This window comes from Manis javanica, chromosome 6 (assembly GCF_040802235.1).
Source record: "Manis javanica isolate MJ-LG chromosome 6, MJ_LKY, whole genome shotgun sequence".
NCBI classification, from domain to species: domain Eukaryota; kingdom Metazoa; phylum Chordata; class Mammalia; order Pholidota; family Manidae; genus Manis; species Manis javanica.
The window spans coordinates 92794206-93947638 of record NC_133161.1 but is presented as its reverse complement, the minus strand read 5'-3'; the positions used below and the strand labels follow the sequence as shown (position 1 = coordinate 93947638).

Genomic DNA, 1153433 nt, shown 5'->3' with positions numbered 1-1153433 from the left:
CACCCTAAATATTTGACACTTTTTAAAGGCATTTTAAGAATTGCATGCAGCTAAGAATACCCATAACTTATTTCTATTAAGTACATATCAAATCAGAAACATTATATGAAAATAAGAGCTTTTTAAAATAAACATACTGGAATGTCTTCATCTTATGTATATAGTTTTTAGTACAAAACACTAAATAAGCCATGACAGTTACCCCATCATTTTTTATTGTTGTTGTTGTTATCATTAATCTACAATTACATGAAGAACATTATGTTTACTAGGCTCTCCCTCCTATCATTTTTAAGTGAATACTAATAATCTTATTTACATCTAGGGTCCAACCATCTTTAGATTCTCAGGGCCTCCATAATGGAAGCTTCTGGTGCTTCTTGGTGGAACAGAACTTCACAAGTTCAGAGAGAACCAATTATATATAACAACTTATTGTACTGATTTTAACTATTCTAACTTGAGTAACTTCAGATCAAGATATCCCACTGCAAAATAACTAAGAGCAATTAATGTATTCAGGAAATGTTTGTAGCCTCACATTCTAAGCTACACACTAATAAAGACAATGTGCTAAAAGAATCTTTAAAATGTTTTGCTTTTAAAATTCTCAAAATGCTGCAAAGAAGGCCAGGAAAATAAATACATAAATACCCAAATGGGTTGAACTTTAGAAAATGAATCATTTTACCAAGGGGGTCAGCCCTCTTGCATCCCAGAAGAAGTCTGATACCGCATTATCAGAATATGCACTTTAAAATCAGCCCAAGATTTGAATCCCAGCTGACTTCGGAACAAAACCACTTAACTTTTTAAAGCTTCCACTTCCCATTGTAACAATAGAAATATTTCAAACTATCACATGTTTTGGTGAATGTGAAGTATTTACTAATGCCTGACACATAGCAAACGCAAATGTCATCAGTACTTTCCTTTCCTAACAGCCCTTCTCTTCAGTACAACCTCACACTACAGGACCAATCAGAAAAATTATGTGACTTTCCGTATCTCAACTATCAAGTAGTAAACAAAGTATGGTAAATTGGTTTTATACGGGGAAAAGTAAATCTAAGAAGGGACTGATGAAAAGAAAAGCAGGAGCAGAGGAATGGAAGGCAAAGAGCAGGTTGTGAAGTAGAGATCAACAGAATGGAGGAAATTTATCCTGGAAACTACCACCAAGAAATATCTTCATACTACGGTTTCAACTGTACTTTGAATGTGCATGTGTTTCCTAAATAATGTCTACACTGACAATTCACTGATATATAAGCTCCATGTGGGCTGGAAAAAGATCACATTGCTATTTCTACAGCACAATATGTGGTCCATTTTAAATACTTATGTAATCTAAGCCCACAATAATATTTCATGTGCTCAGTAAACTCCATCCCTTTATTTACCCATTCAACAATTAATAAGTGCCTACTGTGCCAGATAATATGCTAAGCACAAGGAATAAAATGGTGAACAAGAAAAGGAAGGGTAGTTGCCTGTATGGAGCTCACAATCCAGCTGTCTCTTCAGTAAACAACATGGGCCACCTAACACAATTACTAAATTCTAAATAAAACTTTTTACATTTACCTGGACAAGTGAGTTCAATTAATTGTTCCTAACAGTAACAATATGTTTGTTATACTTAAAAACCTTAAGTTTCTTAATCAACTATTTTAGCGGTAAATTCTGGGCCCCTGATTTTAAGCAGGACAAACTACATATAATGTGAAAAATCTAAAAACCATACCTTAAGAAGACTGAATTTTTTGCCCGAGACATGCAACTGTCTTTACATTTGAAAGAGGTAGCATATAGGTTTGTTCCTTATCATTCCAAAGAACTAAATTTGAAGCAGTAAGTGTAAGTTACATGGAGGCTGACTTCTGTTTCAATATGAAGAACTCAAGCAATTCAGGCTATTCAATAATTGGACATAACTTTTCTACAATAGTCTGTAATATTTCTTTACTTTAAAAAACACATATTTTCAATTACTACTTGAAATAATCCACAGAAACAACTATTTCCCTATTACAGCTTAGGAAACTGAGTCTCCAAGAGTCTTGCTAAGATACCGGGCAAACCAGGACTAGAACTTCCGGAATCTAATGGAATAACCTGTCTTAAAGTAATCTTCCCACTTTTAGATGTATGTAGGCACACACCAAATGGCCAGCTGTCAGGAATGTTGGCTGAGATATTCTAAAATTTCTTCCAAATCTAATCTATAGAAATACTGGAGGTCAATGTAAACAGTGTGAAAAGACTCTAGTAATGAGGTCCTCTAGAACAAAAGCTTCGCAAAGGCAAGGACCTTGAATTTCTTCATTGCTATATTCCAGTCCCTAGAACAGTATCTGGCATGCATATGCTCAACAAATATTTTCTAAATATGAATACTCTTAATCAAACATACCACTATTATATTATACACACATATATATACAAGATATGTAGCACTATTAGATAATAAAGGAACTTGATAAATATCCATCAACTACATAGCCTGATAAACACAAAATCCATTCTTAAAACTGCATCATACACTAAAAATTGCTACTTAAAGTCCTGAAACTTAACCTAATCAGTTGTCAAAAATTCAAATGCAAAAAAAACCCACAAACCTAAAATACTTTAAAAGTAAATTTAAAGTCAAGATACAAAGGATAAATTTGGTGAAATTTTCAGTGCTGATAGCCTTTGCTTAAGGCATCAAATAGCATTTTAAATGTGCTTGAACACTGTAAGAATGATGAGAACTATACAGCTGCTTTGGTTTAAAGTGCACACCCAGATCTCTACATGATCCCATCTTTACAAACTTACTAGGCTGACAGTTCAAAAAAATCTGCTAACTTTACAGGTACATATATTGAACCATAACTTGTACTTGTAAGTACTCAGAATCCATATAACATTACTGAAAACTAAGACCAATAGGAAAAAAACAATTAATGCAAACATCATTTTATAATACCTCAAATACTAAAGGCCTAGAATTTCCAGATGTCTTATGGAACATAAGAACCTGCAAAATACTCAAAAGTGATTTTTAATTCACTTTGCTTAACAGATAAGTTTACATAAGCGCACACACTTTTTTTTTTGAGAATAGCATTATACAACACGGCACAACAGCTACATAAAAGACTCCAATATCACTCGATTAAACTGTACCTTTTAAAGATTTCTGAACAAAGGTCCTGATACTTACAGCGTTGCTTAATTTTAAAGTAATAGTAAATAGTGTAATAGGGTAACCATTCACTTGGTTACACTGGACTACACCAACTAGATTACATTTAAAAAGTCATTAGCAACTGGTTGTTGTCTAATCAACACAGAAACTACAATCTTGTCATCTTTTTCTAATTTTTATAATTACGACTTTGAAAGATCAGGTAAAAAACTATTCCTCACAAGAATGTCACAAAATGGTTATCTTCAGAATTTAGAACTACACGCTTCCACATAAGCTTTTTCATAAACTGAAAGAATAAACTTTACAAAAAGGTTGCCTTTCCCAGAGCTGTATTAATCATTTGAAACATTTGCTAACTCTGACAACAGCACGTGGTTCTGATTCTATTTTATCCCTAAGCAGCAATCCATTCCTAAATCTCCAACAATGAAACCTCTTCAGAGAGCTTTCCAAGTCATGACAAATTAAACAACCTCTAGCTTTCCCCAAAGTAATTGTGCTGGAAAAGCAAAGAGCGGCTGAGAGAAAACTTGTTAGTATATTAACGAAACAAGTTTAAAACTTTGAACTCTTCCTTAAACCGTCCCTGCCAGAGCGAGGAGAAACTGTTGGACCTGTTGCTTTGTCCCTCCAATGCCCTAAGAGGTGTCACGGGCGCGCGAAAACCCGTCTGCAGTTGGGTTCTCTAGTCCGGTCCGAAGGCGTAGTGGTTCCGAAGCCCACTCACCGCCTTCCCCGCCTCCTGGGATCTGGCCAGCGCGGCCACACGCCGTCGCTCGGACGGCACACTCACCTGACCACGGGGCTGTACGGGCTCCGGGAGCGGCGCCAGCTGCTGCTGCTGTAGGGGCTGGGGGACACGTCGCCGCCGCGCTCGTAGGAGCTGTGGCGGCTGTAGCTGGGCGAGCGGCGGCGGCTGTAGGGGCTCGGAGAGCGCGGCGGCCGCCGAGAATAGGGGCTGCTGCCACCTCCCGCCGGGCTGGGGGACTTGCGGCTCCGCAGGCTCTGCGAGGCCCTGTGGGACAGCGGGCTGTCGTCCCGGCCTCCCAGAGGGCTCAGCGACCGCTGCCGCCGCCTGTAGGCCTTGGGCTCGGTCTTGTCCTCCCGGTAGGCCTTGGGCGGCTCCTTGTAGGCCGAAGGCGGCTCCTTGGACGACTTAGTCCGGCTCCGGTGGGCCTTCGCGTCTCGGTCCTTGCGGCCGCCGCCGGACGTGGCCGACGCGCTCTTCCGGCGGCCACCGCCGCTGCTGCTGCTGCCGCTCTTGGCCGCCTCTGCCCGCTCCTCGCCGCTGTGGCGGCTGCGGGACTTGGAGGCCTCGCTGCCGCCGCGCTGCCCGTCCCGCCGCCGGTGCTCGCGGTGGCGCTCCTTGCTGCGGCCGCTGCTGCTCCGGCGGTCCCGGCGAGGCCTACGCTCTGACCCCTCCGCGCGCCGCTGTGTGCCGGAGGAGGAGGCCGGACTCCCGCCGCTGCCCCCCGTTCCCCCGGCAGCCGTCGCCGCCGTTGCCGCGCTGGCCCCCCCCAGCAGCAGCCCCTGCTCGGACTGGGAGCTCACATCCTCGTATTCCACCAGCGGGGTCACACCCCCGCCGCTACTAGCACCGCCACCGCCGTCCTGCTGCGGCTGGGGCAGCGAGAAGACCCGACGCTTCTCCGCCTCCTGCCCGGCGCGGGGCCCGCGGCGCCGCTTCTGCCGCCCTCCTGCGCGCCTCTTGCCTCTCGCCAGCCGCTTGACCTCCAGAGGGGGGCCCGGGCTGAAGCAAGAGGAGGAGGCCGCGGCGGCGGCGGCTGCGGCGGCGGCCGTGCCGGGAGCAGCCAGGAAGAGCAGAGGCGGCGGGGGCGGCGGCGGTTGCAGGAGCTGCGGCTGCAGGAGCGGCAACAGCAGCGGCGGCTGCTGAGGGGACAGGAATCGCCTCCGCTTGCGGCGTTCCTCCAACTTCTTCTCCGCCCAGCTCAGGCCCCCGCCTCCCCCCAGCGCCGTGTCCGAGCTGCTCGGCATCGCCTAGAGCCCGCCGCAGAGCGCGGCGCGGGTGCGGCCTCCTCCCGGGTCAGATCCTGGCCATCTCCCTCGCTGGAAACTGGAACAGCGACGGCGGCGGGGGGACACCGAGCTCCGGGCCGGACGGGAGACGCGCTACGATAATCCGGGTCGGGACTCAGGTCCCGGGTTCCAGGTCACAGTGGGGGTATGCAGCGGCCTCCGGGCCTGAGAGAAGCAGGAATCCGGATGGCAGAGCTCCCGACCGTGCTCGTCGTTCTGTCCTCGCCAGCAAAAACACCAGATGCGCCGGGCGCTGACCCGCGGGGGAATCCGGAGTCCTCCAAGTGCCCCCGGGGTGGGGGAGCGGCCTCGGCCGCGCTCTCGGCTCGGGCAGCGCAACGCGGAAGTACCACCTTCGTCTTCGCTTCACTCCATCGCGCCCTGACGTTGGGTGCGAGTTCAGGGGAGGGGAGGGGGCGAGACAACAACACGCCTCCGCCACCGCCTCCTCCGCGTCGACGTCGTCCTGTGGTGGCGGCGACACACGGCGGGCTCCTCGGAAGTGGCCCAGGCCTGACAACAACTCCCGGCCCAGCTCCTCGCGCACTCTGCGGCCCGAGGGACGGGCGGCGGGGCGGGGCGGGGCGAGACGGGGGCGACCGGGCTGCGGCTCACGGTTGGGGAAAGCGAGTGTGCGGGGCTGGGCGGGGGACTGTTTCCGGGGAGATGGGGGCGAGGGGCGTTTCTGAGTCTGTGGCAGTGGATACGGGTCCTGACTTTCTTCTTCTACCGCCGCGAACAGAGGTGGCGGAGCTTCCCCTTCCCCCGACGCCCCCCCTCCACGAGGCTCCTGGTGTGCGCGGCCGGCCGGCTTGCTCCTCCCCTTCCCTCTCCGCTCCTCGTCAGGAGGAGGGCGGGCGACAGAACTTGCTGGTTGGGCCCTAACCTCCACAACCCCTCCTTCTCGCCTCGCTCTTTCGGCCTTTCCCCTCAGCCCAGACGCAAGGCCGGGGACGCGCACGCACATCACGCTCTGAGTAAGCCGAAGGTGAGTGGTGTCGGGGCCAAGGAGGCGGGAACAAAGTTGCCGCGCACTGGCGGGCTCGCTCCCGCCATCGACGGACGTCTGGACCGGAAGTGGCGTAAGAGAATCGCTTCACTTCCGGCGAGGGTGGAACTCTGTGAGAAGGGTTAAAGAAAGACGAATTCGTGCGTCGCCCACTGCTGTCGCCTGACCCTCGCAATGATGGCTTACGGGTTGTGCTTGTTAATTACGTCCAGTACGCGATGCCGGCCCAGACTCACTGCAGGCGCGTCTTACCGCCTGTCTATTGAAAGGTCACGGAGAGAGCAGGAATCTGGAGACTCTGAGAGGATTAATGAAATTTAGTGGACCTCTTCATATACCCTCTGCCAAGCTACTTGAGGACACCCTGCGAAAGAGGGCGGAGGTGACGTTAGCTTAAACTGTCACACAAATGCCCAATTTCGAGGCCCCCATCTTAACCCAAAAACACGTCTGGGAATCAGTCTTCAGCTTCGGTAACACTGAAGTTTACTTTAAAAAAAAAAGCCTTAGCTTAATCCGGGGAATAAAAGAAACGTCAAAGTCACTACTGAAAATCCCAGAATTATTACCAGCAGCGCTGAAGTCAAAACATCTTGCTCAAATAAGGGTTGCCCTCTTGGCTTTCACCTATTTTCACTTTAATATCTAAACCTTTGGGGCTCCCAAGTGTAACCATTCAGTGGCCTTATATCTTATTTCTTGTTTTACCAGGTTTGCCTTTCATTTATACACTGGGCACTGGGGATAATTAGATTAAAATCTAAATGCTTATTGGCTTTTAATATGGTTAAAAAGTTAAGCAGTCAGTTCAATGACTATAGTCACCCCTTTGCAAGTTTGTTCAGACCGTCTATTGGTTCTTAGTTCCTAAACACTTCGTATCCATCCATCATTCATTAGTGTAAACACTTGGTATCCATCCATTATTCATTACTGTAAATTATTTTAATTAGCTTGACATCCACTAACACTGTTTCACAGATTGGACTGCTATAAGCTAAAATCTGACTTCCCTGAAAGAATGAATACAAAGGGTGTGTGTTTGCTGAAGGATAAAGTAGGAGGCTAAGGAATAGGTAATCTTGAAGTTAAAGAGCATTGCCCAGGAGGGTAGGCATGTGTGGGCCCATGTAGGGCCTACTGTGCAGCCAGAGGAAGTGTTAACGGCCTTGGGAAACTGAATAGAGAAAAAAGTAAGGGTGGGGTATCTAATACAAATTTTCCTTGGCAACATTGCTGAGTGAAGGTCCTATAACCAATCTCTTGCTGAAGACCAGTTAGCAAGTGGCTTTTTCCAAAAATTAGCATCAGCCTACTCCTACTTTGAAATGCCTGGAGTAACAGAACATGGAGAGGAAAATAAGAGATTTATCTAGCAGTTCCAAATATCTATAACCAATTCCACTTGATGATTTCATCTTCTATACCTGCAAAGAAAACATGATCCATAGTAATTGAATAGTTTCCAGTCCAGGCTGCAAACAGAAAACGTGAAGTAAAATATTTTTGGTAGGGTTCTGCTACCCACCTGTTTCCACACAGGTTCTGTCTTGGGTGGAAAAGGGAGAAGAGGAAGAATGAGGCATTTTGAGCTCCTCAAAGATAACTGGCCAACATAAATTGAAACACAAATAATTAATAGGGTTAAAACTCCAAAAAATAAAAGACCTTTAAATTAGAAACCGTCTTTTTCTATATACTTGTCTATTTGCCTTCCTATAAAGAGATATGAAATTGCTACTTGGAACTGTATTTTAGTATTTTACTGTTCGTGTATTATTGTATCCTGTTTCTTTTTTTTAAGGTAAATTTTTTGCTTTCTTTGTTTATCTGATAGGTCATATCTTACCATATCAGTTGTTTAAAGTGTGGCCTGAGACTAAAACCTTTTTAATGGGTCATCGAGCCAAAACTATTTTCACTGTACTAAGAAGAAGACATAACTCTACTTCTAGGAATTTACCTGAAGAAAACAAAATCTATGATTTGAAAAGATACATGCACCCCTATGTTTATTCCTACATTATTTACAATAGCCAAGATGTGGAAGCAACCAAAGTACCCCTCAATAGATGATTGGATAAAGAAGAAATGGTACATACACACCATGGAATATTATTCTTCCATAAAAAAGAAAGAAATCCTGCCATTTGTTACAACATGGATGGACCTAGAGGGTATTATGCTAGTGAAATAAGCCAGGCAGAGAAAATACCATATGATTTCACTTACATGTGGAATCTAAAAACAAAACAAAATGAACAGAATAACAGTAGACTCATAGACCCTGAGAAGTGACTGGTGTTTGCCATGGAGCAGGGGATAAAGGAACACAAAAATTTTCAGTCGTAATATACGTTGGTCACACAGATGGTAATACAGCATGGAGAATATAGCCAATGATCCTGTAACATCTTTCTTTGTTGACAGTAACTGCACTAGAGGGGTAAGGATTTAATTATGTAGGTAACTGTTGAACCACTGTGTTATATACTTAAAACCAATATAAGATGGCATATCAACAATACTTCAGTAAAGAAAGAAGACATGTTGTCTTTATCACTGTCATTCGTTCATCAATGTACAATGGAGTTTTCCAGACGCAACATAATGCAATGACATCATCATTCTGATTGCAAATGGAATGTGTCCCTGTGTGTTCATGTTTTCCACAATTTTCTAAGGTATTAGACTTTTAAAATGTGTAAATATTTTGAATATCGGCATAACTCAGTGAACCTATTGTCCAACTCCATAATGGGATGATTAATAAACCAATTTAAAAACAGCCAAGGGATCTGAATAGACATTTCTCCAAAGATACACAGATTGCTAAAATGGACATGAAAAAGATGTTCAACATCATTAGCCATTAAGGAAATTCAGATAAAAACCACAATAAGATACCACTTCAACACTGGGATGGCTACAATCCATTTTAAAAGTTTCTCACACTGATATTTTGAACCATGGCTTGGTTTGTCTTTGTTCTTACACTTTTGGACAATGTGCCTTTAAGATTGGAGAATGAGTAAGAGTTGTGTTTTTGTTTTGTAAAGTGGGAGGAAGAGAGCCAGCATGATACCTTGAGCACAAGAACAGATCAGGCAGATCAATTTCAGAAATACAGAAGTTGAGGATGTGAAAACTGGCTTACTCAAAACTTTCCTAGCCTATGTACCCCTTGTAATGTCTTTGAGTACCACTGGTGAGTTTGAAAATGAAGAATCTACTGTAGAGAGTACTAGATGGCAGACCAAATGAACTGGGCTTCTTTTACAAAGCAGTGAACAAAACAGAACCCTCATACAATGAAGGTAGGAATGTAAAAGTGGTACAGCCACTTTGGAAAACAGTTTGGCAGTTCCTCAAAATGTTAAGCATGGAATTACAATATGACCCATCAGTAAATACTCCTCCATTTTTACCCTATGAGATATAAAAACCATCTCCATGCAGAAACTTGTACGCAAATATTAATAGCATAATTTGTAATACCCAAAAAGGCGAAGAAACCCAAAAATCCAGCCAACAGATGAATGAATGAACAAAAGGTGACATAGCCATATAATATCATATTCAGCAATAAAAAGGAATGAATTTCTAATATATGTTACAACATGGATGAATTTTGAAAACATTATGCTGATTGAAATAAAGCTTAGTTTGTCTTTAATTATCACCTAATGTGCAAAGTGACACATTCCCATTTAACAGTCAAGGAAAGTAAAGCTCAAACACTGATTTGTCTACAGCCACACAAACAAGAATTTAACACTGGAATTTTAACCCCAAACTATATCTTAAACACAAATAAAAATACTTTTTAAAAAAGCATTTCTTGATCTATATCCACACAATCTCTTCCTTTTCCTTTATAAGTTGTCCTCAGCAACCATGCATGCTTGCCTTTCCTTTTCCCTCTCTGTATTACTGTCTGGCCTTCTCCCCGGTGTCCTGGGCATAACTAAAAATTTCCAGTAGAAATCAAGGGATTTTAGAGCTGGAAAAATCTTTAATAATTACCTCAGTTCCCTCCACCTCCGCTCACTTTATCAATGGAAACTGAGATTTACACAAATCAAATGTTTCGTCTAAGGTCCTACTGCTACTTTGTAAAAGAAGGCCAGTTCATTTGGTCTGCCATCTAGTACTCTCTACAGTAGATTCTTCATTTTCAAACTCACCAGTGGTACTCAAAGACATTACAAGGGGTACATAGGCTAGGAAAGTTTTGAGTAAGCCAGTTTTCACATCCTCAACGTCTGTATTTCTGAAATTGATCTGCCTGATCTGTTCTTGTGCTCAAGGTATCATGCTGGCTCTCTTCCTCCCACTTAACAAAACAAAAACACAACTCCTACTCATTCTCCAATCTTAATGGCACATTGTCCAAAAGTGTAAGAACAAAGACAAACCAAGCTATGGTTCAAAACATCAGTGTGAGAAACTTTCAAAATCAAGTTATTCTGTCTCATTGTAGCAATAATATTCTATGGACACATGAACTAATGGGGCGGGGCCACATTAGCTAATGTTTAAAAATTATTAATCAAAACAAAATATATTTGCTGAAGCACATTATCATTCTTTAGAAAAAAAGATTTTGAAGTCATGATTATCAGAGATTTTTGCTGCCACACCTAAATTTTGAAGCCTTTTCTGACCCAATTTCCCCAGGTACACAGGCACCACACTGAGGCTTCTGCTTGAAGCCCTTCAACTGTTTCCAACTGCTTATATGAGAAGGTGCTTACACCTTCATGGGACTCACATTACTCTGCATGAGCCAAGTCCCACCTATCATTTCAGACCCATCTTTCTAACTCTGCTCAAACTCTGTATTTCAGTCATATAGAACTTCTTTTCAGTTCTTTAAAGGTCCTGTACTTCTCTGAACTCCAGACCTTCACATGGGCTGTCTCCTCTATTGGGAATAATCACCACACCTCCTACCTCCCAACTAGGTGTAATTTTTACACATGCAGATCTCAATTTAAATATCACTTAAAGCTTTTCCTGCCCCACTGCCACTACCATCACTAAGGTTGTTAAAATCTCCTCCTTTGTGTTCCCAATGAAGTGTCCTTCCTCATCAAGCAGATGTCACAATCATCAATTTTCTCTGTATCCTCAAATAGACTGCAGGTTCCAAGACAGTGGGGAATTGACAGCTTCACTCACCGTCATATTCTGAAGTTTAGCACAATGCATGGTACTTGGTAGGCGCTTAATGAATATTGGGAGAATTAATGGATGGATTGGTTGATTTTATTGATACATCAGCTAAAACACTTCAAATGAAAGTAACAGCTACACTAACAATTTTAAGAAAGGACTTTATTGGAAGGGTGTAATGGGCTAATGAATGGACAGGAAGCTATAATACCAGGGTTGAAAAAGAGGTAGAGTCAGGTAACTCCAGTCAGCCAAGAAACTGAAAAATGTTAGCAGGAACAGCCCAGGACCAACACAGCCCTCTCTGTTTTAGAACTCACAGGGCCCTGCAGCCACCTCCATCACAATGCCATTGGAGATAATCTCCCCAATACTGTAAATTACAACTCATAGCCTCTTTGTCTTTGTGTCATTTGGTAAAGATTCAAATTTCTGGAAAAGTGATCATTGGTTAAAGACCATGTGCTGATGCCCTCCCTGCTAAGGGTGGGGAAACAAGGATATGGCCACTCCCACTTCCAGAGTGGGAAAGGGGGCAGGCCTCTCAACGAGACAGTGGAGGGATTCCTTCTTCCTGTTTGGGTTGGATATAATGCAGCCAAGAAAGTACAGCTGTCCTACACAGCTGCCTAGAACTAAAGCAAAATATGTGTTCCCACACAGAGCAGTTTGTTTTAGTGCCATGGGTGCCTCTAGAATGGCTTGAAAAGTAATTAAAACACATGAATTGAGTGTGATGTTTTTAAAGAAAAATAATCTTCATTCTGTAGTCAAGTGGAATATTCAGTAATTCCAGTGTGGTTATGCTAGAAGTTTTACTTAATGAAGTGATCAGTTAAGGATAGAAAGCGAAATTACAAAATAAGACATTTAAAACATCAACTGAAAAAACTAAAAATGCTTTTGGTCACATTATGCAAAAGTTATTTAGTGCTTCAGTCTCAACTACAGCACCTAATTCTACCTTTCTGTGAAAATGGTCATAAGCCTAGAAATCCAAAAGATTTTAAAAATCATTTAACAAATTTTAAAATGTCTGTATGAATTTTGAGGAGATCTTCTGATAATTAATATTTACTGACAACCTAATAAGAATTTGGGCTCATGTAGAGAAGATGAGGGATTTTCCTCAGATATGGAAGAAACAATCTAAGAAAAAAAAAAAGTCCAGTGTAAACTTAAGAACCAGGGATGAAAAAGAAGTAAGTATCCATGTAAAAACTTTTACATTAATGTTTGTCACAACTTTATTTATAATTGTAAAAATTTAGAAGCAACCAAGATGTCCCTCTAATAAGTAAACAGATAAACAAACAGTGGTACATCCATACACTGGAATATTACTCAGCAATAAAAAGAATTGAGTGATCAAGCCACAAAAAGACTGGAGGAAACTGGTGCATATTACTAAGTGAAAGAAGCCCATTTGAAAAGGCTACATACTGTATAATTCCAACTTTATGACATTCTGGAAAAAGCAAAACTAGTAATAAAGATCAGGAGTTCAGGAGGAATGGAGAGATGAATAGGCAGAGCAGGAGATATTTTTAAGGAAGTGAAACTGTTCTGTATGATAAACGTAAAGATAGATGTCATTTTACATTTGTCAAAATCCATTGAAAGTACAACACAAAGATTGAATCCTAATGTAAACTATGGACTTTAGTTAATGATAATATATCAACATGGGCTCATTAACTGTAATAAATGTACCACACTGATGCCAGATGTTAAGAGAAAGCAACTGGGGGCTGGGAGAATATATGTAAACTCTCTGTGCTTGCTCAATTTTTCTATAAACATAAAATTGCTAAAAAAAATAATAAGTCTATTAAATTTTTTAGAAAAGCATACATACAAATGTAATTTTTAAATGCCAGAGAATTCAGGGTCATGTTTATCATAGTTTCTATCATACTAATAAAAATCGGTTGGTATTTTCTTCACAGGTGGCAGCCCAGGCTGAGAAATACAAATGAGGCAGACAGACATAAACCCACAAGTCAGTCAGTACTTACTGTGTCAGCCAGCCTCCAAGATGATCCCCAGTGATCCTCATCTTCTTTTTTGTTGTTGTTTAAAGCCCCTAAATTTTGCAGTATTTGCAGCAATGGTAACTACCACAATATCCTTTAATTAGGATTAAATCAATGGATGCACATTACAAAGTAAAAATATTAAGAGCAAATTAACAACTTTGGATTCACAGAACTTGGGAGAGGTTCTGGCTTTGGTATTATAAGTTTTGCAGAGGGAAGGAAAGAGAACTGAGGCAGAATCAGAATAATATGAAGGTGTACAGGGAACAACCAACTCCCACCCATACCTTGAAACTCAAAACAGTGACACTTGGGTGATTCACTTGTAAGTTGAGGAGGGCAGGAGAATTCCTTTCTAAAGAACTGTCTAGAGAGAACAAGGCATTCCAGGAAGTAGTCGGTACAGCTGAGAAAAATTCTCTATTCTAGCATGTGAGAAGTTTCCAGCATAAAAGCCAGCCCTTAACCTGTATTCCTAAGGAAGATCCATGACTTGAAGAACTCCTCCTTTGTGTACAAATCATCCATTCAGTCTTAGTGTTGCCTCTTTTCTAAAAAAAAACTTTATTGATGTATAATCTATGTGTAATAGAGTGATCAATATATAAGGCACGTAATCACCATGCAAAATAAAGAATATTTCATTCACACCAACACTAAGTTTCCTTCTGCCTCTTTGCGATCAGTCCCCACCACCACCATACCCCTAGGCAACTAACTATAGATTCGTTTTCATGTGCTAGAATGTCTGATGAATTGAGTCATAATTTATGTGGTTCTGGCTTCTCTTGCTCATTATAGTGTATTTGAAAGTCATCATGTTGTAGCTTATATCGATAATTCATTTCTTTTTATTGATGAGTAGTACTATATCGTATGGATATACCACATTGTATATCAGTTCACCTGTGCTTGGACATTCAGGTCATTTCCAGTTTGGGCTATTATAAGTAAAACTGCTATGAAACTCACACATACACTATTAGATATCAGATATCATTAGATAAAAACATTAGAGCATCCTATAGAATAGTTTCACTGCTCTGTAAGATCCCCTGTGCTTCACCTATTCAGCCCTCTTCTCCTCTCCTTAAACCTCTGGCAATTGCTGATCCTTTTAACATTGCTATAATTTTACCTTTTGTAAATTGTGACTACATAGCATTTAGTCTTTTTAGACAGGCATCTTTCACTTAGCAATATCAATTTAAAATTCATCCATGTCTTTTCATAGCTTAATAGCTCATTTCTTTTTATCACTGAAGACTATTCTATTGTATGGATGTGCCGCAGTTCACTTATCCATTCACCGATTGAAGCATGTCTTGGTTGCTTCCAATTATGAGTGATTATGAATATTCTGCTGCTATAATCCTTTGTATGTAGGTTTCTGCATAGACATCATTTTTCAAATCAATTGCATAAATACTGTGCAATTGCTGCATCATATGGTAAGATTATGTGTAGACTATTTTTAGCTTTGTAAGAAACTGCCAAATGTCTGCCATTTTCGATTTCCACCAGCTATGAATGAGAATTCCTGTTCTCCACATCCTCACCAGCAAGAGATACTGTCAGTTTTTTTGGATTTTAGCAATTCTGATGGATATGTAATGGTATCTCATTGTTATAATTTGAAGACCTCTAATGACAAATGCTATTGAGCATTTTTTCATGCTTATTTGCTATCTGTATATCTTCTCTGATATGGTGTTTTTTATAGATACATTACCCATTTTTAAATTGGGTTATTTTCTTGTAGTTAAACTTTAAGAGCTCATTGTGTATTTTTGATACAAGTCCTATACATGTTTCCCAAATATTTTCTGCCTGAGGCTTGCCTTTTCACTCTCTTCACAGAAGAGACATTTAAAATCTTTTAAGGTACAACTTACCAAGTTTTTCTATCATAGATCATCCCTTTGGTGTATCTAAAATTCATTACCAAACCCAAGGTCAAATATATTTTCTCCTGTGTTTCCATTGGAAGTTTTATAGCTTTATTTTTTAAAATTAGGTCTATGATCCATTTTCAGTTAATTTTCATAAAAAGAAAATGTTCTTACAGATTCACTGCTTAACCTATCAATTACAGACCTGCATAAAATCTCCAACTGCAGTTGTTGGGTCTTCTATTTCTCCTTTAATTCTATCAATTTTTGCTTCATTATTTTGAAATGCTGTGATTAGGTGCATATACATTTAGATAGTATATCTTCCTGACTAATTTAAATCCTCCCTTTCTATTGAACCTGAAAAGAATGTTTTATATCTGGCTTTATTCTTTGTTTTGATGTTTACTTTGTTTTTAGTAGAGCCATTCCAGCTCTCTCATGATAATTGTTGACATGTTATATGTTCCTCTGTCCTTATAACCTATATGTATCTTTATTTTTTTTTTATTTTTTTTTATTTTTACATATTCTTAATATAATTTTTTTTGAGAGGGCATCTCTCATATTTATTGATCAAATGGTTGTTAACAACAATAAAATTCAGTATAGGGGGGTCAATGCTCAATGTACAATCATTAATCCATCTCAAGCCTAATTCTCGTAAGTCTCCAATCTTCTGAAGTATAACAAACAAGTTCTTACATGGTGAACGAATTCTTACATAGTGAATAAATTCTTACATGGTGAACAGTACAAGGGCATTCATCACAGAAACTTACGGTTTTGATCACGCATTATGACCTAAAAACAATAAGGTCAAATATTAATATTCGTTTGATTTTTGTACTTGATTTATATGTTGATCCCACATTTCTCTCTCTATTATTATTATTATTTTTATTTTTAATAAAATGCTGAAGTGGTAGGTAGATGCAAGATAAAGGTAGAAAACATAGTTTAGTGCTGTAAGAGGGCAAATGTAGATGATCAGATGATCAGGTGTGTGCCTATGGACTAAGTATTAATCCAAGCTAGACAAGGGCAGCAAAACATCCACGGATGCAGAAGATTTCTCGCAAAGCAGGGGGGGTGAGGTTCTGAGCCTCACCTCTGTTGATCCCCAAATTCTCACCTGATGGCCCCCCTGCGACTGTGCCTGTCTTAGGTTGTTCCTCCCTTGAGGAATCTTACCCGTCTCTGGCTAACCAGTCATCTTCCGGGGCCATACAGGGAAATGTAAAGTTGGTAAGTGAGAGAGAAGCCATATTGTTTGAAAAGGTTAGCTTTTTACTTCTTTGCAGATTTATGCCCTGTGGCTTCTATGCCCAGCACTTGTCTCGAGGTATCTTTACCACCTGGAGGAATTATGATACTCAGTAAATTCGATATGAGGCACGAATTCTATTTAAGGGTTGTAATTAGGAAGGAAGAAGAAAAGCTATAGATGTAGCATATGGAAGGAAACATGGGAGGATTGATTATTTCTTTGACATATCTTCTTGTAGAGTAACTTAAGTATGTATAGGTTTTAAACTACTGACTAATTTGCACACACATATTAACATAATAGGAATACGGTGACGTAAACAAAGCAAATCTATAAATACCATCCATCTCCAGTGAAGCCAAGAAAAACATTTAGGCACCCTAGGCATTTGTGAAAATTTATCTATGATATGATGGATATTGTCCAATTGTACTTGAACAGTCTGAGAGAAATCAGACAAATTAAAGCAGCCCATTTCTGGGATCTGTTCACATCCCATATGTTCTTTTAACCGTAAATAGTCTATAGTCATGAGATTTTGGAGTGCTACAACTTGCACCCCTCCCAACTCCTGGTTGAGTTCCAACAGTACAGATCCGGTCAAATTCGTTATCTCACTGTATGCACATGCCAGCCTAGACATCTCCCTCCTCATTCCTATGGCAAGTCCAGGAGACGGTGGGCTGGATGCAGCCACAACCGCAGCATCGCCCGGATCCCTGTGGAGGCTTTTTGATGATCATCCCCCGGCACAAGTCCTTGAGAGAGTGCTGATGCCGGAAGCTCCTCCTCATATCGTATCTTAGTTCATTTTCTGGGTATCCAAGCTAGGCCTTGATCTTCTGCATAGAAACAAACAGACCCTTTGCCCACACTTTGACATGCCCTCTATACCACTGTGCAGAACTCATTGAAGGTCAGCACACAGGGACTGCTTTTTTTTTTTTTTTTTTATTAAGAGAAAGGAATATTATCAGAAAAGAGTACCTCCATAGCTGATCATCTGACACCCTTTAAGTGATCAACATTAAGGATATTTAAAGCATGCGTTGATCTTTGATTTACCAATAGTTTTATCCTGTCAAGGAGTAATCCCCCTTTTCTTCTTTCTTTTCTTTCTTTCTTTCTTTCTTTCTTTCTTTCTTTCTTTCTTTCTTTCTTTCTTTCTTTCTTTCTTTCTTTCTTTCTTTCTTTCTTTCTTTCTTTCTTTCTTTTTCCTTCCTTCCTTCCTTCCTTCCTTCTTTTTTTCTTTCTTTCTTTCCTTCCTTCTTTCTTTCTTTCTTTCTTTCCTTCCTTCTTTCTTTCTTTCTTTCTTTCTTTCTTTCTTTCTTTCTTTCTTTCTTTCTTTCTTTCTTTTTCTTTCTTTCTTTCTTTCTTTCTTTCTTTCTTTCTTTCTTTCTTTCTTTCCTTCTTTCTTTCTTTTTTTTTTTCTTTTTCTTTCTTTCTTTCTTTCTTTCTTTTCTTCCTTCTTTCTTTTTTTCTTTCTTTCTTTCTTTCTTTTTCTTTCTTTCTTTCTTTCTTTCTTTTCTTTCCTTTCTTTCTTTCTTTCTTTCCTTTTTTTTTTTTAATTTTTAATCTACACTTACATGAAGAATACTATGTTTACTATGCTCTCCCATATATCAGGTCCCCCCTAACAACCACATTACGGTTACAGTCCATCAGCTTAGCAAAATGTTGTAGAGTCACTACTTGTCCTCTCTGTGTTGTGCAGCCCACCCTCCCCTTTCTCCCTCACCCCCATGCATGCTAATCTTAATACCCCCCTTCTTCTTCCCCCCCCTTATCCCTCCCTGCCCACCCATCCTCCCCAGTTCCTTTCCCTTTGGTACCTGTTAGTCCATTTTTGGGTTCTGTAATTCCACTGCTGTTTTGTTCCTTCAGTTATTCCTTTGTTCCTATACTCCTCAGATGAGTGAAATCATTTGGTATTTCTCTTTCTCCGCTTGGCTTATTTCACTGAGCATAATACTCTCCAGCTCCATCCATGTTGCTGCAAATGGTTGGATTTTTCCAATTCTCATGGCTGAGTAGTATTCCATTGTGTATATGTACCACATCTTCTTTATCCATTCATCTACCGATGGACATTTAGGTTGCTTCCAATTCTTGGCTATTGTAAATAGTGCTGCGATAAACATAGGGGTGCATCTGTCTTTCTCAAACTTGATTGCTGCGTTCTTAGGGTAAATTCCTAGGAGTGGAATTCCTGGGTCAAATGGTAGGTCTGTTTTGAGCATTTTGATGAACCTCCATACTGCTTTCCACAATGGTTGAACTAATTTACATTCCCACGAGCAGTGTAGGAGGGTTCCCCTTTCTCCACAGCCTCGCCAACATTTGTTGTTGTTTGTCTTTTGGATGGCAGCTATCCTTACTGGTGTGAGGTGATACCTCATTGTAGTTTTAATTTGCATTTCTCTGATAATTAGCAATGTGGAGCATCTTTTCATGTGTCTGTTGGCCATCTGTATTTCTTTTTTAGAGAACTGTCTGTTCAGTTCCTCTGCCCATTTTTTAATTGGGTTATTTGTTTTTTGTTTGTTGAGACGGTGAGCTCTTTATATATTCTGGATGTCAAGCCTTTATCGGATCTGTCATTTTCAAATATATTCTCCCATACTGCAGGGTTCCTTTTTGTTCTATTGATGGTGTCTTTTGCTGTACAGAAGTTTTTCAGCTTAATGTAGTCCCACTTGCTCATTTTTGCTGTTGTTTTCCTTGCTCGGGGAGATATGTTCAAGAAGAGGTCACTCATGTTTATGTCTAAGAGGTTTTTGCCTATGTTTTTTTCCAAGAGTTTAATGGTTTCATGACTTACATTGAGGTCTTTGATCCATTTTGAGTTTACCTTTGTATATGGGGTTAGACAATGGTCCAGTTTCATTCTCCTACATGTAGCTGTCCAGTTTTGCCAGGACCATCTGTTGAAGACACTGTCATTTTGCCATTGTATGTCCATGGCTCCTTTATCAAATATTAATTGACCATATTTGTTTGGGTTAATTTCTGGAGTCTCTAATCTGTTCCACTGGTCTGTGGCTCTGTTCTTGTGCCAGTACCAAATTGTCTTGATTACTGTGGCTTTGTAGTAGAGCTTGAAGTTGGGGAGTGAGATCCCCCCTACTTTATTCTTCTTTCTCAGGATTTCTTTGGCTATTCGGGGTCTTTGGTGTTTCCATATGAATTTTTGAATTATTTGTTCCAATTCATTGAAGAATGTTGCTGGTAGTTTGAGAGGGATTGCATCAAATCTGTATATTGCTTTGGGCAGGATGGCCATTTTGACGATATTAATTCTTCCTAGCCATGAGCATGGGATGAGTTTCCATTTATTAGTGTCCCCTTTAATTTCTCTTAAGAGTGACTTGTAGTTTTCAGAATATAAGTCTTTCACTTCTTTGGTTAGGTTTATTCCTAGGTATGTTATTCTTTTTGATGCAATTGTGAATGGAATTATTTTCCTGATTTCTCTTTCTATTAGTTCATTATTAGTGTATAGGAAAGCTACAGATGTCTGTGTGTTAATTTTGTATCCTGCAACTTTTCTGTATTCTGATATCAGTTCTAGTAGTTTTGGAGTGGAGTCTTTAGGGTTTTTTATGTACAGTATCATATCATCTGCAAATAGTGACAGTTTAAATACTTCTTTACCAATCTGGATTCCTTGTATTTCTTTGTTTTGTCTGATTGCCATGGCTAGGACCTCCAGTACTATGTTAAATAACAGTGGGGAGAGTGGGCATCCCTGTCTGGTTCCCGATCTCAGAGGAAATGCTTTCAGCTTCTCGCTGTTCAGTATAATGCTGGCTGTGGGTTTATCATATATGGCCTTTATTATGTTGAGGTACTTGCCCTCTATTCCCATTTTGCTGAGAGTTTTTATCATGAATGGATGTTGAATTTTGTCAAATGCTTTTTCAGCATCTACGGAGATGATCATGTGGTTTTTGTCTTTCTTTTTGTTGATGTGGTGGATGATGTTGATGGATTTTCGAATGTTGTACCATCCTTGCATCCCTGGGATGAACCCCACTTGGTCATGGTGTATGATCCTTTTGATATACTGTTGAATTCTGTTTGCTAATATTTTATTGAGTATTTTTGCATCTACATTCATCAGGGATATTGGTCTGTAATTTTCTTTTTTGGTGGGGTGTTTGCCTGGTTTTGGTATTAGGGTGATGTTGGCTTCATAGAATGAGTTTGGGAGTATTCCCTCTTCTTCTATTTTTTGGAGCACTTTAAGGAGAATGGGTATTATGTCTTCTCTGTGTGTCTGATAAAATTCTGAGGTAAATCCGTCCGGCTCTGGGGTTTTGTTCTTGGGTAGTTTTTTGATTACCGTTTCAATTTCTTTGCTCGTAATTGGGTTGTTTAACTTTTGTGTTTCTTCCTTGGTCAGTCTTGGGAGGTTGTATTTTTCTAGGAAGTTATCCATTTCTTCTAGGTTTTCCAGCTTGTTGGCATATAGTGTTTCATAGTAGTCTTTAATAATTCTTTGTATTTCTGTGGAGTCTGTCGTGATTTTTCCGTTCTCATTTCTGATTATGTTGATTTGTGTTGATTCTCTTTTTCTCTTAATAAGTTGGGCTAGAGGCTTATCTATTTTGTTTATTTTCTCAAAGAACCAGCTTTTGGTTTCGTTGATTTTTGCTATTGTTTTATTCTTCTCAATTTTGTTTATTTCTTCTCTGATCTTTATTATGTCCCTCCTTCTGCTGACTTTAGGCCTCATTTGTTCTTCTTTTTCCAGTTTTGATAATTGTGATGTTAGACTATTCATTTGGGATTGTTCTTCCTTCTTCAAGTGTGCCTGGATTGCTATATACTTTCCTCTTAAGACTGCTTTCGCTGCGTCCCACAGAAGTTGGGGCTTAGTGTTCTTGTTGTCATTTGTTTCTATATATTCCTTGATCTCTATTTTGATTTGTTCATTGATCCATTGATTATTTAGTAGCATGTTGTTAAGCCGCCATGTGTTTGTGAGTCTTTTTGTTTTCTTTGTAGAATTTATTTCTACTTTTATACCTTTGTGGTCTGAAAAATTGGTTGGTAGAATTTCAATATTTTGGAGTTTACTGAAGCTCTTTTTGTGAGCTAGTATGTTGTCTATTCTGGAGAATGTTCCATGTGCACTTGAGAAGAATGTATATCCTGTTGCTTCTGGATGTAGAGTTCTATAGATGTCTATTAGGTCCATCTGTTCTAGTGTGTTGTTCAGTGCCTGTGTGTCCTTACTTATTTTCTGCCCGGTGGATCTATCCTTCGGGGTGAGTGGTGTGTTGAAGTCTCCTAAAATGAATGCATTGCAGTCTATTTCCCTCTTTAGTTCTGTTAGTATTTGCTTCACATATGCTGGTGCTCCTGTATTGGGTTCATATATATTTAGAATGGTTATATCCTCTTGTTGGACTGAGCCCTTTATCATTATGTAGTATCCTTCTTTATCTCTTGTTACTTTCTTTGTTTTGAAGTCTATTTTGTCTGATATTAGTAGTGCAAGCCCTGCTTTCTTCTCACTGTTGTTTGCCTGAAATATGTTTTTCCATCCCTTGCCTTTTAGTCTATGCTTATCTTTGGGTTTAAGGTGAGTTTCTTGTAAGCAGCATATAGATGGATCTTGCTTTTTTTATCCATTCTATTACTCTATGTCTTTTGATTGGTGCATTAAGTCCATTTACATTTAGGGTGACTATTGAGAGATATGTACTTATTGCCATTGCAGGCTTTACATTCGTGGTTACCAAAGGTTCAAGGTTAGCTTCTTTAGTATCTTACTGCCTAACTTAGCTCGCTTATTGAGCTGTTATATACACTGTCTGGAGATTCTTTTCTTCTCTCCCTTCTTATTCCTCCTCCTCCATTCTTCATATGTTGTGTGTTTTGTTCTGTGCTCTTTTTAGGGGTGCTCCCATCTAGAGCAGTCCCTATAGGATGCCCTGTAGAGGTGGTTTGTGGGAAGCAAATTCCCTCAGCTTTTGCTTGTCTGGGAATTGTTTAATCCTGCCATCATATTTAAATGATAGTCATGCTGGATACAGTATCCTTGGTTCAAGGCCCTTCTGTTTCATTGCATTAAATACATCATGCCATTGTCTTCTGGCCTGTAGGGTTTCTGTCGAGAAGTCTGATGTTAGTCTGATGGGTTTTCCTTTATAGGTGACCTTTTTCTCTCTAGCTGCCTTTAAAACTCTTTCCTTGTCCTTGATCCTTGCCATTTTAATTACTATGTGTCTTGGTGTTGTCCTCCTTGGGTCCTTTCTGTTGGGGGTTCTGTGTAATTCCATGGTCTGTTCGATCATTTCCTCCCCCAGTTTGGGGAAGTTTTCAGCAATTATTTCTTCAAAGAGACTTTCTATCCCTTTTCCTCTTTCTTCTTCTTCTGGTACCCCTATAATACGAATATTATTCCTATTGGATTGGTCACATAGTTCTGTTAGTGTTGTTTCATTCCTGGAGATCCTTTTATCTCTCTCTATGTCAGCTTCTATACGTTCCTGTTCTCTGGCTTCTATTCCTTCAATGGCCTCTTGCATCTTATCCATTCTGCTTATAAATCCTTCCAGGGATTGTTTCACTTCTGTGATCTCCTTCCTGACATCTGTGATCTCCTTCCAGACTTCATCCCACTGCTCTTGCATTTTTCTCTGCATCTCATCCCATTGCTCTTGCATTTTTCTCTGCATCTCTGTCAGCATGTTAATGATTTTTATTTTGAATTCTTTTTCAGGAGGACTGGTTAGGTCTGTCTCCCTCTCAGGTGTTGTCTCTGTGATCTTTGTCTACCTGTAGTTTTGCCTTTTCATGGTGATAGAGATAGTTTGCAGAGCTGGTACAAGTGACCGCTGGAAGAGCTTCCCTTCTTGTTGGTTTGTGGCCTTCCTCTCCTGGGAGAATAGCGACCTCTAGTGGCTTGTGCTGGGCAGCTGTGTGCAGACAGGGCTTCTGCTTCCTGCCCGGTTGCTATGGAGTTTATGTCCTGTGTTGCTGTGGGTGTGGCCTGGCTGGGGCTGCTCCTCCAAAATGGTGGAGCCCCGTTGGAGGGGGAGCAGCCGGGAGGCTATTTATCGCCTTAAGGGGCCTCTTTGCTCCCTGCTGCCTAGGGGGTTAGAGTGCGCAGAGATCCCCAGATTCCCTGCCTCTGGTCTAAGTGACATGTCCTGCCCCTGTAAGAGTTCCAAAAAGCACTCACCAAAAAGAGGGAAAAAAAGGGGAAAAACGCGCAATTTCCTCCGTCCTCAGGTGCCGGTGTCAGGCACCCGCCCACCGGTCCCGCAGTGAAAAATGCGGGATAATCTTTGTCCTCAGGTGCCTGTCCCAGGCACCCGCTCACCAGTCCCACCGCCCTGCCTCCCTAGCTCCGGGGTCCCCGTCCCTTTAAGGCTTCCAAAAAGCACTCGCCAAAAAGAGAAAGAAAGAACAACTGGGAAAAACGCGCGATTTCCTCCGTCCTCAGGCACCGGTCTCAGGCACCCGCCCACCGGTACCGCAGGGAAAAATGCGGGATATTCTTTGTCCTCAGGCGCCGGTCCCAGGCACCTGCTCACCGGTCCCGCCACCCTGCCTCCCTAGCAACGGGGTCCCTGTCACTTTAAGGCTTCCAAAAAGCACTCGCCAAAAAAAAAACCGCTCCGGTTTCTTTCCACCCGCCGGGAGCCGGGGGGAGGGGCGCTCGGGTCCCGCCGGGCCAGGGCTTGTATCTTACCCCCTTCGCGAGGCACTGGGTTCTTGCAGGTGTGGATGTGGTCTGGATGTTGTCCTGTGTCCTGTGGTCTCTATTTTAGGAAGATTTTTCTTTGTTATATTTTCATAGCTCTATGTGTTTTTGGGAGGAGATTTCCACTGCTCTACTCATGCCACCATCCTGGCTCCACCCCCCCATGTATCTTTATTTTTAAAGCAAATTTTTTTATATAGCATCTATTTGGGTCTTGCAGTTTTTTGAAACCCAGTTTGGCAAACCCTTTTAATTGGAGTGTCTAGTTTATTTATGTTTAATGTACTCCATTTTATCTCCACTATTAGCTATACCTGTTTTATGTATGTGTGTGTGTGCTTGCTCAAGGGCTTATAATATGTGCCTTTAACTCAGTAGAATCTACCTTCAAATAATATTATACTACTTCAAGTATAGTCCAGAAACCTTACCACAATATACTTCTATTTCTCCCTCCCATCTTTTGTGCTATTTTTGTCATTAGTTTCAATTCTACCTGTAATAATGTACTATATATATTAGAGAGCCCGAAATATAACTTTTGCTTTAAACAATCAGTTATCCTCAAAAGAAATTAAAATTAAGTTTAAAGTCTGTTAATAATTACTCATCTATTTATCATTTCTAAAGCCATCACTCCTTTGTGTAGACACAAGATTCTTTGATATCATTCCCTTCAGCCTGAAAATATTGTTTAACATTTCTTGTACTGCAGGTCTGCTGATGACAAATTCACTCAGCTTTGTCTGTCTAAAAAATTTTTTATTTTGCCTTTATTTTGAAAGGTTTTTTTTTAAGATATGGAATTCCAGATTGACAGTCCTTTTCCTTCACCATTTGTTCCACTGTCTTCTGATTTCGTTTCTGGTAATAAGTCTGTGATAAGTTTTTCTTTTTCTCTGGCTACTTTATAAGTGTTCTCTTTATCACTGGTCTTAGCAATATAATCATTATGTGCTTTGCAATGGTTTTCTTTGTGTTTTCTTGCTTGACTTTCACTTATTTTGGATCTCTGATTTTTTTAATAGCTTAATCATATTTGCAAACATTTTGGCTATTCTTCAGTAATTTTTCCACATCTTCCTCTTTCTTTTCTCCTTTGGGACCTCAATTACACATATATTTGACACCTTGAAATTATATCATAGGTCATTGAGGCTCCATTAATTATTTTTCAGTTTTTTCCTCTACTTTTTCCCCCACAATGGATGATTTCTATTACTCTGTCTTCAAGTTCATTGATCTTTTCTTCTGTAGTATCTAAACTGTTATTAAGTTCATCCAGTGAAATTTTCATTTCACATGTTGTATTTTTTACCTCTGGAAGTCCCATTTGGTTCTTTAGTATACCTTCCATTTATTTTTTCTTTATCATTTTTGTTTCCTTTAAACATTTGAACATATTTATAATGGCTATTTTAAATCCTTTGTTAATGCCATCATATCTGACATTTCTGATTCTAGAAACAGACAACAGCCCTTAGAAAACTAGCCTAATATTTCTCCTAATCAGGGGCCATATTTTCACCTTCTTCACTACTCCAGTGATTTTTTTTAGGAGATGAACATTATGATTATGTTGTTGAATGTTTTAATTTAGTTGTCTTCTTTTAATGAATGTTAGATTTGGTTGGCAGGCAATTTAGTTACTTGGGGATCATTATAAGGCCTATTTTTAGGCTTTGTTAAGGCATATCTAAAATAGCTTTTATTCTAATGTTTATTTATCCTCACTACTAAGGCATAATGCCTTAGTTCTATAATGGATGCTCCAGATTTTTCATGTTCTCTTTACTCTGGTTAATAGAAGAGCAAATGTCTGTTAGCCCTTTGTGAGCTCTAGGATTTGTTTATCTTGTAGCTCCCTGCTTTGGTTCTTTACCCAGTCTCATGTAGTTTTCACCTTACCTAGGTTCAGATTAGTATTCTGCCAAACAATCAAGGGAATCCCCATGTAAATTTTTTTCTTTATCTCTTTCTCTGCACATTTCCCACCTCTTTGGTATTTATTCATCCACCACAAATTGCAGTCAACTCACCCTTCCCAAGTCCTTATCTCTGGCTCATCACCTCAGTGAGACTTCCTAGTGATGCCTGGATTTCTTCACCCTGTGCCACCTGGTCCATACTGCCTCCAGGTTGAAAACAATCAAAAAACACACTGTGTTGGTTTCCTTTCTTTCAATGGCTGAAAAGAAGTGGCTTCAAACATTTATTTCACACATTTTACCCAGTTTCCTGGGTGTTTAAAACAGGATGGCAAACCCCATACTGATGACCCCATCATGAGGGGAAACAGAAGGCTGTTGCCGCATTCTTAAATATGAATAGATAACCCCAAATCAGCAAATATTTGAGGACCACAAAGCATAAGATTTACTTTAAAATTCAGAATAAAATATGAATACTACAACATTGAATATATATATATAACTATATTAATTTGTTAGGGCTGCTATAACAATGTACAACAAACTGGGGAACTACATTTAAACAAATGTTCTGGAGGCTATAAATCCAATATCAAGGTGCCTGGAAGGCTGGTTCCTCCTGAGGACTGTGAGGGAGAATCTCTTCCATGTCTCTCCCCTTGTTTCGGGTGGTTTGCTGGTAATCATTGGCCTTCCTTGGCTTCTGCAGCATCACTGCAATTTCACCTTGATGTGGCGTTCGCCCTGTGTGTGTGTACCTGTCTCCAAATTTCCCTTTTTTAAGGCCATTAGCCATATTGGATTAGGAACCCACCCAACTTCAGTATAATTACATCTGCAATCACCAAATAAGATCATATTCTGAGATACTGGGTATAGGACGTCAACATATGAATTGGGTGGGGAGATTGGGGAGATACAAATCAACCCATAACAATAATTAAGGTACTGCTGAGAAAACCTGTGAAATGGAAAGGGAACTGAAGAGACAGAGGAAAAAGTAGAAAAAACTAATATCCTGGTCTTACAAACCAGGAAAGGAGCCATAAAATATTGACAAAAGCTTATGAAACATGAAATAAATAAGCCTGTTTGGTATATTATTTTAAAGTTATAAAGGTAACCAATAGCACAGTTAGCAGACTGAGATGTTTATAAGGGCAGATCAGGTAACATAAATGAGAAACAGGGCTCAGGTTTAATGCATGTAAGTACCTCACAAAAGCGATGAGAACTGGCACATCAGTAGGGGCTTGTCCCATCTCGAGAGTATAAGCTACTTCACCAGTTTTGGTCTTGGGGATGGGGCTATCTTTAGTATGTACTGGGTTAGGGTGCCCCAAAATTCATGTCCACCTGGAATCTCAGAATGTGATCTTACTTGGAAATAGGGTGCAAAAGCAATTAGTTAAGATGACATTACACTGGATTAGGGTAGGCCCTAAATCCAATGGTTGGTAGACACTGGAAGGGGAGATTTGGACAAAGGGACACAGCCATACAGAGGGAAGAAGGCCACATGAAGACAGAGGCAGAAATATGAGTGACACAGCTGCAAATCAAAGAACACCAAGGATTGCTGGCAACCACTAGACGCTGGGAAGAGCCAAGGAAGAATTCTTTCCTAGAGCTTTCGGAGGGAGCACGATCAATGAGAGAATACATTTGTTGTTCTCTGCTACCTAGTTTGTGGTACTTTGTCGCAGAAACCCCACAAAACTAAAACTACAAGCTCCATCTGACTTTTTGTGAGAAACTAAACATTTGGACTTTTAAAAATGCTAAATTTCAATGTTGTTTTTTTTATTAAAAAACTCACTGAAATCCAAACAAAACACATCTCTAGTCGGACCTAGCCTTGAGGCCATCCATTTGCAACCTCAGCAACAGAGAAACTAACTACAATGTGGAGATACCATTAACAGAAATGAGAAGGGAGGTAAATGAACTGAGATATGGTAGCGATATGCTAAATCCTCATCTGTCATAGCAGGAAGTAAAAAGAAAATGTCTAAAGTTGATTAATTAAGAATAGCAAAAAAATGATTCAAAATTGTTGCCTCTGGAAAATGTACAGTGGGTGGGGCAGGTGACCATTGCTTTTTGTTATGTTCTTTCATATTCTTTGATTCTGAAAGGTAGGTAGGCATTATTATTAGGCTTACCAGGAAGTTGCTCTAGAAGTGAGGAACTAATTTTTTTTGCCAATAATAATAGCAGAGGCCAATAGCTGAGAAAAGTTTGAAAGAATAGCAAAAGGCACTGCCTCTCTCTGGAGAAAAATTGGCCTTAGCACCTTTAAAAGTTGAGACAGAATATATGTGTTTCCATTCACATTTTCCAGAATTTATCTTTATGAAGCTCCTAAGAGTCCATAATCCTGAGTATGCTTTAAACTATAGAAATGGAACCACTGAGTAATGTAATCTGTTATATTTTACAATATGAAAAAGCAAAAAATTAAGAATGTATTCTGGTGATCACCTTGTAAGTGCCATCTGTGTTTCATGGAGGTGCCCTTCATAGAGGGAGCATAGATCCTTAATCATACAACTGTTCATAATATCTGACATGACTAATGATTTTAAATGATAAATCAGAGGAATCAAACCATAGAAACTGCACAAGGGGAAAATCATCTCTATCTGTTCTCCATACTAGTCCTAAGGGACTTTATTCAAAGGCAAATCTGCTTGAGGCCTTCCCTAACTTAAATCCTTCTAATGGATCTCCATTGCCTTCATGACAGTAAAGACCTCTCCTGATCTCTGCTTACCTTTCAGGTCTTCGAACCTGAGCTCCTGGGCATGGCTCCTTCCTTTCTCAATCTGCTTTCCCATGGCTAACTTCCACTTACTTGTGAAAGTTTAGCTGAGGTCTGCCTGCCCGCCAGTCCTTCAGGAGTGACCTTCTCCACCCCTCCAAAGCTAGGTTACATACTACCTTGGGTATTTCCACAGCTTCTTACTGGATAACTCATCACAGCTGGGCATCTTCGTCATTCTCTTCTGACCCAATTTCTAGTGAACTTAGAACGTTTTGAACCATAAAAGCTGGTTTTAATGAAAAAGTTTCTTTTATTTCTAAATAATGACTTTAGTTCTCAGCTCATTTATAAAACAGACAAATCCCAAACCAGATGAATAATCAAGCCCCTGCCTTTTCTGCCTAACCTCATCCACAGGTCCCTTCACAGTCAATTGCCCTCTTCCCTACTCCCCACAGACGTGTCCCAGTTTAATATCAGAATTATAGAAAATCAAACAGAAAAATAAACAGACAAAATTTCTACCAAAGAATAAGAGGATTGTTTTCTCATAGAATAATATACTCATAATCAAGTCCCCTAACTTTTCTTTTGAGTGACTTAAATGTAAGTTTCCCGAAAGCTTGAACTATACTTTCATTACTTAGCATATTCATAAAATAGTGGGCAATCACTAAACATTTATTGCTGCTGATGATTTTTAAAAAGATTTGACTTCGATTAATCTCTGGACTTATCAGCAGAAACTTATTGTATGGGGTTTTTGGGGTTTTTTTTGAGAGGGCATCTCTCATATTTATTGATCAAATGGTTGTTAACAACAATAAAATTCTGTATAGGGGAGTCAATGCTCAATGCACAATCATTAATCCATCTCAAGCCTAATTCCTGTCATTCTCCAATCTTCCGAAGCATAAAGAACAAGTTCTTACATGGTGAACAAATTCTTACATAGTGAGTAAGTTCTTACATGGTGAACAGTACAAGGACAGTCATCACAGAAACTTTTGGTTTTGATCACGCATTATGAACTATAAACAATCAGGCCAAATATGAATATTCGTTTGATTTTTATACTTGATTTATATGTGGATCCCACATTTCTCCCTTTATTATTATTATTATTTTTATTTTTAATAAAATGCTGAAGTGGTAGGTAGATGCAAGATAAAGGTAGAAAACATAGTTTAGTGTTGTAAGAGAGCAATTGTAGATGATCAGGTGTGTGCCTGTAGACTATGTGTTAATCCAAGCTAGACAAGGGCATTAAAACATCCACGGATGCAGAAGATTTCTCTCAAAACAGGGGGTGAGGTTCTAAGCCTCACCACTGTTGATCCCCAATTTCTCACCTGCGACTGTGCCTGTCTTAGGTTGTTCCTCCCTTGAGGAATCTTACCCGTCTCTGGCTAACCAGTCATCTTCCGGGGCCATACAGGGAAATGTAAAGTTGGTAAGTGAGAGAGAAGCCATATTGTTTGAAAAGGTTAGCTTTTTACTTCTTTGCAGATTTATGCCCTGTGGCTTCTATGCCCAGCACTTGTCTCGAGGTATCTTTACCACCTGGAGGAATTATGATACTCGGTAAATTCGATATGAGGCACGAATTCTATTTAAGGGTTGTAATTAGGAAGAAGAAAAGCTATAGAGGTAGCAGATGGAAGGAAACATGGAAGGATTGATTATTTCTTTGACATATCTTCTTGTAGAGTAACTTAAGCATGTATAGGTTTTAAACTACTAATTAAATTGCACACACACATTAACATAATAGGAGTACACTTACATAACCAAAGCAGATCTATAATTACCAGCCATCTCCAGTGAAGCAAAGAAAACCAGTTAGGCACCCTAGGCATTTGTGAAAATTTGTCTATGATATGATGGATACTGTCCAACTGTACTTGAACAGTCTGAGAGAAATCAGACAAATTAAAACAACCCATTCCTGGGGACTGTTCACATCCCATATGTTCTTTTAACAGTGGATAGTCTGTAGTCGTAAGATTTTGGAGCGCTACAACTTGCACTTCTCTTAATTCTTGGTTGAGTTTCAACAGTATAGATCCAGTCAAATTTGTTGTTTTACTGAAAGCACAGGCCAGCTTAGATATCTCCTTCTTCATTCCAATAGCAAGTCCAGGAACCGGTGGGATGGATGCAGCTACAACTGCAGCATCGCCTGGATCTTTGTTGAGGTTTTTTGATGATCATCTTCTGGTATGACTCTTCCAGAGAGTGCTGATGTTGGAAGTTCTTCTCTGTATGAGGTTTTTTTGCACAAACTTTTAATTGAGAATGACAGGATTCATGAAATTTAAACAGTTTGCCCCACTTTACAAAAAATTACAAAACATGATAAGAAATTATCAATTCAGATCCAGATAAAACCAGAAATCTACAAGATTTATTTTACTGATAACATTTTTTTGTATTTGCTCTGAAAAATCTACATGTAAAGGTATTTGATTTAAGCAAAATTCTGCAAAAACAAATGAAAATTCAAACTGTCCATATTTCAGAAAAGGTAGAACTGGCCTGTATCTGAGATAAAGTTTTAGGTCATATGCCACTGACTTTATTCAAAAATACTTTCTGAAATATGGACTATTTCCTGATCCTTTCCTCTTTTCTTACTATTCACATCAGATCCAAAAGAGACATTTTAAATATCATCAGTAAAACTTAATTGTCAACACAAAGACATAAAAGGCATCCAGATTGTCAAGGAAGAAGTCAAACCGTCCCTATTTGCAGATGACATGATATTGTATATAAAAACCCTAAAGAGTCCACCCCAAAACTACTAGATCTAATATCTGAATTCAGCAATGTGGTGGGATACAAAATTAATACACAGACATCTGTGGCATTCCTGTACACTGATGATGAACTAACAGAAAGACAAATCAGGAAAATAATTCTATTCACAATTGCATCAAAAAGAATAAAATACCTAGGAATAAACCTAACCAAGGAAGTGAAAGACCTATACTCTGAAAACTACAAGACACTCATGAGAGAAATTGAAGAAGATATCAATAAATGGAAACAGGTCCTGTGCTCATGGATAGGAAGAATTAATATTGTCAAAATGGCCATCCTGCCTAAAGCAATCTACAGATTCAGTGCAATCCCGATCAAAATACCAACAGCATTCTTCAACAAACTACAGCAAATAGTTCTAAAATTCATATGGAACCACAAAAGACCCTGTATAGCCAAAGCAATTCTGAGAAGGAAGAATAAAGCTGGGAGGATTACACTCCCTGACTTCCAGCTCTACTACAAAGCCACAGTAATCAAGACAATTTGGTACTGGCACAGAAACAGACCCATAGACCAGTGGAATAGACTAGACAGTCCAGATATAAACCCAAGCATATATGGTCAATTAATATATGATAAAGGAGTCATGGACATACAATGGGGAAATAACAGCCTCTTCAACAGCTGGTGTTGGCAAAACTGGGCAGCCATATGCAAGAGAATGAAATTGGATTACTGTCTAACCCCATACACAAAAGTAAACTCGAAATGGATCAAAGATCTGAATGTAAGTCATGAAACAATAAAACTCTTAGAAGAAAACATAGGCAAAAATCTCCTGAATATAAACATGAACAACTTCTTCCTAAATGCATCTCCTTGGGCAAGGGAAACAAAATTAAAAATGAACAAATGGGACAACATCATGCTAAAAAGCTTCTGTACAGCAAAGGATACTATCAGCAGAACAGAAAGGCACCCTACAGTATAGGAGAATATATTTGTAAATGTCATATCTGACAAATGGTTAACATCCAAAATATCTAAAGAACTCACATGCCTCAACACCCAAAAAGCAAAAAACCCTATTAAAAAATGGGTGGAGGATATGACAGACAATTCTCCAAAGAAGAAATTCAGATGGCCAACAGACACATGAAAAGATGCTCCATATCGCTAGTCATCAGAGAAATGCAAATTAAAACCACAATGAGATATCACCTCACACCAGTTAGGATGGCCACCTTCCAAAGGACAAACAACAACAAATGTTGGCAAGGATGTGGCTGGTGGGAATGTAAATTAGTTCAACCATTGTGGAAAGCAGTATGGAGGTTCATAAAAAAACTCAAAATAGAAATACCTTTTGACCCAGGAATTCCACTTCTAGGAATTTACCTGAATAATGCAGTTTCCCAGTCTCAAAAAGACATATGCACCCCTATCTTTATTGCAGCACTATTTACAATAGCCAAGAAATGGAAGTAACTTAAGTGTCCATAAGTAGATGAATGGATAAAGAAGATGTGGTACAGACACACAATGGAATTTTATTCAGCCATAAGAAGAAAACAAATCCTACCATTTGCAACAACATGGATGGAACTAGAGGGTATTATGCTCAGTGAAATAAGCCAGGCAGAAAAAGACAAGTATATCAAATGATTTCACTCATCTGTGGAGTATAAGAAGAAAGAAAAAAAACAGCAGCAGATTCACAGAACCCAAGAATGGACTAACAGTTACCAAAGGGAAAGGGACTGGGGAGGATAGGTGGGAAGGGAGGGATAAGGGGAAAAAAGAAGAAGGGGCATTACTATTAGCAGACATAATGTAGAGAGTGGGGCACGGGGAGGGCTGTACAACACAGAGAAGACAGGTAGTGATTCAATAGCCTCTTACTATGCTGATGGACAGCGACTGTAATGGGGTAGGGACTTGATAATGGGGAGAATCTAGTAACCACAATGTTGCTCATGTAATTGTATATTAATGATTCCAAAAAAACCTTAATTGTCATTTTCACATGTTTTTTAATCTGATAATCCTATGAAGAGCTACAGTACCCTAAGGCATCCTGCTTAGGACATTGACAGATAATAACTCATTTACTTTTCAGAACATCCCTATTAGGTAGATATTATTATCATCCCTAGCTCCCCATGTAGAAATATAAGATCAAAGAAATTATATAATGTTCTCAACGTCATACGACTAGCAATGATAAGAACCTTAGGTGATACTTGTAAATATTGCAGAAAGGAGAGGGGATGAAATGAGAATTAGCCTTAAAAAGGCACCATAGTTCTGAAGCACTTTTCCACAGCTATTTATGAAATGAGAGCAGGTTAATGTCTCACAAGATAGCATTAAGTCAGAACATACATGGTTTCATCCCTGACCACTGAAAGTGGAAGGCAAACAAATTGTTTTTAATCAAGCCTTTTAACTATTAGCATCAGCGACAAAGATTTGTTGAGTTCTATTGTATCTAAGGGAGACACCATTCTGGGCACAAGACTGTAAAGATGTAAAGCAAATTTGTTTCTTCTCAGACAGCAGTTTCTATCTCTTTAGACAGATGGCTTATTTGAAATTTGCTATATAGCATTCCCAAAGTATAAAACATTTGAGACTCTTCTTCCGTATCACTGAAAACAGTCTTAAGGATAGTTAGGTGTTTGCCTTGGTAGTAGCCCACCATTCAGGTCCTCACAGAAGGAGCACCTATCAGTTATCAGTGTACCTTTTCGCCCTGTCACCGCCTTCCTGTTTAGCGTCCAGGGAGTAAGTCTGTAAACTCAGAGCACTTGTTCGTCTCTCTGGTGATGGGGGGAGTGGGGGGGAGCCCTGGGTGTCCAGGACACCTGTGTCAGTCTAACATTTGAATGACCTTCTCATCTTCCAGCTTTAGCTTCTTAGCTATTCTCAGGGCAATAACATCAGTTAACAGGTGCCAGTGTCTGTTTGCATAGCCTTATGAAGTCCATACAGTTTACAGGAAAAGTTTTCAGTTATAAATGGTTCATCTCTATTGTGTGCTTCTGGGAACTGACAAGCTTCTTTAAGAGCTCCGTCTACCTCCATTACATTAACGTCACTCCCATTTCGCCTTATTGGTACAGTTTGAAGGCTAGAAAGTAATAACCCCCTCATTAAGAGACTCTTGATTTCTCTTGGTATTTACGTGAGGTGCAAAGAAAGTAACAGCTCACAGCTCATTTTAATTATTGAGTTTTACTTGTAAATCTGGAGAGTCTTTGCTTAATGAATCCCTCCCTCTTTTCTTTTCCTGGAACTGAGGTTTGTAAGAGGTTTGCTGTCAGTGAGAGCAGCAGTGTGACTTAGGAGCTAACAATCTGAGAGGCAGCTGGATCCAAGGGATTAGAGCTCCTGATAGCTGAGCCTCTTACTTGGCAGGAGGAAACACGAAGGTAGGTCTTGACAAGTCAGAGCAAGTGTGATCTCAGTGAGAGCAGTCCTCCTGCTACATTCGCTGGGCAAATGAGACTGGCTCCCCCGAAAATTGTACCCAAGAATGGTCTAACATTTTATGCTTCAACAGATCACTGAGATTGAACAGAAAGAAATTAATTCAAAACAAACATTTTCTTAGAGTGCTTCTAAAACTATACTTGTAACAGATTTCAAAGCACATTTTACTTTATAAAATCAATTAGGAAGTTTTACATGTTGTTGGACACACACATAATATCTGCACCCATGTATAACTTTTAACTCACCTTCATGCTTGAATCTTTCTCTTAGCTTTGAAATTCAATCCCCTGATGAAATTCCAAGAGGAAGTATTATATGATGGCCAGTAAGAGACTGAATCAAATAAACTGTGGCTGTGCCATGTATAAGTATTTTCATTTAATGTCTTTTAGCCTTAATTTCCATATCTGTGAAATAACAAGAACCATAGCTGCCTCACCTATTGCTGCAAAGTTCTTGTAGTAATACTGGGCAATAGATAAGAGTAATATGAGTCAGTATATAAGGCAGGTACTGTTACCCATTGGATAAAAGAGGAAAGTCAGGCTTGAAGTGCTTAGGTGATTTGTCCGAGGGCACTCACAATATATCAGACTGATTGATGCATCACCCAGACTCCCAGGTCAGACTTCCCCTGGCCTTGGCCTTTTGCTCAGTGAGCTCACCTAATTTCCTAACATTCCAGCTGACTTAGACTCCCCCCAGGTGAGGGCCTGGCTTTGGCCTGATCACCCTCATGCCCACTCATGAAGTAGTTGTCTCAGCACCCAGCTGACCCACTGCCTGGCTTCTCACCCCCCTTCCAGATCAGATGAAGCACGGCCCACTTTCCCCACACAACCCGGAAATGGGGGTAATTAGCACCCTGTGGGCAAGCTTGGACAGTGAGAGGCAGCAGATGGGAAGGAGCCACTAAATGAGTACATCTTCCTTCCTCCCCACAATGGGCGTTCCCACACTCAAGAGTGCCACACAGCACCTCCAGAGACAGCCCGTGTGGCCAAGCAGCTGGGGTGTTTTCTTGTGAAGCTGTGACCAGCTCAGCAACCTACCACATTATGTTAGCTTCTCCTTCCCTTTTTCCATCACTCTTTGCTACCCTAGGATTGGACTCCCCAAAAAGCAACTGACATGATCATTCTCTAGATGTGTACTGTCTAACTCAGTAGTCACTAGCCCTATGTGGCTATTTAAATGTGAACTAATTAAAACTAAATAAAATTAACAGTTCAGTTTCTCAGCCACACTAGCTACATTTCAAGCACTCAACAGCCACCTGTGGCTAGCAGCTACAGTATTGGACAGCAGAGATATAGGACATTTTCAACATTACAGAAAGTACCACTGGGCAGTGCTACTTTATCATAACCAATATGTCACCCGGGTGCCTTCTATCTTTCCAACTTGCTCTAGTGTCCCCATTTAAATACACTAGGACCTCTGGCCATACAGTTACAGGATCCCTCATCTTTCTCACTGCCTTCCGCTTCTTCCCATGCCCTCATCACTCCCCTTACCCAGCTTAAATGTGACGCTCTTTCACTTTATTCTTCATTCTCTTGCTCCTCTATCTACTATATTCACCTGACATGCAGGATATCTTCTATTTGTCCCTCCAGACCACCTCCACACTTCTCCATTTCGTGCAGAGGAAGAAGTAGCCTAAGGTACAGAACTACAGTGGCCCATGGACAGTGGCTCCACTGGAAACTGACTCAGATTTGGAAAGATTAATTTTGGCAAATCAGTGGCAAGATCTCAGGGTTTCTGTCAGTTCCACCAATTTTTGGACTCTTGGAACACTGTATCCACCACCATCACACCCCACACAAAATTGCCTAAGACTAGGGGATGCATTTTATGGCAAAATAAGTGGAGCAATGGGCTCAGCATCTGTGAATTTCACTGATCTTACCACATGCTGCACTTCACAGAAGTGGTTGGTTTGTTAGAACAGTGGTTGGAACGACCTGCTAAAGGCTTACCCCTGACACCAGCTGGGAGACATCACCCTGTGAGATTGGATGGCTAATCTAAAAACTGAGGTATGCATTTAACCAGTGACCAATATATAGTGTCTTCCTTTTTCCTAGCCAGAATGCATGGCGTTGGGAACCAAGGAATGGACCTGGGCATGGCCCCTCTTGCTATTATGCCGTACACTTAAGTTTTGCTTTTCTTCCCTGTGACCTTGGCCTCTGTGGATTTAAAGGTCCCGGTGCCCGAGGAAACCATAAGGAGACCAGAGTTACTGTGTTGATCAATCAGGTTACTGAATCTGATCAGCAGGGAGAAATGTGGTTCCTGTACACAAAGAAGGCAGAGAATTTTGAGCCCAGAGGATTTTCTGGGTGCCAACTAGTACTCACCTGACCAACTGTCCCCACCAATGGGAAATGGCAACAATGGAATACACTAAGACTGCCAAGGACTTAAATCCCATTGGAATGGAAGTTTGAGTCAGCCTATCAGGTAAAGAACCCCATCCGACTCAGGTGCTATTAGAGGATAAGGAAATATGAAGTGAATGTGCAAGAAAACAAATCTGATTACCACCTGCTTAGACCTCATGGCTGGTCACAGAAGCAAGGGTGGTAGTCACTGTATTTTATAATAATTATTTTCCACATCCTTTGCCCCCCTTATCCTAGTTATCTGATATAAGGAACTCTAGTGCTGGCTAATACTTCAGATGGGAATATGACTGAACAGACATTTTCCTATGATAATATGGAAGCTGAAGGACTTTAAATCTCTCCTGTGTGGAAACAAATTTCCACCTGCACCAAGAGCCGGAGTTGATGCTGAAGGGGAAGGGGGTGGATCCTGCTGAGTATCTTCTGCTCTCCTCTCCAGATCTAGTCCCCATTCTCCTCACCCCTGCTCTGTGCCCTGAGAGGCTGGCCTTTATCGACAACACAGAAGGCTGCGTTGCCTTCTGCTTCTGACTAGATTCAACTTATGGAAATGAGAGGGAGGGAGAAGAGTGAGGCAGACATCTTTATCCCCAGGCTTCCTCTTGGGGAGTTGCGGCCTGGTGGCTGTTTCACTTGTCTATCACAACATTTACTAACTTGGAAGAACGACCATTTTATTGTTTCTCATGGTACTGTGAGTTGACTGAAACGCAGCTGAATGGTTCCTCCGCTGGTCTCATAAAGCTGCAGTCACATGATGACTGAGGTGCAATGTCCAAGATGTCTTAACTCTCCTGGCTGGTATCTGGGTGGGGACAGAGGAAGGAAGGGCTCAGCTGGGGTTTAGGAAGGTGAGATTTCTCTCTCTCCCCAACTGGTCCTGGGCCTTGCCCTCACCATTTGGCCCCTCCACTAGGTCTTTCCATGTGGTCTCTCCAGCAGAACACTTGGACACGGTGACGCAAGGGCTCCCAAAATTGCAGAAGCAGCAGCTGATAGACCCTGTTAAGTGCAACACCTGGAATTAGCACAGGGTCACTTCCATCATTTTTAAATAATCCCTTTACTAAACCAATATAAGTGATCCCAGTGTGTGTTCCATCTGTTCCCTATTGGGATTCGGGAAGGTTCCAACTCTGTGTGGCTCTCCCATTTCCCCAGGCCCACAGCCAGTAGAACTGTGATTGGAGAAGAATACCAGGGAAGCTATTCTCACTTAAACTGACAGTCTCAAACTTCAAATTACCTTTGGCATTGTCCCACAATCCTACCTTTCCCTGGTCCATTCATTCTCCCATGCTCTCACACAATGACCTCAGACCTCTCCCCTCTGCTCTACTCTGTGGGCTTGACTCTTAATTCACTGAGAATAGATGTGGATTTCCACAACTTCCAACCAACAGGCCTGCCTACCTTCTGGCCTTGCACAAAGCTCCTTAGCTGAGGGTCTTTACTCTTGCTCTCCCTGCTGCCTTTAATTCTCTTTTTGATCCTCTTCACTGCATACTCCTTCCTATCACTCTTGACTCTGCTCAAATTTAACAGCTTTGAGAGTCTTTCTGGTCACATTATCTACAATATGCCCCACCCCACTCACCGATCAACTTTTTCCTCTGACCCTATGCTGTTCTTTTTTTTGTTTTAGCAATTTTGTTTTGGTACCACTAATCTAAAATTACATGAGGGACACTATGTTTACTAGACTCCCCCCATCACCGAATCCCCCCTACATACTCCATTACAGTCACTGTACATCGGCGTAGTAAGATGCTATAGAATCACTACTTGTCTTCATTGTGTTGTACAGCCCTCCCTGAGCCCCCACCCTCCATTATGTCTTCTAATAGTAATGCCCCCGTTTTTTACCCCCTTATCCCTCCCTTGTCACCCATCCTTCCCAGTCCCTTTCCCTTTGGTAACTGTTAGTCCATTCTTGGCTTCTGTGAGTCTGCTGCTGTTTTGTTACCTTAGTTTTTTTCTTTGTTCTTATACTCCACAGATGAGTGAAATCATTTGATACTTGTCTTTTTCCGCCAGGCTTATTTCACTGAGCATAATACCCTCCAGCTCCATCCATATTGTTGCAAATGGTAGGATTTGTTTTCTTCTTATGGCTGAATAATATTCCATTGTGTATATGTACCACATCCTCTTTATCCATTCATCTACTGATGCACACTTAGGTTGCTTCCCTTTCTTGGCTATTGTAAATAGTGCTGCAATAAACATAGGGGTACATCTGTCTTTTTCAAACAAGACTGCTGCATTCTTAGGGTAAATTCCTAGAAGTGGAATTCCTGGGTCAAATGGTATTTCTATTTTGAGTTTTTTGAGGAACCTCCATACTGCTTTCCACAATGGTTGAACTAACTTACATTCCCACCAGCAGTGTAGGAGGGTTCCCCTTTCTCCACAGCCTCACCAACATTTGTTGTTATTTGTCTTTTGGATGTTGGCCATCCTTACTGGTGTGAGGTGATATCTCGTTGTGGTTTTAATTTGCATTTCCCTGATGATTAGCGATGTGGAGCATCCTTTCATGGGTCTGTAGGCCATCTGAATTTCTTCTTTGGAGAACTGTCTGTTCAGATCCCATGTCCATTTTTTAATTGGATTATTTGCTTTTTGTTTGTTGAGGTGCATGAGCTCTTTATATATTTTGGATGTCAACCCTTTATTGGATCTGTCATTTATGAATATATTCTCCCATACTGGAGGATGCCTCTTTGTTCTATTGGTGGTGTCCTTTGCTGTACAGAAGCTTTTTACCTTGATACAGTCACACTTGTTCTTTTTTGCTTTTGTTTTCCTTGCCCAGGGAAATATGTTCATGAAGAAGTTGCTCATGTTTATGTCCAAGAGATTTTTGCCTATGTTTTTTTGTAAGAGTTTTATGGGTTCATGACTTACATTCAGGTCTTTGATCCATTTCTAATTTACTTTTGTGCATGGGCTTAGACAGTGATCCAGTTTCATTCTCTTAGATGTAGCTGTCCAGTTTTGCCAACACCAGCTGTTGAAGAGGCTGTCATTTCCCCATTGTATATCCATGGCTCCTTTATCATATATTAATTGACCATATATGTTTGGGTTAATATCTGGACTATCTATTCTGTTCCACTGGTCTGTGGCTCTGTTCTTGTGCCAGTACCAAATTGTCTTGATTACTGTGGCTTTATAGTAGAGCTTGAAGATAGGAAGCGAGATCCCCCCTTCTTTCTTTTTCCTTCTCAGGATTGCTTTGGCTATTTGGGGCCTTTGGTGGTTCCATATGAATTTTTGAACTATTTGTTCCAGTTCATTGAAGAATGCTGTTGATATTTTGATAGGGATTGCATTGAATCTATAGATTGCTTTAGGCAGGATGGCCATTTTGACAATGTTAATTCTTCCTAGCCAGGAGCATGGGATGAGTTTCCATTTGTTAGTGTCCTCTTTAATTTCTCTTAAGAGTATCTTTTAGTTTTCAGGGTATAGGTCTTTCACTTCCTTGGTTAAGTTTAATCCTAGGTATTTTATTCTTTTTGATGCAATTGTGAATGGAATTGTTTTCCTGATTTCTCTTTCTGCTAGTTCATCGTTAGTGTATAGGAAAGCAAAAGATTTTTGTGTATTAATTTTGTATCCTGCAACTTTGCTGAATTCCCATATTAGTTCTAGTAGTTTTGGAGTGGAGTCTTTAGGGTTTTTTATGTACAATATCATGTCATCTGCAAATAGTGCCAGTTTGATTTCTTTACCAATCTGGATGCCTTGTATTTCTTTGTTTTGTGTGACTGCCATGGGTAGGACCTCCAGTACTATGTTGAATAGAAGTGGGGATAGTGGGCATCCCTGTCTTGTTCCCAGTCTTAGAGGAAAGGCTTCCAGCTTCTCGCTGTTAGGTATGATGTTGGCTGTGGGTTTGTCATATATGGCCTTTATTATGTTGAGGTACTTGCCCTCTATACCCATTTTGTTGAGAGTTTTTATCATGAACGGATGTTGAATTTTGTTGAATGCTTTTTCAGCATCTATGGAGATGATCATGTGGTTTTTATCCTTTTTCTTGATGTGGTGGATGATGTTGATGGATTTTCAAATGTTGTACCATCCTTGTATCCCTGATATAAATCCCACTTGATCATGGGGTATGATCCTCTTCATGTATTTTTGAGTTCAGTTTGCTAATATTTTGTTGAGTATTTTTGCATGTATGTTCATTATGGATATTGGTCTGTAATTTTCTTTTTTGATGGGATCTTTGCCTGGTTTTGGTATTAGAGTGATGCTGGCTTCATAGAATGAGTTTGGAGGTATTCTCTCCTTTCATTTTTTTGGAAAACTTTAAGGAGAATCGATATTATGTCTTTTCTATATGTCTGATAAAATTCAGCAGTGAATCCTTCTGGTCTTTTGGCCTTCTGGCCTTCTGGGTTTGTTCTTGAGTAGCTTTGAATTACCAATTCAATTTCTTTACTGATAATTGTCTGTTTAGATTTTCTGTTTCTTCCTTGGTCAGTCTTGGAAGGTTGTATTTTTGTAGGAAGTTGTCCATTTCTTCTAGGTTTTCCAGCTTGTTAGCATATAGATTTTCATACTATTTTCTAATAATTGTTCATATTTCTGTGGGGTCTGTCGTGATTTTTCCTTTCTCATTTCTGATTCTGTTTATCTGTGTAGATTCTCTTTATCTCTTAATAAGTCTGGCTAGGGGCTTATCTATTTTGTTTATTTTCTCAAAGAACCAGCTCTTGGTTTCATTGACTTTTTCTATTGTTTTATTCTTCTCAATTTTATTTATTTCTTCTCTGATCTTTATTATGTTCCTCCTTCTGCTAACTTTGGGCCTCATTTGTTCTTCTTTTTCCAATCTCAATAATTATGACTTTAGACTACTCATTTGGGATTGTTCTTCTTTAAATAAGCCTGGATTGCTATATACTTTCCTCTTAGAACTGCTTTCACTGTGTCCCACAGAAGTTGGGGCTTTGTTGCTGTTGTTGTCATTTGTCTCCATATATTGCTTGATCTCTATTTTAATTTGGTCATTGATCCATTGATTATTTAGGAGCATGTTGTTAAGCCTCCATGTGTTTGTGAGTGTTTTTGTATTCTTTGTACAATTTATTTCTAGTTTTATACCTTTGTGGTCTGAGAAGTTGGTTGGTAGAATTTCAATCTTTTTGAATTTACTAAGCTCTTTTTGTGGCCTAGTATGCAGTCTATTCTGGAAAATACTCCATGTGCACTTGAGAAGAATGTGTATCCTACTGCTTTTGGATGTAGAGTTATGTAGATGTCTGTAGGTCCATCCGTTCTACTGTGTTGTTCAGTGCCTCTGTGTCCTTACTTTCTGTCTGATGGATCTGTCCTTTGGAGTGAGTGGTGTGTTGAAGTCTCCTAGAATGAATGCATTGCATTCTATTTCCTCCTTTAATTCTGTTAGTATTTGTTTCACATATGTCAGTGCTCCTGTATTGAGTGCATATATATTTATTATGGTTATATTCTCCTGTTGGACTGACCCCTTTATCATTATGTAATGTCCTTTATCTCTTGTTACTTTCTTTCTTTTGAAGTCTATTTTGTCTGATACAAGTACTGCAACAACTGCTTTTTTCTCCTTATTGTGTGCATGAAATATCTTTTTCCATAACTTAACTTTTAGTCTGTGCATGTCTTCAGGTTTGAGGTGAGTCTCTTGTAAGCAGCATACAGATGGGTCTTGCTTTTTCATCCATTCTATTACTCTGTGTCTTTTGATTGGTGCATTCAGTCCATTTACATTTAGGGTGATTACTGAAAGATATGTACTTATTGACACTTCAGGCTTTAGATTTGTGGTTACCAAAGGTTCAAGGGTAGCTTCTTTACTATCTAGCCATGTAACTTAAATCGTTTATTAAGCTATTATAAACACAGTGTGATGATTTTTTATTTCTCACCCTTCTTATTTCTCCTCCTCCATTCTTTATATGTTAGGTGTTTTATTCTGTACTCTTCTGTGTTTCCTTTGACTGCTTTTGTGAATAGTTGATTTTATTTTTTGCCTTTAGTTAGTATTTGGTTGGTCTGCTTTCTTTGGTGTGATTTTATTTTCTCTGGTGACATCTATTTAGCCTTAGGAGTGCTTCCATCTAGAGCAGTCCCTTTAAAATATCCTGTAGAAGTGTTTTGTGGGAGGCAAATTCCCTCAACTTTTGCTTGTCTGGGAATTGTGTTATCCCTCCTTCATATTTAAATTATTATCATGTTGGATACTGTATTCTTGGTTCAAGGCTCTTCTGTTTCATTACATTAAATATATCATGCCATTTTCTTATGGCCTATAAGGTTTCTTTTGAGAAGTCTGATAATAGCCTAATGGGTTTTCCTTTGTAGGTGACCTTTTTTCTGTCCTTGGCTGTCTTTAATACTCTTTCCTTGTCTTTGATCTTTGCCATTTTAATTATTATATGTCTTGGTGTTGTCTAGGGTCCCTTGTGTTGGGAGTTCTGTGGGCTTCCATGGTCTGAGAGACTATTTCCTCCCCCAGTTTGGGAAAGTTCTCAGCAATTATTTCTTCAAAGACACTTTCTATCCCTTTTTCTCTCTCATCTTCTTCTGCTACCCCTCTAATGTGAATTTTGTTCTGTTTGGATTGGTGACACAGTTCTCTTAATATTCTTTCATTCCTGGAGATCCTTTCATCTCTCTCTGCCTCAGTTACTCTGTATTCCTGTTCTCTGATTTCTATTCCATTAACAGTGTCTTGCACCTCATCCAGTCTGCTCTCAAGTCCTTCCAGAGATTGTTTCATTTCTGTAATATCCCTCCTGACTTCATCTCTTAGCTCTTGCATATTTCCATGCAGGTCCATCAGCATGGTTATGACCTTTATTTTGAATTCTTTTTCAGGAAGATTGGTTATATATATCTCTCCAGGCCCTCTCTTGGTGGTTGTCTGGGTGATTCTTGACTGGACCAAATTCTTCTGCCTTTTCATGGTGATAGAGGTAGTCGTAGGCAGGTGGCATCTTTGTCAACTGGGAGAACAAAGTCCCTTCCTGCTTGCTGGTCACCTTGCCCTTCTCCACTGCCTGGGTCGGTTACCCACACACCGGGAGCAGCCTCTCAGTTAATCCCTGAGCTGCCGTTGGCGGGGTGGCCCTTGGTGTAGCCCAGGGCCCTCAGAGTGGCAGTTGCACCACGTGTGCTCTGCTGTGAGAATGGCACTCCTTTGCATCTTGCCCCACCCTCCTTTGTCTGTGCCCTGAGCTGTGCACCCATGGCAGCCTCTGCATCTGGCCTGGGGAGCTGCGCACTGGGTGGGGACTCTGGGCAGTTGCAGTGGGTGTGGCTGCTCTCCTGCTGCTCTGCCGCTGTGGCAGGGCAGCACCAGCTGGTGGAAATGAACGGCAGGCTGCTTTTAGCCATGAGGGGCTTCGGAGCTGCATTGCCACCCAGGGGGTTAGGGCACCTGAAGTTCCTCAGGATTCCCAGCCTGCTGCGCTGAGTGTGCTGGGATGATTCAGTCCACCTGTGAAGCCCCTATCCCTTTAAGACTTTCAAAACACACTTGCTTTTCTTTTGTCCCAGGGGAGCTGGCTGTCAGGACCCGCTCGCTGATTTTACTTTTCCGTTTCTCTAATATCCAGCACACTATGCAATGTGTGTCTGTGCTTCCAGTGCAGATGACTAGGGCTACGTATTTAGCAGTCCTGCGCTTCCACTCCCTCCCCGCTCCAACTCCTTTCCTCCTGTCAGCGAGTTAGGGGGGAGAGCAAGCGCTTGGGTCCCACTGGGTTGCAGCTTTGTATCTTGCCCCCTTCATGAGTTGCAGGGTTCTCACTGATGTAGATGTAGCCTGGCTGTTGTACTGTATCTTCTGGTCTCTCTGTTAGGTGTAGTTGTACTTGTTGTATTGTCAAAAATGTATATTTTGGGGAGGAGATTTCCACTGCCCTACTCACGCTGCCATCTTGACTCCTCCCTTCCTGTGTTGTTCTTTATTCTTCTTTATAAGACTACTTATAAATAAGTCAGTACTGTCCTTATTTATTGTCTGCACTCTATCCATGGCAACTAGAATAGGCCCTGGCACTTAGGTGTTGTCTGGTTTGTTGAATGAGTGAATAACCAGTCTAGCAGGGTTTTTTAAAAACTGAATCCAAGTTCAGCATTCTGTTTGTAGAAAATGGTTAAAAAATGGCATTCCATTATTTCATCATAGGGTATTTTTATTATTTGCTGCTGCTTATTAGCATGCAGCTCATACATTGGATGTAAGAGTCCTGTGTTGTGTTCTCTCACTGCTGTGCCAGGGCTGGTTTACATCAACTGACAAAAGCCAATCACACGTGCACCTCTTCCCAGCTCTGCATTCAGCAACTTCAGATTGGTAGCTTGAAATCCATCATGGTGGGAATATGAACACAAGGCAAATGGGCAAACACCACAAATCTCAGAGTATTTTTCCTGTTGTATACCAGATTGTTCAACACTTATGAGCAATCTTTTTTTTGGTTTCATTAATCTACAATTACATGAAGAACATTATGTTTACTAGGCTCCACCCTTCACCAAGTCCCAGCCCCCACAAACCCCATTACAGTCACTGTCCATCAGCATAGTAAGATGCTATTGAATCACTACTTGTCTTCTCTGTGTTGTACAGCCCTCCTCATGCCTCCCCCCACACACTACACATGCTAATCATGATGCACCCTTTCTTTTTCCCTGCCCTTATCCCTCCCTTCCCATGCATCATCCCCAGTCCCTTTCCCTTTGGTAACTGTTAGTTCATTCTTGGCTTCTGTGAGTCTGCTGCTGTTTTGTTACCTTAGTTTTTTTCTTTGTTCTTATACTCCACAGATGAGTGAAATCATTTGATACTTGTCTTTTTCCACCTGGCTTATTTCACTGAGCATAATACCCTCCAGCTCCATCCATATTGTTGCAAATGGTAGGATTTGTTTTCTTCTTATGGCTGAATAATATTCCATTGTGTATATGTACCACATCTTCTTTATCCATTCATCTACTGATGGACACTTAGGTTGCTTCCCTTTCTTGGCTATTGTAAATAGTGCTGTGATAAACATAGGGGTGCATATGTCTTTTTCAAACTGGGCTGCTGCATTCTTAGGGTAAATTCCTAGAAGTGGAATTCCTGGGTCAAATGGTATTTCTATTTTGAGCATTTTGAGGAATCTCCATACTGCTTTCCACAATGGTTGAACTAATTTACATTCCCACCAGCAGTGTAGGAGGTTTCCTCTTTCTCCAACTCGCCAACATTTGTTGTTTGTCTTTTGGATGGTGGCGATCCTTACTGGTGTGAGGTTATATCTCATTGTGGTTTTAATTTGCATTTCTCTGATGATTAGCGATGTGAAGCATCTTTTCATGTGTCTCTTGGTCATCTGAATTTCTTCTTTAGAGAACTGTCTATTCAGCTCCTCTGCTCATTTTTTAATTGGATTATTTGCTTTTTGTTTGTTGAGGTGCATGAGCTTTTTATATATTTTGGATGTGAGCCCTTTTCGGATCTGTCATTTATTAATATATTCTCCCATACTGTAGGATACCTTTTTGTTGTATTGGTGGTGTCTTTTGCTGTACAGAAGCTTTTCAGCTTGATATAGTCCCACTTGTTCATTTTTGCTTTTGTTTCCCTTGCCTGGGGAGATATGTTCATGAAGAAGTCGCTCATGTTTATGTCTAAGAGATTTTTGCCTGTTTTTTTGTAAGCGTTTTATGGTTTCATGACTTACATTCAGGTCTTTGATCCATTTCTAATTTACTTTTGTGTATGGGGTTAGACAGTGATCCAGTTTCATTCTCTTAGATGTAGCTGTCCAGTTTTGCCAGCACCATCTGTTGAAGAGACTGTCATTTCCCCATTGTATGTCCATGGCTCCTTTATTGAATATTAATTGACCATGTATGTTTGGGCTTATGAGAAATCTTTTATTCTCACCTTTGTGCCACTATTTTCCCAGTAGTCTACAAAGGATGTGAAAGTGCTATTTAAGAAGTTAAAGTTCCCCACTGAAGAACTAACTGATAGATACAAGAATGAGATGAATGAAGATCCAAATAAGAGCTTCATCAATGATGGGGCTGAACTGAAAAGTGTAACTTTTATCAGTAGCCACAATTGGACTCTTGAAATCTCCTTGTAGAATTGAACTTCAATCCCCTCCCTTTCAGGAATAATTCTCATCCCAGGAAGTTTACCACAGAGTAGTTAGACTGTGAGCACTGGAGACAAGCTGCTCCAAAAGAGGAGCCCTCACATATGTTCATTTTTCCCATCTCCTCAATAAGATTGGTAATTGCTCTTCTTACAAGATGTAGTGAAAGAAAAAAGAGACAGAGAAGAGATAATAATTTTTCCAGTGTCAGAAACGTGATTTTGGTCATGCTTTAGTAATATTATTTTACAGTTTTACTGAGGTGTAATTGGTATACAATAAACTCTCCAAATTTAAGATGTATAACTAGATAAGTTTAAGTAAAGCTATATAATCGAGAAACCACCAGGATAATAAATCTAAGTTTCCTCCAATCTCTCTCCTCCCTTACCCATCTTCAGGCAACCAATAATCCGAGTTCTGTCAGTACAAAGTAGATTATATTTTCTAGAATTCTATATAAATAAAATAATATACTCTATTTTATCTGGCATCTTTTGTTCAGCATAATTATTTTGAAATTTATCAGTTACTTCATGTGTCAATAGTTCATTCCTTTTTATTGCTGACTAGTGTTGCACATGTATGCATAGTTTATCCATTCACCTCTTTGATGAACATTTAGGTTGTTTACAGTTTTGGGTTATTAGAAATAAGGCTACTATGCATAGTCATGTACAAATCTTTGAATAGACATATGCTTTCATTTCTCTTGGGCAAATATCTAGGAATGGAATGGCTGGATCACATAGTATTTATATGTTTAACTTAAGAGACTACCAAACTGTTTTCTGAAGTGGCTGTCCCATTTCACACTCCTACCAGCAGTGTATGAGAGTTTCAGTTGTTCTACATCTTTGTCAACACTTGCTTTGGTCAGTCTTTTCTCATTTAGCCATTCTAATAGGTGTGTTGTGGTATCTCATTGTGATAATAATTTGCATTTCCCCAATGACTAAGGTGCCAATCACGTTTTCATGTATTTATTTGACATTGAATGTGTTCTTTGGTGAAATGTCTTTTCAAATCTGCCATTTTTTATTGGGTTGGTTTATTATTGAGTCTTGAGAGTTCTTTATATAATTTGGATCCAAAAATTGTATTAGATAATGTGATTTGCAACTTTTTTTTCACAATCTGTGACTCACCTTTTGTTTCTCTTAACAGTGTCTTTTGACGGGTATAAGTTCTTAATTTTGATGAAGTACAATTTGTCAATTTTATTTACAGTTCATTCTTTTAGTACCAATTCCAAAGCCATTTTTGGTCTTATTTTGACTAACCAGAAAGATTTCTCCTATATTTTCTTCTAGAAGTTTTATATCTTAAAATTTTACATCTAGGTCCATTATCCATTCTGAGGTTTTGTGTGTGTGTGTGCTATGAGATGTAAAGGTCTAAATTCACCTTTTTGTTTGTGGATATCCAATTGTTCCAACACCATTTGTTGAAAAGACAATCCTTTCTCCACTGAATTGCCTTGGTGAAAATCAATTGACTCTAAATGTGTGGATCTATTTCTGATGTCTCTAGTTTGTTCCAATGGTCTGTATGTCTATCCTTACAACAATACCACATTGTCTGCATTATTGTGGCTTTGTAGCAAGTATTGAAGTCAGCTAGTGTAAATCCTCCAATTTTGTTATTCTTTTTTGAAGTTTTCTTGGCTATTCTACATCACGTGTATTTCTTGATGAATTTTAGGGTGATCTTGGCATTTTCTCCAGAAAGCTTACAGGGTATTGGGATTGTATAGAATCTGTAAATCAGTTTGGCAGGAATTGACCTTTAGCAATGTAAACTCTTCTGATTCACAAACATGGTACATGTTGTTTTTAATAAATTGCACACTTCATGACTCTTTGCCCCTAAATTCTTCATTGTGTACTTCCTAAGAGTAAGAGTATTCTTTTATATTTCTACAGTACCTTTATTGGCTTCAGTCAATTTAACATAGATACTTTACCTTAGCTATTATCTGTATTCCAATTTTGTCAATTGACCCAACAGTGCTCTTTACGGCATTTTTTCCTCTAGTACAGATTCCAAACTAAGGTTACATGTTATTTTAGTTGTCATGTCTACTTAGTCTCCTTTAATCTGGAACAGCTCATCATCAGATTTTCTCTGTCTTTTAGGACATCGATGGGTTTTGGAGAATACAACCATTTTTTTTTCTTTCACAGACCCTTTGTAAAAGGAGGCTATTTTAGTGTGAAGCAACAGTAATGCTGAATTCCAATATTTAGTTTTTAAAAGTGGAAGCAATTAAAGGCAATTTTCATAAAATGTTTTTACTTCTCAGAGCAGAGAAGCCCACTTTAACAAACTAGATTAAGATACCTTTTATATAACAAAATTTTTTCCTTTACTTACAATGGAACAGAATAGCAATGCTTTGCTGATCTGATTACAAAGAATTCTATAAAATAATCTTTATAACAAGTACTTATGAAATACTTTTCATGAAATACTTTTTGTATAAAACTATGTATGGTTTTATTTATGTATATTTATTTTATATGTATTTATATATATTATTGAGATTTAATTCAATTATTAATATTATATGTTCAATTCTTTATTATTGTGAAAGGCTAAAACGGCTTATCCACACCTGGTTCTCCTCTCCTTTCTAGGCACATAAGGGGAGACTATACCTCCTAGCTTCATTGCCCTTAGGCTAGATGTGTGTCCAGTTCTTGCCAATGGATGTGAATGTAAGTGACATGTGTCACTTCTGGATGGTGACCTAGTACACCATCTCCCTGTACTCCCTTCTCTGTCCTGGTGGCCTTGAAGCCCAGATCTCTCTAGACAGAAGTCTGAATTCTTGAGTCACCAGACAGAGGAAAGCTTGGGCTCACTTGCATCAGATTTTGTGTTGGTAAAAAATAAAATGTCTTTAATGTGTGCTAGGTCACTGAGATTTCACTGTTACTGCCTCCTATCATATCTTATCCTGACCAATTGAACTGTACCATTTTGTTTGTGTTGGAAAGGAGAACTAGTCAATAGCTGATTCATGAAATTTCCTCTTCAAGTCACATCACCCCCATGTTAGGCACTGAATGAAAAGTTGATATGCAACCACCAAACAAAAAATAAAAAAGTATCCTAGGGCTATAAGGAAAGTAACAAATGGACAGCAGCAGCAATTCTAGAACCACATTCTCACAAGGAAATATTAAGAGGAATGAGGATGGCTTCCCTCAAAACTCTCTTAGGAATGAGGGCAGTTTTCTAGAAGCCTCCTCATAGACTTTCCCATATGTTTTGTTGGCCAGAATTGAGTCACGGGATCATTCATAACTGATTGTTGACAAAGGGCAGAGGCATTATCCAAGGGAGAATTGGGCTGCTCCTAAAACTGTGACTATAAGGAGGAGGGGCATTCATGTGGACAAAATCTGGGTGCTGTTAGGAAAGAAGAACTGTGGCAGAAGGCTAGATAGAAGCTGACTGCGTAGCCCTCAGAAGGGAATGATGGAGTGAGGCTCACTCACAGCCACCCCTAAGATGTGCATTATCAATAATAAAGAGCTGTATGTAGGACTCCTAAGAAAAAAAACAAATAGCTAAAGAATGTCTGCTCATGCTGCTTCCCCCTTTATGGTGCCCAATATTAGATCACCCAAAACTTATCTAATTAATTAGGCTATTCATGGACTAATGGCAGGATTAGAAAGGTGAGGATTATATGTAGTTATTTTAAGAATGATAGGAATTGGAGAACTACATGAGGTAGTATGTTTTGGCTCTAAATTAAAATATAGAAAATGACTTAAACAAGCTTAATAAGAAGTAAATTTATTATCTAATGTAGCAATTAACAATTAACCCTGATTCTGTAACAAGAACTGATTCAGCTGTTCAATGATACCTTCATTCCGGGTTTTTGTCCTGTTCTCTGTTCTTCCATCCTTGGTATTGGCTTCATTTTCAGGCTGGTGGCAAAATGCCGCCAGCACTTCCACACATCATATTTTGAAATGACAATGTCCAGCTGCTAAAGGGAGAAAAGCATCTGTTCTCCTGGCTTTTCTTTAGGATGGGGGAAAATTTCTCAGAACCATCTTTCATCCAGCAGGATTCTCCTTACTTCTCACTAAGATGATTTTGGTCATAACATTCATGAACCAAACACTAGCAAGGAGCATAGGATTTCCACGATTCACTTATGCTAATTATCTGGAGTCAAATGGATGCTTAGGAGTCAACTTTATAATGCGGAAACTGAAGCCAAAATGAGGTATACAATATGTGCAGGAGAATAAAGAGGAGAAATAGAAACAACCAACAGTAAAGACTAAGTTTCCTGAGACAGGCTGATAATATGGGAAGAATGTAGCTTATCCCTACATTCCCTCAAGTTTGCAAATACTCCTGGTCATAACACTACAGGAAATGAGGGGAAGACCACAGTTTCCCACAGGTATGTCACAGAGCAAGACTGTCATCACTCATGCAGCATTTACTGAGCACTGGGACACATGCCGAGGATAAAAATCAATGACCTGTGGTCCTTTTCTCAGGGAAACATAGTCAGGTGGGAAAGTTATAACAGACTGTTCTAAGAGCTATAAATAGGGATGTGAACTGAGTTCCATAGCAGAGATGATGAAGTGAGGGTAGAGGATGCAGAGGAGAGAATTCCAGGTGCCCGAGACTAGTACTGAGTATGATTAAGAGCCTGCCAGAAGGATAAGGATAGGGAAGGGCATTCTAGGCAGAGGGAACAGCATGTACAGAGACCCTGAGGCAAAAGAAGATATGGCAGAATAGAGAAAAATGACGTTTGGTGTGGCTGGTGAGTTAGTTAGAGCTAAGATTGGTAAGGCAGGCTTTGCATCAAAAGGTCTTGTAAGCAGTGATAAGAAGATCGGGATCTCTAGGTAGTATGAAGTCACTGAAGGATTTTAAGCAGGCATGTGACCCAGTTAAATCTGTATTTTCCAGGGCTTACTCAGTTAGTAGCTGGAGGACAGAACAAGGATGAGGCCCAAACCAGGCAAATTGTTTAGGGAGGGAAATTCAGTAGGCTTCAGTTTCCTTACCTGCGAAATAGGGTGGGAGAGTGGACTCTATTAAGCATCACAGATAACCCTGTACAAAGGCAGGACACATCCTGTGTGGGTGCCCTGTGCAGTGAAGGGCTGTGTGGGACAAAGGAAACACATCCTGTTACATCTAAGATCAGCAACTACTCAGCCCAGCTCAGTGTAGCCAGGGACCCAGTGGTGCCAGTTAAAACAAACAACAAACAAACAAACCACGTTTTGTGAAGTTTCCCAATATTTTTATGTTGGTAACTAATTCAAAAGTACAAACCCACATTAGCAGCAACAAGACTATACAGACTAAAAAAACAGGTGAATCCACTGGTCTGGGGCCTTGAGACCTTAAATAATATATTTTATCTAACCAAACACATCCAAAATATTATCATTTCAACATGCAATCAATGCATATGGGACACGAAAGTCTCAAGGACCCCGTCCCGCTGTAACAATGCATGATTGTGTAACTGCCCACGCTGTCATTGGCCATTCATGGTAAGCCATTCACATGGGTGAAAAATCTTCAGTACTGCTTTACAAGCCTAACCAGGTATTTGCTGGGTTAGCATTCACCCATTGATATTTTCATTTATTCATTCATTCATTCAACTAGTATAGTGCCAATTCAATGCAAGCATTGTTAAACTGAGAGAAATAAAGAAATGAACCTGAAAATCAAGGAGGAGAGAGGGATTTTTCTGCAGAAAGGAGAAATTGGTCATTTCTCACCTGTTGCCTCCATCAGGAGGTATTAGAGCAGAGGGTTCTACAGCCTGGCCGAGGGCCTTAGTGTCCACCTTTCCAGTTCACAAGATGCAGAAATGAGCAAACTTGTGTATTCCAGATCCTCAGGATGCTCAGGATCCAACTGCTTATTCTTCCATCTGAAGAAGAAGCAAATGGAAACAAAGGAAAGAAAAATAAAATTTTAAAAAGATTAAAGGAAAAGAAATCACTGCTTAAAGTGGATTGCTGTAGCTATCACAAGATTCAGACAACAGAGACCTTTGCTAAGGAGGGTCAAAAGAAACAGCCAGTGTAGTATTTTCTTTAAAAAAAGAATAAATATAAAAATGAAAGGCATAGAAAAATGTGTATTCTATGGTACCATTGTGTGGAAAATGCATAGAACACTTCTAGAGGAAAACAGATACATAGAAACAGGCATTTGAATTCCATTTAATTTCTACCATCAACAGAAGAGGAGCTTGAGAAGAAATTAAGTTGTAACTAAACTAAGAAAGTTAAAATATCATGCCACTAAAGCCAAGAAAACAATAACTTACTATTTTCAAATGAGAACTGAAGTGGACTCCTAGTCATACTGTTTGAGCCACAGAGATGGGAGGTAGAGGAAAAGGCAGGGGGATTCCAGAGAGTCCGCTCCCTGGACCGCAAGCACAGAAAATGTGAGGCTCCTCTCCGATGCTGCCTCTCCCCGCTGGGACTGCTGACAGCCATCTCTCGGAAGGCGCGCTCTTTTCCTATGAAATGAGCCCACCCACACCCAAACCTTTGCAGTTCCACCAACTTAGCTTATTAATGCTTCCGCTGTAAGCTTGCGTGGAGTCCATATTTCCAAGGCAGAATCCCACAGCTACTACTTGGGGGGATCCCTGAGTTAATATAAAAATAAAAATTCAGAAGCAGGGTAACAGAACTTCAAAGGCAAAAACTGGGTTACCTGGTGTGGAGTTTGAATGAAACCAAGGCGCTGAAGGCGAGCGATACTTTACTCGGGATAAGTCGCCAGAGGGCGCCAGAGAGCACCCTTTTTCCGAAGGAAGTTTCTGTTGAGCAAAACCCGTTAAGGCTTCAATTAAACAAAACGCTCACGCAAAGCGACAGTCTCCAACTGACAGAAGACAATGGACAGGTGGCCCCTGAAAAAGCCTTCTGAGGCATGCACTTTCGCTGACGTCATCAGTATTATGTTAAAAACTGATGTGACTTTGCATCGAATCTCCCGGTGCATCCCGGTTTGTTGGAGTACAACGCAGTGTTTTAGGTCCCTGGGGATAGGAGAGACCGCAGGGCGCTGGTCTCGGGCACACCCTGCCGCCCACCCGCGCCTCCCGTATTCCCTCGCTGGGGAGCTCGAGGACCCACACCGGCTGCCGTGGACACCGCCTATGACCCCTGACTCTCAGCTCGGAGCCGGGGCTGGGGGGCTGATGACCTCGGAGAGCCCCTATTTCACTGCCCTCCTTTTACACGGCTGAAACTGAGGCTCAGGGGGGCACAGGGACCTGCTTAGAGTCGCACTTCAGGTTTGTCTTTCTAACCCACTGACACTTGAGTCCCCACCAGGAAGGGGACTCGGTTCACTGATGGTCTAAAGCCTGAACAAGGATAAGAAAGAACCTGTGACCAGGAAATGGGGTTAAACGTGCAAAAAAGCCAGCCTCTTGCAGCGGGATGGGGAAGAGGAAGGAGGCTGAGAGCGACACTTCTGCAAAAACCCCATGAGGTGCTGCCACCCTCTGTTCAACTAGGAAATTAAACTCGAACTTCGCCAAGCTTGCTGTTCCATTAAAATGATACTTTGTAAAAAAAAAAAAAAACGCGGCACTTGTATTTTTATCATAATAGTTTTTTCCTAATGCATGTACGTGGTGTTTCCAAGCTCTTTGTTCATTATTAGAGAAATGTGGAAGGAGAAATATGAAAAGACATGAAAATTTCGCTACTAACAATGGAGAAATTAAATGAAAAATTTCAATTTCTTGACTCAGTCTTTATGAGTGCAAAAGATCTGTGTCTGGAATATTTCACAATATGCATTTGCTACATAATCACTGACTCACAAAACATACTCTAAATTAAGTAACAAACATTTACTGTGTGCTGTATCTGCATTTTATGTGTATATTTTCTGGATAAAGTACTTAATGGATACATAAAGCATTTTCACTTTATGTAGATTAATTTATTTAAACCTCACTATAACCCCCCCCAAATAGATGCTACTGATATCCCTATTTTGCATATAAAGAAACTGAGGCATGTGGATATTGAGTAATTCCACCCAAGGTCACGCAGCAAGCAGGTGGTGAATTGGGAGCCCAGCCCCTGGAAAGGGGCCTAGAAGCCTGGGATCGTTACCATAGGCCAGTGGTTTGATAGAAGTACACACTCTCAGGCCCCACCCCAGACCTGGGGATAGGAACCAGCAGACAGGTTGATTCTACCACAGGCCAAATTCTGACAACTACTGACATAGTCCAATTGTTAGAATATTTAAATAAAAACAACTTTGGGCCTCCACCTGCCCTGGAGATCAGAATGGTACACAATTACACTGTCATTTATGTTATTTCATGTAATTATGGCATATTCAAAAGACACTGTCCAGGACTTAAGGAAAAATATATTTTGGAGCATAATGCTTATATAAGTAAGACCCTAAAAAAAATAAGCTGCACTTCCCAGACTCATCAGATTCCCTAGGGATTCTCTGTTCATCATAACTGAGTTTTGATTGGCATAACCCACTTCCGGAGCAGAGGCCCAAGGACAGAGGGTATGGGTGGTTCTAAAGACAAGCAAAGACTCTCCCAGGTGTCCAGACCAGAGGCTGGCAGCAGGGAATAATTCCACCTTTCCCCTAAAACAAAACAAAGTCAATATTAAAGGGAGGAGGTTCCCTGGATGGAAGAATTTTCTTTACCTCAGCTTTTTGACAGCCAGATAAAGAATGGTGGGGCTTCCCAACCAGAAGCAGGATGTCCCCATCCCTGGTATGTGGCTTGGGATTGCAGCAGTTGAGTTACACTGGAACTGCATTTCCCAGAATTCCCTTCCCTGGTTTCATGGGTCCCATGCCCACTGGCATGGGCCACGAGAGACATCTGGGTGTAATCTGGAAAGTGGAAGTGAAATAGCAACTATTCATTCTGTGTGGCAGTGCAGGCATGTCACAGCTCACGCTCATGCTGCCCTTATCTGCTGCCTCTTCTTGGTGGTGGGGCAGCCACTAGGCTCACTGCCCCTCCAGCACCCGGCACCCCTCCCTACCCCCCAGAGCCTCTTTCAGCTTCTGACTTCTGGGCCATGTGCTCACTCACTTGGTTCCAGCATGGAGGACTCTGGTTTTCCTATAGGACACCCCCTTTCTTGAATTTGGAGGCTTTTGAAAGGCATGTGTGGGTTCCTGTCTGTCCTTTGGTCCAGCTTTGTGGGGTTCCTGTTTGACCTTGCTGTCCCCCACTTCACAGCCACCTTCCTCTTCACATCCAGAATACCTGCCCTGCAGACTTCAGGTCCCAGGAGCAGCCATACAGACTGTTTCAAGAGCTCCCCAAGTTATTTAGTGCCTATAATGAGTCCCCCATTACATATCACTCCTGGTGGTGGTGTTTTTTCTCTGACTGAATCCTGATACCCTGGAACAGAGAGAGGACACCCCATCTATGATCAGACAATGGACAAGCCAAGAGGGATGCAGGAACGAGGCATGAGGGAGAAAAAAAATGCTGGAGACTCAAGGTGTTCTGGTTGCGTAAACAAGGGGATTGTTCGAGTGACTCAGTTCTTAGGGAAAGAAAGAGCAACCAAAATGGGCAACCCAGACTTTTTGTGCCATCCTCAATGCAGGGTCCACAAGCACCATCATGTTCGTGGTTTGGTAGCAGGCTGTTAGAACAAGCCTGCCTGGTCTGGGCCCAGCCCCATGGTTTACCAGCTGTGGGACCTTGAGCAAGTTGCTTAACCACTCTAGGTTTCTGGAATATTCACATCCTCAGCAAGTAGTAAGCACTATCTAAATTTCTTCTCTTTATTTACAGGTAACTCAGATTTTACCTCTACCCCTTGGAGTGTACCTATCCCCCTGCCTTTTCCCCTAGGAATCCCCTTGCCTCTCGCAAACATTCTCCTCATGTCCCTTGAGTCACCCTTAGGGGAGAGTCTTTTGGGCAGCATACCAACCCTTTCCTGGGTCTCCTCTACCCTGACCTCGCCTTACAGAAGCCAGTTACCACCATTTGAAATCCAAGGTGCAGATGATCCTGTGAGGCGTGGTGGAGGCAGCAATGCGAGCCTTTTCCTGCCCTTATCACTAACTCTTTGAGCATCTGCTGTATACCATCAGTCCACCAGGAACATTATGTCTTCCCAACATGTTGGGTGATATCATCTTTATTTCACAGGAGAAGTAGTTGAAGCTAAGAGACTACGTAATTGCTCAAGATCACACAGCCAGAGTCGTGGGGTCAGGATGGGTAAGATTGCACAGCCCAGCCAGCACCTTCTACTACAAACCTGCCCTTCAACTCCCTAGTCATGGTTAGAAAATCTCAAAAGGCATGTGCACTGCTTTAGGGACAGGAGGGAAGGGGGATGAGGCGGGCTGAGTTCTGTGGGGGCCTAGGAGGAGAGAGCAGAGACAGGCGTGGGAAGTGTCCAAGGTGTGCCTGTCACTGGCTCACTGCCCTTGCTTCCTCTTCCCTCAGCCCCCACCCCGTCCTGGCCTTGGTCAAAGGCCACCAAGTTCAGACAGTGCAAAAACAATTGTCCAGGACAAGAAGAAGGGCAGTTGTTCATCCCAGTCACCAGTAAGGTAGGTACTATCCTCATCTCCCTCTCACATGTGAGTGAGCTGTGGCAGAGAGACATTGACTGATCCCAAGCATTCCTTCCCAGGTCCTAACAGGGGGTCTCCTCTGGATTACAGGTTTAGGACTCTTAAAACTTTCTCAACTGAGGCAGACGAACCACAGAGAAAACACTTTGAGTATTTGAGTGACTATTTTCTCAATTCTCCTAGGATGGCACATAACTAGACCCTTGCTGAATACATACGAGTCAAATTAATTAAGCACATACATATGCCGTAGGACAACAAGACTAGATTCTTTTGGGAAAGAGTTTATTGACTTTTTGTTACATACACAGAAATAAAAAGAAGAGCACAACACACACTATAAGGAACCCCTGGACTACACCTCTCATTCTCAAGGATTAGCAACAGTTTGTCAATTTTGTTTCATCTGTTCCTTGAGACATCATGAAATTTCAGCCATAGACACTGCAGTGTACATGTATCACTGGAAAATACTTTTGAAAACTGTGATCACTATGCTAGTATTGCATCTAACAAAAGTAGTATGATAAATTAGGAACATCTAAAAAAATTAACTAAAATTATGAGATTTACAAGTTAATAACATATAATAATTCTCAAACCACATTCAAATCTACTTGATTGTCTTTTATAGTATTTTACTTTCATAGCTTTTATAGGGTTTTTATATGGCTGGCTAAGTCATAAATACAGGCAAAGGATCTAGTTATGACAAACATGTCTGTCTCTCCTTTTCTTCCTTCCTTCCTTCCTTCCTTCCTTCCTTCCTGCCTGCCTGCCTGCCTGCCTGCCTGCCACAAATAACTATTGACCTCCTACTATATACCAGGACCTGCTTATGGCCTTGTTGAAAGAACTGTTACAAGCCACAAGTTCTGACCTCAAGGACTGATATGTCACCTGCTCCCTTCCCTGCTTCCTCCTACACTCCCATCACCAGTCCTCATTGTTTTCCCTAGAAGTTTCTTTAGAAGTTAATTGAGCCCAAAACAGAAACTCCAGTTACCAGACTGTTAAATCTCCAGGTCTTTGGACAAGTTCTATCACTATGTATCTCAAATTGGTTTCTCCATGTATATTCCTGGGGTAGGAATATAGTGAATATATTCACTATTAAGCATATAACTATACAGAATAAAAGCTAAGAGTGTTCCGGCTAGGAAAACACTACCTCAAAAATTAAAGACTTAATCTAGGAAACTTCCAGGTATGTCTTATTACTGAAGCATACACATTTTTTTAAATTTTTGTATCATTAATGTACAATTACTTGAACAACATTATGGTTACTAGATTTCCCCCATCACCAAGTCTCCACCACATACCCCATTACAGTCACTGTCCATCAGCATAGTAAGATGCTATAGAATAATTACTTGTCTTCTCTGTGTATACTGCCTTTCCTGTGTCCCCCTCCCCCAACTACATTACGTGTGCTAATTGTAATGCCCCTTTTTCCCCCCTTATCCCTCCCTTCCCACCCATCCTCCCCAGTCCCTTTCCCTTTGGTAACTGTTAGTCCATTCTTGGGTTCTGTGAGTCTGCTGCTGTTTTGTTCTGAAGTATACACATTTTATCTGGATTTTAATGTGATCTAAATTTAAGTGATTCTGATGATTGGCTAGGTTCAGAAACCATTGATCAAGGAGCTTCTTTACCTCTTTCCATCAATGACTGTTTACATTCTATTCTGCAATTTCCAGGCAAATACTCATGTAGTATTAACTGGCCTCCCCCATCAAAGGACAGCTTACTTTCCTCTCACGCCTCCCATTCTGTTGTAGACACTGTTATTGTTGATGTCTTTCTTATATTGAGCTGAAACATCCTCTCCCTCAAGCTTTATGTGAAGACCCAGTGCTATAGAGAACAAATTTAGATCTGAACTTGTAAAACTATTGAACAATAATCTTTAAATAATAATCCTCTTAAGACATCCTGTTTTCTAAAAGGCTGGTAATTCTTGGACAGATTTTTTTTTTTTTGCCAAAAAATCATCCTAGACCCAACATATTATGTTCTGGTACATTGGAACTGATTCTTATAGGCTTTATTTAATTGTAATGATTCATTGACTGTGGTCTGGCTGGACTACTAGAAAGTATCTTTAGGGAATTTTGGGGAGAATGTGCAAAAGTAAGTACAAGAATTGTGTTTGGGGAATGGAATTTAAGGAAGGTAACTTTTATATTTTTCTCATGAGGAATCTTTTGATTTCATTTTCAAGTTATGGGAATTTTTCTGATATTGTTTCCCTCCCTCCCATTTTTCTTTCTGTCCTGCTTTGCTCATGCTGTGAGCACATGATTGGTGTACCTGCTGTGGGGCAGCAAGGAGACTGGAGGAGGAAAGTCAGTTTGGATTCTGTTACCGGAATCCAGGGGTGAGCAGACAAAGGGTAGTAGCAATGGGGATGAGGAGAGGAGATGGAAATGAGAGTTGTGGAAGGACTGAATAACTGTGTGGATAAGGGCAAGGGAGGAGGAGGGAAAATCTCTCCAAGATTTGAAGAGAAGGGGGAAGGGCTGAAGGAGCAAATTCTGAGGAGAATAAAATAATACATTTGGACATACTGGTTCAAAGAACTGGTGGAGAATGTCTAATAGGCTTTTGTAATGTAGCGTTGAAACCTGGGAGCAAGGTCAGGATATAGGAAAAAGATATAAGCCAAAGTCATATGCCTCAAAGACAGAAACTGATGGCATCAAGGCAGAGGTTGGAGGAGTGTGTCAGGGGAGGTAATCTTTCTTAGAATTTCTAGAATAACAGATAGGGCTTGTGTCTGGTGATTCATATTTAGTAATACTTTGTTTATAATCTTTTTACAAATTCTGAGGGTCAAAAGACACTTCTAGTTAGTTTTTCTGATTTTCTACTACCTCTTGTACACAGATTTATCTTAAGTTTTGCAATAACTTTTATTTGTCCTTGGGATTCATAAATTTTCACTTCCTTCAGGTGATCTGTTTTTTCCTCTGGCAGGTCTCTGGCCAAACTGTGGAAGTTGTTCTGTCCATCCTGCAGCAAGTTCTTCATTCTTCTAACTGTTCTTAAACACTTGTGGTAAAATACATATAAAATTTACCACCTTAACCATTTAAAAATGTACAGTTCACATGAGGAGCCAAGATGGTGGCATGAGTGGAGCAGCGGAAATCTCCTCCCAAAACCATATGTATTATTTAAAATACAACAAATACAACTATTCTTAAAAGAGAAACCAGAAGATACAGGACAACAGCCAGGCTACATCTACGTCTGTGAGAACTCAGCACCTCATGAAGGGGGGAAGATACAAGCCGTTGCCCGGGTCATGCCCCTCACCCCAGCTCCAGGAGGAAGGAGAGGAGTGGGAGCGGGGAAGGAGAGGGAGCCCAGAACTGCTAAATAGCCAGCCCCAGCCATCCGCATCAGGAACACAGACACACAGTGCGTGGGGTGCTGGATACTAGGGAAACAGGACAGTAAGACCTGTGAGCAGGACCCCGTAGCCGGCACCCCTGGGACAAAGAAAAGTGAGTGCTTTTTGAAAGTCTTAAAGGGACAGGGACTCCACAGCTGGGCGGAAGCGTCCTGGGACACTTAGTCCAGCAGCTGGGAATCCTGGGGAACTCCAGGCACCCCAACCCCCTGGGTGGCAGCACAGCTCGGAGGCCCCTCATGGTGATAAACAGCCTCCTGCCCATTCCCCCTCCAGCACTGTCCCGCCATAGCGGAGCAGCAGCCTGAGGCCGGCCACACCCACAGCAGCCAGGCAGAGCTCCACAGCGGCCCAGGCAAGAATCAGAGACCCCGTCTGTGTGCAGCTGCTCAGCACAAGCCACTAGGGGTCGCTGTTCTCACAGGAAAGGAAGGCCACAAACTAGCAAGAAGGGACGCTCTCCCAGCTGACACACATGCCAACTCCCCACAATTACCTCTATCACTATGAAAAGGCAGAAGAAGAATTTGATCCAGACAAGAATCATACAGACATCCTCCCCTCAGAGGGAACCTAGGGATATAAACCTAACCAGTCTTACTGAAAAAGAATTCAAAATAAACGTCATAACCATGCTGATGGAGCTGCAGAGAAAAATGTAAGAGCCAACTGACAAAGTAGGGAGGAGACTACAGAAATCCATCTCTGGAAGGACTTAAAAGCAGAATGGACGAGATGCAAGAGGCTGTTAATGGAATAGAAACCAGAGAACAGGAACGCAGAGAAGCTGACGCAGAGAGAGATAAAAGGATCTCCAGGAATAAAACAATATTAAGAGAACTGTGTGACCAATCCTAAAGGAACAATATTCGCATTAGAGGGGAACCAGAAGAAGAAGAAGAAGAAGAGAGAGAGAAATGGATAGAAAGTGTATTTGAAGAAATAATTGCTGAAAACTTCCCTAAACAGGGGGACGAAATAATCACTCAGATGACAGAAGCACACAGAACTCCCAACAGAACAGACCCACGGAGGACAACACTAAGACATAATAATTAAAAAGGCAAAGATCAAGGACAAGGACAGAGTTTTAAAGGCAGCTAGAGAGAGGGGAAAAGGTCAACTACAAAGGAAAACCCATCAGGCTATCATCAGACTTCTCAACAGAAACCTTATAGGCCAGAAGAGAATGGCATGATATATTTAATGCAATGAAGCAGAAGGGCCTTGAACCAAGAATACTGTATACAGCCTGATTATCATTTCAATTCAAAAGAGGGATTAAACAATTCCCAGACAACCAAAAGTTGAGGGAATTTGACTCCCACAAACCACCTCTACAGGGTATTTTAGAGGGACTGCTCTAGATGGAAGTACTCCTAAAAAGAGCACAGAACAAAACACCCAACATATGAAGAATGGAGGAGGAGGAATAAGACGGGAGAGAAATAATCATCAGACTGTGTTTATAATAGCTCAATAAGTGACTAAGTTAGACAGTAAGATAGTAAAGAACCTAACCTTGAACCTTCGGTAAACAAGAATCTAAAGCCTGAAATGAACATAAGTACCTCTCAATAATCACTCTAAATGTGGACTGAATGCACCAATCCAAAGACACAAAGTAAGAGAATGGATAAAAAAGCAAGACCCAAACATGGCGGCATGAGTAGGACAGTGGGAATCTCCTCCCAAAAACATATATAGTTTTGAAAATACAACAAATACAACTAATCCTAAAAGAGAGACCAGAAGACACAGGATAAGAGCCAGACTACATCTACACCAGCGAGAATCCAGCGCCTGGTGAAAGGGGTAAGATACAAGTCCTGGCCTGGCGGGACCCAAGCACACCTCCCCCCAGCTCCTGGCGGGAGGGAGAGGGAGCCCAGGACTGCTAAACACCCAGCCCCAGCCACCCACATCAGAGCACAGACACAGTGCATGTGTGGAGGGCTGGAAACTAGGGAAATAGGGCAGCAAGACCTCTGAGCGGGTGCTGAAGCTGATGCCGCTGTGACAAAGAAAAGCGAGGGCTTTTTGAAAGTCTTAAAGAGACAGGGATTAAACAGCTAGACGGAAACAACACAGGTCAAGCCCAGTGGCTGGAAATTACAGGGAAAACCGGGCGCACTAACCCCCTGGGCAACAGCTCTGAGACCCCTCATGGAGGTAAACAGCCAAACAGCCCCACCTGTCCATTACCCCTCTGGGCGCTGTGAAAGCAGAGAAACAGCCTAAGGCAAAACATGCCCACAGAAAGGCAGAAAGGAAAATTCCTACACTTCGGCAGGACAAGACACAAAGACCCAGCCTACACGCAATTACCCAACACAAGCCACTAGGGGTCGCAGTTGTCCCAGTAAAGAAAGGCCAGTAGCAAGTGTAAAGTTTGGCCCTCCCAGCTGACAGTCAGTAGCACCTGTCAACATGAAAAGGCAAAAAAATATGATCCAGACAAGACTAATCCAGACAGCTTCAGCATCTGCTACATCTTCCCCTGAGAAGGAAACTGGGGAGATAGATTTAGCCAGTCTTCCTGAAAAAGAATTCAAAACAAAAGTCATAACCATGCTGATGGACTTGCAGAGAAATATGCAAGAACTAAGGAGAATACAGAAATAAAACAAGCTCTGGAAGGACTTCAAAACAGAATGGATGAGATGCAAGAGACCATTAATGGACTAGAAAACAGAGAACAGGAACGCAGAGAAGCTGATGCAGAGAGAGATAAAAGGATCTCCAGGAATGAAAGAATTCTAAGAGAGCTGAGTGACCAATCAAAAAGGAACAATATATGCATTATAGGGATACCAGAAGAAGAAGAAGAGAGAAAAGGGGATAGAAAGTGTCTTTGAAGAAATAATTGCCAAAAACTTCCCCAAACTAGGGGAAGAAATGGCCTCTCAGACCACAGAGGTACACAGAACTCCCATGACAAGGGACCCAAGGAGGGCAACACCAAGACACATAATAATTAAAATGGCAAAGATCAAAGACAAGGACAAAGTATTAAAGGCAGCCAGAGAGAAAAAAAAGGTTACCTACAAAGGAAAACCCATCAGGCTCTCATCAGACTTCTCAACAGAAACCCTACAGGCCAGAAGAGAATCGCATGATATACTTAATGCAATGAAACAGAAGGGCCTCGAACCAAGACTACTGTATCCAGCACAAATATCATTTAAATATGAAGGAGGGATTGAACAATTCCCAGACAAGCAAAAGTTGAGGGAATTTGCCTCCCACAAACCACCTCTTCAGGGCATACTATAGGGACTGCTCTAGATGGGAGCACTCCTACAAAGAGCACAGAACAAAACACCCAACATATGAAGAAGGGAGGAGGAGGAATAAGAAGGGAGAGAAATAAAGAATCATCAGACTGCATTTATAATAGCTCAACAAGCGAGTTAAGGTAGACAGTAAGATAGTAAAGAAGCTAACCCCGAACCTTTGGTAACCACAAACTTAAAGCCTGCAATGGCAATAAGTTCATACCTTTCAATAATTACCCTAAATGTAAATGGACTGAATGCACCAATCAAAAGACACGGAGTAATAGAATGGATAAAAAAGCAAGATCCATCCATATGCTGCTTACAAGAGACTCACCTCAAACCCAAAGACATGCACAGACTTAAAGTCAAGGGATGGAAAAATATATTTCATGCAAACAACAAAGAGAAGAAAGCAGGTGTTGCAATTCTGGTATCAGACAAAACAGACTTCAAAATAAAGAAAGTAAAAAAAGACAAAGAAGGACTTACATAATGATAAAGGGCTCAGTCCAACAAGAGGATATAACCATTATAAATATATATGCACCCAATACAGGAGCACTAGCATATGAGAAACAAATACTAACAGAATTAAAAGAGGAAATAGAATGCAAAGCATTCATTTTAGGAGACTTCAACACACCACTCATTCCAAAGGAAAGATCTACCAAACAGAAAATAAGTAAGGACACAGAGGCACTGAACAACACACTATAACAGATGGACCTAATAGACATCTACAGAACTCTACATCCAAAAGCAACAGGATACACAGTCTTCTCAAGTGCACATGGAACATTCTCCAGAATAGACCACATACTAGGCCACAAAAAGAGCCTCAGTAAACTCCAAAAGATTGAAATCCTATCAACCAACTTTTCAGATCACAAAGGCATAAAACTAGAAATAAACTGTACAAAGAAAGCAAAAAGGCTCACAAACACATGGAGGCTTAACAACACGCTCTTAAATAATCAATGGATCAATGACCAAATCAAAATGGAGATCCAAGGAGGCGGAGCCAGGATGGCAGCGTGAGTAGATCAGTGGAAATCTCCTCCCAAAAACACATAGAGCTATGAAAATATAACAAAGAAAAATCTTCCTAAAATAGAGACCACAGGACACAAGACAACATCCAGACCACATCCACACCTGCAAGAACCCAGCGCCTTGTGAAGGAGGTAAGATACAAGCCCCGGCCTGGTGGGACCCGAGCGCCCCTCCCCCCGGCTCCCGGCGGGTGGAAAGAAACCGGAGCGGTTTTTTTTTGGCGAGTGCTTTTTGGAAGCCTTAAAGGGATGGGCCCCCATTGCTAGGGAGGCAGGGTGGCGGGACCGGTGAGCAGGTGCCTGGGAACGGCGCCTGAGGACAAAGAATATCCCGCATTTCTCCCTGCGGGACCGGCGGGTGGGTGCCTGAGACCAGCGCCTGAGGACGGAGTAAATCGCGCGTTTTTCCCCTTTTTTTTTCTCTTTTTGGCGAGCGCTTTTTGGAAGCCTTAAAGGGACAGGGACCCCGGTGCTAGGGAGGCAGGGTGGCGGGACTGGTGAGAGGGTGCCTGGGACTGGTGCCTGAGGACAAAGAATATCCCACGTTTTTCCCTGCGGGACCGAGGGGCGGATGCCTGAGACCGGAACTTGAGGACAGAGGAAATTGCGCATTTTCCCCCTTTTTTTTTTCTCTCTTTTGTGAGTGCTTTTTGGAAGCCTAAAAGGGACAGGGACCCCGGTGCTAGGGAGGCAGGGCGCCGGGACTGGTGAGAGGGTGCCTGGGACCGGTGCCTGAAGACAAAGAATATCGCGCGTTTTTCCCTGTGGGACCGGTGGGCGGGTGCCTGAGACGGGCACCTGAGGACAGAGGAAATCGCGCGTTTTTCCCCTTTTTTTCTCTCTTTTTAGCGAGTGCTTTTTGGAAGCCTTAAAGGGACAGGGACCCCGGTGCTAGGGAGGCAGGGCAGCGGAACTGGTGAACGGGTGCCTGGGACCAGCGCCTGAGGACAAAGAATATCGAGCGTTCCTTCCCTGCGGGACCGGTGGGTGGGTGCTTTTTGGAAGCCTTGAAAGGAGAGGGACCCTGGTGCTAGGGAGACAGGGCAGCAGGACCAGTGAGCGGGTGCCTGGGACCGGCACCTGAGGACAAAAAAAAAAAAAAAAAATCGCGTGTTTTTTCCTTTTTTTTTCTTTCTGTTCCCTCTCTCATTGTTGCTGTTGTTGTTTTGGTTTAGAGAGTACTTTTTGGAAGTCTTAAAGGGGCAGGACAGGTCACTTAGACCAGAGGCAGGGAATCTGGGGATCTCTGGGCACTCTAACCCCCTGGGCAGCAGGGAGCACAGAGGCCCCTTATGGAGATAAATAGCCCCCCGGCCGCTCCCCCTCCAACGGGGCTCCACCATTTTGGAGGAACAGCCCCAGCCAGGCAAAGCCCACAGCAACAGCACAGATAAACCCCAAAGCAACTGGGCAGGAAGCAGAAGCCCTGTCTGCGCACAGCTGCCCAGCAGAAGCCACTAGAGGTCGCTATTCTCCCAGGAAAAGGCCACAAACCAACAAGAAGGGAAACTCTTCCAGCGGTCCCTTGTACCAGCTCTGCAAACTATCTCTATCACCATGAAAAGGCAAAACTACAGGCAGACAAAGATCACAGAGACAACACCTGAGAGGGAGACAGACCTAACCAGTCCTCCTGAAAAAGAATTCAAAATAAAAATCATGAACATGCTGACAGAGATGCAGAGAAAAATGCAAGAGCAATGGGATGAGATGCAGAGAAAAATGCAAGAGCAATGGGATAAAGTCCGGAGGGAGATCACAGATGTCAGGAAGGAGATCACAGAAGTGAAACAATCCCTGGAAGGATTTATAAGCAGAATGGATAAGATGCAAGAGGCCATTGAAGGAATAGAAGCCAGAGAACAGGAACGTATAGAAGCTGACATAGAGAGAGATAAAAGGATCTCCAGGAATGAAACAACACTAACAGAACTATGTGACCAATCCAATAGGAATAATATTCGTATTATAGGGGTACCAGAAGAAGAAGAAAGAGGAAAAGGGATAGAAAGTCTCTTTGAAGAAATAATTGCTGAAAACTTCCCCAAACTGGGGGAGGAAATGATCGAACAGACCATGGAATTACACAGAACCCCCAACAGAAAGGACCCAAGAAGGACAACACCAAGACACATAGTAATTAAAATGGCAAGGATCAAGGACAAGGAAAGAGTTTTAAAGGCAGCTAGAGAGAAAAAGGTCACCTATAAAGGAAAACCCATCAGACTAACATCAGACTTCTCGACAGAAACCCTACAGGCCAGAAGACAATGGCATGATATACTTAATGCAATGAAACAGAAGGGCCTTGAACCAAGGATACTGTATCCAGCACGACTATCATTTAAATATGATGGCGGGATTAAACAATTCCCAGACAAGCAAAAGCTGAGGGAATTTGCTTCCCACAAACCACCTCTACAGGGCATCCTATAGGGACTGCTCTAGATGGGAGCACTCCTACAAAGAGCACAGAACAAAACACACAACATATGAAGAATGGAGGAGGAGGAATAAGAAGGGAGAGAAGAAAAGAATCTCCAGACAGTGTATATAACAGCTCAATAAGTGAGCTAAGTTAGGCAGTAACATACTAAAGAAGCTAACCTTGAACCTTTGGTAACCACGAATCTAAAGCCTGCAATGGCAATAAGTACATATCTCTCACTAGTCACCCTAAATGTAAATGGACTTAATGCTCCAATCAAAAGACACAGAGTAATAGAATGGATAAAAAAGCAAGACCCCTCTATATGCTGCTTACAAGAAACTCACCTTAAACCCAAAGACAAGCACACACTAAAACTCAAGGGATGGAAAAACATATTTCAGGCAAACAACAGTGAGAAGAAAGCAGGGGTTGCAGTACTAATATCAGACAAAATAGACTTCAAAACAAAGAAAGTAACAAGAGATAAAGAAGGATACTACATAATGATAATGGGCTCAGTCCAACAAGAGGATATAACCATTCTAAATACATATGCACCCAATACAGGAGCACCAGCATATGTCAAACAAATACTAACAGAACTAAAGAGGGAAATAGACTGCAATGCATTCATTTTAGGAGACTTCAACACACTACTCACCCCAAAGGATAGATCCACCGGGCCGAAAATAAGTAAGGACACACAGGCACTGAACAACACACTAGAACAGATGGACCCAATAGACATCTACAGAACTCTACATCCAAAAGCAACAGGATATACATTCTTCTCAAGTGCACATGGAACATTCTCCAGAATAGACAACATACTAGCTCACAAAAAGAGCCTCAGTAAATTCCAAAATGTTGAAATTCTACCAACCAATTTTTCAGACCACAAAGGTATGAAAGTAGAAATAAATTCTACAAAGAAAACAAAAAGGCTCACAAACACATGGCGGCTTAACAACATGCTACTAAATAATCAATGGATCAATGAACAAATCAAAATAGAGATCAAGGAATATATAGAAACAAATGACAACAAGAACACTAAGCCCCAACTTCTGTGGGACGCAGCGAAAGCAGTCTTAAGAGGAAAGTATATAGCAATCCAGGCACACTTGAAGAAGGAAGAACAATCCCAAATGAATAGTCTAACATCACAATTATCAAAACTGGAAAAAGAAGAACAAATGAGGCCTAAAGTCAGCAGAAGGAGGGACATAATAAAGATCAGAGAAGAAATAAACAAAATTGAGAAGAATAAAACAATAGCAAAAATCAACGAAACCAAGAGGTGGTTCTTTGAGAAAATAAACAAAATAGATAAGCCTCTAGCCAAACTTATTAAGAGAAAAAGAGAGTCAACACAGATCAACAGAATCAGAAAAGAGAATGGAAAAATCACGACAGACTCCACAGAAATACAAAGAATTATTAAAGACTACTATGAAAACCTATATGCCAACAAGCTGGAAAACCTAGAAGAAATGGACAACTTCCTAGAAAAATACAACCTCCCAAGACTGACCAAGGAAGAAACACAAAAGTTAAACAAACCAATTACAAGCAAAGAAATTGAAACGCTAATCAAAAAACTACCCAAGAACAAAACCCCGGGGCCGGACGGATTTACCTCGGAATTTTATCAGACACACAGAGAAGACATAATACCCATTCTCCTTAAAGTGTTTCAAAAAATAGAAGAAGAGGGAATACTCCCAAACTCATTCTATGAAGCCAACATCACCCTAATACCAAAACCAAGCAAAGACCCCACCAAAAAAGAAAATTACAAACCAATATCCCTGAAGAATGTAGATGCAAAAATACTCAATAAAATATTAGCAAACAGAATTCAGCAGTATATCAAAAGGATCATACACCATGACCAAGTGGGGTTCATCCCACGGATGCAAGGATGGTACAACATTCGAAAATCCATCAACATCATCCACCACATCAACAAAAAGAAAGACAAAAACCACATGATCATCTCCATAGATGCTGAAAAAGCATTTGACAAAATTCAACATCCATTCATGATAAAAACTCTCAGCAAAATGGGAATAGAGGGCAAGTACCTCAACATAATAAAGGCCATATATGATAAACCCACAGCCAGCATTATACTGAACAGCGAGAAGCTGAAAGCATTTCCTCTGAGATCAGGAACCAGACAGGGATGCCCACTCTCCCCACTGTTATTTAACTTAGTACTGGAGGTCCTAGCCATGGCAATCAGACAAAACAAAGAAATACAAGGAATCCAGATTGGTAAAGAAGAAGTTAAACTGTCACTATTTGCAGATGATATGATACTGTACATAAAAAACCCTAAAGACTCCACTCCAAAACTACTAGAACTGATATCGGAATACAGCAAAGTTGCAGGATACAAAATTAACACACAGAAATCTGTAGCTTTCCTATACACTAACAACGAATCAATAGAAAGAGAAATCAGGAAAACAATTCCATTCACCATTGCATCAAAAAGAATAAAATACCTAGGAATAAACCTAACCAAAGAAGTGAAAGACTTATACTCTGAAAACTACAAGTCACTCTTAAGAGAAATTAAAGGGGACACTAATAAATGGAAACTCATCCCATGCTCATGGCTAGGAAGAATTAATATCGTCAAAATGGCCATCCTGCCCAAAGCAATATACAGATTTGATGCAATCCCTCTCAAATTACCAGCAACATTCTTCAATGAATTGGAACAAATAATTCAAAAATTCATATGGAAACACCAAAGACCCCGAATAGCCAAAGCAATCCTGAAAAAGAAGAATAAAGTAGGGGGGATCTCACTCCCCAACTTCAAGCTCTACTACAAAGCCATAGTAATCAAGACAATTTGGTACTGGCACAAGAACAGAGCCACAGACCAGTGGAACAGATTAGAGACCCCAGAAATTAACCCAAACATATATGGTAAATTAATATTTGATAAAGGAGCCATGGACATACAATGGCAAAATGACAGTCTCTTCAACAGATGGTGCTGGCAAAACTGGACAGCTACATGTAGGAGAATGAAACTGGACCATTGTCTAACCCCATATACAAAGGTAAACTCAAAATGGATCGAAGACCTGAATGTAAGTCATGAAACCATTAAACTCTTGGAAAAAAACATAGGCAAAAACCTCTTAGACATAAACATGAGTGATCTCTTCTTGAACATATCTCCCAGGCAAGGAAAACAACAGCAAAAATGAGCAAGTGGGACTACATTAAGCTGAAAAGCTTCTGTACAGCAAAACACACCATCAATAGAACAAAAAGGAACCCTACAGTATGGGAGAATATATTTGAAAAATGCAGATCCGATAAAGGCTTGACGTCCAGAATATATAAAGAGCTCACACGCCTCAACAAACAAAAAACAAATAACCCAATTAAAAAATGGGCAGAGGAACTGAACAGACAGTTCTCCAAAAAAGAAATACAGATGGCCAAGAGACACATGAAAAGATGCTCCACATCACTAATTATTAGAGAAATGCAAATTAAAACTACAATGAGGTATCACCTCACACCAGTAAGGATAGCTGCCATCCAAAAGACAAACAACAACAAATGTTGGCGAGGCTGTGGAGAAAGGGGAACCCTCCTACACTGCTGGTGGGAATGTAAATTAGTTCAACCATGGTGGAAAGCAGTATGGAGGTTCATCAAAATGCTCAAAACAGACCTACCATTTGACCCAGGAATTCCACTCCTAGGAATTTACCCTAAGAACGCAGCAATCAAGTTTGAGAAAGAGAGATGCACTCCTATGTTTATCGCAGCACTATTTACAATAGCCAAGAATTGGAAGCAACCTAAATGTCCATCGGTAGATGAATGGATAAAGAAAATGTGGTACGTATACACAATGGAATACTACTCAGCCATAAGAAGTGGAAAAATCCAACCATTTGCAGCAACATGAATGGAGCTGGAGAGTATTATGCTCAGTGAAATAAGCCAAGCGGAGAAAGAGAAATACCAAATGATTTCACTCATCTGAGGAGTATAGGAACAAAGGAAAAACTGAAGGAACAAAACAGCAGTGGAATTACAGAACCCAAAAATGGACTAACAGGTACCAAAGGGAAAGGAACTGGGGAGGATGGGTGGGCAGGGAGGGATAAGGGGGGGGAAGAAAAATGGGGGTATTAAGATTAGCATGCATGAGGGGGAGGGAGAAAGGGGAGGGTGGGCTGCACAACACAGAGAGGACAAGTAGTGACTCTACAACATTTTGCTAAGCTGATGGACAGTAACTGTAACGTGGTTGTTAGGGGGGACCTGATATATGGGAGAGCATAGTAAACATAGTATTCTTCATGTAGGTATAGATTAAAAATTAAAAAAAAAAAAAGGAAGAAAGAAAGAAAAGGGGGATTACTCCTTGATAGGATAAAACTATTGGTGAATCAAAGATCAATGCATGCTTTAAATATCCTTAATGTTGATCACTTAAAGGGTGTCAGATGATCAGCTATGGAGGTACTCTTTTCTGATAATATTCCTTTCTCTTAATAAAAAAAAAAAAAAAAGCAGTTCCTGTGTGCTGACCTCCAAAGAGTTCTGCACAGTGGTATAGAGGGCATGTCAAAGTGTGGGCAAAGGGTCTGTTTGTTTCTATGCAGAAGATCAAGGCCTAGCTTGGATACCCAGAAAATGAACTAAGATACGATATGAGGAGGAGCTTCCGGCATCAGCACTCTCTCGAGGACTTGTGCCGGGGGATGATCATCAAAAAGCCTCCTCAGGGATCCGGACGATGCTGCGGTTGTGGCTGCATCCAGCCCACCGTCTCCTGGACTTGCCATAGGAATGAGGAGGGAGATGTCTAGGCTGGCATGTGCATACAGTGAGACAACGAATTTGACCGGATCTGTACTGTTGGAACTCAACCAGGAGTTGGGAGGGGTGCAAGGTGTAGCACTCCAAAATCTCATGACTATAGACTATCTACGGTTAAAAGAACATATGGGATGTGAACAGATCCCAGAAATGGGCTGCTTTAATTTGTCTGATGGTTCAAGTACAGTTGGACAATATCCATCATATCATAGATAAATTTTCACAAATGCCTAGGATGCCTAAATGGTTTTCTTGGCTTCACTGGAGATGGATGGTAATTATAGATTTGCTTTGTTTATATCACCGTATTCCTATTATGTTAATATGTGTGTGCAAATTAGTTAGTAGTTTAAAACCTATACATACTTGAGGTACTCTACAAGAAGATATGTCAAAGAAATAATCAATCCTCCCATGTTTCCTTCATATGCTACATCTATAGCTTTTCTTCTTCCTTCCTAATTACAACCCTTAAATAGAATTCGTGCCTCATATAGAATTTACTGAGTATCATAATTCCTCCAGGTGGTAAAGATACGTCGAGACAAGTGCTGGGCATAGAAGCCACAGGGCATAAATCTGCAAAGAAGTAAAAAGCTAACCTTTGCAAACAATATGGCTTCTCTCTCACTTACCAACTTTACATTTCCTTGTATGGCCCCAGAAGATGACGGGTTAGCCAGAGACGGGTAAGATTCCTCAAGGGAGGAACAACCTGAGACAGGCACAGTCACAGGGGGGCCATCAGGTGAGAATTTGGGGATCAACAGGGATGAGGCTCAGAACTTCACCCCCCCTGCTTTGAGAGAAATCTTCTGCATCCGTGGATGTCTTGCTGCCCTTGTCTAGCCTGGATTAATACTTAGTCCATAGGCACACACCTGATCATCTGATCATCTACATTTGCCTTCTTACAGCACTAAACTATGTTTTCTACCTTTATCTTGCATCTACCTACCACTTCAGCATTTTATTAAAAATAAAAATAATAATAATAATAGGAGAAATGTGGGATCAACATATAAATCAAGTACAAAAATCAAACGAGTATTCATATTTGACCTGATTGTTTATAGGTCATAATGCATGATCAAAACCGAAAGTTTCCGTGATGAATGCCCTTGTACTGTTCACCATGTAAGAATTTATTCACTATGTAAGAATTCGTTCACCATGTAAGAACTTGTTCATTATGCTTCAGAAGATTGGAGACTGACGAGAATTAGGCTTGAGATGGATTAATGATTGTACATTGAGCGTTGACCCCCCTATACTGAATTTTATTGTTGTTAACAACCATTTGATCAATAAATATGAGAGATGCCCTTTCAGAAAAAAAAAAAAAAATGGAGATCCAGCAATATATGGAAACAAACGACAACAACAACACTAAGCCCCAACTTCTGTGGGACACAGCAAAAGCAGTCTTAAGAGGAAAGTATATAGCAATCCAAGCATATTTAAAAAAGGAAAAACAATCCCAAATGAATGGTCTAATGTCACAATTATCGAAATTGGAAAAAGAAGAACAAATGAGGCCTAAGGTCAGCAGAGGAGGGACATAATAAAGATCAGAGAAGAAATAAATAAAATTGAGAAGAATAAAACAATAGCAAAAATCAATGAAACCAAGAGCTGGTTCTTCGAGAAAATAAACAAAATAGATAAGCCTCTAGCCAAACTTATTAAGAGGAAAAGAGAGTCAACACAAATCAACAGCATCAGAAAAGAGAAAGGAAAAATCACGACAGACCCCACAGAAATACAAAAAATCATTACAGAATACTATGAAAATCTATATGCTAAGAAGCTGGGAAACCTAGGAGAAATGGACAACTTCCTAGAAAAATACAACCTTCCAAGACTGACCCAGAAAGAAACAGAAAATCTAAGCAGACCAATTACCAGCAACGAAATTGAAGCAGTAATCAAAAAACTACCAAAGAACAAAGCCCCCGGGCCAGATGGATTTACCTCGTTATTTTATCAGACGTACAGGGAAGACATAATACCCATTCTCCTTAAAGTTTTCCAAGAAATAGAAGAGGAGGAGATACTCCCAAACTCATTCTATGAAGCTAATATCACCCTAATACCAAAACCAGGCAAAGACCCCACCAAAAAAGAAAACTACAGACCAATACCCCTGATGAACATAGATGCAAAAATACTCAACAAACTTCAAATTCAAACCGAATTCAAAAATACATCAAAAGGATTGTACACCATGACCAAGTAGGATTCATCCCAGGGATGCAAGGATGGCACAACATTCGAAAGTCCATCAACATCATCCACCACATCAACAAAAAGAAAGACAAAAACCACATGATCATCTCCATAGATGCTGAAAAAGTATTTGACAAAGTTCAACATCCATTCATGATAAAAACTCTCAGCAAAATGGGAACAGAGGGCAAGTACCTCAACATAATAAAGGCCATCTATGAAAAACCCACAGCCAACATTATATTGAACAGCGAGAAGCTGAAAGCTTTTCCTCTGAGATCGGGAACTAGACAGGGATGCCCACTCTCCCTGTTATTTAACATAGTACTGGAGGTCCTAGCCACGGCAATCAGACAAAACAAAGAAATACAAGGAATCCAGATTGGTAAAGAAGAAGTTAAACTGTCACTATTTGCAGATGACATGATACTGTACATAAAAAACCCTAAAGACTCCACCCCAAAACTACTAGAACTGATATCGGAATACAGCAAAGTTGCAGGATACAAAATCAACACACTGAAATCTGTGGCTTTCCTATACACTAACAATGAACTAATAGAAAGAGGAAAACAATTCCATTCACAATGGCATCAAAAAGAATAAAATACCTACGAATAAACCTAAACAAGGGAGTGAAAGACCTATACCTAAACTACAGGACACTCTTAAGAGAAATTAAAGAAGACACTAACAAATGGAAACTCACCCCATGCTCTTGGCTAGGAAGAATTAATATCCTCAAAATGGCCATCCCGCCCAAAGCAATATACAGATTCAATGTAATCCCTATCAAATTACCAACAGCATTCTTCAACGAACTGGAACAAATAATTCAAAAATTCATATGGAACCACCAAAGACCCCAAATAGCCAAAGCAATCCTGAGAAGGAAGAATAAGGTGGAGGGGATCTCACTCCCCAACTTCAAGCTCTAATACAAAGCCACAGTAATCAAGACAATTTGGTACTGGCACATGAACAGAGCCATAGACCAGTGGAACAGAAAAGAGACTCCAGACATTAATCCAAACATATATGGTCAATTAATGTATGATAAAGGAGCCATGCATATACAATGGAGAAAAGACAGCCTCTTCAACAGTTGGTGTTGGCAAAAATGGACAGCTACATGTAAGAGATTGAAACTGGACCCTTGTCTAACCCCATACACAAAAGTAAATTTGAAGTGGATCAAAGACCTGAACGTAAGTCATGAAACCATAAAACTCTTAGAAAAAAACATAGGCAAAAATCTCTTAGACATAAACATGAACGACTTCTTCATGAACATATCCCCCCGGCAAGGGAAACTAAAGCAAAAATGAACAAGTGGGACTATATCAAGCTGAAAAGCTTCTGTATAGCAAAGTACACCATCAATAGAAGAAAAAGGTATCCTATGGTATGGGAGAATATATTCATAAATGACAAATCCAATAAAGGGTTGATATCCAAAATATATAATGAGCTCATGCACCTCAACAAACCAAAAGCAAATTATCCAATTAAAAAATGGGCAGAGCTGAACAGACAGTTCTCCAAAGAAGAAATTCAGATGGCCAACAGACACATGAAAAGATGCTCCACATCGCTAATCATCAGAGAAATGCAAATTAAAACCATAATGAGATATCATCTCACACCAGTAAGGATGGCCACCCTCCAAAAGACAAACAACAACAAATGTTGGTGAGGTTGTGGAGAAAGGGGAACCTTCCTACACTGCTGGTGGGAATGTAAATTAGTTCAACCATTGTAGAAAGCAATATGGAGGTTCCTCAGTAAGCTCAAAATAGAAATACCGTTTGTCCCAGGAATTCCACTTCTAGGAATTTACCCTAAGAATACAGCATCCCAGTTTGAAAAAGACAGATGCACCCCTATGTTTATTGCAGCACTATTTACATTAGCCAAGAAATGGAAGCAACCTAAGTGTCCATCAGTAGATGAATGCATAAAGAAGATGTGGTACATATACACAATGGAATATTATTCAGCCATAAGAAGAAAACAAATCCTACCCTTTGCAACGACATGGATGGAGCTAGAGGGTATTATGCTCAGTGAAATAAGCCAGGTGGAGAGAGACAAGTACCAAATGATTTCACTCATCTGTGGAGTATGAGAACAAAGGAAAAATTGAAGGAACAGAACAGCAGCAGACCCACAGAACAGTTACCAAAGGGAAAGAGACTAGAGAGAATGGGAGGGTAGGGAGGGTGGGGAAGAAGAAAGGGGGTATTGTGATTAGCATGTATAATGTGGGGGGGTGCACAGAGGGCTGTACAACACAGAGAAGACAAGTAGTGATTCTACAACATCTTGTTATGCTGATGGACAGTGACTGTAATGGGGTTTGTCAGGGGGACTTGGTGTAGGGGAGAGCCTAGTAAACATAATGTGCTTCATGTAATTGTAGATTAATGGTACCAAAAAAAAAGAAAAGGAAAGAAAGAAAAAACCTAACCAGGACTCCTTTAAACAACCAAGGTTACCAAAAAGCATAGAAAGTCTGAGAAACTATCACACCAAGAGGAGCCCAAGGAGACACAACTACTACATGTAATGTGGGATCCTAGATGGGAGCCTGGAATGGAAAAGGACATTAGGGCAAAACAAGGGAAATCTGAATAAAGTATGGACCATAGTTAATAAAAAATAAAAATAAATAAAAATAAATGTACAGTTCATCAGCATTAATTTCATTCACACTGTGGCGCTACCGTTACTGCTATCTGTCCTTAGAACTATTTTCATCATGCACAGCTGAAACCTGTATCTATTAAACACTACCTCCCCATTCTCCCCTGCCCATAGTACCTGGTGACCTCCACTCTACTTTCTGTGAATCTGACTAGGTATCTCATATACATGGAGTCATACAGTCTTTGTTCTTTTGTGACTGGTTTGTGTCATTTAGCATAACATCCTAAACACTAATCCATCTTAGAACATGTGTTAGAATTTCCTTCCTTTTCAGGGCTGAATAATATTTTATAGTATGTATACATACATTTTGTTTATCCAGTCGCCTGTTTATGGACACAGGATTGCTTTAACCTTTTGGCTAGTGTGAATAACGCTGCTATGGACGTGAGTATATAAATATCTCCTCAAGATGCTAGTTTCAATAAATCTAAATTATTTGGGAATATTGGATCATATGGAAATACTATGTTTAATTTTTTGAGGAATTACCATACTGTTTTCCATAGTGGCTACACCGTTTTACATTCCCACCAGCAGTGCAGAGGAGTTCCAATATTCCCACATCCTCACCAATGCTTGTTATTTTCTTTGTGTTTGGTTTTTTTTTAGTCATCCTAAAAGGTATGAAGTGATATCTCATGGTGGTTTTAATTTTTATTTCCCTAATTATTGAGCATTAGGTGATGTTAAGCATCTTTTCATATATATCTTTTGGCCATTCATATGTCTTCTTTAGAGAAATATCTATTTAAGTCCTTTGCTTATTTTTAAATCAGGTTGTTTTTTTTGTTATTGAGTTCTCTATTTAATTCTTGGTGTCTGTGTTTCTTTAGCAATTTCTGCCCTCTTCCTTCTCCTTTGTTTATATTTCTTCAGCAGTGTGGCCTCTTAGACTCGGTTGTGTAGTTTCGGTGTTCATTTAGGAATGAAAACATTTAGGACTAAAAGAAAGAAAAGAAAAAAGAAAAAAAAAAGGAAGGAGGAAAGAGAGAGAGAGAGAGAAAGAGAAGAAAAGAAAAGAAAAGAGAAAAGCGAAGAGAAGAGAAGGAGAGGGTAAGAAAGAGAAAGAGAAGGAGGGAAGGAGGGAAGAAAAAGAAAGAAAGAAAGGAAAGCGGGAAGGAAAGGAAAAAAGGAAACAAAGGAAGGAAGGTAGGAAGGAAGGGAGGGAGGAAGGATATAGTAGCTTCCAACTAGAATCTGGTGAATTATGACATAGTTTACAAGTCCTATGAAAGATTATTTGACTCATTTAAGCTGCAAAATAGAGGGATATTGCTGAGTAGCTAGAGTCAAGTCTAAGGTTCACCTTGGCCCAGGCCTGCCCTGCCCCGCCCTCTCCAGGCCCGCCCCGCCCTGCGACCACCTCCGCTGGTGCCGCAAGTCGGCTGCCAACAGCAACCTTCTTCTCTTTCCTCCTCCTCAGCCAAGTCCTCCTTCTTCCCCCTCTGTTCTTCTCCAGTAAACTTTATTTTGACCTAATTACAGATTAACAGAAGAGTTACAAGAGATGTATAAAGATTCCTGTATGCTCTCTGTAAAGGAAAACTCACTCCTGTGCAACAGAGTGAATTTACAGATCTGACCGGCTTTATTAAGTGATACGGGAGTAGAGATGCTCTGTTGAACTGCAGAAAAGGAAAGATTTTTAAAGGTAGAGAGGGAGTGGAAAAGACATTATTAGCAAAGAATCCACTGTTTTAGGCATGGCCGCCCTCCTAAGGAGAACGAAGGGGTCTGTCAGTAAGTTTCCTTGTGCTGACCAGGGAATTCTGCACTGATTAAAGGTTATGTGGGGTGGCGGCTGAAATTGCAATTAAGATATTAACTCTTGGTTTGCTGACATAGGGTCATTAGCATGAGTGACTCCATCTTTGAGCCTGTGGTTCTCTGTAACAGCACCCACTGTGCCACACTTCATTTCACTCACGACACCACCTGTGCAGCAGAGTAGGTAGACAGCCAGATAGGGGCAGGGAGGGAGTGGGGGCTCAGGCCATTTACATTCCTTGTGAGCTGTTCTCACGGAATTTGGGGAGTGAGAATGTCAGCAACAGACCAGCTGAAACTGGCTGGTTCCGACATGGAGAAAAAGTCACCCCAAACTTTACCCCAAATCTCATTATGCTTTCATTACCATGACATTAGCATTGCAATTCTGACCCCGCCCTCTTGCAGGGGAAGGCTGCCAAGACGGTTCCAATGAGAACCAAATACAGCCAAAACTCCCCACCTGGTGACAGGGTGGAATAAGGCTAAACTCCGGCCAGACTCCGCCTATTCCCTTTGAAACTTATTCCCACTTAGTGAATATTAGTCTCGTTTTACATAAAAAAAGCTCCTATTGTCTCCTTGGGGCAGCTCCCTCTGGGTCTGCCCTTGCTCAACACTTAAATGTGTACTTGCTCTTTTCTTTTAAACTCTTATTTAACAACAATCTCCTCTCTCTAAACTCAACCGCTTTTTCTTCCATTCTTGAATTCTTTCTCTCGTCAAGGTCAATAACTCATCTCTGGTAAGTTTTTCTGCACATTAAGCAATTCTACAACACCAGCTGGGTGTCCGACAGTTTAAGTCAATTCTGACACTATCTACCTGGAGATAAATTTTAGATCCCACAGATGAAGGGCTCAGTCCTACAAGACTGCTCCCCCCTTTCCAGATGCCAATCAAAATTTCAGACTGTCACCCATGCTTCTGACCAACTGGCTATAAATGGGAGGTTTCCTTCTTCAACGTCAATTACCTTGCTTAGAGTGGCTCACAGAACTGAGAAATATTTATATTTGATTATCAGTTATAAAAGATATTAGAAAGGAGTCAGATGAATAGCCAAATAAAGAGGTTTACATGCTAGGTCCAGAAGGGTCCCAAGGACGGGAGCATCTGTTCCAAAGGCACTGGGGTGCACTGCCTTCCCAATATGTGAATGCATTCACCAAATCTCATCAAACTTTGTTGTTTGTTTATGGAGCTTTTTCTCCAGGTCTCTCGCCTTCCTGGAAGTTGGTGGGTAGGGCTGAAATTTCCAGCCCTCTAATCACTAGGTCTTTCTGGTGACCAGCTCCATCCTAAGGCTATGTTGGGACCAGCCTACATCACCTCATTTGCATGAACGCTGGTATGCTCAAGATGGGGCTCCTTAGGAATGACAAAGGACACTAACACTCAGGAAATACCAAGGGTTTTAGGAGCTCTGTGCCAGGAACCATGCACAAAAACCAAATATATTTCTTATTATGTCACATACTTTAATCAGGTTCCCTAGTTGTTAACTCTTTATCCCATTTGGTTTATCATTCTTTTTCTTGTACCCTACTTTATACATACAGTATCTGCATGCATGAGAGTGTGTGTACAATGTAACTTTTTCTGAACCATGGGTGAAAGTGTTGCAAATGTGATGACACTTTGTCTAAATACTTCAGTATGTATTGCCTAAAAATTAGCATATCCACCACATACAGTTATCAAAATATAATGATCCAAATCAAAATATTAAACTTGGTGTAATATCAGGTAATCTACAGACCTTATAAAATTTCACTAATTGTCCCAATAGCATCTTCTATAAGAAAAGAAAACCACAGATTATGAATTATGTTCTGTTGTCAGCCTTTTTCTTGATTGCTGTGTTCCCCTCTGTCTTGCCAATGGGTTGCAGCCCTGGGCAAGTTCACTATGGATTCAATGTGGCCAAAAAAATGGCAGTAGAACATTCTTGGGATGAAAGGGTTTATGCCCAACTTTATTCCCACAGAAGCAGGTCAATCACTAGAATCCTGTACACTCAGAGCAAGTCTGCATGCAGCAAGCCAGTCTCTGCCTCTGGGCCTCTCTGCCCGCACAGCTGTCTCAGTCTCTGCCCATCTGCAGCCGTGCAACATGCCACTGTGCTACCGTGTCACCCAGAGCACGGGGCGGAACTCTTTATATAGAGTCAATAGAAACGTATTGGCCACACATGTGTAGTGAGTAAGCTGACCAGGGCCAGGTGAGAATCCTGGCCACAGGAACCTTCACTTTATCCACACTCCACCCCTCCAGGATTCTCTCCTTTCAATCTATGTGCCCTCAATCTTCTGCAATGGTCCCTGTGCAAGGAAGCTGGAACATTGCAACCAAATGCCATAGTAACATAATAACAGCAGCTATGACAATATACAAATAACAAAAATTATGACAAATTATATTAACCCTCAAGCCTGAGGAGATCCATTGCCACCAAGTGGTCATCATAGCTGTATTCAAAGCAGTTCTACTCAAAGAGTTAACCAAAAGGGCCATGGGTGGGCCTTACAATACCCACCTTCTCCAGCCTCTCTAGCAGAAAGTCTTGCAGACACACAGGCCCATCTTGCAGCTTTGTCTCTGACTTCTGCTTCATCCTCAGCAGCCGGAACTGTTGCTCCAGTTTCAGTTGTTGCCACAGCTCCAGTAAGAGTCTATTTGACTTTCCATCCAGTTTCTGTCTGCTCCTGCCTTTATCAAATCAAGCCACATCCGGGCCCTTGTGACCTTCAAGGGGCCCTTTAAATTTCTCCTTCGAGAAGCAGACAGTATTTCCTTCTGTGCTTTCATTGCTTGAGCCTGAGGATAGGAGCAGAGCATGGAGTGCTCCACGGACTGGGGAGGGGCTGCAGCTCTCCTGGAAGAACCCGCGGTTGTGGAGTCTTTATTTTCTTTGGGCTTTCCACCAACTTACAATCAGGTGGGGTTTCAACCAAGGGGCTAATGCCTCCGGGACTGTCAGGGTCTCCACCCCCACCTGTTCTTCAAACCTCAGCTCCTCCATTTCTGGGGCTGACGGCTCCATTACATCCTTCACCTGCCCCATGGCATCTGGCAGCCTGTGCTCTCATGCTGCTGCTTCTCAGGTGGCTGCTTCTCAGGCCGCTGCTCCTTCTCATGCTGCTTCCTCTTAAGCTACCATGACATAATTTACCATTTCCACAGCACCTTGTAGTGATGCCATTTCAGTCACCAACAAATTTTTTATCTCCTCAATGTCACCTCGCAGCTCATGTTCTAGTGATGCCTCTTCTCATGCTTCCTGCAGGAGGGTGTCTTTCTCCCTTACGGCCTTTCTCAGTTCAGTGCAGAAGAAACTCCCCACCATTCCTGCTGCCCCTCGGGCATTCCTTCTCTAAAGAATTCCCTATTTTGCTGAGGGCCAACTTTACAGGCTCAGGTGTTGCCTCCACCCCTTCCCAGGTTTGGGGTGGGGCCCAGTCCTCCAGGAGGCAAGCCACATAGGACCACATGTTCACTGGGGACACTCCAAGGTCTCCCTATCCACAGGGGCAGGCCCCGGAAACACCCCTCCCAGTAAGGCAGACTTTCTTTTCCTTGATCAACAATGCATCCTGCTGACACTGCCAGTTGTCCTGCCAATGGGTTTCAGCCCCGGGCAAGTTCACTATGGATTCAGTGAGACTGAAAAATGATAATGGAACATTCTTGGGGTGAAAGGCTTTACACCCAACTTTATTCCCACGGTGGCTGGGCAATCACTAGAATCCCATCCACTAAGAGCGATTCTGCATGCAGCAAGCCCGTCTCTGCCTCTGGGCCTCTCTGCCCCGGCAAGTGTCTCAGTCTCTGTCCTGCGTGCTGCCACCACTCTAATCTCTGCTCTCCTACAACCGTGCCACTGTGCCACTGTGTCACCCAGAGCATGGGTGGAGCTCTTTATATAGAGTCAGTAGCAACATATTGCCCACATGTGTGTAGTGAGCAAGCCGACCAGGGCCAGGTGAGAATCCTGGCCATATGAATGTTCACTTTATTCACACCCTCCATGAGGCTGTATAATATTTCGCATTCCCACCAGCAGTGTATTGCAGCAGTGGGTCTATTCTCATCCACAACCAATGAGAAAGAATAGGTCCAGGATGCTTAACAATGAACTCAAGTCTCTGGGAATTTAGTCTTTTATGCCCTGAGTGGTCTGATTTGGGGCGGTGTTCTTTCTGCACCAGTTACTGTTGTCAGGGAAAACTGGTACTGATTGGCTTAGTCTGGGTCACATACTACTCCTGAGGAGCCCCTCGATGGATTCGGGTTCACATGAAGCAAGTGGGCTCAGAGTGGGCGAGGCATGGGTCCCCAGAAGCAAAATCAGGGGGTACTATTTCTATAGAGCAGAGCTGGGTGAAAACAACAGCAACGTTAACAAATACCCAACACATTCACCCCTTAACGGATGCCCAATACACAGATATACACCAAAACAACAAATGCCTATTGCACTTGGCAAAACACAGACAGATCTATCCAAACTAGAGCATAGGTAGGCTCCACCTTAGTTTTTCGTTTTCATGCAGTGAATATTTTAATCTTCCTTCTTTTTTTCATAGCACCACTCTAAGATATTTTGTTCCTATCTGCTGCCTCTGTTTTATTTTGTTTTGTTTTTCAATCTAATTATTTCTCACAACAGCTCTAAGGAGCAGCAGGAGATTGCATGTTTATTCTACTTTTGAAAAAAAGGTAAGTACTAAAAAATAAAAGTATGTACTTGAAAGAATTTCATTAAATGCTGCTCAAGTATATAAACACAAACCCAGTTTTTCTTTTTTTCCCCCAAACTGTAAGTCTTCTGAAATTTTGATCTTTCTAAAAGAACTTAGGTGCTATTTTCCTCTCTGTTTCTCAAAAAAAAAAAAATATCAAGAGCCGTCATTGTTAGAATGTTTATTTTCCTGCCTTTTCAAATGACAGAGTTTTGTCTTTCACAGAAACTGCACTGCTCTGGTCATAGGGCGATGTCTTGTTAGTGTTCCACATTTCCTCTCAAGCTCATTTTTCTTCTGATTGTAAAGCTTCTAAATGATCAGTTGCCATCACCACAGATCTTAGGCCCGTCATGTTCTCCTGCTGCTGGCACCCGTCTCTGGGGGCAGTTTCTTTAAGCCCAGGAGCTTTAGCCTCCCAGATGTATCTGTGCCAGGACAAACTGATCTCTTATTTTACATCCAAAGAGTATTCGAGAAAGTATTTTCTGAACCCAAGTGCTTAGCATACTTTGAAATACACACACTTTACTCCCCTTATAATTGAACCTCAAGAAGTCCTATCATTCCTTGATCTAAGAATGTACTCTTTTTTTATTTTCCATTATTAACTTCTTGTTTGCCACTCAACGGAGACCAGAAATGCCTTAAAAAAGTTGCGGGGGGGGGCCAATTGAAATCAGTCTCTCTCTCTCTATTCTTAATCAACAATTAGACAAATAATTAACAAAGGAAGTCCACAGATGGCCTGCCTGCTTCTTTCTCTCCATGTGGGTCTAAAGTGGAAAGTGATTTATGGAGGCGTTGAAGAATGCAGGGAAGAGGAGATGGAGGCAGGATACCTGGGTTCTAACCTAGCTCTGTGACTACAGCCAAATAACCTGTACTCCCTGAGTGTTAGACCAGGACGTCCAAAGAAAATTCCTCAGAATTTAATACAAAGCCATTTTTCTCCCAAAGGAGACAGGGAGTCTTCCTGATGGAACCACCATAACTTTGTAATCTCACTTTCCAGAGAGAAGTCATCTGTATAAATTTCCTAATAAATGGATTGAGTTTCTGTTCTTGCAGATGAATTCTATTTTATTTGAGTGGGGAAGGGACGAAGGCATATTCCCACTGAACAAGCTTTCTTCCCCCAACATAAAACAAACCTGAGACCATTTTTTTTTGTTGTTGTTGTTAAACAGTTACATTTTTATATGATTGCATTTCAAAACAGGTTTAGTAAGATACTTTAAAACAATGAAACTGAATTGGAACCTATATAATCTTTTATATGACTGAGAAAAATTTCTATGTTACGTATTTTTTTTGAGAGGGCATCTCTCATATTTATTGATCAAATGGTTGTTAACAACAATAAAATTCTGTATAGGGGAGTCAATGCTCAATGCACAATCATTAATCCACCCCAAGCCTAATTCTCGTCAGTCTCCAATCTTCTGAAGCATAACGAACAAGTTCTTACATGGTGAACAAATTCTTACATAGTGAATAAGTTCTTACATGGTGAACAGTACAAGGGCAGTCATCACAGAAACTTTCGGTTTTGATCACGCATTATGAACTATAAACAATCAGGTCAAATATGAATTATTCGTTTGATTTTTATACTTGATTTATATGTGGATCCCACATTTCTCCCTTTATTATTATTATTATTATTATTATTATTATTATTTTTAATAAAATGCTGAAGTGGTAGGTAGATGCAAGATAAAGGTAGAAAAGATAGTTTAGTGTTGTAAGAGAACAAATGTAGATGATCAGGTGTGTGCCTGTAGACTATGTGTTAATCCAAGCTAGACAAGGGCAATAAAACATCCACAGATGCAGAAGATTTCAGAGACCATTTTTTTAATGCAGAAAATAAGTCTTTGAAGGAGGGAAAGGCAGATGAATTATTCCTTTAAAAACAACTGATCTGCCTTTGAATTGAAGGGCATGAGAACATCATTTGAGATCTTGAGGGAAGCTGGCTACTTTTCCAGAAAGTTTCTTACCCCAAAGTAAACAGTAATTATCTTCAGAATCCATCTTTTGCCTACATTCTGTGTCTGTAAATGGATTAAAATGTGGGAGAATCTCAAAATCAAAAAGAAACAGAATAGGACAAAATAGTTCCTGAAATCTCTTTTAAAAAACAAGCAGTCAAAATTAATTTCTAGAATTCCAATTGTCAACTCTGAATGTTCTCATGACAAACGAGAGGAATTGTTTTGATAAAGGGTGTCCATGTTTGAAGGCTTTGCCTCCAAGTCTTTTAATTTAAAAATGTTCTACAATGTCTGTTTATTATTTTATAAGGCAAACAGTCTCTCCAATTTTCTCTGTTACTGTCAGTTAGTGCAGAGACTACACTTAATTGACCACTTATCCTTCCAAAAATAAAAGTAAAATAATCTAACCACCAGGAAATGTCTTCGGAAGGTTTCTTATTAGAGAATGTTTATTCATTTATTTAAATGTTTAGTAAGAGCATCTGGGCATGCAGTAATGAACCAAAATAAAGGCTCTGATCTCATGAAGCTGGATTCTAATGAGGAGAAACCTATAATAAGCAAATAAATATATAAAACATGTTGAAGATAAGTGCTACAAAGAAAAATGAAGCATCACAAGGACGCAAAGAGCAAGTGAGGAGAATGTGGTTCATTTAAGTGTTGTCCAGAAAGACCTCTCTGATAAGGTGAGATTTGAGCAGAGACCTGAATGAAGTAGGGAAGTGAAACATGAGGTTATCTAGAGCAGGAGTTTGTAAACTTTTTCTGTAAGGGGCCAGACAGTAAATATTTTTGACTTTGTAGGTCATATAGTCTGTTGCAATTTTTCCACTTTGCCCTTGGGGCAAGAAAGCAGCCCTAAACAACATAAATGAATGGGTGAGGCTGTGTTCCACTAATTCCTTATATTTATGTAAAATGAAATTTGAATTTCATATGCTTTTCACATGTCACAAAATGTTATTTTTCTTTTGATCTTTTTTCTTACCATTTTAAAATGCAAAATTCATTCTTAGAGGCTGTACAAAAATAGGCTTCGGGCTATGTTTGCTCACCACCAATCTCTGACCCATGACCTCAAGTAAACAGGAGAGGGAACAATTAGACCCTGAAGCAGGAGCATGCATGACTCAATGATGGAAAGCAAAGGAAAGGTCCACCCAGAGGCATCCACTGGCAGTCATTGCTGGGAGGGAAAAGCCCTCTACTGTCATTCCAAATTATTTTTGCTTGATTGTGTCAAGCTTCTAACTTTAAGTATCCTCAGGACCAAAATTTGTTCTATTAGATTCCTTTTAGAAGACACACACCACGTTTCTGAGGGGTGGATGGATCTGAAGAATTTCTTAGGGGAAGTAGGCTTCGAACTGGTTCACCTTTGAAAAATGCACAAGGTTTTAACAGATAGGCTGGGATGAGGAGGGAGAAAAATATTCTAGTTATAGGTATAACATGAATACAGGCCTGAACATAAGAGAGTAGCACGCTACTGGGGGAATCTGTGTGGGTAGCACATCCTTATACCTTGAAACGCAAGCCCCTGAACAGTGACTCAAGTTCTAGCCTGCTGCAGAATCACCTGGAAGGCTTGTTAAAATCAGTTTCTAGACCCCAACCCCAGGGTAGGATGGAGAGGAGCCTGAGAATGTGCATTTCTGATAAACTCCAGGGGGTGTTGATGATGCCAGTCCTAGGACCCCACTCGGAGAACCACTGCCCCTAGAGGGTTGTCTGCATCCAAGGAAGGGAGGGGTCTAGCCATCTACTGCCTGACCTTCAAAATGGGGTAGTATCTGAGACGGGCTGTAAAATAACACAGCGCCAGGCCCATTGCAGACTTTCTCATACATGGCTTCCCTTCCTCTCCTGCGATTATCCAGAAGGGCTTTAAATTTGTAAACATGGTTCATGTGGTGTTTCTGCTTACAGATGTTAAAAAAGTCTTAGCATACAGCACACCACGCATTCAGCACATCCTTGGGTGTCACCAAAGAGAGACAAAGGAAACCGGTGACATTTTGGAATTGACTCACACAGTGGGCTTGTGTATCTTTCTCACAAATTAAGGGCCACAATTACATTACATTCTCCAGCAGCTAGGAATATCATAATTTACGAATATTACTGACTCTTGTTGTAACCTCTCTTTCAGAGTGACAGTGAGGCAGAACTGAGCAGCACACGTTTCTCTGAAATCATTCACTTGCACCAAATTTCCATTGATTTGCCAAAAATCTCAAGAGGTAGGCAACTGGAAAATCAATATGTCCCAAAAGAAGTGCATTTTATAAAACAAAGAATACCGAAAATAACAATTCTCCTTTGTGTTCCAAAATTAAACAGTGACAGTGAGATGAAACACCAATGCACACACACACACCTGCATACATACTTGGAAGTGGCACTTCAAAAATATTCAAGTTAATACTGATTATTGGTTCTAGACTAAAATCTAATTAAGAACAGGGAGCAAAAACTCAAAGTTTGCATGCTCAGAATAACCTCTGCATGATGAGCTTGCTGCTTATCTAAGGGATAAGACCCTGTCCCCATCTACAGATTTTGTGGCCTGACCGGCTGAGGTTTGTATCTCATGCCCTGTTCCCAGACCCCCAGGTGTGACTCACTGGGCACTTAATTTAAGGGTGACACATCTCCGTGGGCTAGCCACCTCTGGTGCGGCCTGGTGAGACTGAGTCACCTCGCTATGCGAGCTAAGTATCGGCTCACTGTGGACCACAGGCAAGGTGAGGGTCTGGAGAAGCCCAGTGGTAAAGAGAGGGTGGAGTGGGCAGACTCACAAGAAAGAAGCAGAGAAGCCACGAGTGAGAGACCACGTGGCCACAAAGAGAGAAAGGGGCAACTTTGTTCTGGATGGTTCTCTACTCCCAGTACACACGTATCCTTAGAGTCAGCTCCCTTTTCCTTGAGATAATGGCGTCACGTAGGTTTCTTTAAAAGGACCTAATACAAACAGCAGCTGTGTTTCTAATAACTGCCATTGTTTCTAACTAGAATAGCAAAACTACTGTTATTTTAAAACATCCCAGCTTATATGCTGGGGAAAAAATGGTTTGGAAGTAGTCATGGAGCTAGGTTTTGTGAGGCCTGAAGCTTACACAGATTGGGTGGCCATCTTTAAGAAAAAGAACACCAAATTTAGCACAGATAGTAAGTATAGGAGCCCAGAAGGGGCCCAGGCAGGTGAGGGGCCTTCCAGCCTGAGCTTTATTAACTTCCTGAGAAAGGAGAGCATGTCCTGAGGGGCAATGCAGCCTTAGACACTTCTTTCTCCAACAGTAACCATGTTTAATTTAAATGATGCCCCCTAGAAAAATCACAGATACTATCCTCATGCATTACTTCAGTGTTTGTAAGCTATAGCTAATGAACATTCATGGGCATGGCCAGCACTGTTAAAAAGATGAAATGAAGTGAGCTAGAGAAGAACACATCAGGCTGTATCACATGGTACAAGGATATTATTCTGTGGGACTTTGTTTCAGTTTTATAAATACATATATACCAGCGAGCTTCAAACTCTTCGGCCTCAAGATCACTTCATATCTTTAAAATATATAGAGGACCCCCCCCTCAGAAAACTTTTTTGTTTATGTGGGATGTATCTGTTGATATTTGCTGCATTCAAAATTAAATCTGAGAATGTTTAAATATAGGCACTTACTAATTTTTGCATCAATAACTGTGTGGTCACTCCAGGGAAGCAGGAAGAACCCAACAATTGGCCAGATGAGCATCAGCACCAAGGGTCTTTCTTCTCCTGCTTTAGCTGCTAACCGGCTCTGGTGTCCGTTGCCCAGCATGTGTTTGGAGCTGCCGCCTGCCAGGAGCCTGCCCTTGAGGGGAGCTGCTTTGTGCTGCTCTCTCTGTGCCCTCCCAGGCCTCCATTAGCGATGTAAGCAGCCTACGTTGAACGTTTCTGTAACTGGTGCTTAGGGCCTGGAGAATGGGAATAGGGCTCCCTTAGAGTAGTCTGGGGTATATGTGTCAGTCTTTGCCAGATGCTATCATGCTGAGGGAGGCACCCCTCTCATTCCCCTTAGGAAGGCCCCTGGGGATCAACAGAGCAAATAGCAATGGGAGTTTGAACACTTCACAGACAGCATCGCCGTCACCACACATGACAGAGCTCGCTGAAGAGCTGCTGCTCTTCAATCCTTCACCAGGACATCCCCAAGTACAGATAGGGCACAAAGGTCAACACAATCAGTGGACTTTGGGCAGTCAGCTCAGCACTGGGCCCTGGCCAACAACTGGTCCAGCTGCACATTTTTATAGATCCTGGGGCCATTCATTGCCGGTGGTCTCTGCCATCAAATCCAGCCAGTGGCAACAACTCTTATCTAAGGTGGTATCCCTGTGGGTAAAAACTCTGGGATTTGAACACCTCACAGATACCCAAAATATAAACCATGATCATCACATATCTCTACACATACTAAAGCCACAACACGAGGGCTCACCAACACACTTCTTGTCTTCTTTGTAGTTCTAAACATTATAAATAGTGACCAAGGCACACATTTCACTTTGCAAGATACTTGGCTCTTGAACAAGGCATCCAACAGACTTCCTAGCTGGCCTCAGGCCACAGGTGTCAGAGTACCCCAGCGACTTACCTGTTACAAGCTCAAATTCAGTGAAATGAAACACGCTGCATTTCAGTTGGTGGTCAAATATCAGGGGTGAATTTTAAGAATAAGTCTGACTCCATGTTTGATATTTGAGCACTGATGTCTTTCAACCTCTACTTCTCGCCTTTCCTGCTTGCCCTGCACCTGGGAAGGCAGTAAGAAAGCTCACGAGTTCCATCCCTTGGTGCCAACAAAACCTTCAGACCACACAAGATCTGGTCCATATGAGGGAATCCTCAGTCCCACCCCACCCCTTAATCACTGTAAAACTCCAAGCCAGTCACTTCTCCCTGCTTTCTCAAGCCATTTAGGGACCTTCTTGGGAACCTGCCCTACTCTTGCCAGAAAATTATACTTCCCAGAAGTAATACATTTCTTCATACCCTGTTGGTACATATGTGCTGTATCAGTCTCAACAGCTGAGCCAAATTTTGGGTATGGGGTCAGTATACCTGTGGGTGACCACAATAACAGTAGCAAACCCATGATACGCTAAGTAAAAAAAATAACTTGTTTTTCAAAATAGGAAGGCATTTAGTGAGAAGAATGGCATTTGTTTTTACATCTTTTGAAAATCTCTTTAATGCCTAGCTTAATAGAAGATGGTTTGTTTTGATCCTCATATCTACCTCTTTATTCAGTCTGTTGCAATGTGTTTTTCTGGTAAAAGTGTTTGAACAAAATTCATCCTCACTGTCATGTAGTTAGAAAGAGGATGAGTATTTTAATAGCATCTTTAGATAATTGTGGCTATTTTTTATACTACCCCAAAACTTGACAAGTGGTAGTTTCCTATGTTGTAATGTGGAATCTGAAACTATCGATGAACTTTTCATCCTATGCCACATTAAAATCCATCTTGCACTTTGAATGGATCTTCCAGCCATGCATGGGTTTTTAATATCATGCACTGTTTCCTTGGAAAATATTAATTAAGTGAGTTATGCAAATCTTATTAAACTTACACATTTAATTATGTAATGTTTTTAAAAATCACCTTTGTTAACATGAGTATAGATCTTATCAGAAAAGCAAGTACTGGGAAACTGTTGAGCTCATGGTGGTAGATAAAGTTTTCCAAAACTCTGATTTTTACCTGAAAGCACACATTTTATCATGGCCAACAAATGCTGTCAATTGTTGTCCTTAAAGTGACAGGCTCACTTCATTCATTTTCGAGGAAATGCCTGCCAAATACTTAAGTGCGAATAAATCTAGTTTGTCTGTTAGGTGTTCTTTCAGAAAGTAAAAATGGTGCTCCATGAAAAATACAGCTATCTCAGTTTGCAACGGTCTCAAAGAGTAGTTTAAGTGCTTTTCCTGGACAATCATTGTACTTTGTATGCAGCAAAAATGCTTTATGTGTACTTATTTCATACACAGGGTATTAAAAAGATGTGTGCGAGGATCAAGATTTAATAAAATTAACGACTTTTTACTGATTAACCAAAACTGTTCTTAGGTAATACTAGATTTTTAAAAACATTGCCAGGGCATGAAGATGAAGAACACAATGGCTGCTCCTACAGTTCGGTGCCACACCCTGGACTGGAGCTGAGCCACCAAATGATTGACCACCGCTACTTTCCACCTTCAGTCAACACAAGGAAAAATGGCAAACATCTGATGTTCAGAGGCAGGTGATATGAGGTTGTGAGGTGAAACCGCCTTTTAGACAAGAAAAAGCAGGACACCAGGAATCTTAAGTCAAGAGTTTTTGTGTAGCCCCTGGGCTTGTTGCCCAGCACAGAGACTTATATGTACTAGGGGATCAATAAATATTTTTTAGATGAAAAAATTATACATTTTTAGCTGATGAACTGTGTGATCTTGGGGCATCACTTAGCGTCCCTGGGACTCAACTAACTATAAACTGAGCAAGCTAGATGGTCCTTAAGGCTCCCAAAAGATGATTCCATGTTGTTTTGCTTAACATAAAAATTCTCCTATTAGCCAGGCCTCTTGTCACTCATCTTATTGCTCCACTAGCTTAGCAAGAGCAATTTCGTTCCTTTACCAATTCAAGAAAACATCGAGTTTTGTGTCTTTTCCCCAGCTTTCCTAGAAACAGAAAATTGTATGTAGGTATATTGTCTCCTCTATTTGGAAATGTACATGTACAAGTGGGTGCAGGTGGAGAAATACTAAGAACATTCCCTTACAAACGTGCATTTCTACAGGAGAGCAGAGTACATGGGTAATCTGCTGTGCCAATAAGCCTGTGGAGAAGAGTATCACTTTCTGTTATTTTTTAACTGGTGCACAAGGTTGGCAACATCCATTAAAACTCTTACAAAAAACAGCAGCTTGTTTGGAGCTAGGAGAAGAGCATGAATCCAAATTAGATGAAAAATCAAGAAGTGGACAACTGAAGAGAGAAAGCATCTGTACTGGGCTGAGTAGTGTTTCCACCCCGCCCCCAAATTCATGCCCATCCAGAAACCTCAGAATGTGACCTTATTTGGAAACAGGGTCTTTGCCGATGTAATCAAGTTAAGATGAGGTACTACTGGATTAGGGTGGGTCCTGAATTCAATTATGGGTGCCTTTAAAAGGAGAAGGAGAGTTGGAGACAGACACAGAGACACAGAGAGAAGGCCACGTGACCTTGGAAGCAGAGACTGGAGCTGTGCAGCTGCAATCAGGAATGCCAAGGGTTGCCAGAACCACAGAAGCTAGAAGTAGGGTGGACTCTCCCTTGCAGGTTTCAGAGGGCACCCCAGAGCTTGCCCTCACTGTACTTCCAGCCCTGCCCCAGAGTCCTCACAGCCGCTCACAAACAAAAAGACACATTTCGAAGCTATACCAAAGACACCCCGGAGGAGACTTCCCCGATGGTCAGCGGGACCTGCGTCTCATGAAACTCTCCAGAGGGCTCGGAGGATGAACCAGGTGTTTGAGGGCGGGGGAAATCGCAGCCAGGCTCAGAAGTATGATTCAAGATACTTATTTTTTGCCTTACACCTGCTACATTCATATGGGCTTAAAATGCAAAGACTCCAAGGGGAGTTCCTACAGCATACCTTGTAACCTCGAGGATCTAGGGAAGAGAAAGTGAAAATGAGGAACCAATCAGTTAAAGGCTGAAGGCAAGGAAGGTAAAAGCAGGAATGAGATCCCATTTATAGGAAATGCCCAGAATAGGCAAATCCAGAAAGATGCAAAGCAGACTGCAGTTGCCAGGGGTTGAGGAGCACAGGGAATGGGGGTAAGTACTTAGTGGGTGTGGGGGCTCCTTATGGGGAGATGAAAAGTTCTGGAATATCTGGTAAGTGATTGGGTAAAAAACTGACTTACATCCAAACAATGGAATATTACTCAGTGCTAACAAGAAACGAACTATCAAGTCATGAAAAGACATGGAGGAAGCATAAATATGTAGCACTGAGAGAAGCCAATCTTTGTAATTTCGACTATATGATGTGCTGGAAAAGGCAAAACTATGGAGACAGTTAAAAGGTTGCCAGGGGCTGGGGAGGATGGAGAAATGACGAGGTGGAGCACAGAGGATTTTTTAAGGCATTGAAACTGCTCTGTATGATACTATAATGGTGGTTACGCGTCATTATAAGTGTGTCCAAACCCATAGAATGTACCCCACCAAGAATGAACCCTAATGTAAACGATGGTCTGAGGTGACTCTAATACCTTGAATAGTCTTAGTAAACAAACTGAAACCTAAGCCAGGTAAGTGCACTCTAATCCCAGAAAAATGAAAATCAGAAACCAACAGCTACCTAGGCTATCCCAAACGGCACATGCTCAAGCTATAGCCAATCAAATAACGTCTTTGCTTGTTTCTTTTCTGGAAAACCTTTCTGCAGCTCCTGTCAGGGGAATGCTCCTAACCACTTTATATTCAATACTGCCTGATTCAAATTGATGTTTGCTCAGATAAACTCTTCAGTGTTTAATGTGCCTCAGGTTATCTTGTAACAGCCGCCCGGTGCTGGTGTGCACATGGCAGCTGGGAAGCACAGCTCTAGTAGGTCCCCAGCTCCAGGACGCAGTGATGAAAGTGACCAGACATTTCAACAGAAGAGTAGGAGGAGTTCAGGTTGTTGATCAGGCTGTCGGTCAGATTGGGCTGAATCTGCAAACACTTTCTCTGCCAGGCCGCTGAGCTGTGGCGCTTTATTTATTTATTTGTTTATTTGTTGAACCTTGTTTTCACTTTACAATGAATTTTAGAGGTATTTCCCTATGAGCACATTCTTAATGACTGCATTATAGTCTTACAGAAGCACAGTTTTACCGTAAGAAAACACGAATTTGTTCCAGTGCAATCGATACATTTGAGAGCTATCCTATCATAATGGAAATTTCACATTTGCTTATGCATAACTTCTTCTGCAAGGAATGCTAGGTGACCGCAGAGAAACTGCTCCCTTCTGAGTTGCGCCACAGAAGGAATCCAGAAGTCACACACAGAGACGCACCTCAAACATCCTCCAGGGACCTCAACTCACTGCTGTTATGAGCCACACCCTGGAAGATGTGTCACTTTTAAAGAAGCAATTACACTCTGGGAAGAAGAGATCCACCCAATCTGCTTTTTCACTTTTGCGAACTAAATGCCTGAGCCTCTTTTTCTGGATAGCACATTCCAAAACACTGGCACAGTAAAATCATAAGTAGTTGAGACATTTCAAAAGACATAAAAACTTCTCAAATTCAAGAAAATCGCATTTCCTTCTGACATTAAGAGGTTCTGAGCACATCTGTGGGAGGATCTGATTAACACAACCAGAGAAAAAGAATGACAAAACTCTGTTGCCGGGAGGTGGCGCTCGTGAGCAGCCGGGAGCCTGGCAACCCAGAGCAACTTCTGAAAAAGCGAGGCCGAGGAGACATGGCCTCGAGAGGAGTGAGGTCCCCAGCGGTGCCGGCGGCCAGGAGACGAGAGCAGGGCGGGTGCAGGGGGATCTTAGTGGCCTAACAGCAAGCCAAGAAACTGAAGAACGACTCTTCATCTCCCTCTCACTCCCCAACCTAGACTAGTGGTTCTTAAACTCCTTGGGGTGCATAAGAATCCTCCAAGATGCGTTGAAAATGTAAATGTAATGATGGATCCCAACTCAAGATTAAGACCTACTAAGTCTGAAGCATCCTTGGGGATCCTGGTGTAGGTGTAGGTGCAGCCATAATTGTTTTTAGAAGAAACCACATTTTACAACTTTAGGTTTGAGCACATTAAAACTAAAGCTTAACTTAAGAGCACATTACATCTCCCAGTTTACAAAGGGCTTGCACATCAAAGGTCTTATTTGAGACTCAGAATTACCCTTGCAGAGGTGGAAACAGGGGAGCTGAGCCAGCCGGGAGCCAGAGCCTTGTTTCCAAATCCCACGCCCTTTCCTCCTCCCCTGGCAGCACCTCCAGGGCCCCAGGTCAAAGCAAGACCAGGCAGGGGTTGCCTTAGTGGTTCTCAAAGTCTGAGCATCACATCACTGGCAACTTGTTAAAAGTGCAATCCTGGGGGTCCCACCCCCGATCTGTGGATCAGGAGACTCTGGAGTGGGGCTCAGCAATCTGTTTTCTGAGGCCACTTCAGGCGATGCCGAAGCTTGAGAACCACTGGGTCACCCCAGCCAGATCCCAAGCCTAACGGCATCCTCATTGTGCACACCCTGAGCGCGGTCGGCACCTGCAGAGATCCCCGACGCAGAGGGCTCGGCCGGCTGCACTAAGAGCGGAACCTTTCTGAACCTTTCCCTCTGGTCCAGTGTAAACCAGTGCCCTGGGGCGTCCCCAGTTTTTCTGCTTCTCTGAATGGCTACACTCTGTCTCTATATCCATCCTTCTTCCTAGAAAGTTTATCTGATATCAAATTAAGTGTATGGAGCCTGCGGGCTCTCCACCCTACCCTTCCCTCCTTCAGGCCTTTGGGGGGTGCCTGGAAGGCGCACAGGCTCCACCCTCGGGACTAGCAGTCTTCCTCTGCCTGCCTGTCTGCTGGTTCACACGTACTTCTAATCGGAGCTGGTTGGCCCTTAAAAGCTGAGAATTCTCTGCCCCCACGTGGAGATACCTGATACCTTGTCTTTGCTGCACAGCCAGTCTCCAACAGCTCCTTCCTGTCAGCTTTCCGGGTACCCACCCCACCCTTTCCAGGAGGAGTGAGCCAGTTCTTCCCCTGGGCTCCTGAGGCGCCTCAGGCTCGCCTCGCAGCATTTACCTCGCTGTGTATGAAGTCTGTCTACTCTCCTGAAATCCTTCTTATATTCTCAGTAGCCATTCTTGGATCAAGCAAGGCATCAATAAATGTTCGTCAGATGGAATGTATGTATGATTTCCTCCCACATTCGCCATCGGTGTGCTGTGCTCTATGCATCTGGATTTCTAATGCAAGGAGCAGCGGTGGGGGTGCTCACCAAACAGGGTGACCCCACAGAGCTGAACAGAGCGTGTATCATTGCCTCCACCTGCCCACATGCTCCATTCCTTTTACCTTTTGAGGACCAGTACAGTGTCCCTGGACCCTTGCTCTTGAGGGGAACCAGGGTAGGCCACCCCCAGATGGGCCACATTGGCATGTGGATTGTTTTGAGCTGGAAACCACCAAGGCTCCAAGACTCAGGAAGATACTCTGACCTCCCACCTCCACAGCTGCATAAAAAGAATTTAGATGGACCTGATCCAGGAGAGCCATCACCACAGATAAATACATTATAATATGAACTAGAGGTGGTAGACTGGGAGAGAAGTGGCTAAAACTGCTAAGATTTCTCTGTGCCCCACCATTTCTGTGTAGCTCATCAAGTATTTTGCTTACCCAACATTTACTTTTTTCCTATTCCTGTGAATCATTGCCCTTTTCCTTTAAAGTCACAGGCCCCTACCCACTTTTTCCTTGGTTCAGGATGACATATATACCTCAGTCTCCCTGTCTTCAGAACCCATGTCTATGGCTTCCTCATATGTACATAATTAAGCTTTGTTTTTTTTTCTCCTATTAACCTGTCTCACGTCACATTGATTCTTAGGCCAGCCAGAAGAACCTCCAGAGGGAGAGGAGATTTCTTCCTCCCCAACGCTCTCCAAATTAGGCTTCCAAGTCTTGCTAACCACTGAGGTAACCAATCTCAGTCACGTTCTCAGTAAAGAGAACACATAATTGATCATCCAGGTTGGGGCAGCATTAGCAATGACACCGGGACACCAGGCAGACCAGGACCTGTGGTCACTGCCGCTGAGCCACCTGGCTGCCTGGGCCAACTTGCACTCAGGAGCTTCAAGGTGGACTGGGGCCAGGAAAGGGGTCCCATGGTAGAGGCAGACAGTGTTTTTCCATGGGAACTAGTGCCAAGCTTTGAACTGTGGGCAGGCCAGCTTAGAAAAAATACTGATTATTAAAGGTCTTATTTGACCTCCAGCTGCCTGTCTCCTCAGTTTTGGCACTTCTCCTCTTTCCCTGAAACGGGGATCTTGAGTGTAGTCAGAGTAGGCTGAGGGCTCCAGGAAAAAGCAAGGCAATGTAATTACAGTCAGAGCAGTGTAACAACATGCAAGGAAACCCCCTACCAAAACTCCATATTAAACATTAAGCTCTAGAGTCATTCTTCAGTGAGATCAGTTAATATTTCCCAGATAAAGGAAAGTATCTCAGTAAAGCCCATGTTTGTATTATGCTAATCATTTGTAATCATGTGTAGGATTCACTTTAGCATGCTAAAAGGGACTTAATGTCTCATCAAGGATGAACATTCTAAGACCACTTTTTAACAAGTCCACACCCCTAAACCCTTTATCATGTTCCTGAAAATCCTCAATTGCCTATAAAACCTCTAGACGTTGCACAGCTACAGGCTCTCTTGTCCCCTCCTGGTGTAAGCCAGGAGCTCTATCCTCTCACGTTACCCGTAAATAAAAGCCTCTCCCTGGCTCTCCTACCTTGAGTGTTTGCTAAGTTCATTCTTCGAGTCTGTAAACAAGAACCCTGGCATCATCCCCAGATGCTCAGGGATCCCAGGAAATCCCCCAACCCAACTGTAACCCATAACCTGTCTAGCTCCTCAGTGAAAAAGCATTTTCACATGCTTTATCTCTTCTGGGTCACATAAATTGGCTTTCTGAGAGGGGGGTTGTAACTCTGGGAAGAGGAAATCCAGGGGCAAAATACCTCTAAAACCTAAATCAGTCAAAGTGAGAAATAAAGTTTAAAGCCCATTTATTGCTTACAAAATGCAATCTGGGGCTATCTCTCTCTCCTGCTCAAGCAGAAGCAAAAAAAGACCTCCCACTAACCTCTCAGGTTCAGATAAGTCCTCAGTTGCCCATTGATGTGGAGATGAAGTACTGCTCTCCACCGCGGAGGAATGCATGTTGATATGCAAATGCACTAAAGCCAAGCAAGATATTCTGGAAATATTACAATTTTACCCACAGGGATACTTGGAATGTCTGGGTGTCTATACAGAAACAGAGGGCACAGCAGTGTGAATAAAAGGAATTCTGTGTGTATAACCATACCCTCTCCCCCACTGGGCAGTCTTTTACATGATGAAACAGAATGCTTACCATTTACTAGCTTGCTATATCAAATTAGAAGTTTAAGTTATTCCCATGACAAAATGATTCTCTGTATTTCAAAAGGGTCCCTTTAAGAAACTGCTTCTCATGTGTATACTTTCTGATGGTTAAATGCATTACAGAGAAACCAAAAACTGTAAGTGCTCCAACTTGCAGCTTCTTAAATATAATTAAAAATTAAGATAAAGTTAATCTGCAATTATGATGCTAAAAAAAGTATTTTTAAATGCTTATCTTTAAATGGACATTTCACCAATAATGTATTTTTACTTTACTATACTAAGAAGGAAACTAAAAGGCCAGATGTCCAGGTCCCTATTGAATCCACAGGGAGTTAGGTTACCTGGACACAGCCAGAGGGAGGCAGGCCTGGGACTCGATCTTAGAGTCTCCAGGTCCACAGGGCCTCTCCACCAGGGCTGCCTGACCATCCACTGCCTGGTGGCTCTTCTGCCAGTCAGAGCGTGAAGAGCATGTCTCAGCTGATGATCCCGCACATGCTTCCACAGACTCTGAGAGTCATCGTGGGGGTATACCCATCCCTCACAACATCCAGGCCACACGCATCTTTCCTTTCTCTGAATAAAGCTCCTTCCAAGTCGGGGCCTCTCCCCATGTGGTACTGAAGCACTGTTTATGATAAATAAAAATTAGGAAAAGCCAAAATGTCTAATGATAGGAGAACCAGATTAATAATTTAAGAGATATTCACACACTGAGACACCATCCAGCCAACTAGATGATATAGATCTACATTTATTGACCTAGAAGAAAGCTCACTATAAAGCCTTTGGTGACAAAGGCAGGTAAATGCACTGATGTTTTCAAAAATAACACCAAAATATTTTCTGCAGTAACTTCGGATGGAGGATTATGTATGATTGTTTTTCTATTTGCTTCTATATATTTTCCAAGTTTTATATAAAAACCCATATATTTAAAAAGATACTTGGTCATTTTATTCACGTTAAGACAGCCCAGCTTTTGATAAACAGCTGACATGCCTCCCCTTAGAACTTAGGCTCTGTGGACAGATGCAGAATGGTATTCTGACCCAGCCACTTACTAGCCATGTTACTTTGGAGGTGTTATCTCAATCTAAGAGCTTCCTTTTCCAGACCAATAAAAATGAAGGTAATAGTGTTTAGAGGATTTTAAATGATTCAGCATGTGTAAAGCATTTATCGTTCACTGACACACAAATGGTACCAATAAATGTCACTGCCCTGATTTTGAGATGTTCAAGGAACTTAATTTTAGAATTTGGATTTCAGATACAACAAATCCTTTGGAGGGATGCCCAGTTTTCCAGGAGTTTAGAAAATAGTCTACTGTCTCTCTTGTTCTGATAAAGGTATTTTTTTCCCCTTTATGTCAGCTGCTTTTGATCAAAATTGTTGGCAGTTCCTGGGCCTTTTTCCTTCAGGAGGGTCAAGGAAATGAGATTGCACCTTTTTAGTAGGTGGAGTTGCTGCACTTGAGCTCCAAACCTGATATCTGAAGGGTCAACAGCCCCATGAGGAGGTCTGGTGAGGCAGCAGGCCTGACCCAGCAGAGGGTGGCTCTGGAGGGCAGCAGGTGGGCAACTTTACTGTCTCCCTTTACTCAGGAGAGAGCACCCAGTAACTTCCCACAGTCAGAGCATGCCGCACCCAACTGTCCCTGGCCCTAAAGTGTCTGCCTCCTAAGTGTCTTTTTTCAGTAAGTTAAACCAGGAGGTCAGTTTTTAAAAGTTCCTCAAGCTTGGCATTAGACCTGTGGCATTAGGTTGGTACAGAGAAACCTGAGGTCCCTCCCAATGTCATTCCATGTCCCAGCATGGTGCCTTCCACAACACAGCAAGTCCTGCTATAAACTCCAGTGTCTGGCTGATGTCCCAAAGGTGGAACCTGCGATGATCAGACGCTTCCAGAACATGTAGTATATTAGAACATGAAAACTATTTCACTTATGAAACAGAAGTTCATTTGTACTGTGACAGTGTAATCGTTGCAATTTTTTCATTAGGATAGAAACTAAAAACAAAGTAAACAGTGAACACTTTCATATGAAGAGACCGTACTGATAGGGGAAGAGATGTGTGTGGAAAGTCTTCCTGTTTTTATCCACTGCAGTAGCTACCTCATTTCCTTACCTCTGCTAATAATAATAATTAAACAAAGCTAAGACATACCACTTAGTAACACTTTATGACATTGACTCATTTATTCCCCCAAAACTGCTTATGGGGCAGGTAGTATTTTTATTGCCAACTTTCAGAGAAGGATGTAGTTGTTGTCAGCCAAGCAGACCTGGGCAGCACAAGCCCTGCAACTCCACTTGGTCAGCATCCAGCTCCTTCAGCAGCTTTTCTGGTCTGCCTAAAGATGAGTCTCCCCTGTCCAGGCCTCTTGGTGCTCAAATTAGAGCTTCCAGGCTTTGATTCACCCCAGAGATGGCTTCCCACCACCAGTCGAGACTGGTGATGTGGTGTTGTCTGTAGTTGTCTGTTGCCAACACGGAGATTGCTGACATCACCAATTATCAATCCCAGTGGTGATGTGCCCCTCAAAATGGAGACTCACTCCACTGTCCCACTGAGGCTGCTTCTGCCAGGAGGAGACACTGATGATGCTCTGCTTCAGATCTAACAGTGATTCTCAACTTTGGCTACACGTAGGATTCACTTGGGGAACTTTTAAAAAACGGTTGCCCAGACCACACCCTGGACCAATTGCATCAGAATCTTTGTGGGGTGAGACCCAGGCATTAGTTTTTTTTTTAACTTCCAGGTGAGTTACACCTGAAAACCACGTTGGCTCTCTGTCATTGAAAAAGGGGAGACCATACCTCCAGGGAAATGGTCTTTAAACTGAACTGTTGGAAATCCCAACACAGGGCTATGGTCTGGCCTTCCCTCTTTATTAAACATATAAAACTTCTAAATGAGCTGTATTCCATTTTCCAATACAGAGAAAAGAAAAATAAGCATGCTATAATAAACATACGGTATGCATTAATCCTTCAAACTAGGAAGGCCTGCATAGAAGATAAAAATGAGCTCTGCTAGATAGTCACCACAAGGAAGAACAGTCACAAATTGTTTTAAACAATTTATTGAGCATCTACTCTATGGCTGGTATTGGGCTTAACTGGAGAAGACAGACAGACAGACAGGCAATTAAAGCTCAGCATGACATGTATGATGGAGAGGAATACTGTGGAAAACATCGAAGAGACTTCTATCAAATACAAAATCCAGAGGTTGATTTTATCCAGTCTATTCATTACAGAAAGCCCCCTAGATCTAAAGATAGAGTGTCAAGGCAGGGGGTTTTGTTCTTAGAATTTTATAGGGAGGAGTAGACAGGCTACAGGTGGAGGGGATTTACAGTTGGGATTGTTTTGCAGTCAGTGAAGCCTAAGTCAGCTAAACAGGAAGTGTTTATCTCTGTTATAGCTAGTTTTAGGTGGATGAATAGTTCTAATCTTAGCTAATCACTCATGAGACAAAGAACAGGGCATTGATCAAGGCAAAATAGAGGGGTGTGTCTAGCTTTGTCACTCCTAACCAAGATATGTGCTTTTTCTCTTTTCCTTTTTTCAAGTGGTAAAATTTCAAATATATGCAAAGGTAGGGAGAATTGTATGATGAATACTCATATGGTAATCCTTCAATTTCAGTAAGTATCAAAACTTGGCCACCCTTACTAATTTAACTATTTTCTTTTTGTTCTTTTTTTTGAAGTACTGAAATTCTAGACATTGCATCATTTCACTCTTACATCCTTTTATATGCATCTGTAAATAATATTTAACCAATTTTGGGGGTTCAGGAAGGCTTCCTAGAAGAAGCGACATCTAAGCTGAGATCAGAAGGATGAATAGCAAATAGCCTCCTGAAGATACAGGTGGCAGGGCTGGAACTAGGAGCAGAGTATGCTCTAGACAGAGAGAAGAGCATGTGCAAAGACTCTGAGGCAGTACTTAGGAGAAAGGCATCCGTGAAAGATGAGGGTAAAGAGGTGAGCTGTGGACTTTTCACAAAAGGTTTTGTGAGGCTCGAGTTCCAGAAGGCCTAAGTTAGAGGAGTGAGAAAGGAGAAAACAGCATATAAAAAGATTTCAGCCTACCCACACAGACCCCTCTTGTAAAGCTTCATTGCTCTGGGGTCCGCTTTCAGTTCTTCCCCCAGGTGGGGAACATGGAACCCAGTGGGTCTCAAAACATCACTAAAACAAGCCAAATGTCTATCTTCAGGGTGCTCAGTTCTCTCTTAGAGCATTCCCCATTCGGGCTGACAGAGGTGGCAGGCCCCTGCCTGGTTCATGCCTCTCCAGAATATTAGATCAGAAGTAGGGGCTTGCCTTTCACTAGTTTATTCTTCCTGAGACCTACTTAGGGCAGTGAAGGGATCCATGTTATTGAATGAAAGAATGAAGACATCACAAAATACTCAGTTGAGTCCATAGGTCTGGAGAGAACTGAGCTGGTAACGGAGATTTGGAAGCCATCTTCAGCTTTCCACCCACTTTGGGTAGAAAATGAGGGTAGGCCAGAAGCCTGAGGGATGCCAATATGTAAGTACCTACCAGAGGAGTCATGTGACATCTTGGTGTCATTTCCTTAAGCTTCCTAATTGCCCCTGGCTTGTTATTTTAATTCTCCCCAACTGTGTTCCTACAGTAAAAACTATAAAGTTGCTAATTTTGGCAGCGTTCTGTGGCCTCCTCTTTGAGGATAGTGAGGGCAGGAGGAAGCAGGAGGATAGGGTCCTGTTCTATGGCTGAACTGTTGGGGTACAGATCTCTAGGGGGGGAGAATAAAGTGACCAGTTTGAGAGAAGCAAGCTGAGTCTCTGAGAATTACAGAAATGGGGAAAAGGAGGGAGAGAAGGAGAGCAGGGGCAGACAGACTGGCCAATTAACAGAAGCAGCAAAGGGGTCCAACAAAAAATGAACATTTAATATTCATTTTCTTTATTAAAAATCCATTAAAGACATTAAAATGACCATATATTAAGACCCATGCGCTTGGCACCTTTTCTACACGATTTCGCCTAATTGCAGAGATGCCCCATTGAAGATAGATTCACAGTTCTCAGCCTACAAATGAGGAAACTGAGGCTGAGAGATCACTCAATGTCTTCTGGTTAGACCTACGCTCTAGGTCTTCCTTGCTGGAAAAGACCTATGTTCTGACTCAGCCACTTCCCTAGCTGGGGGACCCGGGGTAAAGCCCCTTCATCTTAAACCCCTCAAAGACACCTGCCAGTTGGGTGACTCCAAGTTTAGCACCAGTAGCCTAGAGGTGCTCTAATGGCCCTGCGCTCCTGCTCCAGCATTCCAAGTTTCAACATCCCATTTTACAAATGAGGAAACTGAGGCCGGAGGCCACCCAGGTTGTCTGCTTAAAAACCAGGCACTTGGTGGTAAAGAGCCTCTCACTTCGAAGCTGAAGCTGCTTGCCCACTGGTCATGGAGGGCCGTCCCTTCTCTCGGGTTCTAAATAAGAAAAACATGCCCAGAGAAGAAGAGGCCAATCCGCGGCGATGATGCGAAAGGAGGCCTCGGCACAGAGGCTGCGCCCCCGCACCGCGCCTCCCTCAGCGGAGCGGAGTATGGAGGACCCAGCTTCCGGTTACCAGGCCCTACGGCTGCGGCCGCCCCGCTCCTGGGGAATCCCGTCTTCCAAAGGGCGGGGCAGGTCCACGGCTGCCCCTTCCGCTCAGCCAGCCTGCAGTCGTCACGGAAACCGCCGCCCGGGTCTCCAAGAACCAGAGCTCTCCCTCCTACCCGCGCGAGAGGAGGAAATAACGACCAATGGCACAGCGGGAGTCCTGTGACGTTAACTGTAGCTGGGTGGGTGTTGGCGGCGAGCGGAGCCTGGAGCCGGGGGTTGGAAAGAGTGGTGAGGGTTGCGCGGTGAGACGGAGTCCGAGAGACACAGCTTCCGCACCTCCTGGGTGTTCCGCAGGCTCCTCGTTTGTGTTCGCCGACATTCACCTCCCCCTGGCACCCCCACTCTCCTCCGGAGTGCGCCGCCGTGGGCATTGGGAGCGGTGGAGGAGGACCGTGGTCCGGAAAGGCTCCGCTAAAAGGCCTCTGACTTGATTCTGCCTGGAAAGGCTGAGCGGGGTTCAGGCCGCAATGGGAGGTGAGGGTGGGATGGGCTTTTCCTGATTGGGTTGGGCGTAGGAGGGAGACAGCACCCTGGAAAACAGACGCCTACTCAACTAACTGAGGTGTCCGCAGGGCTGAGGAGAGGATTGGCTAGGGCTGAGTTGCAGGGAGACCGAAGGCTGGCTTGTCTCGGCTCCTCCTGCCCCAGGTGGCGAGCAGTCAGTGAAACGTGGGTCCGTAGCCACAGGGCCAAGCTGGACGTTCCTACGTGGCAGGCATCTTCTCCTCGCTGGCTTTGTGGGAAGAGGGGATGTTTGTCAAGGATTCTTTGTTCCCAGGAGGCCCTGGTGCTGTTTCTCAACCTGGCTCAGGCCCACTTGGGGGTGGGTCCCTGGAAGGAAGTCATGCCTCCCTCCCTTTCTCTGTATTAAGGGCCAACTGTGAGCCAGGCCCTGTTCCAAGGACTGGGGAGACCGTAATGAATACGACAACAAAGCCCCTGCCCTCAAGGAAATTGGGTTCTAGAATTCTAGCATTAGAACCCCAATTGTACACTCTATCCCACCTTCTGCTCTGAAGGTGATCTTTTGTGCTGAACTCCGAACAGATCATAACCAGACATGGCCCTAAAGGAAGGTATCTTAAAAAAAAAAGATTCAGCTTTATTGACATAATTGACATAAAATTGTAAGGTATTTAAAGGGTACATTGTGGGGGTTTGATATACATATACATTTTGAAAGGATTTCTCCCATCTAGTAAATTATCACAACTGTCACCACACATTTATCTTTTTTTTGGTGAGAACATTAAAGTTCTACTCTCAGTAGATTTCAGTTGATTCAGTGTTGGAACTATAGTCACCATGTTTTACATTATTTCATTAGACCTTATTTTATGTCTTACAGCTGGTAGGTAGTAGTACCCTTTTACCAACCTCTCCCCATTTCCCCCACTCCCCAGCCCTTTTTCTACCTTCTTTTCTATGAGTTTCAGTATTTGTCTTTGTCTGCTTATTTCACGAAGAGGGTATCCTTTCTTGATGGCACCTTGACCATATCCAGAAACTGCCCCTTCACGGTGCTGAGGCCTCAGGGCTGCGTCCCCTGACCCCCAGGGCAGATTCATCCCAGGGCTCCTCTAAGTAGGTTCCTGCCTTGGCTCAAACAATTCACTCAGGAAGAACAGGGATGGGTTTGAGCTTTCTCAGCCTTAGCTTGAGCTTTGGTCTCAGTAAGAGGAATAGGGGTATGGTGTCAATTTGAGGTTCTAAGAATTTGGGGGTCAGACAAGGAAAAAGATATGACCGCCGGAGGAGGTATCACACAAGCCTTACAAGGCTGTGCTTGTACTCAAGGGCAGCCCCTCACAGCATGAGCTGAAGGGGCCGGCTTCCACAGGGGAAGGAAGGCAAGGGGTGGGAGGTGTGATGGGAGTGGGGGCTTACACGTCTAGGTGGTATTGCCCTGTAGCTGCATCTGGGGAGGTCTCTCCCTGTGCACTAGGTGAAACCTCAACCTGGACAGGGGAGGGTTCTTGACTTTGATCAAGAAACAATTCTCAAACAGTTTGGATATGCATATGTAAGGAAGGAATTCATTATAGTGAGAGTAGTAGTGAACAGCAGCAGCTGTGCAGTCAGTAGAGAGTAGTAGAGGGAGGAAAGGGAAGTTCATTAACTCCTGCTCAGCACGGGGCAGATCCCTTGCCAACTCCTGGAGCCAGGGTCACCTGGTGTCCAGTGTCCACTTGAATCTTCATGGCATGGGACTAAGCCCCTACCACCCTAGGATTTGGGGGAGCCAGAGAGCACTGAATGGAGTGAGATTATGTTCTGAGAACTTCCTAAAGCAAAGAAAGGAGACTTTTGGGCCATACTACTAAAGAGCATGATTGTACAGCTGAAGTCCCATCCAGGTCACCTAGGTGATGGGAACTTGTAAGCCCAAGTCAGGATCTTAGTAGCCCTTCCCTACTTGTCTAAAGTAGAACAAAGAAAGTGAAGACTTGTGCTTAAGTCTAGAAAATTTAATGAAATAGCGAAGTAATAAAAATACTTGCCACCAGGAAAAGGATCTCTTATTAACCTTCCAAGGTGCTCAGAAGAGTGCAGAGACAAAACACAGTAAGTTGAGCTTTGAGAAACTTTTATTTAAGGCAGAGTACACACTTGAAAAAATGTGGGCAACCTCAGGCGGGAAGCATGCTTAAAGCTTTAGATATGTGTCTTTTAGGAATTTTAAGAATGCAGCAAAAGGTCAGGGTTTGTAGGCTAGAAATGTAGGTCTCATGATGCTTATCTCTGGTGAGAGACATGTCACCATTCCTAGTCAGTCCTTTAGATATTCTGTAGGAGATACTTAACACAAGGGATCTATTGCTCCTGTTCTTCTCCAAGATAGTGGTTACCCTCAAGCAGTGGACACATACCATTTAGGACTGCTTGCCTTGCTTTAGGATAGGTTTTTTAATTTTTATCATTATTCTTTATTTTGGTATCAGTAATCTACAATTACATGAAGAACATTATGTTTACTAGGCTACCCCCTTCATCAAGTCCCCCCCACAAACCCCATTACAATCACTGTCCATCAGCATAGTAAGATGCTGCAGAATCCCTACTCGTGTTGTACAGCCCTCCCTGTGCCCCGCCACCCCACATTACACATGCTAATCATAATGCCCCCTTTCTTTTTCCCCACCCTTATCCCTCCGTTCCCACCCATCCTCCCCAGTCCCTTTCTCTTTGGTAACCGTTAGTCCATTCTTGGGTTCTGTGATTCTGCTGCTGTTTTGTTTCTTCAACTTTTCTTTTGTTCTTATACTCCACAGATGAATGAAATCATTTGGTATTTGTCTTTCTCTGCTTGGCTTATTTCACTGAGCATAATACCCTCTAGCTCCATCCATGTTGTTGCAAATTGTAGGATTTGTTTTCTTCTTATGGCTGAATAATATTCCATTGTGTATATGTACCACATCTTCTTTATCCATTCATCTACTGATGGACACTTAGGGTGCTTCCATTTCTTGGCTATTGTAAATAGTGCTGCGATAAACATAGGGGTGCATCTGTCTTTTTCAAACTGGAGTGCTGCATCCTTAGGATAAATTCCTAGAAGTGGAATTCCTGGGTCAAATGGTAAGTCTATTTTGAGCATTTTAAGGAACCTCCATATTGCTTTCCACAATGGTTGAACTAATTTACATTCCCACCAGGCAGTGTAGGAGGGTTCCCCTTTCTCCAAAACCTCGCCAACATTTGTTGTTGTTTGTCTTTTGGACGGCAGCCATCCTTACTGGTGTGAGGTGATATCTCATTGTGGTTTTAATTTGAATTTCTCTGATAACTAGCGATGTGGAGCATCTTTTCATGTGTCTGTTGGCCATCTGAATTTCTTCTTTGGGGAACTGTCTGTTCAGCTCCTCTGCCCATTTTTTAATTGGATTATTTGCTTTTTATTTGTTGAGGTGTGTGAGCTCTTTATATATTTTGGATGTCAAGCCTTTATCGGATCTGTCATTTACGAATATATATATTCTCCCATACTGTAGGGTACCTTTTTGTTCTATTGATGGTGTCTTTTGCTGTACAGAAGCTTTTCAGCTTGATGTAGTCCCACGTGTTCATTTTTGCTTTTGTTTTCCTTGCCCAGGGAGATATGTTCATGAAGAAGTCGCTAATGTTTATGTCCAAGAGATTTTTTTAAAATTTTTTTATTAAGACAGGCCCATGGTTTTTTTTTTGTTTTTTTGTTTTTTTTTTTGAGAGGGGATCTCTCATATTTATTGATCAAATGGTTGTTAACAACAATAAAATTCTGTATAGGAGGGTCAATGCTCTATGTACAATCATTAATCCATCTCAAGCCTAATTCTCGTCAGTCCCCAATCTTCTGAAGCATAATGAACAAGTTCTTACATGGTGAACGAATTCTTACATAGTGAATAAATTCTTACATGGTGAACAGTACAAGAGCAGTCATCACAGAAACTTTCGGTTTTGATCACGCATTATGAACTATAAACAATCAGGTCAAATATGAATATTTGTTTGATTTTTATGCTTGATTTATATGTGGATCCCACATTTCTCCCTTTATTATTATTATTATTTTTATTTTTAATAAACTGCTGAAGTGGTAGGTAGATGCAAGATAAAGGTAGAAAACATAGTTTAGTGTTGTAAGAGAGCAATTGTAGATGATCAGATGATCAGGTGTGTGCCTATGGACTAAGTATTAATCCAAGCTAGACAAGGGCAGCAAAACATCCACGGATATAGAAGATTTCTCTCAAAACAGGGGGGGTGAGGTTCTGAGCCTCACCTCTGTTGATCCCCAATTTCTCACCTGATGGCCCCCCTGCAACTGTGCCTGTCTTAGGTTGTTCCTCCCTTGAGGAATCTTACCCGTCTCTGGCTAACCAGTCATCCTCCGGGGCCATACAGGGAAATGTAAAGTTGGTAAGTGAGAGAGAAGCCATATTGTTTGAAAAGGTTAGCTTTTTACTTCTTTGCAGATTTATGCCCTGTGGCTTCTATGCCCAGCACTTGTCTTCAGGTATCTTTACCACCTGGAGGAATTATGATACTTGGTAAATTCGATATGAGGCACGAATTCTATTTAAGGGTTGTAATTAGGAAGGAAGAAGGAAAGCTATAGAGATAGCATATGGAAGAAAACATGGGAGGATTGATTATTTCTTTGACATATCTTCTTGTAGAGTACCTTAAGCATGTATAGGTTTTAAACTACCAACTAATTTGCGCTCACATATTAACATAATAGGAATATGGTGATGTAAACAAAGCAAATCTATAATTACCATCCATCTCCAGTGGAGCCAAGAAAACCAGTTAGGCACCCTAGGCATTTGTGAAAATTTGTCTATGATATGATGGATATTGTCCAACTGTACTTGAACAGTCTGAGAGAGATCAGACAAATTAAAGCAGCCCATTTCTGGGATCTGTTCACATCCCATATGTTCTTTTAACCGTAGATAGTCTATAGTCATAAGATTTTGGAGTGCTACCACTTGCACCCCTCCCAACTCCTGGTTGAGTTCCAACAGTACAGATCCGGTCAAATTTGTTGTCTCACTGTATGCACATGCCAGCCTAGACATCTCCCTCCCCATTCCAATGGCAAGTCCAGGAAATGGTGGGGTGGATGCAGCCACATCCGCAGCATCGCCCAGATCGCTGTGGAGGCTTTTTGATGATCATCCCCCTGGCACAAGTCCTCCAGAGAGTGCTGATGCCGGAAGCTCCTCCTCATATCGTACCTTAGTTTATTTTCTGGGTATCCAAGCTAGGCCTTGATCCTCTGCATAGAAACAAACAGACCCTTTGCCCACACTTTGACATGCCTTCTATACCACTGTGCAGAACTCTTTGGAGGTCAGCACACAGGAACTGCTTTTTTTTTTTTTTTTTATTAAGAGAAAGGAATATTATCAGAAAAGAGTACCTCCATAGCTGATCATCTGACACCCTTTAAGTGATCAACATTAAGGATATTTAAATCATGCATTGATCTTTGATTTACCAATAGTTTTATCCTATCAAGGAGTAATCCCCCTTTTTATTCTTTCTTTCTTTTTTTTTTTTAATCTTTAATCTACACTTACATGAAGAATACTATGTTTACTATGCTCTCCCCTATATCAGGTCCCCCTAACAACCACATTACAGTTACTGTCCATCAGCTTAGCAAAATGTTGTAGAATCACTACTTGTCCTCTCTGTTTGTACAGCCCACCCTCCCCTTTCTCCCTCCCCTCCATGCATGCTAATCTTAATACCCCCCTTCTTCTCCCCACCCCCACCCTTATCCCTCCCTGCCCACCCATCCTCCCCAGTTCCTTTCCCTTTGGTACCTGTTAGTCCATTTTTGGGTTCTGTAATTCCGCTGCTGTTTTGTTCCTTCAGTATTTCCTTTGTTCTTATACTCCTCAGGTGAGTGAAATCATTTGGTATTTCTCTTTCTCTGCTTGGCTTAGTTCACTGAGCATAATACTCTCCAGCTCCATCCATGTTGCTGCAAATGGTTGGATTTTTCCACTTCTTATGGCTGAGTAGTATTCCATTGTGTATATGTACCACATCTTCTTTATCCATTCATCTACCGATGGACATTTAGGTTGCTTCCAATTCTTGGCTATTCTAAATAGTGCTGCGATAAACATAGGGGTGCATCTGTCTTTCTCAAACTTGATTGCTGCGTTCTTAGGGTAAATTCCTAGGAGTGGAATTCCTGGGTCAAATGGTAGGTCTGTTTTGAGTATTTTGATGAACCTCCATACTGCTCTCCACAATGGTTGAACTAATTTACATTCCCACCAGCAGTGTAGGAGGGTTCCCCTTTCTCCACAGCCTCGCCAACATTTGTTGTTGTTTGTCTTTTGGATGGCAGCTATCCTTACTGGTGTGAGGTGATACCTCATTGTAGTTTTAATTTGCATTTCTCTGAAAATTAGCAATGTGGAGCATCTTTTCATGTATCTGTTGGCCATCTGTATTTCTTTTTTAGAGAACTGTCTGTTCAGTTCCTCTGCCCATTTTTTAATTGGGTTATTTGTTTTTTGTTTGTTGAGGCATGTGAGCTCTTTATATATTCTGGATGTCAAGCCTTTATCGGATCTGTCATTTTCAAATATATCCTCCCATACTGTAGGGTTCCTTTTTGTTCTATAGATGGTGTCTTCTGCTGTACAGAGGCTTTTCAGCTTAATGTAGTCCCACTTGCTCATTTTTGCTGTTGTTTTCCTTGCCCGGGGAGATATGTTGAAGAGGAGGTCACTCATGTTTATGTCTAAGAGGTTTTTGCCTATGTTTTTTTCCAAGAGTTTAATGGTTTCATGACTTACATTCAGGTCTTTGATCCATTTTGAATTTACCTTTGTATATGGGGTTAGACAATGGCCCAGTTTCATTCTCCTACATGTATCTGTCCAGTTTTGCCAGCACCATCTGTTGAAGAGACTGTCATTTTGCCATTGTATGTCCATGGCTCCTTTATCAAATATTAATTGACCATATATGTTTGGGTTAATTTCTGGAGTCTCTAATCTGTTCACTGGTCTGTGGCTCTGTTCTTGTGCCAGTACCAAATTCTCTTGATTACTATGGCTTTGTAGTAGAGCTTGAAGTTGGGGAGTTAGATCCCCCCTACTTTTTTCTTCTTTCTCAGGATTGCTTTGGCTATTCGGGGTCTTTGGTGTTTCCATATGAATTTTTGAATTATTTGTTCCAATTCATTGAAGAATGTTGCTGGTAATTTGAGAGGGATTGCATCAAATCTGTATATTGCTTTGGGCAGGATGGCCATTTTGACGATATTAATTCTTCCTAGCCATGAGCATGGGATGAGTTTCCATTTATTAGTGTCCCCTTTAATTTCTCTTAAGAGTGACTTGTAGTTTTCAGAGTATAAGTCTTTCACTTCTTTGGTCAGGTTTATTCCTAGGTATTTTATTCTTTTTGATGCAATGGTGAATGGAATTGTTTTCCTGATTTCTCTTTCTATTGGTTCATTATTAGTGTATAGGAAAGCTACAGATTTCTGTGTGTTAATTTTGTATCCTGCAACTTTTCTGTATTCTGATATCAGTTCTAGTAGTTTTGGAGTGGAGTCTTTAGGGTTTTTTATGTACAGTATCATATCATCTGCAAATAGTGACAGTTTAACTTCTTCTTTACCAATCTGGATTCCTTGTATTTCTTTGTTTTGTCTGATTGCCATGGCTAGGACCTCCAGTACTAAGTTAAATAACAGTGGGGAGAGTGGGCATCCCTGTCTGGTTCCTGATCTCAGAGGAAATGCTTTCAGCTTCTCGCTGTTCAGTATAATGCTGGCTGTGGGTTTATCATATATGGCCTTTATTATGTTGAGGTACTTGCCCTCTATTCCCATTTTGCTGAGAGTTTTTATCATGAATGGATGTTGAATTTTGTCAAATGCTTTTTCAGCATCTATGGAGATGATCATGTGGTTTTTGTCTTTCTTTTGTTGATGTGGTGGATGATGTTGATGGATTTTCGAATGTTGTACCATCCTTGCATCCGTGGGATGAACCCCACTTGGTCATGGTGTATGATCCTTTTGATATACTGTTGAATTCTGTTTGCTAATATTTTATTGAGTATTTTTGCATCTACATTCATCAGGGATATTGGTCTGTAATTTTCTTTTTTGGTGGGGTGTTTGCCTGGTTTTGGTATTAGGGTGATGTTGGCTTCATAGAATGAGTTTGGGAGTATTCCCTCTTCTATTTTTTGGAACACTTTAAGGAGAATGGGTATTATGTCTTCTCTGTGTGTCTGATAAAATTCCGAGGTAAATCCGTCCGGTCCCGGGTTTTGTTCTTGGGTAGTTTTTTGATTACCGTTTCAATTTCTTTGCTCGTAATTGGTTTGTTTAACTTTTGTGTTTCTTCCTTGGTCAGTCTTGGGAAGTTGTATTTTTCTAGGAAGTTGTCCATTTCTTCTAGGTTTTCCAGCTTGTTGGCATATAGGTTTTCATAGTAGTCTTTAATAATTCTTTGTATTTCTGTGGAGTCTGTCGTGATTTTTCCATTCTCTTTTCTGATTCTGTTGATTTGTGTTGATTCTCTTTTTCTCTTAATAAGTTTGGCTAGAGGCTTATCTATTTTGTTTATTTTCTCAAAGAACCACCTCTTGGTTTTGTTGATTTTTGCTATTGTTTTATTCTTCTCAATTTTGTTTATTCCTTCTCTGATCTTTATTATGTCCCTCCTTCTGCTGACTTTAGGCCTCATTTGTTCTTCTTTTTCCAGTTTCGATAATTGTGATGTTAGACTATTCATTTGGGATTGTTCTTCCTTCTTCAAGTGTGCCTGGATTGCTATATACTTTCCTCTCAAGACTGCTTTCGCTGCGTCCCACAGAAGTTGGGGCTTTGTGTTGTTGTTGTCATTTGTTTCTATATATTCCTTGATCTCTATTTTGATTTGTTCATTGATCCATTGATTATTTAGTAGCATGTTGTTAAGCCGCCATGTGTTTGTGAGCCTTTTTGTTTTCTTTGTAGAATTTATTTCTACTTTCATACCTTTGTGGTCTGAAAAATTGGTTGGTAGAATTTCAATATTTTGGAATTTACTGAGGCTCTTTTTGTGAGCTAGTATGTGATCTATTCTGGAGAATGTTCCATGTGCACTTGAGAAGAATGTATATCCTGTTGCTTTTGGATGTAGAGTTCTATAGATGTCTATTAGGTCCATCTGTTCTAGTGTGTTGTTCAGTGCCTGTGTGTCCTTACTTATTTTCTGCCCGGTGGATCTATCCTTTGGGGTGAGTAGTGTGTTGAAGTCTCCTAAAATGAATGCATTGCAGTCTATTTCCCTCTTTAGTTCTGTTAGTATTTGTTTCACATATGCTGGTGCTCCTGTATTGGGTGCATATATATTTAGAATGGTTATATCCTCTTGTTGGACTGAGCCCTTTATCATTATGTAGTATCCTTCTTTATCTCTTGTTACTTTCTTTGTTTTGAAGTCTATTTTGTCTGATATTAGTACTGCAACCCCTGCTTTCTTCTCACTGTTGTTTGCCTGAAATATGTTTTTCCATCCCTTGAGTTTTAGTGTGTGCTTGTCTTTGGGTTTAAGGTGAGTTTCTTGTAAGGAGCATATAGATGGGTCTTGCTTTTTTATCCATTCTATTACTCTGTGTCTTTTGATTGGAGCATTAAGTCCATTTACATTTAGGGTGACTAGTGAGATATATGTACTTATTGCCATTGCAGGCTTTAGATTCGTGGTTACCAAAGGTTCAAGGTTAGCTTCTTTAGTATGTTACTGCCTAACTTAGCTCACTTATTGAGCTGTTATATACACTGTCTGGAGATTCTTTTCTTCTCTCCCTTCTTATTCCTCCTCCTCCATTCTTCATATGTTGTGTGTTTTGTTCTGTGCTCTTTGTAGGAGTGCTCCCATCTAGAGCAGTCCCTATAGGATGCCCTGTAGAGGTGGTTTGTGGGAAGCAAATTCCCTCAGCTTTTGCTTGTCTGGGAATTGTTTAATCCCGCCATCATATTTAAATGATAGTCGTGCTGGATACAGTATCCTTGGTTCAAGGCCCTTCTGTTTCATTGCATTAAGTATATCATGCCATTGTCTTCTGGCCTGTAGGGTTTCTGTCGAGAAGTCTGATGTTAGTCTGATGGGTTTTCCTTTATAGGTGACCTTTTTCTCTCTAGCTGCCTTTAAAACTCTTTCCTTGTCCTTGATCCTTGCCATTTTAATTACTATGTGTCTTGGTGTTGTCCTTCTTGGGTCCTTTCTGTTGGGGGTTCTGTGTAATTCCATGGTCTGTTCGATCATTTCCTCCCCCAGTTTGGGGAAGTTTTCAGCAATTATTTCTTCAAAGAGACTTTCTATCCCTTTTCCTCTTTCTTCTTCTTCTGGTACCCCTATAATACGAATATTATTCCTATTGGATTGGTCACATAGTTCTGTTAGTGTTGTTTCATTCCTGGAGATCCTTTTATCTCTCTCTATGTCAGCTTCTATACGTTCCTGTTCTCTGGCTTCTATTCCTTCAATGGCCTCTTGCATCTTATCCATTCTGCTTATAAATCCTTCCAGGGATTGTTTCACTTCTGTGATCTCCTTCCTGACATCTGTGATCTCCCTCCGGACTTCATCCCATTGCTCTTGCATTTTTCTCTGCATCTCATCCCATTGCTCTTGCATTTTTCTCTGCATCTCTGTCAGCATGTTCATGATTTTTATTTTGAATTCTTTGTCAGGAGGACTGGTTAGGTCTGTCTCCTTCTCAGTTGTTGTCTCTGTGATCTTTGTCTGCCTGTAGTTTTGCCTTTTCATGGTGATAGAGATAGTTTGCAGAGCTGGTACAAGTGACCGCTGGAAGAGCTTCCCTTCTTGTTGGTTTGTGGCCTTCCTTTCCTGGGAGAATAGCGACCTCTAGTGGCTTATGCTTGGCAGCTGTGCACAGACAGGGCTTCTGCTACCTGCCCGTTTGTTATGGAGTTTATCTCCGCTGTTGCTATGGGCGTGGCCTGGCTGGGGTTGCTCCTCCAAAATGGTGGAGCCCTGTTGGAGGGGTATTGGCCAGGAGGCTATTTATCTCCGTAAAGGGCCTCTGTGCTCCCTGTTACCCAGGGGTTTAGAGTGCCAAGAGATCCCCAGATTCCCTGCCTCTGGCCTAAGTGTCCTGTCCTGCCCCTTTAAGCCTTCCAAAAAGCACTCTCCATGTCAAAACAACAACAGCGACAATGAGAGAGGAACAGAAGAAAAAAAAGGAAAAAACACGTGATTTTTTTTTGTCCTCAGGTGCCGGTCCCAGGCACCCGCTCAGTGGTCCTGCTGCCCTGCCTGCCTAGCACTGAGGTCCCTGTCGCTTCAAGGCTTCCAAAAAGCACCCGCCAAAAAAATAAAATAAAATAAAAAGGGAAAAACACGCGATATTGTTTGTCCTCAGGTGGTGGTCCCAGGGACCCGCCCACTGGTCCTGCCACCCTGCCTCCCTAGCACTGGGGTCCCTGTCCCTCCAAGGCCTCCAAAAAACGCTCGCCAAAAAAAACAGGAGAAACGTGCGACCCTCTCTGTCCCCAGGTGCTGGTCTCAGGCACCTGCTCACCGGCCCTGCCGCCCTGCCGCCCTGCCTCCCTGGCACTGGGGTCCCTGTCCCCCTAATGCCTCCAAAAAGCACTTGCCAAAATGAAAAAAACGGGAGAAACGCGCGATTTTCTTTGTCCTCAGGCGCCGGCCCCAGGCCCCCGCCCACCGGTCCCGCCACCCTGCCTCCCTAGTATTGGGAAAAATGCGCGATTTTCTTTGTCCCCAGGCGCCGGTCTCAGGCACCCGCTCTCCAGTCTTGCTGCCCTGTTTCGCTGGTATTGGGTTCCCTGTCCCTTTAAGGCTTCCAAAAAGCACTCGCCAAAAAGAGAAAAAAAAAGGGGAAAAATGCGCGATTTCCTCTGTCCTCAGGCGCCGGTCCCAGGCACCCGCTCACCAGTCCTGCTGCCCTGCCTCCCTAGCACCGGGGTTCCTGTCCCTTTAAGACTTCCAAAAAGCACTCGCCAAAAAAAAAAACCAGTCCGGTTTCTTTCCACCCACCAGGAGCCGGGGGGAGGGGCGCTCGGGTCCCGCCGGGCTGGGGCTTGTATCTTAACCCCTTCGCAAGGCGCTGGGTTCTTGCAGGTGTGGATGTGGTCTGGATGTTGTCCTGTGTCCTCTGGTCTCTATTTTAGGAAGAGTTTTCTTTGTTATATTTTCATTGATCTATGTGTTTTTTGGAGGAGATTTCCACTGCTCTACTCACACCGCCATCCTGGCTCGACCCCTGTCCAAGAGATTTTTGCCTATGTTTTTTTCTAAGAGTTTTATGGTTTCATGACTTACATTCAGGTCTTTGATCCATTTCAAATTTACTTTTGTGTATGGGGTTAGACAGTGATCCAGTTTCATTCTCTTACATGTAGCTGTCCAGTTTTGCCAGCACCATCTGTTGAAGAGACTGTCATTTCCCCATTGTATGTCCATGGCTCCTTTATCGAATATTAATTGACCATATATGTTTGGGTTAATGTCTGGAGTCTTTAATCTGTTCCACTGGTCTGTGGCTCTGTTCTTGTGCCAGTACCAAATTGTCTTGATTACTGTGGCTTTGTAGTAGAGCTTGAAGTTGGGGAGTGAGATCCCCCCTACTTTATTCTTCTTTCTCAAGATTACTTTGGCTATTCGGGGTCTTTGGTGTTTGCATATGAATTTTTGAACTATTTGTTCCAGTTTGTTGAAGAATGCTGTTGGTAATTTGATAGGGATTGCATTGAATCTGTATATTGCTTTGGGCAGGATGGCCATTTTGATGATATTAATTCTTCCTAGCCAAGAGCATGAGATGAGTTTCCATTTGTTAGTGTCCTCTTTTATTTCTCTTATGAGTGTCGTATAGTTTTCAGGGTATAGGTCTTTCACTTCTTTGGTTAGGTTTGGGACTTTATTTTAAGGAGAAAGAAATTGCTAAGTGTGTGAACCCCCTTGCTGTTAGGTTTCCATCCCTTGTAGCAGAGCCCAGTTCTAATCAGCACACTTGGTGCTGTCCTGGACATGGGGATTCTCTGTGAGGTTTGGTTCCCCGTGGAGTTACCGAGGAGGCCCTTTGCTCTCAGGTCTTCACACTAATTTGGGGACGCTACCATGACCTCACCTTCTCGTTGATGCTCACTGGTGCTTATCTCTCTTTCGATTTTTTTCCTCTCTTTCTCAGTTCAGCAGATATGACTCTCTCCTATAGCATGAAAAAATTATTCTCTTACATCATCCGAATCAGAGTTTTGATGAACGCCTGCCCTCAGACCCTTGGGGCTTTGACTTTTGAGACTCAAAACTTTTATCTCTCAATGGCATCTTGCCATGCTGATGGACAGTGACTGTAATGGGGTTTGTGGAGGGGACTTGGTTATGGGGGGAGTCTAGTAAACATAATGTTCCTCATGTAATTGTAGATTAATGATACTGAAAAAAAAAACCAAAAAACTTTTCTCTCTCATCTGTTGACTCAAAGATGTAGTGTGAAAGTCAGAAACTCAGAGCTGGTATTTTTATGTTGCTGCATCCCAGATTTTATGTTGCTGTGAGCCCAGAATGCTGTAGTTGATGCCTGAACAGGGAAAAGGTCACAAAGGAACAGAAATCACCAGGAGCATAGACTCTGACTGCTTTATCAAATGAGACCCTGCCACATGAGCATTCACCTAGATGTAGTGTCAGGAAATGCCAGTACTAGAAAAATCTCTAAGAATATCCCCCAAAAGAAGAGTTCTGTGTTTAAATAAGTTTCAGAAACAGAGCTTTTACTATGCTAGTATGAATTGTGAGGTAGGTAGAGTGCTGTATGTCCTAAATGTATTTTTCTCCCCAGTACCATTTATCAAAGCACACGAGAGTTCTGTCTTCTAAAATGCGTCTTTACACAAGTCTATGTGTGCATTGTTGCAGAGACAGTGTCTGGGAGGAAATATACACTGGTATACACAGTGGCCTTTGGGGAGCCACAGTGGGAAGTAGACCTCGTCCTCACTGTACAACTTTTTGTATTTGGGGCTTATATGTACTATGTGCGTGTATTAAAGTAGATACATCTTGCTTCGGGAGGAGGGGGTTCCCCACTCCAGGCAAGTTCATTGTGAATGCGGTGAGACTGAACAGAGACAAGAGCAAGTGGGGGGGCGGTTGAAAGGGGCTAATACCATGTTTATTCTCGCAGCAGTAGATCGAGTGGTGGAGTCCCATCCGTCTCACTATGTACAGGAGGTAAAGGCAGCGCAGTCTCTCCCTTCCTAGCACCGTGGCTCCTCAACCTCCCCCCGCCAGCCTCCATCCTCTCCGGAATCATCCGCTAGGCTTCCCTTCCCCCCTCTCCCATGATCCTCCTCTCCCGCCTTCCCCACCTCTAGAGCGGGGAGGAACACTGTGGGCGGGACTCTGCTGACTGCCGGGCACTGAGGAGAGGCGAGAATGGGTGTTTCTCCTCTACCCCTTTCCTGCGCTGGGACTCCTGTGACTGACCGGCCCTCGGTCCGGGGGAAACATCCCGCTGCCCATACATACGCAAACAGGCTCGCTATGTACAATGGGTGACGTTAAGGTCAGGCAAGTATCCTGATGAGAAATTTCCATTTTCTCTACAATACAGTATATTGGTGGGAGCTTATGTGAGTTCAAAGCTGGAAATCCAGTGGCATCATATTGACGTGAGTTCACCTCAAGAACGTCAGCCACTGCTCTCTGCTGAAGGTCATCATAAGAAATGTCCCTCAGAAACTCTCCACTGAGCCTGATGACTTTGAGGATGCACTGAAATCGGAAAGCCAGAAAAACAAAAGTCGGATTTGACGGCTCTGATGTGGAACTGGATCTACCAAATGTTTAAGAATCTCTAATGTGCAGCCCAAATTGAGACCCACTGGGGTTGAGAGGGAACTTTAAGAAGTCCTCATCCGGTAGCCATTTCTCTTGCTTGGGGCAAAGTACTGGGTCGGGGAAATTCAAGAGTGAGTAGGACTCAGTCTATCTTAAAGGTGCTCCTGGAGCTGGAACTTCTGTTTCTTATCAAAGACATTTCAGAAAGAACCTCTCCCTCTCTCCCCACCCCCAGCTTCCTCGTGCAGGAGCTGGGCCAGGCTTTGCCCAGAGAGAGCTGAATGGAGCTGGCACAGTCAGCTTTGGAAGATAAAGAACTTTGAGTCACATGGGGCCCCGAGGGTAGCCTGGCCCCTCCAGGTGCTTCTGAGAGACTCCACATTACAGGTCACTCTGTGGCCCAGAGAGTATAGGAGGGGTCAGTCTGTCTGTACAGCAGGACATGTGTGTGTGTGTGTGTGTGTGTGTGTGTGTGTGTGTGTGTGTGTGTGTGAAAATTCATCCATGTAAACGTGGAGATCTAACTGGCTTTATTAAGCGAGTGTGGAGCAAAAAGTTTTTAGCAAAAGAAGAGATTAGGGATTGTTTTGGGCAAGGTCACTTTCTCTTAGGGGGAAGACTAGGGAGCCTTAGAATGCAGATGTCCTCATCTTCTTTTAGGGAAGATGGAGAAGGCTCAGGTGACAGATTATCCCATTGGTGGTGTTGGCCAGAAAATTCCTGCCTAACTACATTTTTCAGAGAACTTGAAACTGTAATTAAGTATAGGTATTAAGCCCCATTTTGGTGACTTGGCCTAGCAGAAGTGATGCCATGTTGGGCCTCTGTGTTTCTTTTTAATAGTATGTCTCTATATTTTTTAGCATCCCAGAGTCACCCAGCCTTTTTTTCTTACTACAATTTTTAAAATTAAGGTAGTATTGATATACACTCTTATGAAGGTTTCATATGAAAAACAATGTGGTTACTATATTCACCCATATTATTGAGTACCCCCTCCCCCACAAACCCCATTGCAGTCACTGTCCATCAGTGTGGTAAGATGCCACAGAGTCACTACTTGACTTCTCTGAGTCACTCAGCCTTTCTTAAAACTCTAGCATTGGAGTGTAAGGGCCAAGGGCAGGCCACCCCAAGAGGTGCCACTTTGACAAGCAATTATGTCAGAGATGAAAACAGTCAAGGCCCAAAGATCAGAAAGAACTTTGACTTTCCCTCTCTGAGCTGCATAAAAAGAAGGCAGCTGGAGGAACTGTTCCCGAGGAGAGCCACCACCCTGGGGAGTACGTTCTAATATGAACTAGGGGTGGTAGGCAGGGAGCAGGGAGGCAGAGTCTGTTAACATTCCTCTATGGGTCCCTCATTGTTTCTGCAACATGTTTACCAAACATTTACTCTCTTGTGTTCCTGTGAATTGCTTTCCTTTTCCTTTGAAGTCTCAGGTGCCTGTCCATTTCTCCTTAGTTCACAATGACTTACATACCTCATTGTCTCTGACTGTCTTTGTCTATGGATTCCCCTTAAATTTGAAATTAAACATTTTTTTCTTCTGTTAATCTGTCTCTTGTCAATTTGATTTCTACACCAGCAAGAGGAACTTTGAAGGAGGAAATTCCTCCCCAGCAAGAAGAAACCATCCTTTCATAGGAGAGTGTTCTGATCTCGGACAACTCTAATTCTATTTTATCTTAAATTTTTTTATCGAGAAATAATTATAGTCTTGTAGGAAACCACGAAATTATTAAAAGGATCCCTTTACCTTCGTTCTCCCAGGAGTGACATCTTATTTGGGTGTAGGTATAGCAAAACTGGAAATCGACATGGGCACATTACTGTCCAGACTGTAAACCTTATTCAGTTTTCATCCCTTTTTGAAACTGCATTCAGTTGTGTGTATGTATATTCTATGTGACTTCATCCTGTGGTAGAAATTCCTATAACCACTACCACAATGAAAATATGAAACAGTACCATCCCTGAAAAAGAATCTCCTGCTACCTCTTTGTATTCACACCTACCACCTTGTCCTGCTCCCCTCCCTGGAAACCACTAATTTGCTGTCCATCTGTAGATGGAGAATGTTACATAAATGGAAGCATACAGGATACAGTCTTTATTGATATATAATTCACATACCATACAACTCATTTATTTAAAGTGTACGGTTCAATGGTTTTTTTGATATATTAAAAGAGTTGTGCAACCAGCACGACTGTCAATTTTAGAACCTTTCATCACCCCACAAAACCTTATATCTGTTAGTAGTCACTCCCCATTTTCCCCAAACCCCCAGCCCTAGGCAACTACTGCTCTCCTTTCTGTCTCTGTACATTTGCTATTTGGGACATTTCGTATAAATGGAATTGTACTGTATATGGTATTTTGTGTCTGGTTCCTTAGTGCAGTATTTTCAGAGTTCATCCATTATGTAGCATGTGCTTCATTCCTTTTTATTGCTGAATAGTATTCCTTTGTGTAGATACATGCCACTTGTTTATCAATTTATCAGTTGACAGACATTTGGGGTGTTTCTACTCTTGGGCTATTATGAATAATATTGCTCTGAACATTTATAGACAAGTTTTTGTGTCGACATAAGTTTTCATTTCTCTCAGGTATATATCTAGGAGTAGAATTGCTGGATCATATAACTCTATGTTTAACCTTTTCAGTTACTCCCAAATTTTTTTCCAAAGTGTTCTTTGAAATACATACATATATGTGTATCCAACCATCCAAAGAATGTACTATTTTATATTCTCACCAGCAGTGTATGAGGATTCTAATTTCTCCACATCCTCACCAACACTTGTTACTACTACCTGTCTTTGACTATAGCCGTCCTAGTGGGTATAAAGTAGGATTTTATTGTGATTTTGATTTGAGTTTCTCTTAATGACTAAACCTGAGCATATTTTCATGTGATTTATTGGACATTTGCCTATCTTGGGAAAAAAAATGCCCAGTTGAACTTTGTCCACTTTTAAATTGGGTTATTTATCTTTTTATTGTTGAGTTGTGTTTTTTTAATGCCATCTAGATAAAAGTCCCTTACCAGATACATGATTTGCAACTATTTTCTCCCACTCTGTGGTTGTCTTTATGCTTTCTTGATAATTTCTTAGTATTTTTTGAAGCACAAAATTTTTTAAGTTTTAATAAAATCCAACTTACCAAGTTTTTCTCTTCTGTTTTTGGTGTTATGGCTTAAAAGGCTTTGCCTAATCTCAGATTATGAAAATTTACTTCTATATTTTCTTCTTAGAATTTTGTAGTTTCACCTCTTAAATTTAGATCAGCAATCCATTTTGAATTAATTTTTGTGTGTGGTATAAAGAATTGGTCCAGTTTCTTTCTCTTGTATGTGGATATCCAGTTGTCCCAGCACCATTTTGTTGAAAAACTCTTCTTTGCCAATGAATGGTCCTAGTGCTCTTGTCCAAAATAGATTGACTGTAAGTGTATGGGTTTGTTTCTGTACATCCAGTTCTGTTCCATTGATTTATTTGTCTGTTCATATGCCAGTAGTACACAGTCTTTGTTACACTAGCTTTGTAGTAAGTTTCAAAATTAGGACTTTGTTCTTTTTCTAGATTGTTTTGGCTTCTCTGAATCCCTTGATTCTGATAAAGACTGCATTGAATGTAAGATCGTTTTAAGGAGTATTGCCATCTTAGCAATATTTATTCCTGCAATCTGTGAACACAGGATGCCTTCCATTTATTTAGGTAGTCTTTAATTTCTTTGAACAATTTTTTTTAGTTTTCAGCTCATATGTTTTGCACTTCTTTTGTTAAATTCCTAAGTATTTTCCCTTTTGATACTATTATGAATAGAACTGTTTTTCTTAATATCATTTCAGATTGTTCATTGTTAGTGTATAGAAATACAACTGATCTTTGTATATAGATATTGTAAGTCTGCAATCTTGATGACCTTATTTATTAGTTCTAACACTTTTCAATGGATTCCTTAGGGTTTTCTATGTACAAGATCATATCATCTGCAAATAGAGGTTTTTTTCTGCACATTTAAAAAATAGACTTTATTTTTTAGAACAGTTTTACGGTCACACCAAAATTGAGAGTCATACCCCTAGACGTGCACCACCTCTTCCATTGTCAACATTCACCACAAGAATGGGACATTTATTATAATCAATGAAGCTACATGGACACATCACTCATTATTCCCCATAATTTACATTACGGTTCACTCTTGGTTGGTACATGCTCTGGGTTTGGACAAATATGTAATGACATGTATCCACCATTATAGTATCATACAGAGTATTTTCACTGCCCTAAAAATCCTCTTTGTTCTGCCTGATTGCTCATCTCTCCTCTGGCAACCACCACCTTTTTACTGTCTCCATAGTTGTGCTGTCTCCCAAATGTCACATAGTTGGGCTCATGTAGTATGTACCCATTTCACATTGGCTTCTCTCCCTTAGTAGTATACTCTTCAGGTTCCTCCATGTCCTTTTATTTTTTTTTAATTTTTAATTTTGGTATCATTAATATACACTCACATGAGCAACATTGTGGTTACTAGATTCCCCCCATTATCAAGTCCCCACCACATACCCCATTACAGTCACTATCCATCAGTGTAGTAAGATGCTATAGAATCACTATGTGTCTTCTCTGTGCTGTACTGCCTCCCCATGCCCCTCCCTTACATTATGTGTGCTAATGTAATGCCCCTTTTCCCCCTTATCCCTCCCTTTCCACCCACCCTCCCCAGTCCCTTTCCCTTTGGTAACTGTTAGTCCATTCTTGGGTTCTGTGATTCTGCTGCTGTTCTGTTCCTTCAGTTTTTGCTTTGTTCTTATGCTCCACAGATGAGTGAAATCGTTTGATACTTGTCTTTCTCCACCTGGCTTATTTCACTGGGCATAATACCCTCTAGCTCCATCCATGTTGTTGCAAATGGTAGGTCCTCCATGCCCTTTCATGGCTTGGTAGCTCATATCTTTTTAGTGCTGAACAATATTCCATTGTCTGGATGTACAAGAGCTTATTAACCCATCACCTACGGAAGGACATTTTGGTTGCTTCCAAGTTTTAGCAATTATAAATAAAGCTGCTATAAATGTCTATGTACAGGCTTTAATGTGGACATAAGTTTTCAACTTTTTGGTTAAATACTGAAGAGCACAATTGCTGGATTCGTATGGTAAGAGTATATTTAGTTTTGTAAGAAACCACCAAACAGTCTTCCAAACAGGCTGTACTGTGTTGCATTCCCACCAGCAATGGATAAGAATTCTTGTTGCTGCATATCCTCCCCAGTGTTTAGTGTTGTCAGTATTCTGGATTTTGGCCATTCTAATAGATGTATAGTGGTATCTCCTTGTTGTAATTTGAATTTTCTTGATGACAAATGATGTAGAGCATCTTTTCATATATTATTTGCCATCTGTATATCTGCTTTGGTGAGATGTCTGTCTTTGACTCTTTTTTAATTGGGTGGTTTGTTTTCTTATAGGTGGGTTTTAAGAGTTCTTTGCGCATTTTGGACAGCAGTCCTTTAACAGATGTGTCTTTTGCAAATATTTTCTCCCAGTCTGTGCTTGTCTTTTCAATCTCTTGACCGTCCGTATCTTTAATATGCATTTTCCTAATGGCTAATGATGTGTTTATATGCCAGCTAGTGAAATATCTGTTTATGTCTTTGTCCGTCTTCTAATAATTTTTATCTGCTGAGTTTTGAGAGTTCTTTATATATCGTATTCTAGATAAAAAACCTTTGTTGGATATGTGTAATCATATACTTAATTAATTTCAATTATGTAAGTAGAATGAATTTTTCATTTTAAAATGAAAAAATAAGATAGATAAAGTTTAAACCCTCAAATTATTTCCTTTTCCACCATCCTCCCAGGGGTAAACATTATTATGCACTTAAAGTACACCCATCCAGATTTTTTTAAAGTACTTTTCTCAAGATATACAATCTCGTAGAATGTATATGGCATTGTTTTGTATGTGCGTTTTACAAAAAAATCTATAATGTTTGTATTGCTGTGCAAGATGTATTTTTGACTCAAGATCTCTGTATTTTAGACATGTTGCTGGTGAGGGTGAGGTAGGGAGTGCTCACATTTATTGGGTGCCTTCTAGATCACAGGCTTAATAATTCACTTCATTCATTTCATCTCTGTTAGGAATTGTCACTCATGGGAGGAGACTACAGAGACAGGAAGGGTCAGTTCCACGTGGATTCTGGGTTGGACTGTGAAACAGAGAAGGTGGGCAGTCTGGTGAAACCTAATAGAGTCTGTAGTTTAACCAACTGTATTGTACCAGTGTGAATTTATTGATTGTGACACATGTATTCTGGTTATGGTAACATTAGGAGTAGCTAGGGGAAGGATATCCAGGAACTCCCTGTACAGTCTTTGCAACTTTTCTGTAAATCTAAAACTATTCTAGCACAAAATTTATAAAAGAAAACCCTTGAATATATAATAAAATACAATCTGTGGGTCATATTTGGATTCTAGCTCAAACCAACAATAAAAAGACTTTCTTTGGAGAAAACAGCAGAAATTTGAATTTAGACTGGGTATTAGATGATATTTGGAATTGTTACTACTCTTGTTAGGTGTGATAATATTATGTTTATGAACAGAAATCATCTTGACCTATTTATTGAAGGTGCACTGAGGTATTTATAGGTGAAATAGTATCATAGCTGGGATTTGTTTTAAAATATTCAGAAAGAAACAAAACAGAAGTATTCATGAATAAAGTGATACCATTTCTTGGGGTTGCTTTAAAATGCCCCTAAAAAAAAAAAGTATAGCTGGGGAAAAAGATGAAAACAGTTGGCAAAATATTGATAGTTACTGAAACTGGACAAAAGGTACATGGTAGGGGGTCTATACTAGCTTTCCTTCTCTTATGAATGATGAAATCTTTCCATAGTAAAAAGTTAAGTAGGTAAGATGCTCCGTGGATGTCAGTGACTTAGTGACTCCTGTTCTTCTCACAGAGTGCTTCACACTTCCACAGTGCTTCCTGTGTTGTTTGACACTGTTCGCAGAACCTGTCTCCTTTTCTGGTTTGAAGGCTCCTTGTGGCTGTATTATCTCCACGTCAGCCCCATTCACTCCAACAAATACTTGCTGAGCATTAATATGTCCAGGCCCTGTGCTGCCCTGGGGGCCATGATGATGAGTAAAAGCAGACATTGTTGCTAACTCATGGAATTTATAGTGCAGGCAGGCCCACAAATATTATTAAGCCGTGGTGCTGTATCACTTGGGCCATAGATGTACAATTGCTACTAGCTGTTATATAAAAGAGAGACATGAAATTAACAGACAGGGATTTGATTTGTTGGAAGGTCAGGAGGCCTCCCTGAGAAAGTAGCAATTAAGTTTTCAGGCTGAGGTATCAGAAGGAATGACCCACAGGTATCAGGATGCTGCTGACTACAAGTAACTGAAATCCCAGCTCAATCAGCTCAAACAGTAAGGAGACAGTTTCATGTAAGATGCCCAGATGTAAGGCCACTTCCACACTGGCCAATGTTGTCAAGAGCCCTGGTCCCCTTCCTCTTCCTCTCCGCTGTTTTCAGTTTGCCGGCTCGTCTCCCCTCATAGTGCACGATGGCTGTCACAGTTCCAGACATGTGCGGATACAGCCGTGGCCAACAGAAAAGGAGCTGTTACTCCCTGTGTAGCTCTTTTTCAGCAGAAAACCTTTCCCTGAAGTCTTGAAGCAGGCATCTCTTCAAGCCCCATTGGTCAGATTCAGCTGACGCCTAACCAGGCACTGACAGGGCAACGGGACCATCCTGTTTGCTTCGACTGGTCATGTGAGAGTCACCTCTGCAGCTGGCATGGGGCCTTGGGCTTGGCTTCAGAGAGAGGAGAATGGATTCCCAAACAAAATGGGGCTCTGCCAGAAAGGAAGAAGGGTGTGGAGAAATGGACTGGGGCAGGAAACCAACGGTGTTTACTGGCCAAAGAAGAAAGGGGAGCATTCTGGGCAGTGGGCCTAGCATGCACAAGGCCCTGATGTAGGTCAGGCTACAAGAAACCAGTATGGCTGAAACGTGGAGCGCCAGGGGGAAGGAGTGCAGAGGGAGAACCTGTTGGGCTTGGACCGCACAGGACCTGGTAGGCTTGTGTATTAGTTTCCTATGGCTGCTGTAACAAATTACCATGAATTTAGTGGTTTAAAACAATACAGATTTATTATCTTATGGTTCTGGAGGTCAGAAGTCCAAATGGGTTTTATGGGGCTAAAATCAAAATGTTCACAGGGCAGATAAGGTGTCAGGGTGGGGTAGTGGGGGTGCCTAGGAGAGAATCCACTCTTTGCGTTTTCCCACTTCTGGTGGCTGCCTGCACTCTGTGAGCCACGGTGCTGTATCACTTGGCTCTCTGCCTCCGTTGCCCCATCCTTCTCTGACTCTAACTCTGACCCTTCTCCTTCCTCCTACAGGACCCTTTTGTGATTACACTGGTTCCACTAAGATAATCCAGGGTGATTCACCATCACAAGATTCCTAATTTATCACTTCTCAAAGGCCCTTTGTCCTATTGTCCTATTACCCAAAGGTAATAACATATTCCTAGGTTCTGGGAGTTAGAACACGGACATCTTTAAGGAGCACATCATTTTTGGAGTTCTGTATTTACCCTAAGAAGGATGAGAAGTTATTGAAACGTTTTAAGCAAAGAGGACATGATCAGATCTGAAGTTTGCTCTGGTTGCTGTGTGCAGGCTGGACGGGTGAAGGGAAGGAGAGGAGCAAGAATAAGTGTGGTGAGAAACTAGGAAGCAACGGGATAGCGCTCAGGTGAGCTCATGCTGCTTGGATGAGAATGGAGGCAGTGAAGATGGAGGAGAATGAAAAATTAAGTTGGATGAATGAGAGAATGAACAGTCTGTCATGGAACAAAAAGAACTTGGTCCCTGGCTTAGAGGTTTCCACTCTAGAAACATGTCTTGCTGCTGCCCTGCTGACAGTCCCGGGCTGATGTCCAAGGTCCACTTGGTGCAATGACCCTCAGAAGGTTCATGCCTTATCTCCTGGGAAATGGTTATCAGGACAAGCACACAGCGCAAGCCTCTGTCAGCAGAGGAGCAGACCCACAAAGCAGTTGCTGAATGCCTTGAACTGAATGTGTCCATCGCTACTTGGCAGATAGATATGCAGTGGGTTGGGGGCCAGGAGCTAACCGGAGATGGTACTGGCTGGGCCAGCTGGACCAAGATGCTGCTGCTCATCATTTGCTTCTTTTTCTTTCTTTTTAATCCTGTGTTGATACAAGGTCATGAATGTTACACTGTCTCAGAATAAATACAACTGTGACTTAAATGTCACAATTTCTTTAGCTGATTTCACCATTTATTATCTTTTTCATTTACTATCATTTTTCTGAGATTTTATAGCTTTTCCCTTCTGGGGTTTCAGGAGTGTTATGTGCTAGGGGCAGAAGAGGGAGGTAATGCCCATTCCATGCTCAGGCTTTACTCATGTGATTGGCCCTGAAGAAGACTGTCTCGTGATTGCAAGCTGCTCACCAAAATGGGGGAATTAAGGAGGGGGTGGGTTATTTCACTTGGGAGGTTTAAGTCAGTGGGCCACCCACTCTGTACTTCCCCAAATGCAATCTCACTCAGATCCAATGCGATGGGCTGTGCTAGTCAAACCCCACAAGCTCTTGGAGCTGGTACCTCAGGTTGCTCTAAAAAATTTCTTTGGGAATGAAACTCCTTAGAGATGCTCACCGCTGTGCTTCCTACAAACCTATGGGTCCACATGTTGAATGATTGGATCACCCCAGTCTCTCAATGAGTAAGTACACTGAAGGCCTTCTCCAGGTTGGAGGGTTTGTATCAAGGGCTGAAGAAGATGCCCATGCCCACATTAATGATCCTTCAGTTTGCCTCTCCCCCAGAGACTCAGGACTCCAGTGAGGCTGCAAGGAACTGGCAGCTCTATCTCCGACCTGTTCACTGGGAAGGAATTCCTGATTTGCATGAGGTACTCGAGTGGGACAGATGGGATGAGAAGTGGGACTCAGCCAGCAGTGCAGGATTAAGTCCCAATTAAAGCCAGACTCTCCATCAGTGACCTTGCACAGTTCATGTGGGCTCTGCACACTTCACTTCCCTGGCCCTGTGACTGCCATCTCAGGGTCCTTTCAGTGGAAAGATTCAACAAGGACAGAGGTGGGGCAATATAAATCTCCAGCTCCTTCAACAAGTCTCCATGGTTTCATCAATGTGAAACAGCATGTCACATATAACTATTTTTACTGAGAACAGGGGGCCAGGCATGGCCGAAACTTTCCTCCAATTTAAAAATATTTGCCCTGTAATAAAAATAACTTATGCTCTGAGCATTCCTCTTAATATCTCAGGAGGTAGGTAGTGAATGCCTGTTTTAAAATCAAGAACCTGAGACCCAGTAACTGCACTTCAAGGAATTTACCTGAAGAAAACAAAATCCTGATTTAAAAAGATACATGTTTGTCACCATATTATTTACAATAACCAAGATATGGAAGCAACCTAAGTCCCCATCAATAGATGAATGGATAAAGAAAAATAGATGGAGTATTATTCAGCCATAAAAAAGAGAAAAATCCTGCCATTTGTGACAACATGGATGGACCTAGAGGATATTATACTAGTGAAATAAGCCAGGTGGACAAAGACAAATACCATATGATTTCACTTACATGTGGAATCTAAAAGAACAAAACAAAATGAACAGAACAGTGGTAGACTCAATAGACACTGAGAAGTGACTGGTGATTACCATGGGGAAGGCATTGGGGTGGGTAGGTGTGGAGGGTGAGGGGGATAAAGGGGCACAACAATTCTCAGTCACAATATAAGATGGTCACAGGAATAGTGGTACAGCATGGAGAATATAGTCAGTGATTCTGTAATGTCTTTCTGTGTTAACAGATGATAACTGTACTGTGGGGTGAGGATTTAATAATATGGGTAACTATTGAACCACTGTGTTGTATACTTGAAACCAATATAAGGTTGTGTATCAACTATACTTCAATTAAAAAAAAAAAAAAGAACCTGAGGTTCATGGAAGTTCCTCAAGGCCAGTGAGCAGTGAGAAAGACTGAATTTGACCTTCAGTTCATCTGGCTCTGGGAACCCTCAGTCTCTTGTGCTGTCTCCATTTAAAGCACCCTCACCACCATCCAGAACTTGGAAAGGCCCATGGGAAAAGCTGGAATTAGGAGATGGAAGACCTGCAATCGAATGCTGGGTCTTACATTGACTGTGTGATCCTTACTTCTCTCTTCTGGCCTGTAAAGTGACAGAAAAGCTTCTAAGGTTCCTTCTGAGCCAGCTTTTATGATTACAGGAAAACCATCTAAATATCTTCCCACCAAATCTGGCATCTTTTACAAACAGCAGTCAACCAATCAACCAGCCAACCAACCAACCACCAGCTGGCCTGTGAAGGTGCAGCGCTCACGCTTCTCCATGACTGGGCGCCCTCTCAGCCAGCAGAGGCCCCCAGGGAGCTCACATTCTGCTCCTTCCCTTCCAGTTCAACATGCCTTCGCTCTAAAATTTTTTTTGCTGCATGAAACACTCTGCCCTTAGGACTGTTTTCTAGCTGCTAGGTGCTTGCAGGCACCTAAACAATTCAGCTTGGGGCTTTTGGTAGAGCAATTGGGTTCTTCTATCGGAGTAGCTGTGCAAGTTATCAGTCTCACAACCTCTCTTATATCCACAGAAATGATGTGAAGATTGAGAATACAGATGGCTGCGCCTCCCTCCCCTCCCACCTCCAGCCCCTCCAGGCTGTTGTCCCCACCAGCTGCATGCAGGGGTGCTGGAGCAGAGGGCTGGGTAAATTATTTTGTAGTTTAAGAGAATGTGGGATGAAAGCTTCTCGCCTGCCACAGGAATGCTGCCTCTTTACTGATCTGTAAAAAGCACTGTATGGCCTGACTCCACAGCTGAACTCCGCAGTTTTCCCAACTGGCACTTGATTCTTCTTTTAGCAACCAGGCTGTAAGCGCACGAGGCCTCGCTTCCCTTCACAGCAACACTCTGCAAGCTTTCTGAAGACAATCTTGGAGTAAGTGGCTACCTTGGGGAAATCTTGGGCATTTCCCACCTTAGTACAGCTGCAGAATCGTTCGTTTTTGTCTCTCTCTGCTTCTCCTTCACAGTGCAGTGTTTAAGAGCATGCCAGGCAGGCTACTCTGCTTCTAATGCCTGTTAATAGTTACTAGCTTTGTGGCCTTGGCAAGTTATTCAACTTTTCTATGCCTCAGTTTCTTCATCTGCAAAACAGGGGTTAATGATAGCACCCACTTCTTAAGGTTAATGTTAAATTTAAGTATGTTTACAGTATCTTGCATATAGGATGCATTATATATTTGCTATATTTTATGGGTTGACCAGAGAACTAGGTTGAATCTCATTTTTTTAAAATTTTATTTCCTCTTTTTATGCATGTGACACATAGTATTTTTTCTTTTTTTGGTGTGAATCTGTGTAATTGCCCCTAACTCATGTGTGTTCTTTACATTCCCAGCAGTGCCTACAGTAGGCACATAACACTGTTGTAAACTAAAGCTTTGCATGAAGATTGAAGATCTTTGTTGACCTGCCACTCTTGAATTCCAAAGTAATTTGCTAAAGGAGACTTCTAACACTGGATTTAAAAAAAAGGATTACTTTGAAACCTTTACAGGAAGTTCTGGTAAATGCTTTGATAGTTTTAAAGTAGCAGTTCTAGCTTTGCAAAATTTTAAGTTTTTCATCTGTAATTCCAGGGAAGATATGTTCCCACCCTGGGTCAAATAACCTTTGAAACTGAAATCAGTCAAAGGGAGAAATAAAGTGGGAGAAATCCGTTTATTACTTACAAGCAGCCGTCTACTTCTGCTTGCCTGTGTCTCATGACCTGGCTATAAGGGACCCCACCAGCCTCTCTGGTCCAGATATGCCCCGGCTCTCCCATCCTTGTCATCACCTATTGATTTGGAGATGGACTACTTCTCTCCACCCCCGTGGAAACACCTATGGAGATGCAGTAAGGCCAGGCAAGAGATTCTGGAAATACTGCAATTTCTACCCACACGTATCTGTCACAAATTTTTGACACATGACATTTTGATTTAGTTTAAGACTAGAACTTAATCTAACCTTTCTTTGGTAAATTAATATCATATTCCATATTGGTGTTAAAAATGGGTCCATGTAGTGAGGTTAAAATTATGCCAATTATAACTTAAATGTGCTCCCTCTGGCACTGCTTATGAGTTAAGAAATTAAGATGAACTGTATTTTGAAAGGTTGTGTCCATATTGGGCCAGATCATTTCTAGCCCACAGGCTATTTGACAGTTAATCAGCCACTATTCCCTGCCATCCATCCAATTTGAAAGAGAATGGTCTGAAGCTTGAGGAATCGATAACAGAAAGGCTACTGTTGCCACAATTTGGAAAATAAATAGTCTCTGGGGGATCATCCCCATTAGACCAATATGAATATATAGCTATCACCTATTCATTCTAGTCGTAGTAGTGTTCTAAACATAGTGGACACTGTGGCTCTCATGTTGGCATGAGTTTCCTCTATGTAACTGCACGTGGGATTCTTCTATTTCTGAGTCTTCATTAAATTTGGGCAACGGTGACATTGTTATTTAGGGAATTGGAGTTACACTAAATCAGTCCATAAATTGGTAGCTCAAAAGAGATAGTTGTTTTAAAATCTCTGGTAAAGATGTCCAGGTTGATAAACCTGAATTTTACATGTTACCTTGCAAACATCAAGTTAACACCACAAACATTTAAAAAAAAGGAGTTTTATTGGTCTTTAAATGGCTCAAATTTCAAACCAATAGGGTAGTGGCATCAGCCTAAGACATGTGATGCATCTTTGTCAGTTGGCTTCATAGCACCTCAGTACCCAGGAGAGGAAAGGTCGCAAAGAAAAATCACAATGTTAGTGGTTAGGCCCCCTGGTTAAATAAGACTGCAATGGGTACACATGGAGATTGCTGGGCCCACGGGGCCCATGTTACACTGATAACTAATTCCGCACAAGGCATAGCCTATGAAAAATATGAAATGAAAGATGTGCATCTCAAACCCTTTGAGGACAAATACTTAACATGACAATCCAGATGTAATATCTAGAGCTGAGTTCCTAAAAAGCCTATTTTTGTTGACTTTACATACACACCTGTTACCTGGAATGCCTGATCATAAATTTGACTTGTTGAGAAATTAGGACTGAGCTAAGAGAAGAGAAAAACGGTTGAATCAACTCTCCTAGCTCCATTTTGAAGAAGAAAATAAAAATCTGACAGTGGGGTATTTCCCATTATGTTTCCAGATAACGTGCTGGAATTTTCCCAGTGAGCACCACACAATGGTCACATGGGCCTAATGTTTGGCCTGTGTATGCCAAACATGTTTTCTGCACTATACTCAGGTTTGACTGCCTGATATTAACTTTAGGAAAATGTAGCTACAGTGTTCTTCAATATGAACACAAACAGACTACAGATACTCTGATAACTCCCATATAGCCAAACTATAAGCTCATGAGTACAGATTTAGAAATTAGTAGGTGGCAAGCATATTTTCCTGAAGTGTTCTAGTGCAAAATACATTAGCACTACTGATTTTCCTGTGCCTTGCTCCAAAAAGATAAAAAACTTACTAACATATGCTCACTACTGGCAGAAAGGGATTTCCAGGGACCAGCATCTTAAAGAAAAAGGGTTCACTGCACAACTGAATCCTCAGAGTTTAAAGCTATCTTACAAGTTTATGCTGGCCCTTCAAGTTAATTAAAAGCAATCAAGGAGCTCTGGAACCTTACTTTCAAGAACCAGAGTATGGCACACATTTTAAATTGGACAGACTCCTAGCAGACAGTTACTTCTCAAGCATCTTCTGTACAAAAGTTGCACTCCACTATAGAACATACATTTTCTCACCAGAACACACAGAGCAATGGGCTCGAGGCACCAGTGAGGACACGCCCAGAATGATGTAACTGGTTATTTTTCAGCTTCTAAATTAAGGCATATTAAAAAATTCTCATATACAAGTTTACACCACTTTTCTAAGTTAATTACCAGGTAATTAATGCAGGTTCACAGATGAATTACTCTCCATTAACTATATGCAACAATCATGCTAACAGCTTTTTCTTCTATATTTTGCATAACAATGGCTAAAAAAAGTGGTACAGTTTAACGATCATGTTCACAATTGTTATTTTTCAAGGCAGTAGAAGACCAAGACATTTAAAAATGATATAAAATTTAAGCTTTATAATAAACCAGAGGAAGTAGCCTTTCCTCCCATTCCCACCCCCACCTCACCTCTTTAACAAGTCAAGAAAGACTGCCCGCAAAACACAAGCTCACACGCTACATTCAGGACCATGATGGATGTAGGCAATTATGAAAGAAGCTGAACTTTGCTTCTTGGTGAAGCCATATTAATTTCTTTTTAAAGTGAATTTGACTTTCAGTGCAGTTCCAATTCATGCTTTTAGTGATACATAACAATTTCCAAAATGTTAAAGTAATTTCAGTCAATTGAGCCTTCAATGGCAATGCTTATAAATTATATTTATTAGTATGGTCAAGATAAGAAAGGAGTTTGGACTTTAATTATAAAATGCAGCATCTTTCTCTGATTCTCTTGGCTAAACTTTTCCTCTTCTTTTTTCCATTCTTTTCTTTGCTGTCTTCCATCTTTCTGGCTCGAATTTCCCTCATTAAATCAAAAAATACCTAGAAAGAAGAAAATAGGGTAAACAAGCCAATAGATAATGTGAACTTGATACTTCTTGGAATCATTAGGGAATAAAAGAAGAATAAATATTTAAGAGCTCTTGTTTGGGGAGTGCAAGGTGAGGAAAGCTAAAGTCTGCTTCTCCAAGTATATTGGGAAAATGGGGAAATGGTCTGAATTAACTTTTTGGTAAAAATGTTCACTTACTATAACCTGATCTTTTCATCCCAATTTTCAAGATGAAAATAAAAAAGCACTACAAGTCACGACAGCTTCAAAGATAAAGCTCAACGGAATTCATCTGAGTAATGTATAATTAGTAAATGTATTATAATCAATTCATTTAAAATTCATTTAATAAAATTTATATCTATTTATTTATGCTTCAGCTCCATTTTGAGAAACAGCTGAGGAAAATGAGTGCTTCCCTTATTGTTTTGATACCAGGCACTAGAAAACAATTTTGTGTTTGTTACACTTTATTTTGGGAACTTATCAATTCTTGCCTGATATCTAGAAATCGGCAAAAAAATGAGATATGAAAGTAATAATTTAAAAATAGTGTAACAACTTAAAAGTTAAGTATTAATAACAAATGTTTATGTGCACATAGAGAAGGGCCTAGAAGGATACTGACTCACTGTACACAAATAGTTACGAATTGTGTATGATTAATGGATGAATAACTTTTATGGTCCACATTTTTACATTCTGGATTTTTAAAAAATTTCAGTGTTTACTTTTAGAATAAAAAAGCTCAGTAAGATTAAAAATAAACAAGATATATAAAAGATAATGAACGTTATAAGTAAATAAACATACATCATATAATGACTGACAGGTGTTTCTAAAGGAAACGCACAGAAAAAGCCAAGTGCTGAATAGCACGGGTAGAGAGCTGCCTGAGTGGGTGCTGAACAGGCATTACACGGGTTTGCTTGCATTTGAAATACAAACAATGAAATGATAAACCAAATACTAATAAAGAATTCTGTTTTCAGGGAACAGGGTGGAGAGAACAGTGAGGCATCTCTGAACAGACCTTGTTATATAATTTCTACTTTGGAAACATAAATGTTTTACAAATTCAAAAATGAAATAAACAAAAAGCAGTTGCTAAAAACAAAACCAAATTAAAATAAGACTATATGTCAAACTGGTGACAATCATACAGAGGAAAGAATTATTTCAGGAAACTTTGAAATACAGCATAAGGAATACACATCTTAGAATAGATGCTAAGAATAAGAATAAAAACAAAACCTGAATAAAAAAACCAAAGACAAATCGTAAGCTTCACTTTGTAGTTTAGTTAACAGTAACAGTGGTACCGCCCTTTTGCAATAATGCAGGATAATCCAAGTGAGTATTTATGTTGAGGTAGTTTAGGAACTAAGACTTTCTGTGTAAGAGAAAAGATACAATTACAAAATCAGAGAGGTAAAATTCCTGAACATTAAAACTGGACTGGAAAAGACAGTATGATCTCATGATTTTTTTTCTTTTCTAGTACATATCTCCTGGGACTACTCCAAGAGGCCACGGTCAATGACAACCCAACAACGAACAGGTAAATTCCCAGAGGGTGGCTGCTAAGTACCATTCCTACCAACAGAAGGAGGATTCCTTAGGTGAATGGTTGATTCCTGACCTGGAGTGAGAAAGTACACCAGAAACAAGGAAGCTATCAAAGACTAATGGGTTCAGTTAAATGGACACAGGACCAATAGGAAGATGGATGGAAGAGAGCTTTTTCTAGAAGTTACAGAACCTGGAAGTCACTAAGAAGAACTGACAGATCTGACAATGAATTTTTTGTGTTCTTCCATGGTAAAAGACAAAAATCAGCAGTTAAACAATACAAAAGGACAAAGGGCTAATGTCTTTAACATAAAGTGGACTTATGAATCAAGAAGAATAAGAGCACATGAGATCAATGGAGACAAGGAAGTAATTTCACAGGGGATATGTAAATAGCCAAGGAATCAGCTACAAGATGCCTGGCCTCATTAGTAATCAGGAAATGCAAAACAATGATTTACCCATCTTATTGGTGACTTTTAAAGGCTGCTTCAATCCGCGCTGGCAGAGGGAGTGGGGGTGGGGTGGGGAGGGTGCTTCACACACGTGAGGACAATGTTGCTGGAGGGAGACTTGTCATTGAAATTTAAAATGCACCCTTGCTTTTACCCTAGTGCCGGTGGACACACACAAAGTTCCCTACAGCATTGTTTGTAACAGAGAATATTGTAGACAATCTAAATGTCATTAATAGGAAAATGGCTGGAGTAGGAGAAAGCTTAACTATGGAATATTTTGTAGATTTTAAAAAGAACATGGCACAATCTATATGTAATGCTGGGAAAGAACTGTACGATCTATTTGCTATATAATTTAAAAAGCAAATCACAGAAATACCCATCTGTCTATCTACATACACAGAAGTGCTGTACAGACTATAAAAACCCTATTCACACACAGGAAAACAAGCACAACCTTTCCCTCAGGTTCCGTATGCCCACCTCTAGATGCAGGGAAGCAGAGGGAAGCAAAGACACACGAGTCAGCAGTGTTACCTGGGCGTAGGAGAGTGGGGTTTGGGTGGAGGGTGATCACTTTTTCCACCTTACACTTTTCCCTATCATGAATTTTTCTTTATACAATAAGCATGTTTTCATGTATTATTTGTACAATGAGGAAAAGCCCACAAAAATATTAGAAATAAAAATAGTACATTTCTACTAAAATTCTTTCTGCAGCATTAAATTGGGTCTCTTGATACAATAAGTCATCTTTCCCTTCTGACATCTTGCTCAATGTCTTCCCACTCTTACAAGATATTCCTTAAAATTAAGAGCAACCTTGGAGTGCTGATTTCGTGCCAGAGCATTTAGCTAGAAGGCTGTTACCAACGATGAACCTGGCCCAGAGGGGCACACGGGCAGGTCGCCAGGTGGTCCTTGGGCCTCCGGGTGATTCCTCTGTGACAGGAGTGGCCTCCAGAGCAGGCCAGACCCCATGCTTCACAGCTCTGATGGTCATGAAGCTTTTTCATGGGGTAGATTTAAAATCTGCCTCTTTAAAATTTCTACCCAACTGTCTATTTGGAATCCAGATGAGGATAAGGCATGAGCCCTTAAGATCAAGTATTTGTTTTCTGTGACAACACCTGATACTTCCGGATTTAATTGAAGGAGACAGTATTAACACTGGCTCCCCCAGAAAACCTATAGCAGACTTCCAGAGTGGATGACATACAATATGGGAGACACTGCAGCTATTCCAGCCATTGTTTTCAGTAAAATAGTGAAGAAATAACATGGCTACTGGAGCTGGCAACACCCAGAGCCACAGACGCCACCACCAACCCTGAACCTCAGTCAGGTGTGCAATCTGTCCACACCTCAGTTTCCTTGCCTCAAAGGGAGCATGAGAAGAGTACTTATGCCTTATAGAGTTAATGATGGAATGGTTAGTGTTCACCACATGCCAGACTCTCATATACACTAATGAAGATATGCCCTTGTGGCTACTACATTATTTCCTCAGCAAAAAACCAAATATAAGCTAATTCTAGAAACTTAGTATTTGCTGCAAGTTACTTTTATTTAGCCACTGAGGTACTTTATCTGGCTGCCACTCTTCAGGATGCAGTGGTACAGGGAATTTGTTTTCAGTATGAACTTGGACCTCAGCTTACAAGCAGACCTGTTTTATGTAATTCTGCTTTGGAGCGGTGACCACTGACTGCAGACTGTTTTTCGAAAACTGGCCACAGCGAGACTTCTGCGTGTTCTTCCAAGAGTCCTGCCACCCTCCTGATACTGGGACTTTGTGACTCCTTTGGCCAACAGAATGAGGTGGGAATAAAGCTGTCTAATTTCTGAGGCTAGCTCAGAAAGGGAGATACAGTTTCTGCCTGGTTCCTTTTCTTTTGTGACACTTGCCCTCGGAACTCACTCAGCTAACTGCTGTGGTAAAGCCTAAACTAGCACACAAGGGAAAGGTCAGATGTGGAGAGGAATGTATCCCTGACAACAGCCAGGAACGACCGGCTCAACCAATGCACATGAGCAAGACTTCAGAACCCAAACTGAGATGCTTCCCGTGCTGAGGCTTCAAGCTTTTCAGCTGAGGCACCAGCCATTGTGGAGCAGAGTCGAACCACCTGTACCCGGCCCTGTCCAAATTCTATGACCATGATAAATGGTTGTTTCAGCCACTGGATTTTTGGGTCTATTTTGTTATGCAGCCCTGTATCTGAGACATTTTTCTTTTGAAAACTAATACATGAATATGGCCAAAAAATTCATACCAGCTGCTTTATAGCTTAGATGGATAGTTACTGGTCACCTACCTGCCCTCCCCACTCCCCTTAGCTCAAGTGTGTTCTACTCAGGACATCAGCTAGGAGGAAATCAAACAAATGCCATGGTAATGTTCCCTTCAAAACCAAACACACTGAACCTTAAAACATATTTACAATATGTTTTACTTTAAAAACATTTGCCATAACTTTAGAGAAAACTAGCAAACTAAGTGGAAATCTTGTAACACTCATTTTATACAGATACCTTGGACCTATAGGAATCTGACCCCGTGACTAAAAAATCAGTCAGCTTAGGCACACCTCGGAGATGTTGTAGGTCCCACTCCAGACCACCACAATAAAGCAAGCAACACGATAATGTGAGTCAAATGCAGTTTTCATTTCCCACTGCACAGGAAAGTTATATTTACACTATACTGTACTCTATTAAGGGTGTGCAATAGCATGTCTAAAAAAATGTACATGCCTTAATTAAAAAATACTTAATTGCTAAAAAACGCCATCCTCTGAGCTTTCAGTGAGTCATAATCGCTGATCACAGATATCACCGTAACAAATATAGTAATAACAAAAAAAAGCTTGAAATATTGTGAGAATTATCAAAATGTGACAGACATGCAGTGAGCAAATGCTGTTGGAAAAATGGTATCGGCAACTTGCTTGATGCAGGGTTGCCTCAAGCTTCCAATCTGTAAAAAGTGCAATTATGGGAAGAGCATAAAGGAAAGAGCAATAAAATGAGGTATGCCTGTAAAAACATTGTCTTAAGACCTATGATAAATGAACTGAAAGAATCCTTAATTTCTTTAACCTAATGATTTCTGGATCCAGGTTATGACTCTATAGACGCAAGCAGACCAGTTCACTAAAACCCGAGGCCACCTAGGGCACTGTTACTCAAGTGTGGTTCCCCAGGCACAGCCTGCACCAACTGGAAGCTTGCTTGACATGCACAAGCTCAGGTCCCACCCCAGACCAAATGAATCAAAATCCCTGGGGCTAAGAGCCAGGACTCTGGGCTTATCAAGCTTTATAAGCAATTCTGCACTTTAAAGTTTAAGAGGCGCTTGGTAGGGTCTAAACGGTTTGGAGGGGCTCTCAGGACCCATGCTATCTTAGCCCACAGGCGTCTTCTGAACCCTTAAGACGGTCTCTGGCAGCAGGATGCAATGCACCTGAGACTCCTAGAAACGAGGTAAGGTGTACCTCACCTGGGCTCCAGGAAGGGCCGATCTGAACAACGTGGAAACATAAGGAAGAGGGCAGAGGATCTGCCTTTCCACTCAGGGGAAAACAGGCTGAGGCTGGGGAAGAGCAGCTGCAGGAATAATAGATTTCCTTTTCTGGGGCTCCTTCATCTTGGGAGGCACCTTCCCTTCTGAGAACTTAAATGGGGCTAGGAGGGGTCAGCTCAGAGGACTCAACATTCCTTTCAAATTATCTAGCCAGTCAGGATAAGAAAAAAAAAAAAGGTAGGGCTTCAGGTCAGAAATCCTGTCAGTGCTAGAGAAAAAGGACATTTAGCTGTGCGTCTCATGTCTTAACATCTCTTGGGAACTTAAGGACAGGGTGAAGTAAGAAATTCCTAACATGTTGTACTTGAACATTCAGGGCTGATAAAAATCAACACATATTAAATCTCTCTTTGAAAGTCTCACAGAATCCCTGGACAAAATGAAGCTGCATTAAAGCAAATCAACCTATTTCTATCATGACGTAGTAGGGAGAGCCACCTTTTACCTTGTCAACATTAGCTCGCGTTTTAGCAGATGTTTCCACATAGTTAACATTCCACTGATCGGCTCTGGTTTTTGCCTCTTCTACAGAAACCTGCCTTTTATCTTCTAAGTCTGATTTGTTACCAACCAGCAGAAATGGAACATTCTCGTCTTCTTTTACTCGTAAAATCTGCTCCCTGGATAAGAGTAAATGAAACAGAAATAATATTACCTCTGCTTGTTAAAGTAACAAAATAACAAAATAACAGACACCACCTGCAATTAGCATTTTTTTTGTTTCTACACAATAACAATCAGCTCACTTATTGGTAGGAAATAAGCAGCAGTTCTCAATTCTACCATCAATCACTTGACTTACACATTCACTCACTAATGAAGGAAAAATATACTGAAGAAGAGGGTATCAACAGGGCAGTAGAGGTACAAGATGAAAGCACCAAATGTACCTTTCCCTGAAATGCCCTTTTAACTTTTTATATTAGGACAGTGTTACAGATTTGCAGAAAAGTTGTGAAGACAGTACAGACAGTTCCTGTAGAGCCCACACCTGGTTTTCCTACTGTGAACATCTTACATTAGCGTGGCACATTTATCACAACTAACAAACCCAAACTAATATACCACTATTAGCTCAAGTTCCAACTTTACTCAGAAGTTCTTAGTTTTCTGAGTGAAGTTGTCCTGCCTCTGTTCCAGGATCCCGTCCAAGATACCACATGACATTTGGTCAGTGTTTCTCTTTTGACTCCACCTGATGCTCACAATCCTCAGACTTTTCTTGTTTTTGATGACCTTGACAGTTAGAGGAGAGCCAGCCAGGTAATTTGGAGAAAAACTCTCAAGTGGGATTTGTCTATGTTTTTCTTGATTAAACTGGGACCCTGGGTTTATGGGAGGAAGACCAGAGAGGGAGAGAGTACCATTCTTATAATATCATGTCAGAGGTCCCACTAAATTTTTTTAAAGCCCCACACATGCCAGAAATAGCTGGAAATCAGCTTTGAAGTACACATTTTACATTTAGAGGTAAATTATACTCTGAGAGTGTCACGAGTTTTAAAGGTATCATGGCTCCCTGCTCTTCCTAGTCATGTGACTCTGAAAAAAGTACTTCGACTCAAAGTCTTCATCTGGAAAATGGGGCTAACAGTAGTTCCTTCCTTATATGGTTGCTACAAGGATTAAACAAAGTGCTTAGAATTGTGCATTGCACACAGTAAATATTCAATAAATGTTGCTCTTCTTAATGATTATTAATCTACTGGAAAAAGATGTTTTCTTATAAAATCAACCATAAATGAAATGCATTAAGACTTACATTTACTATCTTGTTATTTCACAGGTGCCTCTCCCCTGAAGTGATTAAGAGATGTTGAAACTATAAGGACATAAATATTTTCGACTAAGAGAAAATGAGAAAATTAAAGGGATTATCAGAATGACAAATCAGCAAAGTTTGTTTGACTTTGCAGGGCTCTGTGTGATGTCTGTGCCTGAAGGCACACCTGGGCCATGGCTTCTTTTCAGATTATTCTATTTGGGGTGTCTTAGACCACACCTCCTGATGCCACCCCCACCTGCACTGCTGCTGAGTGCTCATCGTGTGCCCAGTGCTGCTGACGTCCTAGCTGCTTTACGTCCGTCATCACAACTGATCCTTACCCCCAAACCTACCAGGTGAGTGCTGCGATTACTGTCAGCCTACCGCAAACAAAGAAACTGAGGCACAGGCAACTCATGTAACTGGCTCAGGGTTGCAGTTAGGGGAACTAGGATTTGTATCTGAGAAATCTAACTCCAGAGCGCATACACAAGTCCTACACCAGATACTGTGGGGCCTCCCCATAATGGAACATCTAAGAATACAAAGCCTGATGTTCAGGGATGTTCAGTTTCCAAAAGTTCTTCATCACAAGAGACCCCTACCTCTGATATGGAATGAACACTAAGGTGTCCATGGGGAGGGTCTCCAGGTTACACAATATTTTCCTTGCAAGGCCAAGTCACAAACTGGCAGAGGGAAACTTAATTACATATAGTGAACAGATCAAACCTACAGGAGAAGATGAGGTAAAAAAAGGTGGAAGTAAAGTGTTGATCATACAAAGATGATTTTACCTTTCTGAAAAAACATTTCCAATTGGTTGCTTCAATGTTAGAATTGATACTAACAAAGCAAATAGTGATGTAATGACATCATAAAATAATTATAATCTTAAAACAATGCTTCGTATAAAAATGCTTAATACATTTAAAAATACACAGTAGGAAAAAGGCTGGATTTTAAAAAGGAAACTTAGCATGTCCCATTTAACAACATGAAATGTGGTGGCCATGTGGTGTTCAAAAAGAGCCGTCATTCATTTTACAAGTATTATAGATCAGTTGTTAAAGGAAGAATAAGGAAGCTGATCTCCTGGTCTTGACTGCCCCGTCCTCCCCGCTGCATGACAGTGGGGTAGGCCACTGAACCTCCTGTGCTTTGGTTTCTTCCTTTATAAATTTAGATAATGATTTCTAAAAAGATGTGACAAACTGCAAGTGTTATTTTATGCACCATGAAGAAAAACTGCTGCCAATTTTAAATGTAAGATGTCATACAATAAGACATGCCCTGATTTTAAGAGGTGATAAAATGTAAAAAAAGTGTTAGAATCTATGAAATACAGTGGTCTCTACCTCACCTATGTTAATAGAACATAGGATAGTGTGTCTGGTATGTGGTAGGCATTGTATGAGTATTCGGTAGTGTTTTTCTTGCAAAAAGCGTATCAACACACACTATTATTACTATTAAACTTATGATGTGTTTGTGACGAGGATTTTGGCAATCACAATTTTTTTTCCAGTGCTGGTAACAACAAATTTGCTGTTACTTTCTTAACCAGCTTCCTTCATGATCAACAGCTGGAGCTAAGACGTTAACAACTCATCACCTGCTCACTGACCACCAGGAATATGAGACTGGCATATGTATTTATGACTCCAGCACTTCTGCTCATGTGTATATATAGTCATTAATTTATTTCTTAATAAATAATACCTACTCTGAGTATAGAAATATTCTTAATACATAAGCTATTCTGAGTCAGGGGCTTCAGGAAGGCAAATACTAAAATTAGGGTGGTTGATGCTATCAGAAACATGGCCACAGAAGACCTGCACCTATTTGGTTCAGAGGTAAGAAGACAATATCTGTTAGTAAGCTGGTTTATTAGCTACTTTCCTGGATGTTAGAGAAAGGTAATGCCATGTCTATAATTCTTTTTTCATACACATTTTGTTTAATGTGATGTTCCCTTTAAACAGCGTTTTTTACAAAGTGGTCCGACTTTCTTCATTTTTGACATAAGTGAGAACCAAAAAAGGTTGTTTCCTAAGTTTTCTCAAAGTCAGAAACATTTACTAATCATGCACTGTATGTTGTAGGCTAGCGACTGTGCAACAGCCAGATACCAGGGATACTAAGATGGGTAGGAATGGGTCCTGCTTTCAAGTAGTTAACCTTATGAGGAAAAACACGTAAATCAAGCTTATTCCAAGAGTACTCAGTGTGCTCTTGGAGCTGTTGTAGGTACCCTGCATGCACAGATGAGGGCAGTGGGTTCTGCCTTGGTGACAGGTGATGGGAGGGCTGCCTAAAGAGAGGAGCTGACGTTTGTGCTGTGCTTTGCAGGTTAGACCATGTGAGTGCCTCCTGTAACGATAAGACCCTCTCAAAAATGCTGAGTCACTAGGACCATTTTTATTTATGGGAAGGGCAACACATTGGAGGTACAACACAAGAGTAATGATCATTCACTTATTTCTGTAAAGGAAACAACCAAAATTCTTTTGTCATAAAAATACCTAGTCCCTTAAGTTACTACTTTGGCTTTGGTGACTATGGTGACAAAAGCTATTCCATTGCCTAGAACAGGACCCACTACATAATAAGCACTCGTTCTTGTTGAATGAAAAAACATTGACATTTCTGTAACTTCTAACATGTCTCCCAGGATTATAAATTACAGGGTCTGCCCTTTATCACATACAGAGCGCCTTCCTTATAGAAACCAACAAACTTAATTTTATAAATAAATCTGTATTTTAAAAGTTTCTCAATGATAAGCAAAGAATGTTCTCTCAGAATCCTTTAAGTTCTTGAGACTTTCAAATGTACATAAAAAGGAACGCTTTGTATAAGCCCAAGCTCAGGTTTCTGCTCCACCACCTGGAATAACTTCTTCCCTTCTGTGGAAATCCTCCTTACCCCTTAGGCTCCTCTGTTTCAGAAAGGCCTCCCAGCCCCTCTCCTCTCCCGGGTCCCTGTAGCGATCATCACTGCCCATGTCTCCTACTTGGTCACTAACTTGCTCTTGGTATCATGCCTATTTCAACTAGGCTGTGTCAATCTTGAAAACAGTGGATAGACCACATGCTTCTTTTGTGTCCCCATATCAAAGCAAACAACTACAGAAATAAAAATAAACTTTAAAAATACTTTTATTCATGCATGTAGCATTTGAGATGATTCAAAAACTTTATTTTGTATTTCTCTAAGATATAGAGAGTCCCTCTGCCCTTTACCAAGATCTAACCTGCAAACCAAATGGATGATTGGTTTTGATAAGCAAATAGTAAATAAGATATACAAAATACTATATAAGACAATCTAGTGTGCCTATCTATGACATTATTATTTCTATTAAAAATTTCAGTCCATGCTGCCAGGGCATCTACAGTGGGAAGGACGGCAGTGTGTCTGCTGAGTATTACATGGGTGCTATGAAACTAGTGACTAACACAGGAGATTTAAAATCTAGGTCAGAGTTCCATTATGTGATCCAACTGTCAGCTCTTATGGCAGAAGGAGCACTATACTCCAAAGCGAAATACTTCAGTAATGCATAGAGACTTGAGGTACTAAGGCGCTCACAGACTCGCGCGCCCACGCAGCCGACACTGGGATGGCTGGAAGCAATGCAAGGTATACCAAATGTCTGTGTAGGAGACACAGCGGACGGAGTCATATACTGGTATCAGAGAGGAAATACACACAATTAGACACAGAAAAAAGACTAACAAGTAAGAACCTCCAGTTGCCCACTTGTTTTTACGGAAGAAACTTGTGCAGTGTATCAGCAACGACATAACTGCTACCATACCTGAAGTCAGCTGTGGCTGCAAAGGATTCCATTTCTGTAATAGAGAAGACGCAGAGGAAGCCCTCCCCGCTCCGGAAGTAGTTGTCTCTAATTGCAGCATAGTCCTCCTGCCCAGCTGTATCCAGGATATCTATCTGCACCTCTTCCCCATCCAGCACTACCTTCTTCCGATAGCTGTCTGCTTTGGTAGGCTCATAGTCCTCTACAAACTAGAAAATAAAAAAATAAAACTCACCTTTATATTTTCTTTACTTTTCAAAACCTCCTATTGTGAAATACAGATTCACATGAAGTTATAAAAATAGTGCAGAGGTCCCATGTACCCTTCATTCAGTTGTCTCCAAAGGTAAAAACCATATTAAAATTTTCATTTTAGACAATTTGGTAGCTGCCTCATTTGCAAAAAAGTTGGGGTTTAACTATTAGCTCTAGATTATTTATAGCTTGAAAACTGTGCCTTTTTTCTTCCTTGCAATACCATACCTGCAAAAACTATTACACATACATTTTAGCAGATGTGTAAGAATTTTTTTTAATGTAGTTCTAAATAGTAACTTGAAAGTACCTCAATATTTAAGTAAATATTTGAAAATGCTGTTAAATCTTTCTCTACAATGAACCAAGTCAACAAAGTGGCTTATACTACTATGTAGAATGTGAAATCTTCAAATTTGAGATTTCTCCTCAAACTTCTGATTTTTTTAATCAGAAGCCACTGGCCACTGAACAACCAACCATGCATATCCAGGTATGTGGACTTTTGTCAAAAATACTATAGAGTACTGTAAATGTATTTTTTCCTCTTCCATATGATTTTCTTAATAACATTTTCTTTTCTCTTGCTTTATTGTAAGAATATGGTATGTAATATACATAAACATACTAAAATGTGTTAATCAACTGTTTGCTATTGTTAAGGTTTCCAATTAACAGTAGGCGATTAGTACTTAAGTTTTTGGGAAGTCAAGAGTTATACTTGGATTTTCGACTGTGCAGGTGGGGAAAGTGTCTGTTTTAAAACAAAAATAAAAAAGCCAAAAGGCTTTCTTGAAAGATCATGTTAAAACCAAGTTGTGTACAAATGTTGACTTTGAATTTTAAAATGAAAAAAAAAATTAGTAGCTTTCAAGGATTCAAGTAATCCATCCAACAGCACCAAACTAAGCCAGAGAAACACTTTCTGAAAGCCCAAACTTTGCCATCCATCAAAAAATCGGCACTTACCTCATCATACATGAACTGAAGGGTCAGAGCCGACTTGCCCACACCACCACTACCCACCATGATGACTTTGTGCAAGGCCAGAGAATTCTGACCCTTGGGCTTATTTGCAGCCATCTTCTCGGCACAGAGTTTTCACCAAAGATTAAGAAGAATCTAAGAAGAATGAAAGAGGAAATAAGTAAGTCATGGTTAGTATATCCCTCTTCAGAATTCCAATGTAGCAAATAGATATCATGTCCTTAGGCTTCAAGATACTAGTTTTTGTTCTGCAGTGATTTTAAACAGATGGACAATGAAGCATGTTCATTTAGGGAAAGAACCACCTAAATATGACTAAAGGGCACTTCTAATAGTTTGTTTTCAGTAATGAGCTGTGACCAAAGTGAGTAGTTCCCAGTGCAACCTCATGCTGACAATATTGGCATGTTAGCTGCTAAAGAATATAATCACACAGATGATGAAAGCAGGCAAAACAATCTGTTTTCATATTAACCTATACTGGCAATAATTAAAGAGATATTTCTTCTAATTCCAGTAAGAAACAACTCATTAAAAAAGACTGCCAATTGAAATGCTGCTTACTGCCAGTTTATAAAAGAGACCTCATCCCAATAAATTGGCAGTAGAATTATAAATAGAATCCAATACTGCATACCTCAACTCCCAGATATCCTATCACTCAACATCTGTGTGTCTTGCAGTGGATGGCCAATCTAACTTACATACCTGGATCTAGTGCACCCTCACTTTCCTCAGAACATGCCTTTGTTTACTACATTGTGCGCTCAGTGTGGCAAGAGCAGGTTCCTCCAGAAGCTGTAGTGGTACTCTGCACACTAATGGCAGGCCCCATCCTTACTCAGAAAAAGAGACCCTGAGGTCAAAACAACCACTGAGTCTTACATGGAGGCCCCAAGCTATGAAACATTTTGTTCTCTTAGGTCCCAGGGAGTTGCACGCCTCCTCAGTGTCTCTGATCACAGTACAGCTTTCCCAAGTTATAGGTCACTGGACACAGCCCATCCTGCCTCCCTCGGCCGCATCAACCCCACACTGGTCTCCTTCAGTCCTCTCTAGGCTCTTCTCTGCCTCTTGGCCTTTCCCATGCAGCTTCCTCCATTAGGCATATTTCATTCCATCTGGCTGACACCTCTCAGTTCTTGGATCTCAGCCTTCCCCAAAACTCTCAACCTAAATAAGGCTCTCCCTTGCCCTGTGTTTTCACATAGGATCTGACACTTTTCCTTCATAACCACAAGTTGAAACTGCGTGAGTGTTAGTTGTTCACATAGGTCTTCTTCCCTCATACACCAGAAGCAACTCGAGGGCAGGGGCCCATCTACTTGGTTTACTTTACACTTAATGTAAGTAACACGGCTTGGCAAAGCCAGCCATTTGGTACGTACGTGTTGAATGAACAAATGCTTGCCATCTGATTTAACCTTGGGGAGTACTTTAGCCTATACTGGTGTCAAGTAGCTGTTGTTACCAGAGATTCAATCACAAGTCTGGGCAAGGACAGTCTGCTGTGGCTCTATGCCTCACACACTGGCTGCACAGGGCACCGAAGAGCTGGGCAATGCTCTGGCTACACCCAGAAATCACGTCCATATGCCTATTTGGAAAAATGTTTTTGGGAATCTCTGCCACACCCACCCACTAGTCTTGCTGTCTATTTCATGACATTCATGACATGTTATACTCCAAGACTGCTTTTAATCTATATGCAGCACAATTAAGATCACACTACATATGTACTGCTTAGTCCTGTTCTTATTTTATATCATAAACATGTTAGCAGAAGCTGAGTGAACTGTGAAGCATTATGGTAAAGATTCTACACTTGGAGGCTAGTTCAGGTCAACTCAGGAAACAAGGATTGGGTGAGTCCCTTTTTCCTGCGTATCAAGGACATGATCATTAGATTCTGAATGACTAACACTGCTCAGAAATAGTGAAAATTAATAGTTATACTTCAGGTAAGTGACTAGAAGTCTAAATGATAGCAAGTCTAAGTCGGCTGATAGAGCATGCTCTCACTGGCATCCCTAATAAATCAGAAAATGCTTCCTTTCTCACTATTATGCTCCTCACTTGCTGGTAGCTCTAATTGTTTCACAGCTACATAAACTTTTATTTTTAAAACAGTAAGTACCACATGAGCTCAGGGTGGGTGTTACCATATCAATTAATACTCTGTGTGTGTGTGTGTGTGTGTTTTGAGAGGGCATCTCTCCTATTTATTGATCAAACAACAAAATTCTGTACAGGGAACTCAATGCACAGTCATTAATCAACCCCAAGCCTAGTTCTCAACAGTCTCCAATCTTCTGAAGCATAACAAACAAGTTCTTACATGGTGAACAAATTCTTACATAGTGAATAAGTTCTTACATGGTGAACAGTGCAAGGGCATTCATCATAGAAACTTTTAGTTTTGATCACACATTATGAACTATAAACAATCTGGTCAAATATGAATATTCATTTGATTTTTATACTTGATTTATATGTGAATCCCACATTTCTCCCTTATTATTATTGTTATTATTATTATTTTTAATAAAATGCTGAAGTGGTGGGTAGATGCAAGATAAAGGTAGAAAACATATAGTTTAGAGCTGTAAGAGGGCAAATGTAGATGATCAGGTGTGTGCCTATAGACTAAGTATTAATCCAAGCTAGACAAGGGCATCTGTGTGTGTGTTTTTAAAGTAAAACATTTAGAATTTAAACCATTCTAATTCTCCTTGCAGAACAATTTAAAATACTGTCTGTGGCTGAGGAATTGAAAAGGCAGAGATTCCCAAAAACATTTTTCCAAAAGGCAAACATTCCCCAACTACTATGAGCGGCACATTCCATACTTTCAAGAGGCAACAAGGAAAAGAAATTCCCACCAAAAAGACACTCCTCTCCCTTTATTTCTAAGAAAACTCGGCACTCCACAACTTAGCTCCCAACCCCTAGATGTTTGGATGGTAAACAAGCCAAAGCCCCTCTCTACCTGGAACTTAAGACAAATACGCCAATTAAGAAAATTCCACCAGTGTTATGTGCAACAAAGAAATGGAAGGGGGAAGCCATGTGATAAAGAGTGGGAAGAGGGGCTACTGCAGGCAGGAGGGTCATGGATGACATCTTTGAGGAGCTAGCATCTAAGCTGAGGCTGATTTTTATGAAGGAACCAGGCAGCTAAAAGGGAAGGGCACTCCAGACAATGAGGGCAGAGACCTAAGATGGGACAGGACTGGGCATGGTCTAGGGGCCAGATGAAGGCCTGAGTGGATGGGGCCTTGGGAGTAACAGGAGCTGTGAGGTAGGAGGGGCCAAATCCCACAAAGCCTTGAAAGCCAAGGAAAAGTGTCTGAGTCCAATTATAATTGTAATGGGAAGCCTCTAAGTTTTTTTGTTTTTTTTTTTGAGAGGGCATCTCTCATGTTTATTGATCAATGGTTGTTAAGAACAATAAAATTCTGTATAAGGGGGTCAATGCTCAATGTACAATCATTAATCCATCTCAAGCCTAATTCTCGTCAGTCTCCAATCTTCTGAAGTGTAACGAACAAGTTCTTACATGGTGAAAGAATTCTTACATAGTGAATAAATTCTTACATGGTGAACAGTACAAGGGCATTCATCACAGAAACTTTCGGTTTTGATCACGCATTATGAACTATAAACAATCAGGTCAAATATGAATATTCGTTTGATTTTCATACTTGATTTATATGTGGATCCCACATTTCTCACTTTATTATTATTATTTTTATTTTTAATAAAATGCTGAAGTGGTAGGTAGATGCAAGATAAAGGTAGAAAACATAGTTTAGTGCTGTAAGAGGGCAAATGTAGATGATCAGGTGTGTGCCTATGCACTAAGTATTAATCCAAGCTAGACAAGGGCAGCAAAACATCCACGGATGCAGAAGATTTCTCTCAAAACAGGGGGGGTGAGGTTCTGAGCCTCACCTCTGTTGATCCTCAGTTTCTCACCTGATGGCCCCCCTTGCGACTGTGCCTGTCTTAGGTTGTTCCTCCCTTGAGGAATCTTACCCGTCTCTGGCTAACCAGTCATCCTCCGGGGCCATACAGGAAAATGTAAAGTTGGTAAGTGAGAGAGAAGCCATATTGTTTGCAAAGGTTAGCTTTTTACTTCTTTGAAGATTTATGCCCTGTGGCTTCAATCCCAGCACTTGCCTCGAGGTATCTTTACCACCTGGAGGAATTATGATACTCGGTAAATTCGATATGAGGCACGAATTCTATTTAAGGGTTGTAATTAGGAAGGAAGAAGAAAAGCTACAGATGTAGCATATGGAAGAAAACATGGGAGGATTGATTATTTCTTTGACATATCTTCTTGTAGAGTACCTTAAGCATGTATAGGTTTTAAACTACAAACTAACTTGCGCACACATATTAACATAATAGGAATATGGTGACATAAACAATGCAAATCTATAATTACCAGCCATCTCCAGTGGAGCCAAGAAAACCAGTTAGGCACCCTAGGCATTTGTGAAAATTTGTCTATGATATGATGGATATTGTACAACTGTACTTGAACAGTCTGAGAGAGATCAGACAAATTAAAGCAGCCCATTTCTGGGAACTGTTCACATCCCATATGTTCTTTTAACCGTAGATAGTCTATAGTCATAAGATTTTGGAGTGCTACAACTTGCACCCCTCCCAACCCTTGGTTGAGTTCCAACAGTACAGATCCGGTCAAATTCGTTGTCTCACTGTATGCACATGCCAGCCTAGACATCTCCCTCCTCATTCCAATGGCAAGTCCAGGAAACGGTGGGGTGGACGCAGCCACAACCGCAGCATCACCCAGATCCCTGTGGAGGCTTTCTGATGATCATCCCCCGGCACGAGTCCTCCAGAGAGTTCTGATGCCGGAAGCTCCTCCTCATATCGTATCTTAGTTCATTTTCTGGGTAGCCAAGCTAGGCCTTAATCTTCTGCATAGAAACAAACAGACCCTTTGCCCACACTTTGACATGCCCTCTATACCACTGTGTAGAACTCTTGGAGATCAGCACACAGGAACTGCTTTTTTTTTTTTATTCGGAGAAAGGAATATTATCAGAAAAGAGTACCTCCATAGCTGTCATCTGACACCATTAAGTGATCAACATTAAGGATATTGAAATCATGCGTTGATCTTTGACTTACCAATAGTTTTATCCTATCAAAGAGTAATCCCCCTTTTCTTTCTTTCTTTCTTTTTTTTATTTATTTTATTTTATTTTTTTAATCTTTAATCTACACTTACATGAAGAATACTATGTTTACTATGCTCTCCCCTATATCAGGTCCCCCCTAACAACCACATTACGGTTACTGTCCATCAGCTTAGCAAAATGTAGAATCACTACTTGTCCTCTCTGTGTTGTACAGCCCACCCTCCCCTTTCTCCCTCCCCCCCATGCATGCTAATCTTAATACCCCCCTTCTTCTTCCCACCCCCTTATCCCTCCCTGCCTACCCATCCTCCCCAGTTCCTTTCCCTTTGGTACCTGTTAGTCCATTTTTGGGTTCTGTAATTCCGCTGCTGTTTTGTTCCTTCAGTTTTTCCTTTGTTCTTATACTCCTCAGATGAGTGAAATCATTTGGTATTTCTCTTTCTCCGCTTGGCTTATTTCACTGAGCATAATACTCTCCAGCTCCATCCATGTCGCTGCAAATGGTTGGATTTTTCCACTTCTTATGGCTGAGTAGTATTCCATTGTGTATATGTACCACATCTTCTTTATCCATTCATCTACCGATGGACATTTAGGTTGCTTCCAATTCTTGGCTATTGTAAATAGTGCTGCGATAAACATAGGGGTTCATCTGTCTTTCTCAAACTTGATTGCTGCGTTCTCAGGGTAAATTCCTAGGAGTGGAATTCCTGGGTCAAATGGTAGGTCTGTTTTGAGCATTTTGATGAACCTCCAAACTGCTTTCCACAATGGTTGAACTAATTTACATTCCCACCAGCAGTGCAGGAGGGTTCCCCTTTCTCCACAGCCTCGCCAACATTTGTTGTTGTTTGTCTTTTGGATGGCAGCTATCCTTACTGGTGTGAGGTGATACCTCATTGTAGTTTTAATTTGTATTTCTCTGATAATTAGCGATGTGGAGCATCTTTTCATGTGTCTATTGGCCATCTGTATTTCTTTTCTAGAGAACTGTCTGTTCAGTTCCTCTGCCCATTTTTTTTTTTGTTTTTTTTTTTTTGAGAGGGCATCTCTTATATTTATTGATCAAATGGTTGTTAACAACAATAAAATTCAGTATAGGGGGGTCAATGCTCAATGTACAATCATTAATCCATCTCAAGCCTAATTCTCGTCAGTCTCCAATCTTCTGAAGCATAACGAACAAGTTCTTACATGGTGAACGAATTCTTACAGAGTGAATAAATTCTTACATGGTGAACAGTACAAGGGCATTCATCACAGAAACTTTCGGTTTTGATCATGCAATATGACCTATAAACCATCAGGTCAAATATGAATATTCATTTGATTTTTGTACTTGATTTATATGTTGATCCCACATTTCTCCTATTATTATTATTATTTTTATTTTTAATAAAATGCTGAAGTGGTAGGTAGATGCAAGATAAAGGTAGAAAACATAGTTTAGTGCTGTAAGAAGGCAAATGTAGATGATCAGATGATCAGGTGTGTGCCTATGGACTAAGTATTAATCCAGGCTAGACAAGGGCAGCAAGACATCCACGGATGCAGAAGATTTCTCTCAAAGCAGGGGGGGTGAGGTTCTGAGCCTCACCTCTGTTGATCCCCAAATTCTCACCTGATAGCCCCGCTGCGACTGTGCCTGTCTTAGGTTGTTCCTCCCTTGAGGAATCTTACCCGTCTCTGGCTAACCAGTCATCTTCCGGGGCCATACAGGGAAATGTAAAGTTGGTAAGTGAGAGAGAAGCCATATTGTTTGCAAAGGTTAGCTTTTTACTTCTTTGCAGATTTATGCCCTGTGGCTTCTATGCCCAGCACTTGTCTCGAGGTATCTTTACCACCTGGAGGAATTATGATACTCGGTAAATTCGATGTGAGGCACGAATTCTATTTAAGGGTTGTAATTAGGAAGGAAGAAGAAAAGCTATAGATGTAGCATATGAAGGAAACTTGGGAGGACTGATTATTTCTTTGACATATCTTCTTGTAGAGTACCTTAAGTATGTATAGGTTTTAAACTACTAACTAATTTGCACACACATATTAACATAATAGGAATACGGTGACATAAACAAAGCAAATCTATAATTACCATCCATCTCCAGTGAAGCCAAGAAAACCATTTAGGCACCCTAGGCATTTGTGAAAATTTATCTATGATATGATGGATATTTTCCAACTGTACTTGAACCATCAGACAAATTAAAGCAGCCCATTTCTGGGATCTGTTCACATCCCATATGTTCTTTTAACCATAGATAGTCTATAGTCATGAGATTTTGGGGTGCTACAACTTGCACCCCTCCCAACTCCTGGTTGAGTTCCAACAGTACAGATCCAGTCAAATTCGCTGTCTCACTGTATGCACATGCCAGCCTAGACATCTCCCTCCTCCTTCTTATGGCAAGTCCAGGAGACGGTGGGCTGGATGCAGCCACAACCGCAGCATCGTCCGGATCCCTGTGGAGGCTTTTTGATGATCATCCCCCGGCACGAGTCCTCCAGAGAGTGCTGATGCCGGAAGCTCCTCCTCATATCGTATCTTAGTTCATTTTCTGGGTATCCAAGCTAGGCCTTGATCTTCGGCGTAGAAACAAACAGACCCTTTGCCCACACTTTGACATGCCCTCTATACCACTGTGCAGAACTCATTGGAGGTCAGCACACAGTAACTGCTTTTTTTTTTTTTTTTTTTAATTAAGAGAAAGGAATATTATCAGAAAAGAGTACCTCCATAGCTGATCATCTGACACCCTTTAAGTGATCAACATTAAGGATATTTAAAGCATGCGTTGATCTTTGATTTACCAATAGTTTTATCCTGTTAAGGAGTAATCCCCCTTTTCTTTCTTTCTTTCTTTTTTTTTTTAAATTTTTAATCTACACTTACCTGAAGAATACTATGTTTACTATGCTCTCCCCTATATCAGGTCCCCCCTAACAACCACATTACGGTTACTGTCCATCAGCTTAGCAAAATGTGGTAGAGTGACTACTTGTCCTCTCTGTGTTGTGCAGCCCACCCTCCCCTTTCTCCCTCCCCCCCATGCATGCTAATCTTAATACCCCCCTTCTTCTTCCCCCCCCTTATCCCTCCCTGCCCACCCATCCTCCCCAGTTCCTTTCCCTTTGGTACCTGTTAGTCCATTTTTGGGTTCTGTAATTCTGCTGCTGTTTTGTTCCTTCAGTTTTTCCTTTGTTCCTATACTCCTCAGATGAGTGAAATCATTTGGTATTTCTCTTTCTCCGCTTGGCTTATTTCACTGAGCATAATACTCTCCAGCTCCATCCATGTTGCTGCAAATGGTTGGATTTTTCCACTTCTTATGGCTGAGTAGTATTCCATTGTGTATATGTACCACATCTTCTTTATCCATTCATCTACCGATGGACATTTAGGTTGCTTCCAATTCTTGGCTATTCTAAATAGTGCTGCGATAAACATAGGAGTGCATCTGTCTTTCTCAAACTTGATTGCTGCGTTCTTAGGGTAAATTCCTAGGAGTGGAATTCCTGGGTCAAATGGTAGGTCTGTTTTGAGCATTTTGATGCACCTCCATACTGCTTTCCACAATGGTTGAACTAATTTACATTCCTACCAGCAGTGCAGGAGGGTTCCCCTTTCTCCACAGCCTCGCCAACATTTGTTGTTGTTTGTCTTTTGGATGGCAGCTATCCTTACTGGTGTGAGGTGATACCTCATTGTAGTTTTAATTTGCATTTCTCTGATAATTAGCGATGTGGAGCATCTTTTCATGTGTCTCTTGGCCATCTGTATTTCTTTTTTGGAGAACTGTCTGTTCAGTTCTTCTGCCCATTTTTTAATTGGGTTCTTTGTTTTTTGTTTGTTGAGGCATGTGAGCTCTTTATATATTCTGGATGTCAAGCCTTTATCGGATCTGTCATTTTCAAATATATTCTCCCATACTGTAGGGTTCCTTTTTGTTCTATTGACGGTGTCTTTCGCTGTACAGAAGCTTTTCAGCTTAATGTAGTCCCACTTGCTCATTTTTGCTGTTGTTTTCCTTGCCCGGGGAGATATGTTCAAGAAGAGGTCACTCATGTTTATGTCTAAGAGGTTTTTGCCTATGTTTTTTTCCACAAGTTTAATGGTTTCATGACTTACATTCAGGTCTTTGATCCATTTTGAATTTACCTTTGTATATGGGGTTAGACAATGGTCCAGTTTCATTCTCCTACATGTAGCTGTCCAGTTTTGCCAACACCATCTGTTGAAGAGACTGTCATTTTGCCATTGTATGTCCTTGGCTCCTTTATCAAATATTAATTGACCATATTTGTTTGGGTTAATTTCTGGAGTCTCTAATCTGTTCCTCTGGTCTGTGGCTCTGTTCTTGTGCCAGTACCAAATTGTCTTGATTACTGTGGCTTTGTAGTAGAGCTTGAAGTTGGGGAGTGAGATCCCCCCTACTTTATTCTTCTTTCTCAGGATTTCTTTGGCTCTTCGGGGTCTTTGGTGTTTCCATATGAATTTTTGAATTATTTGTTCCAATTCATTGAAGAATGTTGCTGGTAATTTGAGAGGGATTGCATCAAATCTGTATATTGCTTTGGGCAGGATGGCCATTTTGACGATATTAATTCTTCCTAGCCATGAGCATGAGATGAGTTTCCATTTACTAGTGTCCCCTTTAATTTCTCTTAAGAGTGACTTGTAGTTTTCAGAGTATAAGTCTTTCACTTCTTTGGTTAGGTTTATTCCTAGGTATTTTATTCTTTTTGATGCAATGGTGAATGGAATTATTTTCCTGATTTCTCTTTCTATTGGTTCATTATTAGTGTATAGGAAAGCTACAGATTTCTGTGTGTTAATTTTGTATCCTGCAACTTTTCTGTATTCCGATATCAGTTCTAGTAGTTTTGGAGTGGAGTCTTTAGGGTTTTTTATGTACAGTATCATATCATCTGCAAATAGTGACAGTTTAACTTCTTCTTTACCAATCTGGATTCCTTGTATTTCTTTGTTTTGTCTGATTGCCGTGGCTAGGACCTCCAGTACTAAGTTAAATAACAGTGGGGAGAGTGGGCATCCCTGTCTGGTTCCCGATCTCAGAGGAAATGCTTTCAGCTTCTCGCTGTTCAGTATAATGCTGGCTGTGGGTTTATCATATATGGCCTTTATTATGTTGAGGTACTTGCCCTCTATTCCCATTTTGCTGAGAGTTTTTATCATGAATGGATGTTGAATTTTGTCAAATGCTTTTTCAGCATCTATGGAGATGATCATGTGGTTTTTGTCTTTCTTTTTGTTGATGTGGTGGATGATGTTGATGGATTTTCGAATGTTGTACCATCCTTGCATCCGTGGGATGAACCCCACTTGGTCATGGTGTATGATCCTTTTGATATACTGTTGAATTCTGTTTGCTAATATTTTATTGAGTATTTTTGCATCTACATTCATCAGGGATATTGGTTTGTAATTTTCTTTTTTGGTGGGGTCTTTGCCTGGTTTTGGTATTAGGGTGATGTTGGCTTCATAGAATGAGTTTGGGAGTATTCCCTCTTCTATTTTTTGGAACACTTTAAGGAGAATGGGTATTATGTCTTCTCTGTGTGTCTGATAAAATTCCGAGGTAAATCCGTCCGGTCCCGGGTTTTGTTCTTGGGTAGTTTTTTGATTACCGTTTCAATTTCTTTGCTCGTAATTGGTTTGTTTAACTTTTGTGTTTCTTCCTTGGTCAGTCTTGGGAGGTTGTATTTTTCTAGGAAGTTGTCCATTTCTTCTAGGTTTTCCAGCTTGTTGGCATATAGGTTTTCATAGTAGTCTTTAATAATTCTTTGTATTTCTGTGGAGTCTGTCGTGATTTTTCCATTCTCTTTTCTGATTCTATTGATTTGTGTTGATTCTCTTTTTCTCTTAATAAGTTTGGCTAGAGGCTTATCTATTTTGTTTATTTTCTCAAAGAACCACCTCTTGTTTTGCTGATTTTTGCTATTGTTTTATTCTTCTCAATTTTGTTTATTTCTTTTCTGATCTTTATTATGTCCCTCCTTCTGCTGACTTTAGGCCTCATTTGTTCTTCTTTTTCCAGTTTCGATAATTGTGATGTTAGACTATTCATTTGGGATTGTTCTTCCTTCTTCAAGTGTGCCTGGATTGCTATATACTTTCCTCTTAAGACTGCTTTCGCTGCGTCCCACAGAAGTTGGGGCTTTGTGTTGTTGTTGTCATTTGTTTCTATATATTCCTTGATCTCTATTTTGATTTGTTCATTGATCCATTGATTATTTAGTAGCATGTTGTTAAGCCGCCATGTGTTTGTGAGCCTTTTTGTTTTCTTTGTAGAATTTATTTCTACTTTTATACCTTTGTGGTCTGAAAAATTGGTTGGTAGAATTTCAATATTTTGGAATTTACTGAGGCTCTTTTTGTGAGGTAGTATGTGGTCTATTCTGGAGAATGTTCCATGTGCACTTGAGAAGAATGTATATCCTGTTGGTTTTGGATGTAGAGTTCTATAGACGTCTATTAGGTCCATCTGTTCTAGTGTGTTGTTCAGTGCCTGTGTGTCCTTACTTATTTTCTGCCTGGTGGATCTATCCTTTGGGGTGAGTGGTGTGTTGAAGTCTCCTAAAATGAATGCATTGCAGTCTATTTTCCTCTTTAGTTCTGTTAGTATTTGTTTCACATATACTGGTGCTCCTGTATTGGGTGCATATATAGTTAGAATGGTTATATCCTCTTGTTGGACTGAGCCCTTTATCATTATGTAGTATCCTTCTTTATCTCTTGTTACTTTCTTTGTTTTGAAGTCTACTTTGTATGATATTAGTACTGCAACCCCTGCTTTCTTCTCACTGTTGTTTGCCTGAAATATGTTTTTCCATCCCTTGAGTTTTAGTGTGTGCTTGTCTTTGGGTTTAAGGTGAGTTTCTTGTAAGCAGCATATAGATGGGTCTTGCTTTTTTTTCCATTCAATTACTCTGTGTCTTTTGATTGGAGCATTAAGTCCATTTACATTTAGGGTGACTATTGAGAGATATGTACTTATTGCCATTGCAGGCTTTAGATTCGTTACCAAAGGTTCAAGGTTAGCTTCTTTAGTATGTTACTGCCTAACTTATCTCGCTTATTGAGCTGTCATATACACTGTCTGGAGATTCTTTTCTTCTCTCCCTTCTTATTCCTCCTCCTCCATTCTTCATATGTTGCGTGTTTTGTTCTGTGCTCTTTTTAGGAGTGCTCCCATCTAGAGCAGTCCCTGTAGGATGCCCTGTAGAGGTGGTTTGTGGGAAGCAAATTCCCTTAGCTTTTGCTTGTCTGGGAATTGTTTAATCCCGCCATCATATTTAAATGATAGTCGTGCTGGATACAGTATCCTTGGTTCAAGGCCCTTCTGTTTCATTGCATTAAGTATATCATGCCATTGTCTTCTGGCCTGTAGGGTTTCTGTCGAGAAGTCTGATGTTAGCCTGATGGGTTTTCCTTTATAGGTGACCTTTTTCTCTCTAGCTGCCTTTAACACTCTTTTCTTGTCCTTGATCCTTGCCATTTTAATTATTATGTGTCTTGGTGTTGTCCTCCTTGGATCCTTTCTGTTGGGGGTTCTGTGTACTTCCGTGGTCTGTTCGATTATTTCCTCCCCCAGTTTGGGGAAGTTTTCAGCAATTATTTCTTCAAAGAGACTTTCTATCCCTTTTCCTCTTTCTTCTTCTTCTGGTACTCCTATAATACAAATATTATTCCTTTTGGATTGGTCACATAGTTCTCTTAGCGTTCTTTCATTCCTGGAGATCCTTTTATCTCTCTCTATGTCAACTTCTAAAGGTTCCTGTTCTCTGGTTTCTATTCCTTCAATGGCCTCTTGCATCTTATCCATTCTGCTTATAAATCCTTCCAGGGATTGTTTCACTTTTGTGATCTCCTTCCTGACATCTGTGATCTCCCTCCGGACTTCATCCCATTGCTCTTGCATTTTTCTCTGCATCTCATCCCATTGCTCTTGCATTTTTGTCTGCGTCTCTTGTCAGCATATTCATGATTTTTATTTTGAATTCTTTTTCAGGGGGACTGGTCAGGTCTGTCTCTTTCTCAGGTGTTGTCTCTGTGATCTTTGTCTGCCTGTAGTTTTGCCTTTTCATGGTGATAGAGAGTTTGCAGAGCTGGTACGAGTGACCGCTGGAAGAGCTTCCCTTCTTGTTGGTTTGTGGCCTTCCTTTCCTGGGAGAATAGCGACCTCTAGTGGCTTATGCTTGGCAGCTGTGCGCAGACAGGGCTTCTGCTACCTGCCCGTTTGCTATGGACTTTATGTCCGCTGTTGCTGTGGGCTTTGCCTGGCTGGGGCTGCTCCTCCAAAATGGTGGAGCCCCGTTGGAGGGGGAGCGGCCGGGAGGCTATTTATCTCCGTAAGGGGCCTCTGTGCTCCCTGTTGCCCAGGGGGTTAGAGTGCCCAGAGATCCCCAGATTCCGTGCCTGTGGTCTAAGTGTCCTGTCCTGCCCCTTTAAGACTGCCAAATAGCACTCTCCAAACCAAAACAACAACAGAAACAACGAAAGAGGAAAAAGAAAAAAAAAAGGAAAAAACGCGTGATTTTCTTTGTCCTCAGGCGCTGGTCCCAGGCACCCGCTCACCGGTCCTGCTGCCCTGCCTCCCTAGCACCGGGGTCCCTGTCCCTTCAAGGCTTCCAAAAAGCGCCCTCCAAAAGAAAAAAAAAAGGGGGAAAACGCGCGATATTGTTTGTCCTCAGGGACCGGTCCTGCTGCCCTGCCTCCCTAGCACTGGGGTCCCCGTCACTCCAAGGCCTCCAAAAAGCACTCGCCAAAAAAAAGGGGAAAAAACGCGCGACCCTCTCCGTTCCCAGGCGCCGGTCCCAGGCACCCGCTCAGCAGCCCTGCCGCCCTGCCTCCCTGGCACTGGGGTCCCTGTCCCCCTAAGGCCTCCAAAAAGCACTCACCAAAAAGAAAAAAAAAGGGAGAAACACGCGATTTTCTTTGTCCCCAGGCGCCAGTCTCAGGCACCCACTCACCAGTCTTGCTGCCCTGCTTCGCTGGTATTGGGGGCCCTGTCCCTTTAAGGCTTCCAAAAAGCACTCGCCAAAAAGAAAAAAAAAGGGAAAAATGCGCGATTTTCTCCGTCCTCAGGCAGAAGCCTCTAAGTTTTTAAGCAGATAGTGACAATTTCATTTAGGTTTTAAAGAGGTGACCATGGCTGGTATGTGGAGAAGGGATGGCAGAGATGCAGGAGTGGAGAGCACAGGAGGCTTATCCCACAGTCCACGGGAGAGAGGACAGAGGCTTGGGCTATGGCTGCAGTATTAATGCTAATGATCCTAGTTCCCCTGTATGGCTACAGCTGGAACTACCACCATCTGCACTGGGGGCAGCAGCCCTCTCCTGAGCGTTCACTAAGTAGCAGGCTCTCTTCTAAGCACCTTACACATATTAGCTGAGCTGGCACCACATTTCATGTGTGAATAAAACCATGACGTGTGTACTATTTTAACTTCATTTAAGAGATGAGGAATCTGGGGCACAGAAATGGACTTGTGGACGCTGAGCCAGGACTCAACCTGAGGCAGCTAGGCTCTCTATCTGAGATACTTTTGGAGAAACAGCTGACAGGACTTGATGAGTGACTGGATGGAGGAAAACAGGAGTAATTTCTAAATATATGAATGTGTGGTGTTATCACTACCTAAAATGGAGAAAGATGGGAAGGAACAGGTCTGGGCAAGAAACACTAAGCTTTGCTTGTGTATTAGATACCTAGTTGGAGTTGTTGAAAGCAAATGGATGTTTGTAGATAAAGTGAAGGTTCCTCTGGCCAGGATTCTCACCTGGCCCTGGATAGCTAGCTCACTACACGTGTGGCCAATACGTTGCTATTGACTCTATATAAAGAGCTCCGCCCAGTACTCTGGGTAACACGGTGGCACCGCATGGCTGTAGGGCTGCACAGCTGCAGGAGAGCAGAGACTGAGACACTTGCAGGGGCAGAGAGGCCCAGAGGCAGAGACCAGCTTGCTGCATGCAGACTCACTCTGAGTGGACGGGACTCTAGTGATTGACCTGCCACTGTAGGAATAAAGTTGGGTATAAACCCTTTCATCCCAAGCACATTCCACTGTCATTCCTTTGGTCTCACTGAATCCATAGTGAACTTGCCCAGGGCTGAAACCCATTAGCAAGACGATGTTGTAGTTTGGAGTTCAGGAGTGAGGGTAGAAACACTGAGACAACAATTTGAATGTTGGTTTACAGATGTATTTAAAGTCATAAAATGGAATGAGCTCACTTCAGATGATAAGAGGGAAATGGGTGAGAGAGGCAGCCAAGGACAGATCCCTGGGATAAGGCAACAGCTGGTTAAGGAGGAGTGGCCACTCCTGAGGAAATCCAGTGACTACACGGACAGTTGGGTAACTGTCAAATCCTGCTGAGTGACTGAGATGAGATCTGAAAAGGTAAGAGATTTTCAGAGAACTGATTACTAGAGTTGGTAAGATACAGACTGCTAGTGCTTGGCAAGAGTCATTTCCCCAGTGACATAGGAACCACTGCCTGTCTGGGGTGGGCTGAGGAGAAAACAGGAGGTGCAGAAATAGACTTTTACTCTGAAGACAATGTAGAAATGGGGCCATAGTTGGATGAGGTTTTTTGTTTACTTGCTTTTTAATTATTATTAAGGGATGTTTATATGATAACATCTAAAAGAGGCAGGAATTAATGATGCATCAGAGAGGGTGTCTGTAGGAGCTAAGTGCCTGTAGGGGTGGACCAGAGGAGTGGAGATGGGAAGCCCTGGGTGAGGTATCTCTTTGTAACAGGAGGTGAGGTAAAGCAAGGAACTGGGATATAGATGCAGGCTGCAGACAGATCTGATTATTTAACTGCATCTGTAGTTCCTCAATGAAATATGATCACACACAGGAGGGAGTGGAACTCAAAAGTAAGCCAGTCCAGAGAGATCCTGGAACAGAATATACAGAAACAGATCCAAAAACATATTATAGTGTATAATAAAGGTGGCATTTCAAATGGAAGGGAGAAGGAAGCATGAGGAAAATTCCATAAATGGTACTGGGACAAATGGTAAGCCACTGGAAAAAACATGAAGCTGGGTCCATTCTCCTCATACCGATACAAACTGAAGTGGATCATATTTAAGTGACAAAATGAAATCACAAAAGCACCAAGGAAAAAAAACCCAACAAACAAATTGTTTAATAATCTTAGAATGAGAAAGGCAGGAAGTACTATATAAAACTCAATCATAGAATAACTGATAAATTTTACCACTCAGAACAGTTCCTACATGGCAACATCTTCTATAAGCCAAGTAAAATGAGAAGGATAAAACTGAGGAAAATATTTGCAATTCATTTCAAAGATAAGAGATACTTTCCCTGTATAAAAAGTTACTATAAATAAAATCAACAACTATAGGAAAATGGGAAAAAATATGAATAGTCACAAAAAAGGAAATACACAAAAAAGATGGCTCTAACATGCTCAACTTTGCTGATAAGAAAAATAAAAACAAAATTGTAATGGGACACTACTGTTTTCTGATAATAGACAGAGTGATAATATGCCTGCAAAATCAGCAAACTATAGTCCCCTGGGTCTGCTTTTTGAATGGCCTATGAGCTAAGAATGGTTGTAAACAAAACCAAACCAAATGAAGAAGAATATGCGACAGAAAATGTATTAGGCCACAAATAAAAAATGTTTACTTTCGGCCCTTTACAGAAAAAGTTTGTTGATCTCCGGTGAAGAGAAATAGGCACATCCATCCATTGCAGTGGAGATATAAATTGGATACATGGAATAATATGCAATCATAAAAATACAGGAGCTCTTTACCCATTGCTATGGAGGAGCTCAAACATACTGCAAAAGTGAAAAAAAACTAAGGAACAGTGTATCCTGTATGCTTGAATTGCACAAAAACATGAAAAAAGGATTATTTAGGAATTGACATGTTTATACATTTGGAAGGATATAAAAAATGGTAGCACAGGGTTGCCTGTGAGGAAGGAAACTGCTGGTGCAAAGAGGTGGGTATAGAGGCTTTTTGCTATATTACATTTTGAGCATTTTGATTTTTTGTATTATATGAACATATAACCTACTTTAAAAATAAAATCAAATTAGTCATAAAATAAATCAATATTGTACACCTGTTTACTTCTTGCATTCACTTGGCTAAAGTGGAATTAACTACGATTGGAGAAATGACTCAGAATTTTAATTAAAATATGACTTCTCCATGTATGCATGCATTTGTGTTTTCCTCCTTCAAGTAACAACACAGGGATCCTTGAATTTCAAATTGTGTGATCTGGTATCTCAATTATTTTCTACTTTTTATTGTTCAATTTTTAAAAAGTGATCTGCTGGAATAATACTATAGGATCTATTTGGTAATGGGTGGGTTTCAAGTTTTCAACCTTACTATTTTTCTCTGCTTCATCCAGAAACTAGATACCTACACCACACTTATAATGTTAATTTAAATTATCAATTACCTGATTTTTCTTCCCCCTTCCCTCCATCAGCAAATATACCGAGTGCCTACTTTATGTAAGGCACTGTTCTAGGTACCTGGATATGGAATCAAATTCCACAAGCCTAGGTCCCTGCCCCCGTATGTTTAGTTAACAGGTACCAACCTGTATTAGTGGCCTGTTGCTACTATAACAAATTACCACAAACTTATAGTGGCTTAAAAACAACACAAATATATTGTTTTACAGTTCTGGTTTCCAGAAATCCAAAATGAGTCTTAAGGGGCTAAAATCAAGGTGTCAGCAGGGTAGATTCCTTCTGGAGGTTCTAGGGGAGAATCTGTTCCTTGCTTTTCCCACTTCTTGGGAGACTGGCTTTCCTTGGTCCTTAGTCACATCACTACAATCTCTGCTTCTGTGGTCAGACTGCCTTCTCCTCTACTGAGTGAGAACTCCCTCTCCACCTCCCTCTTACAGGGATACTGGTGATTACCCACTTCATCTAGAGTAATCATCCCATTTCATGATACTTAATTACATCACACCTGCTAAGTCTCTTCTGCTATAGAAGGAAACATTGACAGATTCCAGGGATCAGGACATGGGTATCCTGTTACACACAGAATGGGTCAAGGTGTTTCAGACCATAAATTTCAATCCAAACTCTAAACTCTGTATTTTAAAACAACAATCAATCAATCTAGTTCTCCATTACTTAACAAGGAATAATCTACCAACTAAGTTATGAAACACTCCCTGCCCACCAAAAACAAAAAATCCAAATGATCTTTGTATTTCCAGAGTTCACTACCATCTTCTTCAGACTTTCTTAATAAAGACACTTATTAAGCTTTAGTCTAACAAAAATATTAGCTGGTAAAAATTCTTATGAGAGATTGTTAATAAAGATTAAATAAAGCATTCCCCTTCTTTCCAACCATTTAAAGAACAGGTATCACCCAATGCTATTTAATGTTCCAGAGCATAGAGAAAGCTTCCAAATTCCTTTTACTAAGCTACCTTATTAACACAGACGCAAAGTCCTAAAGAAGCTAAAAGAAAGGTAGATCGACCTACTATGTGAATGTGGCACAAAAATTCTAAATAAAAATGTTACCAGATATAATTCGGCACACTAAAAGAACAAACCAAAGTGACCAAGTGGGATTCAACCAGACATGCAAGACACGCGGACTGACTTTAGGAAGTCAATATAATTCCTTATATTAACAGATAAGAAAAATCACATGATTATTTCTATAGGATCTGGAATGGTATTTGAAAAAATTCAAAGTCCACTGCTTATAAAAGCCCTTAATAAAATAGAAGTTTGTTGGTATTGACAATATAGAAACTGGTGACCTTAAAACCACAACCATAAAAATATCACCATGACTAATGATAAAATAAAAGCATTTCCATTAATATCAGGATTAAGGAAAGAATGCCCACAATCATCACTCTTTTTTAGCATTGTTCTGGTAGTAACTGACATCACAAAGAGATATAAGGAGGCAAATGATAATTATTAACTGATAATACGATTTCATACCTAGGCCCAACTGAAAAATTGCTCAAAGTAAAAGATTTCAAAGGGTAAATGGTTATATAATCAATGTATTATATAAAAAATATATTTCCTTTTGAATAACCAGTTAGAATATATAATGAAAGAAGGGGCCAAAGCTATTCAATGGGGAAATGACAGTCTTTGCAACTAATGATCCTGGAACAAATTACATAAACCTTCAGAAGAAAAGAGCCTCTACTTATTCCTAATGCTATACACAAAAATGAACCTCAGATGGATTATAGACTCAACTGTAAAAGTTTTCAGAAGAAAACAGGGAGGAAAATACCTTTCAGACCTTGAGGTAGGAAAAAACTTTTTAGAGAAGATGCAGAGAAAAAAAAAATTAGACTTCATCAAAACTAAAAACCTCTACTCATTAAAAAAGATTGTTAAGAATATGAAATGGCAAGTCACAGGCTGGGAGAAAATATTCACAATACATATGTCTGTTGAAGGACTTGTATTCAGAATATATAAATAATTCCAAGAAATTAAAAACATAAGCAACCTAACAAAAAACTGGGCATAAAAGTTGAACTTTACCAACACCTCATAAAAAGACACTTTATAAAAGATATTTGGCATGGGGGGAAAAAGATATTTGGCAAAAAGTTCACAAAAAGTTGCTCAACAATCACAGGGAAACTCACATTAAAGTGGCAACAATTTTTTATTTCATGCCCACTAAAGAGCTAAAATTAAAAGGTCACCATTGAATGTAGGCAAGGATGATGAATACATTGCTGATGGGAATGTAAAAATGGTATACTGATTTTGAAAAATGGCGATTTCTCAAAAAGCTAAACATACACATACCTTAGGACTCAAGAGTTCTACCCTAAGCATTTACCCAAGTGAAATGAGAACATATGTTCACAAAAAGACTTATACACAAACATTCATAGGAGTTTTATTCCCAATAGCCAAATGTCTATTAAAAAAAGAAAAAGAATATATAATAGAAGGGAAAACTCAATTTACAACATCACTCACAGAAAGTATATAACTAAGAATAAATTTAACACAAACTGTTTAGGAGATACATGAAGACAATTTAATAATGACATTTAGGTAACTTTATAAAGAGTGCTTGAATAAATAAGGATAGATCTTATTCTTGATATAAGATCATACAGTGGTAAAGGCACAAAAGCCTGATAATAAATAAGACAATTTTTAATATATAGAAATTTCTTCATAATAAAAAAAAAATGCCATTGAGTCAAAAGACAAAGGACCAGACTTAGCTTCTGACCTATCTCCAAGAGTTCTCTTTACCCTGAAATTTGTGAAAATAATTTCTGATGTTGCACACTGGCTTTAACTTTCATTAAAGACAAGTTGATTTACATACAATAAAATCAGTCTTATTTTAATGAGTCTTGAAAAATGTATAGTCATGTAACCTTCACCACAATCAAGATACAGAACATTTCTGTTACCCCAAAGTTTCCTCTTACTCTTTTGCAATCTCCTCTCATCATCCATCCCTTGACAGCCACTGTTCTGATTTCAGTTCCTATCCATTATTTTGCCTTTTCCAGAATATATATAAATGGGATCATATTGTGCCTCTGTGCCTGGTTTCTTTCACTTAGCTAAGGCTTCTGAGATATATCCATATTGTTACATGTACCAGTACCGCAAGCCCCTTTTTATTGTTTTGTTTACTGTTGCATTATATTCCATTATCTGGAAATAGCACAATTTGTTTATAATTCATTTATTTGGATTGTTTCTACTTAAAAATTTTTATGAAGTACACACATTTATGTACAGATCTCTGTATACACATTTTCCATTCTCTTAGGTAAATACCTAGGATGGGATGGCTACATTATAATGTAAGTTTGTGTTTAAATGGCTGTTCCTTTCTACACTTCCACTAGCAGTGTACGAGATTTCCAGTTGCTCTACATCCTGGTAATGTTAGTCTTTTTCTTTTTTTTTTTTTTGCTCAGGGAGAGACCTCCCCAGACCCAGCTGCCCAGCAATACTATGTTGTAATTCCCCGATATTAGGTGATGTAGAGCAAATTTTTAATGCTTATTTGCTGTCTGTGTATCTTCTTTGGTGAGGTGTCTGTTCATATATTTACCCACTTTTAATGGGGATTTTTGTTTTAGATTTCTTTTTTATATTTTGAATATAAATCCTTTAATTTTATGTTTTGCAAATGTTTTCTCCTAGTTTGTGGCTTGTGCTTTGTTTCTCTGAACAAGACCTTTCACAGAGCAGAACATTTTAATTTTATAAAGTTCACATTATTAACTATTGTTTTTTTTTTAATTTTGGTATCATTAATCTACAATTACATGAGGAACATTGTTTACTAGACTCCCTCCATCACCAAGTTTCCCCCACAAACCCCATTACAGTCACTGTCCATCAGCATAGTAAGATGCTGTAGAATCACTTGTCTTCTGTGTTGCATAGCCCTCCCCGTGCCCCCTTCCCCTACATTATACATGCTAATTGTAATGCCCCCCTTTTCCCCCCTCCTCCCATACCTCCCTTCCCACCCATCATCCCCAGTCCCTTTCCCTTTGGTAACTGTTAGTCCATTCTTGGGTTCTGTGATTCTGCTGCTGTTTTGTTCCTTCAGTTTTTTCTTTGTTCTTATACTCCACATATGAGTGATATCATTTGGTACTTGTCTTTCTCCGCCTGGCTTATTTCACTGAGCATAATACCCTCTAGCTCCATCCATGTTGTTGCAAATTGTAGGATTTGTTTTCTTCTCATGGCTGAATAATATTCCATTGTGTATATGTACCACATCTTCTTTATCCATTCATCTACTGATGGACACTTAGGTTGCTTCCATTTCTTGGCTGTTGTAAATAGTGCTGCGATAAACATAAGGGTGCATATGTCTTTTTGAGACTGGGAAACTGCATTTTTTAGGTAAATTTCTAGGAGTGGGATTCCTGGATCAAATGGTATTTCTATTTTGAGCTTTTTGAGGAACCTCCATACTGCTTTCCATAATGGTTGAACTAACATTACCACCAACAGTGTAGGAGGGTTCCCCTTTCTTCACATCTTCGCCAGCATTTGTTGTTCCTTGTCTTTTGGATGTTGGCCATACTAATTGGTGGGAGGTGAAGTCTCACTGTGGTTTTAATCTGCATTTATTTGATGATTAGCGATGTGGAGCATCTTATGTGTCTGTTTGCCATCTGAATTTCTTCTTTGGAGAAGTGTCTGTTCAGATCCTGTGCCCATTTTTTAATTGGATTATTTGCTTTTTGTTTGTTGAGGTGCGTGAGCTCTTTATATACTTTGGATGTCAACCCTTTATTGGATCTGTCATTTATGAATATATTCTCCCATACTGTAGGATACCTTTTGTTCTAATTGTGGTGTCCTTTGCTATACAGAAGTTTTTCAGCTTGATATAGTCCCACTTGTTCATTTTTGCTTTTGTTTCCCTTGCCTGGGGAGATATGTTCATGAAGAAGTTGCTCATGTTTATGTCCAAGAGATTTTTGCCTATGTGTTTTTGTAAGAGTTTTATGGTTTCATGACTTACATTCAGGTCTTTGATCCATTTCGAATTTACTTTTGTGTATGGGGTTAGACAATGATCCTGTTTCATTCTTTCGCATGTAGCTGTCCAGTTTTGCCAACACGAGCTGTTGAAGAGGCTGTCGTTTCCCCATTGTATGTCCATGGCTCCATTATCATATATTAATTGACCATATATGTTTGGGTTAATATCTGGACTCTCTATTCTGTTCCACTGGTCTGTGGGTCTAGGGAGCTTTTTAAAAATGCATTAAGATCCTAATTCATGAGCTAGGATGGGGACAGTACACACATGTGTATGCATACATAGTTAAAAGGCATTTAATTTTAATTTGCACCTATTAAGAACCATCATTGTATAGCTATAAAGTTGAACCATATGAAATTGCCAATGTGAGATTTTTTTAAACATACAAAACAATTTCATGATTTATTTAATAGAAGGATTAAAAGGATTAAAACCAGCTAACATTTTCTGAACATACTACTTTATACCAGGTGCTAAGTTCTTTATGCCTACTGTTGAGAGTTTTATAACACTAGGCAAGAGGTGGATAAAAGTATATCTAGACTTTGTATGAGGAGATGAGGGGGACAGAGAGGCAGTTGAGAAAGATGAGCTGAGTCAGGGATGATGCCACAGAGCAAATATTGTTATGTTTGAGATATGGACCACTGGGATTATAGATGGATTGATGGAGGCTGGAAAAGAGACCAGAGAACACTTATTTAAAACAAGTCCCACAGCTAGCAACTGTCTACACAGTCATGGAAGGGACAATCCTTCTCAGTCATTTCCAACATGTCCAACAGCAAGAATACAGACTAGCATGCATGTCCTAGTACTCTTAGTGAGAGAGAAGGCAGAGGACAGAGAAGAGAGCTAGCAAGAGAGTGTGCCCTCTGTTTAAGGGGTTTACTGGGTACAGCCATGGCTCATCAGGAACGGTCAGGAATCACTGGCTGGGCAGCAGGCATGCACAAGTAAACCTCCAATCTCTTCAAACTCTATCACTGAAAGCCAATCACACATTTAGAATGAAAACACTAAACACATGCACCTAAATTCAAATTAGTAGTCAGAAGTAAGCTTGTTGCATCTCATTATCATTTAAGGCTTATAGGCTTCTACTAATCTAGAGGACCATTTGATGGTCAGAGAGTCAACATCTGGAAATCCAGGCCTCCCAGAAAAGAAGGGTCCCTGGGGACCTCATCCAGCACAATATCCTTCAGTGTAAGTCTATGCCTTCTAATTTTACAGGTGGTATGATTTTAACAAGTTATTTTCATTTTTACCTAAAAGCTTCACTGCAGGATGTTTCTTAAGTAAAGTAAATATAATGCAACTGAAGAACCACAGAAGGAAGTCTTAAAACAATCCAATCTTTCATGTTTCACATGAGGAAATAAGGGCTCTAGAAGGGTCAAGTTGCTTGCAAGAAATTCCACAGAACTTTGTGGTATTGTTGAAACTGCCCCGGGACAGTATGATCCAGCAGAATCTATTTATCTGTTGTAGTACAGTTACTTCAGATGTGTTCTCAAAATGTGTACTCAAAATGATTTTTGAAGTCAATATCCCTTACCGTCATTCTTTTGCTTTATCCCCAAATCCGGGTTTAGTTCAAGGGATAAGCAGAGTTTGTTTTACTGAGTAACTGGTACCCACTTACAGGCTTCTACATTTATCCACTGAGTTTAACCATTCAGGATTGAGTTTAACCTCCTGAGGGACTGCTTTAGTGTGATCTAGCAGTTTCATGTTATGCCAGGTGTTCAAAACCATGGTCTTGGTTACAGTGACAGGTGCTAAGTGAAGACAAAGAGACTTGTTACAACAGACTCTCTTAACAACAAAGCATTCTGGTTGCTGGATAATTGGCTGCTGCTTGTAAATCGCCTTTTTTTCCTTTCTGGTTCTTGCTGTCATCAGGAATCAGTAGTGCCCTACAGTGAATCATAACTAAACCTGCTTGATAAACCTTGACTGTAAAGGTTTAAAAGAAAGAGAAGTAACATATTAAAGCTCTTACAAGCTATTTTAGAAGATTTCACACTGAGAAATGGCAAGCATGAATAGAGGAAGCCTGTATTTGTTGAATTCCAGCAGACTAAATTCTTAGGTTTAAATACAGCTGTCTAAACTTCAGTTGAGGATGCAACTAGAATGTACAAGGCAGGCATGGGAACAAATTTAAGATATCAGAATAGGAATTTGACCTAGCTGCCCCATAAAACTATATACTAACACACCAAAGGGACTGATACAAAGTCACTTATTTTTTTTTTATTTTTTATTGAAGTATTGTTGATATACACTCTTATATTGGTTTCAAGTATATGACACAATGGTTCAACAGTTACCCATATTATTAAATCCTCACCCTCACTAGTGAAGTTACATCTGTCAACATAGGAAATGTTGCAGAATCACTGGCTATATTCTCCATGCTGTACTACTATCCATGTGACCAACTTATATTATGATTGAGCACTTTTGTGCCCCTTTATCCCCCTCACCCTCCCTCTACCCACCCCAACCCCTCCCCCATGGTAACCACTAGTCACTTCTTCGTGTCTATGAGTCTAGTGTTATTTTGTTCATTTTGTTTTATAAACTCATTTGTTATTAATATTGCCTACCTTTTTATGTAAGTGTAAGCTATCCAATAAAAAGTGAAATTAGTTTGACATGGCCTTCCTAATATTCTTCAAAGACTCCATGCTGCCCTTAGGTTAAAATCTAAATTTCATAGTACTGCTTCCTTATATTCCCTGCCCCTGATCATTTCCTTTTTTACTCTTCTCCCCTTAAACCTTGTATACCTTGATCCTGATGCATTTTTCAATTTCTGCTAAAGAAATGTGTGTGGACAATTTGGAGGAAGTATGGGTTAAACAATAACAAGTGGATAGTTAAGCAATGGTACCAAGGAAGGCCCTGTAGGGACTGGTATGACATCATGACTTGAAAAAACAAGTAAGAGGGTCAACATCAAATCTAAAACATTCAAAGTGGATACAATCTTTCTCAGCAATGCAGACAAGGTGTTGTGGACGATGGTGTCATTGGTCAAACTGCTGATATTCTAAGAATAAATTTCCATCTAAATATGTCAAGTGTTTTTGACAACTCTGTGGTCATAGTTATATGACTGGTGGGAGCCATACACTCTTGGACTTTTTGTCACTGCCAGGGTTATCTACAAATAGATGTCTAGTCTGTTTTTCATTGTTTTCCATCCTCATTCAAAATGTGAAAGAAAAGTAGGTACCTGAGCTAACTGAGCACTGTGCAGACTCCTTTCTTGCTTTTTGGATCCCAAACTGATCTCGGAGAAGAGCCCTCTACTATTGAGACGCTGTCAAAGAACAAACAGAAGCCGATCACTCTAGAGACTGCTTGAAGGCTGTCAAGCATGTAGAGTGCTTTGCACCTATGCAGAAAACCTAACATAAATGTGTTTGACAAAGCCCTATAAGCCAGAACCAGAAGAGCTATAGTGGTGTGCTGCTAAGAATAGAGCGCTTTCTGCACAGCTGCTGTCAGCATCATACTAAAAACAATGCTTAAATCAAAGTAACCGTTAAAAATTAAAATTTGTCTTTTCAATAATGACAAATGCTCTGCACCCACCTACACCTCCCTACATGCACCTGTGTGAGACAAGGCCCACACAGGTATGGTCCTCTTTCCCCTCCCAGTACTAGTTAATTCTGAGTAATTGTGTGTTGTCAGAAAAGTGATCAGTACTGGTTTTTGTTCTGTGGTTTCAGAAAAATTTTTTTTGTTTATAAAAGCAAGGCATGCTTATGAGCAGTCTCTAACATACTACTAATTCAGGTTGCTGAAGCTGCTCCCTGGTTCCACTCTGGAGAGTAACTGGGGACATCTTAGCGGTGTTTTCTTTTCTTCTGTTTTTGGCAGGGGTGATAGCGTGTGTGTGTTCAGTTTGTTTTTATTTAGTCTTTTAAAAAACAATCTATTAACTGGTGGGCAGCCCTTATGGGGAAGAGGACAGATGATTCCACATTCCACACTCTGGATCTAGTTTAGAAAACATGCTTCCCACCTGGTGCTCTTAGGCAGGCGTGTTGGAACCTCATTTGTAACTTACTCCTGTTTGAAAGTCTCCTTTTCTCTCCACCCCTGAGTAGGCCCAGTTCTGGATGAAATTCATAAAAGTGGGTGGGACTGATGGGTCTTCATCTTTTCCAGGATCTGTATGTGACTATGACTTCCAAGGAAATTTGTTTGCCATTTGCTGTTTTCTTAAAAGTTAATTTCTAACTTCTTTTTCTGATAAATGAAGAAAAGTATTGTACCTTTTAACATACATCAAAAGAATTGATTTCACAATTTAAAAATTTCTTTCCCTTTCCAAAAAAAAGGAAAGGATAAGCCACAGACTGGAAAAAATTTTTTTAAGAATTTAAAACTAAAATTCCTGAGGCAAAGACAAAGAAAGGCAGACTCTGGCTTGCTGGCGGGATCTCTCGGATACTTATTATAGTCATAGATGGAATGAACTGTTTAGAGCTGCCATCAAAGAATTCAAACAGAGAAAGGGGGTATGAGAGACTGAGTTGATTAAATTTAAACTCCTTACTCTATAATTAGATATTTTAGCTATTCTAAGATGACAAATTTAGTGCATATTTGATATCCCATTAAATCAATGGTGAAAGAAGTTCTTGACCCATACAACATGACCAAAACATTTTCAATTAAAACATTTTGCCTAATAAGGTGATGTGAATGTGTATGTAAAGGTAAAGAAAGCTGTTTAAGCAGAGCCTCTGTGGGTGAGGCACTCGCAGCCTCTGACTGCTCTCCAGCCTGAGCAGCTGGTTCCTTGGTGGCTTCAGAGTATTCTGGAGAGACTCCCACCACCAGCGCTTCTCACCATGTTAATTACTGGGAGCTTTTCAAGAGCAAAGAGCTTTTTTTCAGTTCTATAGTCCCAGCATCTAGCACAGCAGCTAGCAAATAACCAGTACATATATACACATCTGGGGAAAAAAAAATTAAACTCTGAAAAATGACTTTGGAGACATTCTCTCAAACAGCATAGGAACCCCAGTCAAGAAATGCTGACTGAGAGAAAGGGAAAGGAGAGCCAGCAAAGGAGACAGCCTGACTGCTCCCACATCTGATAATGCTATGTTGTATTACCTGGAATTACAATGCATTATGCATTATGGACAACTTAAACACTGGTCTCAGAAGTGAAGTTAACTTTTACAAAATTAATGTTCAAAAAAGCCCCTGAAAACAAGAAAATGGAACACTCAGAGATAATTCTACTAAGTTGAGCTGATACTTCATGCAATTTTCTTAGTAAATTAGTACAACTATGTCAATGTTATATAACATCAGATTACAAAGAAATTCAATCTTCTAAAATTAAGGTCATTCACTAAAAATCACTATAGCAAGTGGCAAATCTCTGCAAACTTTTTTGTTTCTTACCTTACTTATGTGTTATGAGGTTTAGGAGTTTGAGGGGCATAGATGTTCTATGATTTTATATCCAATCTAATAGGTTTATGCAAGGTAAATTTACTATTACTGAACTATTGTTGCAAATTAACCGGGAATGTGAATATCCCAGTCTGTGGACCTTCAATACACAAGCCTCATCAGGGTCTATTAAAAAGCTAAAATAAATGTGTCAAACTTCACACCTACAGTTCTGCTTTTGCTGAACTTGAATGTGAATTGTTAGTAAGAACTGGTAATTGTTTTTTTTTAAAAAAAAGGCCATCATGATCATGGTTATGCATACAGAATTAGAGACAAGGATATTACTATAACATTTTTGGTAACAATAAAAAAGGATATTATGAATAGCCATAAAATGTAATTACAAAACATCAAAAAATGACAGTGGGAACTGAATGACACTAAAAAAAATTCACTAAATATGTGAAAGCAGCTTATGAATAGTTTATGTATGAACTTTTAAAACAGATGTTACTAGTACATACAGGAAAAACATCAGATAGCAAAATAAAATTTCAGTATGAGTAATCGAAACTGGGGGACATGAAAAATGATTAATTTCCAGGGCTCTTTGCTTGTCCATATTCCAGTTTTCTACTGTGTTACTTTTGTAATCAGACAAAAAGAACTTAGTAAAAAAGAAAAAGTATCTTAAACAATGTTTGTGTTTGGGATTTAATACAATAAAATTTGCAAATAGCTGCTGTGGGCAACTATGAAGACACTGGTCACACACAAAGCTGGGGGTACACAAAGTAATGCACAGAATATTGTAGAAATGCAAGCAGGTCTGTGGTAGCCTCCAGGATGGCTCCCAAAAATCCCCACATCCTGCTATTCACACCCTCATGTAGTGTCTTTCTTCTACATTGCACCAGCATTGATCTGTGTGACCAATGGAATACAGCAGAAGTGAAGGCAGGTCACATCCAGGATTAGGTTATAAAAGACTAAAATTCCTGCCCTGGGCACTCTCTCTCATTACTCGGTACAGGGAAACCATGCTGTAAGTAGTTCCACAGAGAAGCCCATGTGGCAAAGACTGAAGCCTCCTGTCAACAACCATGTGAGGCATATAGGAAGCTGCCCCTCAAGACTCAGATGACAGTGGTCCTGGCTGACACCTTGATTGCAGCCTCATGAGAGATTCTGAGTCAGAACTTTACAGCTAAGCTGTTCCCGATTCCTGACCCAAAGAAACTGGGATAATAAATGTTAGCTGATTTAAGCCACTAAGATTGGGGTAATCTGTAACACAGCAATAGCTGACTATAGTTAGCTTACAGCTTTGGAGATTAGAGTCTTTCCAAAAACCCACCTTAGAAAAAGCACCAAGGCTGTTAACTCATTTTGCTCTAAATTCAAGGTTCTGATTTCCTCTCTGAGTCAAATCACAGAAGACATTTGAGTATCTTTCTCAAAATGTTCAGTTCCCTACATTTGCCTTTTACTTCTTCCCCTCTTCCACTCATATTTCATCTCATCTCTTTCAGTTACTATAAATCTAGGGTCAGCAAACTCCTTCTGTAGAGTCAGACAGTAAATATTTTGGGCTTCTCTGTAGCAACTATTCAAGTCTACCCTTATTGTTTGAAAGCAGTCATAGATAGTATCTAAATAAATGGGCATGGCTTTATTTATAAAATGTCATTTCAAAAACAGGCAGTAAACTGAACTTGGCTCTAAAACTGTGGTTTGCCAACCCCTGCTATAAATGGAAACTGATCAAGATCCTAGTAAGTTCAATGCTTCCAACTCAGGCAGTGGATCCCATTCCCTCTAGCTGACTATACAGATACTGCTCCAGAAAAGCCCCTGCCCCTACCATGCATCAATTTGTCCCTCTCTACTGGAGGCAAACATGTTATTTCTCCTATTTTAAAAAACAAGACATTCTCAACCTGTTTCCACTTTTCCAACTCACTGTGTCTCATTTTGCTCCTTTCCACCTCTCCCAGGCCTCTTCTTTCCAGGCTTTTGGTAAGATCATCAATGATACTTCACATTGCTAAATCCAATCATCAATCCCTTCATGATCTTACTCAGTGTATGTCTATATGGGATGACAACCAAATTTATATCCACAAATGTTACCTTTCCCCTCAACACCAGATTCATATTCAACAGCCTCCTCAACATCTTCAATTGGTTGTCTAAGAAGTCCTCCACACTTAACTCCTACTCTCCCTTACCTAACCCTGCCTCTCAGCTTTCCATTTATCAGTAAATGGCAACCCCAGCCTTTGAGCTGCTCAGGTCAAAAACCCTTGCAGTCATTCTTGACTCCTCTTTCACAGCCCACATCTGATCTGCTGGCAAATTTGAAAGCTCTACCCTCAAAATATATCCACTCCTGAGAAGACTTCCTATGTTATTCTGAATAAAAGCCTTTCAAAGGTCTGTAAGGTTCTAAATTATCTTGCCATTCCTTTCACTACAAGGTAAACACAAGGGGCACTCCCCCTCACACCCTTTAGGACTCACTCCCCTCAGTAGAATAGTAGGATTCATGGGGCAGTGAATTTTTCTTTGTCTACTGTTATATCTCCATTACCTCAGGTAGGAGGTCCTTAGGAAATATTCACTGAATCAATGAGTAAACTGTGAAAAGAGACAAAATACTTTCTAAATTGATGGAAAACTTATTGACAAAACAAATTGTGCAACTTTTTTCTCATATCCCACTTACATGAGTTTTTAAAACACAAAGTCCCTAATAACTTATAGCAGAAAGACTAGAATATGAGTCAATGGACATAGCTTCTGCCATATACCAGCTTCTAAAGACTTCAGTTTTTCTGATACTTACTAACCCCTAACCAGTATGGTTTTCATATCTGTAAAATGAGATTCAACCAGATACCTTGGGCCCCTTTAAAATCTACAACCTTCCAAAATTTTGCATATGACTTCAGACACTTACGTGATGACAGATGCTTCCCAAACCCACAGGGGTCTAAACCACAGCCTCTATAAAAGGTGTGTTGATAGGGAAGTACAAGTCTGACTTCCTGGAAAAAGTGTCATGCTAATCCTACCAGCTAATAAACTGGTGACACAGAGGTGAAACAAATACTCATTTAAGGGTTTAAAATGCCCAAGGCTTTACTACAGATATTTAAAACGTTATCTTACTACAGATACTTAAAACGTATCTACAGATACATGCAAACTGGTATGAGGCAAAACCTGAACTGGATAGACAAGAGACTTGTATTTTTTATTTATCCCACTTACTGTGAAGTTATACATTTTGCTGCAGAGGTATTATTATTTGATTACAGGGTATTACACTAAATTATGTAATATTTAGTACATGCATAAAATTATCTTTCTTAAATTCTAAGAATTCTTAATCCTAAAACACGTCAGTTTTAAATAAACAATTATGGAAACGTAGTATGAAACAATTCAAATTATTAAGGCATTTAAAACCTAATATCCCAAACAAGAAAACCTCCACTTTTTTTTAGTCATCTTTAAATTGATGCAAAACTGAATCAAAACTTCATATAATTTCTCTAACTTAATGATAAATTCAGAAACATCTATTAAGGCTTCTTACTTAATAGTAGAATCTATTTATCTATGATTAATACTTGTTCTTCCTGTCATGGTAAAAATGGCTAAAACAATGCACAGAAAACAAAAGGCAAAATTAAAATGCATTTCTAACAACAATACAGCTGAAAAACACACAGGTTTGAGGTATAACAAGAACAAGACTCTTAGGTAGATGAAAGTACAAATGTTTCTAACATGTCAGCTAGATTACTTTCTAGATTTTAGCATAACATAATGTGTAACGACTGTTTTTTATTCACTAAAAACGAAGTGGTACCAGAGAAGATTATCTTCAAAAGTAAATGACTTCTTTCATAAAACAATGTGCTACATGGAAAAATGATGTAAATATACTACTAACTGAGCTATTTCAATAAATAAAAGAATTCTAACATAAGCACACAGAAGTAGCACCACATCTGGAATTTATTCTCTGCATAATTCACAGCTGTCATAACAAAACTAAAACCAAGAATGCACATGATGTTATATAATTGATAGATGACAATAGTAATAATAGTATATAAAAATAAGACCTTCAAAATAGAGAAGAGGGATCATATCCCCACTCATTTTGTGACACCAACATAATTTATGAAAACCTGAAAAGAAAGAAAAATTACAGGCCAATCTCTCATGAACACATGTAAAAACAGTAAAATATTAGCAGACCAAACCCAATGACATATATGAAAAAAATACACATCTGAATTTATTCAATGATTACAAGGTTTAATACATTCACAAATCAATGTAATTTACAGAAAGGGATCCTCTGATCATCTTGACACATGCAAAAAAAAATGCATCTGATACAATTTAACACTCACTAGATTAATGATACCAAAAGAAAAAAAAAGAAAAAAAGTTTAACACTCACTCATGAGAAAATGTCTTTAGCAAACTAGAAACAGAAGGAAATCTCTATAAACTGATAAATAATGTTACAAAAACTTTACAAGTGAAATAGTAAATGTTTTCCCCATGAGATGAGGGATAAAACAAGAATGTTCACTCTCATCACTCCCAGTCAACAATGTCCTGGAGATTCTAGTCAACGCAATAAGGCAAGAGTGAAAAATAAAAGGTAAAAGACTGGAAGTAGCAAAATTGAGTTTATTCATAGGGAACATTCCAAAAGTTATCAAATTATCAATATTAATAAGTAATTTAGCAAAATTGTTGAAAGTAAGGTCCTAACCTGTAACATTATATTTCTATATATAAAAAGTAACTATAAGGTCAAGGACCTAAATGTAAGACCTAAAACAATAATGTCTTAGAAGAAAACATAGGACGAGAGCTTCACAACACTGGGTTTGGCAATGATTTCTTGGATCTGACACCAAAAGCACAGGTAACAAAAGAAAAAAAAACAGACAAACTGGACTTCATGAAAATTACAAAATTTTGTGCATCAAAGGATGCTATCAAAAGAGTAAAAAGGCAACCCACAAAATGGAAAAAATATTTGCAAATCATGTATTTATAAGGGATTAATATCCAGGATATACAGAGGGCTATATATATATATAGCTATATATACACACACATATAGGATGTATATTTATATATATATAACATATGTAAATAACTTATATAACTTAACAACAAAAAACCAAACAGCCTGGTTTGAAAAAGAGCAAAAGACTCGAACAGACATTTCTCCAAAGAAAAACAAATGGCCAACAAGCACAGGAAAAGATACTCAACATCACTAAGTGTTAGGGAAATGTACAACAAAACTATAATGAAATACCACCTCACATCTATTAGGAGGGCCACTATCAAAAAAAACCCAGAAAACAAGTGTTGGCAAGGATGTGGAAAGATTGGAACCGTTGTGCAATGCTGGTGGGAATGTAAAATGGTTTACCTATGGAAAACAGTATGGAGGTTCCTTGAAAAATTAGAAACAGAAACACCATAGAATCTGGGTATTTACCCAAAAGAATTGAAAGCAGAATCTTGAAGAGATATTTGTACACCCAGGTTCGTAATAGCATTATTCACAGTAGCTAAAGTACGGAAACAACCCAAGTGTCCATAAATGGATGTACGGATCAACAAAATGTGATATACACATACAATGGAGTGTCATTCAGTCTAAAAAAGGAAGAAATTCTAGTATATGCTACAGAATGGACGAACCTCAACAACATTATGCTAAGTGAAGTAAGCCAGTAATGAAAGTATAAATACTGTACGATTATATTTCTATGAAGTACTCAGAGTAATCAAATCATATAGAAAGTCTAATGGTGGTTACTAGGGCCTAAAGGTAGGGGAGAATATGGAGTTATTATTTAATGAGTACAGAATTTCAGTTTTACAAGATAAAAAATAGTTATGGGGATGAATGGAGGGATGGCTGTATAACAATGTGAATATATGTAATACCACTAAATTGTACACTTAAAATGGTTAAGATAGAGAATATTTAATGTATTTTACCACTAGAAACGGTGAAAATAGTAATTACACAGAATTAGAAAATGAAAATTAAAAATTTAACAAAAAATATATATGACTGTATTAGTTACCAATTGCTGCATAACAAATTACCTCAAAACTTAGTGGCCTAAAATAACAGGTGTTTAGTATTTTACAGTTTGAGCTGATTAGGTAGGTGGTTGTAGCTCAGGGACTCTCATGAGGTTGCAGTCAAGATGCTCTTGGACTGCAATCATCTGAAGGCTTACAGAGCTGTGGATCTGCTTCCAAGATGGCTAACTTAGGTGGCTGTGGTGGCAGAAAGCTGCAGAGTACCTATCCATCTAGGCCTGTCCACTGGGATGCTTGAATGTCCTCTTAATAGGACAGCTGGCCTTCTCCAAATGAGTGATTCAAGAGAGCATGACTGAAGTCCCAATGTCTTTTATGACCTAGTCTTGGAAGTCACACAATGGCATTTGACCAGCCCTATTCAATGTGAAACGTAACCATGTACAAGGGTGTGAATACCAACAAAGATTTTTGGTGAGCATGTTGGAGCAGAGCAACCACAAGGAGTTTTACATGTAAAACTGTAACATATTCCTGAGAAAACTTAAAGGACGACCTAAATAATGCTCTAGGTTGGTTTATGAACTGGAAACACTCATTATTATAAAAATGTCAATCCTCCCTAAATTTATCTATAGATTCAATGAAATCCCAACAAAAAGCTCAGCAGGCTTTTTTTGTGGAAATTGATTATTAATTTTTTAATTTGTTAAGAAATCCTACCACCCAGAATCATCCAAGACAACTCTGAAGAACAGCATCAAAATACACAGGGATTGGCAAACTAGTCTGCCTGGGCTTTTTTCTGTAATAAGTTTGTTTTATTTAAACTTAATGATACATATTTGTTTTTAATGTTGAAACAATCTCAAATTATTGAAAAGTTTTATGCACAATACAAAAAAGTTTTTTCTCTGAGCAATTTGAGAGTATGTTGCTGACATGATGCTTTGTCTTATCTGAACACTTCTCTGTTTACTTCCACAATAAAGAAGGACAATCTCCTACAAACCATAATACAGCCATTACCACTGGGAAATAAATATCAACACATGATTTCTATAGAATCCTCAGTCCTACTCAAGATTCTGCCCTGGGTTAGGATCATGTGTTGTATTTAGTTGTTGCATCTCTTTGGTCTCCTTCATTCTGGAACAATTCCTCATACTTTGACTTTCACGAAGTTGACAGTTTTTAAGATTACTGTTCAATTATTCAAGAGTGTCTCTTAATTAAGTTATGTCTGAAGATTAGATCAAATGATGCAACTTCAGCAGGAGCAACACAAAAGTGATGCTGTTTCTTCTGTGTGCATTATAAAAAATACTTAATTTTTTTACAGCAGTTTTAGGTTTACAGCAAAATGCCTTTTTTTGTAAATAAAGTTTTATTAGGATATAGCCACTCTCATTTGTTTATGTATCATCTGTGGCTGTTTTCTATTTACAACTGCTTGTTTATGTATCATCTGTGGCTGCTTTCTATTTACAACTGCTGGGGTAGGTGGCTGTAACAGAGACCATCTGGCCTGCAAAGCCTTCATTTAATAATTGGCCTTTTAAGAAAACGTTTGCTGACTCCTATTCTATTGGCTATCAAAACTTAATATAAAGCTACAGTAATTAAGACAATGTGGTATTAGTGAATGGATAGACCAGGAGTTGGTGGCAAGCTTTTACTGTTTGTTATAAATGTAAATGTGTAAAATGTGCCCACTTGAAAAGATAATTTCACCTGAACACCAACCTGCAAATTAATTTCTAACCTGTTTAAATCTATAGTTTCACAGGATTTTGAAAACATTACGGATACACACACAAAAAAAGGGAATACATTTTGATGAGTTTGTAAGAACTTAAGTGACATCAGGTAAAATGGAAATTAGCAAAGCAAATTTCATTGAAAGAATTGTTGGATAAAATTCAAAACTGGAGCCTATTATTAAGGAAACACAACAAATTACATCATTCCTTATTTCGTTCTGTACATCTTTATGAGGTATCTATTTCAACTGTGACAGTCATTAAAACAAATATAGGACAGACTGAACCAAAACACCAGGCCTCTTAATCGCCATGTCATAGTGTTAACCTCCACTAGAACAAATACTCCATGTGAGCGGGGATTTTTGTATATATTGTGGTCTACTGTATCCCCTGTGTTTGAAGGAGGGTCTAAATAATAATTATTTTTTATTTAATTTTTTCTAGCTTTATTGAGGTATAACTGACATATAGAAAGTGTATATATTTAAGGTGTATATGATGATTTAATACACAAATTTGTTGTATAAATGAACTAAGACTTCCAAAAGTTATAGTAAAGCATTCAACTATTCTGCTTTCACACGTTTTAGTACACATAAAATATTTCTATACTATTAAAAATAAAATTTTAAATAGCTTATATAAACTCTCATTTTCTAATTTATATTTTATAGTTTATAATGTATATGGTATAACCCCACAGTAGTACAGTGTATTATTTTAAAACAAATATACACATGGCAGTTTCTGGAATTCCGTAGTGATGGGGCATGTGATCAAAAAGAGGTTAATTCTGAAACAGAGGTGCTCAAAGCATAATGAGTTCACGACTAGGAAGATTTGAGAGTACGCACGCAGAAACTTAGAGGAACTTGACAGTAATTTTGTGTCTGTTCAATCTAATTTTTTAAATGAGCTTATTTTCTGTTTTTTTTAAATTCTGTTTTTCTAGCAATTCATTTTTAGTGTATATTACAAATATATATCAATCTGCTATGTATTGAAAAATCTAAAAGTAGTCCTTCACCAGAGATAACTTCAGAAGCTCTGCTGTAGAGAACAAGAGAAAGGCAAACCTGGTTACAATGCTTCCTGAATTTTGTCAAGGGCTCCCCACAGGCCCGTGATGCCTGGTCTTCCTGTCCCCATCCCACCCCCCAACCCTCTCCCTCAGGCTTTTTTCACTTTCCCCTCCTCGCCCCTCAGAAATAGACCTCACTCACTCTAATTCCAGGCATGAATTTGATGCACTAGTCTTGAACACTTAATGTGCAACTCTACCCAATCCATCTCCTTTACCAAACCCCTACTCACCCTCCTTGTGGCCACTTCTGGAACCCTCTTCCTGTCCCTGAAGCCTAGGTCAAGTGCTGGCCCTTGTATGAGTCTAGCAGAGTGCCCAGCACACAATACAAGCTTATTTGCCCAACTATCATTTTATTAATCAAAACCCATGCTAATGTCACCACACTACACCATCTCCCCGAAAATGTTCTATACTTATATTCAAAACTTTATACTCTGCTGACAGTAATTGGATGTTTATCACCTTCAAATACTGAAGAAAAAACAAAACAAACTATAATTTCTAAAGGAAAAAAACCCTCAATTACTATCATTCTTCCCTCATTTAATTTATGAGACCAATATTGTCAACATGTCCAAGTTCTGGAATGAAGACACACATTAGTAAGAACTTCCATCTCAAAATTACTTTCATATGACTGCCTTAAAAGGCAATACTTCCTTCTGAAACCTTCTGCCCCACCTCCCACACTGTGACACGGACTCAAAACAGGTTTATTGACTATCATAGCAAAAAATATGCTACAAAAAGGAAACCTGTTGCTATTCATCCATGGCCCAAGCATTTTCACATGAGTGAAAACATACTGACGTTAAATTGAAAAACTGAGTCCTGAGTTCTGAATCCAAATGATGTTACAGTTATAATCTCAATATTTAAACCAACAAGCATTTCACATTAAGGTTTAGGAAATTCATCAAAAAGCCTGGGTGTATCATACTTCTTCATCTACCTACGTAAAGAAACAGCAAAAAGTGGTTTATAAGCAAAAACTGGGTTTCCCCACATTTTGCATAACACTGCACAACAAAACTGTTTTTAATATGAAGTTTCTAAAAATCTCATGGAAAGCACAGATAAACTTACTATTTTACAGCCCTTTGTAGTAGTTAACACTTGACAAAGATTACTGTGAGGTTTTAAACAACCAAATAAAAGACCCCATAAATATTCTGGCACTGTATGTTTTAATCTTTTTTGATCAAAGAACAAATTGTCAGCATCTGTAATCAAATATTTAAACATGTAATAAAATTAAATACAGTTTAAACTCGTAAGAACAAAGGGCAGTAGCTATTTGACAACTTATAGCCAAACAGTAACCAAATGACCAGCTAGAGTTTGGAGGAAGAGATGAAGGATGAAACCCAAAGAATTCCTGAGTCATACAATCTTATACTTTTATTTCCTAATCCACAAGGAAGCAACTGTTACCTAGATAATTTTAAAAGTATCCACATCCATTTTTATATGAAAATTTAAACTATATTTTGCTCTCGACTAATAAAAGTATTCTCTAAATGCTTAACTGATAACAGAAGGGGACCAGAATGTGCTCTTTCACCAAGGGAAGTTAGGTTGCGATGATCCTTATCACATCCAAGATGGGAAAACCATGGTAATTCAGACAAAGTTACAAGAAATGATAAATTCCAGTTGTACAGATTACTTCCCCCAACTAATCATCGAATGAATACCTATTATTTACCAAGTACCTTACTATACTTGACACTTAACATACACACACTGAAAAAAATAAGGACCATGGGTATTTCCTAACAAAATGATAATAAGAAGCAAGTGATCTAACCACCAGAAGCAATATTTGAGGATAGTGTTTTTTGAGTTGTATCAATAAAGATTTTGAGATCAGAATTTTATCTGTCTCTCAAATTCTTCAACTGACTAGTTTTTAAAAAAATTCTTGTTAACTCAGAATCATAAAGATCAACTATTATCCTGTTGTCACATACTATTATGAACTCAGGACAGTTTTCCCTGGACTCAACAGCCCTGGAGTGTGGAACTCTTGAATTCTCCCACTGTCACTTTATTTATGGTCTTTCTGCCTCTTCTCTTCCTTTCAGACCTGTCACCTGACTCATCATTGCTGCTATGTGCTCGCCTTCAACAGCATCTCTTTAGCCCTAAAAACAATCTGGTAGTAAACTACCAGGCCTACTGTAATTAGATATAAAGTAAGATACTTGGGTCCTGAATGATGGACCAATATAATCCGGAGCATTGAATGTGTAAAAGCCTTTAGTGCTTAGGACCCTGGGATGTTCAAAGGTATGTTGTTTTTTCTATTTGTTTTAAAATTTTACTTCCTAATTCTTAATGGTGTAGCGTTGTTTCCTCCTCTTCTCTTTCATAGGGTCGTGTTTGGATAATTAACAGAATTAATGAATCTTGAAATTGCTCAGGGTCAGGGCCTGGATATGGAATGAAATCTACAGATTCTAGTAATTTCTTTCCCTCTCTCTAAATTTATTTCATGTTTTAAGTTGTAAAATTTGACCTCCAAATAGGTGAGTGTTACTCTACTATTTTTAGAAAGCTGTGATCAGGAAAGAAATGAGGGATGTGTGGCCCAAACAGTCAGACACTCAGGAAGATGGTGATTTGAAGAAAGATATATGTAAAATGACTATTCTCAATTATGTCAAGAAATGTCCTATTTCAGAAGGGTTCAAAAATATGTTTGTGTATTAAGTGCTTCTCCAGAGAGCAAGCCAGGAAGAAAGAAAAGTCACAGGATAATAGACAAGGATGGTTTTCAAAATTAAAACACCCTAAAATGATGCAGATGTTCACAATATCAGTACGAAATGTTTAAGCAATGGCTAATGGCTGGATAGTTTTGAGGAAATTTTTATGAAGGGTGGAGAATATACTAGATGACCTTTTAAGGCCTATTCTAACTTTATGGGAGATCCTATGTCTTATACAGACAGTCTAAAACCAGAAGTTCTCTTTTCTACGTTTAATTTCCACACTGAAAATAAATCTTGAAGAGTACTGGAACACTGTGGAAGCAACCCAAGACCCACACAGTATCCAAAGTTCTTTGTTCAACTTCATATTAGTATTTATATTTCAGTTTTATCTGTTAAGAATTTAGATTAGAAACCCTTCAGAGAGAAATTATTTCATTTTTTGAGTAGGAAAATCGTCTACATCATCAGCCTTGTCACCATCACCATGCCCATTCAGGCGCCCAATGCCATGAAAAGGAACTGGGAACTATCTCTACCTTTAAAAAAATCACTTCTAAGATGAATCATATAACATATGGACACTAACAGAACTTGAGAACTCAAGCAAATGAAAGAGGAAAGGAAGGAAACTAATTATATAAAATTGATTTCAGCAATCTGCAGGAATGTAGGAACTCCAATACAGTTGGATACAACCCCCACTCACAGAGCTACAGATAACTACATAAAAGAATGCTCAAGAGAAGCACAGAAAAATTAGCCACAATGATCAAGTTGTTATCAATTTTTAATGTAGGTCATTGGCCCGTCAACCCCATGGGAGGTGAGAAGAGTTATGTGGATTGTTTTAGCTTACACCAAGTATCACATGAGTTTGTTTAGATAAGAAAAAGTGATATTAGTAAAAGCTTATTTAGAGTTAAAGTTAATCAGATAATAATTGTGATATCCAGATATTAACCCTCCATTCATTACTTTTTGTTTACTCTCATGTAAGTGGGGAAAAAAATGACCGGATGCCCTTATAGAAGGAGACAAATAATTTGTCTGTCCAGCATCCCTTTCAGAGTGAACCACCACCTCTTTACTGCATTACAACAGGACTGTAAATTCAGATGCTCCACTTCCCTGAAAAGGAGGGCAAGAGACCCAGGGTGGCCAGAGGACTCCATTCGTTGGGCTAGTAGGAAAGATTGGCTCTCTCTACTAAGCTAGAAAGAAATGAATCTGGAGATGAAAGTGGCTATCAACAAAGAGTCTGCCAGTAGAATGAAGAAAAAAGTAGAGCTGAGGAAGGGAGACAAAAAACAGCAAAATTCTGTTTTGCTGAAGGAAACCTAAATTGGATTTCTGGCTCTTAGAACTGAAGAAGCCCTGATGCTTACAGTATTTTTATTTGCTTCCTGTAGTTCAGAAAGGAAGAGTTTCTCACTGTTTAATTGCAGAAAGAAGATGAAGGTGACTATTGCTGACTTTAATCATTGATTGTTTCAGTATGAAACTGTGGATGAAGAATTTATTAAAAACAGAAGATTTAGCTTTTATTCCATCCCTCCAAAATCAGAAAATTAGAAAAGTTAAGCAAGGCTCATGGTTAACATCAACACAGAAAACACAGTTCTCTTTGGGAGAAATCTTTTCAAATGAAGTTATCTGTTGAAGGACTTGTAACTGGAACACAAGAAAAGTTCTTAAGACTTAATAATGTGAAAGAAGCACATGAAAAGATGCTCAACACCATTAGTCATCAGGAAAATGCAAATTAAAACCACAATGAGATACTATTTTATATTTGCTAAAAATGGCTATACTAATAAAAAGAAGAGACTATAATAAGTGTTGGTAAAGATGTAGAAAAACAGAAACTATCAAACATTGGGAATACAAAATAATGTGTAGCCACTTTGGAAACAGTTTCTTAAAAGGTTAAATATATGTACCATAAAACCTAGTAATTCCACTCCTAGTATATACCCATAAAAAATGAAAACATATGTCCACACAAATACTTATCCAGGAATGTTTTTATAGCAGGATTACTCACAATAACCAAAAAAGGTGAAATAACCCAAATGTCAATTAGTAAGAGGATAAGCAAAATGTGGTTATATCTATCGTATGGCATATTTAACTAGTCACCAATAGAAAGGGAAGAACTACTGACACAGGCCACAACGTAAGGAACCAGAAAAATAGCACATTAAGTAAAAGAAGTGACAAGTCTATATACTGTGTGAGTCCATTAATGTGCCATGTCCAGAAATCTATGGAGACAATTCAAGTTGGTAATGGGACTGGGGCTGGGGGTAGGTTTGGGATTAACTACAAATGGGCAAAGGGGTTTTACTGAAGTGATAAAAAGGATTTAAAACTGGATTACCAAGATGATTACAAAACTCAGCAAAGTTATTAAAAATCACTGTAAACCTCAAATGGGTAAATTTATATGTAAATTATATCTCAAAAAAGTTAATCAGAAAAAATGAAATAGAAGAGACTAAAGATGACATAATAAGCAAACAGAAATCATGAACTTTGACTGGATCCAGGATTAGGGGAAAAAAGGTACTGAAGACATTAGAAGACAACTATGGAAATCTGAATTTCAACTAGATATTAGTTAGTTACTACTAATTTTCTTAGGTGTTACAAAAATATTATTATGCAGAAGAATACCTTTATTCTCGAAGATGCAAGCTGAAGTACACAGGGGTGAAGTTTTATGTCGTCTTCAACCTTCTTTCAAATAGTTAGCAAATAAAAGCATCTATAATTAGATAAAGCAAATGTGGCAAAATGATAATTGGTAATTGGTGAATATAGGGTGATTGGTAAATACAGGCATTCCATATATACCTCTTAACTTTTTTGTAGGTTTGAAATGTTTCAAAATACAAAGTTGGGGGAATAAAAGAACACTCATTTAAAAATGTGACCCAATGTAAAAGCAATCACCAATGCAGTTCTGTGAGCATTTCAGAAAGAGGCACATAGTTGACTATAAAGGCTGCCATCTCTTTGGACTGTGTTAACATACAGAAAATAACAGGGAACAAATGGCAACTAAAAGTACGAATAATTACACAGAGACTCAGCAAGTTAGAGCTTTATGAAAATGCCATTGCTAATCAATACTTTTTCAAATAATCAGTTAAGACAAAGCTACATAGTCATTAACTGGTGCTGGAAATATTTAAGCTAGAGGTGTGCCCAAGAAATATTGTTGCATGAAGGTCAATAAATCTTCCCCTCCCTAAGAGTACCCATCCCACCCATATCTCTTGGCTGATGTAAAGATCAAATGAGATCACGAACACAAAAGTGGGAAGTTTCAATTTTACAAATGTTGTCCCTTACACTTTGCACCTTCCTAGTAAGAACAGTAATACAAACATAGGTAAAACCTAACATTGCTGTTGGTTATTCATCTATAACTGGAGTTCCTGAATTTTGCAGTCAACACTGCACTAACAGTTATTTGAAATATTGTCAATGCTCACTATGAAAAATCCCCCTTCACTACTCTAATTTAGGCATTTTGTCTTACTACTTGCTATGTCACAATTTGTAACATTCGAAAGGAATACCATAAGCAATACCAAAAGATGACGGCAAACTATTTGCAACATATATCCAGGTAAAATAACTAACATTCTTAAATATAAAGAACTTTTAAAATCTGAGGGAAAAAGACCAAAAATTATTTAGAAAGTGTGCAATAACATAAACAATTTTAAAAATGTAAAAAATGGCCCTTAAACATATCAAAAAAAGATATTCAATTCACTTGTAATACAAGAAATACAAATTAAAATTATAGCCAGATACCATTTCTTATTTATTAGATTGGCAGAAATTCAAAAGTTTGACAATATACTCTCTTGATGAGGCTGTGGTACTCTTATACACTGCTGGTGGGAATTCTAAACCCATAGAATTTGGCAATATGTAAAAAATCTTATATATACATTTTTCCTGACACTATACCATCAAAAATACAAAGATACATGTCTGCAAAGATTTTCATTGTAACATCATTTGTAATAGAAACATATTGAAAATTACTTAAATATCCAAGTACAGGAGATTGGTTGAATAAACCATGGAGTACTTCGGAGTTAAGAATGAAGGTTATTTATTTTAATTTATGTGTTACTTTTTTCAAACATCTACTAAATTATTAGGACAGAAATACTAATTAAGTTGTTTGGACCTAACTATTTAATAAATTAAACCATTAGATGTTTCTTCTGACCTAGGGATACTTGAGAAAATTACTGATATAATAAGGATGTAATGAGCTGTGGAGGTTTGGGAATTTCTGGTAAAATCCTGTGGAGGCATTTAAGAGTGTCTGGGCTGTGTGCAGTTATAAGATTACTATGGAATGTAGTCAACAAAATTTACAGTAGGGTAATAAAGGCACTGCCCATAGTAGGAAGTGCTGTGTTAGATTTTATGACAACTAGCTGTTAAGAGGAACAATCAGCCCAGTCTTGAAAAGTTATTCTATTTGTCTTTTTCTTTTTTGAGGGTTGGGGTCGAGAGAAAGAATCTAATCAAGACACAGTTTTTGGAGAGGTATAACCTAAATTCTGAAGGACAAGACTGTGGGAAGGAGGAGTGACTACAATTACAGGAAAAGGAAATGGGAGGCTGAGAAAACACTAGCATTCCCGCACGGTATTGCTGGAACTGAATACTATCCTGGAAGAAAGGAGATGAGGCTAGAGAGATAAGGAGTAGACCTTTAAAGTTTTGTATATGAAATTAAGGATCAAAGGAGAAAAGATTGGGGTGGGGGGTGGGAGGGAACCAGAGGCTAAAAGGCTACTGCAGTAATCCAGAATAATCTGGGGGGCGGGGCAGTTAATCTAAAGTATTTGCAACCACTCAGTAGTAAGGCAACCTCCATTTTCAATGGATTACTATGCTAGCTACTCAACTGCATAAAAAAGCAAAGGCTTCGATATCCACGAACATATGTTCACACAAACACTTATCCATGAATGTTTTTATAGCAGGATTATTAACAATAACCAAAAAGGGGAAATAAACCAGATGTCCATTAATTGGTAAGAGGATAAGCAAAATGTGGTTATACCTATCATATGGAATACTTAACTAGTCACCCATAGAAAGGGAAGAACTACTGACACAGGCCACAACTTTGCCCCACCTTCACAATGCATCTGGGAGTAGAAGTCATTTCATAATCTTGCTGTGCTTTATTCTCCAAGATGACCAACTGTCAAACCCCAATATTAATCTGAACAAGTGAATTCAACAATGAAACTGGATCCTGATTTCAAGGAGATTTTGTGTGTCGAGCATTGCATCTAATACAGGACTCTTTAACTGTGAAGGCCTTTAAGAATACTATCATAACATTTTAAGGAAGCTTGCTCTTTTGGCTTGTACAGATTACCCTCTTGATGTTGAGGAATTAATCTTCACCTTCAGGTATAATTACATCAAGATGTGGGGGTTGGGGGATCAAAGATGCAAATTCCCTTCTAAAATGTATTCACGTATCTTTAAACAACTCACAGAACTTTAATTTCAAATCCTTATTGATGCAAAAAAGTACAAAGAAAGGTCTTAAAACTCAAAGAACAAAGCAAAACAAAAGAAAAAAAAAGAAGCAATAACTATCAGTAATGGGCTGGAGAACGAGCTCTTTATTTAAAGCTACATCCTTTTTTTTTTTAAACCAAGAGATGAACACATCCTTCTTATTAAGCTTGATTCTTTTTTAAAAGTGCTTTTTTTCCCCAAAGTACACAGGCTTGGGAAGACTAAAGAACTGTATTAGCACCAAACAGCAACTGGACCCTTACAAGAGTTCTCCCACCTTTAATCCTCTATACTAAACCCAAAGAGAAAATGACATACAGTCTGAAACAGTAAGACACCCAACACACTTTTGCTTTTATTTTTTTTTAAACCATTCTTCTCACTCCCCCAAAAACCTCTGTACCATCTCTTTTAGTGAAAGAAAGAACTAAAAACATGATTTAAGTAAAGGTCACTACCCATAAATTTCCAATAATCTCCTGAAATAGGAACTATTCAGGTACTTCAAAGGTAAAAAAAGGAGTAATTAAGCACCGGAGTTGAGTTGCTAAAGCTCTACTCTTCCAGGACACTTACATGAACAATGCCCAACTATTTCTGCATCATGGCACACTAGAAGTGATAACACTGTTATTTGTAGGCACAACTGGAGATAAACAGAAGTGGCTACTGTCCGAGGCTACCTAACCAGGGTCATTGGTAACTCTAGGTCCCACTTGATGGCCAACTGAGATCGGTTATCTTCACTTTCCTGATGCTCAGCACAATCAGAACCTGTTTAGGATTAACTGCAACATCAAATGCTCTCAGAAATCACTCCTTTCAAATCTAGACTTTACTGCACACTGGCCATCTAACCCCGGCAAATAACTTCACTTAGTAAAATGCAGAAAAACTACATACTTGCGGAGGTACCATGGAGATGAGAAATAATGTGAGTAAAGCTCTTGGCACACAATCAATGTATGAGGACTGTTATTACCAAGAGGGCTGTTGAATTAAAAAGAGAAATCTGACCTCTCCACAACTGGTAAAGTCACTGAGATAAGAAATTGCAGGCTTCCCTCTTTAGTGTCTTAAGAATTAAAATATTTTGTAAAACAATGAAAACCATATTGTCTCCCTACTTCTCCAAAATCAAAATGCTTTTCCTCACTAACATTCACAGCCTTTTATTCCAGTATTTTAAAAGTGATTGTCCTTACCACCTACCTACTAGGGATTATAGTGTACATTACAACAATACACACTTTATAAAAGGTATGATACTGGTACATTTATGTTCTGAAGAAGATGAGCTTGGAAAACCATTGCAGGACCACCCCAGACATGTGAGGAAGAAAGACAACAGCATTTTACTTGGACCTCCCTCAAATGAAAATAACCCAACCATCTACAGACAAAAATTATACCTCCCTCCACACAAAGGGTAGACAAGATTCCTTCCCCTAATTAGCTCTTTTTTCCCTGAAAGCCCTGAGAAGAAAATGTTCTATGAAGTACTTCAAAATAAATGCAGATGACTGCACACTCAGCAGACGACTAGAGAACATCTGGATCTCTGAACAGAAATGTTAAAGTGGCTATTGGTAAATCATGTCAAGGTCACATCAGGATGTCAGAGGATTTCATGTACCCATGGGAAAATGAGCCAATACAAGCGTTTCTGTGATGTACCACGTTTTCCAAACAGTGGTTAACCTCCAATTTCCCCTTTTTGATTAAGATAGGATATGATATCAACTCCAAACATAAATTTACTATCACCAGGAAATCTCTTCTTGATAACCCTGGGCAAACATGCTCAAGTAGTAAACACTTAACAAAGGAATACAAGTTGTAATGTTCAATTAATGCCTCAATTTTAACCTTTCAGGGGAGGATAGTTTTGGAAGGACAACAAAGAATTCTTCTTGAAATTGTCCAATCACCACGCTAATGGACAGAAAGACAGAGCAAAGTCCATATGTGCTAAGACACTGGAACAAAAAACCCTAGCCCAATAAAGTAAATGACTCCTGGGTGTCACTGTGAGATCATCTACTCCTCCATTCATTCAGTGAATACATTTGTGAATAGCTTCAATAGCTTCTTACGTCCTGGACACATAGCATGGCTCCTGCCATAAAGACTGATTCAAAGTCTAAAAATAATGTTTTAAGAGTCACAGGTGTCATTTTATAATACTACTGTATTAACAGCGATAGAAAAAACAAACTAACAAAATACATTTAAATACATTAATTAATAAACATATGCCAAAACGCTTTCTGTGAGTTATGAACGATTTTTGTTATCCAAAGTTTGGAATATAATTAAAGTTGTCATTTACTTTCAGGACAAGAATTAACTTATGCTGCACGTTTTATAAGCCCTCACCCCTACCCCACCCCCCGTAAATTAAGTGCCTTTCAACTTGACATGTAGGGCGTGACACTGGAGTTCTCACACCACCTCAATGACACCTGAGTGAGCTCTCACAAGTCTGGACATTCAGGTTTCTAAGCCAAGGCCAGTTGACTCCCTAATTCTCCACAAACCTTGAAACAACAGTGCCACCTCTCTGCGCCGTCACCCCCGCCCACTAACACACACACACCCAGGTTAAATATACAAAATCACATCTTCCACTTCTGGAAAACCTTTAGGAACCAACGACGATGGAAACACCCCCAATACTCAATATATCTACATTCTCTTCCTTGTTTTAGAGGTTGGATCACTCGAGCATAAGCTAAACCTGTGCAAGAGCCCAGGACCAGCTATTTGGTTCAGTGCGGAGCATCTAATGACTTCAGCATGAAAAAGCCAATCCTTTAACAAATAGCAAAAACCCTGGCGGAGCAACCTCTCTAGTACAGGCAAGGAGTGGAAGAAAGGGAAGGGGGGAGAGGGGCGGAGTGAGGCACGGGTACTGCGGAGACGGGTCCCCCAGGTCGCGGGCACCGCCCAGGCGAGGACCTCGGTGAGGCGGTCCAGAGACCTCGGGGTGACCTTCCGACGAGGCCAGCTTGAGGGGGTGCCAGGCTCGGGAGACCACGCCGCAGCCGCCCGCTCTCGGGAGTGATCTCATCCGCACAGCGGCGAACATTGCGACCGGATTCCAGCCTGGGCTCGTCCCGCAGCTCGTCCCCGGGCAGAACGCGGGATGTGCAATCTCGGCGTCCGGGCCCTGAGCCTGGGCCTCCGCCCGCCGCCGCCCAGACACACCCCCGCCGGGGCCCCGGTGGCCCTGACCCCTCCCAGGGCGGCCCGGAGGGGCATCGCTCACCTGCACCGCAAGCGGGTCCGCCGCCCCGAGGGCTCCCGAAGCCGCGGCTGAGCTGGCTCCGGCCGGAGAGTTGTCTCGGTCCTTCTTGTCTGGGAGGCTGCGAGCGGCAGAAGGATGAGTCCGACGGGCGGCGGCAGCACCTGGGCGGCAGCAGGAGGAGGACTCGCAGCACTCCACTCAGGAGATCCACCCTCCTCCTGGCCGCGCTGCAGCAGCGGCCGCAGAGCACTTCCGGGGCGCAGGGGAGCGGGGCGGGGCCGGCTGGGCAGCAACTTCCCGTCCGCGGGCCGAGAGGAGAATGCTGGGGACGCGGCTGGAGAACAATGGCCGGTGGGGCGCGCTTCCGGGCATTCATCCTCTGCGTGCCGAGGTGGGGCTCCGCTGCCCTCAGGGCAGCTCCACCCCTGACTCCCTGCGCCTCGCGAGGTGAAGTCACTTCCCCAGGGCTCGGGAGTGGCCGCGGGCCTCGCGGAGGTTCCCGGATCTCAGCGTCGGAGCCGCAATGTCCTTGTTTCTCTCTTCGGGGGCCCAGGAAGGGGTTCTTAGGGGGAAGGGTGGGAGAGCAGGGGCCGCCATCTTGCTTTCAGGGAGCAGCCCTTTCTGCGGGCGTGCTAGGGTGGAGGCCGCTCTGTCCTGTGGCCGGGGTTTTCCAGAGTGGAGCTGGCGACGTAGCTCCTCGCGGGCCGAAACTTTGAAAATGGGTCAGTCGCCTGCGCTGACCGGCGGGGCTCGTGTCTGCTGTTGGCCTCATCTAACTGCTGGGCTCCGGAGAACTCCCGTCCCGGATGGTCCGGGGTCCTTTCCTGAGGGGGCTCGACCTCCTTGCCCTGCAGGTCCGGGGTTTCGTGTGACTTTTAAGTCATCCTGCGGTCGCATCCAATAATTTGGTACCTTAAGTTAGTAGTTCCACTAAAGCGGTTGCTTTATTTAAGTCCTTCCACAAGTTGGAAATCTTTGTCATCTCTCAGCAGCTACACTCTTACCTCTTGCCATTTATTTATTCCCTTAACTCTGCTCCCAATTTAGTACCAACTCCGTGCTTAGCACAACCTGTTCAAGGAATGCCCAATGATTGGAAGTATGGTATATCAAGGTATACAGGGGGAAAAATGGATACGTCAGTAACTGCGCTAGGTTTTAAAGATAAATTGGGATTTTCCCAACACACAAAAGGTTGGGATAGCATATCCAGATCCTAACGAAAAGAACACAGAGCACAGGGACAAATAATGTGTGATGAGAAGTCTGAATAGTAATTACAGGACTTTTCAAGTTCAAGCCCGGGTTTCTGAAAAAGGTGAATCAGAAGAAGCAGACAGGAGCCAGATACTGAATTGTCTTTCAGGAATTCGTGAGGGAATGAATAGAGGAATGACCCGGGACATATGTTCAATTTAAGCTGTTGGTGGAGGACATTTGAGGTGCTGGGCATGCAGAGAACTTGTACGCAAGGGGCCATTACAGAAATCAAGAAGAGAAAGGGTAAGGACCGTTATGTGAGTGGCAGCGAGCACCCGAAGAGGATTCCTAATTCAGGATGCCGAATCAATGTGCTAATTTGACTTCTGGGGGCAGTTGCTGGAGAAGAAAATGGCCATGTGGGGAAGTGGCCATAATGATGCCTTGTTTTGATTTGGGAGGAGGAGTGTGTATTTTACCAAACGTGTGGTAAGGAAGGGAGTTGGAATGGAAGGGGAAAGGAGTACAGAAAAGAAGTGGCATTTTGGACCTGGTGGGTTTGAAGTGCCGGTGGGTATACGGGCCTAGAGTTATGAAGGAGGATCAGGGCAGAAGTTAGAAACACTGCAGGTTTGTATGAACACATCTGAGCTAATTGTGCAGTCTAACTGCACTGAGCTGTTTAAAACCACTTCAATCTCACTACCTTTTCTTGGGGAAATAGCTGAAGTATTACATTTAAGAAATCCCCATGTGATAGATGCCCATCCACAGGTTAATACTAAGGACCATGAAGGTCAGGCCTACAAGAAACTGAATGTCACAGTGGTAACTAGTATTTCATCATAAAATGAAATAGTTATTTTAATTTTTAAAAAGTGTAATCACTAACAACACACAGTTAAACTGATTACAGTGAGGAATTGAAGATGGGAGGTTGCACAAATATCAGCTGGATGGGGAAGTAGGAGGAGGATGACTTCAAGAAGAGTGAGCAATGGGGAGGCAGTGATAGACAACCTCAGGTTCATTAGTCTGTCTCAGCTGCTGCTTGGTTGTTCGCAGCACTGCTAACCTAGTGTGAAGCAGTCAGAAATGGAATGGGATCCTTTTGAGCAGAGGCTTCAGAAAGCTACAAATTACAAAAGCCCTAAGTAATAGAGTTGCAAACCAAAGACAGTAACTATGAGTTCTTGTTCTACATTTCTGTGTAGAAGCATTTTGAACACAAAAAATGAGGAACTCTCACTTTAGTTCTTAGATTATTCACATACATTATTCTCAGGCTTCATAGAATAGAAATACATTTAGGTATATTAATCATAGTGGATAATATACTGAGAACAATGGATAGAAATGAGAACAGCGATCTTGAGTCCCTTTTTTGTTCTTTGTTCACTGTATGACCCTAGCAAAGTCACAAACTTTCTATGCCCTAACTTCTTTTACTGTAAAATAGAGATGATAATGACTCTCTACCAGCCTGCCTCTCAGAGATAGCATAAGAAATAAATTAATGCTTTAAAAGCTCTTTGAGGTACTTAGATGAAAGGATATAATTGTAAGTACATAATTATAATGAGTACTAATATCCAGTAGACCCCCATGAGCATTCCTAAACTTGCTGCCTAGGCAACTCAAAGAACACGAAGGATTCTCTTTTAAAATAACACTTAAATTCCTTCTTGGCTTGTGAGTTTGACTTTAATTTGTATTATTTATAATCAAACCTATATATTAACAAATATAGTATGAATTAAAAAGTTTTAGTAACTACAATTCCTATGTTCACTGCTACTTAAAACTAATAATGCTTATGGGGGAAGGACAAGGTAGGTATGCTTTTGTCAGAATCATGTTTTAAGACTAATAGTCTACTGCAGTCATTTAACTGAAATTTTCTATTAAAGCATTACTCATGTCCCTATAGAATAAGATTTTTACATGTAGTTACATATTTGAAACATGAAAGTGATCATTCCTGTGAATCTTCTGGCATTCCCATCATTGTTTAATCAGAAAAACAAAGTAAAATGTATAGTCTTGTGAGGGTTTGTCCAATGTCCATCCCTAAATTTTGCCGATTAGGTAGCTTCAGTATTTCTCGCTTCAAAGGTGTATGCAAAAAAAAAAAAAATACATTTAAATGTTTCCATGGCTATATAATGTGCATATTTTTTATACACATGCTTACTGTATACCATTTTATAGAAATACTATATGAAGGTACATTCACCATACAGATACTCATAACTGTTAAAAAAAAATCCTATATGTATCAGGGCCCAGATAAAAAAGTAGTTGGTTATTAGCAATTGGTCATATTGATAGAAAGACAACTCAAAACCATGCTTAATTATTAGGAGAGTTGTGAGCATTGTTTATAATAACCCATGACACCTTAACATTTGTATTATTTCATTTTGTTATCACAACAACTTTGTGAGACATGCATTATTCAAAAAAACATGCTCAGAGATAAAGACTTCCCTAAGGGCTTAAAGACATGCCACAAACTTTCAGACAACAGACTCAATCTCTTGAGGCTCTCAAATGCACTGTTCTAGTATTTTATACCAACGTTACTGGCTTGATACGATGATTATTCCAGAACATATTTATAATATGGGCATTTCTGGCTTATTCATTGCCTACAGAATCTCTAAAACTCAGGCAAACTTAAATTTTTAAAATTCAAACTATTCTGTTTACGGCTGTGTCTTTACCACTTTGAAAGACAGGTGCTTTGTTTTATTCATCTTTGTATACTTAATGGTGTCAGACATAGTACTTGAAATATTTTAGGGGTGAAAATAACAAATATACTGTGATGATTAGTTGAATATACTCTAAGAAAGAAGAAACCCATATAATCACCTCAGAAACTTTAAGGTGTGTGTGTGTGCATTTTCTGCACATTCAGGTAAAGTTAATGTGTTTTGGTTGTTTTATAATTTAGTGAGTCCATTGCCTTAGTTTCCTGCTTGACTTTTATTGCCATCAGGCCATGGAGAGAGAGGCTTACATAGGTGCTGTAGATGACAATCACTTTTATGATACCATTCCTAATGATTCTGTTTGGACTTAGATATTCTAGGTGACCCTTTTGTTGTGGCCACTCCAGTGAGCATGTGTAAAGAATGAAGGTCTGACAGTTTAAGCTCTTATAATCCTTCCCTTTATGCCCATGCCTGTGGACCACATATTTCCAGACTTTTCTGTCAGGGGTTTAGAGGATAAGACTACTACTAGATCAGTCCCAAGTGTTGCTCTTAATCAGAATCATCTTGATGGCTTTAAAGGCAATTCCTATTCTTCAGTTCCACTCCAAACAAAGTCAAATAAAAAAGTCTCGGGTGAAGGCTTTTATATATATAGTTATATCAATAAAAAAATATGACAAATATATTTCTAACTGTAATGCCCTTATTCAAATCCTGATCAGTGCATTTTGGGAGGTGCTGGTTTCAGTAACTTTTTTAAGGTGATACAGAATCCTAATAAAGTAGTCAGGAACTAACTAAAATCATATGAGTTCAAATTAAATATCTTTTCACTGAACTTCCGTTGTCCTTTTACTGACCACATATGATGGGGGTAGAATGGAAAGCTGGAAAAAAATAGCATTTAAAAAATTTTAATTGTTTTTTACCATATCCTGTTATATGGTTATAAGATTAAATGAGTTAATACCTATAGAGTGTGTAGAACAGTATCTGGCACGTGGTAAGTACATGTAATGTCTAATTACATCATTTACTTTGCCCATGCTAATTAAGTGAAATTTTAATAGATGTAAATAATTTCTATATAGAAAAAAATTACCTATATAAATAACTGGAATTCTCAGCCTTTATCATTGAAGCCCTGAATTTGTATAGGTTGAAAATATTTCTCTATTGTTTCTTTTCATCTTTTCTGATGTATTAAGAAGAATGTTAACAATATACTTATTAAAGTTTTGGATTTACTGCTGTGTAGCATTTTTTATATTCTTTTACTCAAGATATAATTATAGTTAAGGCACATGGGACAATGTATTTTACATTGTCCTATCGCTGAACTAGCTCTAAAATTGATTCTTATTGTTATGTAATCAATTATTCATTTTTTAGAATCCATTGTCTGCTTGCACTGATCTTCTAAATGAAATATTTCCCTTGAATGAGGTAATAAATATGCTTGGTTCTGTTTAATTTCCCTGCTTCTTTACAGGCTTCTTCATAGTATTTCAACCTTGAGCAAGTTTGTATACTTGTTAACTATAAATAAAATTGTGCATTTTCATCACTAGTAAATGAAGAGCTTAGTTTGATAATTTTAAGGTCTCTTTGATACATTTTTACAAAGTCTGTGAAAATATGCCTTTGGTCAGCATCTGTCACTATTAAAATTGATAACCAATTTAGTTTTTGTTCAATTTTATAAGTTGTATTTCTTTTCAGAAGAATTACCATATACCCAACACCAATTTTTGGTGGCTCCTATATTCTTGTGTGTTTGTATACACATGTAAAGAGTACCTTTATTTATTTTTTATTAAGGTATCATTGATACACAATCTTATGAAGACTTCACATGAGCAACATTGTGGTTACTACATTCATTCACTTACATTATCAAGTCTTCCCTCATACCCCATTGCAGTCACTGGCCATCAGCGTAGTAAGATACTATAGAGTCATTACTTGTCTTCTCTGTGCTAAACTGCCTTCCCCCATGACCCCCTACATTATGTGTGTTAATCATAATACCCCCTAATCCCCTTCTCCCTTCCTCCCCACCCACCCTCCCCAACAATCCCCTTGGTAACTGCTAGTCCCTTCTTCGAGTCTGAGTCTGCTGCTGTGTTATTCCTTCAGTTTTGCTTTGTTGTTATACTCTACAAATGAGTTAAATCATTTGGTACAAGTCTTTCTCAGCCTGGCGTATTTCACTGAGCATAATACCCTCTAGCTCCATCCATCTTGTTGCAAATGGTAGGATTTGTTTTCTTCTTATGGCTGAATTAATATTCTACTGTGTATATGTACCACATCTTTATCCATTCATCTACTGATGAACACTTAGATTGCTTCCATATCTTGGCTATTGTAAATAGTGCTGCGATAAACAAGGAGTATGTCTTTTTGAACCTGGGAACTTGTTTCCTTTGGGTAAATTCCTAGGAGTGGAATTCCTGGGTCAAATGGTATCTCTATTTCTAGTATTTTGAGGAACCTCCAATTTGCTTTCCACAATGGTTGAATCAATTTACATTCTCACCAACAGCCTAAAGTTCCCGTTTCTCTGCATCCTTGCCAGCATTAGTTTTTTCTTGTCTTTCGATGTTGGCCATCCTAACTGGTGTGAGATGATACCTCATTGTAGTTTTAATTAGCGATGTGGAGCATCTTTTCATATGCCTATTGGCCATCTGAATTTCTTTGGAGAAGTATCTGCTCAGATCCTCTGCCCATTTTTTAATCAGGTTATTTGCTTTCTGGGTGTTGAGGTGTGTGAGTTCTTTATATATTTTGGATGTTAACCCTTATTGGATATGTTGTTTACAAATATATTCTCTAATATTGTAGGAAGACTTTTTGTTCTACTGATGGTGTCCTTTGCTGTACAGAAGCTTTTTAGCTTGATATAGTCCCAATTCTTCATTATTGCTTTTGTTTCCCTTGCTTGAAGAGAGAAGTTCAGGAAAAAATTGCTCATGTTTATATTCAGGAGATTTTTGCCTATATTTGCTTCTAAGAGTTTTATGATTTCATGACTTACATTCAGGTCTTTGATCCATTTTGAGTTTATTTTTGTGTATGGGGTTAAAACAGTCCAGTTTCTTTGTCTTGCATGTAGCTGTCCAGTTTTGCCAACACCAGTTGTTGAAGAGGCTGTCATTTCCCAACTGTATATCCATGGCTCCTTTATCTTATATTAATTGGCCATATATGTTTGGGTTAATATCTGGACTCTCTATTCTATTCCACTGGTCTGTGGGTCTGTTCTTGTGCCAGTACCAAATTGTCTTGATTACTGTGGCTTTGTAGTAGAGCTTGAAGTTGGGAAACATAATCTCTCTAGCTTTGTTCTTCCTTCTCAGGCTGGCTTTGGCTATTTGGGGTCCTTTGTGGTTCCATGAATTTTAGAACTATTTGTTTTAGTTTGTTAAAGAATGCTGTTGGTATTTTGATAGGGATTGCATTGAATCTGTACATTGCTTTAGGCAGGATGGCTATTTTGGCCATGTTAATTCTTCCTATTCATGAGCACGGGATGTATTCCCATTTATTGGTGTCTTCCATAATTTCTCTCATGAGTGTCTTGTAGTTTACAGGGTATAGGTCTTTCATGTCTTTGGTTAGGTTTAATCCTAGGTATTTTGTTCTTTTTGATGCAGTTGTAAGTGGAGTTGTTTTCCTGATTTTTCTTTCTGCTAGTTCATCATTAGTATATAAGGATGCCACAGATTTCTATGTATTAATTTTGTATCCTGCAACTTTGCTGAATTCAGGTATTAGGTCTAGTAGTTTTGGAGTGGATTCTTTAGGGTTTTTTTAATGTACAATATCATGTCATCTGCAAACAGGGACAGTTTAATTTCTTCCTTACCAGTCTGAATGCTTTTTATTTCTTTATGTTGTCTTATTGCTGTGGCTAGGATCTCCAGAACTATGTTGAATAAAAGTGGGGAGAGTGAGTATCTTTGTCTTATTCCTGATCTTAGGTGAAAAGCTTTCAGCCTCTCACTGTTAAATATGATGTTTGCTGTGGGTTTGTCATATATGGCCTTTATTATGTTGAGGTACTTGCCCTCTGTACCCATTTTGTTGAGAATTTTTATCATGAATGGATGTTGAATTTTGTCAAATGCTTTTTCAGCATCTATGGAGATGATCATGTGGTTTTTGTCCTTTTTGTTGATATGGTGGATGATGCTGATGGATTCTCAAATGTTGTACCATCCTTACATCCCTGGAATAAATCCTCCTTAATCATGATGGATGATTGTTTTGATATATTTTTGAATTTGGTTTGCTAATATTTTGTTGAGTACTTTTGCATCTGTGTTCATCAGGGATTTTGGTCTATAATCAGGGATTTTGGTGTATTTACCTGACTGGTATTTGAGTGATGGTGGCCTCATAGAATTAATTTGGAAGTAATCCCTCCTCTTGTGCTTTTTGGAGACTTTAAGGAGGATGGGTATTAGAACTTCTCTAAATATTTCATAAAATCCATCAGTGAAACCATCTAGTACACGGTTTTTTTTCTTAGGTATTTTTGATTACCAATTCAATTTCATTGCTGGTAACTGGTCTGTTCATATTTTCTGTTTCTTTCTGAGTCAGTCTTGAAAGGTTGTATTTTTCTTGAAAGTTGTCCATTTCTTGTAGGATATCCAATTTCTTAGCATATAATTTTTCATAGTATTCTCTAATTTTTTTGTATTTCCATGCTGTCCATAGTGATTTTTCCTTTCTCATTTCTGCTTTGTTTATGAATATTCACTCTCTTTTTTTCTTGATAAGTCTGGCTAGGAGGTTATCCATTTTTTAAATCTTTTTTTTAAGAAATAGCTTCTGGTTTCATTGATTTTTTTCTATTGTTTTATACTGCTCTGATCTTTACTATGTCCCTCCTTCTACTGACTTTGGGCCTCCTTTGTTCTTCTTTTTCTAGTTTCTTTGTGAGTTTAGACTCTTCATTGGGATTGTTCTTCTTTCCTGAGATAGGCCTGTATTGCAATATACTTCCCTTTTAGAACTGCCTCTGCTGCATCCCACAGATTTTGCAGTGTTGAGTTGTTGTTTTCATTTGTCTCCATATATTGCTTGATCTCTGTTTTTATTTGGTAGTTGATCCATTGATTATTTAGGAGCATGTTGTTAAGCCTCCATGTGTTTATGGGCTTTTATGTTTTCTTTGCATAATTTATTTCTAGTTTCATACCTTTTTGGTCTGAGAAGCTGGTTGGTACAGTTTCAATCTTTCTGAATACACTGAGGCTCTCTTTGTGGCTCAGTGTGTGATCAATTCTGGACAATGTTCCATGTGCCTTTGAGAAGAATGTGTATCCTGCTGCTTTTGGGTGGAGTGTTCTGTACAAGTCTGTTAGGTCCATCTGTTCTAATGTGTTGTTCAGTGCTCCTATCTCCTTGCTTATTTTCTGTCAGGTTGATCTGTCCTTTGGAGTGAGTGATGTGTTGAAATCTTCTAAAATGAATGCATTGCATTCTTTTTCCCCCTTTAATTCTCTTAGTATTTGTTTCACATATTTAGGTGCTCCTATGTTGGGTGCATAGATATTTATATTGATTATATCCACTTGTTGCACTGACCCCTTTATCATTATGTAATGTCCTTCTTTGTCTCTTGTTACTTTCTTTGTTTTGAAGTCTATTTTGTCTGATACAAGTACTGCAACTCCTGCTTTTTTCTCCCTATTACTTGCTTGAAATGTCTTTTTTCCATCCCTTCACTTTTAGTCTGTGTATGTCTTTGGGTCTAAAGTGAGTCTCTTGTAGGCAACGTATAGATGGGTCTTGTTTTTTTTATCCATTCAGTGACTCTATGTCTTTGATTGATGCATTCAGACCATTTACATATAGGGTGATTATCGATAGGTATGTACTTATTGCCATTACAGGCTTTAGATTCGTGGTTACCAAAGGTTCAAGTGTAACTTCCTTACTAAGAATCTAACTTAACTCACTGAGTATGCTATTACAGACACAATCTAAAGGTTCTTTTGTTCCTCCTTTTTCTTCCTCCTCCATTCTTTATATATTAGGTATCATATTCTATACTATTGGTCTATTCCTTGACTGACTTTGGGAGTAGTTGATTTAATTTTGCATATGCTTATTAATTAATTGGTCCACTTTCTTTACTGTGGTTTTATTTCCTCTAGTGACAGCTAGGTAGCCTTAGGAACACTTCCATATACACTGTAGAGATCGTTTGTGGGAGGTAAATTTTCTCATCATTTGCTTATTTGGAAATTGTTTAATCCCTCCCTCAAATTTAAATGATAATCTTGCTGGGTACAGTAATCTTGGTTCAAGGCCCTTCTGCTTCATTGCATTAAATATATCATGCCACTCCCTTCTGGCCTGTAAGGTTTCTGCCTGCTGAGAAGTCTAATGATAGCCTAATGGGTTTTCCTTTGTATGAAATCTTTTTTCTCTCTCTGGCTGCTTTTAATACTGTCCTTGTTCTTGATCTCTGACATTTTAATTATTATGTCTTGGTGTTGTCTTCCTTGGGTCCCTTGTATTGGGAGATCTGTGCACTTCCAAGGCCTGAGAGACTATTTCCTTCCCCAGAATGGGAAAGTTTTCAGCCATTTTTTCCTCAAAGAGACTTTCTATCTCTCTCTCTTCTTCTTCTTCTGGTACCCCTATAATGTGAATATTGTTCTGTTTGGATTTGTCGCACTGTTCTCTTATTATTCTTTCATTCCTAGAAATCCTCTTGTCTCTCTGTGCCTCATTTTCTTTGTACTCCTTTTATCTAATTTCTATTTCATTTACTGTCTCCTCTAACTCTTCTAATCTGCTTTTAAATCCCTCCATTGTATATTTCATTTCAGAGACTGTACTTTCAAACTTTATCTCTCTTTCTTGAATTCCTTCCTGAGATCTGGAATATTTTTCTGTAGCTCCCTGAGCATTTTTATGTTTTTATTTTGAAATCTTTATCATGAAGATTGGTGATTTCAGTTTCATTTAGCCCTCTGTATCGTGTTTGAGGGATCTTGGTTTGTACAAGATTCTTTTGCTGTTTCATATTTCTAATTATTCCTATGGAATAACTGTGTAGGCAGCACCCTCTAATGCCCAGAAGCTCTACTCTCTAGAGTTGCCCAGCATCTGGAGCAATACAGGAATCACAGACATGTGGCACTGGTGCCTGCTGGGAGGAAAGAGCTGTTTCCTGCTTCCCAGCTGCAGTGTGTACCTCCACTGCCAGGGCCAGTGGGCCAAGTGTGCAGATAGGAGCCTCTGTATTACATCCCTGTAGCTGTTGTAGTCAGGGCTGCCCTCCAGCTGGCCTGGTATGATGGCTGGGGCAGCAGGTGAGTGGACCAATCCCTGCTGGGAGGAAGGAGTGGCAGGCTGTGTATTGCAGTGGGGGGCCTTGGTGCTCTGTTGTCCACCAGGGGGATGGAGCACATGAAGCTGCTGATTGTTCCCAACTTTCTGGGATGAGTGTGCCAGCACAATTTTGTCTACCTGGCATTTCTCCTGAGTAGTATTCCTTTCCTCTTTGGCACCCCTCTTGAGGCTGGGAAGTCTTTCAAAGTGCCCGCCTTTCTTTTGTCCCAGAGCAGACGTTTGTGGGTACCTGTTCTCTACAAGTACCTGGAATCTCAGCGTCTTTGAGTATTCTGCCTTTCTTTGCTTTCCAAACTCACTAATCTCCAGAGCACCATGTAATTTGGGTTTGTGATCCCAGAGCGTATCTTCATGGGTGGATGTTTACCAGTCCTGTGCTTCCCCTTTCTACCCGCTCCATCTTTCTTCCTCCTGCCTGTGAGCTGAGGTTGGGGGAGGGCTTGGGTCCTGACAGATCGCAGCTTTGTTACTTTACCCTTTTCCATGAGGTCTTCTCTTTTCCCCAGATGTAGGCCATGTCTTGCAGTCTTCTTTCTGGTTGCTCTTTCAAGATTAGTTGTATTTGCTGTATTTTCATGTTATATGTGGTATTGGGAGGTTTCTGTCTCACTTCTCATGCTGCCATCTTTTTCTAAGAATCCCAGAGTACCTTTGTATCTTCATTCAGAATATAAATTTAGTCTTTAATGTATTTAATTAAGATGAATTATTTGATCATAAATGAATTTATTTGTCCTAGAAAAAGGATATTTTGGGATAGAAAAGAACAGAAGTTCTATTTATAGAGTTAGGAGTGATCTGGTAGGTAAAGAGGATTAAACCAGAAGGTACAGATCTCAGTAGTCAGAAGGAAGAATTACTACTGAAGCAGTTGACTATTTGAGTCCAGAGTGCACCAGTGAATGGGGGTCAAATTAGAATTTACTGAATCTTCACTGTATTTCAGACATTGGTCCAGATACCCTACAAAAGAAGGAATGTCTGATTTGGTCCCATAAGTCCAGATTGTCAGAGTCTTGAGAATCAGAAAATTATAAGCAGGACACTTGAACGCATTCTATTATTCTCTGCCTTTGTTAATACTTATACTGTACAGTATATTATAAAATTTAAAATTACATGATAGTGCATGTTCTTACAGTCAAACCTTCAACTTTTGAACCACATCCCTTCTTTCATTTTTTTCACAATAGAAGGCCATTATTCCATCTGTAGTCTTAACTCCTGTCTATTTGAGGACCTTGCTCCAGAAGTTACTGTCTTTCTGATTGTTTTCAGCATCTCTAGTGCTTCCTTGCCATTAGCATTCTCATTTGACTCCCTCATATATATTCTCACTCCCTCTAGCTTCACCTAAATTCTCCCTCTCTTCAGTAAAGAAAAAATTTTAGAGAATTTTCTGTGCTTGCTATCTCTGTTTCTTCACCTTAAGTTACTCCTCAATCATTTGTAGTCAGGCTTTCATTCCCACCACTGATGTGAAACTATTCTTAATAAAGTCACCAGTCAGATTGGGTTAAAGATGGCAGCATAAGAGGTGAGACACAGGCTTACTCTTAAAACTGCATATAATGCAAAAATATAATTCAACTAATCCTGAAAGAGCAACAGGAAGAGGCTGCGCCAGAATGCATACACCTGGAGAAAAAGAATAAACCTCATGGAACAGGGTAATGTACTAAAGCCATGGCCCAGCAGGACCCACGCCCTTCTCTCACTCCAGCTCACTGGTGCGAGGAAGAGAAACAGAGCAGGGAGGGAGTGGAGGCTTGTAACTGCTGAACACCTAGCTCTGGAGATCTGCTCTGGGAGTACAAACCTAGGTTACATGGTGCTCTGTAGGGCTTGGAAAGCTAAGACAGGCAGAATACCTGGAGAGATTCTAGGTGCTTGTGGAAAACAGGGATCCATATCTGGCTGCTCTGGGACAAAAGAAAGGCAGGCAGTCTGAGAGACTTCCTAACAGCAAAAAGGCTACTAAAGGGACAAGGATTGCACATAGCTTACTGGTTAGGAGAAAGGACAGGTAGACAAAATTGTCCAGGTGCACTCTTCCCAGAAGGTTGGGGACTTTCATGATTTTCAGGCACTCCAGCCCCCTGGCTGGCTACAGAGCTCCAAGACTCCCCTCCGTGATACACAGCCTGCTGCACCTTTCTCCTGGCCAGCACCACCTGGCTCTCAAACCGGCAAACCCTGCCATAGCATCAGGCCAGCCAGAGGGAAGCCCCGCCTAGAGCAGCTACAAACACAAAGCATAGAAGTTTATATCTGTGTGCTTGGCCCACTGGTTCTGGCAGTGGAGACAGGCATAGCAACCAGGAAGCAGGAAACAGCTCTTTCCTCCCCCAGGCACCAACACCACCCTCAGAAACCCGACATTGCTCCAGGGGTGAGCAGCTCCAGAAAGTAGAGCTTATGGGTACTAGAGGGCACCACAAACAAATAAGAAATGTCAAAGGAACCTGGTTCAAAGCAAAATTATGAATACACCAGAGAATGATTCAAATGAAATTGATCTCATGAACCTTCCTAAAAGAGATTTCAAAATAAAAATCATTAACATGCTTATGGAGGTACAGAAAAATATTCATGAACTCAGGAATGAATTCCAGTTGGCGATCCAATCATTATGGGACACAGTATCAGAAATGAAATATACAATGGAAGGTTTTAAAAACAGATTAGATATGGTGGAAGAGACTATAAATGAAATAGAAGTTAGAGAAGAGGAATACAAAAAAGCTGAGGCACTGACATAAAAAAGGATCTCTAAGAATGAAAGAATACTGAGAGAACTGTGACCAATCCAAACGGAACAATATTCATATTATAGGGGTACCAGAAGAAGAGAGAGAAAAATGGACGTGCCTTTGAGGATATAATTGCTGAAAACTTCGGAATCTGGGGAGGGAGATAGTCTCTCAGGCCATGGAGGTGCACAGAACTCCTAACACAAGGAACCCAAGGAAGACAACACCAAGACATATACAACTTAAAATGGCAAAGATCAAGGATAAGGACAGACTATTAACAGCAGCCAGGGAGAGAAATAAGATCACATACAAAGGGAAGCTCATCAGGCTATCATCAGATGTCTCAGCAGAAACTGTACAGGCCAGAAGGGAGGGCATGATGTATTTAATACAATGAAGCAGAAGGGTCTCGAACCAAAAACATTTTATCTGGCAAGATTATTTAAATTTGAAGGAGGGATTAATCAATTTCCAGATAAGCAACAGCTGAGAGAATTTACCTCCCACAAACGATCTCTACAGTGCATTTTGGAGGGACTGCTATTTATGGGAGTGATCCTAGGCTTAATAGCTGTCACCAGAGGTAGTAAAACCATGGGAAAGAAAGTAGAACAGTTAATTACTAAGCAAATGCAAAATTAAATCAACTATCCCCAAAGTCAGTCAAGGAATAGACCAAGAATACAGTATATGATACCTAATATATAAAGAATGCAGGAAGAAGAAAAAGGAGGATAAAAAAGAACCTTTAGATTGTGTTTGTAATAGCATGCTCAGTGAGTTAAGTTAGACTCTTGGATAGTAAGGAAGTTAACCTTGAACCTTTGGTAACCATGAATCTAAAGCCTGCAATGGCAATAAGTGCATAGCTATCGATAATCACCCTAAATGGAAATGGACTGAATGCACCAATCAAAAGACAGTCACTGAATGGATAAAAAAGCAAGACCCATCTATAAGCTGCCTACAAAAGACTCACTTTAAAACCAAAGACATACACAGACTAAAAGTGAAGGGATGGAAAAGATAGTTCATTCAAGTAATAGGGAGATGAAAGCAGGAGTTGCAGTACTTGTATCAGACAAAATAGACTTCAAAACAAAGAGAGTAAGAAGAGACAAAGAAGGACATTACATAATGATAAAGAGGTCAATCCAAGAAGATGTAACCATTCTAAATATCTATGCACCCAACATAGGAGCACCTACATATGTGAAACAAATACTAATGGAATTAAAAGAGTAAATAGAAAGCAATGCATTAATTCTAGGAGACTTCAACACACCACTCACTCCAAAGGACAAATCAACCTAACAGAAAATAAGTAAGGAGACAGAGGCACTGAACAACACATTAGAACAGATGGACCTAACAGACATCTACAGAACTCTCCAGCCAAAAGCAGCAGAATACACATTCTTCTCAAGTGCACATGGAACATTTTAAAGAATGATCATATTCTAGGCCACAAAAAGAGCCTTGGTAAGTTCAAAAAGACTGAAATTGTACCAACCAGTTTCTCAGACCACAAAGGTGTGAAACTAGAAATAAATTATGCAAAGAAAATGAAAAATCCAACAAACACATGGAGGCTTCACAACATGCTCCCAAATAACCAATGGGTCAATGACCAGATAAAAACAGATCAAGCAATATAGAGATAAATGACAACAATAATTCAATACCACAAAATCTGTGGGACGCAGTGAAGGCCTTGCTAAGGGGAAAGTATATTGCAGTACAGGTGTACCTCAGGAAGGAAGAACAATCCCACATAAGCAGTCTAAACTGACAATTAATGAAAGTATAAAACAAAGAACAAATGAGGCCCAAAGTCAGTAGAAGGAGGGACATAATAAAGATTAGAGCAGAAATAAATAAAATTGAGAAGAATAAAACAATAGAAAGAATCAATGAAAACAAGAGCTTGTTCTTCGAGAAAATAAACAAAATAGGTAAACCCCTAGCCAGACTTACCAAGAAAAAGAGAGAGTCTGCACACATAAACAGAATCAGAAATGAGAAAGGATAAATCACTACCAATACCACAGAAATACAAAGGATTGTTAGAGAATACTATGAAAACTTATATGCTAACAAACTGGATAACCTAGAAGAAATGGACAACTTTCTAGAAAAATACAACCTTCCAAGGCTGACCCAGAAAGAAACAGAAAATCTGAACAGACCAATTTTTAGCAATGAAATTGAATTGGTAATCAAAAAACTACCTAAGAACAAAACACCTGGACCAGATGCCTTCACTGCTGAATTTTATCAAACATTTAATGAAGACCTAATACCCATCCTCCTTAAGTTTCCAAAAAGTAGAAGAGGAGGGAATACTTCCAAACTCATTCTATGAAGCCAGCATCACTCTAATACCAAAACCAGGTAAAGACACCACAAAAAAAGAAAATTACAGACCAATATCCCTGATGAATGTAGATGCAAAAGTACTCAACAAAATATTAGCAAACCAAATTCAAAAATATATCAAAAAAACCATCCAGCATGATTAAGTCAGATTTATTCCAGGGATGCAAAGATGGTACAATATTAGAAAATCCATCAATATCATCCACCGCATCAACAAAAAGGACAAAAACCATATGAACATCTCCATAGAAAAACATTCAACAAAATTCAACATCCATTTATGATAAAAACTCTCAACAAAATGTGTATAGAGGGCAATTACCTCAACATCCTTCTTGGATGATGTCATCTGTGCCCATGGTTTTACTTTCTGTATGTTGATGACTTCTAGCCAAGAGCTCCCTCCTAAACTTGAAACCCATGTATTCAACTCCCTACTTGATGTCTCTTGGGTGTTTTATAGGCACCCTACTCAACACACTGCACATCCAAACAGAACTAAGGCCATCACTCACTAAATGCCCAAGCCAGAAATCTAAATCTTTAGATTTTTTTCTCTTCTTCCTCAACATCCACTCCATCACCAGGCTCTGTTAAACCTTTGTCTTTGCTAGATCTCAAAATCATCCATTCCACTCCAGTGCTATGCCAGTTCCTAATCCGAGCTTTTATTACCTGCTTACTATTACTGGAGTACAGAGCCAAGGGATGCAGTCTTTTCCTCCCTTAAATCCACTGAATTTGTGAAGCAAATAGGATCATGTAACAACTCCGCCAAAACTCCAATACTTCCATTAATCTCAGGATAGCCTGAATTCCATTATGTATCTTATGTAGCTTTACACAATCAAATGTCTGCTTATCTGTAGAGTCTCATCTCTGGTCACTTAGCATTTCCCTCACTACACACACACACACACACACACACACACATGCACGCGTGTGTACACACTACACAGATCTGGCTCCAAGAGTACAAGTAGTTGCCTGCTGTTGTATATACTTGCAGTCCCAAAAAAAGTCAAAGTTAAGGAAGACATACCAGATTTTTAAGATTCCCATAGAAATTTTATAAAATTCCTAATTATTGTATAAAGGTTTTAGTTTTTAAACCCTGCCCTATGTATACATATATATTTAAAACACATTAGACATTAAATATGATAAATTAATTTCCTAACTCACATTCTCATTTGTGGAGACATTTACTAGATAAAATTCATTTGCATGTTGGAAAGATGTAGATTTTGCAAAGTATTGACGATTTTTAATGTTTTTAAGACTTTGGGAAATTACTGAAAGAAATCTGAATTTCAGCTTTCTGTCACTAACAGGTTCTTTAGTAAGTTGCATCTCTGTTCCCATTTATACATGTTCTTTCTGTGTTTGAATCATTGGAATACTTAGGGTATTTATCAAGCCATAATTTTATGCTTAGACATAATTGTCAAGGGTAAATTTCCAGTATTTCCTAAAGGTGCTTTAATATAATTCTTCACATTTGAACGCTCAGGCAGTCAAGTAAGTATCTGAATTGAGCCAAAGATTCACAACTGTAGGTAAATCTGATTAATTTTTTGGCCTTTGTCTCAATTATACTGTTGTTAATAGAAGCACTTTCATTTTTTCATTAATTTTTATTAAATATTAACTTCAAATAATTGCACAAACACTGGTATACAAAGATGGCATTTCCCTGAAGTTAAGCTGTTAGTTAGCGACTTACACTGCTATGCAATAGCAGCACATTTTTATCAGTAGATGTGTTATATTTCAATCCCAATTCAGCCTAGAACAAGTAGAAGGTGGGATGGGATAGGACAATGTGCAAAGTCCAATAACACCTCTTCCTGTGTTTTTTCCCTGTTGTTTCTAATGCAGAAAAAATGCCTCTCCCTCTCCCTCCAATCTCCTACTCCCCTTCACTCAGCTTTCACATCACATCACAGCTGCTCATCACTATTTCCTGCTCTTCTTTTGCAATTCAGATGTCACTTCATCCAAGGAGCCTTTCCACACTGTCCCTAGCTGCTCTAGTTAGTGTGTTCCCTTTGAGCCTTGTGTTTTCCATGGCACATACAACACGATGTTGGGATTGCTTGTTTTTCTTTCTTACTCACTAGGGAGGATGGGAATTATATCTATGTTGTGTATGGTTACATTTCCAATACTGGATTGAAATCATGGGAAAAATTATGAAGGTAAATATCTTCTGTGTTAATCAAGATGAGCTAGGTTATACTACAGTAACAGAAAACTTCAAAAGCTCAGTGACTTAACATCAGAAAAATTTATTACTTCCTCATGCTACATGTACAGTGCCGGTTTACTGGGATTCTCTGCTGCTCACTGTCACTTAGGAACTTAGTTGTTGGAGGCACTAAGGGACTGCTTCCACAATCACTGCAGGCACAGGGAACCTGGCAGATCTTGCACTGGCTGTTAATATGACATACTTCTCATAATGCATTGACAAAGCATGTCACATAGTCATGTGTAATCCACAACTGCCCAGTTTGATGAATTTTGGGGCATAAATTACTGAGCAGTTTTATATGGCTTCTCATAACTACTGCTACCTTGGATTCTGATTTTTCATGTTTGTATTGTGTCTGGGATCTTCTAACTTACCTTTAAATCTAGAGAGAAAATAATGGGCATACCCTTATGCATGCACAAATAAAGCAGCTAGGGTGTTATCTGTATCCCACCATTCACCTGATTCTACCTATATGTTCAGAAGTCACCAGGGCAGAGTAGATTTATGCAGTACAGAATAACAATTTCACTTTTTCCTTCTGTTCCTGCTATGACCCATGAACTAATCATTGTCAGAGAGAGTGAGATTAAGTCTCCGTTCCTTTTGAATTTGCCTGACTTTTCCAAATGTTAAAATAAAAACTACATGTCAATATTTAATATCAGCATTCTTTTAGTTGGTAAAAATTACTACATGAAATATGAAATCCCAAATGTCATTATATTTTTGAAATGGCTATTTTAAAAGATAATCTATAGCTGTCCTCTCTCTATTCTACTTCTGACTCATTGTGCTTTAATTTTCTCTTTTCTAAGCACAAAAATGTAAAGCTAGAAGTTCCAAAGAAAATAACATATGGAAGCAACAAATAACATATTAATAGTATTTTAAAATTGTAGGAGACTTTTGAAGTGGTCTGGACCAGAGAATTTCTCAAACATTCTTTTGTCATAACCCTGGAGGAAGGACAAACTGTCCTATAGCCAACCTGCTGCCATTTTCTAGAACTCAGTGATGGTGAATGGATCAATAAAAATTGAAGTGGAACCAGAATTCTAGTCATCCTCAAACCAGGAATAGTAAAAGGAAAAATCTACAGAACATGAATCACTCACCGGTAAGAACTGAAGAAAGAACTTGCTTTAGGGAAAAGTTCTCAGTCTATTATGTCAGGGTTTTTAAGAGAAACAGAACCAACAGGAGATATATCTACAACTGACCCTTGAACAACAAGAGTTTGAGCTGTGCAGGTCCACTTATACAAGGATTTTTTCAATAAATATATTGGGAAAAAATTTGGAAATGTGTGGCAATTTGAAAAACATTTTCATTTCTCTAGCTTATTCTATTGTAAGAATACAGTATTTAATACATGTAACACAAAATATGTGTTGATTGGTAGAGCTTCCAGTCAACAGTAGGCTATCAGTAGTAGTTTTTGGGGAGTCAAAAGTTATATGCAGATATTTGACTGCATGGGGGTCAGTGCCCCTAACTTTTGCCTTGTTCAAGGGTTGACCGTGTGTTTATTTCTTTAAGGAATTGGCTCACACGATATGGGGGCTGAAAAGTCCCAAGATCTGCAGTTAGCCAGCTAGGGATCCAGGAGAGCCAGTGATGTGAGTTATGAACAGAAAGCCAGAGGCTGGAAAATCAGGAAGAGTCAATGTTTCAGTTTGACTCTGAAGGTAGAAAAAAAGCTGATGTCCTAGTTCAAAGGTAATCAGGCAGAAGAGGTTCCTTCTTACTTGAGGGAAGGTCAGCCTTTTTATTCTATTTAGGCCTTCAACTGATAGGATGAGGGATACCCACATTAGGGAGGGCAACTGTCTTTACTCAGTCTACTGATGGAAAAGTTAATTTCATCCAGAAACACTCTCACAGACACACTCAGAAGGATGTTTGACCATATATCTGGGCAACCCGTGGTCCAGTTGACACATAAAATTAACCACCATGGCTCATGTGGAAGAGCGACAGCTCACAACAGGTTGTAGATCATGCTTACAAATTCACTTTGACCTGGTCTGGTTTCCCATGAAAGCAAGAATCTCTCAACAACATTGCTGCTAGATGGCCATTTTATATTGACATGAAAGGTGTCTCACTGTAAATCAGCCATTTTTCTTACTTCTTGTGGAACTATTTAGAATGAGTCTGCACTTTCACATACTAGCTTTTAAAATAAATTAAGACTGCTGTTATAGTCTCCCAAGTGTTTTTTTTCCCAAATTGAATATCCCCAGCTTATATTTCAAATCCTCATAGTGTATGATTTCTTTGATCCACTCTTACTTTTGCCAGTTTTCATGTGTTACCTTACAGTGGACACATTATTTTAAAGGTCTTCCTTTCTGTACTGAAAAATTAAAAACAACTTCAAGTTTGTTTATGTTCTTCCCATAAAAGTAACTTTTTGTTGAAAGAAGAACTGAAACTATAGTTTCACATGTGTCTGTTGATTGCTACCATACACACTTTTGAATAGGTATGAGAATGTCTCCATAATTGTACTTGGGTATAGGAGGTGAGGGCGCCATTTACCCCTTTATCTGTGATATAGTAGTTCCTGAAAAAGTTGTTTAATCTTTTATTCAGGTATTATTTATTCTTCAATAAATTATGATATGGCATGTAAATTATATATTAACAAAGCTGTTAAAAAAGACATTTATAGAGTATATCAATGGCCCCCACCCTCAGTCCACCCAGAGACCAGCATAATTTGCAAACTAAGATTTTTTGAATTGAGTAGACTGTGTGGCTTGGTGGTGTCCCTCTATGGCATTCTCCATCTCCTTTGGCGGATGTCCCAGGGTGGTAATCCTTTCTCCTTTCATGGTAATACCACTGGATGTGAACTCAAATCTCTTTTATTCAGAAGTTTACTGTGCAACTCTCTAGAAAAACTATACAAATATTGTTAATAAAAAGAGAATAATTGAATGAAATCTTGGAAATGTTCCCAGACACTTCCTCAATCTTGGAAAAAAAAGCCCAGTCTATAATGTTCCTATTCACTAATCCACAAGAATAGAATTGGAAGGGAAGTCAGAACAAGTAAAAGTTCTATTAGTAGGGAGAGTCTAGAAAAAAATAGTCTGCAGCTTCTTTTCAGCAGAAAACTAGATAGGAGCACCAGAAGATGAGGGGTGGGGACGCAGTCCTTTTTCCAGATAGTTTCTCTCTAAAAGGTAAAACAATTCAAAGCATGTTTTGATAGGGAGCAACAGTGTTGCTATAAATAAATACATACTGATGTCTAGATATGGAGTAGATTTTTTTTGGTTAAAGAAAATATTTAGGTTTCATTTCCATTAATGGTTGAATAGCTTGTACCAGGTCAACCATTCCACAGGTAACACTTATAAATGCTGGGCAAAATATAAGAAAATAATTATATGAAGGCATTGAAACATGACCGAAGCAGGTCGAAAATGGAGGGAGTCAACACTGGGAAGAAAGGAAGGACATTGGGTGAGTTTTCCAATTTTTTATGACTCTTTACCTGAGGGAAGGCTCCAGTCAGCATTATATGGAGCAGCTAAGGCTCAGAAACTTGCACTCTAACAGTTTAAATATTGTCAATGCTTGGAGCAACCACAGCTGAAACAGGAAGGAGAATATTCCAGAAAGGAACGATCCATGGAGTGGTGCCCTGGTTATGAGTATAAATTCTGCCTGAATATCTGGCTGACCCCTGTAGTATGTGTGTTCAGGGCAGAATCCAAGCAGCCTTTATAAGACTGAAGAGCTGAACAGAGGTTTCAGCTGCTGCCTAACACAAAGGAGTCAGAGTTTGGAGCTTCAGTTCCACCAAGTTAACTGTCTTCTATATATAAAAGTATCTTGAGAAGAATAGAACAGAGTACAGAGTCTCTACAGTGTGTTATTCACCTCATCCAGGATATAATCCAAAATTACTAGAGAAAAGAAGAAACAGTTAAATATGACCAATACTCAAAGGAAAAGACAATCCCAGGCTGTCTCATATTGTAATTAGCAGACAAGAATTTTAAGGCAGTTACCGTAACTATACTTAAAGATGTAAAAGAAAATACAATCTTAGTGAATGAACATACAGGACATCTTAGCAGAGAACAGAAACTAAAAGGAAATAACCAAATGGAAATTCTAGAACCAGATACTAAAATACCTGAAATAAAAAATTCACTGGATAGCTGTAACTTCAGACTGAAGACAAGACGAGAAGCAATTAGTATCTTTAAAGATAGGTCAATAGAAATTGCCTAATCTGAAAAAAAGAAAAGAAAAGAAAAGAAAACCTGGGAACAAATGAGCAGTGCCCCAGGACTTGTTGAACAACATCAGGAGGTCTAACATTGTATGTAATTAAAGTCTCATATGGAAAGAGAGAGTAAGAGAAAGAGAGAGGGAGAATGACCAAAAATTTGAAGAATCAATGGCCAAAGTATTTCCAAATTTAGTGAAATATTCAAGATATTTGGCAAACTCCAAGTACATTAAGCACAAGGAGAACCACATATAGGTACGTTGTAATCAAACTACTGAAATCATAATTAAAGAGAAAATCTTTAAAGCAGCCAGAGAAAAGCAGCACATAAACAGGTCAACAATGATACATAATGACAGCTGACTTCTTACCAAAAGCCAGAAAGCAATTGAATGGCATATTGGAAGAGATAAAAAGTTAAAAAAAAAACACCCTAGAGTTATATATCTATTAATATTTAGTAAATTGTCAATAATTTTATATCTAGCAAAAATACCCTTCAAGAATGAAAATGAAATAAAGGTATTTTAATATAAATGAAAACTAAGAGAATTCATTGCCAGTATGCCAGCACTACAAAAAATGTTAAAGAAACATTTAGTTCTATGTGCCAAACAGTGTATCTTCCATGTTTTATGTAGTAGTTTGTGTTTCCCAAGAAGTCAAGGCTGGAACAAAGTTTTAATTTAAGTAGTTATTTGACAGATGTTATGGGCTGAATTGTGTCCATCCCAAATTTATATGTTGGAGTCCTAATCCCCAGTACCTCAGAATGTGACATTATTTGGAGATAAGGTCTTTGAAGAGTTTAAGTTAAAATGAGGTCTTTAGAGTGAGCCCTAATCCAAGATGACTGATACCCTTATAGGAAGAGGAAATTTGGACACCAGGAATGTGAATGTACATGTGAGGACACAGGGAGATAGCAGCCATCTGCAAGGCAAAGAGAGAGGCCTCAGAAGAAACTAAACCTGCTGATACCTTGATCTCTGATTTCTACTCTCCAAAACTGGGGAAAAAAATACCCAGACTATTGTATTTTGTTTGGCAGCCCTAACAGACTAATATAGTAGGTCATCCCAAGAAACATGAAAGAGAAGTGGGGAAAAAAGAAAGAGAAAGGCAGACAATAGGGGTGTATTCTTAAGCTCTGTGGGCAGTAGCCAATGTGGGCACTCCAATGTAAAGACCTGAGGGGATGTTGTTGAGTATCATAGTAATTAAAAGGACAGTCTTTAGAGTCAGGCAGTTATGGGTTCAACCTTACTAGATATTTATCCTAAGATAGGGATAATATTAACACTCAATGGAATAAAATGATACAGTTTCCATGTAAAACCTTCAGCCAGTATTTGACATATTTTAAATGCTCAGTATCATGACTGATTGTATTTAATTTCATGAAGTGTAAGGTTAGTATAAATGATGATAATTTCTTCTAAAATATCTCCAGTAATTAAAATGATTAAAATTTAAGTTATGTTGGGAATCTCAGCTACATTTGTGGTTTATGGTGTTTAGTATCTTAATAAACACTTAATATGCTAAAATACTTAAATATATAGAATTTATTCAATAATAATTCATATATGTACATATATGATTTTCACATTGCTGGGGCTGGGCTGTACTGAAATCGTATTATTTTGTATTCTTAATTTCCTGCTTCTACCAATCACACACTGTCAAGTGTAACACATATATATTAGTGACACACATCAGGTGTTTTCTTCCTCTAAGACCTAAGGTTGGAAAGGGATTTTTAGTGAGTCATCATCTTGGTGTCTTATGGTGACGTGTGATATCATCTGCCTACTGCCTCTGAGCATGGCTTCCTGAAATAAGGCTGCAGTTCCCTAAATGCTGATTGGTTGTGATGGCTGTGTCACTGCTGTAGATGCTGCAGCCCATTTCCTGGAATTGCCCTTGACAGGCTTCTTGGGGCCTCCTGGCAAACACAAGAGTCTTTTGTAACAAAGATGTCAGGTACTTAAGTGAATCACCTTTGATTATGGAACACAAAGGCTCATAACAGACTTAGTGATCAAAATGAATTATCCATTTATAAGCAGTAGTTAACAATAAAAATTTTAATACAGAAGTTCTACCTTCACATTTTAAAAACTAGTTTTTATATCATATAAATGACAGTGAAAGGGCCAATTTGCTTAAAAAAATGTATTCTTTAAGATAATGTTGAAAACACATTTTTAAGAGTTTTATTTTTACTAAAAGCATGAAAAAAACATTTTATTGTTTTCAATAAAAGAAAAAAAAACAATTTGTGTGTGTATTATAACCAGTACTAGAAGTTGGGAGATTAAAAAAAATAATAATTTGATTTAAAATATTTTCATTTAACATGTATTTATTAAGCACTAAGTATTACCAAGCACTAGTTTAAGAGCTATAATCACATCTGTGAATAAAATACACCCCAAAAAAGAAAAAAAATTACTACCCTCATATTTGAAAGAATTATTTCAATAAAGAAAATACCCAGAAAAAATGGATAATGACCAAGAGCAATTCCTTATGTTCATCAAATATGGAAGAAACAGTAAATTAAACCCCAGGTGATGAGACAGGATAGCCAAATTATTTCTGATTTGGAAAATGACTCACCAAAAACAAAAACCCAGAAACATCATATATTAACAGATGACTCAGAAAACTACCATGAAGATGACTAAAGCAATAATTGAACAGAATAGTCAAAGAATGTCGTCATTTAAAACTTAAACCCATGTTCCAACTAGAAATCCAAAATGGATCTATACAGCCATCAGGTCTATCGGATCCATGAGACAAGATTCCAGGGACAGAATAGAATAAAATTTAAGATGAGAGATCTAACCATTATCTGAATGTTCCCACAAGGTCTGTGTCTTGGTGGGTCCCTTGGATGATTGATGGGGTCTTACTTTGTGTTCAGAAATCTAATTTCTGTTCAATCAGAACAACCAAATTCTGGTAACTTGAGTCAAATTTAGTCAGTCAAGAGATCTAAACAAGCTAGACCAATTATGTCTCTTTATTATTAATACCTTCACAGTGGACGAATCCTCATGGACATCAAGACACCCTTCTCCAGAAAAAAAGGGACTTTGATGAATTCAAGGAACTATGGGAAAGGTAAAAGAATGATCCTGTGGAATGCTGTTGGTTCTATATATGTATATTTAGCATTTACTATGTGTCTAGCACTGTACTAAAGGCTGAGGATCCAGATTTTAGTAAAATCTATTCAATTCCTCAAACTCACAGTCTAATAGGGCAACATCCAGGATTAATTATAACACATTTTGTGGTTTGTAGGGTTTCCTAGGGAAGCACAGAGGAGAAAGTTCTTACTTTAGCCCTGGGAGAATGATTAATTGCTTCCTAGAGAAGGTATTTTAGTTGAATTTAAAGGAGGAGCTGGTGAAAAAATGTATTCGAGGCACAGCAATTAATACTTAGAAGGACATGGAGCCCTTAGGAAACAGCATGTACTGCTGTAGCTGGTGTGTCAAGCTCTTCTTTCATCAACACTAAGTGACACTGTAACGGAATGTGGGGTCAGTTGTTTCAGTCATGGCAAGAAAGGAAAGAGAGCAATGACCAAACTTGTGTTTTAGAAATATCCTTCCGGCAGTGTTGTGGGGGACAGGGGAGCTACCGGAAGCAAGGAGGTAAGTTAAGAAGCTATCCAACAAGCCCAGGGGAGAACTGTAGGGCAATGGAAATTAAAAATCAGTGGATTTCACAGCTGCCCTTCAGCAAGGACTGAGTGCTCAGCAGAAGAAAACTTTCCTTTCTAGGGGAGTGTTGGATATACACAAAGAAATATTTCTGCATTTATTTACCTTTTTCTCAAATCCATCCAAACACTCAGCAAACAATTAATCGATGTTTACCTCTTATTAGACATTAGACTTCTGTTTCCAATGGCGTTCAGGAGATAACATGGATCACTGACAAGGTTTTAAGAGACAGCAGGTTGTGATAATACTAATACTAGCCATTATGTATTGAATTTTAATGACTGCCTTACCAGATAGGTAGGAAACAGGCCTTTTGTTACCCCAGGATTCCTCAGGTGTTTGGGAGTCCTAAGGGATTATTGCCTTTGGGAGGAGGGGCTAAGAGTGGGGGTGGGGTTGTGATTTAGACGGGGCTGGTTAAACAACAGCATGAAGAAAATGGGTTTCTTACACAGATAAGAACCAGGTTTAAGTTATATTCTTTATGAAAAAGAAAATGGAAGCTTCCACTAAGATCCAACAGAATTTGGGGTTCCCAATTATATAAGAAAAGGTAATTTATCTCGAAGTATTTATACACACATAAGCAAGTTTGAACACTATTGGTTGTAATTAAGCAACCCAGATAATACTGTAAACTTGATGTCCCACTAGGAAGACACATTTCAGATTTGGAACACCAGCACTTCCTTATATGCTTAAGAAAGCTCTTACTCAACAATCCACAGATAGCTTCAATTTCAAATGTTAGATTCTAAAACACATGTACCCTGAGGGCACTGAACTAGCCATACAAAAAACAACATTGCAGGAATTTCTGTCTACTACTATCACTTTTCAAAATTCATCCATTTATAAGGTAAATTAGTTTCTATTGCTTCTAAAATTACTCTGACTTATTTTGTAAGTGCCTATTTTAAACTAAAACCAAAACTGTCTAATTTGTAAATTTGTAAATTCTAAAAACAGAGTGTGATTTCTTCAGAAATCAGATGCAGGTAGGGAATAAACAGGAAGCCTTGTTTAATCTGTCAATAAGACCAAATAAGCAGATGTAATCAGTGAATAATTTATAACCAAATAACCACATACTTGATGCGAGTGGGGAAGTCTCCTTTGAGAGGAGATTTCTTAGAAGAGGGACCCTGTGGAAATTCCCCCCACTACTGTGCAATATGTGGAGTAGCTGTAATTTTTCCTTCTTCCAAGCTCCCTGCTTATAAAAGGACAAAGTAACACTAGCTTTTCAAAACCACAAAGTCCACAGTAATATGTTAATTAAATCTAGCAAAAGAAAGTTTGGAGAAATTATAACATCTCTGGGATGTGCAGAGTGGTCTGGAGCTTTTGAAAGTCCTGGAACCCAGCAGACACTAAGAATAAACTGGAGCCAATTGATCAAGGAAAAGAAGTAAACTAAACAGTGTTTAAAAAAAATAAGAAGTGAGGAAGATACATACAAAAGAAAAGTCTTCTAGACTTTATTCTAAGTTGTCACCTTGAAAGCAGTGTTTTTTAGACACAACATCCTTTCCCCTAACTAATGTTACAACACTCCCTTTACTACCTTTAAGTGAAATTTATAGGTAATCTAAGTTACTTACACACATACTTCTAAAGATTATAGAGCCCTAATTGTAATATGAAGGAGAGATAAAAGGAAGATAATTAACAGCAAAAGAATCTGCATTTCGATACAAAATTGCTTGGGCACAATCCCACCAATGCATGACAGAGGAGTCTGATGCAGGTAAGGGGCAGCCTGACAAGCGAGGTCCCCTGGTGACTGGATACCAGGAGCAGTTTGTAGTCAGTTGGCAAAATTCCAAACACAACAGATCACAATGTTCCCTTGATGTACATAGTAGTTGCATCCCCCAGAAACTTTAGTGTGTATTAGACTGTACCAAAATAAATACATATTTCATGTTTTAAATCAAATCATGGTACATGGATGATACAGAGGTTGCAGAATAAAAGACTGAACTGACAGGACATCTGATTTCAAGTGCTGAATTTTCCCCTTTGTATAGACAGTGGCCTTTTTGGGTGCCCAGCACCTGAGTGTCCTTCCTTGATTTGGGGATCCTCCCACAGTGTGAGGCTTGCTGGGAGACTCAGTCTTCCTCCTGATCTAAGGTACCCGATTTTCCCTCTCCTTGCCCCTGACAGAACAATGGGACACTCTTGCCAGGAATTTATAATCTGAAGGGCGTGGACAAAGAACTTTGGAACAGCAATCAATTATTTGTGGCAGTAGTGGTGTTGCTGAGACTCAAATGGCAGATGACAGTTCCTCTGGGCTTAGCATTGGCTGGCTGAGCTGCTGCCCCCCTTCCCTTTACTTTCTGAGCTTGGTTCTTCCTTGGTTCTTCAAGATCCTGCAAGATATTATTTTTGGCTTCTGCTGACTAGAATCAATTTATTGTTCATAGCCAAGAATAATAAGTCCCATTTTCTCTGGGTCTCAGTTTCCTCACATACATGATGAATAAAGGCTCCTTCCAGGGTTGATGGCAAGTAGTCAGTGAACCTATGTTGGGGAAAAATCCTTTATATGTAGTTTAAGCTTTAGAGTCTTCAAATGGCTGTCAAATTTATCAACTGGCTTGGAGGTATACAGGGAATATTCTAAGACATTGTAGGCAAAATGTTAATACACATAAAGCCCTCAATAAATGATAGTTACCATTATTGAAAGAGATATATATATATATATATATATATTTTCTTTTTGTTTATTTACTTTATGTTTTCTGTGTACAGAAGCATCCCCTATTTTTTTTTATTTTGCTGTCATTAATGTACAGTTACATGAACAATATTATGGTTACTAGACTCCCCCTATTATCAAGTCTTCACCACATAACCCATTACAGTCACTGTCCATCAGCATAGTAAGATGCTATAGAATCACTACTTAATATTCTCTGTGTTATACTGCCTTCCCTGTGTCTCCTGCCCTACATTATATGTGCTAATCATAATGACCCTTTTTCCCCCTTATCCCTCTCTTCCCACCCATCCTCCCCAATCCCTTTCCCTTTGGTAACTGTTAGTCCATTCTTGGGTTCTGTGAGTCTGCTGCTGTTTTGTTTACCCAGGATATATTTTTACATGAAAAGATAAAGCCGCTTTTTGTATACTTAGCATGATTTCATTTCAGTAGGGATTTTGTTTTGCACACCAAGGTATCTTATTTGAACATAGTAAGTACTTAATAAATATGTTGAAGCAATAAATTTCTAAAAGATAAAATTGTGCCATTTGCTAGTATGTAAATAGAAAGATTCTGGAAGAATCTGGAGAGGTAGCTAATTAGTTTGCTAGGGCTGCCATAACAAGATACTTAAACAACAGAAAGTTATTTTCTCATAGGTCTGGATCAAGATCAAGATGTCAGCAGGCTTGGCTCCTTGAGGCCTCTCTTCTTGGTTTGCAGAGGGCCACCTTCTCACTGTGTCCCCACATGGTCTTTCTTCTGGGCACACATGTCTGCTGTCTGTATGTCCAAATTTCCTCTTCTTACAAGGATACCTATCAGATTGGATTGGGCCCACTTTCACAGCCTCATTTTAATTTAGTCACCTCTTTAAAGGCCCTATCTCCAAATATAGTCACATTCTGAGGTAATGGGAGCTAATTTTGGGGGGATACTCTTCAGTCAATACCCGGGAGCAAAATGGAAGTTTACTTTTCCTAAATAATAGTTTCTACATTCCCTCCATAATATTTAAATATTTTATAAGGAGCTTAATTATTTTAAAATTTGGAAAAGTAATAATGTTAGAACAAAACAAAAAAATACTTTGTGTTCATATTTGAACTATAGTTAGATTCTAAACTTAGATGATTAGAATAGATTTTTCATCTGCAAGAATGTCTCCTGGGGCCTTTGAAAGGCATGAGGGATGCAGGACTATTCTTTGTTGTGGAGTACTGACCCAGGCACTGCAGGATGTACAGCACCCCTTGCCCTCTACTGTTGCTGGCAGGACCCCTCCTCCATCACTCTGACAACACAGAAATGCCCCCCATTTCCAAAAACTCCCCCATTGATCATTACCACTAAAGTTTAAATTTATATGAATATCTGCAAATGTTTAAAGCATTTTGTTTGCTCCATCCCTCCTTTTCTTTTAGAGTAACAAGATTATGCATAATTAGAAGTTATGCTCATTACCTTTAGCTATGCCAGTGGGAAGCTTTGCATGTCTGAGTCATGGCAGAGTTTCACCATAACTAAAGTTGTCTAAGGACAGTGAAACCTCTTGCTGCAGTTCATCTAAATTGTGGGTGTGATGCTTAGGAGAAAATATAATAGCTGATATGTAGTGAGCACTGAATATGTGCCAGGCACTGTCCTAAGTGCTCTACGTATACAAAATCATTTATTCTTTCAACATCCCTATGTGGTAGGCACTATCATTTGATAGATGAAGAAACCAGCATAGGAAGGGGAAGTGAATTCCAAGTGAGGGAGCTGCACTTCAAAGCTGACAATCTGGCTGCAGGACTGCCAATGCTTAGGTGTCCAACACCGAGTAAGCACTACATTATGGCACATGATCCCCACAGAAACAACTGATTTCCTATCATTACCTCCATTTCACATATTTGGAAACAAAGAGGCTCAAGTCTCTTTTGGGAAGTAGATAGATTATATGCATACAGTTAATTAACATGTACAAAATAATGGCAAATTTAACCCAAGTTACTGCCATAATCAAACCAATGTCGAGCAACACAGAAATTCTGAGTACAGATTCTCTTCCAAATCTATTTAAGGTAGCCATCGATCACTTTTCAGTGGGTTTTTTGAGGTTCTGTCTGCGTTATCTTATTACTGGATTAGATGTATTTTGTGAAGTGATTTATATGTATGATACTGGTTTTCTTTAGGAGTTAATGAAAAATAACTCAATTGGGCTAACAGTAGCCCCAATTTTGTGAACTGATTGTTCGCTTTTGAAACAGAAGCAAGATTGTGACAAATCCATAAAAGGCTTTATTTGACTTTTGTTTTGTTAAGAGAAGGCCTTCCCAGAGATCTTTAAGGCCAGTTTATTCATGCTACTGAGAATGCACCTGCATTCTTGGGGCATGACCAAGTTGGTGTAATTATTAGAATTAGCTGAAGTAAAACCTTAAAAGGGCTGTAAGAAAATGAACTAAAAGCAATGGGAATGGCTTCCAGCATATCCAGAGGCCTTTTTCTTCCATTGAGGTTTAAAGTTGATTATGTATACTTAAAGAAATAAACTTTGGGTTTTGATGTATTTGGAAAAGATTATAAACTTAATAAACACCTTCTGATTTCTTGCTCTATTTCCCCTCACCAGATGTAGTCTGAGGATCTTTCTCTGATTCGCTGTTTTAAAATAAGTGCATTTGCTTTTTTTCTGGATTTGACTTCCAGAATGAAACACACATGGTTCCTTTTCTTAAAAACAGATGTTTTCTTTTTTTTACTATAAAACAGCACAATAAAGAAAATTCTGAAAAAGACCAACCTCTCTAATCCTACATCATGAATATATTACCATATCTGAGAATGAGCTTCCATTTTTTATCTGCAAAATATGTATTTTTAAACATAATTTGTCCATATATGTACATAACATTTCACAGTAACTTTCACTTAAAAATATACATTTTCCCTGTTTCTATAGTTCTCACAATGATAATCTGTAATGCATGTATAGCATTTCTTTGAGTAGAGGTATCATAATTTACTTATCAATTCTTTTATTTTTGGTCACTTAGATTGTTTTTAGTCATTCTCTGCTCTCAATAGAATGTGGCAATGAGTATCTTTGCCCTGAGAGTTTTTATCACCTGTTTATTTCCTTCGATCAAATTCCTAGAAGTTGGGGTATCTTTGACTTGATATGTACCCTGCTAATCAAACCAAGCTATACTGATCTTCAGCATGTTTCTTTGGCCAGCCTCTCTGCTCATTCTTTAAATTAACTGAACCATATCTGTCAACAGCCACTCACTCTGCTGGACTTTCTCTAGGTGTCCCTTCATCACTTCCTTGGAGACAGAAGTAACATGTGATCAGGTCAAAAGTCTCATGTTCACACTGAAGAGGTGGGGCTTGTGAGCCGCTGAGTGAACATGGATCACATCTTTGACCTCAGTGCAGCTGCTACCTTCCTGAAGGCAATCCTTTAATATAGCACAATGACAGAAATAGAAATGGTCTCCTGGCTGACAAATGGGCTCAGAACAAACACTGCCAGTCCAAATTCCACCATATGAACTTCATACAGACCTATAAGAAGATTAAAACACAGACTAATAATAAATTATTTGGCATTTTGAAGCAAATCAGGTGTTTTGCAATGTTTTGATTTACATTGTATCCTTTTTTCAGTCCAGTTTTGCTTTATTGACAAGGACTGTCAGTATTATTGTATTCAAATCATTCCTATTTTATTATTGCAAGGGATTTGGCAAATCATTAATGTCTTATGTTAAAAAATTCCTTATAGAGCCATATATTTATTCTACAGGTAACAAAGAAATACTACATAAGGGTGACTATGTAACTCTTAAGGAAACAGGCTTAAATATTAGCTGGGCTGAGTTGTATTTGGTATGAGGAAAACCTATGTGGTTGTAGATTTGATAAAAAAAGGGTTGTGACATATTTGATAGGTTAACAAAGTAAGGTGTTGTCTCTCCCTGGCTTTAAATCCTGAGAAGTTGTGTTTGGGTATGTTAAAGAGAGATAACAGAAATAGAGTTACCAACGGAAGCATGCAGGGGTTGTGAAGGCAGATCATTAGGACTGTTGTTTGAATCAGTTTAGACCTGACAACGTAGACGTGCTTTAGGTATATGAAATTATAATTTTATATTACTTCTGATTGAAGGCTATATACTTTGGATTCTAAATAGATTATTATACACATTTGAAGGATCTGGAAAAAAAAGTGCTTTTTTCTTGTGAACAAGTTTCCTTATGATTGGTTGAGAGAAAAATTCTTACCCTACAATTAAGAAAAAGGAAGACACCCACATTTCTTGTTTTTTGGTTTACCTCAGAAAACGCACCCAATTTTACAGTGATTCGATCTGTTTGGCATAGCTTTAGGGATAATCCTTGGCTTGCCCCGTGACCTTGACGACTAAGCAGAGAGCACGGGGCGTACTAGGGAGCACCAGCACCACCAAGTGGCCTTGACTAATTCAACAGCTCCTCGGAAATAAACAGGATCCGGACGTACCCAGCCTCCCTTGTCTATGGTGAACACGAGGATTTAACTTGCGTACCATGGAATCTGTTGTAGGTGGTTCTGACTATACGCCGCTAAATCACACTATTTATAGGACAAGAAAATGGAGTTTGGCGTATATTAAAGATTCTTGGCTTTTTTTTGGAGGATCTTTAGCAATACCTGTATTTATTTAGAAGTAGAGCTAACATCCTGTTTAAAGTTAGGTAGGAATTTACGAAAGCTAAAGAACCACTATCACAAAGTGAGTGATACAAATTATCCTCTCCATGAAGAGTGTAGAAAGTCTAAGGAGTCCAAGGAGAACTTAGTTTCTGTATATGCTAAACTACTTCCTAGATAATAGATTCTTTCCTCGCAGTAGGGAATGGTATTTCTCCAGGTGTATAGCAAACAAAATTCTGGTAAACTTTTCATTCCTTGTAGCTGCTTACTATACACATTCTAGTGTAAAATAATACTCATTAATGGGAATATTTGAAAAATACGGAAAAGCAGAATTTAACAGCAAGAGGAAAATGCAGTTTATCATCCCTCTACTAGGAACAATCGCTGCAACTGTGCTGTCATTTGGTACACATCGACCCTGAGCGCAAACTCTGGAGCTGGGCTACTCAGGAGCCGGGAATTGGCAAACTACTCATCTGCCACGTGCCCCTTCCTCACCTCTAATAGTTCTGCTGCGTACGGTTGTTAAGAGTAAACAAATTAATATATGTAAACTTTTCACAATAGTGCCTGTATATTGTGAACACCGTTAGCTATTGCTTTTCTACTCCTGTGTTTCCTCCAACTCTTCCTTACCGTTAGGATACTATGCACCAGGTGTCCTGCTAGAAACTATTCTTGTGTTTTCTTCTGGCTTTTTTTTTTTGGAGTTTCTTTGTTCTCTCTTAATAGCTAAAACTGTATTTCAAATATAATCTTGTATCTTTAAAAATGGTATTGTAATATTTATTAGTATAATTTTTAGTGATTGGTAAATATTATTGTCTTTATGTTACTATTCAGCCCAGCATAAGATGATGACACAATTTGGATATGTGGATTTTAGTAACATGCAAAATGAAGAGAAAAAAAAGACAAACATAAAGGTTTGTTTTCCCCTCTTAAAAGAATAGAACATGATGTATTTTGCAATCCTAAATTTCTGGTTTTATACTCATTGGGCTAGGTTCATTTAGTTATTTTTTCTCTCATTAAGCACCACCTACATAATCTATGTACAGTATATGATGCTAAACGCTTGGGATGTAACAATGAACAAGGTACTTTCCTGAATAAATCTGAGGATTGAGATACTCAAAGTGATGCAGAGGGAACACTGGGAAGAGCAACTAACTCTGCCTGAGAAAAAAAGCTGAAATTTGAACTGGTATTGAAGGATAAATAGGAATTTGCTGGGAAGGATGTGGAATAAATTATTCTAGGCAGAAGAATCAGCAATGAATAAAATTAGAAGTTGGGAACTATCCATAAAGCACTGTAGGATTGCCCATAAAGAAGTGTAGTGTGCATGGTGGAGCAGGAGGCAGGATGGGAAATCAGACTGACAATGCTGCTTCGGCCTAGAAATGAAATCCAAATGTATAATTTACCCAGTAGAAAAAGGGGAATACATACAGGTTTTAAATTGTGGAAGTAACCTGTTTAGGTAGATAATGGTGACATGGAGCATGGACAGGAAGAGTGCAGCTAGTTTAGATATACTAACATTAGTCATGAGGCAGGTGTAAAAGTTAATGAAAATCTGATGATTAGAATGAAAGGATATGTTCTGAAGTAAGATACAAAACATATGTTCTGAAGTAAGATACAAAAACACTCAATAGGAAGTAGGGTATGTTAGTACAGGAAAAGCAGATTTAAAGGTTTCTAGCTTTTACAAACTTCCAGTTATAAAGTCAGTCATGAGGATGTAATATTCAGCATGGTGACTATAGTTAATAATACTGTTGTATATGTGAAAGTTGCTGAGAGATCTTAGCTCTCATAACAAGAAAATAATTTTCAACTCTGTTAACTAAACTGTGATCCTTTTCTAATACATGCAAATATCAAATCATTGTTGTATATATGAAACTAGTATGTTATGTATCAATTATACCTCAGTTTAAAAAAAGGTTTCTAGATTTGAGTGGAGAGATGATATTAACAGGTTGTAAATATGAAAGGCAAAGCAGTTTGGGATGGGAAGGAGAGAGAAGGAATATGAGGTCAGCTGTAGACATGGTGTGCATCTGTATGTCTATGCCACCAAGACAGGCATGGGCAACTGCATGGAAATCCAGATTCAGAGCTTGGGACAGGGATGGGAGCTGGAGTATTAGCTTTAGGATAGTCAGTATAACTGAAACCATAGGAGTATGTGAGATTATCTGGTTAGAGCATAAAAACAAAAAGAGGACCAAGAATGAAACTCCATGAAATCCTCACATTTAAGAGGCAAGCCAAGGAGGGAGAGTTAGCAAAGTGAAAGAAAAGTGAGGGAACAGTAATAAGTAGGATGAGAAGAAAAAGAGCTGCTGCAGAAGATAAGCAGAGTGACTGTAAAAGTTGGGGATAGTTCATCATGTCCAATGGTGGAGGACCCAAGTGAGAGGACAGAAAACAAGTCAGTGGGGGGCAACCCTGTGACTTTACCCATCAGTGACCTTAGCAAAAGGCAGTGTGAAGCTGAGGAGTGAATGGGGAGAGGGCAACATGAGACAGTGACAGACTCCTCTTCCAGTGTCTGCTAGGTAAAGGCAGTTAAGTGGGAGCAGAAGCAAGAAAAGCAAACTTTGGTGAAGCATTTTCAAGATGGAGATTTGAGAATTTCTGTAGAGCAGGGAGTCTGATCGGTAGTTTATTAACATAGCATATGACATTTACTTCATCAATTGGTCTGAAATTAAACATAAGATTTAAAAATAAGGGCTCTATTGCTGTATGTATTTATATACCTTTCTCTAATTTATTTCTCTGTAATCTTAGGCTGGAATACAAAGCTTTAATTTTAGGTTGTAGATGGCCTAGAATCACAACATGCCCTTCGTTCAAGGTTTTTATTTTAGCTTACCACAAAAGCAGTAAATACACAGTGCCAAGGATATGAGGTAAGGATGCAGGAAGGTGAATTCAGCTGCTTGCTTCTTGTTTTTACGGTACAAAAATTTTGTTGGCCTCAGCAGATCTATCAACAAATATGTCAGAAAAGCATGGTATTGTGGGTTTCTCCCTTCCCTTAAAAAACGAAACAAAAACCCCCCCTCAAACTCCAGGTATGTCAGCATCCAGAAATAACTTAAGGTGAAAACTGCTTTTAAGGAAGCCGTATCACCCAGGCCTAAGGTCTAAGTGCTGGGCCTTGAAACTACACCTATGCTGGGACACTCTTGCCTTACGTGTATGTCCATCTAGGTTCTTTTCATGGCAAGACCTCAAAGGCCCATAGCATATGAGGCAAAAGATACAAGGAGAGTGAGATTTCTTTCCCTCACTTTTGCTGGTTTTGGTAGAAAGGTTCATGTTCATGGAACATAGGTATACTGAGCACACCATTAACATTCCTCTGCAGTCCAGGAACTTTTGTCTGTCCTTTTAAAAAAGCAAAGCAAATTTAAGACATGTTTTCAAGCAAATGGCCTCATCAACTCAGCTAATTCTCTTGATTTTTCTTTGAACATCTGCACAAAAACACCATGTTTCCAATGGTGACAAGGGGTGTTTCTTCAGGAAATCCTATCAGGGAGAGCCCAGAAAAATCCCAAGATTTACTGCACTCTTGAAATTGCCACTTGGTGACCTTCTTGAGATGCACCATTAGAGATGGGTAGTTCATATTTAATATGCAGGGCAGGACAACATTAAGACTTTAGAGACTGCTTATGAGAACCCATAGACTTGAGATTTTTGCTGCATCCATAAATATGGAAGAAACATATAAAACAAATTAGTAAACTTCTAAAATTGTTTATTGTTTACATCTAAAGAGATACAAGCATTTTAAACAAGCTGTCAAATGTCACTTGATATCTTGAACATTTTAGTAAGTCTTGAAATAATCTATTTGAATGCTTGAGATGTCGAATTGGTTGTTTCAGTTTCTTTGAGAAGGTTTTAAGATCACAGTAGTTCATTTTCTTAACCTCTTGAAAGACCTATTTATCAGATTCTCTTATATCTCAGTACATATGTCTTTTAGAGTAGATGGTAGATATACTGGTGAAAAGCAATTAAGGCTATCAATGAGGGACACTTATTTGGGCTCCTCTGAAATCAGACACCTCACATTAATTTGTTTCAGGCAAAAAAGTGATGAAAAGTCCTTCCTGATCTTATATGCTTAGGTCCTGGAGCAAAAGTTTGAATCTAATTTTATTTATGCTAGACTAAGAATATTACTACAGGTAATACAGAAATCAGTGGTTTCAGTATTTTATTCCTATGTGAATATGAAGCAAAGCTGCAGTTTAGAAATAATCTGGCACATTGTTAGGCAACACTGACTCCAAATACTTGTTAAGAACTAAGTACGTACTTGAGCACGAAATGTATTTTCTGTATTTTTCATAGAATTTTATGTCCTTACTTTTTAATTAACATAAAACTAATATGAATTTTAGTATTTTGTTTCTAACTATCCGTATCGACATTTATTCAGTTTCTTACACCTACACATCTCTATATATTTATGTGCATCTATCTATTTACAATGTCAGCCTTTAGGTCATGTGTGGTAATTCTGGTCTGATTCCTAACCATCTGGTGCTGGCAGCAGGAAGTAGAGGTAGATCCTTACAAAATATGTTTGATTCCTGTTAACTTTAGCTAATTAGTCTGAAAATGCTTGGTTTGGATAAGAAATTTGAAAATGAAAATAATAACTAGAACTTGAGCTTTCTTTACATAAAAATTACCAGTGACAAAGAAAAAAAGGCTTGTATTATATTTAATAGTGTTAGTTCTGAAGACATTTCAAACTTCCATGAAGGACAACCTGGAAATAGTGTTCAGTGTAGAAACCAGTACAAACTTTGGTTAGTTTAAGAACAAAGTGCTTTAAGAAATGTTCTGAATGTTATTTTCATTAGAAAAGTGAAGGTAATTTTTATAGTTGTTTGAGGTGCTGTAGAACATCTACTGATACTCCCAGCTGTTTTACTAAATTGGTTGTCTGTTCTAAAACCCAAGCAAGGCTTGGATTTTCGGAATGTGCATGCTCCTGTGTTCTACAACATTCTAAAAATGAACAATCTACCCCACTAAGACTTTTGCTACAATTTTTGTTAAACTCAGCATTATTTTTACAGAGTCTTTCGTCTTTAGCTTCATCAATCTTTTTCTCAGCTAGAGCTACATGACAAAGGTTCATATCCTGAAGAGAGTCCAATAAATCTACAACATGGGGTTCTGAAGTGATTGATTTCAGATGTTTGAGCACATACTCTTCACACTGGCCAACTGCATCCAGAAGATTATTTATTTTACTGATCAAAGCTGAAGTACTGTCATGAAGATGACACCAGGAGAGCAAAGCACTGAACAAAAAATATAAACAAGAGTTAAATAGGAAAAGAAATTGAACAATCATGGCTTTTAGAATTTTTAATGTTAAGCCCTACATATCTGTCTTCCAGATAACACCAGGCAAAAATAAATTGATAATAATGCAAGTCAAAATCAGTAACTAATGATGGTAAAATGTATTTAAAAAAAATTATCTTTCAATAGAAATCAAACAATTGGAATAAATCATACAGACTGCTTATAATTCAGAACCCCTCCTTCACAGCTTCACATTCATTCACTTTTCCTGGTTTTAGATTTTTTCCTTATGACTATGTAGCTTATGTTGAAGAGGGATACAACTCAGAGGAAAGAGAGGAGGTCAGAAAAGTTAGTTTTTTCTTTAAGGACATCAAACTGCTTCTAGCCTAGTGATTCTCAATCTTGGATGCAAAACAGAATCACCTAGGGAGCTCTTAAAACAATCAAGACCAAGATCACACCCCAGACTAATTAAATCAGAATCTCTGGGGGTAGTATTTTTTTAAAGTTTCCCAGATTATACCAAGGTACAGTCAAGGCTGAAAACCATTGTCCTAATCATATAGATGCTTGCCATCAAAACTGAAGGTTAGAAAAAAGTTTTGAGGTAACTTCATTTTCCCAACTTTGTTATAGAGTAGATACTGTTTTGGGTTAACAAATTTCTTGAAGAAGATAAGAATCTTTCTAATTGTAATAAATATTTTTCTTTATTTTCCTAGTACAGAGAGTACTTTTATTTTTGACATTTCAGATTGTTCAGGTAGTCATGACAAAATAACGGTTGTGAAAAGTAATGATTTGAAAATGCAATCAATTATATAAAAGATATAGTAATAAACTTTCTAAGCTTATAAAATATTAACTTAACTTTGTGAAAATACTTGATCATTTTCCTGCTGTAGTAGACAATAAACTCTGACTCCTGACACTTGCATTTTCTAAAACCTCAAACACTGATTTTTTTTGTTTTGATAACTTCTATTTTCTAATCTTTTTAAAATCAGTGATTCTTTGACACATTTTATGTTTTTTTTCCTATAGAGGACAGTTTAAGAGGTATAAAGTATCAAAGAGGACAAGCCTGTCATGCTCCTACCTCCATGTGCCCTTTGACCACTTGGCTCTGATATATGCCATTATAACTACAGAATCCTGACAGGTACTCCATGTTCAGGACTGAAGTAAATGGAATTATTTTTCTATTACCAGGTATGATTTTCATCATGTACTTCTAGTCTAGAGGTCTGTCATATTCTGTTCTGCTACATGTGCAAGACTAAAAGCTTGATTCAAAACCTGACCTTTTTAATTACTTTGAGATATAGACTAGTGGCAGTTTAGGAAGAAAAAAATATACACCTTCCCATAGTATTTCTTTGCAATAAAGGACAACATCTGGCTCACACATTAAGTGGATGAATTGATGATTTTGGCTTTTTAAGTATTATTGTATGCTCTGCAGTACTCTTTTGTGGATCTAACACTAGGAAAAGCACTTCTGTTTAAACATTTTATTTTTACATACTACTTTTATAAAATTCTCAAGTAGGACTGAGGTAAAAATGACTCAGCATTTAAATAAAAAAAAATTACCTCAATGTTCCTCTGAGTTGTCCATAGTTTATAATGACGTCTGCACCTTCCTTATAACCTTGATTGAAGCCTTGTTGAAGAGTAACAGCTTTGCCAGCATCTACTCCATCTCTATAACCCTCCTAAAAATAAGTATTGAAGAAATGCAGCTGCAACTAACACCAAGTAAACCACTGTATCTTTTTCTAGAAAGTCATAGAACCCATTTAGAAAATTGATGAAATAGGCCTTTCCTGTGTTAACACAGTGGTTCTATAACATATGGAATAGCCTCACAAATAAAGTAGAAGGCTTCTCTCATAAAAGTTTATTATTGATTTATCCTATTTTTTTAAGTTCAGATTTATTTGGCACATTTAAATATAACAATTCCTGTACAGTTTTTACAAACCCTGTTCAACAATGGCTTCACAGAAAGGAAACAAGTCTGGTCCCTTGGCAACTGAGTGAACTGGTGTGGTTAGGTGAGGAGGGTGGTAAATAGGGTTACTGAAGGTCTTGATAATTAACTGAAGTAGGAAGAGAGGAAACTGGTGCAGCAAAAGGAAGGTTAAGTCTGGTTTTAGAAATTTTGCTTGATAACCTAAATTCACATAAACTGCAAAATCTCTGTGGGCAGAGATTTTGTCCTGCATCTCCTATGGTACCACAGCATTCAAAAGATGCTCAATACTTACTGGTCTAGCCCCAGCCTCACATAAAGCGTTCTGAAATTGACCACATAATTGTTGGTCCAAGTAAATACTACTTTACTGAAACAATAAAGGAGGGCAGATTTAGAGGCAATTTAATGATTGGCAAGGACATTGGGTGAAGGTGGACCTCACCATTCAGTCCTCATCAGTGAATAGTGAGACAAATTAGAGACGGATTAATTCACACCGAAAAGTAAAAGAGTAACCAACTTTATCTTAGCTAGCCATCAGTATTCATATTAACTTTCCTTTTTTGCCCTTTGACAACTTCAAGTTCATTTTCCTCATGTATCTTGAATCGCTCTTAACTTTGGATTCCTCACCCATTCAGGCAACGCATGCAAGCTGTGTACTTGTCCTGGACAGACTTAATTAGTCCCAGCAGGACGCAGGAAGGAATGGGCGGGAAAGGGTTGGGCCCGCCGCGCCGGCCCGACCCACTCTGGCCTCCGCTCTCGGGACCCAGCTTCTTCACTACTCCGCGCCGCTCTCCCCACTACCCGGCTCTCAAGGGGGACCCGCACCCGCCACGTAGTTTTACTTTGACTCGTCTCTGCATGTGACTCCGCCATTCCCGCTGCACTAGGAGAGCCTCGTCCGCTTCCTCGTCAAACACGTCCCCTTCCACTCCAGGGCCCCGGACCCAGGGAAGCCCTTGAACCCACGACATCACCGAGGCAACCACGGGACAGCCGGGCGCCCTAAGTGCCGTAAGTCCTTCCGGTCCGAGGGGCGGGGCCGGGACTGTGAGTCGTGGCTGGCAAGGCGGCTGCTCGTGCGCGCGCGCGCTGTTGGCGTTAGGGCTTCGCGAGTGGGGCGGGGCGTATCTGGCTACTGCTGGCGCTTTTCGCTCTCTGAGGTTTTGGGGCTCCCTTAGCGGACCCATAGTGTCGGCGTGCGCGGTTGTGGGTGAGACGGGTCCTTCTTTCGCGGGGCCCTCCCTCGCGGGGCCCTTCCGACCTGGACTCTAGCGGGAGGCAGCCCGGAAGCACAGAGAAACCCATTCCATTTCCGTCGCGGCTCTTCGGTGGTCTGGTTGTCGGAGACACTCGCGTTGCTAAAACCATTCAAGGTCGTCCTGTTGATAAGCGATTAGTGGCCGAGGGCTCCGTGTCTTTTAGACTCCCCCTTGGTTCATTTAAGATTCCCCAGCCCGACTTTTAAAAATTTGTTCGGAGAGTAGAGCAAAGCACAATAGAATGGGAAAGTTAGGTACTGCGGCCATTTTTGAGATCAATAAATTTTTATAGAGAGTACATTTATAAAGCGAATTCATTTCTCATTGACCCACAGTCTCCTTCACTAGCTCCGGTTCCTTCTCATATGCCCTAACAGTAGCCTACTGGCGGGGTGAGGCTACTCTGTAAAAACTCAGCACTGGCGAGGTTCTGACACGCAGTAAGGTACTGAAACAGATGGTGGTGGGGGGTGGGGGGGATGAATACCAGGAGTATTCCTGTCTTACCCTTTGCATGATCATCTGGTAATGATTTGTTTATTTAGCCAACATACTTCCTTGAACACCTACCTTTTGCCAGGCACCGTTGTAGATTTTTCCGGTACATGAATGAACGACATAGAAATTCCCAACTCTCGTGGACTTGACCTTCATGCAGAGTTGACAAAGGATAAAACAATAAGCACTTTATAAGCAAGTTATATCGTTTGTTGCAAAGTCATAAAGGATAAATGCTATGAAAAATAGTAAAAAGCTAAGTAAGGGGAACTATAAATATGTCGTGTGAGGGTGGGTTGTTCAGGTTATAATTTTAAATGTTCAGAGATAATTTTGCTTCCAACACACGCACACATCGATATATTACATATAGTAATATATAGCATATATATTTAAGTAATTACTATATAGTAACTATATATATATGTCTAATTTTCTTGGTAGGTCGATGGAATATGTATAAAACATTCTATACTTCGCCACAAAAAAAACCCCCTTAATAAACCAAAAAGAATAGAGGTTTTATGGCCATATTCTCTGATCAGAATCCAACAAAATTTGTAATAAATAATAAAAGTGACTCCAATAACTTTAACAATAATATTAGGCATTAGAAACACCTTTCTCAATAGCATTTGGATCAAAAAGGAATTAAAAATTAAAATGACATACACAATAAGTAATTAAAATCAGAATACTTCCTCCCAAAAAGCATGGGACCAAATGAAAGCTGTACTAAAAGGCATTTAAAAAATTTACATCTCTATACCTGTGAGGAGATGAGAGTTGTTACTTCTGGTTTGGGGGGAGAATTTATTTATTTAATTGAAGTATAGTTGATAAAAATATGAAACACTTCATGAATTTGGGTGTTATCCTTATATAAGGGACATGCTAATCTTTTCTTTATTGTTCTAATTTTAGTATGTGTGTTGCCAAAACAAGCACGGAGGCAATTCTATAGGCTTAAATAAGTCTTTATTATTAAAGAAGAAAGAAAAAATACGTAAACTTACTGTATATCTTAATTAGAAACAAAAATGGTAGGAAAGGAAGCAGTAAAGATACTAATTGAAATTAATAAAATAGAAAACTCCCAAACTTGCATAAATAAATCCAAAAGCTGGTTTTTTGATGACACCATAAGATAGAAAATCCTCTTTTGACCCTGATTTTAGAGAAAGAGAACAAATTATACAAGAATGGAATGAGAAAGGAGGTAATGATGCAGAAGGAAATTCAAATATAATAGATTACTAAAATTCAAGAGCAACACATCTGAAAACCTAGGAGCTATGAATGACTTTCTAAGAAAACTGACCCAACAAGTAGGAAATATGCAGATTAATTACCATAGAAAAATTGGAGATTAAGTATTACAAAAAATAGCCTGAAGAGTCGACACACAGTTAAGTCCTTTAAGTTCTTTTAAACCTTTAAAGAACAATAGATAATTAAATATTATTTTTTACTGTCCTAGGGCAAAGAAACCTGGAAAACTCCCTAAATCACTTCATAAAGTCAGCCTTAATGTAACTTGGTAAGGTAAAGACAGTATCAAAAAACTCCAAAGTTCAAGTTAGCGTATGAATATGTATGCAGAAGTGAATCTAGTGCCTTATCAAAAGAATAGGTTTTCTTTCAGAAAAGCAAACAGTTCAATATTAGGAAGTCTGTAAGCACATTGCATTGCATCAGCAATTTAAAGGAGAAAAGCCATGCGTTATCTAAGCTGAGAAGTCATTTGAAAAGATTCAAACATCATTTTTAAAATAAAAGAATAGAAACCACACATTGATAAAGACTATAAAATATCCAACAGTAAGTAATAGTCTGAACACTCAGATGTTAAGATCTTTCCTTTAAGGTAGATAAAAGAGAGGCCATCTGGTAATCACCATTATTACAGTTCTTCTGGATATCAATGAATGCAGTAAGAGAGGGAAAGAAATCTGCATAAATGTTGGCTAATAAGAGATGAAGTTATCTCTTCTTGCTGTTTATATGATTGTATGACTAGAAAACCCAAAGAGTTTTAGTTAAAAACAACAGAATAAGGGAATTTGATAAGGCCTCTGCATATAAGGAAAATAAACAGAACGTATAGCCTCTATTTTCTAGCAAGAACCATCTACATGTAAATGAGATAAATATTCCACTTGGAATACCAACAAATACTATTCAACAGAGTATTTCTGTATTTGTTTAGTATGTATTTAGTATGGTGTTTATACCTAGCAAGAATGGGTTTTTCATATGTTTTGTTAAAGTATAGTTGATATACAGAATTACATTGGTTTCAAGTATACAACAGTGATTCAGCAGTTATATACATTATTAAATGCTTATGCCAATGAGTGTAGTTACTTATCTGTCAACAGAGAAAGATGTTACAGAACTACTGACTATATTTTCTATGCTGTACATTCATCCCTGAGCCTAATTTGTATTATTTATCCCCTTCACCTATTTCACCCCCCCCCACCCCCTTCCCATGGTAACCACCAGTCACTTCTCAGAGGCTATCAGTCTATTTCTGTTTTGTTCATTTTGTTTTGTTTTGTTTTTAATAGACTCCATATGTAAGTGAAATCATATGGTATTTGTCTTTCTCTGCCTGGCTTATTTCACTTAGCATAATACCGTCTAAGTCCACTCATGTTACCGCAAATGGCAGAGTTTTTTTATGACTGAAAAATATTCCATTGTATATATGTACCACATCTTCTTTATCCATTCATCTATTGATGGACACTTTGGTTACTTCCATATCTTGGATATTGTAAATAATGTGGCAATAAACATAGAGGTGCATGTATCTTTAGGAATATATTTAAAAATCAACTTTATTGAGTAAAGCTGACATGCAGTAATATGCATATGTTTTGAGTGCCCAGTTTGATGAATTTTGACAAATACCCATCCAATCAAGGTAGAGAAATTTCTATCACCGTAGAAAAATTCCCTCATAGTTCTTTGCAGTCAATCCCTCACCCCTTGAGGCAACCCCTGGTCCAATTGCTATCACTCAAGATTAGTTTTGCCAGTTTTAGAACTTCATGGAAATGGAATCATGTGTGTCCTTTTATAAGTATGTCATGTTTTGGAGATTCATTCATGGGGCTGCATGTACCAGTAGGGTGTTCTCTTTTATTGCTAAGAACTCTTTTCATTGTGTGGATATATCATAATTTGTCCATTGACCTTTTGTACATTTGGATTGTTTCCAGTTTTTTACTATTGTGAATAAAGCTGCTCTAAACATTCTTATACAAGTGTTTTGTGTACACATTTTCATTTCTCTTGGGTAAATACCTAGAAGTAGAATTCTGTTGCATCACGTGGGAAGTAAAAATTTAACTTTATAAGTAACTGCCAAACCGTTTTCTAAAGTGATTGTATTATTTTTTACATTTGTACAATTGTATGTTTCCACTAGCATTGTGTGTGAGTGTCTGCTGTTCCATAGCCTCTTCCTTACTTGGAATTGTTGGTCTTTCTAACATTAACTCTTCTCGTAGGTGTGTGTGGTACCTTACTGTCATTTTAATTTTGATTTTAATTTTACAGATGACTTATGATATTGAACATCTTTTCATGTGCTTATTTTCCTTTTGTGTATCTTTTTAAATGAAGTCTGCCCATTTTTTAAAAATTGGATTGTCTTATTGTATTTTAAAGGTTCTTTATATATTCTGGATATAAGTCCTTTGTCAGATACACAAATTGCAAATATGTTATATCTTTTTCAGTAGTTATATCAATACCAATAACTAAATATATATTAGCATATATTTACAGCATAATGCCTGTGGAAGATAAAAAGAGGAGGAAGCATGTTTAGGCTGAGAAGGCCTATGTAAAGGATGCTGATCTGATCCCTGGGATAGGAATGGGAGGTGGAAGTAGGATTGGGCAGGAGGAGCTTTAGATTCCTAGGTAGATCTGACAAAAGTCCTGGCTAACTTAAGAGGGAGCTCTGGAGGAAAGGAATCGTGAGTTAGGTTCACAGGGCCAGGCCTTGGTACCTGCCATGCTCAGTTACTGGTTGGGGGATGCCCTGGAAGAGTGTGACCCTGGCTAGAAATCTGAGATAGATTCTGTAGGTGCCAACAGCTGGAGGCTGCCAGCTGTACTCCTCTGTCAAGAACCTGATGATCTTTCAAGGTTCTTTCAAGTATGTGATTCTGTTTTTTCCAAAATAGCTTTCCTTTTTAAAAAAAATGAACTGTAAATAACAATGAAATCTCCTACACAAATTTTGGTGTCATAACGTGGACTGAAAAGTATTTAGTAAACTTGTCTCACAGCTCAGTATCTCATATAAATACGATGAGGTCAACCCTTAGGATTCACTCTATTCTTTTCCTATTCTGCTTATCGTTCATCCTTGTCTTTTTTTCAAAGCCTTCAACAATTCTTTTTTATGTCTTTCTGTTTTCCATATTCTGCTAAGTTTCATTATTTATCTCAGTTCTCCACACTTTATTTGTGCCTTTTGTGGGCAGCTATTTTGTATTTGGGATAATAAACTCTAAGAGGGCACAGACCTTTTCTGGGTTCCCCATCAATATTTCTCACACACTGGCTTTAATCACTAAGTCTCTGGCAGCCAGCCAGCCAAAAATCTGATTTCCGTATTCCAAGGGAAGTAGTTTCCCACTTTTCCTTGTCCTTTCTAAACTTTCATATGTTGTATGATCCTCTTGGGAGCCATCTTTTTATTGCTCATATCAGGTTTTCTCTAAAGGTGTATATTGTGTAATGTTATATGTAATATATAATATGAAAAATAAAATTAGTGGTGAAAATGATAGGAGAGCATTCAAAATATGCTTTCTAAAGAGAGGGACTTTGAATAAAGATAATAGGTTGCAGGTAGATCCTGGGCAGAGTTGCCTCCTGTATTTTAAAATATTGTGTTTATAGAAGACCCCAGTTATAATTACAGCTGTCCAAGCTAAGAGAAATTCTTGTCCAGTATAGAATGCTTGCTGAATGTTAGAAAGGAAGAGGTAGAAATGTCAGACGGGAAACCTGATTGATTTTTCTAACAGCTTACTGATGGACAGCAGTTATGTCTAACAGCATTTCAGCATGCCCAAGTCTGTCTTAGCTTTAAACCATTCTTTCCTCAACTCCACACCCTCCTCTAGCTATTGCTCCGTGCTTTCCTTTCCCTTTTCGACTAAGTTTCTTGAAAGATCCTGTCTCTACTTCTGCACCTTTCACCTTTCAATCTACCTCAGTCTGGCTTCCAGCCCAACTATTCGATTTAAAGTGGAAGTGAGGGGTAGGGGCAGTTTCCGCAATATTTTTGCTGGGAACTCTCAAATTTCTCTCTTCAGTGCAGCTCTACTCTGTATGTCAGATGTGTGTCTCCAACTGCTGCAGGTTATCTCCATTTAGATTTGCCATGACGCTTTTAATGCATCACATCCAAAGTTAGATATTTTCTTCCAGTGTTCCTCCTTATCAGTTTTCTAGCTCCTTGCTGCTCAGACTGTGGTGCACACTCTTGTAACATCAGCATTGCCTGGAGCTGTTAGAAATGCAGAGTCCTGGTCCCATCTCAGAGCTGTAGAAATAGAATCTGCATCCTCAGGTGATTCATATGCATAGTCAAGTTTGAGAAGCATTGCATCCCTTTGGATGGCCACCACATCCACTCATTCACCATGTCTTAGTGTTTTGTCCATTGTTCTCTATTCCCACTGCCCCTTCCCAGTTCAGGCTATCATCCTATCCCACCTGGATATTATAACAGCTTCCTAACTGGTCCCTCTGCCTCATGTCCTATTTCCCTTCCCATCCATTTTCCTTACGCAGCCAGAGCATTATCCCTAAAGCAAAATCGGAGAGGGCTGTCTCTTGCTTAATTCCTTGTACATACTTCCTGGTTGCTCTCAAGATGAACTCTATATGCATTTATATTTTAGCCCAAAATGCCATTTGTGCCCAGATTCCTGCTCACCTTTCTGGCCCTGCTTCTTGCCACCCTTTACTTGTAGACTTTGATTTTCAGTCCTTTACCCCATAATTTTTCCTCTGTCTAGAAACATAGCCTCTCCCTCTACCAAAGGCTACTTATATTAGATTTCATTTCCTTTTGTAAGCTTTCTTTGATCTCCTAGGTCTGGGTAAGCTGTTCCTGTTCACTGTGTTTTAGTCTTTACCACCTTATATTATAAATGCCTAATTGCCTACATTCTTTACTAGACTGTAAACTCTTTGAGGCAGGGACTTTGTGTTAACCATTTTGTTCCTATTGCCTAGTATAATCTTCAGTAATTAAATTGAATGGATTTCATTAAAAATTCTACAAACACTATATGCTAAGCAATTTCAAGGTCCAGTTGTAATTATGTAGTAATAAACTTGTCTCAGAATCTAGATTTAATTAAGTAAGAATTTGATAAGATTAGGATGTTACAGAGGAAGGTAGGCTAGGCTAGGGCAAATACAGAAAGTTATAATAAAATATCAGCTTCCATGGATTTAAAAAAAACTTTGCCTTTTGATTTTGTAACTATCTGTAACTATTAATAGTTATTTATTCTAAGTCTATGCAGTTAATTGAGTTTAGCACGCACAGTGAACCTTACACTTTTTAGTCTTTCTAGTTTTAATTTACCCCTTAGTTTTAAGGTCTTCAGATTTTCCCAATGATAATTTAAGAGCAGTATGTTTTCTGAGTCCATGTATAGAGGATGTCAATATTGTCATCTCTGTTTCTCTTTTAGTTGGTATTTGTCTGATATGTCATTACCCATCCTGTTACTTCCAACTTCCTGATGATAATATTATAAACTTGTTCTCTGGACAGAGAGCATTTTATATGTGTATATGCACACACACACACATCCTGTATAAGTATGTATATATCTGCTGATGTGATCTGAGTTTTAATGGGGATGTTTAACCTGTAAACATTTGCTACACTTTGGCCATGTTCTAGAGGGTTGAAGGGGAGCTTTATTTCCTCCTTTCATGAGGGCGGAGTAGAGGGTAATGGGGTTCAAAGGATTGGGGGCAAGTCCCCAGAAACAGTAGCATCGAGGAGCTTTGACAGGCTGTCAAACAGTTTCTGATTTAAGGAGCAGTGTCAGGAGGAAGGTGAGGTGGAAGTGGTGGTATGGTGGTGGCAGAGGCTTCTGGCTTCTAGGAATGTTAGGGAATTCCTGCTTCATTAACAAGAGGTAAGAGCAAAGTGGTTGACCTCTTTGCTTTTGTTTTCTCCATCTTGTAACACTTATTTATATATTGAGGTACATACAATCACATGTATAAATCTTAGTGTATAGCTTGATGCATTTTGACAGGTGTGTACATTCATCAGGTCTGACCTCTCTGGATCTTAATAGAGATCCCTGGTGATTTTTCAGTGTAACATAGAAAAAGTTCATCAGGGAACTTTGGGCAGTGACTCCAGTCAGTTTGGGTCATCAATACTTGTTTTTTTCCCCACTCTGTCACACATGTAAGGCAATGGTTACTGAGACAATTGGAGTGCTAGGTTCTGTGATGGATACTGGGAGAGAGATAAATGTGGTCACCTTCTTGCCTTTTCCCCATCTTGGCCTTCTCTTCCCCTCTAATGGGTTTCTTCTCTTTGGATGGGTCCAGTATGAGTGCTTCTTGTTTTCTGGACTAAAGATCTGGCTCCTGGGCACCTGAGGCTGGGTTGCACTAGATGTAAGTGACACCTGACTTGTGGAGGCCACTAGCCTATTAAGGACCTGGTCTTAGTGGGGCCACTTTTCCTTGGGATGATCTCTTGAGCCAGTTCCCTTAGTACATACCTGGGAATGAACAATTATGAAAAGGCTTTGTCTCTGATAAAGGAGTTTGCCTGGAGGGTTCCTGTTTTCCATCCCCTTTGATGTTAGTGGAAGAACTGCATTTGGAATGAGATTTGGAGACTGCTAGCCATGGGAATTATGATAGATGTTGCTGTTTCTCACCATTACCTTGTTCTCCTTCCATTTCTGATTACTCACTACTACATTTCCTAAACTGTTGTCTCACAGGTGGGGCGAGTGACTAGTCAGTGGCCCTGATAATCCTCACTCCCCAGCTTAAGCTGTTCAAGCTCCGGCCCACGCTCCAGCTCTTTCTTCCCCTGATGCAGCAGTCATCGTGGCCATGGGTCAAGGTGGTGGGGCCACAGGATGGAACCAGGCTGGATCTCCGAGTTACCACTTGGAGGGAGCTTCCTTGTAGTGCTGTCGGACCTTTGGTAGAATTTGTGTGCAGAAGAAATGAACATTAATTTGTTGGACTACTAGAGTTTACGGGTAAATACGTTACCTAGCAGAGTCCAACAAATACAAGTACTATATGTGTTCTGTCTGAGCTCTCTGGGTGGTTTTAAATATATTCCCATGGTTTCAAATAGTACCTAGGTATTTCTTTTAATTTTTTTATTTTTTATTAAGGTATCATTGATATACATTATTATGAAGGTTTCACATGAAAAACTGTGGTTACTACATTCACCCATATTATCAAATTGAGCCTGAATTTCTTCTTTGGAGAATTGTCTGTTCAGATCCTCTGCCCATTTTTTATAGGGGTATTTGCTTTTTGGTGTTGAAGCTTGTAAGTTCTTTATATATTTTGAATGTTAACTCCTTGTTGGATATATCATTTACAAATATATTCTTTTATATGGTAGGATGCCTTTTTGTTCTGATGATGTCCTTTGCTGTACAGAAGCATTTTAGCATGATGTAGTCCCATTTGTTCATTTTTTATTTTGTTTCCCTTGCCTGAGGAGATGCATTCAGGAAAAAGGCTCATGTCTATATTCAAGAGATTTTGCCTGTATTTTTTTCTAAGAGCTTTATGGTTTTATGACTTACATTCAGGTCTTTGATCCATTTAGAGTTTACTTTTGTATATGCAGTTAGACAATAATCCAGTTTCATTCTCTTGCATGTAGCTGTCCAGTTTTGCCAACACCAGTTCTTGAAGAGGCTGCCATTTCCCCATTGTTTATCTATGGCTCTTCTATCATATATTAATTGACCATGTATCATTGGGTTTATATCTGTGCTTTCTAGTCTGTTCCAAGGTCTATGGATCTGTTCTTGTGCTGGTACCAAATTGTCTTGATTACTGTGGCTTTGTAGTAGAGCTTGAAGTTGGGGAGCATAATCCCCCATTTTTATTCTTCCTTTTGAGGCTTGCTTTGGTTTTTGGGGTCTTTTGTGGTTCTATATGAATTTTAGAATGATTTGCTCTAGTTCATTGAAGAATGCTGTTAGTATTTTGATAGGTATTGCATTGAATCTGTAGATTGCTTTAGGCAGGGTGGGCATTTTGACAACATAAATTCTTCCTATCCATGAGCAGAGGGTGCATTTCCGTTTATTGTTATCTTCTTTAATTTCTCTCCTGAGTGTCTTATATTTTTCAGGGTATAAATCTTCAACTTTCTTTGGTTTATTCCTAGGTATTTTATTCTTTTTGATGCAATTGTGAATGAAATTGTTTTTCTGATTTCTCTTTCTGCTAGTTCATCTTCAGTATACAGGAATGCCTCAGATTTCTCATTATGGATTTTGTATCCTGCAACTTTGCTGAATTCAGTTATCACTTCTAGTAGGTTTAGGGTAGATTCTCTAGGGTTTTCTATGTACAATATTATGTCACCTGTAAACAGTGACAGCTTAACTTCTTCCTGACCAACCTGGATGCCTTTTATTTCTTTGTGTTATCTGATTGCCATGGCTAGAACCTCAAGAACTATGTTGAATAAAGATGGGGAGAGTGGGCATCTTTGTCTTGTTCCTGATCTTAAAGGAAAAGCTATCAGCTTCTTGCTGTTAAATATGATGTTGGCTGTGGGTTTATCATATATGGCCTTTATTATGTTGAGGTATTTGCCCTCTATACCGATTTTGTTGAGAGTTTTTATCATGAATAGATATTGAATTTTGTTGAATGCTATTTCAACATCTATTGAGATGATCATGTGGTTTTTGTCCTTTTTGTTGATGTGGTGGATGATGTTGATGGATTTTCAAATATTGTACCATCCTTGCATCCCTGGAATAAATCCTACTTAATCATGATGGATGATCTTTTTGATGTATTTTTTATTTTGATTTGTTAATATTTTGTTGAGTATTTTTGCATCTGTGTTCATCAGGGATATTGGCCTGTAATTTTCTTTTCTTGTGGGGTCTTGTCTGGTTTTGGTATTAGGGTGATGTCAGCCTTATAGAAAGCATTTGGAAGTATTCCCTCCTCTTCTACTTTTTGGAAAACTTTCAGGAAGATGGTATTAGGTCTTCACTAAATGTTTGATAAAATTTAGCATTGAAGCTATCTGGTCCAGGGGTTTTGTTCTTAGGTAATTTTTTGATTACTAATTCAATTTCTTTGCTGGTAATTGGTCTGTTCAGATATTATGTTTCTTTCTGGTTCAGCCTTGGAAGGTTGTATTTTTCTAGAAAGTTGTCCATTTCCTCTAGGTTATCCAGTTTGTTAACATATACGTTTTCATAGTATTCTCTAATAATTCTTTGTATTTCTGTGGTGTTGGTAGTGATTTTTCCTTTCTCATTTCTGATTTTGTTGATGTATATAGACTTTCTTTTTTTCTTGATAAGTCTTTCTAAGGGCTTATCTATTTTGTTTATTTTCTTGAAGAATCAGCTGCTGTTTTCATTGATTCTATTGTTTTATTCTTCTGAATTTTATTTATTACTGCTCTAATCTTTATTATGTCCCTCTTTCCACTGACTTTGGGCTTCACTTGTTCTTCTTTTTATAGTTTCATTAATGGTGACTGTTCACATGGTATTGTTCTTTCCTGAGGTAAGCTTGTATTGCAATATACTTCCCTCTTAGCATGGCCTTTGCTGTGTCCCACAGATTTTGTGGTGTTTAGTTATTGGCATTTGTCTCCATATATTACTTGATCTCTGTTTTTATTTTGTCATTGATCCATTGATTATTTAGGAGCATGTTGTTAAGCCTCCATGGGTTTCTGGGCTTTTTGGTTTTCTTTGTGTAATTTATTTCTAGTTTCATACCTTTGTGTTCTGAGAAGCTGGTTGGTACAATTTCAATCATTTTGAATTTACTGAGGCTCTTTTTGTGATCTAGTATATGATCTATTCTTGAAAATGTTCCATGTACAGTTGAGAAGAATGTGTATCGTGTGGCTTTTGGGTGGAGTGTTCTGTAGATGTCTGTTAGGTCTATCTGTTCTAATATGTTGTTCAGTGCCTCTGTGTCCTTACTTATTTTCTGTCTGGTGGATCTGTCCTTTGGAGTGAGTGGTGTGTTGAAGTCTCCTTAAATAAATGCATTGCATTCTATTTCCCACATTAATTCTGTTAGTGTTTGTTTGACTTATGTAGATGCTCTTGTGTTGGGTGCATAGATATTTATATAATGGTTATATCCCCTTGTTGTACTGATCCTTTATCATTATGTAGTGTCCTTCTTTGTCTTTGTGACTTTCTTTGTTTTGAAGTTTATTTTGCCTGATGCAAGTACTACAACTCCTGCTGTTTTCTCTGTATTAGTGGCATGAAATATCTTTTTCCCTCCCTTTACTTTTAGTCTGTGTTTGTCTTTGGGTTTGAAGTAAGTCTCTTGTAAGGCAGCCTATAGACAGATCTTATGTTTTTATCCTTCAGTGACCCTATGTCTTTTTATTGGTGCCCTCACACCATTTACACTTAAGATGATTATTGATAGGTATGTACTTATTGCCATTGCAGGCTTTAGATTCATGGTTACCAAAGTTTCAAGGGTAACTTCCTTACTATCTAACAGCCTAACTTAACTTATTTACTATGCTATTACAAACACAATATAAAGATTCTGTTTATTCCTTTTTTTCTTCCTCCTCCATTCTTTATATATTAGATATCATATTCTGTATTCTTTGTCTATCTCCTGACTAACTTTGGGGGTAGTTGATTTAATTTTCCATCTGTTTAGTAATTGATTTGTCTACTTTCTTTACGGTGGTTTTATTTCCTCTGGTGACAGCTATTTAGCCTTAGGAACACTTCCATCAATCGCAGTCCCTCCAAAATAAACTGACAGCTGTTAGCTTTAGGAACATTTGCATTTATAGCAGTCTTTCCAAAATACACTGTAGGGACAGTTTGTAGGAGGTAAATTCTCTCAGCTTTTGCTTATCTGGAATTTGTTTAAACCCCCTTCAAATTTAAATGATAATCTTCCTGGCTAGAGTATTCTTGGTTTGAGGCCCTCCTGCTTCATTGCATTAACTATATCATGCCACTCCCTTCTGGCCTGTAAGGTTTCTGTTGAGAAGTCTGGTGATAGCCTGATGGGTTTTCCTTTGTATGTGATCTTTTTTCTCTCTCTGGCTGCTTTTAATACTCTGTCTTCAGCCTTGATCTTTGCAATTTGAATTATTATACATCTTGGTGTGGTGTTCCTTGTGTCACTTGTTTTAGGAGATCTGTGCACCTCCATGGCTTCAGAGATGCATGAAATACTGGTATGTCCTACCACAGACTGGGGATGTTCTCAGCAATTGCCTCTTCAAAGACACTGTCTATCCCTATTTCTCTATCTTCTTCTCTGGTACCCCTGTAATGCGAATATTGTTCCATTTAGATTGGTCACACAGTTCCCTCAATATTCTTTCATTCTTAGAGATCCTTTGTTCTCTCTGTGCCTTAGCTTCTTTGTATTCCTGTTCTCTAATTTCTATTTCATTTACTGTCTCCTCTACTTCAACTAATCTGCTTTTAAATCCTTCCATTGTATGTTTTATTTCAGATATGATATTTTTCAATATTTGTATCTCATTCTTGAATTCCTCCCTGAATTCTTGAATATTTTTATGTAGTTTTTGTGCCAGTACCAAATTGTCTTGATTACTGTAGTAATGCTCTTATCTGGCTTTGGTATCAGGATAATGTTGGCTTTGTAAAACGGGTTTGGGGAGTTCCCTTTTCTTCAATGTTTTGGAAAAATTTGAGAAGGATTTGCATTAATTCTTCTTTAAATGTTTGGTATAATTCACCAGTGAAACCATTTGGTCCTGGAATTTTCTGTGTTGGGAGATTTTTGATTACTGATTCAGTATCTCCTTACTCATTATTGGTCTTTTCATAGGTTTTATTTCCTCATGATTCAATCTTGATAAGTTACATGTCTTAGGAATTTATCCATTTTTCCTAAGTTATCTGATTGTTTGGTGCATAATTGTTCACAGAAGTCTTATGATTCTATGTTCTATGTGTTTTTGTGTTATCATTATAATGTCTCTTCACTTCTGGTTTTAATTTTTGGATATTCTTTCCTTTTTCTTAGTAAGTCTAACTGAAGATTTGTCAATTTTGTTTATCCTTTCAAAACCAGCTATTAGTTTCATTGATCTTATTGTTTTTCTGGTCTCATCTTCTGCTTTGATTTTTGTTATTTTTTTTCTTCTGTTAACCTTGGGTTTGGTTTGTTTTTCTTTGACAAGTTCCTTGAGATGTAAATGTACATTGTTTATTTGAGATATTTTTTTCTTCTTAATATATTTTTTGCTATAAAGGTCTCTCTAAGAACTGTTTTTGTTGCATCCCATATGTTTTGGTATACTGTGTTTCTATTTTCATTCATTTGGAGATATTTTTTGATTTCCTTTATTATTCTTCTTTGACAAGTTGGTTGTTCAGGAATGTGTTGTTTAGTTTTCACATAATTTTAAATTAACTTGTTTTTCATGGCCTTGATAACCCTGTGGCACGCTAGCTAGGTATCATGTCGAATGTCCCCAGTATGAGTTTGCTTGTTGTTCTTCTCATAATAAGACTGGAGGGTATTTTTTGGGGGGGAAGAGTACCACATATGTGAAATGCCCTTTTTTTTTTTTTTTTTTTTTTTTTTTTTAGTGGATTAAAAAGCACAAATTTATTTTAAAATTAAAAAAATCACAATTCTGGAGGTCAGAAGTCTGAAATGTGGTTCAGTGGGCTAAAATCAGGATGTTGACAGGCATGCATTCCTTTCTGGAGGTTCTACAGGTGAATACATGTTCTTGCCTTTTCCAGCTTCTACAGAATTCCTGCATCCCTAGGCTTGTGCCATATCCTCCCTTCGTTAAAGCCAGGAAGGGCCTGTAGGATCTCTCTCACATCAGATCACTCTGACACTACATCCTTCTTCCCTGTTTCAAGGACCTTTGTGTTTACACTGGACCACCTAGATAATTCAGGATAATCTTATTTTAAGGTCAGCTGATTAACAACCATAATTCCATTTATAATCATTTCTTTCTTGCCTTGTAAAATTAAGTATTCACAGGGCCTTGGGTTTAGTATATAAACATCTTTGGTTGGGGGGATCATTATTCTGCCTAACACATAAAATTATACTTAATAAATGTGAAAGGCATGTTGTAAATGAAAAATTACTATTTGGCGAACACCATTGTAATAATTATTATATACAACAATTGATACACAGTTGGAGATGATGATAAATAGGCTATTTGAATAACTTCAAGGTATCTCCCCACATGATACTTACTGGTTACAAGTGGAGTAACTTTTTTTTTTTTTTTTTTTGAGAGGGCATCTCTCATATTTATTGATCAAATGGTTGTTAACAACAATAAAATTCAGTATAGGGGGGTCAATGCTCAATGTACAATCATTAATCCATCTCAAGCCTAATTCTCGTCAGTCTCCAATCTTCTGAAGCATAACGAACAAGTTCTTACATGGTGAACGAATTCTTACAGAGTGAATAAATTCTTACATGGTGAACAGTACAAGGGCATTCATCACAGAAACTTTCGGTTTTGATCATGCAATATGACCTATAAACCATCAGGTCAAATATGAATATTCATTTGATTTTTGTACTTGATTTATATGTTGATCCCACATTTCTCCTATTATTATTATTATTTTTATTTTTAATAAAATGCTGAAGTGGTAGGTAGATGCAAGATAAAGGTAGAAAACATAGTTTAGTGCTGTAAGAAGGCAAATGTAGATGATCAGATGATCAGGTGTGTGCCTATGGACTAAGTATTAATCCAGGCTAGACAAGGGCAGCAAGACATCCACGGATGCAGAAGATTTCTCTCAAAGCAGGGGGGGTGAGGTTCTGAGCCTCACCTCTGTTGATCCCCAAATTCTCACCTGATGGCCCCCCTGCGACTGTGCCTGTCTTAGGTTGTTCCTCCCTTGAGGAATCTTACCCGTCTCTGGCTAACCAGTCATCTTCCGGGGCCATACAGGGAAATGTAAAGTTGGTAAGTGAGAGAGAAGCCATATTGTTTGCAAAGGTTAGCTTTTTACTTCTTTGCAGATTTATGCCCTGTGGCTTCTATGCCCAGCACTTGTCTTGAGGTATCTTTACCACCTGGAGGAATTATGATACTCGGTAAATTCGATATGAGGCACGAATTCTATTTAAGGTTTGTAATTAGGAAGGAAGAAGAAAAGCTATAGATGTAGCATATGAAGGAAACTTGGGAGGATTGATTATTTCTTTGACATATCTTCTTGTATAGTACCTTAAGTATGTATAGGTTTTAAACTACAAACTAATTTGCACACACATATTAACATAATAGGAATACGGTGACATAAACAAAGCAAATCTATAATTACCAGCCATCTCCAGTGAAGCCAAGAAAACCATTTAGGCACCCTAGGCGAAATGCCCTTTTTTTTTAATCGTACTATATCCGGAGTAAATAACATCCACATGTATTCCTGGTGATGTTAACCTTCATCACTTGGTTGAGGTAGTATTTGCCAGGTTTCTCCATGGTAAAAATATTATTTATTTCTTGTTTTCACCATTTGAATGTAAGATTCTTGAGAGTAGAAATGCCATATATTTTGCTTACTGTGATATCCCCAGTGTCTAGAACTGTGCATGGTCCATAGGTACTCAGTAAATATTTGTTGAAATAATAAATGGAAGAGTGAATTAAGTTATCCTTAGCTTCCCACTCTACTGAATGCTTTTTAAAATTTCTGTTTTGGTCATACTTGTGTTTAATGAGTCTTTTGTTTTGCTAACAGCAATTATGTTCCATTATATTATATTACATGTAATATGTATGTTTTATATATATGGACAATTATAATAGTCTGTATGCATAAAATGTAGTACAGTGCCTGCCACCAATTACTCAAAATATGTGGGCATTAGCACATACTGTTTGACAGGTGACTTTCTTATTAAGGCTATACTTAATTTTGGCTTGAAAAGCCAGGGCAAGAGTATCTATCTATGCCAATTTTGCCCAGGTTGGGGATTAGCATATAAGCATTTGAATGAGCTTAGGTTTTAGTAAGACCTCAGTTTTAAAATCTCATTTCTACCACTTCTTAGTCTTCTGTTTCTGGGCAAGTGATTTAGCCTTTCTAAATTTCTTCATCTCTAATATGGGAGTAATTCTTTTCCTATATGTTGATATCAGGATTTAGTGAAACCACATAGTGTGTGTCCACTCAGTACCCACCATTTTGCTCAATAAATGCTGGTTTGCATACTTGTCCACATTCTTTGGGGGCATGTCATTAAATTAATTCTCCTATGTGGGATAGCCATTTTCTACAAAAAAGCATATTTTATCTGGAAGATTAGTGCAGACAATTCTATTTCATTAAAGAGCTGGTAGTTTAATAATTTACTTAGAAACAGGCTGTGGCTTCCATTATAAAATTCCTCTGGCATATGAACAAAGAACCGCTATTATTTTCCTACAAGCAAGAAAGCTGATGGAATATACATACTTTACAAATATGCACATAATAGTTTACCTTCATGCAATGTCTGCACCTGAAGAAATATCTTATGGTGCCCTGCAGTGGATGTGGCTCAACATAAGATTTGTCACTTCCCAAGCACTTGAAATATTGCCCCATTTCTTATACCCCTGTACTGCCTGGGCTGGTGTGGTAATGTCAGTCTGCCTCCTTATTTCAGTAGCTGAAGTGACATAGTCTTGTTTTATAATTTGTCAAGTGACTGAGGGTGTCAGGTAGGTTTGTATTATCCCCTAATGTCACTGATTCCTAGTTCTTAAAGAAGAGGAGAGGACAATGAGTGTTTAGCTTGAGGGTGATATGTTCTATGGGAATGTATGTTCTTGGCAAGATGTTCATGATTATTTTCTTCTATATAGTCAGAGGAGCAGAGGAACATATTTCAAATTCACATTGACAAGGGCTCCCAGTTCTTTTATAAGGATTTGTAATATTCCATCCCTTTGAGTCTTGCCAGCAATCTCTAGATATCCTCTAGACTCTTTCATAAAGCTTTTAACACACAGAGCTGTGTGGGCTAGGCAGGGAACCTGTGTGTGAGTGTGTGCTTGCATGCACGTGTGTGTGTGCAGGTGTGCCTATCTGAAGCTGTCTTGATTGAAACGTTAATATTCCATTGCTTTCTGGTCTGAATTTACTATAGCAATAAAATGGAAGTTTTCCCTGCAGAGAGAAGTATAGCAGTTGAGCCTTACCATTTATTTAGTTGAGTCAGCTTCATGTAGATCAGTGTTCAGGTTTTCCTTTTGGTTCCTTTCATTTTCTCTTCTCCAAAGCTTTTCATCAGTGTTGAGTTTAGGGGAAAAACATTTTCCTGGTGCTGTAACAGTTTTCCATAGGGAGAGAGAAAGGGGATCATGTTTAATGTTCAGCAATAATAGGTATTAGGGGAATATGCCATTTTATTGTTTGAAAGTGTTTATGTTTTCTATTTACAACTTCTTTTGAAACGAATTGATCACCCACTATTGGTAAGTCAAATTGTCATCTCTTTGCAGATCCTCAGGTAATGGATAAACAAAGGTTGTCCAACCACACAAGTTGGTTTATGGTCTACAGATTCAAAAAAGCACTTAATAATAGTTCTCAGAATTCTGCAAGGCCTGAAGCTTTTGAATTTTGGGAGTAAATGATAGAAAAGCAGTATTAAGGAATGGTCATACTTTTAGGGAAAAGACCCCAGTGATTTCTTTTGTTCTTTGTAGATTGGTTCAGATTCAAGTTTCTGTGGTCCTGTAAATCAGGATTCTGGGCAACAAGTAAATTGGGTAGTAAGCACAGCCAAATAGTTTTGATTTTCTTGTGAGCCCTGTGATGGTTGATTTTATGTGTCAGCTTGACTGGGATAAGGGATGTCCAGATAGCTGGTAAAACATTTTTTGTGTGTTTAACTTGAGGGGTGTGTACTGTGGGAATGTATGTGTTCTGTGGGAATGTTGGGTGTGTGAGAGTATTTCAGGAAGAGACTAGTATTTGAATCGGTAGATGGTAAAAAAGATTGCTGTCATCAGTGTGGGTGAGTTATCACCCAAACTATTGAAGGCCTGAATAGAACAAAAAAGGCAGAAGGGTGAATTTGCTCTCTCTGCTTGAGCTGAGACATCTGTCTTCTCCTCCCATTGGACATTGGTGCTGCTGGGCTTTCGAATTCAGATTGGGATTTACACCATCAGCTCCCTCATTCCCAGGCCTTCAGTCTTGGACTGAACACCACCACCCACTTTCCTGGTTCTTTATTCTGTAGATGGCAGATCATGGTACATCTTGGCCTGCATAAGCATGTGACCCAATTCCTATAATAAATCTCCTCATATATGTATATCTCTATATTTCCTATTGGTTCTGTATCTCTGCAGAACCCTGACTAATACAAGCCCCATGTGTAGAAAGGAATAGACATTTTGCGCATATTCACTCGAAGGATTACTCTCTTGAGTGTGGTAGGTTTCATACAGCACTATAGTGAGACTGATTCACTCTTTTTTTCGTGAATTCAGTCTGTGGATATAAAGGGCCAAATACCATGCCAGGTTGTAAATATAAAGATAATTCAAATATGTGTGAACACATATCTCTCTGACTTGACTGTGAGCTCCTTGTTAGCAAAGAGCTTATAGGCTGTAGGGGAAATACATTATCAACATCACAAAACTGTAATATAAGATAGAAAACAAAATGCCATTAAAACATACAAATTAAGAGAGGCAGTGATAATTCTTCAAGTATTTATGAAAAAATGATATTTGGTGGAAGGATGAGGAAAGACTTTAAGAAGGCATTTAAGCTGGACTAAATATTAAGAAAAGAGGGCAAACACATTGTAGGTGGGCAAAAACAGACATAGAATGCAATTTCTTGTGGGGGTGGCAGGGGAGATGAGAGAAGGATAAAGGGACAATTCCATAGCCTAGGGCTTGGGGCATATTTAGGATTTAAGAAGTTCATGGAGCACCTCTGGGGATCCAAGGAACACAATTAAGGGTAGGTGGAATTTGGGGGGGCTGGGGTAGTGGTAGGAGTCTGGGGCTGTGTGGTGTATTCTGACACCATTTATAACAACAATAATGTATCATTTTTCTACACTAATTATCCAATTCTCTGACACCAACTGAATGTCCAATTCAGTTCAATTTGGACATTACTTACCTGGAGTTAGCATCAAATCCCATAGGTTAAAGGACTTGGTCCCCTAAGAGTGCCCCCTCTTCAGATGCAATGACTTGATAATGTGGGGAAATTTGGACAGTTATATGAAAGAAAAGAATGCAAATTATGACCTCATATCATGCCTAAATAAATTTCAGGTGCATTATTTACTTGTGTTTGAAAATGAAAATACTAGAAGAAAACTAAGATTAATATTTATCTCATATCTGACTAGGAAAGGGTATCCTAAGCATAAAATCAGTAGGAGAAATCACAAAAGATGGACATATTTGACTATATACAAATTAAAATGTTGTGTGTATAAATATATCATAAAGCAAAATTTTAAAATAGTTGATAGTATGGGGAAATGTTTGCCAGAAGTATGATTAAGGGTGAACATCTTTCATATATCATGTGCTCACACCAATCAATATGAATGTTAATTCCTTAGATTTAAAAGGGGCCAAATGTATGAAGAGATAAATTATAGAAGAGAAACTATAAATGACTAGTAAATGTATATAAAATGTATAGATAAATATATATGTGTATGTATAAGATGGCTATCATTAGTAATCAAAACAATGCAAATGAAAGATTTTACTCAATCATTGAGAATGATCAGAGGTAAAAATTTAGACTTGGTGTGGGAAAATGTGTGCTCCTACCCTGTTGGTGGAGAGCAATTTGTTAACCCCTTACTGTAGGCCCACCTGTGACATTTGGGATCCCAGGACGTAAGTATCAATGGAAATCCATATGCCATTTGTCTAAATATTTAAAATATGTAATTGTATTCAAATAATACATTTGAAAATATCTCCATTAAACTGTAATTAGACTAAATGTAAGAAAGGGAAAATTAAAATGATCTTTTGTATGTTTTAAAAATGTTTTTCTAAAATACTCAAAATTATCTATTAAAATTAGAAGGAAAAAAGAAGTTATAATAAATCAGATTGGAATTTTAGATAAAAATTATTTGAATAAGATTTAGTTCAATTTTTAAATATTTCATTAAACATTATTAAATATTTTTACAAAAATAAGACTATTCAAAATTGTTCAATGTCAATGTCCACGAAGTTGCTAGTGTAAAGAATTGTTATGCTATATGCATGTTATATCTATACCCACATAGAAACAAATTTAAGAGTAATATAAATTGGTTAATATTTCAAAATGCTCCTCCTCAAAATGCAAGTAGAGCACCAATTCACAAGTATTTCGGGGACTATGAACTGGAGCATGAAGGGAAGTTGGAAAACAGACACATGGTACTCGAAGGAAATGGTACTTTCTTTTCTAAGAATCTAATGCGTTTATGTTTGTCAGGTTAATTTCCCCTACCTAGCTTTCCAGCGAAGTATCCATCTCTAATGTGGAATAGGATAACTCCCAAATCTTACAGGCATTTAGATGCATTTTAAAGACATTGTGTTTTAAAGACATTGGGCAAGCTGTGTGTCCTGGGGGCTGAGTAGTCTTAGTCATGTAAGTGAATGTTTAGGGTTATGAATAATGCTGTGCCCTGGATTCTGATTGATCCAGGCACCCATATATTCTTTAATAAGTGTAGTGTGTGTGTGTGTGTGTGTGTGTGTGTGTGTGTGTGTGTGTGTGTGTGTGTATGTGGTATGTGTGAGATATAGGTGAACCTTTGATGTGTGGGGCTTAGGGTAAGATTCCTTGCTATCTGTGTTCAGAGGCAGTATCAATATACATCAAAAACCTTGAAACTATGAAGATTCTGATGTTACACCTTTGTTAGGCTAAGTTAGGGTTGAGAAAAGGAGTCATGTAGGTTTTAACTTAATGATTCCATTTAAAAAACTACACTAAGTAAATAATAAGTAAATACAAAAAATGTAGACAAAGGTTTACATACCAAGTTGTTTATTAAGGCATTATTTAAAACGTTCAAGAGGGAAATGGCTAGACACACTGTGATATTTAAATAGTGGAATGCAATGCCAGGACTTCTTGCACACATGGGAAATACTTATCACTATAGTGTTAAATGGGGAAAGAAGTATACAAAGGTGAAGTATTTAAAGTATAATCCCAGTAAAGAGAACTATATACATAGAAGCAAAAAGGAGGGAAAAACATTAATAATTGAGTAGTGGTTATTTCAGAGTTTTGAGAATATGGTTAATTTATCTTTTTATTACTTGTATTAATTTCCCTAGTTTACTATTATGAGCACATTCTTTTCATAATGAAAGAAAACAATTTATTGAAAAGAGAAAACTTTAGTGTTAACATATTGCCTTCACAAGTGAATGGGAGCCTCAGAAGCAATGCCTAATTAGTAGTACGAGGTGAACACTGAGATATTTCTTCTCACTAAAAAAGGGGTACTTGTAATTACTATAAGGCTTCCTTATATATCTCTATGATAAGTACGTTTGCCACATTCTTAGGGAACATTGGTTTTAATGAGGGCACACAACTTACATAGTTGCTTCTGGTACGTGATTTCCTGGAGATTCCTTTAGGTCTCCCCACAAAACCCTAAAAGATAAAAGATCCTCAGTTTGATAGAAGAAGTAGGGGATGGGGATGCATCAGATGGTAGAGAAGGGCTGTTTTTCTTTGCTTGAAAAATCGTAAGGGTCAAAAATAGTTTTAAGTTCAGCCTTAGACTAAACCTCATAATCAGCTTTGCTGACAGCTCTTGCCTGTAATTGCTGGGTAAGTACTTAAGTCACAAGTCACAATAAAGAGTGTGAAAATGAGACCTTACAGCTCCTTTCTCCAATCCTAACTTAACCTAGTAAGGTTGTAATGGCAAAGTGTTCATAGTTTGTAGATTAGTTATAATCTGTTTCCTTGTGGGGCAAACCTCTAATATGCTGAGGCAGCATAACCTAATAGTTGAGAATTTAGGCTTCAAGATACCGTAAATGAAATTGGGAAGTTTAAGAACAATATTTATATTCTGAACCAATTGTTGAAAAATAAACAATTGTTCCCTTTGTGTATTGTATTAGACAGTTTAGGTTAGGATATGCTGCAGTGACAAATGACCCACAGGTCTCAGTGGATTATAATAGAGAAGTGAGTGGCTTACTTGTGTTATGTGCTGGCTGTGGGATGACTGTAGCTCTGTTTTACATCTTCACTCTAGGATCCAGGTTGAAGGAGTAGCCCCTCAGGAATATCACTAATCCCACATCAAAGGAATAAAAGGATGGTGGAAGCACATGACAGCTCTGAAAACTTCTGTTTGGTAGTGGAGCACATTTTTGGCCAAAGAAAGGTACATGGCCAAACCTGAAATCCACAGATAGAAAATATAACCCTTCTGATGGCCCCTTAGGCAGGGGTCATAAATATTTTGAACAATAATTCAATCTGCCTTTCATATGTATTTATACATGCATGCGTTATGTACATAGAAACAAGTTTGGCAGGACCCAAACCTTAAATTGTTATCAATGGTTACCACTGGGGAGTGACTTTGGAAGGAAGGAGGTAACTTTCACTACTTTAGTATTTCAGTAGTTTTGAATTTGTTGTAATACACTATGTACCCGGTGTGAAATTTAAAAAAGATCTTCAATTTTTTGTTTATTAAATAAGACATGTAATAACTAGGTCTTAACCATCTCTTTGCTCCAAATATATAGAAATAATAATATGCTATTTTAAATGCTAAGCTTAAAAGCAATGAGGAGAAACTTTTAGGTTTCAGAAGTAGCTAAGAAGCCCAAGGCAGTAAATGCCAGGAGAAACCATGAGGTTTATAGGGGACCTGAACTGAATGCTGGACTTTCAACATACAGTCAAGGATTGGAGGAGAGACCTGCATTAGAGGTGATTAGAGGTGATTTTCCTAATGGGACCAAAAGGAATGAATGTGCTGTCTTTTGTGAAACGGCACCTGAACATGCTGCCAAGCAGCACCGAGCTGTGCTCAGAGGACCGCAGCTTGCTCCAGGACATGGTTGGAAGAAGTCACTCGAAAGATTTGAATCTGAACTCCTCACTGGCGCCGTGGGGAAATCTCAAGCAGAAGGGACTAGGTTAAAAGCCGAACCCTCTTCTGGTTTCTGATCCGGTATGTAAGAAGCTTGAAGTTGCCATCTGTCCTAACAACAGTTAAAAGCATGAAGAAATAGATCAATCAACAACTGTTTCTTTTTAGATCTATCAAAGAAATGAGATCACAAGGAAAATGTCTCTCCTGAAGTTGGAGAGAATCACGACTTACTGGAGAAGAAACCACGGCTAAAACCTCCGTGGGGATCAGGGCTGGGGTAGGGAAATCTGAACTGTATTTGATGAATTGCTAGAGGTTTACTGTGGACAAGGCTGAGAATTAAAAACTCTGGGGAACACGGTCATTGAGGGAATTCCAACCTTTGTAAATTTTACCTCCTGAGGTTCTCCCAGTGAATATGAATATCGGAGAAAAATCCACTCATGCTTCCAAGAGGGGGAAGGATAAGTGAACTACTTTGAAATAGGCCACTCTGTTCTTTTCTTTATTTAAAAAATTTTTTTTAAGGTACAATTGATATATACTCTTATGAAGGTTTCACAGAAAAAACAATGTGGTTACTACAGTTACCCATATTATCAAGTCCCCACATTACCCCAATGCAGTCACTGTCCATCAGTGCAGCAAGATGCCACAGATCCACTATGTGCCTTCTCTGGGCTACACTGTTCTCCCTGTGATCCCCCACACCATGTGTACTAAACATAATACCCCTCAATCCCCTTCTCCCTCCCTCCCCACCCGCCCTGCCACACCCCTCCCCTTTGGTAACCACTAGTTCATTCTTGGAGTCTTTGAGTATGCTGCCTTTTGTTCTTTCAGTTTTGCTTCATTGTTATACTCCATAAATGAGGGAGATCATTTGGCATTTGTCTTTCTCTGCCTGGCTTATTTCACTGAGCATAATGCCCTCCAGCTCCATCCATGTTGTTACAAATGGTAGGATTTGTTTCTTTCTTATGGCCGAATAGTATTCCTATGTGTATATGTACAACCTCTTCCTTATCCGTTCATCTACTGATGGACACTTAGGTTGCTTCCATATCTTGGCTAATGTTGAAAGTGCTGCAATAAACATAGGGGTGCATGTGTCTTTTTGAATCTGAGAAGTTGTATTCTTTGGGTAAATTACAAGGAGTGGATTTTCCAGGTCAAATAATATTTCTGTTTTTAGTTTTTTGAGGAACCTCCATATTGCTTTCCACAAAGGTTGAACTAGCTTACGTTCCCACCAGCAGTGTAGGAGGGTTCCCCTTTCTCCGCATCCTAGCCATCATTTGTTGTTCTTGGTCTTTTCGATGCTGGCCATCCTTACTGGTGAGAGGTGATATCTCATTGTGGTTTTAATTTGCATTTACCTGATGATTAATGATGTTGAGCATCTTTTCATGTCTCTGTTGGCCATCTGAATTTCTTCTTTGGAGAACTGTCTCTTCATATCCTCTGCCCATTTGTTAATTGGGTTATTTGCTTTTTGGGTGTTGAGGCATGTAAGTTCTTTATGTATTTTGGATGTTAACCCCTTGTCAGATATGTCATTTACAAATATATTCTCCCACACTGTAGGATGCCTCTTTGTTCTGTTGATGGTGTCCTTTGCTGTACAGAAACTTCTTAGTTTGTTGTAGTCCCATGAGTTCATTGTTGCTTTTGTTTCCCTTGCTTGAGGAGATGTGTTCAGGAAGAAGTTGCTCATGTTTATATTCAAGAGATTTTTGCCTATGTTTTCTTCTAAAAGTTTAATGGTTTCATGACTTACATTCAGGTCTTTGATCCATTTCAAGTTTACTTTTGTGTATGGGGTTAAATAATAACCCAGTTTCATTCTCTTCATGTAACTGTCCAGTTTTGCCAATACCAGTTGTTGAAGAGGCTGTCATTTCCCCATTGTATGTCCATGGCTCCATTATGGTATATTAATTGACCATATATGGTTTGGTTTATGTCTGGGCTCTCTAGTCTGTTCCATTGGTCTATGGTTCTGTTTTTGTGCCAGTACCAAATTGTCTTGATTACTGTGGCTTTGTAGTAAGGCTTGAAGTCAGGGAGTATACTACTCCCAGCTTTATTCTTCCTTCTCAGGATTGCTTTGGCTATTCGGGGTCTTTTGTGCTTCCATATGAACTTTAGAACTATTTGCTTTAGTTCATTGAAGAATGCTTTGGTATTTTGAAAGGGATTGCATTGAATCTATAGATTGCTCTAGGCAGGATGGCCATTTTGACAATATTAATTCTTCCTATCCATGAGCACGGAATGTGCTTCCATTTATCTTTAATTTCTTTCATGAATGTCTTGTAGTTTTCAGAGTATACGTCTTTCACTTCCTTGGTTAGGTTTATTCCTAGGTATTTTATTCTTTTTGATGCAACTGTGGATGGAATTGTTTTCCTGATTTCTCTTTCTGGTAGTTCATCATTAATGTATAGGAAAACAACAGATTTCTGTGTGTTAATTTTGTATCCCGCAATTTTGCTGAATTCAGATGTTAGATCTAGTAGTTTTGGAGTGGATTCTTTAGGGTTTTTTTAATGTACAATATCATGTCATATGCAAGCAGGGACAGTTTGACTTCTTCCTTGCCAATCTGGATGCCTTTTATTTCTTTGTGTTGTCTGATTGCCGTGGCGAGGACCTCCAGAACTATGTTGAATAAAAGTGGGGAGTGTGGGCATCCTTGTCTTGTTCCTGATCTTAAAGGAAGAGCTTTCAGTTTCTCACTGTTAAGGATTATGTTGGCTGTGGGTTTGTCATATATGGCCTGTATAATGTTGAGGTGCTTGCCCTCTGTAACTATTTTGTTGAGAGTTTTTATCATGAATGGATGTTGAATTTTGTTGAATGATTTTTCAGCATCAATGAAGATGATCATGTGGTTTCTGTCCTTTTTGTTGATGTGGTGGATGATGTTGATGGATTTCTCGAATGTTCTACCATCTTTGCGTCCCTGGAATAAATCCTACTTGATCATGATGGATGACATTTTGATGTATTTTGAATTTGGTTTGCTAATTTTTGTTGAGTATTTTTGCATCTATGTTCATCAGGGGTATTGTTCTGTAATTTTCTTTTTTTGTGGTGTCATTGTCTGGTTTTGGTATTAGAGTGATGCTGGCCTCATAGAATGAGTTTCTTCCTCTACTTTTTGGAAAACTTTAAGGAGGATGGGTATTAGGTCTTCACTAAATGTTTGATAAAATTCAGCAGTGAAGCTGTCTGGTCTGGGTATTTTGTTCTTAGGTAGATTTTCATTACCAATTCAATTTCATTGCTGGTAATTCGTCTGTTCACACTTTCTGTTTCTTTCTGGGTCAGCCTTGAAAGATTGTATTTTTCTAGAAAGTTGTCCATTTCTTCTAGGTTTTCCAGTTTGTTAGCATATAAGTTTTCATAGTATTCTCTAATAATTCTTTGTATTTCTGTGGTGTCTGTAGTGGTTTTTCCTTTCTTATTTCTGATTTTGTTTATGTGTAGACTCTCTTTTTTTCTTGATAAGTCTGGCTAGGAGTTTATCTATTTTGTTTATTTTCTTGAAGAACCAGCTCTTGCATTCATTGATTCTTTCTATTGTTTTATTCTTCTCAATTTTATTTATTTCTGCTCTAATCTTCATTATGTCCTTCCTTCTGCTGACTTTGGGCCTCATTCGTTCTTCTTTTTCTTTTTTCATTAATTGTGAGTTTAGACTCTTCATATGGGATTGTTCTTTCCTGAGGTAGGCCTGTATTGCAATATACTTTCCTCTTACCATGGCCTTTGCTATGTCCCACAGATTTTGCCATGTTGAATTATTGTTGTCATTTGTCTCCACATATTACTTGATCCATTGGTTATGTAGGAGCATGTTGTGAAGCCTCCATGTGTCTGTGGGATTTTTCATTTTCTTTGTGTAATTTATTTCTATTTTCACACCTTTGTGGTCTGAAAAACTTGTTGGTACAATTTCAAACTTTCTGAATTTACTGAGGCTCTTTTTGTGGCCTAAGATATTATCTATTCTTGAAAATGTTCCATGTGCACTTGAGAGGAATGTGTATTCTGATGCTTTTGGCTGGCAAGTTCTGTAGATGTCTATTAGGTCCATCTGTTTTAATGTGGTATTCAGTACCTCTGTATTGTTACTTATTTTCTGTCTGGTTGATCTGTCTTTTGGAGTGTGTGCAGTGTTGAAGTCTCCTGGAATGAACGCATTGCATTCTATTTCCCCCTTTAATTCTGTTAGTATTTGTTTCACGTATGTAGGTGCTCCTGTGTTGGGAGTATAGATATTTATAATGGTTATGTCTTCTTGTTGGATTGAACTCTTTATCATTATGTAATGATAAAGTCACCTGTCTTCTCTGTGTTGTACAGCCCTCCCCGCACCCTCCCACAACACTATACATGCTAATCGTAATGCTCCCTTTCTTTTTCCCCACCCTTATCCCTCCCTTCCCACCCATCATCCCCAGTCCCTTTCCCTTTGGTAACTGTTAGTTCATTCTTGGGTTCTGTGATTCTGCTGCTGTTTTGTTCCTTCAGTTTTTCTTTGTTCTTATACTCCACATATGAGTGAAATCATTTGGTACTTGTCTTTCTCTGCCTGGCTTATTTCACTGAGCATAATACCCTCCAGCTCCATCCATGTTGTTGCAAATGGTAGGATTTGTTTTCTTCTTATGGCTGAATAATATTCCATTGTGTATATGTACCACATCTTCTTTATCCATTCATCTACTGATGGACATTTAGGTTGCTTTCATATCTTGGCTATTGTAAATAGTGCTGTGATAAACATAGCGGTGCATCTGTCTTTTTCAAACTGGGCTGCTGCATTCTTAGGGTAAATTCCTAGAAGTGGAATTCCTGGGTCAAATGGTATTTCTATTTTGAGCTTTTTGAGGAACCTCCATATTGCTTTCCACAATGGTTGAACTAATTTACATTCCCACCAGCAGTGTAGGAGGGTTCCTGTTTCTCCACAACATCGCCAACGTTTGTTGATGTTTGTCTTTTGGATGGTGGGGACTTGTTTTTTTATGCATTCAGTGACTCTATGTCTTTTGATTGGTGCATTCAGACGATTTACATTTAGGGTGATTGTCGATAGGTATGTACTTATTGCCATTGCAGGCATTATATTCATGGTTACCAAAGGTTGAAGGTTACCTTCCTTACTATCTAAGAGTCTAACTTAACTCACTTGGTATGCTATTACAAACACAATCTAAAGTTTCTTTTTTTCTCCTCCTTTTTCTTCCTCCTCCTTCTTTATATATTAGGCATCATATTCTGTACTCTTTGTCTGTCCTTTTCTTTTTTTTATTTTGTTATCATTAATCTACAATTACATGAAGAACATTATGTTTACTAGGATCTCCCCTACCCCAAGTCCACCCCACAAACCCCATTACACTCACTGTCCATCAGCATAGTAAAATGTTGTAGAATCACTACTTGTCTTCTCTGTGTTGCAAATCCCTCCCTTTTCCCCCACCCTTCACATTATACATGCTAATCATAATACCCCCTTTCTTATTCCCTGCCTTTATCCCTCCCTACCTTCCCATTCTCCCCAGTCTCTTTCCCTTTTGTAACTGTTAGTCCATTCTTGGGTTCTGTGATTCTGCTGCTGTTTTGTTCCTTTAGTTTTTCTTTTGTTCCTATACTCCACAGATGAATGAAATCATTTGGTATTTGTCTTTCTCTGCTTGGCTTATTTCACTGAGCATAATACCCTCCAGCTCCATCCATGTTGTTGCAAATGGTAGGATTTGTTTTTTTCTTATGGCTGAATAATATTCCATTGTCTATATGTACCACATCTTCTTTATCCATTCATCTACTGATGGACACTTAGGTTGCTTCCATTTCTTGGCTATTGTAAATAGTGCAGCGATAAACATAAGGGTGCATCTGTCTTTTTCAAACTGGAGTGCTGCATCCTTAGGGTAAATTCCTAGAAGTGGAATTCCTGGGTCAAATGGTAAGTCTATTTTGAGCATTTTAAGGAACCTCCATATTGCTTTCCACAATGGTTGAACTAATTTACATTCCCATCAGCAGTGTAGGAGGGTTCCCCTTTCTCCAAAACCTTGCCAACATTTGTTGTTGTTTGTCTTTTGGACGATAGCCATCCTTACTGGTGTGAGGTGATATCTCATTGTGGTTTTAATTTGTATTTCTCTGGTAACTAGCGATGTGGAACATCTTTTCATGTGTCTGTTGGCCATCTGAATTTCTTCTTTAGAGAACTGTCTGTTCAGCTCCTCTGCCCATTTTTTAATTGGATTATTTGCTTTTTGTTTGTTGAGGTGCATGAGCTCTTTATATATTTTGGATGTCAAGCCTTTATCGGATCTGTCATTTATGAATATATTCTCCCATACTGTAGCTTACCTTTTTGTTCTATTGATGGTGTCCTTTGCTGTACAGAAGCTTTTCAGCTTGATATAGTCCCACTTGTTCATTTTTGCTTTTGTTTTCCTTGCCCGGGGAAATATATTCATGAAGAAGTCACTCATGTTTATGTCCAAGAGATTTTTGCCTATGTTTTTTTCTAAGAGTTTTATGGTTTCATGACTTACATTCAGGTCTTTGATCCATTTTGAATTTACTTTTGTGTATGGGGTTAGACAGTGATCCAGTTTCATTCTCTTACATGTAGCATTCCAGTTTTGCCAGCACCATCTGTTAAAGAGACTGTCATCTCCCTCTTATATGTCCATGGCTCCTTTATCGAATATTAATTGACCATATATGTTTGGGTTAATGTCTGGAGTCTCTGATCTGTTCCACTGGTCTGTGGCTCTGTTCTTGTGCCAGTACCAAATTGTCTTGATTACTCTGGCTTTGTAGTAGAGCTTGAAGTTGGGGAGTGAGATCCCCCCCACTTTATTCTTCTTTCTCAGGATTGCTTTGGCTATTTGGGGTCTTTGGTGTTTTCATATGAGTTTTTGAACTATTTGTTCCAGTTCATTGAAGAATGCTGTTGGTTATTTGATAGGGATTGCATCAAATCTGTATATTGCTTTCGGCAGGATGGCCATTTTGACAATATTAATTCCTCCTAGCCAAAAGCATGGGATGAGTTTCCATTTGTTAGTGTCCTCTTTAATTTCTCTTCAGAGTGTCTTATAGTTTTCAGGATATAGGTCTTTCACTTCTTTGGTTAGGTTTATTCCTAGGTATTTTATTCTTTTTGATGCAATTGTGAATGGAATTGTTTTCCTGATTTCTCTTTCTATTAGCTCATTGTTAGTGTATAAGAAAGCCACAGATTTCTGTGTGTTAATTTTGTATCCTGCAACTTTGCTGAATTCCGATATCAGTTCTAGTAGTTTTGGAGTGGAGTCTTTAGGGTTTTTTATGTACAATATCATGTCATCTGCAAATAGTAACAGTTTAACTTCTTCTTTACCAATCTGGATTCCTTGTATTTCTTTGTTTTGTCTAATTGCCATGGCTAGGACCTCCACTACTATGTTAAATAACAGTGGGGAGAGTGGGCATCCCTGTCTTGTTCCCGATCTCAGAGTTAAAGCTTTCAGCTTCTCACTGTTCAGTACAATGTTGGCTGTGGGTTTATCATATATGGCCTTTATTATGTTGAGGTACTTGCCCTCTATACCCATTTTGCTGAGAGTTTTTATCATGAATGGATGTTGAATATTTTCGAATGCTTTTTCAGCATCTATGGAGATGATCATGTGTTTTTTGTCTTCCTTTTTGTTTATGTGGTGGATGATGTTGATGGATTTTCAAATGTTGTACCATCCTTGCATCCCTGGGATGAAGCCCACTTGGTCGTGGTGTGTGATCCTTTTGATATATTTTTGAATTCGGTTTGCTCATATTTTATTGAGTATTTTTGCATCTGCATTCATCAGGGATATTGGTCTGTAATTTTCCTTTTTTGGTGGGATCTTTGCCTGGTTTTAGTATTAGGGTGATGTTGGCTTCATAGAATGAGTTTGGGAGTATTCCTGCCTCTTCTATTTTTTGGAAAACTTTAAGGAGAATGGGTATTATATCTTCTCTGTATGTCTGATAAAATTCCGAGGTAAATCCATCTGGCCCGGGTGTTTTTTTCTTGGGTAGATTTTTGATTACCGCTTCAATTTCTTTGCTGGTAATTGGTTTGTTTAGATTTTGTGTTTCTTCCTTGGTCAGTTTTGGAAGGTTGTATTTTTCTAGGAAGTTGTCCATTTCTTCTAGGTTTTCCAGCTTCTTAGCATATAGGTTTTCACAGTAGCTAATAATTCTTTCTATTTCTGTTGGGTCCGTCATGATGTTTCTTTTCTCGTTTCTGATTCTGTTGATGTGTGTTGATTCTCCTTTTCTCTTAATAAGTCTGGCTAGAGGCTTATCTATTTTGTTTATTTTCTCAAAGAACCAGCTCTTGGTTTCATTGATTTTTTTCTATTGTTTTATTCTTCTCAATTTTGTTTATTTCTTCTCTGATCTTTATTATGTCCCTCCTTCTGCTGACTTTAGGCCTCATTTGTTCTTCTTTATCCAATTTTGATAGTTGTGACATTAGACTATTCATTTGGGTTTGTTCTTCCTTCCTTAAATATGCCTGGTTTGCTATATACTTTCCTCTTAAGACTGCTTTCACTGCGTCCCACAGAAGTTGGGGCTTTGTGTTGTTGTTGTCATTTATTTCCATATATTGCTGGATCTCCATTTTAATTTGGTCGTTGATCTATTGACTATTTAGAAACATGTTGTTAAGCCTCCATGTGTTTGAGAGCCTTTTTGCTTTCTTGGTACAATTTATTTCTAGTTTTATACCTTTGTGGTCTGGAAAGTTGGTTGGTAGGATTTCAATCTTTTTAAATTTACTGAGGCTCTTTTTGTGGCCTAGTATGTGGTCTATTCTGGAGAATGTTTCATGTGCACTTGAGAAGAATGTGCATCCTGTTGCTTTTGTGTGTAGAGTTCTGTAGATGTCTATTAGGTCCATCTGTTCTAGTGTGTTGTTCAGTGCCTCTGTGTCCTTACTTATTTTCTGTCTGGTGGATCTGTCCTTTGGAGTGAATGGTGTGTTGAAATCTCCTAAAATGAATGTATTGCAGTCTATTTCCTCCTTTAATTCTATTAGTATTTGTTTCACATATGCTGGTGCTCCTGTGTTGGGTGCATATATATTTATAATGGTTATATCCTCTTGTTGGACTGAGCCCTTTATCATTATATAATGTCCTTCTTTATCTCTTGTTACTTTCTTTGTTTTGAAGTCTGTTTTGTCTGATACTAGTACTGCAACACCTGTTTTTTTCTCCCTGTTGTTTGCATGAAATATCTTTTTCCATCCCTTGACTTTTAGTCTGTGCATGTCTTTGGATTTAAGGTGAGTCTCTTGTAAGCAGCATATAGATGGGTCTTGTGTTTTTATCAATTTAGTGACTCTATATCTTTTGATTGGTGCATTCAGTCCATTTACATTTAGGGTGATTATCAATAGGTATGTACTTATTGCCATTTCAGGCTTCAGATTCATGGTTACCAAAGGTTCCAGATTACTTTCCTTACTATCTAGGTGTCTAACTTAACTCACTTAGTATGCTGCTACAAACACAATCTAAAGGTTCTTTTCTATTTCTCCTCCTTTTTCTTCCTCTTTCATCCTTTATATATTAGGTATCAAATTCTGTACTTTTTGTCTATCCCTTGATTGACTTTGGGGATAGTCAATTTAATTTTGCATTTGCCTTGCAATCAGCTGCTCCACCCTCCCCACCTTGATTTTACTACCTCTGGTGACAGCTATCCAACCCTAGGAACACTTCAATCTATAGAAGTCCCTCCAAAATAGACTGCAGAGATGGTTTGTGGGAGGTAAACTCTCTCAGCTTTTGCTTATCTGGAAATTGTTTAATCCCTTCTTCAAATTTAAGTGATAATTTTGCCAGATAAAGTATTCTTGGTTTGAGGCCCTTCTGCTTCATTGCATTACATACATCATGATACTCCCTTCTGGCCTGTAAGTTTTCTGCTGAGAAGTCTGATGTTAGCCTCATGGGCTTTCCTTTGTATGTGGTCTTATTTCTCTCTCTGGATGCTTTTAATGGGCTGTCCTTATCCTTGGTCTTTGCCATTTTAAGTAGTATATGTCTTGGTATTGTCTTCTTTGGGTCCCTTGTGATGAGAGATCTGTGCACCTACATGGCCTCAGATACTATCTCCTTCCCCAGTTTGGGGAAGTTTTCAGCAATTACCTCCTCAAAGAGATTTTCTATCCCTTTTTCTCTTTCTTCTTCTTCTGGTACCCCTATAATACAAATATTGTTCCATTTGGATTGGTCACACAGTTCTCTCAATGTTCTTTCATTCTTAGAGATCCTTTTTTATGTCTGTACCTCAGCTTCTTTGTATTCCTATTCTCTAATTTCTATTTCATTTATCATCTCCTCCCCTGTATCCAATCTGCTTTTAAAACCTTCCATTGTATGTTTCATTTCTGATACTGTGTTCCGTAATGATTCGATCTCCAACTGGAATTCGTTCCTGAGTTCTTGAATATTTTTCTGTACCTACATGAGAATGTTTATGATTTTTTTTCCACTGTAGTAAATTTATTCAATGTGACTGCTACTCCTGGTATGCCATTATTTGTAGGAGATGGGCGTTGGTATGGGATGATAACCAATATTTATAAAACAAATCAAAAATAGAAAAATATTATAGTGCATTGTATATAGGACAAATGCTTTGTGAATACACAAATATTCATATATGCATACACACATATACAAACAATAGATTACACATATACTGGATGCTGATATAAACCTTATTTCTTACTTGTGGGTTCCAAGAATAATTTGATAATCATTTGTCTAAGGAATTGACTCACTGTTTGTAAGCTATGCTGTATCTGTACTCTCCCTAGAGTGAGAACAATTATTAGGGTAAATTTCTATCTATTGGCATAGATAATTATTTACTGTTCCACATGTTGGGGAAATCATGTTTGACCAAAGAAACATACAAACAAAATAATAGCTATCATCATACCAAAGTACATTATGTATCTTGGTGAAGGTTCTTGAATATATTCTTTCAAGTATTCTAATTCACTCCAGGAAAGATTCAGTGCACTCCATCATTATGCTGTTACTTGCAAACACTTTTGCTTTGCTAGTTCTTGTAACAGATCTTCATACACTTGTGAAAAGAGGTCCTCTTCAGATTTTGTTCCATCTAGGTAAACAATTTCCCATGGGATGTCCTCTACTTCTTGTCTGTGCTTTAGGTGCATGGGCCACACATGGCCATCGAAGTACCCTGGGACATCTGGAGGCTCATAGACCCTCGTACTCCTCCTCCTCTTGCATTCTTCATATGGAATGGTCAGAAAGTAGCTTCTACTCCACAGACTGTCAAGTGGCTTATAATTAAAGAGAAGGAAACCTTCGATGATTAATATGGAAATTTCCTCAGTGCCCCCCATCTTCTACCAGAGAGTGTCTTGGACTTTCCATCCAGCAAGAAATGGTGGACATCAGTTTTTCCATGTCGAGCGCCTCAAGCACTTAAAGAAATCATCCTGAGATATGACAGTGCAGTTTTGGAGGTGTTTCTGCAAATTCATAGCCAATGTTGTCTTCCCACCATTTGTCACACAGGGGCCAATTCCAAGTCCTCCAGGCAGAGGTGAGGGCCCAGCGTGTGCCTCTCACACCGCCACACCCGAGACGTCCTCAGCCTCTTCCTCCTTGCCCCTGCCCGGTCACAGGCAATCCAGAAGAGGTCATCAACCCAGGACTCTGTTCCACGTGGGCCAGGCACATGGCTTAGCTCCTGCCCCCATGGGGCAGGGCGGGACTGCGGTGAGAGTGCCTCCGCGTGCACCAAATGTTTATGATTTTTATTTTGAAATATCTTTCATGAAGATTCATGAGGTTGATTTCATTTGTGTCTTTCTCTGGTGTATTCATAATTTTGCTTTGAACCAGGTTCCTTTGACATTTCATATTTGTATGTGGTGCCCTCTAGTGCCCAGAAGCTCTGCTCTCTAAAGCTGCTCAGCCCCTGGAGCAATGCCAGGGGTTACAGGGGAGTGGTGTTGGTGCCTGGGGGTAGGAAAGAGTTATGTCCTGCTTCCTGGCTTCTATGCCTGTCTACTGCCAGAACCAGTGGGCTGAGCACACAGGTATAAGCCTCTATGCTTTGCATTTGTAGGTGCTATAGTCAGGGCTTCCCTCTGGCTGGCCTAATGCCAGGGTACGGTTTTCCAGTTTGTGAGCTAGGTGGTGCTGGCTGGGAGGAAGTTGCAGCAGGCTGTGTGTCAAGAGGGGGGCCTTGGAGCTGCGTAGCCAGCAAGGGGACTGGAGCATCTGAAGATCGTGAAAGTTCCCAACCTGCTGGGCAGAGTGCACCAGCACAATTTTGTCTACCTGTCCTTTCTCCTAAACAGTAAGCTCTATGCAACACTTGCCCCTTTAGCAGCCTTCTCACTGTTAGGAAGTCTCTCAGACTGCCTGCCTTTATTTTGTCCCAGAGCAGCTGCATATGGATCCCTGCTTTCCACAAGCAGCTAGAATCTCTCCAAGTGTTCTGCCTGTCTTAGTTTTCCAATCCTCCTAATCATGAGAGCACCATGTAATGTAGGTTTGTACTCCCAGAGCAGATCTCCAGAGCTAGATGTTCAGCAGTTCCAGGCCTCCACTCCTTCCCTGCTCCATTTCTCTTCCTCCTGCCAGTGATCTTGGGTTGGAGAAGGGCTTGGGTCCTCCCAGACCATGGCTTTGGTATGTTACCCTGTTCTGTGATGTCTATTCTTTTCTCCAGGTGTATGCAGTATGGAACAGCCCTCTTTCATGTTGGTCTTTCAGGATTAGTTGCATTAATTATATTTTTGTATTATATCATTTTTAGGAGGGAGCCTGTGTCTCACCTCTCACGCCACCATGTTTAATCCAATGTCATTCGATGTTACTTTTTAAGAAATGAGGAAACAAAGTGCACTGAACTGAGCACCAGATCCAGCTTGTTCTGTCTTTTCTGAAAAAAAAAAAAAGTCTCAACTAAGGAACTGTCTAGCTATAAAATGCCATGAACCACGTTGATGGAGAAGAAAGGACATTTTCAATGGGGCATTACAGTAAGAGGTCTGAAGATGAGTAGGATGAACAGGGTGTGAATATACTAGAGGTGGGGTGCAGATAGGAGATAAAGTGAAGTCGACTCGTTTGAGTGGAAGAGGTGACTTAATGGCCATTTTAAATTACTGGAGTTTTTCTGGATTGTGAAAAAAGGTTCTACATATAGGGAGAAAACAGCTGAATCTCCTCACATTCCCAGGGTAACAGAAGCTAATGTCTTCTTGGGCAGCTCGCTCTCAGAGCCACTTTGACTCCTCTGCCTAAAGGAGAGTTTGCACAATGAGAATTTATATACTAGACACCTGTTTCCATGACATGGCACAGTAAGATAAAAAGTATACCAAACAGGGTGAATGGAATTAAAGATACATTTGATAAGATAAATTTGGTGTTTCATAAAATCATTTTGGGGGAGGAAGAACTTGTTAAGTTGTGCAAATGAATCACAGTGAGAACAGGGTCGCCTTGGCAGAGCATCCCTCACTGCATAGCAGTTCTGCTGTTGTCGTGGGCTCTGTGTGGAGGGTGGATTGATGATGATCCCTTCTTTATTGAGGTTTTGGGCTCACATCTTATTTATGTTTATGCCTGCCGGATGGCAGAGCCTTTATTTGTCATTGCATTTCTTGGCTGTTTCTTGATCTCTGAGGCTCAAGTGCACAGATGCTGAAAAGATGTAGTACGTATGCCTGGGAAATGCATTGACAAACATTAAGAGAAAAGACAATGCTGAGGGCAGGAGTTTACTCCACAGAGTAACAGGGATGAAGTGAAGAAAAGGAAAGATGGATGCTCGTTATCAGGAAAAATACCTTGACCATTAGACTTTAAGAATAACTTCCCAAGGGAAGCTGTGAATATCTTGCTACATGAGGCATTTGAGAATAGATTGGATGATGTGCTGGAGATTATCCTGCCGGGAGTACAATGTGCTCTGGTCAAGGGAGTGAACTCAAATAGCCACAAACCCACAAAATGGTCTTTTGTGGTTATGATTCTGAGCATCCAGTCAGGCCTTGCTTTACTGAATCCTTTGCTACAACCAATATCAATTTCCCCAGGTGGAAGAATTACATTTCAGAGCACAAGCCTTGGTGGGCCCCCATGCCCATGGCTTGTCTGGGTAAGAGGCTATTCAGGGTGGCTTCCTTCTTCTGCATTGCCCTGGTTGATGGTGTGATCCCTCTGTTCCCCACTTTCTCCCTCCTCCCTTTCTCCTCTTTCCTCCTCTTCTCTCCTTTCCTCTTCCCTGCTCTCCTTTCCTCTTCTCCCCTCCCTTCCTCTCTTCTCAATAAAGGAAAGAGACAAGGGGTGACAAAGGCATGGAAAACATTCCTCTGAGAATAAGTCATCCTGGTGTGCCTGTTGGGTGGCTGCTTTCTGCTGCTCACTGCACTGGGGTTTGGCGTTTGGAGGAGAGTAGGGCTTTAAGCCCACCAGTGTCAGTGTGAGACATGGGGACTGATGAGGTCTGCTGGCCATTCCACAGTGGACAAATCCTGCAAAGCCTGTAGGGTTGCCATTAAAAGCTCCTCCCTGCTCTTGCCCCATCCTGCCCAGAGATCTGCTGGGGGTTCTGGACCTTCTTTGTTTAACAGTTATTGTCAGTGATTTGTTTGGGGTGGGGAGGCTGGTTAATTCCCTAAAGACAGACCAAACATCATTCAAGTTAATCTCTAAGAGATACCAGAGTGAAATGTTGAAGGCTCGCTGTTCTTTCTTCTTCCTTCTCCTAGTTAATTGCAACTGATCAAAAAATACATATATTTGGGGAAAGTCTCTGAAGTGGGAGTTGTGACAAGTTGCTGATGGTCACGCAACTGGGTGTGAGGCAAGTGCAGGGGCCCAGGCAAGTCAAGAGGCTGAGGAGGACTCATGAATCTGTTCTTGCGGAGTTTCTCCTTAATTCAGTTTATTCCACACATTCTCAGTTGATTGAGATGTGCAGCAATTTTCCCACATAGTATGCTCTGGACATTTATGGTTGTAACATTTGCAGTTTAAGCTACTTGAGTGTGATCTGGAAGTCCATTCTATACAGTAAAATGCACAGTGTTGCTGAGGCATGAATTTGAATCACCAAAACTGCAAGGTAGTTGTGGCTGAGTCGTTACTTAGTGGCCACCCAGCTTATTGCCTGGCCTCTACCTCTCACTGCAGACTTTTCCTTTGACTGATTTTGTGAATAGTTGATTTTATTTTTTTGCCTTTAGTTGGTATTTGGTTGGTCTGCTTTCTTTGGTGTGATTTTATTTTCTCCGGTGACATCTATTTAGCCTTAGGAATGCTTCCATCTAGAGCAGTCCCTTTAAAATAACCTGTAGAGGTGGTTTGTGGGAGGCAAATTCCCTCAACTTTTGCTTGTCTGGGAATTGTTTAATCCCTCCATATTTAAATGATAATTGTGCTGGATACAGTATTCTTGGTTCAAGGCCCTTCTGTTTCATTGCATTAAATATATCATGCCATTCTCTTCTGGCCTGTAAGGTTTCTGTTAAGAAGTCTGATGATAGCCTGATGGATTTTCCTTTGTAGGTGGCCTTTTTCTCTCTCTGTCTGCCTTTAATACTCTGTCCTTGTCTTTGATCTTTGACATTTTAATTATTGTGTGTCTTGGTGTTGCCCTCCTGGGGTCCCTTGTGTTGGGAGATCTGTGGATTTGGTCTGAGAGACTATTTCCTCCCCCAGTTTGGGGAAGTTTTCAGCAATTATTTCTTCAAAGACACTTTCTATCCCTTTTTCTCTCTCTTCTTCAGGTACTCCTATAATGTGAATATTGTTCTGTTTGGATTGGTCACACAGTTCTCTTAATATTCTTTCATTCCTGGAGATCCTTTTATCTCTCTCTGTGTCAGCTTCTCTGTGTTCCTGTTCTCTGATTTCTATTCCATTAATGGTCTCTTGCACCTCATCCATACTGCTCTTAAGTCCTTTCAGAGATTGTTTTATTTCTGTATTCTCCATCCTAACTTGATCCTTTAACTCTTGCATATTTCTCTGCAGGTCCATCAGCATGGTTATGACTTTAATTTTGAATTCTTTTTCATGAAGATTGGTTATATCTGTCTCCCCAGGCCCTCTCTTGGGGGTTGTCTGGGTAATTCTGGACTGTACCAAATTCTGCCTTTTCATGGCGATAGAGGTAGTTGTAGGCAGGTGGCATGTGTGTCAACAGGGAGAACAAAGTCCCTTCCTTCTTGCTAGCTGCCCTGCCCCTCTCTGCTGCCTGTGTCGCTCACCCTCACACTGGGAGCAGCATCCGGGTTAATTTCCTCAGCCGCCATGGGTGGGGCAGCCCAGAGCCCTGTTGGGAGAGGCAGGCACACCGGGTGTGCTCTCCTATGAGAACCGTGCCCCTTCGCACCTTGCCCCGGCTTTCTTTGCCTGTGCTGGGCAGCTGCATGCCGACTGCAGCCCTGGGTCTGGCCTGGGAGGCTGTGTGCCAGGAGGAGACTCTGGGTGGCTGCTCTGGCTGCTCCGCCGCTTTGGCAGGGCCATGCCAGAGGGGGAATGAATGGCAGGCTGTTTATCTCTGTGACGGGTTTCAGAGCTGCACTGCCTCCCAGGGGGCTGGGACGTCTGAAGCTCCTCAGAATTGCCAGCTGCTGGGATGAGTGTGCCAGGATGCTTCCGTCCAGTTGTGAGGCCCATGTCCCTTTAAAACTTTCAAAAAGCACTTGCTTTTCTTTTGTCCCAGCGGAGCCAGCTGCGGGGACCCACTTGCAGATTTTATTTTTCTGTTTCCCTAATATCCAGCACAGCATGCAATGTGTGTCTTCACTCCCAGTGCGGCTTACTAGGGCTAGTTATTTAGCAGTTCTGGGCTTCCACTCCCTCCCCGCTTGGACTCCTCCTCTCCTGCTGGTGAGCTGGGGTGGGGGGAGCCCTTGGGTCCTGCGGGGCCTCACTGTAGCCTTTTACATTCTTTTTCATTGATCTGTTTGAGAAGGTTTGGAGACATATTCTTGGTGATTCTGGAATGCCTTGTGATGACAAGCCATAGTCTAGCCAGCCAAGCCCAGCCCAGCCAACCCAGCCCAACCTTCCTAAGCAAGCACCATCATAAAGGAGACCCAAGAAGCTGTCAATAGAATAAATCTGAACCTGTTCAACATTATTTATTCTTCTTTTATTTTGGGCCAGGCTCTGTGTTGGGTGTTGTAAGAAATACGAAGTGGAATAAGACCCAGTTTTGGCTCTTAGAGAAAATACAACCAATAGGAAAAAAACCAACACAAGTGACCATAACACAGGGCAGTGCCAGATAATCACTCTGGGGGTGTTTTCAACACCAACAAATAATTCTCTGACTTCCCATTCACCAACCTGGTGTTTAATGATTCAATTCTGACACGGTCTGGAATTAACACAGACACCACAGCTTAAGGGCTCAGTCCCACGAGATTACCCCTCCTTCAGATGCCAGTCACTAGTCCTAGGCTTCCTCTACTTCTGACCCATCAGCTAGAAATTGGGGGTTCCCATGACCCCCTCCTCAGATTTGATGATTTGCTAGACTGGCTCACAGACTCAGAAATACATTTTCCTTGAATGTACCGACTTGTTATAAAAGATAGTATAAAGGATGCAAATGAATGGCCAGATGAAGAGGCACATAGGGAAGGTCTAAGTCCAGGGAAAGGAAATTGCAGGGCAAAATACTTCTAGAAACTGAAATCAATCAAAGGGAGAAATAAAGTTTAGAAATCTGTGTATTGCTTACAAACTGCAGTCCAAGGCTGTCTCTCCTGCTCTGGCAGAAGCAAAACTGGCCCCCAACCCTCACCTCTCAGGTACAGGTAAGCCCTCCCGTTGCCCAGGTAATTTACCCATTGATATGAGATGAACTTCTCTCAACCCCTGAGGAATGAATCAAATGTGCTAAAGCCATACTTCTCTTCACCTCTGAACGCCTATTGATATGCAGATGTACTAAAGCCAGGTGAGATATTCTGGAAATACTACAATTTTACCCACAGGAGGTCTGGAGGGGTCTCCAGCACAGGATCTTCCGTCCCGTGGAGCTGGGGTGCACCACTCTTCCAGCTCATCAGCCCAGAAGTCTCCGAACCCTGTTGTTTACGTGTTTTTAGGGAGGTCTCATTACATATGCACAGTTGATTAAATCTTTAGTCATTGGTGATTGAACTCAGGCTCTTCCCTCCCTGGAGTTTGGGGGGTGAGGCTGAAAGTCCCAAGCTTGTAATCAAGACTTGGTCTTCCTGGAGACCAGCCCCCATCCTGAAGCCACCTAGGGACCCCAGCCAGCAGGCATCTCATTAGCATACAAAAGGCACTCTTATTACTCCGGAGATTCCAAGGATTTTAGGAGCTGTGTGCAGGAACTTGGAACAAATATTAGTATTTATTATACCACAACTATCATAAGAACATCACAAGGAAAGTGTTATGCAACTTCAAAGATGAAAGAACACACCCGTTTTTCTAAGACTTCATGTTAAACCATCATGCAATGTGAAGGAACTGGCTTCTGCAGTCTCCCAGCCCTGGGCTTGACTTCCGGGCCAATCTTACAGCCACTCTTCTGCCTCTTCATTGGTATCCTCAGCCACAAAATGGAACCATGTCAGTTTCCCTGGAGAGTGTATGGTGCCTCAGATCTCTTACAGGACAGGGACTTCTTGTTGTGGAGTGTTATTTTGCTTGTCTGTTCAGTTCTCTATTGAGCTTAACTATGTTGCCTTTTTTTTTGTCTCAGAAACCACAATAAGATGAGGAGATTACTGCTGGAAACGTGAAATTCCACTACCTGTCAGCCTATGAAAGATGAAAAGTGCCACTAGTGTATCTAGAAAGTCATTTTTCAGTAGCCACTGGTGACAAGGATTACATTTCTTTACCAGGACATCTTGATGTGGCATATCATAAATATTCAGGTTCTGTAGACTTTATAAAAAGATATAATATCCCCTTTTTTATATAACACTAGCTTCAAGGTCAGAGTCATGATGACTTAAAAAAAGGAATTAGCAATTCTTACACAGGAGGGAAAAGGAGAAGTTGAGGGGTGGGCTGAAGGAGATTGAAGAAGCAGAAATTGAGAAGTGGAGTAGGGGTTGGGGTATAGGTTTGGAAATCATTTGGTGGTTGTCTTGCCCTTAGACCCAGGTAGATGGGCCTCTGCTCTGCTCCCATGCCTTCAAGTGCCTGCTCTGGTCTCCTCCAGTGGGGCCTTCCCATGGGTGGGAAGCCCAAGAGGCCAAGGGATGTGTCCACCTGGAGCTCATGCCCTCAACTCTAGATCGTACTCTAGGACCCAGGGTCTTTGGAATTTCCTGACCAAATGTCAAGGTCTGCATGAGCTTCTTCTCCAGGTCTGTCCTTTTGTGTGAGGGCTAATGGTGCTACATGTGTACCCAAAGTGTGACCAGGAAGTGGCATTTTGCTAAAGGGGAGAGATAGGAACCAGGTGAAAGGGACTTAATTTTTTCATCCTCTACCCCTGGTGTGGGGTTGACCAGATGCCCCAGAAGCTCTGAGACTCAGACCTGAGACGTTGTCCTGGGACTGAGAATGGGATCAGCACCCAGTTCCAAGAGGGAAGCCTAGAGATGAAGTAGCTCCTACTGACTGATTGGTATTTCTTCCATGGAGTCATTTGAAAAGGGGCAGCCAGAAGTGCCATATGCTAATCTTAGTGACTCAAATAGTTCATGTACTTGGAAGCCCTGCAGAACAGTATTTGTCTGGGTCCCGCACACCGTGGGAGCAGCCCTGGCCACGTGCTTGTGTGAACATCAGTCTCTTCCCTCAGTTTTCCTCCAAATTCTTCTGTCTCCTAAATCCCATAACAAGGACCCAGATGCTATGAAGAGCAGAAATGAAGAAGCAGAGGAGGAAGTTCTGCGGGTTTAACTTCTCTGTGTATGCTGACATAGATGGCAGCCTCCTGGCCCCCTGGCTGCCTGGAGTCGTGTCTTCAGTTTTCACATGGGACAGTGGCCTGGCTGAATCCTAAGGATGGGAAGATGCCCTCAAAAGTGAAAGGAAAGGAGTAACACACAGCAGCAATTCACCGGAGAATTCCGCTTTATTAGGGAAAGGTGCTGGGTTATATAGGAAGGGGCATGGGGTGATTGTGGTGTTACTTCTACGGGGCTGGTGGCTGTTGGCTAGGTGCTGGGATTGGGAGGGGGGTGAGAGGTGATTGTGCTTCAGGTGGCGCCGGCGGGAACTGAGGACCCCGAAGAGAAGCCGGAAGTTTGCCATCTTACTGGTGGGGGCCCTTCATTCCCCCCTTTCTCCTCTATGGGGTTGTGGACGTTGCTTTCTCTCTGACTGCTTCCTGCTGAACGGGGGCAGAGAAGGGAGTGAGGGCTTGAGGATTGGCAGGAAAGGGTTGATAGGACTCCCCACAGTAAGGACGGGTAGATGTGGACTTCTTCAGGTTAGAAATCAATGAAGGTTCCCTGTAACCATAGGTTGAGGACTTGTTGATTCCAATGATGCCAAGAGGATATGGGTGTCAGGAGCCAGGCGTCTGCGGCCATTGTTTCTAGGAACAGTTTCCAGTGGAGAGAGGGGTCCATCTCAGCGTGTGGTGAGGAGGTCACGTGAGGGTGAGGAATCTTCTGTGGCCAGAAGCTGGTAGTTCCTGAGTAAAAGCTGGTTGAAAGCTTGATTAGAGATTTTTCTGACTTGGGATTTGATGAACTTTATTATACAGGGTAAGAAGAGACAGGCGAGAAGAATGATTATTATGGGGCCTGCAATGGGCCAGAGCCAGGTAGGGAGGGGGTTTGTTAGTATTGAAGAGAATGGATTTGTTGGAATTGGAAGCAGAGTGGAGGCTGGAGGCAAGGTCAGTGAGTTTGGTGATGTCAGTTTCTACAATGCCGGATTCGTTGATGTAATAGCAGCACTCTTCTCGAAGGAAGACGCAGGTGCCGCCCTTCTTGGCTGTAAGCAGATCTAAGGCCCGCCGGTTTTGAAGGGTGACTTTAGCTAGTGAAGTGACCTGTCTTTGGAGAGAGGCTAGGGAATCGGCAGCGGATGTCAGGGCTCCCTCAAGTTTGGCATTGAGATTTCTAACTGCCCATAGAGAGTGATCCAAGGCTCTTCTCGAAAACCCTGCCTCAATGGCTGAGGTGGTCAAAGAGATACTGACCATGATGGGAAGGAAAGCAGCCCTTTTTGTGCACGAGGGCAAGAGAGGTTGGAGCTCAAGAAATTCTGCCATGCTGTAAAGTGTAAGCTGTGGGATTAGGGTGACAAGAATGCAGGGTGTATCGGAGTTGGGAGGCAGTGAGTTGAAAAGACTGCCATTACACCAAAAGAAGTGTCCCAGTTGCGTAAAAGTCTTAGAGCCAGAGGTAGGGGTGTAGATAGAGAGGCAGTGAAGTGCGCTGGAGGTGGGTGGAGTTGGGCTTACACAGTGGTGGATGGTGGGATTATCTGCGTATTCTGGTTCTCATAGGGGTATGTCTGCCAGGGGGCAGAGGGGTTGTCCTTCTGCATGGAAGGAGTAGTTCAAAATAATAAGGGGCATGGTGGCCAGCAGTGGGCGCTGTAGTGATGCGCACAAGAAACAATTGGTGGTGTTAAGGGTGTGGTTGAGAAAGATGGTGGTGTCCTGAATGAGCTGTAACCAAGAGTAGGAGGAAAAATAAGATGAAGAGGTGCCGTCAAGAGTTTGGATAATGACTTTTTCGGAATGTCTGATATCTGATGCAACTTGAGAGATCTGGGAATGAGAGGGAACATACTTTTGAGAGATATGAAGGGTACCATGGGGGGTCGAGGACCCCCCATAGTAAACTGAGGCTGTGACTCCAGCAGCCCATCGAGAGTCCCAGGGATCTGGGATTGATAAGGAGAATGAGCCGTTGGGATATTTCATGAAACGGTTGGAGGAGTAATACTGTGGGTACTGGGAGTTACCCATGTAGTGAATGGCATAAGACTAGTAGGGACATCCCCCGTAGGTGTCTGGCCATTGCCTGCAATAGGCTTGTCTTTGGTCATAGAGGAAGCAGAGGTAGGGAGAATAAGGGTAGCTGCTAGTGAACATTTCGGTGGAGGGAGGAAAGTGGAGGTATAAAGGCTCAGAGCAGCCTTTCAGAGGGCAGTCTGATGTGGCAATGAGGGCAGTAACTTTTGTTTGATGCTGTGTGTAAGTCTGTCTGACTTTGAATTGCCATACAAAGGAGGCTGGGGTGGCGGGGAAGACAATAGGAATGAGGAAAAAAAGCGAGAGAGCAGTAAAGGAGGAAAAAGTCATGATTCGGGTATGGATGGCAAAGGGGGTGAACGGAATTTTGGAGGAAAGAGGACAGTAAGGTCAGGAGTCTGGAGGGAGGGAGAGTCTGTAAACTTTTGTAGGTTAAAAGATCTTTTAGGTGATGTGGGGACAGAATGGTAAGGGGCACCCTGAATGTCAGTTTATGAGCTTCTTTCTGCAAGAGCTGTCTAGCGGCTAATGCCCGTAGGCAGGGGGCCCATCCCCGAACTGTGGGGTCTAATTGCTTGGAGAGATAAGCTACTGGGGCAAAGGATGGGCCATAATTTTGGCCTAGGACTCTTAGAGCTTGACTGGACCTCTCATGAATGTATAATGAGAAGGGCTTCGACAAATCAAGAAGATGGAGAGCTGGGGCTTCTACAAGGGCTTGACAGAGCTTAATGAAGGAGTGTCGGGGTGAGGAGGATAATGGTTCTTCAGGGGGGCCCTTGCTGAGATTGTATAGGGGTCTTGCTAACAGGGAGAGGTTAGGGATCCACGCTCTAAAATACTCAGCCAGGCTTAGAAAGGAAAGGATTTCTGTCTTGGTTTTGGGAAGGGGCAGGTCAGAGAGGAGCCATTTTCTGTCTAAGGTAATGGACTTTCTTTGTTGAGATAGGAGGAATCTGAGGTAAGTGACAGAAGGAGAAGAGATTTGAGCTTTGACGGGGGATACTCGGTAACCTCTGGAAGCTAAAAGGTTAAGTAGAGAGGCAGTGTCAAGATGAGACTGTTCTCACGAGGGACTGCAGAGTAGAAGATTGTCCACGTATTGTAATAAGGTGGACTCAGAATGATCATGATTAAACTGTTTGAGGTCCTGAGCTAGGACCTGTCTAAAAATATGGGGACTATCTCGGAAGCCTTGTGGCAAAACTGTCTAAGTGAGTTGTTCAGAATGTTTTGTGTATGGGTCCGTCCAGGTGAAGATGAAAAAATCTTGGGAGGAGGGGTCTAGAGGGATAGAAAAATGCGTCCTTGAGATTTAGGACTGAGAAGTGGGATGCCGAGGCAGGGATCTGCGATAAAAGGGTGTATGGATTTGGAACTAAGGGATGGATAGGGACAACAGCCATGTTGATGAGGCGAAGGTCTTGGACGAGGCGGAAAGATCCATTGGTTTTTTTAACAGCTAATATGGGGGTATTAAACGGGGAGTGAGTGGGTCTGAGGTAATTTTTGTTTAAGAGATCTTGAATGATGGGTTGGAGGCCTATGAGGGCTGAAGTGGTTAGGGCATATTGGGCCTGACAGATATACTGAGAGCGGTCACGTAATTTGATAGAGGCAGGAGGACATAGAGCTATGGAGGGGCTTGTAATGTCCCAAACTTTGGGATTTACAGGGTGTATGAGGGTGGAACCGGAGCTTTCATTGGGTAGAGGGGGGTCGTCGGCTATGAGGGCCATCAGAAAGGGAGTACTGGGGGCTGTGGGAGTGGATATAGTTATGGAAACGTGGAGGAGGGAAAGGATGTCCTGTCTTAGTAAAGGGATGGGACATTGGGGCATAACTAGGAAGGAGTGGGAGAAAGGTATGGGATTGTCTTGGATTGTGAATAAAAGGGGGGGGAGGTTTAATGGGAAAATCTGTTACTTCCTACCCTGACTACAGGAGTAATGGCAGGCGTGGTAGGGCCCCAGTATTCTCGCAAGACTGAGAAGGTGGCTCCTGTATCTAGGAGGAAGGAGATGGGGTGACCGTCTACTGTTAAAGTAACACTGGGCTCCTGTTTGGTGATGGAAATGGTCGGGCGAGAAGCCCCCAGGCCCCGTCAGTCTTCTTCTGCCAGCCCCACTATGGCGGGCTTAGGATGGGGGTTGTTCGTCCAGCCTCCCCTTCCGGTGACTGGGCAATCAGATTCCCAGTGGCCCTTTTTGTGGCATCTGGGGCATGGGGTGGTAGGAGATCTGGGGGAGGGGCACACCCTTGACCAATGTCGTTCTTGTCCGCACTTGAAACAAGCTCCTGGGGGGCGCTTGTTTGTAGAAGGACGCCCAGGTTGTGGTTTTATCAGCTGGGCTAACATTTGGAAATTGGCCTGATCAGCCTTTTGTTTACGGCGTTCTCTCTCCTCCTCTCTGTTATGGAAGACTTTAAAGGCCACTGTTAGGATCTCAGTCTGTGGGGTAGCAGGGCCCTGTTCTAACTTTTTGAGTTTAGCTTTAATGTCAGGGTAGCTTTGAGCTAGGAAGTATGTCATAAGGACATGTCTTCTGTCAGGCGTTTCTGGGTCTAGGCTGGTATACTGTAATAGTGCTTGAGTGAGTCTGTCTAAGCTATGTCCCAAAGGTGGGGCGATAATTTTGGGAGGCCTTCGGGACCGAGTCTGAGGGGGACTGAAGGGTTCTGGCTCAGTCTGTGGGGGAGTGATGTGGTCCAGCCATGCCTAGTTGAGCAGGTCCTGAAGTGCGGAAGGGGGGCGAAGAAAATAAAGAAAGAAAGAAAGAACTGGGAGGGCTGACACTCTCACGCGTCGCCAGCCAACAGCCCAGCTGCTTACCTCTGCCGCAGTATTTACGGAGAAGTTTTGGTTTTATATCAGGTGTCAGGGAGAGGGTAGCCAGATGCTTAAGCAGGCATTCAAGAGGTGAACTTTCAGGGAGGGATGAGGAGGCTCACATGGTTAAAGGACAGAGAAGGAGACAAACAGGGGAAGACAAACGGAAATCCTCGGACCAGAGGCAGATGGCAAGGAGACAAAGGGCATCCCCGATGATCCTTGGTGGTCTGCGGAAACTCTTATACGAGTCGGAGTTTCTTAGGAAGTGTGGGTCGTCACCCAGACTTCCCTAAGAAGGCAGAGTGCCGGAGTCACGAGGTACCTAGCGCTAGGAGTTTTTGGCGGACGGAACGGATTTCGGTAGACAGAATGGAATGGAAGGACGAAGGGGGAAAAGGGAGCGTTCTCATCCACAAAGAGTCACCTCGTGTATGGCTGTTGGAGGAGGGGCCTGAGGGTCTGCTGCGGCTGTGAAGGCCTGAGGCGGGGTTTATGGCTGTTGGAGGGGGGGCCTGAGGGTCTGCAGCAGCTGTGAAGGCTGGAGGCGGCAATTTATGGCTGTTGGGAGGGGGGCCTGAGGGTCTGCTGCAGCCGTGAAGGCCGGAGGCGGCGATTTATGGCTGTTGGAGGGGGGCCTGAGGTTCTGCTGCAGCCATGAAGGCCGGAGGCGGGGAGAGTTCCCTCCTCGTCCCTGAGCGTCAGAGCCTTGCCAGACGGTCATGGTCAATGGCACTGCAATAGCTCGGGGAAGAGTGGCCCACTCCGGGGGAAAACTTACCTAAAGGCCAGAGAGGAGTGGTGAGTGTGATGAGCCAGTGCCGGAAAAAGAGGACGAGGGCAAGCTGCTGCTGGTGTCGGGGGGAAGATGGGGCCCAGTTGGGGTGTCCCGTCTCCCGGGTTTCGGCACCAATGAAAGGAAAGGAGCGACACACAGCAGCAATTCACCGGAGAATTCTGCTTTATTAGGGAAAGGTGCTGGGTTATATAGGAAGGGGCATGGGGTGATTGTGGTGTTACTTCTATGGGCCTGGTGGCTATTGGCTAGGTGCTGGAATTGGGAGGGGGGCGAGAGGTGATTGTGCTTCAGGTGGCACCAGTGGGAACTGAGGACCCCGAAGAGAAGCCGGAAGTTCGCCATCTTACTGGTGGGGGCCCTTCAAAAAGTATTGGAGGGTTTTGGCAGGGGCTTTCAGAAGATAATGTCAAACCCGTGGCAGTGACTAGGGGAGGATGTGGCTTGGAAAGGTTTTCTGTCAATAAAATGGAGCTCCCAGAACATTCTACTGGGCCCAAACTGAACCGCTCCCCACCACCACCCTCTGTGTGTGTGCCCCAGGAGAGGGCACGTGGTGAAGAGAAGGCAGACACCCACATGAGGGATGATGCCACAGCTCCTGCTCATCGTGAAGGCAGCGACTCTCGCTGGGCACATTATACCCATTATGTGCTTTAACTCTACTGCCCAACTTTGAGGTGGGTACTGTTCATGGGCAAGGAAACAGAGGCCAGAGAGGTGACCTAATTTGCCCAAGCTCATGTAGCCAGTTAGTGGTGAAGGCAGGATTAGAACACAGGTCTGTCTGACAGCTCAAGGCCTGCTTGTGACGCGGGGCTGTCTTCCTCTGGTAGGGTGTAGAAGCTCTATCCTGCAAGAGAAAATCTGGGGCCTCGAGGGCCTCACTGGGGCTCAGGAGGGAGCTGTGGATGGGCTCCTTTAGCTGTTTTTAAAAGCCTTGAAGTACTTTCAGGGACCAGCTCCTCATTCCGAGTCAGCGGCTTTGGAGCACAACACACTTTAGCTGCTGCTAAAAGAACTGAAAAGTGGGTGTGAGGTATTGACATTCAAAAAAAAGAAGAAAGAAAAGAAATATTGTATTATGGTTCTTTTCACTCAAGCACTTCAAAACCTTTCTAAAACACCTCGTGGGAAATCCTGTTATCACACTTTGCAGAGTGACACCGGACCACGTCCTTTCAGGGAGCTGTGGCAGGTCAGGTTTGGTCTGGAGACATGGAGCCAGACCCAAATCTGTCCTTGTTAGCAACTGGCCCCCCCTGGTCCTAAGTGATTTGGAATCTACATTGTCAACACATTTCTTCTTTATTAATTTGTTTATATGTTTCTTTGAAGTTTTTTTTTCTTCTTAACGTTTACAGAAGATTCAATAAATACTCAAAATATGACTGGAAAGCACAGAGCGTCAGAAAGAAGCGAAACAAGAGTAGAGAGCCAAGTGGGATCTGTGATGGGGCAAAGCCAAGCCCGGGTGGACCCGGGAGTGGGTGTTCTGTGGTGGGGCGCCCCAGCGGCCCCACACTCCCCCAGCTCCCTTCAGGGAGCACTGTGTTCCAGAGCAGCCTTTGTATTTAGGACCCACTCTCCCATCACACACATTTCTCTGTTGCCTACTCAGAGCCAGGCAGAAGCAGTTCAGATCCAGTTCTAAGGTAACTGTGTGCTTTTGGATGAGTGAGCTAACGCGTCTGCGCCTCTGTTTCCTTATCTTCAAAAGAGTATAATAAAACCTACCCCCTTATATTATTTGAGAAATAAATGAGAGGACAAATGGACAACACTTCATGTCATGCACTGAATGGTTACGTTGCCTACAGTTTGGGTGTAGAAACCCTAAGCGCCAAGATGATGGCGTGAGGAGGTGGGCCCTTTGGGAGGTGCTTAGGTCCTGGGGGTGGAGCCCTCACGAATGGGAGTAGTGCCCTTATGAAAGAGGTCGCAGAGATTCCCCCACTGCCCCACCTGCAGAACTGTGAGAGATAAGTTTCTGTTTTTCATAAACTGATAGTCTATGGAATTTCTGTTACAGAGCCCACATGGATTAAGACACGCAGCAGAGCATTGGCACCTTGCAGACTCTTAGCGAGGATTATCCATTTCTCTTTCTCCCTTCTCCTGTCTGTCCCCCAAGCCCTTCTCTTGAAAAATAATATCTCTGATTTGATTTTTCTCTTAGAATTGGTGAAACCTTAAACTGCTCTCCTTGGAAAGTACACTGGGCAAAAGTGTTTTTCTGGGGAGAGTGGTACAGTATTCCGAGGCCCTGGGCACAGTTCCTGAGGAAGGTAAGGCCCCTGGTGGCCTGCTGCAGGGCAAAGCACAGGCCATAGGTGTGTAAAGGGTGGGTGAGGGGTGCCCAAGGAGAGGTGTGTGTGTGTGTGTGTGTGTGTGTGTATAAATAGGCACTAGTGTAGGTATGTGTGTACAGGTGTGGCTGTGCATACGTGTGTGCACATGAGTGTGTCTTTGCATCGCCATGGGTGTGTATGTGTGGTTTGTGTAGGAGCAGAGGGAAGAGGCCTGCCTGTAGTACCAGGCTTGCTATCCACACTGGTGGTTATGAAACTAATTAAGAGAGCCCTTCTCAAACTGCTACTATGTTTTGGAGACTGGAGGCTTTTCCCCCTGTCAGAAATCCCTGCGGGAAATGGGGATACAAGAGAAAACTCACACAGGCTGCTCTGGGAGAGGCCCCTTTCTCAGCGGGAAGGGGCTCCCCTCCCCGCCTCTGCTCCTGCCCGTCTCCTCTCTTCTCTTCACCCCTTCACCGTGGTTCTCGCTTCCTCCAGCCTCCCCACCGGGACCCCCTCCCTGACATCCCTTCTCTGGTTTCTCTTTCCTTTCTTTTCCATTCCTTCTCATCTCTCTCCTCCCTCTTCCTTTTCCTTCTTTGCATTTCACCCAGAAGGAGGATGCTTGTGGACTCAACCTCTCTTTCTCTTACTCATATTGCTGTTCATCACCCCTGCGAGCTCTGAGAAATGTCTGTTTTCTGGAATGAATGTCTCCTTTTTCTGGAAACCATTATTTATTTAATGTTTGTCGATGGTTAATGAAGCTCCAATTCTGTGGGATATCCCTACAGACAGAATCTCAGAGCCTGCTGTTCAGAAATATTGTCGTTCCCTTTTCTTCTATCACCAAACAATTGCCAGCTTCCTTCACGTTAGCAAAAGGGAGAAAAAAATACGTGCACACAAACTCACGCCAGACCCACAACCTCTCACCTCTGGGCTCGTATCTCCATGCTCACAGTGTAGGAGTGATTTTTAAAACTTTCAAGAAATGTTTGCCTGAGGTATTACTTTATTCTTGTTAGTCATAGCCTATATATAAACACATCTCCATTCCCCCTCACTCCCATCCCTTCATCTCTTGAATTAGGTCATTCATCAAGTCCTGCCTCTTCTCTCTTCTTCCAAATCATCACTTGTGTTTTCTTTCTCACACTGTTTTTGTTTTGGCCCAAGCCCTCATCTCATGCCTGAGTTACTTGTCAAACACTTTCCCCACCTTGCCCCACATGAATCTATAAAAAGTTAAAAGTAACTTCAATTGCTTTTTATTACAGAAACAAGAGCTTCAGTGCAGAAAAGTAGGTAAATAAGAGGTTACAAGGAAAAAATGCAAATAACCCTTGAACTTAGAGATAGCAACATCTGATTTTTTTCTATTATGCTTAGATATATTTTCAACAAAATCAGGATTCATAGTGTTTATAATGTTGTGCCACTTGATTTTCCACTGAAGAATGCCTGCTGCTATATAACAAATTACCCCCAAGCTCAGCATCTTAAAGCAACAAGCTTCTCTCACACAGTCTGAGGGTCCAGAAGCCCCAAGAACGGCTTAGCTGGTGGGTCTAGCTCTGGTATCTCATGAGACGGCAGGCAGCATGTCGTCTGGGGCTGCAGTCATCTTGAGGCTTGGCTAGGATGGGAGGATCTGCTTTCAAGATGACTCACTCACGTGGCTGCTGACTGGAGGCCTTAGTTCCTTGCCGTGTGAACCTTTTCTAACAGGGCAGCTGGCTTCCCCTAGAATGAGTGACCCAGGAGAGAGGAAGGGCAATGCAGAGCCTCACTGGTTTTTTTTAGAGAGCTTTTGAAGGTATGACTCACATGCCATACAGTTCACCCATTTAAAGTATACTCAGTATTTCTTAGTGTATTCATGGGGTTGTACAACCATCACCATGACCCAGTTCCAGAACTTACCTGTGTTCCAAATGGCAAGCAGTCACTCCCCAGTCCCTCCTTTTTCTACTCTGCTGGCAAACACTGATCTGCCTTTTGTCTCTATAAGTTTGCCTATTCTGGACATTTCATACAAATGGAATCATATACTCTGTGGCCTTCTGTGTCGGGCTTCTTTCACTTAGCATTAATGCTTTCAAGGGTCAACCATGTTGTAGCATGGATCAGTACTGCCTTTTTATTGCTGAACAATACTCCACCACATGGATAACATTTTGTTTACCCATTCCTCAGTTGATGGACATTGGGTTGTTTATACTTCTTGCCTAATGTGAAAGATTCTGCTGAGAACATTCGTGTACATGTTTCTGTGTTTGCTTTCATTCCATAAGAGGAATTTCTGGGTCTTATAGTAACTCCGTGCTTACCATTTGAGGAACTGACTACCTGACTGTTTTCCAAAGTAACTGCAACATTTTACATGCCCATCAGTCTTGTATGAGGGTCCCAGTATTTCCACATCCTGGCCCACACTTGTTAACTGTCTGTTTCATTATAGCCATCCTGGGTATGAAGCAGTATGTCATGGTGTTTTTGGTTTGCATTTCCCTAGTAATTCTGGGTGTGGAATTGAACAGCTTTTCATGTGCTTACTGGCTATTTATATATCTTTTCTTGAGAAATGTTTAAGCAAATTCTCTGCCTGTGTACAAAATTGGGTTGTCTTTTTATCATTGATGTGTATGAGTTCTTTATATATCCTGTATATAAGTTACTTATCAGATAGATGAGTTGCAAATATTTTATTTCATGCTGTGTGTTGTCTGTTTACATCTTGATGGTATGTAGGAAAGCTTTGAGCTTTGATGTTCTCCAAGGCATACTGTGTCCTAGGACACTACCTCTCTACCATATTCTACTTGTTAGAAAGAGTCATTAAGCTTAGCCTATCACCCAGAGGGTAGCAGGGACCTTTTGAAGGGAGGAGAATCAAAGAATTTGTTGAAATATTTAAAAACTACCATACTTATAAATACTCATTTAAAATATCATATTTAATGGCTACAAAGTAATCTTCCAAAGGCAAAATATGCAGCCAAAGCAGGTTTAAGTTGTGGCTTTATCAGGTAATTCTTGTGTGATCTTGGAAAGACCGATTAATTTTTGATGCATTACTGTACAGGGTAGTCTGGCTTTAATCAATAGGAAAGTATAACGATAAAGCCCATATATCAGCTTTTAAGGCACACACCAAGTTCTGAGTAGGTATTTATCTTCTGCATATACACTTTTAAGAATCATAACTTCAAGGTCCTGAGGTAATTCTGAAATCACCAAAGCTTCTATTAGTTATTGTATTTTCTAAGGGAGGGAGAGGCACTAATGTCCCTACTTTATAGGAATGCTCTAAAGTATGGAAAAGAAGGAATTCAGCGTTTTTGTTAGCCTGATGTTATGAATAAAATTCAATTAGGGAGGGCTTGCCTTTCTTTAAGCCTTTAATTACTGAGGCATTGTCTCTTTAATAATAAATACTGCTTGTTAGATTTCCAAGTAATTATTATTTGTGCCTCATAAAGGCAATTCGCCGATAATTTGAAAAAACTGCTATACTATATAGACACTACAAATTTTCTAAAATCCCCCTCTTTTGAATTCTTTTGGTTATAACAACCAAGACAATAAAAACAACCTAGGCTTCTCTAGCATTTACCGTGTGCCATGCCCTCTGATTCACTGAATGAACAGCAATGCTAGCGTCCTTTAATCTGAACATCACCTACATATCTGAGCTTGGCACTGTATTTACCAGATTTTCGTGTAGTTTAGCACTTAAAATTTTTTTTATTTTTCATTTTTGTGGTCAAACGTAATTAGAGAAATTGGCAGCAGGTGGCGCTAGAGGACTGAACTTGGAAATCGACTCGGTTGCTCTTACCCGCAGGCTGACAAGCCCCATGCTCTTAATTTAAGGGGAGGAGTGTGTTAAAGGAAAGGAGGGCAAACATTGCCCTTGTTGTGCCCTGTTACCAGCCGACGCCAAGGATTACCACTGTCAAATGGTCTAGGGCCCTTCCCTGGAGAGGTGATACTCCCTGAAGGGGTGGATCACACAGAAACTTTACTGAAGTCTCAAGTGGCAGAACATAGTCACGATTTCTAAAGGAAAATGAAAAAGACATTGCTTTTTGGAGTGGATTCAAAATGCTCTCACCTTTGTAGGAACCTAGGAATGTAGCTTGGACAAGGGTAGCAAGAGAAGGCAATAACATCCCTGTTCCTTCACCAGAAGTAGACTGCAAAGGCAGCTGTCCTCACTCCATGCCCTCCCGCGGGAGGCTGGCGGGGAGTAGAATCCCACCAGTGCGGTGTGGGTAGGGGCTGCAACCCTCTTTCCCTACCAGTCTCCAACGTGCTCAAAAGAGTTTTTCTCTAGGGCTGTTACCAGGAAAATAAAGCCTCAAAACAGAGACCAGAGACTTAAAAAGGATAGTAAACTCCTTCCTTTGTGTTTCCAAGGGGACGGAAAGCAGATTAGGAGGCAAGGGAAAACAGCCTGCTACAAGTAAATGCAAACACGGAGCATGGAAACGGAGGCTATGCACTGAGAGGGGGACAAATATTCCCGGAAGGCGTTAGGCACAGGGGGTCACTTCCTCTGGCAGGTACCAGAACCTCGGGAGGGAGGGTCTGTGAGCAGCAATGCGGTGGTGGGTGGATAGAAGGGATGTCTGCTACCATCAGCTCTTTCTTTTCTGAGGTCAAGGTCACTGAAAGAGCAGGCCAAGAATTAAGCGTCGATTGCTTGATTTACATGACTCTTGCAGAGTGGTCCAGGCACTTCTCTGCAGGAACAGTGCACATCACCAAAGGACGTTTCTGATCAACCTTTGAACCAAGTAACTCCCTGCCCCACACCCCCAAGTAGTCCCCCATCTTGCCTGCCCTTATCTGACCTGGCACCCATATCATTGTGTTGTCGCTGTCATGTCCTGTTCATTCTCCTGCTGTCAGAGGAGAAAGCTGAGCACGGAACCTCCTGAGTGGGGTGAACCCCAAATACAGTTGCAGCAGGAACTGGGCTGCCGACTTAAAATGAAATGACTTATTCCTCTCTCCCCACCCCATTCTCTCCTTGTTTCGAGGTCCTCTGTGGGACAAGGTAGAGGGGAAGATGATGGGCAGGGTTAACTGTCTCTGTGTCTTTAGTTCTGATCTTCTGCTTGGCTTAACCTGGAGAGTGACTTATGCCAACAGGGAACAACTTTTTCTCCCAGGTCTTCTGTGTTCCACTTCCTTCATTGTTCTCTTGTGGAACCATTATTTAGACATTTTGCCACTCACTGGGCCTGCTCTGACAGCAGTAGGGTCAGGGAAGGGATAGCATTAGCTCTGCCAAGAGTTGATTTTAAGGTTAGGAGCGTGATTAAGAGAATCTTCTCTTCTCACAGATAGCCAGTGATTCTACAGGAAAGCAGATTACTCTGCACTTCTGTATGTCTTTCCTTTAAGGCCTCAGATGGACTCTATGGACATGTGTTCAGATAGGTTGAAGTATACAATAGGATTTTTTTTCTCCCTTAGTTTAATTAAAATATAATTGACAGATAACAGTGTGTAAGTTTAAGGTGTGCAACATAATGATTGAATATACATGTATACTGCAAAATTACTACCACACAAAGTTTAGTTAATAAGGTAGATTTAAGATGGGAAAACTGTACTGAAAAATGAGCACAACAATTGCTAGTCATCAGAGAAATGCAAATTAAACCACAATGAGATATCACCTCACACCAGTAAGGATCGCCGTCCTCCAAAAGACAAACAACAACAAATGTTGGCGAGGTTGTGGGGAAAGGGGAACCCTCCTACACTGCTGGTGGGAATGTAAATTAGTTCAACCATTGTGGAAAGCAGTATGGAGGTTCCTCAAAAAGCTCAAAATAGAAATACCATTTGACCCAGGAATTCCACTTCTAGGAATTTACCCTAAGAATGCAGCAGCCCAGTTTGAAAAAGACAGATGCACCCCTATGTTTATCACAGCACTATTTACAATAGCCAAGATATGGAAGCAACCTAAATGTCCATCAGTAGATGAATGGATAAGGAAGATGTGGTACATATACACAATGGAATATTACACAGCCATAAGAAGAAAACAAATCCTACCATTTGCAACAAAATAGATGGTTGCATGCTCCGTGAAATAAGCCAGGCGGAGAAAGGCAAGTACCAAATGATTTCACTCATAGGTGGAGTATAAGAACAAAGGAAAACTGAAGGAACAAAACAGCAGCAGAATCACAGAACCTAAGAATGGAGTAACAGTTACCAAAGGGAAAGGGACTGGGGAGGATGGGTGGGAAGGGAGGGATAAGGGTAGGGAAAAAGAAAGGGGGTATTAAGATTAGCATGTATAATGTGTGGGGGGCATAGGAGGGCTGTGCAACACAGAGAAGACAAGTAGTGATTCTACAGCGTCTTACTAGCTGATGGACAGTGACTGTAATGGGGTATGTGGGGGAGACTTGGTGAAGGGGGGAGTCTAGTAAACATAATGTTCTTCATGTAATTGTAGATTAATGATACCAAAATGAATTAAAAAAAAGGCACACACACACACATAAAAATGAACACAGCATTAGGACACCAAGTATGATTTTTACATTAATGCTTTGCTGTGGTGCAAAATCTTCAGGTGTCAATTTCTTACCAGCAAAATGAGCGAAACCCAAGGGCCGGGACCTTGTCCCGCTCGTCCTGGGAGAGAGGGCTGCCCCTCCTACTTCTCTGTCTGCAGCCCAGCCTCCCTAAGGGAGAGGCTCCACTCACCCTTTGGCCTGTGTTGCCCAGTGCACTGGGGCTGGCGCTGCCCAGGCATGCTGCTCCCCACAGCAGAGTCCCCGTTTCCCCAGCGGGAGCATCAGGGCTCCCTAGGCACTTCTCAGGGCACCTTGGGGATCTGCTGTCAAGGCGAGCTTTCTAGGACAAACAGTAATTCTCAGCACCAGAGGGGCCTGAGCCTAGACAGGAATCCTCTCCTAACGGTCCTGACAATACACATGCCTCGTCTCCTGTCTCTCACGGTGGCTGTGCCCTCTCAGGCTGCTATTTGTAGCACAGTTAGTCCTTTCATGCTTTTGCACAGTGGTTCCTGTTGATGCAACTTGCTGTTGGGTGATTACAGAGCCACTGTTTTACTGGGCAGCAGGGCAGTAAAAAAAAGCACCGTGTGTGTATTACCTTGCCCTGGTTATAACCTGCCACCTTCTCTAAGTGTAGGCAGCTAAATAACCAAGGTTGGGCATAGGCCTTTGTAACTCTGGGAGAAAATCCCAGGACAAAATACTTCTGAAACCCAAATCAGTCAAAGGGAGAAATAAAGTGGGAGAAACCCATTTATTTCTTATAAGCAGTCCCCTTCTGCTCTCCCGTGTCTTTCATGACCCGGCTGCAGAAGAAGAGCCTGTACCCCCTCTCTCCAGTCCAGATAAGCCCTCGCTTGCCTGTTGATGTGGAGATGGACTACTTCTGTCCACCCTTTGGAAACCCCTATTGATAGGGAGATGCAATGAGGCCAGGAGAGAGACTCTGGAAATGTTGCAATTTTACCCACAGCCTGCCATGGCGTTAGCCCGGAGAGGTGATGGGATCCAGGCTTGTGGGACATCTGGGCAATGCCAGTGTAAAGTCAATGGGACATTGTTGAAAGGAATTTTTATTCTCCTTTCAAAGGCGACTTCCTTCTATGTCAGTAAACTCTGACAAAGGCTCGATGCTTTTGGGGGCTTCTCCCCAAGTAGATTTTGGTAAAGATGTGGGACCTACCGTATAAACTAATAGTGTGCTGCAAAACCACCTCTACCTGGGAGGAACTAGATTTGGTTGAAAACTGAGCAGGGACATACCAAGGACCCTGGAAATGCCAGCCTCCCTTCAGTCCTCTGAGTCCAACAGAGCAGAAGCCTATGCTGTCCTGAGTTGACAGCACTGGGCAGCCTTGTACATTTAGGATCAGAGGGTATTTGGAAAACATCTAAGACATTGATTAGAATTTAGGGTGGTGTTTTGATAGTCTGTATTTATCATCCAGGTCTGTTAATAACTGTAAAGTCTAAACATAATGTGATATTAAAAGTATCTACGCTGTGTGTGTGTGCACATGTGGATGCACATACATGCTAATGCTCACTTATTGTGAAGCTGTTCATATTTTAATGAATGTATATGTAATGGCAGGAGATCTATTACAGATGCATTTTTTCCTGCAGTCACTGGAAGCTTTTAAGGAGACAGAAAATTTGAGCTAATAGAGAGAATGTTTTATGTAGTCCCTTAGTGCATCTGGTGAACCTGTAGTCAACAGAGATAATTGAAATAAATGCTGTGGTTGAATTTTTAACAATGGCTGCATAGATATGCGGTCATCTATAACCTTCATACCCATGGGGGCCAGGAACATGATCTGTATAATTAACCCCTTGACTGATGTGGTCTTTCAGCTGTCAGGGTGGAAAGTCTGATTTCCCGTGTAGAGCAGGAGGCACCTGCAAAGCTCAAGATAGGTGAATATTTTTGTGGGGGAAGTTTCCTCTGAAGGACTAAATAAGCATTTATTTGGTAGAACCCTTAAATATTCCATCTTGTTAAATTTCTCAATTTATGCTGAAGAGCTGGAGGGCATGAGAAAATCATCTGAGATCTCAGTTTGGTTTCTCTGATTCAATAGGTGTGGCAGGTGGAATTCTAAGATGGCCCCCCAAATCCCTCCTGAGGTGTACTTCCCTCTCCTTGAATGTCGGCAGGGTCTGTGAGTATGATGAGGTGTCACTCCCTCGACTAGGCTATATTATATGACAAAGGCAATGAGATAATCATCATCACATTACATTATCTTGGCTTTGTCTTAGATTGGAGAGATTCAAAGCAAGAGCGATCTGCTGGCCTCAAAGAAGCAGATTGCGATGGTGTGGACAAGGCTACACGGCAAGGCATAGCTGGCAGCCTCCAGGAGCTGGAGTGGCCTTGGGCTGACAGCCAGCAACCTTAGTCCTACAGCCACAAGGAACTGAATTTTCCCAATAGCCAGTGAACTTGGAAGAGGACCCCAAACTCCAGGTGAGAACCAAGCCCCTGGCAACACCTTGATTTCAGGCTGTTAAGTCCCTAAGCAGAGGACACAGCTCTCCTGTCCCAGATTCCTATTTATGAAAACGGTGAGAAAATACATGTGTATTAAATAGCTGCTGAATTTGTGGTAATTTGTTATGTAGAGATGGAAAGTTAAAACAACAGGTCTGGTAGGGGACAGCTGAGAATTGCATTTGGAATAAGTCCTCAGGTGGTGCCTGTGCTGCTGGTCCAGGAGCTACCCTTGGAGACCCGCTGCTGTCATTCAGCTTCCCTGACCTTAATTCTGTTAGTGATGTCATGAATGGGCACTGTGCATTTCTGGAATATAGAGAATATAGAGAAGATTAACTAGAAGAGGTTTAGTGGTATATTTAAAACCACAAGTTAGTGTAAGCAATATGGTTTAAGCCTTTAAAGTAATTTAAATGCAGTCAATGGCAATTAATACAAAATATTAGAAAAGCAGTTAGGATCAGGGCTTAGGAAATGAGGGTAGGAAAAATAATGTTAAGTGAGGTGTGATGTTGGCATATGCAGAATGCATCACTATTGGTTCACACCTTTGTGGCAAGAGAGACTTTACTATTAATTCCTGTTTCCCTTTTTGGAGATCAAATGCTATCTATGCTGCCTATGAATAAACTTCATGTTACAACTACACCTCAATAAAAAGTTAACTGAATATTTATAACATCATATAAGCTTTCCAATTTCTACCATAATAGAGTATGAAGATGGCATCCCTTTTTTTAATTCTCCAAAATATTGGCAAATTCTTTGGTATTGCTGAATGTGTGTGCACAATGGGAGGGCCTCCTTAGTGGGTAGAAAAATGGATTCTGGGTGTCAGTTACCTTCAATTTGTAACCCTCTCTGCTAGGAATTCTTCCCTCCCTCCCTCCACCACTCTCTTGTCTTCGCTTGTTTTTGTTGGGTGATTTTTGCAGTTAAGAACATTCAGCTCCATTGAGGTTTTCCTAGTAGAAAACAGCTAGAGCCTTGCCTGATCCTGAGGTATTTTACTTCGCTCTTAGTAATCTTAATCCCCCCTATAATAGAGGTATAATATAGGCCTCCTGCTGTGACTCTAATCGCTGAACCGCTGGATTGTCGTCATTGTTTTATTTAATACTGTACCTAGCGCCCAAGTATGAAGGCTCTCCTCTCTCGAGGCATTTCTGTATCATAACATGTTTTCTATAGCCATGACAAGGGACTCCAGGGAAAATATATTAAACTTGGTTTCGAAGCTATTTTGAATGTTGCTTGGTGTAATGACTGCCTGCCCTGCCCATGTCTGTTGGGATAGGAAGTAGGAGGGTGAATGTGACTATGTGAGAGGTTGTGAGTGTGTATGAGTGTGAGTGTGAGAGTGAGTGTGTGTGCATGAGTGTGTGTGCAGAGGTCAGGGTGGGTCAGTGAGGGGCTGGAAGGTAAGTGTACTCATGTGTGATGGGAGAGGAGGTCTGGGCAGCACTGTGGCATTATTTATGCTTCTGGGATATAAATCACATGCTGTTATCCAAAGCCAAAGGCAGGTTACCTAGCTAGATATTTTGTTTAGCCCTCTTGAAATGTTAACTTTATTTTATAACTTGCTTTTCTTTTTGAGATACACAGATTCTTTCCTGCAGCTTAGACATAGCCAGAGGATAAGATTCTCTGGGCCTTTAACCCGATGGGCACTCTGTGCCAGATTCTGTTCCGTTAAGAAATGTGACTTTACACACCCGCTGCCTCTTTAGAGCCATGTGGCTTAGTCTCTGTGTTAGGCTAGTAAATGACTATTTTGTTTTCTGGGTGTATAAGAGGTAGGGAAGAAAGAAACATCATCTATCTTCCTTCCATCTAAACTTTCACTGTCATTTCCCTTGAGTAAATCTTTATAAGCAAATAGAATGTTATGTTTGGGACAACTCCCGGGGGGTTGGGGAATCATCTACCAAGTTACCAAAACATGCGTGTGATGCCTACGTGTAGACCGTATAAGGTGGCTGGTGTGCTTGTGATGCTCCTTTTGTAGATTAGGAAGTGGAGGTACAAAGGGGTAGTTAGCTTCTCAAGTTAGGGATGCAGCCTCTGTCTGCAGACATGCAGACAAATTATAACCAAATGCGCCTACAGGATGAAAGACTTGGCCTGATATTTATGGCTTAAGAAATCTCAAGCTTGGAAAGCCAAATCCTATTTCCATTCTGGAGCAGTTATGAGCCCAGAATAATCATGCTCTTTAACACCAAAATCTATCTAGAAAATCCGTATTCAAATTTTAAAACATTTATTATATCCTAACAAATTTATTTGTTTAACTATGGTGATTTGAAGGCAAGAAATGTTCTATCCTTGGGTGATAGTTAATAGAGGTTGTAAACTCTGCTGGGAAGTTTCAGGTTCTGGTTCAGTCCAGCTCATCTCGTGGATGTATTCCTTGCAGGAGCGACTTCTCTGACTATGCCTCCTTGTCAGTGCTGCACCAGGCTTTTCTTACTGTTGCCGTTGGAAATGTATCAGCAGCTGGCTAGGAAAGTTGATAGGATATTTCAGTTGTGAGTTGGCTTTGGAGCATGGATCCAAAGTTTGGGGTGTTAGAATCTATTTGTTAATTAATCCTATAAATGGTTCATTTATCCATAGATACACCCTATTTTTAACCTTAAGCCTGGTGTTAAGTAATCTTGGAACATTTATCCAGGAACAGCTACCTTTAGGAGCTTCCCCTGAAGAGACTGCCACTGGCGTGGCTGGGATGCAGCCCCGAGTTGTGTACTGTCCAGAACACGCCAGCTCCTTCGGAGGCACGATTAGACACTGTGGAGCCCATGCTGGTGCTGATGATGCGACTGGACTGTGGGGGAGACTATATAGGAGAACTTGCACCTCATTTTCAGCTCTACAGGGATAAGCTTTCCTGAACTGTGTTGTACCCAATGTTAGGGTTTCTCAAGATGTCAAGACTTTTCCAAGTAAGTTTGAAAAACACACTCCATATAATGTTCCATTATGAAATTCATAATGCATATTGGCTCATTAATGATTCTGGTCAAAATTCTGAGAATAGAAATGTAATTACTTTGTTTAAGTGGCCATTTACTATACTTATTGACCAAGAAATAAGCTCCTAGCTGACTTGAATAACAAGAAGACCTATAGATGTTCAACAGAACCCAACCTTTCCTGGCTCAGGTTTTTTCTCTGGTTGTCTCTAAATAATCCTGGGTACCACAGAAGGAAGGGCTAATTTACATTTTATGAGAGTCAAAATACCTAAAACATACATTGCCAGTGATTGTCACTGTTCTCTTTACCCTTCTATGCTGACCATGACTTAAATTTTTACCCATCTCTTTAGGCTCTGTCAATTTAGAAGATGATCAGACTATTCCAGAATCCTGGAAATGTGAATCTTTGCTATCAAATGCTATTATCAGATGCTGAATAAGAACTTCAGGAAATATAAAGACCATTGTACAACATCAAGGGAGAACATTTTAGTTGGGGAAGAAAGCAATTTCTCTACACTGTTGTATAAAATACAATCTGAATATCCCCAATCTGTAATAGGGATGTCCCGGGTTCACCCAGATCTATTTCCCTTCTTTTAGGACACATAGATGGATAATTCCCTACTCAAAGTTAAGTGGGTCCACATGACTAACTCTGCCCAATGCATTATGAGTAGAGGCGATGTGTAATTTTCCAGCCAGAGCATAATTGCTGGTGTGAAAACCACTGCCTCTCTCTTCCTTTTCTGCTACGTCTTTTGAGGCATTGTGTTCCAGACAATGCCTGAATCTTTGAGTCTGTGTGTACAGGACAGCAGCCTTGGAGATTAACCTGGGTCCAGAGCTGAGTCTATGTGAATAGGAAACACATTTTTGTTGTGTGAAGCCAGTGAGCTTTGTGGGTCTCTGTTACTGCCAGGACAAGACTATTCTGAAGAGAAAAGGCTATCTTTTTTTTTTTGTTATTTTGTTATTGCTTTAATCTACCTTTATTCTATTACTAATGGTCTTTTTTCAGTTGCAATGAGCCTTATTTGCAGTATTTGTTTCTCCAGAATAATGATCACTGGTTTAGTTTTTCATAGTTGGGGTGCTTCAAATTCATGACATTGTAATGCTTCCCCTAACTGATGGATATTCCACTTCTGTCACTAAGGTTTTAGTAGTGCCGCAGGGTGTGTTAGTCTGAGGTCCTATGAGAAGCAGATGCCCAGACAGAATTAAAAGTAGAATGGCTTACTGGGGGGAAACATCTGTATGACAGAAAACAGGAAAGGAGCTGGATAAAGATGGGAGGGGCACCAGACCCCAACGCATGTCTGGTCCTGTGGGAAGAAGAGGAGGAGGAGGTTGAAGGGCAGTATTCTAGACTGCCTTACAGTCTAAGGGAAGTTCAGCGCTCCTGTTTGAGGTGAAGTTTCTCTTCAGATGAGCCCTGCATCTCCCAGGAGTAGGCCTGCCTTGGCCCTCCTGCCATGCCAAGTTGTTGGCTGGGTGCAGCCTTGGGAAGTGTGGCCTCAGCAAATACCATGGTGGGTTTCTGAGCACAGCAGTTGGGGTCCTTGGGTACATATGCTTCCTATAGTTGAGGATTTTGGGGCTACCTCCTAACTTGTGCTAAGTTCTCTTCCCCAGTGTTGAGTCCTCTTCTAGCAGGGCAGGGTTGCTGGAACACTATTTGTAGGAGGGGCAAAGGAGTCTTGTGGAGAAGACCTCATCCTGAAAGAAGTGATGAGCTGGCCCAATGAGCTGGGCAAAGACATTTACTTGTGATGGGGGAGCAAATCTGAGCAGGCCTTCCCCCTAGCTCTTGGCTCCGGCTCCTGACCCAGTCCCATGAGGGTCATGGAGGGTGGAAACCTACGAATGACATCCAAAAATGCTGGCTCAGCTAAAATTTCTGGAACACACAGGTAGCACTGCTCTCATATTCCTCTAAGAGAGTTTAACACACAGTAAAGAATGAGTCTCCCCAACTCTGTCTCAAAATCCCAAGCAATAGCTGATATGCAGGGCCTGGTGGGAAGCAGTGGTGGAAGTGGGAAGCTCAGGGCGGCTGACATCCCTCCAACAGAAGGGCACTGTCAGAAAATAGAGGGAGCCTGGAGGGGTGGGAGGAGAGGATAAGAGAGAGAGAGAGGGAAATGGGGAAAGAGGGAGAGGGAGAGACTAACCAATGATGGACTTCTCCATGAGCCACGTATGGTATTTCTGGGGACTGTCAGAGATAGTTGTGGCTGGGTGTTGGGGGAAGTTCAGCTGGATAACTACTTTTATTTAGAGCTGGAGTAATTTTAGGGCATTGTGCAAGGACTTTATATCCGTTAGGCTGGGCAATAGCTGGGCAAAAGTTATGTTGCAATAACAAATGACCCCTCAAACATAGTGGTCAAAGCAACAAAGCTTTTCTTCTTGTTCGTATTACTTCCACAGAGGATTGGCTGAGGGCATTGTTCTGCATCATTGCCTTCTTCATTCCAGGACCCAGTCTAATAGAACAGTCATTTTCTGGAACACTGCTGGTGACCTGGCAGAGAGGAAAGAGAAAGGACACAATGAGGTGAAATTTGACTATGAAAGCTTTTACCTGAAAGTGATGCACATCACACATCATTGGCCCAAGTGAGTCACATGATCCCACTTAAGTTCAGTGGGGTGGGAAGTCTTGTCTTCCCACAGCGTGGGAGAGAGAACACTGGTAAGGAGTAATAAGGCCTACTGCAGCCCCTCCCTGGGGGGCCACCCCATCTGTGTCCATGGTTCAGGGCACTGATATGAGGAGGTAAGAGGAGGCAGTTCTAAAAATGAAATTGTTCCAGGCTTATCTCTCTTCCTCTGCTATGTAAGTACAGTCACGCTAGGCTTATTTTCACTTTGGGATTGTTGCTCTCGCTGTTGCCTGTTCCTTAGAAGATATTCTCTCAGATATTCATAAGACTAGCTTTCTCTTGTCGTTCAGATGCTAGCTTTAAAGTCAGCTCCTCAGAAATACGTTTTCTGACCACCTCACCCATGTTACCCTGTTCCTCTTCCCCTGCTGGCTCTCCTTTTCTCTTTACCACCTTCTTTCTCCTTTGCGGCTCTGTGTTGATCAGAAAACACAGTTCATCTGATAATCTTGATTTACTGCCTATTTATTTATTGCCTGTATTCCCTCACTAGAACATAAGCTTTATATTTGTTACTCCACGTTGTTTTTGCCAGCCAAAGTCACATTTATGATGGGGTAGAGAGAGAGATTGGACTTGTGATGTAAGGAAGAGGGGAAGTGAATAAAAGCCAAGGCCTGCAGGGATCGGGGCAAGTGCCAGGAGGATCTGGGACACGGAGTTGAGAGAAGGAGCTTTATAGAGTGAACATTTTTGAAGGGCCACAAGGTGTGTAACAATAAGATGGAAAAAGAACAAAAGTGTTATTGTTAACATTCCTTCAGAGATATAAGGAAAGGTTAAACTATTCTTTAATTACCTTGATTGCTATAATGTGATACGTGATCAAATATATTTGATCATGGCACTGCATATAAAAAGTAGCCTGGATTGCACAACCCAAGAGCTAGGCGTTGGTAGAACATTGTTCTCTGTGGAAATTCTGGTTGTGTGTATCCCCATCCATAAAGGTGGGCCCTAGGATAACCCAGAATGACCTCTGGGACTCTGTAATTGGGCTAGGGTTTGAGCTGCACCCAACACTCGTGCACTGAAGAAATGTCTGCTCCTAGGGAAGCTGTAGTGTTGATGAGCCAGGTTGGGAGAGGGTAGTATCAGAGAGGTGTGCTGTCTCTCTGCTCTCATCCGTTCCCTTGACATTAGGTCAGTGGGGAAATGCTGGAGAGAGAGAGAGAGAGAGAGAGAGAGAGAGAGAGAGAGAGAATGAGTGAGAGTATGCTCTTATTTGAGTAATTTAAAGCATTATTCTTGGACTTTTCCTTTGGGTAGAGTACAGTGAGAAGAGAACATTTACATTTTAGAAAGGGACAGTTGGTTGAAACTGTCAGAAATCCTGGTAATACTCTTTTACTACCCTTTTCACTTGTAAAATCACAGATTGATATGCTGGCCTATGAACTGTGAGTCTTCCCAGGGCATTTCAGTAGTTAAGTGTTAACTAAAATGCCTCAAAGGCCCACAGATGGGATATTCAGGCAACTTTGCTGTATTCCGATATCAGTTCTAGTAGTTTTGGAGTGGAGTCTTTAGGGTTTTTTATGTACAGTATCATATCATCTGCAAATAGTGACAGTTTAACTTCTTCTTTACCAATCTGGATTCCTTGTATTTCTTTGTTTTGTCTGATTGCCGTGGCTAGGACCTCCAGTACTATGTTAAATAACAGTGGGGAGAGTGGGCATCCCTGTCTGGTTCCCGATCTCAGTGGAAATGCTTTCAGCTTCTCGCTGTTCAGTATAATGCTGGCTGTGGGTTTATCATATATGGCCTTTATTATGTTGAGGTACTTGCCCTCTATTCCCATTTTGCTGAGAGTTTTTATCATGAATGGATGTTGAATTTTGTCAAATGCTTTTTCAGCATCTATGGAGATGATCATGTGGTTTTTGTCTTTCTTTTTGTTGATGTGGTGGATGATGTTGATGGATTTTCGAATGTTGTACCATCCTTGCATCCCTGGGATGAACCCCACTTGGTGAGGGCCTGACTGAATGGATAGACCTCAGCCTGACAGCCTGATGATGGGGGATCCCCTGTTGTGGTAAACGGCCATGTGAAAGGGGTTCCAAGTCTGAGCGTCCTTGATGACAGCATCTCATTATTTGAGATGAAAACATTAAGGACCAAACTTCTTGGTGCCCTCAGTGGTGTTCGCAGTTGGGACAGACTTAAGAAAGAGGGGCTTTGTCTAACCCACATAAGCCCCAGCCCACCTTTCCAGTGATTTTGACCATGGACAATACAGGCATGCCCTATACAGATATCTGTCAATCACTTTTGAGTAATGAGATTGGAGTTTCAGGGGGACAAACTCTGATATAGTTTTCATGACCAGATGTGAAAATAACATGAAAAATAAAAGTGACATGTTCAATAGTTGAAGGAAAATTTTATTTTAAATGATCTTTGAATAAGAGCAAATCTTCAAGACTTTCCTAGATATAAATATTTTTTGTCAATTATTTAGTAAGTGCCTAATTTGCTCTTGCTAGGGAAGAAAATTTCATGGTTTTTCCTAAATTATTAAACAGTATTTTGATGACATTGACAGAGCAAGTAGCAAGGTATTGACCAGTCACCCTGCTGTAGGAAAACTCCAGTGCAGCTGTTTTATCTGGCTAGGTGAAATTGAAGAGAAAAAAGTCATCAACTCTTGTGAACTGCATCTGCACTCTGATGAAAAGTCATACATAAATTTCATTGGTCTTTATCTAACAAAGTAGAAAAACTCACCAACTAATTCTTTTAAGAAATGTCTAAATGAACTTCAAAACTGAAATCCGATTATTGTTCAAAGTTCCCTTGTCTCAGGTTCTTCAGAGAAATTTAGTTTGGCAGTAAGATCTTACTTAATTTTTATGGGATTTCATAAATTTTTTTTTGCCTTTGTAAATTCATCTCCATATCCCTTTTGACACCAAGGGCAGTGAATAAATGAATGACCTTTCTGGAAAGTTTTTCTTAAGGTTGCCTTCTTTGCTGCATCCTCTTAGGAGGATGGGTTTGGGGAGAAGAGAAACAGAAAAATTGGAATTAATGCAAAATCTTGAAATTAAGTGTCTTGATTCAGTCAATCTCCTCAGCAGTCTGCTTTGGATTGCTGTGTGCCTGGCAATTCTCTGTCCTCTCGATCAGGGACCTTCAGTGTTCAATGAATGGAGAGATACGATATTTGGGGAGAATTTTTGACCAAAAAACTGAATCCATCCCTCTTGGTGCAGGAAGCCAGGCAGATGCATTATTTAAACAGCCAATCAAAATGGAATAACCTTTATTAGGAAAAAGATGATTCTGTCATGGAACACCTACCAACTACCATAAATGTGCTAGGAACTTAAGTCATTGGTTTTTGCATCAACTCTGTGAGATGATTGCCATTTCAGCTCTACTTGATGCAGAAGCTGGGATTTTAAGAGACCCAGTGACCTGTTCAAACTCTCACCAGTGGGGGTGGGGGGTGGGGTATGGTGGATGGTTGGGGGATCTTGAATTTAAGCCCACTGTCTTCACTTCAAATCATACTATGCTACTTTAGAAGCACCCAGGAACACAAGTGGTCACTCCATTGGAAGAGCTTATAGTGTAGTTGGAAAGACAAGGAGTATGCACATGGAGAAGGGTACAAAGTGTAAGGGGAAGTGGTGAGATACACTGAGCATTAAATAGATGTTCTGAGACTGATTCCAACATTGGGGGGACCTCCCCCCAACACCAAGCAATTCTTGGATGCCAGCAGGATTCTTAGAATTCAACTCATTTCCAACACTATCTACCCAGAGAAAGTGTCAGATTTCCCAGGTGAGGGCTTAGTCCTACAAGACTGCCCCACATCCCCCACTTCAGATGCCAGGTGCATCCCCGGGCTGTTATCTGTGCATTGTCTTACCCACCGGAGATCGGAGATTCCAATGACCTCCTCCTTAGGTTCGATTAATTTCCTTATGCAGCTCACACAACTCAGAGAAACATTTACTTATGTTTACTAGTTTATTAATGGATATGATAAAGGATATGAATCAACAGCCAGATAAAGAGATACATGAAGTGAGGCCCTGATCAAAGGAGCCTCAGTCCTCATGGAATGTGGGGCCTGGCTCAATGGCATATGGATTCATTCTGGTTCCCCACGTGTGGGAGGTCTCTGAAAAAAGAAAGGGGCCAAAATGCTGTTTCCTCAGGTTTTTACAGAGATTTCATTACGTAGTCATGATTGATTATATCATTGATCTTTAGCTGATTCAACCTCCAGCCCCTCGCCTGACCCCAGAGGTCAGGCTGGGACTGAAAGTCCCAACCCTTTAGTCATGTGGTTGGTCCACCTGACAACCAGAACCTGCCTTTGGGTGGGGCCCCAAAGTCATGTTCGTCAATCACAAGACACCTATTTCACCTTTATGGCTCTGAAATGTCCTCAGGAACTGTGGATGAAGACCAAACATATCTGAGGAGTGAATTTTAGTCACATGAATGACTTATTTATTTATTTATTATAAACTGTTTATTGAAAGCATATTTACCACAATATTTATTTCTTACAAGTTGTTATTTTGCAAGCATCTACCATGAACCAGTGTGTAAGTCCATTCTTTCCAATCAAGAGCTCTCAGATGGATAATGGTACAGGAAATTAGACTAAGCAAGCCTAAGTAATTTTTCCAAGATCCAATCAGATTTTGATCCCAGTTCAGTTTGATTCCAAATATTATGCCTCCTTCGTGCTTCATGCTTCCACTTAGAGCAAAGACCTCCAAAAATTATTGTCTAGGAACAACGTATGTCAATGTATATGTTGTTAAGTGCTGCTAAGATAGAAGGAAGGGAAAGGACGTTGTGAGCTGAGTTAATTAGAAAAGGTAGAACTGTGTAAGCCAAAACAGAGGTTGGGATGATGTGACTGCAGGGGTGGGACAAGCTGAAGTTCAGCTCTGCTATTCTGCCCGCCTGTTAGGAGTCACACCTTTGTAACTCCTCACAAAACAATGCTTAAGATGAAACATTCCAGAGCAGAAAATGTGATTCTAATAAATCAAAGGCTTTTTCATAGGACATATATGGATATTACTTCAGAGTGGCCAAGGTCTTTCTCAAGAAGCATCTCACGTTGCTAGTCCTAGAACTTCCATATTCTCACTATATAGTTTGGGGAGAATAACCAAAGATTCTTTCCTTTTAGAACGTTTGAGGTGACTTTTACTTAAATTGGTTACAGATATATTCTTTTCCTTTCAACATGATTTCAAGGCTGCTTTGGTTCGGGTTATCTGAATATAAGCAAAGGGTAGGCACAGGCAGGCACTTATTTAGGCTTTGTCAGTTAACTTTACAGTGAATTGAGAATTTTGGCATCAAGCTGTCTTTGAGCTGACAAGGTCAGAGGGGATCTAATCGTTATTTTGGGTACATTTACCTTTCAAGACTGATCACATTTGGAGATCCCACAGGACTTACTTCAAATGCCTCTTCCTCAGTGCACATGCAAATATGACATCTTCATGGCACATGTATATGGAAACACTTCTGGAAAAGGGAATACCAAGAGTTCTGAGGACAAGATCTGAAAATCTTCCCAATTATCTCTGGTTCAGAAAAGTCCTGTACCTTGTAGACCTTAGAACTTGAGCTAGTGGACAACTTGGCCAATGAATCTAAGTTCTCAGATTCCTTATGAGTGTTCCAGCCCCTACACTATGTGGTGACAAGACGGGGTATGTTTCTAATGCCTGGCCATTGGACCAGGCATCTGTTCTGTTCTCTAAGGTTCCTTCCTTCTCTGAACCTGGGATATCTCTGACATGAGCTCTGGTCCTGAGGGAGAACTGTTAGGCTGGGATAACAAGGAGCTCTCTGGAGCATCTGGAGGACCGCAGCCTACACAGCAACTTTGAAGCGCTTCTTTTTTAAATGAAGGTTTCAGTACCATGTCCTGTTGTCTCAATTGCTCCTGAGTAAGAGGATTCTAATGCACTCACCATGGGGGATGTGGCTCAGTGTCGTCCTCTCCTGCAGGGACTGTTTCTGCTGCCTGCTTGTCAGTCGTGGGCCTGCTGTCATTGTCTTGGGTATCTGCAGGGAAAGGTGCTTAAAGAAGTGGGAGACTGTCACCTTGGCGATTCCTCTCCCAGCGAAATGAACACAAACATCTGATGTCATGACCCCCATCCTGTTCTACACATTCAGCATGTTCGACCCTGGTAGAAGCTTCAGTGCAGGCCCAGTACATCAGCAAGTAGATTAAAATGTCCTTTTGCACAGGAAAATGAGACTGTATCTTGGTGGGCAGGGGCAGGGGCATGAAACTTGGGTGGAGATGCTGCAAAAACAGTCCTGGGAGTGTCTGTGGATGCATGAATTATTCAGTGGGTCTTATCTTCTTTTGATTTTCCTCTCCCATTTCCAAAAGCTAACTGGGAATTTGTGCTGTCTTACTGAACAGAGTGGAAAGCTTGGTTGTTTGAAAACAACCTTTTTTATTTGTGTTGAGTTTTGTGGTGCTGAGCTTCGTCAGGAGACTCCAGGGGAAGGAGGAAGAGGTGGGTGTCTTTTAGGGCAGATGGCGGAAAGCAGAGAGGAGAGGCAAGCCTGGGCCTTGGCAATGGAACTCCAAGGCCGGCCAGGTTTTCTGTACCTGCATGAAATAGAACCACCTGCCTTCAAGGACCCTGAGGTTGTCAGTGGCGACCAGTAGGGACAGAAGGATGGAGAATGTCCCTGAACATTGGCTCCGTCAAAGCTCCTGGGGCCTTTCATCACCCTGGGGAGGGAGAAACGATTCTAAGGATGATGGCCTCAGAATCAAACTTTATTTGATTTAAAGGAAATAAAGCGAGTGACATTTACATGTATGAGAGTCTGTGGAAGGAAATTCATCCTGCTGCCGATCTAACTGCACAAGTCAGGAAAGGCCCAGAAGACCAGTGACATTAACACAAATGAACTTGCCTCTTGCAAAAGTTTTTAGTTGAAGAAACTTAACAGCCAGAAGCAGGAGGAGTGTTACTTTGTATATGACAAAGACATTATATCGCCATTAATATTGCAGGTCACTACTTTTGTGGGGGAGTGTTCTTGTTTTATTTTAAGATTTTTGGTGGGGTTTATTCTGAGGCTTAGAAAACTCAGGAGAGTCGGGCCTTGCAGACAAATGCATTTGCCTTGATGAAACACATTTGCAATAGCTCTCCAACAATGGCCTGGAGACTATTCCCAATTCACACTGGGCTTTAAAAAAGTATATATTTTTATCCTGTTTTGAAAATGGATGAGTTTTGGGGCACTACTTCACATAGCTACCACACCCACTCTTTCTGCCCAGAGAGTGAGGAGAATGAATGAGTCAATCAGCTGACATATTTCCATCCAATTTCAAGGATAGAATGTGTTCATTTTCTGACTAATGGCATGTCATTTCGCAGAAGCCTTTGGTCGGGAATTAATCCTAGAATCAAAACAGATTTTCCGGGGAGCAATCTTCCATCAAGTATTGATTTTTTTACACTCATGGAGTCTGTACTCCCTAATTTAACCTGACAATGATTCTGCACAATGGCCTGGGAGCACCTTGGCAGCTTGCTGAAGGAACTTTTACTGTCTTTTCTTTCTGCAAAGTACAAGGGAAAAAACTCACACCAGCTTGCCCAGCCAGTCACTGGGGGGCATTTATGACTTGATACTGTTCATCTGACAATTGGAGTGGGCAGAAAGCTGCCTTCTAACTTTTAAAGCAGTGCTGGGAGAAAGAGCTTTGCTCTGCTGAGACTGTTCAAAGGAACTTCTTTTTTTTTTAACTGCCAATATCAAACAAATCTGTGCTATATCGTTCAGTCATGGCCAGTGTTTTCCATTGATGCCATCTTGCTGTGCCCACCAAACATGAGAATATTAAGGAGCATTTTTTGAAGAGAGGTGTTTGCAACTGAACTTCAATAAACTTTGCTGTTCTTTTTCTCCTTCTGTTTTCTCAAAGGTGCTTTTGGATTCCTACATTCCTTGGTCCCTATCCAATTCTTGTGAACTCAGTGAAGATTCTTGAGCAGTGCTAGGATTTACAAGGGGCCTCAAAGGGCTGACTAGGACGTAGCTCCCTACTTCAGGGAGCTCAGGGTTTGGAAAGTGTGGATAAAACAAGCACATTGCATCCCTGGCCAAGAATATGAACTACGGAAGATGTGGACATGGGCCAGTGGTGTGTTGTGAGTTTGGAGTGGAGATGGGACCACACTTACATGGGGAAGGTTGGGGAGACCCTTGTGGAAGAAAAGACATTTGAGCTGGGCTTGGAGGATGGTGTGTCCTAGACTGTTAACTGCTTGCAGAACATCTATGTGCTTCCCCTCATTCCCTAGCTTCCCTTGCAAGTGAGTTGGGACCATGTGACTGGTTCTGACCAATGGACTAAGAGTGGAGGGGACATGAGTCACTTTTAGGTGGAGACAATTGTCCCTGCTCCATCTGCTCTCCTCTGCCACAGTGACTGCATATAGGAGAAGTTCGCTCTCCAAAGCAAGGACTTGGGTCAGCCAAACCTAAGCATCTATGTTACAAACCTAAGAAATCAGGGTTTATTTAATATCACAGCATAGGTTAGCCAAAGTAATACAGAAGGGTAGGACACTTAAGAGAAATGATGTCAATATTCGAAGTGATGTAATTAAGAAGGTTCACTAACAGGCAAGAATTTTGATGGAGCTAGAAGCTCTGGGCCCAGAAAAAGTAAATTCTTAAGCTGCTCATGGACGTCAGTGGCAGTTTTTAAGTGAAGCTGAATTACACTTATGGAGATATTTTTTTAGAAGAGGGTGCATTTATTACAGATGGATAATAGAATCAATAAATGGGCTGAATAATGCATTAAGCATTCTTAGTGAGCCCCTGAGTCCCGGGTATCCTAATAGATTAACGTGGTTTGGAAGTCATATGCTCTGTGTTCAACATCTTCAACCTAAATAAAGAACAAAATTATCATCAGTGCACTAATTTAACAGGCACCTGCAGAGACAGGAGAGAGAGAAGTAGAATTTTGGCCCTGGAAGAACTTAGTCTGGTTGGGGAAACAAGACTCTAAGCACTGTATGGAGTGGTGAAAGCAAATGAAGAGAGATCACCATGGGGAATAGCAGGTCAGAGAGGCTTTCTGGAAGCTGAGAACTGGGTCCTAGAAGAAACGAGAATTACTGATGAGTGGAGAGGAGATGAATAGATATTCCCACTGGAGTAAATGAAGACTGAGTGGCCTAAAGTTGCTAAGGATAGAACTCATGGAGAGTTTGTGTGAAACTAATTCTGAATGTTGTAATCAAAGAGGAAGGGATGGATCTAAGTTAGGTCTTATGAAATGTGACACATGGTTGGCCATGACTGTGCTATGCTTTGAAGAGTGGCCATCCTGCCTGTTAGAATTGAGACTTCTCTTTTTCTCCCCATTGGTTGCTATCCCTGTGACAGCCATAAAATTACTCCACTGGACCAACTATACATCTTCAACCAGAAAGATGGCCTTCCTAACACATTGTGCTGCTTTTAACTTGGTGAGCATAAGTCTTTTCATATGTAGAGTGAGAATGAAATAAAATGAGATGATAACTATAATGCCTTTAGTAAAATATTGGCATATGATAGATTCTTCATAATTAATATTATCACCACTCTTGTTTTCATCATTAAATCAGAATGCATGATCATTTGTGATCACAGAGAAAGCTCTTTTGGTTGGTGATACAAAATGAAAATTGACTTTGTCTTAAATCATTTCGGTCATGTTTATTTACTCTCTTGGAAATCTGAAGTTCCAAACTGTCAAGACCAAATCTATAACTAATATTTATGGCTTATAACAGTTCACTATCTTTGCTTTTTCCTTTCTTATATCATCTGAGAAGTTCTTTCTGTGGGTTCCACAAGTGAGAAATGAATGAATTCATGTTTAATCATCTTTTTGAAACTATTCCTAATTTTCCAAAGTGGCAAAATATGTAAATTACAATTTTGGAAATTCTTAGAGATTCCTCTTGTCTTAGTGCTTTCAGGGTGAGAGATTTTCTAGCTCTTCCACCTCTGTTTTGTTCTATGATGGGGCAAAGCTGCAATTACTGTGCCTGATCCTCTTGTATTTTTGTTTCAGTTTAGCAACAAAAAGCTCAGTTAAGAAAAAGAGATCAAATGTTATTTGAATAAATGAACAGTATAGAATAAGTTTGAGGGGGATGAGCTATAATTTGTAATGGATGGTCATATAAAATCCCTTGTGTTTGAAACAGTGATTGATAGAGCACATTTAACAGCCTAACACAGATGTTTCATGTGAGAACTCATTTCTTTCCTACACATTAAAAAAACCTTCTGTGTAGTTGAGAGTGCCACCTTCTGTCTTCCTTAAAAGACTAGAAAAAAGTCAGAGTGAGTCGGTACATTAGTGACGTACGTTAACGGCCTTCAGCATGTGAGCCATCACAAAGTGCTCTATGACGTTCAAAGTGCCACACGGAGGAAGACAGCACTTTTCATAACTGTGAATTTCAAACTTTCTTCCTTTTAAAAACATATCAGTGTTTCTACTGCAATAAATACATTTAGATCTGAGTGAAGCCACTTTCTGATTCTGAAAAGATGGTAAAATTTTATTGTATCTGTGGCTAGAGTGACATTTTGGGACAGTCTTCAAAGCAGTGAGAGCAGCTGATTGCTCCTCTGAGCCTACAAGGTGGGAGAATTTTGCAGGAAGGTAAACACTGGTTATTAGGATTTTATTTCTTTTCCCCTGGCTCCCAAGCATGGCTGACTGTCAGAGAACACATATGATGAATGCATTGTCCGTGCAGACCTTCATGATGAGAAATTCTAGAAGCCTGTGAACTTTAAAGTTGGAGAAGTTCTGCTCTGGGTTTCCAGGGGAATGGAGACCTTACACGGGTAATTCTGGGTCAGAGAGCCATGTTCTTGGATGAGAAGTACTTTAGGACTGAGAGTGCACCACAAACACTATATGGGCCTTTGGGGGAGAGATTCAGGGCGTGTGATATTATTCATATAGGCATGGGCTTAATTTCTACATCTGGCATTTTCTTGGGTAATTTAAACTTTCTAAGCTTTCCTTTTCTCATCTTTGTAATGGAGGTATTAAGGCCTTCTTCATGGGGCTGTTGTGAAAATTAAAGACCCACAAGCCCATGTATGTGTACATGTGCACTCCTCTCCCCCACTATTTTTGGTGAAGCACTTAGTTCTGGAAGAATTTCTAAGTCTTATTTCTAAATTCTTATTAAAGCTAAATAGCTTTCCCCAAACTTCTATTGTGGCACAAAGAAGAAAGTGTTTTAATTGGATAAGATACAAATTCCACACAGAAATATGATTGACTAAGGTCTAGTCCTCAATTAGAGTGAAATGAAGAAAAACAATGGTTTGGTTCCACTTGGCCAGGTGCTTCTGTGGGCAAATGGTTTATCTTTCCTATCTGGGCATTTAGGATAGAGACAAATTCACCTCAATACCTGAGTCTAGAATAGAGCATTAAAAAAAAAGGTTTTTTTTCATTTTGAACATCTGCCTGAAGTACTCCCCATTGGTTATTGGTACAGTCCAGTTGCATTTTGATTGTTGAATAAAACCAGGTAGAAAAAATATGACATTTTGCATGAAAGTGGGATCAGTTGGATTGTGTTGTGTTTCAGTGAGTATAATCCTATGGTCAGAGGAATGAGTGAAGTGTTTAAGTTTGGGTTTTTAAGACTTAAAAGCCACTTAAAGTACATTAACACATATAATTGATTTAAATAGTTTAGAAAATGAAAAAGTGAAAAATCAAAGCTTATATTTTGTATCAAATATTTGGTTATTTATTTTTGTGGTTTGAAGAGGATTTAAAATGAAGAATTTAAAGAGAAATAACCTCAGGGTCTGTTTTGTTCACTTCTATCTAGAAGATTTACCTGTGCTCATTAAGTGGTCGGTAATGGACATTTGAACTAGTGAGATTTAAAATCCCATATAAAAAATAGGCAACCACACAGCAGTAAATAACATTAAATTTTTTTGCGTGGAGGTTTATACTGAACATGGAGAGATGAGAGCTCAGAAAATATACTTTAACGAAACAAAACAGAACAGACCAAAAAATCTGGTTTTCAGTTTATCAGTATGTACAAAACCCTATAATAATTATACAATAAAGCACTGTGTAGTTGGTATGCCCCTAAGATGTTTGCATTTTAATTTGGGGATTCTGGATCCTGTCTTATGAAATAAAATTTTCCTAACAAAATCTGGTTGACTTGAGCAAAATTTCTGATGTGCAATGGGAAAACAAGACTCTCGAACAGTCAGAAAGCAAATCATCTCTGTGGTTTTAATTGCCATTGACAGAAAAAGGCCATCGGGCTGGAAAGATAATCATTGTTCAGCCAAAGGCATAATATAGTTTGAAATTAAGGGAAAAAAATTCTATTAAGTTAAAATAGTTGGAAAATGAAATCTAATAAAGAAAATATTTAATTTAAATGATTTGCTTTATTTTTTATTTTATTTTATTTTTTTGGTCAGTCAACTTTTTCACTGCAAATGTGACATGTATGGCTAAATATCACATGTCTAGGCCGGTATAAACTTATATTTATTGACAAATGTCAATCTTGATAGAAAAAATAATGGACCCACTGCTTTTAAGTTTATTGCATTTCCATATCCAGACAAGTTTATTTTTTTTGCCATGTCTTCAGAACCATCCTAGTTCATTTCACTGAGAGACCCAGGAAAACCATGCCTTGGGAGGACATTTGATCCAGCAGTTCCCTTGTAAAGGGGTTCAGACAAGATCACAGCAGGTGGAGCTCCTTCTCGCTTCCTGAGTTGGTCCTGAGCTCAGGCGAAGGCGTCTGTCCCTCCGCAGTGAAGCTGCCACGATGGCCTGGTTTTGTGTTCATGGAGATGCTGTTTTCCTCTGTTTCCTTTGCTGTTCCTTCTCACTGTGCCAGTTCTGTAAATGTCCTTTCAAAGCTCAGCCCACTGCCCACTGCACACCACTCCCTCCCAGCCTTCCACCCCACACGGGGGGAGCATGGCTGGTGAGACTTTTCCAGGGAGTTGAAGGAGCCATTTGTTTGGCCACATGATTAAAATACTGTAAAGTACTGACGCTACGTGGTCTGAATTCTCGTGAGCTGTTCCCCCTTCCCCAGAGTCTGTGTCTCTGTCCTGGAGACAGGCAGCCTCTCCTCGATCCCCATTCATGGATCTAAATGAAGTCCCTGGGTCAATAATATTTTAGCTGTTTTCTTATTTTAGTCTCTCTTCCTCAAATCTCTTTTCTCTAGGAGACATCAAGTTTTCATGGGGATTTATTAATTCATCTGTGTGTTCATTCATTTATTCGTCTCGCTTTTACTAGGTGCCAGGCATTTGTACCTGACATTGGAAACACAAAGATTATGAAGAAGGAATCTTGCTGAAGGAAGACAGTGGTGCTATTGAATGAACTTCAGATCTTCTTCTGTATTTTCCCTCAGACAAGACCCTGTGTTCGTGCACCCCGGACTCAGACTGGCTCGCTCTACGGCTGCCCCTTCTCACCAACCCTCACTCCTCCCTTGGCGGTGCGCTAGCATGCTCTTGCTCTGCATCTCCGTCATTCCTGTCACAGGAATGCAGGCCCACTGGGCTTTGTATTTGGAGATGAGGTAAGAAATTGTGGCCTTTGTTTTCTCTGTGGAGTGGGAGGGAAATCCAGTGCCCAGAGGCAGGGTAAAGACAAAGAAGAGCTGTTAAATGGAACCCAGCTTACTCTAGTTCTGCATCTCCTTGTACACTAGGCCCAGCAGCCCCTCAAAAAGCCCCTCAATTATTTTAGGGATTACTGGAGTGTCTCTCATATGCTTAAGGACACAGTCCACAGTGTCAGTGTTTCCCTGTGCTCTCTGGGCCCCACAGGTTTTGTGACCCAGTGGGTGGCTGTTGCTACATGATCAGGTACAGAGGCCACTCTTTTGGCCTTGCGCTGCCCCCTGAGGCTGTGGTCCTGCCCACTGCTTCTTCTGACCTGGCAGTTTCCTGCTGGCACATCTGAGTGCCGTCTGCTAGCATGATCCAAACCTGTGCTACCCAGGCTTTTGTAGGCTGTAATATGGAGAGAAACATCTCTTTGAGCTTTTTTTTCTCTCTCCTGTATACAGACAAGTACCCAAGGGCTGGTGTAAGCATATATTTGAATGATAGCTACCTTGTTGATCTCAGAATCTCTACTATGCTCTAGAGACGAAGGCTGTGCTACTAGGTCAACATCATGGTGCTGTACAAGAATTCTGTCTCAAAGGCATCTGTGCCTCCCATCATCTCCCACCTCATGTCACTACATAGTCTAAAACCAGCTATGGGTACAACCTGAATCCCCACATTGGCAGACTTCAGAGAACCCTCTCTACGTAGCTCCCCCAACACATCCAGACAGTTCAGATCAGGACCACAGTAAACAGACTGAAGTTAAACTCTATGCCAGGAAAGTTTTAGAACAGCTGCCTGGGGGCTGGAAAGTGTTCCAGACTAAAGAAAGTTATGAATTTTCTGAACTCCACTCATTGCTCCATGGAGACCAGAGATCTTCGATTGAAATGGTGGGATCCACATTTGTCTGTAATTTTTTTCAGTGGTGTTGTGTAACCTAGGAAGAAAAGAGAGGTTTAAATTGAATCTGGGTTGAGAATGAGCAGGGCTGGTGGGGCATAGTAATACAGAGTGCAGGAGGGGAGAGAGAAAGTTTGTAAAATTGTTGTTGAAATGATATATGGGGAAGCTCAGCTGGGTGGAGCAGAGAGGGAAGGGCAATCTGGGGAATTGAAGGAGTCATTTGTTTGGCAAGCATTTATCAGTAGCTGACATGTGCCAGGCAGGTACAGGCACAGGTGCTGGGAAAACTGCCCTTGGGAAGCTTGTGTGCTAGTTGGAGAGTTAGGAAAGCCCATATAGAGTGCTAACTGCTGCAGTGATCTGGGACGTGTAAGAGTACAGAGGAGGAGCAACTCATTTTATCTTGGAAGACTGGCTGGAGGAAATTCCACTTACATGGAGACCAAGTATGCAGGAAGGAGTTAGCCAGAGAGAGGAAAGTGTGCTCCCAGGCAGAAGGACCAGTTTGGGTGAAGGCTTGGAGAGAGAGAGAAAGAGGCGGCAAGCTCAGTGCAGGATGGCTGGCGCATGAAGGGCTGCGGGGGTGTCGCGAGGGATGAGGTTGAGGAGGATTCAGGGATCACCAGGAAGGGTCATGGGCCTTGTGGGATGCTTTCAGGGCTATCTACCCAGCCCAGAGCCTTCCCCTTCCACCCTGATCACCATCAAACTGCCTCACCATCAAGGCAGAGACCAGAATCCAAGTTTCTGATTGTGCTCCCCGGTCAGAGCTGATTAGACAAAGGCAGACATCAGCAATCATATCCAGTATTTCACAGAGGAGCATCAAAGGTTAGTATAGAGAGAGAGAGAGAGACAGAATGAAATCAGACTGTGCAGAGAGAGGGAAAGAGAGATTTTAGCTAGCTGCCTGGTTTTCCAAGAGTTTGGAATTAATAACAGAGCTGGGCCCTTATAACTAATTTCCCCCTTTTGCAGTCAATCTAGCTCAAGTAGGTGACTGTTTCTTGAAACCAAAGGAACTTTGACCAGGCTAACCAGGGAGAGACTATAAAATGAGAGGAAGGGGCCTGGGGCAGAACTCTGTGGAACAGCTATGTGGACAGAGTTATTTTATGTTTCCAATAGTCAGCCACAGAATTAGCAACTCTAGGCTGTGGTTTCCTTGGCTGTACAAGTGACTTTAATGCTTACTGGGCTTTTACTCTAGTTCAGGGGTCAGCAAACTAGGCCCATGGGCCAAATCCAGGCCACCACTTGTTTTTGTAAGTAGAGTTTTATCAGAACACAGAATCATCCATTCATTCACACAGTCTATAGTTGTTTTGACTCCACAACAGCAGAATCACATAGTTGCAAGAGACAATCTGGTCTGCAAGACCTAAAATACTTCGCACATGGTCTTTTATAGAGGAAGTTTGCTGACTCTCAAACTAGTTGCTTCCCCTTAGTTCCATGAATCCATGACCGCAGTTCTTTTCTAGACATACTTCTTAGATTTGATAATTCTTTGCATTCTCATCCCCACTCTTGCCCTTATTGTCTAGGACTTGGAACTTGCCAGGTTTAAATGGAGGATCCACACTTAGTCTCTACTGACTGAGATGTTTCTTGCAATAAAAAGGCTTTTCTGGGCATCACACCAATGGGTGAACATTTACTCTGAGGCACCTTCATCCACTCAAAGTTGTTAATGGGCTGACAGTGGTGGTCTTGACCCTTATCTCAAGCCTAAAGTATATTTGGTGCTTATTGCCTGAAGACATTTCCTCTTATCCCTGTGGGGCTGAATGGCTCCCTTCTTTCAGTTTCCAACCCCCTGAATTTTCTCTTTTTTCTTCCATTCTTATGTGTAGGCCTTCTGATACTTTTCCAAGCTTATCTTTCTCTTGTGGTAACTTGTCAACAGTAGCCAATAAGAGCCAAATGTCTGCTAATGTTCTGTTTTCTGACCATTCCTCTAGAGCTACAAGTTGATGAAGCACAATAATTACCTTCCAAGTAGGCACAGGTGACAGTTTTACCCATGTTGCACTGCTTCACATCATCCTCTTCCTGGCCTCCAGCAAGTGATTCCTCAGTGCGCTCACTACCTACTTAGCCAATGCCACATATTTCAGCTATTTTTTTATGGTGGCTCCTCACTTCTAGGTACCTTTGAAGCCTATCCATCAAAAGCCACCAGAAACAGAATTTTATTTACTAACTTGCTGCAGCAAGGGAAATGGCATACTAGGGGAACCATGGCTGGGTGTCTTGGAAAGAGCAGTTAGGAGAGACGTGTTTGTAAGACCTGCCTGTGCTGGGTGATGTTGGGAGGGCTTAAGGAAGGGAGGCCTCATTCTAGATGGGGTGCTTTCAGGAGCTAGGGGGAGAGAGAAGGAGAGAGAGAGATGACTGAGATGATCTCAATGATTGAGAATCTCACCAATTTTTATCTAGGAGATGAGAGGAACAAAGTGGGGCTAGGTTGTCATTGGTAAGGAAGCAGGGATCACTCATGGGGGGCAGTCCCGAGTCCTGCCTATCAGGGCATCCAGTAAGGACAGTGGGACCAAAGCAAAAAGAGCTGGAGGTAAGCAGCGGCTGCCCTGGGCTGAGGGAGGAGTCAGCACCCTCCTGTAACAGAGGCACATCATGTCAGTCAGCGCGACTGCAGAGGCTCAGAGGAGAAGTTCCCACGAGGCCAGAAGGCAGCCCACACGAGAGGGTCTGCTCCAAACTCATCAGGCCCAAAGCCACACAGCCAGAGAGAGCTACCCTGTGTCATTTCACCTCCCTTCTTCAGCCCAGCCACAGGCAGAGAGCAATACCGCAACAAGCAGGCCGGGGAGAAGGCAACAGAGGGACCTTCTTCTTCCTGATGAAGGCTTCCTGTCTGAGGAAGACCTGAGCTGAGGGATGGGAGAGGACTTGCTGCTAAGTTACTTACTGAATTGAGACTGTCTCCAGTGTAAAGTGACCATTGGACGATTGCCCAAGAAGAGCAGCAATTCAGGGGCCTCTGGAGTAGAGGAAGACTATGGCCATTGGAAGTGGGGTGAGGTTGTGTTTGGTTTATGTCACCAATGGCACTTGTTCACCAACCTGGTGACCCTTTTGCACCAGAATGTGCACCAGAAACAGGCACCTTCATCCACTCAAAGTTGTTAATGGGCTGACAGTGGTGGTCTTGACCCTTATCTCAAGCCTAAAGTATATTTGGTGCTTATTGCCTGAAGACATTTCCTCTTATCCCTGTGGGGCTGAATGGCTCCCTTCTTTCAGTTTCCAACCCCCTGAATTTTCTCTTTTTTCTTCCATTCTTACGTGTAGGCCTTCTGATACTTTTCCAAGCTTATCTTTCTCTTGTGGTAACTTGTCAACAGTAGCCAATAAGAGCTGTCTTATGAGGATGGAGAGCTGGTCTTTCTTGTGTAATGCTATTGTCTCAGCAAATGTAATGTGCGAAAAGTACTGGAGAGTCAGTAAATATTTCCAGAATGAATGAATGAATGAAAGAATTGTTCTCCTATCCTCTAGACTCCTCTTACTTGGTTTTAGCCACAGCTGGTTGGATCTTTGGCTGTGCAGATCATGCCTGGACTAGATTTCCTCCGAGAAGGAGATGCTTTTTGATTATTGGAGCAGCCCAGATGTTCTGGTCACTTAGAGCTGGCTTGGGTCAGAGATAACCTTTGCTAGTCAGTGACCTGAGGTGGTTACGGTGAAGGGGATTCTGGCCTTGAACCCAATTCAACTATGAGGTAGCTACACAGGGAACTGTAGCTAGGTTTGCTCCTGTCTGAAGTCAGTGAGGACCAGCCTGTGAAATTTACCTCAAGATTTCTCAGTGCAGCATGTGTGTCAATGCTGCTTTCCCATTGACACTGCCTGGGGAGTTTCAGAAAATATCCATGACTGGCCGTACTTGAGACCTATTAAATCAGGATCTCTGGAGGTGGATCCCAGGAGTATTTAGTTACTGAATTGAGACTGTGTATAGTGTAAAGTGACCATTGACCATCTCTTTGAAAAGAGTAGAGACTGTTTCAAGGGCTGTCAAACTTGTGTGATGAGTCCTACATGATGTGAGCTGTTTTCTGGTCATGCCCAGTGAGACCATATGTTGGTCCACAGGTAGGATTGCTAGATAAAATGCAGGAAGCCCATTAACTTTGTATTTCAGATAAAAACAAATTATGCTGTTTATTATGCTGTTCATGTTATAGATTCTGAATAGCATACTTAATACTAAGACATTCGTTGTTTGTATGAAATTCACACTTAACTGGGCTTCCCATATTTTACTTTCCTAAATCTGGCAATCTGACATGAGGGACTGGGGAAACAAAATCACTGGTCTTCACTATAAATTGTTTGAGAGGCCCTGGGTTGAAACACCCAAATACTGGTCAGTGATATTTTGGGAGGCAGTTCCCCCATCAGGACTGTTTTTTTGCAAACAGCAGAAATCTGCTCCGGCTAATTTAAGCAGAAAAGAAATTTGTTAGAAGAATCTAAGGTAATTCATAGAATCAGAGGGAAGAATGTAGAACTAGGCTAAGAGTAGGTGGGAACTGCGGATGCTGGGAAGCCAAGTGCTCAGCCAAGGCTATGCTGCAAAAGGTGCTCTGTACCTTGAAGTTGCTCCTTTAAGGGCTAAAGTCCAGGTGGGAGGACCTGCTCCTCCAGGCCCGGGCAGTGCATTCACTCTCTCTGGCTGCCAGGGAGTAGAGACAGGAAGCAACCTGCACTGTCTCTAGGGGAGCTCTGCCTCCCACCAAGACCAACACAGTGGGAAGAAATTCCCCAAAGAGGAGAAAGTTCTGAATTGGGGTGGCAATTCAAATATGATGGTAGCAATGACAAATACCCCCTAGTGAGGGTGGAAGCAGACTTCTCAAACCCTGGCAGGGGGAGGAGGCAGCGTGGAGCTGTGGGAGATGGGGGGGTCTGTCTTCTCATCTGTACCATGCACTAAGGGGTAGGGGCCCTTAGAGGCCATTCAGCTTCTCTGAGCCTGATTTTTCTTATCTGCCAAATTAGTGGTTTCCAAATTTTGAATTTCACTAACTAGTAACATTTCAAAGGGAATTTGGAGATGAACATAGATATCTCATCCCCCCCCCACTTTTTTTTTTTTGCTGTGTCAAGCAAAGAGATTATTTAAAACAACTACCAGTTGCTATCACCGTCATCTTATGAAGTGAAGTATATTTAATACCAAAAATTAGGAAGGGCGTCATCTCAGAATACTAATTAATTCTTTACATTGAGTTGGCTTTAGGAAAACTTACTACATTGGCTTTTTTCTTTTTTCTAACCTTCTCTAGACCAGCTGTACACCAGGGGTTAGTGTTGGGGAACCATCAGTCTTAATGGTTTGTCCAAGATTATCAGTCTCTGAATTTCTGAAGGCTGGAGTCGGGAGTATTGTACAGGCTTCTTGGCATTGCAGACGTTTCCTTTTGGTCCCTGAGCAAACCTTGTTTGGATGACCTTCAGTGCATGGCATAAAGTCTGCTTTTTAATGTGCATTTAAAGGCAAGAGGAAGAGGAAACATGTTGTGTGAGGAAGCCTTTGGGACAAGGAACATCCACATTAACATTGCTTAATGTTACTGTCATAGAGATGCCCGGAGACCTTGGTAGTGAGTGCATTTCTATAAATCTTAAAAATCAATCAACTGATCAATATGCAGGGAGGGCTGTAGTCCTTTAAGGCGTGCTCACTTAAAGGACTAAATGCCTCGTCCATCTGGGTCTTTCTAATTATTGAGGAGACATTGATAAACTGGGGATATGCAACGGATCGTAAAGATGACCCTTGTCTTTCTCTCTCCTTCCTTCTCTTTTCAAAATCATGCATTTGAAGTCAGCTGGGATTGGGGGAATTGAATATGCTCATTTTGAAGGAAAGAAACCACTGATGCATCTATAAATTCTGAGGAATAATAATGGAAGGAAAAGGGACAAGTTATTGACTGCGGTTCAAAGTATCGCCAAGAATAACAGGCTTCATCAGAGTGAAGGAAACTTTTCAGCTCTGATGGATCCGACTTTCCAACACTGGGGAGCAAAGGGAGGTGGGTGGACAGAGGCCCCTCCAGAGGTGTTCAGAACCAAGCAGATGAAAACAAGAAGGTTTTGTGTGGCCCCCAGTTTGCCTTCACCAGGGGCTTTTTGTGGCCCTGGTGGTTCGTTTGTTCAGACCTAAGATCTATAATGCTGTTTTTCTTTGTAGATTTTGTGTTGACTCGTTGTTATTCCTCCATTTCTTCGCTCCCCTTGCCTTCCGGTGCCTGCACGTATCTCTTTAAAAAATTTTATCTTGTGAGTCCAGTTTCTTGCCTCTGTACGGATCCTTTTGGTCCATTGAATGCATGCCCATGTTGTCTGCTCTGATGTTTTTCCTTGCAGCTCTTTCTTGCTGGTGTGGATGTGAGGCTATTTGAACACAATAATGACCCTTTACAGGAAATCTTTCTTTTCCTCACTTTCTGAACCCAAGTCTGCCTATTGGCTGCTCTTTGCAAAGTTCATGACCAAGAACAGTTGGTCAGTCATATTGTCTTTGTCCAGGAGGATGTTGTTTTTATTTAAATTTGTGGGCACATTTATCCTGGGATTATGAAGAAAAGAGACCGTTTCCTAAACAAATACACCAGCATTTACATACAAAAAACAAAAAACAATGAAAAAAACTAACTCTCCCTGGCCTCCTTATTCAGATGCTCCTGCCAAAGATCAAAAACCTCTGGTGTCCTCTTATGCAATTGCCCCTATAGCTTAAATCATGTCAGAAAAGCAGTGCTCATTGCTTATTAGTCATATCTTTTTATTTGACCTAAAATTGTATCACCTAGCAGGGCCACCCATTTTGTTTAATTAAGTGTGTTTCATAGGCTTTATTTACAGGATGATATCAGGATGCTATTCAAAATATTTGATAACAGAGGCCATTCAGAACAGATGTTGATAATGACCAGCAGTTAATACCTGTAGTGAAATATAGCCTCTGAATAGCAGTTCTGCTCTATGCTATTCCAAAACATTAAAAAAAATAAAAGTACTCCATTTTTAGTGAACTTCAATATTTTTTGACTTTCCAGCATCCATTCCTAGCTGCTCTACTGGGGGAATTCCCCATTGTGTGGGGCCCTTACACACTCACTGCCATCTCCTCTCAAGGGCTCCACTCTTTCCCCTTCCCATCTCAGACCCTGGGGAGCCCTAGTCTCTCAGATGTTCCGCAGATATTTGAACCTCAATTGTGGGCCATGTTTAAGGTCTTTCTTGTGGGGTTTATGGACCCCACCCAATGCTGGGAATGTGTCTGAGCATCTGTTCCTGGGTCAGCAAACATTTCATGGAGCAAGAAGTTTCTGGAACCTTCTGAGATGGTGCCTGAAGTCAGGTTTCCCAGAAATGAGGATTTGGAATATAACTGAGGAAGAGCTTCAAGGTAAGACTGGAAAGGGGTAAGGGAGAGGAGAAGCAGGACGAGCAGATAGCAGATTCACACAGTTCCCTGCGGAGGGCAGTGGCAGCAGGGTGCCTGCATCTGGACAAATCTGGAGCATGCAGGAGCTTCAGAGGTGTCCGGACCAGAGGCGGGGGGCAGGCAGCCATCCTCCTGCACCCATCATCCCTCAGTTAAGGGCTACCCCGGGGTGGGGGCTTGGGGAGCATGCTGTCCTAGACACTTGGGGCTCTGTGCTCCTGCAGATGAGTGACTTCAGCAGCATGAGGAAGTTCTCCAGAAGAAGAGCCACCTGTCACAATTCTGAGGGCAAAGGTTTTTGAAGTAGGTGGAAGAGGGCATAGAAAAAAGGTAAAAGAATCCTAGAGAGTCTGAGTGGAGCAGAAGGAGGGTCCACACCTAGCACCCATGGAAGACTGTGTAGCCTACAAACCAACTTGACCTAATAGATCAGGGCAGGCAAGCTTCAGTCCGTAGGCCAAATCCTGCCCATTTTTGTTATCAAAGTTTTATTGGAATGCAACCATTCCCATTTGTTTATGCAAAGCCTATGGCTGCTTTTGTGCTAAAACAGCAAAGTACGGCCCTCAAAGCCTAAAATATTTGCCATCTTTGACTCTTTACAGAAAAAGTTTGCCTAACCCTGTCATAGACCCTCATCCTGACTTGTGCTGCAGATATTCACCTACACTGTGGTTACCTTTCCACATCTTAGGCCTTTCATCTGGACCTCGGGTCCTGACCCAGGTTTGGATGTGGGGCTAGGGAAGGAGCCACAGGACAAGAGAGCACAGAATGTAAGGAGAGCGCCCCGGCCGAGAAAGCTGAGGCAGTGTGTGCAAGAAACAAGGAGATGGCTGGTCTGGCTGACCTGGTGGTTTTTCTCACTCTTTCCATTTTGGGGGAAAAGAACAAAGTAAGTTTAAAGGAGAGAAGCAGACTGGGGAGAAGAGAAGAAGCAGGGTTGGCTGGCTGCTCTGCAGGGCAGGGCAGGTGGCCCTGGTGTCAGCCAGGTTTTTGCTCCTATTTAGACATATAAATAGTCCTCTTCAAGAATACTGGAGAAACCTTCTGTTCCTTTCTTCTTTGGAGCCTTCATTTTCCTCCTGAGGGGTGTGATAGTTATTGAAGCAGAAATAAAGAACATGCATACGCATGGCAAGTCCTTAAGCCCACATTACTTTCTGGAAAGACAGTTGTACTGTAACCTCTCTGGAGCAGAGCAGGGAGCCTGTGGAGACTTGCCCCCACTACTCAAAGCTAAAGGAGGGATGCGCACATCGATGGTGCAGCGGGAGTGTGTTAGAAAGTAAGTGTGCAGCTTGTGCTATTGGAAAGAAACAATACAAAGTATCTGCTGTGTGTGCTGGACCATGTGTTGTTATATTAGATGGCAGAGGATGGTTTGGATGGCTTTGAGTTATCTTCCCATGCCTCTGTATCCTAACTGGCTCCTCATTAGGTGCATGTGTATAATGCTTAATGTGTACATGGTATGGTCATCAGAGGCGTTGGTATGGTTTGGACTTGAATGGATATAAAACCATTTTTTTAATGTAAGGCAGAGGGTCTCATCTTAAGAAAGAGTCCATGTATTAGCCACCACGGTCCTGCCAATGCCTGGCCATGCCTGTCTCCATGACTGAAACCAACTTTTCTTCCTTAGAGCCTCTTGATTGGTTATAAAGCCTGCATGGAAAGTCTAGGACATCATGTCTCCCCACAGACAACAGTGGTTGCTGTGTTTTCCTTCAAGGTGAACTGCATAATGGGTCTAGTTAGCATCCTGGGTTAATAATTACTGAGTTTGGGCAACTTGTGCAGCTGAGGCATTTTATAGAGATGGGATTTCAGGATAAGTGAGTTCCATTTTTGATTTCCTAACTTACCCTGTGTCTCTGTAGGTCAAGTTAATCATTTAAAACATAAACATAAAAGACCACAAATGTTAAAATAGAGCAATGTAAAGATAAAAATTGAACTATAGTATGTTTACAATGGAAATATTTGTTTCTTGTATTTTTCTAAATTCCTATAAAAACATAGATTACTTGTACAATTCCAGATATCAGCAACAAAAACTGGAAGGGAAAAATGATTAAAGTATTTCCCAACTGATATCTTTTCCTTCATCTGTAGTCATAAATGTGGCTTAATTGGTGACCAGAATCACAGGACCTAAAGTGGACTCATCTGAGTCCCAGTGATCTACCTCAATGATGCGTTAGTTAAGGAATTTAGTAAGTCCAGATGTAAGTAAGTCTTAGTGGGTCTTCTTCTATAGGAACATTGACCAGTGGCATAAATATGTCTAGGCAGGCCTCACATCTCAGATAAGAGTATAAGACTTAAAAATGATGACAGTAGTAGCTATATATGATAGGAATCTAAGAAACACCAGTCTCTTATCTGCTTTTATCCAGCATCTCACTGAGAGCATGTGCAAAGGACTTGAGCTTTATAGTTGCCCACTTATTTTGTTATTGCATATGGATCTCTTACTGTTTCACCGAAGTTCAGTTTTTGGAGCTACTCCCGTTCTGCATCTGTGTGGTTATGCCGATCTTCCTATCATTACACATGTGCAAATAGCCAAACACCCTAGAACCATAACCACTTACAGAAATGGTGTCACAATGACCTTGATAATGGAGCCTAATTAAGACACCCAGAGGCAGCCATACAGGTGCCAGGCTTTAGTGGGACAAATAAAGCAATGAAAAGAGTGTGCCTTTTTCCCAAATGATATCTCAGCAGGCCTGGTAAGGCTAGAAGCACTTAATAGTGAGGAGCACAATCGAGAAAACTATTGAAAGTGACATGAGAGTATCAGAGAAAGTTCTGGAGTGGACCCACCGGTCTAGGTCCCAGGTCATCTTCCTATTTCTATACACACTGAGTGTTCTTCACTTGCCGATGACATTAGATAATCTGTACGATTCACAGACTTTCTTTTTCACTTTTCAATTAGTTTCAAATCATTTGCCTTTGGAATGATTGGGACTTTGTTTTTTTAATCTGAAACCCTTAACTCTCAGTGATAATGAAACAATACAACATATATAGAGATTTCTAATTCCTCTTTATATATTTGTATTATATCTAGTTCCCTTTTTATTATTTCTGCTGAGCACTAATCATTCAGGTTACATTCACCTAATTCATAATGGACTTGGTCATTAGATAATTAGAATTTATCATCAATAACAGCTTTTCCTAGACTGTACCATCTGTCAGATACTGTACATTACACTGGTGATCAAAGACATGGTGGTGTCAGACACCATTTCAATGGGATTCAATGTGTGTTCACCTTGGTGAATACTCTGATTCCTAATACAGTCAAGTGTCAGCTCTACTCATGAATGTGGGGTCTTGGTCAAGCCTATTAACCTTTATGATTCTTGGTTCTCATCTGTAAAATAGAAATTACCACCCTTCTAAGGGCTTATGTTAGGGGCAAATCAAACAATGTACAGTAGCCCCCCCTTAGCTGAGGTTTCACTTTCTATGGATTTAGTTACCTGAGGTTAACTTCAGTCCAGAAGCAGATGATCCTCCTTCTGATGTAGCGTCAGGTCAGTACTAGCCTCATGCCGTGTCACAATGCCTACCTACATCATTTGTCTCATTGCGTAGGCATTTTATCAATTCACATCATCACAGGAAGAAGGGTGCATACAGAACAGTAAGATATTGTTGAGAGAGAGACCACATTCACAAAACTTTTATTTCAGTATATTATTATAATTGTTCTTTTTTTATTAGTTGTTAATTTCTTACTGTGCCAAATTTACAAATTAAATTTTATCATTGTTATGTATGTATAGAAACAAACATAATATTTATAAGGTGTGGTACTATCTGTAGTTTCAGGCTTCCACTCTATATAGAAAGTATATATACTGTCTTGGAGTGTGTCCCCTTTGGGTAAGGGGAGACTGTTATACATGAAGGAGCTTTGAAAACTATAGACATATGAAATCGCTGTTACTCTTATTAGACAGGAAGATCTGTCACATGCAAACGACAAGTAGATAAAAGGATATATTGCCAAACTACAAGTCCAATAGTAAGCCAAGTCCATAGGTCATTCAGAGATCTCCGGCAGTGATTTTGTGACATGTAAATAAGGGGTGGCTAATAAATATGAGAAGCTGATACATGCTCTGATGAAGGCAACACAGTGCTGGGCACAGCTGGAGCCCAGTAGCTATCTGTGGAATTGAGCAGAATGGAGTCTTAAAGAAATGAGTAGAAATTGGACAGTCAGCAGTATTGTGGATGGACATCCCAAGCAAAGGTATAGCACCAAAAGTGCTTTGGGCAGTGGAGAAATTTTAAAAGTTTGGTGAGGCTAGGACATGATTGTATGAACTGAAAATTGATGGGAGATGAGGCTGAAGAAGTAAACAGGGGCCAGAGCGTGAAGGGCATTGTGTGGTATGCTGGCCTTCACTGCCCACACTGAAGGTCATGGCAGACATTTGAAGAGTTTCAATAAAAGAGTGATATTTTCATATTGGCCTTTTAGAGTGACTTAACTGATGGCAAGTATACTATGGGTAAAAGACCAGGAGCATATTATGGTGGTCCAGGCAAGAGATGGGCAGGTTTGAAATAAGTAGTGGCCAGTGGGGGATGGAGATCAGGAGACAGAGTCAAGAGGGACTTGTAAGGCAAAATTTCCAGGATTCTGTGTGACTTGGTGTGTGTGTGTGCGTGTGTGCGTGTGTGTGTGTGTGTGTGTGTGTGTGTGTGTGTGTGTGTGTGTACAGGGATTGGGACAGCTCCCAGGCTTCTGCTTTGGATGACTGACATTTGGATGGAACCATTAACAGGGACAAGGTAGATAGATGGAGAAAGTCCATAAAGAAGAGCATAAATTACATCCAAATCTCTTTAAGAAAACACAGCAATGTTTCATATGTTCTAGACAGATTTTCATCCAATATAGTGAAAACATCTTAGGTGCCATCTTTTCCTCCGACCATGACTTTCCTCCTGGTGTAGCAGATAAGCCAAATGGGTCAGATTAGCTGTTTGCTTGGACTCTTCAAAGGGCTGAACAATGGCTGAGGAGCCCAGATCTGTGTATGTTAGTGAGGAGCTGGTTTTGTCTACTTTGTGACAGCCCACTTCTGAACTCTGTTCAGCCATGGATTTTGATTAAACTCGTCAACTGTTGTACTGCTACACTTTCCACTGAATAGATTATGTGTACATGGTTGAATTAGTGGAATATTTTTTGTTGGAACAGCTTTTGGAGTCATTTAAAACAGATATGGGTGATCATCTTGCGAGGCCAGGCTATTTCCACCCACTCATTTGCTGTGTTGAAGTTAGCCTCAGAACTGCTTATCATTATTTTAATTCTGAAATTTATTTTAATTGGGAAATATTGTAGTACAAGGGATATGGGATGATTTTGCTTTCTGGAGAAATCTTACTGGCTTTTGCACAATGAATATGAGTTTCTTAAAGGTAAGGATTGCTTTTTTTAAATTTCTGGGTCTCTAGCAAAACATTTCTGGCCCTTATGAAGTGCTTAGCAGGTATTTGTGGAATAGGGGATGATTGAATTCAAATGATGGCTCTCTTTTTTAAGAAGATATTTTAGAGTCTCCTAAATCAAACGTGTTTCATAATAGGTATAATCATAGGCAGGACCTTTGCTCAGAATATTTTTAGAATATTTTAGATGGAAAGAAAGTTTAAAAGTGCTTTTATTGTGTCTTTTTTCCACCACGAGGGAGAAAGCATCCACATTTATTTTGCTTCTCTTGAGATCAGTCTTGGAGATTCCTGGCCACTTTCCATGTCCATTTATAATTCACAGGCATTCAGTTTGTGGTTCTGTTGCTTAATTGATATACCGATCTCCATGTAGCATAAGAAATGTTTGCTAAAGGTCACTAAATGTGTACAGATTGTGATTCTAATTAAAAATTTTTTCACTATTATATTTAGGAAGATGTTCATGTCTTCATTTGAATTTGCTAAATGATATAACAACATGAACTCAACCCCTCTTACCCACATTAACCTTCAAATAGAAGCATATTCTAAGTGTCTAAAATTTCCAGAACATGCAATGACAAGCATTGCTTAAGAGCAGCAAAAACTCTCTCCCAGCAGAATCTGTACAACACCTGGCACACAGCTGAGTGTTAGTAGTACACATGGTAACTCTGGGTTTTGCCTGCCTACTGTGGTTTCCTATCTTCTGTCTTCTGCAGAATTCTCATGGAGACTTGTGGGGTTGTTATTGTCATGAGACCTCATCCTCCCTATCACGGACAGGGGTGGGTCTGTGACCTGGAATGGCTGGGGCAAGTACGTCATCCCCCAACACAGGGCCTAGGTTAGGGACAGGGGCATGACTCAACATCTGGGGTCTGTGTCTGAGAAAGAAGCCATGAAGGACAAGCTGATGACATCCTTGCAACTACTGGATCTGTGTGCTTGAGGTCCACAAGAGGACTTCTCAGTCAAATGGAAAGCATAGTCGCTAAGTAAGTTTAAGCAAGTTTCAGTTGGATTTCTGTAACTTGCAACCAAAGGAGTTGTAATTCATGCAGTATTTCATTTGACAAGTTATGATATTAACCAGCCTGTCTTTAACCCCTTCCTTCTCTTAACATCGGGGGTTATAACATATGCTTATTTACACACTCACAATTTAAATGACTTATCTGAGTTCAAGACACAGTCTAGAAGCTCATGTCAAACAATTCTTTATTTCTTATGGTACAAATTAAAAGTGACAGATCTGAAGCTGTTAAGAAATACACAAAGTGCAGCTTTACTGACCATACAGATATTGCTCTAGATTAAGTACAGTTTCGTCATTTTTTTTTTTAATGTTAAGCAACCTGTGCAGATAAATCAGCTTTGGTTTCAATGTCAGAGCAAGTAAGGAGCTTTTAAATATCCAGTTTGGCTTCTTGGTCACAAGTCCACCATGTCAACTTCTCATCAAGATGATGTTTTCCGAAACAACCCCGTCTGCTTTCCTCCCTCCTTCCTGCTGCCTGCTCCAGGCGCGGAGAGGCGGCCGTCTCCGCGGTGCCCCATCAGTGACCCTGGTGACCAGTCTAGATCACAGCACATAGGACAAAAGAATCACTTTCTCAACAACAAAGAAACAAATGTGCCTCACATAATTTCAAGTTGAAGACAAGCAAATCACATGACAAAAAGCTCATTACAAAATGTTATCCAAACAGATTTTACAGTCAAACATTGAAATGAAAATCAATTTCCTTTTTCTTCATTTTTTAAGCTTGGTCATTAACTGGGTACAAGTAGAGTGCTGAGGTAAAACATTGATGAAAAGTTTGTATTTCTTCTTTTTTTTCTTAAAATAGGAACAGTTTAGTATTGCAAGATTGTCAGCAACATTTAGCCGTATCTATACAATGTGCATATACCTACAAATACTGAGCTTTGGTCCAGCGTAGAGAAGATGAGCAAAGGCATTTTACAATTTCTTTTTTGGTTATAGCTTGAGTTCTTTGATACGCCTCTACTTGTTGTTGTTTTTTTCCTAGCTCCTTTTGCTTTTTTGTTCTCTCTTTTGTGTGTGTGTGTGTGCGCGCGCACACGCGTGTGTGTGTATCATGTGATTACAACATAAAGAAATCAAAACCTTGCAATGCAACTGAAACTCTTCACTGTTCAAAATGTTTTTTGGTTGGAAAAGAAAAAGAACCCCACAAACAAGTGTGAAATATAACATCAGTCATTTTCCTTTTTCATCAATTAAGAACTGTGAAGATTTTTCATCAACCAATTAAGATGATAATAATTTAAAAATAAGAAGAATATTGAAGCTTAAAATACAATCACATACACCCGAAGTGGTTTTTATTCTTTGTTCATGCCAACATTAACCTTCAGTTCATGGAAACATAAGAGACACTTAAATGCTACTGGCACATGAACTTGTTTACAAGAGGAAATAAGAAATGTCATAATAAAATTAAGCAATAGGTGAGGTCCCAAAGACTTACGAGTTATACAGTATAATTTATATTCCTAAGAGTTTTTTCAGGCACCTTTTATGCCTTGTAGCAAAAAATTTATCTGTAAAAAATTAATATAAGAAGCATTACAACACCTTATAAATAATTTATAAAACAATACAAAATTATAAAACTATAAAAAAAAGCACTGCACATGAATGGGTTTATGACTGTGGGGTGAGTATATTTCTTTTTTATTCCACTCCAGAAGATTACTTTTAGTTTATATTTTCCCTGCCCTAGTTATACCCTCCCAATTATAGATCTCCAAACTGAGCAGGCCTCATGTAACTGCTGCTGGCATATGTTTAAACATTTAGCATCCATCATCTGTTATCCTGTTCACTTCTCTTCTTGGGGAGTTTTCTTGATGGAATTTGGAGCAGGTCTTGGGAGAATACAAAATCTGTTTAATCAATACACTTTTTGGATTTCTGGGTTGTTGGTGTTTGCGCAGTTTTGAGGTGGTAAAGTGGGTGCCGTGATGTCGCTGGCATTGACAATCAAGTTAGCTGCGGTCCACTTAGCATCTGACTGGTGAAATGGAAACGCCTTTATAAGCCAGTGGTTCCACTTCCAGGGCTTCTTGTAGAGCCTCCTTACTGGTGGTCTCCTGATTGCTGCATGAATCATCTGGGAGGGAGGGGTAGGGTGGGGACGTCTCTCCCACTGCACTGACACAGCCAGCAAAGGGGCCAGCAGAGAAGTCAAACCCCACAGGGGTGGCAGTGTGTTAGGGGAAGAAGATGGCATTTCTACTCAGTGGGGCAACTTGAAGTGTTTTTTTCTTTCACAATTTATAGTGAAAGCATAATATGAGATAGTATGAGAGCATGGTTATTGATTCACTATGCAGAAATAGTTGCATTCTCTAGTTCTGAGAGTGCAGGCTATTCTGATGTGTCAGATAAGCCATTTGTATGTTGTTCCTTTTTAGTGGAGGCACTTCATTGCTAAAACTTCCTGTAGCCCCCAATTCCAATTGTTTAAATCTATCTTCCAACTGTCTGCTCCATTTATATATCCCCCAAACAAGTGCTCCTGCCTGAAAAAGGTCTGCCATTGCTACTGGAGTGAAAATAGTAGCAGAACAGGTGGGAGTCACAGGATGTATGATGGCCTTTAATGAACCAGTCACCATTCCTGTCTTTCTGGCCTGTTTCCTTTGTGTGTATATGTGGGTGCGTGCATGCTACGTGTGTATTTTGACTGAAATCTTGAGACGTGTCTTTGGCTATCAGACTTCTGAGAGAAATTGCTTTGCACAGAAGCATAACATAGATGAAAGTGTTGAACCAAATGTGCAGCTTATGTTTATATTACAAAATTAGTTTTGGTCAGCTCTCCATGTACGTGGCCAACAAACTGAGCAGAATCCCAAGCTCTGGTGTGGACAGTGAGGATAATTACAGCTTATGCCACTGTTGACAGTTCATCGAGCAAAGCCCTAGTTATTTTGGAGTCTCTCTCTCGAGAGATGGGGAAATGGAGTTAAAATGAGAAATGCAAGCTCCGTTCTTTCTTTTCTCAAACACACAAGTCATAGTGAGAAGAAAGCAATGAATGCTTTGGCACAAGATCCATGATGTTCCCCACCCCAATACAAAGCAAAAGAAGAAAAAAACCCCATCCCAAATAAAAATCAATAGTGAGACTCACAGAATGGCTTCAACAATGGCACCCACTTCTGACAGCAGATGGGAAAGATGGGAGAAATCAGACTTCCGACTTTTCCGCTAGGGACAAATGTAAAAATTCATAACACAACTTGACACGCAGAGAAGGGTAGACTAACCATTGCGTTTGCAATGCCACGTTTCTGACTTTGGTTAATAGGTTTCATAGTTAATCAGCACTTGGAACCTGAAAGAATGCAGTCTCTCCTCCAGGTGGCAGGCTTGTATTCGCTTTGAACAGATCAAAGTTTCTGTTGTTTTTTTTTTTGTTTGTTTTTTTGGTTTAGTTGTTTTTTTCTTTTTCCTTAAAATGTGTTCACATTTTCATCCTATACAGAAAAAGTACGTGGTTTTTTTGGTTTGCTTTAAGCCCATTAAAAAACTGGCTTTGGGGAGACAGGTTGGGGAGGGAACTAGCCTACCACACCCCCAAGGTGTAGTGTATTCTTTGTTTAAAAATGTTCAAAAAATTTTTTTGTTTTCTTTTTGGGAAACCACCGGATATGTATAAACCATTCTGTCCACTTGGTAGTTTGTTTAGTCTTTTACTTACAAACGTGATGGTCGGGGTGGTTTTTAAGTTTGATTTTTAATTTCTTCTTCTTCTTTTTCAAGGAGTCCCAAGGGCGGAGTTAGGTTTCTGTGGGTTTTGCTCCTGACCCAGGAAGGGCGTCTCTTTAGGAGTTTTCTTCCAGAGAGTCTGTTAAGGGCTCCAGAGGGACTGACGAGGCGGGCTCGTGTTGTTTTAAGCGTTTAATTGTGTTCTTCAGGGCTTGCCTCTTATTGCAGAACCAAACTCTAACTACTTCCCGGTCATAGTTCAGCTTCTCAGCAATTTCGGTCATTTCCTGCCCAGAGGGATGTGTGTTCTTCTCAAAGTGGGCATTGAGGATCTCAAGGGCCTGGGGCGTGAAGGAGGTGCGCCTCTTGCGCTTTTTGGACGGTTCGCTCCCAATAAACTCGGTCAGGTTCTGCATACCGGCTCGATGGCGGGCCTCAGCCTCAGCCATCCACCGCTCAAGCACCGGCTTGATCTTCTGGGCACTTTTAGGAGTGATGTCCAGCTTTTCAAACCTGGCAGGATACAAAAGGCCAGGGTTCAGTTTGGCTGTCAGACTGCTAGCTAGAGTGTTCTCTTGGGCTTCCTGTGGTAGGAAAAAGTGGCTTCTCAGGATGGTGTGTCTGGGGGGAAAATTGAGAAAGAACAGTCTTACACTGAGTCCTCTGCCAGGGTGGGCCTCCTGCCTGCCTACCTGACTGACTGGCAGAGCGAATTCTCTCCAGATTGACAGCCAGCTGCAAGATAGCCACCCGTGCTCAGGCCAGCGCCTGCCCCGCATGCTTCATGCCCATGCATGCAGCCTGCACATGCACACAAGGAGGGTGGACAGAGGTGGAGACGGCAGACACACAAGCACCAGGATGGAAACAAAACCAACTCTTTTTCCTGCAAACCCCTGGGATCTAAGCTTTTATATTAATCGTACCAACAACATTTCCCCAATCTTCAGAATCCTCAAGGCAAAAATTAACACCAGGAAGTGACATCAAAGACAACAACAGCTTGTCATATTCTTTCATTTAAAATGATCCTTTTTATGCTTTACATTTTATTTTCTTTAAATTCCTCCCATTCACCTGGTTATGAAAATGTTACATCTATTGTAAGAGTCAGTGATGGCAACTGGAACAAATTTCTTTTATGGCTCTTTTCATCTCTGTTTTGTGTCTCGTTTTAATTTCTCTCTCTCTCTTTCTCTGGTAACAAACAATTTTCACCATATGTAAGTTAACAACATGCCCCCTTTTCAGGTAAAGCATAGCCCATGGCTGTTTTACTGTTGGACTCAAACAGCTGGACACATTGTAACTGCCATGAACACTCCCCTCCCCGGATGGGCTAAGGCCACCTCATGCCTTCCAAATGCTGTCTGCTGTAATGGTGTACTTTTGCACCCGGGCACCAAGCTGAGTTTAATGTGCGATATCTGTAAACTGTACTTGAATGATATCATTTTCTGTAAATGAGGTCTTCTATATATCAATTGCCATCAGCAATTCCTTGCTACACTGACTTTAAAAAGTATGAAGCATCTAGGACAAAATTGCATGGAGTGTTTTAAGAGGTCGTCTGGTAACAGGTCCATACTCACTATCAATGAAATTCACCAAGATACCCATTCCTTTTGTTTGTTTGTTTATTCTAAATCCAAATTCACAACCTTCTAGTATGACGACTTTGGATTCATATCTCTGTTGGATCGTCTTTGGATCCTCGATTTTAAAGTGTTGAATGCATTTGAAAAACAACCATCTGACTGCAGAGTGCATCTTATTACAATGGTCTGTGCTCACAGAGCTAAAGTGAACCTGCTTTAGTCAGTCAGAGCATGTTTTGTAAGGATGCTCGCAAAGGGACACAAAAGGATAGGCTTCTTTTATGTGCCGTAATCTTACCATGGGCACTGCATTTTAGATATTGTGATAAGCAGAGCAAGTGGTATCAGATTTTAAAGTGATTCCTGTAGCATTCCCTTCCACATATAGTTCAAGGAGTTGTTTGTTTTAAAAAAGGACCCCAATTTCCAGCAATGGTCAAAGAAAGAAAAACATTTTGCTTTCAATACAAAAAGGAACCAATCATTTAGTGTCATTTAATGAGCTCCTGGCTTGTGGCAAGGTCCCCCAAAGCTTCATTGTCACGTTACTTTGTCACATTATTTTTACCATCATTCACCATAAAAGCCACCATAACAATCCCAAAGCTTAAACTCTTGATGGCATGATAACAGGCTTTACAGTGTCATGGCATGGGGGACAAAGCTTGTAATAGGGATGTCCAGGGTATTGGTGGTGTTTTTTCCTCTGTGTCTCTGATAAGGAGGGACTTTTCCAAGCAGCACCTGTAGTCACTGCAGCTAATAAGGGAGCAGTGATGGCTCAGTGCACAGGCTCAAATGCACAGTCTCTCCAACCCTTTAAATTAACTTGAATTGTCCCAAAGTCAGATCACATTCTCTTTCAAGACTTTGATTTTTTTTCCTTGGTAGTTAGCTTCTGAAACTACTTCACTGAAACACTAGAGGCTAGAGAAAGGCACAAAGTCAAGGTGTCTGACATATTCTGTTAAATGATGAATTCCTGGGGTCTCTTTTCATTTCAGCCAGAGCTTTTTATGGCATCCCTTGGAGAAGACTTTAGAAATCAGCATAGTTGATTGGGAATGCCCAAGAAACACAATGTGTGTTGGGGAAAACATTAGGTTACACTCAAAGGGCGGATAAAAGGAAATCACATTTTAGGGCTAAAAATAAGCCTAAGAGGACGTTGGCAACAATAACAACAAATTGGCAACAGCTTAAAAACCTGTGGCTGCCTTTATCACAGAGCTGTCAAGATGAAACAAAATTAATGTTTCCCAACAGGGAGCAACAGTATTCATATCACTGATGCGGTTTGTTAGTGTTGATATTTCTGTACATGTCGTTTGGAATAACATATACAAGCCTTGAAACAAATTTCCCAGCAGTAGTATCCTTGTGTGGACTGAATAAAGGTTATTTTCTACAGGGAGGTATCTTATAAGAAAAAACAGTAGGGGAGGCCATAGAAGTGAGAGGATCCTATGGCGCTTTTTGTATTTAACAACAATCAATGGGTTTTATGGAAAATCATTGAGCAAAATGTGAGCTGCAAGCTACTACCCCATACTGATGTTATTTATAACCTTAGTCTTAAACTGCAGGAAAAGTACACTTCCGTCCTTTGGGGAATACATTAAAAGTATAAAGAGCAGAAAAAAAAAGACAGCATTTCATGGATCACCAAGAACAAAATCCACTTAAATGAGTTTAGAGTTGGTTTCTTGGCTTTTCCTGATGGAGGAGGACGCAGAAGGCATCGCCCAAGAGGAAAAAGCTCTTACCAAAGCACCTTTGTTACCTCATGCATAAACATGGGATTAGAACACCACACACATGCATGCGCGGGGTCTGCTTCTGGAGGCTTGACCCAGATCAACTTGAGCACAACCAAGGCTGGATTCTGTCATTTATTTTTTTAATTTGAGGGGATGGCAGGTAGGCCAGGTTCTCACTGCCCTTTTCTGAGCCATGTAAAGCAGCTCCTTCTTTTGAAAGTGTGCTTTGAAAGTTGTGTCTGGGAAGGTGAGCGGAAACATTCCTTTGAGGTCACTAGGTGGTTAATTCTCTTTTTAAGGTGTGTTTTCTTGGAAAAATCTTGAAAGCCATACCTGGGCAGAAATAGTGGGATTGTTACCACCAATTGGACTGCCAAGTTTACAACATTTGCTAGGATCTCCATCTGCAGACAGGAGCCAATGGCTCTCAGCTGCCCAGGAGGATGGGTCCAGAAGGAGGCATCTGGCCCAGGGTGCTTTATCTCCAATGAGACCGCCTTGGAAGTTCTTGTGAGTTGACAAGAGTCACCGAGCCAGGACCCCAAACCTGCTTTAGCCCCTTCATTCCCATCAATACCACCCATTCCAACATATAGCTACTCCAAACTTTGTTCCCACTCTCCACCCCTCCAGCTTTGCCCACCCGATGAAGAAAAGCTGAGCTGCAAGGACAAATGAGGCCCAGTCTGGTGACAGCATGAGGGCACGGGTTACCTGCAGATGGCAGACTGGCTGTACGCGGGGCCCTCTGTAGCACTGAGGGCCTGTCCCACCTGAGTCTGCGTCAGGCCAAGGGACAGGCGCCGGATTTTAAAAGCTTTGGCAAATTCTCGGATCTCCTCCAGATTTACCCCATCCACCTCACCCGCTGCCGTTTGAGGATCTGTGGAGATGTTTTTAAAAACAGGATCAATATGTCAACACACATCCAAGCAATATCTGTTCATGAGGGCTTCTAAGAAAGTGGCTCTCTTTAATAGCAGAGTCGTGGGGAAACCAACACTGCAGAATGTTCTCTCTTGGGGCAAGGCTCCCCAGCTCCCCTCCTCAGCTCCTCACATCTCTGCAAATCATCCTTCGAGATACTTCCATCCCAGATAAGAAGACAGGTGGCTCACGCTGCCATTTCCACAATACAAGAGTGTGTTCCTTAGGACTTACCAAATGACAGCCAGTGCTGGGAGGCACTAGCTGTGGGGGATGCAGCTCCATTTTGCCCGTAAATATGTTCAGATACTGTGCAAAAATATAAAACTGGAAAGGCTTAAACTGGAAATGTTTTAATTGGACTCTGGAGTGCTAAAAATTGTCCTTGAAAAAACACGATTTTGTGTTTTCCCTTCACCTGAGCACCACTGCAGCCAGGCTAACAGATGGTAATGTTGCTTAATTTCTTAGGTTCACATTAGCCCCTCAGAAGATCATGCTTATGAAGCTGTGAGAATAATACTGTCTATTTTTCCCCAAGAGCAGTTTACTGACATGACGCTTTTGTCCCCTGAAAGGGCACGTAATACAAAATGCCGACCACAGGGAGGCTCCTTTGGTGCTAGATAATGCCGTCAATTTAGGACTTATCAAGGGAAATGACACAAGGGCTGGAGAATGAAACTTCCCCCACCCTGGCTTCTGATCCCTGGATGAATGAGAGCGCACACCCAGCTGGAGACAGCGTGGTCTGGGGACGACAGAAGGTTTCAAAGTGCTGCTAGATTCTGCCTGGTGAGAAGCCCTTCTCCCCGAGTGCTGATGCCATTGTTCTTCACCTCGTTCCTCGGACTTCGGGGAAAAGTTTTTCTCTTCCTCTTTCTGTTCACTAGCCCATCAATTTCAGTGTATTTGAGTACTTGCCTAAGGACTGGTGGGCTGTATTAGTCTTCCAGCTTCAGGGTTATGGAAACTCTGTTATCATGAAATAAACCTTTGCATCTTAAGAGCCAAGTTTTCAAGGACTTTTAAATAAGGATTTTAATATCTGGAGTGGGGGGGAGGTTTGGAGGCTCATGTATAGATTATCTCATAACAGGGAAATGGACTCTGTCAACAGAACAAAGCAATACAGGTGTACACTGTATCTTTACCATCACATTGTAGATTTTTACATGTTATTAGTCGTAACTTGATTGAGGAATGATTGAAAAGGGGTTCAACCATTGTGATCAGTCTGTAATTATTTCTTAACTGACTTCTGGGAGTCCTAATGAGTGGAGAGAGAGGGCAAGAGCAGTAGAAGAGACAGTTCCAGCCTCTCTGGGGGTTCATAGTCTGTAGGGGGTTGGGGCTCAGTATTGAATGAGAAATAATTAGAGAAAAATACCAGGCTGAGTACAATCAAGAACTGATGGTGTGACACCCACATGGGAATTTACAGAGAAGGGACAGGGGGCAGGAGGGAGGGTTCACTGGGTCTTACCCTGGGGGCAGCTTTCTGAGAATGGAGGTGCCCATCTGCTAGGGTTTCAGTAGGGTGGAGTGGGGAGTTCCTGCTGGGAGAGGTGAATATTTCAGTGTTGGACATTGAAGATCTACATATGTTCATGGACAGGGGTGACTGTAAAACTGTTCTGGCTCTTAAGATCACTTAAAATCCTGCCTTTCTTCCCCAAATTCCCCCAGAAGGCTGGCAACACTGGTTAGTGCAAGACTTGTTTGGGTTGTCCCTGGCGGAGGCTGCCCTTAGATCTTAAATCCCGTATCACAGCTGCAGTCTGGAGCAGCTTCGAGAGTTCTGGGAAGTCACATCCAGGCACAGAGCAGCCTTGAGCCTCTTCTCTCATTTCTTTATTTACAAATTTCTAGAGCAGAAGTTGCAAAAGAGCAGCTTGCAAATAAAACTCGGCTTTCCTAGTGTGCACAAGTTTTTGGAATTACTTGTCAACATTTAAACACTGGGAGATTTCTAAAGAAAAATCTAGGTTTGTCATATTGTTTTGAAAAGAGAAGTTAGAAGATTTGGCTGCACCAGGTCTACATTTGCCCCTGGGAATAAGAAGTCAGCTGGAACCGATTCTGGCTGCCCCTTTAGCTCCTCGTCGTCCTCGCCTCTAATCCTTTAGTTCTTTAGACCTGCTGCATTGCTGAGCCTGTTTTGTGACCCTGCATTTAGCACATGCATTCCAAGGGGGTGGAATTGGTTCTGTGGTGGTGGTGGGGAAGGTGGAGAGTCTTGGATGGCAGATGTACATAAGCAGAGCAGATGCATGGTGTGGGATGCACGTAATGTTTCCCGAGGGAAGGAGGGCAACTAGGACAGAAAAGTATAAAGGAGCTCCTGGTGGCGTAGGAGGTGATAGTAAAGGCATAGTTGGGAAGCTCTGGTTTATAACAGGGAGGGCCACTTGGCACAGAATGGCACAAGGGAGAAGGGAGAGGGGCTTGGCATCGTTGTAAGCATGCACAGCAGAGGTTCAAAACTTAGTGTGAAAAAATGGAAGCTGGAGACTTTCCTCGTAACAACATGACTTTTAGGACCATGGTTTTCTTAATTCATCAGGTCTAGGGACATGAGCCAGGGGAACATAGGCCAGGTCTTTGCATGGAGCCTGGGGGTGTGCATTTTTCACAAGTATACTACAGGCAATTCTGATGCAGGGGATCCACTGAGCCTACAGACAGAGGCTCTATGGCTCTTTTCTGTGCCTCTGGCCTGATCCAGCAGATGTGGCATCCACTGCATGCTGCTGCCTTCTTTCTGCTGTTTGTCATCATTATTCAACAGGTTCCACTACACAGAAAAACATGTTCTACCACCTCGGACTGGTGGCCAGAAAGGCCCCATGGTGGGGCTCTTGGGAAGACGCCCCATCCCAGCCCTTCCCCAACTCACAGTACCATCATTTAGAGTAAGTGGCAGACATCTGGGGTCAGCAGGCTGGGGTTGTCAGTGTAATCTGGAGTTGGGGAGAGTGTTTTTCTGAGCAAGGCTAAGTATCCCCTATGGGAAGCAAATCTGTTGCCTTATATTAGGCCCATCTCTGCATCAAGAGGAATCAGGTGAGTTAAACAGCAAATGAAGGGCAGTTCTTCAATTTGGAAGGATTTCCATGGTCCACTCCAGGCCCAGGGCCTGTGCTGCCCCAGAGTCAGCAGTGCAGGACCAGGCAGGCTTGTGACTTGGTTTGCAATTTTATGTAAATCTGTCCTGTCCTATTTCTCCACTTCCTGTGCTGCCTTTTCGTTCATGTCTTCTAACCAGTTCTTGGAGACTAGCAACTAAATCTGTGCGTGTGATTGTGCAGGTTGCCTTTTCCAGATCGCTGACAAAAACCTGAGTTGAAAAGAAAGCTGTGCAATCATACCCCCATGCACTGAGCAGTATTGAGCATTTTCCTCTAAAGTTCAGGGAGGTGGGCGCCTGCTCCACTGAGCCTAGTGTCTCCCAGGGGGTCCCGAACAACCATTCATTACACCAGGAAGCTGAATTCCTTCGTCCTCTCATGCGTTGCCCACTCTTGTCTTTTTTCCTGGTTCTACTTATAGAGCTGGTAAGATGGAAATTCTTGTGACATCTAAACAAGGAGATGGTCTATTGGACAAGGCCCAGGGAAGAAAAAATGAGTATCTCTTTGTGTAATTTGTTGATTGCTGGAAATGAGCTGCTTGGCTTTCTTTGTATTATTATTCTTATTTGTAAAATCAGATGGCGAAATGTACTATTTTGATTTTGCTCCAGGGGTCCCAAGACAACAAAAGTCTCTCCATCCAGAGAAGAGGTCTGCCTGTAGACAAACAACTTTACCCTTATGTGGACATGGGACTTGTCCTCACACATTCAGGGTGGGAGAATTCATTAGATGCGGTCTGTAAGGTGCTTTGAGTTAAAAGAAAAATAATGCTAGTTGTTTTTTGATCCCAAAGTTCTGTCTTAAACTCTTGAGGTATTCCCCACTGTTGGAATAGTTTCCCTTCCTTGGGGGTATATGCTTTTCTGTTTGAGGAGGGGAAACTGGAGGTGAATGTGGTAAATGGAAGCTTTCCTGGGATGTCACTTTAACTCTCAATCCAGCTCGGAGGTTGACATTCCAGCCTGGGACAGGTCAGTCTGGCTTTCTGACATCTATTCTCCTGGCTCTGGGGAGGTTGAGTTAATTTTAAGGATGACCCTGAGACCACCTTGATGGGGAACTTAGAGGGATTGCTCAGATCCCCTGCAAGGTGGACCCAGCACCTTTAACCAGCTGTAGGGCAAAGTAGTCTGGAGTTTCTCTGCACCGAGGAGAAAGTAGAACCTCTCATAGAAGTTTGTTCCAGACTAAGACAGGGTCAACATATTAAATACAGGATCAGAAAGCAATAGCAACGCCTACCAGGGACCACCCTGAATCTGACCCTCATTAGAGAAGCTGGAAGATCAACCTATACAGGGATTAACTGGCCTGGAGATTTAGAATAAACCGGCATTGAAACTGGGCAGTGATTCATAAGGGTAACATGACGTTTTCCAAATCAAATCTGGAATGTGTTGGCTGAAAAGTAGAAGATTTCTGTGGGAGCCAGAGGCAAATTGTGCAAAAGTGACCTGTTCTGAAGCATCTGGTTGTGCAGTCACTGGCTCAAAATGAACTGAGTGCTCAGGATGGACCAGGACAGATGTTTCATTTTGCTAACATTTTAAAAACTAGCTCCTTCCAACTGTTCACCAGGGCATCAGTGGGAAAGGTTGCTAACGGGGTTGAACGATTCACCATCCATCAACATCCTCCTCCTATGACCTGTTTGTGGGATTGTTATCTAACAAATGTACATCTTGAAAGAACCTGCCAGGTATGAATTGTTTTATATAAATATCCATCTGCTTTTTAATGCTATTCTCACAGCAAATAATGGGCATATTTACCAAATACTTCTGAGAAATAAGAAACCATTTGGGAATGTGTAATGCAACTTAGGAGAACAGCTTTACTTGCAATATGGCGACTTTTGTCGGGTTGTAGAACATGGTGTGAAATGTGATCATGTGAATTGGGGCTTCTCTGTGCTGTAAGTGATCATCATGCACCTGTGTATTCACTTTAAAGTTTTGTTTTTTCTGCTATTAGCTTAGTCCTCTGCTGTCTAAGAATCAAGTTTACAGGCCAGGGGTTTAAAAAAACCAGGTGTGTACTGAAAAACTAAACCAAACCAAACCCAGCAAAGTATTTTAAAAAATCCCAAATCTACTTATTTTAGGGCAGTACTGTGTAACTCAGAAGCTACTTCAGCACATTGGTCCATCATTTGTTTGACTCTCCCAACTTTCCCTTATTTACCCAATTCACAGATTATTTACTATATCAAGTCCTTCCATTCTGTCTCAACCTCTAAAACTGAGATAATTATTTACTATATTGTCATAGTCCCCATCCATGTGTTGGTTGTAGCATTTGTTTTCTTTATTATAACTGTTTCTTTGTTACCAGTTCATGGCCTCCTCAGGGCAGGGCCCACATCTTGCTTATTTTTGCTTTCTTAATTTCTATCACTGTGCCTCATGTATGTATGGTGCTCCATGTGTTTTTATTTTTAACTTGAGAGGCTCTTACTAAAACAACCTTCTCCACCCTCTGTAATTTAACCTGACATAACAGCTATATCTGAAATATGGAGTTGGGTCTCCCAACATCAGTCTATCTGCATATTCGGTGATGTTTAATCTCAGACAAAAATTATTTTAAATGCATATTTCATGCTTGAATGTAAATTTCAAAATATGCAAGATGTCTCTCTCTCTCTCTCTCTCTCTCTATATATATATATATATATTTTTGGGTCATATTGGCTCAGAGAAAAGCCTGTGCTTTAATTGTAAGACATGGGTCCGGGCTTTTAAAAAATTATTTGAAGAATATTTAGGTAATTCTACATATTTTGTCAACTGGATTTCACTGGGCAAAATTTATGGGTAAACATCTTGTCTTTTAAGGCAACTGTGGTGTGTGGAATGTGTATGACCTGTTGAATCAGACTACTTGCATTATTATCCTGGCTCTGTCACCCATTAGACTCAGTACATAGAGTGTCACAGTCTCTCAGCTAAGACTGAATCTGGTTCGTCTGACGTAAGATGGTCAAGATGGATTGTATTTTTCATTCTATTTGATACCAGCCTCAATATCTGAAAATGATGATTTTTATTGCCTTGTATAAAATAAGTAAACTATTGAAAGTGCTTTGAAAATGCTACTTTCCCAAGGAAGGCTGAAACAGAGGTTTGTTGGGGGTAATCAGCAGCACAACATGCTCTCTATATTATTCATTTTATAGTTAGGTTTTGAAACAGGAGTTAACTAAACATACTCAAAATCTGGAAGTGTAAGTGCATCCATGGGTTAAAGTCCGACCCCTGTGGTACTGCTAGAGGCTCTCAGATCTGCCAGCGAAGTCTCCTCAGTCAGGCTCTGGCTTTGGTTTGGAGTTTCCTGCCTCAAGTGCATGTGATAAAGGAGTCTCTCTCCCCCAGTTCTGTATATTTCATATCAAGGATATGTAATATGCTTCACTCGTTATGTACCTAGAACTTAGATGTCCCATTGGCCACTGTGCAATTGAAATTCCAACTGGGCCATTAGTAGCCTTGCTACTGATTCTGAAAAAGGCTAATCCTTCCCTGCCCAGCTTTAGGCAAGTGACTAGGGAGAACTCAGGGCCATCCATCTGTCTGTCCATCCTTTAATTCATCTACTTACCTCTCTATCCCACCACCATGTATTGAGTGTTTACCTCGTGTAAATACTACATTCAGCTAATGATTTTGTAACATCTTCCTATGTTGTCAGATAGTAACTGCACTAGTTGGGGTGAGGATTTAATGACATGGGTAACTGTTGAACCACTGTGCTATATATTTGAAACCAATATAAGACTGTATATCAATGATACGTCAATGAAAAGTTCAAAAAACATGTATTTTGAAAATGAAAAAAAAATACTATATTTGTGGGGTAGTTTTTACTTTTATTTAATATTTAACATATTTCTTCTAAGATGTTTAATCTTGGTTCCTTTTCTTTCAGGACCAAAGATTAACAGCCAATTCTAGATTTATGACCTTGCTGCTATTTTGAAACAGAGTATTTAGCAGAAACTTATGCAGAATATTGAATTGAAACAAAGTTGGGTCTTTTCCCAAGACAGCCCTATGGAGAATTTCTTTACAGGGGAAAAATCTGGCTATACTCAAATTCATTTCATCTATGATTTTATTCAAGTGAGACTAGAGTTTCTGGCCCACATGAGGATGTTTGCACATCTAAACAACCTAAAATTACAGGTAGATGGCAAACTCCAAAGATTCTCTGAAACTGCTTGGTGTTGACCCATCTTTGAGATCAAGAACATCCAGGGTAGTTCGGTAAAGAACTTGGGCATTTTAATATCTTTCCATCATCTCCCCTTCTTGTCTACATTCCACAAGCATCCTTCTTGCCTGAATTATCCATATAATTGAATATACACGTATATATGCACACATTTATGTATGTGTATGTATCTATATGCACATACATATTTTTTCTTTTTTGGGGGTTGCTTGTGGGAGGACATGGCAACTCTCCATTTTACTTCACATTACCAGACTAGCCTCATGATATGTGAGGATCCCTACTATTCCTGTTGTAACAGGTCATTCATGACACTTAGCCAAACACAGACATTCACATGTATCCTTGTTTTGGGGCATAGATGCCCAGGCAGTGCTTGAGCCCTTTAAACTATAACTGCTGGATTTTGGATCCCTGGAGAATTATAACCTATGTGCACATTCTGTAATTTTATGTATGAGTAAAAGCTTCCCTAAAGGTGAATAACTAACATTAAGTCAGACCACTGCCCCATTCATCTTAACAGGCTTCTATAGGGCAAGCAAAGTATACTGTCTTCACATAGGGCCAAATACTATTTCAAAAATTATATATGTGTGTGTGTGTGTGTGCGTGCATGTGCATTTGGCCTGCTCAGGGAAGCACACTTGCAGGCTTATTTTATTTTATGAATGGCTGTTCAGAGATTTCCCAGCCAGTCCCAGCCCAGGCAGCTTGACCCCCAGTGCCACTGGAGGCAGCTCATTAGGCACACATGCCCACCCACCCACAGGCACGCTATCTTTTATTTCCTCTGACACCTACAAATAGAATGGCAGGGGACTTCAAACACACAGAAAGGCAGCTTGGCCTGGTGGCTGTGTGCCTGTTGCTGGTTATTTCAGGTCTGAGCTCTGTGGCTCATGCCCTGCAAGCTGATTGGGTTCTCCCTTCTGAAGTGGCCGGACTGACTCGTCACATAGAAAGCACTTGAGATGGGAACCAGCCCCTCCGTGCACTTATTGAGGGGGTCTGCTTCCCTAAGAAGCTGCCTGGCTTGGCTTGGACCTCATCCCACTACTGGCCTAGGAGGGCCAGGAAATTCCTCTTTCAGTTTAAAGAATGAGAGAATGAGGGAGGGATGGAGGGAGAGAAGAAGGGGGAGGGAGGGAGAGACAGAGAGAGGGAAAGAGAGAAGGGAAGGCATTGTGAGCAGGCAACACGAAGGCCACCACGATTTTACCGAGCCAGAGAGGATACTTACTGCTGACTAACTGGCCCACGCTCAAAGCCGAAGAAGAGGAGGATGAGGAGGAGGAAGAGGAAGCCTGCCGGATGGGGCTCTGAGGCATGGATGCTTGGCTGTGGGCCAAGTGCAGAAGGTTGCTTTGGGAGGCTGCTTGACCCACTGACGTCTGGGAGGGCTGGTGGAGCTACAGGGGAGATGTAAAAAATACACAAATGAATGAAAAATTAGGGGTAAATGCCAGGGAACAGAAGTTTCAACTGGGGTTGAATCATTTTATTCCCAAGAATATATACTTCTCAGGAAGAAGTTACACAACAGGTAGGATTTTTTTGTATGTAATGTATTGCAGCTCCCTTGACAGGCATTTTATTAGTAATTCTAAATTTATTATTAATTCCCTTACTGGCTTGCTGAAGCACCCTATTTTCTACATTTCACGACCATGGCATGTGGCCGGACTCTTGCTGCCTGTTCATACAATTACAGCACATTTGACAGGCTTCTCAAATATGTAGAGATAAAATACAGCCCTCACAATCAACTCAGGATGCAAAACTCAGTCGTAAAGGTGTGGCTGCACCCAACCATTTTGTCCTGTGGAACTGGTATTTTTAGGAAAGTTCCAATTTAGACTTGAGTGTGTATTGGAACTTTCTGCTCTCCCAGATCAAAGAGTCAGGGTGGGTTGCTGTGGCGTTGGGAAAAAATGCTCTCTGGGATCTATAGAAAACTGAGGGAGATGTTGGGGCAGTCAGGAGAAAAATATCTGCAGCTCTCAGGTGTCACATTCTTACTCTGTGCCACACTGTGTTAAGGACTTTGATGTCCTCTCTCACTTCATTCTCATGTCAGCCTATGAAGTGGGCATTATTTTGATCCCTCTTTTGCAAACAAGGAAGTGGAGGCACAGAGAGATGAAAGGGTTTTGTATGTTCATCCAGCAGGTGCGGAGGAGCTAGTTCTGGACACATGAAGTCTGACCCTGGGGCTTGAGCTCTCAGTCACAATGCCACAGGTAAAAATTAAAAATTTTTAAATGAGTGTGGCTTAGGAAAGGCTGTCTTTATGTCCATTTATTCCTGACGACCAGTGAGAGGAGCTCAGCTGAGGAGTGAAGGAGCGAGGGAAGGGAAATGGTCTCAGGTCCAGGTGCACTTGGATGGCCTGGAGGGATCTCTCTCCACCCCCGGGTTGCACACCCTGGAAAACTACCACATGGCAGCCTGGGACCTGAACAGGTGCTCTACTGGACTCTGCTGTGGCCATCTTTTTGGACTGGATATGCACTTTTCCATTTACAAAGTGCTTTCATAGCCATCATCACATTCACATACGTGTAGCAAAGATTTTACAAAAGGAAGTCAGCGTGGGAGTAGAATCAGCTCAGGCCCTTAACTTTGGTGGGAGAGCCAACTGCACAACAGGCACCGATCTTTGACCACCTTTTCAGAGTGCCAGCCTGGGATGTTCCAAGTTCACTTTTCTTACCATTTTCCAATGTGTGTGTTTGTGTGTTCATTTTTTCATGCAACATTATTGAGAGATAATTTACATTTAATGAAATATACCTATTTCAAGCATACAGTTTGATACATTTTATCAAATGTACACATCTGTGAAAGCACTACCAGAATCAAGATAGAGAATCTTCCCATCATTTCACAAAGGCCCCTAAGCCCCTTTGCAATCAATTTCCCCTCAGTGCTTGGCCTCAAACAACCAATGGTCTGCTTTTTGTCACAATGGAGTCATTTGGCATGATTCTCCAAATGGAATCATACAACATGTATATATATTTTTTAATTTGGTTCTTTTCCTGGATACTGTTTTTGAGATTCATCTAGTTTGTTACATTTATCAGTGTTTGTTCCTTTTTATTGCTGCATAGTGTATATAGTATATATCTATAGTGTATGTATCTTTATTCATATTCATCTCTATGTTACAGATTGTTTATCACTCATCTGTTGATGGATATTTGTGCTATTTCCATTTTGAGGCTATTAAAATGAGGAAGTTATACACATTTATGTACACGTCTGTGTGTGGTGTGTTTTCATTTCTTTTATGTAAATACCTAGGAGTAGAGTTGGAGCATGTATAAATGCACGTTTAACTTTTAAAGAAACTACCAAATTGATCGCCAAAGTGGTTCTGGTGGTTTATATTCCCCTCCACAATATATGAGAAGTCCGGTTGCTCTACATCTTTGTCAACACTCAGGACTGTCAGTTTTTTTAATTCCCTAAAGAGTTTTTGACCATCAATTGGCACTTTACCTTCAAATGATTGTTAGGAAGGTGTTGCTTTGGAAATGTGCTTAAGGAGCTGTTTCCCCTTCTGGTCTTTTATGGGAGCGCTTTTGCTCCCTGGATTCACATGACATCCCCATGGGGCCGACACGCAGCATGATCATGGGAAGGGAAGGAGATGACTCACCCAAGACCATGAGGCTTGGCTGAGATTTAGAATCCAGGCTCCCACCCCAGAGCTCTGGGCTCTTTCCAGTATGCCATTCTGTCCTCCTTCAGAATTTCTTGCAGTTACATTTCAAGTGGACAGCCTTCTTGTTACTCAACAATCCTAGGAGGAGGCTAGACTGTGAACTGAACAGAGTTATAATTGACATGGAACCCAAATTAATATGCATCAAGCATCTGTCTAAAATAATTAGCTAATCTGCTGAGCACATAATCAACAACTGAATCCAGGACATTTTATTCTTTAGGGATACATATTAAAGATTAAATCTATTTTTAATTTGCTTAATAAAATGTGATGGATATTGACATGTCAGTCTACCCCCTCTAACTTATTGAGTTGTCCTTCTGCATATTGTTTGACAAAGCTTTTCACAGTTTTGAGTTACTGGATCAAGAGATAGTCTTCAGTTTTACCATTCCATCAATGTTTTATTGGCTTTGGGTGTGGTAAAGTACCATCAAGGAACTGGATAAGATAATAATCAATTTAAATTTTTCTTTCTCAGACGCAATTCAGTAAAGAAAAAATTACTAGGCTGAAATCTCAGAAGTTACTAAAGCAAGCTAGGGCTTATGCATTAAGCTGTACAGGTGAAGAAATTCAAGAAGAAAATAAAATATTTCTTTTAAGAGCTTGTTCTATGTCTGTATCAAAGGGAGAGATGAATCTAAGATATTTAAGAATCTAAGAAAGATATATTTCTTCTGAAGTAAACTTTTTTTTTAGAACATTGGGGTTCTGCTTAACCCTCCAGAGTTCAACCAGACAGCTCAGAAAAACTAATAAAAATTCTGAAAGGTCCTCACTTATCAAGAATTGAGATTATATAAGCAGTGACATCCTAATGGAGCCCATATATCTCATTCCAATTGCCAGTGTAGACATGTACTTGTTAATTCTAGAAACTCTTATAAGTCCAGATAGAATAACCTTCTGTATGTGTCAAAACCAGCTTGGAGATCAACTTCTCTCTCATAAATTCTTCCTTCAGAAAAAGAGGATATCAGAGTACCATTTTTCTTACCTGCAAACTATAAAAATAGTTCAGGCAAACTATAAAAATAGCCCTATCTTTGATAGTCTCAGTTAAATGATTTTGATGCATTTATCTTGAGAAATTTTATGCGTAAGTATACATGTATCAAACAAGAAAAGAGAAAGCAGAGATGTAAGCTACTTCAGGAAACAACTCTGGGATTCAATATAAAATTCAATATACTTGAAATAAGCAGCATAAGAAAACATTACTTAATTATGTTTAGTTATATTGTTTTTTTCAGATGTTGACTTAACTGTGAAAATCATATATGCTCATATTGCGTGATTACTGGCAAAAGTTCTGATGTATAAATACCTCAGATGTAACAGAGCACAAAAATTGAAATAGTTTACCAAAAAGAAATCTGGGGAGGTATGGAATAACTAGGAGCCTGGAGAGAAAGAGAAGCTTAGAAGCTCCTATAAAGGTAAATGTTTTATCACATTGCAGAATCTTGAGAGGACAACTATATGGATCCCATTTATGGGGTGCTTCCTACAGGTTTTTACATACATTGTACTTAGTCCTGGCACTAGCCCTCTTTGTGAGGTATGGGTGATGTCATTTCAGAAGAGGTGACAGAAACTTAGAAAAGACTAAGTGGCTTACTGGGGATCACACAGCTGGCATAAGTGAGTTTTGAACCCAGGTAAGTCTGACTCAAAAGCCAGTGTTTCCACCACTGGGCAGCATGGCCTCTCAACTCCAGCCTGCCATTGGAGATGAGTGCTTACATCACGGGAACAGCAGGGGTTCCAGTTGAGGGGTTTGGGGACAATGAGGTGTGTTCAAACTGAGCAGTGCTAGTGTAGATCACGAGCTAGCAATGTGAACACATCTCATCTCTTTTTTTTTTAAATATGAAAATTAAGTATTTTTTCTGGTTTAGGATTATTGTTTACAGGTTCCAAAGTATTTAACATTTCATGTTTTTCAAAGAAAGCATGGTGCTCTTAGGTGGCCAGGGTATTATTTAAAAAACTGTGATATGATCTTGGTGTAGTCTGGGACACACTTCAGATGGAGTTACCTGTGGACTGTCCTTTGCGCAGCATAATTAATCCTGCTTATCGATGGTACCCCAAACTTGCTTTTCTCAATATCCTTTCTATGATTTTCTATTTATTCACTATATCCCCACTAAACTGCCTAAAGGAGCCGGAGTTATTTCATTCTAAGTTCTCATAATCACTTTCTTGCCTTTTTTAAAGCTGTAAGTCTGATGTAAACAAGCTGTGTTATGGGCTAAATTGTGTCCCGTAAATTCACGTTGCAGTCCTAACCCCCCGTGTCTCGAATGGGACTGTATTTGGAGATAGGGTCTTTGAAGAGGTTACTAATTTACAATGAGGTCATTAGGGCAGGACGGCATCCAATATGAGTCATGTCCTTATAAGAAGAGGAGATTAGGACACAGGCAGGTACAGAGGGAAGATCATGTGAGGACCCCAGGGGGAGGGAGGTGGCCACCTGCAGCCAAGGAGAGAGGCCTCAAAATGAGACCAACCTTGACCTTGCTGACGCCTTGATCTGGGACTTCCAGCCTCCAGAGCCGTGAGGCAGTGAATTTCTGTTGTGTGAGCCACTGTGGCACTTTGTTATGTCAGCCCAAGCAGCCTGGCACAGGCTGACAGCATGAGGGGTCAATGAAAAAGAGAGAGTTGGCAGGGGCAGTCTGGGGCTTGCACATTGGAGGAGAAAGGAATGGTGCAGCTCTCACACAGGGAATGGGAAACAGGGAAGAACAGGATTTAGCATCTGAAAAGCTTTATCCTCCCTGCTGCCTCTCACAGGCTGGCTTCCTGGCTTTGTCCACGTTGGCTGGTACTGCTGGCTGTTCAGTGTATTTGACAAAAACAGATCTAAGTCCAAGTGCATTTTAAAGGTGTTCTTAGCTTTCTGTGCCACTGCTCTTCCCCACTAACACAGTATATCCTTAATGCTGTTTTAGTTTCTGGAATAAGGCATCTTCTAATTAAATTCATGACTGATATAAAAATAAGTGGGGGTGACAAGTGTCTCGGAAAACAGAACAAAATGCGGAGCACTAGGCAAGTTGGAAAAGTGAATGCATATAAACAGTAAAATTCAAATGGGATGAAATACAGAGAAATTCATGCAGGGAGGAAAAACCTCTCCAATACTCATTGGCAAAATGGAGGAGGACTGGCCTTCTACAAATCTCTCAGGAAGCCATAATTACCCACAGGCTAAACTGCCACGTGGTGCAGTGGAGAGAGTGAATACAGCCTGCGAGATCCAGCAGAAGCAAGAGCAGGCAGGACGCTGTGACTCCCTTCCCTGCCCTGGCTGGCATTTTGCCAAGCACTGTGTACCTTATATTAGCTTGAGGAGAAATTAAATCAGCGGTTGTCAAGATTTAGCCTTTGTCAGAATCCCCTGGAGGGGCCATTAAAGCACAGATCCCTGGGCTCCACCCCCAGGTGTCTGATACAGTAGGTCCAGGTGGGGCTCAAGAATTTTCATCTCTTAACAAGTTTCCATGTGCTGTTGCTGGACGGGGGACCCCGCAAGATCTTGGAAGGAGCTTCTCTTACAAAAAGGGTAAAGAAAGTGGATTTATTATGTCAAGACAAGAGAGGTGAGAGCCCAGATTTAATAAGAACCTTGACTAACGGGGAAGATGCCTGGGTGCCTGAGCGTTATTGGGTGTTCCTTCTTTAGTGGACAGGACAAGAGTGTAGGGGCTAGATTTACTAGAAGATCTAGTGTGGACATCAGGACAATGTAACTTGATACATTTTAAGGACCTGGAATGTGATATCCAGGGCAGATTTTAGTCATCTTTGCAGAAAGTTTGAAAAAGCAAGGATGGAGTTATCCTTTTGGTGGGGTTCGGGACACTCCCTGGGTTTTCCTTCCAGCTCTAGTCCATGATGCTGAAACATCTCTTTAACTTAAACAGGAGGAAGAACCTCAAAACGTAAGGCTCCTTTCAAACACCTCCTGTCTGCAGGGGACCAAGTATGGGAGAAGCACCAATAGTCTCAAGAAACTTCAGGAAAGTCTGAATCAGAACAGTATTTGGGGGAGATGCCCAGGTACAGGCAGGGGAGACCAAGGCAGACCTAAAACTCAACTGGGACATCAACCACAGCTTAGCAGGGACAATGATGAGACAGGAGTCAGATTTTGGGGCAGAGCAGAAATGAGGGGATTAAATGTAGTTGAGATAATGACATGGGAGAGTGTGGTAAGAGGGAGGGGTTGATATTCAGCAAAGAAATAGGACAGTGCGGTGTGGAAGATCTTTGTAAGCTGCCTGCAGGCACTTAGAACATACTGGAAAATGAGAGAAGACACAGCATTGGAAAGCCACAGTGGGGCCCAAGCTGGGCTTCTCTGGAAGTGTGGCTCTGGGATGATGATGTCCTGGACATAGAAACACTAGACTTTGGCATCAATTAAACGAACACAACTGACTGAACACCCACTGTCAGCTGGGTCCCAGACAGGGTCTGGTCCCTGCCTTTCGGGGGCAGACTCCTTAATGATAGTACAGTCTGATGAAAATCACTGGGGTCTGGGGAAACCAAAGATGAGGGAATGGTGCAGGAAAGTGTCATGAAGAAGGGATCCTGGACTGTGGGACAGTGGCAGGAGTTTGCCAGACAGAGAAGGTGGGAAGCGAATTCCAGGCCAGGGGCACAGAGTGTGCAGGGAGCATACCCCATGTCAGCTGGGCTTCGCAGGGAGTGACAAGATTGACAAGGGAGGTGACATGCCCAGATGCATGGCTAGAGGGTCAAAGGGCTGTCTTTTATTGGGGTCACTAATATACATTTCTTTCACCTAGGAAAACCCCCACACTATTTTAGTTCTCTGGTGGGTGGAAATGCCTCCATTATGTCTCATTCTGGGTGGCTTCAAGAAAAAATTGGGAACCACTGATGTGTTCAAGTAAATACTTGCTTGAAAAAAAATGAAAGGGTTTGGATAATCATGTGGCATGTTAGACAGTGAGTTTAAATGTACCACCTTCCTTTGCTTCCTATCAGCACCAAGATCACTTTTTGGAGAGAAACTGAGTGCCTTCATGTATGGCAGTTTTCAAGCATTATAGCTATGGTGTTTAATATCTGGAAAGATTCCATGCTTTGTTTTTACAAACTGTAACATTTTTCTTTTAACTGTTTCTACCCCCTTAATTACACTAAAAACTCCCACAAATTTTTTTTTTGGACTTAGTCAAGGGAATAATAAACATACATGAGAATGATGTCTGTGCTGCTTATGAAGAAATGATTAATTCACTGTCACAGGATAGTCATGGCAAAAAATGCCCGGGGATCTGGGGGATTCTGATTTTGGGGGAGTTCATCATAATCCATAGTCACTGCAGAATCCCATAGAGGGAACAAATGGCTACTTTTGAGCTTCACCAAATGTTTTGTAGTAGGTAATTTTTTACATGTATGGAAAGATACTTATCTATCTCTGTCTCTCTCTTTTGTATCTAGTCCTTTTCTGGCTTTTATCTTCTTGTATTGCTCACCAAGGATCTCTGATGGGTTACTGTGGAAGCTATATCGAGGGCAATTGGATCCTGGTATATATTTAAAAAAAATATTGTTTTTATTACAGATGATAACTTTGCAGGTTCTCAATCTTTCATAATTTGAGCAAATCATCATCTAGAGTACTTGACATTCCACTTTTAGATTTTATTCAGGCTCTTTCAATTAATGGTAGGCAGAGGTAAAGGTTATATTAAAGATGTAATTATTTTTTATTAAATTAAAACAAAATGCCCCAGGTCATCTGGTCCACAAGCCCTGTACTTCACTCCATGAAAACGGATTTCCTTCTGAGTATGAGTTAGGGAACTCTCTGCTCCTGTAATTTATGATGGGTTTTAGTGTTGGAACTGTGCTCTTCTGAGATCAAGCATTCCTCATAAATCACATGAAAGAATAAACTGAGAAACTTCTCTACTGCATGATAGAAATCCTTTATTTTTTAGTGGTTGTCCATAGTATATTTGTTCAATGTAAAGGGTCATATTTAAAGAAAAAATTGAAGACCACTATCTTTCTATCTCCAGCTCTGAGCTTTTTACTTTTGGGTTCTGGGCATTTTATGATCTGCTGTCCTCAGATTCCCAGCTTTATATCCAGGCTTTAGATTAGTGCATCTCCTGTTGCTTCACCCAACTTGTTAACTTTACTACATGTTCCAAGGTGTTTCAACCAGAGCTGATGCCAAGAAATAGTGATAGTCATTCACCTCTTTCCACTATCTCCCTGATATTCCTGACCAGGTTCACCATCAGCTCCCTTGATCTTTCTGGGACAAGGTTAAACCACAAGCACATGCCTTGAACAAGAGGAAAAGGCCAGTGAGCACCTACTGTTCACATGGAAGGTGGGCTCTCACTCTTTTCTGCTGTGTTCATATGTTCGGTCAGCAGGCACATGCATGAGAGGTACGTGCACATACACTGGTGACAAGGGTCCTGTTCTCTGGGATGTGGGATGTAACTGGATTTGCAAGACAGCCAAGAGGCTGGCTGTTTCTTCCCAGTCACTAGATCTCCAATTCTATAGTGAAGGGGACATTCATGGTGCTTAGACCAGCAGAGGGCCAGATGTTCCCACAGTGGTAAAGAGGTTTAATTCCAGGGGCAAACAGGTGTGACTTCTGTTGTGAGAGAAAGTTTCTGAGTTGTGTCTTGTGCTCATGAGAGAGATTGTAGGAATAGATTAATAATGTCTGCTGTGGGCAAGACATTGAGGAGTGGCACTGTGTGCCTCTTACTTTCCGTATTTTGGTTAGGTCCTTCTCCTGGCTTAAAACCGCACTACCTCAAATCTAGAGCTGTGATTTTATACCAGCAACAGTCTATCACCCAAACACCCTCCTTGGAAATTCAAGGTGAGAGTTTAGAGCTACTTTTTTATAAATGCTGATGATTTCTAATTTGTTCATCACCTTTCTGGCAATTTACAACTTGGCTTTGTTGACAGAAATAGTTTTTGGCAGATTGTAGGAAAATAAGCTGTTGTCCTCATTTTTCCTCCTACAGATAATTTTTAACATAAATCTGAACAGATAAAACTAGGGCTTGCAAAGCCAATGAAGGATAGAGAAACTTGTCTTATTTGGGGAACTATTCAGAAGGTAAAACAATCCAATGGATCTTGTAAATAGTGAAAGAATCCAGCTGAGAGATGGGGCCGCAGGCGGGGTGAGGGAGGAAGCCCTCAATGGCATGTTTGGCAGAGACCACCCTGCTGCCTGTGGTAAAGCTGAAGGGGAGGAGGGTGGCTGGGCACTTCAGCTCCCCAGGCAGTGACTCTGATTTAGGGTGAGTACGGGGGTAAGACAGAGGTCTCAGTCTCTGGGACATGTGTTCAAATCTGGCTTGGATTTTCCTGGTGTTGACCCCCCTCCCTGGAGTAGGTCCCCTTGCTGGACACTCTCATAGGTGCCCTCACTACGCCCCCATGGAATTTACTGCAGATCTGAAGTCATATTTGTGCAAGTCTTTGATAAATGTCCATCTCCCTCAGTAGACGGCAAACTCCATGAAAGAAAGGCTCATTCATGGTATGGGTCCTGTCCACCAGCCTAGCTTCCAGGGGCTTGACAAAGAGTAGGCAGTCAATAAATATTCATATGAAGTGGATTTTTTTACATTTATTGTACAAGCAAATGGATTTCCAAGCATAGCCTTTGAGTGCCACCAAGAATGGGCTGTATTTATGTTGGATCAGAAGCCAAATGGCTGAGGTCTCTGGAAGGATCCTTTCACTTCCTGGCAGATGAATGATGACTGATGTAATCAGTGCTTTCTTCTTCCCATTTCCTTTGTGTTTTATTTGCATGCTAAATACTTTACATTATACAGTTTCCTAGCAATGCACGAAGCCATTCCCTTGGTCACATGCTCACTGTCAGGACTCATCTTTCTCTCCACTCCCTGTCCGTTGTCATGTGCCCTCTAACTTGCCCATCACCTTGCTTCTTAACTCATCCACCCACTTGTTTCAAACTGTTTCCAACAGAGATGACCCAGACTTTAATAAAATGTTACAATAAATAGAGGAATTGATGTTTCTGCATAGCTCTTCCTGATTTCATCTCTGCAGCTTTTGACTCTGTTGTTCACTTGCTAGTTTAAAAAAATTTTTGGATGCCAGAACCTCACACTCTGGGTTCCACTTGTACAGACCCAGCCATTTCTTCTCTCTCTTCCTTCCTCTCCTATTCATTAAAAGCTGATGTTTCCAAGATGACCCCCTCATCCTCCTTCCTGCCCTCCCCCCCTCATGCTTCCTTATTTGCTCTCAGCTACTGTGTATGTACTCATGGCTCTCAGATCCTGTCCTGAACTCTGCTATGATTCCAGACCCTTCGTTTCCACTACCTAGTGCATGCTCACATGAATTCCTATTTGTGTTTTGCTGCAGTTTCCTAAATGGTTTGTTTACAATAGATGTTTCACCACTTCAGGCCAACCTCCATCTGCTACCAGAGTTGCTTTCTTGAAAAACAAAGCTGAGCATGCTAGTCCTCTCTTTAAATATCTCCTGTAGATTCCCAGGGTAAATCATCACTACCATTATCATGAAGATATAAGTGCTTGCTGTGTGCCAGGCACTATTTTACCCACTTCATATGTATATTAATTCATTTAATCCTCACAACTGCTCTGTGGGGTAGGCACTGATTATCCCCATTTTACAGATGAGGAAACTGGGCACAAAGACGATGTGTAATGTGCTCAAGATAACACAGAAACAAAATCCATCCTTTTCAGCTTGATTATAGAGCCCTTTCCATGACTGTCTTCAGCCTCCCTCTGTGCTCTAATCACAGGAAACTTGCTTCTGTTTCACTCTTCTCCTTCCCATTTCCCCCTCTCTGTTCCTCCAGATTCCACTGCCTACAACACTGTGCTCATCATTTACCTGGTGAATGCTTCCTCATCCATCAAGGCTCAGTCTCCAAACCATTTTCTCTGTAAGAACTCAAAAATCTCTGGACAAAGTGGTCACCCCCATCTCTGGGATGATACTAAGCTTTGTGCACACCTGCCTTATGAGAGCACATTCTCTGCTTCATCGCACAACGGGCTCTGCTCATTTTTCAGCAGCATCACATGCTTGGGAATGCTTGGTGTTCAATAATTTTTTTTTTCATTTACAGTTGAGACATAAGTAGTCTTGATTTCTTCTTGACCCCTTTTAAAATTGTCTGAAAATTGAAAGTATCATAGGCATAGATAAGTAACAACACATCCCTATTGAATTTTAAGTCACTGTCTCCGTAATTTAATGTATTCATATTTTTAAATTAGAGAGCTTTCTGGTTATCACCCATATTCATTAGGAATGAAAAATAAAGCTCCTTGTTTTTTGATTAGTATTGATAGTTTAGGATTAGCGGGATTAACTATTTTGTTGTTTAAAAATGACTTTTCATTGATTGAGACCAAACAGAAGGAGGGTGGTAAGGACAGGGGCCCTGGGGGCTTACCTGCTGGCCAGGCTTGATGGGTGACAGCGTGATGCCCTGGGTGTTGATCACTGGCAGGATCTGGTTCCCGATGACCGTGGCAATGATCTGGCCCTGAGCATTTGTCAGGAGCTGGGGGGTGATCGGCTGCACTTGAAGGCCCTGAGTGCCGCCTGCTGCCTGGCTTGATGGTCCCGGATTTGGCATCAGAGGGATGGTCCCAATAATCTGCAAGAGACAGGCCCAAAGGTGAGGCATCGGGCTCTGCTCAGCATCTGCACACGCAACTCAAGAGCACTCATGCCACGGTCTCTGTAGCAGGCTCCTCAAGAGCCTGTTCAGAATCTGAATGGCTCTGGAGACACTGGGGTGGAGGGGAGGCAGGGGATGAGCATCTGCAGGAGAGAAAAATCACACATGACCCCATGTCACAGAGGAAGTGGATAGAGGGAAGGGGGAAAACACCTGATTCAAAAACAATATCTAGCGCTGGTGCGGGCATAACGTGATTTCTGCCAGAGCAGCACAGACATCTGCTCAGAGCCAGACAGAGGGTGGGCTTCTTGGTGCCCTTGCCTAGGTGGGGGGCTGCACCCTTTCCCCACAAGAGCACGCTCCTTCACATCCTTGCCTCTGCTCTCTCCATCCTTCCTTCCTTTCACCCACATCCTGCTCTCCTCTCAAGGTCAGGGGTCAGCTCCTTGACACTCTGGCAGGATTGGGGGCCTCAGCACCCAGTGTTCATGGTGCTTGGGAGCCCAGGTTCTGGAGTCAGGGAGGCAAGACTCCATTCCCAGCTGAACCACCTGCTGGCTCTGTGATGACAGTCAAGGAGCCTATGCTTGCTGAAGGCCTGAGAGAATTGGGGTCACAAACAAATGTTCAAAACTCTTAAAATAGAGGTGACATGGCTACCAACACCTGAAGCTTTAAACATGCATGTTAAACGATATGTTTTGAACTGTGGCCGACAGGTTAGAGGTTCAGGGTTTCTGCGACAGGTGGCAGGGAAGGCTTTCTTTGCATCTAGTAGCCTCTGGCTTCAGTGAAGGGGTCATGCAGAGTGTGATGAGAGGGTCCTGGCTGGACCCAATCACTGTGCGGAGAAGAAAGGGAGCACGAGCAGGGCCAGCAAATGCCCAGCGTGTCTGTACTCCATGGAAGCATGTATCACATTCCTGTGTTGCTGAGGCCAAACTGAATCGATACAAAATGGAAATATGTGTTTCCCGAAGTATGGACTCCCCTGGGAGAGTCCTGGGGCTTGCAGTTGGGTGCTTTTCCCCTCCACACATCACAGGATGTCTGGGCAGCTCAGCTCTGCTGTGCGTCCTCCACGTCCACCTCCCAGATGTGAACTGTGGTGACATGGCCTGCCGGCAACCAAGACATATTAATAACAGAGTCTCAGGAAGTGCCTTCATGTATATTGTTTTGTTTCATTCCCCATTCTTACAATGGCTCTAGGAAGTGGGCCTTAGTCCTGCCCCCTTTAGTAGATAAGCTAGTGCAGGCTCAGCTGCCACTTGATGGAGAGGCTGGAGTCTAGGTCTGCAGACCCCCAAGTACTTGCTTTTCCATTCTATCATCTGGCTCCCACCACCTTAGCAGATGCTGGAGGGGACCTGCTCTTAGAGAAGTCACTGCATCTTCTCTGTAATTTCCCAGTGGACAATAAGCTGCTTGTGGACTGAGTTTATAAATGATTCTGTCTTCTGCCTCCATAGTACTCCCACAGGGCTTTGAACAGAGCTTCTCAGTAAATGTCTTCTGAATGAATGGTTTCTAGATTCAGCTCTCCCTGGGATTCTGTATGCACCTGGGACTTCAGAAGAACTGCCAGCCCTCACCATTCCATGGCAAGGATCCTGGCAGAGAAACTACCCCCTCCACACTTGGCTGTTGCTTCCACTGCAGAAGTCCCTGTGGATGGCGCTAATGGAGGAGCTCTGCAAATACTAAGTATCAGTGGCAGTTGTCAATGGATGCTGATAAAGGTCAAGTAATTACTGTTGGAGTGGTCAGCAGCCCCTTGGGGCGTTTGCTGCTCTGCAGTCTCACTGAGAGGGCCTTTGAAGTCTGCCCGCAGCATCAGCAATGAACAGGTCCCCTCAGTGCCAGCAAGGTCAGGAGGAGTCCACATCAATAGATCAGAGCGCATAAGTACTTTATTGATGAGTGGTCTTGCATTAAGCAGTTCAGGATTCAAAAGCTGTTCCTATGCCCCCAGGCAATGTGGAGAGGCATGGGGAGCAGTCTTCTTGTTCTGCACCTACACTGGACACTTTTTTTCCACACCTGCCCTGTGGCCCCCCTTGTGACTGTCCCATCCTCTCTGGTTTCCTGTGTCATAACCTGAGAAGCCCTTCTCCATCTGGTTGGCCTGCGTTGAAAGCCTGTGGAGGCTGGGTTCATTCAGGTGGCAGGGTTCTGGGTTCTATTTTGGGCCATATATCAGTGTGTTTAGGCATGGGTGTGGTACGTAGCCTGGGAGAAAACTTCGGAGTGAGGCACAGCAGCTGACAGCGGGGGAACACACTAATGCAGAGAGACACTCTGCTCCGAGATTGACACGAGCCCATGCTCACCATGCGGTAATGAGATGCTCTGCTTGCTTTCTGGGTGGAAAGAAGAGGAAAGCCAAATGCAAACGACTCACCAGGTTCTCCCCTAAGTGCACACTGGCTTCCAAACAGTGCTGTGACATTCCTAAATCATGGCACCACTTATGTCCCTGCCCACGCGCCCTTCTCCTTTCATGGGCTCTAGCCTCATTAACTGAGGGTCACACAGCGCTGGTGTCAGAGCCAGAGGCACCTGCAGTGGTGCGCTGGCAGAGGAGGTGAGCAGAGCTTGGGGGCAAGGCAGGGGCGGGCGCGGGGCCATTCTAAGGTCCGAGAGCCTTCTGCAAACTGACGCATTTCTCAGTTTTGCTCCCTTTTTGAGAAAGTTTGGGACCACCATCTCAGCATGTCCAAAGCTCGGCAGTGCTTTGTGGGGAGTTTTCTAATATCCCCCAGGTATTACAACCCACTGATGTTAATAGCTTCCATTCGGCCAAGGGTAGCGATGATCCATGCTGTGTTCCCCCAGTGTGCTCTTGGACGCCTGTTTCACTTAGGCCTGCTCCGATTCCTTGATGGCGGCCACAGCTCTCACCTCAGAGTCTGACTTCAAAGAGATCTCACCAAGGAAATGAACGCAGCCAAGGCAGCCGAGGTGTGAGGCTCTTGGCACTCATGCAAAGTTGGCGATGTCATCTGTAGAAATCGTATTTTAAATTAATTCAAGGGAAGCACTGGCATCTATTCATATTTCAACTGAATCAGGAAATAAAACCGAGGTTTGATGTTAGGGGGTCTCCGACTTGATTGCAAAGACGGGGAGACATTACTTCGGAGACACTTGCAGTCCTAAGACTAGCTTTTGGAGTTTGAATTTCTGGCTCCTGGAGTGGAGGACTTACTGCTCAGAGAAGTCCTGAGGGAAGGACACACCACTGAGCAAACGAGGTCAGTAGGCTGTGATTCCTGATCAAGGCATTAACTGCACAAGACAAATTCCATTTCCCCTAAAATGCTGAGGACTGGCAGAGCAGTCAAGGGCCTGCAGACCTTCTTCTACATCAGGCTGGGTGCCATGTGCTGTGGAGGATGCCAAGAAGACTCAACTGGGCAGAGGAGGGCCAAACGACAGGCACATTGCTTGTCAAAGATTCTTAACAATGTGATGGAGAAATGATGTGCACCAGAGGAGTGGTGAGGACTATCTGATAAGACTCTCTATACCCATGTGGTGGGTGCTCAAAAGAATCTTGGGATTGAATGAGTGATTTCAGAGGAGGAAGGATGAGGAAGCTAGGGAGACTTGACAGAAGACAGAGGGGCAGGGCAGGGTCTGGGAGACTCGGGGGGACTGGGCAGGGCACAGAAACCATTCCAAGCATGAGACTAGCCTCAAGGTAAGGAATATGTGGATAGTGATTTCACTAGCTGGGATACAAAAGAGGGTTGAGATAGTGGAGCCCAGGACTGTCAGTCTGGAAGGGTCAAATTCTCATCCAAGCAAGGGTTTTCAGTGTGGTTTCTGAGGAGGGTGGGGGCAGTGCTAGAATGGAGCTGTCTCGGGAGTGAGTGTGTTGTGCAGACTGAATGGACTAGGAGGCCAGCCCCTAGGATGCTACTGTAGTTGTCCATGTGTGAAGCAACATGCTCTCATGAATCCTTGACATGGAGGTTGTTTGATTGGATGACTTCCACTTCATATCAAACTCATGGCCTGCTATATGCCTAGGTTGCACCATTAGAAGTTTTTGCTTGAAGTTATTGCCCTATCAATCCTACAGCAAATAGCGGAGGCATCCTTTGCAATGATCCTCTATGTCTTTGCCCTGCCTCTAATAGCAATGATTCATCTCTGATGAATGCTCTACCCAGACTGAGGCCAATATTATAATGATAATTTGTGACCTCAAGAGTTCCTGCTTCTCTGGCAGGGGACTTACTTGGCTGTTGCTGCTCACGTTCACCTGTCTCTTTCCTTAGAAGAGTTAAGAGCATAAACTGCCACTGAGAATTAAAAAAAAAAATCATTAAAATGACTACTAGTGTCCATTAGCACATGTATCCCTATTTCCAGAAGAATTTGGGTGGTTTACACATGAATGTGACTATTGTCAATTCAGCAGCAATTATAATTTCAGCCATCATAATGATTATCTAATGATTGTGGCAAACCCCAGTGATTCAGGGTCATGTAAGCCTTTTAGGTCACCAGGATATCCTTACAACACCCTCTTGGACTTCAGTCTGGTTGAAGTTCTCACTATGCACGAGTCATGACTGATGGAGAGCAATGTACCCTGAATCTATTCACTGCCAAAATGTAGGTGTCATCAACAGCTGTCAAAGGTGGTATCACGGAAGCCCAGGGCAACCAGAAAAGTCGTCTGATGGGCTACATGTCATGATAGTCTGTGGCATGCTGTTAAACTGCTTTGGAAAATGTGATTGCAGATGTCAAATTGACAAATAATTTTGTTGCACATATCTTTAAGAAAAGGAAGCCCACTTGTGCTGTAAATCAATGACTTCCTTCACTCCATCAGCAGAGACAATGCTTTGCCAAGTATTTGTGTAACCTCGACACTTTTTGGTCAAGAGGCTTTTGATAATGTGAGCATCACTTTGTCCATTCTTGAACAAAGAACTTACAACACTTGAGAGCCCAGGAGCAGGTGGTGAGCACCAGTATGGCAACAGCCAATCACCTGCCCCTTCCTTTCTATGGCCACAGCCACTCCTCTCTCGGTCCCCAAGGCTGATTCCATCTTCTCATATAATACATTTGTTTTAGTTCATTGTGTTCCCAGGTTTAAGGTTACACTCAGAGTTATTTTGGCAGCTCTGATCAGGATGTTGATTCAGGAAGAATAAGAGAATACAGTGATCTCCCAAGCACAATTAATTTTTCCAAGATGCACTCTAGTGTGTCTTGCATTTGGCTCTGTCCAAGATGGGGAGAAAGAGGAGTGTGGATATTGAGAAGGGCTTTAGGCATGAAGATAAGCTGATGAAGGTGTGCAATTAGAGGAAGATACTCAACCAAGGACAGTTAGATTTAACCTTGCCGACAATGCCAATCAGCTGGCCATGGCTGCCTCGAGCTCTGGGCATTCCAGGGTTCAGGAAGAAACAGAGCAGTGACTGATCAACAATGTCTGGCATGGGTGTGGGCATAGGGAATGGCAGCGGGCCCAAAGGTGGTGTCACTGAAGCCCAGGATAGGAGACAAGTTATCTTTAACTGATTTGAAAGAAAGGATGAACACATTTCTGTAATGAGGAACTGTAAAAGGGAATTTTTTAGGGTGTATACTTTAATGCTTCTATTGTAGGTACCGATAGGCACCTACCTCCTCAGAATGAGGACCCTTGCTGGATGCTCTACTATTTGGATCCAAGTTTGGAAACACACTCACAGACAAGAGTAAAGAATCGGAGGTGTCAGCATCTTTAAAATGTCACTTTCAGTCACATTATGAGAAGAATAATTGGCATGAAAACTGATGTAAAAAACAGCAATAAAAAAATCTTTTCTCTAAAATCTTCCTTTAAGCTATTAAACATAATTCTCCTTAATAGAATTTAAGATAATTCTCCACTACCTGGTTTCAAGCCCAGGCTTTAACTAGAGGGAGCTTGGTGAACTCCTTAACCTTTTTAGAACTCCAGTTTATTCATCTGTAAAATGGGAATAACAACGTGCACTTTACAAGGTTATTGTGAGGGCTAAATAAGATAATGGATGCCAAGCACACCACACCGTGTGTTACCAATCAAATGGAAGTTCAACGGATGTTCATTCATAACTCTACTTACTCAGGTGTGGTAACTCCTGGCATTTGCAGTAAGCTCCTTTGAATTTTTAATGAAATTTTTAATGATTTCACCATGAAAATGATTTACCATGAAGAACAGAAAACAGTAGTTGAATATGAAAAATAAAGATATCTTCCTTGCCTTGTAATAGAATGCTAAGTGGGGTTTCCGCAGAGGCACCAAGATTCAATAGGTGGGACTAGACTTTTATGCTGAATTTACAAAGGAGGTTTCTGAAAGTGAGTTAGACAATTCTAGAATTCAGAGGGTAAGCAGAAATTTTGAAATTCTGTACATCTTCCTCATTCCCAGGAATGGGGCCTGTGGCAGTTTCGCCTCACTTAAAGGTTAGTGAAAGTGGCTGAAAAATACTTTCCCTCAAATCTGGGGGACATAGACCCAAGGAATCTAAAGGTGAGAGGCTATGGCTTTTGAGCTGAGGAGGGAGGAGAGAAGAAGAGCGAGGAAGAGGAAGGAGAGACAGACAGAATCACTGCCCTTACCCTGGGTACACTCCCACTCAGTCCGGGGAAGGCACTCATTTCCCTGGACTCATTATCCAGGGTCTGAGCCATTTAAAATCCTGTCGCACAAGACCCCCTGGGGAATGGGCCCTGGGTCAGCACCACAGAGCGAGAGTTGAGGACCAAGCCCCGAGTAGGGTGAGCAACTGGAAGAAAACACGTTGCTCAGAGCAACGTGCCAGTGGGGGTCCCAGCTGGGCCTCTGAAGACCTCATGCAAGTGCCCCCGACGGGCCTCTGGAGGAGTTTGCTGCCCAGACAGCGGGAGCCATTTATGACAGCTCAGCGAAGTGGGGCCATCCTTGCGCCCTATCTGCCCTCTCCCCGCCTCAACCTGCCCCACTGGGTAAGCAAGCTGAGGGAAGGAGAATCATTCCAACAGGGAAAGAAAGAGGGACCAGGCTACCCTCTCCCACAGGAAGCGCACAGCTGGTACTGCTGGGCATGGAGGGAAGTTTAAGTCAGGGTCAGGGACCTGGGCTTGGGTGTCTCAGTTGCCGTTTAACGTGACCGTGGGAGACTGTATTCCCTGAGAACGCCTTCGAGAAGTTGTGGGGCGAGAGCGGAGCTTGTATCCAGGCGAGGGGAGGGCTCTGAGAGGGCCGAGGGGTCGTGGGCTTCGGTGATCACATCCTGATCCCGGGTCTGCCCCCTCCCCACTCATACGGGAAAGGTTTGATGGTCATAAATTCCTAGACACAAAAAATTAAGCTGTGGTTCTCTCCTGTTGCCCATCCCTCCAGACTGTCTCATCATTGTATGTGGGAGGGACTCAAGTGTGAGGATAATGTATTATCTTTAAATTTTAAATATAATTCTAGCATTTTGGGCCTATAATGAAGTAGTTTCACATGAATTGTATATGATTTACTCATGAGTATTAGCAAGTATTTCCTAAGTCATAGCTATCTGTATTTTAAAAATGAGTAAAGATAGCAACTGCCTTTTTACTTTAGTTATTAAGGTTCATAACACTATTAGAAGGCATATTTCATGGGTTATGATATCAGGACTTTGTTAATGAAGAATGCTTGAAAAATAGAGAGGAAAAATAGGCAGAAAGGAGGCATGGAAGAAAAGAGAGGATTTAATGAGCTACCAGAGGTAAAGAATTTAAAATTTTGAGCAGACTATTTATTTTCTCATAAACTATGGATTTGGATTATTTCTCAGAAGTAGTGGCTGCTATTTATAATACTGATTGTGGAAGTTTCAGCCAGCTTAAAAATTGTTATGCTATTCCAATACTTTTTAGTTGCTCAAGTTCCACTGAAACTTTTGAAAACCTGAAAATTATAGCAGGAAAAGCATATTCCCACCAAAGGAGGAAACTGTGACAATTCCTAAGAAAAGGAAGGTCAGAGAAATTGGGGAATTTTGACATGGTTGCTTCGCAATTATGTTAGCAAGACTATTCTCATTAGTAATGTTTATGTTCAATATTTATAAGGACAATATTTATATAAATATAAAGTATGATTTAAAAATACTTATAAGGTATAGTATTTATAAGCTGTAATAATAACATATATTTATATATTTATTTATATGGTATAATATTTACACCTTATTTGTAAGGTATAATATTTCTAAGGTATAATAAAGGTGGCTTTTATGGGTCTCCATTTACTCTCCTATTATTATTTAAATATAAGACTATTCTAAACTCCCAAACCCATTATTGAACACACTCTTTTGTTTGTTTAATTGCTGAGAAAGGAGAAATCTAACATGTATGCCTTTGTTTTCCAATTACAAATGATGAAACCTGGGTGAAAGGACCTACTAATTCTTAATGATCTAAGAAAGGAAGAATAATGTCGATTCCAAAGGTGTTTTACAGGAACGATTTGCCTATAGAGCATGGCCTGAACCCTAGGTATGCAGCCATTAGCAGTAAGCATCGTGGAAGAAACTCCACATCGTAGGGAACTGACAGGTGTCCCAGGTAAGAGTCAACTTGGGGGATACAATGATCATTCTGGTTGGCTCTGAATCTTTCTTGAGTCCTGTAGCAAAACGAAGTTAGCAGCCGCAGCCACGTTCTGAACTGTTGACAGTTCCTATTACAATTGTTCTACAACTGAATCTGGCACACTCTACACTCTGGAAGGAGGTGTTATTTTTGTTTTGTTAAAAAAAATTTTTTTTAAAATTTTAAGATGCATTGCAATCTATGCTCTTACATATTTTACTTTAATTTTGAGATTTTCTATTTTCTCTTTTATTTGGTTCCTTGTCAAGCATTAAGAAATGTTAACAGAATAAAAGTTTTGGTCCAATCAAAAGATTAAATTAAATTTACACAAGATGATATTACACTGAGATGAGAATTCAGTGAGGAGGCATTGCAACTGCCTATAAGGCTTATTCCTGAAGTGACTGGTAGACAGGGATCAGTGTCCAGGAAATGAGTCCTTTTCTTGAATACCATATAGGTGCCCACCATCAACACAAGTTTTAAAATTGTATCTGAATTATAGATTTACTGTACTGAAAAGCATATTGGCAAGCTCTGGATTATTTAGGAGTTCTTGATTTCTCTGTGGTGCTGTTTTTCCTCCACTGCTTTGCTTTTGCTCAACTAGAAGTTGTAATCAGGAAGACAGAAGAGGGAAGAGTAGATTTTGCAAAATGTTACCTCAAGGTTTGGTTAGACATGGTGTAGAATCAAGGCTGACTGGCTCCATCTGTGACTGGGGAAAAACACTGACACAGAATAGGTCCTTCCAGCAAAGGTCAAATAAGCAAGATGTCAGCACTAGATGTAGTTTTCCTTGGGCAAGGAAAATAGAATTTGGAGAGATCTTTTTATAAATGGACGGAGAACTTGCCCCTTTATCCTATGCCTTTCTTCCCCTTGAAAATTTATTGCTATGGTTAGCATATACCCTAAGGCTTTGTGAATAGAAGTTTGTCTGTTTGTACTAATATTAATACTTCATATACTAAATACATATAGGTAGATAATGCAGACATATTGGCAGCATTTTCACTGTTAAAAGGTGTGGAGGATTGTGGTAACTGTATAGAAAATTCTAGCAAAGGAAAAGAGACCTCTTCAACCTTGTCTAGAAAGCCAGGCCATTGACTGAACATCTCTGCTTTATTCTGAATGGCTTCAAAGCTAAGAGTGTTGTTTTATTCGTGCCATGCACAAATTGATCACTCATGTATCCACTCACTCACTCACTCCCTCAGCAAAATCCTTTCTGGGGGCCTGCTGTGTGCCCAGCACTGGGCGGTACACATTGCTCTCATTCCCACTGTAGAAGACCGGGAAACTACCCAGCCATCTGAAGTCATGAGCATTCACAGGAGCATTCTGTAAATGCTGCTGTCCATGGCACCAGCAACCTGCTGCTGAACAAGAAAGCCTAGGCTCTGAGGAGGACAGTCAAGATGGCAGTAATTACATAAAGCGAAACCCCTGATGTTGACAAGAGTCCTACAGGCTCTTTTCTCTTTCTGGGAAACTGCTGTGATTGTCAAAGACTTGAGATGATCGCCCAAGGTCCCTCCTTTTGAGGACTGACTACATGTGCAGATGTGTCACTGGACAGCTGAATTCACTCTTCATTGAAAAATGCTCTTATTTTCTACTAAAAAATGGTAGTTTTTTTTTCTTTTATCTTTGAAGAAGGCCAATATTATTAAAATTTGATTTCTGCATTCTATTTATTGCATGTCCATTAGGTGTCAGGTGCTGTTCTAGATTTTGGGAGTTGAAGAAATATTTGAGGACTCTAAATTTTGCTTTTTAAATTACTTTGATTGTAAAAAAAAGATGGCTATAATGCCTGCAGAAGTCAGATGGCAATCAGGGCCGGGGTTACTTTATGTGGGGGGAGTGGTAGGTGAGAAGTAGATTCATTGGGACCCCTGGTCCCCAAGAACATTATTGGAAACTGCCAGTTTCCCACTGGGCAGTAGCAATGACAGGTACACATGGGGAATATCCTTCAGTTTGCACCAAACAATGTTGCCCTCAATAACCACACCACAGTCATGACCTCCACCATCTTGATTCCGTATGAATTCATTGCTTGGTAAACAAGGGCTCAGTTCCTCCATGCTCTCACAAAGCTCCCCTCTTCAGCTATGAATATATTTCTCCTATCTACAGAATCCTAATTGGAATTAAAAATATATATTTCAATCCACAGTTAATTTATAACAAGGGCAAGTGTGCAGTCTCATACAAAAGCAAATTGCTTCAAGCCATTGTGGCCTTGGTTGCAATTTGCAGCTTCTCACTTTATTTTCAATGAGAGGAAGTGGAAATATTTGTAAACATGATCTAATGCTTTAATTTCCAACTCTCCTCATAAGGTTTACATTTTCATCATAATATTCATTATAGTTGTCCAGTATGATGCTCTATGTACCAGGAAACAAAGACAAATTCTCAAGGAGAAACTGGAAATATTTCTTCTCATCAGCTCTTTTCCCTTTTCTCCAATGACTACAAATTAAACTATGAGTACTGCTTATTTTCTTTGCAGCTGCTAACATTGTGGAATTGCTAAAAAATTTTTTCCTTCAAGAGAGAATAGTTGCATGTTGAAGCCATCATTTTGCAGAAAGACCAACCTCATACGGCTTTGCCTAAGACTTTAAGTTTTAATACCAGTGAAAAATACCTAGAATGTGGGGAAGTATTTCTGCTTCTGCCTGCTGATGCCAGATTAAGAGACTAAGTCAGATTAAAGTTATTTATTTTGTGGGAGACCACCTTTTAGTCTGACTCAGCCTTGGTCCTTAAAAGCTTTTCTAAACATCCCTAAATGAAGCCCTTGACCTATGAACTGTATAGTTTATGTATTTTTTCCCCAAATTAGAGAAAAAAGAGCTATAGCAATGAGATTTTTAAAAAAACAAAATCTGGGACCAGTGATCTCCAATATTCTAAATTCTTTGGAGCAATAGGAATGGAATTGGTGAAGGAAATGTTTGGCAATTGCTCAAGAAAGTGCTGCATGTATTTAGTTAGCATCACCTGGTGCTGTGAACACATCCAGGCTGTAAAGCTGAATTTAAATTAGTATCAACAACAAAACAAGCCTCTAAGAAAAAGAAGGGTGGAGAATGAAGCCACTCCAAGTGTCATTAAACATGCATCTGTTTATCACCACCTAGTTTCATGAGTCCAAGATGATTCATATGCTTTTTGTGAAGAGAATACCCATTGTTGTGGCAAAATTAAATGTATTTTGATTCTTGCATGCAATATTTATCTATCTACTCAATCAGAAAAAAGTTGTCCTCATCACTCTAACATATATTACTTTTTCAATTTCCTCTTAGTAATGTTTTTTTAATGTTCTTTAGGGTGAGAGCATGAATTTCTCATTTCTCACAAAGACCGTAACTCATTAGAATGATGCTGATGAGTTTTTCTCATAAACTTGCACCCTCATTTTCATAGGTGACCAATATACACTCTTACCCCTAGCTATCAGGCAAGTTTTGATGGATGTAAGTAGGGAGGGTGCTGTACTCTTCGCACTGTGGTTTCTTAGAGCTTTCTGGTTCCTTTTTAAATGTCCCTTAAAGTGTGTGTGTGTGCTTGTGTGTATGTATATGAAACTATATATAATATACTACTCTGGTACTTGAAGTGGGTCCTGAGAAAATGTAAGTTATCATTACTAATGAACCACTAAAACTACTCTGTTCTAAACTCAGTAATTTAGAATTTATGCTAATAATATGAATTTTGGAATTTTTAATGCCAAAGCTATTCTCAAAGTACAGCCTTATCAGGAATATGTTTCACAGTCTTGCCAGATGAATTCATTCACATACTACACATACATGTTGTTAAATAATGTAAAAGTTAATTTAGTGATACTTACATTGAAGAATATTAAGATATTAAGTCACAGAAAATATCAACTTTATCCATAGTTTGTAGTTACAAAAAGAATGTGCTTAACTTCCTTAAAAAATTTTGGGGCATCTCTAGCAATGTTGTGGTATCAGATTGGGTTTCTGAGAAGGGTAAGTTCTTGGTGCTTTTGGGTTGTAGGAACAAGTCTAGATATGCAAAATCACCAACATCAATATCATTCTTATTTCTACTCTCTTTTCCCTATGGGAGCTGAGAGGGAGCCACAACTCTACTTTTAAAATATTTTGAAGTGTATATGATTCTGTGATTTCAAAAAATCAAAATGGGCTCAAAATCCTGAGTAGCACACCATTCACTCCCTTTTGGGTTCATCTAAGTAATTTGTATATCACCTTTTAAACACAAATGATATAACTATCCTTTTTCTTGAGGATGTCACCTTTTATATTAAAAAGTTTTTTATAACCCAGTGATACTGAGAAGATCCTCATATTAAATCCATTTTTAACTTGCCATCGAATCCTCAACTTCCATGTGAATTTAAAACAGATTTTTGTTTTCCTAGATCTCTTCCTCTTGATTATCTGGGAGAACTTGCTAACATCACTTGTAGATTTGGTGAAGGTAGATGGGAATGTTTTTATTCTAGAGCATTAGAGGAAACCCATGGTTGTTAAATGAACTTAGCAGGTAATACCCCTGGGGCCCTGCCTTTTGATTAAATAAAGTATATTTTGTTACTGTGAAGACTGGATGCTACTGTGTTCAGCAGCCACATAGTCATGTTACAGAGTTAGACTAGATAATCTGTTGCTGATAATCTGGACAAAGCAATCTACTCACTTTACCCTGTTACTAAATGTGCATAGTGGTCTCAAAAGAACCAAACTGGCTCTCTCTGCATGCTGGAGCGGCCATGCGTTCCCAGACCCAGGTGGGAGAGGCAGGCCTTGCTTGGTACTCACCATGTGCCAAGCCTTTAACATCTTTTATTACATTTACTTCTTGTAACAACCCTGAAATGTTGGTAGTTTAAGAAATTGAAGACAGTTAAGTAAATAGACAAATGCCATTTTCATCAGACACAATAATGCTGGATGGCTTAAAAGCATTTCCACATAAAATTTGAACACATTAAACAGACCTTACTTTAGATCAGCTAAGCTAAGTAGGTTAAAATACACATGGGTGAGGAGAGCATGATATTTATGGGGTGCCTACCATATGGCAGACAAAGTATTAGGCACTACTAATGCATGTGATGCTGGACGCAGCTTCACTCAGAGGAAAGCTGGGCTTTGAAGCAGCCACATCTGGGCTCAAATCCAGACCCGCACTTACTAACTGTGTGGCCCTAGCAAGTTGGTTACCTTTTCTGAATCTTGTTTCCTCAGCTGTAAATTAGAAATAATAGTGCAAGATTATTGTAGAATGAAATAAAATGATTTATGCAAAATGCTTATCAAATAGCATATTCGCTTATATGAAATACTCTCGTCATTCAGGCTACAGGTTTTGTTACTCTGTTTATGCTTACTACATGCCAGGTGTTACTGTGTTATTTCAGCCACTTGGGGATGCATCAGTGGACAACAGAAAACTTTTAAAATCATCATCAGAGTCCAGTGATTCAGAGCAATCTCTGATAGCAGACAAAACTGAGTTTGGATCCTGCCTTTTCCAGCCGGGTGATCTTGAAGTTTATTATCTGTACTGTGGGGATAAACCATATTACATGGTTGTGGTAAAGGTGGAATAAATATATTGAAAGCTAAGCACTCTTTGGAATGTAGAAATTGTTCAATAAATGGCAGCCATTGATTTTTCCTAGTGTTAGTGCTAATTCCCCTGACGACCCGGAGAGGAAGAAATTGTCATTGAAAGGAAGAGAAAACTGCGGCTGATAAGATTAGGTGCCTTGCCTGGTCCCACAGAGCCGCTTGGGGAGGGAGTCTAATTTGAAAGCATATGCTCTTTACTGTGAGCTACCTTCCACGGGAGAAGGTGGACATTTGCAGAGTCCACCCCTGTTACTCCAAAAGACTGTATTACTGCGAGTATCTACTGACAAGTGTCAGATCGAGGGAGTATGTAATGTGTTTTTTCCCTGTGTGTCTGTGTGTTGATTGATGCCATTTACTTGTAAGTATCACGCTGTATCACATCTTGACTTTACTGTCACATTCTGAACTCTCCATCTTCTTAGGGTCTACTTATATTGTTATTTTTATAAGATGGAAAAGGTTTGTTAATAAGGTGAATAGCAATTTGGAGTAATGTTCTTTGGCTAATGCATTAAATTCACTTGGATCGTGCCAAGACCTACTTCTGTACACTTGAACTTGAACCTGGCTCCTCTCATTGTTCTGAGTTGTGACTTCACTGTTCTGAGTGTGACTTCACCATTCTTACCTCTCTCTGATTTATTTCTCATCTCTCTTATTGACCCATGAGCTGATGACATGATGCATACATCCTTAAGAAGGATTTTCTTCCATTCCCAAAAAGCTGTTATTAAATTGATGGTGTAACTTAAAATCAGTGGTTTCCTATACTCCTAATATATTATTAGATATACTTTAATACTAACATAGTGTTAGATATTTGTGTATCTGTGTGTTGATTGATTGCTGTCATTTACTTGTAAGCATAAAGCTGTATCACATCTTGACTTTACTGTCATATTCCGACCTCTCCACCTTATGACTTCAGGATCTACTTATATTGTTATTTTCTTAGGAAGAGCTTACCTTATTAGAGGGGCAGCTTCCAAAGGGAAAGATCTAGAAATGTATAGGATCTTGCCATTTTGGGAGCTTATCAATTCTAAAATAATTTTGCTATGTGATACTACAAAAATCCCCAACCAAAACTTACTGTGATAAAGTTTATTATTTAGGTGTGAGATGCCCCCTTTGGTGAGTCCCCAGATGAAGCACACACCATGAACTTCTCTCCTTGTGGCGAGGGTGCCATGTTGGAAGGCAGGAGCCCTACAGTTCCCCCCACCCTGATGCTTTGAGGCTGGTTTTCTCTGGCAAGAGGAAATAGAGATCTGAGATCAACTTTTCAAGATTATCTCACTGCTTTAGAGACATCCCTGAACATGCTTCTCTAGCTCCTTTGATCAGCAAAAACAATAATAGTGAGAATATTGATCAAAATACTTTACATTTATTTTGGCAAGGTTTATGGCCCTTTACAGTTTTCAAGTACTTGTGTGTTTATATACCTTTAAGAGAAATCTGTGAGGTTGACAGGGTGAGAATTACAGTTCCCATTTGCAGATGGAGCAGTGAAGTTTCCCGAGTTTGTGACACATCTATGGAGCATCTGGGGAATGAATGAGCTCAGGTCTTTGAACTCAAGAAAGTGAGGGTGGTACAGGAGGCTGGGTGTGGACTCTGGGCTCCAAACTCAGTTCTGCCACTTCCTAAAGGTGTCATCCCTGGGAGCAGACTTACCTCCCAGCTTTCGCGCAGCTGGGATGACCAAACCTACAGTGCAGAGCTCCAGCAGGATGGTAGATGATACCAGCCCCAGCACGGGAGATACTATTTCCATATTCTTTTCTAGAAATCGCTTAGGCTGAAGGAATGCTCAGCTAAAACCAAGCACTCCTCTAAGAAATAAGATGGTTATACACTTATTTGAACCCTGAGATGAACCACATGAACATTAGTTGGTGATATAATTTTGCCATAAAGGTGCTCTAATTGGAATGTAAACTATATGAGTGAAACAAATGTGTGAGAGGTCATACTAGCTCTGAGGGAGCTGTAACTTATTACCTGTTTAGAATGATAGCTTCTAGTTAGCTTGCTCCATTAGTTGATTGGCCTCTTTCCTATTCTTTAGCCAGAAAGTATGTGCAAACAGTAACGATTCAGGAGCCTACCCAAGAAAACATTTTCCTATTCCCAGGAAAAAAGAAATACTTATGGATGAAGAATTAAAAACCAAAATGTAGTCAGTGGCCAGGGAACAAAATGGGACAGCACAGCAGGACACAGCACCTGGTTCTCTCTGGCTCAGTCGTCAGGGGAATCCCCCAGAGCAGGTTTTTTTTTTTTTTTTTTTTTTTTTTATGGCACATTCTGTCCACCCTTTCAGTTGTACAGAACAGGTTGCACTGCTGAGTTTTGCTGGAGAACGAGGGTAGAAAGATTTCGGAGGGTGCTTTATTTTCAGTTCTTTGTGCTGATGGCACTAGTGGAATTAACCTCTTTCGGTTCAAAAATTAGAGAGGCCGGGAGGCGGCAGGAGCGGGGGGCAGGGGCGCCCTTTGGAAGGGCAGTGAAGGTCCAGGCCGAACAATTTGCTGTCAAAATGAGGCGCAGAGCCGTGCTTCAGCTGATGGTGCAGACCGGCTGGGGGACCTGATTATGTCAGGCGTGTCAGCAGCTGAGCCACTATAGAAGCAAGGCCTCTCATCAAATCCGTCTTCCGCGTAATCACTGCGAAGCCGAGGGCCATCAGGGCTCATTAGCGCCATTTGCCATCAAGGGCGCCCCACTCCTCAGAATGGGGCATCGCAAGGCCCGCGGCGTCTCGCTCCGCCGACCCGCCCGCCGCTCCCTCCGACCGGCCATTGCGGGGACGGCGCCAGAGCGCACATCAGCCGGGCCTGGGCACAGCCACAGCAACCTGCCCTCGGCGCTCTGATCACAGGCCCGGGGCTCTTCGGATCGCGCCGAGCACCTGCTCTGTGCAAACGTGTGGCGCTGGTGCGCGCGCTCCCGACTGCGGCACAGCAGCACCGTGGAGCACCGGTGGCACAGCGCGAATCCCGGAGGCGGTGCCCTCCGACGGAAATCGATGGAACTCGCTACGTCAGCTGCCAAAACGTGCCTAGGCGGGCATGACAATTACTTCTTGCAGCATTACCAAAAATCTGCTATGCGAACGTAAATTCTAGGAAATGTTGGGAGGACTGTAAGTTTGGGAAAAGCAGGGCTCAAAAGCTTGGCGCGTCAGCTGGGTGGGGCCGCCCGACCGAGTCCACCAGATGCTGGGTCGCCAGAGCCCAGGACTGAGTCCCCAGCCCCGCCGGGCACGCCCAGCGACACTGCGACGCGGCTCCTTCCCTCGCGTGGTACAGGGAACCCTCGTTCGTGCAGCGCCTGTAAGCCCCGTTTTCCCGGGGCGCACGCTTAGGGAAACACAGCTTTAAAGCACTGGCCTGTCCTACAATGAGGAGATAAAGCTTTCAACTGGGCTCAGTGGGGGGGATTTGATACGTTAGTGCAAAGACTGAGGTTGTTTATCTTTGTTATTCTTTTATCTTTATTACTCAGATGAAGCCAGGGTAAAATTCTTATAATGTTTCTAACCCCATGAACATATTTTTCCTGGTCTCTAGAAAGAGCTGATTCGAAAAATGTTATTTGATTTAAAAAGTGCTATTTGATATATATTTCACCGAATGTGATTGAACTTTTACACTTTCTTAAGTGATATTTGCAAATGAGAAAATAAATTTTTTTTGGTCTGCCTGTTTTGCGTTTTGGTTTAGAAAACATGACCAAAACCACTAGTTCAGCATATTATATGAGTAGATTGCTGTGTTCATAATATTTGGCGGGAAATATACAGAGGCCAACCCTGAATTTGTATACCTATTCCGACTTTTCAATAAAAAAATGTTTTTTATTTATGCACAACTCCTAAACAACATGTTTAATTTTTGTATTAAAAATAATTCTATATGTATTTTGTAGCTTTTTAAGAAATGAATATTTTGTAGTAAAAATGCAAAACTTTCACAAAGGAATCACCAATTTTATCATAGTAATCACCTTGGGAGGGCTCCAGGGGTGGGAGAAGAGAGTGTCCAGCCCTCATCTGTATCAGAAATGCTTTATTTCTTCTACAAAATAAGCAAGAGAACTGAAGCTTATATGGAAAATGTTAATATCTAAGTAGTCAAACAAAGATATCTTTTGTAAAAAATGATTTTTTATTTTTCTGTACATTTAGTGTACAGAATTAATATATACATGCAATATAATATAAAAAGTGACATAAAAGAGTATATGTGAAACTCCCTAAATTCCTGATCAACTGGCTTTAGCTGCATAAGACTCATGCATGTCATTTGCTCTAGTCACATTGCCAAAGAGACCCACTTCATCTCCTTTGCATACGGTTTGAAATTAGTTTTTCAAATATGGGCAGCTATGGCTTTTAGTTCTCTTACAGACCTAGTAAAATCCACAAAGGGGCTCAATGGACACTTAAAGAAATTCATGGTATCCCAATCCTTTGGTTGAAATCTGCATTCATTATAACTTTAGCTTTGTTTATCTTGCAGTGATTTTCCCTATAAAGGGTCTCATTTTTCTATTTAAATTATGTTGAATCACTTTAGCAACCCATAATTCAGAATCAGTTGCTGCTTTTCCATCTTAAAAAGAATAGCTATAACTTATTAATTTATTGATAAATTAATATAATTTATTAAATGCTTAGGATATATTAGGTACTGTGCTAAGCACTTTCTCTGCTATTATCATGTTTAACTCCACCACAAAAATATGTGATGAGTCTTATTACTCCTGTTTTACTGATGAGGAAACAGAGGCCCATAAAAATTTTAGAACTTATCCAAGGCCATGGCACTAACAATGTGTTCCACTCAGACCTGTGTCCGCAAAAGCCCATGCTCTTAGCTACTCGACTGCCTTCTAGGGATGTTATTTAGTTTATTATTATTATTATAATTCATAGGAACATGCCAGTGTAAGGATCATATTTCTTTAATTCTAAGACATACTTCTTTGCCACATTTGACAGTTATGCTATTAGGGTGGCCTTCAGTTGGTGTGTGCAAACATGGTGCTGGGGGTGTTCCTGCCTCTCCATTCGCCCCTCTCCAGCCCAGAGCTGTTGAATCACCGTCAGGGGTTGTGTATAACCAGGGGTGTATTCTCGAGGCTAATGCCTGGACTACTGTTGGTATCAGCAGATTGTTTTCCTTTAATCATGGCCTTGGTTGTTTTAGGAGGCAGCTTCTATCCGACAGCAAATCCTCCCGTTTTGCCAAATCAGCTCTGCTCAGCATCATTTATTCATATAATGGTGTGCGGATTCTTGGGTAACTTGGATGGGCAAGTCTTTAAATTTTTCTTCTTTTTATGTATTAAAAGAAGGAATGTCATTTCATCTTTTTTGTTTGTTGTTGTTTTTGTTTTTCCTCTACTGGTTCTTTAAAGACCAAAGGGAGGGTCTTTGTTTTGACTTGCTATCACTTAAGAAAATTTCAGTGGTGGGGAACTAATTTCATCCAGAAACATTCTGAGCTTCAGTTAAAATGTAAAGTGCTTTCTTTTGCCCCAGGATAAAATGAAATTTCATTTGCTTTTACTTTTCTGCAATCATGCCAATAAGGAGTTATTGCCAGGGGCACAAGGGAAGCCAGTTCTATAGATGAACAAATCAATGGCAAATCTACTTGTCAAATCCTGAACATACCACTGAATGAGTGTTAGGAATACACACACACACACACACACACACACACACACACACACACAAACACACACACACACACCACATTCTCCCCTGAACTATCTGGGGGTAAGGATGAGATTTCCCTAAAATAATACTAAGACTCCCACATTCTCAAACTCCTTATATACACAGCAGGTTTGTGTGCACAGTTATGAACTGAAAACACATATAGCATCTTAATTCATAATAACAGATAGCATTTATTGAGTGATAACACTATTGATGATGTCATGTATCTGACCCTGTTTTAAGCACTTTAGTCCTGGAAGCTGGTGCCACTATTATCCCCATTTTTCACATGAAGAAATGGAGGCACAGAGTGGGCAAGCCAGTTGCCCAAGGTCTCACTGCTGATGAATGGGCTCTAGTTTCAGAGCCCATTCTTTCTGCCTGTACTCTGGACTGTCTCTTACCATACATCCAAACCAAAAATAGCTTTCAATAAAAATGCTAAACCTAACTCTAAACCATGGTGATGATATGGCAACCACTTATTGAGTCTTTAACTGTGTATTCAGGCTCTATGTAGGTGTTTTTCACACATTATCTCATTTAATCTTCATAATTTAGGGATTTAGATGTTGTTATCCTTATTTATAGTGAAAGTGAAGCTCAGAAAGCTCCAGTTATATATCCAGTTATTGGCTAAAAACTTTTACAAGCCTAAGATAGTGCTCATTTCACTGCCTAGCTTCCACACTTGCACGAGCTGGGGATTTGTTAAGTAAAGAGAACTAGAATGTTCTCCCAGCATTGTCATAGTCATTGTAAGTTTCATGATCATTAATTATCAATAGGAAATTTGCTTCCTTCCCACTACAGAGTGAAAGTGGGCATGGTATAATTTTAAAATACTCTAACATCTTAGGTAAGATGTGCTTTGTGACTTTGAAATGTAGTATTTCTGTTAAAATGAATTACTCTTCGGCACTGTGTCTGACTTCCGTATTTACTGTGGATGAATAGCAGCGTCAGAAAGCTATCAAATAACTGAAGTTTTCCCTCCATATTTGCTCATAACTACTGGTTGGGAAAGAAAAAGAACAGAAAACAAAAATCCTTAAATATATTGAGATATCCCATCCCTTTAAATTTACTGAGATCCAGTAAGTGGGAACAGCCAGATTATAAGACCAGGGAGCAAAACTGCAAGTCCTGCTTCCTGCTCAGAGCCAAAGGCCAAGAGCTTGGAGGAAGATTCTGCCATGTCTCCCTATGTGGGGTGGGCAGCTGCCCAGCAGAGGAGACCTGGGACTTCCTGCCCAGGCCGCCTCACACAGGTGCCATCAAAACTTGGAGGGTGAGGCTCTGGTGTAGGAAGGTTGAGTTAGTGCCACAAGATAATAAAACTAGAAAAAGGTGGAGTCTAAATCTAATCCCAGGCTGGTCTGAATTTACTCAAGCTCTTAACTACTTGGTAATCCCATCTTGGTTTCCAGGTAGCCAAAAGAATCTTAGCAGTGGGGGGCAAGGATCAGGGATTCTGATAACTGAATGCTCCTGCTGACACCTTCCCAATAGGCCTACCTCACCAAACTATCAGTGGAGTAAAACATGCTTTTCAAATGTAGGTTTGGATGTTAAGACCTGGGTGAACTTTCAAATGTAAAAAATTCTTGTCAGGAACTCAAATGGAAGAAACTCTAAATATATTAAGAGTTTTCTTCTTGTACCTTTTCTGGAAAAGCTCTGTGGAGATTTTTAAGGAATGGAAAATGGGCTGGGTGGAGTAACCCTAGTTTACATGGTATTTTGAGCAAAGCTAGTTGTATTAAACCTATTCCAATGTATTGTTACCTTTTGCACCACATTAATATAAGCCAGAGGAACACACACACACACACACACACACACACACACACACACACCCCAGATAATTTTTGCCCTTCTTTTTTGGTGAGTTTGCCTGAATCATAAGGTGCAAACAAGTATCTTTTTACCAAGAGACAAAGGGCATACACCTTTTTCTGAGAAGATGATAGTGTTTATATTATAAAGATTAAAAAAGAACAGTGCTACATGACTGTGGCCAGTTCATCTACTTTGGAAATGTGAGTATCTCGGTCTCTTCTGGCACTAGGAGAGGACATAAAGCCACTAGGCATGGTTCTAGAACTCATGGACAAGACTTCATGAGTGGGTAATATTGATTTCTCTGTAAATGTAATTGTTTTTCACTTTAGGAGGTTTGTGTACATTATCAATCAACTATCAAAACAGTTTCTAAAATTAAAAAAAATTTAAATGAAGTCAGCTCTTATTCAGCACATGCACAGTGCCAATCAAGCCTCTATTCTGAAGCTCATTTTCTTATGGGTACTTATGGGCTGACAGAGTTACCCCGGGATGGGAGCTGGCAAAGGCAAACAAAGCCTGTAACCGCAGACCCTGAGAAGGGGATGGATTATAACTGGTAAAATGATCAGCCATTAAATCGTCAGAAGAATAAACTCCTAATATTTCCTTCTAAATAATAAAGCATTTTCTCCATTACAAATTCTCAAGTGGTGGGGCACAGTGGTACATTTTACTTGGATATTAGAACAGAAAAATCAGAGGGAAATGCACATCAGTGAATATGGTTGCTATCTTGAACTCTTAAAATTTACATCTCAAGGGCCAGTTTCCTGGCAGGAATGAATCAGGGTGTTCTATTTTGGGCATAACTCTAGGAAACAGTTTCCAGGACTGACCTGATCTGAGTATGAGTTATAGATACTATAACCAACTTTTCCTCCACACCAATATCCTGTCTGTCCAGAAATCTTAATAGGGTTTGAGAGCCTCCATTTAGAGCTGGCTGCATAAAATGATCCTTTGATGAAAAGGGACTGGAACAAGGGTTAAAGCCAACATTGAAAGGTGACTGTGGAGGGCACGGTGTTCATACAACTCTCCTTTAATATGTGCGGTGTGCACCTGTGATAAGATGATTCATTACCTGAGGCTGCTCTTTGACAAGCTCCATCGTTCAGCCCTCGGGTTCTGACGGGACAATCCTGCACCCGCCCAGGAAATACAACAAGGTCAGCTTTTTTTCCCTAGGACGTACACTGAGACGGTTTAGCTTATAATGCATCTCTGTTTACTCTTTATGTAAAATAAAAACAAGGCTCAAGACATTCCTGTTCTCCACAGAGCTGGCCAAACAGGGACATTCAAACTTGCTGCTGGGTGAATAACTCTGGGAGGAAAAGTCTCGGAAAGGGTGAAAGCTCCGGCTGCCTTGCGTTCCATCCTCAGAAACAGCCACATTTGAGATAGGGGTGCCTTTACCGCTGAGGCTGGGCCTGCGAATGGAGGGCACGCCGACACCATCAACTTCAACTCTTGTTTGCTTCTCATGCAGCTTTTAGGTTACTTGGGGTCTCGAAGAGGCAGCCACTCTCATGTGAAACTGCCCGTGTCTTAGTGACCGAGATGCAGGCACATGAGCCGTGAAAGGGGACTGGCGCACTGCTCGGGACATGAGAAGGTTGACTGGCCCTGGCGGGCTGAACTCAACCTACAAGCCCGCAGGAAACTCAGCTGGACGCCCGGTACGTGCTGCCCGCTCAGCTGGCTTCGCTCTAACCCACACATCCATGCTTATATAGGACTTCTCTGTTTCCCGTCACCGCCCATTCATCCATGAATTGGCTTTCCTCAGGCTAGTTTACAAATCTTAGAGCAACTAGAGAAGGAAACTTACCAGTTTTCCCCATTAGCCGAGTTTAAAACGGATGAAAAAAGTAAGACCAAATAGGAATTTTATTTTTAAACTTTACCTTTTTTTTTAAAGAAAGAATGCCCCATGGTGAAAAATAATTTCTTCAATTAAGGTCAGAACATGAGTCATTGCACAGAAATAAAAACAAAATAAAACTTAGACATTCTAGGGGGAGGAAAAAAATTCTTGCTGCTCAAATATAGAAACACCTCCGAACCCTCCTCCCATTGTTGATATGGCTCGTAAACATTATTTATTTGCCTCAAATGGATGTGGTTACATATCAGTGTCATGCAAAAGAAATTCATTCCGTTTCCGAGTTCAATCTGCCATAAAAATCGACTCTTGTTCCCATCTCCCACTCACCTGTCCTTGTGCATTAGTAACTAGTTGGCCCGTGACCCCCTGAAGACTGGAGAGGGCATTGCCAAAGGCCTGTGAGCTGGCTATGGAGCCCATGGCTGCTGCAGCCGCTGCAGCCTGACTTGCTAGTGGATTATTAACCAGCTGCAAAGAGAGAAAAGATCAGGGTGAAACCACTGAGGGAGGCACAGCACACAGACACAACATTCACGTGGGGAGGGAAGTTCTAGCCCTGCTTGGCTCATGCAAAGGGCCCGGAACCCACTGGAGGGGGCCTGGTGAACATTCCCTCTGAAGCTGTGGGCTTGGGGGAGGCTGGAGATGAGGCTGGAGGGAAACACCCAGATGCTTACTGGAGCCTGTGTTCAGGACTAGCTCCAGGAGGGGGTGAGGTAGGCCCTGCTCTGCTCTGCCCAGGTGGCGAAGTGACTCTGGAGAAGTCCTGGATTTTGTCTTCTAGACTAAATAAACCTCTGAGGAAGTGTTTTACTTCCCTTGAGGGAATCAGACAGAAAGTGGGATTCGAACAGGATGGGAGTAGGAGTGGAGGCGAGGGAGAATGCGAGGACTTCTGCAGATGATTGATCATTTTCTTCTGTGAATTATGGTTTCTTTTAGGGTCACTGGGTAAGTAAGATGCCTCCACTTCCTTCGCGGAGGAAGAAGGAAACCAAGGTCACTAGCAGTGGGATCCTTCAGCCTGTGCGCTCTCAGAGGGTGGGTCTAGAGTTGGGAATTTTTGGGGGGCTTGCCCTGACCATGGGACTCAAGGCCAATGAGAAGGATCCTTTGGCGAACGGTCAGGTTGACCTCTGTTTGCTGCTTTAGCTAATATCTGGCCTTTCACTGGGCTCTTTTCTGGGACAAGAGTGAAACAGGAAGGAGAATTTGACTGGGCGGAGGGGATCCACTCAAGGAGGAGGTTATGGCTGCCAAGATCTGTTTTTCCATGGAGACCAATTCAATATTCTTTATCCTGCCAATTTTCCACACCACAGGTTTTCAGGTCTTCTGACCATGAGGCAGAAGTGTAGCATGAACTAAAATCTGCATTTAGGTTAATGACTAGATATAAATTCAAGAAACATTTAAACTATTTTCACAGTATTGGTTTTGATACATGAATTTCATTTGTATTTATTCTAGGGTGTTATTTTTCCCATATAGTTCCTCTCAAGTACAACAATTGTTGTGTATAATAATGCATTTTCCATCACCAGTTCCTACATCCATGAAATTCCTGCATTTTAGCAGAAACCTGCCAAGACTAAGACGTGGTGGAAAAAAATTAATGCCATACCTAATTTAAGTCCTGAAACTCTTTCAAAGATGTCTTTTTTTTTAAACTTTCTTCTTTACATTCTCCACTCTCTTTCTTAGTCAGTCTTCTTTCTCTCTTTTCCTTTTCCTGCTTTCTTTACCTCAAGACATATTTTATTATTTTATTTCTTTGGAAATTTGCCTAGAGTTTATATTATCTGATGAGGACAGAAATGCTAGTTGTCAGAGGAACCAGCAAAAGAACAGAAATTTAAAAATTCTTTTTTCATTAATGTGATATCCTTCTCTTAGTGGTTTCCTTACTTATTTATAACCAAATTTCACATAACTAAACTAGTTTTACAGTAATTTCATGGACCCAGCACATTTATTTGTTTTTTAGAAATGAGAATCCATTTTGAGCTCATGACTTTATGTGTCTTTTGCTTTTATCTCTCTCCTAAAAGACAATAATGATTTTCTTTTTAAGGAGAAAAAATTTCTCGTTCATCAGCCTACAGAGAGACCCTGTCGTATCCCAGATTACCACCATGGGATTTAAGATTCAGGTTGGCCGTGATTTTGGTTTTCTAAGTAAATCTGTATAGTGCATATGAGGCAAGTCATGGTATATGCTGAATGAAAACTCTCCTTATTTTTGATTTGGCTACCTAAGATGAAAGAAGGTATATTGTATATTTTTTCTCTCCTAACTTGACAAGACTCCTTAAGGAATACCTTCTCCAAACTGTCAGGACAGACACTGCCCCTTGGCACACCATTCTCAGGTCATCTGTCAGCTGCTAATGTTTACATTTCTTTTATGTGATATGAGTTGAAATCATAATGGAATTCCTGAGTTTTAGGAAGCTAAATTGGTTTCTTAATCCCAAAGGAAGATTAAATTATGTGCAGTTTGGTTTTAGCATTTGAATATGCAATTTTTGTCCATGAATTTTGGATGAAAATTTTAATCAGGACATACAGTTTTCTGAAGAAGATAGGGATTCCTGTTTAATGAGGAGAAAACATTTTTGGAAATTGTAAGACATTTCCCTAACATATATGCTAATCAAAAATTCATAATAGGAAATTATAGAATCACTTTCTGGATACCATGCAACTGTTCAGATGGAAAATTCCCTACATGTAGCACACCAGTGTATTGCTCAGCTATAGTCTCATGTATTTGCAGTAAATTCAGGCATAATGTTGTAAACATAAAACCAAGAAGATATTTAAAAGCAGGCTCTGAGCCTTTGTGTTATGGGGCAAGGAATGGGTACACTTCTACTGCTTTGTGAGATTTCTTCAGCAAGCACAAATGTACAGATTTTGTTTATTTTTAATATTGCTCTATATTCTGGTCCTAGGTTGAAATCTGATTTGTCCTTTTTTTGTTGCCTTTCCTGCTTAATGGAGCAAAATGCCAACTCCATGATTCTTCTATTTCCTATTCCACATCCTAGGTCTTTGTGAAAGGCAGAGGGGGTCTGGGGAGATGTCTTGCTGGCCCTTGGAAGTAGACCTAGAACTAAAGGTGAGGGAGAGTGGAATATATGGTATATACGGTGGTATATACAGAATATACAGACAGTGGGTACAAGTCAATCTGTAGTGGACAGCAATTCAGGTGGACCATTGCTGGTGTTGATGGATGCAGCTTCATAAACATCTTTTGGCTTCTCTGTCTGACTGCCAAGGCAGGGATATAATATGTATTAAGATATGAGGCAGGAAGGGGGCAGGAGATAGCCAGGAAACCTGTGTTCTCTTCATTACCTCGGGTCATGTCACTCTATACTGTTCCCAGTCATGTTATATTAGCAGTGCTCCTATCAGAACTCCTTCTCTGTCTGGGGACTCAGGGTAGATTTAGATAGTAGGGAACCCAGACACATCACATGCACATAATGAGAATGTTACCCTTCTGGGACCAGCTGGGTATTCTGAAGTTATTGCCAAGGTAGGGCCTTCAGATCTTTCATTGCCAATGTTCCTAATCAGCAAAGGATGGCCCAAATGAAGTCTGACTATATTACATACTTGTGTTTTCAACAGACTGACTCAAAAGACGTGCTGAATTCTGTTGCACACTTGTTTATGAATATGGAAGCTATTGAAATACGGATTTGCAGGAGACTAGGATTCTCACTCAACATCCAAATGGGTTCTGGGCCTTGAATACATCAAGCTATAGTTTCACCATTCTCAGATAGTTAAAAAACCTAAAGAAACACTAATTTCTTTAGTCTCCCATGCCTACAAATTTTAGGAGGTAAAATAATTTAAAAAATAGCTTTGTACCAGGAAGGAAGGCACCAAGTCTCACAGAGCCCTACCCACCTATTCATGCAGCTGAGGGCATCAGCTCAAAACTGGACTGTCTTGGCTTGTGACTTCAAGTTAACCCAGTCTCATTTTCTCATGAGTAGACCGGGTATAAAGGTGGTGATGCTCACAGAGTTAGGATGAGAATTAAATGAGATAGTACAGGCAGAAGTTTCAGAACAATATCTAACACGTAGCATGCTCTTAACAACTGCTAACCATTATTCTCACAGTTCATACTGGGTATGAGGATTTTTGAACAAATTGGTTTATCAGAATTAGAAGTTACCCCCATAAATATTTACTCACTTTGGAAATAATGTGAACACACGAGACTATTCTCTATTTTTATATTTTAACTGTACTCTCTCATTTTACTTATTTTTGAAGAGTAGCTTGAGGGAAGATATTAGCTAACATGATTATTAGATAGGGTGAATTTCATGATTTCAAAGACAAATATGCTGTTCAGAAATAGTAAAACTGGAAATACTTAAACACGACTTCACCTGCTTGTCTTGGGCCTCTCATATTTGATTATTTATAAAGAAATTTACAGAGAAAGCTGTATTTTGCCATGGAGGCCACCTTGGTAGGTGACAGGCCGGAAAATGAAGACCTTTCCAGTCCGTCATCCTCATACTTCATTTACAACCTTTGTTAGGTTTCCATAAGGGCACCCATTTTGGACTAATTCCTGATTGATATCAAAATATGGGCTTTGTGCAAGTACTTGTTATCTGTGAACACTACATGGTGATGAGAAGAAAAACTGATTAAAGTCTCTTCAAGGAGGACTCTTAGATGATGTCATATGTATGACATCAGAAGAATGTCCCCATAGATTATGTTACTACATGATGGAGGGGTGTTTTTCTCCAAGTCTTGACCCACCATCTCCTTCTCTGAAAGACTCATATCCTATAGCCTGGTAGGTAACTCAGGTTTCTTGTATCTGACCATTAGTAGTCAGGATACTTCGCATGAAAATTTGTTGATTACATGGTTCTATTATCATAAATCTTATTTATAAATGGGGGCATGCTGAGGCAAGTTAGCTGTGGTATTATATTCTATACTTAATGCCTTTATTCCAAGAGGGCCTTATGGATGCAGCAGGCTCAAAATCTATCTGCAGCATAATTGCCTATGATCTATAGTTTTATCATTCTTCTCATGAGCTATGTGGACTTTATAGAGTATGGATTTTGGAGCAGCTCCTTTTTGCTACTAATTTTTCAATTTAGAGCCCTGAAACTGTGGTACCATTTGTTTTTAAATGAGGACATTCATAAATGCATTTATCACAATTCAGTCCTCATTTAAGGTCTGGATGTGACTTGCAGGGACTGCCTAGTAACAGAAGGGCAAATGTGGCTTTCTGAGTGCATTATATGCATTACGTCCTTGACTTTTCTTATACTTTATATACGAAAAATATGTCTCTTGGTCCTCTGAGACTCTTTTAACCAAATCAGTACATCTACTTCCTACCCTCAAGTCTTCCAGAAAATGCATAATAGAAGCGTGGCCATATTCATCTCAACAACCTACTCAATGTTTTATCCTACTAGGCTTTTCCCCTTGGTCTCATGATTATTATGTGTTATAAAACTCTCATAAGAGAAATAAGTTTTGTGAGTTTTAATATTGAGCCAAGCTCTGCTGCTTTCTGCCCTCTTCCTCCTGTAGGGAGAGCAACCCGTTCCAGGCTCTCCATCCAACTCTCTGCCATCAGAAGTCTCCGTTACCATCGCTGAGAAGTTTCAGGCTCAGAATGGCAATGTGCTTCAGGCACTGCAACATCTTAAAATCTTTGTGGTTCATCAATGTAAAATCACAGTGATTTCAGTGTAGTTTCAGACTGAATTCTGTTTTTATTTTTATTTTGTTGTAAAACTGTCAGTATAATAGCTTTCTACTAATATGCCAATATCTAGCCATATTTGCTAACAAAGAATTTAAAAAATGACCTAATGTATGAGGCTGGGTTCCCCAGAAACAAGATGGGGAAGGCAGGAATTCCTGTCGTGTAGGGGCTCTGGACTATGATAAGCTAGGCTTCAGAGCTGTCTCACCCAGGCAAGGACACTGGGCTTTCTCACTCCACGCCTGATTGTCCCAGTTAATGGCCCCTGGATCAAGGAAGCGCTGGAAATGTAATATCTGGTACTGTGGGCCCTTTGCTCTTGGGTCTGAGGGATGGAAGAAGAGATGTGGGTGCTGGTTGTTGAAAGCCCCTAAGGGGCAGGGCAACTCACAGGAAAGAGGAATTCAGGGGATCTGGGTGGAGCAATAATGGTAATTACCAGCTACAGTACAGGTTTCACTTCCATTCATTCATTAATGTCTTCACCCCACACATGTTTATTCAGAACCCACTGTGTTTGGGCATGGTGTGAGGGGAGACAGTGTGAATGACAGATTGACATGTTCCCTCGTGAGGCTTATAGTCAAACAGGGAAAGAAATTTTGGTGGAAGCGAAGAGAAGTAGGGAAAGAGGAGCTGGCCAGAGAGCAATATCCAGACCTGAAGGGGGTGGTAGTCTGGGTGGGGGTTTTGGGGCGGTCAGTGAGAAAAGAGGTGGTGGTTCACAGAGACCTGCTAGGGGCAGCTCCGAGTCTGTGCACCTGTATTTGCTCAAAGTTGCACAGAAATGTGACTGGCAGTGGAGGAGCTCTTCTACCTGAAAGGGGAAGCGACTGTGAAGATTAAGAGCTGGAATTCTGGAACCAGATTGTGGGTTCTAATCACCCAGGCTGCCAGTAAATAGCCAGGAGCTAGCTGTCCCTTTCTGCTATGGTTTGAATGTTTGTGTCCCCGCCCCCCTCAATTTACATATTGAAATCTTAACCCCCACAGATGATGGCATTAGAAGTTGGGGTCTTTGGAAGGTACTTCCAAACCCTCAGAGCAGCACTGCTTCTGCCCAGGGGCCCATGGGCCCATCCTTGTCAGGGGAAAACAGCCCCTTCCACTCCTACCCATGCTGCTGTCCACACGGGGTGATGTCCTTATGATTGGAGTTAGTGCCTGTATGAAAGAGGCCCCAGAGAGCTCTCCAGCCCCTTCCAGCACGTGAGGGCACGTTGAAAAGGCACCATGGAACAGGAAGCCAGGCTCTCTCCAGAACCTGACCATGCTGGCATCTTGATCTTGGACTTCCAGCCTCCAGAACAGTGCAAAATAAATTTCTGTTGTTTGTTAGCCACCCAGGCTCTTTTGTTATAGCAGCCCAAACAGATTAAGACACTTTCTGTGTCCTAATTTTTTAGGAATGTTGTGAAAAAGAACACAAGTTCTATATGCAAAATATATGCAAAATACATGCAGAACAGTATTCCTGAGGAGTTCTTGGCAGATAGTAAGCGTTACATAAGCTTTGCTATGATATTTTTCCTACTTCTAGGAACTTCTGGTCAAACTGTTTTAGAATTGTGTCCCCTCTGCCCACCACTTCCCCAGGTAGTCACACTGGCCTTTTTGCAGATCCTCAGCTATGTCAGGGTTTGCATTTGCTGTTTCTACATCTGCAACTCTAGTTCCCATTTACACATCTCTTCTCCTAAGTCATCTCCCTGGACACCTTCCTTGAGTGCCATATCTAACTAACATTCTCTTTCTTTTACAGATTCATGTCAAAGCATGTGTGAGGAAGTGCTATGATGTTGGGGCTTTGTTTCTAACCATCCATGGTCTGCGGGGAGAGTGGATGGGGGATATAGAAGAGCAACTTGGGTGGATCACTGTAGAAGTTGCATGGTAGATATATACAGTTCATTATGCTATTTTTCTATTTTTCTATATGCTTGCAATTTTCCATAATAAAATTCCTTTCACCCTCCATCTAGTCTCACTTATTTTACAGCACTTACAGAGTTTAATATTATATTACTCACTTGATTATTTTCTTCATTCCTCCCCCGAGAATATAAATTTTGGTTCACTGCTATATCTTCAGCTCATTCAACAGCACCAGGCACCCAGCAGACCCTCAACCCATGTTTATCCAATGGACGTATGAAGGAGTGAGTTGAAGATATCTAGGTCTTCTAGGGACCTTGGTGGGAGTCTGACCCTTCCATATTTACAGAGAAGAGTAAACATTTTGGAAGAAAATTTGTCTAAACTCTTCCTTCTTAAAATCCAGCACCATACTTCATAGTCTTGTACAACACTGAACTGACTGGCAGGCCTTGCATGGGGGAGGCTTCTAGCATAATCCCTGATGTGTCCTTTCACTGCATGAGTCAGCTCCAGTGCTGAAGCCTCCCCTCAGCAGCTCAGGCATCCTGGGACTACTCCAAGACTAAAACTCAAATAATGACAATAATGACAGCCTTTGGTATGACAGCATCTAAAGGTAATAATGGGAGCATCTAAATATGAAGGCCCAGCAATTCCTTGGACATCTTGGACCAAAAGCCCTTTACAACCCTAGCAATCGCATGCCTAAAATTGAGTGGGATAGGCTTAACCTCTATGTGTGATGCTATTTGGGAACTGAATGAGGCTTTTTTTGTTTTTTAACCATGGCCTGTGGTGGTGGAGATGGAGATGGGCCGTGAATCCTACATCCGCAGCCCAGCCTCGTGGGCTAGAACACAGCCCGTGTAGACAGCAGCATGGGTGGGAGTGGAAGGGGCTGCTTTCCCCAGATATATGGACCCGTGGCCCCTGGGCACAAGCAGTGCTGATTTGAGTGCGGGTGATAGAGGGTGACATCAATTAAGGAGGGGCATTCTCTCCCTCTGTGCAGTCTCACTATGGGGGAATCTCAGCGGGTGTTGGGGCCATGGGTGCATGAAGACAGCTTGTGGCTATGAGAGGTCACTGGCTGAGGAGTCCACGTGAGGCTCTCCTTAGACGGCCTCACAAACCCTGGACATCGCTGCGGTGGGCGTGGGACTCCAAGACCACACATAGATGCCCCAGAGAGTATTTTAGAAGTACACTCTAGAGAGGTAGATCCCACAGGGGGCCCAGGTCCAGGCTATACAGGATGATGAACGAGATCCCCACTGAGGGAACAGAAACATTTGAGGGAGGGGAAGGAAATAAGAGAGTCTGGCTGGCACACGGTGATTTGGTGGCAAACTATTAGGAAGCTCTCCAAAGGGATGGATTTCTTTTTTATTTTTAAATTTATTGATAAAATAGTCAAGACCAGAGGTGAGGGAAAAAAACCAGCTATTAACCCAGTGCATTTGATTTCAAAGTAGAGAGGTCAGCATTATGGAAACATAGCAGCTCTAAATCAGATTTTATCCAAGTTATATGTAGACTAACACTGTGTTACCACAAGCTTACACATCTCATTTCCTCTTCTGTCTAGTCCTCCATTTAATAACCTGAAAATTTATCTTTTTATTGAGTTTCATGCTATTTTCTTACTTACATACAATAGTGCTCCTCTCACCAATTGCCTATTGTCATGGCACATTAGTTAGGTGAATTTGTTGATAGCTCAAAATTACTCTTTCTGTATTTTTTATTCTATCATCCAGTTTAAACAAGTGATTGGGAGCACTCCTGTGATGAAAGAAAAAAGGCTATACATTTTAGTTTTGTGTAAAGAATAAATTGCTTCCACGGTACAGTAGTTGGTATTATTCTAGTTTCTAGCTATGGCAATGCACAGCACACTCTTTCCCAGCCCATGCCTAATTTACTTAAGTTACTCCCCAACACTTGTTGAGTCCCTGCAGGGAAGTTAGGAGCTGCTGAGGGCAGAAAAAATACAAGAAATGATGAGGGGCTCAAAGAAAGTTAAGACGTGGTCTGCCCTATGGAGTCACTGGACAATTCTGCTCATTGGATATTTCCTGATAAGCATGTTGCAGGCACTGTGTCAGGCCCCAGGTATACAGAGGTGAGTAAGGCAAGAGCCTCTTGGCTTGATGTGCTTCCAGTTTAATCAATTAACTCCTGACTTCTACCCATGTAACTGATGCTGTAAGAAAGGGGTCTATGGAGCCCAGATGAGGGACCCAAGGCCTCAGGCAAGTAGATCACTTAGGGTCTGAATCTTAAAGGATGATGAGAAGTTGAATGAGGAGGTGGGAAGGGGAGAGAAAAGGTTCTCAACTGATGGGAATAGACTTGTCAGAGCATGGAGATAAGAGACAGCATCTCATAGACATGAGCCACTAAATCAGCACTTGGGTATTTTGAAAACATGAAGTGGAAGGCAGGAAGGGGCAGATGATGAGGTAAGGTGTGTGATTACAGAGGGACGAATCTGTATGCCACTTTGTAGGCTTGTCCTTCATTTTGTAGGCAAGGGTGGAGGGACATGATCAGCTCTGAAGTTGAGATGGGTCACTTTGGACACTGAGTTGGACAGGAGTAGGGGTGGGTTATACCGGAGGCAGGGGAGAAGAGGAGGCTGCTGGAGCAAGGGCAGAGGCAGGGGCCGCCCTTCACCAGGAGAAGGCTGTGGCTTGGGATAACTGCACAGGCAACACAGTCTAGTTCCCTATTCACTGACTCAGCAAACGCTGAGCATCAACTTTATGTCGGGGACAGAGGTGTGGTCTCTCCCCCAGAGAGCTTCAGCGGGGGAGACAGATATGTAGGCAGATAAATTAAGAGCCAATGTTGTAAATCAAAACCACGAAGATCAGTTCACACCTGTTAGAATATCTATTACCAAACAGACAAGAAATAACAAGTGTTGGTGAGGATGTAGAGAAAAGGGAACCCTTGTGTACTGTTGGTAGGAATGTGAATTGGTGCAGCCACTATAGAAAATAGAACTACCATATGATCCAACAATTCCACTTCTGGGTATTTTTCTGAATAAAACCCTAACTCAAAAAGATATACACACCTCCAAGTTCACTGCAGCATTATTTACAGTGGCCTAGACATGGAAGCAACCTAAGTGTCCATAGATGGATGAATGGATAAAGAAAAGGTGGTATATGTATACATGGAATATTATTCAACGATAAAAAAGAATGAAGTCTTGCTATTTGTGACAACACAGATGGAATTATGCTAAGTGTAATAAATCAGAAAGAAAAAAACAAACACTTTCTAATCTCTCTTATATATGGAAAAATGATAACATCAAGAAATCAAGCTCATAGATACAGAGAAGCTCATAGATGCAGTTGCCATAGATGGGGTGGGGGGGGTGGTATAAATGGCTGAAGGGCGGTCAAAGGTGTAAGCTTCCAGGTATAAAATAAGTAAGTCATGGGGATGTAATGTATAGCATGGTGACCATTGTTAATAATACTGTATTCATACCTGAAAGTTGCTAAGGCAGTAAATCATAAAAATTCCTCATTGCAAGAAATTTTTTTGTAGGTATGGTGACAGATGTTAACTAGATTTATTGTGATGATCATTTCACAATATATACAAATATTGAATCATTATGTTGTATACCTAAATTAATATAATGTTATATGTCAATTATACCTCAATTAAAAAAGCAATGGGTAGACACCAGGGTAGGAATGTTCAAAGTGAGCTGTGGGAACATTGGGGAACTGGCCAGCTCACTGGGGGAAAAGGAGGGTAGCTTCACAAAATAATTGCTAGAAGCTCAGTCTTGAATAAATGGCAGATCAACTAAACAGATGGGAGAAGAAGGGCAGTTAGAACAGAAGGAAGAATAAGGACAAAATTATGGGAACATCAGGATGCCTGGTGTGTTCTGAATGGGCAGAGCACAGAGAGGGCAGGAGAATCTTGAGCTAGGTTCTGAACGCAGAGGAAGAAGCTGGGAAAATATAAACTAGGAAGCACGTGTGTGAATGACGTGCAGGTGTTCATATGGTATAAAATGCCTCCCGAGTGATTTCCTGCAATCTGTTCCTATGGAAGGCACTGAAATATGCATGTCCTTTTGTAGTATTATAGAGATAGCCTTAACAGCATCACAGCCTGAGAAACAACACTAATTGATAGTCATCAAGTCATAAAATACTTTCATTTATTTTATAGAAGGGGAAATCTAAACTGCTGACTGACCAGAAATTATCAAATGAATTTTGAATAATAAAAGCAAAGCCATCATCTTTAAAGTACAAACTGTTCTCTGTTACAAAAAAAATTACAAAGATGGATTATAAGTGATAAATTGTATACAAGTATCCACCATTATATCCAGGGGTGGGTCCACCTGTGAAGACTGAACTTTAATAAATTCTAATTTCATTAATTAATTATAAGTGTTTTAAGGACAGTCCTTCCTCTTTAGAGCTGTTAACTCCTGAATACGTATATTTTCAAAAGAAACTAATTTTACCATTGAAACTCAAGCAACTTCGTAAGTCCAAGCCAATTCAATTTATCAGTGATAAAGAACAAAACATATGCTTATTTTTCCTTCCATCTCAATAACCACATTGGTTATTAAAATGCACTTGCAACAAATGTTACACGTAATATCCTGGTTTTATCCACCCATGGGCAAATAGAGAGCTTTGTCTAAGCTGTTACTAAATTTTATTATTATGCATAATGGCTTGCTTGCCTCATAAAATTTATTAACTGAACAGCTGTTGTAGAAGAAAGCCAGCTAGAAGATATGCTATTCTTCCTATAAAACAATACTACATTTAGGTCATACATTGTTTTTTTCCCAAAGACCAGCAGAAATCAACCCATTTATTGTTGGTCCACAATTAAACCTTAGAACATCTACTTTCTTGAATTCACAATAAGGATCCTATTTACCAGTTAGAGAATAGGGAGGAGAAAATCCATTTTTGGTCATGCCACACCCATCTTTAAGTGGTTGTCCATATCGCAGCCCTGGGTTAACACCTACGATGGTCCTTTCATTGTAAATACTATAGGGGTGTTTTTGAAAGATGTTTGAGAAACAGCTCTGCACATCACGGGAGCACCTTTCATGCCCATGTAGATGCACTGTGGTCTCAGTGCCTAGAAGAGAACTTTGCTATTAGGAAAAACAAATGGCCCAAATTATTAGAGAAAATACCACTCTGTAGAAAGGGGAAGGTAAGTACATGAAAGAGCAAAACACATGACCAGAATGCTCAGAGGTAAATAAAATCCTTTTGCATCACAGTATATACTGGTTATAGGTTGTTCTCAACATGTTAAGCTAACAATAAGAACCACTACCTGTAGGAATCGTAAGTCAAGAAAATATAAAAAGTTGTTGTATAAATCGTTTGGGAAGTTTCCATTAATAAAACCGAACATAGGTTAAAATCATAAAACTTAATCTCACCAAGAGAAAAGGCAAGTCTGTTGGAATTTTCTGCATGTAGGGAGAAGAGAGCAGAAAGACACAGAAGAAATTAATCTATCCAATCAGCGAAGAGAAAATTACATAAAAAAATGTGTTAATACTGGTTACTATTGAGTAATAACTGACTGTGCATTTATAGGCAGACGCTGGGTAATTAGCAAAGGAGGAGGGAACGTGCTGTAGATTGAAAGTCAGGACACCAGGGTTCTCTTCCCCAGCCAGGAGCTAGGAAACGGGGCTGTGCTGCCCGAGCTCCACTCCATTGTCTGTAAAATGAGAAGGCTGACCTAGATCAGTGGTTCTCAAAGACAGTCCCAGACAGGTGGTTAAGCCACAGCAGCTTTAGGGACGTGGGTATGGAGTTAACCTCCCTTGGTGAACGCCCCTGAGAAACACTGAAGTCCGCCAGCCCATCGTCCTTAGATTTGCTTGGAGGCCTGGAGAAAGCATGATTTCCTCCCTCCCTAGCAGCTCTGTGGGGTGTGGGTTGCAGGCCAGCTCCAGGAATGTTCGGGCTCTCTGGAGCAGGCTGGTAAAAAGGGCTTCCTACCACAGTGCTTCTCAAGGAGAGGTCCTGGGAGCAGTAACATCACGGTCACTTGGGAACTGCTAACAGTGCAGATTTCCAGTCTCACCCCACACCTGCTGAGTCAGGACCTCAGGGGTAGGGGTGGCAATCTGGGTTTTACCAACACTCCAGCAAAGCCTGAGAACCCCGATCTGGATGATCTCTAAGGCCCTCCAGACAGGACCATTCTATGATGATGCTAAAATGATGGAATAAAATCTAGAATTGTGCTATAAGTTTTTGAGTTCTATTCCTGTAAGAGTTGATAAATACATACGTTAAGTGAGATATTTTCTAAGTCTGCCTTAGCAAGTGGGGACATAAACCTGAAAGTAAGTATTTAGGTCAAGACTAATGGCAAGTTTCCAAGACCACAGCGCTGTTCTCTGGCTTTCGGGCAGGCTTCCAGCAGCCATGGGGCAGCAGCCATAGAAAACAAGACCACCTGGGGTGAGGTTGGGGCTCTCGGCCTTTCCAGCATGAACAGAGGTATTACAATGTTCTACCACAGGGACCAGCAATAGAATTTAAAATGTATAATAGATTAAAAAAAAACCCTGATATTAAACGATCTATTACTGCAAGTCAACCAAGAAAAGGCTTTCAAGGACCCTAGTCAAGACGAAGAACTGGCTTATCCCAGCTTTGTCAGAGCACTGAAGAAGGCCAGCTGCAGCAAGGAGGGAAGAGCGCTGGTGAACACTATGAAACAGGGCAGAGATACAAGTGCTGGGGATTTATGTCAGTCTACCTTTAATATGAAACTCCAGAATTATTTGGGTTTTGGAGGGCTATATCCCAGTGTCTGGGTAGTGAAGAACATTCTACTCATGCTTTATTTGATTTTTCAGATTAGCATATACACTGCTTACTTCTTGTTTCGTGCATCACTTGAAAAAATAAGAGAGCATTTTAAAATTCTTTATACCTTTATGCTTCCCCATTGCAGCGCATGGAGAAGTAAAGCAGAATGGCCAAGTATAAAAGATGGAAGAAAAGAAAGCATATAACTTTAGGGGTGATTATAAAATCATTTTCATAAAACATAGTAATAGAAAAATGAGAAAAAACCCTCATATTCAACAATATTTGGGTTCTAAGAACTTGGACAAGTTGACCAAGATAGTCCTTTGGAAGTCCAAGATAATTTAAGGAAAAACCCATCCAGTAACAAGGGAAAATGTAATTTATAAGAATTTATCAAAATAAAGTGAACGTTCATCTATCTTTCTTTAGAACAGTGTCTTTTTAGCTTGTAGCTTTTATATTTTAGTAAGCAATGATAATTTAGTAGAACCCTTGAGAATTACAGCAATTCCCAAAGTGCGCTTAGTGGGGCTCAGGCACTGGGATTTGCTTTGGAATAAAAGGTTGAGTAGTCAAATAGGTCTGGGAAACACTGTATGAATCATCTGCCTCTTGGTGATTTACAGTGAATCTCAGCATGCAAAAGGTTCTGAAGTTGTCCACAGGTATACAACCCTTTTCAACTTAACCCTGTGTTTCTCAATAGTATTTGATCATAGTGTCCCCTTTGCATGTAACACTAGTAACATCCCTAGAACTTGTCTTCTACTTCATGCACTTTGAGAAAAGTTGGATGGTGTACTACTTTGTTATCAACAGATTTAACAAGTGGACTAATGTAATAGTTGTAATCCATCTTGGCCATTCTCATCAACTTCTTCTGAAGGAATGTGTTTATATAACCCAAACCTGGACACCCCACAAATCATCTAGATCTGAATAAAATTTCCTCCAGTACCTTTGTTAATGTTCATGCAAATTGGTTAAGATAAGGTTTGTTGCTTTACAAGAATCCTGGAAAGCCAACTAGCTTGAGAATCACAAACACATCTGCATTACCATTAAGTGAGCAAGACAATAATATTTTTGAATTATTATTGAGTGAGCACAGTGGTGTCCTCATTATTACTACCAGATATATCATCTTTTATATCCCAGAAAAGAAGAGGTTGGAGTGGAATGGAAAGCAAGCATGTGTTAGAGAAGAAACCTTAAGAAGGGAAAATGAAGATGGTTTTCTGAACTGGTACGTAGGGATTTGGAACAGGACCACAGGTGTCTATTTTAAAGGTTATAGGTTTCAGAACTTGATTTGTTGCTGACTTGCCAAATTTTAGCATGAGAATAATACTCTATTATTTTCTATTGTATGTACCCTAGTAGATAAGTGCTAAACAGAGGGAAAAAACAGCCACTAAGGCTTTCATTTTGTTTTTAAAACTTCAATGTTAACAAAACCAAGAAACTGATGTTTTCATATATCTAGAATATTATAGTTAAGAAATTATTTTTTGTAAATTTTAATTTGTATTAAGAAGCAAGTTTACAAATTTACATTTTTTTCTTTTAATTTTTTTATTTTGGTATCATTAATCTACAGTTACATGAAGACCATTATGTTTACTAGGCTCCCCCCTTTACCAAGTCCCCCCTACATACCCCTTCACAGTCACTGTCCATCAGCGTAATAAGATGCTGTAAAATCACTACTTGTCTGCTCTGTGTTGCACAGCCCTCCCCATGCCCTACACAACTATTCATGCTAATTGTAATGCCCCCTTTCTTTTTCCCCACTCTTGTCCCTCCCTTCCCACCCATCCTCCCCAGTCCCTTTCCCTTAGGTAACTATTAGTCCATTCGTGGGTTCTGTGATTCTGCTGCTGTTTTGCTCCTTCAGTTTTCTTTTGTTCTTATACTCCACCTATGAGTGAAATCATTTGGTACTTGTCTTTCTCTGCCTGGCTTATTTCACTGAGCATAATACCCTCTAGCTCCATCCATGTTATTGCAAATGGTAGGATTTGTTTTCTTCTTATGGCTGAATAATATTCCATTGCATATATGTACCACATCTTCTTTATCCATTCATCTACTGATGGACATTTAGGTTGCTTCCATATCTTAGCTAACAAATTTACATTTGATGCTCATTTTCCTTAGTTTCCATAATCATAGCATTTTTTTTAACCTTAGAAATATTGGTGGCTTAATTTCTTTGCACCTATAGACCAGTTGCTTTATCTCAAAATACCATAAAGGCAAGTTACTCGAAGATGTTGGTGTGGCTATATCCAAAGTTCTGAAGAAAAGTTTCCTTAACCCAAAATGTAGTTACTGTAAATTATAATTAAATCTTACAATTATAAGCCTGATTCTACAATAAATTAATCTTATATTTTGCACCTTGTCATTGAAAAGGTTGTTTGGAAGTATGACAGTATAAAGCTAAAGCATGTAGAATTATTGTTTTGGGATATAAATTTATTCAAAACATGATATAATCATATGCTACTGTCATTTTTCCTCACTTTTCATGTATGTGTGTAGAAAAGTAATATGGTACAGTGATCTGTATATTTCTGAAGAATTATTTTTCAGTGTTTGAAATGAGTAGTGTCTGAAAATGATGCTATTTTTCCTTCTTATAGTCATTGTCACTAACACTATGGCCACTGCAGATATAGTTCTGTGACAAACATCTTCTCTAGATGGAGGGGAATGTAAATTCTCAAAATACAGCAATGAAACTATGGTAAAAAAAAAACCCTAGGAAATGTAACAAAAATTGTTTTCCATTTCAGAAAACTTTTGAAACAATCCTGTAATTTTCTAAACATTTTAAAATGCATTTCCCTCTCATGGACTTTGTCACCTACTATTCAAACAGTACTCATGGAATACATTATAAGATAGGTTATTAAGTAGAAATGATTTCAAATATTAAGTGGGGTTAATGTATTAGGCATTAATTTAACAGAATAGGTAGAAGATGATCTTGACAGCAAAATGAGGTCTTTTACCCACTATTCTGATTTGTTTGTCTTTCTTAGAAGATTAAATTCAGGGACTTCAACTCAGCATTAAGAGAGTCACTTCACAGACAACTTTTCTTTGCTTAAAAATCATTTTGGTTATCAAACAAGGATACCAACAGCATAGTCAAACAACAGAAGAAGGAGAGGACTTTTATTGATCAGGGCCTGTGATGACCCTTCTGGAAGTTCCTTTCTCCATTCCTGAGACATGCGCGACATGCGCAAGGAGAACAGATTTGTGGTCAGCCCTCATCTTGACCCAAATGCTTCTCCATTCTCCTCTATGTAAAGGTTGGAAAAATATCTACTCTGCTCCTCCCTTGAAGGTTCATAACTTGAAGTACTACTATCTCCTAAGAATACTGCTGCTGGTGTCCCTTTATTTTCATTTTATGAGTAAGTTACATGAAGTGCCTTTTAGATGGACTGGCTGACTTCTCTCCATGCAGGAAGGCCTGGGTTTCCTCCTGTCAATTACATGTGGCCTCAGGAATCAGATGAATGTGTCAGATGTGTGTGTTTAGGGGCAGTAGCTGAATCTTAGATCCATTCTATGAGTTCTACATGTAGCTTAGTGCCTGACATTGTTCAATTACTCTACCAATGTTTGATTAAAACACAATGTTTGATAACTATCAATCATCAGCTTAGAACTGTATCAAATTAAGACAACTGCTTTTGGCAGAAATTGTCTTGTATCCAAATGGACAAAGTTAAATAGCCACACCCAGATGATCAGTTCTGGGGTTTGGAGGCAGGAGCCTCCAACACTGTGGAGGTTAACATGGATACAGAATGTATCCCCGACATTGTGTCATGTTCCAATACAACCCCTTAGTATTTAAAGGGGAACAATAGTGTACTTGTTAGAGGAGTAATGGAAAAGTGGAAAGCACATACCATCAGCTACATAACCTATGAAACAGATGTCAGATTCAGGGCCTCTGTGCAGCTGGTCCCAGAGTGCTCGTGTTCCCAGCTGGCACACAGCTCCTCTGAATGGTCGGTGCTCAAGCTTAGATAGTTTCTGATCCACTTTCAAGGCTGATGTTAAGCCCAGTAAAAGGGAAGAAGCAGGGGAACATGCATTGACTATTACAATTATCTTCTAAGGGGCCTGTGGGCTGTGCCTCAAAGGCCATTCTATGTTGAAGATAAACTGGAAGTTAACCATCTATTGAAGAATTATGCACAGGGTGTATCCAGAGTTGTATTCCACCACTTTTCATCCAACTTATTCTTGCTCTCTTCTGTTTTTCAGAAAGCTAAAGGAGGGATTGTGAACAGGTGAGACTCAATCACAGCCATTAGGGAGACAAGGTGACCTTTTCCCTCATTGTCCAGTCCCTGTGCCATTGCCAGAGTGACTGTCCTAAAACATTGGCTGATATCTCCCTCCCATTCAAATCTTTGGTGGTTCTTGAACTCAGGATAACATGGCACCTCTTTGGGATGACATGAAGGGGCATTCACAGTCTGGCTCAAAAGTACAATCCTAGCCTTATCTTCCCTTTGCATCAAGCATCAGAGAACAGGGCTAAAATGGCTCTAGAGTCATACTGCCTGGGTTCTGACCAGGCTCTACCACCCGTCACCTTGATTGAGTGACAGGTGGGGTTGACAGGAAGCTCATGCTGGGAGTTTAGTGGTTGGCCATTAATGAAGGCCTGCCTTTGGGACTGAGCCCTGAGGGAGGGCAAGGGTGGAAGGAGTGAGCAGAGGCAGCCAGCTATGATGTGAGCCTGATGTCTCTGCCACCCCCAGGAGGAAGCTTTGGTCCATAAGGGTGGCCAGCGTTGGGCCTGTGGATGCCCACAGGGGTGGGTGGTTGGAAGTGGGCCATCCTGGCAAGGGTATGGCCTTGGGCTATGGATGAAGGGCTTTCTCTGCAGCCGAGGTCATCCTGGAGGGGCTGCTGGCAGCTGAAGGTTGTGTGACAGGAGCACTCTCAGGTGGCTGAGGCAACATATCCTCAACATTCCCTCCATCGAAGGAGCTTGGGGGGTGTCACAGTGTCCACCACATCCAGCCTGTAAGCCTCAATTTCCTCCAGTGTCAATGGGGAGCAATAAAAGCACTCACCTCGTGGCATTTGTATGTTCATGCCCAGACATACAGCAAATACTCAAACAGGGTTTGTTACCATATGGTTGTCACTGGACCGTCAATGCTCTGGCCACTCCAAGTAACTTGCTGCTCCTAAAGCCTGGCATGTGCTCACACGCCTGAGTCTCTGAGCAGGAAGAATCCTTCTCTCTCACTGGGAGCTCCTTCCCAACCCAGAGCCAAGGTGATTTCCCTTCCCAGGCTTACCCCCGAGGGGAATGAACCTCTCCCTCCTCTGTTATTCCCATAGCACTTGGCATAGGATTCTGATATAATATTTGTCAGAGGATAATTAATTATAGCCATGTCTGATCCTCTCCCTGTCCTCTGGGGCCATGTGCGATGCAAGGGTGGAGGCGGGCCTTACTCCTCTTTATACCTCCCTGCACCCCCAGTGCCTGTTAGGCAAGCAGTGGGTGTCGTTTGAAATACCCAAAAGAGAGGAGGGTTGTTTGTGACACACTGAACTCCTATTGCAAGGATTTGGGATTTAGAGAACCCATTGTTTCCTTTTTTATCTTTGCCCTAAGAAAATCCTGGGTCAAGGTTAAGGAGCAAGTGTATCGATATTAGCCTTAGCATTTGGTGTCTCATTTTCTTTTAACTCTGCATGGATTGGAGTGTTCTATGGACTCTGCTTATGAGTATTATATGTTTCTGGTTATAAGCCCTCTCAGATAGCTTTTGGAAATAGGCAGGTTATAAATTACATATATGCAATAACAATGTCTTCTGCATTCTGGTCTTCAAAAACATTTAGGTATTACTATCCAATCAGAATTCATCCCTCTACTTATAAGGGATTTTTTATAGAATGCAAAGCTACTGAATGTGTTCTGAATTGCCTTGACCCCATACAGTTTGCTCTCATTCTATGTTTAAAGGGCCATAGTGAAAATACGGTAAGGAACTTGCCTGCGTATGGCCCACAGGGCAGAAACAGATGCAAAACACAGGGGAGAGTAAATGGAACCCTTCATCCTGCATATATTCACTGAGTGCTGGGCAGTGCCAGGGGTACACAGTAAGGAACAAGATCAACAGGGCAACAGGGTGTCTGCAGTCTCTTTGCGGGGGACAGACAGTAAGTGGGCAAGCCAGAGACAAGATACCATTAGGTAGCGGGAAGTACTAGGAGGAAATTACAACAGGAAGCTGTGACTGGTGGACAGAGGGAACTGACACTTCTCACAGTGTAGCCAGGAAAGCTCTCTTGGAGGCTGTACGATTTGAGGTGAGAGTTTAGAGACGAGGGGAAGTCACATAAATATATGGACACAGCACTTTGTTAGGGGTGGGGTACAGTAAATGCAAAGGCCCTGTGGTAGAAAAAAAGCAAGGCTGTTTTACAAGCCCCAGGCTTGACAAGCTACCCAAATGTTTAGCCATTTGGATACTGGTTATTTTAATTTAAAGTCAACACACACTGGCAGATTCTTTTTACCTTGGTAAAGAGTCACAAACAGCTGCAGACTCTAAGTGACTTTTCCGTTTTCCTCCCATTTGTTACTCTGCGTCTGTCATTCTACAGACTTCTGAGCCAGTCACCAATATGAACATGCCTTGAGTTGCAGTGTATTTTGTTAAAACTTTTTCAAACTTTGTCAGTTTTTTAACATGGCAATTTGTCATTGCTATTGCAGAGGAAACAGCCCAGCCATGGTGTCTGGTCTAAGCCCTGGAGCATTTGATCTGAACCAATTGCAAGTATTTCTAAGGATGGAGTATCTATTATTTTATGAGCCACAACCAATAAAATTCCTCTCTCCAGGCGTTAGTGGAACAAATGAGAGCCACTGGGCCTAGTTTGGATTTATCCTCCACTCTCTGACCTCTAACTGGGCAGTGCTTTAGATTATTGAATCAGCCTTTGGATCAAAGATCTTTGAGTTCCTTATGTTTGAATGATTTGCTATTTATCACATATTTCAAGACCCCTATCTGGGGGCCCATTTCTTATATTCAAATTAAGCAAGTTGGGAGAAGATGACAGAATTAAACCTTTCTGCCCTTGCAGAAGCGGGCGAGAGAGGACAGCAAGAGTTGAAGATGCATTTCATGCGTGATCATGCAACAGGACTGCTGAGAGGTAGGCAACTGACAAATGAAAGTGAAGCTCAGAGAAGCTGCCCAGGCTCGTACAGGCACAGAAGCCCTGACTGTTCACAGGCTGAGTGCAGCTTTCTCAGCACATCTGGTGACTGCTGTGGCTTGGGTAGGTAGAAAGGACGATCAGTCTTCAGGGCCCAGGTTCTAGCGCCCCGAGCACGGGTATGTTTTGTGACTGAGGACACCGTCACATAATCCTCCTGGGTTTTGGTCAAAGGATAAACATCCCTGAGTGACTTCTATGGACTCAGTGCTGATTTGGATTATTGGTAACAACGAAAGAGGTCAAAGACATAGCTCTTGGGGCTAAGTGTTTAGCACTATTGGGTTGATCTAATTAGGGGTCTTTGATCTCCAAATCAAGGGAAATTGAACATTTTCCTGGTAAGAATAAGCTAAATTGTTGAGGAGAGAGCAGTACCGAAAGTTTCTGTTGGTGGTTTAGACTGGGGCTCTCATTTCATAGCGAAAGGAAGTCAGTTTTCACTGAGGTTCCGGGAGGCACAAATCACCTTCGATCACCAGGAGTTTCGGCTGAGGGTTGTTAAAAACTGTTTTAATCTTGTACATGGAAAGATAAAAAAATGTATTGCTAATGTCACTACATTTTTTTTTACCCTTTATCACTTTTATTATACATGAGGTACCTATTTGTTGTAGAAAATTGTGAAATAGAGACAAGCCAATAAGACATAAATCAAAACTACCCCAATCCCAGAGATAACGATGCCAACACTTCGGTGTCTGCCCTCCTCTCCTTCTTGCTGGTGGTGTACGTATTAGCAGTAACAGGGGCACAGTGTAGGTATGGTGGAGCAAAGGTAATTTCATTCACTTAAAAAAAACTGCATATATATAATTCAAATTTTTTCATACCAGTTACTCTTTCGTGCCTTCCTAAGCCTAATGGAATTTCTCTTTCTTGACGACTTCAGGGCATTATTATGAAATCAGTTAGTACAGTGTGCCCGGCTAGCTGTCTGCCCCTGGTCCTGTCTTCATGAATCTTGGTTTGGGGAAGTTGGCCCTTAAAGAACAACTGTATACCTACAGCCACTCTGACTCATGCCTTATTCCATGCTCTCCTTTAAAAAAAATTATTTTACTTTTTTATTGCAGTATAGTTGATATTCAACATTATATTGGTTTCAAGTGTACAATACAGTGATTCAACAGTAAGCTACATTATTAAATTCTCACCCCAACTGGTTCAGTTACTATCTGTCAACATAGAAAGGTGTTTCAGAATTACTGACTATATCCTCTATACTCTACTTCCATCCCCGTGACTAATTTATATGTGATTGAGATTCTGTGCCTCTTTATTCCTTTCACCTATTTCACCCACCCACTCTAGCCTTTGTCTATTAGTCTATTTCTGTTTACTTCGTTTTGTTCTGTTTTGTTTAGATTCCACATGTAAGTAAAATCATATATTCTATGCTCTGTAGTAGGGTCATGATGTCTCTCTTGCTTCAGTTCTTCCCCGAGACCCACAAGATGCTGTTCTTCCAGGCTGGGCACCACTTTGCTCTTCCCAGCTGCCAAGGGAGCCCGGCTTGTCCTGGACGCTGGCCCTGCCTGCAGGGCTGGCATGTCTGTCTCAGGAATTCCCTGGTGCAGCGCTCTATCTCCTGTGCTTGGGATCTGGGGCTGGGCTCTGTGCCAGTTGCCCGCTTCACCCCATGCCCTCTCCTGCCTGGGTTCCTCCTGTAGGCCCGGACCTGAGCTCAGAGCTGGCATTGCCCTCTGGCCACTGAATATTTGCATCCTGTGCCTCCACCCCACACAGGCCCACAGGGCTGCACTTTCTGAGTTATTTGTTTCTGAATCTTCTCATCCTGATAGGCAGTGCCATTTTTCTCAGCTGCCCTTGGGCCTGTTCCTAAGACATCTCTTCCCTTTCTGACTTGTTTATACTCTGCTGTAACTTTTTTAACCAGATAGTCCATCTGGTTGGATCTGGGTGACAGCTCAAATGCCTTTTCTCTCCTCCAAACAATGCGCATGGATATTTTGACAAAGATTTTACAATTTCTACGGTAATATTTTTTTCTTGTCTCCTGCTTCTTAACTGTGCCAAACAGTCAAGTTGCTGGATAGGGGAGTTTCTAATAAAAGCATTGTTATCCAGAAAAAATTTATTTTTCTTACTCTTTGTCTAAACTATGTAGCTATTAGCTTAAGAGATTTCTTAGAGATTTAAACAGGTTCTAAAAGAGTTTGTATAACCTTACTGAAGCCATGTGCTGGGTTAATAAATGGAAATCAGGAATCCAATCAACTGATTATGAGAGTCCATTTCATAATTAGGTCATTTATCTGTTTAAATTGGAGCCAGGGCGTGGTCCCCTGCAATCATGCAAATATCCCAAGGAGAGAGACATTTACATTTATAAATCAGTCTTTTGCAATCACAACATAGCACTTTCTTGGGGTTCTCCAGACAGTAGCTTTGGATGGACTGGTGAGGGGGGTCACGGTGAAATGCCATATATCTGGGGGAGAAAGAGTGAGCCCTCCACATTTGTAAAAAGGGGAAGAAGGAGGCTGAATCGCGGATTGTAGTTTTGCTGCATCACATATGTGACGGGCTCCCCCACAGGTGACTCTCTCCCTCATCTGGGGAGGATGTAACTGAAGGGCACTGAGCCTACCCTCCCTGTACTTACGTGGTGCTTCTGCCAGGAGCCACCGGAGACACTCGTGGTCTGAATATACATAGAATTTCTGGTGGATGTGGCACCATGAGACAGGATTTGGGGTCCTGTTGTGAAATCTATGTTACCAAAGACACTAGTAAATATCACAGTGAAGGGAGGCCAAGAAAGGAAGGCTTCTGGGAGCCCAAGGGTAGGAGACAGGCAGATAAATGCTGACATGATAACCAAAAATATAGTTATGTCGAAGAGGATTCCATTTATAATGAAGTGACTCTTTTTGCTAGCATTGAGCACTTCCACACTTACAGTGTTCTTATTTTATCATAGTTTATAAACTCTCCTGCAATGTGTAACATAAGCAAGTGCTGAGAAGAGGCCAAAGGCGTGATGAAGGCATCCTCTTCATTAGGTTAACAGAGCAGCATATTGTCAACAATACTAGAAATGCAAAAAGATTCCTGCAAAATATGACTTCATACACATGGTGTTATTTACCATGTAACATAGCACACTTAACATAGAATTTAATCTCACAACGTCTTGAAAAACTGATTCTATTACCCTTGATGTTCAATAACTTGTCCTAGGGCCATGGGGACAGCTGCAATTAGGATTTGGGTCTCACTCACCCCAGGAATGACACTGCTTTCTAGAGCATCACAAATGAAAGAGGATTTTGTAGGCCAGGTTTATACAGCTCAAATCAAATGTAGCTCTGAAAATATTCACCAGGAGTATCCACACTCCTCATGTGAATAATACGGCAAATTTTTCCTGAGTTATCTATATTTCTTCAATTGAGTTGGGATGAATAGATCATTTCTAAATAAAACAGGAGAGCATAAAAAAGTGAAATGAATGGGCTCAATCCCAGTTGAAGCAAGAAGAGTGAAATACATTTCCCTGCTTGAAAGAAAACGATTCATCTATTTGAGGTTCCGTAAGTGCTCTCTTTCAGCAAGTCATACGGCTCTGTCTAGAAGGGCATTTTAACTCCAAATGACGAGGGCTTTCATTTTAAGAAGGAATATCCTCTCACCCACTGACCCAAGAGAACAGCTGGCTCCCAGCACCGGAGGAATTGGTGTTGGCAGGTACACAGGGGGGCAGGATGGCAGAACCAAGAGGACAGATTGGCCCTGGATTTCTTTTTGTTTAAAGATTGTTTAAAGGAAAAAGAACAATAGCAACCAGGGTGGGAGACAGCAGGATTTGTAGACCATCAGCTCCATGGCAGGGTCATGACAACTGGGTAGAATTTTATCTGAAGACCATTTAGTAATGGGTCATTCAGAAGACAAATATAATCTATTTGTATATGTTCTTTGACATCTAAGTTAGGGGGGTTGGGACTTAAGGAAAGTAGCTGGATGATAGGAAGTGGGTGACAGATGACAAGGGATGCTAGTTTGGGGACAGAAGGGGCAAGCAGCTGACTAAGTGGCTGCATGGACTTCCAAAATACAATAGTGACTCCAAACCACCAGTGTAAAAGCAGGGGAGGGACTGCTGGAGGAAGAGCAGGGTGGCAAACACCGTGTTCACACCAGGAGAGATGTTCTATCTGTAATTTCGTATCAAAATCTCTGGTTCCAGCTCTGACTTTGCCCCGCCCACACATAAATCTCAGAGATCTGTGTGCATTTCCATGTACCGATGCTCGCAGCACCTAGAGCTCACCCTGTCCAGTTTCCTCCCCCAGAGTCCCTCCTCTTCAGCTCCCGGGTCATTCTCCCTGATGCCGCTCTTTCTTCACTTCTCAGGTTCAGTCAGTGACTCAAACTTATCACTTTGAGTTTGAAGATCTGTCCATTTCTCCCCATCCTTTCCACCACTGTTGGTGCAGTTAAGCCCCAGCTCTTTTCACTTGGAAGACTACGAAGTCATCCTCCTTGATCCACCTCTGGTATTTTCCAGGTTTCATTAATCTTCCCCACAGGGGAAAATCCTGAGTGTCTACATAAGTTCAGTTATAACATGCACATCAGACATTTCTGGGCTCACACGAATTGCCAAGAATGGCTTATTAGTCTTTCAAATTATCAGAAATAATCTAATGAAGATCTCACATTGGTCTTCCCAGGATGTGAAGAGGCTCTGCCACTTTTTGAATGATTCAAGTTCCAAGGATGATAACCCAGGTTTCCTTTGATAAATGTCACAATGCTGGAAAGGAAGGGACCTTCCAGACGAGCTGTAGACAGGCTTGCTTTTTCACAAGTCTCCACCTTCCTGCCAAACCCTCCTGCCAAGCCTATCTCTAGTTCTTTGGGGGAATTGCTGGGATCATGCACATATTTTTCAGGTCTTGAGGCTGCAGGCCCACGTGGCAATGCAAGTATATTTGCATCAGGATGGGGGCCGGGAGCTGGTTACTGGCATTTGCATCATTAATCAGAGCCAGTCAATGAAGCTCTGAAAGTCCCTCCTGTAAAGCTGCCCATACGTATGTACCTTGGTGAGTCTTGGAGATGTGGCTCAGGTGAAGAACCCTTGCCTTGGTCTCTGAAGTATGGCAAACATTGAAATTTACTAATATAATTAAATATTTTATATATAATTAAATATATACACATACTTGTATATAATTAAATATATATGTATACATATAATTAACTATAATTAAGGGCATATATTTCTATATAAGTATAAATGTATTTATATATAATTAAATGTATAAGTGTATATATGAGTGTACAAAATATTCAATATATAAGTAAAACATACTAAGCTATATTAGTATTAAAATATACTAAAATACTATTAAAGTGGAAGTTAAAGCTAAAAATAAAACCATATCCACCATAGATAATCATATATTTAAGTGCCATTTGCAGTTCTGTACATCTATTTTAGGAACTGGAGGCTCCCAGTACTGTGATTGTGGCTATTTTGAATGGCAAATAGTATTCCAGTGGATCATAAATTTAGAGTCGGATGAGTCCTTAGAGATCATCTAACTTACTGGGCATATGTGGCCTTTGGAATGTTTCTTAAATGCTCTGGGTGTTACTTTCCTAATCTGAAATGAGAGTTCACAAGAATGTTATCCAGGCATAGGATGTAGGTAAGATCAAGTCCTCTTCAGCAGAAAGCTCAGTATTATGTTGGCAATGGAGCAGGTGCTAAAATGCCCATCCGGAGACCCCTAGACTCAGCTGCTCCCACCGCCCACAGCTCCGTAGCCCAGATGCCCCCTCAGTGGAGGACTCTTGCAGCCGCCCACTTGTCCAACACGAGGATCACTTGTTTGTTTGAACCCTTAGTTTTAGCCCTCACTGTTACATCTCATGTAAGCTTCAGGCGCACTGCAGTCCAGAAAAAAAGAAAGTTTGAGTCCCAAACCACATCTAAGGTGGGCATCTGACAGCACTTTTCTGTACAGCTCATACCATTGAATGCATTAACTGTGGAGTCTTGTATGATGCCGTCAGGCAAATGAATCACCAATTTGCAAAACCCTTGCAAATTCATTTGAGTTAATAATACAAGCTAGGGTTTACTGAGGGCACACAGCAGGAATTAAGCTAAGTGGTTTTTTTCCTCCTCTTCAAATAAAAAAGCCTTGTGAAATAGGTAGTATTGTAGCCTCATTGTATAGGTGAGGAAACAGGTTCAGAGAGTTTGGGTAGCTTGCCCAGGGTCACACAGCTAGTGGGTGACACAGTAGGATTTGAATTCAGTGTAGTCATGATTAACTACTGCCTCCCTGAGAGGGGGCAGGGATTGAGTTTGAAGCGGGAGGCGAGGAGCAACAAAACAACCCTCTTAAACAATAAATTGCTTTGTCTGCCGCAGGGTGTCCTGGGGGGTCAATGCCGGCCTGAACGCTCAGCCAAAGGACACTCAGGATCCCTCTACTGGGATTAAATTTCTCCTTTAGGGTTAACTGCTTCTCCTGGTGGGTGGGGTGTGTGTGTGTTAAAGTTTATTTTCTGTACTCTCTTCCATAGAGTTTTCACATTTCCTCAGTTAAATGGGAACCTTAAATATTTGAAAAAATCAAGGAGGAAGCACTGGCCTTGATCAGAGAGCGCATGTAGCCTTCCCTCCCAGCAGAGACAAAGGCGGGAGCTGAGCAAGAGGCCAGGAGGCAGTAACCAGAAAGGAGCACTGCTCAGCTGTGCACGGGGGCCCCACTGGTAAGTCCAGAGGCTGGGGGACTCTACAGGCACCGGTGACTTGGGGGCACAGCCTAAATGAAGGTTGAATTTCCCAGCCCTACTGTTCATCACCTGAGTAAGGACTGGAGAGTAAATGAAAATAGTCATCCCCAGGAGAGAAATATTTATTCATTTAATGACTGAAACAAAATGCCATCTCTGTTGTGATAACAAAAGGTTTAAAGTGCATTACTGTCATTTCTCAATACACTTGTGGTCTGGCTCCTGGGTCATACAGTGCAACAGTCCATGTAATCCCCTGAATGGAAAAAAATTAGGCTCAAAGTGCCAAATGGACGCCCACAACATAATATCAGGTAAAACAAGCATATTCTTTCTCTCCCCCTTCCAAAACCTCCCCAAATGTTAGAGAAATAGAGAGAAATTCCAGTCATTTCTCATTACTGTGAAGGTCAGCCTGGCTGGGAAAATTGTTTCTGCTTTACAATTCCCCAAACTGTAGAAAGCAGTTAGACTTCTGGACAAAAACTAATGTTGCATTCAAAGGGAAAAGAGGCTGAGATGGCATTGCTGCAGTAATAAGAGAATTTTTTACTCTTTCCACTTCCCTGTGAACCTAATCAACTGTGACATGAGAAAATACAGTGGGCTCACCCAGCCAGAATCCGACTGCCACCTGAAAATGTCCTCAATATTCTGCTGTTTGGGACTTTACAATGATCCTTCCGACATCAATTTTGTGCGTGTACATCAAAATGCCATTAGCAATGCCTACATACTCCTGCGTTTCCCCGCCTGCCCTGGGCCTCCCATTGAAGTCTCCCAGTAAAGCCCCCATGATTGACTAATGGTTCTTCTCTGTGACTCCTTTGAAAGCATTTGCTTACATGGAAAGTTGTCTTGGGGAAATAGGAGATCTAAGGATCTCTATGCTGACCTCCCACAAAAGCACTCTTGAATATCCTTAGGTGGTGACTTATTTAAAAATCTGCCTTAAACCCTTGATTAGTAGTCATTGACTTGAGTTCCAGAGCTTTCCTCCAGACCCACAGGGTTGATCGGGATCTCACAGTAGATTGAAATTCAAGCAAAAGTGGGCCCAAATGTGTCTGTGTACAGAGGCTGCCCACATACTCCTAGCAGCTGTCAGACTCTGTGCCCAGCATAGGTAGACAGGCAAACGAGTGGCTCTTCACTCCATCCCCGTCCGTGTCACATGGAGGTGCATGCTTTCTGGGCTCACATACAGATGCATATCCATGCATAAATGATGTGCAGTGGTTTTTGACAAGTGCTTGGCATATACAATGAAATTTTTGATGACAGTGTTATTATTTCTCAGTTATGTAAAGATGAACAAATCTGATGTGACTCTTCACAGCGGCATTATCATCTTTTCCCTTTGCCCTAATATTTACAGGAAATATTACAAGTGTTTGACATATAAATGCAGCATTTGACTGACTTTAATAACCATGTGATCAATAAGAAGTGATATTTTTATAGTACAAGTTCAATATTTAAAGGGTCATGGGAGGCAAATCTTCATCAAAGAAATAAGGCTGGACTTTTTGTTTTTCAAATCCATTTTCTCTTTCTTTTTTTTTTTTAATTCTTCTCTTTGGAATGAGTACAGTTGAGGGTTAAGATCTATAAAAAGCTGGCCACATTACAAAGTTGTGGATATTCTAGGGGCACAGATACAGATAAATTTGCTTTCTCAGTGGCTTCATTTTAGACATTAGGAAGAAACTCCACATGATAAACATAGAAACTGGAAAGAAAATCAATGAATGTAAATCTGGAGCTTATTCTTTATTCAATAAGGACACCAATTCCCAGCCTTTTGGTAAAATTATTGCTTCTCCAGTAAACTCACAGTTAGCTAAGCCTAGGTAGGTAAAACTGTATCCCCTGTGTTCTGGATTCTGAATCATTTTGGAAGGTACCTTTATCCACCCCTATTCTCCCCTAGTCCATATTCCTCCTAGGTTGTAGGGTCTTCAGATTAAAATGGACACTAATAGTCTTGATAGTTGGACTACAACATGAGACTATGACTCCTGGTGCTTGGAATACAAAAATATGTCCCACATTTGAACTGCTGGTAGGGCTGGTCAATTTTAGGAGTTAATGAGTGGTGGAACTTGAGCAGGGCTCTAAAGCTCACTGCCATCATATGGGCTTATTTCTCTTTTTCTTTGTGCTCCTTCTTTCGTCTCCCTTTGTTTTCATGGTCACCATCATAGGCACCTCTGGTGCTCATAGAGTGCTTGCTATGTACCAGGCATTTTTCTAAGAACTTTATAGATGCTAACTTACCTCCACAGGAAGCCTGTGAGACTGATACTTTTACTTGCATTTTAAAAGGGGGAAAACTGAAGCACAGTTTTACATATAAAACTTAGCACCTAAGATCACACAGCTGTGAAGTGAGTCAGAATTCCAACCCAATCAATTGGGTTTGGGCCTTCTGTTCTAACTACACACTATGCTGACTCTCATTATCTTTATATTTAGGGGGGCATTACTATTATTATTATCACTAAAATGATATTTTATAGCAAGGGTTGGCAAACTACTGCCCATCAGGCCAGATCTGCCTGTTTGTTATGGCCTACATGCTAAAAGTAGCTTTTCCAGATGAACCTTTGAGACTGATCTGATGAGGAAGACCACTACTTTTGAACTCCAGTGAGGTGAAATGTTATCCCCCTGTGATGGCTAATTTTATGTGCCAACTTGACTAGGCCATAGGGCGCCCAGATATTTGGTCAAACATTTTTCTGAATGTTTCTGTGAGGGAGTTGTTAGATAATTGACACTTAAATCAGTGGACTTTGAATGAAGCACATTGCCGTCCATGCTGTAGGTGGCCCTCACCTAGTCAAGGACCTGAATAGAACAAAAGGCTGAATAACTCAACCCTCTGTTGAGTAATTTGGAATTCTCTTCCCAGCTGGCCTTTGGAACAATTGGGACAAGCTGGGACTTTGGTTCCAGAGATGACAGACTTTGCCAGCCTCCATAATCACATGAACTAATTCCTAATAGTAAAATTTAAAATTTATGTGTAAATAAATAAACCAGGCTGTTGATTCTTTTTCTTTGGAGAACCCTGACTCTTACAGCCCTGTCAAAGAAGAATTGAATTCTTATCATTAGTAATCTGTGTTAAACAAAATTCTACTCAGTTACTATTATATATATATATACATTTTTTCAGTTACTATTATATTTTTAATTTCATCGAGAAATTTGTGGAATTATTTTTCTCTTGTTTTATAAGTACATAAAGAATATCCTCATCTTGCCTCATCTCTGAAAGCCTAAGATATTTACCATTTGGCCCTTTACATAAAATGTCTGCCAACTCCTGTGTTACAGCAGTGAGCCTACGGTTGAATATGAACCAGCTAGTTCGGGTGATCTTGTATTCCTCTTGTCTTTCTGGAAATTCATATTATCTATGAGAAAGGGACAGTATAATCAGGATTCTCCAGAAAAACAGAACCATTCAATGTATATGTGTGTACATATGTATTTGTATGTTTATATTTTTATTTATCTTAAGGAATTAGTTCATGCAAATATGGAGGCTGGGAAGTCCAAAATCTGTAGGACAGGCTGGCAGGCTGGAGACCCAGGGAAGAGCTGATATTGATGTTCATATCTGAAGGCTGTCTGCTGCAGAATTCCCTCTTGCTCAGGGAGTTCTATGGTTCTCTTCAGGCCTTTAGCTGACTGGATGTGACCCACTTACATTGTACAGGGTGATCTGCTTCACTAAAAGTCCACTGATTTAAATGTAAATCTAAGCCAAACTCTCACAGAAACATGCATCTGGGCACCCTGGCCCAGTCACATAGACACATAACGTTAATCATCACTTGGACTAATCTAAGTGAGGAGGAGAGATGAACAGGGGGCATGACTGACCAAGACAGTGGTGCCCATTTGCAGTAAAATAGAGATATCCAAGTGAATAACTACTACTGATACAAACTATCCTGCTTACTATGTCATCCCCTGCCTTTCCTGCCTTTCTAAATTCTACTAGAACTTTAGAGCCCTGCTCAAGTTCCACCACCTCCAGGAAGTTCTCTCTGACATTCCAGTCCCTGGCTGGTTCCTCTTTGGGTCTCTGAGAGCACTTGCTGCCTTCCCACACACAGTTTGATCCTTCATTCCATTCTCTCATATTGCTCGTTAGTCTTGCCTTCCGGAAACATATGCAATCTATATTGACAGTAATGACCCAAAGTCAGCAGAAGGCTACAATGATGCTCCCTTTTATCTACATGGGGCAATTTACACCACTGCGTCTGTCCATCACACCAATCTGTCAAATCTGTGAAATGCCTATTTCATCAGGATGCTGGAGGATAATACGAAATAATGTGTTTGAAAGTACTTTGTAAACCACTAGCCATGATACAAATAGAAGATTTTTATTACTATGATACTCTGTTTAAGAAGGCAGAGGATGTGAGCAAAATGCTTTTAAATGATTTACACTTTACAACTTTTAGAGTTTTAGCACTGAAAGGTTTAACCCTTAGCTCTTCTGGGAAAACTCGGCTCTCAAGAGGAAGTTACTTCTTTGAGGGTGATGGATAGTCCAGATTTCTTGTGCAGTAGGTCTTGTTCCTCTCGCCTATTCAAACACACCCCTGATTTGTTTCATTAACATTTCCCCCTGTACTGGGCCATCACCATTCGCATTTCAATATGAAGTTTCAGTTTCCATCTTAAACAAACCTATCTTGTCTCCGCATCCCTTTCCCCTGGTACACCTTTGCTTCCTTTTAAAACAAAATGTCTGGAATGAGCTGATGAGTCTTGATTGCTCCAATTCTACTTCTTTTGTTCTTTTTCTGAATTCTGTTAACACTCCAATTCATCACCACCATTTATTTCACTGATACTCTTGTCAAGACTACTACTTCCCTTCAGGTACTAGCTCTAGTGGCAGTTCTCAGCTCTCTTACTTGATCTACAAGAACTAGTTGCCACAGCTAAACAATCCCTCCTAGAAGCACCTGAGTGACTTTGGCCTATTGGTGCCACCTTTTCCTACCTCACTGGTCCCCTTTCTTAGTTTCCTTGGCCAGTCTCTCTCCCTCCACAGAAATGTTTAATGTTAGGGTGCTCTAGGGCCCAGGGCTTGAACGTCTTTTCTATCTGTGCTTTCTCTCTGGGTGGACTTGTCCAGGCTTATGGTTTTAAATACCAGCCGTGCATTTAGGAACTCCCGAATTTATATCACTAACATGAACCTTCTCCAAAACTTGATTACCTGCCTGCTTCCTAAACATCTCCTCCCAAACATTCAGCAGTTTCTTAAACATAATCTGTCCCAAACTAGTATGCTAAAAACAAAACATGTCCCCAAATCTGCTCTTGGAATAGTCTTCCCCATTTCAATAAATGGGGGGAGCTACCTATCTCTGGTTGCATAAGTCAAAATCATTGGAGAAAACACCTTTTTTCATATATCTTGGAGCCAATCCATCAGTAGATCCTATAAGCTCTTCCTTCAAAATATATGCAATCTGATCACTTCTTACCATCTCTACCGCATCCAACCTGGTACAAGCCATCATCACCCTGTCTGAATTATTGCAATAACCTCCTGACTAGACTTTCTATTTCTGCTTTTGACCCCACACAGTCCATTCTCTTCATAATATCTATGGGGCTTCCCATTTCATTCAGAGTGACAGTTAAGGTCCTGACGGTGGCTTACAAGACTCAAGATGATGGGGTGCCTGCTTCCTCAATGACACCATCTGCTGCCACTCAGCACCTCGGCCACTTGGCCCCAGCCTTTTTGCTTCCTGCTCTTCCCTGAACCTGCCCAGTACACTCCTGCTCAGGGCCTTGCACCTGTCCCCTCCCTCAGAGTGTGCTTTCTCCATATGCTGGCAGGTTCTCTCCCAGCAGGTCTCTTCCAGTAGAGATGCCTGCTGATCAGCCCATCATACAGCAGCCCCTCTCCAGAACGTTCTTTCCCTATGCTCCCATTTGTTACTCCTCCATAGCAGTTATCAATGTTTGATGAAATATGCATTCAAGTGCTTGAATTTTAAAATTGGTACTCACCCTTGATTCCTAGAATAACTTTAAGAATACTACTTGACATTTGTAGATGCTCAGTACATAGGTGTTGAATGAATGACTCAAAGAATTAAAATGGCACCAGAAATCTAACATGGAACCTGTAAAAAAGTTCCCCAGATGAAAAGGTCTGGGTCAGTTTGCTATAGAGTCCTCTGTGAATCTCAAGACCCAAGAATCCTTCCAGTTTTTCCCTTCTCTTAAGCAGATATGCCCAGAAAGATGGGGTTTACCAAGGAGACCCTTGCAGGTTTCCCCTGGGCCACTCAACACTTTTATGTGTTGGGGTAAACATTTTCATTTCTTCCCCTCCCTACTTCCTTTCCCCACTGACCCCTGGAAGTTGATGGCTTTCAGTAGGAAATAAAATGCATTGTCTAAATGCATACTCTCTGAATTTTAGTCAGGACTGGAAACTCCAAGATGCATTTTAGTGGGACGTGTATTTCAAGCAATTGAAGGCTAGATTATAATTTGTTTGGACTCACTGACACAGCAGCTCCCTATTTCCAGGTGAGAGATAGCAAAGCTTCCTGCAGAAATGTAGGCTGAGCAAACTGAGTGACACTCCTCCTCTCGGACACACCACCGAATGATGGCACCAAGAGGGGTCTTGAACTATCTTGTGCAGCCAGGCCCTTTGTCCACTGGTAGCTTGTGAAGGACACCATTTCCCTAGGTGACAGAGACACTTTCTGAGGTTTCCTCCCCATTGTCTGACCCACTCGCTTCTGCAAATAGCCTCAGGTCTCCCCACAAACTGGAGCTCAAACATTTGTGGGTGTTCTTTCTTCAGACTCGAGAACTTACAATTTTGCTGTGACCTCTATAGATCATGTGAGCAGGGTGAAGTGGCAAGAGGAACCCATCTTTTCATGTCGGTTCCTGGTTCTCAAAGCAAGTTACATAAAAAGGGAAAGAACAAACTTTAAAATGTGTTTTGAACTGTCATTTGATGATGTGTTCAGCAATTTTCAGAAAATAGGTACGTGTTACTACCACATTAGGGGGAAAATACGTTAAATAAAAATTTCCAGCAGCAAGCCTGAAGGCTATCATATTGTCACTCAATAATCTGTATCTGAAAATCCCCAAGTGCATTTTAGTAGGTCTGCAAGCTTTCAAGTTTCTGAATCACATACCCTATAGAGCACAGTCCAAAGAAACAGAGGCAGTCAAACTGACAGATTCTAATTTAGAAACTGAAAAGTGAATCGTCTATTATTTTTGAAGGTAAAAAAAATGACAGTCTTGCCTCTTCTCCTGGAAAGTTATCTATAATGATGCTTTGCAGTGGAAAGAAAACAGCAAACTCACTTTGTACAACACTTGCATGTTAAAAGCTGCTTTTGATTAATTAATTCATATTTGTTATCGGTAGGTCAAGAAGTCTGCTGTTCAGAGCTCATACCTGCATTTGTGCAGCAAATCTTGATTTGTAAGATAAATCAGGAAACTGAACTGAAAATGAACCACATACAAATAGAAAGTAAGTTTTACAATTAGAAACTAATGGCTTCATTAGATCAAAATCTTCTGTCTCTGTGGTATGCTCTTTCCTTCCTGTTGAATTTCTGAGTTCCCTCAGGCCAAGAGAAAAATCTAGACTCTCCACCCTTCAGACTGTTCTTGCATCTCAGGAATGCTGAGGGGTCAGATCTGGTCAGGCAACCTGGGCATACTCAGAATGCAGAATTGGATGCCTTAGCAGCATCTCTAAGGCAGCATAGTCTCCATGAGAACAAACAGGTGAGTGGTCAGATGGAATTTATTCAGCAGAGAAAGAGAAAGGGAACAAGATAGATTCACTGAGTGACTACTACATCCTACTGGAAGGCGCTTTATCCACGTTATTTAGCCCTCATGACAAATGAGGTTGCTATGTAATATTTCACACAAGTAGAAAGTCTCAGAATGCTCACATGTGACTTCAAAGTTTCCACTCTTTCTACTTTAAATCATGTACCTGAGGTTACAGAGATTGTTTGAAACTCTGTTTTCTTTGTTTTAACAACTGTGGGGCTTGTATTTCATCTCTCACTCTGTAAGAATACATTCAGTATATTCATTAGAAAATCATTGTCTAATACTAAGTAAGTAATACTAATTGACAAAATCCTAATTAGCAGATAACTGCATTGAGGGCAGTATATCTCAAAAGGGGCATTTTCCCTTAGCTCATATTTCACATGTACTTTAACAGTTGGGAGATACGATCTGAAAATGCAATTCTAATAAGGATGTTAACTACCCCCTTGAAAAGTACTTGGAAACTTCACTGCAAATATATCTTGCATGTAAAATATAAAAATTCTCTGTGTTGCATTTGAAATCTGATAAATATTTATTATCAATGCTGTTTGCTTTTAATCTGTTCAGGATATCATTTCTCCAGCTTCTTAGTAGTTAAACAAAAATGGCATTTACATTACAATATTGCTTGCCAACAATCTCATTTTCTGGTTTAGTCAGCAGCCCTTCATGCTTGATTAGTCTTTAATTATACAAATACCTACATATTAAAAAAAGTTTTCTTTTTTCCATACTTTGAGCATGTAATTATTTTCTCTTGCATGCAATAACCTTTAATTTTAGGATTAAGCAACTGATTCTTTTTAGTATGGATGGGCCTTTTCAAGTGTTAAAACAAATTTGGTTATTGTATTATGAGAAAAATTAACTTTGGAAAACCTCTCATCAGTGCATTTGACAGCACTCTGATCAGCTGTTACCCAAAGTACTGGATATCCAAAAGATAAAACTTCATTCCTCTATTTTTCTCCCTGCTTCTCTGGTCTTGGGATGTGACAATTTAAGCAATTAAAACTGGCATATGCCTATTTCCCTATTTCTACAAATTAGGGCTGAGAGCAGATGTTTTACATAAAAACATACAAAGGTTGTTTATGGTTGTGGTAGGAAAACCCACAAGCTGTACACTTTTGCAATCAAAGGTTTATATAAGAAATCCACAGAATGTTTAAAAAATATAGGACTATCTTGTAGAATTTGATGGTGTCTCTCTACATGTCATACCTAAAACTTGGAGCCAAAAAGAAGGCCAACAGCAGTGAATCTTAGAAGCAGGACCTCCTTTTCCAAAACCAAACTGTGTAAGATGCAGGACATCCTTTATATACTACCTAACGCATTGTTGGATTCTCATTCCATATTCGTTTCTTTCTCCATCCTCTTACACTAACCCCAGAGAAGACATCATGCATTTCTTCACGGGAATCATCTCAACAAGCAAACTAATCTGAGTACTTCACAGCATTCAATTAGCCACATTAAGTATATGCCATGTATAGGTTCTGTATTAGGCTTGCAGGCTACAGAGGCAAATAAGTGTTACAGATGCATTAAACCAAGCTTATGCAGTAAGACTTCAGCCTGTGTTTAAAGTGCTGCCATGAAGGTAGTTTAACTCCTCCATCAGCTATTTCAAAGTTTAATTCAGTTGGTGATAAAAGCATCCTCCTCTCATACCCTGTCTTTATACAGAAGAACATTTCCTTTGGGTCTGTTCTTTCAGGGTTGACCACGGAACTCTGAACTGGACAGCACCGTCAAGCTCACCTGGCCCAACATCTCTACACTACCTCTCTACAAGAGGACCACAAAGTGGTTGCCACCCTCCCTGAGGAACATCTTGCTGGCCCCCTTGACAGGACGCCCCATCTTTGTATATGTCTCTTGGGAAGCTCTGTTTTATAGAGTTTGTACCCACTGGTCCTAGTTTGACCACCATAGGCACTCAACTGTTGCTATGATGTAGCAATGAAAAAAGTCCCTGTGATAATGAAATTTACATTCTACTTGGAAGAAGAAAATACATAAGCAAATAATCAGATAAATGTATAATATGTCAGATAGTGAGAAGCCTTCTGAAAAAAGATGGTGGAAGACAAGGAGAAAGATGAAGGAACAGAGATGCCATGTCAGCAATTTTATATAAGGTGGTGAGGGAAGGACTCTTTGTTGAGGCAAAATTTAAGCTGAGACCTGAATGAGGTGGGGGAGCAAGCTAGGTTTCTAAGGGAAAAGGGTCCAGACAGAGCAAACAGTAAGTGCAAAGGCCTTAAAGTGAAACACTGAAATAACATAAACTTGTTTAACTTGAACATTTTTACCCCGAAAACACCTCTCCATATTCTCCAAATTCTTTTAGATGTTTCTTTTGTCACTTACTGCCATTTCTTCTAAATAGTATGCTTGTTTTTTCCAGTTTGCAAATTTGGGGCATTATCTATTGACTTCCAGTGTAAAAGATGAAGATTGACCTCTCTTGAGATCTGCACCCTATTTCCTTTCCTCTTACTTTCCTTTATACTCCCAACAGTTTCTGATTTAATCAGACTTTGTTTTTGTGACTGTGAAAGTTCTGTGTACTGCTGAGCCTATTAGCATACTGTGACTATGCTTCCTTTCTTATAAAAATTTTTGTTCTTATTTTACAAAGGTTAATATTTACTTCTCTGTTTGTTTGCTGAATTTTCTTTGTTTCTAACCACAATTCTCCCCAAACTCATCACAAGAGCAGTAAAATTTCTCAGAACACTGTTTTATATAAGGCCAACCATACTAGGCATTCTCCTAGATCCTCCTCTGCTCCCCTCCCTCCCCCTTCTCTGCCTCTTCGCTAGGAACATCCACTTGGGTCCCTCATATTCCTGCCCTAAGATGGACTGGTTGCTCTCTAAGCCCACCATGTAGCCCTCAGCATGGGATTTCTTTTTGTCTATTTCTTTGGAAAACCTCCAATCTTCTTTTTTTGTTCACTCTCTTGTTTTGGTAGAACACATTCTCCAGTAGAGCTGATGAAGGATGCATACAGATTAATTTGAGATAAATTTCCCAGAGACTCTGCATCTGAATCTTCAGTTTACTCTTATATTTGATAGATAGCTTAGCAGTATATAAAATACAAGTTGAAAAGCATTTTCCCTCAGAATTTTGAAAGCATTGCTCCAACGTCTTCCACCATCAAGTTTGGCCATAGAAACCTGATGCTTTTCTGATTCCTGATTCTTTGTATTTTACCTGTTTTATCCTTTCTGGAAAATATTCACAATGATGTGTTTGATGTGGTTCTTTTTAAAAATTTTCCATTAATTAGCTTATGCATTCAGTGGGATTTTCAATTAAGTAACATCATTCAAGTCTAGGAAATTTTCTTGAATTACTTCTTTGGTAATTTCATCCCCATTTTTCCCCATTAGTTAGAAGTTGGGCCTTCTGGATTCATCTGGTATTCTACTCCTGTTTTACTAATTTGGTCTTTTTTCCTACTTCTCTATCCTTTTGTTCTACATTCTTGGAGATTTTCTTTATTTTCTAAGCCTTCTATTTAACTTTTTATTTCTGCTATAATTATTTTAATTCTTATCTAAATGTTCTCTACAGTATTTTCTAAATGTTCCTTGTATAAAGCACCTATTATGTGTTTTATGGATGCACCGTTTTCTTTATGGATATTCTCTAGGTTATTACTTTTTAAGCTTTTGTAAAGTTTTTCTCCTTTCTGTGTTGTCTCTACTTCCTATGAATCCCTTTTTTTCTCCCAGTTTGTTTTGGTTTCTGATTTTAGATAGAGCATTTCTCAAATATTTAATCAGTCTTATTGTAGTTTCATGTATAAGAATAAGGCAGGGGCCTGGCTATATTGTTGGAGATCCAAAATATTGATAACTGAGTCTTTTCTCTCTAATTAGCTATAGGGCTTCTCTAGGGAAGACTCCACCAGTTACCTGTGATGGGGATGAGTTAGGGAGGTGGTCAGAAGCCTGCCTACTTGAACACCTGTGTATAATCTCAGTGGTCCAATGAGGCCAGGTTTCATCATTCAGGGTGTAGACTTTCCTTGATACCTTGGTTATCAGCAAGGAGCTCTCCCCACCATATAGCCATACTTTGTGTCTCCAGGTGTAGTGTCTCTCAATTCAATTTCTCATGCATAAAGCTACTATAGAGATAGATGCCTGTCTGCTTGGATTGGGGAGAAAGCTGAGTGTCTAAATGTTCATTTTGTACTCATTAACCAATCTCCTTCTTGTCATCAACATGTCCCATCTTCCACTGGCATCTCCAACCCCCAAGGCTTTTTGGGGACTCCAGAATCACCTTGTGTCTTAGTGTCTCCCTCTCACAGTCCCTTGGCATTTGGCTTTCTCAGCTCAGTTAATTCTTCTACTTGCTTTTTCAAAATGTTGTACATTGCTTGTCCACTGTTGTCTTTTCTCCAATTCTCTTTGCCTTTTTGGATTAATATGACTAAAATTTTTTTTCCATTAATATTCTTTTAGTGGAGTTTCTGGCAAGCATAGAGATAAATGCATAAATTCAAGCTAATCCATTGAAGAAGCCATCTCATTTTTTACTCTTGGAGAATTGGGATGATCTTTTCTATTTTTAGTTTTCCAGTGCCTTTTTCATGTTTTAAAATTCCTCAGGTATTAACAATCTTCAGTTACTTAATATTTCCATTGGAAAACTTCACTTTCTTAAGCTACTGTGTCTCAACACATCAACCATTTTTTAATGTGTGTTGTTTCAAAGCCTTAATGAACCTATTCTGGTCTAACAAATTCTTTACACTTCTATAGAGCAACAGTTCTTCAACCTTGTTGATCATCAAAATCACTGGCTGTACCAAAGAGATTCTGATTTTGTAGTTCTTGGGTTGGGTGAGGGAAATCTTTATTATCAAAGAATCCTCAGAAGTTTCCTCTTTAATTTTTTTCTTATGGAAAATTTTAAACACAAATAAAAGAAGACACAATAATATAATTAACTCCCATGAACCCATCACCTAGCTTCAATAATTATCATCTCATGGCCAATCTTCTTTTATCCATACCCCACTCAACAACTCCCAGCCATTTTATTTATTTCCCTACCATATTATTTTGGAAAAAATTTCAGATATCCAGTCAAATTCATTAGTATTTGAAGTATATCTTCAAATGACACTTAAAAACATGCCACCATCACACCTAGAAAGATTAAAAATAATCCCTTGACATCATAAATATTCAGTCAGAGGCCACATCCACAATTGTCTCATAAAGGTCATTCTTTTTCTTTTTTGCAATTTGCTTGAATTGTAATCCAAACAAAGTCCATCTAATGAAATTTTTTGCTGTGTCTTTTGATCTGCAGGTACAATCCCCAACCTGTCTTTTTCACTCTCTCTCTGTTTCTTACAATTTATTTGTTAAGGAAACCTCCCCATATGGTTTTGATGTGTGCCCGATCTAGGAATCATGTCTGCTCTGAAGTACCCTCAGGGTCACCTAGAGAGGGAATGGCTGGAACAATTAGTGCTGGGGAGCCTCCCACCCTTGTTATGAAACCTTGTACCCTTTCCCCTCCATGTTACCTGCAAAATTTTTAATATTGCATTTTCACCATAAGATGTAAAAAAATCAATAGTTCTATTTTTATGTGTGTGTATGGCTTCTTTCCCTTCCTTGAAATATGTATGTTTATATTTATTGAACATTATCTCTTTGTGGAGGAGACCTCTGTTCTAAATTATAATTCTGCTACAATAGTGTTGGACACCTCAGCCAGGACCTAAGAACTACTTCCATTAGGTTTTTCCAAATCATTTGGAAGAAAAAGGTATGTCCTATGGCCCTTCAATCAAGGATTCTTTTATCTCAGGTAGAATCAAGAAATTTTAAGAAATTATTAGTTGTCAAGTAGAAATAACACAATATATTTATAAGAATGACTATTTTTCTGTTTTCACTAAGTTAAGAAGACATCCAATACATTTCTGCAGGCAAGGAAAACAAAAGCAAAAATAAACAAGTGGGACTACATCAAACTAAAAGGCTTCTGCATAGTGAAGGAAACCAGCAAAATAAAAAGGCAGCCTACTGTATGGGAGAATATATTCACAAATCATATATCTGATAAGGGATAGATGTTCAAATATATAAAGAACTCATACAGCTCAACACCAAAAATCCAAATAATTTGATTAAAAATTGGGCAGAGAAACTAAATAGATATTTTTCCAAAGGAGGCATACAGATAGCCAAAAGGCATATGAAAGGATGTTCAACATCATTAATCATCAGGGAAATGCAAATCAAAACCACAATGCAATATCACCTCACATGACTCAGAATGGCTAGTATTAAGGACAAGAAATTACAAGTATTGTTGAGGATGTGGAGAAAAGGAAATTCTCATGCACTGTTGGTAGGAATGTAAAGTGGGTGCAGCCACTATTGAGAACAGTATGGGGTTCCTCAAAAGATCAAAAATAGAAATACCATATGACTTGGTAACTGTATTTCTGGGTATTTGCCTGAAGAAAATAAAAACACTAATTTGAAAAGATATATCCACCCCTCTGTTCATTGAAGCATTATTTACAATAGCCAAGATGTGGAATAGATATTTAAAATAATGTGTGTGTGTATGTAAATAATGTGTATATATACATATATGATGGTGTGTGTGTGTGTGTGTGTATATATATATAATGGAATATTACTCAACCACAAAAAATGAAATCTTGCATGACAACATGGATGGACTTAGAGGGTTTTTTGTTATGTGAATGTGAAACAAGTCAAAGAATGACAAATATCATATGATGTGACTTATATGTGGAATCTAAAAAAAAATGAAATAAATAATCAAACAAAAGCTCAGAAACAAACTCATAAATGCAGAGAACAAACAGGTGGTTGCTAGAGGGGAAGTGGGTAAGGGAATAGCCAAAATAGGTGAAGGGGATAAAGTGGTGCAAACTTCCATTTATAAAATAAATAAGTCTCAGGGATGAAAGGTACAGCATAGGAAACATAGTCCACAATATTGCAATACATGGTATGGTGACAGATGGCAACTACACTTACTGTGGTGAGCATTTGTAACATATATAAATGTTGAATCACTATGTTGTACCCCTGAGACTATTATAATACTATGTCAACTATACTTCAATAAAAAAAAGACACCCGAATATCTTAGCTTTTATGGTGTCTAGTGGAGTGAAATCAGGTAGAAGCAGTTTGGATAAATGTTGGAAGTAGCATAATGAGTATAACTTGGGTTCAGATGCCCAAATAACTTATTCTCCAAACTAGGACAGTTCTGGGAGTGAAATGGGTGCTATTAGTAATTATACTGGACAACAGATATACACAGAGACTGTCCTGGCTAAAAGCACACGTGAAGTCCCACAGGGTGCAGGGACCCAGTTCCACCTCTTAAAAGCTGTGTTAGCTACCAGCTTCTCTGAGCCGCAGTTTCCTTACTCCTATAAATGACTGCATGGAGTAGACAGGAAAACATATACAATACACCTAGCACAGTGCCTCGCATGTGTTAAACGTGTTTTTGTTTCTTAAACAGGATCATCATATTTGTATTGGAAGATTCTATATGTGTTTGTCCACTTCACCAGGGGGGTTTGGGGCAACAGAGCAGGTCACGAGAAGAGCCTCTGGTGTGCAGTGGTGGGGTCCCGAGGTGCACCCACAGTGGAGAGCCACTTCCATTTCCTTGGGCCTTTCTATCTGTTTTATAATATCTTTATGCTTTGGAAAATATGATTTAATCCATAGATCAATCAGAGCCAAGCCATAATATACAGAGAAGGCATGCTCCTGTGTCTTATATTCTGACTATGAAGAACCGCCATGTGTTGTTGAGATGGGGAAAAGGAACCAGATTAATTAGAAAACGGTGGCCCTTGTTGTGCATTTCTTCCTAGATGCAAGAAACTGATTTAAATCAGACTAAATGAAGTCTGCCTTTCTTAAAGTCCACTGAGATGATAGTGCAAAGAACAAGGGTGTTAAAACAACTTCAAAGGAATCATAATCATGATATGATAAGATCTAAGGTTTTCATAGTCCTTACTGTGTGTGGTCATTGTTCTAATATAGAAATAAACAGGTGGCATTTCTTTTATTAGTAACTGGTAAATTTTGCAAATCAATTTTAGATAGTCAGATAACAGGCACTTACATATTTGTGAAATGAGTATGTTAAATGAGAATCATCACTTACAACAATTATTGACAGTCTTGGGATGTACAGACGTGTGAGACATAGTGTCTGTTCTTAAGGGCCTTATAATTCAAGTCACATAACAAACTTGTCCATAAAAAAAGATGAGAAAAGGAAAACACATAGATTGCACGTGCTAAGTGCCAAATAGGTGGGTTCAGAGAGGCGCCTGCTGAGGACTAGGACCTGCCACCAGGGTGCTGCAGGGGAGCAGCAGGAAGCGACGGGAGCCCTGGGGCACAGTGGTGAGGAGGGCGCCCCTGGCAGCCCGTGGGCAGCCCAGGGAGAGGCCGGTTGCCCTGGAGGGTAGGGCCAGAATGCCAGGCTCAGAAGGCCACAAGAGGCCTTTGAATGTGAGGGTGATGTGAGCAAAGTGTTCTTATAGGAAGTGACCCCAGCTGTGGTTTGCAAAGTGGATCTGATCAGGGAGAAAACAGAAGCAGGCAACTGGGCCAAGGAACACGGTGCCAGCTCTGTGCTGCAGCCAGACCAGTTGGGGAACTGAGGAGAGCTCCAGACATCTTGGAGGTGGAGCCCTACACCCCATGATTTCTCTGATGAGGCCCTGTGACCTCAGGACAAGGCGTTTTCCCTCCATTAATCTGCCAGGAACCTACATTAGTCAATCAGTGTGGGGCTCTCTGCTTGCTTCCTACCATTTTCTCTCTTCCCCTTTCACTTTCTCTCTCGAGTTTTCTATTTATATTTGTGGGACTACTTTGTCAGCTTATAATATATTATTTAGTTGCTTGATTTAATTGGTTTGTTAAACTATTGGTTTCCTGTGAGTTTTCAACCACATGGTAGTGGTACAAAGTGGAAATTCCCTGAAATGTGTGTGAATATGTGTGTTGGGGGGCTGGGGAGCTGGGGTTGGGGGGTAGAGGTGGTGGCATTACTATTTTGGTCCTTTTGATTACTGGGGACAATGTTTGGTGTTCAGGAGCTCATCATCACATTCAATATGTTGGGACATGATCATCCTGCTTCCTGAGCTGTTACATGCTAAGAATTCCCAGCTCCGCCTCCGTGAATTGCTAGATCTTTCAGGGGAGGGCTTATCAAATTTTTTTGACCTTGCATTGGTAAGAAATACATTTTACAACTCAAGCTGACATATATATATACACATAAGAATGTATATATTGACAAAATATCTATCTCTCTATGTGTATATCAATGTCTCTCTACAAGTAACTATATATGTATGTCTTATATGTATAACTTAAACAGAAGTTTCAAGAAAAAATACCTAGCTTACTATGTGTGATTTGCCCTGGTATTCCTATTCTCTATTTCTATTGTCTATTTTCTTAAAAATAAACTCTGGTTACAAACCACTAAACCAATATAATAATCACTCGAAATATGATTATGTTATATCCTTCCCCAATCTGGGCAGAAGGGCCCACCTAAACCTTCATAAGGATCTGTGGAAAGGTCCAGAAGGTATAGCCTCTTGAGTGCCAAGGCCACCTGTGTTCTCTGACTGCCTAGCTTCCTCATTTACAAGATGTACCAGATTCATTCCTGATGGGATGGAGACAGGATGGCGGCCTTGTCAGACTGGGGATAGAAGGGTATAAGCCTCTGGTCCAGGGATGAATATGGGATTTGGGCAACCCATCATAGGGTCAAAGAAAGGTCTTCCTGCCCCAGAGTCCTCTGCTAACTGTAGGTGGGGAAGAGGGCCTCCTTCCCCTGTGAGAGCATTCCTTCCCTGCCCCCCATCCCCACCCAGGCCCCTCTAGTTCCCTGATAAAGCAGAACGGGTTGGAGAGAAGTCCTCTATTCCTCCTACTTCTAACTTTCAAGAATTCCCAGTGGAATGTCTATGCTGGGGTGTGCTTAAGGGCTCCTCTTTCTATGGCTAATAGGGAGATGTGTTTCATAAATACAGAATGAGTCACAGCTCACTGTTAGGAAAGAATCTGGACTCCGATTTGTTTTCTTAAAAAAAAATTCGTAAAGCCCACCCACTTCAACCCCTACCCTAATCCCGAACACACTGCATGTGTGGCGCAGAGGGGTGTTTTTAGAAACCGGAATGGCAGGACGCTGCCCTAGTGAGACAGTCAGCTCTTACAGCCTCGGTTTCCCTCCTCTGTGTGACACTGAATCAGTTCAGTGCGTGCCCCAGCGGTAGGGCCAGGTTGGCAAGGAGATTTTTCTAAAGGTTTTTTTCTCATTGCTTGGAGCCAAAGATTTTGTCCTCTGCCCTTTTGATTCCCAGTTCTGCATCTAATCAATGTCAGGTCACCACAAGCAAAACGAAAATGAGGTCAAATGGAAAAACCAAAAGCAAAAACCCCAACAAACACAAAGCCCCAAGCCTCTGCCACCAAGTTCTAAAAGCTTACCATCTTGAAATAGGACAATCGCTTGGATAAGAGAATATTTCTCATTTGCCGCTCCCCCTCAGCCCCCCAACGCCCCTCTATTTGTTTGGTGCCTGATTTGTTTCTCGTTGCAGCAGGGAGGTCAGACCAAGCCAAGAAAATGAATGGAATCGGCCTCTTGCCGGGCTGCCTGGAGCGGGCGGGTGTTACGGATCAGCGTAGAGCCAGCTCCCTTTCCCGGGCCGGCCGATGTAACTCACTGGAGTGGCAAATTACATCAGACCTACAGCTGTAACCCGACATTATGATTAATTTGATCAGTAATTTCTCCTGTTTTTCATTTTAATCGGTGTGACTATTCTGCTGTGGCAGGTCTTTCAGATCTAATTAAGATAAATTTCTGAGTAAAAGACTTGGCAGACTTTCGAGTCAAATCCAGGCATCAAGTGTGAAGACCTGGCGCTGCAGTCAATCACCTTCAGGGAGGGCCTGGGCCATGCTCAGCAATCAGCCATTCACACTTAAGCAAATTCATAATCTCCAGCATTGCTTAGTCATTCTCCCAAAACAACACGGGCAGAAAAGGAAAGAAAGCAAAGCACCAGACAATGTCATTTCTCCCTGTGCTCACACCCCACTGATTTGCCCAGAATGCGGGGATAACCCTCCAAGTGGACACTTTACAGAATCCCTGAGTTGATGTTTCTAAAAAAGATTTTAAATAAATACACACACATGTATGTATCAAATGAACACATATGTATGCACCCAAATATGGAACATACATACATCTAACTCTGAGGATTTAAAGACCACATAATATGCATATAGGCTAACCCTTTGGTGCAAGCACACAGCTGCCCACATTGCATTGGCAGGGTATAAGAGTTTATTTTCCCAGTATGACTTTACGTCAATCCATGCATTCATTTATGCATCTGAAGGCTAGTGGCTGATATATGTACAAGTTCTGTTGGGTTTGTGTTCTTTGAAGATGAAGGTGTGAAGGAGATGTTTTTCTCCCAAAGCCTTTTAATCAGCAAGAGCTGCCTGTCTGATCTGGTATAGGCAGACGGTGGGCAAATGTTAAGGATTTGCCTGGGTTATTGGCTTATATGCCCACATACACGAAATACAAAACAACAGTCCAAGAACTTCAAAAAGGCGGATGTTTCTGAAGACTTTCCTTGCATTTAATGAAGAAAATACTGCTTCACAACAATGGCACAGCTCCCAAGTATCCTAAAGCAAATTCTCCATTCTAATAGGAATGGCCATTTTGGAAAACAAACGTGACTGGGGTAAAGATACTTAATTTGAACGTCATTTTGTACCCAGCCCCCACACCCTGATTAAGAGGGTAAAGAATTTATACAAACAATGCTGTACATCTTACATCAGGTAAAAAGAGCCACATGCCAACTCTGCATGGCCTCTGCGCTTGGGGGATAATTTTGCTGCTGTTTTGGATGTATCCTGGCTTCTGCTCCTGAAAAAGTGTACTGAAATGGTGATGTAAGAGGACACTCCCTCACCCCTGCTGAGGGACAGTCTCAGCATTTTCACTGCTGCATGAAAGACAGGAACGTGGGTAGCTGTGACCTTGATTGTCATGCAGCTGGGTGGTCTTGGGCCTGTAAACTGGAATGAGACCTTCCAACTTCTCATAGAGATCCTGTCGGCTATCTCAGTTCTAATTTAGTTAGTGGTCACAGACCAATTTAATCTCTTTGCACTTGAGTTTCAGCTTGGTTGAAATGGTTTAGACAAAACTAGTATAGTTACTAAATAAAAAGTAGAATGTGTGGCCGTGTCCTCACCCCCAACCTCAGAGTTACAGGCTCTTGAGCAATGATATGATTGAGATTTAGATCAGGAGCTACAAGAAAGATCAGATGTGGGGAGAGTGAGATCTTTCTTCTAACAGCGCATTATCTCCATCTTCCACTGTGCAGAAAGATATCTCTATGTGATTTAAAGGAGCTCTCTTTAAAAAAACGGAAATCCCACAGTGCAAAAAGATACAGAGAGGCAGATAAGCACAGCAGACAGGGCTTTATGTCAGAGAGACCTTGGTTTGAATCTTGCTTTGCACAGGTCCTTACCCCTATTTCCTCATCTGGGAAATGGAGCTAGTGGGACACTGAAGGTTTGTTGAGTGGAGCTTTGCTACTCAGGATGTGGGGAAAAGACCACCAGCATTAGCACCAGATGGAAGTTGTTTAGAAATGCAGAATCTTGGGTGGGCCTTCTACCCTAGAACTACTGAATCAGAGTCTGCATTTATCAAGGGCCCATATTTGCATGTTTCATATACAAATAAAAGTTTGAAAAGCCCTAATATAGATTAGATGAAACACAGCAGGATGGGCATCTCATAAACTCTCAGTCAGTAGCAGTTGTTCTTTTTTGGAGAGGATGTTCAAGAGTCTGAAAGGATGATCAATTTCCCCTATTCTATTCTGAGTATCAGATGTGAATAACCATGTTTGAGATTTTTCTGTAAATAATGACTAATAATCCAACCTCAGAGTTTGGGGAAGGCTTGAGTGGGTAACAAAGTACAGATACAGTCATTTTAATTTCCTGATGAGGTAGGGGTAGAGTCAAAGTATCACCAGCTCATTCTTTTTAGAAATGGGGACTGGGTTTATTACATTACAGTAGTAAAGTTAACACCAAGTAATGCAACCAACATTTCGGGTAAAAAGCATTTTGTATAAACAAAGGGAGGAATTTGTTCTTTTAGAAATGAATAATTGGGAGCCTATGTACAAGACCACAGGTAGTCGTCCTTAATCCCAGGCTCCACATTGGAATCACCTCGGAGCTTAACAAAATGCTGATGCTCACACTTCACCCCACTTGGGTTCAATCAGAATCTCTGGCTGGGACCCAGACATTCATGTTTTTTTTTTATTAAGATATTATTGATATACACTCTTATGAAGGTTTTACATGAAAAAACAATGTGGTTACTATATTTACCCATATTATCAAGTCCCCATGCATACCCCATTGCAGTCACTGTCCATCAGTGTAGTAAGATGCCACAGATTGACTATTTACCTTCTCCGTGCTACACTCTCTTCCCCGTGTCCCCTCTAGACATTCATGTTTTTAAAAAACTCCTCAGGTGATTCCAATATATGGCCAATGCTGAGAACCACTGCTGTTGAGTCTGGAAATTTTGTTTTGAAAAAGAAAGCAAAGGATTGAACAAAACACAGTGGCAGGAGGTATGGGCATGGCCTCAGCTGTGCGGAGATGGTATGGCTAGGGTGAGTCAAGGAGAGGGAGGGATGTCATGCAGGGCAGTGGGATGATGGACCCCATGGCCCAGGAAATAGTTGCTCACATGGAGGACTTCCTTGCTGGCATGAGGATACCTGCTTCATCTTAAGTGAGCTTAAGGAGGCTCACTTGCAGTGAGAATAGTTGCCTTGAAGATGCTTAAAATGGATTCAGTGTGATTACTAAACAGAGGGAGCTTGGAAAATACCCCAGTTTTGCTTTCTGCCTTAAATAACCTGCTGCCTTGTCCAGGTTTGTTCCAAGCATCCTTTGGTTTCAGCTTTCGACTGGTTCTATTCCTTCCAGGCATACAGAATACTGGAGGTGGTAACTACTCTAAGCAATGTTAATTTTTAGAGCCTTAGAAGTATAAGATAATTTCTGTCTGATTTAAAACATGGAAGAGTCCAAGACAACCAGACTCAGGAGAGCTTTCCTTGGGGGAGGTGAGAGGGCTGCTCTGACATCTCCTCTCTGAATCCTTCCACATTGCTTTGTTCTCCTTAAATGCCACCTTCATAACCTCACAATGCACAGACAGCTCAAACCAGGAAAAAGCAGCCAGCCTCTGGGAGGATATGGAGTCCAGCTGAGAAAAGGAGGAGATTGCTCTCTTTACTTTTCTTTTTATGAGTTACATATCATCTAGTGAAGAAAACTAAGTGGTGGCTGTAAGACTGGAGGGAGTGGAGAAAGGGACGGGTCTCCCTGGAGGAACCTGACTTGAGCCAAATAAGGAAGAGAATGGTGAATGTCACTCGAATGATTCAACGGGAGGTCCCTAGCCACAGGTCCCGCCTAGAGCACGCGTCACAGTACTCTCTCCCCAGCAACCCAGCAGGACCAATCATTGGTGATCATGCCCTCAGGGTGCTCCCAGCACCCTTGATAAGCCTGTTGCCCCTCCTGCTGGGCATGAATTCCCTGGCCCGTGTGCAGACCAGTGAACCTTGCCCAGGATTACGCTAATAAATTTATTTTGGCTCCTTTGTTGCCACTTGCCTGGTCTGGTTTCATTTACCTTACATTTGGTGCTGAAACCCGGGAGGATGGTGTGGGGCCCCAGCAGGCTCCACCCTCCTCTCCCGACCCAGGACCTCTCTCCAGAACAGGACCTGATCCCAGGGCTTCAGACAACTTGGTGAGTCCCTCATCTTCCCTTGTCCCTCCTCCTACCCTCCAAGGAGTGCCTGGTCTGATACTGCGGCTGCATCCAGACGCCCCTCCGGCCTGTGCCTATTTGGCTCTGGTATAGTGGAGACATCCCTATCTCCAGATCACCAAACCTGTTTTTCCCATCCCTAATGGGAGTGGATCTGGGACACCAGACCTACATATTTAGGGACCTGGGGAAGGAGGAGATAGTCATGGAAGGCCAGCACTCAAAACCTGAGGCACAGACCCCACTGAGGTGTCTTGTCTTACTTCCTATCTCACTACTCTGGGCTTATCTGAGGATATCCATAAATGGAAGCTGATCTTCCTTTGTTCCTGGGCCTGGCCCCAATATCCTCTGGATAACCAGTCTCACTGGCCCCCGGAGGGAACTTTTGATTACGGCCTCCTCACTGATCTTGGCAACTATTGTCACAAGACTGGGAAATGGTCCGAGGTTCCCTATGTCCAGGCCTTTTGGGCATTGTGCTCCCGCTTAGACCTCTGTGTCAAGTGTTCCTCGGCCCAGGTCCTCCTGGCCAAGTCCCCGAGTAGGGGCTACCAACCTCTCACTGCACTGGAATCTTCCTTTACAGATCCCCTGGAAGACCTTGGCCTCCCCCCTCAAGCCCCTACCCCTCCTTCTCCTTCTCCTTAACCATCTGCCCCTTCCATCCCCCTCCTTATTTGCCCTCCAGTGCCCAGACCTCTTCTGTTCAGGCCTCTTCTGCGCCTGCCCCTGTGTCATCTCCCATCTCACCCCTCCCCTATCCGGCTCCCCCTCAAACCGCCATCTTTAATTCCTCCTTTGTCTTCCACTTCAGTCCTGCCAAGTTCAGTCAATTCCCTTCCCCCACCTGCTCCTGTTCCCGCCATGGGGACACAACCACCCGCCTCCGGTCCTACTGATGTCACATCTAACTCCTCTATTTCCGGTCTTACTCCTGCCACCCACAAGTTATAACCCCCTCTTCCGTTGGCACCACCATCTTGTCCTTCTCCTACATCACTTCCTAACCCCACCCCACCGCCATCTTATATCCCCAAGCCACCTCCTAACTGGGCCAGCCCTCCAGTCACTAGACCCTGGGCCCAATTATTGGCCCCCCTTCAGGAGGTGGCTGGCACCGAGGGATTGGTTCGAGTACATGTCCCCTTCTCCCTGGGAGACCTGTCTCAGATAGAAAAACACCTGGGCTCATACTCTGCCAATCCAACTGCCTATACCAAGGAGTTTCAGTACCTCACTCAGGCATATGGACTCACATAGCATGACCTCCACGTAAATCTAATCTTCACTCTCACCCCTGAAGAGCGTGATCATGTCACCTCAGCAGCTCAAGACTATGCCGACCCGGTACATAACTCTGACCAATCTCTACCAGTTGGGGCCACGGCTGAAGACCCACAATAGAACTATCAAGATAATACCACAAGTAGGACTAGGAGAGATCAAATGGTCCACTGTCTTATTGCAGGTATGGATAAGGCGGCTCAAAAAATTGTTAACTATGACAAACTGAGGGAAGTCACTCAAGAGCCTAATGAAAACCCAGCCTCTTTCCTTACTTTCCTTAATTGCTTAACAGAGGCTCTTACCCTCCATGCCCATTTAGATCCTTCCTCACCGCTGGGGTCCACGGTCTTAGCTACCCACTTTATCACCCAGTCCTCCCTGGACATCTGGTGTAAACTAAAAAAGGTGGAAGAGGACCCCCAGACTCCACTCTGAGACCTGGTAAATATGGCTTTAAAGTTCATAATGCCTGAGAGGAGGAAGCTGAGGCCGTTCAGGCCCAGAGGCTAAAACAGAAGGTGGCCCTTCAAACCCAAGCCCTGGTAGCTGCCCTGTGGCAGGCACAACAGGGGCCCCACCTCAGGAAATGATCTGAGACCCACATGCCTCTGGGAGCCTGCTTCAAGTGTGGCCAGGATGGCCACTGGGCAAAACATTGCCCCAATCCCAGGCCACCAACTTGGCCCTGCCCTGTCTGCAGGCAGAAGGGTCACTGGAAGCTGAGTGCCCCCTTGGGATGAGCCATCCTCTGGCGACAGTTTTGTGGGGGGCTGGCTCCCCTGATGGGCCCCCTCCTCAGAACTCCTGGGTCTCCTGGGACGACTGAAGCCACCTGGACTCGAGAACCCTGATCACCCTTGCCGAGCCCAGGGCTACACTATGGGTAGCGGGTAAGTCCATCTCCCTTTTGGTGGACACAGGGGTTACCTATTCTGTTTTACCCTCCTTCCACATGCCTTTACATCCTTCCCAGGTCTTGGTTGTGGGAGTCTCTGAGACCCCCTCTAAACCTCTAGAAATAGGTCCGGTGTCCTGCCTCTTCGAAGGCTGCCCCTTCACTCATTCATTTTTAGTCATTCCATCATGTCTAGCCCCCTTGCTAGGAAGGGACCTCCTATATAAGCTTGGGGCATCTATCTGTCTCTCCTCACACCAAGCCCCTCCAAGTCCGGTCCTCGCCCTCACCCAGGCTGTCTCCTCCCCTGAGCCCTTGTCCAACTTCTCCGTTTCCCCTGAGAAGGTAAACCCAGTGGTCTGGGACACTTCCACTCCAGTAGTGGCCAGCCACCACACCCCAGTCCTCATTCATCTCAAGGACCCCTCCTGCTTCCCTTCTTGGCCTCAGTTTCCTATTTCACACACCCACCTCAAGGGTCTTCAGCCCATTGTCAACTGGCTTCTTGCTCAGGGTCTCCTGGTTCCCACCAATTCCCCCTGTAATACTCCTATCCTCCCAGTCAGAAAACCATATGGTGCTTATCGACTGGTACAAGATCTACGGATAATCAACTCAGCCATAGTACCACTACATCCAGTGGTCCCTAACCCATATACTCTTTTATCTCAGATACCCCCACTACCACTCATTTCACAGTCCTAGACCTTAAAGACACCTTCCTCACCATCCCTCTACATCCCAATTCCCAGTTGCTTTTTGCCTTTACTTGGGAGGATACGGACACCCACCAAACCCAACAGTTAACCTGGACGGTTCTGCCCCAGGGATTCCATGATAGCCCCCACCTTTTTGGCTAAGCGTTGGCCAGAGACCTATCCCTCTATGACTCTGGGTGAAGCACCCTCCTCCATTATGTAGATGACCTCCTCCTGTGCAGCTCCTCAAAAAAATCTCCCTCCAAGACATAGGCTCCCTCCTTAACTTCCTGGCACAATGGGGATTTAGGGTCTCCCCATCCAAAGCTCAACTCTCCACCCCACAAGTCACCTACCTAGGGGTGGCCCTAACCCCCACCTCCAAGGCCCTCATGGTGGACCGCACCACCTCCATCAGGGAACTCCAGCCCCCTACCTCAGGTGCTGAGATCTTGTCGTTCCTTGGACTGGTGGGCTTCTTCAGACATTGGGTCCCAAACTTTGCTATACTTGCTAAACCACTATATGCTGCAGCCAAACAGACCCCCACCAGGCCCCCCACTTCCCCCTCAATGGTAGTTCATGCTTTCGAGGATTTGAGGAGCACCCTCCTCACTCCCCCCCACCTCATGCTTCCCAATCCTCACAAGCCTTTCATCCTGTTCACTAAAGAAAAAGCTGGAGTGGCAATTGGAGTTCTAGTCCAAACAGTGGGGCCCTCATACCAACCAGTTGCCTTTCTATCCAAACAGACTCCACTGCCCAGGGATGGCAACTGTGTTTTTGAGCACTGGCGGCGGTAGCATGCCTATCCAAGGAGGCCTTAAAACTCACCCCTTGTCTCCTCAGATTTTTTCAACAGTGACTGGTGGAAATCTCCCGAGTTACGGTTAACCAGATGCTGTTACACCAGTACTCGCCCCTTCCCTCCAAACCACCCCTGGCCACATACCAGCTGTAACTTCCCCATGCTGCCCCTCCTCAGCAGGAAGTAGCTAGAATGAGCTGGCACCCCTCTATGACAAAAAGGCTGGAATGTAGGGCCAGAGGGAGCAGAGAAAGGGACGGGTCTCACTGGAGGAACCCGACTTGAGCCAAATAAGGAAGAGAACGGCGAATGTCACTCAAATGACTCAACGGGAGGTCCCTAGCTGCAGGTCCCACCTAAAACATGCGTCACAGTACTCTCTCCCCAGCAACCCAGCATGACCAATCATCAGTGATCACGCCCTCAGAGCTCTCCCAGCGCCCTTGATAAGTCTGTCACCCCTCCTGCTGGGCACGACTTCCCTGGCCCGTGTGAAGATCAGTGAACCTCACCCGGGATTGCGCCAATAATTTTTTTTTGGCTCCTTTGTTGCTGCTTGCCTGGTCTGGTTTCATTTACCTTACAGTGGCACCAGGCTGAACCCAGTTAGATGAGAGTTGTGACAGAACGTGTCAGGCTGGAGAGGCTGCACTGATCAGAGCCCAGCTGGGCTTTCAGATGCTGAGTCACTAGTTCCCAGAAGAGAGCTATTGGCATATGTGGGTAAGTTGGGGTTCCTATGGTCAGTGAACTTAAACTGCCTGATGATGTAACTTGCCTGTTGCTAGGTTACTGCTTCCACACCTTTAGGCAATAAGCTATTATTGCACTATATAGCGAGTTTGGCCCAGTGCTCTGGGAGGAGGCAGAGATGCTAGTGCTTGATCTACTGCTGGGAGAACAAACCAGGTAATAAACCCTTTCACCCCAAAGAAATGTTCTACTGCCATTTCTTTGGTCACACTGAATCCATAGCAAACTTGCTGGGGGCTGAAACCCATTGGCAAGACAATTGGCGAAGTCGGCAGGGTTCATTGCTGACCAAGGAAAAAGACAGGCTGCCCTTGTGGGAGGGGTGCTTCAGTGGGCTGCCCCTGTGAATGGGGAGACAGTGGATTGTCCCCCAATGGGTATGTGGTCTGAAGTGGCTTGCCTTCTAGAGGACTGAGCCCCACTCCAGGACTGGAGGCAAGTGGAGGTGACATCTGAGGCAGTAGGATTAGCCCTTAGTATAGTAAGTAGGTCTTTTGAGAGACAGAGTGCCCTTGAGGCAGTGGGGACTGTGGGTTGGCTGCTTCTCACAGTATTAAAAAAGTCTACAGAAGAGAAGGACATGCTCCTGAAAAAGACCCAAGAAATGGTGGCACGAGAAGGCAAGCTGCAAACTTCTGTGTATTCCCTGAAGAAGGAAATGGCATTGCTGTGAGAGGAGGCAGCATGAGAATGCCAGCAGCAAGGTGCCATCGAAGAGGTAAAAGATTCCTTACAGAACAAGACAGCAGCACTGCCATGTGCTCTGAAGGAGGGAAAGGTCATCAAGGAAAAAGACGAACTCCTGAGGGAAGCACAGGCGGAGGTGGCACGAGAATGCCAGCCTCGAAGCATTGAGGTGAAGCTAAGAGAGCTGCTGAAGACTGAGCTAGCATTGCTGCAAGGCATGGTAGAGAAGGTAAAGGTTGTAGCAGAGGAGGCACTTGGGGGAGGGGAGAGAAAGGTGCCATCAGCCCCGGAAATGGAGGAGCTGGGGAAGGATGAAGGGGTGGTGCTGGAGACACTGATCCCTCCTGTATTGAAAGCATGCCCAGTGGTTGTAAAGAAAATAAAGACCCCAAGGAGAGGAGCAGCCCCCTCCCCAGGTTGTGGAGCACTCTATGCTCCGTCCCTATGCTTAGGCTGAGCTGGTGGATTTGGGCTCCCGGTTTAGGCAGAAGCCCTTGGAGTCAGTGTCAGCTTGGCTCCTGTGTCTATGGGACTTAGGAGTGGATGGAATTGTTCTGTCAGGATCAGAGATGGGAAAGCTGGCTTCCCTGACAGTGCAGCCTGCCTTGAGGCAGCAATTACAAAATGTACACCAGACCCCAGGGAATCACCCCCTCCTCGATTGGCTTATGGCCGCACTTCGTGCTGTGTGGCCCAATCAAGGTGATCTACCATCCTCTCCTGTTAGATGGCAGATGAATGCTAAGCTCCAACAGGTGCTATGAAAGCTAAGTATAAGAAATGTCATCTATAGTCCAGAGAATTATGGCCTAGATGAATAAATGTTCACTACTGGGATGAGAAATACTGTGTTTCAAATGGCTCCCACATCCCTCTTTGGGTCTGTAATGGCCATTCTTTCCCCTCACTTAGGGCAGCCCATAAGCAAGGTGACATATACAGTAGCACACTTAGGAGAGGCTGAAGCAATGAGAACACAGAAAGAAATAAGATCTACTCACAAGAAGAATTTAAAGGGCCCCATGAAGGTTATGAGGAACCAGATGTGGCAGACAACCAAAAGAGGCCTGGAGTGTCTCTTTACCACCTATGGCCAACCACAGGTAATTGAGGGTGATCAGGTCACCCATTTTACTGGACATACACTGCAAGAATGGGTGTGACAGCTGGGAATCAAGTGGAAGTTTCATGTGCCACACAATCCTACCACAGTAGGCATGACAGAGAGGCACAATGGCTTGTTAAAATCCGGACTAAAGTCAGATACCAATAGTCTGGGGGGATGGTCAGTCCGCTTATGGACCGTGCTACAGCATTTGAATGAGAGACCCTGAAAGGGAGCTCTGAGCCCTGTAGACATGTTAACACATATGGCTGCCTCCCCTGTACAACTGCAAGTACAAACCAAGGAGGAATCACTGAAGCTGAGGTTCGGCCACCAGAATAATATCTTGCTGCCAGCACCAACTGAACTGAACCCTGGAGACTCCATTGTGTGGACGTGGCCTTGGACCTTTCGACACATGGACCAATGATGGCTGGCTCTCCTGGCACTTTGGGGACAAGGCCTGGAAGCTGTTCTCCTGTGTGTTCCTGGAATAACAGCAGAGTGACCCCCAAAGGTCACAGTAGTATATCCTGAATGACCAGAAGGTAGGAGCATCTTACCGGGGAGTTTTGTTTTATCATTATGGCCAGTGCAAGCACCTCCAATGGCACTATATATAGACCCTTCAGTAGCCCCCGTGGGGAAAGGAGTAAAATTATGGTATACTAGACCTGGAAGGGACCCCCTTCCTGCTACAGTCCTATCACAGGACCACTCTCTTGCATGCATCCTACCTGATGGACAAAATTTGCCTATGTTGGTGTCATTAAAACATGTGTCTTATCACCCCTAAGGTCTTTGTGGATTGGGAACTTCCTCTGGCTTGAGGATTATTATAATATTTGTTACCTGTATCAAAATCTTGTTGTATCTTAATTTTTGTTACTATCTCTAAGTTGTTGTTATCCTCTTTTGCTGTTATGGAATCTGGTTACAGTGCCCTACTTTCTTGCACAGGGACCATTGTGGAAGATTGAGAGCATATAGATTGTAAGGCAAGAATCCTGGAGGGTGGGGTGTGGGTAAGTTGGGGTTCCTATGGCCAGGATCCTCACTGAACTTAAACCACCTGATGATGTAACTGGCCTGTTGCTAGGCTGCTGCTTCCACACCTGTAGGCAATAAGCTATTACAGCACTATATAGAGAGGTGGGAGGAGGCAGAGATGCTAGTGTTCAATCTACCGCTGGGAGAACAAGCCCAGTAATAAACCCTTTCACCCCAAAGAAACATTCTACTGTCATTTCTTTGGTCACACTGAATCCATAGTGAACTTGCTGAGGCTGAAACCCATTGGCAAGACAGCATCCAAATGCAGAGCACGCCCTCCACCACTGGTGTGTCTGTGGCCCTGCAAGGCATCCCCTCTGTGTGGCCGAGGACATGGAACTGCCCTTTCTGGTTGGTGGGCATCCCAAGGGGCACCTGAAGCTTTGTCCCGTGGGTTCCCCCTCTGTCTGAGAGAAGAGACTCTGGAACTGGCCTCTCATTGTCCACGTGGTGCCCTTCTGGGGCTCTCCACACTCACAGGGCCCTGGGCTGGTGCTGGAAACCAGAAAACCCGATTTAGTTCTCAACAGCAGAGGATGAAAGAGAGGGAAAACCCCAGTGTCTCTGAGGGTCATAATTTTTGTTTAATAGGAAACAAAAAAAAAAGCCAGGGTGGGAGCATTACAGCTACCAGAATGCCCCAGTGACAGGGAGTTTTGATGGCCTGGTACTCTGGAGGACTTAGTCCCGGCTTGCTGTACAGATTTCAGACTGACTTGACCTGTGTTTGGAATCCAACCCTTCTTGAAACACAGGAATGGAGAACAAGGTTGTCAGGGTCTTGTGGAATCTCCTGACCACTGGAAATCCCTCCAGTCAAAAGATAGGAGGGTGGGGTGAGGTGAGGAGAGGGTGTGCTTTCTCTCAGTCCTATTGCTTCACGGGTTTGCAGAGGCTGTGTGGTTCTGTGAGTACCTGCAGTCACTTCTCCATACCTTGGTGTGGGGGGCCACAATTCCAGGGGCATGGGTGTGTGCACAGCAGGAAAACTGTGCAGTGAAGAGGAGGAGAGGGGAGGATCTCCAAAACCCCAGCTTCCAGGAGGGGCAACCCAGCCAGACCTTCCCTGAATTTTTTGATCAAGTGGTTTTGCTTGTTGGCAACTTGAAGGGAGAGCAGCTTGATCTCAGCTTTCCCTGCTCTTGCTTCGGTTTTGAGTTTTCCTTTCTCCTTTCCCCATTTTTCTATACTTTCTTTTCTCCACTGTCCATTGCATTGGTCTGTGGATTTTTGCATGATGTTAGGTAAGGAAATGCAAGGTTATTTGAGTTGTGTGGATGCTACAATAGTTAGAGAAGGAAGCATGAGAGTGGTGGTTCCTGAAGGATTTTCCACAGGATATTAATTAACATTACATGAAAAAAATTTTCAGTGGTTATAAAGTTTGGGAATTTCTTCATTAAATAATGTTCTCACATAAGTCATCCCATTTAATCTCCACATCAACCCTCCAACCAGTGAGGAAACTGAGGCTCCAATCATTGGGTTGACCTCACACAAATGCACAGCAGAGCAGAGCCAGCATTTGAAGCCAGGGTCTGTTTGCTTCTAAAGACCACTCTCTATGGCACGATATTGTTCTGCAAAGTTCCCCTAGGAGCACAATGCACACCATAGGTGCTTGATAAATGTTTGCGGATAACAATAAAGGTGCTGTCTTTATGGCCTGGAAAATAATCACTTGCAAGCCTATACTTTGAAAGTCAATTTAAAAGCCCATGGAAAGTTTACCCCAAAGCTGTGAGAAATGAATTGAGGCTAAAATATGATGACTAACACTTGATTATGAAAGCACAAGAATATTGTATTAAGTTAACATAAATACTGGTTATGTATCACTCGTTCAGAGGGAAGTGCCAGCTAGCACATTTTGGACATCTCAAATTGCCACTAAAACCTGCATCTATACACATGGATGCAAAAATGTTGCAGAAGCATTCTGAACTAGACTTTGGGATTAGTTTATCAGCTACAGCCAACAGACAGCGATAGGACTGGGTGGTGTGTGTGGCCACTGGCTCATTGCTGAGTTCACGGCAGACAGGAGGGGGATCTGCTTCATTGTTATGTTCAGAGCGGTGGTAACATGTTCAAATGCTGCAAGAATCTTTCCACACATACCTACCTCCCTTTGAATCTGGCACCTTTTCCAACTATGGATACTTAATGTGACCTTCCATAGTCAATGTGGTGTGAACGTGCCTACTGCTGTGTTCAACCCTTTTCTACATGATTTGACTAATCTAGAAGAGCACCACCCAGGAATGGTAAATCTAGACGATGACAAAGAAGCACCGTAGTATATAAGTGTATTCTTGCTAAACTAATTTTCCCCCTGCCACTCTCAAAGCAATATAAACTTTGTTGTTCCTCCTGGATCTCAAATGCTTGTAATAAATTCTCTGAAATGTCAGTAATGTTGAACTGAGGGGGTTTTTAAAAGGAGATTTTCTTTCTTTCATAAAAGGAAGAATTGTCCCTTGCAGAAAATGTGGATAAATATGTTTTGTTTATTTTATTTAGTGCTGAATACAGTTGGGTAAAGGGACTTCTATTTCCCACCTGACATCTTACTGAATGAGTGAATCATGAATGAAGCCCTCAATTTACTGGATGGTGGTATAAACAGAAATAAATTCATACTATTTCATATCTGCAGTATAATCAACATTTGCTTAACGAATTTATAGCATACAAAGCATTTTCATCAATACGTTATATTTAATCTTCAGGAAAACTCTCTGGATTTGGGTGGATTTCCTGATCCATTATAATGCGGAGGAAGCCTTACTCTTGTGTGCACTCTTTCAGTTTTTAAAACGTCCTCATGGCCTGGACTGCTCTGGGAGAATGCTGTCTACATAGTGATATTGCTATCATTTCTACCAAACTTACTTAATTTCATAAAACCACAAATTAGTTCAGTGGAAAATGTCAGCCCAAAAAGTTATTTGACTGTCATAATGTTTCAATTTAATAAAAAACGATTGATTTATTAGACCTGTGCAATACAGTTAGGAAGACGGACTTCCATCTCAGCTGCCGGCCCCAATTCGTTATCCAACATGCACTTGTTTTTCTACTGTGCAAAATTTGGTGCGATTTTCAAGTTCAATCAGAAAATGGTATCTGAGACTTGGCTGAAATTTACAGTGGTCAGAATGCCATTGATTGTGGAGAATATTTGCTAACTAGGTGGTTTACACAGCAGGTGACCAAGCTGGGAGGGACTAGGGTGAGGCCAAGGAGGCATTCACCTCAGGCACAAGATTTAAGGGGGTCCCCAAAACACAGTCGCCAAGATGAATAAGCTCTAACGCAGTATTTTAAAAAATCATTGAATGTAAAAAATTCATGATCAACAACATCAGTATTATTGGCTTTTCCTTTTGCCTCAGACTCTAATATGGCCCCATACTGTTACTGATCCTATGTTTAAAAATTTGATATTTAGTTCATCATGGATTTTGGGATTCATTTTGATGTTTTAAAATTTTTCTTTAAGATATAATCTTGATTCCTGCAATTTTGGGTGCACCTTGAATTTTGCATCTGAGGTGAGTGCCTCCCCTGCCTTACCCTAGGCTTGGCCCAGGCCAGGAGAATTCTACACAAGACTGAGCCCCGTGGAGGCATGGAGATGTCTGAGTTCTATTAGAATTTAGATTGGTCACAAAGGAGTTAGTTATAGGAATATTCCTGCAAAGAGTAGCAGAATATGCCTCCCCAGAATGTGCCACTTTGGCATGAGGATTAGTTTGAGCTGAAGGCATTTAAGAAGCAGGTAACAAGAGAAGCTCTGCCATCACACTATCTGTCTAAAAGAATACAATACCCTCCTCCCCTCTCTCCCAGGAAGGGCACATATTAATTACTGAAGATAACTCTAGGCCCTTCTCAATCCAGAGATGGCAGCGGAGGAATCTGTATGACAAATCTTGTTATAACTGCTCTTATCTACTATTAGTTTCCTGTGTAGTTGCCTTCCTGCGATTTGCCACCCATAGAAGCCCACTGTCCTTTTCCTTTGTCTTGTCACTTCTCTAAAAATGTATTGTTCTTTCATTGAGATATTATATAAACCCAAGTTCTAACCACCACTTTTGAATTACTTACCACCCAGTGCTTCCATGTGTATGTGTGAGGCAAGTGTTAATAAACTTTCCTTTGTTCTTCTCTTGTTAATCTGTCTTTGGTTAGTGTGATTTATAGGGGCCCTGCCTCAGTTCCCAGGATGAGTAGAGGAAAAGGGTTGCTCTTTCTTCCCCGCACTTGACACGGTTTTAGACGTTTGTAACATAAAACTCCAAAAGAGGATGGACAGAGTTCTAGAAAGTATTTAATTTTACTCCTTCCCTTTATAGATGAAAAAACTTAGGCCCACAAAACTTTGATTAATATCCTGTGAACTGATTATGATTAGCTGCTGGGGAGGGAGGGGTTGGCCCAGGGCCCTGGGCAATATCTATAGGAAGCAGCCATTATGAGAGACTATTTGCTTTAAAAAGAATGAAAGTCACCTAGCTCTAACTGCTTCTGAAGGTTTGGGCCCTTTGTTTTAAAAAATGATAATGTACCACCCACTCCATCATTCACACACTTTGGGACTTTGTACAGAAAGTTTGCCGGTGGTAAAGCATCCCAAATGCGAAGATGAGAAGCTGTGTCCACTGCAGAGCACAAGTGGAGTTTGGATGTAGTTTTACTGCTGGAGGCCAAGTTGTAACAAGACCTTAGCAAATTCACATGGTCGAGAACAATTTTACCATCTCTCTTGAGCAACTCCTCCTCTGAGGAGGTGACTACGCCCCTCCTTCCTCATACATGCACAGATAGCTTTTTCTCCCCTAACTGCCTCCTGATCTTTTTCTCCCTCTGTTATTTATTAAAATGTGCAATACAACGAGAAAAGGAAAAGATTAGTCTGCTTCCTGCCATGCAAGATGGTATGCAGAAGGTCAAGGTTAAATGCAGCATTTGGTTCTTAAGCTTCTCTAATGTATAGGTGTGGAAAAGCAATCAGGGACCAGAGTTTACAGTGGTGACTCTCTGAGGATAAAAACTTGACTTTAATTTGGACTCTCTGGCTAAGATAAAATCTGCTTCTGCTATCATTATCCCACTTATGTTTGTCCTCACTCTCTTTCAACGCTGCCACCCAGCTGAGTGGGAAGAAATTAACCTGACCTTGAAGAATACTCAAAGAATCTTCAGGACCATCGGGTTTTCAATAGCCAATAAAATTCTAGAGGCCTACCAACATTTAGATCATAGACTCACAGGCCTGGAAAGGATTAGACAAATCATACAGACCATACATTTAATAGAATGAAGTCCAAAGAACTGACGTGACTTGCCCAAAGTTATGAGCTAGCTAGAAGTAGGATCAGAATGCGAATAAGGCCTCAAACCCTCCAGCCCCCTCTTCCCCTGACACCAGACCCAGCTCAGCTCCAGATCACTCATGAACAGGCCCCCATTAGGGCTTTCACACAATGTTTAGAATTTCCCTAGTGCAAATAAAAACTTCCAGGGAAGGGTCTCAAGAAGAGTTACCTCAAAGGTCATGAGGAGGAGGTATTTTACCATGCTCATCCTTGTGGGCTCTTTATCTGATCAAAATTATATATTGAACTTGGAATTGTACACTGTTTTTTTCTACCCAGGCATGATGAAGCCATACCTTTTACCCAGAGTTACTTCCATTTATGTTTTTGATCCTACCCAACACGCTATTTCTAGTGTTAGAGTCTGGTGTAGCCTTTGGCTGGTGGGTTAGAAGAAAATGAGTCTGGACTAAGACCCCTCCTGGAACCTAAGGTTTAAATTCTGCTCTCAGGAGCATTCTGGTTGTCCCACCACTGTTTTTCAAGATGGGACTTTGGGTTTTAAACCCAAGTTTGCTTTACTTGTTTATACTGACTGCCTGCCCCCTAAGGACTTTCGTGCCTGTGATCCCTGTTTGGAACTTCTCTCCTCATCCCTCCTGAGCAAGAAGTCATGGGTGATGGGTCTTGAGTCTCAATCCAAATTCCAAGATCAGACTCCCTGCCTGGGCCAGCTTCTGGCATCCACTATAGGCCGCCAGCTCTCCTATCGTCTTGAGCAATCAAAATTAGTCTTTGAAGTGATAATAACTTTATTCATATCTGTCTTGAAGCAATCTGGCTTTGTGAAGGCAATCCATTTTATGGAATTGAGTAAAAGAATGAAAAAGTTATATTGTAATATTAGAGAAAAGCCTTACAATTATTTAGAGAATTTTAGCCTATTTGCCAGCCCTATTAAATTCTTTTTTTCATCTTGAGACATGACCTCACCCAAATATATCTACATCAGCTACATCCATTTTTTATCTTTTTCTGAAGCCATGACAGTATCTATATAGTTTTAGAAATAATTATTATCCTTCAATTTTTTTTTACTTTTATTTTTTTTTTACAGACACCTCCTGAATTACTTACTGGCTTTGCCTGACAATCTAAGTTTCATAGCTGTAAATTAATATCTCTCAGACAGATTTAAAATAATATAAAAAGACAAAGTCCACATGAAAATAAAGAATTGTAAAATAGAGTTTAGGCTGTTATATATGAATTTAGTTGATCTTTATTTCCTTAATAGTCTTCAAATTAGAACATGTTATTCTAGTTCATAAAGGCCATTACCTTTGAGAGTTAAACAGCTTTGAAGATTTTTAAGTTAGTTTTCTTTTTAAAAAGTCCAGACATTCCATATTCCATAAACTCTAATATCCTTCATCTAGTGTAGAAAATATATTTCAGTATCAAGGAATTCTCCCTTTCCTTTACATTGGGAAAAAATCCTTTTATTCCTACTGATACGTATTTATTCCAAAATTAGTTCTCTACCTACCCAGTAATGTTTTTGAAAGTTTTATCAAATCACTCCTTCCATTAGATTCACATCCATTAGATTTACAGAAGAAGTTAGAGTATTATCCTACATATGTATTTATTAAGTTTATAAGTCAAAACTCCAACAGTAAAAAGTATGAATATTGTCTCAGGGTTAAAGAAGAAATGTGGCTCTGAGCCTTCATCTGTTGCAAAAACAAAACAAAACAGTCCCTGGACTTCCATGGGAAAGCAACAGAAAAACTTCTGGAAATTCTCCAAATAGAATTTATTTCCACAAGGATGAGTGCTCACCTCATCTTAAGTCCTGTTGACAGAGCCGTTCAAATTAGTTGTCTATACTTGTCTTTCATTGGCCCATAGAGATTTATAAGATGCTGACGTGTTCAGAGAAGGCTTACGTCCACAGAGCTCAAAGACGTCATTCAACTGTAACAAATACTAGACTATAGACAATAACTGGGTACAGAGCTAAGTCTTCTCATCCCTCAGAACAGGGCAAGTTTTCTCTTTAGTAATTTCACCCATCTTGATGGCTCAGACAGAAGTATTTAATCACTTGGTGTGTAGGTACATCTAATTTAATTGCTCTTAAAAGCATTCTTTGGAATAATGGAATTGCATTCCAAATGCTCAAAACATTAGGATTGCTATAATTATGCGTTTTGTAAATTTGATTATGTCTGCTTTCTTTGTAGATGTCAAGTGTACAATGAAAACTTTTTTAGCCTGTGTTTATTTAAGTCCCATGTCGAAGGGATTACATTGTTTCATACTGGATGGTTTTTGAAAATACATCTTCAAACCTGACTTGGGGAAAATGTTCAGATTGAAAGTAGCTGTGACCCAAGTGCCAGGGAAAACACAATTACTCACCCCACCCAAATGTTTTCATTTCCAGGAAAGCTTTGGGCCAACATGGAGAATTCAAGGGCATAGAAACAAAGTTACGGGGTAACAAAGTCAGTTCTAAAATACTACATCTCTGATCCACTTGCCTTTCTGCCTGTGTGCCAATCTATGGTGACTTTGGACCTAAGGATGCCATCCTTCCACTATGGTAGTGGAAGGCTGTGTGCCCCAGCATCAGGGAGGGCGGTCAGTTGGCACTGGAAATGCGTGCACAGGCTGCTCACTCTGTTGGACTTTGTCCCTGTGCTACAAATATGCTAAATGACCTGTAATCTTATGGGGGGAAACATTATTATATAAGTCAAAAACTGAGCTATTAGTTTCTGGATCTGATGTGCTGACATTACAGTCACTATGTTTTGAAGCTACTTTATTTTAAAGGTACCTAAGTTAAGAATGGTTTTCTGAACTTTAAAGTTATATATTCCTGAATGCTGCTGTACTTTCCTCCTCAATGACAGCAGGTTAAAGATAAGCTCTCATAATTAGCCTGGATACCTATTTCTGAGGTCCTCGGCCTCACAGTAATAAAATAATAATACAGAAGCTGTATTATTTTATAGGGATGGGTGTTTGTTGAGGCTCTTGGGATGAATTTAGAGTACTTGTTAGTCCATGTAATGGTTGGAATCTGGGACATAAGACTGGGGCTAAATTTTGTACCCTCCTAACCCCAGAGAGTCTTCAGAAAAATAGAAACAAAAGAGCACAAAGTACTTAAGGTAAGACTGTTGTATTCATAATATAGAGAAATAACCACCATGCCTCATGGACAGGAGATGCAGTTCTCCACGGGGCTACAAAACTGTGCTAGTAATAATTTTAATTGGATGCTATCTTTGCTGCCTTCAAAAAGTATCATAAAGTGGAATTATTACAGGCTAGAAGTGCACTTACAGGGTTGGCCTCGCACAGGAGGAAACACATAACATTTATCCATTGGAGGGCAACATCAATGGGCTTCTATTTGTTTCGTTTACATGCATCCCCAGCTGCCCGCTATTTGCCTCCCCTTTCCCGTGTCTGGAAGATCCATTTGGATTAGATGCGGCAGAGCGCGAGGTTTTGCGGGGCCGTCTGCCCTGGGGCTGGCACGAGCCCCGCAGAGGGCCTGGGCCCGCGGGGCGGGGCGGGGCCTACCTGCAGAGGAGTGGGCGGTGTGAGCGGCGACGGGAGGCCGTGTCCCGGAGGCGGACTGGGTTTCTGAGGGGGGCTGGCGCTCGTCTGCGTCGGAGACGGCTGGCTCCGGCCCTGGGGGTGGGGCTGGCCCGGAGGCTGCGGGGGCTGCGGCGCGGGGGCGGGCGGCTGCTGGGGCGGCGCGGGCTGCGGGCCGGGCAGGCCCGGCGGGGGCGCCTGCGGGGCGGGCAGCGGGTGCTGGCTGCTCGGCGGCGGCTGAAGCTGCTGGAGCTGCTGGAGCTGCTGGAGCTGGGAGCTCAGGGATGAGGTAGCTGCAGGGAAAGAAAGGCAACGCGGCGTTGGAAGGAACCCGAGCAAACCTCTCGTGCCGTCGTGGACAGTTTGTGCCGGGCAGCTCAGAAGGCCACGCGTTAGAAGGTTGTCTCTCCGCCCCTGAAGCTCTCTGGGGCTTAGGAGGGCTGTAGGGCACCGGGGGAGAAAAAGGGCACTCTTGGGGAAATTTTAAAACATGGGGAGAACTGGGATGCACACGTGAGGCATTCCTTCCAAAGGCACTGAGCAGCCCAAACCAAGGCACTGCACTAGAAATAGAAGAAACTTCGGACATTTTAATTCTTCCTTTCCGCACTGCTTGGGAGATACACATATGCTTTTCAAGACCTGATTTCGATTTTCAAAGTTCAATCCGTTTGACGCTTGTGGCACATGCTCGACTGGAGTTAAGAACAGAAAACTCAGTTTATAATCGCCTTTGCATCATCAATGCCATTAATGTGTCACTTCCTCTTGGTACTTCAGACGCCTGCCAACCTGCTTAGACATCTTAGTTTCAAGTTTCTGGCTCCCCCTGCCTCTGCAAAATTCAAAGGTAGTACATGCTTCTCCGTTTTTCAGAGTCAGTAGCCTGAGTCTGAATTTTTTGCCTGTTGAGCAAAGAGAACCCCCACACTGGAAGGATTACAGGGGGTGACTGTGAACTGTACAGTGTGGTGACTAGACCCATCAATACCTCAAGGATGGGCCAGGATCTGAGAGAACGAAACCATCTTTCAAGATTTCCTTGTTGTATGAAAAGTTAAGAGTTGGTGAGACAAGCCGTCTTAATGTGGAGCACACAGATTTTGTTCTCATATGCCCATCTAGCACTGGACAGTTTCTGCAGCAGGAAAAGAATTTGGCCAAAGAATCATCTAACTGCTACAAGTTTACTTCCTCCTTTGCCTGAATCTCAGTCTGAAAGCCTACAAATAAATATGAAGATCAGTGTTGAACCCATAAGCCTTGAATGCAATGTTTTCCTGCTCTTCCCCTATCTAGAATTAGACAAGATTTCTATAGGTAATCAGCCCTGTTTGCAACATTAAAAAGTCTTCCCTGGGCTACAGAGACCAAGGAGGCATTCATGGAGGATGTAGAATGAGAAAAGAGAAGGTTCAAGTGACTGAATGTCGATACCTTGAAAGGAAGGAGGAGAGGATATTCCAGGCTGGAGAACCACCCAGATGATAGGCATGTCTTGGGTGATATTTCTGAAGGACAATGTGGGGAATGGGCCTTAGACCTGAGAGAGGGTGGAGCCTATCTTGTGAATGTGATAGACGGTGGATCACTCACAATTAGCTTTGGCTGTCAGTCAGATTTTAAATATATACTCAGGGCTGTAGAAAGCAAAGCATAGCTGTCTTGGTGACGTGATAGCTTGACAGTTCCCAGGGACACCAAATACCAATTCTGGTACCATGTAAGGCTGCCATGTTGGCACAGGTAGGCAGGCATAAATCCTCACTCGGTCAATGAATTACTCTAGGTCCGTTCAAACACTCAGTCCAGTGTGTGTCCTGTGAATCCACAGCCCTCTGGGACTCTGGAGAAAGAGATGGTGTAGATGAGAGAAGACTGGAAAATACCCAGTCAGTGGGAACTCTGAACTTTCTGCTTACTTTTGCCACAAACCTAAAACTGCTCTAAAAAAGAAAGTCTAAATAAAAAAGTACCCAGTCATCCTCCCACTTATTGGGGCTTTAAGAGAATGGTCTGGTTTTCGCTGTTCTCCTACCTTCCCTGCTCCTATTGTACAAAATCACAGTTTATTGATGATCTGGGAGCTCAGCTCCATTCTGACCTCCCCAGGATCTTCTGCAATCTGGAGGGTCCTGACCTCTGCTTTTGTTGGAGTTACAGACTGGGAATGTGAGTGCATCTGGCCTCCTGCCTGATGCAAATCAAGCCTGTCCTGATTTCTTTCAGGTGGGTGGGGGTGGGGGGAGGCCCATATGTCAGTGCTTATTTTCATGGTTGACTTAAATACCATACTGTTTCATTTTGGTTAGAAAAGCATTTATCTAAATCAGCATTTAGAAACTGGAAGGACTGGGGAATATTGGCAGATAGATCTTGGCAGATGGGTAGGTGCAGTGGACCCTAACCTTCTAATGATATGTCCCAAACATGTCTTTGTTCCTTTATGTTGGTGAATTCACATTTCTTGGCTGTTTCTTTCCCATAACCAGCTTGCTTGCCTGGGAAGGCATTAGCCTAAACTAAACCTCTCTGAGTTACATAAACTACTTCAGCATCTGCCAGCAAAAAATGATGGGCAATAAAATATGTCAGGTATGTATTGGATGCAAAGAAAAGCAGGAAGGGTTGTATAAGAATGTAACTCTGGTCTAAAAAACACCAAAGCCACCTACCCAGGAATATGAAAGCAAAAGTAAAAAAAAAAAAGTTAAAATATGGAGCCTCTCAATGGTTCATTGTATAAAGCATACTGAGATATGGACACACGTTAGGAAGGTTCAAGGACATATTTGAACTAGGAATGTTTGCTGATGAAATGATTTTTGGGGGTAAAACTCTGACTCTCTGCATGGAAGACTGAATATTTTACTTTCTTCTCTAGTATTTATATCCTTTTATGATTGTTTCCTCTATGTCTGGTTACTACACACTATGTAGGCCAATGATGAATATAAGATTTAACTATGATAAGAGTAACTATAAAAGAAAAAGAGATGCATAGACATTTACATTAGGAAATTAAAAATTTTTGAAACTTAACAATTTTGAAAAAGAAACACAAAACAAAATTCTATCGAGTTCATTTCCAAGAGAGAAGAGAACATTATGGCAAAATCAGTGGCTCGTAACTTCCCAAATAAATAATTTAATATGATGAAGGTCTAGACAAGAATCCTACATTTCTCCATTTGTTTAGTTGTCTGTTACAGAAATATGGCAACTGTAAATTAGAAAAAAAATCCCTTAATCTTTGTTAAAGGTATCCTCAGGAAACTATATGCATAAACCACCAGAGGTATCAGAATTATTCTAGATAGGATTTATATAAGACTACTTCCAAGGCAAGGAAATGGAAAGTAAAAGTATCATGTATACCTGTGTATGAAGAGCAAGTCCATGAGAGATTCTGGAAAAATGCAAACATATCTAATATTTATTAGCGAGGCTTTGGAAACACCATAGGATTCACAGAAAGCAAAAATAGTACTCAAAAGCTAAAGAAGGCATGAGATTCTTAGCAATACCCTCACAGCAACTAACACCAAGTTAACGCCAAGTACAACATCATACTATTATAACCACTGTAGCTGGGATGTCAACTTCAGCATTTTCTTGAACTTCTCAGGTTCAGGCATATGTGTGCACATCTGGCAAGCTGGTGGTTTGGGTTTGAGAGCCTGCTGGGAAGGAGGACGAGCTATTTATTATTCACTGCTGATGTTTACACACCCCTGGGCATGTCTGGGAACTAGAGTAACCCCACAGAAACAAATTGCAGAGAGTAAGGTCTAAGCAATCAGGGCATCTCACTGAAAGTGACCAGGAATCCTGACAAGACCATGCTGATAATGGCCATTCAAAGCCATCCCCAGCCCAGTCCCCTGGTGCAAACTTGGTCCTACGGAGAGAAAACACCAAAAACAAAAGGGCAACCTTGAAAGTATGATGCTAAGTGCAAGAAGCCAAATGCCAAAGGCTACACATTGTATGATTCCGTTTGTATGAAATGTGCAGAATAGGCAAATCCGTAGAGACAAAGCAGATCAGTGCTTGCCGGGGGCTGCAGGAAGGGAGGAATGGGGAGTGACTGTTAACAGGTATGGGGGTTCTCATTGGGGTGATGAAACAGTTCTGGAACTAGATGGTTGGACAACACTGTGAATGTAATCAATGCCACCAAATTGCACATTTTAGAATGGTTAAAATGGTTAATTTCACGCTCTCTGAATTTACTAAAATAATGATAATGAGCTGAATCTCTATATGCACACAATGGGCCCCAGGCTGTACTGCGCTGGCATGCCACAAGGGCAGAGAGCAATCTTTTCCACTCTTCGTGGTTCTGTGGTCCTGAGGGCTAAGGGCAGCTGTCTTCAAAGGCTGTTCCTACTGGGATGGGATTGGGGAGATGTGGGCAGGGCTGCAGGGCACCATGTGGCACAGGGAGGGAAGCGCCTGCTCACTGGAGACACACAGGTCTTGTAGTGCAGAGCAATGTGACTGCTATCAAAGTGCACATGGACTCATTAGTGAGCACAGAGGTGTCCTTTCCAGAAATGCTGGAGAATACTTGGAAGCTGGACACCCTGTGTGAGTGGGTGGAGAACAGTGATGGCAATTTGGGTTCAAAATAAGCCAAATTAAAGTACTTTCATTTAGTATGAATGACTTAGCTACCCAAGACAACCACATGGATAGATGATGTCATTACCATGTTACATGTATGGAACTGGGCTCAGAAAGGCAAGTGACCTTCCCAAGGTTACACAGCTAGTGAATGCTATGGATGACTCAATCTTAGGTCTGCTACTTCCCAAAGCCTTGTAACATAACAGAATCACATGGACAGACGGGGCAACCTATTTCCTCTTGAAGGTTGGGATAAAGATAACCACTCACACGGGGTACTTTCCACAGCCCTGCTTTGAGAAGAGGTGGTACAAGTACCCAGCTTCAGAGGCTAATTTGAAGGCATCTGCTCAGCAATGAATTGTTCAGCTCCTGGGAAAGTGTGAACCCTTTGAACTTCTGTCCTGCTGCAGGCAAAACATTTTTTAAAGCCTGATGATATGAAATGTAAATGTGTGTTTGGGGATAAAGATGCTAATTTGAGTGTGAGCCATGAGTTATTACCAGGAATGGAGATACGGGGCTGCAGGAAGGGAGGTGAGAGGTGTGAGTGGAAGGGTACACTTTTTTCATGTCACAAGTTTGCTTTGATGGTCAGGGATGGTTTCCTCTACCCTTAGATATTGAGTGGCAGTGGCACTCTGCTCAGCTTGGTGACATTTTAAGAGAAGTAACTGAGTGGGGTAGCAGCTTTCATTGTCCACAGAACTCTGAGTATTGTCTCTAGAGTATTGTCAGGTGGCAGCTCTGAGTTCTGCAGATGGATTTGTCCTTAACTGGGGACAATGACTCCCTGATCAGACCAGTATTGCAAATCACTATGCTCATGGGACACCAAAGAGGAGACCTGGCTCTCCGATGTAGCCTTTGCCTCCTTTACTCTGCATTTACTCTTCACTTTTGTTTGCCTATTAAAATTTCTAGAAGGAAAAATGGAATGCAGAACAATCAAACCAGAGGAATTTGAGTTGGTAAATTGGATTCTGCCCTTCCCCTATCCCCGAAGTACTAGCATCTAAGGTAGCTGAGGCAAAGATGCAGGTCAGGGACCTCTCTGGGCCCCTCATTAAGGGCATCCCTAGCTGGCACCAGAAGACAGAAGCTTTGCAAAGTTGGTGGCAAATAGTGTTTTTTGGAGACTGGGGGTACTGAAAAAGGGAAGAAAGCCAAAACTTTCTGAGAAATTTGCCCTTATTTTTGGCAAAATGTCAACAAGCAAAATCATCTCTGCTTCAAAGATTAGGATGTGTAACCATCTCACATGAGGTCATTGTTATCAGCTCCAGAAATATTTATATACATCTCATTAATCTGTTATTTGTTTCTTTTGCATGTAAGGCAGAAATCTCAGGATCTCTTGAGACATCAGGGGAAAACAAAGGGAAAAGTCCTTGCAATTAGAAGATCCTTAAGAATTTCCAGGTATTGCCTGAACCACCCACACTTCTTTCTTAGGTTGGTTGTTTTCACCAACTGTAGCAGCCAATCTCAAATTGTGGGCCAGAATCACCTGGGGAGCTTGTTAGACAGTGGATCCCACAGAGCAGGACAAAATCTGCATTGGGAAGCACCACCCCAGAGAATCTGAGCCACTGCCCTTGGGGCACCCAGCAGCCCGGATAGGAGGGGTGGCTATTCTCTTGGCTGTCAACCAGAGCAGTTTGCTTATCCATCTCCATAATTCTGAAAATACTGTTTTCAAAACATGAGTCTGTTCTTCCATTAGAAGAAAAAGAATTGAAACAAAGCCTCCAGTCAGAAAGTAGAGAAAACAGACACTGAGAATCTTCCAGTATTCTTTAGCCCCTTTTTGACATGAGGGCAATTCACCACCCATTACTGCCTTTATTGACATTATTTGGAAAGACTGTGGTTGAAGTAGTTTAAGAAGCACTAAGTGTGAGATGTAATGTTAGTTCGCAGGTGCTCCATGAGATATGGAAGGTGACAAGCAAAGAGTGAGTGCCCACTGTAAAGTGAAGGGAAAAAGTTGTGGCATGGGCCCCCCAAGGGCAGCTGCACCTGCCTAGCAGTGTGCCAGAGAGGCTGAGGAATCAGGTGGCAAGTCCCCCCTGAATTCCCAGGGGGATTTGCTGAGGCCTTTCTATGAAACAGCTGCACTCTCATCATCCCCTGTCTGCAGAATGGCCCACAGCTAGGCCTAAACTCTCAGGAAAATAATGAGAAGGTTCTTCTCTATAGAACTGAAAACAGCTATCTAAGAATTAGGATTCCCAAGGTAGATGTGGGCACTTCCAAGGAAAGTCCTTCTCTTCTCACTTACCCAATAAAATTCAGTAAATTCACAATACCACCCCAGTACTCTGAGCTCTCCATTACTCTTCCAAGCCCTCGGAAATCCATTCCAGCTTCCTACTGAAAGCTGATCAAGGTGGAAGAGAAAAGGTTCACACCCTGATATTGCAGAACACCAAGGATTTTTTAAAAATCCTGTAAGATTGCAGAGACAAATAAAAGGCCATCGGCGAAGAAACATGAATCAAACTGGCATCATACCTCTCATCAGCAAAACTATATAGTTAAAATCAGTGGGTCAGTGTCTTCAAAGTTCTGAAAGAAATGATCCCTAGACAAGGATTCTATTAATGGCTCAACTGTCTGTCAACAGTAAGAGCAGAGTAAGACTCATTTTGGAATTAGCAAAGACTTACATGTCTTATTTTTACATACTTTTTCTTTGGCAGTTGAATAGGTACTTCCTCAAAATAAGGTGGTGAACCAGGAAAGAGAAAGATTCAGGATCCAAGAAGCAGTATGTGTTGCCCTGGAGGAGAGCAATGCAAGGAAGCCCATTCTGACAGCCGTCTGGAAGTTCCAGAGAGCACCCTTCCAGAATGCAGTATAAATACAAGGCTCTAGATAAAATCTCTCCAGTTAAAGGAAAGACTCCATAGAAGTGAGAAAATATTTGAGATCTTGGAAGAATCTGAGAATACAGACAAAAATAAAGGAAACTGGAAACTTCAGGAAAATCAAAAGCTGTCTGGGAAGGCCACAATCTAGAAAAGAAGCAGCTGTTTCAAATTAGAGCGAGCACCTGTTGAGCTCTCAGAAGAAAAAGTGAACATATTAAAATGCTACAGGAAAGTAAGAATCTGGGAGATGGTAGCCACTTACTAAAGAAGGTATACATTTCTTCTCACAATAAAAAAAAAGCATGGGCAATAAGATACTTCAGGCAAAACAAACATTACAAGAGAAAAAAACTATGGTATTATAAGAAACAATAAAAGAAACAAACAAATGACCCAGCTGTGCAATAAGATGTGGCATGATACTGTGCGCTTGGTGGAGTATGAACAGATAATCTATTTGAATATTTTCTTTGAGTGGCACTAAAATCCAGATCAAGAAAAATTTCTGATTACAGCATATTTCTTGGCTCTGCAGAGAAGGAAGCCATATTAAGGTTAAGAGTGTTTACTGCCTTCCAATTTTTGAAACAATCCATTAATATGACATGAAAATTTAATAAGAACATAAATGCTACTGTCTTTGACAATGTGAAAGTGAAAGGTTGGTAGAGGGGAAGTAAGAACCAGAGCACTAAGTGGGGAATCAAGAGATGCCTTCACAGTCAGCTCAACAAATGGGGATTTAATAAACTATTTAATGTTACAAAATTAACTAAAAATATCACTGCACTCTATTAGGAGAAAGGAGGAAGAGAAGGTGGGAGATGCTGTAATTGAGTTAAACTCTCATACACTATAGCACGAAATGAACAGATGATATATCAAGCTAATAAATCAAGAGACAGAGGTAAATGGAAAGTATTTATAAATATGGAGATGAACCCTAGAGCCCAAACCAGAAATGGCTAAATGTGATTGCCTTGGGGGAGTAGTCCTGAGTGTAGGGAGGACTATAGCTGAGAACTAGGCATCATTCTTCATAAGCACTCTGTACTGAAGTGGTTTTTAACCACATGTATGCATTATATTGACAAATACTTTTTAAAAAATCAGTCTCAAAATTTTGCCTACATCTTGTATGATGATAGGTACTACTTATGTGTCAGGCACTGTTCTATGCCCTTGACACTTCACATTCATTTTATCATCAGTCCTCAAAACGACTTTAAAAAGTCAGTGCCCTAAGTTGAATTTCCCCAGATGCAGACCCTGAGCCAAGGATTTGAGTGCAGATGATTTATTAAGGAAGGATTTCTAAAAGAAACCAGGAAGGGAGTAAGGATAGGCAAGGGCAAGAAGCCAGTCAGGGCTGAGAGAGGGAGCAGGTCCCAGTCTTATCCTCACCCAGGGAGCCTGTGAAGCACAAACCGCACCTCAGAGTTTATCCTGTCCCAAAGTCCCCCTCTCTTCATTCCTACGCCAGTCAGTCATGGGCCTCATGTATGGGCCTAAACTTAGGAGCTTTTCTTGGTAAGGGGGAAGTGACTTTAGTGCCCAAGAATCAAAGCAATTTCTAAGAACCAAAGTACAGTATTTACAAGTTACTATCAGAGGCAATTATACTATGTAGCAGGCCCATTAAGTTACTCAGAAATGCCCTCGGAGTGGCAAGATATGAGTTTCCATGGAGCTTGTCTATGATGGGTTGGTCAAAGCATAATCATATCAAATAAGGATATATCTATATCTACATCTCTAACACTGAGAAAATTAAAGACACAGGTGGTTCCAGGCTCCAAAAACTCTGTTAATGTAATTATTGAACAGAGCACTGTTGATAGATGATAGAAAAAAACAGAAAAGGGTCTTGTTCTCACAGTGCTGAGAGCTCAGTTCCATTGAAAGTCTTGAACTGAAGAGAGTTTTAACATATTGATAGAAAGTAACTACCCATCAAACAGGTTATTTATTACTGGAAGCACAGAAAAAGTCCCATTACAGAAGCCAATTCTGGGGTTGGAACAGTGGTCTGAGGCCATGACCTATTTAGGCCAGGTGGTCGGTATGGATATATATATATAGCTGGAGATATATGTGGCCATAGTACCTTTGAATCATTGAAATGCCTAATTTTGTATTCACATTCACCTGAACTCTGCCAACATAAGGATTTTCATGGAATTATCCTTCTATATGCAGAGATATTGCTGGCTAAAGGACAACCATATTAGGTCCCCTTGACAATTTTATTCCTCTTTGTAATTTAAAACAGACATTCTGGTTTTATAAATCTGTCTCTTTTGGTATAAGTCAGCATCATGATATTCTGATCCATTCTAGGACAGTACGTAGGCTGAGATCTAGACTCTGGATGGGAACAAGTTCACGGTTTTTGTGCTCCATCGATGACACCAACTGTGGCATGAACCTTCTTTTGAAAAGTCCAAAATAGACATTCATTCCTGATAGCCTGAGAAATGTTCTCAAACATCGTTACACAGAAAGCTAGGCCTCAGGTATGTCCCATGTAAAAAAGTGTTTCATGGTCAAGTAATTTGGGACATACTACATGTCATATTCTATTTTAGGAAATCCATAATAAGCATTAGAATATTGACTTAGAATTTCAGCATTAAAGAAACCTGATTAGCATTTTTCATCCAACACTGACCAAACTCATTGACTTGGGAACCCCGTCATCTTGCTTTTTTTGGACCCAAAGTCGTATGTATGTGGAACTAATATTGTGAGGAATCCATTTAGGAGTAACCTGAAGGTGTCTCTGTCTGCTGTAGCCAAGCATGACCATTTTATAGACGAAGGAATTATGTGTGTACACATACACACAGTATACATATATGCAGCATATATACACACAATGTATGTATATAATGAATATATCTACAGATATATGATATGTGTAATGTACATATTAACAAAGTGTATATATATACACACATTAACACACATAATGTGCATATTTACATATATACACAAAATGTACATATATACATTATATACATACATGAAATGTATATGTATATAATGCACATATATACAATGTTTAAGTGCACACATATACATATAATTTATAAATATATGATTTATATATTTATATATTAGGTCTCTGGAGGAAGTAATGAGCTATTTTTAATACAAAATAAGCTTAATGAAATTATTTTTCTTCTTATTGAGAAATAATTGACATAAAACATTGCATTAGTTCGTGTACAACATAGTGATTTGATGCATGTATATATTCTGAAATGACTATCTCAATGTTTAGTAACATCTATCACCACACACAGTTTATAATTTTTTTTGTTGTAATGAGTACTTCTAAGATTTACTTTCTTAGTGACTTTCAAATACACGTTACAGTACTGTTAGCTATAGTTGCCATGCTATACATTACATCCTTAGGACTTACAACTGGAGTTTGTATCTTTTTACCATCTTTACCCATTCACCATTTCACCTACCCCACTCTATTCCTCTGGCAATTGTCAGTCTGTTTTCTATACCTATGTATTTTTTTATTTTGAGATTCCACATTTAATGGAAATCATACAGTATTTGTCTTTTTCTCTCTAACTTATTTCACTGAGCATAATGCCCTCAAGGTCCATCCACATTGTTGCAAATGCCAGGATTTCCTTCTTTCTCATGGCTGAGTAATATTCCATTGTATATATATGCTCTCTCTCTCTCTATATATATATGCCATATTTTCTTTATCCATTTATTAGTTGATGGACACTCTTAATAAGGCTGCATGGATTAATCTGTAATTAAGTTTAGTCACTGTGGTGAAACTCATTAATTCATGCTGAAGAGAAGTGTTAAGCAAGTATAACAAACACCTTTGACTGAAAATGTAAATAGGTATTAAGAGGAGCATATGCATATACATTTCTTAACAAATGCAGTTGTCTTGAAGGCAAAGCCTTTAAGATAATACAGAATGACAGGAGAAAGAAATATAAAAAAAGGTTCTTGAGGCATACAAAGGTGGGAAACCAGAGCTGGAGTTTTCTAAACTAGGATAATCTGGAGACTGGCTGAACCATCCCCAGGGACTGGAAAAGCCAAGTGTCATTGTTACAGATTTGTAGCTGTGAGGAACCTGACAGAGGTATTCTGCTACACAAATGAGCATATAGCATGAGTAGAGCAAGAAGAATGTACTTCTATTAATACTAGGCTTTAAAAATAAGACCTTTTTTCACAAAAAAGGCTTAAATAACCCCCTCCTACCTTTTTCCATCAGATTTTCAAGTCTTCTTCAGGTGTTAATAGCTTATCAAATGAGAACTCCTGGAATTTGAATGTGCATTTTGACTAAATTCTGGTGGATAGATTCTATGTGTTCCTTGATTTTACTTGATAGATTTTTCCACAGCCTACAGGGAATCATAGACTGTATATAGAGACACTAATTCTCAAATTGCAGTCCATTTGTTTGGCAGATGAGACCAAATGTACCATTAGTGTATCCCAACCCTCCCATGACAACTGGTTTCCTTCTCTTCCAGAGCTTGGCAGAGGCTTGGTGAAGAATATGGCCAAAGCAATGAGACTGTCCTTGGGTGTCAGTTCCTTATGCTTTGCTCATTCTCCAATATATGGACAATCAGGGGTGTGCTTTGTTTTGTTTTGAGAGGTTTGAGATGAATGTACAACAGTGACTATGCCACCCTTCCTTCCTAATGCCCTATTAGTTTAATGACAGAAAATACATTTAGGTGAAACAAGGAGCAGCTCAAAGAAACACTAATGAACCATTCCATCCCATTATTTTCACTCCATAAATGTGAAAAACAGTTATATACATCCTTGGTGACCTCGTCTCAGAAGGCCAATCTACCTTTTAACTGGAGGTTAAAAGGTTTAAAATTATAGATAACATTTATCAAGCATGTTTTTTCCAGGGAAATCTTTGAATTTTAGGATAGAACTGAAGTCACATTCACTAAAAATGAAGATATGGATATGGGGAAAGGGAAGAAGTGTGCTCATTTTACATTGCTATGCTAATAAAATGATAACATAACTCCTTAAAACTTATCAAACAAAGCAAGATGTACACTGGTTTTCAGAGCATCAGCATTTGCATTCCCCTCAAATGGACATTTGCAGTAGTAAATATTACAGGCAATTCAGGGGACACTGTGTCTGGTTTAAACACAGTCCTGTGTTAACTCAAATTTCTTTTAGGCTATAGACACATGGGCCAGTGCTTAGTTTCATGGTTGATTTAATCCATCCCCTCTGCCAGTGTGGGGATTATTCCCGACAGTTATTCTCCAATGATCTGTCAGTTGAGATTAAAAAAAGTTATGTGACAAAAATGTGGTAGCTGATTCCTTTAGAAGGCTGTGGATGCTAGAAGGTACTATAGCAAGAGATTTCTTTTTAAGAATCTGACTATGTTCTCCTCTCTTTAATTTCCCTCATATCACCATAAACCTTCCTTATCTAGGCTGAACTTTAAACTCCCTAAACAGGTAATTCAATTTTGTTCCTATACAACAACTTCAGGGTTGCCAAAGAGCTTTACAGATCTTCCCTCATTGGTTCTTGCTTATTTCTTGAGAAATGTATATCCTCTCATGTTATAGAGGAAGAAATCTAAACTCAGAGATGATTCTAGGAACATGTGTATCCTAGCTTTGCTTGGCCTGCATGTACCAAATTAGCTATGCACTATATAAATTATCCTACTAAAGAATTCTACTGCAGAGATGGAAAGAGAAAGTGAAAGTGACAATTGTAATAATATTTATGATATAATGTGTATGTATGATTTTATGTATATAATACTATGTGTGTAATATTTTAAATAGTAAACATTTTGCTATATTTCAAGGTAAATGAAAATACTTTCTTTAAGCTACATCTACTTTTATATTTTGAAACATAGGAATTAAAAATATACCCCTGCCAGATCTGCAATTCCATTCCAGATTCATTGAAAAGAAACCTGTTATAAAATGACTTTGGGTAGCAAAATGTTTAATATTTAAAATATTATACACATATTATTTACATATGTAAAATAATACATATGCATTATATCATAAATATTATTACTATTCTCACTTTTACTTTCTCTTTCTATCTCTACAGTAGAATTCTTTGCTAGGACAAGGAATGTACTGCATGGTTTATCTGGTTGTTGTATTGATGTGCAAATTAGTCATTCAAGTTACATTATTCATTTTAAGCTTTCATATGTAATAAGTTAAAGAGAAGACAACTAATAGTTTTAATTAAATAACTAATTACATTAATGATAACCCTAGTGGAAGAAAAAGGTTATCAAAAAAGAGTCTTGGGAAAAAACAATTCATAAAAAGCAATATATGCTGGAGGCTTATTGAGGTTAGCATGTAATATGGTTATATCACCTATAAGGGTACAAGTGTTTCTGTAAATGTCTCATTTATTTCTGCCAGCCTGGTTGATTTTGCTAATGGGAAGTATAGTAGAATTAATTTTACTTTTTTAATACAGTCTGGACAGAACTGGCAAACACAAATTTATCAGTAGGGATAGATTAGGTTATACTGTGGTCCTGGGCAGCCCTACAATCTCAGTGCTGTAGCCCAACAGTTTATTTCTTTTCATGTCATCATAAGTTGGCAGGGGATTCTAACTCATTGCAGACCTTAGGTGTCTAAGCCAATGGAGCCGTCACTGTTTGAACATGACTGGGATGATGTCAGGAGAGAGAGCTTTTCAGGAGCTTTTAAATGCTTGAGCTTGGAAGTAACCCCATACTTTCTCTCTCAGCTCATTGGCCAGCAGTAGTCACATGGCACCACTGAACCTTGAGGGCACAAGGAAGTCCTGTATGAGCAACTCCCAGAGAGGAGGAAAGCAGAGAAAGTTGGTGAACAGCATTAGTGACTGCCTCAGAGGTGTCACTCTGCCTTTGGATAGTTTCTGTATTTATTACTTTCTCTCCATTTCCATTTTCCTAAGTTTAACCTCATTACACCCTGTCTGGATCATTGAAAGAGCCTATTAAAAGGCCTCTAATCTATTCCCTTGCCTGCTCTCTCTCTCATTCATTAATTGAACAATTGTTGTAAAGGCATGTGTCAAATGCCCATCTGACACCAGAATTATTTTTCTAAAACACAGATAGGATTATACTGCTTTAAAAGAAAGAAAGCATGACAGTTTCGATAGTCCAGAGAATGAAAATGGAAAAGTCTAGCCCACTTTCAGACTCATTCTACCCCTCTGAGAACTTTCACTTCTAGTTCCCAGGTAGAAGCCGGTGATACATGGGTTGACACAATTTACACAAACAGGGCTTTAGAAAAGTTTGAACTGGTCAACAAGGTTAAAAAACTCGGAGGGTCTACATAAAATAGGCACTGTCCATTTTTCTTTAAGAAAATAAAATCCAGAAGGCCTGGCCACATGATGTCCTGCCAGCAGGGGCTGGGTGCCCTGTAGCCAAAGGGGACATTCCTGTGGTGCCCAGCACTGTGATGAATAACGGGCGCCTGGTTGCCTCTTTCAGCAGATAGCTTTCTGCAGAGGGTGACCATGCTTTAGTTAGGTCTTTGGTTGCTTCTGATCATCTTGCCTCCTCTCAGCAAAACCTGCATATAGTAGATGTTCACTAAATGATTGAAAAATGACAATTGCAGGGCTCTGTAATTTGATTTGCCACTTGTGAACTTTATCTTATTCTTCTTACCCTGTGCCATGTGCTTGATCTGGCTTGGCTCACAAGAGAAGAGAAATATCATGGGAGAATTCTTGAGGTTAAAGCAGTCCCCTGCTCAGGTTTCTGGGAGACTACGTATGAGTTGTGTGACCTCTGAGCATGCCAGGATCTATAATCAACTTTGGGGAGTGTTACAGATTTATAAAAAAAGTAAGTCAAATTCCTGTGTTGCTTTTCTATAACTTTACAGGCAAAGGCAGCCAGCCTGACACATCTGGAGCCATGTCCTAAAAATTCTATAGAATAATTTTGTTTATGAACAAGAGTTCATGGAGGGAGTGAATGAGTATTTATGGATTCAGGACTTGAAGGTGTGTTATAGAAATTCAGCATGAAATATGTATATAAAATGTGAGGAAATGACAAGCTTAGAATGCCCTGAAAGGTTACCTGGAAAAACAGAAAAATGCTTCAGCTGGGTCTGAGATGGACAGATTAAATCATAATCTTAGAGGACTGAAAAATGTCATCACAACCCCAGGTTGACCTAAATTCCACCCCATCTGGGGAGAAACATCATAGAGCACATGGAATAAGAGGGTTTGAGTTGAAGGTCAGGTTTTTAGTAAGTCTGGTCTAGTAGGATGTGAAAGTCAGCCAGGCATAGTGATTGCGTTGCCCTATTAAGTGAGCAGGTGGTAGGAGGGCAGGATTGCAGTGCAGATACAGGGGCCCCAATAGCCAGTTCCTATCCCCTCTTTCCATGGCTGCACTCAGCTCCTCACCATCAGCATGCATGCTCTATTCAGGGAAAGTGGGCAAAAGTGAGGTTGGATGAGCACAAATCCTCAGAATGCTGGGACACTCTATTGGGAATTCACAGTATTGGGACAAGACCACTTACAAGTCCTTTCTACTTACAAAGAATTAAAACATTAAATACAAATCCTGAACAGGTAGCAGAAGAGCTGCCTAGTGGACAATGAGAATTTGAATTTCACGGAAACACAGCATCTCATAAATGTAAGTTACTTATGCCTGTTCATTCTTGCTTGCCTGGACGATGTAAGAACCTTCTGTTCTCTCTTCTGATATATATACATATATATATATATATATCATAAGGGACAGCTCCGCCTTCCTCTTTCTGCCTCTCTTTCTCCGTCCCCGTCTCCCTTCCTCCTCTCTTTCTCTGACACTTTCCTGCCTTCCTTCCTTTCTACCTATCCTCCCTCCCTACTCTTAAAAGCTATGAAGCACCTCCCATGTGCCAGGGAATATGCAGGATGTAGGAACATGAATTAGACTCTCATTCTGCTTTCTTGCAGTTTCTTCCCATTGGATCTGGGAAACAGACATGCAAATGGCCAATCATGATACAGTGTCATTTGTTACGTTAATATGTCTTTTGTTCATTGATTTTCACCTTTTCCCTACTTCTCCAAAATAAGTATGTCCTCACCCTTCACATGAAAACTATTCACACCCTAGCCAAAACCCCATTTTATGGTGTCAGAGCCCACCATTCTCCAACTTGCAGCCCCCGTTCCAGCTGAACTTGCACTCGTTTCCTACCACAAGGGGCTGTCCTGTGCCCGTCTTTTGCTTATGCTTGTTCCACTTTCTGTAATGGCCTTTCTCCCCATTTCTCTCTGTCATGACCCTATACTTCTTTCAAAACCCAGCTTATCTTTCTTTGCAGACTCATCTGCTCCCATTTAACAGATAATAGGCACAATGAAATGACACCTGCTTATGTATGTATGTATATCTTTTATAGTTGTTGGGCATATTGTATTGTTTTAGAACATCATTGTCCTTGTTGAGACCATGTTGAGACTTCCAGGCTGTGAAAAGACCTTTTGGATCATGAACCACTCAAGAATCTGATAAAAAATATATACCCTTCCCTAATAGATATGTATATATTTGTAAATTTAACGTAATATTTTAGGGGGATTTCAGGCCTGTCTGAAGTCCATGCATGGATATCTACCCAAGGCTGAGAACTGCTGGGGGATCAGGCTGCAGATTGGGGTGAAGGGCACCTGGCTTTCTCTGAAACATGGGGCCCTTGATGGTGTCCATTGATGGTGAGAGGTAGGTCTTCAGACAGAGTTCAGAGCATGGAAGGTGGGCTACAGGTGGTAGAGGGAACTTTGGCCCCTTGCTGGTTTTCATTTTCTTGGGTCAGGCCTCCACAACTCTTTGTGGTGCTCTGGACCTCCCAGGTGGGAAGAGCTACCGGCCTCTCTGCCACATGGACAGTCGTTTTGGGTGAGCTCAAAGTATAAGTCATACTAGGGGAGGTTACTCTGTGAACTTTTGCTAGGGTCGTACTTAAATATTCCAGTGCAATCTCACTGTGTTATGGGGGCTTAAGGTGATCCTGTGGTGGCGACATCAGACACTACAGTGCATAACTGGGCCAAGGCACAGATTATTAAAGAGGCTGAGGAACTGGCTGCTTTTAAACAAACTTTTGATGCAGGAGGCAGCTGGTCCAGACTTGAGAGGCACCAGCTTTTACAGGGTTGCGGTCGTGTTCCTGGCACCTATGGTCCCACAAACCCCCAGGCATATTTCTTACTCTCTAAAATCTAACAGTTTGGTGGCATGTGCAGACAGCCTGCAGGTCACTGACACATGTGAGTGTATATTTCTTTGGAGTTATTTACAAACCATTAGACAGCAATAGGATTAGTGGAAGAAAAGAGAGAGAAAACCAGCTGTAAGTGGCAAGAAAAGAAGGTGTTTCTACTGGTGTGAGAGTCAGGGTGATGAGAAAGGGAAAATGAAGGGCAAAGTCCAACCACAGTGAGGGAGTGACTTCCAATTTGAGGATTCCTCTGCTAGGCTTCTGCCAAATGTCTAAGAATCGGAGCTGTCAGGGGCTTTAGAACTTATCAAACCCAACCTTGCCTTTGAGAAATAAGGAAAATGAGACCCAAAGACCTTAAATCATTTGCTCAAGTGTACCAGAGGAAAAGGTTTGATTGTTTATCTGTGTATTTTGGATATATTTTGAACCAATAACTGCTTATACCTAGGGGAGTCTTTTATTGGTTTAGAATTCTAGAGGCAGCTTTAATCTAATAGTTACTATCCCTGTAAACATATGATCAAATGAGTAAAGCAATTAGAAAGGCCTCCAAAAATTTCTTTTTAAATAGCTTTTTTGTCAAAGATAATACAAGAAAGTGAAAAAAATCCCCATGGTAATGGATTATCTCTTAGCTTCTGACCATAAATTATTAAAGCTGAAAAATATTATTGGCACAAAAACTGAATTGTGTATATATCTTCATTTGTTCAGGCGACATGTACTTATGGAGTGCCTACCATGTTCCAGGCACTGTGATTGCTCCCAAGCCAATCAGGGATATTAAGGATATCTGCATATGTTAAGGAAGCATTCACATTAGAAAGGTCTGCTGCTCTCTCTGGGTATGTGCTGGCTTATAAGCCATTAGAGTGCCAGCCACGTGGCAGCCAATTTCTAGGTCCAGCTGACTGAATGTCAGTTTTCCAGCTATTGAATTAGAGGCGATCTCATTTGCCCCCCACCCTTGTAGCATGACACACACTGTGACCAGTAGTGGGCACTGGCCAGGAGCTCAAAGGGGCCCTGGGGCCAAGCTCTGTTCTTAGGCATTTCTCAGCCCCATTACCTGAGATCCTGCCTCTTTGTTGTCAAATCTTCTCATTTGAGTCCCTGGATCTGGTGGGGATGAGTGTCAAATGCAGCTATGAATAAGATCACAATCACTTTGTTAGTATTAGAATTTAAAATGGAAATCAAAACACTATGTCCCTAATAGTGTTCAGAGGTTCCTGCAATAAGATAAATTCAAAACCATAGACTTGGGGACCTAAATGGTACCATTTGAGCATCTAAAACAGGAATGGTGACAAGATAGTTGAATATTGATCCCTGTCAATAGATCAAGAGGCATATCACCTCTAAGATTCCCATTATTTCATTGCTCCTGTTCCTATGATTATTGGCATTGTTACTGATCTTACTGTTACTATCCTCATTGCTGGTACTCATATTGCTCCCAGTATTATTATTAGTGGTAAACACACTGTTAAATAGAATTTGAATTCAAGGAGGACCTTCTCAACCTGCTCTTGACCAACTCCTCCCACCTTAACTGGCAGGACTTCCTCACAGGACAAGTGATCAACAGGATGAAATAATTACTTTTGTGCAAATTAAAAATAGAAAAATTTGAAATAGAAATTGAAAATAGAAAAGTAGACTCCAATGGATATAATAAAGCTGAAACGATATAGGGCATGGAAGCCGCTAACTCAGGGCCGTGCTTGAAGTAGGAACATCAGAAGTGTTAATTCTTTCCTTTCCTTTCTCCATAACTCGCTGCTATTCCCAGGGCTGGAGACTCCAACCTGGACCACAAGAGAAGATCTGTGATATAGTGGGGGAACTTGGAGGAGATAAAGAAACAGAATAAAGAGGCTTAAAGGGAAGGTGTTCCTCTAGAAGTTCAGGGCTGCATTGTCCCTGTAGTTATGATGAGGGGCCATTGGTACAGGAAGACTACCTGCCAGAAGGATAGAGGAGGAGGAAAGCGTCCATACACTCGTGGGCATTTATTTTTCTAACAATACAGAGTTATCAGGTGAAGACACCAACTAACACAATCCAGAAGTTTCCTGATCATTCATTGAGTACTTGTTGTGTGCCACATGCAACCTCCTCTAACTTTTCTAAAAACTGCTGGTGGTTGACCCACATGTGTGGCTTGATAAATGCCCAGCTACAGTCAGGCCAGGAAGGTCCTTCCCGCAGTGATCCCAAGGTCTGTATGTGTCTCTGGAAAAATTAACATTGTAAATTGCTAAGGAAACATTTACAGATGCAAAGAAGGTTCTCTCAGGTGGTTTATAGAATAAGAAAAGTGAGCCTCCCCCCATCAAAGTCCTAACCTATGTGTAGCTATCCCCCATTTGGCAATGAATGGGACATGCAAATATTTCTTTCTTTGGCTATAAGCTGGATACTAAAACTGACAGTACCATACAGCTTAGTCATGGAAGCACTATGAAACACAGCGAAGTGTTGTACTTCAGACCACAGAAGTTTGGGGTTTTGTTATGTTTTAATTTTGATCATCTGAAGGTTATCCAGACCATCTTTAGGAAGGTTATTACTGTCACGCATCCGTGCATGGCCAAAAAGCTACAGGAAAGCAGGAGGTGAGGGATCTTGTAAACCATGGTAAGCACTTTGGCTTACTGGGAGTGGATGGATTCTCTGCCTACATCTGTTGAGTGGCTTCAATAGTTCCATGTTCTCTGGGCTCCTGCATAACAGTGATTTTAATGCTGGGTGACTGGCTTGGTACAAAATGCTTAGGCCACTTTTCTCTCCATGCTTTATCGACCTGGCCCCATCATCTCCTAGAATTGAGTATTTCTGCGAAGAGGCTGGAGACCAGCTGACCATTTATCTTTCTAGATAACTTCCTTTTGATGCCTATGTGCCTGAATAATTAACCATCAAGTTCAGTACCAGTACCAAAATATGTCTTTTGGCAGCATTCTACCTTAATTATATTTCTCCAAACACATATTTTTTTTTCATGTTGATTCAGCCCTTTCTTCATATCCAGATATTTTTTTCTATTATGTCTTCTATTGTCTTTGGAAAATCAATTATATTTGTTTGCTCATCATTGTCCATCCTCCATATCTGTTCCCTTTTCTTGTTGCTTTAATCTATGGTTCTTTTTCTTTTACTTTCACTTCATAGACTTATAGTGCCATTCTGTTCGCAGCTATGTGTATTCTGTTGACTGATGTTTCTGATTTACTAATCCATTCTTTAGTAGTATTATTATGACTCATACCTTGTTTTAGTAGGTCCTAAATTCTTTATAAATTTCACTCAGTGTTACCATCACCTCTTTGAAGTCTTGTCTCATTAATTTCATGCTCTCTTTCATTTAATTTGTAGAGGAGTTTTTTTTCCCATTTTTAAAAACTTTATTTCTTCCAGGATAAACCCCTCACTTGGCTTTTGCATATTCTGTTCCTTTATTCTACATCTACCCATATGTGTTTTTATCTCTGCCTTTACAGGTAGCTTTATCTAAAACGGTAGCCACTTCCAGCTATATCTTTATAGCCTATGACCACACAGATACATCACTGAGGTATTTGTCTTATTTAATGTTGTATCCCATGCATCCATGGACAATTAATTAATTAATGAATACAAGTATTTATTGAACACCTAATAAGTGCCAGATCCTATTTTAGGTGCTAAAGAAAAATCAGAAATAAAAGCAGTCAAAAATATTTGCTCTTGTAGAGCTTACATTCTAGTGGAGACAGAAAGTTAGTAAGCATAGTAAGTGGGTACCTTATGTATGTGTGAAAGGTGGTAAGTGTTATGGGAAAATCTGAAGCAGGGTAAGCTTACTGGGGGGAAATGCTGTTTCCTCTGCGTGTAGCACGTGCCTCGCCTGGTCACTATCTCCTCCTGTGTAATGGGAGTGGGTTTTCCTTGACTCTTTCTTCACTTATCAGAGACTTGTTGCCCTTCAGAGCTTCCGTTGAGGGCCAAGACTTGTTGTTGATGAAGGAAGTCAGGAGGGGGAAAGAGGCCAGCTGAAACCTTGGGCAGCCACCTGGTGATCCACTCGCTGCCGTCTTCTCCATATCTGTTCTTTTTAGCAGAGATACTGCTAAAAACCACACACGGGGGTGACTCTACCCAAAGAGGGGTGTATCCTGTTTCCCTGGATGATTATCCTCCTGACGGTTCCCCGATTCAGGTGCAAGTTCCTTTCCCTGGACACAGAGCAGGTCGACCACAAAAGTTCATTTCTCAGCTTCCTGTCTTTGTCCTCCTGTCCCAGCTGCTCTCCTCAGGCCTCCCCACTCCTCTCTTAGGTGGGGGATGAAGGGAGAGGATGGTGGGGCCTGGCCTGAGGAGCAGGGCTTTCTCTCTGGTGGCTCTTGACTCGTGTGTTTTCTCTCTTGTCTTCATTCAGCCAAATCCATGTTTTCAGCACTGGTGGTTACAGTAGTCCTGCCTTCCTCCCGGCTAGGAGAACAAAACTAGTGTGATGACACATGCAAATCAACATTATCCTTCAGCATCACAAAGTATAAACTGATGAATGGTTCTCTTAATTTAAAACAACAATCAGTCTTGCTTTATAAGGGGACTGCATCTTCAATTTATATTTAAGAAAATGGAGGCGATTTTCAGCAACACTGCAGATCTGTATTTCTATCTCAAGACTGGTTATGAGAAGGAGGGTCTTTTATGGGTCTGTGCTTACAGATGACAACCTCCAGTGTGTTCCTGAGTCTTATGAAATGAAAACGTAAGTAGCCATTTGTGTATAAAATAAGGAAATTTATCCCTTCTGTACTTTGTACATAAAGCTGTTATTTTCCTAAGTGTGTAATGTGTTGAAATTTACCTCAGTTACTTTTCAACCTTGGAAACTTATTACAAAAAAAAAAATTAGATCCAATGCACAGATCTGAAAGGCTTCCCATCCTTTACAAGATCTTTTTTCTTTCTGCTCATTGTAAAACACTGTGAAGTGTTGCACTGTGGGGCTATATACCTGGATTGCCCTAGATTCAGCGAATTCAGAGTTAAGGCTCCAACAGTAACCTTAACTTTGCCTTCTTGCAGGGTTACAGCAGCCTTTTGTTATGTGATCACATCATCCAAAAGAGCTACATTCTCCACCTGCTTATCAGCCATTCCACCTGCACAACCTTCTTTGAAGTCAATGGGGCTCTGGGCACAGAGGGGCCAGATGTACTACAGGAGAATTAGGTCCTGTGCATTCAAAACTACAAAATGACACATACATGTTCATTTCTCATCTGTGAGGAAGGGTTTAAAAGGCCACAATTTAGTTGCTTGATGGCGCCTTCTGCAGGAGCTCTATGGAAAAAAAGAGTGTGAACTCTCCCATTGATGTAAGTCACATTCTATGTCATGTCACCAACTCGTATATGGTTGTTGGATAAAAGCTTCCATTGTACAGGAAAGGTAACCTTGTAAAATTGACAAGCGTAGGCTTTCCCGGTGTTTCATGCAATTAAAATGTTAACCTTGACATTATACTAGCCCTTCAGTTTTCTTTAAACGTCCTTCAGTTTGCAAACCTGAAGAAATTTATTTTTTAAAAAGTGTGGAGTATCGAGTGAGGCAATCTCCTCACCTGTGTTCCCTTTACCGATAGGCATGGGGTCGCTGTCCCAGCCAGTGGCCATGGCCCCTGTTGGGGGTTTCCTTCACCGTCTCCATTCCCTCACTTCTTCCAGGGACTTCCTTACCTGTGTAGTGGAGAGGCATGGGTTCTGGAGACCTGGTTTTAAGTGTGTAACACCTACTAAGTGATCCTGGCTATGGTGTTTAATCCCTCTGAGCCTCGGTTTCCTCATCCGTAGAGCCAGCATAATGATACCCATCTGCAAGGATGTTAGGATGAATTAATACGGTGCTGTGGACAAAGTATCTGGATACTGAGATACTCAGCAAACGGTAGCTATTATTTCCTTTGTGGGTTTATAACACCACTGATGTTCGAAGGTCAAAGTCTTAGACTCATCAATAATAGCTGCTTTTCTAAGCAAGCATGATTTTATTTTCAACAAATGCTAATTTATTGGCTACTGACAGGCTAGCAGTTCTGGTTGATGGGTGTCTTGATTTGTGAACCTGGTTTCTATTTGTTAGAAACCCAGAAATTTTCAGTATTTTTCACGTACATAGGCTCTCATGGACTGACTTTGCAAATATCATATCTCTCCCTTAACTTAAGTAATTAAAGAAAAATGAAACATGAGAAAAAGAGAAAGACCAGCAATGAACCTTATTCTCAAAGGAAAGGAAATTGAGCCATATTCCAGAATGGTTAAAGAATTTACTTTTCTAGTTCAACAAAGAAAGCTGTCTATTGAAGCTTCCTAGGGGTAAATTTAGCTAGTTTCTCTTTCTTTTACAAATACTTGTTGGAAATCACATACATGACAATTCAAGGTATCATGCCTCAGGATGTTCTGCACACACTGGAAACATTAGCAAAGGCTTGTTTACTATCTTACATTTTCTAAGAGGTATAATATTGCCAATTTAAGCCAGTCTTTTCTGTTCAGGTTGTACTTGTATAGTCTCATTGAAGTTGCACAGCAGGAAAAAAGTCTCTACAGGAGTCCCCACACATAAATATGATGTCTGAAAACCTCAAATGTCTACCTTGAGGACTATAACTACTGATAATAACCCAGACACTTACCGCACATGGGTATAAACCTGCTGATTGGGGCATGAATATTTGTGACCAACCCAATTCATACTGGTCACTTGTTAATAAATCCAGTAAAATGAGAGTGCCAGTTGGATTTTTGTTACCCATGAAGAGTTATGAGAAAGGCACTTTTCAGTTAAACACATTTTAGAAAACAACTAGTTAGGTATTAGTCTTTGATTATAGAATAAGAATAATAAAATTAGTGACATTATTACTACTAATTGTATGCTCTTGGGCAGGTTAATTGATCTCATTAAGCATTAGCTTTTCCAAGAGAAAAATGGGGGAGGAATACCTTCTTAATAAAGTTACTGTGAAGAGGAAATAATGTATCTAAGGAGCTTATCTCAGCACTAAATGTCCAACAATAGTAATTATTTTGGCCCAGAAGACTCATGAATTTTTGGAATCAAACATGCTAACTTGTGAATTTGTATATAATACATAGTTGAAGAAAAGGTTTTATTAAAAAAATGTAAGCTATGATCTTGGCTGGGCAAGGATTGACCTGAAGGGATAAATCTTATCTCTTTAAATGTATCTTAGTTAACTGAGGGATTTGTAACTGAATGATGGTCTGTATAATCCCACTTTCTAAAATTTATTTTCACACTTTGGCATCTGTAGCAATCGTTGTCTCAGGAATTTTAGCCCTAAACTCACATTTGGGTCACTACCTAATCTAAGTATGTATCTGAGTGAATTCTGGTAAAATTGTCCAGGAATGCAGAATTACCAAATCACAGGGAATTCCTTTCCAAATAGAAAGACAAACATTTGTATCTATTCTAAGTTTCAGGGAGCATCATTTTAATCTTCATCTTTGGATGGGGACTTCTGTCTAAATCTGAGGTGATGGTTTTCATTTCTGGTGCCAGGAGACCCGTTTACTGGTTGTTTCTGTCAGGTTTGGGATTGAGGTTGTACCTTGATTTCTTTGTTCCTGTTTTTAATGGGCTTTGTTTTACTTAATATCTTGCCTCTGATTTGGGATCAGACTTCTGGAGAGATCCTGTGATATGTGTTCTTCTCACATAAAGACTCGTGAGAAAAGGTTCACTAGGAATCAGTCACAATGAAACTTGAGGTACTGAATTGGTCAGAAGTCCAAAAGACCCACCAAATGGCTCAGGAGATGTTGATTTGCATTCTAAAAAGCTCTCTGAAGACCATTTCTGTAGTTTGTACATTTTCTCTTTTGTGTCCTTGCCCATTTTTTCCTGTAATGTAGTCATCCTTTTATTGATTTATAAACTCTTTATATATTAAAGATCTTTTTTTCTGTCATAAATGTCACAATGACTTTTTTCTTTTTGGGGGGACTTTTTTATTTTTTCATTTTGGGGGGATTTAAAAATATAAAGATCTCTTACATTTGTATATCGTTGAAGGTTTTCCTTAATGGGTTTTTTTCCTTTGCTTTTATTTTTAGAAATACCTAATCCCATGTGGGAGAAGATAAATATCACTGAGAGGTGTTTGTGCGAGAGGGCAACATTATCAGGACTGTGATTGGTGAACTTGAATCCGTACCATGTTTGGGATGGATTCCAGTGAATTGAGGTGGAAGATTTGAGGTGCTGATGCAATAGTCTTGTAAGAAATTATAAAGTTCTGAGCTAGGGGGTCTTTCACAAATTACAGTTCCTAACTATTTTTTTGTTCTAAGAGGAATTAATGAGACTCTTATGTAGGATTTATGCACATTTCTCCCTCCTTCCCTCTTTTCCTTTCCCATGAATATGTGGATCCCATGGTTATTCCTAAGGCCGCAGCTTGATGGGATCACACTGCGGCTAAGTGTGCAGTGTTCACGGTCACACAGGCTGTAGGTGGTACTGGTGTTTTGCTGCCGTGTTTACTGAAGGAAGGGAAGTCAGGCTGACCTCCAGAGCTTCATCCACCCAATCTAGTGTGCAAGATCAGCTCCTTTGCACCTTCTGACAGTCAGAGGAATGAGAATATTGTGAAAATAAGATAAAAACAATTATGGGAGGTGTTACTACACATCCACATAAAGTATCCAAGCAGAGGAACTAAAATGTAGATTAGTATAAGCAGTCAAGGCAGTATCTGTGTGATAATAAATGGGGCTTTCCAAGCACATTGCTAAGAGCTGTGGTTCCCCAAGTGTGGTCTCCTGTCCAGAGCATCCTTACCACTGAGGAACTTGTTAGGGATGCAAATTCTCAGGCCCCTCCCAAAATAACTGATAGAAAACTTGGTGGATCCTAGCGACCTGTGTTTTAACAAGTCCTGCAGGGGATTCTGATGCCTCCAGAGTGCACCTGAGATCTTAGATCTCGGATCTAGATCTCTGACAGCCACTCACCACTCAATAAACATTAAATGACTATTATGTGTTCAGTTCTGCAAGCACGGACTACACTCTGCTGGTCACCAGCTCTGTGATGGATGCTCAAGTGAGAAGGGAAGGAAAGATGCAGGTATACGTGTCGTGTCACTTACGAAAAAATAATTTTGATTTTACTCCAGTTCCTTGGCTCTCACTGATTGCTTCTTTCAAGTCCAGACAACTAGTATGTATTGAAACTCTGTAAGTTTTGTGCTGTGCTAGTCAGTGTGGGGTTTTCTAGGGAAGGATCAGACATAAGCCCTGCCCTTGAGGAACTCAGGATTTCATTAGGACCAATCAAATGTGCAGGGAGAGGCAGTGTCAAGGTGAGCTGTGGATTAAGTACTCAATTCAGAGGTACAAACTCAGAGTACTTAGAGTTTCACCTTTTCCACCCCATTAATTTTCAAATGACTGTTTTACCCAAACATTTTGACTTTGGCAAAAAATCCTGAGGAGCATGGAGTGTGAGGGAAATAAATATCCCCCCTAGAAGCCTGCATTTGGAGTATTGGGTCCATCTGTTTTGATCTTTCTTCCTGGGGTGGGGCAGATCACCCCTGAAGCCCTTTACTCCCTTTGTGATGAGTATGTAGGTTACACCTATTCAAAGCTTATTTGAACAAAACTTGCCTCATAACTTTTGAATTTGCATAGGAGAAGAGGATGTAAAAATTGCAAAAAAGTGAAAACTCAAATGAGGGAAGTGGGTGGGCTCTGACAACTCCAGCCTAAAGAAATAACTTTTTTTCTCATGCCAAACTCACAGCTAATGACTTGTAACTGCTTAGAACATCTGACAGCTGGTACACATTAGCCACGAACAAATTAAAAGGAAGAATTCTTTGTTTTTTTCCTACTAAAACTTATTAGCTTTGTAAATTTAGGGAAAGCTGTAAACCAATTATTATTATTATTTGGATTTAGGCAGAATAATTAACAAAGTCTCTCACATATGTCTGTGTAAGTTGGAAAAATGTAGGCTACTGGTGGCTTCAGAAAGTTCATAAATCACTGGAGCAGGCAGATCCAGAGGACTTTTTAATGGGGCAGTGTCAACCAACATAGAGCTCTGATTTGTTGCTTCAAAGGTCTGTCCTTGTCCCTTTCCTATTTAACATTTTCATTAGTGACTGGAAAAAGGGTATAGAGGCACTGACTGCCGAGTTAACGACTGACAGAATGAGGCTCCACAAAGTTCATGATAGGCTGAACCGATGATACAAACATGACAAAATAAAATATAATGAAAATAAAGTTAACCTGTGAGGTGGTTTAAAATACACAGGCACACACATGCATGTACACGCAGGCACATATGTACACACACAGAGGCACATATGCACACAGGCACACACAGGCACATGTGCATGTATATACAGGCACACAAAGGCACACATTGGCACATATGTGCATGTGCCCACAAACACATGTACACACACACACATATACACACACACGCACACATGTGCCTCTGCAGAAGTTCTGGGATGGAGACCCATGGGTTACATTCAGTGCACTTTAAAAAGCCTTACTGGTTCTGGATGACAATAAGCAACAACATTCAACAGAATGATGTGATGTCCAAAGCTGATGTGATCAATAAAAGAACAGAGCTTGGAACAAAGGCTGTAAAATCCCCTGCACGCAGGGCTGGCAGATCCTATTGGGGAATATTGAATTCAGTTCTGGATGCCATGATTTACAAGGGGCACCAAGAAGAATTCCAGCATTTTTTGATGATGCTGGAAGACACTAAAATAAACAAAACTGTAACTTCTAGAAATGTGTCAGTGCTAATTTCCCAGGATGGCCAAGAGATACAGTTGAAAAACTATTACATAAGACCAAAAGAATATTTTTGAGCTTCTAGGTGGCTCAAAGGACTGAAATGTAAAAATCCTGAGGACACAAAGGCAAAAGCACTCTACAGCATTTCATCCACATGCAAATGGCTTACAATTTTCCCTATAAAATTAAAGACAGAATTCTAAGGAAAATGACTTTTCAAAAGACCAACTGGTAAATCTTTCAATAAGAGATTGTTACAAGCTGAATTGTGTCTCCCCAAAAATTCATATGTTGAAGCCCTAACCCCCAGTACCTCAGAATGTGACCATACTGCGGAGCCAGGACCTTTAAAGAGGACATTACATCAAAGTGGTCATTAGGGTGCGCCTGATCCACTATAACTGGTGTCCTTACAAGAGGAGGAGTGTGGACTCAGACACAGAGATGATGTGAAGACACAGGGAGAAGACAGCCAACCGCAAGCCAAGGAGGGGGCCGGGAACACGGTCTTGGAAGGGACCAGCCTTGCTGCCACCTTGATCTTGGACTTCCAACTCCAGAACTGTGAGAAAAGACATTTCTGTTGTTTAAGCCCTGCAGTCTGTAGTACTTCGTTATGTGGCCAGAGCAGACCAGCACAGAAGTTAACTGAAGGATGAAGAGGGTGGCTGTTTGGCTCCAGCAATTGCCACCTGCCTTAGCGACAGGCCTGGACCTCACCAGGACTTGACGTTTCTTGAGTGGTATCTGTACTTTGAAGCCCAGTTCTAGGCTCCCTATCGCTCCTCTACCAGCTTTCAATTCCCTCCCTGGTCTTTGGGGAATCATGGCATGCCCCCTATTATTTGGAACATTTCCATTCCATACTTGACTGAATTCTGGTCTCTGTTTAATTTCTTGGTATTTATTACAATGTTAAGCCATGAAGACTTTTTAAAAATTTACACAATCAAATTCATCCATGTTTTTCCTTATAACTCTCTTGTGAAGGACGTAACTTTTCTACACTTGAGCTTGAGGGCTTCATTAGTGACTGAAGGCCATCAGCTTTGGGAAATGTGCCAGGTCCCATCTTCCCGCGGGGGAGGGGGGGCGCCTTGGGGAGGGAAACAAGTGTTTCACACTCTTCCGTCAGAAGTCAGGGAGCCTGTCTGGGACTGCTAGAACCGGCAGGCAGGATACTGAAAGTCTGCGGGCTCCAGAACGAAGGAACAGTGGCTGGCTGGCAGGGAAGAGCATAGCCCGAAGGAAGCTGCCCAGGGCAAGAGCCCGGAGCTAAGTTAATCAGGTTGTGGCTCTCCACTTCCTCCCTGGCTGAGGATTCTCCTGAGCCCTTCATGCCTGAGGGACCTTGACATCAGAGGTCTGAATAAGGACCCGCGTGTGAAACAGAGTCAATGCCAGGGAGAAGGCAAAACTCCGAGCCTTGTTTAAGCAAGTGCTCCTTAAATCCAGAAGATTTAATTCTCATAATTTTTAGATTTGAACACTCAATTATGAATGAAGCCTATATCAAATGCGAAACAATTCTAGTTCCCCGTTACCTATGCAGTAGTAACCTGCTGGGCAGGGAGGGTCGTTTTCACGGCCTGCTGTGAAACTGACACACTTCTAGCTGATTTGTTTTGTTTATTTTCAGTGTCTTTTAGAAGTACCAATGCTGTGGGCACAATCCAGGGAGCGGGGCTTATTAATTATTTGGTCTCCCTTTCTAAGTGGACCCAAACAGATCTTTACGAGATAGATGAAATAGACACAGCAGTAGCCAAAAGGGTCTGCAGATAACATTGTCTGTTTATTCAAAAAAGATGAAAAGAAGTGTGTGAAGTAAATGATGAAAAATACAACTGCAAGTGTGTGACAGGGCAGATGTAGAAAGCAAGTGAGGGGCAGTCTTATTCGCCTCTGCTGGGTTCCAGCCACACTATCGGAGACGTTACATGGACGAGACCGGTCCACCCTTGTAGCTCTTTTGCAGCAACAGCCAGCAGGACACCTGCTTTTACTTAAGCCTGGAATTAAGAGGGGGACATGTGTCACAATGGTCTCCCAAATGAGTTCAGGCTATGATTATATATGTTAAAGCAGTGGTTGTCTGGCTGTCTTACGTTTTGATTCTAGGAATAGATAAGAGATGGGTCAGAGGCAAAACTACACGCTTACCCAACTCTTTATTTCACTACGATAATGTGGCCTATGTCACCACTTGTTAAATGTGAGTTTCAAGTGTCTTGAGTGCTTATAGTGAAGATAAAATGCTAAAAGGAAACTGGTGATGGTTATGATGTCATGGTGCAAAGTTTCAGGCTTCCTACAAACATGCTTAATTCAGCCCAAGGGCAGAATATGTGTGTGCATGTGAATGTGTATATGTGTGTAGCCATGTGTAAAACTTCTATTAAAATAACTAAGTACAACATTAAAGAATACAATTTAATTAGATTTTCATTAGAGATTGTACTGTAATCATTAGCCTTCCTCATTTTTCTTTAACTCATTTCTCTCCCAGGCATGAATAGACTTAAGCTTTCAAAATTATTTTAGAATCAAAAAATTCTCTAGGCTTTACATATTGTGATACCTTAGTGTTTCAGAACACATTAGTGTTAAAAACTCTGTGTCCTTCAATCAGATCAATTCACTGAGCCTTTGTGGAGCAGTTAAACACATTTATTCATTGCCAGACAAGGGCTAGGTGCTGGGGAAACAATGGTGAATAAAATCAGGCATAAAGCCTGTTGTCACAGAGCTATGGGGCTCTGATTTTCAAGAAGGAAAACACACATAAGCCCCACCATCACACATAATGAATGCAAAAATGACAACATGTCTTCCTCTGGGAGTGGTGCAGGCAGGAGGATGAGTATTGATGAGGTGGGTGGAAGGAGCTTCCAGGTGGAGGGAACAGGACATGTAAGGACTCTGAGCAGGAGGAAGTGGAGTAACTGGAGGTGGACCTGGAGGAGAAGGAGGCCTTGGGGCTGTGTTTAGGGATTCGGGATTTCATTCCCAGAGCTATGAGGATGTGCTAAGGTTTGCATTTTGAAAAGATCACTCTGGTTGCAATGTGGAGAACAAATTGGATTTGGAGAGAGGAGAGGAAAGAGGACGGCCGCTTATTTAAGTGCATTTATGACTAAAAGATGGTATCTTGTTCTCCAAAGTGTTTAGTAGGGGAGGCAAAAATTAAGGTTTAAAATACATTTGGTAGGGAAAATAGAGGAGAATTTATTAATTTTAGAGTTCTTATATTAATGAGCATCCAATCACTCTTCTATTTTCCTGTGTTCACAAAAGATAAAAATGCAGAGAATTCTCATTAGGAATTTATGTAGCAAAACTGGGCTCTACTCTGAAATTACCAGGTAGAAAACTGTAAATTTAATAATCCTGGGTTTCAATTTCCTTAAATCTATAATGTGGCTTTGTCCTCACTGAGCTATTGCAGAAGACATCGAAGTGATAAATTAATTCACATTAAGGCATGAAGGGCTGATAACAGTGTGATGCAGCTCTGGGGAGAAAGGAACCAGGGTGTCTCTTCATATCCTCAGGTCTAGTCTAGTGTCTGGTATATAGTTGTTCATATGGAATGAAAACGGGTTAATTGTCCCAAGTTGTTTATGTTTTGAAGTAATGTGTATAATAACATACAGGAAGAAATTTCTAAAGGATGAATTTTAGATAGTTTGGCATAAAGACTGTAGGCAACATTTTAAGTAATATGACCTTCCTAATACTTCTCAAGACATAATACGATGCACAGGACTATTTTACCCAACTATTATGCTTGGGCTGCCACTTTTCTCCACAATAGCTGGATTCTTATTGCCACGCCACAATTCTCCCATTTGTTCCAAGAAAGCAGTGGAACTGATTTTCCTGTGTTGCTTATAGAAGTTAATAGCACATACATCCCATTTACTCTTCCAGAATCGGCAACTGTGTACTGTACTGGAACTGTGCAAAGACAGTTTGGACTAAATATTTTTGGGGAAAGAAAGAAAGCTCTTAAAATCATCTTGCTTAGGACTACGAGAATTCAAACCCATAAATGGATTCTCTTGACCCTAGAGCAACTGGTAGCATGATCCACAGATAAGAATATGTTAACAATCCATTTCTCAGAATCCATGCTGTGGGAGGTCCTGATGGATCCTCCAGATGAGTGCTCTTTTCCCTGGGTCTATCCCTGATCCCAGGGCAGAGCATTAAATGATGCAAGTCCTACATCTGACTCTAGAATGTTCTCATGTCATGAACCTAATCCAGCAAGTGTCCTGCAAGAGGTCAAATACAAGTCAGCTTTGAGGGAAGAGCAGGTCAAATGACACAGCTGTCACATGCTGATCAGGTCAGATGAATATCAGTTGCCATGTCAGGAAGACTATAGGTCCTGCAGTTGCTTGGTGATCTGGCTTTAATAAGATCAGGCAGTGTCTTTCTTGAGCTCTGGAATGAATCAGGGTGCATTTGGGGGACCCCGATGATTTAGCAACATTTTTTCAGTCCATAAAATCCAAGGGTAAAATGGACTTGTTTTTCTTTAAACCAAATTGACATAAAGCTTTTTCTTGAGTCAGACAGACTTGGGCCACTGGCTACTTCACAGCTGTTTGGGTCTACTAGACAGAGAAGAGAGTAGTGTGTTTTTATATTTGTTTTTCTTATCTGAGATAACTTTATTTTTCCCTTTCTGCAATGTATTGCAAAGTACTGTTTGCAGGAAAAATTATACAGAATTCATCTTGTTAATAATTTGGCTGGGAAAAAACCTGCTCTTAATACTTCTGGCTGATGAGTAATATTGAGCAGGAGTAAAAATGAAGACAGTTACCTCCATCACAGGGATGGGTTTCTGAATGGACATTTGATTCTTCCACAGCAAAATGATCTCATTAGATCTAATTCTCAGAAGTTTCAAACAGGTAAGATTTTAATTCCCTATTATAGATCCACTTAGCCTCTTACTAGTTTTTACAGCTCATAAAGTCTATTAGTGAACTGTCCCCTCATGTTAATGCCAGAAATGGTGGAGCTCATCTTTTCCTTATTCTCTTTCACTTTTCAAATCTCTTCTTCCAGTCTTGTTTAACTCAAGCTGTACATGCCCTTCAAGCCTTCTCATTCTGGCCACTGTGGCAATTTTGTCCTAGGGCATTGCAATTTACTCCCACTTCATAGAGTTTTGTAAAAGAGAGGTCATCATTCATTGAAATTACAAGGACATTGGACTTTAAAAAAAATGCAACAAGTTTCTCATTTTAAACCGAAAATTTTAACTTGGTTTTAAGATACCACCAATTTGATACCATATTTAGATTTTATACAAAACTTGACCCAAGGCCTTGGCTCGCCCAACCACAGAGCAGGTGCACCAATCCACCCTAAGGGGAAAGTGCACCCATTTACCCAGGTAATCATGTGTCTATGGGGATCAGAAAGGGAGGCCAACGAAGAACCGGTCAACAAAAGGAATGAAGAAAGGAAAGCAAATTCAAGGGGGGTAACGACTGGCCCCCGGTGGCCTTATTATATGAATAGACTGTGGATAACTCTGTCTTTCTACCGCAGCGCTTCATAAATTCTGTCACCTTGTTAGCACTGTCAGAAGCACTGACCTCACTTCCTCCATTAACAAGCCGCTCTATTTCGGGGGGAGATTCTTTACGAAAACCAGAAACACCTCATAAACAGCTTGTCAGCCTTGTGATTCTGGGAGTAACGAATTCCGTGCCGGGGAGACGAGGGGCAGGCCGCAGAGATGCGCCTGCGCCGTCCTGGGCGGCGGGGACCGGCAGGCGCACGGCCAGGTTAGGGGAGGGGCAAAAGGCCAAGTGCAATCCCTTTGACAAAGGTGCCAGCGACAGCCTGCTGGCTCTTCACACAATACCCCAGGGTTCTCTTTATTTGCCTGGAAAAAGAGGCAGTAAGACAGAGGCAACCGGAGCGCAGGACCCAGGCTAAGAAATGTGCTACCGACAGGGCCAGCTTGTGGACAGCCCACTCTGAAGTTTCCCTTCTGTTTCTGAGCTTCTGCAAGACTCCAGCGGTCTCCCCACCATCCACCCTGAATCTTACCAGGCCAGAGAAGGAAAATAGCTTTGCGTTCCCAGTGACCCAGGGTGGATTATGGCCCCAAATTGCATTCCGCTTCTATGAGACTGAGTAGTGTGCTGAAGTCTCTCCAGTACAGTCATGAAAAAGAATCTCGACTCTATAAAGCCAAGAAGAAGTCCCCGTGGCCAGCTTATGCACCAGCCGAGCATCATAAAGTTGCTTTTGCTGACGAGCCTGGGTTTGAGTGTCTGGAGACAAACTGCATGAAATTATACATAAAAACGAATGCTAGGGAGGACCTTACTGAGCCTTTCTAAGGTGTCCCCTCTCCCTCCCAGTAAGGTACTCTTCACACCCTGCTGATTTAGTCTCCCTCGGTGGACACAAGGAGAGACAGAGCACAAACAGTTTAGGTTTAGGGCTTGCCTTGGTGCCTTTAACAGAATGCAAACGGCTCGGTGGCCTGGACGCAAAGCCCTTTCTTTCCTGTAATGATGACAGCCCTTCACAGCGCACACCGTAATCAGAGCCCGCCAGCAGGGAATGGATTCATCAAAATTCATCTGAGGCCTTTTGGGGCGGGTGGAGGTAGGGAGCAGAGGTAGGCTGAGCTGCCAAGTGGGCCCCATCTCACCCCCACTCTTCCAGGTTTCACATCTAGACCAGGTGCATGGGGTCATCAGTTATTTCCAGGTGCTATTTTGGTCGGTCACATAAAAAATATCCCTGACAATTCTGAATTGCATGTATAAACCATTTTATGGCTGTTGGTCTTGTTGCTCTCTCCTCTCTTTTGCGTTTTTTTCCTCCTTCTGAGTATCCCATATTTCCTCCTCTCTGCTGTATACAACATAAACATCTATCTTCTTGGACCATGTATTCAAAAAAAAAAAAGGTAAAGGGAATAGTAAAAATCCAGAGTCAAATGTGAGTGGCAGAGCTATAATTCTTTATGAAGTAGCAGGTAAGATTGATTGTCAAGGGTCAAAAGGCTAGGTCAAACTCCACTCATTCGTCAGCTGAATGTCATTTTTGTTTTCCCTGTCACCAGATAGCTTTAAAAAAATTGCAACTCCTTCCTCATTATCTGGGACTTGGCTCCTTTTCTGCCATCCAGTATTAATGAAACCCTGCTTCAAGTCTGGCCCCATCTTCTGAGGTCCCCCTGTGTTACCTTCCTTTCATAAGTGCTACAGAGAAAGCACCACTTCAAAGGCTATTTTCTCCCACAGCCAAATGAGAATGGTTTGAAAACATGCTTAAGGTCTAAATGTTTGAATGAACAGAAATGTAATTAAATCATAGCCGGTGTAAGGCTTGTGATCCAATGTAATTGGATGGTGGCAATATCTTTGCATCTTGTAAAGAGGAAAACAAAATGAGATGTAATATCTGGAAGCCATCTAAAATTACATGTCATATATAAGGAAAAAAATATTTCCCCTTATAATTACAGCTGGTCACAACAATATAATGTGAAGCCTAAAATAATGCATTGATTGCTGGAAGTTTAACATGCCATCCATAGAAGGTCAAATGTAGGTTAACACTCTCAAATAATTTCATTTCCAAAGACTCATTTAATTAGCTCACGTTTAATTTTCCTGAAGTGAAAGAGAATGATGATTAGATGGGAATTAATTTCTGCATTTTTAAGAATAGATCTGCCAAATGTGATAAGTTACCAGCTAAGGAAGGTACCTCATGAAACACAAATTTTTATCTATAGCTTTATAACAGGTTAGAGTTGAAACCTTAAGCAATGATGATGAGTTCCTTATTTTGTAAACCTTTGTTTTCTATCCTCTGTGCCTTAAAATATTGTTAGTGCAGACACCTGAGTCAAAGTGGACTGATAAATGTAGCTTAGAATTTTCTTTAGAGTGGCAAGATTATTTGGACTAATCATCTAGTCTTCTCTACAAGCATTTGTAATTTTCATTAGCTTAACTCATTCCTATGGGTCAGCAACTGTATGGTGTGACCCAAGTCTTACATGGGCCAGTGAGTTTTGCTTTGTTTCTATTTCATGATCACAGGTGTGTAGTCACCACAGAAAGCCCTGCCAAGTATCTCAGGAGGCTGGAAGGGAGGGCATGACTGGATCTGTGTAATATCAACACACGATCTTCTTCTTAGGGAGGAAAAATAATGACAAGAGCCAACAAAACCTTCAGTGAAATTCTAGGCTTATTTCAATTTACCAGAAGTGATTAATGTTGAATATAGCATCTATTTATTTCATAGCACAAAATGTTTGGTCCTTGAAAATTGGCCCTTGTAAAGCCATTTACCAGGTTTAGCTTGAAGAAATTAATTAAGAGGAATATGGCACAGCCAGGTTTGGAAGCTGGAATATAAGAGCAAAAAGCTCAGACAAAAAAATTCTGTTAAGGGAGTGGCTGGTTGCAGGGGGTGGGAGGCAAGGGGACAGGTGGAGGAGTTGCCCAGGTGGCCTGAAGCTTTTAACCGTGCCCCAGGAAGATGCTGGAGGCGAGAGCTGAGGCAAGAATCCTACTGTGCCCTTTGGATTCTGAAAGGGGGTAGGATGGGGGCAGCCCTGGGGGGTGGGGTTGTGCAGAGCAATTCAGGCAGTTCTCCAATGAGGAGATGGACTAGCAGAGAGGACTCTGACAACCCAAAATGTGAAAAGGATTAAAAAAACTCTAAATCCACATATACAGGAAAGGATCTAACATAAATTTGTTAAAATGTTACTGTAAAAAAATACACTTTTCCTGAAGTCATATTTTTTTCTAACAGTGAATGGGTGTTTTACTTGATAACTTCTAATAAAAAGAAATGGTGTTGCATTTTGTTACTGTGAATCTTATGTGTATTTTTTTAAATGTCAGTTACAAAGGCTTCCTGGTGGCTTCCTCATGGTCAGTATGAAGGCCCACATTCTTGTCGTTAAGATGCCTGAACAGTAGCACTGCTGACAGCAAATATGAGGAACACAGTCCAGAGATGACATAATAAGCCCCACGAGGGTTGTCTCAGACTACAGATAATGGAAATGTGGCATCTCTAACTGTAAATGACCTAGATTCTATCTTGTGAGGCTAGGGTACTAGTTCTAATGGACTGCCAACTATTTTGAGCCATAAATTAAGATTATTGGAGATAACTGTATACATTTTCTTTTAAAAGACTATTTTAATGTTGTTGAATGATCAACAGCCACACTAGAATTGTATACAGCCAGGAACCAGATCACTGATAGACATTCCCAGTGAAAGATGATAGGTAACATTTTCCTTAATTGAATCAAAATGCAAAGAGACCTGGAAAGCTTTAATGTGGGCACCAATGGAAAAAGTGTGAAGTCCTGCTTTTGGGTTAAAAAAAAAAGCTAAGGCTTTATAAATATAAAACCAGGAAAATTTAACTTAATATCAGGGCATATGAAACAAAATATTTTAGTTGATTATGACCCAACAAAATGATCATGTGGTGGGTGGTTTAATGGCTGGAATGTTATGTGAACCAAGGATACACCAGTCCTCCTGGGCTTTGCTGTTTAGTTTTCCAGTGCTGGGCTGGGTGGCCCTGGGGAAGTGTAGCTTGTGGATGGCAGGACTGGGATAACCGTGGCTCCAGACAGAACTGCCCAGTGTGTCTACCAGAGGCAGCAAGAGGAGACACCATTGTGGAAGAGACTATGGAGGGAAGTAATAAGCAGAAAAGGGAAGCATGGGTGCTATCTTAACATATTCTAAGATGTTATCCTGAGAAAGTGGATTATATTTAGGTGATATAGCTCTAATTTAGGGCAAGTTCAGGAACAATATTTGGAAGTTGGAGGAAGGTGAGTTTTAGGCTCAAAATAATGATAAGGGCTTACTAATTTGATTACAAGGATGGAATGTGTTACCTTGAGAGACACTGAGCACATACTTCTGGGACCCGAGAGGCAGAGACTGGGTGACCACCTGTATGTAAGACTGCCCACACCAAGTGGGGTTTTGACTAAAAGACCCCACGGCTGCATATAACTATCAATTCTATTGACCAATGGATGTATAATTTTGAAAGCATTGAACGAGCATCTCTGATGTGCCAGGCACTATAATTCTATGAAGTATCTGGTGGTGTCAGCATCCATATGACAGGCTGATTCAGCTGCTGGTTCATCGTGTGGTTTTTATTTAGGTAATTGGAGGATGGGTGGCAAACATGTCCCTTTGTTCACTACTCTGTGTCTCTGCCACTGTGAGACAGAGGGCTCATGATCCATGCTTCACGCAGGCTTGCAAGTCAATAACTGGGCTGTTCATCCAAAAAGCATTTCAGTCTTCCCCTTCATCCTGGTCTTCATCGTGGTTGGAATGAGGTGAGGAAGGAAGGAGCCAGTGTTTGCCGAGAGCCTGTTACATGTGACGCCCTCTGCTGGAAGTTCTGTATGCATTTTATATTTTTTTATTGTTCTTTGCCCTATGAAACAGGCATTATTATTCTGCCCCTGTTACAGATGAGGACACTGAAGCCCAGAGAAGTGAGGTGATTTGTCTGGTGTCATACAGCTGATAGGAGGTGGAGCTGAGCTTTCAGTTCAGGTCTGTCTCAATGCAAAGACCATGGTCTTGAACGTTACATCTTATTGCCTCAAAGGATAGATAGTCCACTGAATTGTTAACATTATCTCTCACAGTTTAAAGCTTTGATCATAATCAAAACAAAATTAAGTAATTAAAAAAACAATTAAAAAAAGAAATTCGAAAGCTGGGTGTTTCTTTTTTAATGTTTAAAACTGTATCTGCTCTTGATCTTATTTAGACTTTTTATAGTAATTGCTATGAGGCGAGCCCTTTCCCATTTACCCTATGCATGCTTTTGACTACAGGATTTTCTAATTAGCAAGCTCCCTACTAACAGGTTTCATGCAGGTTCAGTTAACAGACACTGATTCTAGAAAGCCCACAAGGCTCTGCTGTGGGCAGCCCAGGGCTGGGTGCCCTCGGGGCAGAAAAGCTCAATGCTGTGGTCTCTCTATACCAGTGCTTCCTCAATTCCTGGGCCTACAGATCGCCGAGAGATCTGGAGAAAATGCAGGGTCTGGTTCAGTAGATCTGGGCTGGCATCTGAGATTCTCCATTTCTAACTAGGTAATTTTGGAGTAGCAAGGCTCTTGGGAGCCACAGAATGACCACAGACAGGGAGAATTTAGATCATTAGGTGACTGGCCCTGTGTTTTCTCTGGGTGTGTCTTCTGGAATCTGAATGCAAAAGGCAAGACCAAAACATGTCTCAGAGGGAAAAAGCACTAATTAGAAGAGAAGACAGAAAAACAGCTCATAGCTAACACTTCGATAGTCTTTCACATACATGAGCATATTTAATCTCCAAAGGGACTCAGTGAAGTTGGTAGTTAGACCACGACTTTCCCCGTTTTTTAGAGGGTTAAACTAAGGCACGACTGACAGCAAACACAAATTCGGAGCTCTGCATGCTTTGTGTTGGAAGAGGTGTGATACATCGAGAGAAGAATCTAGGGGAGAAGAGTCCGTAACATTGAGGAGGTCTAAAACCGTATCACAGATACAATCCTTTAGGGAACTAGGGTGTTGAGCCTGAATGTATAATTTTGTCTTCCTTATCCTTTTCTTCAGAGAGTTGGGAAGCTGTATGTGGAAGGAAAAGTAGATTCATTTTATGTATATTTGGGTAACCATTGGCTAACATTGCTTTTTGAGTTATTAATCCTGAGAGATTCTCTGTACAAAAAGTGATGCTGTGGTCACGGGAATGTCCCCCTCCTCGTATAGACTTGCAACACCCATTAGTCTATGAAAGGCTCAGAGAAGTCCCCAGGCAAGCACATGCTCTGACATCCTTTAAGTTAGGATTTCCATTCTCATTTGACCCCAAGATTCTTAAAAAAAAAAATGCGGCTTCTTAACATCCTATGTAACTAATTAGCATCCTCAGGACACACTTTGGAAAATGCTGATGTCAGCAGATGAGTAGGGCCAATGACTACAGTTTCAGGAAAGCAGATTTCAGAGTGATACAAGGAGAATTTTTTGCCCAAAGTTATAAACTTCCCATCATCAGGAGTGTACAGGGAAAGGCTAGAAGATTATCTTTGAGACAATGTTGAGCACGCCTGGGAAGATACTCCATTTTAAAGAACATGTGGTTGGCACTGTAATAAATCTGTGCTTTGGATGGTCTTATTGATTTTGTTCTGTAATTTGAAAGTAAGATTAAACCACGCTGTGGCACTAAAACAATCACATTAGGAAATAATGTTATAAAAATACTGTAAATAATTTTTTAGATTCACTGTTGAGTTACTTATAATCCATATGTGCCCCAACCATCCTCTTATAGAAATATTTTTGTAATCCTTGGCCTGGGTGATAGCTCTAGAGTCTGAATTTCTGTAATGTGGCACAGAGACCCATCTTGTAGGTAAATAGGATAGATGTGTGCCCATATAAGCCATGATTTCAGAAGTCCTCAACCCCTACTCCTCACTTCTCAGGAGAGTCCTTCTCTCGAGGACTCTCTGCAGGTGAAAGTTCTTTTAACAAGAGAAAAACTGTACAGTCAACAAGTAGAGATGAAACTTCAAGTACAAATGCCAGTGGGAGAAAGAACTCATTGCTCTTATCCACCCATTCATTCATTCATTCACTCTATCTATCAACATTTACGAGCATCAACATGTGCCATGTGCCGGAAATACAGAGCCACAAGCTTGCTTCTTCAGGGAATAAATGTTGACAGCAGCTGCCTTCCTGAAAATCCGTTTGGAGAGGGGTCTCTGGGTGGGGGAAGGGGAGAACGTGGAGTTCCTGGGATTTGAGGAACTTCTACATCTCACAAAGGAGCCAAGGGCCAGTCCTATGAAGGCATTTTATATAGTTTTAGATTCCTTTCCTCTAGGGCTGATAAAGGTATTTAGTTTTTACAAAATCTAACTCACATAATTATTAAAAAGGGTGTTAGTCCCTTAACAGGAGAGTGTTTTAGTTTTTGCAAAATGTTAAAATCTATACACTTTATACCCAAGTTTTAGAAATGCTGCATAGTAGTTGAAGCCTGCACAAATATCATTTAAAAAAGAAAAGTTGCATCTATTCCCAAGTAGGAATCCCTCAACCTTTGCTACTGGCTAAGGAAACAAACCTCACATTCAAAAGGCCTTTTTGCTAGTTGATCAGTTGGTCAAAAGACTATACGTGACTAATACACCAGGTATGATAGATAGATAGAGTAGCCATTTGTCCTAGGTTTCTGGGGAAGTCTTACAAAACATACTGTCTCATTGTTAGTGTATGTGTGTGTCCTACAGATAACCAAGCATGGCATCAGAGTTTTTGGGGCAATATATGATATTTGGAGGGAAGAGTTATATCAGAGGAAGTCAAAGATGAGTTACAATCCTTGCAGGAAGAAAATCCAGTAAATAACAGCTATGACAAATTAGAAAAAATTGTCGGTTTGGGATCTGAAGACCTGGGAGTGAGACCCAGCTTTGCCACATTCTGTATGACCAAGACAAGCCACCACAAGAGCTGGATTTCCTTGTCTGTAAGATGGGAGGTTTTCTTTTATAAGGGACCCACACCAACCACTGTGAGGTTCCAAAGTGATGGGACGGCCATGGATGGACTGGAAGCCTTCAGCCTTCACTTTGCACGGACCTCACAGGGCTGGCCAAGCAGCAACAGCTACCAAGAACACCCCCCACTGTGAACCCAGACCGTCTGGGTATTGGAGGCTACATATACTTATGATCTCACACAGTCGGAGGAGGAGGAGACAGCCCCTGAAATGATTACTTTCATAGTATTACTACCCTGACTGAATTTAACTTAACTTAGGGGAAAAAAAGATGTTTCTTATTGCTGGAGTAGCATGGAGAAACTCAAACCTGTTATGATTTTAATGTTGAGTACTTCCCAAACAGTAAGTATTTGAAGAATAGCACACAGAAAGAGATGTGTAGTTCTCCAAAGGATATGTATCTTACTCCCCGTTAGAAGACAATATCACTACATTAAAGAACAAAGAAAATTAAATGTTTAGTGCTACAATGTGCTGTGGCCAAGCATGTCAACATATTTATGAGCAATTTATAATTTGAATGGTGTTCCAGACAGCTGGTCATATGTACATTTAAGTAGTAATAATAACCTGTCAGGAGAAATTTCCTACATCACATTTATTGGGGGAAAATATGGGTAAGTGTGGCAGCCTTTTCAAACACCACCAGATCCCTTAATCTTGAAAATACTACCACCACAGCTGCCAAACCCATGGATAGCTCCAAGCTCATAAGGGTTTATTGTATCCCCATCTTGTCAGTTTGCTCCTCACTGTGAAGACTTTGGGCTATGAGGGCTTGTGTTAAATGGAGTCAACCAGCTCTCCAACACATGTGCTAAAGATCTATTTGAATCATGTGTATGCAGGGGAACTGTAAGTCTCTCTTACAAAGGAAATTCCTGATTTCTGGAGACTGTAGGATCTTGATAATGTGGCTAGGGCTTGGATGGTAATGTGGGGAAGCTCAGACTTGGAGGCACATAGAAGGGGTTTGCATCTTGATTCCATTGTTCACTAGATGTGAGCTTGAGCAAGTCACTTAAAAGGTCTGAACTTTGATATCTTCATCTGCAGCAATTGCAACAATAATGCATATCTCATATTTTGAGAGGGTGTAGGTGCTAAATTTTTCACAGGTCCTGAAGGAAAATGAGTTATGTGTCTTTTGGCTGTGCTATTTAGAAACTTTGTCCATGTTTAGTGGACGAAGTCTGTGGATGTTGGGAATGAGTTAAAGGAAGCTTAAAAGGACATAATTTGCACAATAGCCCAAAGGTGTAAACAACCCAAGTGTCCATTGATGAGTAATAGATAAACAAAATGGAAGAGATACTATAATGGAATATTATTAAGCCTTAAAAAGGAAATTCCAACACATACTAAAATAGGGATGGACCTTGGAGACTTACGGTAAGTGAAAAAAAGCCAGACACCAAGGGACAAAAATAAATGATAAATTTTATGTCATGTGATTACTATTAAAAAAAAGACATGAAAAATAAAAAAGTCATGATTTGTAAGCAAATCTTTCATATGTCTTGCATTCTCTGTTTATTTCCCTGTTATTCTCCATTAGGAAATACTGAAACTTTAAGAAGATGTGTTTGTCTTGTAAAAGGTCCTGCAGCGCAACTGTAAGAGATTTTATTGGAATCTAACAAGATCATGAGTGTCTGGGAATTCACTGGTATCTGCCAATTGGGGAGGATCACCACATTTTAGGGTCCTAAAAGAGTACCAGAGGATCACTTTGTAGGCATAGATGTCTTTACTCATGGTCCCTCTCAGTGCTTCAGTTCTGAGAGCCTAGGGAAGTCCCAAAGCAATCAGTATGTTTACTGATATTCTCTTGCTTGCATTGTCTTATGCTCACTTACATAGTTTTCTTCCTCCATCATATTGTTCAATTATCTACTGTGAACTTTCAGTGAAACAACCCACCTCTCCCACTTCACTGCCCTCTTAAATTACCTATGAGAAATACATCAAATACATAATTTCAGAAAGTAGTCATAATTATTCCCAGTACCAATATGCAACTGTAATTGCCTTTTCAGCAATTTCCAGAAGTAATTGAAAGGAGAGTAAGTCCCAGAGGCACGGTCCATTTGCATCTTTATCTTTGGGCTTCTATTATATCTCAGGGGCATAGTTTCAGATGCTGGGGATCCTGAAGGCCAGCTGTGAATGCTTGAGGGAGAGGAGGGGAAGACAGCAGCATCAATTATCTTTCCTTTAGGAAGCACACATGTTCAGTTGCCTGTTGTGGACCCAGGGGCTGTCCCTGGGAGTGGAGAGAGCAAGCCCTTGGAGAGCATCGTGGGACAGCAAGGCTTAGCACTTCCTGGACTTAGCATTTATGATTTCTCATTGGTTGAATCAAATTTCCCTGAATATGTATGTTGAAGTCCTGACCACCAGTCCCTGGAAATAATGTCTTTACAGAAGTAATCAAGTTAAAATGACATCATTAGGGAGATCTAATCCACTATGACTGGTGTCCTAATACAAGGGGACATTTGGGCATGGACATGGACACCTACAGAAGGAAGACAGCCATATGGAGATGGAGGATGAAGTAAGGAATGCCAAAGGTTGTTCAAAAACACAAAAACTAGAAGAGGGAAGGGAGGCCTGCCCTATGATTCTCAGAGGGAGCAGGGTCCTGCCGTTCCAACTCTTCGCCTCCAGAACTGTGAGACAATGAATTTCTGTTGTTTTAATCCACCTTGTTTGTGATACTTTGTTACGGCGGCCCTAGAAAACCAATGTATTATTTATTTCCTTTCATTTCTACACGCACTCTATGGGCCTCCTGTTATTCATTTATCTCCTGTTTTACAGCTGTGGAAACTGAAGCTCAGAAAGGTAAAGACTGGAACAGAAGTCATGTGAGTGTCATGAGACCATCTAGGCAAACACTGCTCAGGGTGTCAGGGAAGGTTGGCTGGTGGCATCTGAGCTGGGCTTGTAACACAGGCAGAGTTTGCTCGGTGGAACGGGTGCCGTCCAGCTGATGTGAAGGAAGAGGACGCTGGCAATAAGGGAAGTTCTGGATGACTGGAATACGGGATGTGTGGCATGAACGGGCATGAGGAGGGATTGAAAAGGGTGGCTGGAGACCAATTCTGATGGTTATTAGTGTCATGATAGGGAGTTGGGAGAGACCAGAACCAGTGGGGAGGGGCTGGGTGGCAGGGCAGTTCCTATACCATAAGGCTGTGAGAGTGGGCTTAGGAGCAGGAAGGGCATGTGGGTGCTACTGCAGGACAGAATCAGCAAGGGAGGGCTCAATGGGTGGGACGTGGTTGGAAACGAGGGAGAAGGAGGTTTGAGACAGTTCTCCAGACTGGGGGACCTTGGATCGTGAGGCCTTCCTTGGCTGACAAAGGTAATAATACTCAGGATGAAACGCACAAAAATGTGACTCCATTGAGTCACACATAGCCCCCCGGAGGCTGGCGTGAAGGAAGGGCACAGACCCAGGGCTCTTCAGTGAAGGGGCTTTCCTGAGGTGAGCAAGCACAGGATTACCAGTTATCCAAAAGAAGGGGATTCTGCCACGCAGGACAGAGTGAGGGGAGCGCGAGTCGTTAAGCGCTAGCATCAGTGAGTGGGGCCCCTCCATTCTCTATCTTCTTTTCATGATAAACGGAGAGCTGAACAATATTGGAACCTGGGTCATATGGACTTTGTTTGACCTCTGTGGAGAATGAGCAAAACAGGCGAGCCACTTCCCTCACCCCCACACCGCACAGAAGGTGGTGGGAAACAAGCTCAGTGTCATTGGCTTTGCCCTCTGGACCTAGATGTGTGGAGTGACCTGCAGTGTCTGACCGCACTCTAACGTGAAGCGGCCAGAGGCTCCTGTCTTAGGTGTCTTTCTGAAATACGCTCCACGCCCTTGCCCAGAGTTCCTCTTGCACACGGACCTAGAGAAGCTGTTTCTCATCCACAGACCCCCGCCCTGCCCTATAGTTTTCCTAGGAGGATTTCTTCCCAACCGTAATGGTGGCCCCCCGTGAAAGTCCGTGAAGGGAAATTCAAGCAGGGCAGCAATCCTTTCCTTCTCCCTGTGTCCGTTCCACTCAGTTAATGATGACAAAGGTTCTGGGCGCCTGAACGCTGCACATGGACCCAGGGCCAAGATGCAGGCACGGCTGCCTGAAGCCTCAGTGCTGTGAGTTTTTCTGATTATGTTGATCCATTAGCTGGGGGATTTGACAAACAGACCTTTCTATCTACTTTTGTTTACTTGAAATTATACCGTTTCTTAAATCTTAGTTATTGTTTTTCCAATTGAAAGACACAGTTTCTCCAGAAGCACGATGCTGCTAGCTATGTTTTGAGAAAGAATTTTATATGTGGCTGGTTCAAATTAAGTGCTAGTGGGAAACAATAAATATTTGGGTGAGTGGTTTGAAGATGAAGTGAGGGGGTTGCCACACTCCTGAACACAGCTGTTATTTCTGTTAAGCAAACTACATGTGTTGTGCATAAGCATGCCAATCTGTCATATCTATATGGTTATTATTTATATTTTTCTTTATTATTTTACTCTTAACAGTTTGTAAGTGAATTTCCAAAAAATTTTTTAACTGTGTAATCTTTTAGTCATTTACATTGTTTTCATTGTTTATCACTACAGTTCTGATGCCAATATTTGTTCTCTGGTATAGCTTATGAAAGGATTCCTCCCACCTAGTTAATTAACACGCCCATCACCTCGCAATTTAACTTTTGTGTGTGTGTGTGAGCATGTTTAAGTTCTACTTTCCTGGCAAATTTCAGTGATACCATAGTGTTATGAACTCTAGTCACCATGTTTCACATTAGATCCTCAGACCTTATTCATCTCAACATATATTTCTATAAACTGGAATCTTCTTTAATTCTTCTGAGACAGCAAAAGGTGTAATATCAGGAAAGTAGCTGACAAACTGTAATCTACTGGAATTAGTGAAGGAGACAACTAGTGAGGATCTATTCTTCCTTTGCTGGCAGTCTTTTTTTTTTTTTTTAAGTAAACTCTAGAGTATATTTGGCTTTTTTCAGTTTTTCCGGTAATGTTCTCTTTCTGTTTCAGGCTCCAGTCCAGGAAACCATGTTACATTTGGTTGTCACATTTCCCGGGTCTCTCATGATTTCTCAGTCCTTCCATGATTTTTGTGACTTTAGAATTCTGAGGAGTGCTAGCTAGGTATCCTGTAGGATGGCCCCCAATCTAGGTTTGCCTGATGTTTTTATTGTAATTCCACAATTAGGGGTTTTTGGAAGGAATACCACAGAGGCGAAGTGCTCTTCTCAGGATGTCACTGTAGAAGATTCATGACATCTACCCATCATTACAGGGGACATTAACTTTCATCACTTGGTTAAAGTAGCGTTTGCCAGGTTTGTTCACTGACTGTAATGTTATTTTCCACTTTTCCTATCCTGTTCTACGGAAGTGAGTCACAGAGTCCAGCCCATCCTGGGGGTGGGGGTGGTAGGGGAAAGGGCAGAATTAGGCTCCACCTCCCGGAGGCAGGGCATACAAATTTGAAATTTGTTATTTGAAATTTGTTATTTTGAAATTTTTCTTTAAGGAAGATTTGAGGCTCCTTTTATCTTCTTATCTCTGACTTGCCTGGGTTAGGATTTAAGGGTTTGGGGTTAATATCTGGCAAAGTATCATAGTCCCTTACTTTCCCCGTCATCTACTGCTCTTTCATTCCCTAAAATGTTCGTACTTTGCTTAAAGTCAGCTTTCATTCTCATTATCATGGAATTCCAGGAGGAAGTCAGTGGCTCTAATTTTCTCACTGCTTCTTGTCTAACTAGTGTTGAGTTCACTGCTTGGTCAGCAATGTCATCTAAGTGCCCACAAATTCCTCTCCTCCTTTTAGAAGGAAATAATTTGGGGAAGGAGAGATTTTTTTGTCACTAAATAAATTACCTTTATTTAAGGATTGTCCTTTATTCTTAGAAATAGGTCTTCTAGAAGCAAATAATGATTAATCCAAAAATAAAATATGGCAAAGTGACTCATATTTTTTGTTGATGTACATTTCACTGATGTTTGGGGTACTTGATCTTGAAATTTAGGTATAAAGAATGTTTGGTGCTGGAATACTTAGCTTATTAATTTTCAGATCCAAATTCAACAAAAAGTTCCTCCTTTCCCACCCCCAACCCAAAGCTGAGCTAACTGGGCATTTGGTTTTATTCATTTTATTTATTGGGTTCCTATTGTGCCTCTGGTCTTGAGGGCAGTCCCTGGATTCACTGCAGAATAACACATGACAAGTCTGCAGGGACTTCCAGGTTGGTAGGGAAGGAAGACACATCAGTGGAGATGGTCAGTACTCCTGGTGAGTGCTGGCTGGAGTGTGCCCTATGTGCTATGGGGACACAGGAGAGGGTCATGGGCCTGGAAGGAGGAAACTGGACGAAGCTGGGTGGGAAGGCTCCCAGTAGCTGGCTGTGATGGACGTGGAGTAGGAGCTGGCCTGGACTCTGTCTCTTTCTGTCGTAGCTGGGAGGAAGCTCAGTTGACTGGTTCTTAATACATTTCTATTTGGTATTTAACTCATTTCTGTTCATGCAACTAAGGGCTGTATTTTCTTAAAAACCACAGAATAGCTCCTTCCCTATAACCCTGTGTTATTTCTGGACCTCCCGCAAACTATCTACATAGTCATTTTAATATTTAAATTTATCTCCATGTCTATCACCTGAATTTTTTTAGGAGCACTAGCTTATTTGCAATCTGAGTGAACAACAATCACAATGTATTCATGGATACCAGTTCCTCATCCTCTTCACAATCTTATGGCTCAAATCATCCCAGCTTCCGACTTGATCAGAAATAATCAAATCTCTCAGTTTGTTTTCTTCCATAGCAAATTGGTTTTCCTGAAAACATTTCCATTTCCAGGATTTTTAGGTTCAAAAAAAAGGAAAGGCAAGAATAAAATCAATCAAATGACCAGTTGAACCACTCCTGGATTTCTCACCCCCACATTACAGCAAATTATCCCTCCTGGTGGAAATAATGTTTGAAAATGAGCATTTAGGCATGTTACTGATGAAAAGTTGTGGCACATCAAGCAGGTTTCCTCAGCCACGAGAGGGGAAGTTTGAAAAGCTCATGCTGCTGGATAATCAGCTGCCCCCTGTGGCTCACGCAGCTGCCGGAGCCCCTTGTACTGGCACTCTGCCAGCACTTGGGCTTCTCTAATTTCTTGACTGTAGTGACTGCTCCCTGGTCATTAGGGCTATTTATTTCAGTGATTGAACACAGTCCCTGGATTTCTTTTGTAAAAAAAAGAAAGGAAGAGAAAAAGCAAAACAAAGCCAACCTGGAAAATTTTCGTCTTGCTCTTCATTGAGATCTGAGGTCAGCAAATTGTTTATTTAAAGTGCCAGAGGGAAAAGGTTTTAGGCTTTGTGTCTTTACAATCTCTGTCATTGAGTACAACACAGTCTTGCACAATATGTAAATGAATGAGTGAGTGTGGGTTCCAATAAAACTTCATTTAGGGACACCAAAATTTGAATTTCATGCAATTTTTATGTCTCGTGAATTATTCACCTGTTGATTTTTTTCAACCATTAAAAAATATGAAACCATTCTTAGCTCAAGGGTGTGCAAAAGCAGGGATGGGCTGGGTTTGGTCCACTGGTTGTTGGCACACCCTTGATTTAAGGGTGTAAGGATGCACTCCCCAGCTGGGCTCAGGACAACCCTGGTGAAGGTGTTCCTCTGTGTTCTGCGGGGTCCTCAGAAAGGAAGGGGTCATGGAGAACATTGAGAGAAAACATTTTACAGGTAAGGAAAGTGAGTCTCAGAGCAGTTAACTAGCTCACCTGAGATTTGGTGACTAGTTGGGACTAGAATACTGGTATTTTGACTTTCTACAATAGGGGTCTTTCTATTAGTCCACGATTCAGAGAATGTAAGCTAATCGATAGGAAAATGAATTTGTGTGGCACTGTGACCCTCCAAGCTTCATAGTGACCAACAAGGATGGATATCTCACTGTAGCCTAATTTAACACATGACAGGGCTCAGTCTAGGTAGGGAGGCCCTGAAAGTAAAACCCCTGCTCACCCTTCATTGCCTGCAGAGGCACGTATCCCTTGTTTTTCTCCACCCCACACGAGAAGGGAGGAGAAGGAAATATGCCATGACAATATTAAAAGCCACAGTGTGCTAAGAACATTTCCTAGAGGCAAGAGAGTATATGTGTTAAAAGCATGATCTCTGAAGTCAGACTGCCTGGGTTCAAGCCCAGTCCCTACCCTGTATTCTCTATGGGACCCTGGCAAGTTTCTTATCCTTTCTGTGCATCATCAGTCTTTGTGTATAAAGTGCTTAAGATGGCATCTGGTGCATTTGTAAGTGTTTGTTCTCTCATCCTTGAAGGCAAGTACTAATTACGTACCACATGTAAGGACACTAAAGCTTGGGAAAGAGACTTGCCCAAGGTCCCGCCAACTAGAATTTGAGGCCAGGTCTGCTCATTGTCTTACCTATGATGCTACCCTCTGCCCCCTGAAATGAGCAGGGGCTGCCTGGAATTCCCTGCCCCGACTCTGCCCTGGCTTCTCTCTTAATGTTTATTGTTTTAACTACAATACTGATAAGTCTACCTTCTGTTTTTGAAAGAATGTTGAGAGCTCATTTTGCCTTTGTCTGGGCATTGAGAGGCCAGCTTTGGTGAGTCTGGAAGGAGGCAATGTGATTCATTTTATCTACTTTCTCTTATCTTTGATGGACTTTACAATGGCAGCCAAAATACAGTCACTACGGCCTGTGGCTATATGACTCTCACCCTCTGTTGTCTCATTGTTCCATGCAAACAATACATAAAAGAGCACATAGCAAGTCTCTAGTTGGCACCAAGAACTGAACATAAAGCCCAAAGCGGGCTGCTTTTGGGGGCCTCCTAAAGAGAAGATGTGCCAGGCAACCAAGTCCTACCTCAAACTCCAGAAGAGGAGACATCCTGGGGAGATGGATCCTGGAGCCTAAAATAAAAGGACCTGGTGGGAAAGGAGAATTATGTAAAGGGGGAGAGGATGTGTGATGAATTAAAGGGGCAGCTTGCTCCCGGCCGGCCTCCAGGCCAGTGGACCCTCTGCATTGGCCAGGAGAGCCCTGTCCTGGGGTGTGGGGTGTCCCAGGGGAATGCTCAGGGAACTTGAGGCCTCCCTCCTGATCCCTGAAGCAGATGCTTCCCTCAGCTGGGGGAGTCATCCAGGAAGAGTCAGCATCCCATGGAAATGAGGTGAATCCCTCGCCCTGGGGAGGCAGGCAGCACACCTGGCTCCTCTGGAAGGCTGCGACAAGGAGCTTCCCTCCTTCCTTTGGGCCAGTGGTCTCCACCACAGCAGGCCCACTGCCCACTTCTTTTAACAAATATTTTGTAACACTTCCAGAGTTTTCCTGAAATGAAACAGTGTAACCTACCTATGCACATAGTTTCTAAAAAAAACAATGTAATCTCTCAACTTTAACATAAAAGACAAATAAAAGGAAGCTAATTTATGAGAACCTCCCCCCTCCCCCCCCTCCCCACAGACCTATTGCCTCTGGAAAAGGTCTGGGCATGACTGTACTAAAAGACAAAGTGAAGCAGTCTGATTTTTGTCCCTGTAGGGGCAGCCCATGAAGATTATGCTATTAACAGATGACGCAAGAGCATGACTAGTGATGTAAATACAACCAGCACTTGATGAACTGGAGGCTCTCTCAAAGCAGTGAAGACTCTTGGTAAATTTGGTGGCAAATCTGAACAAAACAAAAAGGTCAGGCCTCCCTGAATGTCAGCATCAGGTAATCGCCCTCCTGGAAAATTCAGTGTGTATTAACTCTGTATAAAATTAGTTCTGGTGGAGAACTAACTCTATACATTTGACAATTGTGCTGGATCAGGTACTCCTCAATCTGAGTGAATGAAAAGGCTAGCCCATGCCTCGCAGGACATTAGCTTCTCTGTCCCCTACTTATTATTCTATGGAATATGAAGAGGCAAAGGAGCTCTTTCTAAGCTCTGCCATTTGGAGTGCCCTGTAGACACTTCTGCTCGAGCGACTTAACAACAGTTCCACGTCTTTACTTACAAACATCTGCTGGAAGTCATCATGCACCTTCTGCCTCAGTGCGCTGTGTATGGTCCCCCCTCCGCCGGTGTGAGCCATCACGTCTCCCTGAAATGTTTTCTATGACTATCCCACAAGCACCAATACTCATAAAGATAACATCAGGCGAATCTAAACTGGCACCAATTAGTGTCCCGGTACTGAAATTCCAGCTCGGGTGGGTGAAGAACAGGCATGTGATTTTATTTTATCTACTTTCCATTATCTTTGATGGACTTTACAGCAGTAACAAAATCACAGACCATCTTGCGTGTGACTCCATGACTTTCACACTCTGTTGCCCCGTCTCCCTATGCAGACAACACATAAAAACATGGAATATTATCTCAGAGGCTGGAATTGAGAAAGGCACCAAGAGCTGATGCTTCTCTGGAATTAATATATTTTAAAGAGAAACCCAGTGATGCTGTAAGATGCCCGTAAGGACCAACATCTGTAACCCCTTCTGTTCAGACTGTATCCATAAGCAAGCTGTGTATCAGTCACCTGATTTAAAGACCTGACAGACAGACAAAGGGCTTTGGGCAGGGAAAACCTCACATTATGAATAAATTAAATATTGAAAAACATCTGAGAAGAGGAATTAGCGTGTCAGCAAACCAGCTATACAGTTAATGATATGTGCTCAATTAAGCCTTAAAAAATGTTATGAAACATCATAGCTAGTACCTATCAGTTAGGAATACCATTTTACAGAGGAATAGCTTTTTCCAAATGACACAGTTTATGGAAGTTACTGGGATTCTCTCTGTGTCAGGCTATTCACAATCGGACCTTCACAGGATGGGCAGCGACAGGTCACAGAGGAGGGCTCCTTGCTGCCTCCTCAGGGCCTGGCTCATGCTTTGCTCAGAAGAGGACTCAGTGAACATTTATGGAATTACATAGATGAATTAGTGCATGAACAAAGGAAAACAGAGGGGCTCGAAGGCTATGAAAACTATAGAGAATGACACTTGGACCTGAAGAACAGAGAATCCAGGAGCCCAATTCACTTTTTTTTCTACAATATAATTTTTAAAATAGACTTATTTTTCAGGGTAGCGTTAGGTTCACAATGGAAGGTACAGAGATTTTCCATATGTCCCTATCCCCAGTCTTGCAGGGCCTCCTGCTTTATCAACATCCTATACCAGAGGATACATTTGTTACAACTGATGAACCCACGTGGACATACCATTATCTCCCAAAGTCTGTAGTTTACATTAGGGGCACCTGGTGGTGTGTATTCTGTGGGACTGGACACATGTATTATGATGTGTATCCACCATCATAGTATGTACAGAGCAGTTTCACTGCTCTAAAAACCTCTGTGTTCCATCCCTCCACCTCAAACTCCTGACAACGACTGACCTTTTCACTGTGTTCACAGCTTTGCCTTTTCTGTGTAATCGGAATATGCAGTATGCAGCCCTTTCAGCTCAACTTCTCTCACTTCATAATATGCATTTAAGTTTCCTCCATGTCTTTTCATGAGTTGATAGCTCATTTCTTTTTAGCACTGAAAAATATTCCATTGTCTGAATGTACTACAGTTTCTTTATCTACTCATCTACTGAAGGACATCTTGGCTGCTTCCAAGTATAATACAGTTTTTGGTTGTGTGATCTTTTTCCTATTTCTCATCCTCCTCACATACCATTTACTCACTTCTTATTTTCAATTTGCCTCTCCTTTAGTTTTGTATGGTTCTACCAGTTTAGTCTCCCATTAGGTCGTTCAGCAAGCACACACCCCGGACCCCCACTGAAACAATTCTTGGTCATGATAAGAATAACATACAAGGCACCCTGCGTTCAAAAGATGGAATCTTCATTTCAAAATTACGACAGGGAAATGTGAGGGCCCAACCCCAGGGCTGGGTTGAAGGTGAATCCTGAAGGCCAGATAAAGCATACAGATGAGCAGGGCCTGAGCATGGCCCCTCTGTGACTTCCTGCAGAAATCAGCTTGCCCAGGAGCTCTTTGCTGATGATCTATGACACCTGGGTGGTCTGCTGCAAAGTGATGTCTCACGACCTTGAACCCTTCCCCTGGTCAGCGCTGGCTTTTATCCAACCCTGCTCACATGGATGTATCCCCAGCCCCAATTAAATTTCTTTTGGACTGTATTAAACTATAAACATTTCATTTAAATTTTCAGTGGATATTTGCCAAGGGAACTCAACTGCTGGGTGAAACACAAACCCAGATAGATTCCAATCTGTGAAAAGGGACTTGGGTGGGAATCACAGTGTCTTCACAGGAATTCTTCCTTGCTGGGGGGATGAGATTCTGCTACATCTGAAAACCCACACTTTGAAGGAGAAGGCAGACCAGCTCTCCCTGCCCCGTTATTACTCCATATTTTGACAGTTAGAACATGTATGGACTTTGAACATGAAGGGTTAAACAGAAAACAGACTTTAACTGATAAGGAGAATTCTTCCTGAAAACTCCTTGGAGACACTTGTAATTAATTTGATCTTCTTCAGTCATTAACTCAGCCCCACAGTGAGTCGTCTGCACACTGCTCTATTAATTCACTGGAGATCACTTCCTGGGATTCATTTAGTTAAGGAGCACTGTTGGATTACATTTTAAAACCCTTAAAACTGGTTGTAATTGATGTCTGTTTATAGAAGCTTACTTTAATGGAGTCAGAGTGAGATGGAAATCTGCCTGGCAGCCTGAGAGGCTGCCTTGCTGCCTAAAGCCCAGCTTTGGGAGTACTGAGATGAATACAAATCACTGCCGATTAAAATAAACTTTTATTTTAATCTGGATAATAAGTTCTGAAATGGAGAGTATTTCACTTGTGACAATATGAGGAACTCATGTGAAACGGCATGCTCCTCTTGGAATGTGCGGGTGAAAGTGTAATGTGTGTACTTTACTTTCAAAGGGACTAAATGTAAGTAATAATGCCATGGGTTAGATTTCATGAAGAAAATCCTTGGTTCTGAGATTTTGTGGGACTCTGGTTTCTCCCTGAAGGAACTCAGGGTAGAAGAGTAGTAACACCCATTAAGCCTTCTCCAAAGCCAGCCTGGCTCCCAAAATGCTCAACAGGCCTGCCTGGCTCTGGGTAGGCCACTGCAGGGACTAAGTGCCTGGTCCCCAGGCCTGTGCTTCCTATCCCAGAACCCAGAACCAGAGGGTCCAGCATTTTACTAAGGGGAGATGGAGGGTGTCTTTATTTTTTCAATACAATAGTATATCAAGAGGTACACATTCTGAGTATATCTGACCTTTTCCATTTGTTTACCAGGTCAGCTTTTCTCCGCTTGGCCAAACTTTACCTTTCCTTCAAAGTGCACCTCAGGGCCAAATGACCTCTCTAATAATCCTTCTCTGGCCATGCCTGACAAGAAGAGCAAATGCTTTTTTGCTGTACAGACATTTGCAGTTTTCCAATCAATTTTAGATATCTTCTTGACCTTAATCTTTAGAATAATTCTTTGTGGTACATGGGGAGTGTGTGTATATCTCCATACATGTTTATCCATACATACATACATATACATACCTGCTCTGAACACCTAGATTATGTATTGAATGCATTATTTATTTATTTACTCATCCAGTCAACATCCAAAGAATATTAAATAGGTGGCAGGCTCTACGCCAGGTACCAGAGATACAGACTCCCCGCCAAGTGAGCAGAAAATCAGCAGATGGGCACCAGATGCCGGACTGAGGGGTGAACTGTGGAATAGGAAATAGCTTTGTGTAGATCTTTATTCCACAAGCACTGGCTGAGGACCTACTATGTGCCAGGCACTGCTCTAGGTTCTGGGGATATAATAGTGACGTGAGCAAAGCCCCTGCCCTCAAGGAGGTCACACTGGGGTATGGGTGGTGGTGATGGGGGTTGGGAGTACAGACCTTAAACAATGGTGTTCAATATATTGTCAAGTTGTGATAAAGGCAGTTAGGAAATGTGAAGTGGGGGAGGTGACAGAGTGTGTGTGTGGAGGTGTGGGGCAGTTCTGTTTTAGGGAGGGAAACCAAGACCCTTCTGAGGAGGTGAATAAAGTGAGGCATGAGCCAGGTGAATTTGCATGGGAAGAAACTGCCAGAAGAGGGACTAGCCAGGGCTAAGTAAAGCACCTGCGCAGCTGCGTGTGGGTAACTGTATATCTAGTGGGTTTCAATATAACCCGAGGCCAATATAAATTATATCAGAATTTCTGCTTTTGACTCTAGTTTTCTTTATTCAGTACACTGTATCCAAGAAATAGCCAAACTATATAACCATGTATATCTTAATTAAACAAACATATCACTCCTCTGATTGCCACAGGTCACTTAAGTTCAAAATTAAAGGTCCAGTTTGTGGAATACATTCAAAGTAAGATGCTAAATTAGAAAAAATCCCTGACTGCTAGAGAGAATGTCATGTGAACTTTAAGAAATATAGACACCATGTATATATATGATTAGATAAATCACTAGAGGGAAAAACACCAAAACATTACCAGTAGTTAACTGAGTTCTAAGATTCTGAGTGATTTCAAAACAAAATTTTAAATCAGTAATACTTAGAGAAGAAAGGAGGAAACAACCCATATTCCTCAGTCTCGTGGAAAATTAGGGGTGATTCCAGTTGCTTTTAAATACTTTTTTGCATTTTTTGAATTTTCAAATTGTGGATATATGATTTTATAATAATGAAAAGCACACAAAAGAGGTCTCTAAAAATGTGATTGAATTTCTGGGGACAGTGTGTGGTTTCACAACAAGAGGAAACAAATTGCCACAATCATCTTTAACGTGATCTCATATCAGATGAGTTGAACACCGTACCTTAGGAAAATCCATATAAGCTTGGCTGTTCTCAGTCAAATAAAAGTGAAGGGAAATGGTGATTTTCTGAGCAATAGAATTCTTGTTGTCAGGCAAGAAGGGAAAAGGAGTTGGGTGCTATTCACAGAAAATGCACTGGGTAATTTTGTTAAGTATATGTTATAGGTTCCAGTGCATTTTATATTTAAAAAAAAGTCTGACTCCATGATTCATATGGGTTGGGAAAAAAATCCCCCAACTGTTATAAATAAAATGCATACCATAAGCCTTGAAAGTAAAGAAGTTTATGTTCTGATATGAGAATTCTACTTATTTCTGAGTTGATAACTTTAAAGTTTTCCCCCTGTGATGCTGATCAGTTTATTATGATGCCTTTCTGAAGTATTTAAAAAAATAACCTAGTTATTTATTTTAAAAAAGGAGCACAAAATTGATCCCCCAAAAGTATGGGTTTGGCATTTGTACACTGAAGAGTTAATAGTGATCCAATGTGCCATCCATCATTGAACTTTTAGTAATATCAAAGCACCCTGGGAAAAAAAATTATCTAAAATTGAGCCCAAACTAGCATGTGCTATAACTCTAGCCTCTGACAATGGGCACAAGCCCATTGGGGCAGTTGAGGGACCACTCATTCCTTTCCTGTTTCACGGTCCTTTTCCCAAATCTGACTTTTGGCAGTTGGGTCTCTTCCTCTCAATGTCCCACTAAGGCCTAAAAGCAAACCTATTTTCCCACCACGAATGGGAACCTTTTGAGCCACTGTTTTCATCTTAGCTATGCAATGTATGAACTCGTATTTGGTCATAGACTATTTAAGTGAAAGATTTTGAACCTCTAAAGTTCTCCCCAAAGTGATACTGTTGAGTGACTCTTTTTGGGGTGCCAGACCCCTTCTCAGTGCTACTTCACCCTCTGCATTGTTTCTAGAAGCAGCCAACTCGATGCATTTCAAGCTTTCTCTCCCCTACCGAGTCCCACAAGGCCTAAAAACAAGACCAGAGACAATATTGAATATATTTTAGATTTACTGGTTCATTTCCTTTATAGCTACTCTGACTTCTTAAAGACATAAGTGCTAGTGAATTTTCTGGTTAAGCCAATCTGCATAAATATGGCAAAAATAAAAACTCATTTACCTGAATAGCCTAGTATGAAACAAATCACAGAACTATAGAGATGAAAAAGACCTTAGGGATCACTAGCTCCATTTTGCCAATTCTTAGATGAGAGAGGACAGCAGAGTATAGTGCGATCAGGTCCAAGTTCAAATCCTGCCTCTTCCACTTACTAGCTGAGTGGCTTTAAGCAAATTAAACATTCTGTGTCTCAGTTTCCTTGTCTGTAAAACAGTGTTAATAACAGCACCTACCTGAGGATTTTAGGGAAGATTCAGTGAGAGACTTCAAGCAAATTGATGACAACAATGCTTTATAAAAGTGAAGTTCAGAAAAACTGGTCTCTCAAAATAGTAAAAAATGGGATGTTAACTACCAGCATACAGATATATACATATCAAGGCTTGGAGAAGTACTAAAAGGTAATCATTGGAATTCTATGCTTAATAAAGTGACATAAGGAATTAGGAGAGACATTAGGGAGGAATTTGACATTTTGAGGACACCTGACTGAAGGAAGAGCTGCTGAAGAAGACAGAGCCTCCAGTTCTAATATGTTCCCTGCAGGACAGTCATGTTGGTTGAGTCCTGGCTGGTTGTGGAATTAGTGGTCTCAGAACCTTTGCCTAGAATTGTCTCCATGGCAGCTGTTACTGTTGGCTGGAGGAGGCAGGAGGCAGATTTGTGGTGTGTGTGTGTGTGTGTGTGTGTGTGTGTGTGTGTGCGTGCGTGCACATGCATGCATGCACATGGGCTCCCAGCCCCACTGGCATCCCATGGGGCTGAGACTGCAGCTATGCTCACAGTCTGGTGAAGCCCTGGGCATCTTCTGCATAGTTTATAACAAAGCTGGGAGCTAGGATGGGCAAATGGCTGACACGAGCACTCCACAAATTTCCCTGGGGAGCCGGGGAGGCTGCTGGAGGGTAAAGGAGATACACAGAGAGAATCTGAAGCAGCCTGGTGGAGGACAGATATTTTTAGTGCGTAGACAAGTATGTGTAGGACAGAGAAATACAAGAAGGGATTGGCGTTGAGGTGGAGGGAATGGGAGGGAGCGGCTGGAGAAGAGAAAGGCTCAGTCAGAATAACAAGGGGCAAGTGTGGGAGCTAAGCCAGTGCTTGAATGGGCTTCTCCCTGCCCCACTTTCTGCTCTCAAGGCCTGGGAAACCTGGCACTGCACAGGAGGCAATTTCTGTGACAAATGAGTTTGGCCTTCAAATGGCATAATAAGCAAAGAATTAGGTGCAATTCTCCCTATTTGTGTGTCCCTGAGCCACCTGATTATCACTGACTTCAGAAGAGCAACACTGACTGCGGGAAGTCCTCAAAGAGGATTTTGGCATGCAGAGCTCGGGGCTGGGTGTTTCGCGGGCTTGCTGCATGACACTGGGTCTCTCCCGCTCCGTTCTCAGTTGACCTCTTGCCGTTGACCCCACACCGTCTGAATGGCCTGGTCACCTCCTGAGTAGAGCCCTATTCTGAGAGTAGGCTATTTTGTTTTACTCTCCTCATGAGCAAGTTGTGTTTTTTGCACATTTTAGAAGGATGGTCTATTTTCCAGGTCTAAGACACTTCTCAACACAAAATCAGGCTTAGAAACTTACCCAGAATTACATTTGGATGAATACTTGACTGGTTTAAAAAGCTGTCTGCAGTTTTAGTTTTTTTCCTTAAAAAAACTAAACAGGGCAACATTGAGACTGGAAAACAAAAATTAGCTGCTCTGACGTTCAGAGACTGTATTGCTTTGAAAGCAGAGCTGGTGTGTTATTATTCTGTGTGTGTGTGTGTGTGTGTGTGTGTGTGTGTGTGTATGCTTTTTTTTTAAACCAATCTATAGTCTTTAAATGTCTCTGCTTAACATGGCTTCCAGATAATCATGCAACTTTTGATAAAGTGATTACCAGGTAATGCTATCAAATAACAATCATGATTAAACTAGTTACATGAGCCCTCAGGCACTGAAGCAATTTCTGTGAAGAATGAGTTTGGCCTTCAAATGGCATAATAAGAAAAAAATTAGGTGCAATTCACCCAGAACAGTATGTTATACTGGGAAAAGTGTAATATGTTTACCCATTCTTAACAGTTACAAATGGACTACAATTAACTTTATTTCTTTTCACCTTCCTTCCTTTCCTTTTGTTTTCCATTTTTTGTCACGTGAAATGAGCAAGGTGGTTTATAGCTGCCACTGTGATTTTTTTCCTTTTTTTTTTTTGGTATCATTAATATATAATCACATGAGCAGCACTGTGGTTACTAGATTCTCCCCATTATCAAGTCCCACCACATACCCCATTATAGTCACTGTCCATCAGCATAGTAAGATGCTATAGTGTCACTACTTGTCTTCTCTGTGCTATCTTGCCTTCCCCACACCCCATCCACATTATATATGCTAATCATGATGCCCTTTATTCCCCTTCTCCCTCCCTTCCCACCCACCCTTCCCAGCTTCTTTCCCTTTGGTAACTGTTAGTCCATTCTTGGGTTTTGTGATTCTGCTCCTGTTTTGTTCCTTCAGTTTTTGCTTTGTTCTTATACTCCACAGATGAGTGAAATCATTTGATAATTGTCTTTCTCCACCTGGCTTATTTCACTGAGCATAATACCCTCTAGCTCCATCCATGTTGTTGCAAATGGCAGGATTTGTTTTCTTCTTACGGCTGAATAATATTCCATTGTGTATATGTACCACATCTTCTTTATTCATTCATTTACTGATAAACACTTAAGTTGCTTCCATTTCTTGCTGCGATAAACATAGGGGTGCATATGTCTTTTCAAGACTGGGATCCTGCATTCTTAGGGTAAATTCCTAGGAGTGGAATTCCTGGGTCAAATGGTATTTCTCCTTTTAGTTTTTTGAGGAACCTCCATACTGCTTTCCACAATGGTTGAACTAGTTTACATTCCCACCAGCAGTGTAGGAGAGTTCCCCTTTCTCTGCTTCCTTGCCAGCATTTGTTCTTCCTAGTCTTTTCTATGTTGGGCATCCTAACTGGTGGGAGGTGATATCTCGTTGTGGTTTTAATTTAAATTTCTCTGATGATTAGTGATGTGAAGCATCTTTTCATGTGCCTGTTGGCCATCTGAATTTCTTCTTTGGAGAAGTGTCTGTTCATATCCTCCACCCATTTCTTAATAGGGTTATTTGATTTTTGGGTGTTGAGGAATGTGAGTCTTTATATATTTTGGATGTTAACCCCTTTTCGGATATGTCATTTACAAATATATTCTCCCACACTGTAGGATGCCTTTTTGTTCTGCTTATGGTGTCCTTTGCTGTGCAGAAGCTTTTTAGCATGATGTAGTTCCATTTGTTCATTTTTTATTTTGTTTCCCTTGCCCGAGGAGATGCATTCAGGAAAAAGTTGCTCAAGTTTATATTCAGGAGATTTTTGCATATGTTTTCTTCTATGAATTGTATGGTTTCATGACTTACATTCCGGTCTTTGATCCATTTTGAGTTTATTTTTGTGTCTGGGGTTAAACAATAATCCAGTTTCATTCTCTTGCATGTAGCTGTCCAGTTTTTCCAACACCAGTTGTTGAAGAGGCTGTCATTTCCCCAGTGTATATCCATGTCTCCTTTATTGAATATTAATTGATAATATATACTTGGGTTTTTATCTGGGCTCATTAGTCTGTTCCATTGGTCTATGGGTCTGTTCTTGTGCCAGTACCAAATTGTCTTGATTACTGTGGCTTTGTAGTGGAGCTGGAAGTTGGGGAGCATAATCCCCCAGCTTTATTTTTCCTTCTCAGGATTGCTTTGGCTATTTGGGGTCTTTTGTGGTTCCATATGAATTTTAGAACTATTTTCTCTAGTTTGTTGAAGAATGCTGTTGGTATTTTGATAGGCATTGCATTGAATCTGTAGATTGCTTTAGACAGGGTGGCCATTTTGACAATATTAATTCTTCTTTTCCATGAGCATAGGATGTGTTTACATTTATTGATATCTTCTTTAATTTTTCTCATGAGTGTCTTGTAGTTTTCAGAGTATAGGTCTTTCACTTCCTTGGTTAGGTTTATTCCTAGGTATTTTACTTTCTTTGAAGCAATTGTGAATGGAATTGTTGTTTTGATATCTCTTTCTGCTAGTTCATTGTTAGTGTATAGTAATGCAACAGATTTCTGTGTATTAATTTTATATCCTGCAACTTTGCTGAATTCAGATATTAGATAGAGTAGTTTTGGAGTGGATTCTTTAGGGATTTTTATGTACAATATCATGTCATCTGCAAACAGGGACAGTTTAAGTTCTTTCTAGCCAATCTGGATGCCTTTTATTTCTTTGTGTTGTCTTATTGCTATGGCTAGGACCTCCAGTACTATGTTGAATAAAAGCAGGGAGAGTGGGCATCCTTGTCTTCTTCCTAATCCTAGAGGAAAAGCTTTCAGCTTCTCACTGTTAAGTATGATGTTTGCTGTGGGTTTGTCATATATGGCCTTTATTATGTTGAGGTACTTTCCCTCTGTACCCATTTTGTGTGAGAGTTTTTATTATGAATGGTTGTTGAATTTTGTTGAGTGCTTTTTCAGCATCTATGGAAATGATCATGTGGTTTTTGTTCTTCTTTTAGTTGATATTGTGGATGATGTTGATGAATTTTCGAATGTTGTACCATCCTTGCATCCCTGGAATGAATCATACTTGATCATGGTGGATGATCTTTTTGATGTATTTTTGAATTCAGTTTGCTAATATTTTGTTGAGTATTTTTGCATCAATGTTCATCAGGGATATTGGTCTGTAATTTTCTTTGTTTGTGGTGTCTTTGCCTGGTTTTGGCATTAGAGTGATGCTGGCCTTGTAGAATGAGTTTGGGAGTGTTGCCTCCTACTTTTTGGAGAACTTTAAGGAGGATGGGTATAAGGTCTTCACTAAATGTTTGATAAAATTCAGCAGTGCCACTGTTATTTTCTATCCACCTGGATCACTTTACAACATCACTTTTTTTTTATCATCTAGAATAAGAATACACAGAGCAGGCAGAAAACAATTTGTGGCTCTTGCTGATTATTTTTACACCTAGGATGTCAAAAAGCTATTAAACATAATTTGAGCCTAGTAAGAAATTAGCAAGCAACAACTGTGTTATCACATGCAGATTGTCCCAGAAGAGTCTCTATGGGATGAGTCAGCAGGAGAAAGGTGGGTTGATTATTTTATTACATATAAAGTTTAAGCATAAGATTCTTATAATGTAAAACTTGGGCTTATGTCAGCTACCAATGTGTGAATTTGTTGGTTAAAATCCAAAGCCCCACAATAAAGGTATTTTAGTATTCCTATTTTTCTCATCTATACTTGGTACATGTTTTCACAAAGTAAAAGGCAGGTCTTCCCCACTCAAATCTCTCCTAGTACAGTGCAGTGCTATTGCCTCTGGGTATTTTTTCTATTTGGGAAGATTAACAAATGAAAAAATGAAAACACATAATAATTGTTTCTATCGTGAGTTACAATCATAACCAAGTATGAAAGCTAATTTCAACACCCAAGGATATGAGAGTAAAAATATTTGTTGTCCTTACCCAAATTTAGTCTCAATTTACATAGAATATCTTTTTCACAGCAAATCTGTCATCAGTATGAAATGAGGATACACTGGTACACCTAATAATTTAGTGTTAAAATTGTGGATATAGTATTAAGCATTGATGTTTTCTTTTGAGACTTTATTTGCATGAAGTTATAGATTTCTGAAAGCTTTTATGTATGTGAAAACATATCCATGGAAAAGAATAAAAATAGAACAAGCATGGGGGTACAGTGCACATATAAATTTCTCCTGTGTTCAGGCTGCCTCCTACACACACATAGGTTCAGTAATGTTTATTTTTCTGAGTGGAATTTTTTATGTCATATGTGATTTTTATTCAAATACATAAATATTATCTTTTTATTTTAGCTATTTTAGGCATGGGGTTGCAGTGTAGGGCTCTGTTTTAAGCCCATTTCTCTTGCCTTCTTAGTTTTGCTCTCCATTTCCTGGTAGGTGTCTTCTCAAAGCTTGATAGGCATGTATGTAGCTCAAGATTGGCCTTTCACACCCCCCACAGCTGGTCTGTGGGTGTATAATTGTATGGAGACACTGTGTAGGCAGTTTAAAGAGTGTTGATTATGGTTTTTGTTACTGGGTAATGCATAATGATTTTCAGATGGGCGCAGATAGGGAAAAACCAAAATAAGGAATTTAAAATTTTACTGTTAGTAAGATGATTCCACTTCAACAACTGAAAATTATATCTAAGAATTTAAATTATTTGAAATCCTAACTAGGCTTTACAATGGCTAATATTATGTTGGCTCTTCAGAATGTAAGTTTCTTCTGACTCCAGGCACTTGTATTTTCCCTGAAATATTAGGAAGTATGTCAGTTATGATATAAGTAGAAAACCTCCCCCAATTCCTTCTCTGGAGTACCCATTCTCTTTTGTTACCTAGGCTAGGTTTCCTGAAATATACATGTGTTTGGTAAGCTTAGCTTTGGCCTCTTCATCTGAGAGGGTCTGATGGGAGTTTTCTCATGGAAAGCTGGTAAACTTTTAGGTGCACATGTGCCATTCCATGGCAGACTGCCAAGCTAGCTTTGTTCTAACTTAGCAGTAGAAACAGCACACATTTGTTATCTTAGAATTATAGAAGTCAGAAGTTCCAAAATGGTTTCACTGGGCCAAAGTCAAGGGGTTGGAAGAGCTGCATTCTTTCTGGGGGCTCTAGGAGAGAACCTGTTTTCTAGCCTTATCCAGCTTTGAGCGGTCCCCTACATTTCTTGACTTTTGGCCCCCTTTTTCCACCTTAAAAGCCAGCAGTGGCTGGTTGGGTTTTCTTTACATGGTATCACTTTTATCTGCTTGTGTCATTACACATCTACCTTTCCACCTCCCTTTTCTACTTTTAAGGACCCTTTTGAATATCAGGAAAATCTCCAACTGTTAAAGTCAGCAGATTAACAACCTTAGTTCCACGTGTGCCCTTAATGCCTCTTTGCCTTGTAACATACATATTCATGGGTTCCAGGGCCTGGAACATAGATATCTTTGGAGTGGGACATTATTCCTATCTTCCAACTGATCTCCTTCTCCCTGAAGAATTAGTAACCTCTCTCTTTTTGTCCTCCAACCCTGTGCCATCCTTTCTTGGAGATTTCAAAACTAAGGTGCTCCTTTGCTGCCTGGCTTTTAAGCATGCTGTTCTTGTGCTCCACTAGATTCCATCCTTCTTGTACTAAGAACTTCTTGAGGCCACATGCTTTGTGAAACAGAAGTAGATGTATACAAATAAGAAGCTGAGGGTGAGTTAAGCTATGAAATATGAAAGTGACAGGGACCAGAACAGAAGGGTCCATGAGATGATTTCGATGTGGAATAAAGATGCATCAAGGGGGAATTCAAGGGACCCCATTGGAAATGGCAGAAATTATTCTCGTGCTTCTAGCCCTATTGAATACCTCAACCCATTGAGACCTCATTCCATACTCCTATGTGGCCTTGAATTTTGTCCATGTAGGGAGCAATCAATTCATTATGAGAACATGTACTGGGGGCTAAAAGCCAGAAAAGCAGAAAGATCCAGTTGCTCCCCTGAAGGAGCTTAGAGTGCAAACACTAGGATGGAGAATGAGGGACTGTTTTTAAAGGGAAAGGGAAGAAAGAGACAGATATACATACACCACCTTCGTTAAATGGTCCTGTGGAGTCTCCCAGAGGCCCTCAGCTTGGATGCGTACCTGCCTGAAATGTCTTTCCTTTCCCGGGACTGTGGCTGTCACTTTCAAGTTAGACAGGGTCCAGGATATCAAACTTATCTGGTGATTGGTTAACCCAAACCAGGTATTTAATTGGTTTAATTTTTAATTTTTAAATAATATGAGCTAAAACCTTTTTACTTCCCAAATTAGTTTATATTCTGCTTATTTCCCAAAATATTAAGACCTGAGTCATTTATTATTAATTCCCCAAACTGTTGTTGACCACCAGATATATGTTAGATTCTGAGCCAGACACACAAAGATGAAAAACACAAACTTTTTTGTCCTGAATTATAACATAGAGAATAAAATGTTTTCTTTCCACTCGATCTATATAATTGAGTGGAGTGTATTCTTATCTACTTGGGGAAGGTATATGTTTATAATTTAGCTTCTCTATTTAGGCTTTTTAAGAATTTCTTCTAATCTAATGGGTGGCTTTTTGATTTTAAATACATTATTCCCAATGAAAATTATTTTAACAATAGTACATGTTTATCATTAATTGAGAAGGCCACTTGTACTTCAACTTAAAGGAACCACGTTCATTTTCAAAAGTAATATTTCCTTTAAAACCAAGGTTTCATTTTTTAGGAGGGTTTCAAACTCTTTTCTACTTGTGTACTTAGTTATTAATCAAAGGATATAGTCACAGTCTTAAAATTGTGCAGACATTTTACAAAGCTACCATATTATTTACATTCTTTGTAGACTAATCCGTCTAGCTGTTCTTGGGCTATGAAAGGACCTGGACAGGTCGAGTAGAATTGCAATAAGATTTCGAAATGCTCTTTATCTATAGCCTACTCCCTGATGAAACCCTACATTGGTCCCCCTTTCTTCATGAAGCCTCCACAGAATTTCAGTTCACAATAAGCTCTCTCTGAGATGGTGTATGTGTATGTGCTGTGGCTCAAATGAATAAGCAGGGGCTGTCATATTCCTTTCTGAAATTTGAAAGTGAGCAATCTTTAGCAATGGACAGTGAGCTGATGATACAAGAAGGAACCAGAAAGCAGATGGAGGGTGGTCAAAATGGCTGTGGAAGCCCAAGCATAGGAGCATTATGAATATTTGGAGTTCTACAGTTTGAAGAGGGCAGAGCAGGGGCAGGTGCATGCAGAAAAACCAAAGAGCTGTGAGGAAGAACCTGCAGGCCTTGGATGCCCAACATGAGCTCCTGACGACTTCCCCAGGTCGGCTCCCTGAGACTCGGCTGCTCTGCTGCCTCCTTCTTAGACTCTCAAGAGACCTTCATTAATATTCACAATGGACTCCTTATCTGAAGCAACTTGAGTGAGCCTCTGCTTCTCACTAAAAGAGCCAGACTAGCATGGAAGTGGGTGGACCTATTCAAGCTTACTCATTTTACAAGCCTGATTCTGCACTGTGATGACTTTTGATAAAGCAGGACCTGCTCTCTTTTTTGAAAGAATGGTTGGTGCAAAGAAGATTGTAGTGCAATGGAAATTAGGTTGTTGGAAATATTTTAATGAAAAATAAGAAAGAAGCAAATCTCATTGCTATTGGCTTCCAAATTACTCAGTCTTCTATCTTTTCTGCAGATATTTGTGGAATGGCCTGTGCCAGGAGTCACAAATCCTTAGAGGAATGAACTAGGAATGAACTAAACTGCCCTGGGATGTCCAGCCTCTAGGAAGGGGTTGAGAAGAACCCTCAGCACAGTGAGAAAATTATGATACAAAATAGCATGTGCAATGACCAAAGGAAGTCTAGGTTAATGAACACTTCCTTGGCAGTGATTTTCCAATGACCCTGAAGTGTGTCCTTGGCTTTCAAATGGGCTCATGGCAACACCTGTAATATACTGTCAGGTATTTGCAGACTGCCTTCTAGGCAAGATACATTTTAGCAAATCAATGGAGATGAATCCAGATATAAAGAGGCATAATTGTGGTAACAAGTCAATTTTAAGAGAAAAAGCAAATAATGGTTTGGTTCCCTTAATGGAGAAGCATAGCAGGAAACAAATAGTTAAAAAAGCTTTATCATAAACTTAGAAGGGAAAGGGAATAGGGGTTTCTCCATGGTGTCTCACTTCCAGTGGTTGCTCTAGGCATCTCTGTGCCTCCTCTCCTCCAGCTCCGTGCCTACCTCTACTGACTCCATTACTTTGCATGGTGCTGAGGTCCCCGGCTTCCCAATATTGTGACCTACATTTCATGTTTCTCATTTAGGCAACTGGCAGTAGGGAGCAGCTATTGTTCTGGGCTTCGTAGCAATTCTGTAATTTCATTCCCTCATTAGAAAGTGTGTGTTTATTTATTGAAGCTGCACACTGCCCAAAGGCAATGTACAAAAATATAGAAATACCAAAATTAAATAAAGGCTATTATTGCTGGTATTTTATAAAGCTTGTCTATCACAAGCCACTGTGTACTTTTATAGAAGAGCGGCTCTATTAACCAGGTGCTTCCCGGCACCTCAGTCAGCAAACTGCATCTACTCTGCTTCCTGCCTCTGTCAATACACAGGTCCCTCTATTGGAGGCCCTTGTGTGCAGCAATGGGGACAGACATATCTATAGTCTTGCACCTTCTAGGAAATTCTCCAGCCTCCAAGCCACTCCACCAAGGGGGTGCAAAGGGCCTCTCATGGGGTCTTTCTGCTGAGCTCCAACACCCTGGAGCAGCAACCTGGGGACTGAAGGGACATTTCTGTTTCTAGATGAGTTCTTTCCACTGTTGGCTGAGGAAACACACACACAGAACTGTCTGGGCTCCCTTCAGTGTGCAGATGTGATGGCACGCCATGGGGGTACTGCCTCCGGAGTCGGGAGGCCCATGGTCAGATGCGAACAGATAAAGGGAAGTACACTGGGGATTTTTGTCCTGGAGGTAAGAAGGTGAAGAGAAATACTGTCTGCGGAGGGAGAGACTGGCCGCATAGCCATTTAGTCTCTTCCCATTGTGAGTTGATCTCTCCACAGAGACTTGAGAATGAGAGGGCCCCGAGAACAGCCACCCACTCAGAAGCATGTGGAGATGGCCATCACGTCTCAGACAAGCCGCTGGATGGAGAGGCGCAGTTTTCAGACCCAGGGATGGATTTGAGGCAACAGACATGGAAGTGAAACAGGGCAGATTCTGCTTCCAGCCCTTTCATGTCTTTGAGTCTCCTTATTTTTTCCCTTGGTTATAATCAATTTCATGAAGGTGGGCAGTGAAAGGATAAAAAAAAAAAGAGAAAGAGAGAGAAAAGAAAATGGAAAGAAAGAAAAGAAGATGGCATCCTATTCCCCTGCTGGTTGTGTGGGGAGCAGAGTCTGTTTTTGGGGGTACAATCTTAGCGCCTGTCATGACCCAAATCACAGTTTCTCTATTTCCTACCCAAGAGAGGAATTGCAAAGCAAGACATTTCAGCCAGGCTGAGGAGCTATTTTCTCATTTTTCTTTCCTTTGATTTAACATTAAAGCATTGTTATTTTGACCAGTTGATGTCTGAGTCAGTTTTAAGGGGAGGAGGCCATCAAATAAAAAATTAGCAAGAGTGTTACCATATTCCCCACTGATGTTTAGTTTTCCATAAAGAATTAACAAAGCTGCCCTTGCCGGTCCTGCTCCAGCCTGGAGAGCAAGCCCTTCTCCAAGCTTAGCTCGCCACTGTCAGTCGGCTGACTCTCCTTGGCCAAACTCATTTCAGAAAACACTGCTCGCTAGAATACCTTTACTTTTGAGTAGAAATATCTACTGTGATGCCATCAGCTGGAAATAAAAAGGATAATTTCCAAAACTCTTCGCAAAGAGCAGCATTGATGAAGCCGATCACAAAAAGCAGGCAGCTGCCCCCGAAGAGAGGAAATGTTAAAAGAATTAAAATGATAGAGTCCATGTCTCCTCCCGGAACTATGGAGAGATTCCAGGTGAATACGAGGCCACTTTTCTTTAAAAATAAATCAGATCATGTTTACATTCACCATAAGCTAATGTTGCCTAGTCACACATATCCTTCGTAAGATACAAAAGTTTGTATCTTTTATAAGATACAGAAGTTTGGAGTGCTTTATTCTGAGTTTACCACCTCTCTTCCTCCAGGTTAGCATGCTTCAGGTAGAATATTATTATTATTATATTATAATATTGTTAGAATATAGTATTCCTAGTAGTTACACAAAGGAAAAAAGGGAAAGCATTTGTACTTATTCATTAGAGCAAATCCCTGTTTTGCAGCATGATTTGTATTTAAAATAAAATCTTCTGGCTGACCCTATCTGGCCAAAAGGGATATCCTTATTTTATAGATAATTCCACTGTCCCCAGGCCAATTCAACTTAATTGTAAGCATATAAGTTAATTATATCAAAACACCAACATTCATGTGACTGGGCCGGCAGGTGTGACTGAGCCATTGTGCCACCTTGGATAAGGTGCTATCAGACCCATGGGGGGTAGGATTATACTGGCCTCTCGTTTCCACTGGCAAAATCTCCCAAAAGAATGATTGCACTTCACACAGAACATTTTAAATCATAAAGACAGGAGATAAAGAACCATTAATGAATACAAGATCACAAGCAAGGACCATGCAGGTTAAATGGAATGTGGCTATTAAGGAGGGTTGGTTTTTCTTGTACCTGTGTATCAGTGAGCCACATCTTTAGATAAGGCTTTTTTTTTTCAGCATGATCCCAGATCTTATCAAATGCAGTTACATACTGTTTAGTCTCCAGGGCCGACACAAAGGAAATGACATCAAGGACAGCGCACAACAAAACAATGTGGAGAAAACCGGAGGGAGGTGAGTAAGTGGGTTCAGTTGTTATCACAGTGACTCTCCCTATAAAGCTGAGTTGCAACTGGAGAGGGTGATGATAAATGCACGCACGTGTGTGTATGTGTGTGTGTGTGTGCATGTGTGTGTGTTGCAGGGGCTTTTAGAAAAGGAGATGTGAAAATACGGGAGGGCAGTAGCAAATAAAATGGCACACGGGCTGCCAAGATGGAGAGGATATTTGTTTTCTCTTGCTCTGCACGGGCAAAGCAGAGCTCTCCCTGTGCAGCTTTTGTCCTTCAGAGCTGCGAGAGCCCACGCTTTAATGCCTGCAGGTTGACCATGCATTGTTATTATACAGTCTTCATGTTCACATCATGTGTCATCTGACCAAAGGAGAGTCTACAAAGTGAAAGGCTCATGCAAAATTTATGCTTATATGGCTGTTTCAGTCAGTGGAAAAATCAATACTGCAGGCTTGATGCACAGGAATGACTGAGTGCTCTCTGACTGACACTAAAAGCACACGGAGATTGAGAGCTGCATTTGCTGCTCAAGGAATCGAGTGTATTAGAGCTCTTATAATAGTCTGCTCACCTTATATTAGCCTTTCCTTGGGATTATTTTTTGATAACAATTATGATTGTGGGGTTTAAGGCAATTACACTATTACAAAGAAAAAGCTGCTTTTTATGTCCTGTAAAGCTGTCATATATTTCACACCACAACTGCCTTCCAATTATTTTGCTACAATGCACTTTGGAAGCAAATGTCCTAACTGATATATATTAGTCCTTTATGTTTTATAAATAAAAATCAAAGCTGCAATGTAATCCCTCAAAAGGAGCTTCTCAGTTTCCCCAGACATGATTTTAGAAAGAGCAGAAATGTACTGGGTGTAGTGTGTTTTGAAAGAGACGCATTACAGTTCTTGGGGTTCCGTGCAAAGACACACACTCTAGGAGAGCTGTGAAAGATGAAGAGACAGACTGGTCCAAACCCTGTTTCAAAATGCTAATAGCATCTGTTAAGTGGTGGTTCATGGAGGCTTACAAGTTGGAATTTAATGATAAAGCAGAAAAACAACCCTTGAAATTAATTCTGTCCGAAAGGAACTCAAAGACATGTTGTGACAGTACCTTAAGTAGTCAGCAATAGCCTGATCTGATTTTTCTCTTACTTGTCAAGCCCTTTTGAAGTGAAGATTTTACAGCTGCATTGAGGCCCAGATGTCAAGGCGTGGGTGGGTGGAATCTAGAGCCTGGCAGGGGAACCAGAAAAGTCATAGGCCAAAGTGAGTCATCATAATAGGGATCTGGTGATTAAACTATGGCAGGAGAGAACTCCTTGTTGGTAAGCCATGAAAACCTGTGCTTATGTGTTCTTATTCCAGGGGAGGGTGGAAAATGCTACTGTTTTCAACTCTGAAAACCCCTGAGCAAGAGGGCACTCAATTCTGTGGGGATAGGAGAGCTCTGGGTGGTGCTAACACAGTTAGCCTGTCTCTTTCACCATGTGCCACACGACACCACCATCTCAGCCAAAGCCAGTGAGTTCAGCCTCTAAATTAATGGTATGAAGGTTGCTCTATGTCTGCATTCCAAAAATAAACAACAGAATTGCTGAAAACAGTTGAAAGCACAGTGGTTATTTGAGAGTAAGGATTTAAATTGTGGATAAGGCATGTGCTCTGAATGCATTTCACAAAATGTACCTACCAAAGAATTTTATCCATGCATGCACCAAGGAGGGTCTTTGGGGCTTAAAAACTCTGCAGAAAGGATGCCCATGGTTGTTGAGCTGCCATGTTGCAGGAGAGACACACAGGCATCTGACAACCCCAGGGGCATCCTCACGCCAATCCGTGATAGGCTGAGCATGGGAAAGGCAAAGGAAGCAGATGGCTTATCTTCCTCCCCCTGTGCTTCCTTGAACATACCTCGCCATTTCAAAATGCCTTTCTATTAGCTCCCTCGTAGAGATTCTTTCCTAATTTGCTTTTAATTGGGAAGATGCTATTTCCTTCTGTTGGTACTTATTGTGAACTCATTGGCCAGAAATCCTATTTTAATCCCATAACCTGTTAAGCATCTTTCTGGCTCTTAAAATATCAATAATATTTCTTAATAAATCCACTTCTCCCAGAGTGGTAATGCCACTGTGATTTTTTGTTCTGGAAAAGAACACTTCCTGTGATGTCTTTCTGAAATCCTATCTTTAAATATTGGGATATATTCTGAGGCTTCCACATGGGACATATTATATGGAATTTGTGTACCTTGGGAAAAGGGTCCATCTCAGACAGTGAGGAGATACCTAACCACTACCCAGAACTAGCAGTGGAAAATAAAGTGATTCTAGAGGTGCTCAGAAAACAGCAGAAGGCTTCCAGGCTCAGACAGGGATACCACCTACTGATTACCTAGAATACCGCGTTACGTGTGAACTTTGTCTTGAAAGTCTGTCACTTCTTGATTTTGGCTGAAGCAAATGCAAGCCTCCGAAAGTTGGGTGATTTCTGATATCCCTTCATGGTCTCTCACTGGAGTGAGATTAATCATTAAGTAAGTGTTGGTAAGAGGCTAGATGCCCTTGATCTAAGTCCTTCTCTGCCATTTATTAGCTGTGTGACACTAACCAAACTTCTTGAGCCTCTATTTCCTCATCTGTACTGTGGAAATAATGATCTCTGACCAGCAGTGGTTGTGAGTTAAATGATGATGTTTTATGGACAGCACCTAACATAGGGCTTGCACTACTAGGAGGTGGTGAGGAAATGTTTGTTCTCTAATTTGTTCCTTAATAAAGTGATTATTGGCTGAAAAAAGCCATCCTGGATTTAAAGTGAGCTGGAATATGTCTCAAAACTGAGCAGAAAGACCATTGTCAGTCTCTCTTGTTGGCTAGAAAAACCCATGGAATAAATGGCTAAGGAACAACTGAGCCAAAAAGATTGTCTTGATTCATGAGATTCTTTGGGTCTCAGCTCACTACAGCTGTTGCTACTGGCAACAAGACCCTTGGTGACGACCACAATGATGGTGATGATAGCTGATATTTATTAAACCATTTATAGGAATTAGCTCTTTCTCAGAGAATCATCCCATCAATATCATGAGATAGATAGGCTATTTTGTCATCCCAATTTTACACGAAGGAACCAAGGCTCAGATGGATTCAGTAACTTGCCCAAGGTCAAGTAACTAGGGCTGGAGCTGAGATCCGATACCAGGCAGCCTGGCTAAACCACGCTGTCACACTACCTCCCACTAATGATCCCTAAGTGCCTCTTTCAAAAGGACGTCAACCTGAACCATTTCAATCTAAATTACATCCTCCTTGTTTTCTCTGTCTTGACACAATGTTTTCCTTCTTCATACTACTGATAAGTACCATGCTGTGCACTTCTTTTGGCTAAATGACTGACTTTCAGTAGAATATTCCCTGGGAAACCAGCCCTTGTTGGATTCTCTTATTACAGTTTCAGTGCCTACCTCAATGCCTGGGAAATGGGAGGGACTTAATACATATTCACTGATGGAAGGAAATCATGATTTCACTGAGAGTGTTTGTAAAGGCTGATTAACATTATTCCAATGAGACAACTTTAAAGGATGGTACCAGGCGGTAAAAAAAATGTGGGTTCAGTTTTAATCATGTTCAAGTTTTGTTCATTCCTTCTTTCTAAGTTACCCTACACCTCAGGGATATGCAGCTCCCAGAAATAGTCAGTGGCAGGGGGAAGGGAAGAAGCTGAAGCATGAATAATGTTTCATTTCCTCCTCTATGTCCTTATTGCTTATCTCCAAATCTCCATCTTTGTTGCCTTCACTATGTTTGTAGAAAGAAAGTTGGAAATAGTAGTGAAGGCAGCAGCAAAGGCCCTCAGAGCCATGAGACACTGGGTCAGGTTGTTTGGCCTTCCTTCTACCTTTTAAGGATTGTTTCTTTCTCCCCCGGTGCCCTCTACTGATGATCTAGCTGGAACTATGCGCAGTCCTTTACATTACACTGGAGACACCTCCTAGATGGAAAGAGACTCGATTTCATGTTCAGTCCTAATCCAGTACATGGAATTCAGAGGCTGCCAAAGAAAGGAGGATATGTCAGGGACAGCAGTCTCTTGCCGAGAGGTTTAAGAGAAAGGTGAAAAATTGATAAAAAACCAAGTGGTAAGGAAAGATTTTCTTTCAAATGGGAGATACTGCCATTGAGACATTGTCTTGGGTTAATAACTTTGCTGATATGCTCCCAGAGGGTCTAAATAGTAAACAGAATGGAGAGACCTAGATGACTTGGCGCAGAAGTGCAGGGGTAGGTAATCACACATCTGTACTTTTCAGAACTAGCGAAGTACTAGGCAGTCTTATTGAAAATTCTTTGTGGATCAAATTTTGCTGTCTGTTTGCTTTTGAATTAAACTAATTTTCATATTATCTTCAACTCAAGATCTTAAAGCAGGGCCAGATGTTTTCTCCAAGCAAGTTTAATCTTTTTTTTTTTTAGATAAGCTTTTTATTGCAGTGTAACATGCAGAAAAGTATACAATTTACAGCTCAAATAATTTTCACAAACAACATATTCAGGTAATCAACAATATTTAATCTTTAGAGATATTTATTTCCATGATTTGCAGAACCCAAGTAGACTTTAATGTTGTTAAATTATAATTCATTCAGCAAAATCTGTAACTTTGGTAATTCGCTATCTAAGCTCCATACTATTTTTATGAAATACCTGCAAGGTTTTAGAACTTGGACACATCGTCAAGACACTGTTTTTCACTGGCTGCTATGAAGTTCAGAGACTTCCAGTATTCCTTTGGAAATAGTAAAGGCTATTTGGATTATTTGTAGCTGCTACTGACTTCTGGTTTATTAAATTCATTATAAAGAATTTTATAAATCAAATTCTTTTCAATAGAAGAATCACTTTTGGGCAAGAGGCAGCTGTAAAGTAATACTGAGGAAGAATTGATGGCAGATTTAGATCCTCTGAGTTGGAGATGGTTTCTGTTAATGGTAAGTACAAATGGGAACCATGATTTTAAACATCTGGATTTGGGGCCTTCATGTGTTAGATAACCTTAGGCTATGATATTTTCTATAATAATATTATATGGCTTATTTGAAATATGTATGTGTGTGCATGTGTGCACACACACAGAAATGGATGAAATTCCTTGCAATTTCATGATATTATAATTTTAGGAAAGAGGAACTATCAGTAAGTCAGTGAGTACTCTGTTCAGGAAATCTCACATATGCATGTTAAGGTATTTCATTCTCACAACAATGCTAAGTGTAAATATTTTTCTGCCACTTTATAGATGAAGAAATTACGTCTCGGTGAAGGAATTCATCCTGGCCATGTAGGCAGTGAATGGGGTAGAACCAACACCCAGCTCTTGTCACAGAATAAGGCTTTCTCACAGTCAAAGAAAAGGATTATGTCTGGGAGTTTTCACAGTATGGGCAGGGACTGGGGGTGGGCCTGGACTGGGGGTGGGCATGCGCATCTTGTTTTAAGAAGTTGAAGAGTGATGTGAATCTTGAATTGTCAATAGCCTGAAACTTTCTGGCACCCGACATAGGCCTGGCACTTCAGTATAGCCCACTGCTCATCCATTGCCATATAATGAATCTTCACCACAGCACAGTATCAAATACCTGTTTCAAAGAAGTTTCCCAGTAAAAAAGAAAAAGGAAGTTCTCAATTTCTTGACTGAGAAACAAATCAGATGGATTCTGGAACCTTCATTTCTGGGTTTTAGCTCACTATCCTGACAAAACTGGGCTTTTCACACTCTGACAATATAAAATCTCTAAAACTGTGTCCGTTTTGATCTAGTAGCACAAATTGCCCTGATCCCTAGACTAAATTGTTGAACTACAATTAGCACCCCTTATCTCTTCTTGGGACGATCCGCAAAATAACTCTCCTGTAGCTGAGCTAAGAAATGAGAAAGGATAAAAATGCTTTGCGTTGTGTTTTTTGTTTGTTTTCCCTCATCCTTCTGGCTCTGTAGAAGTGGTTTCAAAGGTGGGTGCTGCCTTGCTGTTGAGGGGCATACGTGTTCCCCAACAGCGATGGTCTTCCACCAGAGCGTGGCTTAATATGTACTCTTCTACATCCAGCTTCCTTTGCTGGATTCATATTCCTATGTGAGGCAGTAGTTAGTTCTTCCATTTTCGTGTGCTATTTCAGTGTACAAATATAACATGGTGTAATTCACTCATTTTCCTCTCAAGGGACATTTGGGTTGATTCCAGTTTGGAGCTTCCACCGGAGCGTGGCTTGGAGGGAGCGTGCATCTGGCCGAGTGAGGAAATGGCTCAAACAGCCTCCTTTAAGGGAGGTTTTCCTGGTGATGATTCATGCTTTGTCCCTCTGTGAGTTTTCCACCTCTTTCCTGTAAGGCTTGCTAGGGGGTGGGGGTGTTGGAGAGGTTTGTAGACTGCTTTCCTTAGAGGTTGGGCTCCTGTGGTTTTTCACCATGGGTGTCAACTGGCCCCATGGAAAACAAGTCACAAACTTTCTTGAAGTGGGAGCAGAGACCACAATTAATAATAATTTTAATCTTTGCTGAGTGTTTGCATGAGACAGGCATTCTCCTAAATGCTCTTCAGGTTTTACTTTACTTATGTATCTCATTAACTGCATAAGGCAGGCATCAGCTCACAGTCCCTTACCTGAAATCCTTGGGGCAGATGTTGTAGAATTCAGAATTTTTTATATTTTTGAAAGTTAATATGGAAAATGCATACCATATATCACATAACACCCTCAGTATGAGCTAAGGTGGCATTCCATAATCAAACACATTAATATTTTTCTGACAAGACCTATTACTTTCCATGCTAAGTGGAATTAATACAAACTCTAAATATCCTGATACTAGTTAAGCTCAGTTGTGCTGCTAAGTGAATTATGTAAACATATTTGCTTTTCAGAGTTTGGGTTTTGGAATTGTAGATAAGGAAATTTAGACCTATGTAACTATTTTGGAAAATGAAGTGCCACTAAGAGAGTTGCCCCAAATCCCTTAACTGGTCAGTGGAATCAGATTCTAACCTTGACAGCCTCAGCTCAGAGCGTTCTCTCCTCCCTCTTCCCTCTCTCTCTCTCTCTCTCTCTGTAGTCTTGTTTCATTCAGATATAATATACCACGTCCAGACAGTACCCTAATTTAAACATACAGTTCAACAAATTTTTGCATGTGTAATTGCCATCTTGAGCTACAGTATCAAGGTATTTGCAGGTTTTCCTTGTACCCCTTCCCAGGGACCACCCTCCCTCCCACTGCTCTGACTTGCATTATCATGAACTAGTTTTGCTTGTTCTAGAACTTTACTAAATGCACCTGAATGATATGTACTCTTCTACATCCAGCTTCCTTTGCTGGATTCACATTCCTATGTGAGGCAGTAGTTAGTTCTTCCATTTTCATGTGCTATTTCAGTGTACAAATATAACATGATGTAATTCACTCATTTTCCTCTCAAGGGACATTTGTGATGATTCCAGTTTGGAGTTGGAGGCTTAACCATCAGAACTTACTGCCACTGATTGTCAGCATCTGCCCAAGATCTAACCTCTAACAGGGCAAGGTCTCAGTAGGGATCAACAGATTCCTCCAATCAGGATGGAGAGAACCATCAGAAAATAACCTGGATTTGTGCTAACAGCTTTTGAATAGGGTTTGCAAACTTTTTCTTTGTAAAGACCCTCATAATAAATATTTCCAGCTTTGTGAGCCATAAAATCTTTATTACAACTAATCAACTCTGCCATTGTGGTGCAAAAGCAGCCACGCACAGTATACAAACACACAGGTTTGTAGGTGCTCCAATAAAGCTTTATTTAGGAAAACATGGGCTGGGTCAGATTTAGTCCAGCCCGGCTTTCCAGTGCATGACATTTGCTTCTGGAGAAGTCAGCCTAAGAAACGAAGGGAAAACCACTCTGAATAAGCAACTACTACGTACAGGCAGAGTTGGTCCTGTATGCTTATTGCCTTGTTTCGCTGCCATGGGAACCTACTGAAGCATATCCTATCTTTGTGCTCACTTTACAAATGCCTAAACTGAGTTCAGAATCACCTGCTCCAGTTTGTAGCTAGTGACTTGAATCTGGTGCTCTTCCCAAAGCACTCAGGAATCCATGGATGAACCTCAGAGTATTTGGACTCCTTGAATTATATGCAGGCTTCTATGAGTCCTGGGACGGGAGCATTTTGGTATGGAGAAGATCCATAGCTTTTATTAGCATCTCAAAGACTTTGTGACCCAAAGGGCAGGAAGAAATCAGACCCAGGGAGAATTTTAACACAAGAAATGGAAAAAATCAAATGGCTTGTTGCCATGTAACTAGTCAATTTGAATTTCTCAGTGGCCAGAAGTGATGTTACATTTAAATTCTGTGTTCTAACCTATATTCCAGAAAGGGACAACTTCTTTATGAAATAATAAGTGAGTTTTCATTTGAGAGGCAGCTCCTCTTTTGTGTGACCACCTCCTGCAAGGGATACCTGGCTGGGCCACCCTTCCAGGCAGGTAAGTGAGCTCTTGCTGAAACACACACGATGCCACTGGTGTCTCTGAGGGACACAGTCCTGTACAAATAAGAATGCCTGGGTCTCTATCTACATTTTCATCTTTATATAAGTGCCCAGAGCCCTCACCTGTCCACATAGATTCTATTCAGGTAAAATACTTCTGAGACTGTAAAGAACAGGGAGACAGAGACCACATAATTATTAGCTGTATTTCATGTTCACAGTTCCTTTGAGAAAAATCCTAATTAGTCTATGCAGTATTTAATATAAATCAAGTTTCACTTTCAAAATTTCAAGGGCCCCATCCTGACAGAATGTAGACTTTTTTATGCTACACATAAAACACGGGTGCTAGTAAAACATCATAATGACAGGCAGAAGAGCAGAAATCAATCCATAAAAAGTTACTGAAATGAGGCAGGCCCGATCCCCTGTCGTAGCCTCAGACAATCACCCTGTGAAAAAGAGACAATCTACGGTAATGTGCTTGGCACTTTGTTTTTCCTGCTTTCCATTTGCCAGGGCCTACCTTCTTTCTCCAGCCTCATTTAAACTTCTCAAAATGTTGGTCTGACTTGTGGCACTTTTTGCTTAAGGTAACAGTAGGAAAGTATTGAAGAGCTTCCCTGGTGGGAAGTGTGGCACCAGAGAACCCTTGAAAACACTGCTGAGATTCTCAAAGCCTGATTTATTTCACAGTGAAATTCAATTATTGAAAATAGATGGCATTTTTATATCTTCCAATTCTCTTATACACCAAATCACAAAAGCCAGATCCTTTCTATTAGTGTTTGATGGCATGTGGGTAGCAGGATTATATATTAAAAAAAGGGTATTTAATGATTTAGTATAAACTATGATTAATTTTTATGAAGAGGATACTTTTATATATAATAAACTGACAATTTATTTGAAGATCGTTTTTTTCCCGTGAGTTGGATAGTTCCTCTCTGTGCAGAATGCAGAACTGTATATGAGATATTTGAGTGTCTAAAACGATGTATGATAAATGAAGTAGCATGCTACTTATACGCTTATCATGTTCCCTGACTAGCAACAGGTTCAGCAGAGGGCACAGCCAGTAAATGAAATTTTCCACCAGGACAATATATCATCACAAGAAATATATGCGCTGGAAACTTACAAGCTTGCTCAAGATGCGGACAAGGTGTGAAATGGTAAAAAATGAAAAGCAGAGTATGGTATGGTAAATTTCAAATTCAAGTGCATATAGGTTGTGGCTGATGCTTTAATTGTTTCAAGTCAAAAGGATGAGAAAAAATGCAAACACCATCTGGGTGCAGGAATACATTTCCATTATTATTGAATTTATAAATTATTTTCATCATAGGCACCACCAAAGCGAGAACAGTAAGGCGTATGGAAATGTGTACAGCCTGCCAATACTAATTTGAGAGAAAGACACCATAGTTATAGTCTTTGACGAGTCTTCACCATGTTTAACCTTGAGCAAGTCCCTTAGTTTTTCTGCACTTCAGTTTCTTTAGTTGCTAAATAGAAGGTGGGGACAAACAATATCTAAAGGGTCTTGCAGTTAAAGGGAAGTTCCCTGATTCTGATCTCTGAGCCCTCAAAAAGAAATGGTCAGTGCAGTTTGCTTTTCAATACATGTTATATTAATAGTTTCTTGGGAGAATATTGCAACTGCATTTTGCTACATAACACAAGAATAAGAGATCATCTAGAGGGAAGTTCCAGAAAATGCAGATGGAGCTGTTCAGTATGTTATTTCTATAATGATCATATCTTAGGAGTTAATCCTCTCTCTGGCCCCCCAGTCATCAAATGATGCTCTTGCTTGGAAAAAAAGACATCTGTGCAATCCAGGAGGTACAGGATCATCTTCCCCTACATATGTTTACATCAGGTGACACCAAGGCTCTCTGTTGATAGGCACCATGCATATGATTTCCCTTTGCTAGCTACTTCTGGTGACAGTGGAAAGTGACAGCTGGCAAGGGTGAATTACCTTCAGTGTAGTGTCAATAGGTGTAAATTACAATAGCCCTAGGTGACAGCTATTCTAAGGCAGGGCTCTCTGTATGTTAAAATGCTCAGTGGAGACAATGTGTGGGGAATAAAAGATAAAACATAATCTGATCTGGACTGAGGTCTTGTCAGCACCAAAGACCTCAGAGAGGAGACAGGCTGAAACTTTGACTCCTGGAGGGAAGTCCAAGGAACTGCAAGAAGAAGGGGGCAGTGTGGTACAGTGGGTCAGGCAGGGAGCCCTGCCTTAATCTCAGCACCACCACTTACTTTGCTGTGTGACCTTGAACAACTGAAGTGAATGATAATAACTACCTCACAAATCATTATGTGCATGCAGAAGATAATAGATGGGAAGTACTGAGCAAGTGCTTGATACTAGGGGAGCCTGTATTTTTATGATCTGCCTAGATACATCTCTCTCCTGCTTTGGTGGCTTCCTCCTTCTTGTATACAAATGAGTGGCTGTAGATCTAGGTAAGATGAAGGTAGGTTCCTAAAAGAGGGGAGTGTGTGAGCAGGACGTATTTATGCAGGGTAGGAAGGAAATGACGGTGTAATATTAATTAGGAAGGCAAAAATAGCAATCATAGAATGTAAGAGGCTGAACTGGAGTCCCCATCTTGCCTCAAAAAGGCAGCAGAGTAGGAATCTATGCGGCATTAGGAATATATGAACAAAAAGGAGGAAGATAGATGTTTTGCTGGATTAGAAAGAAAGAATAGAAAGCCGAGCCTAGGGAGAAATGCACAGGACAGCTCATATTCAGTTCGCAGTCTGGCAAAAAAGTTATTTTGTTAGCTAATGCCCAGTAGTTTTACTTCTATACAAATGGTATGTGTAACATAAATAGATGGGAATAATGACATTAATGGTGCATGGAAAATGCAATGTGTTGGCAAGAAAATTGACATTAATAGAGAACAAATTTCTTGATAAGTCTTGATTACATAGTAGTTTTGCTCATATGGAAAAGGGTGAGTGATATCATTAGACCCAAACATGCTTTTGCATCTGGAACAGAGGTTGCATATAAGGCAGCCAATAGACAAGCAAAAACAAAAGGAAAGTGTTAGTCCTAAGTATCACTCTGCGGGCTCTCTCCTCTACTGTCAGCCTCCTTCCCTGAGATGAACACACAGCCATGTGGCTACATTTTGTGTTCACCTAGAAATACCACCAAACCCAATCACTGATGGAAATTAATCTACACATCAAAACTCACAGAGGCAAAGACTTTGGAGGACCCAGGCCACAGCCCCATACAACACCAGGGGGCACTATTTACACTGTTCTCCGGGATGGGGGGCATCTTTCAGAATGCATGCTCAACAGCGCAGTGTGGAAAGCACACAAGCACTGGTCTGAGGCTCACAGAATATTTCCATTCAGACTCTTTTTTTTCCCCTCAATAGTCTAATTTTTAATTTTGATCATAATTTTGAGTACCATCCTATTCAATATTCAAGTGGACCAATTTCTCATTACAAGGGAAAAATGCATTTTATCAAACAAATTACAACATCCTTGGATTACTTTCCACAGGGAGGGGCTCTTATGGCACTGCATGCTTAGCATACACTAAAGATGTAGTTTCCATAAAATTTATATGAAAACAAACAGGACAAGAGGCCCAGATATATATGGGTAGCAGGACATTAAAGATTCAACACTGCCTTTCTCTGTGCTGAATACCATCTAATGAAAAGTCTCAGAGGAAATATCCACATGCTCTGATTTCACCACCGGGAGCCTGGAAAATGCAAGTGGGGGAGAACTGAGCAGATGGATTGATCTAATTAAAGTGATCGGGTTTTATGTTTTTTTAGACTTGGTTGTGCAGGAGAAAATGAGTCATCAGGAGCTTCAGTAATGTAACCATCTTGTGTTGGGTGACAATCACTTGCTCTCTTTCTTCTGGGAGATGGCCAATGATTGCAGAACCCTGGCCACGGGCGTTAGCAGTGTGGTCATGTGCAGGGATGTTGGGAAGGGACAAAGAGACCCACATCCTTATTCTGCCTTTCCATAACCCGGCTCATCAGTCAAGCCCCTGCCCACGCTCCCTTCTCTGTGCAGGGAGGCAGGGGAGGAGATCATCCTCGGGATGGACCCTTCCCACAATCCTGGAGAATGAGAACAAAGAGTGTGAGAAGCTTTGCAGTAACCAATTTCCAAAAAAATTATTTATTCAATTATAATATTGGCAACTTAATTAAGAAGATAGTTAATGATAATTTTGAGAAATACCAAATGCTAACTTGGATTGGATATTGCTTAATATAAACATATTTTTGGTAAGACAGATAAGACCACTATTTCTTTAGTTCCCATTTTATCTCCATATTCTACTCAATCATTTTGTAAATTACCTGCTTATATGTCTACATTTCCCACTAAACTATGAACCTTGTTTTACTCCTTTTAGAGTGTTTTAATGAGAATTGGGTTGAGGTGCTGGATAACAGGTATCTTCTGAGCACAGTATGGGGTAGGTAGGTAGGTGGTAAAATGTCTGATGAATAAATTGCACATAATTTGTAAGAAAACATCTTAAATATACAGTAAGCTCCGTGTGATCTACAATAAGCTAAAATACTGTTGCCAATAGGCTTAAAAGCCTAAAAACCAAAAAATGGTCCCCAAAAGAATGAAAGTATTACATACAGAGTTAAGAAATTTTGTAGATGTCCTTGAGAGAGCACAAAACTTCATTTCATGGGCCAGTCCTTAGACTAAAGCCATGGAAATTGATGCCACACCAGAAGATTCCTCACCTTTAGCACATATATCATTTCAGGCAAATGGCATGAATTATGCCCACTTCTCTTAGCATGTCATAGCAACCTAAAATGATTGCTACTGCAATAGTGTTTGCTCGATACATTGAGTGCAATGAAGCCATAGGGAGCAAGAAGTAAAAGGAAACAGACAAATAATTTAGTATGTGTTCATTGTGTTTAGATCTGATAACTGTAACAACATAGCATTACTCAGATTCATTCAATAGGTAGTTGAATACCTGTTCTATGCTGGAGGAAGCTATACATATTCTTATTCTTATACAACTGGGTCTTTTTTATTAAGGAGTTCTCAGTCTGTTGACTTCTTACAGGTCCTCTCCTTTGTTCTCCAGCTTGGAAATGCAGTGTCTATTTTTCTAGTTGATAACCTCTAATACTCATCAAGAGTTAGTGTTTTTGTTTGATTTGGAAGGAATGAGTAGGCAGCATTAGAGTTAGTCTAGAAGCCCTTTTTAATCTTCTTTCAAATTTTTTCCCCCTGAAATCCTTGTAATCTATTTACCCATGTTTTGTGCTTAGAAAGCAGAACCGCTTGTAGGCGTGTAGTTAATATCTGAAGAACATGTCAAGAATAGTGTCTATTCTCAAGGTAATCATGAAATCACACATTTTAATCTGCTTCTAAATTTGTTGAATATTTATATACTCCAGAGATGTATTTGTATCGATTTATAAAATCTTCATAATGAGAAAACTATGAGAAAAACTATGATAATTATATACTTTGACTTTTCTATCTGGAAGAAACAGAAAATTGTAAACATCTTTTTACATCTATTTCTTGAAAATAATTTGTACTTGTTTTGAAAAGGATGGCATATCATTTATTTGTAGCATAATGTAAGAGACATGAACAGGGGTTTTGGGATTAGAAAAATAGGTTCAAATTTCAGCTTACTTACAACCTAGTTGTATTAATTAGAGCACACTAATTGCTTCAAGAAACAACCCCAGTTTCTTAGTGCCTAATGGAATAAAGGTCTTTTTCTCCTTTACAAGAATGTTCTATGAGGGTCAGTGGGGGCTCTACTCCACAACCTCATTCAGGGATACAGGCTATTCCCAAGGACCCTCTGGAGTCCTCTCCTGGGTCCTCTGTATCTGACCAGCAGACGAGGGAAGAGAGAACATGTAAGGGATAGACTGGACAAATTTTTAGGAGCCAGTCCTGGAAGTGTAACTTACTTCACCCCATATACAGGCATACCATGGAGATATTGTGGGTTCATCTACACCACTACAATAAAGTGGATATTCTAACAAAGCAAGTCAAATGAATTTTTCTGTCCCAGTGCATAAAGAAGTATGTTTACCCTATACTGTATGTAGTCTATTAAGCCTGCAATAGCATTACATCTAAAAAACAGTGTACATACCTTAACTAAAAATACTTCATTGCTAAAAAATACTAACCATAATCTTTCAATGAGTTGTAATATTTTTGCTGGTGAGGGTCTTGTCTTGATGTTGACGGCTGCTGACTGATCAGGGTTGTGGCTACTGAAGGTTGGGGTGGTTGTGGCAATTCCTTAAAGTAAGACCACAAGGAAGTCTGGCATGTCAATTGACTCCTCCTTTCACAAATGAGTTCCCTTGCAGCACTTAGAGATGTTGTTAGATAACATTTCACCCACAGTAGAGCTTTTTTCAAATTTGGAGTTAATCTCAAACCTGCCACTGCTTTGTCAATTAGGTTGATGCAATCTTCTAAATGCTCTGTGTCATTTCAACAATCTTCACAGCATCTTCATCAGGAGCAGATTTCACCTCAAGAAACCACTCTCTTTGTTCCTCTATGAGAAGGCAACTCCTTATCCAATCAGGTTTTATCATGAAGTCACAGCAATTCAAATACAATAATAATGGGAAAGTTTGAAATATTGAGAAAATTACCAAAATGTGACAGAGGGACATGAAGTGAGCAAATGTTGTTGGAAAAATGGCGCCAATAGACTTGCTCAATGCAGGGTTGCCACAAATCTTCAGTTTGTAAAAAATGCAGTATTTTTGAAGCGCGATAAAGTGAAGCACAATAAAACAAGGTGTGCCTATATTGCCTTGGCTGGGATTAATTACACAGGCCCACTTAACTGCAAAAGAGAATGGAAAATATGGTTCATGTGTCCAGGAGGAAAAGGAAATGGTGTTTGGTGAACACAGAAATAAATATTTCTGCTACACCACTCAATCTTTTACAGCTGAAATTTCATCATATATAAAAGGGTATAATTATACATACTTCATAGGGTTGTGATAATTAAATAAGATGTTTATAAAGCATAAAGTAAATGCCTGGCATATGGTAGTGGTCAAAAAATGCTACTTGTTATCATTTCTGTCTTCCAGGAATTTAACTCCATCTCTGAAATTTCTTATGAGGATAATCCTATTAAACTATGAAAGATACTGAAATAATTTTTCAATCAAATGAACAATATTAAGACACTTGCCTTATTGCAATTCCTAGCCAGAACACACTTTCACTTGGAGATTATAAATTTAGTCAGGTTTCTTTACCCTTTATCATTTTTTTTCTTCCAACATTAATTCTCTAATCAAAGATTTCTTAATCTTTGCAGTTGACATTTTGGGCCCAATGGTTCTCTGTCGTGGGGGCTGTCCTGTGCCCTACAGGATGTGCAGCAGCGTTTCTGGGCGCCACTCTCTAATGCCAGTGTGCTGGTGAAAAGTGAAAGCGGTTCTTGACATTGTCAAGTGTCCCCGAGGGTAGAGGGTAGGGGAAAGAATCACTTCCACTGGATCTACTGCTTTAATCCTTTGTCTAACTTCTTACCTCATTCACACACAGATGCATTTTGGGGAGGTTTGGTTTCTAATTTCAAAAGTAAATTAAAATTCAACCTAAATTAAAATATTATTGCTAAGCAATAGTATTCATCAGATACACACTAAGTATAGTGACCAGTATTGACTGACATGTTTCCTTTGCTTCTTTTTTTAAGAATGGTAGAAACTGTTTGAGTCAGTTCTGAGTGGACCCCAGTCTGTTGCATCCCCACATGATTTTCTCCCTCTCTGGATTGACTTGCAAATTCTTCCATTGTGGTGGGAAGAAGAAATGTATATGAAGAGGCATGAACTCTCCAGTTAATCAATTCAACTCATGGTTGTACCTACCATCATCTCAACATACAGAACTGTCTTCCAAACATGCTCCCTGGAACTTTTCCTAAAGGGAGGCCCTTTCAGATCTCCCAAACCACCCCGACATCACAGGAACATTACAGTGGGAGGAACAAGGAGTCAAAGTCAGGAAGCTCAAGTTCAAATTCTGACTCTGCTGCTTCCTAGTTGTATTGCTGTGGGAAAGTCTCTGAATTGCATTTGTGCCTTGGTTGACTCCCATGCACAGTGAGAATAATGCCCATTCACAGCGTGTTGGTGAGACAGAGCAAGGTGAGTTTTGAGGGTGCTCAGTATTTAGCAAATACTCAATAAATGTCAGCTGGACTTGAGCCAGAACACTGGCATTAAGATTCTCAAAATGAGTTAATACTGCCCCTTCCCTCACCGGGTCCAGGATCACAGGGGTTATACAGGGCAAGGATTTGCCATTTCTCTTTGCAAATACAGACCCTTATTGCTGTTTTAAAATGCCCACCTGTTTTGCTAGCTAACACATGCACTTAGAAAGTGAGGATGTGAATGACAAGTTTTGTGTAGATAATATTGGGGTCGTTGCTGAGAAAACTTTGATCAGCAGCGGTTCTTCGCACACTGTACATACATCAGTTTAAATGGTGAGTAAATTAATGAACCAGGGACAATCAGATCAGCACTAAAAAACTAACATCTCCTCAGTGACGTCAATCAGACTGCAGGATGAATACATAATGGGGTTTTCCTCTCCCTTCCAAAATAACTCCCAGATCCAGTTAACTGATGCCTGGGCCATGCTTTTGCTTTCCTATAAATGTTTCTGGAAGCATTCCTGGGATATTATAGCTTAGAATGTTCAAGTTCCTGGGGACCTTGCCTGTGTCACTGAACTCAGGGGGCAAAGGAAAACATGGCTCGGAGACAGACTTGGCCCTGCTCATCGCTCTGCCTCGGCTGGGCCCTCCAGACTGGAGTGTGCCTGGCACTTCAGACGAATATCTTTAGCTCTAAGGGTAATATTCTGATAGGGCTGGAAAGTACACAAAGGCTCCTACTGCATTCTCTCCCCAGCCCTTTGTACACTCACAGGTAAATGTCAAGAGGGCTGCTCTCCTCTCACCAGAGCCATCCATCCACCAGAGATGGCTTTTACTTAAGGCTCTTTACTCCACAGGGGCTTAGTGCTGAAATGGATCCCCTCATCGGATTCCTCAGCCACCCACTACCACTCTGTGGTCTGCGGAGAGAGCTATCTGTTCAGCAGGGATGATCTTGTGGCTAGGGTAAAAGGGGGGCCAGGGGCTTCCCAGCACCTGCCCTGGTTCCTCCCCAGGCTCTGTTCACCCACAGGCACTTTTTGCAGCGCCCCAAAGACATTCAGCATCTGTGAACTCACCCACAGGCCTGGGAGCAAGGGTCCCAGGTTTAGCAGCTATTAATTAGGGTGATGATTCCCAGGGCTGCAATTACAAACCCAAAGGTCCACTTAGCATCTCTTCTTGAATCTCTTGTTTCTGTAATGCTGATGTGCCTAAAAAGATACATTTGCAACCACTTACTGATTACATTTACTCCAGTATATTGTTTCGGATGGACAGCACGGAAAGCCAATACAGAATATTGACCTCAGCGGTATCCTGTGATTACTCCGGCTGCCCCAGCTATCATTAACCACCCCGTTTTATTTTCCAAGTGCCACAAACACTGCTGGTGACAGATCCGTGACCTTTCCCCTAGAAATGTTATGAAATGAGTATACTGCATAAATGACAGGAGGGATGGATGTCAAATGGTTGTTTAAATGCTACGTCAGCAACCACAACTATAGTCTTGGGTTCTGATGTTAGAGGACATTTTGGTGGGGGGCTATTTGCTCTCCCCTTGAATGAAACAACTAAGAGTCAGCCTAAACGGATGGAAACATTAGGCCATTCTCTGCCTCCAAAACCAGGCACCTCAAGCTAGCTCTCGGGACTAAGTTTTAAGTTTTTTATAATTTTATTTTAAATCAGAGCAGAAAGCTCAATTTAAGTAGCCCCAAATAAGGGAACAAATTACAAGTGTATTTTGAGCATACAGTTGAAAATTGCAATTAAATAAACAGTGCAGAATTATCTTATAATCTGATTATATGCATATTTAGGTCAAAGGTACAGATTGAAATATTGTGGGTCAAATAATGATTCCTGAAACATACAACTGCATACAGAAAAAGAAGGTGGAGTTGTTCCTTGATAAGGTAGGAGGGAGTCCAGCTCTGAGTCCCCCAAATCTCTCTCCTCTTCCCCAATACCTACAACAGAGTCACTATACAGTGTCCCCCTGTCCTTTCAGAGCTGTAGGTTCAACCCTGGCTGTACATTAAACTAAACCAGGGAGTTTTTAACAGGTACCCATGCAGGATTTACTCTGCACCTAGGAATCAGACCTCTGTGATGGGGCCTAGGAATTGGTATTTTCTACAAAGCTCCCAGGTGATTCTGATGGGCAGAGAGAATGCTTGAGAGCCACCACTGTAGTTACAGGGATAGAAAGTTACCATTCTGGTTGAAATAAATATGATACAGTTTTACTGTTGACATAACTACATAGTTTCTTATTAGGTAAAATAGTGAGAAAAATCAACAGGAGAGACTTCACAAATGAAGAGTACTTAACAAAAATAATTTAAAAGAGGATAATCTAAACTGCCAACCCTAAAAGTAAGATTTCTCACATTTAGTGGATTTCTTTAAATATAATACAAATATCAATTTACCCAAAGACCTGAATCTTTAGAGTTTGTTAGAAGTCCTATCTATATTCAGCTGTGGCTCATGGAGGAGGAGATGGAAGCAAAGCTAAAAATAGAGACAGAAAACGGATTTTGAAATTCTAAGGCAAATCATTTCATGGCTTTAGCATAGGGTCACAGTATTTAAATTATATCAAATGTTTAAGGTAGAGTAATTCAGAAATTATATGCTTTCAAAAAGTCATGACCATCTGTCAAACATGGTAAATGTAAAAGGAAAAAGAATAACATATGGAATTAAGCCCATCATGTATTCTCCCTTTCAAAATTCACATGAGCTAATTAGTACTGAAATATGATAGACAGTTCTCATTAAACAGAAAAGGAAGGGGCTTCACCTTTCTTGACTAGAACATACTTCTCTGACCACAGAAACAACTGTGATTGCTTTTACAAAACTGGAATAAAAAGGGAGAAAATGGACAATTTCTGCATGACCCTATTTCTAGGGAGATGATACTTTTACCATTCTGCTCATGTGTTCTAGGCTTGGGGGAGGTGTTAGTCACACTTTTGAGACAAAAACAAAACAAAAACAAAACCAAACCACACGGTCGAAGGTAAAAGCTTTACATTCAGTGCTTTTCTTACATTCATTTGCTTTCCTCATGTGAGTGTGGGAGGTTCTTTCTTGGACATTACCTAAACAATGCAGAACTAAAGGGAAGCTGCAGTGTCGCTTCTAAATGTGCGGTTAGATTGTATTTGTGAACATTTGATGCTCTTCTTTAATAACCTCAAGTAAAAGGCTGAATGCATTCAACAACAGTAGCTGAAAAAAGTGCAATGAGTCATATTATAGGAAAATGGAGAAAAGGATACAGGACTCTCCACTGAACACAATCCTATATTGTAGGCAATCTGTGATAACACCCTTTTCATTTCAGTTCAGTCCCATAAAATTACCACTAACATTACAACTCATGCAGAACACAGATAAATGTAAAAATGTCACAGAATTCTTCCAGATGGGACTTTTAGTTCCACTAGATCACCATCTACTTTTTTACTTGTCTAATATTTCATTACAACCTTCCATAAGTTAATTTTCTTTCCACTGACCATGTAAATCACAAATCAATTTTCATTTAAAATGCCTGACTACAGATTGCTCCTGAAAGCTCAGAGCATATGCTTCAGTGAACTTCTCCAACATCCTTAATGTACATTAGAAAAATGTTGTGTTTTTATAAATCTTTTTTAAAGGAATTAATTTTACATTAAAATCTGGCACAAGACCTGAGGCATCCTATTTTCCTCCTAAAATGCAGATGTAATTTTAAGGCATGAAATAACACGTGGTCAAATATTTGTCATGGCAGAATTAACAAACATGGTAACATTTTGTATGAGCAAAGAGTACACTACGTTTGCTAAAGAACACACACATGCACACATATGTATTACATACACAGGCATGTGGCTTACAGTTTAGTTTTAAAAATTAAAATTATAGATTTTAGAAAAGTCCCTTTTATACCTGATAATTCTGTGAATGGTTTGGGTATGGAAATTTTGCCTTGATGGGAACAAACTTTGGAATCCAGATTCTCTGTAGTGGAGAAGGAGTTCAACCTCAGATTTTCTCAGAAATAGTCAGACTACAAAGGCCATCTTACATTTTTGTTATGAAAATATAAAATATCCTGATTAAAACAGTAATTTGGGAGAGAGCTGTGTGGTTTCAGACACAAAAAAATAATTATAAATTGGCCTCTTTTTGAGTTTTAGCTCCTTACTTAAAAGTTCATTATTTTAATGGTATTCTGAACTGAATAGATTGTTTACATTGCATAATATTCCTGATTTCTCCCAAGAGCCTTTGACATTCAAAGTGGCTTGAAGTTTTTTTTTTTTTAATTTCTGTGTGAACATGTTATTGAAGTACTTCAGGTGAGAGAGGTGCTTGGAGATCTGAGTTTTAAAATAGAACTGACAAATGACTGTAAATCAGCAAATCACATGGTCACAGAATATTCCAGAATATTCAGGAGGCAAGAACCAACATGGAAGTCTGTCCCAGGTTTCAGAGAGAAAACTGCACTTAGAGATTCAGTCACATTTACTGAGGGATTCCTGCAATTTCCGAAAAGCTGTGATGGTGTGTGTGTGTTTGTGTGTCCTTTTTCTGTATTTGCTGCTTGAGTGAAGGTGTCATTACAGGGATTCAGGGCCTGATCAGCTGGCATATTTTTCCCAGTGGCAGCAACTGGAAGTTTTTGGTTTTTCTGCATTTCCTATCACCCTTACAATGAATAAATTACATTTTCAAGTTGCTAGTTGGATGAGGTGAGGTACTTACCTGTGTTTCTGAGGTGCATGCTGGGGGAGTCATTGGGAACCTAGAGTACTGTCATTCACCTTTGGGGAAGACATACCTGAGTACATCAGGAATGCTGGGTAGGTTTGAGATTTCTACATGGCCTCTTTTTATTTTTTTAAGTGAAGAAATGTAATAGCATCTGTGTTTTGAACTGAAAACATTCTGAATGTTTCCCCAAGGCTTTTGCAGTAGAAAAGCCCTACCTTTGCAGTAGGAGACACACAACTTCTGACTGGAATTTGGCCAAAAAATTAATGCTATTTTATAAGCCACTCATTAATCTCCTGAAAAAAATGTGTAATATGATTTTATGATTACCCAGTTTTTAGGGTCTTTTGCATATCAGCTTGTTTCTTTGAGGCGACCTGCCTACCTTGTCCACATTCTGTTCTCTGCCAGATTAGGGCACACTATAGAAATTAGGAAAGAGCAAATCCCCCTCCAAAAAAACAGCAAAGATCCCCACCTTGCTGGCAAACGGTAGCTCTGTTAACTGCAGTTCAGACTTGACTTACACAATACCATCCATCACATATGAAAATGCACCAGAAATGTCTAAGGAATATATTGGGCATATAGGATTGGAGAAAAATGCTCAAGGTGAGAATAAAACTTTCTTTTCAAAATATATCTTGAAGCCTTCAATGACAAAAATGTAAACTAGAGTAAAGCAAAAACTAGAGCATAGCATTTACTAGAAAAGTAGACAACACTCCAATTGATCAGAGAGTGGTCCCTACCAGACAAAAGCATGAACACAGAAGAAATATTGGTGGCATTCAAAGCAGGAAATAAAGCGATATGCTGGCATGGAAGTAATTCTTATAATTCAGGAAGGAGCTTAGATAGCTGTCAAAGGTATGGAAGATTTTGAGATTGGGAAGAAAAATTCTGGAAAGGAAAAGAGAACTATTGTTTGGGTCCTGAATCTCTTCATAGAATAGTTCCACTAAATTTCAGAAGTCCACATGCCATGGAGAAGCCACTACTTGAATATCCTCTACAAGGAAATTTTCCATTTTATCTGTAGGTAATTTTTTTTCTTTTTTTTTTGTCCAGTGAATTCTTTAACTGTACTGGAAGTCAATAGGAAAAGAACATTTGCATTATAAGAGCTTTTTTCCATGGCAAACATTGCTTGTGTTCCCCTGCAAATATAATATATTTGTATATACCTGCAAATGTAAATCCATTTGCAATTGTATAATTATATTTGTATGAATACCGTAACCATATCATTTACCATTTGAAGGATATGAAGCAGACATAAGGCAGCTTCTAAAGTGTACATTTTCCTTAGGGTTATTTTAAAATTAAGAATCATACCTAAATGTTATTAAACAATATGAAGAAAATTCAGTAGGTAATTAATTGTTCTCTCAAAAATGCTCCTTTAACTACAATGAGATGCCACTTCACACCTGTTCGTATAGCTATTATCAAAACACAAGAAACAGTAGAAAATAACAAGTACCCGGGAGGATGTAGAAAATTGGAACCCTGTACATTGTTGGCAGGAATCTAAAATGGTGCATCTGCTATGAAAAATGGTATGGCAACCCCTTAAGCATTTAAGCATATAGTTATCATATGATCCAGCAATTCCACACTTGGGAATCTACCCCAAATAATTGAAGGCAGAGGCAAACCGATTCATGTACACCCATGTTCATGGCAGCACTATTCAGAGTTGTCAAAAAGTGAAAGTAATCTGAATGTCCCTGGACAGATAGATGGATAAACAAAATGTCACATATGGAATGGAATATTATTCAGTGGAATATTATTCAATCTTAAAAAAGGAAGGACAATCTGACACATGTTACAACATGGATGAATCTTGAAGACACTCTGCTAAGTGAAAGAAGCCAGTCACAGAAGGACAAATATTATATGATCCCCCTTAAAGTACGGGGAGTGGTCAAATTCATAGAGACAGAAGTAGAAGGGTGGCTACCCAGGGCTGAGTGCAGTGGGTAATGGGGTATCATTGTTTAATGGGTACAGAGTTTCAGCTACAAAAATGAAAACTTCTAGAGATGATGATGATGATGCGCAACAGTGTGACTGTATTTAATGCCACTGATTCATACACTGAAAAATGATTAAAGTGGTAAATTTGATGTTGTGTATATTTTATCATTAAAAAGGAACAAAAAAATGAGGGATCTGGAAATGTTACACAAAGTGCTTTAACTGTATTTGTAATATTTTATTAAGAAATAATATGAAGCAAATTCTAACAAAGTGTTATAATTTGACAGAACACTGTGGTAGCTACACAGGCATTCTTTCTGTTACGGACTGTACTCTGTTATAGGTGAAATATTTCAAAATAAAAAGACTAAGAATTTTTTTAAATGCAGAATTAATTCAGAATTAATTTATGTCCTTAATAAATTTTGAAATTATGAAATTAATAAATTAAAATTTGTTTTAGATAAATAAAATTTTTAAATGTCCTAAAAAAATTAAAAAATTCCTGAAAATTACAATTATAAAATAAAAAAACATGTGTTTTTCTGAAATTGAGAAAGTTCTTAACCTATTTATGATCCCTGTTAGTTACTTATTTTCAAGAACAAAGGTTAGTTGAGTAATGTCAGGCATCTACACAGTATTTGGCTTGTCTGATAAGAACCATAGATGTACCTATCACTCAAGAATATCCCAGAGGGAATATTAGATATGTCTGTAATGAGCATGTTGTTTTCTTACTAAAAGTTTCCAGTAATTCTATAAAGGGTACTTGCAAATTTTTGAAAGTTCAAGTAGACATTCAGTTTAAATCACTACCAAATTCAGTTGAATGCTGGAAAGTTTTAGGAATCATCTATCTGCTAAGGAGTAATTATCTGGACTTGACCTACTCAAAGAAATTGACAAAAGGGAGAGGAAGAGACTTTTCATGGCAAAATATGAGACTGACCTTAACATGGAAAACCTTCCTGTTTTTAATATATAGAAAATATGGACAAAATATACCAAAAACTTAAATATACAGGCAGAAAGGGAAATCCTCATGCACCAGAAATGAAGAAGAGCAAGGCCATTCAATGACAGCCTAGTACTTTGAGAACAGGGATAGGTACAGGCCTGGTCAGCCTGGGGCTGAGTTTCTAGCACCAACACGGACAGGATCTGGAGTCTTGGGCCCATGCCAGGAGAGCTGTTGGAGCTGAGCCTCTCATAGAAATCCAGAACCCTGGAAGGGCTGCCTCAACAATGAAAAGAGGTGACACAAACCCCAACCACCAGCCTGGGGATTTAAGAAAGATGTTTGGTTCTGTTAAAGCCCCTAGCTAGGGGAAGATGTATGGGAGAAATTGAAACCCTGTCTAAATATTTTGTAGTGTAGAGTCTAAATTTATATTACATACATGGCACTGATATGTTTAAGCAGAGACATCATTCATGAGCTCTGTAGAGCATTTGGCAGAAGCAAATGCAAAACCTCTTTTTAGCAATACCTATGCAACCCAAATTTTAAAGGATTTCACAGAAAAACTATTTCTACTTAAAGTGAGTTTAGAATAAAAAACTAACACATAGGAAATATTTCACTATGAGGAAGAGAGAGACAGCAATAATTATCTCCTCAAGTACTTAAGCTAAAGGGCAATCTAAAGAAGATTATGAAATAAGAATATTTAAAGCCATTAAAAAGAGCTAAGAAAAAATTGGAACCTAAAGAAAGAAAACCAAATACAACTTCTGGGTGTGAAAAATATAGTCTTTAAAATGAAAAATTTCAGGTTAAACATAAAATTAAACATAACTGTAGAGAGAATTAGTAACTGGTTGATAGATCTAAGGAAATGACAAAAATACAGTACAAAATATATATAAAGAGATAGAAAATATGTAAGGGAGGTTAAGAGACCTGGAAGACAGTATACATGTATTAGCAGCCCTGGAGGAGAGAATTGAGTGAATAGTGGGGAAGAGATAATGACTGAAAAGTCAGGAATTGCACACCCAAAGCAGGATAAATAAAAAAAAAAAAATCTATCCCAAAGACCAGGAGAAAAATCTTAACATCAACCATGATTTAAAAAGACATTTTATCTATGAAGGAATGACAATTAAATTGACACTATATTTATTATCAGCAAAAAATAGGGCCCAGAAGATAATCTCATTTGCTGAAAACATTAACTGTTCACTTAGAATTCTAATTCCAGCTAAACAATAAAAAATAAAGACAAAGGCTCATTTTCAAACAAATAAAGCTCAGTTTATTAACCAAAGAACTTCTCTAAAAACAATTAGAAAGCCCTGGAAGGAAAGAATGGGATACAAAGTAAAATGATAAAGAATTTTGCAACTGTAATGGAAGCTAAGTGAAGTTGTAAACACAACAATGTGAAGAATAACATGTTGGGCAATAATAATGTGAAAGATGGGAAACAATGATCAAGAAGTTGTGATTATTGTTTAGGAGGAAAGATGAAAAATATAGTGGTAACAACTAAAAGAATAAAAATAAATGTTTAACTTCTAATTTGGCAGGTGAACCAAGAAAGCTTGATAAATTCATTAAAATACAAGAAAGGAGGAAAAAGGCAGAAAAAAACGGTTAAAAACACCCCACAAAATCAGATGATTGAAATAAATTCTAATATATCCCCATCTACATGTATTAACACATATAAATCTCAAAAGCAAAATGTTGAAAGCAAAAGGCAAAATACAAAAATGTATCTAGTGTGTGCTGCCATGATGTAAAATTTTAATTCATCCAAAGTACTATATTATGTGTGTGTGTGTGTGTGTGTGTGTGTGTGTGTGTGTGTGTGTGTGTGTGTGTGTAGTAAATTTATAAACACATGCACTGGAAGGTTGGGAGGGTTATCTCTTTCTAGGTCAGAGGCAATGCCATGGAATGACCATGGAGAGCGGTAGAGGAGGATTTTAGCATTATTTATAATGTTTCATTTTTTAAGATAAAAGATCTTAGGTAAATGTGTCAAAATGTTAACAGTTGTTAAGTCTAGATCATTTTAGTATGGGTGTGTATATATATATAGCCCAGAAGATAGTTTTAAATAAATAAATAAATAAATAAATATATAAATTTCAATGTACAAAGTATAATAATTTTCAAAAAGGAAAGAGATTTTTAGATTCTGATCAATGGAAGTTGCTCATACAAATTGTATCTTTTGTCCTCTCTGTATAGATAAAAGTCCCAGTTAGGCTCTAATCTACAGTAGGGAATGTACAAAATGTGTCCTCTCTAATTTTTGTTATCAAAGAGGATTCTCTGTGATTTTCTGCTTTAGGGTCCAAAATTTAAATGTGTGCTAATTATTTTTAACAAATGCAGCTTTTAACCAGTGCCACATGTATATGAGATTTAGGGAGATCCTTCAGGCCAGCCAGTGCTATCCAACAGAAACACAGCGTGAGCCACAAATATGAGCACATACATAATTTAAAATTTTCTAGTATCATATCAAAAAAAACCCAAAATAGAACAGGTGAAATTAATTTAGTAACATATTATATTTGACCTAATATATCCAAGACATTTCAACATCTTATCAATATAAAAATATCAGTGATTAAAAAAATAAGTGAAATATAAGGCAGTTGTCTGGACTTTGCATTTACAGCATATGTCAATGAGGGCTAGCCACATTTCAAATGCCCAATAACTCCCTGTGGCTCATGGCTGCCACATTGAATTTTGCAGGTATGAGTAATAAAAGTACAGTAGCTCTCATTCATTTTGTATTTACTAAGTGTCAGGTACTATGCTAGCATGTCCCATGCAGTGTCACATTTAATTCTAAAAGCAACCCTATCTGAAGAAGGCAAGTCTTGGAAATCAGAGCACCTTGTCCAGGTCACACGGCTAGTAGGCTGTAGGACAGGAATTAAACTAGATGAGTGTGACTCACAGCCCGCTCTGTCAACCACCATGCTCAGTGGTCACCCATGAACAGTTTCTCCTTACCAATCCTCCCCCGACCAGTTAGCATCTATATGAACCGAGCGCCTCAAATCTTAGTCTTACCAGGTATCTGGGTTTTCAGTTGGGTAAATGCCCCTTATCTGGGCTCAGAAATGGTGCTAAGCACACTCTTCTTCTCATCTTCTGTCAAGGGGCTTGAAAATGGGATCTAATATTTGTACTGATTCAGAATCACTTCAAAAGGAGGTAAAATTTAGGAGAACAGCATCGTGCAGAAGAAAGGGAAAGGATTACAGCATTCAGCTCCGTGCGCTGTAACCATCCTCAATCCTTTTGTCTATATCCATTGTTCAACTATTCGACAAGTTTCTATTTCTATCCTCTCCATAGTTAGGGAAGTCATGCACCTTTTGTAGTTTCCTAATAAACTGGAGGTGAGTACCAGTACAGAATCTAAGGAAATAAAACTCCAGTGACTGCTGCGAGGGTTGCCTTCTGAATGTGGCTTATACAATATTTCATCTGTGCTGGCACCTTTCACTCTCAATTATTGAGTTGCTGTCAAAACAAATCAATCAAATTATAGCACTGTGTCTTCATGTTATCATTCCATTGTAAGTTAGCAACATTAACTTTGAAATATATAGAAGTATAAATTTTATCTCTATTATTTATTTAATGCAACTTTCTCCCACGTGAATTATTTTCCAAACACGGCAAACTCAAATTATTTTATGTCAAATGTTTAATATATCTATGTTCTGATAAGAATTTCTAAAATAATGGCACACAGGGGAACTGAGACGCCTAAGAATGTGTTCATAGGCCTGCATATTTGTGCTAATCCTAATCCAGTGACAAAATGGCAACCATAATAAGTCTTTTTTTTTTTCTTTTGGTTTTGGCTGTAAGCTTGGTGAGCACAGTTGATTCATATAATTTGGGAGAATATGACACCAAATTAAAGGAAAAGGTTAATGTGGAAATAAAAAGTTTTCAGAGATTAATTTTGCTTACAATAAGTCATAATTTCCCAAGAGAGTTCTTTCCAAAAATTCAGACTATATGATCTAAACCACAGTTTTTCCCAAGCACATATGCCCTTTTCTGCAGCACAGGGAAACATGAGACCAGGAAACGATGCCTAATCCCGCTGCCCTGCGTGGCTGCAAGTAGGCATGACCCAAAGAACTTTAAAGAAGAAAGGAAGGGTAAAAAGGACTCAAACATTTTCATTTTGGGATTTTAAGGCTACAACTACATTTTCAAATAATGGAATATAAATCAATTGAGTTGCTTTTCCAAAAGGGCAAACACTGTTGAAGCTTTTATGTACAAGCTCTTAAAATAGCTTCTCTTTGTACATGAAAACTTGGCATGTCTTAAGAAGATAAAAAGCAAACTGACAGACACACTTTTGTGGCTCCTTCTTGTTGCACTCTGGCTATATAAGGAGCAAGCAACTATCAAAACTCCAACGTGAATGTGTAGATTATGTCCAATGAAAGAAAATTCAAACGCAGAAGAGCCCCAGCCTACCCTGGTGTGGAGCCGTTCTACGTGTTGGGACCTCTTCCTTCGTCTCTGTTGGGCCTGCATCTTCCTCTTCCAGTGGCTTGAATTGTTGTGTTCTTTCCCTAACTTCTTCTCCTCCAGAAATTCCTTCCCTCCCTGGCATCAGTCCTGCATGTTGATAGTTTCCACATCAGGATGCCCAGCACCAGTCCCATTCTGGGTTTTAGATCCATGAATTTCCAGCTGGATACTAGTATCTTCATTTAAATTATCCACAGGAGACTTAAACTAATCATGTCCAACTGAACTAACAATCTTCTTCTTTTTCCTCTACATTTAATCCATCACCAAATGGCACCAAACCCAACTGGCTAATGTCTCCTAAATCAGTCCTCTGCTCTATGTCACTGCCACCAGGACCCTTTCCCTCCTGAATGAATGCAACAGCCTTCCTCCTAAGTAGACTGGGGTGCCCACCGTACTGCCTGGTAAATAGCAGATGCTTAGTGAGTATTTGTGAAATTGATCAATCAATCTTTGTGCACAGTTCAGGGGAGGAAATGAGGTTTAGCTTTTCCCTGTAGTGGGCTGAGAAATAATAGCTATGACCTCTCGCTGGGAATCTGCCTTGCAAGGACTGCACAGGTAAGGGAAGACAGGACTTTGCTGAGAGCGGTGACTCTCCTTTCTCTGAACAGTGGGCAGTGGGGGACTGGGGACTGTCTCCCATTTCCCTATTTTCAATTTCTCCCCACTTCCTGCCCCCCATACTTCCCTCAGATAGAGAAATCCTCTTTATTTTGGTTCCAGAGGACATTTGAGCAAATAATCCCAGTTCCCTCTCATCCTTGGTAATGGAGTGAGATTGAGAAGCATTTCAAACAGTCTTTTTCTCTAGGCATCTATACCATTCCAGTGGCAGCCATCTCGGAAAACAGCTCTGATGCCTGCCTTGGAATCCAATCCAGTTTGCACATGCTAGTGTAGACACATCGCTACATGCCATCAAGAGCCCTGATGGATTTACTGCCTCATTATGTGCAAACTGGGGATCACATTACTTCCCTGCCTTTTGCTTTGACATTTACGTGGCAGCTGGAAACCCTTATCCTTTGACAATGCTTTATTCCATTGACAGTATCTCTTAAATACACAGTATACTAGTCATATTCCTCATTCATGTGCCCCCAGTTTAATCCATGCCCCAGTGCCTCAGTGACGCCTGCTTCAAGGATAATGTACTGCAGAAGGGGCTCTCCGGGTATTTTAAATAACAAGTCTGAAGCATCAGAGATATGGAGGTTTGAAAAACTGCCAAAGTAAGACCCTTCACAAGAACTTTTCGTAACTTCTTTATGGTGCGTTTGGTGTTATTGTATGGTCATATGGGGCTCTTCTGAATAGCACTACAAATAGGAATTTATGTACTTGGTATTTTTTAATATTGGACTTAGCAACAAGCAAGACACCTACCGGAGGCTGAGAAATCAGTGCATACTAAATGCCAAGGCCCATTCTTCTTGTTTCCGTGGCAGGTACCACACTGCCCTTGCTGTGAGGCCCCTGCTCTCCTGTTCGTGGTGCCCCCAGGGATGTGCCGAGTGTGGGTGCCACAAGAACAGCACAGGAGGGACCCCAAGGGAAAGCGGCACGCTTGGCCGTGTTCTAATACCAGAATACTCAGTGCACGTCCTCCCGCTGTTCCCCGCCAACAGTTTTCTCCTCTGATCAATAAAATCAAGCACCTTTAAATGCGATTTTATGAATATGAAATATTGCTCATACATAATGAACACAGAGTTGCTTTGTGGTTGTGTTGTTTTTAATTTGAGAATTAATCCACTTTGAGTTGAGAGATGCTTTCTTCCAAAGGGTGGCTGGCTAGAAAGTCAAGGACCCAGAGACCTCACCTTGTGAATGGTAGTAAAGGGCATTCTGGATATGACTGCTCACCTCCGTACAAATAAAAGTATCTGATTTTGAAATAATACTTATTATGTAGAAACTTTAAAAAGAAAGCAACACTCATAATCTCTCACTGTCTAGCGTCTACCAGTAATGCTTTGTTGTATACAGTATTTTTTTTCCCTCTCATTGTAGGAGGTGTGTGTGCCCATTTGGGCTTTTTCTAAACATTTGGGATCCAATTGTGGGCATTTGAAATCACTGTTATTTTAGTGTTAACTTCTGCATCTGAGAAACAGAACCATTAACACTTTAATGGGAGACCTTGGCCACTCATTTCCATGAAGTTCTTCCTAGTTTTCATTTCATTAGCATTTTGTACTTAAACAGTAAAAAAAGATATTTTAAAAGAAGTTGTGGGAGGCGGAGCCAGGATGGCGGCGTGAGTAGAGCAGTGGAAATCTCCTCCCAAAAACACATAGAGCTATGAAAATATACCAAAGAAAAATCTTCCTAAAATAGACACCACAGGGCATAGGACAACATCCAGATCACATCCACACCTGCAAGAACCCAGCGCCTTGCGAAGGGGGTAAGATACAAGCCCGGCCCGGCGGGACCCGAGCGCCCCTCCCCCCGGCTCCCGGCGGGTGGAAAGAAACCGGTGCGGTTTTTTTTTTTGGCGAGTGCTTTTTGGAAGCCTTAAAGGGACGGGCCCCCGTTGCTAGGGAGGCAGGGTGGCGGGACGGGTGAGCGGGTGCCTGGGACCGGCGCCTGAGGACAAAGAATATCCCACGTTTTTCCCTGCAGGACCGGGGGGGCGGGTGCCTAAGACCGGCACTTGAGGACAGAGGAAATTGCGCGTTTTTCCCCTATTTTTTTTTTCTCTTTTTTGCGAGTGCTTTTTGGAAGCCTAAAAGGGACAGGGACCCCGGTGCTAGGGAGGCAGGGCGGCGGGACTGGTGAGCGGGTGCCTGAGACCAGCGCCTGAGGACAAAGAATATCGAGCGTTCCTTCCCTGCGGGACCGGTGGGTGGGTGCTTTTTGGAAGCCTTGAAAGGCCAGGGACCCTGGTAGTAGGGAGACAGGGCAGTAGGACCAGTGAGCGGGTGCCTGGGACTGGCAACTGAGGACAAAAAAAAAAAAAAAAAAAAAAAATCGCGTGTTTTTTCCTTTTTTTTTTCCTTTCTGTTCCCTCTCTCATTGTTGCTGTTGTTGTTTTGGTTTGGAGAGTGCTTTTTGGAAGTCTTAAAGGGGCAGGACAGGTCACTTAGACCAGAGGCAGGGAATCTGGGGATCTCTGGGCACTCTAACCCCCTGGGCAGCAGGGAGCACAGAGGCCCCTTACGGAGATAAATAGCCTCCCGGCCACTCCCCCTCCAACGGGGCTCCACCGTTTTGGAGGAACAGCCCCAGCCAGGCCAAGCCCACAGCAACAGCGGAGATAAACCCCAAAGCACCTGGGCAGGAAGCAGAAGCCCTGTCTGCGCACAGCTGCCCATCACAAGCCACTAGAGGTCGCTATTCTTCCAGGAAAAGGCCACAAACCAACAAGAAGGGAAGCTCTTCCAGCGGTCACTTGTACCAGCTCTGCAAACTATCTCTATCACCATGAAAAGGCAAAACTACAGGCAGACAAAGATCACAGAGACAACACCTGAGAGAAAGACAGACCTAACTAGTCCTCCTGAAAAAGAATTCAAAATAAAAATCATGAACATGCTGACAGAGATGCAGAGAAAAATGCAAGAGCAATGGGATGAGATGCAGAGAAAAATGCAAGAGCAATGGAATGAGATGCAGAGAAAAATGCAAGAGCAGTGGGATGAAGTCCGGAAGGAGATCACAGATGTCAGGAAGGAGATCACAGAAGTGAAACAATCCCTGGAAGGATTTATAAGCAGAATGGATAAGATGCAAGAGGCCATTGAAGGAATAGAAGCCAGAGAACAGGAACGTATAGAAGCTGACATAGAGAGAGATAAAAGGATCTCCAGGAATGAAACAACACTAAGAGAAATATGTGACCAATACAAAAGGAATAATATTTGTATTATAGGGATACCAGAAGAGGAAGAAAGAGGAAAAGGGATAGAAAGTCTCTTTGAAGAAATAATTGTTGAAAACTTCCCCAAACTGGGGGAGGAAATAATCGAACAGACCATGAAATTACACAGAACTCCCAACAGAAAGGATCCAAGTAGGACAACACCAAGACACATAGTAATTAAAATGGCAAGGATCAATAACAAGAAAAGAGTTTTAAAGGCAGCTAGAGAGAAAAAGGTCACCTATAAAGGAAAACCCATCAGGCTAACATCAGACTTCTCGACAGAAACCCTACAGGCCAGAAGAGAATGGCATGATATACTTAATACAATGAAACAGAAGGGCCTTGAACCAAGGATACTGTATCCAGCACGACTATCATTTAAATATGATGGCAGGATTAAACAATTCCCAGACAAGCAAAAGCTGAGGGAATTTGCTTCCCACAAACCACCTCTACAGGGCATCCTACAGGGACTGCTCTAGATGGGAGCACCCCTAAAAAGAGCACAGAACAAAATACACAACATATGAAGAATGGAGGAGGAGGAATAAGAAGGGAGAGAAGAAAAGAATCTCCAGACAGTGTATATAACAGCTCAATAAGCGAGCTAAGTTAGGCAGTAAGATACTAAAGAAGCTAACCTTGAACCTTTGGTAACCACGAATCTAAAGCCTGCAATGGCAATAAGTACATATCTCTCAATAGTCACCCTAAATGTAAATGGACTTAATGCACCAATCAAAAGACATAGAGTAATAGAATGGATAAAAAAGCAAGACCCATCTATATGCTGCTTACAAGAAACTCACCTTAAACCCAAAGATAAGCATAGACTAAAAGTCAAGGGATGGAAAAACATATTTCAGGCAAACAACAGTGAGAAGAAAGCAGGGGTTGCAGTACTAATATCAGACAAAATAGACTTCAAAACAAAGAAAGTAACAAGAGATAAAGAAGGATTCTACATAATGATAAAGGGCTCAGTCCAACAAGAGGATATAACCATTCTAAATATATATGCACCCAATACAGGAGCACCAGCATATGTGAAGCAAACACTAACAGAACTAAAGAGGGAAATAGACTGCAATGCATTCATTGTAGGAGACTTCAACACACCACTCACCCTGAAGGATAGATCCACCAGACAGAAAATAAGTAAAGACACACAGGCACTGAACAACACACTAGAACAGATGGACCTAATAGACATCTATAGAACTCTACATCCAAAAGCAACAGGATATACATTCTTTTCAAGTGCACATGGAACATTCTCCAGAATAGACCACATACTAGCTCACAAAAAGAGCCTCAGTAAATTCCAAAATATTGAAATTCTACCAACCAATTTTTCAGACCACAAAGGTATGAAAGTAGAAATAAATTCTACAAAGAAAACAAAAAGGCTCACAAACACATGGAGGCTTAACAACATGCTACTAAATAATCAATGGATCAATGAACAAATCAAAATAGAGATCAAGGAATATATAGAAACAAATGACAACAACAACACTAAGCCCCAACTTCTGTGGGATGCAGCGAAAGCAGTCTTAAGAGGAAAGTATATAGCAATCCAGGCACACTTGAAGAAGGAAGAACAATCCCAAATGAATAGTCTAACATCACAATTATTAAAACTGGAAAAAGAAGAACAAATGAGGCCTAAAGTCAGCAGAAGGAGGGACATAATAAAGATCAGAGAAGAAATAAACAAAATTGAGAAGAATAAAACAATAGCAAAAATCAACGAAACCAAGAGCTGGTTCTTTGAGAAAATAAACAAAATAGATAAGCCTCTAGCCCAACTTATTAAGAGAAAAAGAGAGTCAACACAAATCAACATAATCAGAAATGAGAATAGAAAAATCACCACAGAAATACAAAGAATTATTAAAGACTACTATGAAAACCTATATGCCAACAAGCTGGAAAACCTAGAAGAAATGGACAACTTCCTAGAAAAATACAACCTCCCAAGACTGACCAAGGAAGAAACACAAAAGTTAAACAAACCAATTACAAGCAAAGAAATTGAAACAGTAATCAAAAAACTACCCAAGAACAAAACCCCAGGGCCGGACGGATTTACCTCAGAATTTTATCAGACACACAGTGAAGACATAATACCCATTCTCCTTAAAGTGTTCCACAAAATAGAAGAAGAGGGAATACTCCCAAACTCATTCTATGAGGCCAACATCACCCTAATACCAAAACCAGGCAAAGACCCCACCAAAAAAGAAAATTACAGACCAATATCCCTGATGAATGTAGATGCAAAAATACTCAAAAAAATATTAGCAAACAGAATTCAACAGTATATCAAAAGGATCATACACCATGACCAAGTGGGGTTCATCCCAGGGATGCAAGGATGGTACAACATTCGAAAATCCATCAACATCATCCACCACATCAACAAAAAGAAAGACAAAAACCACATGATCATCTCCATAGATGCTGAAAAAGCATTTGACAAAATTCAACATCCATTCATGATAAAAACTCTCAGCAAAATGGGAATAGAGGGCAAGTACCTCAACATAATAAAGGCCATATATGATAAACCCACAGCCAGCATTATACTGAACAGCGAGAAGCTGAAAGCATTTCCTCTGAGATTGGGAACCAGACAGGGATGCCCACTCTCCCCACTGTTATTTAACATAGTACTGGAGGTCCTAGCCATGGCAATCAGACAAAACAAAGAAATACAAGGAATCCAGATTGGTAAAGAAGAAGTTAAACTGTCACTATTTGCAGATGATATGATACTGTACATAAAAAACCCTAAAGACTCCACTCCAAAACTACTAGAACTGATATCGGAATATAGCAAAGTTGCAGGATACAAAATTAACACACAGAAATCTGTAGCTTTCCTATACACTAACAACGAATCAATAGAAAGAGAAATCAGGAAAACAATTCCATTCACCATTCCATCAAAAAGAATAAAGTACCTAGGAATAAACCTAATGAAAGAAGTGAAAGACTTATACTCTGAAAACTACAAGTCACTCTTAAGAGAAATTAAAGGGGACACTAATAAATGGAAACTCATCCCATGCTCATGGCTAGGAAGAATTAATATCGTCAAAATGGCCATCCTGCCCAAAGCAATATACCGATTTGATGCAATCCCTCTCAAATTACCAGCAACATTCTTCAATGAATTGGAACAAATAATTCAAAAATTCATATAGAAACACCAAAGACCCCGAATAGCCAAAGCAATCCTGAAAAAGAAGAATAAAGTAGGGGGGATCTCACTCCCCAACTTCAAGCTCTACTACAAAGCCATAGTAATCAAGACAATTTGGTACTGGCACAAGAACAGAGCCACAGACCAGTGGAACAGATTAGAGACCCCAGAAATTAACCCAAACATATATGGTCAATTAATATTTGATAAAGGAGCCATGGACATACAATGGCAAAATGACAGTCTCTTCAACAGATGGTGCTGGCAAAACTGGACAGCTACATGTAGGAGAATGAAACTGGACCATTGTCTAACCCCATATACAAAGGTAAACTCAAAATTGATCAAAGACCTGAATGTAAGTCATGAAACCATTAAACTCTTGGAATGTAGGAGAATGAAACTGGACCATTGTCTAACCCCATATACAAAGGTAAACTCAAAATGGATCAAAGACCTGAATGTAAGTCATGAAACCATTAAACTCTTGGAAAAAAACATAGGCAAAAACCTCTTAGACATAAACATGAGTGATCTCTTCTTGAACATATCTCCCCGGGCAAGGTAAACAACAGCAAAAATGAGCAAGTGGGACTACATTAAACTGAAAAGCTTCTGTACAGCAAAAGACACCATCAATAGAACAAAAAGGAACCCTACAGTATGGGAGAATATATTTGAAAATGACAGATCCGATAAAGGCTTGACGTCCAGAATATATAAAGAGCTCACCGTCTCAACAAACAAAAAACAAATAACCCAATTAAAAAATGGGCAGAGGAACTGAACAGACAGTTCTCCAAAAGAGAAATACAGATGGCCAAGAGACACATGAAAAGATGCTCCACATCACTAATTATCAGAGAAATGCAAATTAAAACTACAATGAGGTATCACCTCACACCAGTAAGGATAGCTGCCATCCAAAAGACAAACAACAACAAATGTTGGCGAGGCTGTGGAGAAAGGGGAACCCTCCTACACTGCTGGTGGGAATGTAAATTAGCTCAACCATTGTGGAAAGCAGTTTGGAGGTTCATCAAAATGCTCAAAACAGACCTACCATTTGACCCAGGAATTCCACTCCTAGGAATTTACCCTAAGAAGGCAGCAATCAAGTTTGAGAAAGACAGATGCACCCCTATGTTTATCGCAGCACTATTTACAATAGCCAAGAATTGGAAGCAACCTAAATGTCCATCGGTAGATGAATGGATAAAGAAGATGTGGTATATATACACAATGGAATACTACTCAGCCTTAAGAAGTGGAAAAATCCAACCATTTGCAGCAACATGGATGGAGCTGGAGAGTATTATGCTCAGTGAAATAAGCCAAGTGGAGAAAGAGAAATACCAAATGATTTCACTCATCTGAGGAGTATAAGAACAAAGGAAAAACTGAAGGAACAAAACAGCAGCGGAATTACAGAACCCAAAAATGGACTAACAGGTACCAAAGGGAAAGGAACTGCGGAGGATGGGTGGGCAGGGAGGGATAAGGTGGGGGAAGAAGAAGGGGGCTATTAAGATTAGCATGCATGGAGGGGAGGGAGAAAGGGGAAGGTGGGCTGCACAACCAGAGAGGACAAGTAGGGATTCTACAACATTTTGCTAAGCTCATGGACAGTAACAGTAATGTGGTTGTTAGGGGGGACCTGATATAGGGGAAAGCATAGTAAACATAGTAATCTTCATGTAAGTGTAGATTAAAGATTAAAAAAAAAAGAAAGAAAGGAAGAAAAGGGGGATTACTCCTTGATAGGATAAAACTATTGGTAAATCAAAGATCAACGCATGCTTTAAATATCCTTAATGTTGAGCACTTAAAGGGTGTCAGATGATCAGCTATGGAGGTACTCTTTTCTGATAATATTCCTTTCTCTTAATAAAAAAAAAAAAGGCAATCCCTGTGTGCTGACCTCCAATGAGTTCTGCACAGTGGTATAGAGGGCATGTCAAAGTGTGGGCAAAGGGTCTGTTTGTTTCTATGCAGAAGATCAAGGCCTAGCTTGGATACCCAGAAAATGAACTAAGATACGATATGAGGAGCTTCCGGCATCAGCACTCTCTGGAGGACTCGTGCCGGGGGATGATCATCAAAAAGCCTCCACAGGGATCCGGGCGATGCTGCGGTCATGGCTGCGTCCACCCCACCGTTTCCTGGACTTGCCATTGGAATGAGGAGGGAGATGTCTAGGCTGGCATGTGCATACAGTGAGACAATGAATGTGACCGGATCTGTACTGTTGGAACTCAACCAGGAGTTGGGAGGGGTGCAAGGTGTAGCACTCCAAAATCTCATGACTATAGACTATCTATGGTTAAAAGGACATATGGGAGGTGAACAGATCCCAGAAATGGGCTGCTTTAATTTGTCTGATTTCTCTCAGACTGTTCAAGTACAGTTGGACAATATCCATCATATCATAGACAAATTCTCACAAATGCCTAGGGTGCCTGAATGGTTTTCTTGGCTTCACTGGAGATGGATGGTAATTATAGATTTGCTTTGTTTATGTCACCGTATTCCTATTATGTTAATATGTGTGTACAAATTAGTTAGTAGTTTAAAACCTATACATACTTAAGATACTCTACAAGAAGATATGTCAAAGAAATAATCAATCCTCCCATGTTTTCTTCCATATGCTACCTCTATAGCTTTTCTTCTTCCTAATTACAACCCTTAAATAGAATTTGTGCCTCATATCGAAGTTACCGAGTATCATAATTCCTCCAGGTGGTAAAGATTCCTCGAGACATGTGCTGGGCATAGAAGCCACAGGGCATAAATCTGCAAAGAAGTAAAAAGCTAACCTTTTCAAACAATATGGCTTCTCTCTCACTTACCAACTTTACATTTCCCTGTATGGCCCCGGAAGATGACTGGTTAGCCAGAGACGGGTAAGATTCCTCAAGGGAGGAACAACCTAAGACAGGCACAGTCGCAGGGGGGCCATCAGGTGAGAAATTGGGGATCAACAGAGGTGAGGCTCAGAACCTCATCCCCCCTGCTTTGAGAGAAATCTTCTGCATCCGTGGATGGTTTATTGCCCTTGTCTAGCTTGGATTAACACATAGTCTACAGGCACACACCTGATCATCTACAATTGCTCTCCTACAACACTAAACTATGTTTTCTACCTTTATCTTGCATCTACCTACCACTTCAGCATTTTATTAAAAATAAAAAAAATAATAATAATAAAGGGAGAAATGTGGGATCAACATATAAATCAAGTATAAAAATCAAATGAATATTCATATTTGACCTGATTGTTTATAGTTCATAATGCGTGATCAAAACCGAAAGTTTCTGTGATGAATGCCCTTGTACTGTTCACCAAGTGAGAATTTATTCAATATGTAAGAATTCGTTCACCATGTAAGAACTTGTTTGTTATGCTTCAGAAGATTGGAGACTGACGAGAATTGGGCTTGAGATGGATTAATGATTGTACATTGAGCGTTGACCCCCCTATACTGAATTTTATTGTTGTTAACAACCATTTGATCAATAAATATGAGAGATGCCCTCTCAAAAAAAAAAAAAGAAGTTGCTATTTTATTGGTATTTTATAAGCTTGACAGCATACACTTACCTTTTTTCTTTTTTGGAAAAAACTGAGATGTATTTTACATATAAGATTCACCCTTTCTAGTGTATCTTTTACAAATTTGACAAACACATAGAGTCATGTAGCCACCACTATGATCAAGTCAGAGGCCAGCCCCCCAAATTCCCTTGTACTCCTTAACCGTCAAACCCCCATCCCCTGCCCTTGGTCACCACTGACTTTTTCCTGTCCCCATAATTTTGCCTTTTCCTGAATGTTACATAAACGGAGTCATACTTTTACATGTGCTCATGTGCTATTTTAAATAGTCCTCAATTGTTGCATATGTTTGTTAGCCATTTTTATATTTATTGTTTTTGAATTCTGCTACTTTAAGAAATTGTTAATGTGTTGCCTCCTAAGGAACCATGCCGATAGTTCAGGCAAGTAATCAGTTTACAGGATGGAATTACAGAATCTCAGTGTTAGAAGGAATCTTCACAGTCATCTAAGTCTAGTACTCATGAAGTGTATCTTCAGTGCAGTGGCCACTGAACCTCATAACACGAGCTTGAATTACGTGCAGGAGCATCACCTCCCCTTTAGGATAATCTTCACTCCCACTGGCAGCAGGCTCGACCAGGTGATCTGCCAGCCCCTTTAGGATAATCTTCACTCCCACTGGCGGCAGGCTCGACCAGGTGATCTGCCAGCCAATAGGATGTTACTGAAAGTCTTGTGAGCCACTTCTGAGCCAAAGCTTTAAGAGCCAATGTGGTTCTGCCATTCTCTCTTTGCTTTGCCATGAGAAAGGCCTGTCCCGGGAAGGGGCTGCTTCTTCAGCCTGGATCCCAGAATGAAGGTGTAGAGCAGAGCCACTGCTGACCTACAGTCAACGTGTATTATGGGATACAGAAAGAAATAAACCTTTGTTGTGCCCCAGAGAGATTTTGTGTTGGTTTGTTAGAGTAGCACAACCTAGTGAAAGCTGCAGACACACACACCCTGTCTATCAGGCTGTTCAATGTGTCTTCATTGAGGATCTGTGTGATTAACTTTTCTTAGCACCTAGGACTCAATCTGGGACACTTCCCCCAGATATTGTACAGCAAAGTCCCCCATGTTCTTTGGGTCTCTGACCAGTGGGGACAATGCTGCTGCTGACCCTGTATACAATATGTCCATATATCTCAGCCCCATCCCTGCCACCTTCATCCTATCTGTCTCCCAAATCAGGATCACAGTCTAGTATGCCAGAAAAGCCCAATAAGTACTTGTTGAGTAAATGAACAAAGTAAGAAACAAAAATGAAAATAAATAAGGTGAAGCTGGTATGATTCATTTTACTATCAGATAATTAAAACTATGTAATGTGATGCATCTCCCCTTTGACTGGTCCTCCAGTTCCAAACCTTTGTCTAGCTTTCTTCCTTTTCTAATAAACAGCTTTTACTCTTTTGTGCTTCTTATGTTATAAGCTGCTTGAATCCTTGGGATGCATGCAAATACATATCCATGAAAAACACAGCATCATTGCACTGTCTCAGGTATGTTCGTCTCTGCCAGATCGGGCCCCTCGGCACAGGCAGGAGCAGCACAGAATGCCCTCCAGTGTCCCCCTTTTCTGCTTGCTCTTCCAGTCTGACTTCTTGTCCCATCAGATTCCTAACCTTCACGTCAACAACAACCAAAATTGTTCATGAAGCTCTGTAGACTCCACGCCTCCCATGCCTTCTTCTTTACACCAAATGTTCCCTTTAATTCTCTTCACTTGACTAACTCCTACCAATTCTAAAAAATCCATCCATCCATCCATCCATCCATCCATCCATCCATCCATCCATCCATCCATCCATCCATCCATCCATCCATCCATCCATCTACTCATCCAGTCTTGAACACCTCTTATGAGCCTGACACAATGCCAGTTCTTGGGTCACCTCACTGAACCAAAGAGAGAAGTCTATTTTAGGGCTTACGTTCTAGAGGCAGAGCCAGACACAAACGATACCTACTATAAATGCATTGTATGCAGATAGCTTTCTCTATAGCATCAGGCCCAGTGTCAGGATACTGCCTCCACTGCCCTACATGGCTAGAGTAGGCATGACCCAGAGGGTTTAAAAAGAAAGAAAGAGAAAACATTTTTGAGGTCTTAAGACTACATAGAAGGCAGTAAATATTATGGACAAAGGAAATAAAGGAAAGCAGCAGGTAAGGGTGAATAGGAGTATTGTGGAGCGAGGAGGAAAGTAGTCTGATCTTTTCTGGGGTAAGAGTGTTTCAGGCAAAGGAAACAGCCTTCACAAAGGCCCTGGGGTAGGAATATGTTTAGAGAACACAGAGGCCAGAGTGCCCTCCCCCTGAGGCTGAATGAATTGAAAGTGAAGAGTGTGTGAGTGAGAAAGCAAAATAAATCAGACTGAAGGTGTATGTCTTGGAAAAAACTTTGGCACCACAACTGACTGAAAGCAAAAAGGTCAGAAGCATTCTCGATTTCTGAGAGAATGGGATTCCCAATGAAGCTACAAATCCTTTAACTATTAGAAACTTAAAGCAACTCTTCTGCCAAACATGGACTGAGGAAATCCCCAAAGAGAGATATATTCCTCCACATTCTCTGCAGAGGAAGCCAGGGAGGATAACACAGGGAAGAATCTCCCGGGAATGTAGTCAAAGGCCATGGGGAGGTCTGGCCAAGGGTGGTCCCCAAGGGATGCTCAGTGGAGGAAGCTCTCCCTCCCCCAGGAGAGGGGACCTTCGTGAGGTCTGCCTCCTGGGACACTGGAATGGCTGTGGGTAAACAAACTGTGGCACAGCCTTTTGATGGAACACTGATTGAGACAGAGAAGAAAGGGACTTCTGGCATCCACCAACAACATGGGTGAATCTTAAAGACATTACGCTGAGTGCAAAAAAGGCGGACAGGAAAGAATAGATGTAATGAATCCATTTACATGAAGTTCTAGAAAAGACAAAACTAATCAATAGTGACAGAAAGCAGATCAGGGTTGCCCTGTTGGAGGGAGGGGATTGGCTACAAAGGGACATAAGGGAGACTTTGGGGGAGCAGGAAATGTTTTCTGAATTGATTGTGGTGCATGGAGGTTGTGTGGGTATATACAATTATCAAAACTCAGTGAGCTGAGCAATTGTGGACCATTTTATTGTGTATAACAGATACCCTCACTAAAACAACAGCAGAACAAACAAAAAAAGAGACGTAATGTCACTTGCTCATGAAAATTCCTAACCCTAAACTATTCCCACATTCTTTATCCTGTACAGACTTTAATTTGGAGAGTCAGAGGAAACTCGCTCAGCTTTCCTGCTGGTGCTAAGGGTGGGGAAAATCATCCTTGGCCTTGATTTTCAGCTAGCCTGGAACCTAATAGCTTTTCCGTGTTCAGGTTAAGCAGCACTCTCTAATGTATTTTTGATCATTAATTTAAACGTTATGCTTGATTTAACTGGAATGTTCACACTTTGATGTAAATCTCTTATGTCGCACATTTCTACTCTCCATTTATGTTGCCCACAGTGATTAGTGGGCCATCTCAGCCTGTGCAATGAGAACAAGTCCCTAACCTGAATCCCCTGTCCTAGATGTTGACCCACCTCTGCTGTCCCATTAACCCCTTGGCTGTTTGTTGTCACCTGTATTGAGGCTATATTTATCTACATTTTATGCCTAAATCTGTACAAAGCAAAAAATCCAACACAGTTGCATGGACTCTATAATGGGGACTTTATTTTGTCACATCAAATAATCAGCTAGTTCGTGCACAAGGACAGCTGCAAATTACATTTTTAGCACAGCTGTCTGTGTTTCCAAATTGTAACACGGAAGACACTGACTTTTAAAGGAGTTAATACAGAGCAATCTTATTCTTTCTTTGAGGTTTGTGGTCATTATCTGTCTTGTTTCTCACATGTGGGTTTGCTCTGCTGGCAGTCACCTGAAACCAGGTCCCTGTGTGTACAGGACAGATCAAGAACGCAGGCATGGGGTGACTGAGGGTAGTGATGGGGGGCGGTGCCTGGAAGCAGAAGGGGCCCTCAGAGGTAAAAGAGAGGAGGACATAGAACCCCCCACTTCCTGCAGGGACCCACAGTGCTGAGAAGAAGGTCACATCTAGGTCTTATCTGAGTTTAGAGCATTTCTGCGCTTGGATCCTAGCCAGAACTTCCACAACTTCCCTTAAAATATTCAGAACTTAGACCCCCACCTTTGACGTCTCCAATTCAGACTTGCCTCAGTCTCAGTCCATGCCCAAAGGAGGTTCTACTGGTCCATATTGTGGCCCCAGTGGACAGGCCAGTATACAGCCTGCTGTGCCCCTGCCTCCTCTACTGACGAGGTAGGCCCTAGTATGTTTCTTAAGCATGCTGCCCATGCTTCATCCCATATCATCCTGGCCTCCTCCTCCCACCCACATTACAGCGGACTGGACAGAAGTGGGCAGTTCAACACAGGGCCGTCAATCTCTAGTCTGGTCAGCCATCTATGAGGTAGCTTAGAATGGAAAGTCTCAGACCAACAAGAATTTGAGTGCTGGAGAGTTTGAATTTTAGATAATGTGGGGAAATGGGTAAAAATAGAGCAGTAGAGGGCTCCTGAAGGTACGTAAGTTGGGAAGGTGCATGTACTCCAGGGTGACAAGATGGAGCATGAGTGAACCAAAGTTATGGGTTAGCCAGAAGCCAACCAGCGCCATAGAGAAGAGTCATGAGGAGGAGCAGGAGAGTGAAGACATGGGTGATCAGTCGCCCTGGGAGGGGGCAGAAGGCCCCGCCTGCTGAGGAGGGGAAGGACCCAGTCTGCAGTCCCACTGTTCACTGGACTCCCCAATCCCCAAATTGCACTCCGGGATCCCTGAGGCTGGACTGAGGGGATCCTATACCTAGGCTGCTGCAAGAATTTGAATTTCATACTCCCATCTATGTCCTTACAAGAAGACCCCATCATTGATGAGACAATTTTGCATGGAAGATTCTGAGGAGAAAGAGAAAACAATCCCTAGGCCATGCAGATGGATTTTCTGCAGGACAATATGGTCTCCTTCTCAGCGATGCAAAGATTTTGCTGGATAAATCTCAGAGCAGGTGCTTCAATAATGCTTCAATTATGTAAGAGAAAGCCTCTTGGTCTTGGGGACCTGAACACCCTAAGAGAAGCAAAACTGTTTCCAAATAAGTTACTCCTTTTGGCCATCATCCTCAGGTGGAGGCTTGAGGTGGTGGGAGAGCAGGAGAATGAAGGAAGGCACTTACCCCAGTCTGACAGCCCCCACCTCCCTACCATACTCAGAATCCAGGGGATGCTGCTGGAGATGGTGGGAGAGTTGCTAAGTGAATTTTGAAAAAGCTCCCTAGACCAAGTTTTCTTCAACTTGAATGTGCCCAGAAATCTCACAAATATCTGAAGATTGCAGATTTCCTTTCACTGTGTCTGGGCAGGTGAAAGTCTGCATTTCTAACAAGCTGCCTAAAATGCTGATGCCGCTGGTCTGGGGACCATGCTCAGAGGAGGAGATTGTGATGGGACCCTTGTTGCCTGAGCAGTGACGAGTCACTCTGCCTCACATCATGTCATTAGTGCTCCTTAAAATACATGCATGAATCATGGCCTCTGAGACTCTCAGAGCCATTTCATGTCATCTGATAGGGAATGTAAATGAACCAGCTCTCAATCCCTTTAGTAAAGAGGAAGATACTTAAAAATTCATCCCTAAATTTCAAACCATTAAGATACTGACGTCAGTAATTTTTTTCTCAGCAAATTTGTAGCTTTTTAGCTAGAAGAATGGACAGGTTGGAGGGGCTGGGCAGAAAGATTGGAGAATCATCAGGGAATTCCAGCTGGTAGACTTGTTTCATGAATAAAACTTTAATGATCCACAGTGAGGAAAAGGGGAAGCATCCAGAGCTAGGCACATCGTTGGGAAACAGGCCCTACTTCAGATTAGGGGTGTAACACTTCAATGCCTCTCCCTCACACCAACCAATCAAATCTGCTTTATAAAAGGAGGAGGTGCAGTGTCTGTTGTAGGTGGGCAGACTTACTGGTTGTTTCAAAAATCTCTTAAAAGCCTTCAGCTGAGGTTACTGTGCTCATGTCTAGGGGCAGGCCATCAGGGGAGGTCAGAGCATTCCACACTGTTGACCTCATAAACGTAGGTAAGGACTCCTCTTGAGGTATGACAGCCCATTTACAAGATCACTGCCCTTGAAAGAGGATAAAACTCAAGGACATCTAGGTCTGGTTCAATCTCAAAGTAAAACAGGACCCCTGACCATGATTTTCCGGATTGCCAGCCATCCACCCACCACCCTGAGCCCACCACCTTTTGTGATAAAACCTGGGAAGCTACACAAGCCAGAAACACTGCCTAGGCATTGTCAAAGCTCTAGTCATTTCCCTAAAGGTGGTGAGATCATCTTTGGGTCAGCTGCTGGCCCTTCAGGTAGTGAACACTGACCTTGGCACCTCGAAGATATGAGACAATTCTCTGATTACTGGTCTCAGTGCCCTGGGGGACAAACTCTTTCTGGTCTGCCTGGGACTTTTCTGGTGTCAAAAGTAAATGTCCCAGTCACCAGCAAAGCAGGACGGTCGGCCACTTTTCAGACTAGTGAGGTCTGGGTGGTCCTGACTAGTGAGTAATGTGGGAAGATATGAAAGGAACAGAAGAGGCCCAAGGAAACGGGAAGATGGAATTTCCCTGGATCCTTACAGTGATTTAGGAATTGGGATTTATTCATAAGGATATTAAAGAAAAAGGTGTTTGAGGAGGGGCTTGAGAGTTAAGACTAATTAGGAAGCTTGTCTTATAACTGGCTGACTTGCAGCTGGGAGGGGTTTTATTTTAATGACCTCACTACCCCTCTTCCAACATAATTGAAATGAGAAAGGGACACATGATACTTTGTGCTTGTGTGGTAGATGAGAGCTTGACCATCAACTCCAATACACTTCTGAAGATGAGGCCAATGGGAAATCATGTAACCCATGGCCTTAAAATCACAGGTACTAAAATCCTAATACCAAACCAAACCTTACTAGTGATAGGACAAGTCTGGTTTTTGGAGCTCTGACTTTGGCGTCCATTTTAACCAAGCAGGATTAATTCATGACCTAGGAGCTCTGCGAGCTTATGTTTGTTTATAATATTCAATGTTCCCATAAGCGCAAATGTTCCAAATGGAAGGCTGCATTTTGGTAATGCCCATTTCTTCATTAACATTTCATCATCCACCTACATTAAGAAGCCTCTGCCCACACTCTGTTGCCTGTGCTTTCACCTTGTTCATTCCTGCCTTATTTGCTTACTCTTGAGAGCCTGGCTTCCCAGGCACTGTCAAATTTAAAACAAGCAAACTTTGCACATTAGTGTGTCCTGGGCATGCATGATTTATAAATGGCAGGTTTCTTGGCACAATTTAATGGTATAAGAGAGATTTTGTTTTAAACATTAAAGTGAACATCAAGAAGTGGCAATGATGGGTGGGATATTAGAGCAAATAGTGTATAAAGAAGTTTGGGTCAGGAGTTAACCAGTTCTTACTTGGTCTATTTCTTAATCTGTGGACTGATGCTCTGACCGATTCAATAGGTCATTAAGAGCTCTGACATTCGACCAACCCCAAAAGTGTTTTCAATTGCTATTCTGATAAGTCAACCAAAGTCTCACTCTGGAAAAAAAAGAAATTTTAACTGCTAACATTTGCCTCAATAGAGAAAACCAACATCTTGGATCAGTCCAAACACAAATTTGTTTTCTAAAGAGGTTAGTCATCCTAATCATATTCAGGCCATTCTCCACCATAAAATTCTTCCTCTAACAGAGTCTTTTGTAAATTAATCTATCAATCAGTGTTAGCAAGCCTTTTAAAGAAAAGTCAAAACTTTCATGGTCTCAGGAGAACTACCAGTTCTGAGTAAGATCAGAGTCCCACTCTTGTTATATAATGCCCATGTAATATAAAGGCTCAGGAAATGAGTCTTTTTTGTCATCACAAAATATGACCTCAAATAATATAATTTCTGTTTAATAATTATAACTAAAAATAATAATTAAATTTATTCCAAATGATACCTTATATTTGAGATGCTTCAACCACATCACACACAAATAAACAATATCTCAACTTTCTTCACAGAAGCAAAATTGAAGAGCTCATAAGATTACATCCTACGTCCTCCAGCAACACCACAGTCATTTTACATGTAGGTTTTTGATGCACTGTGCAATGATTGCTCATAAACGCTTCCAGAAGACCTTGAAAGTTCCAAATCAATGTTAGAAAATGAGGATTGATAAAACCTTTGGCTTGAGTAAGCTCAAGGATTCACAGACAACCTGGAACTTTGCTTCCTACACAAGCCTTCCATATTCCTTGTGGTGGAAGCAACTCCGAGCCACCGTCACCATTTAGGACACTTATCCATTTCAGAGAACACTAGCCAGTAGACAGAGCCCTACGTGACACACAGACACAATGGGTTACCTTGTAGGTTTTGCAATGGCAGGGTCATAATGCCTCCGGCTGCAGCTGCTGCTACCAGCCCTTGGATGTTGGTGAGATTCGCGGTAGGCAGTGTGAGAACCAGCCCCTGCTGCCCTCCTAGCTGTCCGGCCATGTTGAAGGGGATGAGGATAGGCTGGTTGAGGGCTGGCGTGCCTCCTGGCATCACGCCTGCAACAGTGGATGCTAACTGCTGGGCTGTCAGAAGTGGCTACAAGGAAACAGATAATCCTAGTTCACTTTCCAGAGAAATCATTGGCCTTCAGAGCATTTTTTTCTGCTGTAGCAGGGGCAGAAAGTTCCTGAACAAGTAGCAAAGAAACATGCTCTATTTGAGAAAAAGAAGATGGACCAGAAAAATAATAATAATTATAATAATAATAACTGAAATCACACTTTATTTCTTTGGAAAATTTCATTTGGTTTGATTCCCTCTTGAGGGGCTCAAATACCTTTAAAAGTAATACCTTACACTTAAAAGGTTTCATCAAATGAATTTTCATTTGGTTATACCCTTACATATGAAACTGTCTGCTAATTTATTCTGTGTTAGCTTACTGGGATCAATAGATTTTTTTTTTTTGGTTCAGAAGTAGCAATAAAATGTTGTTTTCATTTATTGAACTAGCAAAAATAATGTAAAAGATTTATACCATGCTGGTAGGTTTGCAGTGACACCATATGCAGATTTAGGACATGTACACTATCATAAGCCATTTAGAAATTTATATTAAGAGCTGCAAAAATATTCACCCCCTTTTGACTCAGAATATACTCCTGGGATATAACATGAAGATATAATTCATAAATAAAAAAAGGAAATGCATGAAAATATTCATTAGATTTTAAAATATGTAAACTTTGAAAAATGGTTTGTTACAAACAAAGAAAACCGAAATAGATTTTATAGTCCTTGATCCAGGACTTCCATTGCCATACCCTTACAGGAGCCCTGGGAAATGTAACCCCTTCACCATTTTTCTAAAGGGCCCAATACAAAACTTTTACTGAGGGATTTCAATTTTTTTTGTTTTCAAAGCAGCATGGGTCTACAAAGTAAAGGTAATTAAATACAGGCATAGGACAAAGCCCAATATGTAAGAGCCAGGCCCTATTTTAATGTTGCTGCATGTGCCTTTGCCTTACTCAGGTATCCTACCAATGAGATACAGAGAAGTTGGGGACCTGCCCAAAGTCCCGTATCTAGTGGGGGAGGGGGACTCAAGTCCAGTCAGGCTGCCCCAGAACCCACTGTCACCCCTTTCTCGCCACACCCTCTCAACATACAGGACAGACATAGAGAAGTTGACTTCTCCATTTGAGGCCCAGGGGGAGGAGGGCTGTCCACTCCCTGCAGTCATGCCTCCACGCCCCTTCCAGGGAGCCCTCTGGAGAAGCCCTGGGGTTCCATGCAGTCTAATTTTAGACCACTGCCCCAGACCCCATGGGCCTCGCTCTTATTGTACTTGCTGGACTTTACTAAAGGCCTGCAACATAACTGCCTCTCTTTAAAAAGGAAAATAATATAGTTTCTCTAAAGCACAAAATAGACATTTTTTAGGAAAAAGTACAAAATTATAAACTGGTCCTCAGATTGCTGGTGCACTGTCACGGTGGATAGTAATCTCATGATAAGAGAGAGGAGGCAAATGGTAGTCCTCAGATTGTACACAGGCCACAGATTTGGGGTTTGGGGCGGGTGGCATTTAAAAAAATTGATTTCTCAGCTTAAAGCAGGATGTGCACTCTCCAGCTCATCACAGCACCTGCCACTCTCACGGTCTGGGTCTGTCGCGCTACTCACCTCGCCTGGAGGTATCAGAGTCTGTCACCCCGGGTATGTTCACACACATGCACACAGCTTCACAAGCGTGACGTGAGAAAGGGAATGGCCGGAGGAGGGCTGTTTCTGAGATGCCCACTAAAACTCTTGCTAAGCTTTGGCAAGACAGCAGACGTCTCCGTGGGCTTTCTTGCCCTCAGCACAGAGGCTTCTGTGCCCTGAGGTGGATGTTGGGATCTGAGGCCATTGTGAGACTTAGTGGCTGCTGGGCCAAGAAAGTCAAGACCAACCTAAGCTCTCAACTTGGGTCCTCAAGCCCAGTGAGCCCTCAGAGTGCCGGAAGTGAGGAATTTCTCCGAACAGCAATGACAGCAAAAGAGAGAGAAAGGCTCAAGGATCAACTTCTTTTTCCATAAAAGCAGGACAAGCTCTGAGAGCTGCACACGAAGTGACAGAGGTGAAAAAAAAACCCTGACAAAATAACAACGCAGCCTTTTATAATTGTGTTCTACATCTCCATATAACCACACCAGGCTGCAAAAACAAATATTGGACTTTAAAAAATAATGAATGTATTTCTTTATTAATGCAGGAGCTGCATGTGATGTACAGTATTGTCAAACCCAATAAGCTGAACTTGCATTAAAATTGCATTAACTTTTTTATATTAAATCACATCTTGTGATTTCAAAAATGGCTATAGTAAGGTTGAAATAACTTAATTTTCTTCACACTCTAGTCATTAAAGTTTTACTTTCTAGGAAACTGCATAGTAATGAAGAGCACAGTTGTCGTGGGGTTTAAGAAAAATAGTTTCCAAATGATTAAAGCCAACATTTCCTTCAAAAAGAGAGGAGTTCCGTGAACACATTTTTTTCTTAATGGTATTTAAAAAATAATGTAATCATACAGTTTCCCATGCAAAAAATTTATCACCATCTTGGCTCTGTTGGAGTTAATTGGATTTAACTCATTATTATTTATTTGGTTATTTATACGGTTAAGCCATCCTAAGTGCAGCCAAAAGGAAAGCATGGAGAGGTACTGACCTGTGGCCCAACCGGGAATGGGGGGTGGGTCTGACTGGCCTGGTGTTGGTCAGGAGTGCCTGGGTCTGAGTGTGCCGGGTTTCCTCTGGCCCCTGGAATTCAAAAGAGAAGCGCTCCCTTAATATAGGATCCAGCAGGGGAACTGCACATGACCCCACTCTCCTGTGATGTCACATAACATTAAGGCACAGATGACAGGCTGGAGTGGTTTATCAATAGCTCCAGTGCTCAAGTCACTTGTCAACTGCATAAATTATGCTAACAGACATTCAGGATGGCCAAAGTCATCGCAGGAGGGAGAAAGCTAGGACAGTGGGGAAACTGACACTAACGCCAGTGGCGCTAACAGGCTTGCATTAGACATCAGCTTGCATGGGGTGCACCAATGCGTCACGTGTGTGGCGAACTGCAGCCTTTATGCATAGGCAGATGACTGCAATCTAATTTCCCAAAGCCAGAGAAAGCGTGATCTCAGACATGACCAAGTACATCTCTATTATCCCTTAATACAGTTTCATACCCGTAAGCCCTTTCTCCATACACGTTTCAGACACTGACTCTTATGAATGTGTTTTCCTAAAAACAAAGCCTTTTTCAATGTCACCTTATTTGATGCCCTAAAAAGCACAAGGATCTCCTTAAGCAGACTTGCTGGGTGCTAACCAGAACAGTAGGAAGCCCGAGCTAACTCCTGGGGGTCCCGCTGTGCTAGGCAGAGAACACAGGGTCCTTTCCTGGCTGGCATCCTGCTGGATGCCGAAGCACGGCAAGTGAATTTCTACCAAGACAGAGAGTCTTTCAAACCTTCTTCAACATTATAGTTTCTGTGTGTGTGCTTACTTCAGGGGAAACTGTAGCAGGTAAGACAGTGGCAGTAACAGTAAATACAGGAATAAATAAACAAATAAATGAGGTTAGCAGTAGTTTTTGAGGGTTTTTTGCTGGTAGCTTTTTTCTGGGCAGTTGAAATCCAATTCCAAGCCATCCTTCACAAGACCCTCTTCCTTGGTGTCTGTCCCATGAACAGCAAGTGGAAGATGGTTCAAACCCTGTTTACTGCCATGCCATGGGTGGCCAAGAAAAAAAAAGATATGATTCTGTCACACTTACAAATTTTAAAGAAGGTATTATTAGCTCATTTAAGACAAATTCTTCTATCTCTTCTCCAAAGGGACACACTTATAAATAATGGAAATGTGGAAAAAAATACTTCAGCACATTAAGCTACAAATAAAATTGACTGCTACATATTATTCAATTGAATTCTATCTCCACTTAGAGGTGTCAATCATAATAGCATTTTATAATAGGATTAAGCAATAAATGTGCAAAGCCATTATGCAGAAATCTGAAAATCTGATTAATTTGTAATATTTTTTTGTGTAGAAAGTCAGGAATGGATGTTGCTTGGGGAATACTTACAAGCGTTCTATTGAAATTTCTGAATTGATTTGGAACAAACTAATAAAAACACAGACTTGCTGACATTTTATAAAGTGAATTCTGTCAAAATATGTTTGGCTTTTAATGATTGCTGTCATTTAATAACAAGGGTGAGATGACCCATCATAAGACGCCAACCATTTCCCTACAGTGTGCAGGACATCTTCCTTCTAAATTTTTTATATGTCATTTATTTATTTTACTTAAGGAGCAGGGCACTTTAAACTGGGAGGTATGCTGGGCAGTATAAATCATAAGTTTCTGGTCTTATGTACTCAAGCCCTATTTTGCCTTAAAGTTCTCAGCAGAGCATTATGCACTTTTACAGAGCTAACCAGGTCCCGAAGTGATGCTTTTGGTCAATTAGGTAAATTCTTAAATGGCTAAAAATGCAATTTGGGTTAGTTTTTAACGATGTTTGAAAAAATCCAGTAGCTTCCCCAAACCCCCAGACATGAATTTTTATACCAGACTGTGAAAAGGGAGTTTTACAATGCACAGAAAAAGGGGAAAATCCTTTTACACAATTAAAAAAAACATACCATATTTGTTTCATGTGTACGAGGCATACTTTTTGACCCTGTTCCTAATGATGTACCATTGTAAGGCTTAGGACCTGCCCTCTTCAGGCACTGTGTCAACACCACTGTGTGTGTGTTATCCGTAACTTTACACCAAAAACATTTGCTTATATTTTATTATTCTTTGTTGCTGGAAGTCCTCACTGTTACATAGCAGCTTGTTTTGAGGCTGGTTGTTCTCAAAAACCATGTTCAGTGCAGTACAGGGCAATTTCACTCAATTTTATGTGTAAAATGATGTCTTTTACAGGCTTTAGAGGAGATTATGTATGCTCTCCTGCCTGGATCAAAAAGCAATGTTTCTCCTTAATGCGCATCTCCATTTTCCCCATACACATGTATCATGCTTAACCTTGTAGGACCATAAGCTAATCTGTCTGGTCGTAAGGCAGCTCCCAAATCAGGGGCCTTCTCAAAACCAGTGGGGCAATCCAGCAGTCAGAATGAATAAAGGATGTTGGCTAAGGCTTTCAGAGAGATTTGAGGCAGCACTGAGCTGCGCATTAGAAGAGAACTGTGGGAGCTGTTTCCATGGGCACAGACATGAAAACACCAGCTCAAATCAGTTGGTCAGGTTCCTCCTGCTTGGGATCCTAGGAAACACGTTACCTCGCTGGAGACGGAGGATGTGTGGAAAGCTCTCTGTGGCCTGTTCTGAATTTAATAATCTGCACTTTCAGGCAGGTGCTGTGGGCTCCAGTAGAGCAGAGCCTGTGCTGCTCCTTGACTCATCACTACATCCCCAGCCCCTAATGTGGGAATTTCATTGACATTGATTGAATATTCACTCAATAGAAACAGAAGTTTGGATTTTAATCTGGGTGGTATAATTCCCTTAAAATAGGTACTGACATCCACTTGACTATTTACTATTGTTTATGTAATCCTTGGAGGAATCTTTAAATTATTAGCTTATTGGCAAATTCTGTCTCCATTCCATTAAAAATATTAAAAACGGTTTGGTGTACAGGTTAAAAGCAAGGACTCTTTTAAATCTTAAACTCTGCGTGTGTTTAAATTTAACTCTGCCACTTAACTTGGTATGTGAACTTGGGCTTGTTTTCCAATTTACATGCAGCAGCCTTTTCTTGTAAAAGCCCAGGATAATAACAGTGCCTCCCTCAAAAATGTGCTGTTGTGAGGATTGAATGAGCAAATATATTTGTAAATTTCTTGGGACAGTGCATGCTTGTCACAGGAGTATTAATTCTGTTGATTATTACTATTTAATAAGATTCAATTTGCATTTAGTATATGTAACATTATTTAATCTACCCTTCATACTCACCTGCCCCAAGTCCACTCCACCCATAAGTGAATTGTGTGCATTCCCTCACACACCACCATCACTGTGTACTCTGCACCATTTGATAAATGTTTGGGACTGAACTTTAAGAGCCTCCAAAACTAGAAGTTTACATATAATGCTTCTTTTAGTCTGCAGAAGCATGATCAGGAAATATGGCACACAGATCCTGGCAAATAGCTTCCAACCTCACACACCATGCTTAGACCAGTGGCTCTTACTTAGGCCTGAGGATCAGAATTGTTTGTGGAGTTTCTTGAACACACAAAGGTTCGCAGCCCTCACGAGGCTACTGACAGAGCAACTAACAGGTGACTCAGGTGTGTGTTTTATAAAACTCCCCCAGCGATTGCAGGCCACATGGAGAAAACAGTGGCACAGAGGTTGCCCAGGCAAGTCTGGGTCCCCCAGCGCTGAGGACGCCATGCAGTTAGTTTTATGAGTAGTGGGTGGGTCACCAGCCAGTACTCCCTCCTTGGGCCCCTGCCAGCTTCCTCCCCTACAGCACTTTTCCACACAATCCCTTAGGAAGGAGAAGTTTCCCTTATAATCCTGGTTGACTTCCAGTTTAGAAAGGGGAATAACCACCTCAGATTCACCTATTTTATAATTATGATTTGTTCACAGGTAATTTGTTCAAAGAGTGTAAAAAAATGATTTTAAAGGGATCATAATACGAATTTTAAAATAGCTATCCACTAGGAGTCAATTCTCTGCGACTATAAGGACTCCTGGGGTTAAGTGTATTAAGGAAAAGACAGCCCATAAATGGTGAAGACACCAAAAAGTGATTAGGAGTTTAAAAATAAGAAACAATTCATTTCTAATTGCTAGAATGCCTGCTTGTCAGAGCATTGGTCCATTCCACACCGTCTTTCCAGTGCTGATTTCGAATCTGAAGCTTGCAGCACTGCCTGCAGCTCTCTCTGCTTTGGGGACACTGGACTGCGTCGGAAGGGGAGGGGCGCCCCAGGCCCTCCCCTCTAGTGCCTCCTCAGGAGACAGTCTAGCAAATTCCACCCTCCCCTCCCCACTCAAGGTCTGAGTTCCTAAATGACCATCCTTGTGTTCCTCATAGCAAGTTAGTTTTTCTTTTGCAAATTCTTTTTTTAAAAAAATAACCCATTTTCATTAACTAAGGCAAACCAGTCTGGCACCTCTTAGTTACTCTAAAAGTAAAATAGAGGTGCACTGCAGTATGGCGAGGTAAATATCCCCAACCTCTGCTCCATGGAGTTGACTTTTCCAAACAAGTCACTTTAAAGAATAAATATAACACTTTTAATCCTGAGAGGGTATACTACTTTCTGGGGCCTTACCCTATTACTGCTGTGAAGGGGATGCCATGGCCAGGGCAGATGGAGATGGCAACAGAGGAGCACATATGGATGGCTCATCCCTGATAGGCCCCGTTCACTTTATTCCATGTCCGCCATCCCTCCACATTCGGTGCCGAAGATTCCCTTGTTAACGACCAATGCATTTCTAATGTATCAGGTTCTTCAGAGAGTGAGTTAGAGGGCTTTCTGTCCTCTATGCATTAGCACAAACATAATCACATGAAGGTCACCGGGATCCCTCAACTTCTTCTGGTATTCATACATTTCTAACTCACTGTTTGCAGTTTTTCACCAGTGTGTGAGGCAATGCAAAGGTTGCTTATTATAAGTTGGACAGTCAATGCATTATTATTTCATGTTGGGAATGTGAACCCAGCTAAGTGGGGCACAAGACCCCTCTAAATTAAACTTCTCTTTCTTTCCATTTCTTCAAGATTACTAAATGCCAAAGAGGGAGTTGAGATGTCTATAAACATTTTTTCACAGCCACTGCCATTGTTTGCCACTTTTTATTGCCAGGTGGAATTTCTTTATGACACTGACCACACACATATTTATGGAGTGAACACTACACAGGCTCCCCAGTAGAGACTCTAAAGTAATAAGCCACACTGGAAAATCAAACATTCATTAACTCTCACAAGGGTTTGCATGTTTTTGCAAATTCTGTTGTCAAGTATTGTAACTTTACCCACTGAGGCCTGGAGAACAGAGACTGTCTGATGACAGTGACATGAAAAATGGGCCTTCACTCTTTCAGCAGGTGACTTATCTGGCCTTTCTTTGGTGGAGGGAAATCCAGTGTTTTTCTGAGTGAAAGGTCTAGGTGCTCAGTGGGTCTAATTATTGATATTTATTTAAAGGCTGCACAAATGCATGAAAAGTCAAAGGGAGGTTTGGGATATCTAGATAAAGCATAACAAGATTAACCTACAAAAGCCTTATCTGGACTTGAACATCTGGAGATGTTTTTATAATATCTATCAAAATTATTCAATAATGGCTTCTGTTATGTAGCATGTAGACTTGGTATCTGTGTGCTCCAGAAAACTAAAGGCAATTTTTTTCCTCTTTAAGTTCACTAAATTTGCCTTTAGTCTTCCTCCAACAATTTTTATCATTTGTTTTCACATCCTAGTGAAAGCAGAGCTGAACTGCTGTGATATCCAGACTAATGAAGGTCTCAACTTCCATAACTGCTTCCTCTTAAAAAAGAGATGAAAAAAGAGAAAATCTTCAAACATACTTAAGCAAAATTCCCTGACGTGCTTTTGGCATATAGAAAGCATCAGGAAATGGATTCCTTCATTACTGCTATCTGTATGATGTGTAAGTTCTTTTAGGGCAAAGACTCTTTCTAACTCACATTTGTATCTCCTGTTGGCCAGATTTGGGCACATACATATGTATATACATAGGTATGCATGTATGTGTGTGTGTATATGAATATATGTATACATGCTGCTGTTTATGTACACTGTAGTGAGTTGATATTCTAAAAATGATGGAAATATGTATCAAAGTGAGCTGAAACAATTTAGCACACATTTTTAACCACCTGAAAATGGTTTGTCTAATTTTAAAAATGCCTCCTTAATCTAGGAAGTGTGCTCATTTTCAACCCACTGCTCCCAGGAAATGGACAATTCCTTTGACAAGTTCTTCACTAGGGGCCATGTTCAATGCTGCACTCAACCCAGGGATGAAGTCTTTGCTCTCAAATGATTGGTGGGACTCTGGCACGGCCCCAGGGACATGAAGGTGGTGTATGCCCTGTGCTGTTATGCTCATCTACGGAGACTCCTTTCAGGCTTCATTCATGCTCAGCCCTACCCCAGGGCCAGCTACATGATTAGTGGGGCTCAGTGCAAAATAACAAGTCAATCTCCCCTTCCCTGGGCTGCTGCCCAATCCACAGCAGGTGAATGTGCCCAGAAGACTGCAGCTTCTCTGCTGGGAGGCTGTGCCCCTGGATCAAGGGTGAGCAGGGAGCCCCTGCTGAGTTGTACACTGAGCAGGCAGTTTCCCTGCACCTGACCCAGGACCCCCGCCCAGCCCCCCAGAAGGGCAGAAAGAAGAGGATGATGGCACACTTGAGCTTCCAAGGTCCCGGGGAGCCAGGGGCAGAGAGCAGGTCCTGGGGAGGCGATGAGACAGTGGCTGCCCTGCTAGAGGATCTCAGCCCCCTACCCCACCCACATGCTTTGGCCCATCTGACTTTACTCACAAAACACAAATTCAAAGGTAATTTACTGAGAATTACAGGATGTTGACCACAGAACATTAAACCCCAAAGATGGGGCCCTGCTGGGGTAGGGAGCCCTGTGCCTGCTCTGGTCATCAGGCCCATGAGGTGGCCCCTGCCCATGGCTCATTGTCAGCTTCCATAAACTCAGTTTACATACAATTTGGGATTATTAGTTTTCCATCAAAGGGCCTCCTCACAAAGGGTCCTCAAATTTTGAAAATTGCGCCTAAGCCTACAACTGCTTTGAGAGAGTCATTTTTCCAAATCAGTACAAATTCTGCAAAAAGTGTTTGTTTCTACAGAGGAACTTAGACATGGGTTTTTCCCCGACAAATGACCATGTAAGCATACCCTTTGGTGGAAAGTCAAGATATTGTTTTGTTGTCTAATTCTCAATTACCTGTGCCTAAAATGGGGAGACAGAGCATAGATTCCTCAACAGAGAAATCATGCAGATGATGTCACCTCTTTCCTCAGTTGTAGACTTAGCTTTCTATAAAAAAAACAAATATTTCTCTCCTTATTGGCCTCTGGGTCACCACCAAGCTTGACAGCAAGGGGACAGAATGGGACACTCCAAAGCAGTGTAACTGGCCTAGTAAAATTCTCCCAGGTTATCTACCCAGGGTAACACATGCAAGAATTACTAAGAACTGACTTTAAATAAGCTTGAGAAATGGTTGCAGCTGTTAAATAATCTTTAAAATGTTGGTACAAGCTTAGGTGGGAAGTGTGTGTGTGCATGCTTGTGTGTGTGTGCATGCGTGCAGTTTGGAGTGGGATGATGAGGCTGAAGGGAGGGAAGCTAGTTCCCTTTTCCTGCCTCACACCTGCATTGTAGTGTTGGGGGGTGCAGGTGGTAGGGTCAGAGGACACCGTAGTTCTTTTTGCAATATCCCATCCTCTAGCCCCTTCTAGCAACTTTAGGGGTCAGTTTCTAATACTTGTAAGGTTCTCTTTATGGCCCTACAGACCTAAGGGGCTGCCCCACTGAAAGTCTCATAATGTGGTTATGAATTGTTTTAGTTTATTGAGGCTCTTGGCTGAGCAGCCCCACACAGGTACCTGGAAACTTAAGTACTTTTAGGGGGATGGGGGTCAAACAGAGATTTCTATATCATGGTGAAAAGAGCCCAAACTACTGGCTCAGACCAAAGTTACATGGAAACCAGTGATGAATATTATACTATTTTCCTTTTCTTCTCCAAGACCCTAGACGCCTTCTAGAGGTCTGAACCCTGCACAACCCTTCAGCAGGAAGAAGGCTGCTGATCTGATATTCAGAATATGACTTAACCATGAGCTATGACACAATAAATCATCACTTTGATTGTAAATGATGAACTCTGGGCACAGTCATGTCTGATAATGCCCATGGCGTAAGATCCCCAACACAGAAGCTTGTGGGCTTCTGGGGGGCCACATTTGTGACTGCAAAGAGCAGGTAATTAGATAATCACAGGCCATTGACTTTCCCAGACATGGCGATTTCCCAGGGCAGTCAAATTAAAAGGAGCACATTAATAATTGTGTGACTAGCAGAATCTCAACATTTAATTCTGTCAAGTAAAAACATTTTTCAAAAACTGCGGTGTGCATGGTGATTATCATACAACAAAGGCATTCAATGCCCTTCCTCCATGCCAAAGGATGTACTCTCCATTTCAAGGACAATATTTTAAACTGAAGAAATTCAGCCTAATGAAAAACTCATTGCATTGGACTTTTTCCCCCATTTTCCTTCAACCAGTGTCACTTTTGTCACAGAGGGACACTGCTCTGTTAACAGAGTATTGGGGAGTTTGTCACCATGGTGAGATCTGAGGGCTCAGCTGGCTTGTTCCCTTTACTCTTTCAGGCACGGGAAATGTCTGACCAAACACGCCTAAGATGTTCCTTCTTTTGAACAAATAATTCCTCTTTTCCTCAATCCATTTATTTTAGGGACATTCATGTAATTTTCTGTATCTAAGCTTTGTAGAAGTGAACTCACTCTTATTCACACAACATGTAAGTGACAGAGGCAACCAGATTCCAGGCTTTCTGATCAGTGAAAAGCCCACATCTTTATTCTAGACTATCTACTGCTCACATATTTCACAATAACTACCATTTTACCATTTACTGAATACTTACTGTGAGCCAGGCAGCTTACTCAGTATTTTATACACATTTTCTCATTTAATGTCCACAGGAGCCCTGTGTTTGCAGGATTATCATTCCCATTTTACAGATGCAGAAACCAAGGTTTAGGCAGGTTAAGGAACTCCACTGTGGCCACACAGTTAGTGAGTGATAGCACTGGGATTTGAACCCAGTTGTATCAGCTCCCAAGGCTACACTACCATGTACATCAAATGCAACAGTTCCAGGGAAGCAGAACATAATAAACCCCTAATGCCAATGCAGAAATTGGGTTTTTCAGATTTTTCCTAGCAGAACCTGGCTCCACAGACCTCCAGCTTCCAGGTCTGGGAAAAATGGGTGATGGAGGAGGGGAAATGTCACAAAACAGGAAGAAGCAGATGGGTGGGTCTCTCAAAGACATACTTTTCCTGTGTCCCATTTTCTCCCCAGACTCTTGAAAAATTCCTAAGAAATAAACACAATCTTCTCTAAAATAATGTTCATAATGAGCTAAATGGCAGCTACCTTCTTGGTTGAGGGTCTCCTTACTCAAGGGACCAGTGGCATCAGCCTCTCCTGTGACCCTGTGAGAAAAGCACACCTGCAGGTCCCAGCCTAGCCAGTCTCAGAGCCACTGGTCAGAATTGACATTGTAGCAAAACCTGCAGGTGTCATACAGCTGGAAAGGGTGAAAAGCACTGGTTTTGACTTTGTATCTGCTTCCTTCCCTCCCTCAATCCCTCTCTGCTTCCCCCAGCCCTTTCCTCCTTCCTCTCTCCCTTCCTCCTTCCTTCCTTCCCTTGGATGGCATTTAAGTATAAATGTACCTAAAATGCTTAACATTTATCAGGCATTTGTGGCAGACTGTTATATCCTATCTCACAAAAGTCGGGGCAGGGGGCGCATGAGAATGTAGGAAAAGAAATGTTCCAGAGGAACACCCAGTCACAACAATAACCCTCGATCAATTCTCTATCTGTGCAACCTGTTGGGAGGACTCCTAGCAAAGAGGTTCACAGCAGGAGGAGCTAGTCCTACATTCTTAAAGGGAAGCATATTTATCCTTTTTAGCATCCTTTTTAAAACACAACAAAACTGATACCCAGTGTAGTCCACTATCCTTGCTCTGTGATTGACGGCAATTTTCCTGACACTTTCTCCTTCCATATCCAAACCTTTGCTTTTCCGTTTGTGAGGGTCCATGAAGATAAGAGCCTGGCCTATTCATCTCAGTTACTTACTCTCAGAACACCACATTCTTTGCAAGAGTAGCCAGAGCACCACTTAAAAAGGGGGGAATAAAATTTTAAATCCCTTAAAACTGAAATAAAGCTTCATTTCCACACAGACACTCTGAAAGGGTAGCACTTGCAATCACTCTTGTGTGTGACTAAAGATTGGTGAAAGTGGGGTCATTTGGAACTCAGCAAAGGACAGGAAGGAAATTCCCCTGGAGGAAATACATTGCATGAAATTGTAGCATTGCACCTACTTAGCAACTCCTTATGGTGATGGCACACCATACAAAACCGCAGGAAGAGAAGGATGTCACCCAACTCATTAGGAGCAAATTAGCAAGTGCTACAAAACCTTTTTCAGAGATGCGTATCAAAACATTGCATCTGCAATAAGATTAAGAAGATCTAGAATATGAAAACTCAAACTAATGCCCCATCAATAGATTGTTGGTTAGATTATTTTCCCCAAGAGCTAGTTACAAAAAAAACCAAACACAAAAAAGCCAGAAAACCAGTCCAATGCATGTGTCTGTGATCATTTTTCTCTCAGTTAGTCTATTTATGTCTTAGCATTACTGTAATTGAAAAGGCATCTTTGCTAAAAGATGCTATTAACTTGAGTGCATTCGTAGAGCATCAAATCACTAATAGACTTAGGCCATATTCTTATCCTTTTAGCAAAGCATTATTTTGCTGTCCTCTTGCTTTGATTATTTTTTCCGCTTAAAGTCAAATCGAACAAAAGCTTCACAGAAGTTGTTCAGACTGTTTGGTTATTATTATTTTAACTCCATTACATGGCAGTATCAAATGTGCAGCAATTTCCGTTTGTTATTTTAGCTTATTTTTGGATCTATGTCAGAGCTCATATTATAAAAATATACCTACTTAACATGACTTGGACTTACATTGTAACTGTGAGATTTAAAGTCCAAATACTTTTAAAATATACTTGAATTTACATTGGACTTTAGAATGGTGGGGTCAGAATTGAAGTAAGAAACAGCAAATAGCTAACTACAATGGTGTGAAGATGAAATAGTACAAGAAGAGATATCCAACCAGTTAAAAGTATATGCTGTATTTCAATAAAGCTAGGATGCTCTTGATGTATAACTCATGAATATTTTATTTTCCACTGAAAAAGAAAAAAAAAGCTGTCAATTAAACCATAGCATGCCACTTATTATAAGACACATCCCAATTTTTATTCCCATATTTTTCTTATGTCACATTAAAAATACGGTACTTTTTTTATGAGATTATATGTATCTCAGAATGAATAAAATACATAGGTATTTTTTTTCTGTGAGATTCTATATATCTCATAATGGATAAAATACATTATTACTCGTAGCTATACATTTTGGCACAGAAAATACACAATGGAACAATTTAGAAACTTTATATATAATTTCTAAATATCCTCAGGACTCGATGGGCTAGAATTTATTAATAGAATATGATAGTTGGATAAAATGCCTTACTTAGAAGAAATACATTCAATCAAGAACAGATCAGGGAAATAAACTAATAAAGGGCATCGGCCAAAAGTCTGGCAATATACATTAAGTCACCTCCTTGAATCTTCATACCAATCCCATGATATCCAGATTCAGGTTCTGAAAATGTAAGTAACCAGCCCAAATCCCTAGCTTTTTTTTAAGGAGAGAAGGAGGTGGATTCAAACCCAGGTCTGGTCAAGTTCTTGGGTTCTTTCAACCCCAAGCCAAATTGTAAACAAACCTAGAGATTATGGGAAGGTCTAAGAATGTGTATAATGGGGGGTGTTTAGGTATGTCATTGTGCCTTAGCCAACCATTGCCATGCAGATGAACTAATTTTGATTCATAGACTCACTTTAAGGAGGGAGAACTCTCAGCACGGGGAACTGGGAGGTGTGGTGGCAGGAAGGTGCTAGAAGGGATGGTTTACAGGGCTGCGGCTTTGTTTTGAAGAGAGTTCAAGGATGTAGGATTTTGCTCTGGGTTGGGTGCTACCTGGAAGTGGGGAAAATTTTATGACTGAATGTTTTGATCATTCTTGGGTAGAAGATAGGAAAGACAAAGTGAGCCTACATAGCTGTAATTGGTAAAACTGTTCACTTAGAGCCAGGATGGGCAAACTTTTGGTCCTTTGTGGTCTGGACAATGTGCTTACTTCTCCCTGTCTTCAGACATGATTGTGGGGTAATCTTGGTTTCACCCTGATCATCTGTGATCAGAGTTGCCTTGACCAATGCAGATGTTCTATGAAGTTGCCTGTGTTCAGGAGAGAACACCAAGGCCCAGCTGTGAGTGCTGAGATAGCCTGGAGGTCAGGGGCTCCTCTTCTCTTTCTCAGTTAGAAAGTACAGGTTTCATTTTGGGGGCATATGATGGACTCTAAATCAGATGGACAATATGGTGATGCTATCTAATGTTAATTATAAACTTTTTGTCAAGGAGAAGTGTTTGCCAATGAAGAACTTCTCCTGGAAGTGTCTGCTAAAAGCAGAACAGCTGATAAAATTGCTGGTTGGCCTGTCTGACAGCTTCCTCTCTTGGGGGTTTTATAAAGCAAAGTGGTACTCTTAATCTAGACTTAATTCTGATCAGTAGGGCCATGTTGAAGTAACAGGATCCTTGGAACAATGTGACCACATATTTCTAGATGGTTTATCAAAAAAATAAATGGAATGTGGGACAGAGTTAGATATGTCTAGAAAATTAGATTCTGAAAAATTCAGGAAAATCATCCACCTGGTCCCCAAACTAGAGCTCATAAAGAGAAGGGAACAGGAATCTTTAAAAATAATATTCCAACAATATAGCATGGAGTCAGAATGACTTGTGTTTTCATCTCTGCTTCACATGTGCTATCTGTGTGACTTTGGATAAATTACTCAACCAATCTGATCTTAACTGTGAAATGGAGGTAGTATTAGCACCTGAACTACAGTTAAGGATGAAACAGATTACTGAGTGGAAAGAGACCAGCATTGTGCCTGGCACATGGTAAAGGCTCAATAATGTCAGCCTCATTATCAATTATTATTGGAGTATTGTTACAAATGGCATTAAAACATGATTATCCAATCATAAATGATCTAGATAAAGAAGCAAAGAGAAAACCTTTTAGTAAAGGGACACTGTAGAGGAGCCCATAAAATCAGACCCATGCCGCCAACATCCAAGAATGAATTCAGGTATAGAAAGAAATGCAGGAAGACTACAAGAGGAGGAGGATTTCTAAATCTAACTCACTCAGCTAAAACTCCTGTGATCTCTGGTCCAGGATTTCTAACCAGCACATCTCCCACAGCTCCAAAAAGACTCGGCATCTCCCCTCTCACACTGTAGTTCCTCCTGCCTGCATGATTTCTGTATACATCCCTCCAACCAACCACACATGTTCGAAAAGCACATCTGTAAATTCCCTTTGCGTGGTCTCTGCCTCACCTCCAGAGACAACCAGATCCCAATCCCAAATCTAACACTCCAGCATTGCTGACAACAGTCCCCTTGCCCACTTTAGCTGCCCTCACTGGCACTCCCTCGGACCACAGATGCAGTCTGTGCCTCTGCTCTGTCCTGGGTCTGTCTATCCTACACATTGATGGCAGTAAGACCTGTAAACACTGCCACTGAACAGAGCCCAGGAGATGTCCTTACCTCTCAGATAGAAAGGTGAGCCCAGAGACAGGGTGGAGTGGGTGGGCAAGGGGAGGGATCCACCAGACCTGTCAGCGGTAAAGGCTGGCTTTGGGGACAACCTAACAGGAGCACGATGGCCTTGTGATGAGGAGCACAGGCCCTGACGTCAGAGCGCCTGTCTCCCTCCCTCACCAGATGTGGGACTTCCACATGTTGCTTAACCTTTCTTGGCTCAGTTTAATCATCTGTACAATTGAAATAAAAATGGTGCCTCCCTCATAAAGTGAGGATTAAGTACACTAATCCATGTAAGTAAATGGCATCATCACAGTTTCTGGCACACTGTAAACACTCAGTAAGTGTGAGTTTTCTCATCATTACCATTATATCTGGAGGGAGACAGGGTCACACCTGGGGTCCACATTGCAAGGCATGTCACCCCCAGGGGCTCCTGTTCACAGAGCAGGCAGCACTCCAGGCAGCGGGCCTGGGAAACTTGGTTACAGTTGTTTGATTAGACAAGTTGCTGAGCATTAGCTTCAAACATTGTCAATGTCTTGAGGGCAGGACAGAGCACACAGGTGTGTCAGGAGAGGAACAGGAAGTCAGGATGGAGCGGAACCTGACAGCAACCTCCCTTGTGGTTTGCAAAGGCTCTGTGTGTTGGGGATGGGAATGGCAGGCCCTGCTCACAGCTTGGACCCTGGGGAGATAGAGCTAAGGACGGAGGACATGCAGTCATGTGTGAGCTGTGGTGGAAAAGAATGAAAGAAATTGCACTTCCAGAAAGAAAGGTATAATTTTTTCAGGTGATATCTGGCAATGATGTCTTTGGCCCCAAATGGCTCTGCTGTGCCCTGGGAACCTGTCCATGGGCCAGGGTGGTGTCTGAACATGAGTCCAGAAAAAGAACCTCGCTCCTCAAACAGGAACTCCCCTCTTTCTGCTCTCCCCCAGCTTCTGGCCACTACCATTCATCTGCTTGTTTCTATGAGTTTGACAATTTTAGATGCTTCCTAAGTGTAAGTGGAATCACACACTGTCTGTCCTTTAGTGACTGGCTCCCTGCACTGTGAACCATGTCCTCCAGGTTCACCCATGTTGCCTGTGGCAGGATTGCCTTCTTTTTTTTTTTTTCTTAAGACTGAATAGTATTCCATTCTAAACAGACCACATTTTCTTTATTCATGCATCCACAGATGGACAATTAGGTTGTCTCTGTATCTTGGCCATTGTGGATAATGAGATTTCATCTCACCCTAATGAGGATGGCTATTATCAGAAAAACAAAAGAGAGCAAGTATTGGTGAGGATGTGGAGAAGCTGGAACCCTTACACACTGTCAGTGGGAATGTGAAATGACACAGCTGCCATGGAGAACAGTGTGGAGTCCCCCTCGAAATTAAAAATAGATCTGCTCTGTGGTCCCACAATCCCTGGGTGTACACCCAAGAGAACAGAAATCAAGATCTTGAAGAGAGTCTGCTCTCCTCTGTCCACTGCAACACTATTCGTAAGAATCGAGGTGTGTTTGTATGTCCTCGTGGGAGCCCTTTTCCTGTACCTGCTCCCTGGCAGCTCTCTGGTTCTTGCCTTGTGGGGAGCTGTTCTTGGGGAGATTCTCAGTACCAAGTCCTGGGTCTCAGTTCCAAGACTACTGTCTGTTAACTCTAGCCACCACATCTGAAAACTGGGATGTTAACACTACTTTTGATCATTCCATCTTCACGATATTGTTAAGTTCTTACTAGACGGAGGGTATTTTGGGAGATGCTAGGGACAAGTAAAAATTATACTGTATTGTCCCACTTCTCCTTACTTAATAAATTCACTTATTCCTAACAAATATTTACCGAATGGATGATCAGACATGGTCCTTGACCTTTGGGGCTTAAAGCCAAGTAAAGAAGCTATGCACTAAACTAATAGTCTAACAAAGAGCTATTTCAGGAGACCCCCCTGAACAAAGTTCTAGGGGATTCTAGACAAACCAGGGATAACACCAGGCTGTCCCTCTTCATTTCTACCAGTTGTCCAATCATGAGAAGATGTTTGGGAATACTCGATCCTATTCTTATAAAGCTTCCTTTGAGACATATTCTTCATGTTTAAGAAAAAAAAAAAGCCTGGAATATAATCCTAATAGTTTGTACAATTAAAATGGAAGTTTAAGGACTTGGATCCTTTAAGCTAACCATCTCCATTGACAGCTTTCCTGAGTGGGCAGCTGGGAGACAGTTCCGCAGCTCTGTCTGGGATGTGACAACCCCAGGGTTACTCACTGAATATTGTCGCTGGGTTGAGACTGCTGTCCTTTTGTGCTGGCTCCTTGGCCCCTTTCTGCTCAGCAGCCTATTGTCATGCTATTCTAATGACTGTGCGGAGGTGTATGAACAGCCCTCACACCTTCCTTGGGTAACAATGGATAAACATCAGCTCGAGAAAGCCCAGGTCTATATTATTTATGAAGCTGCAATTCTCCTGTAAATAACCCAGTTGTTAAAATGATATGTGTCTATGTAATTGAGTCTTCTGTATACAAATAAATAAGACTTTATTGCAATGTCAGAAGTTAACAGACCAGTCAATAAAATCAATAACTCACTTTTTCTTGAGTATATATCTAACTTTTCTCCACCTTTCCTATGTCCTCTGTTTGTTCTGCTTACATATTACGGCTCAAAAGAAAAGACAGCTGTGGAGCTACCGTTTATTAAGTAGTAGGTGAGGGGGAAGGTGGCAAACAAAGGTAAAGGAAACCATGAAACCTACCTCCTGCGTGGTGCTCCAAATTTCACATGTATTTATTTAAGGAAACTCAAGAGGAGAGAAAAATGTCTTGTTTTATAAGTCAGAATGCAGATATTTTTAATATGAGTGCCCTCCTGAAATCCAGCCACTGCCAGAGGCTCAGTGAGCATGTCCAGGCTTTGCATGGTCCCATAACTACAGTCACAACAGCCCTGCTGGATTAGAGCTGCACCATTTTGCAACCATGCTTGAGTTGAGCTGGCATTTGCCTTTTAAATCCCCAGTTTTGAGAAATTGGTGATTCATCTAGAAAAATCTGCTTTGCATAAACCTTGGCATATACTATCGCTGAAGTAAGGAAGAGGTTTATTTTGCATTGGTAAATTATTTTTTAAAGCAATTTGCTTAATTGATTTGGCCCTTGAGCTCGCTAAAACAGCTTATAAGATCGCTTGATAGTTTTTACACTTATTTTAAAAATCCAATTAAACAAATTGGCATTGATCCAAATTTTATGCACCTGAGTGGGGGAAGATAACCAAATGGAGAAGAATTAATACATTGGGTCCCTCTAACCTTCATGATGGTCTATTGCTATGCAAGTCAAGTCCATGATTTAGTGGCCCATTCTCATGAATCAGCTTGTCCTCTCCCATGGACTTGATAAATACATGAAACTATGCCTCTTTATTATCTATCAGAACAAGATAGTGGCTTTTTATGAGGAACATGGTAATGTTCATACTTACCTTGGAGCACAAAATAATTCGGATTTGCCTAGCATTTTCTGTATTATGATGATAAGGAATTATATTCATCATTATGGGTCATGAATAGTAATGCCAATGTTTAAATTCACTCTTTGGCAAATGGAAGTTATAGGAGAAGGTGGCCTACAAGAACTCTTAGCATCATCAGGGCTAAGAAAATATGGAATTATTGGTCTAGAGAATACTGCCAATTCCTGCCAACCCAGGGTAGGAAACCTCTAACTTTCGTCACTATATTTTTCCTGGAATAAAAAGTTCAGTTTTGGATATAATGTGTACAAGGTACCAGTGCGGTTCTGGTGGACATGTTGATATTGCCAGATGCTCAGGGAAGAGGGAATAAGTGGGGACACAAACTAGGGAACAATTGACAAGCAGGTGGTATTTAAAACCACAGAGTAGATGAGCACCCAGGAAAAGTGTGTTAGAAAAGCAATGACTTGAAGATGCATTTCTAGGGAACACCAATAGTAAAATCAGAACTAAGAGTTCAAAATCATCTAGTGGCCAAGGAAGACAAGCTCTTGCAGGAGGACAGTAGAACTGATCATCCCAAATGCTTTAAAGGGATCAAGTAAGAGGAGAAGAGAAAGCTATCGACTAGACCTGTCAATATGTTAACACATACTAGCTACTTAAAATGTTATGTGGAGGAACAAAGGTCAGCATGAGCAGCTTCATAGGAGTAATGGAGATTGGGGCTGCATTTCAGTGAGGGTGGAGTGAATGTACATACTGTATTTTAAACAGGCAGGACAGTTTAGACCAATGATTTTCAAACTGGGTTGCAATCTGTGTAAGGGACATGAGCATAAGTTTAGTGAGTTGTAACCAGCACTAAAAAAAAAGTAAAATAGTAAAGAATATAACAGAGTAGAATATGATAGAAATAGACATTTTAGTTTTAGTTATGTATTATATTTATGTGTATGCTGAGTTCCACTAGGAAATGTGTTTTTTCTGTAAGTTAAAGTCAAAAAGTTTTAAATCCTCTGGATTAGAAAGCAAAAAATGATAATACAGAGTACAATTTTTGTTTGTTGCTTTAAAAGAGGTAGAGAGTAGAGCTTATTATAATATGAGAAGAAGAAGATAGTCAAGAACAAAGGTCACAAACATCAGTGAGAACGTTGGTACTCTTGACGGAATAAGGTCCCCAGTAAAGGGGGAGGGGTGGACTCAGAGCTCATTGCTTTGAGAAAGAGGAAGGAAGCATCATCCTTTGGAACTGGAAGGAAAAAGAATGAGTGTGTTTGGAAGGAGCCGATGGAGAAGAAACTGGATTACTTGAATTTTTTAAGCGATGGAGGACATCAGCCCATCTGCTGTAGAGAAGCAGGAATGGCTTGATTTGAGAGGGGAGCTGGGTGATGTTTTAGACAGTCATCTAGAGAAGTGGGAACATGAGTGCATTGTGAACAAGTAACAAGACTAGTTACAGAGGCTGGAGACTTCTGTGGCTCCAATCTGCAGAGTTGCATGAGTTCATGTGGTGAATACAATGGTGGCCCCCCCAAAAGTAGGTTCACATCCTAATCCCCAGAACCTGTGAGCGTTACCTTCTCTGGGGTGGAAGAACAGACATGGAAGGAACAGGGTTGAGGTGACAGAGAAGAAGGCTGAGTTCAGCATATGATTTTTGAAGTGGGAAGGACAGGGTTAAGTATGCGAACACATACCTGCAGAGAAAAGGTTAGAATCAGTGGAGTTGAGGAGGCCCAAGAATGCTGCCTTCAGTAACAGAAATGGAGTGCATAGTAGCACAAAAGTGCAAGGTTCTCAAAGGAATACAATGAAGAAATACTGATACATTAGCAACGTTTGGGGGATGTGACCATATTGACCCTCTGATGCCATGGTGTAGAGAGTGGGCAAGAATGAGCCATCTCTACTTTGGACAACAAAGGACAACAAAGAAAGACATGACCACAGTGGACAGCCAAGTTCCCCTGAAAGCCAGGAGGTGGAGAATGCTTTGTGCAAATAAGACAATTATTCTCAATCTATTCTCAAATAAGACAATGGATTTGCAGGAGCATCACATGTGTTTGTTAATATAAACATGCTTGCCTGGGGCCCAGTTCCCCACTTTGGGTATAATCTTCTGGGATGGGACTTAAATATCAGTATTAATTAAAATGCCTCAGGTGATGCTGATATGTAGCCAATTGAGAACCATCGATGAGATGAACTATGATAAAAAAAGTGTTCTAGAAGGCAAAGGGGAAGGTTGGCAAGGTCAGCAGTGGGTCCTGCTTAGGAGAGGAGGGACACCAAAGCCAGCATCAAAGCCAGTGTAAGATTAAAATACAGCCTCCCTGTTCAAAAAGTATTAGGAATTTCAAGACAGTGACAGCCGAACATTAAACTAAATACAGGTCCTTCTGAATGTGGGGTCTGTGCGGTTTCACAGATCTCACATCCATGACTAGCTCCAACCCAGACAGAAGGCAAGTGACCATGATGACAAAAACACAAGGCCAGAGTTTCCCACACAATTCTGGGATTAAGCCTTTGGTGCACACACAAGCTAATCCCTAGTATCTTTGAGGCCTAACAGAAGATAGTAGTGGCCAGGTGTGTGTGGGTTGCATCTATACAAAGTGCCTGGCAAATGGAGGGAGCCTGTTTGCTAAATGAACAACTTTGGAAGTACTTTGCAAAACAATTCCCCTTTGATCTTTGTAATAATTCTAAAGGCTGAGATTTCAGATGTAGTGTTCTACCTTTTCTTTTATGATCTTTTCTCAATTTTTAAAAAAGCCCAATATCACAAGAAAGGGGGAAAAGGATAGCAGCATGAGAATTAAGGCAGAAACTTCCTCTCAAAATCACATAAAACACAAAAATACAGCAAATACAACTAATCCTGAAAAAGTGACCTGAAGACTGCAGAACAGCTTGCCTACATCTGAGGAAAAGACAAGACCTCACAGAAAAGGGTAAAGTAGCAAAGCCATGATCTGGTGGAACCCAAGCCCTCTCCCCACCCCAGCCCACAGGCAAGAGGAAAAGAAATGGAGCAGGGAGGGGGCAGAAGCCCAGGACTGCAGAACACACAGCCCTGGAGATCTGCTCCAGGAGCACAAACCCACATTACATGGTGCTCTGGAGATCAGTACAGTTGGAAAGCAAAGATGAGAGGATACTTGGAGAGAATGAGATTCCAGCTGCTTGTGGAGAACAGGTATGACCAGCCCCCCCTGGGACAAAAGAAAGGCAGGCAGTTTGAAACACTTCCCAGCAGCGAGAAGGGTGCTCAAGGGGCAAAGATTACACAGAGCTCGCTGCTCATGAGAAGGTGCAGGTGGTCAAAATCATCCAGGCACACTGAGCCCAGGAGGTTGGGAACTCTTGGGAGCTTCAGATACTCCATTCCCCTGCCTGGGCATGCAGCCCTAAGGCCCCTCACTGTGGTACACAGCCTGCTATTCCTTCCTCCTGGCAGGCACTGGTCCATTCACCTGCTGCCCCTGTCATCAAACCAAGCCTTCTGGAGTGTGGCCCCACCTATAGCAGCTACAGCTGCTCTCTGCCTGCTTAGCTAACTGGACCTGGTAGGGGAGGCAGGCATTACAGCTGAAAGGCAGGAAACCCTTCCAGTCAAGGTCTTTCCTACCGGCAGGTGCCGTTTCAGCTCACTTTTAATTCCTGCCATTGCTGCAGGTGCCTGGTGGTTCCAGAGAGGAGAGATTTGGGGCACTAGAGGGCACTGTCTACACAAAGTTATTGTTGCAAAGGAAACATTAAAAAAATGAAATGGCAAAAGAAGTTGGTCCAAACAAAATTTCAGGGAAAAATGCCAGAAAGACGGTTCAGTGAAACTGAAATTACCAATCTTCTTGAGAAAGATGTCAAAATAAAAGTCATAAACATGGTCATGGAGCTACAGAAAAATATTCAAGATTTCAGGGAGGACTTCAACAAAGAGAAAGAAACTTTGAAAAATACAGTATCTGAAATGAAACATACAATGGAGAGATTTAAAAGTAGATTAGATGAAGTATTGGAGACAGTGAATGAAATAGAAATTAGAGAACAGGAAAATAAAGAAGCTGAGGCACAGAGAGAAAAAATGATCTCTAGGAATGAAAGAATAATAAGAGACCTGTGAGACCAATCCAAATGGAACAATATTCACATTATAGGGGTACCAGAGGAAGAAGAGAGAAAAGGGGATAGAAAGTGCCTCTGAGGAAATAATTGCTAAAAACTTCCCCAGTCTGGGGAAGAAAATAATTTCTCAGGTCATGGAAGTGCAGAGATCTCCCAACACAATGAACCCTAAGGAGATGACACCAAGACATATAATAATTATGTTTTTATAAATTAAATAATTAAATTTAATTAAATTGTTATTCTTCTTGATTTTATTCATTTCTGCTCTGCTCTTTATTATATCCCTCCCTCTACTGAATTTGGGCCTCATTTGTTCTTCTCTTTGTAGTTTCAATAATTGTGAGTTTAGACTGTTCATTTGGGATTGTTCTTGTTTCTTGAGGTAAGCCTGTAGTTCTGTATACTTTCCTCTTAGAACTGCCTTCACTGTATCTCACAGCTTTTTTTGGGCTGTTGAGTTGTTATTTTCATTTTTCTCCATATATTGATTGATCTCTGTTTTAATTTGGTCATTAGTCCATTGATTATTTAATTAATATATAATAATTAATTAATAATTAAATTGGTGAAGATCAAGGAGGAGAGAGTACTGTAAGCAGGCAGAGAGAGAAAAAAGATTACATACAAAGGAAAGTCCATCAAGCTATCAGAAGACTTGGCAGCACAAACCTTACAGGTCAGACGGGAGAGGCATTATCTATTTAATGCAATGAAACAGAAGGCCCTCCAACTAAGAATACTCTTCCCAGCAAGATTATCATTTAAATTTGAAGGAGGGATTAAATAATTTCCAGATAAGCAAAAGTTGAAGGAGCTCACCACCCATAAACTGTCTCTACAGTGTATCTTAAAGGGGCTGCTCTAGCTGGAAGTGCTCCTAAGGCTAAATAGACGTCATCAGAGAAAATAAAACCCCAGTAAAGGAAGTAGACCAAGTAATTATTAAGGAAATATGAAATTAAGCAACTACTCACAAAGTTAGTCAAGGGATACACAAAAAGTACAGAATATGACACCGAATTTTATTATAAAGAGTGGAGGAGGAAGAAAGAAGGGAGAAAAAAAGAACCTTAAGATTATATTTGCAATAATGTAATAAGAGAGTTAAGACAGGTGGTTAGATAGTAAGGAAGCTGTCCTTGAACCCTTGGTAGCCACAAATCTAAAGCCTACAGTGGCCATAGTACATACCTATCAATAATCACCCTGAATGGATTGAATGCATCAATAAAAGACATAGAGTTACAGAATGGATAAAAACACAAGACCTATCTACATGCTGCCTAAAAGAGACTCACTTCAAACCCAAAGACATACACAGACTAAAAGTGAAGGGATGGAAAAGAGATTTCATGCAAATAATTGGGAGAAAAAAGCAGAAGTAGTAATATTTGTATCAGACAAAACAGACTTCAAAACAAAGAAAAGAATAAGAGACAAAGAGGGACATTACAAAATTTTAAAAGGGTCAGTCCAACAAGAGCATATAACCATTATAAATATCTAAATATCTATGCAACTAATATAGGAGCACCTAAATATGTGAAACAAACAATAACAGAATTAAAGGGGGAAATAGAATGCAATGCATTCATTTTAGGAGACTTCAAGACACCACTCACACCAAAAGATGGATCAACAAAACAGAAATCAGTAAGGAAACAGAGGCACTGAACAATGAATTAGAATAGATGAACCTAACAGACATCTACAGAACACTCCTCCCAAAAGCAGCAGGATACACATTCTTCTCAAGTGTACATGGAATGTTTTCCAGAATAGATAACATACTAGGCCACAAAAAGAGCTTCAGTAAATTCAAAAAGACTGAAATTGTGCTAGCCAACTTCACAGACCACAAAGGTATGAAACCAGAAATACAGTATGCAAAGAAAACAAAAAAGCCCACAAACACACAAAGGCTTAACAACATGCTCCTAAATAATCAATGGACTAATGACCAAATTAAAACAGAGATCAATCAATATATGGAGAAAAATGAAAATAACAACTCAACAGCCCAAAAAAACCTGTGAGATATAGTGAAGGCAGTTCTAAGAGGAAAGTATACAGAACTACAGGCTTACCTCAAGAAACAAGAACAATCCCAAATGAACAGTCTAACACAATTATTGAACACAATTATTGAAACTACAAAGAGAAGAACAAATGAGGCCCAAAGTCAGTAGAGGGAGGGACATAATAAAGATCAGAGCAGAAATGAATAAAATCAAGAAGAATAACAATAGAAAGAATCAATGAAAGCAGGAGCTGGTTCTTTGAAAAGATAAACAAAATAGATAAACCCCTAAACAGACTTATCAAGACAAAAAGAGTCTACACACATAAACAGAATCAGAAATGAGAAAGGAAAAGGGAAAATCACTATGGACACCACAGAAATACAAAGAATTATTAGAGAACACTACACAAAATTCTATGCCAACAAATTGGATAACCTAGAAGAAATGAACAACTTTCTAGAAAAATGCAACCTTCCAAGACTGACCCAGGAAGAAACAGAAATTCTGAACAGACCGATTTCCAGCAATGAAATTGAACTGGTAATCAAAAAACTACCTAAGAACAAAATTCCTGACCCAGATGGCTTCATGGATGAACTTCGTCAAACATTTAAAGAAGAGCTAATACCCATCCACCTTAAAAATATACAAAAAGTAGAAGAGGAGGAAACACTCCCAAATTCATTCTATGAGGCCAGCATCACTCTAATACCAAAACCAATGTCACTACACACACAAAAAAATTACAGACCAATATCCCTGATGTATATAGATGCAAAAATACTCAACAAAATATTAGCAAACCGAATTCAAAAATACATAAAAAGATCATCCATCATGATCAAATGAAATTTATTCCAGGATGCAAAGATGGTACAATACTTGAAAATCAATCAACATCATATACAACATCAATAAAAAGAAGAACAAAAATCACATGATCATCTCAATAGATGCTGAAAAAGCATTTGACAAAGTTCAACTTCCATTCCTGATAAAAACTCTCAACAAAATGGGTATAGAGGGCAAGTACCTCAACATAAGAAAGGCCATATATGACAAACACACAGCCAACATCATACTTAACAGTGAGAAGCTGAAAGCTCTTCCTCTAAGATTGAGAACAAGACAAGAATGCCCACTCTCACCACTTTTATTCAACATAGTACAGGAGGTCCTCCCCACAGCAATCAGACAACACAGAGAAATAAAAGGCATCTAGATTGGTAAGGAAGAAGTTAAACTGTCACTGTTTGCAGATGACATGATATTGTACATAGCAAACCCTAAAGAATCCACCCCAAAACTACTAGAACTAATAACTGAATTCAGCAAACTTGCTGGATAAAAAATTAATACACAGAAATCTGTTGCATTCCTGTATACTAATGATGAACTAGAAGAAAGAGAAATCAGGAAAATAACTCGATTTACATTTGCATCAAAAAGAATAAAATATCTAGGAATAAACTTAACAAAGAAGGTGAAAGACCTATACTCTGAAAACTACAAGACACTCATGAGAGAAACTGAAGAAGACACCAATAAATGGAAATACAATTGCCATCCTGCCTAAAGCATTCTACAGATTCCATGCAATGCCTATCAAAATACCAACAGAATTCTTTAAAGTGGAACAAATAGTTCTAAAATTCATATGGAACCACAAAAGACCCTGAATAGCCAAAGCAATCCTAAGAACGAAGAACAAAGCTGGGGGGATTATGCTCCCTAACTTCAAGCTCTACTACAAAGGAACAGGAATCAAAACAATTTGGTACTGGCACAAGAACAGACTCCTAGATCAATGGAACAGAATAGGGAGCCCAGATATGAGCCCAAGCATATATGATCAATTAATATGCAATAAAGGAGCCATGGATATACAATGGGGAAATGACAGCCTCTTCAACAACTGGAGTTGGAAAAACTGGACAGGTACATATAAGAGAATGAAATTCATTACTGTCTAACTCCATACAAAAAAGTAAACTCAAAATGGATCAAAAACCTGAATATAAGTCATGAAACCATAAAACTCATAGAAAAAAACATAGGCAAAATTCTCTTGAATAAGCAACTTTTTCCTGGACACATCTTTTGCATGAGAAACAAAACCGAAAATGAACAAATGGGATTATATCAAACTAAAAAGCTTCTGTACAGCAAAGGACACCATCAGCAGAACAAAAAGGCATCCTACAATATGGGAGGATATATTCATAAACTATTGACCTGAAAAGAAGTTAATGTCCAAAGTATATAAAGAACTTTCATGCTTCTACACCCAAAAAACAAATTACCAGATTAAAAAATCGGCAGAGGATCTGAATAGACACTTTTCCAAAGAAAAAATTCAAATGGCCAACAGACACACAACCAGATGATCCACATCACTAATCATCAGGAAAATGCAAATTAAAACCACAATGAGATATCACCTCATGCCAGTTAGGATGGCCAGCATATGGAAAGCAATATGGGGGTGCCTCAAAAAACTAAAAATAGAAATACCATTTGACCCAGCAGTTCCACTCCTAGGAATTTACCCAAAGGACACAAGACCCCAGATTCAAAAAGATGTATGCACCACCATGTTTATCACAGCACTATTTGCAATAGCCAAGATATGGAAGCAATGTAAGTGTCCATCAGTAGATGAATGGATAAAGAAGATGTGGTACATATACACAATGGAATATTATAAGAAAAGAAATTCTATTATTTGCAACAACATGGATGGAACTGGAGGGTATTATGCTCAGTGAAATAAACCAGGTGGAGAAAGACAAGTGCCAAATGATTTCAGTCCTATGTGGAGTATAACAACAAAGCAAAACTGAAGGGACAAAATAGCAGCAGACTCACATATACCAAGAAAGGACTCGCTTTTACCAAAGGGAAGGGGTTGGGGAGGGCAAAAGGGAGTAAGCAGCACTATAATTAGTAATCACAATATAGATAGGTCATGGGGAAGGCATTACAGCACAGGGAAGACAAATAGTGACTCTATAGCATCTTACTACACTGATGGACAGTGACTGCAATGGGGTGGGGGTGGGGGGATAATATGGGTGAATATTGAAACCACAATGTTCTTTATGTGAAACCGTCATAAGATTGCAAATCAATGATACTTTAATAAAAAAAACCCTAATATAGCATTAATTCTTCAGGAGAGGCCCTCCACTGAGGAGGCATGTTCATTTTCTGTGACTGTCACGCAAGCATAGACACACACAACTGGACTTAGTTGCTTCTGTCTTTGTGCCATTTTCTCCATTAGCAGTTACCTCTCAGTTGGAATAATAGCAAATTGGCCTCTTTTCCCACCTCCTTCAAACTCAAGCTCCAAATTTACTCTTCTGGGGAGCTCTCCACTACCAGCCAAACATCACTTAGCCTGCCCCTCCTTCTGTTATTATTGATCCCTTTACAATTGGGCAGCACTTTTAATTTTTCAAAGAGCTTTCACATACATTTTCTCATTTGACCCTTACAACAATCGTGTGAAGTAGATAGAGAAAGTATTATTATCCCCATTTGGAAGACAGGGAGAATGAAATACAATACACTTAAGTGGCAGGCCTGAGGGATACAGCAGGTGGCTGGTCAATGGCAATGTGGGGGCCAGAAATGAATCTTCCCCACTTCCCACCATCTCTGGGAACTTTCCAGTAGACATGGAGTAATTATAACTGGGACCACTTTAATTTTCCACTCTTAATAGTATTTTCAGTAAACACAGTTCTTCTTGGGCTCTAGCCTCTAATACTCGAGGACAGCAACTGCAGATTCTCAGATCACCCCAGACCTACTGGGCCAGAGTCTATGGTTTAAGATACCCACATATCTGCCACAACACAGATGGACTTTGAGGGCACTCTGATAAGTGAATAAAACAGAGAAAGACAGTGTATGATTTCACTTCCATGTCGAATCTAAAAATAAAAACAAAGCTCAAACTCATAAAAAAGAGAACATACTTGTAGTGACTAGAGGTGGAGGGTGGGAGATGGGGGAACTGGAGAAAGGTGGTCAAAAGGCACAAACTTACAGTTATAAGGCAAGTCAGTCCTAGGGATGTAATGCGCAATGTGGTGACAGATGGTCACACTACAGGGTATATCTGAAAGCTGTTAAGAGAGTAGACCCTAACATAACAATGAAAAAATTTTCTTTTTTGGAAAATGATCTACCACAAAACTTTTTGTGGTAATTATTTCCGGTGCATGCAAGTCAAATCATTATGCGGTACACCTATAACTTATGCAATGCCATATGCATGTCAAATACTTCTTAATAACACCAGAAAAAAAAAAAGATTCCCAGGTAGCTTCTATGTGTATCAAAGATTGAGAATCAAGGCTACCGTGTGTGTGTGTGTGTGTGTGTGTGTGTGTGTGTGTGTGTGTGTGTGTGTATTCTCTGGGTCCCACGGGTAATGGTAACAATAGTGAAGACTCACACTGGATTTATCTGATGTCAGACTAAACATGGGATGTATAGTGGCTCAGTTAATCCCCATGACAACCCTAGCTGGGGGAGGAGAGGGCACTGCTACAACCTACATTTTATAAACAGCCAAAGCAAGTCACAGCGAGATGATGTAACTTTGCCCAACCTAGTAAAAGTGGCAGAATTGGGATCTGAATCCAGGTAGTGTGAGAGCAATTTTCAGGGCCTCAGGCCTTATGCTATCTGGCTCACTGAGGAAACAAAACAGTGCCTTCCTTGGTCTCCTGGGATTCTTCTGCCGCACCTGAGACATCCATCTCCACACAACAGCAGTGACTTAGGTTTTCCTCACTGACCAATAATGCTATAGTAAAACGGAAGGCTCTCGTAACGTCATAATGCTTCAGGACTCCACTTATCTGGAGGCCAGAACCCTGGAAGCTCAGCCTTCCAGAAGACCTTCAGAGGAAACCCTGTAGCTCCTTAATTATGAAAAAGCAGCCTTCATTCCTCTACTAAAACTCAGCTGGGAATGCCCCGCCCTAGACATGCACATGGTAAGCTTGGCTTGGACATAAAACGAAATTCTCTGATAGGATGGAAATATCTGGAAAAGAACCTTTTTTCTACTATAGCCAACAAGGGACCAAGTCATTCATAGGGAACACAAAAGCCTGTGCACTGTCCAGAAGGGCCTACAGAGATGTCAGGCCCCTAGAAACAAGGCAGGCTGGTTCCCTGGCAAGCAGCCCCACCAGGGGCCTCCCTTTGCTGGGGCCACCACAGCCCAGGATCCGCACCCGGCACTGCCATCTCTGTGAGCTTGATTACTATGCTCCTGTTGGTTCACAGTGAGCTTTTTCATGGACAGATTCACATTTACTGACTCACGAAGTTTGTAGACACCAAATGGCAATATACTAAATTTAATTTAAAAACAGCACATTCTTTCCCAGTCGGCTATGCTTCTCCAGTGAGAAAGTTTCTGCATGGGTAATTAAAAAAGCATATTTAATATAACAATTGTAAAATAATTTTATTCATCTTATAAAATATAATTAGAAAAGAAAAAAATAAAGACTACTTTCATAACCAAACTATAGGATGTAGAGCTTCATAAAAACTTCTTATTCAATGGGAATATATAGAAAAGAGAGTCTCATAGGGGTAAGAAACCAGGGAATAGGGCATATGATAATGAGGGATAGTAACATTTTTATATTTAGAGAAAGAATTTTAAAGCTTGATAAAAAAAAACGTGATACAGGTAGAGCTATGTAGAATAAAATTTACAATTCCAAATCTGTTTGTAAACATAGATATATAGCAAGGGGAGTAAGATGCATATTAGATTCATCTAATCAAGAATATCATTGATTTTAAAATACAGCATCACTGTAATAACTTCTCACATAAAAATGCTATATAGAAACTATTATTGATTGTGAGACACCTCCTAATTTGAGAATGTTAAAAATCCTAGCAGAAAGAAAACCTGAGAATCTTGTATCTAATGGTATCAGGCTGTGAGACCTTGAGGTACGCAGAGCTACAGCACCAGGCGAATGGATTTCTCAGGCTGTGCTGACCCATCACCTGAAAAGTGCCGACTTCTGCCGCTCCATGGCTGAGCAATGCTACTGCTGACTAAACCAGGAAGAAAAGTCTGTTAAAATGATTTGTCTCTGTGTGTTTTAAGTCACACATCTCAGAAGGCACTCTTATTTCTCTTCTTTCCAAAATTTTGGATTGTCTTACCAGATATTCTGATCCCAGAGGACGCAACAAAGCACTTCAGCTGCCATTCCTGCTCAAGCTTCCCATGGCAGACATTACTAGTCAATCCTGGCACTCTCCCTCAGAATTCTTCTAACATACGTACTCCTGATTGATCATGGTTGGCTTGACAATTGAAAGAGATTTTCGTCCCTTCCCTGAGCTCTGTATGAAGGCAGAACTAGGGAAGTCCTCGGGAGATTCTTGTGGTTTCTGAATCATCTAAAATTACGATGGGACTGAGGTGAGGGACAGCAAGGGCCAGGATCTAGGGATGAATACATTGAATGATGGACACTACTTATGTGTGTGTACTTCCCAATACTGGCCCAATTTTCATTATCAAAGTAGACTATTTTATGATCAAATGCTTGTAACTCTAGCTGTACGTTATATTTGAAGAATGGTAAAGGTGTCTAAGACTGACATTGAACAGAAAGGATAGGCTGCTTAAAGAAAAAATCATGAGTCTGTAGATGAATCTGTGGCTTTCTATGGGCATTTTTTCTGAGTAAGGTCCAGCCTTCTAATGTTAATGAAATTGATGTGTTTTAATTATGTACCTTACATTTATTCTGGTAGGCACCAATAAGGTGGTTGTTGTGTTCTAATAGACTAAATGCTTATTGATTATTTCCTATGCTCCATATTATGGACTCATATTATTATGTTTAAGTGGTATTTAGAAAACATCAGTGTTCTAGAATTTTAAAATGTGATATCTGTTGCTAACCTCAGATGTGGGGAGTGTTTGTATGTGTCCGTTTTCTTTTTAACTTTTTTTTGGTTCTATGCTCATTTGTGGATAAAAGAACATTTCAAAACCAGGACAGCAAAGTCATCAGGGAGACATCTGTTGACCAGTGATGACTGAAGGAGCATATTTAGGAAAGGGAAGCTTTCCCTGCCTTCCTGCCTCCCCTAATGTTGGCCTCACTGTCCCAAACTGTGAAGAAGATGGTAATTCACAGATAAAATCTGACAACACAGGGAGTGGGGCTTTGCAGCAGTGTCGAGTAACCAGCCATGCAGACAACGTCCAGGCAGGCACTGCACAGAATTGTCATTCTCATTATTTGTAACATTAGAGATAAAATTAACATTCTCTGCAATTTCTCTCAAAATCAAATATTAAGGGTAATCTAGAAAAATATGAAACTCCTTTGGCAGTTAAGGCACATTCATTCTCTCTGAGGAATGTACAGGCTTAGGGGTAAATCCACCAGCACCGCACACCACAGTGTGAGTCTTGAGAAGAGACAGGATGCTCCATGGAGAGGGGCTGCAGGCTGGTGTGGCTGGGCGGAAGAAGTGAACATGGTGTTGCTGGCCTGTAAAAGGATGCTGAAAGTTATGAAGGAGGAGAGGAAAATAGTTCCAGTATGAGAAGAAGAAAAATGCGGAAATTATTGGTCAAAAGCACGCTTTTTGATTTGCTAATTGACCTGAGATAAAGGCAGCTGCTAATTGACCTTCTTCCTCCATGGAAACTGACCTCGGGGATTGCCAAGTCACGGGTGGTCCTGGGAAGGGATGTGGGCACTAAAGGACAGTGGGCGAGGGAAGACTAGGACGATACCCAACTTTCCAGCTTGGGGTCTTTGGAGTGGATGCAGAAAGTATTCCAGGCTGTGAGATGAGGAAATGAGGGAAGGAAACAAGGCTACATTATGATTTTTGTGGCTCCTTGTATATGTTTGCTTATAACCTATGGAGCTCCTTCCTCCATTAAAAAAAAAAAATCATCATCATATTTTATGACTGCATTGGTATGTAGACACAATCCAGGCTGGATTCATTATTATCTTTATTATCACTGTGTTTATTTTATTATATTCATGTTTATGATTATATGTGTTTATTATTATGTTTGTAAATATGCTTAGTTTTCTTCTGACACCAAACAAAATTAAAATATTTTTGTGGGTCCCTAAAAGTATCATGGTCTCTGGGCACTGTGGCCACTGTGCCTAATTGAGAAGATGGCCCTAGACAAGTGTCCTGCCTGGTCTTGAATAACTTCTGTTTGTGCCTATTACTGCAGCTTAATTATTGGTCATGCATAATTTTCACATTCAAAAGTGACCTAATCTGGAGAATGACATACGCAGTCACCCTACAATGATGTGCTAAGTTCTGAACATGCTGAGTTTGAGATGACCACTGGGACATCTGAGTGACAGTATCTAGTAGAAAGTTGGAGGCATGGACTGAAGTCAGAAGAAAGACTTGGAGTCAAAATACAGGTGTAGTGTTATCAGTATTTAAATTTTATTAAAGCCATGGGATTGAATGCATGAGAAATATAAAGGCTAGGAGAGAGCACCCCAGGAAACCCCATTCCCGGGAGTGACAAAAGACGAGGGCCTGGTAAACCAAAGAGGTAGGAGGAAAGAAATAGTGTGGTATCACAAACCAAGGGAAAATTAATGTGATGGTGGAGGGACTGCAAAACAGCATCAAACACGGACGAAACGTCATGTGAGAAGAGGAATAGAAAGTGTTTGCTGGGTTTAGCTACAAAGAGCATCGCTGATCTGGGTGAGAGAAGTTAAGAGGCAGTGGTTAGATGGGATCAGACCACAGTGGCTTGAGGAGTACCCGGGGTGGGGGAAAGGATGCAGGAGGGAAGACCAGTTCTTCCAAGTGTTGGGCCGTGATGGGGGAGGGAGAGATCAGGCGATAACTGGAGAGGATGTGGTGCCCAGGAGGCTTTGTTTTCTAAAGATGGTTAGGACTTGAGCAGATGTAAGAGCAGATGGGAAGGAGCCAGGCAGAAGCTGTCGGGTTCAAGACTTGAGGAGAGAGGGGCAATCACTTGGGGACATTTCACTAGACAAGAACACCTCTTCTACTTGAACAGGAGGACAGGACAGGAGTGACTTCAGGTAAGTCTGTAGGTGTTTTTAGCATTAAATACAGTGAAAATAAAAAGATCACAATAATATATGAATATAAATATACTTATATAGACAGTATGTATACATAATAATATGTGAATACAGTGAAAATCAGATGCAGCTGGTCATGGTTTTCCAATTATAGTCACCCTTAAAAAACAGTCCCGATTACACTCACAATATAAAAATACTGCGGGCAAACACCCAATTTTCACCATTCCAGAGCCAGAGAAGATAGAGAAGTACAGGCCCCCTCAGGAATTCACACTTTATTGTGACCTCTGAATTCAACCAGGGGTTGCCAGTTATGATCTTTAATGGCATTCTGCCTGGAGAGGGCCTGTCTGTTGGTCAGCAGGAGTGGTCGCCTTTAGAGTTACATTACCCAACAGCCTCTGTCACATGCTCTAAGTGTAAAGGCTGTAACTGCAGCTAGGGTCCCTCTGCATTAAGGAATCAACCCACCTCCAGGGTCAACTGAAAGGAGCCTTCTCCCTTTGTGTCTCCCATGTGGGCTTTCCCAGGAGGTCTCTCCCTCATCTGGCAGAGCCACTGATGCAGAGCATGAGAAACAAGCTCTCTGGCTCAGAAATCTCTGCCAAACTCTTTTCAGCTGTCTCTGTTTCAGGTCTGTGTTGGGGCTGGAATATTAGAATTTGAGAAGAAAGGGAAAGTCTTTCCTAAGTAACCCATGCAAACTCCCATGGCAGGCACCAGAAGAGTAGGTAGCCATGATAAGAACCTGTGGCTCCCTCTACAGTTCGACCCAACACTGGAGAAACTATGTTTGGAACATACTATACAACAGGTCACGAGGAAATAGCTCAAGCCTCTACTAAAAGACCAACAAAGATGAGAATGACCATCATCAATCCATAAGGATAATAAAGAGGCACATGATTCCATGCTTTGGTCATCTAAGTAATGGGTGAAGTGCTAGTTCCTTTTTCCAGAGCATGAGAGCAGTGACCATCTCCTAAATAATTCATTCTGAGGGAAAATAGTGACAAGATTAAGGGAGAAAAATGACAGGATACAGAAACTAATTGGTTAGGTTAGAATAGGATCACTAGCTACAGTTTTTCAAGATTCCTATATAAGGATATTTATTGAGTACAGTTGACCTTTGAACAACACAGGTTTGAACTGTGTGGGTCCACTTATACAGATTTTTTTCAATAAATTTTTTGGAGAACTTTTTGGAGATTTGTGACAATTTGAAAAACTTTTTCTCTAGCTTACATTATTGTAAGAATATAGTATATAATACATATAACATACAAAATATATGTTAATTGTTTATGTTATTAGTAAGGCTTCAATCAACAGTAGGCTATTAGTAGTTATGTTTTGGGGAAGATATACATGGATTTTTGACTGTGGGAAGGCTAGTGCCTCAACCCCTGCATTTGTTCAAAGCTCAACTGAAATTACTACATGGATTATCTCATAAATCCCCACACCAGCTCTATATAGTAGTTACTACTATTATTCCCATTTTATAGGCAGGCAAAACTCATAGACAAGTTTAATAATTTGCCTGATGTGAGCTAGTAAGTGACAGAGCTAACTCAAATTCCAGAAGGAATCACTTTCTATCCACTGCCATGCACTCTCTACAGCCGTGCTGTCCAATATGGTAGCTACTAGCTATATGTAACCACGGAGCTCTTGAAATGCAGCTAGACCGAATAGAGATGTGCTGTAAATATAAAACACATATTAGAAAATTTTTCATTAGTATGAAAAAATATGTAAAGCATTCTATTAGTATTTGCAATTTGAAATTATATTTTGAGTATGGAATTAAGTATTAATCCAGTAAGTATTAAAATTAGTTTTCTCTGTTTCTTTTCTTAACATGGCATCTAGAAAATTTTTAATTACATCTGTGGGTTGCATTTGTGGCACTCCATAAATAGTTTTGAAAAGGGACCTGAAAGAATAGGTCTTTGGCAATTCTCATCTTCAGTTTTCTGAACCATGGGGGAGAGCTATGTAGCAGTTGGTACTCAAGCATTATTTTCCTAGGCTTCCTGGGTTACAAATGCCTTGAAAATAACAATATCCTAGTTAAAAATCATCTTCAGCATATTAGGTTCTATAGAGAAATACAGTAAATGCTATAGAGTAAGCTGCTTATGGCTATGTGAGCCAGGAATTAAGCTGACATAGAAGTTCAGACCTAAAACAATGTTTCATGAACAATTGGTAACAGTCTAATGTCTGTTATGTAAATTATGGTTATCATTATATTATTATTAGGAAATGGTTATGTAAAGTATGGAATAGATCTAAGATATAATGTTAAGTAAAATGTTTAAAATGTTGATTCTAAAGAGTTTACATCAGTACTGGAAAATGTAACCTAAAGTCAAAAGTACAGTATAGTCTTAAATATGTGAACACACATGTCCAAAGAAAATGTAGAATACAGTACACCAAAATGTTAACAAGACTTTCTCAAAGAAGAAGAGGTTTGGGATGATGTTTTAAAAAAATTAATCCCTTTATACCTTTCTGATTTTTTCTTTTTGATTTTTCCAAAAGGAGCAAGTATTTCTTTTAAAGAAATGATGCTTTAGCAAAGCCAACCACCCTTCTTTCTCCAGACCGCTGCTCTCCTTCCCTGCTCTCAACAGAAACAAACAAATAAACAAATAAAGAAGCAAAGAACAACAGAAAACAATTGCAAAAATGTCTGATGACCCTGCTCTTTAACAGTCATGAAGCTGTGGAGCACGAAGGAAGAAGTTAAATGTAAGAAAGTCTCTCTTGCCTTTAAAAGTTCCTAATACCTGAACATGTTCAAGGCTGAAGTGATTTTCAAAGAGAAGATTGAGTAGGTGGTGCCTCTGCCTAAGGCAGGACGAAGGACCAGGGACCATCTCTTCAGAGACTGCACGAAAAGAAACAATGATGGGTGTCCTATGGCTAAGTACTCTGAATTTTGGATTTTGTGCTGAAATCTATTAAGGATGGCCATTAACCAATTGAAGGATTATTTTTGTTTTACCATTAAACATCTTTCTTTTTTTAATCCAACAACTGTCTCTTTCTCTCTTTCTGGTTCAGTTTGTTTTTACAATACAGACCATGCTAAGAGATGCTTGCTAAAAATGTGTAAGAAAAATCTAAATCCAAACAATAGAAATCTTATAACTTAGATTATTTCCCAAATTTAATGTGCCCTGATACTTCAAAGTCAGATACTGTGTGTTTAAATAGAACTATTAAAACATTTAACTAAGGAAAATTGTTTCATATCTAGCTAATAATTTTATAGCTTAACTCACAGCAGTATATATATGTATATATTATATAGCAGAACATACAGATGGTATGAACATATGTTATAAAATACATCTAAGATCTATATGAACTGCATTTCAATTCTGATTTTTGTTTGATATTTGCTGAAAGTATTTAATATAGTTAATGTTCATGTAAAATGGTTAATAATTGTATGGGAAAATGTAGGTGCTTGGATAGTTAAATGAAGATTAGTGTACAATATATATCTTAAATATCTTCTGCCTCTATTCTCAGTTTACAGTTAAATGTTTATAAGGATACTGCAATGTTGAAATCGCATGGTTATGCTGCTCAAAAGTTCTCCTTGCCAAATGAACTTATCCAAAGCATATAGACCTCATTATTTCTAATAAACTTATATTACAGTCTATATATAACGTGTAGTTTGCAAAGGATTCTGGGTATCTTTTAAGTTTTATTTTATTTTTCCCTTTGAAGAACAGACACAAAATATAAGAATATGCATTTTTACCAATCCATTTTTCCAATATGCAAAGTTAAAAGTGTTGTAAGAACACGTTTTCATTGTAAAACAGGAATATTTTAATCTAAACATTCACCTTTATTTCATTAATTTGATCCAGTCGTTCAACAAATAACCAGTGTACCATGCCGGACAGTGCCCTGTGTGCTCTTACACATCAAATATCAAATGGGTGTGCTGGAAGTTTGAAGCATATTTTGTCATAATCTGACCATTTGTTTATTGTAGGCCCAAGAAAAGCATAGAAGTAACAGTTTTGCCACGGAAAGTTTTGAACATACGGATGTGTAACTATTACAAATGAACTCTCTATTCCTTTCAGACATGTTTTCGTTGTTTTGGGTTTTTTTTTCTTGTTTGTTCATTTTGTTTGCCTGGGACACCAGTTATAATTGTTATAATAATAGAAAGAAAACTGAAAAATAAAGAAAACTGGTTTCTCCTCCAGTACAACCAACTTAACTGTCTTTGAGACATTAGACAAGTCATTTAAAACACATAATAGCATCTGCTCTATCTCATAATGTGTTCTGATGGTGACACTTTCTGACCATGGCTCAGCTCATGCTTATGTTTAACAAGTATAGAAATTCTCCCCCAAACTTTCATTTTCAAAGCATAATGACTTTGAAAAATCAAAGTAATAAAGGAGAGAATATAAAGGGGTTTCAAGTCAATTCTTTTAAGAATAGGAATTTTCTTTGAGAATAAAAATCAGCAGGCATTATAAGATTACAGTGTACCAATGAGATGCTGGATCTAATCAGATCTAAAGAAGAGTTGTTTGACAAAATAAAACTCTTTATTACTGTTTAAACTTCCTCCCCTCTAATTTGCATTCTTTCCATAGTTCGGGCTTTCTCTGGGGATGTTAGTGAAATGTATACGTCTGTTAATTCCACCACATCGGATTGTTAAACATAAAATAATGTACTGAGGTAGAGCATCATGCCATCTATCAAAGCAGACAAGTCGGGAAGCAGAAAAGCACTGCATTTTCAGAATAAAACGCAATGTAATGACCATTGCTTTGAAATGGATCAATCTGGCCGCACTGGGGCAGCTGCATGGCATTCAAAGCAGCAATCACCTTCAGTTCTGGTGTGGCAGTTTTCTTCCCAGTGTCATCTCATTTTATCCCCTTGGAAAATGGCAGTGGGGACAAAAAAGAGGCAGGAAAGACACATCAGATTTTCCTTCAAAGTCCTTTCTATTGTGTTAACAACTCTCAATTCTGCTAGCCACTTTCCACTGTTTTGTATTAGGAATTACACTGGCACAATTTGCACCTGACTAGCTCAGCAAGCACCAGGCACTCACCCCAGGCCCATTTCTAGCATATCTGTAACTCAGTCACTACCATTTATGTTAGGCCAGAGATGGGAAGAAAGGGCTCGTGACCAATGGTTTTAACAAAGATTGCTTAAATTGTTCGCTTTTATTATAATTGTGGGGAAGTTGGGGTTCCTATGGCCAGGATCCTCACTGAACTTAAACCACTTGATGATGTAACTGGCCTGTTGCTAGGCTACTGCTTCCACTGTAGGCTACTGTAGGCAATAAGCTATTTTTGCACTATACAGAGAGCTTGGCCCAGTGCTTTGGGCAGAGGCAGGGACGCTAGTGCTCGACCTACTGCCGGGAGAACAAGCCAGGTAATAATCCCTTTCACCCCAAGAACATTCTACTGTCATTTCTTTGGTCACATTGAATCCATAATGAACTTGCTCAGGGCTGAAACCAACTGGCAAGACAATAGTCAAGGTGTTCAACCCAATGCACAGGTTACAATAGTCATAATAGCAGGAAGAGTGCAAGTAAAGAGCTTATTTTTACCTCCAATACAGCTATTAATTACCTTACAGACCTTACACAAGTCATTTACAACAGATACAAGCCTCTATGCTTCTACCTTGTAAGGCTGTTCTGATGCTGGAGAAGAAAACCTAGACCCAAAAATATTTGAGAAATTTTAAGGAGCTACGCAAATATGAAGTGTTTTGTCATGTTACGACTCTTGAAAAAATAAACATAGGTTATAACTGATGCTTAGCTAAAATCCCTGATTTTATTTTTTCTCCTAAAAATATTTTTATAAGATGTAATTAATGGGGTCCCCATCATAGATATGTTTTCAGTGGTATCCTTCTCAACTTGAAAAGCTGGGCTACCATATGCCATCCATAGTAAATGAAATCCAGATAGATTAAATATCTATTTGTAAAAAATATGTATATATTTGAGAAGGTTTCAAGTGAAAATATGGGAATATTTTATAGTCCTGAGATAGAGAAGACCTTACTAGCATAATACAAAACCTAAAAGCCAGAAGAAAAAGTGTAACATATGTGTCTATGTTATGAAAATATAAGACTTCTCTGAGGCACAAATGAATCTTGAAGTATATAATATATACTTATCAAGTAATAAGTAAATATGCTTCCACACATATAATAGAGCATTAACATCCATAAAATATAAAATTGCCTATAAATCAACAATAAAAATAATCTAATAGAAAAATAAGCAAAAAGTATGAATAAACAATTCATAACGGAATACAAAAAGCTAACAAAGGAAAAGGTGCTTAACATCACTGGTAATTGGAGAAGTATGTACAACAGTACAGTCATTTGGAAGGGAAAGTTTGTAATCTCTATTAAAATGAAAGAATGTTCATACATGGGACACAGAAATTCCATTTCTATATGTTTTTAGGAGGATTGTTCTGGAGATGTTCATGGAGACATTGTCTTTACTGGTGATTGTCTCACAAATGAATCAAAGATAAACCAATCGACAGGAGGCTAAACAAATTATTAATCATCCATAACATGGGTTACTTGGATATGATGCAGATGTTAAAAAGTAAGCTGCCATATGATGATGCTCATGATGTTTTGTAGGGCAAAAAGAAAAATTCCATATGATATTCATAGGATAAGCCTAGTTTGTAACAAAACTATACACCTGTATATTATCTTTCTTTAATGCATATATCAAGTGTGTTTGCATTATGCACACTCTTGAAGAATTTAAACCAAACTATTCAAAATGTTTACTGGAGACTGGAATGTGAGGCAGTGAAGTTAGATGCCTACAGAGTTTGAATATGCTACAAAGAACATGTCTTATTTGTAAGTTAACAGCAAAAACCAAAAAATTTCCCAAGATCTTCAGTTTCTCTATCCCTCTCTATAAAACTTACTGAGCTAACCTTAGTCTGCAGGGAAAGCCCACTCAAGGCTGGGATGCTATTGGTCATGGAAATGTCTCCTTTACCCTCAATAAGTGAACCTACTTGGAAAGAGGCTTTCTGCCTTCCTAGGATGAGTTGAACATTCCAACACTAAATTTTCCAGGGAGGTTTATCAGTTCTCCAGTCCATTTAGGGTAAAAAAGGTCCATAAGGTAGGGAAAAAGCTGCAGAGGGCCCAGGAGAGGGATTGGGTAAGGGGAAGGTCCTGGTTGCCCTGGGTGTGATTTTTCAATCCCTAGTGATTTGACCCAGATCTCATAGATGACTGTCAGCTGACTGTGGGCTTTGTCAAAAGTGTAGCCCACTGCATCTAAGCACAGCTTCCCTCTCCAAAAAACTCTTTCTAAAACAGTGTCTTGGAGCACATTAATTCCATGGAAACAACAATTTAGTCAGAGAATAAAGTTCCTATGATCAAATAAGTTTGGGAAATACTAGGTCAAGTCAAGTTTACCTTGGTGAGAATGTCTAACTACCTTTAATATGTAACGTGTACTGTGAACATCTTTAAGGAGTTATGGTCTATAGTATTTTCCAAGGTTATTTTTCATTGTGGAACCAGCTAAATTCTCCACACTATCTGTGGAATACTGGTTTGGAAATGGAGCCTAAACTGTTAACATGTTCTTAGGCCTCGGCAATGATGCTCATTCATTTTTAAATTAATTGAACCACTATTGATGAAATAGCTTGTATGTGTTTGACTCTATTCTGGGTACTGCAAATATCAAATGTCTAGTGGACAAGATAAACACAGATATTTGTACTGTTGGGTGGCTGGGTGCAATGATGGAGATTCGAGGAGCTATGGCAGGCATAGAGAGGTGGCATGACCAGTCCTCGAGTTGGGGGAAAGGAATGAATGGGAAGAGATTCTTTGGAGAATGTGATTTACTCATCACAAACCAAGAATTCTCACCTAGGAGCCACAACATTTTACATAGATTTGGCGAGTTGGGCTTGAGAAAAATTTTAGTCACTTATAGTGGGTCAGTCCTGATTTTCATTATATTTACTGGTTCAGCATTACTTTTTGCTTTTGGATCTTTATTCATCTTAATCCCTGCTTGGAAAACTCTCTGTTTTTCCTCCCTCTTCTTCCTCTTAGGTCACCAACACTTTTCCCTATGAAGAGCGTGGCTAACCTCTCAACGGCATCTAGGTCTTGGAACACTTCTATGCCAAATTAAACACATTTATTTAACAACAAAAATATTTCACTTCATTTTTATTTACAAAAAACATGCATGACTATCTTTCAGAGTTAAAGATATGCACATTAATTCACAAAAGTAATATAATTTCAGCCTAATGAAAGAAATCTGATATTTCAACTGTTTATTGTGAGAAAACATGTAATTCTTATTTTGCTTTTGAAACAATAAAAATGGTTAATGAACTGCCATTAATTACCTTCAGAGTCTCTAGAGGTCCAGGGATTCATTTAAAGAATCACTGTTTTAGACAATTTTATAACTGGTCTAACTTCAATTGTTTATATTTTAGCAGAAATAAATTCTCTGATATGGTCTTCAGTGGGCCTGAGGGCAAAGAGTAAGCAACTTGGGGCAGTTGAACATATTTCTATTACAGGGGAACCCTTGAGGAATTTATTTTCTAGCCTTCTCTTCTATGTACCCTATCTATATAAGTTTCTCTATCCTTCTCTATAAGAAAGAGAGGGGAGGGGGTCTGAATTTTTTAAAGATGTTGAACAAAATTTTCACATCCCATAACCATTAATAATACTGCGAGTTCTTTGCATGATGGGGAAAGATAGCGGCCTGCACGTTCTATTTTTTTATCAAGACTTTCACCATTTTCTGAATTCTGAAATAGGTTTTTGCAAAGAAAACACAGTATTTGTAAGGGATAAAATTCACTCACAAACTTTGTTCTAGGAAGTCCATATACCAGACATGGGCAACTTAAGAATCATTTACATTTACATTTATTTTATAAATAAAATTTAATTTAATATTGATCATCTGGATCACAGTATTTTTTGTTTTATTTATTTTTTAACAGGAATAAAACAAACAGAAATTTAACAATATGCCTACCTCCTGTATACATGAGACATACCTGGGAAAGTTAAGTAACTCCCCCTCACTTCTTTTTAATATGGAAAAGATACATAGAGTTAATCAGGAGATGCTAATTTAAAGAAACTTCTGCCTACAGTTGAGCTGAGGCTGGGAATGTGATTCATCTCTCCCAATTCTTGAAGTTACAATAGGCAGGATTGGCAAGGCAAGTAAAAATGTCTCTTATCTGTGAAATGATGGATCAGATTATTTGTCCTCTAAGTTTGGGACACCAGGTACATACATAGTGGTGCCTCTTGCGACACAGAACAATAACCACAGAATCAGCAGGAGGGAAAGGAGGCTGTGTACAAAAATCAGGCGCATGTTGAGTTTGAGCTGTTTTTAGGGTATCTGGGGGAGATAGTCTGGAGACCGTTAGATAAATGTGAGTCCCATTTTCCAAAAGTTTGAGATAGGAAAACCCACATTGGACCCATATGCGTATATAGTAAAGAAACCTTGGGACAAGGACCTAAAGCTCAGGAAGAGTGTGGAGATAGAACCCCCAGGAATGCCCGTGTTTAAATGGCAGGTGGAGGAAGGAGATTCAGTTGAGGCAGAAGAAACTATCCAAAAATAAAGAACTAGAATAGAATGATGCCTCAAGCCAAGGGAGGAGGTGGAAAGGGTTGAGACAGCCTTCCGTGTCATAGAATCAACGAGAAAACTGCCAAGGGTCCAATGGACTGGACAATGGGGTCATGTCATAGCCACCCAGTAGGGTAAGCACAGTAAAGGTTGGTGAATGTGGGCTTTGGGCTAGAGGCCTCATTGCTGGGGTCTTGGCTCTGTCTACTGTGTGCATGTGAACAGGCGGCCTTGCCTCCCTGAGCCTGAGGATCTTCATGAGCAAAGTGGAAATTCTGCATTTAGATCTGACTTTCAAGGTAATCTGTGGAATGAATGAACCAATGCATATAAAGATTTTATTACAGTGTGTGGTACAGTATTTATAGAGTAGATAGACGTGAATAAATGTTGGGTTTCACCTTCAAATCAAGATCCCTACCAACATTAACATTTGAAACCTTGGAGCCAGTTTCAACTCATTCCCTTCATCTCATATGTCTAATCATCCACTTTTGTTTTATTTCTTTTAGTAACTTATATCACATCCTGTTGCCACAGCCTCATGCCCGAATTACTTTAATAGGCCCCTACGTACCCCCTCTGCTGGCACGAGTCTCCCTTGCCCCAGTGCCTCCGACCCATCGCTCTCACTGACGCCCATTAAGCCTCATGGTCAGTAAGCACCTCGCCACCCTCAGAGTGAGTATAAATCTTCAAAGCAGTTTCTAAGTCCCCTCCCCCACACCCTGAACCCTTTTTTCAAAGCAACCCTCAGCTTTAGAACTGCTCGAGTTACAGAGTAGGATTAGTCAGAGTTTTTCCAGCCTCTCCTGTGAGTCACCTGCACAGACTCATTTGTGGCTGTGTATTGCTGTTCCTGCCATTTCCAGACCTGGAATGCCCTTTTCCCCATTGGTCATGATTTAATCCACCACTTGAGGTCCAATTCAAGCCGCTGAAACCTGTAGATATTTTTTCTCTTAACAACTATGGGAGCATTTACCATATATGATGATGCTTTGTTCATTCAGTTCATTAAACTTTCTCATGAGTAGAGATTTTATTTCATATAGACTATAAGCTCCCTGAGGGCTAAGACCATGTATCATACCTCTTTGCTCTCTTCCAGACAGCTGAGAATAGTCCTGGATACATTTCAAGTGCTTGATAACTACTTACTATAACTAAATGCAATGTTCAATCAGACAAAAGCAATTTAATAATTATTTATTGGTGCTAGCTCACAAATAAAAATCTTTTTAAAATTAATAAACAGTGCAGGTGCATGGACTTGGTGCTCGAGGTACAACAGGAAAAGAATCTTTCTGATACAGAAAAGAATCTTTCTTATACAGAAGAGAAATGGAACTACTAAGTAGTTGCATGTGGATTCCGGAACAGGTATAATACAAAGAACACTCAACGTGGGTGCAGGAACATGGCTTTCCATCTAGACCAGTTCTCAACTGGTATACTGTGATCTATGGATACACTGCAAACCCTTGTTAGATGGGCTGCCAAAGTTTGATGGATGTATATCATTTACTTGTCCTATAGCTGTAGGCATTTACTATGAGGTCTGTTAGAACTTTGAGCAGAGGTCAGAGATGTAAAGTAAAATGAGATTGCTGCGAGGAAGGGGCAGCAGATAAAATTTAAAACCAGGATTCCTGTCTAAGAGAATGTGCAAGAATGATAGCCATCAGGAAGAGAAAGCACTGTTTGGGCTCAGGGCAGCTCTAGTGTGACGCAGCACAATTTGCAAGAGGAATTGAGTGATCACTGTAGGAAGGCTGTTTTCTCATGGTTTGGTTTTCTTGCTCTTTTTCATTTTTTTAATGGTAATTGCATTTTTTTAAATTGGCAAGCCACTGAAGACTCTAGTATATAAAATGTGGCAGGAACATAAAAAACAAAAAGGCTAAGTACCACAGCTATAGGCAATGGAATGGGGTCAGGGAGGCGAGAATTGGGGAAGTGGGTCAGGAATATGCTCCCAGCTGAACAGAAGAGGTTCAGTTAAGCCTCCCTTAACTGGTAGTGCAGATTTTTAAACTTGGACAAGTTATCTAAGCTCTGCGGCCCTCAACTTTCTCCTCTGCAAAGTAGAGCTACTAATTCCCCCCTGATAGTGTTACAGAAAATTAAGCAGGAAAATAAAAGCAGTTAGACTGTGTCCGGCATATTGCAAATGTTCTGGGTGTTTGCATTACCACAATCTCGATTCTCACTCCTCACTCGCACTCTCACTCCTGCTTTCTCCCTTCTCTCTCTCTTATGAAACAGGATGAAATGGGGGAGATTACATGATCTCTAAGATCTCCTTGAGTTCAATGAGTTTTCATCCCACCAAATATAACCAATACACAGTCATAGCCTGGCTTAAAGGCCTGACCTAGGAAGGAGGGGTGGTCCCATCTGGGCCACCACTTTATGAGGGGCTGGGGGTTGCGTGGCCACCTTTCATCAGGCACATTAGCTTACACTCAGGTTGGAAAGGCCTTATGGAAACACTGGGCCTCCAGTCAGAGTGGGGCTCCCAGGTAATCCCCCGGGAGATGCGACATGATAACTGATTCTAATAAAGTTGTGATTTTAGGAAATACAAATGCTTTGCATAATTTAAGTAAATAGACCAAGGATAACTTCAAAGAAGTAGAAAGACTGGGTGCCATGGGGGTTGGTATTAATGAGAAGGGAGAGTGGGATCATACTGAAGGATGAGTTAGAAATTGAGCAAATGCAGGGTGTAAAGCCTTACCTGGCCCATGATGGGACTGACATCTTTTTGTAAAGCCTCCCATAAAGAAATAAATGGCAGGCTCAAAATCCTTGGTAGAGACCCATTTTTAACTTCGGGGGTAGACCTGAGGCTTCCTTCTTACCTTCCTTCCTCTCCTTCATATCAGCACAGGAGGCAGCCGGCGCTGTGCCCGCCTTCCCCACCCAGGACGGCCCCTGCACTCTGCCCTCCTGGTGAGCTCCCGGCCTGCATCAGGGCAAGCCCTAAGGCAGTCTGCCTCCCCAGCCTGCACTGTGCCGGCTGCAACCAGGACTCAGCGGGTGCCGCCAGAGGCCTGAGGGGGCAATGGTGCTCACACCCTGGTCCCGAGTCCCTCCTTGTGGTCCCCAGGGTGCTGGCCTTCCCCTGGGGAGTGACAGGGCAGCAAAGTAGAGGAGCTCCGGGCCCCACTTAGATCTTAGCATGTCTGCCTTTACCCACTTTATAGAAATGATCTCACCTGAGTAAGCATGAAGTTGAGAAGGAAAAGATGGTGAAAACCTTCAGGAGTCTAACTGTTGTATGTTAGAGAAGAAAGGGAGACCAAGAGAGGATTTTAAGGGACTTGTCCCAAGTCACCTCATAAGTAAAGTGTCAAAGCAGGGACTAGACTCTGATCTCCACGGCGAGCCCCTCCCGCTACAGATAGTGCCTGTGCAAGATGCCAGGATCCCTGTGCGTCATTCCCACCGCCATGTGCTCCTGGGAACTCTCCACTCTAGTCAGCTCTACTGGGCAGAGTCCCAGCTCCCTCCACTAGAGACCCAAACAGAGGAATCACAGCAGCTCCTTTAAGCCAATATGGGTGATTTAGATGCAATTCTTAGGAGATTCTTTTATCATCTAATTGTCTAATTGTCCAGATGGCTTTCTGCAGTGGACAGAGCTCGGTATTCACTTCCCCTCATTCAGCTTCTATTTGATCATACCCTCTATTCCTTGCATTTATAACCATCTCTGATGAGAATATGAGTTAAACTCATGCTGGCAAAGTGTCATAAACCAGTGTCTAAAAACTAAGCGAGTTGCTGGCACAGAAGTACGCAGGCCCTCAAGAGCGTGTGAGTAAACAGTGGAGACACATGGCTACCAGGTTCTGCTTTGCTCCTGCTCCAACCTTCCCTGTAGTGGCACAGCACATGATGTCACAGATGTCTAGAGAGCAGCATTTACCCAAGGCCATCTCAATGTATGTTCTAGGGAAAAGTGTTTATAAATTAAAAAATCTGGGAAATAGTGAATACTATCCCCCCGTAGAAATTCACCAGCAGAATGACATATTAAAAGTTACCAGCAGAATAGCAAATGGACTCTGAGAAAGCCAGACTGTTCAATTTTGTTTATACCAAATTTCTTTGACTCCAGAACTACAGATTTGCATTATGCCTGTGAAAATCCTGCTGCAGTGACACTCCCCGGAGCACACCAGAAACGACACGACATAGGAGTGATAGCAGCTTGTATCGTGCAGATTTATCTGACTTGCCAAATGGACATTATCTGATCTTGAGAAAAAAGTAGGGCTATCAGTGAAGCCTTCTCAAGGTGGCATTCAACCAGGCCTGCTTAGTGAACATGTACCACTCTCCACTCTCCCACAAAGCTTCCATTGTTAGAAATCAAAATGCAAAAAAAGAAAAGAAAGCATCCTAAAAACTTTAAATGCTTTGCACTAAGTCTCATTTGCACACTTCTATCTCTCCCCTACCCCTATGCTGTTCCCATAATATTACATGGTTGCATTTACCAAGTTTCTCAATTGCCACATGCACTTGGCTTCTCCATGTTCTGCAGCCACAGACTGTACCCACAGCCCCTAACCATGTGTCTTATAAAAATGCATCTTGGTCACCATGGAAACTGGATGAGAGGGTATAGATGAATCAGCAGGAAGGCATCTCCACAAATGGAAAAAACCATCCCAAGCCTGTGTCATGATGAATGGCGTGTCAGATGCATTATTTTCTGATCAAAGGACAGCATTACTACGCCATGCAAGTTAAAGAAATGTTGAAAGAGATGACATAGGATACTCATATATAAGAAGACACCAAATTCTGGGTCCTAAATACCATGGAAAAATGGACTTAAGCAGGGGCAGGGCAGCCTACTTCCTGTCATGCATAATCTTTTATCTTTCCCTCTATTCTTCATTACTTCTGGCCTGATATTCCCTGAGTTCCAGGTACTGCTTTTGTATCATGAAATCGTGGGGAGACAAGGCCCCTGTTGCTGACCAGTGGGACCAGGAGCCAAGCAATACCTTCACGGCTTTGCTTTCAGATCTTCAAAGATACCACATCAGTCTACACAGGCCATTCTGAAGCCAGCTACCTTGAACAAGTCACTTGACCTCTCTGGGCTCCTATTTTGTCATCTACGAAACAAAAATACCAATATGGATCTGTCTGGTAGGGCTAATACCTATACCAGCGTATCTGTCATACAGCTGTCTTTGGCAGATTGAAAACCGGGAAAACACTAAATTTTAGTACTACAATTCTACCGACCTTTGCAGAAATAAGACCAAGTTAGCACAAAGAAATATACACAAGGCAGATCAGGGTGACTCATGTAAGCACATCAGTTTCAATGAGATGCAGGTGATGTTCTTTTGACAAGATGAAGTATGACATCAGGGTAAGGCATGAAACCATCTCCCTATCACAAGATTTGTGGTGGTAAGTCTTAGCAGAGCAAAGAATCTAAGAGATTATACTTAGGAATACATGGTGGTTAGTACAGGTGATAGAGTGGAATAGACAACTAAGATGCGGTGAGTCTTCTCTCGAGTACTTTTCCTTTAGCATTTGCTTCTACCAAGCTCTGGCAGGTCTGATAATCTGACCCAGAATTTCCATCATAATTTATTCTTACTTTGTACACAAAGTGTGAAGACTTAAGCAGACCATGTCAGTGACTGTCATGAATTCAGTTCAGCATCTGTTTAATGAGGCATTATTACATGCTGTATTAGGCACTAAAGGAAGCACACAAAAGGGATAATGTTCTTATTTAACAATTCTCTGACAAAAGTGATCCTCTGGGTACTTACAATACTCCAAGCACTCCCCTCAAGGGGCTTAAGTCTGGCAAGGAAAATTTTACAAGTTTACAACTATTATACACATTAGCATATTATAAGTGCTTTAGGAATGTTGAGACAAGGAAGAGGAAACCAGTTCTGAAGAATTTATCAGCAAAGGCTTTGTGAAATATGATGATTCTTAAACAGAGCTTACGATATAAGCTGGATTTTAACTGACATAGATCCAGGAGCAAGAAGACATGAGGTCCACTTTTAGGCAAATATCATGTATAAATAAAGAAGCAATGTTCCATGAGGCGGAGCACGGGTTGGCCCTCTCTCAGCTGAGAAGTCTGTCATGGATTAGTGGAAATGAATGGGACATGGGGAAAGCTGAAGGTTTTTGAGCTGTGGATTGGAACACAGACTCCAAGCCAAGAGACCACTTGGAGATATTAAGATACAGGGAAGCAGGAGAGTAATGACGGGTCAGAAAAGTGAGGGAGGGACACCGAGTGACTTTGCCCTTAACCTTTTCTCATCTACCCTCTAAAATAAGCCCTCACCATCAGTTTACTGAAATTATAAAATCCACATGCCTCTTCTTGCTCTTCATCTTACTGGATGACCCATACAGAATTTATGAATGATTTTAATAACCTGTGTTTATGAAATGTTTAACATGTTGTGGGTAAAACTAACATTTCCAGAATATCTCACCTGGCTTTAGTATATCTGCAAGTCAATAGGCATTCAGAGGTGGAAAGAAGGATGGCTTTAGTACATTTGCATCATTCCTTAGGGGTGGAGAGAAGTCCATCTCCATGTCAATGGGTAATTACCTAGGCAAGGAGGGCTTATCTGTACCTGGGAGGTGAGGAGGAGGATGGAATTTTGACTTCTGCTGGAGCAGGAAAGAGTGAAACAGTTTGTGAGCAATAAGTGGATTCTGAACTTTATCTCTCCCTTTGACTGATTTCGGTTTTTAGACGTATTTTGCCCAGGGATTTCCCTTCCCCGGATTTACACATGTGTGAGGAGCTATGACTCGAACTTCACACTAGCTACACCCTTCTTTGGAAATTCTCTCTCTGGGACATTGTCCTCCCCAGTGTCTTCTGATAGCTCCTGACTCCTACTTCCTAGTCTTCCTTACTGATTCTACTCTGTTTACACCATCAGAGACACTAAGTCAGAATGGCAGCTCTCTCATATTATATCAGAACCTCAGCAGAGAGGATGGGGTGGGGGGCTTAATTAAACTGCCACACCATCCAAAGATTCTATGAAGGCATGTCTTTCTGGTTTAGAACAATTGGTCTACCCTCTCATTTTTGGCAAGTAGATTCTTTCCTCTTCCCTCCTCCTCTGTTCCCCTCTCCTTCAGATCAGACTCCTCTCTCTCCTTCCCAACCCCTCTCTCTCATTGTTCTCATTGCCAAACTCCCAGTTCAACCTTGAATAACAAATAGCACTTTTTGGCTTGTTTCTCCCTCCCTTCCTCCTATCTTATCTATTGTCAATTGATCTATCAATCCATCTATCAATCTATCATCTTTCCATGATCTCTTCCCACCACTGTTCCTAATACAACACCCATTTTAATATATGTTCCATGTATTTTTTTCTTGTAGTGCCATGCATAGAGTAGGTATGCAATAATTATCTCAATTGAGCTAAATATGCTTATGTATTTACCAAATAGAAAGGCATGTACATTTCAACCCTTTAAAAAGACTATATAGAAGTTAAAGATGATATTAAAGGCTATAAAAGTGTAAGTCTTTGGATGCTAAATTCTGAATTGAGTTCATTATATTCAAGTGTTCCACAGTGCTTAGATTTGGGGGAGCTTTTTGTCCAATACCACTTGTTGGATGTGCATTGAAGACTAGCTTGGGGAAGAAACAGAAAGAAGCATCAGTGGTTACATCTTTGGGTAATTATAAAGTGCCCATGAAATTTAAGAGGAAGCCTGTAAGATCATAATCCTATACGAGCGCCCGCAGAAGACATTTAAATCCCTGCTAGCCCCGGTCATGAAACCTGGCAAAAAATGCATGAAACTTGAGGATTGCCACTTATCACTGTATCCTCAGTCCTGCCCAATGGGATATTTCATAATCACTTGGTGAATGATGAGTAAATGAAAAACACTTTTTAAAAATAGCTAACAATTATTGAGCATCATGAGCAACATACTTTGTTGAGTGCTTAGTGTGTACTATTCCTTTAATCTCCATAACGCTCTAGGAGGAATATATTATTATTACTCCTTGTCATTATTATTGCTATTATTACTACTGAATTCTTTGCAGGTATGCATGATCCAGCTCTTAGGTAGAATCACTTGTAGTCATCCATACCATTCACCAAAGGGAGGTTTAAAATGTGCATTATGTGCAACAAAAGGGTAAAACCTTAAAAAGGTTTTATTTGCCAAGTAATGTATGCTCTAAATTAATTTCTTGCAATCACTGTTCATTAATATTTAATATATTTATATGAAGGATACCACTTCACAATTCCCTATACATTCAGCATTTAATAATGTAGAAACAGCTTATCTTCTTCAACTCACTGAGACTGGATTTGCAATAACTAGAATTGTTAAATGTATTTTTAAAAAATCAATAATAAATAAATGCATAAGCACTTCCCTCTAGAATGCTTCTGATGTTATTTACAAAATTAAAAAAGAGATGACAGGCCCACAAGGGACTTCATAACCATTTCATTACCACCCCCCTGATTGTATATGGTGGAACGGCATAATCTGTTTACTGAAATTGAAATCTCTGGAACAGGTCCTCCCCACAGACATTAACAATAAGCATCCTATGCAATCACATAGTACTTAATGTAATATTAACATTATATGCAGCAGGCCTCAAGCGCTTGCGGTTCCCCCACTGGAATTGAACATTTTTAACACTCTGTGCTCAGCCTTGGTATCCAATTCCATATCTAATTTACAAGCTGTAAAACACAATATTCACAGATTACAGTAAATACAAAGAAGTTCTTAGGATATACCTGGTTGTGACTAGGATGAGAAAGACCACTTTTTAAAAGTAGAAACAAAAGAAATGTCTACTTGAAAAATGCTAAGGTCCTTAAAAAGTTCAATGATGAAGAAAGCTGTTCTGTCTGGGCCAAGTGATATGAAAGCATCTGTTTTCACATCAGGTGAAGATATTCATTGGTTAACATCTAGCTACACCACGCTTCCACCACCAGCTTCCCTTTCCTGAACAGGTAGGCAGCGAAGGGAAAAGAGCCCCGGGTGAGGAGTCAGGAGAGCTGCTTTTAGTCCTGAATCTTGCAGAAGGATCCTGAGTGATTTTGAGCACATTATTTAACTTCTCTCTTAAATTTCTCATCTTTAAACAAACAGGAGGAGCTAGACTGTCTTAAAGGTTCCTTCCAGCTATAAAGCTCTAAATTCTAGAACGAAGACCTCCACGTGTAATAACTAGCTTGCAAAGCCCACTCTGAGATGGTTTCTTTTCACCTTCCACTAGGATCTCTGGAATGTCTGGCTCCTTCAGCAGTAAGCGAATTACAGTGGCGTTTGTCTCATGCTGTACAGTTTCTTAAAGCATTTTTATATATCATACCAATTAATCTAAAGCAAAATATTGGACATCAACTATGTGGATATGATGAAGACGACAGACAGGGCTCAAAGGGCAGAATCACATGACTGCAAAATAACTACGGAATAATGGGAATGTATCAAAAGTCAATGAACACTAGCCAATTCTTCCATGATCATTCAGCTAACTATGATCTGATAAGGATCTGAGGTTAAGACGGCCTTTTGCAAAATGCATGTTTAGCTGTCCTACCATAATCCAGTAATCTTAGTCACAATATATACACCCCTCCTTTATTTGTATTATGTGCTATGCTAGGCAAGAAACTGACAATCAGGATTTTATTTGGTGATTAAGAACAAGATATGGCCATTTCCTTAGGTTCATTGTGTTCCTATCAAAGAAAATGTGCACTTGATATGTATTTTGGAAAAGTGTGTAATAGTTGTTTATTGTGAAAAATAATGTGACTACCAGATGCAGGATAGGTGTTGCATTTTAGATGTAGGGAGGGGAATTTGTTCAAGGAGGGGTACTCAGAGGCTTCAATTGTAAGCAGTGTTACAGTGTTAGCATCAGAGATTGGTTGGCTAGTGTTTGCCATATTGTTATATACACATTTTATCTTCAATATATAAATTAAAATTTCATACTAAAACTTAAATAATAAGTTAACCTTTAAAATCAACATTATTCTCTCAACCTGTCTTCCTTTCAGAAAGCTTAGGAGACAAAGATTAAGACCACTGAATTATAATGCAAATTATACAATTGGATGTTTGTCTTTTATTTAATTAATTTTCTGATACTCCAGGGAGCTACCTCAAATTTAAAACATAACAGCCAACATGTAACCAGTGTCAGATAAATACTACAGAATACATTTCATTTTACTATACCAGCAAAGTTTTTCAAAGATATTTGAAACTTCAGAGCTTAGTTTGCAAGTTTAATTTTTTTCTAAATGGACATTACACTCTTACAAAAAGGCCTTAAAAAAAAATCACCCTTTTTTCTCTTCTTTCTTTTCCGAAACATGAAAACCACTTCTGACCATTTTCACAGACCTGTGGAAAACAAAACATCTGGCTATAGCAAAATAGATACTTAATTCTTTCCAAGTCATCCTCCTCACTCCCTTCCTCTCACAAAATGCTGCTCTGTCTCACTATTAAAAATAAAAAAAAATCTTTTGTACTGAACTCCTAAAATAAAATCAATAAATCCAAGAAAAATTTTGATTTGGAAGTTATCATTCCTTTCCAAAATTGCTCAGTTCTTTTCAAATCCCAAATTGTCTCTCCCATCTGATCTTGCTTTTTCTGCTATGACATCCTTGTATTCCTCTCTCTGCCCTGCATTGGCCGGTCATCTAGGAGAGTCCCTGCTGAATCTGCTGACTTCATAAAAAAGACCATTTAGGTATGGGCTTTTTTCTTTTTTGGATTTGTGTGCTAGAGTCACTTTATCCAACAGGTCTACCTCTGTGGCACAAATTCCAACTGTCCTACAACCTGGAAGCATGAATCAGAACATAGTATCAGTTTGGATGGGGTATATTGAACTGTTTTTCTATTTCTGTGCCTGAGATCCCTATACAACCACAGCCAGCTGCTCCACTGTTTGGATCCCTAGCTTTGCAGCAAACAGATAGATACCATGCCTGGAAGCAGGATGCCCCTCAGTACATCTACTGCAGCTCTTCCCTATTGTCATCTTGATTTCTACTCAGCCAGGAGGCCCCACCTTCACCCACAGAACCTCCATGCAAAAGAAGGGCGTGAATTCCCATTTTGCTCAGGGTCCATCAACACTTGGAAATGGCTCTACCCATGGTGGCAATTCTAATCCAATTAGTTTCAATAAGGTTTATTAATTACTATCAACATGCAAAGCTCTTCAGAGGAGACATGACCTAAGACTTGTCCTTACGATCGTATATTAATGAACTTAGACATAATAATCAGACACATTGAGCACATAAGAGTAATAGGTGCTGTTAGGTAGCACTCACTGTGCCAGGGACTAAGCAAAGAGCTAAATGCATTTTAGTGCATTCAATTCTTGAGAAACCTTTTATGGCCATTGTTATTTCCGGGCCAGATGAGCTTATATACCAAGGCCATAAAGGACAGTAAAAGCAAGATGCAAACTCAGGTCTACCTTCCTCCAGAGCCCATGCTCTAACCATAATCCTACATACCTTGCACAGCAGCAGGGTCAGAAAGCAGAGAAATGGGGAGCTGGGGCATAAGCTTTGTAAGTTGATTTTAAACAGCTTCACTGGGCTAATGGTTGAAATCTTTGGGTAAAGAACCTGCAAATAATGTGTTATATTCCTGTGTTCCCAAACAAACACTATTCCACAAAATCTAAATAATTTGTTTTTATTTTTTAAAGCCAATTATCACCATGGAAGAGCTGGATTAATAAATAATGTTTATGTGTATTTACCACTTACATGCAAATATAATATGTGGCAGAGAATATTAAATTCACTTTCACTTATCCTCACTACCAGTGGCAAGGGTACCTATTTGACCTGTTGCCTTTCCAGCAACCTGGCTAAACGTATTTCAATAAAATGCATGTCCAAGTATAGCCTCTTTGTCCCAGAGGCCAGTCGTGGTACTGCAGTCTCTCAGCGGGATGTCCAGGCACTGAACTACCAATTTTTACATTCTTATTCTTTAGGAAAACAAACATCACACAAAGATGTAGGCAAGAAAACCTGAACATGTAGCACCACGATTTTATGGGGACTGTTTAAATCTAAAGACCATGAGCTAAATCACTGTAACTGTTCCCTTCTTCTTTTACTTAATTTTAAAATTAATTGTCACATACAGTGGTGGTATGAAAACTCACTGATTTCATTTCACTGGCCCTGAAGTAGAAATACATCAGACACTTACTGAAATTGAGAATCTCTACATACAAATTTAGATGTTTTGAAAATTTTGAACACTCTTAGCATCAGTTTTTTCCCCCAAAGGATGGGATGCAAACATATTGTAGCAAAATAAGGAAGGCCACCATGTCTGGGAGCTTTAATTGGCGCAGGGAAGGTGCTAGGTGTGTCACATCCATCTCAGCTTGGTGTCACAAATAGATGCCACATCATATCAAATACAGAGATCAATCTATTTTTTAAAGCAATAGAAAATGCCATCATGGGTGTTGAATGCTCCGGATTACTCTTCAACCCTGTAACCTTAATAATAATATATATATATGTATGAAATCTTTTCTCCATCAATATTATATTGTCCGCTGGTTTTGACACTGTCTCTCCCAAACCACCTTTGTCCAATGCACATCACTGCAGAAGCCATTTCTTATTGGCTAAAAGCAGAGACACCTGCCAAAAGCCAGTGCTTATTTCTTTCCCAAAAGACCACACTTAAGTAAGCATAAGTGAGCATAACTCTGCGTGTTTTCTTACCCAAAGTGACAGGCAGCCTGAGAACAGAAGATCTCTGTTTCTTAACTCGGCACCCTGGATTTGGATGATTTAACTATATATAAAGGCAGTGCTAGGTTGATTTGAAAGATACATTTTATCAAGTTGTCAGCTTTCCAGGGCCAACTGTTTCAGAATCACTTATAAGTAAACTAGAAAATGATTTGGATTGTAGGAAATTTAAACCTTACTTTCCCAGAGTGTTGTAGCAAATAGCTGAAAAATAGACATAGAATCAGACTCTGAAATTAAAGTGTCCTAAATGTGTCTCACTGGAGGTGAGAGGCTGCATGGTCTAAAGGACGCAAGGCAGGACACAGAGTGGGGGGACCTAGGAACTGATTTCCACGTCGGCAGCAAATCACTGAGAGACCTTAGGATCCTCAGCCAGCCCAGCCATGGACAGACTGGAGCTCTAGGGCTCACTTGCTCACCCACCACTTCTTGGGGTTGGGGGCCCTGCCCACAGAAATGGGAGCCTTCTTGGCACAGGGACAAGAGAGGAGACGTTTGGGTCCCACAGAGAACTGCCGCTCCACACTTCCTCACATTGCTCTCCAGCAGCCATGATGACAGGCAGAGCCTTTGGGGACAGAACAGTTCTTGTGCCATTTCCAGCCCAGTCTCTGATGACCAGCTAAGGGCCACTTATCCATCCCCAAGCACAGAAGATACGATTGGCCCTGGTTGACTTCCCAGGGATTCTCTGAGGTGGATTAATCAGGTATTGACTGTTCGGGACTTGTTTTTAAAGGATGCTGAGCATCTCAATTGCAGGAATAGTCTTGATACTTTTGGACTACAGATTTAGTTAGAACTATACCCAACTAAGACTCATTTCCTAATACTACATGAGTGCACACACACACACACACACACACACATATATATATATATATAAATACCCAGTGTGCACAATGTCCCCGGGCCTGCAGGTCATTTCTGTATCATGTGCCCTCCTGGCTACAGTAGGAAGATAGACACCCTGACTGCTATCCTCATTCTGATATTCTCACCAGTCACAGGTGCATAGGGGAAACACACTTATAGGAATCTGCCAGAGCGTGACAGGGAGTGTCCAGGGTAGGGCCTCTGCACCATCCTTTATGGCACTGCCCTGGGATTATAACCAGCAGGATGTGGTAGAAAGCCAGTTTCCTGTCTTTCAAGAGGGTTTGCAGCAGTTCCACTCTTTATTAACTCCTGACTTCAATCCTCTGCTGTAGTTTGGGAACCACTGGACTTGAAACCCTCTTTCCTAAACCCTCACAGCAGCTGTGCACAGTTAAGGGTGTGGGATTATCAACAACAGGCTTTACTGTCATGACATTCTGTTTTAAAGAATCAAATGAATCCTGCCATTTCAGAAGCTATAAAACTGCCTTATTTGACAGTTAAATGAAAAGAGAAGGTACAAGGAAAGGATCAGCCATTGTCTCCTTTTTTTAAAAAAAGGGTCATAGATATCATGCTGCCACTGGGTAGCAGATGGTGCTTCATAGAAATCTCTGTACAACAAGCTATGTGAAACTCAATTTATCTACCTCAGAAGAGCCAAGAGCTACATCAGCTCAACAGGGATTTGAACCTGTGGTCCCAAGGACCTCTGGTCTAAGGAAGCTGATGGTGAGATGACTAAGTCACCACCACCAGCTAATGGGCCCCCAGGGAGGAGACGTGTGATCAGAATGATTTATTGATTAATGCTGACCTCTAAAACTACTTTGGGACAGGCACTGGAAACATCAAACCACTTTTACAGTGCAGTGGTTCAGACTGTTGTCACTCAGCTTTGCAAAATGCCATGTGCGGCTAGGATCAATCATACCTAGACCTTGCAGCTTGCTCACCTCCATCAGGGAAAGAACCTTCTAGAACAGGCAAAAACAACAACAACAACAAAAAACCCCCCAAAACCCCAAACCTGTGTTTAAGAGCAAAGAAACAACGCCACTTCAGCACTGTATTTGAGATCATGAGACCTCAGGGGAGAGTTCCTCACTTCCCATAGGATGAAAGATTTCTATGCAAATAATGAGTAGGAAGAATCAATTTCACATAGTCTCCAAGGAATAAGTTGTATTATCAGAAATAGCTTTTTTTTTTCTGAATGAGGAATCTTCCCTCAATTCTATAAATTACCTCATATATTTTTTCTAAAGATATTTGATGAGATTCACTACAAAACTCCCTGCAAATAAGTGTGTGGCTGGGTGTAGACTCAACTCTCACGTGGGCTAATTAATGGAGGCTGCATAGTTATTAATACATGGCAAGCCCTCGTCTTTTCCACAGGGGTGATGACTTGCTTGAAAGACAGAAACAGTAATGCACGGAACAGAGCAAATGTATCCATGGAATGCCGACTCCAGAATGTCTCGGTCAGAGTGTTATTCCTCCTACAGTCCTCCCCTGCTTCCTCATGGCTCCACTTCAACAACCCCTCGCTCTCTAGACCCTCGACTTATCCCCTCCTAGTGATCTCTCCTCAGCAAATAAATAGACTTGAGTCTCTGCTATCAAAAAACAAGCCCTCCATCCTTCTTAAGGCATCCCTCCCACTCTTCCCACTAAGCTGACTAAGCATTTTCAGTCTCCTCGTCATCTCCCATCACTATTCAACTCCACCATTCAGGGTTACAATAACCATTTTGGAAGAGCATGAGTGTGGGGTCAGATGCATGACTGGAATGCATGACAGGGCCGTTAAAGTTAGTGAGTCACTTAACCTCCGCCTCTCTTTCTTTTCTGTCAATGAATGGGATGACAACAGTGTTCCCTGAGAGTTCATGATGTATCATCCATAGACGCACTCACGAAGTGATAATGAGCATCATCACTGAAGCTGACACCATTCCCGGGGAGAATATACAAGACCAGTGTTAATCAAAGGAATGAAGCTGGGACAAGCAAATGATCATTATGCAGAGGTAACAAAATTGGAAGGAGGAATGTGTGACCCTGAACCCAGGAAGTCAGCGTGGAACGGGGGATGCCAAAGACCAGACGTGAGTCAGGAGGTGAATGAGCCTCTGAATCTAAGTGCCTCGGCTTGGGCCCTGCTCCCATCCTCTCCATTCCTCAGGAGGTCCAATCTGACCTTGAAGCCAACTGTCTGAAGGAAAGTGCCCATTGGCAGAGGGGCTGACCACAGCCTGGTCAAGAAGGAAACTCTTTCCTGCTCTGTGCCAACCTTTCTGTCAATGAGCAGATGGACTTGTCCCAGTTGCAAAATGACTGTGTCCCTGAGAGAGCTTCTGCCAAGTTCATTGTACCATGAATGTAATAAAAAAGGATATGGTTGGGGGATACCCTCTTTAGAAAACATCTGAAATATTTAAAAATTGCTCTTAGAGGATTGGGGTGTTTGTGTGTGTGTGTGTGTGTGTGTGTGTGTGTGTGTGTGTGATTTACTTCACAGAGTAAGATGAGCTCAGATTCCTCTCTCTTCTAGATGTGGGTAAGGTGGTCATCCTGAAATAAATTATGGGGTAGAAATGAGGTGATAGTAGTCAAGCTATAGCCTTACGTTATCAGGTTGTTCTCAGTATTGAGAGTTTATTTCCTTCTATAATTATCTCCCCAAATTCTCCCAAAACAGAGTCCTTCCATTTCTTGCAATTGCTATGTGAAGAGAGGGAAGGAAAATAGATGTGCAGAAACACTGGAGCATATTTTCAATAGGAAGAGAAGAGGGAAGAGACTGGGGAGAATGGAATGGTGTGGAGACACATCTATATGAGTCTGGGGCTCTTTCCCATTCATTTCAAAGTATATTTAATAAAAACAATCTTTACAAATGAAAATGTGTTTCATTCTTCATTCTTTATCAGTTTACAAGCAACCTTAGCTCATACATGGGTTAAATTCGTATATTTTCAGAATGCTTGTGTTCTATACACTCAGGTCCAAACAGCTCACACACAATCTCCTACAACTGAGTACATACAAATGTATGCTGTCTTAGCAGTAGGATTTACTTGGTTATGCTCTATTTAGTTTTCCTGAAAATTTTATCAGACAAGAAAATATATATAACTTAAAATTATTTTTAATAATTTAAAAAGAAATGCATTCTCATTGTAGAAAATTCGGAAAATATAAATGAATGGAAATAAGTTAATAAAATCTATCCATAATCCACCATTCAGATAAAATAATGTTTTAATATACATTCTTTTATGTATTTTTCCATGTATACATATGCAAACATAAGTAGAAATATATGGAAATATATTTAGATAAAGCATTATTGTATCTAGTGGTTTGTAACTTCATTTTCTTTCACATAATGCATATTTTAAAAATATTCAAACTGTTAAAATCTTTATGAAATTATTTTAAGTGATGTGAACTGATCATTTGGGGCATAGAAAAGAGCCTGGTGAAAAGATCCTTGCCTGGGGATGATCTGCTCTGCCACTAACATGATGCTGACCTTGGGCAAGTCATTGTACTTCTCTGGATCTCAGTTTCCCAAGCTTTGATTGTGAGTTATGAATAAAATAATTTCTAATAATCCACCATCACCACCTGCATGGAGGAATTCAAGACTTGAATTTCCAGCCATCTGCAGCCCCTGGGGAGCTCTGGGGAATGCTTCCTTTCCCAGGCTGTGTTACTTTCCTCTGGCCTCCTTTGAGTGAGGCACATCCCTTCTTTTCACCCTCTAAGTTGGGACCCCTGCTATCAAATGTATATAACTTCGCAGTTTGGATTTTGTGCACTCACTACACTAGCTTCATTTGATCTCTCCTGCTGTCACTGTGAAAACAAATCTAGCACATTATTCTCCAGATAACACCCCTCAATGACCCATGATTGCTCTTATCAAGCCTTTGCCTGAGTTGGGTCCCACCCCACCAGCCAGCCACATCCTGGCCTTCCTGCCCTCCTGCACCTTTCAGTTCCTAAAAGGCATCAAGTCCTGAGGCCTGTGGGCCTTGACACCCACTGTTCCACCAGCCTGTTACAGCTACATTCACCACTCTCCCATTACCACTGGTCCCTTCCCTCCCAAAGTAGTTCATCCTTTCATAGCCTCCAGGGAAAGTGAATAATATCCGTTCACCCCCCCTTAAGTTAAGTAGATCAAAATTTCTTGTGTTCTGCCTCCTATAACATCACTGTGTGCATGGTTATTTAATAAAATATCTGTCTTCCTCTTTAGACTATAAGCTCCATGCAAGGAGAACCGTTTGGTTCATCATATCTCTACTGCCTAGCCCAGTCCTTGCACAAAGTAGACACTCAATAAATAGTTATTTAAAAAATGAATGAATGAGGATGGGAAAAAAGAGGGTGGAGTAGGAAGGTAAGGTGGTAACCTCTCCCCCCACCACCACACACACACCAAGAATGCAACTACAGCAAAAATAACTAACCCAGAAAATGAAATGAAGACTTCAGAACAGACCACCTACACCTGAAGAAGAGAAGACTGCACAGAGAAGGGTAAAGTGGCAGAGCCACAACTGATTGAGATCCAAACCCTTCCCTCATCCCAGCCTGCAGGAGGGAGAAGAACAGGACAGGGAGGGGATAGGCCCCCAGGAACTCTGTGCATTGGTCCCTGGAGAGTTACTCTGGCGACATGAGTCCACATTGTACTGGGCTTGGTGATTAACAGGGCTGGACATCAGGAAGAGATGGAGCACTCTGGGAGGCTGGGACTCCTGCAACTTGTGTAGGACAGGCATGCTCCACCGGTCTTGCTGACACTCAACAGAGGCAGCAGTGTGAAAGATTTATTTACCAGCAGCTGGAAGGCTGCCAGAAGGGCAAGGGTTGGATGGGGTTCTCTTCAGAAGAGAGAGGGCAGGTGGATGATGCTTGTCCATCCCCCCTCAGCCCAACTGGTCAGATGCCTATGGAAGCCAGCCCCAAGCGTTCCATCCCCCTCTCTGGTGGCTCAGCCCATAGGTGCTTCCTTGTGCACCTGACCCATATTCCCAGACAGCCCAACAGAGCCACCATCACTGCAGGGAAGGCAGAGGTTGGCCCTACCCACAATGATCCAGTACAAGTACCAGATACATGGCTCTCAAAGGGCCTCTTCTTACAGAGATCAGCCCCTGGCAGCAGAGAGCCAGAAAGGTGGTCCCACCCATAACCCAACAACAACTGGTGCTCCACCATAAAGGAGAAGCAGGCATTGGTGAGTAAAGAGTCTTGAGCTTCTGGGCACCACAGGATGCCTTCTTCATAAAGCCATTACTCTCTAGACCAAGTGGCATAGTGGATCTATCTAATACAAGGGAAGAAACATAGAAACTCACATAAAATGAGGAGGCAGAGGAATATATTCCAAAGAAAACTACAGGGTAAGACATCAGAAAGAGGGCTAAATGAAACAGAGACCACCAAATTTCTTGATAAAGATTTCAAAGTAACAGTCATAAATATGCTCACTAATGTGTGGAAAATATTGACGATCTCAGGGAGGACTTCAACAAAGAGATAGGACAGTTAAAAGGAATCATTTGGAGCTGAAAATACAGTAACTGAAGTGAAAAGTACAATGGACAGGATGAATAATAGATTGCTGTAAGTAGAGGAGACAATGAGATGGAAATTAGAGAAGAGGAACACAGTGAAGCTGAGGAACAGAGAGACAAAAGAATCACTAGAAATGAGAGGATGCTGAGAACTGTGTGACAACTCCAAATGAAACAATATGCACATAATAGAGGTACCAGAAAGAGAAGAGGGAGACAAAGGGATAGAAAGTCTCATTGAAGAAATAATTGTCAAAAATGTCCCCAATTTGGGGAAGGAAATAGACTTCCAGTTCCTGGAAGGGGAGAGAGCCCCTAATAAAAGGAACCCCAGGAAGACAACACTAAGATATATCACTGAAATGACAAAAATTAAGGATAAAGATATAGGATTGAAAGCAGCTAGAGAGAGGCAAAAAAGTACTTATAAAGGAAACCCCAGCAGGCTATCAGCAGACTTCTTAGCAGAAACTTTACAGGTCAGAAGGGAGTGGCATGAAATATTTAATGTATTGAAACAAAAGGAGCTTCAGCCAAAATAACTCTACACAGCAAAGTTATCATTCAGAAATGAGAGATTAAAAATTTCCCAGATAAATAAAAGTTAAAGAAATTCACTATGACTAAACCAATCTTACAGGATATATGAAAGGGACTTCTGTAGATGGAAATGTTCTTAAGCCTAAATAGTTTTTGCCAGTGCAAATGAAGGTAATAGACCCACAATAAAGGTAGTAGACCAATGACTTACCAAGAAAGTCTGAAGTAAAAAAACAAAAGTAGTAAAACTAACTTCACAAAAAAATCAGTCAAGGGATGCACAGAAAAAGCAGATTATGACATCTAATACATAAAGTGTGAAGGAGGAAGAAGAATAAAAAAGAAGTACTTCTAGATTGTGTTTGAAATAGAGCATCCATCAACTAAATATAGAGTATTACATAGTTATGAAGCTAAGCATGAACATTATATTAACCACAAACATAAAGTGTTTAAATAGATACACAAAAATTAAAGAAATCCAATCCAACACTGAAGAAAACCATCAAACGACGAGTGTAAGAGACAAAGAAGAGAACAGAAAAGAACTACAAAAACAACTAGAAAATGATTAACAAAATGTCAGTACCTATCAATAACTACTTAAATGTGAGTGGACTGAATGTACCAATCAAAGGACAGGGTGGCAGAATGGATAAAAAAACAAGACCCATCTATATGCTGCCTACAAGAGACTGATTTCAGACCTAAAGACATACACAGACTTAAAGTGAAGGGATGGAAAAAGATATTTCATGCAAATAATAGGGAAAAAAGCAGGAGTAGCAGTACTTATATCAGACAAAATAGACTTCAAAACCAAGAAAGTAACAAGAGAGAAAGAAGGATATTACATAAAGACAAAAGGATCAGTCCAACAAGAGGATATAACCATTATAAATATGCAACCAATATAGGAGCACCTAAATATGTAAAAGCAAATACTAACAGAACTAGAGGTAGAAAAAGACTGTAGGTCACTCATATTAGGAGACTTTAACACCCTACTAAGATCAATGATAATCTAGACAGAAAATAAATAAGGAAACAGAGGCCCTGAACAACAGATCAGATGGATTTAACAGATGTATACAGAACATTCCTCCCAAAAGAAGCAGGATACACATTTTTCTCAAGTGCACATGAAACACTCTCTAGGATAGATCACATACTAGGCCACAAAAAGGGCCTCAATAAGCTCAAAAAATTGAAGTTGTATCAAGCATTTTTTCAGATTACAATGGTATGGAACTAGAAATCAAGAACATGAAGAAAACAAAAAACCCTCACAAGCACATGGAGGCCAACAACATGCTTCTAAATAAATAGTGGAGCAATGAACAAATGAAAGGAGACATCAAACAATGCATGGAGACAAATTAAAACAAAATGAAAATAAAAATGCAACAGTTTAAAATATGTGTGATGCTGCAAAAGCAGTCCCTAAGACAGAAGCACATAGCAATACAAGCCTACCTCAAGAAACAAGAACAATCCTAAATAAACAGTCTCAACTCACAACTAAAGAAACTAGAAAAAGAAGAACAAATGTAACCCAAAATTAGTAGTAGGAGGGATATAATAAAGATCAGAAAAGAAATAAATAAAATAGAGAATAAAAAAATTTAAAAAAATAAATGAAACTAAGAGCTGGTTCTTTGAGAAGATAAACAAAATGGACAGACCCCAGCCAGACTTACCAGGAAAAAAAGAGAGAGGACACAAATAAACAAAATCAGAAATGAAAAAGGAATAGTTACAACTGACACCACAGAAATACAGAGAATTATTAGAGACTTCTATGAAGAATTATATGTCAATAAATTGAACAACCTAGAAGAAATGGACAAATTCCTAGAAAAGTGCAGCCAGACTGACCCAATAGGAAGCAGAAAATCTGAATAGACCAATTACCAGTAACAAAAATTGAATTGTTAATCAAAAAACTACTAACAAACAAAACTCCAGGACTTCACAGCTGAATTCTATCAAACATTTAAAGAGGAGCTAATACCCATCCTTTTTAAAGTATTTCAAAAAGTAGTAGAGGAGAGAATACTTCCAAACTCATTCAATGAGGCTAGCATCACTCTAATACCAAAACCAGACAAAGAACTACAAAAAAAAAGGAAATTATAGACCAATATCCCCGATGAATGTAGATGCAAAAATCCTCAACAAAATATTAGCAAACTGAATTAAAAAATACATCCAAAAGATCTTCCATTGACCATGTGATATTTATTCCAGGGATGCAAAGATGGTACAATATTCATAAATTAATCAATGTGATTGTGGGGAAGTTGGAGTTCCTATGGCCAGGATCCTCACTGAACTTTAATCACCTGATGATGTAACTGGGCTGTTGCTAGGCTACTACTTCCACACCTTTAGGCAATAAGCCATTATTGTGTTACATACAGAGCTCGGCCCAGTGCTCTGAGTGGAGGCAGAGACCTAGTGCTCGACCTACTGCCAGAGAACAAGCCAGGTAATAAACCCTTTCAACCCAAAGAACGTTCTGCTGTCAATTTCTTTGGTCACATTGAATCCATAGTGAACTTGCCCGGGGCTGAAACCCATTGGCAAGACAGTGACACCCCACATTAAAAAAAAAGGATAAAAACTATATGATCATCTCATAGATGCTGGAAAGCATTTGACAAAATTTAACATCCATTCATGATAAAAATTCTCAACAAAATGAGTATAGAGGGATAGAGGGACCTACCTCAACATAATAAAGGCCATATATGACAAACCGAAGCTAACATCATACTCAACTGAAAAAAGCTAAAAGATTTTCTTGTAAGATCAGGAACAAAACAAGGATGTCCACTCTTGTTACTTTTATTCAACATAGTCCTGGAAGTCCCAGACAAGGCAATCTGTCAAGATAAAGAGATAAAAGTCATCCAAATTCATAAGGAAGAAATAAAACTGTCACTATTTGCAGATGACATGATATATATGTAGAAAACCTTAAAGAATCCATCAAAAAACTATTAGAAAAATAACTGGATTCAGCAAAGTTGCAGGGCACAAAATTAATACATGGAAATCTGTTGCATTCCTATATACTAATAATGAACTAGCAGAAAGAAAAATCAGGAAAATATTCCATTTACAATTATATGAAAAAGAATAAAATACCTAGGAATAAACCAAACCAAAGAAGTAAAAGACCTGTACTCTAAGAACTATAAGACACTCATGAGAGAAATAAAAAAGACACAAATAAATGGAAGTCTATCCCATGCTCAGGGATAGGAAGAATTAATATTGTCAAAATGGTCATCCTGCCCAAAGCAATTTACAGATTCAATGCAATCCCTATCAAAAGCATTTCTCAATGAATTAGATCAAATAATCCTAAAATTTATTTAGAACCCACAAAAGACCCTAAATAGACAAAGCAGTCTTGAGAAAGAAGAACAAAGCTGGAGGTATTATGCTCCTTGACATTAAGCTATACTATAAATCTCCAGTAATCAAAATAGTATGGCATTGGCACAAGATCAATGGAAAAGAACAGAAAGCCCCAAAATAAACCTTTGCATATCTGGTCAATTTATACATGATAAAGGAGCCATGAATATACAATGGGGAAAAGACAGTCTCTTTAATAACTGGTGTTGGAAAAACTGGACAGCTACATGCAAGAGAATGAAACTGGATTGCTGCCTAACTCCATACATAAAAGTAAAGTTGAAATAAATTAATATCTAAATGTAAGACATGAAACCATAAAACTCTTAGAAGAAAACATAGGCAAAATCTCTTGAAGATAAGCATGAGCAATTTTTCCTGGATACATCTCCCTGGGCAAGGGAAACAAAATAAAAAATGAACAAGTGGAACTACATCAGACTAAAAAGCTTCTATACAGCAAAGGACACCATCAGAACAAAGCAACCTACAGTATAGGAGAATATAGTCATAAATGATGTTTCCAATAAGGAGTTAACATCCAAAATATATAAGGGACTCATATACCTCAACACCAAAAAAATAAATAACCCAATTAAAAAATGGGCAGAGGACTTGAACAGACATTTTTCCAAAGAAGACATCTAGATGGCCAACAGACACATGAGAAGATGCTCCACATCACTGATTATCAGGGAAATGCAAATCAAAACCGCAATGAGATATCACCTCACACCGGTAAGGATAGCCACTATCAAACAGATAAGACCTAACAAGTATTGGCAAGGATATGGAGAAAAGGGAACCCTCCTACACTGTTGGTGGGAATGTAAATTGTTGCAGCCACTGTGGAAAGCAATATGGAGTTTCTTCAAAAAACTAAAAATAGAAATACCATATAACCCAGTAATTCCACTTCTAGGAACTTACCTGAAGAAAATAAAATCCCTGATTTGAAAAGATATATGCACCCCTATATTTATTGCTACATTATTTACAATAGCCAAGATAACAAAGCAACCATAAATTCTATCAATAGATGAATGGATAAAGAAGATGTGATACATAAACATATTGGAATATTATTCAGCCATCAAAAAGAAAGAAATCCTGCCATTTGTGACTACATGAATGGACTATAGATGGATGGATAGAGGGTATTATGCTAAGTGAAATAAGCCAGGTGGACAAAGACTAATACCATATGACTTCACTTATTTGTGGAATTTAAAACAAAAGAAAACAAAATAAGCAAAACAGCAGTAGACTCATAGATGCTGAGAAGTTACTGGTGGTTACCATAGGGGAAGGTTTGGGATGGGTGGGTGGGGAAAGTGAGGGGAATAAAGGAGCACAAAACTTCTCAATCATACTATAAGTTGGTCATGGGGATGGTAGTACAGCATAGGGAATATAGTCAATGATTCTGTAACATCTTCTGTGTTGACAGATAGTAACTGCAGTAGTTGGGGTGAGGATGTAATAATGTGGGTAACTGATGAACCACTGTGTTGTATACTTGAAACCAATATAAGATTGTATATCAACTATACTTCAATAACAAAAAATGAATTACTTTTATCTTTACCTACTTCCTCCTCCAAATATTTTTAATTACATTTTCCTTGACTTATCTCTGTTACAGCAAGCTTTTCCACATCCTTTTTGGATCCAGACTGAGAAAATTAAATAAATAAAAACAAATGCAGGGTGAGTTATATTATTCTTCTTCTCTCTTAAAGAAAACACAAAAATAAAGTAAGAATCATCCACAACTGCATCCCTTTAAAAAAATATACAGCTGTGTGCTGGGTAATGGCTGTGCTATGAGAGCTCTTTCTCCTCTGCTTCCTCTACAAACTGACCAATGAGATTAAAATGCTCCCGACCCAACGACCTAAACTGCAGCCAAAGTGGGAGAATCTTTTTGAGCTAAAGAGACGTCTGAAAAAACTTTTCAAAGTCATTCCACTTTCACTAGGGCCTGTTGAAACCATTGCCAGAAAGAAGCAGAAAGGTCGGAATTCAGGTATGCCCACTCTACACATTTGCAAATAGGCCCGACAAACACACCAAGGTTACTTCTCACTGCTCAGGCAGGTTGTGCTTGACTGCTTATAATACATGACATATGCTGGTCAAAACTGTGTACTACGGCTCCCTCTCACATACATGTCTTTCACTCCCTAATTCCAAGTATAATCTAAAATAGCCATATAATTATTCAGAGAGACTATTTTTATGTAAGTATAATACTTTGTCTCACTGCAGATTTCCCAGTGAACATATCGATCATCAACTTGTAGAGGGAATAAATTGTTTTGAAATTCGGTACATTTTTCAAAAGACATTATACAGTGGCAAAAATTCATTCCCTTTTTATTTCTTTTCTCCTGAAATATCAGATAAGGTGGAGAGAGAATGCTGAAGAAGGTGTATCTGGGAAACTGGCCTGGAATGTCCACTGTGAAGGGCCAAGTGTGCTGCAATGTGAGAGAACCAAAGCCTTGACTCCATAAAGCCATTTAACTCTTTCTTGCCTGTAAGTGAATAATGGCCCAGTTTTCTGGCCTCCATTAGAGAAAGGATGCCAAAACAGGCCAAAAATGTCTTTGGAAGTAGAAGCCAGGGGAATGCTCCAGAATGTCCTAGGTGTGCCCTGACCATGTGTCTAACACCCTAGGAAAAGAACATGGTCTTGGGCAGTTTGAAAGGGATTTGTCATAAAATTGCACTAAATGAGAGGTTTGCCTGACATCTTCCATGTAAAAAGTAAGCATTAGAGATAGGTGGTAATATCCAACTATTCTAAATTGGAGTGTTTGAGAGCAATAAGACCATCCAAGTCATGAGAGAAACTCACAAAGGTGCTGCCAGACCACCTCAGGCAATTATTCACACTCCAAATGCCACTTTGCCCTATAGTTACCTCTTTAAACAGCAACTTGCAAATAATCTATCTACTTACAATGACAGTGAGGGATAGACAGAGGATGCAAATGGTGATAGAAGAAACCTAAAGGAAACTGATAGAACCCAGAGCTAACTCAAAGACCATCAGCAATTAAGATAGTGCTCTGAAATTAAAATGCCTATCAAAGTAAATGCTACTTTATTTTTGAAATTATTAGATTTGCCTGCAGTTTTTCAGAAATAATTAATTATGCCATAGAAGAAACTTTTTGCAGGCTAATACTTTTATTTCTGATATATGATGGTATATAAGGTATAAGGTATAGATACTTTCTATTGAAATGAACTTTTTAATATACTTATCCAACAACTTCATTCAGAAGCAAAGGGAGTAGAGTAATTTTCTTCTTAAAGGGTGAATTCTTCAAAGGCAGAAGCCAAGTTGTGTTCAATTTCATGTTCTCAGTGCCTGGCACCTACTAGCTACTTAATAAGTATTTGAAGAAAGGAGGAAGGGAAATAAAAACGAAGGACTACTTTGATGTTATGAGTTGTTTGGCTTTTGGTGGTATGCCTCATATTTTAGACTTCCCAAATATGTCCACCTCTTTTGCCTGCTTGTCCAAAGCCCCTCAATTCAACAACTTTTGAAATCTCTTCAAGATTTCTCAGGAGCTTAGCTTCTTCCACCTGTCAGTGAACTTAAAGAAGACCACAACAGATGTCATCATTCAGCAACCCTTCCACATAGAATGGACTAATTCAAGTTCAAACCCCTCAATTGGAGTTCCAGCCCTCATTAAGGTTTCTCTCTTCACCCCTACTTCTAACCCATTTCTCTATTTCAACAATGATCTGAGTGCCTAGAATGTGCCTAAAGTCAAGTTAGGTCCTGGGGATTCCACGGCCAATACAAACCCCTCAGTCCTACAGAGACTCCAACTCCCCCATCCTTTCACTTGCTCTTACTCCCCCAAATGCCCACTTCTGCTCAGTCGAGGCACCTTGTTTATAAAGCAGACACAGTCTGGGTAATAATATTGCTATTTCTTTTGCATATATATTCCTTTATACTATTTTTTAAATTCTTCATTTTCTTAAAAGTTGGTAACAAACAGAGCTTTGCAGAATCATTCAGAGATGAATGCCATCTGACTTCAGCCAGCATTCCCTGTATGCCCCTCAGCTGCTCTCTGGAAGCAGTATGTAGGCATTTCCTCTCCTCAATTAGCCCAAAGCCCTTGCAGGTGACCTCAGACTCCTGCCTTCCCACCCTTCCCAAAGAGGATCGTGTTTGGCCCACTGAGCTGCCCACTTCATTGGCCCACATGTTGCCTTTGGCAGCTCCCTGCTGATTCCAAACTTTACCACAGTGAAGACCAGCTCAGAGACCCCAGAGGTAGGAGAGCTCCCCAAAGTGGTTTGCATGCATTATACCCTCATCTCATGTACTCCTCTATGCCCAAGATCTCAGATCTTGAGACTTTTTTCAGACAAACAAGCAAAAATCAGTAGAATGTAAGTGAAGACAGGAGTTTTTATTTGTTTTGTTCAGTGCTATATGCCCAGTATCTAGAATGGTGCTAGATACATATAACAATTCAATAAAAATATGTTTAATCAATAAATTATTTTAAGATTAAATGTATATTAAATATATAAATGTAAATATACTTTTGTAAATCTAAATATATTTATATATTATCATGTTTTTAAATGTGCACAAAAGTATATGACATATAGAATACTGTATACCCACTTGCTAACATTCCTTAGCTCATGGGGCTGAATTTGAGGAAAGGAGGTGGGGGTGGCTATACATTTTTATTCTATTCAGGGAGAAAGGAATGATCAAGTAGGGGACTTGAACTAAAAATGAAAAGTTCTTCCAGGGCCAGGACTAGATGACTCAATGTATTTCTGATGGCCAAGAGTTTTGTGATACAACAAGAAACATCAATAAGGAAGCAAAATCAAGGGTATGTGAAGTTTCGTGGAAAATGTAACTTCATTGTGTGAACTTTATTAAAAAATACTTTGCCTGTTTCTAAAAAGTAGTCCTTTTCATTTTTTTATTAGTTACCAGAGGGAATTCTTTCTTTTTATTTAAGAGACTTGTAGCTAAATGCAAAGGGACATCTACGTGCTTGTAAACATTTTCAGCAGTTCATTCCCCACCTCGCCTGCCCTGTAGAAGGTATAAATACAACAAGACAAAATGATGTGAACGTTCTCTTCTCCTGGCTCATCATAGAATGTTCTGAGAATGACGAGCAGACTGCTTGCTCCCTTCAAAGGCAAAGTTCAAGCTGCCAGCAGCTAGGGCGGCCCTCACCATTCAGCTCATGCCACTTACTTTTCCAAAGAGAGGATAAAGAACTGAGCCAACTCTTAGCAGATACTTCGGGATTTTATGGATACCGCGAGATTTGGTGTGGTCTGACATAATTTAATACTTTTCTTCTTTCATGGCATTCTCAAAGGGCCATCTGTAAGCCTGTTTTTTAACAATACAAATATTCATTATGATTATTACTGATAATTCATGGTGAGGCTGAGACAGAGAACTGGAGACCATAATATTTCATTCTTACTTACAGTATTAGGCTAAATTCTTTCAGGGATAAACCTTAAGGATAGAACTCTGTAGCACTAAAGATCTCTGGAATTATGCTTAAGACATATAAAGACTATGATATAACTTTCATAAAATGAGGCCTCTTGTATCTTGAAGACTAAATAAATCACAGAACTTTAGGTTTGTTTCTTCCTGCTTTTCCTTATCCTACACCCCAAACTGTAAGAAAGCTCCAGGTGTCTGGGTGTGAGTGGGATTTGGGAAACTCTTAAAAACAGGGTAGACTTTGCCCGTACAGGCAGGGTAAATCCATTTCCCCCAACCCTGCCACCTGCTTCCTAAGACCTGAAATCCCAACCAGGTTGTTTTATGAAGACTTCATTGCTCAATAAATTAGAAATATTCCTGAGAAAGATGAGATTCTGCAGCAATGATCAGTTCAGCTTTCCTAGTGGAAGAAAGAGAACATGAGAATGAATAGGTGCACCTCATGGAAGAACATAGTCCCTGGATTTTGACCTAAGGTTCAGAGGCTCTGTTGTGGATTAGGTCAGAGCACCTGGGGACCCAGGAAGCCCTCAGAATAACTCATGACTTTAAAACTGGCCAAAAGATACACATTCTCCAGAGTCTAGGGAAGGTGTAGGGGCTCGCTCCAGTGCCTAGGCATGCACCCCTGGGTGGCAGCATACTACAGCTGGGCTTCTGACTTCTGTACTGGACCCTTCTGCCCATCCCACAGATGCTTAAAATGGCTCTTCACTGCACTCAGGATAAATTCCAAGCTCCTGAGCTAGGCTGAAACAATCTTTGAAGACCCTTCCATCTCCCTCTCCATAGTAGGCAGAATAACAGCACCTCAAATGTGTCAACTTCCTAATTCCTGGAAGCAAAGAATGTTCCTTACATGGCAAAAAAAGGGTCTTTGCAGATGTGCTGGGGTTAAGGTTCTTGAGTTTGGGGAGACTATCCTGAATTATCTGGATGGGCCCTAATAGAGGTCACTGTGTCCTTAAAGGGGCACAAGGGGAGATTTAACCACCCAGAGGAGGAGGAAATATGGTCCCCAAAGCAGATATTAAAGTGATGTGGCAACAAGCCAAGGAATGCCAGCAGCTACTAAAGCAGGAAGAGGCAAGAAGTGAATTCTCCCCAAGGCCCCAAAGGGAGTGCGGCCCTGCCGACACCGTGATTTCAGACTTGTGGTTTCTGGAACTGTGAGACAATACATTTCTGTTGCTTGTAAGCCACCCAGTTTGTGTTGTTGTTTAGAGCAGGAAACCAACACACACTCCCTCTTCTTCCTCTCCGCCTGTCCACCCCCACCCCCACCCCATGTCTTGCCCTTCCACCTCCTCTGTGCCCCAGCCATTCTGGGACGTTTTGCAGATGCCCAAACTAATGGTTTCATTTAGTCTCTGGCCCTTAGCAAATGCTATTCCCTCTGCCAAGAAGTTCCTGTCAACTCAAAATCAGGAAGCAGAGGAATGCCAGTATGGAAAGTAGAAATAAACTGATTCTTTTTGTCTAGATTGGTAAAGGAGTTCCCGGGTGAGGCTCTTACACATTTACAGGGCTCTACAGTTTAGAGGTCTTTTCACCATCCCATTTGGTTCTTACAACAGCCCTGCAATATAGGGGAGGGTAAATAGTAATATCACCCTCTACATATAAGAAAACTGAGACTCAGTGAGTAGGTCACATGGCAGCTGGTTAATGACAATATCAGGTTCCCAACTCTCTGCAGTGTTTTTTCTGGTCTGAATCTATTATCATTATTCAGTATACCATAAATATAGCATTGGCATCTGACCTTCAACCCGAGTTCAAATAGTCTAGTTTCTGGTTGTTCTTGAGGTTTTCCCAGATATAGGACACCATGGAGCACAAACCAGACCCAAGTATCTTTCCAGGAGGGACAGCCTGGATCAATCTGCAAATCAAAAAGTGACAACTTGCAGAGCAAGCCAGGAACTTGTGCCACATCCCTCCTGTACACCCCTCACCCAGATTCAGAAGCAGTGAATTTCAGAACCACTGTGCAATCTACCCTGATGCAAAGAAACCCTTTCCACCTGCATCTGAAAGCACTCCAGCAAACCCCTTCCCTGCCTAGCTTCTGAGACAGATATGAAAGGAGAAGGGGAATCTGAGTGCAAATGATGGTAGAACATCATCCAGTGCACTAGGATCTGAATGACACCAAAAGCAGGAACAATGTGGCTTTCAGTAATGTATAAAAACTAAGAACGAACAAATAGCAGTTAGCATTTATGGCAAAAGAGTAGTGGTCCTCTCACAAATAACTCAGATGGTGAGCACAAGAGCAGATGAAATCTAAATTTGGACTCATAAGATTAAAGTGAAACATCAGCAATAATCCTCCAAGCCTGGCTTCCCACACTGCTGCCTCTCTAGGGCACAGTTTGGTTCTCTTATTACATATGAGGGAAGTTAGATAAGTCATACACCCCTAGTCTAGCCTAGCCTTTCAGCAACCACTGTGGTATTAGGAAGATGGAAGAGCTTACTGAACAGGTCTGGCTACATAATTTGTAGTGCCCAGTGCAAAATGAAAATGTTAAGCTCCTTGTTCAAAATTATTAAAAGTTTCAAGATGGTGCCAATATAGCATTAAACCAAGTGCAGGTCCTTCTGTGCCTGGGGCCTTGTGTGAGTGCACAGGTCTCATGTCCATGAAGCAGACCCTGCAATGAATGGTAGCTCCCTCTCCAGGCAAGTGATAAATGATAGTCACAGGGCTGAAGCAAGAGGAGCTGGGGAAGGGAGATCCTCACACTATGACTTCACGATATGAAAGAAAAAGTAGGGTTGTTCCAGTCAGACTATTGTAAATACAGAATTCTCCTAGTGATACATTTATTATATAGTAGTCTCACTGTGGGCCAGGCATTTTGCCTATAAACTTATATCATATTATTTAATTCTTACCACCACCCATGAAAAATTAATATTGCTCTCCTCCTTTTATATATGAGGAAACTGTGATTCATAGGGGTTAATTTTTCTAAGGTCTTGTCTAAATGTCTCATTACTACATTACATCCGACAACTGCCTAGAAAAGTACTACTACCTAAATTAATAGCAAAATATCACAGAACCCCAATTTCTGTAATACACATGAAGACAACCATTTGCTTCTTGAAACAGATATTGTACTCTTGTTCCTCAGTCTTCATGTTGCATGACAATATGCTTTACATAACCATTTGCTTGCAGACATCTCCCTGGGGTTTTATAGTGTTCCTCACAGGAAGTCCTTAGTTAAGGTATACTAAGAAGTTTAGAATTAAACAGAGGAGATCAGCATGCATACATTTAACTGAACCATATTCAGGAGTGTTAAATACAGAGGAGCTAAAATCATACCACCCTAGAAGTAACAAAAATCCCACAGCTAACAATACAACATTTTATCTCTATGGTATTTTGCACATGTGCATATGGTACTTTGCACATGTACAGTGAATATAGTTTTGAATCCTACTCTTTCACTTAATATACTTGGGTCACTCAAATCACATTTGTTAACAGCTTCAGAATTTTCTATGTCATCAATTTTTCAAATTTCTTGTTTGTTTATTGATCAGAGGCTTGTGTTTTATTAGTTTCTTCAAGTTATGTGGGCTGGATTTTATTTCTCTTCTATTTGTTTTTATCTAATTTACTGAAATTATCTAAATTTATCTAAATTAGATAAATTTTATCTAATTTACTGAATTTCTTTGTCTTCATTTGTATGTCAGTCTATACATTTTCTTTCATTGCTCTTTTCATAATTTCTTAAAATTATTGCCTATTTTTTATTCTTTTACCAGGAAAGATTATGAAGCTATGAACTTGCCTTTGACTATATTCTTGCCTACATTCCGTAAGTTGGTAGTTTGGTGCAATTGTACATCAGAATCATCTGTGAAGCATTTTGGAAAGTCAGGACCCACCCTATGAGACATGTAGAGTTTATGTAAGGTCAGAGATTAATTCTGATTGGGAAAGAATTCACAGAAGGGGTGATGAGCTGGGCATAAAATGACATTAGCTTTTAATGTTTGTTCTATATTTGTTATGTTTATTAATGTTTATTTTTGTGATAATTATCTTGAAAACATGAAAAATTGTAAGTCTTTTCACTATAAAGAAATCTAAAATCATACCACCCTAGAAATAACAAAAATCCCACAGCTAACAATTCAGCATTTTCTCTCTATGGTATTTTGCACATATGCATATTGATTAAAGGTGGGGTTGTACAGTGAATATAGTTTTGAATCCTGCTCTTTCACTTAATATACTTGGGTCACTCAAATCACATTTGTTAACAGCTTCAGAATATTCCATTTTATGGGAGTGCCATAATTTATTTGATATGTTGCAGGTCTTTGAAGTTGGTTTCAGTTTCAATGTTACTATTAACAGTGTTGCAAGGAACACTTCTAGTCTTAATAACTGATCTGTGCCTCTACTTACTCTCTTCTGGGATTCTTTGAAGAGAAATCATTGGGTCAAAGATTTCTTATTCTTTTATTTAAAAGTGCATATTTTAAAAGCATATGAAATTGCTTTATTAAAACATGTATTCCAATATGTATTAAACTTATTTGTACTCCAGCTGCATTGAACTTCAGTTCTTCAACATATCGATCCCTTTCTACCACAGGACTTTGGCATATGCTTTTCTAGTTTCATTGCCTGGAACATTCACATATCCTAGGATCTGTCCCAGAAGTATCTGTAACTGTTCTTTGATTTTACCTTTAATTATGAGGACAGTACCTTGTGACTAAGGTGTTTATATTATTATTATACATTTTAGCATCTAGTAAGGCAAGTTTTATTCTTCTCTCCCTCTTGTTTATTTTTCAAATTTTTCTTGACAATTTTTTTATTCTTTTATATTTAGGTTTTGTCAATCCAGCCAGATAGTCTGGATTTATATGAAAACTATCTGGAATTATATGAAATAATATGAAATTTCTGGAATTATATGAAAACTGTTAATTAGGTTTAAGTAAGATAATTTTATTTTATAATATTTCCACCTAAGAATACACTATTTTAGGGTTATATGAAAACTGTTAATTAGGTTAAAGTAAGATCATTGTATTTTACAATATTTCCATCTAAGAATGCATGCACTTCTACTTATTCAAATCTTCTTTCATATTGCTCAGTAGAATTGTGTGGTTTTCTACATACAGGTGTCACACATTCCTTGATAATTCAGTTTTAGTTGCCATTATATCTTCTAACATGTTTATTGTTATATAGAAATTTCATTGATTCTTATATATTTATCCTGCATCCATTCACTTTTGATGAACTTCCTTATTAATTCAAAACATTATTCAGTTGTTGCCCCAGATTTCCTAGATGTGTCTAATCATATTGTCATCATATAACCATAACTTTATCTCCATTTTCTATAGTTATTTTTCATATTTTCATTCTTTACTGTATTTGCCTGAACACTCAGACAATGCTAAATAACAATAGTGACGGTAAGAATTCATCTCTTGTCTCTGGTTTAAATGGAAATGCCTCCTCTGTCTCACCATGAAGTATGATGTTAGCTCTTGGCTTCAGATATCCTTACCAGGTTAAACAAGTATCATCCTCTTCTTAGTGTTCCAAGAGATTTTTTAATCAGGAGTAAGTATTTAATTTTATTGAATACCTTTTCTGCATCTACTGAGATTAACATTCTTAAAGTTACTGGACTTACTGATTTGATGCATAACATTACTGTATTTGCTGATATTGAATTATCATTATAATCCTGGATTAGTATAGATAAGTATTCTTTTAATGTGCAACTATCTGATCTTTTATTTACATTTTCCTATGTGTATTTATATATGCAATTGGTTTATTACTCCACATGTGGGGGTTATTAGGGTTTGGCACATGGGTTCATAAGAAGTAAACTCCACAAGGCTTGGATTTTTGTCTGTTTTGTCACTATTGGGATCCCTCTGCCTAGAACAGTGCCTGGTACATAGTAAGTGCTTGATAAATATTTGTTAATAGAATATATTTGACATTTTTGAAGTTCTTGAGTCAATGTTCATAATTGTGTTCTCATAACATTGTCTATGTCATCAATTTTTTAAATTTCTTGTTTGTGTATTCATCAGAGGCTTGTGTTTTATTAGTTTCTTCAAGTTATGTGGGCTGGATTTTATTTCCCTTTCTATTTGTTTTTAGTTTACTAATTTACTGAAATTCCTTGTCTTCATTTCTATGTCAGTCTATACATTTTCTTTCATTGCTCTTTTCATAACTTCTTAAAATTATTGCCTATTTTTTATTCTTTTACCAGGAAAGATTATGAAGCTACGAACTTGCCTTTGACTATATTCTTGCCTACATTCCATAAGTTGGTAGTTTGGTGCAATTGTACATCAGAATCATCTGTGAAGCATTTTGAACAGTCAGGACCCACCCAGGACCTATCAAATTAGCATCTCTGGAACGGGGCCCAGGTGTGTGTATTTTTTGAGAACCCCATGGGTGATTCACAGCCAGTGTTGAGATATATAGCTCTATTATGCCTGGAGCTCACACAGGGTTTGAGGTGGGTAGAGAAGAATGGCTAGTGACTCAAAGATGGCAGATGGCTTTAAGCACTGTGTCAAAGGATTTGGACTTTGTGTCATGGACAGATACAAAGGGTCTTCAAAAGAGTGTAGCAGGGTTTAAATTTAGCTTAGATTAATTTTTTAGGATAATAATGGTGGAGTTCCAATGTGAGAGACAGAAGGAAGAAAGAGGAAGAGGAATTGTCACTGGCATCATTATCTGTGGTCTTTATATCAGTTCTCAAACTGTGGTCCTGGACCAACAGCATTCGTATCACCTGGGAAAGTTAAAGTGTAAGTTTCTTGGGCCTCATTCCAAATCCACTAAATCAGGAACCCTGAGGGTGAGGCTCAGCCATTGGCATTTTTAAAAGCCTTTGAGATGATTGTCATGCATGTTAAAGAACTACTCCCTTACAGTTATTCATTATTCAGCACTAAAAGAAAGGCTATTCTATCTATCCACAGAAACATAAGAAAAAGTTCATTTGTTCATTCCAAAAATATCTATTATCTGCTGTGTTCCAGCCTTTTAGAGCTACCATGTAGTGCTTACACAGCTTGGACATTGTCTATGTAGTCATTGTAGCACCCCCAGAATTGTGCAGTGCACAGCACAGTCTGCCAAACCACAGGCTATTTGTCTGTCCCCAGCTTTGCATCAGAGTGAGATTATGGAGAACAAGACAATGTTATTGTACTCGTGGAGCATATATTCTACTAGGGGAGACACATTTAATTGGTAAACAAATGCATTCAGATAAACAAACTCTGCAAGTGCTTTGAAGAAACTACATAGGCTATGTATTAGAGAAAATAATTTCATATTCAAATCCTTGAGTATATTTACTGATGCACACATAATTATTTTGAAACATAGTAAGACAACAGATCCTCCTTTCAAACATATCCCATCTCTTGACTTATTGTAGAGATGTGGCATGGCCATAGCCCTGCTCCCTCATATACAACATTTCAGGAATAACAGCAATTGATGTGGGTACTCCAGAGCCAAGCCACACACGCAGAAGATGACTTTCTATGACATGAGCATTCTCTTTTAAGTCATACTTGTGCTTGTGGCAGATGGAGCCTCAGGGATAGCTGACCATAATATTAGTTCAGAGGTACCAGGAGGAAGGGCATGGCCCAGCTATCGTAGCCACAGTCGTTTGCAATATTATTTGAATATAAATGATGGAAAATACTTTCAGAATTCATATTTGATAAGCATATCCCTTGCAACATCTCTGACACCAGATGAGATGGTGTATTTCTTCCCTTCATATATGTATAACAGTAACAATATTATACCCAGCAGTAATAGTCATATAACTCCATTTGGTTACCCAGACTCAATTCCAATGTGCATAAATATATGGGAAGGGGTCTTCCCACATATACTTACATCAAGCAATTCTCAAACACCAACAGGGTGTTGGAGAACTCAACTCAATTCTGATGGTATCTGCCCAGAGACAGCACAGGATTCCCAGGTTAAGGACTCTGTCCTACAAGACTTCCCTCCAACCCCCACTCCAGAGGCTGGTCGCAAGCCCCAGGCAGTTCCCTGTGCTTCTGACCTGCTGGATACAGATTGGCAGTTCCCACGACCTCTCATTTAGGTTTAATTTGCTAGATAGGCTCACAGAACTCAGGAAAACACCGTGTTTACCAGTTTAATAAAGGATACAAGTTAACAGCCAGATGAAGAGAGACAGAGGGCAAGGTCCCAAATAAAGGATCTTCTATCCTCATGGAGCTTGGGGCCCCAAGCATAAAAGATCTCTCTGAACAAGAAGCAGGATCTAACTGAGCAAAGCAGGCAAAGCAGGCAAAGCAGAGCACAGAGCAACGCAGAGAGAGCAGACCTCTTCCGCGGGTTTTTGTGAGGGCTTCATTGCATAGTCATGACTCACTAAATTACTGGCCATTGACTGATCCAACCTCCAAGAATGGCCACTGGGGGTCCAAAAGTCTATCATTAATAGGACTAAACACCCATTTCACCTTTAATACTCTGCAGTGGTTTCAGGAAATGTGGATGAAGACCAAATATACCTGGGAAGTATATATTTAGTCCTAAGAATGACCAAATATGTATTTCTTACAACACATTGTATCACATCCCTGTTCATAGGCAGAGATATGGGATATAGTAGAATGTGGTATTTTGTAAATTGGGTTGACATGTTTCATTGTCCACAGAAATCTGTGGGACTTCTGTCAAAGACGTAATCTCACACACCATTGAGAAGATGTTCCTTGAGCATAATGTCATATCGGCACTTTAAATGAGCTACTTTTATTTCCTTTACTTCCCTTCTCCATGCCACGGATGGAAAAAATGTCCAGATCCTGAAAGTGTGCTCCAGAGTGAAGTACACTGACTAGAGAAAACAAAAAGCATGTTCTAAGTAGGTGGGACAAGATAATTCTCACTTCTCTCTCCCTTAACCCCACAAACACAGCTTCAGGCTACTTTTGCCCCGAACACCATTTTTGTCAGATCAATGACAAGTCACGTTAACAGCGGTGTTTAATTCTATCAATATGTGACCAATTGTGTTAGATTGTTTGGCCATTGATTTCACTTAGTGCTACAGTTGAGTCTGAAAAGAACTGCTTTTCCTCGCTGCCTCACACAGTGACAAATGCTGAGTGCTGACTTTCTGTCTGGCTCCTACGTACCAATTCCACTTTAAGAACAGTCAGCTCACATACCAAAGCCCAACCACAAGACAGCAATTATTACTCCTAAAAATCACAGGTCATCACTTGCCCCCTTGATCAGCACGGAAAGAGAGCATGAACAAAGTGAACAAAGTGAAGAGATAAGAAATCAAGAGGTATCAGAATTAAGCAACTGAAAAAAAAAGATCAGTGTCCTGGTTGGTCACAAAAAATAGAGCTATGAACAACTGAATTCATATGGTTAGATTTTGGTGCTCCTGTTACTTTAGACTTATAGACAGTTTTCCAGCCAAATATCTTTTGATCTGGAGGTATAGTTATTCTTCACTGCTTCCACTGATCCTCTCTGTCACGCATTCACACATGAGATCTCTCCTTTATTTCCCAAGTGGCTGCAACTCACAAGGAGTGAAGCATCTCACTCCAGCCAGCTGAAGGAGTGCCTCCACAATTTGGGTGAAAGATCAGCAGATAAAGCAAAACAGTAATTTCCTAAACACCAATCCACAATCTCCTGAGCTTGCACATTTCTCAAAATGGGCTAATTATGACCCTTAAAACACCCATTCCACATCCAGGATATGGACAATGAGGTCCCAGTCATTCAGGGTGACCTTAGATTCAGTGTCTGTGCTCCTCTGACCCAACAGAGTCACGGTCAAGGGCTCTTTTTAAAAGCTGGCGGCCTTGGTCAGCTTAGGTGGTCAGAAAGAACACTGGCTCCTGGGAAATGCAGCCAGGGCCTGGCAGCATCAAGCCACTGCCAAAGTCCCCAGCGCTTGTGTGCTGTTACAGCACTCAGCTTATCAATTTACTTGCAAATGGCTCCCTGAAGTATTAACCCAGGTTAATTATTCGTCAAATATGATTATGCAATGGTAATGTAAAAAATCGGAAATGCGGGATGGAATTTTTCACTCCAGCGGTTTGGCAATTGTGGCAGCTGGTGGAGGAGCTGGAGTAATTACCAGGCCATTCCAGCTGGTGGATCAGCACTGTGGTTCAGGAGGGGAAGGGGGGAGAAAAGCAATAACGAACTAGAGGAGCGGGAATATGAGCCGTGCCAATCGACGTGGGGAGAATTTCACAGCTGCTGGTGGTGATAAATGAGAAAACGGTGGCCCTACTTCTAATCAATACATGTAAATGCTACTCATTACAGCCTTTATACACACTTCTCAATTAGCCTTTCCTCCCACTGGTAACAGGGAATGTCATGCTTTCTGGACTGTGAAAGTGGCTCAGTACCGGGTTCGCCTGCATTCGGGAGCCACAGCGACAAGGCTCGCGGTGCGCTGGGCAGCAGGTGGGAGCGCGGAAGTCCACATTCCTCCCGAAGCCAGAAGTGAAATCCCAAGTGTGCCCTTTTAATTAAACAATGTCTTCGAAGATACTACTTGTTCATTTTGGGTGCCTGTCAATCCCACTGGAGCCCTACTCAGCATCTAAAAATTCAGAAACATTTTAGGTTGTGGTCCAGCTGGATTATTTTTTAAACGTACTTTCTTCCTCTTCGAAAACAATCTTTTTGTCATTATTGTGAGTAATAAATGTCATTGTGAGTAAGTGCCTTTGCCACATATATTTGCGTAACTTTTCTGCCAAACAATTTGTGAAGGATTCTCTCATTTATTGTATGTAGTTTCATTTTACTTTTGTGTAGGGAGATAAGGAAATGCTTTAAATAGGAAAATTTCAAGCCACAGCTTGCTGAGCTCAGCACATTGGTTGTACCTATATAACTTCTTTCAAGTGAATATTTTGCTATGATGCATTGTCAATAGTCAAATAGGATGGCTTATGGATGTCTAAATCGGCTATTTTATTTTTTAAAGAGTAAATTCTTAAGGAAAAATGCTACTCTCTCATTCTGTAGGTGAAGTGGTTCCCCACCTTTCAGGAAGTGGGGAGTTATTTCAATCTGATTATCTTATTCATTTTGTTTTCTCTGAAATGAAATATAATTTTTCCCAGTCAATAAAGAACGTCCTTCAGAATGGAAAAGCCATTAAAACACACACATTCACCTTTCTGTAGTTTTTAAAGAAATGATAGTTACTTGAGTCTATGCTATGAAAAAAAATTTTAAGCAATGCTGAAGTTTGAATTGTTACTCGATGAAAAAAAATTTTGTTAAAAATAACAGGTAAAGAACCAGAAGTTTGACTATTTATCTATCAGACACATGAAAAACATTTTGCTACTAGTTTGAGTGTGATATTACAATTGAAAAACAGCCATTAGAGTTAAATGTCAGACAGTCCATTACTTTACAAATCAAATGATCTAGTAATCTGTCAGTTTATAGTAACTGTCAGTTACATTGTGAAGGGAACTAGGGCAGGGGACTCATTCGTAGTTCTAAAGTTTTTCCCAAAGAATATTTTGTATTTAAGTCAGTTCAGGTGAAATTTCCTCTCACTGGTACTTATGGAGCATCTGCTATATGCTAAGCACCCTTCTGGGCGATCAGAAGTCAAAGGTGTGCAAGATACGCTCAATTTCTGCTCTCAGAGAGCCTTGGGTCCTAACTGAGTTCTTTGGTGTTACTAAATCTAGAGATTGCCATGGAGAAAGGTATTCTCCCCCAGAAACCACAGATATCATGACCAGGTACAATGTAAAAACAATTTTTGTGATCAAACTAAGAAATGAGCAATTACCAAGATAGTCTCTGGTTTGAATCCTCCACTGGCTTTTTCTTCAGTCTGAACTCCTGAGGGATATTCATGTCTTGTAGGTAAGTTTATTTTCTCGATGATATTCTAAAAGCAATATACACTCTTATCCTGATCCTGGATTTCATCCTAACTGCATTTAGAGAGTCTTTTACTAAACAAGAATGCTGGCAAGAGAATTGTTCTTAGAGTCCAATATAGTCCCACCGAATTTCAGTTGAATTCCTTTTCAGGGTTAAGTGTACTTTTTCCCCTCTGCAGAAAACTTCTATCAAAGAGCAGGAATAACTTAAGATTCTAATAGAAGATAAGAAATGGCTTATATCTGGCTGCCAGGCTGCCTGAGAACACATGTTGATCATAGATCCAAGCAACTGGATACATTGAATAAGAATAAAATACCACCAATTTCATCCTGCACATATTCATCACTAATGATAATCAGAATTTTGTGTAAAGACTGACATAGACTAGAATTCTACATTTACTCACCAAAAAGTCCAAACATACAGCCCATGCAGGAATACCTCCTATTAATAATAACCGAATTAAGATACACATTTACTGTAACCCATTTATATGTAAAAATCCACATGTCCCAATTTTTTCTAATGTTCATATTGGCCATCTAATCTCTGCACCAGCTCTAACATGCAACTTATGTCTAGGATTCAGCTCTTCAATATTTGGGAGGTAGATCTCACCATTAGGTGCAAATTTACTTACAGCATTCTTTGAGTAGGATTCAGAAATACCATTTTTCCTCATATTTGAATTTAATCTTGGAGAAATGATATGCTTAAAAGGGAAATATATGGATCAGCATATACATAATGAGACTGTCTAGTCTCCATGGAGAATCCAAATACATCTTGTCATGCTTTGGCTCAAAATTTTAAATTATAGCCAAAGTCCTGATAGTGGCCTGAAGGACCATATGATATTTATCTTCCTGCCTCAGGGCCTTTGCTGCTGCTCCCTGGAACAATCTCTCTTCAGATATCCATGTATCTGGATACATGGATATCCATGTATCAGGACTCAATGTATACTTTCATTGAGGTCTCTGTTCAAATGTCCCTGATCAGACACGTTTAAAGCCCCCTCCAATCTAGCATGGCACCCCCATCACTCTTTCTTTAACTCTTTACCCTGCTTTATTATTTTTTCATAGCCCTTGTTGCCATCTGATGGGTTCCATATTCATTTGCCTTTCCCTCTTCCTATGTTCCCCACTGGAATGTCAGCTCCATGAAAGAAGACACCTTGTTTGTCTTTTTTATTTCTACACACTGTCCCCTTTCCTTCCATGATATGTGCTTTGCATTCTATGCATGCTTACTACATGATAGGATATTAGTTGAATGAATAAATAAATGATTGAATGTTGTTTGCCTAAGGCAGGATACTATCAAGATGCCTGCTAATGTCTGAATATCTATGTCCCCCCAAGATTTATATGTTGAAATACTAATGCTCAGTGAGATGGTATTAGGAGGTAGGGCATTGGGGGGAGGTGTTTAGGGCATGAGGGTGGAGTCTTCACTAATGAGTTAATGTTCTTATGAAAGAGACTTCCCAGAGATGCCTCACCCCTTCTGCCATGTGAGGATAGAGTGAATATTTGTCAGTGTGCAACCTGGAAGAGGCCTTCACCAGAATCTAACCATGCTGGCTCCCTGATCTTGAACTTCCAAGAACTGTGAGAAAGAAATTTCTCTTGCTTTTTGTAAGCCACCCAGTCTTTGGTATTTTGTTACAGCAGCCTGAACAGACTAAGATAATCCCTCTTCATTATTTCTCAAACAGCCACATTTGGGTAAGGAAGCAGAGCTTCTTATGAGTCACTATGTCTGTTTAAAGTAATGTTATTACAGCAGCCAGGAGCCACATGTAACTATTGAGCAATTAAAATGTGTCATGTCTAAATGAAATGTGCTGTAAGTATGAACTACATCCTGGATTTCAAAGACAAAATACAAAAAAGGAAAATGTAAAATATCTCAATAATTTTTATTTTATCTCATGATTTTAATTTGCATTAAAATGGCAGTATTTTTATAGATCAGATTAAATAACATCTTACTAAAATTTATTTCATTTGTTTCTTTTACTTTTTAAATGTGATTACCAGAAAATTCATAAAATTACATCTGTGGCTCACATTTAATTTCTACTGGACAGTGCAGGTAAAGCATATCTAAAACATACTTCACCTGCCTTTTAATCACTCATCTATTTCTTTAGTCCCTGTAAGTCACCCTACCTATACTCAATGTCAATAAGCACCATGCAGATAAGTATATGTTGGTACAGATTGTAATTTTCTATGTGTATCTCTGTGTACATTTAAGGAAAACAGTATACACACAATTGGTTTCAGCTTTCTTATATGCAACCTTGGAGAGTATGAGCTTTGAGAGGAATGGGAACAGATCACCAAGATACTGAGGATTTGGACCACCTTGGAGTTGTTGGGTGAGGCCTGCTTAGGAAAAACTTAGAGCAGATTTGATAACTTTCATTTCTAAATAAAGATGGAGCATGGCAGAAACCCATCAACCATGTCATAGTTCATGCAGCCATTCCTAGAAGAAAAAGAAACTCACAACACATACTTAACTGGCATGGATGGACCCCATACCCTGCTGAATGACCAAGTACCTGTGGCCAAATATGCCAGTCAGCAGTAGACATCAAAGAGCACCAGGGAGCCTTCCATCCATTTCCAGGTCCACATCTTAAACTTGCCGTCACCATCTCATACCTGGACCTTCCTTGGAAATTTTCCTGCCTTCTAAGTGGTGAATTTTAACCAAACTGAAGATTTTCAGTTTGTGCATCCTGAGGAATCCATGCCTTGCCTCTGCTTTCCTTTTCTTTTTCCTGAGCCCTTTGGATATGACGTGGTTTGCACACATGCCCACATTACTTTACATTTTACATCTTAGCCAAGGCCGAATTTAGTTTACATGGCAAAGAGGGTTATTAGGTCCAATGTTCAGATAAAGATGTGTGTCCCTGGTATCTGGTGTAAAAGCTGATAATGAGCCACACTGAAATGGAAGCTGTCACTTTGCATTGCATCAGAGTGACCTGAACAATGTAAAGAAATTAAAAGCTCCCACTGGCAATGGATCCCATTTCAGTCAGTAGCTGCGTGGAGGGTCAGGCACCCATTCAGGAAACTGGGACCAGTGGGAGCCTTTGGTCCTCGGGGAATTTGCCACTAATGCTGCTTCATGCCCCACTTCTTTTTAATGCAGACCAAGTATAAATAAATTGCTATTCTTTGTTTTTATTATTATTTAGGTCCAGCTAGTGTAGATGGAGAAAAGAAAAGGCAAGATAAGGGAAGTGAGAAAGACCTAATGCATTAATCTAGCAATCAAGATAGCAAAACAAATTTTCTCACAAATGTATATGCAAAAGTTTATTTGTGTGTTCACAGGAGAGATTATAACCTAATGAATATAACAGTATGAGCTCTTCATACTTCTCTCTCCTATCCCCACCTGCTTTCTTTCTCTTATCTTTTTTTTTGAAGCTGGCCTGCAAAAAATGAATGAGACAAACAAACCCAGGACTGACTCTTATTTCAGGCTCAGAAATATGAAAAAAAAATGTAATATGTTTTTTACAGAAAGTCTCAGAATATATGCTTCAATCTTGGAATTTCAAAAAAGGTAGCAAATCAGGCAGAAGGAGAGAAGGTTACAGATTAGTACTGGTCATTGCTCAAAGAGTACAGGTTATAAATAATAAAGGAGGAAAGGGTGAAGGACACTAAAATATAACTGGGGACCCACAATGGAATAATCAAAGCAGAGAATCTAATTTCAGCTTTAAAAATACCATCTAACATTGAATTCCAACTACACAGGAATCTTTCTGCTGACACACTGCCACAGATACATAAATGTCCATCTCATGTATATGTGCTTCCCAAGTTACAACATAAGTGCTGGGCTAGTACACAACTTTTGTCTAATGGCATGGTATCTTTTTTTCTTTGTAAAGTGAATAATAGTATTTTCTATGGAAGTTCAAGGGCAATTAAAAAGAAGGAAAGGAAGAATAAAGAGGATTGTGGTAAGTATTTTCATACAAAGGCCCAGAATCTGTCATTTTATATAAAACTATATGAGACATAGACATTTTATTAGCCAGCCAACATTAGGGGCCCCACATACAATTGGCTTATTTTGGTAAGTTTATCCATGCTTCCACAAGCAACATCAACTTTGCCTCCCTCCATCCACAAACACACATACAGAGAAAATAGAAAGCTAATTGTCTCAACCAAACGGTAGATAAATTCAACTCTTGAAAATATATCTGGCTTTACAGAGATAGGGAAGCCTCTCAGATGAACCTCAGCCACTGCGTAGCGCTGTGAGTCACATGATTTGTGTCCACCAAATGTGGTGGTTTTGCCACAAGACTCAGTCTTTACCCCTGGGCTTTCGGTTGTTATGGCTGTTGCTGTCATTTATTTTTGATCTGCTTCTATGAAATTAGCCCTAGGTCTGCATAAGAGAACACTGAAGAATTATAACCCTCCAACATCTCAGAAGCCACTACTGCTATTGCCAGAGTGATGACAGCTATCACGACAAGAGCAAGAGTCTTCACTCTGTCTGGGAAGTTATTTTTATGTATTTCAAAATACAACTGGCCATTTCATAAAAAGTATAGTGGTTAATCACCAAACACTACATCTGCATGGTGCAATTTCACTTCTGAAAATGTACAGAGATAAATGAGATTTCCCTATCACTGGAAGTTTTGTAGCAAACCAGCCAGGAATTGAAGTGCTCTTCTTTTCTACTGCCTTTGTTTCCTCAAGGGTTCAGATAAAATGTTCCACAGACATTAAGTCATTCATCTGTACCAGATCTGCACCAGCATAAGCCAGGAAAAGCCCATTGCATAGATGAGAAAGTGAAGGCAGAGCGAGGTTATGCAGGGCTGAAGAACATTTCTGGTTGCTTAGTCATGTATAGTCACACAGGCATGCACATATTCAATTTAATCTATGTCTTATATATGCATACAAATACTTTTATTATTCTTAATGTATAGAGTCCCAAACTAGTTACTTGATTTCTTTTCTTCATGACATAGGTGAAGTTGTTTGAAATGTCAGTATACTGTAAATTAAAAAAAATGAAAAACAGAATCAAGAAAAGCTCAAACTCCCTCTCCAGGAAGCTAAGGAGTCATGGGTATGAGGCAGTACAATCAAAATAGATGCTTTCAAAAACCCAAGACATTTTAAAAATGAGCAAGAGATAATAGAAATGTGATTGTGTGTTAAATCCTTACCAAGCCAAAAATAAAATATGGCAATGAATGAAGCCCTGCAAAAGTTTGAAAATGCCCCTGAATTTCCAAGCAATTCATTCTCTAATATTTGAGAAAATCATGCTTAACTATAAGGAACTACAATTTAGAGTGTGGATGTTTTAATTCAGATCCAAACCACAAAAACTTGAAGACATTTTTTTCACAAGTATGTAATCAAACAAATGTTCTATTTCCTACTAACTCTCTGAATGATTGCTCAGTTATTCACTTCGGTCTGTGTTTGGGATTTTCATATTTCTCTGATGACGAAACTAACCTTCCAGTGATTGTCCCCAGGGGCTGCTGAAGGTATAAGTGCACCTTACATAAAGCACAACCAAACAACGGCTTCTATTGTCCGGATCATTCATTTTCATAACCTTAGCATTTATTGAGAACCCACCATCTTTGACAGTCATTATGATAGAGCTGGTTTGTCACATCAGCTCCAGTCTGCACAGTAACTACACATGGTTCACATATGAGCAAACTGAGGCTCACAGAACTTCTAAGTACCAGGCCCAGAGCACACAGCTCATAACTGGTGGAATGTTCAGATGCATCAGTTCAGGCTCCTAGCTGGACCCCAATCAGCAAGCCAGTTGAGCTAGAAGTGGTCAGTTTAAGATAAAGAAAAAAAGAAAATAGAGCACCAGGAAAAGGCAATATTCCTGCTTCCTTAGCTCCCTCCTGTCTCCCAGTGACATGCACCCTTCAAGCTCCTTTATAAAGATATTTTGACTGCTTTTTCTGAATGAGGCCCTGTAGTAAACACTTCACAACTTCATTTCACACAGTGGCCTGTGAACATGCCCATTAAGCTGATGGAGGAGCTGAGTGTCACTAGAAGTCAGCTGGCACCAGGTCCCACGTGAGGCAGTGGAACTAGCTTTCGAGTGGTGGTCTGGCTGTGGCAGAGCACATACTCTTCCCACGAGTTCATGGGCTCCTTGTGCTGTGCCTGATCCCAGTGCATACGAATCCTGTGAATTTTATAAATTAGCTGTGTTCTAAACACATGGGGGAAGTTCTTGACTTAAAGATAGGTTGCAGTACAACTTTCAGGGAGTGTAGAACCCTACAAAGTACGTATGTATGTACACAATTTCATAAGCCAGATATTTGCCAAAAGGCTCAAATGATAGGCTTCAGATTATATTACAAATCATGTATAAAAATGGGAACAGAATCAGTCTCTTACTGTCAGTGTATTATCAGTGGTCACTACCTCTACTGAAACCTGATTATTAGGTACTTATCTGTAGGTGGCACCATATAGACTAAGTTAATGCACAAGAATCTTTCCCTCCTGGGTGGACATACAAACTTTTTAACAAAGATACACTGGCCAAATGCATGAATTAAATTTAAAAAAGCAAACATATCATGTGCCTATTATGAGGTAATGAAGAATAATGATGAGAAGCACAGGTTTTAACAGAGAAATGATGACTGATCTTTTCTAACTGGTTGGAGAAAATCATTTCTAAATTGCCTGTCTTAACTAGGCCACTTGGCAAAAAATTCTGGTGAGAGACAAGTCCTGGTGGGAGGAAAGATTTGGTAATGGAAGCCAGCAACTACTGAGGGTTTTCCTTCGCCATGAACTGGGAAAGTGTGACAGGGATTGTTGCACTTAGTCCTGGAAAGAATCATGAGGCAGACATCATTCCCACTTAACAGGTGAAGAAATTGCATTTCCCAAAGGATGACTAATTTGCCTGAATTACTTTATATAGATAAAGTAATTTATAGAAATTACTTTATATAGATAAAGTAATTTATATAAAGTACTTTATATAGATATATCCCTCACTGAACATATATCTAATATATATGATATATATAACATTTATCATATCTAGATATACACCACTGAAAAAGAAGTTTTACAGAATAGTAAATACTCCAAACATTCTTTGCATGCTGATGTTTTTTCACTGTAAGTCATGGTAAAATAACATTTTTTTTCAAGTCCTGTTGCTGTATATTACATTCCCAGGACCTAAATGATAGCTGGAAGTTGGTGCTTTTTGACCACCTTCACCCATTTCCCTTCAAACATTTTTAAGGGATTGAACAAATAGCTCAGTGGCCTGGCAGAATCTTGGAATTGGCTCAAAAGTCGGTCAGAGCACCACAACTTGTGGTTCATAGAATTTCTCTATCCCGTGTGATTCAACACACTGCCTGGCACTCTAGTATCCAGTTCCAATGAGGACGGATGCTCTTTAAGAGGTAGAGTGAGAGGCATGGTTTTTACTCAGGCAGCAATATGGAATTGTACAGTGTTTTTCAAATTGTGTCATAAATACTTAATACCTTCCATAATGTTTTGCAATATTCTAATTTATTCCATTTAAAAATGCTATTATTAACCTACTATTGATTTCATGACACTGGATGGAAATAAACATTTTAAGAATGAAATAGAGAAGAATGGGATCAAAATATTTTCAACACAAAGATCCCCTTGTTGAGTCAATAAATTAGAAAATTTGGGTTTTCTTTTTAGCTATTTCTACCATGGAATAGTTATTAAAAAAGCAGTTTATTTCATTGCTCAACAGATTGACATAATTGTCAAAAATACATGGCATATAATATTGTGTTGCTTTTTATTAAGAGTATGAATTTTCATGAAAAATAGAGCTAATAGTCTATTAAATTGCTTAGTGTCTTAAGTAATTATTTTAAGCATACATATTAAAATCAGATACATGAGGCTTAATGTAGTACTGAATTTGTTTGCTAAGTATTGTCATATTCATGGAGTTAATAAGCTCTGGTCAGTAAATGTCTGGTGTGATGTTTGTCAAGCTCTAAAGAGAAGGGCGGGTTTATAATTTCTTCCTACCATGGCACCTTAACTTTGCTTGGATTTATTTCATGCCATTTCAAACAGCATCAAATAAGGGCTGTATGCCCCCCCATCCTAAGACCATCAATTCATCATAGACCTCTTCCTTATTTATGAATTGGTTTCAACACATTGCCTTGTATTGGAACTGTTTATGACATATATTCTTATCAATCTGGAGAAATTGTGGTGTAAGAGACCAAAGCCTCTTATTAATTTATTTCAGGCCTTAAATAAGAATACTTTTCTATAGGTCAGGTTTTCAGGCTTTTAAATTCACTTTTATTTTTTACTAAAGTAATACATCAGCATACTTTTTAAAAAGTCAAGTAGTACATAGCTTATAGAAAAAATTGCTTATCCTGTTTCATCCTTCATCACAGGCATCATGTGGCCCTGCCACATGTTTCTGTCTATGCTCACCATGCTATTTCTGGATTTTCCTATGTTAGGAAGGATTATTGATGGCTTTCTCTTTAGAAGATGAGAACTTAGATCTCTGTCCATTTTCTTCCCCCTTCCCCATCCTTCTTTTTTGCCTCCTCCCCAAATAATATCACTACCTTTAAAGAAATCAGTTTTTCATATTTTCATTATTTATATATACTTATTTTTCACAACTGAAACACTCACTGTGCAATTATTGTATCTGTTTCTTAAAATTTCTTTGGTAATTAATAATTGCCTTATCTGTTTATTTAGTAATTCACTCTCTGTGAATCATTGCTCCTTCTCCCAAACTCTTTAGTAAAACACACTCAACATTGTTGAACACATAGAGTGACTAAGGTGACTAAGGGTGCCCTTTTAAGTCCTCGAGACTCCCTGGACACCCAGTGTTCTCCTGTTTCAAACAGGACTGCCTACTCGGCAGGCCTTGCTTCACCATCCCCCTGTGAATTCCTTCCATCTCTCTCCTGGGTGGCAACCCCTTTATGGCTCTCACATCTTCTTTCTTGGTTTATCCTCTCATTTTGGTGGTGAACATCCTCCAGTAGCTTCCCAAGAAGCTTTCGGTGTATGAGATACATTTTTTCGGAAGTTGGACATAAGTGAATGAAAACCATTGCTTGCCCCATGGATTGGCTGAATTTAAAATCATAAGCAAGGCTCTGTTGTCTTATAATTTCTCAAGTTTCTATTAGGAAACCTGATATCTCCATTTCTGAAATGTATCCTATTGTTTCTTCTGAAAATGTTCAAAATGTCCTAAAATGTCACAATGATGTGATTTTTTTTGTCCTTCATTGTATGCAGGGTACTTAGAAGACTCTTTTGATCTGAAAGCTCATGTCCTTCATTTATGGGAAAATGTTTTTGTATTATTTCGTTGATAATTTCCTCCTTCCATTTTCTCCATTCTTCGAAACCAGTTAAGAAGATAGTGAATTTCCTGATTCTATCCTCTAATTTTGATTTCAGTCTTTTCTATTCTATGTTCAATCTCTGTATTTTCTGAAAATGACCAATAGACTTTGAATATCTGTTCCAAACCTTCTAATGATTTTTTTTGTTTTTGCTATCATTTTCTTCTTAATTTCTAAGAGCTCCTTTTTGATCACTGGATGTTCCTTTTCTGTAGCATCCTATTCTTACTTCACAGTTGTAGTGTCTTAGGTTGCTGAGCAGATTATTCTTCTAATTTTGTTTTGCTGTATGCATTGCCTCTAATTTTTCAGTCCCTCCTCCAAATCCTGTTTCTTTATTATTTGTCTTTCTTATTGAAGGTTTTCCTCAAATATCAGGTAATCCTTGGCTATCAGTAATTATCTCAAAGTATGGCAACAAGAAGCTGACTCTATTCATAGGTGGGTTTTATTGATTTAGGATTTATTAGGCTGAGAACCAGTAATTTTGCTGGAGAATTGTCACTGCCAAATCTGTGAGTCTTTACTATTGGACCACACCATTTCTCCCAGGAAGACTCCTCTAATCTTCTGCCAAAGAGTGACACGGCAAGACCAACTGTCGGCATTACAGAAGGTGAATAAGGAAAGGGAACTGAGGACCTAATTTCTGTATGTTCAAATCTCAGTCGACACCTTGGTTTTCAGTCCTGTGGGATTCCCCTTTGCTGGTCTGGTTGTCCCTGAGACCGGAGCATCTCTGTTTCAGTTGCCCCAGAGAGTATGACTCTTACCTCCACCCAGCAGGAGAGAATCACTCACCTTCTAAGGGGGTAGCAGAAAAGGTCTTGGAACCCTTAGTTGCTCTTTTTCAGGGCAACTTTCCACCAATCCTCTTGCTTGGAACTGAACCCTGGTGTGACCTGAGAAGAGGTATGAGGTATCCCCAGTTCCAGAAAAGACCAGACACTCTGGCGTGTGGATGGCTCCCCTCTCACTGGCTTTTGCAAGCAGTAAGGGCTCACCTTTCTCCACTCAGCTCTGTCAGGTTCACTCATCCACTTCCTCTCTTCTGAAAGCTTGTGGACATATCCTGTGTGGGATCATCTCCCTGTTCCTCTTTGTCTTTGTAGTTACATACCTTTTAAAATTCCTTTGTGGTTATGTTTACTGTGTTTCAATAGTGAGTGGGAGAAATGCATGTATTCAACCTTCCCTGTTTAATTAAAAGTCCATTGCAGTGTTTTTGTCTGTTTGTTTGATCTCTCCCCTGGTTGTATCAATATGGGATTTGGTTTCTTGGGGAAGATAATGTGATAAGTTTGTCCTTCCTTGTGAGGCATTTTTGTTTACTTCTCTGCTGCCTCACACCCCTGAGCCCAAGCTTTCAGCAACCACACAGATTTATTATCATAGTGATTTATGATATAACAAGTGTAGCAATAATTCACTCGCTATTAAGTAATTTTCTGGATACACACTGCTGAATTCTCCTGAAACATCCCTATCTTTCAAAATGCCCAGATTTGATATGCAACTGAATTCGTGGGCCTCCTGGCTGTAATTTAGTTCAAAAAAGGAGCTTTCTCAAGCTAAACACACAGATAAGAAGGTACCCACTTCATAATGCCATTTGAGAGAAACTGGGATAGGCTCCTAATTCACCCCTGCACCACTGTAATCCCTGTTTGACTCATGGCCTGAAATTCCATTTTCAGTTTTTAAATATTTTTGCTTTAAATTTTCTCTCCTTAATGTGCATGTACTCTTAGGAGGTGTTAACACATAAAAATCTTGGTGTAAATGAAAAACCTGATGATTTTTATTTAGAGGGAGGGAGGTTATTAGAGTACCCAACATTGGAGGGAAGAGAGAAAGATGTTTTGGAGAAAAAGAAGGTCACAGAGCAGAAGGAGAGCGGGAGGCACCGAGCACCCAAGCACAGTGGTTATGCAGAGCAGCTGTGTAGTGGCTGAGAGAGGGGCTTTGGGAGCCAGGGAGCCCTGACTTTTCTCATTTAAGGGTTATGTAATATTAAACAGTTAGCCTCTCTTCATTTTCTCATTTCACATCATAAAATAGGGATGATATCTATGTCAAAGAGTCCTGAGGATTAAATGAGTTTATTTATGTAAAGTGCTTAGCATAAAGTGCCTGGCACTTCGTAAATGCTGGGTAAACGGTCATTAATAATGGTAGTGATAATGATAATGATAACTTGACTCACAATTTTAACTAGAACTGGCTCTGGATGTCTTGGTGACAAAAGATCGTACCCAGACGGAGGGGCGGTTCTGCTGAGTTAATCTGCCCAAATCCATGGTAAGACAGTAAACGAGTTACTTAACCTCAGAGCAAGTTCTTTCTTTCTCATTTGTAAATGAGGACAAGTACTCAAAGCTGAATCTGGTCTATAATCAAATAAATACAACCATAATCCAGGTAAGGATTGCTGCTTCAGAGTGACATATCTATGTCATACAAAGAGCAGCCATCTTTATAAAAAAAGAGAGAGTACTTCATTTTTGCCAAATGCTAATTCTTCTCCTTGTTAAAAATGGTGGCTTCCAGAAAACAAACATACCTGGCCTGAAGCCTGAGCTCCAGGAGTGTTGACTTGATCAGCTTCCACCTTTACTCAAACAACATGCCAGCCTGACTTGGTTTCCCCTGGTTTCTCTCCCAGTAAACACAGAAGCTTTTCTGCTCTCACTTCCAAGATTTCCATGTATTGAAGAAGTCTTGAAGAGTTAGGCAAGTCCTGGTTTGGCTTTTAAAGATGTGGAATCTCCATCAGTGGTGCAGTGGCAGGCTCTACTAAGCCCTGGCAACAAGGCAGTGGAGCAAGGAGGGACACCCAACCGAAGTCACCTCTTTGGAGCCCCTGAGAGTCCCATGTACTGGAAACAAGGGGCAGCGGAGGGGTGACGAGAAATGTAAACCTGAAGTACATTTAAAAAACTTTGAAGGTTTATATGAGAGGTACTAGGAGGACAAAAGGAAGTTGAAGTTTGTTAAGAAGAAAGGTATGTTTGCATATCACGCTTCCTGACCCCTTCCCTCACAATAACTAATCGCGGTCTGAGGAATGCTGTACAGAGTCAGGAGACCTGGGCCGCCCCATGATCATTGGCTCCAACGTAGATCTCAGTTCTTGACTATTAAATGAAAAGTAAGGCCATCATCTCAGAGGCTGGCTTTCCACACCTGCCTGGATTCGTGGCACTCACAACTGGGAACATATACTGCTAATTACATATATTTTAACGGCTAATACGTATTTTAGCTTAAAATCACTATAATACCTGTGCAAATTAAAGGAATACAGACATATAACACAAACATGCAAAAACACACATATCTATCTATCTACTCACATGAGAGCAATTAATTTGTTATTCATTTTTTTATAAAATTTAAAATTCCTCTTTATTAACTAAGATATCCTGGTAATTTCTATAACTTGCAGCACAGTGTTTACAGCATGGAAAATTATTATTAAACATTAAAAGATAATCTTCCTTTGTGGTGAGGTTTAACAACTTCATTTTTATGGAATAAAAACCATAATTTGGCCCCCTACCAACAATTTTTTAAATAAAATACCTTGCCTTAATACCATGAAAAATAAGTTTCATCATTTTTCCCCCAAAAAATCACCTTTTCATTAATTTGAGGTGACAATTTCCATGTGAATGATATTGTTTATCTGCACTTTCCCCACATCTGACCTTATTTCTTCTAAGAAAATATGGAATATTGCTTTGGGCTTTTGAAAGGCAGGGGGTTGGAGGAAGTTTCTATTAGAATAATCTCCACCTAAAGAGGTTTTAAGACTCACCTAACCATTGACCCATGAAGGGTAAATGCTAAATTCCTACAGTCAAATATTCATTCTAACCCTTCAGAATAGATGAATGAGCTTGCTTTTTATTTAAATTATCCTAAGATGGATAAGATTTTTACTGTCAGATGAAAGGCAATAATCATGACCACCATCACCATCACTTGACTGTTAATGATGACAAAAATGACAAGAAGATTTGGCTCCCCCAATAATGTCCTTTGTAATGTCTGTTTGTATTTGTATGTATGATCTAGGCACTTTGCGATGCAATTCCATGCCCATATTCAGTATGTTTCCCTATATCCTGATGTATTTATGCATTCTTTTGTAAACCTTATGGTCTAGGATTTTGGTGGGCCCAAATTAGTGTCCTATTAAACTGTGCCTAAAAAGATACAACCCGCTGGCCTCCTGATATGAGAAGTATGTGCTGGATCTAGCCTGAGGGACATCTTCCTGCTGGTGGGTACTTGTGCTGCATTCTCCACACTTGCTCACCTTGAATCTCCAAGGTATGCATGGTTCAAAGATTATTTGATCTAGGGTGGATTTTATTGACATGAGGCACTTTCTTAGCTTATGGAAAACAGAGATGCACTATTTCTGGGGCCCAGTCCCTGAATAACCAACTTGCAATGAAAAGAAACAGGTCTGGGATAAGAGCTGCAATAGGCTCGCACCCAGTTCTCCTTCCAACTTCAGCCAGTTTTGTGAGTTGACTGGGGTGGATGCTAGATCTGGAGGAGCCCTGATTCCGCCCTGGCTCATTTCAGCTCTTGGGTCCTCTATATAAGAAATAAAATGCTCTATTCCATCGATTATTTTCTCTCCTTGAATATTCACCTCCCTTTTTAGTCTGACTTGAGGAGACAACGTGAGGATTATTTTTCCCTTACTGGGCTGCCCCAAGCAGTATTATGGTCCTCCACACCTGTAAACCTGAGACAGCAACCCATATCCCAGGAAAAGATTGGTGGTGGTGTTTTAAAATTCTAGCAAAATCTACCCATTCATTTCACTTAGGGTGTTTTTCTTTTCTATTCCTGATGCTTAAAATTTTTAATTTAATTTAATCTAATCTAACCTAAACTTAGAGTAACTTCTCCCTGTTTTCATTGTTTTGCAAACAATGGTGATATAGTTTCATAAAGTGGGAACCAAGAAGCATTTTCCTGAATTTAAATTCAAGATAGAGACATACTTTGAAAGTCTCTCCCATGTTTCTTTTTGTATCTTGTGTTTCTTTATATTTTATATTCCAAATTGACTCAAGGATGAAACTAGGATGTTCATGTGAGTTTTCTGATTTCTGGAAATAGTTTTTTTCCTGTAAGAATAAAATTAAAATTTAAAAATTTCAGCTGTGCTATAAAAGTCAAGGATAGTTAATTAGAGGTTTAAAAATATAAACATCTAATCCATAATAGCTTAAGATGGCAGTATCTTTTATCTGGGGAACAGAAACTTTAGAAATTGGTTTAGCATTGCTAATCAACACAGAACCTTTCCGTACATAGTTATCATATAGCTGCATGCCAAGTCTAATTAATATTCTAGAGTTCCAGTCAAGATTCATTTTTGTTTATTTGATCTATGAACTTTTTCAAGCAAAACACTGATTTGGGGGATATAATTGGCCCCTAGAGGCTATAATGTATTTTAAAAGTAGAGAAAAAAATCTATTCAAATCTTATGCTCTAAGCATTCCATGTGGATACCTATTGAAATAACTTGCCAGTGGCAACTCAGCTTAAACAGTAATTTTGAATGTTTCCTCTTATCCTGCCCCCCTTTTTTAAGCTATAAAAGAACTGTATTGCAAAAAGAGTGGACAAAGAGGGAATTTTGACCAAGCAGAGTACCAACAGAAAAAGCATACAATAACGTATCATCTACTCTTAATAGATCACAGGGCTTGTGGGCTATATGCTACCTCCAGTATACAGAAACATTTTTGTTATAGAGAACACTTCTTTGTAGAGGGATTTGTTCCAATGACATTTTACCCAACTGCATTTATTTACAAGTAGTATATGATCATGTGCAAATTCAGTTATCACATCTGAAAGACAAATTTCAATTTTTAACTCTCTGAATCAACATAGTCAATTTTAAAATTAGCAGACACATTTACAAGGCTGGCTCCTGCTTTGGGTTTACTGTACAAGTGGGAAGTCAGGTGACTCAGAATTACAGATTGGAAGGGTGACCACAAAGGTGATCTAAATCCCATGCATACCAACTCTCAGCTCTGCTTCAGGACTTATAATGATGAAGAAACCACTGCCTTCTTAGGAGGCACATTTTAATTTTGGATGCTTCTAGCTACTAGATAATTCTTATTTTGTGCCAAATCCACCCTTCTACAATTTTATCCACTGGGGTTTGCTAAGCCCTCTGAGACCATCCAGAATAAATCTAGTCTTTCTCCAATATTTCTTTAAAAATCTCCCAATATTTGCAGACCTCTCTCATGGCCTCCTAAGTGTTCATCACTGTGGGCTGACTGTTTTGATTATACTGTCTGTGATATGGCTGTGAATCCTTGTATTTTCTAGGGCATTCTCATTTGAACAAGCTTCAATACATCACTTTCTGGACAGGGCAGCATCAAGAACTGAATATTTTTCATTTTTAAGAGCATATCATGTTATTTTGGTCTATCTATATATGTCTATACATTTATATTTATATCTGTACCTATATCTATTCATTAAGGTATATATATTACTATAATGCAGCTATGGAATATAATAGGTAATATCCATGATTTTAGTACTTCTTGAAATCCTTTGCAGAAAACACTAACCAAAAAACCAAATGATTGGGCAGAAAGACTTAGTCACCTAAATTTGCTAGAATTTCACTTAAATTTTACCATCCATAGAAATCTAAATACTAAGAATAATTCATAAATAGGTTCTTCTCTTAAGAAAAAAAATTAATTGGAAATGGAGCCAAAATGATACTATAATAACACTTCCTAAAAGTTCTCATGATGTTTCTGGGGTCAAATAATTCTTGGTAAAATTTCTCAATCTTTTTGTGGGCCCCTACAAACCTAAAGCTGATATGTTGGAATTAAGTTACATAGTTTCCCAGAATTGTTTCTAGGACTCATAACATCCAATCAAGCGTGTGCTGGTAACTGCTCTCTGGAGGAAGTGTGCATACATATCTGTACATACATTTATTATAAACTGATACAAAGAATTGTAACATACAGCTTACAAATGTTAGCAAAATATATCATAGTATTTATTTAAAATTGTTCACCTGTAATTCTGATTTACTTTCTTACAACATCCAATGTAAGTTTCTATCACCAACAATAGTGTTACAAAACCAGACTACAAATAAATGTTTGCTTGCTATCTCATTCAGCAAAAAGTCACTCATGTCATTGAAAAGCATCCTGACTGAATGTTAGTTGATATTTTCATTTACATTAACAAGATGAAAGTGAAATACTGAAGATATATGTGGGAACTTCAGTCATTCATCAATGCCATAAGTGATTTCCTTGTAGAATCAAATAATATCTTTTGAATATTAGAATATTTACTCATTTCTTTGCACTATTCACAATATACTACCACAGAGACAATATACATTTAAGTTTAATCTATATTATTAGCATTTTCTCCATCACTCTCTCAAGTCTAGACAAGAAAATAAATTAAGTTCTGATTTTCAGTATTTGCCACTTTTCATGGTGTACGTACTCTCTCCATGGCCAATTTCAAGCTTCCAACACGATCACTGAGTACAGGGTTGTGTAAAGGTACACAATATCATTACATAGTATTTCCACCATGCAAATACAAAGATGGAAATAATCCCATTAGCATAGATAGTAAAGTATAGTAAAATATTTAGGAAGTGAAAAGTTCTGAGTACTTATTACCTTTGCTTTCTTAAATATAATGTACATAATTATAAGTTTATATAATTTAATTCTTAATAGTGACTATGTTTAACAACCAGATCATAAAATTCCTGACTATAATACTATCTCTCATGAGCCAGCCTGAACTACAGGTGATAGCCCTGAATAGATATTCAATTTTCAAAATCTGCCTTCATCTACTAGACTCCTTTCTGAGCTCTGGAATCATTGATTCAAGTTGGAAATATTACTCAAAATTTAAAGCCAAAATAACTTCATCAATAATGCCACACATGTGATTTACATTTCCTGCTGTGTAAATATATATACCAGAACTGCATCTCTAATATTTATTTTAAATCGTTAAAATGCAATAGAAATTACTGTCAAACTAAACAATTCTTTTTAACAATCCTATGAAAATATCATAAGCTCACACATAAGAACTAAGGTTGCCTCTTAGAATAACATAAAATCCCCATCCAGCAGACGGAGAGAATGTCTCATCATATGTACAGTCACCTTTTGCTAATATTCACCAGGCAGACTTCATTCCTGTCTGAATACCAACTCAGACTAGATAGCAATGCCTGGGATTAATACCAACAAGCACAAATGTGGCAATTTCATTCCTGTTAGTGAGTATTAAAATTGTAACAACTGTATATAGAATTATCCTTTATTCAGAAAGTAATAATCAAAATAAACTTAGGAAACCCAACACACAGACAACTAAAGACTCCCATGAAGCAATTTTTGCCTATGATTATATACTTGACATTTCCTACTAGCTTCAATTAGGAAATTCTTCTCCTAATGTTTCAAAAAAGATATACTTTTTTTTTTTGCACATTATTACTTAGAAAACCTGAAGACTACATTTAACTCTATGTGTTAATGCATACTCAATACACAAACCCCTCCACATATTTATTTTGTTGGATCGATGATTTATTTTTTATCTAGAAAGCAAATCCTGAAACAAAAGACTGTAGATAGATATTTAAGACCTATCTCATGTGGTTATTGTGAGAACTGGAAAAAAAGTTCCTTGTGGAGGACGTATTTATTTTATTTCATAACTTCTCTGAGCAAGAGAAAGTATCTCTGGGAAAGACACCCTGAGTGTACGCATGAGCCATGACTGGAAAGTACAGAGGCTGGAGGGATATGATCCCTAGGTTAGCGGTCAGGGGATCCATGGGCAGATGCACACATCCATCCGCATGCTGAGTGGGAGCCACTGCCTTGGACTCTCCAGCTGAGTCCTAAGGAAAGGAACTGGGTTGGTCCCTTGTGATGGGCACTCGGGTGTCCCCACCAACTCAACCAACAACCAGGCTAGACAGAAGTGGGGATTATTAAAGGAAAGATGGGGAGAAGCAAAGAGAAAGAAAATATCAACAAAAGGAAACATCCAAGCTTTCTTAAACCCTCAACAGCATATATGCCTGGTATATCAAGTGCTTTAACTCCTTCAGCTATCATGTAAGGGGGTTATATTATCCTCATATTAGAGATGAGGGGCATAGATGTGAAATAACAGTGGAGACCAATTCCACAATCGCACTCACATTCCATCATGCCGGAACCATCTGTCCCTACAATTACACTTCAGTCTTTTCCATCTCGCTCAGTGCCTCGGAGGCTGACCTATGAGAACAACATCAAAACCTTTCTTTTTGTCTGGTTTCCAACTGGGTTTTGTTAACAGAGGGAGGGAAGACAATAAAATTGGACATTTATTCCCTTGCCTCCCTTCCTGTGGGGTCTTGTAACGGCTGCATCCCCCAACGGAGGAGGCCCTTTCCGAACGACACTCTCCTTCTGGGTTTTGGTGTCTGCCTTCTCCCCTCTACACCTCCAGCGTGACCTTCCCTTCCAGGTAAAGGGAGAGAGTATGGGTCCAAGGGGGATCAGGTTCAAGTGTCCATAGGCCAAAGGGTGCTGAGGACACTGTGTTACTAATCTCTGGAGAGGAGGTTTCCACTATCTCTTGTATTCCCCTGAATTCTATCCAAACTTCTGTAAATAGTACCATTATTGAAAGCTCTCAATTTACTCAGTTTGAGTGTGCCATCTCTTTCCTGCCAGGATCCCGACTAAAACAGCTACTATAATATTCTGCCACTTATGAACCATTGTCAGGCTTTGGATAATGAGTCAATTCAAAATAAAATGTTTTTCCATCATACTTCTGCTAATGTGTTTTATTTGTTCTTATATAGGAAAGTCTATGGATGTTTATAAATTTCACAAACTTTTTAAGTTTAGGATTTTGTAAGTATGGGAAAATTTAATACTTGTAGCTTCTTATATGAAGAGTGAACATAAAGCAATTTCCTAATAGAAGAAGTCAAGCACAGGCAATTTACAGAGACATTACCAATCACCCAAACCACAAAAAGACCATTTAAGCGTGGTTAGTAGTCAAAAAGTGCCAAGTAAAAGAGATACTATTTCTCACCTGTCAAATTATCCAACAAAAATAATGATACAACTCAGGTTTAGTGAAGGAATCAGAAAGTGGCTAGCTTCCATACTGTTCACGGATGTATGTATACTTTTGCAAATCCTTTTCAGAAGCCTTAAAATGTGCATATCTAGGAATCTAGTAATTCTGCTTAGTAAATGATATTAATTTATCTTAAGGAAATGATCAAAGATATAAACAAAGTTTACATTTAAATTTAAAAGTTTAGTGTTTAAAACTTGGAAACAATCTTAGTGTCCAACTATAGGCAGTAAATTAAATAAATGATAACATACCCATATGCTAAAATACTTCATAGTCTTTTAAAAGCTGTTGTTATAAAAATATGTTTGCACAGAAAATATTTGCCATATCCAGTTTCCACATGAACAAGCTAAATGAGGAAAAAACGAGCTACAAAAGCATTTTTTTTTTTACACCAGGGTTATGGATTACCTTCAGGTAAGCAAGCAGCACATGATCTAGAACACAGGAGCTATGTTATGGGAGTTTGACATTTATTCATAAGATCAATGAGAAGCTGTTATAAGGTTTTAAGTAGTGGGAGGGAAAAAAAAAACAATGCTCACAAGTCTATAAATTCTGTATGACCTGAAGTCTAGCAATCAAATCCTGGCAAAAATCTATCTCATCATGTTTCTGCAAGCAAAAAAAAAAATACTTTGAAAATGCTAATCTATGCAATCACCATCATCATTATTAAAAGAAAGCCAGAAACTAGTAGAAGTTTAACTTGTAGACACACTTGGAAACCCACTTTATTAAGAGTTCTTCTAACTGTATTTAAAGGATATGCTTTTGTGAAGGGCTCTGTAGACTGGCAGGTCATATTGTGGATTTGTGGCATATCCCATGACCTACAGCTAATGGTGACAAGCACCAAGCCCATTTTCCCACAGTACGCTGCTTCTCTTATCTACTGACAAAGCTCCATCCTAGCTTCTCATGTGTTTCCTGGGGGAAAGGAAGGCTGGAGCATATTGGTCAAGGAAACTAAGATTCTAGGATAGAATTCTTATCACAGTGAAATGAATTCAGAATTGAGGTCATGACCTTTTCCGTTAATAAAAACTGCTTAGTCTGACCACTATTTGAACACGTTGCAATTGAACACACTTTAATTTGCTGAGTCCATACTTAAAATAGTCATGGCTAATTCTGAGTTTTAATGGGGTCTTTTGTTTCCTCACTTTCCTCAACAGAACAAGATAGAACATCATACTTCCTTTATATATGCATGTGTCTAAAACAACACGAATATCCATCCCTGCTTCTGATGATCCTCTTCCTAGAAACCATCACACACTTGGCAATGTGAAATCAACTTTATAAGAATTAAAGATGCTTGGAGAGGGAATATCCTAGATATAACCAGAAAAGTATTTGAGGTAAAGAACTCTCAAATGTAGGGTTGATTCAATTTTAAAATATTTTTAGAAAATTGCAGTATAGGTAACTTTCTTATAAACAACGAAATTACATAAAATGTCTTCAAACACACCAACTTTCTTTTACCAGCTCGTCCTTCTTTAGAATGTCTAGTGGTAGACATAAAGGCTCAGAAATGGTTTATTATAGCTGAAATTTCTGTCTGTTATTACCAAAGAGAAATGTATTGAACTTAATATGTTAGGTTTGGGAAATCTATTTTCATTTGCTATAACAAATGGTCTGTCATAAGCATGGACATAGTGGAATTCCAGATTCTATCTTCCATCTGCCCTTGACACCCTAAGATGAGACTTCCTTTATTTTTTTCATGTTTGTGGAATAAAATCCCAGTTTCCAAAATCTAAACTAAACCTCTTAATTTCTATGAGAAAAATGAAAGTGATACAGAAAGGTAACTTTCAGTTAAAACAAACACCTAGAAGCTATGGATCTATGCTCACTAAGTAGTGTCGAAATTATCCCCCATTTAACCTTGCCTCAAACAAGACCTTCTGATTCCTTAGGAACATCTAGTCATTAATGAGATAACACTGCCTTCAAAATGCATTTACTTATTTTAATGTATGAAAGAGACAAGGAATAGATGTGTAGTAGTAATACCGCCTTTGTCGTGGTTTTATAACTTTCCACAAATTTGCTGACAGTCTTCTCATCAAAAAAGTAGAGATTAATTCCTCTCTTTTTGAATCTGAGACAACCTTAATGACTTCATTCTAATGAATAGAAAGTGGGGGGAGGGGTGCTGTTGACTTCCAAGAACAGCCTAGAAAAGTCTAATTTCTGAAAGCCAGATTCTGCCTAGATTTCTCCCTCCCCAACCCCCTATCAATCTTTCTTTTATTCGCTAGCTCTTTCTCTCATAGTGATTGCCCTTGGAACCCAGTCATCCTACCGTGAGGAAGCCCAAGTCACATGGAGAAGTACATGTAGGTATTCTGGTCAACAGACCCAGGTAAGGTCCTAGACAGCAGTCAGCATCAACCACCAGACACGTGAAGAAACGAGCCTTCAGATGATTCCAACCCGCAGCCTTTGAACTGCCTCAGATGAAACCAACTGGAAGAGAAAGGCACTGACTCTACCAACCCCTCCCCAAACTGAAGATTTCTGAGCCGCATAAAAGTTGCCATTGTTTAAGCCACTAAGTTTTGAGATGGATTATAAGGCAGCAAGAGATAATGCAAACAATCATATAATTGTAACTAAAGTGTTTGTACTTTAAGAATCAGTGGTATTTTAAATGACACTAGTAGAAGACCCTTTGGGCTGGTGGCAGGCACTCTGGCTGGGTCCGAGGCTAAATAGGAGGCATGGGGGGAAGCTGTAGAATTTTAGCCTATGTAGTTTCTCTCAAGCTTTCTTGGGTTTGCTAATTCAGACGTAAATTTCAGTATTTGTTACTAATACTCCACCTGGCCCTACCCCTTTTTCTACCAGAAAGCCCTACTTCTTTATTTCCCATCAGAGAAAGTTGTAGGTGAATGTAAGTCTCTCACTCTGTTCCTTTGCCCATGCTGTTTGTCCAACCTGCAATACCTTCTCTGCTTTAACTTTGAGCTATCAATTTGAGAAAAATGTCTCGTCTAAATGCAGCTCTGGAGATCATGAACATACCAGTGCAAGAGTTACTCAGTTGCAGGTAAAATGGACCTAACCTGGCTTACTTCAGCAAAAAAAGAGAAAGGGAGAGAAAAGAATTTGTTGGGAGGGGTCAGGGTAGCTCACAGAGTCAAAGGCAAAAGCTGAAGAGCTAGACCTGTGAAAAGAGAGTAATCAAAACTCTTCCAGGATTCAACGTGGCAAAAACTAGTGACAGTCTCCAAGTTCACCACGATGTAGATACACTCTAGCTGTTTTTCAGTCCTTGGGTCACTGATTGTCTTCAAGAGCTGTCTTCCAAGGCAAAAGAAGCTGATATTTTACTTCATGGCAAATACAATCCCTTTGTCTAGTTGAAGGTGTAACATCTTGTTTGATAGTTTTACCAAGATTATCCCACTGGGGAGGAGTCATTTGCCAAAGCAATACCCACATATTTTCCACTCAATATCCACCATGACACATGATCCTTCAAACTAAGTCACATCCCCTATTATTCACTCCTACAGCATCCAGGACTTCTCTTGCAAAGCACTTCTCACAATGGTAAATTATTAAATTTGTGAAGAATCATTGCTTCATATCTGAGTTTCTTATCATTGGTAAACTCCATAAAAAAAGGACCAATTCTGTCTAATTCATTACCAGATTCTCAGCACCTAGTATAATACTCAGCACAAAGGGGCTCAATAAATATTTGCTGACCATGTGAACAAATGTGTCTTTACCTTTGTTTTGTTATTCATTTTTTGCTCACACACACACACACACATATTTTGACTTAGTTGAATAGTAGACTCCTGTGGGTAGAGTCTATTTCCCCTTAATATTCAGTGAGTATTTACCAAGTGTGGATGATGTCCAGAAACATCCAATTCAGAAGCAGTTCAATTCAAAAAACATTTATCTGGTACTTAATATATGCAAGATCTATTATATGTCCTCTAGGGGCTTGCTACCCAGCAAGGGAGGCAGACAAATGCACAAGTCATTATAATACTAGGCAAACACTGGAAATGGCTGCAAAAGAGGCTAAAGAATGAGAGAATAGTTGCAAAGCGAGGGAAGGCAAGATTCACTGTGATGTGAGAAACCAAGAAGCTGAGCCAAAATATTTTGAACCACAAAAAAAGATGGGGCAGCACACTGGGACACAGTAATTGTTTTTGAATAAATTAACCTCTCAATAAGTTCATTATAAACAACTTAGAGAACACATCAAAATATTAAATGGTTATCTGCACCTGGTCCCTTTCACCTAATTGAAATGAAGTGATATTAGCTAACACTGTACTGCTATACAGATTCTATAGATTTGCCTCTAAAAGGCTGATATCTGGTAAGAAAAAAAATGCATCTCCAAAGAATTAGAAGACTAAGAACAAAGGTGTCCTCCCAAAAGTATAAAAGTATTGCCACTCTCATGGGGCAAATTACCTTAAAGAACACCTAATAGAAAGCAAGCTTATTTTAATATTTAAGAAAGTTAGTGTCAAATACTAGGGTGTCTAAGACTGTTACATTCTCAAGGATTTTAAGGAGAATTTTTGAACCACCATGAAATGTAAAAGCGGAGAACCCATTAAAAAGAAATCCAACTTAGGAGAAGCAATTCTCCTAAGCAGTTTTAGTCAGTACTGATAGAGAATATAATTTAACTTATATAGAAATATGAAAATTGGAAGGCTCATCTGTAGAGTGCAAAGCTTGATCAAAGCAGGTGGCTAGAAGGGAATGGTACAGGAAAGACACATCAGAGCTGGATGAGACGTTCAGTAAATCAACCTGTATCCAATCTATAGCTGGTCTGAAGATGTGGGTTTTCTTTCCTCTGTTCAAAATAACCCTTAATAGAGCCCAACCTGGTAAGAGCCTTCCCATCATTATCCTTTGCCTGCCAACATCACACAGACAGCGAATGAAGGGATGGTCATTGCCACTGGCTTCAAGGATAATTTGTCTCTTCCATTTAATATTAACACAAATATGTACATTTAATTCAATCTGAAAGCATGATTTAATATTTTTCAATATCACCATCTATTTATTGACATTAATTGACACACGTTAAATAAGCGGTTTGAAAGTGTCAATACTTTTTGATAAATGTGCATGGGGCATGGATAAATAATGTAATTAAAAATGTGTGAGGTTGCCATGCTAACAACAACAGAAAGATGCTCCCTTAGTGATCCAAGCACTTTGGTGTCTATAAAAAGAAGTAGGTTTTAGTAATCTTAACCACAATCTCTAAATATCCTTACTAATGGTCATAACATATTTTCCCCCAAATATGGCTGTAAATGTCAGTTTAACCTACTTAAATAGTCATAGCACGTTCAATTCTTAGAAGTGTTGCACTGAAAGATGTTTTGAGGTTGTCACCTTATTTTTGGTTTATTCGTTTAAAAAAAAGGGTTCATTCTTGAAGTTGAGAAAATCCCAATTAAACAGTGGCAATCCCCCAAAAGAAGGAAGACAACGTGGACTTTTACTTGGATATTCCAGTCCCTAATACATAACTCACATTTGAGAGAAGTGCTTCACCCTGAAGGCAGAAAAGAGCTCCTACAACCTAACTGAATCCTCTTTCCCTCTAGAGCAGAGATCATTGTCTATATATCTAGCTTGAGTTTTGGCTTTTATGGAGAACATTAGATTATAGGAGAGCAGATGTTTGCATTCAAAACCTCTGCCTCGTCCAATCGTTAATATCTGACCCACACTCCCTACAGGGTTGCTTCTCAGACAGATCTGAGAAGCAACAGAAGGGGAGGGAAGGAACTCAGATTTATTAAACGCTCCCATGTGCAGTCACCTCACTTGCCTTCCTTTACATTATCTTCAACACTCTCTCAGGTTGTTATCTGAATTCTGATGTCATGGAAGAGGAAACGTAGGCTCACGAGGTCACCCCCTCTGCGTGGATCAGGACCTGTGACTGGAACCCGTCACCGTGCTTCCACTGCGCCCTTCGCCCTCCGTCGTCATGTGACTCTGATGGGCTGTTCCTCTCTCTCGGGGGTTTTGTGTAGTTCATCTTGATATGGTCACAAAGGCACCTTCTGAAAGAGCTCTGAGCCTTTAGTTGAAGGGAAATGCCACGTTTCTAACTTTGGTCGAGGTAGAAAGCAGTACGTGCTTGGTCTGAGAGCTGGCACCCGCCCCCAGAGAGACAGCTAACACACCTCAGAGAAGCATCTCCCAAAGGCGGGTGCTGCCAGAGTACCCAGCGGGCCACAGGTGAGAGAGGCACGTGTTGTCACCCCCAGACTTCTGGTTTCATGTCACTCTCATTGCCAAAATTAGTTTTTAAATCTCTATGATTTGAAAGAATCATACATCGCGATATTTTAAATTTAGAGATGACTGAGGTACGTAACTGCCCCCTTCCATCCTTGCTCACCGCCTTGTCCACATACTCTCCAAGACGAAGTTGGTGAATTATAGTTCCCTCTGGAACCCGCCTGTCATCTGCTTGTGCGTCTGAATCCTTTCCTGAATGGATGTCAGGAGAAAGCAGTGTCTAATGTAGCTGAAGAAGGAAGGGTTGTTGTCATCAGGGGAAAAAGATCCCCAGAACTTTACTTTGGCCAAGGGAGCCCTGGGGGCTGATGCTTCCTTAGGCAAAAGGATGGCTAATTCCGAGGATAGCCTAGGAATTATTGTTGTTAGTTTTTTGGTATCCGTGGCTACAAATTAATCAGATTCCTTCTAAAAACGGCACTCATTTTCAACTCTAAGTAAAGTGTAGTAGGAACTGGTATTCGTTGAGTGCTGGTTACATTCCAGACACTCAATAGGTCTTGCCACATGTCATTTCATTTCGATCTCAAGACTACCCTATGGAGCACCATCCTCATCTCCATTTGGAATTGGAGAAGCTGAGGCTTAAGCATGTTATGTACTTTACCCAAACAACCAACAAAAAACAGCCTGACTCCAGAGCTTTGACCCACTACCTTGTATTATATGATAAACAAACAGGAACCTTGGAAGGAGAATGCAGGCAGAAGAGATGGAGAGGAAAGAATAAATCTAATTTGGACATGTCTAAGAAACAGTTCCCAAAGAATTGCATTTGTATTTTTACAGCACAAACATAAAACTCTATGAAGTTACTATGAGTGTAATTTGTCCTGGGTCAATTAATAATCCTTTCTCTGCCATTTTCAGGAATAATGGTTTTTCTCAAATAGTTTGTCTCAAAGGCTTCTGACCAATGAACTTCTGAAATGCATGACTTTGATGATTAAGAGTGGCTGAAGAATCTCAGGAAATGATGAAGCAGAATGTCAATATGTAATGTTGGTGGTGGGCTGTTTGTGGGTGACCGTATCTTGTTTTTCATGCAACCTCAGCATCCAGTGGGTGAGCTGGACTGGGTGACTGATTTGGTCTGGGGTATTCTCCACTGAATCCACAAGGCATAGCATTGCTCCTACTACAGAGCAAGTGCTCCCAAATATTTCTAGACCAGATGAAATCACTACTGAATGTGGAATGCATAAACTGTATACTATAGAAAAGACCTATATAATAAATAGGACAAATAACAGGTTTCACTTCTATTACACCACTGTAACTGCACCACCTCTATCACATGGCTGTAACTGCACTGCCTCTATTACACAGCTGTACCTTTACCACTTCTATTACATAGCTGTAATGTACGACCTCCATCACACAGCTGTAACTCCACCATGCTTCTATTACATGGAGGTAACTGCACTGTGCTTCTGTTACACAGCTGTAACTGCATCGCCTCTATCACATGGCTGTAACTACACTGCATTTCTATGACACGGATGTAACTTGACTGCCTCTATTACATGGTTGTAACTACACTGCCTCTGTCACACAGCTGTAACTGCACTGCACCTCTATCACATGGCTGTAACTGCACCACTTCTATCACATGGCTGTAACTTCACTGCCTCTTTCACACGTCTGTAACTACACTGCCTCTATTACACAGCTGTAACTGCACCACTTCTATCACATTCCTGAACTGCACTGCCTCTGTTACACAGATGTAACTCAACTGCCTCTATTACATGGCTGCAACTACACCGCCTCTGTCACACAGCTGTAACTGCACCACTTCTGTCACACAGCTTTAACTGCCCTGTGCTTCTATTACTATGGATGTAATTGCACTGCACTTCTATTACACAGCTGTAACTGCATCGCCTCTATCACATGGCTGTAACTACACTGCACCACCTCTATCACACGGCTGTAACTGTACTGCACTTCTACTACACAGATGTAACTCAACTGCCTCTATCACACAGCTGTAACTGCACTGCCTCTATCACACAGCTGTAACTGCACCGTGCTTCTATTACATGGGTGAAACTCTACTACCTCTATTACACAGCTGTAACTGCACTGCTACTACACAACTGTAACTCCATCACCTCTATCACACGGCTGCAACTACACTGCACTGCTATTACACGGCTATAACCGCACCACCTCTATCATACGGCCATTAACACCACTGTAACTACACTGCATATTTGTATACCACCTGTTTTGATATGTGAAAGTAGCACAAAAATAAGTTTCAAAACACTTCACAGCCAAGAAGAGAAAAATAAGAAATGGAGACAGAGTTGATGAAAATTCCTAGGAGAAGTAATTTCAAAGATTCAATACAGAAATGATCCCAGGATACTGTGGTTCTATTTTCATCAATTGTTTTATTTTGAGAGGCAAAGCTGGTTCTTCTAACTTCCATAGATGTGCCCCATCTCTACCCCAAAACAAAGAAAGTGTTTCTTTGTACAGCTTTGTGACTGTCAGAGAGCAAAGGAGGAATGTGATGAATTTTGACAGATAATAATAATAATAATTTTTAAACTCCCTTATTTTTTCTTTAGTATCCTCTCTGGGAAAGGGCATATATATTAGCAACGGCACAAAGTGATGGATATGGTGACATTGTAATTTCAAAGAGTACAAAATGTTAAGAATTTGATAACCCTTACAAAATAGCCTTATAATTACATTTATATTGAAAATGTCATCACTTTTTATCTATATATTAAATATATGAAAATCAATTTTAAAAGTATTTAAAAAATAAATTCACATATGTATTTCTTTCCTCTGATGGGCACAATTGTACTGTTTTGCCTTTTTTACATTGCCTGGAGTATTTTATTATATAACCTAATTTCAAATATTGTTAAGCTAAAAGCATTAAATTATTTTTATGTTCACTTGTTAAATGTTCAAATATCATCACATTAAGGGAAACCATTTCAGCTTTCAGCCATCCATTTTTAAATGTTAAGTCATCTTTTTTTTCTAGGCTGCAAAAGTGTATTACCAAATAAACTGACAAAACATCTCAGCAACTCACATAAACGTGCAATTTTAATGCCTTCTAATCACACAAATCAATATGAGATTTTTGTGCCTGTGCATGACCTTCTTCAAATTATCCCCCCATTTTGGCTGAATCAGAATGAGTGTGGGCTATTTGATAAAAAACCCTAAGTGTGTGAAATAAGAGCCCTCGCCTCTTCTGCCAGACTCCTCTTGACAGAAAGATGATAGAAACCTCACATCCCTGGGAGAGTAAATGCAAACTGACAAGAGATGAGCCTTTAGATGTTGAATATAATCTTGAATTGCGCTTGAAGTGTCTTATTATCTTGTCTTTTGATGTCTGAAGGGGTGGCTCATTGTTAGAAAAAGGAAAACCCTCGCGCATCTTTGCCATCTTTAAAAATTGTTTGGCCTTTAACAACTGCTTTTCCAACTAATGTCCATTTCTCCTGACAATAAATATGGCAGGTTGCTGGCAAGTGACAAACAATTTACTTTACATGCCACACTTTTATGGGCTTTGCAAGCTCATGTGGAAGTGGATTTTTAAAAGTCCATTGAAATTAGCAGTATTACAAATGTTAAGAAGACTGAACTCTACATGCAGATGGGAAGTTACTTGTCATGGTTATTTCCTGCTCTTTCTGGTTTTATATATCACTGGTGCTAGATTCAAAATTCAAGTTTTTGATTTATCATTTACTAAACACAGCCAGGGAAAATGAAAAGGCAACAAATAAGTCCAATAGATTCCATGAAGGAAAAAGCACTAGTACAGATTTCCACAGCATGTTGCAGTATTCAGAACAGTTTACAAACAGAATCTTATTTCTAGGTAGGCTATCAAGATTGACATTGGGCTCCCTGAATTCTGCCTCTCATCTCAGACCCTTAAGCACTTCTTAATTTCTGCTGTCCTTTTGGGTACCCCTCACCCTTTATATCCACCATTTATTGTGTGGGTTTGGTTTTAAGTTAAAAGCTTCATGATGTTCCCAGTCAATAGGATTCCTGAGCAGCTAAATCACAGTCATGCTAGTTTTCTGTCACCCAGCCAGATTTTGTGAAAGCTTTCAAGATCTTTTCTCAGACCTCCGTCACTCTAAGAATCCATAAGAATTCTCAAAAGGACCATAAACCGTTACAGGGTTCAGGTTATTGCATCATTATGAAAACATATTGATACACTACCAATGACAAGACGGGTAGCTACCCTTCTAGGCTAGCACAACCATCTCAATGCCATCAGCAGTCTCCAGTCCGACCAGCTCTGGCTTTGCTTGTTTGTTGTTTGTAAGTGAGCGTAATTTTTAACACTTTTCTGACCACCTGCAGACTTGGATTGGATTGCTAGGAAATTACTATAAATATGATGGGAAAATCTGACAGGAGAAGCAAAGATTCCAAACCAAAGCAAAGAAATAGACTGGTGTACCTGGAAAATTGAATTATTTCTTAGGAACTCTTAAGAATAAAGCCTGCCTTAATCTTAGGAATATGAAAAAGATGAGCCAATCAGCACCTAAAACAATCACATATGTTTCCTTCCAAAAGCTGATGAAAGTTTCCCTATGTAATCCGGATGGTCTCTGTTCTGAATATTTACCTATGCATACACTGTATGATCTAATTAAATGGATCCATTAAAATGTTAGCTTTATGCAATATATCTTTCATGCTTCTCCTTCTGCAAATTGTATGCCTCCTTTTTAGCATGTTTCTATCTTACACTATTTTACTAAATATAATTAGACCTATTAAGAAAAAAATGCAGGTCTGGAAAAGAGCATTGCCCCCCTCCACACACACATCAATTTCACAACTATACATTTTTGAATGCAGGAAAATGTGTTTTCCATTTGAATTTTTAATTCTCTTCTACCTTAAGTTTACTTTGGCAATAACTCCCCCTGTAATAATAATTTTCATGCTTTTTGAACAGCTTCAAATGTCTGCTTTTTTAAATCAAATTAATCCCTTAGCTTCTCTTCTGCCTCAACAGTTGATGATTCTCTTCATGCAGTAAGTAGCCCCAAACCATAATATATAAAAATAAATCTTGCCATATTAATGTTAAAAGACAAATTACTACATATGTGACCACTGAGAACTACAAAAGGAGACTGATTACACCACACCATTTTAATAGTAAATATTTTAACTGTGATATTTTTGTGCATCCAGCACCCATTCTATCTTGGTATGTATACATGCAAATGCATATTTAAGCACATGGAATCCTTATAGGAATGTATAATAAAAACTGAACCCAACTTTGGAACAAATGCTTTTTACTTTAAAAAAGGAAAAGATAAACATTTGTACTGTAATGTGTGTATAGTCCACAAATAGGAGAAGACTTAGGTTCCCAATATTTCGATCCCAAAACTCATCCCCAGCTTGAGAGTTTTGTAGGTTTTAAAAGTATATATATTCCTTATAAATCTGCACAGAAACCCCCAAATCTCTTTACTGAATCAAACCACACAAATACTGAGAAATCCTGTTTGTCTGCTCTGCTCAGTGAATGGCAGCTTCAAAGAACACACTGCAACTTGGACTGCAGCCTAACTCTCTGCCTGAAGCAGGAGTGTAATATAATTAGTTGTCCTTTATTGGTAAGCTATTAATTTTGATGAATTTATCTGGAAACATTTTTTGAAATATACGTAGGCATAGGAGAAGTATATTTAAATGACATATAGGTAACATGAACTTTAAAAAAGCTTTTTATTATAAACTAGACTTTATTAATTTTATGATAGGGAAAATATAAACATACTACAAACTCAGTAAGACAAATTTGAAGTGGCATCTGAACACAGGAAAAGAACATACCACAGACACACAGGAATGTTTATGAGCATCCACAGGGCCTCAGAAAGGAACAAAAATAAGAATGGAAGTGATAAGAAGAAGGAAAATGTGCAATGGACATTATTTTGAGACACTGTGCCGATGCTAGTCTTTATGGTTTTCTTGGCTTTCACAAACTTTTCTCACAGCTGGGGGTGTTCCTTTGTTAAGAAGATGAAATTAAAGTAACAAGGGATTTGGAAAGCACATCGATCTGGAAAACACTGATTATTTTACAGAAAAAGATGAAACTCTATGACAATTGCTAATGCCAAGCGATAGGAAGGGCAGACACGGTCACTGAGTTGCTGAGGCATTTCACGCTGGCCGTCACTGGTATGTTAGTGTCCTAAAATGCCTCCATGTTCTGCCTCATTCTCAGGCTGAATTCACAGGTTTTATTTTAGTTATTTACTAAGAACACTTTTAGCCAGCTTAATGAATGCAGGCTTCATTACAGAACCCCATTTTTAAATAAATGGTCTTCACTATAGGAAACCTCTTCAGCATTTAGTTTACATACAATGATATCACTTAGTTTCTCTAATTGTAATCTGATCATTTTCTCCCCATATTTTCAAACAGTTTTGATGGCAGTGCAGCACTCTAATAAAAGTGACTTAGACTGTATTAGTTATGTTGCTCCAGGTGGCTACTTTTTTAATTAACCTAAAAAGCAGTATAGTCTTACCACATGTAAGACCTTGGAAGCACTTTCAAAGGAGTGACTGAAAGAGAAGTTGGAGCATGGATTTTCTTTTAAATTCTCAAAGAAAGTATAGGCATTCACATAACATACCATGTTTTTAAAAAAAGTAGCAGCTATTAAAAAAGATGTCAGGAGCTGTGCATCTGTAGTAGGTCATTTTTAAAAAATGATCTTTGAATGCTTACAAAGTTAATTTCCTTTTCTCTGACAATGACAAACTTTCTTCAAATAAAAGGGATTCTCTCTTATTCTTTCTAACCTCTGTGTTCACACTAAAAAGGTTTAATCCATTTTTTGATAGTTCACAATAATGTCAAGGCATAGAGTAAGAAATGTCACCAAACTAGTCCACACTTGTTTCATATTTTTATAATCTGACTTGAGGAATCAGAAAGTGAGAGTTTAGATTCACAAGACTGAGTAAGATCAACCCGGTTAAGAAACAGCATTATCAGAAGCCCGCGTATTCCCAAAGCCCATATACTCCATTCTAAGGGAATTTTAATATAAATGTTACTTGAAGGTATTACCAAAGAAAGATCCAATGTGGACAGATTAAGAATCTCATTCAGGCTTTTGGTGCAAAAGTATATGGTCAGCAGTAAAATACCAGATTGAAACAAATTATGCTCACTTACTTCCCTCGAAAAGAAAAGACATCTGAAATTTCAAAGGATAAACATTTAAAGGAGCTGAAATGGCATTCATAAAAAGAAAACTGAACAAAAACACCAGTGAAGTACAAACTCTAGGAAGATAGCAAACCAGAAAATTCCCGAGCCACATTGGATATTAAAGAAAAACCCATCTACTGGAGAATGGCAACTGTTACTATGTGCTTTCTGTAGCTACCTCTGCCTTTGGATATTTTTTAAAAATTTATTAACCTGACAGCAGGAAACTTTACACAGATTGCCCCTTGACAGGGTGCCAGTTTGGTATAAACACTTTGCTATCTTTTTCCTTAGCATAAGAAAATCAAGAAACATGTTAAGTGGAGCCAGGTGCATATCTGCCAAATGTGACCACTCCTCGGACGGTCTCCGTTCCCAGGGAAGGTCTGAATAATCAGCAGCAGCCCAAGAGCGGACCAGCGCCGTCCACCCCTCCTCCTCCACAGCTACTTTCTTTTTAATGTGTGCATGTCTGATGTATTATTAATCCCCAAAAATAAACCAGCAAGAGTGCCAATCAAACAAAGTCCCAGTGCTCTCACAAATGAGCTGTTTACTGTCTAATAACAGGCAAGATCCACTTGAAACAGTCACTTCAGTCTCATTTTTTAAGAGGGGGGCAATTTTGTTCGAGTAGATGAGGAAGAAGGTGATCCACTCAAGCACTGAGCCCTGGAGCTGGAATTTGGAGTGCACCTCGATTTATTAATTATGATGTAAACTGAGCCAGGCGAACTACAAAAATACAATGATGCCATACAACCTTTAAGATAGAAGCATTCAAGACCTTGAAAAGACTAAAACGGGATCAGTTGGCAGGGAGAGGGGAGGTACAAATTAATGGTCTTACTTCCAATTGTTTATAGGATCATTTAACCATAACAACAAAATTTAAGAATTATAGCTGTCTAAATGAAGAAAAGAAAAACTGTAAAACCACATCAACATTGTGATTTGCTGAGGTGTCACCATGTAGTAGCGTCCTCAGACACTGCAACACTGAACGTCCTTGTTTAAACAGATGTCTGGCCTGAGGACCCCAGGCATAGCAGACAGAAGAGAAAGGTGCTAAGTCCCCACTGATTCTTCTGCCATGTTTTGTGCGCTGTCCTCCATGAAAGTGCCACTTAGAAATGAGCCACAGCTCAATGAATGGATACGGGGAAAGTTTGAACATCAGTGCCATTTTCTATGGAATCTCTTTTTATTTCAAAACTTATACGTTAATGCTATTTATCAATGCAGTCTTATAGTGGTTTTTCTGGGTGGGGTGGAGATTAAATTAAATTTGAACACACACTGGGATTTTTAAAGAAATACCTTGGTGCATTAGATTTTCTTAAATATTCAGAAATGCATCCAAATGTGCATTTCCCCTCAGTAGGCAGAGTATGGCATGACAAGGGCTCATTTGACTATTAAAGCTATTGTACATCCAATTTACTTACACAAATACAGGTTTCTACTGGTTTCTTTAAAATAACTATTTAAAGAAACAGTTTATCGTTTCTCAATCATTTAACTGATTTAAAAATACACATCTTCTATATTTCCCTAACAGAACACAGTTTCTTCAGTAAAATAGTATGAATTTTCAATAGATAAAATATCAAAACTTTTAAAAATATAAGGCATGATGCGTATTTTACATAAATATATTTCTCTAGGGAATTTTCCTCATCACTTCCCAGCTGAATCCTTCTGATTGCTGGCCCCAGCATATTTTTATCAGACTATTATAAATATCCAAGGCATTGAGACCTGAGAGAGATGTTCAAAGTAATGAAGACAGTATTGCCACAGTGAAGGCCTCCACTTGTGCACAGGCCAGAAGCAGTGTCCCCACAAAGGGCATCCCCAGAATGTCCTGCCAATGACCTCCACTCTGACCTGCAGAGACCACTGTCTCAAGGGGTGACAGACAGTTTAGTCCCTTATCCTTTTGTCACTGAAACCGACTCCACTGCCATAAATTCTAATCAAGTCAAACTGGATGGCAATTTAAAAAAAAATCTTATAATGCATGTTTCTACGAGAAAGATAACAAAAAAGGACAGGAAGAGAAAAACCCTATAGACAGTACATTTTTCATCAAGGAAGAATTTCCGACCCAACTTTTAATCCTTTTCCAATAGTTCACAGATAAAGGACATTGGAAATACTCACTCTTCCACGTATCATTGCATGCAATTTCTTTTAACTTGGAAAAAACACAATATCCTAAGAGAAAGCCAACCCCTAATTTTTACTTCAGGTATAAGGTTTATAAATGGTTTTTTGTTTATACCTGATCTCAAGGCTTGAGAGCTGTGTGCCCAATTCACATACACTGTGGTATAACTGACAAGGAAGCCACAGACTAACTCACACATCCCAGTAGGTGGAACTTTAAGAAAAGCAATCATGAGGTTTAACTTGAAACAATAAAAATATTCCCATGAGGAACACTGTTAGTAAATCATCTTCCAAATTTCAAATATATATGGGAGTACAATATTTAGGGCATGTTTTATGTGGTCTCGCTTCTTCAGCAGAGACTGAATGGGAGAACTTTAGTACCGATATTTTTCTAGGGACATATATTACTTCAGTCCTTTCTGTGGCCATTTTTCTGACCAAGTTGTTGATACTACCATTTGAATTTTAGCATCCAACTTGACTGAATGTGGAACACTGAATTCTTGATGGGCGTAACTAAAAATGAAGCACCACATTGACACGAGCGCCATAAACGTCACTAGAGAAACACAGCAACCTCCTACCTTTAATGTTGTTTGCCAAAGGCCAGTTTTGAGAGTGGTTTCGAATATGTACACCACCAGTCACATATTAAATGACTGGCCCTGTGTGATATCACTCATTGGTCACGCAGCTGAAACACATTGACATACAGAGCCAGATTCTCTGAAAACAAGCAAGTCTGTTCTTTCCATACTGTTTCCTAGGGCCCAGAGGTTAGCATAATACAGTCATAAACTGAGAGAGAAGGCTATTCTACGGGCTTTAACAAAAATAAATAATGCACCACTTAATGATATCACAGAGAACTACCTAACCACATGTTTCTCAATGAAATGTGAATTTATCTCTCCTAAGTGTACTTTAGTTTCCATGGCTGTTCAAGTTAAGCAAAATGTTACTTCTGATGTAATTACTTTATAAAACACAAGGGCCCTTTTCTGAACTTTCTACTTAGGCTAGCATATGGCTTCTGGTTCCTCTTCCTGGGATTCTGAGCTGCTCTGAGCACTGCAACATTCTGCACAGTATGTTTCCCTTTGGATGCTGTTAAGTGCAGAGGTGCAATTTAAGTAGAGGCATAAAAGACCCAATGGTTCCTGGAATTTCCTTTGTTTATCTATAGAGGGCATCGGTATTAGCCTTTCTCCTGCAGTTTTGGGCTGAAGATGCCATACTGCAAGAGAAACAGACTTGTCCTCTGGACTGCTGATTTCAACAAGACACAGAAGGGGAAACAAGCTCCAAAGAAACCCATTTATACTGAAATTTCAGGCACAATAAAAAACTGAGCGCTTCTTGTCTCCCATAGTTGGTTAATGACTCTCCACAAAAGGAGACATTAGCAAGATGCACATGATTTTTCTAATCTCTTTTCATTATAGAAGTACAGGTTTCAATAGTACAATGTCTATGTTACAAGAATGATGGTTTGAGAGAGTATGGTAGGAAAGCATTGTTTAGAGAGAAACCTGGATGCTCTCAGTTATTCAGAAAGAAGGTAATTCTTCATTACCAAGTAAAGAGTGTAATCAAAATTACATATAAAAATGAAAAACCTGAACATGTTCACATCAAAGAAATAATGTTTCATGAAATTGTTACCCATTAAGTGTCGCCAAAGTTGCCAAAAATTCTGGGAGAGAATTAATCCAGGAAGTTTTAGTCTGTTACATAAACTGAAATATTAAAAGGTAAGAGTGTAGTGGACCCAATAGCTAAGGAAACTTTAGGGCACATTGAAGTATTTCCTCCCAATCTGCATTCTGTTTCTACTGTCTCCTCGTCTCCAACTCTTTCCTCAAGTTTTCAAAACTGTTCATCTGCTGATTTCTTCTTTACCTAATCGGAAACTGGGAAATAGCCACATTGTGTTTGAAATGCACCTTTAGAGACCACAGAAAATTAAGTGAGTACATAAGGAATATCAGATACAAGATGTAGATTTTCCTAGGTTCTGTCACAGATTCAGAAGTTGAGAAGTGCAGAGAGAGGATGAATACCTTCTGAAACCTACTATGATTTCTAAACTAAACTATGATATCTTAGTTTTCCCCATAAAGGTTCCACATAAGGTGTATTTTCAGTGAATGTCTAATTCAAATTTCTCTGACCCTCTAGAATATTTTTAAGCTTATTTCTCTAATGTGCAAATTGGTAAGAGATGACACAAAAATCTGCGACAATTTTCAACAGTGGAAAATCTAAATACATGTTAATAGCACAAATTAGTAGTATGAATTAATTAGTCCTCCACTGGTTTATCTGAAAAAAAAAAAGTTGGGGTTTTAGGTCAACATCTACAAAATGCATTTACTTTTTAAAAATGTATGCAAACTTTAGGAATGAATAATCCATTGTCTGCAGTTATGTTGAGCTCACAACTGATTATTTTTTACAAGTTGAAGTGCTTTCTGTTAGCAACCTCAACATCCAAGAAGCTAGAACATGGCTTTTGCCTTGCTGTAATTTATAATTTTATCTGACTCCCCTCACTAAACCCCTGAAATGAAATGAGTGTTTTAGGACATAACTCTTCCTACACAGATAAAAACTTAGACGACAACAAAATATTTCTTTAGAGTGAAAATGCTAAAACCTTAATGCCTAGGTATGGAAAATTTATGTCAGAGGTGGAAATGCTGCTTTTCAAAGAAAGGGTCATATGACAGAATTTCTTGAAACTGGAATCTACTATACTCAACTATAAAACTGGTTTTCCAATAGAAAATTTGAAACAAAGTTTCTCTGCAATGCCCCACTCATGTTTGATCGAGTGAACATTGAAAATCGGAGAAAAGCTCTTCTGTTGAAGCTGGCCTAGAGTTGTCAAACTATCAAAGCTGTTTTCTTTCTATAGGTTAAAAAAAAAAAACTTATGTTTTTAACTGAATTAATGACTTTCTTAACAAAGCAGCCTAGAGAATGATGTTGTTTTCTTTGAAGTTCAGGCACATGAGTGTTTTTTTAAACCTGAGGCCAAGCATTTCTCTGCCAGATATACAGAGATTAGGTACATACATATATTAATATTAGGTTAGTATGTATCTATATGAACAGGTTAGTGTGTATCTCATATATGTGTGTGTGTGTCTGTGTGTGTGTGTGTAGTAGTACAAGTAAATAAACACTTGAAAATAATTAAAGACAAGTGTTTCAGGAGCAACTGTTCTGAAAACCTAATGTCACTCTCCCTCATAAAATGCTTCTCCGGCAGAGACATCTATCACCATCCATCACTCGGTCACACATCTCAACAACCCTCTCCCTTTCTGATTAGAGATCACAGTTGCTTGAGTTGACTTACAGAGTGTCATCTGTTTGAATGACAGATGTCTTTGCTGGAGTGGCACTCTGCTTGTTCTGGCTTTGTTTATGAAGCGAGGATTCCTAAAAGGTCCTGGGCTGCCTTCATGTTAGGACGAGGCTATCAATACCTACGTAAGGGGACAGGGGTAGGGGCGGAACGCAAAGGACCTATTTTACTTTCTCATCACCCTTGTAAAAAGAGAAGAGCTGGTTATTCTAATTGTGCTTACAAAATGTTATTTCTTTGAGCAATTCCCGTAGCCACTTTTGTTTACCTGGCACAGAATGACTTGTATTGATATTTTTTCAGTCCCCTCTCCCGTCTTCTGACTACAGATAATAACTCTTTACTCTCCTTCCCCTTAACAAAAGGCTGCGAAGCAACCCGAAACTGAGTCAATATTTATTCAATAAATGTTAACCAATTCTCGCCATGGAACTGATTTCGTGATTATTATTACCACCTACTTTTTTGCAAATCATTCCTAGCCTGGGGACTCCGGCACAATCTGTCAAGCCAAAGGGGGCAGCGAGGAAGTTCCTTGTTGGGAAAAGTTTGGAGGCCACCCTCCTGGCCGGCCCGAAGCGGCGCCGGGGCTCAGCCCCACCGAGCTGCCCGGCTCCTCTTTAGCACTTACAAGAAAAGTGAATGAACAACGGGGAGAAAGGAGGTGGGGTGTGATGGCTCTTCCGGACGACATGGTCGGACTGCAATGAAACACCTAGACAGACTTACCGAAGAGCTTGCTGGGAGTGTCCGCGCTGTCATTTGATTCCGCAGGCGCAAGCAGGGGCTCATTCAGCTCGCTGTCTGAAGTAGCAGCCTTGTCCTCACCTCTCAACTCCGCATTCATTTCACTCCGCACTGACAGCAAGGGCTTACTGACTTGTCCAGCTATCATTGGATCCTAGGACGGGGGAAAAGAGTGAAGGGGAGGAAAAAAAAGTGGCAGCTTTAGTGTGCGTGTCCTCTCTCTCCCCCTCTCCCTTCTCTTCTCTCTCTCTCCACACACACCCTCTCCCTCTCTCCTCTCTCTTATCTCTGGCTGCTCCCGCTGTTATTGCTGGCTGCAGTCAAGTGAAGAGCTATTACAGATCCGAGGAGTTCTCCATTACTCCCTACCCTATTAAAGCTCAACTAGCATGTGAGAGATTCAGGAGGCTTCGGAGGGAAGGAAAAAAAAAAAAACTTCTTTGAAAGCAACCTAACCAACCCAGCTTTAATTGTGGCATGTGCTTTTGTGAGAATGTTTTTACACCTTGTTCCGTCTTTAATGCAGTAAGAAAAAAAGGAAGCGCGGGGTTTGTACTTGAGCAACGCACTAAAAAAAGGAAGGAGCACACTATGGAGGAACCCCAGGCTATTTTAAGAAGCCCTCTCCCTGGGGGAGAAGCAATTAAACCCTATCCCCAGAGCAGAGAAAAGAGACAGGGAGAAAAGAATCCTCAAAACGCTTTCAATGGATTAAAAGAGAGATTTCTCATGTAAATTCTATAAGCACCCTTAGAAATTGAATCTGCTGGTCCCAGATTTGGGACTGAAGCTGACCCCCAAACCCGCTGAACATTTGAAAACCAATGAGGCACAACAAAATATATGAAAACCGATTAAAAAATTTTTTTAAGGAATTGGAAAAATACTTACAAACTATGTTCAATAACTCGGATACCTAGAGCATCACACACCCAGAGCATTAAAGAAAAAGGAAAACCAAAATCACCTCCAAAAAACAGCAAACTCCCCCCACCCCAATAATTCCAATCTGCTTTTTCCTCAACTCATTAGGAGGGCATCTTAGGATCAAAAATATTTTCCAAGGGCAGCCTTTTATTCCGTTTGCAAACTAAGATGCACAATATGGTTTTGGCACAAATATCAGAGGCAGAAGGTAAAGTCCCCTTTTTGTGTTATCTGGGAGCTATTTATGGCCAAGTTCATGCCTAAATGGTTCCTGAGCAGGAAACAGGTGACCGGCCCTGGAGCAGGTGGGGTGGCATGCGCTCCTGTCCCATCATTACACTGGTAGCGGTATGCCTGTGGTGATTTTTTTTTAATGTATTCATGCCTGAAAAGTGAATTTGATATGACACATGATAATCTATGAAAATGTTAATCAATACAAATAGTTTAAGCTGTCATCAAATGCACTTCTTTAGTCAATACTCATACCAGTGAAAACAATGTCACTGTCACCAAGGCTTAATTTGCACAGCACTTAAATATTGGACTCTGTGCATCAATGCACTTCTTCAAATACTGTAGGTAAACACATTTTCTCCCTATTTAAGGCTGAAGCACTCAGCTCGCATTTAGCTGAGCAGAATCCTCCCTTTTGAATACCTTGATAGGTCCACTGGAGGGCAAAATTAATACTTAATTGAATCTCACAGTCATCAAAATAATCGATACTTTTTTATTATTTATTCTTTACAGTCTGTTGACTGTTTCAAACCTCTGAGGGAATGGTGGAAAGGATTCATGGCTTTGAAACACTGTCATTTAACAAGGTAATTTTCAGTGGGGCATTAGGGGTTGTGAAACATATAATAAAACAAAAATGGTGGCTTATAATAGGAAGAAAGAAAAGAATTATATTTCTGCCATCTAACAAAACAGGATAAATAAAAAAGCAAGTGCAGAGAGAGAGTGAGAAAGGAGGGGGATGAGGGAAAGAGAAAGACTGGCTTTTGAAGGGTTTTATCATATCAAGAGCAGAGCCGAGCTTTCATAATGCTGACATTTCTCATCCTGACAATCCTAAACAAGTGGAAAGGATGAGATCGCAGATATCATCTTTCATCACACTCCCCAGCTTAAGAACCAACATGACAGCTCCTTTCCCCTTTACACTGTTAATTACTAAATAAAATACTACTCTCTGTCAGCACCAGATTATTGCAGATAGCGACCACAAACATTTCTCCATTGTTTCCCCCCTCTGAAATGGTGAGACCTACCTTGAACTCTTTAGAAAAATAAATTAGGCTTGTCTCACCATATTGTAAATATGTGAAATATAATCAATGTAATCAATGTGGTCGATTCACAGCATTGTCAGCCTAAATGTGCTGGTGACAGATTAGCATTTCATTAACCATGGTTGCGGAGATATGGAGTGCTTGAAATTTGGGGGTTCAGGGGAAGGCAGGGACCGGTGAAAGGAGACACGAAATTATCAAATTTCCCCCAAATTTCTTTCCTATGTATCTAAGAAAGAATGCAAGCCTGGATTCTTCTGATCCAGTTACCAGAGTGGGGTGAGTAGGAAAGGGAACACGGCTTTACCTCATGGTTTGGGTAAGTATATTCCTTAGTGGAAGTAAAGAACCCAGGTTTAAATTCTAGTTACATTCCCTTTACTTTATAGAAGGTTGAACACTCAGTCACTCAAATCTAAAGGAAGAGGTGTGACTGTGGCCTTGAGGCACCCAGTCTCTGAGGCCACACTGCTCATTTGGGCATTTTTTTAAGGTAGTGTTCATGGTAAATTTATATTTAGAATAGAGCTTACTACCTGCATAATAAGCCAAACATGGTTATTAACATACCAGTGAATATCTGGGTGGTCTTTCAAGAATATTCTGTTCTTGCTTTATTTGTGAATGGCCAAACTGAATCCTGACTCAGAGTTGCTGAAATGTAGCTGCTAATTTCAAATGCATTTCAGTCTGCAAGATGTTCAGTCTGGATGATGTGTGCAATGTACTGGCAGATGGTATATATTCACTGACCACTAGCTTTTCTTCTTTAAATTATTTTTATGTACCTCCTGCATGGCTAGGTTTCCAACTAGTGCCTCTCAATGACTTGAACTTAGAAAATTCAGGAGGAGTTTGTTATTCAAGTACTCATTTGAGTTTTCATCTTAGAAAACACTTTATGATTTCCATGATGCTGCTGTAGCCCACATATATATGTGCATGACATGGTTAAACAGCAAATCCCCAGTGAGGCAGAGAGCAGACAGCTTTTAATCACAGCTACAGCCACTGGGGGGTCCATTTGAAAATGTGTCACAAGCAGTAACCACTGAGTACAGTCTTATAAGTGATGGGGGAGGTGCCTCTTTCAAGCAGCACTTGGCTTGGAAGTCATTCTCTCCCTGCCAAGAGTGATGGCAGCTGGTAAAATCCTTTCTACCAGAGAGAAGAAAGAATTCTTACAAGCACCAATATAGGTGGGGATGTAGAAGAGCTGCACCTTCAACATGTACAAGAATCTCTGCAGCATCAGACAGGAACAGAAATAGCAGCTAGTGCAGGCAAAAAATAGAGTTTCTGAAGACTTCTTACTTGAAAATCTAAAATTGTCCCAACTGCAGTTGAAGAACTTGGAAATTCTCTGCAATTGGCTCATCAACTCTGCCAGAAAGAAGTGACTATTCCAATATGGAACAGTGGCATGTATGTGCAAGGACAGGACATGGCATATGCCGACACACACATATGAGGACATGCACAAGGGTCCTCAGAGACTCAAGGGCAAGAAGGTGAGAGAAAAAGTGGGAAGAAGAAGATGGAGATTCAGAGAAGCTAAGTGAGTTGACCCAAAGCCACACAGCTCTTAAGTGGTGAAGCTGTATTTTGAACCCTAGAGGATTCATTTCCAGAAATGAGCCACTCTATATGGCACAGGAGGCACTGGGTTGAAAACCCAGAGGCTCATGGACTTAAAAACTCCGGGGATTTCCCAGAACTTGAATTATGGACCAGAGAGTGTGTGAAACCTGGAGAACTGATTCCCAGGGCATTGTGTGCATTATCTTCTTCCCTTCAGACTCTAGGAATGAAGCACTTCTCTGACACTGCTTGGCTGAGCTCCATGGGGTGACATGGTGTAGTGGATGGGACATCTGGGCTTGCACTCAGCCCACCTCCCTACACAAACTTAGCAAATCACTATGCCATCCTTTCACCCTCAGTTTTCCTATTTGGGAAATGAAAAGGTTGGAACAAACAGTATTTCCCAAAGCACATTCTGCAGAACACTTGTCCCAAGAGATATTCTACAATAAAGGAGTTTGCAATCACACCCTTGTCGACAGCAGAGCAGGTAAGTTTCCCAGGACAGAAAATGATTCAACTCTGCTTAGCCTAGTATTTCCCCAAATTATGTGACCATGAAAGGCCTTCTTAAAATCTTTATCAGATTATCTAATAGACATAGTGCTTTTGAAACTCATTTTAGAATGTCCCCATGTAGATTACATGTAAATCAGAGCTCTAATTGTTAACAATTCAGCAATAAGAAGCTAGAAGGCTTAAACAAGGACACATCTACCCAGTGCTTCCCACATTCCAATAACTTTTATCCACTTAATATTCTTGCAGCTTATTTGAATACAGTTATGGACTATATACAAAGAGTTACACAATTATATACTGTATACTATATAGCTTAGTATATACTGTGTATGCTCTCATCATTTACTAATTCCTGATATCCTTTAATATAATTTTAAATAAAGATGTTCCCATGTATTTCTTGGCCTTGGACAGAGGAGAATCCAACGTGGCCTTCTACCGCGCTATTAAAAATAATACCAGATAAACAAAGATACAATTCAGCTAAAAGCCTGCAATAATTTATCTGCCAAAGTTTTTGTAAGCCTAATCATTCTCATTTTATAGTCAGAGAAACTAAAGATAGCAAGATTATTAATTCAGCCAAGCATCGACGTCCAGTGGCAGCCACACGATGCATATACCCACTCCCTTCCAAACTGAACTTGAACCAGGTCCAGCATATTTTTATGTACATACAAACCAACTATGAAACAGGCAATCAGAAGGGCTTTGAGGAGAATGTAAATAAGACAGGCAGGCTTATTACAGGCTTCCTTAAAAACTGAGGGAAACAATTCATTTGTTTTCAAAGTGCCTGAGTATGGCAAAGTCATACTTAACAGATCTATTTATAAAATTCAGTAGAAAAATTATATCATTATAAGGAAAAAAATGTATTGGATTCTTCCCCCCCCCCCAACACACACACTCACACTTAAAATGCCACATTTCAATTTAGAAGAATGATGACAATAAGTTACTTATAGCCAATTTAAGATGCAAAGGCAGCATCTTATTTTATATTTAATTTCTCCCACTGAGAAGAGATAAAAACCCAAATCACAAATAATTAGGAGGAAGAAAGGGGAGTTTCATGGGTTTGGGAAAAGGAAACTTCAAGTATGAAATTTGTTACCTTAGTCATGATGAAAAACTTGTTTTTATCAATTACAAAATACTATTAAGTAGGTTAGTTCTCAGTATATTTTATGCATTGAAGAATGTTTCTCTCAAGTTACAAAGAATTTGTTTTTTTACCACTTAACATTTCCTCTATCAATAATTTAAAAAAAGACATTCCATTTGACTTTTAGAAATAAAGCCATATTTTATTTTTATAAGTTTCTTTCTATTGATGTAAGCATATATATTTATTGTTGAAATTTTGAAAATTAATGAAAATCCAAAGACACTAAAAACATCATAAATTTACCTACCACCAATTATTTCATTTTAAATGTTGCTTCTTAACCTGCAAACAAAAATGTTTTTGAGAAGAGCAGAAAATCCTAAATTTTTAGCAAATACTCAATAGATGGAAATTTGCATTACAATGAACTTACATGGTAATGCTTAAAAAAGTTTAAACATACACACCCTTGATTATCCCATAATAAATTACAAAGCTTAAATGTATATATCCTTGATTATCCCACAATAGATTTTCACAGCAAAATGTTTATCCCAACTTGAATTCCTTCCTCAACTCTGTATTACCAACTCTTCTCTGTTTCCCCTGTTTCCACTTTACAGTTAGTATGGCTGAAATCTTACTTAATCCTTTCTCCAAGAATAAATGAATATTTTGTGAAATGAAGCAAGGCACTCAAAATTTAAAATAAATGCTGAATTTAGGGAATGAAGCCCTGGAGAGACTCCTGGAAACCTCCTGGTTGTTCCCTGATTTAGCAGTAAGCCCCTGCATGACCACGAGGGAATCACCATCTCTTCCATCTTGGCTTCCATACCAACATGGCTTTATATATCGCAGGAGAAATATTAGGAGACTTGAGTGAGGTATGTCTTACCAATGGGTTTCAGCCCTGGACAAGTTCACTATGGATTCAGTGAGTCGGAGGAATTACCACGGAACGTTCTTGGGGTGAAAGGGTTTATCAGCCCACTTGTTCTCCTGGTGATAGGTCGAGCACTAGAATTACATCTGCATGCAACAGTCTGCAGGTCTGTAATCCTTCTTCATCTCTGCCTCCGCCCAGAGCACTGGGCAGAGCTCTTCATATAGAGACTCAGTCAATAACCATTTATTGCCTAAGGGTGTGGAAGCAGTAGCCTAGCAGCAGGCCAGTTACATCATCAGGTGGTTTAAGTTCAGTGAGGATCCTGGCCATAGGAACTTCAATTTTCCCCACAAGGCAATATAGATAATGTGTGTAAATCTGTTTTGAAAGATAGAAAGTATTACCTCAATAACCCACTGCCTCCCACATTAAGGCATCCAGTTGACTGTGGGTTACTTTTCTCCCTGGGCCTGCAGTTTGCAACAGGAGCCTATATTGTAGTAGATGCTGTGGTGTGCTGACCACACTCCCCATTTAGGACCAGCACCCTCATTTCCCAGCTGCTAGGGATGTGGGCTAAGGGTGGCTCACAGCTGAGTCCTTCCCAGGAATTGTCTTTGCCTGAAGGGAGCTGCCTCTCAGAGGCCATGCCCCTTTCTCAGCACAGCCCAGATTTTGCCTTATGGCTACAAAGCCTAAAATATTTACTCTTTCCCTCTTCACAGAAAAGGTTTTCTAACTTCTGAGCTCCACCCTAGGTTCAGCCTGTTGCCTTAGTAAGTATTCCCGCATTTCACCAAAAGGCCCCCTCCAGGCCTGGCCACCACAGACTCTTCAGCTACCTCGTTTGCCATCCACCACTTCCTCACACTGCATTTTGCCAACTAGTATAATTTAAATTACTTTGAGTTGTCTTGCCAATGGGTTTCAGCCCAGGGCAAGTTTGCTATGGATTTAATGTGACTGAAGAAATTGACAGCAAAATGTTCTTGGGGTGAAAGGGTTATACCCAACTTTATTTCCAGATGGCAGGTCAGTCACTAGAATCCCATTCACTCAGAGCAAGTCTGTGTGCAGCAAACCAGTCTCTGCCTCTGGGCCCCTCTGCCTGCACAGCCATCCTATGGGCCTCTCTGCCTACACAGCTGTCCCACACAGCCATCCTCTGGGCCTCTGTTCTGCTCTCCTGCAGCCCTACAGCCCTGCCACCGTGTGGCACCCAGAGCACTGGGTGGAGCTCTTTATATAGAGTCAATAGCAATGTATTACCCGCAGGTGTGCAGTGAGCTAGTCAACCAGGGCCAGGTGAGAATCCTGGCCATAGGAACTCTCATTTTATCCACAGAGTGAAATTAATGACTTATTGACCAGCATTAATAGAGGCTGGAAAGGAGTTTTCATTTGGTTAAATTAGTCAAATTCAAGATACATGTATTGACTAAAATATTTTGGAGACATTCCCTACCCTTGCATGAAACCAGAGAATATTAAGAATCTAGTAAGTTGTGTCACTCATCCCCTTAGGCAAAAGCTCCCTTCAGGTGAAGGCAATTCCTGGGGAAGGACTCAGCTGTGAGCCATCCTTAGCCCAAATTCCTGGCAGCTGGGAAATGAGGGTACTGGTCCTAAAGGGGGAATGTGGTCAGCACACCACAGCATCTACTACCAACATAGGCTCCTGTTGCAAACTTCAGGCCTGGGGTGACAAGCAACCCACAGCCAACTGGATGCCGAAGGTCTGATCCTCAAACTGTCCCACGTCTAGTCTTGGGGTCAGAGAGTTCTAGTTGCCTAGTTCTGACCATGAAAGAAACAAATCTTGCATCTAGAATCTTGCCCTATCTGTCTTAATGAACCTTCCATGCAATCTGTGCTAGGTTCACCTAAAATGACAGAGACTTAGGACTTCAGACAGGTTCAACAGACTATTTGGGGATTTTTTGCTAATGAAAATGTACTTAATAAATACCTGTATGTATGGCAGGTTTTGGGCCCAGGACTGGTTTTCCTTATAACCAGGTAGCAAGGCTTTGGGGATGCAGCAAGGCCTCACCCATCTCTAATCACGACAGGCTACTATTATCTACTAAAACAAACTCAAAAGTTGTGCATACAAAATTTCACATAGGCCTTTTTGCAGCATTGCCACTATATTGGGTGTTGACCCATAGTTAGATAACTCTGTCTTAAGAACAGGCAAGGACATTACAGGGTGGCATAGGGTTCAGAGCCCCTGTTCAGAAGATGCCCTGGGCAGATTACATTATTTGCTGCCCCCATTACACTCCAACAATTTATCTAAGGGATATTTGGTAAAGGTGAATGCCCAGAACAGTCTTGAAAGGACACAATTAGACTGCAAAATACCTGATTTGCTTTGGTATCAGAGGAAAGAAATTCATTTAAATGTGTACTAATGGGCACAGTTTTTGTTGAGCCTAAGATAAGTGTGCCGTCTCCTTCTCCCCTGTCAGGTGCCCATCTAGGGTCTCTGTCTCTCTCCTAGTCCCACCATGAGTGCCACACCCTTCTCACTATACTTGCCCTCTAGAGACGACCCCAGTGAAAAATCAAAGCATCAGACACAGCTGTATTTAAACACAAACAAGCAAAACAGCTTTCATCAGTGTAAATCTGTAGATTGATATAACAACATAGCGATCAGTCATCCCACGGGAATCTGTCCACTCCGGACTTCTACAGAGCATCTAGTGTGCAGTTAGACACACCCCATCCAGATCATCACCTTGAACCTCTCTAGCTCCTTTGGTCCCAAGAGGTTAAAATGCCTATATGGATAATGCTTTGTGTATACTTATCCAGGAAAAAAGGGAGACATAGGTATTGACAACCTAATAGCACCATCAATTCCATTTCTGCTGCCTTTGTGAAAAAGCATCAATACGAGTTCAATCCAGGCTCATCTAGACCTGGTCTTTTGGTAATGGGGTTATACAGCAATATTGACATTGCATACACATACCCTATATTCATGCATTCTTCATAATCTGATGGCTTCAAACAGGCATCAGGATTTAATCAGAATACAGCTCAGATTCTATTTGCATTTAGTGATCTGAAAGTAAAAAAAGAGTACATCTATCCGATCCCTGTCCTAAAAAAGATTACTTTCTAGTGCCTTAAAATTTCTAACAGAGGTACTTAGTATATGTATCATTCCTGAGTTGTATCTATGAAATACCAACAGTTGTGACCTTTTGCAAAAGTGGATGACGGAGTCAGTTTGTAGAATGGAAAGAAGACCTAGTGCCCAGTTTTCAAACTAAACACTGAACTGGGAAGCCCTAGGCTTTAAGGGAGGAGCATCCGGGGACTCCAGGGAGGTAAAGGGAGACCGGTGCCTGCTCCTAGTTTTTAACACCATCTTGGCTCTGCTCATCTACCTGCATGAGGTCCACAGGATATCTGAAGAAGGATTTCACAGGTCTGCCCATATTACCTATTTGTGATGCATCACAGCTGCAAAAAAAATAACAACAGGCTTTCTAGTGGTTAATCACTTAATTTTCCAAAAGAAGCATTAGACTCTCCAGAAGAGATGTTTGAGACTTTTGTAGGGAGACAGGTCTCAGAATTCCTAGTCGTGGGCATTGTGTCTGATATAAAATGGCTCTCAATAGATGTATTTTGAATGACTGATTTTGAGGAAGGAAAGAAGAAAGGAAGGAAGGGAGAGAGGGAAGAAAAGAGGAAGGGAGGGAGACAGGAAAGGTGAGGGTATTTCCTTCACTGGAAAACAAAGGGTTGTTCTTCGTTGATGCTTTTAATATTTTTCAAATACATTTAATCATGTCTGAAATTACACAATATGAAACCAAGGCCTTCCAGGACATCTTACCTGTCTGGCGTTGCACACACATGCACACTGAGCCACATTCTGCCTCTGGAAATGTGAGTTTGGTTTTGTGTGATTGTGTTACTTTGATTTACCACAGGACAAAAATGAAAGAATTTAATAGCAAGACTTGAAAAGGAAAAGGAAAGTCTTTTTTTCTTCTCTAGGACTGAGGTTCGGTGGGAGAAAAGCTACCTCTGGTCTGGGGTAAGTTTATACAAGCAAAGGCATCAGTGCTGGGCTCGGGGGCCCCAGATAAGGGCAGCGCCAGCCCCCCTTGGGCTCACCCCATTGCTCTGTCCAAACCCTTGTTCAGCCTGGAGGAGTCCCCTCTCACCAAGGGGAGCCCGACCCTTCTCCTGCACCAGGAACTCATTCCCACTGCCCTCAGGGTCACTCAGGAGCAGTATCATCAAACTCTCACAGCATATTAGAAACATGTTTTTATTACCAAAGCTCAAAACCATCACTTTTCTCAAAAGCAAAACTTAATTTAAATGAATAATACATTAAATATGTGGATCCATCTAATTCTACTCTTTCATTCTAAGTGGCAAAGGACATAGAGTTGAGGAGATAAACTTTTTTTTCAAAAAGCATCCAGTTCCCGATAGTTTCACATTTCCATAAATAAATAGAAAAATCCATTCTGCCCCCTGCTGACAGACTAACATACCTAAAACTCCAGTTGAAAACCTGGTGGTTTCTGCAGGACCTTCTGAGCTGGGTCCAAACTGCTGATTCACAGGCCAGGCCCTCCACACTAGGCCCAGGCACAGCTGTCATATGGGCATATTTCCAGCTGGGGCATATGGGCACAGGGCACACAGAAAAATGAATGCACAGTTCATATTTTCTAATGATTGTAAACATACTAAGATAATTTTCTGTCAGGTGGCAATAAAATGTCAGGGGAATGCATAGTCTGCCTTGCACAGAGATGCCCTCCCTTTGCCCTCAGTGGGCTGGTGGTGGCCAGCCTCACTGCAACCTTGCAAGTCTCCAGGCTTGGGGTGCCAGGCTTTGGGTTTTGGAGTCAAGAGCCTGTGCTCAGCCTAAGGTCACTTTCTACTCACTGAAGGGCCTGGGGCAAGGACTTAGTCCATCGCTCTCTGCCTCAGTTTCCCTGAGAGGTAATGAGAGTAATTAAAGTATATGTACCTCATAAGGTTGGTTTGTAGATTAAACTAAAAATTCACAAATTAGCACAGGCTTAACACAGGCCCACTGCATAAGAGATGTATACACTGCTCTATGTGTACAAATCTTCTGATAAAGTAGGAACGTATGTACATTTGACTGTGGGAAGCTCCCCAGCTTTCCTCAGATTTTCAGAGCGATTCATGATCCAACTCTCCAACCTCCCCACAAAAAAAATCAGTGAGTAACCACTGCTGAGGAGTAGGGACCTGCCGCTGTAGCCTTCAAATATTAAAAAAGCACTTGGCACATAATAAGCCCTCACTAAATACCCATTGATTTTATTTGAAAAACAAAAACAAGAATCAATATCTATAAATGATGGAATAAAGGTCAAAAAATAGATTTTTCAAAACTAAATTACTTGCACGTCTTTTGAGAAGGAATTTGCTTTATAAATCCTAAGGCCTTATAAGGAAATATTATTTCAAAAAATAAGAGGGCTGTAAATTCTGTATCCCTGAATTAAAACAGAGCATGGCTTTTCATTTTCCAAGCTTCACATATCCACTTTCTCTAAAGAGACCATTCTATTCCTGTTCAAAAGGCCATTGCCTAATTGATTTCTCTAATATGTTTTCCTTTCCTGTGCTCTCCAACTGCAGTAACGCGTGCTGGACGCTAATGATGTGGCTCACTATGTTGTTATTTCCTGTCCTTCAGGGCTTTCTTCTCCAGCTCCTGCTCCCGTGGAGTTCTCACATTTTCTGCCTTGGGTAGGCACAGGGCTACGCCCAGACCCAGCTGAGCTCTCTCCCTCCCTCTCCTGTAATCCACTCTCCTTCAATATTCCCAGGGTGACCCTTGACTGTCCTTTGAATGCTGCTCCAATTCAAAAGGCTTCTGAGCTTTTAAAATGAGCAGAGAGAACATAATTCCAAGGAGATGGGAGCGGGGAGGGAGGGAGAATGTGATTGGAAAGATTAGCTCAATCTTCTCATTCTTGTAGATTTGGGTGCTCACAAATACATGAACTGAAAGTTTGTTTTCTGCGGGTTCTTCCCACCCCTCAGCTATCTTATTAACCACTGTCAAAAATATTTTGTTTCTAAACCAGACTATACAAAGAGACTTAGCTAAATTAGTTCTTGAAATCTCTAGCCTTTGAAATTGAGGGAAAATTTTAAATAAGAATGGCTTTTATTAATATTTATGTATGTCCTCTTTGTTTTGCATGATTGGAGGTGGCTCTGAATTGGGATCTACTTAAGACAAAACTGATGCAACTCAGCAAATATTTATTGACAGTTCATCATGTACGAGGTATTGTGTTCGGGACCATGGGGAATGTGAGGATCAAGAAACATTTGCTACCATCAAAAATTTCACCATCAGTAGTAGACATCAGTAAAGAAAAGAGAGTGACTGTGCTCAGCATCTTCCAAGAGCCTAGTGTACTTTCTTTCACAGGTGTAGCATTTTCTCGGCGTTCCTTATCTTCCTTTTCTGGAAATGCCAACGTATACTAAGCATGTGGATCATGCATGCACACACACAAACACACCACCCTTTCTTTGAACCACTATTTTAACATTATTATAGATGCTATTGAATAAACATGTTGCTCCACCCAGGAAGGCTTTTCTAGACTTAATTCCGTATTGCAGGGAGTTAATCAACAACTGATGACCACTGTCTTTTGACCAATACACAAAAACAAGGTGTCGACACAGCCATCCGCAGCATCACTGGCAATGAAGGGCTGCGCTACCAGGTGTAGCAGACAGATGAGGCATCTGAGTTACTGCTCTTTGTCACTGAGGATTTTTAAAGAATTGCCTCCCTAATATCCTCAAGCACCTACAGTAACAAGAATAGGTAATGTGCTGTCAAGAGGAAAACAGACCTGTTTTAACAAGTCAGTAAGGTACACTCATAAAAATATATACAAATAGATTGCTAAAGTCTTCATAAACAACTGGCCCTTTCCAGTGTGTTTAGAAGCCTCCGTCTATTCCCCTTCCCATCCCTCTACTATTGATATGAAGAATGTGTCATAGATTAAAAACAGACAATTTCAATTCAATGCCGGCTGAATTATTCCAGATCTGAATGTGGTAGCAGGTCCATCTCAATGACATTAAGGTACCATCAATAATTTCTCTGAATATTTATTTAAGTTATAATAATCTGTCACCTCCCAGGGGCCAGGTGAGACTATACACAGGAAAACCATCACCCACAGGATTCTCCAGGCATTACCACTGTCTCTGCCCAAGAAGTCTCAGTCATCCATGGCTGAACATAGGCTCATTACACAATTCTCTTTGATTCTACTCCACTGAGCTTCTACACTACTTGCCCATATGCACATGCATTTTGTTGGAAAAGTTTTCTGTTTACGGCACAAGATAAATCAGAAAGGGACTATTGTGGGGTTCTCCTACCTTCTCACTACTTTGGCTACAAGGGCCCATGGCTCTATATTCCTCCATGACCACTAACAGATGTGTGCTGCTGGGATGCCCCATGGGATCCGCACTCTGTCTGCAAGGTTCACCCTGGGCTTTTGGATCTTTAGGGGGCCATCTGTGGCCATGTATTTCCTTAGGCTGTCACATAAAACTAATCAAACCAGCAGAGTACTTAGTTTATAAAAATCAGCAAAAAATAATACAAACAAGCAGAAAAGTAATTCAAATTAGTATTGCAATAAATAGGAAATAAACAGGAAACAAATTCCTAAGTTTCAGGCATAAAAAGATATAGTCAATTATGATTGATTTTTTAAAATTGAATCGAGTTTTTTAAATCCAGTGGAAAACAGTTTGATTGGCTGTTGCACAAAGGATTACTGGAGATTTTTTTCTCTTCATTTAACTTTGATATTGGGATTGTTTTTAATGCTATTTATTCATTTATTCAACAAATGTGTATCGAGTGAGTACTGCATGCCATGCCACCCACTCTTCAAGGTGATGGCAACATCATTGAACAAGACAGACCAAGGTCAGGCCCTCCTGCACTTGAAATGACAGTGGGGAGACTGCCAATAATCAAATGCACAACAAAGGACCTATCATGATGTTGGGAGGGCTGAGTGCTATGAACAGACACGAAGCAGGCGAAGGTGCATGGAAGAGTGTGGAGTGTGGGTGCGTCACTTACGTAAGATGATCAGAGAGGCTGCGCAGGTAAGAGCCCCTTGGGCAGAGGCCACCATGAGCGAGGGAGGGGCATGTGAGCACCCTCAGGGGGTGTTGAGAAAAATGCCCTGGCCTGGGAGTCTGTTCAATGCCCTTCAGGGACCAGGAGGCTGAGGTGACAGAAGGGCCATGAGTGGGCGCAGCTGCGGTGAGGCCAGGAAAGTGGGCTGGGGATGTGGCCAAGAACAACATCAGGTGGGCTCTCCAGGGCCATGGTGGGGACTTGGGATTTCATTCCAAGCCTGAGAGGGAACCACTTGAGGGTCTTGTGCAAAGTGTGACAGAATCTGACTAGTCTTTCCAAAGGCTGCTTTGTGGGGAGGCAAGAGTGAAGTGTGCAGGAAAAAACCTTGTAGCTTAGATACTAGATTAAAAGAAATTTTTAACAGCTTGATTGAGATGGAATTGCTATACAAAAACTGGATGTATTTAATGTGTACAATTTGCTGAGTTTGGACATATGTATACACACATGTATACATCACCACAGTACAGGTATACCAACTTAATTTCTTTTGAGAAATTAATCAGAAGAATCATCTTTCAGTTCACCTGCCTTTGCAGAACCTGCATTCGATGATTCCTTCCCTTTCAGGCTTAATCAGATGATTACTAAGGTCCCCTGGGCACATGTGCCAGGTGAGGAAGGGAGCCAGTCCTTAACATCACTCATGTCCATGCTTGTTGACATTTGACTGGCTCCCAGGGCAGTCTTAGAAAAGTCACTTAAACTTCTCTGAATATTTATTTAAATTAAAATAATCTCTGTCATTTCCCAGTGGAGTGTGAGACTGTACACGGGAAAAACGTCACCCACAGGATTCTCCAGGCATTACCAGCTCTCCCAGAGCTGGCACCATTTTAGAAGGGGCCTCTGTTCTTCCTCTCCAAGTACGCCTCTCCTAACACACCTAGTCATTAGCTTTCTGGGTTTTTTAATCTAATCCCGTGTGAAAAAAGCCCCCCTTTCAACTGTTAGTGTCTTGTAGAGACTTCAGAGACCTTCTAACAGACCTCTTCTTAGGGTGGTTCTTGTTTCCACAGGGGCGCTGGAAAGCTCATGCTTGCAGTTCTCCACTTCCATCAACCCATCTGTCTTCTGCCATCAGTTCTGACCACAGTGGCATTGTCACTGAGGGTCTGTGTGACTCAGGCACGTGCTTGGCTCTGCTCTCCACAACCTCTCACTGATTCTCAGGTCCTGTGGACAAGAGCCACCGCGGGAGGCAGTGTAAATATAGATTCCTGGTCCCCTCACCTGCCAAATCAGAATCGCAGAGGTTGGGCTCAGGAATCTATGCTTTTAAGAAGTAACTCAGAGAATTCTTATGAATGCTAAAGTGGAAACTCCTACCTTAAAGGCATATTCTTTTTGAGGAATAAGAGAAGGGTTACCAAGTTTTCCCAACATTTCAGAAGGAAGCATGCCACAGCAATATACAGATTCACAATAGCTTTCAAATAGAGAAAGCCTTTAATAATGTCCTCTTTTTCTGTCCTCCGAGTTATAAAATTCAGGGTCTTACTTTTTATTTATTTCATATTCTCTATACCCCAGACTTTATCTTTAATCCTTTCAAAATTGATATTCATTTTGACAGTCATATCAATTTAAATTCTCATTTTTTCATCTATGTCTACCTTGAAATTTGGTTCAGGATTACGGAACTCATTGTAAAAGTTTTTGAAAATTATATATATGTGTGTGTATATATGTAAATATATGAATATATACACACATATATACAGTAGTATATTTATACACAATCTTTGTTATCTCTGTTAAAGTTTTTAGATCCACATTGCACATACAAATTGGAATCTGCTTTTATCACTCAACAAATATTTATCAAAGATCTAACATGTGCTACCAGCTCGAGCCCAGGTGAGCCAGTTGGGCATTATATGTACTCTCAGAGACATTATTATATTGTAACCATGTTTTTAAAATTTAAATATTATCCAAAATTGTGATTTCAAATAGCTAAATAATATTTACTCTGATGGATGAGCCATGATCTCTTTCCTAACTGCAGAACATTCTAGGTTGTGATTTTTGAAAGGGGATTGGGGGCACACTAAGAGAGTCACAAGACCAAGGCATTGAGGTGCAAGAAGAAATTATTAAAGTTTCTATTTTTATTTCAATTTTTTCAATTCTATTTTGTGTATGCCTTTTAGTGGTAAAAGTGTATGGTACCAAAAAAAGCAGTAAAAAAAGTAAATTTACATATATTAGGAGTGTGTGGTGAAAGGATTTTCACTGATAAACTTGGGTTATCACAAAACCTTGGAGTCCCTTGGTTTAAGATGTGTCCATTTATTCACACAAAAATAAAATTTTGACGGCTTAAAATATATTGTCAGGAGTAAAATCACAGGGAAAAGAGTATGGACCACTGCCAAATTGCTTTCAAGGTCAGTTGGTGGAAAATTTATGCCCTCAGTGTATGAAGAAGCTTCTCTTTTGTATTACATTTAAAATTTTAAAAAGAATTCATTAGGTGGAAATTGGCATTTTATTAATGTTTTAATTTGTATCTCATTAGCAAGGCTAAATTTTTCAAGTTTATTAGCTATTAAATTTCTTCTTTCATAAATTATGTACATCCTTTGCCTGTCTTTCAATTGGAGTCTAAGTACTTTTCTCATTGAACTTTGAATAGATATATAGATGTATAAAAAATCATAGCTGACACTTATTATGCTCTAAGAATATATTTTATTTCTGGATCTCTAAACAACCAAGAGTTATTATCCCTATCTCATTGATGAATGGAGTTAAATGACATATGATTTGGTGGTGTCTCCTTGATTCCAAACATTTTTCTAGGATTGTTTCCCTTTGTTATTAATGTTAACTTTTTATGAAAAAAAGTTTTAAAAATTCTTATCCAGTCATATTTATCAATCCTTTTTATATGTTATTATATTGCTTTCGTGATGAGCTATCATCCATGAAAAGACAATTATTCACCAATATTTTTTATTTCCTATGATTTCATTTTTAATGGAATTCTAGAATCTATCTAAAATTTATGAGGGTATAGGACATTAATTGAAAAATCTTACAGTTTCCCATAGAGTCAAATTTTAGATCACAATTAGTTGAATCAACCATTGGTATATTATGCTTTTTTTTAATGAAAAATTAAATTCTAATGGAATCTCAGGACTGTTTTTATACCATATATATGTGACCTATCCATACTACCATATGTATGTGTTAACTATATAAATATATGCTATATATAATATATACATTTTAGATATCATGTATTTCTAAATGTAATTTATAGGTATAAACTATATTAATATTTATTGATATATAATGATATGTGCATATATATTATATAATATATATAATACAGCAAAAATCCTCTGCATATTCTATTTCTATTTTTCAAAATTTCTTACATATTCTTGGCTGTTTATTTTCCAGATGAAATTCAGATTTTTCAAATTCTAAAATTTGAAAGGGGAGGGATAAATGTCAACTTTATAATATTCAGTGTCACCATCAAGAAACTTGGTCCTTTCTTCATTTATTTAAATATTCTTGTATTACTATAGATGATGTGTGGAGTTTTTTCATACTACAGACATTTTGTTTAAAATTTTCCAAATATTTTATTTTCTTCCTATTGTGAATAAAACCAGTTTGCTTTTCTATAGTCAAGTTACATATGGTTCTTGCTTTTATGTAGAAAAGTTATTGAATTTTCAGTTAATTCTATTCAGTTGATACATATATAGTCATACCTTTAGCAAATAAAAGTTGGTATCATTTCCTTTCTATCATGGCTGTTTTGTATTTTATAACACTGTAAGAAGTTTGGTGCATAACAATAGTGAGGCCTTGATTTTAACTGGAATACCTCTGGATTTTCACTTCCATAGGCAGTTTGTAGGATTTTGGTTGTTAAAGATTAGTTTTACCATGTAAACAACTCCCAATTCGGTAAGAATTTTTTTTATTAGAAACCTGTTGTATTTTATCAGACGCTTTTTTTTCTTTTCGGCTAACTACCTGATGTGAAATTACCATGCAGACAAGTTTCCTAAAAGTAAAGCAGCTTTGGATTCCAGCAATTTTCCAAGTTTTGCAAATCAACTATTAAGCTGAATTTTGAATTCAGAGTATTTTCCTGAGTATTTTGTACAACATATACTCTAAATAAAACTAGCTTACTCTTTTTTTTTTTCAATTATAGGCTATTTCTGAGTATCAAGATGACTATTGGTTTATAATATGATTGAGGCCATTTTCATATTTTCCTACCTCTGGAATAATTTATGTAGCATGGGAATATTTCTGTTTCTGGAAATTTGAAATAATTTGAGTAAAATTATTTGCACTAGAGATCTTTTTTTCCTCCTTTTTCTTTTGGAGGGATTTAAAAGTAATTTCGTAATTTTATTGTGGCATCACCCTACTTATTTCTTAGTCAATTTGGATCATTCATATTTATTTTTAAGTATATTTGAATGGAATTTTACATAATTTTAATCTCCTTCACATTTGTTGTTAAATTTCCTGTCTCATTTGTGTGGCTGTGTTTTTTTCAATTTTATGTTGTTTAGATTTATCACATTTTTATTAGCTTTTTTTTAAAAGAACTAACTCTGGCATTTGTCCACTTTAAAAAATCAATTATTCTGCTATCTTTAATATATCTTCCTGCCTAATATCCTTCTGTTTCTTGATTTTTTGCACCAAGTTAATTCATATATTCTCTTTAAAAATAAAGAGAGAATTGGAGATTATGAGTTTGATATATCCTGTGAATTATAATTTTTTTTTAAAAAAGGAACAGCTTTATATAGTTTCATACAACCATCAACACACTCCTCATTCCAAAGTCTTTAACTTGGAATTTTATACCAAATTTACTATTATTACTAAAAAACTGCTTTATTTTCTGAACAATTTTCTTTTAATCTTATTTTGTATTTGTATTGAATTTCTTAAATAAATCTACAATAATTACTTAGCCCACTTTGGATTTAATTGTCTGCCAAGTTCAATAGCCTTTTCAAAGAATTACTAAAAGCCAATTGCCTTTTAGTAATTTTTAAAAGAAGCTTATGTGGGTGATGTATTGCCTAAGTCCTTGTTTACCTGAGAATGTCTTTCTACATCTTTCACACATGAAAGTTATCTTAACTGAGTAAATTCCTTATTTGCTACTATGGGCTCAAAACTCTATAGAGATTCTTCAACTTAACTGAAATTTGTTTGTAAATGGGAATGTTTCAGGACTACTCTAATTTCTGTTCCTTTGTCAATAATTTTCTTTGATTTCCTACTGCATGCCAATACATTGCTCTATTTCTCTTTGTTATTTTTTAAAAAATGCACAAGATACCAGGTGGGTCTTTCTCATTGGTTTTCTTAGAACTGAGAGAATCTTCATTCTTCATGTCAGCAGGGATATTTCTTCCCCCTCTCAGTTTCAGCTAAGTTTTCCTTCATTATAGCCATAATCATTGCTTTATTTTAAATTCTTTTCACCTAGTCTTTAAGAAGTCTTAGATGGCTTCTGTCCTTCACATTCATTGTATCTCTCATTGCTTTAAGATCCTTTGCTCTGTCTCTCTTTTGCAAGAATTTTGTGAGTTTCTTCTCTACATTGACAGAATTTGCCAATGGAAAGCCTACATTTTGGTCCTCTAATGTGAATTTTGATTTTGTCATTGAAGTGCTATCTGACCTCATGGAACTCCACTTTGCATCTTAACCCTCTGTGTTTCCTCTTCCCTCCTTTTCCTCTTTTGGTTTTCTGATCTTCTGATGGGAAATCTATGGGTTTTTATTTACTTTTAAGGATGCTGATGAATTTTCTAGAGCCTTCCTCTAGTTCTTACCATAAATCACATTTAGAGGCTTGTTGTGATTCATAATGTTGTGTTCATAATGATGTTTCTTTGTCCTTCTTCTGTAGTATCTTTACACAGGTCCAATTTGTTCTTTTTTTCTTCTATTTATCTGCACATCAAAAAATGCTATTCAGACCATTATTTACTAAGCTAAACTGTGACTTTTGCTCCACTTTCAGAATCACTGGATTTAAATGCATCACTGGATCTCTCAGACCTACACTGACCAGGAGTTTGCTTACATGTAACTCCTGGTCCCATTTGCACTATCGTATTTTCTTCTTTGTCCCATGATGCTTGTCTCTGTCCCATGACCATTGTCACACTGAAGATTATGCACCTATTAAAGTTGTATCTGTATGACTTTGTTGGGCTGACAGTGGATCTTCTTCTGCTCCCTCTGCCTGACTTGCTGGCTCCCTGGTGTTGTCCCTGAGAAAGTGCAACCACGGCACAGAGTGCTCCAAGAACTCTATTTCCCTCAGCCCTACCCCTAGGGTTTCCTGGGCAAACTCTGTATCTCAGGATAGAATGGGCAATGGCCTTTTACTCTCTACTTTCTATGCTGTTGCTCTGGCAATAATAAATTCTGAATGTGTATAAAAGGTGCAGAACAGTTTTGGAAGGTTTACTTTGACTCATGTTAATACTGCCTCATAATATGACACTCCATGAGGAAAGGGACACCACTGGAATGCTTTAGTTCAATAGTTTTCAAAGCATGACCTGCAAGTCCCCGAGGGTCCCTGCCACTCTTTAAAGGGATGTGTGGGCTCAAAATTATTTTCATAGTATCACTGTAATATTATAATACTAAGCATTTCATGATCACACTTAGACATTATTTGCCTTTTCACTGCATTGACATTTACACTCATGATGTAAAAGCAATGGTGGATAAAATTGCTGGTGTCTTGTCATAAATCGTAAGAGTGGCATCAAACTACACTTGTAGTATCCATGCGCTAACACTAAAATTTAAAAAAAGAATCGAGTTTCACTTTAAAATGTCCTTGATGGAGTAGCAAAAATACTAATTTGATTAAATTGCAATGCCAGAGTACCTTTTTTGTTTTTAATATTCTATTTGATGAAGTGGGAAGTACACACACAGAACCTTGGCTGCATATCAAAATAGAATGACTGCTTTAAGGAGGAGCACTTGTGTGATTGTTTAAGTTGCATACTTGAAAAACCAGTAATAGATGGACTATGATTTTTCAGTCTTGAGTTTTTGGCAGGCAGATGCTTTTTGGGGAAATGAATGAAATGAGCCTGTCACTTCAAAGGAAACAACCGAAAGTAATTTGTTGCCAATGATGAAATTTGAACTCTAAAGAAAAAATTTGAATTTTGGAAAAGTGATATCTACCACCAAAAGTTTGGGAACTTCCCAATGCTTAAAGATTTGGTGGCGAAATAAATGATGATATTAACAAGCATGGTTTTTAAATATCGTGTAATGACACGTGTCAACATTGGAAGTGCTGCAGAACACAGTGAATCAATATTTTCCCAGTGGCCAATCCATGATATTGCAAAAGTATGCATTGGTAAAAGATCCATTCAAAGTACAAGACAGATCAATGGATTTTAGTGTTAATGAGTACAAAAAAGTGTCATAGTATGGAATTTGGTTCTACACTGCAACGATGCTTTATAAAATTACTATTTCTCAGACTTTGGTGTGGTATCAAAGAACAACCACAATTATCTTATAAGACAACTGAAATATTCCTTCCTTTTCCTATCACATATCTTCATGACACTCCATTTCTTCATAAACTTCAACCAAAGGAGCATTACAATAGAATAAATTCAAAAGCAAATATAACACTCCAACTGTCTTCTATGAAATTTTTATTAAAGAAATTTGTCAAAATGTGAAATATTACCACTGTTATATATTACTTCATTTTGAAAAGTATACAGTTCTTCAATAAAAATATTTACATTAACATGTGAGTTTATTAATTTTAAATGTATTAGTATATACTATTTCAAAATGTCCTCAATTTGTACTTCTAGTTTGACAAATATCAAGATACTGCCTACATAAATAAAAGATTTTTTCAGTTCTCAATAACTTTTTAACATTGGAGTGAAGTCCTGAGATTAAAAAAATTGAGAACCACTGCTCTGTTTTGTGGAGATAGAAAAAGAAAACTTTCTCTGTACTCATTGTTTCTGGTTAGATAGCATTCTTGGGCCACCAACTGCATTTTTCATTCAGATCTCATCTATCTTGAAGTTAGTAAAAATTCCTCTCAGATTTGAATAACAAACATGGATACTAGTTCTACTTTGGGGTTTTGTAAAATTTCATGTTTTCAGTTCCTTTAGTTGTAAATTGAGAAGTTCTTTCTTAAAATTTGAAATATAATTCACATGCCATAAAATTCACCATTGTAGAGTATACAATTCAGTGGTTTAGTATATTCACAGAGCTGTGCAACCATTACCATAGTAAATTTTAGAACACTTAGATACCTTAAAAAAAAAATTCTTCAGCTGTATCCCCTTTCTCCTCTCCCAGCTCTAAGAAACCATCAGTATTCTTTCTGTCTCTGTAGATTTACCTATTCTGGGCATATCATATTAATGGAGTTATACTCTGTGTGACTTTTGTGTCTGGCTTCTTTAACTTAGCACAATGTTTGCAAAGTTTATCCATGGTGTAGCATGTTGGTACTTCTTTCCTGTGGCTGAATAATATTACAATGTATGGATTTATCAGCTGATGGGGATCTGGGTTGTTTCCAGGTTTTTGGCTATTATAAATAATGTTCTTATAGACATTCATGTACAAGATTTTTTTAGGTACATATGCTTTTAATTCTCTTAGAAATGTCCTCAGGAGTATAGTTACTGGATTATATATAAATTCATATGCTTAACTTTTTGAGGAGCTGTCACTGTTTGCACCATTTTACAATCCCACCAATTATGGACGAGAGTTCCAATTTCCCCACATCTTTTCTAACGTTTTATTTTCCACTTTTGAAAAATTACGGTCATCCTAGTGAGTGTAATGTGGTATATCATTGTGGTTTGGAGAAATCAAGCATGTTTTAAATATTACACTTATGAATGTGCCCTGGCCACTCATTTTAAGTATTGCATGTAAATTTCTGAAGCTTTTTAATCAATCCATTTGCCTTCTTTTCTTTTTTCTGTTAAGTCTCTTAGGAGAGTTCATATGTCTTGATCTAAGAACTTATTCTAGAATATATCAACATTGCTTTCCTTTCATAATCAAAAGATTTGTCTTATCTCTAAGTGTAATATTCAAAAATTCTTCTTGGGGCTTATGATTGTGTTTCTACTTGAACTCAATTAAAGACAATGTGGTACTTTCTCTGAGACGTCCTGGAAATGATTATGTTGTTTCATTATTTCAATGCTATTTTGTCAGCTTACCAAAAAGGTACTATACAAAAATATTCCAGTAACCTTTATTTGCTGTGACAGCAACTTTCTAAAAGGTATGTATTTTTTATATTTTTATTTTCTTAAATCTTTAAGGTTATTTCTCACCCTCTCAGGTAATTAAATACAAGATTTTTATAAAACATAGATTGTTGTCATAAAAATAAATCTTCACAGAGTGAAGATTCTGGGTGTCAGTTTGGTGCAGTAAATAGTCAAATTAATAAAACTCCTCACCCAAGTATAAATCACCCACAATTTGAATTTTCATAGATGTTCCCTTCATCATTTGAATTACATGAAAATGTTAATGACCATTTGCCATAAAAAACTGATAAGTAAATAAACCCCTAAACATTTCTAATCATACAAAGACTGAAGACTTTGCAAATATTAGGATCATCTATACCTGTTCCCTGTGATTCTCAGTTTCCATGGTGATAGATTCTACTCCTCTCCAAATTCTAGTCATTAAGAAAATATCACAAGTCATTGGGAAGAGAAAGGATTTTCCAGTGAATGACTTGAGAAAAATGACTACTACTTGAGGAATTCTGAGCTGAAAGCCTGACCTCACATTAAACACTGAAATAAATTCAAAGAGAATAAAGCACTAAACACAAAAAAGAGAAACTACAGAATAAAAAGAAAAAAAGTAAAAACTAACTGGTCTCAGAATTGGGAATTATTTTCTAACCACAGAGCACAGAAAGAAATCACAAAGAAAAATATCAACCTACACAAAACTGTTAAATGTCTATGTCCCCAAAATACCATAGAACAATTAGGATGCAAATGATAGGCTGACACTAATAACTGCAACAAACTAGAGATACAATGGGCAATTACTCTCCTGCAAATTGAAAAAGGAAAACTAGTCAATGAAAAAAATTGATAAAGTTAAGAAACAAAGCACATAAGATGAAATAGGAAAAGATTTAAAAAGTCAAATGACTAACATTAAAGGAAATGCAAATAAAATAAAATAAAACCACAATATATCATTTCTTCAAATTGAAAAGATTTTTAAAATTATTATTTTGGGTTTTAGAATGATGGTATAAACATGAAGCTTCCTGAATTAGCTCTCTAAAAGCATGCAGTGGTAATGAGAATGAGAAATAGAAGCACAAATTCTGCCTTCAACAGAACAAGGAGATATCTGAAACCTTGAACCATAAAATTAATGAAAGTATAATGTCCTTAAAAGAGAGGACAGCCACATCTGCCCAGCTCAGAAAATGCTGCCAATGCACCTTCTCCAAGATGAATGCACCCTCTGAGAGTGAAGAAGAAAAGTTCCATACTGACAGCTTGTGAACTATACTGCAGTGCCTGTCTCAGTTGATGGGAGAAAAATGAAGTCTAAAAAAAGCAAATGCACAATCACATGCACATTCCTGTCATTAAAAATATTCCTGCTGCCATGGAACACAGCATTGGCAACCCCTTCCCTTACCTCCACCCAGCTCCACACATCTATAGACTCTCTTGAGTTTTAGTCTTGACTTCTAGGAAGTCCTGAGTTCTTAGAGCAATACATTTTTTTAAAAGAACCAATACTTAACCCATATAACAATATTTTTAAAAGGCTTGAGGAAGAGCAGTAACAAAAATACTACAGGCAAGGAGCAGTCACCAAAAAACTGCCAAGAGGCAGTTTAAAGAACATGTCCAAATATGTTGTTATACATTGTTAAACCTAATGAATTGATAACCCCTATAAAACAAGAATACAAAGCAGAGATTCAATAACTCAGAGAAAATGTGCTAAGACCAGAGATAAAACATGAGTTATAGCTCAAGAAAAAGCAGGAAAACAAAAACACAAAAATAAAGACAAAACTGGAGCCACATCTGGGAAAATAGCCATTGCTGAAAATATTCACAGAATGAACTAAAAGCCAAGCAACAATAAAAGCAACAAAATACAAGAAAAACCAAAAGGTTTTTTAAAAGACTAGAGATATATTAATAGTTGGGGAATACATAAAAAAATATTCAAAATTACTACCAAAAAAAGATAACCAAATATTGGGAAAAAAATAAAGTCTACTTTAATAACGTTTTTAGAAATAAAAGAAGATGAATTTAGAATTTGAAAGGCCACCCTGCCTCAGGAAAAACTGGCACAGAACAGTCAATATCAAGACACAGTCATGTTATCAGATATTTTTTAAAAAAAGGTGACTGTGATGTGTTTGGATCTAGAAGGGATCCAGTATTTTCAGTTTCAGGAGTAATTTTTTTTACCAATGTCTATAGAGTATTTTTTACCTGCTTTGTACCTTTGGTTTTGGTTAAATATACAGAATCAAACAACGAAATGAAAGAAACAGGACTTAACTGAGAAGGGAAAGGAGAAGAAAGATGTCATGGTTTAAAAGGAAGAAAAAAATTCTCATTTGCTCCAAACTGAAGGGCTAAGGATAAACATATGTAACAGAGAATAACTTTAATAACATTATTTGTTTAATATCCTCACTCTTGAAGACTAAAATTCTTTTTAATTATGAATCTATTAGTGCTCAGAAATAGGATTTGCTGTCAAAAATAAGATTCAGGTTTGGCAGTGTTCTGAGCCTGGTGGCCTTCTGGAATACAATGATGAATATCTCCAGCCTTGGAGGAAGAAAGCCTGACATTGCATCTTTTCTCAAATCCAAAGAGAAAGCCATAAATGATATAGAGAAAATAGCACCACACAACTCAACTCTTTTATAACTTGTTAATAGCTTTATTAACAAATAAAAAAAATCAAACAAAAATATTCCAACAGCCACACATTGAAATACCATCTCCCCTTGATCACCACCTCCATTTCACCCCCAGGTCCAATCAATTCATTCTCTTGACTGTCTTTTGCCTTTGTCTTCTACTTTCTCCCACAGTCCACCACTTCTAGTCCAAATTGCCTTCAGGTAACCAGTCTTTCCTCATCTGATCTGTACCGAAAGTGATCATTTTATTCATTTGTTTACTTTTTATTGACATAATTGACATACAATATTATATTGGCTTCAAGTATAGAACATAGTGATTCAACAGTGATATACATTATTAACTCCTCACCCTAACTAGTGTAGTTACTTCCAAAGTGATCATTTTAAATAGCAAATGTGATATGCCATCTTCCCCCATCCACAGACTCCAAAGCCCTTGAAGATTGTTCAGGGGCTTTGTATTATCTGGAGGGTAATGAATAACCCTTACCTGATGTGCCCCCACCCACCTGTTAACCTCAACTTCTCCTACTTTTTCCATGGGTTCACACAGCTCTTTCAATCCCTCCAAAAGCTCTGATCTTGCCCGGTGCTCGACTAGAAGCATTCCTCTCCCTCCACCTTCCTCAGCCCCCACAGGAGCTCAAAGCTATCTCCTACTCAACTTTTGTGTCTCTGTCTCAACGTGTTTCCTTGGGAGAGCCTTTCTTGAACCATTGCTCCCATTTTCTCTTCCAACTCTATACCTATCTTGAAGGATGATTACCTGTATTAATTCATATTTACATTTTACCTCTCAACCACAGAATATTAAATAAAACATGGTTATTTTGAAGGTATCAGAGATCTGAGATAAGCACACCCCTTTTAGATTTCCATTTACTCCATTTATTCATTGTCACCACATTACCATAGGTTTGAATAGGCTGCTTAAACTTCCTGTGACTTATTAGTCCTATCTATAAAATAGAACAATTACACCTCCCCTGATTGCTGGGTAATTTTGTAATTTTTTATACAAAATTGTGTAATACTAATTAATAGAATAGTCATTAGTATTATTTATAAAAGGCATTATCTGACCAGTCATACATCTGAATATAAGGTACAGAAGATTGTGTTGTAGTAGTTTTGATTATAACAGGAAGAAATACAAACTTTTAGAAATGTTTAAGGAGATGTTTTTAAATTTCATTCTGTTGTTTTATCTGTCAGTGTTGAGTTCTTTTGGGCTGGAGACACGAAGTATTTTGAAACTGTTTATACAGCATTTCAGCCTGAGGAAAAGTTTCTAACACCGTCAGAAGAATGTTAAAACAAACTGTAAGGGGCAGAAAAAAAGTGGGGAATTCTGTATAATATATGCTTACAGAGTATACATACCAATGGGTAAGTGAACATACAATGAAATATCCATTTTATGTGATCAGAAAAAGAGTGTTTTATATTTTGAGTAATCCATCTCCACCCTAGTGATCTTCTGAGTGGATAAAGTGTAGTGGTACTGCCAAATGTGTACATATATGTAATATATGTAAGAAGAGAAAAGTAGGGAGCAAGGAACAGGAGGATAGAGAAAAAAGACAGGAGGAAAAAGAAAAGAATTGTTAGGGCTCTTTACTGTAGCATCTCTTAATGGACCAAGCTACTGGGAATCAAATGTAGAAAAGGCAGTCTGACTCTGTTAATACTGTAAATGTCCCCCAGTGAATATCTGCTTTCTGGAACAGTCATAAAAGGCCCCTGTGATAGAGCTGTGAAGACTTCCTTGAATTGCCTTCTTCACTTATGGAGTTATTTCTGAAAAAGGAGGAGTCGGTCCTTCTCCCATCAGCTAAAGGGACTGTTTCATCACAGATTAGTCCTACCAAGGCCTTTCCAAGAGTGTCATGTATTCTGCCTCTTCAAATACTCCTAGAGTTTCTGATTCACTAGGTCTGGGGAAGACCAGAGAGTTTGCCTTTTCAGTGAGTGTTCAGATGATGCTGATGCTGCTGCTCTGGGGATACTGACCTTCTGGAAGCTCTGAAAGCCCAGCTGCAAGGGCAGAAAGTCTTAGAAGTAGACTCTTGTTTTAAAAGTGAAGATCTGTCATGGTTCTCACACACTGGGCACCCCATAAATATTAAACAAATGAAAAAAATGAGTGGGTGAATGAATGAATGACATTTTCTTTTTGCTAAGTCTCTGCAAATGGCTTAAAGAAACAGTACATCATAATGGCCAAAAGAATAGGCTTTGAATCAGACACATCAAGTTTCAAATCTTGCCTTTTCACTTACTAGCTTTGTAACATTTGATTATTATTTAATTTCTCTGGGCCTCCCTTTTTCTCATATTTACATTTGAAGTTGTTCTAATGTAAATGTTCATATTTATATTATGCAGTTGTTCTGAAGATTGAGAATAATGGACATTAAACTAGCCTTATGCAGCATCTGTCATATTGTAAAGACACACTATGTCATGCCTGTGTTCTGCTGTTTTCCCAAGGTTCCTGAAAGTTGCATGGTAGGCAGTGTGCATCAGGGCTGGGTCACCTGACACCCACATGATCAGTGGTCAGTCACCCATCACCTGCCACCGTGACTGCAAGGAGAGGGCCTAGCCAGGTTCAGAGCTGATGAGTATGTGAGAGGAGAATAGTGACACAAATACCACATATGTAAGTATAGTTAATGTATGCCGTTTTCCACACGTTATTGTGCATCACAAGGATACCATCAGCTGCATTGAGCAGAGAATAAACAACCCAGAGATAACTAAAAACACTCATGGATATGCCGAGTTTGAGAAAGTAGCTGGAGTCAGACCCTTTGTCATGAGCTCCCTATCTGCTTCCCCACCACTAGGTCCATATTGCTTCTGAGAATGTGCCTTAGTGACGTGTTTTAATAGAACACTCTTCCTTTTTCTGGAGAAGACAGCAATCTTCTTTCACAACATGAAAGGAATAGCTGCATGGAAATTCTGGAGATGAAAAGTACAACATAGAAAAAAAATCCTGTCCCATAAATGGCTCAAAGATTATTACTAAATGCCTTACTCAAACATTGTTCAGTTCACACACCAAGCCATTTGACTTTCTTTTTCAAGATTAATATTTCCAAAGAGTTATCTCTGAAAAGTGTAACTGGAGAAATGTGATCATTCTTCAAATGTTCTGATGTTTCTTGTCAGATACCTCAGCACCCTGGATATTATGTATATATAAACAAACAAGTAGACTATTGAGTGGAAGCTCTTATGGGCGTTTTCTAAGTCCTTTCGAACATTTACTATAGGATACAAAAAAACACGAAAACTAGCCAGCCCCACAATTTGATCCTGGGCAAAAGCAGAAAGTGAGTTGTTTGTGTTCAGTACAATGTCGCTGCTGCAGATCAGTGCCCTTTGCCCTGTTGGTGTCTTCCTTTGCTGGTAGGACTTTTGCCTACCAGAAACTCACTCTAAGTAATGACCAGATGCTCATTGGCATTAAAATACAAATGAATAAAAACATATTTAATTCTTTCTTCTCCAGGATGCCTGAGCCCCATCATTAGAGCACTAGGCTGGGCTACGCGAGGTACCCTACAGCTTGAGTTAGGCTCGGGATCTGCAGGTCCTACGTGAGTAATCCAAGATGCTGCAGTCTGTGAACACAAAAAGCAAAGCTAGTGGATCGGTGAGTGAGGAGGTCATCCAATGGCAATTACAAAACTGAACAAATGTATCAAAAAACAACCATCTTGTTACCATAGAAGTTGAGTAAAAGCTTGGAAAAACTGATGAGCACCTATTAATGAAAACTACTATATTTGGGGTCAGCAGAGTTGGGAATCCATGGTATTCTTGCCTGAGGCTGCTCCTACTCCCTTCTCTAGCTCTTTCTTCATGCCAGTTCTAACAGGGCAAGGCAAGTGGTAAATAACCGGCAACTTAACTGCAGGATAAAATTGATTATTTGGAGCACTAGTGGAAAATCCCATGCCCAGCAGAGTGCTTAGTAATAAGTAACAATTTCAGTGACAAAAGAATTGGGACAGCCAGCAGCTCTGGTAGCCTGAAGTTGCAAACCTGGTAAGGATATTAGTGGGCCAGCCAGAAATTTACTAGGAAATTAAGAAAATGAGAGTCATAAAGATTTGGTATTCTTGGCTGACTGAAGGAGCTGTGTACACACAGGGGAGACTGGAGGAGGCCAGGGCTGTTGTTTACATACCTCTGTCCTAGCAGGAGCCTTCCTGCATCCGCATACTAGAGTGTCTGGTGGGAAGCAGACGAAGGAACAGACTTGAAAACTGCCTACACCTTGAATGTGCTCCTGAACCCACATACAGACCAATCAGCTGAGGGTTGGAGGTTTACTGGCTTGAGATGTTTATGCCCAACCTCTGGCCAATCCTTGGCTCACCACTCGATAATGTAGAAATAGAGGAATTCCTTAAAAAATCAGCCTTAAAAATAAGAACAAAGTGGGAGGGGAGTACTGAGCAGAGAGATCAGTGGCCACATAGTATAGGGGATATAAATTTCAAAAATTTAGTCAAAAAAATTACTAAACAAACATACACACTTTTTTTAAGTCATCAATGACAATAACCCTCTGAAAGGGAAAATCCAGAGTTCCTACAATATGACTTCTAAAAATGTTCCATATTCAACAAAATATTACACACCAGGGAAGGAATCAGAAAAGTGTTACCCACAGCTGAGGGGAAAAGAGAAGTTAAGAGAAATTGCTCTAAGTATCCTCAGATGTCAAATTTAGTTGACAAAGTCTTCAATTCAGTGTTTGTAAGTATGTTAAAAGAACTAAAGAAAACTACATTTAAGAATTAAAGGAAAGTACCTTGACAATGACTCAAAAAATAAACATATAGAAAAAAGGCATAGAAATTATATTTAAAAAATGGAAATTCTGGAGATGAAAAGTACAGTAACTAAAAATTTCACATTAGGGTCTCAGTAGCAGATACAACACAGTAGAATTAAGTTAGTATCATGATGAAGTAGATTGTAATAAGTTAAGATGCATAACCACAAACCATATTTTGCTGACCTCTGTGCTAGGCTAAAAAACAAGACCCAATAAATTTTAAGGATTGAAATAATATATTATGTTCTATGGCTATAACAGAATTAAATAAATCAACAAAAGAGAAACATCTGATAAATCCCTAAATATTTGGAAATTAAACAATACACTTCTCAAAACTCTTGATGAAAGAAAATTGCAAAATATTGTGAACTGAATGAAAACAAAAACACAAAATATAAAAATGCATGGCATCTATCTAAGGCAGTGCATGTAGGGAAAGTTATAGCTATATCAAAAAAGAAAGAGTTCTCAAATAAATAATCTAAGCGTTCTATTTAACAAACTAGAAAAATAAAAGCAAACTAAATCCAAAACAAACAGAAAAAGGTAATAACATAGGTTCACATAGAAACCAAAGAAATAGAGAAAATAATAAATCCAAAGGTGACTCTTTGAAAAGATCAAGAAAATTGACATACTTTAGCTAAATCAAGATAGAAAGAAAGAAGGCATAAATTGACAAAATCAGAAACGAAAGAGGGAAAATTAGTACTAACTTTACAGAAATCAAAAGGATTATAAGCAGACATTATTAACAACTCTAATGACAACAAATTTGACAAATTATATGAAATGGATAAATTTCTAGAAGGCAGAAACTGCCAAAACTAACACAAGAAAAAATAGAAAATGTGTATAGCTCTACAACCAGTAAAGAATTTGATTAATAATTCAAAAATCTTTTCATAAAGAAAACTGCAATTCTAGATTGCCTCACTGATGAATTCTATCATCAAATACTAATCTTTCAGAAGTTTTTTCAGAAAGCAGGAAAAGGACAGACTTTACAAATAATTTTATAAGGTAAATATTATTCTTTGAACAAGGCCAACCAAAACCATTATAAGAAAATGAAATTATAGATTAATATCCATCATGAAAATAGAGGCAAAAATATTTTTAAAATTTAATAAACCAAATGAATCAACAGATAAAAATTTATCCAAGGAATGCAAGGTTGATTTAACATCTGAAAATCATCTTACATGACCACTCAATAGATACAGAAAAGGAAAGGCATTTGAAAAAACTCACACCCCACTCATTATTTTTAAAAATATCTTAATAAACTTGGAGTAAAAAAGAACTTCCTCAACCCGTACCAAAAAAATTAAAGGCATACAGATTGGAAAGGAAGAGTTAAAGTTGGTTTTATTTGCAAGTGACATCCTCTGATATGGAGAAAATCCTAAGTAACACACACACACACACACACACACACACACACACACACACACACCCCTACTATGAGGTAGCATGATGTATGATCAATATGCAATAATCAAAATACTAGCAACAAAAATCTGAATATTAATTATGAAAATAATTTCATTCACAATAGCATCAGAAAGAATATACTTGGTAACAAGTCTAACAAAGTGCAAGACTTAAACACTTTACTATAAACAAGTGCTGAGAGAAATTAAAGGTGTAAATAAATGCGGTCACAGTGTTCATGAGTTGAAAAATTCTATTGTTAAAATAGCAGTTCTCGGGCGGGAGCCAAGATGGCGGCGTGAGTAGAGCAGTGGAAATCTCCTCCCAAAAACACATAGAGCTATGAAAATATAACAAAGAAAAATCTTCCTAAAATAGAGACCACAGGACACAGGACAACATCCAGACCACATCCACACCTGCAAGAACCCAGCGCCTTGTGAAGGGGGTAAGATACAAGCCCCAGCACGGCGGGACCCGAGCGCCCCTCCCCCCGGCTCCCGGCGGGTGGAGAGAAACCGGAGCAGTTTTTTTTTTTGGCGAGCGCTTTTTGGAAGCTTTAGAGGGACGGGCCCCCGTTGCTGGGGAGGCAGGGTGGCGGGACCGGTGAGGAGGTGCCTGGGAACAGCGCCGGAGGACAAAGAATATCCCGCGTTTCTCCCTGCGAGACCTGGGGGCGGGTGCCTGAGACCGGTGCCTGAGGACGGAGGAGGTCGCGCGTTTTTCCCCTTTTTTTTTTTCTCTTTTTGGCAAGCGCTTTTTGGAAGCCTTGAAGGGACGGGGACCCCAGTGCTAGGGAGGCACGGTGGCGGGTCTGGTGAGCGGGTGGCTGGGACCGGCGCCTGAGGACAAAGAATATCCCCCGTTTTTCCCTGCGGGACCGGTGGGCGGGTGCCTGAGACCGGCACTTGAGGACAGAGGAAATCGCGCGTTTTTCCCCTTTTTTTTTTCTCTTTTCTGCGAGTGCTTTTTGGAAGCCTAAAAGGGACAGGGACCCCGGTGCTAGGGAGGCAGGGCGGCGGGACTGGTGAGCGGGTGCCTGGGACCGGCACCTGAGGACAAAGAATATCCCGCATTTTTCCCTGTGGGACCGGTGGGTGGGTGCCTGAGACCAGCACCTGAGGACGGAAGAAATCGCGCGTTTTTCCCCTTTTTTTTCTCTCTTTTTGCCAAGTGCTTTTTGGAAGCCTTGAAGGGACAGGGACCCCGGTGCTAGGGAGGCAGGGCGGCAGGACTGGTTAGCAGGTGCCTGGGACCAGTGCCTGAGGACAAAGAATATTGAGCGTTCCTTCCCTGCGGGACCGGTGGGTGGGTGCTTTTTGGAACCCTTGAAAGGACAGGGACCCTGGTGCTAGGGAGACAGGGCAGCAGGACCAGTGCGCGGGTGCCTGGGACCGGCACCTGAGGAAAAAAAAAAAAAATCGCGTGTTTTTTCTTTTTTTTTTCCTTTCTGTTCCCTCTCTCATTGTTGCTGTTGTTGTTTTGGTTTGGAGAGTGCTTTTTGGAAATCTTAAAGGGGCAGGACAGGTCACTTAGACCAGAAGCAGGGAATCTGGGGATCTCTGGGCACTCTAACCCCCTGGGCAGCAGGGAGCACAGAGGCCCCTTACGGAGATAAATAGTCTCCTGGCTGCTCCCCCTCTAACGGGGCTCCACCATTTTGGAGGAACAGCCCCAGCCAGGCCAAGCCCACAGCAACAGTGGAGATAAACCCCAAAGCAACTGGGCAGGAAGCAGAAGCCCTGTCTGCGCACAGCTGCCCAGCACAAGCCACTAGAGGTCGCTATTCTCCCAGGAAAAGGCTACAAACCAACAAGAAGGGAAGCTCTTCCAGCGGTCACTTGTACCAGCTCTGCAGACTATCTCTATCACCATGAAAAGGCAAAACTACAGGCAGACAAAGATCACAGAGACAACACCTGAGAAGGAGACAGACCTAACTAGTCCTCCTGAAAAAGAATTCAAAATAAAAATCATGAACATGCTGACAGAGATGCAGAAAAAAATGCAAGAGCAATGGGATGAGATGCAGAGAAAAATGCAAGAGCAGTGGGATGAGATGCAGAGAAAAATGCAAGAGCAGTGGGATGAAGTCCGGAAGGAGATCACAGATGTCAGGAAAGAGATCACAGAAGTGAAACAATCCCTGGAAGGATTTATAAGCAGAATGGATAAGATGCAAGAGGCCATTGAAGGAATAGAAGCCAGAGAACAGGAACGTATAGAAGCTGACATAGAGAGAGATAAAAGGATCTCCAGGAATGAAACAACACTAAGAGAAATATGTGACCAATACAAAAGGAAAAACATTCGTATTATAGGGATACCAGAAGAGGAAGAAAGAGGAAAAGGGATAGAAAGGGTCTTTGAAGAAATAATTGCTGAAAACTTCCCCAAACTGGGGGAGGAAATAATCGAACAGACCATGGAATTATACAGAACCCCCAACAGAAAGGATCCAAGGAGGACAACACCAAGACACATAATAATTAAAATGGCAAGGATCAAGGACAAGGAAAGAGTTTTAAAGGCAGCTAGAGAGAAAAAGGTCACCTATAAAGGAAAACCAATCAGGCTAACATCAGACTTCTCAACAGAAACCCTACAGGCCAGAAGAGAATGGCATGATATACTTAATGCAATGAAACAGAAGGGCCTTGAACCAAGGATACTGTATCCAGCACGACTATCATTTAAATATGATGGTGGGATCAAACAATTCCCAGACAAGCAAAAGCTGAGGGAATTTGCTTCCCACAAACCACCTCTACAGGGCATCCTACAGGGACTGCTCTAGATGGGAGCACCCCTAAAAAGAGCACAGAACAAAACACACAACATATGAAGAAGGGAGGAGGAGGAATAAGAAGGGAGAGAAGAAAAGACTCTCCAGACAGTGTATATAACAGCTCAATAAGCGAGCTAAGTTAGGCAGTAAGATACTAAAGAAGCTAACCTTGAACCTTTGGTAACCACGAATCTAAAGCCTGCAATGGCAATAAGTACATATCTTTCAATAGTCACCCTAAATGTAAATGGACTTAATGCACCAATCAAAAGACATAGAGTAATAGAATGGATAAAAAAGCAAGACCCATCTATATGCTGCTTACAAGAAACTCACCTTAAACCCAAAGATAAGCATAGACTAAAAGTCAAGGGATGGAAAAACATATTTCAGGCAAACAACAGTGAGAAGAAAGCAGGGGTTGCAGTACTAATATCAGACAAAATAGACTTCAAAACAAAGAAAGTAACAAGAGATAAAGAAGGCCACTACATAATGATAAAGGGCTTAGTCCAACAAGAGGATATAACCATTCTAAATATATATGCACCCAATACAGGAGCACCAGCATATGTGAAGCAAATACTAACAGAACTAAAGAGGGAAATAGACTGCAATGCATTCATTGTAGGAGACTTCAACACACCACTCACCCCAAAGGATAGATCCACCGGGCAGAAAATAAGTAAAGACACACAGGCACTGAACAACACACTAGAACAGATGGACCTAATAGACATCTATAGAACTTTACATCCAAAAGCAACAGGATATACATTCTTCTCAAGTGCACATGGAACATTCTCTAGAATAGACCACATACTAGCTCACAAAAAGAGCCTCAGTAAATTCCACAATATTGAAATTCTACCAACCAATTTTTCAGACCACAAAGGTATGAAAGTAGAAATAAATTCTACAAAGAAAACAAAAAGGCTCACAAACACATGGAGGCTTAACAACATGCTACTAAATAATCAATGGATCAATGAACAAATCAAAATAGAGATCAAGGAATATATAGAAACAAATGACAACAACAACACTAAGCCCCAACTTCTGTGGGATGCAGCAAAAGCAGTCTTAAGAGGAAAGTATATAGCAATCCAGGCACACTTGAAGAAGGAAGAACAATCCCAAATGAATAGTCTAACATCACAATTATTAAAACTGGAAAAAGAAGAACAAATGAGGCCTAAAGTCAGCAGAAGGAGGGACATAATAAAGATCAGAGAAGAAATAAACAAAATTGAGAAGAATAAAACAATAGCAAAAATCAACGAAACCAAGAGCTGGTTCTTTGAGAAAATAAACAAAATAGATAAGCCTCTAGCCCAACTTATTAAGAGAAAAAGAGAGTCAACACAAATCAACATAATCAGAAATGAGAATGGAAAAATCACGACAGACTCCACAGAAATACAAAGAATTATTAAAGACTACTATGAAAACCTATATGCCAACAAGCTGGAAAACCTAGAAGAAATGGACAACTTCCTAGAAAAATACAACCTCCCAAGACTGACCAAGGAAGAAACACAAAAGTTAAACAAACCAATTACAAGCAAAGAAATTGAAACAGTAATCAAAAAACTACCCAAGAACAAAACCCCGGGGCCGGACGGATTTACCTCGGAATTTTATCAGACACACAGAGAAGACATAATACCCATTCTCCTTAAAGTGTTCCACAAAATAGAAGAAGAGGGAATACTCCCAAACTCATTCTATGAAGCCAACATCACCCTAATACCAAAACCAGGCAAAGACCCCACCAAAAAAGAAAATTACAGACCAATATCCCTGATGAACGTAGATGCAAAAATACTCAATAAAATATTAGCAAACAGAATTCAACAGTATATCAAAAGGATCATACACCATGACCAAGTGGGGTTCATCCCAGGGATGCAAGGATGGTACAACATTCGAAAATCCATCAACATCATCCACCACATCAACAAAAAGAAAGACAAAAACCACATGATCATCTCCATAGATGCTGAAAAAGCATTTGACAAAATTCAACATCCATTCATGATAAAAACTCTCAGCAAAATGGGAATAGAGGGCAAGTACCTCAACATAATAAAGGCCATATATGATAAACCCACAGCCAGCATTATACTGAACAGCGAGAAGCTGAAAGCATTTCCACTGAGATCGGGAACCAGACAGGGATGCCCACTCTCCCCACTGTTATTTAACATAGTACTGGAGGTCCTAGCCACGGCAATCAGACAAAACAAAGAAATACAAGGAATCCAGATTGGTAAAGAAGAAGTTAAACTGTCACTATTTGCAGATGATATGATACTGTACATAAAAAACCCTAAAGACTCCACTCCAAAACTACTAGAACTGATATCGGAATACAGCAAAGTTGCAGGATACAAAATCAACACACAGAAATCTGTAGCTTTCCTATACACTAACAACGAATCAATAGAAAGAGAAATCAGGAAAACAATTCCATTCACCATTGCATCAAAAAGAATAAAATACCTAGGAATAAACCTAACCAAGGAAGTGAAAGACTTATACTCTGAAAACTACAAGTCACTCTTAAGAGAAATTAAAGGGGACACTAATAAATGGAAACTCATCCCATGCTCATGGCTAGGAAGAATTAATATCGTCAAAATGGCCATCCTGCCGAAAGCAATATACAAATTTGATGCAATCCCTCTCAAATTACCAGCAACATTCTTCAATGAATTGGAACAAATAATTCAAAAATTCATATGGAAACACCAAAGACCCCGAATAGCCAAAGCAATCCTGAAAAAGAAGAATAAAGTAGGGGGGATCTCACTCCCCAACTTCAAGCTCTACTACAAAGCCATAGTAATCAAGACAATTTGGTACTGGCACAAGAACAGAGCCACAGACCAGTGGAACAGATTAGAGACCCCAGAAATTAACCCAAACATATATGGTCAATTAATATTTGATAAAGGAGCCATGGACATACAATGGCAAAATGACAGTCTCTTCAACAGATGGTGCTGGCAAAACTGGACAGCTACATGTAGGAGAATGAAACTGGACCATTGTCTAACCCCATATACAAAGGTAAACTCAAAATGGATCAAAGACCTGAATGTAAGTCACGAAACCATTAAACTCTTGGAAAAAAACATAGGCAAAAACCTCTTAGACATAAACATGAGTGATCTCTTCTTGAACATATCTCCCCGGGCAAGGAAAACAACAGCAAAAATGAGCAAGTGGGACTACATTAAGCTGAAAAGCTTCTGTACAGCGAAAGACACCATCAATAGAACAAAAAGGAACCCTACAGTATGGGAGAATATATTTGAAAATGACAGATCTGATAAAGGCTTGACGTCCAGAATATATAAAGAGCTCACACGCCTCAACAAACAAAAAACAAATAACCCAATTAAAAAATGGGCAGAGGAACTGAACAGACAGTTCTCCAAAAAAGAAATACAGATGGCCAAGAGACACATGAAAAGATGCTCCACATCGCTAATTATCAGAGAAATGCAAATTAAAACTACAATGAGGTATCACCTCACACCAGTAAGGATAGCTGCCATCCAAAAGACAAACAACAACAAATGTTGGCGAGGCTGTGGAGAAAGGGGAACCCTCCTACACTGCTGGTGGGAATGTAAATTAGTTCAACCATTGTGGAAAGCAGTATGGAGGTGCATCAAAATGCTCAAAACAGACCTACCATTTGACCCAGGAATTCCACTCCTAGGAATTTACCCTAAGAACGCAGCAATCAAGTTTGAGAAAGACAGATGCACTCCTATGTTTATCGCAGCACTATTTACAATAGCCAAGAATTGGAAGCAACCTAAATGTCCATCTGTAGATGAATGGATAAAGAAGATGTGGTACATATACACAATGGAATACTACTCAGCCATAAGAAGTGGAAAAATCCAACCATTTGCAGCAACATGGATGGAGCTGGAGAGTATTATGCTCAGTGAAATAAGCCAAGCGGAGAAAGAGAAATACCAAATGATTTCACTCATCTGAGGAGTATAGGAACAAAGGAAAAACTGAAGGAACAAAACAGCAGCAGAATTACAGAACCCAAAAATGGACTAACAGGTACCAAAGGGAAAGGAACTGGGGAGGATGGGTGGGCAGGGAGGGATAAGGGGGGGAAGAAGAAGGGGGGTATTAAGATTAGCATGCATGGGGGGGAGGGAGAAAGGGGAGGGTGGGCTGCACAACACAGAGAGGACAAGTAGTGACTCTACAACATTTTGCTAAGCTGATGGACAGTAACCGTAATGTGGATGTTAGGGGGGACCTGATATAGGGGAGAGCATAGTAAACATAGTATTCTTCAGGTAAGTGTAGATTAAAAATTTAAAAAAAAAAAAAAGAAAGAAAGAAAGAAAAGGGGGATTACTCCTTAACAGGATAAAACTATTGGTAAATCAAAGATCAACGCATGCTTTAAATATCCTTAATGTTGATCACTTAAAGGGTGTCAGATGATCAGCTATGGAGGTACTCTTTTCTGATAATATTCCTTTCTCTTAATTAAAAAAAAAAAAAAAAAAGCAGTTACTGTGTGCTGACCTCCAATGAGTTCTGCACAGTGGTATAGAGGGCATGTCAAAGTGTGGGCAAAGGGTCTGTTTGTTTCTACGCAGAAGATCAAGGCCTAGCTTGGATACCCAGAAAATGAACTAAGATACGATATGAGGAGGAGCTTCCGGCATCAGCACTCTCTGGAGGACTCGTGCCGGGGGATGATCATCAAAAAGCCTCCACAGGGATCCGGACGATGCTGCGGTTGTGGCTGCATCCAGCCCACCATCTCCTGGACTTGCCATGAGAAGGAGGAGGGAGATGTCTAGGCTGGCATGTGCATACAGTGAGACAACGAATTTGACTGGATCTGTACTGTTGGAACTCAACCAGGAGTTGGGAGGGGTGCAAGTTGTAGCACCCCAAAATCTCATGACTATAGACTATCTATGGTTAAAAGAACATATGGGATGTGAACAGATCCCAGAAATGGGCTGCTTTAATTTGTCTGATGGTTCAAGTACAGTTGGAAAATATCCATCATATCATAGATAAATTTTCACAAATGCCTAGGGTGCCTAAATGGTTTTCTTGGCTTCACTGGAGATGGCTGGTGATTATAGATTTGCTTTGTTTATGTCACCGTATTCCTATTATGTCAATATGTGTGTGCAAATTAGTTAGTAGTTTAAAACCTATACATACTTAAGGTACTATACAAGAAGGTATGTCAAAGAAATAATCAATCCTCCCAAGTTTCCTTCATATGCTACATCTATAGCTTTTCTTCTTCCTTCCTAATTACAAACTTTAAATAGAATTCGTGCCTCATGTCGAATTTACCGAGTATCATAATTCCTCCAGGTGGTAAAGATACCTCGAGACAAGTGCTGGGCATAGAAGCCACAGGGCATAAATCTGCAAAGAAGTAAAAAGCTAACCTTTGCAAACAATATGGCTTCTCTCTCACTTACCAACTTTACATTTCCCTGTATGGCCCCGGAAGATGACTGGTTAGCCAGAGACGGGTAAGATTCCTCAAGGGAGGAACAACCTAAGACAGGCACAGTCGCAGGGGGGCCATCAGGTGAGAATTTGGGGATCAACAGAGGTGAGGCTCAGAACCTCACCCCCCCTGCTTTGAGAGAAATCTTCTGCATCCGTGGATGTCTTGCTGCCCTTGTCTAGCCTGGATTAATACTTAGTCCATAGGCACACACCTGATCATCTGATCATCTACATTTGCCTTCTTACAGCACTAAACTATGTTTTCTACCTTTATCTTGCATCTACCTACCACTTCAGCATTTTATTAAAAATAAAAATAATAATAATAATAGGAGAAATGTGGGATCAACATATAAATCAAGTACAAAAATCAAATGAATATTCATATTTGACCTGATGGTTTATAGGTCATATTGCATGATCAAAACCGAAAGTTTCTGTGATGACTGCCCTTGTACTGTTCACCATGTAAGAATTTATTCACTCTGTAAGAATTCGTTCACCATGTAAGAACTTGTTCGTTATGCTTCAGAAGATTGGAGACTGACGAGAATTAGGCTTGAGATGGATTAATGATTGTACATTGAGCATTGACCCCCCTATACTGAATTTTATTGTTGTTAACAACCATTTGATCAATAAATATGAGAGATGCCCTCTCAAAAAAAAAAAAAAAAAAAAAATAATTTGCCATAAAATAATTGCCATAAAATAATTTGCCATAAAAAAGTAACAGAATGAAAGTTTTTATATTTGATTTGCCTCTTGTATCTTTAATACCCGATTCCCCTTCTGTAAGGAGGAAAGCAAAATTTTGTCCAAAATCTGTGTAATGTAGACTTGCTACATTAAAACAGTTGCTTTTGTATAGATTTTTGAAATCAGCTTTCATCTACAACCATTTGCTTTTCTAGTAATGTTTTATATACCCTGCATTTTTTATTTTAAAATATTCACATGTCATGATGTAGTAGCAATTATAATCAAATGGCTGGCTTTTTTTTGCATCACTTCAGTAAACTTTTACAATCAGGAAAACAAGTTGGAGGTAATGAGTTGTGCACTGATATTGGAGAGAAGAGTGCAGGGTTCCATGCTGTGTAATAGATACCCAACCCCAGAGCAGCAGCCACTCATTTGTTAATATCTGTGGAGAAGTCCACATAGAAAATGAAATTAAACGAAAAGATCCATCCAGATTAAATAAATGCAGAAAAAGAATAATGTAGACAAATAGAAGCAAAATACCAGCAGGTTGTAATGCTCATTGAAAAGCATGAATTCAGGGGAGCATTTCCACTTGTATTTGGATTTCCCATCAACCTTTCAAATTGTTGTCTCACCAAGTAGTGATTTTACAGTATCTTACTATGCTGATGGACAGTGACTGTGAAGAGGTATGTGGGGGGGACTTGGTGAAGGGGGGAGCCTAGTAAATATAATGTTCTTCATGTAATTGTAGATTAATGATACCAAAATTTTAAAAAAAATTGTCTCGCTTTTAGTTAGCACTCTTATCTTTATGGACACAATTACAAACTTACTGTTCTATTTTGTAATTATAAATTATTATAAAAATAAATAAATATGACTTCAAATTATAATTTTATTAAAAGGATACTTTAATATAAAGTATCTCAATAAGCTGGGACATGGTTTGATCAGATAGAAGGGGCACTGGCTTTGAAATTAGGGAAACAAGTTGTGGGACTCAGGTAGGTGATTTAACTTCCCTCTTCCTGTTTCTTCTGTAAAATGAGAATGACAATAGTATCTATCTTTTGGACCTTGAGAACATAATATAAAGCATCAATGAAGAATCTCAAAAAAAAAAAAAAAAAAAAAAAAAAAAAAAAAAATAGCAGTTCTCTGCAAATTTATCTAAACAGATTCATGGCAATTCCTATGAAAAAAATTCCAACAGCCTTTTTTGGTCAAAATCTGTAAGTTGATCAAATATAAAACTTACATATAAATGCAAAGGACCTAGAATAACTAGAATAATTTTCAAAAAAAAGAAAACCCAAAGCTACAAGACTTATATAACCTTATTTTAAAACTTACTTTAAAGCTACAGCAATCAAGACACTATGGTATTGGTGATTGGTGTAAGTATAAGTAGATGTATCAATGGAATAAAATGGAAATTCTAATAGAAATATACTTATAATTTTGGTCAGCTGAGTTTTGAAAAAGGTGCCAAGACAATTTTTTAAATTTTTAGTTTCTTTTCTTCTGCCCACTCTCAGATTACCCAACACTTTTTCCAACTTTCTTGAGTTATAGTTGATATATATATTATATATATAAATACAATTAAAAATGGCATATATTTAAGGTGTACTACTTAATGATTTGCCATTTAAATACATTGTTAAATATTCACCACAATCGAAGTAATTCACATACATGTCATCCCACATAATTACTTTTATTGTGTGGTAAAAACAATTAAGAACTACACTTTTAACAAATTTCAAGTATACGATGCAATATTGTTTACTATAGTCACATTGTAATGTGTTTAAGCTCCAAAACTTATTTATTTCGTGTAACTGAAATTCTGTTTTCCTAAACAACATCTCCTGATACCCTCCTCCCCACCAGCCTCTGGTAACCATCATTCTACCCTCTATTTCTATGAGTTTGATATTTTAAAATATATCACATATAAATGAGATTAGGGCAGTATTTGTCTTTCTCTGCCTGGCTTATTTCACTTAGCATGATACAATTCAGGCTCATCCATGTTGTCACAAATAGCAGGATTACCTTTTTTATGACTGATACTATTGCATTATATACATATAAAATGGTTTCCTTTTCTCCACGTTTGCCAACACTTATCTTTCATCTTTCTCTTAATAGTCGCTCTACCAGACATGAAGTGACATCTTACTGTGATTCTGATTTGCATTTGCTTGATGATTAGTGAAGTTGAGACCCTTTTCATATACCTGTGGGCCATTTGTATGTCTTCTTTTACGAAATGTCTATTCAAGTCCTTCAACCATTTTTTGAGTTATTTTTGTTTTGTTTTGTTTGCTTTAAATTGCACGAATTCTTTATACATTTCAGGTATCAACCCTTTACCAGATAGATGGTTTGCAAATATTTTCTCGCATTCCATAGATTACCTTTTCATTTTGTTGTTTACATTGCTACACAGAAGCTTTTTAGTTTCATGAAATCCTATTTGTCTATTTTTGCTTTTATTGCCTGTGTTTTTTGTGTCAAATCCACAAAATCATTGCCCAATGCCAAAAAGCTTTTCCTCTCTGTTTTATCCTGATGTTTTATGGTTTCAAAAGTCTTTCATTTAAATTTTTAGCCTATTTTGGGTTCACATTTGTATGTGATGTGAGATAAAGGTCCAGTTTTTCTTCAGCTTTCCCAATATTATTTATTGAAGAGACTATCCTTTCTCCTATTGTGTGTTCTTGGTGCCAAGACAATTTGACAGAGGAAATCATAGTCTTTCAAGAAATGGTGCTAAGTAAGTGGATATTCATATGAAAAAAAAAAAAGCAAAACCTTTAGACCCTTATTTTATACCACACACAAAAAATAAACTCAAAATGAGTCATAAACCTAAGAGTTAGAATTTTAAACTATAAAAACTTCTAGAACAGTGGTTCTCTATCAGGACAATTTTGCCTGCCAGGGAACATTTGCCAATGTCTGGAGACATTTTGGGCTGTCAACGAAGGGGCAGGTAGGTACTAATAGCATCTTTTGGGCAAAGGCCAGGGATACTGTTTTGTATTTTATAAGGCACAGGACAGCCATCTACAACAGAATTATCCAACCCCAAATCTTAATAACACTGCTGCTGCAAAACCCAGTTCTAGAAGAAAACAGAAGATCTCTGTGACTTGGTTTGTATAAAGAATTTAGATAGAACACCATTTTTTAAAAGATAAAACATATTATTAAATTAATAACTTTCATACTTCAAATTACACCATTAAAATAAAGAAGCAAGCCATGAACTGGAAAGAAATATTTGCAAATTATATTTTAGGTAAAGTACTTGTATCAAGAACATGTAACCAACTCCTCTCAATAACATGACGACTAACTCCATTCAAAAATGGGCAAGATTTAAAAACACTTTCACCAAAGGAGACATGCAGATAGCTAAAAACCAAGAAAAAGATGTCCACTCCTTTAGTCATTAGGCAAGTGCAAATTAAAACACGGAGACACCACTACACATCTACTGAAAATGTTATAATAAAAATGCAGATGGAGGAGGCGGAGCCAAGATGGCGGCATGAGTAGAGCAGTGGAAATCTCCCCAAAACACATAGAGCTATGAAAATATAACAAACAAAACTCTTCCTAAAATAGAGACCAGAGGACACAGGAAAACATCCACACCACATCCACACATGCAAGAACCCAGCACCTTGCGAAGTGGGTAAGATACAAGCCCTGGCCCGGCAGGACCCGAGCGCCCCTCCCCCCGGCTCCCGGCGGGTGGAAAGAAACCGGAGCGGTTTTCTTTTTTTTTTTTTTTTTGGCGAGTGCTTTTTGGAAGCCTTAAAGGGACAGGGACCCCGGTGCTAGGGAAGCAGGGCGGCGGGACTGGTGAGCAGGTGCCTGGGACTGGGGCCTGAGGACAAAGACTATCCCGTGTTTTTCCCTGTGGGACCGGAGGGCGGGTGCATGAGATCGGCGCCTGAGGACAGAGGAAATCGCGCGTTTTTCCCCTTATTTGTCCTCTTTTTAGTGAGTGCTTTTTGGAAGCCTTAAAGGGACAGGGACCCTGGTGCTAGGGAGGCAGAGCAGCAGGACTGGTGAGCGGGTGCCTGGGAACGGGGCCTGAGGACAAAGAATATCGCGCATTTTTCCCTGTGAGACCGGTGGGCGGGTGCTTTTTGGAAGCCTTGAAGGGACAGGGACTCCAGTGCTAGGGAGGCAGGGCAGCAGGACCAGTGAGCAAGTGCCTGGGACCAGCGCCTGAAGGGAAAAAAAAAAAATCGCGTGTTTTTTCCTTTTTTTTTTTTTTCTGTTTCCTCTCTCATTGTTGCTGTTGTTGTTTTGGTTTGGAGAGTGCTTTTTTGGAAGTCTTAAAGGGGCAGGGAATCTGGGGATCTCTGGGCACTCTAATCCCCTGGGCAGCAGGGAGCACAGAGGCCCCTTACGGAGAAAAATAGCCTCCCGGCCGCTCCCCTTCCAACAGGGCTCCACCACCTTGGAGGAGCAGACGCAGCCAGGCCACGCCCACAGCAAAAGCAGAGATAAACTCCATAAAAAACGGGCAGGTAGCAGAAGCCCTGTCTGCGCACAGCTGACAAGCATAAACCACTAGAGGTCGCTATTCTCCCAGGAGAGGAAGGAAACAAACCAACAAGAAGGGAAGCTCTTCCAGCAGTCACTCGTACCAGGTCTGCAAACCATCTCTATCACCATGAAAAGGCAAAACTACAGGCAGACAAAGAACACAGAGACAACACCTGAGAAGGAGACAGACTTAACCAGTCCTCCTGAAAAAGAATTCAAAATAAAAATCATGAACATGCTGACAGAGATGCAGAGAAAAATGCAAGAGCAATGGGATGAGATGCAGAGAAAAATGCAAGAGCAATGGATGAAGTCCAGAGGGAGATCACAGATGTCAGGAAGGAGATCACAGAAGTAAAACAATCCCTGGAAGGATTTATAAGCAGAATGGATAAGATGCAAGAGGCCATTGAAGGAATAGAAGCCAGAGAGCAGGAACATATAGAAGCTGACATAGAGAGAGATAAAAGGATCTCCAGGAATGAAACAACACTAAGAGAACTATGTGACCAAACCAAAAGGAATAATATTCGTATTATAGGGGCACCAGAAGAAGAAGAAAGAGGAAAAGGGATAGAAAGTCTCTTTGAAGAAATAATTGCTGAAAACTTCCCCAAACTGGGGAAGGAAATAATCGAACAGACCATGGAATTACACAGAACCCCCAACAGAAAGGATCCAAGGAGGACAACACCAAGACATATAGTAATTATAATGGCAAGGATCAAGGACAAGGAAAGAGTTTTAAAGGCAGCTAGAGAGAAAAAGGTCACCTATAAAGGAAAACCCATCAGGCTAACGTCAGACTTCTCGACAGAAACCCTATAGGCCAGAAGAGAATGGCATGATATACTTAATGCAATGAAACAGAAGGGCCTTGAACCAAGGATACTGTATCCAGCACGACTATCATTTAAATATGATGGCGGAATTAAACAATTCCCAGACAAGCAAAAGCTGAGGGATTTTGCTTCCCATAAACCACCTCTACAGGGCATCCTACAGGGACTGCTCTAGATGGGAGCACTCCTAAAAAGAGCACAGAACAAAACACACAACATATGAAGAATGGAGGAGGAGGAATAAGAAGGGAGAGAAGAAAAGACTCTCCAGACAGTGTATATAACAGCTCAATAAGCGAGCTAAGTTAGGCAGTAAGATACTGAAGAAGCTAACCTTGAACCTTTGGTAACCATGAATCTAAAGCCTGCAATGGCAATAAGTACATATCTCTCAATAGTCACCCTAAATGTAAATGGACTTAATGCACCATTCAAAAGACACAGAGTAATAGAATGGATAAAAAAGCAAGACCCGGGGCGGAGCCAAGATGGCGGCGTGAGTAGAGCAGTGGAAATCTCCTCCCAAAAACACATAGAGCTATGAAAATATAACAAAGAAAAATCTTCCTAAAATAGAGACCACAGGACACAGGACAACATCCAGACCACATCCACACCTGCAAGAACCCAGCGCCTTGTGAAGGGGGTAAGATACAAGCCCCAGCCCGGCGGGACCCGAGCGCCCCTCCCCCCGGCTCCCGGCGGGTGGAGAGAAACCGGAGCGGTTTTTTTATTTTTATTTTTTTTGGCGAGCGCTTTTTGGAAGCCTTAGAGGGACGGGCCCCCGTTGCTGGGGAGGCAGGGTGGCGGGACCGGTGAGGAGGTGCCTGGGAACGGCGCTGGAGGACAAAGAATATCCCGCGTTTCTCCCTGCGAGACCTGGGGGCGGGTGCCTGAGACCGGTGCCTGAGGACGGAGGAGGTCGCGTGTTTTTCCCCTTTTTTTTTTTTTTCTCTTTTTGGCGAGCGCTTTTTGGAAGCCTTGAAGGGACGGGGACCCCAGTGCTAGGGAGGCACGGTGGTGGGACTGGTGAGCGGGTGGCTGGGACCGGCGCCTGAGGACAAAGAATATCCCCCATTTTTCCCTGCGGGACCGGTGGGCGGGTGCCTGAGACCGGCACTTGAGGACAGAGGAAATCGCGCGTTTTTCCCCTTTTTTTTTCTCTTTTCTGCGAGTGCTTTTTGGAAGCCTAAAAGGGACAGGGACCCCGGTGCTAGGGAGGCAGGGTGGCGGGACTGGTGAGCGGGTGCCTGGGACCGGCACCTGAGGACAAAGAATATCCCGCATTTTTCCCTGTGGGACCGGTGGGTGGGTGCCTGAGACCAGCACCTGAGGACGGAAGAAATCGCGCGTTTTTCCCCTTTTTTTTCTCTCTTTTTGCTGAGTGCTTTTTGGAAGCCTTGAAGGGACAGGGACCCCGGTGCTAGGGAGGCAGGGCGGCGGGACTGGTGAGCGGGTGCGTGGGACCAGTGCCTGAGGACAAAGAATATTGAGCGTTCCTTCCCTGCGGGACCGGTGGGTGGGTCCTTTTTGGAAGCCTTGAAAGGACAGGGACCCTGGTGCTAGGGAGACAGGGCAGCAGGACCAGTGAGCGGGTGCCTGGGACTGGCACCTGAGGACAAAAAAAAAAAAAAAAATCGCTTGTTTCTTCCTTTTTTTTCCTTTTTTTTTCCTCTTTCTTTCTGTTCCCTCTCTCATTGTTGCTGCTGTTGTTTTGCTTTGGAGAGTGCTTTTTGGAAATCTTAAAGGGGCAGGACAGGTCACTTAGACCAGAGGCAGGGAATCTGGGGATCTCTGGGCACTCTAACCCCCTGGGCAGCAGGGAGCACAGAGGCCCCTTACGGAGATAAATAGTCTCCTGGCTGCTCCCCCTCCAACGGGGCTCCACCATTTTGGAGGAACAACCCCAGCCAGGCCAAGCCCACAGCAACAGCGGAGATAAACCCCAAAGCAACTGGGCAGGAAGCAGAAGCCCTGTCTGCGCACAGCTGCCCAGCACAAGCCACTAGAGGTCGCTATTCTCCCAGGAAAAGGCTACAAACCAACAAGAAGGGAAGCTCTTCCAGCGGTCACTTGTACCAGCTCTGCAAACTATCTCTATCACCATGAAAAGGCAAAACTACAGGCAGACAAAGATCACAGAGACAACACCTGAGAAGGAGACAGACCTAACTAGTCCTCCTGAAAAAGAATTCAAAATAAAAATCATGAACATGCTGACAGAGATGCAGAAAAAAATGCAAGAGCAATGGGATGAGATGCAGAGAAAAATGCAAGAGCAGTGGGATGAAGTCCGGAAGGAGATCACAGATGTCAGGAAAGAGATCACAGAAGTGAAACAATCCCTGGAAGGATTTATAAGCAGAATGGATAAGATGCAAGAGGCCATTGAAGGAATAGAAGCCAGAGAACAGGAACGTATAGAAACTGACATAGAGAGAGATAAAAGGATCTCCAGGAATGAAACAACACTAAGAGAAATATGTGACCAATACAAAAGGAATAATATTTGTATTATAGGGTTACCAGAAGAGGAAGAAAGAGGAAAAGGGATAGAAAGTCTCTTTGAAGAAATAATTGCTGAAAACTTCCCCAAACTGGGGGAGGAAATAATCGAACAGACCATGAAATTACACAGAACTCCCAACAGAAAGGATCCAAGTAGGACAACACCAAGACACATAGTAATTAAAATGGCAAGGATCAATAACAAGAAAAGAGTTTTAAAGGCAGCTAGAGAGAAAAAGGTCACCTATAAAGGAAAACCCATCAGGCTAACATCAGACTTCTCGACAGAAACCCTACAGGCCAGAAGAGAATGGCATGATATACTTAATACAATGAAACAGAAGGGCCTTGAACCAAGGATACTGTATCCAGCACGACTATCATTTAAATATGATGGCAGGATTAAACAATTCCCAGACAAGCAAAAGCTGAGGGAATTTGCTTCCCACAAACCACCTCTATAGGGCATCCTACAGGGACTGCTCTAGATGGGAGCACCCCTAAAAAGAGCACAGAACAAAATACACAACATATGAAGAATGGAGGAGGAGGAATAAGAAGGGAGAGAAGAAAAGAATCTCCAGACAGTGTATATAACAGCTCAATAAGCGAGCTAAGTTAGGCAGTAAGATACTAAAGAAGCTAACCTTGAACCTTTGGTAACCACGAATCTAAAGCCTGCAATGGCAATAAGTACATATCTCTCAATAGTCACCCTAAATGTAAATGGACTTGATGCACCAATCAAAAGACATAGCGTAATAGAATGGATAAAAAAGCAAGACCCATCTATATGCTGCTTACAAGAAACTCACCTTAAACCCAAAGATAAGCATAGACTAAAAGTCAAGGGATGGAAAAACATATTTCAGGCAAACAACAGTGAGAAGAAAGCAGGGGTTGCAGTACTAATATCAGACAAAATAGACTTCAAAACAAAGAAAGTAACAAGAGATAAAGAAGGATTCTACATAATGATAAAGGGCTCAGTCCAACAAGAGGATATAACCATTCTAAATATATATGCACCCAATACAGGAGCACCAGCATATGTGAAGCAAACACTAACAGAACTAAAGAGGGAAATAGACTGCAATGCATTCATTGTAGGAGACTTCAACACACCACTCACCCTGAAGGATAGATCCACCAGACAGAAAATAAGTAAAGACACACAGGCACTGAACAACACACTAGAACAGATGGACCTAATAGACATCTATAGAACTCTACATCCAAAAGCAACAGGATATACATTCTTTTCAAGTGCACATGGAACATTCTCCAGAATAGACCACATACTAGCTCACAAAAAGAGCCTCAGTAAATTCCACAATATTGAAATTCTACCAACCAATTTTTCAGACCACAAAGGTATGAAAGTAGAAATAAATTCTACAAAGAAAACAAAAAGGCTCACAAACACATGGAGGCTTAACAACATGCTACTAAATAATCAATGGATCAATGAACAAATCAAAATAGAGATCAAGGAATATATAGAAACAAATGACAACAACAACACTAAGCCCCAACTTCTGTGGGATGCAGCGAAAGCAGTCTTAAGAGGAAAGTATATAGCAATCCAGGCACACTTGAAGAAGGAAGAACAATCCCAAATGAATAGTCTAACATCACAATTATTAAAACTGGAAAAAGAAGAACAAATGAGGCCTAAAGTCAGCAGAAGGAGGGACATAATAAAGATCAGAGAAGAAATAAACAAAATTGAGAAGAATAAAACAATAGCAAAAATCAACGAAACCAAGAGCTGGTTCTTTGAGAAAATAAACAAAATAGATAAGCCTCTAGCCCAACTTATTAAGAGAAAACGAGAGTCAACACAAATCAACATAATCAGAAATGAGAATAGAAAAATCACCACAGAAATACAAAGAATTATTAAAGACTACTATGAAAACCTATATGCCAACAAGCTGGAAAACCTAGAAGAAATGGACAACTTCCTAGAAAAATACAACCTCCCAAGACTGACCAAGGAAGAAACACAAAAGTTAAACAAACCAATTACAAGCAAAGAAATTGAAACAGTAATCAAAAAACTACCCAAGAACAAAACCCCAGGGCCGGACGGATTTACCTCAGAATTTTATCAGACACACAGTGAAGACATAATACCCATTCTCCTTAAAGTGTTCCACAAAATAGAAGAAGAGGGAATACTCCCAAACTCATTCTATGAAGCCAACATCACCCTAATACCAAAACCAGGCAAAGACCCCACCAAAAAAGAAAATTACAGACCAATATCCCTGATGAATGTAGATGCAAAAATACTGAAAAAAATATTAGCAAACAGAATTCAACAGTATATCAAAAGGATCATACACCATGACCAAGTGGGGTTCATCCCAGGGATGCAAGGATGGTACAACATTCGAAAATCCATCAACATCATCCACCACATCAACAAAAAGAAAGACAAAAACCACATGATCATCTCCATAGATGCTGAAAAAGCATTTGACAAAATTCAACATCCATTCATGATAAAAACTCTCAGCAAAATGGGAATAGAGGGCAAGTACCTCAACATAATAAAGGCCATATATGATAAACCCACAGCCAGCATTACACTGAACAGCGAGAAGCTGAAAGCATTTCCTCTGAGATTGGGAACCAGACAGGGATGCCCACTCTCCCCACTGTTATTTAACATAGTACTGGAGGTCCTAGCCATGGCAATTAGACAAAACAAAGAAATACAAGGAATCCAGATTGGTAAAGAAGAAGTTAAACTGTCACTATTTGCAGATGATATGATACTGCACATAAAAAACCCTAAAGACTCCACTCCAAAACTACTAGAACTGATATCGGAATATAGCAAAGTTGCAGGATACAAAATTAACACACAGAAATCTGTAGCTTTCCTATACACTAACAACGAATCAATAGAAAGAGAAATCAGGAAAACAATTCCATTCACCATTCCATCAAAAAGAATAAAGTACCTAGGAATAAACCTAATGAAAGAAGTGAAAGACTTATACTCTGAAAACTACAAGTCACTCTTAAGAGAAATTAAAGGGGACACTAATAAATGGAAACTCATCCCATGCTCATGGCTAGGAAGAATTAATATCGTCAAAATGGCCATCCTGCCCAAAGCAATATACCGATTTGATGCAATCCCTCTCAAATTACCAGCAACATTCTTCAATGAATTGGAACAAATAATTCAAAAATTCATATAGAAACACCAAAGACCCCGAATAGCCAAAGCAATCCTGAAAAAGAAGAATAAAGTAGGGGGGATCTCACTCCCCAACTTCAAGCTCTACTACAAAGCCATAGTAATCAAGACAATTTGGTACTGGCACAAGAACAGAGCCACAGACCAGTGGAACAGATTAGAGACCCCAGAAATTAACCCAAACATATATGGTCAATTAATATTTGATAAAGGAGCCATGGACATACAATGGCAAAATGACAGTCTCTTCAACAGATGGTGCTGGCAAAACTGGACAGCTACATGTAGGAGAATGAAACTGGACCATTGTCTAACCCCATATACAAAGGTAAACTCAAAATGGATCAAAGACCTGAATGTAAGTCATGAAACCATTAAACTCTTGGGAAAAAACATAGGCAAAAACCTCTTAGACATAAACATGAGTGACCTCTTCTTGAACATATCTCCCCGGGCAAGGAAAACAACAGCAAAAATGAGCAAGTGGGACTACATTAAGCTGAAAAGCTTCTGTACAGCGAAAGACACCATCAATAGAACAAAAAGGAACCCTACAGTATGGGAGAATATATTTGAAAATGACAGACCCGATAAAGGCTTGACGTCCAGAATATACAAAGAGCTCACACGCCTCAACAAACAAAAAACAAATAATCCAATTAAAAAATGGGCAGAGGAACTGAACAGACAGTTCTCTAAAAAAGAAATACAGATGGCCAAGAGACACATGAAAAGATGCTCCACATCGCTAATTATCAGAGAAATGCAAATTAAAACTACAATGAGGTATCACCTCACACCAGTAAGGATAGCTGCCATCCAAAAGACAAACAACAACAAATGTTGGCGAGGCTGTGGAGAAAGGGGAACCCTCCTACACTGCTGGTGGGAATGTAAATTAGTTCAACCATTGTGGAAAGCAGTATGGAGGTGCATCAAAATGCTCAAAACAGACCTACCATTTGACCCAGGAATTCCACTCCTAGGAATTTACCCTAAGAACGCAGCAATCAAGTTTGAGAAAGACAGATGCACTCCTATGTTTATCGCAGCACTATTTACAATAGCCAAGAATTGGAAGCAACCTAAATGTCCATCTGTAGATGAATGGATAAAGAAGATGTGGTACATATACACAATGGAATACTACTCAGCCATAAGAAGTGGAAAAATCCAACCATTTGCAGCAACATGGATGGAGCTGGAGAGTATTATGCTCAGTGAAATAAGCCAAGCGGAGAAAGAGAAATACCAAATGATTTCACTCATCTGAGGAGTATAGGAACAAAGGAAAAACTGAAGGAACAAAACAGCAGCAGAATTACAGAACCCAAAAATGGACTAACAGGTACCAAAGGGAAAGGAACTGGGGAGGATGGGTGGGCAGGGAGGGATAAGGGGGGGGAAGAAGAAGGGGGGTATTAAGATTAGCATGCATGGGGGGGAGGGAGAAAGGGGAGGGTGGGCTGCACAACACAGAGAGGACAAGTAGTGACTCTACCACATTTTGCTAAGCTGATGGACAGTAACCGTAATGTGGTTGTTAGGGGGGACCTGATATAGGGGAGAGCATAGTAAACATAGTATTCTTCAGGTAAGTGTAGATTAAAAATTTAAAAAAAAAAAGAAAGAAAGAAAGAAAAGGGGGATTACTCCTTAACAGGATAAAACTATTGGTAAATCAAAGATCAACGCATGCTTTAAATATCCTTAATGTTGATCACTTAAAGGGTGTCAGATGATCAGCTATGGAGGTACTCTTTTCTGATAATATTCCTTTCTCTTAATTAAAAAAAAAAAAAAAAAAGCAGTTACTGTGTGCTGACCTCCAATGAGTTCTGCACAGTGGTATAGAGGGCATGTCAAAGTGTGGGCAAAGGGTCTGTTTGTTTCTACGCAGAAGATCAAGGCCTAGCTTGGATACCCAGAAAATGAACTAAGATACGATATGAGGAGGAGCTTCCGGCATCAGCACTCTCTGGAGGACTCGTGCCGGGGGATGATCATCAAAAAGCCTCCACAGGGATCCGGACGATGCTGTGGTTGTGGCTGCATCCAGCCCACCGTCTCCTGGACTTGCCATAAGAAGGAGGAGGGAGATGTCTAGGCTGGCATGTGCATACAGTGAGACAACGAATTTGACTGGATCTGTACTGTTGGAACTCAACCAGGAGTTGGGAGGGGTGCAAGTTGTAACACCCCAAAATCTCATGACTATAGACTATCTATGGTTAAAAGAACATATGGGATGTGAACAGATCCCAGAAATGGGCTGCTTTAATTTGTCTGATGGTTCAAGTACAGTTGGAAAATATCCATCATATCATAGATAAATTTTCACAAATGCCTAGGGTGCCTAAATGGTTTTCTTGGCTTCACTGGAGATGGCTGGTAATTATAGATTTGCTTTGTTTATGTCACCGTATTCCTATTATGTTAATATGTGTGTGCAAATTAGTTAGTAGTTTAAAACCTATACATACTTAAGGTACTATACAAGAAGATATGTCAAAGAAATAATCAATCCTCCCAAGTTTCCTTCATATGCTACATCTATAGCTTTTCTTCTTCCTTCCTAATTACAAACCTTAAATAGAATTCGTGCCTCATATCGAATTTACCGAGTATCATAATTCCTCCAGGTGGTAAAGATACCTCGAGACAAGTGCTGGGCATAGAAGCCACAGGGCATAAATCTGCAAAGAAGTAAAAAGCTAACCTTTGCAAACAATATGGCTTCTCTCTCACTTACCAACTTTACATTTCCCTGTATGGCCCCGGAAGATGACTGGTTAGCCAGAGACGGGTAAGATTCCTCAAGGGAGGAACAACCTAAGACAGGCACAGTCGCAGGGGGGCCATCAGGTGAGAATTTGGGGATCAACAGAGGTGAGGCTCAGAACCTCACCCCCCCTGCTTTGAGAGAAATCTTCTGCATCCGTGGATGTCTTGCTGCCCTTGTCTAGCCTGGATTAATACTTAGTCCATAGGCACACACCTGATCATCTGATCATCTACATTTGCCTTCTTACAGCACTAAACTATGTTTTCTACCTTTATCTTGCATCTACCTACCACTTCAGCATTTTATTAAAAATAAAAATAATAATAATAATAGGAGAAATGTGGGATGAACATATAAATCAAGTACAAAAATCAAATGAATATTCATATTTGACCTGATGGTTTATAGGTCATATTGCATGATCAAAACCGAAAGTTTCTGTGATGAATGCCCTTGTACTGTTCACCATGTAAGAATTTATTCACTCTGTAAGAATTCGTTCACCATGTAAGAACTTGTTCGTTATGCTTCAGAAGATTGGAGACTGACGAGAATTAGGCTTGAGATGGATTAATGATTGTACATTGAGCATTGACCCCCCTATACTGAATTTTATTGTTGTTAACAACCATTTGATCAATAAATATGAGAGATGCCCTCTCAAAAAAAAAAAAAAAAAAAAAAAAAAAGCAAGACCCATCTATATGCTGCTTACAAGAAACTCACCTTAAACCCAAAGACAAGCATAGACTAAAAGCCAAGGGATGGAAAAACATATTTCAGGCAAACAACAGTGAGAAGAAAGCAGGGGTTGCAGTACTAATATCAGACAAAATAGACTTCAAAACAAAGAAAGTAACAAGAGATAAAGAAGGATACTACATAATGATAAAGGGCTCAGTCCAACAAGAGGATATAACCATTCTAAATATATATGCACCCAATACAGGAGCACCAGCATACGTGAAGCAAATACTAACAGAACTAAAGAGGGAAATAGACTGCAATGCATTCATTCTAGGAGACTTCAACACACCACTCACCCCAAAGGATAGATCCACCGGGCAGAAAATAAGTAAGGACACACAGGCACTGAACAACACACTAGAACAGATGGACCTAATAGACATCTATAGAACTCTACATCCAAAAGCAACAGGATATACATTCTTCTCAAGTGCACATGGAACATTCTCCAGAATAGACCACATACTAGCTCACAAAAAGAGCCTCACTAAATTCCAAAATATTGAAATTCTACCAACCAATTTTTCAGACCACAAAGGTATGAAAGTAGAAATAAATTCTACAAAGAAAACAAAAAGGCTCACAAACATATGGAGGCTTAACAACATGCTACTAAATAATCAATGGATCAATGAACAAATCAAAATAGAGATCAAGGAATATATAGAAACAAATGACAACAACAACACTAAGCCCCAACTTCTGTGGGATGCAGTGAAAGCAGTCTTAAGAGGAAAGTATATAGCAATCCAGGCACACTTGAAGAAGGAAGAACAATCCCAAATGAATAGTCTAACATCACAATTATCAAAACTGGAAAAAGAAGAACAAATGAGGCCTAAAGTCAGCAGAAGGAGGGACATAATAAAGATCAGAGAAGAAATAAACAAAATTGAGAAGAATAAAACAATAGCAAAAATCAACGAAAGCAAGAGCTGGTTCTTTGAGAAAATAAACAAAATAGATAAGCCTCTAGCCCAACTTATTAAGAGAAAAAGAGAATCAACACAAATCAACATAATCAGAAATAAGAATGGAAAAATCACGACAGACTCCACAGAAATACAAAGAATTATTAAAGACTACTATGAAAACCTATATGCCAACAAGCTGGAAAACCTAGAAGAAATGGACAACTTCCTAGAAAAATGCAACCTCCCAAGACTGACCAAGGAAGAAACACAAAAGTTAAAGAAACCAATTATGAGCAAAGAAATTGAAACGGTAATCAAAAAACTACCCAAGAACAAAACCCCGGGGCTGGACGGATTTACCTCGGAATTTTATCAGACACACAGAGAAGACATAATACCCATTCTCCTTAAAGTGTTCCACAAAATAGAAGAAGAGGGAATACTCCCAAACTCATTCTATGAGGCCAACATCACCCTAATACCAAAACCAGGCAAAGACCCCACCAAAAAAGAAAATTACAGACCAATATCCCTGATGAATGTAGATGCAAAAATACTCAATAAAATATTAGCAAACAGAATTCAACAGTATATGAAAAGGATCATACACCATGACCAAGTAGGATTCATCCCAGGGATGCAAGGATGGTACAACATTCGAAAATCCATCAACATCATCCACCACATCAACAAAAAGAAAGACAAAAACCACATGATCATCTCCATAGATGCTGATAAAGCATTTGACAAAATTCAACATCCATTCATGATAAAAACTCTCAGCAAAATGGGAATAGAGGGCAAGTGCCTCAACATAATAAAGGCCATATATGATAAACCCACAGCCAACATTATACTGAACAGCAAGAAGCTGAAAGCTTTTCCTCTGAGATCGGGAACTAGACAGGGATGCCCACTCTCCCCACTGTTATTTAACATAGTACTGGAGGTCCTAGCCACGGCAATCAGACAAAACAAAGAAATACAAGGAATCCAGATTGGTAAAGAAGAAGTTAAACTGTCACTATTTGCAGATGATATGATATTGTACATAAAAAACCCTAAAGACTCCACTCCAAAACTACTAGAACTGATATCAGAATAGAGCAAAGTTGCAGGATGCAAAATTAACACACAGAAATCTGTAGCTTTCCTATACACTAACAATGAACCAATAGAAAGAGAAATCAGGAAAACAATTCCATTCACAATTGCATCAAAAAGAATAAAATACCTAGGAATAAACCTAACCAAAGAAGTGAAAGACCTATACCCTGAAAACTACAAGTCACTCTTAAGAGAAATTAAAGGGGACACTAATAAATGGAAACTCATCCCATGCTCATGGCTAGGAAGAATTAATATGGTCAAAATGGCCATCGTGCCCAAAGCAATATACAGATTTGATGCAATCCCTCTCAAATTACCAGCAACATTCTTCAATGAATTGGAACAAATAATTCAAACATTCATATGGAAAAACCAAAGACCCCGAATAGCCAAAGCAATCCTGAAAAAGAAGAATAAAGTAGGGGGGATCTCACTCCCCAACTTCAAGCTCTACTACAAAGCCATAGTAATCAAGACAATTTGGTACTGGCACAAGAACAGAGCCACAGACCAGTGGAACAGATTAGAGACTCCGGACATTAACCCAAACAAATATGGTCAATTAATATTTGATAAAGGAGCCAAGGACATACAATGGCACAATGACAGTCTCTTCAACAGATGGTGTTGGCAAAACGTGACAGCTACATGTAGGAGAATGAAACTGGACCATTGTCTAACCCCATATACAAAGGTAAACTCAAAATGGATCAAAGACCTGAATGTAAGTCATGAAACCATTAAACTCTTGGGAAAAAACATAGGCAAAAACCTCTTAGACATAAACATGAGTGACCTCTTCTTGAACATATCTCCCCGGGCAAGGAAAACAACAGCAAAAATGAGCAAGTGGGACTACATTAAGCTGAAAAGCTTCTGTACAGCGAAAGACACCATCAATAGAACAAAAAGGAACCCTACAGTATGGGAGAATATATTTGAAAATGACAGACCCGATAAAGGCTTGACGTCCAGAATATACAAAGAGCTCACACGCCTCAACAAACAAAAAACAAATAACCCAATTAAAAAATGGGCAGAGGAACTGAACAGACAGTTCTCTAAAAAAGAAATACAGATGGCCAAGAGACACATGAAAAGATGCTCCACATCACTAATTATCAGAGAAATGCAAATTAAAACTACAATGAGGTATCACCTCACACCAGTAAGGATAGCTGCCATCCAAAAGACAAACAACAACAAATGTTGGCGAGGCTGTGGAGAAAGGGGAACCCTCCTACACTGCTGGTGGGAATGTAAATTAGTTCAACCATTGTGGAAAGCAGTTTGGAGGTTCATCAAAATGCTCAAAAGAGACCTACCATTTGACCCAGGAATTCCACTCCTAGGAATTTACCCTAAGAAGGCAGCAATCAAGTTTGAGAAAGACAGATGCACCCCTATGTTTATCGCAGCACTATTTACAATAGCCAAGAATTGGAAGCAACCTAAATGTCCATCGGTAGATGAATGGATAAAGAAGATGTGGTATATATACACAATGGAATACTACTCAGCCATAAGAAGTGGAGAAATCCAACCATTTGCAGCAACATGGATGGAGCTGGAGAGTATTATGCTCAGTGAAATAAGCCAAGCAGAGAAAGAGAAACACCAAATGATTTCACTCATCTGAGGAGTATAAGAACAAAGGAAAAACTGAAGGAACAAAACAGCAGCGGAATTACAGAACCCAAAAATGGACTAACAGGTACCAAAGGGAAAGGAACTGCGGAGGATGGGTGGGCAGGGAGGGATAAGGGGGGGGAAGAAGAAGGGGGCTATTAAGATTAGCATGCATGGAGGGGAGGGAGAAAGGGGAAGGTGGGCTGCACAACACAGAGAGGACAAGTAGGGATTCTACAACATTTTGCTAAGCTCATGGACAGTAACAGTAATGTGGTTGTTAGGGGGGACCTGATATAGGGGAAAGCATAGTAAACATAGTAATCTTCATGTAAGTGTAGATTAAAGATTAAAAAAAAAAGAAAGAAAGGAAGAAAAGGGGGATTACTCCTTGATAGGATAAAACTATTGGTAAATCAAAGATCAACGCATGCTTTAAATATCCTTAATGTTGAGCACTTAAAGGGTGTCAGATGATTAGCTATGGAGGTACTCTTTTCTGATAATATTCCTTTCTCTTAATAAAAAAAAAAAAGGCAATCCCTGTCTGCTGACCTCCAATGAGTTCTGCACAGTGGTATAGAGGGCATGTCAAAGTGTGGGCAAAGGGTCTGTTTGTTTCTATGCAGAAGATCAAGGCCTAGCTTGGATACCCAGAAAATGAACTAAGATACGATATGAGGAGCTTCCGGCATCAGCACTCTCTGGAGGACTCGTGCCGGGGGATGATCATCAAAAAGCCTCCACAGGGATCCGGGCGATGCTGCGGTCATGGCTGCGTCCACCCCACCGTTTCCTGGACTTGCCATTGGAATGAGGAGGGAGATGTCTAGGCTGGCATGTGCATACAGTGAGACAATGAATGTGACCGGATCTGTACTGTTGGAACTCAACCAGGAGTTGGGAGGGGTGCAAGGTGTAGCACTCCAAAATCTCATGACTATAGACTATCTATGGTTAAAAGGACATATGGGAGGTGAACAGATCCCAGAAATGGGCTGCTTTAATTTGTCTGATTTCTCTCAGACTGTTCAAGTACAGTTGGACAATATCCATCATATCATAGACAAATTCTCACAAATGCCTAGGGTGCCTGAATGGTTTTCTTGGCTTCACTGGAGATGGATGTTAATTATAGATTTGCTTTGTTTATGTCACCGTATTCCTATTATGTTAATATGTGTGTACAAATTAGTTAGTAGTTTAAAACCTATACATACTTAAGATACTCTACAAGAAGATATGTCAAAGAAATAATCAATCCTCCCATGTTTTCTTCCATATGCTACCTCTATAGCTTTTCTTCTTCCTTCCTAATTACAACCCTTAAATAGAATTCGTGCCTCATATAGAAGTTACCGAGTATCATAATTCCTCCAGGTGGTAAAGATTCCTCGAGACATGTGCTGGGCATAGAAGCCACAGGGCATAAATCTGCAAAGAAGTAAAAAGCTAACCTTTTCAAACAATATGGCTTCTCTCTCACTTACCAACTTTACGTTTCCCTGTATGGCCCCGGAAGATGACTGGTTAGCCAGAGACGGGTAAGATTCCTCAAGGGAGGAACAACCTAAGACAGGCACAGTCACAGGGGGGCCATCAGGTGAGAAATTGGGGATCAAAAGAGGTGAGGCTCAGAACCTCATCCCCCCCTGCTTTGAGAGAAATCTTCTGCATCCGTGGATGGTTTATTGCCCTTGTCTAGCTTGGATTAACACATAGTCTACAGGCACACACCTGATCATCTACAATTGCTCTCCTTCAACACTAAACTATGTTTTCTACCTTTATCTTGCATCTACCTACCACTTCAGCATTTTATTAAAAATAAAAATAATAATAATAATAAAGGGAGAAATGTGGGATCAACATATAAATAAAGTATAAAAATCAAATGAATATGCATATTTGACCTGATTGTTTATAGTTCATAATGCGTGATCAAAACCGAAAGTTTCTGTGATGAATGCCCATGTACTGTTCACCATGTGAGAATTTATTCACTATGTAAGAATTCGTTCACCATGTAAGAACTTGTTCGTTATGCTTCAAAAGATTGGAGACTGATAAGAGTTAGGCTTGAGATGGATTAATGATTGTACATTGAGCATTGACCCCCCTATACTGAATTTTATTGTTGTTAACAACCATTTGATCAATAAATATGAGAGATGCCCTCTCAAAAAAAAATGCAGGCAATATCAATTTTTGGCAAGAATTGTAACTGGTTGTAAAAACTGGTTGCTGGTAGCAACATAAAATGGTACAGATATTTTGGAAATCTGTTTGGCACTTTCCTAAAAAGTGAAACGTAACTATGTCAATATGACCCAGAAATTCCACAACCTAAGAGAAGTGAAAACACTTGTCCATACAGACTTGTAGGTGAATGGTCATAGCAAAATTATTCATAATAATGAAAGAATGGAAGCAACCCAAGTGTCCATCAATTTTGAATGGAGAAATAAAATGTGGTGGAAATTAAAATAAAAACAGATACATAAAATATCTGGAAAAGGCTAAGTGTGTTCATCGCAACATGCCTCAAATCTTGGCAAGGAGAGAAAAAAGAGCTATAACCTAGTCTAGAAACTTCTCCTTCCACGTCCTGGGATGAATGAGGGCTTGGGTTGCCACCACTTTGTGTTTAGGAAGCCCTAGTGCTCTTGAGTGTTTTAAGCTGGGAGTAGAAATGCTGGGCCTTCCCCTCTGGCTTCTACTCACTGAGTCCTGGAGCTGACTGAGATGCTGACAATTATTCTCAACTCAGGGTTTGTGTACAGGGTGTAAATTCATGGTGCTAATAGCTGTGAGGAATTGAAACTGACTGAGCCATGTACTAGAGTCATAAATAGATGGTCACCAACCTTAAAGAGTTTCAAGGAAAGGCATTGCAAGGTAGGGGCAGGTGCATGTGTACCAAGGGAAATCACTAACTTAAGCCCATATACCCTCATGCCAGCCTGCCTTTACAGAGGTGTTGCAAAGTAGAGCAGATAAGATTTACATGTGGTAAGGGCTCAGAAAGGGGCAAGCTCATGGCCCTGGAATGATCACAGATAGGCATTCCCCTTTGGTGCCTTCCAAGAGGGCTGATGCTAACTATTGGGTACACCCGTCACAATTGCAACAACTATCCCAGCCTGCTTACAGAATGTAAGAAAAGAAATCTTTCTTCTTTTAAATGTTAACTTGAGTACACTTTTTTTCTTCAGAAAAATCCTCATATTTATCAACTTATTCATGGACTCAGTCAGCAATTTTTAGCCTATAAGAAATGACATCCCATGTTGACCACACTTATAAGAAGAGAAATGGATTTCTAACTTAATCACATCACAGCAGTGGTCAGTCTCAGAAAGTATTTATTATTTCACAGCAGAGGTGGCAATATCTTTAAAATCATTTTGTAAACTTGGATCAGTCTTAGAAAAACTAACATGCTTTAATTTCAAATAAAAATTGTACGGTCTTCTCCTTCATTAGATACAATTCTTTCAAAATACCTTGAAGCATTATATTGTCAAAAATGGCACAGGTGATTGACAATTTTTGTGCCCCTTTGTCCCCCTCCCACCACCTACCCCAACTCCTCCTGCATGGTAACTGCCAGTCACTTCTCAGTGTCTGTGAGTCTACTGCTGTTTGGTTCATTTTGTTTTGTTTTTAGATTCCACAAGTAAGTGAAATCATATGGTATCTGTTTTTCTCTGCCTGGCTTATTTCACTGAGCATAATGTCCTGTAGATCATCCATGTTCTCACAAATGCCAAGATTTCTTTCTTTTTAATGGGTAAATAATATTCCACTGTGTATATGTACCACATCTTCTTTATCTGTTCATCTATTGATAGGCTCTTGGGCTGTTTCCATATCTTGGCTATTATAAATAGTGCTGCAACAAACATAGGGGTGCATATATCTTTTTGAATTAGGGATTTTGTTTTTTTGGGGTAAATACCTAGAGATGGAATTACTGGATGTGGTATTTGTATTATAGTTTTTTGAGGAACCTCCATACTGCTTTCCACAGTGGCTGCACCAATTGACATTCCCACCAACAGTGTTGGAGGGTTTCCTTTTCTCCACATCCTCACCAACACTTATCATCTCTTGTCTTTTGGACAGTGGCCATGCTGACTGGTGTGTCACATGGATACTATGTACACCATGGGGATTTTGTAACATCTTCTTATATTGACAGATAGAAACTGCATGGTGGGGATGAGGATTTAAGAATATGGGTAACTGTTGAAACACTGTGTTGTATACCTGAAACCAATATAAGATTGTATATCAACCATACTTTAATTTAAAAAAACAGTAAAAAAAATGGCACAGTTGATCTCCAAACAAGGTCCTTACATAAGATATAACTCTGATACTTGTACAAGCATAAAAATATGGACATATATTCTTATGCACAACAAATCTTGAATGTGACATGCCTTAAAACACAATGAAAATTATTTGGAAAGCTGATATAAACCTAAGTTTCTGAGTTTCTCTGAGTAAGATCCCATACAAATGTCAAACAAAATGATAACAAAAATAAAACCCATACTTTATTTAAAATTCTCACATGGGTCATATGTAAGTCTTTCTTTACTTCCCAGTTCCCAGGCTCTACTATGCATAGGAGTCCCCTAACATGTTTGTCCAAAATGCACCTTTCAAGGCCCTCCCTCCTGAGATTTGGCTGCAGTGCATCTGAGACAGGGCCTGGCAATGTGGTGATTCCGATGCAGGTGGTGTGAGAATCACAGCCCGATGCTTCTCTGCTTAGAGACCAGCAGTTCCAAGGCCAGCTTTGGTACTGGTGCCTTAGACCTGGTAAAGCACATAACAGAGAACTCCATGGGGACAACGTCTGTGGACACCTAGACAACTGGACACCAAAGGGACAGGACGGGTCTTGGCCATGCCAAAGGAGCAAGTTTACCTTTGGATGATTCCAATACATATACGAAAACCAAACTCCGGCCACACGACATCCGGGTCTCCTGTGAGTATTCAAGGGAACAACTGCTAATAATAACTCCCTAATTACTGAGCAGACATAAGTGTAAGGCAGTCTGAGGAATCTGTGTGGGCATTACCATGTTCTTTTCTGGTCATAAAATCTAGTTGGTATGCAATTACTCCAATGTGACACCTTCTATAAGCTACAAATCATGTCTTCACTTTAAACATTGTAAATCAATAAAATTACATTGTAGCCATTGACAACACATACAATTTTGCCTGTTTGAGGCCCCATTACTGTAATAGTGCTCACCTGGGTTTGGAAAGCAGTCCTTTTCCTCCCTAAATGAGAATTAGAGGGGAGTTTCCCCCTCCTTGGTCTTCTTGCAACTCGGACATATTTATAGACTACAGAATAATGTCACATGAATTGCTCTCGCGAACAGTCCTTGATACTTTGCAGTATTGGTGCCCATTCCTAGGTCAGATAGTGCAATTTCCAAGAGTAACATTGTTTCCCCGAATGAATTTTCTTTCCATTTTTACACTTTAAAGTGATGGAGTTGAGGACTACATTCTTGAATTCAATGTGTCATGTTAAACACAATAGTGTACAAAACATAACTTGTTAAAATTTTGCTCTTAAAAGTCTAAAATTTCTACAATAATAAAATGAAGGAGAATATCTTCTATAGGATATTAGGAAGCCTAACACTATCCATTACCCATCTGAGGTCCAGCCTACAGAGAACATATACACACTCAAGAACCACTTGCCCAATGCAGAACTGTATTCACATCCTCGTAGGTGTCCCCAACCCTGCAAAGGCAGGGCTTCTCACTGGAGGATGCAGCACAGGAGAAACTCTGAGACAAAAAAAATTTCTATTCCCTCTACCCCAATTAAAAACAGGTCAGTTTGCCTTTGGAGGCATGACTTGGCCCTCTTCGTGGAAATGGAAATCTGAAACAAAGAAAGAGCAAGCATCTCACTAGATCTTCAGCAGGCTCTGCTAAGATCTGCTTACCACTTGGAGACAGGTGATGCAAGATCTGCTTACCCACTGAAGAGGCTGACATTAAAGGGAACGAGCCTCGGGATGGGGTCTACACCATTTATTGAATGTAATGAATGTGACAGTCAGCATAGGCTGGGTTAAGCTGCAGTAACAAACAATTTCAAATCTCAGGCAATTTTTCTTGATGATGCTATATGTCAAACATGGGTTGGCAGGGGAGCTCTGCTCATCATAGTCACTCAGAGACCCTGTTGAGAGAGGCTCCTTTTCTAGATGTGCCTCCATGACCAGCAGCTGAAGGTCTCATGGCCTCAACTGAATGTTCTGGCTGGGCAGTAACACATATCACTGTCCAATCCACGAGCCAAAGTTTAGCAGATGGCTCTTTCTAACTTCTAAAGGACAGAGAAGTACAATCCTTCCATGAGCCAGAAAACCATCAACACCAGGAATGTATGCTACAATAGGGAGTAGCATTTTTAAATCACCATTTTACTTTCTTTCTCTCCATGTGTTTACAGCTTGACTACTCACATTTTAATTGCCTGTTTTCTTCTTCTTCCTATAATGTCTTATGTTTACGGTCTTTACAAACACTGAAAAGGGACTTCCATAAACATGTACACAAGAAGACAGCTGTCCCAAAAAGCAAAAAAAGAGAAAAAACAAAATAAAAATAAATTAAAAAAAACAAAACAAACAAACAAACAAAAAAAGAAGACAGCTGTTCTCTCTGTTACTCCCATATCCTCTTCTGCCCACCCTTTATCCATACTTCAGTATATATGTCCAAGAGACCAAGAAGCTATACCACAGGAAACTATGACTTTCAACACTCAGGCCATTCATGTGTAAATCTGGCCTAATAAAAACTCATAATTCTTAACAATCAAATTAGCAATCCCTCTTCTCATGGGGACAAGTAAAGAAGCAGAGAAGAGAGTGTTCCAACACTTTTTGGGTTGGAATATATGCCCTTTTCCATGAAAACATGTGGAAGAAGTCTAAGGACACCACTTAATAATTTCATGCTTAGACTAGAGAAGCCTTCATAATTCTAACATGAAACCTGGATGTCATAAAGCAAGATTTTAAGGTAAGGTAAAAGAAGCCTTAAATATGATAAAAGAAAAATAACATATTGGAAGTAAATATTTACTACAAAAATACAAAATAATATATAATAATAAATAATACAAAAAAATATAGTACCCATGGTATAAAGAGTTCCTACAAATCAATAACTAAGAATAAATACATAAGAACAATAAACTTATAAAAATATGACTAAACTCACCAATAATTAAACACAATACTAATTATTTTGCCTATAAAATTAGAAAATTTTTAAAGATTGATAATATCAAGAAGTGGCCAGAGGAGAGAGAATTGGTTAATGCACAAACTAGAACAATGATTTTGGTGAGCAATTTGGCAATAGCAGTCCAACTCTAAATTTTATTGTTTTATGACAGAGGAACCTCAACTTCTAGCTGTCTGTTGTGCAGAATGACTTGCACAAATATAGCAAGAGATATAAGCATGATACTTCTTATGGTATTGTTTGTGATATCAAAAATTGGAAAAAACATAAAAGTTTATCAATGGAGAGATCATTACATCCATGCAATAGAAGATCACACACCATAAAAAGAATCAGATGAGACCCATAAGTACTGGCATGGAACACATCCTGCATTGCTAAGCAAAAAGCAAATTACAGAATATGATAGATAGTATGGGTTACTGGTGTGCTGGAAAACCAATCTCACTTAAAAAGGAAGCTTTGATTAGTGTTTGCTAATTTTCATGAGGTAAACACTCTCACCGCAGCTGCATTCAAGCTATCAACAGTTTAATAATCGACTTGCAAAATTCCACAGGCCATTATAGGGAAAATTTTCATTTTTAAAAAGTATGTGAGTGAGTGTGTGTGTGTGTGTGTGTGTGTAGTATGTAAGTATGTGAGCATGTATGCGCATATAGAGAAAAAATATCAGAAACAGTATACAGAAACTGGAGCATAACCTCAGTTGGGACAAAAGGCAAACTACTATTTTGTACTTTTCACACTTCGGTATTGTTTCAATTTGTTCCACTGAAGACGTATTACTTTAATAGCTTTCTTAAGTTAAGACGTAAGTATTTTATAACAAAAGTAATACATTAGCGCTATAGAAAACTTGCAAAATATAAAAGAGGATAAAGGAGAAAATATAAATTAATCCATTCTTCTGCTTCAGGATAACTGCTGTCAGTATTCTGGTGAATTTTTTTTCCAGTTGTTTTCCTTAGGAAAACATAGCTTTGGGTATTCTCAAACAAGTTTAAGTTTTATGAGTACTTTTATAACTGTCCAAAAATTTTTACTCCTTTTCTGATTATTCCCTTAGGAAATAATGTGTATTATATTAGAAGTGGCATTCATAATTGAATAAAGGTAAGATTATAAAATATATATTAAGCTCAAGAGGACTATATTTTATTAAAAGTAATTCAGGCTAATACTATGTAACCAAATTTTTTTCTTAAATTTACTAAAAACATATAGAGGGTTTTTATGGCAGCAGAGAAATGCTATTAATATGTCTATTATACATTTTTCTACATAAGCATTATTTTACATGATGGTCCTGTCATGCTTGCAGTAGAAAAAAAAAAGACAGTGGAAGTTGACTGAGTTAATTCCAGATAAAGGAGTTGAAGGGGAAGGAGAAGGATTCACAGATACGTCAGGAAGAAAAGGTATTAGAGAGGAAGCAGGACCGTTAATAAATTAGAAGGATGATGCAATTAGTGGTGCGAAAATGGTAGAGCTACCAATGGCTTTTATATATATATAAATATAAAATTTAGCAGGAGAATAAAGCAAGCCAGTGCAGACATTTAGGAAATGATGAAAATCTTGTCAATACAGCGGCTGATAAAAAGCAGGTGAGGGAATTCAGTACAAACTGCTTAAGCCCAGGATTCCACACACCTGTGTTCACCAGGGATTTAAAGTCACTGCACTGAGCTCTGTACCTAATCCAATGCCTCCCCAAGTCAAATCACAATCAAACTTCTGGCTTCACAGTCTAATTTCCAAATGCATTCTTCACCTCACCTTGGTCCACTGCTCAAACACCAGAAATGCACATTTTTAGACATGTCTTTCATCAGGTACTATATTCACAGGCATCTCAAGAGCAGAGTTTGGGACATTATCTGTGTTTCAAGCCAATTGTTTTACTTGGGACTATAAACTACATGCTCATGGCTCTTCACTCAACATGCTCCCACTCTCTTAAGTTAGTTAAGTAATTGATGGAGCTCAAATATCCATTGAACTAATTAGGATCACTTGGGATCACTATTGTACTTTTCTTTTTTCAATTATGGAGAATGTCTACAGTGAGTGAGTAAAGAAAAATAAAGTCTCTTCTTTATTTCTCTGAATGCAATTAGTTGATGCATCTGTAAAAGGGCTCATCTCTACTTCAAAAATTAAACATGTCGATGTCAGAGGACATAGATGACAAAAAAAGTCATATTTCAATGGAAATTAGCTAATACGATTTCTCAACTATCGACTCCTCTTCTTCTTTTAATAAATTGTAGAGAACAAAGTGAGTGTCCCAGAATCAAGGAAATTAAATGTGATGCCAGCAGTCTGTAGAATACAGGAGTAACCCCTTGTACCTGCCATTCCCAAGCAGAACTTTCGACTATAATAAAATAGCAAGGGAAATGCTGAGCAAATCAGATATAGAGTAATGGAATAGCAGAACCAATAAACTGCAAATCAGTAGAGAAAGGGACCCCCCAGAGGCCCTAATCTGGAATTGGGTCAATACTGTGATACAATAGTCCAACAAAAGTTATGTGAATTCAAACTGGCTTGAATGTATGCCCTTAATCCATGTATTTATATATCACTCTTTCCCAAGGAACTAAAAGCTTTTACAAACAGTATTGTTTTCCTCCCTTATTAGACACCCACAATTTCCTTTCCAGTGTCTCTGTGGTGACATAACATTTTCTGTCAACAGAAGGAGGGATGAGGGTAAGAGGAAGCTCCCTATTTGCCCAAGACAAATCAAGAAGGTGCAAATATGGGCCACCCGAGCAGTGTTATTTTCAATGGGCACACTCTACACCAGTCAAGATTTAGCTGAAGGATTGGAAGAGTTAATTAAGAAAATAGGGAGACCTAAATGAGTATAGACAAGGAAGTAAGGTTTTTAGGAATTAAGCAGTATGACTAAAAAAGTTTTTAAAGGGATCTACAAGAGAGAATAAACACAACTCTTAATTCCATGGTTATAATAAAGCCAAGCAAAACTGAGAAATGGGAAGACATTAGAAAGGTGCAATTTTTGTGTGTGACCTTTGCTATTGGGTAGCTTGTTTTAAACTCAAATCTTTTGGGATTCAAACATGTTTACTCTTGGTACAACAAAATTACCATTTTCTGTTAAAAATGGAGGCCTCCTAATGCTCATGGTAGTATTCACATTTCTTAGAAGCAGTCAATTATTTTTCCCCTAAAATCAATGCAAATTTTAATATTCAGAGGGACTTCATGGCCCAAACAATGGAAAAGTACAGCATGAGAAAGAAGTGGACATGGCAGAAAAACATGAGCTGTTCATACACTTTAATGGGATGGAGTAAGTCCTCCAGATAGTTCTTCTAAGTGGAGAGTAACAAAACAATTCTGCAAATGAGAGAGACTCCAGGGCTGGGGAGCCACTGTCTTCCTTAATCTTTGCTCAGTTAGCCACAGCTTCTATTGTCAGAGGCCGGTGGCCACACACATTCATTCAACTGGTCCCTTCAGTAGGCTACTGAGGAGAGTAAACAATTCCAACAAGGGCTGCTTTCTCGAGACCATCGACATAAACCTACTATCTAACCGAACTATGGGAGATGCATGGGGAACTGCTTATTGCCCATTTCTTCTTCACCTAATCTAATTTGGAGTGATAAATGGTGAGGAAATATTTTATTTACTCCTGGCCTTTGGAAAACTAGAAAGATATCCTAACCTCTATTAGTGGTCCCTTTAAATAATCAGGGTGATGGTAAAAAGGATCTCTTCAGAGAGCATAGTCAATCAAAAGCTTTCCCTAGAACCAGACCAGTTTTTGAGAAAAATCAATAAACACGTTGGTCTGTGGCCACATGGAATGGGTGCCTCCAAATAAAAATGAAAACTTTAAGTGCAGAGTAAGATTCTGTACCTCCTTATTCACCTCATACATTGCTGGAGATGCCCAGAAAAAGCAAACCTAACAGGAAAGTGGGATTTTTTTTTGAGAAGATGCGTCACAATGCACATCTTCTCAAAAAAAAAAAAGATTAAGGCTAAAGAGAAGGCAGTTCTTGTCTCTGAAATCAAAGAAAAGCCTGTTTGGGTCTTGCGTCTACGACACTGTAAAACTTAACCCATGAGCAGTTCATCTGGATAGAAATATGAACTCCTGATGTTGTCAAGGTCTCTGAATCCTGGGGTTCTATTGAGTAAATGCTGGTTACATAAGTTAGGGCAGCTAAAGGAACACTTTAATGTATATGCTCAATTTTTCTGAGATCTCAAAAGAGAAAAAAAATGAAGGCAGAGGGAGGGTATGAATGAGGTTAATTTTGGGGGTGACACATTCAGGCATGCTTTTGAGATTAAGGGTTTTTCCATTAACCCAGTATCCTCATCTGAAGAGAGTGGTTTTGTAGGAAGAAGCAACTCAATGGCCATATTCATTCATCCTCCCCAAAAGGCCTCAGGGCATTTAAACAGCAACTGAATCTTTCAAATTCATTTTTCAAGTGAAGACTGTGTAAGAAAGAATTTTGAAGTCATGATCAGTGACGGGGTACCCCTTCATTTTACATGGACCCCACAATTTAAAACACTTGGATGCTAAGAATTAAATGGCTTAATAAATATAACAATAAATAGAAAAGTAAAAGAATAAGTCTATGGAATAATAAATAAAATAAATAGAAATGGAATGGCAAGTATAATGCAATAATAAATATAAATAAATATCACATCATCTATGGCAAAATATAAAATGACATATGTTGACATATGTTGTAAGTTCATATGAAAGTACATTTCCTTTTTTCCATCTACCAGGTATTCCTTCTTGGAATATCAAACAGGATTAAAAACAAATCTATATTGGAGAAAATGTAAGCATCCTATTATTTTCATAAATAAGCTTATTCAGGAAAGTAAGAATCACAGCTACAAGTTTCAAAGTTCCCCCTTCCTCTCACTTTCAAAGGGCACGTGTCTTATAGAATCACTGCTGAAACAAAGAAAAAAATCATCTGGCCCATAAATCAAATTTGGATTTAGTATTATGTAGGATAAATATCGACAACCCACTTAAGAAAATATCTCAGTGACTAGAATCAAGCAATCCAGCATATTTCATGACAATTAATTATAATTAAATCATGCTTTCTGTATCTTCAAGATGTTTACATAGTATTGCAAATTCCTGAGATTTAAAGTTCCACCCAATGGACACATACTGTACATTGCCATTTTCAGTAGCTTATTTCTGAGTTGTTCTGGGGTTGCTTTAATTAAATACATAAACTCCAAATGGTTTGGCTAAGAACTCTAATCATTCCTACCTCACAAAACTCTAGGGATCACTCAGAGAAGAGTTCTGGGGGATAAAGATGATAGCAAGCCAAAATATTATAACTGGTCCTACATAGAAAAACCCATCATCTCAGGTCCTAGCTGCAAATGCCCTGCTAACTACATCCTACAGGCAAGATTCTTCACTAGTTCTCAGCACATCTCTCCCCCCCTCTTCTTAATACTTCTCATTCATTGAGGTCATTTTTTCAACTTCAGCACATAAATTTAGACCTCTTTGCTCTTGACCTGCACTATTACAAATATACCCAATTAGCTCTTTGTAAAAGAAAATGTTTATTTGAATGTGAAAGGCTTCCTGGGCTTTTGTGAGAGTGAACTTGGCTTTCTGCCTTAGGTCAACAGTGATTTCAACTATTTCCTCTCACTTTCTTTTTCTAAATTAAAACCCTGGGGGTTCAAATTAAATTAAGTTTAAATTAAAAGCTAAGCAGGAATATTATCTTTTAGAGTGGAAGAAAAAACAGCAAGTAGCAATTCAGTGGCAAATGTGTTGCACTATAATGGAAGGTTAATTTTCCTTAATTTCCCCAGCTTCCTGGCCCTTTAAATAACTGGGGATCTTTTGCTTATTGTTCTTAATAAATTAGACCCCTGACTAGCAAGAAGAAGCAAAATTTTATGCTAAGTAAAAGGCAGAATCTGCCAGTTAATTTTGTCTTTGTCCATACATTCCTCCTGTGGGAGGGAGCAAAAGAGGCATCCTTCATAGATTTCTTTAAAACATTTTCATAAATACCAGTCTTTTTCTCATTCCCCTTCCTCTTCCTCCCCAAACAGAAAGTGACGGTGCCTACCCTCTGTAATCTGTTTCCCTAAATGAGGTAGAGCATAGCTCAGTAGCAACGCACCACTGAGACAGACCGTGGGTTTAGGCAGAGTAGGTGAGGGCCTCCAGAAAAAGCAACACAAGGTAATTACAGTCAGAACAATGTAACAATGTGCAAAAGAAGCCCCTCCCAACACTCCGTGTTAAGCATTATGCAAAGTCAGAGTCACACTAATTCTCTAGAGTAAAGATACCAGACTAGAAATAAAGGCATTCTTCAGTGAAGTCAGTTAAAGGCTGAAGGGCCAGGAGCAACTTGGCCTGGAATGTTTGACTGTTCCCCAGATAAAGAAAAGTACCTCAGCATAACCTGTGACTTCATTGTGTCAATTAGATTGTGACACTGTAAAATTTACCTTAGCCTGCTAAAAGGCCCAACTTATTTTTAACTGTACCTACATGCTGTGTTTCCTTCTCTAACCCTAATCAAGTAATCTGCAACCTTGGCAAAAGATTAATTTGTTAAGCAACCCCAACTGTAAACAGCTCAAGAAGTTAAGAAGTAAGATTCTTAACACACTCTTTAGCAAACAGAAAACAACTCAGCCTACCTTGGGAACAGGGCAGGTGGTCTTAATTTATATGTTCCCAGAGGGAAGCTGCTACCCTGATAAGGAATCAGAGCAACAAATTTCTTCTGTTACTCATCAAAACTGAGCATTCTGGGACCACTCAACAAGTCTGCACCCCTAGCCCTTTACCCCCATTCCTGAAAATCCTCAACCGCCTATAAATCCCCTAGACAACGCATCACCCCGGGGGGCTCTTTTGTCCCCTCCTGGCCTGAGTCAGGAGCTCTGTCCTCTCACTTTATCTCTAAATAAAAGCCTCTCCCTGGCTCTCCTACCTTGAGTGTTTGCGAAGTTCATTCTTTGACTCCATGAACAAGAACCCCAGCATCAACACATGATAAAGAGAAACCCGTAAAAGATCCTTCAGCAGCTCCAGAACTTTCATTCTGGTGGGAAAACTGCATTTAGAATTTGTGCTTTTAAACTGGAAGCTGCTTGCCATGCAGAGAATAAGAAAGCATGAAGAGTTGATTGCATCAAAACTCTTCTAGTTTCATGGACAATCAAAAACCTTCCATTCACATTCTGCCTGGAAAAAAAAACTCAAAAAACTTCATTTTATAGATGGTATTGATGGAAAAAAATACATTAGCAAATCCTCCTATCTTCAAAACAGCAAACCTTGATGATGGTTAGATAGATTATGGATAGATGGATGGAAGGATAGGTGGGTAGAAAGGTAGACTACAGAAAAGACAGGAAAATTTGGCTTTAGTAACAATTTGTTTTTCATTTAAAGGGTTTCCTTATTTTTTGCTTCATTAAAAATGCCAAAATAAACAGAGAACCAGGTATCCCCAGCAATCAGCTGGCTACTAATTTGGTTGCTCAAGTAACAGGGCGCCAAATTTGAAAGTAGCGTTTGCAGACTGCCTCTCCTGCTCTGCATGCAGCATTCTATCTCAGTTATGATAATAAACATAATAAACACCCTTTTTGTATTGCAATCTTCTCTTGATCTGAAAAGCTGAGCCAAACCATATTTGAAGCTGGAGACTCACACCCAGCAGTGTTCACTTTAAATAGAAAAATCGCATTGATTGCATGAAACTCCTGGCTCATTTTGGTCCATCGATTCCCCTGGTGACCTTCCGCAGCATCAAAGCCCAGAGCGAACCCAGTCTGACCCCGACTTTATGTGCATTATTATATCAAGAGACGGAAGCTACTTACAGTCCATGCCATTGTCTCCACAGATATGTCATAAAGCATTCTAGAACTGCTCCTGCTGAGAACCTTCAGGTGCACGTCATTTTTTTCTGTCTTTCTGTGCTCTCCCCTACTTGCATGCAAACACATACACACTAGCCTCCTGCCAGGATGAAAAATACTTTACCTACTGAATGCTCCTTCCCTCCCATGCAGCACAACTCAAGAGAACAACTTTAGGCTTTGACTAATACACACATAACTCCCAGGAAACAGCATCTTTCACCCAAACCCATAACTAATAATAATGCACTTTATTAAACTCTTCTCAGAAACAATATGTCTAATATAAAGGTCCTCTCCTCACTGTTTTAATTATAATAAATCAGCTTCATTATGATGCATACTTCAATATTCAATATAACATGCTACTGCTTCACTACCTGGGATACTCCCAGAATAAGGGGAGAGCAGAAATATACATCTTTAAGTAAATTATTTACACACACACTGAGACATTCTATAGCTTCCCATGGCTTTGCAGCATGAATTTCAACAACTTTTCTCTTACCTTCCTGTTCCTAAAACCACAGCTGAGAAGACATGGAGAGTAAAGGCCAAGCAAAAGTACCGCATCTGAAAAATGCTGTTTACCCAAATAACAGTACCCTGAGTACTTCTACTAGCACAGAAAAATAAGTCCTTGCAGTACAATTATTTCTCTATAAATGTATGAAAGTATTTTACTGCCTGGTGCAACAAATCAGTGATGAGACTCCTGGCTGTGGTGTGCAAGTTCCAAGGGACTGTGTGTCAAAGTCAACTTCCCTGGGCAGTCCCCTGAGACCCTCGCTGCGCACATTCTCACGAAAGGTGTGAAAATCTGATTCTCTAAAATGGATCAGTAATTCTCTATGAAGGGAGAAAGGATCAATAAATCTTTGCTAAGTAGATTGTAAAGGAAAAATTATTCTTTCAGTGACAGTACATTAGGATCCCCCAAACAATCTCAATAAACTAAAGACATTGCATTTCTCCACCAGCTACTTTTGACTTCTGATGTATTTCTGTAATCTCGGATCATTCTGCAATGCACATACATTTGTATTTGCTAAGCCGTGTTCCGTGTTGATGTTGATTTACGGTTTGTGCCATTATAATGTTTGGCTGTGACTAGAAAAAGAAAATTATAAGCTGCTTGTAACCTGATAGATGTGACACAAGGAAATGTCATTATAGCCCTACACACATATATGTTTCTCTGGGTAGCCACATGATATGCTCCTGGTATTCCTTGGCCAGATATGTCTGTGTTGTTTTTAGGGAGGTGTTCATCACTATATTGTATGTATTCTCTCAATGCCTAAAAATACCTGGGGTGTGATATGCTTACAATCATGGAGTGTTACTAGTCCTTCCAGGAATATTTTTCTCTCCCTAGGCAAACACCACAGAGACCTAAACACTGGTTTTATCAGACTCACTCAATGACTTTGAACTGGTGTAGCTACCAGCCTTTCCCACTAACACATTTGCCATTTGTTTCACAACTGGGGTGCTCATGCTCTTTAGCACTCTGAGGCCCAAGAATCCCTGCTGAAGAATTTAGAAGATGTGTGTCATGAGAAAACAAGCCTAGGAGTGGACCGACTGCTCCCAGGAGGCTCCCGGGTTACAGCAGCCTGAGCTGTGTGTGGCTGAGATTTCCCCTGCACTGTGTTAAAGTGGTTATTAAAAAATATGGCCTGTGTGGCTGCGAGGTATTCTGGGGGCCTCAGAGCATGCTGAGCACCCTGTGTCCTGTGATCCCTGGATGACACAAAGCAAACTCAGTGTGGCCGGCTTCAGTCTGAATTTCCCTGTGCTTTGTGCAAATTTATGTCACAATTAACATCAGGGTAGCTACTCTGGGGAAAAAAAAAACTCTTCCATGGCACGCACTGCTTTCACATATAGCATCCTTGTGTGAAGAATAGGAGAAAGAATATTGATACAGTAAACACTAACAAACAGGTGGGCTTAATCTATGCAAATCTCATTCAGCTGACTGTCCTAAAGTTACTGCATATTATGGAATCACATCCACTAGTATTCAGAGGAGGAGCTGTGCCAAAGTTTGTATTAAATGCCTCCGTTTCCCCTTTTTCATTGAAAAATGCTATGTGAACACTCAGTTGGGTAAATGGAGTGACTATAATTTCTTCTAGCCTGAGGAAGAACTCTCTATAATTATAATCTCCCCCACCATCTGGCCTTTGTGATGTGTTCTGACCAGAGGGTGTGAGAGTTCTAAGAAGCAAAGTCAAGCGTTCTACAGAAGTCCATCATCCAGTGTCCATGAGTGAGCAAGCGACGTCTGGCAGGCAAGCCTGCAGAGGCAGCAAAAGAAAGGAGTTCTTGCTACCCCTCCACATTTTGGGTAAATGTGTCTTTTTTCAAGCATCCGGAATAAGGCATTGATGTAGAAATATTAAGCAGCATCCTTTTTGATTCACAATTAGAGTCAGTGGACAATTAGATTCACAATTCAAATTCCTCCAACTCTAGCTGGTGAGCGCATGGAGGCATGAGTCTAACCTATACCATAAGAAGTACAATTCTAAAGGAGCTGAATGATAGGAGGCAAGAAATTCAGCTTCCTTTCAAAAGAGAAACAAAGGCCACCCAGTAAACAAAATACCAATAGACAGAGGCATAGAGTAAGTGTTTCGTTGCATGCTCATATTCACATGGGAACCTAAAATGGAACGTTTTCTCTGATAGTGTTTCAATTTGCATTGTAAATTTAAAAAGTATCATTAGCATAAAAATTTATTCAGCTGATCCTAATAATTGTCCTTTACTTGGCTTCTAATAAAATGGCTTAGAGATAATTTTTCTAAAGTCATAAAACAGCAGGTTCTAGCCAAGGGTATCACTTCTGGGACAGCATCCTGAGGTGACCATGACAAAGACTGGCAGGTGCTCATGAGAAAGAGAAGGTGTCAGCCATGGAAAGGGGACCATTTCATCCACATTCCCATGAGCAGCTGTTTTAACAAGGTTTTGGTAAATGCAGTTCTTCTTGTCCACTTTTGTTTATGCTATGAAACATTTCTTGGTGCAAAGAAATGATCTCAGGGATCCAAATGGTGGTCTTAGGCAGAGTGGAAGTCATCCTCTAGGTTCTCTCTGGGCAGACTGCCTCAGAGTCTGGGAAAAATCACTCCTTCTGCTTTCTGGGGACAGTTGAGAAGAATGCAAAAGCATCGGCTTTCAAAAATGCCCCTTTGTCCCCTAAATGGCCCTCAATCCACTCTGTCACTCTTGGTGGTATCACTTCTCAGTTTTGTTTTGTTTTTTTTCCTCCTGGCCTTGTATTAAAATAATACTTATTACTATAAGTATTAATAGTAACAGCATAAGAATTGCTATAGTATTAATAAATAATAACCTTTAAAGAAGCATCTGCTTACCGAAGATCATTTGAAAAATAGATAACACGACTTAAAAGATGTGCATCACCCACAGGTACACTACTTGGTGTATTTCTTTAACACATCCACACACACAAAGTTGGCATCATATGGTATTTTTACTGTCCTATTTCATTTACTTAAGATTATACTGTTACCATTTTCCAAACTCAGTATTCCTCAATAATTACACCACATGGCTGTGTAATATTTAAAATAATCACTGCCTTATGGCTAGATATTTAAGCTATTTAAAATATCTTAATGTTCAAGGAGACTATGAGGCTCTTTTTTAAAACAACTTTGTCTGGATCACTATAATCATAGAATAGCTTCTAATATGAAAAACCACCTCACCTAAAGTTATAAACAATCTTAAGAATTTTTGTCAAATTGTTTTCCAAAAAGCCTATCTGCCTTGCATCTCAACACTTTTTTCTTTTAGCATTTCTACATATGGTCAATTGGTTTCATTTTTCATAAATTTATTAGATGAGCAACAGCGTATCATAAATTTAATTTTCTTCCTTTAATTTTTGGATGTGCCCAGATACTTCACATATTTATTATCGCATGTGCTTATTATCTTTTTGAACACTTTCTACTCCGGAGTATTATTGCTCTCATCCAATTGTATGATTTCTTTATAGGAATGACACCAACCATTTGCCATATTCATGCAAATATTTTTGAGTTTCAGTTTCCCCTTGAATTTTGCTTATAGCACATTTTGACTTATAGAAGTCTCACTTATGTTGTTTTTTTAGCCAAATCTTTTAATTTTTCACTTCTGCAACCCTTTCTGGGTTTATTTATACCTGGCAAATTTTTCTGCAAAGTAGTAGAAGATAAACATTCCCCGATTTTTTTCATTATACTTTGTCACATAATTTTCTTTTCTATTTAACTATTAAATCTATCTGGAATGTATTTTGGTGTAAGTGTGAGATGAAGTTTCTTTTTAACAGATAATTTATTAAATAATAGTTGGTGAGATGTTTGTTCTGCAGACTCGGACTCTCTTCAGCACAGGAAAGAGATTTTCTGTTAGAACACAGATCACAGATGCCCTTCACTTGGAGGGCAGACTCTCCTCCTACTTCCCTGGCCTCTCCTTCTTGGTCCCCGTTGCTATTTCTAAACATTCCAGGGTTTTCTTGAGGAATATCAGTAACCCATAGATTAACTTTTATTACCTGCTTCCATGGCTTCTATTCTGGCATCATGTTTACTATACTAAGAGCTCAATTGTACCTCTGCCCACACCAGTTATTGGAAGGAGGCAGTCAATACCATATTTTATCTAATCAAAATTTTAATTCTGCTGCAACAGCAGGAGGGTGTCCCCCCAGCACCCTACCCCCACCCCTGTGCTTTTGTAATCCTTCTCCTCTTATCTCAAAGACCAGTTGAACTAGACAGACTGAATTTCAGAGTTTGGCTGTTACCTGCCTGGCGAGGCACTTCTGTAACTGAGCAGAGGCCGCCTAATGAACTTGGGCTGGCTGGACAAGTGTGGTGCATTAAGTCCCTGGGAGAGCTTTGGGGAGGCCTCTGTCCGCCGATTCACCAGGGAAACTGTGCCTCTGAGATAGCAGCACGTGGTGGATGCAAACACCACATGTGCTTCTCCGCAGCTGTCCGTCACAAGGGGAAGTAGAAGCTGAACTTGAGCAGCTGGATTAACAGTGAGAACTATTAGATGCTTACACCATGCCCAGTGCTTGATGGCGCTCCCCTCTTCACAATCCAAGGAGGTACTGTCGGCTGTATGCTGCTCTGCTAGAGATCACCAGATCCGCCACATTTCTCAATCCAATAGTCAATTTTCCATTCTCATGTGACTTGATCTCTTAACAGCCTTTGACACAATCAGTCACTCCCTTTCTATAACACTGTTGGTTTCCAGGACACTATGTTCGTCAGGTGTCTCTTCTACTCCCAGGCCTCAGCAATCTCTTTGAAGACTCCTCCTCATTTCCCACCTTCTGAGAACTAAAGTACCCTGGAACCCAGTACCCTGCCTTTCAAGCCTCTATCTACCTCCTCTCTTTCGGAGACATTACCCTGGCTTCTGGCTTTAAAGCCCACCCATACACTGGCATCCCCAAATACTTAATTCCAGCCTAGACCTGGTTCCTTGGTGCCAGTCTCAAACATTCAGCCCTTACTCAGTATATTTCCACTTGAACATCTAATAGCAGCTTGTGTGTAAATGACTTGTCAAAAGCTGAATAACTGTTCTTCACCCCTCACAACCTGCTCCTCCTTCAGCCTTCCCCCTCTCAGCAAAGGCAACTTCATCCTTCCAGCAGTTCAGGCCAGTGCCTTTGGGGTCGGGTGGGACTCCTCTTTCCTCACATCCCACATGCAATCCAACAATAAACGAAAATATCGCATCATCCAGACACTCTCACCACCAGCACCAGCACTGTCGCCCTGGCCTGGGCTGCCATCCTCCAGGATGATTCAGTAGACTAGCAAGGATCCCTTGTTTATGTCACGTCTCTCTGAACAAAACACTCTCCTGGATTCTCAGTTTCTCAGAGAAAAAGCCAAAGTCTTCCCAAAGGCCTAGAAGTCATAATGCCCCAGCCCAGGAGTCTCCACTCACTTACTCTGCCCCCTATTCCCTCTGCTGCCGCTGCCCTGGTCTCTGCAGTCCCTCCCAGGCACCTGGCACCTCCCATCTCAGGGTCTTGACATATGCTCTCCTTCTGCCTAGAAGCTTCTTCTTTAAGTACCCAAATGGTATATTTCTCCACCCCTTCACATCTCAGTTCCACTTTTTTGGAGGATAGGTTAAATTAAAAACAAATTGGACATAACCAAAGAAAGAATTGAAATCCTGACAGATACAGCTAAAGAAATACTCGAGGATGCAGCCCAGAGGGACTAGCAGAAAGAAAACATTAAAGAGATGTTAAGAGATGTAGTGGATACAATGACTCTACCTAACATATCTTTAACAGAGTCTTAGGAGGAGAGAATCTTAAGAGAGAGACTTGAGCAAAGGCAATATTGGAAGAGACAATATAACAAAATTTTCCAGAAGTGATGAAAATATGAATCCACAGATTTGGGAAATATAACATTTCTCTAAATAAATAAATAAAAAGAAATGTAAGCCTGAGCATATTTTAGTAAAACTGCAGAACACCAAAGACAAACAGAATTATGGATCCCTAAAGGTCTTTCAAGAACAAGGGTGAAAAAGTTAACACATTTTAATTAAGTACTAACAGAACATATACTATCAACAGATTCTCACTATTGGAACTTTGAAAAAAATACATTGTTTAGGAAGAAGAATGAATTGAAATGAAAGACATTAGGGCACTCATAAAAATGCTAAACACACAGATAAATCCAAGCAAACACTCTGTATAAAACAATGACAACTAATTTGCAGAGTATTAAAAAAAGACAGAACTAAAATATGGAGGAATGGTAACCTATAATTATAGAAAGAAGTAAATAGAATTACATTTAAAAAATTTCTTTTATTATTTCTTAAGGAAGTTAAAGTGTTTGGCTTCTGACCTTTTTAAAAGTTAAAATATGCATAATATAGAAATATCGAAATGTAACCACTTAGAGAATTGAAACAGTGTAGAAGTTCTAAATCAGTAGAGGAACAATGAGGCAGAGATGAAAAATGAGAGACCCATCAAAAACCACAAAAAAGAACGAGAGAAAGCATATGAAAAGTGGTATATATGTATGTGTATGTATATATATATACATACACATACATATATACATATATAATTAATACAAAGGAAAATGAAAGAAATAAGCCCAATTTTATATACAACCTCATAAATGTAAACATTTTTAACTCACATTTTATAAACTCACCTTATTAAAGTAAGTTTTAAGCTATTTATAAGATATGTATATAAAACATCAGGGCATAAAATATAGGAAGGTTGATATAAAATTTTGGAAAAATATATATCAGACATGTACTAATCAAAAGAAATCAAGACAAATTATATTCATTCAAATAGTCCTAAGACAAAGATTGTTAGAGATGACCACTAGAATGATAAAATATTTGTTTCATCTGGAAGCTAAAAATAATACTGAACATATATACATCTAGTCAAATAACCTAAAAATATATCAAGAAGTAATGGAACTCAAGAGATAGTTTTAAAATCCACCACCAGAGTGGGAGACAATTTTTATTTCTGTTTCTTTTTGCCAAGAAAAACACAAAATTTAGTAAAAATACAGAAAATGTGAATAACATAATTAAAGAACCTCTGTAGAATTCTGTATCTACTGATAATAAAATAAACCTTATTCTCAAAAACATGGAACAGTTATGCAAACTAACCAGGTCATAAATTAAATCACAAAAAAATTTTAGAATCAACTTCAAGCATACCACATTGTCTGACTAAAACATAAATAATGAAATCAGTATCAAATGCATTTTTTATATCTCTATATATTTGGTAGTGTTTACAAAATCTAGTAAATAACTCATGAGTCACAGGAATTCCACTCATAGGAATTTACCCTAAGAATGCAGGATCCCAGTTTCAAAAAGACATATGCACCCCTATGTGTAGCACAGCATTATTACAATAGCCAAGAAAAGGAAGCAACCTAAGTGTCCATCAGTAGATGAATGGATAAAGAAGATGTGGTACATATACACAATGGGATATTATTCAGCCATAAGAAGAAAACAAATCCTAGTATTTGCAACAACATGGATGGAGCTAGAGGGTATTATGCTCAGTGAAATAAGCCAGGTGGAGAAAGACAAGTACCAAATGATTTCACTCATCTGTGGAGTATAAGAACAAAGCAAAAACTGAAGGAACAAAACAGGAGCAGACTCACAGAACCCAATAATGGACTAACAGTTGCCAAAGGGAAAAGGACTGTGGAGGGTGGATGGGAAGGGAGGTAGAAGGGGAATAGGGGGCATTATGATTAGCACACATAATGTGGTGGGGGGGGGCATGGGGAAGGCAATATAGCACAGAGAAGACAAGCAGTGACTCTATAGCATCTTACTACACTGACGGACAGTGACTGTAATGGGGTATGTGGTGGGGACTTGATAATGGGGGAATCTAGTAACCACAATGTTGTTCATGTGATTGTATATTAAGGACACCAAAAGAAAAATAAAGAGAGAAGAAAATAATAATAATTCATGGGTCAAAGAAGAAATCATAAGAGAAATTAAAAATACTTAGACCTGAATTATGTTATAGTATATAGCAATACACTATATACTAAAATATGTGGGATACAGAGAAACTAACTCTTCTAGGGAAAATTATAGACTTAAATTGTAAATATATTTATTGAATATGTTGGAAAATAATAAAGACCAAATATTAATGAGCTAAACATCCATCTCAATAGTTAATGAAAACACAGCAGAATGAACTCAAAGAGAGTAAAGGTAAGAGCTAATAAGGATAAGAAGGTTTAGTTAACTATTAAGAAAATGATTCAATAGAGAAGATCAGCAAAAATGTCTTTTGAAAAGTTAACAAATACTAAGATCTCAAGCAAGAATGATCCAGACAAAAAAAGACAATTCTTTTTTTGTAAAGTATATTAGAAATAAAAATGGAAATAAAACTACAAATAAAACAGATTTTCCAAGCAGCAACTAAATTAAATCATGTTATTAAATTTAAATGTAAAGAGGATATTGAAAAGATAAGAGAATCAATGAAAAATGTATGCCAGTGACTGTAAAGATTTAGTCAAAATAGACAATTCTTAGAAAATACGACTTCCAAAAAAAACTTCAGGAAAGATAGAAATCATGGACATGTCCCATCATAACTAAATAAATTGAATACATAATTTAAGTCTACATATACATACACATATTGGTTGAGATGAATCTATGATGAAACTTTTTAAAAGTCATTCTGATCTCTAAAAACTCTTCCAAAGAGTAAAAGAAGAAGAAATACTCCTCAATCTATAAAGTCAGTAAAACTTTAATACCCAAACTAGGCTAGGATATAGGACAAAATGTATTTATATAGGCTAATCTAATTCATGAACAAAAATGCAAAAATCTATAAAAATATAAGCAAACAGAATCTAGTTGAATATAAAACTAATGCATCATGACCAAGTCTGGTTATCTCAGAAATGCAAGGGTGATTTAATTTATTAAAATCTATAAGGAATATTTAACATATTAAAGTTTAACAATTATATGATCATTTCAATGTATACAGAAAAAGCATTTGATTAAAATTTCATTATAAATATAAATTATAAGAGAAAATTTTTCTTAGAAATAAAGACAGTGTTCTCACCAATTTAAAGGACTTCTGTAACAAGCTTATGGGAAACTTAATTCTTGATCATGAAAAATCACAAGTATCTTTCAAATGAGGAAAAAGCCAAACATTCTACCACTATTTTTTATTAAATATTAGACTCAAGATCTTAGCTGGTGTCATAGGATACAAAATCAAAGGTATAAGAAAAAGGAAAAGTTTTTATTATTTTTTACAATAATAAAAATTAAAAGTGTTCAAATAGTAGAAAAGTTCTTTTACAAAGAAAAGCCACAAAACTACAATGTATCTAGGACTAAATCTTAAAAAAATGTTCAAGATCTGTATAAAGAGAACTATACACATTTTCTATGAATATTTGTAAATCGTTAAAGAAAGATATTAAAGAAAACATATGTAAATGAGGACATATAATGTGATCCCTAAATGAAATACTGAATCGCGTTAAGATGTTAATTCTTCCCAATTCTTTAGGAAAAGACATTTGAATCAAAATCTCAACAAGATTTTTGGCTCTTGCCCTACCAGATATCAAGATCTTTATAAAGCAAGGTTAATTAAAACAGAATGTTAGTGGCCGGATTGAAAGCCAAGAAACAGACCCACATATACATGGATTTTAATCAATGAGCGAGTTAATGCTGTGGATAACTGGGGAAAAGATTATTTATTAAATACTGCTAGGGACATTGAAGTACCCACAGAGAAAAAAATGCCACTGAATTCTTGTACTCAGCAAACAAAAATATTAATTCCAAGTTGACTGGAGATTTAAATACAGCTAGCAAAATTTTTAAATGCTTAAAAAATATAAGAGAGAATATCCTTAAAACACTGAGGTGGGCTAAGATTTCTTAAGCACAACACTAAAAGCAGCAAACATAAAATGGTAAAATTTCATTTCCTCTGCATCAAAATTTAAAACTTCTGCCAAACAAAAGATACCATAAAAAAAAGTAAAACTGTAGGACAAAAACAGGCAATTATTTTTAGAATGCATATCAGAGATAAAATGTTGGTATTCTGAACATATAATATGGGAAAAGCAATAGAAAGTGTGGGCAAAAACATGAGCAGACTTTTCACAGAGCATAAAATAGAAATGAAAACTAGTTTGTATGAAAAGATGTCTAGCTCATTAAAACTCAGGGAAATGCAATTAGTGAACAATGAGATATAATTTTACTCCTCTTAGATTGAGAAAAATTAATAAATTTGATTACACAAGGTATTGGAGAAGATGTGGATCAATAGAGACTCTTAACTATGGCTTTGTAGGTATATTAAATTGGTTTATCCATTAGAAATACAAATTGGCATTATCATTTAAATCTGAACATTCTGTGCCCCAAGTAGAAAAGAAAGTTAAAGAATACAAAACGACCTAGCATGCACAAATAGATGGATGCAAGAAATAATAAGACACCTGCAGAAAATTCCAGGGAACTGCAAATGTTCTATGATGGAAGAAGTTGTATATTAAGTGGGAAGGGAAGGAGGTTTGATTAGCAACATTGGCAAAGAAGAAACTCATGGTAGGCTGTTTTTGCTATGTTAAATGTACTTTTCTTGCATATCAAAATTTTTCAAGCATTTTTTTCACAAGACCCCTTGATATTAAACTTTCAAAATGTAAAAAATCACAATGGCAGGGCTGTTATAATTGATTTGGAGGACCTTAGTCCAGGCAGGCACAGCCCCTCCTTGTCTCCTTGGAAGTCCCTAAGGACACACCATAGTGTTCCTAAGGCTCAGGCACAAGTTGAAAAGAGCCCTTGTGGGCAATGGGGTTTTGAGCTGGGCAGTATCACAATGTGAATTTACATTACAGAAGCAGCTTAAAACATCAGTGTGATCTGAGGATGGCTGAAGGTCTAATGAGAATACCTACTCAACGCACAGTATTGGATAGAATTTCTGGAAAGATACTCAGTTGTAATATCAAAGGTCCCCAGTGCTTTTTAAAGAAGTCTCTCAAAGGTCTCAAGCATACAAATATATTCTTATTACTCATTCAAACTGCTCAAAGCATTCTGGAATTACACTACAGTCTTCATAAGTAGTTTACTTACATTGTTTTCTGTGCTGTCAGGAAATAATGCTTATGTATTTCATTAATCTGAAGTTAAACCAACTCAGTACTACTTTCAATCATCAGAAAGTTGGACAAATGGAAAACAAAACAAAAAGAGGGAAGAGCAGCCCATTGCTTAAATTTGTTCCTGGGTATTAGATGAGGTACTAGAGCTCTGTGTTTTAGTTTGACAATCTCTAAAGTGGAAATTATTGTTATTATATTAAAGTAAACTAGTTATTTAAGTGAATTTAATTTTATAGGAAAATAAACACAAAAGAACATTTACAGCCTTAGTGCACTGTTACACTGATCTAAACATAGATCTTGGCTCTTGACTGACCACTGGGCCTGTTTCCTTTCTGGCTCTGGTGTCTCCATGTGTAAAGTGGAAAGAATACCTACTTGTCAAACTTGAGTGAAATAATATATAAAATACACAGAATGGAGCCTGCAACTTAGTAAGTGTGAATGAATGGTAGCTACAGTATCACATAGGAGAATATAAGACCTTATAAATGTATCAATTAGATGGAAAAACCTTCCAAGCAAGAAAACTTGACTAAGAAATATGGAAAACTCATTTGGACATTTGTGTGTTACTTTAACCCGGGATTTCTCAACCTTCAACTGCTGATATTTGGGGCTGGATAATTCCATGTTGTGGAAGAGTCTGTCCCGTGTACTATGGGATGTTTAACAATATCCCAGGCATCTACCCATTAGATGCCAGTAGCCCCCAACCCACCTGAGCTGTTGTGATATTGCCAAATATCCCACTGTGGGACATAAAAGCACCAACCACAAAAGAAAAACATGGCAAATAGGAGTTTACCAAAATTTTAAATTTCTGCTCTTATAAGTTTTTGTTTATAAATGAAAATGCAAGGTAGACACTGATTCAAAAATATCATATATATATATATAATATGTAACATTGGACACTTATAAAAATATTTTATATATATTATATATCTGATAAAAGGTAGCATATGTAATGTATTTTAAAACTCCTGAAAGACAATTAAAAAAAACTAATTTTAAAAATGGGGTAAATGACTTGAACAAACCCTTCAGAAAAGCAAATATACAAGTGGTCTACAAGCATATGAAAAGATGCCCAACATCATTATTCATCAGGGAAATGAAACATAAAACCACAATGAAATACTACCATGCACCTATTAGAATGGCAGAATATAAGAAGATTGACCATACCCAGTGTTGGCAAGGATATGGAGCACTTGGACCCTTATATACTGCTGTTGGTAGGTAAAACAGCTCAATCTCTTGGAAAGCTGACAGTTTCTTATGAAGTTAGACATATACCTACCATATGACTTACCCATTCCACTCCTAGGAATGTACCCAAAAGAAATGAAAACATGTCTATTCAAAGACTTGTACAAGAACATTCACAGCAGCTTATTCATAGTAGCTGAGAAATGTAAACTACCTAAATGTCTCAAAGATGAATGAATGAATACGGTGGTTTATCCCCCAGTGGAATACTCCTAAGAGGAAAAAAGGAAAAAGAGAAAAGAAGTAAAGACAAAGGAAGAATGCATGCAAAATACAAGACTCATGCAAAAAACATGAATGAATCTCATACTCATTATACTAAGGGAAAGAAGCAAGACATAAAAGAGTACACACTGTATGATTATATGATATTTTAGAACAGGAAAAACAAGTTACAATGACAAAATCAAAATGCTGGTTGTCTCTGAGGCACCAGGGAGCTTTTTGTGCCCAAGGGAATTTTGTATGTCTTTGTTGGGGTAGTGGTTACACAGTATGTGTCAAAAGTGATCAGAGCATACATCTGTGTGTTTTACTGTAAAAAATAAGAGGTGAATGGGAAATCAGGTTGAACAATCAGAATTAATAACATCTACAGAAAAGAGTGAACATAAGAAACTGGAAGACATTAAATATGTGTATACATTGAAGACATTTCAGTGAATCTTTGAGAGCACATTTTTATCCAGGAAAAAAAAAAAAGGCAGCCAAGCATGAGAAATGAGCTATGACAAATGATGGAAAAAGACAAATTAGTGAACTAGAAGGCCAGATAGAAGAATGCAGAAAACAAATATGAAGAAACAAATAGAAGGTATCATAAAGGAAAAGAGAACAGAAAAAATGGAAGGAATTAATCAGAGATATAATAGAGAAATTTTTCCTGAGTTGAAAAAAGTCAAAATCTTTATATTCAAAGGTCTTCATAAGAGAAAGAAGAATTATTTCTTAAGGGCCCATCTCTTGACATATCCTGACACATTTCTGAATTCTTAAGAATAAAGATAAAATGGGAATGAAGAAGGAGATATCTAAGCTGGCCTGCGCATACAGTAAAACAACACATTTGACTGGATCTATACTGTTGGAACTCAACCAAGAATTAGGAGAAGTGCAAACTGTAGCGCTCCAAAATCTTACAACTACAGACTATCTACTGTTAAAAGAACATAAGGGATGTAAACAGTCCCCAGGAATGGGTTGTTTTAATTTGTCTGATTTCTCTCAGACTGTTCAAGTTCAGTTGGACAATATCCACCATATCATAGATAAGTTTTCAAAAATGCCTAAGGTGCCTAACTGGTTTCCTTGGTTTCACTGGAGATGGCTGGTAATTATAGGTCTGCTTTGGTTATGTAACTGTACTCCTATTATGTTAATGTGTGTGCGCAATTTAATTAGTAGTTTAAAACCTATACATGCTGAAGTTACTCTACAAGGAGATATGTCAAAGAAATAATCAATCTTCCCATGTTTTCTTCTGCCTGCTACTTCTATAGCTTTTCTTCTTCCTTCCTAATTACAACCCTTAAATAGAATTCGTGCCTCATATCCAATTTACCGAGTATCATAATTCTTCCAAGTGGTAAAGATACCTCAAGACAAATGCTGGGCATAGAAGCCACAGGGCATAAATCTGCAAAGAAGTAAAAAGCTAACCTTTTCAAACAATAAGGCTTCTCTCTCACTTACCAACTTTACATTTCCCTGTATGGCCCCGGAAGATGACTGGTTAGCCAGAGACGGGTAAGATTCCTCAAGGGAGGAACAACCTAAGACAGGCATAGTTGCCAGGGGGGTCATCAGGTGAGAAATTGGGGATCAACAGAGGTGAGGCTTAGAACCTCACCCCCTCTGCTTTGAGAGAAATCTTCTGCATCCGTGGATGTTTTATTGCCCTTGTCTAGCTCGGATTAGCACATAGTCTACAGGCACACACCTGATCATCTACAATTGCTCTCTTACAACACTAAACTATGTTTTCTACCTTTATCTTGCATCTACCTACCACTTCAGCATTTTATTTAAAATAATAATAATAAAGAGAGAAATGTGGTATCCACATATAAATCAAGTATAAAAATCAAATGAATATTCATATTTGAACTGATTGTTTATAGTTCATAATGCATGATCAAAACCAAAAGCCTCTGTGATGACTGCCCTTGTACTGTTCACCATGTAACTTATTCACTATGTAAGAATTTGTTCTCCATGTAAGAACTTGTTCGTTATGCTTCAGAAGATTGGAGACTGACGAGAATTAGGCTTGGGGTGGATTAATGATTGTGCATTGAGCACTGACTCCCCTATAGAGAATTTTATTGTTGTTAACAACAATTTGATCAATAAATATGAGAGATGCCCTCTCAAAAACAAAAACAAAAAAAGTACAGACTTTTGTACTTTTTTTGTAACATAAATTGTAACAGACAATTGTAACATAAATAAGTAACCGGGATGTAATGTATAGCATAAGGAATATAGTAAAAATATTGTAACAACTTTGTATGGTGATAGCTGGCAGCTAGAATTATCATGTATATAAATGTTGAATCACTGTGTTGTACACCTGAAACTAATGTAATACTGTGTTTCAACTACCCTTCAATAAAAAAAAATAAGAATAAAGATAAAATCCTGAATATGTATAGAAAAAAATGAAGGAAAAAAAGATTACTTTCAAAGAAAAACTGTGGATGGCCAAAAGTGGATTTTAGAACCAATATAAAAATGTTTAAATAGTTGACAAGTTTTATTTCTATAACCACTGCATATCATCACTATCAGCTAATATACCAAAAGAAAATAGGAGAGTATGTAAAAATTATAAGCACCCTTAAGAATGACATATATACATATACATGTGAATATACACATTGTTCTTATTTCCTTATTTCTTTACAGATAAGTCAAAATGTTTTCACACAAATATCTCCAAACAAGCCTTGAAGAATGCAATAAGGAGGGGGAAAATGATGGTAGAGTATAAAGGCAAGGAAGAAAACCTCCCACATATACACCAAGGAATCAACAGCAAATATAACTAAACCTGAAAATGATATAAAGACTGCAGAACAGACCACCTACACCTGGAGAAGAAAAGATGACCACAAAGAGAAGGATAAAGCAGTAGAGCAACGATGGAGAGGCCCCCCCAGCCCACCCCCATACAAGCCCACAGGTGGAAGAGGAATGGAGTAGGGAGGGTATAGGCCCTCAGGAACTCTGCACACCTGGCCCTGGAAATCTGCTATGGGGACATGAGTCCATAGTGCATTATGTTCTGGTGATTAGCAGGGCTGGACACCAGGGACAGTTAGAACACTCTGGGAGGCTGATACTCCAGCTTCTTGTGGGGGACAGGCAAGATCCACTGGTACCACTGAGATCCATAGCAGAGGCAGCAATTTGAAAAATTTGCTAATAGCAGGAAGGGTGCCAGAGGGATGAGGGTTGGATGGAGCTTTCTCTGCAGGAGAAAGAGCATATGAACAACACTTCCCTAGCCCTTCCCACAGCCCAACAAGTCAGGCACTCATGGGAGCCCAAAATGCTCCAGTTCCTTCACTGGCAGGATGAGGTGCTTCCCTGAACACCATCAGCATGCCCACTCACTCAGCCCAGCAGCTGAGTTGTTGCCAGGCAGGCAGAGGGAGGCTTTCTCAGCTTTCATGGCCCTGGTTCATCCCTAGTGGGGAGGCACCAGCAGAAGCCAGCTCTGAAAGTTCCTTCTTCCTTACATGCAATGCAGTGCAGTGCTATGTGTCATGCCACCACCTCGTGCCTGCTCCAGAGCCACATGACCACCCCACCCACCCCTTTAGCCCAGCAGCACTCCACTGCTGAAGGGTAAGCAGAAGGCAGCTCCTCCCACAACAATCCCATCAAAACACCATTGTATTGCTCACAAAATGTTGGCTGAGGAAAACTGCTATCTGCAATGGCCTGAGATAGACCACTGACAACAGACAGTTGTAAAGGTGGTCCTGCCCATAGTCCACCAATAGCAACTGGGACTCCCACTGCAAAAGAGAACTAAGCATTGGAGAGTAAAGAGTCTTGAGCTTCTGGACACCACAGGATGCCTACTTCATAAAGCCCATACTCTCTATACCAGGAAACATAGAAGATCCATCTAACACAAAGGAAGAAACACAGAAATCCTGACAAAATGAGGAGGCAGAGGAATAAGTTCCAAACAAAACTGTAGGATAAGGCAGCAGAAAGAGGGCTAAATGAAACAGAGATCACCAAACTTCTTGAAAAATATTTCAAACAGTCATGAGTATGCGCACTCATCTTTGGAAAAGTATTGATGATCTCAGGGAGGATTTCAACAAAGAGATAGATGAGTTGAAAAAGAGCCCATCAGAGCTAAAGAATAAAGTAACTACAATGAAAAATACAATGGAGGGAATGAATAATAGAGAGCTGCAAGTAGAGGAGATAATCAATGAGATGATAACTAGAGAACAGGTAAACAGTGACGCTGAGGAATAGAAGAAAAAAAAACTAGAGGATTCTAAGTGAGCTGTGTGAAAACTCCAAACAAAACAATATTTGCATAATAGGTACCAGAAGGAGAAGAGAGAGACAAAAGGGTAGAAAGTCTCCTTGAAGAAATAATTGCTGAACAGTTTCCTAATCTGGGGAAGGAAATAGACATCCAGGTCCTGGAAATACAGAGAGCCCCTAACAAAAGGAACCCAGGAAGACAACACCATGACATATAATAATTAAAATGCCAAAGACAAAGGATAAACAGAGGTTGTTGAAAACAGCTGCAGAGAGGCAAAAAAACTATAAGGGAAACCTCATCAGGCTATCAGCAGAGTTCTAAGCATAAACTTTACAGGCCAGAAAAGAGTGGCATGAAATATTTAATATTGAAACAAAAGGACCTTCAACCAAGAATACTCTACACAGTAAGGTTATCATTCAAAATTGAAGGAGAGATTAAAAGTTTCCCAGATAAATGAAAGTTAAAGGAATTCACCACCACTGAACTGGCCTTACAGGGTATATGAAAGGGACTTCTTTAGATGGAAATGTTCTTAAGCTTAGTTTTCACCAGTGAAAATAAACCCATAGTAAAGGCAGTAGACCAATTACTTACCAAACAAGTATGAAGTTAAAACAAAATAAAACAAAAGTAGTAAAACCAAAATCAGTCAAGGAATGGGATACTCAAAAAATGCAGATTATGACATCTAATACATAAAGTATGGAGGAGGAAGAAGAATAAAAAAGAAACACTTTTAGATTGGTTTTAAAATAGAGCATCCATCAAGTTAACATAGACTTAAAAACTGGGTGGAGGACTGGAACAGACATTTCTCTAAAGGAGAAACACAGATGGCCAATGGGCACATTTAAAGATGCTCTACGTTGCTAGTCATCATGGAAATGCAAATCAAAACCACAGCGAGATATCACTTCACACCAGCTAGAACGGTCACCATCCAAAGACACGAAATAACAAGTGTTGGTGAGGATGTGGAGAAAAGGAAACCCTCCTACACTGTTGGTGGGAATGTAAATTGGTGCAATCACTGTGGAAAACAATATGGATGTTCCTCAAAAACTAAAAATAGAAATACCATATGACCCAGGGATTTCACTTCTAGGAATATATCCAAAGAAAACAAATCCTTGATTCAAAAATTCAAAAAGATATATGCACTCCTATGTTTATTGTCACATTATTTACAATAGATAAGTTATGGAGGCAATCAAAGTGCCCATCAATAGATGAATGAATAAAGAAGGTGTTGTACATATACACAATGGAATAGTATTCATCCATAAAAATCCTGCCATTTGCAACAGTATGGATAGACCGAGAGGGTATTATGCTATGAAATAAGCCAGGTGGAGAAAGACAAGTACCATATGATTTCACTTATTTGTGGAATCTATACACAAAAGAAAACAAAACAGCAGTAGACTAAGAGACACTGAGAAGTCACTGGTGGTAATTATGGGTGAGGGATTGGGATGACTGGGTGGGAAGGGTGAGGAGAATAAAAGGGCACAAAAATTCTCAATCATAATTTAAGTTGGTCACAGGGATAGTAGTACAGAATGGAGAATATAGCCAATTATTCTGTAACATCTTTCTATGTTGGCAGATAGGAACTCTACCAGTGAGTGTGAGGATTTAATAATACAGGTAACTGTTGAACCATTGTGTGGTATTGAAACCAGTACAAAATTGTATATCAGTGAAACTTCAATAAGAAAAAATGATTAACAAATAAATAAATAAAAGAATGCAATAAGATTTCTAGAACTCTTTGGCAAAATGAACTATTTTACTGGAGTTCTGTCCTTACATAAATTAGCATTTTACATTTTTTTAATGCAAGGATTGAGATAATATGACATCTATGTACCTTCCTTATATTATTTGAGGAAAACACAAATCAAGAAAAATGTAATCGAACGAAGGAAATTTGTAGTATACAAAAAGAAAATTTGTGAATAAAACCAATAAAATAAATATTAAGCCTAAGAAATTGTTAACAATATGGTTTTGAACCTTACATTAATTATGAAGAAAGGATTCTTGAAAGGAAAAATAAACATTTTTTAAATAAATTATGAAACTAAAATTTAATATGCTTTCAATAAAATATGGCAAATTTTTAAGTAAATGAATACTGAAATTTATGGGAGTAAATGAATACTAAATGGGGTGGAGCAAATGAGTATTAAAATTCTTATCTTATCCAGGGATTATGGAGAAAGGGTTAAAATACAGTTGAGATCTTGATGTTAGAAAAAGAAATTGTTGAAGTATATTTCTTACAAAAATTAATATTACCTGATGGTAGAAGAGAAACAAGATGTAGAACTTCCATATCAGTAAGAAAAAAAAATTGATCACTCCAAGGAAACATAACAAAAAAGGAAAAAATTACAGAACATAAAAAGTATCAGATAAAGATAAAACAAAGACCAAATAAGTCAATTAACATAACAAATGGAAGGAACTAAAGTACTCTATAAAAGATAATATCTGAAATTGCAGTTAAAGAAGAAAGGCAAACCCAGCCAGAGGCTATTTAAAAGAGCATTAAATAAAATGATAAAGAAAGGTTGAAAATAGTTGAAGATATGACCAACAAATGGAAAAGAAAGGAAGCAGGTGGCAATATTACTACTGAAGCATAGCTCAAGAAAAATGTATTAAATGAGATATTTCATATTCATAAAAGGTGTATTTTGCCAAACAGATATGTCATGAAATTTTATTCACTGAAAAAAAATCTACTCTCAAAATACATTAGACAAAGAACTTTCAGAAATACAACAAAAAATTGGAAGTAACTGAGAACTTAAGGGAGGGAGGTAAACTATCTCTTTCAGAATGTGACAGATCAAGCAGATAAAAAACAGAGAGTACTTGAATTAAAAAAATTACGGAGTTTGATTTATTGAGGAGAAAGAGGGGGAGAGCAGCACTGTTACAGATGCAAAATACATGTTCTTTTCAAATCTTCATGGAAAGGTAATGAAAAGGAGTCATGGGTAATTGCAAAGACCATCTCCACACATTCCTCAAGCAGATACCCCAGTTAGCCCGTGCCTTGCCCCCAGTGCCATAATGTAGAAATTAACACTTCTGTAGACTTTGGAAATGAAAGAAAACACATCAATAGTAGACTGAGAAAATATGAGTGATATCTGATTGTTATGTAAGAATATCTGGAGTAGATACTTGAATATCTTTAGTAGATTAAAATCATTTATCCTTTTCTCTTATTGCTCTGGATAGTTCACAGGCTTATAAAAAGACTATTATTTAATCGGGCATGCATGAGGGAGTCCCTTCTGATCCTTATCAACATTTTCAAAACATAGGCACTGGAGAGTGGGGGCCAACTTTCTTTGGGGGTCTTGGAGGGCACACCCAACCCACTTGGCTGCTCCTAGCTCCACACATCATGGAGTGAAGTCCGGCATAAGTAAACTGCAAAGAAAGCCATGACAGTAACACGTAAGAAGTATTCTACTCCTCCATTCATAAATGCAAACGGATAACTGATGATTGTCAGATGCTTGAGAAAAATCACAGCAAAATCAAAAGAATGAAAGAGAACAGACAATCCAGTGATGCTGGAGAAAGCAGAAACAATTCAGGGAAGAGACGGGAATCTTAAAAAAACTGTAATTGGTTTTATGAGAGATATTTGACAAATTATTCATAAAACAAGGAAGAATGCAATGCTAAAAGGAACAAGGGTTTGTGAAAATTCGAAATGTGATTCATGACATTTGAAAGCTTGATAGAACACTAGATGAAAAAGCCAAAGGAACTTTTCGGAATCTAGAAAAAATGAAAAACCAGAAATGTGAAGGATTTCAGCACAGAAAAGTAAATCAAGAGGACATGCATTTGTGTACTAACAGTTTCAGAAAGAGGTAGTTAAGAAAAGGGATGGAAGCAATTTATCAAAAGAATTAAAGAATGCAATTACCAAAGCTTACATAAGCTAACAACAAAAAAATATGTCTTCATTTTGAAAGATTCTTTCTGGTGCTGAGCAGAAAGAATGAGGGAACAAAATCTGAAGACATTATTAAAAAAATTTCAGAGCACCAGGATTGTAAAGAAGATACTAAAAGCTTCCAGAGAGATTACAACATTTATCTTCAAAGGAAGAAGGACCAAATTGGTTTAAGACATTTCATAAGCAATAGTGGATGGCAGAAAACACTGAGCAATGCCTTCAAAAGTTTGAGTGAAAATTACTTTGAAACTAGAATTATAGCTATTGATCAAGAGTAGAGAAAAATAAAGTCATTTTCAGACATGTGGGGACTCGCAAAATTTACCATCCACAGATTTGCTCTTAAAAAATTACTTGAAAATGTACTCCAGCAATAACAACAAAAAAGAGAATTCAAGAGTGAGGAAAATAGGAGATTTAGGAAACTTTGGACCAAATAAGGATGCAAAATGAAAGGAAATTCCAGAAGATGGCCATGAGGTGTATCCAGGAAATAGAACTTGGAATCATGGAACTCTGAACGGAGTATTTCTAAGAAGCAAATGATTTCTAAATAATGAATGTCTTGGTGGAGGAAGTGAATCTTCTTGTTGAAAAGTATATTAAAAAATATAAAAGTAAAAATAAACCTGCTCCATTTTCCTCCCTCCTTCCAACTTTCATTAATTGTATTTCTGCTTCTAATGGTACTGCTTTAAAGACCTAAATCATCTGTCTTCACCTAAGAAACACATTTGTCCTTTAGTTTGAAATAAAAACTATTTCAAATGGAATATTTTTCCCATTTTTAGATTCAACTTATGTATAAATATGGAAAACAATTATAAAGGATTACAACCCCTGAAGAGAAAAGAATAATGTGCAAATGGTTGACATATCACTTTCAGGTCAAGTTTTGTGAGCAAGTAAGTGTCGGTCATTGCCCCAGTCATGGTTAATCCTTGCAACCAACACAGAAATGGAATAAAGGGTGGGATTGTAACTTCAGACCGACCAGTCAGAATCATCCCATATTTCCTGCTTCAAGAAGAAAGTGATGGGAGAAAGGAAAGCAAAGAATGGTCAGAGTTGGCAATGGAAACATAGCCCCAGAAGAATTATATGAACCTCAAAGTCCATCTCTGCCTGGAAACGGTCCTATCTCTGGATTTAACAATTTGACAAGCCACAAATTACCCTCTCTTGCTTAACAGCTGGATTTGGGTTTCTGTCATTTGCAACTGAAAGGTTTCAGCTCTGTGTGGCTGCACCAGAGTAGACAAGGGGGCCTGTGGTAAGGGTGGGGCCTACCGCACTACAGGAGTGGGACAATACTCATCCTATTCCAACACCTAGAGCTTTGATTGGCTCACAGTAGGGATTGAATGAATATTTGTTAGTTGGATGAATTAAGGCAAATATCATTACATTGCAATTATTTGTTGTTTTTTTACAGTAAACAATAAACTCCATGAGGGTAGAAACCATGTACGTTTTTACTTGTAACCTCAGCATTCAGCAAAATGCCTAACATACAATAAAGCTCAGTAATATCAGTTGGGAATGAATAAATGAACAAACAAATGAATAAGCAAATTAAACTTTGTCCTAAAACCAACTTCCATTTCTGTATTAAATCTTTTTCTAATGTCATGAGAAAAGGAACATAGATATAATCAGACCCACAGGTATGATTAATAGTCATTATCTTTTTCAAAAAACATAAGGAGAAAATAGATCTGAACACCAAGAAATTGTTAGATATCCAAATATTTTTTAAATTCTGCTGTCAACAAAATGGAATATTCTGACACCATTGCTAAAATGACTTTTAAAAATTCAGTGTTTTTAAACCCATAAGTAAGAATCTAAATATTCTCAGTGGTCATCTGAATGGGAATCATAAGGAGAGAGACTATAATTTACCCTCATACGCCATCCTTTTGCCAAAAGGCTCTTGAATCCCACTCATAGAAAAGCCAAACACTGGGATATTTTTCAATAGCCCTAGAAATAAAGCAACAGCTTCATGGAAATAATGCAGCTTTTGCCAAAAGGAAACTAAGAACTAGGGAGGGCCCACCATTTATTAAACCAGAGATTTATTTTTATTGACTATTGTGAAAAACAGCTGTCCAACATTTTAGAGAGTATGCTCCACAGGACCCTCAAAGTTTGGATGAGGGCAGGGAAAAAATGCAGGAAAACAAGAAGGAGACCAGCCTAGTTTCCTTTCCAGGACTAAGATAGTTACAAGCAGTGGGTTACAAAAGAATAAAAATAAATTGACGAAGTAGGAAAGGCTATCACTCAGTTTTCTCTGAAGCTGTAAGATTCTACACCTGATATTTCAATGGGATTTACCAGGTGAATGAAGACTTGCTCAGCCCACAGACTTCTCCTAAAACTATAATGTGGTCTCCACATCAGCCAAGACATAGAAGGAAGATTTTGTTAACATTAAAAGTTGCTAAACAATGCCTAACACTGTATTATCTCTGTAAAATTAATTTTATCCATTTCTTTGTCAGGATGCCCACCTTTATTTTTAAAGTTATGGCATCTACTCTTGTGAAAACATGCTTTTCCAATTCTCTTCTGGAAGAGAACTCCACGTCACCTGCCATTTTCACAGATCCTTCTGAAATAATCTCCTGTAGGGAAATGTTCATTTAAAGCAGCTTTACTGAGCTGCCATCACTGGGTTTTGCTTCTCTGAAAAGTTCTGTTGCTCAACACTGGCTTTTAAATAACTGCTTAAACACACTCCCAAGAGATAGACAGTTAGAGGTCCCATAATGAGTCCTTTTCCTGGCAAGGAAAGGTATTTCTACCACATCCATATTTGATTTTCTGGAAAATCTATAGTAGCCTAGGCTTCTCATATGAGCCAGTGTAAGCTTATTATAAGCCTATAGTTTTTCTTTTGCAATTCCTGTGGACTCTCCCCATTGCCTTGTGGGCGGGGAGCTGGGTAGTAGGAGAGGAAGAATCAAGAAATAAAGTAACCAGACAAGCTGAGTACATAAATTAAGTGCATAAATTCTTTACAAAGAGGGCTCTTGATAGTATTCTTAAAGTACAAATAGTAGTTCTACAGCACAACAAGGAGTTCATTTTTAAAATGAATGAAAAGATGCTGGAGAGATGACATTTAGGATTTTTTTCCCCCACTCGTTGACTTGCCACAGCTCCACTTACTTAATGTTATTAGCCAAGTGCTGTTATTGGAAAGAAAAGGACAAGTTTTTATGTAAATGCTGCCTTCTTTAAGTTATGAACACTGCTAAATATCATCATGGCAAAATCAGCTGATTATATCATCCCAGACTTCTAGAACTCTGAGGATGGTAAAATTCTGCAGAGTTGTCACAATATAAAGACATGAAAATTAGAAAGCTCCTAATTAAATAAATTAGACAAATTCTGCTCCCAGATCCATTGGCACTGACTTAGGTCCCCCTTAAACACAAATTTTTTGTGCATTCAAGACAGAGTACATTTACTGAAATTGTCTCCCCACCTTTTTCATAAGGAGGTGCTGACCTAACACCCTGAAAACACTTTGGGCTTTCCAGACAGGCAGATGTATCAAAATACAAGGCTCAAGTAATGCACAAAGATCTATAGATTGTTTCCCCACAAAACCCATGCCTTCTCTATCTTAATTTTTAATGAGATTTAAAAATGGCAAATAAAAATTCCATAAGGGATCATCTACATACAGTTTTTATTTAGATTATAGGCTCTAATAGTCAAGTATGTGATGAACAGCATGTATTCATGTGGGTGTTCAGCAAAGTAAGCCATAATATCACCCACCCATGGATACAGAACTAACCAGGGATGAGATGAAGATTTAAGGAATGATTCTGGCCTAAGACATCTAACCTTTTGGAAAGGCAGCAGATCAGAGCAAATGGGGCTGTCACTCATTTGACTAAGGGAAAACATGACAAAGCTTTCCTTCGGATTAATACAACCAACTTCACAGATTACGGTTTGGTAGAAATTTTCCTACTGGTAGGCATTCTGAAAAATCGACAAAATACCTGAAGAGCAGTCATTTGCCACTTCCTCTTGGATCATTATAAGAACATTCTCTCAGCGTCTTGACCATAAACAGCAAACAGGGTAGCACAACCCCAGAGAGTTCATGCCTAGAAGAAATCCCCAACATTTGATTTAAGTGACGGCATTGCAAAGAAAGCCCGGCTGAACTGTCACACATAGTTGTTATCGGACTTGACAGATGCAACACTAAACATCTGAGTCTAACTCTGACTCAGCCACAGATCTCCCCGGGAGCTATACAGGAACACCAAAAAGGCCTAATGTCAGTCCTCTGACTTCATCTGGAAACAAAGGAAAAGTAATTTTTTTGAAGGTGTGGCTTATAGATTTGTTTTGTTTTGTTTTGTTTTGAACATATTCTGGGCTGTACTATCAATAAACAGAATGGGGAACTTAGAAATGTGATCAGGTATAACAGGTTTATGAATTCCCCCAGGCCCCCACACTTCTCAACTGGACTCTACACCCCTTCTGTGCCCCCTGACACCATGTAAATGCAGGTGCAGCCTTCTCTTCCTTTAGGGATTATTTTTCAGGTAGAAAAGTTGTTATTGTACATTTTACAATTAAATATTGTCCTGGGTCCCTGCCAGAGATTAAATAAATATTAACTTGGGTGAGAATAGCTCATTTCTGTAATGCCTGTTTTGCCACTGGATGCCATGATGTGATGGACCTCTTGGTCCAGTTATTTCTGAAAATGAATGTAAACTTGCAAAGACCTTTTAGAAGGATGAACTTTTTAGAAGGTAAAGCCACTTTTGGCATTATTATAAATGATCGGCTTTAAGAAAGTCAGCCAAAGTGAAGGAAATGTCACAACTCAAAACCAAACCAGAGAGGAGTTCTGCATGCTTTCACATTTGTACTTAGCCAACACCGGATCATATTCCGTTCAGGAGTAAAACAAAACCCCAAACCTCTACCATTGCAGGTCAGGGTAACACGCAGCTAGCAGCCAAGCCTGCGCACGTGTTCCCCCTCTTCCCCCGAAAGCACTCATAGTAAGTGTCCATGCACACAAAAGCCTCTGTTTTCCTGCGGCTTTTGTGCGCGGTGGCAGGAAGCAGTCTTCGGCTGCGTTAGTGAAAAATAACCGCAGCCACTCAGACACTGAGACACATGCCACAATGTTCCCGTGGAAATCAAACTCGGAGAGATTTTTAAAATGTTTTCAACACATCAGCATGAAGCATCGACCTAGTTGGAATCACTTAGATCTAAAGCAAATGCACTGATTGTTTTCACAGCAGGCTTTTCTTCTTGGAGCTGAAACCGGCGCTCCACCAAGGGCTGGGCGGACAGCTTTGCAGCCCCCTGCCTTGGTCGGCTATAGCCTGTGACACGATCAATACAGGGTGAGCAGCAGAGGAAGCTCAGGGAAGATGAAGAAGATGAGGTGAGTGACGGAATTACCTTACAGGATTTGTGCTTTCTCTCACTTTGAGTCCCATCTGCCTCAGACAGAGAAGGAACACCATCAGGGCAAGGACCCAAACAGAGAGGCGGGCAGTGGGTGAAGGGCATTAGACACCATATGTGCCGAGAGCCTGGCCATTGTGTCTTTTGATACGTTATAACCATCATGGAAGGACAAGTCCTATAGCAAATCAGGGCAGGAGGCATCACAGATTAATATGAAGACAAATGCCCATCTCTTGAAGGGCCTGGCACACAGCAGGTGCACAATAATTGGCAGCCATGATTTTCAGTATCTTTTTATTACTATTAATGCAATTACTCCTCCTGTTTTGACTTTTTTACCCCTGGCAGGTAACTTTCATTTAAATATCATACATAAAGTACCTATTTCCCAGTTAAAACTGTGGGATGGCACATAGGATCTAATGAACTTTAGATGGCCGGGTCAGTCAATTACTTATTGAGGGCCTCATCTGTGTGGGGCACTGCTATCCACAGTTTTTCTCCCCCTAAGCAAGAAGTCCAGACGTGCCTAAGTGATGGGTCAGTTCATACTCTGGGTTTGTCCCAAACAGGAGCACTGAGGTTAAGACAGCTGATTCTTAGTCCACATGTCCAGTATGCATGAAAACCTCTGGGAAACTCTCCTGTCACTTATTAATCTGTTGAACTCACCTGGTCAATTGCCAGTTAATGTGTCTAATAATCATATTGACAATAATATATCCAAGCCAGAAATGCTTAGAAAATCCAGTAGTTCAACCCTATGCTTGAGAATTTTTTGTATTTCTCTAGAGTTCTAGACAGTACATAAAAAATTCCTGAAAAATTCAAGGCTGTTATTTGCTGTGATTTACTTAGGCCACTGAATGAACACAGAGAAAAGTAACATGTTCTAGGCCTAATTATTTTCACCAAAACATCTAAATGATTCTTATCTAGGTCAATCTTGTGCTGATTCTTTTTTGAAAAATTATAAAAATTATAAACTATTATAATTTTAAAGGGAATGCCTGTCCATTGAAAAGTTAAGAAACTGATTCCCCAAACTAAAAATTACCACTGCCAAAAATTGGATTGTTTATGATCTTTTTTTTGCACTACATTTTCTTTTGCACATAAGTAGTATCTTGTTACATAAACTAATTTTTTTAACTTAATATTACACATTATACCATGAACAGATAACCAGGTCATTCAAACATGTGAAAACATAATTTTAATGTCAGGTCACCTATAGATTTACCTTAATGTATTTAACCACCCCCTTCTTTTAAAACATCAGGTCCTTCCTTTTAATACATGTGCCAGTATAAGTGACAAAAGGACCACAATTTGTCTACCCAGATCTCTGATTATTTCCTAAAATGCTAGAATTACCAGGTCAAGGGCCAAAACAAGCTATTGTCTTATTTGTGGTTTATTTCAAAAGTATCTCTTTCATTGCTGAAATTTTAGAATTTAGGAGGAAAAAAAAACAGAAAATTTTCTCAAAATACCCTGTAATAAGAAATTAACATCTTAGTATATTCTTGATGGCTTTTGTATGCATATATAAGTATTGTATACTTACATCTTATTGTTTATAAAATTGAGGTATGTGGTACATAATATATAGCTCCCTTTTTCCAACATATACCTAATATTCTTTCCATGTCATCAAATCTCCCAAATTCAAAAAAAAAAGATAACTGAATTGTGTTGGTTTTCCACAAGTGCTCTCCCATGTATAAAGGACAAGGCAATGTAATTAATAGCAACTTAGCACATTTTAAAACACTATCTCTGTTCATTACTTAACATTAATACCTGGTCCATAATGAAACTTTCGTATTTCTGTGCTGAGGATGTTTTGACAGAAGTATAAGAAAGAAGAGAGGAAAGAGCATGGCAGCAAAGGAGGAGGTAACTGTCAGAAAATATTCAGAAATTTCCCTGAAGAGAAAAATAAGCTTAGTGCTTTGAAGAAATTGATCAAATCAATAAATTACCAAAACAGCAGGTCAGTAATCAGTTTACTGGTCTAAAATGTTATTTTTCTCCTTGATACTTGTAAATCATTGACCTCAAGGCAGTACCAGTACTATATTAACAAACTGCTTTTAAGACTCCTGGATTTTGCCTAAAAAATAACAGAGTACTAGCATTCACTTTGTTTTTCGAGAATTCATTATCTACAAAAGAAAATATAAAAACTGTATTGTGGAAAAAAATTGCTCTCTCCTTTACCACTAAGTGTACTTTCAAGAGTAAACTGTTCACAGACAAAGGTAAGAATTAAAAACGTATTTAATATAATCCTAATTGTTATGACTTCTAGGTCTTCTTGGATAAAATTTCAGAATAACATTTGATGAAGCTCTTAATTTTACTATAGTGTAGTTAGTTATGAACTTCTGTGGCTCATAATCACCATCACTGCCACCCTCTTCATCACCACCACCACCATCACCATAACCATCTCTATCCCAATCCCCACCATCTCCATCACCGCCACCACCACCACCATCTCCATCCCCATCCTCATCATCTCCAACATCACCACCACCACCATCACCATGAGCATCTCCATCCCCATCCCACCATCTCCATCCCCACCACCATAATCTCCATCTCCATCCCCACCATCTCCATCACCACCACCATCACCACCATCATCTCCATCCCCATCCTCATCATCTCCAACATCACCACCACCACCATCACCATGAGCATCTCCATCCCCATCCCCACCATCTCCATCACCACCACCACCACCACAATCATCTCCATCCCCATCCCCACCATCTCCAACATCACCACCACCACCACCATCTCCATCCCCATCCCCACTGTCTCCAACATCACCAAGACTATAACTATCATCTTCATCTCCATCCCCACCATCTCCATCATCACCACCACCACCACCATCATCCCCATACCCACCATCTCCATCATCACCACCACCAACATCCCCATCCCCATCCCCACCATCTCCATCATCACCATAACCACCATCATCTCCATCCCCATCCCCACCATTTCCAACATCACCACCACTACAACCATCATCTTCATCCCCATCCCCACCATCTCCATTATCACCACCTTCACCACCATCATCCCCATCCCCACCATCTCCATCATCAACACCAACACCACCATCATCTCCATCCCCATTCCCACCATCTCCATCATCACCACCACCACCATCATCTTCATCCTCATCCACACCATCACCCTCACCATGAACATCTCCATCCCCATCCGCATCATCTCCAACATCACCAACACCATCATCCCCATCCCCATCATCACTACCACCACCACCACCACCATCATCTCCATCCCCATCCCCACCATCTCCATCATCACCATAACCACCATCATCCCCATCCCCATCCCCACCATCTCCATTATCACCACCACCATCATCTCCATCCCCATCCCCATCATCACCATCACCACCACCACCACTATCTCCATCCCCATCCCCACCATTTCCATCATCACCACCACCACCACCACCATCATCTCCATCCCCAACCCCACCATCTCCAACATCACTAACACCACCATGATCTCCATCACCATCTCCATCATCTCTATCATTACCACACCCTCTTCATCACCACAGCCATCACCACCACCACCACCACCACCATAATCATCATGTCTTCCATCCCCTCTCCAGCCCCATTCTCTGCAAGGTGACACATTCAGCCTTCAGGACATGGCCTTCCCTCCTCTTCCCCATCTAAAGTAGGTGTCTCACCCTCAATCACAATTTCCTATCTTAGTATTATTTTTCAATTCCTTCCTAATACTTACTACAATTTAGAATTTTTGTGTTCAACTTGTTTTTCATCTCTTCCCATGTCTACACTGCAATCTAGGTGAGGACAAAGACCTTGCCTACCCTGGTCCTCATTTTGTCCCCAGGATATGAAATAGTGCCTGACCCATAGCAGGCACTCAATAACAACCACATGACTTAAGTAATCAATTAACACCACCTGTCCTCAGCTCCTTGGTTATGAACTCCACCCTAAAGAAAAAAAGTCAAAACTGGCTGTGATGCAAAATTAGCTCTCTAATATATTTTGTCTCTTTGGAAATTTAGTGCTGCTATGCTCATAAGAAGTCACTTTTTAAACTGTCTACAAAACACACAGGTACTATCAAGAGCAAGCATTGCATAAAGACAGAGAAAGTGGCAAGTGGTATGGACTGAGAGAGTGAATTACTCACTCAGAAACACCTCTCTCATATTGTTCACGTGATTTGGGGGAAGTGGAATGCGTGGGGTTGGAGAGGGAGAGGGAAAGAAAGGAAAGAGAATAAACTTAATATTATTAAAATGGTCAGAGAAAATAAAATATAAAGAGAATTTTGCAAGGAACAATTACTGTTTTGTACACTTTCAAATCAGAGGTGGCTGAAGAGCTGTGACACATTGCCCAGAGAATAAGGCCTCTGTCACCCAGATTTGGCCACTGACCTTGGTCAAATCACTTCAGTGCTTTGAGTAAAACAAGGTGCTTGGGTCAGTTCCCAAGCAATCGATGACCTCCTTCTTATAAACTACAACTGTATGAAATTTATACTTCTGCAGAGAAAGAGGTCCTTATCGTATCTGCTCCCACGCAGATACCTGCTGTCAGTGCCATAACATCTGGCACCTTGTATCCTCATGGCCTATTTGCCTACCAAATGCTCAAAAACCACCTGTTGAGTAAAATGACTTGTTTTCACATCTGCAATGCATTTGTGTCCAGCTGCTCTAGGTTTTGGGCTGTGTGCTCAGTGCTGGCCCAAAGAGATTATGTAGACGCTAACCCTTGAGAGGTTATCATCAAGGGGAAACAACACAGGCTGACAATAACCCTACCACAAAGCAGAAGGCAGCTTCCAAAAAGCAGCACAACATGCTCTTAGGGATCAGATGGTTAGGCCAATGGTGGAGGCTTCCTGAAGGAGCTGTTGTTTCAGGAGGAAGGACAAGGTGTAAGTAAACAGAAATAATGGTAGAAAATCAAAGTATGGAGGCAAGAAACTGCAGGTGTTTAAGAAAAGTGAATAATCTAGTTCATCTTTAAAGTTTAGAGTCTGTGTGGGAGGAGTGAAGGAAAGTCCACAGACCTGGGGAAGATGGTGTGGGGGCTCCCATGGCCTCACCACCTGGTCTTTGAACTGTTGACTGTTTCAAAACAGGAAATTATCTGATATCTGGCTCAGTAGTGGACTTGACACCCCAGAGTTTCCCTTGAGTCATTAGGGGCACCAGTAGGAACAAAGTCAGCAGTACAGGTGGGAATCTGGGTTCCTTGTCTGACTTCACTTAGAGCCCCAGTGTGTGTCTGCTGTACATTTGGGGCCTTTAGGTAAAGTTTTTGGGAAAGTAGAAATGTCTGAAGGTCATTAGTGTACAGGAAACACAGGAACAGGAACACTAGAAGGGGGTTGGCTCCTTCAGGAGTCCAAGTGAAGGAACAAAACTCTGAAATGCAAGGTGGAAACAAGAACGGACAAAGATTTTCAACCCAGGTAGTTACCAAGAGCTCTTTCCATTCATTAAATGTGGGAGGTGAGGGTGAGGGAGGAGGCAGGGTGAGTGGAAGGCTGTGACATCCTTTGCAGGAACAAGCAGGTCGAGAGGTATAAACGTGGAGTCAGAATGCCTGATTTTGAATCCCACTTACTTCTGTTGAGATAGATACGTACGTCATGTCCTTAGAACACTGTCTGGCACACAGTGAGAGTTCAGTGAGTGCTAATTATTCTTCTTTTAGGTGGAACAAGTTTATAAGAAAGATGTCTTTAGGTTCCAACATGATACAAGTGCAGGTAAAGCCAAGGACCTAGGAGACACGTTCAAAAATGTGGTCGGGGCTTGAAGTGGATTAGAGAATAGATTATAGAGAATGATAGTTGAAGTTTCTGAAGATGTTGGGAATACAGAAAAGAACCTGGGATTGGACCTTGGGGAATGTCTCATTTCTTGAAAGGAGGAAAAAAGGAGCAAAGGTGTTAAAGAACAGAAGGGTCAGAAAACTAGTAGAAGGTTAGGGTCAACAAAGCCAAGTCCCTGAGGAGTTTCAGCAATATCCCACACAGAAGGCAAAGGTGGAGGGACACTTCCATTTTTTTTACAAGGGAAGTTCAAGTAGCAAGGGAGCCAGTGATCTGTGCTTCATTCTTTGTATGATCTTATTTCATCCTTGTGGCAACCCTCTGAGCTGGCCATTCCTATCACCCCTGCTTTACTGTTCAAGAAACTGAATCACAGACAAGCTCTGGAAGTCGCCCAAGGTATAAAAGCAAGGTTTGAAAGGTGATGCGCTTGGTATTCCAAGGCTTGCCTTCTGGTGGTTTTGCCTTTTTATTAGCCTCAGATACTTTGAAATCTAGGTGGACAAAGACTTTGTTCAGCCAAGTAGAAAACTCACATTCAGGAGAGATTAAAAAAAAATAGATGAATATTACCCAAATTAGTAAAAGATACTAAGGCATAAATGGAGTTAAGCTTTGCCCCAATAGGAGAGCTCAAGTGCCTGAAAACGTGTTGCTCCTCTCAGCGACCAGAAGGCCCGAAACATGCACTTGGTTCACCAGAACTTTCTCTTCTCTGGGATTCTACATAGATGGATCAAACATGAAGCACTTTAGAGGGTTCACAAGCTTTGGCCTCTTGTGAGAGGAAAAAAAATACCGGTTTCCAAAATGGAGAAACTATTGATACATAGACATGCGTGCGTGTGTGGATGTGCATAAAATCCTGAAATTTAAATAGTGATATTACTCAGTCTCACTTTAGACACTAGACAGACTTTCCTTTAGATTGTTTTTGGAATCATAAACCTGAACCTGCAACCCCTGGAAAAACCCCATTTTGCCCGCAGACATTACCCCTGACATTTCCACTGTTAGATACTATTTGTTAGATACTGTTTCTTATTTCATAACATTACTTCTAATTTGAAACTTGAAACTCACACCTGTTCTGCCTGACATTCATCCAAACAATCAACACTTTATTTTTTACTAATCTAGCTCAAATCTTCTCTTTCTTTCCTAAGTGTGCCTCTATTCCCTTTTCCTCAATTTGTTACACAGAAGAGCAATACCTATTTCATTAAAATAATGATATACATATATACTTCATTGTTGTGTTTAGAATTCTGCAGGAAAAACAAGAAAAAATTAAATGTCAGATGTTCAGATATAGCCATTTGCTTATCCCACAAAATATAAATACAAAACACTTCATTATTATGACCTTACTTATATGTTATTTTGAGAAAATTGTATTCAGGAATTAAATAAAGTAGATTCTAAATCCATACCATTGTTTTCTAAGTACCAAAAGAATCTCTTCATTCATTATATTTTTTATGCATAAACTTTTTCAATTTGTAAATACACATGTAGCTATCAGTTCAACATGCTACTCTGCGGCCTGTTATATTAAAAGTTATAAAGCATGATTTGAATAATCCATTTCCCAGACTGTAGAAAGACAAAAATTATTCAGTCAATTAATTTGTATTGCATAAAATATTGCTAAAATGAGTAGTAACACAATTTTTCCACAGAGTAATATTTCAAGGACTATCTTTTAGAGATGGCAAGGTATTACAACAGATTTGTTTTCACCACTAAACAAATATGAGAGTATTTTCATGAAAACCCTGAAAATGATGACATCAGATTTAAAAGTTGTGTTTTAATTGTGTTTTCTTGGTCACATCTTATTTATTTGATCCACATACAACTTAACATCCATTTGACATAAACGCTTGGAACTCTAATTCTATGCCCTCATTCTTCACTCCTCTTTGTCTTGTCAGGTCCGTTAAGTAGGACCTTGTGTCCCTCCTTCATGTTTTAAGATTCAACATTCAAATGTGCTCAGAATAACGGTCCACTGGGTATCATGGTAGTGGCTGTTTACATGAGATGCAATATAGAATAGGAATAAGAAGTCACAGCTAAGGAAGCCCCTTTCCTTATAGATGTCCATATGAAAATGGGAAATAATAATTTTCAAGCTTCATTTAATATTCTGAAATGAAATTAGTAGCAGAACACAAAAAAAAACCTGACAAGGAATTTTGAGAGGGAACTAAATGGAACAAAGGCAACTCAAGGCTTCAAAACCACTTGAGAAGTCCCTTCAGCCAAGATATAAATTAGAAGAGTAACAGTTCTAACACAGGACTCATTTCAAACCCAGAATATGCCAGATGTGCCTCTAGACAAACTAAAGAGTTGTTTGGGAAAGTAGGAGAAAAGGAGCTAGAAAGACATGGTGAATTAAAAAGAGAAAATCCTGTGGAGTCTTGCTTGAACAACTCTTTCAACTCTTCATCTATCCTAAGATGATTATGGGCCAGTTTCACAGAAGGCAAGATGGGTGGGAGGGAGGGAGGGAGGGAGCATTTATGTACCAGTTAAACTGAAATTACAAAAAGCCCAGGACTTTATCTTTTTTTTTTTTTTTTTAGTTTCCTTTTTTTTTTTTTTTTGAGAGGTATCATATTTATTGATCAAATGGTTGTTAACAACAATAAAATTCTGTATAGGGGAGTCAATGCTCAATGCACAATCATTAATCCAACTCAAGCCTAATTCTCGTCAGTCTTCAATCTTCTGAAGCATAACGAACAAGTTCTTACATGGTGAATGAATTCTTACATAGTGAATAAATTCTTACATGGTGAACAGTACAAGGGCATTCATCACAGAAACTTTCGGTTTTGATCACGCATTATGAACTATAAACAATCAGGTCAAATATGAATATTCATTTGATTTTTATACTTGATTTATATGTGGATCCCACATTTCTCCCTTTATTATTATTATTTTTTATTTATTTTTTATTTATTTATTTATTTTTATTTTTTGAGAGGGCATCTCTCATATTTATTGATCAAATGGTTGTTAACAACAATAAAATTCAGTATAGGGGGGTCAACGCTCAATGTACAATCATTAATCCATCTCAAGCCTAATTCTCGTCAGTCTCCAATCTTCTGAAGCATAACGAACAAGTTCTTACATGGTGAACGAATTCTTACATAGTGAATAAATTCTTACATGGTGAACAGTACAAGGGCATTCATCACAGAAACTTTCGGTTTTGATCATGCATTATGACCTATAAACAATCAGGTCAAATATGAATATTTGTTTGATTTTTGTACTTGATTTATATGTTGATCCCACATTTCTCCTATTATTATTATTTTTATTTTAATAAAATGCTGAAGTGGTAGGTAGATGCAAGATAAAGGTAGAAAACATAGTTTAGTGCTGTAAGAAGGCAAATGTAGATGATCAGATGATCAGGTGTGTGCCTATGGACTAAGTATTAATCCAGGCTAGACAAGGGCAGCAAGACATCCACGGATGCAGAAGATTTCTCTCAAAGCAGGGGGGGTGAGGTTCTGAGCCTCACCTCTGTTGATCCCCAATTTCTCACCTGATGGCCCCCCTGCGACTGTGCCTGTCTTAGGTTGTTCCTCCCTTGAGGAATCTTACCCGTCTCTGGCTAACCAGTCATCTTCCGGGGCCATACAGGGAAATGTAAAGTTGGTAAGTGAGAGAGTAGCCATATTGTTTGCAAAGGTTAGCTTTTTACTTCTTTGCAGATTTATGCCCTGTGGCTTCTATGCCCAGCACTTGTCTCGAGGTATCTTTACCACCTGGAGGAATTATGATACTCGGTAAATTCGATATGAGGCACAAATTCTATTTAAGGGTTGTAATTAGGAAGGAAGAAGAAAAGCTATAGATGTAGCATATGAAGGAAACATGGGAGGATTGATTATTTCTTTGACATATCTTCTTGTATAGTACCTTAAGTATGTATAGGTTTTAAACTACTAACTAATTTGCACACACATATTAACATAATAGGAATACGGTGACATAAACAAAGCAAATCTATAATTACCATCCATCTCCAGTGAAGCCAAGAAAACCATTTAGGCACCCTAGGCATTTGTGAAAATTTATCTATGATATGATGGATATTGTCCAACTGTACTTGAACCATCAGACAAATTAAAGCAGCCCATTTCTGGGATCTGTTCACATCCCATATGTTCTTTTAACCATAGATAGTCTATAGTCATGAGATTTTGGAGTGCTACAACTTGCACCCCTCCCAACTCCTGGTTGAGTTCCAACAGTACAGATCCGGTCAAATTCGTTGTCTCACTGTATGCACATGCCAGCCTAGATATCTCCCTCCTCATTCCTATGGCAAGTCCAGGAGACGGTGGGCTGGATGCAGCCACAACCGCAGCATCGTCTGGATCCCTGTGGAGGCTTTTTGATGATCATCCCCCGGCACGAGTCCTCCAGAGAGTGCTGATGCCGGAAGCTCCTCCTCATATCGTATCTTAGTTCATTTTCTGGGTATCCAAACTAGGCCTTGATCTTCTGCATAGAAACAAACAGACCCTTTGCCCACACTTTGACATGCCCTCTATACCACTGTGCAGAACTCATTGGAGGTCAGCACACAGTAACTGCTTTTTTTTTTTTTTTAATTAAGAGAAAGGAATATTATCAGAAAAGAGTACCTCCATAGCTGATCATCTGACACCCTTTAAGTGATCAACATTAAGGATATTTAAAGCATGCGTTGATCTTTGATTTACCAATAATTTTATCCTGTTAAAGAGTAATCCCCCTTTTCTTTCTTTCTTTCTTTCTTTTTTTTTTAATTTTTAATCTACACTTACATGAAGAATACTATGTTTACTATGCTCTCCCCTACATCAGGTCCCCCCTAACAACCACATTACGGTTACTGCCCAGGACTTTATTTTATTCAAACTCCTTTGTTTGGATTCTCAGTCTGACAATGTCTCCAATAAAACCCCATTATCACCCATTTCCTGCAAAAAAGTCTGGAAGGGAGAGCTCTGATCCCCTGGCCTCTGTTTTTATGTGAATGGACTTCTCACCCACAAAAGGAGAAATTCTTTATCACATTACTAAGTGACAAGAGTCTGACACCCATGGTCCTCTACATCAACACAGGAACTTGGTTTTTTTTTTCCCCTCTGCCCCAGTCCAGGTAGGAGGCAGAAATCCTGGGCAAATGGTCTTTTCATCAGACTCAAACTTTCCTCCATAGGTTCTCCCAAGACCAAAAATTAGCAAACCCATCTGGCTGCAGGCAGAAAGCCACATTTTTCAATGATCTCTATAAGTAATTAGGTGAAATATACTCAGGCAGTAAAGAAACTATCTTATTTATTGCCCCTTGAAACCCCAATAAAAGAAATGAGTGTGTGAGGCATCTAATTTTTATTAACATATAATTGCAATGTTGCCTAAACTTAAATAATGGCTAGTGGGTCAGGGAGGTGCTCCTACATTCATTTGCCCATGAACATGATTTGATCCCCTGGGTTGTGATGTGGCACCGATTTCATGTGCCAACTTTAACCAAATAACTAGGAGGTAACATGATCCCTCACCTTCAACATTTCCTCTGAAACTGTATTTCTAATAAAGATTTGGTCCTACTGGAAAGAAAGAAAACCATCAAGCAATATTGAAGAAAAAAGGGTATGAATAAATGAGAAAAACCTTCAAAAATCTTAATGAACTTAATATTTGACTTACATCTTGCCTACTTTGTTGAATTCTCCTTTTACTCCCTAACAGGCTTGACCCAATTTCCCTCACTGCTGGGTTCTTTCAGGAGGTGTTATCGAGACTAAAGTCATCTGTTTGAACAACGGCCATGTCTCCTACTTTTGATTCAGAATGCTCACTGAGAAGAGGGATATAGGTGTGGAAGAGGTGAGGGCGGAGATATAAGATATATTATCCTATAGTGGATTACAAGCTCCAGGCAAAACACAGTCTTTACCAAGTGTTACATTCACTTCTGATGTTCCAAAGCAACCAGTACTTTGTTGAAGATCGTAGTGATCCATTTCACCAAATCATCAAATTATTTCCTAACCACATACCCATAAGTTCTGATATAACTGGTTTGTGTATAAAAGCTAAAGGAGGTATTTTAGAGTAAATTCTACTTGGACCTCCATCCATAACTCACCAATGCAAAGAAAATAAATGTTTTGTGAAAATTATGAACTCCTAGTAGAGAGAGATTTATCTTTATCAGCCCCTGTTTGTTTACTTCAATTTCCAAGAAAATGCAATTGAAAAATTTGGAAAAGTTTTGCAAAATTTGAGTTAAGAAATGCCTCGCTGGTAGAATCAGATTTCCCACTACCATAATCTTTAATCACAATATAATTGGTTTATAAAAATTAGTTTAGAAATGTCAATGTGTGTTGGTTGGAATTTAGTTGAGTTTTTGTGAAGAATAGGTAGAGAAAGTAAGGTCATTTTGCAAATTTAACACTCTGGTTTCAAATACAGGTAAGAATATGAATGAGTTAAAAGCGAGACAGACATACTAGGTAGATAGATAGAGAATCTTAATCAGTTAAAAGATAAAGATAAAAGAGTTTCCGAGGCTATTCATCTCAAAAAGTGAGGACTATTATAAAATATAAACTTGTTTTCTATTTTAGATAGTTATATATATTATAATAGAAGTTATGTATTTTATATATATTGCATATATATTTTATATACATTATAAAACATAAACTTGTTTTCTATTTTATATGTGTATGTATGTTTTACTTATTCCTCATACACACAGGGCAGTGCCTACTGTCCACTGTCTGAGGTGCCTGAAGGTACACCTCGTGAACCCCTAGGAAACAGAGGCCGGTGTGACTCTGGTCTGGTTAGGGGCACCTCTTTCTGGGAAGCCCACAAGAGAGCACCAATGCACTCTTCCATCTTTCCACTCACAATCCATTCTCCTGTTTTATATGTTTTAAAAGAATTATTTTCCAGGTCACCATGTAGAGCCCAATTATACTGGGTAAATGATGGCAACAATAAAATTCTCATATAAGAAATGAATGAGTTGTGGATTCTTGGGAAAAGTAGGAGGAAGAGGAGGAAAAAGAGAGAGAAGGTGGGGGAGCGGCAGAAGGGGAAAGAGGAGGACCAGGAGGCGGAGGTAGGGAGCAGGGTGGGGAGGAGAGAGGGGAACAAGAAAAGACATTTCTGAAATAAATCTGCCTGTCCAGAGATGATGCTAAGAATCATACTTCCCACAGGTAATGACTAGGGCCATGTTTCAATTCTGTGGTTTTATGGATGATCAAGGATTTACACCCTGGCTTAGGTCAAATTCCAGCTTTGGCGCTTGCTGTCCATGTGACTCTGTGCCACATCCCACATCCCAAGTCACCTGATAGGAGAGAGTAGCTGTAACTACCTCACAAAGCTGCTGTGAGGATTGAATTGTGCTTGTAAAGTTCCTGGCACCTAGTAAGTGCTCACTAATTGGTAATTATAGTAGTGCTGTTATTTTTGAGATGACTTAATATCTAGCAGTTTCTTGGATGAAAAATGTTAATAAACAACATCTCCGATATTCAACAAGCCTTACAAGATTCCCACTGAAACAGCTACACACACACACACACTCCCATACGTGAAATGAATACCAGACTAAATTCCCTCCATTCTTCTGCTGCTGTGGATTTATGATTGTGTGTGGGGAGAGGGGTTACACTGTTCAATCTTCACTATCTCATTTTATTATTTATTCATTATTATTCATTTTATTTATTCATTCAGTTGAAGAGGCACTGTGATAAAGTGCATTAGAATCACCTGCAAAACTTTTAAATATGACTACCCAAATAAATTGAATCAGAATTTCTGGGGATGGGGCTTCCATTATCAACAGATTTTTCAAAGATTGCCCCAGGTAGTTCTAAAAGGCAGCCAGCATTAAGCACTGGTGCAGGGGAAAACAGTGACCCCTTTGAAAGGATACCTGGGTTCAAACCTCAAACCTCACTTTCACTCACTAGCAATATGACTACAAGTAAGACAAATAAACTCTCTGAGCCAGTTTCACTGTCATAAAATGGGAATGATGATTTGTACCTACTTCTCAGAGTTGTGGTTTCCAAAGGAGAGCACCGATACCAAAGATGCGCTCTGCGCTTTGTTCGGAAGAGCCTGTTTTGAGTTAGATGTGACGGAGACAGCTATTTTTAAGCCTATACATGCAGCATGATCATCTCCTGTCCAGGTCACTTGTCCCAGCATCCATTTACAGGGAAGAACAGAGAGGAGGGCACACAGCCACCCAACCTGCAGTTCCATACAGCCGGTTCCAGGAAACTGGACAGGGAAAGATGTCACTTTAGATCTCTTCCACAAACGTAAGAATTCATTACCACCTACTTCACCATCTTCTTAGTGTAGGTGAAGTGGTGCTATTAAGATGAATGGCCAGAGACATATCCTGACAGAAATCTAAAACAAATTTTCACATGTTCTTAAATATTAAGTAGTATTTAATTTGTCTACCTTACCAAAACCCTAAATTAGTTGAATTCCAGGGCTACATATGATTAGTTTTGATTCAGCCCTTCTCCTGACTGCAATATTTAACCTATGAATCATGATCATTGAAGGATTGGTCTGACAATATGAAATATAGAAAATAGGAATTTAACTGACATTAATTACCATGAATTTCTTCTGGTCTCTTTTTCACTAATCTACGTATACTAACTGAATCATACATTGGCAACATATATCTCTGTCAATTATCTTAGTAAATAGCATTGAGGCACATGAAAGAAAATAAGTTATGCATTTTGTTCAGCTGAGTTGGTGGCTTGGAACAAACACAGAGGTTTTAAAGTCATAAGTATTTCATTGAGCACTGGCTCCTATGTCATTATCTCTTACATTTTCTCATCTGCTTTTCTGTCATTAAATATAATACTGTGATATCTATTGCTATTTTGTTTGGTTTGAGTGTTCAAAATATAAATGGCAAATATCAATGCTTTTGGCATAAAGCTATCCTTCACTTTTTAACATTACACCTCACCTTCTTTCAGGAGATACCGCTTGTGAGTTCTTTTGGTAAAGCAAACCCATTTGGAAGATTCTCAATTTTCTTCTGCTAAGAGAAATGAACCATTGCTACTTGTGAGTCTCATTGCAGAGACTAACTTATTTTTGAAAAGCTAAATGCTAATCAAGAGAGACCTGGTTATGTATTGTGGTGACTATTTTGCAGCATACACAAATATTGAATTATTATGTTGTACACCTGAAACCAATATAATGCTATATGTCAATTATATCTCCATTTAAAAAAAGAGAGAACTGGTTAAATAAAGCAGTATACATCCAAAAAAGGAAATACTATAGAGAAGGATGCAGATTAATTATAGCAATATGAGATTTTCAAAGTGTGTTTTGAAAATGTAAAGGTAAGTTGCAGAACTCTGGGTATAGTACAGATTCACTTGGGTTGTATAAAGATTTTCTGTGCTTATATGTACATGAAAATTTTCTAGAAAGTTTTCTAAGAAATAACTGACAATGGTTATTTGTGGGGAGTAGAATGATGAGGTATTCTACTTTTCACTTTATATTGACCTGTGTTGTCAAAGTTGTTTATCACAAGCACACACTACTTTAATAACTCATTAAAATTTTTAAAAAGACTTGTAGGATTCCACCATGTAACACTTCAATCATATGCATGTAAGAATTGTGTTCCTGTTCTGTAGGTTTTACCCAGATGCTCCACTATCTGCCTCAATTAGTTATTTAATTGCATTTGATGGATAATGGTAGAAAGAGAAAACAATCCCAGCTGGGTAAGCCTCAGCACTTGCAGAAAGTAGCTATAATATGGAAGTACATTGCAAAACAAGGAACCCCTGTTTTTGGAAGGAAATAACCACACTAAGCATTCTTTTACAGTGTAAAGATCAACTATGTGCTCAAATTACTGCAATGATCTTGAGTTCTAGAAGTTGCAAAGGATTTTCCTATTCTCTTGAACATCTTAGTTAAGAGGAAGAGTATTTCAAGTAAACAACTACCATAATTTTCTCATGTATTCAAATTGAAAACAGAGAGTTAAATGTTTTTGAATTATTTGAAGAATAATCAAGTATTCCTCAAATGTCTAGGCCATGTGTGTGTGTGTGTGTGTTTGCTAATTAAATTGCTTCATTCATTTTCCTCTTTACTCTAAATCCTGTAGTCCCTGGGAATCTAGACATAGGTTTGTTTATCAATGAAAAAGTTTTCAGGAAGAAACTTTAGTTCCTGGATTAATTACTAACATTTTTCTAAGAAACAAAATATGATTATTCAGATTTGAGTGATATGTTATCCTTTGTCCCTAGAAAACTTTTGATTATTACTATAAACACCTTTACATTAGCAACCTTAGAGAGACATTAATACACCTGAGAATGTGTAAAAACTCACTGTTGAAGATGTTAAACAGAAAATGAATACAACAGTGATCTCCTTTGCAGACCCTTAAACACCATCTGCTGATATGACCAGTGAGAAATTCTCAAATTTGGGGTTCTTATATCACAGCCAAATTTCCACAAAATCTCTTATATTCCCAAATTCTGACCTAGGGCATTTCATCCCACAATCATCACTTTTGCCTACCGTTCAACCAGCATCTTGTCAAATCTAGCTGCAAGATTAAGTTTCCCTATTCAGAATTCAATATTGTAACCCTAAGGACATAAGATCCAAGCTGGAACATTCTGTTTTTTTAAAAAAAAAAATGGATACAATTGTTTCAGCCCAGAGACCACAGTTTGCCCCGACCGTAATGACGAATTATCAGGACTGACACTAAGTGAAGTGAGCTTGATGTTCTTGGCTTTACTTGCGCACATTAAGCAGCATTTTACATTTGTTCCACCTCTCAACCTTTTCTCCAAAAGGTTGAAAGAGCCTTGTTTCCCAGTATTATTTAAGGCTTACAAAATTGACGAGCTCTGTCTGAAGCAAGTCTGGCCTGCCCGGCCCAGCGCTGTGTGCCTGGCTCCTTTCCTGCCCTTCTTGACATTCCCTCTTGAAGGAATACAACTTAACATGTAAGAAGTATCTAACCTTCTTTGTCATATGTCTTCAATACCAATTAGGGTTTCTGGTATCCATGCTTCTGTGTTGGTACAATATTTGTCTCTCGCTCTCAACAGTAAAGTATTTCATATTACTAAAACTCTGAGTATGAATTCTGCACTAAAAACTAAGCTCTGTATAAATGACACACTTGTCTTTCCAGAGAGTTTGCCTCAGTCCTTCTGATCAATATGCTAAAAATACCTTTGAACGGGTATTTAATATTTTTAAAACAGATCTGTCTCTTCAAGTTGTTAGGTGTTAGACATTTCCTTCCTAAAATAGTGCCTAATTATTCATGAAAAATCAAAGTTGTAAAATGTGCAGAGTCAACATCATAGTAACTGCTGGATAGCTATTTTAATAAGGTTGCTATCTCACAACACTCAAGCATTGGTTAAACTCTTGTACACAGCTACAGAAATAGTGTTCCTTAATTTTGAAATACATGTTCCGTGGCACAAGTGCTGTGAAGCTTTTTTTTTCCTCCTTTCAGCTTTGTTTTTAAATTGTATTTGTCCTGTCCTAAAACATTGTTGGGTTGCTCATTGGGAGACTAAAGTTGATAGGAGAGATGAATGAGCTTACAAAATAAGGTAACAAAAATACTAACTGTCAGAAGCAAGTGTGGTAGTGAGTTTTCTGCTACGGTTTTTGCTTTGCTTTGCTTCGGGTCTCGTATCTCGTTCGAGTGCCATTTGCTGGCTGGGCAGCCCACAAGGATTCACTTTGCACTTATTCCTCATCAGACTGACTCTGGATTACAGTGGGAAAGAGAAGAAAGGCTGATGGGGAAGTGACAGGGAAGAAAAAGAGCAAAATATCAGAGCAATACTTCTGAGTAACTATTTCCTTTTCATTCAAGGTGTCAACACATTTTTTTTTGCATCTTTGGCCTCAGGAAGTGGGAGCTGCACATTGTACAGGTATCTTTTCCCACTGGAATAATCCACCCCTTAGAGGAAAAAAAAACCTGAAAATACATAAAATTTAGAATATTCTATTGATTCTCCATTTTTTTTCTTGCTCTGTGGTTAGAAAAATGCTGCTGATGGGAATGGGGTTGCAGTTCACCCAGAATCTGTACCAAGTATCAACAGCTAATCTCTGTCTTTTGAAGAAAGAGTCCTTCACATCACGGAGGTTTTAAAGCTTGTGATAAAACAAAAAGCTATTTTCTGAAACCAGCCAACTTGAAAAATAAGTGTTTTAAAACCTAGAGAGTGCCTTTCATGTAAGTAATCAGAAATGTTTGCCATTACTTTGCCACTAATTACACACAATAGCTTTACATTTAGAAGAAGTGGTAGCCCTTGAAATAACAATAATATGGACATTCGCAGCTGGGATAAAGAAAATAACACAAGCACAGGGCAAACCAGGAATGAATTAATCACATAAAAATTAGATGATTTTCACCAAAATTGGCTCACATTGCAGAACTGGAAAGAAAATAGAAAGAAAAATGAATCTTTCTGAAAGTCAATGACAGTGTCTCACAACCCCTTCTTCAATATAAGACTCAGGAAAAATGCCTAAAAAGCCAAAATTGGTACAAATTTTCATTGTAATTTTGGACCAGCTCAAGACAGCATGGCTCAACAGAGTAGTGGCGTGTAATCCCAGAACAGAGCTTGACTCAGTAATCTACTTTTCTGGACATCCATTTCACCTACCCAAAGATAAATAAATAAATAAGGAAGGAAGGAAGGAAAGAAGGGAGGAGGGAGGGAGGAAAAGAACATAAATGCAGGTATGAAATTATATTTACAGCAGCGATTACCTCCCAAGCAAGAGTTTGGCCACAAAACACAAATTAACTTAAAAGTGATATAATTTGGACTTTCTATTAGTGTTCAAATTATGGCCAATATTTATCTGTTTGGGGTATTTTTTCAAGTTTGATCCTTTTACATTTAAATTTTATTTCACAACCTTCCTTTCCATTCCATTAAGCATTAGAGAAAACAGCAGCTCATACAGTATCACCATGCAACTGAAAAGCAAGAGTTTTTCCATATTAACATGATAGTTAAATTCTAATTGTGATAAACAATAATGATGAAAAAGAAAGATGCTTTAAGCTGTTTGATTAAATGCAGCTTACACAACAAAGAAATGGTCAATGAGGGAATGCCTTCCACTGTCTCTGAAACAGGTACTGTAGGTGTTACATAAGGAAACGTGTTGCAGTCAAACTTTCTCTCATAAGCACTCACATATTAAGAGTTTCAGCAGCCTCTTTCTGTATTCTAGAAATACAAATCCAAAAGCCTTAAGTTCTTAAGCATAGAAATGATACATGAATATACAGAAGGAGTTTCATTAACTGACTTTAGAAATAGAAATGAAAATGCAACTTCAGGATCAGATTTAATATGTTAGTCGTTCAGTATTATTATTAACATTATGGTATAGTATTACCACTATGTTGGACAAAATCATCACTATTTTTCATGCATATAATTGTAAAGACAATTTTAACACCCTCCTGATAACATAGTGAACTTCAAAAATGTTTTAAAGGTAATAAAAATTGAGTTTATTTGATAGACTATGAAAAGCTAACATCAACTTTTCTACCTGTCAGTGGACTATTGAGTGAAGTGTTTAAGGTCAATTAGAAATATATAGTACAAATTCAATTTTGGTGAATCCCACACTTATTAAAGGAACACTAGTACCATTTGTATTCAGAAAGAATAATCCTTAATTAATTTGTGTTTTTCTAGAATAGTATTCTCCTCTAACACTGGGAAAACAGTAGTGTTGATTAAACCCAAATAATAATTTCACAGCCCCCAAATACATAAATCTGTTGAAGTGATATGCCAGTTTCAAAAATAAAATGGGGCATGCACACCTACAAAAATGACTCTTTACAGTCTAAGAGAGAGATGCTTGGCATGTGTAAAACAGGTTTAAGTTAGCCCCAAAGTTTAATTTTTATAGAAAGGACATGAAAATCAAACTGAGACCAATCTGAAAGTGTGTTATTTACACATTGCCAGGGTCCTCTCTACATAGTCCACCTCCATTTCACATCAGCTTGAGTATGTCCTAGGTAAGCACACTGTTCTGAAAGCCACATTAATACTTTTCGGAGCAAGGGAAGGTATAAGCAAACCCACATATATAGTTGTTTTGAGACAAGAACAATCAAGAATTGCTATGTTTTAAAATCATATGAGAAAACATGCATTGAGATACTGTTGGTCCAAGTGTACCCTGTTACCGGCACTTGCCTTTGGAGACATTAGCACACACTGAGCATTGTCTCAGACAACTGCATTCCCTTTCTAATGTGCCACTTTCAGACACTTAAGTTGTCCATATTTACCTCGAAAATAAAAAAGATCCAAGCTTTTGATTGCACTTCCAGGGCTAGTAAACAGTCTCCTCACCCTTCTGTGGGTCCTCTAGCCATCCACTGGAAGGGTGCCCATGAGCATTTATTCCTGCTACATCTCTCCCACTGTGAGCAAACTCTTAGATATGCGAGACAAATATTTTTACCTAATTTGCCTCATCTGTTCTTTTTATTAACAACTTATTTAATGTCCTGTGCCCTGTAATATTTGAAGAAGCCAGTATACAGAAACATGCAGCTAGCCCAGACCCTCAGGCCTGCACATCAAGATGGCAGGCTGGCCAAGGGTCCTCTGGGGACTGTGGTGCCAGAAGGAGGATTGGACACGGTGACCTGTCTGCATGAGATGTGGGGGAAAAAAAACAGGAGGTCTGTAATACTGATGAACTAATCTGTCACTCACAAGCTCAGGTCTGCAAAAACAAGAAAAGATGCAGTAAACATTTAATGACCATGAAAGGCAGAAGTGCGAGTCTTAATTTTACATGATATTCAAACCCATGGCTCAGAACCTGCTTAACTGCTTGACTTTGAATTGATTTAAAAAAATCATCTAAAGATAACAGTCCATCTTGTACTTCAAAGGTTTAGGAAGCTTGCTACAGATAACTATAAAAAATCCAGTTGATTTCCAAAAACTGTATGAATGAACCAAATTTCTTGATCTTGATGTACTAGGCAGGGAGTTATTCCTAATTTGTTAATTGCTTAATTGTTTGCTTGGGGGAGGGAAAATCCTGGGGAAAGGCACCTATAAGCAATGTCAGTTCTATGAAGCCAGTACACTCTCCCGAGCTGGATCAAGGCCAGCAACACAGTCCACTCTTCCCCTCCAGTGGAAGCAACTGGATATTTGATCCTAGAGATGAATGAAAAAACCTAAAGCTCATAATTCATGGGAATCTTTTAGTATTCTGGGTGGAAAATATTATTGAAAATTGGTTATTTGCTTCTCCAACTCAAATACATTTAGGAACAGAACTCAGAACAAGGAAAACAAAAAGACAAAAATAATGATTATTCCAATATATATTTGAGAAGGAATACACTCAAACATTTACATTATCAAATAGGACTATTCACACCTGCTGAGTAGGTATAAGATGACATTGAAATCAAGAGCAGAAAGAAAAATAATTCCTTTCTGGTTATAAGTATTGAAAAGCAATGAAATTTATTTTCACATTCTTATCCTTATTGTTAGAAGTAGTTATTCGAGTAAATATTCTTATCTGTGCTACAATTAAAAGGAAATCATCTCAAATGTGTATGTCATCTTCTTTTTTATGTCTGTAGATATGGGCTCAATTTAGGTTTTCTGACTTTATGGTATGCATATGGAACAATATGCTATTTTTCCTTCCTTTTGAATACTAATGTTTTAGTTTCAAAAAATAATCATTTTAGCTTGTACATTTTTAATACAGGAAATTCTACAACCTTCAGAACACTTGCTTTTATAATTTATTCAGTTGACTTTTGAAACAAATAATTTATGAGAAGTAAAATCTTCAGAAAACATGTGGATTCTTTAATGTAACTATTACAAAGTATTTGTAACAGGTCATTAATATGTGTAGATCTGGGACATACTGAACCTTTAAAAATTACCTAAGAGTACATAAAAAATACAGAGCTATGAAATAATAACAACCAGTTTTAAATCATGACAAATTAGAAGTTTGTCTGTATAATGAACTGTATACCAATTCCTTGTTAGAAGTACATACTTAAACCTTTTAATAAACCTTTGCAATTATTTCCAATAAACAATATTACATAACAAATTAGAAGCATCTCCCCTGTTATTGTTTCCAAGCTCTCTTCCCCAACTACAGGAAACATAAATAAAAGGAAACCCTGTTTCTTATTTGGGACTGAAACACAATAATTTTGCACAGTATTAAGGCCATACTATGACATACGGAAGAGAGGAAATCCTTGAACTTAAGAAAAGTTTTATTAAACAGGGTGACGCTGTTATCCTGAGCTCCAGTTTTATATGTACACAAAAAGGTCATCTTTTTTAATGGAGATTTATGTAATTCTATATACCACAATTATTTTAGCTATATTTCATGTACTGAACTTACTGATCAGTGAACACTCACACTGAAATGGGTATTCACAGTCAGCAAATAAAATCAGTCTTTACATATTTTCTCCTGACAAATATATGCCGGGAGATCTGACTTTATATATGTCTGTATAACAAAAGCCAACTTGAAAGTTTTAAAAAAATATTGGTCTGTTGAAACAGATATCTACTGGTTTTGAAATAGTGTGAGCCTGTGGATAGAAATACAGTATTATATTTCTGACAGTTTCCATCTAAAAATACATTATGAAGCATGCTGGTGTTAATAAACCATGTGCTTTCAGAACTCAGAAGTGCTTTGTTGAAAGTATAATTTTGTTGCAAACAGTTAAGATGGTCTATTTTCACCGTGCTTTTAAGATACAGCAAACAAATTTTGTATCCTCACCTCACCAGCTTGCCTTGATTGGAAAGTGTGAAAAAAATAAAAACTTTTAGGAGTTTATCAATATTTATAACCATATTCTGATTGATGAGTTAACAGTTCATAAGTAAGCAGAGACAACTTAGTAAAATTTGGATCAAAAATGCACCACCAAAAAAAGGAAATTCCCATTTTATTCACCCCACCCCCATCATATAAAAATCACCCTTCTTTGCAGCAGGGCACCATCATGCCTTTCACCACTTTAGTTATTTGAAGGCAAATGAAAATACAATGATCCTTTCCTCTTCTAATTTAGCTCACAAGGCAAACATTTAAACCCAAACCTAAACTACCGATTTCACAGAAAGCACCAAACAGAAAGAGCAAGACTCACTGACCCATTTGGAAGACAAAGACGACAGAACAGGAAAGCTCTAAAAAATCAGCTTGTGAGGCCTCTGAGAGATATTCTTCTGGCATTTCATCACAGCAGCTCCAGACCAGTTCACCTCCCTGGATACAGGGAGGAGGAACTAAATAGAGCTGTTTATTAAAGCTGTTGTGCTGGATTGCATTAGGAGGCGCGAGCAAACCACCTGGACCTTTCAGATTGTGGCAGTGTTTAATTTGCAGGCTGCCCCCTCTGAAGCAGCCCAGACCACTACATTTACCAGGCTCAGTCACACGTTATCTGGGTTAGAAGTACAGCACGTGGATTTATATATTTATATTTTCCTTAGAGAGAGAGAATGCAGCCAAAATAAAAAATATAAAACAGAAAAAATTTAACTACTCCCTAGGAAACATAACACTTATGTCCTTCCTTCTTCAGAGATCACAATTTCAATGGAAAATAAATTCTTAAAAATAGGCTTCTTTAAACATTCAGACCAAATTATACATTTGATTGGTTCTGTAATTTTTTTTTTGTTTTAGTCGTTGTTTTTAGTTTCTGTTTTTAAGCATTGCATTGAAGTTTTAAGCTGAGATTTCCTGGCTAGATTTAATGGGTGCCTTTTGCCTTTCGCACTTCCAGCACTATGCTGGCAGGTTGCTGAAGATACAGATAGAAAGATGGAACTGTAAATATGAATTATGTGAATCATATGGTGAGACCCTTGTGGAAAAAAAGGGAGTTGAGAAATGGCTGACTCCATACCTGACCAATTACAGCTTGCATGGTCCCCGTATCCTGCTGGGCTGAGAGATCGCAATCCATCATATGTTGTCTTTGAAAAGGAGAATGGGGGTTTCTGGCATGCATCTGTCAATCAACTTCTGCACTCAAAACCATCACCAAAAGCAAGGGGGAAAAAAGTCAAGCTGCTCCACCAAACAGGATGAAACCATCATGTGACCTCCGGCAGCCACGCACACACACATCCACTACCTCCATGGAGCGTAAGAATTTTCTGTAGATATGAAATGACATTGACAAATATCCAATACCAAGTAAATAAATTGAGACAAACTGCTATTCAAAGACAAAACATTGGCTGTAATCTTCGGCGAAAGGTTTAACAAACCTATGAGGATTTTTTTAATGCGCTAGAAACCTATAAAACAAAAACAGGAACAAAACCAAAATTAACTATTTCAGGTGATAACTAAGGCTTTGATTTGGATGCCAGCATATGTATTTTCTCAACTCTGTAATTTATTACCGTTCTTCTCTTAAGTTGTCCCTAATGATTTCATTTTCAGATTCTATAAATGACCTTTTGACAATATGCAGTAATGTGCAGTTTTACATAACATCACCTTTATAGAAAAGCTTGAAATGTTAACCGTCGAATAACACAAATACCCTGATATTTGTTGATTGGAAATGGACATATACAATCATTTGTGTAAACTGGGATGACCACTCAAATATAAAATATTCAAAGTGTGTAAATAGTATTCACTAAACTTTTCATCTTCTAAAAGGTTAGGAAATTATTTACTTGCAGCTCTTCTAAACTGATGTAACGTGATGACAGATATTTCAACTTTTTTTTCATTTAATTTATTTGATCCCAAACACTCTAGCCTAGATTGTTGATGTGTTAGGAGTCAGCTGTTGGAAGGGGACATGAATGTAACCCAGCAGCTATTTAACCCTTTCAGGATTAGGATCAGAACCTGATTTTCAAGACAACCTGACAGATATTACAAAGTTGCTCTTTGAAAATATCAAACCATAAAAAGGCGCTACTGATTTGGGAGCTTTGTGAAGTTATTAACGTTTGCATTTGTCCACTTGTTAAACTTATGTTCATTAGTTGGTGGACTTATAGTCCAAAATTTTTCACAGAGAAACTTTGTGTTATTATAAGTGCGGATGCTTTTTCAGGATTCAAAACTAACGTTTAGCTTGGGAGGTAGAGAAGTTATAGTAAGTGTTTAACACTTAAACTGTCATGTGTATTACAGCACTGTATTACATCAGTGCTCGAAATAAAAGGAACTTCAAGTAAGGGGAAAAAAACAATTTTCAACATTTCTAAAGAAAGCTTTAACAGGAAGAACGAAGTACTGAAGTTTCATATAGATTTATTAAGAGTCGCCCCACAGTATAAACAGATTTACACACACACACACACACACACACACACACACACACACACACACACACACACACACACACACACACACACACACACACACACACACACACACACACACACACACACACACACACACACACGCAGAGATGGACATCCCCGGGCACCCACTGGGCGGCCCTCCCGGGAACGGACGGTGGACAGGTGGGCCCAAGCAGGACTAACATGCACAGCCGGCGCGGAACCCCGGCCGTCCCCGCCCCCGGAGACGCAGACCTACCCGGGGTCTCTGCAGTCACTCGGGTCGGACGCGGCTCGCACGCCGCCGCCGCCGCGGGGCAACCGGGCCGGGCCGCGTGGGACGTGGTAGGGCCGCGTCCTCCTTGCCCCGGCGAAGCCCGCGGGCTCGCGCAGGCAGCGAGGGCGCCGCGGCTCCTAGCGTCGCCCTCCCGGGCCCCTGCCCCGCTGACTCCCGCCAGGCGGAGTGTGGCGGACCGGGAAAGTTGCAGAGGAGGGGCGAGCTGAGCGGCGCCGCGGGGCCCCAGACCCTTCGCGCCACGCGGCGCCGCTTGGGAAGCCCAGCCCGGACCTGGGGATGGCTGCCCCGCACCCTCCGCTGCCACCAACTCGCTGCAGATCCCCTCCCCCTGGGATCGAAGCTTCCCGGCTTCTTCCCCCAACCCCCGGAGGGATGGGGTCAGGCCACAGGAGCAGGCCAAAGACCCCCTTTTGAAGCTCCATTCTCTGAATAATAGTGGTCCAGGTTGGCTGAGGGACAACTGTTTGCTTACACTAGGGTTGTTTAATGACCATTTAACCTATATTAATTACAGTCATTACTAGCCAACACTGATGGAGCCCTGAGGACAGGCACTGTCAGACACTTGACCTTACGTTTGCCCACTAAATCCTCCTAACTCATGAGGCAGGTACAATTATTCCCATTTTACAGATGAGATACACAAAAAAAGATATCTGCTTAAGATTTACAGGACCATGTTTGAATCTGCTCTGAATCCAAGGATGGAGCTTTCATATGAAACCCAACAGGTAAAATTCAGAATAATGGCTACCATATATAAAGTACAGGCCCATTCAACAAATATTTATGGAGACTGTACTTGTGCCAGGTACTGTTTTAAGTAAGTACTAGACATGCAGCAAAACAGACATAGTTCTTCAAGGATCTTACCATGATGATAGTTTGGACAGATATTTGTTGAAAAATCACCTTACTGTAAAACTTTATGCTGAAAGCTATGGAGGAAAGCAAATGAGTAATGTGAGAACCTGTATCCAAGGAATTAGTCTAGTCTTGGGTGAATGGGTGAGCAAAGGAGAGTCAGTAAACCTTCCCTAAGCAACTGACCTGAAATAAACTAAAATCAGAACAATGTTAGGAGAAAATGGGACTGGGAGTGATGCGGGTAAACATTCTCCATGGAAGAAATAGGCAAAGGTGGACAGGAGCATGGCTTATCGGAGAGGCTCAAAGAAAGCTGTGTACCTGGTGTGGAGCACAGACAGTAAGGGAGAGGGAGCCTGGAGGCAAAAACCGGAGCCCACAGGGTCTCTTTGGTTGTATCAAAGATCCTTTACCTCAGCCAGGAGCACTGAGAAGCCCCTGAGAATACTGTAAGCAGTGCAGTCTCACACTTAAATTTTGAAAGATGTCTTAAGATATAGAGGGGAAAGTTAGAGGTGGGGGCAGGGAGGAGGGTAATGAAAGTGGACTTGGTGAGCCCAGTTAGGTATACATGGTGGTGCTGATGATGAAGGCAAGATGAGCTGAGGAAAAGAGGTATAATTCACAGAACTTGAAGGTTGAATGCTAGTGGAACTTGGAGGAGAGGGAGCTGTCTTTCTGGTTTGCACAAAATATGTAGTCTGATGCCATGTGCTGAGCTAGAGAATTAGCAGAAAGACTGGGATAGAGAAAGATGGGAGGGATCATAATTTTGGTTTGAGACTTAATTTTCACAGAGGGAATGATGATCCCTCTTTTTCAAATGGAAAATCTAGGGGCCCTGGGGGGTGAAATAACTTGCCCACAGCCAGGCAGTAGCAAGCAAGGTTCATTTTGGAGGGCAAAGCAAAGTGCTTGACCCCTGCACTAGACTGCTTTGGGTGGGCTGCTGTTTCTGGGGTTGTCCAGTTGATTAAAGTCATTCTACCAGGAAGCCAAGGAAGTTGATGACCAGAAGCATTCTTCTACGAACAGGTCTCATAATGAAAAGTCTCCAGATGGCATGAATTAAGGCATCTCACTTGGGCATGAAAGCTTGTTTGGGACCCTCAGGCCCTGCCCAAATCAAACGGAAGGGCCGGTCTAGCACACCAAAGGCTGGAAGAATGCAAAGATAAAAACTCAAAGGTAGTGTTGAATTGCTCAACTACCACCTTGTATGTCTATTGTGAGTAAGATCTTCTGGTAGGTTCTCTAGGTAATGCAGAGTTCGAATTAAGACCTGCTTCCTGACATTCAAAGATTCATAATCTAGTGGGAAACACAGACACATGTACATGGCTTAAATGCAGTACAGATTGCTCTGAATAAATAAACCAAATGTACAAAAAGTGATGCTATCTGGTGAAAGATATGCACATTTTTAAGCACAGAAATGCACAGGCATGGGTTAGTGGGTCAGTACCTACTCCAGGCCTTCCCTCTGACTGGGTGTGGCCTTGGGAAACTGGCAGTTTCTCTGCATCATGAGATGCCATCTTAAAACTCCTCAGAAGTACTGAAAGGACTGGGGGGAGATACTGTGTTGTGAGAGCCTATGGAGTTATACTCTGTAGATAACCAGCAAATGTTAATTATTTGGAAGGATGAATTCTGCTGGGGAGGAGAGACAGAGTCCATGAAGATGGTGGAAGGATCTTGAGTGTGAGGTAAACAGAGGGCGTCTTCTGTACAGGGAATAGAGAATAACACGAGTCAAGCCATCAGTGTGAGTGGCAGACACTTAAGGGTAAAGCAATGAAAATCAAATGGAGAAGGACCGGAAGTATTTCAACTAATTTTTACTCCCACTTCCACAATAGAATTTAGGAAACAAATTTCATTAAGTGACATATTCACCATTACCAGCACCTCTTCTGCTTTCCCCTTTCCCCACCAAATTTCCATAAAATGGTGTTTTTTCCAACCCTCTAAGGCCCCTGCTTTGCACCACAGATCAGTGGGACATGCCCTTTTCCCACCAGCTGACCACCTTGTATGTAAGACAGCAACAGATCACTGCAAATCAGGCCTAGCCTCCAACTTCTCAGGATAGAGATGTCCTTAATTTCTTAATTATTAAGGCACAAAGGATACCGACAGAGAAATGTTGCACAGGGAACCAAGATAAAGTTGGAGGTGTTGGTCATCTCTGTAATTCAATAAATCCTTTACAATTAACGTTCAAGGTGAGACGAGATAATATAATTAGTGCTTCTAGAACACAAGACCCAAAAAAAGAGAACATTCAACAAAAGTCACCAAGAGGAATCCGCTCCTAGTTACCTTGGTATATTTCCACCTATGCTCTCACAACACGCAGGCTTACATCAGTTCTATACTCCTGCCCTCTCTCTGCTAAGACTTTTCTTTCTCTCCCTTGTTATTTATTCCTTTGAAACAGTTTTATTTCTTCATTTCTCTACTACTCTTTGCTTTTCATTCCTCTGCTTCCTTATCCCTAAAGGTTAATCCTACCATTCCTCTAACTAGTTTGTTTTTTTCTCCAGATCTCCCACCGCCCCCATCCTTCTTAGATGTCCACATGACTTCAGCCGTCTTCCTAGAATACGAATCATAGCATGCTCTGGAGTTTGCTCACCATGCAGGTGAACTGCATGATTTTCACAGCTGATGCAAGAGCAAGGGCTGGGCAGGTGGAGTCCACAGCCAAGGATGCCATGACTTCCCATGCTGCAGTTGTCAAGTTTCCTCCCCTTTGGCACATCTCCTGCCTTCTCTTTCAAGGTCAAGTTTCCCTAGAGTTTCATTTGGCACGCCCCACCTCTGGAATGATCCATTGCTTTCTCTCTTTGCACCCCCTTCAATATCACATTTTTGCCTATCATTTCAAGTTTTGTAGATCATTTTTCTGGAATGCTCTTTTCAACCACCATCCGTTTCCTCAAACAGCATTAGACAGATTTTGCTTCCACAGGCCCTTCAGCAGCCCAACTAATCTGTACCCTGGGATCTGTTATTATTGTTACTTTCATATTTCTGGGGAAGTTGAGTGTAGGAAAAGTACCCAAAGCAGAATTATTATTTTTAAAAGAGAATGTGGAGAAGGGAAATCCCAGCACACCAAGACCCAGGGACTGCAGAATGAGAAGTAGCTTGACAATGCCGAGCCAGGAACCACTGGTGGTGAGGACCTGTGATTTAGTTTTCTTCTACAACATAATTTAGGAGTACTGTTTTTCCCCTGAGAGACAGTGACAATATTTTGCCTTTCAAATTAATAGCTCCCTGTTGCCTCTGGGCAAGGATGGCCTGTGAACATACTGATGCATTATCAGACCTCCAGCCTTATCATCCTTCCTACCAGGTGACTGTATCCTGGATAAACTCAGAAAAAGCCAGCACAAGGAACCAAATGTCCTTTAATTTCCATTCACCCCTTTCAGAAAATGCTTTGGTTACAGTTATACATTTTGGTCTTCCAGAATCTACGTCTTCTGCCTGACCACCCTTGGAAAAAAGGCATTTAAATGCTCCTGGGCTTCACTGTAGTCTGCCATTTTGGTGTCTGAGTTGCTGATACATAACTTCTCATGAAAATTCTCCACGTTGGTGCAAGCACACACTTTGTCTCCCTACTGTACACTAGGGAGACTTTTCCTCTTGATTTCATGGTTATAGCTACACATGACTGGAATAACTACAAACCACTGTCCTTTTATTCCTCATATCAATACATTCACAGTGCTTCAACCTAAACCTAATTCTACTCTTTCAAAGGCAAGTATTTTGCAGTGGATGTCTGCGTGGCTCATGGACAGAACTGCACCACTCAGAGCTCTAACTTTGGAAAATCCATTTCTATCCTGGTTTCTCTAACATCACCCTCATTATCGTCATAACCATTATCAATAATCATAATGACAATGACAATAAACAACAGGGGTGGTTCCTAAGGTGTAGTTTTGTTTGAAAAGTCCTGAGGGTCCCTGAGATCCTTTTAGGGGCTCTGCGGGGTCAAAATGTTTTTTAAATAATACTAAAATGAGAGCTGCCTTTTTCACTCTCATTTTCTGAGGAGAGTACAATGGAGTTTTTCCAAGACTTCCTGACATGTGATTTCATAGCAGATTGAACTCACAAGTAGCTATGGTCCCAAGTATCTTCTAGTATGCCAGACACTACCAAAATTTGCAACAATGTAAAACAATGCCATTCTTCTCACTAATTATCTAGTTTAGGGAAATACAGTTAACGTCACTAAAAAATTATGTAATTATTTTAAATGACTTCATAAACAAACATTTTAGATTATCTTGGTTTTAATTTCTAAAATAATAAATAGTGATAAATACAACCTGTAAACGCAGAAGCTTTCTGAAGGTCTAAATAATTTCATAATAGTATAAAGAGGTCCTAAGGCCAAAAGATTTGAGAATTGCAGATAATACAATGGAGTAGTTACTATATGCCATGTACTATCCCAAGCACTTCATATACATACATTAACACATTTCATCCTCACACTAGCCCTAGAAGGTAGACTTCTTAAATTTTTTATTTTACCAGTGAGGACACTGATTACAGTACTTTGACTCATAAATGCAAAGGTTTTTAGAGATGAACCTACCTAATCAATAACTTCATACAGAAGTAAACTGAGAGATGCAATACCCCTCAGACGGGAGTGTTGTAAAACATCATTAAATTAGGGACTTCACAGGTTTTATATAGAATACATATCTGCTGTCAGTACCAAACCTATGTCCCAGTAGTTCAAGAGTGTCCCGAGTGACTGCCACCTGCCTCACACCATAGTGCAAAGGAATAATACTGTCCGGTTCCCTCCCATCTCTACCATTAATGCCTTAGGACAGTGGGTGGGAACAAAGATGTTGGATTTTTAATACCCTTCAGTTGTAACATTTTGTATCTACTAAATCCCCATATCTAGTAGGCAAACACATATACACAGAACATGAAAGAGTAAAAGCTGTAATTCTTCAACACCTATTTGATTATAAAACTGTAGTTGAAGTGCTGGACCAAAGAAAAAGAAGATGACACCCAGGAATTATTGTATAATTATCTAGACATTCACGAGTATCCTTTTAGGCAGGAGACTTTATTTCTTCGGGGAAATATTTGATAAACTGCTTAGCCAGGAAGGTCCAAAAGCAGCATGGAAGAAGTCAAGGTAAAAAGATGTAACTTACTAAAATAAAATCCTAGGTCACAGAAAGCAGAACAAAAGGGCCCAAGAGAGTGATAGCATGGCTTGGATGAGAAATTCCCCACTCTATTGTAGGAGGAGAATAAAGAATAGTTAATACTCAATGTTAATTGAGTATGATATTGTCACTATTGTTTTTTTGTGCATTGTGTATACTTTTGGATGCCCAAACCTTCCGCAGAATCTGCTACACACGCAAATTCTTGTGTGAGGGACATATTTTCAGGAGAAGGAAGAACTGAATTCCACATCTCAGTCAATAGCAACAAGCAGACAGAAAAGCCGTGGGAAGTGAGAGGCAATGAGTTCAGGCAAAACCTCAAGAAGTGACAAAATGTAAGCGAATATCTTTTATCATGCAAGAAATGCAAAACTGGACTTAACTTTCATTTTTTTTGAGGCAACAGTTTTTGACTGTAAAATGACACGTTTTCCCCCTAGCACATTAAAAATATTGCATGGTTTTCTGGCTTGCATAGATTTTAGTTAGGTACATAAAATAAAATGTACAAATCTTACTGTACAGCTTGATCAATTTTGAATGTGTATACACACTCATGTGTAACCATCACCTTGATCTAGATATCAAACATTCTCACTTTTTTTTTGCCCCTTCACCTATTTCACACAGACCTCACCCTCCTTCCCTACCCTCTATGGTAAACACAAGTCTGTTCTCACTTTTTATGAATCTATTTCAGCTTTGTTTGTATGTTTGTTTTGTTTTTTTAGATTCCACAAAGAAGTGAAATCATATGGTATTCATCTTTCTCTGTTTGACTTATTTCACTTAGCATACCACTCTCTCTGTCCATCCATGTTATTGAAATGGTAAAATTTCATTATTTTTTATGGCTGAGTAATATTCCATTGCATATAGGTACCACTTCTTTTTTATCCATTCATCTATCAGTGGATATTAGGTTATTTCCATATTTTGGCTATTGTAAATAATGCTAGAATAAACATAGGGATGCATATATTTTTCTGGATTAGTGATTTTCTTTTCCTCAGGTAGATTCCCTGAATTGGAATTGCTGGATTATATGATATTTCTATTTTTAGTTTTTTGAGAAACCTCCATACTGCTTTTCAGAGCAGCTGCACCAATTTGCAATCCCACCAGCAATGTAGGAAGGCTCCCTTTTCTCCACATTCTCACCAGCACTTGTTATTTCTTGTCTAGTTGATACTAGCCATTCTGAATGGTGTGAGGTGGTATCTCATTGTGGTTTTGATTTGCATTTCCCAGATGATTAGTGATGTTGAACATCTTTTCATATGTCTGTTGGCCATCTATAGGTCTTCTCTGGAAAATGTCTATTCAGGTCCTCTGCCCATATTTTTGATCAGATTATCATTACTATTATTATTATTATTATTTTGGTGTTGAATTGTATGAGTTCTTTATATATTTTGGATAGTAGCCCCTTATCAGATATATCATTGGCAGATATTTTCTCCCATATAATAGGCTGCCTTTCATTTAGTTGATAGTTTCCTTTGCTGTGCAGAAGTTTTTTAGTTGATGTAGTTTAGTTTAGCTTTGATTAGTTTTGCTTTTGTTTTCTTGCCTTGGGGAGATATATCCAGAAAAAAATTATTAATGTTGATGTTCAGTAATTTATTGCCTATGTTTTTGTCTAGGAGTTTTATAGTTTCAGGTGTTCTAGTAGGTCTTTAACATATTTTAAATACATTTTTGTGAATGGCATTAGACAATCATCCAGTTTCATTCTTTCCCATATAGCTGTCCAGTTTCCCAGCACCATTTATTGAAAAGACTGTCTTTTCCCCATTGTACATTCCTATCTTTTTTGTCATATACTAATTAACCATATAGGTATGGGTTTATTTCTGTACCATATTGTGTTGATCACTGTAGCTTTGTAGTATAGTTTGAAACCAGGGAGTGTGGTTTTTCTTTTTTTGGTTCCATACAAATTTTAGGATTATTTTCTCTAGTTAATTTGTTTCTTCTTTAACTTCCTTCAACAATGTCTTGTAGTCTTTAGAGTACAGGTCTTTTACCTCCTTGCTTATTTATTCCTAGGTATTGTGTTCTTTTTGACACAACTGTAAATGCAATTGATTTTTTAAGGACTCCAACTTTCTTGAGCAACAAAGAGAATTTGCTGGCCCACAAAATTTGAAAGTACAAAGTGATAGGTTTCATGTCTGGCTTGATCTAGAGGTTACATGTTTCCATGAGTCTCTTGGCTGTGTTTCAATCTGAGCAGTGGTCTGGCTCAGATTGGCTTTCCTCATGATAGCAAACAACTACAGCAGCTGCAGGCCTTATATCACACCACAAACCACACTATTTAGAACAGGAGAGAAAGTCTTTGTTACAAATATCCAACAAAAGCCCAGAGATTCTCTCATTAGACCACATTTGGTTACACACCTAACCCTCAACTTTTGTGGCCAAAGGGATAGAATACACTAGAGAGCTTAACTTTGGTGGTGTGATCTGCTACAAAGATCTTCTGGAGACAGAATCAGGAGTCTTGGAAACATGTGAATCTACAAAAATCAATCAGGGGGTTTTAGGAAAAGGAGAGTTTATGCTGGATAGAAAGAGGGGCAATAAAAAAATGTCTATGACAACAATCCTTGAGAATTCACAAATATTTTATGAATCCATGCAGGATTCATAAGGAAGGCTTGCATTAACTTTATCTAAATGTCAAAAACAGGCTGACCTCAGCTGACCTGATGGATGTTCTGAGTTTTAAAAGAGAACGTTCATGAATACCTATCACAGTGCCTAGAATAACAATACTTCCTTACAAATTGTTAACTCCCTTCTTCTACCTTCCCCCTGCAGAATATAGTGCATGTAACTTGGAGCTTAAGGCACAGTGTTGATTTTTGGAAAGCTATTCTTAAATGAGAAAGAAGATTTATAAGATAACATTAAAAACTGGCAGTCATCTTGGCATAGAGAAATTCCTAGGTAGTTGTGTTTATTGCAGTAAATATAAAGAGAAATAATAAAGACAGCAGTAAAACATCATAAAATGCTTGTTTTATTTCACATGTCACATTAGTAAATGCATTCTAATGTATAGTTGCTATTGGTGTGGACACCAAGGTACCTGAAATAGTGAGATTTATCAGAAGGGATGCTGATAGCAAGAAAGAGTCCAGTGATGGAACCAGTGAATTGGCTTTTGGAACCCATGTGAAGAGGAAAGTTAATCTGGTGGTAAGATGAGAATGTAGCTTAAAATACAAAAACACACTTAAAGGAATGGATTTTTCTAAATGCAGCAAAGCAGAATGATAGATTTCATTGAACACCCATGGTATTGGAAGTCTTGTGTTATTTCCAGAAGCAACAGCCAAACCTAAGTAATCAAAAAATCAGCATTATAATCTACATTGTTTACTAACCACTAGATGAGCCTTCCAACACCTTGACCTTTGACCTCCTCACCCTCATTGTTCTTGTCCACCCCATCTCAGCCACTCACTCATTCGGAGTCATATGAAACCCTACCACAGCTGTACACCTCCATAACCTTTGCAAGTATCCCCATCATACCATGCTCCATATATGTGGAATTTACCCTAATTTCATCATTTCTTTCACCAAAATCCCCCAAACCACTGACCTTTATCATCCTTGGTGTTATTTCCTTCCTTAACAAGCTTAAATTTCATAGTGATAATTATTCCCCTTTGAAAGGAAAGGATTATACAGTTGCAACTGTGATCATTCTTCTAGCCTCAGAAACTGAGAATATGACTAGTGGTTCAGTTTCTCTTGCAACTTTGATACAAGGAATTGTTAGGATTCCACCTTAAACCAGATTGATGAATGAGAATCATATTGAACACAAGGTCCCAGACCAAGCACAGGGGAGCTGTAAGTTGAGAGCTTGCTCCTGAGGTAGCTACGTGATTGGCTAGGTATAAAGTCTAAAGAGACCCTGAGCCCATGGTTTCTCTGATGTCATCTCGTCACTATGTACATTCCAAGTGCAGAATGACTGGGAAATCAGCAGTTCATAGAGGAAACATAGATGTCCTCCATGCCATCACTCTGCATGCTGTGTTGCAATTTATTCCTTCCTGAACCTAAGCAAACTGGGGGCTTTGTGAAGCCCATTGTGTCTCATGGGTTTGGCTGTCCAAGTGAACCCAAGACCCTTACTGCTAGTGAACAGAGAGGGCATTGCAGTGAGCACAGTCTCACCTCTTTTTCACCTGGCATACTGACAGCAAAATCCAGCCCACATTAAATCCAACACTTTTCCTATTCTGTTCCTGTACCCAAGTGGAAAAATGTAAGAGGAAAACACAAAATCATGCCTACTGGTCTTAGTTTAAGCACACTTACCTCAAAGGGGCTGCTAGTATTGCCTTCAATCCCACTCTATTTTCCAGTCAAATTACTTTCTACTTTCTAAGTGATGATTCCACATATTCTCTTCCCTTCTGAAACCTGCAGCAATTCTGTATCACTCCTCCCTCTCAGCGATAACCTTGCTCTGCTTCAACCAATCTAGAGGCAAAGAACATTCATCCACTCCTATCACCAATCCGGCAGTCTGTGTGAATTCATACCAAATGCTCTCCCTTCATTCATGCTAAAATGGATGAAGTGCCCCTGCTTCTGAATAAGAAGAACTCTGTTACTTGCATGCAAGATCTCACTCCTTCTCAATTACTGCAGGACTCAAGGGTTTTGTTCTTACAATCTTCTCTCTCCTGCATTAGTAAAATTTCTGTCTATAGTAGATTATTCTCATTAGCATAAAGAACATACTGAATTACCTTTTAAAGTATCGGTGCCCATGACCTCTTTCAGGCATCGCTCTCTTCCCCTGACTTGTTTTACAGAAAAAGCATTCAGAATAGTTGTCTCCAACACTATCTCCTCCGATTCCCAGGAAAGATGAGGAAAATTAGTACTCTTACACTACTTTTCTAGTCAAACTATCCTATTAAAACTTTATGTAGAAAAGTCAATGAAATCTACAAAGAGGCTACTAGAACTGGTAAGTGAGGTTAGAAAGGTTGCTAGATTCAAGAGCAATATACAATAATCAATTGTACTTCTACACATACCAGCAACAAGTGATCAGAAACTGAAATTTAAAAATCAATAGCATAAGAATAGGAATTTCTTTAGGAATAAATCTGGCAAAAGATGTGAAACCCCTATACACTGAAAAGTAAAAACATTACTGAGTGGATAAAGAAGATCTAAATAAACGAGAGATTATAATATGTCCATAAATTGGAAGGCTCAATATTGTTCCAATATCAATTATTGCAAAATTGATCTATAAATTCAATGTAACACTAACCAAAATCATATCAGACATCCGTGTAGAAACTGGCAAACTGATCCAAAAAATTATGTGAATGGCAAAGTATCTGGAATAGTAAAAATCACTTTGAAAAAGAATACAAAATTAGAAGACTAACACTAGCTGAGATTAAGACTTATTATAAAACTACAGTAATCAGGACAGTGCAGTAGACAAATAAATAGATTAATGGAGAAGAATAATGAATTCAGAAATAGTCCTATACATATATGGACAAGTGATTTTTTGAAAAGATGCAAAAGCAACTCATTGGGTAATTTCAACAAGTGGTGCTGGACCAACTAGCTAGCCCCCAAAAAAACCAAATGAATTTTGATCCATACCTTACAACACAATAAACAAAAATTAACTAAAAATGGATCAGAGACTTAAATGTTATATCAGCATATAACTGATACATAACAAGCTGCCATACTTAAAATGTACTGTTGTCAGGCAGCTGTGTGTGGGGAGGTCTCTCTCTGCACACTAGTTGAAACCTCAGCCTGGAAGGGAGAGGATTCTTGACTCTGATCAGGAAAGAATTCTCCAACAGATCAGAAGAGTAGTATAGGTAAGGAAGGAATTCATTACCAGTTAATGGCAGCAGCCTTGCAGGCAGTAGAGAGAAGGAAGAACAGAGGGAGGGAAGGGGAGGTTCACTGAACTCCACCTTGGCTTAGGGCACATCCCTTGACAACTCCTGATGCCAGGGTCACCTGACATCCAGTGTCTTCTTGAATCTGCTCGGCATGGGAAGTAAGCTCCAACCAACCCAGGATTTGGAGGAACCACAGAGTCCTGGATGGAATGAGATTATGTTCTGAGAACTTCCCAAAGGAGAAGAAAGAATATTTTCAGGCAGGCTACTAAAGAGCATGGTTGTACAGCTGCAGTCCTGTCTCAGTCACCCAGGCAACAGGAACTTGCAAACCCAAATCAGAGATCTCAGAAGCCTTTCCCTAATTGTCTGAAGTAGGACAGAGAGAGTGAAGACCTGTGCTTAAGTCTGAAAAATGAATGAAATAGCAAAGTGACAAAGGCTTTTACTACCTGAGGTGGAGGTTGGAGAGTTCTTGTCTTTATCATGGAGAAGAGTTCAGAGACAAGTGCAATTGGCTTATGCAACAAGAAAGTTTATTTGATATAAGACAGTACATACTCAGACAGGAGTGCAGACAACCTCAGAGAGGAGGAACACTTAAGGGCTTGAGATTCTGTCTTTTTTTTTTTTTTTTTTTTTTTTGAGAGGGCATCTCTCATATTTATTGATCAAATGGTCGTTAACAACAATAAAAATCAGTATAGGGGGGTCAACGCTCAATGTACAATCATTAATCCATCTCAAGCCAAATCTCGTCAGTCTCCAATCTTCTGAAGCATAACGAACAAGTTCTTACATGGTGAACGAATTCTTACATAGTGAATAAATTCTTACATGGTGAACAGTACAAGGGCAGTCATCACAGAAACTTTCGGTTTTGATCATGCAATATGACCTATAAACAATCAGGTCAAATATGAATATTCGTTTGATTTTTGTACTTGATTTATATGTTGATCCCACATTTCTCTTATTATTATTATTTTTATTTTTAATAAAATGCTGAAGTGGTAGGTAGATGCAAGATGAAGGTAGAAAACATAGTTTAGTGCTGTAAGAAGGCAAATGTAGATGATCAGATGATCAGGTGTGTGCCTATGGACCAAGTATTAATCCAGGCTAGACAAGGGCAGCAAGACATCCACGGATGCAGAAGATTTCTCTCAAAGCAGGGGGCATGAGGTTCTGAGCCTCACCTCTGTTGATCCCCAAATTCTCACCTGATGGCCCCCCTGCGACTGTGCCTGTCTTAGGTTGTTCCTCCCTTGAGGAATCTTACCCGTCTCTGGCTAACCAGTCATCTTCCGGGGCCATACAGGGAAATGTAAAGTTGGTAAGTGAGAGAGAAGCCATATTGTTTGCAAAGGTTAGCTTTTTACTTCTTTGCAGATTTATGCCCTGTGGCTACTATATCCAGCACTTGTCTCGAGGTATCTTTACCACCTGGAGGAATTATGATACTCGGTAAATTCGATATGAGGCACGAATTCTATTTAAGGGTTGTAATTAGGAAGGAAGAAGAAAAGCTATAGATGTAGCATATGAAGGAAACATGGGAGGATTGATTATTTCTTTGACATATCTTCTTGTAGAGTACCTTAAGTATGTATAGGTTTTAAACTACTAACTAATTTGTACACACATATTAACATAATAGGAATACGGTGACATAAACAAAGCAAATCTATAATTACCATCCATCTCCAGTGAAGACAAGAAAACCATTTAGGCACCCTAGGCATTTGTGAAAATTTATCTATGATATGATGGATATTGTCCAACTGTACTTGAACCATCAGACAAATTAAAGCAGCCCATTTCTGGGATCTGTTCACATCCCATATGTTCTTTTAACCATAGATAGTCTATAGTCATGAGATTTTGGAGTGCTACAACTTGCACCCCTCCCAACTCCTGGTTGAGTTCCAACAGTACAGATCCGGTCAAATTCATTGTCTCACTGTATGCACATGCCAGCCTAGACATCTCCCTCCTCATTCTTATGGCAAGTCCAGGAGACGGTGGGCTGGATGCAGCCACAACCGCAGCATCGTCCGGATTCCTGTGGAGGCTTTTTGATGATCATCCCCCGGCACAAGTCCTCCAGAGAGTGCTGATGCCGGAAGCTCCTTCTCATATCGTATCTTAGTTCATTTTCTGGGTATCCAAGCTAGGCCCTGATCTTCTGCGTAGAAACAAACAGACCCTTTGCCCACACTTTGACATGCCCTCTATACCACTGTGCAGAACTCATTGGAGGTCAGCACACAGTAACTGCTTTTTTTTTTTTTTTTTTTTTTTTTAATTAAGAGAAAGGAATATTATCAGAAAAGAGTACCTCCATAGCTGATCATCTGACACCCTTTAAGTGATCAACATTAAGGATATTTAAAGCATGCATTGATCTTTGATTTACCAATAGTTTTATCCTGTTAAGGAGTAATCCCCCTTTTCTTTCTTTCTTCCTTTTTTTTTTTTTCTTTAATTTTTAATCTACACTTACATGAAGAATACTATGTTTACTATGCTCTCCCCTATATCAGGTCCCCCCTAACAACCACATTACGGTTACTGTCCATCAGCTTAGCAAAATGTTGTAGAATCCCTACTTGTCCTCTCTGTGTTGTGCAGCCCACTCTCCCCTTTCTCCCTCCCCCCCATGCATGCTAATCTTAATACCTCCCTTCTTCTTCCTGCCCCTTATCCCTCCCTGCCCACCCATCCTCCCCAGTTCCTTTCCCTTTGGTACCTGTTAGTCCATTTTTGGGTTCTGTAATTCCACTGCTGTTTTGTTCCTTCAGTTTTTCCTTTGTTCCTATACTCCTCAGATGAGTGAAATCATTTGGTATTTCTCTTTCTCCGCTTGGCTTATTTCGCTGAGCATAATACTCTCCAGCTCCATCCATGTTGCTGCAAATGGTTGGATTTTTCCACTTCTTATGGCTGAGTAGTATTCCATTGTGTATATGTACCACATCTTCTTTATCCATTCATCTACCGATGGACATTTAGGTTGCTTCCAATTCTTGGCTATTGTAAATAGTGCTGCGATAAACATAGGAGTGCATCTGTCTTTCTCAAACTTGATTGCTGCGTTCTTAGGGTAAATTCCTAGGAGTGGAATTCCTGGGTCAAATGGTAGGTCTGTTTTGAGCATTTTGATGCACCTCCATACTGCTTTCCACAATGGTTGAACTAATTTACATTCCCACCAGCAGTGTAGGAGGGTTCCCCTTTCTCCACAGCCTCGCCAACATTTGTTGTTGTTTGTCTTTTGGATGGCAGCTATCCTTACTGGTGTGAGGTGATACCTCATTGTAGTTTTAATTTGCATTTCTCTGATAATTAGCGATGTGGAGCATCTTTTCATGTGTCTATTGGCCATCTGTATTTCTTTTTTGGAGAACTGTCTGTTCAGTTCCTCTGCCCATTTTTTAATTGGGTTATTTGTTTTTTGTTTGTTGAGGCGTGTGAGCTCTTTATATATTCTGGACGTCAAGCCTTTATCGGATCTGTCATTTTCAAATATATTCTCCCATACTGTAGGGTTCCTTTTTGTTCTATTGATGGTGTCTTTTGCTGTACAGAAGCTTTTCAGCTTAATGTAGTCCCACTTGCTCATTTTTGCTGTTGTTTTCCTTGCCCGGGGAGATATGTTCAAGAAGAGATCACTCATGTTTATGTCTAAGAGGTTTTTGCCTATGTTTTTTTCCAAGAGTTTAATGGTTTCATGACTTACATTCAGGTCTTTGATCCATTTTGAGTTTACCTTTGTATATGGGGTTAGACAATGGTCCAGTTTCATTCTCCTACATGTAGCTGCCCAGTTTTGCCAGCACCATCTGTTGAAGAGACTGTCATTTTGCCATTGTATGTCCATGGCTCCTTTATCAAATATTAATTGACCATATATGTTTGGGTTAATTTCTGGGGTCTCTAATCTGTTCCACTGGTCTGTGGCTCTGTTCTTGTGCCAGTACCAAATTGTCTTGATTACTATGGCTTTGTAGTAGAGCTTGAAGTTGGGGAGTGAGATCCCCCCTACTTTATTCTTCTTTTTCAGGATTGCTTTGGCTATTCGGGGTCTTTGGTGTTTCCATATGAATTTTTGAATTATTTGTTCCAATTCATTGAAGAATGTTGCTGGTAATTTGAGAGGGATTGCATCAAATCTGTATATTGCTTTGGGCAGAATGGCCATTTTGACGATATTAATTCTTCCTAGCCACGAGCATGGGATGAGTTTCCATCTGTTAGTGTCCCCTTTAATTTCTCTTAAGAGTGACTTGTAGTTTTCAGAGTATAAGTCTTTCACTTCTTTCATTAGGTTTATTCCTAGGTACTTTATTCTTTTTGATGGAATGGTGAATGGAATTGTTTTCCTGATTTCTCTTTCTATTGATTCGTTGTTAGTGTATAGGAAAGCCACAGATTTCTGTGAGTTAATTTTGTATCCTGCAACTTTGCTGTATTCCGATATCAGTTCTAGTAGTTTTGGAGTGGAGTCTTTAGGGTTTTTTATGTACAGTATCATATCATCTGCAAATAGTGACAGTTTAACTTCTTCTTTACCAATCTGGATTCCTTGTATTTCTTTGTTTTGTCTGATTGCCGTGGCTAGGACATCCAGTACTATGTTAAATAACAGTGGGGAGAGTGGGCATCCCTGTCTGGTTCCCGATCTCAGTGGAAATGCTTTCAGCTTCTCGCTGTTCAGTATAATGCTGGCTGTGGGTTTATCATATATGGCCTTTATTATGTTGAGGTACTTGCCCTCTATTCCCATTTTGCTGAGAGTTTTTATCATGAATGGATGTTGAATTTTGTCAAATGCTTTTTCAGCATCTATGGAGATGATCATGTGGTTTTTGTCTTTCTTTTTGTTGATGTGGTGGATGATGTTGATGGATTTTCGAATGTTGTACCATCCTTGCATCCCTGGGATGAACCCCACTTGGTCATGGTGTATGATCCTTTTGATATACTGTTGAATTCTGTTTGCTAATATTTTATTGAGTATTTTTGCATCTACATTCATCAGGGATATTGGTCTGTAATTTTCTTTTTTGGTGGGGTCTTTGCCTGGTTTTGGTATTAGGGTGATGTTGGCCTCACAGAATGAGTTTGGGAGTATTCCCTCTTCTTCTATTTTGTGGAACACTTTAAGGAGAATGGGTATTATGTCTTCTCTGTGTGTCTGATAAAATTCTGAGGTAAATCCGTCCGGCCCCGGGGTTTTGTTCTTGGGTAGTTTTTTGATTACTGTTTCAATTTCTTTGCTTGTAATTGGTTTGTTTAACTTTTGTGTTTCTTCCTTGGTCAGTCTTGGGAGGATGTATTTTTCTAGGAAGTTGTCCATTTCTTCTAGGTTTTCCAGCTTGTTGGCATATAGGTTTTCATAGTAGTCTTTAATAATTCTTTGTATTTCTGTGGAGTCTGTTGTGATTTTTCCATTCTCATTTCTGATTATGTTGATTTGTGTTGACTCTCTTTTTCCCTTAATAAGTTGGGCTAGAGGCTTATCTATTTTGTTTATTTTCTCAAAGAACCAGCTCTTGGTTTCGTTGATTTTTGCTATTGTTTTATTCTTCTCAATTTTGTTTATTTCTTCTCTGATCTTTATTATGTCCCTCCTTCTGCTGAATTTAGGCCTCCTTTGTTCTTCTTTTTCCAGTTTTAATAATTGTGATGTTAGACTATTCATTTGGGATTGTTCTTCCTTCTTCAAGTGTGCCTGGATTGCTATATACTTTCCTCTTAAGACTGCTTTTGCTGCGTCCCACAGAAGTTGGGGCTTAGTGTTGTTGTTGTCATTTGTTTCTATATATTCCTTTATCTCTATTTTGATTTGTTCATTGATCCATTGATTATTTAGTAGCATGTTGTTAAGACTCCATGTGTTTGTGAGCCTTTTTGTTTTCTTTGTAGAATTTATTTCTACTTTCATACCTTTGTGGTCTGAAAAATTGGTTGGTAGAATTTCAATATTTTGGAATTTACTGAGGCTCTTTCTGTGAGCTAGTATGTGGTCTATTCTGGAGAATGTTCCATGTGCACTTGAGAAGAATGTATATCCTGTTGCTTTTGGATGTAGAGTTCTATAGATGTCTATTAGGTCCATCTGTTCTAGTGTGTTGTTCAGTGCCTGTGTGTCTTTACTTATTTTCTGCCCGGTGGATCTATCCTTTGGGGTGAGTGGTGTGTTGAAGTCTCCTACAATGAATGCATTGCAGTCTATTTCCCTCTTTAGTTCTGTTAGTATTTGCTTCACATATGCTGGTGCTCCTGTATTGGGTGCATATATATTTAGAATGGTTATATCCTCTTGTTGGACTGAGCCCTTTATCATTATGTAGTGGCCTTCTTTATCTCTTGTTACTTTCTTTGTTTTGAAGTCTATTTTGTCTGATATTAGTACTGCAACCCCTGCTTTCTTCTCACTGTTGTTTGCCTGAAATATGTTTTTCCATCCCTTGACTTTTAGTCTATGCTTATCTTTGGGTTTAAGGTGAGTTTCTTGTAAGCAGCATATAGATGGGTCTTGCTTTTTTATCCATTCTATTACTCTATGTCTTTTGATTGGTGCATTAAGTCCATTTACATTTAGGGTGACTATTGAGAGATATGTACTTATTGCCATTTCAGGCTTTAGATTCGTGGTTACCAAAGGTTCAAGGTTAGCCTCTTTAGTATCTTACTGCCTAACTTAGCTCGCTTATTGAGCTGTTATATACACTGTCTGGAGATTCTTTTCTTCTCTCCCTTCTTATTCCTCCTCCTCCATTCTTCATATGTTGTGTGTTTTGTTCTGTGCTCTTTTTAGGGGTGCTCCCATCTAGAGCAGTCCCTGTAGGATGCCCTGTAGAGGTGGTTTGTGGGAAGCAAATTCCCTCAGCTTTTGCTTGTCTGGGAATTGTTTAATCCCACCATCATATTTAAATGATAGTCGTGCTGGATACAGTATCCTTGGTTCAAGGCCCTTCTGTTTCATTGCATTAAGTATATCATGCCATTCTCTTCTGGCCTGTAGGGTTTCTGTTGAGAAGTCTGATGTTAGCCTGATTGGTTTTCCTTTATAGGTGACCTTTTTCTCTCTAGCTGCCTTTAAAACTCTTTCCTTGTCCTTGATCCTTGCCATTTTAATTACTATGTGTCTTGGTGTTGTCCTCCTTGGATCCTTTCTGTTGGGGGTTCTGTATAATTCCATGGTCTGTTCGATTATTTCCTCTCCCAGTTTGGGGAAGTTTTCAGCAATTATTTCTTCAAAGACACTTTCTATCCCTTTTCCTCTTTCTTCCTCTTCTGGTATCCCTATAATACGAATGTTATTCCTTTTGTATTGGTCACATATTTCTCTTAGTGTTGTTTCATTCCTGGAGATCCTTTTATCTCTCTCTATGTCAGCTTCTATACGTTCCTGTTCTCTGGCTTCTATTCCTTCAATGGCCTCTTGCATCTTATCCATTCTGCTTATAAATCCTTCCAGGGATTGTTTCACTTCTGTGATCTCTTTCCTGACATCTGTGATCTCCTTCCGGACTTCATCCCACTGCTCTTGCATTTTTCTCTGCATCTCATCCCACTGCTCCTGCATTTTTCTCTGCATCTCATCCCATTGCTCTTGCATTTTTCTCTGCATCTCTGTCAGCATGTTCATGATTTTTATTTTGAATTCTTTTTCAGGAAGACTAGTTAGGTCTGTCTCCTTCTCAGGTGTTGTCTCTGTGATCTTTGTCTGCCTGTAGTTTTGTCTTTTCATGGTGATAGAGATAGTTTGCAGAGCTGGTACAAGTGACCGCTGGTAGAGCTTCCCTTCTTGTTGGTTTGTAGCCTTTTCCTGGGAGACTAGCAACCTCCAGTTGCTTGTGCTGGGCAGCTGTGCGCAGACAGGGCTTCTGCTTCCTGCCTAGTTGCTTTGGGGTTTATCTCTGCTGTTGCTGTGGGCTTGGCCTGGCTGGGGCTGTTCCTCCAAAATGGTGGAGCCCCGTTGGAGGGGGAGCGTCCAGGAGGCTATTTATCTCCGTAAGGGGCCTCTGTGCTCCCTGCTGCCCAGGGGGTTAGAGTGCCCAGAGATCCCCAGATTCCCTGCCTCTGGTCTAAGTGACCTGTCCTGCCCCTTTAAGACTTCCAAAAAGCACTCTCCAAACCAAAACAACAACAGCAACAATGAGAGAGGGAACAGAAAGAAAGAAAAAAAAAAAAAAAAAAAAAGGAAAAAACAAGCGATTTTTTTTTTTTTTTTGTCTTCAGGTGCCCGTCCCAGGCACCCGCTCACTGGTCCTGCTGCCCTGTCTCCCTAGCACCAGGGTCCCTGTCCTTTCAAGGCTTCCAAAAAGCACCCACCCACCGGTCCCGCAGGGAAGGAACGCTCGATATTCTTTGTCCTCAGGCACTGGTCCCAGGCACCCGCTCACCAGTCCCGCCGCCCTGCCTCCCTAGCACCGGGGTCCCTGTCCCTTTAAGGCTTCCAAAAAGCACTCGCAGAAAAGAGAAAAAAAAAAGGGGAAAAACGCGCGAATTCCTCTGTCCTCAAGTGCCGGTCTCAGGCACCCGCCCACTGGTCCCACAGGGAAAAACGTGGGATATTCTTTGTCCTCAGGCGCCGGTCCCAGGCACCCGCTCACCAGTCCCGCCACCCTGCCTCCCTAGCACTGGGGTCCCTGTCCCTTTAAGGCTTCCAAAAAGCGCTCGCCAAAAAGAGAAAAAAAAAAAGAAAAAAAAAAGGGGAAAAACGCGCGATTTCCTCCGTCCTCAGGCACTGGTCTCAGACACCTTCCTGCCGGTCCCACAGGGAGAAATGCGGGATATTCTTTGTCCTCCGGTGCCGTTCCCAGGCACCTGCTCACTGGTCCCGCCACCCTGCCTCCCTAGCAACGGGGGCCCGTCCCTTTAAGGCTTCCAAAAAGCACTCGCCAAAAAAAAAAACCGCTCCGGTTTCTTTCCACCCGCCGGGAGCCGGGGGGAGGGGCGCTCGGGTCCCGCCGGGCCGGGGCTTGTATCTTACCCCCTTCGCAAGGCGCTGGGTTCTTGCAGTTGTAGATGTGGTCTGGATGTTGTCCTGTGTCCTGTGGTCTCTATTTTAGGAAGATTTTTCTTTGTTATAGTTTCATAGCTCTATGTGTTTTTGGGAGGAGATTTCCACTGCTCTACTCACGCCGCCATCCTGGATCCGCCCCCTGCATGCTGATTTTTGCGAGCAAACAGCTTACAGGTTATTGGCCACCAGCTACCACGCTCCCTGGAGTTGCTGTGTCATATCTGTGTATGTGTTCGCAGCCAGCTCGGCCACCCTCGGCCTACCCAGCAGTGCCCTGGATGTGTCCTGTTTTCCGCGGGAGCCAATCCACGGGGGCGCCCCGGAGAGAGTGGCCGGCAGCGTACCAGTCACCGCCACTGTCCTGCCGCAGTTAAGCACCGGGCCGGCGGCCAGCTCTCGAGATTCTGTCTTTTAAGGCTTTCAAGAATGGGCAAATATTGGGAGGGGTGGTATGGGCTTGACATGTGGTCTCATGACATCTGTCTCCAGTGAGAGACATTATGTCACTGTGGATAGTCTGTCCTCTAGATATTCTGTCAGATAAGCTTAACGCAAGGAATTTCCTGATTCTTTTCTTCTCCAAGATAGTGGTTACTCTCAAGCACTGGGGCATATCACTTAGGACTACTTGCCCTGCCTTAAGATAGGGCTTGTTATTGGCTAATTACTATGAAATATGTTAGGAATCTCTCACCTAACTCCCTGGTTTTTAAAATGAAACCTTAGCCTTAAGATGGAGTCCCTCTTGCTCTTATTATACTGTTTATATGTCAGCATCTGTCATCATAGGCAGGAAAAATTAATCATGTTGCTTGTTCCATGTCCCTGCCATAGCTCAGTGCTACCTGATGGTTTTTGACATATTTATAGGGCAAGGTACAGAATGAGGAGGAGGAGGGAGGCATTCAAGGGTCACGAGGAAACATTTGGGGGTGATGGATACATTCACTGTCATGACTGTAGAGATTGTTTCATGGAATGCAATCATTTTCTATGTCAAATGTATCAAATTATACACTTTAAATATGGCAGTTCATTGTGTTCCAATTGTACCTCAATAAAGTTGTCAAAAAATAAAACTTTCCATACCCTAAGATGTTGTGGTCACCGTTGAGGACTTTGTCTTAATGAAGCATTGCAAGTTATTATTTAATTATTTATTCAAAATATAATTTCTAAATTCCTAATATGTTCTAGGCATTATCTTGGATCTTAGATATCCACTGTGGTGAAGGTTAAACATATTTTAATGAAGTGATTCCTGCTCTTAACCAGCATATAGACCCATGATTGGAATTAGCCCTTAAAGAAAATAAGCTTGGAAATAAATGTTTAAACTAGTAATTATGATAAATACTATAAAGGAAAATAGACAAGGGGAAATGAGAGAATACCAGGCTTTCCTCTTACTAATTTTTAAAATCACTTATGTTTTATAATAAAGTTCACACAGTTATTTTTTTTCTATTTTTTATTATTAAGGTATCATTGATACACAATCTTATAAAGGTTTCACATGAACAACACTGTGGTTACAACATTCAGCTATATTATCAAGTCCCCCCATCCCCACCCCATTGCAGTCACTGTCTATCACATAGTAAGATGCTACAGAATCACTACTTGTCTTCTCTGTGCCATGCCCCTTAATCCCCTTCTTTCTCCCTCCTCGCTCACCCTCTCCACCACCTTCCCTTTGATAACCGCTAGTCCCTTGTTGGAGTCTGTGAGTCTGGTGCTGTTTTGTTTTATACTCCACAGATGAGTGAAATCATTTGATAATTGTCTTTCTCCACCTGGCTTATTTCACTGAGCATAATACCCTCTAGCTCCATTCATGTTGTTGCAAATGGCAGGATTTCTTTTCTTTTTATGCCTGAATAATATTCCATTGTGTATATGTACCACATCTTCTTTACCCATTCATTTACTGATGGACTCTGATATTGCATCCATATCTTGGCTATCATAAATAGTGCTGCAATAAACATAGGAGTGCACTTTTCTTTTTGAATCTGGGATCTTGTTTTCTTCAGGTCAATTCCTAGAAGTGAAATTGCTGGGTCAAATGGTATTTCCATTTTTAGTTTTAGTTTTTTGAGGAACCTCCATATTGCTTTCCACAATGGTTGAACTAATGTGCATTCCCACAAGCAGTGTAGGAGGGTTCCTCTTTCTCTGCATCATCACCAGCATTTGTTGTTCCTTGTCTTTTGGATGTTGGCCATTCTAACTGGTGTGAGGTGATAACTCACTGTGGTTTTAATTTGTATTTCCATGATAATTAGCGATGTGGAGCATCTTGTCATGTGCCTGTTGGCCATCTGTATTTCTTCTTTGGAGAAGTGTCTGTTCATACCATGTGCCCATTTTTTAATCAGATTATTTGCTTTTTGGGTGTTAAGGCATTTAAGTTCTTTATATATTTTGGATGTTAACCCCTTGTCAGATATGTCATTTACAAATATATTCTCCCATACTGTAGGATGTCTTTTTGTTCAATTGATGGTGTCCTTTGCTGTACAGAAGCTTTTTAGTTTGATGTAGTTTCATTTCTTCAATTTTGCTTTTGTTTCCCTTGCCTGAGGAGATGTGTTCAGGAAAAAGTTGCTCATGTTTATATTCAAGAGATTTTTGCCTGTTTTCCTATAAGAGTTTTATGGCTTCATGGTTTACATTCAGGTCTTTGATCCATTTCGAGTTTACTTTGGTGTATGGAGTTAGGATATTATCCAGTTTCATTCTCTAACATGTAGTTGTTCAGTTTTGCCAACACCAGTTGTTGGAGAGGCTGTCATTTTCCATCATATATCCATGGTTCCTTTGTCATATATTAATTTGCTGTATATGTCTGGGTTTATATCTGGGCTGTCTATTCTGTTCTGTTGATCTATGGGTCTGTTCTTTTGCCAGCACCAAATTGTTTTAATTACTGTGGCATTGTAGTAGAGCTTGAAGTTGGGGGATCCCCCTAGCTTTATTATTCCTTCTCAGGATTGCTATGGCCATTCAGGGTCTTTTGTGGATCCATATGAATTTTAAAACTATTTGTTCTAGTTTGTTGAAGAATGCTGTTGGTATTTTGATAGGGATTGTATTGAATCTGTAGAATGCTTTAGGCAGGATGGCCATTTTGACAATATTGATTCTTCCTACCCATGAGCATAGGATGTATTTCCTTTGCCTTCGTTAATTTCTCTCATGAGTGTTTTGTAGTTTTCAGGGTATAGGTCTTTCACCTCCTTGGTTAGGCTTAGTCCTAGGTCTTTTCTTCTTTTTGATGCAATTGTAAATGGAGTTGTTTTCCTGATTTCTCTTTCTGCTAATTTGTTGTTAGTATATAGAAATACAACAGATTTCTGTGTGTTAATTTTGTATCCTACAACTTTGCTGAATTCAGTTATTAGTTCTGGTAGTTTGGGACTGGATTCTTTAGGGATTTTTTTTTTTTGTATAACCTCATGTCATCTTCAAACAGTGATGGTTTAACTTCTTCATTACCAATCTGGATGCCTTTTATTTCTTTGTGTTGTCTGATTGCTGTGGCTAGGACCTCCAGTTCTATGTTGAATAAAAGTAGTGAGAGTGGGCATCCTTTTCTTGTTGCCAATCTTAGAGGAAAAGCTTTCAGCCTTATGCCGTTAAGTATGATGTTGGCTGTGGGTTTGTTATATATGGCCTTTATTATATAGAGGTACTTGCCCTCCATAGCCATTTTGTTGAGAGTTTTTGTCATGAATGGATGTTAAATTTTATCAAATGCTTTTTCAGTATCTATTGAGATGAGCATGTGATTTTTGTCCTTCCTTTTGTTGATGTGGTTTATGATGTCAATGGAGTTTCAAATATTGTACCATCCTTACATCCCTGGAATAAACCCCACTTGATCATGATGAATGATCTTTTTAATGTATTTTTGAATTCAGTTTGTTAATATTTTGTTGAGGATTTTGCATATATGTTCATCAGGGATTTTGTTCTGTAGTTTTCTTTTTTTGTGGTTTCTTTGCCTGGTATTTGATATTTGGTGTCTATGCTGGCCTCAAAGAATGAGTTTGGAAGAATTCTCTCCTCTTCTACTTTTTGGAAAACTTTAAGAGGATAGGTATTAGTTCCTTTCTAAATGTTTGATAAAAATCAGCAGTGAAGCCATCTAGTCCAGGCATTTTGTTCTTAGGTAGTTTTTTGATTACCAATTCAAAGTGCTGGTAATTGGTCTGTTCAGATTTTCTGTTTCTTCCTAGGTCAGTCTTGGAAGGTTGTAGTTTTCTAGAAAGTTATCCATTTCTTCTAGGTTATTCAACTTATTAGCATATAATTTTTTATAATATTCTCTAATAATTCTCTATATTTCTGTGGTATCAGTTGTGATATTTTCTTTCTTGTTTCTGATCCTGTTTATGTGTGTAGACTGTCTTTTTTTCTTGATAAGTCTGGCTAGGGGTTTATCTATTTTTGTTTATTTTCTTGAAGGCCAGCTCCTGGTTTCATTGATTCTTTCTATTGTTTTCTTCTTCTCAATTTTATTTATTTCTGCTCTGATATTTATTATGTCCCTCCTTCTACTGACTTTTGGCCTCATTTGTTCTTCTTTTTCTAGTTTCATTAATTGTGAGTTTAGACTGCTCATTTGAGGTTGTTCTTCTTCCTTGACATAAGCTTGTATTGCAATATACTACCCACTTAGCATGGCCTTTGCTGCTTTCCACAGATTCTGGGGTGTTGAGTTGTTTTTGCATTTGTCTCCATATATTGCTTGATCTGTTTTTATTTGGTCATTGATCCATTGATTATTTAGGAGCATGTTATTAAGCCTCCATGTGTTTGTATTTTTCAAAGTTTCTATCTCTTTCTTGCAGTCCTCCCTGAGATCCTGAATATTTTTCTGCAGCTTCATGAGCATGCTTATGATTTTTATTTTGAAGTCTTTTTCAAGAAGATTTGTGATTTTAGTTTCACTTAGCCCTCTTTCTGGTGTTTGAGGGATTTTGGTTTGTACAAGATTCTTTTGCCATTTCATATTTCTAAAGATTGCTATGGAATAATAACTTTGTTTTGTCAGTGCCCAGAATTTCTACTCTCTGGAGCCTCCCAGCAGCTGGAGTCATGGCTGGGGGTCACAGGTGCATGGTACTGGTGTCTGCTTAGAGGAAAGAGCTCTTTCCTGCTTCCCAGCTGCAGTGCCTGCCTCCACTGCCAGGGCCAGTGGGCCGAGGTGCTCAGGAAGGAGACTCTGTGCTATGCCCCTATAGCTGCCATAGACAGGGCCACCCTCTGGCTGGCCTGGTGCGATGGAGGGGGCAGCAGGTGAGTGGACCAGTGCCAGCCAGGAAGAAGGAGGAGCAGGCTGCCTATCTCAATGGGTGGGGGGCTGTGCACTGTGTTGTCAGCCAGGGGAATGGAGCACCTGAAGCTACTGAATGTTCCCAACCTGCTGGGCTGATTGTGATGGGACAATTTTGTCCACCTGTCCTTTCTTCTAAGCAGCAAGCTCTATGTAATCCTTGGTCGTTTAGCACCCCTCTCACTGTTGGGAAGTCTTTCAAAGTGACTGCCTTTCTTTTGTCCTGGAGCTGCTGGTTGTGGGTACCTGTCCTCTATAAACAGTTGGAAGGTCAGTCTCTCTGAGTAGTCCCCCTGTCTCTTATTTCCAACCCCTCTAATCTCCAGAGCATCATGTAGTGTGGGTTGATGCTCCTGGAGCAGATCTCCAAGGGTGGGTGTTTAGCAGTGATGGGCTTCTACTCCCTCCCCACTCTGTTTCTTTTCCTCTGTGAGCTGGGATAGGGGGAGGGGTTGGGTCCTGCCAGATGATGGCTTTGCTACTTTACTCTTTTCTGTGAGATCTTCTCTTTTCCCCAGATGTAAGCAGTCTTTTGCAATTTTCTTTTGGGTTGCTCTTTCAGGATAAGTTGTATTTGCTTTTTTTTGTGTTATATATGCTTTTGGGAGGAGGTTTCTGCTTCACTTCTCACCCCGCCATCATTTTCAGGCTCCTGGCACACTTATTTAGAATTATTCCATGATTGAATGGACTTAATGCTTTCACCAGTTCTTCATTAGCACAAATTCCCCATTCATAGATTCCCAATTTTGGTTAATCTTTAAGTAAGCTGGATTATTTTCTAAATGGGATTTTTTTAGGTTATTACAATCCAGGGTTTTTACAGTATTTTACAGTATTTCTCTGTTGCCTTATCCATAAATAAATTCCTGGGTGGGTAAAGTGTTCTTGGGTTACATGAAGTTTTTCTGCCATTTAATGTTCCAAAGGAAAAGTCTTTTGTGGGTGTCCAGCTTCATATGCATAACCATTTGAAAACTTTTAGTCTTTATTCTTTGAGTCTGGTGCTTTGCTAAGAGACAAATCATTCTCTTCTGTTACTTTTATTTGGAAAATTCCAGAAATACACAAAAGTAATGAGTGGAAGGAACCTAGAAAGCGAGAGGCGGAGCCAACATGGCAGCATGAGTAGGACAGTGGTAATCTCCTCCCAAAAACATATATAGTTTTGAAAATACAACAAATACAACTAATCCTAAAAGAGAGACCAGAAGACACAGGACAACGGCCTGACTACATCGACACGTACGAGAGCCCAGCGCCTGGTGAAAGGGGTAAGATACAAGCCCCGGCCAGTGGGACCGGAGGGAGGGAGAGGGAGCCCAGGACTGCTAAACACCCAGCCCCAGCCACCCGCACCAGAGCGCAGACACAGTGCATGCATGGAGGGCTGGAAACTAGGGAAATAGGGCAGCAAGACCTCTGAGCGGGTGCCAAAGCTGATGCCCCTGTGACAAAGAAAAGCCAGTGCTCTTTGGAAGTCTTAAAGGGACAGGGATTTAACAGCTAGATGGAAACAACACAGGTCACAGCCCAGTGGCTGGAAATTACAGGGAAAACTGGGTGCACTAACCCCCTGGGCAACAGCTCTGAGACCCCTCATGGAGGTAAACAGCCAAACAGCCCCCCCCCCAGCCCCCAGTCCATTACCCCTCCTGGTGCTGTGAAAGCAGAGAAACAGCCTAAGGCAAAACACGCCCACAGAAAGGCAGAAAGGAAAATTCCTACACTTCGGCAGGGCAAGACACAAAGACCCAGCCTACACTCAATTACCCAACACAAGCTACTAGGGGTCGGAGTTGTCCCAGTAAAGAAAGGCCAGTAGCAAGTGAAAAGTTTGGCCCTCCCAGCTGACAGTCAATAGCACCTGTCAACATGAAAAGGCAGAAACATATGATCCAGACAAGACTAACCCAGACAGCTTCGGCATCTGCTACATCTTCCCCTGAGAAGGAACCTGGGGAGATAGATTTAGCCAGTCTTCCTGAAAAAGAATTCAAAACAAAAGTCATAACCATGCTGATGGACTTGCAGAGAAATATGCAAGAACTAAGGAAGGAGAATACAGAAATAAAACAAGCTCTGGAAGGACTTCAAAACAGAATGGACGAAATGCAAGAGACCATTAATGGTCTAGAAAACAGAGAACAGGAACGCAGAGAAGCTGATGCAGAGAGAGATAAAAGGATCTCCAGGAATGAAAGAATTCTAAGAGAGCTGAGTGACCAAACAAAAAGGAACAATATATGCATTATAGGAATACCAGAAGAAGAAGAGAGAGAAAAAGGGATAGAAAGTGTCTTTGAAGAAATAATTGCCGAAAACTTCCCCAAACTAGGGGAAGAAATGGCCTCTCAGACCACAGAGGTACACAGAACTCCCATGACAAGGGACCCAAGGAGGGCAACACCAAGATGCATGATAATTAAAATGGCAAAGATCAAAGATAAGGACAAAGTATTAAAGGCAGCCAGAGAGAAAGAAAAAGGTTACCTACAAAGGAAAACCAATCAGGCTATCATCAGACTTCTCAACAGAAACCCTACAGGCCAGAAGAGAATGGCATGATATACTTAATGCAATGAAACAGAAGGGCCTCGAACCACGACTACTGTATCCAGCACGAATATCATTTAAATATGAAGGAGGGATTAAACAATTCCCAGACAAGCAAAAGTTGAGGGAATTTGCCTCCCACAAACCACCTCTTTAGGGCATCTTACAGGGACTGCTCTAGATGGGAGCACTCCTAAAAAGACCATAGAACAAAACACCCAACATATGAAGAAGGGAGGAGGAGGAATAAGAAGAGAGAGAAATAAAGAATCATCAGACCGCGTGTATAATAGCTCAACAAGTGAGTTAAGTTAGACAGTAAGATAGTAAAGAAGCGAACCCTGAACCTTTGGTAACCACAAACTTAAAGGCTGCAATGGCAATAAGTTCATACCTTTCAATAATTACCCTAAATGTAAATGGACTGAATGCACCAATCAAAAGACACAGAGTAATAGAATGGATAAAAAAGCAAGATCCATCCATATGCTGCTTACAAGAGACTCACCTCAAACCCAAAGACATGCACAGACTTAAAGTCAAGGGATGGAAAAAGATATTTCAGGCAAACAACAAAGAGAAGAAAGCAGGTGTTGCAATTCTGGTATCAGACAAGACAGACTTCAAAATAAAGAAAGTAACAAAAGACAAAGAAGGACATTACATAATGATAAAGGGCTCAGTCCAACAAGAGGATATAACCATTATAAATATATATGCACCCAAGACAGGAGCACCAACATACCTGAAACAAATATAAACAGAACTAAAGGAGGAAATAGAATGCAATGCATTCATTCTAGGAGACTTCAACACACCACTCACTCCAAAGGACAGATCCACCAGACAGAAAATAAGTAAGGACACAGAGGCACTGAACAACACACTAGAACAGATGGACCTAATAGACATCTACAGAACTCTACATCCAAAAGCAACAGGATACACATTCTTCTCAAGTGCACATGGAACATTCTCCAGAATAGACCACATACTAGGCCACAAAAAGAGCCTCAGTAAACTCCAAAAGATTGAAATCCTACCAACCAACTTTTCAGACCACAAAGGCATAAAACTAGAAATAAACTGTACAAAGAAAGCAAAAAGGCTCACAAACACATGGAGGCTTAACAACATGCTCTTAAATAATCAATGGATCAATGACCAAATCAAAATGGAGATCCAGCAATATATGGAAACAAACGACAACAACAACACTAAGCCCCAACTTCTGTGGGACGCAGCAAAAGCAGTCTTAAGAGGAAAGTATATAGCAATCCAAGCATATTTAAAAAAGGAAGAACAATCCCAAATGAAAGGTCTAATGTCACAATTATCAAAATTGGAAAAAGAAGAACAAATGAGGCCTAAGGTCAGCAGAAGGAGGGACATAATAAAGATCAGAGAAGAAATAAATAAAATTGAGAAGAATAAAACAATAGCAAAAATCAATGAAACCAAGAGCTGGTTCTTTGAGAAAATAAACAAAATAGACAAGCCTCTAGCCAGACTTATTAAGAGAAAAAGAGAGTCAACACAAATCAACAGTATCAGAAACAAGAAAGGAAAAATCACGACAGATCCCACAGAAATACAAAGAATTATTAGAGAATACTATGAAAACCTATATGCTAACAAGCTGGGAAACCTAGGAGAAATGGACAACTTCCTAGAAAAATACAACCTTCCAAGACTGACCCAGTAAGAAACAGAAAATCTAAACAGACCAATTACCAGCAACGAAATTGAAGCGGTAATCAAAAAACTACCAAAGAACAAAACCCCCGGGCCAGATGAATTTACCTCAGAATTTTATCAGACATACAGGGAAGACATAATACCCATTCTCCTTAAAGTTTTCCAAAAAATAGAAGAGGAGGGGATACTCCCAAACTCATTCTACGAAGCTAACATCACCCTAATACCAAAACCAGGCAAAGACCCCACCAAAAAAGAAAACTACAGACCAATATCCCTGATGAACTTAGATGCAAAAATACTCAACAAAATATTAGCAAACCAAATTCAAAAATACATCAAAAGGATCGTACACCATGACCAAGTGGGATTCATCCCAGGGATGCAAGGATGGCACAACATTTGAAAGTCCATCAACATCATCCACCACATCAACAAAAAGAAAGACAAAAACCACATGATCATCTCCATAGGTGCTGAAAAAGCATTTGACAAAGTTCAACATCCATTCATGGTAAAAACTCTCAGCAAAATGGGAATAGAGGGCAAGTACCTCAACATAATAAAGGCCATCTATGAAAAACCCACAGCCAACATTATATTGAACAGCAAGAAGCTGAAAGCTTTTCCTCTGAGATCGGGAACTAGACAGGAATGCCCACTCTCCCCACTGTTATTTAACATAGTACTGGAGGTCCTAGCCACGGCAATCAGACAAAAAAAATACAAGGAATCCAGATTGGTAAAGAAGAAGTTAAACTGTCACTATTTGCAGATGACATGGTACTGTACATAAAAAACCCTAAAGACTCCACCCCAAAACTACTAGAACTGATATCAGAATACGGCAAAGTTGCAGCATACAAAATTAACACACAGAAATCTGTGGCTTTCCTATACACTAACAATGAACCAACAGAAAGAGAAATCAGGAAAACAACTCCATTCAAAATTGCATCAAAAAAAATAAAATACCTAGAAATAAGCCTAACCAAAGAAGTGAAAGACTTATACTCTGAAAACTACAAGTCACTCTTAAGAGAAATTAAAGGGGACACTAACAGATGGAAACGCATCCCATGCTCATGGCTAGGAAGAATTAATGTCTTCAAAATGGCCATCCTGCCCAAAGCAATATACCGATTTGATGCAATCCCTATGAAACTACCAGCAACATTCTTCAATGAACTCAAACAAATAATTCAAAAATTCATATGGAACCACCAAAGACCCCAAATAGCCAAAGCAATCTGAGAAAGAAGAATAAAGTAGGGGGGATCTCACTCCCCAACTCCAAGCTCTATTATAAAGCCATAGTAAACAAGACAATTTGGTACTGGCACAAGAACAGAGCCACAGACCAATGGAACAGACTAGAGAATCCAGACATTGACACAGACATATATGGTTAATTAATATTTGATAAAGGAGCCATGGACATACAATGGCAAAATGACAGTCTCTTCAACAGATGGTGCTGGCAAAACTGGACAGCTACATGCAGGAGAATGAAACTGGACCATTGTCTAACCCCATACACAAAAGTAAACTCAAAATGGATCAAAGACCTGAATGTAAGTCATGAAACCATTAAACTCTTGGAAAAAAACATAGGCAGAAACCTCTTAGACATAAACATGAGTGACCTCTTCTTGAACATATCTCCCCGGGCAAGGAAAACAACAGCAAAAATGAGCAAGTGGGACTATATTAAGCTGAAAAGCTTCTGTACAGCAAAACACACCATCAATAGAACAAAAAGGAACCCTACAATATGGGAGAATATATTTGAAAATGACAGATCTGATACAGGCTTGACGTCCAGAATATATAAAGAGCTCACACGCCTCAACAAAAAAAAACAAATAACCCAATTAAAAAATGGGCAGAGGAACTGAACAGATGGTTCTCCAAAAAAGAAATACAGATGGCCAACAGACACATGAAAAGATGCTCCACATCACTAATTATCAGAGAAATGCAAATTAAAACTACAATGAGGTATCACCTCACACCAGTAAGGATGGCTGCCATCCAAAAGACAAACAACAACAAATGTTGGTGAGGCTGTGGAGAAAGGGGAACCCTCCTACACTGCTGGTGGGAATGTAAATTAGTTCAACCATTGTGGAAAGCAGTATGGAGATACATCAAAATGCTCAAAATAGACTTACCATTTGACCCAGGAATTGCACTCCTAGGAATTTACCCTAAGAATGCAGCAATCAAGTATGAGAAAGACCAATGCACCCCTATGTTTATCGCAGCACTATTTACAATAGCCAAGAATTGGAAGCAACCTAAATGTCCATCGGTAGATGAATGGATAAAGAAGATGTGGTACATATACACAATGGAATACTACTCAGCCATAAGAAAAGGGCAAATCCTACCATTTGCAGCAACATGGATGGAGCTGGAGGGTATTATGCTCAGTGAAACAAGCCAAGCAGAGAAAGAGAAATACCAAATGATTTCACTCATATGTGGAGTATAAGAACAAAGGAAAAACTGAAGGAACAAAATAGCAGCAGAATCGCAGAACTCAAGAATGGACTAACAGGTACCAAAGGGAAAGGGACTGTGGAGGATGGGTGGGTAGGGAGGGATAAGGGAGGGGGAGAAAAAGGGGGGTATTAAGATTAACATGCATGGGGGGTGGGAGAAAGGGGAGGGCTGTACAACGCAGAGAAGACAAGTAGTGATTCTACAACATTTTGCTACGCTGATGGACAGTGACTGTAAAGGGGTATATAGAGGGGACCTGGTATAGGGGAGACCCTAGTAAACAAAATGTTCGTCATGTAAGTGTAGATTAATGATACAAAAAAAAAGCAGTTCCTGTGTGGTGACCTCCAATGAGTTCTACACAAGGATATAAAGGGCAAGGGCATATAAAAGTGTAGGCAAAGGGTCTGTTTGTGTTTATACAGAGGATCAAAATCTAATTTGGCTACCCCGAAAATGAACTAAGATACGATATGAAAAAGAACTTCCAACATCAACACTCTTGGGAAGACTCATGCCAGAAGATGACCATCAAAAAACCCCAACAAAGATCCATGCACTGCTACAGGTGTAGATGCAGTCATCCCACCAGTTCCTGGACTTGCCATGGGAATGAAGAAGGAGATATCTAAGCTGGCCTGTGCATACAGCAAAACAACAAATTTGACTGGATCTAAACTGTTGGAACTCAACCAAGAATTAGGAGAAGTGCAAATTGTAGCGCTCCAAAATCTTACAACTACAGACTATCTACTGTTAAAAGAACATATGGGATGTGAACAGTCCCCAGGAATGGGTTGTTTTAATTTGTCTGATTTCTCACAGACTGTTCAAGTTCAGTTGGACAATATTCACCATATTATAGATAAGTTTTCACAAATGCCTAAGGTGCCTAACTGGTTTTCTTGGTTTCACTGGAGATGGCTGGTAATTACAGGTATGCTTTGGTTATGTAACTGTACTCCTATTATGTTAATGTGTGTGCGCAATTTAATTAGTAGTTTAAAACCTATACATGCTGAAGTTACTCTACAAGAAGGTATGTCAAAGAAATAATCAATCTTCCCAGGTTTTCTTCCACCTGCTACTTCTATAGCTTTTCTTCTTCCTTCCTAATTATAATCCTTAAGTAGAATTTGTGCCTCATATCGAATTTACCGAGTATCATAATTCTTCCAAGTGGTAAAGACACCTCAAGGCAAATGCTGGGCATAGAAGCCACAGGACATAAAATATGCAAAGAAGTAAAAAGCTAACCTTTTCAAACAATAAGGCTTCTCTCTCACTTACCAACTTAACATTTCCCTGTATGGCCCCGGAAGATGACTGGTTAGCCAGAGACGGGTAAGATTCCTCAAGGGAGGAACAACCTAAGACAGGCACAGTCGCAGGGGGGCCATCAGGTGAGAAAATGGGGATCAACAGAGGTGAGGCTTAGAACCTCACCCCCCACCCCCCTGTTCTGAGAGAAATCTTCTGCATCTGCGGATGTTTTATTGCCCTTGTCTAGCTTGGATTAACACATAGTCTACAGGCACACACCTGATCATCTACATTTGCTCTCTTACAACACTAAACTATGTTTTCTACCTTTATCTTGCATCTACCTACCACTTCAGCATTTTATTAAAAATAATAATAATAAAGAGAGAAATGTGGTATCCACATATAAATCAAGTATAAAAATCAAATGAATATTCATATTTGAACTGATTGTTCATAGTTTATAATGCATGATCAAAACCAAAAGCCTCTGTGATGACTGCCCTTGCACTGTTCACCATGTAAGAACTTATTCACTATGTAAGAATTTGTTCTCCATGTAAGAACTTGTTCGTTATGCTTCAGAAGATTGGAGACTGATGAAAATTAGGCTTGGGGTGGATTAATGATTGTGCATTGAGCATTGACCCCCCTATACAGAATTTTATTGTGGTTAACAACCATTTGATCAATAAATATGAGAGATGCCCTCACCAAAAAAAAAAAAAAGTACACACTTCCAATTGTAAAATAAATAACTGGGATGTAATGTATAGCATAAGGAATATAGTCAAAATATTGTAACAACTTGGTAAGGTGATAGCTGGTACCTAGAATTATCATGTATATAAATGTTAAATCACTGTATTGTACACCTGAAACTAATGTAATACTGTGTGTCAACTACCCTTCAATATAAAAAAAAAAAAGAGTGGAAGGAACCTTTGTACAGCTCCCATCCATCCTTAACAACCATCCAACCACACTATTGGAGTTGTTTATGTTTAAAATATTAAAGAAACTGAGTCTTTTCCATGTTCTGAATGTTGCTGATTGTTTTCTCTTGATATGATTTAACTTATTTCTTCTGTATTTCCTGTAGACAAGGTGTTATATCTGAAGGCTAACTTATATTCATGCTAAATTTCATCACGTTGGTGCTATAGTTTCACACAGCATTTTTTTAGGAGGCACCTAAGTCTGGTTGTCTCACTTTTAAGAGATACTCAGGTTCAGGGTTCAAGTGCTGCCAACCTGCTTCCTTCACTTGTAAAAATTTCTGTCGACATTTCATCTAGCAGCTTTATAGCCCACTGATACCATTGTCTGAAGTTGTTATTTAGAAGATGTAACATGTTGGTTTTCCTAATTCCGTAATTTCTTTTGCATTTATTGCAGTTTTCCTATGGAAAAACTTCTTCATCCACTGACAATGTTCATTTCCTCCAAAATGCAGTTTATCCTGAAAGAACTCAGCTCTTTTCCCTTCATTATCAATTAAGAGTTTGAGTCCCAGCAACTTCCATTATTGTACAAGTTATGTTGTATTTCTTTTTTTATTCTTTTTTTTTAACATCACTAATAACCCTTAGATTTTTATATTTTCAGTGTGTTTTAAATAACTATAATCATTATCTTCACTGATGCTCAGATTGTCATATCTTTTGCCATGGGAGGCTATCAAGCTGCCTTAATGTACTTTTGACGTGATCTAACCTTTCATAGCTTCACTGCTTCTTATACCAACAAGATGTTCCAGAATCTTCCTGGACATCATTTCCTACACCAGTCCTAGGTTATTTTAAAAGAAAAAAATGTATTGAGAACCACTGACTATGTGTATTGTTTTAGAGGTCAAAACCAGAAAAAAAAAATTTTAAGGGAGAAAAATAATGAGTTCACCCTGATATTTCCAATTCAGAATTTAAGATTAAAGATTTTCCTTTACTTTTTTTGTTTTATAATTTTATCTTTTGTCTCTATTTCCTCATATGATAAATATTTTGTTTCAAAATAACATTATGTGCTTATTTTACCCTAGAATGTAAGTAATTCATAAAACAAAACTTATTCTTGGTCATTTTATATCCACCTACCTATCTATGAATTTATTTTTCAGAAAGAAGGTAACCCATTTTGATTAACATATTCAGTTGTTCATTTATGGGAAGTTTAAATTTATTTCATCTTTGCATGTTTTTAGTTTCATTTATTACCAGTTCTGTATTATTTGAACCTTCTTTCTCTGCTATGCATATCTGACATGTGTTAAATACTCACCTAAACCTATTAGCCCTTTCACTCTGTATGATTTTCTGCATGATTGGGCTAGGCTTAGCTGGCCAACTTACGCGACTGTGTTTCAGGAGAGAGCCCCCTTCCTGTTGTCATGGTTACTATTCATGTAAGCATGAGTGGTCTTGTAGAATTTGAGGATAAACAAATTGCTTTGGTGCCAAACAATCTGAGTTTAGATATCAGTACCTAGAAAACCTGGGGATCCCCATCCAGGGAAAGCTTGAGTTTGGGTACAACTTCTCCTCCTAGGAGACATACTAGTCCAGCAAATTTGGATATCTTTCATTGTCTAGATAATTCTGACTGCTGGTTTGCATTTCAAACTATCCAGGAAAGCACAGTCACATTATGGTAGCATATAACTATACATTTTTACAGGCCAAGCTGGTCTGATCATTCTGTTTGGGGGAACAGAAATAAAAAGAAAATGGAAAACCAACAGATTAGCACTCAAGCTGATAAGAAAACACCAGGATTGGGTTTTTAGATCTGGTAATGAAGAGGAGCTAGGATTTTAATGCCCAGTAAGGGTAGGAATTGAGGCCTCTGGGTTATAATAGATATGAAATGGAATCAAGCTCCTTCATATAGCTAGCTCATCTCTCCAATTAGTTGAAGCCCAAAGCTAGTTCTAACAACTAGGACTAGTTTTAAGTGTGAATTTCCTTTTCTGTGTTTGTTTGCATTGTAATTATAATGAAAATTGGTCCAAGGCTCCTGACTTACCTGGGGTATCTGACACATGCAAATACCTAACTGCTCTAGAGAATACTATCATAATTGTTTCCATATAAAATTCCCAAAGGGGGAAAAGCAATTAAAGATTAGCTTATAATGGAATATATATATGAAAACAACTTAACAGGATAAGTCATCAGAAACAATAAACAGGAGGATAAACACTTCATACTCTTTAGATTTAAGAAAATGTAAAATGGATGTAATTATAATAATTAAGCAAATGAATAAAGGTACTAAATCTTAAAAAAAAAGAAGAATACCAGTGAAAAAGAAAAGTGTCAAGGAAGCAAATCGATTTTTTAATAATGAAAGTTGAACTATAATCAAACTCAATGCTAAGCTAAATAGCAGGATTTAACTGATGAGAGTGAAGGAGGTGAACTCAAAGAGAAGAGATGAAAATTATTAAAGAAGGCACTCCTCTCTCTGAGGTTGCCCACACTTTCTCTGTAAGTAACTTTAAATAAAAGTTTTACTCTGCTTCAAAAAAATAAGGAAGTTATTAAAGAAGATTTATAGAATGGGAGCACAGCAAAAGAGGTCTAACATACATCCAACATGGAAATCTTGCCAGAAGAACTACTAAGGGTGTATTTCATGAAGAAGAAAATTGAACCCAGACTGAAGGATACAAGAACCAATGATAAGTTTCCCAAAAAGCCCCACACCGAGAAAAAAAAATTAAAACTAAAATAAAACTGGTAAACATGTGGATAAATCGAAATAACCAAAGGCTGGAGAGAAAAAAAAAAAGTATCATTAATCGAGGATGAGGGATAAAAATAAGGTAGAAGTAAATTACTAAATAGTAATTTATAAAATGAGACGGATGAAGACTAGAGATAAAATATTGAAAAAAGTTATAAATATATTGATAATCTCTAGATATCAAGTATGAATGTTAACTTTTTATGAGTAATCACTAATAAATAGTAATGTGACTTCTTAGCTAATCGAGGGGAAAATGTAAATAAACAAAGTATAATCCATTTAATAGAAGGCATGAAAGGAAAAAAAATGAAAGGAATACATTGGAAATGTAAAGCAAAACATTTGATGAGAGAAATACAGACATTGGAAAATTTAAAACACAATGCAGTTTATGGGTCAAAGATAAAATTATATTGGAAATTATAAAATATTTGGAATTAACCATGAGATGAATGTTATGTCACTAATATACATTACTCAGAGGACAAATGTATAACCTTGAATACTGTGATAGGAAGCTTCTAAAACAGTTCCCCAAAATTCCCACCTCTTGGTATTGGGTCCTGTGTGTAATCTGCTCCATTTGAATGTGAGCTGGACCTGATGACTTGTTTTAAATGAGTAGAATATGACAAACAAATATATCACTGAGATCAGGCTATAAAAGATGCTCACTTCCACCTTGCTTGCACAGCAGGCTCTTCTGTCTTGCTGGCTCTTTTGAAGTTGCCATGCGATGAACTGCCCTGTGGAAAGGCCCATGTGGAAGGACTTGAGGGTAACCTGTGGCCAGGAGCCAGCAAGGAATTGAGGCCCTCTTTTTTTTGCCTTATCTCTTTTTAGTTCAAAAAAGAGCCTTAAGATGTTTGTAGCCCCAGCTGGCACCTTCACAACAGCTTTTTGAGAGCCACAAAGCTGAGGAACCAGCTAAGCTGATCCCAGATTCTTGATGCACAGAAATTGTAAGGTTACTATGTGTTTGTTGCATTAAACTACCAAGTCTGGGGATGATTTGTTATGCAGAAACATAGCACAGATACCTTGCATGAAATGCCAAAAGAATTCAAAGTTGTAAAGTAAGCATCCAATTGAAGAAATCAAAAATGAAAAAAAGAAAGGAGAGTTAAGCCAAAATAAAGGAAAAGGAAGGAAATTATAAAGGTAACCACAGACATTAGGAAGAAACATCAAAATCAAAGAGCTGGGTGTCATGTTTTCCACTTTTTATTTTTATTTAAAGTAATTTCAGACTCACAAAAATGTTGCAAGAATATCATGAGAATTTTCCATATACCCACACACCAGCTTTGCCCAGTGTTGACCTCCTACATAACCATAGTAAAATTATTGAAACAAAGAAATTAACATTGATATGATGCTGTTATCTTATGTATAGGCATTATGTGAACTTTGCCAACTGGCCCCACTCTTGGCCTTTATCAAGTCCTGTATTCGATCCAGGTTGCATTCAGGTGTTACATGTGCTCAGTATGCTCTAATCAGGGATAGCTGTTAGTCTTTCTTTGTTTTCCATAAACTTGACAATTTTAAATAGTTATACTGCAGGATGCCTCTCACGTTGGATTTGCTTGACACTTCTTATATTTAAATTTGGGCTATGCATTTTTGGCAAAAATTCTGCAGAAGTGAAATACGCATTAAAACAAGGTACATGACATCAGCATATTATTTGCTGATGATGTTAATTTGGTTACTTGGCTAAGGTGACATCTGCCAGGTTTCTCTAATGTAAATCTACTATTTTTCTCTTTGTAATGAACAAGTATTTTTTTGGAGAGCTAGTTTAAGATATGCAATTTTTTAAAAAATCATACTTTGACCTATTAATTTTAGCATGCACTAATGATTCTTGTCTGCAAATTTATTATTGTGGTACTTGCCAAATGGTGATTGTCTGTCTTATCATTCCTTCAATATTTATTTTTGAAATTCTAAGGAAAGGCTGTCTCTCTCCCTCCTATAAGAGCTATTTTGTCATCTTTACAAAAGTAATAAAATAGACAATATTGGCTAATAATGATTATGTCAAAACCAGAAAGCACGAACAAACAATATTAGGGTTAAAAATGTGAAAATTATCAGAGACACAAGAGAGATTTTAGAATCATAACAATTTATAACACCTTATGCCAATGAATGAAAACAATTAAAATGCATAATGTTGTATAAAACATAAATCATCAAAAGTCATTGAAAAATCAAGTTTAAATCTACCCCAAATAGAAGCCAGGGAATTTTACACTTCTGACCAAAATTCAAGGAATGAATAATCTCTAATATATGTAACTCACTTATAACCCATTATAATCTTTATAACAAGCCTGGAAAAGGATTTACAATAAAGGAAAATGATAAGTCACTTTCACTTAAAACCAAAATAACAAAGTTCTAATAACATGTTGGGAAACAAATGTATCAATGCATTGGAGAAATGTGAGATGATTTTACATTGTATTGTACCATTAATTTGGAATTTATTTATTTATTTTATTTACAAAATAACTTTTGCAAGAACAGCTTCTTTATTTCAAAGCCTGGAAGTTGTCTCATTAATTCAGGTTGAAAGTTGTGAATAAATGTTACTTGGGGATTACCTTTTTTCAACACAGTATTAAAATAGTATAAATCATAGTGTTTTGCAAAGAAGGTTTGCATTCCCGATAAATTGAAAAGTCTATTAATGTGATTCTTTACATAAACTAGTTGACAGAAAAAAAAACACTTAAACATCTCAATAGGTGTAGAAATGGCGTTTGATAAAATTCAACATCTGCTAATAATTTTTTTTTAAAGTTCTTAGACCTAAAGATGAAAAGGCAAATTTTAAACTTTTAGAAGAAAATGTATGAGACTGTACTTATTACATAAGGGGAAAATAAAACAGTTTCTTAACACCTAAAACCACAGATCATGAATGGTGAAACTGATATATTGTAAAACTTAACATTAGTCTCTAGCAAAATAAGGCATTTTAAATGTTAAAGAAAAGCAGTCATTCGTTTCAAGAAAATGTTTGTTATGCCTTTAGTCCATGAAGGATTGATATCCAGAACACATAAAGAATTCTTACTAGTCATAAGAGAAAGTCAATTAACCCAATCTTTAAAATTGTTAAAGAATATAGGAACAAGCAAGTCACATAAGACTACTCATAGTAGACCGTGAAACTCAGGAAAAGATGCTCAATAGCTTTGGAGATCAAGCAATGCAAATGAGAACCTCTCTAGAGCAACATTTCACAGCGATAAATTGTCAAGTGTTCAGCAAGAATAGCAGGAAACTGGAAATTTCTGAATTCTGATAAGAATATAACTTAGAGAAAATTCGACAATACTTTGTCCAGTTGAAATGGGCATAGTTTCAACCCTTTTTTAGGAGTTTGCTGTAGAGATCATTTTGCATATACATATGAACGTAAGGAGACATAAGTGGATAGTTTTCCTAGATCCATATATAATTGCAAAAGGTAAATAAAGAAAATCCTAGTATCAGTAGGAGAGTGGATAAACTGATGTTTATTCCTGCAATGGAATGATGTACAAGTTGGACTGAAATAGATCCACATGGAAAAACTTTTTAAAGGTAGTATTTGGTTAAAAAAAGAAAACAGGTAAACAATAATAATGTGTATAGTATGGTACTGATTGTATGAATTTTGAAAGCATAGATTGATATTATACTCTATGGTCACATACATGTGTAGTAAATCTATAAAGGAAACACATCAAACTAGAGCATGATTATGTCAGGGGATAGAAGGATTAGGCAGGAGTGAGTTGGCTTTAGCTATACTTATACACTATATTTCTTTTACTACAAAAGATAATTGAAACAGAAAAAAAACTCAATGAATTTTCTCTTATCAATTTTCCATACCTCCAATGGTTCCATTTTTATTTCTTACTCTTTGATGCTTTCAGAGCATTCATGTTCTTTTAAGTTACTAATACTTCCTAAAATGATCTTTTCTTTTCTTATGTGTGGTTGGCAGTATCCATTTTTCTTGTGTATTTCTTACATACCTTTGCAAAATGTTTGCATGGGTCCCGTGCTATTTATCATTATTTTACGTTTGCTCGTGTTGGAATGGGGCCATTTTTATCGAGATGCATGGTTTTGCCAAGCCTATCAATGGTGGGTCCTTCTTGACTCCTATCCTTATATATGCTGACTGAATCTTTCCTTTTAAAAATGAGCAGTATGGGAGCTAGTTGTGGATGGTTTAGTTTCTTTGTTCTACCACTTGGGTACTCTTGGGTCGGCCGGGAGGGAGTTGGTACAAGGAACAGCCATAGCCCAGGAGTGCTGTCTCCTTTGTATTCCAAATCACCCCAATAAGAGATATCTGACCCACTGCATTTTAGCTTTTCTTTAATGCATTGTTTTATTTGCTCAACAGATTGTTTTGAGTAGCTTTAAAATTGGTTGTGGGTTTCCTGTTTCATTTTTCCCCAGCTCCTCTGTCTGCCACCACTCTTTTAGGAAGTTCATCAAGTAATTGAAAATAAAAATAGTCTGTCACTTCTCAATATCTTTCCCCCTTTGTAGAAAATGGTCTTTGAGCAGGACGTTCTCTAAGCAGGATGTTTCCCATTCTTCCCCTGGTTAATTTCCTGTTAGTATGCTTAATCTTCTATCTTAGGTCTTTTGCAAATCTAAAATTTTTCTTGTGTAAGTCCCACCACATACACTTTATTTCCTACCAATTTGCCTTATTTTCTGGAAGACAGTTGCAACTCCTTGGTTAATTCTTCATGTCTAATTTCACTCTTATCTTTCCCTTTGTACTAGCAGTTTTGTGACGTAAATTGAATTCAGATCATCATCACACTTTTAACCCTAAACAAAGTCATCATATCAGGTAAAGTCTACAGCATTTCTACATTCAACCAATGCAGTTTTTCTGTAGAAACACAGAAAGATAATCTCAGGAAGGTAGAGTTTCTGGATGTATTTCATTAGTTGATTAAAAAATGACAGAAAGCAAAAATATGACAATAACTAATCCAATTGAAAAATGGGCCTTAGGCTTTATCAGATACCTCACCATAGAAGATATGCAGCTGGCAAGTAAGCACACGGAAAGATGTTCTTCAGGACATCATTTACCCTCAGGAAAGTGCAAATTAAAACAACAATGAGATACTGCTACACACCAATTAGAATAGCCAAAAGCAAGAAAACTGCCAACAGCAAATGCTGGTGAGGAGGTGGAATTGAAGGAACTCTCATTTGTTGCGGTTGGGAAGGCAAAATGTTTCAGCCACTTTGAAAAATAGTTGGGCAATTTCTCTCAAAACTAACACACTCTTCCCATATGATCCAGAAATCTTCCTTTTTGGTATTTAATTAAAGGAGTTGAAAACCTATGTCCACAAAAAATAATAATAATAAAAACTTGCACACAGATGTTTATGGCAGCTTTATATGTAATTGCCAAAACTCAAAGTAACCAAGACGTCCTTCAGTAGGTCAATGGACAAACTATGGTACATCCAGACAGTGAGATATTATTTACCACCAACAGGAAATGAGTTATCAGTCCATGAAAAGACATGAAGGAAACTTAACTGCATATTACTAAGTGAGGGAAGCCAATCTTAAATAGGTATAAACTGTGTAATTCCAACTATAAGACATTCTGGAAGAGTCAAAACTATGAAGACGGTAATAAAAAGATCAGTAGTTTCCAGATGGTAGGAGAGGGGAGGTTAGGATGAATAGGTACACAGAGCATTTTTAGGGCAGTGGAAATATTCTATATAATACATTCGTCCAAACCCATAAAACATACACCACCAAGAGTAAACCCCAAGGTAAACTATGGACTTTGAGTCATGTAGGTTCATCCATTGTAACAAATGCCCCAGCCTAGTGGGAGATGTTGATAATGCAGGAGCCTGTGTATGTGTGGGGGCAGGAATATATTGGAAATCACTGTACCTTCCTCTCAATTTTGCTGGGAACCTTGACTTGCTCTAAAAATAACAAAGTCTTGCACACACACATACACACACACATGTGCACTCACACACACACAATGGTCCAAATAAATATTCCATAGCTCAGTGAAAGCAGTCAATGTAAGGCATTCAAGTCTTTGTACTAAGGGGTTCAAAGGAAGAGGCAGGAAGCAATGAAACCTGTAAAATGGGGGTAGTGTCTCAATATATGCTGCAGATGAATAAAATAGTCATATTTTACCAAGTAGCATCAGACTTTCTCATAAAGTAAAAGTTGTTTTGTTTAGAACAATATCCTTTTAAGCATGGTTAGATGGCAAGTAAAGACAACTATAAAATACGTGTTTTGGGGCAATTTACTGAGTCTTTCTCTACCTCAGCTTCTCATTTGTAAAATGGGGAAAATAGTACCTCCCCCCAGGGTTCTGAGAGCCCCAAGTGGACAATTCATAAAAAGCAGAAAGACGTAGTTAGTGCTTGATGACAGCTAGTAGTAGTATTCATTAGTGAGTGGGAATTTGAGCATGGGAGAAGAGGGGAGGGAAGGGAAGGGAGGACTGCACGTCTTGGCTAGGAAGCTGGAGCTGAGATGATAGGACTGAGGCTTCCTAAGAACATACATTCAGTCTTATGCTTTCAATAAGCTACTGTGTGATGCTGAAACAAACCCACTACGTCCAACCTGCCCACCACTGCATTTCCCACTTGTGAGACTCCTTCCCACTGAGTGGTATTTTGAAGGATGGCAAAATTAAGGATAAGGAGGTCTGATAAATGTTTGGCACAGACTATTTAAAACATTTACTCATTAAATGTAATTGCTGGGTAATACGTGTTTCCTGGGTCACTTCTGTTTATTCTAAGGAAACGCTGTTGCTCCCTAAATGAAAGGTCTGATCCTACCAAAGAAAACATCTGTGCCACTCTGTTGAAATCCACTTGCTGTGCCCAGTGTGGATGGTGGATGCACTGCTGCTATTTGAAGGAAATAGGAAACAAGCATTGTTTAGAACTTGGTAAGGGAAAATCCCAAAACTGGAACTTTATATTTTACAAAGGAGGATGGAATTGCATACTTATGCACAAAAGTTAATAGTTCAGTGAGTTTTCTAAAACCAAAGCCTGTCCTTTCTGTAGCACAATCTGTAATCGATGCTGGCATTATTGCTACTACCAGTCAGCTGCGTGATGGGCAGCTAGTGACTGGCTCTCTGATAGACCAACACTTACATTCCCTTTTAGATGAAGAGTTCTGGCTGCAATTCAGAAACTTCTTGATGGAGTGTGCTGATTTTTCATTAAAAGAGTGGAGAGCTTTAAAACACCTTCAGAACTTTAGCATAATCCTGTTCTCAGTCTGGTGAAATTTCTTTATCTTGCTGAAGTGACCTCTCAAGTAAGGTAAGTTATCTATTAAAGATAAATTTTTTTAAAGAAAAAGAATAAGTGGTTTTCCTTGGAAGTAGGGGAAAAGCAAGAACAAAAATTTGACAATGTGCAGGGTTAGGTCACCCTGGACAACAGCTTAGTTTGTGTACTGCAAAACTCCAGAGAGTGCTTGCAATTCAAGGAGACCCTGATGAGAATGGTACTCCCAGAGATGCTCAGGACAGTGGTCCTGCAGTCTCAACCAAAGACGTCAAGCCCCCAGATCACCAAGTGTATGCTGTCAGCATACAAAGGTGTGCCCAGCATCTAAAATGAACAGAGTAAAATTCTCGTTAACACTTTTCCTGATTTAAAAAAATTCTTCTTTTATAAAATTGAGCATCTCCAGAAAAAGCACAACCAAAGGAATAGAAATCACTAGAAATAAACTACAAATACATCTATTAGAATTGCATCAATTTACAGATAATTGACATTTTTACTATATTTTGTTACCCACCCAAGATCCTCAGTTTTGTCACCTTTCTTTTTTTAAGTTTCAATGAAATGTTACCATTTTCTTCTTATAACTTCCTCACACCTCTTGCTAAGGTTCTTGTTGGACAGCTTTTGGTTTTGGTTTTCTTACGTGAGTAGGATTTTTTGAGACATGTAAATCCAGACCTTTTCTTTTTGCACTCTATTTTGCAGTCTTCTAAATCCACTCTTCTGAACCCTTCCAAACTAGGCTGTTTACTTTTTCCAACTTCATCCTTTCAGTCTTCACTCCAGGACTCTGCATATCTACTGCTTGCTTTGTAGCTAGCTGGAAACCATATATCAAAATAAAGCCTTTGATATTTTGTTTATTTCTGGTGTGCCAGCCAGAGCAAATGATTAGCACTGTGTTTGAAGCTGTTGATGCTATTTTGAAAAACTCTGATCCAAGTCGGCTCCTGCTATCTATTTTACTCAATCAATTACTAATGCAAAAAGCACACTTTATGATAAATGGCAAGTCATTATCATGTCCCTCCAAATGAGACGTCTAACTTGTTAAGGAACCCTCTACCAAATTTTTCACTGGGTTTTCATTTTGAATAATGTAATTCCATTCAACCCGAGTTACTGTATCCTGCCGTGGCGATTCTAACACATCTTCCTCTATGGGCACAATTAGGTCTTACTGAACAGCAGGCTGAGAGTGCATCACAGAGAAAGATTATTTTAACAATCCAGGACAGTGAATCACATATCAAGAAATATTAGTTTTGCAACAGATACACAGACAATAGCATTTGTCTATAACTGTGGATAAGTATCTGAAGGTTAATAATTCCTACGTGAGAAAATATTTGCAGTTCCAAGTATCTTGTAGCCTTAATGTTGACCATGGTAAGAAGAGTAGATTAAGAAGCAGCAGAACCCTCTAGTAGTAAATTTGAAAGAAACCTGAAATTTGGAACACCACCCAGCCCAACTCTTCCAAAAGAGATGTATAGGTTTGATTCAAGGATGTCTTTTAAATATGACAGCAAGTCAACACCATAGACTGAAAGCAGCCCGCAGAGACCAACTAGAATTTAGCAACCCCATAAAACACCCAATCCTACAACTTAACTAACTTCTGAATGCATCAGGAAATATACTTTAAACAGACCACCCAGGCATAAGAGATTAAATGCCATAGAGGCATCTTTTTTGTTATCAATCTCACCCATCACTAAGGGCAGAGGTAAATATTGTCATTTGGCATTTATCTAGTATTTAGTAATTAAAAAGTCAACTCGGTGCCATCTGCCAGTAGTTTATCTACATGATAAATCCTGAAGGTTTGTTTGATATTCGACTATTGGCATGGTTATCTGAAATTAACCAAAACTAAAATTTTTTAAGTAAATCATAATATGTCAGTCTCTATATTAGTTTGTTCGGGCTGCCATAACAAGATACCACACCCTGAACGGCTTAAACAACAGAAATCTATTTCCTCACAGTTGTGGAGGTGAGAAGAATAAGATCAAAGTGCCCGCAGAACTGGCTTCCTCTGTGTGCAGAAGGCTGTCTTCTCCCTGCATCTCCACGTGGTCTTCCTCCTGTGTATGTCTGTGTCTTAGTCTCTTTTTCCTACAAGGACACTAGTCATAATGGATCAGGGCCCACCCATTTGACATTATTTTATTTCATTTACCCTTTAAAAATCCTATCTCCAAATATAATCCCAATCTGAGGTTTTGGGAGGGACATTCCTACCACAGTTCTCTAGTCAAAAACATTCCCTATCTTAAAACTCCTCCCTTTTAATTCTCCCTCTTGCTCACTCATCTACAATCCTATTGGCCTTTTCTCAATTACAAAGAAGTGCTGAGATCTTTTCTGTCAGCCCAGCCTCACCTCACCAATAGCTTGCCATTCTTGAGGTCTCAATATAAATGTCTCTTCTCCGAAGAGTAGGAGATCATACTAGACTCCCTCTTCTTTCATAGTATTCTGTACTTTATTTCATAGTGCATACCATAGTTTTCATAAATACATTTATTTGCATGAGCATTTAAGTCATTCAATAGTACTTATAAAATACCTAAAAGGTACTAAGCACGATAATTAGAAAAAATTCTCCTGCCTTAATTAAGCTTATGGAGATTAAAAATAACATTAAAGAATCTCTCATATTTTTTATATACTCATATACTCACCATTTCTAGTGTTGTTCATTCTTTTAAGTGGATCCAGATTTCCATCTGGTATCATTTTCTTTTTGCTTAAATGCCTTCCTTGCATTTCTTATAGTGCTGGTCTGCTGAAGAAGGATTCTTTAGCTTTCATAAGTCTGAAAGAGTCCTTACTTTACTTTTTTAAAGACATTATTGCTGGATACAGAATTCTAAGTTTACAGCTTTTATTTTCTTTTAGTACTCTAAGGATGTTGCTCCACTGTCCTCTGATTTGCATTGTTGTTTCCAGCAAGAAGCCTGCTACTTATTTATATCTTTGTTCCTCTACATAATGTGTCCTTTCTCTTTAACTACTTTTAAGGTGTTAATCCTTATTACTGGTGTTCAGTAGATTGATTATGATGTGTGTTGGTGTCATTTTCTTAATCTTTCTTCTGCTTGAAAACCATTTCTTCAAAATTATATTTTGTATTTCTTATTCTCCATTCTCATTTTCTATGGCTTCAGTTACATCTGTCAGGACATTTGATATGGTGACATGGCTCACTGATGCTGTGTTCTTTTTTTTTCTAGTCTTTTTAATCTATGTGTTTTTTGGGGGGGTAGTTTCTATTGCTATGTCTTCAAGTTCACTAATTTTTTCTTTTACAGTGTTTAATATATAGTTAATCCCATCCATTAGTTTTTAAATTTAAAGTAGTATACTTTTCAATATCTACAATTTTGATTTGGGTCTTTTTGCTTATGCTTTTCTCAACCCTTTTGAACATGTAGTGCATATTACAATTGTTATCTTAAAGTTTTTGTCTACTAAATCTATTATCTGTGTTATTTCTGAGAATGTTCCTATTGGATATTGGATGTTTTTTCTTAGTTAAGGATTGTATTTTCCTGTTTCTCTGTACTCCCAGTAATTTCTTTTTGTCTAACAGACATTGTGAATTTCACACAGTTGATGATTCTTACTTTTATTATTATAATTATTATTCCTTTAAATGATGTTGGCTTTTGTAAGACCAAAAGTAATGAACTTTGGCAGTTATGTTACTTGCTATCAGTATGATTCTTTTGAGCATTGCTCTTACGCTTTGTGTGCAGAACAGCCTTTAGTCTAGATTTAATTTGGCTCCTGACAATACACTTCTGAGAAATCTACTTGATAGCTTTTGTGTTAGGAGGTTATTCTATTTTAGCTTAAAAAAATTAATTCCTCCTGACCTGTAAACTCTCAAGATTATTCTGAGACATTTTTTTCCAGCAGCCCTTTCCCCAAGTTCTATATTTCCTCCAACATAGTCACAGATCAGCCAAAAATTGCCTCTGGATCTCTCTTTCTCTTTTCTCCCCTTTTCTGTCCCACAAATTCAAGTTTCCTTTCTTCTTCAAATTCTGTCTCTTCAACTCAGTGAAACCACTGGATACTTCCTGGATTCTCCCCATCATGTGCTGTGACCTGTAGACTCTCTCTTGTTATGAACTGGCATATTCTTAGGGTTCAAGTCATGTGTTTTCTTTAAGGATTATTGTTTTTTGCAGACTGTTGCCCAATATCTCAAAACCATCATTATGTAAATTTTGTCTGATTTTTTTAAGATGGGAAAGTTATACAGTTCTTGCTATTGACTAACTGTAGAAGTGTCTTTTTGACTGGTTTCAAGTCTTACTAAGGATACATACGTTAGGGTAATCACTAAAAGAACAAAAATAAGAATATGTAGTATCCAGGATAGTAGAGGAAAAATAATAGAAAGAGTAAAGAGTAAAAATTTAAAGGAAACACAGAGAAATATACATAGATTTTAAAAAAGCATAAAATAAGATGGTAGAAATATATCCATAGAAGTTAAGTAATCACAATCAATGTAAAACAGACTAAACAATCCAAGTAAGGAGGAAATATTGTCAGATTGCTAAAAAAAACAAAATTCACTTTTGTGTTATGTATAAGATATATGAGTTTGAAAATAGAAGGTAGACAAAGATAATCTATGCAAATTTTACTCAGAAGATAATTAATATGTCCATATTAGTATCAGACTAAACAGACTTTAAACACAAAGAATAAAAACTAATCTTTAGTGATTAGTAAATTTTATAACATGAAAATCCCATCTTCCATTTCTCAAAATCCACTATTAATAAAGTGAAATAAGCCATAGAACAGGAAGATATTTTCAAAACTACAACTGCAAGAGAATTAGAATTTGTAATATATAAATCATCCCTTCAAATTGATGACAATGAGATAAACACTCCAATAAAAAATGGAGATATAATTTCAAAAAACCATTCACAGAGAGAAAACAGATAAAAAATGTTCGATCTCATTAGTAATCACAGAAATGCATTTTAAATCACAACTAGATGTCATTTCATCCCCTTCAAATTAGCAAAAAGATAAAGTATGATCTTTTCAAACTTGGGCAAGGATATGAAGCACCTGACAATCTTCTAAAAAGCTGTTGGGAGTGTAAATTGACATAATCTCCTGAGAAAACAAGGTGGCATTATTTAGCCAAGTTACAATTAAATATGCATTAAATATGACTCAACAGTTTCATTTCTAGTTAATAACCTGGAGCCGGGTCAACAAATTATGTCCTGATATTCAAATCTAGCCCTAGTCCTATTTTCTTTTTTTTTTGAGAGGGCATCTTTCATATTTATTGATCAAATGGTTGTTAGCAGTTAACAACAATAAAATTCTGTACAGGGGACTCAATGCACAATCATTAATCCACCCCAAGTCTAATTCTCGTCAGTCTCGGATCTTCTGAAGCACAACGAACAAGTTCTTACATGGTGTACAAATTCTTACATAGTGAATAAGTTCTTACATGGTGAACAGTACAAGGGCAGTCATCACAGAAACTTTCGGTTTTGATCACGCATTATGAACTATAAACAATCAGGTCAAATATGAATATTCGTTTGATTTTTATACTTGATTTATATGTGAATCCCACATTTCTCCCTTATTATTATTATTATTTTTTTTTTTTTTTTTAATAAAATGCTGAAGTGGTAGGTAGATGCAAGATAAAGGTAGAAAACATAGTTTAGTGCTGTAAGAAAGCAAATGAAGATGATCAGGTCTGTGCCTATAAGCTAAGTATTAATCCAAGCTAGACAAGGGCAACAAAACATCAATGGATGCAGAAGATTTCTCTCAAAACAGGGGGGTTGAGGTTCTAAGCCTCACCTCTGCTGATCCCCAATTTCTCACCTGATGGCCCCCCCGCGACTGTGCCTCTCTTAGGTTGTTCCTCCCTTGAGGAATCTTACCCGTCTCTGGCTAACCAGTCATCTTCCGGGGCCAGACAGGGAAATGTAAAGTTGGTAAGTGAGAGAGAAGCAATATTGTTTGAAGAGGTTAGCTTTTTACTTCTTTGCAGATTTATGCCCTGTGGGTTTTATGCCCAGCATTTGTCTCGAGGTATCTTTACCACTTGGAGGAATTATGATACTCGGTAAATTCGATATGAGGCACAAATTCTATATAAGGGTTGTAATTAGGAAGGAAGAAAAAAAGCTATAGAAGTAGCAGCTAGTCCTGTTTTTTTAAGTAAAATGTTTTTGCCATGCAAACACACCCATTAGTTTATGTGTTGCCTTTGGCTACTTTCACAATATATGGGCACAGTTAGTAAAGATAGACAGTATAAGGCCCACAAAGGCTTAAATAGTTACCATTTAGCTTCTAATAGAAACTGTTTGCCAACCTCTGACCTAAAGAAATTCTTGCATTTGTCCACCAAAAGACATCTATAGGCTATGTAGAGCTACACTGTTTTTAACAGCAAGAAACTGGAAGCAACCCGAATTCCCATCAAAGTAATTTGCTATACAGTATAAAAACATGAGTTAACTACAGCGTCACACAACAGGATGAATCTCAGATGTTGTTGAGCAACAGAAGATAGTTGCAGAAAAATACATGCAATACCATTCTATTTACATAAATTTGTGGCACATTACTGTTTAGATTCACAAATACATGATAGTGTTATAAATAAAAACAAGACAATGATAAACTCAAAATTCAAGATAATGGTTATTTGTGAATGGGGATGAAAAGGGATGGTATTATGAAAGGGCAAGGAGGGGTTTTCAAAGTTAAGGTAGGTAATGTTTCCTTCTTAAACAGGGTGGACCATATCTCATGTTCCTTATATTGTTTTCTTTATGCCCTTTTAGTATGGACAGAATTGTTTCCCCCACCTAAATTCACTTCTTGAAGCACCAACCTCCAATGTGACTATATTTGGACATAGGGCCTTTATGGAGATAATTAAAGGTTAAGTGAGGACGTAAGGAAGGGACCCTAATTAGAATGAGCTGGTGTCCCTATAAAAAGAGAAAGGGACCCCATATCTCTCTCTCTCTCAATGCATGCACAGCGAGAAAACCATGAGGACACAGGAAGGTGGTGGTCTTGAAGCCAAGAAAAGAATTCTCACCAGAAACCCAATTTTCTGGCACTTGATCACAGACTTCCAGCCCCCAAAACTATGGGAAAATAAACATTTGTTGTTTAAGCCATCCAATCTTTGGCATTTTGTTATGGCAACCCAAGTAAACTAATACACCTATGAAAATGTTAATACATGTTTTATCTAGTCAAAATTTTTATTAAAATTATAGAAGCAATAAGACCTCTCTGAGGGGATATTTAAGCTGAGTTTTAAATAAATAAAGGTATTAAGTACACTATTTGTGTCTCTCAGTGATCAAATGTATTGGCATTTATCTTGTGTCAGTTTTGGGGTTTGTATATTTAAGGGACTCATCCATTTCACCTAAATTATCAAATTTGTTGGTATATTTACACGATTTATTATTCTTGTAATGTCTAGATGATCTGTAGTCCTGTCCCTCTTTCATTCCTGACACAAATAATTTATCTTTTCTATGTTTATTCTTTAAGAGTCTATTTAGAAATTTATCAGTTTTTGGTCCTTTCAGAGAACAAACTTTTGGTTTCACTGATGTTTTTGATTGTTTATTCATTTTCCATTTAGTTGAAATTTCCATTATTACCTTTAATTCTCTGTTGGTTTATGTTTGGTATTAATTTGCTCTTCTTACCTTGTAAAATGAGAGCATAGATCATTGATTTTAACTTTATTTTCTAATATGAATATTTACAGGTATAAATTTTCTCTTTAAGAACTGTTTTAAGTACATCTCACAAAATTCCATATGCTGCTTTTTCATATTTATAAAAGTACTTTCTAGCTTACCTTATATTTCTTTCTTGACTCATGGGCTATTTGGAGTGGGTTGCTGGATTTCCAAATATTTGAAGATTTTCCAGATATCTTTTTTTCCAGTTCTAATTTAATTCTGTGTGGTTAAAGAACATACCTTATGTGATTTCAACCCTTTAATGTTCTCAGACTTTTTTTATGGCCCAGCATAGTCTATGCTGATGAACACTGCATGTATCCTTGAAAAGAATAACTATTCTGCAATTGTTGAGTATAGTGTTCTTTAAATGACAATTTTGTTAAGTTCACTGATAATATTATCAAGTCTGTTATACTTCCCTGATATTTTGTCTACTTACCCTGTTAAGAAAGGATTGTAATATGTAATTGTGGATTTTTCAATTCTATCATTTTTCATTTTATGTTTTTTGAAGTTCTGTTATTTGGTGCATATATGTCTAAGATTGCTGTTATATCAACAATCTTTTTATTCTCTAATTTTTCTCCAAACCTACTCATCAGGGAAGGATTAATTTTTTAAAACAAACTACATAAGCAGTAGTTTTCCAGTGTAAAGTATTCAAATTAAAAAAAAATGTACAGAACAATATATCAAAGCCCCCTACTTTCAACTTCTTCTCCCTCTTCTACCTACCCTACTGAGATATAACCCAAAAAAGTTTGACAAAAATATCTGATCTTAAAAAAGCTCCCACTTCCAGCCATATTCTTTTTTTATTTTTTTAAAGGCTGGAGTTTTATATTTTGTGAGGATTTTAAGTTACAGATTCAATTTCTTCAATATATAGAACTGTTCACACAATTTTTTATTATATAACTTTGGATAAATTGTATTTCTTAAGAAAATTTTTCTTGCCATTTATTCCACCTCCTTATGTGTTAACCGCATGGTATTCTCAATCCAGGCTTCCAGAATTCCAACCCCCTCCCCCCGCCCTCATCTACCAATGAAGAGTAAGTTTGTTATTGATGTAAATTCTTTTGAAACTGTTAGGTAAGTTTCCTAACTATGAATGATTGATATATTTCCATAATTAGCCATATCCTCATAACCCATCAACCATAACCAATAATTAAGTAGACTATTTGTATTTTGTTTTTTAAATATGTTTTTTCTAAATGTGTTTTGTTTCTAAAAATGGTGCTAGTTGAAGTCTCTGAAGTAACTGAAGTGAGAGAAGTAGTAATGAATTGGCATGTCATCCTTGTGTAGGGGCCATACTAATCTTCTCTGTATTGTTCCAATTTTTTAGTATATGCACTGCTGAAGTGAGCACCCAGCCATATTCTTAAACTGGGAGAAATTTGAGACCAAGCTGTGTGTCTTGGTCTAATGCTAAAAGCAACCATTTTTATGCAGCTCACCATGGGCAGGGCTGCAAAGAGTTTTCTGATACTTGGAGTCAAAATGAAGAAATTAGAGAATTTCTCAATCTTGGGAAGCCTAGTTTTCAGAACATGCTTTAGCTATTTGGTGATGTGAAGCCTCTGTGAAATAACCTGAGTGACATATGTGAAAGGTATATATACATGAGTTGTACTTTGTACCCGGCTTCTTTTGTAACTCTATCAGTAGAAGTCATCTGGATTGGAGATTCTAGAAGTGGAATCAGTATCTCTCCAATTCTCAAGAAATGAAAATGTGCTCAAAAACTTAAAGGATCAAGGGGATGTTTAGTGAATATTCTGTTCTCTAAATGCCTGATTTTAAAAATTTTATTTGTATTATTTTCCTCTCCAGTTTGACTAAGAAAAGGCCTTAAAAAATAGTTAATCAACATTAAAAAGAGGGTTCTTAAGTACCCCAAAGTCACCTACTACTTACCCTCTCTGGCTTCAAAGCTAAAGCTTGTTTTCCCTTCCCTTAGCAAGACAAAAGATGCATAATATTTCCCTTGTGAAGGTGTGTTAATAGTCTGGGACATGGAAAATAACTTAGAATTTTACTTACCCCTCCCAAAGATTGTTCATTTGCTAATTTTATCATCCATTGCAAGATGAAGTTCTAAGGTAAAGACAACAAAGCCTGGTGCTCTGAATCTGACCTCTTGCATTTCCTCTGGGGAGAGCTAGTAAAAGAATGACATGATTTTATACATAATAAACCACAGATATTTATGTCTTAATGCATATATAATTTTCACTTATAACACATAATGGCTCTGTAAGAATGTTTATCTTTTGAATCTATCTACTCTTATGATGCAAACCTTAATTGATATTTCATAAAGCCACTGACTTCTCCAATTTCAAGGGATAGCTCCTTACTCTCCTATGCCAGAATTCAATGAAATTTAGTCATTTTTGTGTATCTATCAGTTTCATGTCATCATATACATTTCAACATATAAATAATAATAAACAATATTGCATAGAACTTTGTTTTGTAAGATTTCTTAACATTAAATATTTCATTTTCTGTATCTCACTGATGCTAGGATTTCACATCTTGGAATCTTCACCATAAGGATCCATCTTACAGTTGTTAGTGCTATACTTTAGTTGGCAATGCTTTTTTTCCTTTCCTTAGTCACACATAAAGTAAGTGTGCCTTATAATCAATAATACCTTATATTCTATGAAATACAGTAATTCTGACCAAAATCTTCCACCTGATATTATTATACTAATTATACTGAAGGAGGAACTGAGGCTATATGTTTCTCACAAAGATTCATTGGCAGGTTAAGTAGAGGATCTTGAGTTTGAAATCTGATTCTTGAATCATTATTTACAATAGAATCCAATGGGGTGGTCAGGTGGTGTGGAAAGACAAGCGGGCCTCTAGACCACAGAGAATGTTCTAGACACCAAATCGTAGGTGAGGGGCCAGAACACAAATCATCTATTTCGTATCTTGGCATCCTCTTCACCTGTGCCCTCTGCCCCAACTCATACATCCAACCACAAACATCCTTTTTTCTTTCTCCAGTCATCCCAGCCTGCCCATTCCTGTTCCGAAATTCACAACTCTAAATACTCAGACTTAACAGATTAAATCTCCGTCCACATCTTAGCCATCTCCTTCCCTACTCAGTGAACTCCAATGCCCATAGGAACTCCTCTGGCATTCTTTGGACTATATCACTCACATTTCAGAAAGCCATTTAAGCCTCCTTTTTAATGTCTGGATGCTGAATGGATAGAAACAAACTGAGTTTACCTATAAGATGAAAACAATCAGATTTTCCAAACAAACAAATGAACACAGCCTAATGTTTTTTTAAGTGTATTTTTTAATTAAAGTATAGTTGATATACAATATTATATTGATTTCAAGTATACAACACAGTGATTCAACAGTTACATACATTATTAAATCCTTACCACAACTAATGCTGTTACTGTCTGTCAACATAGAAAGATGTTACAGAAACATTGACTATATTCTCCATGCTGCACTTCCATCCCCATGACCAACTCTTCTTATGATTGAGATTTTTGTGCCTCTTTATCCCCCTCACTCACTCATCCACCTACCCCAAACCCTCCCCGATGGTAACTAACAAGCACTTCTTAAGTATCTATGAGTCTAGTGCTATTTTGTTCATTTTATTTTGTTTTTCTATTCCACAAGTAAGTAAAATAATATGTTATTTGTCTTTATCCACCTGGCTTATTTCACTTGGCATAATAACATCTAAGTCCATCTGTGTTGTTGCAAATAGCTTTCATTTTTTAAGGCTGAATAATATTCCATTGTGTATATGTATTACATCTTTTTAGGTATGTTAAAATCCAAATGAGATCAATGGAAATCCCACAATGATTGATCATGTAGAGAACCATCATAATACCTTGGATGGGAGTTGGGCAGATGTGCAGAAGTGGTTTGTGTATGGATAAACTTTAGTCTAAAAGACTCAATGGCCCCCTCAGAATCAGAATCTAAGCTTGGGTCTCCCCAGAATATCCACAGCACAAAGAAGTTCATGGGGATGTGTTTTACAGGCATGTATGTTTTATGATCTCGAAGTCATCATACTAAGTTTTGGAAGGCCACTTAGGTTGAACAGAGAGTAAGCAGATTGCACTAAATTCAATGATATTTGCCTTTCTGCTAGACGGAGCTTAAATATGGCAGCAACCATCTTCTTCTCTGTGTATTTTTCACACTTAGTACCATTCCAGACCTGTGGTTCTAGGGAGAGCATGGCAGCACAGCAGCTGTGATTTATATTACAATCTTGCTTTAAATACCAAGTCATTCAGGTATCAAAAAGTTTCGGTATAAGAAAGTCATAGAAGAATATTGCCTCCTTTACAAAGAAAGAAAAAACAAGTTTCCAATGTAAAAAAAATTCATTTTCTCAGTAAAAAAAAACAGAACATTCTTTGAATAAACCCACTGCAATATTGAGGGCAACTTTCCTCATTATTGTGCTCTAAGTTCAACTTGCTTAGTTATCTAAGACAAAATGTAACAAATGGATCAAATAAACATCAAGAGATGCATTCTAGATTTGGATCTACTTATTTAATATCAACTTCTAGGTCTAGATGTCTTCCAGTCTCCTGGGCAATCCTTACCATTAATATCTGAAGAAGGATGGCACCAACCTATGCTACATGTATTGTAGGAAGTTCAAGCTTTCTCTAAGATTTTAGACGGTTCCCAGAGGGACCTTACAAGCTCATGGTCCTCCCCTACTCTAAATGGATAATTCTGAATTATCTGAATTAGTCTGAATTCAGCTGGTCTAAATTCTCAACTGATCAGTTGAGTTTGAAGACAAGCTAGTACTCACTGATCAATGCCTGAGCTGCTGCCCCCCTTAATCCATGCTCTGCCCCCCTCTCTTCCTTCATTTTCTCACAGGACCACTAACCACAGCTGTTCTGTATAGCACACATTTAATTGAAGGTTTAGGCTGACAGAAATGAATGACATACAGACAGGTGAGAATTGGCAACCACATAAAACTGAGTAATAAACATCACCACGCTAAGGTCCAGAAGTTGTCTCGAATGCAGAAAATTTTTTGTGGGCCCTTCCTCCCCTCCAGACTCCACTTGCTTCTCACCATAACATGCCTTCTCCACCTCTACCTTTCTGCCCCCTTCCTCCACTCTAGTTTGGAGTATCCTAATAACTCCTTCTATCCAAAGGGGGAAAAAATCCAGTTGTTTCGTGAGGCAGAGCATTTCTGTTCTTTATTGGTTTCCATCTTAACTTTCCAGGCTATCTAGTTTTGGATAACTGTCTAGTTATCCAGGCCCTACAAACCTTCAGTGTCAAGTTGGCTATTTACTCTAAAAAAGGGAAATCTGCCTTTCTCCTAAGCCTGCTGTCTTCATCTGAAAAATACTTAAATAGCTGATAGATCAATACATTTAAAATACTGTTTTTCCTTTTAGTAGAGCTATCATTAGTATATTTAATACAGATCATTCCAGAGAAGATGCTGAAATTCCATTCTTCTGAAGCTCTTCGTAAGCTTTAATACTATTTGGAAGAAACTACAACGGCATTAAAAAACTATGTTTCTTAAAATCCTGTGTTATAATGTCTATAATTTGCTTAAAAATACTTCAGCACAGACAGCATGACATAAATGGATGTGTGTGTTAATTGTAATCTACACCCTAGGGGTTGTCACTTATCCTAATCAAGAATTTATACTCAAAGGGAGATCAGCTAGCATTTAATCAGAAAGGCTACAGCTACCCAGAGGCTGCAGCCATCTTTATTTTCAATCAAAACTAGACAGTTTGCCGATTTACATATCGGATATTAAAATGAGTATGTGTTAGTGAAATTACTGGCTTAATCTTAAATGTAAAGAAAGGTGAATTGGATCTTTTAGGGGTATTAGAATGGGTAAAGGAACTGGAAAGAACCTTCTAGACTAGGGGAACAGCAAGAGGAAAAGCAGAGGGAAAGAATGAACTTTGGGAGTGAGGGAGGGGAGGGAATGTAATGAAATTTGTGAGGATGGAGCCAGAAGACTAACCCACTCAATACAAGAGAAGAGAGATGACATGTCAGGTCTGTACATCTGTACAGGTCTGTACATTATTTATTGGGCCTCATAAAAATTTAGGGAAGTAGGTATTAATATCCTGTGGAGACCAGCTCCACAAACCAGCTGAAACTGAGCAGAGTGGTTGAGGAGCTTAAGGAAAATACAGTGAGGAAAGTAAAGAAAAAGATACAAAAAAGGCACAGAAATCAAAGCAAAGATCAGGAGTTCACTGTCCACGGATGGTGATTTGTTTTCTGAGCACCTCTTATATACAGAAGCTTATAATGATGTTACTTCCAGGGTGATCTCACAACCAGTGTTGCCACTTCCAGTGATATCACTTCCTGGTGCCCAGATCCAGTGATGTCATCCAGGGTGACATCACATCTAGCCCTCCACAATATCCCCATGTTACTGAGGAGACTGCAGTACCCCCACACTCTCCTCACAGCTAGGAAGTGCTGGAGCACAATTCTAGGAATGAAATATTATTGTTTCTTAAAAACAGTTAAGCAGATGGCTCTGTCATGTCAGGCAAAGGGACCTAATGTGACATTAAGCAATGGTCACACACTGGAGAGCCACTGGCTGTGTGTCTTGCCAATGTTCTCTGACACACAAGGTTTGTTTTTTATTTTTATAGTTGTTTTATCTAAATAACAGGACATTTCTCATAAAATCACTGACTGCGTGGCCACTCTGGGTCTGCATTCCAGCTGAGAGGGCAGCAGAAGGCAGTGTTACCGAGTCCAAGCTCATGGCACTCTACATGACATGCCTGTAAGTTGAGAGACAGGGTGCCAGGCCAAAGAAAGCAACTTTATTCAGAAAGCCAGCAGAAAAAATTGTGGAAGAAAAACAAAGAGGTAAAGTTACACACATGTCTCCCAAAAGGCTCTCTGTCCTTAGAAGTTCCCTTCCATCTCACAGATCTCCCATTTCTGTTTGGGACTCATCCCTGGATGTAGAGGGAACCCTTGACCAATGTTATCCTTTTCCTACAAAATTTCTCTTAAAATATTTGTCACTGAGCCAGACCAGTCTGATAGACTTCTGTGAACACAGTGTGAAGGAGTTTTGACGGACTAAAAGGCACTTACAAATTAGACCTACAGGAAATCCTAAATCATCCACATTTGTTATCCTCACAGGCATGCCCTTTCAGGGAGGCAGTAAGATACCAACATCAAGTCTTCAATACAAAACAACTGGGCCAGAATCACACTTACGGAAACAGAAAACCCAGTGGTTGAAGGACTTGGCATGTCTGTAATTCTAATGTTGTCTTAATGCCATTTTCAGCTCTGAACAGAAAAGTTTGTGATTTTTATTTTGAGGTAATACAAAATTGTCTCTCTGATCTTAAAATCAACTTCAAAAGACATGAGATAGTACATTTTATCCCTAAAGCAGGTGGTATAAAATGCAGAAGTTGCCCTGTACAAGGCTGTTCTAAAACCTGTGAGTATATATTTTAGTCAAAAAGGCATGCATTTTTGTACAGAGAACATTAATTTTCTTTTCATGTTTAAAAAGCCTGTTTTAATGTCTAATTAAATCTGGTGCTGTGCAAAACACTTTACTAAGCAAATTGCTTCTACTTAAGGACAATAACAATGACAAAAATATCACCTGTAATCACATCCCATGATAAAAAAAAATAATCACTTTTTTTAGCATCACCCCACGCCTTTCAAATGAACAGGTATTCATATAATCACAGTCTGACTCACACATGTTTGAGATACCTAAGTGTATTTTATAATAAGCAGCTAGTTGTCCTCTTTCAAGGGCCCTGACAGGTAGCGAGGGACGTCTGCAACTGACATAGCTCTTGGCCATTCCTCCACACTTTGCTGTGACATCACTCACGTTGACTGCAAACCCTTAAATGTCGCCTGCTTCCTCACCTGCAATGTAGTTCTACCACTGGGTTTCTGTTCTGTGAGTACGGACAGTCTGGGCCACATTTAATGCTCAGCCATTCCCGAGAGTTTCCTTGAAGACTCTCCAATGTTGTGTGTTAACATATTTTAAACATCTGCTTTCTGTATGTCAAGCAAGATGAGTATGTCACTGTTATTTTAATCTTATGTTTCCTTGAATACAAAACATTACGTTTCTTCATGTCTATTGGCAATTTCAGTTTCTCTCTTATGAATTATCTTTTCCACCTTTCTCCTGGAATGGTTTCTTACTAATTTATATTAGTAAGATAAATTTGTTGTTTTCTTTTCTGATAAATTTGTTGTCTCCTTTTGAAGGGTGTTTGAGGCATGCAATTTTTATCAAATCTATTATTTCTTTTTTAATTTTTTCATTGAATTTATAATCAGGATGTCCTTGTCCATACTAAGGTTAGTTAAATGTATTCACCTGTACGGTATTTTCTTTTATTTTTTTAAATGTCAACTATTTCACTTAAGTTCCCTTGCAGTTTATTTTGGTGTATTAGATGCAGGATGAAGTCTCATTGTTGTTGTCTCAAATAGCTAACCTCCTGAACACCATTTGTTGGATATATCGTATTTTACCATATATCTGTGGTGATATTTTTAATCAAATGATAGGTAGAGTTTTTCCTGGCTCTTTATTCTTATCCACTAATCTGAATCTGTACACAGTTTTAGTTACATGTTATTTTATTTGTTAGGGGTAATAATACAACAACCACTTCTTTATTCAAAATTCTTTTTACTATTATTGCCATTTTATTCCTCAAGAATAACTGGAAATATTTTTCAGGTTCTTAGGAGACTCTCCATTTTATTTCAATTGTCATAAACCTGCAAGTTCATCTGAGTAAAACTATATTTTTAAAACTATGAAAATGGAATATGATTCACTGGAATAATTTATATTCAGAAAGTGTTGGAGGCATAAATACAGCTACATTTATTGAACACTTGTTAAATGCTCTAATCCTGCTAAATGCTGTAAATACATCATCTCACCTAATGGTAATGGCTATTATATAGGTAATATTATTATCCCATGTTAATGTGAAAAAAGATTTCTATTTATGATTTAGGTAATTTACAAATAATTTAAATCACTCTGAAATATGTTCATGGTACTTTTACCAGGTTCCCATGTCTGAGTCAAGATAGCTTTATAAAAATGAAGTAGATGGCTTTCCACATTTTACTTCAGTAGTCCAGACTGTTTATAGTGCAATGGAATTTTCTAGTAAAACTGCATGATTCTGAAGCCTTTTAAAATATTACTCTATGATATTGTATTCAATAGATGAATTATTTTTCTCTACTTAGGTATTTACTTCCTCGTAGTTTCCATTTGTGAAAATTTCCAGATTTGTTTTACCCCAAGAAAATTTTACATTTTGTAAAATGTTTTATTACAGGACATTTTCCAGTTTTCATAACATAACATTTGCTAATGCTTATTTTAATCTATGCTGAGTCCATGGTTTTATCTATTTGTGTTGTTCTGACTAGAGAATTACATTTTGTTTTTTATTTCTCTTGCCAATATGAAGGAAACATTTCACAAATACAACTCCTTCCATTTCAATTCTTCAACTTTTTCTTAGTTGTCAGGCCAGTGAGCTCAGCAACTGTCCCTTCCATCCCGCTGCTTTCATTCTCTCTCCCAGGCTGGTCCCATACAAACAAGGAAACATATCTCCTCCATGCTAAAAATATTTTTTAAAGCGTATTTAAAAAAATAAATCTCTGTTTCAACAAATGGTATTGGGAAAACTAGATAGACACATGCAAAAGAATGAAGTTAGACCTTTTACTTAACACCATATACAAAAATTAACTCAACATGGATCAAAGACCTTAACATAAGAGCTAAAACAATAACACTCTTAGAAGAAAACATTGGGGGAAAACTTCATGACATTTGACTGGGCAATGATTTCTTGGATATGACACCAAAACACAACAAAAGAGAAGAGATGGATAATTTGAACTACATCAAAATTTAAAACTCCTGGGCATCAAAGGACACAATCAAAAGAGTAAGAGGCAACTCACAGAATGGAAGGAAATATCTGTAAGTTGTGTATCTGATAAAGGATTAGTATCCAGAATATTTGATGAACTCCTAAAACCCAACAATTTTTTAAAAACCAGATTAAAACACAGGCAAAAGACTCCAATATGCATTTCTCCAAAGAAGATATACAATAACCCTTGAAAAGATTCTCAACATCACTAATCATTAGGGAAATACAAATCAAAACCATTGTAAGATAGCCTCACACCTGTCAGGTTGGCTACTACCAAAAAACAGAAAATAAGTGTTAGCAAGGATGTGGATATATTAGAACCTTGTGCAATGTCAGCAAGAATGTAAAATCGTATAGCCACTGGAGAACAGTATGGAACTTCCTCAAAAAAAAATAATGAATTGCCACATGATGCAGCAATTCTACTTCTGGGTATATATCCACAAGAACTGAAAGCATGGGGGTGCATATGTCTTTTTGAATCAGGGGGTTTGTTATCTTTAGGTAAATTCCTAGAAGTGGAAGTATGGTGTTGTATGTATTTCTATTTTAGTTTTTCTGAAGAACCTCCCTGCTGCTTTCCACAGTGGTTATACCAATTTCCATTCCCACCAACAGTGCAGGAGGGTTCCCTTTTCTCCACATCCTCACCAACACTTGTTATTTCTTGTCTTTTGGATGGTGGCCATTCTAACTGGTGTGAGGTTATATCTTATTGTGGTTTTGATCTGTATTTCACTGATGATTGGTGATGTGGAGCACCTTTTCATGTGCCTCTTGGCCATCTGTATTTCTTCTTTGGAGAAGTGTCTGTTGAGGCCCTCCACCCATTTTTTAATTGGATTATTTGGTTTTTGGGTGTTGAGGCATATAAGTTCTTTATACATTTTGGCTGTTAACCCCATATTGGATACATCATTTATGAATATATTCTCCCATACTGTAGGTTGTCTGTTCTACTAATGGTGTCCTTTGCTGTACAAAAGCTTTTGAGTTTGATGTAATCCCACTTGCTAATTTTTTATTTTGTTTTCCTTGCCTGAGATGTGTCCAGGAAAAAAAATTGTTCATGATTATGTTCAAGATATTTTTGGCTATGTTTTCTCCTAAGAATTTTATGGTTTCATGACATACATTTAGGTTTTGATCCATTTCGAGTTTGCTTTTGTATATAGAGTTAGACAGCAATCCAGTTTCATTCTCTTGCATGTAGCTGTCCAGTTTTCTCAACACCAGTTGTTGAAGAAGCTATCTTTTCCCCATTGTATACTTATGGCTCTATCATATGTTAATTGACCATATACATGTGGGTTTATATCTGGGTTCTCTATTCTGTTCCATTGATCTTTGGGTCTGTTCTTGTGCCAATACCATACTGTTTTGATTACCGTAGCTTTCTAGTATAGCTTGAAGACAGCCAGGGAATTTTTGATACTATTACTTTTCACCTTAAATCTTCTGATTTCAAACCTGGAGATCCTCTTCTTCCTAATTCTTCCTGCATCATTTTAAAATGTAAATCCTAACTTAGATCAATAGTCTAGGGACAGAACTGTAATTTAAGACAATGTCCTTAAAGAGGGCAGGCTTAAGGTGAAACTCTTCCTTCTATGGAGCTGTGTGTGCATATGTTTTAATTGCCTCTTTTCACCCCTTTGCTGAAGGATGTATTCCCCAACCGTAGGGTTAGGGGGATGGGTGAACACATAATACCAATACTAGATAGATGATATCAATGGCAATTTACTAGTTACAAATATCACAACCCAGAAATGAGAACACCACATCTGCCATTCAGGGCCACATGGGACTGGTGCTCAAGAACCAAGTGAGCACCCAGGGGTTGTGTGAGGCAGCCTTTGTAATATCAAGAGGATGAGGCAGCCCCTGGCTCCCATGGGAGCATGTGATTGACTTGTTTGAATAATTCTATGCCCTGGCAGTGAACAGAAATTCACTACTAAGGGATAAGCAGGAATGGTGCCTGGGCCTTCAATAACAAAGGGTTATTAAGAAGGGGACCTTATTTTAGGAGCAGAGTGAAGAGGGGAGCTTGTGGTTAGGCCACTCAATAACCTCTCAATTTTTCCAGATATCAAGGCAGCACATTATGTCAAAACTTTATTTTAGGCCTTAAACCACTGTAGTGTGTGTGTGTGCATGTGTGTGTGCATGTGTACATATACATGCATGGGTGAGGTGAGGTGGGGGTGGTGGACATGTGCAGTAACTGAATGTTTGGGGAAACAAAGGACATTGGAAGGTAAAAGAAACTGGGAAGATCAAAGGGAAGGTTTATCCCCCTTTCCTCCTCGCACCCAAACCAGCTGCTCAGGGTGTGGTCCACAAACCAGCACTGATCCACAAACCACTTTTCACCCTTTTGTAATGAAATAAGTACAAAAATCCAAATCTATGCATTTCAATCCTTGTGTAGCAATCTGACAGAGATGGAATCATGCATAATTCTAGGCAAACACATCACCCTGCTATTGTTTCACACCAAGGAGTGTTTCAGGCTTTTTACCAACCAAGTTGGAACATGGGGAATGTTGGTTGAGAGGAGTCTTATTTCATTAATGGTTAATTCTGCTCCTGTGCTTCTATCCCCATTCCAATTAAGTATAAAAAACACATTTCAAGATCTGATGCCAAACCATAAAGGCTAGAGACAAGCCTTACCACCCAGCAGTAAATATTAAGGGAAAGATTTAATGTAAAAGGCAGCATATGGCAGGGCTGATGATTTCTCATAAACTACATGGACTAATTTAGAAAGAAAAAAGGCAGAGAAGCCTTCAAGGAAGTAATAACCCAGAGGTAAAAAATATTGATTAGGGAAAAATATTATCTTAATCAAAATACGTCTTTTAGCTAGAAGTTGTTTGTGCTTCAGAAAGAGAAAACGAAGTATGTTTCTAAGATGCACATTTTTCTTTGTGGTTTTTGTTGAATAATGAGTAAGGCCATCACTCTTTCTGAGGTCTTGCTGTATAAATCAAAATAAAGGCTTTGAAATTCTACAGGAAGCCTTATTTAGTAGTCTGATAAAAAGTAAATGATATTATTTGTTAAATATCTCAGTATATACTTGTGACATTTGGTAATTCTTGATGAAATATCCTGATAAATTTTATAAGGCTTGCCACATGCTGTATTTTCTTCTAATGAGAGCTTCTCACTTCTGATCTTTTTCATGTGTCTTCAGAGGCAAATGATTCAAAATTATTTGTTTCTGTCAGCATTTGTCTGATGTTCAAGCAACTTCTTTTTAATATCCTTCCAAATTTTAAGCTTGGTCATTTAAATATTGCAATCAGATAATACTTGAAATGTCACATGTATTCTTATTTGTAGGGATTTTGCAAATTCAAAGTGAATCTGAATCTAAATGGGTAAAAGCTACTTCAAATCCTAACACCTCTCCAGTTTTTCTTAAATCTTCTAATGTATGGCTGCCCACAAAATTGTATATTCTAAAATGTCTATTATTTTCATTTGCCATTTGGACACAAAGATGTATATTCATAGGAGAAATTGTCACTGGGAACTCATGATCCCATCCTGCTTTTTACACATGGAGAAGCTGAGACAGTGCTGTGATGTGCTAAAGAGTACCAGGAAAAGCAAAATTAGAACATATTTTCTCACCACTCACTCTGTTTCTACAAAGTAAGGAGTTGATAAATTATCCAATAAATGTAGTCATTATAGCTGAGAAAATTCAGGTGTAATTGATGATCAATGACTCAAATCCTTCAGGGACCTCAGTCCCTCAGAACTTCAATCCCTACTTCATATATAAATACTGGCTCTGCCTAAAGCCCCCTTCACTGATGAATGCATTTTCTCACTTTGCTTAGGAGCATATTTGTAAAACCTTTGTGTGTGAGAAGAACTATAGTCTTTACTTTGGCATTGCAAGCAAAGAAAAATAAAGCTGAAGATTGTTTTGAATCCAATTTTTTTTCCTTTCATCCAAATACGCAATGAGCACCCCCTGTTGGCTGCCTAGCAGCAGGCAGCTCATAAACATACTGCCTTGTCTGTCCTCCGTGCACAAAGGAGGAAGCAGACCAAAAGGCCCTGATCACTTGGACTCCTGTGTCCAAAGCGGGGGGAGGGGAAATCAATATTTGCTTAATGGAAAAGGAAACAATTAATAGAGAAGGAAGTTTTATTCTTAAGGTTTTAATAGGGTGTTCTACACTAAGGAGGGAAAAATTCTTTCTTTCTTTTTTTTTTTTTTTTAAAGCTGAAAGCTATATTCACTTTCAGTGTTAGATTGGGAAGTTTCTGAAAAGAGTAGTCGACAGAAAACTTAGCAAATCTATTTAGTCTAAGGCTACATCTGACTTCTTAGGTTGTGCCATTCTCCTATTCTGGCACACAAATTCTAGATCCACCCCCCACACCAGACCCCCCATACTTTCAAGTAGGATGGCTCAGAAGGGAAGAAAATGGTAAGGAGAATAATACATAAGCACACACGTATACTTTCATTCTGATATCCTAGGGACTGAGTCAATACAATAGATTTCCTTTCTGTTTATCAGAAATATGCTTCCAGATGCTTCAAGTCTACCTGCTAAAATCTGGTTTTACTCACATACAGGGAAGCATAAATCTTCCTTTAAAATTTTGTTTTAAAAGTACAATAATGAGTGACTTTTAAAACAACAGGTATTTTGTCAGTGCTACCAATAGAGAAATAAGATGTCCTTTTCTCTAAGAAATCTCTTTTCTTAGAAAGTTTAAATATTCATTCTTTTATTCTTAATTATATCTCCCTAATTATACATTTTAAATATATGATTAGTGAATAGCATAGTGGGAACATTAAGCTAAGAATCAAAGGACTTGGATGCTAATCCTGCTTTGGCCACTTTCCATCCCTAGAACTTTGCAGGCCATTCATACTCTCAGAGATTCCATTCCTCATTTGAGAAATGGAAGTCATTAACAGGATCATTAACTGAAGCTACCTGAGATGCCAATTACCAGAGGCATTGTCCTGTGATTAGCTCTGGATGCCAGGTGGGAGAGAGACTCACAGTTATAACAGCAAGCTTGTAACAAGTTTGTGCTATGTCCCAGTTACAGTGGACTTCAGTGACTTGACTCATAGGAACTCAATGAGCTCAGCTCTGGAATTAAACAGTCTGGATCTCAATCCCACCTGTGCCATTTTTCATCCAGTAACCTTGAACAAACAAACTAGTTTATGTTTCTGAAACTCAGTTTCTTTATATGGAAACATTGAGTTGTTTTTCCAAAGTCACATGGATGAAAAATGGCAGAAACGGGATTGGAATGCAATCATGCCCCAAAGGACCACAATCTAGAAGGGAATTGGTCACAAATAAAACATTACAGTGCTGTTCAGCTTTGCTCCTTTTTCATTCTACTCCTTGAAGGGCCCTAAATGTCATGCTAAAGAGTTCAGACTTTATCTTGTAGTCAAAGGAGAGTTAGTGGAATATTGTGAGTAAGGAAAGAAGATGGTTACAGTAACTCACCAGGATGATGAGAGAATTTAAGGAACATCGATATATGAATGGCATCCATTTGTGTAAATTATCATCATTCTATTTGTTATAGGTGACCACAGGGAGAAAAGGCCCCCCCAACACACCCTCTTACTCTGATGTTGGATTATGGAATTGTGATATGATATCCTGTGGGGATAAAGAAAGAACACTCCCCTATGGTTCAGAGATATGCTTTACCCCAGAGAAGGAAAGTTCTGAGGTGTCAGTCATATGTCTGAGAAGAACATTATAGGACAGGAAATTAGAAATTGGAAACTGAGCTTTAATCAGTAGCCAGAGGTAAATCTTTCCTGTCTCCAGTTGTCGCTTCCTTTGGCCTGGATTCTAAGAAAAGTTTGAGAACTGTCTACATTGATGTGGAAAAATGGCCTCTGCCAAGGAACACAGCCAGGCCTGGGCAGACAGACCGGCCATCTGAAATCCTCTCTACAGTGCTGACCTCGGAACATTACAATGTGATGAAGATGCTGTTATATATGTGAAGTGCATGAATACTTTTGTTGTCTTAAAGAGAGGAACCCATTACAGTGTCACTATAAAACAAATATAGATCAACAATGGAGTGTAAGTTGAATATATAGTCAACACAAGTATGTTCCACCTAATATGACATCTAACCAGTTAATTTATTGTCAAAACGTGACAGGATGATATCAAACTTGGTTGTAATTCCTAGTGCATGTAGTTTCTGATTTCTGAATTTTATCCTTTAAGTTCATTTTGGGGGCCAGGAGGGCTGGGCTGAGCTCATTGTGGAAGATTGGCATGCTATGATTGCAGTGTTTCTAAATCCGGGTCATGGGTTCATAAAAAGCTTATGACCGTCAAAACACTTTCTCTGACTCTACAGAATGAAAAGAATATAGAAAACTATTGTTCAGAGAAATGCTCTGCGTGTTCTTAAGATGTGGTCAGTTCATTTACTGATTCTGTAAGGCAGTCGCTCTATTAGAACGCCTTATTTAGAGTACGTGTCTCTGGAATGCCACATCATCTTTTCTAAATGGTGTGTCTTCCATTTCTGAAAAGTCCCTTTGTCCCATGGATTAGGGAGGTGGTTCACTTCCTTACTAGGGTCAGCCCCCTCGCCCAGGAGAGCGGTTTGGCTCCATTTTAACTATCCTGGCAGGGGGTGGCCTGAGTTTTAATTCCTTGAGACCTACAGATTCACTCTCCACTCTCGAAGAGGCTCTTAACTCAAAATGTATTTCTTTAGAAAGGCTCACTGAGGAGAAGTAGGGGGAAAGAAAAAAAGAACCTACCACAAAGGCATGGACTTAGGCAGTCTCTTTCAAGCACCACTTAATGGCATGGAGCGGACCCCCAGAGATCAGGATTCTGACGTCGGAGGCAGCCACTTGGTGGCTTCTTAATCAAGGGTGAGCATCGGGGCCTCAGGGCTCTGGGTTAGCTTCAATTATTGAAGGAGTTTGGGGAGGAAGAGAAGAAATAAGGAGGGCAGGTTATTTCTGTGAAGAGGAGAGAAGTGATACAGCACTGGAGTGGAGATTGTACTGAAGGAGGCCATCTCATTGGCAAGCCTGTAATTAGGAGCCAGACCCCATGGAAGGCACTTGGCAGCAGATGGAACTGGCACCATCACTTCCGTCAGAGCTTATCAGTAAAGGTGGGGGACGTGACATGCAAAGAGGGTCTTGCATGCATTATTTACTTTGCGTTTTTTAAACTGTAATTAATGTCACATTTTACCCCTCAGGAAATACTATAGGAAAACTCCTCCACTGAACTATACAGGTTGAATGTTTATGGCTAAGCCAAAATGAATATTATGACTGTGCAGAGTACTTTGACTAAAAAAATGATCATCCAGTGATAGAATGAAAGAGGCTCTGAGAGGCTACCCAGGCCAAACCCCCTTCCAGCAGCCCTTTGAATGGGATCAATTACATACATGTCTGTGCCCACCTACTCCCCCACACAGTGAGCAACATGAGGATTAGTATCTTTATCAGTGCCTAGCACTGGGCTTAATAATCACTGGTTAACATTGGTTAAGAGGCCATGAAACAAAAATGTGTAAAATACCTTCGTACACTCTTAGAAGACAACATAGGCAAACATCTCCTGAATATAAGCATGAGCAACTTCTTCCTGAACGCATCTCTTTGAGCAAGGGAAACAAAAGCAAAAATGAACTCATGGGACTACATCAAATTAAAAAGTTTCTGTACAGCAAAGTACACCGTCAACAGAACAAAAAGGCATCCTACAGTATGGGAGAATGTATTTGTAAATGACCTACCCAAAAAGGGGTTATATAAATAAATATATAAAGAGTTACATGTCTCAACACCCAAAAAGCAAATAATCTGATTAAAAAATGAGCAGAGGATAGGAAGAGACAGTTCTCAAAAGAAGAAATTCAGATGGCAACAGACACGTGAAAAGATGCTCCACATCACTACTCCTCAGGGAAATGCAAATTAAAACCACAATGAGATATCACCTCACACCAGTAAGGATGGCCAGCATCGAAAAGACTAAGAACAGCAAATGCTGGAGAGGATGTGGAGGAAAGGGAACCCTCCTACACTACTGGTGGGAATGTAAGCTAGTTCAACCATTGTGGAAAGCAATATGGGGGTTCCTCTAAAACTAAAAATTGAAATACCATTTGACCTGGGAATCTCACTCCTTGGAATTTACCCAAAGAATACAACTTCTCAGATTCAAAAAGACATATGATCCCTATGTTTATCGCAGCACTTTTTACAATAGCCAAGATATGGAAGTAACTTAAGTGTCCATCAGTAGATGAATGGATAAAGAAGAGGTGGTACAAATACACAATGGAATACTATTCAGCCATAAGAAAGAAACAAATCCTACCATTTGCAACAACATGGGTGGAGCTGGAGGACATTACGCTCAGTGAAATAAGCCCAGTGGAGAAAGACAAGTGCTAAATAATTTCCCACATTTATGGAGTATAACAATGAAGCAAAACTGAAGGAACAAAACAGTAGCAGACTCAGAGACTCTAAGAAGGAACTAGTGGTTACCAAAGGGGAGGGGTGTGAGAGGGTGGGTGGGGAGGGAGGGAGAAGGGGACTGAGGGGTATTATATTTAGTATACATGGTGTGTATTATATTTAGTATACATGGGGATCACGGGGAGAACAGTGTAGCACAGAGAAGGCAAACAGTAGATCTGTGGCATCTTGCTGCACTGATGGACAGTGACTGCATTGGGGTAGGAGTGGGGACTTGATAATATGGGTAAATGTAGTAACCACATTGTTTTTTCATGTGAAACCTTCATAAGAGTATATATCAATCATACCTTAATAAAAATTTTAAAAAATAAAAATAGCTTAGTACAGATGGATTGAATCCCTGTTCAGCATTATATAAAACATTCAACTGTGGTGGTTGTGGTAATGTATGTGTTGGGGGTAATGGTATGTGTTGGGGGTAGGGGCTTGGGAGTCAGGATGGTTTTTTTAAGACTGCCTAGCTCTGGAGAGATTTCAGCTGGTAATAACTTGCTTCATTCAAGTTCAGGAGCAGTGGGTTTTCCTTCCTCCTCTATAATACTGTCTATATCCAGGCTTCACACTCCATTCAGGGCCTTTTGTGTATCCCAGTGGGGGGCTGTTAGCAGGATGGGTGCACAGGGGACACAGAAAGGCAGGCATCCTACCAGACACTCTGCAGGCCATGTGGTAACTGCTATTCAAGGCAGATGCTCACTGATCCTCAATGCATGAATAACTAAGGAACTTCCACACAGGGAATGCACGGTCCTCACCTAAATAGAGCCAGGAAGCCCCCACACATGGGGGTTGGGCCCTGCTCTAGGGACTAGATGCTGGAGCAGAACTGGTGGCTTTTCTGAGGGCCTCTCCCAACCTTCTCCCATATCACATTCCCTTCATGTTCCACTCCTGGGAATTCCTTTGTGGTCTTAGAGTTAGAAAGCTCTCTGTCTTAATTCATCACACCTCTTTCATGTCCTTCTGAAGCCCAGGCAACTGCAAGGGAAAAGCCAAGACTTTGTATTTCTGGGGTGTGTCGCTTCTCTGAAGAAATGGAATAAAGAATGCCATGCTGACTGAATGGGGAAAAGACAAAGGGCAGCAGAACTGGGGGTAAAGGACATATGAATGAATACTTAAAATATTCTAAAATACATTATCTAGCCACATACGTCACCAAGCAGCCCAGTTCTCCATGGATATGAGAAGTAGGCAGAAGATTTCTAAATACAGATACAGGTGTGTGATCTTTTCAAACACACCACAAATACCAAGCTCTAGATGTCTGTCCACTTTACTGCATGATCAGGACTCCTCTGCTTGCTAGTCAGAACACTCAGTTCAAAGTAGCTTACAGGAAAAGAAAAACATATTGTCTCAGATACCTGGGAAATACAAGATAAATCTAGAATTCTTCACAACTTGATTTAGTGCCTTAGACATTGCTCTTGGGGCCCCCTCTCTTGCCACCTCTCAGCAGAGCTTGGCTTCATATTCAGTCCGGTGTTCTCCACATAAGCAAGATGGAAATGGCTGCCAACAGTCAACATCCACATGCTGACAGCTTGGCACCCCCGGCAGATAGAGGCTATCTTCCACACTTATTCTGACAGAAAAGGTTAGACTGGTGCACCTGGGTCAAACGTCCTTACCTGAAAGGATTTCTCTGTCCAGGAGGAAATGTGCTATAATCAACCCAACTTTAGTCACATGCTCACCCCAAATGCTGTGAAGAAGACGCTGTGAAAGAGTCCCACCAGGATCACCTGGACAGCAAAGAGGAAAAAGGTGGGAAATGGTCTAGAAAGCCAAAACCTAGAGCTACTCCAGTATACTTTTCTTGACTTTTTATTTTCTTAGGGTGAAAAATTATAAGCCAGTGCTTTTCAAATGGCTGGTTGTGCTTCAACTGCGGATAAGGAAATCAACTTAATGCGAAGTGACCAGAATATTGTAGGATAGCACAGGATGGGATAGAATACAAAATGTCAGCAATGTCACTGTGAATCACATCTACTAAGGGTAGATATTATTTCATGGAAATTTTGCTTCAGTTGTGTGAGCATATTTTCTTGTGTAGGATGTAGGATGAGTTTCTTACTGTAGGAAGCTTAAAGTAGAAAAACAAGACAAAACAAACTAAAACCTTTAAGATGTACTGAGTTAATCCACGTGGGGGTTAAGACTTTTCTGCACACTCTTAATTCTTTGGAAGATGAAAATTAATTATATTCCACACTTCAAAAGATAAATACTCCCATTAAGAAACCAGATTTGCTTTCCATATTCAATGATTTTATGCCAGTATGTTTCTAAAGGTGTTGGCCATGAAAACAATGAATCAAAAAATTCCTATGAGCCTAAGAATAAGTGCCCATAGTTTGAATGTACTAAACTTGGTATTTGTAAACTCAGAAAATAGAAGCAGGACAACAATTTGCAAAGATTCAGGAAAATGGAGCTAAGGTTCCAAGAATCAGAGGTTGTTTTGAGACCTATTCTTGAAGTTATTTTATAACTCACTGGAACAGAAGTTATATACTAAAATATTACACTGTCTTCATTATCAAATGATAGACTGGAAGGGGAAAAGTTTTTATAGGTGATATTAGACACTTGAAGAAACTTACTCAACTCAAAATTGAATTAAATAGTCATTTGTTTGTGGAGTAGTAACCTAGTGGCTTAAAAGAGCTCTAGTTTTCAAGGGTCCCTAATTCACTTGCCTAGGATAGAAGGACCATCCTATGTCTGCAAAAGATGTTACAGTTTCATGATAACCAGGCATAGATAAGTTGGCAGCTTGAGCTGCCTAAAATCCTGGGAAATTCGCTACAAGCACAAACTAGAAATAGAAAGTAGATTTCCTTGAGAAAAGAGTAATAGACAGTTTTTATTGCTGTTGTTAAGATGATAACAATGAGTGACAGTTCTGAAGCCTGAGGCTTTAACAATCAGTATGGAAGTGGGGTAGGAGAACAGGGAACAGGGAGATTCTTCTAGATAAAGAGAATGGCACATGCAAAGTCCCAGAAACTAGACAGTGGGGTGCATTAGGGCTCCAAGTGATTCTCTGTGGCTGCAGAAGAGCTGGAAGAGCAAGTGGTGACTTACAAGACTGGAGAGGTGGCCACCAGATTTTACACCAAGAGCAGTAGAGAGAGATGAGGGGTCTGAAGCAGAGGAGTACCCTTTCTAAAATATAACTCTAGCTGCAATATGAAAAAGGAAGTAGAGAGAGGGGAATCTAGGCAGAGAAACCAGTTGGGAGGCTGTTATAATAATCCAAGAGAAGGTTGATGGTGAATTCAACTAGGAAAGACGTAATGAGGATGGAGAGGAGACTACAGAGAGAGATAGTTAACAGAAAAAATTAACAGAACTTGGAATTTTGGGGGATCTGGGAGGATGAGTAAAGGACATGCATAGGGAATGACACCTAGCTTTCTGTCTGGGGCTCCTCCAGGTAGGTGGTGCCAGTTATAGAGAATGAAACTCAGGAGGAGGCAGTATTGGAGAACAGGTGGTGGATTCAGTTTAGGATATATCCTCATAAAAGAGGAGAGGAAAAGAGACAATCTTAAGAATAAGTATTAATTGATTTGAGTCTCTGAGAATTTAGTTGAATATTCTCACACTCTACGATTAGTTACTCTTAGGAAAATTTGTCCCTTAATATTTGGGTTCATGTGTTTACCCTTACTTCATGCTAATTGTTAAATGAATGAATACCATCTGTGGAAATGAGCAATAAAAACCATGCTTTTGAATAATCTTCAAGACAAGTTACATAGTAATAATATTAATATCTGAAAGGGAAACAGGGACCTTAGTCATATTTCATGGATTAAAGAATCCAGTAAAGAGCTCAAGAATAAACTAGAAGTTCTGGGACATGCTGCTGCCCCAGATAATCCTTTGAATAGGCTGAATAAAAACCTTCCTGCAATAAATATGCAAAGACAGAGGGGTGCATTAGGGCTCCAAGTGATTCTCCAAGAGAAGGCATTTAAGCACACTTCTTTACTCTGACAACATGCCACAAGATTTAGTACATTATAAATATAAAGATACTAAAATATAAATTAATATGTCATACATGAAGTGAAGAATAGTTTCCTGCCATGGAAAGTCAGGGCGGTGCCAAGTGAGAAGCCAAAGGCCCTTTGCCATGCAAGAATCCACATTGTATTGAAGTAGGAAAAGGGTTTTCTGGTTGAAAGACATGGTAAGCATGAGGTAGCACAGATCTTTCATGGCCAGTGCACCTGGGAGTCACTCTGGCATGATTACTAAGAGTTTCAAACAGGTTGGCTCAATTCATGGAATGTGGAACAAGCAAACACAAAGGAGCTGCCATTGCTGGACGAAATGACTCTGGATTTGCAGATGCACTAAAGGCATTGGTTCTCCAGCCATTTGCAGGAATGTGCCATTTGGAACATAGTATATTTTCTGGGTACAAAGTTACACTGAAATTATCCCACGTATGCAAAGATTATCACTATTAAAGTCTGAATATTGTCTTCAATCCAGCAGTTTAGCATAAAAGAAATGTCCTAGATAATATTTACCGACTGTGAACTAAGTGCAAACTTAGTACCATCTTAGATCATTAGAAAAAGAAAAACCTGTGATTAATTTCAGGTTGTTTGTGGAGTTGGAAAGATTTCCAAGCATTCTAAGATGGAAACTCTAAGAAGGTAAAAATTCAGTTTTTTAAGAGTGGACTGTACCTTGTTTAGGAAGGGTTGTACTGCAAGAAGTCATGTCTAAGTCTTGGTTGTTCAGTGTTTTATTCCTTTCTATTGACAAGTAGAAGCCTTCACTTCCAATCACATGTCACTTAAGTAAGAGGAGGTGTGTTGCTTTTTGCTGGAATGATATTTATTACCGTAGGAATGCTCATATGGCAATGGCAGGTAGGTTTGCAACTGGTTGCCTGCCTGGCTTCAGCATTTTCCTGAACACTCTCCCCTATATAGTTATCCCACTTCCAATCAACCAGGAATGGGAGCCCAAGGGTAGTAGTCTACTGACCTAGTCCCTGAATCAGATAATTGAGCCAGTATCTTTGAAGGGTTCAGTATTACAGTTTCTCCTCAACTGGCACCTGACTTTCAAAACAGCTCCTGGTATCCAGCTAATCAGTGATTGCTCACCACCAGTCTAGCAAAGAAGGCATGGTGAAATCAGTTGCTGGCTGAAATTCAGCTAATATCAGAAGGTCCTGCGTGCAAGGCTATATCAAGGAGAGGTGGAGTGATGATTGTATGTGCCAAAGACAAGGAATTTCAATTCTGCCTCTCTTCCAAGATACCCTTCCTTAATCCCTTAGGGCTGGGAATCAAGATAGTTTCTCTGGTTACCAAAGCCCACTTAACCAGAGCAAAGGGCAGGGAGGATATGGCATAAAAATTGCTTAGAGGGGAAAGCCAACTTGTATGTGTGTATGTGAGTTTTCATACTAATCAGCCAGGGCTATTTTGACTGTAAACATCAGAAAACTAATTTGAACATGTTTAAACAACAAAAAATTCCTGGGATATCTCATGGAATCGGGAAATAGTTTGACTTTTTTAAGTCTTAATTCCAAAAATCCCAGGGAAGGAATGAAGATCAATAATCTGTATTCAGTGAGTGGAAGGACTTGGTAAGTACCATGTGGGCAGTGGGCCAAGGGCACAGAGTGGTGGGGAGGCAAATCCTAGGAAACGATGCTGGACAGACAATACAATACGTGTGGACTACAGGTATCATAAATCCTTAAAACAGGCTTTATCTACCATTAGGCCTTCTCAACTGCAACTAACAGACCTGAGATAGAGAGAATCAGGGCCAGCCTTGGTAGAGAGAAGCCTGGCATCTGTATCAGCTGAGGGTGGGGCATGGTTTCTTCTCCATGGCCAATCCTATCATGAAGACCATTCCCCTTCCCCCTCATCACCACCTGCACATTGACTGACTTTGAAGCAAATGGAAATAAGTGGGGCAGGGTCTCCAAAGCAAGGTAAGGGCAAAGGGGCTGGAGCTGGCTTGTGGGAACAGCAAGGCCAGAACACTGCTGTTTGACATAGGATCTACAGGAGCCAGAGGGAGGGCAAAGCATGAAGGGAGATTTCAAATGGCCTTAAGAAGTGGTTGGTGGGGATGTGTGGAAGGTTCCTCCAGTACTTTCTTGACATTTATATATCAAAGAAGAACTTCATGATCCATCAGCTAGAGATGTCAAGCCAAGGGTTCTGGGCTCCCACATAAGGATGGTGGGGACCAGGGCAACAATTTTTCTCCAGCAGCTGTCCAAACAGCTAAAAATACCACACGGAGTCTAATAAGGATGACCTGAAATCTGGTCTGCTTCACTCTAGCATGCAGTGTTACCTTACACACTCATTTTGTGAACCTTCCCCTTGTACTCTCCAGATTCTTTTGAGTGAGTAAGACTCCCTTGGTGGTGGTTAGGGTCATTCCTCCCCTTAGAGTGCCAATAAAAAGGCCTGAAACCTGATTTCTGGGGTAGGGGCCTATAACTAAGGTTGCTCAACAATGCCATAAGCTCCTTGGTTATCACATTGCAATAAATGGCTGGAGTACTGCAGAGACAGAGTAAAGTAAAAAATAAAACCCTGGAGTGATTAAGTTTGGTTTTCTTCATGAACCAATATTCAGTGTAAGTACAAAACCATTAAACCAACATAGAGTGTTTTTATTTTAATTTCTGGTACTGCAACAGTGGTTTTCTATTTTTCAGAACATCTATAGATTCAACAGTATTGTGGATTACAGTTTTCTGGCTATGAAACATGTATATTGCTCTTTATACAAAAAAGCAAATAATAAGTTTTGACCAATTAACAGCTGTTTATGTTAAATTTTGGAACACAATTGGGGATTGCCACTGCTTTCTCCTAGTGCAGCCAAATCTTCCTCCTTCTGCTTTTTTCTCTTTTCTTCCTCTTCTTTTTCAATTTTTAGTGTCTTTGTGTGTGAATGACTCAAGACATATGGAAGAGAAAGGCTTTTTGCTCCACAAACATGCCTTGAAATTGGATTCTTGCTGAAAAATGGACCTTGTTTCACAAATGATATTTGGATCCAATGACAGGATGTGTTTAAGTATTTTGTTCAAAATTTTGATTGAAAATGAAAGATTCCCTATAAAATAATACATTTTCTTGGCACAGCTAAACACCTGGATTCTGAACAGATTGAATTCATGCTTGATGTTAAAAAAATTAGTTTTGTGCTTTTCTGTCAAAAATATGAAGGAAGTTCAGTAAGTGGATTGCACAGAGTGGTCTATGTCTGGGGACAATCCAAACAGATGGTCCTTGAAATATCTGTTAGTAAGACATACAATGGGAAGCCAAAGGAAGAATAAAGGATTTCACAAGTTTTTTTAAATTAGCACATTAGAGTATTCAAAAGATTGTTTTTTTTAGGCATTTCTTGATTTTTTTCAAAGACCTTTTATGACAACTTCAAAAGTCCTCTGACCAAGCCATCCCATTTTTACATATTTTTTCTAAAGAAATATTATAAATTGGACAAGTGCTCAAATAAATGATATTAATCACACTGTAATTTACAATAGTGAATATTGAAAGCAACTAAATATTCAATTTATATAGGTTGGCTACATAAATTATGATAATCAGCTCAATAGAAGACTATATAATAATAGACAAGTAGCTCCATACTTATTTATGCAGAATTACATGTTTGATATATTATAAGTAAAATAAATAAGACTATAGAACTGTTGATTCAAGTTACATTTTAAATTTATATGTAGGGAGTCCCCTACTTATACATATGAGGGAAAAAATCTGGGAAAATATTCTCCAAAAGTATTTCATTGAATGTGAAAAAAACACTTCTACAGTTTATTCTCTGTCCTTTTAGTTACTGAGTTATATTTGACAGGCCACTTATATATTACTTTTTTCTTTTTAAAAAGAAATTAATCTTCACTATTCCCTTTAGAAATCCATAGATGTGAAGGATTACTGTACATAAAGCAATGATCACTTATGGAAAATTACTGCAGAAAAGGTAACCGGTGGGATTTTCTACCTTCACTATGGGCAAGCTATAACTCGATGCTCTCTATAATTGTACAGAAAATAACTTCTAAAAATTAATGAGATTTTTTAGAGAAGGTTAAGGTTCACAATAAAATTGAGAAGAAAGTACAGAGATTTCCCATATGCTCCTTGACCCCACACATGCATAATATCCACAATGGCCAACATCTCATAATTACAAGAGTGGTACATTGTTACAATTGATGAAACTACAGTGACACATTATTACCCAAAGTGCATCGTTTACATTGTGGTTCCCTCTTGGTGTTGTACATTCTATGGGTTTGGATGAATGTATAATGTCACATATCTATCATTGTAATATCAAACAGAATATTTTGACTGCCTGTGCTCTTCCTGTTCTACCCATTCACCCCTTTGCCTCTTACCCATGACAACCACTGATCATTTTGCTGTCCCCATAGTTTGCCTTTTCCAGAATGTTACACAGCTGGAATCATACAGTATGTAGCCTTTTCAGATTGACTTCTTTCACTTTGCAATATGAATTTAAGATTCTTACATGTCTTTCATGGATTGATAGTCTTTCATTTCTTTTTAGTGCCAAGTAATGAGTCATATTCCATCAGCTGGGTGTACCATAGTTTATTTACCCATTCACCTAGTGAAGGACGTCTTGCTTGCTTCCAGGTTTTGGCAATTGTGAATAAAACTTCCATAGACATCAGTGTGCAGGTTTTGTGTGGAAATAAGATCCAACTCCTTGGGAGCATGACTGCTGGGTTGTATGATAACTCTATGTTTAGTTTTTCAAGAAACTGCCACACTGTCTTCCAAAATTGCTGTATCATTTTGCATTCCCACTAGCAATATACATGAGAGTTCCTGTTACTCCATATCCTTGTTAGCATTTGGTATTGTCAGTCTTCCAGATTTTGGACATTCTAGTAAGTGTGTAGTAGTATCTTACTGTTGTTTTAATTTGCATTTCCCTGATGACATATGATGTGGAATACTTTTTCATATGTTTATTTGCCTTCTATATATCTTCTTTGGTAAGGAATTTGTTAAGATCTTTGGCCCATATTTTAATTTAGTTGTTCATTTTCTTATTGTTGAGTTTTAAGGTTTATTTTCCTATTTTGTATAACAGTCCTTTATCAGATTTGTTTTTTGTAAATATTTTCTCAATCTGTATCTTTTCTTCTCTTTCTCTTGACATTGTCTTTCCCAAAGCAGAAGTTTTAAATTTGAATGATATCTAGTTCATTTTTATTTCTTTCATAGGTCATATCTTTGGTATTATATCTAAAAAGGCATCACCAAACCCAAAGTTATCCAGATTTTCTCTTATGTTATCTTCTAAGAGGTTTTTTTTTTCCACATTACATTTAGACCTATGATCCCTTTTGAGTTAATTTTTGTGAAGAGTATAAGGTCTGTGTCTAGATTCATTTTTTGCCTGTGGATATCCAGTTGTTCCAGCAGTTTGTTGAAGAGACAATTTTGTATCATTGCATTGCCTATGCTCCTTTGTGAAAGATCAATTACCTGTACATATGGAGCCTATTTCTGGGCTCTCTGTTTTGTTCCACTGATCTATTTGTCTGTTATCTCTCCAGTACCACATTGTCTTGATTAAAGTAGCTTTATAGAAACTCAAAGTTAGACAGCATCAGTTTTCCAATTTTCTTCTTCAAGATTGTATTAGCTATTCTGGGTCTTTTGCCTCCCATATCATCTTTAGAATCAGTTTTTTGATGCCCATACAATAACTAGCTGGAATTTTTATTGGGATTGCATGGAAACTATAGACCAAGTTGGGAAAAACTAACATCTTGACAATACTGAGTCTTCCAACCCATGAATGTGGAATACGTCTTCATTTATTTACTCTGTTGACTTCATTCATCAGAGTTTTAAGTTTCCTCATATAGATCTTGTACATATTTTATTAGATGCATATCAAAGTATTTCAATTTTCAGGATGCTAATGTAAATAGTATTTTTTATGTCAAATTCTACTTGTTCATTGCTGGTATATAGGAAAGCAATTTACTTTTGTATATTAACCTTATGTTTGCAACCTTGCCATGATGACTTATTAGTTTCATAAGTTTTTTTTGTCAATTCTCTCTTATTTTCTATATAGAAAATTATGTATTCTATGAACAAAGACAGTTTCATCTCTTCCTTTCTGACCTACAAGCCTTTTAATTTTCTTTTCTTGCCTTATTATATTAGCAAGGACTTCCAGAATGATGTTGAAAAGGAGTGGTGAAAGGGAACATCCTTTGCCTTGTACTTGATATTTGTGGGAAAAGCTTCAACTTTATCACCCTTAAGTATTAAGTTTTTTGTAGATAGTTTTATCAGTTTAAGAAAGTTCCCATCTATTTCTAGATTACTGAGAGTTTTTATCATAAATGGGTATTTCTGCATCTGACATGATCATGTGATCTTTCTTTTTCAGTCTATTGTGATATATTACATTAACTGATTTTTGTATGCTGAACCAACCTTGCATACCTGAGATAAATTGCACTTGGTCATGGTGTATACATTTTATACATTTTAAAAATTTAATTTGCTAATATTTTACTGAGGATTTTTGAATTAGACCTATATCTAAGAAATATAGGTCTATAGTTTTTCTGTGATGTCTTTGATTTAGTATTAGAGTAATGAGTTAGGAATCATTTCCTCTGTTTCTGCCCTCTGAAAGAGGTTGTAGATAATTGGTGTAATTTTGTTCTTAAATGTTTGGTATAACTCACCAGTGAAGCCATCTAGGCCTGTTGAAAGGTTATTGCTGATTTTATTTCTTTAAAAGATACAGGGTATTCACATTGCCTGTTTTTCTTGGGTGATATTGGCATATTGTGTCAAGGAATTGGTCTATTTCATCTAATTATCAAACTTGTGGGCATAGAATTGTTTATAGTGTTTTTTATATCTTTTTAACATCTCCATAGTTTGTACTGATGTCCCCTCTTCTATTTTTGATATTAGTAATCATCTATTGATTTTCTATTTCTAATTTCAGTGATCTGCTCTAATTCTTGCTATTTCTTTTCTTCTGGTTATTTTGAATTTAACTTCCTCATCTTTTTATCATAAACGAGTGTTTATTTATGGACATGATCATGTTATTTTTCTTTTTCAGTTAGCTGATGTGATATAAGGTGCAAATTTAGGATTATTGATTTTGGATCTTTCTTGTCTTCTAATATGTATTTCAATATTATAAACTGCTGCATCCCACACATTTTGATAAGTTGTATTGTCATTTTAATTTAGTCTGAAACATTTACAAATATTTCTTGAGATTTCTTTTTAGACTCATGTATTATTTGGAAGTGCATTGTTTAATCTCCATGTATTTGGGATTTTCCAATTATCTCTCTGTTACTGATTTCTAGTTTAATCTAATTGTGGCCTATGAGGAGATATTTTATGATTTCTATTCTTTTTAATTTGTTAAGGTATGTTTTATGGCCGAGATGTGGTCTATCTTGGTGATTTTCCATGTGAACTTTAGAAAAATGTTGACTTACCTTTGCCTTTATAGTGTGAAGGTGAGAGAGTGAATTGATGGTTGCAAGAAGAAAACAGGTGATTTGCCATAGAATGAGATTATTGGGCTAAGCACTTTTCAGACTTTAATGTACGTGCATATCACCTGGGGATATTATGAAAATCCAGATTATGGTTCAGTAGTTCTCTGGAGGGGCCTAAATTCTTCATTTCTAACAAGCTGCTTGGTTTGTGGGACACACTTTGAGTAGCAGGAGGATAGATGACCTTCTAGATAAGGGAGCCCCAAACTCTCTTTTCACATCAGAAAACTAGGGGCTCTGAGGTCAAATGTGAGCTTCCTCTTGCCGGCAGGCACTAGCACTGCTAGCCTGTAGTGGTTTTCTTCTTCTACTTCATCATTCTCTATCTGTATCTCCTCAGTTTCCAATCTTTCCAAAAGGATCTGACAATAGAGCCAATGCTCATCATATTTTATAGGAGTCAAGACAGTACAGTGAATGGGAAATAGATTTGGGGAATCCAGAGTCTCTGAGGTTGAGCGAGCAGAAGAGAATATGCAGTAAACTGACTGCATCATCAGTAAGGTCCACCAGAAGTTTATAGATGAATCTGGCTCAGAGTGCAGAAAGGGAACATTATAGTTGTGAGGAAAGTCAGAAAAGTAGAAGGACCAAGCTTATTTCTTTTTACTGTGGAGACTGGAAGGAGGACATTTTTTTTGTCTGTATAAGGGTCCTTGTAAGATTTGGAGTTCATCAGTATCAATGTTTGACTTTGGGCTGATTTGTAAGGGAGAATCTTAGAAACTTTCAGACTGGAAAGGTTGATTCTTAGGGTACTGGGTGTTTGGGTTTAGACATCTGAATGCCTTGGGATTGGTCTCTGTCTATTCCCTTGTGACTGAGTGATAAGCACACTGAAAGAGGGACCTTAGCAAGGCTTGGAGGAAAAAGCTGGAACTGAGGCTCTTTAGGCCCTGGGGAGGAGACAAGTGTTTCAGGTGAACTCACCCTGGCTTGGGGATCATGAGCTGAGCATAGCTAGAGACCTGGGAAGTGCAGAGTTGCTGAGTCCATGACCTCCTACTAGGTCAGAGTCAATGAGACACAGGGAGGCAAAAAAAAGGTACTGAGCACCCACTGCATGCTGCCATCTGTGAATCCCTTTGCTAGTTATCAGCTAGTGGAGATGAGTAGAAAGAAGAAAATGCGTCTTTGGACAAGATACTGCAAATTCCTAAGGGTTAGGAAGGAGAGTTCACAATGCAGAAACATGGAAGAGGAATCATTCATTTTAATGGATGGAAGAAATATAGTGGTTTTACATATTTTACCAAGGACAAATTTTTATATTCACTCTTGAATATTTACCTATAGAATATGCTCGATAAAATTTCAACAAATAATTTAATTAGACAACAGAGAATTTTTCTAAAAATTTTAATGTCCAGATGCCAGAAGATGTCAATTGAAAGCAGCAAGCAGTACACACTAAATACTTTTGAAGAGTAAATTTTTCTTTGGCCTTTCCCTGCAAAGACTGATTTATGCTCTAGATTCATTTAATATACTTTTTTTTTTTTTTTTTTAAGGGACAAGAACACTTTTAGATTAACCAGCATTTGGTAATCAGTCTTTGGCATCAGACAAGACTAAATTCTAATCCTAGTTCTTCCTCTTCCTAGCTGTGGCCTCTGAGCCATGGTGTTCTCCTCTTTAAGTGGGATAATAGAAGGGATTGTTGGCAGGATTAAATGAGAAAATCCACGCAAAACTATAATCCCAGGGCCTGATACATAGTGGATGTTAATACTTATATACATATGATAATCACGAAACAATAAGAACAATAAAGTAAATCATAGCATTAACAGTCGTTACGTTCGTATGCTCCAAAGCACAACTCCACTGAACTTGAAAAGTTCAAATCCTACATGAAACCCTATAGACTTGTGGTGATGAAAACTCGTTCTAGCTCAGATGGAGCTAAAACTACATTTCCCAGCAGGCTTTGGGCCCCAGTGGCTTGTTTTCCCCTCACTTCCGGGTCTGTCACATGACTCCCGGCTGCACCATGGCGGAAGCAGAGGAGCAGGTAAAGGCAGCAACTGCTGGCTAGGGAAGGGGAGAGAGGGTGAGGTGGTGGGGGGCTTGGTGTGGAGCGTGTGGAGGTGCGGATCTCCTGCAGGGCGACGGAAGGCCATCTTGAGGAGCAGAGGCGGGTGGGATGCCTGCTCTTGGAGGGCCCCCGGGAAAGCGCGTCGACACACCCCCGGCATCCTTGAGGCGGCCCTTTGGTGCTGCCCCCAGGGCTTGTGCTTAGTTGAAATTTTGGCTTGAAGGCTGACTGGGCTTCCCCAGGCAGTGACTGCGTGTGTTAGGCATAAGAGATGGATAGAGTTTTAAGGCCACGTGATTGAAGTTTAAGTTCCTTTCCCCTCGAAGTAAGAACTGCTTTGTGGGAGGGTAGGAGAGAGTTGATGGCGAGTTTTGTTTCGTATCTGTCGCATTCAGGTACAAAGCTAAGTCACTGTGGTGCGCAGTAGTGATCAAGTGCGTCTGTTCTGGAGCTAAGTAATGCCGAAGCTCCAGTGCTGGTTCTCTTTCTTTATATGTGATTTTGGGCTAGTTATTTAACTTTTAAACGTAAGGTGGAGATAACAGAGCGGCAGGAGATTAAAGAGAGAATGAGTTAAGTACACAGAGGGCTTCGTAAAAGTTGGGCACATTAAGTGTTGCCTAGGATTCTTTGTTGCAGGCAGACTATAGGTGGTAATATCCAGTCAACACTTCACAATGTGCCACCGGAGTGTAGGGTAGAAGTTAGTAATGGCCATAGAGTTATTCTCTTATAGGAAATAGTGGTAGTCAGAATTAGTTGAAATGACAAAGTAACATGAAGAAGACCAAAAAATCCCGAACTTGGGGAAATACCTTAATTTTCCATTTCTGGGGTCATTTCAGCTTCTCATTATTTTTCCTCACAAGTTAACAGGGCCATCAGTTTCTATAATTTTCTCTAAAAAGTGATTTGATGAGGAGCTGTTTAGTACTGTCCTACGAGAAGTTTACCTAGTTTATAGTTTGTACCATTTGCAACATATTTCATTTATGTAAGGGAAGTTTGCCCTGTATGCATTTGTGCCAATAATTAAGAAATAAGCTAGAATTTGGTGTGGGTGGTCACTCTGATAACAGGAGAGTCCTTACCTACCATTGCAGCCTCCCTTTTCTGTTCTAGGCAATTTAAAGGAAAATGCTCCTTAAGCACATGTAATTTCATAACTCATTGCTGGGTTTGATGATAGTGGTGAGATTAGTTTTCACACTGTTTGTCTTTCATATTGAAATATTAATTTTTTGTGGTTTGATTTAAAAGTAGAAAACCAAGCTACTTACATTCTTGGGTATAGGGTAGTAGAAATGGAGAGAATTGCTTTTAGTATTTACTACTGAGAGTTTTGTGTTGATGAGGAGTTGGGCAAAGCAGCCCTGTGTAAAAGAACATATAGGAAGTTAGTGATGTAAGAATAAGGCTTTGAATTTTCTTACACCACTTTCTAGTTTCAAGAATCCTTTCATGTTGCATTTGGTCCTCACAAAAGAATTGTGTGTGGTAAATGTTTATTCTGATATATATGTCAGGACAAGCACCTCCTACATTCCAAACCTTCCAGTGGCTTCCTCTTTGTTGTCTGAAGAAAAGCCAGAGTCTTTATAATAGCTTAGCTGCCCTACAGAGGCTTGTCCCAACTGTTCTCTGTCCCCTTTCTCTGACCTCTTTTCCAGTACTCTTCTACCCTTTTATCACTGCATTGGCTGTACTGCATTCTTTTCCTTCAACAAGGCTGACATGTTTCTACCTCAGGGCCTCTGCTCACACTGCTCCCTTTTTCTGTCCCAGAATTCTACAGGTTTTCTCCCTCACTTCCTTCATATTTTTGTCGTTACCTTGTTGAGAGAGACCATCCCTCACCAATCTTTGGAACCTCTTTTCTACATTATTTTTCCTCCTTGATACTCATCACCATCTGACATACTATTTTTTAAAATTTCTGTTTATTTCTTCTGTATATTCTGTATGCTTCTGTATTCATATCTATATTTCCTCATTAGAATATAAGTTCCATCATGGCAAGGATTTGTTCACTGCTATATGCCTAACACCTAGAATAGTGCTTGGCACTCTATGTGTTAAGTGATTGAATTTTACAGATAAGCAAATTGAAATTCAGACAACTTACATAATGTGCTCAGGCATGTATCTGTAATAAATCTCCAGTCTTCTATCTCCAGGGCTTATGATTTTTCACTGAAACACCCCGCCTTTTAAAAAGTACTTGAAAATCTAGATTATTTTTTTACTTTATGAAGTAGAATTAGCCCTTATCACCTTAATAAATTTCTTTCAAGTCATTATTTCACCTTTGACATTTAGCAACCTATGGTTAGAGCAGGTGTTCTTCCCCACCCGCTGCCCCCATGGTGTCAGTGTCAAAAAGACCATAGTCTGTTGTCAATCGCAGAAAGAAGCAAACATTCACAAATTGTTGTTCTGTTTATTTTTTTTTAAAAGAAAGCTAGTAAATAAATGTACCTATATTATCAGTCCCTTGTAGATTAAAAATGGTTAGACTTTTATCTGCTTCATTTGTGCATTTTGCATTTCACAGTAGGAAGCCATTCAAATCTGTTCAAGATAGTAGGCCTTTGTTACAGATTTTTGAAGCCTAAGAGTGCACAAAAGTGGAGTTAAGTAAATTTGCTAGTTGTTCAATTCTGCTACTTCAAACCTTTTAGAAAATCTTGACATAATTTCCCCTCTCTGAATGCTTTAAGAAGTAAGATGTATATTAAAATTAACTACAATGATAGGTTAGGGCCAAGGAAGTCTTCCCTTGGAACCACCATGTACTGTAAATGCAAACAGCCCTCCATGGTAGGCAGCACAAAACTAAACTCTTAACTTTTCTGAGCATTGCATTCTTCAGTGATTGCTTTTTCCTTCCTTTAATTTTTGGAAGAACCAAAATAGTGAGAGCCATACTGAGTTTATATAATGCAAAACAGTTCATAGACTCTCTAAAAATCGCCTTTTGGATATGAGCCAAGTTTTTAAAAGTCGTTGGGAAATCCTTGTTCATGTTGAGTATAGTAAAGGCAGTTCACAAAAATAACTGTATATTACATAGTTCCCAGAAAGAACTAATACCCTGCATTCTGCCTGGAAGTCTTCTAAGCAGCAGTTTTACTTAGCTTCAAAATGATTTATAGTTGACCTTATCACTGATGCTTGGCGGGATTTTTTCATACCTCGCTTATGAATAACATTCCTCTTGAAGTCGGGCTGTTTGTGTATTTGTCTCTTATGTCTCCTACAGATTGCTGAGTCCTCAAGAAGGACTGAGCTTACTCATGCCTGTGTCTGTCACAGGGCTAGTGCTTCACAGGTACTAGGTGCTTAATGAAATGTTTAATCAAATTAGTAGGGGGAGAATAGCCTTCTGAATTGAAAATACCAAATTGTCAGTTAGGTTTAGTGGAATTTTTGGTATTTTATTTTACCTTAAAAACTTTTGAAAGTTATTAATTCGATGTGGATTACATTACCTATCTTCCTTTTTTTCTCTCCTACTACAAACCAGCAGGGAACCTAGTCCATTAAAATACTTGAACAATCAGACCATCTCTTTCTTGACCAGACAGGAGAGTTTCTCCATTGATGCTCCCTCTACATTTTCGAAATTAGGTCAGTTTTATCCTTACTGTAGAGCATTTACTGATTATCAGATGGCCCTCTCATGAGCTCGAATACTCCCATGTGATTGTGCTCCATATGTAGAATAAAAATCAAGTCAACAAATATTTGAGTGCCTCAGTGTTCTTGCTTATAAATTGGGGCTTTTACTCTCCTGTCAGTATGAAATAGGGTAAAGTATGTTAAAGTGGCCAGGTTGAAATGGTTGTCTTGTAAATGGGACAATGGCTTATCCTCCGAGCTTGGGCTTGGCTTAGGTATGCAGTGTTCTCTTTTACCGTTTGGTTAAGAAAGATCTTTTAAAAGCAACTTTATTGATGCCTGAAGGAGAAATAGCCCCAAAACAAGAAGTTGCAAAAGTACGGGATCAGAGAAATTTTTAGATAGTCTACTCTTTACCATAATGTAACCAAAGTGTAGTCACAGAGTAGCTTAGCTGAACATGCTTATTGCCTTGTGAGTTTTTCCTCTCATCTTTGTCTGGATTGGCTGGCTGGAGGCAGAGGTCACCAGCTGGTTATTAGGGTGACCCTCGTCCCACATTACCTCCTTGGAGAGGGAGCATTCCTTAGATCAGGGGTCTGGGTTTCATGCAGCTCTCCATTCATGGCTGCTCAGTCACAATTGTAGTTCTTCTAGAAACTCAGCCCTCCTTAGTGTTTTTGTTACCAAATGCTTGAGATTCTAGGCTCTTATTTAGACGTTCTGAATCAGAATCTGTGAAGGTGGGATGCATTGGTGGATATTAGCCAGTTCCCCAAACTGAATTTAGATGATCCTGGTGCAAAGTCAGATTTGGGACTGGTCACTTGGTCCTCGAGCTGGTCCCTTTCTCCACGCTGGGTATATGTCAGGTTTTCCTTCCTTTGCAAAATAAGCTGCGTGTGGCAGCGGAGCCTAGTGGGTTGAACCAGGTTGGTAACAGTCTCCTGACTCATGTCAGCCTCCAGGCACTCTTTCATCTTTCCCCCTCAAGCGGCTTAGTCCCTGGGTGCCCCGAGCTGGCCACAGCTCTGTTGGGCTTTTAGAAATTGAGGCTCTGTGACAAAGAGATTTCAAATACACATCACACACTCTTTCCCAGGCCTCTGTCAGACGTTGGAGCCTTCACACCCTGTCTTCCTTACACTCAGCTGTGCCCCACAGTTTGTTGGTAGGGGAGAGATGGTGGTTCACATCTGCCTCCAGCCCAGCCTGATTTCCCAGTGCCTGGTCTCTGCTCTTCCTTCCTCCTGCAGTTTGCAGCTGGCCTTCCTCAGGCTCCAGCCTTCCATTTCTTCCCCAAATTCTCTCCCTCCCCACAAATCCAACAAGCAAAACAGTGTGTATACCTTCAAAGTTCTGAGGACTTCACAACTGGGAGGTCCTAGCTTCTCTCTCCTGGAATGAGAGAAGCTCTTGGACTCTGAGGCCAGCTGTGCTGAGTCTTCACCCAGGCCACTGTCACGGGGCTCTGTGCCCATGTTGGGGCTAGGGGTGAGGTGGTTTGAAAGCCTTTATTCCAAGAGCCCAGTTAGCCCTTCCCAGGGCTGCTGCTGGGCTGCAAACACTCAGTTTGAATCGTTCTGTCCTTGTCTGCTGCTGCCTTCTTTCAGGTCCCCTTCTGTAACTGCCCTGTAGCCATGAGCTAGTAATTCAAGCATCTGCCTGGAGAAAATGCCCTTGGTGATGCGCATGAGTAGTAAAGAAAACAGAGGAGGCAGAATGCTCCTTGTTCAGATGGGCTGTTTATTCTTGCCCTCACCACCAGCAAACATTTGTTGAGCCGTTCCTTGAGACAAAGAGGCAAAGCCTTTTGGTTTATCCATGACATATTTACAGAGATAACTATTAGACAGGGCAGTTAATATAATACATCAGCTGAGGGATATAGTGAGAAACAAAGGCCAGATCTGGACCTGGTGTCCTGGGCTCTATGGAAACAACTCCATGAAGGATGTGAGGCATCAGTTGGACCATGAAGAAAGCTTAGGATTTAGAGGCAGCCAGTGATTTTCAAGCTTTTTCTAGCTTCAGATTGGCAACATGGAAATAGAAAACCTAAAATCCAAGTTCTGTTGTTGAAACAAGAGTGAGGGTCTCAGCCTGACTGTAACCACCACTGGAGGTGCCCCTGGTGGTGACCTTGAACCTGTGGAGTATATTGGGAATTGGAAGACCATTAGAATGAGTGTGGAGTTGGGCCAAGGGCCTTCTAACCTGAGGGAAGCACTTAAGGAGGCTCTGTGCAAGTACCACAAGCTCAAGGCAGGCAAGTGGCAGTGGAAATGAGTGGAATTGTCTTGGTGTCGGATGTGGGGGGCGGGGTGTGTATGTGTGTGAAGTGCATTCTGTTTCACCGACACAGCTGTTCTGCTCCCAGTGATGTTATATGGAAATGTAAATCCGGTGTAGACATACAGTCTTATTTTTATGAAGTCAGAAATACAGATATTTATGTGAAAATCTTCAGTGCACTACCCAGACCAAAACAGACCTTCTGGCCACTGTTCTGCTACCTGTGGCAGAGAGCATAGAGGTGTAAGCGTGTGAGATCTCCTGTTACCTGGTGTGGCTGGAGGGCCATGGGTTTGTGCAGAGAGTGGGAAGTGAATCTGAAAGTCAACTGGGAGCCAGATTAGGGTGGGCTTTGACCACAGTGCTGGGGCATCAGGATCTTGGAGGAGGGCAGCAATCAGGCTGTGTGCTGTGGGAAGAAGATGCTGACTGCAGTTGATGAAGAGATTTGAGAGGTCATGTGTGAAGGCACCAAGATCATTAGGTTTGGATTGATGATTGAGTTGAAGGGATTGGTTTGTGAAAGAAGGGTAAAGGGAAACAGTCACTAGTTCAGCATGCAGCCCGCTTCCCAGAATTTACCCAGATGTACACTTGTGACACTGTTTAACCCATTGTTTTTGCTTCAACCAGAACAGCATATTTTTTGTAAGTAAAATATACATAACATAATATTTACCACTTAGCCATTTTTAAGTGAACAATTCAGTGGCATCAAGTACATTCACATTTTTGTGCCACTGTCTCTGCCAACCGTTTCTAGAACTATCATCATCACAAATCTAAACTCTACCCATTAAATACTAATTCCCTGTTCCTCCCTCCCCCAGCCCCTGCACACCTCTCTTCTACTTTCTGTCTCAAAAGTAGAATCCTACAATATTTGTCATTTTGTGTCTGGCTTAATTTCACTTAGAGAACAGCACAGTTTTGTAACTTAAATTTTCATGGTTTGAAGCTAGATTCTTTGAAAGGTAGAGTATGAATTTTAAAATGTTTGAAAATCATTTTTTAATTGTAACCTTTCTCAAGATCCAGTCTTGCTTCTTGGATCCCTCACTGGGACATTCACTTCCTGTCCTCTTGCTTGCCTGTCTGGCTGTAGAGCATTACGCAGGGGGGGGGGCTTGATGAATGAATCAAACTAAGAAATATGAGACCAGGCTGATCCCAGCCGCCACTCCTTCACTGTTTTGGTAGGATTGGGGACCAAAGTGTCATTGTTTCGAGGCCACAGCTATGTTTAGGAGGTTTGTGCTGGTGCTGAGGTTAAGTCTGAGAGTGTCTTGGAGTAAATGATATTTACTATTGATACTAAAAGCCACATTCCTCCTTCATGAGCCTGATTTTCCTGGAAGACATAGGAGTCTGGCATGCTTCCCAGTAGGGAGCAAGAGTACAGTTTGGTTTAGAGTGGATTGAAATTGCTGGGGGTGGGGGTGGGGGTGGGTGGAGGCTTTAGGGTTGTTTTAAAAATGAAGAGTATAAGTGGGACACTTGGCCCTTTTACTCCTTGTGCCTGTTTGACTGGACTCTAAATAAGAAGGAAAAAATTTCCATAGGTTTATTGTAATTTCTCAGAAATGAGTAGCAGTCAGTTGTCCTTTTAGAGTTCTGGAGTTGGAAATGGGAATCTAGGTGCAGTTCATGGCAGTTATTAAAGCCTTGTTTTGCTCATGCTAATAGCTTCATATTCAGGACTGTCCGGGATGGAATGGATGTTAGAAGGCATTAAGCTCAACCTGTGAGCCTCAGTGTTTTTAGCTCATGGGTCATTAGGCAATTTCAAGATGCTACATGAAATTTAGCATTATTGGGATATATATAATAGATGTTCAGTAAAGCCATCAGAATAGTGACTGTTAATATTAAATGGAGGGTATCAAAAAGAGAAGGATCAGGATGGTAGGTGGACTAACGTCAGAAACTGGGGGTGGTTAGTGCAAAGGAGAAACAACTTAGGCTGGTAGGCACGATCTGTGTCATTAACTCTGGGGAACTGTCAAGTTGTAGAAGAATGGGATTTTTTCATGTGTATTATTGGTGCGAAGAACAAAAAGTTACTGTGGAGCAATTGTAGCTCTAAATTAGTAAGAATTTTCTAATATTCAGAGTAACATCAAACTAAACCGGCTGCATTGAGATGTACAGGAGGACTCTCGTATTCATCATGGCTGATGTTATAACTGCAGTGACATTCTTAATCACAAGTAGCATTCATCCCCATTTTATAGATGGCCTTTGCAAGCAGGGACTGTATTGTCCACAAGGCTGTTCCACTGGCAGCCTTCCAAATGCCAGTTTCTTAACTGATATTCCATGAATGAAATTAAAATGTTTTCAAACACTAGATTTGCATTTCTCCTTTCCATTTTGCATTGAGTAATATGCATCTGAACATTTGAAAATGTTCACTGTTTGTCTTGAAAAAGTATTAGTTATAGCTAAAATATCCTTGTCCCATTTTTTTTGTTCTTTCTTTATCTCATAGATTGTTGTAAAGTGCTTACATTCAGTGTCAGCATATTAGTTGTAACCTTTTATTGCTACTGATATCTGTAAGTACGTTAAGTAAATCTTCATTTTGCTGACCTCTTTGAGGATGCGTGGCATCAGCACATTCTCTCTTCCAGTGGACAGGTGAGAGATTAGCAGGATCAAGTCAATTTTTCCTTTTTTGCTTTGTTTTCTCCAGAGCAGCAAGATTCATTGTCTAGCAAGAGGGAAACTGTGTCAAATGGCAGAATTTGTTTTCCAGTTAATGGTTTAAAGAGTGGGTGTAAATTATACAGCTTGTTTGCGCAGTGTCTGATAGTTACCACTCTAGGGGAATTCTCTTGTAAAAGCTGTTTAAGCAAGACAGTCATTTTGACTCAACTGGATTAATAGCATAATAATTAATGGCATAGAGCTTTTCAGTATAAAAATTGGTTTATGGATAATTCGAGATGGCAGCCTCCTCTTCCCTTCTGAGATCAGTAAGGCTGCTTTGCCAGACCAATTTCCATTTTTAGCAAAGGAAGAGCTTTCCAGGTAGTCACATGACAAGTTCCTGGGGTCCTTTGTCAACCTGCTGACCACTTGAGGGAGGTTGTCAGGAGTAGTGGGTCCATGTGGCTCCTGAGTAACCATCTCAGTCCTGCACAGGGAGGGGAAGTTGTAGGAGGCCTATGAGAGTCGGAGCACGTGGGGTCCTTTAAACTGTAGTTGGAAATTACCCCAAACACAAGGGTAGGTGGGCGTTGGTGGTGGGGGCTTTAGGACTCTTTTCCCTTAAAAGTGTTTTTTATTCTTTTGTCTTCTGATCATTTCCCCCCTCTGTGTTTGTAGGAACCCGGGTCTCTTGAAGAATCAACAGAAGAGTCTGAGGTAAGGTGGTGATTCAAAGCCTTGGGGTTCTAGCTAACCATATTTTTATCTAGAGCTTGTCCAGCCCTCTAAGTGCAACCTTCCCAGGGGCTGGGGTGGTAAAGTAGGGCCGTCGGTGATTGGCCCCTGGGGAGGAACAGGCCGGTTGTCTGTAAAAATATTAAATGGATTAACTTAAAAAACAAGCAGTAAAAGGAACAAAAAATTTGCTCCTCATCTTGAATGATACTTTAACCTGAAGCATATTGGCAGTGGGAGAACTGATGCAAAGTTTTACAAACTAATCTTGCCACTTTCAAAGCCTGTTTTAAAAATAACTGCTGTACATTCTGCAATATTTATTCTTCCTTTATTATATGGCATCCTCATTGGTGTGATTTTGGAATCATTAAAATTATAGTTTATTTCATAAAACAAAAAGGAAAGGAGCAACTTTAAATGCTGTTGGGAGCTAAGTTGTATTAGACTTTTCTTTTTATTAAGGTATCATTGATACACAATCTTATGAAGGTTTCACATGAGCAACATTGTGGTTACAATGTTCACCCATATTATCAAGCCCCCTCCCACCATACCCCATTGCAGTCACGGACCATCAGCGTAGTAAGATGCTATAGAGTCACTACTTGTCTTCCCTGTGCCATACTGCCTTCCCTATGCACCGCCCCCCCGCCCCCCGCCACATTATGTCTGCTGATAGTAATGCCTCTTTTTCCCCCTTATCCCTTCCTTCCCACTCAGTTTCCCCAGTCCCTTTCCCTTTGGTAACTGTTAGTCCATTCTTGGGTTCTGTGAGTCTGCTGCTATTTTTTTCCTTTAGTTTTTGCTTTGTTTTTGTACTCCACAGATGAGGGAAATCATTTGGCACTTGTCTTTCTCCACTTGCCTTATTACACTGAGCCTAACACTCTCTAGTTCTATCCATGTTGTTGCAAATGGTAGGATTTGTTTCTTTCTTATGGCTGAATAGTACTCCATTGTGTATATGTACCACCTATTCTTTATCCATTCATCTACTGATGGACACTTAGGTTGCTTCCATATCTTGGCTATTGTAAATACATACTGTATTTTAACGAGAGAAAAGGAATATATATTGGAAGCTTTTAGAAAATTTTTTCAAGACTGAATAAAAATAAGTTTAAGCATAACATTAGTTTATCAGTTTTATAGCTGGACTAATGCTAATAACATTTCCCCTTTTATTATTTCATTTCACTAAGATGAATATAAAAATATCTACGATAACTTGCTGGAAATCCACAGCAATGTGACTATAACCATGATAATGTATTAAATTTGTGCTGATATTGCAGATAGCTATGTGAATTTTCTTTGCTTTTTCAAGAAAAACGTGGGCTTATTCATGTTCTTCTAGAGAACATCTTACACATTTGCCATCATGCATCTGTAGTTTGGCTGTAGAGTCGCAGTCCCTAACATTTTCACAACTAAGGACTTGTGATACTTTTTGGGGGCTCCTGTTATGGCATTACTGAGTTTGCTCATAGATAGCATATAATAGTTGTTAATTTTTAATAAAGTATTGGAAAGCATTTCAGATAACCATTCTTGTTTTTGAAAATCTCTAGTTACTGAGAAGAACCCTATGCCCTCAAAATTATTGGGGTATAGAGTCCTCTAGTGGTAGAGCCTTTCCAGGAATTTCACTTTGGGGGTGAGAAGGATGTTGTCAATTACCTAAATCTAAATATTTCCACACATCCTTCAGATGCCCAGTGGATCCAGAGGAGAGCAAACACGAGCATCCAGAACTCATGCCTCCCACATGATTAGGGGCCAGGAAGCACTATGAACTTGGGACAAGTGGGGAGCTCAGCATTAGAAACCAGCAGAGCAAGCTCTGGATTGACTCTGGAGCTGGGAGTCAGAAGGAGACTGGATGGGAGTGAAGGGAGTATGCACAGTACAGGAGGCAGAAGGGGTGAGAACAGGTCTGAGGCTTGGTGGATCCTGCTATTGGGGAATTAAAAGTGTGTGGGACCAGAGGTGGCAGTGTTGGGATAAAGCTGCCTCTGGAGGGAAAGGGGAGGCATCCCCTGGATGCATGGGGAGAAAGAAAAAAGCCCAGGGACATGAAGGGTGCACAGAAACAAACAGCATCAAATCAAGAGACTTTTCCTTTCTCCCCACCTTCAAAAGAAGTGCTGCTTATTAAAGGAAAATGCACTAGTAAGCCACCCAAATATCTCACCCTCCATAGGAGCACCTATTGTGCTTCTCAGACATTGCAGAGAATTGAAGACAGTGAAAAATGAACTGAAATGGCAGTTAGCATCTCCACAAAACTTATATAGGAAAAACACAGTAAGTGAGAATCAAAAATTTACAGCCAAAACAAACACCAACATAATACTCCATCATGAGTTGAATGTTTTTAAACAAGCACTTGCAGATATCAAAAACTTAGACCAAAAATTTTAAAGCTCAGAATTGATATGGACAAACAACTAGGAAGTTACAGAGTAAGAGTTGACCACACTCAGGAAAGAAATGGAAGGGAAGATAGTTCTTTTAAAGTTGAGGAAACTGAGGCTTGTTGTCAGACAGCTGGTTCATGGAAGAGATGTTTTCAAACTCAAGTCCCCAGACTCTTTCCATCATTTCACCCACTGGCTTGGGTGCCTTCTGCTTAGGCGGGTACTAAGGGATTAAGTCAGGTGGTGGGTTCATACCACAGTTGTACTGCATACTTGCCTAGCACTCAACTCCTATTCTTCAGTTTCCTCATGTGGAAAATGGGGGTGATTGCTTATGTTGTAACATTGTATGGTTATTGTGAAGATTAGATACAGTTGTTTGCAAAGCATCTTGTATAGTGCCTAGGATGTGAGAAGCCCTGTGAAGATGAGGGATCTTTAGGTTGTATTTTAGATGTGGTACTGATGGCTCATTTTACAGCCTGGTCCTTCAACCTAAGGGCTTGAAGAGACTCCCTACTGGCCCTAGGAAAGTGTTTACTCTCCCAGCTATATTTGAGTCCTAAGTGAGTTTATGGATGCAGATAGACCAAGTTTAGGCTTTCATAATGAGGTGATATGCAATCCAGTTTTTGGAGAAGTCTGTCTTGCATTTCTCATTCATGTTGAATTGCTTTCCAGTTCCAGGATTGATTATTATGAGATACACTTGGTTGCCCAAGAATCTTTATTTTTCTTTTTCTCTTCTTCCTTTGCCTATTCTTCCCATTAGGCTTTGTAACTGTTAATTAAGCTTTTGAGGACAGCATTGCCTTTCTGTACTTTGACCCATTTATTCAAGTGCTCAGATCATTTCCACTTCTATGAACAACAATGTGTAGCGTAGTGTTTCCAACCATGTATTATAACAATTTATATATCTGTCATTTTATGAAATGCTGCATTTAATATAGACTGGGTTTTTATGTCAGGAACACCATAGTGTTATTCTGAAGTTTTTGTTTTTTACATTTTTAATATATCTAAAATTTTTAATTGTGGTGAAATACACATAACACCACATTTGCCATCTTAACCATTTTAAGGGTACAGTTCGTTGTTGTTAACTATATTCACATTATGCAGCCAATCTCCAGAAGTTTTTCATCTTGCAAAACTAACATATAGTGATTAGATGACATTAGATGACAATTCCCTAGTCCCTGTTCTCCAAGCCCCTGGGCAACCACCGTTCTATTTTCTATCTCTATGCATTCGACTACCCCAGGCACCTCCGATAAGTGGACTCATACAGTATTTGTCTTTTTGTGACTGGCTTATTTCATTTAGCCTAATGTCCTCAGGGTTCATCTGTTTTGTCCAATGTGTCAGAGTTGCCTTCCTTTTTAGGGCTGAGTAATATTTCATTGTGTGTACATACTACATCTTGTTTATCTACTTACCCATCGATGGATCCTTGGGTTGCCTCTACCTTCTGGCTATTGTGAACAGTGGTGCAGTGAACATGGGTGTACAAATATCTTTGTGACAACTGCATTCAGTACTTTTGGATATATACCCAGAGGTAGAATTGCTGGATCCCATGGTAATTCTAGTTTTTAATTTGTTGAGGAATGAGTCCTCAACGGCTGCACCATTTTACATTCCCTCTAACAGTGCACCAGCATTCTGATTTGTCCACGTCCTCACCAATACTTGCTGTTTTCTGTTTTATTTATGTATTTATTTTTATAGTAGCCATCCTGATAGACGTGAGGTGCTATCTTATTGCAGTTTTGAGTTGCATTTCCCTGATGAATAGTGATGTTGAGCATCTTTTCATGTGCTTTTGGCCATTTGTGTGTCATCTTTGGAGAATTATCTATTCAAGTCCTTTGCCCATTTTCTAATTGGATTTTTTGTGGTTTTGTTGAGTTGAGGTGTTCTTTATATATTCTGGATATTAATCTCAGATAGACATAGATGTATCTGTCTATATTCATCTATATCTCAAAATTCTATGAATAGGATGGATAGATGGATAGATGTAGATCTATAGAGCTATAAGTTATGTTATTATCTATCAACTAAAAAGAATATAAAAAGCATATGTAGAATATATCTATATTTACATACCTCTTTTCAGTTATACAATTTGCAAATATTTAAATGTTTTCACCCATCTCATAGGTTACCTTTTCACTATTGAATGTATTCTTTGATGCATAACGAAGTTTTTAATTTTGATATAGTCCAGTTTATCTATTTTTACTTTTGTTTCCTGTTCTTTTGGTGTCATATCCTAGAAGTCACTGCCAAATCCAATGTTGTGAAGATTTTATCCTGTCTGCAACATCCTTATTTTAATGTGTGTTCAAGGAAAGAATACTGACTGCCCCAAATTTTTCATTAATCTTGAAACTGCAACTAAATTAAATGAATTGCTCAGTGCAGAAGGGTTAATATAATCAAAAGTGGTGTATATGAAGTATGTAAAACTGTACGAATTTTAACTTGTACTTTGGAGTTAATGTGGAAGTTCAAAACCATATTGCAGTCAAGATAGTGAGTATGCTATTTAATAGGTGACATAGTTAAGGATCCTGCATTCATGCTGACACTTCATTAGTTGTGGCAAATTTTGTAGGATAACTGAATTGGTCCTCACAACTAGTATTTTCTATTTTTAATACACATTCTACTATTTAGTCTACCTTGATATGATAAGCCAGACTATTTCTTAGGTGGTGTTTTACTCTTGAAAAGCATAACAAAGAAATGTGTTACCTTGAAAAGAATTCATTCCTGTTTTGAAGCTCTAAGATCTTTCCAGTACTTAGGACTGACTGCTATGGTATAGGTGGGAGCAGAGTGCTTTGGGAGCACAGACGAATGGAGGATTGGTCAGGAATGGCTTCTTTTGGAATCTTTAAGAGTTAATGTGGAAGGTGAATCTGGGCAGAGAAGTTGGACAAATCTTTGAAAAGGAGGGAACATATGTGCAGAGACCAAGTCATGAAAGTACATGCAAATTCAGCCAACTGTGAGGCAATTTGTGCAGCTGGAATGTAGGAGGAAGTTGGGGAGATGAGGCTGGCCAAGGAAGCTAAAGGGAAGACTTGATGCAATGGACATTGGAGAGCCAGCCAAAGCTTTGAGTGTGGGGGTGGGGACAGGGGCTGGTGACAGATGGACTGGAAGGAGAGATGCATTGGCAGTGTCCCTGAAAGAGATGTGTAGAATGTAGGGGTTTGGACTAGGCAATTCAGAAGGCAAAGAAGAAATGCTTCTCAAGTTCAGTCAGGTGTAGGGGGCAGTAAGTAACAGATGAGTTAGATCAGGGAGTCAGAAAGATTACAGAGTATCTAGCTTAGCTGTGTTGTGGGAAACTGAGTAAACTCCACTATTAGATGGTTATAGGAAAAAGACAGTTAAAGGAAAAAGACATTCTGAGCCTGAAGATTGATAATTTTTATATTCAGATAGTTTTTTGCTTCTAAAGTAGTGGTTTTTAATTGGTTAATGACTCTTTTTTGTATGGTTTTGTTCAGGCTGAAACAAATAATATGCTTTCATATTAAATGCATTTTTGAACAAAAGCAAGTAAGCAGACAAATATCTGGGATTTTATTTTATTTTTAAAATCCTAGAAGTTACTACTTATAGAGGAAGGTTCTGAGCTCACATTAAGATGGCATAGTGAAATGAGTACAGTCTTGGGGAATCTATTTTGAAATGATGATCATTACAAAAACACTTTTAGTGTAGGAAACAGTGTTTGGCTCTTTGGTACACCTTTATGTATATTAATCAGCCCTGTGAGTTGGCCATGATTATTGCTTCAGTTTTACAGATGAACAAAATGCTTAGTTAACTTGCCCAAGGTGACCTGGCTAGTAAATGGATTTGAATCCAGTAGTCAGTGACTCTAAGCCTGGCCTTTTACCCTCTACTTACACTGTCTCTGACTTCCCTGTGCCCCATCTGATTTTATGCCAGGTTCTTCCTCTGTGTATCTTTGTAAATAGGACAGGATTAAAAATTTTTTTTCCTCAAAACTTCTGCCTATATATAAAATAATACTCTGGGTGATGTTACAGATTTTGGCTTGTTTAGCTCATAAGAAAAGATAGCAATTTCAGAGTCTTTGAATTTTGCTTTTTCTTCTGGAGAGTTGAGAATTGTCTGGCTAATGTCTATTATAACATTTAATGAAGTTCCTGTTTAACCATAAATGTGTTATTTATTTTAGAAAATAATAATCTGAAATACATTTATAAAATAAATGATGGTCTATGTTATATCCTTTGAAAAAAAAAAGTACATCCATCTCTGTGTGCCAAAGTTGAGTTGCAAGAATGTTCATTACAACTTTGTTTATGATATAAAAATTGGGGGCCAGGCTAAATATCCAGAAATAAAGAATTGTGTCATCTCTTTAATTGATAAAATATTTTTATGAAAATATCACTTAGAGTAGGAGTTGGCAAGCTTTTTCTGTAAAAGGCTAGATGGTACATGTTTAAAGCTTTACAGACAAAGAGGTAATACTGAGGGTATTATATAGGTATGTAACCATATAAAAGCATAAAAACCTGCCTGAAGGCTGTATATAAACATGTGTCTGGCTGGGTTTGGCCTGTGGGCTGAACTTTGCCGATTCCTGATTGAGAGTATAATCCAGTTTCTCTCCACCCTCCAAAATCCACATGTAAGCATAGAAAAAAAGGCCAGAAGACCATATTAACACTGGGTCATGAGATCCTTACTTTATTTACTATCATTGTCTGCCTTCATTTCCTGAATTTTCCATAACAAATATGCATAACTTACATACTTTGCAAAATCATACAATTGTTATTGTTTTAACCAAACACATTAATCTCTGTACATATGGTAGTAGTCTTTATGTTGGTGTTACAGGACTTCTGAGCTGCAGAGCTGTGGAACCCAGAAACTGCATTCCTTCTTTCCTCATCTCAACCTCTAAAAGGGGGGTTAGGGAAAAGATTTGGTTTATTTGCCAAGAAAGCCTCTTTATTTTATCCTAGATTTTATATAAAGCCAACATCATTTTTACTCTAATACACATTTTTTTCTTGAGATTTTTAAAAAAGTTGTTTTACTTGAGATAATTGTAGATTCACATGCAGTTGTAAGAAATAATACAGAGAGATTCTGTATATCCTCCTCCCAGTTCCCAAAGGGTAGCATATCTTGCATAGCTCTAGTGCAGCATCAAAACCAGGGAACTGAGACTGATAAAGTCCAAGACCTTATTCAGATTTCAGTTTTATGTGTGTTCATTTGCACATGTGTGAGTGTGTGTGTATATTTAGTTCTGTGCACTTTTATTACATGTGAAGAATCCTGCAATCACCACTGCAGTCAAGGGACCCTTGTGTTGCTTCTTTTGGCCACTCCATCCCCCACTCTACACCCTGGCACCACTAATCTGTTCTCCATCTCTGTGCTTGTGTCATTTCAAGCATAGTATATGAGTAGAACCTTACATGTGTAACTTTTTTAGATTGACATTTTTTTCTGCTCTGCCTATCCATTTTTTAACTGGTATAATTAGATCATTTACATTAAAGGTAATTGTTGATGTATTAGGACTGGAATCTGCCATTGTTTGCTTTCTGTTTCTGTTTTTCATTTCTTTCTCATTTCCTTGCTTTTTGTGAGTTACTTGAACATTTTTTTGATCCCACCTTGATTTATTCATAGTGTTTTTGAGTATGTTATACTTTATATGTATACTTTAAATATAGTATTTTACTTTGTATGGTTTTCTTAATGGTTGCTTTGGATATGAAAATATACATACATAACTTACCATAGCATACTGGTATCCATGATATTTTACCACTTATTGTCAAGTGTAGAAACTTTACTTCCATTTATTTACCTTCACCCTTCCCTCTTTTTAAACACAATTGTCTGAAATATTTACTTTACATTCATTAAGCACCCACATCAGTTGATACTAAACTTTTTGCTTCAACTCTCACATATGATTTAAGAAACTCCTGAAAAGAAGGATAATTTAGTATATTTGCCCTTATTTTCACCATTCCTACATTCATTTTAAATTTCTAAGCCTTCTGTTATCTTCTATCTTCTTTTCTGTTTAAAAAAACTTCCTTTAGCTATTTGTTAGAGATAGGTTAGCAAGCCACAAATTTCCTTAGTTTTTCTTCATATAAGAATGTCTTTATTTTTCATTCATTTTTGAGGGATATTTTCACCAGATATAGCATTTGTGGTTGACCATTCTTTTCTTTCAGTACTTGAGAAATGTGCCACTTTCTTCTGACCTCTGTCATTCCAAATGAGAAATCTATTGTTATTTGAATTGGTGTCCCACTCTCCCCCATAAGTAATATGTTTCCCTGGGTGCTTTCAAGATTTTTTTTTTTTTAACTTAAGTGTTCAGAAACTTAATTGTGATGTCTCTTAGTGTGAATTTCTTTGATTTATCTTATTTGGTGTTTGCTCAATTTCAGAATGTGAAGGGTTGTGTCCTTTACTGAATTTGGAAAGTTTTCAGCCATTATTTCTTTGAATACTTTTTCAGTTCCTTTCTCATCCTCCTGGGGTTTTAGTTCTATAAATGTTAGCTCTTTTGTTATTGTTCCACAGATGCCTGAGACTCTCTTCGTTTTTTTCTCTATTGAGTCAGTTTTCTCTCTATTGTTCAGATGGGGTAAATTCTGTTGATCTATCCTCAAGTTCATTGGTTTTGTCCTTTGTCATCTCCACTCTACTCTGGAGCCTTTCCAGTAAGTTACTTCTTTTGGTTATTCTATTTTCCATTTCTAAAGTTTCCTTTTTTTTTTTTTTTTATAATCTTTGTTGAGCTATCCTATTCATTTTTTTCAAGAGAATTTTTGATTGCTTGTTGAAGCACTTTTATGATGACTGCTTTAAAATCCTTGCTAGATAATTCTAGTATCTGATGTATTTTGTTCTTATCATGTATATTTTAATGAAAGACAATTTTTGAATAATGAAGAATTTCAGTTCCTTATACTCTTCAGACCCACTTATTTTGTGTCATGTGTTGTGCTAAATGCTTTATGTGAATTATCTCTAATGAACTATAGCCCTATCAGGTGTAATGTTAGGCAGGAGAGGCTGGCTATGCTGAAGTAACAAACAGTTCCAAAAGTGTAGTTATCACAGCACAGATTTATTTCTGAGTAGAATCAGTGGTTTAGGGAGAGGAAATAGGTCACTGACAATACAGAAATGTCATCATTTTCTGTAGAGTCTTTCCTCTTTATGGACCAGGAACAATGTACTATAGAATATTTGGTCATAAAGCTGGAAATTCAAGCAGCTGTGCTTCATGGAGATGTGTATTTTTTAAAACCCTGCTTACTTTGAATAGGTTCTTGGTATAGTTATTTATTTAGAAGTATATTCTACCTTTACTTCAAAGAGTTTAGTATCCTGTATAAAAAACCTTATAATAGAAGCATCAAATTGTTAGCCTGACATTTCAAGATTAAACTTGGAGAGCAAAGAGAAGAATAACAAGGGAAAAACCATTAGGCTAAAGAGGGGTTACAAGAAGAGAGGAGTACCGAAAGGAAACTGATACATAGTAAGGTCTGCTTTGTGCCAGGTGGTTTCCAGTGACTGTTTATTATTTTTGAATGCAACTGAATAGCTAAATTAAGTCTTATTCTGTCTGAAGTATGTTCCTTTGAAGCAAAGATTACATGTAAATTATATTACCCCATGTCTGGGCCATGACATGTAATAACAGTTAATTAGCACCTCCTCTGTCTTTATAATTATTAATAAATATTCCTCCTAACTAGATGCTCATTTGGATCTGGTTAGTTCTTGCAAATATCACAATTAGGAGGCCTTGAATATCTTAGATGTATTAGTTTTAATAAGCCAAGTGGACTGACAAACAGCAGAACCTATTAAAATAAACCTACATGCAATTTATGTTGAATGAGAAATTAATATTAAAATGCAACTTTTTGATGTATCAGCTGCAAGTAATGTTTTTTTTCAATTTTGTTAAAATGAAAACCAGTCATTGTGAGAAATCAGGAGAGAGCTTTTTTTAATCAGAAAATGCATCACACAAAATTATTTATCTTACCTGGTGGGTTGAAGATGGTGAATCATTTATTGAAACTTAAAATGAATCTTTACATGTATCAATTTTAATAAACAAATTTATAGTAACTAAAATGGTAATGTAGCTTGTTATGAGATTGATTGCTGAGAAAATAAGAGCATGGGGTTATAATATTATATCCTTCCAAATAGCCTTTGGGTTAAAAATTTGCTGTTTCATTTAATGAGCTATTAATATTAACAGGTTCTGTTGATTATTGCATCATTCAGGCATGGAGATACATTCCCTTTGATGCATATATTATAAAAATTATGTTTGGAAATTTAGTAGAAACTTTCTGGATGCAGATACAAATTTGTGAACCTGTATTTCTGCCATTTGTTAGAGATTGAAAAGCTGAACTTAACTCTTTCTGGTATGATGTATTTTTTAAACAAATTTTATAATTTCAGTACCTAGGAAAAAAATTATTTTAGGCAGTCCAAGATGGACTAATGACCATTTTATTTATTCATCAAATATTTATTGAGTTATGGTATCTTCTGAATGCTAGGATACACAAGTGTTTGATAAGAGAGGCAAACAATAAACAAAAACATATATCAGGTGGTAATAGATGTTGTGGTTAAAAATATAACATTGGATAAGGGGACTATAGAGTAGGCTGAGGAGGTGCTATTTTCCCTGGGTGGTCAGGGACGGACTCTCTTAAAAGATGACATTTGTGTAAATATCTGGGGGAAAGGTCTTCCAATGGGGTCATGTAGATGTCTGAGGATAAGAGTGGGGCTGGAGCTGAGTGGTAAAAGGGAAGTAGTGAGTGGCTAAGAACGTAGCACCTGTAAGTCAATTTAAGGACTTTAGTTTTTACTGAGTAAGATAGGAAGCCATTGGAGGGTCATTGTTTTAGTAAATTCTGTACACTATTTGAAAAAGTCTCAGGGGTGGGTTGCGGAGCAGGTAGGAAGCATCAAGACCAATTAGAGGCTTTGGGAGAACTCTGGCTAGAAGTGATGAAGGTAACTTTTGAAATGGAGCCAGTAAATTTCCTGATTAGAATGTAGGTATGTAATTGAAACTGAGGAATTGAGAATAAGCCACCGGAAAGGAGTTGTTAACTTAGATAGGAGAAGACTGGCTAGAACTGATTTTGATGATCAGGGGAGGTGGTGGTGATGGGGTAGATCAGAATTCCATTTTGGGTATTTTAAGTTGGAGATGTCAATTAGACATTCAAGAGAAATGTCAAATAAGTAGTTGGATAAAGACTAGTGCAGGTCTGGACTGGAGATGAGAATTTGTGAGTCAGCATTTAGATGGTTAAACCATGTAACTGGATGAGATCATTTAGGTCATTAAGTCCAGTAAATAAGAGGCCTAATGTCTGGACCTCAGGAGTACTACAGCATTTTAGAGATCTGGTAGGTGAAGAGAAATCAGCAAAGGAGATTGAGAAGGAGTAAGAAGTAGGAAAAGAACCAAATGAGACTAGCATCAGAGAAGCTGAGGAGGAATGCATCTCAGGAAGGAGAGCTTAGCCAGCTGTGCCAGATGCTCCTGAGGTGGAATAAGATGAGGTCTAGGGATTCACTTTTGGATCTGCAAAGGTGAGGCCATTGGTGATCTTTGAGAGCAGCAGTTGTGGCAACTCGTGGTGGATGTGGTCATGGGGCCTGACAGGGAATGGGCTCAAGAGAGACTGGGTTTGCAGAATGTCTCTGATGCTATCAGAAATTCTTGTTCTTTATATTACCAAACAGTTATTATCTAGAATACTCAAGCAGGACCGATCTGTTGAGAGATTGTTAAAGGAGAGAATGTGTACTCAGCACTTGGTCAGTCATTAGAAGGTGTTCATTACGCCTGCTCCTCCTGTTTTATTGTTTTGTCCAGGTTTGTGCCAGGTACTTTCATGAGGGCAGGGACCCTGTCAACTTGGGTCTCACTAGTATAGCTGCTTGGGAGTGAACGAATGCATTGATTTCATTAATCCTCATAACAATTACATGAAACTGGCATTATACCTTACATGAAATTGGCATTATACCTATGTGTCAGAGATGGTGAAACCAGGGCTACAAGAGGTCTCTGTCAAAAATAGATATCAAGGATCACACCTGGCCTCCTTACTCAAGCTGAGAACTATTTTTTCCCACATTATGTCCTCCTTAGGATTGTGATATAATTTAGGGACAAGCAAATGAGAACTGTCTTTTAGCTTTGGGTTTGGCTTGGGGTATCCAGCTCCATAACCCACTATTATTTTTATCCTTCTTGATCTTAATATTATTCTTGGTAATAGGGAGAATAATGGCCCATCCAATATGCCTATGTCCTAATACCTGGAATCTGAATATGTTACTTTATCTGGTGAGGGAAATTAAGGTTGCAGATTAGACCTCGGAATTAAGGTCGCCAATCAGCTTGACTTGCATATAAAAAGATTATCCTGGATTCTCCATACGGGACTCGTGTGGTCACAAGGATCTTCACAAGTGGACAAGGGAGGTGGAAGTGGGCAGAGGAATGTGATATGAGGACTCAACCCACCCCTGCAGGATGGAGGTACCCACAACCAGGGAATGTAGGGGACTTCTAGAAGTTGGGAAAACAAGGAAACAGATCCTCCCCTGAAGCCTCCAGAGGAGTGCTGCCCTGCCAAGCATCTTGATTTCATCCCAGTGAGAATGGCAGTAGACTGTAAGATGATGAATTTGTGTTGTTTCAAGCCACTAAGTCTATGGTAATTTGTTACAGCAGCAATAGGGAACTCATACAGTAAATAGTGTGATTGGATGATCCTGTTCCCTTAGCACTTTCCATCAGGCTTTATTTCCCAGGATATCTCTCAACATAGTATCTGAAAGGATGGGAGTGGGGAAACTTCTGATAAAGCCTTAGATTTTAGTCTGTTGTCATAATTTCCATTGCTGATTTGGTATTGTGGGTATAGTTGACCTGTGCTGAGCTACTTTTAGTCTTTACAAGCATCCAGGAGAGGCTATTGCTTTAGTAAATAGGAGACTGTAGCATTTCCTTTTACTCTCCTAATAACAAGATTCACACCTAGATATCTTTGAAAACATTTTTTGATGATGTGACAAAATCAAAACTAATGTATCTTCACTTTTGTGTAAGTAGTAGAAGACAAAGAGGTAATTAGAAATGTTCCATTTGCTTGATTTTATGCTGGGTAATGTGATAGGAAATAAATTCGAAAGTAAGAATATTAGTTACACAGTTTAAACTTGGGGCCATAATACAAATAATGGTAATATTTTTAGTAATTGATATTCACTGGACACTTCCTAGATACTGTATAGTGGTTGGGCAGCAAAACCTCATGGGGCAACTGTTGAAAGAGGTAAATGCTGATCTAAACAGTTCCACCTTCTGGATTATTCTAGTTGCCTCTGGAGTTTCTCACCTTGCAATGTTAACTTCTGTAATCCTTCTTCTCTCTCATTTTTATAGTGTCATCCGGTATATTTGGGGGGAGAGGCCAGCAACCCAGGCAGCTGTCTTAGCAGGAGCTGGGTATTAGTCAGGGTTCTCTAGAGAGACTGAACCAGTAGGATCTGTGTAGGACCAGTAGGATCTGGACAGAGAGAAAATCTGAGAGAGATCCAAGAGGACCTGAAAGAGAGGAGTGGGATCTGAAAGAGAAGGAAGAGCTTTATTATACAGAACTGGCTCATGTGATTGTAGAGCTGGCAAGTCCCAAGATCTGCATGCTGAGTCAGCAAGCTGGAGACCCAGGAGAGCCGATGTTTCAGTTCAAATCTGAACATGGGGAAAAAGCTGCCCAGTTCAAAGGCAGTTAGGCAGTAGAATTCTTTCTTACTTGGGGGTGGGCCAGGCCTTTTGTTCTAGTCAGACCTTCAACTGATTGGATGAGTCCCACCCACACTGGGGGAGGACAATCTACTTTACACAGTCTGCTAATTTAAATGTTAATCTCATCCAGATCACCCTGACAGAAACATCCAGAATGATTGACCAAAATGTCTGGGCACACCATAGCTCAGTTAGAGTGACAGAAGATAAATCATTGCAAACTGCAGTGTTTTTATTCTCTTGTATAGCCATCATCTTTAGTTAAGACCATATTGTTTTCCATTGTCTTGTCTTTCACCCTGGCTAGAACTTCTGAATCAGTTTTGAAAATAAAGCAATAGTAGACACCTGTGAGTTGTTTACTGTTAATGATGTGAATGCTTCTCTTCAATGTTAAGTGTCATACGGCTTTTGATTTCAAGTGATGATTCCCAACTCATCAGGCAAGAAACCTCTCTTTATTTACTGAAAGCTTTAAAAAAAAAACAAATCAGAAACCAGTGTTAAGCTTTATAAATGCAGTTTCAGCATCTGTAGATACGGGTCTGTAGTTTTTCTTCTTTGATCTATCAAATGATAAAATCAGATTTCTTAATATCCAGTCTTTGCATTTGTGCAATATTTGATCTTAAAAGTTTTCTATTAACATACACTGGGTTTAATTTATGGTATTCTATTTATAATTTTTACACTTAAATTCTTACATGAAATGACTGAACAGTATGTTTTTTTCCTTTGATATTCTCTTTGGGAGTTTTGGTTTTCAGGGTTATGCCATCTTTTCAAGTGAATTTGATGTTTTTAATATTTCTCTGTTACAGGACAGTTGAAATAACTTAGGGATTTCCTATTCTTTCGGGGTTTTTAATTCAACATGCTGCTAAATCACTCTAGGCCAGATAACTTTCTGTAGGAGATACATAATATTTTGATGACATTTATTTTCCTCAATTTATTCTGTGGTTATCTTAATTCTGTTTGTCTTTTAAAGTACTCACCATTGGACTTACGACTCAGTTTTCTGGGTTTATAATGCATTTTTGCCTTCACCTTTATTAGTGCTCTCTGGGTCTCTGCTGTGATGGTCTTCCTACTACCAGCATTCTCTTGGTCCTGCAGGGCACATGGCCAGGACTCCAGACTGTGAACTAGTGGCACTGCCCATGTGTCACTGGCTCATAGTCTCTGCCAGTAGGAGAAAGGAGTAGACAGATGGTAGCCAGGGCTGAAAATGTGATGTGGAAAAACAGTGGGCAGGGACTGTAGACAGTTGGCTCCTTCAGGAGAAAACAGTCCCTAAGGGTGGGGTGGGTGTCTGTTTGGTCAGGGGTGAGAGTGGGGCTCTAAGTCTTGGGCACAGGGAGCTGGTGGGAATTAAAGAATCCCCTTCTACCTTTTGTTCAGGTTATATTTTCATGAAATAAGTCAAGGTGTGTCATGTTCAAACTCATCCCTCAACATATGTATCAGTTTATCCTTGATTTTGGTAACTGTCTCAATTTTTTTTGCTATTGTAGATTTTTTTGTTTCTTCATGGAAATTTTGAGAAGCTGTGAGAGACTTTGGTGAGGGTGGCTAGCAAGGTGCTTCTTTGCGCCTAGAATATGGAATGCCATTGAAAGGTGCTTGGGAGGTATTTAATCTCTGAAAAATAAACTAATCTCAAGAACTAATATTTTCCTTTTCCATATGACAATAAACATAAATTATAAATGTAAATTTTTCATGAAAATTGACTTTGCAGGGTCTATTTTCTACTACTGTTAGAAGATGATAGAGCTTCATTTCTGTCAACTTATGAGTCATTTAAATTTATTCTTTTTCAGAATTGCCACCCCCTTCCCTGTGCTTGGTGCCCCCCCTTCCCCACCTGCCCGTATTCCTCCTCTCTCCATGTCTATGAACACCTAGTTTAGATGATCTCTCAGGTTCCTTTTGGCTGATATTCTGTGATTTGGATTTTTCTGTGTGAAAATATAAATGAAAATGTCTTTGAAAAGCTTCTTACTAAACGTTTGTTTTCATTGGTCTTTATTAAGTACCCATGGTTTTGTTAGGTGAAGTTCAGAACAGTGAAAAGGCATAAACCCTGCTTCTGAGGATCTTGTGATCACCAAGGGATATTGGGAAGAAAGGAAAAAAGGGTTATGTTGGCTTTAGTGGCGGAAATTGTCCACCTGAATGGCATATCTTGAAGATTGGTAAGGTTATTCCATATGACTGGAAGGAAATGAAAAGCTTATTTGCTTTTCTCATTTTTTTCCCCTTCTCTATATATTCTTATCTCTTTCCCAATATAAAATAAATGATGGGAGTGGGTCTTGTTTATGGTATGTGGCTCAGGGCATGGGAACCTTCACCTTGTTTTTTTTTCCTCCTTGAAATGAACATGAAATTCTGATGCTACAGGGCAAAGGAGAGGCCAGGGTTTATGAAGACTGCGTATCTTGTGAATCTTAAGTAGAGCTCCTCAGTTATTAGAGGCTCAACTTTTCCTTACTTTTCTAGTCAAAGTGTTACGTACAGTAAGGGAAGCAGCTTTGAGAGAGAAGAATCTTGGGTTGGTAGATGTAGTTTTGAAGAGGATGTTAAACAATGGCATTAAAAGCAGTGCTTATTTCCCGAATAAATATAATACATGTTTCTTTTAGAAGAGTTAGAAATATTGGCAATAGCTCCCAGTAGTGATTTTTGTTTGCTGTCTTCTGTAATGGTCACAGTCACCCTGAGATGGGGATCCTATTATCATTCCTGTTCTGCAGATGAACAGACAGAAGTTTAGGAAGGTTACTGTTTCAGTGTTTGATCTTCTGGTTTTACCCCTGTATGTGTACATAAATTTCTTCAAGAAAATTTGGATCATGCAAAAGTAAGTTTTGTGACCTACCTTTTTACCTAGTAAGACATTTTGAGAACACTTCCTTTGTTAATAAGTAGTTTTTGAAAACGGAGTTTAATGTCTGTATGATATGTAATCTTATGAAAAGTATGTAATAACTCAGGGTTTCTCAGCCTGAGTACTGTTGGCATTTTTGGTTGGATCATTTTTCGTTCTGGGTGATTGTCCTGAACATTGTAGGGTGTTTAGCATCATCCTTGACTTCTGCCCCCTGGATGCCAGGAATACCTTCTCCCTGCCCCGCAACTCTGTTGTGGCAATAAAATTAACTCTAAACATTGCCAAATAAATGTTCCATGGGGCCACAGTCACCTCTGGTTGAGAGCCACTTATTTAACCATATGTATTTTATGCTTTTAAAAATATATGGATCTGAATAAACTTGTGAATTTTCTATCTTTATAAAAAAGTAGACCCATGTCATCTATATTTATCAGCACTTTAATTTCAGCTTCTTTTTTTGGTTAATATATGTTTTCAGTAATAGCAATATTGCTTGAAAGTAAAAAATTTAGCAACATTATTTGCATTCATATAAGAATGTAATTGCTTATCTCTCACCGGTCTGATGAAAAAGCATCCTGGGAGCTCTGACCACTGTTGTTTTATTGTAGATGACTTCCATTATCTCCATGTCACTTTCTTAAAAAGTTTGGTCATTGAGGCAGGTACAATAATACCTTGTGTTATTAATGGAAACCAGAAGTTACTTTTTCAGCTTGTTTATATAGTATTCTTGATGTGTTTTGACATTTTAGAAGCACATAATAAAGCCATCTGTCCTTCCAGATAGTCATCTTTTTCTGTAAAGAAAATTATTTTTGGTAATAGAACTATAGCCTATATTAATTAGTAGTTGCAGTTGCCTTTTGAAGAAATTAGCATTCTTTTGGGGAAGGGGAACAGGGAGGCAATACAAAGCTAATTAGGGTCTTTAGTCCTTGATTAATTATGAATCTTATGTTTAGGGACTTCTTTAATACAATTTTTCCTCACCATGGACCTCTTCCACCCTTTTGGGAGAAGTTCAAGATTGACATATGCCATATTTGGAAATGTCCTATATTGTACAGTTTTATTTGTTGGTTTGCAATGTTACTGAAATTTAAAAAAAAATTATTGATTTGCTTTTGATTAACACTGGGGTTGTTTTCTGTGGAAGTTCAAATGGTACAAACTGCATGTATGTTTACTGATAGCGTTATCATTTCAAATAAATGTATATGCATAATAATATATAGTTCTTGACTTTGTTAATACCCTGTTGTAGTAAGTAGAGTTATTCCTTAAAAATTTGTTAGTCTTATTTTTGAGACTCAAGTTATGTGTTTTGATTGATTTACAATATAATTTCAATTATGCTTTAAAAAAAAACTTGTTTGTGTTTGGCACAACTGTATTTTGTTTTGCTCCTTTCCTTCTACTTTAATAAATAGTGATCAAAATGAAATATTGTAGTATATCATGGGGCTTTTTTTTTTCAGAATAATTTTTAATATTTTATCCAAGTTATTAAGTACATGGTTTAAAAAAAAAACAAAACAGAAACAAGCAATATAGAAGAACTTATAATGGTAGCAACAATCCCCAGCTGTGCACCTTCCTGTCCATGGGGCTTCTTTTTAAGCAAATTATTGTAAAGAGAAAAATTTTTTTAAGTACAGATTTTCTACAATGCAAAAGTTCTGACACTAGATTTTGGTTGCTTTTTTAATATCTGAAACTTAAAAAAAGGTGCTGATTAATTTTGAATATTTCAATTGCCCTTTAAGCTATTAGAATTCTGGAGAGAATGTTCTAGAGGAGGAAAGCCTTTATTTTATACCTTCATACCCATAGTTGATTATTGATTGTTTTTATTAACACTTGGTTTTTACTGTGGGAGTTCAAACTGCTTTTTGTCTTAAACAATGAGATTTTTTTTTTTGAGGCTATTAGTACTTCCTATTAAATCTAGTTTTAAGACATTGGATACTTATTTAAAAGGATATGCCCCTAGTCAAATGTAGTTGATGACGTGAGACCATGTAACGCTTTCATCTTATTAAAATTACTAGAAGTTCAGCTGAGGTCTTTCACATAGCTGAAGTTGGATGTTAAAAAAACCATTTCCAGTGGAGCCAGGATGGTGGCGTGAGTAGAGCAGTGGAAATCTCCTCCCAAAACCACATATATCTATGAAAATATAACAAAGACAACTCTTCCTAAAATAGAGACCAGAGGACACAGGACAACATCCAGACCACATCCACACCTGCGAGAACCCAGCGCCTCTCAAAGGGGGTAAGATACAAGCTCCGGCTCCGCAGGACCCGAGCGCCCCTACCCCCGGTGCCTGGAGGGTGGAGAGGAGTCAGCAAGGAGAGCTAGGGAGCCCAGGACTGCTGAACACCCAGCCCCAGCCATCCAGACCAGAGCACAGACACAGTGCATGCATGGGACCCTGGATACTAGGGAAACAGGGTGGCAGGACCGGTGAGCGGGTGCCTGAGGCCAACGCTGGAGAACAAAGAAACGGGAGCGTTTTTTGTTTTTTGTTTTTTTTTTTAGCGAGTGCTTTTGGAAGCCTTAAAGGGACAGGGACCCCAATACTAGGGAAACAGGGCAGCAAGACCGGTGAGCAGGTGCCTGAGACCGGCGCCTGAGGACAAAGAAAGTTGCGTGTTTTTCCCTTTTTTTTTGGCGAGTGCTTTTTGGAAGCCTTAAAGGGACAGGGACCCCAATACTAGGGAAACAGGGCAGCACGACCAGTGAGCAGGTACCAGAGACTGGCGCCGGAGGACAAAGAAAATCGCGTGTTTTTCCTTTTTTTTTTTTTTTTCCTTTTCTTTCGTTGTTGCTGTTGTTGTTTTAGTTTGGAGAGTGCTTTTTGGAAGTCTTAAAGGGGCAGGACAGGTCACTTAACCCAGAGGCAGGGAATCTGGGGATCTCTGGGCACTCTAACCCCTTCGGCAGCAGGGAGCACAGAGGCCCCTTACAGAGATAAATAGCCTCACGCCGCTCCCCCTCCAACGGGGCTCCACCATTTTGGAGGAGCAGCCCGAGCCAGGCCACGCCCACAGCAGCAGTGGAGATAAACTCCATAGCAACTGGGCAGGAAGCAGAAGCCCTGTCTGCGGCACAGCTGCCAAGCACAAGCCACTAGAAGTCGCTATTCTCTCAGGAGAGAAAGGCCACAAACCAATAAGAAGGAAAGCTCTTCCAGCTGTCACTCGTACCAGCTCTGCAAACTATCTCTATCACCATGAAAAGGCAAAACTACAGGCAGACAAAGATCACAGAGACAACACCTGAGAAGGAGACAGACCTAACCAGTCTTCCTGAAAAAGAATTCAAAATAAAAATCATGAACATGCTGACAGAGATGCAGAGAAAAATGCAAGAGCAATGGGATGAGATGCAGAGAAAAATGCAAGAGCAATGGGATGAAGTCTGGAGGGAGATCACAGATGTCAGGAAGGAGATCACAGAAGTGAAACAATCCCTGGAAGGATTTATAAGCAGAATGGATAAGATGCAAGAGGCCATTGAAGGAATAGAAACCAGAGAACAGGAACATATAGAAGCTGACATAGAGAGAGATAAAAGGATCTCCAGGAATGAAACAATACTAAGAGAATTATGTGACCAATCCAAAAGAAATAATATCCGTATTACAGGGGTACCAGAAGAAGAAGAGAGAGGAAAAGGGATAGAAAGTCTCTTTGAAGAAATAATTGCTGAAAACATCCCCAAACTGTGGGAGGAACATGTTACAGCAACATGGATGGAACTGGAGAGTATTATGCTCAGTGAAATAAGCCAAGCAGAGAAAGAGAAACACCAAATGAGTTCACTCATCTGTGGAGTAAAAGAAGAAAGGAAAAAATGAAGGAACAAAACAGCAGCGGAATTACAGAACCCAAAAATGGACTAGCAGGTACCAAAGGGAAAGGAACTGGGGAGGATGGGTGGGCAGGGAGGGATAAGGGGGAGGGAGAAGAAAGGGGGTATTAAGATTAGCATGCATGGGGGTGGGAGGGAGAAAGGGGAGGGAGGGCTGTACAACACATAGAGAACAAGTAGTGATTCTACAACATTTTGCTATGCTGATGGACAGTGACTTTAATGTGGTTTTTAGGGGGGACCTGGTATAGGGGAGAGCATAGTAAACATAGTATTCTTCATGTAAGTGTAGATTAAAGATTAAAATAAAAGAAAGAAAGAAAGAAAAGGGGGATTACTCCTTGATAGGATAAAACTATTGATAAATCAAAGATTAACGCATGCTTTAAATATCCTTAATGATCATCAAAAAGTCTCCACAGGGATCTAGGCGATGCTGCGTCCATCCCACCGTTTCCTGGACTTGCCATTAGAGTGAGGAGGGAGATGTCTAGGCTGGCATGTGCATACAGTGAGACAACGAATTTGACTGGATCTGTACTGTTGGAACTCAACCAGGAGTTGGGAGGGGTGCAAGTTGTAGCGCTCCAAAATCTTATAACTATAGACTATCTATGGTTAAAAGAACATATGGGATGTGAACAGATCCCAGAAATGGGTTGCTTTAATTTGTCTGATTTCTCTCAAGACTGTTCAAGTACAGTTGGACAATATCCATCATATCATAGACAAATTTTCACAAATGCCTACGGTGCCTAACTGGTTTTCTTGGCTTCACTGGAGATGGTGGGTAATTATGGATTTGCTTGGTTTATGTCACCATATTCCTGTTATGTTAATATGGGAGCTCAATTTAGTTAGTAGTTTAAAACCTATACATGCTTAAGTTACTCTACAAGAAGATATGTCAAAGAAATAATCAATCCTCCCATGTTTCCTTCCATTTGCTACCTCTATAGCCTTTCTTCTTCCTTCCTAATTACAACCCTTAAACAGAATTCGTGCCTCATATCGAATTTACCGAGTATCATAATTCCTCCAGGTGGTAAAGATACCTCGAGACAAGTGCTGGGTATTGAAGCCGCAGGGCATAAATCTGCAAAGAAGTAAAAAGATAACCTTTTCAAATATGGCTTCTCTCTTACTTACCAACTTTACATCTCCTTGTATGGCCTTGGAAGATGACTGGTTAGCCAGAGACGGGTAAGATTCCTCAAGGGAGGAACAACCCAAGACAGGCACAGTCGCAGAGGGACCATCAGGTGAGAAATTGGGGAACAACAGTGGTGAAGCTTCTTCCAGGGCCATACAGGGAAACGTAAAGTTGGTAAGTGAGAGAGAAGCAATATTGTTTGAAAAGGTTAGCTTTTTACTTCTTTGCAGATTTATGCCCTGTGGCTTTTATGCCCAGCAGTTGTCTCGAGGTATCTTTACCACCTGGAGGAATTATGATACTCGGTAAATTCGATATGAGGCGCGAATTCCATTTAAGGGTTGTAAGTAGGAAGGAAGAAGAAAAGCTATAGAAGTAGCAGACAGAGGAAAACATGGGAATTTTGATTATTTCTTTGACATATCTTCTTGTAGAGTAACTTAAGCATGTATAGGTTTTAAACTACTAATTAAATTGCATGCACAGATTAACATAATGGGAATACAGTTACACAACCGAAGGAGACCTACAATTACCAGCCATATCCAGTGAAACCAAGAAAACCAGTTAGGCACCCTAGGCATTTGTGAAAACTTATCAATGATATGGTGGATATTGTCTGACTGAGTTTGAGTATTTTGAGAAAAATCAGACAAATTAAAACAACCCATTCCTGGGAACTGTTCACATCCCATATGTTCTTTTAACAGTAGCTAGTCTATAGTCGCAAGATTTTGGAGCACTGCAAATTGCACTTCTCCTAATTCTTGGTTGAGTCCCAACAGTATAGATCCAGTCAAATTTGTTGTTTTACTGTATGCACAGGCCAGCTTAGATATCTCCTTCATTCCCATGGCAAGTCCAGGAACTGGTGGGATGAATGCAGCTACAACTGCAACAGCACCAGCATCTTTTTTGAAGTTTTTTGATGATCATCTTCTGGAATGACTCTTCTAGAGAATGTTGATGCTGGAAGTTCTTCTTCATATCATATCTTAATTTGTTTTCTGGGTAGCCAAATTAGGCTTTGATCCTCTGTATAAACACAAACAGACCCTTTGCCCACACTTTGATATGCCCTTTATACCATTCTGAAGAACTTATTGGAGATCACCTCACAGGAACTGCTTTCTTTTTTAAGAGAAAGGAATATTATCAGAAAAATGTACTTCCTTAGCTGATCATCTGACACCCTTTAAATGATCAAAATAAAGGATATTTAAAGCATGCATTAATCATTGATTAACAATTAGTTTTATCCTATCAGGGAGTAATCCCCCTTTTCTTTCTTTTTTTTTTGTTATCATTAATCTACAATTACATGAAGAATATTATGTTTACTAGGCTCTCCCCTATTCCAGGTCCCCCCTATAAATCCCTTTACAGTCAGTGTCCATCAGCATAGCAAAATGCTGTAGAATCATTGCTTCTCTTCTCTGTGTTGTACAGCCCTCCCCTTTCTCCCATCCCCCATTATGCATGCTAATCATAATACCCCCCCTTCTTCTCCCCCCTCCCTTGTCTCTCCCCACCCACCCATCCTCCCCAGTCCCATTCCCTTTGGTACCTGTTAGTCCATTCTTGGGTTCTGTGATTCTGCTGCTGTTTTGTTCCTTCAGTTTTTCCTTTCTTCTTATACTCCACAGATGAGTGAAATCATTTGGTATTTCTTTTTCTCCGCTTGGCTTATTTCACTGAGCATAGTACCCTCTAGCTCAATCCATGTTGTTGCAAATGGTAGGATTTGTTTTCTCCTTATGGCTGAGTAATATTCCATTGTGTATATGTACCACATCTTCTTTATCCATTCCTCTACTGATGGACACTTAGGTTGCCTCCAATTCTTGGCTATTGTAAATAGTGCTGCGATAAACATAGGGGTGCATCCATCTTTTTCAAACTTGAGTGCTGCATTCTTAGGGTAAATTCCTAGGAGTGGAATTCCTGGGTCAAATGGTAAGTTTATTTTGAGCATTTTGAGGAACCTCCATACTGCTTTCCACAATGGTTGAACTAATTTACATTCCCACCAGCAGTGTAGGAGGGTTCCCCTTTCTCCACAGCCTCGCCAACATTTGTTGTTGTTTGTCTTTTGGATGGCAGCTATCCTTACTGGTGTGAGGTGATACCTCATTGTAGTTTTAATTTGCATTTCTCTGATAATTAGCGATGTGGAGCATCTTTTCATGTGTCTGTTGGCCATCTGTATTTCTTTTTTAGAGAACTGTCTGTTCAGTTCCTCTGCCCATTTTTTAATTGGGTTATTTGTTTTTTGTTTGTTGAGGTGTGTGAGCTCTTTATATATTCTGGACGTCAAGCCTTTATCGGATCTGTCATTTTCAAATACATTCTCCCATACTGTAGGGTTCCTTTTTGTTCTGTCGATGGTGTCTTTCGCTGTACAGAAGCTTTTCAGCTTAATGTAGTCCCACTTGCTCATTTTTGCTGTTGTTTTCCTTGCTCGGGGAGATATGTTCAAGAAGAGGTCACTCATGTTTATGTCTAAGAGGTTTTTGCCTATGTTTTTTTCCAAGAGTTTAATGGTTTCATGACTTACATTCAGGTCTTTGATCCATTTTGAGTTTACCTTTGTATATGGGGTTAGACAAATGTCCAGTTTCATTCTCCTACATGTAGCTGTCCAGTTTTGCCAGCACCATCTGTTGAAGAGACTGTCATTTTGCCATTGTATGTCCATGGCTCCTTTATCAAATATTAATTGACCATATATGTTTGGGTTAATGTCTGGAGTCTCTAATCTGTTCCACTGGTCTGTGGCTCTGTTCTTGTGCCAGTACCAAATTGTCTTGATTTCTATGGCTTTGTAGTAGAGCTTGAAGTTGGGGAGTGAGATCCCCCCTACTTTATTCTTCTTTCTCAGGATTGCTTTGGCTATTCGGGGTCTTTGGTGTTTCCATATGAATTTTTGAATTATTTGTTCCAGTTCATTGAAGAATGTTGCTGGTAATTTGATAGGGATTGCATCAAATCTGTATGTTGCTTTGGGCAGGATGGCCATTTTGACGACATTAATTCTTCCTAGCCATAAGCATGGGATGCGTTTCCATTTGTTATTGTCCCCTTTAATTTCTCTTAAGATTGACGTAGTTTTCAGGGTATTCGTCTTTTACTTCTTTGGTTAGGTTTATTCCTGGGTATTTTATTCTTTTTGATGCAATTGTGAATGGAATTGTTTTCCTGATTTCTCTTTCTATTGGTCCATTGTTAGTGTATAGGAAAGCTACAGATTTCTGTGTGTTAATTTTGTATCCTGCAACTTTGCTGTATTCTGATACCAGTTGTATTAGTTTTGGAGTGGAGTCTTTGGGGTATTTTATGTGCGATATCATATCATCTGCAAATAGTGACAGTTTAACTTCTTCTTTACCAATCTGGATTCCTTGTATTTCTTTGTTTCGTCTGATTCCCGTGGCTAGGACCTCCAGTACTATGTTAAATAACAGTGGGGAGAGTGGGCATCCCTGTCTAGTTTCCGATCTCAAAGGAAATGCTTTCAGCTTCTTGCTGTTCAGTATAATGTTGGCTGTGGGTTTATCATATATGGCCTTTATTATGTTGAGGTACTTGCCCTCTATTCCCATTTTGCTGAGAGTTTTTATCATGAATGGATGTTGAATTTTGTCAAATGCTTTTTCGGCATCTATGGAGATGATCATGTGGTTTTTGTCTTTCTTTTGGTTGATGTGGTGGATGTTGTTGATGGATTTTTGAATGTTGTACCATCCTTGCATCCCTGGGATGAATCCCACTTGGTCATGGTGTATGATCCTTTTGATATACTGTTGAATTCTGTTTGCTAATATTTTATTGAGTATTTTTGCATCTACATTCATCAGGGATATTGGTCTGTAATTTTCTTTTTTGGTGGGGTCTTTACCTGGTTTTGGTATGAGAGTGATGTTGGCTTCATAGAATGAGTTTGGGAGTATCCCCTCCTCTTCTATTTTTTGGAACACTTTAAGGAGAATGGGTATTATGTCTTCTCTGTGTGTCTGATAAAATTCCGAGGTAAATCCTTCTGGCCCGGGGGTTTTGTTCTTGGGTAGATTTTTGATTACCCTTTTAATTTGTTTGCTCATAATTGGTTTGTTTAACTTTTGTGTTTCTTCCTTGGTCAGTCTTGGATGGTTGTATTTTTCTAGGAAGTTGTCCATTTCTTCTAGGTTTTCCAGCTTGTTGGCATGTACGTTTTCATAGTAGTCTTTAATAATTCTTTGTATTTCTGTGGAGTCTGTCATGATTTTTCCGTTCTCATTTCTGATTCTGTTGATTTGTGTTGATTCTCTTTTTCTCTTAATAAGTTTGGCTAGAGGCTTATCTATTTTGTTTATTTTCTCAAAGAACCAGCTCTTGGTTTTTTTGATTTTTGCTATTGTTTTATTCTTCTCAATTTTGTTTATTTCTTCTCTGATCTTTATTATGTCCCTCCTTCTGCTGACTTTAGGCCTTATTTGTTCTTCTTTTTTCAGTTTTGATAATTGTGAAGTTAGACTATTCATTTGGGATTGTTCTTCCTTCTTCAAGTGTGCCTGGATTGCTATATACTTTCCTCTTAGGACTGCTTTCGTTGCATCCCACAGAAGTTGGGGCTTTGTGTTGTTGTTGTCATTTGTTTCTATATATTCCTTGATCTCTAATTTAATTTGTTTGTTGATCCATTGATTACTTAGGAACATGTTGTTAATCCTCCATGTGTTTGTGAGCCTTTTTGTGTTCTTTGTAGAATTTATTTCTAGTTTTATATGTTTGTGGTCTGAAAAATTGGTTGGTAGAATTTCAATATTTTGGAATTTACTGAGGCTCTTTTTGTGAGCTAGTATGTGGTCTATTCTGGAGAATGTTCCATGTGCACTTGAGAAGAATGTGTATCCTGTTGCTTTTGGATGTAGAGTTGTGTAGATGTCTATTAGGTCCATCTGTTCTAGTGTGTTGTTCAGTGCCTCCATGTCCTTATTTATTTTCTGCCCAGTGGATCTATCCTTTGGGGTGAGTGGTGTGTTGAAGTCTCCTAAAATGCATGCATTGCAGTCTATTTCCTCCTTTAGTTCTGTTAGTATTTGTTTCACATATGCTGGTGCTCCTGTGTTGGGTGTATATATGTTTAGAATGGTTATGTCCTCTTGCTGGACTGAGCCCTTTATCATTATGTAGTGTCCTTCTTTATCTCTTGTTACTTTTTTTGTTTTGAAGTCTATTTTGTCTGATATTAGTACTGCAACCCCTGCTTTCTTCTCTCTGTTGTTTGCCCTCCGCACTTCATCCCTTAGCTCTTGCATATTTCTCTGCATCTCCGTCAGCATGTTTATGATTTTTATTTTGAATTCTTTTTCAGTAAGACTGGTTAGGTCTGTCTCCTTCTCTGGTGTTGCCTCTGTGATCTTGGTTTGCCTGTAATTTTGCCTTTTCATGGTGATAGAAATAGTTTGCAGAGCTGGAACGAGTGATGTAGTTTGCAGAGCTGGAACGAGTGACGGCTGGAAGAACTTCCCTTCTTGTTGGTTTGTGGCCTTCCTCTCCTGGGAGAACAGTGACGTCTAGTGGCTTTTGCTTGGTAGCTGTGCACAGACAGGGGTTCTGCTTCCTGTCCGTCTGGTATGGAGTTTATCTCCACTGTTGTTGTGGGGCTGGCCTGTCTCGGGCCGCTGCTCCAAAATGGTGGAGCCCCGTTGGAGGGGGAGTGGCTGGGAGGCTATTCATCTCCGTAAGGGGCCTCCGTGCTACCTGCTCCCCAGGGGGTTAGAGTGCTCAGAGATCCCCTACCTCTGGACTGTGTCCCGCCCTGCCCCGTTAAGACTTCCAAAAAGCACTCACCAAAACAAAACAAAAAAAAAAACGCTCACTTTTCTTTGTCCTCAGGTGCCGGCCTCAGGCCCCCGCTCACCGCTCTTGCTGCCCCTTTTCCCTAGTATTGGGGTCCCTATCCCTTTAAGACTTCCAAAAAGCACTCGCCAAAAAAAAAAAAAAATTGCCCCTCGCTTTTCTTTGTTCTCTGGCGCCTGCCTCAGGCACCCACTCACTGGTCCTGCCGCCCTATTTCCCTACTATCCAGGGCCCCGCGCATGCACTGTGTGTGCGCTCTGGTCTGCATGGCTGGGGCTGGGTGTTCAGCAGTCCTGGGCTCCCTCTCCCTCCCCGCTCCAACTCCTCTCCTCCTCCCGGGAGTTCGGGGGAGGGGCGCTTGGGTCCCGCTGGGCCGGGGCTTGTATCTTACCCCCTTCACAAGGTGCTTGGTTCTCGCAGGTGTCCATGTGGTCTGGATGTTGTCCTGTGTCCTCTGGTCTCTATTCTAGGAAGAGTTGTCTTTGTTATATTTTGATAGATATATGTGGTTTTGGGAGGAGGTTTCTGCTGCTCTACTCACACCGCCATCTTGGCACCCTGACACACATTTTTTAAAAGAAAATCTAGGTCTTCCTTTGTGCTATAACAGTGGTATATAAAATGTACTGATGTGTGAAAGATATGGATGAAGTTAAAACAGAGTTTTAGTTATGAACACCAAAATTTTTTTTCTCACACATGAATTTTAAATTATCAGGTAAAAAATGCAAATGTATAAATCGGTTTGTTACTGGAGATAGGTTCTTTTCCTCATTGTGATGCAGAATTCAAGAAGGGCACCCCAAAAGCAGTTTTAGGAGTTTTAAGAGTTTATTAGGAAATAAGAGTTTAAAGAGAAAAAAAAGTACACACTGGAGAATTGAGCATGGATAGATTTGAGGGCGAGTTGCCCCAAGGACACAATAGGAGCTTTTTTATATAAAGGGAGATGACTATTTACCAAGTGGGAATAGGTTTCCAAGGGAACAGGCAGGGTTTTCTTGGAGTTGGGGCTTGTTTCACCCTCACACTGAGCAGGGGAGGTTTTGGCTGTATTTGGTTCTCACCAGAACTGCCATGGTTCTGACAGATGTGATTTTTATATCTCTGTTAATGAGTGTATAATGTATTTTGGGGTGAAGTTTGGGCCAACTTCTCTACATTGGAATGTGTAGAATATAAACAACAGACAGCAGAAATCCCCACTCCCTCCCCACTTTCAATTGGTTACCTACTTACCCTAACAGGTATACAAGTCTAAGGCGACAGGACTTCCTCCATGAACATTTACCCTGTGTTGTTAGGAACAAATTACTAAATAGGTTTTCAGGTAGAAATCTTTAATTGCCTTAATTTGTTAAACCCAAATAATTCCTTCATGTTCAAATTTATATCTCAATAAGAATGACTGTGTTAGGAAATTCAGTTTCAGATAGTGTTTTTTAGAATTCTATAGAATGGTTTAAAAGACGTCTTAAATTAAAAGTGCTGTACATTTAGTGAAAATCCTTGTTAGTTGAAGAATTGATTCTTTTTAAAGGGAAGCTGCAAATTTTTCTTGTGTGGGTAAATGTCACTCTTCATATCTTCGCTTAGCTGCAAGTCAGGACTTGTACTCTTCCTCTAGGTTGTCATAGAAACAGAGTTAACTGTCATCTCAACTCAGACTGTTGATGGTTTTATTTGTGGTTTGCAAGATTATTAAAATTTAACAAAAATTATTGATTTGGTTTTTACTTACCCTGGGTTGTTTTCTGTGGATGTTCAAACTGCACAAAAGCCTTTTTTTCTGTTAAAAAAATTTTAAGGTGAAACTCCATCATATTAAGTCTGTTTGATTTTTTTAGATGTTTTTTTATGTAAAATGTGATCCGTAGTGTGCAACTGTAGAATAACCTCCATGAATTATGTTTTTGAATCACTTTCCATTTTCTTTGTTTACGGCTAGGAGTAGAAATCCTTACAGATTCACCTTTAGCTGGCTTTTAACTTAACATAAAAGATACCTGTCAGAAAAGCGTGAAGTGCTACATCAAGTGCCTAATATTTAGAGTTTGAGTTTTATTTATGGTTTTTGAAGGCTAGCATAAATGCTTCAGTGAACTGTGTTGTGAAAGTATTTATTTTTGTATATTTATGTGAAAGAATTTAGTTTTCACTTACAAATAAGACAGGCAAACCCTATTTACAGTAACTTTGTCTAATGGTCCGTGGATGAGTGCTTTTATGCAAAACAGTCAAGAAGCTAGAATTAACTTTTCACATTGGATGCACATTTCATGTCCAGCCTTGAGCAACATGTGGCATCTTATTATAAAGACGAACATTTAGGATTCAGTTTGTATTTAACACACATCAACTTTGCCATACTTAATACTAACTTTGTAATGATTTCGATTTCTTACTTGTAGATGCAGAAGTAGAAGTGTTTATTTGTTCCTTTTTGTAATTTTCCTTTTTCTACAACTTGGGTAATTAGCCATTTCATATTGTATTTTAACAAACCTGGTCATGATTTGACATATAACAGCTCCTTGGGTTGAGTTATGATTAGTTACCTTTTTAATTAATAGTAGGTATATCATCTCTGATTTTTTAGTACACTGTGGTGAAATAGTTTGTGTATATTGAGGGAAGAAAACTTGACAGTACATCATGCACATGGAATACTGTTTTGTTTTTAACCTGGTTTATTCTTAAAATTACTATTTTTGTAGCTAGCCTGTATGATGGCCCCCAGTGATCCTCATATTTCCACCTGTGTGTCCTCCCTGCCCACAGTGAATCATGGCTGACCTGTATGACCAACAGACTATTATACTAGTGTCAGTGTGCAACTTCTGAGGCCAGGTCACATGTAACATTGGGGTTTCCACTTTGCTTTCTTTTGGAATACTCATAAGGACAGTCAAGTGACTCTGAGGTGAGATCCCTGAGGCAAGGAACTGAAGCCTCTCTCCAAAAGCTGGCATCAGCTTGCTAACCATTTGAGTGAGCCATTGTGGAAGCAGATACTGTAACAGTCAAGCCTTCAGATGTTGCAGCCTCAGCTGACAGATTGCCTGCAATTGCATGAGAGACCTGAGCCACCCAGCCAAGCCACTCCTGTATTACTGATAGAAACTGCAAAATACTACATTTTTATTGTTTCAAGTCAGTACATTTTGGCATAATATGTTATGCCACAGGAGATAACTAATGCACATTTAAAAACATTTCCCACTGATCACAGAGTGCATAGTTATTTGTAGGCGTAAAAGTTGTGGAGGAGTCTGTTGTGCTTTGTAGCATCATTTTCATAGGAGATGGGGGCAGTGTGTGTTAAACAAGGCATTGGCAGTAGAACATTCATAACTGAATTTGAATTTTGGTTTTGGGTGTGTGTCTTGAGGAAATATGTAAAATGTGTGATCATTAGTTTTACTACAAATCTGTAAAACAGGATAATTATATTTAACTCTCTACAATGCTTTTTTTTCTACATCAGAATGAAATATCTGATGTTAAATCTATGACATGATGTTTGATACAGCTTATCCTTCCCATTTATGCAGAAATTAGCCCCTTTCCTTGTGTAGATGCGCTTCTTTGCCCCAGAGGTAGACTTCTGTAAGCATTTGAGTTTGCAGCCTCTGCCTGGTATGTCCTATCAGCCTTATAATCTTCAACACGCCCAGCACCTATTCCTCTACAAGTCATTTTTCTTTCAGTCAATTTTCTTTTCACTGTGATGTGCCTAGATGTGATTTTCTTCAGATCTGTCCTGCTTGGGATTGCAGAGCTTCTTGATGTCTGATCAGTTTTACAAAATTTTATGTTGTTACCTCTTTAAACATTGCTCCTGCTTTCCCTGCTTCCCATGTTCCTTATTCTTTGGGTAAAGTAATTAAAATCTGTTAGCCCTTCTCAGTGTGTCCCATGTAGCTCATACATTCTCCACCTTTATTTTCCACCCATTTTTGTCTTCTCTGGGCTTTTTTTTAGGTTTTCTGTTTCAATAATCCTGTCTTCTTCTTTGCCAGTCTCCTGTTAACCATTTATTGAGTTCTTAATTTCAGTTACATTTTTCAGTTCTAGGATTTTCATTTATTCTTTTTTACAGAATATAGTTCCCTGTTGAAAATTCTGTCTTTTCATCTTTTTTCTCCATCTTTCTCTCTGTTTTTTTTTAAACCTACTAGTCATGGATATATTAAAGCCCTTTTAACTCTAGGGCACCCATGTGTCTGTATTTATGGTCTTTTTTCCCTCCTTGATTTTTAGTCATTTGGCCCAGTCTTATGGCATACATAGTAATTTTTTACTGAATTTTATGTATTGTAAGTGAAAAATTGTAGAGGTCCTGGCAGTTTTCTTACTCCAAGGAGTCACCCTTTCCTTTACTGGACAGATGGGTTGGGAATTACGTACCTTACTGCCGGCTGGGGATGAATGGAGTCAAAGATTTTGCTAAATTATTTTTCATGTCCCCTGGTGACCAGGAGTTCCAATTGAGAGTCTTTGGTATTCACCAGGACCTCATTTGCTGATTGTCTCCTGAACTCAAATGCTTCTCAGCACATCAAGGCAGCTGGTTTTCATTTTTTGAGGCATTCTGTTTAGCCTTTTAGCCTCACACCACATATAGCTTTGGAAATTGGAAGTTGTCTTACGGGAAAAAGTGGCTGTATAACAAGCTCACTTCTCTGCCTCTCTCTTCCACTGGGATCTTAGCCCCTTGAGTCTTCAGTTTTGTCACTTTATCCTCACGAGTTCCCAAAGATTTGCTGTTTTCCCTACCCTCAGCAGTGGCCATGTTCCCTGCCAGAGCTTGGGTTCTCAGCCTCTGGTCCTGCACCCAGAATTGGTAAATACCTCCAGGAAGATTGGCTCTCAAATGCCAGCTCACCTCTCCATAGTTTCTCCACTGCCACGGAATTATAGCCCTTCTAGTTCAGGTTGCCTCACAGACAGCCTGATTGGTGCTTCAGACTGATGTTGCCACATATTTCATTCAGCCTTTCTAGTTATTCTGGGTGGGAGCATTAATGTGCTTCAAGCTACTCAAATGTCAGCTGGAAGGTGAAGACTGTACACTTATATATATATACTTATTTTCAAAGGGAATGTCAGTGAGTAGATTATTTTGTGAACTTACATTTTGGCCAGCTTTATCTTACCACAGTTGTCAGTACATGTACATTTTTTGGTTTCTCATTACATACTGAAAATACTCTCATTACATAATCTTACTACATAAGATTGTACTACAAATAAAATCTTTTTCTGAATCATTGTAATACTTCATATAACTATCCTTGATTTATTAATTCATGGTCATTATAGTCAATGTAGATTCCTAACTTTATTCCATAACTATGAAGATTAAGGATATCATGTGATGCTCTATCAACAGTGAACTTAGTAATAATACATATGAAACAATTAAGAAAATTTTAATGCCTAATAGATTTATTTATATGAGAGTAAATATATTTTCTAACATAAGCTAAATAAGTAATGATCATGGTTTATCAGTTTTTTAAATATTACACTCTTTTTATCTGAAGGATAGGATATATTTTGCTTTATATAAAATTTCCAATTTTCTTCAGTTTTTTAAATTTTATTTTTCTAATTAAAATGAGATATTCTCAAATCTGATAAAAATATTTATAATCTTGAAATACAAAATTCATGTTTTGGAGGTTTATTATATTCCTATGTTTTACATCCATGCAGTCACACAAGTATATGCCCGCACAGCTCTTATTGGCATATGTCTGCATAGTGGGCCAATTCTGTGACTATGTACTCTAACATGCCAGAGTTAATTACTGTCAACAGTAGGTAGGTATAGTCCTATTTTCAGTTTTTGAAGTCATTCTGCCAGTGAAGTTGTAGCAGTTGATATACTGAATTGGAAGAATGAATCATGCAGATCTTAACCTCTAGCCACAGCTGTCTATAATCATTGAGGGAACCATCTCTGGTACATGTGTTAATAACACCACAAATGGGTTGTTAAAATAAATGTGTTTTAATACATGTGTTTTGACAGTCTTTGACTATTTCAAGTAAGTCCAGGACAGCCGTCATTTTCTTTTTTTTTTTTCATGCAGGAAGAAGAGAGTGAAGAGGAACCCAAACTGAAGTATGAAAGGCTTTCCAATGGGGTGACGGAAATACTTCAGAAGGATGCAGCTAGCTGCATGACTGTCCATGACAAGGTAAGGTAGCTATTGTGGAGGATTCCTCTGTGAGCTGTTGCTAATGTAAATTTGTTTATATATGGAAATCTTGACACTTTTAGTGGTGTTTTTTTACAGTAATTGTGTCTCCCTGCCACTCCACTCCTCTTCTTCACCAACAAAAAGTCAAAACAAACCCCCAAAATATTATATATATGTATTAGGCCCACACACACCACATTCCAAGAGTGTAGCAAGTATAATTTAGACGATGATGAATGTGAAAGATTAATTGCAAGTGGTTCTTGCAAACTCTGTCATTTAATTCCTCAAATCTTTAGTAATAGAACTGGAAAGTATTAAGATTAGAAATAGTGTGGAGCTCAGTGCTTTCTTAAGAATAGGAGAGATTATGTTAGAGGCATTAATAGTCTGTAGAAAGGCCCCCAGATGATCGTGTATATACTATATGAATGGATTGCTATATTCCACCTTTGGGTCTTTCCTGTACCAAAGCTCTTACCAACTTTCTGAGTCCAGGCTGAGTACTGTACAGCACCCTTACTCAGCCTGTTCTTGGACCAAGCAAATTGTGTCCTAAGTGGAGTGTTGGTGGCCAGGCAGTTTCAGCCATTGCTCTCTTCTTCCCCGTGAGCCCTGTGTGGGGAGCCTTGTCTCTCCACAAAAGCAAATGCCCATCCGTGGTCTACCTCCTGGCTTTATCCTGTGTTACCAGCAGTGCTGCCTCTTCCTCCTCCTCCTCACCTTCCTTTTTACTTGTAATTCACTCCTTTGTGAACAGATTCCTGTATTTACTCAGTATGTTAATAGAGCGTTTGCTCTCTCTTGTTCTGCTGGAAGCCCACTCCTTTGAGGCACATGCTATTTGGCAGCACCATGTGCCCCTCCCATTGCTGCCATCTCCTAATCTCCTTGTCACTTTTCTTTGTTCACTAACGACCAACCTTGCCATTCTTCAACCTGCCTGCCAGTGTCCCTTATCTCTGCCTTGTTCATCTCTCTACCACCATACCAAGGCCATGCTCTCAATGGTGTCAGTACCTGTTGGGGAGTCCTTCAATGCACTCTATGTTGACCCCTTTTATCCATCAAACTTTTGTGTTAATTTTTCCCACTGACCCTGTTCTGTGACTTTGTGGAGTCCTGATCTCTAATCCATCCTTTGTTTTCCTTTTATTTTCGGTCTCTATCAAAATGTTAACTATCCTAATTCCACCAGCATCTGCAGTTCTCTTACATCTCTTTCCTTTGTTGTGCCCATCAAGCCACTAAAAATGCTGTTACTTATTTGTCCTTCATCAGCTCCTTCAGTCCTCAATCTTCCTTCTCAACCACTGTATCTTCACTCTCAGAGGATGGAGTCATTTCTGTCTAATTAAGAAAACAGAGTCTCTCAAGCATGATCGGTCTCCATTCCTGAACCCATGTCCAACTCCTTTGAATCTGTGCCCATCCTTCCCCACTGGAGGAATTCTTCCTGCTCAAAGATCTTTTCATCCACTTTTTTCTTCACCTCATCACATTTCCTTTTCTCTTAGTGATACCTGCTATCATGGAACAGACCTAGCTGTAGCCCCACGTGACCACTAATCTTTCTGTCTCTGCAGATTTGCCTAAGTGGGATATTTCATATAAATGGAATAATAAGTTGTCTGGTCTCTTGTGTCTGGCTTCTTTTATGTAGCATAATGCTTTTGAGGTACCCGGGATGCGTACACCATTCCTCTTTATTGCTGATCCAGCAGTATTCCATTGTGTGGGCGTACTATAGCTTGCCCATCCCTTTCCTCGTTCATGGACATTTTGCTGCTTTCAAAACTGTGGATCTCACCTTCCTCTAAAAACTTCTTTATCATGATACCATTCTTTCATTATTTTCTTGATCATTTCTGTTATTCCTTCTGGCTCTTTCACTCTTCACCTTCAGTTTTTTTTTTTTACCTTTCCCTTACACATTAGTTTTTCCAGGATTTGGTCCATTGACCACCTTTCTTCTTAATTTGTACTTTTCTTGATTTTAAATTTCATAATTTATATGACCACCTACCTACACACTGATGCTCCCTAGACAGATGTGCTTATTTATCCAGGTGCCTCTTAAATAATTTTACCTTTTCTTCTGTTTTTATCTGGAACTCAGCATATCCATAAAGAGCTCATCTTCTTTTCCCTGTAACCAGAATGATCTCTTGAAAAATACAGATTTTAAAACCCTTGTATGATTTTCATCATCTGCTAAATAAAGTCTGAGCTCCTTACTGTGGTGTGTAAGCCCCTCTGAGGTCTTGCCGTCTTGTGTACTTGGCCTTATGTCTCCTACTTTCTGCTGTAAGCTTGGTGCCCTAGCAGCAACGCTTGGCTGTGTTTACTCACAGCACCCCTTCTGCCTGGATTCCACCTCCATCTCACCTGCTTGAATCTACCCCCATCCCAAGCGCCTTTTCTTGTATTTAGTTCAGGCACTTGTCATTTCTCCCTGGAACTAATGCATACACTGTGAACAGATCTGTTTTTGTTCAGATTTGTTTTCACTCTGGTCCATGCATAACACTTCTTTTCACTAATCTTCCAGAAATTCAAATCTGGCCATATGATCCTTCCTAGAATTCTTTATTGGCTTCCTGGTGTCTTCATGGTTTGGGCTCTCCCCACCTCCTTCTACTTTCCTATCTTTCATCTCTCCATAAATATTCAAATGCCTGCTATTAACCAACCTTTGCAGCTTCATTGCCTGTCTCCTCCCCTGGGCAGGAACTGGATGCTCTTGCCACATAAAGCTATTTGTAATTTCTTGACTTAATCCTGCTTGTTTTGTGACTCCATGTCTTTGGGGAAGTAGTTCCCACTCTAGCTAACATGGTCTTTACCACAAGTCTGCCCACCTGCCTCAGTACCTGGAATGGGCGAATCTCTGTTAACTCCTTCCCAGTTCAGCTCTGACATTCCATAGGGTCTTAGAGATATTTCTGTTTTAAGCATAGACTTTCAATTAATTTTAACTAATCAGTTTTTTTATATCCACCTTCCTCCTCATACCATCACCCTTTTGAGTCACATTTGCTTATTGTCTAAGCATATTATTGGTGCATCTCGTGTGTTTGTTGAAGGAGCTTTGAATAGATGAAATGGAGAACAAAGTTTGCCTGCTTAGAGGTCATACTTACTCACACCATACTTAAACCAACTTGGCCAAGGAGTCTGACAGCGGGAACTGTAGTCAATGCTCACTTCTAGAACATGCCCTCTTCGTCTGAGGCCCTTGTTTCTGACCCACCAGAGGGCACTTTAGCTCTTAATTCTGGCCCTAACTCTGCCACTCATAAACTGTTTCTCCCAGGGCTTATTTAATCATGTGTAATTAAAGGCACATTTTGCCCTAATGCCCTGAATAATGTAAAACACTATTCAAAATGTAGCTGACCACATTTGAACTGTGCTCCTTGTTTCCTTTGTGGTATCCAAAGGACTACTTATTATATCTTCTACTTGCTTACTTACAAAAGGTCCAGTCATTCAAAGTAAAAGTGGTTACGCTTGGGGGAGGTTCAGAAGGACTGGATGCCCAGTCTGATAGCTTATGAAATGAGTCTAGCTTCTCTAATTAAACATGAACGGAGCTAATTAAATTATATTTATTCTTTGCCCCTTCTGGATCTTAAGCACTCTCAGGTTAAGAAAAAACATTTAATAGTTAAAAAGCTCAAGGCTTTTAGTGACTGGAAAGAGTCACATTTAAAGGATTTGTGTCCGATTTTGCTTTTTTTTTTTTTTTTTTTCGTATTTTAAGTAGTTGAAAGCATTAGCAAATCTAAGCATGACCCATCACTAACTGATAATTTTTTAAGATCTACACAATTGGCTTATCAAACTGTTTTTTAAGAGTGCATGAAGTTATTCATTTTTAAAAGGGAGCACCAGCCACTTATCTAAGGTAAATGATAAAATGATTTTGTAAACAAAGGGTAGCTGATCATATAAATTACTGCATTTTTCCCCCCAAGTGTCCTGAAGTAACTATAGTTTTAGGTTAAAACTGTAAAATCAAAACAATTATTTTGTGTTTCCTTTCTATCTTAAATATCAAATGATTAAAGCTAGTAAGTTTGAAAGAACAAAGAAAAAAAAGGGAAGGAATTAATATTTGGGTAAAGTATCCTGCATAGAACCTTTAAAGCATTGATAACAAAATATAATCAGCAGTTCAAGAATGACCTTCACAGAGGTATATGAGAATGACCCAGTATTAAAGCATTTTAAGTACCCAAGCCCCCTCAGTTTTCTAAGAGCCTAAATGCAGTATTTATGAGGAGAATCAATACCGTTGAGTACTTGGGGTGCAGTGAGCTCTTAGGACTCATTCTTTTCCCATGGAAAGCCTCAAAATGAAGGGAGTATGGTTTGTTTTTAGTTTTTTATTCAAATATTGTCAGAGTGTCACTGTGGAGAGAAAATACAATCATGTGAGTTATCTTAGTTCTGATTAGAATGTTCTTGTGCTCTGGTGGCAACATCCGGTTGGGTTTAAATATTCAGGCTAATTTCCCCCTAGAATTACTCTTGGCCCTCCCTGTCCAGGCCCAGGTCTCTTGTTTGCAGCGGGCTTGCTGTCTGCCCTGGATGGGTAATCGGCATGGCAGCCAGTGCATTGGAGCAGACCTGCGCTGTGGAATCGTCATACCTAGTTATGTCTGCACACCTGATGTTTTATTAACCAGTATTGATTTTTTTACCCGGGGGACTTTCTTCTTCCTCAAAAAAGGCAACCTTGCAGGAGTGAAAGGCATTGCAGGGGATGAATCTCTAATGAACTCCTTCTTTCCCTTTTTGTGACTTCTCTTTAATGTAGCTTCATATTCTAAGTGAACTGCAGTTTCATTTTTAAGCAATTCCATCTTGATAAATACTTTCAAATCATGACTTTTTGTAAGGTTATTTTTTAAAGATTATGTTGCTGGACTGAAATGCTTAGTAGTGCCTGCAAATTTGAGCATTTCATTATAGGTTGCAATGAAGCATGCTCACATGCAATGAAATACAGAGAATTTGGAACTATTTGAGTAATGCTTAGAGACATAAAAAGGAAGAAAAATCTCATGTCATGTTGCAGGTTTACCTAAACAAATAGGGTAAAGTTCAAAGAATTAAAGGAACAATGAGAGTTATGAACTGGTTGCATATCAGAAGATAAATTTGTAGCTCAGCACTTACTTTGTGACAAAGAGATTTTCTTTTGCATTAGAATAATAAACATTTACTACTCAGTAGTCTACATTAACTTTTATAGAGGCATTCTAATGCCAACTGACTAGTACTAAGGACATCTGAGTTTCTTTGTCTCTCAATATGGTATGCATTTTCCTTTCTGAAAAATAAGACTTTATTGTTTGTGCATGTGTGTATGTATGTTGAACTTAAGTGATCACACAGATTTACACATTTGCCATAAATTAAGGGAAGTTGCTTTATCAGTCTCTCCGACTTTGAGTTCAAGCGTAGGCCGGGCATGCTTTCACAGCTGCGTTTTAATCTGCTGCCTCAGTCTGCCAGGCGTTGTGCACAGGCCGCATACACACCATTAGTTGTCAGTAGATGACGGTCCTCATGAATCATTCTGACAGCTGGCTTGCACTATCACAATAAAAGAGGCCCTGTTCTGGTTTTCCCTGAAGCTGGAAACAAGCCTTCTTCAAGGAATGAGTATCTTCCAAGGGCGCAGATCACTTATGCATTGAAGAGTCTTGACTTTGAAAGTGTTTTTTGGTACTAATTGTATATTAATGATACATTAATAAACTGACCCCTCTGTTTTTCTTATAGTTTTTGGCACTGGGCACACATTATGGCAAGGTTTACTTACTTGATATCCAGGGGAACATCACTCAGAAGTTTGATGTAGTAAGTATTCAGTATAAAATAATTGATTAGCTGAACTTCATGCTAAAAATTTGTGATTAAAAATACTTAGTTTTAGCAGTTTGTTTTAATAGCATAAAGAAAGAATCTTTGTCAATTAAATCAGAGTGTTTACAGCATAACTGAATTTTATGGTATATGCTAACAATTTTGAAGGTAAACTTACACAAAAAGGTGTGTGTGTCTATATTATATCTATTTTGATATATTCAAATACAAATATTTTGATTATTATGTATTTTGACTGGATATCTTTTATAAATCAGACTCTTTAAAATACTGTTTCTGTAAATCCATTTAATTGTAATTTTTTGGTTGACTATAGTCATCCATTTGGCTTTTAACGGGGGTATTTAGAATACTCCTGTGTGTGTTCTTTTCAAAATTTTAAGTGTGGACTGTCTAGGTGATTTGTTATTAAAAGAAAAAATACTGCTTTTAGTAAGTGAATAATAGTGCAAGTTACATACTTGGGGGTGGGGAGGGTGTGGAATACTGAAAGTGTGAACCCCCCCTCATTTGGTGACTAATGTCAATTGTGAACACATGGCCCATCATCTTCTCCAGATGCCAGATGTAATTGAAAATTGATTGATCACTGTTCTCGTTTAGTTTATCTCTTCTAAATATATAAAGCTAATATTTTATGTGAATGTTTTGATGCTTGGACTCTAAAGAGATTATATTGATTGACAGCAAAGAGCCTGACTTTTTAATTTTTAATCGTGATTTGGAATCATTGAGGATGAGGGAAATGTTGAATTTAAAGCTTAGTTTGGTGTTTAAGACAGACCTCGAAAATATCAAGAGCAACCATGATTTGTGTGAATGTGAACATTTGGAGTGGAAAAGGTGATCATTTTAGAGGGCAACTATTACTTTTTTGAGGAAAGTATCAACACTTGTTGAGAGATCCATCAAAGGAAAGGGTACTGGGGTAGTTTGTAAAGGAGACCACAGTTTCTAAAACTGGCACATTGTGTATGAAAGGAAAAGGGTTGCTTGTTTGCTTAGAAGAAACTGAACCACTGAGTGATGGCAGAATCTTTGGACAGTCCAGGAAGGGAGTTACACTCTCTAATCATACTGATACATCAGGCAAACTGTGGGTTCCTGTTTTGCTTCAGCATCCCCTTCAGCAAGAGGAATATGCTTTGACTCTCCTTCATCAGTCTTCTGGACAATGAATACCCTATCATGATGACTTAAGCATTTGATTTTTTAATTACCATCCATTGAAGTGTGTGGCTGGTGCAGGGAGAACTCTTGTGATGTTACCCATAATCTCATCTTTAAAAAAACAAAAAACTTGCTTGTATGGTCTCTGAAATTTCCTGCTCCAGTTCAGGGATTCTGTGACACTTGGCTTCTAAGTAAATCACTTAAGTATTGTATAGAAATTACAGTGTTTGATTGCCAAGGTTCATGGTAATGGAACACCCTTTTGGTTCCATTACCAAAAGGGAAACCAAGAAAAATACTGTAGGAATTTATTCATGTGTTTCTTCAATCATTTATTCCTGTGTCTGCTTAGTACAAGGCTTTAGTTACATCTTCTCTGATTTCAGTTTTATGTCAAGAATATTCTGCACCTGTTTCCAGGTAATTTATGGCATTATCCCTAATTTTGCCCACACCGTTGTTCAGTTCTTGTTTTCAGTCTTCCCTATATGACATCTTTGAAATGAAGTACTCTGTAGCTTTGCACTTTTTTTTTTTTTTTGGCAGGAGAGGAAAATAGTTTGGTGCTATTTTTGTTTACCTTACCCAAGAATTTGGTAGTCTTTTTTTCATGAGGCCCTGCCTTATTCACTATCATTACCATATCAGGTATATGAGTATCAAGTGATGAGTTTCAGATTGTCATCATCTTTTGAGCGGAGCTTTACTCTTCTACTTCACATCTCTGAGTTTTTTTCCCTTATTGTTTTATTTTCCTGTCTCAGATAATGGATTGCTTTGTGGGGCTCTGTAGAATTCCTCTTAATTCTTCTGTATCATTCCTCAATTCTAAAAACAGTGTTATGACTTGAATTTGCTAGTTTTCCTTTAATGGTTGCCATACTGAATCAAGAACTGTATTCTTCATTAAAAATGCAGTGTAAGTGAAACAGGTAATTTTAAGGATTAATGAATAAACACCCTTGACTTTTAGTTTTCACTTCTAGGTAAAAATAATTTAAGCGAATTAAAATTAGGTAAAATAGTAATACCTATGTTTGCATAATATTTTTTTGTTTTCCCAAGAAATATCTCTTCAACCCATTCTTCAAATTTTGGATTCTAGTTGGTAAAGTCATAAAACAGCAGTTCAAAACCCTTAACTGATTTTGTTTGGCAGAAGGTGGGGACATCAGATTCTCTATTTTAAAAAGGTTTCCCAAGTGATTCTGCTATTTGAGCTGGGATGGAATCTTTGCACTAGTGGCTGTCTAACTTTACTTTAAATATATGTGATATAAAGGAAGAAATAATAAATTCTGCATGTTGAATAAAGTTATTTGTCTTCCCATTAATATTTCAGGAGATTTATTATTTGGCCTGTAGTTCCACTCCTAGATACATATTTGAGGAGAATTTATGCAGTGCTTATGTCCACAAAAAGACATAAAAGAAGAGTTTTATAGTGACTTAATTCATAATAACCCCGAACTAGAAACAACCCAAATGTTTTTCAGTAGTAGAATGGATAAGTAAATTGTGGTGTTTTCTTTGCAGTTGAAAAGAACAAACTATTATCAATACATTAACAACATAGATGAATTTCACAGATTTAATGTTCAGTCAAAGAAGCTAGACACAAATGCATAGATGTTGTATGATTCCTTTTATATGATGGTCAAGAAAAAGTAAAACTAAATTATGATGATAAATGTCAAATAATTATTTGATCAAGGAGAGGGCATGGGAGACTCTCCTGGGGTGCTAGTAATGTCTCCATCTGGGTGGTCTCCTAGGTGTATGCATATGTAAAAATCCCTGAGCTGTATACTTGAGATTCATGCACTTTATTCTATGTGAGTTTTACACCTCAATAATGTATATGGTCACACATACAGAAATACCTATATATGTGTGTGTCTCTGATTGACCTTGAGTAAAGCTCATATTATCCTTTGCTGTTAAGCAGCCCTTTCCTCCACTTACTTGAAAATACCAGCAAATTTCCCAGGTTGATGTCCTGTTCCCAGGTCTTTATATATAAATGAATCATGCCACTGTGATAATTCCTTTCCTGTATATTCTTCTACAATTATATATAAAGTGATAGGATTTTGTACTATCCAACCTTCTATATGACTGCTGTTCAGTTGATCAGGAGTGAAAAACACTAATACATTATTTTGCATGTTAATATTCAGGTTTCAATATACTTGAAAGAATATTCAGCTTGTATGTTAATTAAAATGCTTTAGCTATGTGTTTTTTAAAGATTATTTCTAGATAAATTTTATGTTAATTCAGACAACTGATAAAGTTCACTTTGACTTAACTAAGTAAAATGAACATAGGCCTATTTTCTCATACAGGTGCTCCAGTTGCTAAGAAAATTGCCTTCCTTAATATAGATCATGCTGCATTCTCCTGAATAATGGCTGTCTTAATTGCTTACACCATGTGTAACATATGATTTCAAAATCCTTAGAGGATCTCAAATTCCTTCTAAATTCCCACACAGTATTTATGCTCATATAATGCCATTAATCATAATAGCTTCCACTTTCCTTAAGCATATTAATTTAAGGCTTACTAATTAGGAGTACTTACTTTGAAGCAATGAGCAAATTATTTTGGAGCATGATTCCGTATGTTTTAAATCTTTGTTCATTTAAGTGTGCTAAGAGGGAGAGGAAAGAGCTCCTCTGACCAAACATAAATTTCTGCTGTTTATCTTTATGTGTTTTTCTTTCTTAGCTAGAAATAGAAAATGACAAGGCTTTGCTGTCCTGGTGCCTTGGTAGGAGGACATACATACCTATAAAATGGATGGTTACAAAAGGAAAGGGATAAGAAAACAAAATGAAACAGAACGGGCTTTTTACATGCATTTTTATGGGTATTTTATATTAAGATAAATGCTAAATTTTTGAAATAAATTCTCCTTATGGAAGCAGTGGGTTCAGGATTCTCTCTGAATTCCACATACCAGGGTCTATTGCTATTTTCATTCCTGTTTTTTTGATTTTGGATTAAATTAACACACTCTATTCCATCCTGCTGATCTTTGGTACTTCCTCACGTTCATATGCTATTAAAATCCCAGATGTCCATCAAAACGTAACTAGCTCACACCACAGTGTTTTAACACCCCCCTAATAGGTCTCTTCACTTCTCTTTCTCCTCCCCGCCCACCAGTCTAATCACTGTGTCTCTGAGAACACTGAGTGGCTCCTCACGACTTTCCAAAACAGGCCTAACTCTCACTATTCATTCAAGACCCTGATTTGGTCATAGGACCCACGCCCACCTTGCCTGTCTTAGTGCCCATCTTAGTGTCAGTTCTTCCCTCCCCAGCTGTTCTGGTCCACTCACCATTTTCTGAGTATCGCCTCAGACATCCTTGCTTCCAAGCTGTTAATCACATCTTTCTGGAATGTCTCTCCTCCATTAGTTCCATGCTTGCCCTGGATTATTGTCCAGGGGTCCTCTTTCCCCTGCTCTCCTGTGTTAACTCCTGCACCCTCAGTGCCCCACTGTGGACTGGCCCCTCACAGGGTCGCACCCAGCTTCACATTCATATGGAAGGTCCAGGAGGGCCGGGGCCTGGCTTCCGCCCTACTGCTCTCCTCTTCTCTCCCTATCTTACTTACTCTGGGACTGTTAGGCACTCAGTAAGCATATAATGTCTTCTTGAAAACGTACCCATGGCACTGATTATTTTTGTCATTCCTTAACCTCTTAGAAGGGCCTCCGGGAATCAGACCTCTGCTCTTCTGTGTATTATCCACCCCTCAGCTCACCACTGGGATTTATATTTAGGAATTTTTATATTGAGGTCTGAGCTGTAACTCCTACTTTTGGAAAGTGACCCTTCTGTTCAGCAGTACTTATGAAGTTTTCAATGTACAGTCAGGCTTTTCCCAGTTGCTGTGGGTAGTTCATAGTCATCAACGTTTAGAAGATGACGTGACTTTAGAGATCATTTTAGGTTGAAAGGTGCAAAGTAAGGAGGCCTGAGGGAGGCTGGGCTTGAGCTGCTTGGATTCCATGTTCCCTGCCTACTGACTGGCCTCCTCATCTGGTTCATTCTGGATGTCTCTCACATATCAGACATTCTAATTAGGTCATTTCCCTTTCCTAAGATTAAAAAGATGCTTTGCAGCTGGTTCCTGGCTTGTGCCTGACCGTGGCTTCCTGTCCATCTCTGGGCTTTGGGACTCGGCCTTTTGGATCGCACTTGGCCTTCCTCTCTTCTTTGGCTTTGAGGGATTCATCTCTAATGTGGATCAGCCCCTCTATTCTTTTTGCTGGGTATTGATATATAAATGTTGTTTGCAGTATCATCTCTATTTTTATGTTTCAGCAAAAGAAATGCTTATCTTCGCTCTCATTTCTCTTTGCCAACATAGTCCTGAAAACGTAGTGTTCCTTTAATCTTCTTAGACTGCATTTTTAATATTCACACACACCTCTTTATCCTTCACATGATACAATCAGCTGCTTCTCTCATAACCACCACTTCTTGAACATACAGTACTTTTGTTGGATTATTCCATTCTCTGCATAGAAGGCAAGCTTCCTGAAGGCAGTTTCTATGTAATTTTTCTCTGCCTCCTTAGTGCTCCACCTGAAAACCAAAAATAGTGAGAAACTGATAGAAGTTGGCTGAACTAATAGCTCCAAATCTATAAAGTTCCATATATTTGGATTATTTTCCAGATAATTAGGGTTTTATACCTTACTTTCCATTTCAGCATTCTTGTGTGTACATTATGGGAAGTCATAGGGACATGACCATTTCCTTGAGAGTTAATACAGGTACCATACATTAATTATTACCCTGAAGAGCCTAGTCATTTTGGGCTCATTGATAATATGATCAAGATAATGTTGGGGTAACTGTTCATGAAAAGAACCCTTGGAACAAATCTAAAACCTTGCACTATCCTTAAACAAGGAAACTCTCATCTCCTATTGGTTTCATGGCACTTGCTTATCAACCTGAAGCAAACCCTATCTGTAGGAGCTATTTCAGATGTGGGACCATTACTTAGGAAGCATGGTGTTTGTCTTTTGATATTGTCAAAGTGGCACATTGTTGGCTCAAATGTGCCAGTGTCTGTAATGCCTAAGACTGATTGACAGGTTTCAGACTCTTAGGTGTTTAAAGAATCTGTTTTCTATGTATGGATTTAGTATTTTGAATGATAAGAAATGTGCCAAAGGAGTTGAGAATTGCTTAAATGGAAATCTTTCTGATGCCAAGGAAAGTCATATTTTCCATTTTCTGCATTTTTTTCTTAAATAATCTCCAGTTTGTGGATTACGTGTTTATTGGTAGCTTGATAACTTTGGTAACATCTTTGCACAGAGGTGGCTAAGAAAATATGCCCAGCTTTAAGGCTGCTTCTCTCATTTAGGAAAGTGTCTGGCTTACAGAAAGTTGTAATATCTGACCTTTTAGTGGTAACTGCATTTGGGCAAATAGCCTCTTTAAAAGCTAACGTGTAAAGTATTTCTTCACTGAATAAAATTACTCTGGTATTTCCTACATTTCAAAGTCAGGGTTGTAGTTTTAATTTTGGGGGGGACATGACTACAAACTGGGTAGTAGACTGGGGCCTTATTGTAGGAAACCCTGTAAACTCTATTCTGTAACAGAGGGGATCCTCAGTTCTGGTCCTTTTTTCTTTGGGGGTCAGGTACTTACCATAAAGTGAGTACATGAAAAAGCTTATAAACATGTGAAAACTCCAGAGGAGGGATTAACTCTGCAAGTGGGAGAAAGTGAAATTTGAGGTGAATTCTGAAGGATGAATGAGCGTTTTCTTTTTTATTCTTAGATCGGGTCTGGACATGGTGAGGCATTCTTCATATAAAACAAGGAATTGGAAAGGACAAGAAACATTTATCAGAGACTTTTTGCCTATGTATACATTTTGTTTTTTCCGCTAGAATCTTGAGAATAGGGGAGTGGAGAGGGAAAAATAGATGGTGAGATGCAACGAGATAGACTTCCTCAGCAGGTTTGGCAGAAGGATCCAAGAGAAAAGAAATGGAGTGGTCTCATGCATGTGTTCCTGGCGACTAACTGTGGAGTTTACGGTGTTTAGGGAACTGAATGAAACTATTACAGTGATGGTAAATCAGATGTCATGGACCAGAAGGCAGGGGCTTTTGGGTATGAGTAAGGTATAGGTGTCTGGATAATAACAAATAATTTATATTGAGTTTATGGTATATTCCTTCTTAACCTAAACAGACGTTTTCTATTTGAGTAGCTTTGTTTTATTAGCCTTCTCTAGAAATTATTTCTTTTGCTCTAATTCCAAAATATTTTTCATTTGATGGAACTGTGATTATGTTATGGAAATGGGAAGTTAAAGGAAATTTTGTTCATCTATCCACCCAAGACAAGAACTTCTTTCACAGCATTCTTGTCATTTCCTGGACCAGTCCTTACTTTATACGTCTAGTGAGAATAAATTCATTACTTCCAAGGGCAGCTAACAGTCTAAACACTAGCTTTTGTTAGTTTAATTGATAGCAAGGAAAAAAATCATATTAAAAATAAGTAAAATGGAATAATACATAATATTAAATACCTCTTAGAATGGCTAAAATTACATAGACTGGTCATACCAGGTGTTGGTGAGGATATGGAAAAACTAGAACTCTCATATACTACTGGTGGAAATGTAAAATTGTATAACCACTTTGGAAAACAGTTTTTCAGTTTTTTGAAACTTTATACATACACATATTACATGATCCAGCCATTCCACTCTTAGGAATTGAAAGCATATGCTGTTACAAAGACTTGTATATGAATGTTCATATCAAATATAATGTTTTATTTATAATAGCTCTGGAGTGGAAACAATTTATATGTATGTACATCTACAGGGGAACAGGTAAACAAAATGTGGTATATTCATACAGTGGCATTCTATGCATCAGTAAAAAGGAATGAATGGACTATTGATATATGCTATAACATGGATAAATTTCAAATCTATCATGTTAAGTGAAGGAAGCAAGACTCAAAAGACTATATATTGTATGGCTGCATTTATGCAAAATTCTACAAGATGAAAACAAATCTATAGTGACAGAAAGCCAATTATGCAAAATTCTATTCAAACAAATCTGTAGTGACAGAAAGGTTCCTGACAGATGGGCAGAGGATTTATAAAGTGGCATGAGGAAACTTCCCGGGTTGATAGATAAAATATTCACTATATTGATTGTGGTAAAGGTTTTTATGAGTTCATACATATGTCAAAACTTAAATTTACACTTTAAATATCTGCAGTCTATTGTATGTCAGTTATATCTCAATAAGGCTGTTAAAGAATAATAACAATAAAAAAGACAAGCTACAGAAAAAAAGGAATAACATATTCCTGGAGGTGATGTTTCCACATAAAAATACTTGGGTTATTTGCATCTATGTTACCCCAAACTGTTGGGCATTCTGGCACTATATGGAGTGGGGTCTAGATTATCTAATTAGTGGTTTCTTTGGTCTTTCTTTAAATTGTGAGTCAAAAAACAAATTCATTAAAAATTTTTCACTTTTTGCTTGTTTTCTGACCAATAAAATATAGTTAGAGAAGACACACAACATTCAGTTTACATGAGAGAGGGAAGAATTTTACCCATATTATTAATATCTTTTCCTGTTTTGGTCCTGTATTTGTCTAATGTGTTCTGTATTGTATATCCCTTTTCGGAGGGGCTCCACCGTTTATAGAAATAATATAGTGAATGGAATAACTGGACAGGAAGGACTCACTTTAGGTTTCCCCATAGCCCAGGCACTCTGTTTCAGGCTGAAAAATGGGTTTGTTTGAAATAATGGAATGGGCAGCTGCTGCACTAAGTTTGCAGAAGTCTACCAGACTCCTCTCATTAGATTTCCTAGAAGAGTTTCATCTCAGAGGGAGAAAATTAAATGCTCTGTGAGCTCGTCTAAAAGTCTGATTCCATTTTACTTTATTGGAAAAAACTTAATATATTACTCAGGGCATTTTGGCTACTCAGTGACAGAAATCCAACTCATTCAGGCTTAACCAACAGTGGGATTTACTGGCTCCTGTTGTTGTGGAGTAAAGTTGAAGTGAGGCTTCAGGGCTCAGTGTCCTAGCGTACCCGGTCTCCGGGATCGGCTCCTTTCCTCGTGGTCAGCCCACAGCTGAGGGCTGAGGTCATGGCACGTGAGTGAGATGGGACTCCTTCCTCAGTAACTCTGGCAAAAACCTGCCAAGAGGGACTTCGACGGGCCTGGTTGGGGTTGTTGTAGGTGATTTGGTAGGATACTCTGACCAGTCTTGAGTTAGGAGTGGGAATTAGGGGTGGGGGGTGTGACCCATTCTAACCATATAGAATCAGTTTCTTAAAGCAAAAAGCAAGTCTGTTACTGCCTGGTGTGTCCAGGAACTAACTTTCCAGTGTCCTGTACACTTAACAAATGATGCTAAATCCAGGGGTAATACTGGGATGAAGATCCTTGGGTAGGCTGGGACTCTTGCGACTGATGATTTCCTTTGAACAAATTCTTTTAGGTGAAATCATTAGGTCAGGTGCTGAGAACATTTTTAAAGTTTTGCTGTAGATTGCTGCATTTCACTGCACCCAGGTCATACAAAATTATATTTCCACCAGTGCCGTAGGAGGTTATGTCAATATATCTTGTCTGTTCTCATTCCAAAATCCTTTGCTACTTAGCTTTCTAGAAAATGGGAATTTACTGATTTAGTTTGTATTTTTCTGATTACTAATGTTTACTCTTTTGAGAAGAGTAAGTTCATATACTCTGTCAGTATGTGGGTACAGTTCTAAATTGATTTGCAATTAAAAAGTTCATTGTTGACAAGCAAAAATAACTGATCAGGGTGGCTCGTGTGATGGTTCAAAATCACAGGTCAGCAGCAAGTCAAATGTAACACTGGCAGATCAATCTTTTTCTTATTTAATGAAACACTGATGATTTACTTTTAGGACAATATACATTTTCACTCTAAATTAGTACTTTAAAAATGAACTTTGTTGTCTTTGTTTACTTATTTTGATGACGTTCTAAGAGCTATGATCATAAAGTATTTGTAGCAAATTTTAACAGTATATATTTCTGTTAAAATATTACTTCTATAAAGCACTCTTATAGATCACTGAGGAAAGCAAAAACAACCCGGAGATAAACTGGACAAAAAATCTGAACAGGAAGTTTTCAGGTGGAGAACCCCAAATGTTTCTAATAGCCATATGAAGAGATGCCCAATTTCTATAAATATTATGGAATAATCAGGGAAATGTGAAATTATCTCAACAATTAGATAGCATTTCACACCCATCAGTTTGACAAAATATTGAAAAATCTGATCAATACCAGACACTAGACACTGGTGGTAGCCCTGCGATTGGATGCTCTCTTCCAGTGGCAGAGGGCATAGAGTCTGGACACATCTCCTTGTTGGAAGAGTGGCATCTGTCTTCTAGTCTGTGGTTTATCTTTTAATTCCTCCTTTATGGTATTTTCCCTTGTTAAGAGGCTTTTTATTTGAAAAAAATAAATATATATCAATCTTCTAATAAATGATTTGTATTTTCTATGTCTTCTGAGGGAAAATATTTTGGTCCTAAAAAGTTCATAAATCCTGCATTTTCTTGCAAAAGTTTTAAAGTCTTAACTTTTTGCAGTTAAGTCTTCATTATTCCTCAAGACAAAAATGTTCACTGTACCATGAGAAGCAGGCAGGATTTATTCCTTGATATCATGATGGAAGTTTTTGCCTTGCCAGAAAAAAAAAATTACACAAATTGTCTCCTGAACCTACTGATTTCCCATATTCTTTCCTTAGCCCTCCTTCATTGCATTATGGGAAATCCAGCTACACTGGAATGAATATAGAACAAGAGGTGCTGATGGGATGATTGGTGATGAAGGTGACAGGGCAGTAATGCCAGGAGAAGTGTGGCTGGCCAGGTTCTGGAGTTGGCAGTCTGTGGTCCTGAGATGGGAGTTGAACACTTTGGCACTGTGGCTGTAAGCCAGGCTCAGGGTCAGACTCCTGCCTTCCAGCCCTTTTACCACTTTCATTAGTTTGGGCAGGTTACTTAACGTCTCTTTCACCTTCTTTGGCTATATAATGGGGAGTATAGATAGTCACTGATTGATGTGATCATTTTGAGGATTGAGATATACATGTAAAATATGTAGTTCAATGTTCATTAAATGTCAACCATTATGAAGAATGGGATCAAGCCAAGAGCCTCATTGTATTTATGATCATCCCTGAAAGAGAGCTGTTATTTTCATTCACTTGTGTGGTTAACTTTGTAAAAATGCTCTTTGTGTCTAGACAGGCAAACTTGGGAGGGAGGGAAGGGAGGCAGGAAGAAAAAAAAGGAGAAAGAAGGGAAGAAGAAAGAGAAACTTCTGGGCCTAGCCATTCTTACAAACTGATTTGGCTGCCTGCTCCATCAGATCCTTTGTTTATTTGGTGTTTTAAGAACTTGCTCACTTATGTCACTAGGCTCTGTGAAATGGTTCCCAGAACCTGTCTAGGGTGTGAACTTCAGGAATTCTTTTTTAGTGTAGATTCACTGCAACTTGGTTTGCAATGTGCTTCTTTTGAGAACTGCTGAGAGATGACAGTCTACTTGGAAAATGACTATGGGAAATTGACAAAGCAGTGATTTTATAATGCTCATATGGAGAGCATTATAACAGTAATTTCTGCCATAAAAGTGCAGCTTAATTTGGGAAGTTTTTAATGGTCTCTCTTCATTTTATGCCAGAAAAATAAGGTAGGCATTTTGTATTTGATTAATAACTTGGTCTCAGTTACTTAAACTGTTTGCCCTGCCTTTACTTCCTCAAATGTTTTTAAATAAATAGACTGTATTAGCATTGCTGCTGCTATTGTAAATTATATAAATAAAAGCGAGAAAAATAAGTAAGAACATCTTTACTCCTAACAGATTTTTCCTTTATCAACTGACGGTGTCATGAACTCACATATTGGGAAATTAAGCAAGGGTGTCTGGGCGCTGTGAGATGTTCACATAGCTCCTCAGATGTCATAGATTTGCACTGTGTTTGGCTTCTGGAGCTGCTTTTATTTGTGGAGTTTGTCCTCAGAGGTGTGGCAGAGTAGATACTTAGTACTTGGGCAACCTAAGGAGTAGCTCTCTAAGACTTAATTTTTAAAGAATAGCAATATGCATATTATTCCCTTTCCAGTATATGGTTTTAAGGATGACAGTCCCATTTCTGTTGCATTAATTCTTACAGGAAAAATATATGCTCTAGGATAATGTTCTCTGGGGAAAAAAGAGATCTTTGTTTTCTGGAATTGTAGTGTTGGAACCCAATAGGCTAGCAACCCTGGGGGCAGTGACCAGCTGCAAGAGGACACCTTATTCACGGTGTCTGCCTTCAAGCCAAACTTGTTTGGGTAATAAAACATCAGTATTTATTTCTGTGATAAATTATTATTCGAAATAATTGATACAAGTTGGGATGGATGATGCTGGAAACATCTGAGTTGTGAATTACCACAGGGACAGAAGGGACACACCGCACCTTCTCACTGAGGCTGCCCCCCCCCCCCCCGCCCACAGCACTAAACTGCCCCCAGCAAAGTCCTGCCTGATAATTAGACTGTGTATCTTTTGTAAATCCTTGTTTCTTTATCAGTGGGATCTATCAAGCCAGACAAAATAAAGTCTCTTTTTGAATCTAAATAGTATAACAAAGAAACACTCAGACTTTGCCTGACTGCAGAGACGGCAAATATGCATCATGCCTTCAGAAGGCCCCTTTTCTTCTGCTCCTCAGTGTTTACGCCCATCTTTGTGATGTTTGTCCATCACCGTGTGCCTCAGTTATTCCCTGAATATCCCCTAGTTTCTTCTCCTTGCTCTTTCTTTCACTCATTCTTTATATTGCCACCACCCTTGTTCAAGTCTTTATTGAATCTCACCCAGTTTATTGCAGTGAATCCCAACTGATCTTCTCCCTGTGTCTCTCCTAATCCCTCCTTCACACAGCTGCCCAAGTAATCTTCCCAAAGGCCTGCTGGGATTTTGTTACTCTGTTCCCTGAAAACACTCAAGTGCCTCCTTGATGCCTGTGGAATGAAGCAGAGCCTGTGGCCCCCAGTGCTCCCGTGGCCTGGGCTACAGTGTTCTCCCTCATCACAGTCTGCACTGTAACCCACCTTGTCTTCAGCTCTTGCTGTAATTTGCCTTTGGAAATGCTCAGTGTCCCACCATCTTTGTGGCACTTTTCTTGATGACCCCATGCAGAATATGTATTTTAAAATGATTCATTCAATGATTGCTTCTTATTCATTCAGCAAACATTCTGTAAGGACAGGCAAGGGATATAAAGAATACCGAAACACTGCCCCTATACTCAGGTCAAAGCATTTGTGGAGCGAGTCATACAAACAATGATCTGTAATGTAATGTGTTAAAGTAGAAAACAGAAGTATTACAACATACTGGGATCACAGACTCTGTGTACACAAACACTTCGAAGGCAGGCATTATTTGTCCATTTTTTGTTTAATCCTCTGTATCATGTAAGGTTTTTGGTAATATTAGTTGCTCCTTTGTTAAATGTGTCTGTTAGTAAATTTTTCTTCTGCTCTATTCCCATGCAATACTCTAGTGACTGCTTTTCTCTGGTGACTCTGCTTCCCTTTTCCTGTCATTCCTTTCTTTGTATCTTTGTTGATGCATGTGTAAGTGAGGAAAATATTGACTCAGTTTGAGAACAAATTATTTTCATCATACTTCACATATCATATTTTACCATTTGGAACACTGCTTATTGTATTTCTTTTCAGGCCATTTATGAATGGAACAAATGTTTATTCTTTTAACAATAGTTTTCCACTAAAACAGTCTGTTTTATAATAGCGTCACAACCCAGCACAGTGTCTGGTACCTGGCAGGTGCTCAGCAGTTCTTTTAGAATGGATACTAGGGAGAGAAATTTTGTTGGTGCCTTATGCTGTTGCTCCCACTGATTTACTTAGAAGTTCCTCACTCACCTGCCTAATTTACTACTGTACACGACCATCCAAGGCGTAGTACGGAGACTTCTCCAAAATGTCTACTCTGAACTGTTAAGCTAATGGGCATTTCAAGCTCTGGGGAAAATGGGCCCTGAATCCAATTTGTTCTTCATCCATTTCTGCAGAGCACAACTGCAGGCTTGGAGCATCTCCAAAGGGTCACTGTCTTAAACATGAATAGTGTTTTAGTGATTTGCAAGCATCATAAGGTCAAGGGCCACATTTACCATGTTCACCATGTGCATCTGGCATCCAGCACAGTCTCTGGCATGTGAATAAAGAGGAAATGTGGACTGAAAGCCTGATTTTACCTTTCACTGAAGCAGTGTTTCAGTCAGTATCCTGATTGTGAATAGCTGTCTTGAGTGTCATGTGCAAGCCAACCTCCTGCCAGTGTCTGCGGGGATGTGACAGGCACCGGCAGAGGATGAAGTTTAACAAAAGGAAAACAGCTCTAGAAATCAGCAGTATGCTACCTTCTTAGCGGACAATCCCTTCCAAATCCTTCCTGTGCTTTTAAAGGTTGTTAGGATTTAGAAAACGAACATCTATCCAGTAAGTCCTGTGCAGGCCCAGAGGCTGTTCTGTGCCCCTGCCTCCGCTGAGGTTGTCCAGTCCAAGCCTTTCACCAGTCAGCCATGCACAAGGGCTGTGGTGCAGGCACCAGGCAGGGCAGCAGCCTGGGGTTTGAGGGGTTAGATGAGGTTGCAAATGTTGTTCTAAGGTTACAGTTTCTAGGTCATGGCCCATATGCTCTCACTGGGGAGGTGGTTAAAAACCTTTGATTAGAGGATACTTTTAAAAGTTGGAAAAAAAGGTATTGAGGGATGTTTTGATGAATAGCAAACACTGATTTATAATTAGCCTTAAAATGCAGAAACTTGAAGCTTAAGCATTAGAACAGTAATGACACAATGAATGGGTGAAATTATTTTCTTTTCAGACAAGGCAACTCTTCCTCAAAACTTCTTTCCATTCTTGTTCCCAGACGATTTGTATTTCTTTTAGGTTATTTTCAAGATGTTAGAGTTTAAATCAAGGATATTCATTTCCTAATAGGATAATTTTATTTTTTGATCACTAGAATGGAAGTTAAATTAAATGGCTAATTAGAGATATTTAACACATTTATTTTTCCTATAGAATATTTGTTAAGGCTATCTGGAAATACATGTAGACAGTGTGTACTCTGTTCCTTGAAGTAATCATTTGATATTTAATCATATTAATCTTATTAGCAACAAGGGAAAGCTATGATGAACCATAAAGCTACTTGAAGCACTACAGCCAGTTTGAAATCACTGTGAGGGGAGTTATACGTGGTTCAATTGGCTGTGGTATTTGGGGAGTATTTTTGAGCTCTTGTGTTAAGAATGCAACAGCCATCACCTCAAATAACAGATATGATTGTTTCATATTATTAAAATAACAATATCGATATATTCAATTTTTCAGCTAACATGTAAGTTAATAAATGCTTTTCACTTAGAAATCAGCTTTGCTTATATAAATAAGTTAGTCCTTTTTTTTAGAATATGCGATTTAATTTTTAAGCTTTATTGCAACTATCGTTGATATATAATGTTATGTAAGTTTAAGGTCTACAATGCAGTGATTTGATATATATATGTATTTGTAAACCACAGTTGGATTAGTTAATACATCCTTCGTAATTACCACATAATTACCAATTTGTTGTCATTGTTATGGTGAGAACATTAAAGCTCTCCTCTTGTTGTAACTTTCAAGTATATAGTACAATAGTGGTAACTATAGTCACCATGCCTATATTAGATCCCCTGAACTTCCTCATCTTATAACTTGAAGTTTGTACTCTTTAACCAGCATGTCTCCATTCCTAATCATCCGCCCCCCACCCCCAGCTCCAATCCCCTGCAACTGCAATTTTACTCTGTTTCTGAGTTGTGTGTTTTTAGATCGCACACATAAGTGAGATCAGTGCAGTATTTGTCTTTCTCTGTCTTACTTACTTCACTTTGCATAATGCCCTTAAGGTCCATCTCTATGGTCATAAATGGTAGGATTTCCTTCTCTATTATGGCTGAATAATATTCCATAAATATACACTACCTTGTCTTTATCCAGTCATCTCTCGATGGACGCATAGGGTGTTTCCATGTCTTGGGTATTGTGAATATGGCTACAGTGGAGTACAGGTACCTCTTTAAGACCCTGATTTCATTTCCTTTGGATATGTATCCAGAAGTGAGACTGCTAGAGCTCATGGTATTTGTACTTTTAATTTTTTGAGGACTCTCTGTACTGTTTTCCATAGTGACTACACAAGTGTACATTCCTACCAACAGTAACCAGGGTTCCATTTCCTCATCAGCATTTATCTCTGATCTTTTTGAAAATAGCCATCCTAACCAATGTGATGTGACAGATTATTGTACTTTTGATTTGAATTTTCCTGTTGATTAGTGATGTCGAGCACCTTTTCATGTACTTGTTGGTCCTTTTTAGGTCTCCTTTGGAAAAATAGCTATTCAAGTCCTCTGTTTGTTTTTAAATTGGATTGTTTTCTTGCTATTTATTTGTATGAATTCCTTACATATTTCGGATTTTAACCCTTTATCAGATATATGGTTTGCAAATGTTTTCTTCCTTTCTTTAGACTTCCTTTTCATTTTGTTTACCATTTCTTTTGCTGTGTATAAGCTTTTTAGTTTGATGTAGTCCCACTTGTTGATTTTCAGTTTTGTTACTTGGGTTTTTGGTGTCATAGTCAAAAAATCACTGCCAAAACTGATGTGAAGGAGCTTTCCCCCTGTTTTCTTCTAGGAGTTTTACAGTTTCAGACCTTACCTTTAGGTCTTTAATTTATTTCAAGTAAATTTTTTTGAGTGGGGTAAGTTTCATTATTTTACACATGAATATCCAGTTTTCCCACCATTTTTTAAAAGCTGTTCTTTCCCTATTGAGTGTTTATGGCTCCATTGTCAAATACTGGTTAACCATACATGCAAGGATTTTTTTCTGGGCTATTGATTCTGTTCCACTTGTCTATTATCTGTTTTTCTTTTTTTTTTGCGAGTCCCATGATGCTTTGATTACCATAGCGAGAGGATTTGAGAGTATATAGGTAAGGGGTAAGCTTTTCTGACTATAGAATAAAATAAATCAGTGAGAAAAAAGATGTTTTTGTTTTGTTTTGTAGATTTGTAGCAAACCCATAAGTAGCTGTGTTTTCAAAAACTTCTGAAATTCAGAGGGAGGTCTTGCTTACCTCAGAGTGTGTTACCAGGGAAGAGTAAAATAAGCATAAAATGAGCTTTTCCCAAGTATGAAAGAACAGGCATTTGCTTTTCACACATATAACGTTAAATGCAGCTTGCTTGGTAACTGTGGCTAAAGAGCATGAAGATGCATGGGCAACCATGTGGATGCCGGGATTGTTAACTAGAGGGTCTCTGAGAAAGAAAATGAAATCCGTCTTGGGTTTCTTATTCATTTCACTCCATGTCTATGGGGATGCAGCATTTGTGAAGGAATCAATTATCCATTTGTTAGTCAGAGGTGCCTTACAAATTATACATTAGCAGATTGATTTCTTAAGTTCACTGTTGGGGGACTGATAGCTTAAGGTGGGATGATGAGGAGTGCCGGGGGAAAAGAAGTTGCCACAAAGAACACTAAAAGCAGTTTTCGAAGTGACCATGAATTTATTCCTAATTGAAGAGCTGACATAATCCATACTAAGTGTATTTATTTCAAGCATTTTACATTAGGTAATTGATTATCCCATGAGGTGTACATGTTGGTAATTTTGCCTTTCCTTTAAATTTAAGAACTTGAGACCACCTGTAGTGGACTTGGATTTAGAAGGTATGTGCTTGTCCTTGCCCCCTCCTGCTTACTCAGGCTTCTTTTTTTTGTTCCATTAAGGAAACATTTTTGTATGTTCTATAGTGTCAGCTTGACATTATTGATTTTTGAACAAACTCACTTATATTGTCCAGAATTCCAAACATGTCTCCATTAAGAATAAAATTGCAGCTAATGGAAAATACAGCTGAGGCCAAATTCTCTGGGCTTTTTTCTGTGGTTCCTTTCCCTTTTCTACATCTACTCCTGTATCCCATCTTCACAAACACACTCCCTGACCTGTATGTATAAAATGGGCAATAGAAAAATCAGTATTGAACTAAGACAGAATCTGCACTATGGTTTCCCTCCAGTATCCTTTTTCTTTTTCCTGTTGTTGTGGTGGTTGTTGTTGTTTATTTCTAGAATATAGAAATAGCAGATTTATGTAAGGCATTTATTCGTATTTGTAAGAAGAAAATTTGTTCTTTGTTTATTCTGAACCAGTTGTATGTACCATTGACAGATGTAATGTTGAAATCCTGTTATTTGTTTTTTCTTTACCAAATGTTAGGAACCCTTATAGAAATTGATATGCATAGTAATGATGCTCATTGTCACTCTAGGTAAAAGTATGTATTTCAGCCCGCAAGAGTGATGGCTTTAACTATTTAATTAATTTTTAATTAATCAAAAAGTTTTTAGATTCCTGAATTTGCTACATAATCATTTAAAAATATTTATCTTTTGATTAGAAACAAAATAAATATTTGTTGTGGAAAAATACCAAAACATAGCAAAGGACAGCCTAACTACTAATAGTAACTCAGCACCCAGATATAACCAATGCTAATATTTTGGAATATCTGCTTCCAGTCACATATATGCAGATACCTATAGAAATAATAGTATTTATAAACATTGGATCCTGTTTACTGAGAACTAGGGGAACTATGAGATTTGAGGGCACAGTCCTCCAGTCCACTGAGTCTGCTGAGGACTTCTGACAGAAACTGCAGATTCTGGGAGAGATCCACCATTACATTTGATAATTAGCTAAAGGCATCACAGAACTAACTGGAAGCTATTACACTCAGAATTATGATTTATTACATGGGAAGGATATAGGTAAAAAAATCAGCTACAGGAATAACTCACTGGGCAGAGCCTGGGATGGTTCCAAATGTGAAGCTTCTATTGTTTCAGGATGTGTTACCCCCAGCATAGATGTGTGGCAAACAGGGAAGCCAGCCTTGGTGTTCAGGGTTTTTATTGGGGCTCCATTATGTAGGCATGGTTGATTAGTGAGATGTCCACATGGTTGTTCTCCGCATCCAGGGTTGATTGATACCTTGTGACCCAAAGTCCCATCTTGAAATCACAAGGTTGGTATTTCCGGCATGAAAGGCCATGAGGTGTGACAGGTCCCCTGCCTTTAACAGGCATTCCTATGAGGTATTCAGATATGGCTTAGATTACCTGCAGAAGCCAAGGGCAAAGGCCATACCTCTCTTTCAGCAAGGCCAAATTTTTTTCTACATTATGCTAATTTTTTTTTTTTTTGAGAGGGCATCTCTCATATTTATTGATCAAATGGTTGTTAACAATAAAATTCTGTATAGGGGAGTCAGTGCTCAATGCACAATCATTAATCATCTCAAGCCTAATTCTCGTCAGTCTCCAATCTTCTGAAGCATAACGAACAAGTTCTTACAGGGTGGACGAATTCTTACATAGTGAATAAGTTCTTACATGGTGAACAGTACAAGGGCATTCATCACAGAAACTTTCGGTTTTGATCACGCATTATGAACTATAAACAATCAGGTCAAATATGAATATTCGCTTGATTTTTATACTTGATTTATATGTGGATCCCACATTTCTCCCTTTATTATTATTATTATTATTTTTATTTTTAATAAAATGCTGAAGTGGTAGGAAGATGCAAGATAATGGTAGAAAACATAGTTTGGTGCTGTAAGAAAGCAAATGTAGATGATCAGGTGTGTGCCTATAGACTAAGTATAAATCCACGCTAGACAAGGGCAGCAAAACATCCACAGATGCAGAAGATTTCTCTCAAAACAGGAGGGGTGAGGTTCTAAGCCTCACCTCTGTTGATCCCCAATTTCTCACCTGATGGGCCCCCTGCAACTGTGCCTGTCTTAGGTTGTTCCTCCCTTGAGGAATCTTACCTGTCTCTGGCTAACCAGTCATCTTCCAGGGCCATACAGGGAAATGTAAAGTTGGTAAGTGAGAGAGAAGCCATGTTGTTTGAAAAGGTTAACTTTTTACTTCTTTGCAGAGTTGTACCCTGTGGCTTCTATGCCCAGCATTTGTCTTGAGGTATCTTTACCACTTGGAGGAATTATGATACTCGGTAACTTCGATATGAGGCACGAATTCTATTTAAGGGTTGTAATTAGGAAGGAAGAAGAAAAGCTATAGAGGTAGCAGATGGAAGAAAACATGGGAGGATTGATTATTTCTTTGACATATCTTCTTGTAGAGTAACTTAAGCATGTATAGGTTTTAAACTACTAACTAAATTGTGCACACACATTAACATAATAGGAATACAGTTACATAACCAAAGCAGATCTATAATTACCAGCCATCTCCAGTGAAGCCAAGAAAACCAGTTAGGCACACTAGGCATTTGTGAAAATTTGTCTATGATATGATGGATAATGTCCAACTGTACTTGAACAGTCTGAGAGAAATCAGACAAATTAAAACAACCCATTCCTGGGAACTGTTCACATCCCATATGTTCTTTTAACCATAGATAGTCTGTAGTCGTAAGATTTTGGAGCGCTACAACTTGCACCCCTCCCAACTCCTGATTGAGTTCCAACAGTACAGATCCGGTCAAATTTGTTGTTTTACTGTATGTACAGGCCAGCTTAGATATCTCCCTCTTCATTCCAATGGCAAGTCCAGAAAACAATTGGATGGATGCAGCTACAACTGCAGCATCGCCTGGATCTTTCTTGAGGTTTTTTGATGATCATCTTCTGGTATGAGTCTTCCAGAGAGTGCTGATGTTCGAAGTTCTTCTTCATATCGTATCTTAGTTCATTTTCTGGGTAGCCAAATTAGGCTTTGATCCTCTGTATAAACACAAACAGACCCTTTGCCCACACTTTGATATGCCCTTTATACCATTGTGTAGAACTCATTGGAGGTCACTGCTTTTTTTTTTTTTAAGAGAAAGGAATATTATCAGAAAAGTGTACCTCCATAGCCGATCATCAGACACCCTTTAAGTGATCAAAATTAAGGATATGTAAAGCATGCGTTAATCAATGATTTACCATTAGTTTTATCCTATCAAGGAGTAAGCCCCCTTTTCTTTCTTTTTTTTTTTTTAATCTTTAATCTACACTTACATGAAGAATATTATGTTTACTAAGCTCTCCCCTATATCAGGTCCCCCATATAAACCACTTTACAGTCACTGTTCATCACCATAGCAAAATGTTGTAGAATCACTACTTGTCTTCTCTGTGTTGTACAGCTCTCCCCTTTCTCCCTCCCCCCCTACGCATGCTAATCTTAATACCCCCTTTCTTCTTCCCCCCCTTATCCCTCCCTGACCACCCATCCACCCCAGTCCCTTTACCTTTGGTACCTGTTAGTCAATATTTGGGTTCTGTAATTCCGCTGCTGTTTTATTCCTTCAGTTTTTCCTTTGTTCTTATACTCCACAGATGAGTGAAATCATTTGGTATTTCTCTTTCTCCGCTTGGCTTATTTCACTGGGCATAATACCCTCCAGCTCCATCCATGTTGCTGCAAATGGTAGGATTTTCCCTCTTCTTATGGCTGAGTAGTATTCCGTTGTGTATATGTACCACATCTTCTTTATCCATTCATCTACCGATGGACATTTACGTTGCTTCCAATTCTTGGCTATTGTAAATAGTGCTGCGATAAACATAGGGGTGCATCTGTCTTTCTCAAACTTGATTGCTGCATTCTTAGGGTAAATTCCTAGGAGTGGAATTCCTGGGTCAAATGGTAGGTCCGTTTTGAGCATTTTGATGAACCTCCATACTGCTTTCCACAATGGTTGAACTAATTTACATTCCCACCAGCAGTGTAGGAGGGTTCCCCTTTCTCCACAGCCTCGCCAACATTTGTTGTTGTTTGTCTTTTGGATGGCAGCTATCCTTACTGGTGTGAGGTGATACCTCATTGTAGTTTTAATTTGCATTTCTCTGATAATTAGCGTTGTGGAGCACCTTTTCATGTGTCTGTTGGCCATCTGTATTTCTTTTTTAGAGAACTGTCTGTTCAGTTCCTCTGCCCATTTTTTAATTGGGTTATTTGTTTTTTGTTTGTTGAGGCGTGTGAGCTCTTTATATATTCTGGACATCAAGCCTTTATCGGATCTGTCATTTTCAAATATATTCTCCCATATTGTAGGGTTCCTTCTTGTTCTATTGATGGTGTCTTTCGCTGTACAGAAGCTTTTCAGCTTAATATAGTCCCACTTGTTCATTTTTGCTGTTGTTTTCCTTGCCCAGGGAGATATGTTCAAGAAGAGGTCACTCATGTTTATGTCTAAGAGGTTTTTGCCTATATTTTTTTCCAAGAGTTTAATGATTTCATGACTTACATTCAGTTCTTTGATCCATTTTGAGTTTACCTTTAAATATGGGGTTAGACAATGGTCCAGTTTCATTCTCCTACATGAAGGTCTCCATTTTTGCCAGCACCATCTGTTGAAGAGACTGTCATTTTGCCATTGTATGTCCATGGCTCCTTTATCAAATATTAATTGACCATATATGTTTGGGTTAATGTCTGGAGTCTCTAATCTGTTCCACTGGTCTGTGGCTCTGTTCTTGTGCCAGTACCAAATTGTCTTGCTTACTATGGGTTTGTAGTAGAGCCTGAAGTTGGGGAGTGAGATCCCCCCTACTTTATTCTTCTTTTTCAGGATTGCTTTGGCTATTCAGGGTCTTTGGTGTTTCCATATGAATTTTTGAATTATTTGTTCCAGTTCATTGAGGAATGTTGCTGGTAATTTGATAGGGATTGCATCAAGTCTGTATGTTGCTTTGGGCAGGATGGCCATTTTGTCGATATTAATTCTTCCTAGCCATGAGCATGGGATGAGTTTCCATTTGTTAGTGTCCTCTTTAATTTCTCTTCAAAGTGACTTGTAGTTTTCAGGGTATAGGTTTTTCACTTCTTTGGTTAGGTTTATTCCTAGGTATTTTATTCTTTTTGATGCAATTGTGAATGGAATTGTTTTCCTATTTTCTCTTTCTATTGGTTCATTGTTAGTGTATTGGAAAGCTACAGATTTCTCTGTGTTAATTTTGTATCCTGCAACTTTGCTGTATTCTGATATCAGTTCTAGTAGTTTCGGAGTGGAGTCTTTAGGGTTTTTTATGTACAATATCATATCATCTGCAAATAGTGACAGTTTAACTTCTTTTTTACCAATCTGGATTCCTTGTATTTCTTTGTTTTGTCTGATTGCTGTGGCTAGGACCTCCAGTACTATGTTAAATAACAGTGGGGAGAGTGGGCATCCCTGTCTAGTTTCCGATCTCAAAGGAAATGCTTTCAGCTTCTCGCTGTTCAGTATAATGTTGGCTGTGGGTTTATCATATTTGGCCTTTATTATGTTGAGGTACTTGCCCTCTATTCCCCTTTTGCTGAGAGTTTTTATCATGAATGGATGTTGAATTTTGTCAAATGCTTTTCAGCATCTATGGAGATGATCATGTGGTTTCTGTCTTTCTTTTTGTTTATGTGGTGTATGATGTTGATGGATTTTCGAATGTTGTACTATCCTTGCATCCCTGGGATGAGTCCCACTTGTTCATGGTGTATGGTCCTTTTGATATACTATTGAATTCTGTTTGCTAATATTTTATTGAGTATTTTTGCATCTACATTCATCAGGGATATTGGTCTATAATTTTCATTTTTGGTGGGGTCTTTGCCTGGTTTTGGTATTAGGGTGATATTGGCTTCATAGAATGAGTTTGGAAGTATTCCCTCCTCTTCTATTTTTTGGAAAACATTAAGGAGAATGGGTATTATGTCTTCTCTGTGTGTCTGATAAAATTCTGAGGTAAATCCGTCCGGCCCCAGGGTTTTGTTCTTGGGTAGTTTTTTGATTACCGTTTCAATTTCTTTGCTCGTAATTGGTTTGTTTAACTTTTGTGTTTCTTCCTTGGTCAGTCTTGGGAGGTTGTATTTTTCTTTTAAGTCATCCATTTCTTCTAGGTTTTCCAGCTTGTTGGCATATAGGTTTTCATAGTAGTCTTTAATAATTCTTTGTATTTCTGTAGAGTCTGTCGTGATTATTCCATTCTCATTTCTGATGCTGTTGATTTCTGTTAATTCTGTTTTTCTCTTAATAAGTTTGGCTGGGGGATTATCTATTTTGCGTATTTTCTCACAGAACCAGCTCTTGGTTTCGTTGATTTTTGCTATTGTTTTATTCTTCTCAATTTTGTTTATTTCTTCTCTGATCTTTATTATGTCCCTCCTTCTGCTGACTTTAGACCTCATTTGTTCTTCTTTTTCCAGTTTCGATAATTGTGATGTTAGACTATTCATTTGGGATTGTTCTTCCTTCTTCAAGTGTGCCTGGATCGCTATATACTTTCCTCTTAGGACTGCTTTCGCTGCGTCCCACAGAAGTTGGGGCTTTGTGTTGTTGTTGTCATTTGTTTCTATATATTCCTTGATCTCTATTTTGATTTATTCATTGATCCATTGATTATTTAGAAGCATGTTAAGCCTCCATGTGTTTGTGAGCCTTTTTGTTTTCTTTGTAGAATTTATTTCTAGTTTTATACCTTTGTGGTCTGAAAAATTGGTTGGTAGAATTTCAATATTTTGGAATTTACTGAGGCTCTTTTTGTGAGCTAGTATGTAGTCTATTCTGGAGAATGTTCCATGTGCACTTCAGAAGAATGTATATCCTGTTGCTTTTGGATGTAGTGTTCTATAGATGTCTATTTGGTCCATCTGTTCTATTGTGTTGTTCAGAGCCTGTCTGTGTGTCCTTACTTATTTTCTGCCCGGTGCATCTATACTTTGTGGTGAGTAGTGTGTTGAAGTCTCCTAAAATTAATGCATTGCTGTCTATTTCCCTTTTTAGTTCTGTTAGTATTTGTTTCACAAATGCTGGTGCTCCTGTGTTGGGTGCATATATATTTAGAATGGTTATATCCTCTTGTTGGACTGAGCCCTTTATCATTATGTAGTGTCCTTCTTTATCTCTTGTTACTTTTTTTGTTTTGAAGTCTATTTTGTCTGATATTAGTACTTCAACCCCTGCTTTCTTCTCTCTGTTGTTTGCGTGAAATATGTTTTTCCATCCCTTCACTTTTAGTCTGTGCATGTCTTTGGGTTTGAGGTGTGTTTCTTGTAAGCAGCATATAGATGGTTCTTGCTTTTTTATCCATTCTATTACTCTGTGTCTTTTGATTGGTGCATTAAGGCCATTTACATTTAGGGTGACTATTGAGAGATATGTACTTATTGCCATTGCAGGCTTTAGATTCGTGGTTACCACAGGTTCAAGGTTAGCTTCTTTAGTATCTTACTGCCTAACTTAGCTCGCTTATTGAGCTTTTATATACACTGTCTTGAGATTCTTTTCTTCTCTCCCTTCTTATGCCTCCTCCTCCATTCTTCATATGTTGTGTGTTTTATTCTGTGCTCTTTTTAGGAGTGCTCCCAACTAGAGCAGTCCCTGTAAGATGCCCTGTAGAGGTGGTTTGTGGGAAGCAAATTCCTTCAGCTTTTCTATGTCTGGGAATTGTTTAATCCCGCCATCATATTTAAATAATAGTCATGCTGGATACAGTATCCTTTGTTCAAGGCCCTTCTGTTTCATTGCATTAAATATATCATGCCATTCTCTTCTGGCCTGTAGGGTTTCTGTTGCGAAGTCTGATGTTAGCCTGATGTGTTGTCCTTTATAGGTGTCCTTTTTCTATCTAGCTGCCTTAAAAACTCTTTCCTTGTCCTTGATCCTTCCCATTTTAATTATTATGTGTCTTGGTGTTGTCCTCCTTGTATCCATTCTCTTGGGGGTTCTGTGTATTTCCATGGTCTGTTCGATTATTTCCTCCCCCAGTTTGGGGAAGTTTTCAGCAATTATTTCTTCAAAGAGACTTTGTATCCCTTTTCCTCTTTCTTCTTCTTCTGGTACCCCTATAACATGAATATTATTCCTTTTGGATTGGTCACATAATTCTCTTAGTGTTGTTTCGTTCCTGGAGATCCTTTTATGTCTGTCTCTGTCAGCTTCTATACGTTCCTGTTCTCTGGTTTCTTTTCCTTCAATGGCCTCTTGCATCTTATCCATTCTGCTTATAAATCTTTCCAGGGTTTGTTTCACTTCTGTGATCTCCTTCCTGACATCTGTGATCTCCCTCCGGACTTCATCCCATTGCTCTTGCATTTTTCTCTGCATCTCATCCCGTTGCTTTTGCCTTTTTCTCTCCATCTCCATCAGCATGTTCATGATTTTTATTTTGAATTCTTTTTCAGGAAGACTGGTTAGGTCTGTCTCCTTCTCATGTGTTGTCTCTGTGATCTTTGTCTGCCTGTAGTTTTGCCTTTTCATGGTGATAGAGATAGTTTGCAGAGCTGGTACGAGTGACCGCTGGAAGAGCTTTCGTTCTTGTTAGTTTGTGGCCTTCCTCTCCTGGGAGAATAGCGACCTCTAGTGGCTTATGCTTGGCAGCTGTGCGCATACAGGGCTTCAGCTACCTGCCCAGTTGGTTTGGAGTTTATATCCACTCTTGCTGTGGACGTGGCCTGGCTCAGCCTGCTCCTCCAAAATGGTGGAGCCACATTGGAGGGGGAGCTTCCGAGAGGCTATCTCCGTAAGTGGCCTCTCTGCTCCCTGTTACCCAGGGGTTTAGAGTGGCCAGAGATCCTCAGATTCCCTGCCTCTGGGCTAAGTGTCCTGTCCTGCCCCTTTAAGACTTCCAAAAAGCACTCTCCAAACCAAAACAACAACAGCAACAACGAAAGAGAAAAATTTTAAAAAAAGGGTTATACGCGCAATTTTCTTTGTCCTCAGATGCCCTTCTCAGGCACCTGCTGACCGGTCTTGCTGCCCTGTGTCTGTAGTATTGGGGTCCCTGTCCCTTTAAGGCTTCCAAAAATTACTCACCAAAAAAAAAGGGAAAAATGCGCAATTTCCTTTGTCCTCAGCCGCCGGTCTCAGGCACCCGCTCACCGGTATTGCTACCCTGTCTCCCTAGTATTGGAGTCCCTGTCCCTTTAAGGCTTCCAAAAAGCACTCACCAAAAAAAAGGGGAAAACGTGCGATTTTCTTTGTCCTCAGGCGCCTGTCTCAGGCACCTGCTCACCGTTCCTGCTACCCTGTTTCCGTAGTATTGGGGTCCCTGTCCCTTTAAGGCTTCCAAAAAGCACTTGACAAAGAAAATGGGAAAAAACACATGATTTTCTTTGTCCTCAGGCACCTGTCTCAGGCCCCCGCTCACCAGTCTTGCTGCCCTGTTTCCCTAGTATTGGGCTCCCTGTCTCTTTAGGGCTTCCAAAAAGCACTCGCAAAAAAAAAAAAGACCGCTCTCGTTTCTTTGTTCTCCGGCGTCAGCCTCAGTCACCCGCTCACCGGTCCTGCTGCCCTGTTTCCCTAGTATCCAGGACCCCACGCATGCACTGTGTCTGTGCTCTGGTCCGGAATCCTGGGGCTGGGTGTTCAGCAGTCCTGGGCTCTCTTTCCCTCCCTGCTGACTCCTCTCCACCCACCAGGTGCCGGGGGGAGGGCTTCTCGGTTCCCGCAGGGCCGGGGCTTGTATCTTACCCCTTTCAGGAGGCGCTGGGTTCTCGCAGGTGTGGATGTAGTCTGGATGTTGTCCTGTGTCCTCTGGTCTCTATTTTAGGAAGGGTTGTCTTTGTTATATTTTCATAGATATATGTAGTTTTCGGAGTAGATTTCCGCTGCTCTACTCATGCCACCATCCTGGCTCTGCCCTTCGTATGCTTATTTTTTTAAACTAAATTTTTTTTAATCTTTTAATTTTCATCATTTGGATTTCTTTTAGAAATTTAGGTAATTAAAGAAGCCTCCTGTGAAAAGCATCTTCGCAAAATAATCTTCCTTCTCCTGTTGCCTAATAGGCAATGCAAAGATTAAAGAATTATGCATGTTGCCAAATGATCATTTGGAAACTTTTTCCAAATTTGAATTCCCATCTGCAGCATAAGAGGAGTGTATTCTTGTAGTTCCTTGCCAAAACTAGATACTTAAAAGATCTTTACTGACTTCATCGGCTAAATATCTCATTGCTTTTGTTTTTATTTATTTGTTACTGAGTTGACTCTTGGTCTTGTTTATCAATAATTTATACTATCTTTTGTGAGCTGACTAATTGGTTTGATTTATATGAGTGAAAAATCCAGATTTCTTCAAAAATTAGAAAAAATTTTAGAATGTTCAGTAAGCTGCAAACTTGTTTGCAATGTACATGACAAGGGGTAGATATCCATAAACTGTTGTGACCTCTCACAAATCAGTTTTAAAATTATGGTGAAACAGTTTCTTCCTCTGGATTCATGCCTAGAACTTACAGTTTAAGACTATGGTTTTTACTGATATATTAAGTATCTTTTCTCTCAATTCTATTTGAAGTGACCTAAGAAATATAAAATGCTTGTGTTCTCACTTTAAAATAAGGAAGGGAGTAATATAAGTAAGTAAACATGTGCTAAATACTTCATATTCTAAATGAATCAATTACTACAGTATTGATTTGGGGGAGATATAATTCACGTATAATTTATAATAATTCAAAGATAATCACTAATAAAATAAAAATAGAATTAACATCTAAATTCTTCTAGTTACACAAGGGAACAGAATTTGAGTAATACAGCAAAAGAATTGTAATGAAATGGAGAAACATAAAAATTAGAAAACAATACAGCAACTAATGGGCCAGATATTCTGTTACTAACAGAAAAACAGGCTGAGCAGAAGATTTCTCAGCAGATATTTTACAAGCCAGAAGGTAGTGGCATGTAGGGGAAGAACCTACAAGCAAGAATCCTCTACCCAGCAAGGTTATCACTCAGAACTTGTTATATATTTAGGAAACTATCTATGAACCTTATAGTAACCACAAACCTAAAGCCTGTAAGAGATACACAAAATTTTTTTAAAGGAATCCACATATAACACTTGAGGAACTACAAAAATGACCAGAAAAAAATTAATAAAATGACAATAAATACATCCCTATCAATAATTACCTTAAATGTAAATGGACTAAATGCACCAAACAGAAGACATAGGGTGGCAGAGTGGATAATGAAACAAGACCCATCTACATGCTGCCTTCAAGAGACTCATTTCAGACCTAAAGACATACATAGGCTGAAAGTTACAGGATGTGAAAAGATATTTCGTGCAAATAAAAGGGAGAATAAAGCAGGAGTAGCAGTACTTAGACAAAATATAGACAAACTAGATTTCAAAACAAAGAAAGTAATGAGTGAAAAGGACATTACATAATGATAAAGGGATAAAGGGTGTCCAACATGATACTGATGTCCAAGAAGAGTATGTAACATTTGTAAATATCTATGCACCCAACATAGAAGTACCTAAATTTACAAAACAAAATATTAACAGACCTAAAGGGAGAAAAGGACAGCAACACAATCATATTGAGGCATTTTAGCACCCCTCTTACATCACTGGATAGATCATCCAGACGAAATATATAAGGAAACAGTAGCATTGAATGACACATTAGACCAGATGGACTTAACAAATATATACAGAATATTCCACTCAAAAGCAGCAGGATACACATTTTTCTCAAGTATACATTGAATGTTCTCCAGAATAAGTGACATATGAGGACACAAAAGGAGCCCCAGTAAATTAAAAAAGATTGAAGTTGTATCAAGCATCTTTTCAGATCACAATGGTATGAAACTAGAAATTAATTACATGAAGAAAACATACCAAAGAAAAATCCCCAGCACACATGGAGGCTAAACAACATGCTTCTAGATAATCAATGAACAAACCAAAGAGGGAATCAAACAATTCATGGAGACAAAAGAAAACAGAAACAGAAGAGTTCAAAATATGAGGGATGCCACAGAAGCAGTTCTAAGAAGGAAGTACATAGCAATACAGGAAACAAGAAACAAGAACAGTCTTAAATAACCAGTCTAAACTCACAACTGAAGAAGCTAGAAAAAGAAAAACGAGTGAAACCCAAAGTTAGTAAAAGGAGGGACATGATAAAGATCAGAGAAGAAATACATAAAACAGAGAAGAATAAAATAATTGAAAAAAATTAATGAAACCATGAGCTGGTTCTTTGAGATGATAAACAAAATAGACAAAAGTTGCAGCTAGACTTCCCAAGGAGAAAAGAAAAAAGACACAAATAAAACTGGAAATGAATAAGAAGTTACAACTGACATCACAGAAATACAGAGATATAAGATTTCTGTGAAAAATCATATGCCAACAAATTGGACAACCTAGAAGAAATGGACAAATTCCTGGAAAGTCACAATCTTCCAACACTGACCTAGGAAGAAACAGAAAATCAGAAACAAAATTGAATTGGTAATCAAAAAACTCCCAACAAACAAAAGTCTGGGGCCAGATGGGTTCACAGGTGAATTCTACCAAACATTTTTAAATAAAGAGCTAATAAACCCATCCTTCTAAAAGTATTCCAAAAAGTAGAAGAGGAGGGATTACTTCCAAAGTCATCTTATGAGCCCAGTGGCACTCTAGTATCAAAACCAGCCAATGACAATACAAAAAAAAAGAAAACTGCAGACCAATATCCTGATAAACATAAATGTAGAAATCCTAAACAAAATATTAGCCACTGGAATTCAGAAATACATCAAAAAGATGATCCATCATGACCAAGTGAATTTACTCCTGGAATGCAAGAATGTTCCTAAATCAGTAAGTGTAACATACTGCATCAACAAAACCAAGGACAAAAACCATATGATCATCTTAATAGATGCTGAAAAAGCATATGGCAAAATTCAACATCCATTCATTATAAAAACTCTCAACAGAATTGGTATAGAGGGAACATACCTCAACATAATAAAGACCATATATGAAAAACACACAGCTCATATCATACGCTGGTGAAAAGCTGAAAGCTTTTATTCTAAGATTAGGAACAAGACAACGATTCCCATTCTCACCACTTTTATTCAGCATAGTACTGGAGGTCCTAGCCATGGCAATCAGATAAGAAAAGGAGATGAAAAACTTCCAAATTGGTAAGGAGGAACTAAAACATTCACTATTTGTAGATTACATAATACTATATAGAAAACCCTTAAAACTCCACCAAAAAACTATTGGAACTAAGAACTGGATTCAGCAAAGTTGTAGTATAGAAAATCGGTATACAGAAATCTGTTGCATTCCTGTATACTAACAATGAACTAGCAGAAAGAGAACTCAGGAAAACAGTTCCATTTACAATTGCATCAAAAACAGTAAAATACTCAGAAATGAACCTAACCAAGGAGATGGAAGACCTGTATTCTGAAAAGTATAAGGCACTGATGAAAGAAATTCAAGAAGGTGAAAATAAATGGAAATCTATCCCATGCTCTTGGATAGGAAGAATTAATATCATCAAAATGGCTATCCCGTCCAAAGCAATTTACAGATTCAATGCAATCCCTACCAAAATACCAATGACATTTTCAGTGAACCAGAGCAAATAATCCTAAAATTCATATGAAACTACAAAAGACTCCCAGTAGCCAAAGCAGCCCTGAGAAAAGAGAACAAAGCTGGGGCTATCATGCTACCTGATTTCAAGCTACAAACCTACAGTGATTAAATAGTGTGTAACTGGCACAGAACAGACCCATAGATCAATGGAAGAGAATAGAGAGCCAAGAAATCAACCCTGCAGATGGTTAGTTCATATATGACAGAAGAGCCATGAATTTACAATGGAGAAGATGGTCTTTTCAATAAATGGTGTTGGGAAAACTGGACAGCTACATGCAAGAGAATGAAACTGGATTACTAAGACCATACACAAACTTGAACTGGATTAATGACCTAAATATGAGACATGAAACCATATAACTCTTAGAAGAAAACATAGGCAAAATTCTCTTGAACATGAGCATGAGCAATTTTTTCTGGATATGTCTGCCTGGGCAAGGGAAACAAAAGCAAAAATAAGCAAATGGGACTACATCAAAGTAAAAACTTCTATATAGCAAAGGGCACAATCAACAAAACCAAAAGGCAACCTACAGTATAGGAGAATGTATTCATAACTAATGTATCTGATAAGGGGTTAACATCCAGAATATATAAAGAATTCATATGGCTCAGTACCAGAAAACAAATAACTCAATTAAAAAATGGGCAGAGGACTTGAACAGTTGCTGCTGTTTTGTTCACTTTGTTTTGCTTTTTGTTTTGTTTTTCTATTCCACAAATAAGTGAAATTGTGTATTTGTATTTCTCTGCCTAGCTTATTTCACTGAGCATAAAACTCTCTAAGTTTATATGTGCTGCTGCAAATGCAGGGTTTCCTTTTTTATGGCTGAATAATATTCCACTGTGTATATGCCCACATCTTCAACCATTCATCTACTGATGGACATTTTGGTTGCTTCCATGTATTGGCTATTATAAATAATGGGCAATAAACGTAAAGGTGCGTGTATCTTTCTGAATCAGAAATTTTGTTTCTGTGGGTAAGTTCCTAGAGGTGGAATTAGTGCGTCATATGGTATTTCTACTTTCAGTTTTCTGAGGAACCTCCTTACTGCTTTCCATAGTGGCTGCACCAATTTACTTTCCTACAATCAGTGCACGAGGGTTCCTTTTTCTCAACATCCTCAGCAACACTTGTCTTTTGGATGGTGGCCATTCTAACTGGTGTGAGATGATATTTCAATATGGTTTTGATTTGCATTTCCCTGATGATACAGAGAATCTTTTCATGTGCCTGCTGACTGGCTGTATTTCTTATTTGGGAAAATGTCTGTTCTTCAGGTCCTCTATCCATTTTTTAATTGGGTTATTTGTTTTTTGGTGTTGAGCCATATGAGTTCTTTGTGTTCTCCATTTATTTTATTAATGTGAAAAATTATAATACATTGTTTAATTTTCCTGTCTTATGGCAGCCTTAGTCTTTCTGGAGCAAACTTGGCTTTTCTATATATGCTGACTTTATTTAAGATTTTTCCATTTCTGTTTATGAGTGAGATTTCGTATAAATTTTTTTCTTTCTCTTAACATCCTTGTTGAGTTTAGTTATTGTAAGGCTTTCCTGGCCTGGTAAAAAAAAGTAGGGGAACATTTCCTTTTTGTTCTGTTCTCTGGAAGAATTTGTGTACAAGTGGAATTTTTTATTCTTTGCACTATCTCTCATGAAGTTATTATTCTAGCAAGTGGGTTTGACAATGAGAAAAAAAAATGCATAGCAAGATAGATAGTGGTGAGTGCTGAAGAGGAAAAAAAACAGTGAAGGAGTTACAAGATGTTAAGTTTAGATCAGGTGGCCAGAGTGTCACTGAGAAGATGGCTACCAGAAAGAGTTGATGGAAAGGCATTCCAGGCATGGGCCAACAAATGCAAAGGCTCTAAGGCAGGAGAAACAGCAAGAAGCTCGTTGTGCCTGGAGAAGAGAGAGCGGGGCTGAGAGTAGATGAGGTCAGAAGTCGAAGGGGGCCTGCAACCAGCTCCGTTAGGACTGTCAGTTCATAGTAAAAACTTTGGGTTTTACCCTGAAAGGTCAGGCCATTGCAGGGTTTTAAGCAAAGGCATGATGTTTTCTAATCAGCCAGTTACCGAGATCTCTCTTCTTCTTTGTTGAGAATAGACTTTAGACACAGTTACGGTAAAAGTTAAGTCCAATGGTTAGGCAACCGTTAGGATAATCCAGACGAGAACAGTGGTGCTTTGTACGAGGATGGCCACTGTATGGGTGTGAACGTGGTCAAAATCTGGATAAATTTTGTTTGAAGAGATGATAGGCATTGCTAACAGATACATACACATTTGTTTCACAGAGTGTGAAAGGAAGAAAGGAGTCAAGAATAGCTCCAAGGTTTTTAGCCCCTGACAACTATAAGAATGTAGTCCTTAACTGAGATGGGGAAGAACTCAAGAAGGGCCCCTTTGATAAGGAGCCATCAGGATCTTGGTTTTGGATATGTTTTCATTGATATGCCTATTAGGCATCAAGTGTGTATAAAAAATAGGCAGCTTTATATATTGCTCTGAAATAGGAAGAGGTCTGATCTATATATAAAAATCTAGTAGTCATCCCATGGCCAGGGGAAGAATACCAAGGGAACAAATGTAGATGCAAAAGAGAAGAGGTACAGGGACAGAACCATGAGATATAGTGATCAGAAGGTCAGGAGTATCCAGCCAAAGAGACTGAGAAAATTTTTTTTTTTATTAATAAATCTTATGGTGGTTTCACATAAACAACACTGTGGTTTCAACGTTCACTTATATTATCAAGTCCCCCCACCCCACCCCATTGCAGTCACTGTCTATTAGCATGCTGTAGAGTCATTACTTGACTTTTCTGTGCTGTACTGCCTTCCCTGTTACCTACCTATGTTGTGATTGCAAATTATAGTGCCCCTTAATCCCCTTTTCCCTTCCCACCCACCCACTCTCCCTAACTCTTCCCCTTTGGTAACCACCAGTCTCATCTCATTGTCTGTGAGTCTGCTGCTATTTCATTCCTTCAGTTTTGCTTTGTTGTTATACTCCACAAATGAGTGAAGTCATTTGGTATTTGTCTTTCTCCACCTGCCTTATTTCACTGAGCATACTACCCTCTAGCTCCATCTATGATGTTGCGAATGGCATTTCTTTCCTTTTTATGGCTGAATAATTTATGGCTGAATTGTGTATATGTACCACATCTTCTTTATCCATTCATCTGTTGATGGATACTTAGGTTGCTTCCCTTATCTTGGCTACTGTAAATAGTGCAGCAGTAAAGGTACGGGTGCATATGCCTTTTCAAATCAAGGATCTTGTTTTCATTGGGTAAATTCCTAGGAGTGCAGTTACTGGGTCAAATAGTATTTCTATTTTTAGTTTTTTAAGGAACCTCCATATTGTTTTCCACAATTGTTGAATCAAATTACATTCCCACCAACAGCCTAGGAGCGTTCCTGTTTCACTGCATCCTTGCTGCATTTGTTTTTCTCATCTTTGGATGCTGGCCATCCTACTGTAAGGTGATATCTCATTGTGGTTTAACTTGCATTTCCCTGATGATTATCATTTTGGAGCGTCTTTTCATGTTGGCCATCTATATTTCTTCTTTGGAGAAGTGTCTGTTCAGATCCTCTGCCCATTTTTTAATTGGGTTATTTGTTTTTGGGGTGTTGAGGCTTGTGAGTTCTTTATGTATTTTGGATGTTAACCCCTTATCAGATAAATTGTTTATAGATATATTCTCTAATACTGTAGGATGCTATTTTGTTCTGCTGATGGTGTCCTTTGCTATACAGAAACTTTTTAGTTTGATGTAGTCCCAATTGTTCATTTTTTATTTTGTTTCCCTTGCCCAAGGAGATGTGTTTCGGAAAAAGTTGCTCATGTTTATATTCAAGAGTTCTTTGCCTATGGTTTCTTCTGTGATTTTTATGGTTTCATGACTTACATTCAGGTCTTTGATCCGTTTCGAGTTTACTTTTGAGTATGGAATTAGACAACAATCCAGTTTCATTCTCTTACATGTAGTTGTCCAGTTTTTCCAGCACCAGTTGTTAAAGAGGCTGTCTTTTCTCCATAGTATATTCATAGCTCCTTTATCATATATTAATTGCCCATGTATATGTGGATTTATAATTGGACTATCTATTCTGTTCCTTTGATCTATGATTCTATTCTTGTGTCAGTACCAAATTGTTTTGATTACTGTGCCTTTGTAGTAGAGCTTGAAGTTAGGGAGTTTAAACCCCCAGCTTTGTTCTTCCTTCTCAGGATTGCTTTGGCTATTTGGAGTCTTCTTTGGTTTCATATGAATTTTAGAACTATTTGTTCTAGTTTGTTGAAGAATGCTATTGGTATTTTGATAGGGATTGCATTGAATCTGTAGATTGCTTTGGGCAGGATCTCCGTTTTGACAATATTAATGCTTTTTATTTCCATTTATTGGTGTCCTCTTAAATTTCTCTCAAGAGGGTCTTGTAGTTTTCAGAGTATAGGTCTTTCACCTCCTTGTTTAGGTTTATTCCTAGGTATTTTATTCTTTTTGATGTAATTGTAAATGGAGCTGTTTTCCTAATTTCTCTTTCTTCTGATTTGTTGTTAGTGTATAGGAATGCAACAGATTGCTGGGTATTAACTTTGTATCCTGCAACTTTGCTGAATTCAGTTATTAGTTCTAATAGTTTTCTGGTGGAGTCTTTAGGGTTTTCTATGTATAATATCATGTTGTCTGCAGTGACAGTTTAACTTCTTCCTACCAATCTAGCTGCCTTTTATTTCTTTGTGTTGTCTGATTGCTGTGGCTAGGATTTCCAGTACTATGTTGAATAAAAATGCTGAGAGTGGGCGTCCTTGTCTTGTTCCCAATCTTACAGGAGAAGCTTTCAGCTTTTTACCATTAATATTGATTTAGTTGTGTTTGTTGTATATGGCCTTTATTATGTTGAGGTACTTACCCCATATACCTATTTTGTTGAGAATTTTTATCATGACTGGATGTTGAATTTTTCAAATGCTTTTTCAGCGTCTATTGAGATGATCATGTGATTTCTGTCCTTTCTGTGGATGTGGTGTATGATACTGATTGATTTTCCAATACTGTACCATCCTCGCATCCCTGGCATATATCCCACTTGGTCATGATGGATGATCTTTTTGATGTATTTTTTAATTCATTTTGCTAATATTTTATTGAGGATTTTTGCATCTCTGTTCATCAGGGGTATTGGTCTGTTTTTTTAAAAATTTTATTCATGGCTGTGATTTATTACAGTAAATGGGTATAGAACAGTATCAGCAAAGGGTTAAGGCACATGGGGTAGGCTCTGGAGGAAGGCAGATAGCAGCTTTAAGAGTCTTCTCTCAGCCGGCACACAGGATGCATTCAGTTCATTTAGTAGCAAGTTGATAGAACACGTGTAAAATGTTGTCTGCCAGGGAAGATTGAGCCTAGGAGTCCAGGGACTCCACTGGGGTCAGTAATATAAGACACCCTTCCCCTAGCATACACCCAAACTCCCTACTTCGAAGAAGGAAGGCAAGGTGTTCAGCATAAACCATATTGTTTGTATAAAGAGTTTGCACAATGAGCCATTGTCAGTTCTGGGAATGGTGAGAACCATCCCCAAATCCAAGTTCTCAGATGCCAGACAACCTTGCAAATAGTCTCAAGCTGGCTGTGTTAACTCTTTTCTTCATGGGGCCTTGACATGGGTGTTCTTGATAGCTGATCAGTGACCACTGCACCACAATAGGTTGTAGGGTGTGCTGGAGCCAGTCACTTTCTGAAGCCCTGCATATCCCAAGCAGGCCATAGAAGGCAGGGACTGATGTGGCAGGCCATTGACCCAACCAGACACATCCTTCCGCTAATGCTACCATCCTGTGCGGCATGTGGCCCCATAGGGACTTCTTCCCACCCCATCCCCCAAGTTACTTATGGAAGAATATGGCGTGACCCAGCCTTCTCATAGTGTTCTGCACCCCTTGGATCTGATCATTTCTCTCTGTCTTAGTGCCAGGGCAGGAGGTGGGAGGGCAGTAAAAGACCTGGACATTTGAACTGCTCCCTCTGCCTTTTCTCAACTCCTTCAAACAGTCCACTGAGGCAGCAACAGGTGGCTTCCTGTGTCTTTAAAGGCACAACATCATTTTCAGAGCCAAGTCTGACATTTGGGCAGCCAGGCATGGGTGTTGTCAATGTGCTCATGGGAGCTAAAGAAATAAAGAAAGTCCTTTTCTCTCTTGCAAAATCCTGACTTCCAATTGTACTTCAAGATTCAATTTTTGCTCTAGATGGGACTTTTCCATCCAGGGGAAGGAAAGCCCCGGGGTTTATGCTTGGCATGAATGGCTGCAAAGGTGGGTGCAATTTAGTATCTCCACATTTCATTCCAGACCTTAGCATTTGCATTTGTATGATGCTGTCCAATGTCAAGGTGCCCTTATGAACATTATGTCACAACAACTTAGTGACTGAGGTAAGCATATCCATTGTACAGGTAAAGGAACCAAGACTACAAGTGGGCTAGTTACAGGCACTGCTTGGAATTGAACTTCTTTTCAGACTTCATGTCCAGTAGACTTCTTACTACATGATAGTCATGGATAGCAATAGATCTTTATTGACTTTTGTATTCTCTGGGTAGATACAGATGTGGGGCTGAAGAATGGCTGAGTAATAACTCAGAGATATCCACATCCTAGTTGATGGAACCTGTAAATATGTTACATTAATGGCAAAAGGAACCCTGCAGATGTGACTAAGTTAGGGATTTTGAGATGGGGAGATGATTCTGATTATCTGGATGTACCTGATATAATCATAGGGGTTCCTGATAAGAGGAAGGCTGGAGGGTTAGAGTCAGAGGGAGAGATTGGAAGATGCTATAATGTGGCTCTGAAGATGCAGCATAGGACAACCAGCTAAGAAACACAGGTGGCCTCCAGAAGAAGCTAGAAAAGGCAAGGAAATACTCTTCCTATAGCCTCCAGAAGTGACATAGCCCTGCAAACAATCTCAACATTAGCCCACTAAGGTTGATTTTGTACTTGTGGCCTCTAGAGCTGTAAGATAATAAGTCAGTGTTGTTTTCAGCCGTAAGTTGGTGGTAATTTGTTACAAAAGCAATAGGAAATGAATACATCCAGTATCTCTTATTATGACAGTATCCATTTTAGCCTCTGGGTTGGCTGCCTCTCAGGGAACCACTCTGCCTTGTTCATTTTTTTTATTAAGGTATCATTGATATACACTATTTTGAAGGTTTCACATGAAAAAAAATGTGGTTGCTACATTCACCCATATTATCAAGTCCCCACCCATACCCCAATGCAGTTACTGTCTGTCAGTGTAGTAAGATGCCACACATTCACTATTTGCCTTCTCTGTGCTACAATGTCTTTGCTGTGACCCCTCACACCATGTGTACTAAACATAATATCCCTCAATCCCTTTCTCCCTCCCTCCCCACCCGCCCTCTGCCATGCCTCCCCTTTGGTAACTGCTAGGCCCTTCTCGGAGTCTGAGAGTCTGCTGCTGTTTTTTTCCTTCAGTTTTGCTTCATTGTCATACTCCACAAATGAGGGAAATCATTTGGCACTTATCTTTCTCCAACTGGCTTATTTCACCAGCTCCATGTTGCTGCAAATGGTAAGATTTGTTTCTTTCTTAAGGCTGAATAGTATTCCATTGTGTATAAGTACCACATCTTCTTTATCCATTCATCTACTGATGGACACTTAGGTTGCTTCCATATCTTGGCTCTTGTACTTAGTGCTGCGATAATCATAGGGGTGCATATGTCTTTTTGAATCTGAGAAGTTTTATTCTTTGGGTAAATTCCAAGGGGTGGAATTCCCTGGTCAAATAGTATTTCTATTTTTAGTTTTTTGAGGAACCTCCATATTGCTTTCCACAATGGTTGAACTAGCTTACAGTCCCAACAGCAGTGTAGGAGGGTTCCCCTTTCTCCACATCCTCACCAGCGTTTGTTGTTCTTAGTCTTTTCGATGCTGGCCATCCTTACTGGTGTGAGGTGATATCTCGTGGTTTTAATTTACATTTCCCTGATGATTAGTGATGTGGAGCATCTTTTCATGTGTCTGTTGGCTGTGTGAATTTCTTTGGAGAATTGTCTCTTCATATCCTCTACCCATTTTTTAATCGAGTTATTTGCTTTTAGGGTGTTGAGGCATGTGAGTTTTTTATTTGTTTTGGATGTTAACCCCTTGTCGGATATGTCATTTGTGAATATATTCTCCCATACTGTAGGATGCCTTTTGGTTTTGTTGATGGTGTCCTTTGCCATACAGAAGCTTTTTATTTTGATGTAGTCCCATGTGTTCATTTTTGCTTTTGTTTCCCTTCCTCTAGGAGATGCATTCAGGAAGAAGTTGCTTGTGTTTATATTCAGGAGATTTTGCCTATGTTTTCTTGTAAGAGTTTTATGGTTTCATGACTTACATTTAGGTCTTTGATCCATTTTGAGTTTACTTTTGTGTATGGGGTTGAACAGTAATCCAGTTTCATTCTCTTGCATGTAGCTGTCCAGTTTTACCAACACCAGTTGTTGAAGAGGCTGTCATATCCCCATTGTATGTCCATAGCTCCTTTTATCATATATTAATTGACCATATATGCTTGTGTTTATATCTGGGCTCTCTAGTCTGTTCCATTGATCTATGAGTCTGTTCTTGTGTCAGTACCAAATTGTCTTGATTACTGTGGCTTTGTAGTAGAGCTTGAAGGTGGGGAGCATAATCCCCTCAGCTTAATTCTTCCTTCCCAAGATTGCTTTAGCTATTCGGGGTCTTTTGTGGTTCCATATGAATTTCAGAACTATTTGCTCTAGTTCATTAAAGATTGCTGTTGGTATTTTGGTAGGAATTGCATTGAATCTGTAGATTGCTTTAGGCAGGATGGACATTTTGATAATGTAATTCTTCCTATCCATGAGCATGGGATGTGTTTCCATTTATTGTTATCTTCTTTAATTTCTCTCATGAGTGGCTTGTAATTTCCAAAGTATAGGTCTTTCACTTCCTTGGTTAGGTTAATTCCTAGGTATTTTATTCTCTTTGATGCAATTGTAAACAGAATTATTTTCATGATTTCTCTTTCAGCTAGTTCATCGTTAGTGTATAGGAATGCCACAGATTTTTTGTGTATTAATTTTGTACCCACAACCTTGCTGAACTCAGATATTAGATCCAGTAGTTGTGGAGTGGTTTCTGTAGGATTTTTTATGTACAATATCATGTCATCTGCAAACAGTGACAGTTTTAATTTATTCCTTACCAATCTGGATGCCCTTTATTTCTTTGTGTTGCCTAATTGCTGTGGCGAGGACCTCCAGAACTATGTTGAATAAAAGTCGAGAGAGTGGACATCCTTGTCTTGTTCCTGATCTTAAAGGAAAAACTTTCACCTTCTCGCTGTTAAGTTCAATGTTGGCTGTGGGTTCATCTTATTTGGCCTTTATTATGTTGAGGTACTTGCTCACTATACCCATTTTGTTGAGAATTTTTATCATGAATGGATGTTGAATTTTGTCAAATGCTTTTTTAGTGTCTGTGGAGATGATCATGTAGTTTTTGTCCTTCTTTTTGTTGATGTGTATGATGTTGATGGATTTGCGAATATTGTACCATCCTTGCATCCCTTGAATAAATCCTGCTTGATCATGGTGGATCATCTTTTTGATGTATTTTTGAATTCGGTTTGCTAATATTTTGTTGAGTATTTTTGCATCAGTGTTCATCAGGGATATTGTTCTGTAATTTTCTTTTTTTTTGTGGTGTCTTTGCCTGGTTTTGGTGTTAGAGTGATGCTGGCCTCATAGAATGAGTTTGGGAGTATTCCCTCTTCTACTTTTTGGGAAACTTAAAGGAGGATAGGTATTAGGCCTTCACTAAATGTTTGATAAAATTCAGCGGTGAAGCTATCTGCTCCAGGAGTTTTGTTCTTAGGTAGTTTTTTGATTACCAGTTCAATTTTGTTGCTGGTAATTGGTGTGTTCAGATTTTCTATTTCTTTCTGGGTCAGCCTCAGAAGGTTGTATTTTTCTAGAAAGTTGTCCATTTCTTCTAGGTTATCCAGTTTGTTAGCATATAATTTTTCATTGTATTCTATAATAATTCTTTGCATTTCTCTGGTGTCTGTAGTGATTTTTCCTTTCTCATTTCTGATTCTGCTTATGTGTGTAGACTCTCTTTCTTTCTTGATAAGTCTAGCTAGGGGTTTACCTATTTTGTTTATTTCCTCAATGAACCAGCTCTTGCTTTCATTGATTCTTTCTATTGTTTTATTCTTCTTGATTTTATTTATTTTCACTCTCATTTTTATTATGTCCCTCCTTCTACTGACTTTGGGCCTCATTTGTACTTCTTTTTCTAGTTTCATTAATTGTGAGTATAGACTGTTCGTATGGCATTGTTCTTCTTTCCTGAGGTAGGCCTGTATTGCAATATACTTTCCTCTTAGTACAGCCTTTGCTGCGTCCCACATCCCACAGATTTTGCAGTGTTGAATTATTGTTGTCATTTTTCTCCATATATTGCTTGATCTTTGTTTTTATTTGGTCATTGATCCATTGGTTATTTAGGAACATGTTGTGAAGATTCCATGTGTTTGTGGGATTTTTCATTTTCTTTGCGTAATTTATTTCTAGTTTCATACCTTTGTGGTCTGAGAAACTGGTTGGTACAATTTCAATCTTTTTGAGTTTGCTGAGGCTCTTTGTGGCCTAGTGTATGATCTATTCTTGAAAATGTTCCATTTGCTCTTTAGAAGAATGTGTATTTTGCTACTTTTGTGTGTAGAGTTCTATAGATGTCTGTTAGGTCCATGTGTTCTAATGTGTTGTTCAGTGCCTCTGTCTCCTTACTTGTTTTCTGTCTGGTTGATCTGTCCTTTGGAGTGAGTGGAGTGTTGAAGTCTCCTAGTATGAATGCATTGCATTCTATTCCTCCTTTTAATTCTGTTAGTATTTGTTTCACATATGTAGGTGCTCCTGTGTGGTGTGCATAGATATTTATAATGGTTATATATTCTTGTTGGATTGACCCCATATCATTATTTATCACTTCTTTGTCTCTTTTAAATTTCCTTGTTTTGAAGTCTTTCTTGTCTGATATAAGTACTGTAACTCCTCTGCTTTTTTCTCCCTATTAGTTGCATGAAATATATCTTTTCCCATCCCTTCACTTTTATTCTGTGTATGTCTTTGGGTTTAAAGTGAGTCTCTTGTAGGCAGCATATAGACTGGTCTTGGTTTTTTATCCGTTCAGTGACTCTATGTCTTTAGATTGGTGCATTCAGACCATTTACATTTAGGGTGATTATTGATAGGTATGTACTTATTGCCATTGCAAGCTTTAGATTCATGGTTACCAAGGCTCAAGGTTAACTTCCTTACTATCCAAGAGTCTAACTTAACTCACTTAAAAAGGTTCTTTTTTTCTCCTCCTTTTTCTTCTTCCTCCGTTCTTTATTAGGTATCATATTCTGTACTCTTTGTCTACCCCTTGACTGACTTTGGGGGCAGTTGATATTTTTTGCATTTGCTTAGTAATTAACTGTTCTACTTTCTTTATTGTTGTCTTATTACCTCTGAGGACAGCTATTAAACTTTAAGAACACTTCCATCTATAGCAGTCCCTCCAAAATACACTGTAGAGGTGGTTTGTGGGATGTAAATTCTCTCAACTTTTGCTTATATGAAAATTGTTTAATACTTCTTTCAAATTTAAATGATCATCTTTCTGAGTGGAGTATTTTGGTTCAAGGCCCTTCTGCTTCATTGCATTAAATATATCTTGCCACTCCCTCTGGCCTGTAAGGTCTCTGCTGAGAAGTCTGATGATAGCCTGATGGTCTTTAGTTTGTATGTGATCTTATTTCTCTCTGGCTGCTTTTAGTAGTCTGTCCTTAACCTTGATCTTTGCCATTTTAATTATCATATGTCTTGGTGTTATCTTCCTTGGGTCCCTTGTGTTGGGAGATCTGTGTACTTCCATGGCCTGAGAGACTATCTCCTTCCCCAGATTAGGGAAGTTTTCAGCAATTACCTCCTCAAAGACACTTTCTATCCCTTTTTCTCTCTTCTTCTTCTTCTGGTACCCCTAGAATACGAATATTGTTCCGTTTAGATTGGTCACACAGTTCTCTCAATATTCTTTCATTCTTAGAGATCCTTTTTTCTCACTGTGCCTCAGCTTTTTTGTATTCCTCTTCTCTAATTTCTATTTCATTTATCATCTACTCCACCATGTCTAATCTGCTTTTAAAACCTTCCACTGTATGTTTCACTTCTGATACTGTGTTCCATAATGATTGGATCCCCAACCAGAATTCATTCTGAAGTTCTTGAATATTTTTCTGTACCTCCATGAGCATATTTATTATTTTTATTTTGAAATCTCTTTCAGGAAGATTCATGAGATCAGTTTCATTTGATTCTTTCTCTGGTGTAGATATGATTTTGCTTTGAACCAGGTTCCTTTGACATTTCATAGTTGTATGTGGCACCCTCTAGTGCCCATAAGCTCTACTCTTTGGAGCTACTCAGCCCCTGGAGCAATGTCGGGGGTCCCAGGGAAGCGGTGTTGGTGCCTGGGATTAGGAAAGAGCTGTTTCCTGCTTCCCGGCTGCTATACCGGTCTCCACTGCCAGAACCAGTGGGCCAAGCACACAGGTATAAGCCTCTGTGCTTTGCGTTTGTAGCAGATGTAGGAGGGGCTTCCCTCTGGCTAACCTGATGCCAGGGCAGGGTTTTCTGGTTTGTGGAGCCACCTGTGGGCTGGCCGGGAGGAAGGCGCAGCAGACTGTGTTTCATGGATGGGGTCCTTGGAGCTGCGTAGCTAGCCAGGGGGCTGGAGAGCCTCAAAATCATGAATGTTCCCAACCTACTGAGCAGAGTGCATCCAGAAAATTTTGTCTACCTGTCCTTTCTCCTGAGCAGTAAGCTCTGGGCAATCCTTGCCCCTTTAACAACCCTCTTGCTGTTAGGAAGTCTCTCAGACTGCCCACCTTTCTTTTGTCCCAGAGTAGCCGGATATGGATCCCTTTTTTCCACAAGCTGCTGGAATCTCAGTCTCTCCAGGTATTCTGCATGTCGTAGCTTTCCAATCCCCCTAATTACCAGAGCACCATGCAATGTAAGTTTGTGCTCCCAGAGCAGAGCTCCTGAGCTAAGTATTCAGCAGTCCAAGGCCTCTACTGCCTCCTCGCTCTGTTTCTCTTCCTCCCGCCAGTGAGCTGGGGTAGAGGAAGAGCTTGGGTAGAGGAAGAGCTTGCGTCCCACTGGGCCACGGCTTTGGTACGTTACCCTGTTCATGAGGTCTATTTTCTTCTCCACGTGTGTGCAGTCTGGCACAGCCTTCTTTCCTGTTTCCCTCTCAAGATTAGTTGTATTAATTATATTTTTGTATTATGTGCCATTTTAAGAGGAGGCATCTGTCTCACCTCTTAATGCTGCCATCTTTAATCCAGGATTCTGTTCTTTTTTGTATTGTCTTTAGTTTTGGTATTAGAGTGATGCTTGTCTCATAGAATGAGTTTGGAAGTATTCCCTCCTCTTCTACTTTTTTGAATACTTTAAGAAGGATTGGTATTAGCTATTCTTTAAATGTTTGATAAAATTCATCCATGAAGCTATCTGTTCTAGGGATTTTGTTCTAATATAGTTGTTTGATTACCTGTTTGATTTCATTGCTGGTAATTGGGGGTCTGGTCAGACTTTCTGTTTCTACCTTGGTCAGTCTTGGGAGGTTGTATTTTTGTAGAAAATTGTCCATTTCTTCTAGGTTGTCCAATTTGTTGACATATAATTTTTCACTGTATTGTCCAGTAATTCTTTATATTTCCATGATGTCCATTTTGATTTTTCCTTTCTCATTTCTGAATCTGTTTATGTATGTAGAACCTCTATTTTCTTGATAAGTCTGGCTAGGGGTTTATCTATTTTGTTTATTTTCTGGAAGATCCAGCTCCTAGTTTCATTAATTCTTTCTATTGTTTTATTCTTCTCAATTTTATTTATTTATGCTCTAATCTTTATTATATCCCTTCCTCCACTGACTTTGGGCCTCATTTGTTCTTCTTTTTCTAGTTTTATCATTTGTGAGTTCAGACTGTTCATTTGGGATCGTTCTTGTTTCTTGAGGTAAACCTGTATTGCAATATACTTTCCTCTTAGTACTGCCTTCGTTGCATCTCACAGATTTTGGGCTGTTGAGTTGTTATTTTTATTTGTCTCCGTATATTGCTGGATGTCTGTTTCTATTTGGTTCTTGATCCATTGACTATTTAGGAACATGTTATTAAGTCTTCATGTGTTTGTAGACCTTTATATTTTCTTTGAGCAATTTATTTCTAGTTTCATACCTTTGTGGTCTGAGAAGCTGGTTGGTACAATTTCAATCTTTTTTAATTTGCTGAAGCTCTTTGTGGTGATCTATTCTTGAAATTGTTCCATGTGCACTTGAGAAGAATGTGTATCCTGCTGCTTTTAGGAGGAGTGTTCTGTAGATGTCTGTTAGGTCCATGTGTTCTAATGTGTTGTTCAGTGCCTGTCTCCTTATTTTCTGTTTGGTTGATCTGTCTTTTTGTGTGAATGTTGTTAAAGTCTCCTAAAATAAATGCATTGCCTTCTGTTTCCCCCTTTAATTCTGTTAGTATTTGTTTCACATACATAGGTGCTCCTTGTTCAGTGCATAGATATTTATAATGGTTACATCCTCTTGTTGGACTGCCCCTTTATCATTATGTAATGTCCTTCTTTGTCTTTTGTTACTTTCTTTGTTTTGAAGTCTGTTTTGTCTGATACAAGTACTGCTACTCCTGCTTACACTTATCTGCATGAAGTACCTTTTCCCATCTCTTCACTTTTAGTCTGTGTATTTCTTGGGTTTGAAATGAGTCTTTTTGAGGCAGCATATAGATGGGTCTTGTTTTTTTATCTGTTGTGTAATTCTATGTCTTTTGATTGGTGCCTTCAGAGATTGAGAAATTTAAAAGAAAAGCCAGACAAGTCTGGTATCTTGAAAGCAATGATCATTATGATTAACAGTGTGGGAATCATTTCATCTTAAAATTTATGTGGAAGCATAAAAATCCTTCAGAAAAGCCAAGGAAAGCATGAAGAATTGTAACTGGATTTTGGCTTCTCTAATTATCAGATCATACCAGGTACATCTCCTATAATTAAATTAATGTTGAATGATAGAGCAGTGGACATAGAGATCAGAACTGAAAACCCAGAACTTCTCTCACTGAGTATAGATGCTATATGAGAAACAGTTCTTTTTAGAAGAAGAAGGATTGGTTATTTAATAAGTGGGTCTAGCTCAACTGGCTATCCATTTAAAAGAAAATAAAATGAATTCTGAAAGTATTAAAGACATAAATGTTAGAAATAAAGCTACAACCATCTTGCAAATATAGGAGACCATACATACAGTGTCAGGATGAGGTACCAAGACCTCATACCCTAAAAATAGAACAGGAAATTAATGAGAAAACAACAAATATATTAGTAGAAAAATGAGTAATAGATGTGAACAAGCAGTTTAAAGAAGAGTAAATTAAATTTCATCCAACTTAAGGAAAATGCAGTTTTATTAGTAGTCAGGGAAATAAATAATTGAATATTGATCATTGGCAAAAAAATAAAAGTCTATTGCTAATAGAGATGTGAGGTAAAGAGGATTCTCATATCTCATAGGTATGATTTTTTTTGTTCCCCTCATACTGCTAATGTGGTGGTAGAAACGGATTCTACTCAGGAAGAAACACGTTTTAATTAAAAGTTCAGTTTGTTTATGCCTAGAATACCACTGGGTGGCAGTTCTAGACATCTCACACAAACCCTTGAGGCCTTGTCTTCCATATTGTGAGATGGACATAATGATCCTGCACTGATAGCTTTCCACTGAGGTTGTTAGGATAAGCTAATGTATATGCCATATGGTCTTTGGAAATGATGCGGTGTGATTCAGAGAATATCAGCACAGGCTATGAGCTTTTTAGTACCAAAGCCCAAAATGAATTACACACATTTTGTCATGTACCTGGGAAGAGAATATACTTCTGATAGTAAGCTGTTTTAAAGAAGGGCCTTGTAAAGAAGGATTGAGTTCAGCAGTGGGCCCAGCTTTGTAGGCCTGGAACAGCAGTAAAACTTCCTGCCCTGATGAAAACTTTCTGTGATCTGTGTGCTTAGTCACGGAATAGCTGCCAGGCCCCATGGCTGTTGTGCACTAGGCATGCCTTAGTGCAGCTGAGGAACTGAAGGTTTAATTATGTGTGATTTTAACTTACTGAACTTTCTATAGATACATGTGGATGGTACTGTATTGGACAATCTGGGTATCTTCACACTCATCAGGTTACCTGTACCTGTTAAATTTTAACTTGAGGTGGTTATACCTAAATGCCTATGAAATTACAGTCAGAGGTATGTGGGGTTTATATTTGCCAAGAGTAAAATGGATATTAAAATACTGTTTGGTGAACAAAGATCAGAATAAGGAAAGTGTTAACAAAGATATTCAAGGAGGAAAGCGTTTGTCCCAAGAAGACTTTAGAAGCTGAGCATGAAGACTTCTCAGCCAGAGGGCCAGACATGCCGGCCCCAGTGCCTTCCCTGTTCTGCTTTTTTTTTTACTTTGGCATGTTCTTTGCTGCCCATCCAACATTCCCTTTGCAGGACACCTCTTCACTGCTCAGGGCCTGAGTCCTGACTCTGCTCTTTCTCTATGGTGACTCTCAACCATGGGCTTTAGTTTATTCTCTTGTAAAATGGATCAAATATCTGCCTTCATGGTCCTTTCCTCTTCTAACATTCTAGGAACTTTTACAGAGGTAGCCTGGTTTTCAGAGCATGGCACCAGGTGTGTGTGGTGTGTGATCAAGATGAGAAAGGGTTCTGTGGCCAGCTGCCTCAGCCTGTAACACGGGAATCTCACTCAGCAGCGTCAGTCAGTGGGGAGCCTTTCCAAGGTCTGGGTGTCTTGGTCTCACCTGACCTTTGCTTACTAGTGCGAGATGTTTTCTGTTGATCAACATCAATTTTGAGTATTTCCATTTATTTTTATCAATAAGCCAAATTATTTTAAGGTTAGATAGCTTAAAAAACAAATTTGCAGGCTAATGTTGTAGATAATGAAGGCTTACTTCTCTTTTCTTGGTTAGTTTGTTCTCTCATGATTTGTGTAAGATAGTTGGAAACTGCCATTATTTGAGAAGAGAAGAAAAGGGGGCTTGTCATTTTTTAATGTTGTCAACATTCACAGTTTTGATTTCTATTAGAAAATGCACCTGTATGAATGTTTCAGTAAGTAAACTCTTGGCTATGTAGAGAACTGGAAAGCTGTGGGCAATATTAAAAATATAGTTGTGTATTTGCACTTAGAACACTACATCTAAGGTGGAATGCTGATTCTTAATTTCAGTGGATTTTAAAATTTGAGGTTACTCAAAAGAATGGGAAGGTGGCTAACAAAGTTAGTTAATATCAATTAGACCTTATGGATTTCCCCCAGAAAATACTAAGTACAAAGTATAAATAAAAAGCTGATTTAGTCACTTATAAGAGAATAACAAATAGATGGACTGATGAGGCAAACTAAACAACTGAAATGTTTCTTTATATCAGGCTTTTTATTTTGGCTTTTGTTTTATAATTCTAATGGACTTGGGTGGGAAAGAGTTTTAGGAGGGTAGAGTAAATAGAACAGAACAATAAAAAGGCCTATAGCATGTATGCAAACTAGCATTTAGCTGGGACTTCAAGTACATGAGAAGATCATTTAGGGAAATCTTAGTTTTCTGGGCTTAATCTTGTCTGAGAACAAGAGTGTATTTTACCATTTTCATTTGTAAAAACAAGGACTTGTGCATTTAAACGAATAGACAAGTTCTATCACTTAAATTTTACAAAGAGCCAAGGCATTTGATTCTTGATTTATGTTTTCCTACAATTTTATACTTTTGTTTTGCTTTGTTTTGTTTTTATAGAGTCCTGTGAAGATAAATCAGATTAGCCTGGATGAAAGTGGAGAACACATGGGCATGTGTTCAGAGGATGGCAAGGTATGGTGTTGACACTGCTCCAGGGATGTTACCCAGTTCCAGGTGCTCAGAAGAGCCCTCTGCTTACTGTATACTGCTTTAGGAGATGTTTGATTATTCTTTTTGGGTATTGAACTTGCTTCCGATAGCTCATAATTAAAGTAAAATATATTTTGCACAAATGTGCCTTAGGAAAAGTAATTACAAGAATGCCAATAATGTAACTAGTATTAAGCTGATTAACAGCTGTGGCAGGGGGACATGTCACCTTAATCATTACTGCTGTGACACTTATACTTCAGTGACTAGTCTGCAGTTCCTACAAGACAGTAGTTTAATGCCTTTCTGCCATAAATCCACAAAATTGGATTTTGTGGGCATGATTTTTGTGGGCCAGTGGTTTTCATTTTCACACACACGTTATGAATGTTTCTCTTGAATTATAGAATCTTTTGATAAGCAGTCATAGTTTATCAGAAGAATAAAGTGTCTTACAATGGCCACATTAAATAAATGTAAAATCAATATATGTACAGTTTTCTAAAAACCTGGCACCCACTTCCTTGGCTAAGGACATACGTCATTGGTTTGGCATATACCTAACAATTATTGGTACTTCTTACTGATGTTGAGCTGTGACATTTAGTGGTTGTGGTGATTGATTTTCCACTTAGAAGAATGTCTTTTTTGTTTTTCAGTCAATGGAAGTCTTTTCTAATGTTGATTTGCAGTAATAAAATTCTAATGTACAGTGTATTTGAGCTACTTTTCTAAAATAACAGTTTAGAAAGAGAGGGCATTAAGAATCATTTCAGAACCTTACGTAAGTCTGACAGTGAAGAGATTTCCTAATCTAATTTTGTATTTTTTTAATCTAAATTCAATGGACCATTAGGATGAGTACATTAAGAGTAATGAGCTCAGTGTAAAAGATTTATACCCATTTAATCTGTTAACAAAAGAAAAATGAAGTTCTCTTGATATACAAGAATGCATGTATATATCTAAGCTTCATGTTGCCCAAAGAGTCTTGAGATAGTAATGGAAACACTGTATATTTCACAAAGCACTGTCAGATTTTATGGTACTTTCTGAAATTTGGACATGAGCCAGACAGCTGAAGAGCAATGAGGGAGGAGTTGGTATGTGCAGAAATTGAGAAGAATTATCCAAACTATTAAAAGACTTTCCTATTTGTAAAGAAGGATAATCTTCATTTTGTTTTCTTAAAGAGTATACTCTGATACCAATTTAATTGAACTGATTTGTTTAAAGAGAATATTCATTTTTTGAATTGGAAATAATTTTTTACAAGATACTTCATTGAGGAATTTTCAGAACTTTAAATGTTAAAGAATTATTTGATGTGGTGAGAGGGACATTTTAACTACTATGTCTCAAAAATAATGAGATGACTCTCAGCGCCTGGCACACTTCTTGGCAAGTACCTGTTTTCCTATTTTAGTCAAATTTATAACTGCTGTATATGATACATTTTAAAAATGTTCTTCACATGTTTCATTAGCATTGATAGAATTGAAAATAAATACTTTTGTAAGCCAGCTCTTACCATGAGTTAGTAGTATGAAAATTAGCTAGTATGGAATGATCTAGCAAAGTGGTTAGTAATGATACCAAATCAAAGATTATTGCAAAGGTGAACTCCAGATATCTAGAGTGAATACATCTTCAAATGGCAGTTGTGATTTTTTACTTTCTTTAGTGTATTATGACTCCTAGATAAAATATGTTACCTTTATACATAAGCTAGAATCATTTTAGTATGGAGTTCTGCATTGAAATATTTTCCTGAAAATCCAGAAAAGTATCTTCCCTATGACCTTTATTTTTGTATACATGTCTGAGGCCAGCCTACTGTTGTTCTTTCACAAAACCTTTTTAATTTTTTTTTTGTCCTGCCTTGGAGCTTAGACTAATAATAATAACAACAATAAAACAACAATATACGGCCCTTGTAATTCACTTTGATATGTCTTGTTCGGGTCTATTTTCATTAATTTTGTCTGGAACACAGTAAGTCCTTTTGATCTATATACTGAAGTATTGTTTTCATTTCAGGAAAGTTTACTTCAGTTCTGATTTTGATTATTGCTTCAGTTCCATTTGTTTTCATTCCTTCAAATAAACTCAATAATACTCAGGCTGGAGGCAGTATCTCACAGTCTACGAGCCTGCTTCTGTATTCTGCCAGCCAGGGTGGGGTTCCCACTCTGCTGTTAGATTGGGGGTGTTGTTTGATCCTCTTCCCAGTGCCTCTGCTTCCTCAGGTGGACAGTGGGCACAGAGGGAGGCTGCAGGTGCTGTAAGTATGGCCCAGATTGCAGTCATTCATATTAATTAACTCTTTTTACTGCTAACCAGTCACTTTTTAACCCATTGCAGTGTGGCCTCTTCCTCTCCCACATTATTTTACCTAAGCTTTCAAGGTAAGAGGGTGAATGGATGGACGCTATTTGCGCTTCTTTTGAAAATTGATGGGTTGTAAGAAAATGGGTCATGTTGTGTGACACCCACATACTGCACAGGAAGCTTTGCTCTTGTTGTTTCCACCCACTCCTTTCTGTGTAGTCGGGGAGTTTCTCTACTTGTTTGTTCCCTTTGTTGATTTGCTCTTGTTTCAATGTCAAATTTGCTTTGTGGAATAGCATTTTATTCCATTTTGCATTTTTGGTTTCTTTCCCACCTCTGTTTTCCTATCAGCCACATATATATTTCATTAAAATATGTCTTAAAGTATCAGGCAGTGTGGTCTAAAGGTTAGCAGTAGAATTATCCTGCCACACTTTAGCTTTGTGATCTCACGTAAGTTATTCATACCTCTCTGTGCCTTAATCCATTTCCTCCTCTATAAAATGGGGATAATAACAGTACCCACCTGATTGATTATTAGGAGAAATAAATGATTAGTATTTGTAGAATGTTCAGAATAGTACTTGGAACAGAAGAAAATGCCGTAATTGTTAGCTTTTATCGTCATCGTCATCATCCCATCTTTCTGCTCTAGATTCGTAGAGTCCTCTTCTTTTTGAAGTTGCCAAAGAGTTGCCTAAGTCTTTCTTTTCTGGTTACTATTAAACATTTTTAAATGGATACTTTGCATCCCTTTGAAACATTGGACTTCTGTTGGGCAATATTCTTTTTATAGACCTTGTTTGTTCCTTATTTATACATTCCAGAACAAGAAGAAGAGATCTTTCTGAACCTGGGTTAGCAAATAGGTTTATGTGTGGTTGCTTTTGGCCCTACTTGTTACCATTTTGGGTATTGTAGAGTCACCCTCTTGGCCCCACACAGGGGCCCTGTTAATAAGCTTGATTAACTAAACTGGAGGTAACCGGTTCTGGCAGCTCCCCTAGGGAAGTGGGAGCCTCTCCTATCATCTCTCTTGAGTCTCCAACTCCCTTCTTGAGTGGAGAATATGAAAATCAGCAATCTCCCCTGCTAGGTCCCTTCACTACTGCCCTAGATGGAGGGACAGTTTACATGGTCATCCAATTCTCACCCATGTCCTGTTGTTGTTTGGAGAAGAGGTTTGAGAGAGGCTATTACAGGGGAAATACTAGCTGGGAGGGTTGTCTGACACTTTGGCCACTTCACTCACAGTTCCTCTACATCAGGAGGGCTGTCACCCAGTTTTCTGGTTGGCAAATATATAGAATCCCATGCTAAAGTGGAGAAGGATACACACCTTCTTTACTGTCTCAAAAGGGTAAGTTTTCTTTACTTCGGGCAGTAAAATACATGTCACATACCTTTTGTGGCATGTATTTTACTGCCCGAAGAAATCTTTGGTTTGTAGTTACTGAGAAATCCTCTAGGACTTTGCAGTAGATTGACTATAAGGTCAATGGTTCTGAATATTCTTTTTCTTCATCAGGTATTTTTGTGACAAGATAATAGGGTAGGGTGTTCTTGCTGCAGTAGGAGATACCATTTTCAGAAGAATCCTCTCTATTTTAGCTTTTGAATCTATGATTCTTATCTCAGATGAGATCTTCCTAAAAGCTAAAATACTCCAAGTAATCATTCAACAGATTCCTTCTACAAAGTATGGACAAAATGTCAAAATAAATAATGAGGGAAAAAGATAGAGGAAATGAATGAGAATTGTTTTGGATTTTATTAGCTTTCATAGTATAACTTGTGACCACTTAGGGGGATTGTCACATTGGTGGAATGCACTGAAACATCAAAGGTTTTTCAAATCACCCTGCTTATACTGGTAAAGTTTATGATATTCGTCTTGTGAAGTTACAGTGTTTTGCATACTAAGGGAGAAAATAAGGCCAGTTGAGGAAAATGTTACTCAGTAGAACGTAGTAATAGAGATTGACCTGAGGGCTCTAATCTAGCTCAGCCACCATTAGCAAACACTCCTCGAGCTCCTGCTCTGGAATGATAGTGGCTTTTTGCTTCTGTCTAGTTCTCAAGAATGAGTATCAGCTTGTTTGCTAAGAACTTCTGTGATTTGTTCCCTTTTCTATTTATTCCTTCTTACCACTGAACTATTATATCTTCAATATGGAGTTAAAATTTTTAGAGGGGCACATATCTCTGGAAATTCATAATCTAATTTTCACTGTTAGATTCACAGTCCTACAATTTATCCTTACAAAATAAAAGCTGGGGTAAAAATCATAGTACTGATATATCCTAATAGTATTCTCAGTCTCTTCAACAGGCTCATACATTATTTGTTTATATCTCATATACTTACCCACACAATAAAAATAGCTCAACTATTGTTCTGAAATCACCTTTACCCTGCTATAGGCAGAAGGAAGTTTATCCATTTAAATGAAGTCGCCTTCGTTTAATTTCAACTTCTGTCGTAGAGTTGCCTAATTCAAATCTGATACTTTCATTGTAGTTTAGCAGATACTTGAGGCTTCTGGGTTGTGTTGTTTTCTTTTTTGCATATTCTACTTTTCTTACAGTTTATGTGGAAGGGTATCTTTGTGTATTTGCATATTTTAGACTATGTCATGTAATGATAGTGCATAAAAGAACAGTGCTTGGAACACCATCCTTGCTTAGTCGCCATCCTTAGGCAAGTCATTTGCTTCTCTACAAAATGATGTGTTGCACGGGCATACGGTGTTTGCTGCCCATCCCTAGCCATGGTCCTGTAAGGACCAGATAAGGTAGAGCAGGATTTTCAATGCTAGCTACATACTTCCAGTTGCAGACCTTTCAAAATGTCATTTTCACTCCACCAGAAAGTTTAATTTGTTTAGGATGGGGTCAGGCCATTAGTATCCAGGGATCTCAACTGTGCAGTCAGGTTTGAGAACCACTGAGGTAAAGCATGGGGAAGCATTAGAGATCTAAGTTAGTAGTAATACTATAAGATTTAACACAGGACCATATTGTGAGTGACATCGTTACATTGAATAGAAATAGCTTATGGTAAAAGAACTTAAACTTCCGACTCCAGCGTGAGTTTATACTGAGGTAACTTCAGTAAGTTGACCACTTGTTGATTTATGAAGATTCAGGTGATATAGTACCTCTCTCACTCCCACCGATTTTCTTAGATCTGTTGTATCAGTCAGGTTAAACTTGCCTAGGGTGAAATAAAACTCAGTGCTGTGCTTTTCTTTCCTGCTTTTCAACCACCAGTTTTTAGGAATTCAGTGCATCCTATGCTTGTACATTTGTTATAGAAGTGATGATTTGATGCCCTCTGAACAGTGAGAAGCAAGATGGTTATGGGGCACACATGCATTTGTCATGTCAAGAATATTTAACAGATCACTTCAGGGTCAATCAGATTTTTTGGTGTTAATGTTGTACCATGTGCTGGTCTTGGAACCCAAATAACATACATGGCAAGGGCCTAAAAACAGTAGTCACAAAATGAATGGAATATCTTAAAGATTTTTATCTCTTAATGAATGAATTTGACTCTAAAAATTATGCCATAAGTAAATTTTCCTCTTTGAACTTGCAAAAATGAACCACTCACAACCTAAGACTACAAACAAGAAGAAATTGAAAACCTGAATAGTTTTATATCAATTTTAAAAATTGAATTTGTAATTAACAACTGTCTCAGATCCAGTAGACCCAGTTTCACTAGTGAATTCCTGTAAAACTTAAATACTGTTTAAGTATTTATTATGAAGAAATACTATTAGAAATAATACTATTCTTCTAGAGACTAGAAAAAGAATGAACACATCCCTAATGCTGGAAAATAGTGCTAAATGCCCCTAATAGTTCCAAACATTTGAGAGCTCCTAGTATTCTTAGGCTTTGCTGATGAGACAAATTGGTCAGAATTACTTTGTGAAGTAGTTTGTCTGTTAAATGTGAGCAGAGGCAAACCCTGTAACTCAACAATCCCATTCAGACTTACATACCCTTCATAAATATGTATATAAGCACACCAGATGATTTGTAAAGAGTGTTAATTGCAGCATTATTTGTAATAGCCCCAATCTGGAAACAACCCAAACAATCAAAAGAAGATGGATACATAAATTGTGATCAATATTTGTACATTGAAATACTGCACAACAGTGACAAAGAACCAGCTACTGTGATACACAGCGGTGTGGATAAATCTCACAAAGAAAATGTTGGTGAAAGAAGCCAGTGAAAGAGTTTATGATAATATTTATATAAAATCCAGACACTGGCACAACTTATCTGTAGTGATAGATTTGAGAGCAGTGGTTAGTTCACAAGGGTGTCACTGATTGGGAAGGGGCACCAGAGAGCCTCGTGGGTGGGTTCTAGTCCTTGGTCTAGGTGAGGGTTGCAGGGATATGTTCACATCGTAAGAATTTGTGAAGCTTTAAATTTATCATTTGTACCCTTTACAATATGTATATTATTCAATTTCTTAAGTAAACCACTCAGAAAAGAGATTAAGTATGAAAGAAATAGTCTGGAACAACTTTAAGGGAGGTGCTGATAAGTAGAAATTTTAATCTTACATTTATGTGCTCTCAACAGATCCAGTGTAAGATTATAAATGAAGTGCAGTTTGCCTAATCTCTCACCACATTGATCTGCATGGTTGATTTATGTATATATGATTCAAAAAAAGAAGCTCCTTTTTCCTTCAAGGGAAGGAAAAATTAATTCCTTTAGGGATAGCCTATGGGAAGTTCATTAAAGAATTTTAAGAACCTATTCATATCTATTTCAGTGTTAAAAGATGGCACCCATTTAATGAAACAAATTGGTGAGTCAAGGGACCTCTGTCCATGAGATGCTTCTAATAGTTGCAGCAGAGTGCTCTCATCCTGATAGAATTGTTTTTCTTGGATACTTAATAAAAATCACAAGGACCTTAGATTATTAACTACTCTACTTTTTTATTGATAGTATATGTTCTCACTGATTCAGGAGCCTTCTTTGTGGTGGTCACGGTGAACTGACAGGATCCATTTCCTTTTTTAGGTGCAGGTGTTTGGACTGTACTCAGGAGAAGAATTTCATGAGACTTTTGACTGTCCCATTAAAGTAAGTATTCAGTAAGTTTGCATTTTTTTAAGGGTTTTCTCAACTAAGGCAATAAGCATTATAGTACTTTGAGTACTTACCAGTCTTGCATTAATTTTGTCACTAAGCATCTATTCAACAGTTATGATGTGCTAAATACTATTTGATGCTGTGAAGGGTCACAGGATGGATATTATGTGACTGTGATCTCAGTCTGTCCCCAGGAATCTTTTGTTAGTGGGTTAGATCACACACACACACACACACACACACACACACACACACACACACACACACACTATCTGTGATTAAAGACGCAAAGAGGTAAGAATAAAGAGTTCTAATACTAAGAAGTCCAAAGCTAAAAGAAGTTTCCTCTAGTTCTTCTTGTTCATAATGGCTTCACAGATGGAGTGATGTTTGACTGGGCTTTAATAAATGGGCAGAATGGATGGAGAAGCTGGCTTCCCATGTGGAATAAATATAATATGAATGGAGAGGCTAGAAAGTTCAAATTGTGTTCAGGAAGTGGCAAATAGTCTAGTTTAGATGGTGCATAAAATACTGACTTGGCAGGAGAGCCGTATAGACAGATTGGGGCTGGCTTTATATTCATGCTAAGGAATTTGGACTCCATCTGGTAGATAAGGAGAAATTATTTAATGTTTAAGAACAAAGAAGTGATATAAACTGAACTAAGCTTAAGGAAAATTAATACAGCGACTATGTATAGTGTAGATTGCAAGGCTGATAGACTCAAGGCAGGAGGGCTGGTTTTAGGTAATAGTTATGGTAGCTAAATAACTATTACAGTTGTCAAAGGGTGAGGTCATTCCTTTTTTTCACTTGTTTAATCAAACATTGATCAGCAGGTAAAAGAGAGATAGGGTCTGATGTGTTTTTTAGAAAACCAATTTTGCTGGATTGGAGGGTAATTTAAGTAGGGGAGTATTTGTGGACAGAGATAATTTAGAAGGCTAATGCCTTCTAAGCAGGACTTTGCAGGATCTCAATAAAAAGAGCAATAGTGATGGAATTAGAAGAAATGAATTCAGAAAACCTTTAAGAGATAGACTTAACAAGTCTTAGTAATGGATTGGATGAGGGGATAAGCTTGGAATAATTGCTAAGGGTAGAGCCAGGTTCTTGCTTTGGTAATTAGAATGCTATCAGTTGCAATGAGGGATAGTTTGAGTAAGGACGTTGCTAGTTTGGTTAGATAACTGTAGTACATCCAGTGGAAATGTTATGGGGCTTTGGAAGCATGAATATGAAGTGCACAATAGAGATTGGCCCTAAAAACACAAAGTTGATAACCACAGTTGAGTAAGATGAAACCATTTTTAAAGATATTATCCAGTGAAAAGTTAGAGTGAGAAGAAGACTGATGGTAAAATTCTGTAACACCCTTAACTTAAAGATTCCTACAGTGAGGAGGGGGGAATCAGCAAGGGATCTAAGAAGATTCAGAGGGTCTCTTAGGTACCACCAGGAGAGTAGTGGTGTCAGGGAAGCCAAAGGAGAGAGGGTTTCCAGAAGGAAGCAAGGGCAGCAGGGTGAAAGGTGGTCTGGAGATTACACAGTGAGGACGGGAACAGGGCATTTCATTTGGAAATCTGAGTTGCCAATCTTTAGAACAGGAAGCTCAACACATACCAAGAAGTAAATTGGAGATAAAGAAGTGGACGCTGCCAGTAGACTCTCCTTCCAAGAAATTTGGTGGTGGAGAACAATCATCTGGTAGATAGAGTGAGGGTCATGTCCCAGAAATATTTCTGCAGGTGGTGTTTTGGTTGATGGTACTGCTTCTGTGAATGCCTGTAATGTAGAAAAGGTTTTCATTCTGTGCTTCAACTGTGAAGCCTAAACCTCTCCCTGTTCCCTCGTAGATCGTTGGCGTGCACCCGCATTTCGTGAGATCCAGCTGCAAGCAGTTTGTGACTGGAGGGAAGAAGGTAAGTGCTGCGTGTCTACCATCACATGCAGTGTTTGAGGAGGATTCTGTTTGCCTTTAACTTATCCTTAATATTTTTAATATCTGACTATTCATTAGGAGAAATCCTGGGAAAGAGCAAGGTAGTGAAATCATAACGTCATCATTTCTTGAGGGAAGTGTGCCTCATTGCTTCCTCACTGATACTCCTTTGGAATAGAGAGAGGGCAAGAAAAAAAGAGATGTTACTCAACTACTGTCTAGAGCTTTGAAATATTGTCCTTCCCACAAAGAAAGGTGCATTTAAAAATAACAAAAAAGCAATTAAATTAACATTTCCCCCCTTTGTTTTAGAAAATCTCTTACAGTTCTTGATAAAGTAGCAGAACAATTAGGGCTATTTTGTACTGACATTTTCTAGCATATTTTATTATCTTAGTGCTATTTAAAAAGTAACTTACATAGTCCTTTTGTACATTTACTTGTTTGTTTATATCAGTAGTAAATGCTTAAATTAAAATATCTTTTCTGCTTGTAGGATAAGTGAAGTTAATTTTTTCTATTTTGATTAACCAGTGATATCTTTAAACCGTTTTCATAACAAAAAAATGGTATCACTGGAATTCTGAATGTTATTTCATATCCAGTTTAAAGCTCAGTGGAAAGAAGGTGGTCTGTGATTACTTCTACAGCGGTGTATAGCTATGGAGTGGCTACTTTGAGGCTCAGCTACAGAATGGTTTCAAATGTTCTGTGATAGTTACCTGTCTTTTTGTCTTGATCTGCTGCTTCGTAGAGCGATGGAGTAGGAAAACATGTTGGCCATTACCTTGACCAGCATTTCTCAAGCACTGGTTTTAGCTCATCATAATAGTTGAGTGGCAGGTCCTGTAGATCCTGATTTCACTCCATAGCAGAAGTCAGCATTGCAGCAGCTCTGATTTCTGGTTGAGAACAAGCCAGCTTCTTCCTTTTCTCCCCACAGCTCATTGTTATCATTAGGCTGTGGCCTCATTAGCCTTGCATAAAAATGTCTATAGAGTAATCAGTGGGAATTACCTATTTAATCTAATATTCTTTAACTTAGATCTACAGCTGATGTACTCCTGAAAAAAATAACTACCTTACTTGTCTGTTGACCTCAGCAGAGAGTAGCTTTAAAATTACTTATTAAAAGTACGTATGAAAAAATTAGGAAATTTTATGTGAAATTTAGCTAAAATTTAAATCCATCCATTTTTATTTAAAGTCAATGGGGATAAAGAGTACGAGTCACTGTTTTTTTGTTTGATTTTTAAGTGGCTTAGGACAACAAACTTTTATTATCCCATAGTTCAAAAAGTAATGAGTGGCTTATGTGGTTCTGCCTCAGAGTTTGTTATGAGATTTCAGTCTGGATTTTGGTTGGGGCTGCATTCATCTGAAAGCTTGATTGGGACGGGAGAAGCTGCTTTTAAGGCATCTGCTACCTTCTTAATCATAATCCCTTATATACTTAAAATACTGAAAAATCACTTTGGCTTAAGTATTTTCCTAATACTTCAAGTTCCTGTTTCCAGTTTCAGGAGTTGGAGATTTCACAGTTGTCCCCTATTTCTTGAAAGTATTGGTATGAAAGAAAGTATTAGAGGTGATATGAGTGGTAATATCCAAGTGGTAGGACAGTGGTAGGACTAAAACTCTGAAGGTGGCTTCTGTTCTTAATGATCAGGTTATTTATGAAGTTTAATGACTGCTGTTATCTGTGAAGGATACCTGTAGTCTCAAGTTTACCACAGTAGTTTTGTTACATGAAATGTCTTAGTCAACCTGCAGGATCCCTGTGTTAATGTGTCAAGACATATTATTTGTCCTTCTACTTAGCATTTGGTATAATTTATAGACATCTGGAAGAAGGACAGTGTGAATGTTCAGGCCATACAGAGCTCACTGAGTAGATACATGAATATTGTGCAAATAGCCGCTCAAAGTATGGGCGAGGTAATATGGGAAGAACTTGGAATTCACACAAAGATAAGACATTGTGATAAGCAGTAAACTAAAAAGAATTCACCAAATGCTGACCAGGCAAGAACATGAGGGATTCAGTTCATCTCCGGTTATCATTGTCTACTCGACTCGCTGTCCAGTGTTCTGTGAGAGTGTTCTGACTTCTCTTTTTCTCCTATTCATTTCTCCAGAAATAAACGTGTAGATGTTTATTCTCACACACAAAAAGATATTTATGTGTACATAAAATGAGAGTAAAATAAAAACAGTTCAGGTCATATGGTGAAAAACTTTAAAAAATGATAGCAAATTAGAATTTCTGTATTAAAATAATTTAAAAGAAAAAACACACTAAAGTATTAATATATTGTGTAATGGGTTTAGTATACTGGCCTTGATAAAAGTGTATGTGTGATATTTTAAATGAAGAATCATGACTATACGTGTCATTGTAGGTGATATTAAGTCATCTTTCTTCTAGATATTTTAATAGCTTTATTGATATATAATTTGCAAACCATTAGTTCACCAGTTTAAAGTGTACAGTTACACTTTTAATATATTTGCAGAGCCATGCAATCATTACCATAATCTAATTTAGAACATTTTCATCACCCCAAAAAAGAAACTTTGTAGTCGTTAGCAGTCACACCCTATTCTCCTTCCTGCCCTTCCCAACCTAGGCAACCCCTAATCTCCATTCCTCTATAAATTTGCCTATTGTGGGTATTCATATAAATTAGGGATATTTCATGTAAATGGAATCACGATATATAACATCTGTGTGTGGTTCTTTCATCAGTTTTCTAGCACATCCATGTTGTAGCATGTATCAGTACTTCTTTCCTTTTATGGCCAAATAATACTGCCATTATTTTTCATGACCAAATAACATTTCATTGTCTGGATATATCATATTTCATTTAGCCATTTTTCAGGTAGTGGGCATTTTGGTTATTTCCACCTTTTGACTCTTACGAATAATGTTGCTGTGACCATTTGCTTACAACTTCTTGTGTGGCCATTCATGTATTTGCATTCTTCTTGGGCTTGTAATTGTTAGATTATGTTGTAATTCTATGCTCAACACTTTGAAGAATTGTCAAAGTGTTTTCCAAAGTGGCTGCACCATTTTACATTCTCACTAGCAATTTATGAGTGTTTCAGTTTCATCCACATTCCTACCAACATTCATTTATATCTCTTTTTTATTATAGACATCTGGTGGGTATGAAGTAATATCTTATTATTGTTTTGATTTCCATGTCCCTAATGAGTAATGATGTTGAGCATCTTTTCTTATGCTTATTGGACATTTGCATATTTCCTTTGAGAAATGTCTGTGCAGATTCATTGCCTGATTTTTGATTGGGCTATTTGTCTTTTTATTATACACTGGAAAAGTTCTTTATATATTATGTGTACATGTCCCATATCGATAGAGGATTTGCAAATACTTTCTCCTGGTCTGTGAGTGTTTTCCAAAGTGGCTGCACCATTTTACACTCTCACTAACAATTTATGAGTGTTTCAGTTTCATCCACATTCTTACCAACATTCATTTATATCTCTTTTTTTATTTTAAACATCTTATTATAGACTTTTTGCTTTCTTGATGGTATCCTATAATATACAAAAGTTTTAAATTTTGATGAAGACTCATTAGTCTTTTAAAAAAATTTTTTTAAACACTGTGCTTTTAGTGTAGTATCTAATAACTCATTGCTTAATCCTACACTGACAATGAAATGAATCCTGGAATTATATGCCAACTTCTGTAAACAGTGGTAGAAGTGGCACAGAGATTAGAGAAGTGAAGTAGGAAAAATGGGAGGCCAACAATGAGATATTCATCATGAGATATTCCTAAGAATATTTTAAAGAGCTGTCTAATATTTTAATTGTTTTGACTTTATTAAACATTTGTTTTCTGTAAAAACTTTTTCTAATTATTTAGAACAAACATTTCAAAACAGCCCTGCGAAACAGCAAATTATAAAAAGCTCAGACTACATAGTTTGAGACATTTGTTAATATTTCCTTTTTAACGTTCTAGCTTCCTAAATCTTTAGAGAGACCTTCCTATCCACCAGGGACTAGAAAGAGGAGGCTACAGTTGTGTCTGGCATAAACTTCTATTACAGGTTTTCAGGGTAACTTCTCAGTAGTTGAATGCCATAGCTAGATTTATGGACTGCACTGCTTGACACATAAGCATAAAAAGCTTACTCTAAATTCTGTTTTGTTTCCATGTTAAAAAAAAGAAGAAAAACATCTCTTAAAAGTGCTATTGGAGAGAGCTTTCAAACACCTGAACTGATGGATTTTTTTAAAAGTGTAACCTCTTGTGTAGCCAGAATTCTAATACATGCGCATAGCAATGAGCCTTCTGTTTTAGAAATAAGTCTGCCCAGCAGATCTTCTATGGGGTTGTTTGTTTTTTTAATTGCTTAGCTTTCTCTGTCAGCAGATAAACTTTAGCTTCATACGACCTCTACCTTTGAACTCTGAAATGCACTTCATAATAGCTGGTTCTACTACTTTGACAAATTATTAAATTGTTGCGATGCTCTGTTATGGAGTTCATTTTTAGAAACAAGATAGTCAGCTGTTTGGCATTGTGGGATAAAATGAGGAGACCTGGCTGCAGGGACAGGTTGCTTTGTAAGCTGGAAAATGTCAGGCAGCAAACGAGGACAGGACTTGTGTGAATTAATGAAAAAGATCATCTCGCTCTTCAGGACTGATGGTGCTTGACTAGTTTACCTCAAGGACAGAGGTGGTAGCATCAGCTAGCTTCTCTAAGTTTCCAAAGGTGATTTGCAAACATTGCATTTGACTCCTCTTTGGAAGGGGATTCAATAGAGCAGCTTCTTGTAATAATGCACTTCTTTGTAGAATCCAGATACCAATCTAGAATCCCCAGCCTGGTGAACCCCTGTGACCACTAAACGTGAAATGGAGAGCTTTCTTATGTGTATGCTTATCTTCTGGTCAGATTGTAAATGGAGTTCTTGGGGCCCAAGGGATTGATGTCAGTTACCCTGCTCCGTCTGCTGTCCAGTGGATCTCCAGGGTGGTATTTCTTCAAGTGCTCAGAAGTTTGGTCTTAGGGAGCTTTCTGCATGCAGACTTTTCTTACACACACTATTCTACAGGCAGCCACTTTTTCTTTAGTGAGCTCAGCTAATTTTTCCACATGTAATATTTCCGTATTGTTTGCAGCTTCCCCCTCAATTCTGATGCTCAGCTTACCGCCATCTATCTTCCTAGAAAAATCAAACCATCCTTTGCTCCTTGCTGAAAATATCTCCCTTTGCATATTGAGAGAACTGAGACTGTTCTTAAGTATTTTGCAGAATTAATGGCTGTGTGAGGGTCATTGCCTAGGTCAGAGTGCTCATTGTGGGTTCTTGTGGGGTTTAGGACTAGGGACTGTCATTAATACTGGGGGCCCCTCCCTTCCCCCACCCCCTTTTTCCTTTTAAGATAAGGCTGTACAAATACAGTTATTAACTTTGGGAGATTCTTTCCTCCCTTATTTTTTCTTTTTTTAAGACAAGGCTATATTGAGCAAGGGGTCACAATCAAAGCCACTGTAAGTTGGTGCTACTGGTAAAAAGTGAATTACAGTCAGTTCACAGGATTACTTGGCTTGAATCTGCTTTTTGAACACAACCTTGTGTCAGGGTCCATGGTAGGTGCTCTGAACACACAGTAGCTAGATTTCAGGAACAGCAGTATGTTTCCGGAAGGTGGGACGCTGTTGACGGAGGGCAGTTAGTCCATATGACCATTCAGCAGAATGGTGATTTGGTAGGCACATGAGTATTCCCAGTCTTCTGAGAGGGAAAAAATGTGTGTATGTACCTACGTATGTAGGTACCACCATGGGTGATTTTGTAGTCCTTTATGTTTAAGCGTTTTGGACTTTTTCCCCTATAGTTTGTTTTCCATTTTCTAATTCAATTTCAGCCAGTATTCCTTTTTGATATTTCTAACAGTGAAAATTGGCACAAACTAAGTGTCTAACAATAGTGAATTAGTGGTGTTAGTACCCAGCAGCCAAACATCACCAGGAATACACCCACTGGGAGCTAGGAAGAGGGTATTAGAAGGTATCATAGGATTTGGGCTGGTGAGAGGTGATTAGGTGTTTAGGGGAGGATTTAAGGAAGTAGGGCTTTGCTTTTGATAAGATCCTGTCAGGAAGCAAGAGTAATTCTACCATTGGGTATCTTAATAAATCTTATCTAGGAAGAGAAAAGACTAAATCAAGACTAAAGATGTAACTGGTAAAGAAACAGCAACAGTCTCTTATTTTACCCAGGGTATGTCTGGTCATTTATGTGGCTTAGAAAAATGTCCATATTTTGTTTGTGTTCAGGTTTGATTATGGAGCGTCTGTTTTTGTCCTGCTTCTGCATGGTCAGGAAGCCTTGTCTGATGTTGGTGTCCTGTGAAAGGGTTTACATTCACCTGTGAACCCAAGGCCTAGCTGTGAGAGCCAAGCCAGCTCCTAAATGTCAGGCTTTCTCCATCTCTGTTGGAGCACATGGAATGCCCAAATTTTGCTGGGTTGCTCTTATTGAGGCACTATACCAAAATATATGTATGGTCTGATTTCATTTTTTTTTTGTAGAAATATATGTATGTAGCAATATCCATGGAAGACGATACACCAGTTATTAGCAATATTAATAATATTGACATATTACTAACAATGCCTGGGCAGGAGTGAGTGTTTTTCCTGACCTTCATTGTCTTTTATTTTCTGCTATTTTGTTTTGTTTTTTAAGAAAACATTCATTACTTTTATAATAATAAAAAGCAATAATAAAAGAATGTATCAAGTAATCCCAACCATTTTGGATCTGTTTCTCACTTAACATTGTAAATGATGTGAAATTCCCTACATATTTGAAGTCTAATCTTGGCTTAGATATTCTTTAATGGTTACATAATATTCCATCCTTTGGGCCTATTTAATTTCCTTACCCATTGCCATATTATTAGCCCATTAGGTTGTATTCAGTATTTGGTTATCATAAATCATGCTGTAATGAAACTATGAATCCTTGGGCATGAATTTTTTGTCTGTGCTTCTCAGTGTTTTTCTAGCACTGATCCCTAGGATTGGAATTACTGAGTCAAAGATGATGATTATTTTTTAGGCTTTTGATGATATATACTGCCAAGTAAAGTTGTATTCAAGAAAATACCAGCTGTTCACCACATTCTCTTTGCCAATCTGATAGACAAAGAAGGATATTCTGTTGTTTGGTTTTGTAATTTCGTTGAATTATCATGATCTGAACATTTTTATTTACCAGCCACCTAGACAGCTTCATTTGTTATTTGTCTGATTGTGCTCTGTGCTCGAGGCAGCTTTTAATTTTACTGTAGAAGCCAGGACAATGAAGACTGTACATTTGATATTTATTGTCAGTTTGAGCGCAGATTATTGCTGCTTAGTGAATAGCCAATAGCCTTTTCTCCAATTTTGGCTAAACCTGGAATAATTATTCTTGTTCCCAAGGAGGCATTACACAGGAGTCATAATGAGACTTTAGAGTAGTCACTGAAGTGTGTAGGAAGAGGACAAATATATGTCGGTCTGCCCCAAACCATCAGTCCTGCCACTCCATGGAGGCTGTGAGGACAGGCCCATGTGCCCAGGTGAAGGCAGGTTCATTCGCCTTGGTTCCTTCTGCAGGCAGTGTCCTGACTATGGTTTTTTCCCCCCTTTTGTTCTTTGAATTGAGTGAAGTTCTTTATTCAAATACATAAGCCTGTGTTCAGGTGACTTTTTCTATGTTTCAAGACTTAGTGGTTTTTTTTTTTTTTTTTCATTTCTTCACTTTGCAAAGATCTTCCTCTCATTGCCTGTGTTTGAGATTATGTGTAGTTACAATTAGAGATATTTTGTTCATTGCACAGAATATTAACTTATGTTTAATCACCCAGTGAATGGCTTTTGTGTTTGCTCTGCTCTTAAAGGTCCAGCCTTGAACCCAGCCCTGGGAAATGTCTCCTCAGACAGTTGTAAACTAAAAAACAGACTGAAGATGTTTGGCATGAACAACCCAGCTCTGTTAAGTCTGCAGGATCCATAACAGAAGATTTTTTTTTTTTCTAGCAGTAAAGTTATTTTAAAATTCCCAAATCACTTCTGAAATCACATTTGTATTTGTGAGTTTCCAGGCACAGAAACAGCAGTTTGCTAGTTTAAATAGGTGCCTACCTCACATGCTGGCTTTAGTTGATTGCTAAAGCCATATAGGTAGGCAGGTAGATACATAGATCTAATATCTGTCTGTCATCACTAGTTTTTAATATAAAAGAAATTGCTCCTAAGTGGCTAGTATTTAGCTTCTTTTGTTCACATTGAACCTGTAGCTTGGATTTCTTAGTCACTAAAGTGACTGTTACCTTATGTTGACAGAGTGTTCTTTAATTTCAAAGCATTGTTCTGTCTTCCTAAGGTTTTCCAGGATCAGTTATCATCTGGGGCCAGTCTAAAACCTGGGGTGCCTTGAAGTTGCGTTTACTCAAATACTGCTTGGAAGCAAGTGGCCTATGAAGTGGGCTCTGGAAATCCATATGGGCACAGAGACTTCCTTGGGTAGCCATATTTGGCGTCTGTTTAACTGCTTTTAAACATGTTAAATTGCTGTCAGGGAAAAGACACTGAAGGATTATAACATGAGCAGAAAAGCAAAAATATATTTGGGAAATCCCCTTTTCTTCCTACATGTTTTATGTTCTCTCTTAATGGTGTTTGGGAAAGCCATGTGTGTGAAACTTTGGTCCTGAGCCTAAGCAGAAAGCAAGACAGGCCTTCTCTGCCCCCCTGGGTTCTTTAGTCACTCCTTCCTCCGTCAGCATTCAAGACTCCTCTCTGCAGTTTGCAGCCAGCCTCCACTCCAGATCTGCTCTGGGCTTCACTAATTTTTTTCTCACTTGCTTTTTTGAATTTTATTTCTAATCTTTTCTGATCTTGGATTTTTAAGTCCTTCTGTGCTTAGTCTTCCCCATCATTATGCCCTTTTTTTTACTGGGACAGTCTTATTTGTCATGTTCTAACTTCCTGGTGTTATTTCTCTATTTTATTATCTGAGCTCCGGCATCTTCTCTGAGGGGGCACTTAATCTTTGGTGGGCTCTGATTTTCTCCAGTCCTCTGGTCCTTCCTTTAGGAATGTCCCTGCTGTCTGGGACTTGCCCATGGGCTTCACTAGCCCTGGCATTCCTGCTCTGTCTGCCTCAAAGCAAGCAGTGCTGCTGCTGTTCTGGAAGCCTGAAGGAGTCAAGTGAATTATATACTTGCAAGATCGCAAGATGATTAAAAAGGGGCCAGTCATACTCCCATCCCTTTCCTCCATCAGGGAAGAAGGGATGACGGGTAATAACGGGTTTTATGCTACCAGAATCAGCGGCTTTATTACAGCCCGATAGGAATCACGCCACATGTGTGGGAGACTCTGGGATGTACATCCTTACTGCTCTGAAGTGTAGGAAAGTACTAGATAGATTTATCAGCACAAAACATAGGAGAATAAAGTATATTGCTGAGGATGTGAGGGCTCCTATTGAAATATAAGTACCGAGAGTGCTGACTGCCAGAATGTGGATTTATGGGAAATAAAGCCCTAAAATACTTTCTCCAACAAAAAACAGACCTTTTAGAAACAGGTTTTTCTCTCTATGTACTTAGCTCCCATTGAGCTTAAATTGTTCTCAGTATTGTGATAATGACAATTCAATATTATAGGATGTGGAAGATGAACCAAATAAATTAACCAGCTGCTTTTAAGGATAGTTCACTCACCTCTAAAATGCTTTGTAGAACATTCGTGCTCAGTAGGATTCTAGGCAGTTTTATGACTAGAGGAAAGAAATGGATTTTATTAAATGTCAGTGAAACACAGGAAGATAGTTTTGTGGTAGTTAAATTAGCGTAGAATGTTTGTAAGAAAAACTGCTTATCTTTTCTTAAATCAGTGAAGTAAGACTTTCCTTGGCATTCCTGCTAGACAATGTGTTTCTGCTTGAAATTCCCATAGATTAGGATTAAAAAAGCAAATGGAAAGTGGATCATTTGGTCCCTCCTGTATGAAACTCTATGTCCTACAGAATTTTATAAATCAAATCCTGCTGTACAGCATAGTGTATTTGGAGAGTTTCAATGGACAATAATGGGAACAAGTCCATAATTATTTAAAATTTCATAGTATGTATGGATTTTAAGATAGAACTCATGAGTAAAGTATAAAGTAGAGTGGAGAGGGAGCACAGAAATAAATGCTTCAGGGGGCCAGGCAGGTAACAGAAGAGAGAAGAGGCCAGGTGCGAGATGAAAGTGGGCACCGTGGTGATCCAGAGCGCCTCCTGCAGGCGCACACACACATTTCAGATAATCACTGTTGGGGCCACTGGCTTTCCTGAGTTGAAGGGCTGCAATTACCTAAACTCCCCAGGGGAAGACTCACCTTAAAAGGGCTTTTCAAATGTTTCACAAGTTGTGCACAGATTACATCCTCTGGCACTGAGCAGAGGGATAGATCAACATTTCAGGAGAAGGATATGGGTCAGTATAAATGATCCCTTTCTGGAAGTGAGGATGTATTCATTGTATGAATCGGTCACAGGGTTTTTTCTTTGAGATTAAGGGAAATTCCAATGTATCCAAAATAGTTTAGGCCCATTCTTAACTAAAGGTGACTTGAGTAACCGGAGGATTTGGGAGAGTTGCCTAGCTCCTCCTGTAGCAAACACTTTGTGTGTACGGACAAGAAAGGAAATAATAAGACTAGCAAAGCTAGGAAAGCCTACTCGGTATCTAAGATTTATTGCGCCTTGTGTGTCTAGCAAAGTAGCAGATGTGGTTTCTTTCCCTAATACATTTGCAGACTTTTGGGGAGATGAGGAATAAATACATAAGAGGTAGAACATGGTGCTCATATCTCGTGATAGTGCCAGCATGACCCTAAAATCAAGAAATTAGGGAAAAGTATTTGATTTAACAAAGGATTTCTCCTAAATGATGATTTTCCCTAATCTATTTAGGTAAAGTGATTGAAACTACTATTATTTGGAAAAACCAGAAATGAACATGAATCATGCCTAAAACTATAACACAGATTAGTTAAAGTGTGTCTCATTTACAGAAGTTAGCATGTTAGCCCTTCCCCCTAATTTGTTTTGGACCCCCCTTCAGTTGTACCAGGTGTCATGTGCCATCTCTACTGTAGAAATACTAATAAGGAAGAAGCTTTGCTCCTTTTTTGCTCCCATGTCAGAGCAGGGGACGCAGGGTTTTTTGTAATAGAACTCTGGAAACTCCGACTCAGCCATGAGACAGACTGAACTCAGAATTCTCGCCTTCCTTTTCTTCCTGCCCTCTGCTTTGGAGCTGGATCAGGAGACAAAGGGAGGCTGGAGTCTAGCCGGCCTGAGCTTCCTATAGCCAGGAAAAAGAATCAGTTGGAGTGAGTTTGGGTTTTGATTGGAATTGCAGGAAGACTTTATTTACAATTTTCTGAAGTTTATATTTTATTTAAAAAGTAGGTACAGTTTATGTGAATTAACTTTAATACATATTTAGTGTGCCTCAAATATTCTAAGTTCCACTGAATTTTTGATACTGGTTTGATTGTTTTGTCTTAACTGTCCCCCTAAACTATCATGATTGTAAAAGTAAGAGAATGAATTTTCATCCCCATATGTATTAACATAAAAATAACTTCATATGTTCCACAGAATAATGATAAAATAGAAGTGATACAATATCACCAATTTCTAGAATTATTATTACTTTGTAATATATCTTTCTGATTTTTATATAGGGATACACATTCATATTTTATTTAAAGGCTGTCATATTTAATGCTGTTTTGCAGTCTGCTTTTTTATTTAATGTGTCATCTTTACATGGAACATCTTTCTATGTTAATAAACGTACATACATAAAATCCTTTTAAAATGATGCATCCTCTGTAGTTGTCTAGCTCTACCATATTTTATTCAGTCATTCCAAGTTGTTAGTCTATTTTTGGCTGTTACAAATAACTTTACTTACCTCTGTACTCACTTGTACAACCACCTCTTAGCATAAATTTCTAGGCGTGTACTTACTGGGGTCATTTCTTAAAGCTTTGAGTCCACAAGGCCAAAGGATCCTCCAGAAAAGGGGAGGATCAAAACTACTGCTCAGTAGTTTGTGGGCCCTTGTTCTGCAAGCGCTGGCCCGCATGCACACGCATATACACATGCCACACCTCCCAGCATCTGACCTTATCATTTTGATTCATCTTTGTCAGTTCTTCCTTTTCTTTTTCCTTCACCTGTCAATTCTAGGACCCATGCTGAACTGTTTTGAGTGTTAATTTTAAGAAACATTTTATTGTCTGACAGGTCAAATCCATACCCATCTACCCCAAATTGCTTAATTAAAAAAAAAATTATCCTCACATATTTACAAATGAATGTATAGCATTTTGAAAGTTCTAGAAATAATTCTTTTGAGATTTTCTTGGGCTTGCATTAAAGTTAGAGGTTAAGTTAGTAAGAAGCTCTTCAGTGAGAATTTAGAGTCTATTAGCCAGGAACATAATGTATTTTTCCTTCTATTTGGGTCTCCTTTTGTATCAAGGTGTTTTCTGGCTGTGTAGCAAGCACATGCACATCTGTTTTTATTCACCATTAACTTTTAGAGCTGTGGACTCCCCTTGTTTATGATTTGGATTGCGTTCCATAACATTTAGGTTTGTAGTATTTGTGTTCTCATTTTCAGAGCACTTGGGTTGCAGTTTGATTTCCTATTTTATGCAAGAGAGAATATTTATTTTTTTATTTCAGTATTTTTGGTTTGTTTTTCTTATCCTTTGTTATTAATTTCTTGCTTTATTTTGTTGTCACCTGATAATAAGAATTATTTTTAAAGTTCTTCTCTGTTTTATGGTATGTCTCATTCACCTGGAGTCAGGAGTAAGAGATTTCTCTTATTCCCTAGATAAGTCCTATTGTTTCAAATACTGACTTTTTCCATATTGCTAGTATATTTTCTTGTTAGTTCATATTTACCCAAGAAAAGTCTGTATTTGGTATTCACAGTTGAAGTTGCTGTGAATTTATCACAGATTTTGGGAGAACTTGTCCAGATCTTTTATTCTGGACAGTGGTGGGAGAAGGAAGTTTTGTTTCCATTTTTTGCCTGAATTAGAACACAATTGTCTGTTGGGAAAATGGCTACCAAGGAATGTAATCAATGGTGCAGCAGGGAAGTGCTGCGTTTTTTTTAAAAGCCTGCTTTCTCTCTTTACCGAGGCAGTGTGAGGTCTGTCACTGCCACTGCCCACCTCCCCTGACTGGGACCACTGTCCTACAGGTGCCCTCCTGTTCCCAGCGTGCCTGCTTTTTCCTTCCAAGCTGTGTCACCAAGTGGCTGCAGGAGTGGCTACTCAGGAGTTAGGCCACTGGTGATGACCAAGGCCTGTGTGTCCCTGCAGGAGATTTTCCCAGTGACGCCCCCTGCTCCAGCCCCCACGACACTGAGCAAGGGGACATGCTGCTGTCTACCCGACCTACTGCTTCCCAGGCAGGCTTTTTCTTGTGATGAGTTGAATCATGTCCTTCACTGTGGTCTTATTTCTATCCTAGTTCATAGAATTTTTAACTTAAAATTGGGGGCATAGTTATTTTTTTGCAACACAGGTGCTGATCGTTCCCTTTTAATACTGCACATTGGTCATTTCTAGGTGGGACTTGTAGGTGAGAGAGAGGAATTTGGTGCTGTGCTCCATCACACTTTGCTGCTGGCCATATAGCCAATCATTCCTTCTGTCAAGCAGCAATGGAGCTCTCCTTGGGCCGAGCCCACACAGTTCCCTCTGCCTGGTCCAGACCACAGATGTTTCCAAGGAATTGAAAAGATCAAAGGCACTTAGATCTTCAATTCCTTATATTTAACATAAGTCTTTAGTCACCTATCTGTAGTGGAGTGTGTAGCAGGAGCTCTATTCTCCGACTTTCTCCTTCTTTCCCACATTTTAAACCTATCTTGTCACAAAATACTGAACACATTGGGCAACCTCCTTGGCTCCTTCCTCTCTCTGCATTATGGCTGAGGGAGAGGCAGAAGCACAGGGGACAGACCTAACTAGGAGCGGGGAGGCTTGGTGGTGGTGATTTCTTACCTCGAACCTGTTGGGGAGAGCCTGAGATGGGCTAGAAGCTCTTCGAGAGTGTAGAGGGCATCCTCTGTCTGTATAATGGGAAGACAGGACTTTATATGTCCATTAAAATCCTGCCTCCAGTTTCACTGTGGCTTGTGTGAGGCTACCTTTCTTTTGCATGGATCATAGAGAACTCCAAACATAAATGATATTTTAAACTGACCATATTCTACTTATTTGTAAAGATGGACCCTCCTATTAACTTTAAGGTTTTTCTTTCTTTTTTGTGTCCCTTCTGACTATTGAAGCCTACCTATTGAGAAAGATATCAAAAAAATATAAGTAAAATGTGAATTTCCTCTTTTTCTCCTATTACCTGTTTTTCCCCCAACAACCTTCAATCGTGGGATGGGACATAGAATATACTAAGGTAAACTGAAATTGACTCCAATGATAGGAATTTTTAAAATTCTGTTGTGAACTCTGTCATCAGCATTTGCTTTTAAAAAGTAAACATGTATTTCAGATTTACAAATCTGAAGTTATAGTTTATATAAATTATATATTGTTATATTGTAAAAATGTCATTCTTAAAGGATTTAAATTAGAATATATTAAGAAAAAATATTGTATCCTTAATAATACATGAGTTACTAGGACCTCATCTTCACCCATCTTTGAGGTTTTCATCAGTTATGTTTGTTAATAAAATTTATCCAGCAGATTTTTTTATTGTAGATTCTTCCCTTTAAAACAAAGACCCTAGTTACTGTGAACTTTTGATGATGTTTAATCCTAAAGCAAATTTCTCTTTATGACTTGAATTATTACTCAAACATCATTGTTAAATTATTTGTCTTGGATTAAATGAAAAACTGCTTCTAATATTGCGGTTTAATCTATGATTAATATCTTATTTTCAGGGGGCAAAAAAATTATGACTTTTTGATTTCCCAGTTTACAAAATAAATTCCTGGACAATCATTTGAAGAACTTTCCTGTAATACAAGTCTTTAGACTGACTAATATGACTTAATCTCCATGAATTTTGGTGTTTTGGTGCCATCTTGTGGCCTGACTTTTCAAATACATTTCCAGCAGAGTCCTTACTGCTAAGACATAGTGGAAATTCTTTCCAAACTGCAAATCACATACTACTGTAAGTTGACATAAGAAAACAGAATAATTTTTGTTACTTGGTCAGCCAACAGACAGATCATAAGAAGTCTAATATATGTTTCTTGATTCCTAAAATTCGATTGTTATATTTGTCTCCAGTTGCTGCTGTTTGAACGGTCTTGGATGAGCCGATGGAAGTCTTGCATTCTGCATGAAGGGGAAGGGAACATAAGGAGTGTGAAGTGGAGAGGCCACCTGATTGCCTGGGCCAACAACATGGTAAAATCATGTCCCCATCTTCCTTGTGCTCCTTCAGAGCCAGAAGAGAGGCTGACATGAGGGGCTGAAACAAAGGGAAGGGTACCACTTGCTGCAGTGGCCTTTTTCTAAAGGATACAAATGGCAATTGGTATCATACCGGCAGGTTTAAGAAATTAGATTGCTTTTGGCTTTCTTAATAGAGTAATTCCCAACATATTCTGGACTCCATTTTAGAGTAAGAAACAAACCTGAGGCATGGAGAATAGCTAAGAAAATGAAAAGACATCTTAATAATTGAAGGGCTGCATTGGGGATATGGTCTTGAAAATACCATTTGCCTATTAGCCATGGGCAAGTAGCAGTTGATATGAAACAAGTGCAGGATATTGCTGATTTTTTCTGTGCTCCCAGTATAATCACAGGCAAGAGCAGGCCTGCCTTTTAAAGGCAGATCTTAGCTTTTGGTGCTGCACTTAACATGAAGTGGACTCAGCACAAGGTAGGTCCGGTAGAAAATTTTGACACCTGATATATCTTTTTGGAATTTCAAGGTATAATTTAGTCAACTAGATCTGTTCGGTTTTAAATGGTGGAAGGCTTCCAGAGTCTTCCTTGCTGTTCAGGACTTTGTTTACTTCTCCTTGGTCACAGTAAAGGTCAACAAGCCTGTAGCCCCTTGGTTTATTTTTAGTGAGCTGCTTGCTTGATGTTTCTATATGAGTACTTGACAATGTCACGTGTAGTTTTCTTTATACATAGTGGTTTCCCAATTCAGAGTTTCTAGAAAACAAGCTCCATTTCTGTAGTGGAACAATACCTTTAGAAATGTCATTATCTATCATCTGAGAAATGTAATTGTAGATATCTGTACATTTCACACTCGGGGCATATTTGAGTCCCCGATGCCATGCACTCATACAGTCTCATTTGTCCAGAAAGAAGAATATAGAGGTTTTCTTTTTGGGGGGGTTCCATAGTGTTTGTGTGGAGTAGGACCATTTCCCTTTGCGTGGCTCCCAGCAGTGCTCAGTAAACACTGTCACTATTTTGCAGTGCTACTGATAGGCGATATAGAGCAGGAACCGTTAATAAATCTTCCTTTACTTTCTTTCTCCCAAGTAGAAGTTGCTCAGTGTTCTTTTATTTTCCAGGGTGTGAAGATTTTTGACATTACCTCAAGGCAGAGAATCACCAATGTGCCCCGGGATGATATAAGTCTTCGTCCAGACATGTATCCCTGCAGCCTCTGCTGGAAGGACAACGTGACACTGATTATTGGCTGGGGGACTTCTGTCAAGGTGATTTTGTTTGTGTTTATAAGTTCATGTTGTTATAGGTCCACTGAGGATGGTCCAGAGGAATAGGTTCTTGAATGGCTTCTTAGAACCAAAATACTTTCACGTGAATATTATTGTTATGTGGTAATCATTTAATGTTCAAATCCTGTTGTATGCATAAGCTTGGAGATGGTCTGCCTTTTGCATGCCACGTGAAATGAATCATGTGAACTCTTGTAGGTTCAGGTGCCACCCCTTTTCATTGGCTGTAAACTTCCCACAGCCCAGTCGCCCTCAGCTATTGATAGGACATGTGGTTGGTCTGGGAGGTTTGGCAGATTCTCCTCTTACCGTTCGTCCCAGTTCCCTCAGCTTTGACCCTTGGCTGTTCCGTTAGAGTTGATAGTAGGAAAAGGAGGTTAAAGCTGAGCCATTCAGCTTGTTTGGTAATAGTTTGACATAGTAGAGGCCAAGCCTCATTGTCAGTAAGATTTGTGACTATTTTATGGAATGTGATTATTTGCCCTTCATGTGCCTGGGTAAATGAAATTTAGCTATTTAACAACAGAGAGCCCACAGCTCATTCACATTTGTTTCACGGGTACCAGTGCACATCTTGAATTAGATACTTCAGAGTCAAAAGTGTTTTGCTTCTCTTTAAAAATAGATAGGTCGATCTGAATAAAATAAACTAAAAATTAGCTGAGGTAAAAAATGGCATGAGAAAGTCTCCCAGCAACAGTCTTGTGGAAAAGCTCCGGCTTTAGAGTCAGATAGTCCTGAGAACAATTCCAGCTTCTCCACTGATTTCCTGTGTGACCCTCTCTAAGCCTTAATCTTCTCATCTGTAAAATGGGGGTGCTAATTATCTTACATCATATGCTTGGAGGGGGAGGATTAAATGATGTAATGCATATAAAGAACTTCATGTGTAATCTGACATTTGTAAGTGCTTGATAAGTATCAGCTGTCATTGCTATGCCATGAAATTCTAGAAAAGCACAAAGGAGACAAGGCTATTTAAAATTTACTCTTGTTTCTTATTACTAAAATAAGCATCATTAACTTGAGGTAAGGTCTTCCTCGCCCTCATGCTGATAGGATTCCCATTCTCTTTTCTTTCTTTCTTAATTGAACATGGGGGGATTGTTTTCATGAGTTAAATGATCCTCATTTGATTCACATTTAGGACAACCAGAAGGAAGTTGTATCCAGTAGTCTCAGATAAAAAAGTGATTCTCTGGTCTCACTATTCTATGTTTGTGGTTATTCATCCAGTAAACATGTTCTTGATACCTTTTTAATTCCTTAAATGGATCAAGTGGCTTTATTCTTTGTTTTAAAGTTGTGATATTCTTTTCTTTTGGTGAAAGACAAGGAAAATTAGCCTGTAGGGACAGTGAGTTCACTGGTTGATATCAGATAGATATGCTTTATCAGGCTGAGTAATGGCCCCCAAAGATAACAAGTCCTAATTCCCTAATTCACAGATAGAAAGCAATGTGTAAATGTTTCTTTAAATGGCAAAAGATGTAATTGATTAAGGATCTTGAGATGGGGAGATTTTCCTGCATTGTCTGGGTAGGCCCCAAACGCAGTGTGAGGACTGATGTGGCCAAGGAGTGCTGGCAGCCACAGAGGCTGCAGGAGGCGAGGAGCAGCCCTTCACTAGGGTTTCCTGCTGATGCCTTGATATTGGCCCAGTGAAACTAATCTCAGACTTCTAGCCTACAGAACTGTGAAAGAATAAATTTCTGTTGTCTTAAACCACTAGTTGTGGTTTACACATTGTGGTAATCTGTTTACAGCAGCCCCGGGAACTAACACACTTGCACTGTGCTCACACTACGACCCAACTCACGTGTACTTTTTCATGTCAAATATTTCATTTTATTGGAGGTTCCTCTTCCTCTGACTCAGTTATTAATATGTTGAGCATGTCTTCTCTCTGTTCTGTTGAGGGAAGAGAAGGTAGGTGGATAAAATGAAGGTTCCTGTGGCCAGAATTCTCACCTGGCCCTGGTTGGCTAGCTCACTGCACACCTGTGGGCAATACATCATTACTGACTCTATATAAAGAGCCCTGCCCAGTGCTCTGGGCGACATGGTGGCTTGGCTGCAAGGCTGCAGGAGAGCAGAGCAGAGGCCGGAGTGGTGGCAGCACTGAGGACAGAGACTGGGACGACTGCCTGGAGAGAGTCTCAGAGGCAGAGACTGGCTTGCTGCAGGCAGACTTGCTCTGAGTGGATGGGATTCTAGTGACTGACCTGCCACCTGGAGATAAAGTTGGGTATAACCCCTTCACCCCAAGAATATTCTACTGTCATTTCTTTGGTCACATTGAATCCCTAGTGAACTTGCCAGGGGCTGAAACCCATTGGCAAGACAATAGGACACAGTCTTTCCTGCCATACGGAGAGCAGCCTTGGGCAGGAAGAGCTACAGCAGAGTTGCCGAGTGTGTGGCTAGCTCTGTTCACACCTCCTCCATGCTTTTGCCCTGCATGTACTTACCAGCTTCCTGCAACGTGCCAGGCAGTGTCCTAGTGTGGCAGATACATAGGTAAGCACACGAATGGATTCCTTCCCTGGGAAAATTTACATTCTAGTGTGGGAAGATGGACAAGCAAATAAATATACTATGTTGGTGGTGGAAACTGCCAAGGGAGTGAATAAGCAAATGGGGAAAGGGATTGAGGGGCTGTGCAGAGATCCTGAGGGAGCAAGCCATGCAGCCATGGGAGGGGGTGCCAGCAGAGGGAGCAGCCAGGGCAAAATCCTCCAGGCAGGAGTGTGAGTGATGTCTTTGTGGAACATAAAGGAACATTGTCGCCCCAGTGGATGGAGCAGGCATGGAGGGAAGGCATAGAGGATAATGAGAAAGGGTGCAAGACACAGACAGAGACGGAGGGAGAAGGAGAGGAGGCAGGGGAGAGGAGGGGGTGTGGACATGTTGTGAGGTAGGGCTCACAGGCCTTTGTGAAATCTTTGGCTTTTGAGTGCAATGGGAAGCCATCAGAGGGTTTTGAGCCACAGAATTAGTTAAGTGATCTAACTTAGGTTTTACAAGGATCACCATGGTTGCTGTGTGGGGCTAACCAGCAAAGAGACAGCAAAGAGGGAGACTGGCCGGGAGGTTCCTGCAGCAGCCTCAGTGGAAAGTGGCAGTCAGCCTAGAGGGGCTGGTGGAGTGACTAGATTCTGGCCATATTTTGAGGGTAGACCTCACAGTATTTGTTGATGGCTGGATGTGGGATTTAAGAAAAACAGAAAAGCCAATGGCAACTTTTGAAAACTGAGGAGCTGGAAGACAAAGCTGCCTTTCACTGCAATGGGAAAGAACAGATGCCGATGGAACATGTTGAGAGGGGGGAAGTCAGGAATTGTTTTTGTTAAGTGTCCGCTTGAGACGCCTGGCAGACTTAAGTGGAGGAGTGTAGGACACAGTTGGATGAAGCAAATTAGTGTTCATGGGCAAGAACCTGCCTGCCGATATAAAGGCTCTTGAAATCATCGATCTGCTCCTAGGTGGGAGGTGAGTGTAGGATAGCTCTTTACCCAACTGCACCTGCTGCCGTCCATCTGTATGATGAGACAAGTGCTGGGGCGAGAGCTCTGACCACAGGACCTAGGAGGGCAGAGTAGCACCAGGGCCCAGCCACCAGTAGTGCCAGGGGTCCTTGGCTCCAGAGGCTGTGGCCTGGCCAGAGAGACTCAGTCCAGCCTTGGCCTGAGTTTACTTCTTCCAGGAAGTCCTCTTCTCCTGCCCTCAGGTGCCCCTGCTCTGTACTTCTGTACTGCCTGTACTGTTCTATCACACTCGAGTAAAGTGCCTCATTTAATTGCGTGTCTCCCTCACTGCACCATAGTCTTCCTAAGGAAAGAGCTGTATCTGTTTTGCAAAGCCTTTAACTCAGGACTGGTTAGTTGCTCAGAAATGCTAGTTAATATTTTACACACACACACACATGTACATATATTCATACTTTCTATTATACTTCAAAGTATTTGAAATACTACTTCTCAAGTAGTTTTACAAGCATTTTAAACAGTTGTCCCTTTGGCATTGTGGAGCATGCCTAGGAGACAATTTAGTAGTTTTCCTATTAAGTCTGGACACTAAAATTGGTAATAGATAAGATCAAAAGTCTGACAAAAGGAGAAAGAAATTGGAGAAGTGGAAAGGAAATTGTCTGAGACAGACTGGAGACAAATAGCAGAAAGAGAAAATAGCCAGTCTCCTAAGTAGATGCTTATCCCTCCACAGCCTTGAGTTCAAGTCCTGTGTCTGAGAAATAACACAATAAATACTGTCATGTTGTTGCTGGATAGGAGTTTGGATGTGACTGTTAAATAGAACCAAACTTTGTAGAAGTGTACATACCCATTGATCTATCAGATCTTCTTCTAGAAATTTATTCTGAGGAAACAGAAGTCCGAAAGCTTTATATCCAAGTATGCTGATTGCACTGTTGCCTGCATTAAAGAGAAATAGAAGCAAAAAAAAAAGTCTAAAAGGGGATAGGTTAACTAAATTATAGTACATTTGTGTAATGCAATAGTATAAAGACATTGAAATGTGTTGTCAAGGAATACTTAAATACATATTTCATTTTAACAGTAAGTTAGGCTACTGGAAGTAGCTTCCAAAAAAATAATGTTAGTGGTGTTCACCTTAGCTGGTACAATGGATAATGCTGTTTTTACCCTTTGGGTTTTGCATTTTAGAATTTTCTGCGTTGTAGCTGTACTTAGTGTAGCAGCTATAAAATAACACAATAAATACTTCTAAGGAAAAAGGAAAAAACCTGGTTTCTGGTGAAAGTTGTGTACAAACAGTATGTAACTTTTCAGTCGTACCTCAATGGCTGAACTTGTGTAAATTTTTCTTGAGTCTTATTCTGGATAGAATATATTCATTTCAGAAACTACAGCAAAAGAAAACCCCAGAAACGGGTTTTCTTATCACAATAGTCTTATCACAATACAAATATTAACACACATGCATATTGTGTTGTATGTGTGATAGGTATGTACACACACACACACACAATGCAAACTATATACTTATAATTTAAAATAGGTTGGCAAACATTTTCTGTAAAAGGCTGAAGTAAATATATTCAACTTTACAGGCTACATACTGTCTCTGCTGAATATTTTTCTTTTTTTTTCTGTCTTCATTTCCTAAGCCTTTAAAAACATAAAAATTATTTTTAGCTTACAGGCCATTAAAAAACAGGCTGGGGCGAGGCTGTAGATTCCCAGCCCCTAGTTTAAGTTATATAATACATTGATTTGTAATATCCTTGAGAAGAACAGGTGCTACTTTTACAAAGTATTATTTAGCAACAGTGAAAAAAATTACTCATACGTAATCAGAAGCACAAGACCTAAGACGATTGTTGCCCAGATAGCCCTGGGGCATCTCCCGTGGAGTACTTCTGCCACAGCTTTATTTGGAGATGAAAGAAATAGTCCTTAAGTGGGGCTGCAGTGAATGAGTTGTTGGAAATTTGTTAAAACTCTGTTATAGTTTTTCTTTGGCCTTGATTAAGACTCCATTGGAGAAAAATGTTGAAGAATGTAAGTAATGGTTGCTATGTTACTGAAAATAATTTCTGTCGTTTTAGATTGTGTGCACCTAATCTGTAGCACCACATGGCTAATTTAACGAAAGTCTCGTATATTGGATAAAATGTCATGAAGAGTTTTCCATCAAGTGAATAAAATAACCTGAAAATTTATTTTCCAGATATGCTCAGTGAAGGAGCGGCATGCCAGTGAAATGAGGGACTTGCCAAGTCGCTATGTTGAAATAGGTATGCCTTCTATAGTGTAAGGCTTTTTATTAAGGGGAAACCTGAGACTGTATTCTTCACAGCTCATCACTTGGGACCTTGATGACAGAGATCAAGAAGTGTTTAAGTTTGGAAATTTCACATAGAGACCCTTCTAATTATATTTCTAATTTGTGCACAGTAATTTTATAGTTGGTTTTGAATTTGCATAACCATGGTTCTGGCTTCTGATCTGTTGTTTAGCACCTGGACTTTGGACACATTTCTACAAGCCTCAATATTCTCATCAATAAAATGTGGACAAGAGTACCCATCCCAAGGTTGCTTGTGAGAATTTCAGTCAAATTTTTGCATCCATAGCTCATAGCAGAGTGTTGACATCTTGTCCTGTTAACATGTACCTTCTTAATATTAACTTTCATCATCACTGGTCTCTCCCCAACTGCCTGGATCTTTTCGCTGGATCATAGTAGCAACAGCCTCCCAACTGGTTTATTGTCTTCCATTGTGAGCTCCTGTCATCTGGTCTCCCAGTGTAGTCAAAACACAAATTAGATTGTGTCACCACCCTTCAGCCTGTTCCCGTTGTTCTTAGATAAAGGTGGGTCTCTTTAATGTGTAGGCCACGGGGATCCGTGTTGGCCCTCTTAGGTCTCTCCAGTTTTAGCTCCTACCAAGCTTCTCCTTGGTCTCTGTGCTGCAGCCCCACTGCTTCTTTCACTTATCCATGCTCCTCCTTCCAACCTCTCTGGAATACTCTTCTTGCTTCTTTTCAATTCATTGACCCTTAGTCATTGTTAAGCACATCTCAACTCAAGCGTTGCTTTCTTGGAGAGCCCACTGGACCTTCCTAAGTAGGCCAGATCCTCCCTGGTATGCATATCCTCAGTGGTATGCAGGCCTCTACTGCATACCACTCTGTTCTAAACTTGTCTTAGTGCAGTGATCATGTGATTATTCAGAGCAGTGCTATCTCTTCCTTCAGACAGTAGCCTCCCTTAGAACACACACTGGGTCAGGTTTTTCTCAGTGTGTGTGTCTCAGAGTCCTGGCACAATGCCTTGCACATGTAGGTACTAAACAACAGTATGTGGAACTAATTAGTGACTCAGGGAAACATCTATTCAGGAGAAGTAACCAAAGATAATATACCACTTCCTTTATAACTTATTCGATCAGACAGTTAAACTATGTTAAATTGTGTTAACCTGGATAGACCCTAAGTGCAGAGCCACCAAAAACTTCCAAAGAGACAAAGCAGTTTGCCAGATTCCTGTCTGATCTCAGCAAGGTTCCTTCACCTTCCTGAGCCAGGCTTTTCTCCCCTGTAAAATGAAGGTAATAACACCAACCTCTGCAGGTGAGTGTGAGAATTAGCATGACTTAAGTGACGTCTGTACCATGGTACTTGGCATATAGTAGGCACTTACTGAATCGTGGTGGTTATTATTGCCAAGCAAACTTCCATCTCAGCTCCAGGACTGCTAATAGCAGGCCCAGCAGTGGCCTGAGAGCCCTGGGATCACGTTATTAAAGTGTAGTTCATCTGTACTACAATTTGCGTGAAATAGATCATGTGTGGGTACTAACAATATCACATTACTTACATTTTACTACGGTGGTTAGTGGTTAAGTACCATTTTTTCCCCTCTTGAGAGCAAACCTTTAAGAATATAAACCATTTCCACAGCAGGAGGCAAAGTGGTTTAGACAAGAGTCCTTGACTAGGATAAAGGAAAAAAGAAATATTAGGAGAACTGGATTACAATTTGCTTAAGCCCTGAACAGTGTGAGCCACTCTCCTTTAGTAAATGAGGTAAAAACACCATTGAGATTAAAGAAAAATCTGTGGCTGTACATTTCTTAGAAGCCAAATGTTTATAAACTCTTCCTTATCAGTCACAATCTCAAAAACAACACCAAAAACAACCTTTCAGTAGGATATTGACTTATTATTATAAGTGCAAACTAATAATGATAATAAAAATTTAAGCTCACTGGCTAATCACCAGCCCATGAAGACATTCTCTGTACATAAGGCTGTTTGGATGTCATTTCTTCTTTCAAATTACTCTGTAAGAAGTAAGGTGTGGTTGATGCCTCCCATGCTTACTTTTAATTTAATTTAGACCTTATGTTCTCATGGAGCTCCCTAACCCTCTGGCACTTTTCACCATAGTCTTCCATGGTGTTTATGGAATGGTAATTAGAGAGTTGACATCAAGTGTTGGGAAGTGAAGGCAATATTTGTGGGTTGTTTTCTGGGTGTCTGTTGCCAGTGACAGATGACTTACATGTAAGGAATTAATGACTGACTTCCAAGTCTTGATTTCATATGGAAGTTTTTTTCAAAAAAAAAGTAATCAAGAAAAACTATATGGGAATCTGTATAAAATGACAGGAGCCAGAAAGAAAGAGAGAGAGGAGGAAAGAAAAGGAACATCTTTTCAACTTTAATTAAGTAGTGTCCCTATCTTCAATTAATTACACGCTACGGCTCTTAGAATTTAGCACATTGTTCTATTTCCAGCCTCTTGATTGATTGGGAAGACAGTGACCTAGAAGTGGAAGATCTGTTTGCCTAATGGAGGAGAGCTTTGCAATAAGTGTCTTTCTTAGACTTAAGCACCACTCTTCAGTCACCTGTTGCTGGTCTGACCCAGATGCACGGGTTCCAGCACTGGGACAGTTCTCTTTGCTCGAGTGGCATGCTTCATCTCATAGTCCTAAGTCTCAGCAGGAATCAAGACAGCTCTGCTATCATTCAAGGTGTTTTTGCTTAAGGATTTAGCTATGTATGTTTTTCTGTTCTGTTCTAACCCAGTTTGACTCTCTATAATCTGCTAAGTCTTCTATTCTGCATTTTTCCCCAACATTTTATTATGAAAAATTAAAAACATACAGAAAAGTGAAGAATTTTCACAAAAAAGTGAGCCTGCATGTACTCAACCCCCTAAATTCTGCAATTAAGATTTTACTAGACTGACTTCATTACATGTCTATTCCTCCCTCCACTTCTCCTCAAACTAAGAACTCATTCCCACTCAGTGCTAGAGGCTCAAATGTTTGTTGTTGGGTGTGAAATTAATAAATTTTCTCCATGGTAAGTAGTGGTGAGAAATCTGAAGCACCTGAAGAAATTTTTTTGTTCATTTTCTAACAACCACCACTAGGTACCTACTAAATACATTAGAAACAATTGATTTAATTTTAACAGTGATCCCAATGAGCAGGGCTTTTCATCACATTTTATAGGTGAAGAAACTGAGGTTCAGAAGGGTCAGGTAACCTGCTCCCGGTGATTATATTCATATGTAGCGAAGACAGCGCTTGAACTCAGGTATGTGTGGTTTCAAAGCTATGGCTTCTAACCACTGTGTCATATATTCTTCCTATGCATTCCCACTACCTAATCCCTGGCCCTCATTTGCAGCTGGAGGAACTAATGAGAAGGGCAGAGACTTGCTCCAGGCATTCTGTTAAAAACCACTGGATAGAATTCTCTAGAATTCAAGGTCATTTTAAATGCCACAGATGATGTTTGTTCAGCTGTTCTTCAAACAGCCAGGTGGAATGGAAGTGCAGGTTTTGTTTTTTGTTTTATTTTGGTGCAGTGACATGTCTCATTCGGAGAAGGAGAAATTTTATTTCCTCTTATTTTGTTTTTAGAAATTTTTAGTTCCTCTTGCAGCACTGTCTGCAGTAGCTGGGATTGGCAACCCTTCATTGTTTCTCCTCCAAATTGTTAGGGATTATCTGGAATATAGTTGCCTTGGGTGGCTACCAAAATTGTTTCTTAGAAAGGGGAATAAAATCCAGATTGTCACATGATTCTTTAAACTATTAGAAAAAGAGGAAAAACACTTTTTTTGCTACTTTTGAGTATTTAACTTAAGTTTTGTTGGTGCAGTAAGGTAGTTTGGGGGGATTTCTGGTCTCTAAAACATTTATTTATTTTTAAATTTTATTGTATTGTGTTAAGAACACTTAAGATGGCATATCCTCTCAATAAATGTTTAAGTGGTGTACATTAGTTTAAGTGTACATTAAGTACAAATGTTTAAGTGTATATTAAGAACACTTAAGATGACATCTCCTCTCAATAAATGTTTAAGTGTATCATTTTTTATGGCAAATTACTAAAGCTTACTCATCTTGTTTAACTGAAACTTGATGCCCTGTGATAAGCAACTTTTTTGAGTGTGTACTCCCAACCCCCACCCTTGGCAGCCACCATTCCACTCTTTGATTCAATTAATTTTACTATTTAACCACCTCCTATCAGTGGAATCATGTAGTATTTGTCTTTCTGCAATTGGCTTATTTCACTTAGCATAATGTCCTCAAGGTTCATCCATATTGTTGCATATTATAGTCTTCTTTTTTTTAAGGCTGAATAGTATTCCATTGTGTGTGTGTGTGTGTGTGTGTGTGTGTATCACTCCTCTCTGTTGATGGACATTTAGGTTGTTTCCACATCTCAGTTACTGTGAATAGCACTGCAATGAACATGGGAGTACTAGTGACTCTTCAAGATCCTGATTTCAGTTGTTCTGGATAAATACCCAGAAGGGGGGTTGCTGGGTCATATGGTAATTCTAATTTTGTTTTTTGAGGATCCTCCATACTGTTTTCCATAGCAGCTACACTATTTTGCATTCCACCAACAGTGTGTAAGGATTCCAAATTCTCCACTTCCTCACCAGCACTTGTCCTTTCTTGTTTTGATTAAGTCTGTCTACAACTTAAAGTACAACTGTTTGATCTGAACGTTTTGACCCAGCAGGTCCTTGACCACTGCCTTTTCTGCTGCCAAGCAGTGTGTGGTAAGCTACTCACTAAGTCATTTCTTATCACTGCTGCTTTGTGAGTGCTGAAGTTTAGTAGATGAGATCATTACTTCAGTTTAGTGTTTTCATTTAACACTGCGGCGTGTTGAATATTGATTGGAAAATATGCAACTAAATTGCAGACTAAATTTGCTTTAGACGCTTTTTGTCTCATGTGCTGTCAGCTCCTGGTTTATTTTGTCATTAACCATTCTCTCCTATCTCATTCCTATGTATTAGGTCTTTTTCACAATATACTGACATAGAGCATTTTAAAGTCACTTTTATTTTAATGCATCTGCTTCATAGCACAGCCCTGAGGATGTTGAAATGTCATGATTTCAGAATGTATTTTCTTGTATCCGTGGTCATGCAGACAAAGTGTCCAAACTTGCTGAAAAGTCTGCGGACATTATATCCAGTTCATCATGAAATACTAATATCTGATAATGAAGGAGCCAGATTCTCTTGGGAATAAGGCACTAGCATAATAAAGGGACCTCGATGCTTTTTTGTAAGTGGAATACAAAACAGAGATAATTATTCTTATCTATAAATTGCCTGAGAAATTTTTTGTTTGTTTGTTTGCTTTTTTAAGGATCGTAGAAGCTAAAAATCTATAGTATATTGCTTTATTTAGTAAAGACACAAAATCCTTCTGGGTCACATTTAGCTAATGGGCATTTGGGGATCAACAAAAGGGAAACTAGGACCCCAAACCAAGCTGCAGCCCAAGCTCCAGGTAGTGCAATGCCCTTGTAGCATAACACAGTCACAGAGGGGCTGGGCCTCCCAGCTGCATGGACAGAACTACCAGAGAGGCAGCAAGCCCTTAACTTCCGTCCCTGCTAACCAATGCACATTTGACCTGAGCAGTTCCATGTTCTGATTGATGTTTGGCTAGAGTGACTTCAGATTCCTACTTCTACTTCAGTCTACTCAAGTGACTTCAGTCAAGTTAGTTAATGTCACTGGACTTCAGTGGCCCTGTGAAATAAGTATGGGGTCATACTGGTGGAAAGAGATAATGTAGGCAAATCTTAGCATACTGCCTCCCCACATAGTGTTTATTAAATGGAAGCTGTTCTTAATTTTACTATTATATTAAGTGAGCGAAAAACACTGGTTTAACAATCAAAAGACTAAAATAATGTTCCTTAAATTCACTTGAAAGAGAATTCAGAGAAAGATGTAAATAAGGATTTACTGAATTATTCTGAAGAGATTAATACCTCTCATAACTATCTTTCTGAGTAAAATGTATATGTCAACCTCTATGATAGAGGTAGAAGTAAGAATATTGATTTAATTATCTCTTATAAGTCTGAATACACTGATTAAATAAAATAATCTAGTTGTGAATTATTTGGGGAATGGTCTTTTTATCCAGACCTAAGTAAAATCTTGATTTTTATCCTTTCCAATCTAAATACACATCAGTTTTTTATCTTTTTTTAATGACATTTTTTATAATGAGCATTTAATGAAACTTTTTCTCTATATTGTAAACACCATTCCTGCGCTTAAGAGGCTTATAGTCATTATTGTTGCCAGTGTATCCAGCCCTATCCCTGCCCCTCCTGAAGTAAATTTCCCTGCTTCGTACTGTTCCTTGGTTTATACCTATATCCATTTTTACATAGCATATGGTGCTTTAATTATTTCTTTAGCTTCTAGATTCACAATCTGTTTTAAGTCAGTCTCCCTCATCCTGATGATTCTAGAAGAGTGTCTTATGCCTAACTGGTACTCAGTAATTCTTTATGAAGTGTGGGTAACTCATAGAGATATAAGACCCAGAGTTCAAGAAAGTCCTTCCTTGTTAATTTTTATTTCAATCACCTGACAATCATTCTGAAACTGCTAGTGTGTTATTGATGGCCCAACAATATTTATGTGTCTGTGACTCTACCCCCGACCCCGACTGGTACAGAGTTGGTGTGTAACCCTGAGATGTTAACATTTTGTGTGTGGAATATTCTGGAAGGATGCTGGTAGTGGCAGCATAATTTTTCAATCTGCTTGAGTAACAGAACCAGATCATATAACCAGTGCCCCACAGATAACATTTACGACCACACCGAGTGACAAGGTAGGCCTGAGAACCCCAGGGTACAAGCAGATGGAAAAACCACTGATAGCCGCAGGACCTGTTACAGTAATGTCTGCAAGAAAAAGGCAGAGAAATGGGGCAGCTAGCAAACTGGGGACCAGTAGAACTCCAAAACAGTAGGCCAGCATTCCCTGGAAGAGATCCCGGACCACTCTGAGAAGAGAGGGTGCAGGGCTGCAGTGAGGCTGAGGGGCCCCTGTGAACCCCCCAGTGGAGCACCCAGTGCTTTCTGCCAGGGCTGGGCTCCCAGGAGGAGTAAAAACTGAGCAGTGTGGGAGGATAGGAACAAAAGAAAGAGTAGATCCAGGAATAGCGGGGAGAGTACAGAGCCAGGAAGTCCCAGAAGGCAGGGTACCACAGTCTTAACACAAGATGAAAACCACAGAATAGGGAGCTCTGTGAAGTTCCAGGAGCTGTCCTGTCCCTGCCTCCTCTGGAGAGCTCAGGGACAGGGACAGCACCACAGACGAGCACCGGGCAAGTCCCAGGATTGAAGCTTGTACCGAGGTTTAAGAAAAAGTGAGCCAGGAACAGACCCACACCCTTAGCAAGGGGAGTGCGCCAGGAAGGGACACCTGCAAAACAGCATACAGCTGCGACTTGCTCTTTCGGAACAAGCTCCGAGACATTGAAAAAGTGATGTGAGGCATGAAAAAAATAACAGAAGTCAGAATTTTAAAAATTTCAAATGAGGTGACAGAACTCAGGAAATATTTATAATTAAAAGATCATTTCAGAAATGAAGGTTAAACTAGAAGGAACCCAAGAGCAGATAAACACAAACATGACACTGTAAGAGAAGTACAGAGGAAAGAAGGGCGGTTTCAAAAATCACAGCACAGTAAGAGAAAGAAGAAATTCACATTATGTGATAAATACTGAAGCAAAGATGATTCCACCTACAAATAGGAGTCTCTGAAGAAATGAGGAGCAAAGAAACACACACACACACAAATACCAAAAACAGTAGTTGAAGGAAAATGTCCAGAAACTATAAAGAAACAAAATTTGAAGCTGTAAATTAAAATAGCACATTGTGTATCTGAAAATAGTGACCCAGGATGAGCACCATCAAGGTACATTTGAGTTAAGTTGCTGGACTTTAGACAGAGACAAGCTCTTCTGGGCATCTCGACGTGCACTGTCCACCACAGTAGCCACTGGCTCCTTGGAGTTAGTACGTGCTTGGCAGGTGGCACGTGCAGATGGAGTGCACTGCACATAAGGTCCCAGAGACTTAGTGTGAAAATAAAAAGCCATGTATCTTAATAACTTTTTATGTTACATGTTCAAATGAAAATATCTTGGATATGTTGCATTAAATAGATATTTTAAATGTCAACTCTTTTTAATGTAGCTACTAGAAAATTTTACGTTACATAGGTAAATTGTGTTTTTGGCTTGCAGTGCTGGGCGATGCTGATGAAGATCTGTAGTGTTCCTTCTGGATCAGGGCTGAGTGTGGAATCCTCATTTCTGGATCCAGAAGATCTCTGGATAGAATTTTCCTATGACATCTTTTTTAAATGCTCTTTCTCTTTTTCTCTTAATCTGCTTAGAATCACTCTCTCTTTTTTTTTTAATTCTTTCCTCTAAGATATGTCTAAGAATGCCTAACAGTTCTTGCACCAGCATCAGGAGGAGGAGGACCCTGCCACCATTGCTACAACCGTCCTCATCCCAGGGAACACAGCACGCTCCCTGCAGGGCCCTCAAGCCATCACCTCACTTGCGGGATCTCCTTGATCTGAATGAAGTACAGCCGCTGTCTTTTTTGGCTCCCTGTGGAAACTCTCTGCTTATTCGTCTCCTCTTTCTCCCCGCCTACCAGCTCTTGCTTTCTGTTTTATTTTAGTGCTCTCCAACTTGAATTTGTTTTATTTTCTTTGTCATGTATCTCTTCCAGATAGTCAGTTTAAAGGTGAGCTTCTGTGGGATTAGACCTGTAAACCATGTGTATTTAAGCAGGTTTTCCTTTAGGGGGGAAAAATCTTCATTAAAATTCTTAAAATCATTGGTATATGGAAAACAATAGAATTTCAGGAAGATAAACTGAAACTTCCATTGGTGCATTGAAAATTTGAAATAGAAAGCCAGTAATTGCTTGAAGATATTTTACAAAGTCATTCCATAAACTTTTACAGAATTTATGTATGTTCTTAAGAAGAATAAATATTACCATTCAACTAAATCTATCTCCAAGTCTGTTCAGGGGGAAAATATTCCTTATCCTTTCGTGTTCATTCTGACACCACTGTCTCCAGCCAGCCCTTCTTGGTTTCAGCATTTATATAAATAATAAACTGAATGATGATAGATCTAAAAACAGTCATGTTTGGTTGCATTAGTAAGCAGTAGTGGAAAAACAAAACACACCATTCATTCTAAAATGCCCTTTTTAAAATGCAGAATAACTATAGACATTTTCCTAAACCAGGAACTCACATTGGGAAATGAGTTCTTTTCTGTATCTCATAATTAGTGGGTATTAATGAAAGTGAATTGTTAAGTGGTAGAATATTCAAAGCTGAGATGAACAGCCATTATTTTAGAGCTCTTAATTTGTGAATCATACTGGGTATGACTATAATTAAAATTTTGTTTTCCATAAGAATATTTTTGTTGATATTAAATTATTTTAGTAAACAAAAGAATGATTTAATTTCAACTCTACTGCATGGTGATAACACTTTTTTTTGTTAGTTTGCAATTTAGTCACTTCATGTAGTCTCTTCCTAAGTTATTACTAATTCTCAATTAGTAAAATCTAGTAAGATTTACTACTTAACAATCATTTACTACAGTATCTGGAACTGAGAAGCCAAATAGATATGTGCTTCTGCAGATCTTTGCTTGTTTTAAGAACACATTAGATTTTCTATCATGTTCTTAATTAGAGAATGGGAAGTTTTCTGTCTTATTAATGTGACTGGGAAATAAGTGTATACAGCAGGAAAGATTTGGAGAGAATTATTTTCTAGCTTCTCTGTTCTGTATTTTACAGCTCATTCATAAAAACCAAGACGTGTATTTGGCTACACTTAGTTGAGACATTGTCTGGTGCTCCTTGTCAGTGAACCTAGGCAGCCCATTTAGCGTCCCCAATTGGAGGAGTGCCTTATGCACCCACCCCTTCTTCAGTGACGCTCTCCCTCGGGTGCTGTGGCAGATAAGCACATCAAACCTCTTGTGATTTCCATGAATCAGTCTCTGTGACTTCTTTGATTGTTCTTAACCCTAGTTGCTCGTAGGGGAACTGTTCGTGTACCATTTCAACAGTGAAATGTGCTTTAGCAAAACCAAACTCAAGTCCGTTTCTATGAAACAGAGTTTAGCAGACCTCAGGAGTGAAGATAACCAACACCTCTTGTTAATATGCCTGTATGTCTTCTAGAATATGAAACAATCACCTCTTCAGTCACCGATTCGTGTGTGGCCCCGTGTTCAGTAGCATCTGTACCTCCCATCCCTCCCTTGTCCCTGCCCTGCGCACCACCCTGTGCACATACACACAGTGGTAGGAGCTGCTGCAGAGCCTGGCCACCCTGGACGTGCTCATCTCAGAGCATGGTTGGGGTGGAGGTGGTTCTCATATGCTTCACGTGAACGTGCACCATACTGCCACTCAACCAAAAGTATTTCTAAGTGCCTGGATAAGAATTCAGTTCAAACCCACAGAAGTTGAGGAAAAAGTGTTGTGGTAGAGTTGGGATCAGAGCATCTGCCTGTGGACTTCCTTTCTGTGGTTCTGTCTGGGGCACCATGACCACCTATGCCATCTAATCAAGGACAAAGTATAAGAAATAGTATCCTATTTAATGTTTATGTTCATAACTATTTAGTAAGTTAGCAGTTTTTTGGTCCTCCTCAGCTTCATTTTGGTGTGAAAATAGTGAAAATAGTTGTTTTATTAAAGATTAAAGGTATTAAAGATAGAGACGAGTAACAATGAGTGACCTGCAGGGAAGATGGAAAGAAGTAAGAATAAACATTCAGTAGCTCCTTCATTTCATCTGTATTGTGGATTTTATTTCTACTTGGATTCCATTATTTTATAGTTGGAAAACGTTATACTCGCAGAAATTAAAATGGCTTGTCCAAGTCCAATTTCGTTGAAGTTACAACCAGATTTCCTGACTCTACATTGAATATCGTCCCCAGTATGCTACACTAACTCCCCTAGTTCAGCAAAGAAAGTCATTTCATCATTGTAGCTTCATTAAATCTGAAGCAAATACCAGAGAACTGTGGAGACCTGAATCAGGAAACTCTTAGAAAATGTATGGGTCCAAATGAGCCTGCAGGCGCAGTGTACGTACGGTTCCTGAAGTCTCTCTGCTGGTGCCGCTTCTGTATCAGCTGTGCTGGGTAACCTACCATCCCAAAACTTAGTTGCGTAAAACAAGAGTCACTTTTTATTAATATTTAACAGCAGTGAATTACATACTAGAATTATGCTGTAGCAATATTTGTACCTCTTCTACCACTGAGCTCTCTATCAGATCTCTGAGGTCCATTGTGATTAAATCCATATACTTCTTAAGTAATGCAGTTTTTCTTCTACATTTGAAAGGCTGCCTTTAAAAAGGAAAGGCATTTCGAATATTCTCTAGCCTTTGTTTTGCTTAAGAAATAATGGTGTTTCATCATTATGTAATCTGAATTCATACGCCATTTCATTTACTTTTAAGTCCTTAGATAAAATATCTAATAAATTTTTAAAAAGGAAATTAGTAATGTTTCATGATTACAGATAACATTCCTTTTGACCTTTGTGCCATTGCAATGCCCTAATTGTGCGAAACTTAAGTTCAGGCATTTTTTTTTTAAGTATGATTATTATAGTTTACATTGAGTTTGATGGATTTCAAAGTGTCTTTATATGTTTTAACCATGTCATTTGTAAACTAGCTGAGCCACTGGGTCACACTTGACCATTCATGCTGCTGTCATTGCTGGGTTTGCTTTTTGTTTGTGATAGAAATTTTCAAGTATAAGTTGCCAGCTATCCTTTTCTGGTACTTCTTACTGTCAAAAGAAAGTATGTTTTTCTATGCCCCCTTTATGTTAGGTTTCTAGGTGAGCCCAGTCTTCACAGTCCATGTGTCCTTCCCTGCTTTTTGCTCCTGTTAATGATAAATTCTGTATCCCTTTTGTTTGCAGTGTCTCAGTTCGAAAGTGAATTCTACATCAGTGGACTTGCGCCTCTCTGTGATCAGCTTGTCGTGCTTTCCTACGTAAAGGAGGTTTCAGAAAAAATGGTAATTTTTCTCACCACATATACAAAGGGACATGTGGGTTCATTTTTAGCATTGTGCCCAGATCAGGTTGCTGTGAAAAGGCTCTGCTATAGTCTGCGCAGAACTTCCCAGCCTGTAAAATAAGATTGGCAGAGAAGATGACCCCATGGGCCTAACGTATTTACCTTTGCGAAGCCATACTCCTTGCCAGTCTTTGTTCCTTGTACTGAGCAAAGGAGAGCCTTTTTTCTCTTTTTTTTCCTTCACTCCTGGTATTTCAGTCAAAAGAAATGAAGGATTCCTCTTGCTGAAAGGCAAAGAAACTAAGCTGACACTGTGCATTAGCAGAGATGACAGCAGTGAGGTTGATCTGCTGCAACAACCGGGGTCCCTGTGGTCAGAGGGAATTATGGAAAGGGCAGTTCATTATTTCCTGTGGTCCAGACGTATTTGTTGACCTCCCAATGGCCCAGCGATTCTGAGGAGCTTGATTTTTGCTTTGAAATAGATTGCTACTAAGTCCCAGTTACTAGTGCAAATGTATATGAAATGTATGACCAATAGGAAGCAGAAGAGAATCTGCATTTCATTTTACATGACTTGGGAATGAAGCCTGTGTGTATGGCCCATGGAGGAGGGCATGCACACTCAGCCTCCCTTTGAAGCCTGTATTAGCCCCATTCCCAGCTTGTCTTTATTGTTAAGAGTCCAGGGGTCCTGCCAGGAAGGGAGAGAGGGGTGGCTTAAAGGCATAAATCCAGAGAGCTTACTGTAAAGGTTTTCTTTTGGATGCTTTGTATAAAAGAAGTTACAATTGATTGTCTAGCCCTTTATGGTAAGTAGTCTCTCCTTGTCTGTATCTTCTCTTGCTCTCTTTTTTTCCTTTTCAAATGGCAAGGAATAAAATGGGGAGAAAAACCCTGGGAGCCCCAGTTTTGAAGTAGTATCTGCTCTCAAGCATTTCTCCCAGAGAGCACTTGCATTAGGAAGCCATCACTATAGTAACCTGAAGTGCTGGGTGCCCATGTTGCTAGGCAACGGGATGCTCTGGACTTAAGTGAACACTCAAACCTGCTAAAATCAATAGGGCTGGCTTCTAGCCCTGTTACAGGACAGCAGTTTATTATTTTATTTATTTTTGTGAAAATAAAGAAAAGCAGTGGCTCCTGAGGGAGTAAATACAATGCTTTCTGGTGAGGAATGTGGGGAGAATTGAGAATGTGATTGAAAGACATAAGGGAAGAGGCCGTAAAATGAAAAGGGAAAGCCTAATAAACAAGTGACCAAAAAAAGAAAGAAAGAAAGGCAGTCTTTGTTAATAAAAGAGAGTATTGGAAAGGAGTGAAAGCCAAAGAAAGGCCAGCCTCATAGAGCAAATGAGAAAATGAAATTCTTTCAAAGGAAAAAGTAAGGGTATTGAAGATGACTTAAAAGTGTGCATGCCAGTGTATGTAGCTGTTCATTTCATGGAACACCAGAGTGCACCTTAAGTCCTTAAACATACTGCAACACTGAATAAACTGATACAATTAAGACAAAGGGAATAGAGAAGCAGGGTTGGGGCTCACCACTCCCCCTTTGTCTTTTTTCATACGTAAAAGACACTGTAACTGCTAAATTAAAGAAACTGTTACTCCCAGTATCATCCCCCCAAATATTTTCCGTTATACCTTTTACATGCATGCATGTTTCCACCCAGTTGAGGTCACAGTCACACACTCTTCTGGCATTGCTCTGTGTTTATGAGCATCATTCCATTCTCTCCACAGGGCTGGGTAGCCTCCATTATTGCCAGTTAGAGTGGTTGCATACTGTTAGATCTCGCTGACATGCCCTAATTGATTACGCTGTCCCCCTAATGTTTTATTTTTCTTAATCATTAATAAAGCACATGTATGTTATGAATCATGCAAAGCATTGGGGATCAGAGGTCAACAAGATCAAATTGCTAGTCCTAGGAATGTTACAGTTAAGTAGGGCAGCTTGACCAGTGAAGAAAAATTACAAAATAGTGAGATGAATCACACTGCTGATGGTTTTCTTATGCAATAAAGGAGCTATTCATGTGGTCTAGTGAAGCAATTTTCTTTACTATTACTTGGTTCAAATACCTTTTCGGTTCTGTTATTCTAATTTTGATATTTTTTGTCATTGTTACAGCAGTTAATTATTTTAATATTCACATCTTTCTGGTTTTTTACTCTTTTCCTATGATTTCAAAATTGACATTTCTCATTTTTCCACAGATTTGGTAAATTATGCTGTATAGTCACTTTTTTTCCTCTACTAGTTGATCTTGTAGAGTTGCCGTTTTATTTTTGGAATGTATTAAATGTTTGAGATGCAAAAAAGCTAATGTGATTGCCTCTCAGTTCACCTAACAGAATTGATCCAAGAAATCTTCAAAGCATATTGTTTCCCTTGGGGAAGTGGCCAGTTAGGGAGTCTTCTGGACTCCTTGGTGTCCTTCCATCTGTGTTCTCCGCACCAGTGGCATACTGCTTGAGGTCCCATTGCTTTGGATCACAGTCAAGTGTGTGTTTTATGCCTGTGTGCTGAATGCTCCAAAAGCATGAACTTTAAAAGTTAAACTTGATCTCAAATCCAAGGTTCACCTTAAGTCCCAATTTTTTCATAAATCCCAGTCTCACTATTTACATACATCACTTTGACCTTAGTTGTAACTTTTGATCTTCAGTTCCTTCATCTGTAAAATTAGGAACAACAACTCTAATAATACAATGAAAATAATCTGTGTATAATCACCCACTAGGTTAGCGGAACCATCTTAGGCCCTCAGTAAATGATCTTTTCCCCTTCTATCTTGCTCTAGAACTACACTCTCCAGAACTCTAGTCAGTAACCCTAATGTGGCTTTCTGAATTTAAATTACTTAAAAGGAGCTAAAATGATAAACTCGCTTTCCCAGTCACAGTCATCACAGTGCAGGTGTTCAGTAGCCCCCGTGAGTCATATGTCACATCAGGTGGTACAAAGAGAGCACGTCCGTCATCTCAGGAGGCTCTGCTTTAGATACAGCTCCCAGCTTCTGGATTTCCAACATTAGCACCAAGTTTCCTAGCAGTGGCAGTGGTTTGGGTAGTGGAGCCATTTTTAATAGTGTTTTTACCTTCTCTGACATGGTAAGGAAGAGCTGTAACACATCTGTGGGCGTATGTGGTAACCGTCCCATTGGAGGTGGAGGGGCTGCAGTGGTGGCTGCCGAAGCAACACAGTCCCTGTCCTGTGTGTCTCATGCAGGTCAGAAAATAAAGCATGTGAGCCTGTCTGTGGCAGGTGGTGAGAAAGGCTGATATCTGCCAGAATTGCAATGTCAAGGCACTTAATGACAGCTAACTAGAATTAATTTGTGTAATTTATAGAAATATAATTAAGATGAGTCTTTCCCTCCTTTTTCTCCCTAGGAAAGAGAATACTGTGCCAGGCCTAGATTGGACATTATCCAGCCACTTCCTGAGACTTGTGAAGAAATCTCTTCTGATGCTCTGACAGTCAGAGGCTTTCAGGAAAATGAATGTAGAGATTATCATTTGGGTGAGAGAGATCAAGGATCTGGCTCATGGTATTTTCTGTACTTAGGTTTCTTTCTACTTCACACAATGAGCAAAACCAGGAATTTAAATTGAGGTGGTGAGAGAATATCTGGGCTGTGTTGAAGGTACCAGGGCCCAGACGGATTGTAGAACCTGTTTGACCACCCACAGCAGATGGGACGGGTAGAGATGGGGCCAGGACCCAGGTGAATAGGCCCCATGGTCTTTGTTCTTTTGTCCTGTTTAACACGGCACTTAACTTAACTTACATTGCGGTCAGGCAGGATGGTTCTCTTGTTGCCATATCACTCCTGACTTTGTGTCCCTAGAACGTTTGCTCAGGAGTGCACACACTTTCATATATTTGTTGCATAGATGAATGAATACACTTAGTCACTGCTCAGAAATAAAGGGTGAACATTACCATTTAGTCATCCCAGGGGCATCTCTGCTTGGGTGGCATCATATCCTTGTAAAATATGTTGATAAAAATAGAAGAGCTTAAGCTATTTATAGAAAGTCTTTCTTGCTTTAAAAACAAATGCAATTTTTTCAGAATATCTTTAGTTCTCATTTTGGCCAAAGGAGATGAAAAACACTCTATACGTGTTTGCGCTTTCTTCTATGAAGCTCCTAATCAGTTGAGAAATGTGAGAGTATATGCTGGACTTGGCAAAAAGCAAATGTGATTCACAACTGAAAGCGTCCAATCTTGGTGTTTTGCTCAGAGCAGACTCTGCTGCACACTTAGAAGCCTTCCAGATCAGATTGTATAATTGGATTTTGCAGGAAACCCTCACGATTGGCATTGTTCACAACATGCTGAAATGATAGATGATGTCCCCAGGGCTGGGGGATCTGTCATTTATGCTTTAAATGGCCTTGACCTTGATGAGGAAGAAACATTCATCGCCAACTGTGGGATGTAATTGTTCTGTAAAAATAGAACAGTGCTGTAAATGACCATAAATAAAGTGTAAATACAATAGATGAACTCTAATATGCACGAGATATGGAGAATTTTGATCACCATCTTTCAGCTGAGGTCAGAATGCTAATGGATTAAACATAGAATTGTAAAACCTACCTTATGTTAAAAACGTTTTTGGTATTCTCTCTGTTTCTTTGTCCTTCCCCTCCTTTTTTCTTTCAAATAATTTTGCATGTAAATATTTTTAAAAGCACTAAAATATTTTCCATCATTCTCTACTCTGTTTCCCACTACTACCTTCACACAGAGCCAAACACTTGCTCCCAAGGTAGGCGAGTTTTCTGTTCCTGCTGAAATTGGGTAGACTGACCAAGTCCCTTGAAGCCACTGCCAAGGTTTCTGCTGTTGAGTCACCCAGGGTATTCCTGTCCTCTCTCCCCTACAGAGTACTCTGAAGGGGAATCACTATTTTACATCGTGAGTCCAAGAGATGTTGTAGTGGCCAAGGAACGAGACCAAGACGACCACATTGACTGGCTTCTTGAAAAGAAGAAATATGAAGTAGCTTGATTTTACTTTTTTGAAAGTATTAGCATTTCTGTAACATAGAGAGGATAAAGGTTTTGTAATAAGTCTTTCATGTAGGTGAATTAGAATACTCTAAGCTAAAAATATATAGGACACTAATAACTTTCAAATACTCTTTCCAGAAATTAGAAGGAAAAGAGCTTGTAAAGAAGTTAACTGGCTGTACCAGTCAGTGAAGGGGAGGTAGTGGTGGAGAGAGGGAATGGGTTAGATGTTTTCAAGTGTTTGTCAAGTTATATGTTTATTAAGTGTTTATTTTGTGGTTTTACAAGGAAAATAAAATATAGCTACTATTTCAGAATTGTCTGTTTGGATATTTTAGTGAAGTCATTCATTTTGTGCTATATCAGATATAAAAGTAAAGCTGGCTAATTAATACTCACTTAGGATGGTTGGAAGTATCCATTCATATAGAATGATGATGTCCACTTCACTGAGTCTTGGTTTAGACTAATTTGAGCAGATAATGTCCCATCATGACTTTTTTTTAAAATAATGCATTTTTTAACTTGAATAGCTAGAAAAACATTTTGTTGGTTTAGTTAGAGAAACACTGTTGATGGGCTTATATACTAATCAACCAAAAACAAATAAAAAAATAGTCCACTTCTTTATTGCTTATGTTTATAACCACTTAAAAGGATTTGGGGGAAAAATGTTTTGAATCTTACAAACTATTTAAAGTCCAGTTATTGATACCAAGTTATTACCATATTGCCTTATATCCAGTAGTTTCTTAAAGAAATCATGTTACATTTTACATTTAACACATTTGTGTTAAAGTAATAATTATAAAGTATAACTATAAAGTAATAATTATAAAAGTAAAAATTATAAAATAACAATAACATCAGATTTTCAAAATCTTAATTGTAGATATACCTAAACATATGCATAGTTTACTTTTTTAACATATCATAAAGGAGTGCCCCTTTGTCAACATGTGTCTCCCAGATTTGGAATGACAGATGAATACTTTTGTTTGAACCCAGGAGATTTTGTTGTATATTGGCTTGTGTCTGATACGTGATTTCAGTACCCTAATGTGGGAATGAATTCAAGTGGAAATAAGAGAAGTCTTCATTTTGGTTGACTGCTTTTGTTTGAGTTTGAATGCAGTGAGACTTATTCAACCATAACATTAAAAATTCCTGGACTTCAAGCAAAAGCCATGGGAAAACGGGGCTTTGTTTATGTAGTCCAAAACTTTGAAACATCATAAATACAGTGTTTATCTTTCTTTAACTCAGTATCTCTCTTTCCCACTCTCTCCCCCTTTCCTCTCCTCCCCCTTCCTACTCCTCTGTCATGCTTATGTGAATGTAGGAAGCTTTGATGGCTGCTGAGATCAGCCAAAAGAACATAAAAAGACATAAGATTCTGGTAAGTGTGTGCTTGTATTATTTGAAACAGAACTTCACCTTTCAGGAAGTTATAATGAGACTGAAAGTGATGTGTAAAGAACAGATAGATGCTTCCTAACTTTTGAGAATTTTTTTTCAAACTTGGCTCTTCAGCCCCAAGGTCAGATATTTCATTTTATTAAATCAGTTTCTGCTTGTAAACAGGAGACTTACCACCTGTTAGGTGGTAGTTTTAGATAATTTGGAAACTGGATTTGTGAAATACAGTTCAAATACAAAGCTGTCCAGTTTAAAGAAGTTTCTTTAAACTTTAGGTAAAACCACATTATCACAAAATTTACCAAGAGTGGTTTCAAAGCACTACATTGTCTAAATGTCTATAGTGTCTCCATGATTACAGACCCAATGGATTTTGTTATGGATACTAATCTAGGACATCAAATATTTTTATTACATTTTGGACTCAAAAAAATATAGTGACTGAAAGTCCTTTTTCTTTTTTTGCTGACTTTGCTAAAACTATGATAGTGACTCCTTATCCTGTGTGTGAAGGGTCCTTACATCAATGAGCCCAGAACCATTGCTTACAGATGAAAACTGGACACTTAGTCTTTGATGGCTGTTTGTCTCTCAGCACAAATCCCTTCTGCCTATACTTTCCCCACCTTAAACTTCTCTGTAAAACCCTACACAAAAGGCTATTTCTCAGAGTGTACAAGCAAAATAATTCAAGAACTAAAAGAAGGAGAGAAAGCGAGAACATTTTTGTTTCATTCAAAATTGTAAGGGATAAGCAAGAATCATCTAGAAATGGAGCAGAAGTTATCCAGCAAACTGAAGAGTGTATGGGACGGTGCAGAGAAGTGAAACCAACTGCTTGGCCCGCTTGGTTATATGGGACACTTGAGGCATTTATACACAGGAAGCAAGGGTCAGATTCTGAAGGGCCAGGAGTAATTTGGAGCCTGGTTCTATCTAGAACCTCTAGGAGACGGGTTAAGCTCTCAGTGTCACATCAGATTTGCTTGTTAGAAAGGTTCTCTGATGGAGGAAGGGGGCCAGAGGGAGGCCAGTAGAGATGGGAACCAATTAGATATGATTCCCTTCGTGTGGAGGTGGAAGGGATGTGACCTGCCGTCAGTAGGCATGGCAAGGGGAAGGTGGGTGGAAGATTCGGTCAGCTGGATCTGGTGACCTCCAGGATATGGTGACTGGCTCTGTGTGCACAGGTGAGTGAGGGTGAGAAGTCTAGGCTGTGGGCTTGGACTGAGCCTCTGGTAAGTGGCGTTCCATCCACTGAGAGAAAGAGAGAGAGAGAGAGGAAGAGCAGGATCAGGGGAGAAAATGAATTCTGGTTTCAACACATTGAGCTTTGGCCACCTGTGGACATCCTGGTAGAGCTCAGGAAAGAGATCTAGTCTCAGAAATACATTCAGCAGAGTCCTCCGCAAACAAGTTAGTGGAATCTGTGAGTGGGACCAGTCCACACTGGGCAAGTGTCCAGTGTCAGAGAACAGAGGACCGTGAGTGGAACCATTGGGAATGCTGGCATTCAAGGGATGATGCCTACAAAACGTTTGAAACAACCAGAGGAAAGTTGTGTCATTGGAGCTGAGACAGGACAACATTCCAGGGTAAAGAAGTTGAATGCTTAAGTAGCTGAGGTAAGCCATTCAAAGTACAAGCTCAGCTGGTCAGTTGTACATTGTGCTTTGCAATATGTCAACATGCTATCGGGAGTGAAAAGTAAATAAGAGGTTCTGAAATAGAGTTGAATGTAGACCGTTAGGTTAGCTGAGAAGTGGAAAAGAGTGAGACTGACTGGCTGGAGGCTGTGACATGAGAAGGTCTTCAGTGATGGTGGTATTTTGTATAAGGGAGATACTTACCATGCTTACGCTAAGTGAAAAGATGGAAAATCGGGTTTAAGTTAAAGGAGTGCAGAGAGAGGATGAGTGGCAGAATAAGCTCCACAGTTGGGAGGGGACACAGTAGGAGGAGAGAGATTGGAGGAATTGGCCCTGCAGAGGAGACATCTCTTCTCTGAACCTGGACAGAAAAACTACCCATTGATAATGTGGTAAGTGTTCTGTTTTCAGAGAAATAGAGTTAGGTGCCCTTTCTTCATTACGTAGTTCCGGTAGATTTAAAATATGATCTCCTACACAGTAGTCATTAAAATAAAAGCTTAATAAACTAAGAACTATGGGTATGTCCCTCTACTCTTGCCGTGGAACATCCTATACATTTATTATGCATAGACTCATTTCTCCCAGCACCTTGTAATTTCATACCAGACAGGCAGTGAGAAAAATGGGCTCCTGCCATTTCTGCCATCCAGGAGGAAATTCCACAAAACTTTTTAGTACATAAAGTAGAACTTAAAATCCAAGTTTTATTATATATACTGACTTTAAGCTTCTCATGAAAATGCTTTTAGTTGGAAATAATATTTCATAAGAATTGTCATGGGAGATCAACCAAGATGTCCCACGCCTCTGGTGACACGGTTCACCCCAAATCCTCTGAGAACAAAGGTGGAATAAGTGAATGAACACAGCCCCTCTGAAGCCAGTCAGTTCAGTACTTTGAGCCCCAGTTTCCTCATCTGTAAACACATGTTTTTCTGAGCTCATTTTCACATTAAAGTTAACTTGAATATTGAACATTTCCCTTGAATATGACGTGTCATTTCATTTTTCTTACACTATCTTCATCAGACTTGATATAGAGGAAACAGGTAGCTCACATGAAGTTGTTGGATAATGTTTCCAATATTACAGATTTCTTTTGTCCCTCTCAGAAGGGAGCAGGCTAAGGACCTTTAAAATAGTAACATTTAAAAAAATAGCGAATTCTAAAATTTGAAAAAATACAAATACAAGTACATTTATGCTTAAGAAGGAAATGGACATAATTACTTAAAGCAAACTGAGATGTATAAACAGGTTCCAGTTAGTAGGGTGCGTAGAGCCCTGACTATCATGGCCTGCTCAGAAACTTGAGACTCTGCTTTTTGGTTGTTCCAGTTAATTACAAAACCCCTTCTTTCCATTTTCCTTAGGATATTGGCTTGGCGTATATAAACCACCTGGTGGAGAAGGGAGAGTATGACGCTGCAGCACGGTAGTAATGACATTTTCACAATTGTTTGTTAATACACATGAATTGAACAAGGTTAACAATAAAAATAATCCATTCTGTGCAGTTGACAAGACTTTTTTTAACATCTAACAGGTAATTTTTTAACCACAGAAACGATTGATATTTTATTTGCCTAGCTGCCATCTCGTTTTCACCAAAAGAGAAATGTTTTTGTCATTAATTAATGAGAAATGTGTCAAAAGTCATGAAGAATCTAAAATTTTACCTTTTTCATAAGCTGACAAGTTAGCCTGCCACAGTTTCCTGGGTGCTGGTGGAAGAAATGAGACTCCTGGGTCAGAGATGCAGGATTATCTGTCTCAGCAATAGTAGGAGCCAGAGTATCTGCACTTGCACCAGATCCCACAGCAGAGCATAGGGGTCCCTGTGACCCTGCACCTTCAGCGGGTCACATTACAGGAAAGGGACCCTGAGCATAGCATATCTGACTCTTTCATAATGGGCAGTGAGCCTACCTGCCCTTGGCTTCAGAGGAGAATGTTATTTTTATTACACTGCACAGGAAACAAACCTGCTGTTTGCTCTGGAGGGAGACATTATCTGTGTCCTCTAATTGCCAGGGCTGTTCACTCTATGTGCATCCTTGAGAAGGTAGTCCAAATAAAGGCAGTGCCTCTGCTCACAGTTCAAGGAGAATTGTCGACCAACAAGAGGGTGGCAATTAAATGGCTGTAATCAGACCCCAGCCTCCTGTTTCACAGGGGTCTATGGTGAACAAGACCATACGTGTTTCACAGTGGTCGAGTGGGTCTGTGTGAGTGGCTCCCTGGAGCTGTGTATGCCTGTCTGCAGGACTTTGTAGCAGTTTGGGAAGACGGCCGTCAGGCCTACTTCTATTCCCCTGAGATTTAGGGACACCTGTTTCTTTGCTGTGTAAATTAACTAACCCTTTTTTCATATATAAACAGTTCTCCAAATTTATGTTATGATAGGATTTTAATTTTCTAAAGTCTGACTGTATGCCATTGTTTAAAGCCATTCCAGAAGTAGTTTAAATTGGTACTTTTTGTGTGTGAGGGCATTTCTTTAACACAAGAAAGGCCCCCAAACCAGCAGTAGTGTTCATCTGGTAAGCAGGCAAGTCAGACAGGAAAAATACTGGGAAAAACCTTAATTGTAGTCTTCTGAAAGGGTTTCATCTTTATTTGTAAGTATTTTGGGTAAATTCTCATGACTTCCATCAACCTTGTATCAGCCATTAATGCCTAATACCTTTATGTTCCCTGGCACTTGAGATACAACTGTCAGAACTCTGGGATGACAGTTTATCTAAACCACTAGGGGAGATGTCTACTTATTCTGTTTATTTTTTTTATTTATACTCTCTTTCCCCCTGGGATATTTTTACTGCCAGCAAATGTCAGAAAATTCTTGGGAAAAATGCAGCACTCTGGGAATATGAAGTTTATAAATTTAAAGAAATTGGACAGCTTAAGGTACGCATAGCTTTATTTTAGCTTTATTGTTAACTTTTCATTTTTGTAATATATTACTATTGAGATGGAAATAAAATTCAGACAACAGTAATCAGTTCTTTATTGGGATGTATTATCTCAACCAGAAAAAAAATATCAAACTTTCAGAAATTGGTTTCAGAATATAAATTTGGTTTGTATTTTATGTGTAGAAAATATTTGCATAAAATATATTACATTTATGATGTATTCACTTTCCTGTCTCCCTCCAGTTCTTTCTGTATTCAGCTGAAGTTTTCATGTTTTTTTAAATGAATGTGGAAAACAGGTGTAGTCTCATCCAGTCGATTATTAAATGTAATGCTTTTTTCAGATGTACTGAAGAATTAGTGCACTTTTCAGACGGAAAAGTTCAACCATGTAGTTCTAACAAATATTTTTGATATTTCACTTTTTTTAGCTTTTCACGTAGGGTATAATATCCAGGCCAATCAATGGAGTATTTCCTGTATTGGAAGCATTTTCTAAACCTTCTGGTAATTGTGAGTCTTTTCAGTGCTCTCTTGGGAGTTTTGACTATGCTTTTAAAATTTCCAGTTACTCAGCTGGCCAGCCCTGGGACCTTCCATGCTTGCCCCCTAAATGTTACCCTTCTCTGGGAGGCCCCCATCGGATGCCTCCCGTTCTGTTTATTAGCTGCTCCTGGAGGGTCTTACCCAGCCCTATGGCCATGTTCACCTGGTGGCTCCATTACCTAGACCTCTCTTTAAATTCCATATCTATGCTGGAAGTGTGTGATGGCCATTTTTCCTTGTATGTAATGCTGATAGTGATCATTCAAAATAATGGGAATTCATTTCTTTTGTAAGTCTTGTCCTCCTTTCAGTCTGTGCTGTGGCATCACAGTATTTGTATCCCTCATGCTTAAGAGCTCACAGCCACTGTCGCTGAGAACATCTGACTCACCTCCTTGTTGTCTTTAACTCCAGTTTTTGTCAGTCTTCCCTTGGCAGTACCAGTTAGTTGAGCCTCTCCTTCCCTTTGGGGCAACTGCCTTAACTCTTGCTCGAGTTACATGTGATAGCTCTCTACAACCCTAAGCCGGAGTTAAATGTTTAAAAAATAAATATGCTATTCTCACGTCCCTCCTGCTCAAAGTATAAAATCCCAGTTCCTTCCATGACCCCACCTCACCTTCCTCCCCAACTTCATCGTGCTTCCATGACCCATCTCCAAGCCGATCTGACTTCCCTGATCGCAGAGTAGGCATTCATGGCTCCATGTCTTTGCTCATGCTATTCCTTCTGCCAGGGTGCCCTTCCCACTCTATTCTTACCCAGTAGACCCCCGGCATCTGTTGTTTCTGCTTCAGTACACAGGGCTCACTTCTGCACACCCAGCACCATGTTAACCCCTCTTTGTAAGCAGTATTGCAATTGGCCATTTAGATGTCTGCATATCTTTGCTCAGAGGCTCCAGGCAACTTGGAATGGTGACTCTAGCTCTGTACCCTCAGCACAAAGCATGGTGATCAGTGTGTAGTACACTGCAGGGCCCTTGGACAGTGTCTGGAAATTCAACACTTAACCCAGCACTGAAATAGCTAAAGAGCACAAGGTGTATTTTCCCTTCACTTCAAACATGATTATGTGTTTTTAAAGGTTGATATATTCTATTTTAAGGAACAAAAGATAACTAGATGATGAAAGATTCCTTGATTACTTAAGAAGTTGATTTTTATCATCTCTGTGACATTCTCCCTCCTGTTATTAAGTTTGTCATTAATTCATCAGGAAGATCAGAAAGATACATGTTAATTTAACTGACAGTTCTTTTATTATACATTCATACATTTATATACTTCATATATAGTTTTGAAAATATACTGTAATGTGTTATAAGAAGGCAGAGGATTTTTTAATCTTTTCATAAAAATTTTCTAAAGTACGCTGTTGCCTTAAGTCTTAAAAGTAAAAATAGACACAGTGTACCTGCCTTACAATCACTTGACTCACAGTTTTTTGACCATAACAGTGGTGCGCAAGTGATACACATTCAGTAGAAACTGTACTTAAATTTTGAATTCGCATCTTTTCCTGGATATGAGGTGCATTCCTCCCTGGTGATGCCAGGTGGGGCAGAGAGCAAAGCTCCAAGCCAGCCCTGTGATCGCCATGGTCAACAGCTGATGACCCTCACAGCCGTCCCAGACCCACACGGCCATGCTGGTTTTCACCTCCAGCACAGTATTCATTGAATTACATGAGATATCAATGCTTCATTATAAAAGAGTCTTTGTGTTAGATGATTTTACCCTAGCTGTAGGCTAATGTAAGGGTGCCAATCATGTTTAAGGTAGGCGAGGCTAAGCTATGACAATGGGTAGGTTAGGTGTATTAAATGCATTTTCAACTTGCATTATTTTCAGCGTAAGATGGGTTTATTGGAATGTAACCCCATCATAAGTTGGCGAAGGTAAGTACTTTTATTCTTCTGCATAATGGGAATACAGTTTTGTGTTGCTCCTTCTTAAGGGATATTTTTTTCCCTTTATCTTCTTTAGGCTATTAGTCCTTATTTGCCACGAGGGGATCCAGTTCTGAAACCACTCATCTATGAAATGATCTTACATGAATTTTTGGAGAGTGATTATGAGGTATGACATACTGATATGATCATATTTACTTATGCCCAGTGGAAAACATTCAGAAATCGAGAAAAATAGTACAGTGGAGCAGCTAGGTTAAAGGGAGCTGATTTGCCATTTGTGTAAGCTGGATGAAACTGAGGTAGGTAAGCTCTGATAACAGCTAATGTTTATACAGACAGTGAGAATCTCTCACCCATGTACATTTTGAAGAATTTCTTAATTTCTTTATAATATCCTAAAGCTAATTCCTTTTTCCACTTGAAAGAACTAAAGAAAAAGGATTAATTGCCATTTGGAGGATTTCATAAATAGACTAGCACTTGCTGATGCTTACACTATGCCTGAAGAATTCAGAACTTTCCAAAGCATGAAACTCAAAACTAAGTTTGCCAAAGGAGAATTAAAGAGAAATTAGGGAGCAGGAGTGGGGAAGGGGATTGGGAATGATCTGTTTGCTTATTGATTAAGGAGAAAGGCAGTACTTCAACTGCTTATCTCCTATGTGCTCTGCAATTTTATACACACATTGCAAATTTATACTCCTAACAGCACTATAAATAGTAACAGTCAGTTTTTTAGATGAGGAAGCTAAAGATGAAAGAAATAACATGCCCAAGGCTGTACATGTAAAAAATAGGCATGCCTAGATTTGAATTTAAATTTGGTGTTTGCATGCACCCACAATGGACTGTAATTTTTAAAATTTGTTTATTTAAAACACATTTATTCATAAAATATCTGGTTAGTGCCTACTATGTTGCAGGAATGTGTTAGGTGTTAGCATGCAAACATAAATGAAATGATGTACATTCAGTGCTGGCTCATAGTCTTAAGTCAGATGCAAGCATGTAAACCAGTGATTCTCAACAGGAGCTGCTTCTGCCCCGCACCCCACCCCCAGGGGATATTTGGCAATGTCTGGAGACATTTCTGGTTGTCATGGCAGGGGTATTTAGTGGGTGGAGGGCAGGGATGCCACTAAGCATCCTACAGCACAGGACAGCCCCCCCATGACAGTGGGTTATCTGTCCTCAAATGTCAACAGTACTGAGGTTGAGAAGCCCTGATATAAACAGATAAATTACCATATAGTAAGCTGGGTGCTCTAATAAAACTGTCAACAAAGTACTGTGGCTATGACTCAGGCTTCTCCCCCTCTGACCAGAGGAAGAGATGAAATTTCTGGTGGGCAGATTCTAGATAAGGCTGGGAAGCTCTTCTTTAGAGCTGTCACTGGTGCTGAAAGAATCCGTAAACCAGGAGGCGTTGGACTGTGGGCTGCTGCTCTCCAGTGTCTGCCCAACCTTCATCATCTTTCAGTGGCATTGTCTTTATCCTCCCTTACAAAGTTCAGGGGTCTAATCCAGTAATAAGTTTTCATTTTGGTGCCTTACAATATGCTACAAGTTGTTGCTGCCTTCTTACATTCTGGTGTTTGGTTTGAAAGCTAAGGAAGATTTTATTTGCAACTTTCATCTTTCCCGTAAGATTGTGAAGTGGCTTGTGCAAAAGTTAATATATAGAAACAGGGGCAAGCAGATTAGAGATGGAATAAGCAAATGAATTCCTATGTTCTGAGTGCCTACTCAGTACTGAACACATTGTTAAAATATTTTTTAAGCAGTAATTGATTCAGTTTAAAAAGGTAAAAGGCACCACTACATTTTAATTCTGAGATGATTTTTAGATCTTAAAATATAAAGCAGCCATTAAAATAGTGATGCTTTACCCTGATCCCAACAACACTATAAACAATAATGTCAATTATATAGATGTGTTGGTCAGTTACTGCCAACTAGGTGTCCCCAGACACTTAAGAGTCAAGCATCCTGATGTATGCGTGACCTATATGGGTTTTTTTTACTTTTATAAGCCTGTATGTAATACCATCATAGGAAGGGATTAAGTGCTTTGGCATAAATTAAACTTGAGCAAAGTACTTCTTTAATAATTGTGCATACGAATGGAGGCAGCATTTCCTCATCTTATTAGCATGTATTATAATGTAATCCAATCTTCACTAGCAGCATGGATCTTTCCCTTCCTAGATCTGTACAGAAGGGTTTATGGTAATAATTTCTGTCATTTATGTTAGGTACTAACTGATGTAGGCTAGAGGAATGATTTCTGTTAATTTCCTATTAAACATATCTTTACTTAGAACCTACCATGGTCTAGAGTACTCATTTGAATCCAATAGAAATAAAAAAACACAGTCCTACTCTCCTGTGGCTTCACAGGCTTGAGACCATATTAATAAGCTTTAAGCAACTAAAAAATAAGTAAGACAGGGAGGGCTATGTGTTCTATAAGAGATCTAATGACAGGCCATTGTTGGCCATAGTTATTAGAAGGTTGCTTCAGTGAATAAAGAGTTGTAGTAGACTTCTGTTTCTTTCCACTGTGTTCTGAGTACACACACCATCTGTCATAAATGTTCCATCTTTTTACATCTTCCCAAAAGAAAGAGAATTATGAGTGTTCTGTGTAAATGATGGGAAGGTATGAACTTTATTTAGGAATACTGAAGCTTAGTACACTTGTTCCCTTTTTAAAAAAATTAATTTACCCATAAAAAAGCAATTTTATAATTTTTATGATTCTATTCTTTCAGATTCATCTATTTTTCAAGAAACTTATAAATCCTGTAGCATTCAAGTTGTCCCACTGTTTCATATCCAGAAGACTTGACTGACACTAAAAGAAATAAGCATGACTTAAATTTAGAGTTTGTCCATGAATGTTTAGGGAATCTACCTCATCAGTACTATTAACGTTATAAGTGATTTGTCTTCATTGTTCATAAGCTAAAAAATAATCCATATATTAGCTTCCATCATTCCTAGTTTTGTGTTTAAATTTGAAATAAATTGTCCCATCATTGATCAGACACCAGTGTTCTATAGCAACACTTTGATCACATACTATGTGGATGAAAATTTGATACTGCTAAAGAGCATTAAAAGTCAGATTAGAGAAAGCAATACCTGTCCTTCTCTGGAATATCGATATCTCAGTTTTCTTCCTAAAAACATCAGAGGTTGCAGCATTTTCTTGGAGGTAATGATGCTTCCTGACTTATATGTATGGGGTTTTTACTGCCATGCATATAGCTTTGCCTTTTAATTCACAGCCTAGCAGAATTATTTTAAAATAATTAAACTTTGCTTGAAAATATTAAGAACAAATGCATAAGATTGTTAAAAGTAGGATAACCCTATGGCATTTCATTCAGTGAATACTTTTTAACCTTTTACTTACTATGATGGGCTCAGAGGGTTCTCTAATTTTGCCCACTTCATCAATCAGCAGCTCCCAGATAATTGTGTCCTCCAATTAATAATAAAGGCCACGTGGTTAATTTCATAATATGTCTTTGCACATTTATTCAAGGGCTTACAAAGCCAAATAAGTAGAGAAAAGCATAACATGAAATGTAATAAATGTTTATTTCAGTTTATGCTGGAGTCACTGAGTTTTTATTGCACAATATGACCCTGATCGTTTTGTCTTATATTGTGTTAGAAGCTGGCAGTACTGTAAGACTGTTGCACATAGATGGGGAAAAGAGAAAATGGAACCAAGCTTTCTTCTTTCTCTGAACACTCTTAATTCCTGGTCTTAGGGCAATGGAGAGCTTCTAGTATTTGGGTGGAAATCTTTTCAGACTTTTTATCTTATAAATTTCAGTCTTAACAGAAACTTGGCCAAAATATCATTTTGGTTCAGAGAACATTTTAATGTTCTGGTTCAGTAGTTTTATAAAGTGTATCATCTTAATGAATTCCCCTCCCCTCCCAGATCTCTCAAGTCAAACTGCAATCATGCTCATATGTAGGAAAGTAGCAGTTTGATTGGGAAATGTGTAGCCTGTTGTTCTGGCCTCATGCCATCCTTCCTAGGGGTTACTTTAGTAGAAAGTGAATAGGACTTTGATGAAGGCTGTATTCCTAATTTTTTGTGATTTTATTCTTAACCAAATCCTGGTGCTTCACAGAAGCAAATCCTACCACACTATTTTCATTTCTAAATATCATTTAAATAAATTCAAAATAGCTCACTTAAGCATTAGTCGAGTTACTTAGTATTAATAACAAATGTTTTTCCAATAATGTATACTTATACTTCTATTTGCTGTCTTTTGAATATATCTAAGGCTTTTCCTAAAAGTTCTCAAGGATCAGTAACTATAAACTGTTCTACCATACTTTGAGTTACAAACCCTGAAGACTAAAGTTAGGAATTAGGAGGATAAAGTCTACCCAGGATACAGACCAAGAATCAGCCATGAAGGGAAAGAGAATCCACTCAGGGGATCTGGAGTTTCTATCAGAACCACAGAATTTGAGATCCAGAGATAGGGTGAGAGCTAGGGGATAAAACTTGAGCTCAAGTCCCAAGTCCCCAAATTAAAGGAGGTTTAGAGGTGGGAGTGGAAGGAGGGCACCGATGGTAACTTGTCAAAAGTAGGATGCTGGATGATTCTGCCGTGGGAGTGAGCCACTGCGTGTGGTTGTGCTGGCTGTGGGGTGACACTGCATGACCAGAGCACATGGCAGCCCAGACCTGAAGTGCATCAAGGGTGGTGGGAAAGGATCTGACGGGGATAATATCTATAAAGCTGTTAATGTTCAGATGTTATAGTTAGTCCAGAAGGAGACCAGAGCAAGTCAAACCTAAACTCTGTGCAGTGGTACTTTAGCAAAGGACAAACAGGCTTTCTTACTTGCACATTTCATCAAATAAGAACAGGAGTGAATGGCCCACCTACTTCCAAGAATGGTGGGTGGAGATGAGGGTGCAGTAATTCTCTCCCTCCCCTCACCACCCCCAGAACCCATAGTCTAAAAACTGATGATGTGTTTATGGACCAAAGTTTCGATCATAAAATTATTTTGTCTGTTTACAGGAATACTTTTAGGCAATGTTTAAACTATATGGATTGTTATCTTAAAGAGTGTTCTGTTTGTCTCCTTGGTAGGGTTTTGCCACTCTGATCCGAGAATGGCCCGGAGATCTGTACAACAATTCAGTAATAGTTCAGGCCGTTCGGGATCACCTGAAGAAGGATAGTCAGAACAGGACCTTACTGAAAACGCTGGCAGAATTGTGAGTATAAATTAGTGCTGCTTTTTCCAAATGAATCCATGTGAAAAGTTTTTCATATTTCAGCTCTGGTAAACTCTGAATAGGACTCAAAAAAGGCATCTTTTATACCATTGTCCTATATTCTTACCATTTTTCTGTATTTACTCTTAGTAAAAACCTTTCATAGACCTTCAGTGAACAACTAGAAGGTAGACAAAACTGTAAGCTGTACAGTTGTAATGTAATCTGTTTCCCAGAGGAGAGGAACCCTGGCCAGCAGCCCTTGGTACAGACAGTGGCTTGGGAGGTGCCAGGCCTTAGACTACTCAAGTAAATCAGGGTCCCAGGGAGGCTCTGGAGTCTGTCACCCCTGCAAGTCAGTTAATCTCTCAAACCTCAGGCACCTCAGCTATAAGATCACAGGTAACAATTCCTTATGGGATGATTTTAAGGCTTCAGTGAGATGTCATAATCAAGAACTGAGTCAGGGCTCAGAAAATGGAAGCTTGGTTAATACTTTTCATACTTACGGGCCCTTCCAGTGACCCAGGCTTTGTGCTACATGCTTGTGATACAGAGATAGATAGATACATTTGTGTCTTCAAGGAGCTTTGGTCTAGTGAAACAAAAGGCATATTGTAGGCTAATAAGGGACCCACAGTACAATATAGGTTCATCTGGCTTTCAGGAGCTGGCTTGGGCATTAATGTGGAAAACGTTATTTCAGCAGAAAGCACATGTCAGCTTTCTATAGCCCCTTACAAAAAAGCTTTTGAAATATGACCCATTTGTCAGCTAAAAACGGCTTATCAGAATCTTTTTTTAATCACCAGAATAATAATTTCTTTATTCTGGATCATAATTTGTCTGCTCTATGGATTTCTATTTTTAAAGTCTGATAATTTTTATAAGAGAAAAGTTGTATTACATATGGTAAATTTTATGAAATTTTGGTGGAATGGGAAGCAAAAGAGTTCTGAGAAAGAAATCCTTAGTTAAATACCAAGAATCGTTTTCTATATAAAGTGAACTTGTCACTCTAAACAAGTTTTTCAGTTTTTAATATTGTAAAACATGATTTGTATGTGTATATGTATGTGTTTAATTAGAAATGTTGGTGAACATTAATGTAAACATTTTGTATTACCAGGTACACCTATGACAAAAACTATGGTAATGCGCTGGAAATATACTTAACACTAAGACATAAGGATGTTTTCCAGTTGATCCACAAGCATAATCTTTTCAGTTCTATCAAGGATAAAATTGTTTTATTAATGGATTTTGATTCTGAGGTAATGTGTTTCTTACTTCAATACTGATCAATTATTTTTACTGTCCCAAATTTTTAGTAATTAGTTATCTATCCAACTGCTGGGAGTTATCCAATCACATAACTTGGCTGTGTGCTGATCATGTTCAAAACACTGTCATCTCACTAGATGTTACTTCAGTAATTGGCATTTGGGAATCCTTTACTTGAAGTGGTTATTCTATAATAGCACTCTTAATTTGATGTGGAACTTTTAAAGTTGTGTTTATGAAGTAATTTTTTAGTAAAACAGGTCACATAATTCATGCATTATGTATGTATCATGCTATATAGTAGTCTTCACAAAGTTGATTTAAATAGGAGCTATATCTACTTATTTTTTTCTAAAAGATGCAGTTAGCCCATTTTGCTTTTTTTTATTTAAGAATAATTGACATACAATATTGTATTAGTTTCAAGTGTATAGAATAGTGATTCAATATTTAAATACATTACAAAATGGTCACCACAGTAAAGCTAGTTATCATCTGTCACTGTACAAAGTTGTTAAAATATTATTGACTATATTCCCTATACTGTACATTACATCCCCATGTCTTATTTACCTTGTAACTGGAAAATTGTGCCTCTTAATCCCCTTCACTTATTTTGTCCATCCCCCCACATTCCTTCCCTCTGAAAACTATCAATTTGTTCTCTGTGTCAATGAGTCTGTATCTGTTTTCTTTTTTAGATTCCATCTATAAGTGAAATAATTTGTCTCTGGCTTATTTCACTTAGCATAATATCCTCTGTATCCATCCATGTTGTCACAAATGTTAAGATTTCATCCTTTTTTATGGCTCAGTAACATTCCTCTGTATATGTACACCTTCTTTATCCATTCATCTATTGATGAATATTTGGTGCTTCCATACCTTGGCTGTTGTAAATAATGCTGCAATAAGCATAAGAGAGTGGATGTCTTCTAGGATTGGTGCTTTAGCATCCCCTGTATGGGCTGCACACACCCCTCTGTGGGGCAGCCATGACCGCTGTGGGTGTGCTGGTGGGCAGGGCTGTATCCTGTCCAAGGTGCAGGGCTTTGCATGGTTCTCAGGAGGGTGCCCCTGGTGTAAGCAGTCTCCAGTGCCAGGATCAGCGCAGGACAAAATAGCAAAAGTGGCTGCTGCCAGTGTCTCAGTTCCCCAGGGAGAGGCCCAGCTGTCTCTCTCGCAGGTACTCCAACATTAGTATGCAGGGCTCCTTCCCCTGTGGTCTGTGTGCTTTTCCATGTGCTGTTTTTGCACTCATTTCTAGGTCTTGGTCTGTGCATGAACCCTTCAAGAGCGGTGTTCCTTTCCCTACAAGTTCTAGAGTTTTTTTGGACATGTTCCCAGTTGGTTTTCACTGGGTGCTCGTCTCTTCTGTGCAGGATCTAAGGATTAGGAGCTTGACTCTTCTCACTCCTCAGGGAAAAGTTCCATGCCTTTGAGGTCCCTCCGGGGCATGGAATGCCATGCCTGGGGTGTGCTTTTTCCCTTTGCAATACTGTATCTCTGCCTCCTACCCATCTCCATGCCTTCCCTCATAGAGGCCCTATTCATCCATTTACTGGGTCCTCTCAGAGGGAACTACTCCATATACAGTTGTAGACTATTATGTGCATGGGAGGAGATGAGCCCAGGTCTCCCTAGCCACCACCATGATCTCCCCCTTAGCTTGTTTTTCACACTGAATGAGGCCTAAGGGCCTACAGATCTGAAAAGAATTAGCGCAGTTCCCAGGGAGTTCAGGCACAGAGGTTCTGCTTCTTGGGCAGAAGATGATTAAGAGGATGAGATGCTTGTAAAAGGTAATTACATTTCCCCATATCTAGGCTCCCCCTTTCTCCTCTCCACTCCCACCATGTATCTAGGAGCCTAACATTGCATATGTAGCTGTACAAAAAGATGAAATGAACTGAAAATAACTGCTATTCAAGATTATGAACGAAAGTTAAGCAATCCTGGTTTTGTGATTGAAAGATACCTTAAAGGTAATCTCTTCCAACATCCTCATATTTCAGAGGGGAAAATAATGTTTGAAGTAGTTAGCTAGGTAGTAGCAGAGTCAAGAACAGAACCCTGACATTCTGTATGAGGCTCAGTCTGGGTGGCTGTCTTCCCACTGCCTCTTGTTACAAACACTGCCTAATTTGTGTCTCAGGAATGTCAAAAGTAGCCAGAGCAAATTCTCAAAGTCTGTAAGTTTTATATCATTATGAAACTCCAGGTATCTTATTTTTTTCTGGTTCTCATCCTCTTTTCCACATAAGACCAGCTCCTTACATCTGTGAAATCTATGGGGGACTCAGTGAAGATTGAGGTGGCAGGAAGGAAACCTCGTCTTGGGGTGCTGGGAACAATAGGTTCTCATAACTGAGAGGCCCATGGAACCATGTGAAGCCATCTTAGTCATCAAGGAGGTTAGAATATGTGTAGTCAAGATGTTTTTTTATGTAGTGAGTTTCAGCAAGACACCATTTTAGTAGTATATCAAATTCAGAGGCCTCAGATTGAGATACATTTTGAAGTGCATTGTTTTACAAATATCTAGGCGCAATCATAAAGCTGAGAGCCTCCTTATATATGGAAAATAAGCTGTCCACCTTTTGCTGTGACAATATATACTATATACTGTGTTCAGTGATCTCCTCAATCGCAAATTTCAATGACTGTGGTTATTTATTTATTTTTATTCCAGAAAGCTGTTGACATGCTTTTGGACAATGAAGATAAAATTTCAGTGAGTCTTTTGTTTTTATATGTGTCAACAGATGAGTGTCTGGGACCATTGTAGCCATTAAAGAGGCAAGGTATTGATCAGATGATTTTGCAGCTCTGTTTGTGTTCCTATCACTACATATAAACACTTCTTTTCTCTCTAGATTAACAAGGTGGTGGAAGAATTGGAAAACAGACCAGAGTTGCAGCATGTGGTAAGCATGGCCATCTTTTGCTCTTTTGCTTGCCTAGTGGGGCGAACCCCTTTCAGTACTGGAGCGACCTCTTCTGGGTTACTGCTCAGATTGGAAATGTGACCACCGACAGTAGTCTGTAATTATTATTCAGGCACATGGCCTGAATCTAGGCGAGGGATTAGTTACAGCTCAGACTCTTTAACTTAACTCACAACTCAATCGTGACTTTTAAAAAGTTAGATTCTTTTTTGTGTCATCAAACTTTGCCTAGGAGTAGGCCCCTTCCTTCTGTTGTCATCATTTGATATAATTATGGTACAAATGACAAGACCACACCGTGATGAAAGAGCAGAGTCTCATTTTTTTGGTCCCTCGCCCTGACGCTGCCTAATCCCACTTCTCTCATGTGGTTGTGGTGGTGGTGCTGTTAAAGCCTGTTGTTCTAGATTTCCTTTGGGGGCTACTTTGATTTTCTGCATTGCTGTCATCATGGAAGTAAAGCAGGGACAGATATTTTCTATTTCCTTTAAAAAATTATACAAGAAAAGGCTTTAGTGGAAATAGGAATCATTCCAGTAGGACTGTAGGTATCAAATATAATGAGCACTCTTCTGTCTCTGCCCACCTCTTTGCACCCAGGAGAGTCTCAGGGAATAGTTTTTTATTCAAAAGTCAGTTTTATGCATTGAAGCTTTTGAAGACTCCAGGATAGGAACGAGAGGTACTCTGTTTTTTAAGTTTTTCTTTTGCTCAGGGATTGTGTGGATGCTGTTGCTATATTGTTTGTTCATGGTTGGAAATCTCAAGATTATGTACTTGACCCAAGCAAGGCACCACTGTGCTGGCCACCTTGGGATTCAAAGCAATGGTTCCTGACCTTCTAAAGCCAGGAGACAGGATGACGGGCAGTAGGTGTCTATGTGGCAGTGTAATTAGTGCAGTGGTGAGATGCTGGCAGATCTCACACTAAACGGCTCATCTTCCCTGTCAGGCCATGTAATGTCTCTGTAAGTTTTCCTCAGCAGATGTGACAGAGCCTTCCTATCCTGTTTGCTCCTTTAGGAAACAGTACTGTGTGTCTGTCTCACATGCTGACCCCAGTGCCATTGGACTGGCAGGTGCCTCATTAGATGACCATGGGTTTCTGTCTGCTCTTCCCCCACCTTGCTATAGGGAGATGTGAGCAGTTAACCCGAGGGGTGTTTTTTCAGTGTGCATATGTCATGGTTAGGCCTAGTTAATGACCTTACATAACCATGAATGTCAAACTTCAGCTAATTTATTTGCAACCACAGCTTTTGGGCAGGCGGAAACTCTGCGTTTCTTACAAAACAATCTGGTCAATGTGTGAATGCACTTTATGTGATTGGTGTGAGCAAGTCTTTCTGCCTCGTGGATTATGGGGTGTGTGTTTACATTTAACATAATCTAAACCATGAACATCAATTTCTAACTTCTGCATAGTATATTGATAGACTTCATCTTGCCTCTGAATAGAAAGTGAATTACTCACTTCCTTTGAGATACATCAGCTTTTTCAGACAGCTGCAGAAAGGAGTCAGTTTTGAAAACTGATTTTGAACACCTATATTTTTCTTGATTTTTACTTATTATTTTTGTTTTTTGGTGTCCCCTGTGTAGGCAGCATTTCATTGCAAAAATAGGTATCAGTGAATTTAACAAAGAGGAGATACAGAATGTATGAAAATTAATTTAGTTCTTGCTGCTTTAGTTTTTGAGAATATATTCTCATCCCACGATTCTACCCCTTATTATATAAAAATGAGAAATGTTATGATCTTTTTATATAAAAGATGAGAATTTTTATGATCTAGGAAGACCACTAATCAATCATTTTATTTCTAACCTGAAGCAGATGACTGTGATGATAATTAACTGTTACCATCAACATTTCTGTAGTGCTTGGTATATGCCAGGCATGGATGGTTCTGAATGTTGTACATGTGATAACTCATTCAGTCCTCAACAGCCTAATGAGCTTTTTGCAGATGAAGAAACTCGATTACAGAGGTTAGTGACTGCCCAAGGTCACTTGGCACCTGGTAAGTGGTAGCTCCGGGTCACTCAGAGCCATTCTAGAGAGTTTCCGAATCTCCTTGCTCTGCCAAACATATTCTCCTTTCCACTTCTTCACCTAGAGATTTTTTCTGAAAACTGTTTCTCCTCCCACCCCCGGCCTCTCCTAGAAAGCTATTTAGAACTGAAAATAGCACCTTTAACAAGTATTGCATTTCTTATTTTAATATTCATGGTTTATTTCTGTGTTCTGTTTAGTATCTACATAAACTTTTCAAGAGAGACCATCATAAAGGACAGCGCTACCATGAGAAACAGATCAGCCTTTATGCTGAGTATGATCGACCAAACTTACTTCCATTTCTCCGAGAGAGTACCCACTGCCCACTTGAGAAGGTAGGTCACGGACCCACCTGCTCTCGTCTCTCAGGTGAGGAAGTAGACGGTGTTCATAAGCTTGTCGGTCATTCTGTCTCCTCAGCTCTGCTCATCCTCTCCTGTTCAAAGGAAAGGCTGTTGCTCTCAAAGCAGTAGACATGCTTTGTATGTTAAACAGTCCTTCTATAATTTCCAGGTGTAGTCATCATGCACTAGTTTTCATTGGCAAATCTGATAAATTCTTCTTTGCCTAAAAGAGTTAAAAGCAGAGGATCAGCTTGATAGCTTTGGCAAATTTATACCTGAATTTGTGATCTCTCTCATATCTAAAGGCATTCACAAGGTGGCAGTATTTATGAATTTGGAGGAATAAAGCTGGGAGAGGCAAGTTTGTATCTTTTCATTAAAGAAATTTAAAGAAAAGACAGGATAAAAGATGGCAGGGTCAAAGCTGAATAGAAGTCATTATTTAATTCATACTTGATAAGCTTCCTATTAGTTGTTTCAAAATTTCTATGTTCCTTACCTTTCTACTAAATAAGGATAGGGAAAATTAATATGTTGTTTTGCGTCCCCTTTTACTCAATTTCTGTCATTTTTCTGTCTTTTCACTTTTATTTACCTACTGTCCTTTTTCGTGTGTGTGTGCATGTGTATGTCAGTCTCCAGCTGGTCTCTACTCTTCCCTCTAGAGGGAGCACTACAGCCCAGGAACATTCAAGAATCTAAAATATGGAAGCGAGCCTTTATGCTTCACTTGTGTCAATAATAGAAAATTTCCATTTGCCAGAAATATTTTCTTTTTACACTTAAAATTTCTAGAGATTTCTAGAGTCTCTACTTTCTCACATATGAGAAAAGGATAATTTTAAGGTACTAGTCATAAGACATCAAAAAATATGTGAAATTTAAGTTTCAGAGACTCAGGTCATCTTTGAGTTTAGTGTTACACATTCTGCTTGCATTCCAGACCATTCTTGACTTCAAACTTGCCTTCAGACATTTCTTGAATTGTCACTTTTGGTAGTGTTCTAAATGAGCTTCCAGCAGCACAATCCTGTAGAATGTTCTGCAGTGATGAAAGTGTGCTACCATCTACTCTAACAAGGTAGCCATTGGCCACATATGACAACTGAGTATTTGAACTGTGGCCAGTGAGGAACTGAATTTTTTATTTAAATTTAAATAGCCACATAGAGCAAGTGGCTGATGTATTACATAGTGCAGGTCAGACTACAAACTCTTTGTTGCTTGAAACAAGCATGTTCTTGAGCATTCCCATATTCTCAAGAAAACGAGGGATGGTTTTGAACCCTCTGAGCGGCACTTTGAAGTGTCAGTAAATTTCCAAGTACAGCATTGGTATATGGACACCTTTTAGTAATAAACTGTTTTAAGCAATATGTTGAGCTTTATTTACACTACCTTTCTCTAAACACTCTACCCATCCAGTTGTATTAAGCTTTCTGTTTAGCTGTGTGTGACACAGTCTCACTGCACTGTAAACTGTCCGTCTGCAGCTCCAGCAGCTAGCATGAATCTAGGCACTCATGTGGCTTCTCAGTAACTTTTTGTTGGAATAGTCCCAGGTCCTCTAATTCCAGATATTTTGCTTTTTTCCCCTTACTGTTTAATCTCTTACATGTGTATCCTGTTCTCTTCTCCAATATCATTCCAAAAGAGTTAAGAGTTGGTAAGAAAGTTCCATTGTTTATGATGGTGATTTATGGGCTTATATAATAGTATAGAGATAGGTGAACTATATTTTTAATCAAAACAAAAATTTTCTAAGAGTTAGTTAGGATTAGGTTCAGCTATGAGTGGTAAAGTTCCCAAAATACTGGTGGGTTAAACAGAGTAGTAACTCAGTTCTCTTATCAGGTAGAAGTCCTGGCAGAGTGGCCCTGCTGGCGGTGGTATATACGGTTCATGAGCCAGGCTCTTTTCTCTTGTTCCCCAACATTATGACCTTGACCTAGTGATGTGAGGTAGTATCATCCATGTTTTCAAGAGCAGACCAGATGAAGGGACCAAAAATAAGGAAGCGTTCACAAACACTGCTTCTGAAAGAATATTCCCAGAAGCGGCCGTGCCGTGTTTCTGTTCCGTCTCTATGGTGACATTAGTCACATAGCTCCCCTACCACTGGGGAGGCTTGGAGATGTTTATTTTTATTCTGGGCAGTCTCACACTCACCTGAAGCTTTATTACCATAGAAGAAAGGGGTACAGGCCACTGGGGGACAGCTAGCTATCCACATAGTTTTTAAAGGAATCTTGTGCATAATTGAATTAATAATATTTCCTCCTTATTGTGACCTTCCAGTCTTCTCATTTCCTCATTTACATGGTTTCTGTATTTTAAAACACCATCCTAAAGTAAGGTGTTACTTGTTTTTTCCTTTTTTATGTTCGGTTCAGGTTTTTTTCCCCCCATCCTGATCCCTTTAATCAGCATTTTTTCCTTCCCCTTTAGCTACTAATCTCCAACCAGAGACATAGGCTTAAATGTATGTTCTACACAGAATTTTTAAGTCAAAAATTAAAATGTCAAAACTAGCTCCTGCTGTTTCCCAAGATAGGTCATTGAGCCCGAGGAACTGATGAACTTGTACTGGTCTCATCTCCTCGGTTCTTGTTTTTAAACAACCTTGGCTGGTTGTTTTCAAATGACTAGCTATTCAACCCAGTAATATTACCCCTGAAATCTTTTCCATCTGCCTACCTATTTAAAAAATATTTTTTGCACACCTGCTGTGAGCCAGGTGTTGAGCAAAGCACAGGGCTTAGAGTGCACATGGTCCCAGGCAATACAAGTCAGACAGTTAGAGAGCAGTTAGCTGCACCTGGATTAAGTGATATGAAGCAAGCAGGATGCCACAAGAGGAAGTACCTGGGATCTGACCTGGTGTGGGATCCACAGAGTATTGTACCTGCCCAGGTAGAGGGTGGGTAGTGAGGACAGCATTCCAGGCCAAGGGACCAGAGCAGAGGGACAAGCAGGGTGTGAGGTGTCGCTGCACAGAAAGACAGCACCAGATGGTGGATGCCATGCAGGCTACAGTAAAGATTGTTGGCTTTAAGTCAGAGCAGAGCAATGCAGTAGGAAGGTTATGCGGGCGGGGTGTGAGATGGGGTTTCCTGGTGGACTCCTACTGATCCTACTACACCCAGTTCACTTGCTACATCTTCTGTGGAGCATTCTGTAAGAGGGCCATGCCAGAGCTCATCTCATGTATCTACACACATGGCCTCTATTCATGCTTCCCCTCGCCATGGGATTCTGTGCTGTCATAGCTCTGTAGCCACCACTGGACCCAGCTCCATGGGCAGACTCAGGCTGCATCCACTCCTGCTGAGCCACCCACTTCTCCTCCTCTTTGTCCTCCTCTTACATGTCATCACGTTCAGCATTTTTCTTATGTCATCTCTGCATCTCCATCCAACCTAACCCTCTAGGTGCCCAGCACAGAGTACATACTAAACGTGTGCTGGTTCATTTAGAATTACTGAGTTATTTATAAATACATAGTATGTCTTTTTTTCTTATACTCAAAGAACTGCTATCATCTGGACCTCATATCTTGACTTGATTTTCTCCTTTTTGATCCTCTTGCCTGTTAGATGTGTTTTCTCCCCTCTCACTTTTGACAAATCCTTGAGCAGAGTTCTCTTAAACCCCATGAGCTGGCAGTAGGAATATTCCCAGTATTTAGGCAACAAATGTTTTCTGAGCTGGGGTGCACTGAATCCTGGGAACATGCTGCAGTGGATGGCAGGCCTTTGTGGAGCAAACCTTCCAGTGGAGGGAATCAGCTCAGCCCAGTGACTGTGATTAGGAGGGGAGCAGTGCTGTGTGAAACCCAAGGTAGCAGCAAGAAAGAAAGCTTGTGGGAAATACCCTTCTTTCAGCATTTTGGTTTCTGCCTTTGCTCATGGAATATTCTGAGCCGCCTCAAATCCATTATCCATTCACTTGTGCAGAGTCCACCACCTGTCTGAGAAATAAATGAGGACAGCCTCCCACAAAACTGGAGGAGATTTGAACTCTGCTTATTTGCTTTGTTTTTAAAGGGAGGCAATGGAAAAATTCTTTCAAACTTGTATGTTTTAGTGACCCTATTAATGTTTGCTCTTACCTGGTAACCCACAGTAACATTTTTACCCTGCTTTATATGAAGGCTCTTGAGATCTGTCAACAGAGAAATTTTGTGGAAGAGACAGTTTATCTTCTGAGTAAGTAGCTTTTATTCATTTTGGTCCCCATAAACTAATAAATGAGATGACAATGTGATATAAATTGTCTAAGAATGGACATAGGTTTTAGACCAGAGTAACAACAAAGCCAAGAGCCTATTTTGTACAAGAATTTAGTATATGTAGAAGGACATTTCACAGCTCAATAGAAAAGGAATCGTTTTTTAATAAATGCTGTTATAATAATGTCTTAGTATTATATAATAAATAAAACTATATTAGTTCACACCCCACAATATAAAATTAATTGTAGATAGTTGATGAGCTTGTGCATTTCTTTTTAAATTACCAGCTTATGTTACCATCCTCTTGCTAGAAAAATAAATAATGTTCATTTTCAAAACTCACACCTTGAGTAACTGGAGGAAATGCAATTGAATATCAAAGTTTTGGAGAGAGGAAAACGTATAACCTAGCTTTTAGTTGTCCCTTGGCCCTCTGGCTCCTGCCTCCATGTATGTTACCATTTTGGTATCATAGAGACCAAGGCACAGAGCTTACTATCTTTTCACAATCCTCTATAAGGAGCCACTTGCATGAAAGCAATGTTAGATTCCTGCATGTTTCCTAAGGAAGCTCTGCACAGGTATTTGTAGCATAAACATAGAGTTTATATTCAGTATTTCTCCAGCATCTCCTCTCAGGAAATACTTTAGTAGAACAAGTTTTTGTCATAATGTCATATTGTAGTAGAAGCAGTAGAGAACTTATAAGGGGAGATATAATCTCCCATTTTTAAATTGTAAAAATGTGAAACTCCTATACACATTTAAAATTTTAACCATTTGTTCTAAAGACATAAACTATGAGAAAAAGAGTGCTATAGAAGGTATAACAGATGGGACAGCATCTCATTCCCAGGCCAGCTCTTGTCGTTTGATAATGGCTGTGCACAGTGCGAAGGAGTCTGGAGCAGTTCTTAGCTCCTGCGGTGAGCTAGGGGCCAGGGAGAAGGAGTGAACCCACAGCCAGGTGGTGGACGTCCCTTCTCTCAGTAAAACCTTCTTCCATCTACTGTATCAAAAACTCATGGAAATTGTTTACAAAACCATTAAAAAGCCAGTAGGTCGGTGAGCAAAGTGCATAAACATAACCAAATAGAAGCATAGTTAGGAAATAGTTTTATTTCATGAGGGTTATTGAAAGGCTTTCCCCTGAACTTGGAAGAGAGGGAAATGAGTAACCCTCTGCTAACTGAGTTGGCAGTTGGCACAGAGCATATCCGTAGAGCAAATGCAGAGCAGCTAGAGGCAGAATGGCTCTAAGGCCTTTAGAATTCTTAACCGTGTCTGGGTGCAAAGGTATCCGGAAGAAACACAGGTCTGTTAACAGACTATTCCTGAATTGGAATTCCAGGTCTGCCACTTAGTTCAGCTGTGTGACTTGACAGGTTGCTAACATTCCTGTGTCCTCTTATGTAAAACAGAAATATTAGTAGAGCATACCTCGTAGGATTATAGTGGTGATTAAATGCTGTAATTCATGTGAAGCGCTTTAATGAGTACTCAGCACAAAGTAAACACCCAATAAATAGGAGATATTTATGTAGTGAGTTATAAATAATGAATGCTAATGTCATACAAAATATGCTTTTTTCTTAGCTTTCAAACTGTGTAAAGCAATTGATAGAGGTATGCTGTCTCTTTAAAAATGTTTTATTGAAATATCCTAAATGGAGTAAATACCTGCACCTTTGCTAGGCCGTATGGGTAATAGCCGAAGTGCCCTGAAGATGATCATGGAGGAATTACATGATGTTGATAAAGCAATTGAGTTTGCCAAGGAGCAAGATGATGGAGAGCTTTGGGAAGATCTGATTTTATATTCCATCGACAAACCACGTAAGCAGAAAGGCCATCTGCAAGCTCAACTTTTTCTCCCAGTATGGCCAGTTATGTCTAGAGTAAGAATTATCTCAAGACATACTGGATTAAAAATATGGCAAAATATCTATAATAAAATAGGCCAGGTGCGTTGTAACGATTTCCAGTACGCCTCCCGTGCAGAGAAGCCTGGAGCCCCATCACTTTTTCATTCCTTGGGTGTGATAAAGAACAAATGGTTAACCTAATGATATTAACTGTGTCCCCATGAAGCATTATTTTTACCTACTGCTGCCAAATTGAATAAATGTGATCTGGCTTAGTTTTGTTTTCTTCAGTTTATATACAGGGGGCATTTATTTTGAAAATGGATGGCCCTTACCAGTCTCTTTTTATGGAAACATAATTGTCATAGGACATTGGCCATATTTGGAGGTTTGCTCTTATAGTATCTAGTCCCTCTTTCCAGCCCCATTTATCAGTGCAGCACTAAGAGGTACATATGCTGACCTTGTGCTTGACCATTTGCATCAGGTCTCCCATTTGGAAGGGAACAAAAGCAGCCACCCAACAGTGACCCAATTCCTTTTGAAGATACAGAAATAATTCACAAGCTAGCAGAGGTGGTTTAAAATCTCCTTCCCCTTTTTATTTTTTGGGAGAAAGGCTTATCTCAAGATTTCCAAGTTCCAGAAATTGCTATTATAATTATCTTTTCAATAAAAAATACAAGAAGATAATGTTACTCAAGCCAATTTCATATTAAGGTAGTTACGTGACATGAATCTTTGAGAATCTAGTGTAGCATTATAAAGTAGCAGCTTAAAGATCTTAAAGGAAGGAGGCAAAAGTGGGTGTAATGGAACACAAGTGACTTGGGCCTGACCTAGGTTTGAATTTGGGCTTATAACTTGCTAACTGTATGACCCTGGGTGAATTAACTAACCACCCAATTTTTCCCTTTTCTGTAAAATGGGGACAAATAACATTCCTACCTTGTGGAATATTGGAGAAAAGTAAATGACAGCTGAACCATAGTAAATTCTCAGTAAATATTAGTTGCACCCTTTGACATCACAAACTGTATTCTGAAGTAATCATTTGTTCTCCAGCTATTTTAAACTCTTGTCATTTAGCTTTATGTCATGAAGAAAACAAAGAAAGATTACTTCTTGATAGTTTAGAAATTCAAGTGGTTTTAACACTTATTTTGAAGGAAATACTTTTTTCTTAGAGTTATTTTTGGCCTAAAAATGCATTATAAATATTGTTTATACATTAATTGTTTTGTGTGGTATTTTGTAGCATTTATTACTGGCTTGTTAAACAACATTGGCACACATGTTGACCCAATTCTACTGATTCACCGCATTAAGGAAGGAATGGAGATTCCTAATTTGCGAGATTCCTTGGTTAAAATTTTACAGGACTACAATTTACAAGTAAGTATCCTTTCTTGGACAAATGAGCATGCTGAGTGAGCTGACTGAACCAGTGGAGAAACATATCTAGAGCTCTATTCTAGAGCTGCCAGCCAAATAATTCAATTTGATAGTTACCTTTTATTTAGGCCCAGATATTTAAAAAACTATTCATAAAGTAGAGAAACTGGAAATAAATATAACACCCTTTAAGGAAGCCATCCAGTTTTTTAACCATCCCCCAATGTTTTCTTCTCTAGGAGCAGGCATTCCTGCATTTATGTAGTAAATGTCGAATTTAGTGTGGCATTGAGATGGGGAGGGAGTAGTTACAGTGGCTCTTAGATCAGACCACTCAAACCGTTTTTAAGTAGAATGACTTATGTCCATTTAGTAGGGGAATAAAAAAAAATGTTTTTCAAATAGTTTGGTAATTTCCTTAGAGCCACTCAGTCACCATTGCCTGAAACAAGTTTAAATACAGGATTTTATTAACCTTTTGTCTGTTTTCTAGACTAGTACAACTTCATTATCTGTAATAATTCAGAATTTGTGATGAGCAAATACATTATTATATAAGTAATTAATATGGTAATTATAGCATCCTAATCTTGTCCCTGAAAGGACTCTAACAATTACTATTTTTCCCAATGCTGGTAGCACCCATAGAACTTGCACCTATCTGCAGCACATTTCTTTAAGTAGTTCAGACTGTCCCTTTTCTTCCTTTGAAAATGAGTTTTGTTGTAATATGGATGAAATTGCTTTCCTGGAACAAAGCTTTTCAGGTAGAGCCAAAGATAAGATTATGGGGAGAGAGTGGTTGCCAGGGTAAGGAGAAGAGCATCATAGTGGGCATTTGTAGGGTACAGCAGTCACTGTGAAGGGCACAGAGTCGGGGGCTGCCTACTGATGGCCTCAGGTAAGAGGCAGGGTGGAAGGGGGAGAAACTGAGGAGGAGTGATGCCATCACGAAGAGATGGGACAGGTGGAAAGGGTTACAAGAACTGGAGGAACAAGAGCTTGTGCCAGGGAGTGTGATATTGTTCCACTAAAATTTACAAAGGAGTCACTGTGAGCATGTTCAAAAAGTGGGATGAAGGTAAAGGTCATTTGAGTGAAATTAGTTGAGACACTGCAGTGAGTCATCTAGATGACTATTGAAGAATGGCAGATAGGAGGCTATAAGCCAGGCTTCAGCATTTTCCATGAACTGGGGGATTAACCTTGGGTCCACAGGTGCCTGTGGTATTACTGGACAGCAGGGTTTCCTGAAAAATGGAGTGTGAGAGAACAGAAAGCCTTCACTCAGGAGGGCTTATGGGAAATTGGGGTCATGGGAGGGAAATGGGTATTTGCTTGAAGCTTCAAGATATACAGGTGTTTATTTACACTGGAGGTTTGCAAATGACCCAGGGAACAGTTATCAGAAGAAAAATGAGAAAGGAAGGGAGGGAAGAGTATCAAGGGAATGAGTTAGTAGGTGAGGGGAGTGCAGTGCTCAAGGAATGCAGAAAAGTGATCCAGAAAGCAATGACCAACTAGTTCTGAAGCTCGAGCTGGGCTTTGGGGAAAGCAGTCTCTGTGTGAGACCCTATAAAGCCCTGCAGGTGAACGAGCTTGATCATGGCCTGTCCTTCCCTGGTTCTCACCGCCCCTGGGTAAGCCAGGGTATGCTCAGAGTCCCAAATGCAAATTGCTTGAGAAGTCATTCAGGTGTCTCTGAGCAGCTCTGCCCCAAGGAAGGCACCCAGATAATTACTCCTCCTGTCCCCCAGCTGCACTACATGAAGCCTAGCCTTTAGGGTGACAAACGTGCCTTATTTCTTACCCCACCTCCAAAAGCACCTAACAGATACTTACTAGGCTCTTAATCCAGAGAACCAAGCTCATGGACACCACTAGGTCTCAATGCTCATTCATTTTTTTTTTTTTTTGAGAGGGCATCTCTCATATTTATTGATCAAATGGTTATTAACAACAATAAAATTCTGTAAAGGGGACTCAATGCACAGTCATTAATCAACCCCAAGCCTATATCTCAACAGTCTCCAATCTTCTGAAGCATAACAAACAAGTTCTTACATGGTGAACAAGGTCTTACATAGTGAATAAGTTCTTACATGGTGAACAGTGCAAGAGCAGTCATCACAGAAACTTTTGGTTTTGATCACGCATCATGAACTATAAACAATCAAGTCAGATATGATTATTCGTTTGATTTTTATACTTGATTTATATGTGAATCCCACATTTCTCCCTTATTATTATTATTATTATTTTAAATAAAATGCTGAAGTGGTAGGTAGATGCAAGATAAAGGTAGAAAACATAATTTAGTGCTGTAAGAGGGCAAATGCAGATGATCAGGTGTGTGCCTATAGACTAAGTATTAATCCAAGCTAGACAAGGGCAACAAAACATCCACAGATGCAGAAGATTTCTCTCAAAACAGGGGGGGTGAGGTTCTAAGCCTCCCCTCTGTTGGTCCCCAATTTCTCTCCTGATGGCCCCCTTGCGACTGTGCCTATCTTAGGTTGTTCCTCCCTTGAGGAATCTTACCCGTCTCTGGCTTGCTCATTCATTTTTTATGAGTAAATTTGCATAGTTCTGAGTCAGCCAGGAATAAAAATAAAATTATTATTAGATGCAAAATGAATTCCATGTAAACCATAATTCACTAAAACAGCTGTTAAGTCAATATTCTATCCTCTCAATTATACTTTTAAATGTACCAAGAGCTTTTCCATAAGATACGTAAGTGTGCCGACGGTGATGGGGTAAGGAGGCTGGCAGTTATTTAGCCAGTGGGTTCAGAGAGTGGTGCCTGCCTATAAATCCCAGCCATGGAGCAGCCAGGGCATAGGGGGTGAGGGCCCTCAGGGAACGTGGCAGAGTCTGTCTCTTTGGTGGACCTGGAGTCTCCACTGAGCTCAGACAGGTGGTTGGAGGGAGCAGAGAGACAATGTGCTCCTGGGGTGGGTTGTTCAGGAATGTCGGGAAACTGCTGACTCATATATGAAGAAGGATTTCAGAATTTTTTCCATGGAATAGGCCCCGTTTTCCATTAATGGCCTTTGATTTTCTTTCTCTAGGCAACCTATTAGGAATCACTGTAAAAATAACTTTAAACCTATTTATAGAGCATTTTGAAGTATCCAGAAAGGTTTCAAGTATGTGTTTTTATTTGATTCCATCTAGTCTGTTTTGGTTGCTTCATAAGCTCTAGTTAATTTTCACATGCTAACAATGTAGAAAAACTGCCAACCTTTTTCATCCCAAAAATTGGGGGGAGGTTTTACTGGTCCATGAATTTAGAAGAATCTGGAACCTACTGTGTATGGAGGACAGGCAGTGGGGGAGAATGGCCCTGGGGATATTCAGAACCATTCAGTAAACAAAAGGATCAGTATGATGTTAGAGAAAGGCTGTCATAGGGCTTATTAGGTACCTTTTTGCTCCATCTGCACTGGGAATCCCTCAGAGGTAGATTGGCTATAGAGTATACAGTGGTTTCAAACTAGGTGGCCACTGAAATGCTTTGGGGACACTCATTAGCCAATTGCTGATTAGAGAAAGGGTAATGTTGTGAGAAAAAACTTAAAAATGAACATCTCTTCTGGTTTAAAAAATCCTATGGTTTCTGAAATGCAGCAACTTTCTTCAGTGGAAGTTTAACATGAGGCATATTAGGTTAACTATGACATCATTAAAGTAAAGGAAAAAACGTAATCAACCACATTATCAATGTTTGTTTTTTCAGTTTATTTTAACTTGCTATCGTATAGTTTTGTACCTCATTACACTCTTTTATGAAGTCAGTATGATAAAAGTAGTAACCCTTCCCATACTGTATAAACTTAAGATGTTTCAAGGCCTGATTTCAAGGACAAATAGCATTTGTTTTGATTTAACTTACAAAACAATATGATATAAATGATATCTCAGTGTTTACATTAAATTGCTCACAATTTCCAACTTATTTTTATGCTATAAATTTTTTGTTTAATATTTAAAATTTTTTTATTTATAAACTTAGCATTTATTTAAGTAGCATTTATATTCATTTCTGTTCTTTCTTTTCCCTTAAGAATTCCAGCATCTTTGTTCTTCAGCTCTTCTGTTTTGATGGTCCTTTCCTTTTCCACATGGGCCATTAGGAGCTGTCATCTCCATTTTACAAAGGAGAAGACTGAGTCTCGAAAAAGTTAAATGACTTGCCCATTTGGGAAGGTGATGAACTGGATTTGAACCCAGATCCTCTGACTAAATCTTGTGTATCTCTCACTGGTTGTCTCCTTTGTCTCTGGAGATGTAATGGCAGATTGTAATTTAGGAATATACAGAATTGCCGTGGAAGATGAACAGGTAGCCTGTGGTTTTGAAAGAGCCACAGGCATGATGTTTACAGGCCTATTGACCTTAGGAAGGGCACATAAACTTCCTGGATCCCATTTTTCCCGCTAAATTAAATCAGTATTTGTGAAGCCTGGCTACTCACCAGAATTATATGAATTCTTTTTTCAATTACCTAGTTTCAGGTACTATCCCAGAAACACTGGATTAGAATATTTTGGGGAGCACTAGGCAAGTATGTCCTTAAATGACCTTGATACTTCTTATACTCTCAGCCTGACACTGGGCTGTGCATTGACATTTAGGAATCTTAAGATTAGGTGATCTGTAAAGTATCTTTTGTTTCTCAAGTTCTTAACAGAGTCATTTCATAAATGTCTTTATATACTGAGTGCAGCTGCATAGTGTTAACTTAATGTTTCAGTGTAAAAATTCCAAATACTTATTTTGGAATCTGTAATAGAGTAGCTTAGATTTTTAGGTGTAATTTTTTTAATGCCGTATGTTTGATTATTTGAAAATATGTTTATTTAAATATTGGAGTGCCAACTATGTCAGAAACTGTGCTAAGTACTAACAGAGCCTCCACATACAGTCTTACAGACCTGGAGATAAGCTCAAGCAGCTAATGATCTGAATTAATATTTCTGGGAGAAGTAAAAAGCTTTAACATTTCTATTTGCTTAAGCTTCACATATGTATAAATACACACACCCTGGTGAGTTGACTCAACATCTCTGTGCCTGTCAAAGTTATTTCCCTGTACCTACATTTGCTAAAATTTCCGTATTTCTCTAGCATTTCCCATATATCTCTACTTTGAAATCCAGAGAGCAATGATTTAATAGAAAATAGACTTCTTACATGCTTTTTTTAAGGCCTTCGTGGCTTTCTTTTGACTGACAGTACATAACTCTTTAATTTCTTCTATGAGATAGTTTTTAAATTTATAAATCCCTGAAATAATCTTTTAAGGTAAGATGGATTTTTTTCCTTTCAGATTATTCAGTTTGGCCTCATCACAGCGTTTAGTTGACGTAGGTGACCTGTGACAATCAGCTATAACTTCTTTAATAAATTTGGTACGTGCATACTTTGTGCTGTTGTAAATTTAAATATGATTGTATTTATAATACTGTTTTTGAACTCCAACATGGAATCTAGCGTTATTCTGTCTTTCCCTTCTTATTTCTCTGCAGTTCATCATCTTTGATAATAATCTCAATAAAAAGCAAAGCTTTCATTAAAATAAAATCTCATAGTTCTATGGCCTAAATTAGGTGAGATGGTTTCCAGGCCAGCTCTGGTATCATCCTGGGTACTTGTGAAACCAGGTAACACTCTGTCATTTGCAAGTCTAATAGTAAGCACTGCAGTTTGAACAAGGCAATGTCAACAAAAAGTTCAACATTCAAAGAATCTTTTAAAATAAAAATTTCAGAAACTCTGCAATTTTTTATGGCATTTTTCCCATGGCAGCTGTTTTTCTGATGAACCATAATAAATTCATTGATGTACAGTTCTTTCATTGCTTTATAAAATGTCTGAGTGTGGTGCTTTGCTTCTGGTTTGGATTATTATCAGAGAAATAAGGAAAGATAGGGACAATCGCAGTCTACATTCTTCACAATAGAACAAGGTATGCTTGTAACAAATTAACTACAGGAGCACCTCAACTGGTTGTCTTGAAAATAATGAAAAGGACAGAATAAAGATAAAGTTAATAAAACATAGAATTTTTAAAAACTTAAAACTGTGGAAGGACAGTGTAATATTAAGAAAACAAGAATAGTTGAGAAGGATGTGGGAAGAAGGTGGCCAATCAACTTGAAAAATCATGGAAAAAGAAAGCAAACTCTCATAAGGAAAATGAATCTCCAAAAGATAATGTACCTGTTAAGCAAGGCCTACAAATATTTTCTGAGATGAAAACTGATGCCATTAATGAAGTTGAGGAAAGAAAAGACCTGACAGTGGGTTACTTACTTTGGTAAAATTCTAATGTAAGATATAGAGTCTAATATGAGATACAGATTATATAGAAGGATGAAAAGTGATATCACAATCTTAATATTTCCAAGAATTGGCAACACTACATACATCAGTCTCAAAGACATTACTAATAAGTCCATTTAAAATAAAGACAAAGGAAAAAATAGATACCAAAGTAAATAAAACAATATGATAGAAAATAGGAATATTCAAAAAATAACCAAGTAGAACTCTTTGAAATGGTGTGTGTGTGTATATTTAAACTGTCAATTCACTGCACAAGGTAAATAATACATTAGACACAGCTGGAAGGGAGAATCGACTAGCTAGAAGACAGATCTAATGAAATCCTTCAGCGTGTAACACAGAGTAATTTAGAGGCAGCAAATATAGAAGAGTGGTTGACAGAGACACGGAGGTAAGAATGAAAATGTCCTCACCAAAGGAGCTCCAGAGGAGAGGATGAAAAGACTAATAATAAGAAAACCTATAGCAAAATTGATCAAGAAAAAAGGGAGAATGTAATTATAAAGACAAGATGTCAACTAAGTGAATGCTACAAATTCATACTAGAATATTTGAAAGCTCAGATAAACAGTTTTCTAGGAAAGTATAAATTACAAAAATTTACTCAAGAGTAAATAAACCTATAATCATTAAATAAATTAGTAGTCAAAACATATAGCCACAATAAAAGCACTATTCCACAGACAACTTCAAAGGTAAGTTTTATCAGATCTTCAAAAAACAGGCAACCCCTATTTTATGTAAACTTTTCTAGAGAATAGGATTGAAAAGCTCAGTTCCTTGTGGGATGCTAGTCTAACCTACTAGCATTCCATGAGGGTGATATGAGGCAATGAAAGCCCTGTTTTTTAACACAAATGTAAAAATTCTATATAAATCATTAGCAAATTAAATCTAACCATTTAATTATTAAAGTAGGTACATACTGTAAATGTTATTAAGTCTCTCCAAAGTAATCATCTGTATGTTCAATAAAATTCTAATCAAAATCCCAAAAGAATTTTTTGTGATCCTAGATTGTATATAAAAAGTAAAAGGCTAAGATCATCCAAAAAGAACAAGGAGGAGAAATTTAGCAGATAGTAAAGCTTAATATGTAGGAATGTAGAATGGTATAACCACTTTGGAAAGCTGTTTGACAGTTACTTAAAAATTAAATTACACCTACTCCATGACCCAACAATTTCACTCCTTGCTATTTACCTGAGAGATGAAAAACGTGTCCACAAAAGATCTGTACAGAAATGTTCTTTGCAGCTTTATCTTTAGTGGCCCTAGAATGGAAACAGCCCAGATGTCCACTAACAGGAGAATATATCTCTGGATTGCTGCCTCTTGGCCACAAAGCAGATGCTGTATCTCCAGGCTTCATGTCCACATTCCAGGCAGGAAGATATGGGAAGCAAAGGGCTTCTTCCTAATTAAGCTTTGCTTTTTTATTAGAAAGGGATCTCTTCCCAGACTCCATGTTGATCTCATTGACCCAACCCTTGTTACATGAGCCTCATTCAGCTGTATATTTCAGTTGGACATTCACTAAACAAAGCTGGACTTGAGGTAATAAGGAAGAGGAAAAGTAGAGTGCAAGATAGTGTCAGCTGTATCTGAAATACTTTTTAATGAAATAAACATCTGAAGCACATGGCAAAATATATATATATATATATTTCCCCCCCACACAAGAGATTTTAATGGCTGAAAGAGAATGGCTGTCTCTTAGGTGGTGAGCAGCCACATGGAAAAATATTAACAGATTTGTTCAAACTAGGTGGTAGAGACTTGAGCATATTTTATTTTATTCTGTATGTTTCATATTAAAAAGAAAAATAGCACAAAGTATTGGAAATAGTATTCAGAATGTGAGTATCAGTGATTTGATGCCATTCTGGTCACTAAGACCTGGATGACAGAGTGTGCATGCACACTAACTGTGCGTGACGTCGTGTTGGCAGAGCGAGGAAGAGACCACAGCCGGGAGGATAGGCTGGGTAAGGTGACCTCAGAAGATGGAAGTGATCAGAAATCACGAGTGTGAAGGTGAGAAAGGGGTGAAGACGACCTCCTTGGGTCAATTGTCACTGCATTTTACTCAGCCATCCATTGTTTTAACAAAGGCATTCATGGGAAATACCAAGTATGACTGTTTAAGGGTGAAATGAGTGTCAACTAAAGCACACTTTTCATGAGTCACTGATAAAGTTGCCACTGGGAGTCCATAGTCAACCTAATGCTTTGTCCTATGTCTGACACTGACAGCAGTGCCTGTGTAATACAGCGGCATTCTTGTACAGTCTTTCTCCGAACACCTGTGATTACCTCCAGACCACTATAGATTTTATAGAATAAGTGACTCTTCTACAGGTAATGGTCTCATTTTTTGATGTACCTTCCTGGCAACATGTAAGTGAAAGTTAAAATGTTTTCACATTTTTTTTGGTTTGGAGCCTTGGCTTTTGATCAAGTGAAATAGAAAATAATATACTAAGCTGTATTTGTGTATTTTCTCATCTCCTGGCTGTGTGCCTCTGAATACTGAAGTTTTCCCTAGAAAATGCATTCTGTGGGCATACGGATTGTATCTATTTAGAAAAATGTAATCCTGGTGAAGAAATTGTTCCTTTTTAGTTTGCATTTCTTCCTGTTTTCTTTTTCAAGTTTGAAGACGCTGTGGCTTCTGTCTAGACTACCAGGTCCACCCCTTCTCCTGTATTATTTATTCAACAGGTCTTAAACACCCACTAAGGGTCAGAGCCAGCTCTTTTTGAAACATTTACCAAAGATATTGTGATTGACACTATTTTTCTTAAGTTTTTGTTTTGGTAGTGGACAGTAAGCAGCTTTCTGTTTTGCTTATAAATTGTTTTAAGGCTTACTGGCATCAGTATTTCTTAGATATCTTTATTTTCTCTCTATGCTTTAATGATTTTGTTAATGTTTTAATGCCTTTTTTAAGTGAATCTGAAAAATTCAATTTCTGGTAACATTTTAAAAAACAAAACTTCATAGACAGTGTCTCAATTAATTTAGAAATAGTAAAGCCCTGTTTGTTTCCTGCTTACCAATATGAGAAATAGCAGTATGGAACTTTAATCTGGGCATTGATTCTGTTTTCTTGAATATTTGCCTTCATATAATTAGGGAGAAAGCCCTCTGGCTGCCTTCACCCAAAGCCAGTGATCTTTGGGATTTGAGAGGAGCCCGAGTCACTGTAGACAGCTGGGGACAAAGGACCGCAGTTGGGTCCCCCTTACTTCCCTTCCCTTGTAGCATGAACTGAAAACAAGAAAGCAAGACACTCCTACAGGCTCTAGGGCTGAGAGCGACTTCAGTATGAGGAGAGGCAGGGTGTCCCGCTGACAGCAGCATTTGCCCTAACTCAGAGCTGGACCACAGTGAGGCCGCGATGTCATCGTTTTGTGAATTTCCATGGCAGTTACATGTAACTGCGCGGAAGCGCACGTTCTAAGACACATCGGGCCAGAAGAGAAGGCCATGGGCACTAAACCCAAGAGCCTCTCAGCCTTTCAAGCTGCCAGTGTTTCCCTCTTTAAAAATCAGCAACAATTTACAGTAAATAATGGACTCTGGCTTAAGCACACCTCAACAGCCCCTCCCAATTTCCAATAAAATACCTCAGAAAACCGGAAAAGGGAGGAGACTCACACTGTGGCCAGCCGAATGGGCAGTGGGCTGCCTCCTGCTTCTGCACGCCCTAACTAGAAGTAGGAGGGCAGCCTCTGTCTCAGTCGTGCCCGCGCTCTGAAGCCCCGTGCGTGCGAGCCAGACTCTGCAGGCAGCTTGCGCCGTGTGCGACCTGACGTCGGAGGCTGCAGAGGTGTCGTGACCGCCTGTAATGCTCCAGGCAGGGAGGAGGGAATAAAGACCTGTGCCTACAAAATGTCGGGACAGTGCATGAAGAAACAGTGTGCCGTACCGAGATAAAGAAGACGACGCATCTTGTGACAAAATATTAACGTCTGTGGTCATTTCAGTTGTCAGCCCCTTCAGTCCCCCAATTTGAAGGTTAATGTAGTCAGTTAACACTTATAGGACAGTCACAGCACTGTGCTAAATGGTTTGGATTGAATTGGAAGAAAAAGAAGATGGGTTGCCCCCTGGAGGGTTTGGGGTAGAAATCACATCTGTTTAGCTTATCGCTCTATGCCCTGTTCCTTGTACATGTTAGGGATGCTGTATACTAGCAGGTTTTCCATCCTGAGTGAAGCTCGGGAGGTTCAGAAAAGTACGTTATAGAGGGGCCAAGCTGCCAGAGAGAATCTGTATTAGGAAGCCCTAGAAGATGATTGTAGGAGCAGTTAACAGGGCCTTCCCTGCCAGACTTTGGAATTTGTGTTTGATTTTACAACACTACAGAATCCCCATATGTTCATAAGGAGAAAAAGCAGTCATGGCTGAATTGAGGCTGAAAGGGTCAGTCTACCAGAAGTTTGGAGGGAAAAGGGAGGATCCTGAGGGCCAGGGTCCAGTGAGGGCCTCTTAGGAGTATTTCAAACACACCAATTTTCCAAAACCCCAGTAAAAGGGTCCTCCCACCCCGTATTTGAGGCCTTGAAAGATGGCTTTTCTTCTACAATGTGTGCATTAGATCCTGCTTCGTGAAGGTTGCAAGAAGATTCTCGTAGCTGACTCTTTGTCGTTACTGAAGAAAATGCACCGAACTCAAATGAAAGGTGTTCTGGTCGATGGTGAGTACAGTTGCAATGAGTGTATAGGAGCCATAGGCCTTGCTTTCAGAAGACAGGGAGCAAATGGCAACACTGTGTAATCCCAAGTGTGTGTGTTTCCTTGCAGAGGAGAACATCTGTGAATCCTGCCTTTCCCCTATTCTTCCAGCAGGTAAGAAGTTGCGGGGGAATCCCCAAATATGTGTTAATGATGAGTGGAATTAATATTTTTAAGTTAGCTAATTACTACTTATAAAATGATAACAACTTCCAGAATAACCCAGTTTTGAGAAGAATTCTGGCGTCCCTCCTCAGTTGCATGCTGGTGCTGCATTCTTTAGAGCTGAGCTTCTCGAGCCCTGGGGTGAGTCCACATCACCTGGCAGGCTTGTTAAAGCCCAGGTTGCCCATGCCCCAACAGAGGTGCTGACTCAGTAGTACCCCATTTCTAACAAGTTCCCAGGTGATATGGATGCTCCTGGTTTGGGAAACATTCTTGGAGAACCACTGATGTACAGTAAAATCACACAGAATGGGAAACTACCATCAACATGTTTAATTTCCAGGGGAGAAGAAGCATGTGTGTAACTGGGAAGAAAGTTTAGGTTGAAATTTCTACTTTCAACCTTCTCTCTGCCATGTGGTTCTGGGCACCCACAGTATCTCACATTTCAACGGAAACGTAATACCCGCTGTCTGATTGGAATGGTGACTCCTTAAAAGATAGAAGCATTTGTTTATTGATAGTTCTTAGTACATACCCGTACATATATCTTCATGTATAATCAAAGTACTTAGTTGAGAATTATATAACACGAGAGGAGGAAATTATATAATTTGAAAGTAGAAATTAAAGCATTGGGATACTAAAAATATGCCTTTTTAAAGTAAGTTCAGCATAAATAAGAACTCAAAGACTTTGTAGTTGTAGCACTTACTAAGCTCTGAGGAATTATGCAATAGAGCAAGGAGCATGAAAAGTCATTCCACTTAGGGTCTTTTCTTGAGGACATTGGTTTGGATTTTAGGTGCTTATCTTAAAAATTGCAGGGGCTACAGGGAAAGTGAGTTTTTGTAGAGTGGTTTAGGCAGTGTTGCAGCGAAGAGACCAGGACACCTAGTGTGTAGCTGGATTAAATTCCTGCAGAAGTACACTACCAAGGTCACAGCCTGGGATTTTAACCCAGCTCAGCCCTGAAGGCAGTGAGTGGTCTTGGCAAAGGCAGGCGAACTGGCAGATGACTTGAGCATATGATGTGTGATGCTTGTGTGTTAGGTGGGGTGAGGGAGGGAGTAGGGCATGCTAGACATACTGGTGCTTATATTTAAAATAAGTATGGTTGCATTTGCTGTGAGATTGTCCCCAGTTTGTAGTTGCAGTAACTGACATGGAGACCAAGCAAGTAACATGTGCCTCACGGCAGCATGACTGTAAAATGTGTTCCGTGTTTGATCACACCGCTCCTCAGGAAGGCATTTGTAAAGAAGCACTCCTAAGGCAGTTGAATGCTGGAAAACTAAATTGCCACTGGATGTTCCGTCAGGATTGGTTAAAAAGTTCCTGATTGGCTTTGCACTGAGTTGCCTCCCTTTTCTGCCCTGTGTCCAGATGCAGCTAAGCCCTTCAGCGTTGTGCTCTTCCATTGCCGCCACATGTTCCACAAGGAATGCCTGCCCGTGCCTGGCATGGTGAGTCGGCAGCTTGGTGACCCTCAACTAAAGAGAACCTGGTGCATCCGGGGGCGTGCTCAAAGTTATACCCTGGCTTCTTGGGGCTTTGTCAGTTCTCAGAATTGTAACATAGTATTATATCGCATAAGAAAAACAGTTTATCTTTCTCTCAAATGTAAAAATGCTTAGTATACTACACTAAACATGATAAAGCCATGTTCATTTAAGTGAAGTCATTCAGGCAAAATTGATGACTGTTGAGCTATAGGGATGTGAGATACAGTAAGAAACTTATTTTGTATAACTTTCTCAGCCTTTCTTTATCCTGATACTGCAATTTTTTTGCGTCATGTTCCCTGTGTTCCCCCGGGTCACATAACATTTGTTTTGCTGCGTAGTGTCAGCTTTGAGTCACAGAACAATAGCTGGTCTAGAAGGAACCCTATGTGAACCGGGAAAAGGAGTGACACTTCATAGCTTCCTCCCCGCCCCCCAGCGCCCCTGCCATTGCTCCCATTAAAGGTTCTGAAGATGAGACAGAGAAGACCGTTTTTAAAATCTGGTTTGTTAATTGCATTTTTAGAGCTCTCCTGCACAGTTCTGCGGCATCTGCAGCGCTAAGCACCGGGGACCAGGAAGCGCCATTTTGGAAATGAAAAAGTAGCTCCCTTCTGCCTGTCACTCTCTTCCTTGCCGCGCTTCTGAAGACTGGTTTTGCAACAACAGCAGCTTTTGTTGACACCAGTGCTGTTAAAAGATTTGTACATGTTTACTGTTAGGTTCAGGAAAAGTTTCTTCATCTCTGCCTGTCTACCTGAGGTTTCTCTTTGCAGTTAGTAAAGAAGTGAGGGTTTTCTCCATCCATGCCTTGAAAGGTACAGTGTTTCACCATTTGTTTGTTTGCTTAATGCTTTGTTTAGGAATGGAAACACATCTGGGAGTTGGAAGTGAATTTTTAGATCCTAGTAAAACTGGCCACACAGCAGACCCCCGAGAGCTGCCCCCAGCTGTCTGAGAGCATTGCCAGTGTGCCTGCCCGGCCAGCTCCCACTGCAGCCTGGACCTTCCTCCCGTGCGCTCTGCTGGCCACAGTTCTCCTACTCCGGGCTTGGCTTTTTTAGTTATCAATTGTGGTAATCTTCTTAATAGGCATTTAATGAAACATTGTGTAAATGGTCTGTTGCTTGTTCAGTGACATCTGGGAATAACATGAACAGGCCGAAGCAAGGCCCAGTCATGTTGACTAATCATATGTTCTGTGTGTCCCCATGATTAGCAGTGTCTGGCCCTGGCAGACACTCGGTGTTTGTTGATTGAATAAATGTTTGGCTTTTCTCATTGTGAAAGACTCACTTTTACTGGGTTGAACAACCTTAGTCAAGAATTCTGGTACCCTTCTAAGGGATGGAAGAGCTTCAGCACTAGAGTCCGAGGGGCTGTAGTGAGGTTTGGCCAGCAGGGAGGAGGTGAGTGATGCTGTAGAGTCAGAGAGGCGTCTCAGGAGAAATGGGATTCTCATGCCAGAGGATGGGCATACTGATGTTTCCCGTAGCCTTCTGGTAGAGCAGAGAGAACACAGGCTAGAGGGACAGAATTCAAACTCGTGACTGTCTTGCAGTTATTGGCTGCCTCTGTCCTGGGATATATTGCCATCTTCTGCTGAATGTAAAAGTGTGAGAAACACATACTCACTGTCCCCACTGTCTTAGTCTAAGAAATGCAATAAAAGCAGCAGCTTTCTGGGGAGGCATTAGGACGCTAACGGGTACCAACCACCAATTGTGGCCCAGCCGTTTCCGTGAGCACCATCTCATTTAATTCTCATGCCATCCCCAGGAAGAGGATACCATATCCCTTGGCTTACTGACAAAGAAACCAAAATGTAGAGATGTCACCACAGCTGCAGAGGTGACTGCCTGACTTCAGAGCAGGGCTCTGCTTTAAGAGATCATGCAGCCAAGTTCAGAGGAAGTGCACAGTACATCTCTTTCTGTTGGAGTTAAAATAATATTCTTTAGCAGACAAACAGACTTCTTCTGTTAGTCTTAAATATTTAGACCTGGGAAGTTCTCTGCTATTGCTGCATATAACCTCAGCCCTCAGTATTTCCATATTCCAAGACTAGGGCTCTTTCTACTATACTGCTGATTTTTTTCTTTCTTTCTTTCTTTTTAAACCAGGGAAACCCTTCATTCACAAAAAGCCTTACAAGGAAGCTATTTCCTGAGTGTGAAACAAGCAGGTTCAAAGTTATTTTGTGTTAGCAATTTGATTTTGCTTTTGTTTTTAGCCAAAAGAATTTTATAATAAGAGTTTAAGAATTTTTGAGAAGTGCTCAATAAATTTTTAATTAATTTGGTTGTTATAGTGTTAAACTGTATATTTTAATACAATAAGAACAAATATTTATTGAGCAGTACTGTGTGCTAAACACTGTGATAAGCACTTGGCATTTATTCTCACTCCCCCTCCTACCAAGCCTGTGAGATGGGCTTCACCATCTTTGTCATCAGTTTACAGATGAGAAAGTGAGCACATTAAGGTAAAATGATTTGTTTAAGGCCGAGCAGCAGGCCAATGGCACAACTGGATTTCAAACCCATTCCTTCAGACTCCATGAGTTGGCCTTCAGAGTCCATGAACTTAACTATTGTGTGTTTGATCTTTTTTTTTTTAAGTGTTTATTTCACTTGTTTTCGTTAGTTTGTAGAAAATAAAACCCACTCCAGTAGGGAAAGGGGTTTATTGTAAAGTATGGAAAGGCTTACGGAATCGTTGAGAGGACTGAAGACACAGGCAGAGGCAGATCTTCTGGGAACCTTCCACAAACCCCACCAGAACTGGGGCCTGGGCACCCCAACCCACCTCCATCGCACAGAGCACTGTAGATCATTATTTTTAAGCAAACTGTATGTAAATAAAAGGACACACATTTCTCAGTTTCTTTTAAAAGTCGTGCTCAGTAACGTTCAGAAATACTCTCTGTGTACATATGTGTGCCAGAGACATTTCTGTGTGCTAAATATCACACTGGTTCATTCTGGTTTCTCGTATCAAGACTCTGGCTATTAAAATGCCACCAGTTTTGATAGTAAACGGTGACTTTTACTTCCCAAACCCCTATTCCTGGACTTGCAGCTGATTTTCACTTACAAAATCTGGACAGAAATGCCCTCCTCTGTTCTCACGCAGTGCAGCTGTTGGGGCGGTAAAATCAGTGTGATCCCAGGGAGGACGGGAGAGGGAATGAAAAGCTCAGGCTCCAGGAACAGTAGCCCTGAGTTAGCCAGTTCCCGTCTGTGTGCTGTCACCCGGAGTAGGGGTTCTGAGTGCAGGTGTGTGCACGCTGTGCCTCTTCTCCTGACCCTCAGGAGCCCCAGGCCCTGCACGTGAAGGGGCTCTTGGCTTCGGGCTGGACCTCTGCAGCCCGTTTGCCTTTCCAGTTTCATTTTCATCACCCCCTGAACACTGTCGTCACGCTTTGGCTAGCGGTCGCCTTTCCCCACCACCGCCCTCCTGCCGCCTGATGCTCGGCTCAGCGCAGCTCCTCGCGCGCTCTGGCCTCGGACTGGGAAGAGACCTCTCTCTCGTCCTCACGCAGCGGCCGCGGCTCCACCTGCCTTTGTCACTCTGACTGCTGTTGTCTGTGTAGAAAGTATAATCTCAGTCCACAGACTCAGGTCTACAAAAGAATAATGTTTAAATCTTCGCTGAGTCCGTATTCTACCTAATGGCATACATTTTATTTCATTCATGGTAAACTCAAGGCTCTGCTGGATGGGTTCAGGGACCCCAGTCCTGGGTTGCCTCTGAGTTTTGGGGTGGTGGTACAGATGGTCTCACTGTGTCGGGTATCAATGAGGAGAAAACATCCACTTGTCAGTGGCCTCTGTCCATCCTGGCAGTGGGTGAAATGCCATCACCCCCACAGCCTTCCATCGCCCGTATCGCTGCGATGTCTGCAGTCCCAGCTAGTCTCTGGTCCTTGGTCCCGGGATGACCCTGCTGCATCTGACCACCCAGTCCCTGCAGTCCGCCCGCCTCTCTGGTACCCCCAGCCCTCCGCCCCCTGGCTCCGGTGCTCTGGGGAATTCAGACCTGCCAACCAAGCTGGGCACTCTCCTGCTTCCTCACCGTGATCAGGGGAGGAGGGTCGGAGGAGGTGGGCATTCAGTTGGCAAGACTTGCTGCCTCTCAAGGGAAATGGGAAGTAGAGCCTTCTGTTCTCAAAGCTCCAAACGTACGTGCTGAGTCTCTCCTGCACCCCATCCCCAAGAACTCAATCCCCAGAGCAGAGCAGGGCACCCCTTCTGTCTCAGTCTTCCCCCTGAGCCTGTGCCATCCTCCTGAGCAGGCCTCCTCTACCCCAGATCCAGTCAAACCCTTCCTTACTGGGGCAGTGGAACCGGTTCTCACATTCTCATGTATCCTTTCTGATGTAAACTTTAGTTTTTGGTACTCAAAGGCTGAGGCTCCTGTAAGCTATTGGTCACATAAATTTTTGAGAACCTATTTTGGAACTTAAGTCAAAAACTTGCTTTTCTTTCTCTACTGCTTCATCCCTGCCCTTGTTGCCGTCTCACTATGAACAAGGGAGCAATAGCAGAAAGCCCAAAGGGGAAAAGGGCCTCCTTGGCTACAACACCGTAATGGCATCATGCCAAGTCCATAAGTGACCATTTCACGCTATGGACTGTGGGCTCAGTAAAGCAAGGAATGCATCGTGTTCATCTTCCCCACGATAGTGTGATGCAAAAGAGGCACTTGGAAACATTTGCTGAATAAATGAAAATAAACCCAGTGTTTCTCCCCTGTTCCAGATAGATGGGTAGATAGGCTGGCACAGTGTTTCTCCCCTCTTTGGTAAACACAGAGAGATAGACCTTTACATATATCGCATTCTGTGGCATGAGTGACATGACCTGGAATGTGGCCCTCTCCGGAGGGTCTCATCTACAGACCTGCCATCACCTCCACCTCCTTGTACTCCATTGTGATTCTCACCATCACCATCAAGAAGAGTCTCATCTGTCTGCTGCTTTCTTCTGTAATGGGTACACTCTATCCTCGAGTCTATACTCCCAAAACCTCATCTTTGAGTGTGCTTCTCCATCCTCCTCCCCATCCAGTCTGCCATCTTTTCTAACCATCACACTATCCTTCCCATTCTCATTGTCACTGTCTTGGACTCAAATTCTTATTATCTAGTATCTGAATGCGTTAAAGCCAATCCAATTCCCTGTTTCCTGCCTCCAGTATCCATACTTCTCTGATTTATTCATTTATTTTGCACCCAGCTTCTACATCAATCTTCCTTCCAGATTGATCCAGTCAAGTTCCCAATATCTCGCTATTCCCAGTGCTTAAAATCTCTACTGGTACATTTCCTCCTCGACTTCAGTCTAACCCCAAATGAATCTAGGTGCTGTTGCTTGATGACAAATAAGGACCATCAGTAACCACTAAAAACCGAAAAGGACTTCTGACTCCCAGGATGTCCAGCCCCTGGGTCACATCCTAGAGGAGAGGGCCTTGGTGACCACCTGCTCAGACTGCTCGCCCCTGGGCTGCCTGTCAGTGTAGTTGGGCTCTAAGGTCTCTTTCCACTCTAAGCACATCAAATCCCTCTAGAAGCAGCCAATTTAATCAGTTACTCTCACACTCTGTTATTTTTATATTCAGATCCAGCACCCATCTGTCGTGTGTCTGAATGCCCACGTCTTTGGCTGGCTTACTAATTCAGTGTCACGACAGGGTCCTTGCTCCCATCCATCCACCAGGCAAGACCACTTGGCTCTCCCATGTGACCGTTCTGTTGCTTCCTTTTATTTTTTTGCCAGATTAATGTATATGCTTTAGCTTGTAATAATGCTAGTTCCTATAGAGCTGCCGATATTACTTTTATTTATTTATTTATTCTAAAAGGAAAATGAGCACGAGTATATTTCCCACACGTATTATGGGCCGGATTATTTATATGAAGTCTTATCCCCCAGGACCTCAGAATGGGACTGTATTTGGAGATAAGGCCTTTAAAGAATCAATTAAGGAAAAATAAAGTCATGGCTGGGCCCTAATCCAATATAGATGGTGTCCTTAGGAGAAGAGATTTGGACACAGCTGTGAACACACTGAGGAAGGGCCTGTAAGAACCCCACAAGAAGGTGACCAGCTGCAAGCTGAGAGTCCTCAGGAGAAACCAAACCTGCTGAAACCTTGATCTTGGACTTCTGACCTCCAGAATTGTGAAAAAACCATTTCTGTTGGTTAAGTCCCCAGTCTGGGGTACTCTGTTACAGCAGCCCAAGCAAATGAGTACAGCATGGTGATTCCTTATTGGGTCTCACCAAACAGGAGCACACTGCCCCTCCCTGTCCAGGGAACCACTGCCTGGCGAACACCGAGCATGCCACCTGCACCCACTCACGTGCTGGCTCTCTTTTCCAAACGCCATGTGACCTCTCATTCCTCCAGATACTTCTTACCACACTTGCTGTCAGACTAGCTGGTGCCAGGCTTCTCCACCAAAATGTACACAGGAGCATATAACAAACGGTAACCGTCCACTTGTTTAAAAATATGAAAGGACTCAACATCAGTTTCTATTCCAAAAATCTTAGGAGCTTAGTAAAATATTTATAGATGATGTTACCCTAACTTGGAGTTCATTTTAACATAGGTAGCTTAAGATTCCTTTTAGTTTCAATTATTAAAAATGCTTGTACTAAGATTTAGGTTCAAAATATGTGCTTTTACCTAATAAACATCTGATAACTGCATTAGTCAGGACTCTTGGTTGCAAGGGAGAGAAACACAACTCAAACTAAGCTTGGTCAGAATGGAGAATTGATTGTGAGAGTCATGGATTTGCAGGAAGGGTAACATTGCTCCCCAACTGTGAAGACTCTAGTGAGGCCAGGGCTCTCCCTATCTGAAAAGGAGACCCTCACACAGCCTCAGGAGTCAACGTTGCCTTCTTGGGCAAGGTGGCCCCCACCAACTTCCCCTGTGCAAGCCAGAGATACAGACTGATGAGCCCAGGAGAACCCACGGCCGCCAGGAGCATCACTGTGAGCCTGGCAGCCCCACAGTCTTTGAGCCAGTACTTCCAGCTGCGTTCTCACTGCTGGAAGTGTCAGCTGCGTTCTCACTGCACAGTGTCAGCTGAAAGGTGGGGACCACTCTCCTCCATGAGTAAGGACAGGGTCTGAGCTCAACTTGCTCCTCCTGGAGGAGGAAGCGATGGCAGGTGGGAGGTGGGAGGTGGGAGGTGGTCCCCAGCTAAATCCTGACCATCCTGGAGCTGGAGCATTGCTTCCTCAGAGAGGCCATCTCTGCCTTTCCAGATAAGGCTAGCTTCCCTGCAAAGTGCCTCCTGGGCCCCCTGGGCTCCTCCAAAGACTTAGGAGCTTGAAATTACCCTTTTGCTTCCCATTAGACCATTAATTTCCAGATAGCAGGAAGTATCATATTAATTCTATGTTTTTCCCCACACCTGGGTAAGTGCCTGGGATTTATATAAAAGACACCCAAATACATGTTCACTGACTGGTGGGTAAACAGGAAAGTTAACTGCATCAGGTTATCTACTCAGCCCAGATCTAGTAGCTGATGATGGCAGGGAAGTACACGGAGGCCCTGTAGGATCCCTGTCCTGGGCCCATCTTCATTCATCGCCCCTTCCTCCATTCAGGTGGTTGCATCCAGCATTATCACCATTGTGGTTTTGAAATAGTCCAAAGAATCAGGTATGATCCTTTCTGTACTGTGGGGATGTTGAAAAAGGAGAAGGAGGTAGAAGATGAGGAAGGGAAGGTGGAGGAGGAAAAGGAAGAGAAGAATATTTTAGCCTTAGAACTGAGAGGTCAAAGAGTTCTATAGTGTACAATGGAGAGCACAGCATCGTGTGAGCTTTAACTTTTTGGTGATAGAGCAGTTACATTATTAAGGAGCTCACTTGCCTTAAAATTGCCATTTTTCCAGAACCTCTGGATTTTTTAGGTCCAGAATGAGTCAGAACGTGCCTCTCCCCTTCCTGTGCTCACCCAAGGTCTTGGACACTCCTCTGGCACGGTGCACCACTGTTCTCAAAGTGTCCATCTGCTCGAGTAGGCTGGGGACTCTGGAAAACAAAAGACGATGTCATGTATATCCACCCCTCAGGACCTATTTAAAGACTTTGCCACAGTTTCAAGGCTTAACAGCTTTACAGATACACTGTGGATGGACAAGAACCCCCTGAAGGAGACACAGTACCAAGGGAAGCTGGGGGGCTTCTGCCTGGCTTTAGAGCCCTTTATTCAAGGCTTTACCATCAGTGCATAACTAATGCACTTCACATTTACTTCCATCTTCCAGGCACGCGATTGTATATCATGTACTCATTATAATAATGCCATGAGATAAGGTCTGTTACCCTCATTTAACAAAGACATTTGCTTAAGGCCCAAAGAGGTAAAATGACTTCGCAAAGCTGCAAAGTGTCCGAAGTTGTCAGCGGGTCTATGTGACTCCACCACTCCAGGCTCTATATGTTCATGCTGTATTTCTTTTTCCTTCCTCTCTATCAACCAACCACCCTGTCACAGGAGAAAAAATGAAGAATGGAAGCTGAAGAGCATATATATTCGCATTAGAGGAGTACCAGAAGAAGAAGGGAGAGAAAGTGTCTTCGCAGAAATAATTACTGTAAACTTCCCCAATCTGGAGAAGGAAATAATCTCTCAGATCATGGAAGTCCACAGATCTCCCAATGCAGGGACCCAAGGAGGACAACACCAAGACATGTAATAATTAAAATGGCAAAGATCAAAGACAAGGAAAGAGTACTAAAAGCAGCCAGAGAGAGAAAAAAGATCACCTACAAAGGAAAACCCATCAGGCTATCATCAGACTTCTCAGCAGAAACCTTACAGGCCAGAAGGGAATGGCATGATCTATTCAATGCAATGAAACAGAAGGGCCTCGAACCAAGAATACTATATCCAGCAAGATTATCATTTAAATTTGAAGGAGATTAAACAATTCCCAGATAAGTAAAAGTTGAGGGGATTTACCTCCCACAAACCATCTCTACAATTATTTTAAAGGGACTGTTCTAGATGGAAGCACTCCTAAGGCTAAATAGCTGTCACCAGAGAAAACAAAATCACAGCAAAGAAAGTAGACCAACCAAATACTAACTAAAGGCAAAATAAAATCAGCTATCCACAAAATCAGTCAGGGAAACCCAAAGAATACAGAATAAAACACCTAACATAAAAAGAGTGGAAGAGGGAGAAAAAGAAGAGAGAGAAATAAAGAATCATCAGACTGTGTTTATAACAGAGTAATAAGTGAGTTAAGTTAGACAGTTAGATAGTGAAGAAGCTGTCCTTGAACCTTTGGTAACCACAATTCCAAAGTCTGCAAGGGCAACAAGTACATATCTATTGATAATCACCTTAAATGAAAATGGACTGAATGCACCAATCAAAAGATGCAGAGTAATAGAATGGATAAAAAAGCAAGACCCATCTATATGCTGCCTACAAGAGACTCAATTCAAACCTAAAGACATACACAGACTAAAAGTGAAGGGATGGAAAAAGATATTTCATGCAAACAATAGGGAGAAAAAAGCAGGTGTTTCAGTACTTGTATCAGAAAAAATAGACTTCAAAATAAAGAAAGTCACAAGAGAAAAAGGAGGACATTACATAATAATAAAGGGGTCAGTCCAACAAGAGGATATAACCATGATAAATATCTATGCATCAAACACAGGAGCACCAATATATGTGAAACAAATACTAACAGAATTAAAGGAGGAAATAAAGTGCAATGCATTCATTTCAGGAGACTTCAACACACCACTCACTCCAAAGGACAGATCCACCAGACAGAAAATAAGTAAGGACACAGAGGCACTAAACAACACATTAGAACAGATGGACCTAACAAATATCTACATAACTCTACACCCAAAAGCAGCAGTATACACATTCTTCTCAAGTGCACATGGAACATTTTCAAGAATAGATTATGTACTAGGCCACATAAAGAGCCTCAGTAAATCCAAAAAGATTGAAATTCTACCAACCAACTTCTCAGATCTCAAAGGTAAAAAACTAGAAATAAACTGTACAAAGAAAACAAAAAGGCTTACAAGCACATGGAGGCTTAATAACATGCTCCTAAATAATCAATGGATTAATGACCAAATTAAAACACAGATCAAACAATATATGGAGACAAATGGAAACAACAGCACCAATTTCTGTGGGACACAACAAAGGCAACTCTAAGAAGAAAGTATATAGCAATCCAGGCCTGTTTAGAAAAGAAAGAACAATCCTAAATGAATAGTCTGAATTCACAATTATTGAAAAATGGAAAAAAACAAATGAGTCCCAAAGTCAGCAGAAGGAGGGACATAATAAAGGTTAGAGAAGAAATAAATAAAATTGAGAAGAATAAAACAACAGAAAAAAATTAATGAAACCAAGAGCTGGTTCTTTGAGAAAATAAAATAGATAAGCCTCTAGCCAGACTTATTAAGAGAAAAAGAGAATCTACACACATAAACAGAATCAGACATGAGAAAGGAAAAATCAATATGGACACCACAGAAACACAAAGAATTATTAGAGAATACTATGAAACTCTATATGCTAACAAGCTGGATAACCTAGAAGAAATGGACAACTTTCTAGAAAAATGCAACATTCCAAGACTGACCAAGGGAGAAACAGAAAATCTAAACAGACCAATTACCAGCAATGAAATTGAATTGGTAATTAAAAAAGTACCTAAGAACCAAACTCCCAGACCAGATGGATTCACCACTGAAATTTATCAGACATTTAAAGAAGACATAATACCCATTCTCCTTAAAGTTTTCCAAAAATAGAAGAGGAGGGAATACTTCCAAATCACTCGAATACCCAAACCAATCAAAGACGCCACAAAAAAAGAAAACTGCAGAACAATATCCCTGGTGAACATAGATGCAAAAGTATTCAAAAAAATATTAGCAAACTGAATTCAAAAATACATCAAGAGGATCATACACCATAATCAAGTGGGATTCATCCCAGGGATACAAGGACGGTACAACAATTGAAAATCCATCAACATCATCCACCACATCAACAAAAAGAAGGACAAGAACCACATGATCATCTCCATAGATGCTGAAAAAGCATTCGACAAAATTCAACATCCATCCATGATAAAAATTCTCAACAAAATGGGTATAGAGGGCAAGTACCTCAACATAATAAAGGCCATATATTACAAACCCACAGCCAATATCATACTTAACAGTGAGAAACTGAAAGCTTTTCACCTAAGATCAGGAACAAGAGAGGGATGCCCACTCTCCCTGCTTTTATTCAAGATAGTACTGGAGGTCCTAGCAGTGGGAATCAGACAACACAAAGAAATAAAAGGCATCCAGGTTGGTAAGGAAGAAGTCAAACTGTCACTGTTTGCAGATGACATGATATTGTACATAAAAATCCCTAAAGAATCCACTCCAAATCTACTAGAACTAATACCTGAATTCAGCAAAGTTGCAGGATACAAAATTAATATGCAGAAATCTGTTGCATTACTATACACTAATGATGAATTAGGAGAAAGATAAATCAGGAAAACAATTCCATTCACAATTGCATCAAAAGGAATAAAATACCTAGGAATAAACCTAATCAAGGAAGTGAAAGACCTATATTCTGAAAACTATAAGACATCATGAGAGAAATTAAAGAGGACACTAATAAATGGAAATTCATCCCACTCTCTTGGGTAGGAAGAATTAATATTGTCAAAATGGCCATCCTGCCTAAAGCAATCTACAGATTCAATGCAATCCCTATCAAAACACTGACAGCATTTTTCAATGAACTGGAACAAATAGTTTTAAATTCATGTGGAACCACAGAAGACCCTGATTAGCCAAAGCAATCCTGAGAAGGAAGAATAAAGCAGGGGGGATCTCGCTTCCCAACTTCAAGCTCTACTACAAAGCCACAGTAATCAAGACAATTTGATACTGACACAAGAACAGACCCATAGCCCAGTGGTACAGAATAGAGAGTACAGATATTAATCCAAGCATATATGGTCAATTAATATTCAATAAAAGAGGCATAGATACACAATGGGGAAATGACAGCCTCTTCAACTGCTGGTGTTGGCTAAACTGGACAGCAACATATAAGAGAATGAAACTGGATTACTGTCTAACTCCATACATAAAAGTGAATTCAAAATGGATCAAAGACCTGAAATTATGTCATGAAACAATGAAACTCTTAGAAGATAACATAGCCAAAACTCTCTTGAATATAAACATGAACAGCTTCTTCATGAACCTATCTCCATGGCAAGGGAAACAAAAGCAAAAATGAACAAGTGGGACTTATCAAACTAAAAGGCTTCTGTACAGCAAAGGACACCATCAGTAGAACAAAAAGACATCCTACAGTGTGGGAGAATATATTCATAAATGACATATCCAATAAGGGTTGACATAAAAAATATACAAAGAGCTCACCTACCCAACAAACAAAAAGCAAATAATCCAATAAAAAAACACATCGCTAATCATCAGAGACATGCAAATTAAAACCACATTGAGATATCACCTCATACCAATTAGGATGGCCACCATACAGAAGACAAACAACAACAAATGTTGGCAAGGATGTGGAGAAAGGGGAACCCTTCTACACTGCTGGTGGGAATGTAAATTAGTTCAACCATTGTGGAAAGCAGTATGGAGGTTCCTCAAAAAACTAAAAATAGAAATACCATTTGACCCAGGAATTCCACTTCTAGGAATGTACCCTAAGAATGAAGAGCCCAGTTTCAAAAAGACATATGCACCCCTATGTTTATTGTAGCACTATTTACAATAGCCAAGAAATGGAAGCAACCTAAGTGTCCATCAGTAGATGAATGGATAAAGAAGATGTGGTACATATACACAATGGAATACTATTCAGCCATAAGAAGGAAACGAATCCTACCATTTGCAACAACATGGATGGAGCTAGAGGGTATTATGCACAGTGAAATAAGCCAGGCCGAGAAAGACAAGTTACCAAATGATTTCACTCATATGTGGAGTATAAGAACAAAGCAAAAACTGAAGGAACAAAACAGCAGCAGACTCACAGAACCGAAGAATGGACTAACAGTTACCAAAGGGAAAGGGACTGGGGATGGTGGGTGGGAAGGGAGGGATAAGGGAAAAAAGGGGCATTACTATTAGCAGATGTAATGTGGGGGGGTGGGGAGGGAAGCCAGTATAGCACAAAGAAGACAAGTAGTGATTCTATAGCATCTTACTATGCTGATGGACAGTGACTGTAATGGGGTATGTGGTGGGTACTTGGTAATAGGGGAATCTAGTAACCACAATATTTCTCTGGTAATTGTATATTAATGATACAAAAAAAATTTTTAAATAAAACACCTAATATCCAGTCAATCATGCTAGCTTGATTGTCTTACAAATGGTTCTTGCAGATTGTTCAAATCATAGACCATATAAGTCACAGTAATATGTTTCCTCTTTTTTAGTCTATAGGCTTGTTCTGCCTTCTCTTTTTTCCACGAGCGATGTATTTTTACTTTGAATTGAAATTTTTCCAATCATAAAAGCAAGTTTTTGTTCACATTGAAGAAAATTTGGAGAATGCCAAATGCACAGTGTAATTGTTTAAAAAATTACCCAAAGACCCAGTATCCAAGATCATCAATATTTTGGCATTATTTCCTTCCTGACACAGCACAAGTAAAAACTAAACAGAAAGAAAAAATAACCGCATTGTGGAGAGAGCTGTCACTGTCAGCCTACTCCCCTCCCTTGCTCCGCACTCTTTCTTTTCATGTATGTATGTGTGTATATAGAGAGAGAGAGTGAAAGAGAGAGATAAAGTATTATATATATATGATATAATTATATATATATACTTAAAATATATATTACACATATGTGCATTTGTTGCATTATGTTGTACTATGTCCTTACACTAAGTCCTCAGCTCAAATGATGTACCTCTATTAAGGTTTTGAAACATACTCCCAAATTGCCTCCAGAAAGTCACTACCAATTCATACCCTCCCCAGCAGTATATGAGAGCGTGAACATGGTCTTCAGGAATGAGTGTGGCTAGAATAGAAGATGGATCGGTTGGAAAGGCCAGGGAAGCCTTTTGGAACCTAAGGTGTGGGAGGCAGGAAGGGGAGGCAGGACGGTGGTAAGCTGTCCTCCGGGTTGGGGTCCTGTCCCCTGCTCTCTCCGACAGCCGTGTGAAAGCTTGGTCTACCGAGTAAGGAGGCGCTGACAGTCAGAGCCCATGTGATCCAGAGCCAGGCGGCAATTCTTGCATTCTGCTGACAAAGTCTGTTGGAAGAGCGTTGCCTTGACAACAGAGAATTAAAGCCCTTCCTTCCAGTCAGCCATTTGTTCACCCAGGAATCTTCCTTATGGCACAAATCAGACTGTCACTGTGTCCTTGAACACAGCTTTCTTTGGTTTTTTTTTCCCCCTTGTCCCTGCTTGAATTTCTAATAAAAAGGATGTGCCTATTTCCTCCTAAAATGCGTCCACATCTTTTTCATCCCCTGACCACATGTTTTTGTGCAGTGCTGGTCTTTGTCAGAATATCAGCTTAGTCTAATGTACCTCCTATGTGACATCCACTTCTGTGTATGCCTTTGCCATCTCACAAGTAGTAGAGCTTCAACCAAAAACAGTCTTTCATTCTGTAAATGCCTCAGAAATGATTGAGCACAGTGGTAGGTCTAAGGACTATGAAAAGGATTAAGACACAGCTCCTGCCTTCCAGAAGTTTAGACATTCCTCTAAGTATCTAGAGCATATAATCAACTAAGGTCAATTTTAAAAAGAAAAGACTCAAACAACACAAGAAACAGACAAAAGATAGGAAGAAGTCACTGCAAACAAATGGTAAAATGACAGAAAAAGCCCAATCTCACTAATAGTTACAGAGATGCAGTGAATTATGCCCAGGCTCTCGGCAAAGGGGGAAACAGATACATTTATATACTGAGGGTTGGAGCCATAAATTGGTTACAGCTTTTTGGAAGGTAATTTAACAACATTAATTTAAATTAAAAATATACACAGCTTCATTGCAATATTTCAACTTGTACCCATCTATCCTAGAGAAATTCTCACACCTGTGCTCAAGCATGTCCAGTGATGGTCATAGTAAATGTCACCAGGAAAAGCCCGTGGAAGCCACGTTCCTGCTCTGGAATCCTAGATGACAGCCTTGGTGCTAAAATAGACTGATCTCTATGATGCATTATAAGCTGTAAGTAAACTGGTTATACAACGGTATGTACGAAACAGCTCCACTTACATGTGAGGAAAAGCAATCATGTTTTTCAGGTATTTACAGAAGTGGTAAATGCATAGGAAGAACAGCCATGAAGTCCCCTGTGGAGTGGGGCAAGGCATTGGGGAAAGAACAGGGAAAGGGGTTTTTCGGCTTTGTCTGTATTGTTTTTATAAGAATGTACTTATGCATCACTTGGGTAACTAAAAAATAATTTGTACAAAATGTTTACAGGATCAGAAGCAGCAGGATGTGATTTGTACAATCAACAGTTGTTTTCTGTCAGTAAGGAGGGTCCACCTCTTTGAATTTCTCCTTGAAGTTAAGTATTCCTTATGGTTTTGTATCTTCTAATTAATACCAGTCAAGCTTAGACGAGCTTCTCTTCACTAGGAAATGAAACTGCCTCTCCAGTTCTTCCAACAGCAGCTCAACTGCAAGTTCATCCCAACCTAGAAAGAACTCTACATTTAGTGCCAGTGGGGAGTGTATTTCTTAATGATACCAAAGGAAAATATTCCTATCAGCCACGATTTTGATGTGTTTGGGTAGCTCTGTGACTTTTTAATCTTGCTCAATAAGGTCAAGGTACACTTTTAGAATGAATCTCCTAAGGCATTTTCTCAGAGCCAACTCAAGCTGTGGATTTGCCGTATCATCAGGCTTGTGGGTGATGTACTTTTTTTAAGAAGGCGGCAAAACTTGGCTTGCCTTCTTTGGAAAGGCGTGATTTTATTTTCTCAATCTGTGCATCTTGTGACCAGTGTTGGGAAAATTGCTAGGATCAATGATAAAATAAATTATTTTAATTTTAAGCTAAATTAAAAGAGGAACTGAAATCATGTTTCTGTAGTCTTCTCAAGGTAATCTACAAAGTTTCTTTGGCCAAGTAAGACAGTGATGTGAACAGTGATCTTATTTTCCTAAAAGAAATCTACAGAAGATCTATAAAGATGAAAGGCGGTGTGGGGAGGAGAAAATGTTCATTCCGGTATGTTGACCATAGATAGGCATGTCGATGAAAGAGCTCTGCGATGGTTTTGAGGAAACTATTCATAGCAGCTCTTTAGTCTCAACATATGGAAACACACAGGTATGTCTAAGGTCTTCTGTTTGCTCCAACTGCGAAATTCCGAGATAATTTGTCCATTAGCTGTGTTTCACTCTTCTGTCCATATCGTCACCACTGAAAGCTGTTTAGATAAAACACAGGCACACTGAGATACATACAAAGTAGGAATGATCTCCAGCATTACACTTGAGACCATTTGTAATCTGGGAGGACCGCAGATTCTCTGCCTTCTCCAAGTAGTTCTTGGATAAGGGCACTTCAGGAAAACAGAGGAAAAGAATTACTAGTAAATACTATTAAGTGGCCACCACAGTATGTCTCACATACTTTTCTTACACTGTAACTGCCTTAGAACCACACCTGTCATGCTCTAAGAAAGCCCAGGCCACACACACAAAGAGGCTCTGCATAAGTAGTTAGATGGCAGCCCTAGCCAAGGTCCAGCAGCCAAGCCAGCATCAGGCTTCGCACATGGGAGTGAGGAAGCCTTCAAGGGGACTCCAGCCCCAGCCACCACGTGAATGCAACCTCAGATAAGAACTGCCTCATTGAGCCTAGTCAGCCTCTAATACTGGGAGAGATAATAAAATCCTGGCTACTGTTTGAGCCCATGCAGGAGTTCCTTCTCAGGACTGATTGCACAATGTACCTGTTTTTGTAAATCCCAAGGAAAAATCAGTCAAGAAATTGGGAAAATAGAACAAGAATTATAAATCTGTAATGATTAAAGATTCATAGTTAACACAGAGATGAGTACTCTTTTCAGGGAACCCAGGAATCAAGGGCAGGAACTCTGATTTGGAAAACAGGTCAAGGGCAGCATTTCAGCATTTTCAAGAACTGGGGCAGGAGCATGGAGAAGGAAAGCCATTGCCATCGAGTCAGACAACCTTGCTTGTAGCTGTTGCCCTGTTATAAATGTGTGTTTGTGGTACTGCCTGTTGATAACAATGAGTCATTCCTGCAAACAAAATCAATAGTAACAAATTTATACACATGGTATACTTCACAGAATGCCTACCAGTGGGATTCTAAGAAATAACAAGTTTTAGAAGCAAAACGAATGTTTAAACTGGCAATTTCAGCACATGATTCTGTCTAATGGTGTCAAACATGTTAGTTGATCCAAATGATTATTTGAATACTACCCAGTCGTGTTCACTGTTTTCCAGTGTTTGCTTGTTATAGGCTACATTTCTTTGAAACTACTTTAACAGAAGAAATGCAAAGAAAAGAAGATATGAATGTGGTTGTGGAATACTGCAAGGGGTTATTATAAACTGATGGGAAGTCCAAATTAGCAAAGCGACAAAGATTATAGATTTTGATAGCAAAACAAAATAAGTGTAGGTCCACTTTTGGGTCTATGACCATGTCAATGTGAAATGAAAGAAATGTCTTCTATATCCGGGGTATTTGTCATGAAACAAGCATCAAGGCTATAGGATAAGGGAACTGGTGCCTCGTGAGTTTACAATTTTCATTTTAAGAATGGATAACTTAAATATTATATAGGCTACTTCAGTTTTCATAGAATAATTTTCAGCTGCCATTCATTACGTTAATATTTTCATCCTGTAATGTTTTTATTCTCAGATGTCGATATTAAGTAGATCATTTTTACATGTTATTGAAATCTATCATCTCATCACAATATATTGGTCAGCAAAAATACCTCATATATTATTATATCTTTTTTAGCAGAAAATGCTTCAAGTATATAACCTCATCACAGAAAAATTATTTACCACTTACTATTATGGTCCCTCAATATTATTTAAAAATGTATAAATAGAATTTTTTTAATACAGAGTAATATATGATTTGGGGAATACCTTAAAATACCTGGTAATCATACCTTCTTGTTCATGAATCCCAAAGATTAATCTGTTGGGAATGTGGAAACGCTTCCTGGGCTATTACAGCCCCTCCTGATGCTTTCCCTTTATTTATTTTGCCACATTCTGTCTGTGTTCCTCCTGTTCTATTTTGGAGATTGTGCACATCATTTTCCTGCTGAAAACTCCATTTTTGTTCACATACCCTTATATGTATAAAACTTTTTAGAACTCATCCCAACATATGTCTGTTTACTTATAAATTGCATAAATGTACAAAGCTTGTATGTTCATCTATCAAACACACAAAGTATAACAATTTTAAATGATGAACATTTTTAGATATTCACAGGAATTCTAATTCTGTTTTCCAGAAAACAAGTGAATCATTTTGGCCAACTCCCAAGAGGTCATGCCCCTTATTTTGGGGTACACTGACTTGAAGAATGCAAATTCAAACGCCTTAGCAATTTTCTTCATGATTGGGCCATCTTCCCACCATTCTGAAACTTCCTGGGCTGAAAGCACACTCCTTGCACAGGGAATTTTTTTCTCATTATTGCACCCCTTTTAATGTTATCCTTGCTCCTAGAATGGCCTCTCCTCCATTTTTTTTTTCTAAATGTCTTCCACTTTGAAGTGTCAGCCTAAATATGAATTTGTGTAATATTGTAACAAGGCTTGGCACTGAATATAGGAATGTATGAGGCAGGCAACTCTTCTAAGAAGGCTACTTTACTCTAAGAAGAGTTGATGAATGATGCTAATCTTTACAGTTATTATCATCATAAAGCAGCAACCACCCCTCAATGATTGCCAGTCTTGGGCCAGGAGGTACTCAAGAGGCCTATGTGTACCTCCCCACGTCATAGCTGCACCATCCCAGAGAGACTTCCAGTATCACCCTTTTTTGGGATGAAGCAATGAAGGCTCAGTATGCCTGGCTTCAGACCCCATGCACAGGACTGAAAGTGTTCCAGCAACTTCTTTCATGGCCCTTTCCCCATTGCTGTGAGCACTTCCATGGCTGTATGCCTCCCAAAGCAATGTGTCCTGGAAGCCTGGTGCTATTTGTTCCTCATCTTTGCATTCCTGCTACCCAACATCACACCCAACACAAGAAGAAACTCAGTAGTTTACATATTGATGGAGTTCTTAAGCAGGTAAGTCCTTACAAGCAACTACATTCTAAAACTTTGTTCTCATATATACACAAAACTCATTACACAAATTAAATAAAAACTCTCTTGACCTTTCCTGAGGTCTCCTCACGCCCATCGAGCAGTATGACATAGGGCCCAGTCAGCAGATCTCAGGCCACCGTGACATGGATTCCCGCACTTACTCAGCTGCACTTCTCCAAACTTACATGACCTCAGTGAGCCACCTTTGCCTCCACTGTAAAATGGGGGTATTGGTGATATCTGCCACTTAGAATTGTCATTAGGAATATGACTCACTTAGAGCAAGACCAACATATATGTTATTATTTTAATTTTTAGAAATTTAAATATATGTTATTATTTTAATTTTTAGAAATTTAAAAGACTTCTGGCATGAGTGTCTCCCAAGCTTCATGAAAGACTTGGCATCTGAGAGGCTCCTCCACCTTGGACCTCTTGTCTCTCTCTAAACCCCACATCTGGGCAGTCACCTCCACTCTTGTAGCTTCCGTGACTGCTTTTGTTTGCCAGCTCCTCTAAATTCCCTGCCTAGATTCACGCCATTAGCCCAGAGAGCTCTCTGAAACTTAACACTCACATATCCAAGTGCCTCGGAGATACACCACTTTGTCCCTCCCCCATCACGTCAAACTTAGCACGGCTACCCCATGATGAGTAGGACAAGGCAGAGACAGCTGACAACCAGACAACAGGAACTGGAGAGAGAGTTCGTTTCAGAGGGCAAAGACCGGAGCATCGTTGATGCTTGCAGAGAAAAGCCAGGTGGAGGGAGCGGCTGGAGATGCAAGAGAGAAACAAACAGGTGCCATGAGGGCCTAAGGAGGCAGGAGCAGGTGTGGGCCAGGGACGGGCGGAGGATGCGGGGTGGTGAGGGTGGGGACAGCACACTCTGAGAGGGAGATGCCTGAAGGTGAGCGAGCTACGCCCAGTGACTGCGAGTTTCTGCAGGGAACAGAAGAGGATATTGTTTGCTATAAACAGAGCTGGGGCCACATTCAAGTCGTGAGGATTTCGAACTGCTGCCAAAGAAAGGATATGGGCTGCTGTGTGAGCAGGGCTGAGAACACAAGTCTGTACCAAGCACCGTGAGACGGTGTGACTCCCTGCAGTCTGGCTGGAAACCAGAATAGTAAAGTAGAGAGTCCGGCCGATGACAGAGAGGTGCTGGCTACCCGAGCTAGTGCTGGGGAGGAGATGGTCCTGACTAGAGCACAACTGGCAGAGGAGAAAGCAAACATCTGGGAGCTGTGATGAAGCCAGAGGAGAGAAAGGGACACTGGGCTGAGTGGGCAGGAGGCTACAGCCAGGGAACAGGGTGCTCGCATCACACTTCTGTGAGGTGATTCGTCCCAGGTAACCACAAGGGGCACAGTCCAGGCTTGGCAGTGGGTAGCTGACGGGGCGTCACTGGAGATGGCCCGTGGGGGGCTTTGGCCATTCACCTAGACGCTGCAGGAAGATGAAGAGGAAACCCACATGGGGGCCTGCGGCTTCAGCGAGTGTGTCTTGAGAAACGGCGCCAAAGAGAATAAGCCCGAGGTTCAGAGCAGTACAGGGCTTAGCACCGAACAGAGGAATGTCTGAGGCAGGCAGCTCTGGGGGGTAAAGGACTCATGGAATATTCCTCCTGGCGTGGAGGGCTGGCTGAGAGGAGCTGTCCACCTGGGCAAGGGCCCCAGGGAACGTGGACCAGAAGAGGATGGCCCGCCATGTGGACGCAACGTGCAAGGACTGGTTCTGGGCCGTAGAGGAATGCACTTACCACGGAGTGGGCTTCGAGGGTGTCCAGACCATTCGGGAGGGAGGGGAGCAGAGCGGACTAAGGAAGGAAGAAGAGCAGGGCAGGCTTGGGCTCCCGCGAGGCCAACGGCTGGGAGAAGCAGGTCCGAGGGCTCCACCGTCCTTGCCGTGGACACTCGGATGGGCGTGTTTTGTGGACAAGTTCTAGGTGACAGGAGGGTCAAAGACAGATGGTTTTGTTGCCGACAGTCATTTTATTCCTCAGGGCCACAGGCATAAAGTGTCTTCCTGTCCACTGGAGAAAGTGGTACCAAAAATAAGAACATTTATGACTGAAGGGAAAAAAGCTCCTTGTTTGTCCAAGTAAAGGAAAGAGGCCGGAAAAGGAAACCAGCCCCAGCAGGCAGGTGCTGCTGTGGTCCATCCGTGGGCACGTGGGGACGACACTCCATTTGCTGTGGTTTCAGCCGCCCAGTAGAGCAAAACCGCACAGGAAGAGCTGAAAATGAAAACGCAGTAAAAAATGGTCTAACTGGCAAACTCTGACGTATATTTCTAAGCATGTATGTCCCACTAGGGGATACACCCAGTGTGGGGGAGAAAGCCCTCATTAAGTTTCTGTCACCGTGGCCTGCCCTTTAGAGCCACTGTAGGTAAATAACTGATAGGATTTCAGGTGATAATATCAAAGCTTTCATCTCCCTGATCTTTTCTCACTATTTATAAAAGAAATGTCAAATGATTTGTCTATTTCCATAACCATTTTCCCTGAAAGCTTCATTTGGCTGAAATGGATTTGTTACCTAGACCAGTGTCCTAGCCATGATTTAAAAAAAGAAAATCTATATAGCCCTTTCATTTTTCTCTTACTATTAAAGGTCTATGCATCATTAGACTGATTTTTAATTACTCTGTTGTATACCTGAAAATAAATATTGAATGTCAACTATATTTCAATAAAAACATTTTTGATAAAATCACAAAGCTGCCCATAATTACAACACTTCAAGGTTACCACTGTTAACACTTTGGAATAAATTTTTCCAGTTTTCCCTGAATATGTAACTGGTTTTCCTGGCCCTCTATTTATGTATTCTGGTTGTTCTGTCTTACTGCAACAGTGTTGAATTATGGCCGTACTCAACCCAGTGGAAAGCCTTCAAACAAAAAAATGGCTCCATAGTCTAAAGACTGGGCACCCAGGACTTTGGACATCGCGGTGGACTACCCGAGAAGACCTCGAGTTCCTCCAAATGGCCTGAACACTGTCCCCACGTTTAGATAGTTCTCCACTGTGGAAAGGAGAGTCTACCTTGCCAAGGGAGCCTTTGAAAAACTCTCTAGCCTGCCATTCAGATGCACCTACGGATAGATTGATTAGAAGCCCAAATGGTCCTGCCTGAAGCCAGTTAGTTCATAAGGAGTATGGAAGATGCACACAGTCCTTCACTTAGGATTCAGCTGGCTTAGTCCAGCCCCTGCAGAATTTGCAGTGCAAAGGAGACACAGACATGCTTCTCTGTTCCAATCTGTCTTCCCAGGTCCAACAATTCGTTTAGACGAGTTACATTTCCTGCAAAATTGCTAAAGCTAATCCTTTCACCACCTACCTGACCACCTAACATCCTCGGCAGGGAAACTGTCTCCAGCCTCTCTCTTCCCCTGCCCCTGAGGGACTCATTTTAACCTGCTCTCTACCACCCACTTCCTGGGGACTTGAGCACAGCAATGCAGCAATCAGAAGGGAGAAGGTCCCTCCAGATGCAGAGCGTGGAGGGAGCGGGTTACCTAGTAGGTAAGGAAGTCTTCCACTCTGCCACCATTATGCCCCCGCCATCCTCTGAGTGTTTGTCATGTGAAAAATAGTGTTTGTCCCTTTCTTCACTTGAGTGTCAGATCACAGGCCCCTTTCTTTGGTCCAGGCCTTGGTACCTCACCAGCCCATGGTAAAATAAAAAAAGGAAAAAAAATGTGGATTTGGTCCAGGAGAAAGAGGGTAGAGACCTGTCTCACAACACTAGATTTTCAACTAAGAAATGTTCTTCAAAATCTTAAATGCTTAAAACGGATGTCTGCCTGGTCATGCAATCTTGACATATTATCTGAGTTTCATATTTTAAGACAATTTATTTCCTTAACTTCAATTTCCCACTTGATAAAAATGTGATCACAATTGTAACCACATGTGAAAGACTACAGCGTAGATTAATTAAAAGCTAACAAAGAGAAACGGCTTGCATTTGGCTATGGCAGAGTGACTGACGTCTGACTTACCAACAATAACAGCTGGAAAATGACAGCAATTATCCAGCTCCCGACAACACAAAACTGAAGGCATCGGAGGGCAACCAACCAAGGTAGTCAGAACTTAGGAGAGAAAGAAAAACTGGGAGGGGAACTAGGCCCCTTCCAGGGCTTTTATCCCCAGAGCATTACTGATTGACAGCACTGGGCCTAGGGACCCAACAGAGGCCAGCAGTGGACTGGAGGTTGACACAGTCTCATGGACTGGAGTGAAGATCTAACTGGAGTTCAGAGCTCCCAAGGCAGCTGGGAATTGAGGAGCTGAGATCCTGGAGGAAAGGGAACTGCATAAAGGAGTTTCACATTCTGCGTGGAATTTGCCATGGGGGCGTTTGATGATCCCTAACATGCACAATGCAGAGTGAGACCCCAGGGAGAACAAGACTGATGCAGCCATTCTGGGGAGCACTGCCCGGTCTATTAAACATGTGCATACCCAATAGCTAGCAACTAAAAACCAATGGATAAACAAGTCAACAAAAGTAAAAATGAACAAGAAGCTTTGTGCAGACTGATGGACTGAGGAGCGTGAGTAACGCAGATCTCTGCAGCTGAGCTGCAAGGAAGAAAGAAACCGTAATAGGAGGCTAAATGATAGGATGTTTACAAGCAAATATAAAAAGAAATGTAAAAAATCAATACAAAGAAAACAAACCTAGGGGGATGTATGAATAACTACATAAAGGGAGAGACAGCTCTGATTTCTGGATGGGAAGACTCAAAATTATAAAGATAATAATTCTTCCCAGGTTAATCTGTACATTTAACACAGTTCCAGTCAAAATTGCAGAAGATCACTTGTAACCTTTGATGAAAATTAATTCTAAAAGTAATAGAAATAAACCTGTGAGAATATTCAGAGGATGTTTGAAAAAGAAAATAGTAAGGGTGAACTGTCCCTCAAAGGTTAAAATGCAATATAAAGCTATGATAACAGGAATAGTTACAGCACTGTGATGGGTTAGATCTTACATGGATTAAATATATAAGTGTGAACAAGCCATAAACACTAACCATAAAAATAATGCAACCTAATCTAGGTCATTATTTATACATATGATTTCATGTTTTATAATGCAAGCTTTGATCCATTTAGTATTTTTGTTTGTCTTGAGGAGGGAGGTAGGAATGAAGCTTTGTTTTTCCAAGTAGTTGACCATTGACTGAATATCCTCCCCAGTTACAAATGATCCGTATCATATACCAGTTTCCTGGGATTAATTCATTTTCTTGTCCTTTACCTGTACTATTTTAATTACTATGGTTTCATGTATATTGGGCAAATCCACCTCATTATTTTTCAGTTTTAGAATTTCCCCCACCTATTCATTATATAGTCTTTCATATGACCTTTTAAATTATTTCATCAAATCACAAAACATTAAGCTTTTTTCTTTGTGACTGTATTTCATTCAGTGACAGGTTTGAGAAGGTGAGATAGCTCTACAGTATTGAATCTTTGGACCCAGTCAGAAGATACAGTAATACAGTTTTAGTATATTCCAAATAAAGGATAGAATATACATATTTATTAACTATATCATTCAGTTATAATCTTTTGTTTATATAATCTGTCAATGACGAAGAGATTTAAGTCTCTATGATTAGGTTTCTGTCATAATATATTGTCATCAATTTTTGTCTTAAAGATACTCCTTAACTTTTTTTACACTTGATTTTCATGAAGTTTGGGCTTTTATCCATTTTTAAATGACTGATGATTCCTCTACCTAAGCTCTGATGTGCTGTATTCAGACTTTCCTACATGTGTTGACCCCAAAACTCTGGGTTATTTTTTTCTTGATAGTGGTGCCTCTCAGCCAACCAACAGCCCAATTTTGCTGTTGTTACTATTTTGGTTTATGAAATGATCTGAATGTCAACTGTATTTTACCCTTATTGTTTTATAAAAATAATTGAAACATGGAAACAGACATGGGTTGGTGCTAGTGATAAGAATAAATTCGTTCTGCTGCAATAAAGAGAAAAGTCATCAGATACATATACAGTGGCAAATCCTCAGCTTTAGCCAGGCATTGATTATGAAAATAAATTAAAGAAATTAGATAAATGACATCAAAGCTGTATTCATAAATATAATCATATAGAAGAGCAGAATCTAATGGAATATAATACAACTACATCGGTAATTTTAAATTTTCTAGTAGCCACATAAAGAAATTAAAAGACAAAATTAATTTAATAATATATTTTATTTTGCTCAAAGTATCTGAAAAATTATATTTCAGCATATAAAAACTATAAAAAATGATTAATGTGGTGACTTGCTTTTTCTCATGCTGACTAAGAAAGCTCTTTATTGTACACTTACAGAGTCTCGCCTCAGACCAGCCACACTTTCAAGCCCTCCAAAGTACTTGTGTCTGCTTAGTGGCTCTTGTAATGGATGGGGCGGAATGAGAAGGTGAGGTGTAACTAGGAATGTAAACATATATTAGCTTTTTTGGAATGGAATTCCCTGTGAAACTTAAAGGATTGTCCACCTTTTTGCATGTTACCTTTTCATAAATTTCTCATGAATATGATTTTTTAAGAAAGAATTGTGTGCATGATATTTCGATGTTAGAGGTTTGTGGCAACTAGGAACTTATGGAGCTTCTGTATCCATCATCCTCATAAAATTGACGCTCTTAGGCATGTTTGATCTCCTTCGCTTAACTTCAACGTGATAGTATTTGTGTGACCCATGCCGTGTCTCATTTTGTTTATATTTGCCTGACATATTCTGTCCATATTTTTATTTAACATTTTGATTGTTCCCCTTTGAAGAGTATTTCTTGTGGGCATTAATAACTATAGATCTCTTATTTTAATTGAATCTTCAATAGACTAATTGGCTTAAATTTGTGATCTAATATGTGAGCAAATCCCAGATACATACATTATTACTATAGATAATTTTACTGTCATTTCTATGCTTTCTTATTTCCTGTCTTTGCTACATGGCCTCTATTTTCTTTGAGTTCATCTCATCCTTGTCCCTGTGGTAATTTGAAAGTCATTAAGAATCCTTATTTCAACTTTAAGTAACATGCTTAAATGTGGACTTTTCAAGTCAACTTGATTCAGCTTCATAAGCAAAACAAAATCTCTTTACTTCTACCTGTGGAAGGTGAAGGCATTCACCCACCTAGTTTTCCCTCTGATATCAGCTCCAAGTTTTTTTTTCGGATATATGAGGGCTTTTTTCTATCACTGTTAAGTTATTATTTTTAATATCATATGACTTTTCTATAAATATGTTCAACACTTACACTCTGTATTGTGAACATGATTATTGTATGTTTAAATTATTTAATGTTTACTATCAGTCAGGGCCAGCCACATAATACATAGGGCCCAGATCTTAAAGTCCATTAAAATGACCCTGCTACAGGCTTTTCATAGCATTTCCCTGTTATTTTGACTTCGCTATTGGTAGACTGGATTCAGATTCTGCAACAGTCCTAGGCCTGCTGGCCCTTAGATTCCTCCTCACTCTTCTCCTACTTGCTCTGGACCATGGAGGGGCCTTCCTCTGCAAGATATTTTCCCAGGTTCTTGAGTCCACTGCTTTTCAGTGGCCAAAGGAGAGTATGGCAAGAACTTGGAAGGATGGGATAAGGTGAAGTAGATTCTGCCTGTCCCTGTCCATCTCAGACAGCATCACAGGCACCAACTGCCCTTGTGTCTGGAGCAAAATCTCCACTCCTGCTGGACAGTTCTGCCAGGATTACAGCTTCCTCTGGGTAACTCTGCCCCTGGGCTTCTTGGTGCCCCCAGCTGAGAGAATTGCTGTTGCTCACCTCTGAAGTGTCTCCTCGTCCCGTATTACCTTAGCTCTCACATCAACTGTGAAATGGATTTTCTTCATTCAAGTCCCCATGTCTCAAATACTCATGAGAAATATATTTCCTGAATCTATACAAAGAAGAGGCGGTTGTCTGTTACCTTCTCATGTAAATGACAATTTCGCATGGTGTAGAATTCGTGAGTTGTCATGTTTATTTCAGAAAAAGCTCTGGTACAGTGCTTCTCAAACTTTAGCATGCATCATAATCACCTGGAGACTTATTACAACCCAGATTTCTAAACCCCTGCCCTAGAGAAGTGAGATCAGTATGTCCAAGGTAGGGTTTTAGGGTTTGATATTCTAAGATCTTGAAGCTGTCAGTCTACAGACCACACTTGAGTAGTGCTGCTCTGAAAGTTGCTCTAATATCTATGAGTATTGTATGCAACTGAGAAGGTGTTTGAGTTCATCCTCGATTTTAGACTGAATAGGTGATGAGAGTATTTCTAAGACTGTCTTTAACCTTGTCATTTAGCAAACTCACCAGACTTCATCATGGCACTGGCCACCCATTGTAAATTTTCTTTCTGATCTGAAGATCACTGTCTTCCTTCATTTTAGAGAAAAAAGTTTTTTGGAAATATTTTATGTATATGTTTGTTTCTGTTTCATTCGTTCTGTCCTGTACTTCAGGCAGTAACACCAAATTATCCACACATAAGACCTCTGCTGTGGGTGCCTCGTTCCTGGGGCTTCTAGGTTCCCTGTATGTTGATGAGCCCTGCCAGGTCCAGTTCTTTGGGCAATAGAGGGATTGGAAATGAAACCAGGTGATCTGGTAACTCTGCCCTCACATACTCTGACAGATCTGCTGAAAACTCAGGGGAAAGCAAGCAGTTCAGCCAGCCCCAAATCCTGCCTCCTGCAGAACCTGAGTTTGTATAATGAAAAGTGGCACATAGACCCTAGTAAATTCTCATTGAGACCACCAATGTCATTCTGTGTTTAGGAGCTGGCCCCTGTTTTCTCTCTTGCCCTTCCCAGATATTTAAGTTCTGCCTGCCAGATTGAGGCTTCTCAGTAAGACCTTCAAAAACCCCTGTGTCTCCTTCATCCACACTGTCACATGTAACATGCTCATAAATAGTGAAACTCTGGATTTACTCCACCTTCCATGTGGCAGAAAAATTAATAATTACTCTGTGACAATATGTGTAATCAGATAAATCTTTGGTTATGATATATAAATAGGGTTATATTCCTGCCAGAATTTATAGTAACTTATTTTATTGTTAACCTCCCATATATAATTCTATGGGAGGTTAAAGGAAATCTATGAGCTATTTTTTTATAATCTCTGAGAAGCCATTAGGGAAAATAGTTTCTGAATGTGCAAGCTTTCCTGAGTTACTATGAAAGTTTTTTTGTTTATTAAGGTGCGCTGTTTCTCAGTATTATTTCCTAGTTTAAAAGTAACTCATGCATAATGGAGAGAAAATGAGGAAAACACAGAAAATACAGAGAAATAAAAAATAAAAATCTCACCACCTAGAAGTAACCAATGCTAACATTTTTGCAAAGTTCCTTTCCATATTTTTCTATCCATTTCTATGAGAGAAAAATTATATAATTACATTTTCATCATATATTTTTATTAGTAAAAAACTATATTTTCCCACTCAGGTGGAGAGATCTGGCAGGAATATAACCCTATTTCCACATCCTAAGCAAAGAATTATCTAATTGCACCTATTGTCCCAGAGTAATTATTAACGGCATCTTCTTTCTCTGTCAAAAGTGTTTTAGGGAGGCAAAGGGGAAGAAAATTGGCGAAAAGGGTAGAATTCTGTGGGAGGTTAAAGGAAATCAAGGTAAAGTTGACTGAGCCAAAATAAAGTTAAGTTTTATGTATATTATTTAAGGTTTGAAGCTACAAAAATAGAAGTTAATCATAATTTAGCAATAAAATTTTGGAAGAAGCAGAGGAAGAGAGAAGTGTTAAAGTGAGTTACTCTTCCTCTTGGATGTAACTCCACAAGGAACAAGAACACTGAAAGAATAATGAGCGGGGATTCTGTAGGGCTGTTGCTATGGAAACTTTGCAGTCACCACACCCTATCACTTGACACTTTTGATGCTAAGGGGTAGAGTCTAAGCTACAGTGCCGAATGGTAAGCACTTCTGCCCACAGATTTGCCAGAATATGCCACCATCTCAAATTGCAAATTTCCTCCTTCTAAGTTTTATACAAGCCATATCTCTGCTTGGTGAAAACTAGGTCACATATGGGCCCGCAGCTGCAAGAGACTCTGGGAAATGTAGGTTCGCTTTTATTTTTACAGATTTCAGCCTCTCTAGTACAGGCAGGCACTAGAGGGTGTTGGAGTTTGTGTTGAATGAGCCAATTGCAAAATTTGCTACAACCCACCTGCCTAAATAGCACCTGTGGCAGGCAGTTGGCAGGATTCTATAGAGCACAAATAGCATATTTATACAAACAGAAAATTCATGCAGTATGGAAGTCATAAAAATAAAAGGTAAATCTGCTTCCTAAAACTCTTTCCCATCCTCTCTTCCTGTATTAGTTATCTATTGCTGTGTAACAAATTACCCCCCAAGGTAGCAGCTTTCCAGAGAAAACATTTATGCTCTCAGTTTCTGTGGGTCAGAAAGCTGGGCACTGTTCGTCTGGTTGTCTCTGGCTCAAGGCCTCTCAGGAGGGGCAGTCAAGCTGTTGACTGGCATTTCCATCTCATCTAAATGCTCGACTGGGCAAGATCTCCTTCCAAGCTCACTCACTGGGCTGCAGGCAGGGCACTGAGGGCCTCAGGTCCTCACAGGCTGTTGGGTGTTGGTGCCTGTCAGTTTCCTGCCACATGAGCCTATGCACAGGGCAGCTCACAATATTGCAACCAGCTTCGTTCCACATGAGCAGACAAGAGAGGAAGCAAAGGAAACAGCCAAGACAGAAGCCACAGTCTTTCTATAACCTAATCTTGGAAATGACAACTCATCACTTGGGCTGAGTTCTGTTCATTAAAGGCAAGTCAGTAAGTGTAGTCTATACTCAACAGGACAAGATTATACAAGGGTGTGAATCCCAGGAGGTGGTACCATCTTAGAGGCTGCCTGCCACAGCTCCTCTCCTTCCATGTTCCAGTCACCCAAAAGTAACCACTGTTAATAGTTTTTATAATTCTTTTCAGGGAAAAAAAATAAACCAATTAGATTTAAATGAATTCTCCAAAATTAACCTGGAAGTGCACCAACCATTACTGCTAAGATTTAAATGTCAACGATTCCTAAGTGGCATGAAAGTCATCCTCTTAGCCAACTAGACCAGATGAGCACTGAAACTCACAGCTTGTGTTCAAGCAAAAATGGTAAAAACAACAGTAAAGTGGTGAAAGTACCCAAACGTGTGTTTATGTTTGCACAAATGGAAAAAAAAAATCAGACATAGGACATGTGGGCTATGCCTTAAGAAGAGTTTTTAAAAAATAAATTTGTGCAGAAAATATGTCTACCCCTGAGTCCACAGAGTTGAGACAAGTAGGGTGGTCATGCATGACATGGTGTCCCTTGCTCACAGGGCTCCCAGCAGCCTTAGCAGGTGAGTACAGAAGGTCGCTCCTGGCAAGCAGGAAACTGAAGATATTTTGGGGACCTTAAGAAGAGAGGAAGTCTCCTAAAGGTATGGGCATTGCAGGCAGAAAGTTCACTCTGGGATGTGTGAATGACAGTGACTGGTGTCTGCTCTCCCCAGCTGCCGCACCTGTCCTCACTCAGTCCACAGGGCCAGCTCCGCAGAACCGATATTAATATCTGCAGAGATGAAGAAACTGTGGTTCTGAAATGTAGGTGACTTGCCCGAGTTCCAACCTTTGGATCTCTGGTTCCAATGATGTCTTTGCCTCTTCCACTTCGCTCTCAAACGCCTGGACAGGGTGTTAGCCTCCTCCCACGCCCGCCATCTTATAGACAGGTCAAGTATTCCACAGCTTGACTAGGCAGACACAGCCATGGTCCGCTACTAAAGCAACAGAGGAACTGAACAGATTAACAATGAGAGGACAAAGAGGGTGCAAGCTTTAATTTTGAAGTTCTGTAATTACAGTTTGGACTATCTTGTGTTAAAAAGAAACACACAGACCCAAGATGGTGTCACTTCTGCTGCGCCAGGTCACCAAATAGGGGCTTACAACTTAAACCAAATTATGGTTTCAACCTCCCCCAGAAACATGGGCCAGGAATTTTCTGGTCAGCATCATCGATGAGAGAATCTGTCACCTGAGCCTTTTCCATCTTCCCTAAGAGAAGATGAGGTCATCTGCATTATAAGGCCCCCTAGTCATCCCTCTAAGAGAAGGTAATCTTGCCTGAAACAACCCCTTCTTTTCTTTTGCTCATAACTGTTCCCCATTATCCCACCATCTATAAAACCTTCCATTCTGTACAATTCCTCAGTCCATCTCTCTGCTTGCTAGAGGACATGGTGCTCAATTCATGAATCATTTAATAAGGCCAATTAGATCTTCAAATTTACTTGGATGAATTTTGTTTTTTAACACTTGATTTGCAAGTAGAATCTACTAATTTGCAATATTTAAATTAGACTATCACTTAAAAGAATCAGATACAAATTATCTAAGGAGTTTTTCTTATAAAAAATAATCCTGACAGGTAACAAAAAGTAGATAAATTGAACTATGTCAAAATAAAAACTTCAATGCATGAAATTAACAAAGTAAAAAGGCAACCCATGGAATGGAGAATGTATTTGCAAGTCATATATCTGAGAAGAGGTTAACATCGAGAATATAAAAGCACTCCTACCATTCAACAACAAAAAAACAACCCAATTGAAAAATAAGTAAAGGATGTTAAAATACAAAATTCAACCAAGTAAATTTGAAGATTTAATGGGTTTTATTAAGCAATTCATGAATCAGGCAGCACTCCATCTAGCAAGTAAAGAGGTGCTCTGAGTTGTACAAAATGGAAGGTTTTTGTAGACAGAAGGGTGGAACAAAAAGTTATTAACAAAAGAAGAAATAAGGGATTGTTTCAGATGAGGTCACTCTCCCTTAGGAGGAGCCAGGGCGTCTTAACCAGATGATCTCGTTATTGATCATGAAATTCCAGAATGATTGGCTTCAAATTCCATTCTTAGGAGAGGCTGAAACTGTAATTAGGCTGGGCTTTAAGCCCTAGTTTGGTGACTTGGTCCAGCAGAAGTGACCCCATGTTGGGTCTGTGTTTTTCTTTGTAATGAAGACCTGAACAAATGTTGCTCTAAAACATAAAAACATTGAAGTAGACCATGAAATGGTACTGAACATCACTCATCATTTCGTTGTAGATCCATGAGCAGTGGGTTATGAGCCATAATGTACTGGTGCCCAGCCTAATGAGGACAGACTCAAAAGCCAGTGTACTTCAGGTGAAGGCCATGTTCATTGTGCAGCTGTGGAAGTCGATAGGATGGCTGAGGCTGGTATGAGATGACTGGGAAATGAGGTTCATTTAGGCTGACATCAAGACAGGCAGAGCTTCAAACAGGCGCTGGGCAGCCGGGGGAGAATGTTGTTTGGCCATCGTAGCTTGTTCCCTCTTTAATCTTGTCTCAACTAGGACAACACACAGGAACTTGTATGCAAAAGCATCTACGCTCCACATATGCCTCAGGGCTTTCCTGTGTGACATATAGGGCCTTTGGTTCATTAGCTCTAGGCAGAGGCAGGAGGCTCCAGATCAGTGTTCCCAGGTGGCATATCCAGAGCCAAGAAGGGAACCATGGTGAGAGGAACTTCTTGATTTCATGCAGTTTGTGCAATTTCTTGGATTCGCCTCCTCCACGCCAGGTTGCAAATGAACTTCAGATTGCTAACTATATACCCTTGAATTGTGTTCAGGATTTCATAACGTAAACTGTAGTTTCAATCACAGTGGGTGATGGAATTGACTTCACCAATAAATGGATGAAGATGCCTGAAGGACGTATTTTACAAAGTGTATGTCATCTGGAGCTATGGTGGATTCTGATAGTTTGTATTGTTGTTGGCCAAACATTTTAGCTTTCCTTCCTTAGGTCCTTCTGCAAGAGTGTTATATGTCTTTGGAGTTGAATTCGGGAGTGGCCATGTGACTTGTGTTGACCAATGAAACAAAAAGTTGTACAACAGTCCTAAATGAGAAAATTTAACATCATGAAATGTGAATTCTCCCACTAACACTGAAATTGAGTTCAGTCCAAATTAGAACACTGGTGTGTGGTTTGGTTTGGTTTTTGATTAAATGAATTTAAAGTTAATACAGAAGAAATGTTCAAGAACAGTCAAGAAAACATTGAAATAAAGGGCATTATAGGACATAAAAATAGGTGAAACTTCTATAAAAAAATGTAGTATGATATTAGCATAGGAGTAGGCAAAAAGCCAAGTGGAACTGTGTAGAATTGGGTACCCTAAAATAAATTCCACTGCCTGTGGGAATTTAATATATGAAAAATATACTTTAATTCAGTAGGGAACAGTGGTTTATTTAATGAATGATACTGGAAAGATTGGCTATGCATTGGAAAAAATTAATTTGATTTCCTGTCTCTCATACAAAAATAAATTCTATGTGGAGTAAAATCTTAAACATAAAGAATAAGACAGTAAAATCTGGGGTAAAATATAAGCAACCATATATGCAGGCTAGAGATTGGTGAGGCAGGAAACTCATAAGCTATTTAAAAATTAGTTATATTTGTTAAATACATTAAAACATTTTAAAAGGTAAAGTATAACAAATGTAAAAGCATATAAACAATGAATTGAGAAAAATATTTGCAATGGCTGTAAAAACTAGTGAGTACATTCTGTATAAATAACTATAATAAATGATAAGTACACCAAAGATTATAACCACACTCAGAAAAATGGGCAGATATTATAAACTGGCAAATCACAGAAGAACTATTCTAAATGGCTTGAGAGATTAACAACAAAAGATCTTTAAGCTCCTAGTAGGAAAGGGAAAACAAATAATTAGGAAGTATCATTGTACTCCAGTGATATTGGCAAAAAAATTTTAAGTTTTTAATTAAAAATTAAAACAGTTGGAATTTCACCTACGATTGGTGTTTCACTGTCAGAAATGGGGATATTCATTCACAATGATTTACTTGTGAATTGTTCAGCTTTTTGGGAAACCAATCTAGCAAACTCTAGAAAAGAAAAGGCAGCCCAACCCCTAGAAATCTAATCTCTAGGTATAAAAGTAGCAAAGTAGAAAGAAATGTGCATTCAGATGTTTGTTGCGGCATACTGTGTGGTACTAAAAATCCTGGAAACAACGCAAATACACATCAGTAAGAGAAATGGTTCAATAAATTGACCGAGGCATGTCCTGAAGTATTGAAGAAACAGGTAGTGCTACATGAGTTGACTTGGAGGAGTTTCTCGAAGCTGTTCAATGAGGAATGCAAGATGCAGATTTTTTTTGACAGTTAATGAAAGAAAAGCCCCTTGACTGTGTGTGTGTGTGTACTGTGTATTTCTGTGGCTTACTTACATAAAAACATGTGCATTCATAAATACATGCACAGAAGAGTCATGAAAGGACGGTTGCCAAAGGCCCCTTTGGGGGTCCGTGCAGTACCTGAGGTTGCCAAGTGGCTCTGGTGTCACCGTGTCTGGGGATGGCTACCAAGGTGTGCTATGGAGCCAGAGGGCTGGAAGTCCACCTATACTGCCTTTTAACTGTAAGATGTATTGAATCTTCTTGCACCTCAGTTTCTTCACTGGTAAAATGGGTTTATAATAACTAACTCACAGACTTGTTATGAGAATGTCATTAAATGAGTCAGTACAGTACATGCAATCTCTAGAGTGCGGCCCACAGGGAGCCGTGTGTACATCTTTGTTGATGAATTGTTCATTCACTGCTTTCTTTTGCTGCAATGAGAAGGTGTTATTTATGTGATCAGAAAAATTCGGGTGACATTAGGGCAACAAAGCTAAGCATTATTACAGTAGAATTTTCTGATTTTAAAAAAATCGTACAATTTTTTAACTTCTCCCCTTCCCTTCTGTGACATGAGTGGGGGGAAAAAACCTTTGCTCATTCTGGATGGGAAGTAGGAAGGAACAGAAGAGAAGAAGGGAGGGAGGCAAAATGGAAAGGAGGGGATGAAAGAGAAGAAAAAGATGTGTCTTTGCCTCTGTGGAAAGGTCTCTAAAGTATAGTAAGTGGATAGTGCCAGGCACAGAACAGAGTATACAGTGAAATTGTTTGTGCAAGTCAAAAAAAGACATGTAGAGCGTGATGTCAGCAAAGAGTGGGAGTAGTAGGTCCCAGCACACAGTCCCCCAAAACAATGACTTAACAGCCATCTGGGATGAAAAGCGTCCTGGGAGAGATCCAGAATATCAGGAAGCGACAGCAACCCCCAGGAGCGCCAGAAAAGAGGGTGGCTACGTGAAAAAGGTAGGAAGTGTTTCACCTGTGGCTCTCCATCCCACAGACCAGCAAAGCTCGGCACCACGAAGATTCCCCTGGACATGCGTTCCCGCCACGGGGTAAAGGGAGGCAGGGGGACGCCAGCAGCACTCACCGTGAAGGACCCCCAAACCACCCACTTCCTCTGGGCACCTCCCCCTAACACATACACAGACTTTGCCGCTCGCTGCTGAGGAGCCCTGCAGTCGTCCCCGATGTGGTCCCAGCCCCCACGCCCCTGAGCCCTCCTGAGCCAGGGCCACCGCGCCCCTCCCGCACTGGCGCCACTGTACAGGCCCGCGTGGAATCTGGTGCCCCGCACACCCTCGGAGCTGAGTTCCTGCGTGAGCCTGGACCCAGGGCCAGACAGCACAACCCACTCCCTGGTGAAGATCTTCCCCTGCAGAGGCCAGTTGAGAAAGTCTGGAAGAGATAAGTACCTCTTTATATGGGAAGACACCAATGCCAGCCTGTAAGGAAAAGAAAAATTCAAGGAAACATGACACCACCAAAAGAAGACAATAACCTTCCAGTAACTAGCACAACATAAATGGAACTCCAAGAGATCTTTGTCAAAGAATTCAAAGCAATTGTTTTAAAGATGCTCAGAGAGCTGCAAAGAGAACCCAGATAGTTCAGTGAAATCAGAAGACAGCACATGAACAATTAAACAACCCAAATAAAAAATGGGCTAAGGATTTGAATAGACTTTTCTTAAAAGAAGACATACAAATGGCCAACAGTCATGTGAAATGGAGCTCAACCTCACTAATCATCAGAGAAATGCAAACAAAACCATCATGAGATAACACTTCACACCTGTTGTTAGGTCAGCTATTAAAAAAGAAAAAAAATATGGCAAGTGTTAGCAAAGATATGAAGAAAAGGGAGTGGAAATTAGTATACCAATTATGGAAAGTGATACAGCAGTTCCTCAAAAAATTAAAAATAGAACTATCATACTATATAACAATTCCACTTTTGGGTATACATCCCAAGGAAATGACGTCAGTATCAAAATGACATATCTGCACTCCCATGTTTATTGCAGCATTAGTCACATTTGTCATGATACTGAAATAACCTAATATAATGGAAAAAACATATATATACACAATGGAAAAAATATACATACATACAATGGAATATTATTCAATCATAGAAAAGAACAAAATCCTGCCATTTGCAACAATGTGGACAACGCTTGAGGATATCACCCTAAGTAAAATAAGCCACATACAGAAAGGCAAATAGTCGTGGTTCACTTACATGTGGAATCTAAGATTGCCATACTCCTAGAACCAGGGAGTGGACTGGTAGTTGCCAGGGGCTGGGAGTGGGGCAAAGAGGGAAATGGTGGTCAAGTGTAGAAAGTTTCACTTAGGCAAGATGAGTGTTATTCTAGAGATCCACTTTACAGCATGGTGACTATAGTTAACAACACTGTACTGTATACTTGAAATTAGCTAAGAGGGTACAATTCAGGTATTCCCACCATTAAAAAGAAAACAAACAATATGATAACATGAGAGGTGGTAGAAATGAGAATTAGCTTGGTTGCTGTGATCATTTCAAAGCATCAGGTTGTACACCCTAAATACATGCAATTTTTATTTGTAAATTATACCTTAACAAAACTGAAAATAAAGATATCTACTAAATATGTGCTGGGATATGTATAAAATGCTTTCTGAAAGGAAATTAAGATAGATTTTAATAGCAGTTACTGTTGAGGACTTCAACTGGGAAGGGGGAGGGTTATAAACATCTCACTATTTTGTGTCTTTATTTTTGAATGTTCAAGTCACATACATATATTATTTCATTCTTGAAAAGGTCATCAGGATTTACATGGTCATTTACAATTGTATTTATTTGTTTTAAATTTAAAATTCTTTTTTGGTTTTGGTAATGGTTTTATCGAAATATAATTCTTACACCATATCACTTGTCCATTTAAAGCATACAAATTAATAGTTTCTGGTATATTCACAAATTTTTGTTACTATTTCCACAATCAATTGTAGAATATTTCATCACTTCCAAAAGAATTCCTGTACCCTTTAACTATCATCCCCTTTTCTCCCTCCCCATGTCATAAGCAACCATTAACCTACTTTCTGTCTCTATATTTGGACATATCGTACAAACAGAATCATACAGTATGCAGTGTTTCTGTCTGGAGTCTTTCACTTAGCTAATGTTTTCAGGGTACATCCATGTCATAGTACTAATCAATACTTAATTCCTTTTTATGGGTGAATAATGTTCCTACATATGGATATAGCAATTTATATTTATCCATCTATCAGTTGATGAAAGTATGGATCCATCTCAGCTTTAGGCTATTGTGAATAAAGCTTCTGTGAACATTTCCTTGTTTCTATGTGTTCATGTGTTTTTGTGGGGGCATGTGTTTTTGTTTCCCCTGGGTGTATGCCTAGAAGTATAATTACTGGGTTATATGGTACCTTTTTGCTTAACTTTTTGAGAAACTGAAAGTCTGTTTTCTTAAGTGACTGCCCCATTTTTCACTCCCAACGGCAATACTGTGAGGGTTCTAATTTCTCCACACATTCACCAACACTTCCCATTATCTATTTTTTAATATATATTTCATTTTTTAGAGTAGTTTTAAGTTCACAGAAAAATCAAGGGGAAGGTACAGAAATTTCCCATATATTCCCTATCCTGACAGATGCATAGCCTCCCCTATTATCAACATCCCCCACTAGATTGGTACATTTCAATAGCCTGTATTGACACATCATAATCATGCAAAATCCATAGTTCAGATATAGTTCACTCTTGGTGGAGTATATTTTATGGTTTTGGACAAGTGTATAATGACATGTATCCTTCATTACGGTATCATACAGAGTATTTTCACTGCCCTAAAATCCTCTGTGCTTTGCCAGTTCATCAATTCCTCTGCTCCAACCCCTGGCAACCACTCAGCTTTTTACTGTCTCCACAGTTTTGCCCTTTCCAGAATGTGATATAGTTGGAATCATACAGTATGTAGCCTCTCCAGACTGGCTTCTTTCACCTTAGTACTATGCATTTAGGGTCCCTCCATGGCTTTTCATGGTTTGATAGCTTATTTCCTTTTGGTGCTGAATAATATCCCATTGTCTGAATGTACTAGGGTTTATTTATCTATTTATTTACTGAAGGACATTTTATTTGCCTCCAGGTCTTGGCAATTATGAATAAAGCTGCTATAATAATCTTTGTGCAGGCTTTTGTGCTGACATAAATTTTTAATTGTTTGGATAAATATCAAGAAGCACAGTTACTGGGTCACATGGGAATAATATGTTTAATTTTATAAGAAACCATTTAAGTGTAATCCAAAGTGGCTGTACCATTTTGCATTTCTACCAGCAATGAATGACTTACTGTTGCTCCTGTTGCTCCACATCCTTGCAAGCATTTTTTGTCAGTTTCTAGATTTTGGTCATTCTAATAAGCATGTAGGAGTATCTTATTATTGTTTTAATTTGCATTTCCCTAAGAACATGTGATGTGGAACATCTTTTCATATGCTTCTTTGCCATCTGTATGTCTTTGTTGCTGAGTTGTCTGTTAGGGTTCGTCCATTTTTTAATAGAGTTGCTTTTCCTATTGAAGTTTAAGTCTTTCTTGTGTATTTTTTGAGAACACTCTTTTATCAGGTAAGTCTTTTGCAACCATTTTTTCCCACTCTGTGGCTTAACTTCTCATTTTCATTCACATTGTCTTCACAGAGCAGGTTTTAAATTATAATGAAGTCTAGCTTATCAGTTATTTCCTTCATGGAGCATGACTTTGGTGTTGTGTGTAGAAAGTTATTGCCATACCCAAGGTCATCTAGAATTTCTCCTATGTAATCTTCTAGGACTTTTATCATTTTGCATTTGACATTTAGATTTGCGATCCACTTGGGGTTAACTTTTGTGAATGGTGTAAGATTTGGATCTAGATTCATTTTGTTATGTGTGGATGTCTAGCTGTTCCAGCACCATTTGTCGAAAAGACCATCTTTTCTCCATAATATTGCCTTTGCTCCTTTGTCAGATATCAGTTGACTGTATTTATGTATGACTAATCCCAGTGTTTAGAATACCTTCTCTCCAAATATCCAAGAGACTCTTCCTTTGAGTGTTTGCTCAGATTTCACCTTCTCAGTGAGACTCACACCAACCACCAAAGTTAAAATGGCAACTGCCAGCACCCTGTCCCTGCGCTTCAATGCTCTTCCTGCTCCTATTTCCATGTACCCATAGTACATGAAAAATTCCTCATCTTCTAATGTACTTACCAATTAGTTGTAGTGTTTATTGTCCTTTTCCTCTACTAAAAATATGGCACAAATATGGGGGTTTTTGTGTTGTGTGTTGTATGTTTTCGATTGATCCCAAGTACTTAGATTGGTGCCTGGTACATGGTAAACAATGAAAAAATTATTTGTCAAGTGAGTGAATGAGTTAAGAACTGAGGCATTTAAACAGAGTTTGCACTGAGCCTCCTCTAAACTCTCTCCCAAACCTTGAATCTTCTTCTGGCTTCAAAAAAGCAAGTAAAACATGAATTGCTCAGCCCTCAAACTGGGATTCTAAGAGAACACAAGCTGGTTCTGTACAATGGGAAGAAAGTAAAAAAATCACATTATATCTGAGGAAAGTGGATGTCAGGGAAGCATAATGAAGATGAAATAGAACAGCAACCTGTAAACATACCACAGAACAAATTAGGTGAAAGTGAGAACTCTTCCATGTGAAAGACAAATAGAGCCCAACATAGAAATGTAGCCCAAAGAATGGAAGGAAACTCCTCAGAGCTGCTTTTTGCTATAAAACAAATTACTAAAAACAGGAACTCAGTAAAGCAAGAGGTTGGAATTGTGCTTTTGACAATGATGAACTATCTCATAGTAGACCAACCTTCCTGCTGAGAATATGTAGAAAAGCTGAACAGAATCAAACACACACACAAACATATATACACACATATGCACACACCATTTGAAGGCACAAGAGAGCTACAAGGCAGTGAGGACTTGAGGTAAGTTTCTATAAATTAGGGAAGAGAGGTAGTTAAAACTGACATTTGGCACCATCTTCTACTCCCAGCTCCCAGCTGGGAGCTTTGATTAAAAGGCAGCTGCAAGGCTAGAAAGTTGTGGAGAAAATTGTGGCTTACAGAGAGAGATGCTGAGTAAGAAATATAAGGAAAGGGAAAAGGAACAGAAAGTAGAGAAAATTATTTGATTGAAAAGAAAGAAAAAAGACAAAATATTTGGATAGGAAATTCAAATATTAGAGGTATCAGGTAAGAACATTAAAAGAATGGTGGTTAATATGCTCAAGAAACTAATGACAAGATGGTGAATTTCAGCATATACTGGATGTTATAGAGAAGAATCAAATGGGAATTGCAGAGCTGAAAGATATATAACTGAAATGAAGAATTCAAAGTTTGGAGGAGTTTCACTATTGATTGGTCTGTTGAAGTGATGAAACATCATTTCTCCTGGCCAAACAACAACATATTAGATAAACGGAAAAAATCTTCAGTTAAAAATGGCATTAAAATGACATTGGCGAGCTGTGGAAACAATAAAGTTTAAATGATCTATATTTCAGAACATGGCAAACCCTTTCTGAGTGAAGCATGACTGGTTGCCATTTTCTTATGTGTGAGTAATGTCCCTGTCTGGTAGCATGGACGTGGCATTCAGAGTCTTCAAGAAAGGACTTGGTTCAGCTGTTGGAAATGCTGTCAGTAGAAAGCCTTTGGTTAAGCCATTCAATGGTGCCTCAGTTGCAGAAAGCCAGCTTGCTCAAAGTCATGCTTTTTCTGGGGGTGGCCTGATTGAGGCATTTTGGCTCAACACAGGAAAACTGCAACTGGCCATTTTATTCCAGAACTCTTTGTGGAGATGGCTGAGACTACTGGGTTTGCATTGCAGCATGACTTATCTCTATATCTAAATCTGCTTCTTTCCTCTGTTCCGCAGATGTTGATTTGTAGTAAACATACTGTCCGTTACACTTTGTCTCAGAGTCTGCTGCGTGGAGAACTCTAGCCGTGAGAGTTACTGCTAGAAGTGGTCAAAAATGTGAACACCAAAGTAGGACTTGGAAGCTAGTTTACTCTCTGCCTAGTTGGCAGTGAGGACCTCATATTGGTGATAACTGGAGTAGACAGTTGAAACTTTCAGCAGTGATGAATGCTGATTGTACACATGGAAGGGAATGCACTAGCTGTTGAAGCATATCAGCAATGTTTGAAAAGTGTGGAGAGGGAAAGTTCTTCCACATATTAAAGCCAAATATGAAAATCCCACAGCTGAAATCATAATCAATGGTGAAATACTGAGAGCCTTTCCTCTAAGATCAAGAACAAGACAAGGATGCCCACTCTCACCATTTTTAATCAATATAGCACTGGAAATCCTAGCCAGAGCATTTGGACAAGAAAAAGAAATAGAAGTCATTCAAATTGGAAAGAAATAAAATAGTGCCTGTTTGCAGATAACATGATCATATATATATGTATCCCTAAAGACACCATAAAAATCATTATGGTACTGGCAAAAAGACTGCTAGAAAAAAAAATTAACTCAGTAAAGTTGTAGGATATAAAATCAACATACAAAAATTATTTGCATTTTTATGTACCAACAATGAAATATCTGAAAAGGAAATAGGAAAATAATCACATTTACAATAGCACCAAATGAATAAAATACTTAGGAATAAACTTAACCAAGGAAGTGAGAGACTTATCCACTAAAAACTATAAAACATCGATGAAGAAATTAAAGAAGACACAAAAAAATGGAAAGATATCCTATGTTCATGAATCAGAAAATTTAATGTTGTTAAAATGTCTGTACTACCCAAAATGATCTACAGATTCAATGCAATGCTTATGAAAACCCTAAAGGTACTTCTTACAGAAAGAGAAAAAACTACTCTACAATTCATTGAAGTCAATAAAAAACTCCAAATAGCCAAAACAATCCTGAGCAAAAAGAATAAAGCCAGAGGCATCACAACCCTAATTCTGAAACATATTACAAAGCTACAGTAAGCAAAATAGTATGGTACTGGCATAAGACAGACATATAGACCAATGGAATAGAATAGAGCCCAGAAATAAATCTACATACATACAGTCAATTGTATGTGATCTTCAACCAGGGCACCAAGAATACATAATGAGGAAATATAGTCCCTTCAACAAATGATGTGGAAAAAAATGGATAGCCATATGTGAAAGAAAGAAATTGGACTTTTGTCTTCTACCACACAACAAAATCTACTCAAAATAAACTAACAAGTTAAATGTAAAACCTGAAAATATAAAATTCCTAGCAGAAAACAGGGAAAAACCTTCTTGATATTGGTCCTGGTAATGATTTCACAGATATGACACCAAAAGCACCAGCAACAAAACAAACATAAACAAGTGGGACTATAGCAAACTAAAATACTTCTGCACAGAAAAAAAAAAACATAAAACAATTAACAGACTGAAAAGGCAACCTAAGGAGTGGGTGAAAAAGTTTGCATACCATACATGTGATAGGAGGTCATCTTCAAAATATATACGGAACCCTTACAACTCAACAGGCCAAAAAACTAATAACCTGATCAAAAAATTCACTAAGGATTTAAACAGGCATTTCTCCAAGGAAGTCATGAAAATAGCCCATATGTATATGAAAAAATTCCATAATCATTAGGGAAGTGCAAGTCGAAGCCACAATATCAACTCAAACCTGTCACAACAAAGGCTTAAAGAGAGAGAAAGAAAGAGAGGGAGAGATAAGAGTTGGTGAAGGTGTGGAGGAAAGGAAACCCCGTACGCTGTCGGCAGGAATGCAGAATGGTGCAACCAATATGGAAAACAGAATGGAGGTTCATCAAAAAATTAAAAATAGAACAACCGTATCATCCAGGAATCCTACTTATGGGTATTTATCCAAATGAATTTACATCAGGATCTCAAAGAGATATAAGCACTCCTATGGCCACTATAGCACTATTCACAATAGCCAAAATATAGAGACAACCTAAATGTCTATTGACAGAAGAATCAATAAAGAAAAAATGTGGTATACACATACAATGGAATATTAGCCTTTAAAGAAAAGAGGGAAATTTTGCAATATGCACAACATGGGTAAACCTTGCAGACATGATGCTAAGGAAAATAAGCCAGTCAGGGAAACACAAATAGTGCATGATTCCATTTGTATGAGGTGTCTAAAACAGTCAAATTCATGGAATCAAGGAGTAGAATAGAGGCTGCCAGGGGCTGGAGGGAATGGAAAATGGGAGTTACTAATCAGCAGGCATAAAGTTTCAGTTAAGCAAGATGAGTAAGTTTCTAGAGATCTGCTGGACAACACTGTACAGTCAAGAATATTATATTGGACACTTGAAAATTTGTTTAGCGGGTTGAGCTCATGTTAAGTATTCTTATCATATTAAAATTCCAAAAATATATGGGGGAAACTAAAAGGCTTATGAAGTTAGATGCCTATTGCTAAATTTATTGAAACTCTAGAAAGATGAGGAAAGACTAAAAACAATTAACTGGCAAGTGAAAGACCAGGAGCCTCCTGCCAGCACCTGCAGGGTGGGCTCCAGCCTTGTAGAGGGCTGCCTGCCCCCAGCTCACACCCTCCTAGTGACTGGTGGGCAGGGGTGTAACTGCCCAGCCCCTGGTCCTTGAATGGGGATGCACTGAGGGCCGGCTCATGACAGAGCTGCTACCAGAGCCGTCAGTCCTGCTTCCTCCCCTGCCTTTCACAGGTTCATTGATCCCAAATGTGCATCCCAAACTCTGGCCTCTGCTTCTGGAAAACCCCAACTGCAACAGGTGCCCTAAAATGCTGTTGCTTTTTCCACTAAATTAAGAAGACAAATTAAGACAAATTATACACTACAAAAATACATTGTCTCAAAAGAAAGTGCAGAGGAACACAGGCTGTTTCAACTAATGAAAATCTTGTTTTGGAGATCTGTTTCTCAGTTATTTGGAGTGGGGGTGAATTTTTCCAAGATGCCCACTGCTTTGAAGAAAGAATTACATTCTGTATTGGTTTTCTAGGCTTTCTGTAATGAAGTAACACAAACTGGGTGGCTTAAAACAACAGATTTATTCTCAGTTTGAAGGCTAGAGTTGAAATCAAAGTGTTGCCAGGACATGCTCCCTCTCCTCGCTTCTGTGGGTGCTGGCAATCCTCAGTGGCACTTCTTGGCATGTGGCATGGCACCAGTCTCTGCCTCAGGCTTCACATGGCATTCTCCTCTGGATGTGTCCGGGTCTGTATTCTACTTCGTATTGGATTAAGCGTCCACCCAACTCCAGTATGACCTCACCTGAATTTACATCTGTAAAGACCCTATTTCCAAACAAGGTCATTGTCACAGAAAACAGGGGCTAGGACTTCAATTATCTCTTGTGAGGACTGTAAAGGAAAAACTCCTGTATGCTTCTCCTCTACTCTCAATACTTCTGACCACCAAATGTGGAGGGAGGGAACACCAGGCAATTCTGCAACCCCAGCTGGGTGTCCTACCATTCAAGTCAGTCCTGACCCTTCAGATGTCAATGTCAAGCCCAGGTTCTTACCTGTGCTTCTGACCGGCTGGCTACAAATCAGAGGTTCTCATGACCCTTTCTTTGGATTCAGTTAGTTTGCTAGAATGCCTCATTTAACTCAGAGAAACGTTTTACTTACTAGATTATTGGTTTACTATAAAGGACATAAGTCAGACATAGCCAGATAGAAGAGGTGCACAGGGTGAGGTTTGTGGGAGCAGTGTGGAGCTTCCTGCCCGTCCAGGCCTGCCACTCTCCTTCCACATATTCACCAACCCTGAAGCTCCCTGAATCTTATCCTTCTGAGTTTTTATGGGAGCTTCATTACATAGATATGGTTGATTAAATCATTGGCACCAGTGATTGCAGTCCCCAGCCTCTTCTCTCCCCAGAGGTCATGGGTGGGTTGAGTTAGGGGTAGTGGCTGACGTTTCCAACCCTTGGCAACCAGCCTCCATCCTTAGGGACTTTCAAAAAGCCTCCTCATTAACATACACTCAGGTGTGTTGGGAAGGTGCTCCTTTATGAATTGTCAAAGACACCTTTAGTGTTCTAACCATTTGGGAAATTCCAAGGGTTTTAGGAGCAATGTGTTAGAACAGGGACACAGACCAAATATAATATTTCTTATTATAAATCACAATATCAGAGGGGCACAATTCAATCTGTGACAGATTCTGTCCTAGACTAGCTTACTGAAGCCTATGTGAGCCCAGTAATGCCAGATGATAGCCAGGACACTGAAAATAATACTTACTGGAACTATTCCCACCATCACCACCCAACTTGCTTGATTCCTATAGATTCCCACCTATAGAAGGAGGTGGCTAAAATCGGTGGCATGTTTGGGTCTTTAGATAAGAGAGGTGGAGGGAGTGAGGGAATTTGAGGTCTGAGAACAGGTCTTGCGACCCCTGGAGAGGAAGGAGGCTGTACTGCAGAGGAGAGGGCAGATGTTGCTGAGACACAGCACATGTAGTCCAGGCTTCCTGCACACAAAATCATACCATGCCCCTGGGTGAACCTTGTTAGCCAGGGCTTTGACTGAAGTGCAGGCCCAGAGTGGAGGGACACTGTGGTGGGGGATCCCGTGGTCCAAGGGAACACCTCCATTGTGCTGGTGGCCACAGCTCCAGGAGCAGATTTGGAGAGGAGTGTTGGGGGTGGCAGAAGATGGGGTGAAGGTGGGGGAGCAGCCATGCAGCCAAAGGCTGGCACATCTGGATAGCTACATTCATACAAAATATAAATATAGGCCAATTTAATAAAAAAATAAGTTCCTTGAACCAAAAAAGGTCTCTGCCAATATGTGATAAAATTAAGCATTTGTTAAGAGGTTTTAAAGTACATCACTGTTACAAAGCTGGGGTTTTGTCCAAGCTGGAATATTTCCTGATAAAATAGTCTAGATATACAAGCAATTAAGAGGGTGCTCTCAGTAGTCCAGACAAATGTGCTGATTCCCACATTGTACATGGAATTTTATAGCTAATTTGTGGATAGAAAATAGCTTCAAATGTCTGTAGAAACTTGTCCCTTTCTTCAGAAAGAGCTGTGGCTAATTAGAATTTCCATTTGGTTGCTGCCTGACCTCTCAAAGGGCCTGTGAACTATTAGGTGGTGTTCAAGCAATTTGTTTGGGATATGAGTCATTTTGCATCTACTTTGCATGAAAAAACATCAAACATGGTGTGGAAATATATTCATGTTATTAGGCAATTTAATACAATGGCACTGGTTTCCTTAGCCTCCAATGGCTCTATGTAAAACAAAACTCTTGCCTCCTATTTAGTATTTTGGGATAATTAGTGATGCATTATTAATACAGTTGGGATGTTGTTTTTAAACTTGGTTAAATTAGGAAAGGAAGCAGTTAGTCATGCAGGTGAAATTTAACAAAAATATATGTAGAACTAAAATGTAAATACTTGGCATAATTTAAAGAGTTGACCATGAATCTACATCTGAATGTTTTCACCTGAAATGTACAACATAACCAGTCAATATATGTATATATATATAATATATATATATATATTTTATAGAACAGCCTCCTTTTCCTGCTCTTTTAACATTTGTGAGAGTTAACGAAATTCCATCTAAGTTTCAAACAAAAAAGTAGGTGTAAGAAGTAGTCAAAATTTAATTGGGGCAAAAGTTCTAGTCAGATTCAACCAAATGTTTAAATGGAATGGCTCCTTAATTATCTATACAGTGACACAAAGAAGCTGTGGTTAGTTAGAATATATAGCATATATTATACCTCTTATGAGTGTTAGCAAAGAGGTAATACATTTAAATGGATCTATAAATTTCCTTCCCTAAGGGACTAAATTGGATCACAAGGTATAAAGATAGGTGAGGATAAACTTCCATGCCATTAAAATTATGGAAAATTTTGGAAAAATCATGGTATTTAAAAAATTACTTAAAAATTATTTCCAGCATTATAGAAAATGAGTTTTGTGATAACACAGGAGTAATTCTGGGCCTTCTGCAAATTACCAAAACTTGTCCTGATTGACATTTTTTTGACTTACCAACCAATTTAAAGGGCATTTAGAAGGGAGGAAGGTGAATTGAAAGTTAGAATTAATTCAGGAATCCTGCCGGAATTTGGGGTTGGAGTTGTGACAGTTTCTGTGAACTTTATCTGAATGAATGTTAAATGTAGTTGGACACTTAAGTTTGTGTCCGAAACTGGGGAGACCTGGGGTTATTACTAACTTTTTATAAACAGTGAAATTGACATGGAACTGCATGGGCCACATTTTCCCTTGACTGACTGAGAAAAATGGATGGCAACTCTGAGTAAGAGACACAAGCAATCTGGGGATGTTGGGGGTGGGCAGGGCAGGCCCCGTGGGGCTGAGCTGAAGAAAACACTCCAAAGCATGGCTCCTACAATTTTGGAAAATAGAAGGTGCTGCAGTGATAGCTCGTCTTGTGGGGTCCCGTATGTCCCGAGAATGCTGCCGCTTTGAGGACCTGAACTCCAAGCCGGCCTGGCTTCTTAAGGCTTAGGCCTGTAACTGCAGTGGTGTGCTTCCACCGTGTCTTATTGGTAAAAGCCAGAGACATTGTGCCCTTTTAGAATCAAGGGGAGGAGACTCCCCAAATAGTGAATACCAAGGGGAAGTTCACTGGAGGCTACAACTCTAACAGTGCCATGCTCACTGGGACTCACGGTTCACTTCTGAGCTGTTTGCTGGACCACCTGCCTTCCTCAGCTGACATTCTCACAGAGAACTTGATATGAATAGTGTGACTAGCCAGAGCCTTCATCAGCTCTGGGTTAGTGTAGGGCAAGTTTATCCCTATTATTCTTCTGTGAAGGATACTGAGGATGGTGGAGCCCTGTGAAGGTTGCCGGAAGGTTTGCAACCGGTTGGGAGGCCTGGGTGTTGAGGCAAGACACGACATGACTTTCAT

At 39.8% G+C, this 1153433-nt stretch overlaps 5 protein-coding genes, 2 long non-coding RNA genes, 2 other non-coding genes and 1 pseudogene across 19 annotated transcripts in view; 3 read left to right on the top strand and 7 right to left on the bottom strand.

The window, feature by feature from the left end:
- Positions 1–5829, bottom strand: part of CDK13 (cyclin dependent kinase 13) — a 138420-nt gene extending 132591 nt beyond the window's left edge. The window contains exon 1 of one of the 4 annotated variants that reach the window (XM_037010888.2): positions 3996–5829. In XM_037010888.2, the coding sequence (XP_036866783.2) occupies positions 3996–5197 (1202 nt within the window). In that variant the 5' untranslated portion in view covers positions 5198–5829. The remainder of the gene's footprint in view (positions 1–3995) is intronic. The other 3 variants (XM_037010890.2, XM_037010889.2, XM_037010891.2) reach the window with 3 other exon arrangements.
- A 126895-nt stretch (positions 5830–132724) lies between these two features.
- On the top strand, positions 132725–145447 carry LOC140849950 (uncharacterized). The gene is made up of 4 exons (XR_012132407.1): positions 132725–133337; positions 133800–133967; positions 138539–138598; positions 144440–145447. It is a non-coding gene; the product is annotated as an uncharacterized lncRNA (long non-coding RNA).
- On the bottom strand, positions 135062–198503 carry RALA (RAS like proto-oncogene A). Of its 2 annotated transcripts, XM_037010887.2 has the most exons (6): positions 198247–198503; positions 192075–192165; positions 149469–149621; positions 148245–148453; positions 143099–143273; positions 135062–137027 (listed from the first exon to the last, which is right to left on the bottom strand). In XM_037010887.2, the coding sequence occupies exons 3-6, from the start codon at positions 149580–149582 to the stop codon at positions 136905–136907; spliced, it is 621 nt and encodes a 206-aa protein (XP_036866782.1). In that variant the 5' UTR covers positions 149583–149621; positions 192075–192165; positions 198247–198503; the 3' UTR covers positions 135062–136904. The 2 variants fall into 2 exon arrangements, with proteins under 2 accessions (XP_036866782.1, XP_036866781.1); XM_037010886.2 differs by lacking the exon at positions 192075–192165 and having other exon boundaries at positions 198247–198500.
- Positions 198504–236112: 37609 nt separating this feature from the next.
- YAE1 (YAE1 maturation factor of ABCE1) lies at positions 236113–240754 on the bottom strand. The gene is made up of 3 exons (XM_017650879.2): positions 240539–240754; positions 239303–239424; positions 236113–237696 (listed from the first exon to the last, which is right to left on the bottom strand). Exons 1-3 carry the CDS (start codon positions 240665–240667, stop codon positions 237267–237269), a joined length of 681 nt encoding a protein of 226 aa, XP_017506368.1. The 5' UTR covers positions 240668–240754; the 3' UTR covers positions 236113–237266.
- A 1540-nt stretch (positions 240755–242294) lies between these two features.
- On the bottom strand, positions 242295–242401 carry LOC118971041 (U6 spliceosomal RNA). Its single transcript, XR_005059294.1, has one exon. It is a non-coding gene; the product is annotated as a U6 spliceosomal RNA (small nuclear RNA).
- A 33259-nt stretch (positions 242402–275660) lies between these two features.
- On the bottom strand, positions 275661–276560 carry LOC140849948 (nicotinamide riboside kinase 1 pseudogene; annotated as a pseudogene).
- Positions 276561–289214: 12654 nt separating this feature from the next.
- On the top strand, positions 289215–352611 carry LOC140849949 (uncharacterized). 3 transcript variants are annotated; one of them, XR_012132405.1, is made up of 6 exons: positions 289215–292814; positions 301462–301542; positions 301643–301850; positions 320915–321203; positions 344739–348996; positions 351225–352611. It is a non-coding gene; the product is annotated as an uncharacterized lncRNA (long non-coding RNA). The 3 variants fall into 3 exon arrangements; XR_012132406.1 differs by lacking the exon at positions 351225–352611 and having other exon boundaries at positions 321033–321203; positions 344739–351195; XR_012132404.1 differs by lacking the exon at positions 351225–352611 and having other exon boundaries at positions 344739–351195.
- POU6F2 (POU class 6 homeobox 2) lies at positions 324983–829989 on the bottom strand. Of its 3 annotated transcripts, none has more exons than XM_037010901.2 (10): positions 829684–829989; positions 701431–701602; positions 578496–578587; positions 575646–575874; positions 456517–456824; positions 389106–389246; positions 364784–364990; positions 352774–352942; positions 343948–344116; positions 324983–340496 (listed from the first exon to the last, which is right to left on the bottom strand). In XM_037010901.2, the coding sequence occupies exons 2-10, from the start codon at positions 701594–701596 to the stop codon at positions 339992–339994; spliced, it is 1986 nt and encodes a 661-aa protein (XP_036866796.1). In that variant the 5' UTR covers positions 701597–701602; positions 829684–829989; the 3' UTR covers positions 324983–339991. The 3 variants fall into 3 exon arrangements, with proteins under 3 accessions (XP_036866796.1, XP_036866795.2, XP_036866797.1); XM_037010900.2 differs by lacking the exon at positions 829684–829989 and adding an exon at positions 828017–828181; XM_037010902.2 differs by lacking the exon at positions 829684–829989 and adding an exon at positions 827256–827361.
- Positions 829990–884332: 54343 nt separating this feature from the next.
- Positions 884333–884441, bottom strand: LOC118971042 (U6 spliceosomal RNA). The gene has a single exon (XR_005059295.1). It is a non-coding gene; the product is annotated as a U6 spliceosomal RNA (small nuclear RNA).
- Positions 884442–915289: 30848 nt separating this feature from the next.
- VPS41 (VPS41 subunit of HOPS complex) lies at positions 915290–1105967 on the top strand. 3 transcript variants are annotated; one of them, XM_017661346.3, is made up of 29 exons: positions 915290–915342; positions 924613–924651; positions 958895–959002; positions 964802–964879; positions 1014741–1014815; positions 1022229–1022291; positions 1024160–1024225; positions 1039646–1039765; positions 1040899–1041045; positions 1046779–1046845; positions 1058930–1059027; positions 1062432–1062561; positions 1063937–1064052; positions 1065406–1065462; positions 1068508–1068569; positions 1069963–1070044; positions 1072587–1072679; positions 1077655–1077782; positions 1078912–1079056; positions 1081759–1081800; positions 1081943–1081993; positions 1084271–1084408; positions 1088571–1088625; positions 1090347–1090487; positions 1091775–1091911; positions 1102872–1102971; positions 1103078–1103122; positions 1104560–1104639; positions 1105205–1105967. In XM_017661346.3, exons 1-29 carry the CDS (start codon positions 915304–915306, stop codon positions 1105283–1105285), a joined length of 2583 nt encoding a protein of 860 aa, XP_017516835.2. In that variant the 5' UTR covers positions 915290–915303; the 3' UTR covers positions 1105286–1105967. The 3 variants fall into 3 exon arrangements, with proteins under 3 accessions (XP_017516835.2, XP_073095167.1, XP_073095168.1); XM_073239066.1 differs by lacking the exons at positions 1103078–1103122; positions 1104560–1104639; positions 1105205–1105967 and adding an exon at positions 1100218–1100302; XM_073239067.1 differs by lacking the exons at positions 1103078–1103122; positions 1104560–1104639; positions 1105205–1105967 and adding an exon at positions 1097247–1097328.
- Positions 1105968–1153433: the final 47466 nt, after the last annotated feature.

Excerpts from the sequence above, each read along its gene's own strand:
- RALA (XM_037010887.2), bottom strand. The coding sequence starts at position 149,582 with ATGGCTGCAAATAAGCCCAAGGGTCAGAATTCTCTGGCCTTGCACAAA. Across the intron at positions 148,454-149,468 it reads TTCAGTTCATGTATGATGAG|TTTGTAGAGGACTATGAGCC; the intron begins GTAAGTGCCGAT and ends TTTATTTTCTAG. Across the intron at positions 143,274-148,244 it reads GCAGCCACAGCTGACTTCAG|GGAGCAGATTTTACGAGTAA; the intron begins GTATGGTAGCAG and ends ACTCTTATCCAG.
- YAE1 (XM_017650879.2), bottom strand. The coding sequence starts at position 240,667 with ATGTCGTGGGTTCAAGGGCTTCCCTGGGTCCGGGGCCCTGGAGTGGAA. Across the intron at positions 239,425-240,538 it reads ACATGCAGAGACGAGTCAAA|GAGGGTTATAGAGATGGAGT; the intron begins GTAAAACTACGT and ends ACTTATTTTTAG. Across the intron at positions 237,697-239,302 it reads CAACTCAGAGGAACATTGAG|TGCTTTGCTCTCCTGGTGTC; the intron begins GTAATTTTTTTT and ends TTTTTTGTTCAG.
- POU6F2 (XM_037010900.2), bottom strand. The coding sequence starts at position 828,121 with ATGCATGCCAGAAACCCCCATTCTCCTTTTCAAAGACAACATATGATG. Across the intron at positions 575,875-578,495 it reads CATTCCCGGTTGGGCCACAG|CCACTTCTGACAGCCCAGCA; the intron begins GTCAGTACCTCT and ends GTTTCCTTGTAG. Across the intron at positions 364,991-389,105 it reads TTACTAATGCACAAGGACAG|ATTATTGGGACCATCCCTCT; the intron begins GTGAGTGGGAGA and ends TGTCTCTTGCAG.
- VPS41 (XM_017661346.3), top strand. The coding sequence starts at position 915,304 with ATGACTCCCGGCTGCACCATGGCGGAAGCAGAGGAGCAG. Across the intron at positions 1,070,045-1,072,586 it reads AAGAAATTGGACAGCTTAAG|GCTATTAGTCCTTATTTGCC; the intron begins GTACGCATAGCT and ends TATCTTCTTTAG. Across the intron at positions 1,081,994-1,084,270 it reads GACCAGAGTTGCAGCATGTG|TATCTACATAAACTTTTCAA; the intron begins GTAAGCATGGCC and ends TGTTCTGTTTAG.